General features: G+C 46.0%; 3 protein-coding genes across 6 annotated transcripts; 2 read left to right on the top strand and 1 right to left on the bottom strand.

The window, feature by feature from the left end:
* Nucleotides 1–552: 552 nt before the first annotated feature.
* On the bottom strand, nt 553–331,081 carry LOC146773110 (anoctamin-10-like). Of its 4 annotated transcripts, XM_085639949.1 has the most exons (15): nt 330,773–330,908; nt 324,361–324,450; nt 324,008–324,136; nt 289,178–289,354; nt 264,547–264,720; nt 231,779–231,913; nt 224,702–224,821; nt 221,611–222,180; nt 160,515–160,570; nt 158,694–158,768; nt 115,849–116,022; nt 98,799–98,990; nt 41,794–41,931; nt 41,402–41,518; nt 553–3,406 (listed from the first exon to the last, which is right to left on the bottom strand). In XM_085639949.1, the coding sequence occupies exons 3-15, from the start codon at nt 324,063–324,065 to the stop codon at nt 3,371–3,373; spliced, it is 2,022 nt and encodes a 673-aa protein (XP_085496075.1). In that variant the 5' UTR covers nt 324,066–324,136; nt 324,361–324,450; nt 330,773–330,908; the 3' UTR covers nt 553–3,370. The 4 variants fall into 4 exon arrangements, with proteins under 4 accessions (XP_085496075.1, XP_085496077.1, XP_085496078.1 ...); XM_085639951.1 differs by lacking the exons at nt 324,008–324,136; nt 324,361–324,450 and having other exon boundaries at nt 330,773–331,081; XM_085639952.1 differs by lacking the exons at nt 221,611–222,180; nt 224,702–224,821.
* Nucleotides 278,115–278,915, top strand: LOC146773111 (uncharacterized). The gene has a single exon (XM_085638976.1). It carries the CDS (start codon nt 278,115–278,117, stop codon nt 278,913–278,915), a length of 801 nt encoding a protein of 266 aa, XP_085495102.1.
* A 143,147-nt stretch (nt 331,082–474,228) lies between the features above and the next one.
* On the top strand, nt 474,229–948,917 carry LCAT (lecithin-cholesterol acyltransferase). The gene is made up of 6 exons (XM_085638505.1): nt 474,229–474,601; nt 680,598–680,754; nt 749,627–749,742; nt 841,720–841,815; nt 906,550–906,774; nt 948,026–948,917. The coding sequence occupies exons 1-6, from the start codon at nt 474,448–474,450 to the stop codon at nt 948,565–948,567; spliced, it is 1,290 nt and encodes a 429-aa protein (XP_085494631.1). The 5' UTR covers nt 474,229–474,447; the 3' UTR covers nt 948,568–948,917.
* Nucleotides 948,918–1,021,471: the final 72,554 nt, after the last annotated feature.

Here is a 1,021,471-nt window from a genome sequence, read left to right on the forward strand (position 1 = left end):
CCGGGCCTACAACAACTTTCGGGAACGCTCCCGCAAAGCCTTTGGCGCCATGGCCCGACAATCGGGGCATGCCTCGGGGTCATGGGCATGCCCCAAGCAGAAGAGACACACGTCCCGACATGGTCCGACGGCAGTCTCTACAGGACTTAAACCCGGGCATCCCTACTGCACTAGGAGTCCAGTACTCGACAAAACAAGAGAAACAAGTCTCAAAAACCAAGTTAAAAGATTAACTATGAGTACCGCTCTCTCTCGGATCTGTGCTTGCTGGCGCCAAAAAAAAAAGATCGGATGTCAGCGCGCGTGGGCGCGTCTAAGTAGCTCCGACAACATGATCTTGGCGACTACGACGCCAGCGACGTACGCGGAGCCGCACGACGATGCCTACCGACGCGCAAGGGTACTGCTGATGAAAACTTTCCGGATCCAGTCTGATGCCTGGGGATATTATAAGGTAAAGAATCTATCACTAACGTGTCTCTTTCAGATACAGAATATATATTCGATGGATACCAATGAATGCCATGTAAATTAATCACGAAAACAAGGCAATAGCGAGAATATATTTAATTCCTTTCACATACATAATCATTGACATATATGTTATTCAGACTGATCATGTAATACAGGTAATTAAAATCAAATACTTCAAACGGATTTCCTTACCAGTCTGCAGAACGCATACAGCGTTCTCCCCTCTACCGCAGCCCGGACACCGTGTTCCCACATATACCCTTCTGCCCTCCCCCACAGATACAAAAACAAAAAAAGAAAACGTCAAAAGGGGTTCAGACCTTAGGGCCCTGGCCACCGTTTCAGCAGCTTTTCAGACTGAGGGTCCCCTTTCAGAGACGTTTTCAACATGGGCAAAGTGGACTCTGGCCCAGGGCCCCAGATTTTCAGGGCCCCCCTGATAAAGCCAGCTCTGTTCTGCAGAGTCTTGCCCCGATTACCGTAAATAATTCTTAAACAGAGTATTTTAAATGTTGTTTTCCTTAAATTTATTTTTAATGTGGGCGATGTGTCAGAGAGTCTTACAGACATTTTGCAGAGAAATGTTGTGTTTATGTTTCATGTAACATCCATTAAAAGGTTCTTTTAGATCAAAATAGGACCTCGCATATGAGACCTGGGAGTGTGTCATCTAGATTATTTGCAACATTAGTAAATTGCTGCTGTGTTTCAATATTGAATACACACATCACTATCCCTTAACATTAGATGCAAACACATTTAGAATTTGGACGAGTGTGTCTGTGCGCTTGTCAGTGATTGAGCCACAGAGGGTATGAAAGAACTGTAACTGGATCATAAATTCAAAGCTGTTACGCTCGGCCCCGGGCCCCCAAAATCCTTAAGATGTCCCTGCCCCCTTTAAAACTGGGTGGCAACGACAAATCCTCCATTTTGTGAAAGTAAAGCTAAACCCTTCTTTGCAGGATTGTCATCCACCCGTCGAACTGCCTTGGCTGCGATATCACAATGGCAGAGTCATTTTCACTGAAGACAAAACCTCATCAAGGCACGAATTTTTCTTGTAAACATTGTGCGAGCCCAGACAGGACTAACTTTCAGGGGGAGACTGTACTTCACCGGCATCGCTCCCCTACTCAGACAGTTATGCTGGTGGTTGATGATGATGGCAATATCTAGAGCGCAACAAATGTCCATGGGCCTCAAGGCGCTGTAGTCTTACTAGGCTGGAGTTGAGAACGGGAAAGTGATGAGAAAAGACTCCCGGAATCTCCTATGTCTTAAAGTCACTAAAGATGAGAGCAAAGACACTCGCAAACACACAAATCTCCCACTTTCCAGTTTTAAATTGTTGGCATGTATGGAACTGCATACATTTCAAAGGCAAATATTTTTCGAGTCTTATACACAGATCTTCACATTAGGCCATGGTATGCCATCCAGTGGTAGGCGTGGGTAAAGCAGCTTTTCGGTTTTTTTTGGTCCAGAGGCAACTGCGGTGTGAGCTGAAAAAGACCTGCTGTCTTCGGACACGAATTTCCCCATGCAGAAGTGGTCGTGGTACTGTATGCTACTTAGGGTCAATACAATTCCCAGAATGCTGCAGCAAGCAGGACAGCTCAGTCTGTTAAGTGCATTCTGCGATTTTTTGCGAATAACCTGAGTGCAAGTACTTAACAGATACTTGACGATACTTCAATTAGTAGTGAGCACTATAAAACGTTATTAACAGAGCAATTTTGCTAATGGCTGTGATCTCGGAGAGAATTAACGGGCTGGGAGGGTACAGAGACATTTCCAGTGTAAGAAACCCTTGGCATTTGACTGGCTCATATTAGCCCGTGAGTGTCTAGGCAGTCAGTAAACTTCTGCCTCATTCACCCAATTTTACGTCTTTACAATACAGTACAAAATACTCCGGATCCCTCATCTTCTCGAAACAGCCTTGCTCTGGCCGGTACAGACCATAGCCCTGTTCTTCAGGATGAGCCCATCTCCGTAGGGTTCCACCTGGTGTGAGACAGAGTTAGAATCAACACCCACCCCAACCACCAATGCCAGGATATGGACATCGACTGAAAACTTGACATGACGGCCCAAGTCAGTGGATTTACTGCCTCATGCCTCCATGCTCTTAGATACTGAAAACGATCTTCAAATGGCTACCAATTGACACCTGAAAAACCCTCATCCACGCTCTTAGTACAAACAAGCTGGACAACGGAAAAGCCCTCTACGCCTGGATCCACAAACAACTTTATCAGGAGGCTGCAGACTAGCCAAAAGTCAGCGAGCAGAATCACTATAACTCTCCCACGAAGGGCAACAAATCGCACCTCACCTCAAGGAGCTACGACTGGTTACTCATACACAAACGAGCACAAGTCAAACTTCGCACCCACACTTTCAAGTCACTACATGACTTTGGCCCAGCGTATCTCAACAATCTCTTCTGCTTTTACAAACCTTACAGACACTTCCACTCATCAGGACTCCTACTGGCACACACCTCATTCATACAGAGAACTAGATCCGGCAGTCAGGCCTTCTCCTGCATCGCTCATTAAGTGGATCCGCCGCTACACATCCGCGCCTTCTCCTCACATCTTGAATTCTGCAAGAAACTGAAGACCTGGCTTTTCGAGTAGTCTCTCTTGGCCCTAGGTTGGTTAGACTCACAGCAATACAGCATCAGGATACCCTCCCGGATGATAATGAGCATTACAAATCACCATAACATAACATAACAAAATCTAACATAACATAATAGTCCATTCATCACAGGAGGCACTCGACAACATGCCAAGATCCAGGTTTCTCGATATTTGCTTCAGATTTCCAGAAATCAGAGGACAGACAAGCTTGGAGCACAGCACATTTTCTTCTGCTTGTTCACTCATCCTTCTGCAGCAGCCAGGGCTTGTTTGGTCTCCTAGATTTAAAAAGAAAACAAACTTTTAGATTCATAAAAGTGTTTTTTCAATCCAAATGTGGCAAAGATCACACAGAAAGAAGTTTCAACACTCTGTGGGGTATATTAACAAGCCAGGCGATAAAATTATCGCCGCTTATGGGCTTGATAATATGCTCTATGGAATTCCAATTGAAACCCATGTTAGATGTGAAGGACATCTAACATGGGCTTCAATTGGAATTCCATAGAGCATATTATCAAGCCCATTATCGCCGTTTTAGCGGCAGTTTTCTGTCGCTAAAGCGGCGATAATTTTATCGCCTGGCTTGTTAATATGCCCCTTGGTTGGTTGGGCAGGCTCTTCGAAAGTCTCAGAAGAAGCTGCTTTGAATATAAGAGTACAAAGACCTTCAAATGCAGCTTGAGTTTGATTTCCTTTAATTGTATACATTACTCAGAAATAAATAGCCACCTGACATGCAGCATTAGCATGTAATCACATAGAAATGGAACACTTTTGCAAGCAAATTATGAGACAATTGTGGTTTTCAGGATTTGTATAACCTGCAGTAATCGCTGTGATACGTATTGTTTTTTATAAAAACTGAATTATTTAGCAGAATTGTACAATCAACAAGGAAAACGATTGGAAGATGTTATGTAAAACATCATCATGAAAATGGCCTCTTTAATTAACTTTTGTGTGCCCTGCAATTTAAGCACTCAAGGCAAGAGATTGGAGCACCCATATGCTTACAACGAGCCTGGTAGGTAGAAGCCTGTCCTATTAGTGTTGGTTAAAATTTACTGAGCTATTGAACCCCTAACTGTAAATTATACGCTTATTCTTGCTATCAAAAATATAACACTGCCTTCACATTATACTGTGTGCCATTCCCACGTTTCTGATCCTATAGCAGTAAGCCTTGAATTCTTGTCTTCACCACCACCTGAGACTGACCACTTAACATTTGGTACTTGGCATTCAGTGAGCTTGCAGTATTTTCTGGTTCATGGGACAACAGGACATATATCACAAAAATCACCAAGTTGCCCTCGGCTCCCCATTACCTGTTCAATTTGCCTAACTTTCTATCTCCCACAAACACCCACACAAACCACACACAAACGCATGTATGCATGCACATACACAGAGACACACGCATTCTTCCCTCACACAAATTAGTTGCAGCATGGGCAGAGCAAGCTTCACTTACAAAACCTTTACAATCATAGGATGCAGTAATGCTAAATGTCCTCATAGAAGCACCACAATAGAATCTGTAGCTCTTCATGTACAACCCATCTGTGACACGTGCCCCAACTCCTATTGAGATAGGCATAGTTACCTCTCAAAGACTGTTTCAGTCAGTCTTCAAGAGACCACTAACCATGGCCCTGAGGAACTGTGCTAACATGGCCACGTTCCTGAACAACCAGCTGATAAATGGCATATGATTCAGCCAGTGTAAGGAAATGCCTCTTTTTACACAATCACCCCCAACGTTTTGGACTGATGCTGCTGTTTTTTTAGGTCTCGCCTGAGCCAGCGCATGCACTGTCTCAGGCGAGACATTTAGTATACGGGATTTTAAAGTGCTACCAGCGCTGGCCTAACGCTTACGTTCACGCGAGCGTGAACGTGCACAACTGCGAGCTTTCAGGGCCCGAGGCGCCATCTGGAGCGTGATTGCATTGCTTTCACTTTTGGCGGTGCTGCGCGCGCACCACTCGCGTGTTTGCCGGCACGCGTGCCCGGGCACCCCTGCAATGCTTGTATTCTTCATTTTCCTCGCTCTTGATGGAAAGCATAGCAGGAGAGTTCTCCTCTTTTACGATGACTGGCACAGCCACATCCTCAGTGGTACTATTGTCAACATCGGGAGTAGGCTTTGCAGGTACTGTGGGATTGGAGTCCTCCGTCTTTTTCACAGCATCTTCCTTAGAATCTTCCAACGTGCATTACCTACGTAATTTACAAACACCGACTGCGAGGCCACCTCCTGATTCCGAAATAACAGAATACATGATTCCTGCAAAAAAAAGAGGCTTTATGCAAACTAACTTTACGCAACAGAACTGCAGTAGACTAAATGTTTGGGGTTATATCCCGCTACAATACACCGTTCAACTATACATCCCTGTTGTGGTTGTAAAATGAATTGATATCGCAGGAAGCACCAGGGTTATTGGAGATCGCATAGGTAATAGGGTCTAACAAGAATAAATATGAAAACAATCCGCCATTAAGAACTACCGAGCACTCCTTTCTGGAAATGTATCACCTTTCCCGTAATATACTTATCTCACAAGCAGCCTAGAACCCGCCGTGAACGATTCCAAAAGTCCCGATACATACGACAGAAAAGAAAGCGAAACCACCCTGACGTCACACAGAAAACCATGATCTCGCGACGCCCGAGATTTGTCCTTATTCTCGTTGCCTTGGCAGCCATTTTGTCTAACAGTAAACAAAAAATAAAACGCTGCTTTGCTGGCCCCCAAAAAAGTATAATAATTTCGACATACTACGCATCTAGGATTTAGTAAACGCATGTTTATCAGGCAAGATGAAATCGATTAGATTGTATTCAACCTGGTGAAAATTGTTTTGTAACTGTGTAGCCTATAAACTGATTTAAAGCACGTGTAGTAATATTCTCGGACTATTTCATAATTAAATATGACATTTATGTGGTTCACTTTTAAAATGTGCAGCCGTTTTTGTGTTAAGCAATATACTGTCTGGTTGAACTCTATTTTTAAAAGTACTGAACAATAACACAATTCTTTTACATTTTGCGTTAGTGCATAGTTGGCACTTTTTCATATTGTTTATGAGCTGGATCGTTGGTGCGATTCTGCGGCTTAGGCATTTTGTATGTAAACGTGGATTTGTTGCTTAATCCATCATCTGCTGCATAATTGCTGTGATAGTGGAATGTTCATAGAATGTTTAAGAGTCTCTGAGGATTTATCATCCTAATACAATTGCTGTTTAAGGAACAAAAAAATTCAACCTCATTCAGATCAAAGTTACGAAAATGTGGCTACTCATGTTCCAGAGCAGTGGAAGGCCAGTCCATAGCTGTCAAATTTCCCAGGTCCACGTTGTGCTCCAGTACAGGTTTTTTTCTTTGAATTCTGGAACTTGTAATCCTGTTTCGTAAGAGAATAATCAAGACTACACAAGTCCCAAAATTCAGAGAAAAAAACTGGATTGGAGCCCCACATCATGCATGGACTTGGGAAACTTGGCAGGGCTGCCCATCACAAAGGTTGACTGGTGATCTTCCAGTTTTCCACTTTTCTCCTCACATCTTTCTGAAATCCTCCATTTCAATATTTGGCATGTTATACATATCGAACGAAGTCTCTCTTGAACTGAACTTGACATGTCATTTCCATTTACTTCACTGTTTTTTTTTCAGTGCAGTTCGTTGGGTTGCCCTCTTCCCCATTAACTCACCTCTCTCTTCATCTGTAAATACATTTTCTTTTCCTTAGTTTGCTGCTGTCAGTATTTCAACAGCTGTGTACCACTTTCACCTAAAATTGTATTTACTATTAGAAAATGTGTGACTATGTGCGCTCTGCATCGAGGCTACCCATTAGATGAATGTGTAGACGAAACAACTTTGACCACCAACAGACACTGTGATAAACTTTCACTGACTTTATCCTCAACTCCAGAGCTCTCAATCCTTCCCCGTCATGCACACGTGAACATACCCAGTAACCTAGAGACAACTGTTCACAGTATGAACTATACAAGAATCATGTGCTGCATGAAAAAAATACAGAAGCATACCATTTGGAAAAAGCATCTATTCTTAGGGAATGCAAATTAAGTAAAATGTGAAATGTACACAGGGACAGCAGCATCACTGGCATGGAGGACGTTAAGGGAAAGCTTTACCATCGTTTTGCGTACTCTGTAGATAGGCCAATATGAGCATGTGGTTTGAAAACATTTATGAGCCTCCAACAGGCACTGTGAGGAGCTCTCACTGCCTTAATATTCCACTGCAGACCTCTCATCCGTGCTTAGCCACACCCACCCACCAATACCCTGATACACAGCGAAGACTTGGTTAACATAACCCGTATTTGTAAAGCGCAAGTTCAACTGTGGGCATCTTGGCACTGAATAAAATGTGTTTATTGCTGCTCAACAGTACTCATTTTATCAACCTCAGAAGGTTGAAAGACCTCAGTGGACCCGCCGGAATATGAACCTGTGACCATGAGGCCCCTACGGTGAACTGTAGTGTTCTAAATCATATGTTATTCTTTTGTATGATGTAATGTTGTTTGTTATATCATGTAATATCCTATCTTTCTTTCTCTCATATTGTATTATTGAGTTCTATTCTAGAACCTATCTCTAGTTGCCAGGGGAATGGTCAGTTTTTCTGAAACCCATGGGTCCATTAGTTTGGATTTATCTCTGGATGAAAGTAATTGTTGAAATATTCATTGTGCTGCTGCCTTGTTTATTAGCTGCTTGATACTACATCTGGTACCAGGAGTGGGGTTAGCTAACGTTTACTCTCCGGCCGGCTTATCGTTTTCTGGACCCACTGGCTGAAACCACCTCACCACTTTAATAAGAAAACTCTGCGTCTTTGTAAACAAATTTTTGCACCTTTTACGCTTATTCTAAGTCACATGACTTTACTTTGTTTTCCCTTTTTACTTCATGGGAAAGAAAACTTACAGTTAGTCCCGCGTGCCTAACAGAGCTCAGGAAAGCTGCTCTATTGCTGTCGCATGCCCTTGCGCTAGGCTTATAACTGTGTGTGTCTATATGTATGTATGTATATATATATATATATATGTATCACAGGCAAACAGACCGACAAGGAGGACAAAGTCCGGTTTCGGACAGTGAATCTACAATCCGGGAGGATTATCTGCAGTTTTGCCCCCCAGTCGTTACCTTTGGGATCCAAAGCCAAGCTCGAAGTGCGGCGTCACCGGGTCGGAGGACGCGGAGCCACGCAAGCACATGAGTGAAGGTAGGATCAGTTCTACGAACGGGCTGGGTGAGAAGTCTAGCGGGGACCAGTAACACGGGAATTACTATTTGTTGAACAAACGTAGTATAGACTCCCAGTTCTACTAGTCCAACAATACTAACTATACTTAATCCTCAGCAAGCAAGATGTCAGCCGACGCGCTCCGTGATCGGGAGACGGCTGCTTTAGAAATGTTTGATGATGCGTGAAATCCATCTGTAAACACCACAACCCAGGGCATACCAACCAACAATTCGGTCACCAGCCTAAAAGACAAAATGCGCTACCTAGAAAAACTGATGAAAGGCGAACAGAGCAAGTGGTGGGAGGGTAAATCCCTCCAAAGATACTTGGACGTGGGAAGAATTCCACGGGGGCTAAGAATACTAATTGCCCCCAGCTATGAAACTCCAGACCCCAGGATGATGAAGGAGTGGGCTGAGACCAACCTAGAATCATCAAGAAAGCTAGTAATGATTCTGGTTAAATACGCTGAAAGTGATCGTTTAAAGACACAGGCACAGATTGAAAAAATCAACATAGAAATCAATACATTAAATCAAAGTGAAGAGGAATCAAAACTCAGAGCAGAGCGCCTACCCAAGGAAGAGGAAAAAATAAGAGAACGAAAAACATTCAAGTTCCACCGAGATAAGGCTGATTACGAATGCGGATGCATTTTTACCTTTGCGCGAAAATATGATTCCCTCAGAAGCTCCAAAGAGACAGACTCGCAAACAGCCAGATCCAAATATGTCGTAGGTGCAAACAGGACAACAATAGATGATCCTTCCACCTCTGAACTAAGTTCTGCCATCGAAAGCGAAACAAGATTCTAGATACCTCAACAATGTACAGATTTCAGCTAAACACACACTAGAGCAAGAGGTTGGTTTTTTATGCGAAGAACGACGACAAACACTCCGCCCAAGAATTCAGCAACAGACACAACAAGGAAGACCAATACAATCAAAAGAAGGGAAAGACGACATGCAAGAAAATGGAAATCAGAAAAGGCAAAATGTAAGGAAATGGAAGCGCAAACCACAAAAAAACTAATAGCGCAAAACAACACAGTTGTCAACCTTTCCAACATCCATTTGACTGAATCAGAAAAAATTATTCTATCGTTGGGGCTATCATTCTGTCCAAAGAACCGATTCAACTATGCATCAACTAGAATCGATATTTTCAAAGGAATACAAAAATTAAAACTTAAAAAATTCCATTTGCTTAACAAAAAATCAAAACCATCGCCACACAAGGAAGATACAACGCTTAACCAACCTACTTCGCCTCCCTTGAACCTTACAGGATCAGACATACCCATCCTAAAAGATCTCGAAGAACTAGCTCAAGAAAATCCACAGCTTGACATGGCCTTGAGCTTCAGCAACACTGTTAAAAACACTGGATGTAAAATCATGGAGAAGACACCATTCAAACCCAAATCCACCTTTACCCCAATAGCTATTAGAGACTCAATCGACATCTTTAGCGAACAAGTCACGGTGGGCATTAAATCTCTAAACTACAAAGTACAAAAAACAATTAAAAACAAAATAAACAAACAAGAAATACAGTACCATCAACTCATGAAGAAACTCAAATCCAATCCACAGATAATCATTCGAAACGCTGACAAGGGGGGCAACCTTGTAATCTGGGAGAAAGCACAATATATTGAAGAAGCCATGAAACAGCTATCAGATCTCAATTGCTATGGCTGAAGTGACAACATAAGTTTAAAATCAACTTACAACATGTATTATACAAAGTTATTGACTTGGAAAAGTGCGGGGCTCATTTCTACTGATGAATACAAATATCTCAAGAATGATACCCCTACAACTCCAGCCATCAACTTTATACCTAAACTACACAAGGATCCGGTCAGACCACCAGGAAGACCCATAATTTCCGCACGTAATAGTCTAATGGAAAAAACATCACAGTACATAGACTATTTTCTGCAGGATCATGTTCGAGGACTACCCTCCTATCTCAAAGATACCAGCGATTTCCTTTTAAAAATCAATGATTTTGTCTGGCAAAAACAGTTTGTGTTAATGACAATGGACATCACTTCGCTGTATACAAGCATCAACCACCAAGATGGGATAAGGGCCATCCAATATTATCTAAACAGAAGACCCCCAGAACAAGATCAACATAACAAAATGCTTATTCAAATGATTGAATATTGTCTATACAATAACATTTTTCTCTTTCAGAGTTCTCTATTTCAACAAATTCGTGGACTGGCTATGGGGGCCAGCTTTTCCCCCAGCTATGCCTGTCTGCACATGGGCTGGTGGGAGGAGCTGGTCCTCAAAAACAACTATGAGCCTATTCTCCGGAAAAATGTAAAACTTTGGTTGAGATATATCGACGACTTGTTTGTGGTTTGGGATGGTACGATAGCGGAAGCTAAAGAGTTTATCAATATCCTGAATACTAATGATCTCAATCTAGAATTTACTGCAAACATTAATCCTGAAAAAGTCATTTTCCTTGATGTTGAAAGTTACATTAATGAGGGGTCATTAGTAACAAAAGCATACAGAAAACCCACAGCGGGTAATTCTGTGCTGCATGCCTCCAGTGCCCACCCGCAACACTTAATCCAAAGCATTCCCTATGGTGAAATGATAAGATTGCGGAGAATCTGTAGTAACTCTAATGATCTCCTTGCGGCACAGCAAGCTAGTAAAGACAGATTTTTAGAGAGGGGGTACTCCCAAAAATGTATTGACAAGGCAATTCAAAAAAGCATGAAACACACTAGGGCCCAATTGCTCCTAGCCAAGCCGCTACCTGTCGAACCCAATTTACCACCCCAAAACAATGACAACCAAAAGGAAGATTTCAGGATTATTTGGGGCTACAGTCAACAAGAAAAAGAGATCTATCAAATCATCAAAAGAAATTGGCCTATCTTAACTAACGATCCAGTGATAGGCCATATGTTGCCCAAAAAACCCACTATAACCTACAGTAAAGCTCCTTCAATGAAGGATGAACTAGTACAGAATAACCCCATTGAAAAACCACAGAGCAATTGGCTCTCTAGTAGAAAGGGCTTTGCCAAATGTAAAACATGCAAGGCCTGTCTAAATGGTATAAATAAAACATCATACACCACACCCTTTAAGTCGCACGAAATCAAAATTGACAAGGCCCTAACCTATAAAACGGATCACCTTGTGTATGTTCTTGAATGTCCCTGTGGTTTGAAATATGTGGGCAGCACAAAACTACAGGGACACAAAAGAATATTACAGCACATCCGGGCCATTAAGAACGCTGATCAAACATATCCAGTGGCCCGCCACTTCAAGGATTTGCATCAATCCGACCCCAAGTTTCTAACATTCTATGTGATTTATGCTATACCTATTACACAAAGAGGTGGCGACAGAGAAAAGGCACTACGCAGACTTGAAACTAGATACATCTTGGAATTAGATTCCAAACATCCGGGGGGCCTTAATATGACCGAAGACCTCCACACATACCTCTAGTTACAATTAGGCTTGATCAAAATTTGTATCAGGGTATTATACCAGTAACAATAAAGGACTAGCAAACACATCAAACATTTAGGCAGCAGATCTTTAAGATCACGTACCAATACAACCATTATGGTTTTCTATTAAACCATGACAATGTTTTTAATTCCATTTTTTTTTACTATTCACATAATAGAGAATATGTTTACACTTGCACTTTACTTTTTAGCACTTTTATCGGGTGAATAACAATGCCTTCTAATCTGCAACTGCCTTGATAACCAAATACTGTTATGACCTAGACCGAAATCTCAATTCCAGACCTATAGGGCTGAAACACAATGCCTAATCTTTTAATTATTTAAGATTGTTTTAACTCAAACATCAAATTCATGTTACCATGTTGGATAAATTACTTATTTTATATCAAGTTCTGAAATGTTTGAATATTATGTTTTTGTATGAGGCATTTAAGCCATGACTTTAAAGAAACAAAAAACAAAGGTCAATCTAATATATTTATTTGCCATCTTTTCACAGTTCAACTCAATGGTATTCGGACAAATATATAATTTTGTTTGCACTGATTTGCTATTTTGCACAGAGTTGGCTTTGATGGGTCTTTAACGGACGTCAACAAACAGGTTACAACAGCATAGGTCATTTGATTTGAGAACAAGTCTCATTGCAGACACTTGCTGCGCTGTTGTTAAGGTATTGAAGGGGCATAAAGCACTGTCACTTTAAACAAACTTGCACAAAAAGGGAAAAAAAGCAAGAAAAAAATGGTTTAAAAGTCACGTGATTTTTGTTGAGCGCGTCATGTGATCAAGGCCCTTCGGGGCTGAAACGCGTAATGGCTGTTCCATCTGTTTGCTGAGGAGAAATAAACTATTCAAACGCTAAAACCTTGTGGTCCACGCTCCATCTGTTACAGGATTGTGTAAACTTAAGTGGAGTTCGAGTTATATATATATATATATACACACACAGTTATAAACCTAGCGCACTAGAGTTTGTGTGTGTATATATATGTATAGATATATATCTATATATACATATATATATATATATATATATATATATATATAAACAAATAAATTTACAAGCCTAGTGTGTGTGTATATATGTATGTATGCAACCAGTCCCCTCATAGGCAATATGACAGGCGTAGACTCCGTGAGTATTGAAGCAGGAAAGGGTTTATTTACAGGGAAAAGGCCACAACGTGTTTCGACAGCAAGCCGCCTTTGTCACAACAACGGGAATCACAGTAGGCAACCATTAAATGCCGAGTTACTCAAGCGGTTGTCATGGCAACCTTGCACTCATAGACATAGAAGTGTAAACCAAATAACATTACATTTCCCAAAAAATGTAATAAATTGCAGAATGCATATATTGCGTAGGCACAGATACACAATATCAAAGAAAACAAGCATTGGCATAGCCAATAGGTCTCGCCTTTGGGACATTATATTCTATTCTTCAAACCAAAACTGATTACTTCTCAAAAAATGTTTTAAATTCAGCTAGCAAAACCAAAGAAATCTTCTCAATAGTTAGCGAGTTATCCAAACCTGACAGAATTGTACCTAAGCTAATCCCTTCACAACTCCTTTGTGACTCACTCAACTCATACTTTATGGAGAAAATTACTGCTATTAAAGCTAGCATTCCGACCACTACTACCCCAGTCAATATTTTTAATACCTGTGGTCTGTCGCCTCTGTTTCCCAATATCTCTTTAAAAACATTTCTGGGTTTACTTAAAAGAGTTGGCTTGGGGTCTCCAACAGATTGCTGCCCCCCTCATGTCCTCCAGGAGGCCTTCTCTATGTGCCCCGACCCCCCTCTTTCCTTTCCTAATAAATCACTCGAAGTAGGCATAGTTCCTGACCTCTTTAAAACTGCGGAAATTATCCCCATCTTGAAGAAGCCAGTTGCTGACCCTTCTGCCCTTGGCAATTACCGCCCAATCTCACGATTACCTTACCTTGGAAAGGTTTTAGAGGCATATGTCTCAATTCAATTAAGTTCCTTTGTTGAACAGCATCACATCCTGGACCCCCACCAGGCCGGCTTTCGACCCTCTCACTCCACAGAATCAGTCATCTTGACAGTCATGGTCGACCTTAGAGGGGGCGTTGATAGAGGGCTTACCCAGGCCCTGGGTCTCCTGGATTTGTCAGCAGCGTTTGACACGGTCGACCATAACATTCTTCTGGACCGTGTCAGCAATGCCGGGATCCAGGGCCTGGCTCTAAAGTGGCTCTCCTCTTTTCTTAATAACCGACTTCAATCGGTCCGCCTTGCCAACTTTTCCTCAAAGAAGATGGAACTTTCTTGCGGAGTACCTCAGGGCTCCTCCCTCTCCCGCTTCTTTTCAATCTCTATCTTCTCCCGTTCATTTCCTCTCTCCAGGACAGGAAAGTCGTGACATACAATTATGCGGATGACCTCCAATTGGTCTTTGATATTAATCTCCATCCTTCCTCGTTGACCCATTACCAAGACACTATGATCTTCATAAGCGAGTGGATGAATGGAAATCAACTGAAGCTCAACCCCGACAAAACGGAACTGATCCTCACGGGCGGACTTGCTAACCCTTGGAACTCCAACTTTTGGCCATCTTCTCTAGGCAACCCTCCCCCCCCGGCCAGCTCTGCCAAAAGTCTGGGTATAGTGGTTAGCAATGATCTATCAATGAAAGCTCAGATCAGCTCGGTGGTCTCTGCTGGCTTCTTTCAACTACGCAGAATCAAGAAAATCAGCAGGTTTCTGTCTCAGGAAGCCTTGACTTTAGTGACATTAGCTTTGGTCATCTCCCGACTTTACTACTCCAACTCCCTCTATGTAGGCATCCCGGCGTACCAGCTTAGACGCCTCCAACTAGTCCAGAACCAGGCTGCCAGATTGATTTTCCATCAGCCTAGATGGCATCACACTCGGCCTCTGATGAAAGGCCTTCACTGGCTTCCTGTGGCCATGCACGGACTTTTCAAGATGGGATGCACAATTTTTAAATCTCTTTATGAGACCAGCCCAGCCTTCATCTCATCTAAGATTATACGTTACGTCCCCACTCGTAACCTTCGATCCACTCACTTGAATCTGCTAGTCACCCCCACCTTCAAACGCAAGAAACTCGGAGGTTCCCGCTTTGGAGTTTTAGCTCCTCAGTTTTGGAGCTCGCTCTCGCTGGAGTTGAGGATGGCCACCTCCTATGCGCTGTTCAAAAAACAGCTGAAGACTTGGCTGTTCTCCCAGGCTTACGATAACTTGCTCCATCCTCTAGTGCTGCCTTACGTTTCCTTTAGCGCCAAGAAGCCGTTGGTGAACGAGCGCCTGATAAATGCCATTTAACATAACATAACTTAACTTATAAGTGTTTAGCCATGCAACAGTTGATGCTGTTGTACCAAGGATATTGTGCTGCATAACTAAATACTTATAAGGTCCCAAAAGAGAGACCTATTGGCTATGCCAATGCTTGTTGTCTTTGAGAGTGCACTGAGGCCTGCTAACCAGACCTCAGTGCCAGCACTCTGACCTCTAAAAGTCTGAGTTTGATTGGTTTATAACCAATTGGCAAAAATTTATGAGGGGTCCCTAGTATATGTTGCACCAGAGGAACCTAGGGTCTATAAGTTAAGTGTCCCTCAGGGGCTGCAGCACTTATTGTGTCACCCTCAGTGTGGCAAAGGATAACATATTTCCAGGCCTGCCACTGGAGACTGGCAGAGAGGCATTTTGGATGCAGGATAAGCCGTTTGGGACAAGGGGTCCCAGCTATCATCACTCAGCTGGGGAGGGGGGGGGGGCAAATAACGCCCTCCACATGCGATCTAAAAGCGCCAACGCAGCCGCGCTGTATGGGGTCATTTTGGACACAGGAGGAGCCATGTGTAACTACGGGTCCCAGCTGTCATCGCTGCAGAGACAGAGGGAGGAGGCAAACAACACCCATTCCACCCATGAGCTATGTAAGCACCAAATCTGCGCTCTGAGCCCGGGGGAGGCTGGGCTGAGCCACCCCCCTTTGTTCTCTTTTCTCTGTGGAGAAACTGTTTACTACCCTATAGCGTTTCTGCGTTTTTATTGCAGTGTGTGATCCGTGACCCTTGTTGTTGCCTGACTTTTACACCCCAGGGTACTTTATGTTAGGTTCAGGATGGGTGAGTGAGAACAGGATTGCACCACTGAGGGATCCTCTGCTAACAGATCAGCATGCTTGACGGTACATCGGAAAAGGCAGTGGGCGCCATTAACAATTAAATCCTGAGCCTCCCATAGTTTTGCAAGTGCGGCTGGGTACATCTACAATTTAGCCTCTTGCATTGCAAGTAAACCAGTTGCCCCTTTATTGGAGGTGTACAGAAGTAAATGTCTCTTGATCCTTACGTATGGGGCCGGTCTATACGGCTATTCGTACTCCATTTCTCTCCAGGGAGAGCAGAATAGGGTGCTGAGGTGCTTGTTGGGCGTGCCTCCATCTTGCTCAACATATAGTGTACATCAAGAGCATGGGGTTTAGTATGTGGAGGATACTATAATATAGGCCCCTCTTGTCTTTTGGTGCGCCATTTGGGCAATTACACATGCTGGTTTTAATAGAGAGATCATCCTTGACTGCTTAGCTAGTGAAAGAAGTCAGAAAGTCCCCTGGCTTTATTATATCAAGTCAGAACTGACCAATTTGGGGAGACGCAACCTCTTTTCTAGCCCATCTGCTATGTCCAAATCTTACCTTGTCTGGGTCAAGAAGACCTTCACGTCCTCGAGATCAAGTCTTAGGGATGAATCTGAGATGGCAAAACCCACTGTCAGGGTCTATACGAAGCTCAAAACTTCACCAGCATTGGAGCCGTATCTAGAATGGGTGGATTGTTCCTGGGACAGGCTTTTTCTAACCAGATTCAGGCTTGGTTTTTTTTTTTTTTTTTTTGAAACCTTTATTACAAATTTCAATAGATATACAGGTATGGGCCTACAACCTCGGGCCGGCCGCTAGAAAACAATAAGGTCATAAACATATAGGTATAAACACAAGCAGCAAGCAGTGTAGGTCCCAAGGATCCGAAATATCATTAGCGGCTATAGGCCTTGACATCCCACATGACGGTTTCATTTTAAATGAAAAAAGAAACAAACCCCACAACGCGGCAAAAGTCCAGGTGACATTATGCGCTCCCCTCAGGAGGGGCCTACCAAACTACAATGGAAGGAGGGGGGGGAAGGGCAGGGGGCAGAGACAAAGTTATCCCGATAACACAGAATCATGGAGATGCGCAGACTAGGGAGACACAGGCTTGGTTTTTTGAGGTAGCACCTTTGTTTCCCCCTTGGCCAGTTTGACACCAGTAACGTTTCAATCTGTCCATGTGATGAATCCTCACCCCAGAGCTTGCTCCATTTTATCTTTTTCTGCCATTTTTATATTGTTTTTTCTACGAGGTTTTTAATTCCCATATTAAGGGTCTGTGGATTCAGAAGATGTGACGAGGCCCTGGTGTACTTACAACAACTTAAATCTCCCTCTATTTGTGTGAGAATTTGCTTCTTTTTGAAAGTGCAATTGCAAAAAGCTATTCAATGTTATTTTAGTTACGAAAATCACTGTGGCGTATGGCCATTCTGATTGATGTTCTCATGGGTTAGGATTTGTTTGGTTTTTATTCATTCTAGCCCTTGTCAGCCATGTAATGTTACAGTACAATATTGATTCTGTCCAATCGTATTAATCCTTTCTGAGGATTGGATTTGGAGGTTATGATTTGTCCTGAATCAAATTCGCTCGAGATGTGATATGTATGTGTTTTTAATGGAAATTATCTTTAAAAATGATTATAATATTTTATATATTAGATGTATTTTATCTTGTAGTTTTTTTAAGTACACTGAAAATGGGAATATATACACCGCTTTGATAATTGAGTGTTGTGCTTTTATGGTTACTTTTTTAGCTAAAATTAAAGGTTTGATACGATACGACTAAAGACTCCAACAAAACTCTCACCAAAGCCACATTAAAAATCTTTGAAAGTTCAGGTGTTAATACCACATTTCTCTACCTTACAAACTTCCTAAAACCTTATTTCTTTAGCTTACAAAACATTCTCTCATTTCCCCAATCAACCAAGATCCTGGAGAACTGTACAAACATGCCACATTCCTGAACAACCAGCTGATAAAAGGAGTGTGATTCAGCGAGTGGGTAGGAAATGCCTCTTTTTGCATGATCACCCCCAATGACTGATGGCTGCTGGTTTTTTGACTCTGAGAGTGCACTGAGGCCTGCTAACTGGACCTCAGTGCCAGCGATCTGACCTCCAGAATTGTGTGCTTGATTGGGTTATACTAAGGGTCTCCAACCTTTCCTGTAATGAGAGCTACTTCTGATCAGTAAAAATCTTTGAGAGCTACTGAAGGCCAAGTAATTTGCGCATTGTTACTAGACACCCCCTTCGCCCAGCTTCATTGACTTTAAACCTAATGTCCATGGAGCCTGATACTATAGTTTGAACAAAATACTATGACTAGGGGTACTATGATATGGATGCCATGTGCATCAGTTTGTATGGTCTGAGGGGATGTATGAACATGTGTATGAATGAATGGGATATATGTGTATAGGTGACTGAGAGCCTCTGTCGTATGTACTTGTGGCACAGGACATACCTTTCGCGATATGTGGCACTGTTAGATATACAGAACAAACATACAACCTTTTTTTTTTAATGGAAGACATGTAATGTGCAGAAAAAGGTTCTACAAAATGTTTCCTAATAAGGAATATTTTTCTGCTGTATACATTTCTCCCATTTAAAATAAAATGTTTGTATTTTTCAGTTATAAGTATGACAGCATGTTTACCAGCCACTGTGAGCAAGAGCCTGCTGTGTGTAAATGAGACACTTTGAAAAGGGAGAAAATGTAACTGAAGAGTCAACTTTAGGTTTATATGCATTACATAAAAGTTATCATTTTAATTTTCTCCCATGTCAAAGTGTCTTTACAAACAGCAGGCATATTACTCACATGGGAATGTTGACATGGTGCCATATTTATAACAGGAAAATGCAGACATTTGTTTAAATGTGACGAATTTAAAGTGAAGAAACATGCTTCATAAAACATTCGGACATAATTTGCTTAATTTAAAATAGAGAAAAACATTGACAATGTTTCATAGAAACCTTTTTCTTCACTTTACATTTTTCCCATTTAAAAGACACTGACTGCATTTTTCAATAGTAAATATGACATTGTGTCTACCAGCTACTGGGAACAAGATGCCTGCTGTTCGTAAAAGTGACACTTTTAAAAGGATGGAAATTAACATGAAGAGTTAACTTAATCATTAAGTAAACTCTTCATTTTAATTTTCTCTCATTTAAAAGCATTCAGAAATATCATTTTGTTCTCATGCTCCAATATTGAGTTTAGAACCACTTTTATTTAAGAGTTAAACATCTGAGTGCTTCAGTTCTGAACCTCTGTGACCCACCTGGGTCATAAATCTGAGTGGAGCACTGCTCATCATCAGGCTCTGCTATCTGCAGCCTGATAATAATGTAAAATACAGATAGGTTTTCCTTTCACATTTAAGGCAAGGCGAACACTTACTTATTGCAGTTCTTGGTTAAAAATGCACTCAAGGCTGGAAGCTACTCTGAAAGTTAATGGTAGCTACTGGTAGCTCACGATCGCCTGGCTGGAGACACCAACGGAAGGAACACAAATTACTCTTTTATTCAGTCCGGGCTACTTAAACAGAATTATCAACAATGGCCTGCACCTCATGTCAAGGCAGGGGGAATTGGTACCTCCAGGGACAGATCCCTAAGTGAACAGCGATCCGTTACAGGAGACAGATAGCATGACACTTCAGGAGGCAGACATAACTATCATCAGTCTTTCTGCAATTCCCAGCAGCAATTTTTGAGTGACATAGCAGAAAACCACAAGAAAAACAGTAAATTCATATAAGCCTCAGAGAACTTGCACACCTGTCTACCATTTCTGCTAGCTATACCTGAATCTGTTGGATGAAAAACCACACACTCCAGCATCACACCTAGCCAGCCTAACCTGGACAAGCACACTGCATGCCTGACTTCTATCAAGGAACACAGGAGGACCTTTCAAGTGGAATTCGCATTGGTAGAACGAATGAGACCCTAACCTGCTCCAGCACTGGCATATGGCTCAAAGGAGATTGGCAATGAAAGTACCTGTGTGCTCAACCACAAGCACCACACCTTCCCCTACTTCGCCTCACGCTGCCAAAAGGACAAACAAAAATCTGGAGGGACAGTAAAAAGAATTCTGATGTATGCATCATGTGTGGAAATGCTCCAAGCATGCCCACAACCGGAACACAATCAGACTGGAGACAAATAAGTGCATACAAGAAAAAAAAGGCAACATATCTTCTCAATTTATGCACCCAGGATCTTGAACAATATCCCTATGTTCATTAGGACTATTCCACTCCTGCTCCAGCTTAGAAAAGAGCTGAGGAGACACCTCTTTAAAGTTAAAGAGGATCGATAGAGATTTTAATGCGATGTAACCCAAGATATTATTTTTCAAGCTCACCCTTCTCTGGTTGACAAGAGAGATGGTATTACCTCAACCAGGACAGCACTGAAGAAACATGGTCAACAACAGAGAAAAAATTAGAATGCTGTCCAGGTATACTTCCATATATTGGTTCAAGATATCTGAATTTTTCCAACTCTGCTGAGGCATTGCACAACTGACAGGGCATACCTCCATATGCTAAACGCCCAAATGGAGAAAGGAAGGCAGTCTTCCACTCATCTCCAGGTCTTTTTCTAAGTAAACGGTAAACAAACCCTAGATGGAGTTTAGGGAATATAGTAGCACCCACACACTCTTCAGGAAGTCCTTAATTAAGGGCAATGGATATCCTTCCTTTATTATTATTATTAATTATGAATTTGCATTTATTAGAGCGCATGGCTACCCTTAGGCATCCCAGCGCTAGTGACAACAAGCATATGGGTAGAAGAGGTCTAAGGCAAGTTCTGAAAGAGCCACGTCTTCAGTTGCTTCCTCAACGACAAATGGTGGGACGTTGAGCGAAGATGGATGGGGACCTTATTGAACCATCTATAATCAATGCAGGATCAGGATTCATTTGATTTCTTTGGGACGAAAACAATAAAAGTCTTACTTGGGACAAAGATCAAACCATTAACCCATTTTGCAAATACCCTTTAATATTCTCTTTTGCTTTTTCGGTCAATGAATACATCTTGCCAAATGGTTTCTGAGCTTTATATTTAGTAGGTATGGCACAATCAAACTCTCTAAGTGGTTGTAAAATGGGTAGGCGTTTCAGCAATATCTGCATAGTTTTGATCATGTGCAAGAATCAGTGTTCCAGAGACATTCATAGCATTCTTCACCTCAGTCAAGATTTCTTCAAAAGAATCTCAATAAACCCCTAAAGAAATGCCATGCTCACGGCAAAATTGAGACAACATGGAAATTGTTCTTGTTGCTCAGTTAATCTCCCGGTTGTGGCTGAGTAGCCATGATAATCCAAACATTACTGAAAAATTGGGGGAAGAGATAATATCAGAGGCTAATGTTTCTGCGTGATCTGAAAAAGAAACCATCAAATACACTGCCTTTTCTTTATTCAATTAGATGCTGGAGGTGTTATTAAACAGTTTGTATGCGTTACAGCATCTTCTTTTAAGTTTAGGGATTCAAGCCTTTTGAGCACATTCTTCATGAACATGGATTTCAAAAGCATTGCAATCAAGTAGTGCTGGAACTTGAACCACAAATCCGTCCTCGGAATGAAAAGATACTGGCAGAAGGAATAATTGAGTGCTGGACTATCTAGAAGAACATCCAACACAAAGGAGCAATTGAACACCTGCCTCTTTCTCCCTTATAAGGTTTCTAGCATGTGTCCTATTCCTTGGCTAGACAAACAGGCCAGCTCTGACCAAATAACCCCATGCCCGCAGTGCAGGCTTAGGTCAGCTCTTCTCCTAGTGGATCAAATCAGCATTGGTTCTTATTTAAAGGCTGTGCAATCAGAAGAAATTGGATTGCTTTTTCTAAGTGAAGATGTTATGACCGCGTCCTAAAAGTGTTATCTGGGTCCTTCCCATCTGGAAGGTCACAGCATCTAACTAATGGAAAAGGGTCACATAAGATAGTGCATTAGCATTCTCTTGTCACACAGTCCCTGTTCAGCAGATAATTATCTTTCCAGCCTATTGAACCTCTTCTCAAATAAACTAAGAAAGGCAGCATATTTATCCAGCAGGATCTGGCTCGGCAACTGATGGAACAAGTTTAAAACTATAATATAGTTATCTGAACAGCTTGTAAACAAACTCTGATGATGCCTAGAGGAAGTCTACAGTCCATCTGGTTTGACGTTATTCCATGGTGCTTTTTGAGATATCGTCTCTAAAAATAGATGATTCCATCTCACACTTTTGGCTTACGGGATGATGGGTGCATTATATATAAATAATGTTTTTTAAAAAGCACTCTAAAGACTAAATAAATACAAACTTATGTTACATACTCCTGCTACATATTGGTGGCCCCTTTTAAAGAACTGAGCTTACTTCTATTCACCTGTATTGCTTTGAGTAACTAGGTATATCATAAGTAGGATAAGGCCAGTGGCATTCTATTTGAAAATATTTCCAAATGCTGTTGTGCATCTCGAATACCTTGAAAAAGTAAGTAGGCAACTCTACATGGACAAGTTCTGAACATTGTATATTTCCACATGTAATAAAATTACATTTAGATACATTAGGTGATAGTATTATTCACAATGCTTCATTATTACACTCTGTACCACAGACCAACACCGTTAGCTCTCATACGCACCCCTTTGGACCATCCTTTAAAGGGCTTCTTCCCCTTGTGGGTGGTAAAGTTATAGCCCACATCACGAGCTTCCACAGGTGGTGTGAGGAGGAACCCTATGATGAAGCTGCCACCCAACGGTGGGTAAGGGTTTCTGTCCTTATAGCATTCAGAGTGACAGTGAGAGAGAGACCATAAATTCTTGTAGTATATTTGCCCACTCAATTCCATTCAATAAACTGTATTCTGTCTAATTAGACCGTAAAAGTGTAAAAACATTATACAGAACATCAACTAGACAAGAATCCCTGAATAACAATGTAACAGCATCAGGAAACTGTGACCCATAAAAATAAATAGTCAATAAAGACATAAAAACAGTAAAAGCCGTTATAAAAGGAGGATTGAAATATTACATAAATGCAATAGTCCTGTGTTTGATGGCATATCCAATGTAAATAGCAGTGAAAAAACAAATCTTGGTAGAGGGCAATGTTTACAGACAAGTGAAGCCCGCTCAACAGTAGCGTATATTTGCCTCCTGTTGTAAGATAGGTAACAGATATCGTTTTCTCAATGATGAATAAAATTTGCAAAAAAACATAAAATGCATCAAGCTCTTGGCTGAGCGGTCATCACAAGGACACACGGGCAAATAAGAGAAGTAGGAGCCCTGAACAGGAAAGGCAACAAGAAAGCACACAGTGCATAATCTCAGTCTGATTAGTAAAAATCTGTGACGCCGGCTGCTCACCAAATGGTAAATATGGTTCAATGCTAGTACTAGTGCAAATCTCCATATAAGCCTGGACCACTGGTTTGTCTACAGCCCTCCGCATTCTCTCCTCCAGGTACCCAGTTAGAAAAGTATTCTTTACGGCGGTGAGAACACTAGCTGACACACTACTAGGAGAGGTAAACAAATTCTCCCGACCCAAGACAGATGTTCTGAATGCACCTTAGCCAGGGAATACTTAGGCATCAGTCTAATTTCAAGCCATCAGCAAAGACAGCCCTGTTGAATGAGGTCTGGCTCTTTGTCCAGATTCTGAGTCATAAGAGGAGTGGTTGCAATTTAATGAGGTCTCTAATGTACCCAATCTCAGCCTTTAAATGGCATATGAAAGAGCTGGTACTCCTTAGGATAGCCTCTTGATAAAATCATTCTATATTGACTCCATGTCCCCTTGTTTACTAATGCCCCACAACCCGGCCCCACAGGAAGCAATAGCACAGCACTTAGCTTTGAATATAGCAGTGAGTTCCCTAATAGGATTCTGCCCTAATCTGTGGGCAAAATGCAGGACAGCTTCAACTGATTTGCAGAAGGCTATAGATCTACTGGACTTCAAGGGTCTCCACGTGAGATGTGTATCAATCGGAATACCTAAATAACAAAAAGTGGGGACAATGCCTATTTTCTTGGCATTGACTACAAAGGTAGTGCTGTACGTCTTCTTTGTCCTACAAACCATTGTGTGTTTTGGCCTGGTTGACCCTCTACCTATAGATTGCGGGCATCTGTGTATTGTGTCAAATATTATTACCTTCATCTCCAGATTTCAGCTATTGCAAGAGTAAAAGGAATATGCTACTTACCAGTATGCATCTGTTCTTGGCATGTAGAGCTGCAGATCTACACACTATGCATAGATCGCCATCTGGTGTTGGGCCCGGATGTTTGCACTTGTTTTTGTCCTGGAAAGTCTTTGGAAGTCATGAGATAGGTGACTCCTCCTTAGGATGCTAGTGCACATGGGCATCGGCTCCATCCTCAGATTGTTTTTCGCCAGCAGGGAAATGATGGAGCTTAGTAAGAAAACAGGAAATATACCCATGTATGGTGTATCTAAATAGGATCTTACTGGAACAGATAAAGGTAGCCAGGGAGGCGAGTGGGCGTGTGTAGATCTGCAGCTCTACATGCCAAGAACAGATGCATACTAGTAAGTAGCATATTCCGTTCGAGGCACATGAGCTGCAGATTACACACTATGCATAGATTGTATAGCAGTACCCCTCCTTAGCGGCGACCACCATCTGTTGCAGTAGTTTGAAATAGTGTTTTGAGTACAACCTGGTCCACACTAGCTTGTTGTTTTGTTTGCACATCTACACAATAGTGTTTTGTGAATGTGTGTGGTGTAGACCTTGTAGCTGCTCTGCAGATGTCATCTAAGGGAATGTTCCCTAAAAATGCCATGGAAGCCCCTATCTTCTGATATGAGGTTGCCTTTGTATGGTGGTGAGAAAGACACGAAAAGTTGTTTTGTCTTACGAAAGGGTTGTGTTCTCTCTATGTAATATATCAATGCTCTTTCAACATCTAAAGTATGAAGAGCTCTTTCTGCGACCGTCTGTGGTTGCGAGAAAAATACGGGCAACTTTACAGACTGATTGAGGTGGAAGGGAGAATGACTTTAGGAAGGAATTTAGGATTTGTTCGGAGAACAACCTTATTATGATGGATTTGCAGAAAAGGTTCCTGAATAGTTAGTGTTTGTAGCTCACTAACTCGCCATAGAGAGGTAATGGCCACTAGGAAAGCAACTTTCCATGTTAGGAATTGAAGCTCACATTTATGTAGAGGTTCAAAGGGAGGACCCATCAGACGTGTGAGAACGATGTTCAAATTCAACACAGGTGAAGGTGGTACTCTGGGAGGAATTATTCTTTTGAGGCCTTCCATAAAGGCTTTTATAGCAGGTACTCTGAAAAGTGATAGATGCTGTCTATTTTGTAGATATGCCGCTATGGCAGCAAGATGTGGCCTAATAGACGTATAGGCTAAGTTGCATCTTTGGAGGTGTAGTAAGTAACCTATGATGTGTTGGATAGACACGTCTAGGGGATTGATGTTATTGTTATGGCAATATATCATAAAACGTTTCCACTTGGCTACATAGCAGGCTCTAGTGGTGGGACGTCTAGCTTCTTTAATGACGTTCATACAGTCAGGGGGAGGGTTAAGGTAACCGAATTCTAAGACCTCAAGAGCCAGATCGCAAGGTTGAGCTGAGCTGGGTCCGGGTGTCTGATCTCTCCATGGTTCTGGGTTAAGAGGCGTGGTGAGAGGTGTAATTTTTGGTGTGGAACTACGAACAGTTCCAGCAATGTGGTGTACCACGGTTGTCTGGCCCAAGTTGGAGCAACTAGAATGAGAGTCAGTGAATGTTGCTGTAGTTTGCGCACCACCAGTGGAATGAGTGGGTGAGGCGGAAAAGCGTAGGCAAATCTGCCTGACCAGTTCATCCATATCGCATTGCCTTTGGACAATGGGTGTGGATATCTGGCGGCGAAGCTTGGGCCTTTGGCGTTTTCGTGGGTGGTGAAGAGGTCTATCTGTGGTTGCCCTCACATTTGAAAGAACGGTTGAAGAACCTGCGGATGAAGTTTCCACTCGTGGATCTGTTGTGTTTGATGACTTAACAGATCTGCAATGGTGTTTTGGACTCCTGGGACATGTTGGGCTAGGAGAAACATATTGTGAGGTATAGCCCATCTCCATATGCTCTGTGCTAGCTGGGAGAGCTGCAGAGAGTGTGCCCCGCCTTGTTTTTGGATGTAGTACATGGCTGTCATATTGTCCGTGCAGACTAAGACACCTTTGCCTGATATTTGCCTTTGGAATGCTTTTAAGGCTAGGAATATGGCTAGTAACTCCAGGTGGTTGATGTGGAGTAACTTTTGTTAAGGTGCCCACCTGCCCTGCATGGTGTGATGTAGTAGGTGAGCTCCCCAGCCGGAGAGTGATGCGTCCGCTGTCATGACTATCTGAGGAACTGGCTCTAGGAACGGTCACCCTTTGGAAAGGTTCTTGGTGTTCCACCACTGCAGAGAGTGATGAGTGCGACCATCTACCAACACCAGATCTGTTAGCTGACCTTGAGCCTGGTTCCATTGGCGTGCTAAGCACTCTTGTAGAGGACGCATCTGGAGTCTTGCATGAGGTACTATAAATATGCAAGAGGCCAGCATCCCTATGAGTTGCATGAACACTCGAGCTGGAAGAGAGCGTTGCGGCTGACATTTGGTGAGGAGAGCCTGCATGCTTGCTATCCTGGCTGGACTGGGATAGGCTAGCGCTGTTGAGGTGTCTATTGTGGCACCGAGGTATTGTGTGTGGGACGGTTGGAGATGGGACTTGGTGTGGTTTACTGTGAGCCCCAGGCGGTGAAGTAGTTGGATAGTGGCGTGAGTGTACACACTGGTTGTATGAGCTGGCTTTTATGAGCCAGTCGTCGAGATATGGGAAGACGTGAATGTGTTGGCTTCTTAAGTGGGCCGCCACTACTGCTAGGCACTTGGTGAATACCCGTAGTGCTGTTGTGACTCCGAATGGGAGTACTTTGAATTGATAGTGGTGCCCGTCCACACCAATTCTGAGATACTTCCTGTGAGCCGCGTGAACGGGAATATGAAAGTAGGCGTCCTTGAGATCTAGGGTAGCAAGGAAGTCGCCCTGTGAAAGAAGAGGAAGGACCTGCTGAAGTGTGACCATGTGGAAATGGTCTGAGTGAATGTATAGGTTTAGGGGTCTGAGGTCTAGAATAGGTCTCAGAGAGCCGTCCTTCTTTGGTATGAGAAAATACAGGGAGTAAACTCCCGTGTTTTGCTGGTGCAGGGGAACGAGTTCTATTGCACCTTTTTGTAGTAGGGAGATTACCTCGTGCTTTAGCAGTGACAAATGTTCGTGTGACATTGGACGCTGTTTGGGTGGTATGTTTGGGGGGGTAGAGGTAAGTTCGAAACAGTAACCGGATTGAACTATTTGTTGCACCCACCTGTCTGATGTGATGGTGGTCCAGACAGGACGGAACTGTTGTAGTCTTCCCCTGACTGGAGTGGAATGGTCTGGGGGAAGTGGAGGGAAATCATTGGGTAGGGGTGGAGGCAGAGCGGGTGTTGGTGGTTTTGCCTCTGCCTTTGTTATTGTTGCCCCTGTAGCCTCTGAGGAGCTGGTTAAAGCCCATGGTGTCCTCTGGGGGGGAAGGCCTGGAAGGGTAGATGTCATCCTGTGGGACGTTAGGGACATCAGTAGTGTTATAGTCATCCCAGGGGTCTGGGAAAAAAAGATGGACTAGGGTCCCCTAGTGGCTGATCGTCCTCACCCCTCGTGTCATCAGAGGTGTTATCGTCATCATCATCCACTGGAGTAGGGGATGGTGTAGGAGAGCGGTGTGGTGGGGGAGGAGGAGGAAGAGGAGGAAGAGGAGCAGGAGAAGGGATCCTTAGAGGAGAGGTGGCAATGTCCCTCTTTTTAGGTGGTGGAGCCGGTGCAGGCGTATCCACTGGTCTTTTCTTGGAGCTAATAGTCAAGTGACCAGTTTTAGGATCCTTTATAAGAGTTTTTTGAGTTGGATCTGGTTTAAACAGTTCTTCTGTAGGAGGCAGATCCCTCGGCGCCGACAGTTTCGTTTCCGGCGTTTTTTTTTGTCGCCGGCTTAGTAGCGGTTCTGTGCTCTTTTGGTTTCGAACCGTGGGTTTTTACAGACTCTGTGGCCGTTGGAATCTGTTGTTTCTTTGGTTCCGATGCCTTTTTCGGCTCAGGAGCATGTGAGTCCTTTGGAGGTAGTTTTTTGCTCGGCTCCGAGTGTTTCGGTGTCGAGGAGCCGGTGCTTGTCTTCGGTGCTTAGATGTGGAAGCAGCAGTCAGCATGGATGAGGAGGAGGATGGCTTCTTTCTCAGTGCCGGTGAGTGTGTTTCGGCACTGAGGGTAGGCTGACTCGAGCCCGAGTCGCCTGAAGGCTTAGTAGGCTTCTTTGCTGGGCCCGAGGGCGGGGCATGGGAAGCAGTCTCTCGGTGTACACCTGGGCCCGAAGGTGAAGGTGTGACCGAAGTCTTTTTAGATGGTATAGAAGGGGGGTGGGGTCGACGTCTCTAATTACGACCCGCTGTGCCGGAGTGATGTCCTCGACGTCGGAGTCATCTGCTTCGTAGGCGCTGATGAGGCCTTCTTCAACCCGCTCCTGCTCTGGCACGTCCACGCCCTCCTGGAAGATGCCGTCGGGGATGGATGCCGACGAGCGGGCCATGGTTCTTCGAGCCCGTCGGTCCCGAATGGTCTTCTTGGAGCAGAAAGAGGCGCAAGCTGGACAGTCTCTGGCCTCTTGCTCCGGTGATAGGCAGAGGTTGCACACCTCATGCAGATTGGTGTGTGGAAACTTCGACCCACATTGAGGACACTTCTTGAACGGCGTCCTTTCCATGAGCCAGAAGATAAGGCCCAGGTAGGCCCGAAGGCCTTCATCGACGACCGGAATCGAAGACTTTCTAAGCTGTTGAGACTCGTGTTGATTGGAAAACGCGATCGAGACAATACCGTCGAAAAGGGTGAAGGATTGCGCGTCGAAAGTAGAATCGGTCACGGTTCTGAACTGGAGTGCGATAAACACATCAGAGCCCAATGGTGGAAAAAAACAATCTGAGGATGGAGCCGATGCCCATGCGCACTAGCATCCTAAGGAGGAGTCACCTATCTTGTGACTTCCAAAGACTTTCCAGGACAAAAACAAGTGCAAACATCCGGGCCCAACACCAGATGGCGATCTATGCATAGTGTGTAATCTGCAGCTCATATGCCTCGAACCAGATGTTTCTTTTCTTTTCGTATTGGTTACAGCATTTCATCCAAGCTACAATCCACTAAAATAGCCTTCATGCAGAGTTTGCCTTACCATGCCCAGTTGGTGCAAAGGCTACAAGAATGACTGTTTAATTCTTGCCAATATTGGTCCGCCGTTGTACATGATATAAAGGACCCTGTAAGTATATTACAAGTCACCAAGGAGTACTGTGACCGCAAAGGAAAGAGACTGAAAGCTAAACTCCTTCTTAAGACCTTGAAACTCCACTGTGACCTGGTAACGTACAGCAGAGAGTATTTTATTCCTTATAATACATGGTCATACCATTATCCTTGCCCCCAAAAAGCTTAAACTATTGTTCTCTTGCTCTTATGTATAAAGGAGACAGTATGGTTGCAGATATTTGTAGTTAATGCGACTTCATAGTGCAATATGGAGCAAGAAATTTGTTGATAAACATATTCTTATCGGTGTAATCCATGTCATTTTCAAAAATAGCTATAGATAACAATACATTTGAAAAGGTAGATAGATTTTTGTTGTCCTGCAATAATTCGAATCCTCCCAAAAAAATAAACATACTGTCATAAATGTTTGATTTCTACCTATGACTGCACATTTCAGGGAAAGGGGATTCAGAAGAGCTCTCCATTTCATAGATTAAACAGTTATGGTTATCCTACTCCATGACCTGCATTTCACAGCCTGCTGCTCTGACAGAGGCATTATGGGGGCACAACACAACTGTAAAAACGTACTGCAGAAGAGTAGTTACATCATTTTCTTATTGCATGTGATTAATGATATCACAATTATTCTGTAATAGGAAAATTATCAACAGGTGTTTATTCATGTCTTTCAACCTACCACATGTTACAGTTGCTGAATGCCCCACTGACCTACACTTTACATAAATGACATTCTGCATAGTGAATGTGGAAATTTGACACAGACATAATGTAAGATTCATCTGTGAAATACTTATCATCACTTTTATATTTCACTTAATGTACCCTGCAAGAAAGTTGTTTCAAAAGAAGCTTCTTACAATAACATAAAATGATATCACACCCATGCACAGGTTGAAATGTAGACCAATAAAATTAGATAGCACATCATTGGGCTCCCACAAAAGAGTAGAGCATTATTTTAAGCTGTTTAAAGTTTACGGATAACGTAAATAAATATTGCTGAATATGTTATCCCTTGTTATAAATAATTAGAGCACAAATCCTTACGAAGTGAAAAAATTAGCACAAGGTCTACAGACAGTGAACCTTTGTTTAGAAACGTCAATGATATACAAATGGCAGCTTAAGTAATGATGCCCATCAAAAGTGTTCTTTGCAACGTCATCTAAGGGATCTTAGATAAGTACTTGGGGGCATATTTGCTAATATTTCATGTGACACAGAACAGCAAGCAAATTGCTACGCTGAATTGTGTGAACTGGGGTGACCAGAAATCCTGCATATTTACAAATATATAGAGCATTTCTGCTCTCTCCCTGCACTGGCACATTGTGCGGTGCCTAACACCAATGTGGGCATCCTCGCATCATAGTGCAATGGTGCTTGCCTTATGAGCAGGATTATTTTTGCGCACAAAGGTATTCTTTCCTGCACAAAAACAATCCATTGAGGTGTTTTCTAGTATCATAAAGAAAAAATTACAAAAACAAAAAAATATTTTTCTCCTCGTTATGCCATCCTCTGGGAAGTGCACCGATTTGAGGAAATCCCAGGTTTACAAACCTTTGTAAATCTGGAATTGCATCAAATCCAACGGTGGGTGCATGGGAACATCCATGCTCCGCCAATGGTACACCTTCCAGCTCAAAATATAATGTAGCACAAGCTGCTGCATTGTGTTACATTTCTTTACAAAGCCATTAAAGGCAGCAAAAATAGCCCCTTTCATTGTTTGTACATTTTACTGAAGACTTTGCTTTGCCCTTGTGTCACCTTGTGTAACGCAAGGACAACGCATAGTCTTAGTAAATCTGGGCCTTGGTATTTTTTACTCTGAGGGATAAGATGTGTAGATGGATTTTCCTTTCCACAGAAAAATCTTTCTTTACATGGATACTTTATTCTTATTAGTGGACTCCTTCTATATAGCGGATTGAATCCTATGCAGTAGCATTTTAATCTAGAGAACATCACTTGACTCCAGCAGTTGTCTTGCGGGCATGACAAGGACATGTAACTTACTGGTACCAATAGTCTGGCTTTGCAGATGCCCCCTGATTCTCTGGAACATCCTCTGTGTTTATCAGTTTTATTACTGTATGCATGATGACCATGTCTGGCTGCATTACAGCGATGGACTCTCAAGCAAACAAAACAAAACTAGAAAGGTGTTTGCCCACTATGATACCATGCCTTCCACTTACATTCAACACAACAACAAAAAACAACTCCAAAACTTTCCTGTGATGCAGAGCTTAACTTTGCCGTTGATCATAACATTTTCGGTATAATTAATAACAATCCAACTCAGAATCAATAAAAAATATTCAAATTAACTCTTGATTTGAATGCATGGGCAGTCAAATAACTCTAATCACTTGTAATGAGGCGGTCAGGATAACGGTCGCATTTGTGATGGAGTAACCCATTCACAAAACTCTATATTAGGCCCAAAATCACTAACACTTTCATTAAAGAAACAAAAGGCCATATTGTATGCATTGTGACTGCCATTTTCTTTTGAACCACTTTTCTGAACATGATCTTTGTTAGGTTAAACTAAAATTTACCAAATCCAAAAACGTCAAGAAGAAAAATGAAGGACCTGATTTAGAGCAGTAAGTTTATGTAACCCCATCATAATAAAAGCAAAAAGACACGAAAGAGAATATTCTTCAGTGGATTTTGGCATTACCTCAAAAAATCTGAGGATTTTAGTTACCACTTGTAATGTCTTGCGAATTAGAAATTATGGAACCCTTCTGGCTTCTGATAGACTCTGTAGAACTGTGATGTAAGTGTTAGAGCGGAATGCAATAAAGACTGGTTTATAATGTTGGGTTCGCAGTTAGACTCAGATGAATAACGACGTGCAATACTAAGTTCCATGTGTGATGTAGTCATAGGTGGGTACCCAGGCTAGGGAGGACGCTACAACTGGTGACGAGTTAGGGGATAAGTAACCCAAAGATCGTCAGTGCTCTCCCAGAGAGTTTGCCATGGTCCAAGGAAACTGCTTGTGTGTGCAACATGAAGTCGAAGTATGGAACCAACGCTAAACGCATGTGGAGTCAAAGTGCAACTCCAGCTGCTGTAGAGAAGATGAAAAAAATTAAAGCATTGCAAAGAAATCTACATATCGACGACCGGGAACTTGCTGGTCTGACCATACATAACGGTACTGCGCTGCTACGCAAGATACAGTCATACATAATCCAGAGCGTTAATGTTGAAAGCAGATACAACCAGGTTTGCAAAGAGCAGCAAATAGTTACAGCAAATTGCAAGATAACACTGTGATTAGAAGCGCTGTGAAGCAGAGATCAACTACATGTCAGACAATACACAGAGATGCCAAAGAATAAAATAGTTATCTACTCACCTGAGTAACCTGAGTAAAGTGAACAGGTATGACCTCAGTGCTAGGCGCTGCAACCCAGATCAACCACAGCGATTGTGTTTAACAAAGTGTGACAATTACCAATGTTTCCAATATCTTTGGAATAGTGAAATGCTGCTTTTCCAATGGACGTAAAGACTGGGCACGTCTTTCCAAATCTCATCAAGGATGATCTAGAGGAAAGTACATCTCAAGGCCTCAGAGATGGTTCACATGAAGAGGTTTATGATGAATAATCAAGGGAGCCGGAAAGAGTTCCACTCTCAATGCCAATCACTCCCAGAATGGCTACAACGCTGCCACTTTCCTGAAACCACAACCACTGTTTGATACTGCCAAAAAGCTGAATATTGGCAATTGATAGACTACTTGATTAGAGACATTTGATGATTTTGCTGACGCACTTGAGAGATTAATAACAAAAAGATTAACAAGTATCTCAAAAATCTGGCTGGTGATGGTGTAAAAGAAGTCATAAAGAAAATACAGCGAACTGATGAAGAAGTCATACATCATCAGATTGAAGAAGTATTGAATCTCAAGTTTAATCCAATGACCAGTGTTGATTACCAACGATACATCTTCAACCAAGAACGTCAGAAAGTTGGTGAAACCATTGATGAATTTGTGGAGAGACTCAACACACTCATCAGACATTGTAAGTTCAATGAATTTAATAATAAAGAAGCTATGCATCTGAGAGTTATTGACGGATGCTTGTCAGATTCATACATAAGACAAATGCTGAGTGAAGCTCTTAGTCTGGAGCAAGTGTTAATGGCTGCCAGAGCTGAGGAGTGTGCTGAATGACAAGCTGATGACATGGAGGACGGTGGTGCCCAGAATGAATCTGTCATGAGAATGAAAATTAAGTCAATACAAGAGACTGAAGGACACAAAGTGATGGCTACACGTAAAAAGAAATTGTGTTTTAGATGTGGATTTTCTTTCCACACAAAGGTGAATGTCCCATTCTTGGACAGATATGTTAAGCTGTGGAAAGGAAAACCATTTTGTGATGGTTTGCAAAGCCAACGAAAAAGTGTGCTACGGCGCGAAGAATAAATGGCCACCAGAACGTTCAACGCACACCCACAAGACCAAGCGGCGACATCAGTTAAGACTAATCAACACTGAACTAAGTTGATCGTCATCTAAATTATGGTCAAACAGCTCTTATATATCAGTATCAAGTGAGAATGAAGAAAATGATTGTGCCATGTCGATATTTACCTCAGAAAAGCATAGCATGTTGGCTTAGCCACCTCTGACGAAAAATGTCAGTCAAAGAAAGATCGACTGGCTGTAGATGAGATTTTTGTAGGTTGACGGAGAACCCTAGTTGACCCTAGTTGATGTAATAAATCTAGGGTCTTTTGAGTGTTTTGTTTGCAAAGTGTGAATGTGTTTGCTTTGATTAGCCAGTCGTCTAGATAAGGGAAGACATGAATGTTTTCTCTACGCAGATGTGCAGCCACAACTGTTAAACATTTTGTGAATACTCTTGGAACAGGACTGTCTCCTCAAAACTCAACTGCTTTCTAGGAGTATGTTGTTTTGGTGGCTGTACCATAATTTTCTTTGTTCCAGGCTGACTCTGAAGTGTTTTTTGGTTCGGATCGAGCTTTTGAATAAATTGCTCAAGCATTTGCTCTGGTGGAGATTTTGGACTGAAAACAAAGCATTTCAGTGGTGAAGGTTTTGTCTTTGATGGAGGAAGGACTGATTCAGAAAGAACAAGTCTTTTTTTCAGTGCCTAGACCAAAGAGTGAGGTGTTCTGGTCTCGGATGGAAGGGGTACCGAGGCCCCTGCTGTAGGCCGAACTTTTGAAGCCAAGCCCGAGGGCGAAGCTTCCGAGTCATGTTTTCAGTCCGCGCCAAGGCTTGTGTGCAGTGGCGGCCGTGAGGAGTTCTCTCGGTGGAAGCCGGGGATTTGGTTTCGGAGCAAGATTAGCTGAGTCTTCTTCCGACTGAGACTCAGACTCATGTATGGAAAGTGATTGATACTGTGCCGCTGAAGCCTCTTCTTAATCATCTTGTCGACCGAAGATGTCGGAGACATCGTCCATTTGCTTACGCTGCATTTCTTGTCATCTAGCCCTTCTTTCTTGAAGAGCCTTTACAGACCGGAAAGACTTACAGAGCTCACAGGTGTCTTCTTAATGTTCGGGCGAGAGACATAAGTTGCAAATGGGATGTTGGTCTGTGTGAGGGTATTTGGCATGCCCTTCGGATAGAAACAGAACTGAGTTTGTTTCATTAGCAGTTAGCCGGTCATTCTCATTGTCGTTGGAAATGGAGAAGTGCTGCCCAGCTGGGCATGGCCCGTAGGCCAAGGGAACGAGTCGAAAACCCGCTATGAAAGTCTAAATATGAGAGGTATAGGATACTGATCGATACAATACCATTGAGATATATAACTGTCCAAAGAGGGACCGAAGGAGACTCGAACCGGAACGCAAGTTACTACATCCAATCCCGTCGGCGGGAAAAAACAATCTGAAGATGGCGTCCATGACCATGCACAGTATTCCCTAAAGAAGTCACACAGGCTTGTTACTCGAAGAAAAATTCTTGGGACAAAAACAACTTGTAATCATCCAAGCCCAACACTAGATGGCTTGAGAATATTTCCATGTATTTCTATATGGAAAACCTTTGACACTGGTAACTGATCATCAAGCTTTACTGACTATATTTGCCAATCCAAAGGCCAAAATACCTCCTCGCATTGAACGATGGGGACTACGGTTACAAGACTATAATTATACCATTGTTCATCATCCAGGAATGTATCACATTCCTAATGACTACTTTTCCAGAACGCCTATACAAGGTCACAGTACTCCATCTAAGACAGCTGAGGCCAATATTAACTAAAATCAAACACACCAGCTGCCATTTCGTCAGCTCAGATAATCACTTGCACGAGCCATGATAGTGACATGTTAAAATTGACTGGCTCCGTGTTGTCGGGTATGAGGATTGAGGAAGCGCAGCTGACGCGGAGGACCTCGGCACTGGACGCGGCGCAGGGGAAGGTTGCTGTGGAGGTGAGACCGGCACGGGTCCAATCGGAGGCTGTGGCCGGAGCCGCAGGCGCAGAATACAGGGGGACTCCTCCATTATCAGTGCCTGCGGGGCCCAAAAACGTGCCGGCAGGGTCAGACGCCCAAATATGGCGCGCATGGGGTCATAAAACTCCATTTCCAAAACCCCCAAAGTCAATTCATATAATGGCCATTATTACGTGATCCTAAGGGAGCTTGTCAGGGTGAAAATGTTTTCTGCTCTAAAACTATGCTTGAAAATAGTGCGAATGACCAAAGTATGATGAAGAGAACTCTGAATTGATCTGAACCGCTTGTAACTGTTCTGGAAGCATTTCGCAGTTTTGCTGTCAGTGACATTACAAAAGAGGACCCTCGTTATTCAGATGTCTTAGACCTTCCCCAGAGGTGATCAAGTTGATTTACCTAACCATATCTCCTCTGAAAAACAAGTAATCTCAGGCATGATGCAGCCTTGCTGGGCCTTTTCACTGATGTGCAGTTTGAGACCATATGGCATAGAAAGCTGCCAGATGCATTCCAGAGCATGTTCATGGATTCATATATATATTTTTTAATTCTCATAAGATTCTTCCGGGAGTCAGTTTCCAGGGAGGGAAACTACAATCAAGTCATTGGTGAAAGCTTGGGTATGTTTTCGTATTGAAGAACCACAGTTACAACCGGGGTCTGGCCCGGGGAGGGAACTAGAGGCGTTAGGGCACTAGAGAACGGTTAGCCTCCAACCAAAGCTATGAACCACAGAAAGGACCGTTCCTAGTTGTGTCTAAGAGATGCCCAATTTAGTGGGGGCAAATCACAAAAATTGACGGACTGGCATCACACACCACCAGGTGTCATGCTTCATCATCTGCCAGTCCTCGCCCTCTAAAAAACGCGTTTGATAGAGGGCGGGCATACACCTGGAGACAGGGATGCACTTCTAAACTAAGTGGGGGTCCAAACGAAAAAAGGAGTGAGTGAATTTAAAAACCATCATAGTATACCTGAACAATTTTTATTCTATGGGGTTACTATGTGGGATTAAAATATATAAGTGCGGTGAGTGGGGACCTTATCATCCCGTCGCCGCTGTGAATCAGTGATTGTTAATAGGGGGTCAACATGTTTCTGCCTGTATTGTCCACTTGGGTACGTGGCATTCGTCAGGACCTTAAATATTGGGCTCCAATCTTACCACTGGGGGCGTAGGCCTATAGCCAGCTGCCACCTGTTTAGAGAAACCTGTAAGAGAGAGGGGGTGAGACAAACATATAATACTCAAAATGGTTGTCATTCGGTAGACCTTGATGTGTCACAGTCACGCTCCATACTTACTGCTCTCTCCTAAAGTGAAAAAGGTGAAAAATGTATATGAGTGTCGGGCATCTGTGTACACTCTGACATTCATGTGAATAAAATCGAAGTCTTACCCTATTGGAAAAACCTATTTGCCCCATGGGAGGGGTAGGGGGGAAATCCTTGTGGCCACATTCTGGTGGGAGATGGTAAAGGATGAAGACAAAAGGGTTAAAAACCAGACTGGTTAGCAAGGTATATCAAAGATACTGAATTAGTTAGCAGAAAAAACCGTCAGGGCGTGCTTGATCTACTATAGATTCAACCTGTTGGGAGAAGACATCAGAACATCGACTTACAGTTCAAGGCGTACTCCCCGCTAGAAAACCTAGTGCTGCATGCGTCCAGCCTCCTCCCCGGTGACATTAAGTGTAGTGCGCAGCAAGCTTTTATACTGTTGGGTGGAGTCGTGGCATGCGATATGGGTTTCAGGTGAGCGTGGCGCACAGTGATGATGCTGCATTTCCTGTGTCCTGAGCGAAGCATGCAGAAAAGGCTGCACGTTGCCTGTTTGTTGCCTGACCCTCGTGGGGGTGTGTCAGCACATGGCGCTGCTCCATGACACGCCGCTTCCTGTGTCCCGTCATTACCTCAGATAATTGCCTGGGGTGGGGCGGGACCAGCTTTGGTCCAATGAGAGCGCCTACCATAGTTTCTGGAGATACAAGGGAGTGATTTAACGTGTGTAGACACGTTATACAGAAAAATGGGGAACATGTACCCCGCTCATGACTATTGTTTCATGACGGGAGCAGTTTCGAGTATTTACACAAAAGAAAAGAAGAGAAAACAAGAGAAAACAAACCCAGATTGTTTACAGTCAGGGTGACGGAGTGGCTAAACCCACAATTAGTGCACAAGTCGATTTTACAACTACCGCGTGATTGCGGATCAGGCTGATTCTAGTATTAGGGAGTAAGGGAAACTGCGTCTAGCTCTATTCACAGGTATTACTGTGTCTATTGTTTGTGTTTTAGTCTTTTTAATGGGTACTGTTAAAGTGTATGTTTTAGTGAGCGCTAAGGGAAGTTACTTCATTTGTAGCCATGGGATATCATCATTCAATCCGTTTTTCCATGTCCCAAGGCGAAACAACCAGCGCTGTTCTCTAACACGTAAGACATGTGAGAGGCAGCCATTGCGCTTCTGTACTACTTCCAGTACTGTCCATCTCAGATCTTTATCAGAGTGTTCTTTCTCAAGGAAGTGTTTTGTTAATTTGGTGTTATCTTTCTTCCTTCTGATAGTGCTCCGGTGCTCACTAATTCTGATCTTTATACGCCTAGTGGTCATGCCAACATACATGAGTTGGCAAGGGCATTTGAGTAGATACACTACATTCTCTGTGTTGCAGTTAGAGAAGTTCTTCTGAGTCAATGGTCGCTCGGTACATTATACAAAAGAAATGGCGCATATAAAACACCAGCGACAAAGTCTGGACCCAACCCCTATTTGCATACAAACGCAGTAGGAACATCAAGGATGAACTAGTCCATACAAATCCACCAGCCGCTACAGATGACAACCAACTGACACTATGGGGCCACCAACGACCAACTGGACATTACCCCTGTGGCGATTGCGTATCATGCCAATTCACGGCCACCACAAAAGAAGTGGACATAGGTACCGAGCGACCATGGACTCAGAAGAACTTCTCTAACTGCAACACAGAGAATGTAGTGTATCTATTCAAATGCCCTTGCCAACTCATGTATGTTGGCATGACCACTAGGCGTATAAAGATCAGAATTAGTGAGCACCGGAGCACTATCAGAAGGAAGAAAGATAACACCAAATTAACAAAACACTTCCTTGAGAAAGAACACTCTGATAAAGATCTGAGATGGACAGTACTGGAAGTAGTACAGAAGCACAATGGCTGCCTCTCACATGTCTTACATGTTAGAGAACAGCGCTGGGTGTTTCGCCTTGGGACATGGAAAAACGGATTGAACGATGATATCCCATGGCTTCAAATGAAGTAACTTCCCTTAGCGCTCACTAAAACATACACTTTAACAGTACCCATTAAAAAGACTAAAACACAAACAATAGACACAGTAATACCTGTGAATAGAGCTAGACGCAGTTTCCCTTACTCCCTAATACTAGAATCAGCCTGATCCGCAATCATGCGGTAGCTGTAAAATCGACTTGTGCACTAATTGTGGGTTTAACCACTCCGTCACCCTGACTGTAAACAATCTGGGTTTGTTTTCTCTTGTTTTCTCTTGTTTTCTTTTGTGTAAATACTCGAAACTGCTCCCGTCATGAAACAATAGTCATGAGCGGGGTACATGTTCCCCATATTTCTGTATAACGTGTCTACACACGTTAAATCACTCCCTTGTATCTCCAGAAACTATGGTAGGCGCTCTCATTGGACCAAAGCTGGTCCCGCCCCACCCCAGGCAATTATCTGAAGTAATGACGGGACACAGGAAGCGGCGTGTCATGGAGCAGCGCCATGTGCTGACACACCCCCACGAGGGTCAGGCAACAAACAGGCAACGTGCAGCCTTTTCTGCATGCTTCGCTCAGGACACAGGAAATGCAGCATCATCACTGTGCGCCACGCTCACCTGAAACCCATATCGCATGCCACGACTCCACCCAACAGTATAAAAGCTTGCTGCGCACTACACTTAATGTCACCGGGGAGGAGGCTGGACTCATGCAGCACTAGGTTTTCTAGCGGGGAGTACGCCTTGAACTGTAAGTCGATGTTCTGATGTCTTCTCCCAACAGGTTGAAACTATAGTAGATCAAGCACGCCCTGACGGTTTTTTCTGCTAACTAATTCAGTATCTTTGATATACCTTGCTAACCAGTCTGGTTTTTAACCCTTTTGTCTTCATCCTTTACCGTCTCCCACTAGAATGTGGCCACAAGGATTTCCCCCCTACCCCTCCCATGGGGCAAATAGGTTTTTCCAATAGGGTAAGACTTCGATTTTATTCACATGAATGTCAGAGTGTACACAGATGCCCGACACTCATATACATTTTTCACCTTTTTCACTTTAGGAGAGAGCAGTAAGTATGGAGCGTGACTGTGACACATCAAGGTCTACCGAATGACAACCATTTTGAGTATTATATGTTTGTCTCACCCCCTCTCTCTTACAGGTTTCTCTAAACAGGTGGCAGCTGGCTATAGGCCTACGCCCCCAGTGGTAAGATTGGAGCCCAATATTTAAGGTCCTGACGAATGCCACGTACCCAAGTGGACAATACAGGCAGAAACATGTTGACCCCCTATTAACAATCACTGATTCACAGCGGCGACGGGATGATAAGGTCCCCACTCACCGCACTTATATATTTTAATCTCACATAGTAACCCCATAGAATAAAAATTGTTCAGGTATACTATGCTGGGTTTTAAATTCACTCACTCCTTTTTTTGTTTGGGCCCCCACTTAGTTTAGAAGTGCATCCCTGTCTCCAGGTGTATGCCCGCCCTCTATCAAACGCGATTTTTAGAGGGCGAGGACTGGCAGATGATGAAGCATGACACCTGGTGGTGTTTGATGCCAGTCCGTCAATTTTTGTGATTTGCCCCCACTAAATTGGGCATCTCTTAGACACAACTAGGAACGGTCCTTTCTGTGGTTCATATGTTTTCGTATTACCAGATCCCATTTGATGGAAAAGTTCTACAATTTCCTTATTCTGTGAATCAGGAATGTACTTTTGCCCACAAACATTATGTTTCTGCACCACTATATTTGAACTTATATGCTGAAGATTTAAGTACTGGCCCCATCAAGGACAGAAGTGGAAGGACTGAAGTAAGGATATGGGAGGTGGACAGCTCCCATAAGGAATGGCCGTATCAAAGACACAGACCCACAGAATTTGGCACACCAAGTAACTCTTCTACTGGAGAAACATGAATAGGGTGGTGATTCCCAAGAAAAGGAGGCGCAGAGTACTCTAATAGGGGATGGGAAGATAGATGTCAAGGAAAAAAAAACAAGAACCTGATTAGTGTTCCTCACACTCACCGTCCGCTTGAGGGCTTCCCAAGAGCAAAAGTCCATCTGCATGAGCTTCAGCCTCACCCATGACGGCTCATCTGGGATAGCAAAGGCCACAACCAGCTTCAGGGCTATCAGTATGTGCTGAGGAAAGAAACAAAGAGTGAAAATGTGCATGATCAACTGTCCTGACTGAAGAAACATTCAATGCTCATGATCAGTGACATGCTATCTCACTGCATAGGCTCAACTACATGTCCCCCAGCAAAGAGTGCCTGACCCACCAAAAGCCATATACACAACACAAATGCATATACGGAGATACAAAAGCATCTACAGGTTCATATGCGTACAAATAAAAAGAAGCACATGCACCTACACATGTGTACACACAACTGACTGTGATCACTTCCACTGACCTCCACGCCAACAGCGTACAGAAGAGAGAGAGCCGGCGTGACACCTACGTCTCGGCAGAGCTCCTTTATCTCAGGTGATATGCAGATCAGAAAGCAGTTGGTGATGACGGCAAAGTAACCCAACGTCTCAAAGGCAACCTGCAAAGAGTCAAAGGAGTCGGCTAAGTGAGTGAGTGCAACAGCCCACAGGGGAGGCCAAGACGAAGCACGGGCATGGTGGTTTCAAACACACTTCAGCCTCTCTACTATGGGTGTGAAACTAGGTTGAGACAAGAACAGAGAACAGAGCTAGAAAACGAACAACAAGCAAGCGGACATCTTCTTGTGAAGGAGGACAGCAGAACATAGACATGATGCATGTGGTTGGAAAGAAAGGAGAATAGAGTGTCCAAGTTATTCAAAATCTTCCTGACACATCACCTAAGCTCAGGAGGAGACCAATCAGCATAACCCACAAAGAGTACCAGGGTACGAGGATGCAAACAGACATTTAACAAAATATAAAATGTAATGGTGTTTTCATAGCAGTATTAGGTTTAATACACCTGCACTTCTTTCATCATTCAATATATTTTATGCTGTGGAAGGCTTGCGTGATTTCCCTCTAATTATTTTTGTAAAAGAAAAGAGAGGTGCTGTCTTCTTACACCACGCTTTTCACTTAAATTGCAAAAACGTTCTTATAAAAGCCACCAAAATGCAGCTCATAAAATTTTCCCGAATTTCAGTGTTCATCCTTGTTCAAAAGAAGACTGTGCATTAGCTTCATAGTGTAGAGGATCAGAGCCACAATATGCTAACTTGGTGAAGTATTTAATCTCTGACATCAATGTAGGAGAACTGTAGAGGAAAGGCAGGGAGCACCCGTTCTACAGAACCCAAAGCAGTCTCCTAGATTTGTGAACTCCTCTCTCATGATAACATGAATTGCAGCTCTCTAAGAAAGCGTTATAAATTTATGCAGTGTTCACAAAAATGTTCATTCACCTCAAATGTTCCTGAAGTACGAGTTACTTACCTTCGGTAATATGTATCTGGTAGAGACGTTGTCTGGCCGCAGATTCCTTAACTTAGAATTATCCCCAGGCGTCAGACTGGATCCGCAATTCTTTTTGCAGCAGCACCTCTGCGTGCCGGGGGTCGGCGCCTCACGACCCTGCCCTGATGTCGTCCACGGACGTGACGTCAGCGAGGTCATATAAGTCCCTCCCGGCGCACTGACGTCAGTTTTCTTTGGAGAAACTTTTCCGCTGCACAACGCGGAGCCACCAACAAAACTGTGAAAGTATGGGAACAGTGTGCGAAGGAGGAAAAATCCGTAAAGTAAAAGAAGGCGGATGGTGCATAACAGTAACAAAGAAGGAGTATGCAGTTCCTAAAGAGGTTAAAGTGACTAAAGAACTAAGTGCATATGACTAGCTTACCCAGAAGGAGGATTGGGAATTCCTCCTTTCGGATTTAGTGCCCTCGCACACCCAGCCCGCTGGGTGTCATGCTTCACCATTGGGCATGCTCCTCGTCGGGTCGGCGCTGCAATACCCGACGGGCACCCTCAGTGGGGGCTCTTTAGTGGAGATCTTTTATCCTTGCTGTATGGTGAGTGTATGTGAGGGGCCCTAAAGTGTAGAAGTGTAGTGTTGTGGTTACTAAAAAGGACCAGGTGAGTTAAAACAGGGAAAGGGAGGATCAGGGCAACTAATTTAATAATCCTGTCTCCCACCCTGATTAAAAGGAGTGATGGCGACTGTCTATAGTGATGTTATAGGCAGTTGCTCTGAGCTTCATGTGGTGCATAACACCATTATAAAGGACAGTATCAGACACTGTCCACTTACAAACCAAGAAGTAAAGGCAGAGCATCGCTCTGAGAAACCATGTGGGCCCTCCCCTGAGGCTGAGTAAAAAAGGAAGAATATTTTGACAGACAAAAGGTAGACTGTTATTACAACGTAGAACTGTGTCGGCCAACAAGGGCGGAGCACGGGAAGAACAACAATCTTCTGGGAGAAGAAATCTTCTGGGAGAAGACAGCACAAGAAGGGCACTTCTCCTAAAGAAATGGAAGGCGAAGCACAGCCCAGCAGACCCCAAAGAAGACGACTGTAGAGGAGACAAGAGCTCTAGGTCGATGGAGGATGCGGGAGGGAGGAAAAGAAACAGGAGAAGACCCCACACTGGAAGGACCAGAGTGGAGGAATTAAAAGAAAGGGAAGAAGAATCTACTGGTGAAGACGAAGCAAAAAGCACCGCTTCACAGGAAGAGAAGCCACCTGGAGGGAGGCGCTGCATATGGCAATTCTTAAAATGGTCGCACCAATTTGAGCACCTTGGATGAAGACCAGTGCCAACTGAAAGGAGGCAAAGTAGAGAAGCCCACCTAGCAAGGTCCTCGTAGAACGGGGAGGATGGGTGGGCATTAAGGAATCTGCGGCTAGACAACATCTCTATCAGATACATCGTTACCGAAGGTAAATAACTCGTACATCTGATAGAGACATCTAGCCGCAGACTCCTTAACTTAGAATAGATACCACAGCCATACCCCAAGGGGGAGGTGGGTCTGCAACAGAACAATAGAAAGTGCCCGATAGCACTGAGCCGGCCACAAAGTGACGGACTATGGGGAAAGCTGTGGCGGTGCAGCCCGTCAGCAACCCAAGCAGCTCAGAGAGCAAAAGACAATGGGAGGCAAGGTATCGCAAGACTGCCAGAATGGCACTGGACCATACCTGTGTGAGTATGAGATGTAGAAACGGCACTAAGCCTTATCTCAGAACTGAAGAGAGAGTTCATAACGAGGAACCACTCCCAGAGCTGAATGGTGCACTAGGTTGACACCAACGAAAGCTAGAGGGCAATGTGGAGGGGCGTAACCAGAGCCTACCCGGCGAGCCCTTGCAAGGTAGGCCGGACAGGCAGCATCCAGGAAGCGAAGGGCAAGAGGCAGGAACTGAGCAATGTCTCAGAAGTACATGCGGGAACATAAGACACGCCAAGTGCACACTTAGTCACACGAAGTCGACAGGGGCATAGAACAACACGCCGAAGCACACCGAGGCGGACCACAACGAGAGCATGCACATAGCAGACAGCTACGGAGAAAACAAGTGGCGTAGCGAAGATGAGTATGAGACTGCCCAACAAGGCAGTGTGAAGGCCAAGGGGAGAACGCACCCACGAAAGACAGAGACGCAGGGCGCAACACCTGGGACTACCTTCATCAGAGGAGCTGCCCCACAGGCACACCAGACACCGATTAGGGTGACATCCAAAGGAAAATGACACATCTGAAGGGTGTGGCATCCAAGGCACCAAAGGCGTCTATAGGAACCGTGAAGAAGAACACGCATAGCTTGCTGAGAACAACATCAGATCTCCAGACCACCACCTCCGACTCGGAGGGGAAATGCACCCCCACAGAAGAGAGGGACTGTGCAGTACATGAACAGGACAGACAAGACCCCCAAGGAAAGAGCATCCAGAAGCGGAGGTCCACCCCAGGGAACGGAACCCTAGGAATTCCCAGTGTTGAAGATGCAGGAAAAGGCACCGAAGTGCACTATAAACGTGTTAAGAAAAACACCGCTGTGCAGAACGAAGGCAAGCTTGAACACAAGGCACCCAACTGCTCCCCCGAAAAACGGGGATATAGGACGAGACCACGCAGAAACGAAGAGAGGTGGAGGTGTGTAAAAAGGGATACCAGCGGTCAACCCGTGGGTATTAATTTATTTATATATATATATATATATATATATATATATATATATATATATTATGCCGAAATGCATTCGCCTTGTCATCTTGGTTCCATTAAATGCTTCTACGATCTTCCCCTGTTGCGGTCTCTGCTCATTTCTAGTGATGGGACTCTTGTAATTTGTGCTGCGTCGGCCAGAGACGCATTTCAGAGACACCTGCTTCGTTTTGGGCCGGACCCTTCTGGCGCTGCTACGGCTGTTCGGAGACATTTCACGGTAGTGAAAAGGTTCATGCCCGCCCTGGGAACTGTGAGCTTTAAAGCAGTGTGGAGTCATTTGGCCCCATTTGGGCGGCGTGTATTTACACAGCTGCCCCTGCGACATTGCTCCTGGAACTCGGGGCTGAAGCAGTATGGGGACTCGCTGAGGCATTGTGGTAACCGCAAGCAGGACATTTTGGCTGAAACTTGCACCAGGACCCTGCATTCCGCCCGTCAATTTGGTGACTTTCTCTCCACATACCACTTACCTGGGATCAGAGCTCTGAATTCTGGGATATGTAGTTTCATTGACCATTCCGTCAACTACATACAGGAGGAGTCACGTTCCAGGAGGGCGGAGCCTTTCTTTAGACCAATAAAGGCGGCAGGACTACTCACCTGGTAACGATGGAGGCCACCTGGAATCTTGGGCGCTGAGGAAGGCAGCATTATGCCGAAATGCATTCGCCTTGTCATCTTGGTTCCATTAAATGCTTCTACGATCTTCCCCTGTTGCGGTCTCTGCTCATTTCTAGTGATGGGACTCTTGTAATATATATATATATATATATATATCAAAAGGGGGTGAGCCCCGAGACCACGCAGCTGCGGGCGCTATATAGGAGGGACCCACCTAAGGCACCCGTGGCAGGAGGCAGCCTCATTTGAAGCGTGTTGAAATACACTGAAAAGAGTTAGTACAAGGAAAAAACCTCTAGAAGAGGAGAATGAGGCACACACGCAAGGCTCAAGCAAGGTGAGACCTGCGGCGTGTAGTAGGCAGCGCCAGAAGGCACAACACTGAAAACCGCCCAACGGTAAGATAAATGTGTCAGTAGAGGTAGAGAGCCCAAAGGGACCTCCACGCCTGCGTGGCGCAAAGCGGAGCCACAGAATAGCATACAGGTACCCCACCTGGAGTATATCATGCCCCCAAGAAAACAGGGGAACACCTCTTAGGGTAAATCACAGTCAGAGGACAGAACACAACAACCTGTGGAACACCGCCACAGTAGGCTTACTGCCAGCCCAAAAACTCATAGTCCAACTGGTGGATGCTAAGTGAAAGGGTAACTACCCCAGGATTTGACAACCTGTAACCTGCTAAGTATGGGGGAGGGCGAAAGCCCGCAAGGAGACGCTGAACCTCCGAATCGGCATGAGTATCAAACAAAAGGACCCCATCAAAGGGCAGGTCAACAAGGCGTTCCCGGATATTCTCCGGGAAGACGCCATCCCGCAACCAAGCATGGCGTCGTAGTGCAACCGAACCAGCCATAGCTCGGCCTAAGGAATCCGAGGTATCCAGGGCCGAGCGGATAATAAATTCCGGAGAAGATGGAGAAGGTCAACACGAGTGTCCTCAGAGGCGGAAGATAGAAGAGACTAGACAGATTCCCAAAGGGCAGAAGTAGCCTGAGCCAAGACACACACTGTATTGAGTGAGCGAAGAGCTGTGCTACTGGAGGCGAAAATATTACGACCCCTGGACTCCCGGGAGGGAGGAAGCAGCAGCTGAGGCAAGGAAGGAAAAGCAGTTTGCAGAACAAGCCCCTGAACGTCCGGATGAACAAACCAGCAAACTGGATCGTTTGGAGCAGGGCGGTGGCGGTGCATGATAGAACGAGCCACCAGATCACCCAACACCGGCCGAGCCTAGGTACTCAAAAGGACATCATACAGAGAAGCTTAAAAAGGCAGAAGCAGCTCAGCATTCCCTGACCCGTGGTGGAGGACATCCAACAGCGGGTAAACAGGCAGGGGGACCGAAGGGGGCTGCATATTCAGAATGAGGGCAGCTAAGGAAACAACTCTTATAAATGCCGCACCAGCCTCAGTAGCCCTCCAAGGAGGGGACAGCAACTCATCCGTGGGTGAGGGCTGTAAACTGAGCCTTCCACCCCAAGGGGGTTGTCCGATGAACGGAGGATGAGCCCGATGTCCAAACGAAGGAAGCCCCATTGACGAATGAGGGTCCTGATGGGACTCCTGAGGAGGCGGAGAGTCCGCCAGAGCCACAACTTCCAGGGATGGGGGAGAGGCAAGGACGGATCCGGCGTCGCCGGACGTCGGGGTGACGCCGAACTCCCCCCGGAAGCCTCCGGAGAGAAGTCAATGATCTGGCGTTGAGGCGGCGCCAGGGCGTTCTCGGCTGGTGCCGACTCGGCCTCGTCCGGTGCCGACTTGGCCTCATCCGGTGCCGACTCGACCTCAACCACGACAGGCTCTGGTTCTGAAGAACGGAACGGTGCCGGAGCCGGGGAGGCAAGCCTCCGGTGCCGGGCCGGCGCCGACTGAGTCTCAACCGCAACTGGCTACGGTTCCGAAGAAAGGAGCGGTGCCGGAGCCGGGGAGGCATGCCTACGGCATTGGCTCGGCCTCCGAAAAGGCAGCCGCCTGTCCGGAAGGCCGAGGCAGGCTCGGAGATAAGCTGCGAGCGCCAATAACCACCTGCGACACCACAGGGAGCCCAACAGGACTTTGCGGTGCGGTAGGGGCGCTATGGGTTGAACAGGGGGACCTGACGACGCCATATCTCCATCATCCCGAGAGGCAAGGGGCTCAGACGGCGCCAGGGGCCAACCCACTGGTGAGTACACCAGAGACCCCGCACGTAGCGGAGGGTCCGAGGACGCCCCAGGGAGAGGAGGGGACCCAAGGGAGGCCTGCAGGGCCGCTGCATAGGCCGCCATCTTGGTCCGAGTCGCCCCCGCGCCAGGAAAAAGTGGATAGGGGAAGGATGACTCCTAGGGGTGCACGTCCGGAGAAATCCAGGAACTAGTGCCCCCGACAACAGAAGGAAGGGAGGTCGAGGACCTCGGCGACATGCGCCAGGACTTACCCGGAAGGGGCGAGCAAAGCACGTGGGAACCAGATAGCGACCGACGCCGCAAACGGAACCCACTGCAATCTGTCGAGTCGTGGTGTCCGCCCAGGCACCACATGCAGATAAGGTGTGGGTCCATCGCGGACATTTGCCGCGAACAGGAGGCACACGTTTTAAAGCCCGAAGGCATCGCACACTGGTCCAGACACGAAGCGTCAGAGGGGCCTGAAAACAGGTCAAAGGAACCACTTACTCCGGATCCGCGTTGCACGCGGAACAGAAGGAAACTGACATCAGCGTGCCGGGAGGGACTTATATGACCTCGCTGACGTCACGTCCGTGGATGACGTCAGGGCGGGGTCGTGTGGTGCCATCCCCCGGCGCGCAGAGGTGCTGCTGCAAATAATGTTCCGGATCCAGTCTGACGCCTGGGGATAATTCTAAGTTAAGGAATCTGCGGCTAGATGTCTCTATCAGATATATCAAGCAACAGAACCTATTTACCAGAAATAGATAACAATGTTGGGCATGAATACTCTAGTCTGCATTGAATGCAAACTGGATAACTATTCTTCGCAAGCATGAGCTCCCTGAATTTAAATTTAAAGACTTAGGCTATCTGGAAATAAAGGCACCTTTGTGCAGCCACAGTTTATGCAAGCCAAATAAATATCAAAATACAACAGCCCATCACAGCCATTGGCTAACCTCACTGTGAGGGATGGTATTGTGATTTTTCACAAGGAGCACATCAGCACACAATTTAGTTCCCTTCTATGTCAGGTACTACTATGGGGCCGTATATTTGCTGTTTTTTATAACATTTGTTGACCTTTTCTTTCTGTGTTTAGATCCTGATGAGACAGCAGTGAGCTTTCTATCACATCTTCGCTCTTCATATTGTTTTTGACATGAGCACTTGGCACATTCCAGCCTGTTTTTTCAGTTGCTGTGTGACGCTCCTGCTGTTGTAAATTTCTTTAAGAGTCACCTTTGTTAGGACTCGCCTGTGACAGCATGCACTCTTGTATACAAGAGATATTCTTTACAAAAACGGTCTTGAAGCCTGCCCACAGCTTACCACTGGTTAGGTTCATTGTCACTCTCATTTGCTTCATTTCCGTTTGCGAGGGCATGCGGGTGTCACGTCCTCTTCTTGTGTAGGGCCCTCACCTGGAGCATGGACCAAATACTTGTGTCCTTCCAATGCTGTCATTTGAGGAGCTACTTTTTTTGAGTTGAAACACTCCATATGAGTGATTGCGTTTTCAGGCCGTCTCCCTCATGTGCTTCTCCAATCCCACTGCACCCCCTGCCCATACCCACCTGCAATCATATCGCCCTCACTCTAGTGTACTTCTGTGCCTGCACTCCCAATGTTACCCTTGTCCATCCGTGCTTCTGTCCACTACCATCCCCCACTCTCCTACTTGTTGCTCACAGGAAGAAGTGGCTGACTGTAGCATTCCCTACCCGGGAGGGGCACCATCCACCAAAGTCAAGGCACCAGCAGGGGCCCTGAGCCGCAGCTGTGCTTCCAGGAGCAAAAGACACACAGATGATGGACGGAATGCAGAGCAAATCAAACATTCACCCCCAGTCAATAGATCTGGGTTAAATCCATTGTTCTTTTGCTCACCATGCCACTCCAGTTTAGACCCAGTCATATGCAAATCAGTCTTGACCCTGTGCCTCATGGGAATCGAATGGAATTGGTATATTTGTAAAGCGCGGCGTTCACATTCCAAGGAGCATCTTGGCGCTAGAAGAAAGGACCTAGGAGATCTGTGGTAGGGAAAGGTTAAGCTAACACATGAAATATGTGTCAGATGAGAGATAGCACAGTGTGGTCTGGGGAAGCAAAGATCCAGGTTTTTAGCAGTTTTTTGAACATAGGTTCAGATTGTGCATGTCTCAACTGGGAGGGCAAGGTATTCCAGGCTTTAGTTCCCAAGACAGGTATTGCCTTTCCCCCTCTAGATTTCAGAGGGAAGGTAGGGGGTGCTAAAAAAATTCCCAAGGATGACCACAAGAGGTGTTGGGTGGTATTTGGACTGATCCTGGACCTTAGGTATTTTGGTCCCGTTGCCCTGGTCTCTTTGTAGATGATGATTAGAATTTTGAAACTAATCCTTTTATGAATAGGTAGCCAGTGCAGGGTTTTGAGTGCTGCTGCTGAAGAAGAACCCTTAGGTAGCTTGAGTACTAACCTAGCTGCCGCGTTCTGGACTACCTGTAATCTTTTCAGAACAGTCTTTTTAGCTCCTGCATACAGGCTGCTGCAGTAATCCAGACGAGACAGGATTAATGCTACGGCGACTGCCTTCCTAGCACTCATAGGAAGTAGATTGAGGAATTTTCTTAGGATCTTTATCGTGTGGAAACACAAACCTGCCACAGCTAGAACGTGCTTGTGGAAAGATAGTGTAGGATCGAACTTGATCCCTAAATTCCTCACAATGTCTACTGTGTTTGGAGGTGGAGACGTATTTGGTGGCCACCACTGTTAGGGCGTGAAGAGATTAGATTTCCGTTTTTTGGCTGTTACATTTGACATGGTTGAGTTTCATCCAGTCCATGACTGCAATTAGACAGTGATGAAATTTCTCGTCAGCTACTGTGGAATTTTTATCGAGAGTAAGAATTAACTGCGTATCATCCGCGTATGAAATTGATTAGATGTCGAAGGTGTCCATCAAGGTAAGCAGAGGTGTCATATAAAGATTGAATAAAGTTGGGCTCAGTGGCGAGCCCTGTGGGACCCCTGAAGACAGCTGTTTTTTTAGTGGATTTGTACCTACCAAGTGTTACTATATTACGCCTGTTTTCCAGAAAAGATGATAGCCAAGCCAGCGCCCTTTTGGTAATGCCACTATTTGCAAGCCTATATCTCAGAATGTCGAGAGAGTCCTTGTCAAAAGCGGCCGATAGGCCTAACAGAATCAATACCGCATCCTTGCCCTGATCTAGGGCAAACTTTAGGGTTTCAGTTGTATGGAGCAGCACCGATTCTGTTGAGCAGCCAGGTCTAAAACCCGATTGTTTAGGGTGTAAGATATTTTCTTGCTGCAAAAAGTCGTTAAGTTGTCTATTTGCTACTTTCTCTGCTATTTTACTCAGACACGGTAGCAACGAGATAGGTCTGAGATTGGAGAGGGTGGTGGGGTCAAGAATGTTCTTTTTGTTGTAGGGGTTTTACAGCCACAATCTTCCAGTTGTCCGGTACGCTCGATAACTTAAAGGAGGAATTAATTATTTAATTAATAGTCTGGTTTATAATATCCACAAGTGCATGCAATATTTTTGGGGGGCAGGGATAGAAGGGTGAGCCTGACTTGCAAGAGAGAATAGCTTGCCTAGACTGTTCAAGACTGATCGCCTTGAAGCAGGTGAGTTCCATTCTAGTTCCTGGAGTTTGTGCTTCACTAGGCGAGGGGATTTTTTCCGTGAAGTCTTTCTTTAGGTCTACGATTTTGTTTTCAAAGAATTCAGCAATTTGGTCACATAATCCCTGTGACGGCTGAATTTCCTGGTCTCGAATTTTTAGATCCGTGTAAGATTTCACGATATTAAAAATGGTTTTCTGATTTGCCACTGCCTGATTGATTAGATTAGAATAGTATACCTTATTTTCTATTTTAATTTGTTGATGGTATAGTCTAAGAGCTGCTTTGAAAGATAGAAGTTCTTCTGATTTGTAGTTCTTTCTCCATAATCTTTCAAATTTTCTGCATTGGCCTTGTAAGTCTTTTAGAAGGGGGTGAACCAGAGGGCAGAATTTTTATTAATGGTGCTTTTCCCAGGAGGGGCAAATGGAGCCAGAGTATTAGCTAAGGAGGTCATCCAATCATTAAACAGGTAATTGTCAATTGAGGGGTTACCCGTAAGGGTGGGTTTACCTGTTTCTGCCGTGGCCTGTAACTCAGGGTTGGTAAGCATGTTATTCCACTTGCGTCTCAATGTGAGTCCAGGTTTTCTAGGATTTTTCGCTGATTGAGCAATATTATAGCCAATCCTGAATGGAATAAGCTTATGATCTGACCAAATTATCGTAACTTGGGGATGCGGCAGGCGGTGTTGGTGCATATACCATTTAAGGTGTGCCCTGCGCAATGTGTGGGCCCCCACTATCTTTTGTTTTAAACCCAGAGTGTTAATAATTTCCATAAAGTTTTTGGTGTTAGGAATATCACAAGCTTCTAGATGTATGTTGAAGTCCCCTAGGATGGTAAAATTGGAATATCTAACCACTAGGGAACGTATACTTTCCCCTAGGGTGTTTAAGAAATTGAGGGCAGACCCAGGGGGTCTATAAACCTGAGCTCCAGCGAATGTCGTACAACTGTCTAGTTGGAAGCAGAAGCAAAAGCCTTCGGCTGCTTTTAATTCTGTAATGTTGATTAAAGAGCATTTCAAATAGTCGTTTGTAAATTATTGCTAGACCCCCCCCCCCTCTTTGCCCATTTATGTCTTGTCTGGTAATGGTGTATCCTTGTGGGAGGGCTTGCACAATATCGGGATTAGAACACTTCTTCAAACATGTTCGCTACCATGTCCTGAATATGTGGCGCTTTTTTGGCTAAGGATCTTGCATTAACAAGACCGCAGTGTAGCTGTTTGTGGTAGTTTTTGTAGTCTGCAATGGGGGCCTGGCCAGGTGCGGTACTGTGGTTGCAAAAAGTACGTCTGCATTTACGGCAGGTTAATGGGCCATTCATATTCTCCATATGGAGAAGGACTTCACAGTTGCTGGCATTTATGTTAAGCGCCAGTAATTCATTCTTGTTAATCTGAAGTTCTGTGCTACAACCGGCAGCATTTCTAGCCCTGGCTGCGCGTCCGAGCTGCCAAGCCAGGTCCTCCCTGGACCAGAAACAAGCATCCTGGCACCGGTTTCGGGGCATCACCCCTCATCAGCCAGGCTAGCTTGAATCCAGGGACACAGTTCGGGCTGGACTGTTCCCAAGGCAAACGGGGTCAACACTGATTTGCATATGGCTGGGTTCAAACTGGAATGGCAGGAGGAGCACACAACAAAAGATGGATTTAGGCCCATATCTCTGTACTGGGGTGAATGGTTGACATTGATCAGCATTCTGTCCATCGACTGTTCTTTGTGCTCATAGGAGGGCAGCAGATGTCTGGAGGTTGAGAGGAAGGTTTGTGGTGCAGGTCCCCATTGCACAGATACACCATCTCCTCCGTGCAGCTCTTGTACTGTGGGAAAGCGGAGGCTGCAGCGCAAGCTCAGCTCGGGATTCCCTGGAATGCCAGGTCCCTTTCCAGCCACCCAGACCAGCTCTGCTTTGTGGTTAACGGGTGTAGTGACATCAACAGTCACAGTTTATACTTTGCTTATGCGGTTGTGCACATGGTTCTGCTTTTTATGCCGCGTTCAGTGCAGTACTCCAGTCTCACTCTATTTGCATTGTGGCTGTGCTGTTTCACTAAACACATAGTTTATCTGCTGCAAAGAGCCCTCCAACATTCTATTAACAGAACAGAGACTAGGGTGACTCAATTCGTACTGCTCAGTCAGAGCATGTATTTTCCCCAAATGCATAAAAGCCTTATGTCGTTTTGGCTGCACTCCCCTTTTTAAAGTATACGAACTCTGCCTGTGCATGGCTGCCCTTTCTCATTAAAGCGATAGCAACCTTGCCTGCAAGCATGGTTAGAGTAGAATCTGTGTGTGAAATATAGGGCAGTTCTCCGAGCCAGGTACTGCCTCTCCCCCGGTCTTGCATCTGCATTCCCACTGTCTCACCACTGCTGCTGTTTAGCCATCCCCCTGATGAGCCGGTATTTGGCACCCAGATTCAAGCTTGTGCTGCTTAGTTTCTCACATCCAAAGCACTCCTGAAATTACTGCATTTAAAGAACTCTTCTCAACCAATCAGGCAGGCTAGTGAACACAATAGCACGGTGTCGTCGTGCTTATTTGACAGATTTGTATTTTCTTCCTTTTTGCCCTGCTGTGCTACATCACTGTACAACATCGGCAAATGGCATTGGCAAAGCTAATAAGTCCCAAAGGTGAGACCTATTGGTTTAGCGAATTATTGTTTTTATGACTGCTAATGTTTCACAACAAACAAGAATGCGTCCATTTGAAACTGCTCTCCATAAAGAGTTTTGCTGTTATGCAACTCTTTTTGCCCTACAGCTCCCTTAACAATAAAGCTTCACAAAAAACATGTGAAAACAAAACAAAACAATCACTGGCTAAGTCAAATATCCGGCAGGCGATGGAATACCTGCTGGCTTTGCCAATGCTTGGTTCTCCTTTACCTGATTGTCTAATTAATGTCCTTTAGGGCCCTATTTGTACGCAAAGTGGTGATTGTGTTTAATAGTATGAATATGAGGAGGAAATGTGCCAGCCTAAAGGGGTGGTCTGTAAAAACAGTTTTTAAAGAAATGTGCCAGTGTTGTATCAGTACTGCAGTAGTGCGAACTTACCTCCTCGTTTGTATTAGGGTGAAACAAAATGTGTTACAAAAAATAATTTTGTATGCTACATTTGCATACAGCTTATTCCCAAAGCATACAACATTTCTCAAGTCAACAAAACTGTGACAAAAATGAAAAGTTAGAATTGCTTCTTTTATTTATAGTTTTATCCCTCGAATATTTTCTTCTGACTGCATTTCAATGAGCAACGAAATCTGCCCATGCTCTAATGGAATATATCCGACTTTTCATTTATATTCTGACCCGTATTTGCCCCCGCCTGTTACTCTCTATGTCTTCTAGTAATTTATTTTAATATTTTTTATAGCCCAACTGAAAAACATCATTATGCAGCCTTGGAGAGCTCAGAAGTATCCTGACAAGACATTTAGACTTTTTATCATGTATTTTGTTCGCTAGCACTAACTTACACAGTCCATTTAATCTTGGATGTCACTCACCTATGGAACAAGTTACTTGCCTTTGGTAACACCTTATCTAATAGAGACTCTAGCTGCAGATTCCTTACCTTACAATTATCCCCAGACGTCAGACTGTATCCGGAGGCCCGCTCTCTATCAAACTCGGTTTTTGGAGAGTGAGGGTTGTCCTATGATGAAGCATGACATCTGGTGGTGTGAGGACAACCCATTACCTTTTTATGTATGTCCAGCACTCCTACTGAGCAGTGCTGAGAGGGACACTGTAACATAACTGAATATAATTCCCGGGTAGCTTGATTTGTGTGCATATAGTATGTTGGAGGCCAGCTCACCCTTGAGACCCCATATCCTCTAGTTCCCTCCCCCGGGTACCCCTGGAGGTGTGTGTTGACGTTTCTGTACACCATGCTACAAATTTTCCCTAACGGCGGTCAAACTCCGTCTTGGTGGAGGGACGCCTGGCTGCCAAGATAACGTCACAGACTTCGGACTGAAGGCCAAAAGCTGTCAACTGTCACCACTCAACCTCCACACAAGAAGGCGGAGAGTGGACAGGTTCGGTGAAGAACCTTTCCCTGCTGCTGTGACAGAAGATCCTCCCAAAGGGCAGTCAGATCAGAGGACTGATTGTCATGTTCAACAGCAACAACACCACACTCTCCATGCCCAGTCTGGAGCCACAAGGATGACTTGAGCATGGTTGTTCCTGATCTTCAGAACTATGGGCAGGAGTGGTATGGGCGGAAAGGCGTACAGGAGGCCTGAGCTCCACTCGAGACAAAAAGTGCCTCCGAGCAAGAGCAGCCTATGAAATTCCAGATCGGTGAACTGCTCACACTGTGCGTTCTCGGCAGTGGTGAATAGATCTAACCAAGACTCTCCCCACTGCTGAAAGAGACCTTGCACCACCTCCTGATGGAGATGCCATTCGTGATCGCTAAGCATGTTCAGCCGAGTTTGTCTGCTCTGGCTTTTCAGAGAGTCCATCAGATATTGAACCACCAGGGAAATGTCCTGATGTTCAAGCCTTGTCTAGAGATGCAGAGCCTCGTTACAAAGACCAAGGGACATCGTAGTGCAGATCAGTGGAAACGTTGTCCAGGGTATTGATATGTCCGCTCCTCAGTGCCCAAAAGAAAATGCTCCTACACGTGATGGAGAAGTACTAAAACACCCGGTACCTCTTGTGCGTGCCTGCGATACAAGGGTACAGCAACCGAAAGTCTAAGCAGCCCTGGAATGGTGCTCCAGCGCTGACAACCAAAGGAGACTCAATTTACCATAAGCGCTCCTGCACGGCAAACACAAAATCATCAGAAGCGCTCCTGCGCGGTACATTCAAAATCATCAGAAAACGCTATCGTGTGGCAAAACCAAAATCATCAGAAAGCGCTGTTGCGCGGTAAGACCAAAATCATCAGAAAGCGCTATTGCGCGGCAAGACCAAAATGCGAGCCCCGCAATGCTCAGAGTCGGATCAGTACCTCCACTCGTCTTCTTCCGTAGTGGTGAAACCCTCAGCATCGGCACAGCGAGAGTCCTTCTGCTTGCATCCGACGCGTCTCGGCTCCTATGAACTGCTCTTCTTGACTCGGGGACTTCCAGTGGAATTCGAAGCACGGAGCCGGCGGGAAAACGCGCTCTAAAAGCGTTTCCCCCGGAAGTGCTTCCATGCCCTTACGTCTGTGACAAACGACTAGACCGGGACTCAACCTCCACCCGGAAGTGAGTCTCCCGATCGGGTCTGTCTGCGCGTGAGCGGGGAGAGGCGGCAAGCGCCGTGAACACGACAGTACCCCCTCCCAAAACAGTTCCCCCCCCTGTCGCCAGCACCTCAGAAAGGGGAAGCAGGGCGTGGGCTCAAAGGGTGACTCAGATGAAAAGCACGAACCAGAACGGGGGCATGACGGACATGGGACAATGGCTCCCAAGACCGCTCATCCGGGCCGTACCCCTTCCAGTCCACCAGGTAGAAAAGCTTACCCCTGGTACGTCGAGAACCCAAGATGGCCCTGACCTCAAACTCAACATGGTCCTCCACCACCACCGGAGAAGGAGGAGAGGGGACAGAACTAACTGAACGGACCGGCTGCAAAAGGGAGACATGGAAGACCGGGTGAATCTTCATGTGCGGAGGAAGAGAGAGTTTCATAGCCACAGGATTGACCACCTTCTCAATGACAAAGGGACCCACGAAACGGGGCAACAGTTTCTTGGGGCCCTGCACGTTGATGTGCCGAATGGACAGCCACACCCGGTCACCCAAGCGATACTGGGGCTCCTTCTGTCTATGGGCGTCAGCATGCGCCTTGTAGGTGTCTTTTGCTTTGTACAATTCAAACCGTGCTTGCTGCCAAAGGTCACGTAAGGACTCATGATAGGCACGTACCGTCGGCAGCCGGCTGTTCCGGGGCACCTCCCAAGCAGAGGTGCGAGGGTGACGTCCGTGAAGACAAAAGAATGGGGACATGCCGATGGCCGAATGTCTGCTGTTGTTGTAGGCGTACTCCGCCATCCACAGCACCTCGGACCATTCCTTCTCTACCATAAGCAGCAAACAACGGAGGTACTGCTCCATGGTGTGGTTAGTCCTTTCGGCTTGACCGTCCGTCTGGGGGTGGTACGCTGAGGCTAAGCGTACTTCCATCTCGAGGATCCTGCACACTTCTTTCCAGAATCGGGACACGAATTGTGATCCCCGGTCCGTTATAACCACCGATGGAATGACATGGAGGCGAACCACCTCGTGCACGAAGATCAGGGCCAGTTCTGCAGCAGAGGGTAATTTCAGCAAGGGTACGAAATGCGCCATCTTAGTGAGATGATCCACGATGGTGAGAACCGTGGTATACCCCGTCTTGGTGATTGGTAGTTCTACCACAAAATCCATGGAGATGGTGTGCCAAGGAGATGGCGGCACAGGAATGGAACGTAGTAGACCAACAGGAGGCTCCGACCTGTTCTTACTCAAGAGACAAACGGCACAGTTCGTCACGTGGTTTCTTGTGTCAGTCACCATTGTTGGCCACCAAAACTGTCTCCGTAGGAGCTCAAGTGTCTTATGGTATCCGGGATGGCCTGAGAGGACATGATCGTGGCACAGACGGACTGCTTGTTGCTGACTGGGCTGCCCGGGTAGGTATGACTTTTCTCCCCGATACAGCAACCCTTCCACGCAAGTCACCCCTTCGTGTCCCTCTGTCAGAGCCTCTAGGTCGGACTGCAGCGTGTCCGTATTCACCTGATTCATGAAGTCCGAGGACGTTACTACGCCCTGGAAGTGTGTCTCTGACAGTATGGGAACAGGCTCGGTGTCTTCGGCCTCCTCGTCGGAGTCTCCTAGTCGTGAGAGAGCATCGGCTTTGGCGTTTTCCTTCCCAGGTCGGAACGTGATCACAAAGTTGTATTCATTGAAGAATAGCGTCCATCGAAGCTGTCGGGCGGTGAGTGCCCGTGCCGACCGAAGGAACTGGAGATTCCTGTGGTCCGTGTAAATGGTTACAGTGTGTTTAGCGTCTTTTAGGAAGTGGCGCCATTCTTCGAATGCGGTTTTGATAGCAAGTAGCTCCCTATCGGACACTGTGTAGTTGCGTTCCGCTGGTTGGAGTTTCTTAGAGTAAAAGGCCACCGGATGCAACTGTCCTGTGCTGGTGCTTCGTTGGGAGAGTACCCCCCCTATGGCATTTTTTGAGGCGTCCGCCTCCACAATGAAGGGCTGCTCGGTGTCAGGGTGCACCAGAACCGGGGCTACGGTAAAACGCCTCTTTAGTTCTTGGAAGGCGTTATCTGCTTCCTGATCCCAACCAAAACGCACTCCTTTGCGCAACAAACGGCTAATAGGAGCTACCATTTCGGAGAACCCTGTGATGAATCTACGGTAGTAGTTGGAAAAACCTAGGAACCGTTGGACCCCTTTTACGGACTCCGGAGGAGGCCATGATAAGATGGCTTCTACTTTTTTGTTGTCCATGTGGATGCCTGCCGGAGTGATGATGTGTCCTAGGAACTCAACAGAGGTGACGTGAAAAACGCTCTTCTCCAGTTTCACGTACAAACGATGTCTTCCCAGCTGTTGTAGGACGGAGCGAACGTGCTGCACGTGTTCTGCTATGGTCTGTGAAAATATCAATATATCGTCTATGTAGACAATACAGAAGACGTCAATGTAGTCCCTTAACACCTCGTCGATAAAATATTGGAACGCTGCGGGAGCATTACAGAGCCCAAAAGGCATGACCTGGTACTCGAACAGGCCGAATTTTGTCCGGAAGGCAGTCTTCCATTCGTCACCCTTTCGGACTCTGACAAGATGATAAGCACCCCGTAGGTCAAGCTTGGTGTATACTGAGGCGTCTTTTACCTGTTCCAGGAGGTTGGTGATCAACGGTAGTGGGTAACGGTTCTTCTTTCCTGTAGACGGAAATTCATTTTTACCACCAGATCGATGAATGGGCCTATTTCGTCAGGCGGGTCAGGTAACTGGGCAATGAGGTCCTTCAGGTCGTCGCGCAATCCCCGATAGAACACCGATACCTTCTTATCCTCCGGCCAATGGGACTCGATCACAAGCCTGCTGAACATGGTGATGTAGTGAAGCAGGTCCTGGTTGCCTTGTTTTAGATTGAGCAACTCGTTGTCCGCTGCTTGCACAAAAGTGTGACGAGCGAACATACGTCTCATGGCTTCCTTAAACGTTGGTAGGTGGTGTAGCATGGGATCGTCATGTTCTACCAATGCAATAGACCATTGAGCCGCATCTCCGCCCATGTATGACAGGATGTAGGCTACTTTGGATGCGTCGTCGAGAAAAGCCGTGTTTCTGGCCATGAAATGCAAGTGGCATTGGTGGATAAAGATGCCGTACTTGGTACTGTCACCGTAGAAGCGTTCAGGTGGAGCCAGCTGTACTCGATGGGGGGCTATGATGCGAACGTCCGTGTTCTGGTTGGTGGCAGCGGAGGACCCCCCAAACACAAAAGTAGGCTGTCGTAAGAGCCCGTCTTGCCTGACCTGGGGGCTAGGGGTAGTTCCCCAAGGACTGGTGACCCCGGCTGCCATCTGGCCTTGCAGGGCGGTCATGTCAGGGAGGCAACACTTTGGCCTTCAATTATTCTTACCACTGTGCATTTTGATGCCCTGAGCAAGCTGAAAGCCTTACTGTTTCAAAAGGGTGTTGCATTAACTTCTGCTAAGGAGACATTTGATCTTCAGTTGGCATGGTCCTTTTCAGAAATACAGGTCTTCCTCCGTACTAACTTCACCTGACATTTTGGTGAGATGGCGCATCATATTTTTCGCATGTCTAGTACAACGGGAATAGCACATTTCTTTCAAAACTATAGGCTCTGGGTTGGTTAGCACCTTCTAGACAGTTTTCGGAGTCATTCCATTTTTTCTTCGGTCTGTCCTCAGGACCATCTTTGGAGGTCTTCTACTGGTTCTGTTCCTGATTGCCGGGACAACTGCTTTAATATTTTTGCTTCACAATGGATGTCCCATTTCGAGATCAAATGGAGCTGGCACTACCTCAAGTGCTACTGTGAGGTGAGCACATGGTGCATTGCTTTGGTGCTCCATTGCTTAGAGAACAGAATGAGCATTGGTTCTTATCATTTTGGCCTATGTGACTTCACTGCGTGCAGCCCGTATGCCACTGTCTGCTGTGCACTTTCGAGTGTGCCTTGGATTTATGCCTGGGATCACAACTGGTTGAGCTCTCGCTCATAGACGTACTTGTGTACTCCTTAAAAGCCCAAATGTGTAGTTGTCCACAGCGTATTCCACTGCTCCCAGCCGCATTCTACGAGCCTCCCTGGGATGCTTCTGCCCCAGATGGTATGGCTCATGGCTCTGGTTCGGCTGAACCCCGACTGGCTGTTTTTGCTCCCTCAGCGGCTGCTGTGGGGGTCAGATGGAAAAATATTTGCTCTAGCTGCTTGCTCCGAGGTGTGCCTCTGATATCATCGACTGCGGATGCTGGAAACTGCTATGTTTCATTTACAACTCGGAACACAAACATCTGGCTATTCCGTTTGGTGGGAACTTCTATTCTGCCTGTTTTTAACATCCTAAATAGATTTTTAAATTGACCTTTTTTACCTTTGATATGTTTTAATTGGCTTTCTTTGTGCTTTAGGCTTCTAAATTGTATGATTGTCTTTTAAAGTACAAGTTACTTACCTTTGGTAACGATGTATCTGGTAAAGACGATTCTAGCCGCAGATTCCTTAACGTAGAATTATCCCCAGGCGTGAGACTGACCCAGAAAACTTTCTTTGCCCCAGCATCCCTGCGCGCGGGGGGGAGGGGGCGGTACCACGTGACTCCGCCCTGATGTCGTCCGCGGGCGTGACGTCAGCGAGGTCATATAAGCCCCACCCCGGCACACTGACATCAGTTTTCTTTGGAGAACGTTTCCGCGCCACAACGCGGAGCCATCATAAATAAAACTGTGGAGAGTATGGAAACAGTGTGCGAAAATGCAGTGAAACAGAAAAGAGAAAAACGAAAGGTGAGGATCAGCACCAGTTGGCAAAGTACCAAGCACTGAAGGTACAAAAAGCCATAGCGGTGAAAGCCATAGCAGTGAAAGAGCAGAGCACCGCTCCGAGGAACACCCTTGCAAGCTAAGGCGACAACCTCCATGGAGGCAGAATGCATGTGAAAAACGCCATAGCAGAAGAAAGAGAGAGAAAGACTGCAATCACAATCCACAATAGTGAAGGGCAACAAGCCCGGAACAGAGGAGTAACAGCAATTCACCCCCAGACAACACCATAAAGGAGGGTCGCATCCCCTGAAAGGAGCGAAAAGGCCAAGGTACTGGCAAAAAAAAAAACAACGTAGAGGACTGCAAAGGAATCAGAAACCCCAAGCAAGTAAAAGGGAGAAGAGTAAAGTAGGCCCCTACACTGGAGAAAAAAACAAGGTGGAGGGATGCAGAAGCACACATTAACCAACCGACCATGTATCATAAGGGAAGGGGTGGAACAATCAAGCAGAACAAAGCATCCTATCCGGGAGAAAGCGAAGCGAACACCCACAGAAGACAAGCCACCCGAAGGGAGGCGAGGGCAGAAAACCAAACTGAAGGTCCTCGCAGAACGGGGATGAAGGGCGGGCCGTGAAGGAATCTGCGGCTAGAATCATCTCTACCAGATACATCATTACCGAAGGTAAGTAACTTGTACATCTGATAGAGACTACTAACCACAGATTCCTTAACGTAGAATAGATACCCTAGCCATACCCAGAGGAGAGGAGGGCCTGCGAGAGAACCTCCCTAGTAGGAAGAAACGCAGGACCTCAGCAGGGGACGTGTCACGGGGACAAGAAGGGCAGCCCAGCCCCTACCAAGCAGAAGTAAGCAAGAACAAGGCGAAGGGAAGACTAGGAGACCCCAAGCCCATCCAAGGTACAACTGCCACAAACCCTCGGAGGGACAGACAGCCGCAGAGGAGCACCCAGGAGTAAAAGAACCACACCAACTCCAGGGAGAAGAGGTAGGACCGGAGGCAGAGCCCGCCGTAGGAAAACACACAGCGATAGAGGACAGCTGAACAGGCATCAACCGCAAGGAAGCAGACAAGGCAGGAACGGCCCCACAGCCAAGAAGCGCAGGCGTAAGAAGAAAGTCACAGGTGCACAAAGCCCCAGCATAACAAGAGGCAGGGGCACAAGGAAACACACGAAGGGCCACGGCGGTGGACCAGAACGAGCAGGCATGCGCAGCCGGCAGCTGACAGTACCATGGAACAGTGCATCCAGAACAAGCCAGGCACAAGCTGAGGGCAGAGGCCAGGGAAATTCAGGACAATCCCCCGAAGGAGGATCGTTCAATAGACACACACCAACCCACGAGAAGTGGGACCAGCCAGAAGAGAAAGAGGAGAGACACGGAGGACGGACCCAAGCCGTCAACCAGAACACAGGAAAGCCAGGAGAAACCCAGCCCCCCTCGAACACCAGACAGAGGACCAGGCCGAAACGCCGGACAGGAAGGCGGAAACGCCACAAAACGACACCACAGACAGCATGCCAGACTGGTCAAGCGCTGTAGCGAACACTGAGAATGACAGAACCTGGAGCAGTGCAAGCTGCGCCCGGACAAGAAAAAAGAGACTGCACCAGCAGTATACAGTGATGCCAGGAAAGGCAGGGAACCCAAAAGAAAGGGCGACCATACCTTCCCAGCGCAGTACAGAGCTATGCAATAGCTACAAGTACCCCACATAGGGTATAATACGTCCCAAGAAAACATGGGAACACCTCTTAGGGAAAAATCACGCAGCAGAGGAAAGAACATAAAGGACCTGCAGATAGAACCACAGATGGCTTGCCAATCAGCCAAACAGAAAACATAGAGAAGGCCCAACCTGAGGACACATACGGGTGTACCAACAACAAAAGAACCACAAAAGTCAAAGCGGCTGTACCAGCAGCCAACAGAACAAAGGGGCCGACCTAAGGACCCCGAAGGCACGCCAACCCACACAGAATACCCAGACGGTCCAACTAAACCACTAGACCCCCGAAAAAAGGTGGGATAACGCCTCCCATAAAACAGCAGAGGACAGACAAGCCAAGTTTACGGAGGGGGAGGAGGAAGGAGCCCCGCAAGGAGCTGCTGAATGGCGGCATCCGCATGGGTGTTAAACAAAAGCACCCCAACAAAGGGCAGGTCAACCAGATGCTCCCTAACATTCTCAGGGAAAATGCTATTGCTCAACCAAGCATGGCAACGGAGAGCTACTGAACTTGCCATAGTGCGGCCGAGAGCATCAGAAACATCCAGGGCCGAACGAAGAATAAACGCGGCCAACTCCCGGCCCTCCATCACCTGGCGCCGCAGATCAGCGCAGACCCCTTCTTGAGAGGCACAAGATAGAAGGGACTCCACGGAATCCCACAAGCTGGAAGCAGCCCTGGCCAACACACAAAGCGTGTTGAGCCCTCGCAAAGCAGCACTAGAGGAAGCGAAGATGTTATGCCCCCATGAATCCAACCACCGGGCCTCCTGTGACGGAGGAAACAACACCAAAGGTAAGGAAGGAAAAGCTGTCTGCAGAAGAGGGCCCTGGGTAGAAGGGTGGAAAGAAAGGCAGACTGGATCGTGCGGAGCCGGACGGTGGCGGTGGAGGAGTGACTGGGGCACCGGATCCCCCGTGGCAGGAAGCCCCCAGGCCCCCAGAAGAGAATTATGGAGCGAAGCTCCAAATGGAAGAAGCAGCTCCCGTACACCAGAGCCCCGATGGAGAACCTCAAGCAAATGGTCCGTAGGGAATGGGGTGGAGGGGTCGCCCATGTGCAAAATGCCAGCGGCCGTGCAAATGGCCCGGGCAAAGGCAGCACGTGCCTCTGTAGGGCGGCGCGGGGGAGAGCAATTCCTCAGTGGGTGACGGCTGTAAACTAAGCCGGCCATCCCGAGTCCAGCTGGAGGAAGAAATGGCCAGCCCCGGAATGGTGGAAGATTCACGGACGAGTGGGGGGACCTCAGGTGCCTCTGGGGAAGGATGTGACCACGGGGACGGCGAAAAGCCCTCCCTGGAAGACACCGGGGAAAAAGCCATGACGCGGCATCTCGTCTCCCGGGAAGAAGAGACAAAAAGTTGATGAACCTCCGGAGAGGAGGGGGCCTCTGGAGACGAGTCGGCGACCCGACGCCGGCACGGCGTCGTGGAGTCCACCACAGGTGCCTGCGTGACGTCGACCGGCGCCGGAGAGGATGCCGAGACAACCTCCACCACCACTTGCGCCCTAGGAGAATGGGGCAGCCGTCGGTGCCTGAGCGGCATCAGCTCGGCCTCTGGCAAGGCCTTCGCCTGCCCAGAAGACCGAGAAGGACTCGGGGACGAGCCGTGAGTCCCGGCGACCTCCTGCGACACCACAGGGACCCCCTCTGGGGTTTGTGGCGAGGCAGTGGCGCTGTGGACCGAAGAGGGGAACCCCGTAGGGCCGCACCCCGATGACACCACACCTTCAAAACTTGATGCCGAACTCGTCGGCGCCGAGGCCGGAGCCACCGGCGACTCCGCGGAAGGCCCCGCACGTGGCAAGGGTTCCGCAGACATCCCAGGAAGAGGAGAAGGGGCCATGGAAGCCTGCAGAGCCGCAGCATATGCCTCCATTTGGGCCCTGGCCGCCCCAATGCCAGGAAACGGGTAGGGTGATGACGAATGAGGCCGCATGTCCCGTGGAGAACCCGCGCCCTCCGCAGAGCGGGGACCAGGCCCCGGGGACAAGCTATAAGACTTACCGACGGGCGAGCGATGCCCTAGGGGCCTCGGTGATGGGCGATGTCGGAATTGGGGATTCTTGGACACTGTCCCACAACGCAAAGCGTGAAAAGAAGGCCTGAAAACAAGTCAGGGACACGATCCGGATCCGCGTTCGCACGCGGAAAAGAAGGAAACTGATGTCAGCGCGCCGGAGTGGGGCTTATGTGACCTCGCTGACGTCACACCAGCAGACGACATCAGGGCGGAGTCGCGTGGTACCGCCCCCCGGCACGCAGGGATGCTGGGGCAAAGAAAGTTTTCCGGGTCCAGTCTCACGCCTGGGGATAATTCTACGTTAAGGAATCTGCGGCTAGTAGTCTCTATCAGATACAGCTTTTAGCTTGGTTTTTAATACACATTTTAGGATTCCTTTTGCATATGTTGTTGCATTTTTAGCAATAGGATTTGCTCTTTTAGATAGATTTCTTAGTCGACTTATGTCCTAGGAGTGGGTGTCAGGTGTCCCAGTTAGGCCTGGAGGAAAACTCTGCCATTTTACATGTACACAAATTTTCCTAAAGTTTTATTAAGGTTTTGACTAAGCACAAATAATTTTTCTGTCACTTTTAATAATTCATCGAACAGTCCATCGATAATATCTCAAGGTATCAATTATTAACCAGACTACGTCTTCTTGATTTGTATAAATGGCTTCTTTATTGAATGTTTTTTTTTTTTTAAATCATCTTCTTGTGCCTACTCATAGCCAGCACCTTTCATCCTTCTGGACTCCTTCAGGGCTTTATGATCTCCTCCTGAAAACACAATTGAATACGTAGTCTTCCAGGTATCCTATTACAGACGTCACAACCTTCAGTCTTTCTTCTCCCTTTAGCCAGACTGTTATCAGCTTCTGATTTTATTTCTCCCTGGCCTTGTGAATTAGCAGGTTTCCATCCATGAGTTAAACTATCCAGTATATAGTCAAGTACATCCCATGTGTTAGAGAATCAGTTCCAGACGAAATTAAATTAGTCCTTCACTTCACCTCACATCAGGCCGAATTCTCCTGCGCTGAGAAGCGTGGTAGCTCTACTTTCGACAACCTCTCCCCGCTGGACTCTCCACCCAGCCTATATGTAAATTGCAGGTTTTCATAAAGTTGCCTGCTCCTTTACACAATGACTTCTGATACACATTTGTATCCACGACAATCTGGATTAGGTTCTTGGAAACCATAATTGCTTACAAAATCAACTTTGCAAGAACACTATAATGCCACCTTGACACCATGTAAAAGATTTTTACATACATTGTGCAAATGTGCTTGTTTTTTGCATACATATGGCGACATAGCTATCTATAACACACAAACAACGGCAGCCTGAGCAAGATCTCGGCCCAAGGCAAGGATGCCTTTTGTTATAAATAAACATCTGTTTCTGGGTGTTGGCGGAGGAGGGCTTTGCTGTCTTTGGTGAGGTCTTTACATGCTAGTGCTTTGGCCCAGTAGCCTGCTGATATCTCTGTGGGGGTGTCCAGCTTGCGACCACGACAGGGACCTACATTCTTTCCCTTCAAGTAAAACGGGTTGTATCCTCCAGTACAGGGATTCTTGGCAATAAACATGCCCTAGACACTTAGGTTAGGGTATGCATAGTATGAGTATGCCAGATTTCTATATTTTATATGCTTGCATACATTGTTGTTGAACGATGGTGGAACATTTGATTTTGTTCACTGTCCTAGTACTTCTCATAATTTTCATTTGCTTCTGTCTATTGAGCATTGCAGCACATGTATTTTATACAAGAATTACGTTGGTTCAATAAATATGAAAAATGTCCCACTGTGTATTCCTTATATATTTCTCTGAGAGAAAGAGAGCACAAGTGACTGAGGAAAAGGATTCTAGATCTATTACCACAATTCCTGGGGGATCAGGGTTGTCATGTTCAGTGGTTGCCAGAACCATCTGCTACCTGTACAATTTTAGAGATACTTATGATGGCACTGTGATCTAGCTGAACTATAGGACGACATATCCTGAGGGGAGGAGGGGGGGGGGCGTGGAATCAGTCTGGCACCATCCCAACGATTATGCTTCCCAAAAACACACAGTTGCTACCATAGGGTGGAAACTACATGACAATACATATGAAAGGTAAGAAATTGCTTGACTTCCATTTAGATCCTGATACTGAGCCAACTATCTATTAGGAGAACTTTCCCTCCAATAGGGTGCAGCACTGTACATCAACTCCAGTGGTAGTCACACTTGAAGGGTGAGGGACCCCACTGAAATACTTCGCCAAATGTACAAAATGTAGAAGAAAACAACTGAGTGATGGCAATTAAAGCCTATACTAGGTCCTTCTAATGGACACCACAACACACATACTGTTGAGCCTTTCAAAACAATTATTCAATGAACACCAACTTTAACCTTCTATGCACACACATTAGAAAGATGTCAGAGACAGTGGCGGTGGAAAAACAGGATTTGATGGAAATGAAAACAGAAATGAAACAGCAGAAGGATTACATTTTTAGTGGACCAAAAAAAAAGCAAAATTGCACTCCCGGAGAAACAAAATCAGATATGTGGGATGGGCTGAGGGCCCAAATACAGAGCTCACTGTTGAGAACTGGATGCATACAGTTCAACGGCCACAGGGACCATCAGCCTTCTTCTCTCTTGAAAGGACACAAAGATTCTGGTCTGTAGCAGCTGCCTGGAGCTCCTCTGAGTGCCATTGTTGCTGAATTCCTGAATTACAAGGATAGGGATACCGCACTATCATGTACTAGATAGTCTGGACTAATTCCGTATTAGGACACTAATGTACATCTCTTTCCTGAATTCACACAAGTGGTACAATGACAATGTTATTATACTGCAAAGAAGAAGCTTTGCGAGTTATGGATGAAATATATGATGATGTTCCCAGCAAAGCTCAAGGTTATAGCAAAAGGTAAAACATGGCATTTTAAGAATCCTGATGCTGTCTAGGACTAGTTGATGGCTGGTGGAGACAGTGATCTGCATAGAAAAGCCAGGTGGACTTAGTAACACAGGAGACAGTTGGCCTCAATGCAGGCACCCAGAGGGACTATTGAACTCGATCTTGGGTAGACCACCTGTCATGTTTTCGCGCATTCACAGGATACTTTAGAACAGATTGCACAAGGAGAAAATTAAATGCAACCTACAACGGGTGAACCGTAAGACACTCTGGCATGGGGGAGAAATGGCACCTCCTGAGCTATATGATTCTGCTATTAGCTGTCAGACTGCCCTTAAGATATCCAATGCTGAAATGAGTATTAAAGCATCGAAGGCATGATGGATTTGGCAGTTCCTCATCACCTAAGTAAGTACAGCATTCATTGCCTATGAAGTGAATATATGTGCTATTATAACACTTATTGAAAATACTAAAATAATATTAGTGTGAAGTGGCACTACACTCATTCTTCCCCTTTTTGCTTTTTTCCCCTTTCTAGTATCTATCTTACTCATATATCATAAGACAATATGACTACATTCCATAGAGTTAATTTATGGGTGGTATGTGGTTCTAAACCTACGATGCAATAAATAAAATAACAAAAATCCAATCAGTAGAACAGGAAATATCATGTTTCAAAGTTTTGAATGAAAAAAGGCCAAAAAGCACTAAGTGACACTTGTGGTTATCTGGTCTCACTTGACCAGGGAAAAGTCACAACTTCAGGCCGACAAGGATGGAGCACGGATCTGATACAGGTACCAGGTTCATCTTGCTGAATAGTTACCTTCTCAAGTATGCACCATTAGTGCTGTACACATTGACAGGGGTTGCAAAGTAGACGTTGTGGGGCGAGAAGCAGGTAGGGTGTTGCGGATGGTCGCTGCTAGAATGTGAAGAGCCGGTCGTCGCTGGAGATTTGCATGTTGGTTGACGCGGGCTGTTACTGTCTGTCTAAAAAGCAGGTCTCACGTTGGCTGACGACGCGGGCAGTCGATTCTTGGTGTGAAGAGGTTCTTTTGGGGTTGGGAGGAGCCCAAAACTTCTGTATATTCACCTTTTCTTCAGAAGGAGAACTCTCTGATGCCAATCAAGGGTCCAGGCCCTGGGGGGGGGGGGGGCACCTGTTGGGGATTACTCCTGCAAAGACCTGCAGCAGGGCTCAGGCATTTTATAAAAGTTTTCTATAGCGCAGTCTAGTCCCTGGAAGGGAATCAGAGCGCTTTACAAAAGTTAGAACACGTAGAAGTTTAATACAAATAGCTACAAAGAGAGAGTATGGAGTAGAGAGGGCAAATTTGGTGTCAAACAATCTTAGAGGTCCAACGGGATTCAGGAGTGTGAAAGTCAATGGTCCTGATGATCGAGTGTAGGTTCTGTTTGGCGAGCAAGTTTAGTGAGGTGGTTTGGTAGAAATTTGTTCATTAAAAGCAGTTTGACTTCATTTTTGAAGGTGGTGTTTGAAGGGTTCATTCTAATTTCAAGGGGCAGGACATTCCAGATTCAGGGTGCTAGGCCAGAGAAAGTTCTGTTGTATGTTTTTTTCCTGGAATCTTTGTGGTTTCAGTAGCCAGATGCTGGAGCTTCTCAATGCTCTGCCAATGTCTGATAGTTCCAGTTTATCTGCTAGATACTTTGGTGTGCCGAAGTGCAGGGTTTTGTGTGTCATACAGGTGATTTTTAGCTGTGATCTAGTCTCAAAAGGGAGCCAGTTCAGTGCCTTTAGATCAGGGGTGATGTGGTTGTCCTTTTGGAGCCAGTGACCAGTCTTGCGGCCGCGTTGAGTGAGGCTTTTAGTGGAGCTAGGCTGGATCTCAGCAGACCACAGAAGGTTGTATTCCCATAGACTAGTCTGGGTATCACTAGGGATTGTACTGCTGATCTGAGGTAATCGATGGGAAGGAAGGGTTTTAGTTTTGTGATGATGTTCATGTGGAATTTTGCTCCTCTGGTGGTTGCACTGATGTGTTCCTGCATGTTGAGATTTTTGTAGATTGTTATTCCTAGAGATTTTGCGGAGTTTATGATGTGTGGCTTGCAGTCGAAGGCTGTTACATGTTTCATCCAGTCTTCTATGTTAGGTAATAAGAGGTAATTAGGAGGAATTCGGTTTTGAGCGCGTTGAGTTTGAGGTGGTTTCTGGTTAGCCAGTTGTGTGTTTTTTTGCAGAGTTGAATTGAGTGAGTGGGTATCCTCAGGTGATGATACTTTTAGGTATAGTTGGGTGTCATCAGCATATATGTGGTATTGAACACTGGAGAGTTTCAGAATTTCGGTGTAGGGTTCCATGAGTATATTGAAGAGGATAGGTGAGAGGGAGGAGCCTTGAGGTACTCCTAAGGTGGCCGCTGTGGAGGTCGACATCGATGGGTTGAGCTTGATTCTTTGTGTTCAGCTGTCTAAGAAGGAGGCAAACCATTTAGGACATTCCCAGATATCCCCATTCTGTGTTCAAGTAAGTCTAGGAGTCTATCGTGTTTGACCGTATCAAAGGCTGAGGATAGGTCTAGGAGGATTAGGGGGCAAGATTCGTTTTGGTCTAGTATTCTGAGCGCGTCGTCCACAATGTGTGTCATGTCAGTTTCCATGCTGTGGTCCTGACGAAAGCCAGATTGGAACTGGTCAATGAGGTGGAATTGAGCAATGTGGTTACATAGTTGGAAATGGACACATTTCTCTAGTAGTTTTGCTAGGGTAGGAATAGTGGAGATTGGACAGTAGTTATCTGGGATAGTGTGATCAGCTGTGGGTTTTTTTTAGAATGGGGGTTACCTGATCTGTTTTTAGGCAGCTCGGAAGGGTTCCTTGAAGTAGGGAGGCATTCACAATCTTTGTCCAGAGAGAGATTAGAGAGGTTTTGATTTCATTGAAGATATTGGCTGGAAGGGGGTCGCAGGAGTGGTTAGATAGTTTAAGTGTTGTTAAGATCTTGAGAATGTCATTTTCGTTAAGAGATTTGAAGGTGTTCCAACGCATTGTTTTTGAGGGGGGAGTTCATTTTGGTTAGTGGTTTGTATAGACGAGGTGAGTGAAAGGTAGGTTGAGGTAATATTTTGAGGTGGCCATTTGCTGTTCGGAGTTCATGCTCTATGTTTTTAGACTTTTCAAGGAGGTGGCAGGCAAATATGTTGCAGTTTGGTTGTGAGTTTGGTCCTAACATGGAAGCGTTGGTTTGTTGAGCGGATTATTGCTTGATAATTTCGAAGAGTTTCCTTGGTCGATTTTTGGCTTTGTTTAATTGCGCTTTGAAGAAATTTTAGTTTGGGGAGTCTGATGTGCATGTTGTAGGTGCTTCTTTGAGATCTCAATTGCTAAGGTGCTCTGGTGATGGTGAGGATCTCCATGTCCGTTCAGCTAGTCTCAGGTTGCGTCTTTGGTAATTTAGGCACCCATTGAATCATGGTTTGGAGTCTTTAGAGGAGGTTCTTTTTAGCTGAAAGGGCGCAACTGCGTCAAGAATGCTTCTCATCGAGTTGTAGTAGTTAGTGAGGTCGAGGACCTCTGTCATGTGTCCTGGCGGTAATAGAATGCTGTTGCTGAGGCAGATTAGATCATGGAGGTTGATGTCACGGGTGTTCCTTTGCCATTGTTTGGGTTTCTTAAGTTGGTGTTTATGTGTTTTTGTTGGTTCGGTTATGAGGAAGGTGATGTAGTGGTGATCTGTCCAGTCAGAGGGGATGATCGATTCTAGTTTGATGGGATTTGGTCTAGCAATGACAAGGTCCAGTATTGAACCCTGGTTGTGAGTTGGGCTGTCACATATTTGCACCAGGTTATGGTCAATGAGGAAGGTTTTAAGGCTATTGACTGAGGGGTCGTTGTGATCGTTCCAGTGGAGGTTAAAGTCTCCAAGAAAGATGTGGGCTCATTGTTGTCCTGTGTTGGAGGAGATGGTCTCCATGATTTGTTAGATGAATGAGTGGTTGTTGCCCGGAGGGTGGTAAATCAGGTGTAGTTTGCATAGGGGATTGTTGTTGCTCACAATATTCATGCTTAGGTATTCGAAGGAGGGGTGGTAGGTGGTTTGAGATTGGTTTACATCTTGAGGTTAGTGCGATGTATACAGGCTATGCCACCCCCTGATCTTCTTGGTCTGTCTGCCCTTATGATGTTATAGCCTGCAGGGATTAGAATGTCAAGTATGGGTGTAGAATCTATCTTTAGCTATGTTTCGGTTAGGAGGATAAGGTGAAGATCATTCATAATAACAAGATCTGCTATGTCGGCTGCGTATTTTACGTCTGACCTGCAGTTTAGGAGCATGCACTTCAAGTGAGGTTTGTTGTTCGTAGAGGTTGTCTCTGTCAGGGGTACTGTTTTGAGGTTGGCCTTGATTATCTCTTTCAAGTTTGGTCTTTGTTCTCTGTATGGATCCGATGCAATTGTTGAGATGGGGTTCAGATTATGTGGGAAGTCCTGATGTTTTGTCTCGTATGTGAGGAGAAGGGCTTGGATGTCCTTTTCAGAGAAGGGAATCTTGGTCCTGCTGGCCTAGATGTGAGGTTGAGATAGGCGCGAGAGTGATTCTTGTGGTCCCGGCCCGCCCAGAGGACCTGGCGACTTAGGGATACGCTACTACAACACCCAGAGATTATCACCCAGATCACCAAGAAAATCACTGACCACCTGACGATTAATGACACCCCAAAGATCTAAATCTCCACTCTATGAGAGGCCCTGAAAGCGGCTGTTAGAGGAGAACTGATTGCAATAGCATCCGCAGACAATAAACAAAGTCGGGATAAAGGAGAAGGCCTGGCCCGTCTGGTCATGGAGCTAGAGCAGATACATAAGAGGACGAGAGCCCCCAGAGTTTGGAGGCAACTTGAGGCGGCAGAGGTAATTGGGCTGGTCAGTGCACCATTTTAAGGGAAACTCAAGGGCCCAACTGGTAGTGGCTTCAGTTAGGGGAAACATTTCAGACTTGTTCCAATTGATCACTAGTCCGGATAGTGCCCCAAAGCGTATCACTTTGCGGAGCAATGGCGGGAGGTTGGTTGCTGGGTTCTTGACAAAGAGCATTATGTCGTCAGCGTATAATGAAGCTAGGAGGGGGCCGCAGTGGAACTGAAGATCCCTCTCTAAGTGATGTCCTTGCATGTGTCTGACAAGTGGGTCCATTGCGATTATAAAAATAAAGGGACACAAGGGCATCCCTATCTGCTGCCTCGGGATAATGTGATCTGGTCCATCAGAGTGCCGTTGATTTTCACTCAGGCCAGAGGAGTAGAGTAGAGGAGTCGAATCAGTGCAAGGAAATTGTTAGGAATACCTAATTTGGCCAATGCAGCAAATAGAAAAGGCCATTCAAGAGAATCAAATGCCTTTTCTGCGTCTAGGAGGGCAGCCACAGTTGCAAGTTCCTGGTTAATCTGATCGAGAACTGCAAATATGGTTTGCAAGTTTATAGATTTGGATGGTTCTGGGTTGAATCCTGATTGCATTGGGGATACTACTTGGCTCATAAGCAAAGAGAGCCGGGAGGCGAGAATCTTAGCTAATATCTTATTGTCATGGTTGCGTAGCGATAGTGTGTGTAAGAGGAGCATCTGTCCGGGGTTTTGCCTGGTTTAAGTACCAGTGTTATCACTGCCTCATGCATCGTTGGAGGGAGGCTCTCTTTTGTGAGTGAATCTGCCTAGATTTCAAGTAGATGGGGGGCATGCTCAGCTTTATAAGCTTTGTAAAAAGCTCCTGAGAAGCCATCCAGACTGGGGGATCAGCTATTGCTGCTAAGTTCGTCAATGGCCTGTATAACCTCATCACTGCAGACAGGGAAGGCAAGAAATGATTGCTGTCCTGGGTTACACTGTAAATTGAACTTGTGGATGATGTTAACTCCTCTTTATTCCTCAGGCTCCTAAAAAGGTTAGTTGCAGGGAAATTTGGATAAGTGGCTCAGTGCTCTGACAGATGGTAGCAAAGCAAGGATGGTTAGGTCCTAGAATATGAGGAGTTAGGATAATTTCTTAGAGCAGTTCAGACCCAATCCCAGTCCTAGCGCCCATGTTTCGGTTTGGAGGATCAGCGGAGTTCCAGCAGTTTGAGAAAGAGGTGCAACAGCAGAGGTGTGAGTATTAATAGGGTTGAGAATTGTAATGGTTTGAGCTTCGCTTGCGGTGTTCATGGAGATTGTGTGATGTTTTGCAGAGATGTTTTGAATGTTGTGTGAATGTGGTGCTTAACGTGGAGAAATTGAAGTTGTTATCAGGTCCGACATGGCCTAAGATCCCAGGATGATATAAAAAAGTGTAGAAGACACTGTACTGTAATTGCCTGCTAAAGTTTTGTGGTGCTCGTCATGAGACGTCGTTGACAGCACAATTGAGATAGGGACATTCATCTTTGTTTGTGAAAGTGAGGTGTGATTGTTGTGGTGGATCCTTTGCGTAGGGAAACTAATAGGGGTGAGTCTCCGCAGGTCAAGGTTTCATTTGTGGGTGTTTGAGTAGGTCAGAAAGTGTTATTCCGAGCCATTAGTCATTTGATTGAATATTGTTGATTTCTTTAGTGGATCAAACAAAGTAATTTGTTGTGATTGCTTTGTATTTGTTTAAACGTGTATTGCTGAGAAGAGTACATTTGTAAAATTTGTAAAGGAGAGTGAACAGCTGCAAGGAGTGAGACTGACATCACGGTGTACCATGCTGACATTGGTTGGTTGGTTGGTGTAAAGCCACACTGTTATCCCCTTCTGTGCCCATGATGAGCTGGACTCGTCATGGAGCACAGTCGCGCTGTTCCCATGACGAGTCCAGCTCGTCATGAGGCATTCCCCGGGGAATCCCTCTGGTGCCCTTTTACTGAAAATAGCCTTGGGAGCTGGGGAAGAGCTTCCCCAGCTCCCGAGGCCTCCCCCCTGCTTTCAGTGTAATGACGATCGGCGCGCACGTCGCGCTGACGTCATTACACTGAAAATGAAACTGAAATGAAGTTACAGGTGAAAACGTTGACACAAAAGGCGCTTTTTTTCAACAAATTTTCTATTTATCCTATATTTAACTGTTAGTTTCTATAAAGAAACCTTGATGGATCTACACAAATGACCCCTTGCTGAATTCAGAATTTTGTCTACTTCTCTAAAATGTATAGCTTTCCAGGATCCATTATTGCTTTTGTACCCATTTCTACAATTAACTGGAAGGAGGTTGAAAGCACAAAAAATAGCAAAAATAGGCTATGTCCCAGAAAAATGCCAAAACTGTGTAAAGAATTTTGGGTTTCTGACAAAAGTCTGGTATCCCCTAAAAGCTGGGAAAATGGTGATTTCAGCCCCACAAACCCTTTTTTGATAACATTTGCAGGGAAAACCCCAGATGCTTTCATTTGCAGCCTGTTTTTCCCATTTTGCCCCCCAAAAAACTAAACTTTGCTGTATTTTGGCTCATTTCTGTGACCCCTCCAGGGGAATCCACAAACCCTGAGTACCTTCAGAATCCCCATGATGTTGGAAGAAAAGGACGCAAATTTGGCGTGGATACCTTATGTGGTCAAAAAGTTACAGGGGCCTCAGCGCGCACTACCCCAAATAGCCAAAAAAGTGCTGTGATAATATTGGTTGGTGATTCCAAACAAGAATTGTGAGTAAACTATTATGTCCTACTCGGAAATGAAATTCTAATTGTGATTATTGACATTCTTACCTGCAAATGAAATGTTTTAAATTCATACGAGATTTGATTAGGGGAGAAGTGACGATACCCATTAGAGAAGGAGAAGAGGCACCACCCGAGGATATTGCGGTTAATTATATGGCAATAAACGTTGGGCTACACACTCGTATTTGGCTTAAACAATGGCACAGGATCACTGAGAAAGAAAGTGCACCTACATTTCCATGCTATGGCACATTTAATGTAAGAATTATTGCAAATTTAAGGAGGACAATATATATGAGATAAAACCACAGCCTAGACCATCACAGTTTGAAGCGTTTAATGCTTGGGAGCATGTGGCTCATGCCGGAGAGAAGTGGAAGTATCAGAAAAGAGCTAGAAAGGCAGTGCATACTTACACTGATGCATGGTGGGATGCAGGTCAGAGGAAGTGGAAAACTGACCTGATACAGGAGGCTAAGTTATATCCTGCATTAACGGGTGATGAACTCGAGAAGGAAATCGATGAAAAATAGAGAAAGAGGGGATGAGTCAAAGGAACAAGATGAGAGAGACAAAAATAGTGACACTGACTCTAGCAACAGTCTTCTAAACTTGTTGTCAGAATGCCCACCTCCTTACAATGAGACCCAATCAATGGGAGGTGGAAGCGTTGACGCAAATGGAAATTTGGGAGTAGCTACAGCACCAGTAAGTGTGAACCCTAGTACCACGGGAGCCACCCCTATAAATGTGAATCCAAACCTGATAGGAAGAAATCCAGGGATATTTCCACAGCTCCTAGCATTCCAGATTACCCGATTACCATTGGTCCTGTGGCTCCCATCTATAATCCCAGTTCCACAGGGTATGTAAGACATAATTTTGCTGTCCCAGCCAAGCTGAAAGCCCCGGAGAAGGCTCCAGTAAGCTTTAATATGGGAAGATTTGTCCAGTTAGTTCCAATGAATGTGAGCTCCCCTTGTGGTGCGAGTGCAGATTTGACTATGAACCAGACAGGGTTCGGACCTTTAAGGTCAATCCCGGGATTGCCAAATCTCGGTACGCTTACTTGGGACCCAAACTTAAATGCAGACCATGGGCACCCCTAGAGAGGGGGCAGTACATAAAGCCCCTGGAGTGCAGCCAAATTTTATCTCTCAGGTATTAGGCGGTTGGTTGAAGATTGCTAATGCCACTTCGAATGAGAGTGATAGCACAGAATTGAGCCAAGAAACGATTAAGTCATCATTGAGGGTAAACTTGGTGGATGTCAGTAAATTAAAACTTGAATTAGATGAAATGATAAGTGGAAGTCTTTAATTGGCCCAATTGGACACTTATCAGGAAAGTGAACTTTTTCTTATGAGTAAGGATGTTACCAGATGAGCAAGGCAAGCCCACAACAAATTGTCTGAAGTAGCTCAGAAATATGAAGTATATCTGGATCCGACTAAAGCCTTATAGAAAAGTCACAGACTCTGTTTTAGTGATAAGGACATGGAGTGTATGAGAATACCAGGAATGAAGTTGCAAATTCGGGAATTTATTCAAAACATTTGGAGTTCCCTAGATAAGTGGGAGTGTACGAAAAAGAAGGGTCCCAAGAGATCTATGGGCGAACAGCCTCCTGTTTGTAGGTTCGAGTGTAGGTTCTGTTTGGCGAGCAAGTTTAGTGAGGTGGTTTGGTAGAAATGTGTTCATTAAAAGCAGTTTGACTTCATTTTTGAAGGTGGTGTTTGAAGGGTTCATTCTAATTTCAAGGGGCAGGACATTCCAGATTCAGGGTGCTAGGCCAGAGAAAGTTCTGTTGTATGTTTTTTTCCTGGAATCTTTGTGGTTTCAGTAGCCAGATGCTGGAGCTTCTCAATGCTCTGCCAATGTCTGATAGTTCCAGTTTATCTGCTAGATACTTTGGTGTGCCGAAGTGCAGGGTTTTGTGTGTCATACAGGCGATTTTTAGCTGTGATCTTGTCTCAAAAGGGAGCCAGTTCAGTGCCTTTAGATTAGGGGTGATGTGGTTGTCCTTTTGGAGCCAGTGACCAGTCTTGCGGCCGCGTTGAGTGAGGCTTTTAGTGGAGCTAGGCTGGATCTCAGCAGACCACAGAAGGTTGTATTCCCATAGACTAGTCTGGGTATCACTAGGGATTGTACTGCTGATCTGAGGTAATCGATGGGAAGGAAGGGTTTTAGTTTTGTGATGATGTTCATGTGGAATTTTGCTCCTCTGGTGGTTGCACTGATGTGTTCCTGCATGTTGAGATTTTTGTAGATTGTAATTCGTAGAGATTTTGCGGAGTTTATGATGTGTGGCTTGCAGTCGAAGGCTGTTACATGTTTCATCCAGTCTTCTATGTTAGGTAATAAGAGGTAATTAGGAGGAATTCGGTTTTGAGCGCGTTGAGTTTGAGGTGGTTTCTGGTTAGCCAGTTGTGTGTTTTTTTGCAGAGTTGAATTGAGTGAGTGGGTATCCTCAGGTGATGATACTTTTAGGTATAGTTGGGTGTCATCAGCATATATGTGGTATTGAACACTGGAGAGTTTCAGAATTTCGGTGTAGGGTTCCATGAGTATATTGAAGAGGATAGGTGAGAGGGAGGAGCCTTGAGGTACTCCTAAGGTGGCCGCTGTGGAGGTCGACATCGATGGGTTGAGCTTGATTCTTTGTGTTCAGCTGTCTAAGAAGGAGGCAAACCATTTTAGGACATTCCCAGATATCCCCATTCTGTGTTCAAGTAAGTCTAGGAGTCTATCGTGTTTGACCGTATCAAAGGCTGAGGATAGGTCTAGGAGGATTAGGGGGCAAGATTCGTTTTGGTCTAGTATTCTGAGCGCGTCGTCCACAATGTGTGTCATGTCAGTTTCCATGCTGTGGTCCTGACGAAAGCCAGATTGGAACTGGTCAATGAGGTGGAATTGAGCAATGTGGTTACATAGTTGGAAATGGACACATTTCTCTAGTAGTTTTGCTAGGGTAGGAATAGTGGAGATTGGACAGTAGTTATCTGGGATAGTGTGATCAGCTGCGGGTTTTTTTTAGAATGGGGGTTACCTGATCTGTTTTTAGGCAGCTCGGAAGGGTTCCTTGAAGTAGGGAGGCATTCACAATCTTTGTCCAGAGAGAGATTAGAGAGGTTTTGATTTCATTGAAGATATTGGCTGGAAGGGGGTCGCAGGAGTGGTTAGATGGTTTAAGTGTTGTTAAGATCTTGAGAATGTAATTTTCGTTAAGAGATTTGAAGGTGTTCCAACGCATTGTTTTTGAGGGGGGAGTTCATTTTGGTTAGTGGTTTGTATAGACGGGGTGAGTGAAAGGTAGGTTGAGGTAATATTTTGAGGTGGCCATTTGCTGTTCGGAGTTCATGCTCTATGTTTTTAGACTTTTCAAGGAGGTGGCAGGCAAATATGTTGCAGTTTGGTTGTGAGTTTGGTCCTAACATGGAAGCGTTGGTTTGTTGAGCGGATTATTGCTTGATAATTTCGAAGAGTTTCCTTGGTCGATTTTTGGCCTTGTTTAATTGCGCTTTGAAGAAATTTTAGTTTGGGGAGTCTGATGTGCATGTTGTAGGTGCTTCTTTGAGATCTCAATTGCTTAAGGTGCTCTGGTGATGGTGAGGATCTCCATGTCCGTTCAGCTAGTCTCAGGTTGCGTCTTTGGTAATTTAGGCACCCATTGAATCATGGTTTGGAGTCTTTAGAGGAGGTTCTTTTTAGCTGAAAGGGCGCAACTGCGTCAAGAATGCTTCTCATCGAGTTGTAGTAGTTAGTGAGGTCGAGGACCTCTGTCATGTGTCCTGGCGGTAATAGAATGTTGTTGCTGAGGCAGATTAGATCATGGAGGTTGATGTCACGGGTGTTCCTTTGCCATTGTTTGGGTTTCTTAAGTTGGTGTTTATGTGTTTTTGTTGGTTCGGTTATGAGGAAGGTGATGTAGTGGTGATCTGTCCAGTCAGAGGGGATGATCGATTCTAGTTTGATGGGATTTGGTCTAGCAATGACAAGGTCTAGTATTGAACCCTGGTTGTGAGTTGGGCTGTCACATATTTGCACCAGGTTATGGTCAATGAGGAAGGTTTTAAGGCTATTGACTGAGGGGTCGTTGTGATCGTTCCAGTGGAGGTTAAAGTCTCCAAGAAAGATGTGGGCTCATTGTTGTCCTGTGTTGGAGGAGATGGTCTCCATGATTTGTTAGATGAATGAGTGGTTGTTGCCCGGAGGGTGGTAAATCAGGTGTAGTTTGCATAGGGGATTGTTGTTGCTCACAATATTCATGCTTAGGTATTCGAAGGAGGGGTGGTAGGTGGTTTGAGATTGGTTTACATCTTGAGGTTAGTGCGATGTATACAGGCTATGCCACCCCCTGATCTTCTTGGTCTGTCTGCCCTTATGATGTTATAGCCTGCAGGGATTAGAATGTCAAGTATGGGTGTAGAATCTATCTTTAGCTATGTTTCGGTTAGGAGGATAAGGTGAAGATCATTCATAATAACAAGATCTGCTATGTCGGCTGCGTATTTTACGTCTGACCTGCAGTTTAGGAGCATGCACTTCAAGTGAGGTTTGTTGTTCGTAGAGGTTGTCTCTGTCAGGGGTACTGTTTTGAGGTTGGCCTTGATTATCTCTTTCAAGTTTGGTCTTTGTTCTCTGTATGGATCCGATGCAATTGTTGAGATGGGGTTCAGATTATGTGGGAAGTCCTGATGTTTTGTCTCGTATGTGAGGAGAAGGGCTTGGATGTCCTTTTCAGAGAAGGGAATCTTGGTCCTGCTGGCCTAGATGTGAGGTTGAGATAGGGTGTGGAGCGCAGTTTTGTGGCCAGGGGTGGGTGTAAAGGGGTGGACCTGTTGAGAGTGATACTTGGGAGTGGTGCGAGTTGTTGTTAGTGTGAAGTGGTCTATTATTCTCCTGTAGATTTGAGGGTCCTTTGTTGTGTGAGATATCCAATGTGATGTTCGATAGATTCAGTAGGTCAGTTTTGAGGTGCTGGAGAGCCTGTGTGATTTCTCACAGTCTGGCTTCAATTTCAGTATAGTGGTCGGAGGGCGGGATTTGGGGTGGGGGGTGCTTAGATGTCTGTTCTGTCTGAGTTACTTTGTTGTGTAGGTCTATTGGAGGTGGAGGGGGAGGTGTGAGTGTGTTGGTTCTTTCGGGCTTATAATTAGGGCGTGTATGCTAGGAGGTGGCTAAATATTTGTCGACTTGACACGCTGTGGTCCTTCTCGAAGTGGTGGTCGAGCAAGGATTGGTATGGTGAGATTGGGTTGCCATGACTCAATCAGGTGGGGTGGTTTGGTTGGTAAAATGTGGTATGGTTGGTGAGGTCATGTGAGAATGTGAAAGGGGCTGGCAGGGCTATGAGGGGAGGGATCGATCTTATCATTACTGTGAGTTAACTGTTTGAAGGTAGGGAAGAGGTCAGGGGTAACCATTCCATAGTCCGGGGGGTGGTTGGGATGGTAGGGTGTGGTGTGGTTGGTGAGGTCGTACGAGAAGGTGAGAGGGGTGGATTGTCTATGTAGGTAGGGTTGTGGGGTGTGGGGTCTGGCTTATCGTTGTTATGGGCCTTCTGTTTGAGTATAGGGAAGAAGTCATTGAAAAGGCCGAGATGGTGATCAGATGACTGTATGAGTATGATGTTTCACACAAAGTACTCCCCTGATTACTTAACCGTTTGAACCGGTTAATTGTTTAGGATAGATCCTGAACTGACTCTGGTGGAATGCCCCTATGTGAAGCTGCGGATAGTGCACCACCAGGAGGTGGGAAAGGAGGCACGTCCTTTTGTTTTATATTCCCTCACACACCCTAGTGTTGTCAGGCTTCATCATGGGGCAGGGTGTCTCTCCGTGCCTAACAAAAATGAATGTGTCCTCATGTAACTGAACTGGTGCTCGTGTAAAGCGCTCTAATACCCGATACCTTCGGGCCAAGTTCGCGCTATATAAAATTGTGCAAAAACAAATATTAATTGTGTCCTCTAGAGTCGCCCTGCTTTGCAGCGCCAGCTGTGGATGGGCGGAGTGCTGCCCATATCTCCTGTCATGGCTTCTGGAAATGGCAAACAGGACCAAACTCTCACGGACATGCTCCTCAAACAACCGGGAGTCCAGGAGGGGTTTACGCCCTCAAAAACAAGCACGGAGGAATCATTAGACTCTGAACACGCTGATGCGCCTATCACCCGCCCCTATCTTGAGGCACTGATCGCCTCTTTGTGTGAAGACCTCCAATCGCTCAAGAAAGAACTAGCTGGGGAGCTCAAGGAGGTTCATCGTGACATAGAGGGCCTGGGCGACAGGGTCTCTAGTCTGGAGGATCACAAACAAGGAAGAGATGAAGAAATTGACCAACTCCAACATGAGATCCTGCGCCTAAGAGAACAACATCTAGACCACCAACCCATGCTGAAGATTTAGAGAACAGGTCTCGACGCAACAATATTTGCATTTGAGGAATCACATCTGGGGCAGAGGGAACCGACATTGCTTCCAATTTTGGAAGCTCCGCCTGACACAAAGATCAAACTAGATTGCAACCACAGAGTTGGTCCTCAGAGGTCCCAGAACGGACCACCTCCAAATATCTTAATGTGTGTCCATGACTTTACCTTGAAAACGAAGATCAGACAAAGCACCAGAGATAAACATCCCATCCGATTTCAGGGCCATAGTACAGTTCTGTACCAAGACCTTCCGGTGTCAACCCTGCTGAAACACAAGCCGTTTCGCCCGTTACCTCTCAACTGAGAGCGTCTAGAGTATCCTACACATGGGGACACCCCTTCTGCCTGGTCTTCCGTTCGGGGGGGAAACTGCATCAACTTCGCTCTGGAAGAGGCATGTCACCTGTTGGTCCTGAAAGACCTTTCCCCCGAGGGCCCGTGGAAGGGGTGGCATGGCAGAGATAGGAGGGGATTCCACGACCGGAAAAGTATGAGGTCTTCTCCTACTGAATTGCGCCCTGATCAGGAAACTTTTGACAGGGAAAGACAGGCGGTCCTTGTCACACCTGGGGGAGACCCAGTCGGGCCGACGACAACCTAACATGAAACAGCATCTCTCTCTTCATCATCTGCAATGCCTCCTATCCCTTTCTCTTCTTTCACTTTCCTGAGGTCAGGGCGGGGAGCAGAGATCAGGGTCACTAACATTCTCCTTTCAACTACTAACCCATGGGGTTTTATCCCTTGGAAACTGACAATTTTCAAGATGTTATATGGTTAAAGTTTGTGTGGGTAGTTTTTTTCGGTTTGACCTGGGGATAAAGCTTACATGTTCCCATGACAGTCATTCACCTATGAGAGATATCACTGCCTCCCTATTTCACACACATAGTGGTGGGGTAAACCAAGACAGAGCAGCCATCAGCGCAACTTACTATGGGAAACCGTCATGACTAACCAGCTAGTGGTTCTCACCCTCAATGTCAAGGGCCTCAATCACCCGTTAAAACGGAATCGGTCCTCTCCTATTTAGAAATTTCAGGGGCACATATATGTTTATTGCAAGAGACGCACCTTCTCCACAAGGACCAGCAGAGGCTTAGATCTAAAGCCTTTCCCCACCAATATTTCTTATCCCTCCAGTCTTAGTCAGCTGGGGTGGTGATCTTAATTTCTCGTACGTTCAGGGGGAAACTGGGACACATGCAGGCTGAAATAAAGGGCCTATCATTGGCATACTCTCTGACGTTGGGATCCAGCACCATTAAGGTAGGCACACTATACGCTCCCAACGAGGGACAAGAACTCTTTCTCCGCAGAGCGGTGAGAGAGGTAATGGCCTCGCAAGTTATGCTGGTACTAATAGGAGGTAACCTAGATTTAGTACTTAACAACTATCTCGACAGCACAACCCAACACTATGGCCAAGCAGGAGCGCTCTCCCCAACAGGGTTATTGTGGTTGGCAGACATAGGCCTAACGAATATCTGGAGATCCATACACCCATGCTCCAGGAACTTCATATTCTACTCCCACGCCCACAAGACTTATGCCAGACTCGACTACCTCTTAGGTAACTCTGGGGTGGTCTCCGCAGTGCAGTCGATGGAGATCGAACCTCGCTACCTGTCTGACCACTCAGGCGCGAGAGTGATTCTTGTAGTCCCGGCCCGCCCAGAGGACCTGGCGACTTAGGGATACGCTACTAAAACACCCAGAGATTATCACCCAGATCACCAAGAAAATCACTGACCACCTGACGATTAATGACACCCCAAAGATCTAAATCTCCACTCTATGAGAGGCCCTGAAAGCGGCTGTTAGAGGAGAACTGATTGCAATAGCATCCGCAGACAATAAACAAAGTCGGGATAAAGGAGAAGGCCTGGCCCGTCTGGTCATGGAGCTAGAGCAGATACATAAGAGGACGAGAGCCCCCAGAGTTTGGAGGCAACTTGAGGCGGCAGAGGTAATTGGGCTGGTCAGTGCACCATTTTAAGGGAAACTCAAGGGCCCAACTGGTAGTGGCTTCAGTTAGGGGAAACATTTCAGACTTGTTCCAATTGATCACTAGTCCGGATAGTGCCCCAAAGCGTATCACTTTGCGGAGCAATGGCGGGAGGTTGGTTGCTGGGTTCTTGACAAAGAGCATTATGTCGTCAGCGTATAATGAAGCTAGGAGGGGGCCGCAGTGGAACTGAAGATCCCTCTCTAAGTGATGTCCTTGCATGTGTCTGACAAGTGGGTCCATTGCGATTATAAAAATAAAGGGACACAAGGGCATCCCTATCTGCTGCCTCGGGATAATGTGATCTGGTCCATCAGAGTGCCGTTGATTTTCACTCAGGCCAGAGGAGTAGAGTAGAGGAGTCGAATCAGTGCAAGGAAATTGTTAGGAATACCTAATTTGGCCAATGCAGCAAATAGAAAAGGCCATTCAAGAGAATCAAATGCCTTTTCTGCGTCTAGGAGGGCAGCCACAGTTGCAAGTTCCTGGTTAATCTGATTGAGAACTGCAAATATGGTTTGCAAGTTTATAGATTTGGATGGTTCTGGGTTGAATCCTGATTGCATTGGGGATACTACTTGGCTCATAAGCAAAGAGAGCCGGGAGGCGAGAATCTTAGCTAATATCTTATTGTCATGGTTGCGTAGCGATAGTGTGTGTAAGAGGAGCATCTGTCCGGGGTTTTGCCTGGTTTAAGTACCAGTGTTATCACTGCCTCATGCATCGTTGGAGGGAGGCTCTCTTTTGTGAGTGAATCTGCCTAGATTTCAAGTAGATGGGGGGCATGCTCAGCTTTATAAGCTTTGTAAAAAGCTCCTGAGAAGCCATCCAGACTGGGGGATCAGCTATTGCTGCTAAGTTCGTCAATGGCCTGTATAACCTCATCACTGCAGACAGGGAAGGCAAGAAATGATTGCTGTCCTGGGTTACACTGTAAATTGAACTTGTGGATGATGTTAACTCCTCTTTATTCCTCAGGCTCCTAAAAAGGTTAGTTGCAGGGAAATTTGGATAAGTGGCTCAGTGCTCTGACAGATGGTAGCAAAGCAAGGATGGTTAGGTCCTAGAATATGAGGAGTTAGGATAATTTCTTAGAGGAGTTCAGACCCAATCCCAGTCCTAGCCCCCATGTTTCGGTTTGGAGGATCAGCTGAGTTCCAGCAGTTTGAGAAAGAGGTGCAACAGCAGAGGTGTGAGTATTAATAGGGTTGCGAATTGTAATGGTTTGGCATTCGCTTGCGGTGTTCATGGAGATTGTGTGATGTTTTGCAGAGATGTTTTGAATGTTGTGTGAATGTGGTGCTTAACGTGGAGAAATTGAAGTTGTTATCAGGTCCGACATGGCCTAAGATCCCAGGATGATATAAAAAAGTGTAGAAGACACTGTACTGTAATTGCCTGCCAAAGTTTTGTGGTGCTCGTCATGAGACGTCGTTGACAGCACAATTGAGATAGGGACATTCATCTTTGTTTGTGAAAGTGAGGTGTGATCGTTGTGGTGGATCCTTCGCGTAGGGAAACTAATTGGGGTGAGTCTCCGCAGGTCAAGGTTTCATTTGTGGGTGTTTGAGTAGGTCAGAAAGTGTTATTCCGAGCCATTAGTCATTTGATTGAATATTGTTGATTTCTTTAGTGGAGCAAACAAAGTAATTTGTTGTGATTGCTTTGTATTTGTTTAAACGTGTATTGCTGAGGAGAGTACATTTGTAAAAATTGTAAAGGAGAGTGAACAGCTGCAAGGAGTGAGACTGACATCACGGTGTACCATGCTGACATTGCTTGGTTGGTTGGTGTAAAGCCACACTGTTATCCCCTTCTGTGCCCATGACGAGCTGGACTCGTCATGGAGCACAGTCGCGCTGTTCCCATGACGAGTCCAGCTCGTCATGAGGCATTCCCCGGGGAATCCCTCTGGTGCCCTTTTACTGAAAATAGCCTTGGGAGCTGGGGAAGAGCTTCCCCAGCTCCCGAGGCCTCCCCCCTGCTTTCAGTGTAATGACGATCGGCGCGCACGTCGCGCTGACGTCATTACACTGAAAATGAAACTGAAATGAAACTGAAATGAAACTGAAATGAGCCAAGAGGCTCATTTCAGTTTCACTTTGTACGTGCTCAGGGGGCTATCTCAGCCCCCTGAGCACGTAGAAAGACGGGAGAGATGTCGTTGGAAAGGGGAGAAACTCCCCTTTCCAATGGTACCCCTCCCCAGTGGATCCCTGCTTGGGATTCGCCACAGGAGGGCGATCCCCAAGCAGGGATCCACCCACTAGACACCAGGGAGGGGGGAGCGGCCCCTTGTGCAAGGGCCTTTGCTCCCCCCAAATAATTTTGGCATAATTTAGTCTTTTTGCCCCCCCTGGGGGGCAGATGGGGCATTGGCCCCCAATCTGCCCCCCCTGGGGGGGCAAAAAGACCACTAGACACCAGGGAATTAAAAAAAAAAAAAAAATAGGGGTGGGGCTGCCCAAAACGGGCAGGCCAATGCCCTCACCCCACCCCCCAATTATTACAGTCTTTCTGCCCCCCCGGGGGGCAGATGGGGCATTGGCCCTTACTCTGCCCCTTCGGGGGGGGCAGAAAGCCCACTAAACACCAGGGATTTTTTTTGCGCAATTGTTTTTAGGGTGTGGGCTGCCCGAAACGAGCACGCCAATGCCCCCACCCTCCCCCCCACAAAAATGACAGTCTTTCTGCCCCCCAGGAGGCAGATGGGAGCTGTAGCCCCCAATCTGGCCCCCCCTGGGGGCGCAGAATGCCCACTAGAAACCATGGATTTTTTTTGTTTTATTAGTGTAGGGGTAGGGGCTCCCCAAAATGGGCATGACAATACCCCACCCCACCCCCAGTGAAATTCCATTCTTTCTGCCCCCCCCGGGAGGGCAGATGGTGGCAGTGGCCCCTGATCTGCCCCCTGGAGGGACAGAAAGCCCACTAGGCGCCAGCGAGTACGCAGGCTTTTTTTATGCGTGGGGGTCGGGGCTGCCCAAAATGGTCATACCAATGCCCCCACTGCCACAAAAAATAGCCACAGTCTTTCTGCCCCTTTAGGGGCATATCAGGATGAAACCCCCTTCCCCGATTCCCCCCCCAGGGCGGCAGAAAGCCCATTGGGCTCCGAATTATTTATAGCAATGTTCATACCTGTAGATTTTGGGCCCTAGCGCAGTTGGCACGTAGGCAAACCTGTACATTTTTTAAAACTAGTCACCTGGGTTTTTTGGCCCGGTGCTCGGCGGCCACCTAGGGGATAGGCATAGGGGATGGGCCAAAAAACCAGGTGTGGGCCCTTGCCTGTCGCGGGTACTTGGGCCTCCCACACGAGTGAGGCACCGTTTTTATCGGGAGACCCGGGGGAACGCTGGGTGGTAGAAAATTTGTGTCAGCCCGGTGATGCCACAACTTTCCCACACAAAAATGTGTGAAAAATGTGTTTGTTTCAGCTAAATTTGAGGTTTGCAGGGCATTCTGGGTAAGGAAACGTTGGGGGATCCACACAAGCCATACCTACCTGGAATCCCCCGTGTGTCTAGTTTTCAGAAATGTGTGGGTTTGGTAGGTTTCCCTAGGTGCCGGCAGAGCTAGGGTTAAAAAACTACAGCTAGGCACTTTGCCAAAAAAGGTTCATTTTTCACTGCGAAATTGAGGTGTGTCCACGATGCGTTTTGCGCCATTTCCTGTCGCGGGCACTAGGCCGACCCACACAAGTGAGGTACCATTTTTCTCGGAAGACTTTGGGGAATGCGGGGTGGGTGGAAATTTGTGGATCCACGCAGATTCCAGAACTTTCCACCAGAGAAATGTGGGGAAAATGGGTTTTTTTGGCAATGTTTTAGGTTTGCAAGGGATTCTGGGTAACAGAACCTGGTGGGAGGCAGGCAAGTCACCCCATCCTGGATTCCCCTGGGTGTCTAGTTTTAAAAAATGTATACGTTTGCTAGGTTTCCCTAGGTGCCGGCAGAGCTATGGTTCAAAAACTACAGCTAGGCACTTTCCCTAAAAAGGGTCATTTCTTCGCTACAAAATTGAGGTGTGTTCACTTTGCTAAAAAAGGGTAATTTTGCATTGTGAAAATGTGGTGTGTTCACGTTGGGTTTTGAGCCATTTCCTGTCGTGGGCACTATGCCTACCCCTACAAGTGAGGTACCATTTTTATAGGGGGACTTAGGGTAATTCGGATTTGCAAAGGAACTGTTATTACCTATTGACTTTCGATGCATTTCTGCCTTCCAAATGAAAGACATTGTGTAAAAAAGAAATCATTCTAAAAAATGACTGATAATTCTCATGCTAGTATGAGTATCCCAATTTTGGAAATGTGCAAATATCTACTGTTTCTAAACTCTATATTTTGTTCCCATTTCAGAAATACATAGGTGTCTTTCATACCGATTTTTCCATGTACACATTTTTACAGAATAATTACTATATACCTGGTACATAATAAAAAAACATTGCAAGTTGCTGCTCAGTTTTTGGCTCTGGGTTCGTCGGGTTCTTGGTGAACCTACAAGTCCTATATATCCCCACAACCAGTAATGTCCAGCGGATGTAACGGTATATTGCTTTCAAAGAGCTGTCAAAATTAGAAGAAGTTACAGGTGAAAACGTTGACACAAAAGGCGCTTTTTTTCAACAAATTTTCAATTTATCCTATATTTAACTGTTAGTTTCTATAAAGAAACCTTGATGGATCTACACAAATGACCCCTTGCTGAATTCAGAATTTTGTCTACTTCTCTAAAATGTATAGCTTTCCAGGATCCATTATTGCTTTTGTACCCATTTCTACAATTAACTGGAAGGAGGTTGAAAGCACAAAAAATAGCAAAAATAGGCTATGTCCCAGAAAAATGCCAAAACTGTGTAAAGAATTTTGGGTTTCTGACAAAAGTCTGGTATCCCCTAAAAGCTGGGAAAATTGTGATTTCAGCCCCACAAACCCTTTTTTGATAACATTTGCAGGGAAAACCCCAGATGCTTTCATTTGCAGCCCGTTTTTCCCATTTTGCCCCCCAAAAAACTAAATTTTGCTGTATTTTGGCTCATTTCTGTGACCCCTCCAGGGGAATCCACAAACCCTGAGTACCTTCAGAATCCCCATGATGTTGGAAGAAAAGGACGCAAATTTGGCGTGGATACCTTATGTGGTCAAAAAGTTACAGGGGCCTCAGCGCGCACTACCCCAAATAGCCAAAAAAGTGCTGTGATAATATTGGTTGGTGATTCCAAACAAGAATTGTGAGTAAACTATTATGTCCTACTCGGAAATGAAATTCTAATTGTGATTATTGACATTCTTACCTGCAAATGAAATGTTTTAAATTCATACGAGATTTGATTAGGGGAGAAGTGACGATACCCATTAGAGAAGGAGGATATTGCGGTTAATTATATGGCAATAAACGTTGGGCTACACACTCGTATTTGGCTTAAACAATGGCACAGGATCACTGAGAAAGAAAATGCACTTACATTTCCATGCTATGGCACATTTAATGTAAGAATTATTGCAAATTTAAGGAGGACAATATATATGAGATAAAACCACAGCCTAGACCATCACAGTTTGAAGCGTTTAATGCTTGGGAGCATGTGGCTCATGCCGGAGAGAAGGGGAAGTATCAGAAAAGAGCTAGAAAGGCAGTGCATACTTACACTGATGCATGGTGGGATGCAGGTCAGAGGAAGTGGAAAACTGACCTGATACAGGAGGCTAAGTTATATCCTGCATTAACGGGTGATGAACTCGAGAAGGAAATGGATGTATGACGTTACAACGCACACTTTTACAACGCATGCATTTACAACGCATTTTTTACAACGCATAATCCATTACAACGCATGACATTACAACGCATGACACTACAACGCATTTTTAAAAAATACTTTTACAAAGCATTACCATTACAACGCATACTACCTTTACAACGCATACCATTACAACGCATAATATTAAATTACATTTAAGGTAAGTATTAGATAGTATAGGGGTAAAAAGTACTATTCTAACTCCAGGGGGTGCAACAGTAGGGTAAGTGTTGGATAGTATAGGGGTAAAAATTACTATTCTAACTCCAGGGGGTGCAACAGTAGGGTAAGTGTTGGATAGTGTAGGGGTAAAAATTACTATTCTAACTCCAGGGGGTGCAACAGTAGGGTAAGTGTTGGATAGTATAGGGGTAAAAATTACTATTCTAACTCCAGGGGGTGCATCAGTAGGGTAAGTGTTGGATAGTATAGGGGTAAAAATTACTATTCTAACTCCAGGGGGTGCAACAGTAGGGTAAGTGTTGGATAGTATAGGGGTAAAAATTACTATTCTAACTCCAGGGGGTGCATCAGTAGGGTAAGTGTTGGATAGTATAGGGGTAAAAATTACTATTCTAACTCCAGGGGGTGCATCAGTAGGGTAAGTGTTGGATAGTATAGGGGTAAAAATTACTATTCTAACTCCAGGGGGTGCATCAGTAGGGTAAGTGTTGGATAGTATAGGGGTAAAAATTACTATTCTAACTCCAGGGGGTGCAACAGTAGGGTAAGTGTTGGATAGTATAGGGGTAAAAATTACTATTCTAACTCCAGGGGGTGCATCAGTAGGGTAAGTGTTGGATAGTATAGGGGTAAAAATTACTATTCTAACTCCAGGGGGTGCATCAGTAGGGTAAGTGTTGGATAGTATAGGGGTAAAAATTACTATTCTAACTCCAGGGGGTGCATCAGTAGGGTAAGTGTTGGATAGTATAGGGATAAAAATTACTATTCTAACTCCAGGGGGTGCATCAGTAGGGTAAGTGTTGGATAGTATAGGGGTAAAAATTACTATTCTAACTCCAGGGGGTGCAACAGTAGGGTAAGTGTTGGATAGTATAGGGGTAAAAATTACTATTCTAACTCCAGGGGGTGCATCAGTAGGGTAAGTGTTGGATAGTATACGGGTAAAAATTACTATTCTAACTCCAGGGGGTGCATCAGTAGGGTAAGTGTTGGATAGTATAGTGTAATATTATGCGTTGTAATGGTATGCGTTGTAATGGTAGTATGCGTTGTAATGGAATGCGTTGTAAAGGTAGTTTTTAAAAATGCGTTGTAGTGTCATGCGTTGTAATGTCATGCGTTGTAATGGATTATGCGTTGTAAAAAATGCGTTGTAATGGTAGTGCGTTGTAAAAGTTGCGTTGTAAAGGTTGTTCCCCGAAGGAAATCGATGAAAAATAGAGAAAGAGGGGATGAGTCAAAGGAACAAGATGAGAGAGACAAAAATAGTGACACTGACTCTAGCAACAGTCTTCTAAACTTGTTGTCAGAATGCCCACCTCCTTACAATGAGACCCAATCAATGGGAGGTGGAAGCGTTGACGCAAATGGAAATTTGGGAGTAGCTACAGCACCAGTAAGTGTGAACCCTAGTACCACGGGAGCCACCCCTATAAATGTGAATCCAAACCTGATAGGAAGAAATCCAGGGATATTTCCACAGCTCCTAGCATTCCAGATTACCCGATTACCATTGGTCCTTTGGCTCCCATCTATAATCCCAGTTCCACAGGGTATGTAAGACATAATTTTGCTGTCCCAGCCAAGCTGAAAGCCCCAGAGAAGGCTCCAGTAAGCTTTAATATGGGAAGATTTGTCCAGTTAGTTCCAATGAATGTGAGCTCCCCTTGTGGTGCGAGTGCAGATTTGACTATGAACCAGACAGGGTTCGGACCTTTAGGGTCAATCCCGGGATTGCCAAATCTCGGTACGCTTACTTGGAACCCAAACTTAAATGCAGACCATGGGCACCCCTAGAGAGGGGGCAGTACATAAAGCCCCTGGAGTGCAGCCAAATTTTATCTCTCAGGTATTAGGCGGTTGGTTGAAGATTGCTAATGCCACTTTGAATGAGAGTGATAGCACAGAATTGAGCCAAGAAACGATTAAGTCATCATTGAGGGTAAACTTGGTGGATGTCAGTAAATTAAAACTTGAATTGGATGAAATGATAAGTGGAAGTCTTTAATTGGCCCAATTGGACACTTATCAGGAAAGTGAACTTTTTCTTATGAGTAAGGATGTTACCAGATGAGCAAGGCAAGCCCACAACAAATTGTCTGAAGTAGCTCAGAAATATGAAGTATATCTGGATCCGACTAAAGCCTTATAGAAAAGTCACAGACTCTGTTTTAGTGATAAGGACATGGAGTGTATGAGAATACCAGGAATGAAGTTGCAAATTCGGGAATTTATTCAAAACATTTGGAGTTCCCTAGATAAGTGGGAGTGTACGAAAAAGAAGGGTCCCAAGAGATCTATGGGCGAACAGCCTCCTCCCGGGGAAGAGGGAGCGGGTGCTACAAGTTTCCCTTTATGGGAAGTACCCAGTGGAGGTTATGTTCATGTACCTAGGAGTAGGATCGATCTTACATCATTCACCAATGATTTCCCAAGGTTGAGAGAGAAGCCTGTAGAATGGTACAAACAAATTAAAGGATTTGTGGACTGATTTGAATACTCTATTTGAGATTGATGTCCTAAGTGACCTGTGGACAGCATGTAAATTAGCCATAGAGTGGCCCGAAAGAGAGCCGGCAAGGGACCCATCAACTAATGATCCATCACCCATAGTAAGGAGGAGGTATAACCAAGTGATGACATGGTTGAAGTCTAAAGTGTCACCCCAAGATATTGACTGGGTCAAGATTAACTGAAGGACCCAGGAACCCAAAGAGATGATTGATGAATATTATGAGAGATTGTTGCAGGCATTTAAACAGTACAGTGGAATGGAAACATTGGAGCCCAAGGATGTGGGACACTTTGTGTCCAGGTTTGTGACAGGAATAAGGTCTGAAATTAGCATGATGATTCAGCAGCTTTTGATTTGTTGGCAGAATAAGTTGGTTGAGGAGGTTTTGAGATATGCTGAGTACTGGAACGCTGAAATAGATATGAGGCAGAAAAACTGAAGTAGAAACAAATGGTGGCACAAATGAAGGCTGCTCAGAAGGATGGGGATCAAAGAGAGCCATTTGGAGATAATTTTCCCCCATGCAGGGAGTGTATCAGTAGGGAGCTCCTGCAATGCAAGGTGGAAGTGGATTTCAGCCACAAGGTAGAGGTCGTGGCTTTCCAATAGACCCGAGTACTGGGATTGATGTAGCTACATTGAAAAAGTCCAATCTGTGTCATTACTGTAATAGGCTGGGGCACTGGAAGCAGGTACGTGGTCGTAATTCTTCAAATCAAGGTAAAAATACAAGGTTTACACAGTCTGAGAATAATAACCCAGTGCAGTCGCAAAAGGTGCCGAGACCAAGGTCTGAAAATTTCAACATGCCACACACCCCAGTGTTGCAAGTTTCACAACCTCTGATGCCACAGCAAGCTGCTAATGGTCCTAGATTCGATCTGAATCATGTTCCAAATAAGTACCAGACTTCTTTTCAGAACACCAATACTTTCCAGCAGTTTCCCATGTTTGGCACAGTTGACAATTATGGCTTCGATCAGTCCACGAGATGACGCCTGAGAGGGGAGGTAGAAAACGCAGTGTTGGCAGCAGACAAGAGTGGTCCATTCATAGGTGGTAAGGTAAATGACTACGCCATATCATTCTAGGTTGATACTGCTGCTACCTGTTCTACTGTGAGAACAGTGGAAGTTCCAAACCTATCCCTCTTGGGAAAAAGAATCTAAGTTGTAGGCGTTGCAAAGAGACAAATGACCAATCCCGGGTATGTGAATGTGCCTGTAAAAATAGGGAATTTTGAGGATAGTCACTAATTTGTGGTATGTGATTCGAGTAAGTTTGTTGAGAAGCGATTTGCTGTGCAAGCTGAAGTGCATCATTTAATGAACACCAAGAGGTATGGAGTTTGAAACCCATGATGAAGAAGTTGCCTTTAAAATGTTTAAACAAATTCCAGCAATTGAACTGTTTCTTATGATGACAAGTGAAGAGTTATCTTTGGATCTTAAGAAATGCAGTGAAGTCACAAGTATGGGATTTTTCAGAGAAGGACATTGGACTTATCAAAGAAGCCGAACCTGCCTGTATACAGATAAAACCAAATGCTGAGTACCTAAGAACTACGTAATATAATCTGACCCTTGAAACGGATGCTGAAATAACACCAGTAATCGAGGTAATGGTCCAACAAGAGATTCTGATGGAGAATATGGGGAGTCCATGTAACTCACCAATTATGGGCTTACAGAAGCCTAGTGGTAAGTACTGCATAGTGAAGGACCTCTGAAAAATAGCAATATTGTGGTTCCGTGTTGTCCTGTGGTACCCAATCCTTCTGTGATTTTGTTTCAGATTCCATGTGAGGCTGAGTGGGTTTCTATCATCGATGTGTATCAGGTCTTCTCCTCCATACCCTTGCACAAGGACAATCAGTTTCTCTTTGCGTTTCGGCAGTCGTGTTTTGCCATAGTGCCAAGTCCCATAAGGGTATGCAGAGAGATCATCTATTTTTAATAAGAGTACTTGGTTATGCCCTGTAACTCTGTCCTGGTGTAGTATATTGATGACCTGTTGGTTGCGTCAAACACTCAGGAGGCTTGCAATATGGATACTAATGCCCTGTTAAACCACTTGGCTGAGAATGAACATAAGGTGTACCCCAGTAAGTTGCAATACTGTTTGAAAGAAGTCCTGTACCTTGGACATCACATTGAGAATGGAGTCAGGAAGGTGTCACAGGAAAAAATCTCTGCAATTCTGCAAATGAAACCGCCAACAACACAGAAAGAGATTCAAATGTTTTTGGAAATGGTGGGCTACTGTCGGCCGTGGATACCCAACTTCTCCATAGTGGCCAAGGCTTTACAGAGGCTGATAGACAAGGATGTGTCAGATCCAGTTACAATGGGATAATGACTGTTTGGTTGCCTTCCTAGAGCTGAGAGAAAGCCTCTGCGATGCCCCGGCACTAGGAATGTCTGATTATGACAAAGAGTTCTTACTTTTCTGCAGGTAGACGAAAGGCTGCACTCTCTCAGTGCTTTCCCAGATGCATTGAAGTGCCCATTGCCCTGTAGCTTACTTCTCTGCTACCCTTGTTCCAGTAGCTGCCGCGCTGCCCGGATGTCTTATATCTGCGACCGCTGCCGATGTCAGCATTGAGAGATTTTAGGCATTGTTATAGGTCATCCTTTAACTGTGTATGTGCCCCACTCTGTGGAGTTACTGCTGATGCGTACTCACACTCAACACTTAACAAAGAGCCGCTTGACCGAGTATGAGCAGATCATACTTGCGTCTGAGAATGTTATCTTGAAAAGATGTGCAGTTTTAAACCCTGCCACCTTGTTGCGCCTTCCTGAAAATGACTATGATGAGAGCGAAGTCGAGCATGATTGTATCGATGTTACTGAACTATGCACCAAGTCAATACCAGATATACAAGATGAGACACTGCCTGAATCTGATTTTGCATTGTTTGTGGATGGTTCGTGTTTGAGAGACCATGGATGAAATTTAACGAGCTGATTATGCAGGTTGTGCAGTTTCAGTAGTAGTTGAATATTTGTGACTCCAAGGAGTGTTTTCCATACAAGTGGCTGAATTGATTGCCCTCACTAGAGCATGCTGCGTCTCTGACCAGCAGATAGTGACCATTTTCACTGACGGTCAGTATGGCTTTGGTGTCGCCCATGCCTTCGGACAGTTATGGTCCCAAAGGGGGTTTAGGACCTCTTCGGGGTCACCCATCCGAAATGAGGTGCACATTCGAAAGTTCCTTGAAGCATTCATTGCAGATGCTTACTTAGATTACAGTCATCAGGTGTTCTGCTCATTGTACGCATGATGATTATGTGACCTTTGGCAACATATATGCCGACGAGGACGTGAAGCACTGTGCTCACAATTCTTTCACCTTCAATGGTGAATACACTAATAAGATTAGATGAACTACAACCTTTTGTTTACTGCTGATACATGGGAAAATAGTCAAAAAGCTTCAGGAAGAAGTATCAGAGGCAGAAAAGCAGAGTTGGGTTAATGCAGGTTGTGTCAAGAGGAATGAGGATGAGATCTGGGTTTCAAGAGATGGAAGACGTGTGTTGCCAAATAGTCTTTTGACCCCAATGGCTAGGCATTATCATGACCCAACTCATGGAGCGAGGGATGCCATGGTCCGGTTGTTCAGGCAGACTTGATACAATCCAAGGTTTAGATTGCTGGCTGAAGCGTTGTGCCACACAGGGAATTCAAATGCATCCAGGAAATGAAATTCGATCACATCCAGGATAAGATGTCTCAAGGCACTTAATCTTAGCAACAAAGGAAGTTCAAAAGTAAGATTCAACTGAAGATCAAGGTCCCAGAGTTTCAGAAAAATTTCCACCATTATCCCGGAATTCCTGACTTCTCACTCTCTGTCATTTGCAGCACAGTAAGTCCATTCAGGAGAAGAATACCTCCTACAGGGCACTGTAGCTCGTTTTGACCTTCTGAGTACAGTCCCCTAACCTCCTCCGTCACTCAGATCAGAATCTCTAGTATTTTCTGGAATAGCAAGGAGCCCACCTTCTCCCTGTGGAACCAACCTCCCTCTCTCTTGTCTTCTCAGGTAGCGTTCTCCTGCTATGACTCGTAGTTCTACAGAACTAGGCCCTTCTCAGGATCCGAGTCTGTTTCGGTCACAACCACAGGACCAGACTCTCCAAGATCCCCTTCAGGCCGAACAAGTGCTGTTTCAGATTCTTGCTGGGCCTTACAGCTTTATTAAGAATGGCCTGGACTTTGTATGGGCCTCGAGAAACCTATTTTCATTGACAGGGGGTGCCCCCTAAAACACTTCAAAATATGGAAACGGTGGGCAGACTATCAGGGATTGCTCCTAGACCCGGTTCCTGTAGTTCGGGACCTGTGATTATAAACTTTCGGCTTGCTGGGGGGGATCCCGGGAGCTGGGTGGGTGATGGAATCCTGGTGGGTAGTTCGACTGTAAATATTCGAATGGATCTGTCTAGAGTGGATGAGTAGTGCAATCGGGGGGGCGGGGGGGAGTTAGATTTATATTGTATTTCCTTTAAGGGTTCTATTGGGTATAGTTACGAAAAATGTCAAAGTCAATCTTATATGCTTTGATTGAGCAGACGCCTCTGGGTTACAGGGCCCTGCAGTACATGTGCCGCTTGACCAATAAAATTTGCTTAAAAAAATAAAATAAAATAAAAACAAGCATCCCCCCTTCTTGTCCCCCTCACTCTGGAACAACCTTCCCTATTCAACTAGGACTGACCCCCTTCTTTATCAACTTTTTAAAAATATATATGTTTCTGCTCTTCTCTACATCTCTCCTCCTAACCGATCCTTAAACAACATCTCTGTGTAAGGACTGCATCAATGAACATTACGAATACATTGTAAACAATATGCACATGTAAAGCACACACATGCACGGGGCATGTATGCGCTACATGACACTTTGAAAAATGACGCTTTGTTCATTTTTCAAAGTTTGCACGTGGTTACCATCAACTTGAAGTTGATGGCAATAGAATTTCCTAAATGCTCAGTTTGCATTTAGGAAAGGCATCCTACATGTGCATTAAGGATTCGCAAATTGTTATTCCCTGTTTGCATTTGCAACTTAGGTAATCGCAAAAAATTTCGATTGCCTAAATTGCGAATCCAAAAGCCTTTCATACATTCAGAAAGGCCATTTTGCATTCGCAAACAGGCGAATTTAGCGATTCGCACCATTTGCAAATGCAAAATACTTTGATAAATGTGGCCCCTTATTTTATGATGCTCTACAATTTCTGTCGCCCCAGAAAAGCAGATCACATTTTTTCCGATTCTACTTAAAGTTCTCCACTGTCTACTTTCAGTCTGCATTATATACTCAAAAATGTAGCATCCTGTTCTGTAAGAAAATAGCTGAGCTCTTGACAAGGACTTTTACACTGTCCCATAGTCTCCTGATCACAGGTTGTCCAGAATCCTCATATGATAGATACAAAGGGAGATGAAGAAAAAAACAGATGTGATGAGAAATGACTGAAAGCTTGGCGGGAGTAGAGTTGGGTGTTTGTGGATGTTCTCTCACCTGCCACACACCAATGTTTGACGCAGGACTAGGGAACGGCTTCTGGTGGAGTTTGCAGATCTTCAGAGCATCAGTGCGGATCTCCGTCAAGTTGTTGAGTACCAGCAGGGCAGCAGTGAGCGGATAGACACAGGAAAAGAGGCTGGCATACCCAAACTGTACGAAGAGCTCCATGTAATCATCAAACAAGCCCTAGTCAGTGACAAACAAAAGAGCGAAAAAGAGAGTCAATGACAGAATCACACTACCCTTAAACAGCCCGTGTCTCTAGCTAGAAGTGATGTTACACTTTATGTTTTCGGACGATCATCTGAATGAGCAGGTCCTCCTCCCCTTCACCTTCCTCTCCTCATCTCAGTTTTCAGACCTTAACCATGTGCGGCAGATTCTCCTGTTGAGCTACAGACCATCATCAAGCGATTGGGAACTGTGCAATGTTTACTACAAATTGTGTTTTATGCATGTTTGGTAGCTTAATGTGTAGTCACTTCTTAATGTTTGAAAAAGTGTTTTTTCTACGCTACATAGCTGTAAACTACAGTAAAGATTCATTAAAAAAAAATAATCTCAGGCTGTTTGATCTTCTGCAGCACATTCAGGAACCCGGATGAAGTCTGGTACCTGCATAATGGGCTCAAAACTGAAGCAACACAAGACAGACCCAGCCCTTCTCCAGGAGGTAGTCATCACAAATGTCCTTATGAAACTTCACAGTACAAAGTCAGTCCAGTGGTTTTACTATCATTTAAAATGCTGGGTTTAGCAGATGTATTAGCATTATAAAGACATTTTTAAAACTGTCATAAAACACTTAACTAATGTCCTAAAACCTTACCTGGTATCCTAATTTTTAACATAAGTAATTGATAATGAATGCAGGATTGTGTGGGTGGATAGACAGCAGACCACAAGGTCCTAATATACAGTTCACAGGTATATTTAGCTGTTTGCCTCTCTTCAAAAGTGCCTTCAATTATTATGTCTGAAACATTTGAATAACTGGCTGTTGTGTATTGATAGCCAACTAAAATTGGGATGGAATTGGAATCCAGCATCAATCACAGGATCGTGTTAGGGCACGTGTGGCCACTTTCTTTCTTATTGACCAACTCACCAGGGGTTGGGGCAGTGGAGGCTGTGAAAACCAGACATGGCCTAGCAGCATGTCCAAGCACAGTAGGTACGCTATGAAGAACAATGCTATGCATGTGTGGTCGCCAAAATGGGAGAAGACAAGGGTTGAACAGAATGAAACAAGAGTGCAATGTTCTGGCAAGCAGCCATCTTGCTTAGGGATATCTTGCATGTGGAACAATGCGCTTTTCCCAATCTTGCACGATCTTTACTTCATGTGATGATTGCACACACAGGTTACATTAGGCAGAGACTGTATAAATGATCACAAGGGAAATCACTCTTTTCCTGGCAACATGTCAAATTAATAGACATTCTTGCTTTTCGTAAAGTTTGCACCCGTCCTACATGCATTGCACACTTTTCTTGTTTTTGCAATTACCTTAATTCCCTTCGTTAGGGAGCTCCTTGTTGCTGTGCTTGCTATCTCTCTTCTCCCTCTACTGTTTATTTTTCCTCAGGAATCATGGTTCATTTGTCAGGTGCTCTGATTTCCTCATTAGAGCACAGCGCCCTTCTGGCCTTTTGCGCTTACTTTTATAGCATATTTTCTTTGAACTGTATTCCTAACCAATATTTATTTCAACATTATTATTTCTATGACAAAGTCATGGAAATGAAATACAAATATGGATTACATATATAAAAGAATTTAAAATGAAAACAATTGAATAATTCGCAATTAACGATAATCTTTCCCCTAAAATCAGTCATACGTACTGAGGGCCTGATTATGAGATGGACCGCCAGACTCATGGTAGCGCGACGCTGGCGACCTTCCGACTGCCCTATTACAACTAGGGCGGTTAAACCGCTATTGCACTGCCACAAACACCAGGGATCAGAGATCCCTGGCCGTGCTACAGTAGTCTTGAGGCCGCAATACGTTCGGCAGGAAAGCCACCATCCCACCAAGCATATTACAAGTTTCCTCTCCACCACGGTAGCCTCAGGGCCAAGAGGGGGCAATTGCACCCCAGAACCTGCATGGCATGGACTGCACCAGTCCATGCTGTGTAGGTACTGCCTTTGACATTCCCATGGGAATTGGACCGCCAAAAAATCACCCTCCAGGGACAACATTTTTTTAATAATCTGGCGGGTGGTGCACACACGGGTTGGTGATGCGGGAGCGGGCTGGAGGAATGGGGGTCCCGCTCCTGCAGCGCCAGCCCCGTAACCAGGCCCTGAAACTTAAAATATCACAAAAAAAATGCTCTGACCTTAGTACTCCAGGTTAACAAGGGCACAGGTCACCACCACTTGCTTCTTTATGTAGAAAAGTATAAAAATAATCCTCCCTTTTCTTCCCTTAGAAAGCAGCAAACACATTTTTCAAACCTTGATATTGCTACGACTAGTCTACTGTGAGGGCCTACATACACATTGGCATTCCAAAAAAATAATAGCTAAACTTCAGCCAGCTAGAAAACACACAATTCCTTTTAAAACTCACTATCTGACTAACCGCATGGTCACTAATTCTGGTTCCTCCCACATACAAGACAAGTTACAAAGAAATGTGGCCATTTGCCTACTTCTTTCAGCTTCTGATCACAGCTTGGTGATTCCTTCTTTTAAGAAAGTGAGACAAGGATCCTGTGCTTTCTGACTACTGGCAGCCAAGTACAAGAACACTGTTCTCCATTCACTTAAGGTCCTATCTAACTAACTTCAATTTAGGAATCCCTTAAAAACTTCCTCTTTGCTTAGTGATAATCTATCTCAGCTTTGTCTCACCTCCTAATCTATATGATTACCCCGTGCCTGGACACCTTTTAGTTAATGACTGTGCTTTATTGAATTGTCAACATAAATAACGTTACCGTTCACTGAGCCTTCTGTTCTCACTGCCCCCTTGCCACACTGTCTCTTCTGCTCACACATTGCCCCTCTGCTTCTAGCCATTCTGCTCACACACATCCCCATAATTTATTTTTCGGTTCAACACTGCCCCCTTTGCTCATACCCTTCCTTTCTGCTCCCTGGCCTTATCCTCATGCATCACCACAATGCTCCTTACTCACATTTTACCTGCTCAAACACTGCCCCATCTGTTAACTGCCACTTCCGCTGATCCACTGCCTCCTTTTCTGATACACAGTCCAATCTGCTCCCTGCCTCTTCTGCTAACATGCTGATCCTTTTGCTTATATTCTTCTCCCTGCGCATCTTTATGCCCTCTGTTCACATACTTTTCCCGCCACTCGTTGGCTTTCTACTCACACGGCCCTCCTTTGCACAATGCCTCCTATGTCCCACTCTGGTCCCTGCCCTTTCTGCTCACACATTACTTATTTTGCACACTTCCTCTTCCAATCACACATTCCCCCTCTTGCACAACTCCTCTACACTCACACCTTTCCCTCTGCTCCCTGCCCCAGCAGCTCTTTGCACAGCAGTACCATCTACAATTCAATTCCATTTTATTGATTTAGATCTCTTCAGAGATCAACAATACATACCGTCTTAAATGATTATTTAAAACCATAAAACAAACAATCCCCATATAAATATGCTAATACATTGGTAAAAATGATTTAAAAATGTGTACAAATTGCGGCACAAATTCATTCGGGGGTGATTTTGCTAGGGTGATCAGATCATTGGTTTTAAACACACTGCATTTAAAAAATAAAAGTTTTAAAAACCGCTTCCGCGTTTCTAGTACTGATTTATAGGGACAAATAAACAACACATGCTTATAATCTTGAATCCCACCCTTACATAAATCACATATTCCCAACCTATCTCTTTTATCCAACCAATGCTTTGTATTGTTATTTAGTGGTAAGATGATAACATGGTAACATGATTATAAAATGCCTAGTACTATGGTCCAAAGTAAACTTCAAGTGTCCTTGGTTCATCTTAAAAGGAAGGCTATTAGAATAGGGTTTGTAAACTTCCAACCAGGAGCAATGTGCGATGCCCCGTGAATAGCTTAGTCTGGCAGTACCATCGAAGATCAATCAAGAACTGGTCATATCTCTTTGTTACTTTGGTCTTCGGAAATGAAAAGACTTGGATTTCAGGACTCTTTTCCAGAGCTAAGCTCAGAGCAATGGATTTTCTTGGACCTTACCACAGCACCTAAATCTGAAAGCTCAAAATATTGCTTGGACCTGAGCCGCAGAACCCCACATAATTTGATGTCCAACAAGACTCTGATTATATTCCTCATCATCCCAGCCCTCCTCATCATGACACAAACAGCAGCAATGAATTCAATTAATGCAGCTGTAGCACAAAGTAATCCAGCTCCTTGGGTATGTGGGGATGCCACGAAAGGCCACTTATACTGACTGAGTCCTGTTCCAAGGTTATCAGAATGATTTAAGACTGACTTCCTTTGTACTGCTGGGACAGGAGTGTTTTCCTGCCATCTCTTTCCCCCAATCTGATGGGACATCTACCATCCTTCAGTTTTTCCTTCAAAATGATGTCCTCCCTTGTACAGTTCTACGACTCCATTAGTGCTGAACAGTGTCACCAATATGCCAAGACTAGGCACTATGCTAGCACATTCACCGTCCGTAACTCACACAACAGTCATGCAAACCATAACTTGCATACCACATGCAGTGCTCATGACCTCACACGTCACGTGTCAGAAACAAATACAAAATATATAAACAATGTCACAGGTCAGAAAACTTTCACATTAGCATGGATTCTACTAATCTGACAGCAATGAATATATGAGTATGTATTGATGTTGTGATTTATGTATGGTTACATATTTAAGTGCGGTCATAAGCAATGCAGTGTTACGGTTTCCATGGCTGTTGTGCCAGTTATGGACTGCGGAGCTAACCATTAAATGCAAAGTTTAGAGTTTTCTCGGTTTTAATTCATAAACATAACTGTACGTTCACTGTGTTTTTAATTGAATTTTGTTACCAAAACTATACAAATAATGTTAAAGAATTATAATGAAATCTGACTATACCTGAACGTTAACCTTGTTCTTTCAGATACATTTCTTTGATCATATGGCCGGTCAAACAGTGTGGTTATTTGGTCATATAGTTTAGTTAATAAATCTAAACATGTTAAGGTGTTATAACCAAAGTGGAAAATATGTTCACTTTAACCTTCCAGTGAATTTGTTTGATCATATAGAACATCAAACTGTAGGGTGCAGAGCCTGGCCTGAAGTCAGGTCCCTGTGTCCAACGGGGTTGAGCCGCAGGTTCTGGCCTACAGCTAGCCCGTCACCCATTCCACCATAGGTGGCTAACCCACACTTATGACCTTTGGACAATCAAGCGAGGGCTGGCTCTTTATTTATTTATTTATCTTTATTTAAAAAGAAAATATTTATTTTTGTACTACAATTGAATATTTTTAACTGTTCACAGACCCATAATTTTAAAAACCATTGCAGACTTGTGGGCTTTGGTGGAACTCCCAGAGTGTTCCTAAGACCCACTACTGAGTGGGCTCAGCTCAAACAGAGGTCGAACAAGAATCCTCGAGCCCTTGCTAGATGTTCATGGAACCCAAGGCAGGGTTCATGGACCTTGGTGCAATAATGGTGTCTGGAAACCTCACTTTGAGATCTGAAAACCCTCTGGCAAAATATTTTTTTTAAACTTTTTATTTATGGTGGTCCGATTGTGGCCCCCACCTGAGCCAGATGCAAAAACAGCAATTGATGGACAGAATGCAGAACAATGCCATACATTCACCCCAGTACAGAGATCTGGGTCTAAATCCATGGCTTTTTTGTTTCCCATGCCATTCCAGTTTGAACCCAGCCATATGCAGATCAGTCTTGACCCTGTGCCCAATGGGAACAGTCTAGCTCAGACTGCCAGGCCAGGCCCTCCCTGGACTGGAAACAAGCATCCTAGGACTGGTTTCGGAGCTTCACCCCTCATCAGCCAGGATAGCTTGACTCCAGTGGTATGGAGAGCACAGGATCCACATCTGGGCATGCACGTCCCACTCGGGGTGACAAATGCAAAAAGAACAATTGATGGACAGAATGCAGAACAATGCCATACATTCACCCTAGTACAGAGATCTGGTCCTAAATCCCTTGTTTTTTTGCTCCTCATGCCACTCCAGTTTGAACCTGCATTCCGTCCATCATCTGTGTGTAATTTGCTTTCTCGCCCTAAGTTTGAGGGGTATGCCCAGACGTGGGTCCCGGGCTCACTGTGCCACTGAATTCAAGCTAGCCTGGCTGATGAGGGGTGATGCTCCGAATCCGACCCAAGGTTACTTGTTTCCGGTCCAGGGAGGACCTGGCTCGGCAGTTCGAGCTGGACTGCTCCCATGAGGCACAGGGTCAAGACTGATTTGCATCTAGCTGGGTCTAAACTGAGGTGGCATGGTGAGCAAAAGAACAATGGATTTAACACAGATCTATTGACTGGGGGTGAATGTATGATTTGCTCTGCATTTCGTCCATCATCTGTGTGTCATTTGCTTTCTCGCCCTAAGTGTGAGGGGTATGCCCAGACGTGGGTCCCGGGTTCACTGTGCCACTGGATTCAAGCTAGCCTGGCTGATGAGGGGTGATGCCCCAAACCGGTCCCAGGATGCTTGTTTCTGGTCTAGGTAGGATCTGGCTTGGCCCGTTCGGGCTGGACTGTTCCCATGAGGCACAGGGTCAAGACTGATTTGCATCTGGCTGGGTCTAAACTGGGGTGGCATGGTGAGCAAAAGAACAATGGATGTAACCCAGATCTATTGACTGAGGGTGAATGTTTGATTTTCACTGCATTCCGTCCATCGTCTGTGTGTCTTTTGCTTCCCCACCTAAGCCACAACATCCCTTTTTGTTTTGGGACCAATCGCATCATCCTATAAGGGCAGATCTTCGCAGTCAGTCAATCGGAACCTTTGGTTCTGTGAACCTAAAAGGGATATCAGGAAAAAAAACTCAATCAGATTCGTTATTTTTAAAATGTAGTACCAGATGTCCCACGAACCTGGACAAACAAACCATCTGCAAGCTAACTATCCAGATATCTCTAACTCTGTCATCCTTTTAAGGCGTCCAGAAATTATTTATTAAACACTAATTTCCTGAAAACGACTTAATAAAATGCATCAAACCAAGCATGATACTTCCTTGAGTCAGTGATTGTATGAGTGACTGTATGGATAACTGTATAGTTGTAATAGTGATTCTAAAACACACTAAGTATGAGCTATTATCTATATGAATAGATGAAGTGGTGTTTTTATAAGTGTATAGCTAAGTAAAAGTAAGTATGATCCATTGTTTGCATAAGTGAGTAGGATGACTTCATAAGTGATTAGGATGTGTGCTGGTGTGTAATGTCGATATAGGTGTATAAGTATATTTGATAGTGTTCTATTGATCATTGACAGCATGTATGAGTGAATCTATAGGTAAGTGATTAGATGTGTGTATAGATCTAGGAATCACTGAGTGGGTGTTTAGAAACTTGTATTGGTGTGTCAATGGTTTTAAATCTGGCACTCTCTATTTTACAGAGAGTGATGAAAGGTTATACTAGTGTTAGATGAGGTGTATCTGATTGTCACGTGGATGATGTCATCAGTGATGTTATTTGGTATGTCATCAGTGATGTCACTGACCATGTCATGAATGATGTAATATGTGACATCATCAGCAGTGGATTGCGGGCGCGCGAGATGTAGTTAGTACAACTAACTATATCGGAGGAATTTCAAGGGTTTTGTTCGAGTGAAATGTCCAGCTAACTATAATACCTCTAAAACCTATTGTTTTTTCAGTGAATTTCTAAGGTTTTTTAAATGCTAATTCCTAACTATATCAGGCCTCAAACCTATGGTTTTTTCAGTGAATTGCAAAGGCTTTTTAAATGCTAATTCCGAACTATATCAGGCCTGAAACCTATGGTTTTTCCAGTGAATTTCAAAGGTTTTTTAAGTACTAATTCCTAACTATATCAGGCCTGAAACCTATGGTTTTTTTCAGTGAATTTCAAAGGTTTTGTAAATGACAATTTTTAATGTATTAAATGTTATACTGATTTTTTTTATACTGATTTACTACATTGTTTAAACTGTTTATTTTTAGATATTTTATTTTTTTAATTACATTATACATTACAATACAAAATATACTTTCTCAGAATGAATTACTTTAGTTTAAATACTTTGCAAATAGGCAATAGACTTTTAAGTACACTAGTTACAGTTGTTGCAATGGGCAACACAATTTCAAACACAAAGCAACATTGAGCTCAATGTGAATTTCTAGTCAAATGCAATAAGTTACTTTATGGATTACTTTTCTAACCACAGGACTGGATGCTACATTCAGTCCTTGGACATCTCCTGTAAACAGTTGAGTAAAAGCGTTTTGGTTACAGTAGTGATTTTTAAGGATTATTATTGTATTTTAAAAGTTGACACTTAGAAATTTTTTCACATAGAATCACCAATGTTATCCTACGGCAGAAAATTCACTTAGCAGGTAAGTAGTGTTATCGTTACTTTTTCTTACTCAGTGGTGGATCCTGGATCCAGCACAGGTGAATCTCCTGTAAACAGTTGAAAGAATGTGTTTAAGTCATACAGACGATTTTTTAGGAATATTTTTAGTTTGTGAAAATAGACACTTAGAAACTTTTCTGCTGAAAACAACACAATGGATTCCTATAGAAGGAAATACAAGTTACTGGTAAGTATGCTTAGAATTACTTTTCAGGGTCAGTGCTGGTCTAAAAGATGCAGCCCTGGGTTCTCTCCTGATAACAGGTGAGTAAATCATAATCCGTAGATCGGCTGATTTTGAGGAATATTTGTACGTTTCTAAAATGGACACTTAGAAACTGTTCTGCTGAAAACCACACAATGGATTCCTATGGAAAGAAATACAAGTTACTGGTAAGTACGCTTAGAATTACTTTTCAGGGTCGGTGCTGGTCTAAAACATGCAGCAATGGGTTCTCTCTTGAGAACAGGTGAGTAAATCGGAATTCGTATTTCGGCTGATTTTAGAGGAATATTTGTACGTTTCAAAAATGGACACTTAGAAACTTTTCTGCTGAAAGCCACACAATGGATTCCTATGGAAGGAAATACAAGTTACTAGTAAGTACGCTTAGAATTACTTTTCAGGGTCAGTGCTGGTATAAAAGATGCAGCCCTGGGTTCTCTCCTGATAACAGGTGAGTAAATCGGAATTCGTAGTTCGGCTGATTTTAGAGGAATATTTGTACAATGGTAAAGGAAGGGGGAGGGGCCTGAGGTGACGTGTGCAAACACGCCCTGTGGTGCGTTTTAAGTTGGGGAATTAATTCCTCTTCAATCCTGTGGTCCCCTGGGGGCCAACTAGCCCACCAGGTACCTCCAGTATGCGTCAGGGAGCTGCGTTGCAGAGAGGTGTTCAGAGGCCACGCCCCTTTTTACAACACTCTGCAACGCAGCTCCGTGGCGCTTCCTGGAGGTACCTGGTGGGCTAGTTGGCCCCTAGGAGACCTCTGGATTGAAGAGAAATTAATTCCCCAACTTAAAACGCGCCACAGGGCGTGTTTGCACACATATCACCTCAGGCCCCGCCCCCTACCTTCACCAGTGTGCAAACGCGCCCGTGGCGTGTTTTAAGTTGGGGGATTAAGTCCCCTTGAATCCTGAGGTCCCCTGGCGGCCAACTTGCCCACCAGGTACCTCCAGTATGTGCCAGGGAGCTGCGTTGCAGAGAGGTGTTCAGAGGCCATGCCCCTTTTTACAACACTCTGCAATGCAGCTCCGTGGCGCTTACTGGAGGTACCTGGTGGGCTAGTTGGCCCCTAGGAGACCTCTTGATTGAAGAGGAATGAATTCCCCAACCTAAAACGCGCCACAGGGCGTGTTTGCACAGTATCACCTCAGGCCCCGCCCCCTACCTTCACCACTGTGCAAACGCGCCCCGTGGCGCGTTTTAAGTTGGGGGATTAAGTCCCCTTGAATCCGGAGGTCCCCTAGAGGCCAACTAGATCACCAGGTACCTCCAGTAAGCGCCACGGAGCTGCGATGCAGAGGTGTAAAAAGGGGCGTGGCCTCATTACACCTCTCTGCAACACAGCCCCCTGGCGCATACTGGAGGTTATTGATGGGCTAGTTGGCCCCCAGGGACCCCCAGTATTCAAGGGGAATTAGTTCCCCCTCTGCAAACACGCCAGGGGGCGCTTTTGCAGAGTGGAGTAGCCCCCCTTCTTTTCTATTTTTTTGGCCCTGGGGACCCCATCCACCAGGGCCTGACCCCAATTTTTATATCTGAAAAAAAAAAAATCGGGAAGGGGGCCGCGTGGCCCCCCTCCCGAGGCCATAATTTGCCCCTGGGGCATGGGCCTTTTAAAAAAAAAAAAATGATGGAGGGGGGCTGCGTAGCCCCCCTCCTCCGGCCACTTTAAGGCCCCAGGGACCCCATCCCCCGGGGCCGGCCATTGTTTTTTAAATTTATTTATTTATTTTTTATTTAATGGGGGAGGGCCCCCCTCCCGGGCCACTTCTGGCCCCGGGGACCCCATCCCCCGGGGCCTGGCCTCTCGGATGGTCCCAGCCGGCTCCCCGCCTCCTGCGGGAGCCGGCATTGCTTTTCCACATGGGGAGCAGCTAACATGCTGCTCCCCATGTGGAAAAGCAATCTGCTTTGCTTCATTGAAGCGAGAGCAGGTTTCCCTGCTCTCGCTTCAATGAAGCAAAGCAGTTTGCAATGGCAGGGTGGGACCCGCGAGGCTCCCGCCCTGCCATTGCAAACAGCAGTGTCCCGTGGATGGGCAGCCCGGGACACTGCAGGAGCCGGCCCTGGGGGGTGGCGTTCCCCAGGGCCAATACAAGGCTCCAGGAGGGGGGTCGCATGGCCCCCCTCCCACATGTACAAGTGGCAGGCCCCGGGGCTGGGGGGTCCTGAGAGCCCCCCCACATCAAATTGTTTTAAGCCCCGGGGGTGGCGGTTCCCGGGGCTGGGGGGGCTGCGAGCCCCCCCACCTATGTTAACGAAGCCCCGGGGGTGGCGGGCCCCGGGGCTGCGGGGGGGGGCCGTGAGCCCCCCCCGCATATACAATCTTCGAGCCCCGGGGCAGTGTGGGGGGGATTGGGATCCCCCCACTTTTTTTTTTAATTATGCCCCCGGAATTTGGCCCCCGGGGGCAAATTAGAATATTCAGCGCGGCAGCCCGAATCTTTTTTAAATGCTATTTTTGGCCCTGGGGGTCCTTGTGGGACCCCCTGAGCAGGCCTAGGGGGTGTTTCTACCCTGCCCCCTTTTTGCGTTTTTCGCGTTTGTTTTATAGGTTTCTTGTGCCTCGGTTCTACCGAGGCACAAGATGGCTGCCAACACTTCCTGATCTGGTGTTGACAGACAATTAGAATACAGCTCGAGCACGGGAGGGTGCGCGCTGTGTGCGGGGAGCGTGCGCGATCCTCCGAGGCCATAGATATATCTATGATTTTACTTTTGATTTTCTCAAGAACTACTGAACGGATTTATTAAGTATGCATCACTTGTCCAAGGCCAGAAGTTGATACGGTATTTTGCCGGGGGAGCAGCATTAAAACTCTGTCTTACTTCCATTAAATGTAATTGTGTTCCTACTGAGCCAATTTGCCATCTCAATTTGGCAGGAGTGAGATTTATGTAGCTGGGTGGAATCGTTATTATTTAGGGACAGTATTAATTGGGTGAAAATGGTTACAGATTTTTTTAGTAGGTCTTTCTGGAATTCATTTGTTCTATCTTTCCAGATCCAAGGCGAAACTGGGTTAACAGGGAGCCGGTTGAGATTGACATGGCTAGCATTCTAAACTGTTCCTTTTTTAACAATCCCATTTTGTCCAGTTTACCATAAGTCCCTTCAGGTTGCGTGCTCTCATTAGTCGTTAAGGTAAGGCTCATTGGTACACGCTCGTTTTTAGGTTCCCTGCTCAGGATTGCTATTACTTTTTATAACATTTATGATTTGATCAATTTTATTAAGAAAAAAGTCGGATAGATAATTGCGCACTTCTTGTGATGGTTCTACTATTTGTTTTAAACATTCTGGATGTGCTAACACTTTCACTATGTCATATACTTTTTTTGACCTATTAAGTGCTTTGTAGATCCAGGCCCTGACACACCTGGAGGACTATTCTGTTTTGGCGGGCCTTAAACTGAATAAATCAAAGACTCATATTTTCCAGTTTATGTACAAGCGCCAGTGCCCGGCCTACCTACCTGGGAGCCTAGCCTGGTCCCCTCACTCCTTTAAATATCTAGGTGTACAGGTATTTCATACCTTAGAGGACCTTCAAGCCGGCAATTTAAAGCTGGTGATATGATCCCTCAGGGCGAGAGTCCAATTTTGGTGCTCCCTGAAACTGCCTATTAGGGCCTGCATAGTGCTGTCCAAGATGATCACGCTCCCTAGGCTTCCATACTTCATGACCCTCCCTGTGGTGGTTCTTCCCTCTTGGTTCACAAACCTAGACTTACTGCTCTGAGAGTTAACATGTGACGGAGGACAGAAAAGAGTATCTTGACGGTGTTGCAGAGAGCATCGGAGAAGGAGGACTGGGTGCACTGGATTGCATATTGTACTATCTGAACGCCCAACTCCAGTGGATGGCCCAATGGTTAGACGGGAGAAACCATGTGACACTGGGTCCCATAGGCTTAGTAGATAATTAGGGACTGTTGTTGGCAAAACACATACACCCGCAGGTGGCCATCCTGTAGTGTTGATGCGAACTTCGCCGGATTTGCCCCTTGTGGGGCTCCCGCATGGTGATACCCTCTCCCCATTCACAAGGGCTCAATTGTCAGAATGGACATCAGCCAGGGTCATTACGGTGAGTGACTGCTTCCAAGAAGGGGAACTGATCCCACTGGATGATTTTCTGTCCCAATATGTTCTGTCCCAGAGTCAGTTCCTGACCTATAATGCCCTGGTGAGGACATTAGGGGATCTGTGGTGGAGCTGACAGCAGAAGCCGAGGACACATGGGGTCATTCAGTCACTGGTGATGCTAGGGGCTGCTCGACACCTGATGAAATGGCTATACAAAGCACAGCTCGAGATGATAACAGAACCCTTAGACCGGACACGCGAAAAATTGGGCGCAATAATAGGGAGAGATTTGTTGTACAAGGAGTGCAGTCGAGTTTTGGGAAGCCCGAGACGGGTGTCTAGAAACATCAAATTTAAACTCATCCAATTTAACTATATTCACATGTCCTATTGGACCCCACACAGATTGAGAGTTATGTTTGGGGGGGATGACCATTGCTGCCCTAAACAGAGAGAGCCAGATGCTGGGTTTGCACACATGACATGGGAATGCCCAAGGTTGAGGGGCTTTTGGGAGTCAGTGATAGCCACCATCAATAGAGAACTAGCTCACACACTCCCCTGCTCAGCGGAGGTGTTTCTATTGGGCCTGTTTCCGAGACCTAAGGCCAGAAAGATAGGGACCCTATTTGTGGACTTGGCCCTGGTCCTTGCACAGAGAGGGTTAGCACTAACGTGGATGGCGGGGAAGGGCCCCATGTTGGTGCGCACGGAAGACAGATGTTGATATGTGTGCCAAAGCGGAAGAGAGGGCCCTTGTGAGGGAGGACACCTGAGGGGTTTGTCACCGCCCGCCGGCAGCAATGTTAACAGAGGTGCTTCGAGCCTGGGATAGTAGAAACGTAGTGGAATCAGATGCTAGTGCAGATGAGTGTGGCCTAACCAAGAGTGCTGCAGTTGCTCCCTGACGTGTGGCATCGAATAAAAGAGACACATATGGCGGAGTGTGGACCTAGATGCGGAACCTCTTTCCCCCCCCTAAGACTATAAAGATCTTCACATTAGTAATATGTAAACTTCCCCCCTGAGAAGAGACCAGAACCTACAGGAGTATATGACACATAGGCCCATTGGACAACACGCTGTTAATTTGTTTATAAACGGTCAGTATAAATGCTTTTTATATTGCCTGATTAATATGTCTGTAAAGGATGGTAATACTTGTGACTCCCCGAGGGTCCACATATGTATAGAGCAGTAAATGGTTGCTTGCTATATGGTAGTTACGGAGTGGATTAAAACTAAAGCTCAGGAACAGTTGACGTGAAGGCGTGACGGATATGTATTTTACATAACTATGTACAAACAACAAAAAGTGATATACTATTGATTTACCACTTTGAATACTGCTCTTGTAAATGCACTGAAGTATGTGAATTGAAATTCTAATAAAGACATATTTTAAAAGAAATAATTGCTTTGGTGATGGTTCTCGTATAGGAAATTTCTTCAGCTTTCCAAATTTCCTTTTATATCTGTCTAATGCCATGCTCAGTTGCAGCTTATCTTTGTCTATATAGGGTCCGCACCATTGCCTCTCTAATTTCCTGCAGTCAGTTTTCCTTTCCTTCAAGGTTTCAGTAAACCAGAGAGCTGAAAGTTTTGGTTTCAGCGTCAGTGATTTTATTGGAATTAGTTCATCTAATGTGCCTATAATTGATTTTTGTAGATGTGCAGTTTGCATCTACTGTCTTGCCCTCATGATAACAATGTGTGGAATTAAATATTTTTCTTCCTTTCAACTTTTTTAGTTTAGCCCAGGCTCTTCCTTGTATTCTATCCCTTGTAGTTTTTATCTTTGTCTTTAAATTGGGCCTAATCAGTTAGACGGTCACTAATAAGTGATCCGACCAGTTTACTGGGGTCGAGTCCTCGACTACCAACATACCTCGAAGTGCCAGTATTAAATTAAGAGTGTGCTCTCCTTGATGTGTGGAACCCTTGACTTGTTGCTGCAAACATTGTTTCACAAGTACTTAAAAAACACATTGCTTTGATTCTGTGACTCTTCCTCGGCCCAGAATTTAAAATCAGCTAATACCAGAAAATTAGAGTCTGTCAAGGCCAGATTTGAGACCAGATTCAGGAATGGTTGAAGAAGGTTTTTAGGGACCCTGGGGGCCTGTAGCATAGACTCCCTTACAGGGCTGTCCCTCACCTTTCCTTTAGGGAGGATCCTAGCAGTTCTGCTCTCTGAAGTTCCTCAACTGGGAGCGTCACAAGTCCCCACTCTTCCTTGAAAATAATCGCTACCCCTACCTCCTCTTTTATTGGTTCTGGGTTGGTGTATTACTTTATACCCCAGTGGGCAAGTGAAACCTAAATCTACCCCTGAGTCTGGCGTATCCAGGTCTCTGTTATAAAGAACATGACCCAGTCTGTGGGCTCCAAGAGGAGGTTTAGTTCTGGTGCATGCTTCACCAGTGAATGTGCAATAATAAGCCCATATTTAAGGGCATTAGCATCTGACCATACCTATCCATACATATCTTCACTCTCTCTCTATATATATTACCTACTGGCGGTCGCCAGTAGGTAGATATAGTTAGGACCTATTTTCCATATATATATATATATATCTTCATACACTCTCTCTCTCTCTTAATATATATATATATATATATTCACTTAAAAAACCATAGGTTTCACACATGTTATAGTTAGCTGGACATTTCCCTTGTAAAAAACCAATGAAATTCCCCCGTTATAGTTAGTGCAGGCAACTATAACTCACGCGACCGCAATCCTCTGCTGATGACGTCAGATATTACATCACTGTATTTAGACACCTATTTACACATGTCTTCTTCCATTAATCTTTAGCTATACATATATTACAAATACACATATGTAATCAGTGATGTAATATCTGACGTCATCAGCAGAGGATTGCGGTCGCGTGAGTTATAGTTGCCTGCACTAACTATAACGGGGGCATGTCCAGCTAACTATAACATGTGTGAAACCTATGGTTTTTTAAGTGAATTTGCAAGGTTTTTTAAATGCTAATTCCTAACTATAACGTGTGTGAAACCTATGGTTTTTAAGTGATTTTGTACGTTTTTTTAAATGCTAAGTTATGTATTTATTAATATTTTTTTTTTTTCAGATTTTTCACCGTTCGCGCACCGAGCGCCCACAAAGCGTTGTGCGTGCCGTGTGCGCACGGTGCGCGCAACCCGCGCTTTTTTGAAAAAAAAAATGTTTTTTTCACCCTTGGGGGTCCTTCAGTGACCCCCTGACAAAGGCTAGGGGGTCAGAAACTGTCCACCCTGCCCCCTTTTCACGTTCTCCACCTTTGTTTTTCACTGCCTCAGACTGCGAGAGACAAAATGGCGGCCGACACTTCCTGATTTCGACCGATTCGAATGTTTACTGACATCTAACAACCAATCAGAATTGCGCTCGCGCACGTCACCGTGCGCGCACCGTGCGCGCACGGTGCGAGGCTATAGATATGTATGTACTTTTAACTGCAATTTTCTCAGGAACTAATGAACAGATTGACTCCAGATAGGCAAAAGGCACATCCCTGACCTGAGGACTACCTCTTTGCCAAATTTAAATTAATTCTGTTCAGCCGTTTGGGCTGTACCTTGGACTAAAGGTCCCTATGGAAAATTGCATGGGAAAAACGCGTTTTGGGACCCCCCTTTTTTCTCAGCCCCCGCTTGACGAATCCCCCCGAGACTTTCAGGGTAGGAGCGGAGCGGAGCGGAGCGCCCCACCTATTTTGAAAATTTCGCGAGGATTCATCAATCGGCGCCAAAGTTATTCCAAATAGAATGTTGCGGATTTCCTATGGAAACACGGTCCTAACTATAACTATCTACTGGCGACCGCCAGTAGATAATATACACATATACTGTTTTATACATATATATATATTTTTTTATATGTTCACACTCGAGGTGTCATTTTGCGCAAACAATTTTTGTTCTTGCTACCTTTTCCTAACTGTACATATTCTTAATGCCTATGTATCTGTACATATGCTTGATATATTGCTAATTGGTCACCGTAAATTTGATATAAAATATTTGGATCTTTCTACAAAACTTATGATGTAAATCTAAACATACAAAAAATCAATACTTTAAACTTGCTACTGCATGATGGTCTTCACTCACCTCATAAGCTGGGAGTTCTCCTTCAGTGAAGACCACATCGACTAGCGGCTGGTCCTCAGAAACTCCCTGCTTACCATCCTTCCTGCGAAGCTTTAGTCTTTGAAGAAAGTATGGCAGGATGCATTCGATGAACTGGTTACTAACTTGGGAAACAATAAGAAGGGAGGCGAGTCGCTGTGGAAAAAAGTATAAGGTGAGTGTCAGGTAACCTTGTTCACGCACATCTACAGTCCCGGAACCCACTTTGCAGTATATGGGCTCTGAGATAAGTTCTTAAGGCATTATTTAGATTTGGCCGACATGATACTTTGTCAAAATGAGTCAGATATCCCTTCCACCGTATTACAAGTGGCACAGGCTATAAAGCACTTGTAAGATGGCGGGCAGGATGGGGTATCCCATTCGCCAAACTCTAAATAAGACCCTTAGTTAGATGCAGTTTAACTTGAAACATAAAAGTACAAAATTCAGAAGCCTGGATCCCCAGTTACTCATATCATATTCGCCCTAATCCACTTTTATTTTAAAATCAAGCCCACACTGAAGGGGTCAGCAGCACACTTGGATCAGAAGCCCCTTCTTTGGTTGACAGCCTCACTAAGGAATTATCCTTTCCTCCTGAATACTGAATTGTTATGACTTGTATCTTAATAGAATGTGCTTATGGCATGGTACTGTTCCATTGTGGGATTCCAGCTCAGTACAGTTGCTGCGGTGGAACCAGACACACCTGTTTCTTCTGTGTATGCTACTTGGAATAAATCTATTTAAACTTCTGACGATTTGACGTGTTATATGGACGATGAAACATAACAATATGGTGACGAGCTGGAAGTGGACCTGCCTTTCATCGTGCAGTTACCATTTAGTACCATTATTGTTTTGGGTCTTTGCGTGAACACCGGAAATTTCCCGTTTTGACTTTCTAATGGTGAGTTGTGGATGCAAGGAAGACCAAGCCTGTGTTGTAGGTTGTTTTCTAAGGATCTGGGATATTTTGATGAAGCTGTGCTGGAGGTGAGCATATCAGTGTCATAACGGTGCAGTTTGAAAGCTTGCCGTTGAATCTTACCAGCAGTCGCTGGTTCTCATGTGTAGCGTGAAACGTGCTTTGAAATCGGCACACTATCTCTGCTCGCGGTGCCCTTTCATAACTGCGAGTGCTCGCGTCTTCTGGAGGACTACGGAAGGCGTTCTGACATTCCTCCCACCACATTGAGGAGACACGCAGAGGCCACGCAACGTGACCTGAGACGGCCATCTTTTCTATCGGTTGCAAATGAGGAAATTAGCACACGGAAGGGCTTTGTTTCTTTTCTTCCAATTAGGGCATCTCCTAGAATGTTGGGTACTGCTCTTCAAGGGTTTGGGTGGTAAATTGACATATATTCACTCTTGGAGCATCTTGGTTATATTTTTCTTGTTTTGGGGCTAGACACAGCACAGGAAACAGGTGTAATTCTTTTTTTGTTACTGCGTATGGTAAGCCATTTTGGACACAATTATTCATACACAATCGGATGAAATTTGTATTCTAGTATTGACTATTTGCACTCATTGGCCTCTACTCATATTTATTTTGTGGCAAGAAGTCTTTTTGTTAGTTGCTTTAAATTTTTGGCTTTACCAGGATTTTGGGCGCTGCATTTTGGTACAACTTGGTAAATTAATTTTGGAGCAACTACATTATGGCACAACAGACTTTTTCTATTAGCCTTCCATATGCATTCTGGGTGTCAGGATCTGAACCTTCCATGGGTCGAATAGAAAGGAATATTTAGAGAATTATATCGCTGCAACTGATGAGTCTAAGCAAATGTTGGTGGAGCAGAAAAAAAGGTTATTTTTGCATTCATTGAGCCCCATTGGTTTGAAAACATATAATCACATGCCAAAAGCTACTGTTGGGAAGGATGTTAATATTTTGTGGCTGCTCTACAAGATTTGGACACATATTTTGCACCTAAAATGTGCATAGGTATTACCAGGTTTAAGTTCTTTCAACGCAAGCAAAACAAAGGTGAGGCAGTGGACGATTATGTGGCAGAGTTTAAAAAAATTGTCTATTGATTGTAAATTTGGTGCCATCCATGAGGGTTTAATTCGTATCAATTGGTCATGCATGCTAATAATCCAACAATAGAAGAACGTTTGTGGGTTAATGGGGATTCAACTTTGGAGGAAGTGCTTACCGTTGGGCATAAGGCAGACATATCTGGGAGGCGTGCCATGGAGTTAAAACATATTATATATCAATGGGGATACCCAATAGGCTAAAAGACCTGGGTTACAAATACGGTACAGTACAAAAGGCGGTCTAGTAGCACAATTAGCATAAAACGTAGACAATTTTACTAGCATTCACCATTAAGAATTCTAGAAGTCACTGTTGCAATTTTGTGCGGTTTATTCGCATTAGATTAGATGTATCAGTAAAGGCAACACCGTTGCTCTATCAATTCAAAGTTATTGCAAAAATGTACAAACAAAGTGAAAGGTGCTCAGGTTGGGGGGATGAAGGATAGGATAGTGATAGTGATAGTGGATAATGAGTGGGGGTTGTGGACAAGGACAAGGTGGTGTGACATATATACATCAATATCACGTATTAATACTGGTTCAGCCTTGGTGCAAGGTCATTTGTTCCAAAGGTGACACATAGCAACAGATGGACACTATCACGTTAGTACAAAGTCGTCCTAGCTTGTGTGTTGGACGTAAATCGACATTTCAACCCCTATGAGGTACACTAGGTGAGTCCAACCTTAGTGTGGGGTCTTCCTCAGGACTAGCAGTGTGAAGAGCACCAAGAAGTGAATCAACCAGCGTGTTTCCTGTGGCTGGGAGTATTTTGTCAAGACTGGGCTCAGCCGAGTTCTCAGTGGGTGGGTAGGCGTACGGCCCTGTGTGCACGTACAGGCTTAATCTCTATGCAGGTCAGTTGTTCGCTGTCATATTCCAGAGAAATCTCTTTGCAAATCGCAATGCTCCGTCAATGTAGCATCATTCTAATAAGGAACTGGCTAGAGTCTGTAAAGTTTTCCCCTGAAAAGGGGATTATGAAAAGAAAGTAGACACTAAGGCAAATGTGCAGTCAATAATAGGAAATGTTACTGCTTCAGATTCAGGATCGCCTTTTAATATTGTAAATTAAGAAGTCTGGAAGGATACATTTTTGGAGAAAATCGCAAGCATTTGTTTCCATCAGATATTAAACCGGAAAGTTTCACAGGAGAAAGGATTGATATTCTAGGGCTCAGAAGGTTTTCCTTTGTGTTTAAAGGCAGACATGCAAGGGGTAAATCGTACGTGGCAAGAAGAGGACTATCGGTTCTGGGTTGACAGGACCAAGGAAATCTTCATATTGTTCTGGGCCTGAACAGTGTTGACAAAGTATTGGTTATGGATGATGGAACCACAGTTAGTGAGGAAATGGCACACAGCTATCCTAATGTATTCAGAAAACAATTGGGTATGTTGGAAGGTTTTGAGCATGACATTGTGTTGAAAAGTGATGATAATCCTGAAGTTTACAAAATGAGAATGGTACCTATAATGATACGAGATGAAGTGTCAAGAGAATTGGAAAGTTTGAAGGAGATGGATGTTATTGAACCAGTAGAATGCTCGGATTGGATTTCTCTATCAGTTATTGCGTGCTGTAATAATGGCAAAATCTATCTATGTGTGGACTTATGCCATGTGAACAACAACATTCTCATCAACCGTTTTTCCTTACATACAATTACGGAGATGGGGTCAAGTCTCAAGGGGGCGGCATGTTTTTCAACTATTGACCTTTCTAGTGCATACCACCAGATTTCCCTCACACAAAAGTCTAGGAGGATAACAGCTTTCATCACGCCCTTTGGATGTATCCAATTTAAGTGCATGCCATTTGGTCTTGCATCTGAGGCAGCTGTGTTTCAACGATTTACGCACAATTTGTGTGTGTGTGGGGGGGAATGGTGTACTGTTTTTCCATAAATGATATTTTGGTCTCTGGGGAGGGTAGAGCCAAACATGATGACAGATTGTATATAGTTTTATGAATCTTGGAGAGTAAGGGTTTGATTGCTGAGTTGAGCAAGTGTAAGTTCGCAGAGAGAAGCGTGACTTACTTAGGACATGTAATTAGTGAAGGGGTGTTAGACCTAAACCTTCTTTGATAAATGGGATAACGGAAGCACCTGCCCCTACTACTAAGGATGAGGTAAGGTCATTTCCAAGATACGGCTGTGTATGGTGCCAAATGTATTCTACATTTTACCAAGAAACTGGTTAATATTAGACAGTTACTTCAGAAGCAGACAAAGTTTATTTGGGATCCTTTGTGTGAGGAAGAATTTTTTTATATTAAGGACTACTTAGGAAAGGTACCAAATGTAAGCAGTTTTGATCCTAATATGTAAAGCTAAATTACCGCGGATGCTAGCTATAAAGGTCTCGGGGCGGTGCTTACACAGGAAGATGACAATGGCAAGGAGAACATCATTCTGTTTGCTTCCAAGTCTTTGTCCCCAGCTGGAGAGAGGTATCCTATTATAGAAAAGGAGGCGTTAGCATATGCGTGAGCACTTGATAATTTTCGAGCTTTTGGTTTCGGAAGGCCTATTGTTATTCAGAATGATCATAAGCTGTTAGTTAAGTTGCTTACAACAGAAGGTAGTATATATGCTTCCGCGAGATTGGTAAGATTATCTATGCGGATGAAGGACTATGCTTATAGTATTGTATATGTTCCTGGAAAGGACAATTTGGTGGCTGATTGCTTATCTAGATTGCAAAATCCTTCAGAAATGTGTGAGGATGATCCTGGGAATGACTTTAAAGTGACTCTGAACCATGATTCTGGGTCACCAGCTATTAAGCAAAAAAGATTGAGAAGATAAACAGAAAGAAGATGGGGTTTTGCAGGAAATTTTGAGGTACATGTCTAGAGGTTGGCCTAGGAATGAATTGTTATCTGAGAAGTGCAGAACATTTTGGGAAGTTAGGTCTGAGTTGTCGGTGGATAGAGATGTTGTTTTTAGAGGTTGCTAAATAATTTTTCCAGTTGGCGTGCGGTATGTAATTTTAGATCTCTGTCATGACGGCCATTTTGGTGTGGTAAAGACTAAGGGGAGGATTACGATGGCGGGCGGACTGGAGACCGCCCGCCCACCATCGATGGGGTGATTGGGACCGCCCACCTGTATGGCATTGGTCCCGCACTTGCAATCACGATGCGACCGCCATCATGGTGGTCACATAGTGCATGTTTCCCATTGGGGCGGGTGCTGCTGGCTGCAGCACCTGCCGCAATCGTAAAAGCGCATGTTTTGCATTTGCCTACACTGCGTGGCAGGCACCATGTGGTGCCTGCCATGCAGTGCAGGGAAATGCAGGGGGGGTACCATGGGTACCCCCCCAGTGCAACAACACCTCCCCCCAACACAAGGGGGGCCTGCAACGGGCCCCCAAACCCAAATCCCTGCCAGCCTTTCTATGGCGGTTCCATCACCATGAAAAGGCTGGCTACAGCCAACATCGTAATTTGGCGGACAGTGCCTGCTAGGCACCGCCGCCATTTTACTGATGAAGACCGCTCCGCCAGGCAATCGTAACGAATGCCTGTGGCGGATCCGTGGCTAGCGGTACTTGCACTCGCTACGGTCGCGGTCCGATTCCCCCGCCATCCTAATTTGGCATGCGGCGAATCGTCATCAGATGGCAGAGGGCTCGCCACCGCACGGCTCGCGGTGGCGGCCCTTCCACCATCATAATCGGCCCCTAAGAGTTTGGTTAAGGAATCGTTTGGTGGCCTGGTGTGGACAACGCTGTGGAGAGATTTATTCGCAGTTGTGGAGTTTGCTCTGCATCTCATAAAACTTTAAGTACCTGAAGACCGCCCATGAGTGAAGGTTTGATTCCCAATCAGCCGTGAGAGAATGTGGCTATTGATTTGTTGGGTCCGGCTGGTGATGCGCAGGAGTATGTGATTGTTTTGATGGATTGTTTACAAAATGGCCAGTTGTGGAGGTGGCGGAAAAAGCAGACACGGTTACGGTGTTAGAACTTTTAGACAGGACTTTTTGGTCAGAGGGGATTACAGCTGCACTTTTGAGTGATAATGGAGATCAATTTGTTTCTAATGCAGCTAAAATATATTTTGAGAGAGTGGGTGTTAAATAGAAGTCTACAGGATTTTACAATCCCAGTGGAAATGGCAGGAGTTGAGAGATTTAACCGTGTGGTTAAAGGAGTGATTCAGAGTACAGTTACTGAAGGAGACAATTGGAGGACAGCGGTGAAGAAGGCTGTGTGGTCGTACAGTGTGACCAAGAATGATGTGACTAGTATGTCCCAGTTTGTTATGATGAGAGGTAGGATTCCAAGGTGTAAATTTACACAAGAATGTTATGTTATGTTATGAATATGCTACTTACCAGTATGCATCTGTTCTTGGCATGTAGGGCTGCTGACATTCATATCTGTGCATAGATCGCCGCCTAGTGTTGGGTCCGGATGTTTGCACGTTGTTGTCCTGGAAGAGTCTTCGAAGTATCCTTGGATAGGTGACTCCTCCCCTGGACTACAGTGCGCATGGGCATCCTCTCCATCCTCAGATTGTTTTTCGCCATTGTGGCAGTGGTGGAGTAGATACAGAAAGTGATGACCATGCTTGCAGTAATTCTGAGAGCTGCAGCTGCGACAGGCGCCGGGTAGGAGGGAGGGCGATATGAATGTCAGCAGCCCTACATGCCAAGAACAGATGCATACTGGTAAGTAGCATATTCAGTTCGAGGCATGTGGGCTGCTGAATTCATATCTGTGCATAGAATACATAGCAGTGCCCTCTATTAGCGGCGGCTACCCGTGCCAGCTGCAGCGGTCTGAAAAAGCGTCTTGAGAACAGCCTGTCCTACAGCTGCCTGCTGTTTTGACTGCACATCTACACAATAGTGTTTTGTAAATGTGTGTGTAGTGGACCATGTGGCTGCTCTGCATATATCATGCAGGGGAATATTTCCTAGGAAGGCCATGGAAGCCCCCAACTTACGTGTTGAGTGGGCTCGTGGTGGAATAGTTAATGTGCGTTTTGCCTTTTGATAACAGATTTGAATACACTTAAGTATCCATCTGGCTATCCCTGCTTTGGAGATGGCGTTACCTTTGTGGTGTGGGGCAAAGGCAACGAACAGTTGTTTTGTCTTCCTGAATGGTTTAGTCCTGTCGATGTAGTACATGAGGGCCCTCCGTACATCTAGTGTATGTAGTGCCCTTTCTGCAACAGTTTGTGGGTTTTGGAAGAAAACGGGCAGTTCAATAGTCTGATTCATGTGGAACTGCGATATTACCTTGGGCATGAATTTGGGGTTGGTACGTAGTACGACCCTGTTGGCGTGAACCTGAATAAATGGCTCTTGAACGGTTAGTGCCTGGAGTTCACTAACTCTTCGTAGGGAAGTGATCGCTACTAGGAAGGCCACTTTCCAGGTAAGGAATTGAATCTCGCAGGAGTGTAGAGGTTCAAAGGGTGGACCCATCAGGCGTGTGAGGACCAAGTTGAGGTTCCACATTGGAGCCGGTGGGTGACTAGGTGGAATGACTCGTTTGAGCCCTTCCAAGAATGCTTTGATGGCAGGCACTCTGAATAGAGAGAGGTGCTGCCTGGTTTGCAGATAGGCTGATATTGCGGTCAAATGGACACGTATAGAGGTGTACGCCAGATTGCATCGGTATAGGTGTAAGAGGTAACAGATGATGTTGTGGATGGATGCGTCCAGCGGGTTGATGTCATTATTACCGCAATAAATGACGAACCTTTTCCATTTGGCTGCATAGCAAGCCCTGGTAGTGGGTCTCCTGGCCTCCTTGATGATGTCCATACAGTCAGGTGGCAGGTTGAGATAGCCAAACTCTAGGACTTCAGGAGCCAGATCGCCAGGTTCAGCTGTTGCGGATCTGGGTGCTGAACCTCTCCATGGTTCTGCGTCAAATGCGCGGGTTTGATCCGCAGCCTTTGATGCGGCACCACGGAAAGTTCGAGGAAGGTGGTGTACCACGGCTGGCGTGCCCACGTGGGAGCAACTAGGACGAGTGTCAGGGAGTGTTGTCGTAGTTTGCGAGCCACCAGCGGTATCAGCGGCGCTGGGGGAAAAGCGTACGCAAATCTGCCGGACCAGTTCATCCATATCGCATTGCCCTGCGACTGCGGATGTGGGAATCTGGCGGCGAAGCTTTGGCATTTTGCGTTTTCGCTTGTCGCGAATAGGTCTATTTCTGGATGACCCCACTGCTGGAAGTACGGTTGGAGTACTGATGGGTGTAACTCCCACTCGTGCATCTGGTGGCTGTGTCTGCTGAGCAGATCCGCCATCTGGTTGTCCTTGCCAGGGAGGTGTTCCGCCATGAGGAACATGTTCCTCTGAATGGCCCACTTCCACATGCTCTGAGCCAGATGAGACAACTGTGGAGAGTGTGTCCCTCCCTGCTTCTGTATGTAGTACATGGCAGTCATGTTGTCCGTCCGGATCAACACGACTTTGTTGCACAGATGTACTTTGAATGCCTTCATGGCCAGGAAGATTGCCATCAGTTCCAGAAGGTTGATGTGCATCTTCTTCTGTTGTGTCGTCCATAGTCCCTGCACTGTGTAGTGGAGTACATGAGCTCCCCATCCCTGGAGAGACGCGTCCGCTGTCAGTACTATTTGCGGAACAGGCTCTTGGAACGGTCGGCCCTTGCAAAGGTTTTGTGGATTCCACCAATGCAGAGAGTTGTATGCCCGACCGCTCACCAACACTAGGTCTTTCAACTGTCCTTGAGCTTGATTCCACTGACGTGCTAGGCACTCCTGAAGTGGGCGCATATGTAACCTCGCGTGCGGGACTATGAAGATGCAGGAGGCCATCATGCCTATCAACTGCATAAACACTCGCGCTGGAAGCGAGTGATTGGGTTTGAACTTGGAGATCAGCAGTTGTATGCTGTTGATCCTCACTAAATTTGGCTGAGCTGTGGCCGCCAGAGTGTCTATAGTCGCACCTAGGTACTGTTGTACGTGTGCGGGCTGGAGATGTGACTTTGGGTAATTTAGTGAGAATCCCAGACTGTGAAGAAGGTGAATGGTGCGGGACATGTGGCTTGCACATTGCTGGGCTGACTTCGCTTGAACGAGCCAGTCGTCTAGGTAGGGGTAGACGTGTATGTGCTGCCTCCGTAGATGTGCTGCCACCGTAGCTAGGCACTTCGTGAAAACCCTGGGCGCTGTTGTCACGCCGAAGGGAAGGACTTTGAACTGATAGTGCTGCCCCTGAACAGTGAACCTGAGGTATTTTTTGTGTGAGGGGTGGATGGGTATGTGAAAGTACGCATCCTTGAGGTCCAGTGAGGCTAGGAAGTCTCCCTGCTTGAGAAGCGGAAGGACTTGCTGTAGGGTGAGCATGTGAAAGTGCTCTGAAAGAATGTACTGGTTCAGGGGTCTCAGGTCTAATATAGGCCTGAGCGACCCGTCCTTCTTTGGAATTAAAAAGTAGAGGGAGTAAACCCCCGTACCCTGCTCGTGGATGGGGACGACCTCTATAGCGCCTTTTAGAAGCATACTTTGCACCTCTTGCTGTAAGAGCGTTAAGTGCTCTGAGGACATAGGACGGTTTCTTGGTGGTATTGTGGGTGGAGTGGAGGATAACTCCAGACAGTAACCGTATTTTACAATATCTTTGACCCACCTGTCCGTGGTGATGGAGTTCCACGTGGACAGGAACCTTTGTAGTCTTCCCCCGACAGGTGTTATGTGGTCGGGAGGAAGGGAGAGGGCGTCACTGCTTGTTCTTGGGGGAGGACCTGGTGTTGCCGTAGCCACGTCCTCTGCCCTTTGTACTGGAGCCACGATATCCACCTTGGGTGTTTTTATCGTAGGTGGTCTGTGTATTGCCTTTGTTATACGTTTGTTGTGACCCCTGTCCTCTACCTGCCCCCTTGTTTCCGGGGCGACGAAAGGAGCCGCTCCGAAAGGACTGAGTTTGGAGGGCGCCCATGGACTTTGCAGTGTCCGTGTCCTTTTTTATCTTTTCGAGGGTGGTGTCAACCTCTGGGCCGAATAAATAGTCGGGGTTGACGGGCTGGTTCAGTATGTTGTTTTGTACCTCAGGCTTGAATCCTGAGATTCGTAGCCAGGCATGTCGTCGCAGCATGACGCTTGTGTTTATGGCCCTGGCAGCCGTGTCTGCAGCATCTAGTGCACATTTGATGGAAGCATTTGTGAGTAGCTGTCCCTCTCTGATAAGAATTTCTGCACCTTCTTTGAACTGGTCAGGGAGATGTTGGAGTAGTTGCTCCAATGTGTCATAGTGCGCTCTATCGTAGCGAGCGAGGAGCGCTTGAGTGTTGGCTATGCGCCATATGTTGGCAGCCTGGGTGGCAACTCGCTTGCCGGAGGTCTCTAGCACCTTGGACTCTTTGTCCGGGGGAGGAGCGTCACCTGTCGTTTGCGAGTGTGCCCTCTTGCGAGCATTCGCTACGACGATGGAGTCGAGTGGTAATTGTCCTTTGATGTAAGTAGGATCCCCAGGTGCTGATCTGTATTTTTTATCAATCCTGGGGTTTATCACTCGTGCCCTGGTGGGTTCCTTGAAAATGTCCTTAGCTGGTTTGAGGACCCCCTTCAGCATTGGCAGAGTTTTTACATGTCTTTCTGAGGATGCAAAAGTGTCCATTAGAAAGTCATCCTCGATGGTATCTGAGTGAAGCTGTACCCCATGGTTATTTGCAGCACGTTCAATAAGAGCGTTGAACGCCGCAGTATCCTCCGTGGGAGATGTTTTTGCCCCATAGAGTTGTGGGTCCTGTGTATCGAGAGGTGCACTGGGGTCTGCGGGGTCGCCCCAAGTTTGATCAGGGTCCTGCTGGTCATCAGGGTCTGTGTCTACATGGTAGGGTGCTTGGTCATCCATGTAGTCCTCCAATGCATCCGTGTCGGAGCGTGTGGGGGAGAACCGGTGTGGATCCTGGTAGGAGGAATGGAACGGTTCATAAAGGAGAGGTTCTGATTCCACAGGCAGCTTCCTTTTTAGTGGGATCCTGAAAGGGTCCAATGGCGGTTCCGAAGTTATCCTTCGGTCGTGGAGAATCAGCCTGCCAGTGTCGGCGTCGATGACACGTGACGGAGACGTCTCGTCCGGTGGAACCGGAGGCTGGGTAACCCGTGTCCTGAGTTGGAACATCTTCGGGATTGTTGACGGAGGCAAGCCGAAGGTAATGTTGGCTGGCCCCGTAGAGGTTGCTGGAGCTCCGATCGGGCCGGAACCCGACGGGTCTTTGAGGGCCGCCGTGGTTTTGTTGCTTTGCGTCGCAGCAGGCCGCACTTGGGGCGTCTTTGAGGCTTTGGCACCGGGCAGGTTCGTAGAGCCGGGCGTGGATTTTTTCGGTGCCGGCGGGTCCTCGAGTCGAGGTGTGGAGATCACCGTCGACGTCCTCGATACGTGAGGCATCGGCGTCGTCGAGGGAGCGACGCGAGGCGAAGCAGGCGGTATTGCCCTCGGTGTCGTTGGCGTCGGCAGCCGAGTAGGTTTCTCGGTGCCGATGGCCTTTTTCCGTTTGTCGACTCCGATGTCGCCCGATTCCAGTTCGGCACCGAAGTCCCTCTTGGTGCGGTCGGTGCCGACGCGTTGCGCTGACGTCGAAGGCGTGGAAGGCCTCGATCCGACCAGCGCCACTTTCAGTTTCGGTTTCGTATGAACCGGAGCAGCTTTCGGTTTCGGTTTTGTGGTAGGGAAACCAGCTGGCTTATGCAGCAATGGCTGCCGCTGAACGTCCGAGGCCGGGCCCGAGGGCGGGGCCGAAGAACTACGGGATGGGTCTCGGGTAAGGCCCGAAGGCGATCCCTCGACCGGAGCCAAAGGCTGTGGCGCTGGTGTTTCTTCGGTTTGAACAGGTAGGCCTTGTTCATCATTGGAGCTACTCTCTTCGGCCCCTAAGGCCTCCTCGTCGTCTCCTACCTCGGTGTCGTCTTCACCTCCGTGGAAGAGTGACTCGTCGCCCTCGTCCGATCCGGGGTCGTGTTCGGAAACGGGACTGAAGGGTATGACTTCTAATTCTTCGACGTCGGCCTCGTCGAAGATGTCTGTTGGGGCCGGTGCCGCGTGCCGCGCCTCGAGTCTCGCCGCTCTTCGGTTCCTTAGAGTCTTCTTGGAACGGAACCGGGCACAGGCCATGCATGTCGATTCGTCGTGGTCCGGCGAAAGGCATTTGTTGCACACCGGATGGACGTCGATGTGTGGGTACTTCGCATTGCATACCGGACACCTTTTGAATGGCGTCCTGGATTCCATCGTCGAAGTAGTCGATGGACAGGTAAATGCGAAAGAAGTCGGTGCTGAAAGTTAGTAAACTAACAAAATGCTATCGAAACCCGATCGATAAACAGTACCGACGCGAACTAAAGGCCTTTTGGCCTCGACCAAAAATTTTCCTAACTTGAGCTAAGATAGCACATCCGAACCCAATGGCGGAAAAAAACAATCTGAGGATGGAGAGGATGCCCATGCGCACTGTAGTCCAGGGGAGGAGTCACCTATCCAAGGATACTTCGAAGACTCTTCCAGGACAACAACGTGCAAACATCCGGACCCAACACTAGGCGGCGATCTATGCACAGATATGAATTCAGCAGCCCACATGCCTCGAACTGTTATGTTATTTATTTTTATTACGCGCACAGATACTCAAAGAGTGTCCCGGCGCGGATCAGGGAGAAAGAATTTCGACTCAGCCCTACGAGAAGAGGTACGTTTTTAACAGTTTCTTAAAGGCCACAATGTCTTCAACCATTCAGAGAGAAACGGGAAGAGCATTCCAGGCGCGGGCAGCAAACACAACCAGGGAAGCACCACCTAGTCTATGACGCTGGAAACAGGGCACCTTCATAAGCCTGAGTGAGGAAGACCTCAGGTGTCGCCCCGGCACGTAAAACGAAAACCGTTTCTGAAGGTAGCCCGGGCCTTGTCTGTGCAGGGCGCGATGAGCGAGGGTGAGAGATTTGAAAGCTATCCGGGCCCTAATCGGTAGCCAGTGAAGGGAGCGTCGGTAACCATGAACACTCTGCCTGGGGCCCAGTCCTCCCAGCATGCGGACAGCCGCATTCTGGGTAACTTGAAGCTTATTGAGTGCATAAGCTGGGAGCCCAGCATAGAGGGCATTGGCATAGTCCAAGCGGGACAAAATAAGTGCCCGGACCACTGATTCCCTAGCCGTTTGAGGCAGCAGCGGAAGGAATCTTCTCAGGATTTTGAGGAGACCAAAGCAGCAACCTGTCAGACGAGAAACCTGGCTAGAGAAGCAAAGATTGCTATCAAAATAGAAGCCCAGGTTCTTAGCAGTCTGACTGTTTGAAATAGGCAGTGGGAACTCAGGCGGCCAGATAGACTCTCTGAATCCGGAGGGAAAGTCCCCGAACATCAGAACCTCGGATTTATCCTCATTGCACTTTAAATGTGCTGAGGCCATCCAATCGAAAACCGAGGAAAGACACTTCTGGACATGGGCCACCGAGGACCCCTGTTTGTCCCAAGTGAACAACAGTTGCGTGTCGTCGGCGTAAGCAATGACCTTAGCCCCCAACCCCTCAGCAAGAGATACCAGAGGAGTAAGATAGATATTGAACAGGAGGGGGCTAAGGGACGAGCCCTGGGGAACACCCGTGCCCACTAGCAGAGGTGAAGAGGCCACCGGGGGTATCCAGACTTGCTGATAGCGGCCATCCAAAAATGATTTGATCCAGCCCCAAACCGCGCCCGACACCCCGATCTTTGATAGTCTGTCAAGCAGTAGTGAGTGGGGGACAGTATCAAAGGCCGCCGACAGATCGAGCAGCACAAGGGCGGCCTTCCCACCAGCGTCTAATAGCTGTGTGATAGTGCTGTGCAAAAGTGGTCACCTGAATTGGTAAAGGAAAAGTTGGAGCAAACTAATCGCAAAAGAAAAGGTTATTATGATGCACGTAATAAAGTCAAGATGGTGCACATTAAAGTTGGTGATTGGGTGAGAATCAGGAAACCTTTAAAAGTACAAAAGGGGGAAAGTCAATTTTTCTAACCACAAAAGGTGAAGGAAATATCTTTTTATAGCACCAAGATTTAAAAGGATCAGAACAGGAAGCAGATCTTTTCTGGATCAAACTCTAAGGGTTTATATCATTACATCATCAGGAAATAAGCTCCAACCCAGCTTCTCTCCTGCAATAGTTAGGCACTGAACAAACAACTGATGGAACCTTCTGGATGGAAGAGGTTTGGGTCGCAACCCAACCTTTTTCCTAACTATAAGCTAGCAGTAAACTTGTTCAAATTTACATTTAGAAAAGTCAAAAGAGCTGCCCATGTACTCTACAGATGTATTCTCAATAGAACAAGTACTTTGACTTTTGTCTAGCTGGAAAAAGTGATTGATTTTGTGGGACATCGTGAGTGAATTTCTCGATATGTATGACAATCAGATCATGGGTTTGGTGACAGATACTGGATGAACATAAAAAAAGTCTCTACATATGCTGATTTCCTAGATCTTCTAGAAGAGTACACTAATGGGACACAAAATGTTGGCCTAGGAATGTAAATAGCAACGGTGATGTTTCTTCACAGACCAACAGAGCACACACCAACAGAGATGAAGGCAAGTGGCAGGGAAGGGGAAACCTTGGGCAGTCATGCTAATTAAGCTGTACACACCCCTTATTGTTCAGCCGCTGAAATTTCTGCTCTTTTCACAATGCTTCCACAGAGAAGCAGGAGGAATGTCAGCATGTGCTGGTGTCTATGGCATTAAAGTAGGTACTGATTCTATTCAACAACAAATTTGTGGGGGAGAAACAGCTGATACTCCTAAATGTATGGGTACCAATACTGGGTCCAACTAGAACAGTAGCAGAGGCACTTTTTCTAATGGACAGACACTGATGAACTCCAGACTTCCCTCTATATGTTAGGCTGTTAAATTTTTTCCATAACGTTTATACAAGGTTAGAGGTCACTGTGCCTGGGGGTATTAATCCCAGCAGACATTTCCCTGCCCAGAAAGAGGGCTCCTTCTCTCTCTACCTCTTCTGCTGTCTAGCTCCATGCACTTTAGAGCATCAAGAAAAAGACAGGGCTCATTGGCCCTTATGAGATACTGGCACTAGTTTGTACTTTGATACTTTGGACTAGTATAGCCTCTGATGCTAAACTCATCTGAGTGTTTTATCTCCCTGGTTGTAAGCGCACTTAATGGATGGTTTTAATGTTTTTTTGTTTTTTCTTATCATGAGTCTTGAAAATGAGTGTGTATACGGTCCTGTTAAAAAAATAATGCATATGGTTTTTATAAATTCTGAGGAAAATGCTTCATTTCCAGATTTGTTTATTAAACATTTCAGAATAATGTCAAATACATTTATATCCAGGTGCAGCATTTAGGGCTTGCTCACTTAAAGATAATTTCCACCACTAATGGATCCTAGGTATATACACTCTTTAATCATGCATGATGTTGAGACGTCAGGTTGTGCAAATGGCCATAGAAAGTGATCGTGCACCACTAATCAGTTGCAGCTCATACTACATTTGCCATATGGATGCCTTGCACTCAGACATAAGTCTGGGTGTCGTCGGTATATTGTCGATGCATAAGTTCATGACTCCAGTTGATAGCCAGCTGGACTGATCCAGCATCACTCCATGAACAAGATTTTGTCAATGGCAGAATTCCTTTCCAATGTCTGTCGAATGGTCTCCTTCACTCACTGATATGTTCAGCCTGCATTAACAGCCTCACTTGTCAGTCAGTTGTTCCATTTTTGGTTAATATTGAGACTGCCCTTTTTGGTGGCGAGGGAGAGCCAAGACATTCTGCCTAGTTAATAGGATAGCCAAGCAATAACTATGAAACATTATGTTTCCTGGAAACTTCACACTGGTTCATATTGATTCAAGCATTTCCAGTTCTAAAACTGCATCCTCGCTTTTAAACTGAAAAGGGCACCAGGAGTCCAACATGCTGGGCCCCTCTCTCTCTCTGCATGTTTAAGCCCAATTAAAAAAAGGCTTCTGTGACCAAACAAAGGACTTTTTAGGTAGAAGCTTGTCTGGACAGTGGTGATTCACTTATGCATTAGACCTTTGCTCTTGAGGAGAAACATGCAAATGTGGAACGCTGCTGGTAAGGAAACGCCGACTCAGGGAATAAGAAGGTAGGACTATGTGAAGGGGACATAGGGTTAAGAGTTGTAGCATAGGGCACTGCCCTTCCATAGTATTTCATCTTAGGTTTAACTGTGTTTTTATTGTTTGAAGTCTTGACACATACCATGACCTACAACCTTCCGGCCGGCAAGGGTTTCTAAAGAATATTTGAAAAAATACATAACTTTTAACATGTTCTCCTTCAATAGTCGTTCTCCGTCCCTCTCCCTGGTCAGCTCGTAATGTGTGCTCATCTCGAGTGATGTAAGTCTCTTACACTTAGCAGCCTCCTTCTTCTGCTCATTACGCCTGCACTGATTAGCCTCTGCTTTATGGCAGAGGACTGGTGGCAGACCATCGTTTCAGTCACACCTTCTGGTATTAGTCTAAGGACCTTGGATATGTTGGTCATGATAGCTCTCTGAACTTGCGTGCTAATAGATGTATGAAGGGTTGCCATATAGTACCATAGCCCTTACGTTTATTCTCTGTTGAGAGTTTTTAACTTTTACATGGCACGAATTGCCAAATTTGCAGGAGCTAGGTTGAATGTGCCGGGTCATGTCCTTGCCCCAGGGTGCCAAGATTACTTGTGTTGCTGCTACCAGTGCCATTGTCAGCTGTTTGCCTCCGAAGGATTTTGGTGATGTACTGGATGGACATGGTTTGCGCAGTAGGACTAGCCCACAGTCCTTCAAGATCTGCGTTTCAAAAACCCTATTTAAATACTTGATCACCTTGTTACAGAATGGGCCCAACTTCGGGCATCTCTAAAGTAAGCGAATGAGAGTCTCCACCAGTTCACAACCCCTACAGCAAAGTGTGCTCTTAGCACTGTTCCACCTCCCCAGGCACTCCAGAGTTCTATACCAATGAATCAGTACCGTCTACTGGGTTTCTCGCAGGTAGGCATTAATAGCAAATGTGTGTGCTTTCTCGTATAGCTTACCCCAGCTTTTAAAAGAGAATCCCTCTCCCACTTCTTTCTCCCATCTTTTCTGCAGGGGCTTGTTATGGTGGATATCAAGGCTTTGTTATGTGGCCCATCATTGAACCATCGTTCAACTGGCATGACCACTCGTAAGACTCCTCACTTCAATGATGAATGCATAAGCCAGTGCAGCACTTGTGTAGGCAAATTTCTAATTTTCTGAGAGGTTGTATGTCTGCCTTAAATTATCAAATCGGAGAATCGTGTTACTAGTAAATCGGGAATTTGCCATCAAACATCCCCTCTCCCTCCATGCCCCGAAGTTTGCCGGATCTTTAGCTAGGGTGAATTTAGTGTTGCAGGAGACACGGCTGAAGGGAGAGGGGGATGGTGAAGTGTAAGAAACTGGCTGTATATATACTGCACCAAAGTGAGGTACAGTGTGTATAGAGTCCAAGAGTCTCCAGAGGTCTGGCAGAGATTAAAGTTAGATAGAACCTGGGGGGGCGTGGCCGAGCCGAGCTGCAAGATGGCCGCCGTGTAACGGGGCTCTGCCGGCCGAACAAACAATCCGTTAGCCCATCCGTTCTCTGCCTGACTTTTCGAGCAGTGGAGCTGCGGCGGGAGGCGCCCTGTCGCCGAGGATCCCGGCGGTGCTTCTGTGACTGAAATCGGCTGTGGAAATCCGGAGTTACGGGCCCTCGTGACTCCGGCTGCTGGGGCGTTCCGCGCTGGGCGGCGCCGTCTGTTGCGGGGGGGCCTTGGTCGGAGGCCGCGGCTCGTGTGACGTGGTTGGGACCGACGTAGACGCCAGCGGAGTGCTGGATACCCGCCGACTGCCACCATAGGCGCAGCTGCGGACCCCTGCTGGCCTGAATGCGGCCCTCGCGGCGGCTCCAAGGCACACGGTGTGCGGGCCTGACGATCTGGCTGACTGGCCAACGGAGACGTGGTCTGGCGCTGCTGGCGGGGCCGGTAAACCTCCTGAGAGACGAGAGGCGTGAAGCCTGCTCCATACCTGCGATGTGTCGACCCCAGCGTGCGGGCCTATGCTGATCCGTGCCCAGGCCTCTGACTGACATACGTTATTACAAAGGGTAAACCCACAAATCACTGGGACCTGGGTAATAGAGCAGTATAAGGGAGAGGGTCCCAGGGTATACAAAACTGTTCGTTATAAAAAAGAACTAATACAAGATCAATCACAGAAAAAAGCAAAAGAAATGCAAAGAAAACTTGCCAAAGTGTTATTTAATCACACTTTAGGAAAGTACACATTTACTAATAGATACAGTAGACGTTGATGAAATAGTGCGGGGTGCCAAGGAAGGGAAAGAAGTGGATGGTGATTTGAGTGAGGAATGGGGGGTAAGTGACATATAAATTATAAACACGTCACAATTTAATTGCAAGGCAAAACAATTTCAAGCCAAAACATCCAGGTCAAATTCATTGAAATGAATAGCAGAGTTATTTACAAAAACCATGTACAAGCAAAAGCACAGTGTATATTACACTGTTGACAGTACTGGCAAAGAAGTATTGTCGACGTTTCGACCCCTGGACATAGGTAGGTAAGTCAGCTCCTTACTAACGGGGTCTTCTTCAGGACAAAGACAATGTGACAAGGGGAGTGGCACCTAAAAAACATATATATATAAATTAATGACAAAAATTCGAAATCCCGAACTGGAATAATTCAAGGGGACTCCAAATAGGACAGGTAGCCATATTTACCCAAGACAGGGATGAACAGGTGATCAGTATCTTCTTGGCGTCAAATGACGCAAGGGCTGAGAAGCTCCAGAGAGGGGGTAGAGTGAGTGACACCTAAAGGAATTATAAGGTGTCTGAGTGGAGATCCACAAAAGCACATATTGGATTCAAAAGTTAATTCAAGGAAGAGAACTTACTTAATTGTCAGTCTTGAAAGAATCGGGGAATGCAATATCTCCCGAATCAGACGCCATGGTTCATAATCAAAGGCGACAATGGAATTAATCACAGGAAAATCCAGTCTCTAAAGGTAAAAACAGAGGAGTAATAGAACTAAAGTCTTAAACAAGAGTCTTAAAAAAGAGTCTTAAAAAACCCCAGCCTAGAGGAAGTACAGCTAAAAGAGCCAAGAAACCACGCCATGTCATCAGACGACATTGCTTTACAAGGTATGCTATTGATCGGCCCCTAACGAAAAGGGGTTCAGCAGAAATGAATAGAGTTAACATAAGGTATCTGGCCAGCAAATTGAATGGGTAAAAACAGGTAGGCTCAATCACAAACCCCACTGTGTGATGCTACACAAAGCCAGCGGAGGCTAGAAGCGATTAGTGCAATGGCCAGCGTAAAAACGGGAGGTTAATTAAATTACAAAATAGCCCGAACTAGCGAGCAGCCGGACAGATGGAAAAAGTCTCGACAAATAAGCAGACAGTAGCAGGGGAGTGGGGGCGGGGGTTGTTTAACCCTTACCGTAGGACGCGGCAACTCCGACTCGCCTCGTAGTTCTTTGAAAGTCACAGAGAGCTGCACCGATCGTGCATCTAAATAGGCAGACGCGCCGCGTGACGCTAGACGCGGCGCAGACGCTAGATGCCTGCAGTCTGGGGTGTATTAGAAGAAAGACAACCGGAGTTGCTTTCTCAAAACAATTTCAAAATTATGGCGGAGCAGGGGGCAGAAGTACACATAATTGCTAATTTAATGTTCATGTGCATATCAGTAATTAAATCCAAAATAGCCCCTGAGATGTACAGTGTCACAGCAAAACATTGGGGCATATACAGAATAGCAAGTCTGGGTCTAATTAAAGACAACATCGTATCAAAAACCTGTATTGGTAAAGAACAGATACACAATCAATTATTAGGTCAGTAAATTAGACAGCAGTAACTGAACCTTGCCAGGGAGGATACAAAAGTAAAGTAAATATAAAATCGACGGACGTTTAACATAGTCAGTAAAGTGAGCAAAATTAGACTAAGTGTATAAATAGACAGATAGGTTGTTTTTGACCCCCGAACAATGACATAGATGTTAAAAACATGGTTCACCATAATGGACATTTATAGAAAATTGAGGTAGTTGTCGAAAAACACCAGATATACACAAAGATCGATCATGGGCGGGATACACAAAGATGTACAATGGGCGAGTACACAGACCTAAAGGGGAACCCTCTAAGAGGTTTAACCCAGCATCAGGGTGATTTGCAGAAGGCTAAGAAACCCAGGAAAACAGGGTACCTAGGTGTTTAAAATAGCTAGCTGGGCATTGCTAAGGTCCTGCTCATTCAGACCCGAGTTAATTGTATCAAAGCGAATCATCCATTTGCACTCCCTGACCGTAAGTACAGAGGATATATCACCTCCCCTTGGCCCCAATCTGGTTTTTTCTAATACAATCCACTGCATTTGTTCTGGGCGGTGTCCCACCTGTTTGTAGTGTTCGACTAGAGGTGCCCCAATGACCTGACATCTTATTCTACTTTGGTGCTGTAATATTCTCACTTTAACCTTCTGTTGTGTCTGGCCAATGTACAGTTGGCCACACGGACAAAGGATCCCATAAATAACGTCAGTAGAGTTACAGTTGGTGTGGGAATCAAGTGTGATAACATGATGTTTGTATACAAAAGTTTTAGCTAGAATCGTTGTCGGACAGGCCTTGCAGGATCCACATTTGAAATGGCCTATAATCGGTGGCAGGTTCCACAGTGACTGTATCGTTGGTTCCACTGGGTCTTCAAGAAAAGAATGAACAACATGATCTTTAATACTCATTCCTTTTTTGAAAGAATGCATGGGTAACGATGGTTGATCAATTTCAGTGGACACAAGACTCCAGTGTTTATTTATTATCCTCTTCACTGCGTTGCTTCTAGTGGAGAAGGTAGTGACGCAAATCATTTTTTGATGGGCTAAGGCGGCAGGTTCTTTCGCCGTTAGTAAGGTTTCCCGTGGATTGAACCACGCCCTCTTCTGGGCCTTTTTCACCAGGCGCTTTGGGTATCCCCTTGCAATAAGTCTGATGCTCAGATCTTCAGATTCCATTAAGTAATCAGACCTCTTGGTGCAATTTCTACGGATTCGTAGGAATTGGCCAACCGGCAAGTTATCTCTTAAGCCTCGTGGGTGGTGACTACTGTATCTTAGAAGTGAGTTCCGTTCAGTGGGTTTTCGGTACAAGGTCGTACAAAGCTTTTCATCTTCACTGAAAATTTTTAGATCCAGGAATGGTATCACCCGGGGGTCCGACTGAATAGTGAACTGAATGTCCCGATCACACTGGTTCAACCATTCGTGAAATGCATTAAGTTGAGTTATATCGCCATTCCAGATTAGCAATATATCGTCGATATATCTCTTCCATAGTTCTATGTTTCGAGAGAAGGGGTTGTTGTTATCGAAGATATGACGTTGTTCAAAATTGTCCATATACAATATCGCCAGATCTGGGGCGAATGCAGCTCCCATCGCTACTCCCTTCTTTTGGATGTAATAGTTTCCTTGAAAGTAGAAAAAATTCTTTTTCATTGCAATAGCAAGAAGTGCAATGATGAAATCCGTGGGTACCCTCATTGGTGCAGGTCTGGAATTCAAAACTTCTCTCATCACATTTAGAGCTGGTTCCTGAGGGATACTAGTGTAAAGTGATACGATGTCACAGGTGACAAGTAATTGTTCCGAGGGGTTGAAAGATTTTTGATCAATGATAGTAATTACTTGCATGGTATCACGTAGGTAGGTTGTTGTTTGTTCAGCCAGTGGTTTTAGAAAGAAATCAATATATTTACAGAGAGGTTCTAGTAATGAACCACAACCGGACACAATGGGACGGCCGGGTGGGTGAAGGAGGTCCTTATGTATCTTAGGTAGGGTGTATATAGTGGGTAAGCGTGGATTCCTCTGATTGAGATAATCAAATTCCAAATTGCTTAAAAAGCCAGAGTCTAATGCCTCACTAGTAATGCGGTGTATTTCCTCCGCCAAATCCTTGGTGGGGTTAGACTTAAGTAAAGAATAGCTGACACCATCGTGAAGTTGTCTCATGATTTCAGACTTGTATGTCGTAGTGTCCTGAACAACTATTGCCCCACCCTTGTCGGCAGACTTAATGACAATGTCCTTATTGTTCTTGAGACTCAGAAGGGCCGCTTTCTCAACTTTGCTGGTATTGGGTATCGTATGTTTATAGGCTGACAGTAGGTTGTTGACATCACTTAGAACCATGCTCTCAAAAGCCAGAATTCTGTTACTCATTGTATGAGTGGGCGGTACGAACTTAGATGGAGAACGAAGTCCAGTGATAGATTTAGAGGGAGTATCATCGGAGTTCTTAAAGAAATATCTCAAACGGATCTTTCGAAAGAAACCATGGAGTTCAGTTCTCAGGTTGAAAGCATTGGGGTGGGCTGTAGGAACAAATGACAGTCCTTTGGAAAGAACGGATTGCTCCTCTGTATTCAAAGAGTATGTGGAAATATTGACTACTGGGTTGATATTAGAGTTCACCACCGATATACTTTGCGTCTCGTGGAGATCTCCCCGTGGTTCTCTGGTTGGAAACGGACCTGTTTGGGGATCGCCCCCCTGCCTCTGTCCCAGTTCGTGCTCCCTGGGTTCTGTTGGCCTCTCGATGGTCCTCTTGGCCAGTTGCCCCGGCCCCGCGGTGGTCTCCATTGGCCTTCCCCTAAAAAAGGAAGATATCCTTGAGGGGGATACCAGTTGTCCTTGTAGGTGTAGTCGTAGCCTTGGCCCGAAGCTTCCTGTTCGCTATCCGAGCTCACCGATGAGTTAGAGAAAGTGGTGTAGTTCCTTCTTCCCCTGAAGGCTCCTCTGCCTCGCCCTACGAAACGGCCTGAATTATCTTGTTTATAATAATCCTCGTTGAGGTAAGGATAAGTGATCTTTTTGTCGTAGAATCTGATATCTTTGGAAAGTTTATCCAACTTTTTGTTCTGAGTTGTAGTCTCAAAGTCTTTTAAGGATTTGCCAAGATTTTCCAGGGCACTTTTTGCATTGATCAAAGTGGCGTCACCCGCTATTTCCTGTTTTAGGGTAGCGATCTCTCTCGACAACAGTTGAACCTGTTCTGCCGCTGTTTCCACCCCTAGTACCATCCAATGTCGTGAGGCATTATTGGCTATAAAACTAAAACCTTCCTTGAATTTGGGGATATCAACAAAGATTGCTGGTTCAATTTTAATCTGCAAACCAACAGGTATTATGTTAGCCTGAAGGTATTTGGTAAGTAAGTGACCGTGAAGTTTAGTACGAATTAACTTCTTTTCTAAACGTTCAAGTTTCGCAATTTTATCATTAAGTGTAAAGTCAATGTTAGGGGTGTCTGAAGAGAGGAATAGGTTCCTCGGATCTTGCAGCAGCTGGTTAATGTACTCCTCGGTATAGGAGAGGGTCTCACTCTCCACCATTTTAAGAAAGGGGAAGAGTCACATAAAATACCTCGCAGGTATGCACCTGCCCATGAGTACGTTATTACAAAGGGTAAACCCACAAATCACTGGGACCTGGGTAATAGAGCAGTATAAGGGAGAGGGTCCCAGGGTATACAAAACTGTTCGTTATAAAAAAGAACTAATACAAGATCAATCACAGAAAAAAGCAAAAGAAATGCAAAGAAAACTTGCCAAAGTGTTATTTAATCACACTTTAGGAAAGTACACATTTACTAATAGATACAGTAGACGTTGATGAAATAGTGCGGGGTGCCAAGGAAGGGAAAGAAGTGGATGGTGATTTGAGTGAGGAATGGGGGGTAAGTGACATATAAATTATAAACACGTCACAATTTAATTGCAAGGCAAAACAATTTCAAGCCAAAACATCCAGGTCAAATTCATTGAAATGAATAGCAGAGTTATTTACAAAAACCATGTACAAGCAAAAGCACAGTGTATATTACACTGTTGACAGTACTGGCAAAGAAGTATTGTCGACGTTTCGACCCCTGGACATAGGTAGGTAAGTCAGCTCCTTACTAACGGGGTCTTCTTCAGGACAAAGACAATGTGACAAGGGGAGTGGCACCTAAAAAACATATATATATAAATTAATGACAAAAATTCGAAATCCCGAACTGGAATAATTCAAGGGGACTCCAAATAGGACAGGTAGCCATATTTACCCAAGACAGGGATGAACAGGTGATCAGTATCTTCTTGGCGTCAAATGACGCAAGGGCTGAGAAGCTCCAGAGAGGGGGTAGAGTGAGTGACACCTAAAGGAATTATAAGGTGTCTGAGTGGAGATCCACAAAAGCACATATTGGATATGTGCTTTTGTGGATCTCCACTCAGACACCTTATAATTCCTTTAGGTGTCACTCACTCTACCCCCTCTCTGGAGCTTCTCAGCCCTTGCGTCATTTGACGCCAAGAAGATACTGATCACCTGTTCATCCCTGTCTTGGGTAAATATGGCTACCTGTCCTATTTGGAGTCCCCTTGAATTATTCCAGTTCGGGATTTCGAATTTTTGTCATTAATTTATATATATATGTTTTTTAGGTGCCACTCCCCTTGTCACATTGTCTTTGTCCTGAAGAAGACCCCGTTAGTAAGGAGCTGACTTACCTACCTATGTCCAGGGGTCGAAACGTCGACAATACTTCTTTGCCAGTACTGTCAACAGTGTAATATACACTGTGCTTTTGCTTGTACATGGTTTTTGTAAATAACTCTGCTATTCATTTCAATGAATTTGACCTGGATGTTTTGGCTTGAAATTGTTTTGCCTTGCAATTAAATTGTGACGTGTTTATAATTTATATGTCACTTACCCCCCATTCCTCACTCAAATCACCATCCACTTCTTTCCCTTCCTTGGCACCCCGCACTATTTCATCAACGTCTACTGTATCTATTAGTAAATGTGTACTTTCCTAAAGTGTGATTAAATAACACTTTGGCAAGTTTTCTTTGCATTTCTTTTGCTTTTTTCTGTGATTGATCTTGTATTAGTTCTTTTTTATAACGAACAGTTTTGTATACCCTGGGACCCTCTCCCTTATACTGCTCTATTACCCAGGTCCCAGTGATTTGTGGGTTTACCCTTTGTAATAACGTACTCATGGGCAGGTGCATACCTGCGAGGTATTTTATGTGACTCTTCCCCTTTCTTAAAATGGTGGAGAGTGAGACCCTCTCCTATACCGAGGAGTACATTAACCAGCTGCTGCAAGATCCGAGGAACCTATTCCTCTCTTCAGACACCCCTAACATTGACTTTACACTTAATGATAAAATTGCGAAACTTGAACGTTTAGAAAAGAAGTTAATTCGTACTAAACTTCACGGTCACTTACTTACCAAATACCTTCAGGCTAACATAATACCTGTTGGTTTGCAGATTAAAATTGAACCAGCAATCTTTGTTGATATCCCCAAATTCAAGGAAGGTTTTAGTTTTATAGCCAATAATGCCTCACGACATTGGATGGTACTAGGGGTGGAAACAGCGGCAGAACAGGTTCAACTGTTGTCGAGAGAGATCGCTACCCTAAAACAGGAAATAGCGGGTGACGCCACTTTGATCAATGCAAAAAGTGCCCTGGAAAATCTTGGCAAATCCTTAAAAGACTTTGAGACTACAACTCAGAACAAAAAGTTGGATAAACTTTCCAAAGATATCAGATTCTACGACAAAAAGATCACTTATCCTTACCTCAACGAGGATTATTATAAACAAGATAATTCAGGCCGTTTCGTAGGGCGAGGCAGAGGAGCCTTCAGGGGAAGAAGGAACTACACCACTTTCTCTAACTCATCGGTGAGCTCGGATAGCGAACAGGAAGCTTCGGGCCAAGGCTACGACTACACCTACAAGGACAACTGGTATCCCCCTCAAGGATATCTTCCTTTTTTAGGGGAAGGCCAATGGAGACCACCGCGGGGCCGGGGCAACTGGCCAAGAGGACCATCGAGAGGCCAACAGAACCCAGGGAGCACGAACTGGGACAGAGGCAGGGGGGCGATCCCCAAACAGGTCCGTTTCCAACCAGAGAACCACGGGGAGATCTCCACGAGACGCAAAGTATATCGGTGGTGAACTCTAATATCAACCCAGTAGTCAATATTTCCACATACTCTTTGAATACAGAGGAGCAATCCGTTCTTTCCAAAGGACTGTCATTTGTTCCTACAGCCCACCCCAATGCTTTCAACCTGAGAACTGAACTCCATGGTTTCTTTCGAAAGATCCGTTTGAGATATTTCTTTAAGAACTCCGATGATACTCCCTCTAAATCTATCACTGGACTTCGTTCTCCATCTAAGTTCGTACCGCCCACTCATACAATGAGTAACAGAATTCTGGCTTTTGAGAGCATGGTTCTAAGTGATGTCAACAACCTACTGTCAGCCTATAAACATACGATACCCAATACCAGCAAAGTTGAGAAAGCGGCCCTTCTGAGTCTCAAGAACAATAAGGACATTGTCATTAAGTCTGCCGACAAGGGTGGGGCAATAGTTGTTCAGGACACTACGACATACAAGTCTGAAATCATGAGACAACTTCACGATGGTGTCAGCTATTCTTTACTTAAGTCTAACCCCACCAAGGATTTGGCGGAGGAAATACACCGCATTACTAGTGAGGCATTAGACTCTGGCTTTTTAAGCAATTTGGAATTTGATTATCTCAATCAGAGGAATCCACGCTTACCCACTATATACACCCTACCTAAGATACATAAGGACCTCCTTCACCCACCCGGCCGTCCCATTGTGTCCGGTTGTGGTTCATTACTAGAACCTCTCTGTAAATATATTGATTTCTTTCTAAAACCACTGGCTGAACAAACAACAACCTACCTACGTGATACCATGCAAGTAATTACTATCATTGATCAAAAATCTTTCAACCCCTCGGAACAATTACTTGTCACCTGTGACATCGTATCACTTTACACTAGTATCCCTCAGGAACCAGCTCTAAATGTGATGAGAGAAGTTTTGAATTCCAGACCTGCACCAATGAGGGTACCCACGGATTTCATCATTGCACTTCTTGCTATTGCAATGAAAAAGAATTTTTTCTACTTTCAAGGAAACTATTACATCCAAAAGAAGGGAGTAGCGATGGGAGCTGCATTCGCCCCAGATCTGGCGATATTGTATATGGACAATTTTGAACAACGTCATATCTTCGATAACAACAACCCCTTCTCTCGAAACATAGAACTATGGAAGAGATATATCGACGATATATTGCTAATCTGGAATGGCGATATAACTCAACTTAATGCATTTCACGAATGGTTGAACCAGTGTGATCGGGACATTCAGTTCACTATTCAGTCGGACCCCCGGGTGATACCATTCCTGGATCTAAAAATTTTCAGTGAAGATGAAAAGCTTTGTACGACCTTGTACCGAAAACCCACTGAACGGAACTCACTTCTAAGATACAGTAGTCACCACCCACGAGGCTTAAGAGATAACTTGCCGGTTGGCCAATTCCTACGAATCCGTAGAAATTGCACCAAGAGGTCTGATTACTTAATGGAATCTGAAGATCTGAGCATCAGACTTATTGCAAGGGGATACCCAAAGCGCCTGGTGAAAAAGGCCCAGAAGAGGGCGTGGTTCAATCCACGGGAAACCTTACTAACGGCGAAAGAACCTGCCGCCTTAGCCCATCAAAAAATGATTTGCGTCACTACCTTCTCCACTAGAAGCAACGCAGTGAAGAGGATAATAAATAAACACTGGAGTCTTGTGTCCACTGAAATTGATCAACCATCGTTACCCATGCATTCTTTCAAAAAAGGAATGAGTATTAAAGATCATGTTGTTCATTCTTTTCTTGAAGACCCAGTGGAACCAACGATACAGTCACTGTGGAACCTGCCACCGATTATAGGCCATTTCAAATGTGGATCCTGCAAGGCCTGTCCGACAACGATTCAAGCTAAAACTTTTGTATACAAACATCATGTTATCACACTTGATTCCCACACCAACTGTAACTCTACTGACGTTATTTATGGGATCCTTTGTCCGTGTGGCCAACTGTACATTGGCCAGACACAACAGAAGGTTAAAGTGAGAATATTACAGCACCAAAGTAGAATAAGATGTCAGGTCATTGGGGCACCTCTAGTCGAACACTACAAACAGGTGGGACACCGCCCAGAACAAATGCAGTGGATTGTATTAGAAAAAACCAGATTGGGGCCAAGGGGAGGTGATATATCCTCTGTACTTACGGTCAGGGAGTGCAAATGGATGATTCGCTTTGATACAATTAACTCGGGTCTGAATGAGCAGGACCTTAGCAATGCCCAGCTAGCTATTTTAAACACCTAGGTACCCTGTTTTCCTGGGTTTCTTAGCCTTCTGCAAATCACCCTGATGCTGGGTTAAACCTCTTAGAGGGTTCCCCTTTAGGTCTGTGTACTCGCCCATTGTACATCTTTGTGTATCCCGCCCATGATCGATCTTTGTGTATATCTGGTGTTTTTCGACAACTACCTCAATTTTCTATAAATGTCCATTATGGTGAACCATGTTTTTAACATCTATGTCATTGTTCGGGGGTCAAAAACAACCTATCTGTCTATTTATACACTTAGTCTAATTTTGCTCACTTTACTGACTATGTTAAACGTCCGTCGATTTTATATTTACTTTACTTTTGTATCCTCCCTGGCAAGGTTCAGTTACTGCTGTCTAATTTACTGACCTAATAATTGATTGTGTATCTGTTCTTTACCAATACAGGTTTTTGATACGATGTTGTCTTTAATTAGACCCAGACTTGCTATTCTGTATATGCCCCAATGTTTTGCTGTGACACTGTACATCTCAGGGGCTATTTTGGATTTAATTACTGATATGCACATGAACATTAAATTAGCAATTATGTGTACTTCTGCCCCCTGCTCCGCCATAATTTTGAAATTGTTTTGAGAAAGCAACTCCGGTTGTCTTTCTTCTAATACACCCCAGACTGCAGGCATCTAGCGTCTGCGCCGCGTCTAGCGTCACGCGGCGCGTCTGCCTATTTAGATGCACGATCGGTGCAGCTCTCTGTGACTTTCAAAGAACTACGAGGCGAGTCGGAGTTGCCGCGTCCTACGGTAAGGGTTAAACAACCCCCGCCCCCACTCCCCTGCTACTGTCTGCTTATTTGTCGAGACTTTTTCCATCTGTCCGGCTGCTCGCTAGTTCGGGCTATTTTGTAATTTAATTAACCTCCCGTTTTTACGCTGGCCATTGCACTAATCGCTTCTAGCCTCCGCTGGCTTTGTGTAGCATCACACAGTGGGGTTTGTGATTGAGCCTACCTGTTTTTACCCATTCAATTTGCTGGCCAGATACCTTATGTTAACTCTATTCATTTCTGCTGAACCCCTTTTCGTTAGGGGCCGATCAATAGCATACCTTGTAAAGCAATGTCGTCTGATGACATGGCGTGGTTTCTTGGCTCTTTTAGCTGTACTTCCTCTAGGCTGGGGTTTTTTAAGACTCTTTTTTAAGACTCTTGTTTAAGACTTTAGTTCTATTACTCCTCTGTTTTTACCTTTAGAGACTGGATTTTCCTGTGATTAATTCCATTGTCGCCTTTGATTATGAACCATGGCGTCTGATTCGGGAGATATTGCATTCCCCGATTCTTTCAAGACTGACAATTAAGTAAGTTCTCTTCCTTGAATTAACTTTTGAATCCAATATGTGCTTTTGTGGATCTCCACTCAGACACCTTATAATTCCTTTAGGTGTCACTCACTCTACCCCCTCTCTGGAGCTTCTCAGCCCTTGCGTCATTTGACGCCAAGAAGATACTGATCACCTGTTCATCCCTGTCTTGGGTAAATATGGCTACCTGTCCTATTTGGAGTCCCCTTGAATTATTCCAGTTCGGGATTTCGAATTTTTGTCATTAATTTATATATATATGTTTTTTAGGTGCCACTCCCCTTGTCACATTGTCTTTGTCCTGAAGAAGACCCCGTTAGTAAGGAGCTGACTTACCTACCTATGTCCAGGGGTCGAAACGTCGACAATACTTCTTTGCCAGTACTGTCAACAGTGTAATATACACTGTGCTTTTGCTTGTACATGGTTTTTGTAAATAACTCTGCTATTCATTTCAATGAATTTGACCTGGATGTTTTGGCTTGAAATTGTTTTGCCTTGCAATTAAATTGTGACGTGTTTATAATTTATATGTCACTTACCCCCCATTCCTCACTCAAATCACCATCCACTTCTTTCCCTTCCTTGGCACCCCGCACTATTTCATCAACGTCTACTGTATCTATTAGTAAATGTGTACTTTCCTAAAGTGTGATTAAATAACACTTTGGCAAGTTTTCTTTGCATTTCTTTTGCTTTTTTCTGTGATTGATCTTGTATTAGTTCTTTTTTATAACGAACAGTTTTGTATACCCTGGGACCCTCTCCCTTATACTGCTCTGACTGACATACGGCACTGCGAGTTGGTGACAAGTGGAACGTGGCGCTGGAGCGGCTGGGTGCCCGTTGGGATTGCTGCCTGACCGCGGTGCCCCCCCAATAGATGAGTAGCTGCTGCTGACCCGCTGCCTGGGCGAGACGAAGGCTGGCCGGGCCTAGCCTGCCCGGGAACACGTGTTGGCCCTTGCGGTCTAGTGCTGGCTGGGGCCCGGGGCCCACGAGGTGCCGACTGCCCCATTTTTCCCCGGTGCCGGGGTGTGTAGGGCCCAAAGGGCGGCATGGGGAAATCCGACGCCAAGCAGCGGAAGCTCTACTTTGAGAAACAGGCTTCCCGCGGCGCTGTGGCGGCTCCGCCATCGCCACCGGTGGTCCCTGAAACGCAGCTAGACCCACCACCGGAGGACGATGTCAGAAGTATGTTTCGAGACCTTAAAGCGTGCCTCAAGGAAATCGATGGAAAGCTAGACTCCATGGCCCAGCGGCTTGATGGCATATCTCATAAAGTCGACCAGCACGAGGAGAAGATCGCTGCGGCGGAGGCGCGTATTGCCGACTGCGAGGAGAGCATTGGAGACACCCAGGAGCGGCTCCTTCGCATGGATAAGGTCCTGGAGGTGATTAGAGGGCGCAATGAGGATTTGGAGGCCCGCTCCCGCAGGAACAATGTTCGCATTATTGGAATTGCAGAATCCACCAATACTGGTAACATGGAACAATTTATTGAAGGAATGTTCCGCGAACTGTTTGGTGCGGACCTGTCGGCCATGTTCCTGGTCGAGCGGGCGCACCGCACACTGGGGCCGCAGCCCGTGCCTGGGGCGCCACCGAGGCCGATCCTGGCACGTGTTCTGAACTACCGGGACAGAGACACTATCCTGCGGTTGGCGCGTGAAAAAGGTGAGCTCCGATTCCAAAATATGGTCATCTCCTTATTTCCGGATTTTACACAGGCGGTGCAGGCCGCAAGGCGAGAATTTATACCGGCTAAAAAAATATTCCAGAGGGTGGGGACTAAATATGCCATGCTATACCCGGCCAAGCTGCGGATACACCACAAAGGGAAGCCTATGTTATTTACGACCGCGGCGGATGCCCTCAAGTTTGCCAGGCAGGCGGAGCGCTCGCACCGTGGGCGAGAGGATGACCAGGGCGCTTCTCCGCGTGGCCAGTTGAGTGACACAGAGTGACATAGCGTGTTATCCCTCTGAGAAGTGAAGAGATGCTGGATAACGTAACTGTAAGATACGTAGCCGGTAGCCGCGTATGGTAATCCAGGGGGCCCTTGAGGGCCGTGGGATGTGTCCCGAACCTATGCGCACTGGCTTGACTTGTTGAGGCCCGCACCGCTCAGGCACTATGGACCGCTGCTGGGGGAGGTCTGTCGGGCCGCCGTACGTTGTGGCTCATTGTACTGTATTTATCTAAGGCAGCACTGTTCGGCCACCCTGTCGTCTTTTCGACGGGGGTGTGAGCCGGCGACCCCACGCCCTGTGGGATGATTCCCGAGACATTACTATATGAAAGTTCTTGTTGGGTGGGGAGGTGGGGGGGGGTTATTTCTCAACCTGTTTGGGGGGTTGGAGTGGGTGGGGGAGGGTTTTGGTTCTTGTTGGTTGTTGCTTTCTCACTGCGATTTCTTAGTGCACCACGAAATGGCGTCGCACCCGCACAGCAGGCTGATTGTATGATATCGATCCTCCCGGGGACTGGGTGGCGGGGGGATCCCCGAGGGCCCCTGGTCTGTGGGACGCCGATATCCTTGCCACCGTATGGGACACACACATATAAACCTCCCTGACCGAGTTAAGATGCCTTACATGGAATATCCGCGGTCTTAACGACCACCGCAAGATACGCCTGGCGCAGGCGTATCTGACACGCCACCTCGTTGACATATGTTTCCTGCAGGAAACTCATTTGCCTCGGAGCGCTGGAGACAGGCTGCGAGGCGCTAGATGGGGGAGGTGCACACTTCAGGCTGCTCCAGCTATTCCCGGGGAGTGGCCATTCTTATCCGTAGAGGCCTTCCCTGGCAAACGTTTAAGGTAAATGCTGACACAGATGGGCGCTACATAATACTGAGTGGGAAACTCTTTCACACGCCGCTGACGCTAGTTAACACTTATGGGCCCAACTCGGATGACCCTGGGTTCTTCCGCCACGTTTGGCACTTGACACAATCACTGGGTGGCGGAGATTGCTTGTGGGGAGGGGATTTCAACGCCGTTCTGTCGCTAGACCTGGATAGGGAAGGGGCAGCCCGCACACATCACCCACAAGCTGCTGGCCTTATACGAGGCCTAATGGCTGATTATAATTTACTGGATTCGTGGAGGGTATTGCATCCCGCGGTTAGGGAGGGCACCTGCTTCACCCCGCACAAAGGAGCCTGGTCCCGCCTAGACTTCTGGCTCTTGACCCCACAGGCACATGCATGGGTGTCTTCAGTTGCTCACAAGGCGCGCACCCTCTCAGACCATTCCCCTGTCGAGCTGACTTTGAAAGTCCCCCAGCCATACATCACGCCCTTCACGTGGCGCTTACCGCCACAGGCCCTGTCGGACCCGGTGTTTCGGGAGGAAATTCACCAACACATACTAGACTACTTTGAACACAATGAGGGCTCCGTGACATCGTTAGGCACCCTGTGGGACGCATTTAAGGTGGTGATAAGGGGCCACTGCATTGCGGGACAGGCAGCAGTCCTAAAGACCTTAAGGGCTACGCTCGGTAAATTAGAAGAACGTCTGCACTCATTGGAGGTGCAGTACTGCTCGGACCCCTCGGCTGCTACGCTGGCAGCAACTCGCACCACGCTCACTGAATATCAAGCGGAGGCTGACAGAGAGCTCAAATTCCTGACGAAATATGCGACGGCCCGCCGATATGGGGAGGGAGATCGCCCTGGTAAGACGCTGGCCCTCCTGCTGCGCTCGCAGCGGCCCTCGACATTTGTCCCCGCTATGATGACTGGGGGAGGTGAAACCGTATATAGCCCTCCGGAAATACTAGATGCCTTCCGGACTTTCTATAAAGATCTGTACAGATCTCGGGCGGCCCACACTCAGGCGGAGCTGTCTGAATACTTCGATTCCATACAGCTTATATGGTTTAATGCACACCAGAAAGGTTATTTCGATCGCCCATTTGAGGCAGAAGATGTGCGGGAGGCCATAGGGTCATTGGCTGCTGGTAAGGCGCCGGGGCCGGACGGCCTCCCGGCGCAGTTCTACAAGGAATATGCGGATCTCCTGGCCCCCCGCCTGCTGGCGGTATATGCGGAGGCGGTTGAGAAGGGTGTGCTTCCGGACTCCATGAAGGAGGCTGTCATCATCACCCTCCTGAAACCAGATAAAGATGCCCAGCAGTGCGACTCTTATAGGCCGCTTTCATTAATCAACACAGACGCCAAGATCTTTGCGAAAATGCTTGCAACTCGCCTGCAGCCGGTGTTACCCCTGATGATCCGCCCGGACCAGTCGGGCTTTATACCGGGCCGCTCAACGTCCCATAACCTCCGCACCCTCTTCGGAGTACTGCACTATTTGGCCCCGCATGTTAAGGCAGCGGCTGTGCTACTGGACGCCACCAAAGCGTTTGACTCCCTGGAATGGGGATTCTTGTTCCCTCTGCTGCAGCGCATGGGGGTAAGCGAGGCCTTTATCGGTTACATACGACTACTTTATACAGACATTACTGCAAGGGTAAGGGTGAATGGGTTGATCTCTGAGCCTTTTGCCATTCGGAGAGGCACGAGACAGGGCTGCCCCCTGTCACCTCTGCTGTTTGCCATTGCCACGGAACCTCTGGCTGCCCGTATTAGACAACATCATGCGGCCAGGGGCATTGGCTTCTCGTCAAGGGCGCTGACCATATCGCTATATGCTGATGATGTTACACTGTATGTTTCTGATCCTCAGGTCAACCTCTCCCCTCTGACACAAGAACTACTGGACTATGGACGGCTGTCAGGTGTCACTATCAATTGGGAGAAATCAGTCATTCTGCCCTTGACCACCGGGACTCCCCGCTTTACCCCAGATTGCCCGCTGAAATGGGCGACTGGGCCGGTACGATACCTGGGAATCTGGGTGAGCACAGATATGCAGCAGATCTGGACAGAAAACTATGGGCGGGTGACCGGCTGGGTGGAGGAGAGAGTTGGCCGCTGGAAGCATTTGCCCCTCTCGCTGGCTGGCCGGATTGCGGTGGCAAAAATGGTGATCCTGCCTAAACTCCTTTACTTATTTGCAAATATCCCGCTGCCCCTTACCGCACACTTTCTGCGACGACTGCGATCATTGATGGTGGAGTTGGCGTGGGGGGGAAAGCAGCCGAGGGTGTCCTGGGAGACCCTCACTCTCCCACAAAGACAGGGTGGCCTGGCTGCGCCAGACTTCTCCTTATATGCATACTGTGCACAGGCACAGTTCTTGCATTACTGGGCGCACCCCACACCGTTTCAACCGCACGTGGCGATCGAGACCGACAGGGCGGCACCGCTGCCGCTGACGGTTGCCCTATACGCGCCGCACGTCCGACGGTGCACCGAAATCGACCCGGTTCACGCGCTCAGGTGGGCCTGGAATGGTTTGCGAAGCAGGGCCGGCTTAGATGTACTTTATACCCGCTCGGTGCCCCTGCGTGGGAACCCGATGTGGCCGTCGCTGCGGGCTATGCGAACCGGGGGGCGAGCCGCGGAGCTGGGCCTCCACACTGGAGGCGATCTATTTCCGAGCGATGCCTTCCTAACGATGGAGCAGATGTGTGGATCGGAGGCACCGACGCTACTAGACACGCTTCTGTATTACCAGCTCCGCAACTCAAGTCGTAGGTTGTTCCCCACTTTCCCGGCGCCACCGCCGGATCTGCTTGCTTTGGAGAATGTGTTGTCTGTGGATTCTGGCCGCAAGCTGGTCTCCAGACTGTATGTGCGAATGCAGGCTAACCACCCCGTGATGCTTCCGGCGGCGCGGGGCGTGTGGGAGGCGGAATTGGGAGCTGAAATCTCTGATGTACACTGGGATCTGTGCTGTCGGCAGCTTGAGCTTCTATCCCCCAACTACAGGCTGCGCCTGATCCACTTCAAGTACGTACACATGCTTTACCGCACACCCAGACGGCTGCACCGCATGGGTCTAAGGGACACCGATGAATGCTGGCGCTGTCATGCACCGGGGGCCACCTTTATGCATATGGCGTGGGGCTGTACTGCAATAGCGTTGTTCTGGACAAGGGTGCTGGAGATAATATGCACTATCACGGGCCTACTGATCCCCTGCACTCCCCAGGTTGCACTACTGGGGATTTTACACATGATTGAGCCCAAACACCGTAAACTGCCAGCAATGCTATTATTATTGGCCAAGAGACAGGTTGCTATACACTGGGGGGCGGGCACATCACCTCACATTAAGGTTTGGGTTCAAAGCGTTGCTTACTGCCAAACCCAGTTAGCCCTGTACTGGGAGCTTATGCCGGCGCGGTCCAGACCCGGGGACATCTGGGAGCCCTTCATACACTGGCTGGAGCAAACCCCGCTACAAATGCTGTAACACACTGCTCTCCCCTCGGATGGGGGGGAAACGTTAATATTTGCTGCTACTCGTGGGGCGGGTGGGTGGCTGTCGAGGTGGGATACCCAGATGGGCAGATGAGGCTGATAGCCGGTTGGTTGAAGCGTAGATTGTCATGTAAGACTGCCTGGATATCCTGTACATTCCGCACCCTATGCCTTGTTGGGGGGGGGGCCTGTCGCCATTGTCTGCGATGCGTACATAGCAGTGTGAAGCAATGTTTTAAGTTTGTTATTGAAAATGTCAATAAAAAGAATTTAAAAAAAAAAAAGTTAGATAGAACCTTACTCTCTAAAGTGGTAGCTTGGTCGAGCAGTAAGGCAGTATCAGAGGACAGTGTAAAGCATTTGATGTACACACCTAGTCAGCAAATGGTCTCACACACTCAAGAATTGAACTCTAGGCCAATTGTTTGTATAAAAAAATATACTGTTGTTTTATTTTGGAACCACCGGTTTGCATAAAATACCTTCTCAAGATAAGATGCTGTTGTTGAATACTTTCAATGAACAGAATAGACTTTGAATGCAATGAGGTACAGGGGTTGCAATAGGCAACTCATTACTTAGTATATCTATAACATGGAGCTCAATGGGATTTTTAAGTAAACTGCAATAGAATCACTTTACGATCGTTTTTCTTACTCAGGGCTGGATCCTGGATTCAGCCCTGTTGCATTTCCTGTAAACAGTTGAAAGAAATCGCTTTTGTTACACAGGCGATTTTTAAGGAATATTTGTAAGTTTCAAAAATCGACACAAGAATTTCTGGCAAAAACCAGGCAAGCGCAAACCGAGTCTCTGCCCACGCTTCCCAGCATATTCATCCAGACATAGTAACCGACGGCTCCTCAACCTTGAGCATCCAAACTGATGCAGATGCCTCCACCAACAAAAGATTTAAGCACCTGGCCATCATCACTCCCAGTTGGCAGAGACCATAGAAGGAATGCCTGCGACCATCATGGCAAGTTAGATACCACTGTAGTAGTATATTATTACCATCTACAACGAAACCACCATAAGGCATGTTTAACTTACCCTACACTTACCATTTATCCCTATTTAAATTGCAATTTAATATTTCTATTACCTGAACAAAAAATGATTAATACTGGTAGAAGCTCTTTAGCTTTTGAGATGTTTGGTTATTTCTGAAAATATATTTTTTTCAACTCTTTAAAAAAAAAACCTCTTACTTTTTTTTTTAACATGGTCAACATTACCAACCAAAACAATAATCTCTAATTTAATTTAATTTAATTTAATTGTGGGTTTATATAGCGCTAGAATCGACTCCCGGAGGAGTATCTCCGCGCTCCGACCGCTGGGGAACCCGTCCTGGCGCACCCTGAGAGATGGTCCCTAATGGGTATCTCTAAGGTGCGACCAAGCATCCCCGGTGGTCTGGGGGGGCCGTTGTGAAGATGAGGCAAGCTAATGCCCAGAGTTGCCGAGTGTGGTCCCTGACTGGAGTAGGCACCGAGGCGAGAATTATCGAGCCCGCTGACCCTGGTCCACGACCCTGTCGCGTCGGGAATCGAACCCTGGTCCCTGGCCGTCCTCTGCTTACGGGTCTGCCGCCTCTAACCAGTGAGCCACACCTCTTCACAACAGAAAACAGGAGGACAACAAAGGCAAAATAAACTAAGACTTTTGGGGAGGATACTGGTGAGCCATGAAAGCTCACAATGGGTGATCGTATAGCACTCTTCAGTAACAATGATACTATGGCATAGGACACAGTATGTCGCAGTTCTGCCATACTGCTCTATAAATTCTCTAATCTTCCCTTAACCTATGTATTGGCATCATGATACCAAGATCAGGTACTGATCTTGGGGATCAGATGCACTACATGGTGGTGGAGTGTAAGAAAGTGGCTCTGTATATACTGCACCAAAGTAATGTTCAGTGTGCACAGAGTCCACAGTCCCCAGAGGTTTGGCAGAGGTTAAAGTTAGATATAACCTTACTCTCTAAAGTGGTAGCTTGGTCGAGCTGTAAGGCAGTATCAGAGGACAGTGTAAAGCATTTGTTGTACACACTCAGTCAGCAAATGGTCTCACACACTCACGAACTGAACTCTAGGCCAATGGTTTGTATATAAAAATATATAATTGTTTTGTTTTAGAACCACAAGTAGGTTTCAAAATATACTTTCTCAGAATGAGATGCTATAGTTAAATACTTTCAATAGGCAATAGACTTTTGAATACAATCGTTACAGTTGTTGCAATAGGTAACACAATTCAAACACAATTATAACATTGAGCTCAATGGGACTTTTTAAGTAACTGCAATATTAGTTACTTTATGTGTGATTTTCTTACTCAGGGTTGGATCCTGGATTCAACCCTGGTGCATTTCCTGTAAACAGCTGAAAGAAATCGCTTTTGTTACACAGGCGATTTTTAAGGAATATCTGTATGTTGCAAAAATCGACACAAGAATTTCTGGTAAAAACCAGGCAATGTTATCCTATGGGGGAAAATCAGGTTATCGGAAAATCACAGTTGTAATTGCTTTTTCTGGTCAGTGCTGGGCACCTAAGTTAAGCACTGGGATCTCTCCAGAGAACAGGTGAGTAATTTTGTTTTCGTTGATCGGACGATTTTTAGTGAATATTTGAACGTTTCAAAACTCAACACTTAGAAGAAGTCGCCAGGGGTGCAGAGTGGGCAGGATCCACGGTTTCAGGCCGGGGCCTGGGGTTGCAGATGTTTGAGCAGAGCCACTGCTCGTGGGAGTCCCAGTCTTTAGTTGAGCAAGGCAGTCAGGTCCTCCGGGGTTTGTGAGGTTGCTGACCACTGGAGACGCTGGGCGTTACAGGTAGGTAAAGGGCAGGGACCAATGGGTCTCTTCCCTGGGGTGGGTACACCCCCAATTCTGCCACTCTCCAGTGGGAGGGGGGCAGGAGCCTGTTCCTGGTTGGCTGGGTTCCCCCATCCTCAAGATGGCGGGGACTCGAGGTTGTGCTTCACCTCGCCTCCCCCACCTTAGGGGTGGAGTTAGCAGAGGTGGGCACATCTCTCTTCCTCACTCCGTTTTTCCCGCCGGTTCTCCCGCCCAAAGTGGGGGGTAGAATTAGTGGGGACCAGTTGCTGAGTACACCAAGTGGTCTGGAGAAGCTCACAAAGGCGGCATGCCTTTGAAGCTTCTCCTTCGTGAACCCTGCCCATCCTGGGGGAGGAGGCTTGGCACCTCGTCCCAGGATGTGCATTGTTTCAGGCCCCCGAGAGCAGCAGCTCTCGACCCAGGGGTCCAGAAACAAGTCTGGTGGTGGCAGCCTGCGCAGCCACTCAGTCAGGTCACTGGGAGTTGGTCGAGTTTCAGGGGGCATCTCTAAGATGCCCTCTGTCGTGTATTTTACCTTAAATCCCACACTGTCATTAGTGTGGGTTTAAGGTGCTGAGAAGTTTGATACCAAACTTCCCAGTCTTCAGTGCAGCCATCATGGTGCAGTGGAGTTCGTAATGACGACCTCCCAGCACCATATACTCTTAATGGCAACACTGCACTTACAGGGCCCAGGAATGGACCTGGGCACTGTAGGGGTACAGGGCTCATGTATCTGTACCCTCACCACTGGCATAGGGCACCCAGCTAGAGGGGTGATTGATGTATGCCAGGGCAGTGGTTTGTGGGCATGGCACACAGGGATGTGGACCATGTCGTCTCTTTGTCTTGTTCTGCACCCAGATACTCAGCCTGCACAGGCAGTGTGTGTGTGTCAGGGCACAGGGCCTCTAAGGGTGGCCAATGAGTGCTGCAGCCCTTAGGGGCCTTCTCTAGTTCACAGTACCCTGGGTACCTATGGTACCATTTACCAGGGGCTGACATGTGGCCAGAGATGCCAATTGGGTTTAGGCTTCAATGCAGTTTTAGGGAAGGAACACAGGCCCTGGGTACCTGATTGGCAGGAGCCCAGGGCACACTCAGTCAAAGTACATCGCAATTGAGCAAAAAGTGGGGGCATACCATGCAAGAAAGAGGGCACTTTCCCACATGAAGTCATTCCTGAGTGCCACTCTATCTCAGGCAGCAAACCCTGGTGACCTGGGACAAATATAGTACCCAACTTTGCTGGGCTTTCTTCAGCCATGTGGTTACCCAAGGAGGTGTTCCCCCAAAGTATATAACTTCACACGGTTTCTGGCCCTCCAACCTGTGATCAGGATCCTTACCTAGAAGTGTATGGGCTAGCATCTTTGAGATTCATGTGACATTTAAGTTGTCATTGTTGCAACTGGCACCAAAGTCTGAGAATCATAGGTGTCCCATTGCCCTGTCCATTTGCTACCTGACATGGTACACATATAAAAGAAGTCTGGAAATCAGTATTTTCAGGTTACTCTAGAAGAGGGCACAACTAGGAATCATTAATGAGAGTTTGGAGATTTGGAATTTTGGATTTGCGCATACAAATAAAGAAATTTCCCTCAGATGATGTAGCCTGCATGACTGCTGTAGATTACCAGGCCGACAAAAGAAACAGTAGTCAAGAATTGCTATCGAGATATGGACAAATATCAATGAGGAAATAAAAAGCCCACCAAACTTAGAAAGAGAGACCAATAACAAAGAGGGCTGGTTTTTGTTAACTACGTGGGTCACCAGTTGAATTGTGGAATATTGTCTCGACAAAATCCCAAGATGCATTTGTATGGTCCCCTTATTCAATCGGGGAAATTGCAGAAAAAAGCTTTGCAATGGTTTATTTATTACACTTTGGATTCTAGTCAAGCGCAACACACAGTTGTCGTACAATTGTGGCACAGTGAGTTACAAGGATTTAATAACCTCAGATCTAAAAGGAAAAAAAACTAGGTCACCAACAACACTGTGGCAAACGGTTTTAAATTTATGTTACATAGGGTCAGTGGTGTAAGCATGTGATTTTATCTTGCTATACTCTTCTTACCCAAAAGTATTAAGTGACTATGCAATAAACTTTGATATATAAATTCAGGTTAGATGGCCCTTCAATCCTACCTGGGCACACAAGCACAATGGAATTGTTATTCCACAGAAGAGCTGCTTATATCCACCCTTAGATTTTGCAATGAGTCCCATCAGTCTTGACAGGCAGATCTAGGACTCAGCCTTGGGTTACGGAGGCTACTAGATGGCATCTTTCTAGCTAGTAGTCAGGTACATAGGGTAGACCTCATGCACATGAATTTTGCCTCACAGTGGTCACTGTGAAGTGGAACATTCCACAGCCAATCAAGGTATTAAGAAGTAAGAGTTGAGAAAGCTCTGTCGCGTGCAACTGGTGTTTTTTTTAATGTGTTTATTAGATATCAAATATAAAATACAGTCACATTAGGTAGTATATAATACAGATAGTATATCTCTTCTAACCACAGAGCCTGGTGTTCATGCAGAGATTGTGAAGTAGCATGTAAGGTCTCATAAAGGGGCGACGAGACATAGCACCAGCAGTGTTACATTTAGGTCACATGTCTGGTTATGTGTTGGTGAGTCTATGTGAAGTATTATGGGGATTGGGCAGTTTCCCTCAAGTCCTGGTCTAGAGTGAAAAGGTACTCACGGAAGCAGGACCAGATATCCATGGGGCAAGAAGTGGGGGGGTTGCGAGCTGGTGTAGTCTCCTCCCATTCTCTCACATCTACTCATTCTTTAAAGCCAGTCTTTGACAGAAGGCGGACTATTTCCCCCCCATCTCAGAGATATCTGCCTCTTGCCGAGCAGCAGCACTATAGAGACTAGTCGGCGGATCCCCAGGGGGACTTCATGGGTATAGCCCAGTAGGGCAGTCAAGGGGTTGGGGGTCGAGTGCAACTGGTGTTTTGATGGAGAAACCGCTGTGTGCCACACCTCAGCTATTGTTAAATGTAGGGTACAGAGATGTGGATATGGCAAGCCTACTGGATAATGAACATTATGGTGCCCTCCAACACCCACAACCAAGGGCAAGGGTGGCCTGCAACGGACCCTCAATGTCCCTTTCCGCCAGGAAAGGGACATCGTAATCCCTACGGGGATGACTGGTAGGCACCGCCAGCATTGTAGGGACTACGAGCCCCTCTGTCGCACCGGCGGGCTCAAGGAGCCTGGCAGATGCGTGGCGGTTGATCTTTACAACCACCACACGTCCGCCGCCATCATAATATGGCAGGCAGAAAAGTTAGTTATGATGGTGGGGAGACCGCCACCGACAGCCTGTTGGTGGCGGTCTCCCCGCCATTGTAATCAGCCCCAAAGTTGGGAATTTAGACTACCTCAGCTTCTCTCACATCTTACAAACACGTACCTCAGACACCTTTTTTTTGCCTCTCACCGCCTTTTCGCAAGGAACATTTAACAACTTGACAGCATGACAGAGAATGTTGGAAATTGACAAAATGGTGACTTGTGGTTATTTTATGAAATCATAAAGCGCCTACCTCCTGGACTCAAAGCAATGCTTTTCTCCTCCATTTACTCAAACACTGATGGGAAGCTGAAAATATGATACCCAACTTGTTATGTGGTCACTCATTAACTCATTCAGCCATTTACATACCTTTAGGAGAAGGTATGGCTATTAATTCAGAAATCATGTGGCTCTTAATTCACCAATGTCACCCACCAGAACAGTCAATCCATTGATGTTTTAATGATTTACTCATCCACAACGTCCAAGCAACCAACTTTCCACTAATCCATGAGGCCAACACCTCAATGAGATACCTTCTTTAGCAGCGGTAGGTCTTGCATGTAGAACGTGATGTAGAACAGTAGTGCAAAGCAGTTGAAGAATCGGAACTAAAGGAAGAGAAAACAGAGCAGTTATAGTCCCCGTGATATTCTCTCTTCTCCAACCCCCGCCCCCAAAAAAATGACTCTTTCCCAGGCCCTCGTATCTTCTTGCAGACATTACAGGAGGCACCTTTGGGCCGGTCCTCCTTACCTAGATGGATTTCTGAAGACAGTCTGACATCAGGGTCACTTTACAGCTCATGTGCAAAGGTCCAGCCCCTGCGTTGGATGTATAATAGGGGTCTGAAGCAGGTGCACTGCTACTGGCACTTGGTGTAGTGTAAATCATAGCAAAGACCCAAACAGTAAACAAATATCATTCCTTATCATATTGATGCCATGAAGCCTCCATTCTTATTGGCTGTCATACTAATGACGTCACATGGACCACTTTATTTAACTTGCTTTACCTGGACTCTTCCACTCTTGTAAGAAGTTAATTGCACTAATTGCATGTTAACAAAGACTGACCCCTTTAGCAAATACCTTAATTCTCCCAGTGTGCAGTATAAAAAGAGGTGGGAAACGTTGCTATTATTACCATATCTGACAGCCCCTTTAATTTCTTATTTATGTCTTGGCCACTAGGCAATGTGTTATATCCTGCTAATGCTAATGCAATGCCATTCTACCACCAGTGGAATGTTAATGTGATGATGCTGTCAGAATGTTGGGAATCTGCAGAGAGTAATGATAGTTGACTGGGCTGAGCAGCATTCTGGCTGCTCCTGCTGAGGTCTTGCTCTAGTCTTGATCGAGTCCTGAACTGATCTTGATCTTGTCCTGTTCTAATCTTTCTGTGATCTTGTACCAACTTCTAATAAACCTCTTTAAATCATCTGAACTGAGTGGACTTGATCACTACACAATGCCATCTGTCCCCTAGGACACAAAAGCCTCTCCTGCACACCAGACACATCTGGATTGTGCATCACCCTGTGCACCAAGTGCTAACACCAAGCAAATGAAATCCTCTGTTGTCACGCAGTTCATGAATTTCAAATCCCTATATTCATATGCAGTGACATCACTTTGCCAATCAGGATGTATTCCTTACTGAGGATTTTATACTAGGGACGTCGAGCGAGCTGCTTCCTTAGGTTGCTAAATGTTGTAAAGTAGCTGAACGTTCAATAGGACAATGAGTTACCCTCAATAGTTCGTAGCAGGCTGAAGGAGGCTATGGTGGACGACAAAAAGCATCACATTTCCAAGAGTTGTTTCTGGCCAATGAGAGCCCTCAGGATTGGTGACATCAAATCAAAACCACATAGTCTTCACGCCTTTCCACCAACTTCATCTCGGATCACTGACATAAACAAATCACTTAATTTCCCCATGCCTAACAAAAATGAATGTGTCCTTGTGTAACGCAACTGGTGCGCACGTAAAGCGCTCTGATGCCCGATACCTTCGGGTCACGTTCGCGCTATATAAAACACCAGAAAAAAATCGGGGAAAAAACAAGCATCCGCCCATGGACCTGGCTGCATTCCTTGGATGCCAGTGCTCCGCTCAAGGACAGACCAGGATGCTGACGGCGTCTTCTGAACCTGCGGAGGAGACCTTCCCTTCTCATCTAGAGAGACAGTGCAGTTGCATTTATGAATACAGACATGGATACAAGAAAAGCCTCATTTCTCCCTGACATCCACACGACATGGGTATTTCACCCGCAATCAGGGAACTGGCACCACCATTAGGATCTCACTTGGGAAATACGAGGTCAGAGCCGACAACCCTGGTACATACCGCAAGCACCTTGATGGTTAAATGGTTCTGGAACGCGGACTCCACTCGATGGTTTTCTGCAGGGTATTAAAAGGAAAACAGATTTAGGCAGAATGATACACGCATGAATCAAACGTACACAGGTGCACACAAGCAGTATCATATGTGAGCAGAATCAAATACAGGCGAATCACACACACCCGCAGAATCATACACAAGAGGACAAACGAACTGGGGACGGTGATAAAAAACACCGGCACGGACGTGAAAATATCCATATGCAGCGAGCAGGAAATAAGCAATGGCAGGGACCAAGAAGGGTATATATGGGCAGCGGGGTGCACACGGGCAGGAATAAGAGGCTGTGGCCATGCAAACACAAACACACGGGATACACAGGGCAGAACGCAGGAACAGACTAGGAACCTTAAGCAAGCCTGATAAAAATGTTCAAAATTGTCGCCCGCTCACTTGCTGTCGCTTCCTTATCTGAATTTTTCTGTCTAATCTCTCTCTCTATCTCTTGTTTTGTCTGCTGTGCCTGCTGTTATAAACCCCAGGGGAGATGGAAACAGAGCTAGTGCCTGTCTACCTTCAAAACAAGCATTTGCAATGCAATAGGTCTCGCATTTGCGAAATTTTAAGCTATTGGCATTGTAAATGACAATGCCTTTATTTATCTGTTTTTAAAATCAACACATAGATAAAAGCTTTGTCATTTACAATGCCAGTAGCTGAAAGTTTCGCAAATGCGAGACCTATTGCATTGCAAATGCTTGTTTTGTATTGCACAGCTTCCCTTCCATGTTTGCCTCGCCATGCCCTTGGTCGTGCTTTGGGTTCTCGTGGACTGATTCTTTAATGGAGGTCCTCAGGGGGTTCACATAATCATCTGATCATAAATGATCTTTAAAGCATTAATAATGTAGATATTGTTTGGTGCTGCACTCCGCTTCCTAGTACCAAAATGTTGGATATACCCCCACTTGGTCTTTACATTCTGCTCATATTATCTTGCTAGTTGTAATCCGATTTAGACTTTTGACACCCCAAATTCCGCCCAAAACAGGATTACAAAGTGGACGCAAATCAGCACATCAGAACGGGAGAAAGCCACTGTTGCCACGTATGCCCCATTGCAACTTGCTAAATTTGGAATGGGGCGCAGTGTGCGCACCTCCCAGTAACTCAAATAAGTGGTTGTGCAATTTGCACCTGTATTTTGCAGCCTCATCGTTATCGGGGAATTAATACAGTAAACAGTGCCACAAAGCCTCGGGACTTGCTGGCAGCTGGAATAATATGACGTAAATGCAGTGCACTTCTGTATTTTTGCCTACCCGCCGAGTAGTCCCTTCCAGCAACGCGATTAGAGACTGCGGGATGCGTAGAAGCCATCGCTTGGCCAGTCCGTATGCAAAGAGGACACGTGTAGACGGCGCCATGGGCCCGAATGTAAGCATGTGAAACGGGCCTCCACCATCTGGTTTAGTAGCACAAAATGACCATAATGGGGCACAGTGGGACCCTGACACCCCAAGTCCCGCTGCACCATTGGTAGCTGCGGCCCTGGTGCGCTTAAGCGCCATGAACGCCTCGCTGGAGTTGTGTGCTTGGCCTGGCTGTAAACACAGCGGGGCGAGTCTGGCACAAGACGAGGCAGTGGCATGAGGCCCGGGTCCGAGGGCTCCAAACTTGGCAGCGTGTGGTATTCTGTGCAGGTGGGAGGCAAAGGGGTCCCTCGTGTGCTCGTCTGGGGAGAGAACCGTGCGCGGGCGGCGAACAAAAAAAAGCGCAGATTGTTTAGAGGAAGCGAGAACATCAAATCGGGAGAGCAGCGAGGAGGGGCTGGGGAGGAGAGAGGGGAAAGTGGCGCCGGCAGCAGAGGCTGGGGTAGACGCTGCATCGGCATCTTTTATGTCAGAGGCAGACAGAGGCCATCTTTGCTCTGTTTCTGGGAGCGGAAACATGTGATTAGTAGGAGCCGGCGCTCCTTGGTAGCAGAGCAGCCCGCGGACACAGACGCACAAAGTGGCACTCAACAGAGCGTCAGTGCCCCCTCATCCACTGCTACATGCTGCCAGGAGGAGGCCACGGTATCCACTGCCCATGCTGCACAAAGTGCTGCGCGACCTCAAAGCACAATGAGCAGGCAAAGCAGAGGGTCGCACCCCTTCCTGTACGCCGGGACAGGGCCACAATATATTGCGATAAGGCTTGCAGTGTTCAAAGCCTAAGACTGGAAATGTTTATTTAGAGATTACATCAGAAGAGACCAACCTCCCCTTCAACAGATATGCCTATGGTCACTCCCAGTGCTTCTTTGTTACCGCCCCTTCTCCTTTTGGGACGGCACATCCGGACGGGACCCTTTGCTTCATGGCTTGCTAATATAACACGCCTCCTTTAGATAAGAAATTGCTTCACGACAGCGGTGAAGCAAATTATTTAGTCCGGATGGGCCGTCCCAAAAGAAGAAAGGGCTGTGACAAAGAAGCCTCATTTTCAATCATAGGCCACAATTTACCATAAATGATGACGCCATCCAATGAAAATGAGGGGCGGGGCTTTGAGACCCCTTCTGAAATCTCCTCTCTAACAATATGTCTCGAGCGAGCAGCGCATGCACGCTGCAACGCTAGGTGAGACCTAAAAACGGTCCTGGAACTGCCCCAGTATTCCCCCCCCCCCCTTCCCCAGGAAAATGCACGATGGCCCGGCGGACCATGCAGAGTGTAAAGTACTACAGCAGAAATAAAGGTTGACATGAATAATATACACAAACAGAAACAGGGGAACGGAGGGCCTGATATACAAAGATTTTTCGTCAGGGATGTGTCTCTTTTTTAACGCAGCTTCACCACAAGAATATTCTGTTATTTACAAAGCCACACAAAGAGCCTCGCAAAGCCCGCTTTGTGTAACTTTGACAAAAAAAGGTAATACAAAGTAAAGCATAGTGCTACCTTGCGTTACCGAGTCGAGAAGGAGTAACATGGGGAAAGCATGGGCATTCCAGTGCCTCCACCCAAGTAGTTTGATAAAAACCCAAATTTACTAGTCAGTAAACCTGGGTTTGCACCAAAATGGTGCGCCTACCTGAGGAGGAGAAATATCTTTTATCTCTTCTGGTTGCTTCCTCTTTGCTTGTAGGCTGCATTCTGCAGCACACATACAAAGAGTAATACGCCGCTAAAGATATTTTTTGTGCAGGAAGACACCCCATCCTTTACAAACACTATCCTACCCACAATACAGGCACCCGTGCAATATGCATCAAGGGCACCACCATTGGTGCTAGGCAGCCACAAGTGTGTCAGTGCAGAGAGAGAGCTGAACGTTTGTAAATATCGCGCAGTTCAGCTCTCTACCGTTCCCTCGAATTGTCTTGTTGCATTAACTGTTTATAAATCTTGGCCCTACACTGTAATTTATCTGGCTCTCTTACCACTCAGACATGTCTGTTATATTTTTTGGGGAAGAAGTAACCTAGTGAGTGCAAATGCAATCTTAAAATGTGACCAGATGATACCACTTCTCATCTAACTGCCGAGTCAGAGTAACACACAAATGCACTAGTCGCAGAACGGAAGTCATTATTAAAATAAATAAATACACCGAAAACTATTTTTCTTTATAAACTCGGTATCTGTACTTCCCTTACCTCCACGCTAAGAGTGGTGCTATGATAGTGCAACTGTGGAAAGGCTGACCAAAGGGATTTTTAATATTGTCGACTCATGTTGTCCTGCATAAAAACTGAGGGTAACCCGGCCTGATCCGCTGCAGAACAATTAAGTGAGACATTTTCTTTATGTAAGTCAGAAGAATGGCTTAGTGAGTTAAACACTTGCCACAGAAATATGTATGTGGCTATTCACAAAGGTAACTTACACTTGTAAGTGAGTAACGTGTACGTTTATTCCTCCACTTATAAGTAACTTTCCTATTTTTGTCTACTCACCATTTTTAAGTGTAAAGTTACTCAAAAGTGCAAAATTACATGTCTCTAGCCCGTGAAACATGTGCTGGGGAAAATGTTCTTAGTGTAAGTTAGTACTACCAAAAAGGAGCTGTAGTAAGTCCACCACCACACCTGGCCAACTATTGATTCTGCAACTCCTTCCCACAGAAAGTAATAGCGGCAGGGACTTAAAATAGAACCCCATAGGAAATACCGTTCTATTAAACTAATTTATTTGAATATAGCTTTATAATTAATTTAATGTTAAAACATTTAAATATAATTAAAAAATAAATATCATTTTATGCTAAAATATTTAATTAACTGGTTTAATTAAAAAATAAAGGTAACTATTTAAATTAATTCTATCTATAGCCTTTATTAGTTGTAAACATTTTTCTTTAGATCGGATTTTTTTAGTACATCTTTAAACAAGCATTTGCAATGCAATAGGTCTCGCATTTACGCGAGTTTGAGCTATTGACATTGCAAATAACAATGCCTTTTATTTTTGTTTTCGTTTTTAAAACATAAATAAAAGGCATTGTCATTTACAATGCCAATAGCTTAAACTTGTGTAAATGCGAGACCTACTGCATTGCAAATGCTTGTTTCCTTTTACTTCTGGGATTTGTAGTCCTGTTCTCTAATGAATCAATAAGACTTAAAGTCCCAGAATTCAAAGTAAAACCCTGGACTTGAGTAGCATATCAGGCACTGACTTGGAAAATATGACAGGGCATGGCATTGTCCAGACTCTACTGCCTTTCATAAAAAATCTAAGCTGCCCCTCCCCTGCCAGGTTTCAGGGGTTTTACCTCGACCACTTTACCTCTTTTCCTACCAGTTTTACTGCCCCATTGCTAAAACAACACTACATGTACCACAATGGGAAGATTTGGAAATCAGACACCCACGCCAGACTCGGGCTTTCACACTTACACGAGACAGCTTTGCCACCCTAGTGGACTCGTGAGAAGGGCGGAGCCTTCCAAGGCGAGCCTTGTTTACAAGCTTCCTATTGGTTGTCACTGACATGGGTTTGAGTTAGGATTGAAGACCATGGGAGTTCGAATCTGACGAGCTAACCTTAGTCTTAGGTCGCATTGACAAGGTGCTTGTGGGCTTATATCTTGCTCAGTATTACAGCAGGCGTACCATGTGCGTCAATTCACCAAAACGCCTGGGGTAGTGGAAGTGACATCACATGCCATATGACTGTTACTTTCCCTCTTACAGATACATACATACACACACATTCACTCATACACACTCTATTTCACATAAACACACTCTCACCCGCAAGCATGCACACAACATGCATTTAAAAGCACTTTTTACTTACCTCAGCTACCGGATAGGGGCATATTACAGATAATTGTACTATAATGAAAAAAATTACTTAAAACAAGATAAGTGGCCGACACTAAATGAGGTCCATGAGGCGTACAGGTGCTAGCTAGCATGGCCAGTGACGTGATATGATAGGACCATGCAGAGATCACAACTGGCAATGGGCAGCTTGAGTCCTCCTAGCAGGCAGGCTGCAGCTGGCCCCTGGAGGGAGAAACAGTAAACTTGGGGGGGGGGGGGGGCAAGGGAAGATGGACACATCCATAAGATGTGAACTTGTGTTGTGTTCTGCAATACATGCACAAAACTCATGTTAATCTAAAGAATTAACAACATTTAATTATAACATTATATTTATATAGCGCTTACTACCGCTGACGAGACGTATATAAAACCGGACCAATCAAATGTTACAGTTGGAATCGTGCCCGCTCTTAATAATAGTTAAATTCATTTCAGCAAAAAATATAATGTACATGAATAATAAGAAAAGATGAATGGCCGCGCAGATGGGCGCACGAGGGTTTAGTGCTCAGTTAAAAATGTAAATTATTATAGTTTAAATATCGCTGAGATTATACATCTTTTTAATTGAACGCAAGAAAAGTCTGTCAGATGAGGAAAGCAAAGTATTTTGAGACATGGAAATAAGAGGAAATTTACAAACTTTGACCCGGAACGTATTTTCAAAGAGCAACCAAAGTAGATTTTGTTACCCTTTATTAGCTTGTGAATTCGCTCCCAGTTGCGAAAACTATTAATCTAAACTTATATTATTATGTAGAAAGAGCTGCATGAAATGTGCAATTCTGCACCCATATTTAACCCTCCCCCTATAGTTGTAATGACGTGGGTGTAAATAATAGTTCGATTTTAAAAAGAAAATTGAGATTTCATTGGATATTTTGTCCGTCAGGCGTAGTCAACCAGACATAAAAAACATTTTGAAAATATTGAGGACAAATTAAGCATTCCGCAATAACATTTACGAAAAACATCATTTTTTAGCCTTTAATTCGGGAGTTGGAAACTATATGTTGCATTCTACGTTTTATGAAACCGACGAATAACGTAGTAAAATGTATTTCGTTTCAATAAAAATTAAACTGGTTGAAGTTTCGTTTTTACGAATGTTTCCAGTAATGCAATGTCGTGAAAAAACAGGTTGTCGATCTGCAGGACTTTCACAAACAGCGCAAGAATTAAAATATCAGAGTGAGTCGAATTTGGGAAATAGAACAGGCGAGGCAGGCACGAGAAACAGGAAATACAAGTATTGGCATCGGCCGCGAAAGGGAAAGTAATGGCGGAAAAGCGCGGCGCGCGCGCCCGCGCACGTGCACTGTAGCTCTCGGCTGGCCTGGTAGCACTTTTTGGAGCCCTCTCAAAAAGTCTCGCCAGACCAGCGCATGCGCTGGGTCAGGCGAGACCTGAAAATGAGGTTAATTTAATATAAAGCATCTACATTAATTAAATATTTAATGTAAAATTTATTTAATAGTGTGGTAGCTTTTTTTATTTTGTTCTACATTTAAAATAAATATGAAACATTAATTTACATCAACATTTAATATAAAAATAGCTTTACATTCTTTCTTTAAGTTTAATTAAAAAAATTACTTTTCCCTATATTTTACCATACGGAGCTCTACTCTTCTGTGGGTGGGTATATGTCCCTCTATAAACCCCCTTACTCAGCCCTACCCACTTCCCATTAGTAATAAGTATTTTTTCCAGCAGCTCCCACTGATACCAAAAACATTTACTATTATGGGGTCGATTCCAATCTCGGTCGGAAGGGCTCCGAATTGTGATTGCCTAAACCAATTCAGAGCCTATGTTTCCGACCGAATCGTACCCCGTTCCAAACGACCAAGTACAATGCAAGGACCTCGTTAGTTTCAGAACATGTCAGTCAGACTCGTTCAGAGTCGAATCGTGCCGCACAATGGACCCAGCTTCCGAACGAATGAGTATGATGCATGATTTGGACAGCCGTATCAACTCTGTCTCAGCGAGACGAAACCGCTGTCAGAATCGGACTTCGGGGGGCCGTAGCAGGATCCGTGTCGTACCGAGGGCTTTCATAGCGAGATCAGAATCAGGCCCTAAGTAGTAAACTTACTTGTGTGAGAATCTACCCACACAAAAGGTAGGAGAGGTAGAGGTGGAGATTTACACTTGTAGGCTTATGAATTACAGTTTGTAGTAGGTGGTACTTTAAATACTACTAAGTAGTGCTTTACATACTCCTCAGCACATTACAATTTCAAATCTCGGCAAAGCCATCTCTTCATAGTAACACTTATTTACAGCACTTACAAACAGCAGAAATACTGCCTGAAGTACTGTATACCAAACAGGATAATCGTAGATGTGTGACTGATATCCACTCACATAAAGCATAAGTTATTGCCCTAAAGGAAGCTAATGATTAGTCTAACTGCTATCAAGCAGAATTAATAAACCTGTCCACTGCACCCCTGGCAACACAAAAGCATTTAATCTTGCAACATGAGCAACACCATAACCGAGAACTGAAGAAGTAGCAAGTGAAATAAAATTTAAATGAGAGGACATTCTAACAAAACAGTAACTTCGCCAATTGACACTGACATTCAGGATTTTTACCAGAAATTCACAATTTTAAAATTGCATTTCTTCCAACAAATTATACTGTAGAGTCAGAATAAGAGATTTACATGAAAGGTACAAAGTGAGTTAGTAGGTGGATACTTTCTAGGTAACCCTACCCTGTCCCACCCATGTATTAACAGTCTAACCGAGTACAAACTAACCTCGTGGGCTTTTGGAAACTTTCAGAGTGCACCAGGGCCAGGCTCACGTTCAATGAAAAATCAAATTTATTTGCGACTGCAATACTTTGCTCTGTCCAGGTTGAACCAGACTACCCTGTCTTTATAGGCAAAATGAGGCCCCTGGACAAGGCCTGCAGAAAGGTCAATGGGGAGATACTGGGTCTGCAACCGCTCTAAGAACCTGACATCTATTAATTTAGGTTGAGGTGACAGAGCATTTCCAGGACTAACATTGTGCCTGATGGGGGCCGTGGCTAACCGCCGAACATGGCACCTGCACTTTAGCGGAGCTCTGCGAGCAGACCCGATAATCCTGTCACTATCTGCGAAGCTGGGGGCGCATCCGATACATAAATCCCCACCACAACAAGCAAGCTTAAAGTGGCACCCGAAAAAAGGTGCAACACAGGCTGGAAAGCAGAGGGCGATAGCCACGCGCGCTCTGAGCCAGGCGCACCAACCGTGAGCCCCGCGCTTCCCCTGTGAGGCCTAGAGAGGCCACCCCAGCAAACTGGAAATGGCACTGGAGACCCGAGCTGGTAAACAACGACCTTGCCCGCAACGAGCTGAATGTGGCCTGATCCACAGGGGGCAGCGGTGTATTGATCATCGGCGGCCCTCTGCCCCCTTCCCCCTCAGTGCGGCTGCGGTGCATGGCACTGGTGGCGACTCTGGACTGCCCATGCGGGGCTGCCTTTCTGGGCTTCCACTCCTGGGCCTCCAATACATCCAGAGCTCGGACTGCGTGGGAGTGACGGCGTTACCTGCCCGAAGCGGTCACTGATCCATGTGGAGCGGGATCGGGCGGCCCAGTACTATCTGCAGGAGGCTGTCGTTTTGGGCTGACGCACTGGGGAGGCCACTCTGGCACACCTGGGCCTCGGGCTGCGTGGGATCGATGGCGGCTCCTGCCTGAAGCAATCACTGACACGGACAACCGAGTGGAGCAGGATCGGCCCCCCTTTGATCTGCCGGGGGGCGCTGCTCTGGGCGATGGATCCCTGAGCACTTTCATGGCTGGCAGTGGGTTGGCTATGCCTGCAGTGCGATGCAGAGCTTCCGAGACTGAGCCCCTCTGGGCCCCTGGGCCCTTGCTGCCCATAACTACATGCAGCGGCCTGTATGATCTGGACCCCCCTGAACTGACTGCCAGTTGTGCGCTGCACCTACTGTATTGGCACCCTCCTGGGCCCCCAAGACAACTATAGAGGGGTGAACATCTAACTGTAGGCCCCTGAGGCAGTAATAAAATAAACTGCTGGCGGCCCAACCCCACCGATGAAGGCCTTCCCCTCACCTCCAACCTGGCCATCGAGCCACCCTGGTGGCATGTTGCAGGGACTACCTAGAGCCCTCATGATTCCCTACAGTCATACGCCCAAACACCTGGGGTGTTGTGAAGAGAGTGATCACTGACGATGAAATTGAGTGGCTGTGACCGGGCAAACAACTGTCATCCTTGGTGTTGGTGGGAAGGTCCCTTCCTTGACCCAGGTCTGGCCAGACATAGGCCCTGGTGACAGGACGCTGCCACTGCCAGGGGACCCTTAGGGCCTGATAAGCGGCGCCGGTGTTGAAGGAATGGGAATAGTCGCACTAATGCCCACGGCTGAACACTATTTGGCAGAGGGGGTGCTACACCAGTCGATAGTGCTAATTGCTGTGAAGGATTGGCAAGAGTATCCTCACTAACTCTCAGAGACTATCTGCTGCAAAGATCTGGTATCCCCCAGTAATAACGCTGCAAAGCGCCTGGAGGAACCACCAGGTCCCCCTGACTAGACTTGGTGCCTACCGCAGGTGAGACTCTGAAGACCACGGACGTTTACCCCCCCACAGCACGGTCGTGATAGAACAAGTAGTGCGGGAGAGGCTATATGGTAGGCATCGACTGGAAAGGCTGAAAATCACCTGCATTTATCAGACACTATAAATTCAGGTAAGTAAGGTGATATACACCACTGCCTGTGGAGCATGGGACGCACCAAGGGCATGGCACCAGAGATGGCGGCCACTAAAACGATGCAACAAAATGACACTGGAAATACAAGTTTAACACCATTGTTGAACTGCATTCCACCAACTAACATTGAGATAGCCCCGGACAAGTTAGACCTGATCCTACAGGAAGTACGAGAGTCGAGGAGAGCAATAGAGCAACAAATTGGCTCCCTGACAACCGGCTTTACACTTCTCAAGGCCGACCATGACAAGTTGACTTCCACGGTAAAGAGCAACAAGTCACTCTTAACAGACCTGCTACCACAGCATAAAGGCCACACAATACAAATCGTGCAACTGCAGCGCCAGGTGTCAGGTCTGCAGGAGAGGGTGAAGGATGCTGATGGCAGAGCATGGAGGAACAATGTTTGAATAATAGGGATACCGGAGCGCTGCAAAGGTTCAGAGGCAACCCACTTTATGGAACAATGGCTATGTGAGCAAGTGGCCCCCGAGGGCCTGTCTGACCTATTCTGTGTAGGGAAAGCCCATAGGATCCCCACAAGGAGGCCATCGCCGGGCGCCCCTCCACGCCCTATGATAGCACATATATTGAACTATAAAGACCAAGACACCTTGCTGCAGGCTGCCAGGGACAAATCCTCCATCCAATATGGAAATCACCAGCTCTCCCTGTACCTGATCTTGGTCCAACGACAAAGAGCCTTGTATCTAGAAATCAAGAAGAAACTTAGATCCCTTGATCTCAAATACACCTTGTTATTTCCTGCACGACTGAAAATCATACATAAACAAAAAGCAATGTTTTTCGAGAACCCTGAGGCCGTGGGAGATTGGATAGAGGCCACCTTTCCCTCACAGACATCTGGGAAAACGGCACAGGGCACGAGGCGGGGATCTCGACCAGCTGCTGGAGAAAGAGCACGCCATACTAAGTCAACTAATAACGACAACGCGCTTAGCCCATCTCTGGAACAGGCCTTGAGAGGCAGCGAATCGGCGATTGCTGCGGCAGCGGCATTCAGAGACCCTGACCCCCATCCTCCCCGGAATCCTCAGAGGACACCACCTTGCATTCAGACTCAGAGAATTGTCTTGCCCTGTTCCCCACTATCACCCCGCAGACTGTGAACGATTTCTTGGGCTGAAGGGGACTTGCGTGGGCTGTTCCGCCAACTTGGAGACAACTTAAGACTTAAGGAGACACTACACGTAACTAACCTAACTGCCCCCCTGGCTTCTCTGTAGACTTTATACAAATATTGGTCCGGTCACTATAAAAGCACTACACGCACAATAGTGTGTGCAGCTAGATATAGGGGTCCCCACCCCTAAAGCAAATGCAATTAGATATAAGAATTGTTGTTCGCACAGTTGTGCACTTGGTTTGAACCAGCATAGTTCTAGGGCTGGACCTAGTATTGGGTGTTGAAATGGGTCATTGGGAATTTGGCTCACTCACTCCACATACTTAGGGAAAACGTTTTCGGATCACAACCCATTGGAAATAGTGTTAACATGGGGAAGGATTCCCACCCCAGTCCCTCCCTGGGATTTATGGCCACAAATGCTAGATGACTCAGTCTTCCAAGCCACTATGGCTTCGACAATTACTAACTATTTTAGAGAGAATACCAATTTGGCGTCCTCGCGCCTCATAGAGCGGGATGCATTTAAAACAGTAATTAGGGGGACTGCCATTGGCGCCACAGTAGGGGCCAGGCAGGAGATACAAAATAATCTTAAATCTGTAAAAGACACCTTAGATAAAGTTGAACAGGACATGGTCAGTGACCCCCCCCTAAAAAAGAGGCCCGCCCTGCAAGAGGCATGTATTCAACATGCGGAATTACTAAGGGTAATAGATTATCAAGCTTACACCCAAATTAAACATGCTGAGGCAGACAAATCGGGAACCTTCCTTGCATGAATACTGAGAGATGTACCTCCCTACACGAAATGACCTGACTAGACGGCACCACAGCGATCACACAACAGGACATAAACACTGTATTTTATGAATATTACGAGACACTGTACAGAGCCTCTGATAATATAATGCGTGGGACTATAGAGGTCTTCCTAGAGGATCTAGATTGTCCCCAACTTTCAGAAGTAGAGCAGTACGATTTAATTGGCCTAATTACCAAAACTGAAATCAAGGAGTCTATTTGAGACCTCTCACGTAATAAAACCCTAAGCCTCGATGCCTACCAGCAGGATTCTATGACACCTTTTTGGATTTATTAATCCTTCATCTGGAGCAATTGTATCAATCGGCAATGGAGAGTGGCAATCTCCCTCCCAATACAATGCAATCTCTGGTCACTTCCTTCCCAAATGCGGGCAGAGACCCAACAGACATGTCAGGTTACCGCCCATTATCAATCTTAACCACAGAATATAAGATTCTAAGTAAAATTTTGGCCTGTCGATTACTACCCTATTTATCAAAACTTATAGATGTGGATCAATGTGGCTTTGTCACAGCCCGTAGTACTTCCCTGAATATTAGACGTTTATATCATGTAATGGATGCCACCCCTGTTGATTTGTTGAACGCTGGGTGCATTTCTCTTGATTTGTGCCAGGCCTTTGATACCCTCAATTGGGAATACATGATGATGGCTTTGGATAAATTCGGCAACCCACCAGGATATGTGAAGTGGGTCAGACTCTTATACACGGATCCTACAGCATGCGTTAGATCTGGTGTCCACATTTCACGGCCATACCGGGTGGGCTGGGGTACATGACAGGGCTGCCCGCTGTCGCCATTGCTGTTCGTGTTGGCGCTGGAGCCCCTGGCCATCAAACTCAGAAGGGATGCTGTGGGACGGGGATTAAGGTAGTTAACACAATGCATGTGCTATCTGCATATGCGGACGACCTTATATTGTACATTAGTGACTTATCAAATGACCTAGAGCCCATGCCGAGCATATTTAAACAGTTCGAATACATCTCAGACCTTGCCATAAAATAAACTAAATCCCATGCATTCCTTTTTACCTCAGAGGTGCACCCAGAAGCCATTAGATTTGGGCAACTTTCTAGATCAGTCGCCCAACCACCTTTAAATACTTAGGAATCCAGATATATAGAACTCCCTCGGGCCTACTGGAAGGCAATTTGATGAAGGTGGTTAGTCATTGTGCTCCCAGATTTACTTTTGGGTGTCGTTGCCCCTCTCTGTGATGGGCAGAATTGCCATTTCAAAAATGGTTGTTCTTCCGCGCTTATTATATTTTTTCACAAATTTACCAGTAATGATCCCTAATTCCCTTTTTAAAACATTGGATTCACTCTTGGTGGAGCTCATTTGGAGACAGGGCCGTAGGAGAGTTGGGCTGTCCAAACTACAACCGGGGACGGATAGTGGAGGTCTGAGTGTACCTGACTTCCGTGCGTATTGCTATGCAAGCCAACTACAATGGCTATCATACTGGCTTGCAGGATGTAATCTACACAAATTGGATTACAGAGAACATTCCATACAACGGGGTATCTTACACACTCTATTACTACCACAAAGTAAGATTCCCTCTAAATCCCCATTGTTACTAAGGATAGCACTGATGTACTGGAAGAAGGCCCTACAACACACCAGTCATAGCCTGCCCTACTCCCCTAACACTCCGCTACTTGGAATTCCTACACCTACGGGGTTGCTCACCAGACGGACCTTGAGCGGCTGGTTACGGGAAGGGGTCTCCATGGTGGGGGCACTCTTTGAGAGTAGGACATTGATGGACAACAAATGTTTTCCCCGAACTCAGGGAGTTCAGCGCTCCCTCTTTATTACACATGCAGTCATAGTCAGATACATAAAGAAGCATTGGGAATCAGGTGGTGAGGAACCTCCAACACACGAGCTGATATATGCAGTATATATGATGAGCGAAGGTAGTCATCTTATACAGTGGCTCTATAGGGGAGCCAGTGCAGATGCAGGTACATCTCTATTAGTGTTGAGGGAGAAACGGTCTAGAGAGCTAGGAAAAGACCTTACGGATAAAGATTGGTCTTCTCTATTAGAATTTCCTAAGAAAGTGTCCCGGAATGTTAAGTTCAAATTGATACAATACATGATATTACAAAGGGCCTACCTTTCTCCACGCCGTATAAAGTTTATATACCCTGAAGAACAAGTTACTTACCTTCGGTAACGCTTTTTCTGGTGGATACAGTATCTGCCTGTGGATTCCTCACCTTGTGAATATCCCCTGCGCCAGCAACATTCGGAAACTTTTGTAGCAGTCCACGCCGATGAGGTCGAAGACAACGTCACAGAGACATGGCTCCGCTCGCGACTCCGCTGACGTCACCGGCTCCATAAGAAGACCTCGTCGGCATGATGACGTCAGTTCCGTCCTTTTTTCCGTGCCTTCGAGGCACATGGACGGACTGACAGCAATATATACAAAGTACATAATATACAATGCAACACACAGAGTGTGAAGAATAAATAGGAAGGCAAAAGAAATAACACAATGCCTTTGACAGTAACAAATACATTTTGAAACATCATCATTAGAATTGTAGGTATACAAGGGTGAACAATGGGGAGGCGGGTGGGTCAGTGAGGAATCCACAGGCAGATACTGTATCCACCAGAAAAAGCATTACCGAAGGTAAGTAACTTGTTCTTCTGATGGATACATCTGCCAGTGGATTCCTCACCTTGTGAAAAGATGCCCACAGCAGTCCCACTCCCGGAGGAGGGTGTCCACCCTTTTATACCAGAAAGTCCTGAAGGACGGAACAAGCAAAATGTCCGTCCCTCCTCACCTCAGAATCCAAGCAGTAATGCTTTGCAAAAGTGTGAAGGCAGGCCCAAGTTGCCGCCCTACAAATGTCCTCCACAGGAACACCTCTAGACAAAGCAGACGTGGAAGACTTAGCTCTAGTAGAATGAGCCCTTAAACCATCTGGAGGTTCCTTACCGGCCAAAGAGCAGCATATCTTGATGCACAAGACAATCCATCGGGAAAGGGTGCGCTTGTGCACCGCTCTGCCTTTCCTGCAGCCAACAAAGCCCACGAAGAGCTGGTCGTCCACTCGAAAGTCTTTAGTCCTATCAAGGTAGAAGCTCACCGCCCTCTTAGGGTCCAAGCGGTGAAGCCGCTCATCCTCCTTGGAAGGGTGAGGGGGAGGATAGAAGGTAGGAAGGGTCTGCCCCAGATGGAAAGGAGTTACAACATTAGGCAGAAATGCAGCCCTGGTCCTGAGAACCATTCTTTCAGCATGAATGGTCAAGAACGGGGGTTTTGAACTCAGAGCTTGAAGCTCACTTACCCTCCTTGCCGAGGTGATCGCAATGGGAAAAAACGTTTTGAAAGACAATAGTCTCAAGGGACACTTGTGTAAGGGCTCGAAGGGAGAACCCATCAGATAAGTTAAGACAAGATTTAAGTCCCATTGAGGCACAATAAAAGGAGTAGGAAGAAACTTGTTTGTAAGACCCTTTAGAAATCGTAAAACAACAGGCGATTTGAACAATGATGGTTGATCCGGCAAACAAAGGAATGCCTACAAGGCTGAAAGATATCCCTTTACAGTGGCTACAGCAAAACCTTGCTGAGCAAGAGAAAGGGCAAACTGAAGAATGTCAGAAAAAAGAGCCCTCAAAGGATCAATAGATTTCTCCCCACACCAGAGCACAAATTTAGACCACCTATAGGAATAGATATATTTGGTGGAATGACGTCTGGCAGACAAAATTACATCTACCACATCTGGCGGGAGAGAAAAAGAATTCAGGTTGCCCCGTTCAATCTCCAGGCATGAAGGCGTAAGCTCTGGAGGTGGGGGTGTAGAACCTGCTCCTCCGACTGTGAGAGGAGGTCTGCCCTGAGAGGGAGACGGAGTGGAGGGCACGAGGAGAGGTGGAGAAGATCTGAGTATCATACCCTTCTTGGCCAATCCGGGGCGACCAATATTACTTGGGCCCGGTCTTGGCAAATCTTCCTCAGAACCCGAGGAATCAAGGGTGTGAGAGGAAACGCGTAAAGAAGATGAGTGCCCCAACTCAACTGAAACGCGTCCCCCAATGCTCCCTGCATCAGATACTGGAAACTGCAGAAAGACGGGCAGTGAGCGTTCTCGTGAGTGGCAAACAGGTCCACCCGAGGGGTTCCCCACATCCGGAAAACGTGACGAACCACCTCTGGATGAAGCCTCCACTCGTGGTCGGCGGAGAACTGCCGACTGAGACTGTCTGCACGAACGTTCAGAACCCCGGCCAAATGATTTGCCATCAGACAAATCTGCTGATCCTGAACCAAGGACCTGAGACGCAGAGCCTCTCTGCAGAGACAAAGCGACCCCACTCCTCCCTGCTTGTTGACATACCACATTGCGGTAATGTTTTCCGTCAGGACTTGAACCGACTGACCGCGAAGGGAAGTGAGTAAGGCCTTGAGCGCCAAACGTATCGCCCGTAATTCCAGAAGGTTGATGTGAAGCAACCTTTCCTCTGGAGACCAAAGACCCTTGATCTCCAGATCCCCCAGATGCGCACCCCACCCTAAAGTGGAAGCATCCGTTATCACTGTGGCAACCGATGGAGGCAGATGGAAGGGCTTTCCTTGAGACAGATTGCCCTCCACGCTCCACCAAGACAGATCCACCGCAGCTTCTCTGGAGATCCTCACAGATTCCCTGAGATCTCCTTTGTGCTGATACCACTGCCTGCGGAGGCACCACTGGAGCGCCCGTATGTGCCAGCGTGCATGGTTGACCAACAGAATGCAGGAAGTAAACAGACCGAGCAGGCGAAGGACCTTCAGGACTGGAACGACCGCTCCATTGTAAAACAAGGGAATCATTTCCTGTATGTCGAGAATCCTTTGTGGAGGTGGGAATGCCCGACACACAGTAGTGTCCAGTACCGCCCCTATGAACAGGTTGCGCTGAGAGGGCAACAGGTGAGATTTGGGCACGTTTATCGAAAAACCCAATTTGTTCAACAGCTGAGTTGTAACCTGCAGATGATGAAGCACCTTCTCTGGCGACTCCGCTTTGATCAGCCAGTCGTCCAGATAGGGGAAAACTGAAATCCCCGACCTTCTGAGATGGGCTGCCACCACTGCCATCACCTTCGTGAAGACTCGAGGTGCAGTAGTAAGACCAAACGGAAGGACCGCAAACTGATAATGTTGCGACCCTACCGTAAACCGGAGATACTTCCTGTGCGACTTCAGGATGGGGATGTGGAAATACGCATCCTGCAAATCGATCGACACCATCCAGTCCTCCTGATGCAGCGCTTGAAGAACCTGTGCAAGGGTGAGCGTCTTGAACTTCTCTTGCTTCAGAAAAAGATTCAAGATCCTGAGGTCCAATATTTGATGCAATCTGCCGTCCTTTTTCGGAATCAGGAAATACCGGGAGTAGCATCCCTGACCCCTTTCCCGCTCTGGAACCACCTCTATCGCACCTTTTTTTAGTAATGTCAGGACATCCTCCTGCAGGAGAAGAAGGTGGTCCTCCGATCAAGCACCTTGGCAAGGAGGGTAGTTTGGAGGGAATTCCCGAAAGGGAAGGGCGTACCCATTTTCTACAAGATCTAGAACCCAAAGATCTGTAGTAACCGATTCCCAATCTTGTAGAAAATGGGTAAGCTGGCCCCCCACAGGACCAGCATGATCCAGAATGGTGGATCTAGGGCTGCTTTGGAGCGGTGGGAGGGGCTGAGGAGGAGGAAGAGGAGGAGAGCTGTTGACCTTGAGTGCGACCTCTGACTCTGCCTCTGTAGCTCTTATACGGAGTGTTCTGCTGCTGTTGCTGGTGCTGCTGGGGCTGTCTGTATGAACGAAAGGATGACCTTCCAAAGCCCCTGTATCTCCTGAATGAGCCCCTAGGCTGAGTTTGAAGGCCCAAAGATTTAGCCGTGGCCTTACTCTCCTTAAATCTTTCAAGCGCAGCATCCGCTTTTTTTCCAAAAAGTCCAGAGCCATCAAAAAGCAAGTCCAGGTGCGTTGCCTGCACATCAGGGGAGAACTCAGAAGACTTGAGCCACGCACTCCTCCTCGTGGCAACAGAAGAACCCATGATCCTTGCGACCGAATCAGCTGTATCCAAGCCGCTTTGGATTACCTGACATGCAGCCGCTTGGGTATCCGACAGAACCTCATTAAAGTTCATTCTATCCTCTTCTGACGATTTTGGGGCCAATTGCTTTGCTGAATCCATAAGAGCATGGATATACCGGACCAAAAGACAGGTGGCATCCGTCGATTTTAAGGCCATACTGGCAGAAAAGAAGACCTTCTTAGCCGACTGGTCTAATTTCTTCGCATCCCTGTCACTCGGGACTTGGGGAAAAGCACCTGTAGATTTTCTGGAACAGGCAGCCTGAACCACAAGACTCTCCGGAGAAGGATGAGATGTTAAAAAGTCTGGGTCCCCTGGAGCTGCCCTATACCTCCTAGCAATAACCTTAGAAACTGCATGAGCAGAGAAGGGCTTACGCCATACTTCCATTACCGGTTCTGTAATGGCGTCATTAAAAGGGAGCAAAAGCTCCGATGCAGAGGATGGAGAGTGTAGAACCTCTGTCAGGATGTTAGGCTTAAACTCTGCAGATGGCAACTTCAGATCTAGAAGTTCAGCCTCCTTCTTAATAACAGCGTGGTATGGAGCCACATCCTTTGAAGGAGCATCAGCAGGAGGAGTAATCTCCCATTCAGGCAATAAATCCAGGCCACTAGCCTCCTTCAATTCATCAAACACATCGTCCGACTCCATCAGCTCACCATCTTCTACTTCCTCCATCGGGTACCTCTGTTCCTCCAGTACCCTTTGGGCCTCCCTCCTAGATCTGATCCTCACAGCAGGAGTCGGCGGCGCCATGACCGAATCCGACGGCGCCGGAGCCGGCGTCGAGCGCAGATCCAAAGGAACAGCCGGATTCGAACGAGGTTGAGTCGGCGCCGGTGAAGAAGGAAGCGGCGTCGATGTCCTCGGCGCAGGTAGATGCCAAGACGGCGTCGTCGGATTAAATGGCATGAAGGCAGCCTGAGGATAAGCTTGGGGAACTCCCAAACTGAAGACCATAGGACCCATAGGACCCGAAGGTGCGCCAGAGGGGTACAAGGCTCTGGAGAAGACCCCATACATAGCATTAAGATAATGCGTCGGATCTTGACCTGGGCCTGGAAACGATGGATATGGCTCAGGCTGAGGCATCACCGGACTCGGGCCGACCGGTGCTGACGGTGGAGACTGCGGAGCCGAAGGCTCACCCGGAGCTGGAAGTGTAATGACAAACTTTAGATCTCCCCTGGACCAAGGAATGTACCGTCACTTTCCCAGGGAGAGAATATCAGTTCCAAACTTATGGAATATAACATATACACAGCACTTCCTAAGGTGGGCAAACTTTTAACACTCCCCCAAAGGCAAGGCAAGAAAACAATATATACACAGACTTTGCACATCACTTGCCAGGATTAGATTAGACCAACTTCCTATAACACAATTACCTACTACAAGGGAATTCACCCATCCTTCTACAACAGAATACTTGGCCAAGAAGAGTCCACACCTCCTGCTACAAGGAAAAGATGAATTGGTATATCTGGGATGTATTTATTTGTAAATAGCACCACACAGTAAGCCAAATGCACCTAACATAGCAGACTCTAACATATCAATAGTATGATTGAAAAACAATCAAGGCAAATATATATATATGTAGAAATATATATATGTATGGATATAAGAATCAGAAAATAAGGAGAGAATCAATAAAGAATCAAGAGACAGTTAGTAGCAGAGACACCTCACCTAATGCTCCATCATTTCACCCCACTTTGTTCAAGGGGAGTCCATTGCTTGAACCGGGCGAAAGCTCAGAGGTGACACCACTTTTTCAGTGACAACACGTCTGCTCCACGGATGAACTTCCACCAGGCCAGTGTAGACTCCCCTTTTTATTACACATTCAAAACACAGCGAAGCTTCTAGCAAGCCACGCCCCCTAGTTCTCATGAGAGCCCGTACCAGCTTGCTTCAAGGTCACAGCAAAGGGTTGATCAGGCCCTCGCTATGGCTACGAGTCAAACCATGTACATTCCTCTGATAAGAACCAGTTCTCTCTAGTCAGTAAAATGTAAAAAACAGGAAAAAGAGCAGACCATGCCCTCCCCACTTTGCAGCTTCTTGCAGGCACAGAAAATGGCTTCAGAGTTAGTTAAGCCATGCACACAAAGGCCCAAAGCAAGATGGAATCAGAAAAGCAAGATGACATGAGACCATGTCAAAGGGGCACCTATAATTCTCATCCACACAACTTACAAGCACCACTGTGCACACAGAAGCAAGGTAAAGTCAGAAGGCAGAATGACATTAGACCACGTCAAAGCCAATAGATCAAAGTCATAATTCACCTAACCCAAATAACATTATACACTTAATCCCTCAGTATACAACATTGAGCACATGTGTGCACCACCACCCACAAGACTGCACCTCAACATCCCATACCTTCTATTCTTGGAAAGACTATTCCACTAAAAGGCAGAAGAAAAGCAGGCATATGCAAACCCATCCTACATTAAGGCTAAGGTAACATAACACACTTAAGTCAGTACAGAATGGTGGTGGTTGAGGGTCATCATAGGGTGTCAGACCACAAAAGTGGCTGATTCACTACAGGAAGCTCCTCAATCGGAACAGGAGACGAAGCCGGAGCCAGAGATGGAGCTGGCGTCGGAGATGGAGCCGGTGCCGGAGAATGCTCCGGTGAAGCCACAGGTGACGACAGGCCAACAGGAGAATCAGGAACAGGCGAAGGAGATACAAAGTCCTTACTGCGTTGGGAGGGCGAGGTCGATCTCGGAGCCGTATCCCTATCCGAGCGATGTCGAGATACATGCCTCTTCTTTTTCTTGTGCTTCTTGGACTTAGAAGCATGTCCCGAAGTCGACTTCGACCTCGACCTTCTCTGGCCTCTTTTCTCCTTTTTCATCCTGGCGATTAATAATTTGGCTTCCCTCTCCTTCAGAGCCTTTGAGCTCATCTTGCGACAGGAAGAACATCCATCTACATCGTGGTCCGATGAAAGACACCATACGCAGCCTTCATGCGGATCCGTTATTGACATGTGCTTACCGCACTCTCGGCAAGGCTTAAAACTAGACTTCTTCGTCGTCATTTTCAGCTGAAGACAAGAGAGAGAGAGATACTAGCAGAAAACAAAGTATCAAATACAGCTACAGAGAGAGTCCCGAAAACCTTTAGCCTCGACGGTGCGGAAAAAAGGGAACTGACGTCATCACGCCGACGAGGTCTTCTTATGGAGCCGGTGATGTCAGCGGAGTCGCGAGCGGAGCCGTGTCTCTGTGACGTCGTCTTTGACCTCATCGGCGTGGACTGCTACAAAAGTTTCCGAATGTTGCTGGCGCAGGGGATATTCACAAGGTGAGGAATCCACTGGCAGATGTATCCATCAGAAGCCCGGGTCTGTTGCCCAAAATGTAAGTCTGAGGATGGGGACTTGCTGCATATGCTCTGGACATGTGCACGGCTAAGAGGGTACTGGACCGAGATCACACAGATAATAGGAAACATTACAGGCATACCTAACTGAAACACAATAGAACACTGCATACCGGGCCTCTACCATCGCCCTAAGGTGCAGAAGTTACAATTTAGATTTGCGGACCTTGTTCTGCTTATAGTGAAGCGCTCCATCACCATGAGATGGAAATCAACCTTCCCCCCACCCATACACACATGGCAGTAAGAGGCAATCACTGGAGCAGAGCAGAAAGTGCAGTTATTAGGAGAGAGGAATACCGGAGTCTGAGGAAGACATCGATCACGATGGAATGGGATATAATGGTAGAGGCACTTAAGTCACTTGAGCTTTCTTAAGCATAAAATACAGAGAATATATCCCCCTCAATACCCAATATGCTGGATTTCCCTCCCCTGTCCTGCTTCCGATAAGAACCGAGTGAGTCGAACTGTGACACCATATAATAGACCCCAAAACGTTGTATAAAGCGAGGTAAGACTGAATCCAGAGATTGAATCATGTGAGCGGGGCTGTGCCAGGTTGGAGGGAGGGGGTGGGATGTTTGGGACTGTTTTGTTAACAATTGTTCATGGAAGTTACTCAACAAGTATACAACTAATTTCATAAGTTGAGTACAAGAAGTTATTATCCTATCCTCACTGTAACAAGGCACAGAAACTAACTTGTAAAAGCAAGCATAATCGTGCTACTATATTACCTAAAGACCTTGCCTGTGTAATGTGTGTAAAAATGAGATCATATTAAAAATATGTTTTATAAAAAAAAAACAATGTGCCTGGTTGCAGTCGAGCTGTGTGGCGAAATCGCAGCAATCTAGGGCCATATGTCCGTAGGGAAAGCGTTGTGATTATCTATTAGCAAATTTTTGATAATTGCAAATACCCATTTACAAATGTGTGTTTCACACATATTGCGAGTCCCAAAGGATCGCAAATAGACCTACTTCATTAATATTAACGAGGTATATCTCAATTTACAACCCATTGGGAATCACAGTAATCACAGGGATGGTGGCTTGCTGGGGCCAGCAGACGACCATGTCTGTAATTGCGTTTTAATAAAGCAAAGTTTTTTTTTTCCTCTTCAAATGCAGCCTGTTTTCCTTTAAGGGAAACGGGATGCATTTCAAAAAGAAAAATGAAAAGTGTTCTTTTCATTTTTAGGTCTCGCCTAGGCAGCACTTGCGCTGTCTCTTCGAGAAATGATGTAATCAGGAATGGGTATTAAGCTCTGCCCATGTTCCGCCCATAAGTTTTATTGGGTCCTTGCAGTGTCTTTCGGAATTCTTTTTATTTCATTGGTTTATTTTGTTAGTAGTCCCTCCTTGTACCTGTTTAGGACCTACCTCTCTTCTGTTGGTATCTCCCATGAGGACGGCCCCTTTTACATGTGTCCTTACTCTGCAAGTTTCATTAACAGTTAGTGAGCACTATTTAGTTAATTAATGTCTTCTTTGTTAGTTGCTGAAGCAGGCACGACATGCTGTCCGGCTTCTGCCACTGCCTTGGTTAGTAGTTATTGTAGGAGCCACCAAGTCTCCCGCTTCTGCAACCCATGATGCTTCAGAGGTAAGATTTTTGTAGTTGAAAATGCTTTACTTTAAAAATCTTTGTAATTTCCTAAAGTCAAACGCATTTGTGTTACATTGTTATTTTTATTGGCCGCACATTGTAACATGCTCTTTGGCTTCTGTAACCCAATCAAGTAAAACACATTGTGTTACAGGAGTATCAGCGTAGTGACTGAGGCTGCAGAAGCCAAACTGTGGTGAGTTTTGTCCCGGACCGTGGTCTATCTTTTTCCCCCACCAGCACTCCCAGCTTCTCCCTCCTCCCTGGACTTGTTCCTGCTGTGTCCTTCCTGGGCTTGCGCTCAGGCTCTGCAGGAGCATTAACACTTTCAGGCGGCTCCTTTTTAACCGCAATCATTGAGTCAGTTTTGCTGGGATCCACTTTCTTTATCTCTTCCCCTAGCCTCTCCACCGCACCCAGAATGTCCTAGGTAGCAATTTGCAATAATATCCGGCCATGTGTGCTACACCCAGCGAGAGACTAAAAAGGACCCGACTAACCTTGGCCGCAGGGAAATTCAACTTCTTTCGAGCAATGCTGTTTCTTTTTGTTCATCTATGTGAGTAAAAACAACATCACAATATCTTGTTTTATTAATGGTTTCATTTATTTACATCACACTATCTTGTTTTATTGTTTCGTTTAATTTATTGGCTTGGCATGCTTATTTCCACTTGGAAGCACTCCAGTTCCTGTTTCCACTTGGAAGCACTCCAGTTCCCACGCTCAATGCTGCAACACTCGTTAAGGGAGTGCCTCAGCAATAATCAGCGTGGAGGAACCCCGCGCTCCTTATAGGAACTGCTGCTCTCACAGCGCAATCCTTGAGGCTGCAGGAGGTCAAATGCTGTGATTTTTCACCCAACCCTGTTTCTGTCTTTTTTCTACACCATCCCTCTCAGCCTCTTCCTCCTCCTCCACTCTGGACTCATTATGTTCTGCTGCGTCCTTCCTGGGCTCAGGCTCTGCAGGAGCATTAGCGATTTAATTCTAGTGCCTCAAAGGAAAACGCATATTACAATGCATTGAAACATAATGCAGTACATAGGAAAACAGGTTAGAAACACGGCCTCTGCTTAAAATCCTGTTATTCTGGCCAAATCAGTTTTCTCTCTACATACAGACAGCTTTTAACACTATGCAGGGATGCTTGCCTTTGTATTACTTTGTTGTGAAAAGCAGATGTTGTGCGCCATGTGAAGCAGCTGAATTTGGGTCAGTAATAGATTTTCTTTAATTGAGGCAGCAGCATCATTTCCATTCAATATACTTTCCTTCTCTCTTTTTTTGCCCCAAACCAGATACTTTTTAAATTAGTACACACACTGTATTGAAACTAAATTGAATACTTTGTGTAAATTCTAGGAACCCATACTTATTACCTTAAAAAAAAAGTAAGAAAAATATCTGTGCTTTTTTTGGGACTGAGCACTATAATATGTATTACACCAACACAATCACTTTATTAATAATAAATAAATAAGATTTAGCGAGCATGCAGTTATCTTATTTGTAAGAAATTTGTAAACAGTATTTCCACCAGAGCGCTAAATTTTTTATGTAGTGGTTAAGTTACTCATGTTGTGGCTAAGTTATTTCTTTATTTAGCAGGTGAGGGGGGTAACGCACATAGCAGGAGCAATGTTCATCACAGGAGCATAGTAAAGCAGCGCACATCCCAGTATAATATTTTTTGCCACTGTGTATTATCCGTCTAAATTAATTCAGACACTACAACTGTATTTGTGGGTAATGTACTTTTTGTTTATGTAAACTACTCAAATTCCTTTGTGTCAGGGTGACGCTATATAAATCTTCAAAAAAGTAAACCTTTACAAACTAGACACTAAACAGTATTATAAGGGCCTTCAATCTGGCTGGGGCCCAACCGCCGAATAATCCAGCTTCCCCCACACCACTGTTTTTGCTGTTCAATGTCTCCAAAAATGCCCTTATCTAATGGCAGCATATGGTTAATGTTTAAGATATTAAAGGGTTCCCTGTCACCACATTTTAGTTTAAAACATGCAAAAAAATAGTTGGCGGGGGCTCTATTACATGCCGTTTGTTTTTAGATATGCACTTAATTTGAAACACAATTGGTTATTAAACAAGCAAACACCTTCTTTGCATTTGTACAACTAATAGCCCTTCCTTCACCACCGTGCACGCTGGAAGTACAAAAATATATGGGCTTTTTTAGGCTTTGTGCTATTTAATTAATAATGTGTCCTTGTTGTTTTGTATTATAACAGTATGGGTGTGTAACATATGCCAGGAAGACTTTAATTTATTATACATTTTATTATAATACTATTATAAATTTCCAATGTATATATTTTTTTATTATTTTATTCAGCAGATTTGCCCATTATTACACTTTTGCTGTGCCATTTGCACTATTATCTACATACTTACCACATGTCTATATTTAATGCAAATAATCAAAGATGTCTTTCACTAGTACACACACTTTATTATCAGTGAATAAAGAAGCTCATTGAGCACACAACAAAAAATACTATCATCTCTCCAACACACATACACACACTGCCACTATCATCTATCCATCATACAACCACCACCCCCTCTCATTCACAATTGCACTGCCCTCTCACAACCCTACCTCACACTCCCTATAACATATCTAAACTGTTTACTGACACATACTACCTACCTTTACATCCTCATACTGGGTACAACTCCACTGTAGAGAGGATATGGACACACCTGTGGACATTGCTAGATTAGCATAAGTTAGTATATGCTGGGCCGCCATTTTGCCGCTTTTGCTCACGTTACTACATGCTACAATTCTAGTAAACACTTTGCTTGCTCGTTTTCACATGAGAAATGTCTGCATTTCACATATTTAGTTGAACATTCTGCTCCTCGTCTGTACAGCGTGTTCAAGGTCGAAAAACAATGAGCTCTGTTGATTTGCTTTGGTCAGTCTCACGTCCCTAGCCATAACATAGAACACAGCTGCAAACCTGGAAATATGGTGCTTTTAATATTGCATTGTGTTGGACTTGGCCCCTGAGAGGCTCCAACGTGAGCAGAGTGGTGTTAAGAGCGCGAGGTCGCTCCAAAGGGGGCATAATTGTTTTTAGAGCCCAGAGAGGCTCCAACGAGGCGGGCATGATTATTCTAGAGCCCAGAGAGGCTCCAACTTGGGGACATGGTGTGTGTCGAGCCTAGGTGGCTCCAACATGGTGGATATTGTTTCCGGGGCGAGTGAGAGCCCCTGCCTCATGTGACTTCCACAGCTGCGCAGCACTTAGTGCCAGCTGCAGCGTTTAGGCCCTGTCTTGTCCCCAGCTGCCCAGCAAGTAGTGGGCAGCTGCTACGTTTAGGTTCTGGCGCAACCTGAACTCTAATGTGATTTTGGTGCTAGGAAATGTACTGTGTAGTATGTTTTGCGCACCCTGTGTTCATGCTTTTGGTGCTAGGAAATGTACTGTGTATAGCATGTTTTGCGCACCCTGTGTCTTATACCTCTAAATGTGGTTATTTCTGCCTAGGTGGTTGTTTTACCTGTTTAGGTTGATGTTAGGGAGATTGTACTGCCCTGTGCGATGTATGCCCCTAGTATAGTTTTACTTAGGTGGTTAGGTCTAATGCGTTAGACTAATGAGAAATTGCATAATGTGATTTATGCCCCTGTGATGGATGCAGGATAGGTTTTATACCTGATGCTAGTGTGATGACGCTGAGGTCATTATTGCACCAGTAGTTACTGGTTGTGCTCTACAGTATACTTTGTGTTTCCATTGGTATATGTTCTACATTTACTATTGGTGATTGGTGCTAATTCCTGACAGTGGTCCATGTGGCCCTGTCCCCTGTACATATAATCCCTTGTAAAATTCTGCCCAGTGCCAGATGGCACAGTGTAAATTGTGTGGATTTTATCTAATGTGTTTTGGTATAATACAAAGGCTATTTTTATATAATACCTTGTGTGGAGTTTCCTTTGTGGTGGGCCTTGGGTGTTGTTGCTGGGTGCGCGCGCAAACGCTTTACACATTGCCTCAGAGATAAGCCTGACTGCTCGTGCCAAGCTACCAAGGGGGTGAGCAGGGGTTATCTTTGGCGTGTAACTCCCCAGCCCTGACTAGAGTAGTGGTTTCAGCCTGGCTTTGGCGCAAGCCCTAGCCAACCAGAAATCCCATTTCTAACACATTGCATGCATGTTAAACGCACTTGGAGAAACGCTTTCCAGGATAGAAGAGCTGTGCTTGTCCGGTGATGTCAATTCCTGCATCTGAACTTGGAGGTATGGGGTCCCCCTGACAAAGCCTGGAGGTCTTTTATAATAATAATAAACTAGTTTCTAGCACGGGGAGGGTGGCAAGGCGCTACAGTCCTGTTTCCCCCATCATTATAATATGATTTCTCCTTTTGTTCTATATGGAATTGTAACAATTTGTTTGATCTTATGCATATTGCTACTAGTATTGGCTAGTGTACGGCATTATAGAGCATGTTAGTTAAAATAAACATTTTAAACTATTCCTTGGCTCTACTTACTCATGTTGTGGACAAGTATGAGAGAATTAGGTCTCCTGACAGGTTTCAGGTTCCTGATCAGCGTTCTGCTCGTCCTTCACAGGCAACATCAGGCTCACAAGCCGGTGGAGGGGAACGCCAGGTTCGCGGCAGGGGTTGAGGTGCCCCGCAAGGTCGTGAGCAAGATGATTTTCTTCGTCCGCGACCGCCTTTTCAGAAAAAGAAAGTTGCTGCTTAAACAGCGAGATATGCCACAGACGGTGAGGACCCGGCTCTGGAACCTAACATGGGCAGTAACGCTGCTAGACAGCGCTGCGGACGATACAATAGTGCGGCAATCACTGCATCCATTTCTGGAGGCGAAAGCAACTGACACCTACATCACAGTTGAAACGGCTGACACCAGAGTGGCTCCCCCTGACAGACTAAATTATATAGTTCTTCAAATTTAGGGTGACATACAACTTGTAATAAAAGGGATTTTTGGGGAAAATCTGACTTCTTCGTATGACATACTTTTGGCAGAGAAAGATTGGCTGCCGCCTTTTTTTCTAGCCGCTCCCAGGGGAGAGGAGGTTATACTCCCCAGTTTTTCACATAATGTCTCAAAGACCAAGCAATGGCTTTTACAGAAGAGTATGCTTTGGTGCTTGCACCGGCTCTGTACCGTACTCAGGTGGGCTGGGATAAAGATTCTCCCCCGCATGAGATACCATTACGGTCTATGCTACAGCCACAATCCCAATATCCTCTCCGGCGGGAGGCTAAAGCACCTGTTGCAAATATTATGGATCAACTAGAGTATCAAGGAGTAATTGAGTCATGTGTGTCACCGATGAATAACCCTTTATTTACAGTAGCAAAACCCGATGGGTCGTACCGCTTAGTTTGGGATTGCCGACATTTTAACGCACATTGTCGGACTTGTGCGGTGCAGAATACCCATAGTTCTGCGTTAGTCGACAGTTTTGTTCGTAAAAAATATAAAACTACACTAGACATTTCCAATGGCTTTTTCACACACAATCTATCACCTGAAAGCAGTCAATGGACCGCCTTCACAGCGGGCGGAAAACAAACAAAATGTGCGCGTTTGGCAATGGGCTACAAAAATAGCCATGGTGTTTTCGCCACCCGTATTGTCTCTTTGTTAGACAGCATAGACGAAGACGCATACTCGTACGTTGATGATATCTATCTAACTGACAACGAGTTATGGCCGCATCTTTGTCGTGTGGATCGCATCATAGTTTTGTTTGCAGACCACGGATACAAATTTAACTTTGCAAAATCACACATTGCTGAGTACACTGTTGTTTTTGGGCTACGAGCTCAACAATGAAGGAAGAGGCTTAGCGCCTCACTTCTTGGAAAAGTGCGCACGTTTGCACCCTCCCACTACACTGAAAAAATTACAGTCTTTGCTGGGCTTTTTAAATTTCGGTTGCACTTACATTCCCGATTATGCCCAGCGTACCAAGCCTTTGTATGCTTTGATACAACCTAACTTTTCAAAAGCCTGCTGGCTTCCGGAACACTCTACTATACTGTACTGTTTGAAGTCTGATCTCGAATCAAAATTCTTGTTGACTCGGGATAACCATACAAACCTGGTGATACGTATCAGCAGTACCAATGTATCATCTATACGAGTAGTACCAATGTATCATCTATACCGACGGTTTGGCGCAACCAGCAACTGGGTCTAAGCATTCTTACTCGGCTGCTTGTGCTATAGTTGGGGGTACCGTGGCAAACGGAGAGTTCAAGTTGTTGTGCATACTCAGGCACTAGGTGACTGTACCGCCCAATTAGCTGAGCTGCGCGCTTTGGTACTAGCTCTGGAGTTTGCACATCCAAATGTGACTACATTAATTGTAAGCAATTCATACTACTGTGTTCAGTCTTTTAATGACAACTTACTCTTTTGGTCTCAAAATGACTATCATGATTCTAAAGGCAGCGCAATTAAACATAAAATGCTTTGGGTTCGAGTTGCAGAACTTAAAGACCGTCTGCCTCTCACACAGGTAATTCATACTCTTTGTCATCAGCGCGTAGGAGTACACGCAGTTGGCAACAGTTTGGCAGATGAAGCTGCCAAATCAGCAGTAGCCACGTATTCAGTTGCAGCAGTTACAAGATCCATGAATAAGATTGATAATGACATTTTGGCAGCAATAGCTGCTACAGAGAAGGGCGATGATTACCCGCAGGGATTCCCTGCCAAATACTCTTATCATTTAAGTCCCGATAATGTTCCAATACGTGAGAATTAAAGATGTTGGTGACAGGTTGATTCCCAACGCAGACCGCAGACCTTCACTAATAACAGCCGCACACGAAGGCATGGCTTCAGCACATTCTGGGGTGTCTGCGACTGTTTCTATCTTGCAGCAGCATTACTGGTTGCGCGGCTTATATAAACAAACCCGTAATTACGTACTTTCTTGTGACATTTGTCAGCAGATTAAACCGACTATGGCAACGCGCCCACCACAAACACAGCTATACATTTCTAATAAACCTTTCGGTTGTGTTTATTTAGATCACTGCGGTCCTTTTTCTTCAGATACTGCCTATAAGTTCATCTTAGTTGCAGTTGATTCGTGCACACGCTTTCGATGGGGTTGGCAACAACGCAGTGCTGACACCCGAACTGTCATCAGGGATTTGCTTGTCTTTGTGGGAATTTTTGCATGTGGCACCTTCCACTCAGACCAGGGTCCAGCGTTCACCTTTAAGGCGTACAAGGATACCATGAGGTTTTTGGGGGTGCAGGTCAAATTTTTGGCTCCATTCGGGCCTGAGGGCAATTCGGTTGAGGAGCGAATGAACCGTGACTTAAAGCAATCCTTGACAGCTAGAGTCCTAGGGACTGGCAGGAACTGGTTCGTCCATTTGTATAGCATACAACGTGCACTAAATAATCTCCCTAGAAGATCTCTGGGTGGGCGTAACCCATATGAAATGCTCTTCGGCATGAAAATGTTTGTGCCAGACCTTGTTGGTATAGACATGGCGGCATCAGTCGCATCCTTTGATGTAGATAATCATACTGCTGTATTACAGAATCTACAAGAGGCCCGTGACAGTTTTGCAAAGGAACATTTGCCCTCACCCACTGATGCTGCGCTGCAGATTCCGGTAGTCGGCTGGCTACCCAAAATCGGAGACCTGGTACGAGAGAAGGTGGAGAACAAGAAAGAGTTTGGCCCCTCTTATCATGCACATGTACCAGTGCTTGGAGTGAAGGGTACTCGTACAGTCATCTTACCACCACTTCCTGGTCGAAAAGAAAACAGATACATCTCAGTGGACAATGTCAAGCTACAACATCTGGCCGATCCTGAATAGCATCACACCAGCGGTCTCTACAACAACTGTATCGAGAGATCCTGGCTTACCCGCTACTAACAACACGCAGGAAGACACCGCCATTGAGCTGAACTCTGTTAACAATCCTTTGCTGCTCCAGCCTGCTTCCACTCATAATGAAGAAACTGAATATGCTTATCCCAGTACTGTGTCATTACCTGGTTTGCGACCTGAGGCCATTAATGAATCACGTTTTTCCTTTGACTCACATTCCACATCATCAAAGGCCCCTTCCAAATTTTCTATTTTTGTCGCCTGGTTTAAACGAACTCATTTGGTTCCATCTTGGACATATATCTGGTTGGTGCTCATCGCAATTTTTTTGTTCATGTCTATTGGTTTTGTGACATTTTCTTTTCCTTCTAATCAACGCTCACTACCTTCTTGAATGCTTTGCTGTTAAACTGGTAGATGGAACTTTGGCTCCGCACTCTTCTTCTCACATCATGAAAAGAGACCTGACTTTTGTCAAGATCACTGCCTGGCCAGTTACAGACGGCATAGTTTGGGATGCTGTAGATTTTCAAATCCATGGCCCTACAGAGATAATTAATGTTCAAAATGTACTACGTGTTTCAATGGGTGATGTAGTGCAACATAACATACGGTCTGATGATTGGGACGTTCAAGCCGTACAATCCTTGCTTTCAGATTTGAAATACTATGCCGCTTTTGATGCTGAAGATTTGCATTTGTATACTGCAAATTATGCAATTTGTTTTGCTATCAGCACTATGGTCATCATTATCTGCATAAAGTGAACACGTTTAGAAATGTTTTAATTATACACAATGGGAACATTGCCTGGCTCCTTTGGAAGGCAGCTCTAAAACATTTTTGAAAAAATTCACATATTTTACAGACTATGATAAATCAAACCCCGGGTCGTTCTATTTTAAATTTAATGCTTCTTCAAATTCTAAAATTATGCTCACCCACAGTAAATTATTATATTCTAAATCCTTTATTGATAAATTGTCAGTGGGTGGCTATGATCTGTGGAAGTCCACAATTGATCTTAATCAGTTTGGGGTTCTAAATCCTGGCAAGTTATACTGCACATGCCTTATCCCATCACAGATTCTTTTCTTAAATGAATCGATTTATCAAACTACTTGTTTTGGATTGGCAACTTCTAAGCAAATGAATGCCCCTGCTATTCCTGCTCTAGCTGCATATCAGAACTGGAGCAATTGTACTAATTATTCCATGGCTGAATTACAATCACTTTTTAACAATGACACCTTTAATTTTTCTAGGTTGGACCCCCTAGGTTGGTTAGTTTGGCAAACTAGTTTGGATACTTGCCAACTTCGTTTCCATGACAAGGTTCCTGGTTACACACAGGATAGGCCTGATCCTCGTTTTGCTAACTCCCATTCAGTTACTACATATTCCGTTGGAAAGTTATGTCAAAATTGGTTGCAACACTCCACTCTAACTTCAGTGAAACAACATTTGTCGTTATTATCAGGTGACATTGATTTGACAGATTTTATAAAAGGACCTGCTGGTCCAAGATCAAAAAGATTTATTTATGCAGCTTACAATGAAATCTAGAAGCTATCCCAAATTGAAGCAGCTTCACGTTTAAGGGCAATTGATCAGGCTAATCTTAAAATAGTGCTTGCTGTTGTTGATAATAGTATTAACACGCTTTCTTCCCGCATTTACACATTGGACAATATTGTTTCATCTGTTGTTGACATTGTGCAAGAGGATGTTTCTGTTTTTGTATCATGGTCAAAATCAATTGCGTACAGTTATGCAGTTTGCGTGGACTCTACAGACTCTTAAGATGGGGAAAGTTCCATGGGATTACTTGAACGCATCATCGTTATTTTTGCCCTTTAACTTGACAACAAAACAGCAGTTTATGTTCATGAAAGTTGCTACGTATTCTCTTTTGCATATTGAAAAGTTAGATCCTTTACCATCCTCTGTGGCCGAAACAGACCCAGCTGTCTGGCTCATCCATGGGGTGATAACTCTCCCATTTTCCTTGTTTAGATTTACCTCGTGCATGAAACACTATCCACTAGGCTGCTTCGAACCCTTAGGCAGTGCATTTCTACACAAAGTTTGGTCATTACCATTCACATACAGATGCACACGGGATGAAAAAGAAGTATACCTAACTGGGGAATCATGTGATATCACAATAGGTCATTCTATGGTTTGTAAGAACATCCAGTTGCATGGTGCCTGTAACCTTACGGCCCCGAATCTTGCATGTGTTTTAAAAGGCATGCCAGTGCCAGCTATTAGACCTACTTTCACACTACTTACGAACTGTAGTTATTTGCTTTTAAATAATGACGAATGCTGCGGCATGCTGGCCAGCATCCCTTACAATGTAACAGTTTCACAGTGTGTGGTTTGCTGTAGAAATGTGCTTTTCCCAACCACACACGGCAGGCTCGATAACTCGATTTGGCCTTCCATTCAGACCTTGAAGGCAGACTTCAACAAGTTGACCAGAATAAGAGCATTGTTATCCCAGAAAGAAGTTTCACTCACATCTGCCCGTGAGACATTTGTCCTTCACGTGGCTAACAACCATACAGAGGTACAGGTGCTTCTTAATACTGACCTCCCACTACATTTTGGTGCGTTGATACATGCTATCTTCAATGCTTCTAACACTACAGGCATTGCCCATTTTTTTTAAAGCTGTGGGCTCTGGCCTTGTGACCTCTTTTCAAACTATATTTGGTGTGATACCAGCATTTATCCATTCTATTTTTCCAGCGTCTTCGGTGGCTTGCCACTATTACTTGCGTTAGCCGCTGGGATTTTGCTGTTAATTTGCTTGCTATGAAATGGATACTCTTCCTGTGGCCCTGCACAGTCAAGACAGGCTGCAGATGCTTCGTAGCCGTATGCTTGAATGCTACGGTACTCTGCTCCTGGCCACACTCAATGTGGCTTATGGATTATCTTTTCGCTTTGCCTATTTCACTTGTGTGTTACCTGTCTTCAACTGCTTGGATTACTCCTTTCAATGGGCATTGGATCTTTGCCTCTCCAATACGGCATTTCCTCCACCAGATTTTGAACTTCTAATGAGTCCCTTAGTGGCCCATGAGCAAGAATGTTCCGGTGTTGGAATTATGGCCCGCGCAGCAGTGCTGGGAGTTCTGGCTGAATGGGATATCTGTGCAGCGGCACAGGTTTTCCTACAACGGAGTTATATCGAGTATCACGCAAGTTGCCCTTTGATGGTGCTGGAAGCACCCATTGTTGAGGAACATATGTGTTTATTCATTCTGCTTGATTGGGTGGCATCACTTTTTTCTGATGATAACAATGACTTCCTCTTGGAGGCTATCCCAACCTACTGTTTGTACACCTTGCTGGATTGACTCAGCCACTTTATCCTTGCTGGAATTATTATTATTATTATTTTTTGTGTGGCCCTTTTTGACACTAACTGTTTTTTTTATTATTCTATTCCCCGCAAATCTGATGTACCATTGATGCATATGCTCTTGATTCTTGCTCAGACTTGTTTGAAAGCTGTGTTCTCTTTACTGTCCGATGGACTGACCAAGGGGAGGGTGTAGTGAGGATATGGACACACCTGCGGACATTGCTAGGTTAGCAAAAGTTAGTATATTCTGGGCCGTCATTTTGCCACTTTTTCTCACGTTACTACATACAACATTTCTCGTTAACACATTTTTAGTTGAACACTCAGCTCCTCGTCTGTACAGTGTGTTCAAAGGCGAAAAACAATGAGCTCTGGTGATTTGCTTTGGTCAGTCTCACATCCCTAGCCATAACATAGAACACAGCTGAAAACCTGAAAATCTGGTGCTTTTAATATTGCATTGCATGCATGTTAAATGCACTTGGAGAAACGCTTTCCAGGATAGAAGAGCTGTGCTTGTCCGGAGATGTAAATTCCTTCATCTGAACTCGGAGGTATGGGGTCCCCCTGACAAAGCCTGGAGGTCTTCTATAATTATAATAAACTAGTTTCTAGCACGGGGAGGGTGGCAAGGCACTATAGTCCTGTTTCCACCATTATTATAATATGATTTCTCCTTTTGTTCTATATGGAATTGTAACAATGCTGATTTGTTTGATCTTATGCATATTGCTGATAGTATTGGCTAGTGTACTGCATTATAGAGCACGTTAGTTAAAATAAACATTTTAAACTATTCCTTGGCTCTATTTACTCATGTTGTGGACAAGTACGAGAGTTTGAACGAAAGAGTGTTCTTGTTCCCACGTATCCTGAGAGGGACGGAGTAATATGTTCTAGGATGTCTAATCATTGGTAGCTTTGCTGTAGCACGGAGAACGAATGAGACCCTATAGCTAGTCGGATTGGGGTTCTGGGCACTGAAATGGGTATTTTGGTCCACCACTACACACTGAGGTCCTGGTTTCCTGCGCATAGTTCTGTATATGTGCAGAATCCCTGCAACACCACCTCACACTCTCTCTATATCTCTCTCACATACTCTCTCTCATACCACTCTCACTCTCTCACACACTAATCCATCATTTATAATATTAGTTCACTTCATAACTATATAAACATTTTTAATACATTAACTTTAACATATTTACAAAAAACACACTCTCTCCTCCTCTTCTTTCAGCATCTTGTACATACACAACCGCAGCCTCTTTACACATGTATAACATTCTTTCCCATTCTATCTCTTTCAAACACTCCATTTATGCTACTTCATCTACTATTCATTCACCACTTCATACACAAACTACCTATCCCTCTTCTTCTTACTTGCTATCTATTTTATACATCTCTCACCACTAACTATTCACCAGATCACATCTTTACAATACACAAATACACTACAAACCACACAATTCAACAACTAATAATTCCAAGTCAAACAACACATAATTGCACTACAAACAACATTCATCCACTCCATTAAAAACAACTAAACATAAATAAAAAAACGAAATAATTTAGAACCCCAAAAATTGTAACTTAAACAAATGCGAGACCGATTGCTTTGCAAATATTTTGTTTAAGAGTTGGCGGTGGTCCCTAGGACCACTGCATGCTCTTAAAAAATGCTTTTATAAACATTCACAAAGGAGTAGGGGTCCCATGAGGACCCCTTCCATTTGTGAATGGGTTACCACCTACTTGAAGCAGGTGGTAAAATGCAAATGCTTTGCAACCGCATTTCGGTCGCAAAACATTCACACATACTAGTGCGATTCGGTATTAGGAAGGGACGCCCTAAACACGGCTATTCCTAATACCGAATCGCAAACCTTATTTATGATTCAGTAATTGGTTACCAAATCACAATTAAGGCTTGGTAGATTTAAAAAAATCTTTTTTTCATTCGCAAACGGCCCAATTCTGAGAACTAGGCCGTTAGCATTGTACATCTGGCCCCATGAGCCTTGAATGCAATTTAGGGATGTAAACAGACAGGGAAGAAGGAGGCAGAGCGGAGTGGATATGCATGCAGGGATGAAACTATATACCGATGGAAGGACAAGGGTATACACAGCAAGGAAAGAGGTAGAGGCAATGGTCCATAGATTGCAGGCATGGTTGAGAGAATATGCACAGGCAGGGATTAATGTATTCACTGGTGGGGTTGAGACGACAGGCACAGGCAGGGATGACTGGATAAACAGGTAGGCTGGGAGGTAATGCACAGCAAAGTAGAGAAGATACACTACAAAATGTGGGGATGCAAGAATATACCCAGGCATGGAGGAGGAGGTAGACACAGACTAGGATGAAGGGATACACAGGTACGAATGAGAGGGTGTACACAGGAGGGGATGAACTGATCCACAAGTAGGTTTGGAGGATATACACTGTGAAGGAAGGAATATGCTACTTACCAGTATGCATCTGTTCTTGGCATGTAGAGCTGCAGAGTTGTACACTTAGCATAGATCGCCATCTGGTGTTGGGCCCGGATGTTTGCAGTTTGTTTTTCTTCTTGGACAGTCTTTGGAAGTCACGAGTTTGGTGACTCCTCCTTCGGTCCGTACTGCGCATGGGCTTCGGCTCCATCCTCAGATTGTTTTTCGCCAACAGGGAAATGATGGAGCGTAGTAATAACAGTGAGAAACCCATGTGTTGTATCTAAATAAGATGTACTGGAACGGATACAGGTAGCCGGGGAGGCGGGTGGGCGTGTACAACTCTGCAGCTCTACATGCCAAGAACAGATGCATACTGGTAAGTAGCATATTCCGTTCGAGGCATATGAGCTGCAGATTGTACACTTAGCATAGATTATATAGCAGTACCCAACCCTAGCGGCGACCACCGGTATCCGTTGCAGCTGTTTGAAAAAGTGTCTTTAGTACAGCCTGGCCCACCCTAGCTTGCTGCTTGGAATGCACATCTACACAGTAGTGTTTTGTGAAGGTGTGCGGTGTAGACCATGTGGCTGCCTTGCAGATGTCATCTAAGGGTATATTCCCTAGGAAAGCCATAGAAGCCCCTAACTTTCTTGTAGAGTGGGCTTTAGGGGGAACAGATAATGTTCTCTTTGCCTTTTGATAGCAAATTTGTATGCATTTTACAATCCACCTAGCTATCCCTGATTTTGAAATGGGGTTGCCTTTATGTGGTGGAGAGAAGGAAACGAACAATTGTTTAGTCTTCCTGAAGGGTTGCGTTCTTTGTATGTAGTATAGTAACGCCCTTTTTACATCAAGCGTGTGTAAGGCCCTTTCTGCAACAGATTGGGGTTGCGAAAAGAAGACAGGTAATTCCACTGATTGATTGAGGTGGAAGGGGGAAATGACTTTGGGCAGAAACTTCGGATTTGTGCGAAGTATGACCTTGCTGTGATGCATTTGTATGTAGGGTTCCTGTATGGTGAACGCCTGTATTTCACCAACCCTTCTAAGGGAAGTGATAGCTACAAGGAAAGCTGTTTTCCAGGTGAGAAACTGTAGCTCACATTTGTGCATTGGTTCAAAGGGCGGACCCATTAGACGTGTAAGAACCAAATTTAGATTCCATACAGGGGAAGGTGGTGCCCTGGGAGGAATTACTCGTTTAAGGCCTTCCATGAAGGCTTTAATAGCGGGCACTCTGAAGAGTGATAAATGCTGCCTGTTTTGTAGATAGGCAGCGATCGCTGCTAGGTGTAGGCGTATGGATGAATATGCCAGGTTACACCTGTGAAGATGGAGCAGATAGCATATTATGTGCTGTATGGATGCATCTAGAGGGTTGATTGTATTGTTACGGCAGTAAATTACGAATCTTTTCCACTTTGCAGCATAGCATGCCCTAGTGGTAGGACGTCTGGCTTCCATGATGATGTTCATGCAATCAGGGGGAAGGTTAAGGTATCCGAATTCTAGGATTTCAGGAGCCAGATCGCCAGGTTGAGCTGAGCTGGGTCCGGGTGCCTGATTTCTCCATGGTTCTGGGTTAGGAGGCATGGGGATAGATGCAATTTTTGATGTGGTACCACTGACAGTTGTAGTAGCGTGGTGTACCACGGCTGCCTGGCCCACGTCGGAGCTACCAGAATGAGTGTGAGGGAGTGCTGTTGTAGCTTCCTGACCACTAATGGAATTAGTGGGAGAGGTGGAAAGGCGTATGCAAATCTGCCTGACCAGTTCATCCATATCGCATTGCCCTTGGACAATGGGTGTGGGTATCTGGCGGCGAAGCTTGGGCATTTCTTGTTTTCGTGGGTGGCGAAGAGGTCTATCTGAGGATGCCCCCACTGTTGGAAGAATGGGTGAAGAACTTGTGGATGCAGTTCCCATTCGTGTAGTTGTTGTGTTTGTCTGCTGAGCAGATCTGCCATGGTGTTTTGTACGCCTGGAACGTGCTGTGCCAGGAGAAAGATGTTTTGGGGAATTGCCCATCTCCATATGCTCTGGGCTAAGCGGGAGAGCTGGGGAGAGTGTGTCCCCCCCTGTTTTTGTATATAATACATCGCAGTCATATTGTCTGTGCGAATGAGGACTGCTTTGCCGGAAATCTGTTTTTGGAAAGATTTTAGGGCTAGAAAGATCGCCAAGAGCTCCAGGTGGTTGATGTGGAGCGATTTTTGCTGTGGCGTCCATAGACCTTGCATGGTGAGGTGTAGGAGGTGCGCTCCCCAGCCGGAGAGCGATGCGTCCGCTGTTAGAATCACCTGAGGAACCGGGTCCAGGAACGGCCGCCCTTTGGAAAGGTTTGTGGTGTTCCACCACTGCAGAGAGTGATGTGTGCGGCCGTCCACCAACACCAGATCCGTCAGCTGACCCTGGGCCTGGTTCCACTGTTGTGCTAGGCACTCTTGAAGTGGACGCATGTGGAGTCTTGCATGGGGCACTATGAAGATGCAAGACGCCATCATTCCTATGAGCTTCATAAACACTCTTGCTGGAAGAGAGTGTTGAGGAAGGAATGTTTTGCGTAAGGCTTGAATGCTTGTGATTCTGGCTGAGTTTGGATAGGCAATACCCTTGGAGGTGTCTATAGTGGCCCCGAGATATTGCTTTGTGTGAGATGGTATGAGGTGGGACTTTTGGTAGTTCACCGTGAAGCCTAGCTGGTGGAGCAGTTGGATGGTGCTGTTTGTATGCTGCACACATTGGTCGTAGGACGCGGCTTTTATCAGCCAGTCGTCCAGGTAAGGGAAGACGTGAATGTGTTAACGTCTGAGGTGTGCTGCTACTACTGCTAGGCATTTGGTAAACACCCGCGGTGCGGTGGTGACCCCGAAGGGGAGAACCGTGAATTGGTAATGTTGCCCGTCCACCACGAACCTGAGGTATTTCCTGTGAGAGGGGTGTATTGGAATGTGAAAGTATGCGTCTTTCAGATCCAAGGTTGTGAGAAAGTCTCCCTGGCAGAGGAGTGGGAGGACTTGCTGTAGGGTGACCATGTGAAAATGGTCTGAGTGTATGTAGGCATTTAGAGGCCGGAGGTCGAGAATGGGTCTGAGGGTCCCGTCTTTCTTTGGTATTAAGAAATATAGGGAGTAGACCCCTAGATTTTGTTGATTGACGGGGACCTGCTCTATAGCGTGTTTTTGGAGGAGTGAGAGTACCTCTTGTTTGAGCAGTGTGGAATGTTCTTGAGACATTGGACGGTGCCTTGGTGGGATATTGGGTGGGGTAGATGTTAGTTCGAGACAGTACCCTGACCGAATGATTTGGGTTACCCATTTGTCCGATGTTATGGACTCCCATACGTGGATAAAGTTTTGTAGTCTGCCCCCGACCGGAGTGGAATGGTCTGGGGGGAGCGGAGGGGAGTCATTGTGCGGGGGGGGTGGCAGAACGGGTGTTGTTGGTTTTGCCCCTGCCCTTATTGTTGTTACCCCTGTAACCACCTCTCTGATTGCCCTTTGAAAAGGTATTTTGAGGAGGGGACTTGTAGGAGGTAGAGGCGTTATCGGTGGAGGAGCCTCTGCCTGTGCCACGAAAGGACGAGCGTCGAAAGGAACGTTTGGAGGCTTGTGTTTGGAGTGCCCCCATAGACTTTGCTGTGTCTGTGTCCTTTTTCATCTTTTCCAGCGCTTCGTCTACCTTTGGCCCAAAGAGTGTTTCCTGGTCAAAGGGGTGATTGAGTATGGATGCCTGGACTTCAGGCTTGAAACCTGAGATCCTGAGCCAGGCGTGGCGACGAAGCAGGACACTGGTATTTATGGCCCTAGAAGCAGTGTCGGCTGCATCGAGGGCACACTTAATGGAGGTGTTTGTAATTAATTTACCCTCCTGTATCAGGTCATGAGCCTTGTGCTTGTATTTTTCTGGAAGGTGCTGCATAAGAGCCTCTAGTTCGTCATAGTGTGCTCTATCATATCGCGCAAGCAGTGCTTGTGTGTTTGCAATGCGCCACATGTTTGCAGCTTGGGAGGCGGTGCGTTTACCAGACGCGTCCAGAAGTTTAGATTCTTTGTCTGGCGGTGGGGCATCTCCTGAGGATTGGGAGTTAGCCCGCTTTCTAGCTGTGGAGACAACTAGGGAATCTAGGGGAGCAGGGCCCTTGATGTAAGCAGGGTCTGTGGGTGCCGCCTTATACTTCTTCTCTATTCTAGGGTTCAGTACTCTGGCTCTGACAGGGTCTTTGAACACCTCTGTAGCGTGCTTGGTGACACCCTTAAGCATGGGTAAAATGGAAGTGGATTTGTCTTGTATATCAAATGTATCCAGTAGGAAGTCTTCTTCTACTGGTTCACTGTGCATGTCCACCCCATGGTAGTGTGCTGCTCTCTGCACTAAATGGTGAAACCCTAAGGAGTCCTCTGGAGGAGACGGTCTTGATGGGTATAAGTCGTCCTGAGGTACATTGGGTATATCAGGGTTATTGTAATCCTCCCATGGATCTGGGGTCCCTGGTGGAGTGGGATCCATTGGGGCGTCCGCCGGGTAATTGTCCGGATCCCCATCATCCGGATCTGGGGATGGGGTCGGATCGTAGTGAGGTACAGGTGGCGGAGACCTGTGAGGTGGAGGTGGTGGAGGAGGTGGAGGGGGTAGGGGAGGCGGTAGTGGGGAGGGCACTCTGAGGGGAGAAGTAGCAGAGTCCTTCCTTTTGGGTGGAGGAGGAGGAGCCGGAGCATCAAGGCGTCTTTTCTTGGTAGTTAAAGTCAAAAGCCCAGTCTTAGGATCTTTGGACAAAGTCTTTTGTAAAGGGTCTGGTGTAAACAGAGCCAATGGTGTCGAGTCGTCTGTCGGCACCGGTGATTTCGGAACCGGGGGTTTCGATGGTCTGTGTGCGCCATGCTTTTTTGAGGTCTCCGGGTGTTTCGGCGTCGAATGATGTTTCGGCGCCGGAGCATCGGTGCCGACAGATTTGTGTTTGTGTTTGGTCGGCACCGAGTGTCCAGGCTTCGGCACCGGTGGTTTCGGAGTCGAGCTGGATTTTGCAGTCTTCGGTGCCGGATGCTGTTTTTCGGCACCGGGTGTCGGCTGGCTCGATCCCGAGCTGCCATGAGACTTTGGGAGCTTCGACACCGGGCCCGAAGGTGGGGTGATCGAAGTTTTGGTTTTGGTTTTGCCCAGGCCGGCAGGCGAGGGAGTAACCTGAGTCTCTTTGGTTTTCGGCGTGGGGGTAGGAGGGGGCATATTACTCACGGCCCGCTGCGCTGGTGTAATGTCCTCCACGTCGGAGTCGTCGGCCTCGGAAGCGCTGACGACGTCTTCCTCCTGTTCGGTGTGTGTTTGCCCCGAAGCTTCGGCGTCGTCTCCGAAGATGTCCGGTGGAGCTGCGGAGGATGAGTGCGCCATGGTGCGTCGAGCTCTTCGATCTCGGATGGTCTTCTTCGATCGAAAAGACTTGCAGGCGGGGCAGTCTCTAGCCTCGTGTTCCGGAGAGAGGCAAAGGTTACACACCTGATGGAGGTCGGTGTGGGGAAATTTAGACCCACATTTTGGGCACTTTTTGAACGGAGTCCTTTCCATCGGCCGGGACCGGAGTCGCGGAGGGCCCGAAGGCCGGTGTCGATGAACGGGATGGAGAAAGTGCCGCTTCGAGAGATGAAGATGATGAAGGAACTCGAAGAATCGAGGATTTTCCGTCGAGGCTGGAACCGTAGAAGTTCGAAGCCGGAGCACGAAGTATCACATCCGAGCCCGATGGCGGAAAAAAACAATCTGAGGATGGAGCCGAAGCCCATGCGCAGTACGGACCGAAGGAGGAGTCACCAAACTCGTGACTTCCAAAGACTGTCCAAGAAGAAAAACAAACTGCAAACATCCGGGCCCAACACCAGATGGCGATCTATGCTAAGTGTACAATCTGCAGCTCATATGCCTCGAACTAAGGGGTTATACATAGGCATTGGTGAGTGGGTACACAGGACCTTCACTGGCTTGCCTGGGCTAGCCTTTGCATATAGGTGCAAAAGAGGGTTTAAGGTCCTGATAGGACCGGGAACTTAGTAAGCTGCTGGAAAGCGTTTTGCCATGCAGGACCATATTTAATTGCAAGTAGGGTGTACGGTCTGGGAAATTATTGGTTAAGACCACTATTCACTTAAGTACGGCAGAGGCTAACTAAGAACAGCCATGTCTGAGAACGAGGTTAAAACAGTCTCTGAAGTAAAGTCTTCTTTTATGTTTCTCCACCACATGGATTGCCAGGCTATTCATGTGCACATGTAAACACCTGCATTTGCTCTAATATAGTGAAATAGCCCGCCTTTAAACACTACTTGTGACAGACTAGGACACAATGGTTTCCAGGAAGGGCACTTGGTTAAGTATACCTGGTGGAACTGCTGTCTAGCACCAAGACAGGTACCGTAAACGATATTCAGTGTCATTGTTAGTGGTCATGAGATATACTTTAATGTATTGATGTAGGAGTATTGATGAGGCATCCTATTGCCTAAATATCTATTGGCAGTTAGCGTGAGCACCAGCCTTTGATGTGAAACATGAGAGGCACTGACCCTGACTGTCCACGCTAACTTCAAGCATTTATGAGATAAATTGATCAGATCAACTTACTAACTTACTTTATAAATCGCGTGTCCATGGTATTATTTCAATGGACTTCACATCTTCCCTGACAAAATAGCTGGTGGAGTCCTGAATGGTGAAAGATATGGAGGGTAACATTTCCTAGATGTGTACAGAACCTGGTGTTCTAGACAACACATGTCGACAAGCCGCTGCCACTGAGGAGGTGAGATTGGTTAAAGATTTGCCAACATGACCCTGGTCTACAGCTCCTAGCTGCCATATTTTTCTTTATCTGCATGTGACCTGTAGGTTTAGAAACCATGAATATAGCTGCAAAAGGAGAGACTACTATGGTAAAGAGAGGTAGAGAAAGGAGAAGGAAACAACAAGCATTGGCAAAGCCAGTAGTTCTCGGCAATGGTTGAGCTTTTGGCGTCGTCACGGTGAATGTGAATATTTTTTAGCCATATGTTAGTGAGGATGCAGATGTGTCATGTGGGCCTGTGTTCAAATATGTGAGCTAATACTTTTGAGGGGGTGGCTGTGGCTGTGTGTTCTGTGCATGTTTATGAGAACAACTGCCGTGCTCAATACCATTGCACACCTAAAAACCCACTGCCTTAAGTAAATTCGCCAGTTGGCCTATTAGCATAAAAAAGAAACCCATTGTCTTAATTTTGATAAAATACAATGAGGAAAAGACTGAACATTGATGGTCTATACCAGTCATCCTGAAAACTAATTAAGTGCATCTGTTTGAGTATTGTCCATTAAATGCAGCCCGCTTATGAGCAGACACAATAATGCCTCTTAGTGCAGACAATGTCAGACAGAATTGGGAATTATAAGGAGCAACAGTCCTACATAACAATCTACCACTTAGGGAATTCTCTAAACACAACCCGTCCCACAGGCTCATTCCATCACCCTGCAGATCTCAAACAAAACAAACTTGAGCACTCCATAAACACATCATAAGTGGCTGCTGCGAACAGGGCACATTCGAAATCGAATCTTGCCTTTCAAGGATGCCAAGCTCTGCCACTCTCACACCCGTGTCCGAGAATCAACAAGCTGTTGGTGGAACATACCTGCCTTCAGCACTCGCTGCCCGGAATCACAAATGCACCATCCACAGTGCCTGGATGTTTTCGTTGCAAACTGCTTTACTGTGTTCTAGTGGGACGAACAATCCCCTAAGTCATGAATTTGCCTGCAGTTTACCAACCAGATGTGGTAGTTGGGGTACAGCTTACACTGAGACAATGCGTTGGAAAGGGAAAACAACCAACGCAGGTTTGCCCGACTGTTGCCACTGAGAACGGTCCGAGTAAAAACAGGGGCACTCATGAAAAGCGCTCTTAAAGAAATAAAAATGTAGTCCTGAAACAATGCCCAAAAAGGGCTACTGCGTATAGGGGAGAGCTAAACCCTGGAAGAGGCATGACGCATGCATGCCATGGACAAATGAGGAGGACAAACAATAGATCGACAATGGAGCCAGAAAATTGGAAGCCTACGGGCGGGCTGAAGCCCACAAAGTAGATACAACATGTCTCTTTTCGAGCCAGTACATGTGCGCTGTTTAGAGCCAAGATCTAAGAATGAGCAAGGAACATACGAAGGGAAGGCAGGTGGTTTGCTACTGGTCAGATTAGATGACACTGTACCTGTAGTTATAGTGGTAAAGTTCACCATCAATAAACTTATAACATTTCCAGGAGTGTTGTAAGTATTTTAAAATTCACTACACCATTTTGAGGCTATTGTTAATTATATATTAAACAGAGGTTCAAATTGCTGAAATCATCAACAAGGATGAAATAATATCTGCTTTATAAATGGGAAAAGTACCCCCTGCTGTACATTATAATGATATTGCCAGTCACTGAGGAGTTCTGTGACCATAGAGAGAAACAAGTCTGAGCCTATTAGTTAACCAGCTAAGCCATTTGATTATTGCAGGTGACTTGAGACGTCACAACTCAACTGTAGTAAGGAAATTAGACACAGGCTTTTATACAGGGTTTGCAGATTCCGATGTATTATAAGGAAGTTATAGGCAACCTTTTATACTGGAGTTACACATACACGCTTTTATGTTCTTGATAGTATTAACTGCCAATACAGTGCCCGAAACTACAATGTAGTTACTTCTCAGTGCTGTAAGCAACAAATGTTATTAATTTATGGTGCTTAATTTCCCACTGCAGAAATGTGGAAGACTATGCCTGCCTTGATAGAATTCGAATTGACGACTACCAGGACACCACATTACAGTAAGCATTCAGCTCACTAAGCCACCCTCCAGTCAAGGTCAAAGATGGACTGTGTCTGCCTTGTTGGAAAACGAACTGACGACTACCAGAACACCACATTACAGTAAACGTTGTGCTCATTAAGTCACCCTCCAATCATGTTGAAAGATGGAAGACTGTGTCTGTCTTGCTGGGATTCAAACTGAAAATTACCACAATACCACATTACAGTGAGCGTTCAGCTCACTAAGCCACCCTTCAATCATGGTGAAAGATGGAAGTCGGTGTCTGCCTTGCTGGGATTTGAACTGGCGACTAGCAGAACTCCACATTACAGTGAGCGTTCAGCTCATTAAGCATATTAGCAGGTCCTCATATTCAATGGTCTACTCGCCAATTAAAATATGAGGGAGGTGCCGCAATGGATCCAAATTTGAACTTTACAACTGCAACCTAAAAGGACACATAGATGGTACCTGAAGAAAGGATTGAACCAGGCTTTTGTAGACGTAATGTTGCTCTGCACAAACCTTTTACTGAGGCATAAAATACAGAAGTGCGGAAACTGGTGAATCTTACAAAAAACTTGATAACTATATTGGAACAAGATGAAGCCCAGGGATCTTCGTGAAGTGTGGGTAGATAAGAATAAGTAAGCTTGGAAGTATGGCGGATACATTTTTTGAAAAGTCTGTTGCTATTTGCGCAAACTGCTGTGGTATGATGGGTATCGGTCCCTTGTGGTTTCCAAGTGAACACAACAGCTCTTGGAGGGTTTTATATGGGGACAACTTTTATAGAAGGTTATAGGTACCTTTTGTGTCCTGCAAAGATGAAGATATTCGAAATCCAAGTGAAAGGCCAGGCCTGTGATCCACCGAAACTTGTGACATTAGTTGAGCATCTGAACATTGTTTCGCCTTTGACTAATTTACCTTCCTTAAATATAGGGATCTTGGTTTTATGATATTTATTTTATTAACATTTCTACTTGCATTTATCCACTTTTATTCTTTCATCCTGTTATTGGTGATTATCCATGTTTGCACATTGTAACAGAAAAATCTACTCACTTGAAAGTCCATAGGATTTTAATACGCTAAGCATCCATACACACTATGTTGTGTTGTTATTTTATGTTACAAATATTTCTAAAGCGCATATTCACCAAACAGTTTCATGGCGCTGGGCTGGGGTAACTGAAAGATAGCACATAACAGATTGGTACTCATATGCTAGGCTAGGAATTTCCTAAATGCAGTGTAGCAGGGAGTGAACCTGATTTCAGGTGGAAAAGCATTCCAGATGCGGGGAGCGAGAACCGCAAACCTGGAGCCACTGAATGTCTGTTTTTTAAAGATAGGGATAGTAAGAGGAGTAGCGTGCAGAGACCTCAGATTGCGTATGGGGATGCATATTTGTATGTGGGCAGAGACAAAAGTGGGACTGCCAGTCTGGAGTGATCTGAAAATAAGGCACCCGACCTTAAAAATGGAGAGCTGTTCTATGGGCAGACAATGCAAATTCCACTGAAAGGGAGTGATGTGACAGTTCTGGGGATAAGGGTATAGCAGCGTAGCTCCTTGATTTTTAACCAGTTGAAGTCTGCGGTTCAGACACTTAGGAAAAGCAAAATACAGGAACTTGGCATAAACTAGCCTTCAAAAGGACAAAACAACCTGCGTGAGAGCCTTTAAGGAGAGAAGAAGTTTGCTGATCTCTCTGATTTTCTTTAGTTGAAAAAAGCATGAAAAAAACAGTTTCAAAGACAGCTTGGCATCTAGTAGTACTCTGAAGCTCTTAACGGATTTCTTGGGCAGAGGGGGTAGCTTGTAGTGGCAAGCCAAAATGTAGGGGAAACGGCCTTTACAACGCAGGCTAAGCCAGGCATGCCATTTCTCAACAAGCAGAACCATGCTTGTATTAATTACACATATGCCTTAACCACGTATATGCGTGGTTAAGGCAGTGCACAGTCTAAATGGGGATAAGGTTTAGATGCCGATGGACGGGCACAGGAAGAGGAAGGAACGGGGGACGTGGACGTGGTCGGGTAAGTGGGACTGGGGGCCATGTTTTGGGAAGGTGGGGGTAGTTTTTACAGACGGGGGTGCGGGTAATTTTTAGGGCTCAAGGGGAAAGGGTAGTTTTTAGGGCTCAAGGGGGGTCAGGGCAGTTTTTAGGGCTCCGGGAGTTTGGTAAATTTTAGGGATCATGGCGGGGGACTGGTTAGTTTTAAGGGCTCAGTGGGGGGTCCGGATAGTTTTTAGGGCCCGAGGGGTTGTAATGGTTTTTAGGGCGCGGGGGTCTGGGTAGTTTTTAGGGCTCGGGGTGGGGCGGTCCGGGTAGTTTTTAATGCTCGGGGGGGTCGGCTAGTTTTTAAGACTCAGGGCAGGGGGGGCTGAGTTTTGATCTTTACCGCACTTATCTCTTTACCAGTCATGCTATTACGATGAAGTTAAGTAGTAAAGACATGCGTGGTAAAGGGATGCGTGATAAAGGAATGCATTGTTCAGACTCATTCGTGGCTTAGTCATCGTTCCTCTGTCTGTAGGCCTCTATAGATCAGGGATGTTTTGGATCATGACAATCTCCGTCTTATCGGTATTGAGTTTGAGATGATTGTCATTCATCCAATTACAGATGGATAACATTGTGTTTTGGAAAAAGGTTAAACATTATAAGGAGCTGTCATTGCCTAAGATCAATTGAAAGTAGCATAGTTGTAAACCTTGACCTTCCTTCGATTCAAAGAATACACCAGCAGAGTCCGTATAATTGAAAAGGTAGGGGGGCATTTGGAGAGTCTGATTTTATTAATGGCAGGCAGAGTGAACATTTGTGGCTGAATTGCTGTCTGACATAGGGATGGTCGCAAGAGGAAGACTGGGAAGGATACTGGCTTTGATGTTAATGATCTTGTCGCTAAACAAAGATTTCAGGGCATCACATAAATCCTGCATGGGGGTGATTGTAAGAGTCACTCTGTCAGGGTTGGACATTTTGTCAAAGATTTAAAAAAAAAATCCTACACTTGATGGTTGAGTTAGTAATTTTATCTGAAAAGTAGATAAATTTAGCTTGTGCGATAAACCTTTTATATTGTTTGAGAAGTGACAGATAGACTGCCTTTTTATCAATGGAGTAATTTTAGCGTCAATTGAGTTCTAGTTTAGCGAACTTCAGGTAATCTGATAACCAATTTGAGGCCTTATGATGCCTTGGTGGTCTGGCTCTTCGAAGAGGAACATTAGAATCGTCGGCGTGACTGCCAGCACTGGATTGAGACTTAAGTGGGATCACATCAGTAAGAAAGAATTTAATTAAAAAGTGATCTGACCATATACATGGCAATGCAGTTATAGGGGAAACTAAAAGATTGGTAGTCCAGACCTGATCCAAAGTGTGTCCGTTATTGTGGGTGGGTGAGCATACATGTTGAACAAGATTCAGACTGCTGAGCAGGTCAGTAAAATCTAGAGATAGGTGACCTCCAGTGTCCTCGTTTGCCCAATAATTGAAGTAACTTATAATTAAATTCTTTACAAACTCAATTACAAAAGTGGATATCTGTTCCGCTAGGGCTTGAGGGAAAAGAGGCATGTAGTCTGGGGGCCTATATGCTACTATACACAATAGTGGGGGAGCCTGGAGCAATCATACAGACATCTGGAAACCTTAATGTGTAGTAACACAGCTTGTGTGCACATCTGAAGCTATTTGAACTGCATTACAAAATCTTATCTCTTTTAAAGGTCAAACTCACTCACAAGTTTAGCTGTCTGCTGGCAAAGAGACCTATTATTTCCAATGTATACTAACAGAGTGGGCTTTGAGTCCTCCCTTTGCTGGTGATTCAAAGGTTTTCTTGTCTATCTCTGGTCCCTGCTCGTAATTTGATTGCTTTCCTCATCATTCTTGTATCTGTACTGCCTAAGGAAAATTTAGGGATCGCTGTAGTTTGACTGGAAGAGTTGTTTCCGTCCACTGCCGATATCACAACACTGCATTGTAGTACACAAGGAACAATTTTCTATCATTCAGTGCATTGCTCCCTTCTCTTCTCCCCCTCCATTAAGTCCCCCACACTCTTTATAAAATATTTCTCCCCCCGGTACTTGCCTGCTCTCCCAAGCTCCCTTGCACTGTCAACACAACCCACTTCTGTATAGGAACATGCATGCATAGCAGCATTCTTTGAAAGTTTATTTTTAAAATAAAACCATTCCAAGATGGCCTGTTCACGTGTGTGGCATCCATCGGGGGATGGTGGGCAAAATGCAGCCTAAGCTAAAAGATGTCACAAGACTCTCTCCAATGCACTATTCTGTCTCACCCAATACCTCTCTTTCAATATATCCTCTACCTCCACTCTCTAATTCATCCCAAACCTCATTCTACTACTATCATCTCCAAAATAACCCTTTCTAGACTCTTCCTTCATCTACCCCTTTCCAGACTCTACCCTCATCTACCACTCCTAGGCTCACTCCAAACCTCATTTTAATGCTAAGATCTCCCAAACAACCCTTTACAAATTCTTCCCTCCAGTATCCCTCCTTTGACTCATCCCAAACCTCATTTTACTACTATGATATACCTAATCTCTTTCCTGAGATTCTTCTCTACACCATTTCACTTTTTACTCATCCCAAACCTCATCTTACTACTATGTTCTCCAAAATAACACTTTCTAGACTCTTCTTTCTTCTATCCCTCCAATTTCCTATTTAATCCAAATAACAGACTCTAATGTACACCGCTCAAATTAACTCATATTACCCTACACTAATCCACCATTAGTCCTTTTTGGGTTACGGAGTAGCGTGCTACTCGACAAAAAGTGCGTTGACGTCTCTTCAGGGATAGTAAAACCTATACAATTACAATTACAGGCGAGAACTACTGGCTTTGCCAACGCTTGTTTAACTCCATTTACTAGCACTACAGCCAGATATTTACCTGACAGTTGTGAATCACAAGATGGAGCGCCTTGCTTAAAAAACAGATCTGTTGTCTGAATTTTTCCAGTACCAAAAAAGAATACAGTCATGTAAAGAGATTATTGTGAGCCCGTATTTCTGTTGAAACAAATATGTGATAACTGAAAACCAGGACATTCAGTTATATAACTCTACAAGAAGCTAGGCTTCAATCTATTGCTGGCAGATGTCCAATGAAATGATGGCAGTAAGCCGATTACAAATTTATACGAAAGAGGCGTAAACACCTCTCCCTCTCTTCCAGTGAGAGCAGATTATAACAGTATTTGCCACAGAACATTTTAGAGGCTCAGAAAGGCCACCACATACAAAGTTCAGCATTTATATTTGTTTAAAAAATACATTTCACACTGATGGGGAAATACTGGCACCCTCCCAGGAGCAAATGAATGAAACTCACCAGACATAGCAGGTTTGCTCAGAAATAGGGTGAAATGTATTTATTGGTACCAAAAGCATGCATCATTGCTAATTAGCAAGGAAGAAGTCAGATCTGCCACCTTAGGGGCTCTCAAACTGCTTCTTCCCAGAGTGGCTGGTTTCTGGGTGCTATATAGTTCAGTAATGCCATATCAGCGGAACTAGAATAAGGCACCAAGCCAAATATGGCTAACATGGATGTGCAATGTCTGCACCATGCAAATTATAAACAGCCAGATATGGGCAGACCAGAAAGGCTGGCTCGGCACTGTGTAAGCAACTTGCACAACCAGATAAGGAAACTTATGATGACGTCAGGGCAAGGAAAGTGACCTTTAAGGCTGATTCAGGATAGCAGCTGGAAGCTAGTCCAGGCAAGGTCAGATAGGAAGCCCTTTGGAGCTCCGGGCCTCATGTTAGTGTGAGTGCATACATATGAATTTAAATGGATATACATATATATTTTGCAACAATCCTCCCTTTTGGATAGACCTATCCAACATTAGTGTAAAACCAAAATATATAAATGTATATATGAAGGAAACATTAGTTACATATCTTTGGATGGCATTACACAGTGTTTGCATAAAACGCATATATTGTCACATTGATACATCCTGATGAGATCATTTTTATATCAGCAGGCTGTTGTGATACCAGCAGCATGCTCATAATTAAGTGTCCAACAAATATTGTTTGCTCTATGCGTGGTTGAAGTAACCTTTCCTTCCCTCATAGAACGTAAATCTTTTCCATCCCCCTTCTCAGTTACATTACCTGGGGAAGATTCTAGAAAAAAAATGTTCACCAAACTTCACTCATAACAACTTACATCCCTTCTAAGCTGGCTTCAGATCAGGGCAACAACACTGAAATAGCAATAACACGACTGTGGAGGACCAAGGCCCGCATGTCACCTAGGGTGTGGCACAATGACCAGAGCTGCCGACTTTGGAGCTAGGGAACCAGGTCGAGCCTCCGTGTAGGCTCAACAACCTGTGATGCTCGGCAAATCACCTACTCTACCCGTACCTACCAAAAATGAAAGTGTCCATGGGTAACGTAATGTGCTCATGTAAAGCGCTCCAATACCTTCGGGTTGAGTTTGCGCTATATAAAACTGAAAAAAATAAAAAAAATCACACAGCAGCAGGGAGGCCAGGGGTTGTACTGAGACCAGAGTCACACGTTGGGGTATTCCATGCACCTGCCTCACAGTGAAGCGGGTGGGGAATCTCACAGTCAGACGTGTTGAGAACACAAAGCATGTGAAGCGGGAGCATGCCCCCTGCACACCTCCCCAGGAGCAGGAGGGGATGGATGAGCTGAGGTCGGGAAGAAGAGGTGCCGGTGGCGGGGCCTCAGGTGGCTGGCATGCCAGCTCCCTTGCCTCTCCTGATGATATGTATACAAGTATAAAAGGAGCAGGCGGGAATACTCTGTTTCTCGCAAGAGAGAGTTTGTCACCTGGGAACCAGGCGATTATGTTGTAAACCCAGTCCCCGCACATAAGAAGGGCATCTTAAAACACACACTAGTCTCTCCTCACAGCTTTCTATCGAGAACCAAGAGACGTGCTCCCTGCAGCTGGCGACATGTACGAGTCACACTTAAGCCACAAACACAAAACAACTTCCCTCAGATGCCACTGCGACCACTTCTTCCGATCGGTGGTGTTAGTGGCGGTGTTTTGGCAAGAATACACCATGCTTGATCCCTTACAAATTATGCAGGATATTTTTAATATGTTTCTCACTTCAACGAACTTTGGAACTGCTTTGCCATCAATTCTTTCTGTAGGACCAACAACCCCGTCTCCGCAGTCCCTGCTCAAGTGTTGAGCAAATTTCCCGCTTTCCTGAAATAACATACAAGGCAAAATCAGTATGCCCCATTAGAAATCCACTTACTTAAGCGGTACTTCTTGCTCGTCCGAGTCACAATCATATCATGCCACATCAAATTAGTGGAACCCTTCAGTTGCCTTCTTCTGTAAGTGTATCATGTGCCCTTCAATCACTCCTGTACAAGTGTGATGAACACATTAATAGTAAAACTTGCTATTTACAGTTCATACAAGCAGCATAACTGTGTTCGAACTGTATTCACTTTATATGAAGAAAAAAAAAACATTGGTATACAAGAGGGGGTGCCGCACTGTGCGTGTATTGCACAGCACTTTGGCCCTCTTATACTGTAAGTACAGAGTTGCCGACATGTGGTGTAAGTACAGAGCTTCCGACTTGTGGTGTAAGTACAGAGCTGTTGACTTAGGGACTCAAGAACTGGGTTCGAGTCTTGTTGTGGCTTTCAGGTGTGTATAAAAAATGTCAATCGGAACTAATAAAATTAAAATAACAATGGTGTGCAGAGGTGAATTAATAAAATAAATAAACAATGCAAATTATAACAAAATAAAAAAGGAGGATGGTTACGAAGAAAGGACCACATTAAAGAATGAGCAGCAGGAAATAAAAGTAGTCCCACAGCGTAATGAAAGTGTAGTTGGCCGGTGCTCCTGGAGGAAAAATGGGAGTGAGGTATCGGAAGCACCAACCAATAATGAGCTACCACAGAAGACCGATCCGGGAGAGAACTAATGGTAAGCAGTAGGCAGAATTTCCCTCCTTAAATTGATAACATCCGGTCTTGCAGACAGCACATGCACGCTGCCAAGGCTCGCCCAAAAAAGCAGATTAAGATGAGATGGGGCCAGAGAAGAAACAGACAAATGTGGGAACGAGGCAGGATGTGAGGTAGGAAGTAGCACGTGGGAGAGACAAAGCAAGAAAACACAGGCACTCTTATTGATAGAAGGAAGCGAAAAAAAAAAAGTATTTTCCGGTTCTGAAGCTATGGAAGCATACAAGTCATCCAATGGAAAGGATGGCAAACATGTTAAGCACCAGGAGTTGGACAAACATAAAAAAGAACTCAAAGTCAAGCTAATAACACATAAAACGAAGCCAACCAGTGGTGAACAATAGACCTACCCAAAGCCCAAGTTTGCTACTGGTACGATTCTCAGCTAAAAGCTGTCCGTAAGAGAGACCTAAAAATTGAGAAGCTTGGCTTGCTTCAGAGGAAACACATATTCATTGGAATCAGCACAACCAAAGGTATTTAACTTTCACTTTTACCACATGGCCAAAACTTGACAGGTTTTGTGAGTTTTTAAAATGATCCACAAAACATGCTGATCCCTCCCCCACCCACAAAAACACACAACCACCACCAATGGATCTCATGATGTTTCATGGCCATCTCTGCTTCAGAATCAAGGCCGATATTTTAATTGCTACACAGTAAAACAAAAATCAAAATATTCTGTTTTGGCTGGATAGGTATCAATCTCCAATGCATTTGAGGTATTTGTAGCCAACTTTTCAGACAAATTGCAAGTTATATTGTTCTCCGTTTGAGAATTTCTATTGAAATGTTTGTGAATAGCAACTACAGATGGGGCCTATGGTAGGTAGCAGACTCATGGAGTGGCTCTGTGGTCAGGAGTTGATGTTTCATGTCCAGTAATGCCAAGCGGACAAGATGGGAACACCAAGGCCAGCCTCGCCTGCTAGATATGGAAGGAGATGGAAGGAAATAGAGACATATACTGTCAACAGCTATCCGAGTAGTGCACAGATAGCAACCAGTTCAGTGATATGACTCCAGGGTCGAGCTGTATCAGCAAAGTTCTGCCACCGCAAACTACACACTGCAAACACAATGGAGAAGCCATGCTAAAGAAAAGCATACTTAAGAAGGGTAAAGCCTTTCATTGACCTGTGCCAATTCTCTGGCCAGTACCTTTATCTTGGACAGAGCAGCTGTGCCCCAAACCAAGACAGTCATTACACATCGTAACTCTGCACAGGAGCGGTGAGCAATGCACTCATAAATACAAGGGGGTAGCGATGTAAGAGGACGAGGTGGCCATCCTATAAAATGCACACAAATCAAAGCAAAGGATACTTACTAGGTGCACACTGAAACCAACAACGGACATCTGTGAAATACTTTAGTTGGTATTATGGCAATGAGGTATATTTAGTTAATTATTGCATTATGACTGTATGTCCTGTATCTGGTGAATCACAATAATTCATACATTTAAATTAGTGGGAACAATTTTGTGTTTTATTCTCGTAGTAACAAACTTCAGAACGCCTTGTTGCTCAAAAGCGTACAAAGCTTTAATTGTAAGATGGATGCCAGGGTCACACTCACAGGCTGCTGAGAGCTCAGCAGCCCTGCCTTCTTTCAGCTGCTTGAACAACCAGGAGAGACAGTACACATGAAGCACACTTTCTGGGATTCAGAAGGTGCAGCAACAAAACTGACAAGGAGCTGCTTAAGCAACAACCAACACCTGAATCAAGATGGCCACTGTGTGTGCACGTGTTCACAAGTGTAGCGGGGTGCACATTGTGATGGGTGGACATAAATCATCATGATCGGGATGCACTGACAACCGTATTTACTTTACCATTCCATCATAGCCAACAGTAAATAGAAGTTTTAAAGCAAATTTGGTCCAAAATCAAGAAGAAATGTGTGTAATTTACATTTTTGTTAGATAAGAGACACACAGCAGTAAATTGGTTAAGTCCTAAAATTCCCAAATTGGAAGATCTGATTGAAGATGCAAGTGAATGGATGTTATCAGAAGAAATCAGAATGAAAAAAACGAGGACCCATGAGGAATTGCAATTGCACGAAATCAGTATATCTGGAAAAAATTATGCCGATCACTAACATACCCACGTGATGACAGAGAACGAAAAACAAGACAGTCAAGACATATATTGGAAATAGAAGAAACTAACATTACTGTAAGAAAAACCTTAGGTGCCTGTCTGACAGCGAACTATGACACACTGACATCAAAGATGTATTTTGGTGATTGCTTTTGTAAATGTGGAAGGCAATAACGTTTTTTCTTGTTTTAAAGAAAGTATGCTGATGTGCTTAAAAATAAACTGAGTTGTCTGGTAGCCGCTAATAATTGAAGTTAAGAAAAAAGTATTTAAAAAACACAATGGGCGGGGCATGGACAAGACAGCAGGGGGTAACAAGAGTGTCTGTTAGATGGTTGGGTTTGCACTGATTGCTGGTGTGGGCATAGGTCCTTATGAAAATAAGTAAAATAAGAGGACATGTTATATAGATCACTTGTTTTTAAAGTAGTTCATATCAATGCATAGCTGTGACCTGATACCAAAGGTGAACAACAACACCATCAGCCAATGCTTATAGTCAGCTGCACTGAAGCACATAATAGCTCAAAGGGGATGTCTGAAAGCCATTTTGTATCTGTACGTAAGCACAAGATAGAGAGCATACGTTTGGTGATGTGAGGTAAGTAGGAAAGTCCTAAAAAGGAGAAATAAACATGGGAGCTTGCACAACGGTTACTGTTTCAGGCTGAACAAAGAGTCTCACTCTTTTCTAGGAAAGAGCATTTTTTGTCATGGTCACCCCCACTTTTTGACACTGGTACTGATTGATGTTTTTCGGGTGATGTGCACTGGGTCCCTGCAAACCAGGCGCCAGTGCTCTCTCCCTAAAACAAGGCAAAATGTTCTAATTGTCACACAACTGGCAGCCACTTTAGCACCCCTGTAAGTCCCTAATAAGAGGCACCCCTGGTACCTAGAGCACGGGTACTACAGAGGGCCCCTAAGGGCTGCAGCATGTATTATGCCTTCCTAATGGACCCCCATACAAAATGCATTCAGCATGCCATTGCAGACTGCGCTGTGGTGCAAACCATGAGTGAAAACACGACATGACACACTCACAGTGTGCCATGCCAAAGTAAATGCATGTGATATATGTAAGTCATCCCTACAGCAGGAATTTTAGTCGTAAGGCAGGGTACATTATATTACATGTGAGGACAAGTCTGAATGAGTAGATATGCCTCTGTGCTCTCTAGTTCAATTACTAGATGGTACAAGTGAATAAGGAAGAAATCTTAAGTATATGAACTGGGCCCTGTTCATTACAAGTTCCTCAACTACATGAAAGCTTCACTGAAACCTACGGTGTTTGGTATGAAACACCTTGTCTTAATAACTCCCTACTGATTCCAGTGTTGGATTTATTATGACCTGCACCCAGAGGGCACCTTAGAGACGCCCCCTGAAACCTACTGATCCTCTAGTTTGCTGGCTGACTGATATTGTCTAGCCTGCCTCCACAGACAAGTTTCCGAGAGCCCACGTGCTGTGAGGCCAGAAACAATGCCTGCTCCAGAGGAAGGTTTTCACACCTCCTCCAGCCGGCTGGCTAGTGATCTAGCATATCAAGGACAGGGACTTCAAAGCCCCTGTCGCAGATATGCGACACCGGCTTCCTTCAGACGTTGGAGATGCCACCCCCTGCCCTGAGGCCCATTTGGCATCAGGACAGGCGGGAACTTAGCTATGGAGTAGGCGTGTTGCACCACAAGGCTAGTCACATCCATAAGGTGGGCTACCTGATGTGCTCCGCAAAAGAAGGTTTCCAGCATCTTGTTTTTGGTGGAATTAGGAACTTTGGGACAGGGTTATACCACTCTCCATAGGGAGCGGTCATATAGGGGGTGTAGTGACCCCTAGGGTAAGCAGCCCACTCCCTTTAATGTCGTTAAATTCAGTATTTAGGTGGCCCACTGACACCAGAAGCTCAGATTCGCCTGAGTAAAGAAGGACAAAGAGCCAAAGAACAGAAGAACTGAAGCCTAGCTGTGCACTTGGTGCCATATCCTGCCTGCCTGCTCCTGTCGCGACAATTGCAAATACCCGACTCGTCCTGCAGCTGTGCATCCTCCAAAAGCCTCAGAGGGCTGCCAGCACTTCACAAACCAGCCAGCATCTCCATTGAAGTGGAGGAGCCACTTCCCTGTAGCCATCGACCGCAATTTCCAGTTCACCGATCTGCTGACCACAGCAGCCACCCAGGAGGAGGTCACCGTGTTCCAAGAGGTAGGATCCATCTCCCCACCAAGCCAGGACCCCCAGGAGCTGCCCTGCACCAATAACCGGAGCGCAGGACCCCTTGCAGCAATCAAGGCTTGTTCAGTATCCAGCCCGGACACCAACACCGCCAAGATCAACCTACGGATGAGGGATGTCAGCACCAGAGAGGCCATCATCGAGAGTGGCCCTGCTGTCCTGTTTTGTACCCATCTCCAGGTAAACATAAAATGTAAGAGCCTCCAATACAAGCGGCTCGCCGGACAAAACACCTCTGCACACAAGCCCCACAGCCTCAGTCTGAGCCTAAAGATGGTGCACTCTTGCCCCAGAGACCCTCACAAACCAAGTCCTTTTTGGGTTACAATGGGCTTGTCCCCAAGTCTCCTCTAGCAGCCTATTTCTCTTGCAGGTTTTCTCCATAGACATCAGCGGTAGCGTCAAGGCTACCCTTGTGACCAGCACTTCTGCACACGGATACACCAAGGCAGGTAAACCAAAGCTGCTGGTTGTTCTGAGGACCTTGGTCCCTACTTACCTTAAGTTCAGAAGAACTAGCCTGTAGTTCCAATGCAACTACCCATATGCAGTGTATGTTTCTCCCATAATATTACTGCGTTGTAGGTCTAGCCTAAAATCTGACAACTGGGTTTTCTGAATTTCAGAAAATCGTTAAACTGCAAAGTACTTACCTAAACTCGTAGATCTTGGTGTCTAAATGAATATAAAAATCTATGGTATTTTTCTAAATTGGTGTCGGGTTTCCTTCTTGAGTGTGTGCATAATTTATTGACTCTGTGAGCAACAAATGTCTCACACTCCCTTCTGATAAGCCTACAGCTGCTTGGCCATACTACCACAAACTGAGCATCTTGGGAATGTTAAAGCAAGCCCCTGTACACGAATAAGGGATACCTGATCTCTCTGCGCAGTGCACCTCATTTTAGTACACTATACAGACAGCCAGCTTCCTACAATAGGGATATCATTCAAGGTAATAAAAGATAAAGTTGTTGGTACTTGAAATTCTAGAGATTGACCACAAGTTGTTAATCTGTGACTGAGACGTGTATATTTCCCCTTAATTCCTGTTTTATACATTTTTGTAGATTCATTCTAAAAAGGACTTTCAGTTAAACATACTTATAAGTTTGTTCCTTACACTGAAAGCACCGCTCACCCAACAACTAGGAAATACATCAAAAATGTAAGCTACAATAATGCAAAGTAAACAAGCAACATGAAATGCCTTTAACTTACGGCTCCAATTTGCAAGCATACAAAACTGAGTGCACAAATAATTCCACTACAATGAAAACTCAACAGTACAAACTGCAAAAAACAATTTCATGGATTTGGACAGAACATACTGAAAACAGGATGTCAAACTACAAAATGAGTTGCACAACTTGAAAGAAAAACACAATTTAAAACAAATACATGGGGAAATAGCAAACAGCAACAAGCATTTGCAATGTAATAGGTATCGCATTTACGCAAGACCTATTGCATTGCAAATGGTAGGCATCACGGACAACGGTCGGGAGGGCGAGCGGGGGGGGAGAAGGCACGGACAGCGGGGGGAGAAGGAACGGACAACGGGAGGGAGGGCGGGGGGGGAAGAAGGCACGACAACGGGAGGGAGGGGGACAGTAAAGAAGGCACCGATGCATGTCGTGCCTGCAGTAGGAGAACCTCATTAAAGAAAATAGTGCTCACAGTCTAAATAACACGTACTGTGTAACAACCGAAGTAAAGGGGCCAGTCGCCATGGGAGGTGACAAATGAAGAGGAGGCAGTACTAAGGAGGGACTAACAAGCCTATTGACGAATCAGAAGCCAGCATTTAGGACGGACAATGACACAAGCCAATGGCAATTATGAGCGGAGAGTGGGCGGGGCTTCTATTCCCTACTCCTCTACAATAAGTCCCGCAGAGCAGTGCATGCGCACTGGCTCTAGGCTCGACCTAAAATGAAAAGAAACATCTGGGGCAAGAGCAAATCCACCACTGACAGCCAAGAACACATCACTAGACTGCAATCTTAAAATACACAGGCAAACCGTTGTCGCTTAACTTAACAGTCAGTGCAAACACCTAATGCCAAACTCATAAAGAAACAGAAAATACAACTGCCACAAGGAAGAAAGCAAATGGACACAAGAACACACCTTTTGCTGCACTAAATGCCACACTGAGGGCCAGATTTATCATTGGGATTGCATTCCAAGAGCAATGCAACACCAAAGTCAGATTAACCAAGCAATGCAAGGCCACCTTGCGTGGCCTTGCAGTGCTTGATAAATCTGGAATAATGCGAAGGGAGAACGAGATGCTGACTTGCGTTACTTTGCTCAAGGGAAGAGTTACATGGGTGGAGCGGGGGTGTTCCCACGCATCAACCCATGGATTTTGGCGCATTCCCAGATTTACCATTAGTGGTGGACCTGGGAATGCGTCAAAAGGCTACGTCTTCCCAGGGGAGGTGTAACGAGGCGAAATATCTTTTCCTCTTTCTACATGTGCTGCATTCTGCAGTACGCATAGAAAAAGGAAAACGCCTCAGAGGATTATTTTTGTGCAAGAAGGTGTCCCTTCCTGCCCAAATACAAACTTGCCTGCAACGCAGTCACCCTTGAATCATGGTGCAAGGGTGCCTGCGTTGGCCCTAGGCAGCCAAAAGTGTTGCAGCTCTAGGAAAAGAAAGAAATGTACCGTATAATGTTACATTCTGCGTATTCCTGCCCTTTCACTCAGCACAGTAAGATGGCTTGCTGCGTTGCGTTGCGTTGTGTTGCGTTGCATGAATTTTTGATAAATATGGCCCTGAATGTATGCTAGCTGAAGACTGAACCACTTTTTGGATAAAAAGCAAACAAGCAAAATACGGCTGACCGGAAGCCCATTTGCTCTAGGTATGTATATGTATTAGAAAGTAAATATTATCTTCGCACGATACCATTCATCTCCACTTACCCCACTCAGTGAGAACAATGGCCACTCTCTTGTAGATCCCATTCAGCAGCTCAACATAGAGTGTGTGGGTAATGCTGGGAAGAAGAAGCCACACTGGGGCCAATACGCTCGAACTTGTTCCGTGAGAGCTCTGAGCCCAGCGTTCCCAGTAGAGAAACATCACCATTCCATCGACAGCAAGTCCCAGGAATGCGCAGACAGTGGGAGTCGAAGCCAGCAGCATCCTCATTTTACGCTTCCAGCTGGGGTAGTAGGGCTCTTGTCTTCCAGTAATGGGGTTTATCCCAAGCGGACCCCAGTACTGACCTCGAGGCCCTTCAAATTGGCTCTTGAGTTGCAGGGTCCCCCATCTGTAGGCAGCAGCAGCACTGTGACGTTTCCAGAGCTCCAATGTCACTGTGGACCAAATGACACTGAAGATGGCAAACACGATATGTCTGTCCAGGAAATCCAAGGAGAAGACATAATAGGCGACTCCAAACAGGGCCATGGGGACGAGGGATACACTGAAGAAACCAAGAAAACTGAAGTAGAGGGCGATGGAAACACCAAAGTATGCACAGACAGCATCTGAAAGCAGATATATAATACTATAAGTCAGAGGTCATCTTGAGCACCAACTTTGGACATTGTCAGCACAAGCGTCTCTGCGGGTGACTCTACGCGCCCACGAGTGACTTACCTGCGTCTGGAAGGACGCTCCTACAGGTGGATTTCAAATCTTTTGTCCCTGCATAGCATACGTTGTTCGGCCCACCTTTTGTTTGTACACAGGGTGTACTCCCACTCGCATTTCCACACCCTGTGAAGGTGTACAGGCTATCCTTCAAAAGTGGATTCTCTACACCTGTTGGTCACGTGCAGGATACACCTACGCTTTGTTGCAACTTTTCAATGCAGGAGGCTATACTTCTAATTCAGTTCTCTCACCATATGCATGCTCACTGGCCAGATGAGTTCATAGTCAACATTTGCACATGAAAAGGTTACCTGTTGGTTCGTCACACATTGTGAATGTTTAAAGCCTATAATTCAACCTGGGATCCTTTACTTGCACACTGTAGGTACACTTGGGTTTTAAAACCTATAGCAAATGTACTTATACATGTTATAGATGAACTCTGACTGAATATCTTCTGCATATGCACAGGCTCCACATATGCTTGGACTGTCACATCTTTCACATGTGTCCAGTTTAGACTGACACTTGACATGTATATACAGGCAACAAGTTCACTTGGAACAACACATTTTTCATGTGCATTATACCTTTTCACCTGTATGTTACCACACAGGCAGAACCTTCAGTTTGAATGCTATTCCATGCATGTTGGGCCATCCAACGGGCATTTCCTCACCCCAAATCCTGCCACCATGCCCATGCGACGGTGTGTCCTCTCAATTAAAACTTTTTCAAAGTTTATTTGGAGCATCGCAAATGGTTCATATTCCCTATTATGCGCAAACATACATTTAGACAATGTCATCCAGGCTTGTTCTTCTTACAGATGTTACCTGATCATTGTGTCTGTTATTGTGTTGTGCCTTTGTTATGCTTCTCTCTAAAGACTATGATACTGCACCAATAGTCTGAAACGAAAGATACATTTTATCCTGTTCTCTTTTTATCAACTGCTTTTAACTTTTACATTTTATTTAACATATTCCATAAATTGATCATTTTACGTATGTTTGTACTTATATGATGTATTTTAAACTTGGATTGAATAAATAATTTGATGATGATGATTGCTAGACAATGTACATGTGCACAGGTTCTAAAGCTCTATTCTCGATGTTACTGCACATGCAAAGGCTGGATTTATGCTTGGATTGTAACATGCACGTGATAGGCTATACCCAATTTGGAAAGCCATATCTTTTGCACATGTACCTTCTACACTTACACATGGGTTTTACCACACATGCACAGTTTATATCCAGAATTATTTGACTGCCACATTTTTTGCATGTGTACCTTCTAAACTTACAGTTACATTTTTCCCACAGGCTACCACCTTGAGACTAACACATCTGTTGTAAGTGCATTCTATTTGACCATCTAGTTTTCACTACAAATGCAAAGGCTAGAGCGATACCTGGATAGTCACATCTATTGCATGTACACAGTCCACGCCTTGCTTGGATTGCCACTTCTGGCCTGTGTGTAGTTTATAATTAATACAATGTAAGGAGATAAGCTCAATGCTTGAAAAAGTGTCAACAACTGCTAAGAGCGGATTCAAGTCTGTCATTTCAGAAGGGACCTGGCCTGGCAGTTTCTTTAGCTATGCATATGGTTGCTCCCCTTCTGGAATTGCCCCCAATTGAGCAGAACATGATGGACTAGAATACAACACAGCATGACTGCCAGTGACGGAAACGTATGTGTGTATTCCACCCAGTGACTTTCGTTGTTCCAGTGTGATGTTCTAAGTGTGATAGGTTTGCCCACACCTTTGCCCCTTGCATGCTGAGCAACAGAATTGAAGGCGCATCCCACTGATGAGGCCCAACGAGCCCGAAACCGGTCTGGACTTCCTTGTACTCCCGTTCGGATGAGGCAGGGCCTGATGGCTTCCTCTGGACGGTTCTACAGGAGCAGGACGAAGGCTGGTTGCCATAGGGTTGGTTTCCCTCTGGAGGGACAGAATGGGCAAGAATGACTGGATAGAGCGGACCTGGGTGGTTGCCAGTGGCTGATACATTTGCAAGCATTGCCATCCCCTTTTGTTATATTTATGGTATATCATGAAACTAATATGCATAGGCATGTGCATAGGCTGTACCTCTACTTTCATTGTCATACTTTCTACGTGTGCATTTCTCACTTAAACTTCCATTCTATCTTCAAGGGTAAGTACTGATCTATAACTGCTTGATCAAGTCCTCGGTGGTGTCTTAGAAAATGTTGCTTTCTAGCAAACAGTCAATTTCAGAACCAAAGCATGTGATTAATTGTCCAACTGTCACGTTCAACTGTTCTTACAGGATCTAAAGGTGGTTCAGACCCATTAGAGAGCAGATTGTGTGCCTTTAATGTGAACAGCAAGCCCCACCAATCAGTTAAATCGATGCCACATTCGCTCACCAATGGGCTGGCTGTATAGATGTAACCCTTTATACCACTCCTGAGTCAGAGGCCGCAGTTGCTGTTCATCATGCAAGGGGTAGAACTTCTTAATAATGCCACACTTCCGAAGACATCGAACTAATAAGGGTAGAAAAAGAAAGAGAAACATGTAACAACAGTCCATGGGCAGAGATTTAATTTGTTTCTATGCTGAAAAACCTTTTATGAGTGGAGGAGCTCGGTGCTCTTGAGGGTTAAGACCCTAGGCTTTCCTGTCACCTGTAAATTACTGACGTTTAAAGATATAGTTATCGCTAATATCTGTGCTGTGAAAACTGGCTTTGGGTACAAATTGCATACAAGCAGAACCGGGCCCACTAATGACACTTTGGTGCTTAACATGCGACAAACTCGCTTTTTCCATGTCTCCAAATAGTGACTCTTGCTGCTGTCCAACTGGCTGTATAAATTGGCAATGATAAAGGTAAGCTTGTAGGAGAAGGGAAAGTGGGTTCAGTATAGCCTCTTTAAGCACAGACAGGCCACTAGGGAGTCTGTGGAAGTGGTGAAGCTGTATGTAAGAGACTACTGCCTAATCCATACGACAGCCAGGATCGCCCCATATTTATTATTTGTGCAGAATGTGTATGAATGCAACTTACTGACTCGATTTAGGCTAGGGACGATACGTTAGTTGTGTTTTCCCTTAAGGCAATGCCCCCCAGAAGATATTTGTACTTTCCTGTGTGATGAGCAATCGAATCAGACCTTGTTGCACTTTTTTTTCATTTGTAATGTTTATCTCCCTTGCACTGGGAATGTTTTATTTCCCCTGCTGCATAGGCAAAATTGTACTAAGTGTAAAGCTCGGAATTTACATCAAATGAAAAGCGAATAAAATGCAAAATGGATGATCCGGAAGGCTTCCTCATTCTTGAAAAACAACTAGTGGAGGAAGCACAATCCGCAGAACCCGATGTCCTGAGAAGCTGGGAGTTGTTCATACAAAATCTAGGAAACCAATATGGTGTAAAAAAGGGTACCCACCTAAACAGGAACTCAGGAACTGCTCAAATTAAACGCCTTTGGCCCCACATTGGAAACAATGCGCAACTGAAAATCATTAAAAAGCTGATAAACCGTGCATTCCGGAGATTGAAGGAAGTCAATTCCGATTTTACAACCTTACAAGAACTGAGGGCACTAAAAGCTGAGCATGGAAAACTAATCTGGCGCCTTAAAAAAGAGGCTAAAGAATAACATCTCTGGCCCAAATCTACTTCCCTTGATCAGAGTGATCCAAGCAAAACTTAAACCATCAATCAGCTACGGAAGCGAAGCTATGAGAGGGAGAGATGCTGAAACTCTGGATCGCACAATAACAAGAGCAATTCGAATGATTTTTGGGCTACCAGGATATACATCTCCCGCACAATTAAGGCTGGAGCTAGGGATATAAAGGCAAGAGATTGCCCGCAAAGGGGCATTTATCAAAAGCTGGTTCAAAATCAAAAGGGGTCCACCAGACTCATTAAACATGCTTCTGTGGAAAGAACTGAACACCAAGGAGGCACACCCAGCCCGACGATACCTGGACGACTCACTCAACCAGTTGGGCTTACAGGAACTTTGGGAGGTTCCAGCGACCGTTGCCAGCTTTAAAAAAATAGTAAACAATGTGATCAAAAAGGAAACGGCTGGTTCACCTTGCAGACTTACAGCAAGGTATCACCACAAGCCTATCTCCTCACCAGCTTCTCTAGGGCAACAAAAGAGAAATTCCTGAAACACCACCTGGGCATACTTCCGTCTGCATACCACATGCCACCTTGACTACGTCCCCCGAAGCCAGCAATTTGCCGGCTCTGCAGGGAGGGGGAGGAAGATATAGTGCACCTACTAACTATATGTGAGGCCCTAAAACAAGATCGACGGACCCTGTTAAGACCTTTCTTCAATAAGATATCCATTAGAACCTGCAGACAAGCAGTGCGAGTATCCTTCTCTGGTGAGGACATACAATTAAGCTGCCATCTGGTAAAATACTTTTCCGTTGTAGAAACAATTATAAAAAGGCAGGCAAACCAGCTCGCAGACTGCATCACAACTGAACGGACTACGGGGTCTGTGTCGCTACCCTAAATGAGAAATCCAGCAGCGTTAAGACTGGCACATCATGGACTTTAAGGACTGTGTAACTGTTTTAAATGGGGACCTTTGTAATGTTAAATATGTATATAATGCACGTTAAATGTCTTACACTAGGCTTAATACCTTCACCAACCCTCTTTTTCTAAGTTAACCAAACGACTCTTTTTTAAATACTCAAAGCCCTAATGCATAACTCCATCGCAAGCCTCCGTATATATCACTATTCAACGTTCAACTATCTTTAACGAAGGCATCGTTCCTTACATAACAGCAAGATTCACGGATAACATTACTCTCAGCGCATAGCACTTTATCCTCTTGCAAACCAGGCCGAACAACAGCACTTTCAGTACACATTATATTACCCTGTCATAAGACAGGCAGAATACCGTCGCTCACCACCATTATCTAGAAGATGCTGTACTCGCTGCCGGCATTTCGCTGCTTCCTGTTCGGCCCCTCTAATCAAACAGCTGCCAGACACCAGACAAACGTTGCCAGGCAACTCACTGTCATAAGACAAACAGAACACCCATGACCCTTAATAGGAAACCCGTAGAAGTAACACTTGCTGCCATGCACCCTGCACTTTACACATCATTGAATTTTATTGTGTTTTAACAACGATCTATTTTTAAGTCACAAAAAACGTCAAAAAAAAGAGAGGAATTTAATGTATGATTGTAAAGGTTTTAATTAACTGTAAAATAAACTTAACTTAACTAAGTGTAAAGATGCCCTGCTCTTTCTACAGCAACAAAACTATCAGGATACCTGTTATTTGGTTGGCTGCTTCTTGATGAGTATCCTACATGTGAGAAAGACAAATGTTCGTTTAAATAACTTTCCCTCATTTCCATGTGCACTATATGTCTCGGTCTTTATGACCTTTTGCTTCAATTTTAATGTGTATTATATTAGTTTATATTTCAAGATTGGATTTTTAATTATGGTCTTATGCTTGGTACGCATTTCCTTTTATTGATGTATTTTAAAAATGTAAATCTTTGACTGTTATTTATATTAATTGTATGTGTTTTATATTATGCTTGCCTTTTATGATCATCTTTTAAATGATAGAATAAAGATTACCTGGCAAAGTGGGAGACATTTATTTGTGAGGTCAATGAGTCAAGTAATAATAATAATAATATATAATATAACAAACAGCCTACATGAAATGGGTCTCTGCCAACATTTGAAGTGCTGAGGGTATACATCACTCCTGAGGGACGCGTGATCATTAACAACATGGATCTTAGTTTTGGAGTAATTTATTTTTAAGGATTTTTCAAATCAAATAATTTTTATTAAGCAAGTAAATGAGGGTATTATGCAGATCAGTGTTTATCCAGCCATAGCTCTATTCAGGTATTGTCTTTGCAGATATACAAACTAGAACAAAATATGGTGACACCTATCAAAATCTGTCTAGAGATAGAACAAAATGAATTCATTGCAGGAGTCCATCCATGCCATCACTGGAGTTTGAGTTAACTTTATAAGTCGAAAGGTTTGAAGGTGCAGGAAGATTTTCCATAGGAGCGATAACTGAAAATCTGCTCTTTTGACTCCATTGGTTTTGGGGTTAAAGCTGAGGTTTGAATCAAAAATAACTACAAGGGTTTTTACCCATTGTAAAGGATCAGTGGACTGCTCAGACAACCTGGGCAAATGAAAGCATCTGCTGTGACTCAAGTCCAACACCTGACCTGCTACAATTAATACTTACGCCGCTGCCCCATTCAGACTGAGGTAACTATCTTTCATCTCGTGGTGGATCTGATCAAGGCATTCTGGGCCCATGTGCTTAGGTGGTGTTCTCCTAATCAATATGAATCTGGGTTTCATCAATATATATTTGCAACACTTCACTTGCTACAGCTCAAGTAGATGAATCAGTGGAAGCATATTGATATTGAACAGGGGGCCAGGAAAGAAACCCTAGGGCTACATTTTCCAAGAGAATGATACAGAGGCCCATCTTCCTATGTGGTGGGCTTCCGATTATGATCGAAAGATCAAATCGATTCATTTTCTTATTCCAATAAAACCCTCAGCATCACTCTTGAAAAATAATCTTCTAGGGAGTCATTCTCTCAGGCCAAAAAGTCATTCTGTTTCGCCTAAATTTAGAGAGTGACCCGATTCTGGGATTCAGTTTTGGACTTTATCTGATCTCCTTAAGAACAGGTAGATGTGCACTGCTGTTGTGATTCCATGGCACACATCTGGAATACAATCCTAATGCCATGCAGAGCCAGGCATGAAAGTGGAGGATGCATCGCTGAGGTGCTTAATCTACATGCATTAGGACACAATGAAGTTGAGCTACCTCACTGTAACTTAAGGCATAACATGAATGATCTTGGCAGGCGGGCTGTATGAGCAGCTTTCTGCTAAACTCAGACTTTCTTCTTCTCCCAGTGGAAAGACTACTCAGGAAAATACATGTTGCGGTGAACAGGGGTCTAAAAAAAGGCACTTACTCACCTTAAGCATCTTAAAGACAAACATCTGGAACTTTCGGGACCACAGTACTAAAAAGTAGTCTGCCACCATGTGAAACAGTCTCAGGCTGCCATTTCAACAAGAGAGGCACTGATTTCGGGAAACAGAATGTAATGGCAAGCATTCAAACACTAACAGACAAATGATGAGGATGCCAAGCAGACAATTTCTATATGAACAAGCATTTGCAATGCAATAGGTCTCGCATTTGCGAGAGTTTAAGCTATTGGCATTGAAAATGACAATGCCTTTTATTTATATGTTTTGATAATTAACACATAAATAAAAGACATTGTCATGTACAATGCAAATAGCTTAAGCTCTTGTAAATGAGAGACCTATTCAAAGAAGCGGCCGCTATTCTCCCGGGCTGCTTAGAAAGTAAAAGCCTGCATGGTGCGCTGAATGTTGCAGGAAGGCATTACGTGCCTGCAGTAGGAGAAACTATTTAAAGAAAAAAGTGCTTACAGACTAAATAAGACATACCATGTAACAACCAAAGTAAAAGGGCCAGTCCTCATGGGAGGTTACGAATGAAGACAAGGCGGGACTAAGGAGGGACTAACAAACCTATTAATGAATCAGAAGCCAGCATTTATGAAGGACAAATATAGGTGGAGAGTGGGTGGAGCTTCTATTCCATACTCCAATACAGCATGGCTTACAGAGCTGCGCGTGCGCTGCACAGGCTCGACCTCATAAAAATGGCCCCCATTAGGGAAACAGCTAGCTAAAAATAAATGAAATATCGGTGAAATCAACAGTAAAAAACCAGCCAACTAGGCCGTAAAATCGGCCCACACACTGATCCCTCAGGCCAGTGCACGTGGCACTGCCTGATGGCCCTGCAGGCCAGTGCGACCCTGCTAACGGATTAGAATTCTCAACACCTAACACAGGGCAATTAGAGGCCCTGCCAAAGGCGGAATGCATGTCATGCAAACACGTGCAACATTAACAGCATTTATGTGGTTCTAAAATCGAGTCCAGTGCCTTGGTGTCGATGCGCTGAATGAGTTCTCCTCCATTTGGTGCAACAAAGAAGTCCATTTTTGGGCCCGGCAGGTGACACCACATCTGGCCTCCATTATCCGGTGATTGATAAGCAGGGGCTGCAGCGCACTTCCTACGTGGCACCGCGCCAGAGGCTGGAGAGCGAAAGGTGTTGGAATTTTCACTGGCAAGAGAAGAAAGACCTAGGCCGCAGAACTGCAAATGTAGGTCATTTATTTGTGAAATATAAACGGCAGAGGCAAGCAAATCTGTCTCCAATTAGCTCCTCCTGGCTCCCACTCTAAGCATGATTATCTAGGGAAATCATAATTTTTACACAAAAGGTTTTGGCATTACACTTGTGTGTAACATGAAAGGAACAAAAGCTGTTTCACGAGCCAGAGAAAGTTTGTCGGTGGAGTTCAAGCAGACGGCAGGTTGGTCCGCAAGTGGACGTCGCCATCTTTGGGAATAGCAACTTTTACAGAGGTATGTTACATTGTAGTACTATGTAAATAAAGAGCGTGACAACGGGGATTGTTTTTGGTTCTTTAATAATATTATGATGCTATTAGGAAACATTGTGTCGATTCCAGAAAACGGTCATTGGTTGTGGCAGGATTCCAACATCTAATCTTCACATAGCATCTCGAATGCATGAGAAATACAAGAAAGAACCGAGATGAGGCAGAGGCACCGTTTTAATGTTGTACAGCGCACTGAAAGTAAAAGAACGAGTGGTGCGCGCAAGCGCCACAGCGAGATGTCGGGTTTCAATTATCGCGCCCGTGTCTGGTCACGATAATTGAAACCACATGGCGGCGGTGCGGGTAACCGACACCAATAGGCCATGGGCAGAGCAATGCGCCCGCCTTTGGCCAATTGGTGCTGTCTTTGTTCAAAAGACGCACGCAAAGGCCAATAGCGTGGGGCAAAACGAAAACCATACGCACGAGCGTGTTCGATTCCTAGATTAGTTTTGAAACCCCCTACAAGAAGTCTCTCGCTGCGCGAGCAGTGCTGCGCACTGCAACGCTAGGCGCAAGGCCTAACAACCACCTTTTCACAAACCCTGAGGGAATCTACCATGAAAGCTCAGGAATCTCGAGTGTTTTTTTTCTGGCTTCTTGCACCTAGCACTCAGTGACTGCCTACACTCAGTAGCTCTCTTAAAAAAATAGAAGTGCTTTATGTTGCTTAAGCAGAAAAAAAAGATACAGAAGCATGAGCAGGAGGAAAAAGATCAGGTGGGTCCAGGGCATGCAAAAGGTTCAGTCCCTATGCACCTAGCTTTTATACATTGTTTGGAGATTATGATATGCATAGCCTGTTTCCAATCTAGAAGGCAAGGACATCCAGTGTGCAGGGGGAGGAGGGAATGAGCACCTCGACGTATTTCAAGTATAACTGGTGAAACAAAGAAAGAGAGAGATAGGTTACCAATTGGTTGTCCTGGGTAGAGTCTTAGCTTAGGATAGCCAGGTACATACTCTTCGTCCCGCACCCTGATGCTGTCCGCCTCATGTTTCACGAGGAACTGACGCTCGGCCAAGGTCAGGAACTGATCCGTGTTTTCTGTGAACACAAACCACTAGTATGTATTGCAAATCTTGAACATAGTATCAATGACTAGATAAATGAATATTTCTAATATTATCTCTATACTATTCTTTTTCAAAGATGCTTAAGCATATCCATGCAATATACTCTTACTATTACCATAGGGTGCTATTTATACAGCACAATCGTACCCAATTTGTAAAATAAAATGATCCAAGTCTAGGCCCCCTTAGACATGTCCACGCTGCTGTAGATTTTAGGGGGAGCCCACTGATTTCCCAAAAATACCCGGCCCACAAACTTATCTGCAAAAGTCTTATCTAAATGTGGTGGTGATACCTTGTTAGGGATGTCAATGTAATGCTGACTTGGCATCAGTTGTTGGCAGTGGTAAGTTCTTAATTACATGGGAGTACCCCAGGCAAATGTTCCATCCGCTAGCCCAACCACAAGAGAAGAGCCCCACTGGCCGATGTCTCCATCCCTTACCACTTCAAATTATGTAACATATGTGGAGGAAGCTTCAGATCTGTAAGAGCCCCCCACATTGCTGGCTAGGAGCTACTGAACTTTGCTTTTTGAGGCCAAACAGTTGGTGGAAATTAATGTTGCTCCTGGAACTCAGTTACAACAGTGAGAGACGGATAAGGAAAAAACTAAGTGCAGCAGTCGTTTATTAAAGCGGCATGTTGTGCAAAATTCTTCAATCTAGAGGTTGATTTCTGGATGGCATCTTGCATTTTTCAAAAGTGAATATAGTGTCATGTCTTGAATAACTTAGATGTTAACCAAAAGCCTAAAGGCCTCACACCTCAATGCCACACTATATGATTGGAATAAACTGAATATTTAGCTATGTATACAACTCTATCATACTCTATTACCATTCAATATCACAGCGGTGTAGGGTAGGTCCTGTATTGCTCTATAATAGATATAAACTTTAAAACTACTGTTTTGTAGTCCGTGCTGTACATCAATTAGTTTGCATTGTCTTTATCCAATAAAAGACACTCTCATTCCAAAATTTAGAATTTGTTTGTCCCACACTGTAAACTGGACATCTGGTTACGAAGAGAAACATTCACAAATTATATCACTGAAATCACCAGGGGGTTACCTTGCAAACAGTACTGTCTTGAATTAAGCTGATATTGAGCAGATAACAGAAAGAAGAAACACAAGCATTGGCAAAGCCAATAGGTCTCACCTAAGGAAGAGCTATTGACTTTGCCAATGTGTTTTAGCTATGTTGTACACCAGCATGGCAAAAAGGTTGTGGTGAACAGGAAAGTGGCATGGAGTGGCGTAGAGTGGAGTGTTGTGGAGTGTCATAAAGTGGCATAGAGTGGTGTGTCATGGAGTAGAGAGGAGAGTTTAGAGAGGAGTGTTGTAGAGTGGAGTCAAGTGGAGGGGAGTGAACTGGAGTGGTGTAGAGTGGAGTGATGTAGAGTGGCATAGAGTGAAGGGGTGTTGAGTACAGGGCATAGAGTGTTGTGGAACATAGTGGAATAGAGTGTAGTTGAGTGGAGTAGAGGGGCGTAGAGTGGAGGGGCGTAGAGTGGAGAGGCGTAGAATGGCGTAGCATGGAGTGGAGTAAAATGTTGTAAAGTGTCATAGAATGGAGTGGCATAGAGTGAAGTAGAGTGGAGTGGCATACAGTGTCGTGGAGTAGAGTGGAGTGGCATGGAGTAGAGTGGCGTAGAGTGAAGTGTAGTGACGTAGAGTGAAGTACAGTGGCGTAGAGTGGAGCGGTGTAGAGTAGAGTGTTATAGAGTGTTGTAGAGTGGTGTGGTGTAGATTGGAGTGGTGTGGAGTAGCATGTCGTAGAGTTTCGTAGAATGGAGTAGAGTGTCATGGAGGGTCGTAGAGTGTCATGGAGGGTTGTATCCATTTATAGGATGGATCGGCACAGAGTGCTGTGAGGTAGAGAGTGGAATTGAATATAATGTCACACAGTGGATGTTTGTGGCGTGGAGTGTCTTAGAGTGGAGCGGAGAGGCATAGAGTGCAGTGGAGTGGAATAGAGTGGCATAAATTGGATTATCATAGCGTGGAGTGGCACAGAGTACAAGGCATGGAGTGGAGTGGACTAGCATAGAGTAAAGTGTCATAGACTGGGGTGGCGTAGAGTGGAGTTGCATAGAGTGGAGAAGCGTGGAGCAGAGTGTCACAGACTGTCATAGAATGGAGTAGCGAAGAGTGGTGCGGTGTAGAGTGGAGTGGTATGGAGTGGCGTAGATTGGAGTGTTGTAGAGTAGAGTTCTGTAGAATGGAGTAGAGTGTCGTGGAGGGTCGTAGGGTGTCATGGAGGATCGTAGAGTGTCACAGAGTGGAATGCCTAGAGTGGACTGTCATAGGGTGGAGCACAGTGTGGTAGAGTGTCATGGAGGGCCATGAAGAAGAGGGTCATAGAGTGTCATAAAGTGGAGTGTGTACAGTGTCGTAGAGGGGAATGGAGTATAGTTTCACAGCATGTAGTTTCATGGAGTGGAGTGGTGTAGAGTGAGATGGCGTAGACTGATGTAGAGTCTCATAGAGTGTTGTAGAGTGGAGTGGAATAGAGTGCCATAGATTGGATTATCGAAGCGTAGAGTGGCACTGAGTAGAGGGCATAGAGTGGAGTAGTGTAAAGTAGAGTGAAGTGCCATAGAGTGGAGTGGCGTAAAGTGGAGTGACATAGAGTGGAGTGGCGGAAAGTGGAGTAGAGTGTCGTAGAATCGAGTGGCATAGAGTGGAGTGGCGGAGAGTGGCGTGGCATTCAGGGGAATGTTGTAGAGTAGAGTGTCATGGAGGGTCATAGAGTGTTGTTGAGTGGAGTGGAATGGTTTAGAATAGAGTGGCGCAGAGTGTTGTATCGTAGAGTCGTGAGAATAGCGCGGAGGGACATAGAGTGGAGTGGAGTAAAGTGGAGTGTTGTAGAGTGTTGTAGAATGGAGTGTCGTAGACTGAAGTGGAGTGGCATAAACTGGGAAAGAGTGGAGTAGGACAGCATAGAGTGGTGTGAAGCAGAGTGAAGTAGAGTGTCACAGAGTGGAGTGAAGTAGATTTAAAGGGATAGAGTGGTGTAACACAGAGAACAGTAAAGTGTCAAAGAGCGAAGTAAAGCGTCGTACAGTGGAGTGCCGTGGAGGGGAGAGCTGCAGAGTGGATTAGAGTGGGGTGGCGTAACAAAGAGTGGAATAAAGTATCATGGAGTGGCGTTATGCGGAGTTCAGTAGAGTGGTGTAGAGTGGCAGAGCGTGGCGTGGAGTGCTGTAGAGTGGAGTGGCATAGAGTGTTATGGTGTGTCATAGAGTGGAAGAAAACAAGTTACTTACCTGTAACTACAGTTATCCAGTATTGGTATCTTTCATAGATTCACATGCCTGAATCATTCCCCGTCGCCGTGGCGGGAGTCCCCGGTAAATAAAAAGTAGTGCCAAAATGTTAGTAGTAGTAGTAGGCCCAAAGAAAAGGCCTAAAGCCTATATCTTAGTAGCCTATCTACCTCATTATGCAAAAGAACCAAGAATTTGGTAACAACCAATCAGACACCAGCACCCTTCTAGAACCCTCTCAGCAGAGCCAGTTCTCCTCAGATTTTCGTAGCACAAGTGGGAAGTAAACGTCCCAAAATATATAGAACTGACTCTACGGGGAGGAGGGTGGGTGCATGTGAATCTATGAAAGATACCAATACTGGATAACTGTAGTTACAGGTAAGTAACTTGTTTTCTTATCCAGTATTGGGGTATCTTTCATAGATTCACATGCCTGAATCAGAATAGCGAGCAGTATACCAAGTATACAGTCGTTTGCGGATGGTGGGAGACTAGTGCTGATACTCCCTTGTTGCATCCACAGCTTGTTAACAAGAGGTATAAGAAAAAGAATCTTAACATTCGAAACATGCAATCTATAAAGAGAAAACAGCATGTAATGCAATAACATTAAAAATGAAAGCAAATCATTATTGTAAAACATTGCATTGTCATACCAAAAGATATCAACATATTACATTTTAAAAATATGAAAAAGGTACCTGAAGATATCTCAAAGAAACAGATGTCGCAGGACAGCTTGTCCAACTGCTGCATCGTCTCGATGCGTAGATTGGAGGCAGTAATGTCTCGTAAAAGTGTGGACATTTTTCCATGTCGCAGCACGGCAGATATTTTCTAGAGTCACACCCGCAAATAATGCTGTAGACGCTGCTACTGTTCTCGTGGAATGGGCCTTGGGTTTCCGTAACAATGGCCTGTTAGCTTTGTCATGGCAGAAAAGGATTGTAGATGCTATCCATCTGGCAATGGTGGATTTTGTCACCGCCCTTCCCAGGGTAGTTTGACCATAAGCCACGAACAATTGGTCGGACTTTCTAAGGTTCTTTGTTTTTTGAAGATAGAATTTAAGACATCTCTTGATATCGAGAGAATGTAAGGCTCGTTCCACTGGAGTAGATGGGTTAGGAAAGAAAGTTTTTAACGTCACTGGTTCATTAAGATGAAACTGTGACGGCACCTTAGGGATAAATGTTGGATTAGTTCTGAGGTGCACGTAGTCTTGAGTGAAGTGTAGAAAAGGTTCCTTTACAGTAAATGCCTGAATTTCACTCACTCGTCGAGTTGATGTTAAAGCCAGAAGTAAAGCAACCTTCCAGGTAAGGAATTTGAGGTCAGCCTTGTGGATAGGCTCGAATGGATGCTTCATTAATTGCATTAAGACTGTGTTGAGTTCCCATTCCGGTGGCGGAAGTCTGACCGGAGGAAACTCCCGGAAAAGACCTTTCATAAACTGCTTAATTAAAGAGGATGAACAAAGAGAAGGGCCATGAGCACCCTTTCTGAATCTGGAAAGTGCAGCTAAGTGGACTTTGACTGAAGGGAAAGAAAGTCCAGATCTTGCCAGGTGTAACAAATAAGGGAGGATCTGTTCTGCAGGAGCGTCCACCGGGTGCACCTGGTTTGCTTCACACCAACAGCAAAACCGTTTCCATTTTAGACGGTAAGTTTTTATCGTGCTGTGGGCTCGTGATTTCGTTAATATATCCCTACAGTCTTGAGGGATATCCAGGTCCTTAAATTCTAAGAAGTCAGGAGCCATGCATGTAAATGTAGGGACTGAGGGTCGTCTGGGTGGAGAACCTGACCTCTGTTCCTTGACAGCATTGTGGGCGTCGTGAGAAGACGGATCGGCTGGTCCTGGGATAGTAATGGAAGCTCCTGAAAACAGTATTGGCGTGGCCATCTGGGTGCAATCAAGATGAGACGACAGCCCTCCAACTTCATTTTGCGTATGACCCTAGGTATTAGAGGTATCGGGGGAAAAGCGTAAGCACAAATCCCTGACCATCGCATGGACAGGGCATTCCCCCTTGACCCCTGTTGAGGGTATCTGCTGGCATATAAGCGGCATTTCTTGTTCTCTTTTGTGGCGAACAAATCCAGTGGCGGTGTTCCCCAAGCTCTGAATACTCTGAGCACATGAGCTTGCTCTAGCTCCCATTTGTGGCAATCTGATTGGGATCTGCTGCACGTGTCCGCTAATGTATTGCAGAGACCTCTGACATGTTCTGCTCTGAGGGTTATGTTGTGGAGTGTGACCCATTCCCACAACTCCTGAGCGTCTGTGGACAGAGTTGCTGATCTTGTCCCTCCTTGCTTGTTCACGTAAAACATGTTGGTGGTGTTGTCGGTCCGAACCAGAACTGAAGAACCTGCCATCCTTGGAAGGAAAGCTTGCAGAGACAGGAAAATTGCTCGCAATTCCAGACTGTTGATGTGTTTGTTCTTGTACTCTGGAGACCATTTCCCCTGTATCTGTAAGTCTTGGAGATGACCTCCCCATCCTTCCATGGACGCATCCGTAGTGAGGACAAAGTCTGGAATCTTCTGTATGAAAGTGAGCCCTTCTGCTAAGTTGGGTATGTGGGACCACCAACGTAGAGTGCTCTTCATGCCTGAAGTGACTCTGAGGATGTCGTCGAAGGGACCCATCGCCTGCTGCCACTGAAGGTGTAACTCCTCCTTCAAGGGTCGCATCCGGAGCCGTGCCAGAGGGACGAGGTGTATTGCAGAGGAGCACATCCCTAGGAGCGACGCGAACATCCGGACAGAAACTGACCTTCTTTTGGAAATCAGGATTGCTAACTTTTGAAGAAGAACCTGCCGTTCGTGAGATAAGGATGCCTTACAGCGGACGGTATCTAGCAGAGCTCCCAGAAAAGGAAGGATCCGCCTTGGGTGTAATTGAGATTTGCTCCTGTTGACCGTAAGCCCCAAAGAGTGGAACAGACGAAGAGATGTTGTCACAGCAGTCTTGACTGAGCTTTCCGAAGGACCTTTTATCAACCAGTCGTCTAAATACGGGAAGACTTGGATTCCTTGGGATCGTAACGCTGCTGCCACTGGAGCTAGGCACTTCGTAAATATCCTTGGGGCAGATTTTAACCCAAACGGGAGCACTTTGAACTGGTAATGGGCGCCAGCCACTGTGAAGCGAAGATACTTGCGATGCTTCGGATGTATTGGGATGTCAAAGTAAGCGTCTTCCATATCCAAAGAAGCTAGAAAATCTCCCTCGTTGAGGCAACTTAGAATTTCTGCTAGAGTGACCATGCGAAATCCCTGCTTCTTGAGGAATCTGTTCAGATTGCGAAGGTCTAAGATTGGACGCCACTCCCCTGATTTCTTCTTGATGAGAAAAAAGCGGAAATAGAAACCCGTCCCCTTTTGAAGTGCAGGAACCTTCTTGATTGCGTTCTTGAGGAGCATCGTTAAAGCTTCTTTAAATAGTAAGTGAAGACGAGGGGGAGGGGGTCCCTTGGGTGGTGTGTTGGGTGGCTTGGTGACAAACTTTAAGGTATGACCGTTGTGAACCAGGTCCAGAACCCACTGGTCCGACGTAATTTCTTGCCACTTGCTCACAAAAGTTGAAATTTTCGCACCTACATGGAGGGGAAAAGGAGTGGAAGGCGCCCTGCAGAAATCATTGCTTCCTTGTGGTGTCTCTTCCCTGATTCTGCGATCTTTTTTCGTCCGCCGTGACGAGAGAAACCAGACGTGTTGGTTTGTCTGTAGGAAGATTGATAGGATTGTCGATACTGAGGCTGGTACCTATTCTGTTGGGTGTGATAACCTCCTCTGGATGAAAAGCCACGGCCTCTTGCTCCTCTGAAGGTACCTCGTTTGTACTGCAAGGAGCCCAATGATCTTGCGGTATCAGAATCGGTCTTTATTGCTTGGAGTGCGTCATCTATATGCTTTCCAAACAACAATTCGCCATCATAGGCCATATCCAATATTTTTGTTTGGATTTCTGGTCTGAACGTGGCGGCCTTAAGCCCTGGCATCTGAGAACAGCTGCCCCAGCCAACTGGCGAAAATTTGTATTTACAATATCCAGAGCACAGTCGATAGTCTCTGATGCTGCACGCTCACCCTCCAACAAAACCTTCCGAGCGTCTTGTCTGTTGTCCTCTGGGATGAGGTCAATACAGCTTGCCATTTCTGACCACATTTGGCGGTCATAACGCCCTATTATCGCCAACGAGTTGGCTGCCCTGATGGATGCAGCTGCCATCGTTGAAAATTTTTTGCCAATTAAATCCAGGCGTCGTCCTTCCCTATCCGGTGGTGTAGTGATAGGTGCTGCCGGATTCTTAGATTTTTGTTGGGCTGCCTGTGAGATAACCGAGTCTGGCCGAGGATGGCCAATGAGACAGGAAGGACTGTTGGCAGGAGCACGGTATTTTTTGTCAATCCGTGGAAGCACCGCTGGCACTGATGTTGGGTTTTTCATAATTTTTACTCCTTCCTTCCAAATGTATTCAATGATAGGGATAGCTCTTGTAACCTTTCTTGACTCCTCTTTAAAATCATGAAGAAAACAGTCAGACTGTTCAATGGTAACCGGCAAGTGGAACCTGGTCGCAGCGCGCTGCATAAGGTTATGGAACCCCCCTATATCTTCTGGAGGCGAATCAGATGGTAGAGGGGTGGGTGGCGACGGCATAGGGATTATATAAGAATCCCAAGGGTCTGCTGGGTCTGGTAGCTCACCCTCTTCAAATTCCTCCTCAGAGGTTGAATCTTGACCTTGACGCGGGTCCTGTGGAGGACCAGGCAGTTGAGGCGTTGGGGCTGGATCTTCAGGCAAAGGCAATGGGTCCGGCTGCGGCGCAGTCCGCGGAACCTGTGGAATGACTGGCTGCGGTGGAAAACGCTGTTTATAATCTGCAAGCATGGCTTGCAGGTCTTGAATTAAAGTTGGAGGCAGATGTGACATCTTGCTCTGACGAGGTTGTCTGTAGCAAGGTCTATGATGCGGAACGACTATGTCTTCCTGATAGTAATGCCCCTGATTATTGTCCTCATCATCATCGTCATCTTGACACTTGATGTCCAGTTCAGAAGGATGGCGAGCGATCCCAAAGGGCCCTTCGTCCTCGTCATCCTCATAATCATCATCCTCACCCTGCACATATTTTTCTAGCAGATGTGAGGGAGTAAGCGGTGATATATCGCTACATTCCTGCCTTTGAAAAGTCTTTAGTTGGAAACTCCTGGTGGGAATAGGAGTGGAATGAGCAGGCGCCATTGCAAATGTCGGACACTGAACAGGTAAATCTCCAGGCATTGTAGTAGAAATGGATTCCTTTGATGTTAATAGGTTTTTAGTGTCCATCGTCAACGAGGTCGTCGTCGACGGGGCTATCGTCGACGGACTTGTCGATGGGATCGTCGTCGACGGGATCGTCATCGTCGACGGGATCGCCGTCATCGACGGGATCTTCGTCGACGGAGTCTTCGTCGACGGGGTCTTTGTCGACGGGCTCGACGTCGACGGGCTCGACGTCGACGGGGTCTTCGTCGACGGGCTCGACGACGACAGGCTTTTCGCTGGCGGGATCGTCGTCGACGGGACTGTCGACGACGAGATCTTCGTCGACGCTTCTCTTTTCAACGATGAAAGCTTCGTCGATGGTATCGTCGATGCTGGCTTCGTCAACGAGGACTTCGTCAACGACACCTCAACGACGGGCTTTTTTGAGAGGATAGTAATCCTCATTGACAGAATAGGTGAGGTAATGGCCGTCGTCGAGATGGTTTCCGTCAATGAAGGATCAGACGAGGTGACAGAAATCGAAGATGGAGAGAAAGTCAGAGATTTTGAAAGGCTTTTACTCACAGTTTGTGTCCTAGCCTTGACCGCAGAATCCTGAGGAGAGTGCGCTGATTCAGAGGAAATTTTGGGACTCCTCTGAACAGAATCAGAAGTAGAATGGTGAGATTTCTGGCGCTTCTTCCCCTCACTGGAAGAGCTGTCCTGCGATCTAGCGGTCTTGCTAGAAGTAGAGGCTCTGTCATCCTCCTCAGCCGAAGAGGATTTAAGCCACAAAAGCACTTTCGCCTCCCTATCCCTAAGAGTTTTGGTAGGGAAGGTCGGCAAATCTTGCAATCTCTTGCCTCATGTTTAGGGTAGAGGCAGTAGATGCAGTCCAAATGTTGATCATCAACATGGACCCTCTTCTTGGCGCAGGTCCTGCAGGACTTAAACAAGGCCTTCTTGTCAGACATGCTGTAGCAAGTTGAAAACTGAGAGGCACTCAGGGAGACTCCCTTCCACATGACGTGCGGTGAAAATCTGAGGAGAACTGGCTCTGCTGAGAGGGTTCTAGAAGGGTGCTGGTGTCTGATTGGTTGTTACCAAATTCTTGGTTCTTTTGCATAATGAGGTAGATAGGCTACTAAGATATAGGCGTTAGGCCTTTTCTTTGGGCCTACTACTACTACTGACATTTTGGCACTACTTTTTATTTACCGGGGACTCCCACCTCGGCGACGGGGAATGATTCAGGCATGTGAATCTATGAAAGATACCCCAATACTGGATAAACTTCATAGAGACGAGTAGAGTGTGGTATAGTGTCTTGGAGGGTCATAGCGGAGAGGGTCGTAGAGTGCGATAGAGTGGAGTGGCACTGAAGTAGCATAGCGTGTCATTGAGTTGATCGGCATACAGTGTCATAGATTGGAGTGGCGTAGAGTAGAATGGAGTAGAGTGGATTGTAGTTTAGTGTCACAGAGTTGAGTTGAGTGCCGTAGAGTGGAGTAGACAAAAGTGGTGAAATGTGGAGTGGTGCCGACAGGAGTTGTGTCATAGAATGTGGTGGAGTGGAGTGGAGGGGGATAGAGTGTCGCAGAGTGGACTGTCTTAGTGTGGAGTGGCACAAAGTAGAGGGAATAGAGTGGAGAAGCGTAGAGTGTAGTGACATAGAGTGGAGTGAGTGGAGTGGCGTAGAGTGAAGTACAGTATCACAGAGTGGTGTGCCTTAGAGTGGAGGGGCATAGAGTTGTGGCATGGAGTGGAGTAGAGTATCATGGAGTGGAGTGACTTAGAGTGGAGGGGTGTAGAGTGGTGTAGTATAGAGTGAAGTAAAGTGTTGTAGAGTAGAGTAGAGTGGAGTGGCATAGCACAGAGTGGAGTAAAGTGATGTGGAGTGGCGTTGTGTGGAGTTTTGTAGAGTGGCATAGAGTGCAGTGCCGCAGAGTGGATTGTCATATGGTGGAATGTCATAGAGTGGACTGATGTAGAGAGGAGTAGAGTGTGGTAGAGTGTCTTGGAGGGTAATAGCGCAGAGGGTCGTAGAGTGTCACAGAGTGGGGTGGCATAGAGTGGCCTAGATTGAAGTGGCGTTGCGTGTCATAGAGATGATAAGTGTGTAGTGTCATAGAGTGGAGTGGCGGAGAGTGTTGTAGAGTGGAATGTCATATAGTGCCACAGAGTTGAGTAGAGAGGGGTGCTGTAGTGTGGAGTGGCATAGAGTGGAGTAGTGCCATAGAGTGTTGTAGAGTGGAGTGGAGTGGAATAGAGTGGAGTAGCGTAGAGTGTAGTGACATAGAGTGGAGTGTTGTATAGTGGAGCAAGTGGGGTGGCACAGAGTGGAGTACACTGTCATAGAGTGTTGTATCATAGAGTGTCATGTTGTAGAGTGGAGGGGCAGAGAGTAATGTGGCGTGCAGTAGAGTGGACAAGAGTGCAGTGGAATGTCATAGAGTAGATTGGCGTAAAGTGGAGTAGAGTGTCATGGAGTGACTTAGTGTGGAGGGGCCTAGACTGGCATAGCACAGAGTGGAGTAAAGTGTTGTAAAGTAGAGTGGATTGCCGTAGAGTGGAGAGGTGTAGCGTAGAATGGAGTAATGTGTTATAGAGTGGAGTGGTATAGCATAGTGGTATAGAGTGAAATGTAATAGAGTGGAGTGGCCTAGAGTGAAGTAGCATAGAGTTTCGTAGAGTGGCGCAGATTGGAGCAGAGTGTCCCAGAGTGAAGTGGCATAGACTGGTGTAAAGAGTCATAAAGTGGAGTACATGGCCTAAAGTGAAGTGGCACAGATTGCCGCAGTGTATCATAGAGTGGGATAGAGTGGAGTGGCACGAAGTGCGGTAGAGTGGAGTGTTATAGAGTGAAGAGGAGTGGCAGAAAGTATTGTAGAGCAGTATAGAGTGGAGTGGCATAGAGTGTCATACAGTGGAGTGAGGTAGAGTTGAGGGCGTAGAGTGGCGTAGCATAGAGTGGAGTAAAGTGCTGTAGAGTGAAATAAAACAAAGAAAATGGAGTATAGTGGAGTGCTGTGGAGTGGTGGGCAGCAGCCGAGTAGAGTCGAGTGGCGTAACATAAAGTGGAGTAAAGTGTTGTGGAGTGGCGTTGTGTGAAGTGGTGCAGAATGGCTTAGAGAGGCATAGAGTGTCCTAGAGTGGAGTGGCTTAGAGTGAAATGTTATAGTGTGGACTTTCGTATAGTAGAGTAGAGTGTTGTAGATTTCCATGAAGGGCTGTAGAGTGGAGGGTCTAGGAGTGCCATCAAGTGGAGTTGAGTGTCCTAGAGGGGAGCGGCGAAGAGTGCCGTCCAGTGTCATATATTGGAGTGTTGCAGAGTGGAGTAGAGTAGTAGTAGAAAATACTTTATTCAGTTATAGATAACCATCAAAGTGTACACAATAAAAATGAATTAGTACAACATACAACATATAGAACAATCACTCATGTATGAAAATGATTATAGATAGAATACACAAAACACTAAATTCATAAGGTGACAAAACATGACATAACCAGACCATATACATAAAACTAAGTCATTAAAATACATGATTCATAAAAACAATAGACATATCTAAAAATGATATATGGTTAATAAAACCTAAAATGTATTTCTTCAATCAGAGTAGCATTCTAAATGGCATCTATTATCAACTAAAATAATTCTGTAGGGGAGCATCAATAAAAAAAGCGTTAAAGTGAAGCAATAGAAACTTCAAGGTGACAGTGCATAGTGCAAAAAACGAATGTGCAAGGAGCAATCTGATTAAAATATATATATATTTATATTGAATAGCCCAACATTAGCACATCCTCAAGCGAGCAAATTTAGAATTTTAGTTTTCCTGAGCCAAACAGCTTGCAGAAACTTGCTAACCGCAAATACAATTTTTGTGGATGTATCACTTTTTAAAATCCTAAAAGCTGTCAGATGGCTTCTTGTGCCAATATTACGGCAAATGGGCACAATCCATTTGCCACTCAGAGCAGAACAACATTACATGAATCTCATCCTCATCGCTCAAACCACATGCAGGGCATGTTGCAAGATCTTGATTTGAACGCCATTTGCGTGTGAAAGATCGTAGAGGAAGAGATCCATATCGAACACGTAAAAAACAGGCTCTTTATTAGAGGCAGGGATATAAGATCTAAAAACATCTCAAATCCTGGGAATGGCTTAGAGTCTAAAAACGTGTCAATCAAAGACCTGCTGTGGCTGATAGTTAAATATCTCTCGTTTAAGTCTAGTAGCTAGCCTTTATCATCCTAAGATCGTTTTTGCGAATCACAGTTGGATCGTCCCAGTAGCTCTGCATGCCATGGAGTAGAGTGTTGTAGAGTGGAATGGAGTATAGTGTCACAGAGTGGAGTTTTGAGGAGTGGAGCGTCATAGAGTGGAGTTTTGTAGAAAGGAGTAGAATGGACTACAAAGAAGTAGGTTAGAGTGTCATAAAGTGGCATAGTGTGGATGAGTGGAGTAGTGTCATAGAATGTCGTGGAGAGGAACATAGTGTCATAAAGTGGATAATCGTAGAGTGGAGTGGCACAGAGCAGCATAGAGTGAAGTGATCCAGAGCAGAGTTACATAGAGTGGACTAGCGTGGCATATAGTCGAGTGGAGTAGAGTTGTGTCTTAAAGAGGAAGGGTATAGAGTGTTGTGGCATGGCATAAAGTGGAATGGTGTACAGTGGAGTAGAGTGTTGTGGAGTTTAGTGACGTAGAGTGGAGAGCGTAGAGTGGTGTAGCATAGAATGGAGTACAGTGTCGTATAGCAGAGGGAGTGGCATAGCTTAGAAAGGAGTAAAGTGTCACAGAGTGGAGTAGCTTTGTGGGGAGTGGCATAGAGTGGACTAAAGTGGCATAGGGTGTTGTAGAGTGGAGTGGCGTAGAGTGGAGCGTCATATAGTGGAGTGTCATAGAGTGGAGAAGCGTGTAGTGGAGGGGCCCACAGTGAAGTGGCATAGATTGTTGTAGAGTGAAGTGGCTTTGTACAGTCAACACCTGTTCATTTGACCTGTATGTAATCATATTGCTGTACCCAGCCTAAAATTGCTGGACCACCTTGTGACACGTACACCTTTTCCACCATCCTCCTTCCCTTGAATTCAAAATCAGACTTTATGTGTACACTCTCTCCACTATATCCTTTAGGCTGGATGTCACTCTGTTGTAATTTTGTAGCATGCCACTTTTCTTCAAAGACTTTTCTAGGAATTTCAGTATACATTGATCATGGATTAACCATCATATCTATTTGTATCCCATTCACATAAAATAATACTTCGGTCTATGGATCCTCACTCCTTCTTTGTCCACAATGCACAGTACAATATCCTTTGTACTGTCCTCTTGCTCAAAACATGCCACCCTGCTCCTAGACAAATCTTTGCACACTCTCGCTAAGTGACCCTTCCACCTACACTTTCAACAATCTTTGTCCATTTGACATCGCCCTTTGTCGAACCTTTCTTATTTACAGATTAACACCTTCCTTCCAATGGGTTTACAGGTGTTGCATTTCCTTCATGCACATATTAGAATCCTCTATATTTTTGCATTCGCAATTGCTGCCTGTAAGGTTGGATTCCTTGCAGCCACAACCTTTATTTCATCATCTTATTTTTGCAATGGGCTATCAATTGGTCTCTGATTATCTGATCAGTCATTGCACCAAAATTAACTTTACAGCCTACTCTCTTAATCTTGTTACCAATTGATCTACCGATTCCTGGGCTTTCTATGGTTGTGTATAAAATTCATGCCTCTGCATCACTATATTGTCTTGGTTCCCATTGTTGTGTGTCGATTTAGATACCGTATATAGGTTTCCCGATTTACGTCCTTATATAGGCACAATTCGTATTGCCCATATTTAGGCATAGAAATCCTACTCTTATTTAGGCATTATCCATGCTAACCAAATACAGGCATGGCGACCTACATCCGTTCATCTACGTCACAATGAGTTCTTGGAAAACCAGACTCTTAGCCTTTAGGACTTCCCCTTGCGCTTGGATATTGATTTCTCCAATATCTCATTTATTATGCATGAACATCTATTCCTTAGGGGTTCATTCGTGACATTGTTCTGTCCGACTTTTACGTCAATACTGGCATTCCTAAACACCTTCAAGGTATAAATATACCTTCACTTACTATGGCAAACCACGGTTCGGCTGTCTACTTGCACGACGCGGCTCACCACGGCAAGTTCAGAAAGAAGTCAAGTCCCTTCCAGACGCACTGACCAGACGCTGTCATCCTCCTCGCAGAGAATCCAGCTCCAGTGTTTCTGACTCCCCTTGCGGGGTGTTAGAGATCAAGACTCAGAAAGAGATTCCAAACCTCACTCATTCTAAGGTATGGAGCAGACTAGAACCTAGAGGGACTTTTGGCAAATCTTGGCAACTATAGCTAAACTAGACTATAGACAAACAGCACACTTAGGTTAGGTTCACTGGGGTAGAACTAGCTAGAAGCATCAGATGAGTATTAACATTTTAGCCTGTGTTATTTATGTATGTATTTTTATGAATGTCTGTCATAGCTATAAACCATGCTATTGCAGTATTATTTTATCTTACTGCTAACGCTGCACATATTTTACTTCGCATTCTGTCTTACGATTGTACCAGTTCATATCTCTTGCACGAGAAATAAGACTGTTCAATAAACCCTTTTTATTGACACGCCCGTCTATCTATTTCTGTGTAACTCTGTAGAAACGAAGCATGCACGATTGACTGAGTGAAACTGTTATCTATTGTTTCCACGATTCTGAGGTTATTCCGATTCTAAGGGAAACAAAGTTGTCATGTTTATGCGGTTGTCAGAAACGAATTTCTTCTTGTTTATTCAAGAAGTTTCTAGTGACCTCTGAGTTAGCTGGCACACACAAGTAATTAAGTTTAATGTACCCGATAGAGACATACTGACCTCAGTCCTATGTCAAAACTATAGTGTATATTATTACAATGAGCAGGGCCTATCAGGAATATAGGAACTACACTACATGGCGCCCAACGGTTTGGTAAGGCACTAATTTAACCCTAGATACTGAAGTAACTCAGTCGTGCTTTTCTCAGAGACCCCTACTCATAATACTCCATAAGACGACTGGAGTGGGTAGGGATAATATCCGCCATAGCTGAGTAGGACAAAAATCCTATGTATTAGCTGTTTGATTTGTTCAACGTTGAAGGATACAGTCTTCCAAAATATTGTGCACCTTATCTTTGTTCCGTTGAAACTTGCTCTGCAATTTTCATTAAACAATGTCCCAAAACGAGGAGCTGTACCCGACGATGTCGCAGCAACTTTTGATTTTACAGGTTTTGATGAAACCAATGAAAATGTGAAAATCATCGCTCCAAATTTAAGGAGAGCCATCACTCTAAAACTTATAAAACGTGGCCTAACACCAAGAGGTGGTAGAGCAGTTTTTGTGATAGAGGCACATGAATCTCACCAGACAGAAGTATTCTATTCATGGATAGTATTCCCAGAATCAAATCGAGTAACTAAAACGTTTCACTTCTACAAAGAAGATGAACCACCAGAGGAATATATTCCTTTCGAGGATATTGAAATTCCACTCACATACCAGGAGCATGATCTCTGGTTTAAAGGCGCCCTAAAACATTACAATCACATTACCAGGCTCGGTTCGCAAGTTAGACCAGGAGCAACAAGGCCGATTTTAGCAGGCTACACACCTCATCCGGACATTGAAGAAATGTCAGACGTAGAATTACTTCCTCAACTCAAGGAGTTGATCAAAATATATAGACAATTGGTTCAATATGTCATGCGGACTTTCACAGCCCCACCAACAATAGCCATTCCAAGACAAACCTCTCACCAGGGGAATGCGCTAAAAACCACACCACAGACTTTATATGCAGTCATGGGTAAAATGCACACAAAACGTGAACAAATTCCGTTCTGATAGCTCAAAAAATTACTTAAATCAAAGCAGTATTTCCTAATACCAGCCCTTATGAGAAACATAGAATTCTAACAATCTGTTTACCTATTGGGATCACACCACATCTGGAAGACTGCACCACTTGAAGCACAGTCTTTGCTGCTATCTACACTAAAACACATGGTGTTCCATCTATGGCGGCAATACCCGATGTCCTGAAACAAATTCAAAACGAATACGGGGCAGAGCCTGCTCTGAATTTAGGTATGAAGTTACTGAAAAAGTTCAACCAAGTCTCAACAATAATATTATCTAATATTAAAGGAGAAGCAGCATCAGTGGCAATTCGCCAGAAATTAAGGAAATTCGATGTAACAGAACAACCACAAGAACTAGCCACAATAATAGAAAAATCCTATGAAGAATTAGGCCGAGACAGTTTGGGAGGGAAACCAGTTAAACCACAACTGTCTGAAAGTCCTGAAAAGGCCTTTACTAAAAACAATCCTACCCCTTCTAAAAAGAAGTGGGAAAATAACAAACAACATTTCAAAGAGAAAGATCCTCAATCCCGAGGTAGGTCTCCTCAAAAGCAGCCGTCTGATTGGAGGTATAACCTCAGGAATAGGGATAATTTGAGAAAACCTGACAGGTATCAAGATACTGATACACGTTCCTCTTGTACCTTTCAGATATCGTCACAGACATCCAAAAGAAGAGGATGGTCAGATCACAAAGAAGAACACGTTTAGTCCAAAGACGATCAACACGTTCAGAAAAGCAAACCAAAACCTCAATTCTCCAAGAAGAAAGTAGCAGGTCTGAAGATAAGACATGCCAAGGATTCTGAGAACACAATTCAAGAATGGAGAATGGGCTCAGACAATGTTGGACAGTGCAGCAGAAGTAACAATAGCTCGCCAGAACCTGAAGGAACTTCTGGAGACAGTGGACTTGAATGAAGACATTTGAGTTGAGACTGTAGACACCAGGGTTAGCTCTTCACATAGGTTATATGAAATTACACTCCGGATGGAGGGTGACATACCAAGAAAAGTGAAAGCACTCTTCTGGGAGCATCTTTCAAGGGGTTATGACATACTTCTATAAGAACGGGACTGGCCACCAGAATTTGTCAGAGAGTGCCCACATGGCGAAGACATAATTATGCCAGCCTTTTCTAACCATGTTCCAGTACATTTAAAATATACTTATGCCAGGAAATGGGCAGTGTCCCAAGCCCCAGCATTATACAGAAATCATGTAGGATGGGATGAGGAGTCACCTCACCATAAGATCCAGTTAAAAAATGAACGAACTGCACAAAGGCAGTATCATATTAAGCAAGAAGCTAAAAAACAGGTCAGGGAGATCTTAGATCAACTTGAATACCAAGGGGTGATTGAAACATGCACCTCATCAATGAACAATCCTTTGTTTCCTGTTTCCAAACCAGACAATACATATCGTCTAGTTTTGGATTACAGACACTTACACTCTTGTTGTAAAATATTTGCAGTGAAAAATGCACATAGTACAGCATTAATGAATAACAATTTGCGGAAAAAATATAAAGCCACTTAGATATTTCTGACGGTTTCTTTTGTCAAAACATAGCACCTGAAAGTAGGTATTGGACAGCTTTCTCAATAATAGGTACCCAGCGTCAATTCTGTCGTCTCCCTCAGGGATTCAAGAATAGTCCAGGGTTATTCTCAGCAAGGGTAAGAGTTACTACAAATTTATGATGACAAGGCATTGTCATGTGTCGATGATATCAATCTAACAGACGATGACCTGAACAAGCACTTGAACGGGGTGAATACCATTATACTGGGCTTCACCTCTGAAGGTTATAAATTCAATTTTAAAAAATCGAGAATTGCTCATCTCAACGTCCTTTTCCTAGGATATGAACTATCAAGTGAAGGCGAAAGCCTGGCAGCCAACTTTTTACAAAAGTGTGCGCTGCTCCAACCTCCAAAAACAATGAAAAACGTACAATCGATTCTAGATTTCCTAAATTTTGGAAGAACATACATTCTAAACTACGCAAAAAGGGTGAAACCTCTCTACGAATTAATCAAAACTGATTTTAAAATCACACATTGGACACGGGAACACACAGATATCCTGCCTTCACTTCAAGCTGACATGTTAGCAACAAAACACTTACAAACACGCGTAAACGTCCGCAACTTAGTGATCCGAATAATTCCGGAAGGGGGGTTTGGGGGGTAGCCGACAAAAGGGAGGTCTCCCCCCCAGGGCAGTTTGGGAAGGGGTGGGGGGGGGTGGGCTTCATGCCCTCCATTTTGTTTTGGGCTACTTTTGTTTGTAGCCCAAACGGAGCCCAATTATAAATGATTTGGGCTCCTGCTCCGAGCCACCATTATAGGTTTGGTGACCTGGTGGTTTGGAGTGTTTGGCGTAGATTAGTTTTTGGAGTCGTTTTTGGTTGCTTCAGAATTGTTTCTGGCGTTTGCTAGGGTAGTGTCTGTAGGGTTAATACATTTTGCCTTACCGGTTGGATGGAGGACTACCATGTGCTGGAGGCTCTTAGGCTCCTCAGTGAGGCCGGGAGGATGGACCGCGTCGTTGGTGAAGCGGGGGAGACGGTGCGCCCGCGCGGCAGGCCTCCGCGGGAGTAGCGGCGGCCGTGGCCGCCTGCACGCCTCCTAAATGGCGGAAAATATCCCCGGTGAGTGAGAGGGGCTGCCCGCGTGGCAAAAGGGCGCCCCCGGGTTCGGTTGTGCAGGCTGGGGGGCCGGGAGGTGGTACTGTCGTCTGGGGCTGTGAGCGGATCTCCCGGGTCCTCAGGCGGCCCCCGTGCGCAAAGTCCGTTTTGAGGAGGGCGGCTGTCTCCAAGGAGCCCTGGGAGCCATCAGCGGCATCGGGGCTCAGCAAAAGGGCGGGCTCAGCGCCCGTGGTTAATGTGAGGAGTGGCGGGGCGAGGTGGCCGAGACGGCGAGCGGCCGAAGGCCTGTGAGGATACCGGGCCTTGAGCTATGAGTGCGGGAGCGGGCGGGCGGCAGGTTTCCCCTCAGGCTGCTGGTTTGTCTGGGAAGGGAGGACGGAGCAGCTGGGAGGAGGGCGGAGGACAGTTTTCTGATTCTAGGGCAGATGTGGCTACCCAAGGGTCTGGCGATGAGGGGCTGTTTTTGGCGCCGGCTGTGGGCCCTCAAGGGGAGCTCGTTGCTAGGCCGGAATTGGGTTCTTTTGGGGTTATGACTGCAGGGCCATCATGCCAGGCGAGGCAGTTCTCTGGGCTCTTGGAGACTGATTCTTTGGGGGGGGGGGGGGGGAGTTCAAGGGGGGACGGTGAGTGGGCCCAGTTGGGGGGGTGGGTGGGTACCCCGGAGGTGCTGCTTATCTCAGGGAAGGTGAAGGGGGCTTCCAGCGCTGCCCCTCCGAGCAGGTGGGCTGGGGCAGGGGACTCTAGCAGGGGGGCATGGGAGATGGCAGACTGGGGGAAGTGGAGGGGGTAGTGGGCAGAGGTCCGAGAAGGATATTTCAGGTAAGCTGGATCAAGCAGGGGGGACCAGGCCTGGGAGGGTTTGGACATTTTCTCAGCATGGTCTGAGGAGGTGAGGGGTCTGGACAGGGTGGGACAAGGGGACGTGCAGTTGGCACAGGGGGGCTCTTCGGAGACGAGCAGGTTGGTGGGGTTCACAGGGGGAAGCCGGGTGGAGGTTCCAAAGTAGGGGAGCGGATTAGGTCGGGGGTCGGGCCCCGCCTCGGACATGGTGGCTGCCATGCTGGAGTGGAGCGGGGAGGAGGAAGGAGGGATTCCACCCCCAGGGTGCGGGTAGAGAGGTTAGGGCAGGTCTTTCAGGTTCGGGGTGGTCTGGTGGGGGCAGCTTCGCGGGGGATGCAGGGTAGGGGTGCAGAGGTCAGAGGTGAGGGACCCAGCACATCAGTCCAAACGTTCTCGTTGCAGGGCAAGGAGCGTTGCGGCGCAGCTGACTCGGTAGGGCTAGGTGCGGCCCGGAAGGGAGAGAGCCGGTGGCAAGGCGGACAGCAACTGTCCGGGCACCCTACTTAGAGCCAGGTGAGGCTGTCAGAGCGTGGGACAGGCCTATGATGGTGTCTGTAGAGACGGGGGAGAAGGGAGTTCAGGGGGAGGCTGAAGGGCGCTTACAAAAAGGTAAATACGTGAAGGATATTGGGGTAGGAACCGGGGATGGGGGGGGTCACAAAGGGTACCAAAGTTGAGAGCGGGACCAACACAGACACAGCTGGGGGGGATGGTAAGGAGACCCTGGAGAGTAAAGAATTGAAAATTAAAAAACTCCCATATATGGGAGTGACGAAACCCCTGGGAGCTCATTTAATGTTGGCAACCAAAGAGTGTATATGGAAAGGGGAATAAGTTAAAAATGCTAAAGCTTTTACACAGGGAGGTAAGGTCAAAGGAGGGCTCTAAGGAGGAGGAATATGAGCTGGCCAAGAGGACTAAAGTGCCATTGACTATAGAGAATTGGACGGCGGCGTTTTCGATTTACGCCAGTGTGTACCGTGAAAAGTTCCCGGAGCTCTGCGTAGCTCTATTTAAGTACATGGATGAGATCAGAAAGGCCCAGATCACTGGGGGTGGATATGCATGGACACAATATGGCGAGGGGTTTCGGGCCCGTATGGCATGGGACCCTGAAGCGAAATGGGGGGAACTGGACACGGATCTATGGCAACATACTTTGGGGGCAGCGAAATGGGGCAAAACCATAATTACGGCTAGTGGCTTGCCTATAGTGTACCGGCCCTTTCAGGGGAAGCCCACCTGGGGAGGGGTGGGGGCTCGACCACGACGCAGTCTGGGCCAGTTAAGCTAGAGAAGTTGGAGGAGGGCCTGCAGGGGTATGAGGATTTGAGGGCGAATCGGGTTCTTCAGGAGGGGTTCCGATGGGGGTTTCATCTTGGTTACCGGGGACCACGACAGGGGCGGTGGGCGGGTAATCTAAAATCAGCAGCAGCACACAGACAAGTGGTGCAAGACAAATTGAACAAGGAGGTGCCTGAAGGGAGGATGGCACGCCCTTTTGATGATTGGCCAACAGAGAACTTAATTGTCTCGCCAATCGGGGTCGTCCCCAAAAAAGAAGAGGGGCAATACAGATTGATTCAACATCTGTCATGGCCGGAAGGGGCTTCGGTCAATGATTTTATTGATGATTAGGCAGCCTCAGTTTCATACTCTTCAGTTGACGTGGCCATGTCACTGGTGGTGACCGCGGGCGCAACTGCAGCACTGGCAAAATGTGACATAAAGTAGGCATTTCGGTTGCTTCCAGTCCCTCCGGATGATTGGGATCTTCTGGTATCCATTTCAAAGGGAAATGGTAGGTGGACAAAGCTTTACCGATGGGTTGCTCTAAGTCGTGCACATTATTTGAATGTTTTAGCACCTTCTTGCAGTGGCATTTCACGCAGCGCACAGGTCACACTTTGGTGACACACAACTTGGACGATTTTTTCTTTGTCGGTTCAACGGGCTCCATGGAATGCAAGACAGCACTGGACACTTTCCATGAGCTCATGGATGAACTTGGGGTGCCGTTGGCACCGGAGAAGACAATGAGACCCAGTACGGCCCTGTCTTTCTTGGGTATCGAAATTGACTCTGTGGCTATACGGGCTCGCTTGCCAACAGACAAAAAGGTGAAAATGTTGGCACTATTGGAGAGAATGCTGTCAAAACAGAAAGTGACGGTGAAGGATATACATGTGCTCCTAGGTCATCTCAATTTTGTGTGCAGGGTGGTCAGGGCTGGGAGGACCTTTTGTGGGAGGCTGGGGCGGGCACTGGCAGGACATCATCTACTTCACCACCATGTATGCCTGTCGGCGGGGGTGAAGGAGGATCTGCGCATGTGGTTGGTTTTTCTGCAATCTTTTAATGGAGTGCCATTGGCACGGGAGGAGGACGTCAATTGGGATGTACACATTTTCTCTGATGCGGCAGGCAGCGAAGGCTTTGGCCTGTATTGGCAGGGTAGAAGGTGTGCTGAAAAGTGGCCGCAACAGTGGAAAGACGGGGGAAGGAGCATAGCCTTTTTGGAGCTTTTCCCGTTAGTGGTGGAATTAACACTTTGGAGAGAGGAGCTGCCACAGAAGAAAGTGTTGTTTTGAGTTGACAACATGGCAGTGGTTGAGATTGTGAATAGACAGTCAGCGAGGGATGAACAAATCCTGAAGTTGTTGCGAGTTTTTGTGTTGGGATGCCTTAAGCACAACACTGCTTTTAAGGCATTGCACGTACCTGGTGTGGACAATGACGCTTTGTCTCGTTCACAGTTGGGGAGATTCCGTGGGCTGGCCAAGGAGGCGGACAGGACACCGACGCCAATGCCCGCTCATCTGTGGTATGTAGGCAACGTAGGGTGCTACAATTGGTGGTAGGCTCATTGTCGGCGGCCACGTGGTCAGCATATAATCTGGCTTGGAAGGATTTCCTAGCATCAGGTGCTCGACGGTGCTCAGAGGTCTGGCGGCCATCGGAGGATGTAATTCAGTTTATTCTAGATCTCATTTATAAGGGTCTTACTAGGGTTACCATTGCCGGGAAGTTGGCGGGCATTGCTTTCATGGGGAAACTTCTGTGGGGTTCCCCCCCATCTGCCGGTGAATTGGGGAGTAGGATTCTTGAGGGGTGGGCCAGGGAGAGAGTGGGGGAGTGGATGGCACGGACCCCCTGTGCTGGCAGACGTTAGCCCGGCTAATTGCGCCTTTACCGGCGGTCTGCAGAGATGGGTTTGAGACCTGTTTGTTCTCCACACTTATGGTGTGGATGTTTTTTGGGGCGTTTCGAGTCTCTGAACTTCTGGGCAACAAGGGTGGGGGGGTTCGGTGGCAGGATGTGACTACATTGAAGTCAGGTATACATATTTATCTAAAACGGACCAGAGGGGGCGAGGCAGGGGGGTCAAGTTGGTAGCGGCAGTGCCAATGGCAACGTGCTCTCTGCAATGGGCCCTTCGATGGCGATCTCTGTCAGGCGGTTCCGGGGAGGAGGCGGTGTTTAAACACGAAAATGAGCGGAGGGTGACGGAATATCAGTTGCGCATGGTTTTGAGGAAGGCCTTACACAGCACTGGTTTGGAAAGGGCTCTCTATGGGACGCATTCTTTGCGGATTGGGGCAGCAACTGAAGCAAGCAACAGGGGTTGGACTCTGGATGACATAATGCGGTTGGGGCACTGGTCATCGGAATGTTTTTAGCGTTATGTTAGACGGGATGTGGGGGAGGACCATGCATCATCCCCCTGTTTGTGAATCTCATTCTATTTTCTCTCATTTCGGGTTCAGTCGCCAAAGTGGACGAATTTACCATCTGGGTAGTGGGGCACTCGTTTATCAAATGGGCTCATGTCCAGGCATGCCAGAGTTATTTTGGTGCACATTTGGGTTTTAATGACCGTTTGTTTAAGATTGTATGGAAGGGGAATGAAGGGATGCTCTGGAAAGAATTGATACCTTGTTTGAACAGGCGGATGGTGAGGGGATGGTGTCCGGATGTTCTGTTGATCCATTTACGTGAAAATTACTTGTGCAGGGACAAGGGAGTTGTCTTGATGAGGGCAATGAAAAAGGATTTATCACTTCTGAAAGAGCAGTGGTCAGGATGCCATGTGTTGTGGACGGAGTTGGTACCTCGTAGGGTGTGGAGGGGCGCTTTGAACCCTCAAGCTATTAACAAGGCTCGTGGAAGGTAAATACTGAGATGTCCAGGTTTTGTAGAAGCGTGGGCTTTGGGAGAGTCAGTCACAAGGTTATCCGTTTTGATTTGGTGGAATTTTTTTAGATATGACGGGGTGCATTTATCTAGGATCGGCATGGACCTGCATTTACTGGAGATTAGGGAGGTTTTATCGAGGTGTTTGAACGTCCAAAAGCATTCTGCATGAAGAGTAGGTCAGCTGTCTATTTGGGGGGCAGAAAGGTGGGGTAGATTTTCTCCCCCACTTTCTGGGTGGCGGGGGTTATTGGAAGTTTGCCAGGGTTGGCAGAGGTTTTTTGGTCATTGTTGAAGTTTGGGTTATCAACAGGGAAAGGGTAGGCAGGTTATTTTTAAGTTCGGTTAGACATGTTGGGTGATGTGCAGTTGTAAAGAGGCAGGCAGGGGAGGTTGGTTAAGTGAAGTGTAGAATTAAAGCAGTTATAGTTTAATGCAATGCTTTGTATTGTCTTGTAATATAGTAATGTCTGGGTGGGGGCGGGTTCAAGGAAATCTTAGGGGCGGGCGGGGTCATGAATCAGGTTTGTGGTTGTATTAGTGAGGTTTTTAGTTTTGTAAGGCAGTTGCCAGGGTCGTTCTATGTGATGTGCACTTGTTTCAATAAAGCGGCATTTTACACACAATTCCTTGGTTTGTGGTCTGCTCTCCCCCTCCCTCCCTCCCAAGGAGGGTTTGGGGGTGGGGGGTAGCCGACCATAAGGAGGTCTCCCCCCCCCCCCCAGGCAGTTTGGGTGGGGCGGGGGTGGGCAGGCTTCATTCCCTCCATTTTGTGTTGGGGTACTTTTGTTTGTAGACCAAACGGAGCCCAATTATAAATGATTTGGGCTCCTGCTCCCAGCCACCATTTTAGGTTTGATGACCTAGTGCCTGAGAGCATTTGGCGTAGATTCGTTTTTGCCCTCCTTTCCACCCCAATTTTCTTTTTTGTCGGGTTGTAGTATTTGATTCCTCCCCCCTTTTTTGTTCGGCGGCTTTTGTTGGGACAGGTGAGCAGGGGTTTTTGGTTCTGTATTGTCGTTTGGAACAGGTGCAGTGCGGGGGTTATTGGAAGTTTCAATAACTTTATTTGCCATCAACCATAAGCGTGAGGCTCCCTTGCCTGCTCATGCCCAACTGTCACTCACAGCCCTCCCGAATTTCCACCAGCAAAGATTTCATGAAGCACTATGACAACACTTTTGAGCATGGCGGCCCGATGCCAAGTAATTACAACTACCTTCCATAAAACCCAGCACAGATCTTGAATAAATTCGAATTTCAGAATAGTGTGGAAGAGGATGAAAGTCAGTGTATGGATATAGCAAAAGGTCCGAAAGCTTATTTGAACACTGGGAAGTCCCACAGATAAGCCCCTGGTGGTGGGCACAATAACATAGGGAGTGGCCTAATGTTTGTATATATATTGTTAATCACAATTAGCTAAAAACATAACATACAAATAGAGGATTAAGCAGACAAGCAGTAAATGAAGGTATACAATTAAAAATTATTAATTTTACAATCAGTCCTTAATAAATATTTTATAAAAACAACCGTTTAAAATTGGATCATTTGGGTTAAAACATGCAAGGATTACTTGATGGCATGTGCGAATTCCACGTTCAATGAATCCGCTAGCAAACGTTCTCTTCTGTCCTGCATGATAGCTGTGCATATACAAACCATATGTCCTAGGTCCTCCTTAAAAGCCCAGAATAAACAACAACTGACTGGTTTACTGGTTCTTAGCATGGGAGTTAAAACAATAAAAATAGTGGGTGGTAAAACGATAAGTAATAAACTACCATTTTAAGAACACAGTGTATACGGATTCAAAGTACAAAACAGGGGTTTTAGGATCTTGTACTTCTGTAGCATCATCCAAGCCTGAGATCTGTTGGTCAGTGTTGCCTTATCTGCCGCTACAGAGAGCTTCTTCTTTGTGTCATTGATCAGCTTCTTAGAGCAGGATTTATGTTTAGGTCCCATAAAGAATTCAGTCCAAAAGTTTGGAAGGCAGAGTCCAGGTATAACCTACACTGGGCACTGAAGGGCAGCTCAAAATAATAGACCATACTATTATATTAATTAAAAGGCCAACTAAGGTTCAGGTTTTTAGCCTGTAGTAGCATTTAAGGTAGGCTCCTTGTCTAGCTGGTGCGCGTTTAACAATTCGAAATTCAAAACAAAGTGAGGCACTTCTAGGCAGATCAATATTGCTCCTGTACACTTTCAAGATTGTAATGTCCAACTGTGCGGCATCACAGCCGTGCAGTGTTTCACTGCCGTAAGTTAGAGTCAGAAGAAGCTTGGGGTTAATAATCTTAAGAAGTGGAGAAAGGGTTGGGCCATTTAAAATTTATAAATGGGGCGAAATGCCAGTGCAAGGGTATAAACTTTCTGTGAGATTTGAGAATTTGAGTTTGGAAGGATCCTTTTTCATCAAATAACCCCCTAAGTATTTGTATTGAGGCACAGTATCAAGGAGAGTGAATTGTGACATCCCTACCTGTGACTGACTTAGACATGTTCCCTGTCTGTGCCCAACATAGCTACTGACATGAGACTGATTGTGAACCAGCCATACCAGCATTTTAGAAGCCAATGTGTCAGCTGACTTACAGACCTTACGACCTTCTACAGGTGATCCTGGCATCTGACTGCCTACAGCGTGTTCCTACTGCATTCCAACGGCAATGCTGATATATGATAGACTATTGGCCTTTTTTAGAGTTTGGCAGTAAGGGCAGTCCATTACAAATGTGCTGGACTACCCTGGCTGCAAAACAAAACAGTCAGTCACTGCACCCGCCTTTAAGGGGATGTCTGGGGGGGATCTATGGGACCCCCTTTCCCCCCTCCAGAGGGCTGCCATCAGGGGGCGCACTGACAGTGTGCCACTTTTAGATGGCTCACTGTCAGTGCACCTCCTGAGAGCTTATTTGCCTCTGCGCCGCAAATGTAATTTTGCGCGGGCAAAGAGATTCCCTCATTTGCATGGGGCCTGCCCCCATGCATATGAGGGAACACCCCCTGAAGATAGCGCTGGCGCTTTATATGCACCAGCGCTATCTGTATTACAGAAGGGGCTGCACAAACGTCTGAAGCCCCTTCTGTAATACCAAAGTGCCCCGGGGGCATGCAAAGCGGGCGCAAACGCTCGTTGTTCCCTCAGGGCACTTATGTAATACGGTCTCAGATAGACAATGGTGGATCCGAGAAAAAAGCCTGACTCATTTGTTCTCATGACATCTACACAGATTGTGAAAGCCAATATTCAAAAAGTACTTGGGTGCCTTACAATTATATGCCAATATTTTCTGTACCCTGTTTTTCTAACTGTCACAACACATATTCCCCTACCCCCAACACATAACACAGCCCGGATATATCATTAAAGAATAAACATTTAATAATGAGAGTTTTACTGCATTACGACTGAAAGGAAATGCCACACTTTTGAAGATCAGTGAGGTTCACAAAAGGAGCATTTAGTAAGAACGACCTCGTAATCTCTGGTCTGAGTTTTGAGTCAATAATATCAATCTGATGTCTGTATAGGGAGCAGCCAGCAACTGGAAGCAGTTTATTTTTTCAATTTGTATTGGCCCTTTAGATTAATCTTGCCAAATGATAATTCTTTATATAATGAACAGAAACTGCCCCTCTACATTTTAAAGCTTATAAATCACCCAGCCCTAATGTACCATTTGGCTAATATAGCTAATATTAATAGAGCATATCAATCAATCAATCAATAAACTGTATTTCGGTCACATGCCTCTCAAAGTGCAACTTGCAATGCAGTACAATACGTAAAAAAATAGTTACAAATATCTAATAAAATACATATATACATGTTACATTTAAAAAATGAGTTAAGATACCTAATGAAATATATATGTTACAAAACACAAGAGCAATTATCAAGTATTATGCTAATATCGAATTAAAGCCCACGTATCAATCCCTCCTCCTAAATGGACAAGTAAAACCAATAGCAGCAAGAGCCTCTAAGAAGACCTAGTATTTGGGCAAAAAGGGTCTGCTATTCTGTCTAGATTCTCCAGTCCAGTAATAGAGTAGATGGGCCCTAATAGTGTATATATATCTCGGTCTGGACTTACCTGCTAACCTTGTTGGATGTTTTGCATAGAATTGCAATCGCGTTGCCCCCCCCGGTGCTGGTTTCCCACTTGGTGGTCATTAGCACGTGGGGAGAGAGGAGGCAGTATTCGACTGCCTGATAAGGGGGAAAAAGGAGGACTTTATTTCCTGCAACACAACTGCATTGGCGGTGGAACACCGTCCACGACTGTTGGAAGCATCACTTGGTGTTTAGCGAAACCCTTCACTGCATGGGCCCCTGCAGTGAACCACAATGTCCAGCATGCAGTGGTAAAGCAGGCACAGCGCACTGAGCTTCGCACCTGTGACGCAGAGAAGGGGCATGGTCACAGAATTGGTAGTGGCCACAGCTTTAAAACATCAGTGTGAAGGACCCCCGGTAAAGGTTACAACTGAAACGGGAACTGAAGATTCCAATTGAAGGATGAAACGCATCTGCTGAGCATTTCAGGGACCCTTTGTTTGCCTGCGCTTTAATAGCAATAAAGCCTGCCATTGTTCCCCCGGAGCTGTGTCACACTTCTTTCATGTGGGAGAGAGACTGGTGTTGATATATATATATATATTCACACAAGTTATAGTTAGCTGTACATTTTACTCGTAAAAAACCAATGAAATTCCACGTTATAGTTAGATCAGGTAACTATAACTTGCGCGACCGCAATCCACAATGTGTCATTTGAGATGTCATCATTGATGTGATGAGTGATGTCACTGACCATGTCATGAGTGATGTAATATGTGACATCATGAGCAGTGGATTGCGGTCGCGCAAGTTATAGTTACCTGATCTAACTATAACGTGAAATTTCATTGGTTTTTTACGAGTAAAATGTACAGCTAACTATAACTTGTGTGAAACCTATGGTTTTTTAAGTGAATTTGCAAGGTTTTTTAAATGCTAATTCCTAACTATAACGTGTGTGAAACCTATGGTTTTTTCAGTGAATTTGTACGTTTTTTTAAATGCTAAGTTATCTATTTATTGTTAATTTTTGCGCGCACCGTGCGCGCACTGTGGGCACTCGGTGCACTTCGCGCACAGAGCGCCCACCTTGCGCATTTCGTACCGTGCACGCCACGCCACTTTTTACAAAATATCAATTGTTTTTTTCTCCCTTGGGGGTCCTTAGATTTATATATTAAATGTGATTGTTAATTTTTTTTTTTTTTTTTACCGTACGCGTACGGTAAGCTTACCGTACGCGCAATCCCCGATTTTTAAAAAAAATTATTAAATTTATTTTTCATACTTTTTGATCCTTTGTGAACCCCCTGACGAACGCTAGGGGGTCTGCAACTCTCTTCGTTGCCCCCTTTTCATGTTATCAACCTTTGTTTTTCAGTGCGAGAGACAGAAAATGGCGGCCGATACTTCCTGGTTTCGACCGATTCGAATGTTTACTTTGATCTAACAACCAATCAGAATCGCGCTCGCGCACGTCACCGTACGCGTACGGTAAGCTTACCGTAAGCGCACGGAGCGCGCTTACAGATATATATATTGATTTAAATGCTATTTTCTCAGAAACTACTGAACAGATTTACACCAGACCTACAAAAGGCACTTCCTTGACCTGCGGACTACCTCTCTGCCAAATTAAAAGTAATTCTGTTCAGCCGTTCGGGCTGTAGCTGTGTCTAAAGGTCCTATGGAAAAATGCATGGGGAAAACGCGTTTTGGGACCCCCCTTTTTTCTCAGCCCCCGCTTGACGAATCACCCCGAGACTTTCAGGGTAGGAGCGGAGCGAAGCGCCCCATTAGTTTAGAAAATTTCGCGAGGATTCGTCGACCGGCGCCAAAGTTATTCCAAATAGAATGTTGCGGATTTCCTATGGAAACAGGGTCCTAACTATAACTATCTACTGGCGACCGCCAGTAGATAATATATATATATATATACACATGAATTAGAAATAGATGCATATATACACTCTGGACCTTAGATGATCATAAGGATTTAGGGGTCCCCCGAGAGCAACCCTTTCGATATAATTTTCGATGCCCACTGTAGAAAACGTGCCTCTGCGAAAACTATTGATTCCTTCAGATCACTTTTTAAAATTCTTAAAGCCTCCCAATAGTGCCTTATCCCCTCCAGCTTACATACTTCAATTATCCATTTCTTACGCTGGAGGCAAAACAGAAGAAAATGTTCTACCAATTCTATTTCCTGTGGGCAAAATAGAAAGTGTTCTGGGGAACAGCCTGATTTATCCCACTTAGATGTTGGAAATCTTAGGGGTAATGTCCCAAATCTAAAGTGCAAATACAGATGTTTTGCTTGTGGGGGATAGATTCTGTCCATATAAGCCTCAACTTAGGTAAACATTTGATATTCAGAAACTGACCAGTGAAGCTCCCAGCTGTATGGCCATACCAAATCTGAAGCATAGCATTTTCCCAGTATGTTTTTTTCAATTTCTGGGGGAGACCCTTCGCAACTTCTGCTGGTGAATTCCATAAAACTATTATTTTCAACAATTCACATTGATTCTTAACATTTTTTAACGATGGTGTACAGGTTTGTTTATCACAGGCGATTAAATCTACCAAGGAGTCCCTGTAGGGAGCCAATTACAAGGTTGGCCTTAACCACACCCATTATAGCAGATGCTTTATCAAGGACACCATGTGGATGGGGTTTAGAGCTAGAGCCAGCCTCAGGGGAACAAGGGGTGTGGTCGATGGTAAATTTAGCAGGCCCCTAATACATTTGTTCTCTGCAGTTGTAAGAAATGTACCCCAATACCTCTGCCTCATAGGTGGCTGCCGCAACCGCCGTGACTCTATATATACGCAGGGCCGGGGATATCACTCCACTAGCCGTATATTTCCTCCCAATGTGTTGTGCTCTCTAATTTAGAGCTAATTTGCTCTTCTCAATTTGGTGACCCCAGTTCATACTTTCTGACAATCGTATTCCTAAATAGTCAAAATGTTTGACCTGTTCTATCGGGGAGCCTTCGATCACCATCCTCGCTCTGAAAGGATTTATGTGTATTTATCCCCGTGAATTTTGTTTTTGTTGGATTTATTTCAAGGTCCCTCTTTTTGAAGACGGCAGAAGAGGAGTCCAGTTCCGACTGAAGGTCCACGGGAGTTCTGAAAATTGGCAGAGTGTCGTCCGCGAATGTTAAGATCCGGACTGGAGCTCCTGCTAATTTGGGTGCATCATGCGTACATCCTGAAAGCCATTTGACTGCCCCGTTAATATATAGACCAAAAAGAGTCGGGCTAGTACACATCCCTTCTTTACTCCCCGTCTAATGGGGATACTTTCAGTTAAATCAACACCCATGTTCCGCTTCACCCTAACAAAAGTATTGGTATTTAGGACCCTTAGGATCCAGAGGAGATCACCTGGTAACCCATATGCCTACAGAACCTTCCTTAGGTTATCTCTTGGAACCAGGTCGAACGCCGACCTCATGTCAATAAATGCAACATATAGATGGTCCCTTTTCAAGGTGACGTGCTTCCAGCACAGTACCATAAAATAAAAAACCTGGTCGATGGTGCTAACCTTTTTCCTAAAACCTGCGTGTCCTCCAAGATATGTTTATCCGAGACCCACAATAGTATCCTTGCCAGGACTTGCCTGCAAAAATATTTTTATCCAGTAAGCTTATAGGTCTGTAGTTGGAGGGCAAATCTCTATTCCCTTTTTCAAAGATTGGGATTATGGTAGCACCAAGCCACCAGGTAGATGGAATATTATTTCCCCTCATAATAGCATTGCTGAAAAGATTGAGATAGGGGACCCATACTTCAGGATGTGACAGGAATAAGTCACCCCGAATACCATCTAGCCCAGGGGACTTTTCTTTCTTCATTTGTTTAAGTGCCTTCTCTGTTTCATCAGGGTAAAGTATGAGGACTCCCTCTTTGCAGTGTCCCCTCCCCCTTCAATAGTTGCTATATTTACTTGCTCGAATTAAATTCCCTCCCTTGGATTCTCATCCTGGTGCATTTCTCGACCCTGTTTATTTAGTTATTTATTCACTATTAAGTGCCCTAAAGTGTGCTATCCACTGATCTGGCTGCACTACTGTCTCCAGGTGATTGTCAATTTACAGGGTGCCAGTTGCCACTAACTTCCAAAAAGCCTTCATGTTCTTGTTCTCAAGTGTATTAGTGAGTTCTGTCCACTGTTCTGCCTCCCAGCTCCCTTTAGCTTTAGTCAGGACGTTTTTATAATTCTTCTTCCGATCGGCAATTAATAGGGCATATATAAAACTGACTGCGGAAATCATCTACCTTTTTTGTCAACCAGGCCTGTGTATCTCACCTGCATTTGGGAAGCTCGCCCGGTTATCATATGAGAATGCCCTCATTGAGCCGCTGTCATCGAGCTTCGCCAAGCCCAGGACCTCTGTGCCACGCAGTAGCGAATAGGGTGTGGCTGAAAGCAGAATCATGGACCCATCATCATCCTCTCCAGGGTGGACAAGGAGCCGAGCACCTGAAGGGAGACAAGAGACACAACTGAAGAGTATCTGCTATTTGAAGACCCGTGCCAAGCAAAGCAATGCACAAAACATTTTACCAATGCATATACCCATTTAGTCTCCTTTGCTCAGTGAGTTTTATTCCTAAACAAATAGTTAAGTCTTGGGTTTACCCATAACATTTTCGATTGGCTCATTTTTGGGATTCTCAAAAATGCCCAGGAGTATGGCTGGAAATCAGCGAGAAAGAAGAAAGAAAAAAGAGATTGCTAAAGTGCCAGACAAGGTACCATTTTGAAAGCATACTTGGAACCAAAGCCCAAAAATGGCTCCCGCGCTGCCGGAGCCCCGCAGTGATTTATGCGCCTCCAGGTGCAAAAGAACCATGTCGGCGCCTCCTGGCGCAAGTGCTGCTGGGGGCTGAAGTCCCCCGGGATCGTGGTCTGCGACTTCTGTGGCGGCAGTAAGGGTTGGATATTTAACACATGAGTGTCTTTAGCGATGGTCTGTCTAGTCACATGGTATTGACTTATGGTGATTAGTGGACTGGGGACACTCTGGTGATATCCCTGATTTTAATGGTTTTTAGAGCGTTGAAGTTATCTGTTGGATCATATACTTACCTACCTAAATAATGACAGATGTGTTGCTGTTGTTGTTTAGAACAAACCCCATATATATTTTCGTTTGATAAACGGCATTGAAAGAGAGGACCTGAAGAAGGTGGTTACAAGTCATCTAGGCCAAAGAAACATGTGTTGACCATTTATTTATTGAACCCCTTGCTAATTGAACTCCTTGCTAAGACACAGTAATGGAAGACTGTAGAGGGGTCTCCTCTCTGTGCTACTAAAAAGACATCCAGGAGAGGAGGAAGGAATGTCTTGAGAATGTGTGACTGTGTATGTCTGGTATGAATGTGAGAACTGATTGGGGTCTGTTATACTTCAATTTCATTTTGTGCCTGATGAAATGCTATGATGAAATATTGTGTTTTTAATATATTTTTTTAAGTAATTGGTGGGTTAGCAATGAGTGGAGATTTATTCTTTGCAGACATTAAATAGGCTAGCGGGTAACTCTTTTGTGAAGCATTATGTGTTATGTCCCCCATTCCTGAGCCTTAAAAGTGTATTATGGGTATCCTTTCTGTAATAGTTTATGTTCACAGAAGGAAGTGTGACTTGCTGTTTCACACTAGGAAACCAGACGACTGATCAAGCCCTGGAGGAAAGATCAAGAGTGGCCAGGCCTAAAAGGCACACTTGAAAAGACTCAGGCCGCTGAAGGAGTGCATCGATCCGCACAGGAAAGCAACCAACAGTAAAGGAGGACAACCTGACGACAACACAGCGGGAGAACCAAGAGTAAGCAGCAAGCAAGCGCAAACCGAGTCTCTGCCCACGCTTCCCAGCATAATCATCCAGACATAGTAACCGATGGCTCCTCAACCTTGAGCATCCAAGCTGATAGATGCAGATGCCTCCACCAACAAAAGATGTAAGCACCTGGCCACCATCACTCCCAGTAGGCAAAGACCATAGAAGGAATGCCTGCGATCATCATGGCAAGTTAGATACCACTGTGGTAGTATATTATTACCATCTACAATGAAACCACCATAAGGCATGTTTAACTCACCCTACACTTACCATTTATCCCTATGTAAATTGCAATTTAATATTTCTATTACCTGAACAAAAAATGATTAATACTGGTAGAAGCTCTTTAGCTTTTGAGATGTTTGGTTATTTCTGAAAATATATTTTTTTATGTCTCTTTAAAAAAAACTGTAACTTTTTTTTTCCACATGGTCAACATTACCAACCAAAACAATAATCTCAACAGAAAACGGGAGGACAACAAAGGCAAAATAAACTAAGACTTTTTGGGAGGATACTGGTGTGCCATGAAAGCTCACAATGGGTGATCATATTGCTCTCGTCAGTAACAATGATACTATGGCATAGGACACAGTATGTCGCAGTTCTGCCATACTGCTCTATAAATTCTCTAATATTCCCTTAACCTGTGTATTGGCATCATGATACCAAGATCAAGTACTGATCTTGGTGGATCAGATGCACTACATGGTGGTGGAGTGTAAGAAAGTGGCTCTGTATATACTGCACCAAAGTAAGGTTCAGTGTGCACAGAGTCCACAGACCTCAAAGGTTTGGCAGAGGCTAAAGTTAGATATAACCTTTCTCTCTAAAGTGGTAGCTTATTCAAGCAGTAAGGCAGTATCAGAGGACAGTGTAAAGCATTTGTTGTACACACTCAGTCAGCACATGGTCTCACACACTCAAGAACTGAACTCTAGGCCAATGGTGTGTATATGAAAATACATAATTGTTTTATTTTAGAACCACAAGTAGGTATCAAAATATACTTTCTCAGAATGAGATGCCTTAGTTAAATACTCTCAATAGGCAATAGACTTTTGAATGCAATTGTTACAGTTGTTGCAATAGGCAACACAATTCAAACACAATTATAACATTGAGCTCAATGGGACTTTTTAAGTAAATGCAATATTAGTTACTTTACGTATGATTTTCTTACTCAGGGTTGGATCCTGGATTCAACCCGGGTGCATTTCCTATAAACAGTTGAAAGAAATCGTTTTTGTTACACAGGCGATTTTTAAGGAATATTTGTAAGTTTCAAAAACCGACAGAAGAATTTCTGGCAAAAACCAGGCAATGTTATCATATGGAGGAAAATCAAGTTATCGGTAAGTACGGTTGTAATTACTTTTCAGGGTCAGTGCTGGGCACCAAGATCCAGCACTGGGATCTCTCCTGATAACAGGTGAGTAATTTCGTTTTCGTTGATCGGCTGATTTTTTGTGAATATTTTAAAGTTTCAAAACTCGACACGTAGAAGAATTTCCAAGTGAAACCCTATGGAGAAAAGGTGAGTTATCGGCTTTTGGGTAAGTACTCGACTGGCAGAGTTAAGGTTCTGGGCATAGACTCAGGGGTCTCCCAGGGTCAGGTAAGTACAGTTGTTACACCCTCAGCGGCACAGGGGCAGCTGGGTGCAGAGAGAGTTAGGCCCAATGTTAGCCTATGGCGGGCAGGGTGGCCTTTGGTTGGTGGCTGCTAGCAGGCAGGCCACGCGGCTGTGGGAGCTGGGCTCCTGGTCACTTACTCAGGGCAAGTGGGGAAGTAGATTAGGATAGATGTTGCACTCCCAGGGGCACTCGGGCGGCTGGGTGCAGAGTGCTTTTGAGCCGTCAGGCGCTCAATGGATTCCAATGGAGAAGCTACAAAACGAACAAAGGCTGTAAGCTCGGTGACAAAGATTCTTCAGGTGCGACCACCACTTTGAGAGGTAAGTTGGGAAGCTGTAGGTTAGGTAGGCACCCAGGAGCTGGGCACAGGGGGCCACAGGGCGCCGGGTGCAGGGGTGTCTTTTCGCGTCAGGAAATCTTACCCTCAGCTGGTCGCGGTTGGAGGGGTCCCTGGTTCTGAGGCTGCAGGCGTCGTCAGGAGCGTCGAGGTGGGTCCTTGGGTGCTGGATTCGGGGTCACAGTAGCCGGGGGGGACGTCCTTGGGGTCTTTGTCCACTCAGGCACAGGCCAGGCTTGGCGGGTGCAGAGTGTGCAGGAGTCGCGATTCCTGGTTGGCACCAGGGGCTTGTTACTTGCTTTGAGCAGAACCACTGCTCGTGGGAGTCCCAGTCTTTTAGAGTCACAAGGCAGTCAGGTCCTCCGGGGTTTTTGAGGTTGCTGACCACTGGAGACGCTGGGTTTTAGCAGGAGCAGGTTCTAGGGTCGACAGGCCTGTAGGGCTGGGGCCAAGTCCGTTGGTGTCGTCCTCTTGTTAGCATCTGCACGGCAGGTATTCTTTCTTCTTGTCCTTCTTGCTTGTTTCGGATTCGGGATCTGAGGAAGGAAGGTTTAGGGTGCCCCTAAATACTAAATCTAGGGGCGTTACAGGTAGGTAGAGGTCAGGAACCAATGGGTCCCTTTCCTGGGGTGGGTACACCCCCTATCCTACCACTCTCTAGTGGGAGGGGGGCAGGAGCCTAATCCTGATTGGGCAGGGCTCCCCATCCTCAAGATGGCGAGAGCCCGGAGTTGTGCTTCACCTCGCCTCCCCCACCTGAGGGGTGGGGTGGGCAGAGGCTGGCACACCCCCTTTCCTTACTTGGGCTTTCCCGCCAGTCTTCCCGCCAGAGTGGGGGTCAGAACCGGTTGGGGCCAGTTGCTGAGTGCAGCAAGTGGCCTGGAGAAGCTCACAAAGGCGGCATGCCTTTGAATCTTCCCCTGCCCATCCTGGGGGAGGAGACCTAGCACCTCGCCCAGGATGTGCATTGTTGCAGGCCCAGGAGAGTGGATGGCTCTCTACCCAGGGGTTCAGCAACATGTCTGCTGTGTGGCAACCTAGGCAGCCTCTCAGACAGGACGTGGATTGTGGGTTAGGTTCAGGGGGCAACTCTAAGTTGCCCTCTGTCGTGCATCTTACATTAAATCCCACACTGGCATCAGTGTGGGTTTAATGTGCTGAGAAGTTTGATACCAACCCCAACATGGGTCTTTAGCTCAACCTCAGCCCAGGCTGAGGTTTCCAGGTAATTTCCTAGCAGACATGTAGCTGGTAACTTTTGAGAGGCCACTACCTGTTTTAGGCCAGTAATCCCCCCCCCCCCCCCACCCCCACACACACCCACCCCAGCCTAATGTCACCATAGCCATTGGACGATTAGTGGTAACACTGTCAGCATTGGTGACTGGGTAGGTTTTCCCAAGCAAGTATTCCTCAGGGGAAACCAGTGTGTCTCTCACCATAGTGACACTGGCACCTGTATCCCTCAGAGCTTCTATCCTAGTTCCATTATCCCAGGGCTATGGTAAATACTTCTTTAAGTTGGGTGGCCACACAGCTACAGTGGCAAACTCAACTTCCCCTTCTGAAACTAGAACTGCTTCAGTGTGCATTCTGATTTGCTATGGGCACACTGTTGATCCCATCTGTAGACTTGCCACCCCAGGTGTAGTTGTACTGGTTGCCTTAGGGGCCTTGTTGTGGGGGCAAGATTTATCTACAGTTAAGTGTCCTAACTTCTTACGGTTGTTACACCAGGCCTTGAAGGATCATAGTTCTTCCCCCTATAAGGTTGGGGCACATAGGGAGTAGGTTGGGGACCCACCCCCCTGACCAGGCTTTTGGGGCTCTTTGGAAGACTCAGACTTTTTGTCTTGGGGATTCTCACCACCTTTCCCCTGGGGAGGTTTTGTAACCACCTTCTTCTGGTCACCCCCAGTGGCTGTCCTTGTCACCCTAGTCTTGACCCAGTGGTCTGCCTTCTTTCCCAATTCTTGGGGAGAAACTAGACCTAAGTCTACCAAATGCTGATGCAACTTTTCATTTGTGCAATTACTTAGTATATGTTCCTTCATAAACAAATTGTAAAGTCCAGTAAAATCATGCACATTATGTCCAGCTAACCAACCATCCAGTGTCTTTACTGAGTAGTCTACGGGGACGCGCTTTTCAAATATCCTGCACCGACTCTTTGAAGGATCGCCGTGAGGGGAACGGCTTCTGTGGGGAGTGTCGCCTTGCCTACCTGCCGTGCACCGGGACCGGGAGTCTTCCTGCACCGCCGTGAGGTGAACGGCTTGGAGACTACAAGCCCCAGCATCCTAAGCTCCGGGCGCCTGCCTCTGACGACATCAGGCAGCGCCCGGGCTCCTCAAAAGCCCCGCAGGCTTCACGCAGCGCGGGACGCGCTTTTCAAATATCCTGCACCGACTCTTTGAAGGATCGCCGTGAGGGGAACGGCTTCTGTGGGGAGTGTCGCCTTGCCTACCTGCCGTGCACCGGGACCGGGAGTCTTCCTGCACCGCCGTGAGGTGAACGGCTTGGAGACTACAAGCCCCAGTATCCTAAGCTCCGGGCGCCTGCCTCTGACGACAGCAGGCAGCGTCCGGGCTCCTCAAAAGCCCCGCAGGCTTCACGCAGCGCGGGACGCGCGCGGGCAGCGCCCGGGCGAAGCCCAGGCCAGGGCGGGCCCGTCCTTGCCCGTCAAAGGCCGGATAAGGCTGGGCTGGGCACACCCCCTAAGATCTGTGGCAGGACTTCAATTAGTAAGTACTGGCGTCTCATTGTGTGGATGTAAACTATACCTGAGATTGTCTGTTTGTGGACCTAACTTTGCCAGGAGCTGGGTGGAGTGCTGTCGCCTCAAAATCACCACGCAGGTTGAGACTTAACGCCCCGCCAATTGTGGTTCTTGTACAATAAGAGGAATTTAAGGCATTTGTGTCGTGAGAGCAAAAGGAGGAGAAGTAGGTTTATCTCTTTGTGGGACATTGAACTTATTTGTGGGCCAATTAAGTTCACTATCTGTCAGCCCGCATTGGAGTTGCCTGCTAAATAAGGCTCACTATTATTTTGCTTATCATGAATACCAGGCCTAGTACGAGAAGAAAATCGTCGGTGGGGGGATCCGTTAGAGGCACCCTAGATCAGTTCATTACAAGGGCTGCCTCATTGCTAGAACGAGAAATTGTGCACACCGAACGTCGATTATCATCTGAGTTATTGAGGAAACGCTCCTCGCTGGGGGCTATCCAGCTAGCAACTACCCCCTCACATCATATTATACATACTGATGATCTAGAACTAAACACTGATATAGGTATCCCCCCGCAACTACAAGACATAACAGAATCACAGCCAAGATCAAGGGAACCAGTCACCCTAGATAACAGCATAGGCTCACAAATCGAACTTTCCCTTGAGGAGCAGTTAGCGACCCCAGCAAACAAACATCTCACTAAAAAGAACAGTACAATTAAAACAAAAGATCCAGGACCTGGGCTTTCAAAACAAAAAAAGAAACGTGGCGTAAATAAGGAAAAAAAGGATGCCACGCCAAACCCTCAAATATTGCCACAAGCCCTGTGAATATAATTGATTCACCAGAACGTAATTCTGGTTCAGGTAATACGTCAGTGCATCCATATAAAGATCTAATGAGGGACATAGAACAACTAGTTAAGTTCCTATTATCTCCTCTAGTGGAAAGGGTAAAGAGACTAACAGAGAAGCTGGGGTCTTTGCAAGATACTGGCATAATTAATACGAATCTGTTGAGGGAACTATCATTGAAAACGTGCTCTTTGAACCATCCAGGCCCAACGCCCGAATCAACAATGAATATTACAATCCCCGTAAAAGGCGCTAAGATGCTTTCTTCCTCTAATAAGAATAGCACAGCCTCACAGAATGAGTATACAGATATAAAGAAGCTAAGGGGTAGCGGAGTCCCAAACAAGCAGATCCATGAACCCAGTAAATGTGATGAGAGAGCACACATAGATAAAAATCCTAGGGGTTCTTCTGCACACATTGATCTCCCTCCAGAGGCAGCTCCATATGTTATTGCACTCACTGGGGTTCCAGAGCTAGAATGTGAGAAATTTGAAGGGTTCCAAACTCTGAAGCACAAAGTAATGCATTGGTTAAGAGTGAATAGGCCATTACCCCCCAACTTAGACGGAGAGATTCTTCATGTGAGAAGGCTGAACTGGGTGGGACAAAGACCTAAAAATGTACAAGGGGATGTTATAATCGTCAATTTTAGAGACCATAGAGTGGTAAACTATATCAGAGATTGGCTATCAGAGGGTTATGAGGGTGGTATATCCACCCACGACTTAAGTTACTTTTACCCAATATCTCTGATAGGAAATTATGTGAGCTCAACAAATCGGAGTGCCCAGCTGATGGCAGACCCCACTTTTAATATCCCCACTTCCAACCGTTTTGCTTCACTTTCTGGACTGGAGGGGGTTGACTGACTGCATATTCCACCTCCCAGTAATTCTACTCCCATGGAAAAGCAAAGGTTAGGTGACATTGGTCTAGTATCCTGGAATATAGCTGGCCTGTCCTCCAAATTTGACAACAATGAATGGAGGGAATATGTAACCAGGTTTCATGTCATTTGTCTCCAGGAAACGTGGGTGGTGGACCATAACCCCTTCCAGCTAGAAGGATATGGTTGCTTTGCTGTCCCGCACAAAAACTAGCACCAGGCAGGCCCACTGGTGGATTAATTATATATGTGGACTTACAACTGGAAGGAGTGTGGTCCAGCTTGAACTGGAAATCTAACTACTTCCTCGGTTTAAGGTTTCAAAGAAATAAAATGAGTTTTATCCTTGTTAGTTTTTATAACGCCATAGCATCAAGCAAGGAAGGTTCTATATTATATGACTTGCAGACTCACTTGACTGCTGTTATAGAGCAGAGTAAGTCCACAGTGGCCCCCTATATAATCTTGGCGGGTGACCTAAACTGCCATTTGTGCCAAAACCTAAAATATTGCATGGGGGGTTGGTCTGGATGCACCTTGATAAAAGGTCTGCACTTTGAACACACGAAAGAGGGGAGGGAGCTAGAGAAAGTGATGAAAACTCACTCACTAAAACACACACTCGACTTAGTGAGTGTAGATGAAGGCTCCGGTCCTCCAATAACCTTTAAAGGGAGGGGGTGTAGCTCCACAATAGATTTCATATTAGTTTCTAATTTATTTTGGGAATGGATAAAAGAGGCCACAGTCGACTGGAGTATATTCAGTGACCATAATCCACTTGTACTATGGATTAAAAATTGGTCTTCCAACAAAGAAATAAGAAGTACGCCGGAAGGCAGTCTTGAGAAGGTTACAGATCAGGGGAGGCGCTGAAAGTGGTCCCGTATTGATGGAGACGCCTTTTTCAAGACCTTAATTAAGGAAGGGGGCAAAGAGTTTGAAATTTGCTCTGATCCCCTGGCTGAAGGTTTGACAGTGACTAAAGCTTTTGAATCAATGGCCACTCGCATAGAGAGTCTATTAAAAACCTCCCGGCTTCCGAAACAAAACAATGTGCCAAGATGGTTTAATAAAGATTGCTCACGAGCACAGAAAGATCTCAAAGAAAGTTTGAAACTGAGACCCAGAGACAAACCACAAATAGCACATTGTAGGACTGTCTATAAAAAGGCCATTAAATGCAGGAGACTTGCTTTACAGTCCCAAACTTGGGAAACTTTAAGGGAAGCCGCGGAGAGGAGGGATTCAAGTACCTTCTGGAGAACCATAAATAACCCATGCTTTCAGGACTCTGCAGCACCAGTAATTGGTACAACTATTCTCCCAGAGTGCTGGTTCAATCATTTAAAAAAATTATATAACTTTTTAGATGAATACCCGGAGGCTGAAGAGAAAACTTGCCCGTGGAGGACAGTGATTGAATTCACTTCTGGTGAAACTAAAGCGGGCATTCTGGGACTGTCACACAATAAGGCACCAGGCCCTGATGGGATACCACCAGACCTCTTTTTATCCAACACAGAATTTTGGGTCCCAATACTGACACGCGTGATCAATGCAGCTGTTGCCACTGGTATGCCACGTTCTTGGTCAACAGCTACTATAGTGCCCATTTTTAAAAAAGGCAAAAAGGACGACCCGCAGTGTTATCGCCCAATCTCCTTAATCGACGTAACCGCAAAAATCTTAGGCAGAATGGTACTAAACCGCCTGCTGGACTGGCCTGAGGAGTACCATATAATTTCGGATTTACAATATGGTTTCAGGACTGGCAGATCAACTACGGATCAATGCCTGAATCTCTATTTACTGGTGTCAAAATATACTATAGCCAGTGATCAATCAATATATCTGGGATTTATGGATCTCTCGGCCGCATTGGACCGCGTGAACAGAGAAAAATTATGGAGTCTTTTGACTAGACTAGGAGTAGAGCCAGGTCTTGTAAATATTATGAGAGCACTCCATTGGAACACCTCCGCCAAAGTACGATTCAATTTGGCGGGAAACACAACTGCACCGTTTAATTGCACGAGTGGAGTAAGACAGGGCTGCATTCTGGCCCCGTTCTTATTCTCTCTGTATATAAACGAACTGGAACAGGCATTGTGCAAATTGAACGCTGATACCCCAAGGATAGGGTCTCGCCCAATTCCAGTGCTGTTATACGCAGACGATGCGGTCCTTCTGGCACGCACCCCAAGAGGTCTGCAATGCTTAATAGACGGCTTTGTTGATTTTATGGACACCCTAGACATGGCAGCCAATTTAACTAAGTCCTATGTTTTAATAGCCGGGACGAAACCGTGTAAAAAATTCACATATCGTATAGGCACACACACACTTGAACAAGTAAAAACCTTTTCGTACCTGGGTCTTTTATTTGATAGGCTTTTAAATTTTAAATTTTTAATTGAAGAACGGTGTATAAAATTGATTTCATCAACAGGAGCAATAATGAATTATGGCCGTAGGCTGGGCCGGTGGTCGCCGGAGCAGGTTATGCACCTTTATGGCGCCATTTGCTGCTCCAAAGTCATGTACGGTGCAGAAGTTTGGGGCATCGCAGGGGCACGGCAAATACAAGTTGAGGAAAATAAATTCCTGCGGAGAATACTCAAAACGCCCCAGAGCTCCCCAGCCTACATCACCCATGCTGAATTAGGGAGGCCTTACATCGAGGACCTGATCAAGGCCAGGCCCGTTATGGCTTGGCTGAGGATCTGGTCCAATCCTGATGCGGAACTGGGTAGACAAATTATTAGAGATTGCATCAGTAGGGATAAAGGGATGCGCTTCCCGTGGTTTAAATATGTAAAACTGACACTAGAAGGAATAGAATGTCTAGACCTTTTTACTAACCCAACCACAATCATACCCCAAGATAAGGACAGAATTAAGAGCTTGCTCCTGAGGAAAGCTGCAGATTGTAGATTTGATTCTGAGGGTAGGAAGATTTTAGCTTGTGCGCACAGCACCACCAAAACAGTAGGTGGCATGGAACCATATCTCAGTCTGATACATAATGCAGGAATTAGGTTTTTATTTACTCGTTTTAGGCTCAACCTTATACATCATTTGTTGGCGGATCCCGCGGGTTATACCGCCACAGTTGAGCAGAAAGGACCCTGCGGCTGCGATAGTAAATCTCCGCAGGATTCCCTTCATTTTGTATTGTTATGCCCTTTTTATTCTTTCCCCAGGCGTTATTACTTAGTAAGAATTTTAAAAAATGGCAAGTTTAGACAAGCCAGGGCCGCTCTATTATATTTACAAAGGGCTGAAGACCCATTGACCCTGGCATGTATAACAAGTTTTCTGAAAGTTGCACTGAAAATAAGAAATACTAGAGGGCAACCAGGATTAAATAATGGTTGAAGGCACTGTATTGAAATGTTTTACATTCTAATGCACTGATCTGTATGTGGATTATCTTGTTATATTGATATATGTGTGTTATTTTAACTATATTTTTTAAAGACATGACACCAGCACTTTTGGGAGCTGTTACATAGTTTTATTTGTTAAAAATCATATCTGCAGGATAGTACGCTCCGGTCACTGTACTTGTAAATATGCACTTTATGAGCTGTATAGATATTACAAATGTATTTTTTAAACTGTGTAAATGATGTGGTATGCATGCTTTTTATAACAATTGTTTTGCTTTTATGGTGACATGTATTGCACCGAATAAAGCTGTAAAAAGAAAAAAGAAAGAGTAGTCTACGAAGTCAATTCAGGACTGGGTCTGGGTTTTGTGAGCCCCCTGAATCTAATTCTATACTCAGCGGTGAGCCCAAATCCCTCAATCAGAGTCTTCTTCATGAGGTCATAGGACCCTGCATCTGGCCCAGAGAGGGTCAGTAGCCTGTCTCTGCAGTTACCAGAGAACAGTTCCCACAGGAGTGCCCCCCAGAGAGGTTTCTTTACTCTTCTCATTTCACAAGCCCTCTCAAAGGCTGTGAACCACTTGGTGATGTCATCACCTTCCTCAAATTTAGGAACAATCCCTTTGGGGATTTTAGGATCAGAAGTTTCCTCCTCCCTATCCTTAGTTTTAAAACCCATCTCCTTTCTTTCTTGCTCTAGAGCCAGGTGTCTGGACTTTCGATTCAATCTTTTGGCCAGCTTTGCTAGAAAGCTAAGAAAGCTGTCCTCTTCACTGGGGGGTCCCCCAGTGAGTTCCCTGGTACCTGGTCCACCTATGTGGTCTCTAGGTTCCCAGAGGTTGATTCTTGGAGTCAAGGGTATGGTGGCCCTTTCCACCCTAAGGATTACTGGAGGCGGGTCATTATCCTCCTCATCCTCCTCCCTTTCCTCATCTTTCTGGTCATCACCATGTTCAGATGGGTGGTCCTTGGCATACTCATTCCTGGAGCCCTCGTTTGGTTAGATGCAGGCCCATTGGTATCCTTTTTAGTTTGCAAAGGGACCTCAATTCCTTGAAAGACAAGTGTAAGTAAGGTGTGAGGTCGAGCTCCTCCACCAGGTCCTGCATGGTATTATTTTCACTAATAGCTGGGTTCTTTGAGACATTCTAACCTGACAGTTCTAACCCTCTACCCTTGACTACAGTGAATTTTATTTCTCTAAAATTCTAAGGGGACTTAAGCAAGGCCCTGACAAGACTTTTAGTATTTTGGAAAGACCAATCAGAATTCTAAAGGCATGTGATGGTGCGCGACCATCCGACAGCGGCGGCGACCAACCCAAGATGGCCGCCGCCAACACACCCGGAAATGGAGTCAGCGGTCTAGCGGACTCCGGTGGCTGGGCGGACGTGCCCGCAAAAGCGGACTACAGCGAGGAGGAGGCGGCGCGCGACGAGTGGACGGTAGTAGCGGAAGGAGGTGAAGAGTGGAGAGCGAGCCAGAGAGAGAGCGGGACGGACGAAACCTTCGCCTGGAGCAGAGGGACCACCCAGGAGAATCGACCTCCGGATCGGGAGGGAAACGACGACGAAAGAGACAGCTCAAGGAGCGCTGCCCCCGGGACCACTGATCTCCTGGACGCCAAGGAGACTGAGTTTCCCCTCGCCACGGCCCATGGGGGTCGTGGAAGCAGGCAAGTGATGGGCGTATGCTCTTCCTTACTACAGGGGTTGTGGACGCGCATGAGGGGCACACCTGAGTAGAGCACAAACTCCCCTACACTATAGGCACAGCACCGACAGCAGGGTTTGGTGACGGTGGGCACTCCCCCCCCCCCCCCATTTTTGCCGTAGAAGCCAGCCTAAGTGTATCCTATTGTTTTCCTTTTTCTTTTGGTGTCCTCGAATGCCGGTCGCTGGGAGAAGAAGGACCCTAGTACCCAAGACGACATCAGTAGTCAAGCAAGAAGCTTCTGTTCCATTCCCGGTGGCCTTAAGACTGGCCAAAATTCTACATACAGCGTGTGTGACCCTAACAAACGCTGACCAATAAACGACAAAGAGTACCCCTTCCTAAAGCAGTCCGCATCATTTTTCAAGATCAAAAAGGGGGCGGGAGACCCAAACAAGGGAACCATCACAAAGTGGTGTCAGAAGTGGGATACTTAACTGTCTGGAAAAAGACGGTACCCTGTCATGGAGGCCATCATCACCCAGTTAGCCGAAGGACAGCGCCATTTGCAGCTGGTCTTTGAGGAGCAAACAAAACAGGCTCAAACCGAGAGAGAGGCGCTACAATCTGCCTTCAAGGATCAAGCAGCCCTGATAACAGCAAACCAACAGGTACAGGACACTGCAGTACTGCGTCTTACGGATGCCATAGCAAGCGCCCGAGTACACCCCAATGTCCTGGGATCAGTACTTCAGAAATTCCAGCAAGGGGATGACCCGGACTACTTCTTTGTAAATTTTGAAAGGGTCGCATCCACTGCTGCATGGCCACCCGAGCGATGGGGTCAATATATCGCCCCGTTACTCTCAGGAGAGTTACAGGCCGCCTACCAAGCTGCCAATCCAGCCGGTGTTACCAGTTACGTAGATATAAAAAGGGCTATCCTAGAACGACTAGGTTGTGATCAAGAGTATTACAAGTCACGATTCAGAAAAGAAAAATGGACTGTTGGGGACAATCCCAGGGCTCTATATTACCGAATTAGGGATCTGGGTAATCGATGGTTACAACCCACCTCATCCTCCCCAGATGAAATCACAGTAAAAGTCTACCTGGAACAATATCTGGAAGCCCTCCCCAATAACACCAGGGCTTGGATCAGACAACATCCCAATCTCTCTGTGGCAGTTGCCGTTGATCTGGCGTGTGCATATCATCGTTCTCCTGAGTTTAAAGCCCCTTCGAATAGGACTCAGTTAGGACCCCCAAAAATACCAAGCAAACCATCCACGCCTTTCCAGAACCCCGAGGTCAATCTTTTATGAGGCCCCAACCGAAACCAATCCCTCCCGGTCCGACCCCACCAGGGCCACAATGTTTTCACTGCGCCGAGTGGGGACACATAGCGAGACATTGCCCTTCCCGTCCTTCCCCTCCGGAACCTATGGAGGTAGGGTATACTCGGGGTCGGGTCATGGTGACAGGACAAACCCCCGAAAGATATAGGAAAAGAATACACATTAATGGGAAACCGGTTCTAGCGTTTTTAGACACAGGGTGCCATCATACTGTTGTCGATAAGACTCTTATACGGGACTCCCAACTCATGGGCGACGAAGCCATACAAGTGACCTGTGTTCATGGCGAAAAAAAACTGTACCCCCTAGCAGAAGTTCTGATGGACATAGCGGGAGAGTCCATGCTGAGGAAAGTGGGGGTGGTATCAAATCTACCAGAGTCAGTCCTACTGGGAACAGATCTCCCTAGATTCCATGAATACCTACAAGCCAACTCCTCCTCCCAAACCCCAGTGACGTGGTTAACCGATGCCCCTTTCCGCAATGTGGAGATACATGCAACACCCCCTAGAACACCAAAAACACGTAGAGAGAAAAGAGGAGAACGAGCCCTGTATTCGCAAACAAAGCATATATTATCCCCACCTATTTTTACCTCCTCAGACACACCTCAAGGACCCGGACGGAGCTTCCGAACAGCCCAGAGAGAGGATACCACACTACAAAACGCCTGGGAACAGGTCCAGGAAGACCAGCCAGATAAGGTAGGCCCCTTCTTTTGGGTGAACAATGGGCTCCTGTACAGGGTCTCCCAAGAACGGGGTAACCGAAAAGAACAACTGCTAGTTCCACGTCCATTTAGGGAGCAGGTATTGTGTCAAACACATGGCCAAGCGGGAGGTGGACACTACGGCAAAGAGCACACCTTACGTTATCTGTCACAGAGGTTCTATTGGCCCGGGATATACCAAGAGGTAGCCCGTTACTGTGCAGCTTGTCCCAGATGTCAGTTAATAAACGCTCCTTCAATACCCAAAGCGCCACTGCAACCCCTGCCGATCATAGACGTACCATTCAAAAGAGTAGGGATGGACCTGGTTGGACCCCTGATCCCGTCAGCCCGAGGGCATCAGTACATACTAGTACTCGTGGATTATGCAACACGATATCCCGAGGCTATTCCTCTATCATCCACCACAACCACAGCTGTCAGCCATGCCATGGTGTCTTTCTTTTCCCGGGTGGGGTTTCCTCTTGAGTTATTAACTGATCAAGGGACACCATTCATGTCCCGGTTAATGAAACAGGTGTGCTCCATACTTAAGGTGAAACAAATACGCACATCAGTGTACCATCCCCAAACAGACGGTCTGGTGGAGCGGTACAACCGGACTATTAAAACTATTCTACGAAAAAGTATAGACAGAGCCGGTAGGGATTGGGACCGCCAACTACCTTTAGTCCTGTTTGCTATCAGGACACATGAACAAAGTTCGACTGGATTTTCTCCATTCGAGCTCTGTTCGGAAGGCGTCCCGGAACACTCCTAGATATGGCAGTAGAACAGTGGACCGAGGAAGAGGATGAAGGGAAACCCCTGCTTCAGTACTCCTCCTCCCTGAAAGAGACTTTGTCAACCCTGTGGGAAGAGGTGCATACCAACATGGAAAAAGCACAAATGAGACAAAAGCAACAATACAACCGCCATGCCAAACTCAGAGAATTTAAACCCGGGGATCGGGTACTTATCCTTCTACCAACATCCGAAAAAAAAACTCCTAGCCACTTGGCAAGGCCCCTATAAAGTTCTACAAAAAGTGACTCCTGTCACTTATAGGATAGACGTACCGCATAAACGAGATGTTGGTCAAATATATCATGTTAATCTGCTCAAAGCATGGGAAGAACCCCAATCTGACCCTTCAACCTCAGACGCCCCCATCCACCACATTTCCGTGGACAGACCGTTAGAAGTAACCTTTCCTCCCCAACGACTGGAAGAAGAAACTCCCATACAGCTAGGGACCCAAGTAACGGAAAAACAAAGACATCAGATCATGTCCCTGTGTGCTAAATATTCCTCCGTCTTGTCAGGGACTCTAGGGAGAACTACCTTAGTAGAACATGACATAATCACTAAAACTTCCCAACCGGTTAAGTTAAAGCCATATCGCATCCCAGAGGCCAGGAGAAAGGCAGTAAATCAGGAAGTACAAGACATGCTGCAGGCCGATATAATCGAGCCCTCACACAGCGAGTGGTCTTCGCCAATTGTACTTGTACCAAAACCGGATGGCAGCATCCGCTTCTGTATAGACTTCCGCCGAGTGAATTCGGTATCTCAATTCGACGCCTATCCCATGCCGAGAGTAGATGAGTTAATTGAAAGACTAGGGGATGCCCGAGTGATGTCCACCATAGACCTAACAAAAGGTTATTGGCAGATCCCATTGACTCCTACAGCCAGAGAAAAAACGGCTTTCTCAACACCCTCCGGCCTCTATCAATTTAAAGTACTACCCTTTGGTCTCCACGGGGCCCCTGCTACTTTTCAGCGCTTGATGGGCACCATATTAGCACAGCATCAACAATTCGCTGTTGCTTACCTAGATGACATTGTAGTATATAGCCCTGACTGGGGCACCCACCTTCGACATCTAGAAGCTGTCCTAAAAACATTAGAACAAGCCGGCCTTACACTCGACCCCCGGAAGACAACCTTTTGCACCAACCACATAGAATATCTGTGGTATGACATACAGGAAGGGTGTATAAGACCACAAGTAAATAAAATCGAAGCCATCTCCAACATACCCCGACTATCCTGTAGGAAGGGTGTTCGTTCCTTCCTTGGGTTGGTGGGATATTACAGGAGGTTCATACCACACTTTTCTGACCTCGCCAGTCCTCTCACCGACCTCTTGACCAAAGCCCACACAGGAAAACAACTCCCCTGGTCTGGTTCCCAAGAAAGTAGTTTCCAACAGCTAAAAAGAGCCCTATGTACTGCCCTCGTCCTCGTCTGCCCAGACTTTCAGAAGACGTTTGTCCTCCAAACGGATGCCTCGGGAAGAGGCCTTGGTGCCGTCTTGTCCCAACCAGACGAAGTGGGAGATTTACGACCCTTATTATACCTCAGCAGGAAGTTATACCCTCGAGAACTTAAGTACGCCACATTCGAAAAGGAGTGCCTCGCTCTCAAATGGGCTATGGAATCCCTTCAATATTACCTCTTGGGACGTTCTTTTCTTTTGCTGACCGACCATGCTCCTCTCACCTGGTTAGCCCTCCATAAAGACTCAAACCCCAAAATCTTACATTGGTTTCTCTCATTACAGCCCTTCACCTTTGAGGCCATACACCTACCTGGGAAACTCCAGACGAATGCGGACTATCTCTCTCGGTACCCTGTACTTGAATGGCCCGACCGTCCATTCCCAAGGGGAAGGCAGTGCGATGGTGCGCGACCATCCGACAGCGGCGGCGACCAACCCAAGATGGCCGCCGCCAACACACCCGGAAATGGAGTCAGCGGTCTAGCGGACTCCGGTGGCTGGGCGGACGTGCCCGCAAAAGCGGACTGCAGCGAGGAGGAGGCGGCGTGCGACGAGTGGACGGTAGTAGCGGAAGGAGGTGAAGAGTGGAGAGCGAGCCAGAGAGAGAGCGGGTCGGACAAGACCTTCGCCTGGAGCAGAGGGACCACCCAGGAGAATCGACCTCCGGATCGGGAGGGAAACGACGACGAAAGAGACAGCTCAAGGAGCGCTGCCCCCGGGACCACTGATCTCCTGGACGCCAAGGAGACTGGGTCTCCCCTCGCCACGGACCATGGGGGTCGTGGAAGCAGGCAAGTGACGGGCGTATGCTCTTCCTTACTACAGGGGTTGTGGACGCGCATGAGGGGCACACCTGAGTAGAGCACAAACTCCCCTACACTATAGGCACAACACCGACAGCAGGGTTTGGTGATGGTGGGCACTTCCACCCCCCTTTTTTGCCGTAGAAGCCAGCCTAAGTGTATCCTATTGTTTTCCTTTTTCTTTTGGTGTCCTCGAATGCCGGTCGCTGGGAGAAGAAGGACCCTAGTACCCAAGACGACATCAGTAGTCAAGCAAGAAGCTTCTGTTCCATTCCCGGTGGCCTTAAGACTGGCTAAAATTCTACATACAGCGTGTGTGACCCTAACAAACGCTGACCAATAAACGACAAAGAGTACCCCTTCCTAAAGCAGGCCGCATCATTTTTCAAGATCAAAAATGGGGCGGGAGACCCAAAAAAGGGAACCATCACAAGGCAATTTTAAGAGTTTTGTTGTGTGATCAGATGGTAACCAAGTAGTCCAACAAATGCAAGTTTGTATCCCACCGCTGATCCACCAATGTAAGAAAGTGGCTCTGAATATACTGCACCAAAGTAAGGTTCAGTGTGCACAGAGTCCACAGTCCCCAGAGGTTTGGCAGAGGCTAAAGTTAGATATAACCTTACTCTCTAAAGTGGTAGCTTGGTCAAGCAGTAAGGCAGTATCAGAGGACAGTGTAAAGCATTTGTTGTACACACTCAGTCAGCAAATGGTCTCACACACTCAAGAACTGAACTCTAGGCCAATGGTTTGTATATAAAAATATATAATTGTTTTATTTTAGAACCACAAGTAGGTATCAAAATATACTTTCTCAGAATGAGATGCTTTAGTTAAATACTTTCAATAGGCAATAGACTTTTGAATGCAATTGTTACAGTTGTTGCAATAGGCAACACAATTCAAACACAATTATAACATTGAGCTCAATGGGACTTTTTAAATAAATACAATATTAGTTACTTTACGTATGATTTTCTTACTCAGGGTTGGATCCTGATTTCAACCCTGGTGCATTTCCTATAAACAGTTGAAAGAAATCGTTTTTGTTACACAGGCGATTTTTAAGGAATATTTGTAAGTTTCAAAATTCGACACTTAGAAGAATTTCTGGCAAAAACCAGGCAATGTTATCCTATGGAGGAAAATCAAGTTATCGGTAAGTACGGTTGTAATTACTTTTCACGGTCAGTGCTGGGCACCAAGATCCAGCACTGGGATCTCTCCTGATTTTTAGTGAATATTTTAAAGTTTCAAAACTCAACACTTAGAAGACTTTCCAAGTGAAACCCTATGGAGAAAAAGTGAGTTATCGGCTTTTGGGTAAGTACTCGACTGGCAGAGTTAAGGTTCTGGGCATAGACTCAGGGGTCTCCCAGGGTCAGGTAAGTACAGTTGTTACACCCTCAGCGGCACAGGGGCAGACGGGTGCAGAGAGAGTTAGGCCCAATGTTAGCCTATGGCGGGCAGGGGGCCTTTGGTTGGTGGCTACTAGCAGGCAGGCCACGCGGCTGTGGGAACTGGGCTCCTGGTCACTTACTCAGGGCAAGTGGGGAAGTAGATTAGGATAGATGTTGCACTCCCAGGGGCACTCGGGCGGCTGGGTGCAGGGTGCTTTTGAGCCATCAGGCGCTCAATGGATTCCAATAGAGAAGCTACAAAACGAACAAAGGCTGCAAGCTCGGGGACAAAGATTCTTCAGGTGCGACCACCACTTCGAGAGGTAAGTTGGGAAGCTGTAGGTTAGGTAGGCAGCCAGGAGCTGGGCACAGGGGGCCGCAGGGCGCAGGGGTGTCTTTTTGCGTCGGGAAATCTTACCGTCAGCTGGTCATGGTTGGAGGGGTCCCTGGTTCTGAGGCTCAAGGCCTCGTCAGGAGCATCGAGGTGGGTCCTTGGGTGCTGGATTCGGGGTCACAGTCGCCCAGGGGGACGTCCTCAGGGTCTTTGTCCACTCAGGCACAGGCCAGGCTTGGCGGGTGCAGAGTGTGCAGGAGTCGCGGTTCCTGGTTGGCACCAGGGGCTTGTTACTTGCTTTGAGCAGAACCACTGCTCGTGGGAGTCCCAGTCTTTTAGAGTCACAAGGCAGTGAGGTCCTCCGGGGTTTTTGAGGTTGCTGACCACTGGAGACGCCTGGTTTTAGCAGGAGCAGGTTCTAGGGTCAACAGGCCTGTAGGGCTGGGGCCAAGTCCGTTGGTGTCGTCCTCTTGTTAGCAGCTGCCCGGCAGGTATTCTTTCTTCTTGTCCTTCTTGCTTGTTTCGGATTCGGGATCTGATGAAGGAAGGTTCAGGGTGCCCCTAAATACTAAATCTAGGGGCGTTACAGGAGGGTAGAGGTCAGGGACCAATGGGTCCCTTTCCTGGGGTGGGTACACCCCCTATCCTGCCACTCTCCAGAAAAAGGGGGGCAGGAGCGTAATCCTGATTGGGCAGGGCTCCCCATCCTCATGATGGCGAGAGCCCGGAGTTGTGCTTCACCTCGCCTCCCCCACCTGAGGGGTGGGGTTGGCAGAGGCTGGCACACCCCCTTTCCTTACTTGGGCTTTCCCGCCAGTCTTCCCGCCAGAGTGGGGGTCAGAACCGGTGGGGGCCAGTTGCTGAGTGCAGCAAGTGGCCTGGAGAAGCTCACAAAGGCGGCATGCCTTTGAATCTTCCCCTGCCCATCCTGGGGGAGGAGACCTAGCACCTCGCCCAGGATGTGCATTGTTGCAGGCCCAGGATAGCGGATAGCTCTCTACCCAGGGGCCAAGCAACATGTCTGCTGTGTGGCAGCCTAGGCAGCCTCTCAGAAAGGACATGGATTGTGGGTTAGGTTCAGGGGGCAAATCTAAGTTGCCCTCTGTCATGCATCTTACATTAAATCCCACACTGGCATCAGTGTGGGTTTAATGTGCTGAGAAGTTTGATACCAAACTTCTCAGTCTTCAGTGTAGCCATCATGGTGCTGTGGAGTTCGTGTTGATGACCTCCCAGCACCATATACTCTTAATGGCAGCACTGCACTTACAATGCGCAGGAATGGACCATGGGTACTGTAGGGGAACAGGGCTCATGCATCTGTACACACACCACTGGCATAGTGCACCCAGCTAGAGGGGTGACTGAGGTATGCCAGTGCAGTGTGTTTGTGGGCATGGCACACAGGGATGTGTATATACTAGGAGGGTAGCTGTTCCTCAGAGAATAGAGAGTGTACCAAAAAGTTGGTGTGTGGGCTTATCGCGCTGTTGGGTCTAAGTGAGTGTGGGGGAATTCCTCCTTCAGAATATAGTGCCCTCACACACCCTTTTGAGTGTCATGCTTCATCATCGGGCGTTGCTCCTCGTGGGGGTGGCGCTGCAGTCCCTCACGGGCCCCACAAGAGGGCTCTTTATCGGAGATCTTTTATGGAGACACCGCAGTTGTTCATGGGGGTGTGTGGGCCTATAAAAAAGGAAGGTGAATTGGCGGGTTAAAATTACTATATGGAACCCAGAACCAGAGTTTTTATTCACGGGTCCCGTATGGCAAAAATTAAAATGAATCCTGGAGCTCCTCGTTGGAAAAAAGGTAGAGGGCAGATGTATGACTTACCGCTGCTCTCAGGATGGGTGTAGTGGTGAGTGAAAGTCCTACAGAAATAGGGTCAACATGTTTCGCGCTTTGCTGTTGGTCCATAGGGGATCCATTAGCGCTTCGTCAGGACCGGTAATAAGGTGGGGAAAAAATTGAAACGGGTTCCAGGGAAGCAAAGAACTGTGACCCTGGAGTACCTTAATATTAAGGGGGTTAAGCGTCCAAGCGCTGATAGGAACTCTTTCTTTAGGAACCTATGCCCAACCCTTCTAGTTCAGGGGATGGGCTCCGTTGGCGCCTCGGCGGTAGCAGGTCGAGAAAGAGTGCTCGTCTGCCCAGGGTGTGGAAACATGTTGACTCTATTTCTGTAGGACTTTCACTCACCACTACACCCATCCTGAGTGCAGCGGTAAGTCATAGATCTGCCCCCTACCTTTTTTCCAAAGAGGAGCTCCAGGATTAATTTTAATTTTTGCCATACGGGACCCGTGAATAAAAACTTTGGTTCTGCGTTCCATATAGCAATTTTAACCCAATTCACCTTCCTTTTTTATAGGCCCACACACCCCTATGCACAACTGCGGCGTCTCCATAAAAGATCTCCGATAAAGAGCCCTCTAGCGGGGCCCGTGAGGGACTGCAGCGCCACCCACACGAGGAGCAACGCCCGATGATGAAGCATGACACTCGAAAGGGTGTGTGAGGGCACTATATTCTGAAGGAGGAATTCCCCCACACTCACTTTGACCCAACCGCGCGATAAGCTCACACACCAACTTTTTGGTACACTCTCTATTCTCTGAGGAACAGCTACCCTCCTAGTATATACACTGTATTCTGAGGGAGCACGGGTACTGGACCTCCTCTTCTCTTCCAAACTACGCTCCTGGTCCCCCACTCTCTTTGTATTATAACACAGGGATGTGTGCTTTGTCGACTCTCTGTTTTGTTCTGCACCAAGACTCTCAGCCTGAAAAGGCAGTGTGTGTGTGTCAGGGTACAGGGCCTCTAAGGGTGGCACAATAAGTGCTGCAGCCCTTAAGGGCCTTCTCTGGTCACAAGGCCCTGAGTACCTAGGGTACCATTTACCAGGGGCTGACATGTGGCCAGAGATGCCTATAGGGTTTAAGCTTCATGCAGTTTTAGGGAAGGAACACAGGCCCTGGGTACCTGATTGGCAGGAGCCCAGAGCACACTCAGTCAAATTACATCAGCAATTCAGCAAAAAGTGGGGGCATACCATGCAAGAAAGATGGCACTTTCTCACATGGAGGTACAGATGACGCAGAATAAGTTAAACGTGTTGCAAATAACCAAAGTCACCACCGCAGATCTTCCTGCTTTGGCTTCTTCTATCTTCTTCTGATGCCTTTTTCCACTGGGGCCAACTTGATAGAATGAATTGCCTGCCAGTGTTTTATTATTCCTGTGACCAAATGAATACTGTTTCTAGTTCGCATGGGAAATAACTTTGCTGCATAGGCTACAGGTTACCAGTTTGGGATTCACCTTTTTCCCTCCACGTGGCAATGAGAAAAAATCCCACAAAAAGGTTCCTCCCCTGCTCCACCGCTTGTTTCTCCTCTTGCATCCTCCTCTCCACCTCTTGCTCATCCTCTTCCAGCAGGATAGGATCTTCATCTTGAGCCACTGTATTTCCATAAAAATTCCAAGGTGGCTTCTGAACAGAAGATTTTCCCACTTGAAAAGAACACAACCTTCACCTTTGAACATATCAGTTGGAATGAGGATAAGGTGTATACACTTCCTGTTTCATACAATTGACATAGTTCTAAGCCAATGAAATAATGTTTAACAAAAGCGAAACTATTGTGGATGTATCTTGCGTTCAGATATAGTTCACAAATAGAACCTACAGTTACGATGGTAGCACATATACGATTTAAAAACTTTAATTAGCCATGAAACCCCAAATCCAAATTGAATTTATTTTTTAAAACAATTTGTTGTAAATATAATTTTTAAAATGTACGCTTGTAACGCTGTACATTTAGAAGAAGTGCAAGTGAAAGCAAAAGGATCACGCAGCAAAAGGACGCTAACGTTCATAATGAACTTTGACCTCTCGCGAAAATACTGTGGTAGGAAAACCAACATAAAGTAAATAAATCTTAGAAATCCAAAGGATATTGTTATAACTTTATCGTTATAACTTAAAGTTACATTTTGTGCCCTGCCCCAACTTGGTATAACTCATGCAACTCCATGAACAGTATTGTCAACTCGCAAGACACACTAAATTAACTACAACTTGTGCATTCCCCATGCATTGCTTACATATTACATCAGATATAGTATATTGAATTATTACATTCATAACAAGACTCCTGGCATGACAGTCTTTAAAAATAAAATCAGGTAAAACAATTTTAAGATGGTAAAATCTAATGCCACTTTAATTCTATGGAGAAATACATCTAATTCATGGAAATAATAACTGTATTTTTTATTGATAGTATTCCTCTACCATAGCTGTCATAAAAGATATCTGGACAAGGAATTTGCCTCTATTAGCCCTCACATCGCATTTATTCAAAAACATATAATTATCACTTACTTTTTAAGGTGATAAAAGTTAGTACTGGATGACTGGTTTTAATAAATTAATAACCTGTACCACTCAACCCATGTAACAGACACAGTAATATCTTAAGGAAGGTGACATAAAGCAAACTTCTACACAAGTGTCTTTATTCTGGTATGAATTTGTTAATATTTATGCTTTTTTTATGTCCAATGACCACACCTGTTTCTGAAATGACCTCTGGGAAGGAATCTTGAGTTACAGTCCAGAATAGATAAGACCCTTCTCCGAACTCATATATTGAGGGACAGCAAATAAGGCCCAGATTCTTACCCCCATCTTTTTTCCGTCCTTCCAGCCTCGAGATCAGCCACCGCTTAGCTTCGGGTTTGACAGCGTGTCGGAGCTGGATGACAGCCAGCGACCGAATTGTAGATGTGAGGCAGCACTGACAGGGCACAGGTGTCCAGGAGCCCATGATGCCAGCGTACATAAAGGGAGCATGCCAGTCTGTAGAGGAAATCACAAAAGAAGATATTACCTCCATGGTACAGAAGGATATACAAGCCCTCAGATGAAGTTAAAAAAACTATTAACCCTGTCATTACCACATCATTCTCATCTGTCTTCCTCATACCTGTCCATATCTACTTGAGAGTGGCTCTTATTAAGCTAGTCTATTTGAGAGCCCTATCAATAAAGGAATCCTTCTGTAGTTTTGTTTTTTAAAGTTTCCAAAAATCATTGAGGCACTAATAAAATCATTAGTTGGTCACTAAAGCTTGCAAAAAGTTGGCCTAATTAAGGTATCAATTTACTTCGGTCTTCAGTTGTAATATTTACGTTAGAAAACTGTAAAACATTCCTTTCCCAAAAATTGGATTCCTTCAAAGGTTCTTCTCATATTTGGGCGAATGGTTATTTTCCGGAGGGATCAAGAATTTGTTTGGTACTACATCCGCCTCAAAGGGAACACAGGCCTCACAACCTCAGTAGGTCCATGAACATGTGACCCCTTATCCCCTTGCATGCTACCTCCTGGCTGTCTCTTTGTCCACTCTCATAAAATGTGTATTGGTGATTCTACTCTCCTATATGTTTGATGTCTCAGTGTCTCATGTGGTGACAGTATTGATCTTACTTGGGAGTGAGACTTCTTTGATTACCTTTTACCACTCCTCAATACATCCTTTTGTAGTTCAGGAAAATCACACGAAAAACAGACAAGTTGGTTTTGGCCCAATAACTTGTCCCAAAAACATATTAGTGCGAGTGCTGAGGTCTCTCTTAACAACATCAATATACCTCTCTACTTATTGGATCGAAGGTTGGTCATACTCAAGACACAAAGTCCTGCAGTAATAAGAGGCATTTATCACAGTGTATGGTTTGTTAAAAACAAAGGGGAAATATTCCAGACATCAGAAACAGTTTGGAATAGAAGTGAGGCAATCTTCAAAACAAGGGTGGCACATCATATTGCCTGCCTTGACAATCCTCAAGTAGCTGCTGAGAAGAGGAAGGCCTGGGCTTAGAGTAATGCAAACTTCTACCCTCTGGCTGCTTTAATGATGGATGGGTGCAGCACAACCACAAACTACATCTCTTGTTAGGCTGTCTGCAGTGGTACTGCATACCAGAGAGCCTGAAGCCATATTTCCAAAGACTTTTAGTGCAGGCTACCACAGCACCTAATGAGACTCGGGATTGAAAATTAATTTGATAACATAGATGCCACTTTCCGAGGCTCCATCACACAATACAACATTGTGCATGTTTCAAAAGCCCTTTTTACTGCAGTATTTCTGTCTCATTTTACTTACCACCATGGGCCTGTTAAATATGTCCATAAACTTGCCTTGATTTAATATCATTAATTTTGTTAATTTACTTGCTATAAGCCACTAATTAGTGCTTCATAAATGTATAGTTAAGAAAGGAGGGAGGGTTCTTTCTTCAGTGGGTAAATGTTGGTTATTTGGGGATGGAGGGAGAGTGACATCTATGCACTCTCACTTAGTTGAAGGTATGTAAACAAGAGCAACATTTGAGACGCACCAAGGTGCTACACTTCATGATATAGCTGGTATAGACGTATTCTATCGAAGACTGGTTCATAAAAAAAACTTTAAATGCTTCTCCTTTAACGTCCATGGTTTAAACAGGTCTTGTGAAAAGGTTAATGTAAGTCCTCAAAGAAACTGATGGAGATATTTGCTTCTTCCTAGAAAATCTCCTGAAACCCAGCAATAAACCGCAGGTGTGTTTTAGCTATTTCAAATGTAACACTCATCTTCCAATAAAACGAAATCAAGCGAGGTGGCCATCTTATGTGGTTCCCAAGTGGGCTTTTCCCTACAGGAATCTGTCACAGATAAAGAGGGGTGTTAGGTGCTCTTAAATGAGAGGCTAAGAGGGAAGGTGAGAGTACTTGAAGGGGATTGTGCCTCTAACCAGGGCCAGGAACAATTCCTAAAACACATTACCCAAAAACTCGAAAACAGAGAAGAGGGTGAGTGCCACCCTATCTATTTCACAGGAATCATCCTGGAGGCTCTCAGAGTTGGGCTTGGTAGATGTTTAAAGAGTTAATCACCCCGGTGAAATAAACTACACACACTACTCAGCAACCCGTAAGTCATATGCAAGAATAAGAACATTCTTACTAGATCATTCCTTATTGCTGAGCCTATGTGAGGCAGCCCAATCTATAAAGACCATTTTAGACCACCCCCAGTAAAGGGTTTGCTGCTTTGAGAGGATTCAATTAGTGCATTCTCAAAGACTTGGTAACTAAGGAATATATCTGTTCCCAAATCATAGAATGCTTTTGCTTTAACCAACACAAGAGAATGCTCTCCGACTATCGTCCGCAATTTTCTAAAAGCGCTTATCTGGGAACTTAGATAATCGAGACGTTTAGAGTAAATCAATGAGGGGAAAACTACAGCTGAGTTGTAAAAGTAGCTTCTTTGCCTAGAACATTGACACAGGCAAACATTTTGAAAGAAAGCCTGGCACAAAAGGAGCATGGCCAAAGCAACATGGCTGACTAGACCTTTTCCTGAGAGCTCCCGCACACAGTCTAAACTGGGAGCAGCCCAAGCAAATTAAACACCCTGAAGGCCCAAATTGTTCACAACTGTTGAGGAGGAGCAGTGGGCGTGTGTGGAGCAGCATGTAGGAGACCATAATTGTATGTAAACCCAACACAGGCTTGCTTTTGGAACCATGTACATGAGGCCTTCCGGCTTGATGCATACGGCAGCTGGGGGCTATTTAGTACCCCTTAGTGCCTCACTGTCTGGTTTTCTTATGTTGTGGAGGCTGCACTGTGACACTTAAGTCATTTGTTACCTCTTGTCGGGGGCACCATTCTACTTCTATGTTCTTTTTGTTATTCTGAGAGAGTCTAAGCTTGCACTAAGATAACATTTCATTGTATTTATATTTTCCAGTGACTCCCTCCTCAGCCAGCAATAGGGGATCTTGTTGGATGATGTTTGTGGCTTTCCTTTCCCACCCCAGCAGAAAGGGACACTCAAATGTCCTGCCTCACCTTCATATGGACACACCCCTCCCTCACTGCCTGCATGAGTGAGAAAACAGCAGGCCTATAGGTTTCTGTCTCACTGCTCTAACCACACCCCCTTTCTCAGTCAGCCAGTAAGACGCAAATTCTGAATTGAAGCAAAGGTGAGAATTTGAAGATTTCCTTCCCGCCTCATGATTACCATGCCCACATTAGCCAGGTGAGGGACATAAAAGCAGCTGGCCAGCAGCTTGCATCAGACAACTTCAAGTTGGACTCTACAGCACCCACCTCCAGGAGGATCTTACCCGGAAGTAGCAGCAAGACGTCCAAAGCAAAGACCTGCCCCGCCCTCAGGTGCCCATAAGACCTGCTTCAGGTCATTGCCTTGAGTCTATTTAAGGGCTTAGGCCCCGTTATGCCCAACCACACGGCTCTATTCTGCCTGCGAGAGGAGGGTCATTTGGTATTGCACAACTTTTTCTGGTTGGTTGTGTTTTGTTATCATGCATGTGGCCCCCAGAACGTGCTTCAGAGTTGGTGCTACAGCATGTATCTTACAGATGGAGTGGCATGTGAAGAATTGTGAGGGATTGTCACACAGAACTGCAGTGCTTCTAGTCTTCACCAATGGTACTGGCTCTATAAGCTTTAAAAGACTTAATTTACCAAACATTTATCTACAAATGAGACCTCTAAGAGTAACCAAATGGTGTTTCATGAAAGGGCACGCCCCGTGAATGTGGGCCACTTTTTTCAGCAGTGCCAGGGCCAAATTGTGATCCCAATCCGACCCTGGCTGGAGCACACCCAAGATGAATCAACTCCGCAAAAGAGAGAAAGTTTGAGCCTGACATGCCTAGAGCAGATCCTATTTGGTGCAGCAGCCCGAAGGAAAGATCAGAGTGACAGGAGGCTGGGAGAGAGGATATTTGAAGAAGCCAAGGTCTGCTGTGATAGAGCTCTTGTTTGCAACGAAGGGAGTGGATGCTGCCTGTAAATAGTGGTCAACTACGGGGGAAGTGAGAGGGAGGAAGGAGACATTCTGAAGAACAAGTTACTTACCTTCGGTAATGTTTTTTCTGGTGGATACAGTATCTGCCTGTGGATTCCTCACCTTGTGAATATCTCCTGCGCCACCAACATTCGGAAATTGCTGTAGCTCTCCACGCCGACGAGGACGACATCACAATAGCATGGCTCCGCACGCGGTTCCGCAGACATCACTGGAGCCATAAGAGGGCCTCGTCGGCGTGATGACGTCAGTTTCGCCCCTTTTTTTCCGTGCCTTCGAGGCACACGGACGGACCGACAATATTATATACACAGTACATAATATTCAAACCAACACACACAGTGTGAAGTCAATGCAGGAAAGCAAAAGAAATAACACACTTCCTTTGACAGTAACAGATGCATTTTGAAACAATATCACTATTGTAGGTATACAAGGGTGGACAACGGGGAGGAGGGTGGGTCAGTAAGGAATCCACAGGCAGAAACTGTATCCACCGGAAAAAGCGTTACCGAAGGTAAGTAACTTGTTCTTCTGATGGATACATATGCCAGTGGTTTCCTCACCTTGTGAATAGATTCCCACAGCAGTCCCCACTGCTACCAAAAAGTCCTGAAGGACGGAACGTGCAAAGTGTCCGTCCCTCCTTACCTCGGTATCTAACCAATAACAATAGACCTTTATTGTATGATTATTTAAAATCTTTTACAAAGGAAGCAACAAAAGTGCAAGTTAAAAGCATCAGATCTGATTTAAAAAGACATGCGTAAAAAGCAGAAATACTATACAGTGATTAAACGCTGTCCATTTAGTAGCAGCATATGCAGAATTTGGCGTATGGAGTGTGCAAAGTACAATTGTCGGAGGTGCTTGGTATGACGACTGCGGTATCTAAGCAGTAATGCTTCGCGAAAGTGTGGAGGGAGGCCCAAGTTGCCGCTCTACAAATGTCCTCCACAGGAACACCTCTAGATAAGGCAGATGTAGAAGACTTTGCCCTGGTAGAATGAGCTCTTATACCCTCTGGAGGTTCCTTACCGGCCAAAGAGGAACAAATCTTGATGCACAAGATAATCCATCTGGAAAGAGTGCGCTTGTGCACTGCTCTGCCTTTCCTGCAGCCAATGAAGCCCACGAAGAGCTGGTCATCCACTCGAAAGTCTTTAGTTCTATTGAGGTAAAAACTCACCGCCCTTTTAGGGTCCAAGCGGTGAAGCCGCTCCTCCTCCTTGGAAGGATGAGGGGGAGGACAGAAGGTAGGAAGGGTAATGGACTGCCCCAGATGGAAAGGAGTTACCACCTTAGGCTGAGTACCATTCTTTCAGCATGAATGGTCAAGAACGGGGGTTTCGAACTCAGAGCTTGATGCTCACTTACCCTCCTTGCCGAGGTAATGGCAATGAGAAAAACTGTTTTAAAAGACAATAGCCTTAAGGGACACTTGTGCAAAGGTTCAAAGGGAGAACCCATTAAGTAAGTTAAGACAAGATTTAAGTCCCATTGAGGCACAATAAATGGAGTGGGCGGAAATTTGTTGGTATGGCCCTTAATGAACCGTAAAACAATAGGTGATTTAAACAAGGACGGTTGATCCGGCAAGCAAAGGAATGCCGACAAAGCCGATAAATAACCCTTCACAGTAGCTACAGCAAAGCCTTGCTGAGCTAGAGAGAGAGCTAACTGAAGGATGTTGGATAAACGAGCCCTCAAAGGGTCAATAGACTTCTCCCCACACCAATGGACAAATTTGGACCACCTATAGGAATAGATAGATTTGGTGGAATGACGCCTGGCAGACAAAATCACGTCTACCACGTCAGGCGGGAGAGAAAAAGAATTCAGCTTGCCCCGTTCAATCTCCAGGCATAAAGGTGTAAGCTCTGGAGGTGGGGGTGTAGAACCTGCCCCTGCGACTGCGAGAGGAGGTCTGCCCTGAGAGGGAGACAGAGCGGCGTCGAGAGCTGTGCCTCTTCTTCTTTTTATGTTTCTTTGACTTTGAAGCATGACCCGACGCCAACTTCGAACTCAACCTCGACCTGGACCTGGACCTGGACCTCGAACGCCTTCGACCTCTCTTCTCCTTTCTCATTTTCGCTATGAATAGCTTGGCTTCTCTCTCCTTTAAGGCCTTTGGGTTCATCTTGCGTCAGCAAGAGCACCCCTCGACGTCGTGATCCGATGACAGGCACCAGACACAATCTTCGTGTGGATCCGTGATGGACATGTGTTTACCACACTCTCTACAGGGCTTGAACCCTGACTTCCTCGTCGACATCTTTAAGAAAGAAGCAAGATGAGACCAGAAACACAGCAGAAACACAAAGTTACTAGAAAAGCTACGGAGAGTCCCAAAAAATTGTTAGCGTCGACGGCGCGGAAAAAAGGGAACTGACGTCATCACGCCGACGAGGCCCTCTTATGGCTCCAGTGAAGTCAGCGGAGCTGCGTGCGGAGCCATGCTATTGTGATGTCGTCCTCGTCGGCGTGGAGAGCTATAAAAATTTCCGAATGTTGCTGGCGCAGGGTATATTCACAAGGTGAGGAATCCACTGGCAGATGTATCCATCAGAAACAATGTGGTGACTACTAGATGAAGATAGAGATCACACTAGAGAGGTGGCCCCACAATCAAAGGGAACAGGGCACTCACTACTTGACACTAGAGGAAAAATCTTTTCCCTTTGAGTACTAAAGTTTTCATTTTCAATAATTCACCATTCATCACAGGATTGCATTCCACTACACTGGGATAGATATACTTATTCTAGCCACCAACTAAAAACCAATATACCACCAAATTAGAGGTATAACATCACCGATTTTAATAAAAAAGATTTTCTTATACTATCATAAAAAATCCAGTTCATACACATTGTTTAAAACAAGACCCATAAAGATAAACCAATTCATCTATAACATATACAATAAAAAACCTATATACTCAATAAGTAAATTTAAAAGAGACAATTGAAGTAATACAAGAGACCACGAGTCCTAACAGGGAGACCCTTTTGCACAGTTGTTAAAGTGCTGTTGCATAACCTGATCTGACTTTGAGCATCAGTTTAGTATCCTGGTGAATATAAACTTCATTCATCTCAGTGATTCCCCGTGATCGGATCCAGTAAAATTTAGCGTTGACGCGTTTCGGTGGATGTTATTAATCACACCTTCTTGAGGACAACTAGATAAGGTTTTTTTTCACACCCATATTGAAGTAATACATGTGTAAATAATCTAAAAAGAAGGGGGGGATGTACAAATATAAGCTTTCAGTTATACATATTTTAAACAAAATATTTAGTTCAGGGTGAGATATTTTGTTTAAAACTCCACTGCGAGTTTTTGGGCTCCTATGGACCGCCAAACTCATAATCAGGCCCTAAATAAGGATGCATTTTCTGCCCCTCCCCACCGTTTTTGCACTATACCTTGAACCACTTCACTCCAGAAGTCAAGACACAAAGGACATACGAGGAATAACATTAGACCTGCATGAGCATAACCTAACCTTCTTCAGGTGAAATTTTGGTCCTGTTCATTTTCTAATGCCGTTAGGGAGAGAACTGAAAGTTCCTGTGTAATTTCACCTCAAACTTAACATGCATAAATCTAAAGCCCTGAGAATTAACACTCCGGAGGAAGACATGGCTTGGCTGGTAAAGCACCCCCCCATTATGTGGTGTTCAACATCCATCAGATATTTAGGGATCCAGTTAGCAGAGACTATACCTGTCACATTTTTGGCTAATTTCCCACCATTATTTAGCAAAACTGAAGGAGAAGTGCAGAGATGGCACATAAATCACTATCATGGGCAGGAAAGATAGCAACAACTAAGCTGAAAATACACCTAATGGTTCTATTTCAATTCCAGTCTTTGCCCCGGCAAGTTGCCTTCAAAGCACTTAAAGTTTCTCAAATGTTTCTGCTCCAATTTTATAGAATGAGAAAAAAAACTGGGGGCCAGATTTACAAAAGTATTGCGTTTCCCTTGCTTCATGCAAGGTGACACAAGGACAAAGAAAGCCTTAAGTGAGATTTACTATGCCTGCCGGAGTCACCTTGCATGACTCTGCGTGGCATTATAAATATGGGGAAATGCAACACTGGACAGGTCATGGCCTTGCGCTACTCTGCACCGTGAAGGTTTTCCATAGGTAGAGCAAGGCTGTTCCCATGCATCCACCCATGGATTTCGGAGCATTCCCAGATTTACTACCAGTGGGAAATCTGGGAATGCGTCAAAAAGGCACGCCTTCCCAGGGGAAGCGCAATGCGGAGAAATATATTTTAATTACATCTCGTTCTTTCCTCTTTCTACAGCACACATAGAAAGAGGAAACAGCCTCTAAGGATTCATTTTGTGCAGGAAGGTGTTACTTCCTCCACTTCACAAACACAATCCTGCCTACAATGCAGGATCCTGACGTGTAGTGTTTTATTTTAAACACACAGATGACTCCTTAGCAGAGATACTATTGTGGTACATAGCATGACTAGAACCAATAGAGTGATCAGTAAACATGCCGATCTCACCAATCACAAGGGCCTCTCTGGTAGTCTGGAACCAAACAAGTATAAGATACAGCCTGACCAGCTTCCCTTCACCCTATACACTATTACTTGGAAACCCCGAGTTTGGACCCGGGCTTGCCATGAAGGTATTTCTGAATTGGCCAGAGGTACATTGTATACAAACTGGAGACTTAGGGCCCCATTAGGATGGCGGGCGGATCGCCCCCGCCGGGCCGGCGGTAGTCACCGCCGGCTCGGCGGGGGCGATCCGCCCACCATCCATGCTGCAAAGACCCCCCCGCCATATTACAATGGCTGGGGGGTCCGCGGTGGACGGAAAGACCGTCCGCCGCTTTTCCACCCGGTCGACAAGTCGACCGGGCGGAAAAGTGTTCAATATGGTGGCGGTGTCTGTTAGATACCGCCAGCCATATTACAATGGGGGTGGAAACATGCCTTTCCGTGGTGGCATTGCCGCCACGGAAAGGCATGCGGAGTTTACTTGCGGGGGCCCGTTACGGGCCCCCAGGGACTCTGGGGGGTAGGGGGTACACATGGGGGGTACCTATGGTACCCCCCTGCATTTCAATGTACAACGTGGCAGGCACCGCGCGGTGCCTGTCACGTTGTGCATTGAAAGTCACAACCTGCCTTTGTGGCATTGCGGCGGGCAGTTCTTTCAGCACCGCCCGCCGCAATGTTTTAAATGCGCGATGCGCCCGCCAATGTGGCGGGCGCATCCTAATAGAGGGTGCGGAACCGCCACTAGCATTGCGGGCGGTCCCGATTCCCGGGGGTATGGCGGCCATACTAATGACCCCCTTACTTTCCAAAGGAGTTATATAAGGGATAAAGTACCCCCCTGCAGTACATTATATGAATATTGCACGTCATCGAGGAGTTCAACAACTATACAGAGTAACAAGGCTGAAGGCAGAGTTCCTTTATAAGGTTATGGAACACAGAGAGACTTGTAACATCCATATCATGTATGCCAGGGGGTACTTTATCCCATATAATACATGGTCACACCATCACCTTTCCAACATACTACTTATGCTCTTTTATATAAAAAAGAGCATGTTTGCAAAAATGAAGAATAAAAATAAAACCTCTAGGGATAAATTAAACATATCAAAACCCTGTTAGATATTTGTTGCAAACAGATATTAGAAACAATTCAATACGAGTTTATAAAAAATGTTGCAGTAGTTTGGAATGTGTAGAAACATTCAGAAAGATTCTCGTTTTTCTCTAAGAAGTTAAAAAAATAAACATATTCTCTCTGCTGGTCATTGTAAGCTATTAAAACAGAGCAGAAGAAAAAAAAAAGCAATGTTCCATTTTTGTTGCTTTAAACAGCTGCTTCAATTACGCTCTGTGACCTGAGCTGCCTTTCAACTGGACTGCTGGCAGCACGCATTGTGATGTCAGAACTCAACTGTAATAACTTATAATAGTTGAGTTCTGATGACGTTTCTTTATAAACTGCGACTGGGTGCATCACAAGTTGCCAATTTTAAAGAAATTAGAAACTCCTGTTAATAAAAGGTTTACAGAATCTCATGTATTATAAATGTATTCGACTTGGTCACGCAGGACTGTCAACAGGGGGAGAGGGAACAGTCTAGGTATAATCAAGTGAGGCACTGTTTTGTGTGCCCTCAGATTAAAGAAGCTGCAACGTAATGTGTCAGATGATACGCACTTCATCTCTGGGATTTACAAACTCCTACTTAAGGTGTAGTTACCACTGAGGGGAACATACCAAGAACAGATGGGAAGCATGATTAGGCTAACACTTCATAGAAGAATGAGAGATAGCAGGCGAAATCCTATTGAGATTGCACTGGACCACACCATGCCTGCAAGCAATAGATGGAAAGATGGGATCAATGCTTGAGCGGCTGCAACCATCTAGGAACTATTCCCTTATTATTGGAATGTAATTTGATTAATTGATTCCGGTGAGAGATTCTTGAAGCAATAACACTTTATCTGGCCTTCACCTCAGGATACTACTCAAGTTTTCCAGAGTTTATAAATCTGTAATTAAAGTGCGGACCCAAAAAAGGAACTCACCGCTCAATTATTCTGCTACTGAAAGCCAAACTGACCCTTCAGCCTAGTGGGCTTTCATTCCACACACACAAATATTATCACAAACTATGGTATATCCTAGAAATGGAGAACATCTCTCATGCCATACAGGGCACAAATGGCATATTTCTTTATTGTGGGGGTTTTGAATATTTGTCAAAAGACTGAAGAGAGTGCACATGTTTAAGGAACGTAAGAGTGATACAACTCTTAGGGAATGGTTGAACTAATTTACAGAGGTGAAAGAAAGTGTGGGATGCTCACTTAACGTGACAATATCCAGCAGCGATTCAACACAATGTGACCTCATACTGAGGTTGCCAAGTGACATGAGGGGGGGCTGTTTTTACATGAGGTTTTGGAAGATTGAAAACTTACCCACCCAAACTGGAGCCAGAGAAATAACTAATAGTGACGAGTGGACATATGAAAAAGACACCCTACACAATCATACAGTAAAAAAAATCAACAGCATTGGCAGGAGTTTCACCTAGTCACATTACCATCCCCCCGTCCACAAGATAACCATTCTATTAATACCTACTAGAAAGTATTGTCATCCCTGTTTTCTAATAACAGTATCTCTGGATAGCTTAATGATCCCAACCAGTCAATTTTTAGCGAAAGTCAACAGTGTTTGGTGTTTGTGAGTCCCTGTCTATTTTCAGACACATTAAGGTAGTTAACCAGGTCTAGTCTCAACCCTCTAACTAGTACCCAACTGCTAATCATTGAATGCTTAACCAGGCTACCCCAAAGAGTCAAGAAGGCTTTGGAGTCCCACCTCAGACCAACTCCCCAACATCCCACAGAAATGCGGGGAAAAGAAGCACCCATGTACGCTCTTGCCCCCACAGATCCAACCTATCACTTGACACAGAAGGCAGACCCTTCACCGCATTTCAGCGCAGACGTTTTTTAATGTACATGTAACTTTTTTCAATTTGAAGGTAAAAGCACTGAGAGTTTGAATCTCTGCTGCCAGTGCTCTAGGCCGTAGATTTCCATTTTCAGAGATGAAATCCACTGATCCTTACCAAGTGAGCTTTAAAAGCTGCAAGAAAATGCAGCAATCATTAGAGAGCTGATATTTTATAAAGTACATATGTTTCCTGGGCTATACAATGAATTTTACTCTACTTGTCAAACCTTCTCTGGTGCAGGAGCCTGTAGGTTTCATTCAGAGCATAGTTTTCCTGCCAATCAGCTTGATTAAGGAAATGCAGTCATATAGATGGATTATTAACCTCCTCATTTTAGTTTTGCAACTACTGGCTGCTAGTATAACATAATTTGCATTGGAAGCAGTCTTACACCATCAAGAGATTACCATGCAGAAAGTCTCTGTGTGACAACCAAATGGTGGATCCACGAATGTCTTAGATATGAACATCTATTGATTCTTGAGGTTAAGCAGGGAGTTTTTGGGCCACTTAGAGATGGGCAGAAGACTCAGGGGACATCAGTGTGACCAGGAAAGTCTGTGATCTGAAGGTAAGCAAGAAGATACGGGATGTGAAACGGAGGAGTTTAATGATCCGAAGATAAGCAGGAACCTTAGAGACCTAAAGTGAGAAAGAGCTTCGGTGATCAATGTCCGTGAGAAAGAAATTCTGGGCAGCAGAGCAGGGTAAGGAGCCACAAGTAAATGAGAGTGAGAAGGATCATTGAGCAACTCATGGTGAGCAGGAGCTATTGGAGTAGGCAGGAGCCTATAAGAACCGAGAATGAGCGAGGTGTTACATCTGGGCCAATCCCGTTCTATGGAATCTGGAGTATGAAATGCTAGATTACCAGATTCCATGGAATAACAGTTGACCCAGGCTCTTCGCGTTACTGTACACCAACGCTGTTGGTGGTTATAAAGATTTCCAAATGATACCTTTGGGTGACCGCATTTACTTTTTGGAAGGAGAATGCTACACTGGCGACTAGTGGAGAAGTGATGAAGAGCCTGGAGTCCTGCTGATCGCAGCTCACGAGATGACATCACCGACGAATCCAGCAGCCTCACTTTCTAGAAGGAGAAAGGAGAATTCAATTGTCCGAAGTCCACGAAGTGCATGTGAGTAGGGCGGAGCGCGCCACACAGCATGACGAAGGCACGCATGCTCTGCTAGTCATAACGCTGCATAATGGAGCGTTCCTTTGCAGACTAGAGCACAACCTGACATTAATTATAACAAGCATTGGCATAGCCAATAGGTCTCGCTTTTGGGACCTTAAAAGTGTTTACCCATGCATCAGTTGATGTTGTTGCACCAAGGATATTATGCTGCATAACTAAATACTTATAAGGTCCCAAAAGCGAGACCTATTGGCTATGCCAATGCTTGTTTAAAGGGGGCCTCGAAATGGGTCTCTATCGGGCTCCGTTTTGTGCCCTGGCACAGGCGGTCCGTTTTGTTTTTCACACTGCAGTGACAGCAAGCACATGATGTGCACATGCTCACACTGCTCACTTATCACTAGTGGAGAAGTCACGGCATGACGTCATGCCAGGGGAGCGTTGTAGGGGGAAGGGAAATCCTTTAAATGGAGTCATTTTCTCTCTTTATTTCTCTTCTCTTTTTGAAACTCAGGAGCAGCAACTTTGTCGTGGTGTCACCAGGGCTTTAAGTGGAAGCGTTTTCAATATTATGTACATAGGTGCTGCTTATTAATCTTATGCAGCTAACAAGCAATGACAAAGCTAATAGTCCTGACTTCTTGTAGGTATGATGTGACTTGTTGTATCATATCTGGATGCAATGACAGACAGCAAAATACAAGTCGGGCGGCACAATATGCTAAGCACAGCTTTTTAGCTGACCTGTTGAAGCCACGCCCTTAATTGCATTGGCCACGACCCTCTGACAGCCCCCCCCCCCCCCGTTTTTTTCATCCCACTTAAAGCCCTGAGTAAAGGTACTGCATAAATTGCAGCAGTGAAAACATGCCCACATACACAGAGACAGCACAGTGTTTGTGCAAGCTTGCCTCACACAGAAGTTTCCTTAAAGTGCAAGACAAGTAGGGCACCCTTTCGATGCAAAGAAAATGTAAAATATGGTAGCACACCAGTTCAACTCGCATACATTCGCAGAGCAGATGCATACTGGATGAGAAGAGCAGATGCATACTGGATGAAAAGAACTAGCACCGACAGAATTCAGCTGTCCAACACACTTCTAATCAGCCCGGTTTTGTGCTTTAAGAGAACTCTGCTTTAATTCAACCCTCAAACGCACCCGGCAATCATTGGCAAGAGATCACTTAGTCATGTTAAAATTGGTTTTTGTTATTAACGTAAATCAGTCATGTTAAAATTGGTTTTTGTTATTAACGTAAATCTCCCTCGTTTTCAACCAAGTAAAGCGCCAGTTCTAACTCGAGTATATTGGAGTGTTAACAAATAAAACGGCATTTGGATTTTACATAGTGAGAAGTGTACGCCTAAATTGGGCTCTCTTTGAACCACATCTCTTTTGTTCTAATTAAATTCTGAATGAATCTTTCATGTGCCTTGGGCCTACGACAGAAAGCAGACGGGGCAGCCGTCTAATTACGCCCAAAATGAGGCAGAAAGTTGTAGGGTCACCATGATAACACTTCTCTGCATAGGCGGCCCACGTCGCCCCTGCTTTCAGGGGAGCCTTTCAGCAGTAGTTGGCGAGCTAGACCTTTGCTCCCCTAGCCTTGGGTGATGGATGCCAGGTCAAACAAACCCAAAAGGCTTCAAAGGGTTTGCTCTGTTTCTAGCGGCCTGGGCCCCGCCCTTGAGATGCTGTCTTGGTGCACTAGCAGGAATCACTTACGTCTCTCTGACCCTTCTTATACCTTCCAGCTCCTACTAAAATGGTGCCAATTACTCGAATGGGCATTAGACTTAGTGTAACTTACTTTATTCCACATGTGTGCCAGATCAGAACAGACCATTCAGAGCTTCCTGTGAGACAGGACTGTCACTCTCTTACAAGACCACACCTTGCTACATCAAGTGGTCTATTTGTGAGTTAAATTAGAAACCAGCATTGGCAAAACAATAGGTTTTGACTATTAAAAAAAAACATTGACAAACCCAATAGAATTCGCAGACATCATGTTACACAGCAACGCAAGCTGCTATGCAGCATGGCTTCAAGAAAAAATAAAAGAGCTATGATGCGGTCAACGCTGACTGCGTCATATTGCTTTAAAAAAAAAAAAATTAAGCCATGTTGTACAGTTGCTAGCGCCGCTGTGCAATATATTTAAAAAATGTAAGTGTCCCTGTGTAATGTAAGTGGTGCTCACGTAAAACAACCCAATACCTTCAGGTCGAGTTTGCATTACATAAAAGCACCAAAAAATGTATAACATAAAAATTAAACTCCTTCAATGGAATTGAAGAGGATATGAGGGAGCAGGGTAGTGGCCACGAGGGAGGTGAGGGGAGCAGGAAAGAGGACGTGGTGGGTTGAATGCGGGGGGGGGGGGGGGAGATTCGTTCCAAAGAACGGCAGGGGTGGTGTGTTCACACGCCAGGGTGGCGAGGCGATGGCTGCAGATCCACTCTTACGGAGTGCTCGCCAAGTGTCCCTGTGAAATGTAAGTGGTGCCCAAGTAAAGCACTCCAAAACCTTCAGGTCGTGTTTCCGCTACACAAATGCATACATAAAGGGGGAAATATTAAGCGGAGGCAGCCGACCGCAGCTACCAAGAGAAGGCACACAGGATTGGGGGTGCAGGAGCAGCACTGGGGGAAGTAACGTGGAGGCATGGGGAGGAAGCTGGGACGGAGGATTTGCAATAAAGAATGATAGGCTAAGAAAGTGAGTGAGCTATAGGAAACTGCTGGGAAGGAGCTGGAGGAAATGGTGCACTCCAGAGGAGTGGAGGTGTGATAATCGTGAATAGGAAAGAAAGGGGAGCAGAAAGCATGGGCTCGTTACGTGTCCCTGTGAAATGTAAGCGGTGCTCATGTAAAGCACTCCAATATCTTTGGGTCGTGTTTGCGCAACATAAATGTGCCAAGAAAGGTGCAGGTAAACGACAAACATGTGCACTCGTATGCAGCGCTCGTTCGGATTATTATATATTTTTTTTTAAGTACCTTCTGAGAGAGTAGCCAGTGGAAGGACAATGACTAGTCGTCGGCAGCTGTATTTGGGCCAAGCTCCACACCACAGCATGTATGGCAAAACAGCAAGTGAAAGCAGACGATGGACGTTCCGGCCAATCAGAAGCATGTAAATTAGAGCGACCTTGGAATGAACAAATGGCAAGTTCAGATAAGTACTGGACAGGTTCAAAGCCACTTTTAAGACTTTTTTGTTTTGTTTGAATGCCAGAGATTTCGCATACACAGCACAAGAGCGGTGCAGGCAACATCTAAAACCAAGCGTTGGCCGCGCGAGAGCGGCTGCAGACGCAATATGTGGTGGGGGAGGGGGAGAAGCAGGAGTTGTGTGTGCGTGTGCGTCATCGCGATCGCTCTGAAAGCGAAAGTGATCGCGATGACGCACGAGTTTTCAAAGTGCTGCTGGCGGGCGGCTGCACGCGTGCACAATCGCGTGAACGCAAGCGTTAGGCCAGCCAGCAGCACTTTGAAATTCCCACATACAAAATGTCTCTTCGAGCCAGCGCATGAGCTGGGCTCAGCGAGACCTAAAAAACGGGAGATGTCACACGCGGCAAGCAGAGTGTTCTTACATGAACACATTTGGCTGCTGGGAAGATTATTACGTCATGTCCTGGTTTCAAAGCCTTTAACTTAAAATCAGGGAGAGGAGTTGGCCTAACGGCTAGGGCAGTCAACCACGAATCTGGGGAACCGGGTTTGAGTCACGGTAATCACGCTGAACATCCTGTGATTCTGGGCAAATCACTTAATCTCCCCGTGCCTAACAAAAATAAATGTGTCCTCATGTAACACAACTGGTGCTATGTAAAGCGCTCTGATAACCGATACCGGGTCAAGTTTGTACTATATAAAACTCCGTAAAGAAAAAAAATCAGTCAGCTGATTTTATGTTATCCAACTTGTGCAAACTAACAGATTCAGTGATTTGCACAACAGTTTATTTCTATTTACATGTACTGTAACAATTTCCACACCTGGATTACATGTGTGAATAAATGTAATGGAGGGTTGAAGAAGATCTAAGCGCATTAGATATATACTAAAATATCGAGATATTTATATATATATATGAACCAAATGCTCTCTCCCCAGTAGATAGAAAGCACGACACAGCTCCGGAGTGCAGAAAACGGCTTTATAAAATTTCTAGCACGCGGTGACACAGGTCCATGAAACGCTTTTGGCAGACGCGTTTCAGCCTTGATTGGCTTTCTTCAGTGCCGGTTCCATGAGCTCCTCATTGTCCTTGGGGGTCAAACAAAGATGTTATAATGACCACTCCCAGTCAGGTGATTACTTGCCCCTCCTCCATCTCAAGGGTGTGTCAAACATCTCGCGTTTATCCTGCCAGGCACACAGCATGCTGGTAGTTGGAGTCCTCTAGGGTTGCCTATTAAGTAATTAAGGCAAACCCAACACCAAGTGATGTCCCAATAAATATTGGATACCGGGCCCCACACCAGCTTGAGTGCCCAGGGGGATACAAAAGCCGTTTAAGAATCCCTTCTCAGGCACCCAATTTGCCTCCTCTCTCCCCTTGCAGAAATCAAACCTCAGTAGTCCATCAAACTGCTGGGGGGGTAGCGTGTTTTGCAGTACAATGCAGAGTCCAAAGATGCTGTTTAACCACGTTACTCCTGAACGAGAGGGCGTGTCGTAAAGCCAGCAACAGCTTGCTGGCGAAACATGAACCAAATGGTCTCTCCCCAGTAGATAGAAAGCACGACACAGCTCCGGAGTGCAGAAAACGGCTTTATTGAATTTCTTGCACGCGGTGACACAGGTCCATGAAACGCTTTTGGCAGACGCGTTTCAGCCTTGATTGGCTTTCTTCAGTGACGGTTCCATGAGCTCCTCATTGTCCTTGGGGGTCAAACAAAGATGTTATAATGACCACTCCCAGTCAGGTGATTACTTGCCCCTCCTCCATCTCAAGGGTGTGTCAAACATCTCGCGTTTATCCTGCCAGGCACACAGCATGCTGGTAGTTGGGAGTCCTCTAGGGTTGCCTATTAAGTTATATATATATATATAAAAAGAAAGAAAGAAAAAAAAAATATTTGCATAATTAATTAAAATTATTACAAAGTTCGCATAGTAAAATAACATTACAAAATGAAAAAATGTTTAGAAAAAGAAAAAAATACTAGGAATGATTACTCTCAGCTCCCATTTCTTTTGAGGAAGGTGCATATACAGTCCAGAAGTTAAGAAGTCCCAGGTGGCCCACTGTCTGTTTGGCCCTCCTGTTCTATTAATTCTAGGCTTTTTTTTGCTTCTTCCAGAAATTTGACTCCGCGGCATGCCAAGATTATGGAGGAGCCTCTGAGCCAGCATGTGACTGCGTGTCTACAAGAGCGAATGTTTAGCTCGTTGAAGATGGGTTTCAGTAAGAATCGTCTCTGGTTTATCAGGGCCGGGCATGTACAGAAAAGGTGGACCAAAGTTTCTGTATTGTACCCGCAAAGGCGGCATCGTTTCGTCTGGTGAGGCGGTTACCAAGATGGTAGTAGATCTTTTGAGACGTGCATCCCCATCCGATAGGCTAAAAATGCCTTTATGAGATGACCGTTGAAGTGGGATGCTAGATATGGCAGTGGTTTTAGAGTTGTGAAAGAGTTCATGATGGTCCAGCCATGCCGACGTTTTGCCAATGTCTCTTTGTCCTCCATAAAGGATTTCCTTTTTGCCACCGCGTTGGCTAGTTTACTTAGCGTTGCCTTATCTGTCCCTGATTTCCAGACTGATTCCAGCTCCAACTTTTCCACACATAGTTTCAGATATTGTCCCCAGATGTTCGGCTTTTCAGTTTCCCCACTTTTTTTAATTTCCTCCCAGCTTAGCCAGTCCAATGTTTCTGAGTGAGCAGTTCGAAGTTTATGACAAAGTTTCACGAAACCGCTCATGCTCCGGTACTTCTGATTTTGCAGACAAAATTCAAGCCTAACTTGTGAGGCTGAGGCAGATTTAGGCAGGTTGAAGACCGCTTTGTAAATTTTGATCTGTAAGTTGTTTAAGAGATCGGCCTCCTTCCCACACCATGTAACCAAGCCATACGATAGAGTGGGCATTATCTGTGCTGCCATCACTTTTAATTGGTGGTTATAGTTAGGACAGTCTATTTTTCCTTTTAGGGAGCGGTGGGCAAAAATAACGGATTGTGCCTTTGCTTTTAATGCTGTTTTGTGGTCATTGTAATTTCCTCCTTTTGTTATTGTTATTCCCAAATACTTGTAATTCTCTTGTTCTTTCACTGTTATCCCTTGTGCCGTCCATTTGTACTTTAATTTTTTCGGGTCAACTAGATGGACCACTTTAGTTTTTTCTTTGTTTAGGTCCAAGCTTTCCCTTTCTAAGTACGATGTTAGTTTGTTAATGGCTCTTTGTAAACCGATTGGGGATTTACTCAACAAAACAATGTCATCAGCATATTGTAAATAGTATATTGGGTTATTTACCAAGTGTGGAGGGTGACTATCTACTGATTCGATCGCATTTGTAAGGTCAGAAAGAAAAATATTAAAGAGAGTGGGGGCTAAAACGCAGCCTTGTTTTAGACCTTGGTGCGTTGGGATACTCCCTGTAGTACTACCTCCATTTCCCAGTTTCACCTTTGTCCAAGTATTGTGATGTAAGGCTTTGATGGCTAATAAGAGCTGGTGTGGCAGCCCCCAACTCTCCAACTTACTCCATAGGCGCTCTCTGTTTACTCGATCGAAGGTGGACTTGATGTCTATAAAACAGGCATACAGGCGAGTGCCCTTTTCTACAGCTTGATCTATTAGGATAGCCAGACAAGTTAGGTTAGTTATTGTTCCCATTCCTTGCCTAAATCCTCTTTGAAATTTTGGCATAATCTTTGTTTCTGAAATCCAAGCTTGTAGTTCGAGTAAGATACAAGAGGCATATAGTTTGGCCTCCACATCTATTAAGGATATCAATCTGTAGTTTGAGGGGTTACGATGGTCACCGTGCTTAAATATGGGTTGGATGATGCTACCTTTCCAGGAGGCGGGTAACTCTGCTTGTTTGTATATTTGATTGAACAGGGGTGTTAGGGTCTATATATATATATAAAAATATTAATATATATACATACATTTCAAAACATCAGTGATTTGCACACCTCAGCGAATTTGATCTATTTCTGTCATTATGGATGGAATTAATGCACCCATTCAATTTTAACTACAGCGGGGGAACCTGCACTAGAATGGAGACAACAAAAGGAAGGCTTTAAAGCCTAAATTGAAGCTACTGGTGCTGATGATTTTAACGAGAATCGTAAATTGGCCATTTTAAAACATTGTCTAGAGGCAGAGGGAAGTAAAATTCTTAGTCATTTGCCTCCCATAACAGTACGTCAAGAAGATGAAGATGATGTTGACGTATATGAAATTGCATTAGAACAATTTGGCAAGTTATATATATAAACGTCAATGTGGTTGTTGCAAGACATACATTTCTGAGTAGAGGTCATATGCCTAATGAGCCAATTGATACTTTAATGAGTTATTTAAGAAAATTAGCAGCAAAATGTAAGTATGCTTCATTTTTTGATCAAGTGTTACGGGATCAGATAGTTCCCAAGATAGCAGACACCAAGTTGCAGAAAAGTTGTTGTCTGCAGAGGATTTAACTCTAGATAAAACCATAGAGATTGCACATCACTTTGAAGACATGACGTTAGGTATGAAGGAACTGTCAGATAAGAAAATGGCGGAAATTCAACTGGTTAAAAAGAAAGTTAATGTTGATGAGAAAATAGGTAGTAAGACAAAAACTATAAGTCACAGCTAATTAAATGGTGGAAAAAGAGAATATGTTTGTTTCAAATGTGGTCTCCCAGGGCTATGGGTCAGGTTTGTAGATATTAAAAGGCCAAAGGCCACTATGTTAGGATGTGTGGGAATACGAATAAATACAGAGAGAGTGGATGAGGAGATAGCAAAGAAAGGAAAAATGATATAAGAGAGGTTATGTATGAACCGGGAAACGATAACCTAAGTGAAGAAGAATTTATATTAATTGTATTTGAGATAAATGGGAAAAACAGAGATGTTCCCTTTTGTAAAGTTGAGATTAAAGGGAAAGAAATCAATGTAATGGCAGATTCTGGTTCCAGACATACAATAATAGGTGATGAGTGGCTGAAAGAATGGCCAAATGTGAAGTTATCACCACCCGATATTAGATTGGTGGGTTATGGAAAAAAGCTAATTGATGTATTTTTGGATATTTTGAGTCAGATTAAACTTTAAAGGTAAAACCATAGGACTGAAAATGTATGTGGACAAAGAAGGTTCTTGTTTGCTAGGTTGGCCTCAGCAGAGAGACTTAATGATTTAGCTGGATCCTAATCATCCAGATCAAGTGTTAGGTTATAATGACCTGGTGTTCCAAGTTGATGAAAGTAAATCAACTGATTTGGAGAAACTATTTCCCAAAGTTTTTTCCTCTCAACTAGGATATCTGAAGAAATTTGTGCACAAGATTTTAAAACAATTGGCTGTACCTAAAGTGCAAAAAGTCAGAAACATGCCTTTAGCCATGAGGGACGCATTACAGGAGGAATTGAAGAAATTGTGAGACAAAGATGTGATTGAAGAAATAGAGTCCTCAGAATGGTTATCACCAGTAGTTGTCGTACATAAACCAAACGGTAAAGTCAGATTGTGTATTGACTTAAGGGATCTAAATGAGTGTGTGTGGGTGGATCTGAATCCCCTGCCCAATATTGCTGATTTGTTTGCTAATTGAAGGGGCTAATTGTATTTTCAACTTTGGATCTATCTAGTGCGTACCACCAAATTGCATTGCATGAAGAAAGCAAACCGTACACATCATTTATAACTTCTGATGGGACTTTTAGATACAAAAGACTGCCCTTTGGGCTGATTTCACCGTCATCAGTCTTTCAAAGGGCTATGCACAAGCTTTTTAAAGATTTCAAAAATGTACTATATTTTCAAGATTATATTTTGGTCTTACAAAAGACAACTGTAAATTCGGTGTGCAATCAGTAGATTACTTGGGGCACAGTATTGGTAAGGATGGTGTGGCTCCCAAACATAGCTTAGTCAGAACAATAAAAGAAGCTCCTGAACCACAAAATAATGACCAACGTAGGTCATTTCTTGGGCTAGCATAGTACTACGCAAATTGTATTCCATTGTTTGCAGACTAAACAGTTAATATGAGAAATTTGATGAAGAAAAATCAAATGTTCCAATTGGATGAAAGTAGCACCTCTGAATTTAAGTCTTGAAAACATGAGATAGCATCAGCTCAGCATTAGTGACATTTGACACAAGATGTAATCTGTTATTGTGTCTGATGCCAGTAACGTTGGTATTGGGGCGGTGTTGATGCAGAACCACAATGGTAAATTTCTACCTGTGGCTTTTGCATCAAGACCGTTAAGAGGTGCACAAAGTAAATACTCAACCTTAGAAAAAGAGACTCTAGCATGCTGGTGGGAGATTGAATATTTTCACAGGTATGTGTATGGTACAAAATTTAAAGTACAATCTGACCCTCGACCATTAGTAGATTTGTTTACAACAAAAGGGTGTGGTAAGGCAACTCCCAGGATTTCCAGATGGCAATATAAATTGCAAGAATTTCATTTTAAGGTTAAATACATCACGGGAGTAAAAAACATTTTAGCAGATTGTCTAGATTGCCAGTAACTTGCGATAAGGTCAAGATTAAAGATGATGACATGGAGAGGGTGGTGTCAATTTGTGAGGTGTCCAAAGGATGTATTCAAGAGAGTCAATGGAAAACGGCGTGTGAAAATGATAACAACATTGTACAGGTATTGAGGTATTTAGGATCAACTTGGCCGAAAAAGAAAGATTTAGATGAACGATTGAAACGTTTTTTCAGTGTGCTGATGAGTAAACAGAATAGGATGATATTTTGTTGACGGGGGAGCAACTAGTTGTGCCAGAAGTGTTTAAGGGAGTTGATTTTGAATATGGCTCATGAGGGTCAACCCGGTATGAGCAGTATGAAATGGAGAATTAAATTGGAATTTTGGTGGCCAGCTATTGATAAAAGTATCGAAAGAAAAGTAAGATCATGTGTGGAATGTGCCATTAGAGATAAATCCCCCAAAAATGGTGGAGTACGAAAAATTACCAATGTCATGACCCACAAGTGTTTGGAAAAGAGTGTCTTTAGACATTGCAGGACCTGTGTGATTTGGCAAAAGTCTTAGGTTTGCTACTGTACTGATTGATCAGCTGTCCCAATGGTCTGAAGTTACATTGGTACAGCAGGTTACATCAAGTATAATAATTCAGTTTTTGTGTGAGATTTTTGAGACGGAAGGATTTCCTCTGTGTTTGGTGACATATAATGGAGTTCGGCTGGTTTCAATGGAAATGAGGAATTTTCTCAAAAATCATTGGATTGAGCATATACGCACATAAGTTTACTATCTTCAAAGCAATGGGATCGTGGAAAGATGGATTTGTGTGTTAAAGGAAGGGTTGCAACTTATGGTAGTCAAAGGTAAGAATTATTATCAGGCCATTGAGGGGTTATTGTGAAGTTACAGAAACACTCTGAGAAATTGTGAGGAGGCATCTCCTTTTGAAAAAGTGAGAGGAAGAAGAGCACTGTGTAATATGAATCAGAAGCGGATGTCAGTCTTGATAGACAAATCTAAGGATGGAAACAGAGGAGTGAGTAGTCAAAGATTGCCTGAAGGTCAATCAAGGTGTTGAACAACAGTTACCCATTAGTAAGAACGAGTGGGTGCATGTGAAAAAGGGGAGAATGGTGAGATCAGGAGAATCAAAATACTATGTGCCAATGAAGGTAGTCAGAGTAGGTAAACAGGTTGTTGAGTTATCAGATAGCAATGTGTGGATGTTGAGCAAAGTTGTGAAAGTTCCCAGGTAGTTATAGCCGGAAGATGTTGGTAATTCACCCAGTGGAGAGGAAAATAGAAACTGGCGTAGAAAAGTGAGTCTACATGGAAGTAATTCTGATCAGCAGATTGAAGTACAGGGAAAGGAGAAATCTGAGATGCGCACTAGAAGGAAACCTGTTTGGAGCAAGGATTATGTCATGGGCTAAGCACACTTGGGCATATACAACATTCTAGGATAAAATGCTACTGGTGATTAAATGGAGATGATTACATTTGGTAAGAATAAGTTGCAAAGCTATATTGGAATGTAAATATGAATTGTACACTTTTTATGCATGTGTTCATTACTAACATTTAATTACCAATGTTATATTGTTATTTACGAAGGGGGATGTGTTACATCTCGGCCAATCCCGTTCTATGGAATCAGTGGTACGGGACGCTAGATTACTAGATTCCATGGGACAACAGTTGACCCAGGCTCTTCAAGCTACTATACACCAACGATGTTGGAGGTAATAAAGATTTCCAAAAGATACCTTCATGTGACTGCATTCACTGTCTGGAAAGAGACTTAGGGGAACTGAGATTGAGCACATACCTCAGCAACCTGAGGATGAGCTACAGGTTCTGGGAGCTAAATGAAGCAATGTCCCTGAAGCACCAGATCACCCCCAGCGCCTACTGTGAGGATTGAGGGTAACTAGGAGCTTGAGAGATCTGATGGTGACCAAGATCTTCATGCCCTTACGGCGAGCAGAGCAGCAAGGAAGCTACGCAGAGATATTAGCTTTGGATTTTTTTTTATAGAACATCAATAGAAAACTTCTCAGTAAGTGACAGCAAAGGGTCGTGGGTTTTAGAGTTAACACAAGGGCCCCTGGTAGGATCTGTCTTACCCCACCTTAGGATCACTTTGCACCTCCTGAATTAAAGTGCTTCTGGGGTTGGTGCAGAGATCCCTCTTGGGCCACAAGTTGGACTGGCCATGCAAAATGGCTGAATCTGGCTCCGCTGCTTGTTAAGATTATTGATGCATGGAAAGCTGCAACTTTCTGCCGGTTGCCGGATGGTCGTTTGGCTGATTAATTTGACATTTGTTTCTGTACTGTCCTTATGCTCTTGGGGTTCTCCCTTTAAAAAGCTGTTGCTTTTGTTTTGTTGTAATACTATAGGATGTTTACCCTCATTCTGTGGAGGGAGAGCATGGATGCCAAAGGGCTCCATGTATTGTGGTAAAAAGACGGTTAAACTGGTATGATGGACGAGCTTTGGGCACTTGCTGTACATTTAAAAGTGTTCTAAATTGACTTGGATGTGGGTTCGGAGGAAGCTTGACATGAAGGGTGGCCTGAAGGCAGCTTTTACCATATATTTCTCAAATCGTGGTATCGTCGTTTACGTGGAGGGCTGTGACTGCATTTTATCATGGGCTTTCTCCTTGATTATTTAAACCAGATGTTATCATGGTTCCATCACGTCTATGGCATCTATCATATGACTGTTCTTTCTTATAGTATTCAAGTCAACTGCCACTCAGATAGAATTTTGACATCTGTCTTTGCACATGTGGGCCTTTAGGCAATGAAGCTGTCTAATGAAGGTGTATTAAATTGCAATTTATTTTGTGAAATTTGTCCATTGTATGTATTATTATTATGTATTCGAATTATCATGTTCAAGTTCAGGTTGATAACAGACTACATGCGATGCTCATCAGGTTTATGGCTGATGGAATATAATAAGCTATGACCACCTAATAAAGAGAGAATGCAAGAAGAACCAAAGTCAGAGAAAGGGACGGAAAGACAGGGACATAACTAGAAAGAGTCAGAGAGACACAACAAAGAGATACAGGCAGATAAGGACAAAGAAAGATGGAGAAATAGGGACAGGCAGAGGGGAGAGAAAGAGGAGAGGGAGAATGTAAAGAAGCCAAAGACAGGGAGAGACGGGGAGAAGGAAAGACAGAAACAGGCAGGGTGAGAGACATGGAAAATAAAGAGAAAGACCACATAAGACAAAGAGAGAGCGAGAGACTGGGATCGCTTGAGAGAGGAGAAGATGGATAGAGACAGAAGAACAAGGTTAGAGGGTGAGCAAGACAATGAGTGGGAAACAGCTAGGGAAAAGGTAGAGATGGACAGAAATAGAAAGACAGGGAATGATGGGGGATAGAGAAAGGGATAGAGATATGAACAAGAAGAGACATAGGGAACGACTTAGGGAGAGAGAAAGACAGAGACAGGGAGAACAAGAGAAGTGGAGATGGAGAGATAGAAAAAGAGGCACACATAAAGGCAGGGAGAGTAATCAAAGGACACGAGGAGAAACTACACCCCCTCCCCAGTTTGCTAAAAATTTATCTTACAGAATCCAGGGTCTAACACTAGTGAAGACAGAGACATTGTGTGTGTGTGCTAGGACTCAGATCACTGACTGTCACTCCCCATGGCCAGCTTCAACATCAGTAACCAGGAAAGGAATCTCACAGAAAATTAGCTGCGTGGAGCCTCCTTTGAAGTAAGGATTTGAGCACCTGCTGAGTAGAGGTGCTGGAGGGGCTTATGCATTAAATAAATGTTGTCTGGAAAATAAGGACTGCTAAGAGCTGAGGCAGGAGGTTCAGAACTCCTCCACTACAATCCAGGGAAAGATTGACCCCACCAAGACCCTTTTCCACTTGCAGCGCGCCCTGAAGTTGTAATACCTGTGATGGCTGCTGTAATCTAAAGATTAATATGGATTCAACAGGTGGCGGCCTGGGGACCATTCTGTCCCCGCGGCATGCCCAAAAGTTGCGAAGGCTGTGATGACCTGGTCCTCAGAGATAACATCCCGACTGTCTCTTGTCCCGCATCAAGGTTCAATATATATGACTGCGTAGCACACCCAAAAAGCTGTGGCCACAAATCAGTGGCCACTCTTAAAGAAACCCATGGCACTTAGAAGAGGTGAGTGCTAGTACTAGATTGCATTCCACACGGTGGGTCCTCTGTTCTCCTGACCTACACTGGACTATACTGCAATCCCGGATTACATCTTTGTTTGGGTGGTGGGTTTTGTGACGGATCTAAGGAAGACTCATCTAGGACACACTATACAAGGCTGCGCAGTGTGGGGCATGGTGTGTGCTATCATCACCTCACCTCTACATCTGGAGCACACACCTGCATGTAAGTATAAGCCCAGAGACAGCAGCAACGTCAGCTGGGACAGAATGGAATGAAAGAGGCTGCTACAGCTGGCGGTGCAAGGATGTACGCCACTGGGAGGTGTGGCACCACTACTCTCAACTGACAACAGTGAGCCAGCTCACACTGAACTAAACACTGAGGGGCTTATTTATAAGAGGCCTGCGCCGCCAGAGCGTAACTTTTTTAGACGCTCAGACCTCTTATTCATATCTATGGGGCGACGCATAGCCACCCTGCATGACATTGCATGGCCTCATAGATATGAAGTAAGGCAAGGCAGCACCTTACTCTTCGTCAAGGAGGTATTCCATGGGCATAGTTGGGGGTGTTTCTCACGCCTCCATGGATTGTTTATGTGCAGGAAGGTGTCCCTTCCTGCACAAAGACAATCCTGCCAACAACGCAGACATGGTGCAAGGGTACCTGCATTGGTGCTAGGCATCAAATGGTGAGCCAGCACTGGCTGAAGGGACAGGAATGCGCTGTATATCATAAATACAAAAAGAACAATTGATGGACAGAATGCAGAACAATGTCATACATTCACCCCAGTACCGAGATCTGGGTCTAAATCCTTCGTTTTTTTGCTCTCCATGCCATTCCAGCTTAAACCCAGCCGTATGGAAATCAGTTTTGCCCCTGCTCCCCTTGAAAACACTCCAGCACGAACTACCAGGCCAGGTCTTCCCTGGACCGGAAACAAGCATTCCTGGGACCGGTTTCGTGGTATCATCTCTCATCAGCCAGGCTAGCTTGACTCCAGTGGAATCGAGAGCACAAGACCCACATCTGGGCATACCCGTCCCACTCGGGGTGACAAATACCTGGGGGTGAATGTTTGATTCATTCACTTTTTCTTGAGCACTGCCATTTGGTGAATAGTAGGGGTGAGGGTGTGAGTGCAGCTACTGTTTTTCAAGGTGAGGAATTTTTGCGCTCATGTTTTGGGTACGCCTGCTTAGATACAGCTCAATTACTACCAGCTGAATGAAACATTGCTCTGCAAAAAAATGTGTTTGGGGCGCAATCTGGAACCGATGATTTAAAATGGTTCACTAACTTTAGACAGTGAATCCACACACCTGTATGGAAAATGTGTATAAAAGTGGGATCCAAACCATCCCACTTTGTTCTAGTCCCAAGTTCTTCTTGAGAAAGGAAATGGGTGCTCACCAGATTAATCGAAGAACTGCTGTATAACCATGGTGTCTGCCTGACAGCCAGTCTCCCAGAAATTAGGGGAAATCACCTGAAATCTGCGGATGTATGACGTTACAACGCATGCTATTACAACGCATACCATTACAACGCATTTTTTACAACGCAAATACTACTACAACGCATTACTTTACAACGAACACTTTTACAACGCAAAACCTATTAAAATACTTAAAAGTGCTGTTACAACGAAATCTATTACAACGCATACCATTACAACGCGATTTTTTTTTTTTTTATTTAAAAGTACAATAAAATCTGGCACGGGAGGCAGGGAAATTAGGGGTTTTAGGGTGGGGAAGTGTATTAAAATGTGGAGAAAAACTGTACGTAAATCTACTGAAATGCATTACCAAATTAATACTCGAGTATTAAAATTAATACTCGAGTATTAAAATTAATACTCAAAATCCCCCCTAAAATTCCGTTTTCACACATTTCAAAGTTTTACACAAAGAACGAAAGATTTAACAACAGTACATACACATTTTTATCATGATTACATCGGAAAGTAAGTAAACAGAGTAAAACAGAAGACACATACACATAGGCGCCATTTTATCCATCTCACTTGTAAAACTTGTCCTACAACACTTTCTATGAAAACAATACCAAAAGACATGTTCCAAAATGGATGCCAAAACGGAGCAAATGAATGAAAACAATACATTTTTAAATGCTTTTTTAAATTATCATTTTCCACAGTAAAATAAAGTATAAAAAAAAACACAACCAACGCACTTTTGAAAAAAATTAATAGTGACACTGAGTAAAACTTATAAATACCAGGAAGACACCATTTTGCAATCAGTTGATTATCAACTACCAGAGAGACCAGACGTCAAAACCTGACCCTCTGTCACCTCCACTGCGACCTCCTCAGAGAGAGCACTGAATTCGTTCGGAAAAGCATTATTAGTTTGCAACTACTAGTAAGTCAGTAAAATATTTTTACACCTTGCTTTAGCGTAAAATATGTTTGCTTTCCATACAAAATATGTATTTAAATTTTTTATATTAACTTTTAAAATGTACTGTTTCTAATTTGTTATCACTAAAAATATATACCAACTTAAAACAACTACTTTCTTTTCCAAAAACAGAAACTTGCTATATTTTGAAAATCAAGAATTGGTGTACCTAATTTTGCATCACCTCCACGTAATCGACTCACCTTTACTATTGTGAAGGTAAATGTTATTTAATTGTAATTATTTTACTTTAAAAAAATATTTTTAGCATTAGCTAAAGTGTTGTATGGCAAAGGTGATTTTTTTTTTTTTTTACTCATTCACACTACATCATAAACGAAATTATACCATGGTGCAGGGGTAACAATTACTAATATGACTTCAGTTAGGTACTACATTTGAAAAAGCGTTTCATGTTACTGGGGTAACTATTAGTATTCTAAGTCCCAGAATGTTCATCAGTAGAGTAATTGAGTGATAGTGTAGGTGTATCCATTATTACTCTTATTTTAAAATGCATTCAATGTGTATTATGTTTTGCTTTACCAATTGTTACTCATACTCATTTGTCAAATATCATATTTTCCAAAAATTGGTTATTTTGTTTTAACCAACGTTGGCTAAGTAACATTAATTTTTATAACTTTTTTTTATTTCCAGAGTAAATCGGTTACAAGTTTCAGGATTAATTAAATTTAAAAAATAACTTTATCCTGCAGCCAGCATTACCAAAAAGGCACGAGAACAAACAACAACTGAAAAAGGTATTTTAAATTTTCAGTGTTATAATTTCCACAATTTAATAGTCATTCCTTTTGCTATTGTTACTCCAGTAAAGTGCAGAAATAGGATAACTGGTGGATAGTGTAGGGGTACAATTAACTATTCCAACTCCAGGAAGGTGCAGCAGTAGGGAAAGTGTTGGATGGTGTAGGGGTACATTTCTCTATTCTAACTCCAGGAAGGTGCAGTAGTTTGGAAAGTGTTATGTAGTATTAGTTATATTCTATGTCATAATTTAAAAAAGTAAATCAGAATTTGCATTTTTCAACAACGTTAAGTTATTTTATTTTCTCTTTTTTTTCCAAAGACAATTGTTTGTTTCGTTGCTGAAAGATTCAGTCCATCACATACGTGACAACTCCAGCCAACAGGCCAATTCCACTTAAGAAGCCTCACCAAGAAAAGCAATTTCAAAAAAACAAGGTATTGTTATACAGCATTGTTTTTAAACCTTCAATATGTTAGACTAACCATTTATTTTTTAATGTAAATATAATCCCAAAATAATTAAAAAAACAGTTGCAGTTTGAAGAATTTTTTTTCATAACTCCAGGAAGGTGCAGCGGTAGGGAAAGTGTTGGATGGTGTAGGGGTGCAATTTACTATTCAAACTCCAGGAAGGTGCAGCAGTAGGGAAAGTGTTGGATGGTGTAGGGGTGCAATTTACTATTCCAACTCCAGGAAGGTGCAGCAGTAAGGAAAGTGTTGGATGGTGTAGGGGTGCAATTTACTATTCCTACTCCAGGAAGGTGCAGCAGTAGGGAAAGTGTTGGATGGTGTAGGGGTGCAATTTACTATTCCAACTCCAGGAAGGTGCAGCAGTAGGGAAAGTGTTATGTACTATAAGTTAAATTGAATATCATTTTTGCAAAAAGTTATTGTAAATTCACATTTCTCTACAACGTTCAGTTTTCTCATTTTATCCTTTTAACACTTTTGCAGACAATTGTTTTTGTTTTACGATTCCAACCAACAAATAAGTGTCTACTCCAGCCTGCAGGCCATTCCCACTTCAGAAGCCTCACCAAGGAAACCAATTCCAAAAAAACAAGGTATTTTTATACAACATTATATTTAAACCATCAATTAGTTTAACAAACAGTTTTCTTTTTTTTAATAATATTCCCAAAATGTATAACAAAGTTTTCTGATTGAAGATTTTTTTTTTTTAATCCTGGAAGGTGCAGCAGTAGGGAAAGTGTTGGATGTTGTTGGGGTGCAATTTACTATTCCTACTCCAGGAAGGTGAAGCAGTAGGGAAAGTGTTGGATGGTGTAGGGGTGCAATTTACTATTCCAACTCCAGGAAGGTGCAGCAGTAGGGAAAGTGTTGGATGTTGTTGGGGTGCAATTTACTATTCCTACTCCAGGAAGGTGCAGCAGTAGGGAAAGTGTTGGATGGTGTAGGGGTGCAATTTACTATTCCAACTCCAGGAAGGTACAGCAGTAGGGAAAGTGTTGGATGGTGTAGGGGTGCAATTTACTATTCCAACTCCAGGAAGGTGCAGCAGTAGGGAAAGTGTTGGATGGTGTAGGGGTGCAATTTACTATTCCTACTCCAGGAAGGTGCAGCAGTAGGGAAACTGTTGGATGGTGTAGGGGTGCAATTTACTATTCCAACTCCAGGAAGGTGCAGCAGTAGGGAAAGTGTTGGATGGTGTAGGGGTGCAATTTACTATTCCAACTCCAGGAAGGTGCAGCAGTAGGGAAAGTGTTGGATGGTGTAGGGGGAAAAATTACTATTCCTACTCCAGAAAGGTGCAGCAGTAGGGAAAGTGTTGGATGGTGTAGGGGTGCAATTTACTATTCCAACTCCAGGAAGGTGCAGCAGTAGGGAAAGTGTTGGATGGTGTAGGGGTGCAATTTACTATTCCTACTCCAGGAAGGTGCAGCAGTAGGGAAAGTGTTGGATGGTTTTGGGGTGCAATTTACTATTCCAACTCCAGGAAGGTGCAGCAGTAGGGAAAGTGTTGGATGGTGTAGGGGTAAAAATTACTATTCCTACTCCAGGAAGGTGCAGCAGTAGGGAAAGTGTTGGATGGTGTAGGGGTGCAATTTACTATTCCAACTCCAGGAAGGTGCAGCAGTAGGGAAAGTGTTGGATGGTGTAGGGGTGCAATTTACTATTCCTACTCCAGGAAGGTGCAGCAGTAGGGAAAGTGTTGGATGGTGTAGGGGTGCAATTTACTATTCAAACTCCAGGAAGGTGCAGCAGTAGGGAAAGTATTGGATGGTGTAGGGGTGCAATTTACTATTCCAACTCCAGGAAGGTCCAGCACTAGGGAAAGTGTTGGATGTTGTTGGGGTGCAATTTACTATTCTAACTCCAGGAAGGTGCAGCAGTAGGGAAAGTGTTGGATGGTGTAGGGGTGCAATTTACTATTCCAACTCCAGGAAGGTGCAGCAGTAGGGAAAGTGTTGGATGGTGTAGAGGTGCAATTTACTATTCCAACTCCAGGAAGGTGCAGCAGTAGGGAAAGTGTTGGATGGTGTAGGGGTAAAAATTACTATTCCAACTCCAGGAAGGTGCAGCAGTAGGGAAAGTGTTGGATGGTGGAGATGTTCAATTTACTATTCCAACTCCAGGAAGGTGCACCAGTAGGGAAAGTGTTGGATGGTGTAGGGGTGCAATTTTCTATTCCAACTTCAGGAAGGTGCAACAGTAGAGAAAGTGTGGGAAGGTGTAACTGTTACATTTTAGGTATTTAATTTACTTTTTCAGGCTAATTTGTTTTTCTTCTCTTCTCTTTTCAGATAATGTCTAGTCTTGAAGCTGCGAAGTACATTAAATCCAGGAAGGGAAAAAATTTATTAAACCATGGAGGATACATATATAGTAAGGAAAGAATAAGTTTAACTAGAAATCATTGGAGGTGTGTGCAATACTACACTACCCATTGCAGTGGCAGAGCGGTTACTGTTGATAATTTAGTTGTGAAAACCACAGAACATAACCACTCTGCCTCTGCAATGGAGGTAGAAATTAGAGAAACAGTGAACGAAATGAAAGCTATTGCAAGCACCTCCAATGATTCTACAGGATCAATTTTAAGAGAGGTTGCACAGCATGTCCCCAGTCATGTTGCTAGTAACATGCCTATAATTCCTAATTTGAGAAGAATTATTCAAAGACAAAAGCAGGCAAGTAACATTCAATTATCTACACCACATTCTTTCTCTGACATTAGAATTCCACATGATCTTTCTATTTCTTTTTCTGATGAACCTTTCCTTCTGCATGACAACGAAAACCCTCAGAAACGAATTCTCATTTTTAGTACCCCACGTAACCTTGCTAAGTTAGAAAGTAGTGAAATTTGGATGATGGATGGGACGTTTAAAAGTACACCCCATCCTTTCACTCAAATTTACACTATACATGCCAAAATTAACAATAGTGTAATTCCATTAGTATATAGTTTGCTACCTGATAAGACTTCTGCAACATACACTGAACTTTTATCAGTGATTAAAAGTAAAACATCTCAAAGTCCTAGGAAAATAATTATTGATTTTGAATTGAGCATGATCAATGTGATCACTAAAACGTACACGGATACCCAAATTCAGGGATGTTTTTTTCATTTTTCCCAGGCATTTTGGCGTAAATTACAAAAAACATCCCTAGTTGCAGAATATTCTCGTGATAGCAAACTACAATTTGAACTAAAAAAATTAACAGCACTTTGTTTTGTTGCTCCCGATAGTGTGGACGAGTACTACACTGCAATTATAGAATCTGTTTATTATACGGGTAACGAAGAAAAATTGGCACCCATTCTAAATTATTTCGAAGACACATGGATTGGACATCTAAGCAGATCGGGTCGCAGGAGGAAGCCACGATTCCATGTGGAGTGGTGGAACTGCTACACGAGTTGTTTAGAGGGAGAAGCAAAAACAAACAATGCCATTGAGGGATGGCATAACTCCTTCAACCACACAATTGGCAAACCTCATCCTAACTTCTACTCTTTTTTTGAAACTTTGAAGAAGGAGCAAAGTTTTCAAGAAATGAGAATAGCCCAAACACTTGCAGGTAGTCTAAACCCACGAGTAACTGTCAAAACAAGGGAAATGTCTGAGAGACTATTGGCTATTGTACAACAATTTTCGTTGTGTGTGGCTATAGACTACCTGGAAAATCTTTCTAACATTCTTTCTTTCTAAAATTAGTTTTTTACTTACTTTCTTGCTTTGCTTCAAATTTAAATATTTTTCAAATTACAATTGGCATACAATGTTTTTTCTAAAAAAGTTTTCAAACAAACAAGTCGGGTCCTTTTTTTTTTGTTTCAAATCTTCATTTCTAGCAAAACTACCAATGTCATCAAATGTACTGTCCCATAGTATTGGACCAATTTTTCAACAACCGAACGCCTTTAGTTTAATTACAGAAAACTTCGTTTTTTATTTCCGACCTAAAAAATCACCAAAACTCAAACCAATCTAAATTGTACATGTCAAGCCATAATCCAAAATGCACATTGCTGCATAAACACCAATTTGTATTCAATCATTAAGTCCCAAAATTTACGAGTACGCTATTTAATTTTCTCTTAGAAATGAAGAACAAAATCACTTTATTTAGTTCCGAAGTTAAGAAATAAACTTTGAGAACAGTAACTTTAAATTTTTTAACAGTTACATACATTTTTTAAAAAAAACAATAACTTTTCGCGACCCGACATAGGCATACATTAATGACATTATTGTGGACATGTTTAAAAACATTTAAAACATCAATTAGTTTTCCCGCAACCTCTCCTTATTCTTTCCTTACTATATATGTATCACTATTAAAGGTTTAATCTATAATTTAAAGTGAAAATATTTCCTACCTGGACGCAGATCAGCTTCCTGCTGCTTTCTCCTCCGATGCTCTTCAAAATGGCGCATTACGTCGACGCTCACGTCATTACGTCATCGCGTGCTTCAATATTTATAACGGACTACTTTATTTAACTAATCTGTAAATAAATGTTTAAAAATGTAATTAAAATATTTATATATTTTCTAAAAAATGTTCCTTGCTTTGCAAAAATAAATAAAAATATGGTTTATTTTTTATGTTTTTTTCAATAAAGAAATATTTTGAAAACATTATTTGTTTACTGTTATTATTTTATAAATTGTAATTTATTCTTTTAAAATGTAACTTTTTTAATGTAAATTTACTAAATGTGTTCCTTACCTCGACTCTATTTTCTTTTTCCTTCAAAACTTGCTCTTTCTTCTCTTTCTGATCCTTCTTTTCTTGTTCCGCGGGTTGTATATTCTGAAGCTGCCAAAATAAATGAAGGACAAATAAGCTCATAGACTTCAATGCAAAAGCGTGGGAATTTTTTTTTAAAGTAAGTTTTTTTTTTCCTGCTCTATTATCTTTAGGTATTATTATTTCTGAAATGCATTTCTAATTACTCTTTTAATATTAAAAATATTTTTACTTTTTTATCTTTTTTTTTTAACATTTCTCTAATTATTTATTATAATACTCCAAAAGTACTCCTCCTTTTTTTTACAAACATTAAACTTTATATAAGAAGCTTAAAAATACTCTAGTATTAATCATTCTTAATACTAATTTTTTTTTTTATTTATTGTTATTAATTTTAAATAATTGGTCTAGTATTAATATTTAATAATAATCGTTATTTATCTTTTAATTACATATTTTATTTAAATTAAAATTACTCAATTATTAATTTCTCATAATACAATTCTTTTATTATTAATATTTTTTATAAAATTTACTTAAAAAATACTCTGTAATTTTTTAAAAATACTCAAAGCTCTAGTAAAAATAAATAATAATAAATCTTTTTTTCAATTATTAACATATTATAATTAAAATAAAAATACTCAATTATTATTTTGTCATAAGCCAAATCATTTAATTTTTAAAACTATATTTATTTAATTAAACTTTAATAATACTCTTTCATATTACAAAAATACTCATTTTTAAATCTTATATTTTAATATTTAAATTAAAATATACTCTTTGTATTTTGAAAAATACTCAAGTATTAATTTAACTTAAAAAATACTCTTTTATATTAGAAAAATACTCAAGTATTAATATTTTGTTAAACTACTCACATTTTTAAATTTATTTTTAATAAAAAAAAAAAAATTATACAATATATATTTATTTAAGTTAAAATCCAAAAATTAAAAAATGCGTTGTAATAGTATATGCGTTGTAAAAGTACTTACCATATAACATCATGCGTTGTAAATGCATGCGTTGTAAATGCATGCGTTGTAAAGGCTTTTTCAAAGAATGCGTTGTAATGGTATATGCGTTGTAAAAGTACTTACCATATAATAGCATGCGTTGTAAATGCATGCGTTGTAAAAGCTTTTGCGTTGTAAAAAATGCGTTGTTAAAGCATAGCGTTGTAGAAAGTTGCGTTGTAAAGGTAGTTCCCCGAAATCTGCGCTTTCTGCAGGGAGAGAGGAGGATTTGTCTAACTAGCCTAGAATCCTGCTTGCCTGCTGAGAGAGGAAAGGGAGTGTGTCTGACCCTGCAGGAGGACAGACTCTCCAGGATGAGAGGCCCAGCAACTTCCAGGTACGTGAAGCGCCCACAGGAAGATAACAAATAAAGGCACCAAGCCAGGAGTGAACCATACTGCAAAAGAGTCCCACTGGTCTCTCTACACAGGTCCCAATTGAACGGCATCACCACTGCACCAGAGCATATATTCCTGACTCCTCGATCAGTCCACCACGAGCTCAAAGTATTGGTACTGCCACTGCAGACACAGAAAACAAAAGTCACACTGTCGCCGAAGCAGGAAGCCAAGATTGGCATGGAAGCCATAACTGCCAAGAGACATCATTGCAAAGAAACAGCTATGTCCGGTCACTGGCCTGCAGCCAGGCAAGAGAGCCAACACTATTGAAGATTGATGTGACAGGGCAGACCTGTCCATCAAGTCTGCCCTGCAGACCCTTACCCGAACAAGGCTGACTGCAGTCCCTGGGAAGCCCTTGTGATGGACCAGTGGCATCAAAGAGGCAGGCTGTCCTCTACCAGCCATACAGAAGGAAACCCAACGATAGCAGGAAAAAGAGAAACACTAGGGGAAAAGGGGTGCAGTGCTTCACTGTTAAATGCAACTTACTACACTGCATCATGCTGTTATTGTGTTGTGCAGTGTTTCGTTTTTCATTGTGATTAAATTACTTTCTTTTTCTATAAAAGATAGGCACTCAGCTGGACACTACATTATTGTGTATGTCAGCTGGCTCTGGAGTTCTGATCTCTTGCTCACAACACTAACCACCTGAGAAGCATCTGGCTGCTCGACATCGCTACCCAGAGGCAAGCATGTAAATGGTTGCATTTGGTCCAGTTTGCAGAGCCATAGCAGGAGTGTGGGATCTACTTTTAAATTATAGCGTTTAATGCATGAGAAATCAAGATCACCTTAAAGTAAGTCAATTTGGGTTTTTCCCATTTTGGATGTGAAACCGTAATGTATGACGTGATCACTAGTGCCTTTGTTTTACTATAATGAAGAATTGTGGGCTTTACATTGAAAGACAGACTTTCACAATCACACTGAACGTGATGTACCTAATCAAGGACAGGCACAAACGAATTCCCCCTTCACTTGTTCAATTCGCTAAACATAAACAAGCATTGGCATAGCCAATAGGTCTCGCCTTTGGGACCTTATAAGTGTTTAGCCATGCAACAGTTGCATAACTAAATACTTAATAGGTCCCAAAAGCGAGACCTATTGGCTATGCAAAGCGGCTGTGCGGCCGCGAAAGTGAGAGTAATCGCGGCGCGCCCGCGCACATGCACTGTAGCTGTAGGCTGGCCTGGTAGCACTTTTTGGAGCCCTCTCAATAAGTCTCGCCAGACCAGCGCATGCGCTGGGTCAGGCGAGACCTAAAAAGGTTGTTTACACAATGACAGCGAAACAAACAAGCATTGGCATAGCCAATAGGTCTCGCCTTTGGGACCTTATAAGTGTTTAGCTATGCAACAGTTGCATAACTAAATACTTATAAGGTCCCAAAAGCGAGACCTATTGGCTATGCAAAGCGGCCCTGCGGCCGCGAAAGCGAAAGTAATCGCGGTAAAGCGCAGCGCCCGCGCACATGCACTGTAGCTCTAGGCTGGCCTGGTAGCACTTTTTGGAGCCCTCTCAATAAGTCTCGCCAGACCAGCGCATGCGCTGGGTCAGGCGAGACCTAAAAAGGACCATCCTTTTGTCTGGTGTAAAACCAATCCTGTGGTTTAAATTAAAAACAAGTGAACATAAAACTACAAAAATCTAAATGATAACAATGAAAAGCCATTTACACATGACAAAAAATTAGATAGGAATATAAGCATATATTTTAATGTTTATCAAGAAATAAAATTACATTTATACGCCCAAACATTTGTGGCTTGTCATAATTGCAATCTGTCTATGCAAAATATATTACGAAAAGGGCATGTGCCTGTTATTTAAAATCATATACATAAAAACTTTATACATGCAATCTCATGCCATTCATGTTAAAATAAACAATAGCAATTAGTTGTCACGAATTATATAAAAGAACATGACATATTAATCAAAACTGCTAATCGGAACACAAATCTTTAAGAACTGTCTGTATTAAGACTGTTGACGCACTGTTTCGGTGAAATATTAAAATGTTCATCACCTTCTTCAGGACAAATAATACATGTTCCAAAATTATCACTATTTTAATCCAGATAGATTCCACTTAGATAGAACGAGAGCCAATATGGCATTGTTTGTTTCTCAAGGCTGTGCACAATTTAGTTGGGGCAATGTCCTAGAGCTATTTACTTATTAACAACCGTCTAGCAAATGCTCAATGGTTTAGGATTTGAAAGTCTGGTAGAAATTACATGTGAAAATTCCATTAACCCCTTCAGCGCTGGGCGAATTCCGCCGCGGTGCTGAAGGGTTCGAGCGCGGGCGGGCTCATGACGGAACGGTTCCGTCATGAGCACAGCTCAACCGTGGCTCATGACGGAACCGTTCCGTCATGAGCATGGAAGGGGTTAAAATAACTGCCTTTGTAAAATTGACACGACTATTGACAAACTCGGATTCCTGTCCCTTAGACAGAAATAATGGCCGGACCTTAAGAGTCTCTCTCAAGTTATCCTTATCCAATATTTTCAATTAACTGGATGTTCCTTGATATGAAATTGGGACTCATACGAGTTTTAAGCCTCTGCATACAATTCGGGGTGGCGGGAAAAAATCAAGAACAACCTAACTGTTCCAGGCCAAATAACATACCATGTAATGAGTTATTTCATCCGAATAGACTTGGGAACACCTGAATGTAATATAGTAGAGTTGTAAGAGAATCCTCAAAAATACTCAGTAGTAAAATGTTTGTTCTTGCTTGTTTTCCATTGGTGCATACCCTGAGAATCATAAATTGGCATAGTGAATGTATGAAATCCTTTGTCTAAAGCCCTAAAAAAGGACCTGTTGATCCTGCTTGTGAGCACTCACCTTTTCCCATTCTTAGAAGGCATATTTATGCAGGATTTACTGTAGAACTTCACTGAGTTCTTCTTGAACTTTATGACTTAAATGCCCATATGCTTAATTGATTGATGGTCCAGCTTATGTATTTCTGTACTTATGTTCTTTGAGTAAACTTTTAAACTTTACTCCATATCTGTCATTCTAATTGAGAATGTTTACAGCTTCATCCTAATGTATGAGCTTTAACAAAGCAGAGATGGGTCCATCGGGGAGCATCAACGTCCGTTAGGGATTACACTGCTTATTTCCAAGTAATTGGAGAGTGTTGGGCAAGTAATTGAGACACCGTTTGCATGCCGACAGGACTAGCACCATGACACCAGTGACAAGCTACCTCAACCACTCAGTAGCCCCTATTTACCCTGTGCCCCCCAAACAGAGTTAGACACTGTTTCTGTCTGCCTTTATCTATTGGTCAGTCTGCCTCTTTTTAGCCACCTGTTTGTATCTATGTGCTGTCTGTCTCTCTTCAACTATCCAACTGTCTCTGTTTATATGGTGCTATGAATCTATCCATCTGTGAGCCTTCTGTCTGCCTCTAAATGTCTACAACTACCTGCTTCTGTCGACCACTGTCAGTCATTATCTACGTCAGAATACCTCTGTGTGTCTATCTAGAACTGTCCCTTGCTCACTTTGCCACTGGATTCAAGCTAGCCTGGCTGATGAGGGCTGTTAGCCCGAAACCAGTCCCAGGATGCTTGTTTCCGGTCCAGGGAAGACATGGCTTGGCAGTTCGGGCTGGGCTGCTCCCATGAGGCACAGGGCCAAAAACTGATTTGCATATAGCCGGGTCTGAACTGGGGTGGCGAAGTGAGCTAAAAAACGATTTTGGATTTAACCCAGATCTGTGCCTGGGGGTGAGTGTCTGAAAAGTTTCAGCCCTCCATCCATCATCTCCTTGTACTTGCTTAGAACTGTCTCTCGTCATATATGTTTCTATCTATCCCTATCTTCCTCTATCTCTCTCTGCCTCTTTCTGCATTTATCCCCCATCCATCTATGTATCTCTCTCTGCCTCCGTCTACATATTGTCTCTATCTGCCTCAATTTCTATCTGTGCCTCTTCTGCATTTATCTCCCATCCATCTATGCGTCTCTCTCTCTGCCTCTGTCTACCTATTGCCTCAATCTGTCTCCTATTTTTCTCTATCTGTCTCTATCTCTCTGTGTACCTCTTTCTGCGTGTATCCCCCAACCATCAATGTATTTGTCTCAATCTGTCTCCTATCTATCTCTAGCTCTATCTGCCTCTTTCTGCATCTATCTCCCATTATTCATCTATAATTCTCTCTCTGCCTCTGTCTACCAATTGCATCTGTCTCCTATCTATCTCTATCTGCCTCTATATCTCTGTCTCTTTCTGCATCTATCTCTCCTCACCCAACACTGTCTAACTAGTGTATCTGTCTGTTTCTATCTGCTTCTGTTATTTGGACCGTCTGCTTCTATCTGCCTCTCAAATCTCGCGTGTTGTCTAAATATACAATATCCCTGTCGCTCGGTCTGTCATTTCTTTATTTGTCAACAAAGGCTGCTACTGTCTTTCTCTGTGTCTCCATCCCTGTGCTTCTGTTTCTCTTTACATGTCTGTTCGACACTCCTCTCTTTCTCGTTCACCCTCTGTGCCTCCCTTTCTCTCCGCCCCTCATTCACCCCCTCGCTTTCCTTTCCTGTGTTTCCTAGCAGTGTAAGATCGCCTGCTCCCTAGACTCATGGCAGGACAAGACTCCGTTCTGAGCACAACCTGCCCATGCATGGTGCAGTCGAATCGGCTTTAACATGATCACCCTCACGAGATGTAAGTAAACCAGTCCACCAGCCAGCATGCACCCACTCCTGCTTGTGCAGACCGCGGCAGGTACGGGAATTCAGTGACCTACCTTGGCTGAGATCTAAATGTGTAGCCATCAAATTCCATATCCCCGAAGAAGTTCATTAACCCCATACATGAGCTGTCTCACTGGCTCTGTCTCGGATTGCTAATGTCTGGGGGTTGGCTTAAAGTGCAGCCTTAGCGCTTCTGGCTGGTGTGTCCTCCCAATGCTGCAGACATACCTGGTCTCCCCCACAGCACTTCCTGCAGGGCTCGGTTAGGGGCGGGTGCGAGGGCACGGCGATCCCTGGCACGTACTGGCACCCATCTCTCGCCCACCCTCGGAAAGGCCGCGTGATGATCAGATCTCAGTCCCAATCAGTCAACAGGTCGGACAAGTCTTCAAAAGAATGTGGTTTTCCGCTTCTTTCGTTTTGCGAGCAGGAGGCAAACCCCAGACTGCTGGGTCCTAAAACTGCCCATATTACAGGACTAATTTCTACAAGCTGTACTATGTCCTCTGATCTGATGGGCGGCACCGGCACGAACAGGCTGAAACCACAGCAAAGTTCTTCGATAACTGCGTCGCATCAGATGCGTGAACACCTTGCCTACCTACAACTTGAAGCTCTCAAACTACTGTCTCCCTAATTCGGTCATAGTCTCCTATATGCAAAAATTTACTGTAAATCCGACCGTAATTAATATATTACAGTGCGGCGGCTTGTGAACTTTGAGAGTGGTCGGCGTAAAACTACCCCCCCCCCCTTACTCCTTGGCCCTGGTGCCACTGCACCTTTTACACCAGTGATAGCAGACATGCTCCACTGCTGCTGTGTTCTTGTTTAATATTTTGGGGTGCTCACTTACCATGCAGGCCTTAAGTGCCTTCTAGCCATCAAACTCCATCCCCCAAGTTCACCCCCTTTTACCTCACCTACTCTCCAAACCCCACAGCTCTCCCAGCTCTCTCCTATCCTCGCATTGCAACCTTTCCCAGCCTCTCAGACCCTTCCACTTCTTCTCTTCCTCACATACCCTTTCTCTCTCTCCATCCTAAAAGTCCCTATTGCTCCCTCTTCCACGCACTCACTGTGTCACCACAGTCCCCATCACTACTTCTCTCCCATCCCCACAGACTCTATCTTTAAGGCTTCCATCTGCATAGATCCTTTCACACTCTTCCATTCCCATAGCCCTAGAAAGTATGCCCCTTGTACGCACATGCCCTTCCATTTAACTCATGATCTTACCTTCCTCCCATTTCCCCTTCACCCACTTCCCGTTCTCCATTTGATATCTTTTCTTGTGTATGTTGGATTTTTGTCATTTTGGTCTTGTTTTATGTGGATAAATATCTGTTATTTTTCTAAACTGATGTGGTGTCCTTGTGTAGTGTTTTCAATGTGTTACTGTGTGTGTTTGTACAAATGCTTTACACATTGCCTCTGAGATAAGCCTGATTGCTAGTTCCAAGCTACCAAAGGGGTGAGCAGGGGTTATTTTAGCTGTGTAATCCCCTTCACCCTTACTAGAATAAGGGACCCTACTTGGACAGGATGAAAGACACTGCCAACTTGAGACCCCCATTTCTAACACTGTGCATAATGGGGGTAATCACATGGGATGCCTCGAATTGCGCACATACTGCTTCAAGTGCTTCTGAATACCCACTGGTAAACCCCTCTTCAGTCGCACCCCCACACAAGTGAAAACACTTAGTTGGCAGATACGCGGGAGAGAAAATGGTGAATAAATTGACATCTGTACAGCCAGTACAGGGCAGGCTCGACTACTTTCCCCTCCGGAACACAGTGCCACTGCCTCTGCTGCAGTAATAATAGGGGGTTTCGGCAGTGGGTTTTCAGATGCACTTGAAGCAGGACGTGCTCAATACCAGACATCCTATGTGAATACCCCCATTATGCACAGAATCAAAGTACTACATCTGCATAGACACTGTTAGCAATCAGGTCTCTAGTTGGCAGTTGGTATGTACCCTGTCCAAGTAGAGACCCTCACTCTATTCAGGGTAAGTTACACAGCTAAGATAACCCGTGCTCACCTCCTTGGTTGATTGGCACGAGCAGTCAGGGTTATCTAAGAGGCAATGTGTAAAGTATTTGTACGCACACACAGTAACACAGTGAAAGCACTATAAAAGGACTCCACACCAGTTTAGAAAAATAGCCAGTATTTATCAGAGTAAAACAAGACCCGAACAATCACAATCCAACATATTTTTATTTTTTATTTAAAAAGGTTTTATATAGCACTGGCTCCACCCAGGGGTATCAGAGTGCTTAACAACTAACCAGAGATATTCAGTCTAAAGGAACGGAGCAGGTACCTACTGAGAATAGTGAGAGAAAAAGACAAATTAGAGATCTGGAGGGTCAGATAGTTTGTTCATACATTGGTAAGATTATAGAGTCCATCAGCCCACCCTGAGTGGCGGAGCCTCGTCATCTGGACCTATGGGAGAACAGGATACCGGCCATAGTATTTAGGCCAACGGGCCCTACTGAAAACCTGGCCCTGATACTCCGGTTGGAACTCTTCACCATATGTATATCCGAACTAAGTGGACTCCAAAGAAATTAATGTAAATATGTGTGCAGTGCTCTAGTGTATGTGCTAGTTAAAAATGACTACTGGGGCAAAGAACTAAGTTTATTGTGAGTATGTCCAAGTGTCATGTTTAAAATCACCTAATAGTCTTAAAATATATAGACTAATTCCTGACTAGATGCTATTGTGGTCGACATGTTTCAGCCGGAAGGGTCACTCGACCCGGCTTTCTTCAGGACCTAGACAAATATAAGGAATAAACAAAAAATAGCTACTGCAAAATAAGCGCAGAAGGTGCAGGTGCATACAAAAATCAACTCTTTAAACAAAGGGTTAATGCATATACTGGTCCAACAAGATTTGTGGCAATTGCCACCCTACCGGATGGCTGGACCCAGTAGAAGGAAGGTGAATATCACCTCTTCTTTCCTAAAAGAAAAAATCAAACTATCACAAAAACTCTCACCTCACACAAAGTACCTGTTCATTAATGCCTGTTTATGCACTAATATATTACAAAAAGAACCCTCAAAGTGATCACATTTATCCAAAAATTCATTTGCAAAATTTAGGACTTACCCAGCTTTATGTGGGAGAACCGCCTCACCTCACCCGGCTGACTGCTCGGAGGAGGAGGCACCGCTCTGTTGGTAGGTAGAGTAAAAACAAAAAGTTGCCAACAGCTACTGTTCTGACTGCAAACTCTACCTAAGACTCAAACACTATAAAAACCCAATAGGGTCTAACACCTACAAACTACAGTCCCCAAGCTAGCATGGCTACGCAGGGCAAAGACTTCAAAAGGACCCAGAGGACGAGGGGATTCTTCATAACGAATCTGCCATTGGGAATACTGCAACCTCGAGGACCCAGCGCCCTTGGACAGCCTAAGGTTCCTCACCCTCATGCTTGAATGTTAAAAACCAGTAAATCAGAGCCAGGCATATTGACTCTACCCGCTTTGGACCTACCCGAAACCCGCCATCCCGCTTAGAATAGGCATGGAGGCAGATAGATCAATGCGTTCAGTGCGCATGCGTCTGTATTAGTGTTCTAGGGTGCGCACTACCAGCACTCTGGCGCATGCCCATTAATGTCTTTCACAGCGTCAGCTGTAGTCAATCGAGCTTCCTGGCACCAATCACGGCGGGTTTAAATAGAGCTTCCCCTTCGCCTACCGTTACCTCCCAGACTGTTCGCAGCCTGGTCTGAGGTACCGACGGATAGGTGAGTAAGCCCAGCACTTCCACTATGTAGCTATTAGCCGTGTTTGCTGTGTCTTTTCCTTAGTCCCTTTCCTGCCTCCATGCCTATTCTAAGCGGGATGGCGGGTTTCGGGTAGGTCCAAAGCGGGTAGAGTCAATATGCCTGGCTCTGATTTACTGGTTTTTAACATTCAAGCACGAGGGTGAGGAACCTTAGGCTGTCCAAGGGCGCTGGGTCCTCGAGGTTGCAGTATTCCCAATGGCAGATTCGTTATGAAGAATCCCCTCGTCCTCTGGGTCCTTTTGAAGTCTTTGCCCTGCGTAGCCATGCTAGCTTGGGGACTGTAGTTTGTAGGTGTTAGACCCTATTGGGTTTTTATAGTGTTTGAGTCTTAGGTAGAGTTTGCAGTCAGAACAGTAGCTGTTGGCAACTTTTTGTTTTTACTCTACCTACCAACAGAGCGGTGCCTCCTCCTCCGAGCAGTCAGCCGGGTGAGGTGAGGTGGTTCTCCCACATAAAGCTGGGTAAGTCCTAAATTTTGCAAATGAATTTTTGGATAAATGTGATCACTTTGAGGGTTCTTTTTGTAATATATTAGTGCATAAACAGGCATTAATGAACAGGTACTTTGTGTGAGGTGAGAGTTTTTGTGATAGTTTGATTTTTTCTTTTAGGAAAGAAGAGGTGATATTTACCTTCCTTCTACTGGGTCCAGCCATCCGGTAGGGTGGCAATTGCCACAAATCTTGTTGGACCAGTATATGCATTAACCCTTTGTTTAAAGAGTTGATTTTTGTATGCACCTGCACCTTCTGCGCTTATTTTGCAGTAGCTATTTTTTGTTTATTCCTTATATTTGTCTAGGTCCTGAAGAAAGCCGGGTCGAGTGACCCTTCCGGCTGAAACATGTCGACCACAATAGCATCTAGTCAGGAATTAGTCTATATATTTTAAGACTATTAGGTGATTTTAAACATCACACTTGGACATACTCACAATAAACTTAGTTCTTTGCCCCAGTAGTCATTTTTAACTAGCACATACACTAGAGCACTGCACACATATTTACATTAATTTCTTTGGAGTCCACTTAGTTCGGATATACATCTGGTGAAGAGTTCCAACCGGAGTATCAGGGCCAGGTTTTCAGTAGGGCCCGTTGGCCAAAATACTGTGGCCGGTATCCTGTTCTCCCATAGGTCCAGATGACGAGGCTCCGCCACTCAGGGTGGGCTGATGGACTCTATAATCTTACCAATGTATGAACAAACTATCTGACCCTCCAGATCTCTAATTTGAGTTTTTCTCTCACTATTCTCAGTAGGTACCTGCTCCGTTCCTTTAGACTGAATATCTCTGGTTAGTTGTTAGGTTCTTGAGTGGGGATTTGAGATCTTTCAGTCTTTAATTATTTTCCCTATGACCCTTCTGTATATATTGTTGTTAGTATCAGAGTGCTTTACATTAGTATGACGATAGTACAGGAATACAAACAATTGTTTCAAATGCAGCATCCAGTCAGGGTGGACTTAGAGAACACATTGAGTAATATAGCTTGAATTGATAAAAATGCAAAGAAGGAGCTATTTACAAACAATAGGTGAATAATGTAATTACAAATTATTATACAGTATAAAGGAGGTAAGCTCAGTAGTCTGCATATAGCGGGAGGGGTTAGGCGAGTGAGAAGGGGGGGTGGGGCAAATGTTAGGATGAGGAAGGGGAGGAAGAAAAGGTAGAGAGGGAAGGGGATGGGTAGGAGAGGTCGATACAGAAAAGAGGGGAGAGGGGGAAAGGCAGGAAGGGAGAATATAGCAAGTACGGTAAAAGAAGGATTATGGACCCCAATATTTGTTGAGCAGGTGCATTTTAAGGTCTTTTTTTAAACTGATGTAAGAAGGGTTACATCGTAGATCTTTAGGGAGGACATTCAAGATGCTGGGGGCCTTACCAGAGAAGGAGCGAGATTGAGAGGCTTTCTTTTTTAACAGAGGGGGGACGAGGAGGAGAGAGTTGGTGCTTCTCATCAGTTGGGCGCAGCCTGCTTTATTGAGTTTGTTTGAGAGGTAGAGCGGGGTCTTTTGATGAAGGGCTTTGTGCGTAATGCACACTATTTTATAGGAGGATCTGCTTTCGATAGGAAGCCATTTAAGGGCATTAAGGACAAGGGAGATGTGGTCAAAATATTTGCAGTCAGTTGTAGCCTGGCCGCTAGGTTGAGAACAGATTTGAGGTGGGCAAGGTGAGCTTTGGGAGTTCCGGAGAGGACAGCGCTACCATAGTCAATTTTCGAGAGGACTAGAGATTGGACAACCGATTTTAAATCTTCAGCTGGGATGAAAGGTTAGATTATTTTAGATATCGGAGCGTGAAGAGTGCTCCCTTAGCCAAATTTTTTATATGGGAATTGAGCGTTAGCCTACTGTCGATGGTGATGCCAAGAGATTTTACTGATTCGGATAGGGGGAGTGAACAGTTTTGGGCATTAAGGTCAGCGATCCATGTTTGGATGGGGAGTGGGTTGTTCTTAGGTGAGAAAATAATGATTTCAGTTTTATTAGGATTGAGTTTGAGATGATTGGAATAGAACCAGGATTGGATATTAGTCAGGACGGTGTTAAGGTGCAGGACATCAGAGTGGGATTTAATTTTATAGTACAGTTGTGTGTCATCGGCATACAGGTGGTAGTTCATTCCGGCTTGTTTAAGTATGAGGGTAATGGGTTCCATAAAGAGGTTGAAGAGAGCGGGAGAGGATAGATCCTTGGGGGATACCGAGGGAGACAGGTGTGGGGTTAGAGAGGCAGTTTTGAATTTTGATTTGCTGGGTTCTGTGTCGGAAGAAGGAGGCAAACCAGTTGAGGACAGGGCCATTTAGGCCGAAACGAAATTTGAGTGCGTTAAGTAGGGTTGAATGGTTAACTGTATCAAATGCAGCAGTGAGGTGGAGGAGAATGAGTAGGCAGATCTTGCCGTTATCCAGGGCGTGGTGGATGTCATCAACTATATTTAGCAATGCCGTTTCAGTGCTGCAGCCTTCACGGAAGCCAGATTGTAGGGGGTCGAGTAGGTTGTAAGTGTCAATGTGTTTATCCAATTGACGTAGGGCACATTTTTAAAGGGCTTTGGAAAGAAGGGGAAGATTGGAGCTAGGGTGGCGGTTGTTAGGGCCGTTAGGGTCAGCCTTGGGGTTTTTAGGAATGGGCGTGATTTGTCCGAGTGGGAGGGAGACAGGGACGCACCCCGAGGAAAGGGAGGAGTTGATGATATTGGTCCAATAAGGGTAAATGATGTGCTTTAGATCTTGGACGAGGTTGGACGGGAGAGGGTCTTTTGTGTGAGATGGCAGTTTTAATTTGGACAAGATGTTAAAGACTTCAAGTTCGGAAACGGAGTGGAAATTCTGCCGGGAGGCATTATATTTAAGCTGTGGGTTGGCGAGGTAGGTTTCAGGAGGGGTTGTGAAAAGTAGGTGCGGGGAGGAAGTAGGGGGTAGAATCAGAGGGGAGGGTGGTATTGAAGTAGCATCAAAGGTACATTGGGGGTTGGGAGGGATCTGAGTTAAAAGAAAGGATTGATCTATTTTGGCAATTGTTTCGGAGAAGAAGTTAGCAATTTCTTCACATTTGTAAGTGGAGGCTGTCAAGTTGAGGGGGGAAGGGGAGGTTTGGTTTCTAACAATGTTGAACAGTTCTCTGGGTCCATTTTTGGGACGGGTGAGTTGTGAGCAAAAGAAGGATGTCTTTTCATAGAAAATGTGTTTCTTGTAAGTAGATTTAGCGGTTCTGAGGAGGGCGAGATGGGAGGGAGAAGGGTGTTGTCTCCATGTTCTTTCAGCCAGTCTAAGTGTGCATCTTTCATTGTTGAGATCTGAGTTAAACCATAATTTGGAAGGGATATTTTTTAGAGTTTTAAATTTGGGCGGGGCAAGTTGGTCTAAAACCTCGGAGACTGTTTTATCAAAATGCTCTGTGAGCTCGATGGCATAATAGAGGGAAGGGTGCGACGAAGTTGAGCTTGGAGTTTGGACTCCAGTACACCAGGGGGGATAAGATTAAGATTTCTGGTCCATTTCGTGGCTTTGTCGTTTTTAGATGGGGAGGGTGGGGCCGAGGGGGAGATCATGGACAGTATGAGGTGGTGGTCAGACCAGTCAATTGGGATGATGTTAGATAGGGATGCCAAGTCATTGTTTTCAATGGTGGCGTCAAGAATGGCCCCTTTAGAGTGGGTTGGGGAATGGCAAAGTTGTTTGTGGTCGCTAATCTCTAGAAGATTAGTAAGAAGGTTGACTGTGGGGTCCTCGGGCTCGTTCCAGTGAAGGTTGAAATCTCCTCGGAAGAGATTTTTAGAGTTAGAAAGTAACGATTGAGGAAGAAGGTCAGATAGTTCCTCAGCGAAGGGAAGAGGATCACCAGGTGGGTGGTAGATATTGTGTAGTCATTTTGGGGGAGAGCCTTGAATCTTAAGTTCGGCTCCAAGGTATTCGAAGGTTGCATAGTCTGTGTTCTTGACTAGAGGGAGCTGGAGTTCATTTTTAAAGATTTTTGCTAATCCACCCCCTATCCTCCCAAGTCTGTCTTTTCAGGTGATAGAGTAACCGGGGGGGAGGGGGGGGGGGTGGAGAGTAAGTCGAGGATGGGTGTCGAGTGATCTTTGAGCCAGGTTTCCGTGAGGAAGGTCACGTCTATATCTTCGCTAAGGAAGGTTTCAGATATTTCGGTCGCATGTCGATAGCCGAATGGCAGTTCACAAGCATGCAGGCCAGGGGTTTAGGGATGTTTTTGGGGGGAGAGCACGAGTGGATGGCGGTAAGTTAAGGGGGGGTCTGGGGGAGCAGGGAGAAGAGTGGATTCTGCTAGTCCTCATATTACCAGGGATGTTGGAGTGAGGAAGGGAAGGATCCTTAAACTAGGTCTTTTGTAAGTAGGAGTTGCAGAGGTCGGAGAGGTCAGAAGTGGAGTAGTCACTCAAGCTGCGAAGAGGCCTGTGGGTACGGTTGTGTAGTGGCGTAGTTTTCCAATGTTTCGGATTAGGGAGCTTTTGAAGGCCAGAGCATGGAGAAGTGGACCAAAAGGGGCGGGTTCTAGGGTTGAGGGATTTGAAGTCTTTGAAATCCTCTCTAAGTCGGGAGAGTTCGGTTACCAAGGTAGAAATATTGTAGTCAATGTTGCAAAGTGTCCGCGTTAAAAGAGTGAGGTGGGATGCAGTTGGGGCAGAAGAGGGGGAGCTGGTATGTTCTGAGTTGGCCGGGGGAGGAGGTCTGGTGTTCAGAGAGGGTGAGAGGCCTGGGGGGGCGAGGGGAGTGCTGAAGCTGTGGGAGTGGGGGAGGTCTGGGGAGGGGAGAGAGAAGTGTTCAGGCAGTGGGAGGGAGGGGCGTGGAGAAGGACTGGACAATTATAGAGGCAGGAGATGGAGTATGAGAAGAATATAGGGCATAAGGGGTGTGGGGAGAAGCAACATCAGAGTTAGCGGTTCGAGTGTAGTTCGGAGAGGGAGGAGTAGGGGCAGGAGGGGGTACAGTAGGGTGCTTGGGGGGAAGGAGAGGGGTTTGAGGTGGGGTTATGGGTCAGAAGGTATCGGTCATTGGGGGGCATGGTAGTTTGGGAGATGGTGTGTGAATTGCAGATGTTATAGGGGATTCAAGAGAAGGTGATAGATTGGATGTCGTAGAATGGGATATATCATTAAGATTTAAGGTGTCTAGGGGAAGAAGGGTTAGCGTCGGGGAGGTAGGGGAGAACAAGGGAGGGTCTTGGGGTTGGGAAGGTGTGGGGAGAGGAGTAGGTATGGACAACTGGTGGGACAGGGTGCTGAAATGATGCTCGAAGATGGTGAGGTGGTGTTCGGAGCCTTGTATAAGGATATTACCAGTTTTGAAAATGGAGATGTCAATTTCACTGGAAAAAATTGGGGAAGGAGTAGTAGATAGTTTGAATCCGTAAGGAATTTTGCTTGATTTAGTGACTGGGAGGTGGTGTAGGAAGGTGCTCTTCAATTTGGAGGGGCGTTTGGAGTAGAAAATGTAGTTGGTTTTTGATAGGGGACGTGAGGCTGTGGTAGTTATCAACAATTAAGGTTTCAGGATGAAGGATTAGTAATTTATGTTAAAAAAAATTCTTGGTGTTTTTGGAAAGATTGGGAGGGTAAGGAATGGTCCAAGAGTTGGGGCCATGTCTGGTGAGGGAGGGGTCTTGGGAGGTGGAAGCGAGAGTGAGGTGGGACATGATTAGTCAATTAGTTGTAGGAGAGGTGGGAGAATAGAAGGGAGGGTGGAGTGATATAAAGAGATACACAAGTAAAGATATGAATTTTTCAAGAATAAACTTAAAAATACAGTTCTCTGTAGTCGATAGCATGAACTCGGACTATTGAGCGCTGTGAATAACACAAATCCAGCAGTTCAGTGATACGGAATTGGACTGACCCGCAAAACAGTACCTTTGGAAGGGAAGAGGCCTCGGGGACCTTGCAGTGAGATCCGAAGATGAGGCGTTGATGGGCGTCTGTTCTGAAAGTTGGGCAGAAGTTGCTGAGGCCTTAGAGTCACACGCGCTGAGGATCGAGCTCTGCGATGTCGAGGTCAGGTGCACTGGTGTCTGCAGGGCTGTGGCTGCAATGTCATTGTGGTTGATCCAGCGGAGTGGATTTGGGCCATTTCTGTCCCCTCCGGTCCCGATCTTTTTAGGGAGCTTGAGGAATAAAGAAGTTAGTTTACAGTTCAAATTTTAAATACAGTGCAACCCATTTGGCTACACAGTAAAGCTCCAAGTCGAGATTCAAGTTAAATTTCTTTTTATTACAAATTTATAGTCAGTGTAAAATAAATCAATCTCAAAAACATAGCATAGCAATACTAAATTAACGATGAACTTCCAGTTCTATGAACAAAGTTAATTCTCAATAGTAAATAACCAATGAGAACTTCAGAAATTATGGTAAAATAACAAAACTACATCACAATAGGAATATTGAAAAGTTTGATTTTACTGCCTATGATGCATGAAGATTTCTAAGCCAATAGTAAACTAACCTATGAACGCTAAACTAGGTTTGTTTAGATCCGTAGAATGAAGAGAAAGGTGTCTGCATGAAACTTCAGTAGTGGTTTCTGAATAAAACATTGCATAACATAGAGCCATACAATTAGAATGCTGCATAAAAATATAAGGCATAAAGGTCTAAATCTCTCCTAAGTCTCAGCGCAATGTGCTGCACATGGTCACAATTATTGCCTAGTTATACTCTCGAAGACCCTACAAAATTATTTTCATGGACCCACTTTGAGACTACCTTCAATCAATACTTTTTTTCACATGACAGAATCGAAATTCCTTCTCCTTAGATATATGCTTCAAAAACATATTAAGAACTCTTTCTTGTTGGTTTCACATATCTCTAGTCAACCTTGAATTTATGCTCCCATTCTGTACAGGCAGTAAGCATTCCTTCTGGCCATAATTTCTTTCACCTTTGACTCCCTTCCCACTGACTTATCAACTTCACACAAAGCAGCCTTCTTTCCCATTCTTAAGGCCATTGTACCTGGCACCCAGAAAAGCGAGTAAAACCCCACATACAAGAGAACATTCATATTGAAGGTTAAACACTGCGAAATCCAAATGCTTAAGGCCTTTGGTCAAGTTAACTAATGAAAACTACAAAATACTTTGTAGCTAAATAAAGCTAATACATGAGCAATCAATTTAATAGAATAAATGAATTTCCATATAAATGTATACAAACTGTAACTTTTATTTACTAAAACAGAGCATTGGTAACACATAAGTAAACATATTGTGATTACAAAACAACAAGCACTCCTTATGTGGCTTTAAGTGCACTTCTCTCCTACAGATTACATTATATCTCATAAATACGTAAGGCCATAATATACATATGTGGCCTAATCAATGAAAATGAAGGAGGAGCCAAATTTATGATGCTCTAATTCTCCTTCTGATGGCGCATCAAGCCATCACAGATAACAATCTGATCTTATCAGACAAACCATCTAAAACCGTGTAGTCTTCATCATTTTTTATCTTGAATACTCCAAACGTTTCATATAGTTATACGGGCACAAAAAGAAGGTCAGAGCATAGAAATCCAGCACCAGATGTTACAACATGTTGTGGCCTCAATATCCTAATAACAACTCGGTGCACTAGGTCTGGGATGTGACCTACATACATCCCATAGAGGCGGTATACATACCATCACAAACAATTAAACATGAATGACCCTGCAGTCGAAAAACACAAGTAAACTGTTTGTAAAGGAGATTATTGTCCATTATGTGAAAACAGAACAAAGTACAAAAACATTGTTTCCCAAAATGAAAGAGCAAAGAGGTTGTCTTTTTGATTGTAGAAGACAATGTCTTTATTCTTTGAATCCATAAACATTTTCTTTAAAATACAGACGCACACTGGACAAGACTGCCAACGCGATTCGTCCCTCTTGGGACTTCTTCAGTGCTCAAAAATTCTGTATTTTCTGTATTTTTTATTCATATGTAATGTTCGGATCAGCAAAAAGAGTAAAATAATGGTTTATTGGTTTTTTTTTATTCGGAGTCACATATTTATAAGCAAAAGGAGCCAGGCATCCAAAAGACACACTGTACTTGGCTCTCCCAATGTGACGATATGGGATACGTATCTCCCCCCGCGTGTGTGCAGTTGTCCAGTTCAATGAATATTGAAAAGATAATTATAGTATCTATCCTGACTCTTTTCTAATTCTACATTGGCTCTTTTTCTCTTCACTTCCTGTCTGAGTTGGGCATATTTGTATCCCTTAAAGATCAAGAACAGAGATATCGCACAAAGGGAAATTATCAAAATGGGCTTCAAAATTGCACCAATATTCCATTTCCCAAATTTCCAAGCAACTTTCCCACAGGAGACAATCCATTTGGTGCAGAGACAGAATATTGAGTAAAAAATATCGAATTGCACAAATATCGTGGCAAAAATATCGTGGACAGGAATATCGACAGACAAATTCTCGTGGTCAAGAATATCAATTTTAGGCAAGTAATATCGATTTAAAAAATATCGAAGTGTTTAATATCGTTTGCAAAGATAATAGTTGTTAAAATTATCAATTTTTTATTAATGTTATGTATTTTAGTATATATTTTATATGTTTTTTTGTACAAGAATTGTATTTACAAATTGTTCTGTTGGATCTAATGTTAAACATGAGCTTTTCTACAGCACTTTCAGGCCAAACATATACGTATGGATAAGGAAAAATGTTTGTGAAAGTTTGATGTTCCAGAATTTGTCCCAAATGGTGATAACAGATTGCCACTCAACACCAAAGATCTTGTTCCCGACTACAAGATGGGTGGCCTAGCCTCTTCCAGGGCACCTCCCGTGCTGCAGTGGAAGCCCCTGATTTTAAGCGCTGGCATGTCAAACTGGCTCTGCCTACTGTTGACACAGGAATTATGGGACTTTCAGTCCTGCCCCCAAACACAAGAGAAAAACATTAGATCCAACAGAACAATTTGTAAATACATAATGTGATTGGCCCAGGTTCTGCAGAACACAGGGTAACCCATATTGCATAAGACAATTAAAGATATAGCCACTTTTTTTCAACAGACATTTTTGGGGCAGCAAACCAGCTGCTTACACAAGAAAAATTCAGGAGGAACACAGAGTTTTGGAAACATAGACAATCACTTATGGTAGGCAAAGTACTGGTAATTAGGGCAATTATTTTCCAATTTTTTTGTACAGTGAAATGATTTTTTCCTCCCTGTCAACAACATCATAAGTATACTCTCCTACTTGGTCTGGAATTCTCAAATGTAAAGTTTGAGGAAAGATGCGATCATGAAATCAAGACGAAAAGATGGAAAGGAAATGCTATATTTAAACCTGCATGTGCATACTAATCATCTATCAAGATGTTCACATTCCAGCACAGCCGGGGAAAAACTGTGGGTCATACATTTGTTTTGCTAACACAGGTAGAAATAAGATCCGACACTTAGGGGAAATGGGTTATAGCTAAAGTCAGAACATCAGGTAGAACATATGTTCTGGCAGGATACTACGGGCAAACATGGACAAACCCATACCTCTGCTATCCCTTTATAGCCATCTCCTAGATGCCTCAGCCACGATAATCGTAGGTGGAGATTTCAACTTGATAATGAACCCAAACGAAGATAGGTTACTTAAAGCGAAGGTATCCAATCTACCAAAGATAAGAGAATGGCTGAAGCATTACATGGAAGATCTTGGTTTAGAGGACACCTGTAAAACTAAAGTGGTCAAAAACATAAATTCACTTTTATAAACAAAAAGTATGGTCATTCTTCTAGAATAGATTTCTTCTTAATAGACAAAATCCTAGAAAACAATGTCGGGAAAATTGAGCATCTGCCGGCACATCTGTCCGATCATGCTGCGGTCGGACTGGTATTAACAGCAGGCAAACCAACATCTCCCCCAAGATGGACTCTAGACAGAACTCTATTACTGGACCACGATATTAAGGAGAAACTGAGATCAGAGACTAAAGACTATTTTGCAATAAACCAAATGGGAACCTCTATTCAGGCTACCTGGGATGCATATAAGGCCGCCCTAAGGGGAAATCTGATTAGTTTAGCCCAGAAACATAGAATTAGGAAGGAAGACCATATGCAGATAGAAACTCAGTTACAGCAGCTGGCGGGAACATTAGAACAAACTAATCAGCCTCAGGAAATAGAAGAAATAGTAGAAGAGATAGGAAAGAAAAAAGAGGAACTAGCTAATATCCTTGAGCTCAGAGTCAGGAACAAGTGAGAGGCAAGTAAGGTCTCACATTATGAGTATGGGGAAGGCTGTGGTAAACTCCGAGCCTGGAAACTTAAAACAGAACAATCTCGCAATAGAATCTCGACAATACAACCAGAAGATCAGATCATCTAAAATTTACGGCATTTTAATAGAGGAACTGCCTCCTTTTTTAAGAGAGTTATTCAATGATATCTTTCTAAAGGCTCAAGACATCCAAAAAACATGGGAGGAGGCAACCATATGCCTGATACTCAAACCACGAAAAGACCCTAAAAGATGTGAGTCACACAGGCCCATAACCCTACTAGATTGTGATTACAAAATATACAAAGATGTTGGCTGCAAGGCTAGGGGAAACTTCTGCTCAATCGATACATCATGTCCAAAAGGGTTTTTTCAAAGGAAGACAATATTTGATGGACAAACTGTTTGGAGCAATAGATATAGCCTCTCAGAAGAAGATACCCCTGTCGGTTCTTACATTTGATGCTGCAAAGGCTTTCGACAGGGTCAGTTGGCCATTCCTGTTCAACATAATAGATTGCAATGACCTAGGAGGATCATTCGCAAGGGTGATAAGATCTCTGTACAGACCCCCAACAGCAAAAATTCTAGTCAATGGGAACCTTACAGAGAAAATAAGCATAAGAAGGGGCACGAGACAGGGCTGCCCTTTGTCCCCGTTACTTTTTAACTTATATATAGAACCCCTAGCCTACGCCCTCAGACATAACCAGGAAATTACCCCCTTTTGCTATCAGGGATGGGAGTAGAAAGTTGCTTTATATGCTGACAACTTAATGGTCTTCACAAACAACGTCCCAATAACATTTTCAAAATACTAAGGGCCCTGGAGAACTTTGGGAAAGTTTCCGGGTAGCTAATAAATGAACAAAAAACAAAAATCATGGCATGGAACTCCCAAAGTAACAACCGCTGGTAAAAGCTAGAATAAAATACCTTGGTATTCTCTTAGTACAAGATATTGATAAAATAGCGCATTTGAACTTTAACAAACTTTTCTCTGAAATCAAGAGGCTATTAAAAAGCTGGAGGGTACTTCCCTTAACATTTATCGGTGGATCTAACATTTAAAAAATGGCAATCCCTCCAAAATGTACTTACATTTTTAATACCATTCCATTAGAATTCTGGAAAGATTGGTTTAAAAAACTACAAGGGCAATTGAGCAGCTTTGTATGGACAGACAAGGGAGTCAGAATAGCCTGTAAAAATATTAGAAGGGGAAAAGAACATGGAGGGATAGCCGTACCAGACCTTTATCAATACTATAGAGCATTCCACTTCAAGAACGTGAGAATTCTTCGACAGGAATATCAAATGTATACCTCATACTTACAGGCCATGACAAAGGCGTAAGGTAGTTTTTTCTGTATAAGTTTGGTCACCCAAAGTTCTTTTTAAAAGTGAAACTGAAGATGCTGTGGGCTGCTTGCAGATTATGGTACCAGTTCAGGAAAACGATGAAGATACCGTACTATAGTAACTACGCCACAATCTGGGACTCTCCAGTCACCCCGGTTTACCTGACAGATACACCGGCAATACCTTTAAAGAGAAAAGGCATATTAAACTGGGGGCACTGTTTGAAGGAAATAATTTAATAGGATGGGAGCAGCTCTCAACAACAGCAACATATCAAAATGTAAATACTATCAGTTGAAGAGTTGGGTGGACTCACTAAGAAACAAGGGGATAGGAAACAAAGACCTAGAAGAAAGGATGCAAGATAGTCTGAGGCAAAAAAAGGAAGTTTCAAGATGGAACTGGAGCTTACTATCTGCAAAGGATGGGGACTTTACCTTACCAATGGAGATCTGGGGGAAAGTCTTCCCGACGATGGAGTTACCAGACCTATGGCAAGTATCACTGTCTACATGTTGGTATGTTATTAAATCTGCACCCCTTAGAAAAAATCATTTATTCACAGCACACACAGCATACTGGACGCCCCAAAAATGATCAAAGATGAATAAGCAAGAGGTGAAGCACTGTCCTAAATGTGGAGAAGAAAGGGAGAATGTTCTCCGCATGTTCTGGCAGTGCCTCCAGCTCCAAGGATTTTGGGAAGACGTGGGTAAGACACTTACGGAGATGATGGGCCAGCATATTATGGTAAGTGCAGAGTTAATAATATTCGGGGTACTTGGCCGTAAGGAGGCAAGAGTGAAATTAGGTTATAAATATAGAAATTTACTTTTTATATTGATTTTACTAGCTAGGAGGGAGGTTTGCATTAAGTGGGTTCTTAACATTTTGCCCACATAAAAGGAATGGGTAACCTCGGTGCAGAGAATAAACAAAATGGACGAAGACGGGACACAAAGTAAAAGGGCAGGTTTCTGGGTCATCTGGGAGAAGAAATATATTATAAAAAACTAGCTGGATTAGAAATAAGAACAATGTCCAAGGATTATGCTAAAACAGCAATAATCCACAGGTAAGGCTGTTGAGCTGGTGGCCCAGAAAAACTGCCCTCTCTTCTGTTGGAACTAAAGGGTTAGGACCACAGTGGTCTTTCGGAGTGAAGGGTCCCTCAGAACCAGAATCAACTCAAGATGGCACAAAGAGAAATAAGATCCCTGAAATCTCCTTAAACCATGTTCATTGCATAAATGAGGACAAAAGAAAAACATTTGTTTAGCTGTAGGATGTCTTCTGAGATGATGTAAAGCTTGTGATACTCCTCTAGATGTTGTGTCTGTTTTCTCAATACCACCTCAGTTTAAATGCCTTGAACCATTCTTAAAAAACATGGACATTAAGTAACTAAAAAACAGACACCTTTCAAGTCACAGAAAATTGCTAAATAAACACTTGAGGGGCCCAGAAGACACATGAATAATAAATAATCTGTTGCATGAACAATCTGAAAGAGTCTCACTATAGGATGAACACAGATACATTATAAACAAGTAAAAGGACATTGCCTGGTGGACAGTAAATGAACACCTACATGTCAGGAATTTTCAACACAAGAGAAGCCTCCTAAGAAGCTCAAAAAGCCTCAGAGAAAGATGTAGTTGTGATGATTCAGTATAGCAGCTTCTCTGGAAATGCTGGTTCACAAAAGCTCTCTGGAAGTCCATGAGCATTTTTATCAAATAAATTAGTACCAACGCAAATTTTTATATGAAATTATCTTCTTTTCACATTTTTCATTGAAAAGATATAACAGTTACAATCCAACAATATAAATAGCTAAAAAGCAAAGTAGTAAATAGATCACAAAATATAGCACCAGCAGGCATGCAAAGGTAACTCAAAAAAACGGAATTGACTGGACCTAAATCTATACAGATAAATGATACAACAAAAGAATCATATTCGCTCATAATACTCCTGCATAGCTAGGTGTGAGACCCATGAGGCGCTGTCTGACTAGATTTTTTTTTGTTTACTACGTCTGTAATGATTTTGAATAGGTGCCAATTCCAACCCACAAAGTAAAGCAGGCTACCACCAGGACAAAAGATCTGGGGCCTCTTTTTGAAGCCATTCCCAAGCAATAGCCAGTCTTGCAGCTGTAATAGCAAAAAATAAGACCCTTGACCTAATAGGACTGTCTTGAGTCAAATCTTGCATTTGTCTTTAAAAATTGATTAATCAGTTTGAAAACTGATTATCAGTACTGCACAATAAGATCACAATTTGCAGATATGTGTACGGTATCAGCACCATGCTTTCTACAGCAAAAACAATCTGATGTATCCCCTTGGACCCCATTAATGCAGCTTATTTGATGTGCAATATCAATCATACCGGTATTCGAGGAATATAGAGGAGCCGCACTAGGTGGTGCTTTGCATGGGGCTGAAATTTGGGTTTTTGTGATATAAGCCCCCTACTTCACACAGAAAATAAATGTTTAAGATCCTGCTCAATTTACCAAGTACTACACCAATGACTCCATTGAGGTGGGTTTTGAATTCACAGAGGGTTGATCACAATACCCACCTAAGGATTATAAAATATTGGATCAGAGTCAAGTCCACCCCTGAATTGGCTTCATTCAGGATGGTGCTGAAAGAATTGATTGCATTAGACATGAATTGTTCCACACCCTGGTTAAAGGTGTTTAAGGACCTTTTTTTTGCAAAAACAATTTTTATTGCATAATTCAAGTACAATAGCCATCTGCAATGACCAGCATATCATTGGTCTTCTCCTAGTAATATTCTCCAGTGCATAGTACAGTGCAGACCACTTCCAACTATCAATGCTTTGCCCCCCAACATTCCCCAAACACAAATATTCCCTCCCCCCACCCGCATGTCAGTGTGCCATAGTCGTAGGTACCATGAGAAGTCCATCTCGTGATTGGCCGTGGGAGCGGCCGCGAGCCACTCTCCACCCCCACGATCAGGCGCCAAGCAGCAAGGAGAAGAGGAGCCCTCCCGCCCCCACGTGTGACCCGTCAGTAGCCTTTCCACCGCTACTCTGCTGCATGCTGCTCCTGTGCGTCAGTGCCCTCCTCTGCTTCTGTGCCCCACCCTCGGAGGTCCACCACTAATGCTTCCCATGCATGTGCCATGGCTAATGCTTTTTCATCATTTCCCCGCAGCGCTAGCTGCAGCCTGAGTGTACTCTCGCTACCCTCCCATTTTGTGAAGGTAGTTCTCCACCTCTCAAAGCTGGGGCCAGTTCTCGATTTCCAATGCAGGGTAATTTCTCTTTTAGCCATCACCAGCCCTAGGTCGCAAAACTTGCTCGTGACTTTCGTGCGCGGAGTGTGGGGGAACCACAGCAGCAGGCAAACTCCCATTTCCACCCCCAATTCCCGCCCCGTTACGTGGGTCAAGCAATCAATGACCTCCCCCCAATAATCGCAGAGGCCGCCACAGGACCAAAACATGTGCTTAAAGTCGGCCCCCTCCTCCCCACAGCGAGGGCACTGCGGAGCGGGACCCCCAAAGTATTGAAATAATTTAGCTGGCGTCAAATAAGCCCTATGCAAGATAAAGTACTGCACCAATTGAAACCTGGCATTACGTGTGCTCTTCCAGGCCCGTCTCTGTAACCTGGGCCACGTCAAGTCCGGGATGGGCTTCCCGATGTCCAATTCCCATTTATCCTTCTGCGCACTCAAAGGGGCTAGGTGTTCCATCGCCATTCTCTGATAGAGGCATGTAACGGCCTTGACCGTGCCCGCCGCCATGACCACATACTGACAGCCGGCAGCCGTCTGCGGTTCAGAGAGTCCCGTGTTCCAGTGCTTTTGTAGGGCTGCCACCAGGGCTGCGTGGAGTAGGTAGTCTCCCCTCGGGATCCCGAAGGAATCCTGCAGTCCCTGGAATGGCTGGAGCGCTCCATTGAGGTACAGGTCCCCCACCATCTGTAGCCCTAGGTCTTCCCACTGAGCCAGCCCCGACCAGTCCCCTCCGTGGGGGAGGGCCGTGCACATGCCCAATGGGATCTCTGGGGCGTAGGGGTGAACAGTGCCGACCCTCCGCAAGCTGCGGTTCCAACACAACCGGAGCGTCCGCTCCTCAAGCGTCAGTTGCGACAACTCTAGTCGCTGCTGGAAGACAATAAAAGAAAGGACATGCCGCGGGATCACCCTGCCCTGCGGGTCTTCGGGACCTCTAAACTCCCTTGCCACCGCCTGCGTTAGCCATTGCAGCTGGGCCGCCAAATAATACCACTCGAAGTCGGGCACAGCAAGCCCTCCCTCTGCTCTGGGCCGTCGTAGCGTGGCCAGCGCCACCCGCCGCCTGCCAGATCCCCAGATAAAACCCGTGATCATGGCTGTGAGCCTGCGGAAGAACGACACCGGCACCCAAATAGGGAGCGTACGGAAAAAATACAACAATCGCGGGAGCGCCACCATCTTTAGTAGCGCTACCCTCCCAGCTACCGAAAGAGGCAGGGTGCTCCAGAATCTAATACTGCCCGCTAGACCTCTAATCGCCCTCCCAACATTCCCCTCCAACAGATCTTGCTGGGTGCGGTAGATATGCACTCCCAGGTACGGCAGACAGCGAGCTTCACAGCGGATAGCCCCGAGGGCGGGGGGGGTCTCCTCCCACTGTGTAACAGGGTATACACAAGTCTTGCCCCAGTTGACCTTCAAGCCCGACAAGTGACCGAAGTCCCTCAGTAACGCTTTGGCACCCTGTAAGGCCCCTTCCGCGTCAGCCAGGAAGAGCAGTAGATCGTCTGCATAGAGGGAAATATAATGGGTTTCCCCCCGCAGTAACAGCCCAGCATATGCGCGTCCCAGTCGGGCATGGGCCGCCAGGGGCTCAACCGCCAGGGCGAACAGCAAAGGTGATAACGAGCAACCCTGCCTCGTACCCCTTCTCACCGGGTAGGAGGCCGATATCGTAGTCCCCGTTCGCACCCTGGCCACCGAGTTAGCGTAAAGCAACCTCGTCCAGCGCACGAACCCATCCCCCAAGCCGAACTCCTGCAAGACCCTAAACAGGTAAGGCCACTCCACGCTATCGAAGGCTTTCTCCATGTCTACTGACAGCGTCAGAGCGGCCGGGTAATCTAGACAATCTACTTCCATAACCCGCAATAGTCTCCGGATATACGTCGACGTGTTCCGTCGGGGGATGAACCCAGCCTGATCAGGGTGTATCAAGGAGGGCATATGTGCCAACAATCGCGTGGCCAGGATTTTGCTCAGGATCTTATAGTCCACGGTGAGCATGGAGAGTGGGCGATACGCTGTCCTGGCACTCGGGTCCCCTCCCTTCTTCAGGAGCGGTATAATCAGCGCCTCACGTGTTGAGGCAGGCAACTGACCCTCCTTCCAGGCCTCCCGGTAGACCGACTGTAACTGTGGGGCAAGTTGGTCCGTATAGGCCGCATAAAACTCCACTGGGAGCCCATCTGTGCCCGGGGTCTTCTTGTGCGCCATGTGCTTGATCGCCACACGGATCTCGCCTAGCGAGATATCCCCCCCCAGCACCTCCTGGAGAGTGGGGTCCAGTTTTGGCAAGTGGGCCGCCGTCAGAAAGTCCTCCAGTTCCCCAGGGGCGTCGTGTAGGGTATTAGTATAAAGGGCGGCATAATACACCAAGAACTGACCATTAATCTCCCTCTGAGAGTGCACCGTCACCCCCTCCCCGGTGGTCAGCGAAAGTATGGGAGAGCCGCGCGCATCTGGATTCGCCAACCAGGCCAAAAGCGACCCGACTTTGTCCCTCTCTGCATGCGCCCTGGCAAGGTATGCCTTATAGTCAAAGCAGCGGAGCCGCTCTACCTGCACTGCCACCTGTTCACGCGCCACAACCACCTCATCCTGGGATTGCTACCCCAAGTGCTGTGCTCTCTCCGTGCCGCGCAGCGCGGCCTCCGCCTTCTCTATATCTCCTAATAACGTTTTCCGGACCCCGGCCGTGGAGGAGATACATATCCCTCTAATAACCGCCTTGAACGAGTCCCATTCCCACGCCCTCTTGGACGCTGTCCCCGAGTTCTCTGTAAAATAATTTGTGATGCCATCCCGGACCTCCGCATGGAAGACCGAGTCCTCCAGCATCCGCGGGTTCAGGCGCCAGGTGGGTATCGTCTGACGCAGCCTACTCCAGTGCACTATAATCAGACATGGGTTGTGGTCCGATATGGTTCTCGCCAAGTATTCGCTATGGCGAGTCAGAGCCTGTATGCCCGGAGAGCATAATATGCCATCCAGACGCACATGCAGCTCATGCGGGGCAGAGTAAAAAGAGTAGTCCCTCTCCAGTGGGTGGTGCTCCCTCCATGTGTCCACCAGCCCCCACGCAGTCTGCCAGTCCCGCCTACTTCTGGCCATCCGATGTATTGCGGATTGAGTCAGGGGCGGGTGAGAACGATCTAAGTGGACATCAGTGATGGAGTTAAAGTCCCCCCCAAGTATGGTCGGCCCCTTTAAATACTCCCCTAAGGCGCCCGAAACACGCGTGAAGAAGGCAGCTTGCTCTATATTTGGGGCATAAAGGCTGCATAGCGTCACGTCTCTCCCATCCAGCCGGCCCTGCACTGCCACAAACCGTCCCTCCGGGTCCACCTGCGAGGCGAGGGGCTGAAAAGGAAGACCCGCTCTAACCCAGATAAGGGTGCCCCTTGCAAATTTGGAATAGGTGGTGTAAAACAACTGACCCCGCCAGCGCCTGTGGAGTGCCCGCCCCTCCACCCGGTCCAAATGGGTCTCCTGTAGAAAAGCCACCTGCACTCCTCTGCGCACTAAATAAGCATGGACTTTGCAACGTTTCGTCATGGAGGTGAGCCCCCTCACATTCCAGGTTATACACTTCAACTCAGGGGGGGTAGCCATCACATCGTGCAATATGTACTATCCAACCACTCCCCATCCTAGGCACACTGACATCACCCCACCCTTTCGCAATTCCCCAACAACCCCCAGTCCCTCCCGCCCCCAGAACAGGTTCCCAACCGTAGTTACCCATCCAAATACAATACAATTAACCAACTTCTCTGATAGCCACCAGAGCCTCACAACTAGTGTGAGTGAGGGGAGGGAGGCCGGGGCCGGACGGGTGCAGAAAGTGTTCCCAACAGAAGTCCCAGCCCAGTCTCCACCGCGCCTCCCCAGACCTATCCCGCCCCCGGTGCCCCCGCCCTAGCCCACCCCCGACCCCGCAATCAAGGAGAGTCTGGCAGTCCCCCAAAGATCCATGGCAGTCCCATCCCCAGCGCAGAGTCAGCAGTGCAGCAGTTTGCACCTCCAGCCCCCAGCTAGCCTCCTTACTGTCAGCGGCACTTCAGGAACAGTTCAAGTGTCCAACATGTCGTCCGCTGTCCCAGGTGTGACATGTGGCAGCTCCGTCACCTCGTCCTCTTCCTCCACCTCATCACTACGTTGAGTGTCAGACCCCTTGTGGGAGTCCGGCTCCCCAGCAGGGGCGATTACAAGTGCGCCGGAGATGGCGGAGACCGCCTGCAATGCCGCTTTCCGCTCCAGCTCCGTCTGTGACGCCAGGGGGGAGCCCCTTCCAGTCGGCCGAGTCTTGGCACGCCAGCTTCGGCGAGGTTTCGGCGAAGCCCTCCGTGATTCCCGTCCAGCGGAGTGTGCCCCTGTCCCGGGTCTGTGCAGCTCCAACCAGTCCCACGCGGCGGCCGGGTCGGTGAAAAAGAATGTCTTGCCGCCCAGCATGATCCGCAGACGCGCAGGAAACAACAGCGCATATTGGATACCCTCGTCCCTGAGTGCCTTTTTGATCGCCAGGAACGATGACCGATGTCGCTGGACCTCGAGGGGGTAGTCTGGGTAGATAGAGACCGACGCGTTTTCCACCCGGTAGGGACCCTGAGTCCTGGCCTTCTGGAGTATAATGTCCCGGTCTCTGAAGTGCAGTAGACGCGCAACCACCGGACGCGGCGGTCTCCCCGGGTCCAAGGGGCGAGCCGGGACCCTGTGCGCCCGCTCCAGCGTGTAGAACGGCGTTAGCCCCTCCGGCGCAACCACTTCTCGCAGCCAAGTCTCTAAGTAGGCCAGCATGTCGGTCCCTTCGATTTTTTCGGGCAGCCCCACCACCCGTATGTTATTGCGGCGATTACGTCCCTCCGCGTCCTCAGCCCTCTTCTCCAGCAGCTGCACTCTCCGTTTCAGATCATCCACGGCAGCCTCCGAGGCTTTCTGGGTTGGCGCCAGCTGTTCCAGCGTGACCTCCGTCTGCTTGACTCGGTCGGCCAGCTTCCGGTGATCCCCCCGCAGCAACCCCAGGTCCGTGGAGACTTGCGCTATGTCGCTCTGCAGCGCAATCCTTGTGTCCGAGATGGCTTGTAGGATCCGATCCATCTGATTTTGCTGTAGGCCCCCTGACGGGTCCCCCGTCTCGTCGCCATCGCGCTCGCCAGACGTGTCCCCGGTCGGGGCAGCGGCTCCCTGCCTCGGGCGTGTCTTTCCCATCGCACCACTCGGTGGCGGTACGTCCGGGGTCCCGCTACCCCAACCTCCTGTCGTTCGCGCTACGCCGGAGAGGGCCTCCACTCCGCGGCGGCCTGCGGACGGCAGCACTTCAAACCCGCTCCGCGGCCCGGCTGAGCTCACCGCCGGCCCGAGTGGCCCCTTCAGCCACCAGGGGTCCCCCACCGACCCAGTACAGGGGGCAGGGGGAGGCCAGTCCACCCTCCGCACCTCACACAGGCAGGCTCACCAGTCCGCCCTAGCCACAGGTCCACAGCTCTCCAGGAGGGCCGGCCACCAGACTGGTCGTTTCTGCTCCAGGCGCCACCACGCAGCTCCCGCCGCTCCGGCCCAGCCGTTCCACCAACCAGCGCCCTGCAGTGGGCCGCGCTCTTCGTCCCGCGGTCCGGGGGCCGTCCACGACCACAGGGTCCGCCGCAAGGGCTCCGGGGCAGCCTACCGATCCTCGGTCCCGGTGTCCACACTCCGCTGTCGTGCCTCAGGCGCCACCATCACCGCAGCGATGCCTACAGGCCTCCGACGTTGGCCCTGCACTTCCGGTGGTCTCCGCCGGCGATCCTGCACTTCCGGTCGGCACCTCTGATACGCCGCTCCGCTGCTCCGTCCGCGGGTACAGGCCTCCCAAAATGGCCGGCGGCAGCCCAATCAGCCGCCGTTCCTCGGCGTCAGTCCAGCCGCAGCGGCCCCCGGCCGGCCGCAACACAGTGGAGGGAGTCGGGGGCGGCCAGGTCCGGCCCCCGGGATACTCGCGGCAGGTCCGGGCGTCAATAAACAGGATAACAGCCGGGTTGGGTGCGGAGCTCTCGGCTCACGCGTCCATCGCCATCGGCCTCCAAGCCACGCCCCCCGTTTAAGGACCTTTTTAATGGGTTACTTGTTTGAAATGTGAGAAAACCCAGAAAATCTGGGCAGTAACTGGGAGCATGTTGTAACTCAAGTCTGGTGGGGTGCTCGAACTGAGGGCATAATAGATAGGTTTTTGGGCCATCGATAAGATTATCCCCCATAAAGCTAAAACATTACATTTCATTTCAGAATCGGTATTCTTCCTTTACATTCACTGTCTGCAAAATGAAAAGGGGTAAATGGTCCCATGGATGAGTGTCCCTCCTGTCCCTCATTTAAGGTAACTGAGGCTCATTTTTGATTTTTTTCGTCCAAAATATGTCTTACCCAGCTCAAAGTGGATCATTCAAATTTGTCGTATTCTGGGATTTAATCATTGTACTGTGGCACAACATGTTTTTAGATCTGATACACAAGAACAAATAGTGTTTGCCTTGCAAAATACTTTAATTGGGCTTGGTAACAGAGGGCAAGCTGTCTCACTAATACCTAACAGATTGACTAATTGTTCCGATGTCGAGCTTGAGGTTAATATTTATGTAGTTTTCTTCCTTGTGAAGCTAATTTTTTTTATTGTTGACCTCATATTGATATAGTACCCAAGTAGGCCTTCTCAAAAATTTTATCTCAAAGGTTTAATTATGAGCATTTTCACTTGTATATTATTAACAATGTTTTATTAATGAACATAGGATGTTTACATTTCTTAAGAAAGTTGTACATAATAGTGCAATAATCTTTATGACCGTCAATTAGGGTTCCTTTATTGTTTAAAGTTGGGCTGTACTGTGACGTATAGTATCAATTGGCAATAGCATACGACCATTTAGGTCACCAATGCAATGCTGAGAGTCTGGTGACCCGGCCTCTCACCAGGCCGGGTCACCCCCTTGCTCCTCCTGCCGCGTCCTGCTCCTGCCTGCCAGCCTTGACGCCTGTTTCCGACGCAGACACCCCCCTGGCCCCCCGAGCGGCCCAGCCTCAGCAGAGCCGCCCGCTCGCCAGTTTCCCGCCGCAGCTCGCCACAGGCCCCGCCCACTACCGGCCCATTGGCCGAGCCGCTCCCGCCGCCCAGCTGACCCGCCCTCTCGTCCCCCTTCTTAAGGGGACAGCAAGGAGTGCTCGGGAGTGACCGCTGCGCCTCTCACCAGGCCGGGTCACCCCCTTGCTCCTCCTGCCGCCTCCTGCTTGCCAGCCTTGCCGCCTTTTTCCGACGCAGACGCCCCCCTGGCCCCCCGAGCGGCCCAGCCTCAGCAGAGCCGCCCGCTCGCCAGTTTCCCGCCGCAGCTCGCCACAGGCCCCGCCCACCACCGGCCCATTGGTCGAGCCGCTCCCGCCGCCCAGCTGACCCGCCCTCTCGTCCCCCTTCTTATGACGCCCCCAGAGCGACCGCACAGCGGACGCGTGCAGCGGGAGCGCCGACTGAGCGCCGAAGGTGCGCCAAAGGTAAGCCCGTCTGCGCCCGTCCGCGCCTGGCCCGCGCCCAGCGCCAGGACCCCTGGCCCCCGCAGACCCCAGCCCACCCGCCGGACGTACGACGCTGCCACCCTCAACGCACTCAACGCCGGCCGAATCCCAGGATGCTACCGAGCCACCCCGAGACGCACCCACGGACCCTTCTGCTGCAACGCCTGCAAGTTCACCTGCATCCGGACCAGCACTACTCCAGCACCAACCAAGACCAAGACGAGCAACAGCAGCAGCCACCTGAAATGCATCCTGCTCAACACCCGCTCCGTCCACAGACACGCCATCGAGCTCTGGAACCTGCTCGACACAACCTCACCAGACGTCGCCTTCCTCACGGAAACCTGGATGAACGCCTCTTCAGCGCCCGACATCGCCATCGCCATCCCAGACGGCTACAAGATCATCCGAAGGGACCGCATCAACCAGACCGGAGGAGGCATCGCCATCATCCACAGGAACACCATCCGCATCACGACCAACACCGACGACAACCTCGCACCCGCCGAGCACCTGCACTTCCAGGTCCACATCAACCCCACGACCACCCTCAGAGGCACCCTCATCTACAGACCCCCGGGACCACGCACACAATTCAGCAAAGACATCGCCGACTTCATCAGCCCGCATGCCCTCCTCTCCGCTGACTACATCCTCCTCGGGGACCTCAACTTCCACCTGGAGAACAACAACGACCGCAACACCACCACCCTGCTGGACAACCTCGCAAACCTGGGACTCAAGCAGCTGGTCACCACCCCCACCCACTACGCCGGACACACACTCGACCCCGTCTTCTCATCCAGCAAGGACATCGCCTTCAGCCACGCCACCGGACTCCACTGGACGGACCACAGCTGCGTCCACTTCAGCACCAGCAACAGGTTGCACGCAGAAGCTGGAACAAGATCACAGCCGACCAGCTCGCGACCTCCCTGAGCATGAACCCTCCCACCAGCGCAACGAACCCAAGCCAGGCGGCCACCAACCTCGCGAAGTGGATCAGCAACTGCGCAGACGACCTCGCCCCTCTGAAGACCCCGCCTAGCAGACCCGGTAGCAAGAAAGCCCCATGGTTCACCAACGAACTCAAGAGCTCCAAGAAGAACTGCCGAGCCCTCGAGAGAACATGGCGCAGAGACCCAACACCGGACAACATGACTGCCCTCAAGCTCGCCACCCGAAAACACCACCAACTCATCCATGCCACCAAGAAAACCGCATTCAAGGAACGACTGGACAACAACGCACACAACAGCAAGGAACTCTTCAACATCGTTAAAGAGCTCTCCAACCCCAACGCCGGAAACAACGACATCACCCCTTCGCAAGACCTCTGCAACTCCCTCGCCTCCTACTTCCACAACAAGATCGCGGACATACTCAACAGCTTCAGCACTCAACCGACGCACGCCACGACCGAATCACCGCCCCCCACCACCACCCTCCGCGCCTGGACCCCGATCAGCACCGAAGACACCGTCCGCACGATGAACTCCATCCACTCCGGATCTCCTACCGACCCCTGCCCTCACCACGTCTTCAACAAGGCCGACGCTGTCATCGCACCCCACCTGCGGGACATCATCAACACCTCCTTCGACACCGCTACCTTCCCGGAGAGCTGGAAGCACGCCGAACTCAGCGCTATACTAAAGAAGCCATCAGCCGACCCCACCGACCTCAAGAACTACCGCCCCATCTCGCTGCTCCCGTTTCCTGCAAAAGTCATCGAGAAGACCGTCAACAAGCAGCTGGCCGCCTTCCTTGAGACGAACGGTTCCCTCGACCTCTCGCAGTCTGGCTTCCGGGCCAACCACAGCACCGAGACCGCCCTGATCGCAGCCACCGATGACATCCGAGCACTGCTTGACAACGGAGAAACAGCAGCCCTCATCCTCCTAGACCTCTCCGCGGCCTTCGACACTGTCTGCCACCGTACACTAGTGCATCGACTCAGCAACGTCGGAATCCAGGAGAAGGCACTGGAGTGGATCATCTCCTTCCTCGCCGGAAGGACACAGAGATTCCGCCTCCCCCCGTTCAGATCTGAAGCCACCGAAGTCATCTGCGGCGTTCCTCAAGGCTCCTCGCTCAGTCCAACCCTCTTCAACGTCTACATGAGCCCCCTCGCAGACATCGCACGCCAGCACAACCTCAACATCATCTCCTACGCCGACGACACCCAGCTGATTCTCTCCCTCACCAACGACCCCACCACCGCCAGAGCCAACCTTCACGAAGGGATGAAAGAGGTAGCCGAATGGATGAAGAACAGCCGCCTGAAACTGAACTCGGACAAGACGGAAGTCCTCATCCTGGGATCCTCACCCTCCGCCTGGGACGACTCCTGGTGGCCCCCCGCCCTAGGCAGCGCACCCAAACCAACAGACCACGCACGCAACCTGGGCTTCATCCAGGACCCCTCCCTCTCCATGACCAGACAAGTCAACGCCGTCTCCTCGTCGTGCTTCAACATCCTGCGCATGCTACGTAAGATCTTCCGGTGGATCCCCACCGAGACCAGGAAGACGGTCACCCAGGCCCTCGTCACCAGCCGTCTGGACTACGGCAACTCCCTCTACGCCGGAACCACCGCCAAACTCCAGAAGAGACTCCAGCGGATCCAGAACGCCTCAGCACGACTCATCCTGGACATCCCCCGTCGCAGCCACATCTCCGGACACCTGAGAGACCTGCACTGGCTCCCGGTCAACAAGAGAATCACCTTCCGACTCCTCACCCACGCACACAAAGCCCTACACAACCAAGGCCCAGGATACCTCAACAGCCGCCTCAACTTCTACGCTCCCAAACGCCAGCTTCGATCGACCGGCCACGCCCTCGCCGCCGTCCCCCGCATCCGAAGAGCCACCACAGGGGGATGGTCCTTCTCCTACCTCGCCGCCAAGACATGGAACTCCCTCCCGACCCACCTCCGCCTGACCCAGGACCACCTCGCCTTCAGGAAGCAACTCAAGACCTGGCTGTTCGAGCAGTAGCGGACACCCCTCCCCCAGCGCCTTGAGACCCTCTGGGTGAGTAGTGCGCTATATAAATGCTTTGATTGATTGATTGATTGAGAACTTTTTATCTAGATTGGTTTATTTAATAATCAAATGTGTATTGATTACTTTTTAAACAAGCACTTTGTTAGCATTGTGTTGTTTCTGTGGTTTATTTGTGAATATTTAATATTTGTCATTATTTGAATGTACTTTTATGGTTATATATGTGTAACCGAAATAAAGTTATACTATACTATACTAAATCATACAAAACTTTAAAGGAATGTGTCTTAAGCCTGGGGATGTTTATGATATTCTGAGCAAGCAGATTTTTATGCCTTATATCGTTGGAAGAAACATTAGAATGCAAGTTGCAAGCCCAGCTAGCAAACATGACATCAAATTTATTTGCCATATTCTTCTGACTCATCAAGGCTGAATAAAAAGTATGTATATAGCCACGTATAGATACTGTGAGGACTCACTGTAAAAACTCATTATTATACATACAAATTTCATTCAGAAATTATCTTAATTGTAGATCACCAAATGACCTATTTTAGGGAGCTGGTATTCTTTGCTGAGCTACTGGAATGACATGAGAGCCTTATTTTAAAAAATGTTGACTCGGAGTCACAACCTTTAGCCCAAACCAACACCTTAAGTAATTATCCTGAAAACAAATTGATGAAAAAGTGGTATGTGACACATAGAACAGATATCCTGCCAAGCCCTATGATATACCAAGATAGTCCTGAACCGCGTATGTTTAAAATAGGCCGTGTCAATCAAGCCTTTGCTCGGTATAATCATCTGGGGGGAAAACTGATACTCCGGGAATAGGCAAGCCAGGTTCCATGACCCTGACTCCACCACTGCTAAAAGTCTAAAGATGAATGAGGAAATATAATTGTTCCAAAGAGATGAGAATGCAAACCCACCCTCGCTATGGGGCAGTTATAGATATCTTATAGAACATCAAGGTTTTTTAAATTGCCATATAAATTTCTAGCATCTACTTTGAACCTTTAAAAAAAAACTCCTATAGAAGTACAGGGGTATGGACCTGAATAAATAGAGAGATTGTGGTACAGAAACCAATTTAATAACATTACATCTACCAATAGACCTAAAAGTAATCCATCCCATTTTCTAACTATGGAAAGAGAATCAATATACAATGCTTCATAATTAAGAGTGCTAATAGGTTCCATATGAAAGGAGATATAGATGCCCAGGTATCTAGGCGATATAACATACTAAGCATCATCTACTTTGGGATAGATGTTGACAACAATTTCAGTCTTGTCTATCTTCAGTTTATAGCCAGAGACCACAGCAGCGTGACTTCTTGGGAGACAATGTAGACTCACAATATTACCTGTGTATGCCAAAAGCTTGCCCTCCCAATTATATAACCTCAAGGAAGGAATGAGAGCAGAGGATTTAAAAAAATATATATACTTTATTGTTTTTTTGTTGTAGCCGGAGCAATCGGTGGAAACATTTACACCATACATTTTTAACAATCTATGAATTGTGCAGTATTTAGTTGCATGTAAAACATATCCAATATTTAAATCGTTGTTATGAACATGTTGTCCTGCATACGTGCAGTGCATTGCATTAATTGCACAAACATGAACATTGAAAATGATTTTACCAATTGGTAACAACTACCCCTACCCCTAACCCCCTCCCTCCCCCGTTCTGGCCCAACATGATCACAATCAGTTGTGGTGTTGCGTCCTAGGCTAACTTGAGTCCTGTGCTTAATACTGGTGCTGGTGTATCCTAACTAGTCTTACTATGCACTGCATCGCAGGGCGCTGGAGAGCAGAGGATTTAAATACCAACAGATATGGATCCAAATAACGGGCAAATAAAAGCTGGGAAAGGGGGCATCACTGCCGGGCGATGCAACTTATTTGAATAGCTTCAGACAAGAATCACATACAAATGATCCTGGAGTTAAAGAGGAATAGAGCAACTGGCTACGTCTAATGAATCCCAAACCGAACCACATCACAGACTTAACCACCCACAAGTAGTGCCACAAGACCCTTTCTCAGCATCCAACAGGATCATCCAGGCAGGGCTTTTCAACTCTCCAGCAACATTAAGAGCTGATGTTGCTAGAACTGTGTGGGAAATTGCATCTTGTGGGGGTAAAAATCCGTGCTGCACAGGAGCAATTAATGATCCTATAAATGCAGCCAGTCAATTAAGCAATAAAAGCATGTAAATTTTCTAATAGCAATTAATTAATGACATTGAATGATGAAAGCCACAATTCATTGGATCTTTATTCTTTTTGACGAATATAGCTAGATACGTTTTACCCCAGGACGGTGGCGTCTACTCCAAGAATGCCGGCGAGTTTACAAGTTTGAAAAAGAGTGGGATGATGGTGTTTTGAAACTGCTCATAATTCTGTCAGGATAGAACTGGGGCCTGACACTTTACTGATTGCGAGCTCTGAGGTGGAATTTTCAGTCTCCCCCCTAGTGATTGGATTATCTAACCCAGCCCTCCACACCACTGTTAATTGATTAAGTCATACACAGCCTTAAGATAGCTATCGATGATATCCTGGGTTGACCAACAACCATCCTTATAAAGGTTATAATAAAATTGATGAAAACTGCTAATATTTCAGAACATCCTGTGACAGTTTTGCCCATGGCTTCTCATATACTCGTTAGCAAAATTTGCTTGTTCTTGTCTTTTAGTTGAACTGCCAGTAGGTTACACATCTCCTCACTGTTCTAGAAACGCGTAAGACATTTTGACTTATCCCAGATCATTTTCTTAATCTGCATCCGTAGCATGGTCAGTTACTTGAATATATCAGAGGCATAAATGGAGCAGATTCGAGACCTGAGCAGGAGTGAATATTCATCTCCAATTGGAGAAGCTTCTTGCGTAGCTTTGCCTTTCGGATGATATGACTAGTGGTCCGACCACAAACAAACGCCTTAAGAGCATTCCAAACCATTATGGGTTAGCAGTACCTTTATTGAAACTGATGAACTTGCTTAGGGCAGAGTCCATGAAACTAATATACACTGGATCCAACAAGGCTTGGCAGACGTAAGGTTGTTGAGTCTATCCCAGGGTGAATAGTCAAGTTGAAGTCCACAGACATAAGGATTGGGCCCTGCCACAGACTGAGCTCTCCCAAATGGAAATTGAGCTCTGCAAGTTTGTCCATATTTTATGACATAAGTCACACATACAGTGGGCTGTAAGCAGCCATTCCCTAGCTGAAGAATCAGCAATCGTTCAGACATATCCAATTTGACCTGATGAGTGACCCATTCCTTCCCCCTAGATAATAACGCCACCCCCCTCTTAAGAGCGTCAATCCCAGTTGCAGCAAGTATGTAATAACCTAAACATCTCAATTTATGTAATTCATAGATAGTGAGATGAGTCTCCTGGATACAGAGAAGATGGGGATTCTGCGTGCGTTATTCCTCCCTCATGTATCTGATCTTGGCAGTGGAGCACATGCCATTGATGTTAAAAGTGAGTATGTACACATCCTCGCTATAGTCAATTAATGTATTATCTTTTGACAGGCAGACATTTTTTCTCTACGCATGACAAGGTAATTAGCCCATGTAACTCAGTGAATGCTATATCTTTTCCTTTTGCCCCATACAAACCCAACAACCTCCTTTAATTAGCTATATTAACACAACACCTACTCCGTGCCAACTCTTTCTCCCAAAGAGCCCCCACACACCCTGCCTCACCCAGAAACATCCATTCATTCCCATCACTGTCCTACCTACTCAAGCAGGACTTTGAAAGCTACAGTGTGAGCCCACACCAAAACCCTCCAATAGATGGATACAAGACTAACACCAAAACCCTCTCCGAAAAATGCCAGAATTCGAATAGCAGTGATAGGGCTATGCTCAGCCTGATCTAATCCCCAAATACGGCCATCGGGCAAAAAAGGAAATAGAAAGAACTCTGCAAGGAGGGAGCCAGTGATTTACCAGTGATATGCCCCTAGGCAGTGCTTTATGAGGCCAGTAATGACTCAGGAAACAACCGATACTGTTAAGGGAAACCTCCCCGGATTACCCAAGGCGCAGCAATGAGAGATCCAGACCTAGAATTTGCAGCACATGAGAAGATAATTTACTCCGTATTCGATCCACCCCATTGTCCCAGGGCCCGAGGATTAAGTTGTTTGGCCCTTCAAGCATGTCTTCAATTTAGCAGGCTCCAGTAGGGAGACAATGGTGCAAAACTTCTGGAAAGAAGAAATCATCTCATGTAAATGACATCAACGTTCTATTGTCTTTCGGAAGAAATCAGAACTAACGAAAAACTCAGCTGGTTTACTTGGGCGAGCCAGCTGAAAAAATGCTGCCTGAGCATTAATTTTCCCACAAAAATCAGAATAGAGCAGGGGTACTGGCAGCCCAGCCCTTATTTGGCTTACGGAAGGGGAATCTGTGTGCTCGCTGTAGTAGTAACTTTCTTTATTCGGTTAAAAGAATAACCATAAGCTCTATCTAATCTATGATTATAGCAAACGCCATACCCCCATGCTTGAAAAGACACTGCAGAGGCGTCTTGCCATGATTTGGTGATCTGTGGAAATGCAACAGCGATGAGTAAATCAATAATATAAAAAGAAGGGGACCAATCTTCAGAGACACTACCCAGAAAAATATGTGAAAAAGAAAAAGGAATATGGGAGTGACAAATAACATTAATCTGCCACCAGACTTAGGTCCAGAAAGTATGTATTGCTGGACAATCAAAAAGCATATATTTGAGGTCTGCTAATGGAGAATTACATGACCAACAGGAGGAGGAGATGTAAGGGTCAATTTTATGTAGTTTAGCTGGAGTGATAAGGAGTCTGTTATAAATAAAAAAGAAAGTCTGAGTAGTATTAGCTGCTCTAGAAGATCTCCTCACTTTAGCCTAGATTTTATTCCACATTGGAATAGGGAAAGATTCACTCAAATCAGATTCCCAACTGCACTCTTCATCCGATTTATTGCGAGAAATAGGAATATTATGTTCACCCAATTTCGCTTGCTATCAAAAGAGAGACTCTTTGGTCACCTGTTACTGAATTCTTAAATGCTTCTGCTAAAAAACTATCAACACATAATCTTTGCATTGAATAAGTACCCAACCCCCTTCAGTTTACACTTACTATTGTTTTACTTAGATTTTATATTATGGTCATAAAATATTTCAATGTATGTAGGAACACATAAAATGGATGTTCCTTACCTTTCCCTTTCCCTCTTTTTTCTTCCTTCTTTACTTCTTTCTCTCCTTCCCCTCCTATTTGTTTACATGATTATTTTATACGTAAGTGTAATTCTTTGTTATTACATTATATCTTATGTTTGTAACAAATAAACTTTCTTTAAACTTAAAAAAAGAATAACCATCAGAGATACATACAATCAATTACAACATTCAATATAATACAGCAGCGTTAGATATGATATCCTAAAAGATAAAACACGAACGAGGAGGCCATATAGTGTACAGACGTGGTAAAACAAATGACCAAAGTGCAACTTAATTTGAGGCACAACCAGAAGACTGGATGACAGATGGATATTGCCAACCTATTTTACAAAGAATTATCATCAGGGAATATGATTCACTGGAATGTCAACAGTGCGAAAGACATAAGGGATTAGGAGACCCCTGGATAGATTTAGGCCAGGCCTCCCAGAGTTTAACTGTAGCACTTAAAAGTACCTGACATTCCCACAGGTGTAAACATCCTTGAGCGTTAAAAGATACAACATGGCAGGTCTCAGTATTAGAAATGTTTTTCTAGGGAAAATAATGAATGGGCGAATAAGACAAACTGGACAACAATCTGGAGTGAAAGTTTGGAACACTTGCAAGGCCCCAGAGAACCATGGGCAGCCCAACCCTTAGGGAAATGCATTAGTTGCACATAAAGGTTCAGCCAGAAACTAGCCTAGAGCTGATGATGGTACACATTAGTCACCCATCAAATTTAGCTCATTGGAAAACACAGTTTTTGTCAGACAATGAGCAAAGAAGCAGGTTTCAGCCATTCACTGCCTTCCCTTACAGCCATGGTATGAATTAAAAAATTCAGTTTCACTCATATATAATCAGCCTTGGTTAGCCTATCAGGACATGAGAACACATTAGGACAGCCCAAAATGATGAATTCGGACTTAATATAGCTCAGTCAGGGAATTGATATAACTTTGTCCTGAGTGAGACAATTGCAGATAATCAATCTATTCAAAGTTGGCTCGATCTTATACCAGATTGGAATGAAATGAAATGAAATGAAAAAGAATTTCTAAAGCGCATGGCTGCCCTTGAGCGTCCCAGCGCTACGTGTACACACAGACAGACCTCCTCTGAGCCGCATCCAGAGATGTTAGTCATTCTGGGGGAAAAGGAACGTTTTAAGGGATTTTCGGAATCTGGTCAAGCTAGGTTCTTTCCTCATTGATGTTGGGAGGGAGTTCCATAGCTGACCCGCGTTTATTGAAAAGCGGCGTCCTCCGGTCCTTGTTCTTTTTGCTCTCGGGATAGCTACCAGGTTTTCCTCGCCAGAGCGGAGCGTTCGTACTGATTTGTAAGGGCGGATCAGATCTCTGAGGATCGGAGGGCCTGTGCCTTGGAGGACTCTGAACACTGTACAGAGCGCTTTGAATTTCACTCTCGCTCTTATGGGCAGCCAATGGAGCGCTTTCAAGGCCGGTTTTGCTGACGTTCTTCTAGGTGTGTTCGTCAGCAGTCTTGCAGCTGCATTCTGTGCCCTCTGGAGCACGTTCAAGGTGTATTCCGGTGCAGCCAGGAAAAGGGCGTTGTTATAATCCAGTCTTGACAGAATAAGGCCCTGTACCAGCAATTTCCTAGAGTCTAATGGGAGTAAGGGCATAACTTTCCGTATTGAGCGGAGCAGCCCATAGCAACACCCTGCAGTTATTTTCGCCTGAGTGTGCATCGACAGCTCCGGTTCAAGCCAGACGCCGAGACTTTTTATGGATCCCTTCGGGGTCGGAGGATCTCCTAAACAAGTCGGCCACATACATTTGGGGAGGGAGGTGCAGAGATTTCCCAGCAACATCACCTCGGTTTTGGAGGCATTAAGCTTGAGTCTTGAGTCGGCCATCCATGCCATGATGTTGGTAAGGCAGGCGGCAAACTTCTCACCATGGCTTTCTGCGAGCGAGAGCGAAACAATCAATTGGGTGTCATCCGCGTACGTTGCGAGTTTCACTCCAAAGGGTGCGACCTCCCCCTCCAGTGGGGCCATGTAGACGTTAAAAAGCGTAGGGCTCAGTGAAGAGCCCTGCGGGACACCACACTGAAGGGGGGTGGGCACTGATCTATAGTTGCCCTCGCACACTTGATATGTTCGATCACTCAAGAATGACATTAGCCAGGTGAGCGCCAGGCCTCTTACTCCCAGCTCCTCCAACCGGTGGATCAAGATCTTATGATCCACCGTATCAAATGCCGCGCTCAGATCCAGGAGGACCAGGGCTGCTGATCCTCCTGAATCTAAGATGCACCTGCCCTCTTCTACCATGGTGATCAGCGCCGAGTCAGTGCCTTGACCGGGCCGAAAGCCAGTCTGGGTGTGCCGTAACAACTCGTTAGATTCCAAAAAGGACGAGAGTTGCCGGTTAACCCATTTCTCAGCAATCTTTCCCATCCCTGGCAGTAAGGAGATTGGCCGAAAGTTGGACAAATCGGTGGGATCAAGCCCCGCTTTTTTTAGCAGGGCTTTTACTATAGCCTGCTTCCAACTGGGGGGGACCTTGGCGGCGGCAAAGGAAGCATTGAGTAGATCTACTGCCGGTCCCGCTATGACATCCATAAACTGCTTTAGGATGTACATAGGCATGGGATCCGTCGGAGAGCCACTTTTTTGCGCGGCCAACTCTTTACAGAAAGCTTCCCTGGTGATCGGGGCAAACTTGTCCAGCACGGCTCTATCAGTGGCCAGACGGCTCTCCCCCAAGGGCAGGCTCTGACGGGACACGGGGAGGCCGGCTATGATGTTTTGAATTTTCTGGTCAAAGTACTGGGCCAGAAGGTTACAGCGGTCCGTACTCCCCTCTGAGGGTTCTGGAGATACTGGAACTTTGAGCAGCTCTTTGAGAATTTTATAGGTTTCCCTTGAAGAATTGGTTGATGATTTTATCCTATTTTCAAGGTAGGCCGCTTTGGTGGCATTGCGCGCCACTTTATAAGTTCTCATGGCTGCCCTGTACTCTTCTTTGGAGTTTCCTGCCCAGTTTTTCCGCCACCGTAACAATCGCCTTAGTCTAATGGGATCCGAAATATATTTAAGGCCCAACTCATCATAAATAACGTATGTTGAGGTACTTTGTGGGACAGCCAGTAGGCAGCTGGCGAACCTATTCTGCTCAACCTGAATGGCACTACAGTCCCAGAACACCCAAATGCCACTACCATTGCAGGTAGCGCACCCACAGCATTGTAGACATGTAGGTGGGCCTTTATGGGTTTCCTGCAAAAGCTGGCGCTAAATCCAAGTCCTTTTGAAGCGAGCAGTGGGCACCATGTATTTCTGTCATCAAGCAGGATGCCCAAGTAGTTAAAGATATGTGTTTGCGTGATCTTGAATTTGTTACAAAAAAGGGCTTTTTGTTTGGTAGGTTTGGAGCCGATAACCATTAAAAAGGATTTTGTGTTATTTATGAACAGTTCTAAACTAGACCTAAATTTAGCGAAGTTGTAGAGTATCACTGGGCAACAATAAAGCCATCCTCAACATGAGGTCGGCATCCTCTGCATATAACAGAATTGGCAATGGGCCAGTACCTACACAGGGTGTGTCACATTGATTTGCCAATAGTGCCTCCTTTGAGCGAGTGATGTAGATAGCAACAAAAAAAAAGGGGGCCAGGATGCACGCCTGCCTGACACCCTGAGTTATAGAAAATGAATTGGTGAAAGAGCAGTCCACCCCAAATCTCAAAGACGCAGACATGTCACTATGGCTGTCGCCCAGAAAAGACACCAGAACTGGGTCCACTCCTGGGGACAACAAAATTGACCAGAACTTGCAGTGATTCACCCAGTCAAACGCAGAAGTAATGTACATGAAGCTCAAGAAAAGAGTGCCCTTTTTGGCCACAGTGTACTCCTGAATTAACAAATGCCAGTTCAGGCTTTGATCGATACTACTTAATTGAGGCCTGAACCCGTACTGCAAATTAGAGATTATGTTTTTCTCCTTTACACACAGGGACAGCCTTTCCAAGATCACATGGCCCAGCACCGTAACAGTTGCATCAATCAAAGAGATGGGCCTGCAACATCTTGGGTCGGCCCGGTCACCCTTTATACAAGTTGGTACAATGATCGAGTGAGACAATGAGCAAGGGGAACCCAAGAACACAACTGCATTTAAAACCGTGCTCAGCAAGGGGGCTAAAATAATTACATTGCTCCTCAAGAGATTCGCAGAGACTTCGTCGGGGCCCAGGGCCTTATTACCTGCTAAGCGCCCAATTGCACTTGCAACTTCATCAAAAGAAAAAGATAGACTGGGATCACCCAGCTACTTCTCTTAAGTAGATTGGGTTACAAACCCACTCCCATCGTCAAAAGAATAAAATATGAGAGAAATTATCATACCACTTAACCTCGTCAATTACTAAGGTCAATGTTGGTGCATCCTCAGCTGCTATGCTGGGGTGTTTCAGAACTCTCCAGAAGGTGGCACTATCATTAAGGAGGCTGTTTCTCAATAGCTGATCTCAAATATCATCCTTGAGACACTTTTTTTCTCTCTTTTATGCCCTTTTTATATGATACTCGTAAATGTTTCACCTTTGCTCTATCCCTAGGAGAACATTTAAGGGCCTGTATTAGATCCTAATGTGTGTTGGAACAAGGCTCATCGAACCAGGGCTCCCCCTAGAAGTACTGGAACCTCGGCTAGGGACAATGAGGGCAGTGCTCACGCTATCACAAAGCGCAAAGAAAACATTTAAGACGTCTCTGGGAGCCTAATCGGGATTCAGGCAACATTTTAACTCATTACTCATGTGCCTAAATAAGTTTCCACTGAACTCCTCTGGGACCATTTTTTTAAACTTCAAGTGTTTGCCCTGATCAACAGAGACAAGGTGTTTAGTAGGAGGGGCTGGCATAAATAGTCTCTGCCATCAAGAATTTAGTGATAGCACTATAGTGTTGTGATCGCTCTAACCAGACCACAAAGCCCGGTAATCCGCTAAAGAGTTGATAAGAAGTGGGGAGATCAAAATATAATCCACAATCAATTCACAACCCTGCTTACAAAGGTGGGATCCACTTGAACACTAGGAATGGCCAGATTCAAAGACTGAATGAATACATTTGCCTGGTCCCCTCATGAATTGTGTTCAAAGTAGGCAATTAAGAGGTCATCTCCCAGGGAAAGTTCCTGAAAAATCAGACAATTCTTTTGACAAGGGTGGATGTTAAAATCACCCAGGACCACTATTGGAATGTACACGGTGGGACTTAGACCGAGCATCAGAAACAAAGTCTTATATTTCTCAATAAGCCCACCCAGGGTGGTAATAACATCTGGGTGAAGGGTGTTTCCATCCGGATATTTAAAATCAATAAGCTTGATTTATCAGAGAAGGGGAGTAACACCAGCCCTATATATGAAGAGTTAGTCTCCATCTCAACCATTGAGCACTTCAAGTAAATAGCCCCACCTTAGCTTGACCCAAAGATGACAGTATGGCGGGGTGAAAAAAATTAACAAAGCCATCTTAAAAAGGGTTACACCTGACGAGTTAGGTTTCCTGAGGGGCCAAAATATGATGTGTCCTAATAAAATCTAACCAACTCGGGTCATTGACCTTCTCCGAAAGCCCTGCTACATTCCATAAAATGAATCTAAGCTGGTCCTTAGAATCTGGCCCTAAAAGGAGACTGTCGCAACCGCCCCCCTTCAGTATCAGATCTACACCATAATCAGTGGGGGTTTGTCAGTCCACCTCCTCAAGTGTATCAAGAGCCTCAAATCTGTTAGAGAGAGTACGGGGGAAGCAGGGACTCTGGGATGTATCCCCTGGGGAACCTGGATCACCTGAGTGAAAATGGGCCTGCAGATCTCACTGTAAACACAGTGCCAGGTCGATAAAAAAAATCCCAGGGGTAGCAGCCCTAAAAGCATAGAGGGGTCAACCTTCCCCTCATAGGAGGTTACGATTCTGCTCGCAGTCCAACTATTACTAGAATTCACTACTCTACAGATACCATGAAAGGATTTGGTGTCACGCCCTACCCCTCTTCGAACCATATTGATTTGAGTATAGAATATTTAGGCCAGCCCCATCCCTCCTTGTCAGCCAATGTAGGACTTTGGGCCACATGTATCAAAATTGTATTTTGCGATTACCAAACTGCGATTTGTACTGACTCGCTATTTGGTAATCCCAAAATCCAATGTATTTAAGGAATCACTAAAGATTTTACGATTCTTTTAAAAATCACATTCGCAATTTGCGATTACCAAATAGCGATTTGGTAAATAGGAAATTGCAATTAGGTATTTGCTAAATTGCAATTGGCGCATGTCAGAGCAGAATGATGACCTCACAACCAGAAAGTGAGGCATTCCATACTGGTTATAGGGTCGTGAGTCAGAGGAGGAGGCAGACGGCAGGAGCACAGCATCAGGAAGGCAGTTAGGAGCACAGAAAATGTCCAGAAAACACAGAATGGCATCAGAGGAAAATGGCAATGGGGCAGGAGTCCACCAAAGGAAACTCAAATTCCGTGAGAAGGAATTGGAGGAAATAGGACACGTTACAACGCATGCGTGTACAACGCATGCTATTACAATGCGGTCATTACAATGACTGCGTTGTTACTACGCATACCATTACAACACAAGTCATTACCATGGCTTGCTGTAGGGGGGAGGCGCAGGAGTTTGGAATAGTATAATTTACTATTCCAACTCCAGTCTATGCAACAGTAGGGAAGGTGTTGGATTTAAAATCCACCACCTTCTGCCCCCTACAGCAAGTCATTGTAACGACTTGCGTTGTAATGGTATGCAATGTAACAACGCAGTCGTTCTAATGACCACGTTGTAATGGCATGCGTTTTATCGACTTTGTTGTAAATAATGTTTACCAATTGGAGGTGCTCAATAAGGAAGTGGTGAAGAGCCTTAACAAGCTATTTGATAGAAACTCACTCCATGTCCTGGAGTCTGAAAAGTGTGAGACTTGGCAGGAAATCAAGTCCAAAATGAGCGCAGTCTGGGTAACGCAGCGCTCCATCGAGGAGGTATGTATGCACTAATACGACCTACAAACAAGGGCCAAAGGAAAGGTGACAAGCAGACATGCAGAGATGAAAAAGGCCGGCAGAGTACCACCTACCCACCAGCATCTACACCCTTGAGGGAAATGGTGGAGTCCACCCACGCAGACTGAAGCCATTATTGGAGTGGCCGAGGCAGACACCTCAGCCATGCCTAGTACCAGCCAAGGTAAGATGCATGATTGACAACAGTGTAAGCTACATGTGACACAATGAACCCTTAGAAAGTCACAGTATAAATTTTGAAAACCACTCCAGTCCACAATTTCCTTGCTACCCACCAATGCATTATGGGAGTAGTAGTCAAGAATACAGGAATCCAAATATGTTAAAATATTTCGGCTGCATAGACATATTGAAGTATTCACAGCATGTGACATGTAGACACATCATGTGATGCAAACAAACTGTATTAGTCGAACCAATGTAAATTGTGACATGCATCTAAAAACATTGTACTAAATTAGTTCTGTTAAAGTCACAGATACACCTGTGACACAGACTGCCAACACACAACCCATTGAACCTCCAGAGACTCAGGCACAGTCAGGGGAAGAAAACATAGTGATCCCACCACCCACAACACCTGCACCAAGACACCGGCCCACCGTGGCACCACTATGAGTATTTGAGTCAGATGCAGATGTGAGCAAACCAGAATTGCCAACCACACAAGCTGACGAGACACCCATCCACAGAGCTCTGTCCCGCACATTGTGTTGAACATTCCCACCAGGAGGCACAGGGCGAGAGCATGACGTCCATCAGAGGAAGGTGAGGGATCCTCTGTCTTCGGTGGCCTGGAGACAGCAATGGTCAAGGTGCAGCACCTACAATGCAAAAATATGCAATCAATGCATGCACAGTTGGTGTCACTGAATCATAACATGTGAGACATCAAAGACAGCATCAAACAGCTGAACGCATCAGTGGAGAAAGGACACAGAGCGATAAGTGAAAATTTCAGGCTGTTGACTAATGCAAATAGGGGACTTTGCAGCGTCATGCAGCATGAAAATGTGATGCACCGCAGGCAGCACCACCAACTACTGGGCCGACTGGATGGGTAGACTAGCTCCATCGACTGCCTAACCAATGCAACAGCTGTACCGTCAAGACGCACTGTCGCCATGCAATTCGAAATGGCCTATTGTAGTGGTGATGTAACTAGGGGTTTGGTGCAATTCACCAACCAAATGGAGCAGATGCAGACGGCTACAATTGCTGGGAACAGTGACCTAGGTGTAGGGGAGAGTGAGGAGACCTCCAGCCTTAGTAGCGTAATAGCCCCTGTGATGTTGGAATGTAGACGGCACAGTTCAAGGCATAGTGCAGCATCAGGGGCCTCACCAAGGGAGAGTACAGAGCCCGGTGAACAGTCCAGTGGAGTGCGTGGCCACAAAAAAATTATGTGGTATTAAGCCATTGTATGGCAGTTGCTGGATTAAGCTAATGTTTGTGTTGGCATTGTTGACAGAATTGATTTCACCCAAGTTGTGCTTTTTGTCACACAAAATATTTTTGGGGGGCCTGAGTGAATATTTTTACATGAAGTCAATGTAATAAAGTTTAAACTAGCAGCAAATTCATGTAGTGCATTGTCTCATCATTACTTACGTCAAAAATAAATATGCATTATTTCTGCATAGCTTTGTCTGCCTAATGCTGCCCTTAAACTGTCTTCAGGTTAGTGGGGTTGACATGGCGCATCGTCTTCATCTGATTCCGGATCACACAGGTCCAAGGGTATGTCTCTTGTCGTAGCAATGTTGTGTAACATGGCACATGTAGCCACAATTTTACAGCACTTTTCAGGACTGTGCTGTAGTTCCCCACCACTTTTATGGAGATGGCGGAAGTGACTCTTGAGCAATACAAAGGTCCTCTCAATTTCGTTGTGTGTGCTTTTGTGCACAGTATTGTAATGGTACTCACTTGGAGTGGATGAATGGAGATATGGGGTGAGGATGAATGAGTGAGCAGCATACGCACTGTCATCTACAGGGGAAAAGGCAAGAGGTTACTCACTGTCATGTGTCAATGTGTCCATAGTGAGTGCTAAAATGTATTACATGGCTTTACCTAGTAGGTATCCTTCTCCGAATTCACCACCAAGTAGACGTGTGTAGATTCTACTATGGTGGAAAATTAATGAATCATGTGTACTACCTGGTAATCTGGCAGCTATATCCATGAGGATATGTACGCATTGCATATCACTTGTATGTTTAGTGAATGGTAGCATTTCCTATTCCTGAAGATGTACTCATTGACAGAGGGGGGACATATTGCTACATGTGTCCCATCAATACAGCCAAAGACAAGCGGAAATTGTGCTATCTGGTAGAATTGCAATTTAGTTAGCTGCAAGTCCTGTGGTGTTTTGAAAAATATGATGTATTGATGGATTTTCTGCAACATTGCTTTAAGGAATGCATTGCAAAAGTGTGAGAGTGCACTTTGGGAGACCGCTCCTGCTGCTGCTAAAACCCTCGGTAGCTCCCTGAGGCTAGGAGGGGCAGGGAACATAGGACCTGTACATGGGTGGGAATTGTATTGGTCCTGCGAATGTGAAAGTGCTGTTGTGTTTGCAGGTCGGCAATTAGGTCTAATATAATGGCAGAATATAACCTATGCTTGTCCCAGACATCCTCCTCTGACTGGACAAACAATGTGATGTGTGTTCTGAAAATGCGCACGTCTCCTCCTCCCCGCACACCAGCAATGATGTAGAGCGCAGCTATTCTGGAACATGCTGAGTCATTCTGGGCCTTTTTAAATAGATTGCACCTGGTTACCAGCTGATTTGAGTTGGTGGTATTTTGCACATGCCAAATTGCATTTTTTCAACCATTCACAAATTGCGAATGGTTGCTACATGTCATCTGAGATTACCTCAATGCAAATAACATTCTCCCATTTGCACTTGGGTGTCACAATGTTTGGAAATTGCTATTTTTGCGTTTACCTAAACGTGGCCTTTGAATTCATATACATGTGGCCCTTTATATTTTAACTGTGAGAACCCTTCAATATTGAGTTGAATGGGGGTATATTTACTAAAAGCACCACGTAGAGTGTACAGTCAGGTGGAAGATCCAGCTGGTCCTGTTTTAGGCTGATGTCCACTCAGGCCCACCCTTGATAGAGTCGCCCTTTGATCCCTTATTAAAATGGGTGCAGCAAAAGTATGATCAGACGCAAGGGCGCAGGTCAAAGAGGCTTTGTTGTTATCACCAACCATTGGATTATCAAGGGAGACACTCTTTGTACCAGAAGTACCCCCTGTCCTGAAAAGTTAAAAACAGCAGAGATTGATATAGGGACCACAGAATTGAGGGAGGGGGAGTTGTACCTTTTGGCGTGACTACCGGCCAATAATCTCTCATGATTTGCTGGGCTTGGAGGATGATTCTTTAAACAGGCTGAGTGGGTACAAGACTGATTTACCAAGAGTTTCTCCATAAATCTGTTATTGGTTTCAAGAAAGTCCATAACCCTTCTGTTCAGAGTGAAAATAGCATCTCTAACGATGTTAAAGCCACTCCTCTGATTCTCTACAATAATTTTTAAATCGTCCAGGAGTACATCATTGGAGACATTTGCAATTGGGCCAGCAACGCACTAATCATTTGCTCTGTCCACAATAGTTGAAGGGGTTTGGCAATTCGCTGGCAAAACAATGAGCGAGGCTTCTGGTTAGACATAACAACCTGCGGTTGGGACCCCCATTTACAGGGGCTGTCTGGGTGGCAAGCAATATAATGGAATCTATAGTCCTTGCCTTCGTGATATCTTGTGAATTGGCAACGGGGAGGTTTCCAGGGCTAGGGAGAGAGTTTTAGTCTTCTCCTTATACAATTGGGAGACTTAGGGCCTCATCATGAGTTTGGTGGTCTCTCAGTGAGCCGCCACACCAGCGCCCGTCTGGCAGGCCACAAACTTGTCCGCACACTGCCTGCCAGATTAGGTGTACATTCCTGGTCTGGCGGGCGGTGCTTAGGTGGTCCCATGGGGTGTCTTTCTAAGGCTCATATGTGAGCCCTGGAAACGCACAGGCATGGCACCACCGAAGCACATTCTGCGTGGCGTGGACTGCACCATTTCATGCAGTCCATACCGTGCAGGAAATGAGGGTGTATGCATACAGTGGGCACAACATGTGCCCCCCTGCATGCATCTCCTGGCCGAGAGGCAACTGGGGGCTCTCTAGGGCCCCCTTAGTTTCCTCACCACCACCTTTTTCATGGCGGGGTTTACTGCCATGAAAAGGAGGGCGGTGAGGTAACTTGTATTATGATTAGCGAGGCCACAGAGGCACCACCAGCATATTGCAGCCTCACACCGCTGCAACACCACAGAGGGATCACAGATCCCCAGCAGTTTCAGTGGTTTCTGCGGTCTTTTGGCTTTCAGACCACCAAACTTGAAATAGGGTGATCGGACCGGTGGTGCCCACACCGTCACCACGGCTATGGTGGTCCATAGGACCACTGTAGTCGTAATTACACCTTTAGATTTTAGAGCCTTGGGGGCCTGCACTAGAGAGGAATTACTTGCATTATTAAGAATGCCTTTCACTTCAACTATCAGATCATCTAGGACCTGTAGTGTGCAGTTCTTGACTGCATGATGCCAGACTGACTTAGGCTCCTTTCCAACATCCAAGGAGTTGTCAGCTGCCATTATTTTGCCCATTGTGAGAGGGAAAGAGGATACTGTTACAGGAAGACACACTATATAATTAGAGCAGCTGAAAAAAAAGAAACTTCCTCTAAGAAGCCCCCAGCACCTCCACAAAGAACTTTCCAGAATAGAGGAGGGCCAGACGGTGGTCAAGCATAGTGCCAAGGGGGTTGGCCCTGCCTTGTCTCTTCCTGTCGCTGATGGGCGCAGGATGGCCACCCCTTGGCCCCAGCTTTGCTGGGGTGGGGTCTACACGCGGCTCACACAGCAGGGGATCAAAGCGTGTTATATAGCGCTGGGGGATCTCTGGTCACGCCCCCTCCTCATACAGCAATGCAGACTCCTGGGACAGGTAGTCCCTCTACTACTAGGATTCCGTGCAGTGGTGGATCCGAGCACATTATATATCACTAGGGCTCTCTGGTCACACCCCCTCCTCGCAGAGCAGTGCAGACTTCTGGGAGGAGCATTCCGTTAGCATATAGATGCACTTCCCAATTAGTGTGTCTGCTGTACTGGGCAGTCGATGCCCCAGTCTCTAATTTGAGGAAATGACTGCTGGAGTAAATGGATGATGAACATTCTGGAGTCATCCTCCTAATTCCCCTCAGGAATCCCCAATAGGCGTAGGCTATTGCGATTCCTCCAATTTTCAAAGTCTTCCATCTTTAAGTACATGACCTGCAGTCTAACTTCAACTTGATTTATTTGGATTTTAATGGCATGTGTTGATTCCAATAGACTGACAGACGGAGACTCGATATCATTCAAGCTACCATACAATACATCCATATTTTTTTTACATTTTCCACAGCACCACCTGTGTTTTAAGATGGGAAGTGTAAAGGGCCATTGAGTTCTTTTTATATTCCTCCCTGTGAAGTTGCCACAGATTAGAAATTGAGGCAAGAGAGGGTTCTACCATAACACCAGGCTGTAAAACAGACTGTCCAGGTGTAACAGCCGAGGGGAAATCTAGTGACTGTGCCCCCATGAAGACTGCCCCTGTTACAACTCAAATAGTTGGGAATGCCAAATTGTGTCTCTAGCATGGTCTCATTGTGGGGGTTAATTCCACTCCCGCTGGATCCCATGACAGCTCATCATCATTGATTTCTGCGATCAATTATCTCAGAGATAGCTCCAGTATTACATGTGACTTTCACTGTGGGCCGTGGATTCTGAGGGACTCCCAGGGTGGGCTTGTTACTCTCTCCTGCTGCCTTGGGCCCAGAAACTTGTGTCTCTTACAACAAGTCACCCTCTTAGTCAGAATCTGACATGGCCAGAATGCCAGTGTCAGAGAAGTCTGATAAAGAGAAAAAAGCTTCTAGGGCTTCTTGATTCTTGTACGAGTCGTTCGCTGGTAATACCATGGGAGCCTGCAGCCACCAATAATAGTTCCACCTGAAGTAAGAGCACTTCAGGATACTGAGCTTCATGCTGTGGAAGTAGAAGAAGCCCTCTTCCAGAAGATCAATTGTCTTCCAGATCTCCAGCAAGAAAAAGGAAGGGTACTCCACCATCTTCTTCTCCAAGCCCCCCTTCTGATGATCAAGACTCCAGTTGGATGCCACCTCATTCTGAGACATGCCAGGAGAGGCTAGTGAAAAGGATGGCTCCAGAAAGCCTTAGAGTTATGGATTAAAAAAAGAGGAGAATGACGATGACCTCAGTACAAGTAGGCTCTACAGAGAGGCAAGTGTCAAAACACCCACCTATCGCCACTTCTTCAGACATTTGCAGTGGCACCAGTGTCAGAAAGCTGACCTCCCCAGTGTGGGACTTCTTTACATTAGCGACAAGGAGTTGAACATTGCCATATGTTCCATTTGCAAAGCAAGTGTTAGTCAGGGTAAGCCTGGTACAAACTATGGTACCGGAGGCCAAACAACCTGTTGGTCTGTCGAATCTGAGGGCCAGATCTGGGGGAGCCACCTATATTCTAAATTTAGGGTGCAATTTAGGAGAGTAGCAAGTAGGGCCAATGGGCACCTCACTACACCCTCTATTATGCACCGTTCCTATGGGTAGGGGTATAGAGTTAGCCCTGATTGGAGGGGTCCGCCCATCTGCAAGATGGCGAGGACTGAAAGTTGTGCTTCACCTCGCTTCCCTCACCTTAGGTGTGAGGTTGGCAGAGGTGACCACACCTGCTATGTTTTCGAATTTACCTGCTAGTTTTCCCACCCAATGTGGGGGTGTAAACCAGGGTCTGCCATCTGCTGCTAGCAGCAGAGGCTGGGGGTCACATTACAACGCAAGCAGGCCTTTGAAGCTTCCCATTTCAAGCACAGACCCATCATGGGGGAGGAGGCATAACACCTTTGCCCAGGCTGTGCATTGTTTCTGGTCCCAGAGAGCAGGGGCTCTATACCCAGGGGTTCAAAAACATGTCTGGTGGTGGCTGGCTGCCTACAGCCAGTCAGAGACCACTCCAGGGTTTCACCAGAGTTGGTAGGGATTAAGGGGGCATCTCTGATGTGCCCTTTGGGTACATGGTGCAAAACATACCACACTGGCATCAGTGTGGATTCATTGAGAGGAGTAGTTTGGTACCAAACACTCCTGTATTCAGTGAAGCCATCATGATGCTGTGGAACTCGAGTTCTTGAGCTCCCAGCCCATGCACTCTTTATGGTTTCACTGGCACTTACAATATTAGGAGATGGTGCCCAATACTGTAGGGGCCTATCTGCTCATGCGGATATGCCCTCACCTGTAGTATAGTGCAGCCTGCCTTAGGGCTGTGAGGCCTGCTAGAGGGGTGACTTACCTAGACTGTCAGGCAGTGCTAGCTGGCTTGGCACCCAGGCAGGGTGCCATGTCAACTTTGTTGTTTTCTCCCTCACAGGGGAATGCAGGCTTCAAGGGCAGTGTCATGGTCCCAGTGAAGGGAGAGACCCTCTTCAGCTCCCAGGCCCTAGGTACCCAGGATAGCCTTTGCTAGGGACTTGTAGGAGGCAGAGGCACCTATTAGGGGTTCAATAGAGCATGGGCACAGGGGACCAGGATGGGATGAAACCTTTGCATTACATTTGAGACCACATCAAGACCAGGCGAAAAGTGGGGGGCAAACCATGAAAAAGAGGTACTTTCTCACAGCATTGTTCTTCTAGTACTCTTAATCTTCACCCTTGGCTTTGATTCACACCATTTTAACTTTACGTTCTCTTATCCAGTCTTTGACCATTGAAAACCATCCATCCATATATATCCAACCGTCCAAACATGGTTCTCAACTAACCTTTCACCCACATCTGTTTATCCATCCACACATCCTTTCACCCATTCACCCATCCTGCTTTCAACCACCCTGGCAGTCATCCTTTCACCCGTACCCTTTCACCCACCCAGATAGGCATCCTTTCACCCATATACCCTTTCATTCATTCTTCACCCACCCATGCATCCTATCACCCACCTATGTGCATACTTTCACTCATATTACAGTTCACCCATCCTTTCTCCTTCTATTCTTTTTTCCCTTTTCCATCAACTCATCATTGTTAAAGTTCATTATGAATCTTTGTCTGCTAAGATGCAGATAGAAGAGGCCATTAACTACTCAACTCCCACTTTATCTCCTAAAGCAGGATGTTCAACACGCTTGCAGTGAGTGTTTTACTATTTATCAATAAGCAAGCAATGTGACTTTCCATTGGTGTCCCTGCTGCCGCTGCCCGCCCTCCCCCTTCCACTGCCGCGCCTGCTCTCCTAGCGCTCTCGCTGCTAACCCTGGTGGTCTGTGTGGCTAGAAAAAACAGTACACCTTTTAGACGGCTCCCCCTATTAATTTTATTTTAGAAAAACACAACCACAATGCTTCACTACAGTTCGGTCACAGTATCTTCCATAAAAATAACACGCAGGGCATTTTGTTGGTTGGCAATGTTTGAAAAGCCAGGTAGTCAAGCCAACCAAACACATTTTGTAATGGAGCTGCAGAGCCATGATGAATCTGACTTACTGAAGGGCAATGAGGGGGTTCAATAATTGGTCAATGAAGGACATATGGTCTTGGATGGCAAATGAAATAGGGTGTCCTCCTCGTACTTCCAGCCATGCTGCACTCTCATCATCTGCTGCCATACTATAATAGTAATACATACACAACATTGGGGGGGTCCGCCATGACAATGGCCCCTCTCTCGTTAGTAAGGAAGCTACAGACAGACTAGTACAGACAGTTTGAAGTCACGCACAGAAACTTGAAATATAGAAAATAAGTACACAGGATAATGCAGGGATAAGAAGAATTTAGTAAATAGATAGCACAAAGAGGAGTTGGAAAAAGGTAGAAGACAGGCACAGGAAAAGGGAAAAATAATTCTAAATGTGGTGCGGTAAAAGTTAGGGACATAATAATAATACTAACAACAGGAGGACTTACTGGGCCCAGCAGAGCCATCTGCTGCGGCACTTGTGGAGGCAACTCTGGCTCCCTCACCCGCCTTGGTGGTTCCAGGCCCAGCTCTCTTCTTGTCCCTGGATGTTGATGTAAGAAATAAATAAAATAAAAAAAGATTAGTGGTACAGTTAATAATCTCCCCAAAACTATTTTGAAAGAGAAAGGAAAACGCAGAACCATTGATCTTGTCTAAATCAGATCGCCGATAGTACTAGTATTATGGACCTAATCCTAATTTCCTAACCCTATTCCAAATTCTCAAAACTACATTTTGGAACTACTTATAAATGTCAATGAATGATCTTTGATTCTCATCCCATTCTCAACCCCCTTTGACAGGCCAATTCAGTTCAAGACATTGATGTATGCATACTACACATCACTGGGAAATTGCTTGGGGTTGGGACTGTACGAGCTACAAAAAAGAAATGCAGTAAGGCACAGAGAAGTGAGAGAATGCTGACTCACCAATACTAATAACTACCACTGTATTAGTAACAGGACAGAGGTGTTTCTGCATAACTTCTTAAATAATCAGCCCAAGTGAGCGCTAAAGAGTAGGATTAAGTAGCGCCGAGTACCTGGTTAGATGATGATCACAATGTTTGAAACATAAACTTAACTCACCTCCGAGTGTGAGCAGCATGCTTGCTATTTGGGGAAAAAATATAAGAACACAACAAATAAATAATGATTACTCACCAAACCCCCCAACTTTAATGCCCAGCAGGTCGAGTAGGTACTGTTACCTTTCCAGGATGTTGGTCCACAGGTGTGTAAACTGTTGTTGGGTGCGCCAAAACCCAGAGCTGTGCTGCACAGCCCAGCGCACCGTCTCCCAGCTCTGCCGACTCTCCCGGAGGCCGTACCCACAGCAAGGCCTGCCACCTGCTGCCAGGGTGGAGGGGAGGTGGCGCTGCACATAAAAACTAGCACAGCCACCTCCACCTCTGAAAAAATGGCACGGGGCTATGCCCCTTTGCGGCACCGCCTACCGCAAGGGTGGTTCGGGTGGTCTCGCGATTCAGCTCCCCTGCTCTGCCATGGTGCTGGGTGGGAGAAGAGAAAATAAAAACAGGAAAAGAAAGAAAAGAAGGAAAAAATGAGAAAGTAAAGAGAAAAATTAAAAAGTACAAAAGTCATGAAAAACACCAAAAATTACAAAAAGACATAAAATACACAAGCACAAAAACAAATAGTGATGTAATAAATAAAAATGAGGGGTAGATAAGTTTGATGCGGGAGAATTCATGAGATTAAGAAAGTATTGAAAAATAGGCCCCAGCACCATAAACTGAGCAAAAACAAGATGGCTGCAACCATGTAAACCACATGGTTCCAATCGCGCACGATTTCCGGCACGACAATGCACGTCGCGTTGCATATGATGTAACACATCACACAAACGGGCGTGGCGAATAACTTGACTGCTTATAAAACTCTGCATAGCGGAGTTTTTTTGTCACTTCGCGGAGTTCCGCGTAGCGTGATTACGCAAACTCCGCCCAGGCCTAGTGAGATGACTACCTCTGGCAGGGCATCCCAAGCATGCCCTCAATGTCTCCATGTTCATGTTTTTTGCATCTGGAAAAGGATTTATTTTGTCATAAATGTTCCCAGTTTTCTTTCCTGCACCAGTCTCTTAATGTTCCACTTCTCACCACAATCGAGAATGACAGTATTATCAAGTACTTCCACAATGTTGTTATCATTTGAAAATTTAGAATCCCCTTCCTTACCATGGTCCACAGTATTACACGCACAAACTTATGGGGATTTGCCTTAAATTTACTATTATGTTTGTGGCAATTCTCATATTGCTTTTCTCTTACTCTTCTTGCTACCTCTTCTGCGTGGTAGCCCTTTTCCATCCCACCTCTCATCCATACAGGACAAGCTATTGTTGCAGGTTTCCTCCCTCTAAGAAGCATGAAAGGAGATTCTCCTGTTGGCGAATGTGGTGTGGACATATAGTTCCACAACATGCTCCTCAATTCGCCCTTCCATTGTAATCTGTTCCTACAGGCCAACTTCAAACACTCTCCTAGTACTCGTCGCCAGTGAAGGAATCCATCCACAATTTGCAGCATATATTAGGATTTATTGTAACAAGATAAGTCACCTACAACTGAAACCCACAGTGCGACAGCATAACTAATTTCCCTCGAGCTCCACATTCTACATGGAACTTCCCAAGTATATTCTACTCTTAAAGTTACCCCAACACAAGAATACAACAGTGAGCATCCAGAAACTTTTCATTTTTTTGAAATGTTATTTTTGTTAAATAAACCTATAACTGTTACTGGATGCCAATACACTTGGACAAGCAAGCACTAGATATACAAGTTGAAAAGTGAAAATGATAATGAATGTGCAAAACAGTTTTGGAAAAGAGATCCCTAGTCAGCCGGGCTACAGCCTCCCTAGGAAAAAGTAAAATTGTACACACAGGAATAACCTAGCACTGTGTGCAGTTCTCACAAGTTACGTTTCGCACCATCTAAAATATGGCTTGGTTGATATGTGATCCTAGGAAGTTTGTAAATAAAGGTTTTTGAAACACAACAAAACATTACATGTACAAGGACATGCGTTGCCCTCTGGAGAGTTTTTTTTTTTAACGTCAGCAGTAGAGAGAACAATTACATCAATTACCAAATTCTAAACGTGAAATGGGTCAATAATTGGTGAAATTAAAAAAAAGTCTCTGATGACAGCAGTAGAAGGATATAGTTAATTTCGTCAATACACCGTCCCTTGAGTTACACACATAAATCCGTTTTCATAGCTAAGAGCACCAGGTTCTTGCTAACGGTCCGCGGATTCAAACATGGGTCCTTCCTGTAATCAGGCTGCAATACCGTTGAATGCTACTAGCGGTTCCTGGCGTCAGGCATAGGTGCTTAGTATAATTCCTAGAACCCAGTTTCAGTATCTTATGCAGTTATTCAAGGAACCATAGATGTCCACCACTACCCCTCCAATCTCAGGATAGCAGAGAATAATTAATAGAGGAGATGCCCATGAATGTATTTTTATGAAAGTGGAAAGAAACAATGGCAGAAGGTTGACTGTGCTTTTGTTTTCAGCAGTCGGTATGACAGAGGAGGCATGACTTTTAAATAAATTAGCATGTGACTTTTGCAAGTCTATTTATTTTTAGTCAACTCCTATGTCCGGTCCGAAATGAATATCCTAATGCTTGTTTTCGATGATACTAATCATAATAATGGCTCTAAATTACTATGTATCTTCAAAAACTTACCCCAACATTCCCAAAAACCAAGCAATTGTAAATAGGAGTTCTCATCTTCCTGTATCTACTAAAGGAAATATTCTTACTGATATATTGTAGATGATGCTTTTGAGTCTATGGCTTTGTAGTGGCAGGTCTGAAATAACAATAGTCAAGCAAAAGCTAATGACTCAAGCCCAGCAAGTAGTTCCCCCATTGTCAAGCAATGAAAGGTTGAATCTTGAGTCTGAAATACTCCTGGGTGAAACAAACACGAAAAGAGGGCAAAAACAAACAAACAAAAAAAAAAACTCAACAGCTACGCTATCCAATTACAAGCAAGGCGCTGGTACAAAGCTCTCTGGAAGGATATGTTAAAGTTTTGGAAACAATAGATCTGCAATAGACAGGTAAACCTTTCGCAAGTCTACAGTTTTTTTGCTTGTCTTTCATGTCCTGAATAAATATGCTAATACTGTTTTGTGATAAGTATTATAAATATGAAACAAAATGCATTTTCATATGTTAGGGAAAACTTATATTCAGGCCTTTGTGGGGGGAGGGCACTAGAAAATTATAATGTGAGCAAACGTGACAGAACAAACCACAGGGAGGTGGAGAGGAAGAAAAACATGTATTGCTATCCCGTGAAAATAAAATCAAACATTAGCTTGTAGTAAGAGAAAAGAACAAGCATTTGCAATGCAATAGGTCTCGCATTTACGCGAGTTTAAGCTATTGGCATTGTAAATGACAATGCCTTTTATTTGTTTTAGAAACGAAAACGAAAACAAAAATAAAAGGCATTGTTATTTGCAATGTCAATAGGGCATACTCGCGTAATGCGAGACCTATTGCATTGCAAATGCTTGTTTTAAAGGATGACAAAGGTAATGGTCAGTCCATAAATACATTGGGGGCAGTTTCAATGTCTACTTTGAGGTCTTGCTACAGTCAGCTTCAGCTGCAGGCATGTTATCAATACTTCAAAAATACATATATAGACTAGAGCGGCCTTTGAGTCAGCCCCCTTCAGCTATTGGCTTTCACGTGTTTCCACAGCTTCCCATTGCTTGGGTGGACTGTCCCTCAAGGCAATGGTATTTCCAGGGTGGTTCCATCAAGCAGGCCTTCTATAAAACTGCAGATGCGACCGGAAGTGCAGCTTTACCCATCTGTGTTCTCTCGGGTGTTCACTTTACTGGCACAACAGCACTTTAATTCCTGATCTATAGCGTGATTGCTTGGTGTTTGGATGATGGGCCTGTCATACAATAAAGGCGCAGGGCTGTGCTGTTCATTAATACTTATTGTGCCTGTTTGCTTTCAGATACCACATTAGATTTATCGATTTTTGTATTCACAAACTACAGATGTGTGGGCGCACGTGCTTAAGGAGCAACTCTGCTGCAGCTAAGCTAACTCTCGCCTCATCTCTGGGTGCCAGGGGAGGCACGAGTCTTAAGCAGTTTAGGGGTGCAGCTCTCTGTAGGATGTGATAACAAGCAGGAAGTGGGAAAAGGGAGGGGGTGGCAAATGGTGTGCACTTTCGCGGCCGCTTTGATGTTCTCAGTGGCCGCGCGGCTCACTGAGAACATCAAAGCGGCCGCGAAATGATCACGCAGGCTGCCAAATGGTGCGCGCGCCCGGCGCACATGCACTGTAGTTGGCGGTCGGAAAACATTGGTTTGCACTTCCAAATCCCCCTTTTACAAAAGCTCTCGCGAGAGCAGCGCTAAAGCGCTGGCTCAGGCATGACCTAAAAACAACCCCTTGGAGACACACACTATTTTTACAGCAGACTGCAGTACCTTAGGCCACTACTTGCCTCTGGAGTCGGAAATCGATTTTTTCCTAACAAAGATGCAGCACCTATAGCTGTTGGTCCTTGGAGTAAGGACATATATGCTTCCTGTAATAGACTATAATATCTTATGCAGTTGCAAGGAAGCTGTGACGAGAGTCTTGTTCCGGTTCACGGCAGGCAGAGGTACAGCGCAGAGCGGGCGACAGGGTCTGCAAGGTTGGAGCTGAGTTGGAGCCTCGCCCTTCGTGTGTCCAGGAAAGCCCGCACTCGCTGCGAACTTCGGCTGCAGACTATGGCAGACCACGGCCACGGTAGACGGTGGTGCACAGGGCAGCACCACTGGAGCGGTGGTGAGGCAGGTGATCCCCCGCAATGGAGAGAGCAAGTCAGGCTCAAGCGGACAGCTTACTGCTCACAGTCCAGAGCAGAGCTGAGCATCTGTGCGAGAGCCGGAGTGGGGGGGGGGGGGGGCTCTCTGCTTGCCCAAACCACACATGAAAGCCTGAGGGTATTGCGCCCGGAGGGAGTCAAGCGGGCGGAGCAGGGGCAGCATTGAGCACTGTGCAGCGCTCTCCTAGCGCGGTTTGTCGCAGTTGTCACAGAGATCGCGTTGGTGCCTGGTTGTGCCTGAGCGGGGGCGGCGCTTGGGAAACGGAGCAGAGCAGTACGGAGTCGAGCGGCGAGGGAAATTATATGATTTGAAGGCAGCCAGCTTACCGCTCCCTCTGCAGAAAACACCACCCGTTGCACCAACAGCTGCACCGGGTACAGATAAGCATCAATTAAGTAGGTGCAGCAGAGTGTGATAGAGCAGTCACCACTAGCTGAGAGTGTGCCCTTGGCCCAGGTGTGGAAGTGACCATCAGGGGGCCCCCAGATCACCCCAGGGGGGCCTGGACAGGGGCAGAAGGGCAACTCAATATCAACGGGAACACCAGGAGTAATTCAAGAACTCAGCCAAAGCCATTAGGCAGGCACAATGGGAGTGCCTTGAAAGGGAAAGGAAAAGGTCAAGGACAAGGACTGCAAGAGACTATTTACTCTTCCTACCCACCGCACTCCATTTCTCCTTCTCCATATCACCCTGCATCATTGTAGGGGCTCTTGTGACATACTGAGGGAGAGGCTGAGGGCTTCTGGGCCTCAGACTTCAGCTTTCAGCCTCAAATTTGTCCCACAATGAAAAACAATCATCACATAATACAAATACTACTCAATTGGCTAAGGGAAAGCACATTGACACTCCTGCTCCTGCCAACAGCAACAGCAGCTCAGCAACAGCAGCCACTAGTTCACATAGAACTATCAGGAAAGGCTTGACTAACAAGAGGCAAGGGGCAGGAAAGCAAGAAAACATACAAAAACACAGACGTCAAAGACCAAGAACAAGACCTTCTAAGGACTCTTCTAAAGTCTTTCCAAGTTCTACCTACAAAAACATATAAAAGGATAGTCACAGTGAAGAATACCATGAGATCAGGTTGTGTATGAGGAGGCCCGACTCTCAAAAGCAACATAAATAGTGGAAAACCTAAGAGGGCTCCATGGAAGAACCGCAAGCAAAAACCAGGCCAGTTCTACAGCACGACTGCTCCTTAATTGGAATATTCTCTGACATAAATAATTCAAGTGAGGATCCTTCAATAATGGAAAAATCAAAACTCCAAAAAACTGTCACTCTTTTTTCGAACCGAAGATTTACACCTAATTTTGCTATTTTTTTAAATGCGGGTGACACTTCTCCTTTAAAACTCCACAGAAATGCCAGGCCTTCAGTCACCCCTCCATCCGCTACAACCCACACGCTCGCACGGCAGTGATAACAAAAAGGCCTCCTTATTTAATATCGATAGCACAATACCAAAAGACATTTGAGCCTCAGAGCCCTAAGTTTGTGGTCAAGCAGGTTGTGGCCGATATAGAGTCAATCCGAGTACACGGGTCCAAAGAAGTGTGTAAACCCTCTGTAAAAGGATCAGGAGAGGGACTACCAGATGGACCACCAGATGTACAAGATTTGCCAACGGCTGGACAGGCACTCCATAGCAAAAAAATAACAGGCAACTGTGCTACAACTGAAGCATTAACGATCTGTTGGGCAGCCCCAAGGAAATCACGCTGTCAAAGAATACAAAGCATAAATACACGAAGGAGAGGAACGAGAGGAACAAAATGGAAACCTCATTGGCATTTCCTGCATCATCAACTAATGATTCGGTGATAGATCACAAAACGATATTAGCACCATCATCAATACAAACCAAACGGGATATGCCATTAAACTACAACTCGGAAGACCCTGAACATTTCCCATACTTGGGAAAGGAAGTGTGGGAGCACCTCCTGGCCACCTACTCCCAGGACAAGTGTAGGTGTGATCCTCTGGCAAATACTTCAAATACAACAATCGAGGAGAATCAGGAACACCAGGCTGTCGGGAAGCCAAAGGGGAGCAGAACATTATAAAAAACTCAGGAGGCCCATTGAGGGCTTTGCAACAAATAGACCATGGACGTGCATGACAAGCTTGTTAAAAACAGTGCAACTGCTGGTAGAATCCCTTCAATACCAATCCGATAAAATGGACCCACAACTAACACTACTGAATACTTTGGTTATTTTTGTGGGTGGAATTGATGGAAAGTTAGGCACATTAAACACGTTTTTACAAAATATTCAGGATCAATCTCAAGGTATCAACCAAAATTGTGGATGCGGCCATAACGGCGATACATTAGCCTCCTTCCCTTTAATGCTGAGGGACCCGTGTACACAATTTAAAAGGCTTCACAATGTTCAAATAAACGGCCTTTAGATGGCAAACCCGAAAAGGAAATTCATGAACCCATGGAAACACACTTAGCTACAACCTCTGATCAAGGGAATCCTCCCACTAAGACAAAACCAAAACAAACCGTCATAAGAACTGAGGGCAATAAAATCACAACCATAGCAGGCCAAATTTCAGAACCTCTTCCAGAAAACAATTTGGACAACAAAATGAACGCAAGGCAAAGACGCACAAAAAGACAGAAAGGCCGAAACCAAAAAATAAGTTAAAATCAAAATGGATTCCTGCGCCTCTTTGGGACACCATCAGCACAAAATGAGATAAAACATGAAAGCAACACTTAACTAGTAGGGATTCTCAAACAGAACACAGAAGCTATAAAAGGACCAAGTCAAATATCAGCTAGCGGAATGCAAGGAACAGATACGATCCAAGCACTGGGGAAAGCCGAGAACAAAGAGACAAAATACTTGCATCAAAAGGGAAACAGCATCAACCCTCTAAGAAATAAAGAGGAAGAGGGATTAGGGACTACAGCGAGAGTTGAATCACTAGAACTCAAACAGATGTTTCCTCAAAATAGCAACCCCTCAACATCACCCACCACTCATTGTGCAGCCAACTGCGACCAGGCTTTCATGACAAGTCTGAAAAAACGAAACATTCAATGCTCACACAATAGGGAGCTAGGTGGAACAAAGAGAAGTGAAACCTATTACAAAGATACATATGATATCCAAACAGCCTCTAATATCCAAACAGCCTCTACTATACAAACAGGGTCCCAATGGAGACTGGAAATCCTGGCACCCGCAGAACAAGCGGGAATCTTTCCAGAAACCTTCTGGCAGGGAAGTGGAGGACAACCGCTTGGACCAATACAACACTCAAAGTTTCAAAATGAGGAAGGAAAAATTGAGTCCTCCAGGCACCAGCCCGTATCAAAAGCTCTAAGATACGAGCCCACCCCTCAGTCCCTAAATAATCAAGAGACCGCCAATTCAAAGAAAGGATAGAGGGGAACAAGTGCCATATGGTTTACACCAGAATACAGATCCAAAGGCAGACACACCATCTTGAATCGAGGTAATATCCTACAGCTGCTATCTCACATGCCATCTCTGAAAGAGGTGACAATGTTGGACTTGGTTCAATTGAATTTATTAAACGTAAGGACACCGCAGAAGGAGAAAAAACAAAAACAACATGGATCACGTCGTCAATTGCACAAAAATTACTTCTAGAGGTTCACACTTTTATAAACTGGGGGATAAAAATCACTCCTTACATTAAGCCAGGATACCCTGAATTGTTAAACCCTGAAAACTCAGCAACGGCTCAAGCAACTTTAAAAAGATCTGGAACATCAGTGCTGAGGGGAGCAATGGGGCTCTGCCGAACAAGCAATGAGCTCCTTCCCATGAACACCAGAAATGACCAGGATTCTACAATGTCAACAAGCTGGCAAACAGACCTAAGATGGATTGGAAGAACAATAAACAACCCAACAAATTGGCAGTCCACCAGTCCACCACGAAGATCCAGCCATTATGGGCTTCTACGAATATGTTCATGAAACGTAGTAAACGGTCTAGCAAACAAAATGACTGACCTAGATTTTGTCATCTACATAAGGTCATTTGACATTGTAGCATTACAAGAAACCTGGCAAACAGACCCCCCGCACCTTCAGGGATTCTTGCGCTTCTTTACTAGTGCACTTAGGTGGGCAAAATATGGGCACCTCCGAGGTGGTCTAGTAACTTATGTTTCAATCACAAGTATAACTACAGCCAGGGAAACTGGACCAACATCCTTAGCAACAATGGCAGTAAACCTTCTCACTCCGCCCTCAACATCAGACAAAAGAGGTACTGATCTTATGATAATTAATGCTTACGTCCATCCAAAATAGAAAATAAAGCCAGCAAAGGAATTATGCAACTTTTTAGAAGAATGCATAGGTGAAGAGCCTTCAACAGACCTTAGGCTTACTGGGTACCTAAACATCAATCCTATCGGCACTTCATCAGACGAAGAAGTTCTATTGCAAAACTCAATCTGGAACATCCCATTGCAAGGGAAACCGCGATCAAATACACAAACTAAAACCGGGAAGTGGATACTGGTAGATTTTGAACACTTCAACCTCAGAGCAATCAATGGAAGATCTGCTGGGGAAAACCCCCCGCATTAACACACTGCTCGACAAAAGGTAACACAATAATAGATTACACCTTCATCTACTTACCTCTATTTCAACATATATTTTAATTGCAGATAGGCGATAAAGCTAATAGTGACCACTGGCCCCAAGAAATCATGCTCAATACAAGCATGCCCAATTTTGAGCGGTCTTTGGCTCCTCAGGGATCCATTTTTACCATCAACTTTAAATGAATCAAGTTCGCAGCAGCAGCCAATATTAGCATGCTGGAAAATGCAAGACAGCATTTTGTGTCAAGGGTCGGTTCAAGTGAAGTCGAGAAATGGGAGAACTTTACAACAATTATGGCAGCATATGCTACTAGGACTACACTACCAGCACAACAGAGTCACAGTAGTAGTATGAAGTATGTCTCACAAAATTACAAAAAGAAAATTAAGCTCATAAAAAATTCAAATTACCATACGCTGAGACATGTTCAGTATAATCCAGCCGATAAAACGCAATTAGAATTACTACTGAAGCAAAAGGCACTATTAAAAAAACACAAATGGGAAGTTAATAGATCTGCCGAGGACAATCTCTGGGCAAAACTACACGCTGACACCAAACAGAGTAATAGCGAAAGATTCTATAAAAATATAAATACATTTATAAAAGTCTGATTGGCCGCACCCTGCTCGTCCTACCAGCGTGTTACCCCAAGGCATTGTGGTCCGTGAAGTAGCGTCGGCGAATACGCCTGTGCCAAAGTTGTAAGTGAAAGTAAGTGTCGCATTAGCCATCCCTGGACACGTATTTTGAGGTAGTTGCCTCTCGTCAGCAGGGAGTAGGTATATGTGTGGGGTTGCCGCGTAGGCTGCCGAAGAAGTATTCTCAGGTAAAGTACCACTCATGGCGCGCAGGTGCTGGTCCATGGGCTCGTCAGCCCCACCGGCTCAAGGGAGCCTGAATATAAAGAAAAGTCTGATTGGCCGCACCCTGCTCGTCCTACCAGCGTGTTACCCCAAGGCATTGTGGTCCGTGAAGTACCGTCGGCGAATACACCGGTGCCAAAGTTGTAAGTGAAATTAAGTGTCGCGTTAGCCATCCCTGGACACGTGTTTCGAGGTAGTTGCCTGTCGTCAGCAGGGAGTAGGTATATGTGTGGGGTTGCCGCGTAGGCTGCCGAAAAAGTATTCTCAGGTAAAGTACCACTCATGGCGCGCAGGTGCTGGTCCATGGGCTCGTCAGCATGCCCACTCCCTGCTGACAGGAGGCAACTACCTCGAAACACGTGTCCAGGGATGGCTAACGCGACACTCATTTTCACTTTAAACTTTGGCATAGGCGTACTCGCCAACGCTACTTCATGGACCACAATGCTTTGGGGTAACACGCTGGTAGGACGAGCAGAGTGCGGCCAATCGGACTTTTGTTTATATTCAGGCTCCCTTGAGCCGGTGGGGCTGACGAGCCCATGGCTACGCACCTGCGCGCCTTGAGTGGTACTTTACCTGAGAATACTTTTTATGGCAGCCTAAGCAGCAACCCCACACACATACCTACTCCCTGCTGACGAGAGGCAACTACCTCGAAACACGTGTCCAGGGATGGCTAACGCGACACTCATTTTCACTTTAAACTTTGGCATAGGCGTACTCGCCGACGCTACTTCATGGACCACAATGCTTTGGGGTAACACGCTGGTAGGGCGAGCAGATTGCGGCCAATCGGACTTTTGTTTATATTCAGGCTCCCTTGAGCCGGTGGGGCTGACGAGCCCATGGCTACGTACCTGCGCGCCTTGAGTGGTACTTTACCTGAGAATACTTTTTATGGCAGCCTACGCAGCAACCCCACACACATACCTACTCCCTGCTGACGAGAGGCAACTACCTCGAAACACGTGTCCAGGGATGGCTAACGCGACACTCATTTTCACTTTAAACTTTGGCATAGGCGTACTCGCCGACGCTACTTCATGGACCACAATGCTTTGGGGTAACACGCTGGTAGGACGAGCAGAGTGCGGCCAATCGGACTTTTGTTTATATTTAGGCTCCCTTGAGCCGGTGGGGCTGACGAGCCCATGGCTACGCACCTGCGTGCCTTGAGTGGTACTTTACCTGAGAATACTTTTTAAGGCAGCCTAAGCAGCAACCCCACGCACATACCTACTCCTTGCTGACGAGAGGCAACTACCTCGAAACACGTGTCCAGGGATGGCTAACGCGACACTCATTTTCACTTTAAACTTTGGCATAGGCGTACTCGCCGACGCTACTTCATGGACTACAATGCTTTGGGGTAACACGCTGGTAGGACGAGCAGAGTGCGGCCAATCGGACTTTTGTTTATATTCACGCTCCCTTGAGCCGGTGGGGCTGACGAGCCCATGGCTACGCACCTGCGTGCCTTGAGTGGTACTTTACCTGAGAATACTTTTTATGGCAGCCTACGCAGCAACCCCACACACATACCTACTCCCTGCTGACGAGAGGCAACTACCTCGAAACACGTGTCCAGGGATGGCTAACGCGACACTCATTTTCACTTTAAACTTTGGCATAGGCGTACTCGCCGACGCTACTTCATGGACCACAATGCTTTGGGGTAACACGCTGGTAGGACGAGCAGAGTGCGGCCAATCGTACTTTTGTTTATAATCAGGCTCCCTTGAGCCAGTGGGGCTGATGAGCCCATGGCTACGCACCTGCGTGCCTTGAGTGGTACTTTACCTGAGAATACTTTTTATGGCAGCCTACGCAGCAACCCCACACACATACCTACTCCCTGCTGACGAGAGGCAACTACCTCGAAACACGTGTCCAGGGATGGCTAACACGACACTCATTTTCACTTTAAACTTTGGCATAGGCGTACTCGCCTACGCTACTTCATGGACCACAATGCTATGGGGTAACATGCTGGTAGGACGAGCAGAGTGCGGCCAATCGGACTTTTGTTTATATTCAGGCTCCCTTGAGCCGGTGGGGCTGACGAGCCCATGGCTACACACCTGCGCGCCTTGAGTGGTACTTTACCTGAGAATACTTTTTATGGCAGCCTACGCAGCAACCCCACACACATACCTACTCCCTGCTGACGAGAGGCAACTACCTCGAAACACGTGTCCAGGGATGGCTAACGCGACACTCATTTTCACTTTAAACTTTGGCATAGGCGTACTCGCCGACGCTACTTCATGGACCACAATGCTTTGGGGTAACACGCTGGTAGGACGAGCAGAGTGCGGCCAATAGGACTTTTGTTTATATTCAGTCTCCCTTGAGCCGGTGGGGCTGACGAGCCCATGGCTACGCACCTGCGCGCCTTGAGTGGTACTTTACCTGAGAATACTTTTTATGGCAGCCTACGCAGCAACCCCACACACATACCTACTCCCTGCTGACGAGAGGCAACTACCTCGAAACACGTGTCCAGGGATGGCTAACGCGACACTCATTTTCACTTTAAACTTTGGCATAGACGTACTCGCCGACGCTACTTCAAGGACCACAATGCTTTGGGGTAGCACGCTGGTAGGACGAGCAGAGTGCGGCCAATCGGACTTTTGTTTATATTCAGGCTCCCTTGAGCTGGTGGGGCTGACGAGCCCATGGCTACGCACCTGCGCGCCTTGAGTGGTACTTTACCTGAGAATACTTTTTATGGCAGCCTACGCAGCAACCCCACACACATACCTACTCCCTGCTGACGAGAGGCAACTACCTCGAAACACGTGTCCAGGGATGGCTAACGCGACACTCATTTTCACTTTAAACTTTGGCATAGGCGTACTCGCCAACGCTACTTCATGGACCACAATGCTTTGGGGTAACACGCTGGTAGGACGAGCAGAGTGCGGCCAATCGGACTTTTGTTTATATTCAGGCTCCCTTGAGCCGGTGGGGCTGACGAGCCCATGGCTACGCACCTGCGCGCCTTGAGTGGTACTTTACCTGAGAATACTTTTTATGGCAGCCTAAGCAGCAACCCCACACACATACCTACTCCCTGCTGACGAGAGGCAACTACCTCGAAACACGTGTCCAGGGATGGCTAACGTGACACTCATTTTCACTTTAAACTTTGGCATAGGCGCACTCGCCGACGCTACTTCATGGACCACAATGCTTAGGGGAAACACACTGGTAGGACGAGCAGAGTGCGGCCAATCGGACTTTTGTTTATATTCAGGCTCCCTTGAGCTGGTGGGGCTGACGAGCCCATGGCTACGCACCTGCGCGCCTTGAGTGGTACTTTACCTGAGAATACTTTTTATGGCAGCCTACGCAGCAACCCCACACACATACCTACTCCCTGCTGACGAGAGGCAACTACCTCGAAACACGTGTCCAGGGATGGCTAACGCGACACTCATTTTCACTTTAAACTTTGGCATAGGCGTACTCGCCGACGCTACTTCATGGACCACAATGCTTTGGGGTAACACGCTGGTAGGACGAGCAGAGTGCAGCCAATCGGACTTTTGTTTATATTCAGGCTCCCTTGAGCCGGTGGGGCTGACGAGCCCATGGCTACGCACCTGCACGCCTTGAGTGGTACTTTACCTGAGAATACTTTTATGGCAGCCTATGCAGCAACCCCACACACATACCTACTCCCTGCTGACGAGAGGCAACTACCTCGAAACACATGTCCAGGGATGGCTAACGCGACACTCATTTTCATTTTAAACTTTGGCATAGGTGTACTCGCCGACGCTACTTCATGGACCACAATGCTTTGGGGTAACACGCTGGTAGGACGAGCAGAGTGCGGCCAATCGGACTTTTGTTTATATTCAGGCTCCCTTGAGCCGGTGGGGCAGACGAGCCCATGGCTATGCACCTGCGCGCCTTGAGTGATACTTTACCTGAGAATACTTTTTATGGCAGCCTACGCAGCAACCCCACACACATACCTACTCCCTGCTGACGAGAGGCAACTACCTCGAAACACGTGTCCAGGGATGGCTAACGCGACACTCATTTTCACTTTAAACTTTGGCATAGGCGTACTCGCCGACGCTACTTCATGGAGCACAATGCTTTGGGGTAACACGCTGGTAGGACGAGCAGAGTGCGGCCAATCGGACTTTTGTTTATGTTCAGGCTCCCTTGAGCCGGAGGGGCTGACGAGCCCATGGCTACGCACCTGCGCGCCTTGAGTGGTACTTTACCCGAGAATACTTTTTATGGCAGCCTACGCAGCAACCCCACACACATACCTACTCCCTGCTGACGAGAGGCAACTACCTCGAAACACGTGTCCAGGGATGGCTAACGCGACACTCATTTTCACTTTAAACTTTGGCATAGGCGTACTCATCGACGCTACTTCATGGACCACAATGCTTTGGGGTAACACGCTGGTAGGACGAGCAGAGTGCGGCCAATCGGACTTTTGTTTATATTCAGGCTCCCTTGAGCCGGTGGGGCTGACGAGCCCATGGCTACGCACCTGGGCGCCTTGAGTGGTACTTTACCTGAGAATACATTTTATGGCAGCCTACGCAGCAACCCCACACACATACCTACTCCCTGCTGACGAGAGGCAACTACCTCGAAACACGTGTCCAGGGATGGCTAACGCGACGCTCATTTTCACTTTAAACTTTGGCATAGGCGTACTCGCCAACGCTACTTCATGGACCACAATGCTTTGGGGTAACACGCTGGTAGGACGAGCAGAGTGCAGCCAATCGGACTTTTGTTTATATTCAGGCTCCCTTGAGCCGGTGGGGCGGACGAGCCTATGGCTACGCACCTGCACGCCTTGAGTGGTACTTTACCTGAGAATACTTTTATGGCAGCCTACGCAGCAACCCCACACACATACCTACTCCCTGCTGACGAGAGGCAACTACCTCGAAACACATGTCTAGGGATGGCTAACGTGACACACATTTTCACTTTAAACTTTGGCATAGGTGTACTCGCCGACGCTACTTCATGGACCACAATGCTTTGGGGTAACACGCTGGTAGGACGAGCAGAGTGCGGCCAATCGGACTATTGTTTATATTCAGGCTCCCTTGAGCCGGTGGGGCTGACGAGCCCATGGCTACGCACCTGCGCGCCTTGAGTGGTACTTTACCTGAGTATACTTTTTATGGCAGCCTACGCAGCAACCCCACACACATACCTACTCCCTGCTGACGAGAGGCAACTACCTCGAAACACGTGTCCAGGGATGGCTAACGCGACACTCATTTTCACTTTAAACTTTGGCATAGGCGTACTCGCCGACGCTACTTCATGGACCACAATGCTTTGGGGTAACACGCTGGTAGGACGAGCAGAGTGCAGCCAATTGGACTTTTGTTTATATTCAGGCTCCCTTGAGCTGGTGGGGCTGACGAGCCCATGGCTACGCACCTGCACGCCTTGAGTGGTACTTTACCTGAGAATACTTTTATGGCAGCCTATGCAGCAACCCCACACACATACCTACTCCCTGCTGACGAGAGGCAACTACCTCGAAACACATGTCCAGGGATGGCTAACGCGACACTCATTTTCATTTTAAACTTTGGCATAGGTGTACTCGCCGACGCTACTTCATGGACCACAATGCTTTGGGGTAACACGCTGGTAGAATGAGCAGAGTGCGGCCAATCGGACTTTTGTTTATATTCAGGCTCCCTTGAGCCGGTGGGGCAGACGAGCCCATGGCTATGCACCTGCGCGCCTTGAGTGGTACTTTACCTGAGAATACTTTTTATGGCAGCCTACGCAGCAACCCCACACACATACCTACTCCCTGCTGACGAGAGGCAACTACCTCGAAACACGTGTCCAGGGATGGCTAACGCGACACTCATTTTCACTTTAAACTTTGGCATAGGCGTACTCGCCGACGCTACTTCATGGAGCACAATGCTTTGGGGTAACACGCTGGTAGGACGAGCAGAGTGCGGCCAATCAGACTTTTGTTTATGTTCAGGCTCCCTTGAGCCGGAGGGGCTGACGAGCCCATGGCTACGCACCTGCGCGCCTTGAGTGGTACTTTACCTGAGAATACTTTTTATGGCAGCCTACGCAGCAACCCCACACACATACCTACTCCCTGCTGACGAGAGGCAACTACCTCGAAACACGTGTCCAGGGATGGCTAATGCGACACTCATTTTCACTTTAAACTTTGGCATAGGCGTACTCGCCGACGCTACTTCATGGACTACAATGCTTTGGGGTAACACGCTGGTAGGACGAGCAGAGTGCGGCCAATCGGACTTTTGTTTATATTCACGCTCCCTTGAGCCGGTGGGGCTGACGAGCCCATGGCTACGCACCTGCGCGCCTTGAGTGGTACTTTACCTGAGAATACTTTTTATGGCAGCCTACGCAGCAACCCCACACACATACCTACTCCCTGCTGACGTGAGACAACTACCTCGAAACACGTGTCCAGGGATGGCTAACGCGACACTCATTTTCACTTTAAACTTTGGCATAGGCGTACTCGCCGACGCTACTTCATGGACCGCAATGCTTTGGGGTAACACGCTGGTAGGACGAGCAGAGTGCGGCCAATCGTACTTTTGTTTATAATCAGGCTCCCTTGAGCCAGTGGGGCTGATGAGCCCATGGCTACGCACCTGCGTGCCTTGAGTGGTACTTTACCTGAGAATACTTTTTATGGCAGCCTACGCAGCAACCCCACACACATACCTACTCCCTGCTGACGAGAGGCAACTACCTCGAAACACGTGTCCAGGGATGGCTAACGCGACACTCATTTTCACTTTAAACTTTGGCATAGGCGTACTCGCCGACGCTACTTTATGGACCACAATGCTTCGGGGTAACACGCTGGTAGGACGAGCAGAGTGCGGCCAATAGGACTTTTGTTTATATTCAGGCTCCCTTGAGCCGGTGGGGCTGACGAGCCCATGGCTACGCACCTGCGCGCCTTGAGTGGTACTTTACCTGAGAATACTTTTTATGGCAGCCTACGCAGCAACCCCACACACATACCTACTCCCTGCTGACGAGAGGCAACTACCTCGAAACACGTGTCCAGGGATGGCTAACGCGACACTCATTTTCACTTTAAACTTTGGCATAGACGTACTCGCCGACGCTACTTCAAGGACCACAATGCTTTGGGGTAGCACGCTGGTAGGACGAGCAGAGTGCGGCCAATCGGACTTTTGTTTATATTCAGGCTCCCTTGAGCTGGTGGGGCTGACGAGCCCATGGCTACGCACCTGCGCGCCTTGAGTGGTACTTTACCTGAGAATACTTTTTATGGCAGCCTACGCAGCAACCCCACACACATACCTACTCCCTGCTGACGAGAGGCAACTACCTCGAAACACGTGTCCAGGGATGGCTAACGCGACACTCATTTTCACTTTAAACTTTGGCATAGGCGTACTCGCCGACGCTACTTCATGGACCACAATGCTTTGGGGTAACACGCTGGTAGGACGAGCAGAGTGCAGCCAATCGGACTTTTGTTTATATTCAGGCTCCCTTGAGCCGGTGGGGCTGACGAGCCCATGGCTACGCACCTGCACGCCTTGAGTGGTACTTTACCTGAGAATACTTTTATGGCAGCCTATGCAGCAACCCCACACACATACCTACTCCCTGCTGACGAGAGGCAACTACCTCGAAACACATGTCCAGGGATGGCTAACGCGACACTCATTTTCATTTTAAACTTTGGCATAGGTGTACTCGCCAACGCTACTTCATGGACCGCAATGCTTTGGGGTAACACGCTGGTAGGACGAGCAGAGTGCGGCCAATCGGACTTTTGTTTATATTCAGGCTCCCTTGAGCCGGTGGGGCAGACGAGCCCATGGCTATGCACCTGCGCGCCTTGAGTGATACTTTACCTGAGAATACTTTTTATGGCAGCCTACGCAGCAACCCCACACACATACCTACTCCCTGCTGACGAGAGGCAACTACCTCGAAACACGTGTCCAGGGATGGCTAACGCGACACTCATTTTCACTTTAAACTTTGGCATAGGCGTACTCGCCGACGCTACTTCATGGAGCACAATGCTTTGGGGTAACACGCTGGTAGGACGAGCAGAGTGCGGCCAATCGGACTTTTGTTTATGTTCAGGCTCCCTTGAGCCGGAGGGGCTGACGAGCCCATGGCTACGCACCTGCGCGCCTTGAGTGGTACTTTACCCGAGAATACTTTTTATGGCAGCCTACGCAGCAACCCCACACACATACCTACTCCCTGCTGACGAGAGGCAACTACCTCGAAACACGTGTCCAGGGATGGCTAACGCGACACTCATTTTCACTTTAAACTTTGGCATAGGCGTACTCGCCAACGCTACTTCATGGACCACAATGCTTTGGGGTAACACGCTGGTAGGACGAGCAGAGTGCAGCCAATCGGACTTTTGTTTATATTCAGGCTCCCTTGAGCCGGTGGGGCGGACGAGCCTATGGCTACGCACCTGCACGCCTTGAGTGGTACTTTACCTGAGAATACTTTTATGGCAGCCTACGCAGCAACCCCACACACATACCTACTCCCTGCTGACGAGAGGCAACTACCTCGAAACACATGTCCAGGGATGGCTAACGTGACACACATTTTCACTTTAAACTTTGGCATAGGTGTACTCGCCGACGCTACTTCATGGACCACAATGCTTTGGGGTAACACGCTGGTAGGACGAGCAGAGTGCGGCCAATCGGACTATTGTTTATATTCAGGCTCCCTTGAGCCGGTGGGGCTGACGAGCCCATGGCTACGCACCTGCGCGCCTTGAGTGGTACTTTACCTGAGTATACTTTTTATGGCAGCCTACGCAGCAACCCCACACACATACCTACTCCCTGCTGAGGAGAGGCAACTACCTCGAAACACGTGTCCAGGGATGGCTAACGCGACACTCATTTTCACTTTAAACTTTGGCATAGGCGTACTCGCCGACGCTACTTCATGGACCACAATGCTTTGGGGTAACACGCTGGTAGGACGAGCAGAGTGCAGCCAATTGGACTTTTGTTTATATTCAGGCTCCCTTGAGCCGGTGGGGCTGAGGAGCCCATGGCTACGCACCTGCACGCCTTGAGTGGTACTTTACCTGAGAATACTTTTATGGCAGCCTATGCAGCAACCCCACACACATACCTACTCCCTGCTGACGAGAGGCAACTACCTCGAAACACGTGTCCAGGGATGGCTAACGCGACACTCATTTTCACTTTAAACTTTGGCATAGGCGTACTCGCCGACGCTACTTCATGGAGCACAATGCTTTGGGGTAACACGCTGGTAGGACGAGCAGAGTGCGGCCAATCGGACTTTTGTTTATGTTCAGGCTCCCTTGAGCCGGAGGGGCTGACGAGCCCATGGCTACGCACCTGCGCGCCTTGAGTGGTACTTTACCTGAGAATACTTTTTATGGCAGCCTACGCAGCAACCCCACACACATACCTACTCCCTGCTGACGAGAGGCAACTACCTCGAAACACGTGTCCAGGGATGGCTAACGCGACACTCATTTTCACTTTAAACTTTGGCATAGGCGTACTCGCCGACGCTACTTCATGGAGCACAATGCTTTGGGGTAACACGCTGGTAGGACGAGCAGAGTGCGGCCAATCAGACTTTTGTTTATGTTCAGGCTCCCTTGAGCCGGAGGGGCTGACGAGCCCATGGCTACGCACCTGCGCGCCTTGAGTGGTACTTTACCTGAGAATACTTTTTATGGCAGCCTACGCAGCAACCCCACACACATACCTACTCCCTGCTGACGAGAGGCAACTACCTCGAAACACGTGTCCAGGGATGGCTAATGCGACACTCATTTTCACTTTAAACTTTGGCATAGGCGTACTCGCCGACGCTACTTCATGGACTACAATGCTTTGGGGTAACACGCTGGTAGGACGAGCAGAGTGCGGCCAATCGGACTTTTGTTTATATTCACGCTCCCTTGAGCCGGTGGGGCTGACGAGCCCATGGCTACGCACCTGCGCGCCTTGAGTGGTACTTTACCTGAGAATACTTTTTATGGCAGCCTACGCAGCAACCCCACACACATACCTACTCCCTGCTGACGTGAGACAACTACCTCGAAACACGTGTCCAGGGATGGCTAACGCGACACTCATTTTCACTTTAAACTTTGGCATAGGCGTACTCGCCGACGCTACTTCATGGACCGCAATGCTTTGGGGTAACACGCTGGTAGGACGAGCAGAGTGCGGCCAATCGTACTTTTGTTTATAATCAGGCTCCCTTGAGCCAGTGGGGCTGATGAGCCCATGGCTACGCACCTGCGTGCCTTGAGTGGTACTTTACCTGAGAATACTTTTTATGGCAGCCTACGCAGCAACCCCACACACATACCTACTCCCTGCTGACGAGAGGCAACTACCTCGAAACACGTGTCCAGGGATGGCTAACGCGACACTCATTTTCACTTTAAACTTTGGCATAGGCGTACTCGCCGACGCTACTTTATGGACCACAATGCTTCGGGGTAACACGCTGGTAGGACGAGCAGAGTGCGGCCAATAGGACTTTTGTTTATATTCAGGCTCCCTTGAGCCGGTGGGGCTGACGAGCCCATGGCTACGCACCTGCGCGCCTTGAGTGGTACTTTACCTGAGAATACTTTTTATGGCAGCCTACGCAGCAACCCCACACACATACCTACTCCCTGCTGACGAGAGGCAACTACCTCGAAACACGTGTCCAGGGATGGCTAACGCGACACTCATTTTCACTTTAAACTTTGGCATAGACGTACTCGCCGACGCTACTTCAAGGACCACAATGCTTTGGGGTAGCACGCTGGTAGGACGAGCAGAGTGCGGCCAATCGGACTTTTGTTTATATTCAGGCTCCCTTGAGCTGGTGGGGCTGACGAGCCCATGGCTACGCACCTGCGCGCCTTGAGTGGTACTTTACCTGAGAATACTTTTTATGGCAGCCTACGCAGCAACCCCACACACATACCTACTCCCTGCTGACGAGAGGCAACTACCTCGAAACACGTGTCCAGGGATGGCTAACGCGACACTCATTTTCACTTTAAACTTTGGCATAGGCGTACTCGCCGACGCTACTTCATGGACCACAATGCTTTGGGGTAACACGCTGGTAGGACGAGCAGAGTGCAGCCAATCGGACTTTTGTTTATATTCAGGCTCCCTTGAGCCGGTGGGGCTGACGAGCCCATGGCTACGCACCTGCACGCCTTGAGTGGTACTTTACCTGAGAATACTTTTATGGCAGCCTATGCAGCAACCCCACACACATACCTACTCCCTGCTGACGAGAGGCAACTACCTCGAAACACATGTCCAGGGATGGCTAACGCGACACTCATTTTCATTTTAAACTTTGGCATAGGTGTACTCGCCAACGCTACTTCATGGACCGCAATGCTTTGGGGTAACACGCTGGTAGGACGAGCAGAGTGCGGCCAATCGGACTTTTGTTTATATTCAGGCTCCCTTGAGCCGGTGGGGCAGACGAGCCCATGGCTATGCACCTGCGCGCCTTGAGTGATACTTTACCTGAGAATACTTTTTATGGCAGCCTACGCAGCAACCCCACACACATACCTACTCCCTGCTGACGAGAGGCAACTACCTCGAAACACGTGTCCAGGGATGGCTAACGCGACACTCATTTTCACTTTAAACTTTGGCATAGGCGTACTCGCCGACGCTACTTCATGGAGCACAATGCTTTGGGGTAACACGCTGGTAGGACGAGCAGAGTGCGGCCAATCGGACTTTTGTTTATGTTCAGGCTCCCTTGAGCCGGAGGGGCTGACGAGCCCATGGCTACGCACCTGCGCGCCTTGAGTGGTACTTTACCCGAGAATACTTTTTATGGCAGCCTACGCAGCAACCCCACACACATACCTACTCCCTGCTGACGAGAGGCAACTACCTCGAAACACGTGTCCAGGGATGGCTAACGCGACACTCATTTTCACTTTAAACTTTGGCATAGGCGTACTCGCCAACGCTACTTCATGGACCACAATGCTTTGGGGTAACACGCTGGTAGGACGAGCAGAGTGCAGCCAATCGGACTTTTGTTTATATTCAGGCTCCCTTGAGCCGGTGGGGCGGACGAGCCTATGGCTACGCACCTGCACGCCTTGAGTGGTACTTTACCTGAGAATACTTTTATGGCAGCCTACGCAGCAACCCCACACACATACCTACTCCCTGCTGACGAGAGGCAACTACCTCGAAACACATGTCCAGGGATGGCTAACGTGACACACATTTTCACTTTAAACTTTGGCATAGGTGTACTCGCCGACGCTACTTCATGGACCACAATGCTTTGGGGTAACACGCTGGTAGGACGAGCAGAGTGCGGCCAATCGGACTATTGTTTATATTCAGGCTCCCTTGAGCCGGTGGGGCTGACGAGCCCATGGCTACGCACCTGCGCGCCTTGAGTGGTACTTTACCTGAGTATACTTTTTATGGCAGCCTACGCAGCAACCCCACACACATACCTACTCCCTGCTGAGGAGAGGCAACTACCTCGAAACACGTGTCCAGGGATGGCTAACGCGACACTCATTTTCACTTTAAACTTTGGCATAGGCGTACTCGCCGACGCTACTTCATGGACCACAATGCTTTGGGGTAACACGCTGGTAGGACGAGCAGAGTGCAGCCAATTGGACTTTTGTTTATATTCAGGCTCCCTTGAGCCGGTGGGGCTGAGGAGCCCATGGCTACGCACCTGCACGCCTTGAGTGGTACTTTACCTGAGAATACTTTTATGGCAGCCTATGCAGCAACCCCACACACATACCTACTCCCTGCTGACGAGAGGCAACTACCTCGAAACACGTGTCCAGGGATGGCTAACGCGACACTCATTTTCACTTTAAACTTTGGCATAGGCGTACTCGCCGACGCTACTTCATGGAGCACAATGCTTTGGGGTAACACGCTGGTAGGACGAGCAGAGTGCGGCCAATCGGACTTTTGTTTATGTTCAGGCTCCCTTGAGCCGGAGGGGCTGACGAGCCCATGGCTACGCACCTGCGCGCCTTGAGTGGTACTTTACCTGAGAATACTTTTTATGGCAGCCTACGCAGCAACCCCACACACATACCTACTCCCTGCTGACGAGAGGCAACTACCTCGAAACACGTGTCCAGGGATGGCTAACGCGACACTCATTTTCACTTTAAACTTTGGCATAGGCGTACTCATCGACGCTACTTCATGGACCACAATGCTTTGGGGTAACACGCTGGTAGGACGAGCAGAGTGCGGCCAATCGGACTTTTGTTTATATTCAGGCTCCCTTGAGCCGGTGGGGCTGACGAGCCCATGGCTACGCACCTGCGCGCCTTGAGTGGTACTTTACCTGAGAATACTTTTTATGGCAGCCTACGCAGCAACCCCAAACACATACCTACTCCCTGCTGACGAGAGGCAACTACCTCGAAACACGTGTCCAGGGATGGCTAACGCGACACTCATTTTCACTTTAAACTTTGGCATAGGCGTACTCGCCAATGCTACTTCATGGACCACAATGCTTTGGGGTAACACGCTGGTAGGACGAGCAGAGTGCAGCCAATCGGACTTTTGTTTATATTTAGGCTCCCTTGAGCCGGTGGGGCTGACGAGCCCATGGCTACGCACCTGCGTGCCTTGAGTGGTACTTAACCTGAGAATACTTTTTATGGCAGCCTAAGCAGCAACCCCACGCACATACCTACTCCTTGCTGACGAGAGGCAACTACCTCGAAACACGTGTCCAGGGATGGCTAACGCGACACTCATTTTCACTTTAAACTTTGGCATAGGCGTACTCGCCGACGCTACTTCATGGACTACAATGCTTTGGGGTAACACGCTGGTAGGACGAGCAGAGTGCGGCCAATCGGACTTTTGTTTATATTCACGCTCCCTTGAGCCGGTGGGGCTGACGAGCCCATGGCTACGCACCTGCGCGCCTTGAGTGGTACTTTACCTGAGAATACTTTTTATGGCAGCCTACGCAGCAACCCCACACACATACCTACTCCCTGCTGACGAGAGACAACTACCTCGAAACACGTGTCCAGGGATGGCTAACGCGACACTCATTTTCACTTTAAACTTTGGCATAGGCGTACTCGCCGACGCTACTTCATGGACCACAATGCTTTGGGGTAACACGCTGGTAGGACGAGCAGAGTGCGGCCAATCGTACTTTTGTTTATAATCAGGCTCCCTTGAGCCAGTGGGGCTGATGAGCCCATGGCTACGCACCTGCGTGCCTTGAGTGGTACTTTACCTGAGAATACTTTTTATGGCAGCCTACGCAGCAACCCCACACACATACCTACTCCCTGCTGACGAGAGGCAACTACCTCGAAACACGTGTCCAGGGATGGCTAACACGACACTCATTTTCACTTTAAACTTTGGCATAGGCGTACTCGCCGACGCTACTTCATGGAGCACAATGCTTTGGGGTAACACGCTGGTAGGACGAGCAGAGTGCGGCCAATCGGACTTTTGTTTATGTTCAGGCTCCCTTGAGCCGGAGGGGCTGACGAGCCCATGGCAACGCACCTGCGCGCCTTGAGTGGTACTTTACCCGAGAATACTTTTTATGGCAGCCTACGCAGCAACCCCACACACATACCTACTCCCTGCTGACGAGAGGCAACTACCTCGAAACACGTGTCCAGGGATGGCTAACGCGACACTCATTTTCACTTTAAACTTTGGCATAGGCGTACTCGCCAACGCTACTTCATGGACCACAATGCTTTGGGGTAACACGCTGGTAGGACGAGCAGAGTGCAGCCAATCGGACTTTTGTTTATATTCAGGCTCCCTTGAGCCGGTGGGGCGGACGAGCCTATGGCTACGCACCTGCACGCCTTGAGTGGTACTTTACCTGAGAATACTTTTATGGCAGCCTACGCAGCAACCCCACACACATACCTACTCCCTGCTGACGAGAGGCAACTACCTCGAAACACATGTCTAGGGATGGCTAACGTGACACACATTTTCACTTTAAACTTTGGCATAGGTGTACTCGCCGACGCTACTTCATGGACCACAATGCTTTGGGGTAACACGCTGGTAGGACGAGCAGAGTGCGGCCAATCGGACTATTGTTTATATTCAGGCTCCCTTGAGCCGGTGGGGCTGACGAGCCCATGGCTACGCACCTGCGCGCCTTGAGTGGTACTTTACCTGAGTATACTTTTTATGGCAGCCTACGCAGCAACCCCACACACATACCTACTCCCTGCTGACGAGAGGCAACTACCTCGAAACACGTGTCCAGGGATGGCTAACGCGACACTCATTTTCACTTTAAACTTTGGCATAGGCGTACTCGCCGACGCTACTTCATGGACCACAATGCTTTGGGGTAACACGCTGGTAGGACGAGCAGAGTGCAGCCAATTGGACTTTTGTTTATATTCAGGCTCCCTTGAGCTGGTGGGGCTGACGAGCCCATGGCTACGCACCTGCACGCCTTGAGTGGTACTTTACCTGAGAATACTTTTATGGCAGCCTATGCAGCAACCCCACACACATACCTACTCCCTGCTGACGAGAGGCAACTACCTCGAAACACATGTCCAGGGATGGCTAACGCGACACTCATTTTCATTTTAAACTTTGGCATAGGTGTACTCGCCGACGCTACTTCATGGACCACAATGCTTTGGGGTAACACGCTGGTAGGACGAGCAGAGTGCGGCCAATCGGAATTTTGTTTATATTCAGGCTCCCTTGAGCCGGTGGGGCAGACGAGCCCATGGCTATGCACCTGCGCGCCTTGAGTGGTACTTTACCTGAGAATACTTTTTATGGCAGCCTACGCAGCAACCCCACACACATACCTACTCCCTGCTGACGAAAGGCAACTACCTCGAAACACGTGTCCAGGGATGGCTAACGCGACACTCATTTTCACTTTAAACTTTGGCATAGGCGTACTCGCCGACGCTACTTCATGGAGCACAATGCTTTGGGGTAACACGCTGGTAGGACGAGCAGAGTGCGGCCAATCGGACTTTTGTTTATGTTCAGGCTCCCTTGAGCCGGAGGGGCTGACGAGCCCATGGCTACGCACCTGCGCGCCTTGAGTGGTACTTTACCTGAGAATACTTTTTATGGCAGCCTACGCAGCAACCCCACACACATACCTACTCCCTGCTGACGAGAGGCAACTACCTCGAAACACGTGTCCAGGGATGGCTAACGCGACACTCATTTTCACTTTAAACTTTGGCATAGGCGTACTCATCGACGCTACTTCATGGACCACAATGCTTTGGGGTAACACGCTGGTAGGACGAGCAGAGTGCGGCCAATCGGACTTTTGTTTATATTCAGGCTCCCTTGAGCCGGTGGGGCTGACGAGCCCATGGCTACGCACCTGCGCGCCTTGAGTGGTACTTTACCTGAGAATACTTTTTATGGCAGCCTACGCAGCAACCCCACACACATACCTACTCCCTGCTGACGAGAGGCAACTACCTCGAAACACGTGTCCAGGGATGGCTAATGCGACACTCATTTTCACTTTAAACTTTGGCATAGGCGTACTCGCCGACGCTACTTCATGGACTACAATGCTTTGGGGTAACACGCTGGTAGGACGAGCAGAGTGCGGCCAATCGGACTTTTGTTTATATTCACGCTCCCTTGAGCCGGTGGGGCTGAGAAGCCCATGGCTACGCACCTGCGCGCCTTGAGTGGTACTTTACCTGAGAATACTTTTTATGGCAGCCTACGCAGCAACCCCACACACATACCTACTCCCTGCTGACGTGAGACAACTACCTCGAAACACGTGTCCAGGGATGGCTAACGCGACACTCATTTTCACTTTAAACTTTGGCATAGGCGTACTCGCCGACGCTACTTCATGGACCACAATGCTTTGGGGTAACACGCTGGTAGGACGAGCAGAGTGCGGCCAATCGTACTTTTGTTTATAATCAGGCTCCCTTGAGCCAGTGGGGCTGATGAGCCCATGGCTACGCACCTGCGTGCCTTGAGTGGTACTTTACCTGAGAATACTTTTTATGGCAGCCTACGCAGCAACCCCACACACATACCTACTCCCTGCTGACGAGAGGCAACTACCTCGAAACACGTGTCCAGGGATGGCTAACGCGACACTCATTTTCACTTTAAACTTTGGCATAGGCGTACTCGCCGACGCTACTTCATGGACCACAATGCTTCGGGGTAACACGCTGGTAGGACGAGCAGAGTGCGGCCAATAGGACTTTTGTTTATATTCAGGCTCCCTTGAGCCGGTGGGGCTGACGAGCCCATGGCTACGCACCTGCGCGCCTTGAGTGGTACTTTACCTGAGAATACTTTTTATGGCAGCCTACGCAGCAACCCCACACACATACCTACTCCCTGCTGACGAGAGGCAACTACCTCGAAACACGTGTCCAGGGATGGCTAACGCGACACTCATTTTCACTTTAAACTTTGGCATAGACGTACTCGCCGACGCTACTTCAAGGACCACAATGCTTTGGGGTAGCACGCTGGTAGGACGAGCAGAGTGCGGCCAATCGGACTTTTGTTTATATTCAGGCTCCCTTGAGCTGGTGGGGCTGACGAGCCCATGGCTACGCACCTGCGCGCCTTGAGTGGTACTTTACCTGAGAATACTTTTTATGGCAGCCTACGCAGCAACCCCACACACATACCTACTCCCTGCTGACGAGAGGCAACTACCTCGAAACACGTGTCCAGGGATGGCTAACGCGACACTCATTTTCACTTTAAACTTTGGCATAGGCGTACTCGCCAACGCTACTTCATGGACCACAATGCTTTGGGGTAACACGCTGGTAGGACGAGCAGAGTGCGGCCAATCGCACTTTTGTTTATATTCAGGCTCCCTTGAGCCGGTGGGGCTGACGAGCCCATGGCTACGCACCTGCGCGCCTTGAGTGGTACTTTACCTGAGAATACTTTTTATGGCAGCCTAAGCAGCAACCCCACACACATACCTACTCCCTGCTGACGAGAGGCAACTACCTCGAAACATGTGTCCAGGGATGGCTAACGCGACACTCATTTTCACTTTAAACTTTGGCATAGGCGCACTCGCCGACGCTACTTCATGGACCACAATGCTTAGGGGAAACACACTGGTAGGACGAGCAGAGTGCGGCCAATCGGACTTTTGTTTATATTCAGGCTCCCTTGAGCTGGTGGGGCTGACGAGCCCATGGCTACGCACCTGCGCGCCTTGAGTGGTACTTTACCTGAGAATACTTTTTATGGCAGCCTACGCAGCAACCCCACACACATACCTACTCCCTGCTGACGAGAGGCAACTACCTCGAAACACGTGTCCAGGGATGGCTAACGCGACACTCATTTTCACTTTAAACTTTGGCATAGGCGTACTCGCCGACGCTACTTCATGGACCACAATGCTTTGGGGTAACACGCTGGTAGGACGAGCAGAGTGCAGCCAATCGGACTTTTGTTTATATTCAGGCTCCCTTGAGCCGGTGGGGCTGACGAGCCCATGGCTACGCACCTGCACGCCTTGAGTGGTACTTTACCTGAGAATACTTTTATGGCAGCGTATGCAGCAACCCCACACACATACCTACTCCCTGCTGACGAGAGGCAACTACCTCGAAACACATGTCCAGGGATGGCTAACGCGACACTCATTTTCATTTTAAACTTTGGCATAGGTGTACTCGCCAACGCTACTTCATGGACCGCAATGCTTTGGGGTAACACGCTGGTAGGACGAGCAGAGTGCGGCCAATCGGACTTTTGTTTATATTCAGGCTCCCTTGAGCCGGTGGGGCAGACGAGCCCATGGCTATGCACCTGCGCGCCTTGAGTGATACTTTACCTGAGAATACTTTTTATGGCAGCCTACGCAGCAACCCCACACACATACCTACTCCCTGCTGACGAGAGGCAACTACCTCGAAACACGTGTCCAGGGATGGCTAACGCGACACTCATTTTCACTTTAAACTTTGGCATAGGCGTACTCGCCGACGCTACTTCATGGAGCACAATGCTTTGGGGTAACACGCTGGTAGGACGAGCAGAGTGCGGCCAATCGGACTTTTGTTTATGTTCAGGCTCCCTTGAGCCGGAGGGGCTGACGAGCCCATGGCTACGCACCTGCGCGCCTTGAGTGGTACTTTACCCGAAAATACTTTTTATGGCAGCCTACGCAGCAACCCCACACACATACCTACTCCCTGCTGACGAGAGGCAACTACCTCGAAACACGTGTCCAGGGATGGCTAACGCGACACTCATTTTCACTTTAAACTTTGGCATAGGCGTACTCGCCAACGCTACTTCATGGACCACAATGCTTTGGGGTAACACGCTGGTAGGACGAGCAGAGTGCAGCCAATCGGACTTTTGTTTATATTCAGGCTCCCTTGAGCCGGTGGGGCGGACGAGCCTATGGCTACGCACCTGCACGCCTTGAGTGGTACTTTACCTGAGAATACTTTTATGGCAGCCTACGCAGCAACCCCACACACATACCTACTCCCTGCTGACGAGAGGCAACTACCTCGAAACACATGTCCAGGGATGGCTAACGTGACACACATTTTCACTTTAAACTTTGGCATAGGTGTACTCGCCGACGCTACTTCATGGACCACAATGCTTTGGGGTAACACGCTGGTAGGACGAGCAGAGTGCGGCCAATCGGACTATTGTTTATATTCAGGCTCCCTTGAGCCGGTGGGGCTGACGAGCCCATGGCTACGCACCTGCGCGCCTTGAGTGGTACTTTACCTGAGTATACTTTTTATGGCAGCCTACGCAGCAACCCCACACACATACCTACTCCCTGCTGAGGAGAGGCAACTACCTCGAAACACGTGTCCAGGGATGGCTAACGCGACACTCATTTTCACTTTAAACTTTGGCATAGGCGTACTCGCCGACGCTACTTCATGGACCACAATGCTTTGGGGTAACACGCTGGTAGGACGAGCAGAGTGCAGCCAATTGGACTTTTGTTTATATTCAGGCTCCCTTGAGCCGGTGGGGCTGACGAGCCCATGGCTACGCACCTGCACGCCTTGAGTGGTACTTTACCTGAGAATACTTTTATGGCAGCCTATGCAGCAACCCCACACACATACCTACTCCCTGCTGACGAGAGGCAACTACCTCGAAACACATGTCCAGGGATGGCTAACGCGACACTCATTTTCATTTTAAACTTTGGCATAGGTGTACTCGCCGACGCTACTTCATGGACCACAATGCTTTGGGGTAACACGCTGGTAGGACGAGCAGAGTGCGGCCAATCGGACTTTTGTTTATATTCAGGCTCCCTTGAGCCGGTGGGGCAGACGAGCCCATGGCTATGCACCTGCGCGCCTTGAGTGGTACTTTACCTGAGAATACTTTTTATGGCAGCCTACGCAGCAACCCCACACACATACCTACTCCCTGCTGACGAGAGGCAACTACCTCGAAACACGTGTCCAGGGATGGCTAACGCGACACTCATTTTCACTTTAAACTTTGGCATAGGCGTACTCGCCGACGCTACTTCATGGACCACAATGCTTTGGGGTAACACGCTGGTAGGACGAGCAGAGTGCAGCCAATCGGACTTTTGTTTATATTCAGGCTCCCTTGAGCCGGTGGGGCTGACGAGCCCATGGCTACGCACCTGCACGCCTTGAGTGGTACTTTACCTGAGAATACTTTTATGGCAGCGTATGCAGCAACCCCACACACATACCTACTCCCTGCTGACGAGAGGCAACTACCTCGAAACACATGTCCAGGGATGGCTAACGCGACACTCATTTTCATTTTAAACTTTGGCATAGGTGTACTCGCCAACGCTACTTCATGGACCGCAATGCTTTGGGGTAACACGCTGGTAGGACGAGCAGAGTGCGGCCAATCGGACTTTTGTTTATATTCAGGCTCCCTTGAGCCGGTGGGGCAGACGAGCCCATGGCTATGCACCTGCGCGCCTTGAGTGATACTTTACCTGAGAATACTTTTTATGGCAGCCTACGCAGCAACCCCACACACATACCTACTCCCTGCTGACGAGAGGCAACTACCTCGAAACACGTGTCCAGGGATGGCTAACGCGACACTCATTTTCACTTTAAACTTTGGCATAGGCGTACTCGCCGACGCTACTTCATGGAGCACAATGCTTTGGGGTAACACGCTGGTAGGACGAGCAGAGTGCGGCCAATCGGACTTTTGTTTATGTTCAGGCTCCCTTGAGCCGGAGGGGCTGACGAGCCCATGGCTACGCACCTGCGCGCCTTGAGTGGTACTTTACCCGAGAATACTTTTTATGGCAGCCTACGCAGCAACCCCACACACATACCTACTCCCTGCTGACGAGAGGCAACTACCTCGAAACACGTGTCCAGGGATGGCTAACGCGACACTCATTTTCACTTTAAACTTTGGCATAGGCGTACTCGCCAACGCTACTTCATGGACCACAATGCTTTGGGGTAACACGCTGGTAGGACGAGCAGAGTGCAGCCAATCGGACTTTTGTTTATATTCAGGCTCCCTTGAGCCGGTGGGGCGGACGAGCCTATGGCTACGCACCTGCACGCCTTGAGTGGTACTTTACCTGAGAATACTTTTATGGCAGCCTACGCAGCAACCCCACACACATACCTACTCCCTGCTGACGAGAGGCAACTACCTCGAAACACATGTCCAGGGATGGCTAACGTGACACACATTTTCACTTTAAACTTTGGCATAGGTGTACTCGCCGACGCTACTTCATGGACCACAATGCTTTGGGGTAACACGCTGGTAGGACGAGCAGAGTGCGGCCAATCGGACTATTGTTTATATTCAGGCTCCCTTGAGCCGGTGGGGCTGACGAGCCCATGGCTACGCACCTGCGCGCCTTGAGTGGTACTTTACCTGAGTATACTTTTTATGGCAGCCTACGCAGCAACCCCACACACATACCTACTCCCTGCTGAGGAGAGGCAACTACCTCGAAACACGTGTCCAGGGATGGCTAACGCGACACTCATTTTCACTTTAAACTTTGGCATAGGCGTACTCGCCGACGCTACTTCATGGACCACAATGCTTTGGGGTAACACGCTGGTAGGACGAGCAGAGTGCAGCCAATTGGACTTTTGTTTATATTCAGGCTCCCTTGAGCCGGTGGGGCTGACGAGCCCATGGCTACGCACCTGCACGCCTTGAGTGGTACTTTACCTGAGAATACTTTTATGGCAGCCTATGCAGCAACCCCACACACATACCTACTCCCTGCTGACGAGAGGCAACTACCTCGAAACACATGTCCAGGGATGGCTAACGCGACACTCATTTTCATTTTAAACTTTGGCATAGGTGTACTCGCCGACGCTACTTCATGGACCACAATGCTTTGGGGTAACACGCTGGTAGGACGAGCAGAGTGCGGCCAATCGGACTTTTGTTTATATTCAGGCTCCCTTGAGCCGGTGGGGCAGACGAGCCCATGGCTATGCACCTGCGCGCCTGGAGTGGTACTTTACCTGAGAATACTTTTTATGGCAGCCTACGCAGCAACCCCACACACATACCTACTCCCTGCTGACGAGAGGCAACTACCTCGAAACACGTGTCCAGGGATGGCTAACGCGACACTCATTTTCACTTTAAACTTTGGCATAGGCGTACTCGCCGACGCTACTTCATGGAGCACAATGCTTTGGGGTAACACGCTGGTAGGACGAGCAGAGTGCGGCCAATCGGACTTTTGTTTATGTTCAGGCTCCCTTGAGCCGGAGGGGCTGACGAGCCCATGGCTACGCACCTGCGCGCCTTGAGTGGTACTTTACCTGAGAATACTTTTTATGGCAGCCTACGCAGCAACCCCACACACATACCTACTCCCTGCTGACGAGAGGCAACTACCTCGAAACACGTGTCCAGGGATGGCTAACGCGACACTCATTTTCACTTTAAACTTTGGCATAGGCGTACTCATCGACGCTACTTCATGGACCACAATGCTTTGGGGTAACACGCTGGTAGGACGAGCAGAGTGCGGCCAATCGGACTTTTGTTTATATTCAGGCTCCCTTGAGCCGGTGGGGCTGACGAGCCCATGGCTACGCACCTGCGCGCCTTGAGTGGTACTTTACCTGAGAATACTTTTTATGGCAGCCTACGCAGCAACCCCACACACATACCTACTCCCTGCTGACGAGAGGCAACTACCTCGAAACACGTGTCCAGGGATGGCTAACGCGACACTCATTTTCACTTTAAACTTTGGCATAGGCGTACTCGCCAACGCTACTTCATGGACCACAATGCTTTGGGGTAACACGCTGGTAGGACGAGCAGAGTGCAGCCAATCGGACTTTTGTTTATATTTAGGCTCCCTTGAGCCGGTGGGGCTGACGAGCCCATGGCTACGCACCTGCGTGCCTTGAGTGGTACTTAACCTGAGAATACTTTTTATGGCAGCCTAAGCAGCAACCCCACGCACATACCTACTCCTTGCTGACGAGAGGCAACTACCTCAAAACACGTGTCCAGGGATGGCTAACGCGACACTCATTTTCACTTTAAACTTTGGCATAGGCGTACTCGCCGACGCTACTTCATGGACTACAATGCTTTGGGGTAACACGCTGGTAGGACGAGCAGAGTGCGGCCAATCGGACTTTTGTTTATATTCACGCTCCCTTGAGCCGGTGGGGCTGACGAGCCCATGGCTACGCACCTGCGCGCCTTGAGTGGTACTTTACCTGAGAATACTTTTTATGGCAGCCTATGCAGCAACCCCACACACATACCTACTCCCTGCTGACGAGAGACAACTACCTCGAAACACGTGTCCAGGGATGGCTAACGCGACACTCATTTTCACTTTAAACTTTGGCATAGGCGTACTCGCCGACGCTACTTCATGGACCACAATGCTTTGGGGTAACACGCTGGTAGGACGAGCAGAGTGCGGCCAATCGTACTTTTGTTTATAATCAGGCTCCCTTGAGCCAGTGGGGCTGATGAGCCCATGGCTACGCACCTGCGTGCCTTGAGTGGTACTTTACCTGAGAATACTTTTTATGGCAGCCTACGCAGCAACCCCACACACATACCTACTCCCTGCTGACGAGAGGCAACTACCTCGAAACACGTGTCCAGGGATGGCTAACACGACACTCATTTTCACTTTAAACTTTGGCATAGGCGTACTCGCCTACGCTACTTCATGGACCACAATGCTTTGGGGTAACACGCTGGTAGGACGAGCAGAGTGCGGCCAATCGGACTTTTGTTTATGTTCAGGCTCCCTTGAGCCGGAGGGGCTGACGAGCCCATGGCAACGCACCTGCGCGCCTTGAGTGGTACTTTACCTGAGAATACTTTTTATGGCAGCCTACGCAGCAACCCCACACACATACCTACTCCCTGCTGACGAGAGGCAACTACCTCGAAACACGTGTCCAGGGATGGCTAACGCGACACTCATTTTCACTTTAAACTTTGGCATAGGCGTACTCATCGACGCTACTTCATGGACCACAATGCTTTGGGGTAACACGCTGGTAGGACGAGCAGAGTGCGGCCAATCGGACTTTTGTTTATATTCAGGCTACCTTGAGCCGGTGGGGCTGACGAGCCCATGGCTACGCACCTGCGCGCCTTGAGTGGTACTTTACCTAAGAATACTTTTTATGGCAGCCTATGCAGCAACCCCACACACATACCTACTCCCTGCTGACGAGAGGCAACTACCTGGAAACACGTGTCCAGGGATGGCTAACGCGACACTCATTTTCACTTTAAACTTTGGCATAGGCGTACTCGCCTACGCTACTTCATGGACCACAATGCTATGGGGTAACACGCTGGTAGGACGAGCAGAGTGCGGCCAATCGGACTTTTGTTTATATTCAGGCTCCCTTGAGCCGGTGGGGCTGACGAGCCCATGGCTACACACCTGCGCGCCTTGAGTGGTACTTTACCTGAGAATACTTTTTATGGCAGCCTACGCAGCAACCCCACACACATACCTACTCCCTGCTGACGAGAGGCAACTACCTCGAAACACGTGTCCAGGGATGGCTAAAGCGACACTCATTTTCACTTTAAACTTTGGCATAGGCGTACTCGCCGACGCTACTTCATGGACCACAATGCTTTGGGGTAACACGCTGGTAGGACGAGCAGAGTGCGGCCAATAGGACTTTTGTTTATATTCAGGCTCCCTTGAGCCGGTGGGGCTGACGAGCCCATGGCTACGCACCTGCGCGCCTTGAGTGGTACTTTACCTGAGAATACTTTTTATGGCAGCCTACGCAGCAACCCCACACACATACCTACTCCCTGCTGACGAGAGGCAACTACCTCGAAACACGTGTCCAGGGATGGCTAACGCGACACTCATTTTCACTTTAAACTTTGGCATAGACGTACTCGCCGACGCTACTTCAAGGACCACAATGCTTTGGGGTAGCACGCTGGTAGGACGAGCAGAGTGCGGCCAATCGGACTTTTGTTTATATTCAGGCTCCCTTGAGCTGGTGGGGCTGACGAGCCCATGGCTACGCACCTGCGCGCCTTGAGTGGTACTTTACCTGAGAATACTTTTTATGGCAGCCTACGCAGCAACCCCACACACATACCTACTCCCTGCTGACGAGAGGCAACTACCTCGAAACACGTGTCCAGGGATGGCTAACGCGACACTCATTTTCACTTTAAACTTTGGCATAGGCGTACTCGCCAACGCTACTTCATGGACCACAATGCTTTGGGGTAACACGCTGGTAGGACGAGCAGAGTGCGGCCAATCGGACTTTTGTTTATATTCAGGCTCCCTTGAGCCGGTGGGGCTGACGAGCCCATGGCTACGCACCTGCGCGCCTTGAGTGGTACTTTACCTGAGAATACTTTTTATGGCAGCCTAAGCAGCAACCCCACACACATACCTACTCCCTGCTGACGAGAGGCAACTACCTCGAAACACGTGTCCAGGGATGGCTAACGCGACACTCATTTTCACTTTAAACTTTGGCATAGGCGCACTCGCCGACGCTACTTCATGGACCACAATGCTTAGGGGAAACACACTGGTAGGACGAGCAGAGTGCGGCCAATCGGACTTTTGTTTATATTCAGGCTCCCTTGAGCTGGTGGGGCTGACGAGCCCATGGCTACGCACCTGCGCGCCTTGAGTGGTACTTTACCTGAGAATACTTTTTATGGCAGCCTACGCAGCAACCACACACACATACCTACTCCCTGCTGACGAGAGGCAACTACCTCGAAACACGTGTCCAGGGATGGCTAACGCGACACTCATTTTCACTTTAAACTTTGGCATAGGCGTACTCGCCGACGCTACTTCATGGACCACAATGCTTTGGGGTAACACGCTGGTAGGACGAGCAGAGTGCAGCCAATCGGACTTTTGTTTATATTCAGGCTCCCTTGAGCCGGTGGGGCTGACGAGCCCATGGCTACGCACCTGCACGCCTTGAGTGGTACTTTACCTGAGAATACTTTTATGGCAGCCTATGCAGCAACCCCACACACATACCTACTCCCTGCTGACGAGAGGCAACTACCTCGAAACACATGTCCAGGGATGGCTAACGCGACACTCATTTTCATTTTAAACTTTGGCATAGGTGTACTCGCCGACGCTACTTCATGGACCACAATGCTTTGGGGTAACACGCTGGTAGGACGAGCAGAGTGCGGCCAATCGGACTTTTGTTTATATTCAGGCTCCCTTGAGCCGGTGGGGCAGACGAGCCCATGGCTATGCACCTGCGCGCCTTGAGTGATACTTTACCTGAGAATACTTTTTATGGCAGCCTACGCATCAACCCCACACACATACCTACTCCCTGCTGACGAGAGGCAACTACCTCGAAACACGTGTCCAGGGATGGCTAACGCGACACTCATTTTCACTTTAAACTTTGGCATAGGCGTACTCGCCGACGCTACTTCATGGAGCACAATGCTTTGGGGTAACACGCTGGTAGGACGAGCAGAGTGCGGCCAATCGGACTTTTGTTTATGTTCAGGCTCCCTTGAGCCGGAGGGGCTGACGAGCCCATGGCTACGCACCTGCGCGCCTTGAGTGGTACTTTACCCGAGAATACTTTTTATGGCAGCCTACGCAGCAACCCCACACACATACCTACTCCCTGCTGACGAGAGGCAACTACCTCGAAACACGTGTCCAGGGATGGCTAACGCGACACTCATTTTCACTTTAAACTTTGGCATAGGCGTACTCATCGACGCTACTTCATGGACCACAATGCTTTGGGGTAACACGCTGGTAGGACGAGCAGAGTGCGGCCAATCGGACTTTTGTTTATATTCAGGCTCCCTTGAGCCGGTGGGGCTGACGAGCCCATGGCTACGCACCTGGGCGCCTTGAGTGGTACTTTACCTGAGAATACATTTTATGGCAGCCTACGCAGCAACCCCACACACATACCTACTCCCTGCTGACGAGAGGCAACTACCTCGAAACACGTGTCCAGGGATGGCTAACGCGACACTCATTTTCACTTTAAACTTTGGCATAGGCGTACTCGCCAACGCTACTTCATGGACCACAATGCTTTGGGGTAACACGCTGGTAGGACGAGCAGAGTGCAGCCAATCGGACTTTTGTTTATATTCAGGCTCCCTTGAGCCGGTGGGGCGGACGAGCCTATGGCTACGCACCTGCACGCCTTGAGTGGTACTTTACCTGAGAATACTTTTATGGCAGCCTACGCAGCAACCCCACACACATACCTACTCCCTGCTGACGAGAGGCAACTACCTCGAAACACATGTCCAGGGATGGCTAACGTGACACACATTTTCACTTTAAACTTTGGCATAGGTGTACTCGCCGACGCTACTTCATGGACCACAATGCTTTGGGGTAACACGCTGGTAGGACGAGCAGAGTGCGGCCAATCGGACTATTGTTTATATTCAGGCTCCCTTGAGCCGGTGGGGCTGACGAGCCCATGGCTACGCACCTGCGCGCCTTGAGTGGTACTTTACCTGAGTATACTTTTATGGCAGCCTACGCAGCAACCCCACACACATACCTAGTCCCTGCTGAGGAGAGGCAACTACCTCGAAACACGTGTCCAGGGATGGCTAACGCGACACTCATTTTCACTTTAAACTTTGGCATAGGCGTACTCGCCGACGCTACTTCATGGACCACAATGCTTTGGGGTAACACGCTGGTAGGACGAGCAGAGTGCAGCCAATTGGACTTTTGTTTATATTCAGGCTCCCTTGAGCCGGTGGGGCTGACGAGCCCATGGCTACGCACCTGCACGCCTTGAGTGGTACTTTACCTGAGAATACTTTTATGGCAGCCTATGCAGCAACCCCACACACATACCTACTCCCTGCTGACGAGAGGCAACTACCTCGAAACACATGTCCAGGGATGGCTAACGCGACACTCATTTTCATTTTAAACTTTGGCATAGGTGTACTCGCCGACGCTACTTCATGGACCACAATGCTTTGGGGTAACACGCTGGTAGGACGAGCAGAGTGCGGCCAATCGGACTTTTGTTTATATTCAGGCTCCCTTGAGCCGGTGGGGCAGACGAGCCCATGGCTATGCACCTGCGCGCCTTGAGTGGTACTTTACCTGAGAATACTTTTTATGGCAGCCTACGCAGCAACCCCACACACATACCTACTCCCTGCTGACGAGAGGCAACTACCTCGAAACACGTGTCCAGGGATGGCTAACGCGACACTCATTTTCACTTTAAACTTTGGCATAGGCGTACTCGCCGACGCTACTTCATGGAGCACAATGCTTTGGAGTAACACGCTGGTAGGACGAGCAGAGTGCGGCCAATCGGACTTTTGTTTATGTTCAGGCTCCCTTGAGCCGGAGGGGCTGACGAGCCCATGGCTACGCACCTGCGCGCCTTGAGTGGTACTTTACCTGAGAATACTTTTTATGGCAGCCTACGCAGCAACCCCACACACATACCTACTCCCTGCTGACGAGAGGCAACTACCTCGAAACACGTGTCCAGGGATGGCTAACGCGACACTCATTTTCACTTTAAACTTTGGCATAGGCGTACTCATCGACGCTACTTCATGGACCACAATGCTTTGGGGTAACACGCTGGTAGGACGAGCAGAGTGCGGCCAATCGGACTTTTGTTTATATTCAGGCTCCCTTGAGCCGGTGGGGCTGACGAGCCCATGGCTACGCACCTGCGCGCCTTGAGTGGTACTTTACCTGAGAATACTTTTTATGGCAGCCTACGCAGCAACCCCAAACACATACCTACTCCCTGCTGACGAGAGGCAACTACCTCGAAACACGTGTCCAGGGATGGCTAACGCGACACTCATTTTCACTTTAAACTTTGGCATAGGCGTACTCGCCAACGCTACTTCATGGACCACAATGCTTTGGGGTAACACGCTGGTAGGACGAGCAGAGTGCAGCCAATCGGACTTTTGTTTATATTCAGGCTCCCTTGAGCCGGTGGGGCGGACGAGCCCATGGCTACGCACCTGCACGCCTTGAGTGGTACTTTACCTGAGAATACTTTTATGGCAGCCTAGGCAGCAACCCCACACACATACCTACTCCATGCTGACGAGAGGCAACTACCTCGAAACACATGTCCAGGGATGGCTAACGCGACACACATTTTCACTTTAAACTTTGGCATAGGTGTACTCGCCGACGATACTTCATGGACCACAATGCTTTGGGGTAACACGCTGGTAGGACGAGCAGAGTGCGGCCAATCGGACTTTTGTTTATATTCAGGCTCCCTTGAGCCGGTGGGGCAGACGAGCCCATGGCTATGCACCTGCGCGCCTTGAGTGGTACTTTACCTGAGAATACTTTTTATGGCAGCCTACGCAGCAACCCCACACACATACCTACTCCCTGCTGACGAGAGGCAACTACCTCGAAACACGTGTCCAGGGATGGCTAACGCGACACTCATTTTCACTTTAAACTTTGGCATAGGCGTACTCGCCGACGCTACTTCATGGAGCACAATGCTTTGGGGTAACACGCTGGTAGGACGAGCAGAGTGCGGCCAATCGGACTTTTGTTTATGTTCAGGCTCCCTTGAGCCGGAGGGGCTGACGAGCCCATGGCTACGCACCTGCGCGCCTTGAGTGGTACTTTACCTGAGAATACTTTTTATGGCAGCCTACGCAGCAACCCCACACACATACCTACTCCCTGCTGACGAGAGGCAACTACCTCGAAACACGTGTCCAGGGATGGCTAACGCGACACTCATTTTCACTTTAAACTTTGGCATAGGCGTACTCATCGACGCTACTTCATGGACCACAATGCTTTGGGGTAACACGCTGGTAGGACGAGCAGAGTGCGGCCAATCGGACTTTTGTTTATATTCAGGCTCCCTTGAGCCGGTGGGGCTGACGAGCCCATGGCTACGCACCTGCGCGCCTTGAGTGGTACTTTACCTGAGAATACTTTTTATGGCAGCCTACGCAGCAACCCCAAACACATACCTACTCCCTGCTGATGAGAGGCAACTACCTCGAAACACGTGTCCAGGGATGGCTAACGCGACACTCATTTTCACTTTAAACTTTGGCATAGGCGTACTCGCCAACGCTACTTCATGGACCACAATGCTTTGGGGTAACACGCTGGTAGGACGAGCAGAGTGCAGCCAATCGGACTTTTGTTTATATTCAGGCTCCCTTGAGCCGGTGGGGCGGACGAGCCCATGGCTACGCACCTGCACGCCTTGAGTGGTACTTTACCTGAGAATACTTTTATGGCAGCCTAGGCAGCAACCCCACACACATACCTACTCCATGCTGACGAGAGGCAACTACCTCGAAACACATGTCCAGGGATGGCTAACGCGACACACATTTTCACTTTAAACTTTGGCATAGGTGTACTCGCCGACGCTACTTCATGGACCACAATGCTTTGGGCTAACACGCTGGTAGGACGAGCAGAGTGCGGCCAATCGGACTATTGTTTATATTCAGGCTCCCTTGAGCCGGTGGGGCTGACGAGCCCATGGCTACGCACCTGCGCGCCTTGAGTGGTACTCTACCTGAGAATACTTTTTATGGCAGCCTACGCAGCAACCCCACACACATACCTACTCCCTGCTGATGAGGCAACTACCTCGAAACACGTGTCCAGGGATGGCTAACATGACACTCATTTACACTTTAAAATTTGGCATAGGCGTTCTCGCCGACGCTACTTCATAGACCACAATGCTTTGGGGTAACACGCTGGTAGGACGAGCAGAGTGCGGCCAATCTGACTTTTGTTTATATTCAGGCTCCCTTGAGCCGGTGGGGCTGACGAGCCCATGGCTATGCACCTGCGCGCCTTGAGTGGTACTTTACCTGAGAATACTTTTTATGGCAGCCTGCGCAGCAACCCCACACACATACCTACTCCCTGCTGACGAGAGGCAACTACCTCGAAACACGTGTCCAGGGATGGCTAACGCGACACTCATTTTCACTTTAAACTTTGGCATAGGCGTACTCGCCGACGCTACTTCATGGACCACAATGCTTTGGGGTAACACGCTGGTAGGACGAGTAGGGTGCGGCCAATCGGACTTTTGTTTATAGTCAGGCTCCCTTGACCCGGTGGGGCTGACGAGCCCATGGCTACGCACCTGCGCGCCTTGAGTGGTACTCTACCTGAGAATACTTTTTATGGCAGCCTACGCAGCAACCCCACACACATACCTACTCCCTGCTGATGAGGCAACTACCTCGAAACACGTGTCCAGGGATGGCTAACATGACACTCATTTACACTTTAAAATTTGGCATAGGCGTTCTCGCCGACGCTACTTCATAGACCACAATGCTTTGGGGTAACACGCTGGTAGGACGAGCAGAGTGCGGCCAATCTGACTTTTGTTTATATTCAGGCTCCCTTGAGCCGGTGGGGCTGACGAGCCCATGGCTATGCACCTGCGCGCCTTGAGTGGTACTTTACCTGAGAATACTTTTTATGGCAGCCTGCGCAGCAACCCCACACACATACCTACTCCCTGCTGACGAGAGGCAACTACCTCGAAACACGTGTCCAGGGATGGCTAACGCGACACTCATTTTCACTTTAAACTTTGGCATAGGCGTACTCGCCGACGCTACTTCATGGACCACAATGCTTTGGGGTAACACGCTGGTAGGACGAGTAGGGTGCGGCCAATCGGACTTTTGTTTATAGTCAGGCTCCCTTGACCCGGTGGGGCTGACGAGCCCATGGCTACGCACCTGCGCGCCTTGAGTGGTACTCTACCTGAGAATACTTTTTATGGCAGCCTACGCAGCAACCCCACACACATACCTACTCCCTGCTGATGAGGCAACTACCTCGAAACACGTGTCCAGGGATGGCTAACACGACACTCATTTACACTTTAAAATTTGGCATAGGCGTTCTCGCCGACGCTACTTCATGGACCACAATGCTTTGGGGTAACACGCTGGTAGGACGGGCAGAGTGCGGCCAATCTGACTTTTGTTTATATTCAGGCTCCCTTGAGCCGGTGGGGCTGACGAGCCCATGGCTACGCACCTGCGCGCCTTGAGTGGTACTTTACCTGAGAATACTTTTTATGGCAGCCTGCGCAGCAACCCCACACACATACCTACTCCCTGCTGACGAGAGGCAACTACCTCGAAACACGTGTCCAGGGATGGCTAACGCGACACTCATTTTCACTTTAAACTTTGGCATAGGCGTACTCGCCAACGCTACTTCATGGACCACAATGCTTTGGGGTAACACACTGGTAGGATGAGCAGAGTGCGGCCAATCTGACTTTTATAAATACATTTATACACCCCTCGCATGATGGAGTTTCTTCTAACATCACAAAAGAAGTATGGGCAAACTACCTCAAGAATCACTTCAACCAAGACACGGAACTCAAGACTCTGGAGTCAAGAACCGAAAATGCTTCAAGAGGCGCTACTACTAATATAGCCTGGACAGTAAGGGGCTTATTTACAAGCCCCTTGTGCCGCCAGTGCGACACTTTTAATATGGGAAAAAGTGTGCAGGCGGCGCAAGGGGCTTGTAAATAAGCGCCTAAGAGTCCACAAAACCCCGGGTAAACTAGAAGGTCAATTACCAACAAATTATGCTCTGATAAGTAAAATCAATACTATCAAGCAGCAAATAGGAAAAGGAAGGAGAGAGGGGGCTCCAGGTCCGAACGGAATTCCACACGTTCTTCATAAACAAGATGCAAATGAATGGGCTGTATCGCCGGAACCACTCTTCACGGAAATAAGGTTATTAAACACACTGCCTGGCTCCTGGAAAGGATCAATTATCTCTCCAACATTCAAGTCAGGAGATAAGTCATTACCACAAAACTATCGGCTAGTGGCTCTTATAGATAACAAGGCAATGGTTTTGCAGGAACACTTCTAGAGGAGTTGCAGGCTTGGGCCAAAGAGAATTCTGTAATTCCACCTAATCAGACTGGCTTTGCCAAAACAGTTCGAACAACCACCAATATTCTAACCATGGCAATGCTAATAGACAAGGCTGAATTAACAAAAATGCACCTTCATTTCGGCTTTATAGATTACAAGGCTGCCTTCGACCACATAAATTGCAACACCTCATGGTCCAAACTGAGCAGCTGGGGGACCCCACAGCCTCTGTTAAATATGTTAATCGGTCTGTATACTGACACATGGGTTCAGATAAAGTTGGGTTATGGGTCACTCCTGTCAAGATGCATATCAACCAATAAAGGGCTCAAAGAAGGATGCGTTTTAGCACCCACATTGTTCAACTTGTTTTTAGCAGTCCTTGTCCCGATATTAAAAAGCTGTAACTCTCACGCCCCAAGGCTAGGTGGGTTAACACTACCATGCCCCCTCTATGCGGACGATACAGTCCTGATCAGCCACACACAAGTAGGCTTACAACATCTTTTGAATGTCATGCAGGACTATTTCAAAGTAAACAAACTAACCATAAACCTTGAGAAAACAAGGACTATGGGGGTCAGTAAAAACAGAAAAAAAGCTGTAGCTTGGTTTTGGGGCAGGACGCATATTGAGGATACGTCGGAATATAAATATCTAGGCGTAAAGATAGACAAAGACGGCCACTTCATTGCACAGAAAACCAGCATCAGAGGTAAAGGACTTGCCTTGGCCATCTCTATAAAAGAACTAAACAGCAAACTAAATAGTCCGTCGCTCCTGCCCTTGGCACAAATGATACGTGCCAAACTTCTGCCAACAATTGCCTACGGCGGTGAAGCACAGAGAGGAAGAGATGCAAAAACTCTTGACAACACAGTTATAGCTGCATGAATGGTTATTCTTGGTTTGCCTAAACATACCTCACCAGCGCAAATTAGGCTAGAGTTTGGCATTCAAAAACAATTTTTGGCAAGACAGGGGGCGTACATTATCACCAGGGACAAAGTGCAGAAATTCGACCATGGAACCGTAAATTAATATCTGTGGAAGGAGCTACAGCAACAAGCCACTTCACCCGCTGCTAAATACCTCAAAAGCAGCCTGGCAAATATTGGCCTTAAGCAGCTCTGGGACACTCCTACAAGCAACTTAACACTCAAAAAATGTGTCTGGAAGACAGTCAAATACCTCTTGTGGGTCGAGGACAAGGCATCCCTCTCGAAAAGGTTGCATGGGTAGATGACCATGAACACATACTCGGCGCCAGCAGTTCAGAATTATCTTGACTTGGGTTACGCTAAAACTACTAAAAAGTAAGGTCTTGAAGTACAGACCTGGTCTGTTACTCTGCATTCAGCATCTCCCGCACTGGCTAAAGGAGAAGGCGGGCTCTTTCTGCCGCTTATTTGGCTCAGCGCCAGAAGATCTGATGCACCTGTAATGTACTTGTAAAGAACTGTTGGAAGAACGAAAACAACTGCTAAAACGCCATTTCAGCGAGGGGTACGCTCTAGAAGACAAGCAGTGCTGACCTGCTTTGCACCTAATGACCCACAGTTGAACTGCTGCCTGGTGACATTCCTAAGGTTGGTGGAAAAGAAAATATGTCAGCACCATAGACATAACCCAATCACAGGACAGCATCCAAGTAAAACTGCAGTTCTATCATTTTTTTTTAATGCACTTAGAAGCACTTTCATTGAACTCCGGCATAAAAAGTGACTGGAAGTAGTGGACTTTAATTAAATACCTCGACCACTAACAGCATGAGCTGAATCAAAAGCTGTTTGGTCAGGAGACTGTCTATTAAGTTGCAGTATTGGTTTTTAAAAAAGACGTAAATTATTAAATATTCTTTTAAATATCATATGCAGAATTGTTTAAACTTGATGTTCTTTGTATTGCAATGGTTTATATTAACTATGCAAATAAGCTAACTTATATACTTACTTATGCAGTTATTAAAGGTCCTACAACTGTCCACCACTGCCACTTCAATCTAAGGAAACCTGAGAATGATGACTAGAGTAGATGCCCTTGAATGTCTTTTGTTAAAAGTAAAAAATAGCAATGGCATACCTCTTGGAATGTCAATGAAATTATTTGTGGAAAAACATTTTAAATGAAGGGATACTTACTTTGGCAGAAGAATTATAAGCCCTCTCCAAAATATTAGTTTGGTATTTTACACTGGGGACATAACAGGAAGACCACATTCCACTCTGAAACAGAACATGTAATAAGACCTCTTCATGTATCATCTTTTGCTAGGTTGTCTCAATATGATGTTGTGACTGATTCACATTTAGAATGTCTGATGGACCAAGGCCCTCAAGAAAGTGCAATTTCAGTGGCTTGAGGAAATTTAAATATGTGTACAGCTTTTAATGCTTCAACTGTTCTTTTGTTGCAGCTCCAACTCAAACTGCATCAATGTTAGATATTCTAATGTTGGTAAAAAAGTAGTTGCAAGGTATATTAGAAGCATTGGTTGCAGTGAGTAACAGACAATTCCTACAGATAGATTATCTTCAGTCTATAAAGAAGTACCTCCAAGAGCTCTGCTCATAATGCAATACTAATTCAAAGATGGAGAGATTAATTAAGGACTCTACCAAGTGTATGTTATTTCTCGAGAACCAAATCCAGTTCAGTCTAGGCTGAATCATCCCAAACTGACCTACATATCACAATACCAACTGTTAGTGGTGAAGAGAAGTAAAATGTATGGGAAGAGTTCTCACTCATTACATAAACGCTATTATTGTCAAAAGCATTATAGAGCTAAACACTGCTCTGTGCACCAGTTGAAAAAAAGTCCCCTTCCATTCAGACCTCATCTGCTAGTTCTATGCCCCCAATGGAATGTTCCTCAAACTCTTTCAGTACTGGAGGTAAGGTAAAGATTTCTAAGGAGCCAATTTCATTCTGCTTGTCTCAACCAGAGGGCAGAATTTAATTAAAGCGTATCTCTGTGTACCGTTTAGAGGGTGCAACTCAACAAAGCAACCTGAACACAATTCTAATTTGTATTCAGTAACAACAGTTAGATTCTGGGCATTCTCAAAAGAGAATTAAAGATACAAAGTTTTGTAACTCTGCTTTTGGTAAGAATGTAATTCCAGCAACTCCCCCACCCCCTAATTCTGCAGAGTTTTTATCCCCTGTTGATCCTGTGTAGTATATGGGCAAAAAGCCTTTTGGTAAAAGAAGGGGGAAACCTTTAAATAGGAGCAAGAGATTACCTATTTTGAACAAAATCCCTAACCTTGCTTCAATTAGATCCAAATATATCAATTTGTTTGGATTTTTTCCTTTTCAAAGCAGGCAGATAACAAACATATTTCTATTTGCTGTTGGTTAGGAATTCAATAAAGTCTACAGAATTATCACTGGGAACAGAAGCCCTAGAACTGGGATTGCGCCTTCCATTGTTCCTCCCGCAAGTGAAAATTGCCAGTTTCTAGCCAATCATTCAGGCCTAATCGACAATCAGTTTAGGTTGCTTTCTTGAGCCATGTATCCCTGCCCGAATGTATAGTTTACTTTCTTGAAAGATAATGATTAGAATCCCCTCAGGATTGTTTTGAGGTATTTGGAAGGCATCAGTAAATCTTACAATGACATTCCTTTTTTAGTGTTAAACCAAAACAGGCCAAGGCTCCTATGAATCAATGAGGGGAATTGTAAGCACGCTACTCACGCTTGAGGGTCTCAAGGCGCTAGGGACGGGGGGTATGCTCTGTTCAGTCGAGGAGCCAGGTCTTGAGCGTCTTCCTGAATATGTTGAGGGAGGGGGCGGGCCTGATGTCGATCAGGAGCTCGTTCCAGGTCTTGGCCCCGATGTAGGAGAAGGTTCATCCGCCTGTTCTGGCTCTGTGGATGCGAGGGGTTTCGGCAATGGTGAGGTCGGCAGATCAGAGGTTTCTCTTGTGTACGTGGAAAGAGATTCTCTCTTTGAGGTATTGGGGCCCGGTTTTGTGGAGGCATTTGTAGGCATGGGTGAGTATCTTGATAGTAACTCTCTTCTCAACGGGGAACCAGTGTAGGTTCCGCAGATGTTGGGTGATGTGTTCGTGTCAAGGGATGGCGAGGACGAGTCTGGCTGCGGTGTTCTGTATGGTCTCGACCTTGCAGAGCAGAGACTTGTTGATCCCAGCGTAGATGACATTTCCGTAGTCTAGCCTGCTGGTTATGAGTGTGTGGGGCCTTCCTTGATTCAGGGGGGATCCATTTGAAGGCTTTTAGGAGGATGCGGAGGGTGTTGAAGCAGCTGGAGGTGACAGTGTTGACCTGTCGGGTCATGGAGAGGGAGGAGTTGAGTACGATGCCAAGGTTTCGGGTGTGTTCCGTTGGGGTGGGAGGGCTGTTGAGGGCGATGGGCCACCAGGTGTTGTCCCATGCAGAGGGGTTGTTGCAGGGATTCTGCACATATACAGAACTACGAGCAAGAAACCAGGACCTCGATGTATAGTGGTGTACCAACAACCCACCTTAGTGCCCAGAACCTCAATCCGACTAGGTATAGTGTCTCATTCGTTCTCCGTACTACAGCGAAGCTACCAATGATTAGACATCCTAGAACATGTAACTCAGACTCTCTCAGTAATCGCGGGAGCAAGAACGCTCTTTCGCCAACTCACTCATACTTGTCCACAACATAAGTAATCAGAGACACAGTATAGTTTAAAATGTTTATTTTAAATAACGTGCTCTATAATGCAGTACACGAGCCAATACTAGCAGCAAAATGCATAAACTCAATATAGTTAGCATTGTTACATGAACGGGGATATCATTAAGCTAGTGGAAGAAAGGCCTAATGTGCCTTGCCACCCTCCCCGTGCTAGGAACTAGTTTATTATAATTATAGAAGACCTCTGGGCTTTGTCAGGGGGACCCCATACCTCCAGGTCTAGATGCAAAGATTTACATCTCCGGACAAACACAGCTCTTCTCTTCGGAAAGGTTTTCTCCAAGTGCCCCACATGCATGCAATGCCATATTAATTTTCAGTAGTGCAGCTGTGGCAGCATTATGTCTAACATGCGTAGGACTGACCAAAGCAGATTAACAGAGCACATTGTTTTTTTACCTTGAACACGCTGTGCAGACGAAGACCAAAGAGTACAGCAAGAAACGTGAAAGGTAGACGGTTCCCATGTGAGCGAGCACAAGTAGAGGATTCGCGAAAACAAAGTCATGTAGAAACGTGTGCAAAAGCGGCAACATGGCAGCCAAGTCTATTACTAGCTTATGCTAACTTAGCAATGTACGTGGTGAATCCCATATCCTCACTACAGGGAAGGTTTCGAGGATGAGGACCTCTGTCTTCTCCGAGTTGAGCTTCAGGCAGCTGCTGCTCAATCAGGATGCAACGTCCTTTATTCCTTCCTGGAAGATGAGTCTGGTGGTGATAGGATCCTTGGTGAGGGAGAGGATGAGTTGTGTGTCGTCGGCGTAGGATACTATGCTGAGTCCGTGCTGTCTGACGATGGCGGCGAGGGGGGTCATGTAGATGTTGAAAAGCGTGGGGCTGAGCTACGATCCTTGGGGTACTCCGCAGTTGATTTCTGTGGGTTCGGAGAGGAAGGGTGGCAGTCTGGTTCTTTGGGTTCTGCTGGTGAGGAACGAGCGGATCTAGTCGAGTGCAGTTCCTTCTATGCTGGCATCGTGGAGTCTGGCGGTAAATGTGTGCGTGGGAGATGGTGTTGAATGCTGCAGAGAGGTTGAGTAGGATGAGGGTTGTGGTATGTCCTTGGTCGAGGAGGATGCGGATGCTGTCTGTGGCGTCGAGTAGGGCAGTCTCAATGCTGTAGTTGCTGCAGAATCCGGAATGGGAGGGGTCGAGGATGGAGTTTTCTTCAATGAATTTGGTTAGTGGTGCATTGACGGTCTTCTTATTGACTTTGGCCGCGAAGTGGAGGAGGGAGATGGGTCGGTAGTTCTTCAGGTCCATAGGATCTGCTGAGGGCTTCTTAAGCAGGGGTCTGACTTCTGCGCATTTCCAGTTGTTGGGAAAGATGCCGGTCTTGAAGATAGCGTTGATGGTACATCGTAGTTCTGGAGTGATGGCGGTGGCGGCTCTGTGGAAGATATGCGGAGGACAGGGGTCCGTTGGGGCTTATGAGGGGATGCCTTTCAAGGTTGAAGTGGTGTCTTCGGTGGTGGTGGTGACTGGGGTCCAAGAGGAGATGGTGGGCTGGCTGGCGTTGCTGGTGAAGGAAGTGGTATCAGAGGCCATTGATTTTCAGATGGAATTAGGATCCAAGCTTGTTGCAGAGGTCCTGGGAAGGGGTGATGTCCATGGTTTCACTGGGGGGTTTGGTGAATTCCTGGATGACGCTGATGAGTTGCTTGAAGTTGCTGGAGTTGGTGAGAATCTTGTTTTGGATGAAGGCCCTTTTTGTGGCTCTGATGCGTTGGTGGTATTCCATGATGGTGCTCTTGTAGGTGGTGCGATCTTCTGACGTTTTGCTGTTTCTCTAGTTCTTCTTGAGACGTCTGCAGGTGCATCTGGATTCTTGGAGATCGGCGGTGAACCAGGTGGCCTTCCTGGGGTGTAGTCTGTTGGGGTTACGTGAGGGTGTGAGCTTGTCTGCGCAGTTGGAGATCCATCTGTGGAGTTCTTTGGCTGCGAGGTTTGCATTGTTTAAGGTGGTGGGGGCATCGCGGTTGAGGGTGGAGTTGAGCTGCTCCTCAGTGACTTTGCTCCAGTTCCTTCATGGAGGGTGTTGTGCAGGTTTGGGTGGCGTGGGTTTGTTGACGTGGAAGTGTACGCAGTGGTGGTCCGTCCATGGGGGTTGCAGTGGTGTGGCTGAAGCGGATATTGTTCCCTCCTGCGAAGGAATATAGATGAATTTTGAATCTTGTGTTAGAAAGAAGATATGTCATTTATGTGATAAGTATGTTGTTTTGTTTTTTTAGGAGCCCTGGCTTAGGGAATGCCCAGAGACTGATTTGTTTGTTGTCTTTCTAAAAAATGCTTGAACAGGGGAGACCCTCAGATAGACAATTAACTCTGTAATACAGTAGTGTTGTTTCAATTATCCATCAAGAAATGAAATGCTCCTGGGCACTAACTTGTAAGATAGTTATACATTTGGATATGGGAAGGAAGTGACCCGATTAGGGCCTCCCGGGTCACTCGTGACCACCTCTCAGCCTTCCCTTCAAATGAAGAGTCGGTCAGACAGTAGAGAATACAAACCAAAAGTTATTTATTAGTATACGCTCAAGCGGAGTTTGGTTTGACCAGCCCCCTCAGATTGCTGCAGAGGGACTGACCTTAGACAACATGGTAAAGCATAAAGTAAATTTTTTAAATACCCCTGAAGACACGCCCAGACAAGAATTTTCCAGTCTGGGAGCTGATGACCAAAGGAGGTACAGAAGAATGAACTACGATCCTGGGACCGGGCACACGTTATCTTGCATTCAATGTTGTCTGCCCACACCATTCTGAGCTGTGGGAGCAGGCCTATCTAGACAGAAAGGTATGCAGTAATATAGGCAGTTTATTCATTAGCACAGCAAACTCAACCTTGAAGAAATACACGTACAGAGGGCACATTGGCAGCTGCTTTTCAATGAGGCAGACACGAGATGAGACAGAGGTTAGTTTAGATCATTACCCAAAATAGCGGCTAATACAAACTGGTGCCGCAAATACTAACTTAAATTGTACAATGCTAGAAGGAGTCGACCAAACGCAATTGTCAGTCCATCCAACAGACCTGCCTTTTAGCATTTGCTAACAATTTTGTCTAGTGTTAGGAAACGAATAACTTCTTGCAAAGTAGGAAGACTACTATTACATGTTAATACACACATTATCAATATTCAAAAATACCTTCATCTATTGACATTAGGCCTTGGACAGCCTGCATCATCATAGCCGTAGGCTTAGTATCATGTACCAGGGTCTTCGGTGTGGGTGTCAGTTTTCCAACACTATAAGCATAGCAAGCATGTAGGCAATGTACACACAGGCAACATGTGAAAATATTACCCGCAATTGCTACCAGAAAGATAAGGATCTTCCATCCCCAGTAGACCCCAGAAGCAACCATAAAGAGTCTAAGTACCATTCTCTTGGTGGATGTGAGATGCAAGCCTATGCAACTTCTGTATAGCAGCATATACATTAGGGACATGATCTGGTATGTAAACGCAGCAACTGCTGCCAATGATGCGACAGGCTCCTCCCCGGTCAGCAAGGATGAAGTCTAACACCATCCAGTTCTGTAGAGCAACAAGCCTCGTAGCCTGGAGCTCAGCAGTAATATCAGTCAAAATTCCTGCTGTTGTATTAATGACCCCTACTACAACTCTGGTGAGCCGACAAATATTAGGTCTATTGAACATAGGGCCCCAAAAGGGTATGATACCCTTCATAGCATCTGTAAACTGCTGCAGAGTGGTGTCTATCTGATCTATATCTTCTGTATTAATGACCCTTCTAATTCGGAACAGATGGGCACTCCTACGCTGTAATCAATGATCCTTATGATAATTTGGCGGTGCTATGTACACTGGGGGAAGGAGGAAAGAGAAGTAACATATACCTGACCATCCCCTAGGAAGTCAAACATAAGCTTGAGATCCACAAACAAAGTAAATGTTATGCGGTGGGAGCAAAGGCGCGCTACTACTCGTGCTTAACGTATATGTATAGTTGCAATTAATCTCACCCACTTTCACCTTCCCAAGCCCTCAAATAAAAAAAACAGCTGTTGTGTTGATTGCTGACACCGGTATTACCTCATCCTGAGTAATATTGTGCATTTGAAAAGAGCGAAAGTATTCAGTGACGTTGAACCCCTCAAAATCCAACATTTAATTTTGAAGCCATATTACATTTTTCTCTCTCTCATATACATTCATGCAAGCTGCCGGAGACAATGTATCAGGGGTCTCTTGTTCTCCCAGAGTAAATCCTTGTTGGACACGTATATATTCTAACACTGTGTGATAATCAGCAGATGTCATATTCATAGTACAAGAATGATAATGAATGTATACCACAGCGAACAATTCAAACCAACCCTCACAGCTCCCCAGATATGACAAAGGCAACGATTACAGATTACTCTTATGTGTAACTGAAGGGAGCAGTCCACATATCCCAAACATTAGTGACATTAGACGTATTATGAGCTTGGTGGAGCGTTTGTAAAAACACATTATCTACATATGTCTTTCTGTTGTCACCTTTATAAGGGGCCAACGTGACAAACATTTGTTCAGGAGGAACAGACGTTGTACCAATCAAAGAGTGCACTTGATATTTCTTCTCAAGGAACCATATTATTCCAAGTACTGCTATCAGGGAAATCAGAACAATCACCATGAAAACTATTTTACTCTTTTTGGACCAACTGGACCAACCAGACTCATACCACCCAAAGCGTGGTGCTGCAAATGTCTGTTCCTCCTCAACAATAGGGCGACCAAACGGATACATTATAACCAGAGGAAAGGAAATGCAATGGTGCAGATGACAAGAAAACAAGAAGGGGCGAATGTTCCCAGTGTCCTTCTGAGCCTCACTGGTAGACTCCTATTGTTCATCAACGTTGGTGCTGTTGAGCCCCGGAGGTGGAGCTAGGCGATCCCAGCTCTTCTGAAGAAATCCCACATCGCTTAGGATAGGGTACCCCCTTCAAGGGGAGCACGCTCTATTTATCCTGTCCAATGTCTGACCAATGCACCAATTTCGCCTCTCCCTATTCTACTGGGGCCTGACTTATCGAGTCCATCCCTGCTTATCTGACTTTTCCTTTGGTGCACTGTTCCTCCGTTGGGGGCGCAGATTGTGCCTAGCTACTCTAGACATAGAAGAGTCAGGAAAAAGGGGCTCGGACACAGAGGGGTCAATGGGCGGGGACTCAAGCACAGATGGGCCAGCAGAGTGGGGCTCCTAAATGGCTCGGACCTTAGGTGGCACTGCTGCATTCAACACTGCATCATTCTCTTCCTCCGTTTGGGTCCACGTTAGCTGGGCATCTGAAAAGGGGACAAAACTGGACACCTGTTCCCCCTACGAGTCCCCGATGCCATCAAGAACCCATTGATTGTAAGGCAGGGGCAGAGGCACTCGGCTGCAATGATTGGTATGAATCCAGTTCTTTCAGCCGGTGACCTTCACATCGGTGCGCCTGTACCGGCCCCTTCCACCGTTGCTCCAAACTTCCTTTTCTCTTTAAACACCTCACCAAGGTGTAGTCACTGGGCCGAATATCGTGTCCTGGTCCCTCCGGTGCTGGCGGAAGGGTGTCTTGGATCTGTTGGTGAATAGAATGCAGACTTTTAATTAACTAATACAAATAGTCCACCAGCAAGGGATATTCAATGTCAGAAAACGTTCGATGTCGTGCGATGTCCCAAACGTTTGCTGGGCGCCCAAACACAACCTCGTAGGGTGACAGTCCTGTCCTAGAGTGAGCTGTGACTCTCGTAGACAAAAGGGCTAATGGTAAAGCATCTGGCCACTGCAACCCTGTGTTCTCCTGAATCTTTGCCAATTTCAGTTTGAGAGTACCGATGTACTTCTCAACTAAGCCTGCTGACTGGTGGTGATGTGCGTCATGGAATTTCTGTTTAATATGTAGACCTTCACACACCAACTGTCACTCCAAATCAAACGGGGCAAACCGAAACAATGGAAGAACTCCTTTAGGAGTGCCTTTGCAGTCGCCACGGCTGTGTTCTCTTTAATGCGGTAAGTATCAACCCATTTACTGAAGGCACAAACAACCACTAACACATATTTCAAATTGTTGACTCGCTACAGCTCGATGAAGTCCATCTGGTGGACCTCAAAAGGAAAAGTGGGAGGTGCAAAATTACCAGGAGCTGCAGGGGTACCTTTCCCAGGATTATGCCTCATGCATCAATTTTTGCCCAAGTGGGCAGCAGTCTTTGGGATATTGTTATTCTGCCATACAGGGTCTAGCGCTTTACAAATGCTTTTCGCACTGATATGGGCTGGCCCGTGTGCCATACTGACTACAGGGAGGACATACACATCCGGTAACATCCATCTCTTTTTCCCTGGCTTATCCATCCTCATTCAAACATGCTGTGCTTTCCTGCCATACTGATAACTCTTCAATTGTTGCTTCACTTTGAATTTCTTTCACATTGTCCAGTGTATCCTCAAACATGTAATCTCGGGCACCCACCTAGCAGGACCTGCTACAAACATCTTTCTCATCTTCGTTCAAGCTGTCTCCTTGGCTGTCTGATCTGCAAATGCATTCCTCTTACCCACATCATCAGTAATTGCCTTGTGGGCACTGCACTTTATTATGGCCAATTTCTTAGGAAGTGTCAAAGCAGACAGAAGCCTATGTATAAGAGGGCCATGCTGGATGCGTGTCCCATGGGAAGTAGGGAACCCTCTCTCTGCCCAGAGACGCCCAAAATTATGGGCGACCCAAAGGTGTACTGCCTGTCAGTATAAATATTAACAACCAGTCCCTTGCTCAATTCACAAGCTTAAATAATGGCGAATAGTTCAGCTGCCTGAGCAGACTGATAGGGAGCTCGTGATGTCTCAACTACCGTATGCAGTGTTGTAAGTGCATTCGCTGCAGTGGTGGTGCCATCCGGTAATTTGAAACAAGAGCAATTGACATATAGTTCCCCTTGAGGGTCAGATAAGGGAACATCAGTCAGGTCTACCCATCCCTTCGTTTCTTCCTCCGTCCGAAAAATGCAATCATGTATATCAATTTCCTCACTCTCAGAAGGGAGGGGTAGCAATGTGGCTGGATTTAGAGTGGCACATCTTTTAATCGTAACATGTGGTGCAAAAAGGGTCAATTAATAACCGGTCAGGCGTGCACTGGTAAGGTGCTGTGTCTTAGTTGTATTCAAAAGTGCATCCACAGCATGGGGCACCATGACTGTGAGATCAGTATCAAGTACGAGCCCAACCGATTGCCTTATAGAAATGGCCACTGCAGCAACCGCTCTTAGACAGCTCGGGAGGGCTCTTGCGACAGGGTCAAGAAGAGCAGAAAAATAAGCACACGGCCGTTGCTTACCTCCAAAGGCCTGTGTTACGACAGAAAGCGCACAACCGGCTGTCTCGTGTACGTACAAAACAAACAGCTTCATATAGTCAGGCGTACCAAGCACAGGTACAGAGCAAAGCACAACTTTTATTTGCTCAAAAGATTGCTGACATTCAGGTGTCCAAGGCAGGGATTCATGCACATCTTTAGTGGTTAGCGTGAGCAAGGGTTTTGTTAGTAATTAATAATTAGGATCCAATGGCGGCAGTAGGAAGTGATGCCAATAAAAGCACGCACATCCCTCTGAGTATTAGGGATAAGCATTTTCACAATGGTGGTCGAGGGTCAATCTTCTACCCTCCTTCGACAGTAGGTGACCTGAATAGGTGACCTCCAGTCGACAATATTGAAATTTAGAAAGGGACACTTTATGTCCATGGTGAGCCAAATGTAGCAACAACTTAACCGTACTGTCTTTGCATCCCTGCTCAGTATCAGAAGCAATTAGTATATCATCCACATATTGAAGCAATACATTACCTGAGGGAAGCGTGAGGAAATCCAATTGGGCTTTCAAGGTTTGGCTATATATACTAGGGTTCTCAGTATAGCCCTGAGGAGCTCGACAGAATCTAAAGCTTCTGCCAGCTAGGGTAAAACTGAACAAATGTCTGCTATCGGGATGGATCAGCATACTAAAGAATGCATTTTTCAAGTCAATGACAAAGAAGAATTTAGCAGAGGAAGGAATCATTGTCAGAAGAGCAGTAATGACAGGTGCCACTGGGAACTGAAGGACCACTATTTTATTAAATGCGTGCAGTTCAATCACAAAACGATAAACAACGGTGTGATCATCGGGGGAGTCTGAAGATGCCTTTTACAGAATGGGAAGAATAGGGCTATTACACACATTTGCCGTTGTCTCTTCAACCACCCCTGTCTCAATCAAGTCCTGTATAATCCGCAACAAAGCTCGCTCCCTCGCCTGTGGAATTTTGTACTGGGGAATACGAGGCAAAATGGCATTGTCTTTAACCATAATGGAAACCGGGGGAATTTGCAATAGTCCTACATCCGTGTCACCTGTTGCCCACAAAGTGGATGGCACATCCTTAAACTCAGCAGGAAGGGGCGCATCTTCGGACAGACACTGCTTAGAGCTAACCACATTCGGACCCATTGTCATGTAAACACCTTCCAGACAGCAATAAATGGTCGCGTGCAGCTTTTTCAATAAATCTAGGCCCATCAAATTTTCTCCACAGTTTGATGTTAACAAGAACGGTGAATCCACAGTAAAAGGACCTATAATCAATGTAAGAGGCTTGGAAATGGGGCTTACAACTAGTACACCAGAAAGTCCTACCGAAACGTTATTATGGCCAGACAGTGCTGCCCCAGGGACCAGTGACAGAGAAACAGAGCTATTCATTGCACATGTATCCACCAAGAATTCCTTAGCTGAGCCATGCAAATCTGCAATAACATCAGGTCCGAGCTGATCTACAGGTATCTGGACTGGTCCCTCACTCTGTCCCTGGCTGTTCTAGCTGTGAGACATTCCAGTCACTTCATCAAAATCATAGTCATCATGGTAGTACTGGCCACCCCTTTTTTCATCGAAATAATTACTGTCTGAACAATCCGGCGATGTGGCAGCATGTTGGGCTCTGTCTTGTCCACCAGCTCCTCGACCCCGTCCACTAGAACCTTGTCCCCCAGGGGCCGCGACTTTCTGCAACAACACGGGACACTGGCTACGCCAGTGTCCCTCCTATTTACAATATGCACACTGATTTGGCCATACGGACGTAGTATTCCGGCTAGTCCGAGGCAGCTGGCGGGCAGTACCACCTCGTCCTCTCCCATTCCCCCGAGAAGCCTGTAGTATTCCGGCTAGTCCGAGGCAGCTGGCGGGAAGTACCACCTCATCCTCTACCATTCCCCCGAGAAGCCTGCTGAAACAACACCTTTGTCTTCAATTCCTTGTGCTTTTTCTCCACCATCTCCTTCTCCTCATTTTCCCTGTGCTCATAATACTGTGCCATACTTAATATGACAGAAGGGGAGGACGTCGTCCAAGTGCTCTCCGAAGCCTGCAACTGAGCCGCAATCTCTGGGAGCAGATTCGTAACAAATCTGTTAACGAACAATCGGACACCCCCCCTCTACTGACAAGTACTGCCCGCTAAAGTCCAAAAACACACCCTCAAACCGAGTGAAAAATCAGACACAGTTTCATCTTTCTTTTGACGACATGCTGTTAACTTTTCCCAATCTACTCTTCTTGGTGGAATAAGAGAATGCATATAAGAGATCATTCGGCCAGGCAAAGCTAGTGTCACGACCCTCTGCTTCTCACCAGGGTTCCTCTCCTGATCCCATGCTTTAATCTGATCCCAGGTACCACCCAATTCCGCACTGTGGTCCTGTGTGTGTACTTGCCTCCAAATATCAATGGGTACCAGTAAATCAAAGAACATTTCAATATCCGCAAGCGTCATCACTGTCGATGAAGAGGCCTCCGTCAATTCCTTAGTACGCAGTAGGATTTTCCCTAGAGTCGGGTAACTGGGTCTTAAGGGTCAGCACTTCACTCCTCTTCCATGGAGTATAATCTCATTTCTCTTGGAACCGAGCCTCTAACCTTGGTCTGATAACGACATCATGCTGGTCTCGCTGCACTGGTATTTCTGGGTGAAATATGGGGTGCACCTCCCTCATTGGAAACTGAGATACCATCTTCGGACTCTTATCAAGCAGTCTACTCTGGTAGGCAACCATCGTCGCAACATTACCAAACACCTGACCAGGTGCCATGTCAGCTACATAGACATGATCCTTAATATCATAGATAATCTGTGGAGCTGCCTCATTAAAACACTGCTCCCAAAGCGCAATCAAAGTAGCCGACATGTGCTTAAGGGCATGCTGCTGGACAAAAGGCTCATATTCTTTGATCACCTCCCAAACATCATCCACACTGTAAATGGGGTTACGAGCCCACTGAGCTGCCTGATTAGCCACCACCTTTTTCTCGGCCTCCCCAACATCTGATCGTATCAATGTCCATCCTAACCAGTCATTGAGTTTCGTCCAGTCCTTATCCTCATGGCCACTGTTAGACCTGTCAGCCCTAGGGTGGTCTTCCCCTACATTTTTTTCCCTTTTTGCCTCGTTACTAACCGCCATTTTTGTTGGACATAGGACTCTGGGCGCCTTGCCGCTGCTGAACAGGGCTGAGGTTCAGGTGCTCACTCCTAACAACATGGATGCCACAGGCCCCTGCTACTGCGGTGCGGCCACTGTACTACCTGCGTACTAGTAGTTGGGATAAGGCTGGGACTTAATGCTACTGTAACCTTGACCGTCCCGCCTCTTGTCACCATAGACAGACACCACAGAGTCCCCAGATTCCTCTAGAATCTTCCAACCCCCCAGGTTGGCGCCAGATCTTGCCGCCTTTTTGAAGGGTCACCTGACCTAGGGGTATAAAAGTAAAGGAGGGAACCTGATAAGTTAGTTGTTACACCACTGGACCTGGGGTCCCTCCGCTGGAGTGAAGGCTGCTGAGCTAGGGGGATGCTACACTACTGAAGCTGACTGATCCTAGGACCTGCTGCCCCCAAGTTAGATGAGTTGCCCTGCCTGCCTGCTGACCTTGCCCTGTGAGAGGGGAACCAGGGACACCAGCTCCAGTGTGCCTGCCCAGGACTACCATATTCCCTCCCACTACAACTAACTCCTGAAATCTATTACCAGCTCTGTGGCTGATACGCGCTGTGTGCCTGACAGCTGAACCTCCTGCATGGACACTGCAAGTCTGCCCAAGGTAACTGACCTGGAGGCCGCGACAGCGCGGTGGTCGTGTAGCACCCTGGGGGTGAAGCGCTGTGCCTGGGTTGCGTTGTGTGCCTGAACCCCTGAAATCCATTGTCAGCGCTGTGCCTGGGTTGCGCTGTGGGCCCAAGATCACCGCCGCGGCCCAGGCACCGCTAGAAGTAGAAGTGCCCCGTGCACATGATCACCACTGAGACTCCTGAGGTGGAAGGGGAGGAGCGCGGGGCACGGCAAACCGCTGCTGGCCGGGTCCTGGGGCTGCGTGAGGGACCTCCTGAGAGCGCTGAAGCGAGGAGCGTGGCTGTGCCCCGATCCCCGACGCGGCCCCTGAGACCGGGGGGAACACCGCCGAGGTCGGGAGGTGCGGCCGCAGAAGGCGCGGGGATTGGGCGCCAAAGTCCTACAAGGGTCGCCTAACAACCGGGACTCCGGCCGCGTCATTGGACACATTCTTGGGAAGCCGCGCAGCGATTGGCTCCTGGGCAATGCGTCAACCAGGAAACTGGGGAGGAGGCTCCAGAAAGAGCGAGAGCCCCTGCTGAGGGGAGGCCCCCCCCAGCCCACCTTGAGCAACGTCCCTTCTCCCAGGTAACAGCCCCGCAGAGAGGGCAGAGTGGGCTAACTGAGGCCAGAACTGCTCCGACGAGGAAGCACACGGAGAGGGAGGCGGCTTCCGCTGCAACAGTGACTCTGCCCTATTTGCAGGAGGGGCTCCTGGGGACCATGTCTATTATTGACCCTGCCTGAACCCGAGGTAAAGGTCCCTTCAGTGTATTTAACTGCTACCCCAGAAATACTGCCTGTACTGAATAGATGCTTGAGGATGTTCACCTGTAATGCATAGAAGTTTAAGCATGACCACCTGTAGTGAGTAGTTGCTCCAGAATGATTACCTGCATTGAATCATTGCTTAAGAATGGTGGCATGTATTGAATCTATGCCTAAGAAATATTGCAAGTATTGAATCTCTGCCTAAGACATGCTGCATGTATTGAATCTCTGCCTAAGGAATATTGCATGCATGGAATAGTCACCTAAGAAATGCCACCTGTACTGCATACCTGAATTGAACATATATTTGCCTAGGAAATGTTGCCTGAATTGACCATATATTTGCCTAGGGAATGTTGCCTGAATTGAACATATATTTGCATAGGAAATGATGCCTGAATTGAAGATATATCTACATAGGGATCCAACATCCGTTTACTCTGAATACTGCGACAACCTGGCGTTTTTAACCCTGACAAGAAGTAGATAAAGATACTTGTTCTCATAAATGAAACTGGAGTGGTGTCTCCTTATTGTGTGTGCTTTACTGTGTCAGAGTGGGAGTGTGCTTCACAACTACTTCATACATAGCCTCAGGCGTGCCTACCTGCCTCGCGCCAAGCTACCGTGTCGGAGTCAGTGGTCCCTGGGACCCTGGTTCTAACAGCCACGTACTGGCGTGTCAATATTTGCGACACTGGGAAATAGGGAAAAACAATAGGGGTGAAAACAGAGTTGCCAGGCAATAATGTCGCTACTGGCTGTATTGTAGGCGTAAGAGATGGCGAGAGGGATGCCGAAGCAGCAGATGTTGCCAGAACGCCAACAGATATAGTTGCCACAGACAGCGAGGGCAAAGAAAGAACAGGAGGTGCTGTGGCCACAGCAGATGAAGAGGCAGAGGCAACAGAAACAGAAGAATCGGGTGACTGAGGCAGTGAGGGGATTACAGGGTATACCCTCTGCGGGCATACAGAGGCGGGGGTTGGACATCCAACAATTCCTCCACAAACTGATCATTATCATCTCAAGCAACATAAGACTTTTCACATTGCAATCGAAACTTCCTATTTGAACATTCTATTCCCTTCTCTATTTTCTCTCTATCATACGCTACAGCTTTCTGAGTCACTGTCTGCATCTTTCCCTTCCGGGCCTCCTTCTCTGCTTTCATTTGTCTCTGCTTAGCCTCCCTTTGCCATGTTCTAATGGGAATCAAACATTGACAGCCTACTTCTTTTCGCAAATAATTTATCCTGCAGGAAATTATGCTTTTATTCATCGAAAGTGCCCGTCAATGGCCACTGCAATTTGGCATTGTCCCTTGTATATTTGTGCCATAATGTACTAAACATAATAGGGCCAAGGCCATGTTTCACATACATATCGAAGTTAGGAGTGCCTTCCGGAGGCACAGGCTGTCTTTCTTCCAAACGATCATCAGTAGAACAACAACAACAGCCTAAACAGAACAATTTGCTAGCGCACTGCATTTTTTGAAAGAAAACAAATTTACTATTTATGCCGAGCAGATATTTGCAAATATCTTACCAATGTTGGCCCTCAGACCGCACCAAATACAAACCAAAATGTTACCGTGTTCACAAAGAACTCAAACGAATTCAAGCGCTTGTCCAAAGACAGTCCTCAGACCGCACCAAACACAAACCAAAATGGCACCGTAGCCACCACAAACCAAAACAAACTCACCTGGTGCACACAGGTCGAACCAATTTATTCTTCACGGCTGACTCTTCGGACCAAACGGACACATAAGAGGGTTTCGCTGCTCAGGACCCCAGCCGGGGTGACTACTGGCCGAGGCACTGCCCTGTCAGACAGAGGGGCAGCTGCGAGTACCAGACTCTCTTATGCAGGTATCACCGGTCCGCCCATCCAACCCGACGTTGCCCCGACCTCCTCACCTGTCCGCAGGCAAGGAAGGGTCACTCATCCAATGGGGCCCCTGTTTGGGTGCCAAATGAAGGAATTGACCCGATTAGGGCCACTCGGGTCACTCGCGACCACCTCTCAACCTTCAATACAAATAAAGAGTCGGTCAGACAGTAGAGAATACAAACCAAAAGTTCTCTATTAGTATACGCTTGAGCGGACTCCGGTCTGACGAGCCCCCTCAGATTACTGCAGAGGGACTGACCTTAGACAACATGGTAAAGCATAAAGAACATTTCCAATACCCCTGAAGACACGCCCCAACAGGAATTTTCCAGTATGGGAGCTGATGATCAAAGGAGGTACAGAAGGATGAGCTACGATCCTGGGACTGGGCACACATTATCCTGCATTCAAGGTTTCTCTGCCTGCCCACACCATTCTGAGCTGTGGGAGCAGGCCTATCTAGACAGAAATGTATGCAGTAATATAGGCGGTTTGTTCATTAGCAGAGCAAACTCAACCTTGAAGAAATACTCGTACATAGGGCGCATTGGCAGCTGCTTTTCGATGAGGCAGACACGAGATGAGACAGAGGTTAGTTTAGATCATTACCCAAAATAGCGGCTAATACAAACTGGTGCCGCAAATGCTAACTTAAATCGTACAATGCTAGAAAGAGTCGACCAAATGCAATTTTCAGTCCAACATATGGGAAAAATGTGATCTTTGATGTAAATCAATATTCATATTCCAACTACTAGAGCAAGGGGAAATTGACTTCCCTGGAATCAGACTTTCAAAAACTAGAAACTCCTTCCCTTATATTACTGGCTGGACATTTGAATATGAATATTATTCCCATGCTCATATTACATTATTGAAAATTTATCAGAGGCTAAGGGAGTAACAGAAGCATATTTTGAGGAATTTTGGAACTTAGCTTGTGCTGAAGCCTTAGGTAAGGTTTTAGCATAACACGGCTGAGTTCGATTGAAAGGATGATTTAGAAACTATATTTCTGCCTTCAGCACTTTTAGGATAGGATTATCAATACTCCCATATATTTGACATTTATTTCAGTTCTGCACTTTAAACTAATCATTTAATTTTAGCTTTAGAGTACAAAGAACAGTAACCATTACCAACTGATGGCCCAATTAGCTTAGCAATCATGTACTTGGCAACACATGGTGCCTCTCTCCTTAATGATTATACTGACATTTTGGCAGACACACAATCAGAATAATTTAGGTTTACTATCCAACTTCAAATTTCTGCTTTCCCGTTATTTAACTTTACACTAGGTTCCCTGTTGGAGTGGTAACAGCATTTAATTCAACAGTTTTTCGCTTCTTTGACTCTGATGATAAAATCAGATATTTATTTTATGCCAGATGTAAATTTTTAGGACAAGGGGTTGTTCAGCAAAGAATGCAGAATAATAAAAACAGCTTATTGCTTTATGCTTAGAGTTTATAAAAGGAACCAAACAGCATTGGAGGAATCGTAATAGTTGCACTCAAGACATACAAATATAATAAAGCCAAAAAAGACTTTGGGGAATATCATCAAGAACGGCGTTAAAATTATCGCCGCTTTAGCGGCAGGAAACTGCCGCTAAAGCAGCGATAATGGGCTTGATAATATGTCCTTGAGAATTCCAGTAGAAGCCCAGGTTCACACCAGAACATGGGCTTCTATTGGAATTCTCAAGGGCATATTATCAAGCCCATTATTGCCGCTTTAGCTGCAGTTTCCTGCTGCTAAAGCGGCGATAATTTTAACGCGATTCTTGATAAAATGCCACTTCCTTTTATAGGAAAAACTGCAAAAATCCATCATCAATGATTTGAGTGTTCCTGAAACATATTGGGTCAAATGTCTTACTACCTTTTATCGATATGAGAAAAACAAGACAAAAGAGTGTCCATCTCACAAGAGTTTCTAGTAGATTCCCTGTTACTGTACATGATGTATCTGTAAGTAAGTTTAGAAGCAATAAGTAATGTGAAATTATTCCATGCAACTGGTTCAGATAACTTATTTGCCAAAACTGTATTGCAATTTTTTTTAAATGCTGGACAGTCAAATTGGCTCTTTTCTTCTAATAGATTACTTTTCAGTGCCAATCAAAGACTTGTGGAAGAGAGCAATTATTAAATACATTTTGAAAAGGGAGATTGAGGTGTCCTTGGAAATTATAGGCTCACATCTCTCCTAGATAATATTACAAAGGTTTATTCCAATATATTGCGAAAAAGACCTTTGGGACGGTCTGCAGAAACAAGAATTGATCCCTAGGAACAGATAGGTCTCCAGTCAAATCTCACAACCTAGAAGTATTGTTTTATACTGTTGACTGTCACTCGGAGGCCCATTGAGCTCAGGATTATGTTGCTGCTCCGTGGACACCTGGGTATCCTTTGATAGAGTAGATCAAACAATTTTGTGAAGCACACTATGTGATTGGGCGATTCCTCAAAGGTTCTCTTAGACAGGTGTAGCAAATTTGCGAGTTAGTTCAAAAGAAGATGTCCTCAGCTTTTTTCAAATTATTTTGAAAGGAGCAAAATAGGATAGGTATCTTGGTGTCATTAAATAAAGGTTTTGGATCTACAACCTATTCTCACTCATTGGCAATGGATACGCTTTATTTACAGGCTCATACATCTATTAGTTTAACTTGCTAATGGTTGGGGAATGGAACTTCTGATCTTTGCCACAGAAAATTGTCCCATCTCAGTCCAACATATGGGAAAAATGTGATCTTTGATGTAAATCAATATTCATATTCCAACTACTAGGGCAAGGGGAAATTGACTTCCCTGGAATCAGACTTTCAAAAACTAGAAACTCCTTCCCTTTTATTACTGGCTGGACATTTGAATATGAATATTATTCCCATGCTCATATTACATTATTGAAAATTTATCAGAGGCTAAGGGAGTAACAGAAGCATATTTTGAGGGGTTTTCAAACTTAGCTTGTGCTGAAGCCTTAGGTAAGGTTTTAGCATAACACGGCTGAGTTTGATTGAAAGGATGATTTAGAAACTATATTTCTGCCTTCAGCACTTTTAGGATAGGATTATCAATACTCCCATATATTTGACATTTATTTCAGTTCTGCACTTTAAACTAATCATTTAATTTTAGCTTTAGAGTACAAAGAACAGTAACCATTACCAACTGATGGCCCAATTAGCTTAGCAATCATGTACTTGGCAACACATGGTGCCTCTCTCCTTAATGAGTATACTGACATTTTGGCAGACACACTATCAGAATAATTTAGGTTTACTATCCAACTTCAAATTTCTGCTTTCCCATTATTTAACTTTACACTAGGTTCCCTGTTGGAGTGGTAACATCATTAATTCAACAGTTTTTCGCTTCTTTGACTCTGATGACAAAATCAGATATTTCTTTTATGCCAGATGTAAATTTTTAGGACAAGGGGTTGTTCAGCAAAGAATGCAGAATAATAAAAACAGCTTATTGCTTTATGCTTAGAGTTTATAAAAGGAACCAAACCGTATTGGAGGAATCGTAATAGTTGCACTCAAGACATACAAATATAATAAAGCCAAAAAAGACTTTGGGGAATATTATCAAGAACGGCGTTAAAATTATCGCCGCTTTAGCGGCAGGAAACTGCCGCTAAAGCAGCGATAATGGGCTTGATAATATGTCCTTGAGAATTCCAGTACAAGCCCAGGTTCACACCAGAACATGGGCTTCTATTGGAATTCTCAAGGGCATATTATCAAGCCCATTATTGCCGCTTTAGCTGCAGTTTCCTGCCGCTAAAGCGGCGATAATTTTAACGCGGTTCTTGATAATATGCCACTTCCTTTTATAGGAAAAACTGCAAAAATCCATCATCAATGATTTGAGTGTTCCTGAAACATATTGGGTCAAATGTCTTACTACCTTTTATCGATATGAGAAAAACAAGACAAAAGAGTGTCCATCTCACAAGAGTTTCTAGTAGATTCCCGGTTACTGTACATGATGTATCTGTAAGTAAGGTTAGAAGCAATAAGTAATGTGAAATTATTCCATGCAACTGGATCAGATAACTTATTTGCCAAAACTGTATTGCAAATTTTTTTAAATGCTGGACAGTCAAATTGGCTCTTTTCTTCTAATAGGTTACTTTTCAGTGCCAATCAAATTCTTTTGGAAGAGAGCAATTATTAAATACATTTTGAAAAGGGAGATTGAGGTGTCCTTGGAAATTATAGGCTCACATCTCTCCTAGATAATATTACAAAGGTTTATTCCAATATATTGCGAAAAAGACCTTTGGGACGGTCTGCAGAAACAAGAATTGATCCCTAGGAACAGATAGGTCTCCAGTCAAATCTCACAACCTAGAAGTATTGTTTTATAATGTTGACTGTCACACGGAGGCCCATTGAGCTCAGGATTATGTTGCTGCTCCGTGGACACCTGGGTATCCTTTGATAGAGTAGATAACAATTTTGTGAAGCACACTATGTGATTGGGCGATTCCTCAAAGGTTCTCTTAGACAGGTGTAGCAAATTTGCGAGTTAGTTCAAAAGAAGATGTCCTCAGTTTTTTTCAAATTATTTTGAAAGGAACAAAATAGGATAGGTATCTTGGTGTCATTAAATAAAGGTTTTGGATCTACAACCTATTCTCACTCATTGGCAATGGATACGCTTTATTTACAGGGTCATACATCTATTAGTTTAACTTGCTATTGGTTGGGGAATGGAACTTCTGACCTTTACTACAGAAATTTGTCCCATCTCAAACTACAGAACGAAATTTGGAAAATTAAGCTTGGAATCAACCCTATTTGGTCATTGTCAAATGTAGAGATTCAGGGATAAGCTAAAGGGAATATCTTTTAGTCTTTGTGTATTGGATTCTAAGCTTCATCTCTGTCATATTTTATAAGACTACTTACTGTTCATTAAGTCTTTATTTCGATTAAAATAATCATAAAAGACAATACATACAATGATGGCTAAAATAAACCTTTTTGAATAAAAACACAATGCCATATAAAACAATCAATACAGAGTGGCAAATCAGTGGTTAGTGCAGTATATATGTCAAGTAAAAATAATCAACAACAGAGAACCACTATAAAACCATGTAAATACAAAAATACAGTATAAAACCAGATGATCATTGTTGCTAAAAATTAATTAATTAGTGATGCCGCACTAGAGTTACATGACATTATTATGGCTATAGCTATGCTTGGGTTTCTCTTAGTTTTTTGCAGCGAATGAGCCATGCCCAGCTCAGGAATTTTGCCAAAGCTACAACTATAGGAGCATCAGTGGATGTCCGCAAAATCCTTAATGCCACCATAGCCGATCTAGTGCCCATGTTCATGCAAATTGGTTTGATCCATTTAAGCCTGGGGGATTTGTAAGCCGGGCACGCCAACAGAAAATGGGATATGGATTCCAGCGAAGCTGCACAAGCAGGACAATGCTCAGACCTGTTCAACCGCCATTTACAAGTGAAGGCGTTGATTGGGAGAAAGTCATCCCTAAACTGATGGTATAGTTTCCTATCCACCGGACTGGAAATGATATCCCAATATGCTTCAAACACGAAATCCTGTTTTTGCATCAGATAATCCGAGGATAGGGCGGGCCGAGTGGTAGAAAAAAAGTATTAGTTCTTAACCATACCCCAATAGGCGGCCTTGCGCTCCCTTTTAAACGGAAATGGATATTCTTCGGGGTGCTCCCACAGGCCACTCATCCCCATCCCACACAGGGTATTTTTTATATTCTGTAACCATTTGATCTTCCCCGTACAGCTAACCCCCCTGAGATCCATAAGGGATTTCGCATATTGGGAAAGCTCAGGGGTAACGCTGAGTCATCGCCAAAACGCTATTGGTCTACAATGAGCTAGATCCTCAATTCGATGGCAACCGAGACCAAAAAAAAAAAGGGCAATAGTGGTGTGGATTGCGGAAGGCTCGTAATAGCAAATTTGTTCTGGGCTTGTGCCAAGGAGGAGATGTTCTCGAAACCCCATAATTACGCTCCATATAGAATTGAGGTAATAACCTTGGTATTGTATATCTTTAAAACAGGGGCCATGGGTTTGGTAGGTGAAAGCTTGTGTTCTTTTACAAGAGCTCCTGCCAGCTGAGCGTGTTTCAGAGCTAGAAGATCAATGTGTGGTTTCCAGCTAAGTTTCTTACCCAGGGTAATCCCCAGGTATGCAAATGCTTCTGTCTGTTCCAGAAGGACATTGTTCATGAGTACAGTACTTTGAATGGTCTTATGATGGTGAAAGACCATAAACTTGGTCTTATCCACATTAACCACAAGCCCATGGTCGCGGCAAAACTCCTCGAACCTAGACAATGCAGCCTGCAATCCCTTCTGCGTCTTGGATAGGATCAGGGTGTAGTCCGTGAACATGAGCATTGGTATCCTAAGCCCCCCCAAGCTAGGGGCATCTGTGTGGTATGTGGAATAGTATTGAACCACCCTGTTAATAAACAGGGAGAACAATGTCGGCGCCAGGACGCATCCTTGGCTCACACCCTTTAGGACCAGGGAAACTAGCTGTGATCTCGCCCTTTGGGCCCGATCGCACCTGAGCGTAGTTCAAATTATGAAACTTAATTATCAAGGCTAGTAGCTCCTGAGGCATCCCTACTTCCAAAAAGGCACGCCACATTTTATTACGTGGCACCAAGTTAAAAGCAGACTTAAGGTCAATAAAGGCTGCATATAGGGACCCTCCTCCTATAATGACTACCTTCCAGTAAATCATAATAAACCTAAAAACCTGATCAATGGTGCTGGTAAAAGGGCGAAAGCCTTCCTGCAATGGTGACAAAATCTCATTCTCCTCAATCCACACTTGGATCCTACTGAGGACTAATCTGGCGATTATTTTCTGCATGAAGTCAATAAGGCTAATCGGCCTATAATTGCCAGGAGACGAGCGATCACCCTTTTTATATATCGGTAGTATAATGCCTCCAGACCAGGTATCAGGGATAGGTGCACCACTAGCTATGGCATTGGCTATAAAAGTGATGTATTTAACCCAGTTCTCTTTGTCGTACTGGAACAAGTTAGCCGGTATACAGTCCAGACCAGGAGCCCTCCCATTAGGCAACAGTGAGAGGACCTTCTCAACCTCAAAGCTATCGAACAATAAGGTGGTAGACGTAAAACCTGGTAGTGGGTGGGAATCAACTGTATTTGCAATTGAAAATTGAGCTTTATAAAACTCAACCCACGAGTCTGGTGCTACATGGTTCACCGGTATGTGTGGTGTCCCATTGCTACCCCACTTAACTAACTGCCAAAATTTAACCATGTCTCTCTCGTGACTAGCATCAAGTAGGTCGAGCCAGCGTTTGTCGTCCCAATCCTTCTTAGCTGATTTTTGGACTGCTTTATACCTGGACCTAGCCAATCTAACCTTGCCCATATTTTTAGATCTGATAGCTTTTGTTAGTTCCTGATATGACTCTCTACAAAGCTTATTATACCAGGTAGCCATCTTTACACCTGAACTGCTCTTCCTAGGAATACGTTTAATAAAGAGTGGTCTTAAACTGGTAAATAGCTCCCTATGTACGATCGGAGCTATACGGTTAATATCCTCCTGGGAGTGACAACTATTAAGAATAGCAACCGAATGGCCAACCATAGACTTCATCTCTTCAAGGTCCCCCTCTCTTTCGATAAGCCTGGCCCATCTAACTCTTCTGTCATCATTCGTGACATCGGCTTCCACTAAGTTATGTACCTCAACCATACTGGAATTAACTATTGAACTCAGCGCCAATAATGATAGTACTAGTGGGTCATGGTCACTTTCGGCCCGCTCAACGACCGTCATATCATGTAAGTGTGCCCAAAAATCCCACTAACATGGATGTAATCTATCCTGCTTGATCTTACACCGTTGTTAAAGGTATGCGCACCCATCCGATCCGACTGGGTCCTCCCATTTGCTGCCCTTACTCCCTTCTCCAGACACATCCCCTTGAGCTGCAAAGCAGCTTCAGTCCATTTTTTGATTGGTCTAAGGTCTAAGGAGGGGATCTTCCATTGAGAATCCTCGTGGGAAGTTAGATTACCATCCTCAAAACCAAGGGGATCAAAACAATTAAAATCCCCCGCTATGATCAAATAGTGCCCTACTTTCCAACTATCCAGAAACCCATCGAGGATTTCAACAGTCTCAGAACGCCTCCCGCCCGGCTGTCCTCTTGCATAAATGTCGATTAGCAAGATATCCCTATCATGACCCAAACATAAACAAAGGGCCGAGATCTCCGGGCTATCAATGAAAACTTCCTTAACAGTATAACTCGCGGAGGAGCCTAGCCTGCAGCCGAGATGGCCGCCTAGCTCTTCGGCTCCGCCGACCCTTGCGCCCTTCGTCGATATCCTGGCAAGAATCCTGCGCCTCCGAGCCCTACGCTTACCAGCGCCACGTTCCTGACCACGTTACTGTGACTCCGGTCGAGAACAGAGCTGCCCCGGCGGAGTTGAGCCCCGGTTACCATTCCGGCCTTCCAAGCGGTCGCAGCCGGGCTATTGTTTAGTGGGGACGGCCGGCGGCGACAACGATAGCAGCGGCCGCTGTGGAGAGGGAGGAGCCGGTGCACCGGACCTGGAGCGCGGCGCTGGGATCCTCGCAGCAGCCTTTTCCATGCTCGGCTGCCCAGCGCGCCTCGCTCGCAACATTGTATCCGGCTCCCGTATACTGTATCCCGGCCCAGCTGGGAGAGGGCCGGGATCGCTTCTTTGTTGCAGTCTACAGCAGCGGCCGCCATCTTCCGCATCGGGAACCCTGGTCCTGCCGGTGGGTTTCCCTGCACCACAGATTCCCCTGTCCTTGCAGCCTCTCCACGACCGGCTGCCTCCACGTTTCCTGCACCACCGGGGCCCCGCAGAGAGCTCGTCGCTTTCCAGATACCGATGGCTGGTGAGGGGGGCTTGCTTCCTGGGGCGCTTGGTGGTTGCTTGCCTAAGATGGCGGACGCAACAGCACCCTCCATCCTTGATCCACCGCTGGGGCTTCGCGACATCCTGGCAGCACTGGAGGACCTGCGGTTGGCCTTCTGCGACTCTTTCACTGGTTTGGGGGACCGGTTTGATTGGACTTTTTCAGCTGGCCATGATGATCCTCCAGTGCGGCATGTTAAGCCACATCTTCAGTCGACTGTCGGTGGATCACCCGAGTTGAGGTATGTGGCAGTGACGGGGGGTCGTGTCCCGGTGCCCGCTGCGGTACTCGTCGGCTCTGCCCTGGAGGAGTCTGACAATACTGCTCCCTTGGTATGGCCGGAGCTTGTGTCTCGGACGCCGTTTTGCCCATCTCCTTTGTCCTTTGGTGCCACGTTTCTGAGCGTCCTCCTGGACTTGCTTCCTGTACATCGGCCGGCCGCTACTCTGGAACTTATGCATCGTCCTGCTCCCTGTTGTACTAGCCACGGCATAGCAGTGGCGCAATCTGCGGTCCTTTACTATCGAGCTTCACTCCAGTTTGACTTGTCTCTTACACCTCGATTTCTGCAACGGACTCCATGGTGGCCCATCCCGCCCAGGTTGGCTGTACTGCAATTGGATTCTGTTGGACTGCAGATTCGAAGGGGCCAAGGCTGAGGAGGGGGGTTTTTCTTGGTGCACATTGATACGTGTATGGCTGGGACTGGGACTTGTGACTGTTGGAGGTACATGTAGCGTGGGTGTTAGGTCGGGGCCTGGGGTTGGGTGACCGCGGGTAACGTTTTTGCTTGCATTGAATAGATCCTTGGCCCTCCTCCGATTAATCGTGACATTCTTTTTCTTTTTCTTCTCTTTCTCTTCTCCTACATTTCGGGTACTCTTTTGGGGCGACAGACACACTGCTAGGGGGGGGTAGGCCGTAGCCTCTGCATGCGTGTAGGGTGGGGGGTATATTTCCTTGTGGGTTTTTTTCTATGGGCCTCCTTTTTCTTTCTTCCTTTTCTCTTTTTCTCTTCTCCCTTTCTACTCTTTACCCTTCCCGCTTGCTCTTTCCTTTCTTATCTCTTGGGTCGTTGGGAGGATTGGGAACTTGTGGGTAGTGCTTGGGGATCGTCATGTGATATGCTTCTTTTCTATCCTGATTACATTGAGTGCGATTGATTACCTTACGGATAATGCTTGCTGACTCTTCTGATGATCGTTGCCCACTATAGTCCTAACTGCATTGCTTTGATTCGGATCCTTCCAGACCTGTTGCTATGGACTTATTTCAAAACTTTATAAAAATTAAACCTCATCATCCTGGCGCTCGGCGGCACAATTGTGTATAACGTAACCTGGTCTATTCGTGCTGGTACTGATATGCTGCTGAGTTGTATAATTGATTGCTGATGTGCCCTTTTATTGTCGAGGCCGGCCTGAGGGTTGTAGGCCCGTATTTGTCTGCACATGCTGTTAAATAAAGGTTTTAAAAAAAAAAAAACAGTATAACTCGCTTGCTGTCTCACCCAGCATGTTAACCCGCCCGATGGTCTCCCCTTTCGCCCCACTTGGGCTAGTTTAGAGAAGTTAAGGAACCCAGGGTGGTGGACTTGATCCATGGCCCATGTCTCCTGAAATACCCAGATATCATGCTGATCAACAAAAGTTGACCAGTCACTGGATTCAGTTTTGGACAAAAGCCCCGCAATGTTCCAAGAGCCCAATGAAAACCCGACAACCCCGGCTGACTGTATAGACCATAGTACAGGCCTTTCAAGAAGATCTCTAGTTGGGGAACCTTGTTCTAATCCCCGTACCCCTTAATTGAGCTTGGTGTAGTTGTTACAGGCCCCCCATCACTGCCATGTCAATCATTACTATCCAGTGTAGAAAGGGCATTGAATCGATTACTCATGGGGACTAGGTGTTCAAACAACCCGTGTGCTTGAAGAGACCCTCTCATATTGGCACCACTAGGTTCAATGGTGGGTCGATAAAAGAAACCCAAGGGTAATACAGAAATGGTGTCCCTTACAACGCGATTCCCTGCCCTCGACAGGATGTATTGAACCATGCTAGGTGACCTGAAGCTCAAGACCACACAATCCCCCCTAAGAATTTTCTGGGACTTCCCCACCCATGGAACCCTGCGGACCATTTTGAATTCTGTAAACAGATCTGTTGTTAGCCCAGTTCTCATACTAAGGAGATGTAGGGCCTTATTGCGTAGGGTAGGCGAATGTTCCCGCGTCTGAGATCCAAGCTCCGGGACATTCCCCAGAACAACAATATAAGGGGTGGCCTCCGATGGTAGGTGTAGAGAGGTTGGGGGGTGGAGAGTCTCTGCTAATGATTGTTGGAATGGTTGCAAACTACCCAATCTCTGAGCTGGGGGGCAGGGGAGACACCATGTAAGCCAGGTCCACCTACAATAGGGGGGTTTGATTGATTATTAACCGGAGCTTCGTTAGAAGGATTAGGTATAGTATTTGCAAGCCCCTCGCATTGCTGACCCCCCCAGCCGGTTATGGTCCACCCTCCCACCACCTGATTGAACATTATGACCTGGTAATATAATGTGGTTGGACGGAGGATTTCTGGGGAGGCCTTGCTCTATTTTAGTGAGCCTGTCTTCAATTGAAGCAAGTTTCTGCAACACAGGGTCAATTAGAAGGAAATTTTCTGCAGTAGCTGTTTACTATAATCTTCCTTACTACAGTGTTCTGGGTCAGGAATAGCGTCAACAATAGAACAATCGCTAAGGATTTACTGACGCACCCCAGCCCCCTTGATAGGAGCCTTCCGCATTATACCCCCTGTTAGGTGAGATTGTGTTTTTGCTAGGGCACGGGCTTTCCTTTTCTTTGATGGCGGTTCCCCCCTACACCCACCACCCCCAGCTTAGACTGTTTAGCTTTCCCACCCCTAGTAGTGACAGGAGAGGATATATAGAAATTATCTGGACTAACTGGGGTGCGATCAGGGAGCACCGGTGAGACGGGAGTAGCCTGCCTCAACAACCCTATAGGAGCAACTACAGGGGCATTAGTTTGAGTTGGCATGGTGGAGGGGGCAGTGTTACCAGGTTCTATTGGTGGTAGGGGTTCTAACGATAACCTACGCTCCGTGAGTTGGATCTCATGCATGAGCGTGGATTCAGCCCTAGTTAAGAACGCATCAAGAGTTCCAACTACTCCGCCCCCTACACCCGATTTTCGTTTCCCCAAGAGACTAACCCCAACTGGAGGCATGATAAAACAGTAATAAAACTAGACTGACCCCCCTGATGAAAGACCTAAGGTTAGTGGGGTGGCCCAGCCCAGCCTCCTCCGGGCTACGACAGGGCTGCGTCCCGAGCGCGTCCCACGCCGCGATGGAAGAGACAGCGCTTTAGGGGAGTAGTCACGCCTCCCCCTCGCTCGCGTCAGCTGAGTTAGTCAGGGAACACTCTGGGGGTTTGAGTCCTCTCCCAGGGTGTCGGCACCAGTGTCAGCAGGTTGGTACCGTCCTTCAAAGCCCTGGAACCTCGTCCCACCATGGCTGTTGCAGCAACGGTGAAAGAGGGTCATACCTCGCCGTTTCGGTAGAACTGTTCACCATCCACAAGTCTCCTTATACACCAATCGGGACAGAAGCAAACAAGCGCATTTGTCAGCTGTAATCAACATGTAGGAAACACTACTCCATCCATATGGGGAAATCACCCCTGCCAGCAAAGGTCCTAAAGCAGCACCCAGCTGCGAAACTACTGTGGCTAGTCGGCCGATAGCAGTCTCACCTCATATGCCGCTAGATGCAAACCAAGAGCCCTGGGGGGAGCACTGGAGGCACTGGTTGCTTATGGGACAGGCAGTCCCCGACGATAGAGAAGGATTTTGGCGGCTCGCGCCGCGCTGTAGACTCGCGCTTTTAAGCGCTGCGGGCAAGCTCCTCCCTCCTGGGGGGAGCACTGGAGGCACTGGTTGCTTATGGGACAGGCAGTCCCCGACGATAGAGAAGGATTTTGGCGTCCCGCGCTGTGGACTCGCGCTTTTAAGCGCTGTGGGCAAGCTCCTCCCTCCTGGGGGGAGCACTGGAGGCACTGGTTGCTTATGGGACAGGCAGTCCCCGATGATAGAGAAGGATTTTGTCGACTACTTAATATTCTTACCTTTATATTGGAAATGGCTATGTCCTCTATTTCTTAAATATATATATATTTTTTAATTGTGATGATGCGAAGAAGTTTTTAGGTCATTTGGAATTTCAGTAATTGATTATTGCGGTGGGACAATGTTTATGTAAATTAAAGAAAAGTAATTTATCAATGTAAATAATTATGGAATGGTTTTAAAGGACTTTGGCCAAGATTTACAATCATTTTGCATTGGGCGTAGGTTACTTTTTTAATGGAGATTTGACGCAAAATCCAGGTTGGTATTTACAAACCAACACTAACGGTGACATGATGGTTTGTAGCCAAAAGTAATGCAACCCAGTGCAATGCGCAACTTTGAGGTACATTGCAACAAGGTGTTGTTCCATGGCTGGTGAATTGGCGTTCCTGTGCATCCACCCGTGTATTTGGAGGTAAATCCATGTCTAAAAAGACTGTACATATGGATTTGTCTCACAATCCTGCACCTACATGAGGCCGGCATAACAAAGAGAAATATTTATATTTCTCCTTGTTTTTCCTCTTAGCTTGTGTGCTGCAGAATCACCTGTATGATCTGTGAAAGTGGTGACTGTGTGCAGCTAGGAGGGAGGTGCTACAGCATAGCACAAAGGGGTCCAGCGTAATGCTGCTACAGGTTCAAGTTCAACTTTGGATTCACTAATAGGCAATGAGACCTGCAGCTAAGCAACCCTGAATGTGCAAAGGAAAGCCATGCTAGGACACAATGCCGGTAATATGCCTTTGGTGGTTATTTCTTCTGTTACGCCTCTTTCAAGGTGCACACATATTGCCAGATCTGGTGACAGAAACATAGGGAGAGTATGATTTGCCAAAGACCAAAGAGTTTTCGAATTTGCAGTCCTGAAATTGAGATGCATTACTGCTTTTTCCAAAGCTTTTTACTTTATCACCAGTATCAATTACAGCACCTGTATATTAGATTAAATAGTCCATCCTGTGATCCATACTAGAGATTGTTTGAGCTAAATTTATACCGCCCATTACATATGGCTCTCCTTCATTTCGGGCCATAATACATGTCTTGTGTCTACCAAATTGTTCTCCCGTTAGTCACCTAAGGCTGGAATTTGGACCTGCTAATGTCATTGAGATGGTAGACCTATAATTTCTTAAGTACTGTGCAGGTTAAGAAACTGAGAGACAGGCACTCTAAAATCATGCTATAAGGGCTTTGTGTAAATTCAAAATTTTATGTGATTAATGGTATTCCGAACCTCGTTAGAATTTTAAATAAACTGGGGCTGAATGAGTAATGGAATAATAACCAAAACGATAGCTTTTTTGAGAAAATGGCAAAAGAGGCTATAATTGGGATGTAATTTAAGGAAAACGTAGAGGAGCTACTGAATATAAGAAGAGGCAATCTCTGACTGCCATCATTTATCTCACCAACAGCTCAGAAGTATATGAAAGTAGATCTGGAACCATCAAGCAGAGCAAACTATATGTGAATTGGGTTCCAACAACTTCCTTTATCAATTGTACCAGCAGGTTGGAAACAGTTGCAGCCAACATGACTCGGGGGTGGGGTGGGGGGGGGGCGCGCGTGGAGGGGGTCTCCCGGGGGGGGGGGGGGGGGGGTTTAATGACATTTGAAAAAAAAGTTGTTAACTTACTTTTGCCGGCACCTTCCAGCGTCATTGGTCTGTGTCGTCCTCTGTAGAATAGGAAGGAGCCGCAGGCAGCCGCCCTTCCCTAAGCCAATCACAACGCTGCAATGGCAGTATTGTGATTGGCTGGGACGCCGACCCAACAGATGTCTATGGGGAGCCTACATAGAGAAAATGTAGAGCGCCTATGACTGGTTTGGTCAGCCCTGGGGCCGACCAATCAGTCAGCACCCACAACAGTGGGCAAGCCTCTCCCCCGCTGTCCTCCAGCAGACACGCCCACCCGCCCGCCCCCAACCAAACCACTCTACCCCAGAGATGTGTTCGATGGATAGAGTGCTGGTGTTCCCACACATCCACCCATGAATTTTGGCACATTCCCAGATTTACCATTACTGGTAGACCTGGGAATGTGCCAAAATGCTATGCCTTCCCTGGTGAGGAGCAAGAAGGAGAAATAGCTTTATTTCTCCTTTAGGTTTCCTCTTTCTATGTGTGCTGCAATCTGCAGCACAAATTGAAAGAGGAAAATACCTCTGCGTATTGCTTTATGCAGGAAGATGCCCCTTCACGCATAAAAACAATCCTGCTTACAATGCAGACACCCTTGCAAAATGATGTAAGGGTGCCAGAATTGGCGCTAGGCAGCAGTTTGTGCATCAACACAGACAGAGAGCAGGAGTGCATTGTATAATGTTAAATCCAAAGCATTTCTGCCCTTTCACACAGCCCAGCAAGGTGGCTTGCAGCATTGCATGAATTCTTAATAAATGTGTCCCCTGTTCTCTGCTGATTATAATTTAAAGGTATGTTTTTCTGCGATACCTATGAATCGTGTAGAAAAATGCATGTAATGGCTAGAGTGGAAGCATTTTTTACTGATTTTATAGTATTGAACTGAAAGTGCTTGTATGCCAATCCTATTATGTGAATTTTACCAGGTTAAGGAATGGTCTACCCTCTCTCCCTGTGGCAATAGCCAGTACAGTTTTTCTACATCGCAAACTTACGAATGGCTTCTAGGTTGATTCTAAATACTCAGAATCTTAGACAACAAATGGGAGTAGAGGAATACATTAAAACGATGATTGCTCAATGGGGGGTCTGGGATATAAAACAATATATCCCGGTTGCACAGTTTCCAGCTAGAACACTAGACCACAACTGGGGGTGATATTGATTCTGGTGAAAGGTCCAAGGGACTACCCTTCCTGGGGAACTGTCACTGTATTGTGGGCCCTGCCCTGATTTATTATTCAGAGTTTATTTTCAGCATATTTAGGTAAAGTGGCAAAGCCAGGATAGATTGTTTAGTTGTGGTGTCTGCTCACTCCCGTAATTTGCCTGCCATGTGTGGTACTGTAAATTTCGGAACCATGTTGATAGCGTGGTCCTACCCTGCCGATTTTGGTATCAGCGAACCACAAATGACTAATGCGGTATGTATGAGTGTTTTCGTCATGTTTCACCGATGAATTCACCGTGTATACGATGCTACATATCGAACCCTCGGGTTCCATTTTAAAAGGTTAACCATTTTGTGGTTGCCCTCACATAGGCTGCGCACTGAGGCCATGCCTAGGCCTAAAAGGACACGCAATCTTTCTGTGACTTCTTTGTGACCTGTGCAAACTGACTCCACTGCTCGAGGTCAGTCCTGCCCGACCGGTTCCTTTTACTGCGGCCAAATGGGATTAGCATCAGGGCCCGACACATCATAAAGTCGTGCATCCCACACAAACCCTGACTAATCTCTTTCACACCTGACTCTGTTTCCTACTTTATGGCTTGTTTTACGAGGAGGAGGTGTCCGTTTTATTGGGGTCTGCTGATATCTGATGAGGGTTCTGAGCCTCGCTGGGTAAATAATTAGCTTATGTGGGTTGGAACGCGACGGGGTATAGCATTAGTCTGGGCGAGAAACAGCGTAAAAGTTCATCTCCGATTTGGGTCGTACCCCACATAGGTCGGTTCTGTTTACAAGGTAATGGTCAGAATCCAAGAGCTCAATTAGGGAAGAGTGACTGTGCCGAAACGTACATTTTCCCATCACAGTTTTCCCCTGCGATTTTGGCTGCCAAGGGTACATACTTTGTTTGTAATGATCGAGCATATACATGGTTGCCCCCTGATTTCTCGGGCACGTGTTATGTTGCAAATTTGCTACCGCCGACATTCACTGCCGCCTCTGATTATCACAAGACCAGAGTTGTGAGAGGCGTTGTTAGTAAGGAGGATACTGCCGGTCAGGAAGCGGGAGACTTTTTCCTGGGTTTCCTGCCGTTTTGGGGACCAATGGTGAATAGTAGAAACCTGAGACAACTGACTCGTGTAGTTGAAACCACTGTTAATGTAACGGCTGGTGCCCTTGGTAACTTGACAGCTGAGCTCCAAGCGGATCGCCTCATGACGTTGCAGAACCGTATGGTTCTAGATGTCATACTTGCAGACCGCGGTGGGGTAGGTAAGGTTATCCAATCAAGCTGCTGTATTTTCATACCAGATACCGCTCCGACAGTCTATCAGGCCATTTCCAAACTGCATAAGATTTCCGAATCCATTCATGTGGATAAAGGAGATTGGTCGATGATGGGGTGGTTCTGGGGACTGATATCAGCTTGGGGATGGAAGATTCTAATAGTCACTGGGATGATCTTAGCCATTCTTTTCCTGTTCTGTCTATGTGTACAGTGTGCTCCTGTAATGTGTAGCCTCTGTGTTACATCGTGTGTAAGGAGACCTGTACCAAGGGACGAGCTGAGCAATAGGATGATGCTACAGCAACATCTCCATGGCCTTATGAATATAGACCTAGACTCAGATTAGTATAAGTATAGTTATTGCCTATGTAAGGGCAAAAGGAGGGTCTGCGGTACTGTAAATTTCGGAACCATGTTGATAGCGTGGTCCTACCCTGCCGATTTTGGTATCAGCGAACCGCAAATGACTAATGCGGTATGTATGAGTGTTTTCGTCATGTTTCACCGATGAATTCACCGTGTATACGATGCTACATATCGAACCCTCGGGTTCCATTTTAAAAGGGTAACCATTTTGTGGTTGCCCTCACATAGGCTGCGCACTGAGGCCATGCCTAGGCCTAAAAGGACACGCCATCTTTCTGTGACTTCTTTGTGACCTGTGCAAACTGACTCCGCTGCTCGAGGTCAGTCCTGCCCGACCGGTTCCTTTTACTGCGGCCAAATGGGATTAGCATCAGGGCCCGACACATCATAAAGTCGTGCATCCCACACAAACCCTGACTAATCTCTTTCACACCTGACTCTGTTTCCTACTTTATGGCTTGTTTTACGAGGAGGAGGTGTCCGTTTTATTGGGGTCTGCTGATATCTGATGAGGGTTCTGAGCCTCGCTGGGTAAATAATTATGGGCTGACCGAGCTGAAATGTGGGATTATCATCATGACTTTGCTCTTTCTTTGAAGCGAAAATATGTGAACGACCACTTGTAAAATAGGGGCGGTGTTGCCCAGAGCATAATATTCTGTATATATGAAAAGACTGGTTTTTGGTTGGGAGCAGTCTCCTGAGAACATACACTGTGCTGTACTTCTCGGATACCTGTGATTGGTCTGCAGCCAATAAATACGATCTTTGACTTCACCTAGAAGACTCTGTGTTTCTGTGGTCTGAAACAGGAAGAACTCGAAGTCTTCGGGTGTGTCCCCTGGCACCGCTGGGTTGGTTCTGAAAAACCCAGTACTTCAGTTGGCGCCCAACGTGGGACGATTTCAGCGGTACCGGTCCAAGCCAGAGGTTCGTGAGGAGCTTCGTGTGAAAATTCTGGAGGAAGGCCGCCACTTCATCGACCCCTGCATGTCGACGTGGTCCGAAAGTCTTTACCGCGAGGTTCTCCGCGTCCCGACGGCTACAAAGGACTGCTGCCCTGACTATCGCCCTGTTTTGGACCCTTGATGATTTGGTAGAGCGAAACGATTTAACGGGTCTTCTGGTGACGTCATCGATATCTCAGTTAAGTATAAGTGGAGCGTCTCCCAGTCCTTAGTTTGGTTTGGTATCCCTTTGGGATCGCTTTGATTTGGAACTTGCAAGTGCCAAAGCCAAAGGACTCGTGTATTCACGAGACTATCGTATTCGATAATCCTTTGAAGTTTGAAACTAGACTAGTGAGCGACGATGCCTGGTTCTAGTATATTTGGAAATTTGTTTTGTTTGGGTTGTAATAAGGACTCCCGATTAGAGGATTCGTGTCCGGTCCCTCCAATTGGAACTCCAACGTATGAGCTTTATGTGAAACATGGCGTGGGCCCCATTGCGTATAATGAAGTATGGATCCGATACACCAGGAAGGATGGTGTTTTAAAATGGCCCCAAAATGGTAGTTTCGACACAGAAATCCTAGATAACTTAGAAGTTAAATTATTTAAAAAGAAAGCCCGGCCGGCGATGTTTGATTCTTTCCGCCTATGGCGAAAGGAAGCCAAACAGAAAGAAATTAAATTAGCGAAGAAAAATAAAAGAGAGAAAGGTGTGTCGATAATGCAAGCAGCCTTACAGTTTAAGGATAATGAAGAAGAACAAATGAATGAGCATCTGCACAGGCAACGTAAATTAGTGATTGATAAATGCTACCCAGTTTTGCCGCCCCTTCAGCAAGATGCGTCAAAAGAAAAGGAGAAAGATCCCCTAATGTCACATTTGCTGAGTTCGCCACCCCCATATGCGCAGAGTGCTACAGCGCCTCCGCAGCCTTTAAATGTACAGCCTTTAGTTAATTTGCCACAAGCTTTCCCGCAGCCGCCAGCTCCCCCTCAGCCGGCTCCTATGCCTACGGCGCAGCCCTCTCAAGGGCCGCCGGTTTTGCTGCCTATCTCTTCTGCGCTTCCTGCGACTTTTCCTAGTACATCAGCTGCCTCCCTCGGCGCTCTTCCTGATACGACCCCTGTACCTGTATCTGCAACCGTTTTTCTTCCCTCTGTCTTTCCCCCTGTTCTTGCCTCAACTTCTCCTTCTACACGACAACGAATAGCTAGTGCGGTCACTAGTTTTATATCGCCTCTCTTTGGGTCATCTAGTACGACCCCTGGTTCACAGCGTAAGCAGTTGCGTAGTCAGCTGCCTGGTCCTGGAGAGAAAGAAGTATTAGACCGCATGGCACGTAGATGGATTGTTTATCCTTCAAGATATGATGTAGAGTCTGTTGTAAATGTTTTTCATCAATGGGAAGCACCAAAACAGAGATACGTTTTCGAGAAAATGTGTGAATTCCTCTGTGAGGAATTGGAAGATCATGGTTTAGACTTAAGCCCGCAGGAATTGTGTCATGTACGGTTTGAATTTGGAAAAGGTACGATTGTGGGTCCCGATGTTGAGAAAGCAGTTGCGACATTATTGTCTTTTAGGATCGGGGGTCCTTCTCAGTCACTGTTTGAACATGACTCCTCTGATAGGAAGGTTAAGCAATACCCTATGAGAGAAGTCCCTCCGGTATGGAAGGACGCGGTTGCGGCTGATGCCGCTAATGGTATTGTTGCTATGCCAGCTCATTTCCAGCGTGTTTGGATACATGTTCCTTGGAAGCGATCAGAAGTTTTAGCCCTTAAGCAGACATTGCCTGACCCCCGTAAAAACCCCGCAGGATATTATAAGGAATTATCACAGACTGCAGAATCGTGTGTCATGAACCTAGCTGACATAGATATGTTGTTCGGGAATGTCGTTCCGCAGCCTTTATGGGGGTTGATTCGTAATACAGATCATGCTGCAGAACTAGGTGACACATGGGCTAATATCACTGCTACAGACACTAGACAAGTTGGTGGTGCGAAACCTGAGCCCTTAGTAGAAGAACCCCCTGGTAGAATTATTACCTACATGAAGACTTTAATGCCGGCGATGCGTGTGAATTGGGATAAATTATCCGCATGCAAACAAAAGAAAGACGAAACAGTGTCCGATTTCTTCACCAGGTTTGAAGAAACATTTATCGACCACAGTGGTCAAGACATGAGTACGGAAGGTGGTCAACGGTTATTTGTTGATAAATCTGTGCATAATTTGCTTCCCGAGTTGTGTAAGAAATTAAAAGATTCAGAGAGTTCTTGGGCTGTTTCCTCATCAGCGCAAATACTGGCTACTGCACAGTATTACGAAAATAGGGATAAAGATGAGACGGATAGAGCAGACAAGAAAACAAAAGAATTAAAGACGAAGGTTCTTTTACAGCAGGCTTACCCGCCACGTGGAGATCAGAATAACTATAAGCAAGGTCAGAGTAACTATCGACAACCCCAACAGTTTCAGAGTAACTCGCAAAGGTTCGGGTATTCCCAACCGCGCGTTCCTGTGGGTCCCAATCAGTGTTCGTATTGCAAACAAGAAGGTCATTTTAAGTATAGTTGCCCTATATTGTTGCAGCGCACGAATAATGCTTATGGCGCGAGAGGTAGAAGTGGTCAGCAAGCTCCTAGAGGTAGAGGGCGTGGGAATGTTCCCCAGAACGCGCGTCCTCTTCCGCCTCAAAATACGATGAATAGTTTTGATCAGCAAACCAATGCAACTGGTAGGACAGCTCAGTACTATAATAACGACTATTATGCAGAAGATGAAAATGCGGAAGGTAATGATTACTAGGACAGCCCTAGACAAAGAGAGGGAGTTGTTTCAGTGCCAGTGGACCAGAGTGGACCGTATGTCAAGGTGACTACAGCGGGTGTATCAGAGCCTTTTCTGTTGGATACTGGTGCTGCAAAGAGTTCAATTATGCACTCAAAACTCCCTGGCGCGCCTTTGTCTGGCGAAATGAATGTTTCAGTAGGTTTTTCTGGTGCCCCGGTTAGGAACCCGATCTCTACTCCTATGCCCCTTTCTGTTGGTCCTTGTGAGCTGAAAGCACCCCTTATCCTAACGACAGGATGTGGTGAAAACCTGTTAGGATTGGATTTGTTAAAGAGATTACATGCGACAATATATTGTTCCCCCTCGGGAGTACAACATACACTGGGTAGGGAAGTGATTTCTCCAATGTATTTGTCGAAGAATAATCTGCCAGCTGAATTGTCGTCTCTTCCGGATGTCCTTTGGGCTACTGGTCCTAACGATGTGGGTGTCTTGGAAATACCGCCATATGTGGTCACTTTGAAAGCGAATGTTAAATTGCCACGCATTCCCCAGTACAAGATCTCTAATGAAGGTGAGAAAGCGTTGTTAGCGATCATCTATGACTTGATTGAAAAGGATGTAATTGAAGAGACAAGAGGAAACGTTTGCAATAGTCCGGTTCTGCCTGTTTTAAAACGTACTGACCCTTCTCAGCCACCTGTTTACAGATTTGTGATCGATCTTAGAGAGGTAAATAAGATAGTTGTGCCACAGTTTCCAGTTGTCCCTGATATAACTGCCTTGTTAACTATGATCCCAGCTTCCGCTGCTTGGTTCTCAGTGATTGATTTAAAGAATGCTTTCTTTAGCATCCCGATTGCAGAGGAAAGCAGGGATATTTTTGGTTTCAGTCTAGGAGGTCGAAGCTTCCGTTTTAAACGTGCTCTTCAGGGCTACTGTGAAAGTCCATCAATATACAGTCAGGCTTTAAAAGCGCAGCTTGATACAATTGTTCTACCTAGTGGTGCTACCCTTATTCAGTATGTTGACGATTTACTAATCGCCGCGGATACTGAGGAGATTTGTAAAGAAGCTACATTGTCATTGTTGCGTCATTTGTCTGCCTTTCATCACAAAGTGTCTCTCTCAAAACTGCAATATTGTCGACAAGAAGTGACCTACTTAGGTCATCTCTTGTCAAAGGAGGGAAGGAAACTGACCCCAGAAAGAATTCAGGCCATTGCACAATTGAGCGTGCCAAGAACACAGAGAGAAGTGCGTGCTGTCTTGGGTATTACTTCATACTGTAGGCAGTGGATCCAGAGTTTTTCTTTGCTGGCAAAACCTTTGATAGCATTAACATGCAAAGATACACCGAATCCCGTCCCATGGTCTGAAGAGTGTCAGAAAAGTTTTTCGGAATTACGTAAGGCATTATGTTCAGCTTCTGTGTTGGGTACCCCCGACTACAGTAAACCTTTTACATTGTATGTACACGAGAAAGAAGGTTGTGCGTTGTCAGTGCTGACACAGTCTTTTGGAGACAGACAGCGTCCATGCGCGTATTTTTCGTCGACTTTGGATCAAGTAGCTAAGGCATTGCCAAGTTGTTTGAGAGCCACAGCGGCAGCAGCTGTTTCTATTCGACAGTCTGCTGGGTTAGTAATGAACAACACGTTGATTGTGATGGTGCCACACGCAGTGGACATGTTATTAAACAGGACCAAGACACAGCACTTAACTAGTGCTCGATTGTCAGGTTATGAGTTGACACTGCTAGCGAGTCATGTGCACATAAAGAGGTGCAACACGTTGAATCCAGCTACTTTATTACCGATTTCAGCAGACACAGATGAGATTGAACAGCATGATTGTCTGTTCAGAACAGAAGAAGAAACAAAAGGGAGAGTGGATCTTAAAGATACTCCCCTGGTCGAGTGTGATGGTACCTTATGGGTGGATGGCTCGTGCTTCAAGCTTCCGAATGGTGATACGACTGCTGCATATGCTGTCACGACTTTGCACACGATTGTTGAAACTGCACGTATACCACATAATTCGGCTCAAGCAGCAGAATTAATTGCACTTACAAGAGCATGCGTGTTGTCGAAAGGAATGAAAGTGAACATATATACTGACAGTCAGTATGCCTTTGGCGTGGCCCATAGTTTTGGGCGCTTGTGGAAAGAACGTGGGTTCCTGACTTCGCATGGAACTAAGATTCAGAATGGTCAGTTGGTGAATGATCTCCTTGAGTCGTTGACCTTGCAATTACAAGTTGTGATTGTGAAATGCAGTGCACACAAGAAGGTTATTGATGATGTTGGTCGTGGTAATGCATTTGCTGACGAAATCGCGAAAGAAACAGCAAAAGATGTGACGAATCGAATGTATGTTGCAGGCCCTGCAAGATGGGTTGGTGATGTTGGAATGTGTGAAGACACGATAGAGAGTGTGAAGTCCCTTCAAGCTGAAGCCACAGAGAAAGAATTGAGCATGTGGAAAGAAAGTAAGGGTAAATTGGATGAAAATGGTTGTTGGATCGATTTGTCAGGACACCGGCGATGGTTGTTACCTGATGCATATGTGCTTCCAGTGGTCACGATGGCACATGGAATGGCGCATATCAGTGTAAAAGGGATTTGTAAGTTGTTAGCTCCAGTATGGCAGAATGCTGGAATTCCCAAGTGTGCAGAGAATGTGGTCAGAAATTGCATGGTATGTTTGAAATACAATCCTGGTAGGGGAACCCCAACTCCAGCTGGTCATTTTGCGCCTCCAACGTATCCGTTTGAGGTTTTGCAGCTAGATTTCATCCACATGGAAAGGTGCAACAATTTGAAATATGTACTTGTTGTTGTCTGCGCTTTTTCAAGGTGGATAGAAGCATATCCCCTAAAAGACAATACTGCCTTATCCACAGCTAAAGCCCTTGTCAAGGAATTTTTCCCTAGGTTTGGAATGCCAAGAATGGTATGGAGTGATAATGGGAGTGAATTTGTGGGTCGGGTGATGAAGAATGTATGTGAGGGACTAGGTATAAAGCAGAAATTCCACGCTGCAAATCACCCCCAATCAGCTGGACTAGTAGAGTGTTACAATGGCACATTGAAGCTCAAATTAGCCAAGATCCAAGCGAGTTCTGGTCTTAAATGGCCTGACGCTCTGCCCTTAGCACTCCTATCAACAAGAATGACTGTGCATTCACGAGTGGGACTTAGTCCGTATGAGATTGTGTTTGGCCGCCCGGTCAATATATGGGGAGTGCCAAGGCCTACAAAATTCAGCGAGATTGAACATCCAGTACTGCTTGATTACCTGTATGAATTGACGGCTAAATTGCGTGTTTTACACCAACAGGTGCATGATACTCTGCCTCAGGTCTCTGAAGCTCCAGGACATCCTATCAATCCTGGATCATGGGTGCTGGTCAAAAACTTCAAAAGGACAAAGAATGATGAGCCCCGTTGGACCGGCCCCCATCTCGTCCTTCGTTCCACGAGATCGGCTGTTCGAGTAAAAGGGAAAAAGAACTGGATACACGGCATTCATTGCAAGAGGGTCCCTTTGCCTTTGCCCTACGACCAGTGGGTCCAGAAAGGGATCGCTGACTCAGAGACTGAGACTGTGCCTCGTTTTCTGCCGTTTAGCGATGCACGAGTAAAAGGAACGCTTTCTCAGAAGGAAAGCGATGACATTTTGCAAGAAGCTGTGCCACCGTCAATTCGATTGGACACTACAGAGCCTGAACTCTTGTTTCAAGACCAAACAGTACCTACAAGGAGTCGCTACAATTTGAGGCCGAGAACTATGGACAAATAAAAATTCCTTTTTTCTTTTATATTTTTTGAGGAGTGCAGCTCTCTCTTCCATCTGAGAAACTTTCTTATTTTTGCTTTTTCGAACCGCCATCCGGGTTCAGGTGTAGGGTCGCGATGCCGAGACTTTGGGGTACAAGCCGGAGACGTTAGGTCAACGGTCTGGTTGGTCTAGGGCGTTCCCTGGACTGACAGGTGTACTCCTTAGCAGAAGACACTCATCCGCCGCGAACAGCACGATTAGAGGATGGAGTTTTTCGAGATGAAGAGACCCGCTGAGGAAATAAATTTTAAGAGCAGAATATGTAAAGTAGTGAATAGCAAACGTTTTGTAATATTATGTCTGTTTGTCCTATTTAGCATGATGATGTTTTCTGTAGGTTATGTATTATTTTCCTTTCAAGTGCCGCTTGCACCCACTATACAGCCCATACCTCCTCCTACTGTTTCCTCACACTCTTTCCACCCTCTGCCTGAACACGAACAAGCTAGACGTTCTGAGTTCGTAAACAATTCGTTTATTCAACTTCTGCACCAGCACCAACTAGTTATGAATACGACAAATTGCTGGGTGTGTGGTTTGATGTCGCATACCATTAATAAGGGTATCCCATATCTAGTGCTGCCGTTTAGCTATAATGGGTCATCATGGGCATTCCAGACTATGTTTCTTTTTGCGCTTGAAACCTACTCCCCACGACCACCGCGTTCCATTAGACCTAGCACGAGCAATAAAGCCTTGATGATAGGAGTTGCTGATATGAGTAGAGATATCGATGCATATTCATCTATTCCCAAGGATGAGTTGCGAGCTTATGTGGGTTGGAACGCGACGGGGTATAGCATTAGTCTGGGCGAGAAACAGCGTAAAAGTTCATCTCCGATTTGGGTCGTACCCCACATAGGTCGGTTCTGTTTACAAGGTAATGGTCAGAATCCAAGAGCTCAATTAGGGAAGAGTGACTGTGCCGAAACGTACATTTTCCCATCACAGTTTTCCCCTGCGTTTTTGGCTGCCAAGGGTACATACTTTGTTTGTAATGATCGAGCATATACATGGTTGCCCCCTGATTTCTCGGGCACGTGTTATGTTGCAAATTTGCTACCGCCGACATTCACTGCCGCCTCTGATTATCACAAGACCAGAGTTGTGAGAGGCGTTGTTAGTAAGGAGGATACTGCCGGTCAGGAAGCGGGAGACTTTTTCCTGGGTTTCCTGCCGTTTTGGGGACCAATGGTGAATAGTAGAAACCTGAGACAACTGACTCGTGTAGTTGAAACCACTGTTAATGTAACGGCTGGTGCCCTTGGTAACTTGACAGCTGAGCTCCAAGCGGATCGCCTCATGACGTTGCAGAACCGTATGGTTCTAGATGTCATACTTGCAGACCGCGGTGGGGTAGGTAAGGTTATCCAATCAAGCTGCTGTATTTTCATACCAGATACCGCTCCGACAGTCTATCAGGCCATTTCCAAACTGCATAAGATTTCCGAATCCATTCATGTGGATAAAGGAGATTGGTCGATGATGGGGTGGTTCTGGGGACTGATATCAGCTTGGGGATGGAAGATTCTAATAGTCACTGGGACGATCTTAGCCATTCTTTTCCTGTTCTGTCTATGTGTACAGTGTGCTCCTGTAATGTGTAGCCTCTGTGTTACATCGTGTGTAAGGAGACCTGTACCAAGGGACGAGCTGAGCAATAGGATGATGCTACAGCAACAGCTCCATGGCCTTATGAATATAGACCTAGACTCAGATTAGTATAAGTATAGTTATTGCCTATGTAAGGGCAAAAGGAGGGTCTGTGGTACTGTAAATTTCGGAACCATGTTGATAGCGTGGTCCTACCCTGCCGATTTTGGTATCAGCGAACCGCAAATGACTAATGCGGTATGTATGAGTGTTTTCGTCATGTTTCACCGATGAATTCACCGTGTATACGATGCTACATATCGAACCCTCGGGTTCCATTTTAAAAGGGTATCCATTTTGTGGTTGCCCTCACATAGGCTGCGCACTGAGGCCATGCCTAGGCCTAAAAGGACACGCCATCTTTCTGTGACTTCTTTGTGACCTGTGCAAACTGACTCCGCTGCTCGAGGTCAGTCCTGCCCGACCGGTTCCTTTTACTGCGGCCAAATGGGATTAGCATCAGGGCCCGACACATCATAAAGTCGTGCATCCCACACAAACCCTGACTAATCTCTTTCACACCTGACTCTGTTTCCTACTTTATGGCTTGTTTTACGAGGAGGAGGTGTCCGTTTTATTGGGGTCTGCTGATATCTGATGAGGGTTCTGAGCCTCGCTGGGTAAATAATTATGGGCTGACCGAGCTGAAATGTGGGATTATCATCATGACTTTGCTCTTTCTTTGAAGCGAAAATATGTGAACGACCACTTGTAAAATAGGGGCGGTGTTGCCCAGAGCATAATATTCTGTATATAAGAAAAGACTGGTTTTTGGTTGGGAGCAGTCTCCTGAGAACATACACTGTGCTGTACTTCTCGGATACCTGTGATTGGTCTGCAGCCAATAAATACGATCTTTGACTTCACCTAGAAGACTCTGTGTTTCTGTGGTCTGAAACAGGAAAAACTCGAAGTCTTCGGGTGTGTCCCCTGGCACCGCTGGGTTGGTTCTGAAAAACCCAGTACTTCACATGGGGGGTTCCTGCAAGTCCTTTTTATAGCACTCACGAATTTGAAAGATGGCAACGTAACCAAAGTAAAATTACTGTTCTATCTTACCAGACCCTGCCTATAGAGGCTACGGGACAGGATTCCTATCTTTTCTTGGTCTCCAAGAATATACACTGCTATTTATTGACTAGGATGAGTATGAATTTCTTTCCTCTAATGGTAGGATATCCAGCTCCATTGCACTCGATAAATCAGTTGTCCCTATGTCCCTGTGATGATCGATCCCCACAAACTATGCCGCATATTTTATTCTTCTGCTTACTCTACAAAGTGGAGAGGAACAAATTTATAATTCCATTGTTAAGAAATTTAAGCCTATCCTCATATTCTTCCGCCCTTGCAGTAATTAACACGCTGGAAACCCCCTTTGTTTGCTTTATGATTGCGAACTTCTTATACTCAGTTTAACGGACTTGTAAGAACTCGTCAGCGAGGGGTGTTTCGTTTTATTAGGCCTATTTTAATAATCTGTTAATATCATTTCAACTATCGATGATGAATCGGAAGGATTCTAACACTTCACCGAATGTAGGTTATGGGACTAGGAAGAGTTTGACTGTGAGGGGTGCTGTCCTACTTGGCCTGATTTAATAATTTGTTTATAACATTTGAACTATTGTTAATGAATTGTTGCAAGGATCTTAACACTTTATTTAATGATTGCTTTTGGCTTTTAACCTTTAGATAGATTTTGGTACATTAGTATTTTAATTATAAATCAACTTGCGGGTAATAACATGTATTTGTATGTTTTGCACTGTGATATTTTTCTTTGTACTTTTCATGCATTTATTAAATGTGCATAAAGTTGATTGAATGAGGTAAAGTGGAAAAGCAAGGATTAGATGTTAGGTTTAGCTGTGGTGTCTGCTCACTCCCGTACTTAGCCGCCTTGTTAGGGGTCCTTGCAAGTCCTTTTTATAGCACTCACTGCCTATATTGTGCCTACTTCTAAGCCCCCCACCTCCACCCCCTGACCGTATCCAATATTTTCACATATTGGGGAAAAGGGAAGAAGTAGATTGTGAGCCCTTTCCTTTACGTCCTGTTTTAGTAGGTGATTATTGGAAAGTATCTGTGGTGGATGCTGTTGCTTACCATTGGGTTTTCAGATCTTAAGACTTTTTAATTCACTGTAGATGACATCATTGTTGATTTTGTAAACTTCTCTCTCCAAAGGTGGCAACAGCGAGCAGGCTAGGCTTCCTCCAGAAGCTGGAAATCAAATACAGAATGACAAAGTAATCAGAATCAATGCGCTCAACATCTAGCTGAGTTATATCTTTTTTTGTTTTTTAATTCTACAATCCCCTCCTCTGAATCACACCTTGTTTAAAAGAGCAATTCCCGGTCCTCCCCAAGAAACGTCTTCTAATGTGCCCACATGTCTCCCCGAGCCGAAAGTGTTGTTCGAAGTGATAATAAAAGGTTGGCCATGCTAGACATTAGGCACATGAGCCATGGCATCCCGTGGGCCAAGTCTGGCATCTGACCTCAATGTAGAAGGTCATTTGACCTGGAGCTGGGCCACCGACCAGTTCTGGCTCAGTATGAAACCTGCAGACTTCCCCTTCAGCCAGTGACCATTCCAGCTTCTCGCTTCTACCCGATGGTGTCGTCCCTGACCGAGGCTTGCCCACTTTAAAGCGTTACAAAAGTCCGTGGTCATGCGAATGATGTGCTCACAGCTCCTCTTTCCAAACACCCCTCCCTCGCCCCTCCTCGCCTTTTAGCCCTGACCTCGCAGAGCTCTGATAAAAAACATCTGTTTGTTGAGGAGAGCTGCCCTCACAGCCCGCGCAGCCATGGAGGAACACGGACGCACTGCTCGGCTTCTCGCTCTGCTCCTGCTCCTGGGGGCCCAGCCCGCCCCGGCCTTCTGGCTGCTGGACGTTCTTTTCCCTCCCCAGGCGACGCCCGAGATCGACATGAAGAACAACACCCCTCCAGTCCTCATCGGTAAGATTTTACACCAACGGCGTTAGCTGCGCTGCTTCCTCGCGCACCTCGACGCATCCTGTCAGGCCCAATGGGAACGAAGGCTGTTCCTACGCACCTCAGCATCGTCAGAACTCCATCGGATGCTCTCGCGGTTCGCAGGTTCTAATGCACGTGCACGAAAGTGGAATTTAGTAGAAGTTTTCATTTTGGTACAATCAGGTTTAGAACCTATTTATTGTCTGTGAGTTTCTTCACAGTATATTTATTTAGTGTTTCGGCTATATAGTTTTTTTTGGAGCGTGCTCTACCAGTTACAGTGCGTGTAATAATAACTACTTACTTTTTCAGCATAATTTTTATTGTTTTTTACGACATATGACATTTAACATATAACATGTACTCAACAACGCTTAGTTGTTACAGGGCAGCCCACACTGGCTCGGTTAGCTGTAGTTCAATTTCGGTAGCTTGACTGCCCCCCATCCACTGTCCTCGTATGGGATAGAGAGAGAGTGGAAGGGGCAAGGAAAGGAATTAGGATAGAGAGAGAGAGAGATATAGCATGAAATTGTATTTTCCTCGCTATTGTCTCATGAGGGTTTACTTTCCTGGTCGTTCTTCTAGTCCTACTCAGGGCGGCTCATATGGGTCTAGGTATTTGTCCAGGGATGCCCACATCCATATGCAGGGCTGTCTCCATGGTGAGTCACGTAGGGCAACTGTGTCTGCGCCTCTGAGATACGTCACCCAATTGTGCCATCCCTTGTAGGTTGCCTTGGAGGTGTCTTTCCATTTAGTATCATTTTGACTCCCGCTGTTAGGAGGAGATCCAGTAGGTCTCTGTCTTGTTGTGAGTCTACCTCTGTCTTAATAAAAGCAGTTACTAGGGTGGTAAATTCCGTTTTCAGAGTGCAACCTAACATTGTGTTTAAGAAAGTGAAGATCTTCTCCCAGAAGTTTTTGACTTTGGGACAGTGACACACGATCAATGTTGTGAGTCTCACACCAATATCTCTGACTGGAGATAGTGCACAGCGTGACATGAATGGATCATGTGAGATCAGGGTTTGCGCAGTGAAAATGCATGACAGGTGAAGGGAAGACACCCAACCATTGATTTCAAATAGTGCTTCAGCACTGCAATGGTGGCTCCTCCGCTAAGGAACGTCGCCCCACTGCTTTTCAGCACTGTAAAAAAGGAGAAATAAACTGATAATAACATGATGTTATTTTCATTTTATTTTTACCTCTTGAAGCAGTTTTGCGGGTCGGGCTGCTCTGCTCTGCTCTCAGAGGAACTAGTATAGGGTAACGATGCCTACAAGGTATACTGTTAAGGAAAATGGGCAACCCAATAAACCCTTGGAGGCTTGGGTAATAGGAGCAGGGGGAGGAGTGGCGGGGAAACTAAGCACACAATACGGTTTGGCCGGACATCTTGGGCCGGCCAAACAATCATGCGCACTTTGCATGTTCTCCATCCAGGCTGTATTACAGCCAGAGTGGAGAACATGCACAGGCTCCCACCGCCTGTCTGAGCGCCGAACCGCGGCGCTCAGACCAATCACAACGCTGCATTGTTGCAGCATTGTCATTGGCTTAGGGGAGCCTGTGTGCTTCCTGCTTCCGTTCCGGCCAGGAGAGACGAGGAGAAATGACGAATGAAATACGCGGTTAAGTAAGTGTATTTTTTTTCTTCCCCACCCCCCACGATCCGTGCCAGCCACCACTAGCTTCATGCCACACCTCAGCAGTTTCTAAGCACCGTGCAGTGCAGGAAAGGAGGGTAATCCTGCTGAATACCGTTTCCGCTAGCTATTTCTGAGCCAGATCTGAGATCTGTTCAACCCAGTAATTTAAATGATCATCAGCCCTCCTTTTTTCACTATCATCCTGGCTAAGAGCTGTCTTTGGCCTAACACCTAAATGCCAATGCAGTGGAAGGAAACAATGACACACAAGCTTGTTATCCCTTAATAGGAACTTAAGAGGAACTACAATTTGGAGGCTGATTTGTAACTTTCTTCCACCCCCGCCCCATTTAAGAGATGTGCTTGCACTATAAGAATGCTATATGTATCTGTGTGTATGAGTAATTACACAATTTAAATGGCCTTACTCATTTATTTTTTTATTCTTTTATTGCACTACTCATACCAGTGTAGGGGATCAGGGTGCTTTACATCAGCCACAGCGAGGCAATAAATAATACAGGTGTGTAAATCAATGTACAGAAAATGTTACATAAGACAATAAGGTTAGAAGGTGTAGAAGTCCCATATCACCGATACTTGTAGACATTAGATGTTGTGGATGATCAAGAGAAATACAAAGTCATGATTTAAGATATACCTCTGTGGTTGGGCTTGTCTGTACTAACAAGACTTTATTTCTACTGAAAGAAATCCTTGTTTGCAACTTAGAATAATAACAGATTGAGAAAAAACTCATTAAAAATCTAAACCCATGACTTGCAGTTTGCGTGCAGCTCATTGATGCTGGTTAATAGCACACTGTGCTATGTGAGAAGAACTGCAACTTATGAACTGGAAGAAACAGGAGGATTTCTGTGTCAAAAGAAGCAGTTACCCACTTACCTATCTTCATAAAATACAATCTGTGATTTGCATGTTACATAATGTGCTTTGCAGCAGGCACATTAACCCTATATGCAACTCTGAGTCAAAGCTGTGACTATAAAAAAAGACAGATATCACCAGCAAGTGCAATAATCACCAGACTTATCTTACCATTATTATTATCCCCTGATATTTACTAGGTAGACAAAGATCTCTTCAGCAGATGCCTTAAAACAAAAAATGTTGACTTGTGAGGACCTCCCTTTAATCGTTATTGGAACCAGCGATCCCGACTGAATCATTATTGGAATCCCGTGCCCCCCACTGAGTCATTGCTGGAAGACTGGGTCCGCAGTCGAAGAATTTTCAATGATTTGAACTGCAAAAAAACACTCTACATAAAATGCTTGAACAAGCATTTATCAAACAAATGAATAATTCTGGAATATTTTATTTAATTCACAAAAAAACATGTAATTCTAATCGGAAGGTTGAAGCTTGTCTAAATTCAATTGAGGTCACTCATCGTCCATGCTCTAATGTGCTTGATATACTTGCACTGCTGCCACAAATCAATCTGAGAATACTAACTTGATTTTTAGCCACTAATTTCAAATTCCTTCACATTTACAGAACATTTAAAAATGTTCAGTTTTACATTTTTCTACTTTATTTATATATACTTTATGAATCTTCTAATATTATTTAATTTTCTGAGCAGTCATGTATCCCCTAAGCAAGCTTTGCAGATGTCTCCCTGGACCACAGGCTAAGAACCACTGCCCAAAACTATATGATATTTTAAAACACTGACTCTTTGTGACTGTTAAGCAGAACAGATTGACTGTTACATTTGCTCTTGTTGCCAATTTATGTGTTGCATGTTTAACATAATGAATAAGTTCACTGTCCAACCCTGTTTTTCATGTCTCGGCCCCTCGTGACCCTACCCCCTTTCCTACCGCACACTTTGACTCCAAATTTTTGGGTTTCCAGACTAATTTTTTTTCAAATCCAGCATTAACTATAAGTAACAAATATTCCACTTATCTCATTTATTAGTACTCAATTTACCAACCACAGATGAATGCAAGACTAAGCCGGAATGACTATTTTTTTAAACCTTTGATCATATGAGGCAGTGGATAGCGTTTTTTTCACCCATTCACTCTCCATAAACATGAAGCATGTTCTAGCTGATGGGTTAAGTCCAGCCTGGAACATGTTATTGAACGTACCTCAAGTTGTGCACACCACTGTTGGCCCTCAAAATTTTGAACGGGTGCAGCACAGATTCTGGGATTATACAGCTCACGGTGTGCATGCATTCAAAACTTTTTTGAAGAGGTTGCCACTTGTATGCCTGTTTAGAGCTGTTTGAACCTGTCAGCCATAGGGTGGTCTCCCCCAAATCTTTTGCCATACATGGTAACATTGGCTTACACCCAACTGGCACGCTTAATTTGCTTCTAAGTCCATTTGCTTCTAAGTCCCTAGTACATTCTTACTACATGTGCCCAGGGCCTGGCTGTAAGTTAAATTATATTAGTAGGTCTGTGGCACTCATTGTGCCACAAACTTAAGTAGCCCTTTAAAACATGTCTCAGGCCTGTCATTGCAGCTTGTAGGGCAGTTCTAAACTGCTAATTCGATCTGGCAAAATAAATCTTTTGTCAGGCCTAAACAGGGATCTCTTATTTTGTCTCACTTAAATGGGTCTACCTCCACTCCCTCTAAAGTTATCAAAACTCTAAGAGCCAAATATACTCTAACCTTCAGGCATATGCTTTCATGTCAGAAGATGACTGTCTAACTTCTTTCCTAATATAGAAGCATTGATAGATACTACATGTTCTTACTGTCTAGGGTCATCACTCAGTGGTGTCCACCTTCATATAGTGGCCTTTATTTGGGCATTAATAAATCTCACCTCCTCCGTCAGGACACCCTGCAAACCAGGCAGCTAATGTGATGGTTTCTGTTCTTGGATTCGGCTGAGCGTCTCCTATTTTGAAGCCAATTCATTAGCTTTTTTTAGATTGGGTTTCTTCAAAGACCCTCTGCTTAGCTCATTAATGATACTGGCTCAGATCTCTTCTCTCACAACTGATAAGGCACAAGTTCAATTACTCTTTTCATTCCCAAAACGAACTCACCTTAAAAAAGTCAAGGGACATGACGCCCAGAATTCCTTACTAGCACTGACTTTGTGGAACGTGCTTCCATTGATTTAAGAAGAATATCCCATCTTCAGCCTTTTAGAAAAAAATGTAAACTCTTCTCTTTGATCAACACGCCCAACAACATCTGACACTAAGGGCCTGATTTAAAGTGTGGTGGCTGGAATACTCCGTCACAAATGTGACAGATATCCAGTATGGTATACTGCAAGTGCTTTAGCAGTCATTCTTAACGTTCTGATATATGTGGACCCCTACTTAATCATTGCTGGAACCCAAGGACGCCCATTGAATCATTACTAGAATCCAGGGACTCCCACGGAGTCATTTTGATGACCTGAAACACAAAAAATATACACGGAAAATACAGAAACAAGGATTTGTTAATTAATACACAACTTATGAAATTGTTTATTTAATTCACAAACAAAATATTTAAAAAAAATCAACATTTTAATGAGAAGGCTAGTGCTTTTCTAAATTCAATTGAGGTCACTTATCATCCATACTATATTGATTAACTTTCACTGCTTCCCTGGATCAGTCTAAAGATACAAATTAATTTTTTACTCTCCAATTTCAAATTCCTTCATATTAACAGAATGTTTCAAAATGTTTACATTTGACATTTTGCTTCTTTATTGATAGACCCTTTATTAATCTGTTAATGGTATTTAATTTTGTAAGCAGTTGTGGATCCCCAGAGTAAGCTTCGCAGACCCTCAGGGGTCCCCGGCCTTAGGTTAAGAACCTAAGGCCGGGGCTATAGGAGAAAATGTACCTGTAAAACTTCGTATGGGATATCAGCATGTCTGTGATGAAGCATCTCATCCACCAAACTCTAAATCTGGCCCTAAGCTTGACTGCGTCCATGGGTGCAGTAAGCATGCAGTACAAATTCTCAATAATATTGGATAATAACCGCCAGACACAAACACACATCATACATGGATGCATAGACAGATGGATTGGCAAAGGGATAGAAAGACCAATGTTCTTTCTGAGATAACACACCTACTTGCCACAATGCTTAGGAAGTATGTACCTAAATACACTCATGCACAGAGACACACAGAAATAAAGACACTCTTACTGAATCCAAGCTGTTAACTGACGAGTAACTTCATGAGGCACTGTGGTACATTCAGTATGGATCTAACCACCTTAAAGTATTCTAGTTCAGCTCTTCCTAAAATCAGTACAGCATATCTGGAAATATGTGGGCTGCGACTGCTGTTCATCGTGTAGATGGGAGATTAGCAGCGTGTAGTAGGGTGATAAACTGCGTGGTTAAGGTTTGAATTTGGTACACATGCTTATGTTTCTAATATTCTCAATGTAGGAGATCAGATTACTAAAGTTGCATTATGCTTAGAATATAGATACTAAATGTTAGGATGATTCAGTAGCAATACTCTTTCCACTGGCCATACCTTGAATTGTATATAGCCATATTCGCAAATAGACAAATGCAAATAAATAATGACTGATAAATTGTTATATCACTGCTCTGTGTTATATTCATGTTTAAGTGCTATGTGTTGACAGCTGTGTTGTCTTGATGGTATGGTTAATGGGTGCATTTCAGGGCTGCATTTATATTAACTGTTTTCATTGGTGTAGCCATAATATTCTTTAGGCATATTGTTTCACAAGGGAACATTAGCATTCTCCACCGTATTTGCTTTTTGTTAATGGACTTTGCTTATAGCACTGACAAAGGAATAGTTATTTTTTTTTAACAGTTAATGTATTTATGTTAAAGAATAGATGTGTATTTATAGATGACTTTATCTCATGCAAATGATTAGAAGTTGGAAGTGGGTCCAAAGGTTTCTTTAAAACTTAATAGCGCTTTTTGTTATCGTTGACAATAACTACTGTCTGTCTATACTTCAATTACTGGATTAAAATTAGTTATTTATTTAGATAGATGAACCGTAAATGATAGGGGCCATATTGTTGAGGACAGTTGCGTCGCACTTGCATGACGTAACATGGTGCAGGCGCGACACAACTCAAAAATGAGATTTTTGATACCACGCAAGGACACTTTGCATGGCCCTGAGTGACTCCATAAATCTGGAGTAACGCAATGCAGCGTAAATCGCTGCCTTACTCTGCCCTGGGCAGGCATTCCATGGCCATTGTGTGGGTGTTCTCACGCAACATGCATGGATTTTGATGCATTCCCAAATTTACCTGGACTTGCAAACCTGGGAATGCCCCAAAATGCAAAACCTTCACAGGGGAGGAATTACGAAAAGAAATATCTTTATTTCTCCCTCTTCCTATGTGTGCTGCATGCAGGAGTTTTAGTCCTCCCAAATTTTTGTCTAGTCTTAGTTTTTTTATGCTTATTCTCACTTTCAGCCCGTTTTCCATAAAGGAAAACGGGATGCATTTAAAAAAAATAAAAAAATTATATGTTTTCGTTTCATTTTTTAAGGGCAGGCAGTGGTCCCGGGGACCACTGCCTGCCCTTAAAAAATATGTTTCCCTGCATTTGCAAAGGAGAAGGGGTCCCTTTGGGACCCCTTCCCTTTTGCGACCCCATTACCACCCTCTTGAAGAGGTTGATAATTTGCAAGTGTTTTGCAACCGTAATTGCAGTCGCAAAACATTTGTACATGGGGTTGTGCTCGCTATTAGGAAGGAAACGCCCCTTCCTAATAGCGACTCGCAATTCCAAAATAGCGAATCGCAAATAAATTGTGACTCGCTATTTTGGAATGGTACATAACCCTATTGGTTTTTGCATGCGCAAATGGGTTTGCAAACCCGTTTGTGCATGCAAAAACCGTTGTACATCTGGCCCCTAATCTTTTTTGTGTTTTGTAGCACATTTTAATTGGTTTAAGTCACTTGTGCCAGATGTACGAAATACTTATTTTGCATTTCCTAAATAGTGACTCCTTAGAAAACCCTATTTAGGAATTACAAAATGTTATGTACAAAAATAGACATTCCTAAATATTGATTCCTACAGAGTAGGAATGGCTATTTGGAAATCGTTATTTAGGTAATACCAAACCATTCTTAACAGGCACAAACAGTGATTTGGCCTGTTAAGAAATGCAGGATAGTTTCGTACATTTAGCCCTTTACCTCTGGATTGATTCATAAGACAACTCCAGCACTATCAGCACTTTGGAGGAGTTATAGATACATGGTCAATGGTTTCTGTAATTTTGACAACACAATCAATTTTAGGAGAGGTAAGTCTCTCTCAATCCCTTTAGAATTCCTGGTCAGATCTAAAAAAGAATCAAATTAAAACAGCCTTCCATAGGGTAATTACGACTGAATATTTATGGACCAAAACAGTCCCTCATGGCTTGAATGTCACGAATAAACCACCAATATGTCTTGAAGATGTCACTTTTCGGTAAGACTGGTCACTCTTAGCATGAAAATGCACAAGAGATTTAATAACATTATTAGAACTGCAAAGAGGCTTTCTGATGCTGTATTGTTTAAGAGACAAACCAGTGAAAACAATTTGAAACCCTCTGTTCAAATGACTTTTAACAAAACACTCAAAGAGAATAACAAATATATGACCCAATTCAAAGAATACTTGACACAGCAGAAACTTTCCGAGTTACAAAATAAATTAAGAAATATCCACGTTTGCCACAGACAAATATATTAGTCATTCAGCATAATAATCTTTTCCTAGAAATAAAAATCAGCGGAGACGGTACCCACATAACTGGTCTTTAAGTTTTGAGCAGTAGGGATAAGTCCTCACATAAAGGCCCGGCACATTACAAGATGCCATTTCTGGCTTTTCTCCACCACCTACAGGTCCTTCCATGATTGGCCTAACTTGGACAGCCCTCCATCAATGAGAATACCTTTCCAATGCAACACACATCCTTTTCTAGGGAGAGGCACAGGCTGTAGAAGAGGAAAGAAAAAGGATCCCACTGTCCAGTGGGAAGATATCACCCAGAGGATGACGAGGAGCGTGACAAAAGAACCATAACGGGTCCAAGAAAAACAAAAACTTAGTCATAAATCTCACTGAAATTCCTCTTACTGATTCCCAACCCAGGATCCTTAATAAAGGTATGGGATTTGTTCCAATTCCCAGGGTCGATGTGGCCCCCAATGCGAATTGGCTGAATGATCTTGAAAAATAAGGCTTAGTTTTCATTTTTCCGACAAAGATTGTGACTTCCAAGATATAACCAACACACAGTTATGTAATAAGCCCTCCTTCATGCCTCTTCCTTCTAGCATTCCACCAGAAGTGGTAGCATTGGAACTAGTCACCAAGGAAGTTGATTCCACTGACATCACCAAGAATTGGATTTTTTCACAATCTGACAAGAGCAGTAAAAGAGGTGCTGGATTAAATAGGCAACAACACCAAATTGGTAAAGACTGAGCCATTGTCTTACAATCAGCATCTGCCTATAGAAAGAAATGCCTAAAACTCCTGGGCAACTTTACTAATTATAAAATCTTACATTCTGATCCTACTAATGAACTTTTAACAGAAAACTAAATTTTAGTTGAGGGAGCTGAAAGTGAGCAATTGGGTACAAAGAATGAGGAAGAATAATTGGATCACAAAAAATCCCAGGACACCATGCCTTTAAACATTGCCCAAAACTCACAAACCCACAAGACCACCACCTGGATGTCCGATGGTTTCAAGCATAGGTTCTGTCCTTGGACCTTTGTCTTAAAGTTGTGACTGTTGCTTACGCTGTCTAGTTCAGGCCATGCCTTCTTCTCTCATGGACACAAAATATACCTTACTGATGGTCACCCATCTCATCCTAACAGCAGATTGCTAGTGAGGGTTGATTTTGAGCCATTGTATACTAGTATCCACAGAAAGAACACTTGCAGGCCAATGAATAAATTCTCAATGATTCAAGCTTGAGTTATATAACACTAATACACTTTTTTGCTTTAACTGGAAAAGTTTTTGGGGTTCGAAGGACTTATATATTTTCAGACGCTAAGTGACATTTATGGGCAGTACTTTTGTTCCAAGCCTGGTCCGTTTGTATATACATATATATCTCAGAGATAAATTCCTTTAAATACCACATATGTTTAAGGTGCAGATTCACTGATGATGTGCTTATCATCTGGAGAGAAAATCATACACAGGCATTACTATTGACTGATAGCTCAAGCATGTAAGCAACATCGTAGGTTTAGGCACACCACTAGCATAGCAAACTGCCATTTCTAGAATTGCAGATTTGCCCCAGGTACAGACTATTACATGCAGACACTTACCACAACCCAACTGGGGATGGTGGGAGAAGGGGTGCCTTTTCCTCCAATCTGCCCCCAGGGGTTAGAACGTCCAGTAGATTCCAAGGAGGTTTTTTGGCAGAAACGAAAGCAGAGGAGGTAGCCTGCGGACCAAGCCCTAGCCCCGAATGTTGCAAAGACAGTCTTTCTGCCCCTGAGGGAATTTGGTAGAGTTACCCCCAATTTGCCCCCCGCAGGTGGAAGTGAAGCGCACTAGAACCAAGGAAAATGTTTGTGTCACATAAGGAGGGGATGGTGAGTGGTCCACCAAGGCACTGGGCTAAGCCCCACCATAAAAAGGCCCAAACAGCTTTCTGTACTTCTGGGGCCAATTGGGGGATTTTACCTCCAATCTGCCCCTAGGGAGCAGAAAGTCCATTAGACCCAAGGGGAAAAGTAAGACCCCTTCTTAAAATAAAATGTGGACTTATCCAGGCATTGCATCATGCCCCTACCCCAGGATGGATGCAATAGTCTTTTTACCCCTCTCCCCTTGGGGGCAGATTGAGGATGTTTACCCACAGTCTGAACCCCTAGCTGACAGAAAGCCCAGTAGAAACCAGGGGAGATATAGTCCCTCCCCCCAAAAAGGGGTTAGTTTGTCTCCCCCTGCCATTAGGCCATACTCACACCCTAGGAGGGGCAAACCAGTCTTTCTGCCCCTCCGGGGAACGGGACAGTGTTTGCCTCAGTTAGCCTAGTTGGCAGTGTGGCAGGTAGGGGGACCGAGAGCTCGCTGGATATCAGAAATATTTTTTTATGGAATAATAGAGTGGGATCTGACCCATCCTGAAAGCCTCAACAGTCTTTCTGCTCCTGTGTGGACTAGAACATCCCCATCCCTATGGCAAGAGAGAGGAAATTGCAATACATGTTGGTGTTACTTTCTCATTTGGGACAGCAACACGGGGCTAAATCCCAATATCGTCACACATGCCATGCTGAATGGCTGCACTTTTCAGAGTTGGCTTGGCTACCACCTGGGGAGTCCTACCAAACCCACTCGTTTATGAAAACTAGACATCCCGGGGAGTCCATGGTGACATGCCTTTTGTGTATCCTATGACGTTTACCTACCTGCAATGCCCTGCAAACCTCCAACTTTGCCTAAACTGCACATTTTCCTTGATTTTCTGGGAAATACATTTCTGGAATCTGTAGGGGTTCACAAAATTACTACCACTCAGCATTCTAATACTTTTTTCCCTACTTTTCAGAATTGTAAAATTGTAATTTTTAAGTCTAATAGACAGTTGATTTAAGTAAGGTTTTAAATCATCATTTTAAGAAATGTTTTATGTATTGTGTGATAATGTGTGTATTTGAGATTCTATGTTGCTTATGATCATGCTATTGGTCGATCAATAAATAATAATAATAACTAAATAACTAAACCAGGCAAATGTACAAGGAGCGACAATTCAAAATCAGACTATTTAGCTTGGATAATCCATGTTTTCCTTATGCTTCCATATGCAGGACACAAGAAAATGAAATGCTCTATTGTCTCTTGCGCTGTCTGACAGGATGGGCACACATGAGAAATTGAAACATTTGCCAGCTGTTTTTCCATGCATTTAGTGGAAGAGTCCCTAGCCTGAACTGAATGTAAAGTGCTCGTGCCTGGGGTTGTTCGATTTCATCCTTATACATGTCAAAGTTAAAACAGCTTTTTACATTTAAAAATTGCAGGGTTAAAGTGCCATGTGCTACAGTGTCATTACAGGAGGAAGTTATAAAATCCCAATATCTCTTCTTTAACAGAGGGGTCATTCTTTTTGTAATAGAGCAAGGGGCCTCCCACATCATATCCAAGCTCAACCGATTCAGCCACTTCCTGACCCTATTAAACCACGGCAATTCACCTTTCTGACTTTGAAGAGTTAGTAATTCCACCACTGTCTCTTTTACGGGGATCTCCATGTTGTTGGTCCAAATTCTAACCCAAAACATCAATGCTTTGAGGACAGCAAAGTGTGAGATGGATTTGATCCCTAGATCAAGGCGTGGTTTAGTTACTTTAGATTTGATTTTGTTCATGAATGTTCTACCCTTAGTTGTTGGTAGCTTTGTTCTTTTTGGCGGGCTTCTATGAATTTGTGTTGGTTGCGTTTTTCATAGTGTGGCTTGGAAGGCACAATGCAATCTTTTCACTGTGTTGTTGGTTTTGGCTTGTTGAACCATTGGGCTGCTATAGACATTCTACCATGGTTGTTGGAAATTAGGTTGGTATATGTGTCCAGAGCAGTGTAGTCTGCCAACCCACATGTCTTCGAAGTAGTCCATTAGTGAACTTAGTTTTTATGCATATCTTTGGCAAAATGGAGAGTCTATTATTCTGTTTTAGTGTTTAGCTATGTCTGTTACAGGTACGTGTCACAGCTATTAACTTTTTAATTTCACAGAAAAACTGTCTGTGCGTGGCCTATTCTACATTTAGTGCAGATTTTGCAAATGTTTCTAAATGCTTTGGTCCGAGTGGTAATAGCAGCCTTGTATGGCTGTGTATGGGAATAGTTTGAGTAATGTTTGTATCATTGCCTGTTCAAAGTCATTTATAATTTTATGTGGAGAGTAGTTGTTAGCCTTTACTTTGATGTGTTTGAAAAGTTTGTAGTAAATTGCATTTTATTTGTTAGGCAGCTGTGTACAAATAAGGGGTGTGTTAGTATTGTAATATTCACCATATATAGGAGCAAATGTATCATATTGCTGTTTCGCCCTTGCACCACGCAACAGGTCACATGGGCGATGCAACACTAAAATTAGATAAATCAAGCAACACAAGGCCACCTTGCATGACCCTGAGTGTCTTGATAAATCTAGAGTAGTGCAATGCAGTCCAAATAGTTGTGATGCATTACTCTCCTACAAGGAGGTGTTTCATGGGTGGAGCGTGGGTGTTCTCACGCATCCACCCATGGATTTTGGTGTATTCACAGATTTACCGTCACTTGTAGACCTGGGAATGAATCAAAATGCTATGCATCCCCAGGGGAGGAGTAATGAGGTGAAATATCTTTATTTCTCCTCGTACTTTCCTCTTTCTATGTGGGCTGCAGAATGCAGCACACATTGAAAGAGGATTGTTTTTTTGCAGGAAGTTGCCCTTCCGGGAGACAGCGTTTACAACGCTGGTAATACCACGTGGGTATATAAAACGTGGACATTACATCGTCCACGTTGTTACCACGCATGGCATTACATCGCAAGTTGTTTCAACAACTTGCGCTAGGTGGCGTGCAACACCAGGGAATGCATTGGATTTTAAATCCAACACCTTCCCTGCTGTTGCGCTAACTGTGGAAGGAATAGTAATTTTTACTATTCCTAAGTCCAGCGCGCCATCTAGTGCAAGTCGTTGAAATGACTTGCGATGTAATGCCATGCGTGGTAACAACGCGGACGATGTAACAACCGCGTTGTTACCTACCGCGTTGTTACCAACCGCGTTATAACATCACGAATTTACCCCTTCCTGCACAAAAAAATCCTATCTGCAACTCAGGAACCCTAGCACACGGCGCAAGGGTGCTTGCATTGATGCTAGTCAGCACATTGTGTGCCAGCACAAGAATAAGACAGCAACTCTCCATATAATGCCAAATAAGGAGCATTCCCGCCCTTTCATGCAGTGCAGCAAGGTGGCTTGCTTCGCTGTACGAAAGTTTGATAAATCTGGCCCATAGTGTATATCTGTGTGAATGGTGGACGGCACATTTTAAAAGTTCTATCCATCATCCACATTTTATGTTTGTCTTATGAGGTTATTATCAGTTGCAAATATGATTGGTCTTCTGACATTATTGCGGTTGTCATGTAGGAGGAAGGGTTCTTCATTAGGTGTTCAGCAATCTGTATGTCGTAATTTCTAGGGGCAGCAGGAGTTTGACTTGTGGCTTTTTAATATGTAATATTAGTCTTTTTAATGTAGGAACTGCTGGTAGCTGACCTGTAATGTGCTCAGGTACGTTAGAGAGTAGGGTCCTCATTTATGGCATTTTGGCGTAGGGCAGCGAAGGAGACTGCAACGGAAGAGAGGGTACTCCATCCCCCATCAACCAACGCAGCTTGAGCACCACCGCTGACGCCACACCATTTACGTGCTAGGAGGCGCTTATCTGGACCTCGGGCCTCCCACAGCGCTGGAAATGCGCGGGTGTGCCCGGGCGAAGACCAGGCCAAGGGCGGGGCCATCTGCACCCGTCCGCGGCCCATCGTGGCTGGGCCCACTCCCTTGGCTCCGTGATAGCGGGACGGCAACTGACGTGTTGACTGCTGGAGCTGCTTTGTGTCAATTAACACCTGCAAGGAGCAAGGAGGTTAAGGAATTTGTTTGTTGTTAACCGCTGGACAGTGAGCACAGAACTTGTACATGTGAGTACTCATTCCGCTCCTCTAGGATATCGTTATTACTCTGCCCCGCGATTGGGAGCTGGGTTTACCGGACAAGGGCAAAAGGGGGTGGTGATGGACAGAGTTTCTGAATGATGCAGAATACTCTTACCAAGTCAAGAGATCATGGTTTTAATCCATCACCGTTTTTTAGCTCACTGCACCATCCCAGCTCAGAACCTGGCTACATGCAAATTAGTCTGTACCTGTCCCAGTGCATGATGGGAACAGGGCAAACCAAACTACCAAGCCAATTCTTATACTGGGAAGGAAACAAGCTTCCGGGGACCGGTTTCTGGCATCACAGCCTTCGTCGGCCCGGCTTGCCTGAATCCTGATGGTGCAATGAGCAAGGGACTCACGTCTGAGCATACCCTCCCACACTGAGTGTGGTTAATAACGATTTGGGAAAAAGGGGGTGGTGATGGACAGAGTTTCTGAATGATGCAGAATACTCTTACCAAGTCAAGAGATCATGGTTTTAATCCATCACCGTTTATTACGGCAACTGACGTGTTGACTGCTGGAGCTGCTTTGCGTCAATTAACACCTGCAAGGAGCAAGGAGGTTAAGGAATTTGTTTGTTGTTAACCGCTGGACAGTGAGCACAGAACTTGTACATGTGAGTACTCATTCCGCTCCTCTAGGATATCGTTATTACTCTGCCCCGCGATTGGGAGCTGGGTTTACCGTACAAGGGCACCATGGGGAAAAGGAAAGCCACACCCACGTGCTCTCCACATGATTCCAATAAGGGAACCATTGACTCTTTTTTTATAAAAGCAGTGGGCGCAATTACTAAAGAAATAGATAAGGGGGAGAGGTGACTCTCTCTGGACAAGGCAGGAGTAGTATTAACGATGCTGGGGGAGACTTTGCGTGCAGCGGCTGAAAAATCTTTAGATGGAGCACTGGGACAAGGACAGGAGGGCCCGGGGACCTCTAGCCCTATCTCTAGCCAAATCAATACTGCTTAGGGCAGATCTAAGCAGCCCCCCTGCTCCCAAGAAACAAAGGAATGTGAATAGGAAAATAGATCCAGTAAAGAAAGGGGAGGGCATTGCAAGCATGGACATTAAGGACACCAAGGTCTTTGAAGAATTATGGGATCCCTTGAAACACAAAATCGTGGAAGCAGTGACTGGTCTACTGAATAACCTTTGTAATGAAATCTCTAATGTTTTGGATGAAACCAGAGTCACACTTGGCAAAGTTGATAATGCACTGTCCCCCCTTATTCAGGCCTCGCAGACGTTAGTTTCCCAATATCAGGCTGCTCAACCAATAACTTTCCCTGCAGGGGCCCAAACCTCTACACAGACTTCTCCAGTTATCTCTAGTGCACCAGGGATTGTGGCACAGGTCTCGGACCCAAAGACAAGCCTATCCTGACCTCTGGTAACCCACAATAGTAGCCCGATTCAAAGGGGTCACCAGCCACAGCAACGGGCAGTCAACAGTGATAGTTTATACACCCCAAATAACGTCAACTTACGAGTAATGAACCTCCCACCAGCTAGCTGCCCCTTTACTGTGGTCCTGGCAGGGGTACCAGGACTGAACAGCTCAAAGGCGGAGTCCATCGACCAGTTGATTAATAAAGCTACTCACTGGTTATGAAAATATGTGAGGTTTAATATGGAAGATCACAGGCATATCTTGATGGCTCTGAGGGTTGCTTGGATCGGTAGGACCAAGAAAGCATTTAAAGGGGATAACGTGATTGTCACGCTTAGATACCCAGAACTGGCCCATAATATCCTGTATCATACCTCACAATCATCCTCAGTTGATTCTGGGATTAAACCCCTACCTTTGGGCTTTTTATATAGGCCACCTTCTAGCCCTACACAGCTCCAATGTCTTGTTGATCATGAAGAGGGCCCTACCCTTTGTGGGGGATTTCCAACATCCTTTAACTCATTTATCCCCTTGAGGGATCTTAACGATATAGACTGACAACGAGTGCGGGAGGGTACAGGCAAAGTCATTGACAGGTCGAACCCCCTGTTGAACCCTGTGTGATAGTGGAAATCAATTTTGGGCAAAAATCAGGCTCCTCTTCCGAGCTTAAGGACCAAAGTTACATGGGGTCAGGTAGCTCAGGGAAGGTTGGCATTGCCCCCTCCTTTAATCAGGGTGGGGGATTTAGATATAGTCTCCTGGAATGTGGCAGGTTTATCTAGTAAATATTTGTATGAGCAGTGGCTCCAACACGTCAGAGACTTTCACATAATATGTATTTAGTAAACATGGGAGCCAGTTAATCATTTCTTTATAGAGGGCTATAAAACATTTTTCCACCCAGCAGTAAGGTGTGGATCAGGGAGAGCAAGGAGGAGGGTTCTAATCATGTTTATAGACCTCCGGATCCACAGCATTTGGAAGACCCTGATGTGGGACTCTAATGTCGCACAAGGACTTACAATAATGGGCAAATCATATTGATTTGTTCTAATCAATTTTTACAATGCGAGACAACAATCACAGGGATCGACTAGCCTTGATGAGTTAAGCAGACGTCTGGAGCAACTCCAAGGGTAAGGCCTGTTGCAGTCTCAACTAATTTTAGTGAGAGAGTTTAATTGCTGCCTGTTTCCCAACTTAGGGGTGACCCACCAAGACTGGTCCACTTGCACAATAAGTGAGGGATTGCACATGGAACATACTCAGGAAGGGCGGGATTTGAATGTCCTCCTAAACACGCATGGCCTAACACATACTTTGGACCTGATCGCTACTCACCCTGATTCACCCGTGCCCCCGACCTATAAAGGTAGAGGCTGATCAACAGTTATTGATTTAATTTTTTGTGTCTTTTACACTGAGGAGGTTTATATCTTTTTTTAACATACATCACAGTACATTCAGTGACCACAATCCTGTGATTATGTCACTTGTAGCCCTTGGAATCAGCCTGTACCGCAAAGAATAATTGGGAGAATGATCTCTGCTACGGTCAAGGAAGGCGTTTAAGGTGGTCACAGGTCGATATTATTGCTTTTGATAAATCGCTTTTTAGCATAAGTAAACAGGAGATTTTTAAATGTTTAGACCCGCAAGCACAGGGGGAAGAAACAATTCAAGCATTTATTGCTATAACACAAGTAGTGGATGGTTTGTTAACAGCTACGGGACTCCTCCAGCCAGGACGCCCCAAGATGGTTTGACGGGGAGTGCTCTCGGGCCTTTAGAAACCTTAAGGGGGCCCTAAAACAGACACCAAGAGATAGGTGCTGGGTGGCGGCCTGCCGCAGCAATTATAAGCAAGCCGTCAAGGGGCGGAAGCGCTTACTTAAAAAGAAAGCTTGGGAAGACCTAACAGACACATTTGAGCAAAAGGACTGTACCTTCTTTTGGAGGATAATTATTAACCCATATTTTAAAGATGTTAATAAACCAGGGTTAATTTATAATATTTTACCAGAGCAATGGCAGGCTCATTTTGAGGGAGTTTGCAATAATTGCCACGAAGAGGAACCTTCACAGGAATTAAACCCTTACCACAGATCTGAACCCATTATCTTCACTCTGGACGAGGTCAGATTGGGAATTGAGAGATTATCTCGAAATAGGGCGCCCGGACCGGATGGGATCCCACCAGACCTTTTCCATTGCAATATAAAGATATGGGCCCCTCTCCTCGTCAGGGTTTTAAATGTGGCAGTAGCAACAGTAATGCCCACATCATGGTCTACTGCCACGATTGTACCGATTTTTAAGAAGTGAGATAGGGACAGCCCCCATTTTTATCGCCCCATATCCCTTATTGACGTTACAGTGAAGGTTCTGGGTCGGGTCTTATTGAATAGGTTGTCGGAATGGGCAGAGACTAACCAAATAATATTGGACGTACAATATAGGTTCCGCACTGGTAAATCCACCTCATATCAATGCCTCAATCTATATCTCATAATTGCTAAATATACAATAGCCAGACCTCACTGTGGCTTTTGATCGAGTGAACGGATTTTGAAAGTCCCTCTTAGCACCCCGTGTACATGGGGAATTGGGGTCTAAGTATATCTCTGATATGGTGGCTGTCAAACCCCTCCATTGTTGGGTGAAGATCTGGTCCAACGAGGAGGTAAGTTTTAACAGGCTGGTAATCCAGGACTGCCTTTCTCTTGATCATGCGTTAAAAATCCTGTGGCTAAAATATGTAAAGGATACCTTCACTGTATTAGGATGAGAAGATTTGTTTACTAGTCATGATAAGGTAAGACCCCAAGAGAAGGCGATTATCAAAGATCTGTTTTTTAAATATGTTACGGCACACCATGAGGATAAGGAGCTCAGGACACCCACGGTCAGAGAACACATTTTAGTAAAAATCAGTGCACGGTATGGAACCCTATTTATTCCTTATAACAAGCACACAAGATAGACTTTTAATTACCCGTTTTAGATTGAATTTATTTCACCATTTACTGGCTTCACCCCCAGCTTTGCTGTGCATGCAGAACACAGAGGTCTCTGTGGCTGCGACAATAGGTCTCCACAGGACACTCTCCATTTTGTCCTCCTCTGTATATATTATTCTCATTCTAGACGAGTGTTCCTCAAAGGGCTTTTAAAGTAGCTTTGATTTAGGCAGGCACTTGTTACCTTACTGTTCTTACAGCTCTCAACTGATGTTTATACACTCTTTTGTGTTTCTAATTTAGAAGATCTGCTTTAAGGCTATGAACCACCAGAGGTGACTGAAGGTCACAAGAATATTTGTGAATTTTGCACTTGTTAGGCTGCTATAAATGCCTTGAACTGAGGGTTACTTTTTAGGATTAATGTTAACCAGGATTTTATTGATTACATTTTTAATTTAAGAAAGGGTTGTTGGGAGTGTTATGAATTTAAGGCACCTGCTGGGACAACAAGACTTTATGACTTCCGTGTTGTCTTATTTTGTCCATCTGGCTGTTCTACAGATAACGTACACACTCGATGTATGTGTCTTTTTAAACTGTCTCTTTCATGGTTATATTTTTTGTGCCGAATAAAGATTATCATTATTATTATTATATGTTAAAAATGCAGGTTTGGTAAGTTTGGGGGTGGTGGGGCTTCAGTTTCAAGTTTAACCTGTAGGGGTTATAATTTGATTATGCATTTTTCAATTTTAAAATTATGTCAGGTTACAGTTACCAGTGAATGTGCCTTGTTAATTTCTTGAAGTTCCCCTTCTGGTTTCTCTACATACAGTCCAGCAGAGTGTTGTTTTCTTGTAGTTGTTATTTTTTTCCTGTGAAAAATAGTAACCTTTTGTGCCCTTTTTATATGTTCAATTAATTATGTTTATATTTGTATTGGCTAATTTGTTTTATGGTCCATGTTATTGGCTACTTTGTGTGTGGGTTTAATTTTTTTTCCAGTTTTTTCCTTTTTAGGTGAACGCTAATTCGAGTTTTGATCTATTTCTAAATATGTGCATTTGTTGAATTTTTGTATTATTAATATATTTTAAATATTACATTCATGTAAATTATGTTGAAAATGTTTTGTACTGTTTATTTTTTGCAATAGTTTATTTTTGTAATAATGTTTTTTTAAATGTGTTTATTTTTATAGTAAACGTATGATTAATAGATATATTTATATATGTGACTAATTTGTTCTTTTTTGTGTAGTTTGTTTATTTGTTATTATTTTTTATGTTTATAATTTATTTAAAACAGCTTTTCATGTAAAATATTACTTTCCTTTTTTCTAGCGATATTATTGTATTTGGTATTGTGTTTTTTATATTTTATATATATTTATATAGTAGTCAATATTTTGTGTTTCGACATTTGTGTTTTATATTGTTAAAATTATATATTTTTGATGGTTATATTTGTGTTATCTTTGGTTAATTGTATGATGGCGCCACTTGTCTGTTGCCTACGACTGCTGGTGAATGAATGGGGGGTTCCGGAACTGTACACTTACCACATTGCATCCCTCTACTCAGACAATGCGTTGGTGTTCCTGTGTGACATTAGAACCTGATTTGCCGTACTTGATGTGGCTAATAGACGACTTTGGAACCGTGTCAGGCCTTAGAGTCAATTGGCCCAAGTCTTATTAATTCCCCATCTCTCCGACCTCTGAACCTCACGGGGTTGCGTCTTCAGAACACCATCTCAAATGGTGTTATGACACATTCAAATATCTGGGAGTCGAAATATACCACACTGGTAGGGCTCTCAGGGAGAGCAACATGGATCGTGCCATACGATGTGTGTGTGGATCACTCCCTTTCTGGTGCTTCCTGCTCCTTTCTGCACTGGGAGGGGTGCCAATCACCAAGATGCTCATGCTCCCCAAATTCCTGCATTTTTTGGCAGCACTACCTACAGAACTTGGAATGGCCTGCTCTCGATATGGGGTGCCGGTCGCCCACGGGAGACTCTAGCCATCACACAGTGACCACTCCTTGAAGGGGGTGTGGGTGCACCCAATTTCGAACTATATTATGCAGTGGCACAGCTGCAATAGCGGCTGCGCTGGTTGGAAATGACACAGGGCGCTAAGGGGATTGCCGTCCGAGCTAGACTCAGTGACATGATTGTCTACACCTGGCTGACTGACCGCGCTTGCCCTCCATATAGATGATCGAGCTTGATGACGAGAGCATGAGCATGTGGCCGCCGGTTTGTTCATGAGTTCAGCCCCGTCATACCCTACTCACCATTTTGGACCAGCTGCTGGATATGCGAAAGTTGGCTACTCAACATGACCTAGTGTCATGGAAAGTAGCAGGACTTGAAATTCTGGCTGATTTATTTCATGTGTGAGCCCTCATGTCCTTCACAGACATCATGGATACATACACCCTGGGTGCAGGCCACGTTTAACCACTCATGCTGTCCAGCGCACGGTAAGAACTACATGGGTACCTGGAGAGACAGAACCGCCCCAATCACCCATCCTGCACCTGCTCCTTATGTACGGTGGGACTCGTCAGGCCATTTCAGCACTTTATGTACAACTGTTGACTGAAGCTTTAGCAGATGTGGGGAAAGCACTGACCTGGAGGAACGAAGTTCTCCTTTAGCCACTGACTGACAAGACCTGTTCGCGGGCACAGCAACATGTGAAGGAGGTGTCCAGAAATACCACATTCTGCTTCACACAATTAAACTACACTCACCGTGCCTACTCCCCCCACCAACGTATTAAGCGCATTTTCCCTAGCTCCTCACCCGAATTCCCGAGAAGTTAGAGGAAGCTTGTTTTTATCATATGGTGTGGGAATGTCCGCCATTACAATTGGCATGGATAGAAAGCACAGACACCACAGCAGAATTAGCTGGCCACGCAATAATCCCTACCCCTGAATCCGGCCTCTTTAGCTTGCACACTAAAAGCCAAGGTAAATAAACAAGGAAACACTGATTAATTGACCTTGCATTTGTTCTCTTCAAGAGGCAAATTGTGATGCAATGGAAAGCAGCCACAACCCCTGGCACTGATAAATGGTTGGACACACTTCTACATTGGGCACGTGCTGAGCCCAGTGTGTTGAGAATGCTATGCGCCTGGGGAAAACTATATCACGAACATAGAGGCCACAGATGAAACACGCCTACCCTGAAGAATATCCTCTGCAATCACGAGACCACTACAACCCTAAGGCAGGGGCGTAACACAGGCCCCCGCAGCACCCCGCGGTGTGGGGGGGTGCCCCAAGCTCCAGGGGGCCCCCTCAGCACAGTACTTCGGCCAGAGAGCTCCTTCCTAATTGAGCTCGGAAGGGGCCCCTCAGCATACTTTGCAGGGGAGCCCCCTCAAGTTTTGTTACACCACTGCACTAAGGCGACACGACTGCGCCACCAAACCCTCTCATTGTGGGAACACTATGAGTGGTTGGTAACTGACACCCAGGTGGGTCCGTACAGCTCAGTGCTGCTATTAAATAGAGCCAATGTCCACGATTTTTTAAGATCTGACACGCCACGGACTGAATGATATGCCAGAGTTACATCTTTTTCACTCCTCCCTATCAACACTGCCCCCATATTGGGCTTTGTTTATATACTGCCTGCTGTGATATTTGGAAGTAATCAAGGCTATGACTGTGTACAGTAAGTATATGGAAATGTAATCTGCATACTTTTACTGGCTTCACTTCTATGGTTGTTGTGAAGTATTAAAGACTTGTTAAACAAGCATTGAAAATGCAATAGGTCTCGCCTTTGATTAAGTTAAAGCCATTTGCTTTGCTAATAATATTGTATAGCAAAGCAAATGGCTTTAACTTAATGAAAGGCGAGACCTATTCAATGTTTAATGCTTGTTTAGACTTTGGCATAACAGTACTATAAATCTGTTTTATGTAATTTGTTGTACCCATTCAGTCTCCTAGAATCAGACTCCTAGAACAATGGATCCATAATGCGCTTCCAGGAATATCCTGAGAGACTTCTTTCAGTTGTTATGACTATTTTTTGCTTCTGGTGACATCAGTTTCCAAAAGAATACTTTGTTTTCTCCAGCATAACCCCCAGAACATGAAATTACTTAAACTCACCATGCCCGGCTAACGTTATCTGCGTCACACCCCGTTACCAATATCTTTAAATCCTGTTCCAGTCTAGGATTCTGAGAGGCAAAGCGCAATATTTTCCAGAATGTTCTGGAAAGCATCCACGTCCAGTGAAATGTTGCACTCCCATCACTGCATTATACCAGTTTATACATAAGCAATGCGGGAGACTTAGGGAGGTGGCATTCATGTGATAGCGGCTAAATTATCGATCGTGTCACCGGGGGACCGGAATTCCAATCCCAGCATTCGCCCATGCTTGAGCCGTGCGATCTTCGGCAATACACTTCACCTCAAGAGGTGTAGGTAACAAAAAGTAGAGGCGTCAGGCCATCTACATAATAAAAATGTGGTCAGAGATATCGCTTGAACAAAATGTTACAGCTAAGCTAGGTTTTTTAGCGCCAAGAGATTACAAACTATTTTCCAGCTCCTGTTTGTTTAAAAGAAAAGCATGATAGTTTTGGACCGGACCCCACGCAGGATTTGATAATCACACCAGCAATTATTTACCAAAACAGAGGGGGTGCAAAGGTGCTTGTTCCGGGCAGGCACGCGCAGGGAGATGTCAGCAACAGAAAAAATATAAAAGAAAACAAACACACGTGGCTTCATACAAGTTATCAAGGTGACAGAGGCCAACTCTCTCGCACTGCCCTTTTAGAACATTTAATGCATTCCATGGTAAAGTCAATGAACACTGCCTTAGAGGGCACCTCTGTGCTGACAAGGTTCATGACATTGAAACGATTCTTAAAACTGCAAAGCAATCACCGTCCATGGCGATGTGCTTAATGGCTTACGATTCGAGGGTCTGCATGGCATATATATATGTACAAGTTGCTGCTGAAAGTTAGTATAAACTTTTACATATTTGTTTCAGTTTTGCTAAGAGCCAGCATGGCACTGGTGAAACAATATGCAACCAATATTTTGCTTTTATATGCCCAGCAAATACACTTCACATCTGCGGTTTGTCTCGGCTCTGCCGTCAGTGCCCTGGCCTCTCTCCTTGGCTGGGCTGGGGAAGGGGCAGTACAAACTCCGTTCTGCCTCATCGCAGTCGCTGCACCAATGGTATTATCACAGGCTGGGCTCGCTATTGGCTCTGATTACTAAAGCGATCACACCGAGCCCCCTCCTCCTTCCCGCCCGTCCCCTGCCTTACTTATTGCACATTTCGCATCTAGCCCACAGTCAGCCACACACACTCCAGCCTCTTGAACCGTTTTCTCTATTCTTGCTCCCAGTCTTTGAATTCACAACTCTGTGGCTGGTGGGAGCATGTTCCAGCAGGTGAAAGTGGCCCGCGAAGAAGTGAAAGTATGCACATACAAGTTAGCAGACAAGGCACAGCAGGCAGAGGTAACAGCATGGGGTGAGCAGCGCGGCTCCGGCGGCGGCTACTGTTCTGTGCAGGCCCTCTTAGGGGCACGGAGGCCTCGCATCCACGCACTGTCTCAGGGAAGGCAGGAAAGAAAAAAAATAAATAAGCAAGCGCGGCCGTTGCGGACCGCGCTTGTGCATGACCCGATAATAATGAACAAGTGCAGTGAAAGTGGCCCGTGCGGCAAATCAATGAAATAAACAAGTCACAATGTTACAAATGCGGCCGAAATGGACCGCACTTGTGCAATTACGTAAATAACAATCAAAAACAAAAAGAGTGCTTCCAGGCTTTTGAAGAAGACCGTGTAAATCCGCCAGTAAACGATCCAATCCCGGTGGGCGGGGCCAAAAGGAGACAAGGCGGCAACAAGGAGGGACTAAGAAGCCTCCTTTACAATCAGAAGCCAGCGTTTTGCATTGAAGATGACGCTGGTCAATTAAAAAGACGGGCGGGGCTTCAACTCCGCCTCTGAGAGCTTCGGAATCTGTATTGATTCCAAGAAGCTCTCGAATGCCGAGAGCAGCGCATGCGCTGCTTTCGACAGCCGAGACCCAAAAAGTGTAAAATTGCAATATATTTGTAATCAATATAATTTTGAAGATATTTGGTTGAGTCAGTATTGTTTTCCACAATATTCTGTCACGGAACCATTTGTGATGTACCATCATTATCCTCATACAATAGTAACAAAGTTATCACACTCAGTTTTTTAGGTCTCGCTGAGCCAGCGCATGCGCTGCTGTGCGAGAAATTTACTGTGTGGGGTTTTAAAGTGCTGCCACAGTCTTTTGGTGGCCTAGCGCTTGCGTTCACGTGAGCGTGCATGAGCGCAGCCGCCATGTGGATTTCTGTCAAGGCTCATTAAGCCTTTGCATGGCTCAATGAGCTTTCACTTTCGTGCTTGTTATGGGTAGAAGAGGGGAAGCGTGAGAGTGCTTGTGTGGTAATGTTAAGATTACTGTACAAAAATTGTATTGCGTTGGTCCTAATTATTACACCAAAACAAAAAGAAAGCAATACAAAACAGGCAACAAAATAACTCTGTTGTAAGTAATTAAACTTCCTCCCTGGTAACTGGCGAGCAATTAAAACAAGAATTACACGACAGCGAAGATTCATCTGGCGAACACGCTTTTCATTTCTGGGCCCATTTTGAGAAATTGAAAAGCGACTCTGCATGATACATAATGTTTGCTTAAAACACCTAAACGACTTTGGTGTATTTTGAGCACAGAAGTGCTTGATGGATGACTTTTGTATCAGTGCACTTTTGCATTTTCTCCCTTTATCGAGAAAAAAATAATAATGAAAAAGTGTACACACAGAGAAGCAACACTGCTCCCTCCGGAGGAAAAATTTAAACTGGTACTTTTCCATGCGTAATGAAGCTTTTTTTTATTTTTGTAAACGCTGCATGTGGTCTAGGCACACATTAGTCAGGGGCAGTCTCAGGGGGAGCACAGAGTGGCTTCTTCTCCAATAGGGAGAGGTTAGCGAATGAATCATGCTTTCTCATGTGGTGGCATTCTTGTTAATGTGCCATTGAAATGTTGTAAAATATTATCCGATTTTTTTTCAAAAAGTGCTGAGTTCTTTTAGCTTATATTCTCTTAAAATCATTCAGATTAATACTGAAAAAAAGATGCTACTGTTAACTCCACAATCCTGGACGAACAGTAGCAAAGAAAGCGAAAACATTTTTTCCAGGAGAGATTCTAGCTTAGCAAGTGCAGTGTTAAAGAGGTCTCCAGATGGCTGCCAGATTTTAGTCTACTCCCTACCAGTGCTTTTTAAGGGGGAAGATAGATGAACGAGAGAGGCAAAGCGGTCAGAAGAATAACTGGACTTTGCTTCTAAAATCCAGCCCTGTGCAACATGGATATATTTTTAAATATAAATTAAGAATTTGCAATGTACAGCAGTTTTTTTCGCTTCACCGTCCTCACAGTGAAGTGCAGTGGTAGCATTCTGTATTTCAACAGCTTTTAAAGGTAAGGGCGCATGTTTTTTTTTACCTGTGACCCTCAATGAATTCTAGCAACACTGCTGCAGCTCACTCAGTTTCAAACATTGTTTAGTTACCATTGGGGAAGTGGTCCATGCTCGACCACTTCAGCTTGCTAGATACTAGTTTTGGCTCAGGGATGAAGGTGTCCGACCGCACGAGATCTATGCAACATCACCTACTGTGACGTCAGCCCCTGCAAGGGTCAATTTTGTGCTAGAATTCTTGCCGGTTTGTTCTGAATGTTTCATTAATCTGAGTTTAATGAAATATGTCCCATTGGGTTGTAATAAACATTTGTTATTAAATGCTATAAACAGTTGTCTTTATTGTGTACTATATACATGTTTATGATTGGGAGTTAGCACAATAATATGCCTAGTGTATTTTTCTTTCTCACTATGGGGCATATCAGCAACAACTGGCGATAATTATCACTAAGCGCACTTAGCGTTAGGATAATTATCGCCGGCTAGCGTGAATTTTTATCGCTGAGATAGCGTGCTATTAGCAACGCTTATCTCAAAAGCAATAAAAATCCTAGCGCTAACTGCCAAACGTGAGATTATCGCTGGAAACCCAGCGATAATACCACGAAGTTTGGTGATAGCTTGCTGATAGGGCCTCACATACTTAGCCATGATAGCCACCTTCCATAGGATATCATGGCTAAGTCAGTTTCAAAGCAGGGGTAAGGAAAGTAACGATAATAGAGGTTATCGCTACTTTTCTTGCCGCTATGCTGCTTTGCGTGAGGCGTTATTCTTGGGATGAACGCCCACTTTGCATCTCATTAGTGATGCAAAGATGGGCGTTAGGAATTCAGGCGCTAAGGCAAGGTTTCAAGCGATAGCGTGACCTTGCTGATATAGCGATAAAATTATCGCCGCTTTTTGGCTGAAAACGGTCGCAAAAGCGGCGATAATTTTATATTGCTGCCTTGTAGATATGCCCCTATGTGCTCACAGCTGTTAGCAAGGTGTGAGCATCAATTAGGTGCGTTGTGACTTGCATCTCCCACTCCCAAATAGGAAAAAGCTCAGTCAAAAATAATTACAAATTGCCCAGGAAGTGAGGCAGTTGCAGCCCTGTTGTGCTGGAGAGTGACATACACTGCGACATTCTACTCCGAATAAAGACATATACAATTAATATGTACTGGCTCCACTGCATTTGTCCCAGAGTTGACGCACTAAACTGTGACACAATTTGCTGTGGTCAGTCCGATATAATTTGATTTTTCGGGGTTAATGCTGCGGGCAGCACCTGTGCAGGTCTTGCAGCACTTCCTCTGAATGCCTGTGTCTAGTTGCTTTTTTGAGGCTATCACACAGAGTCAGCAAGGCTTTGTGCTCCTCATTCCTATGGCAGGCTTAATCCAAGGCTGAGAATACTCGTTTACTTAAAGTGGTAATACTTGACACACAACTGACAAGCTAATCAGCACTTTGTGTTACCACCAAGTTGAGAAAACCACAGTGCCTAGGGCCATTTTACATACAGAGCCCAGTAAGCCTAATCAAAGTGTGCACCCATTTATCTTCTCCCCCAGGGCACAGTAGTATTACAGAAGGTGCTTGTATGCCCTGTTCTGTAATTCAGACAGTACCGGCAAACACATAGCGCCATTGCTAACTTATGAGGGCATTCCCTTGGCATGGACTGTTACGCTTTGCAGATGAGAACACACTTTGCTCTTCACCTTTACTGTATTATGGGCGCAGGCACAGAGGGAAGGAGGCTGGGAAGAGGCACACTGAGTGTGCACCACAAATAAGAGGCGAACAGTCAGTCCATCCCCAACCCCCCTTGCCAAGCGTGGGGATCTCTGACACCCCTCTTTTCAAGTCAGGCCTGATCCCTCCCACACTGGGAAAGATGGAGTCGTTGTAAGGTGATTTTTACAAGTAGAGGTTGTGTGTGCCGGTTGGTTGGGTGACATGGGTAACAAGCATTGGCATAGCCAATAGGTCTTGGCTTTGGGACCTTATAAGTGTTTAGTTATCCAGCACAATATCCTTGGTGCAACAACATCAACTGTTGCATGGCTAAACACTTAGAAGGTCCCAAAGGCGAGACCTATTGGCTATGCCAATGCTTGTTTGTGTCGGCTCCCATACATGCTGCACCATGCCCCTTGTTTCCCTGTCTCCCAAGGCTCCATCCATCACATGTATCAATAATCTGTTGCTTGATGAATATGGCCCCGTGCCCTGTTTTTAGATGGCAGCTCAACATCTCACCCTTCTCTTCATTCACTTGAAGCCACTCTGGCTTACTCTTCAAACCTGAAGTGTGTGTGTGTGTGTGTGTGTGTGTATCACCTTATCTATTCCTTAGCAGGCAGAAGGTGCCTTAGCCATCTGTTTCCATCCCGAATCCAGAATTCTATACGCTTTCCCCCATTTGTACCGTTTTGTACACTTCCAGCTGCATGCTTTTCCCTTACCGATCAGCTTTTCAATTCCAACTCTGACTCGGACTGCTGCCTCCTGCTTTATACAGCATTGGCTTTTGAAACCTCCTCTGTTTTATCTGCTTGCTATTGACCAAGACCCTTGACCAACTGGCACTTTTCCTATTCTTTAGCCCAGGGCCTTCAGCAAGGTCCTTACCTCCTCCTCTTTCTTTCAGTCTCTGCCACTGTTTTCATGCTTTGGGTCCCATGGTCCTCACTCTCACATTCCTGAGTGTCCCTCAGCAGAGAGGGAGGATACCCGTCATCCAACTCAGGGCATCGTGGCAGCAAAATGTTTGCTGTGTAGTGCCCATTCCATGTGCCATCTGTATCTATTCTCAAAGTATTAATAGGTGTTTGAGCATTGCAAAAGGACAAATCAGTGGGGTTCCATATTTGGTGGATTGAAAGGAGTTAGAAATGCTTCTGAAGGCTTCATGAATGCTAGAAAATCAGTTCGAATGTGGAGTTCTGTAGGTGATGCAGACTGGTCATCATGAATCTTGCCGCGCAATTTAATTATGTTCCTTAAAGGATCTACCTGCCTACATTCCTCATAGCTATGAATTCAGCATGCTAGTGCTAAGACTAACTGTCCATTTGAAATGGGGTTATCGGAGAAGAACAGGAAGGGTACTGGAGTTCACATTTCCTCCTGTCTGGTATTACTATGTTACTCCACTATACGTTCTGCAATATATTTCTAAGGGAAATGTAAGTTTTACTCTCACTCTATTTGAGGATTTGGGATATCAGTCTCAACAGGCTTCCATCTAGGACTGTCTCATACACGTGCTCAGACGCTCTGTGTACTCTGTACCTCAATAAGGGAGCATCCATGGCTATTACGGCCAAGCTGGTCTTTCAGTATTTGACTTCTCTTGGAGTCTGAAGATGATTTTGCCCCACTCAGTATTGGGAGCCAATAAAAGAAGGTATTGTAATACATTTTTGGTTTTATTTGACTGTTACCCACCACCCGACATCCATCCCCTTGAATGTTACTGTTAGATGAAGTAAAATGAAAATTCAAGCTGAAGCTGTCTTGTTCACTTCCCACCACTGAGAAGTCTAAGACATATCTCTGACCCCTTCCCTTCCCAAGAATAGTCCGAGAATTTAAGCCATGGTAGCCTGAGGACATTCTCCTGCAGCTAATGGAAGAAAGGTGACCTTAAGGAAAATGGGCTGCATTAGGAAAAAAAATGCTTTGTTGAAAAAGCAGTCACAGACATGGTGGTCAACAGGCCACCATCCCTGGAAGTGCTAGCCATTCCCAATGGGGTCGCAAATTGCGCTTGTCTCATGAATATTGATGAGGCATGCAATTTGCGGCCCCATTGGATAACAGTTTCCGAGACACTGTTGTACATTCAGTTTAACGAGTCACAAATTGTGAGTCACAATTCTGCGCAATTTGCAACTCGCTAAACTGAATGGTCGTACATCTGCCCCTTAGTCTTTTCCTCTGCAGCTAGCACTGCTCTTTGACCCAGAGACTGCTCAGCAGAATTCTCCTCTCATTCTATTTTGTAACAAGGGTGGTCGTCTTCTGTAGCATCCGATTGTCTTTTTCTGCCACAACACGAATGAATTATCACTGCTTTATGGCCCTGCTCATTGCTCCCATTTCTTTACTATATGCATCTTGTTAGTTCCAGAGCACCTTCTACATTGGTTAAGTACATAAGCATGCCCACTGCTGACATGTGACCCTCAGTCCACTGAGACTTTCAAATTGTATAGGCCATGTCTGATAAAAGCCGATCCTCATGCTTTTACAGAACTTACACATGGTGATGTCCAGCTTTCTCTAGACCTCTCTAATGCACTCTGATGTGGCCCGTTCTAGTCAAATTGGAAATCTAAGAACCTTTCCACCTCTGTCACTCCATCCTTCATCTCGGTCAGTGACTGTCCTCTGACTAGGTTTGTTAGGCTGTTGTCCTCTAAGTGTATGACACTGCAATCTGGTATTTCCCCTTCCTTGCTTGCCCATCCACAACAGGGATTAGTTCCCTCAACTTCATGCCAGATGTGCCAACACTGTCCAGTTTGGTATCATATAGCGGAAAGCCCGTCTGTTTGCACCTCTTCTGTGCCCTTGCCAAGTAAGAGTGATCAACAAACGAGACCATCCCTTTCTCAAAGCCCTTGTTACCTATCAAAATAAAAATGAAATGGTATAAGCTATTTCCTCTAACCCTTAACAGTTCTGCTCCTTATGTAGGGTTTAAATGCATATGGCTCCCACCTGACCACTTCACAATTCCTTCCTTGGACATGCTGTGCTGCATTGATGTAGTGATGGAAGCTATCCCAAAGAAGCGTTTGCCAAACTGAGCAGCTGAATGATCCACTTTTAGGAAATTCTTGCTCATGACTTCTGTGATCCAAAACCCACTTAGAAATGTGCCATCCTTGCAGAGGAGCAGTGGGTGGGCCTTTAGTCATCTGAGGGCCATGCATGCCTCTAACAGGCACACCATTGTGGGGTCAGGCAGTCTAGGCAGGCATACTTGCCTTCCCTTCACAGTCAGTTTTTTAATTTTCGGAGCTATATCATCACATAGTGGTCACTGAGTTGTAAATCTAAAATCCTCAGGCCTAACTCTCGCCCCATCGTTGTCGCCTGGGCCCCAAGCTTGCTTACTCTGTGGGATCCGGAATATGCTACGGCAAAGGCAGCTTTAAACAAGATTATCTTAAACGTTGTGTGGCACTCTGTGAATTTCAATAAAGCTGTTAGTTGTTAAAAGTGTATAGGTTGCCCGCTGTTCTTGGTGCCTCTAGGAACCCCACCATGTCACAGCTGCTCTCCGGCAGTAACTTGCAAGGGCTGGCGAGAATGCCTATGCCCAGGAGCTGCTCTTATGCCGTTTGTGTGCCCAAGAAGTTCAATCCTTCACTGCCTCCAGCCATTGTGTGCTGTATTCAAGCTCTGCAATACATCATCTGCATGACAATTGGCAAGTACTTCAATAAATGTAGTGCCTTCTTTGGGGTCGCGACATCCTCCACTAGCACATACAATCTCGCTCTATTACGTTCCTGAGTTCTGTGGGCAACTGGCTCATCTTCATCCTCTGAATCTGAGGGAGGGCTTATTGAATTAGTGGTGCCTGAGGCATATCCGTCTTTCATTTCAATGTCTGACCTTAGCTGTATTCTAATCAGGTTATTCATCTGTTGCACCACCCATGGGCAAATGCTGTGATACTGTTTATCAATTACACCACTGTAAACTAGTCTGATTATAGAATCAGGTTTTTTTTTTAGCTTTGAATGCCAAATGGGTAATTTATCCATAATGGTAAAGAAAACATAATGATGTTCGTTGCCAGACCCCTTGTCCTCCATCTTGTTAGCCACCTTTTGGCACACAAAGCTGTACTAAGAAGCATTCCAAAGCCTTCGCTCCTTGAAATGTTTATACAATTGCAGGGAATGAGGTTACACATGGCTGTTGCCATATTAAGGTACAGGGAAGACCCAAGCCACGAAATCAATTTTTCCTAGTAGCTCCTGTATTGTGTTCGGTGTTGCCTTTTTTTGTGCAGCACATGCTGTCTGTGCATCTGTTTAGGAGCCCAATCTTATCATGTCGGAGCTTACACACCCCTGAGACAGTCGCTTTCTATAGCAACAAATTCTAGCTTGATTAAGGCGCCACCTTCAGTGGTGGCTTCTTATTGGGGCATTGAGGGCACAGCCATGCCTCCTGTGAGGTCTACTCACTGCCCCTTGCCACAACTGTTAATTATTTAACTGAACAGTGTTCAGGAAAACATGACTTTGTGTTTTCAGGAACACTGCCAGTGTGCAGGCCAGTCATCCTGGTCTCATCTCCATGCTCTTGATGAGAGGAGGAGAAGGGGGGATGAGAGTGCTGAGACATGATCCTGCTACAGGGTGCTGTTTAAAATGACGGCACATTGTTGCGGGATGTCTAGATTGTGCATGTCTGCAGGGTGTAGTTCCACTACAATCCCCCATACAGACACAATCAATTATGTTTAGCAGATATACTGCTTATGTTTCAGACAGCACAGTTTCAGAACCCCTTTCAGAGGGCCACAGGGCGCCTGTAAGTTACTAGAACTAACCTTGGGGGTTGAGGCCTTTTACTCCTGATGTACCGGGGCCTGATTTACAATGGGTTGTGAGTAACTGGGCCAAGTACCACTTCCTCACTTGACTCTCAGGATAGTGTGGTCCAAGCAGTCCCAGGCTCCCTCTGGGGAAGGAGAGGATACAGGATAATGAACACAGACTCACAAATGAAAATGTGCACAGCAGCAATAAGTCATTGTCCAGCCAAATACTTCCCTTTTTCATAAAAGTCAGTATTTTATTTCTACGGCTAACCTACACAAAGGAAAAATATGACATCAACAAACAATTACACAGTTCCACTGGGGGTTGGGGCTTTAGAGATTCTATGGTGATTCCCTGTTCAACACCCCCGTTATCGCGTTAGCAAAAGTGGTTATTCCCCATTCACTATTGGTAACATGAAAGGTATGCTCTACTAGCAGTCTGAATATTAGAGAAACAATGGTTCATTGGGGCAGTTAGTCCTATATGAGCCTCTAAAAAAGCAGGGCTTTTCACAAGGAATTACTTATTTGTATATTTACATTTAGAGCCCAAATGCAACAATTGAGTTATAAAGGCAAGTATGATGCAGGACAACAAATAATGATTCTTTTGCAATTGTTTTATTCATTGCAGCATATTATCTCGTTTTTTGTCTCTCTTTCACGGTGATTATCAGGGTCCACTGCTCACATAAAAGTGATTAAAAAGTGCTTGAGTGGGTAAAAATACGTTAAAACATGCATCTTGAAAACATAACACTAAGCTCCTTTTGATAATTTTATATAATGAAATAAGGAGTTAGGTAGGTCGACGGCGTTTCGATCTCATTCAGTTGAGATCATCATCAGGACAGGCCTTAGTAACCACTGAATCCTCACCTGGGATTGACATCAATGCGTCTCCTTCGCACCAGGGATTCCATTGTCCCTCTTTCTACAGTAGTAGTGTTTCCATATGTACACATCAAATGTTTGACATTCTTTGAATTTAACTTCTACTTGGCAAGTAGACTAAATGTAGATAACTGAGCAGGCTACTAGGGGTCCCTCTGACCCCCCCCCCTCTTTTTTCAAAAAACAATTGCAAAGCAATCATTATTTGCTGTCTACAGAGATGCCCACCAGAAGTCATAGCTCACCAACACATTTACAGCAGAGATAACTACCTCTACGCCCGTAAAAACCATCATTACGCCAGGGATGGCCACTTTATGACAAGGAAAGCCAATAATGCTAAGAATGTCATCATCCAAGGAATGGTTATCATTATGCCAAAGCGCCTTGTCCCTAGTTCCCAATGATGTCTTCCCCACAGTTACCTCCATCATCCAAACAGGCCTCACATGAGCACCCACACACCCCCCGGTGGACATGCATGTGGAGAAATAAGCGCACACAAGCAGATACAGGCAAACAAGCACACACCTAACAAAGGCTGGGCTGCTGATATCTTCCCACTGAAGCACTGCCCAGCAGCTGTCACACCCAGGAGGGGGTTGGAGGTGTGTCAAGTGTGCATGCCCGGCCATATGATGCTGCACTAGGCGTCGTCTGCCTCACGACATGAGCTCTGGACTGAAGTGCCTGCCTCATAAGCCAGACACTTTCTCATTTGCAGCATATAAGCAGGTCATGGATGGGGACAACCAGGGAGACATTGGCACGGCAGAGAGGGACCCGTAGGAAGGTCAGAGATACACAAAGTAAGAAGGATTGAGGGGAAATTGAACATGCCGCGCACACTTACAGTAATTGTAGGTAGACTCGGTATTAGGAGCAGCTGATTGGGTTGCTGGCATCTTCCACGTATTGAAACCACACGCAGGACCCAAGGGAGAGTAACATGGAACATATCACTCCCTATCTAAATCCTGAAACTCACTAAAGATATGTTCTACCCTTAAAAAATGAGATTGGAGATTAGTGTCCACCGACACTAATCTCCAATCCCATTTTTTAAGGATAGAACATATCTTTAGTGAGTTTCAGGATCTTCCACGTATTGACGACACCTGGTTATCCTGGTGCAGTAACGCTATTTAAAAGTGTCGGAGGGGTTCGAGAACACCACATTCTCAGCAAGCTGAGTGTTCTGCTCCAAAGTTTATTTACACACTTCTTTGCAACTGACTCAGCCGGTCTCAACAGCAGAATGCATTATCCTTCAAGGCTGTTCTGAAAACTCAGTGAACACATATTGCTCGCTCTCAGGCCAATACCCACATCATCAGCACCTTTGTTACTAGCCATTCTGGCTCACATCCACACCTGCAACTTTCTTCCTCATCATGGGCTAGGGCACCACCTTTCTCCCTGGGAGTACTTTATTAAGTGTTCTACACCTACTCAGGGGCAGTGAGCAGTGATGCAGACAAGTATACGTGTGCTGCTGCGAGGTCCATTCCTACTGAACCTGTAAGGGTCCACCTGAATGGAGAACATGTTGAGGCCTCCTATCCGGAAAGCATTTTGCTATGACATGACTTTGAGTAGACTATGGCATCAGCAGGTCCTACCATTGAAGGAGGACCCCCCCCCCCTCCAATTAATCTTATGCACGAGGGTTGGTAGACCAATCAGTGCAGACCAGCTGCACATTAGTGCCTATGCAGCAACCATTGGGTCTGTTGACTCTTCACCATCCTCTGTGCATCGTGCTTGGAGATGGTAGGCTTCGACGTAAATAAATGAGCATGAATGTGGCTCATCCCTGGCCCCATGTTAGACTAGTGAGCTCCTGGCGGTCCATTGGTCTGGCGCAACCTCCACGAATGGGCCCTTTCCTATGAGTGGACATTTGGTTCCCCTGGTCCCTACATTGAATTAGGCATGGTTAAGGCACAAGAGGATTCCCAAGCAGCACTCAGCTGTGGGCTCCTTGCTTGGCCTCTCAAACTGAACTAGAGACTCTCCTCTCTAAACTTCCTGGGCGCTCTGCTGTGGGCCGGGAGGAGATGGGGCGTCATCCCACCCTGGCAGCCCCGGCAGACAGCCCGCCGAGGTCTAAATGACCCCGTTAGGTGTTATTGGCAGTGGGGCAATTGTTTGCAACCAATGGCCGAGGTTCTTACTTTTAAATGCAGAAAGGATCTGATGTATTGCCTGTATCTGATGCCTTGGGGAACAGTTGCCACTTAGGGGGTCTCCTGAAGGATGGGACCCCCCCATACAGGCCTGTTTAAGGATGTTTGAGCCTCAGGAAAACATACAGTTCAGGGGCACCCTTTCCCCGTGGCATTTGTTGCAAACTGACCCCTTGTCTTGTCGTGTGCTGGGGTCTTGAAGCTTTGGCCTGCACTGCCCTCATGTTTGTGCCACCGCCCCTGAATGTTGCAAACAGAGGCCGCAGGGATGGGAGCGCGCGCTGGCTCAACGCTGTGCAGAGCCCGCCTGGAACTCAGCTGAGCCGAGAACAATGGCCTCTGTGTGCAGATAGCAAACACTGTCTGTGAAGGACTCCACAGACTTCTTTGCATAGACATTAATAATTAGCCACTTACTTGTCAGCTTAGAAATGTGTGTCTCTTGCCTAATTCCTGCAGATAAGACTGTGTTGACAGAGCGCCCGTGCCAAGCACCATCTCTGTCATTGAGAGTGTATCCCTAAAGCAGAGCAAACAAATATTTTCACTTGCGTAGTGGCCTTTGTGTGGCTACAACACAAGGGGTGCACACATTTATAAAGTGTCAATCGGACGCGATCATTAGAGTACAGTCTCACTCTTTTTTTGTTTAATCCCTTTGTGACTTTCTGTAAAACATTGTTTCACTCATCAACAATATTGCATTGCCGTTATGAGGAGCTAGGCTCATCATCCAGGCTGCCCTCCGCCCCTGCCTGCATTGTTCAGGCTCGCGCCAACGTAACCCACGTGATCGCGGGACCGTCAGCATTGTCTGCAGCTCTCGATCAGAACTACTACTACCACCATAGGCCCGAGTGCGCAGCAGCGCAGCGCCGCTCGCTCTCCATTGGCTACAGAAAGGCCCAGTAGGTAAGTTCAACAAAAGACGAGCTGCAGATGGGTGTACGATTTGAATACAATGGAGCAGGCATTGGAGGGCTCATCGATCAAGTTAAGTTGCATAATCAAGTCTAGAACCCATCAATCCTTCAATTACTGTTTTGTGTTAAGTAGTGGTATAAACTTTCGAAGCATTCTGAGAGAACGAACACAGAGTGCAGCTACATGATATATATGTTTCGTAAAAGCAGGCCCGGCTCCAGGAAAAAATTTTTGGGTGGGCAAAGGATGCATTTGGGTGGGCCACTGAGGGCCCAATTTGTCGCTTATTGTGGTAGCCTACAAGCCCTAGATTACATCGTGGTACAATGGATCAATTCTATGTGTGTACAGATACAGAGCATGTGGTGAGTTATTTGAAACTAAGAGCAATGTCTGAACCTAAGTGCAAACCCTCGAATTCCAACAGGCCAGGCTTCAAAACAAGTACTTCCAGGCCTGATTATCTACTTTTCTACCATCCCTCTCCTGTGCACCTTATCTCACAGCTGACCTTGGGCCCCAGCCCCATATCAGCCACCATCCAGCTCCACTTGCCTTATTCCCATAAAAAATATTAGTAAAATCACCTTCAAACTTAAAACATTGACTATATCAGTAAATATAATTAGTACACACTTTAATATGTTCCACAGTAGCCCTAATGACCTGACTGCTATGTAAATAAAACCACAAAGGCCATGACAGGGCTAGCTTTAGTGCTAGTGCGAAAGTCTTTTTTGGCGCTCCACCAATTACCTCTTTCTCCGCAGATACCATTACTACCACCCTCCAACAGTGCCATTTAGCCCTCCGTAGCCACTCTCTCATATGCATTTCATTTGTTGTATAGCGCTACTCATATCAGTGTAGGGTGTCACTGTACTTTACACCACGCACACATTATACAGAGACAATGAATCATACAAATATGTAAAGCAGTCTATAGGGAATGCCACATACGCCAATGAGGATTACAAGGTGTAGGAATCACACGTCAACCATACTGGTGGGCAGTATATTTTAAGAGGTTTTGGGCTGGGGAAGCACAAACTCAGGATTTAAAGCATACCCCAGTGGTAAGGGGTTGGCTTTGCTGATTAAAATGTATATCGGCCCAAACTCTTTTTACACAAGAATCTCTGTGACAAAGGCAGTAACCCACTGAGCTATCCACATAAATTACAGCCTATCTGCATTTCAAAACTACCAACAGTCAAAGGCATGTTCTCCAGCAGGATCAATAATCACCAGTTATCTGGACATTTTTATTGTTGTCTTGCATCCATGGCTATGATAATGATAAAAACAAATAAATGAAGCATACACAAAGTATGTGCCTTGCTGGGCCTGCGCAGATTTAAGAAATAAAAACAAATAGTAACACATTCTCTTACCTACTCCATTAGTCAAACTTTGTGTCACAGCCTGATCTGATATGCAGCTGCAGGGGTCAGGAAAGGTGAATAGGAATAAACAAACTTATTTTCTCCAGCGCTGAACAGAAAAGGAAATATCCACACAGCAGGACTGTAGGCAAAAGTTGCTCTGTCCCAAATAAATAATTTGTCCCCTTCGCCATGCCTCTATTGTTCCTACACGACACAGCCCACCTATCTAAAAGGAGTTGGGTGATTGAGGATGGTTGTAAAAAAGAGCCATGGCCAAATCACTCAACTTCCAGAACAGGAAGGAAAACAACATTAGGAGTAACGTTTTAAATTGAAGATGCCGTTTTGTATTGACCTCTGAGCTGTCACTGCGAGGGCTAAGGCTCACGTTTGGTTGAGCCAGGCTCATATTTGGGTGGGCCTGGCCCACCCCCGACCCCCCCTCTAGAACCGGGCCTGCGGAAAAGCTGTTTCTTGAATTGGGAGGTGGGACTCGAGAGCGCAGTGAAGCCCCGCTGTGCCAGCTTCAGCGGGGAGACTGATAGACGGATTAAGTTATCTTTTTATGGACCTTTTTAAGAAGGTCACCAGGCAGAAGTAGGACCTAGTAAATCATACTGAAAATAAAGACAGCATGGGTGGGAATTAAGGGATGGCAAGGAACCAGACAAGGTTACATAAAGTACGAGAAATTATAACTGCAAAGAAAAAATAAGTGAGAGGCAAAAGCAAAGAAAGTGCTAAAGAACAATGCAAGGAAAGACTGGATGAAAAAAGGAACCAGGATGGATTCAGAAGCAGAGCTGGCCTTTGCCCAAAGAGCGACGTGGCGAAACCAAATTTGGTGCGCCCTTCCACACATTTTCTTTAATTGTCTACGTATTGAAAAATTGGGAAGAGTAGGAGAAAGGTGAGGGCGACCAGATTAAGGAGCGGCATGGGAAAAAAAAGCAAATAGCAGTCAGGGTGCCAGCAGCCTTCAGAAAAAATGTTCAAAAACAATTTTCTTTGAACCTAAGCAGGGCCCAAGTCCTAAAAAAAGAATTGGGGGGACTAACCTAATAAATCAGTATGCAAGTGGAATCACAGCGCGAGACATCGCGGTGCGTGAGGCGTGTGACATCACAGGAAGTGGCATCACAGGAAGTGGCATCACAAGAAGTGGCATCAGATCTTAAGCCCTCACATATATGTTTAGCAGGTCTATCATGAGTACATTTGAGCACATTTCGAGTATACTTGCAAACCCTCCTGATTTAGGCAGAAGATTCACACTTTTGTAAGCTTCACATAAACCAATGCTGCCTTTTGTCAGCTTAAAGCTTCCTTTACCCATAGTGCTTTAAAAGAAAAAATACTGATATTTAAATTATTACAATGCTTCCTCAGGGGTAGTAAGCGCTATATAAATGCTATTTGTTTTGTGCAAATACTGGGAAAGATCAAAACATCTGATGTTCTTACTGTGCATGCAAATCTCCTAAACAGAGCCCAAAGTGAAAAGCTGCCTCTCTTAAGTATGTGTGAAGTGCTAACAAGGTGTGAGCCTTTGTTTCCCCTCTGCTGCATTTGATTCTAGGTGTGAGGCTCCTGACTGCGGCCAGCCAGGAGACTTGAACAAAAGGAGGCCTGATCACCCTTCAAATTCAGCCTTGGCTACGGGCCCAGCAGTAGTCAGAAATAAGAGAGCCCCATCCCGTCCCAGTCTGCACCTTGTTGCGGATCGAAAGCAGATAACAATGTGCAGGCGCTGCTGAAAATGTTCCGCTGTTTGGAAATTACACCGGGACAAATTCAGCATCTTTTTCAGTAGAGCCCAACTTCTTGGCTGTGAAAAAAGTGAGTGGACGCCGTTCACCTGCGTGTACCCCCGACTCGTGCCCTGGACCTAAGTCATTGGGAGACTGCTGCAGGGGGCTCCGGCACGTCTCTGGAGGTTGGTGCCCTGGCCTTGGGGCCAGCTTGCACGTTAAAGGCTGGCCATGGAAAGAAGGTTTGGAGGATTGAAAGAACAGAAGGCAGGAAAGAAACATGAACAGGAGAAAGACAGTCGTGGCCGGCATGACTCGCGAGTGGGGGGGCGGGAGTCACTCGTGGAGGGGGTTGTGCAGGGGGGAGGATTAATTTTAATTAAAAAAAAATAACTTACCTTCGCCGGCCCAATCCGATCCCGCGCCGTTTCTGCTTCTCTGCTCCTCGAAGGAAGCAGGAAGCCTCCCCCCTCCCCAGAGCCAATCACAAAGCTCCAATAGCAGCTTTGTGATTGGTGGAAATGGTGTCCATTCAGGCACCTATGAGGAGGCCATTGGCTGAGTGCGCATGACGGGGTTGGTCGGCCCCACAGGGCCAACCAAAGAGTCCGGTTCCGCAACATTGGGCTAGCCACTCCTCCCCTGCCCTGTTGCAGGACAGCCCACCCACCCGCCTGCCCCAACCAAACCCTTCCGCTTTCTCACATTGCGAGAAGCAGTAACATAAAATGGTATTTATACAATTTTATGTAACTGCTTCTCGCAGTGCGAGAAAGTAGTGGGGCGACGCTCCTTCGCCCACATGGAGGAGCCGCCCCTGGAGAAAGAGAAGGAAAGAAAGGAATAAAGGAGATTTAATGTAGGAAATATATGCAATGGTCCATCTCAGAAAGAGTTGTGTTGGAAATGGCCATGTTTTGCATGGTGTTCCCCCAGAGTTTTGGCTTTACTGCCTTATTTTTGCCGAACTTGTTTTGTTGCCATTAGGATTCTGCACACTTCATCATGCTAACCAGTGGTAAAGTGCTTGTGCTCTCCTTCCAAACATGGTACAATTGAAATACACCTAATTGGTACATTTAATTTAAGTATAAGTCCCTAGTAAATTGTACTAGATGTAACCAGGACCTGTAAATTAAGTGGTACAAAAAGGCTGCAGCACTCATTGTACCTCCCTCTAAAGTAGCACTGTAAAACATGTTTCAGGCCTGTCACTGCAGCCTCTAGTGCAATTTTAAAACTGACATTTCTACTATGAAAAAGAAACCTTTTACCAGGCCTAAACCTCCCTTTTAATACTTATAAGTCACCGTAAGGTAGGCCTTGAAAGCTAATGAGGCTGGGTGCAGGCTATTTACAAAGTAGGACATATATGCATATGTTTTATATGCTCTGATAGAGAAACCCCCCCTACTTCGTTTTTCACTGCAACAAGGCTAACACTTTCTATAGACTAATAGTGGGTTACCTTATCCCATCTATTAAGTGATAAATTCAGCTTGGTAACAGCTAGAGAAATACTTCTTCCACTCATTTAAATTGTAATTTAAAATCCTTGTTAAAGGTAAGTCAGATTACAATCTTGAAAATAGCACTTTTAAGATGGCATTATTCAGCCTAAACCAAATCTGCCTTTCAGCCAGTGCCCGGGTCACATGACTGGTAATAACTGTGGTGTAAGGTGCATTTCTTCCAGACAGGACAAAAGAGCCTTGGGTATGGGAAAGGATGTTCCTCTCCTGAGGAGGATGGCCTGGGGGTTGTACTGTGCTCCTTCCTGAGCTTCAAAGGGTAGCCAGAGGGCTGCACTCTGCCCCTTCTGAACTTCAGAAGGTGCCTGCCCTGCAACTGGCTAATGCAACTCACACCTGGGCCTGCCTGCCCTTTTTTTTACTAGCCAAGTTGGAGCCAGACTGAGGAAAAGGGGAAGAATAGAGATGAACCTGTTTAGGGCTAGCCAAAGGGAGTGTCCCTCACACACAGGCTGGTACTAGGTTTAAAAGTGGCACCGTCAAAACATGAAATCAGAACACCTCTGGACTCGTAGAGACTCAGAAGAAGAACTGCCCTGCTGTCTGAAGCCTGAAGAAAGACTGCACCTGCTTGTCTTTAAAACAGAACCCCAAATGTGACTCCAAAAGTAAGATGGCTGACATTGTTTGGAAGCTTGTTGTGGCTTTTTAGCTAGGAAGTCATTCCCTGCAGTTGACCAGCTGACTGGTACCAACCGGATGTGCCTGAACCCTGCTGCTGGCCTCTGCTGGATTGTGTTGTAACCCCCAAGGGGTGCCCCCCAAGAACCCCACCCTTGGCTGGTTTTAGAGTGGACTCCTCCCACCATAAAACTTCAAGAACAGGACTCCTGGTGAAAAACCAGAGGCTCTTAGTTCTTCATGTTGAAAACAACATCTCCGGTCTCCTCGTAGATGAAAACGCAAGACCTGCATCCACTGCCAACAAGACCTTCCTGGATGCAGACCCTGGACTTCACCAATCAAGGGTCTTCATGTCAACAACTGCCAAATGTTTTCCACCAACGTGAAATTCTGACCATGGACCAACTCTTCGTCCCGCTGCAACCAGTCCAACAATGGGAGGTATCCACCAAACGGTAAGCTGGCATTGCTCCCGCCCCCAGAGGTTTTGATTCCCTCATTTACACATCCAACTTCAGTGGAGTGTAGAGCGGGTCTGTTTGATTCATGCTTCACCGACTTAGTGAAGAAATGTATTTTCTCCGTGTGAGGTCAGTTGATTTCTAAATTATGTTTACTTGTATATATTACTGAAAAGAGACCTCATTGAGATATACTGTGTTGACCTTGAAATTATTGACCAAGGGTTTGAAGAATCTCACAAGATCAACTTTTGTCCTGAAGATGGTTTCATTGATATTTTGCGATGGAGACCGAAACGTCAGCGTATAACCCATTCTTCTCTTTAGTTATTTCTAATTGATTTATTTTGAGTCTTGCCTTCTAGGTACAGAATGGACTCATGGTTGATTGTATGGAGATGGGCAGCTAAACATTGATGAGTAGGATACCTTTTTGTATTTGTTTGGATTGTGTTTTCTGTTCTCAATGTTTGTGAGAATTGTTTGTAAAATACAAGCTTCTGAGTTGGAGAAAAGTATAAAAATGCCAATTTTGGTCACTGGGAGGCCTTTAAAAGTGGTTATTCAACATGAGGCGTGATACAATTGACATTTTGAATACTTTTTTGTACTGCCAAAAAATCCAAGGGATTGTTTGTTTGTGCTTTTTGTACTTTTATTATAAATCACATTTTCTTTGATACACCCGGTTATTGCAATTTATATACTGATCGAATTGTGCAAATTGGAAATTAATTGATTTCTTTGGTGTCATATGCTGTCACAACATTTAAGATTAAGTTATACATAGAAAGTACTCTTTTTGAATTAATCCTGTTTAGGCACCCGCACCTGTTTGACTCATTTACACATCATCACCAGAAATATTTTGCGCAGCCCCCCTGTTTTTTTTTTTCTAAGAGTAGAGCAGGAACCTGTGCTTATTATTTTTTTTTTAAACTGCCACAGATTCACAGATCCTTCATGAATTTGCAGCAAAATTTAAAAGAAAATCGTTTTTGGACCCATCCCCAGGCCTAGGGGATTAGGGTATCCCTACCCTGCCCCTTATGGCTTTTTAACATTAGTTTCAGGACTCAAGACTGAGTCCTAAGATGGCTGCTGTCAGATCCTTGAGATCTGTCAGCCTTCCATGGCATGATATATACAATGTTTTTTAGCATTACTTGCTCAAAACTACTGAATGGATTTACACCAAATCACAAAAAGCACTATCTGCAGACCAAGATCTAGCTCTCTGCCAAATTTGGTGTGAATCTGTTTAGCCATTTCCCCTTTAGCTGTATCTAAAGTTTCTTTGGGAAAATTAGTGGGGAATAGTGTACAGCTGTGTTTTTCAATTTTTAGCATATTTAAATCTTCACAAAAAAGCCTATGGTGTACCAATATAAAATCAAAAAATTATTGCGCTACTAAAATGTCTTTTTTTAAATGCACAGTTTTCCCTAACCTGCTGTAAAAATACATAAAACTTTTAAAATAAACTTTTCTAACTATTACCACTTTAGTACAGTGATAACAGTTAGGGAACAACAATAAAACCTACTACTTACCTATATCTAAGGCCTTAACCCAGAACACAATGAAACGCAGAACATAGAACACAACCAAACTGTGCTGAAAACGACATGGCTGCATTCTACCTATGTTTTGACGCTGGTGGCGCGTTTCAGACTGACTCCCCGAGACTCCGAGAATACATTTCACACATCAGGTGAAGTGATATCCTGATGTCCCAGACTCCAGCAGCGCTAAATAAATTATCCTGAAGTCAGTGACTGACAGCGGGCACGCTAACCAGAATGATAAAAGGAGAACAAGAGTAGATAACTAGGCGAAGAAGAATCTAGACCTTCTGTGATATTGGTAATCTCCTCTGACTGCCACTACGCCATATTGTCTGACATCGGTCCCTTCACCGCTATTTGGGCTGTTATACATCCCCAATGTCCTGAAGAAGACCCGACATGACCATATAGAACAACTGGTCGACACAGGGTCGAAACGTTGACGGTTCCACAGTCCTGCACTAATTGGAATCCCTTGTATATACAGATTACAGGACGTGTGCCATACAAGGCTCATTACCTATCCATAAATTAGCCGAGGACTTTTTGTGCAAAAAACTTCCTTTGTATTTTATTAATATTGTAAATATCCACTTCTGCACTATCACACAGAGTCACCCTATTCACTTTGTCACTGCGTCGTTGTTTTGTAAATATTTTTGTATATACAGCCCGTTCTCATTTTTTGTACATATCGAAAGGAGTTGATGAATGATTTAAAATTCACATGAAATACTAAAAATAAATTGTTACGTTTTTTGAAGTATTATTCATTCTTTAAGATTAATTGCTTGCTAGATCATTGATTGCTGTGTTTTTGTTCTATTGATTTTTCTTCATTGCAAATATTATTTCCCCTACGGAACCATTGTTCATATATATATATGTTTTGACACAGTCATTAGCCAATCACATATTGCCTTCCCACCTTCATATACGGTGGTATAACACAAACCTATTGTGGTATACCGCAGCACAATATATAACTAAGTATTTTAAAACGTAGAACTGTAACACTACTTACACTATTTACACATACTACCAAACATGAACATTTACACCTCATACTGTATATTCCTGCAACATTACATCTACATCTGTTCACCCACTTTCACGCTACATCTGTTTCAATTGCCACACTGTACACAATTACACTCTATGCACCTGAACGCTATGCTATTTGACTCTATGCCACTCAACTCTACACCACTGTACACCACTCCACTGTATGCTATTCCATCGCACGCTACTCCAATGTACCCCACTCCACTCTGCTCTACTCCGCTGTATGCCATTCCACGGTATACCACTCCACTGCACACTATTCCAATCTATACCACTCTATGCCCCAACACTACTCCACTGTACGCTATTTCAGTTTATGCTACTCTACTGTAAGTTATTCCACTGTATGCCACTCCACCTTACCCCACCACTCCACTTTATGCAATTCAAATGTACAGCAATACACTGTACTTCATTCCACTTTACGTCACTCCGCTCTACATCACTCCCCTGTATGCTCCTCCTCTGTATGCTATTCCACTGTATGGCGGTCCACTCTAGCCCACTCCACTGTACGTCATTCCACTTTACAACACTCCACTGTACTCTATTCCACTGGACACCATTCTACTCTGCAACACTACAATAAAGGACATTGCACTATAGACCACTACACAACACTGTACTCTACACTATTCCTCTGTATGTAACTCCACTCTACCCCACTCCACTCTATGCTATAATTCACTGTATGCAACTCCACTGTACCCCACTCCACGATACTCCAGTGTACACTACTCCATTCTGCGCCACTTTACTCTACTAAACTCCACTCCACTGTGCTCCGCTCAACAACACTATACTCCACTCAACAACAGTTTACACCCCTCCACTGTACCACACTATATTCCACTGTATAGCACTATACTGTACAACAATGTACTCCTCTCAATGGCACTGTATAGCACTCTATTTCATAGCACTTACAACACTCTACTCCCTAAAACTATAGGCAACTCACTCGATGCTGTTGCACCCCAGTTAATATACTCTATTCTGTGAGATACAACTCTGTTGTACTCCACTACTGCACACTACACCACTCCACTGTACACTACTCTGTGCCACTCAACTGTACAACAGTCTATCCCATCCACTCTACCATACTTTACCAGATTCTACTCTGATCCACTGTACAACACTTTAGTCCCTCTATAACATTCTATGCTACTCCACTCTCCTCCACTTGCCAACACTCTACACGTTACCACAGTCACACACCACTCAACTCTACAACACTTTACTCCATTGTATACTATGCCACTCCATTCTACTTGATTTCACAACACTGAACTCTAGAACAGACTACTGCACTCTATGGTATGTCACTTCACTGGACACCACTTTATCCTAGACCACTTCACAACATTTCACCCCACTCTGTGGCACTCTAGAACACTTCACTCCACACTGCAGTACTGTACCACACTCACCTCCACTCTATGCAGCTCTGCTATACAAGACTGTACTACACTCTGTGCCACTTTACAACACTGTACTCCACCCTATGCCCCCACAATAGACTGTACAACTCTCAACTCTGTTATATGCCTGTACACCCAGTGAAAAACCCTCTACTCCACAACACTTTCCAATGCTCTATGACATACCACTCTTCTGTACTGTACAACTCACCACTCCAATTTTTAACACCTAACTTCACTCTACACTACACATGTCCATTCTCGTGCACTCCACACCACTGTGCTATACAAGATGCCACTACACTTTATAAAAATTCACTCCCCTGAATGCCATGCCACTCCACACTTCTCTACTACACTTTACTATCCCCAACCCCACGCCACTCTACTTCACTCTACCCCACTTCATTCTGCAACACTCCACTCTTTGCCACTCCCCTCTACACCACTCTCTGCAGTATGCCACTTGACTGTACTTCACTCCACTCAACTACACTCTACGACAGTATACTCTATGACAGGACACTCAATGGCACTCTCCTACACTCCACTCTACTTTACTACACTCCACTTAATGAAACTCCACTTGGCTACAGCAAACTCTATGATTTGAAACAAATTTTCCTTAAAAATAAAAAAAAACGTTGAAATTCAAAGACAAGAAAATCATTAAACCTTTGATATAGTTAGGAAAACGTTATTTATATTTTCTATATAAGAAGTCAACCTTAAAATACACAAACATTAAAAATTATTTTAAATTGTGCGGTATTCCATTGTACGCTAGTCCACTATATGCTACCCTACTGTACGGCACTCCACTTCATGGCACTGCAGTGTATGCCTCTGCACTTTATGCGGTTCCAATGCACAAACTCTGTGCTCCATTCTCTAGAACTGCACTGTATAAAACTATACTGTACTTTATGGCACTCTTCGAGACTCTACTTCACTCTCTCCATGTACACTCCACTGTCTAACTCTACTGTCCAATCTATGCTCATAAACTCCATTGTAAAATTCTGTATTCCATTAAAAACACTTTTCAATCCTCTATGATGCAACATTCCACTTTACAGTACGAGATGCCACTCTAATTTATAAGACTTTACACAACATGCTACTAAACTGCAATATAATCCACTCCACACCAATACAATGTACTATACTTTACTCCACACTACATTGTGCAACTCTACTGAACTCGATCACACTTTACTCTACTGTATGAGACTTTATCTTAATGTAATCCACTGTCCAATTATCCGCTGTACAATAAACTACTGTACTCTATAGAACTCCACTCTACTACACTGTTTCCCACTCTACCCCACTACATTTACTACACTGTAATCAATTCCACTATACAACACTCCATGACACTCAACTGTACGACACTCTCCTTCATTTTCCTCTATGTCACTCTGTTAGAAATGGGATTTTTGGTCGGCTAGGTCATGTGCCAAAGTCGGGCGGAAACCACCACTCTAGTCAGGATAAGGGAGTTACACTCCAAAAATAACCCCTGCTCACCCCCTTGGTAGCTTGGCACAAGCAGTCAGGCTTATCTTAAAGGCAGTGTGTAAAGCATTTGCACATAACCAACAGTAATGCAGTGTAAGCACTACAAAAGGACACCACACCAGTTTAGAAAAGTATCCAATATTTTTATATATTTAAGACAAGACCAAAAACAATAAAAAATCCAAAATACAGTACTTAAAAGTCTTCAATTATCAAAATATGCTTGAAAAAAAGTTCCTTGATGTCGATAGCTCCGTCCAGGGCTATCACAGCGTCGTGAGCAAACAAATCCAAAACAGTTCTTGCTGACCGTGGCGTCGCAGGCCAGCTACGGTGTCGGGAAGACCCGCAAACAGTACCTTTTAGAAATGGAGGGCGTAGGCGACCTCTCGTTGAGCTTCCGAAAGCATGGTGTCTGCAGGCATCGGTTCCGGAGGTCGGTGCAGGAGTCGTCGGGGCCCCTGAAGTCACACACATTGCAGGTCCAACTCCCCTCTGTTGAAGTCAGGAGCGCTGGCGTCAGCAGGCGACGGCTGCTGCAGTGCGAAGTGTAGTGGTGCGGCATGTGGTGCCCTCAGGTCACGGTGTGAGCAGCGTCTCGGTGGCGGCGTCGGATGGCGTCGTCGGTGAGACCAGGGTCGTGGTGCAAGGTGAAGGCAGTGCTTGTCGCGGTGCTGGCTGGTCAGAGTGCAAGCAGCGACGTCGTTGTGGCTGAAGCGCTGTCGTCGGCTGACGAACTGGAGCCGATAGGGCTGGCGTCAGTATGCCAAGGCTGCAGTGCGCGATGAGGGCGGTGCATCGTGTAAATTTACGAGCGGGGCCCTCGAACCACGGTGCAACTAGCGGCGTAGATTTCGGCATGGAGCAGCATCATCGGGGATACCAAGGCGTTGTCGTGAAGCGAGGGGGTGTGGAGTGCGGCGCCCACAGGTCATGGTGCGAGCAGTGGCTCGGTGGAGGCGTCAGTAGGCGTCGTCGGCGAGACCAGGGTCACGGTGTGGAGTTGCGGCGGTGCCCTCTGTGGTGCCTTCAGGACACAGAGTCGGCAGCGGCGTCGTAGATGGCGTTGGGTTGCTTTTTCCTCTGTTGCAGCACAAAACACACAGTCCCCAGTGCTAAGGGCAGAAGAGCTTGAAGTCTGCTGTTCCTGAGACTTTTTGAACAGGGGGTAAGCTCTACCTCAAGCCCTTGGAGAAACTCACAAAAGTAGATTGCAGAAAGTTAAGTCCAGTCCTTTCACTGCCCTAGACAGAAGCAGCCGCTGCAGGCCAACTCAGTAAAGCACACAGCAAAGTGGTAGTTCCTCCTCACAGCTTCTCCAGCTCTTCTTCTTGGCAGTCTTCTAGATCCAAATGAGTTCTACAAGTTAGGGGTCTGTGCCCCAATATTTATATTCCAAAATCCTTTGATCTCTTAGCTTAGGCAGAGAGTGTCTGTGCCCAGCCAGAACCAGTTCTGCTTTCTCTGGTGTGACTTCCTGGCAGGAGGTGGAGACGGCATGGTGAGAGGCAGAGCAGGCCCTTTGAGGTGCAAGGAAATCTCCTCCCCAATTTCAGCCCAGGTCTATTCAGCCCTTTCCTGACACACCTAGACTATCTGGAGCCACTCCTGCTCCCCAGCCTTCTGTCATCCAAAACCCAGACAGGCAATCCACATTCCAGCAGAGGCACACGGGATGACTGAGCAAGAAAATACCTACTTCCTAAAAGTGGTATTTCCAAACACAGAATGTAAAAATCACCTTCACTAAAAGATGCATCTTTAGGTTCTGACTTCAGGCATACTAAACTTTATTTTCCTACCTAATGCCCCAGGCCAGTTATGTTTATAAGATGTTATAAACAAACTCCCCATTCTGTCCTATGGGGAATAGGTAGCCTTGCAATAGCGAAAAACGAAATCGAACGTACTTCACTATCAGGACATGCCACACACACCAGGGTATGTCCTACCTTTCACATACACTGCACCTGGCCCACAAAAGGTACCTTGAGCCTACCTTAGGGGTGGCTGACATGTAAGAAAAGGGAAGGTGAGGGACTGGCAAGTGTGTGCGCTGGCCAAGTTGACATGGCAGTTACAAACTGCGCGCAGACTCCGCAATGGCGGGTCTGAGTTACCTTTTACGGGCCGTTCGTGTGGGTGGCACAATCCCATGCTGCAGCCCACCAACGGCATTTGATTCACAGGCCCTGGCACACGCAGTGTACTTTACTAGGGACTGACACATAAATCAAAGAGGCCAATCATGGAAACACCAATCCATAACACATTTTACCACAGGAGCACTTGCACTTTACCACTGATTAGCAGTGAGAAAAGTGCGCAGAAACACTAAGCCAGCACAAACAGAGTCAGAACCGGGAGGTCAGAAAGCGAAAACTCAGGGGAAACACGCCAAAAGATGCTAAGTTTAACTCATGTCCCCTCCAGCTGAAAGTAGGGAGAACTATCTACCCTCTTGGGAGTTCTCTTCACTAAGGCGGAAGATCCTGGACAGACTATCTGCATTGGCATGCTCTGTGCCAGGACGGTGTTCCACCGTAAAGTCCATTCCCTGTAGGGAGACGGACCACCTCAGCAGTTTTGGATTCTCACCCATCTGAGGGGCCTGTGGTCTGTCTGAACCCGGAAGTGAGTCCCAAACAGGTAGGGCCTCAGCTTCTTCAGTGCCCAGACCACAGCGAAAGCCTCCCTGTCGATGGCACTCCACCTCTGTTCCCCGGGGAGTAGTCTCCTACTAAGGAAGACTACAGGCTGGTCTAGGCCCTCTTCGTTCAGTTGTGAGAGCACCGCTCCCACACCATGCTCTGAAGCGTCAGTCTGCACGATGAATTCCTTGGAGAAGTCGAGTGCCTTGAGCACATGTGCCGTGCACATGGCGGCCTTCAGGGCATCAAAAGCCTTCTGGCAGGACTCAGGCCAGATCACCTTCTTGGGCTGCTTTCTGGAAGTCAGCTCTGTCAAGGGGACAACAATGGTGCCATAGCCCTTAACAAACCTCCTGTAGTACCCGGTGAGACCTAAGAAGGCTCTCAACTCTGTCTGGGTCTTTGGGGGCTCCCAAACCAGGATGGTGTCGATCTAGGGTTGTAGGGGCGTCACATGGCCGCTTCCTACCTGGTGTCCCAAGTACACCACAGAACCCTGCTTGATCTGGCACTTGCTGGCCTTGATCGTGAGGTCTGCCCTTTGCAGAGCTCTCAACACTTCACTGAGGTGTTGCAAGTGCTCTGCCCAGCTGGAACTGAACACTGCGATGTCATCCAGGTAGGCGGCACTGAAATCCTCCACTCCAGCCAACACATGGTTGACCAACCTCTGAAAGGTGGCAGGGGCATTCTTCCACCCAAAGGGCATAACCCTGAACTGGTAATGTCCTTCGGGGTTGAGAATGCTGACCTCTCCTTGGCCCCCTCATTTAGGGCAATCTGCCAGTACCCAGACGTTAAATCGAACATGCTGAGGAACTTGGCAGCTCCCAACCGATCAATGAGCTCACCAGCTCTGGGGATGGGGTGTGCATCAGTCCTGGTGACGGCATTGAGCCCCTGGTAGTCCACACAAAACCGCAGTTCTGGAGTGCCGCCGGGTGCAGCGGCCTTTGTAACCAAGACCACTGGGCTGGCCAAAGGACTGCTGGAAGGTTCGATCACCCCTAACGCCAACATCTTAGAGACCTCCTCTTTGATACTAGCCTTGACCCAGTCAGTCAACCTGTAAATCTTGTGCTTCAAAGGAAGGCTGTTACCGGTGTCCACGTCATGGGTACACCAGTGAGTAACACCTGGGGTCAGAGAGAACAGTGAGGCAAACTGACCCAAAACTTGGTGACAGTCGCTCTGCTGCTCGGGGGTCAGGGTAGGGTAGAGGATCACACCTTCCACAAACCCATCGTACTCCTTAGCAGACAGGAGGTCAGGGAGAGGTTTACTCTCCTCTTTCATCCAATCATCTGTCGCCAAGAGCATGCTCCCTTCGGACCTCTCGAAGTGGAGCCGGAGGCTGTTCACATGGAGGACCCTTAAAGGGTTCCTTGGAGCCTGCAAATCTACCAGGTAGGTGACATCACTTTTGCGCTCCACCAACTCAAACGGCCCAGTCCACTTGTCCTGCAAGGCACAAGGTTCCACTGGGGCCATAACCCACACTTTCTTCCCAGGTTGAAATTCGACCAGAGTGGCATTCTGGTCATGCCACTTCTTCATTTCTTCCTGGCTGGCTTCTAGGTTCACCTGAGCGAGTTTCCTGAATCGTGCAGTTTGGGTTCTGAAGGCCAGCATGTAACTAAACACATCTTGGGGAGTTTCCTGGGAGCTGCCTCCCAGCCTTCCTTCACCAAACTCAGAGGTCCTCTCACAGGGTGACCATACAGAAGCTCAAAGGGACTGTACCCAAGAGATTTCTGTGACACCTCCCTGTATGCAAAGAGAAGGCAGGGCAAGAGGACGTCCCACTTATGCCTCATGGGTTCAGTTAGACCATTAATCATACCCTTCAAGGTCTGGTTAAATCTCTCCACCAGACCTTTACCTTGTGGGTGGTAAGGGGCGGTGAACTTGTATGTTACACCGCACTCCTTCCACAGGGATGTCATATACTTGGATATGAATTTGGTTCCTCTGTCAGAAACCACCTGTCTGGGGAACCCCACGTGGGAAAATATCCCCATTAACGCCCGGCCCACCACTGGCGCCGTCGTTGTTCTGAGAGAGATTGCCTCCGGGTACCGGGTGGCATGGTCCACCAAGACCAGGATGTACCTGTTGCCCATGGCTGTCTTGGGATCCAGTGGCCCCACAATGTCCATCCCTACCCTTTCAAAGGGTGTTCCAATGACTGGAAAAGGATGGAGAGGAGCTTTGACCTTCCTCCCGCTCTTACCACTTACCTGGCAAGTTTGGCAAGACCTGCATTGTCCATCTGACTGCCTTCGCATTTGGGGCCGGAAGAAGTGGGTGACAAGCCTGTCAAAGGTCTTGCCCTGCCCCAAATGTCCTGCCAAAGGTACGTCATGAGCCAGACCCAGTAGGAAGGTCCTGAAATGCTGGGGTACCACCAGCGCACGGGTTGACCCAGGCTCAGCGACCTTAGGCTCACTATACAGGAGATCATTCTCCCAGTAGATCCAATGTGATTCGGACTGATTACCAGCTGCCTGGTCTGCAGCCTGCCGCCGAAGACCCTCCAGAGAAGGGCACTCTTTCTACTCCTTGCAGAATTCCTCCCTGGTGGGACCCCCTTCTTGCTGCCAATGGGTCAGCTCCGAGATGTCCTCGAATTCAGCTACCTGCTCCCCTGTAGGCACCAGGGCATCCCCTCGAGGTCTGCCTCCTCCCAGTCCGTGGGAATGTCAGGGGCCGGTTTCCTGCACCCCTATCCCTTTCTTTTGGCCGGGACTTGGGCCATTGTTTCAGGCTCCAAGTCCTCTTGATCATCCTCTCTGGCCGCCATTGACCGAGTGGACACGCATGCCCACTCTGGCAACCCAAGTATCTCCAAGTGAGACCTGAGCTCAACATCTTTCCATAAGGACTGCTCCAGATCGTTACCTAGCAGATAATCTACAGGCATGGAAGGGCTCACAACCACCCTCAAGGGACCGAAGACCCCCCCACTTGAAGGAAACCTGCGCCACAAGACACTGGCGCACTGAATTGTCCACAGCAATTACTTGGTAGAATGCCCCGGGGACTACCTGCTTCTCAGAGACCAGGTGACACTGGACTGAGGTCACACTGGCTCCAGGATCTCTGAGAGCCTCTACCCTTTTCCCATTGATGGTCACCCAGGTGCTGTAATTCTTTGTGTTAGAAGGGCACCTGGTTTCCTGGGATCATCTCACTGTCCCCTAGTGAGATGAGGGTAATTTCTGCGGGATCCCCACCCTGCTGTGGGTACTCCTCTTCCCAAAGCGCTACACAAGCCAACACCTTAGACTTCCCACCGGTGGGTGGCTATGCCCCCTTAGGGCACTTGGGGTCCCCCTTCATGTGGCCCACCTTGTCACATGAAAAACACTTGCGGGGGCTGGTCTCAGCAGGCTTTCCTGAAGAGACCCCTTGCTTCTTATCTCCGGAGGGATGGGAACCTTTACCCTGGGTGTCAGTTTGTGGCCCATTAGCAAACTCCTGTGTTTTATCCTTGTCCCCCCACTTTTCTGCTGGGGACCCTGCCCACCTTTGGCTGAGACTCCCCCAAATACTTTCTTGTGGACCCGGGTACTCACCCAGCGGTCCGCCTCCATAGCAAGCTTCCTGGGGTCAGTCAGCTTACTATCGACTAGGTGCTGGCGCAGATCTGCAAAACATAGACTAGACAAGTGCTCCCATGCAATAAAATTGTAATGCCCCTGAAAATCAGTCACATTACTGCCCTACACCCAGCCATCCAGTGACCTGCAAAATATATATACACATTCCAACCAGGTGTTGGCATCAGACTTCGTACTGGACCTGAACTGATCCCAGTATTTTTCAGGAGTGAGAACATATCTCGTGAGAAGGGCCTCCTTCATGTCAGCATAGGTGAGGTTACACCCCTTACCCAAAGCTACTAAAGTATCCCTCGCTTCTCTTAGAAACAAAGGCCACAATCCTGCTCCCCAATTCTCCTCAGGGACCCCATTCAGGTATATCGCTCATAACCCTGAAACCACCTTTGTATGTCGTCCCCTTCTTGAATTCCTTGCCTACATTCTTAGGGATGTGCACAATTCTGTCTGCTTGTCTTGACTAGTTGCTGCCACCATCTGAGCTGGCTCTATTCCTCAGCTCCAGCTCCTCAAGACTTCGCTCATGATCTTAGATCATCTTCCTTTCCTTCATGGCTATTCTTTTTTCTTCCCTTTCACTTTCTATCCTGAGTTTCTCCAACTCGAACTTCCTTGCTTCCCGCCTGTCCTCCAGCTCCTCTGGGGATAGGCCACTGCTGCCTGGCCTGGAGGGTTCCCCCCTGCCAAAAGCACATCGACCCTCGGAGTAGGCTCCACCGCCTCTCAACTGAGATCACCAGACTGCTCGCTGGCATGTCTGGCTGCTACCCAGGCCCTCAGCGCCTTTTGTAGCTCCTCCTTCCTAGTGAGGCCTCTGATTTGGTGGACTTTTAGGTTTTTGCAAATTGATTTCAATTCCCTATCATTGTAGGATTCCAACCTATCCTCCTCAAAGGCAATTTCCAGGGATGCAACAGATGATGCTCTTGATTCAGGCATGATGACATAGCAAGTTCAAACTGGCAAGGTCAAAAATAGGCCAAAAAGAAAAAGAACCAGTATGTGGTACGTAATGGTCTGCGATCTGGTAGTAGCGCATACCAATCACTGTAGGTCAAGTGCAAACGCAAGTCCTAACCTCACTGCTGACAACCAATGTTAGAAATTGGATTTTTGATCGGCTAGGGCATTTGCCAAAGTCGGGCAGAAACCACCACTCTAGTCAGGATAAGGGAGTTACACTCCTAAAATAACCCCTGCTCACCCCCTTGGTAGCTTGGCACGAGCAGTCAGGCTTATCTTAAAGGCAGTGTGTAAAGCATGTGCACATAACCAACAGTAATGCAATGTAAGCACTACAAAAAGACACCACATCATTTTAGAAAAAAATCCCATATTTTTATATTTATTTGAGACAAGACCACAAACGATAAAAAATCCACAATACAGTACTTAAAAACCTTCAATTATCAAAATATGCTTGAAAAATAGTTCTTTGATGTCGATAGTTCCGTCTGGGGGCTATCACCGCGTCGTCAGCAAACAAATCCAAACAGTTCTGGCTGACCGCAGCGTCGCGGGCCAGCTACGGTGTTGGGAAGACCTGCAAATAGTACCTTTTAGAAATGCAGGGCATCGGTGATCTCTCGTTGAGCTTCCGAAAGCAGGGCGTCCGCAGGCGTCGGTTCCGGAGGTCGGGTGCAGGAGTCATCGGTGCCCTTGAAGTCACACTCCTTGCAGGTCGAACTCCCCTCTGTTGAAGTCAGGAGCGCTGGCGTCGGCAGGCATCAGGTGCTGCGGTGCGAAGTGCAGCAGGGCAGCGTGCGGTGCCCTCAGGTCGCGGTGCGAGTAGCGGCTCAGTGACAGCGTCAGATGGCATCGCCGGTGAGACCAGGGTCGCGGTGCGAGGTGAAAGTGGTGCTCGTCACGGTGCTGGCTGGTCACGGTGCAAGCAGCAGCGTCATCGTGGCTGAAGCGCTGTCGTCGGCTTTCGAACTGGAGCCGATGGTGCCAGCATTGGTAGGCCAAGACTGCGGTGCGTCGCGTAACTTTACGAGCGGAGCCCTCGACCCACGGTGCAAGCAGCGGCGTAGATTTCAGCGTGGAGCGTCGTCGTCAGGGATACCAAAGCATTCTCGTGAAGCAAGGTGGTGCAGAGTGCGGTGACCACATGTCGCGGTGCGAGCAGCAGCTCAGTGGCGGCATCAGTAGGCATCGTTGGTGAGACCAGGGTCACGGTGCAGAGTTACGGCAGTGCCCTCTGCAGGACACAGAGTCGGCAGTGGTGTCGTAGACGGCGTCGGGTTGCATTTTCCTCTGTTGCAGCACAAAACACACTGTCCCCAGTGCTAAGGGCAGAAGAGCTTGAAGTCCTTGCTGTTCCTGAGACTTCTTGAACAGGGGGCAAGCCCTTGGAGAAACTCACAAAAGTAGATTGCAGAAAGTTCAGTACAATCCTTTAACTGCCTAAGACATAGGCAGCGACTGCAGGCCAACACACCAAAGCACACAGCAAAGTGGTAGTTCCTCCTCACAGCTTCTCCAGCTCTTCTTCTTGGCAGTCTTCTTGATCCAAAAGAGTTCTACAAGTCAGGGGTCTGGGCCCCAATATTTATATCCCAAAATCCTTTGATCTCTTAGGCAGAGAGTGTCTGTGCCCAGCCAGAACCAGTTCTGCCTTCTCTGGTGTGACTTCCTGGCAGGAGGTGGGGACAGCATGGTGAGAGGCAGACCAGGCCCTTTGAGGTGCAAGGAAATCTCCTCCCCCTTCCCCAATTTCAGCCGAGGTCTATTCAGCCCTTTCCTGACCCACCTAGACTATCTGGAGCCACTCCTGCTCCCCAGCCTTCTGTCATCCAAAACCCAGACAGGCAATTCACATTCCAGCAGAGGCACACAGGATGAATGAGCAAGAAAATACCTACTTCCTAAAAGTGGTATTTTCAAACACAGAATGTAAAAATCACCTTCACTAAAAGATGCAGCTTTAGATTCTGAGTTGAGGCATACTAAACTTTATTTTCCTACCTAATTCCCCAGGCCAGTTATGTTTATAAGATGTTACAAACAAAGTCACCATTCTGTCCTATGGGGAACAGGTAGCCCTGCAATAGCGAAAAATGAAATTGGCAGTAGTTCACTATCAGGACATGCCACACACACACCAGGGCTTGTCCGACCTTTCCCATACATTGCACCCAGCCCACAGGGGTACCTTGGGCCTACCTTAGAGGTGGCTGACATGTAAGAAAAGGGAAGGTGAGGGACTGACAAGTGTGTGTACATACACTAGGGAACACTATGGGTTGGGGTATCCCTGTGATCAGCATGACCTCCTCTGTAAGGCCCTAGTACATAATAGGGCAGGGGGATTAAAACTACCTCTAAGTCAGAGGTGCAGAAATATGCTACTTTAACTAGTAGTCGTGTTTGCAGAGTGGTGGAGAGATGGTGCTGGGTGTCCAACCAATGCTCAGGAATTCCTCTGCGTGGGACTTACAGAAGGTACCAGGACGGATTCTTGGCCCCCAAACTCCCTCAGGACTAAATTGGACTTCATTCCCCAACCCGTAGTCTGCCACGAGGCACGTTTGCAGAGTGGTAGAGAATGGGGGGCCATGGCCTCCGAAGACGTCTTAGCAATCGCACTGTGTGGGACTTACTGGAGGTAACAAGAGGGGTAGTTGGCCCCCAAGGACAACGCAGGCCTGTGGCGCTTACTGGAGGTACCTGGTGGGCTAGTTGGCCCACTGATGACATCTCAAATGACATCACTGATGACACCACTGATGACATCATCCATGTGACAATCAGATACACCTCATCATACACTAGTATAACCTTTCATCACTCACTGTAAAATACAGAGTGCCATATTTGAATCCATTGACACACCAATCCAAGTTTCTAAACACCCACTCAGTGATTCCTATATCTATACCTACATCTAATCACTTACCTATAGATTCACTCATACATGCTGTCAAAGATCAATAGAACACTATCAAATATACTTATACACCTATATCGATATTGCACACCAGCACACATCCTAATCACTTATGAAGTCATCCTACTCACTTATGCAAACAATGGATCATACTTACATTTACTTAGCTACACACTTATACAAACACCACTTCATCGATTCATATAGATAGTAACTCATACTTAGTGTGTTATAAAATCACTATTAAAAGTATACAGTTATCCATACAGTCACTCATACAATCACTGAGTCTTATGTATACTTATTTATATGCAACAACTGACACATACACTGGCTTTTATTTTTCTAGTTTGTTGGACATGTACCATTGAGACATATATTTGCTCATCACCACACCCATAAAGATATTCACTCACCCAAACAACTGTTATAACATGTAGTTTTAACTTCAGATACTTACTGAATCAACTATTCACACATCTTTGGGCAGTCACACCCCCCCACCGAACCACATACACATTCACTCTCCCATGCAAATACTTAGTTAACTAATCAATAACTAATTTAGACTTTCACATAGCTAGTAACCAACTAGAGAAGCAGTTTACACAACAACTGACAAAGTGATACAGATATTCACACAGTTTAGTCACTATCCAATATATTTAGTGAGACACTATAAATTAGTCAAGTAAACAGTCAATCACACTGCTACTAAATCCTCCATCCAGATATTTATATTTATATATCCACTCATTCTTCAATGCAAATTGCTATATATATATAATACATATTTAAATAACGAACCACACCACATTCACTGTATGATGTCATCAGTGATGTCATCAGTAATGTCATTTGAGATGTCATCAGTGATGTCACTGACCATGTCATCAATGATGTAGTATGTGACATCATCAGCAGTGGATTGCTGGTGCGAAAGATGTAGTTAGTACAACTAACTATATCGGAGGAATTTCAATGGTTTTGTACGAGTGAAATGTCCAGCTAACTATAAAATATATATATATATATATATATATATATATATATATATATATATATATATATATATATATATATATATATATATATACACACAGTTTAAACTTAGTTAGTTATAGCTGTGTTATTATTTCTATACAAAACCACCTTAAACTACACAAACCTTGGAAGTTCTGAAGTTATAGATATAACTTAGGTATAATTTATGCCCCTGTCAAAAGTACTATATCCCATGCACCTCCATACACAGTGTTGTCAACTACCCACATGACATTAACTACAACTCATACCTTCCCCATGCACTGCTTATACCCTTTCATATTACTTCACTTGTAGCATGTATTTTTAGAACACTGTACTTGGTAGCCATGCCACAATAACTATAACTTGCACCTTCTGCATGTACTCCTTTTTGCAGGTTTATATTATCTCAAGTATACCATGTAAAATGTTAGTATTTACAAGAATAGCTATGACATTGCAAATCAAAAATTTTGTGAGAAATCAATGCATGGTAGTGGCGAGTTATAGTTAATGTAGTGTGGCTACTGAGTTGAATACACTGTGTATGGAGGTTTGCGAGTTATAATAATTTGAAGGTCTTGCATAAATTATAGATTAAAGGTATAAGTTTAGAAATTTAATTTTTTTTTTTTACTTTAACTTTGGTTTGTTGATAAAGAATAAAGTTATGTTAATATAAAGTTTGGTTGATATAGAAAGAATAAATAACGTTCTTCTAATTATAAAAAAGGCTTGCCATTTGGTTTTTGAATTGAATTTCAAGTGTATTTTTATTTTTAATAAAACATTTTTTTTTAAATGTAGAGTATATTGTCATTGAGTGAAGTGTGATAGAGTAGACTGGTGAAGAGGGTCGTAAAGCGTACTGTCGTAGAGTGAAATGTGGTATAGTGGAGTGGGGTAGAGTGGAGTGGTGTAGAGTGGAGTGGAGTAAAGTGGAGTATCGAACAATGAAGTAAATTGTTATATAGAGTAGTGGCATGCTTTATAGTACAGTGGCATGGACTTACTAGAGTGGACAGGCACAGTGTAGAGTTGTGCAAATTGTTATAAACTGTTATAAACACAATTGAGTGTTGTGTCGTAGAGTGTTGGAAAAAGTAGAGTGTTGTACACTGGGGTGTAGGGTACAGAGTGGGTAGAGTGTAGTGTAGGAGCAGAAAGGGGAGTACAGTGTTGTATGGTAGCACAGACTGTAGTAGAGTCATGCTGAGTGAAGTTACATAGAGTGAAGTACAGTGTGGTACAGTGGGTTGGTATCAAGTTGAGTGTGCTATAGTTCCATAAAGTGGAGTAAAGTGTCATGCAGTGAAGAAGAGTGTAGTTTAGTCTGGTGCAGTGGTGTAGCATAGAGTGGAGTAGTGTGTTCAAGAGTACAGTGATGTGGAATGGAGTAGAGTGGAGTGGCGAAGTATACAGTGAAGTAAAGTGTTGCAAAGTGGTGTGGTGTATGGTACAGTGGACTGGACTGCAGTGTTGTACATTGTTGGAAAATGTCATATAGTGGAGTAGAGTGTCAGAGTGGATTTAAGTGCTGTACAGTGGAGTGGCGTGGTGTGGAGTAGAGTGCAGCACAGTATGGTAGAGTGAAGTGGGATAGACTGTTCTACAGTTGAGTTGCATAGTGTAGCATACTATGAAGTGTGGCAGAGTGCAGTAACGATATACAGTGGAGTAGTAGATTACATTAACTGAGAAGAGCGGTGTAGAGGCAGTGGAGTAGAGTGTCGTAAAGCGCTACAGAGTAAAGTAGAATGTAGTACAGTGGCTCTGAGAGAAGTACATTCTTGTACATTGTAGGGCTACACAGTGAAGTATAGGTGGTATAGTGGTGGGGCATAGTCCGTTGTAGAGTAAAGTGTAGTGTTGTTGAAGAGGGCACACTGGAATGGAGTGGGGTAGAGTGGAGGGGCTTAGAATGAATTATTGTACAGTGGAGTGGTGTAATGGAGTTGCATACAGTGCAGTAGTGTACATTGGAGTGGCATACAATGGAGTGGTGTAGAGTGGAGTGGCATAGAGTAGAGAGGGGTAGAGTGGAGTTACATACAGTGGAATAGCGTAGAGTACAGTGTTATAAAATGGAGTGGTTTACAGTGGAATAGCGTAGAGTGGAGTGCTGTAGACTGAAGTGGGGTAGAGTGGACTGATGTGAATGCAATAGCGTAAAGTAGAGTGGCGTACAGGGCAGTGGCATGGAGTAGAGTGAAATAAAGTAGAATGGCACAGAGTGGAGTCACAAACAGTGGACAGCATATGCTATTGTAGTGTGCACTGAAATAGAGTAGAGTAGAGCAGCGTGGAATGGTGTAGGGTACAGTGAAGTCGAGCGGCATAGATTTAAGTAACCTATAGTAGTAGTAGTCTACACTCAAATAGCATAGAGTAGAGCAGCGTAGAATGGAGGGGGGTGCAATGTAGTGTAGTAGAGTAAAGTGGTGTCAATTGGAATAGTCTACAGTAGAGGAATACCATACAGTAGATTGGCGTAGAGTGTGGTGGGGTATAGCAGAATAGCGTAAAGTGGAGTAGCGTACAGTGTATTGGTGTACAGTGCAGTTGCATAGAGTCGACTAAGGTTGAGATGAGTGGCATAGAGTGTACTTGCGCACAGTGGAAAAGCGTATAGTGGAGTGGTGAAGAATGCAGTGGGGTATAGCCGAGTGGCATACAGTGAAGTGGCAAAGAGTGTAGTTGCGTACAGTGGAATAGGACATAGTGGAGTGCCATAGAGTGCAGTGGGGTACACCTGGCTGGCGTACAGTGGAGTGGCATAGAGTGGAATAGAGTAGAGTGGAGTGTTGTAGATTGGAGTGTCATACAGTAGCTTACAGTGGAATGGCAAAGGGTGACGTGGCAGAGAGTGCAGTGGGGTACAGTGTATTGTGTACAGAGGACTATCATAGAGTTCAGTGGCCTACAGTGGGGTGAGTTACTGTGGAGTGGAGTGGCATAGAGTAGAGTGGCGAAGAGTCGATTATCATATAGTAGAGTGGTGTAGAGTGGAATAGCATATAAAGGAGTGGCATAGAGTGGAGTGGCGTAAAGTGGAGTGGAGTTGTGTACAGTGGAATGGCATAGAGTGGAGTATCATAGAGAGGACTAGCATAGAGTGCAGTGGCCTAGGCTGGTGTGGCATAGAGTGGAGTGGCGTGGAGAGGTTTATAGGAGGTGGGGTAGAGGAGAGTGGCATAGAGTATAGTGGTATACAGTGGAATACTGTATATTAGAGTGGCATACAGTGGAGTGGCTTAGAGTGAAGTGGCATACAGTGGAGTAGCGAGCAAGGGAGTGGTGTACAGTGAAGTGAGGTGAAGTGTAGTGGCGTACAGTGGAATAGGGTAGACTGGAGTGGAGTACAGTGGAATGGCATAGCATGGAGTGTTGTAGATTGAATTATAGTAGAGTGGAGTGTTGTGGAGTGGGGTAGAATGTAATCAGGGCCAGACTAGGAATGCAAACCGGCCCTGCCAATTGAGTCGGACCAGCAGTACATGGGGGGAGGGGTGTGTGTGTGGAAAACACTGCAACATTTTGTTACAGGGGGCCAAAATTGCAGCTATGTTGCAAAACTGCCCCCCCGGTAACAAAAACGCCACCCCAGGTGTCCAAAACCAACCCTCACTATGGCGGCCCACTGGGGAAATGTCCGGTGACCGCTACGGCCAGTCCGGTCCTGAATGTAATGTGGTAGACTGCAGTGGCGTATAGTGTAATAGTGTACTGTGGAGTGGCGTAGAGTGCAGTGTTGTAGAGTGTGGTGGCATACAGTATAATCGCGTAGAATGTAGTGATGTAGAGAGGAGGGATGTAGAGTGGAGTGACATATTGTGGAGTAGCGTACATTGGAGTGGTGTTGAGTGAAATAACGTTGAGTTTAGTGGCATACAGTATAGTGACGTAGGGTGGAGTGGTGTGGGATGTATGTACTGTTGTACAGTGTAGCGTATACTGGATTGTTGCAGTGTCATACACTGGAGAGGCATACGGTGGAATAGCGTGTAGTGCAGTGGTGTACAGTGAAGCAGAGTACAGTAGAGTGGCATAGAGTACAATAGTACAATAGTATAGACTGGAGTTGCGTACAGTGAAATAGCGTACAGTGGAGTAGCATACAGTGGAAGGATGTACAATGAAGGGGCATTAACTGGAGTGTCATAGAATGGAGTGTCATAAAGTACAATGGAGTTGCATACAGTGAATAGTGGCGAGTGGACTGGCGTATAGTGGACTGGCATACAGTGCAGTGGAATAGACTAGAGTGCCATATAGCTGAACAGCATACAGCGGAATAGCATACAGTGTAGTGATGTGCAGTGCAGTGGAGTACAGTGAAGTGTGTAAGAGTGAAGTGGCATACAGAGGAATAGCATAAAGTGGAGTGGTGTATAGTGGAGTGGCATAGATTGGAGTAGTATACTGTGGCGTGTTCTAGAATGGAGTGACGTAGAGTGGAGTGAGGTACAGTGGAGTGGCGTACAGTGAAATAGCATAAAGTGGAGTAGCGTACAGTGGAGTGGCATAGAGTAGAGTAGCGTACAGTGGAGTGGCATAGAATAGACTGGTGTAGAGTGGGGTGAGGTACAGTGGAGTGGCGTACAGTGGAATAGCATAAAGTGGAGCGGCATACAGTGGAGTGGCATAGAGTGGAGTTGCGTACAGTGGAGTTCTGTAGCATGAACTGGCATAGAGTGGAGTGAGGTACAGTGCAGTGGCATACATGGAATGGCGTAGAGTGGAGTGGCATACAGTGGAATAATGTACACTGGAGTGGGGTAGAGTGGAGTGAGGTAGAGTGGAGTGTCAGAGTGGAGTGGAGTGAGGTACAGTGCAGTTGCATACATGGAATAGTGTAGAGTGGGGTGGCATACAGTGGAATAGTGTACACTGGAGTGGGGTAGAGTGGACTGTCATAGAATGAAATAGCATAGAGTGAAGTGGCATATAGTGTAGATAGAAGGGAGATACAGTGTAATGATGTACAGTGGAATAGTATACAATAGAGTGGCCTAGAGTACAGTGGTGTACAGTGTACTGACGTATAATGGAGTGTGGTAGAGTGGGATACCGTAGACTGGATGAAGAGGGGTAGGGTGTAGTGGGGTAGACTGTAGTGGCATACAATGCGATAGCATACTGTGGAGTGGCGGAGAGTGGAGTGGCAGAGAATGGAGTGGCAGAGAGTGGATTAGTGTGAGTGGAGTGGCATAGGGTGAAGGGGCATACAGGTGAGTGACATACAGTTGAGTGGAGTAAAGTGGAATAACAATGAGTGTTACTGGTGTACAGTGGAGTAACGTAGAGTGGAGTGTCATAGTGGAATAGCGTACAGTAGAGTGCTATAAAATAGAGTGTTGTTTAGTGGAATAGAGTAGAGTGTAGAAGGGTAAAGTGGATTGGTGTAAAGTGGAGTGTCATACATTGGAGTGGCATAGAATGGAGTGATGTACAGTGTAATAGCATACAGTGTACTCTCGTAGAGTGGAGTGGTGTGCAGTGCAGTTGCATAGACTGGAGAGGCATGGAGTGGCGAAGAGTAGAGGGGCATAGAGTGGAGTTTGGTAGACTAGCGTGGCATAGAGAGGAGTGGTGTACAGTGGACTAGTGCATATTAGAGTGGCGTACAGTGGAGTGGCATACAGTGGAGTAGCATACAATGGAATAGCATAGGGTAGAGTGTCATACAGTGCACTTGCTTGAATAGAATAGTGTAGAGTGTATTGGCGTGCAGTTTAGTAAGTGTACAGTGGAGTGGCGTAAACAAGATTCTTACAGCTCAGCAGCTTACAGTGGAATAGTGTACAGTGGAGTTGTATACAGTGCAGTGAAATACAGTGGAGTGGCATAGAGTGTAGTAGCATAGAGTGTAGTGGCGTTGAATGGAGTGTTAGAGTGCAGTGGAGTAAAGTGGAGTGAGGTACAGTGTAGTGGTGTACATTTGAACAGCTTAGAGTGAACTGGCATATACTGGAGTGGCATACAGTGGAATAGTGTACACTGGAGTGGGGAGGTTGGAGAGGCATCGACTGGAGAGGCATAGAGTGGAGTGGTAGACAGTGGATTACATAGAGTAAAGTGTGTATAGGTGAGTGAGGTACAGTGTGGTGGCCTACCGTGGACTGGAGTGACAGAGTGGACTGACGTATAGCGTAGTGGCATAGAGTGGAGTACAGTAGAATGGAGCGGGCAGAGTGTAGTGGGTTAGACTGTAGTGGTGTACAGTGTAATAGCATACTATGGAGTGGCGTAGGGTGGAGTGTTGTGTAGTGACGTACAGTGGCATAGCAGAGAGTGTAGTGGCATAGATACAGTGGAGTAGCGTGCAGTGGAGTGGTGTAGCGTGGAATAAAGTTGAGTGTTACTGGCACACAATGTAGTGATAGATTGAAGTGCCATATAGTGGAATAGCGTATAGTAGAGTGTCGTAGAGTGGAGTGTTGTATAGTGGAATAGAGAAGAGTGTAGTACAGTAGAGTGGATTGTCGTATAGTGGAGTGGCATGCAGTGCAGTGGCTTACAGAGGAATAGGGTAAAGTGCAGTTGTTTACACTGAAGTGGTGTACAGAGGAGTGGCATAGAGTGGAATAGCAGAGTGTAGTGCTGTACATTATATTGGCATACACTGGGGTGACATAAAATGGAGTGGCATAGAGTGTAATAGCATACAGTATAGTGGTGTGGAGTGGAGTGGAGTGGTGTACAGTGGATTAGCATAGAGTGGATTGGTGTATAGTGGAGTGACGTAGAGTGGAGTGTTGTAGATTGTAATAGTGTAGAGTGGAGTGGCATACAGTGGAGTGTGGTAATTGAGACTGAAGAGCGTGGAAGTGTGTTAACTGATGTAGATGTAATGTAGCAGTAAAATAGATTATTTGGTGTAAATGGCAATATTTAGTAGTATGTGTGAACAGTGTAAGTAGTGTTAAAGTTATATATGTCTTTAATTCTTAGTTATACTGTGAACTTACTGGGGCATACCTCAATACAATATATACCACGGTAAAGGCACAAGATAAGACTGTATATGAGTGACTAATGACTGTGTTTATCCAAATGTAAAAGGCGGCCATGTTGTTTGCAGCACATTTTGGCTGCGTTCTGCGTTTTGCTGCATTCCGGGTTAGGGTCTTAGATCTAGGTCAGTAGTATGTTTTATTGTTATCTCCTACCTATTACCACTTTAATAAAATGTTACTAGCTAGAGAAATGTATTTACAATTTTTTATATATTTTTAAAGATGTTTAGGGAGAACTGTATATTTAAGTAGTAGGGTAATTTGTAGATATTACCACTGTACTCCTTGGACTTTTTTGTGAAGCTATAAATATTTAAAAAAATAGAAAATACACTGTAGTACCCTCTATTTATAAAATATAGGGCACTACAGTGTATTTAATTTTTTTGGGCATATATATATTTTATTTATTCTTAGTACCTTGGTACTCTTGAGGCAGTATTGTGGTACTCCGTCCATTTTTTTAAAATATATAGAAACATATAAATATAAAAGTTGATGGAAAATGTATTGGTGAAAAAATATGTTTTGGGACCCCTTTTATCTTTGCACCCTCTTGACTAATCTCTGCATAACTTTCCATCCTCCTCCAATGTGGAGAAACCAATAGGTCTAAAACGTTTCATGAAGATTCTTCAAATGGGACCAAAGTTATTATCTTCCAAAATTCCAGCAAATTCCTATACCTTGTAATCCTAACTATAACTAAAGAGTGCATATAATACATGGGATTCTGTAATCCCTGTATAAACTAGGGGTGGGCGGAATTTGCGAAATTCACTTTCGCAAATAATCGCAAAAATGTTAAAAATCTCCGCAAACACGCGGAAATATCGCGAAGATGCGGAAGTTTTTTCCCGCCCGTTCGCGGTATTTTCTGCGTGGTCGCGGCTTGCCAACTTACCCATGCGGTTGCTCGCGGGCGCGGCCATCTTGTTTTCCCTTGTCTCACGATGCATGATCGCGAGAAGAAAGATGTGATCGTGCGACGCATGACGTTACTGCGGGCGCGAACTGTCGCGAGACAGCGCAAATGGCTACCAGCAAATCAACATCTCGTGGAGAACGCGACCGGATCGGGAAAACTTGTCGGCGAACGCGGGGATTCAGGTAAGGCGATTGCGCGCATGCGAGAATGTAATATTTTACAGCGCGAGCAAGAAACAAATTATCGCTAAGCTGCGGAATGCGGAAATTTTGAAATTTTCACGCTTTCCGCGGATCGCGAAAAAGCCAAATTATCGCCATTTCCGCGAACGGAACGGAATTTTGGCCCAGGCCTAGTATAAACACCTTTCTCTAATTTCTCTACAATCGGCACCTTCTGACACACTCCAGTGCCAATTATAAAGAAAAGACATTAGAAGTCAACTGTAATATCTTATTACAGTTGAGTTCTGACGTCGCAATGCCTGCTGCCATTCAGCATCCAGGTGAAAGGCAATTCAGGTCACGGAGCAGCTGTTTAAAACAAAAAAAATGAAACATTGCTTTACTTCAGTTTTTTTTTTCCAACTCTACGGTGCCAAGTAGAAAATAGATATTTATGGCAACACGTTTATTTTTTGCTGTCCTTTGGAAATTATAGAAAAGTTAGAATCTTTCTGCATGTTTCTGCTACACCTTTTTTTTAACTGACTTCTATTCAACTGCTTCTAATATCTTTTGTGAACAACTAGCTATCAACTTTTTTTGATGTGTTTAATTTTGCACTAATGATACTATGTTTGCAAACATAGCCTCTCTTTCATATGCAAGAACTATGCACCAAGGATTTAGGTGGTTTATGGGAAAGGTGATGGTGTGACCATGTATTATAAGGAATAAATTGCTCCCTGCTGTACATGATAAGGAAATTGAAAGTCACCATGGAGTTCCATAGCCTTATAAAGGAACTCGGCCTTCTGCTTCTTTCTTCTATAGTCCCATGGAACTCCTTGGTGACTTGGAATATACTTATAATGTACAGCAGGGGGTGCTTTATCCTATATATATTACAGAGGGGCAGTAGCCAATCTGTAGTTATTGTTAGGGTTCCCAAAGATAAAATTACTCAGATTTTTTACTATGAATAACTTTGCACCCGTTTGCTGAATCTTCACAAAACCTTGCATACCTATTCTTCCTTTTACATTGGTGGATGATGCAATGCTTGATAGTGATTAATCAAAGGAGTGGAAAGATAAAAAGGGAGTAAAAAAAACAGTTTTGCCACCCATGCATTTTCTTATAGACCTTTGTTTTGAACGCAGCACGAAAAAGGCTAACTGACTTACATTAAATTTGACAGGATTATACATTATGGTGCACAGCTGATCCTTTTCGGCACTAGAGGTAAGTAGGGTAAGTATTAAGGTATTTTGTTTAGGTTTAGTATTTCATTGAAGTAATAGAAAATATACATACATTCCGACAAACCAGAACATTAACAGAAAGGACACTACGTAATAAGAAGCATGCTAACATCAAGAGTACAGCTAACCATATTGATCTTATGGTGCAAGAGATCTGTCCGCCTCTACCGATAATCTTAGCCTAGTCTGGCGGGGTATTGATAACACAGCTTTACTGGGCAAGGTGGTTAAAGCGCATTCGGATCTTGTAGACATCTGTTTGACTTTTAAAGAACATAACACAGATTTAGTCGGTGCCTTTACGCAACTATGCGAGGGCATTAAACATGCGCTCTCAAGGCCCGTTAAGGAAACATACTTAGGTCCCAGATGGTTGGATAGCGTTTGCTCTGCTGCAAATAAAGATCTTAGAAGGACAATCGCAAAAATCCCCAGGGACCAGGTGGCCATTAAACTGTGCAGACAGCGATATAGGGCCACCATCAAACAAAGAAAATTCGATTTAGTTAAAGAACACTGGGATAAATTAGCATGTGCTGCTACATTAAAAGACGGGAAAGGCTTCTGGCAGGCTGTTAAAGCCATGAGATCTATAGGTCACCCGTTGTCTTCCATCAGCTGTAACATCAGTAGTGAGCCATGGGAGAATCATTTCTCAAAGATTTACTTAGCTCAAGCCCAACACACGGCTCTGAACGAGAATCCGGTAGCTACCAGGGTCCAGATAACCCTTACAGAAGTAGAGGAAGAAATACATCAGAGTGCAGGCAATAAGGCACCAGGCCCAGATGGCTTGCCAATTGATCTCATTAAACATCAGCCTGAATTTGGGGAGCCTCTTTTATTGAATGTTTTTAACAATTTATCAGTTTCACTAATCCCAGAAACGTGGTCTACCAGCATCATCGTGCCAATTTTTAAAAAGGGTGACCGTTCTAATCCAAGTTGTTATGCCGATCTCCCTGATCGACAATACACTGAAAATCTTAGGGAGGATCCTGTTTAACAAGATCAGGGTATGGGCTGAGGAGGGTCACATCCTCCATTCATGCCAGTTGGGGTTCAGGAGCAAAGTTGGCACCGTTGAACAGTGCCTTAACCTCAACCTGATCATAGGAAAATATACAATAGCTAAAAGATCTCCTATCTTCTTGGCATTCATGGATATGACCTTGGCCTTTGACTTTGTTAACAGGTCTCGGCTTTGGTCCATCCTCTTAAAATATGGCCTGGATGAGGATTTTGTATACTTTTTAGCTTATTTGCATAAGTACCTGCATGCCAGGGTGCTGATCGGGAAGGGCGGTGAGGTATCAAAGGCCATCAGGGTTGGGCGAGGGGTCAGGCAGGGCTCCGTCCTGGCCCCTCTGCTATAAATTTTTTATATCAATGATCTGAGCGGATCATTGGTATCACTCACCCCTGATGTTCCCATCATTAATGGCAACACGCTCCCGGCCCTTCTCTATGCCGATGATGCGGTTTTAATGACATGCACCCCAAATGCCCTACGCATATTGGTGCAGGGCTTCGTAGATTTTATGGCAAGCTTGGACCTTTGCACTAATTTTAAGAAATCATTTTTAATGGCGTGCGGATCAAAAAAGTACCTAAATAATACCATTGCTTTGGGTTCAGATTGTTTACAGAGCACCAGCACTTTTCCTTATTTGGGACTGTTTTTTGCAGGGAACGGCCTATGGGCGGAGCATGTAGCACACTGCGGCAAAAAGTTTTGTAGAGCGATTAACAGCATACTTGGCTTGCCTCAGCCTGGAAAGATACAGGTCGTTTCTGCTATCTCTAAAAAATTTTAAATTACAATGCATCCCCACTGCCACTTATGGAGCAGAAGTGTGGGGTTTTAGGCAGTGTGACAGCATACAAAGGGAAGAAAACAGATTTTGTCGTAAAATATTGGGCGCCCCTATTTCCACATCACAATACGCTTGCCACAGCGAATTGAAAATCCCTTACAAAGAAGATTATATTAAAGCTCGACCCGCTTTATTCTGGTTAGCGGTTTGGATGAACCCCGCGGCGCAGCTATCTAGGGAAATAATTAAAGATTGTCTTAGCTGCGATAAAGGAAAGGATATACACTGGCTCGCCGCTGTCAGGAAGAGCCTGGCCAGCGTAAATCTTGAGCGGTTATTTTTAAACCCAACCGACTCGGATGGCATAAGTAAAAAAAGCCTAATGAAGGCACTTTATCGGGCCTACAGCAAAACCAGACATGAAATAGAGGCACAAAAACCCTTAGTAGCCCGATACATAACGATTGAGAACAGAACCCACCTACCCTGTAGTTATCTCTCAAGACCAATTGGTAGATGGGAGAGGAGCCTGCTCTTTAGACTAAGGGTCGATACTGTGAAATGTCTGCTTTGCTTTCCTCTGGGGTTCAACTCCAATCTTGACCAACTCCCCTGCCCTTGCAATGCTCAATGTAAACAAACAATGACACATTTTTTATTCTTCTGTAGCTTCTATGTAAAATACACAAAACAGTTTTTAATACCATTTTTTAAGACTATCTCGATGGTTAATTATAAGGCAGCATATGGGCACATCGTCACTCTGGAAGATGAGGAGCTAACATTCCGGGTAGGATCCTTTTTGAAAGTGGCAGTATGTGCCCGTTACTCCATGTGTACCCATTTATCTTTACCTCTGGTAAAATTCATTTGGATATACTATTGACAGCTTTTGTCAAGTTCTTTTTACTGTATTTGTACATATGATGAAATTGCCGAATTTTGTTTTATCTAAAAATGTGATATCTGAGATTCGGTATTTGTGTTTTTATGGATATTTATTGTATCCGAATAAAGATTTTGAATTGAATTGAATATTGATCTTATAACTGGATTGAACGCATTCTAATCTAAGGAAAAATTGTCAGGAGAGAGTAAAAGGGGAGATTAAAGTAAAGAGAAAGAAATCAAAAAGAGGAGAGACTAAGAAGAAGGGAAGGGAAGAAAACTGTAAATTATGTAATATTATAAAGCGAAACTTAAAAAAAAAACATGCAGAAACACATTATATGATAACAAGAACGATATAATCAATAGGGAAAAACATGAACACTAACCTATAATCATGTATTGAAATGGTTTGGGCAGTTATCTTGTATTGCATGCATGCAAAACCAGATAATGTGCCAATTGTTCCAAACGTTCTTCACGTTTTGGCGACAAAGATGCCGACTGTAGATAATACAGATCCAGATGGTGGTTATGAGAAGCCAAGTTCCACAACTGTTGTAATGTGATATTGTTCGTAGATTTCCAATTAGTGGTGATTACCTGGAAGCCAAGCACAATCAACAGATCAAGAAGTTTGTGGAAATGTTTATTCTTGTCCATAACTGCTCCCAGAACAGAGACAGCTTAAGACATAGAAAAAACATATGAAGATAGGTACCCTGCATTGGTATTACAGTGCCAGCAAGTATCCTTTTGGAGCAATTTGAGTTTAAACAGGTGTTCTGGTGTATGATAGAGTCTATTGTAGAAATAATATAGCGTTTTAGCGAGGTTGGCAGGATGTGCAATGGAATTAATCTTCTCCTATAATTTCTGGCAAATTGATGTAGGCCAATTGGAGAGTATATTAGATTCCCATAAAAGTTCCAATTTGAATTTTCGTCTATCTAGAGGGTATGTTATCAGTGTTCTATATATTCGTGCCGCCTTGGAAGTATGAATTACACAGCTGTGGGAGGATTGCTGACCACACCCCTGAATGGAAGAGGTAAGGAGAGATACCAATGTAGGATCCAACAGTGATTCCAAAAGCTGATATTGTTTGAAATATTGTGGGGAGGGGTTAAAGAAAGAGTTGCAAATGGAATAATTGTATTATTATGGAGAAGAGACTAGCCTCCTATTAAACCAACTAGGACTTTGGACAAATTGTTCACATGAAGAGAGATGAGCTACTAAGTAAGGCTTGAAAAGAGAGCAAGAGTGTGATATAGTTGTGGGAATCTGATATTTAGGAAGATGCGACATATGTATGTTATGAGTATGAGATAATTCAGAGATGAGGGCTAATTCCAGCTATAGCCACAATTTGGAGGGAAAGTCTGGAGATTCAAGAAAACAACTGTGGCATTGTTTAGTGCCAAAGTCTTTCTGGTAGCAAACAAAGTTGGGAACATTGACCCCTCCTGAAAATGTGGGTAATTTGAGGCGTTGTAAAGAAATACAAGATGGTTTCCCATTCCATGGAAATTAAGATAAGAGTTTATCGTTAGCTATAAAGTATTTACCTGGATTTTAATAGGCAGCATCATGAGATAGAAATTAATGATTGGAAGTACCATCATTTTGATATTGTCAAGGCAGCTCCACCATTCCAAAAATAGAGGAGACCAATCTTACGTTAATTTCATGATTTTTGCAATAAGAAGATCCATATTAGAATGAAGTCTGTCTCTGAGAATTTTAGGATGCAGAATTACTAGACATTTGATCTTATCAAGGTTCCAGGAGAGACACATCCCAGCAAAAGGTATTTTAAAACAAAACTTATTCAAAGGCATCACTTCTGACTTTTCCATGTTATGTTTATAACCAGACATCTTTGAGTATGCACTTAGCACTTCAAAGAAGTGAGGGAGAGATGTTTCTGGTTTGGAGATATAGAGGAGGGTATCTGCGTAAGCCATACATTTGATGTAAACCTTATTTAACTGAAAACCAGAAAAAGCATCAGAATGTTTCAGCCTATATAAAAAAAAGGCTCAAGTGCTAGAATAAAGAGCAGGGGCAACAGAGGATATCCTTGTATTGTACCTCTGTGTAGAGGAAAGTAGGACGTTTTTTCACCATTGACCAGTACAGAAGAGCATGGGAAGGAATATAATTAAGAAATTAATTGAAGCAATCAAGGGCCAAACTTCTGCTAGTGAAGATCATACAATAGCAACTGCCAGTCCACCAGATCAAGTGCCTTTTCAACATACAAAGCTACCGTCAAATACAGTTATAAATTGAGCTGCTTTACTGAGAATATTTAAAAAGACCTGCGAGTTTATACGCATTGTTCCTATTTTTAACAAAACCAGACTGCTCAACATCTACTAGATCAGTCATGAAGTCATTAAGGCGGTGGGTCAGTGCTTTAGCAAAACATTTACAGTCTGTATTTATCAGTGATATGGGACCATAATTCTTTCATTGGGAGAAGTCGTTGTCTTTTTTGGGGCTAAGACAGATCATTTCTTCTGTAAAAGATAGGGAAGATTTGTTCAATGAGAGAAAATGAGTAATTAATTAAAATAATTTAGGGGAAAGTAATTTTGAAAACTGAAGGTAAAATTAAACCCTGAACACATCTGGTCCAGGAACTTTACCTACTGGAAGTTGTTTGACTGCTGAAAACAATTCTTCCACTCATGATGGGTTCCCGAGAGGAGCCAGATTGGTTGGTGAGGACTTGCATACTGAAGAATGAGAAAAAAGGAGGAGAGAGAATCCTTAGAAGGCGCAGATTGAGGGGGAGATGAGGTTAGATAATAATCAACAAAACATCAAGCAATGCCAGAACCTGGAGCCAAATTGATTGGTGATAGATCCAATGGAGGATTTTTCTCGCCTACATTTTAGGTAGTTAGCTAACACAGAACCAGTTTTATTTCTTCTGCCATAATATCTAGCGTTTATCTTAAGGAGAGTAGCACATGCCTTTTCCATAGTTGATTTATTGTATTGAATCTTAAATGCCACCAACACATCAAGGTCAGTTTTGTTATTCTTAGACAAAGTATTTGTGTTCTAATCTCCTAATTCATCTGAGAATAGGAGCCAATTCCTTCTCCATAGCTTTTCGTTTGTTATAAACTTAATCAATGATGAAACCTCTGTATGCAGTTTTTAATGCGTCCCAAACAAAGTGAAAAGAGGTATTGCCTACATCATTCATTTCAAAATATTCATGCTCAAATGCCGCATATGAAGTGATAAAAGCTTCCTCGTAGAATAGGTGGTTATTAAATCTCCAGCGAGATCTAGGCAATGGGTCACAAAGAAAGTGTTAATCGTTGCATACAGGGCATGGTCCGAAATTGAAATTGAGTCTTTCTTGGAATGAGCTAGGTGTTGGGTGAGGTTTGTGCTGAAGTAGACATAGTCTATTCTAATCTGTGAACTATGAGGGGCAGAATAGAAGGGAAATTCTTAGGGGCCTGCCATTCTCCATGAATCAAAAAATGCATTTGTGTATGGCAGCATGCTTAAATGCTTTGTGGGCTTTAATAGGGACAAATCTCGTATATGAATAACGGTTTTGAAGGGGTCGATAATTTGATTACAATTGTCCCCCAGATGAAGTTTTCAGTAAAGTTTTGGAGTGACCTTTTGAGAAATATTCTTCGGGATTACTAGGGTTGTTAACATTAAGAATCGTAACGAGGATACAATTGATTTTAAGGTGTACCAAAACCCATCTACCCTCTTCGTAATTTTCTTGGGAAATAAAAGAAACTATTAGGCTTTTAAGACATAGAATGGTTACCCCGTTTTTATGTTGTACATAGGGAGAAAAGTAGAGTTCGCCCACCCATTGTCTTTTAAGCTTGTTAATATCTGCGCCAGTAAGGTGAGTTTCTTGAAGTAATAGGAGATGACCATGTATTCTAGATAAGTGTGATAGCACATGTTGACATTTAATGGGACTTTTCAAACCTTTTACATTCCAAGTTGTTATTCTAAGAAGCATATGAGAAGAGGTCATATTTGAATGTAAAGGGGATATATAAATATAATAAAATTGTATGAAGGGAGTTTCAACTGTGAAATCAAAGAAAGAAAGAAAAAGAGGAGAACAGAATCAGAGGAAATGAGAAAAGGGAAGATGAAAAGGGGTTGAGAACTCCCCAAAAATTAAGGAAACACAGGAAAAAAAAATTGTTGCAATAATAACCTTACATGCAACACATTGAAAATTAAAAGAAAAAATATCAGAAATAACCAGAGGCATGCGTGGGCTGTATAATGCTAAACAATTTTAAGGATGGTAAAATACAAGAGGATAAAAAAACATAACAATAAACTTACCATAGACTACGAGAGGTGGGATGCTGTCGGGACAGCACACACAATAAAGGGGTGGTATGCACTAAAACAGGAAGCATATGCCGTAGAATACATTGGGGTTAAAAAACAATGAGACAGAAGTGGGTTATACGGAGTAAATAATCCAGGAATGAACAATACCTAAATAAAAAAGAACATTTTGTAAAAAAAGAAGTAAAACCAACAAGGCAGCTATAGCAATCATGTCTTTTCTGCGGCGCCAAGTTCCATATCTTCAAGATGACGTTGTCGAAGAATGTCCTGCAGTTTAGGTGGATCATCAAAAGCATAAGAGTTCTCTCTATAAGTGATTTTGAAAAACCAAGGATGAACAGGGCCATATCTGATGTTCATGGATTTTTGTTGTGAATGGATTTCAAGAAAAAGTTTTCTTCTTTTAGTTGTTGCATTGGAAACATCCTGCGAGAAATAGATCTTGTGACCAGACCATTGGAAAGGACCTTCTTGTTTGGCTGCGGATAGTATATGTATTAAATAGTTGAGCTGCAAAAAAAGGATAGTGATGCCTCTAGCAGTGGCAGTCGATACAAACAAAAAGTGGTGGGGTGTGGGAGGTGGCACAAGGGGAGCATGGGAGGAGAAGTGCAGGGGGTTAATAGTAAAAAAAATAAGACTTACCTGAAGCTTCCAGCCTCCTCGTGCTTCAGTGTTCTTCGGCTTCGTGGTCCCACCAGACACTGGGACACCACCAGAAACTCCCTGTGAAATCCCTGCTTCTATCATGCTATTATTACCAAGCATGAGAGCATCGTATGGATTGGCGTGATTGAGCTGGTTTAACAGAGGAGTGTGTGCTGTTTCTCTAAACTGGCTGTGCAATACAGATGGGTTTGAGAAACCTAACTGCGCATATCTGTTTGGCCGGCCAAACAGACATGCACACTTAAAAGTGCACATACACTCCATTCCTCCTCCCTTCTATGGCACAGCCGGCCCCTCCCTGCACATGCTGGCTCAGCCAGCAGCTGAAAAAATAAAACAATAACAACATATTTTTTTATTTTCCAGGGACTGGCTCTGAGCAAGTCTGGTGACGCTCCTCTGTGGTAATAAGTAGTGAACAACACTGAAAACGTAATGCCTGCACATATTTAAGGCCCTACCTTAGAACTCAGTGAAACGCAGATCACAGGAACACATCAAAACTGTGATAAAAACAACATAACTGTGTTTTACCTTTGATAAACACAGGCATAAACACTCCACTCTACACCACTCTACGCAATTATACTTTATACCACTCCATTCTTTGACACTCCAGCTTATGACCCTCGATTGTACATTCTTCCACTGTATGCTACTCCACTGTACGCTATTTCACTGTATGCAACTCCACTCTATGCTATTGTACTCTATACCACTCCACTGTATGCCACTTCACTGTACACCACTGCAATACATGCTATTCCACTGTATGCCTCTACACTGTATGACACTACAACAATCCAGTGTATGCTATTACACTGTACAACAGTACATTCCACACCACTCCACCCTATGTCACTACACTGTATGCCACTAAACTCAACTTATTTCACTCTACACCACTCCAGTGTATGCTTCTCCACTATATACCACTCCACTCTGCATCCCTCCTCTCGACATCACTACATTCTATGCGATTACACTGTATGCCAACACACTCTACAACACTCCACTCTACGCCACACCACAGTACACTATTACACTATACGCATTACATTCAGGGCCGGACTGGCCATAGCGGTCACTGGGCGTTTTACCCGGAGGGCCGCCTGAGTGGAAGGGCCGGTTTTGGCCACCTGGGGTGGCATTTTTGTTACCGGCGGCCAGTTTTGCAGCACAGCTGCAATTCCAGTCCTCTGTTACAAAATCAACTTCAGTGTTTTCCACACACACCCCTCCCCCATGCGCGGCCTGTCCGACTCAATTGCCAGGGCCGGTTTGCATTCCCAGTCCGGCCCTCATTACACTCTACCCTACCCCACTCCACAACACTCCACCCTACCATAATCCAATCTACAACACTCCACTTTATGCCATTTCACTGTACACCACTCCAGTCTATCCTATTCCACTGTACGCTACTACACTGTACCTCACTTCACTATACACCACTGCCATGCACGCTACTCCATTGTATGCCACTTCACTCTATTCCACTCTATGCCACTCCACTCTACACTACTCCAGAGTACACTAGTCTGCTGTACGACACTCCCCTGCACTCTACGCCACTCTACTCTGCGCTATTCAACTTTACGCCTCTACACTGTATTTCACTCCAGTGTATGCCACTCCACACCACTCCATTCAACTCTACACTATTACGCTGTACACCAGTCCACTCTACCACACCCCACTGTATGCCACTGCACTACACACCACTCCACTGTATGCCGCTCCACTGTATGACACTTCAGTCTGTTCCACTCCACTGTATGCCACTACACTGTATGCAAATGCACTTTACACTATTCCACTGTTCACAACTCCACTGCATACCACTGCCATGTACACCACTATGTATGCCAATCCACTCTACACTATTACAATGTACGGCACTACACTCTGTGCTATTTCCCTTTATGCAACTTCCCTTTACACCTCTCCATTGTACCCTACTGTAATATAGGTATTCCACTGTGAACTACTCGACTGCACACCACTGCAGTCTATGCCACACTAGTCTACCCCACTCCATGATATTCTCAAAAGCTATTACACCTGCTTTGGAAGTATATAAATCCAGAGCCCAACCACTGCCCTTTATGGTTCAGAGATATGGGGAGGCAAAACTGTAAAAGCACTAAAAGTTGGGGAAAATAGAATCTTGAGAATACTTTGGCCCTCCCCCAACATACCCCATTGATTCCTCCGACTTATGACATGGGTTTAAAACGACTTGAGCACTTAGCTATTTGGGGAACACTAGCGTACTGGGTCAGAATTTGGACAACTTAGGAACTAGAAACCTATATAGAAACTTTGAGCGAGCTGATAGAAATGGATTCTTGAGTCACTTTCCCCTCATTGGCTCATATCCGGACATGGCTCAGTGATCTAGGTTAGAGTAGATTCTGGACAAACCCGAGGCTGTTGCAATCTGAACCAAAGCGTAAGATTAAGCATATTTTCTGGAATTTTATCAGGCATAAAGTAATTTCTAATAGTATACTAGGAAGGCTCACAACACAATTCTTAGAGTTCAAAATGACTCCGTGTTTTGAAACCTTCCTGGACGAAATTGAACCGCAATTAGCAAAATCATTGTACCTGAAATTTAGATACGATATATTGCAGATAAACTCTTTTACTTCCAAATGGGCACCACTACAACATAGGGGAGGGGACCCCAACTGTAAACTATGCCAATCGGGTGTGGAGGAGGATGTTGCACACATTTTATTTTTATGTTCTGTTCATGCAACGGCCAGGAAGAAGTGGATAAAACCAATCGGTAGGAGCCTGAATATCAGGAAATACAAGGAGATGTTACGAATACTAAAAACAGATAATTCACGACTCATTGTATTTGGCCTTAGCCGATTTTTACTGGCTATTAGTTTTGTAAGGAAAAAATGAGGGCTAAAATTGTAAACAAGATGACCCAGGTTTGATACTCGCACTTAGTTATTATGGGGTCTTTAGAACATACTAGTTGGGTCGGCTCAAATAAAACCAAGTCAAGCACTTTTTCACCAAAATGGTAACACATTGATGCCCATGAACCATCTTAGTACAATGCTTGATAATTATGTACTTCTGGAAAGGGTTAATTTAGTATGCACTTGCACTTTCATGTTCATGTAAATGAACAAACTCTCCTAGAGGGAAAGGAAATTCAGAAATGCTACCTCGCTGATTTATACTGCACTTATACTGAAGAGGATGATTTTTAATGTATTAATAATTGGAATCTATGTATTTTTAAAACCTTTTTTATATTTTTAAGAAATGCTTTGATGATTCTTTGAATTGAATAAAGATATTTGATGATGATATATATATATATATATATTCACTTAAAAAACCATAGGTTTCACACAAGTTATAGTTAGCAGGACATTTCACTCGTGAAAAACCAATGAAACTCCCCCGTTATAGTTAGTGCAGGCAACTATAACTCACGCAACCGCAATCCACTGCTGATGATGTCAGATATTACATCACTGTTTTTAGACACTTATTTACCCATGTATTCTTCCATTAATCTTTAGCTATACATATATTACAAATATTTATTTTACAGAAAGACACATATGTCATCAGTGATGTAATATCTGACGTCATCAGCAGTGGATTGCGGTTGCGTGAGTTATAGTTGCCTGCACTAACTATAACGGGGGAATTTCATTGGTTTTTCACGAGTGAAATGTCCTGCTAACTATAACATGTGTGAAACCTATGGTTTTTTAAGTGAATTTGCAAGGTTTTTGAAATGCTAATTCCTAACTATAACGTGTGTGAAACCTATGGTTTTTTCAGTGAATTTGTACGGTTTTTTAAATGCTAAGTTATGTATTTATTAATATATATATTTTTTTAAACTTTTTCACCGTGCGCGCACGGCGCGCACGCGGTGGGCACCCACTTTACGCAGTTCGTGCCGTGCGCGCACGGTGCGCGAAGTTCGCGGAATTTTTTCCGTTTCTACCATGCGCGCACGCTGCACGCACTCCGTGATTTTTCGCAAAAAAAATACAATCTTTTTTGGGCCCTTGGGGGTCCTTCTGGGACCGCCTGACAAAGGCTAGGGGGTCAGGAACTGTCCACCCTACCCCTTTTCACGTTCTCCACCTCTGTTTTTCACCCCCTCAGAGTGCGAGAGACAAAATGGCGGCCGACACTTCCTGGTTTCGACCGATTCGAATGTTTACTAAGATCTAACAACCAATCAGAATTGCGCTCGCGCACTGCAGGGTGCGCGAACAGTGCGCGCACTCTGCACGCGTATAGATATTTATATGCCTTTAAATGCTATTTTCTCAGAAAATACTGAACAGATTTACACCAGACCTGCAAAAGGCACTTCCTTGACCTTATAGCTACCTCTCTGCCAAATTTCACGTAATTCTGTTCAGCCGTTCGGGCTGTAGCTGCGACTAAAGTCCCTATGGAAAAATGCATGGGGAAAACGCGTTTTGGGACCCCCCCTTTTTCTCAGCCCCCGTTTGACGAATCCCCCCGAGACTTTCAGGGAAGGAGCGGAGCGGAGCGCCCCACCTATTTTGAAAATTTCGCGAGGATTCGTCAATCGGCACCAAAGTTATTCCAAATAGAATGTTGCGGATTTCCTATGGAAACACGGTCCTAACTATAACTATCTACTGGCGACCGCCAGTAGATAATATACACACATACATAGATATGTGTATAAAAAATATTATATAAATAGTAAACATATTGAAAAATCGCAAACAATTATTTGTAGGAAAACATCAATATTCACGACAATCCATTTAAGCCAATTTACAATTCTAAAATATCTTTAACACCTACATTTAACACATACATCAGTGCATATATCCCAAAACTTCCTGTATATGAAATCCCAGTAAAAATCTGTGGACCTTCAAGTGCTGACAATGCATAGAAAATTATATCTGTCATATTAATACTTAATGGTCACTGCGCGATCATGGGGTTTTGAAGCAGGCTCACCACAATGGATACTTTGAAGGGCTCATATTATTCACACCTAATACATATTTATGCATGAATTTGTAAGTGTCAGATGTAGCAAATGATGTGCAGTCAGGTGACATGCTCGTGTCTGATGAAGAAGTCTCTTTGTTAGTCGACAGTCTGCATGATAATTGATCATTTCAATAACTAATGTCTAGAAGCTTAATCAAAAAAGGGAGGCAGATTTACAGCTAATATAGCAGGAATTCTCAACAAAAAAAAAACAACCAGAAGGAGACGGAAATTTCCTAAACTTGCACAAGAGCATACTTTTAGGTTTTTTACACTGATATTTGGATTCTGGGAGTCTTAAAGCTTGCCTCTCATCTTCTGGCATGGTGCTCAAAACTTTTCACTGGTAGCCCATGAGTTGCATAATACAATTCAAGGCACTATGCATTCTACCCCGGGCAAAACATATTACAGGCCCAACTGTCCTACAGCAACTGGCCAAACACTACCATGCCAATAGGGACTTGAGATCAAACAATATTGAACTGCTTTTCCCCCCCAGAATTAAGAGAGCTAGAAGTGGGGGTAGGTCTTTTATGTACCTTGCACCAAAGCATTGGAACTCTCTGCCTACCAGTTTCAGAATGGAGGACAACTTCATGTGTTTCAGAAAAAACTTGAAACCTATCTCTTTCCCTAAATCTTTTAGCCTTTTTAACTCTACTCCAACCAATCCAATAGTGCTGAGAGCCCGATTTCAGGTAGCCACGTGCCCTACAAATCCTGGAGAATAGAATAAAATGTCAGCCTCCTTGCTTTGGATATTTCCCTTATGTGGGTTGGAGAGAGGGCAGGGTCCTTTCTTCCAGGCAGAGGGACACTGAGCTCTTTACTGTTTGTGTTGGATTTACTTTTATCAAGCAGGAGTACCTTAGCCTGTGAATAGGCAGGCTGGTGCTGTTAAAACTTTGCACCCCCCATTGTTTGGACTGAGGTGAGCATGTTAAGCCAATGGTGGTCACACATACAAAGTAGTCGATTGAAATAAATAAAGAACTTCAACCCATGTGGGCAAGTAATAGAAGCAGCGGCCTAACCATTCTTCAGACTATGCACTCCCTGGCATAAGTAGGGGAAGAACAAATAGAATCTAACAACATGTTCAGTGGATAGGGCATGCATACCTGCTGGGGGTGCCACTACTGTGTCTTGCCAAGGGTGGAAAAAGCAAAAACGTCAGCCCACTGAGCAGACCACAAGTCAGATTAACCTACTGGTGGATGAAGTACCAAAGACCCTCCAAAAGTTCATAAGAAAAAAAGTTGTATTCTCCTCCGCTGTTAAGGTGGCGATCACAAACAGTTTCTAGTATAGAACTTTTTATCTACAAACTATGAGCTATTGTATGTGTTAGTCGTATTTGTTCCCAAAAGGTCAACTGAGGCTATATCATCCAGTAAGCATTAGATTTTCTGGGAGCCTAGATGGGACACAGTGCCCATGATGACATGGAGAAAGGAAGCCACCCTTCCCCCTTGTCTGGCTCTTGGTTGGGTCCTGCCCAAGCCTTGGGTATAAAATAAATAAATCACCCTCTGTTTTCTGGCTCTCAGAGTGAGGAAGGTTCACCACCTGATCTCTTATGATATCTGTCAAGAACATCACTCACACTAAATTGATCTAAAACTCTGACTAATCTACTCCCTCAAAATCAGCTTTTAAAGGACACTCACACCTAAGATTCAAACATGCATGTATTTGATTAACTATCACACCATCCTTTCAGGAATTGTAGCTGTTCAGGGTCTACGAAGAGTCACTTACCTGTCATACCAAGACATGGAAAGCAAACTCCCATCACATTCTGCCAGCTTCTCTGGCAGGCAGTGTGCCTAGGCATATAGCATCAACCAGGCTGGTCTTGGGTGCCCTATGAAGAATCTCTGGGAGAATGCATGCTCTTGAGTAATGTATTCAAACCCCATGCTGAAACAGGAAATCATAAAATAATATTGTACGTTTGATGTCGCTATCGCTCATTTAGCTTAAACCCCAATAAATAACATTTGTATTCACATCCAATCACTCCGTCATTTGAATGGTAAACAGTCAGAACACCGCGGTCTGAACAACGTGTGTTCTGACTATGCTAGCTCTACTAATCTTGCCTTAACCACATATATATATCTGTAACTACACCTCTGAGGCGGAAGCCGGAGGAATTACGCGCCATTCTTTTAAAACTGTTCTTTTGTGTTGTAACATATTTTAAAACTTTGATTCCTGCCTTGAGCTCTCTGCTGGGCTGCTTGCCTTATAGGTATTCCACATTCAGCGGACTCTAGCGCTGCTTCGTGGAGTTTGTTGTGGTCGGCCGCCATCGCCAATCGCGAGGCCACGCCCACCTGACAGGCCACGCCCACCCCTCCTCTCCCTAAATGTGCTTCCCACGCAAGCGCAGCGGACGAGCGCAGCGGGAGCGCCGTTTGCGCGCCGAAGGCGCGCCTAAGGCAAGCCCGTCTGCGCCCGTCATCGCCAGACCATCGCCTCTCGCCAGTCCCCCTGCTCAACTCGTACCACATTTACTGCAGTACGATAGAAAGTCCCTCCTCGCACTCAAACCAGACTCACGATGCGATAAACTTGAAGGCTGCCTTGGGCAAACAGGTCTGTACTGCAAGCCGTGTTGTTTTTTGACATCTTCACCCGGGCTAGCCAGCCACAATACCACTGCTTATAAGCAATACACCCTTACCATCCTCCAACTTAATGTTAGATCCCTTGTGAAACATCACGCCGATGTGTTCACCCTTATAACAGAGGAACATCCAGACATTATGTTTATCTGCGAAACCTGGCTCCATGATGACCAAAACAGCATCCTAAATCTCTCGCTGCCCGAGGGTTTCTCCATCAAAACCATCAATAGAGACTCCAGGGGTGGGGGGATAGCTGTTATTTACAAATCATCATACAACTGTACTTTTGAAAAGGAAGCCATTTGGGGCTGTGAAAGCGCAAGATTCAAAATCTCCACTAGTCCCCAGTTCACCCTTTCCGGACTCTATATCTACCGGCCCCCTGGCCCCACTGCCAGGTTCATTGAGGAATTCCTAGATGTCGCTCACACTCTAGTGATATCCTCTCCTAATTTTACCATCCTGGGAGACCTTAACTTACATTTCGACTCCTTGACCGATCCCACTATTAAGAACCTTCAGGCAGACCTCACAGCCCTTCAGCTAAACCCGCTCATCCAAACTCCCACTCACTCTGCCGGGCATTTACTGGATCCAGTTTTCTCCAACCTCTCAGATGCCTCGGCTGCCCCCCCCAAACCCATGGGGTGGACTGACCACTCTCTTATCCAATTCTCCCTGAAAATCAGAGACTCGATTGTGAAAAACATCACCAATTCCCGATACAAGAGGCCATGGCATAAACTGGCACCTAGCGACCTTACTAGTAAACTAGGCAACCTCCACCTCAACCTCACAGACGGAGACATTAACTCCGCCTACGCGGCCTTTCAAAATTGGATCAACTTAGGACTAGACTCCCTAATACCAGCAAAACGGACTAAAACCCGTAACACTCCATCTAACCCATGGTACAATGAAAATCTTCTAACCATGCGGAAAGACTGCAAAAGAGCTGAACGCCAGTGGAGGAAAGAATATAAGGACACCGACAAAGCTGCTTACCTGCGAAAATTGAAATCGTACCACAAGGCGGTTCGCACCACCCGTGCTTCCTTCTACGCGGAAGCAATCAGCTCCAGCGGGAATCCCTCAAAAACTATTTTTGAATTTGTTCATAAACTTAAAGATAGTTCTAATCCTGTCCCTGGTATTACCTCTGCACAACAATGCGAGGAACTTGCCACCTTCTTTACGGAAAAGGTAAAGAAAATCTACACTTCCTTTCCTCAGAATCTCCCGGATACCTCCAAACCACGTGAGCCTTTGCCAGACAGTCCCAGTTTGTCTCTCATCCCCAGCTTAACACACGACGAACTTGCCAAACTGTGCACTAAAGTCAAATCTGGCTCACCCACAGACGCCATGAGACCCGCCAAATTCCTAGAATCTCTCGAGTTCTTCCTTCCTCCTCTGACTACAATACTTAACCTATCATTCTCCTCAGCGGTGGTTCCCACATGTTGGAAGCAGGCCTGGGTCTCTCCAATCATAAAAAAACCCACCCTAGACCCATCAAAACCAGAAAATTTCAGACCAATTTCATGGGCCTCAAAATTGGCAGAAGCCCATGTGAACAAGGTGCTAGCCAACTACATGACGCAACACCAAATTCTAGACCCATTACAGAACGGCTTCAGGCCAGGATTCAGCACCGAATCCGCCCTGCTGACCACCATCGAACACCTACGGAACATCCTGGACGCCGGTCAAAGTGCTGCGCTGATTTTACTCGACCTTAGCGCAGCCTTTGATACGGTCTCCCACTCTATCCTACTAAAACGTCTCGAAGCCATAGGTATCAAAGACCTTGCTCTAGAGTGGTTTCGTTCATTCCTGACAAACAGATCTTTCCGGGTCTCTGCCCCCCCGTTCATATCCCAGCCTTACCCCATAGAGCAAGGCGTTCCTCAGGGATCGGCGCTCAGCCCGTCCCTATTCAATCTTTATTTCCAGCCTCTCGCTGATATAGCAAAAGAATGGGACCTTACGCTAGTGTCGTACGCCGACGACACCCAGCTCGTCATTTCTCTGACTGAAGGCCCCTCGATCTCAGCGGCGAGATTCAAGAACGGGTTAGAGGCAGTTGCACGCTGGATGTCACACAACTGCCTCCAGCTGAACGCTGGCAAAACAGAGGTGTTGCTTCTGGGTAAAAATCCTGACTATTGGACTGATCACTGGTGGCCGTCCGCACTGGGCCCTATCCCCCCCCCCCCAAAACCGTGGTAAAAAGCCTTGGTGTCTGGGTGGACGCATCTCTTAATTTCCAGACCCACACCAAGAAACTGGCTGCCACCTGTGTGGGCCTGTTGAGGAGCCTTCATCCGATCCTTGGCTTTTTTGACCACCATACGCGCCAAATGATAGTCCAATCTACCATCCTGGCTCGACTGGACTACGCCAATATCCTTTTTCTTGGCCTTAATAAAGCTGAGATGGCGCGGCTACAACGTATACAAAACTCTGCTGCCAGGGCAGTTGTAGGCCTCCCTCGTAGGTGCTCTGCAAGAAACACCATCCAGAAACTACACTGGCTGCGCATGGAAGCCCGAGTTCAGTTTAAAGCCCTCACTACTGTTTTTAAAATTCTCAAGACTGACTGTCCTGGCCTCCTGCGTCCACTCCTAGAGCCCTATACCCCTCAGCGGGCCCTACGCTCCTCGGGTCAAAACTTGGTGGTTACCCCACGTATAAGGCTAAGCAGAATGGGCGGTCGCTCTTTCAGAGTCTTGGGGGCAAGACTCTGGAACTCCCTGCCACCTCACATTTGCTCCATGACTAACCTGCTGGCCTTCCGCAAAGCGATCAAAACATTTCTATTCTCCCCATCTTAATCTCTTACAGCCTGTCCTTTCCTTCTCCCCCCTCAGGTTATCGTTATAGTTCAGCGCCGGGACGCCTCGTTGCTGGGGCAGCTGTTCGCGCTAAATAAAACGTTATAACATAACATATATCTCAACCACGCTTCTGCGTGGTTAAGGCAGTGCGCGGTCTAGCTGCTGGAAGATGGAAGCAGAAAGACGCAACGGTGAGGTAAGTGGGGCTGGAGGTTTTCTTTTTTGTGCTAAGAGGGGGTCGGAGTAGGTTTTAGGGCAGTGGAAGAGGTTGGGGTAGTTTAAGGGACAGCACAGGGGTAGCGGGGTTTGGGGTAGCGTACGTTAGGGTGCAGGGATTTAGGCCTTAGGGTAGTGGGAGGGGAATCAGTAGTTGGGTTAGCTTTTAGGGCGGGGAGTCAGAGTAGGTTTTAGGGCAGTGGAAGGGGTTGGGGTAGTTTAAGGTATGGCGCAGGGGGCAGGGTAGTGTAGAGATTTAAGCCTTAGGGCAGTGGGGAAATGGGTAGTTGGGGTAGTTTGTAGGGCTGGGAGAAGTTGGGTAGGTTTAAGGGCAGTGGAAGGGTTTAGTGTAGTTTAAGGGACAGTGCAGGGGGGGGTGGGTGGAGGTAGTGTAAGTTAGGGTGCAGGTTTTTAGGCCTTAGAGCAGTGGGAGAGGAATGGGTAGTTGAATTAGTTTTTAGGGAGGGGTGGGGTAGGTTTTAAGGCAGTGTAAGGGGTTGGGGTAGTTTAAGGGGTAGCGCAGGGGCAGGGTAGTGTAGCATTTTAGGCCTTGAGGCAGTGGGAGAGTAATGGGTATTTGGGGTAGTTTTAGGGCTGGTGTATGTTTTAGGGCAGTGGGAGGGGTTGGGGTAGTTTAATGGACAGTGTAGGGGGGCGGGGTAGTGTAAGTTAGGGCGCAGGGTTTTGGGCCTTAGGGCAGAGAGATGGGAATGGGTAGTTGGGTTAGTTTTTAGGGCAGGGGGGATCGGGTAGGTTTTAGGGCAGTTGAAAGGGTTAGGGTGGTTTAAGGGACGGCGCCGGGTAGTGTAGGGTTTTTAGCCTTAGGGCAGTGGGAGGGGAATGGGTAGTTGAGGTCATTTTTTTGTGTTGGGTGGTCAAGGTAGGTTTTAGGGAAATGGAAGGGGTTGGGGTAGTTTAAGGCACATCATGGGGCGGGGTGAGTCGGAGTAGTGTAAGTTAGGGTGCAGGGTTTTAGGCCTTAGGGCAGTGGGAGGGGAATGGGTAGTTGGGTTTGTTTTTAGTGTTAGGGGTCGAGGTAGGGTTTAGGGCAGTGGAAGGGGTTAGGGTAGTATAAAGGACAGTGCGGGGGCTGGGTTGGAGGACTGAGGGGGGAGTCTGGGTAGTGGCGAACTTAGCCACACATACCCCTTTACCCTTCATGCCTATACCATGAAATTACGTTGTAAATGCATGCGTGGTAAAGGTATGCGTGGTTAAGGCGCATTCGTGGTTGGGCTCAGTCAGTAGTAGAGGCACGCGTGGTAAAACAATTTGTGCTTCTGTCATACAACCCATTAGAATGACCTTGCTACCATTAGAACTTATAACTCTAGAAACCTCCCTCTGAGTAGGCAAGTATGAATTTGGAATGGGGGGAGCTAGAGGGCGCCAAGCAAGATGGCCGCACTTGTGTGAGGCTCTTGCTGTTTGGGTGGCAATCCTATTAATATCCTTGACATCCTGGCACAAAAACTTTATAAAAGCAGCCCTGATTCCACTGGCACTGCAGGGCGGCGGATATTACCCACAAAAAAGAATTTCGTACCTGGGAATCCTGATATTTGATGCCTGGCCTACGTGACTGCGTTTCCTGTGATGGCGGCATAGAGTGCTTTCTGAACTGACGATGGGAACGCTGATGGGACCTGCCTGAGCTGGAGACTTGCTATGGTGTCGCCGCTGAGAGGATCGATGTGTGGTGTCTGAACAAAGGCTTCCCCCTCTGTGGCTGCTGACTGTGGGCGAACCCGCGGACACCCCTGGGCTGACTTCCCGCGGTCCCGCGGGCGACTGCGGTGGAGAGCGCCCAGAGGCAGGGCAGGACCAGCAACGGAACTGAGAGCATTTGTCGGCGGCAGAGCGGGGACGGCATCCTTCCTCGGGCTTGGGGTAAGTGCCCCTATACGAGACCTCTGATGCTGTGGAGTCGTCACCGGAGCGCTGGACCCTCCCTGAGGCCCTCGTCAGCGGGAGCCTTCTCGGCTGCCTGGGACTTCTCCGCGGCGCGACTTGTCATCGAGAGCCAGTGCGGCGGCGAGGCAGCTTGAAGGAGTGGGGCACCCGAGCCTCGCTGGGGGCCTGGGATCGCTTAAGGCCCACGGACTGTGGCAACTGGGAGGATCGTCGGATCGCTCCTGGGGGAAATCTTGCTGCCCTTGCTCCTGCTGTGGCGCCAGACGCTGTGGGCACTGGGGGAGTTCCCGAAGGCCGGAGAACTGCGTGGTACGTACTCCGGGACCCCAGGGGGTTGTGCATACTGTCTTCGGTGGTGCCACTGCTAATCTAGAGCCCTTGATCGTGCTGCTCCCGCCCTGATCACCGAGCCCAGCAGAAAGCGGTGGGGTTAGACACATCTCTGGAGGACTGCATGCCCCATGGGCCCCCACTGTCTCCTGCGCTTTGGTCCCGTGGGTTGAGTGCGAGGGAACTGCCTGGACCGGCCTACAGCACTCGCATTGCTTACCCTGCTGCAACTCGTTGGGATCTGTGCCTCCGGGGGCCGTTCATGCCCGGGGCGCTGCTGGCTGGGCTCACGTAGTGGATGATACACTGTCCAGTGCCAGAGAGGCCCCATAACTTCACCTGTCTATAAGGGCGGACGAGCGATAGAAAAGCACCTGCGCTCCTGTTGAATTTGCATGTGACACACTCCACTTTCTAACTGAAGCTCAGGGCCCGCCCTCATCCAGGGGTAAAATCGAGCCCCCCAGAACCCCTCTGAATTGCATGACCCCTTGCCAAGCCGCCATGGGGAAGCCAGACGGTAAGCAATCGAAGCTTACATTCGACACCCGGAAAACTCGCCGAGCGCAGTCAGAGCCAGAAGGCGACCCTGTCGAGGCTCCAGCCCCGTTGCCTGCGGACCTGAAGGAGCTGCTGCTTGTAATGCAGTCAAGTCTGACATCCATAGAATCCAAAATGGACTTCATGACTGCCAGAATGGATGGCCTAACACATAGGGTGGACAAGCACAATGACCGTTTAAACGAAGCAGAGAGACGAATATCAGACCTGGAGGACACGTGCGCTGCCACTACCAGCCGTACCACTGAGATGGAGAAAGTGTTGAGAGTGATAGCCGCTAAAAATGAGGAGTTGGAATCGCGCTTGCGGAGGAACAATCTCCGTATTCTTGGCGTACCGCAGACAACAGCCACTGGGAAGCTGGAGGATTACGTGGAACAGCTTCTGATAACACTCTTTGGCAGGGAGGAATTTTCATCGGTCCTCGTGGTGGAGAGAGCACACCGGTCGCTGGCGAGTCGCCCTCCCCCTGGGACTCCGCCGCGCCCCATCATTGCCAAAATGTTAAATTATCGCGACAGAGATACCGCGCTCCGACTATCCAGAGAGAAAGGACGCCTTCAACATGAAAGAATGGAAATCTCTCTCTTCCCAGACTTTACTATGGCTGTGCAAGAACAGAGACGTAGGTTTCTTCCAGTCAAAAAGAAGCTCCAACAGCTTAACATTCCATATGCCATGCTATTCCCAGCCCGCCTGAAGGTAACGTCCCAAGGTCGACAACATTTTTTCACTAACCCACAGCACACCCAGGACTTCATCAAGACGCTACCCAAGCCACTTGAAGACCATCCGTCCCCGGGGAGTCAGGAGGAGGAAAATAGAGGTGCATCAGACATTGAGTAACATTATCCTACGTAATCGGCGGTGCCTCCACTAAGGTTATCACCTTTGCTCACCGAACATGCGACGCCTTCGCACTCACGGGGGCCGGCAACAGCATCATTATGACCCTGCTCTAAATATAAAGGCCTCACCAACAAGAGCAAATAGCCGTCCAGCCCTGCAGGACAAGCCCATTGAATAGTATATCATCATTCCAGCTGAGAGAGGAGATTCCACACTCCGAGATAGGTGACGCTTGCATGCCACCCACTGACTGGCTGCAAGACTGCTCACGGGCGACGTGGGGTGCACGAGGAGAAGTAGAAATCCTTAGTTCAATTACAATTATTATAGCCTGGGACTAGCCTTGTATGCTCGCGCCGCCTCAAATAGTTTATAGCTCCTCACTGTTCAGACACGAGCTAACCGGTGGGATACACCAATCGATATGTCAAGATGGACCCATGATACTATACCCGAACACCCTCGCCACCGCGAGGAGCACCTGGTCGCCCTCTGGCTGCCGCCCACCAGGTGAACCCTACTACTGGAACTTAGTAAAATGTTTGGGAAAGTATTTACCCGTCCCCAGTTGGGACCAGGGATTGCGGGATTGGTTGGGAGGGGGAAGGTATATGGCACAGCAGGTTGGGGTTGCTGTTATAGGAGGAGGGAGGGACCAAGGACTGTTTTTAACGTTATCTTTTGGTTTTGCACTGTGCTTGTTACATATAGGGATGAGGTCCCATACTGTCATCCACACTATGCTCTACCACAAATCATTTTTGTACATAAGAAATGGAGTCACGTCCCGGAAAACTTCAGTATAATTTTTTAACATGGAATGTGCGAGGCTTAAGCAATCCCTGTAAATCCCGTCACATACTTGCATATCTTGACCGCCATAATGTTCACTGTGCCATGCTGCAAGAAACACACTTATCTCCTAACTCATCACCCACTTTTGCCATGCGTTGGGTGTGCCATAGAGGTTTCTCTTGTTACTCTTCCTACGCCCGGCGCACTTCCATCCTGGTTAAGCATACACTTCCATATACCCCCATTGGTTCCTATGCAGACCCGCAAGGCCGATACAACATACTGTGGGAGAGGCTTTCCGGGCAATCCGTTACATTTTTATCTTGTTAGGGTCCGAACACGGATGACCAGGAGTTTTTTGGTCTATTATGGGGGGAAGATACAGGATGTGGGCACCACACACCTAATAAGGAGGAGGGGACTTTAATGTTACAATCAACCCAAATCTGGATAAGTCGCACCCGCAACCACACCATTACACAGCCGCGCAATTAGCCCTTAAACACATAGTGGAGGAACACGCCCTTACGGATCCTTGGAGGACTCATCACCCACTGACTCGCCAGCGTTCCTGCTATTCCTCCGCCCACGCTTCCTGGGCGAGTATAGATTCCTGGCTTGTCGATCGGGGATTGGCAATTTGGGTGTCGCATACATCTTACCTCCCCCGCACATACTCTGACCACTCTCCTGTATTGTTAACTCTCACCCCAACACAAGAGTAGCCTCCATATCTTTCATGGCGCCTCAACCCACAGTCGCTCCTTGACCCTGTATTTAAAGCTGAACTGGAACAAGAAATATCAGATTTCTTTACGCGTAATACTGGCTCTGTCCCCCAATACTCTACTCTTTGGGAGGCCTTTAAAGTGACGATCCGGGGCATCTGTCTAGCGAAGAGTGGGGGGTATTAAAAGACATTCGTAACATGCTCCGCAAGTTAGAGTCAGATATAAGGAGTACCGAGCTGGCCATTCAAAACGCACCTTCTTCAACATTACGAGCACACTTGCGTACATTGCTTACGGATTAACAAGTTACTGCTGAGCGGGAATGCAAATTTAGGGGAAAATATCACAAAGCTCGTCGTTATGGTGAGGGTGAGCGACCGGGACGGGTATTGGCCTCCTCCATCCGACCTACACGTTTCACCAATATTGTTTCAGAAATTACCGACGAGGACGGGTTAACACACAGGAACTCTTCAGATATACTTGGTGCGTTTAAACAGTTTTATAAAAAATTATACTCTACGCACTGTCAGGCCCCGGTAGACTTCGATTCATTTTTTGAGGATACTGCCATAGCCTGGCTGGGTAATGGCCATAGGGAGTTCCTCTTAGCGCACCACGAGGATGAGGAGATAATCTCCGCTATAATGCAATTACAATCTGGCAAAACCCCAGGGCCAGACGGCCTAAAAGGCGAGTTTTACAAAATATACCGTCATCTTATTATTCCGATATTGAGGCATATATTCGAGGAGACCCGAGAAACCGGTATCTTACCCCGATCAATGCGCGAGAAACTTATAATATCTCTGCCTAAACCAGGTAAACCGCCCACGCAACTAGACTCTTATAGGCCCCTATCTCTCATTAATGTAAATGCTAAAATCCTTGCCAAATTAATCGCCAACCGTATTAGCCCTCTTATGCTGGTGTTAGTTCTTCCGGATCAATCAGGCTTTGTCCCGACTAGGAACATGGCCCATAACCTGCGCACTCTGTTCGCACTGCTCCATGACATAGATCCCGGGGAAGATGCGGCTGCCATATTCCTTGATGCCACCAAGGCATTTCACTCCCTGGAGTGGGACTACCTTTCATTTGTACTGGTGCGCATGGGATTTCCTTCCCCATTCCTAGCCTGGATTAACTTGCTGTATACAGGACTTCGAGCCACCGTAATCGTTAATGGGATGCGATCTTCCTCCTATTCACCGGCCAGGGGCACCAGACAAGGATGCCCACTTTCCCCTCTCTTATTTGCCCTGGCCATTGAACCACTCACCACAAAAATACGGCAACATCACCGAGATTACGCAATCATTTATCCAGAAAGGCAGATCCTTATTTCATTATATGCGGACAACATCACACTATACTTGCATCAGCCGGAAATAAGCCTGAATCCCATATTGCGGCTATTTATTCTATTCGGGCAGTTCTCAGGAGTAAACATTAATTGGAGTAAGTCCCAAATATATCCCCTTACTGCTTCCCCCACTAAATTCCAACCAGATTTCCCCCTCGAGTGGTGTGACGACACCCTCACCTATTTGGGGATAATCATCTCTCGCAGTCACGAGGAACTTATGAGAGACAACTATGGGCGCGCGTTAGACTCTATCACTGATAAAATTACTGGCTGGATCGCGATGCCCTTGTCAATAGCTGGTAGAGCAGCATTAATCAAAATGGTTATCTTAACCAAATATCCCCTATGCCCCTCAGCGATTAGAACTCAACTAATACGACTTATATGGAGGGGGAAGCAAGCCAGGTTAAAATGGGATGTACTCACGCGCCCCTTCTGCGAAGGTGGTTTCTCTGTAACAGATGTGGAATTGTACTTTAGTTGTGCACAGGCACACTATGCCTCATACTGGATGAAACCCCCCCTTTTATTCCCCATTTGGCGATAGAAGATGGCTATATGATCCCCATACCAAGTACGGCCTATCTCAGTGTTCCCGAGGTCCCACGATACATTGCGACCACTACCGTTCAGCGCACTGTCAGTGCCTGGCACGACCTTGCCAAGTCAACTCACTGCACATTAATATATTCCCCGCTCCTGCCCCTCTCTGGACGACAGAATATCCCGGTTACGCAGGAAGGCGGTTGCCGCCGGCTCCTCAGTAAACTCTATTCACGCCTGGGGACACCTCTACACAGGGGGGAAATTTAGTACCAGCGAAGAATTCTTTAAAGATGTAAATCCCACTCCATTAGAATGCTTTTATTACATTAGACTCCGTCAAGATGTGAAAACCGTCACACCTACGTTCCCTCTTGAACCTCAGGTCATGCTCCCACTGCATGGATTACTGCAACAAGATTCCCCCGCTCATGTGCTTTCGCTACTTTACCGCACTGTACAAACCAATGAGGACTATGATCCCCCTTTGGCCCGCACCAGATGGAAGGAGGAACTGGGACATCCCCTCACTGAGGAACAAGGGACATACTGCTGTAAGCAGACCGGAGAGATCTCCGCCAGCAGTAGGTTTAGAATAATACACTACAAAATATGTTCACCGATTATATTATACACCAGCGCGGATATTCCGTTTGAAGATCCGAGATAACGATCGCCGTGAAAGATGTGGCAGGGAAGGGGCGGACTTCAAACATTTAGCCTGGGACTGTTTGCCTATACATAGCTATTGGGCAGACGTACTCGCCGCATTGGACCTTATGACAGGCCTACATATTCCTAAAGATCCCCTAAATGCCCTGTTAGGATACACTGCCCCTCTTGTTGCCAAAATGCGCAAATACACCTCCCTTGCGCTGCTCCTCACTAAAAGGAGAATCGCCTGCAAATGGGGTAGGGGTAGAGCGCCGAAATTTAAGGATTGGATCCAGGATCTTATTTACTGTCAAGAGCAACTCCATACATATGCAGATCTTCAACCCCCCTCATCATGTCCAACATATACTTGGGGCCCCTTGCAAACCTATTTATTGGAACACACCATTGATACTGACACGGAAGCCGCACGATGAATGATCAATACCCTTTCGTATAATATCTTGCTTGAGCCTGCACACCCCACACATTCACACCGCACATTAAAGAACAAGGGACAAAACGTGACAGCGCCACAGAACTTATTGATTGGAAAGCCTCGTCACCTTAGCCACACCCTTTTAGTGCACAGTGCATTAGTGGAACTATCCACTGGTTATGGTCCTGTTGACCGTTAATGTACATTGCTAAATACTTACAAGGATGCCACTGCCTATACAGTTCAAAATTCCCACAAACGCGGCCGACCCGGAAGGGTTGTAGGCGGCTTGCTGTGTATCCCCTTCTCCCTCCTTTTTTTGAAAATGTATTTGCACATTTGAAATGTCGCATTGTCGGGCCGATTTTGGTTGTAGGCAGTATGCTGAGCTGTATACTTCATTTTTTTGATGCACAATAAAGGTTTTAAAAAAATCAAAAAAGTATGAATTTGGAACTGTATCAAAGCCTACCCTGGACTCCAGGAATGCCAAGGCCTCAATTATTAGTGCCCTGAAGGATTTTGGAAACACAAGGAAATGATGGACGGAGTGATGAAACTTTTCGGACACTCACCCCCATTCAAAGATCTGGGTTGAATCCATCATCGTTCTTTAGCTCACTTTGCCACCCCAGTTTGGACCCAGCCAGATGCAAATCAGTCTTGACCCTGTGTCTCATGGGAACAGTCCAGCCCGAACTACCAGGCCAGGTCCTCCCTGGACCAGAAACAAGCATCCTGGGACCTGTTTCTGGGTAACACCCCTCATCAGTCAGGCTAGCGTGAATCCAGTGGCCAAGTGAGCAAGGGACCACGTCTGGGCATACCCTGCCAACTTGGGGTGAACCAAGCAAATACAAGGAGATGATGGACATAGTGCTGAAACTTTTTAGACACTCACCCCCAGTCACAGATCTGGGTTGAATCCGTCAGCGTTCTTTAGCTCACTTTGCCACCCCAGTTTGGACCCAGCCATAAGCAAATCAGTCTTGCCCCGTGCCTCGTGGGAACAGTCCAGCCCAAACTGCCAGGCCAGGTCCTCCCAGGACTGGAAACAAGCATCCCGAACTGCCAGGCGAGGTCCTCCCTGGACTGGAAACGAGGTGCTCATGTTTGGACCAGGTACAAACCATATAAACTGGGGGTTTATAACTCACCTAGTGTAATATATAGCATGCAAAGTGTTATACCTTAATATATCAAAATATTTGAAAAGTATTTATCAAAAGAGGTCGTTTTTAAACATGAATTGAGACATATTCCTGCCCCCACCCAGGTGGCCATGCTATTCCTGACGTTAGAGGCAAGTCAGTTGTCATGTATGAATGCAGCACCTGATTGGGCTAATAAATGAAACACACAACAGGTTTTTTTGTACAGGGCACGCCCTGAAAGCATTTGCCTAGGATCACTCAAGTCGGCAGGGATTGATCCCTTTTTCCCACTTTATAATTCGGCCAATAGATTGGAATCTCTGCTTCCAAAGATTACTCTTTTGTGCTTAATTCTTGGAGTATGAGATTAGACTGAGTGACAGGCAGAATCCACATTTCATTTCGGGCGCATTCCACAACATTGTCTCCTCAGAGTTAGTGTCGGTCGGGCCAGAGAGGCGGCATGGAAGGCCAGGTTTCCCCCGCCCTATTCACGCAGACGTCCCAGGTCGAAGACTCCTTGCCCGAAACGTCCCAGGAGGCTCAGTGGGCATCTTTTATCTTGATGGCCAAGACCAAAGGCTTGGCAAGGGCCATGGCTCTCTTGAATGCAAGGGACCCGGAAGACTCTGGGATTGGCGTCGACCCTCCTATTCCCGAGCAAGAGCACATTTTGGAGTCTGGTTCTTCTAGGCCTAAGCGAGCATGCAAGCCTACGACTAAAGACTTCCCGGCGGATCCGCCACCATCCAAGACCAGGGCTCCACCTGCGACTAGAGACACTAGTTCGCAGCCGATCGCTTCCCCGCCTGTGGTTCCGTCCATCTCTCCAGACAGCGTGCTGGCCGCAGCGAATTTCGCCACCCAGGTAGACCTGGGTAAGATCTTGGACACGTTGAGGGATTTCATGGCAGAGGTCAGAGCAGGTCATCCTGGGTCCAGCTCACCCCAGGTGGTGGGCAAGCCAGGCTTGGATACAGGGGGGGCGCGGGTGGCTGTGGTGGCCTGGGGTAACCAGGGTTGCGGCCCACAAACACCTCTTGCGGTCCCTGCTATTGCGCCCCTGGTTTCTACAGGGGAGATTAATCAAGTTACGCCTAATCGGGCTGGGGCATTGGGGGGGAAAGTATGTACTCCCACTACAGTCAGCCCACCGAGCACGAAGACAGCTAGCACAGGCATGGACCCCCCGGCTGCAAAGGGGGGGGGGGGCGTTACCGCCCACCAGTACTGTTAGTGGTAGTCCCCTTTCGGGAACGAGCGATCTCACTGCAGGGTCCCTTCCTAGTCCTGGGCCAGCATTGGTATCTCCACAGCAAGTGTGCAAGCCTCCCGCCCCCGCACAGTTAGTTTCTGCAGCGCCGCTGCTCTCTGGCCGTTGCTCCCTGGCATGGCAGGTGCCTCAGGCGGCCAAGGAAGCTATTTGGAGGTGCGAACTGATAGACATTTTCTCGCTGTTATTACTTGGCCAGGATGGCATAGACGCCAGGAAAGCGGGGGTAAAGGAAGAGGACAAAAAGGTAAAGTTTCAGACCTGGCCTGAGAAGAACATAGAAAATTGTCTTGAGGCTTTCTCGATTCTGTCGGCAGTCATCATAGAGAAACAACCTGAGGTAGCGCAGGGGCTCCTGCAGTATGGTAGGTTAATACACAGGGAGGCATTGAAATGGGGTGGAAGTGGATGGTTGAATTACGACAGAGAATTCAGGAAGAAGATGTCCATGTGGCCGGAAATGTCTTGGGACCAGAAGGAGGTCCAGCTTTGGCTAGACCAAATGGGTTCCCGTGCACACCATTCCACGGAGACGCAAGGCAAGGCAGATGCAGACCGGGGGACCGGTAAAGGTTCTTTCCATTGGGAATCACATGGTTTTAAACAGACATTTCGGGGGGGGTTCAGAAGGGGTGGCCAGAGAGGTGGTAGGAAGTTTACCCCAGGGACATGCCGATTGTTCAACAAGGGGTCATGCTCTTGGGGCAAAACGTGCAAATTCCAGCACGCATGCAACTCTTGTGGTGGACCACACCCTGCGGTCAAGTGTCACACTCAACAGGAGAAATTGCCTGCCACAAAGGGCAAGCAAGATAGTTGAGGACCTAAGCACATCCAATCACCATGTCACAAGCCTCCCCTCTCCCAGCAACAGCACACTTCTGACTCCCTTGTCTCCCCCAGCTATACCACCCCTCCCTTGGGACTCCACCACAGTTACCGGGCAGGTAGTCAAGGGTCCTTCACCAGTCAGCCTGGCCAACATCTCTCCTCTCCTTAGACAGTACCCCAACAATCAGGAAGGCCTGCTACTGTTGCTAGGCTTCAGTGAAGGCTTCCGGATTCCCTATGTGGGCACGATGGGGAGTTGGGAGCCAGACAATCTTAAGTCAGCAAGGGAACATCTTGCAGTAGTCAGGGCTAAGGTGGAAAAGGAGAGGGCTATGGGCAGGGTGGCGGGACCTTTTCAGGGGCCACCGTTGGAGAATGTTGTCGTTTCTCCTCTGGGAGTGGTGCCCAAGAAGGAGCCAGGGTCATTCAGACTCATCCATCATTTGTCCTACCCTGAGGGAGAATCTGTCAACCATGGGCTTGAGGAGGGTTCTTGCTCTATCACGTACTGTACTCTGGATGTAGCAGTGGTCTTAGGAGGGCAGGCAAGGAGGCGTGGTTGGCAAAAGCGGATATCGAATCGGCGTTTTGCTTGCTGCCAGTCCACCCGAGCAGCCAACACCTGCTAAGTTTCAGGCTAGATGACAGATACTTTTATGACAGATGCATGCCCATGGGTTGCGCAGTATCCTGTGCCTATTTTGAAGCGTTCAGCACTTTCCTTCAATGGGCACTGCAAGTTAGGTACGGGGTGGTAGGCGTTACGCACTACCTTGATGACATCCTCTTCATAGGAGGTGAGGGCACTCAGGATTACAGGGAGGCTCTGGAAAACTTTGAGGAGTTGGCTCGTCACCTGGGGGTTCCACTCGCGCCAGGAAAAACAGAGGGTCCGGCCCAGGTACTAACTTTCCTAGGGATTGAACTCAACACCATCAAAGGAGAATCCAGGTTGCCACTTGACAAAGTCCAGGACTTAGCGAACCAGATTCAGTTTTTATCAGGTAAGGACAAGGCATCCCTGGGTTGCATTCAAAGCTTGCTGGGGAAACTTAACTTTGCAGCCAGGGTTATACCGGCCGGTAGAGTATTTGCACGTAGGCTAGCCAGGGCAACGGCAAAGGTAAAGAAGAAACACCATGTGGTAAAGCTAAGTAAAGGTATGAAGGAGGACCTTTCCATGTGGACCACTTTTCTGGAAAGTTTCAACGGCTCAGTGATATGGAGGGCGCCCTGGGCTGAGAGCACTGATCTTGCGCTTTATACAGATGCGTCAGGTAGAGAAGGTTTTGGGGTGATCCTAGACAGGGAGTGGTGCGCGCAGAAATGGCCCAATGCTTGGCGCAAAAAGAAAATCACGACCCGCATTACAGTCCTTGAACTGCTCCCTAAAGAGTTAGCTCTGCATCTTTGGCCGACAGTTCTTTCAGCACGAAAGGTAGTTTTCTGGTCGGACAACATGGCTGTGGTCCAGGCCATCAATTCACAGTCGGCGACTTGTCCCCTAGTTTTGTGTTTGCTGAGTGAGCTGGTGCGAGTTTGCCTAATCAACAATGTAGAATGCAGGGCGTGACACATCCAAGGGGTTCAGAACATTGCAGCTGACGCTCTCTCTTGTTTTCAGTGGCGCCAGTTCCGGGAGGGGTGGCCGAGAGCGAGAGAGAACATGACACCTTTCCTGCCTCACCTCTGGTTCCTGCTGAAGTTGTAAGGCGACCGAGGGGACTGGGCGAGCTGTCCCTGGCGCCAAGGACCAGTAAGCACTACCATGCGTGTGTGGCAAAGCTTTGTGCAGTAACTGGAACCTGGGACGGAGGGAAAGCATCTCTACAGTGCAGGGTGCAGAAGTTTGTTATTTGGGCCAGAGACGAAGGGAAGAGCCACCCTTGGATAGCGAGCCATTTGTCAGCAATAAGCCACCATGCAAGACTACTGGTGCAGGAGGATCCAACAAAATCTTTCTTAATCAGGGCTGCGCTTAAGGGATGGGCCAGGTGCGAGCCTCGACCACCAGACACTAGGTCCCCGATTGATTTTGAAACACTACAGGGGATGTTAGACTGTGTGCATAGGGCAACAAATTCTCAGTTTGAAGCAGCTTTCTTCTCAGCCACATTCAGCTTGGCATTTTTTGGGGCCTTAAGAGTAGGCGAGTTGGTTGTGAGGTCCAAACTGGACAAATCTGGTATTACGTTGAGCAGGCAGGATGCCAGCCTGGCCGGAGATGCCCTCACAATTTGGTTAAGGAGGTCAAAGACAGACCAAGCTGGGGAAGGGAGGGCTATTGTGCTGCATCAGCTTGAGATAGACAGATATTGCCCAGTGCGCCTGGTGTCTGCCTACCTAGCGCTCCGCCCAGCATCCGAAGGTTATCTATTGATACATGAAGACAGTACCCCACTCACCAAGTTCCAAGTACATAGCATCATGGAGGCATGTTTTGTCAGTTAAAACGCTCCATTTCCCCCATGTCTTGATCTATGAGTGCACATGCCTGCGTGCCGCCTTGTCGCGCAGGCCCGCTGAGCAGCCACGCATACTCAACAGGATCTCCCGCACGAACTCCAGTTCCCGAGAGCCAGAAGCCACCGCCATTTTTTTTCCTTTTCCTATTTATATAGCGCGAACTCGACCCAAAGGTATTAAGCGCTTTACATAGCACCGTAATTCATTACACATTCAGGCACGGGGAGATTAAGTGATTTGCCCAGAATCACAGGATGTGGACGCGACCTTGAGGCTCAATACCTGGTTTCCTGCACCGGAGGCGGCAGCGCAGCGATGCACCGCCCGCAGATAGTACCGGGCAGGCGCTCCCACTGCACGCCTGCCCCACGCCGCCCCCGCTGCACACATGGCCGCAAGAGTAAAAGGCAGCACGTCGAGGCAGCGGCCACATCCGCCGGATCCCCACCGAGCAGGGCAGCGCTCCCGGGTGAGTCCGCGGGGGCAGGATGGGATGAGGGAAGGCGGGGATCGGAAGGTCCACCGTGGTGCGCCCCTCACTCCGAACGCCCGCAAAAAGGCTGGGCGCCTGGAGCAGCACCCGTGACCCACAAGTCCCCCCCCATTCCCCGCACACGACTGATCGACCCGTGCAGCGAAGTCCGCCCCCCAGACCCCCCCAGCATGTGCCCTACTTGGTGAGGTAAGGCCAAACGCAACCAGGCTAAGGCCAAATGCAACAGCACCTGGGAGGCCGGGATCCGCGGGCGACCTCGGAAAAGTGCGCAGCACTGACACACGAGAGGGCCATGGCCCGATCCAGACTAGAGAAGATTAGTCAATAGACCTTATCACAAACCCCGCACCCCCTCCCCCGCGAGCCCCGGTGAAACCCCGTCCCAGAGACCCAGCCCCACCGCCCCCCCGCCCCTCAGCAGCGACCCCTGAACCAAAACACACGCACAAACCGTGCAGGAAAGGGGAGGGCAACGCTGCCCCAGGCAAAAACCAACCTCGTGTAATGCAGCAGCCCCACTGCGGCGATCATCAAACGGCGTCACGGTCGTGGGAAAGAGAGCGCCAGGTGGGCCGGGTAGGTATAAATACCCCGCTCCCCCGCCTCCTATCCCCAGAAGTGACGTTACCCTACTGGACCCTAGAGGGTCCAAACGACTGGGCGGCTGCTTCCTGTGCCTTCTTGTGGCACTGAGGCGGCCGCCCTCTTATAGGGTCTCCTGCGTGGACCCCGGGCAGCCGGCATTTCGGGCTCATTCCACAACATATACAGACTAGACTACATTACATGTTTCTCGCAGCTGCCAGAGGTGGATGAGGACCAATGAGACACACCGTTTCAAATGGAAACTGCCTTCCTGCCGGCCAAGGCCCTAAGCTGCTCTACGTGATATGTTCATCCTCACAACAACACTTAAGAGGCAAAGTTTTCTACATGTGTGCGAGATGTGGCCAGATGTGGAGGATCAAACCAGTGCATCAAAATAAACTGGGCCCAAAGACTATTGCCATTTTGTCCATTGCACACACAAGGGGATATCCGCACTGCCATGCGAGCTGAGGCAGGCTCATGAAATAAGGCTGATCACGCTGCAGATTACAAATAGGGCTGAATGGTGATTGGCCTGATTTTATTTTAGTCTCGCCATTCCTGCACTGTCATTCACAGTTTTTATCTACTGTGAGAGCACACTGTCGTTTCTATGCCCAGCCGATCCCAAAGCCTTCCATGGTGAGAGAAGACTTGATCTAGGAACTTGATTCCTGCGGCCCCCTGGAAATGTGAAAGTACCACTGCTATAAACTAAAATTGTGCAGCTTAGCTTCCATTTTGCCTCCTCAGTCTTCCTACATGTGTTCATGTGAGCCACAGAGATGAATAACAGCATGTGACCTAAAACTCTGCATGCTGGCAAAGGACGTGGAAAGCATGTCCAATTATACACAAACAGCATGGCAGGGATGGCAAAATACTCAATAGTGTAAATAGAATGTAACATTAAGATTGATGGTGAACATGGACACAAAACCTGTGTGTACCTTTGTGGGGTGTTTTGTGCCTTTGATAATAATGAATACAAGGAGAGAGAACACACGGTTCTAGTACAATGGTTGGAGAAGACCTTGTCTGCTTTGGATAATGCTTGACCAACGACTTTACCCACGAATATAGCAAAGGTCTCCCTTTTTAAATTTCACCTGCACAGCACTTGCAAAATGTATTGTATTCCATATATATCTTAAAAGGAGCTTACATCCACCCTCTTGCTTTTAATTGGTTCCTGTGCTTGCCATTTACATTTCCTCTACTTCTATTGATTATAGTGCTGTTCCTCGTATGTCTGCTCTTATCAGTTTCCAAGGGCCCAAGTACTGTGTTCATACACTTTTGGGAGGAAGTTTTTTTTAAATGTTTTGCACATCTGCCCTTTACCCATGCCAATGTTCCAATTTTTCTCAATAATGAACTACTTAGCCATTCTCTTTCAATGCTAATATATGTAAAATTAACAATTTCTGTGCTGCCCCCCAGAACAAAAACATTTCACATATCTTTAGATTAGACTCACTCCAAAGCCATATGGACTCCAAACACAGGCCTTACTTAATTAACCCATTTCTTCAACTCTTATCCAACAAAGTATACTCTTCTTAGAAATGTGAGGGCTTTTGGTTGTCACATGCATCACACGAGCTCTCTATTTGCTACACGCTAAAATCAAAGTCAAATATTGTCTGTTCTAAATTGAAACCTCTCCAGACAAACTATAAATCTATACATCCTCAATTAACAATGTTAAAACATAAAAACTCTTCAAATCCGAATTGATCACAGTTATCACAAGTTACATAAAGTGCATAGTGCCCCATGAACATACAGCAGCGCAAAGAAATCGACTTACAGCTGTGCATATCTCTGCATCTGAAAGTTGCTGGAGAAAATTATAGGATAGTATACAAAGTCTTTGATTCCTTAATCTTTAAAGAAGACCCTAACAGCGCTTAGTGTATAGTTTACAAAAATAACAGAAGAAAAGAAAATTAATCATTGTTTGTTTGGAATCATTATTACACAGGCAAACTCTTGTGGCTAAATTCGGTTGGTACCCCATGGGAATAAAAAGAAGATATTTTACCATATCAGCTTTGAACCAAAATAAAACAGAGCCTTCCCAGTTTCTTTCTGATTTTCATAGGCAACTATCTGCATTAACCCCTGTGTTTATAGACAAATATTTACAAACATTCTTTTCTGGGATTCCTTCCTGACCCTCTTCACATGAATCTGTACTAACAGCGATGCAGACACATGTTTTTTGTCAATAGCGTCACATGAGGATGTATCTGACAATGCATGCGTAAGGCCTATCCCATCAAGTGATCCCTTCACATAAACCAACCAAGGAATAGAAAGGCCCTTATCACATGCAAAACAATCAGTAATTATAGCCCTTGTTAATGATGCCTCCTCGGTCTGCCAGATAGAAAGCCACAGCAGAGCAGGTCAGGTTGGTATAAAATCACTTAAATAATTAAGGCCCAACTCATTATGATAGATAAAATGTGATGAAGATACAGGAACAAAAAAAATTCCACTGTAAAAGTGATATTCCTCCCTCTGTATTGCTGCACAATCAGTTATTCCCCAAACACCCGCCCTATATGAAGCTATTGGTGCGCATTGTGCAACATAAATTTGCAACAACGGGGCCAGCGACCACCCTCTAAGGATGTGGTAGACTAAGAAGCGAGCCCATTGGCCTGGGCAATTTAGCTCTGCTTTGGGAGATATGTGGGACCCAGGAACCTGTCGAGTTGAAAGTGACTCCTAAATGATAGAAAGATTTTGTGCTTGATCCAACTACAATTTTAAGGACTTGGGATCGCTGTGGGCAACATGTCATTATAAATTACTTTGAGAAATTGGTCAATAAATCAAGGCATGCCATAATATTCACAAAAGTGTGTACTAACGTACACAGAGCCTTGGGTGTACTAGCCATTAAGACCGCATCATCTGCGTACAGCAATGCTGGTAGAGGGGTACAATTCAATTTTGGAATATCAGGAGTATTTTTTTTTTTTTTTATTAGAAACCGTTAGCACACAGTAAAATACAGACAAGGGCCTACAACCACCAGGGCCGGCCGCTATAGAGCCCGAAGGCCCGCAGTGCAACGCCACACATTCAAATGAGCCCGAGGCAAAGCGCCCGGCAGTTCGTGAGCACATATAACAGGCCGTGGCCATAGGCCAGGAGCAATCGGAAACAACAGTTTCGTTTTCTATTACAAATAAAACACACCCAAGGCAATGAGAGTCCGAAATAGCAGCGTGCTCTTCCAAGGATAGGGAACAACATACAGTGTCCAAAGCAGTTCCTGTCCGGAAGCGGCAGAGGGGGGCAACGGGAAAACAGAGCATAGAACACACCTCATACCCTCCCGCAGAATGCGCGGCTAGGGGGTCAAAGCGATATCGACCTCTAATGGCAGAGGCGGGGTGCAGATACTTCCACGATATAAATTCCAAGGACCCCATACCCTAGTCCATTTCCCTGGCTTGCCTCTCGCCACATACACCGTCTTTTCCCTAAACATACACCAATCCATATTCTCCTTCCATACCTTGATCGTGGGCGGCCTCGGGGAGCCCCACAACTGTGCAATGTTACGCTTAGCCACCATGCACCCCAAGGTCACCCACTGTGTCTGTGCCGCATTACAATCATTCGGTTCCCAGACATTCAACAAACACCTCCTAGCCTCTGGCAACAGGGCAACGTGCGTGACCTCCTCCATTACAGTGTGGATACCGTTCCAAAATCGCACAACCTCCGAACATTCCCACAAGATATGAAGAAAGGTGCCTGGCAGGCCACATCCACGTTTACACAGTCCATCCATCGAATAACCCATACGCAGCAAACCGGGCCCCGTGATATACACTCTATGAAGGATCTTCAGCTGTACAAACCGTAAGCGGGCCGGGATCGCCACCTCTTTCGGGGAGGCCACCACCGATACCCAGTCCTCATCGTCCAATTCCAAGCCATCGCCCGTCCATGTCTCCCGCAGACGGAGAAGCAAGTCCGCGCGATCATTAATGAGTTTCTTATAAATCAGAGAAATAGTGCTGTCGGGCACGTAGCCATCCAACACTCTATCCTCCAGTGGTGAATACTCGGGGATAGCAGCAGCGTCCGGAAAGACCGAACACAGCGCATGGTGGACTTGAGCATACCGGAAGTACTCTCTATCGTTTAATTTATATTCCATTTTAAGCATTTCAAACGTTTTGAAAGCTCCCTTCACCCAAAGATCACCCACCTTACATATACCAATCATATCCCATTTCTCAAAGCCTTTCGATCTCCACAAACAGCCCAACCGCCCAGAGGCATACAACGGCGTCGCCCGAGTCAAGCGATCCTTCCACCCCATCGCAGCATTCGCCGCGTGCCACACACGTACCGCCACCTGCGTGGGTCCCGTCAACCGCGTGTGTGGGGGTTACCGAGTACAGCGCCCGATTATAGTCCCCACCCGGGAGCAGAAATTTATCCATCTCGAAGTCCGGGTTCAGGGCAGGACCGTATATTCCGTGGTTCACCGCCGCCAACTGAGACGCCCAATAGTATCGTTTAATATCGGGGAGGGCGACCCCCCCATCGTACCAAGGGAGCGTCAACTTGGCGAGAGCAATCCGCGGCCGCCCGTCCCAAAACAGTTGGCGCTGAAGATCCTCCACCTCCCGGAAATAGCGGGCTGGCACGACATCTAGAGTATTCTGCAAAGCGTACAAAAAGCGAGGTAGCGACATCATTTTAAACAATGCCGCCCGTCCGAGCGGCGAGAGCGGAAGTCGTCGCCACCTCGCGACGTCGGCCTTCAATCGCTGGAGGGGAGGGAGAAGATTTCGCTCATAGCGGACCGCGGGATCCAGTGAGATGAAGATTCCCAAATATTTGAACCCCCGGGTAGCAATCTGAATAGGGCAATCCCGTGGCAGGAGGGGGGCATCCCCTGAGAGGACGTAGACGCACCACTTGGCCCAGTTGATGACCAGGCCGGAGTTGCGACCAAAGGAATTCAGTACATCCACCAATACAATTAGCGACTGTCGGGGGGAGGTGAGATACAGAAGGATGTCATCCGCGTAAAGGGAGACACGGTCCTCAAACTCCGGCGTCCATCTAATGCCACGCAACGACGGCTCCCAACTCAACCAGGCGGCGAGAGGCTCTAAAGAAAGTGCAAAGAGAAGGGGTGATAATGGACATCCCTGCCGCGTACCTCTCCCCAGTGCGAAGGGAGCCGACACCCTACCAGTCACCACCACCTGAGCCAGTGGGTCAGCATATAGTAATTTTACCCAACCAATAAACTCAGGGCCGAACCCAAATTTCGCCAACACGGCCCAAATATATGGCCACTCCAAAGTGTCGAACGCCATAGTAGCATCTAAGGATGCCAAGATGGCCGGCTCACGTATGAATTCCGCTCTAGCAAGCACGCCGTGCAACCGCCTCAAATTTAGAGAGGTATTTCGATGGGGTATAAAACCAGACTGATCCTGATGAATCAAGTCGCCCACGACCCGAACCAGTCGGTTAGCCAACACCTTAGCCACAATTTTGGGTTCTGCATTCAGCTGCGAAATGGGCCTGTAGGAGGCGCAGCGATCTCGCGGCTTCCCCTCTTTGTGTATCACAACTATGGTGGCGAGGCGTTGGTCAGGGGGGAGGAAGCCCACCGCACGTGCCGCAAGAAACATGTCCCGAAGATACGGCGCTATCTTATTGAGACGCAACTTGTAGAGTTCAATGGGAAGACCGTTAGGACCCACGGCTTTACCCGATGCGATCGAGCGAGTGGCCAGAGCGATCTCATCTGACGACAACTTTGCCTCCATCAATACTGCATCAGCCTCCGATAGGGTTGGCAATGCAATGTCTCTAAGCAACAGACGAGAGTCCTCCTCCGAACGCCCAGAGACCGGAGAATATACTCCGCAGAAATGAGCCGCGAAGCAGTCAACGATCTCAACCGGGTCAGTCACACTCACTCACTCACTCCGTCCTCTCCACAACAGGCACCACCCTGCTCGCTCTCTCCTTCTTATCCAACCAAGCAATCAGCTTTCCGGCCTTATCCCCCACATCATACAGTCGCCCTTGCTGTTCTCTACCCATCTCTTTAGCAGCTTCCGTGACTAGCGCTCTATAATCTGATTGTTTGAGGCTGAGAACATGCAATTTCTCATCAGTAACTCCACGCTGCAAGTCCTCCTCCATTTCAGCTATCTCAGCTTCCAGGTGGACCACCTCTGCCCTCTCGCACCTCTTAGCATAGGAGATAAGGGACAAGGCCTGCCCCCTGATCACCACTTTATAAGCCTCCCATAGGGAGACAGCCGACGACACCGACCCCACATTATCAGTGAAGTAGTGATCAGTGGACTTGACCAGCTCCGCGCGGATCTTGGGGTTACGAAGATACCAGGGGCTAATGGGTGCCACTCTCCCCTCTGCCCCAGGGACAACCCTCAGTTGCAACCATATAGGGGAATGTTCAGAGATACCCCGGGCTAAATGACGCACCTCCCCAATCATCCCAGCTTGGATCGCCGGCATAAGCATGTAATCAAGTCTCGAGAGACTCCCATGGGCCCCCGAGTGAAAGGTGTACTGCGCCTGTCCCGGGTGCGTCAATCTCCAGCAGTCTACAAGTCCCAAAGTGTCCAAAAAAAACCCCAACCAGTCCTGAGCCCTAGGGAGATCCCTGGGGGGGTGACGGTCCTCCAACCCGGAGACAACTGCATTAAAGTCACCACCCAACACCAGAACCCCCTTCAGGGAGTCCCAGGACTAAACGCCCCAAATCAGCAAATGTGGCCGTTTGTAAGCTCGGAGGCACGTACACAGCCACGAGCGAAATAGTCCTGCCCTCCCATCTCCCCACCAGTGCCACATATCGCCCCCTATCATCGTGAAGCACCTCGTCCACTTCCAATGGGAGAGAGGCCCTAACCAGAATGCCCACTCCCCTAGAGCCAGAAGTGAAACCAGAGTGAGCGGCAAGGCGATAGCCCCTCCTTTTTAGGGCCTGGAAGGAGTTCCCAATCAAATGTGTCTCCTGCAGGAAAACAATGTCAGGCGAAATCCGCTTCAAGAACTGCAACACCACCCCGCGCTTGATCCTGTCCCCCAGTCCATTCACATTCCACGAAAGGATTCTCAATTCCCTACCCCCCATCCCACTCCCGCACATGGTACCCACATCCCAGAGAGCACAATCCGGATACGTCAGCAGAAAACTTCACATTGCCTTGCAAAACAAAAAAAACAATCCCCAACAACCCCCCTCCCCCACAGTCCCGGAACCACAACTCCCCCCTCCCTGCACCCCTGCTTGAGCCCATACAGCCCCCCCAACTTGCAGTGTGCCTGTCGCCCTAACATGTACCACAAAAAGAACCCCAGAAGGAGGAAAAGGCCCCAATAAGCTCCCCGCAACCCCCAAGCATTTGAAGGGCATGTTGTGCAAAATTAGAGTGCAGTTGAGCCAAGGTACAAAACATCGCTAGTCCAGTCCATCGCCAGGAACCAAGTTCTAGTCCTGCTCCACCACATCCCGTCCGCTCTCCGCCGTCCGACTGTCTCGAGCCTGTCCCCGAGGCAGGGCGTCCAACCAGTCTCCAACTGCCTCCGGCCGGTCAAAAAAGTGGGACCGACCCTGGAACTCAACCCGCAACCTCGCCGGGAATAACATCGCATATTTCAGCTCCATGTCCCTCAAGCGCCGTTTGACACCCAAAAATCCCAGCCGTTGTTTCTGGACCGCTTGCGTGAAGTCCGGATAAAAGCTAACATTGGAGTTCTCAAACTTCAGCGGCCCGGCCACCCTCGACGCCTGAAGGATAGCATCTCTATCCCGAAAGTTAAAAAGACGGGCAATTATAGGCCGCGGGGGAGCACCCACCTTGGGCGCACCACCTGGGATCCTGTGGGCCCGTTCCACCGCAAAGAACTTGCTCAATCCCTTGGGCGCGAGATGATTCATCACCAGATCTTCCATAAAAAGATCAGCCGCAGATTCCTCCGATCTTTCCGGCACTCCGATGATGCGAACATTGTTCCGTCTAGCCCTGCTTTCGGAGTCCTCAAGTCGACGATCCGTCTGGTCACTGGCAAGCCGCAACCTACGGACCTCCGTCTGCAGGGCGGCCACGTCCACAGTTAGGCTCAACGCCGCTTGAGCCAAAGAGTCGACCCGCTCGTTGGTTTTGGACAGGTCTGCCCTGACCAAATTCACATCGATCAGGACCGCGTCCAATTTATGAGCCAGGGTATCAAACCGCTGACCCACAGCAGCCTTCATCTCCTCAATGGCGCCCATGACGTCCTGCAGGGTCAGTTCTGACGACGGGCCCGATACCTCTTTAGACCTCTCAGGAGATTTATGCAGGCCACTGGGGGATCCCTTTGGCTGCGCATAACGATCCATGTTGTTGGCCTGAGTATAGGATCCTCTCCGGGTAGACTTGGGTTTCGACTTGTCCCCGTCTAGTCTCGCCGCCATCGTCCAGAGGCCACCAAGGTTGGCACCTGCCAGCGCCAGGGACAGGGATCAGGTGGCTAAATCAATCGAACACAGCAGTCGCAGACAGGAAGCCCGTGTATCGTCCGAAAATCAGACCAGACACTCCGCCATCCGCGCACCTCTGAAACCCCAAGGTCCCGCAGCCGATCTCAAAAAAACCCACTTGAAAACGAAAGTGAAAGTGCGGGGTACGTGGCAAGTCAAGCCCAGCGTGCCGCTGTTGTTCACTTCGTACCCGGGCACCTCACCAACTCGAGATCGGGACCAAGGCAGTAGCAGGCCGCAAATTTCGGAGGGCAACCATTCGGGTTCCCGGCGTCCGATCTGAATTTGGAAAACGGGTGGCACCTCAGCGCGGATGCATCAGCAAAAGCCCGTCGAATTTACCAGGATTTAGTCAGGATAGACGTGGGAGGTTGCGGAGGCCCTCGAGAGCCGTAAGCCTACGCGGCCATCTTGGTTGCGCGCTAGGCTCCTCCTCCTATATCAGGAGTATTAAATATCAATTGGGTACTAAGGGTATTAATATATAAAATGAACAATAATCTAGCCAATATGTATCCTTGGTATACTCCCCACCTAATCTGAATAGTATCTCACACTTCACCGCTTTGGCCTTATTGAATGTACCCTTGCTTGGTGTTTGTATGGAATGTGGCCAGCATGTGTATGAGGACCTCGTCAGGTCTCATCTCACGAAGTAGTTGCCATAGCTTGTGTCAATGAATGCAGTCAAAAGCCATGCACAAATCCATAAATCCTAGATATATCAGGGACTGCTTAGCCATTGTATACTTATTAACCACCAAGTTCTGTCACGCCTGCCGATTCCAGCCCCCGGATGAATCCGTTCCCTGTCCAAGATGGCCGCTCCCGAGTGCGCAGGCGCAACATGGTCAGGCGAGTTGAAAAGCCTGACTTCCGGTTTACTCGGAGCTTCGCGTTCCAGTGGGGCTCCTCAGGCTGTTGCGATACTTATCCTCATCGTTCTGAGTTTCCTGGACTACCTCGGTAGTCGCTTTGTTCCTGTGTCCTTCGCCCAACCTCTTCTGAGGATTCTGCGGTTGCTCCATTTTTTACCGCAACCCTCTCTGTCAGAGCTCTGACACCCGAGCCTGTTTCCTCCCGCTCGGGGGCTCCTTTTTGTTTCGCGCCGTTTGGCGCCTTGTTCCTTTGCTCTGTCGAGCATAATTCAGCAGGCAGTATACTCCGCCGACCTTACCGGACCTTGTCCCGTGGGCCGGCCGGGTTTAACTGCTCCTGCACCACTGTCATTCCACGCTTCCTTCCCTGTTTCGTTCCTTGTCTGCCCCATCCTCCAGAGACCCGCTTTCCTTCGTTTCCTAACTTGGAGAGCTGGCCATATTCACTACAGCTGGCAGTCGGGACTACATACAAAGCTCCTTTCTTCACATCTCAAGGTACTGTGCCGGGGGAGCATTGAGGGAGGGGGTGTTAGTTCCCATACTACGAGCATTCATCCTTATCCTGTTCCTTTTATGGTTCCATAGATCCTAATCAATGATGTGTCTCACATAACACCAGGGGCAGTTCCAGTAAACTTCTTAGGATTCCCTTCAACCAGTCCAGTAGGTAGGCGACCCTCCTGTTGGTAGCCAGGACAGGTGGGAGGGGGCTTTTAGGGATCTTCACCTCACTTCTCATTATTATTATATGTTCTTTGTGCCTTTTTTCAGACTTCCGCTCTCTAAAGACCACAGTGACGATAAAGAAGGCAGTTCTCTGGATGCTACCCTCCTTTCCTTGTTTTGTCTCCCCTCTTTCCCTTCTTACCCGTGTGTTCTAGGGTTTGATAGCCACACGGTGTGAGAAGGGACGGTTGGGAATTAGCCTCTGCACCTCGCAACAGCAGCGTGGGGACTCGGTGGCGCTCCTGCAGAATCCCATCCGGTAAGAACCTGACAGAACGCGAAGCCCTAGTGGTTTGTTCTGCCCGGGCGCCATGGACTTACCTCAGGTTACAATGACGGACTTAGCTAATATGATAGGGAATTTGCAGTTAGAGACACAGGCCTTGACCGCTCGAGTAAATACCCTACAAAGAGAGAGGCCTGGGGAGGGCGGTGCTAGGGGCTCAGCACAGGTTATACACGTAACTACTCCTCCGTCCATTCCTCTTGCACCACCCGAAAGATTTTCAGGAGACTCTACAAAATGTGCCACTTTTCTTAGTCAGTGTCAACTACAATTCACATGTAAAGCACCATGTTTCCCTACAGACCAGGCAAAGGTGGCTTTTATGATTTCTTATCTAGGTGGTTCAGCGGCAAAATGGGCGATTCCGTTGATAGAACGGGACGACCCTTTATTACAGGACTATAGGGCATTCCAAAGAGAATTCAAAAAACTTTTTGACAAACACACTTATACGCAGTCTGCAGATACCGAGTTACTAGCTCTCAAACAAGGGACAACAGATTTGATTACCTATATCACCTCATTTCAGAGGTTAGTGGTTGAAGCTGAATGGCCAGAGGAAAAACGCAGTACTTTATTTTATCGGGGCCTTAGAGACGACATCAAAGATTCTCTATCACAGATTGTAGATCTCCCCAGGGATTGTAAAGAACTTATTGACTTAGTGGTCAAAATAGACCATCGTCTTCAAGAACGAAAGAGAGAAAAAGGAAAGACCGAGAGTAGAACAGTGATTTTTCGGGAGAAAAGAACAGAAGCCGCTTCTGCAGCTGACGAAGTGGAACCTATGCAGATAGGGACATTACGTGGTCCTTTAACCTCTGAAGAAAGACGCAGAAGGCGTGATAATCAGCTGTGTCTTTACTGTGGGAAGGCGGGTCATTTTCTCAGAAACTGTCCTACCAAACCGGTGGTAACCAAGAAGTCGGAAAACTAGAAAACCCGGGGCCTAGTGAGACCAGGACTCCGGGTTATTCTGGTTTAAGCGTCTCTTCAGCTAACCCTAGTATGGCTCATCCCAGTCATTTTTTTGTCTCCGCTGAATTAATCTGGGAACAAGGAAAGACAGAGATTCAAATTATGATAGATTCGGGCGCTTCAGGGAATTTTGTAGACAAAGATTGGGCTCAGGATCATGGCGTTCAGGCTTATGACAAAGGTTACATAGAAAATGTCACCACGATCGATGGAAGCATCTTAAAATCAGGTCCCATCACACATCAGACGGAGGCCATACAAGTCCTCTTAGAGCCTAATCATACAGAAGTGATAGTATTTGACTTGATCCAATCCCCTCAGTTCCCGGTCTTGTTGGGCCTCCCTTGGTTGAGGTTGCATAACCCGTTGATAGATTGGAAAAAGGCAACAATCCAGTTCAATCCTGAATACTGTTTGGCTCATACGGTAATGTCTAGTCAGGTCAGGGAGGTACCAAGGGTGGAGGAAGAGAACTCCTTACCACAGGAATATCAAGATTTGAAAGCCATTTTTAACGAGGAAGAGGCCACTAGTCTTCCCCCTCACCGACTATATGATTGTCGGATTGAGCTACAGAACGGAGCTAAAATACCCTGTAGCAGGGTTTACTCCCTCACGGAGAAAGAAAACCTGTATTTAAGAGAATATCTGGATTCCATGCTGGCCATGGGGTTTATACGTCCTTCCCGCTCCCCAGCCTCATCTTCGCTGTTTTTCATACCGAAGCGGGAAGGGGGCTTGCGCTGTTGCATTGACTATAGGTCTCTGAACAAGATTACGATCAAAAATAGGTATCCTCTTCCGCTCATCTCTTCTCTCCTTGATCAAGTGAGAAATGCCCAAATATTTACTAAACTAGATTTACGGGGTGCTTATCACTTGGTTAGGGTAGCTGAGGGAGATGAGTGGAAGACGGCCTTTTGTACAAAATATGGCCTCTATGAGTATCTTGTAATGCCCTTTGGGCTGTGTAATGCCCCCTCAGCATTCCAATTTTTTTATAAATGAGGTTCTTAAGGACATGCTGGAGGTCTACGTCATTGCCTATATTGATGACTTGCTAATCTATTCCTCTTCCCCGCAAGAACACGTACACCACGTCAGAAATGTGTTGCAGCGACTAAGGGACAACCACCTCTACTGCAAACTTGAGAAATGTATGTTTCATGTCCAGGCGGTCCCCTTTTTGGGTTTCATTATAATACCAACAGGGTTAAGCATGGATCCCCAAAAGGTTGAAGCCATCCATCGTTGGTCCACTCCTCAAAAGGTGAAAGACATACAAAGTTTCCTCGGCTTCGCCAATTTTTATAGGCGTTTTATCTCGGGCTTCTCCAAGACGATAGCGCCTATTACCAAACTGTTGAAAAAAGGGGTTCCCTTTTTATGGACAACAGAAGCCGAGACAGCATTTCAAACACTAAAGACAGCTTTTACCCAAGCGCCAGTACTCCAACATCCGGATCCCAGGTATCCGTTCATAGTGGAGGCGGATGCATCGCAGGCCGCGGTGGGTGGGGTGCTATCCCAGGCAGACCACATTACAGGCGAATTACATCCAGTGGCATTCTTTTCCCATAAATTCACACCCGCGGAACTAAACTATGCTATTGGAGACAAGGAACTGTTAGCCATTAAGAAGGCCTTTGAGGAGTGGCGTCAGTATCTGTTAGGAGCCAGACATACCGTTATGGTATTCACAGATCACCGTAACTTGCAATTTCTAAAATCAGCCAAGGCCCTATCCATGAGGCAAGTACGGTGGGCCCAATTCTTTAGTGAATATGATTTTACTATTCAATACAGAGCAGGCAGACAGAATGGTAAAGCTGATGCGTTGTCTCGGTTAGGATTTGAGATGCCAGAAGAACCGGTAGATCCACCCCACATCATACCACAACATAGAATAGTGGGAGGACTTTCAGAGGAGGATTTCTGCACTAAAGTAAGGACAGAGCAACAGACAGGGAGCGGACAAGAGATGGTAGATTCAGTTGAACACGTTACAAGGAAGGGGTTCCTGTATGTGCAGGAAGGCCTGGTTCTTCCTACTTTGGATTTGCAAAGACAGGCTCTGGAATGGTGTCATGCTCACCCTCTGGCCGGACACCCTGGAATAAAGAAAACTCTTGCCTCAGTCAGAAGGTGGTTTTGGTGGCCAAATCTGGGAAAAGATGTAGAACTGTTTGTGAAAACCTGTCACGTGTGTGCCCAAAGTAAAACATCCAGACAGAGGCCCATGGGGTTACTCCAACCTCTCCCTACCCCCCCGATGCCGTGGCACACAGTGTCCATGGACTTCGTAGTGGAATTACCTCTCACGACCTGTGGCCACACTACATTATTGGTGGTAGTAGACCTATTCACTAAAATGGCCCATTTTGTTCCATTACAAGGCCTCCCTACGGCGGCTGAACTAGCTACAGTATTCCTCCATCACGTAGTCAGGTTACACGGGTTTCCCTCCGTGGTCATCTCAGACAGAGGCGCTCAGTTTGTTTCTCGGTTTTGGCGGAAAATGTGCTCCCTGCTACAGATAGAAGTCAGATTGTCCTCAAGTCATCATCCCCAAACCGATGGCCAGACCGAGAGGGTAAACCAGTGCTTCAAACAATACATAAGAAGCCAGTCGCTACACTCTAGAACAGAATGGGACAAGATGGTATGGACAGCGGAGTATGCATACAACAACAGTCAACATGCATCCACAAAAAACACACCCTTCTACTGTTCTTACGGTTTCCACCCAAAGACCCTTCCCTCAGTAACCGTCTCGGACTGTGTCGTCCCAGCGGTCAGTGACTTCATTCATAACATTCAAGATATACACAAGGTCACGCGGGATAATCTAGACCAGGCTAAGGCACAGTATAAAAGAGGTGGCGGATACTCACAGACAGACAGAACCTTTGTATCAACCCGGGGATGAGGTATGGCTATCATCAAAATATATACCTTTAAAGGGTCCTTGTAAATTCAAACCTAAGTACCTTGGGCCTTATAAGATCAAAAGAGTAATCAACCCAGTAGCTATGGAACTGCACCAGCCAGTGTCATTCAAGGTACACCCTGTCTTTCATGTTTCGTTATTAAAACCCATGGAACCTGAGACCCGGCTTCCCCCAAAACCTGCTCCGGTATCCATAGAGGGAGATGACGAATATGAAGTAGAAGCCATTATCGATTCTCGAAGAAACAGACGGCGATTACAGTATCTGATACACTGGAAAGTCTACGGTATAGAGGAACGTACATGGGAACCCGCTAGTCAAGTCCACGCCCCTCGATTAATCCGTCTTTTCCATAGACGTCATCCTCACAAGCCTAAACCTGTGGGAGGGGTTCTAGGGGGGAGTATACTGTCACGCCTGCCGATTCCAGCCCCCGGATGAATCCGTTCCCTGTCCAAGATGGCCGCTCCCGAGTGCGCAGGCGCAACATGGTCAGGTGAGTTGAAAAGCCTGACTTCCGGTTTACTCGGAGCTTCGCGTTCCAGTGGGGCTCCTCAGGCTGTTGCGATACTTATCCTCATCGTTCTGAGTTTCCTGGACTACCTCGGTAGTCGCTTTGTTCCCGTGTCCTTCTCCCAACCTCTTCTGAGGATTCCGCGGTTGCTCCATTTTTTACCGCAACCCTCTCTGTCAGAGCTCTGACACCCGAGCCTGTTTCCTCCCGCTCGGGGGCTCCTTTTTGTTTCGCGCCGTTTGGCGCCTTGTTCCTTTGCTCTGTCGAGCATAATTCAGCAGGCAGTATACTCCGCCGACCTTACCGGACCTTGTCCCGTGGGCCGGCCGGGTTTAACTGCTCCTGCACCACTGTCATTCCACGCTTCCTTCCCTGTTTCGTTCCTTGTCTGCCCCATCCTCCAGAGACCCGCTTTCCTTCGTTTCCTAACTTGGAGAGCTGGCCATATTCACTACAGCTGGCAGTCGGGACTACATACAAAGCTCCTTTCTTCACATCTCAAGGTACTGTGCCGGGGGAGCATTGAGGGAGGGGGTGTTAGTTCCCATACTACGAGCATTCATCCTTATCCTGTTCCTTTTATGGTTCCATAGATCCTAATCAATGATGTGTCTCACATAACACCAGGGGCAGTTCCAGTAAACTTCTTAGGATTCCCTTCAACCAGTCCAGTAGGTAGGCGACCCTCCTGTTGGTAGCCAGGACAGGTGGGAGGGGGCTTTTAGGGATCTTCACCTCACTTCTCATTATTATTATATGTTCTTTGTGCCTTTTTTCAGACTTCCGCTCTCTAAAGACCACAGTGACGATAAAGAAGGCAGTTCTCTGGATGCTACCCTCCTTTCCTTGTTTTGTCTCCCCTCTTTCCCTTCTTACCCGTGTGTTCTAGGGTTTGATAGCCACACGGTGTGAGAAGGGACGGTTGGGAATTAGCCTCTGCACCTCGCAACAGCAGCGTGGGGACTCGGTGGCGCTCCTGCAGAATCCCATCCGGTAAGAACCTGACAGAACGCGAAGCCCTAGTGGTTTGTTCTGCCCGGGCGCCATGGACTTACCTCAGGTTACAATGACGGACTTAGCTAATATGATAGGGAATTTGCAGTTAGAGACACAGGCCTTGACCGCTCGAGTAAATACCCTACAAAGAGAGAGGCCTGGGGAGGGCGGTGCTAGGGGCTCAGCACAGGTTATACACGTAACTACTCCTCCGTCCATTCCTCTTGCACCACCCGAAAGATTTTCAGGAGACTCTACAAAATGTGCCACTTTTCTTAGTCAGTGTCAACTACAATTCACATGTAAAGCACCATGTTTCCCTACAGACCAGGCAAAGGTGGCTTTTATGATTTCTTATCTAGGTGGTTCAGCGGCAAAATGGGCGATTCCGTTGATAGAACGGGACGACCCTTTATTACAGGACTATAGGGCATTCCAAAGAGAATTCAAAAAACTTTTTGACAAACACACTTATACGCAGTCTGCAGATACCGAGTTACTAGCTCTCAAACAAGGGACAACAGATTTGATTACCTATATCACCTCATTTCAGAGGTTAGTGGTTGAAGCTGAATGGCCAGAGGAAAAACGCAGTACTTTATTTTATCGGGGCCTTAGAGACGACATCAAAGATTCTCTATCACAGATTGTAGATCTCCCCAGGGATTGTAAAGAACTTATTGACTTAGTGGTCAAAATAGACCATCGTCTTCAAGAACGAAAGAGAGAAAAAGGAAAGACCGAGAGTAGAACAGTGATTTTTCGGGAGAAAAGAACAGAAGCCGCTTCTGCAGCTGACGAAGTGGAACCTATGCAGATAGGGACATTACGTGGTCCTTTAACCTCTGAAGAAAGACGCAGAAGGCGTGATAATCAGCTGTGTCTTTACTGTGGGAAGGCGGGTCATTTTCTCAGAAACTGTCCTACCAAACCGGTGGTAACCAAGAAGTCGGAAAACTAGAAAACCCGGGGCCTAGTGAGACCAGGACTCCGGGTTATTCTGGTTTAAGCGTCTCTTCAGCTAACCCTAGTATGGCTCATCCCAGTCATTTTTTTGTCTCCGCTGAATTAATCTGGGAACAAGGAAAGACAGAGATTCAAATTATGATAGATTCGGGCGCTTCAGGGAATTTTGTAGACAAAGATTGGGCTCAGGATCATGGCGTTCAGGCTTATGACAAAGGTTACATAGAAAATGTCACCACGATCGATGGAAGCATCTTAAAATCAGGTCCCATCACACATCAGACGGAGGCCATACAAGTCCTCTTAGAGCCTAATCATACAGAAGTGATAGTATTTGACTTGATCCAATCCCCTCAGTTCCCGGTCTTGTTGGGCCTCCCTTGGTTGAGGTTGCATAACCCGTTGATAGATTGGAAAAAGGCAACAATCCAGTTCAATCCTGAATACTGTTTGGCTCATACGGTAATGTCTAGTCAGGTCAGGGAGGTACCAAGGGTGGAGGAAGAGAACTCCTTACCACAGGAATATCAAGATTTGAAAGCCATTTTTAACGAGGAAGAGGCCACTAGTCTTCCCCCTCACCGACTATATGATTGTCGGATTGAGCTACAGAACGGAGCTAAAATACCCTGTAGCAGGGTTTACTCCCTCACGGAGAAAGAAAACCTGTATTTAAGAGAATATCTGGATTCCATGCTGGCCATGGGGTTTATACGTCCTTCCCGCTCCCCAGCCTCATCTTCGCTGTTTTTCATACCGAAGCGGGAAGGGGGCTTGCGCTGTTGCATTGACTATAGGTCTCTGAACAAGATTACGATCAAAAATAGGTATCCTCTTCCGCTCATCTCTTCTCTCCTTGATCAAGTGAGAAATGCCCAAATATTTACTAAACTAGATTTACGGGGTGCTTATCACTTGGTTAGGGTAGCTGAGGGAGATGAGTGGAAGACGGCCTTTTGTACAAAATATGGCCTCTATGAGTATCTTGTAATGCCCTTTGGGCTGTGTAATGCCCCCTCAGCATTCCAATTTTTTTATAAATGAGGTTCTTAAGGACATGCTGGAGGTCTACGTCATTGCCTATATTGATGACTTGCTAATCTATTCCTCTTCCCCGCAAGAACACGTACACCACGTCAGAAATGTGTTGCAGCGACTAAGGGACAACCACCTCTACTGCAAACTTGAGAAATGTATGTTTCATGTCCAGGCGGTCCCCTTTTTGGGTTTCATTATAATACCAACAGGGTTAAGCATGGATCCCCAAAAGGTTGAAGCCATCCATCGTTGGTCCACTCCTCAAAAGGTGAAAGACATACAAAGTTTCCTCGGCTTCGCCAATTTTTATAGGCGTTTTATCTCGGGCTTCTCCAAGACGATAGCGCCTATTACCAAACTGTTGAAAAAAGGGGTTCCCTTTTTATGGACAACAGAAGCCGAGACAGCATTTCAAACACTAAAGACAGCTTTTACCCAAGCGCCAGTACTCCAACATCCGGATCCCAGGTATCCGTTCATAGTGGAGGCGGATGCATCGCAGGCCGCGGTGGGTGGGGTGCTATCCCAGGCAGACCACATTACAGGCGAATTACATCCAGTGGCATTCTTTTCCCATAAATTCACACCCGCGGAACTAAACTATGCTATTGGAGACAAGGAACTGTTAGCCATTAAGAAGGCCTTTGAGGAGTGGCGTCAGTATCTGTTAGGAGCCAGACATACCGTTATGGTATTCACAGATCACCGTAACTTGCAATTTCTAAAATCAGCCAAGGCCCTATCCATGAGGCAAGTACGGTGGGCCCAATTCTTTAGTGAATATGATTTTACTATTCAATACAGAGCAGGCAGACAGAATGGTAAAGCTGATGCGTTGTCTCGGTTAGGATTTGAGATGCCAGAAGAACCGGTAGATCCACCCCACATCATACCACAACATAGAATAGTGGGAGGACTTTCAGAGGAGGATTTCTGCACTAAAGTAAGGACAGAGCAACAGACAGGGAGCGGACAAGAGATGGTAGATTCAGTTGAACACGTTACAAGGAAGGGGTTCCTGTATGTGCAGGAAGGCCTGGTTCTTCCTACTTTGGATTTGCAAAGACAGGCTCTGGAATGGTGTCATGCTCACCCTCTGGCCGGACACCCTGGAATAAAGAAAACTCTTGCCTCAGTCAGAAGGTGGTTTTGGTGGCCAAATCTGGGAAAAGATGTAGAACTGTTTGTGAAAACCTGTCACGTGTGTGCCCAAAGTAAAACATCCAGACAGAGGCCCATGGGGTTACTCCAACCTCTCCCTACCCCCCCGATGCCGTGGCACACAGTGTCCATGGACTTCGTAGTGGAATTACCTCTCACGACCTGTGGCCACACTACATTATTGGTGGTAGTAGACCTATTCACTAAAATGGCCCATTTTGTTCCATTACAAGGCCTCCCTACGGCGGCTGAACTAGCTACAGTATTCCTCCATCACGTAGTCAGGTTACACGGGTTTCCCTCCGTGGTCATCTCAGACAGAGGCGCTCAGTTTGTTTCTCGGTTTTGGCGGAAAATGTGCTCCCTGCTACAGATAGAAGTCAGATTGTCCTCAAGTCATCATCCCCAAACCGATGGCCAGACCGAGAGGGTAAACCAGTGCTTCAAACAATACATAAGAAGCCAGTCGCTACACTCTAGAACAGAATGGGACAAGATGGTATGGACAGCGGAGTATGCATACAACAACAGTCAACATGCATCCACAAAAAACACACCCTTCTACTGTTCTTACGGTTTCCACCCAAAGACCCTTCCCTCAGTAACCGTCTCGGACTGTGTCGTCCCAGCGGTCAGTGACTTCATTCATAACATTCAAGATATACACAAGGTCACGCGGGATAATCTAGACCAGGCTAAGGCACAGTATAAAAGAGGTGGCGGATACTCACAGACAGACAGAACCTTTGTATCAACCCGGGGATGAGGTATGGCTATCATCAAAATATATACCTTTAAAGGGTCCTTGTAAATTCAAACCTAAGTACCTTGGGCCTTATAAGATCAAAAGAGTAATCAACCCAGTAGCTATGGAACTGCACCAGCCAGTGTCATTCAAGGTACACCCTGTCTTTCATGTTTCGTTATTAAAACCCATGGAACCTGAGACCCGGCTTCCCCCAAAACCTGCTCCGGTATCCATAGAGGGAGATGACGAATATGAAGTAGAAGCCATTATCGATTCTCGAAGAAACAGACGGCGATTACAGTATCTGATACACTGGAAAGTCTACGGTATAGAGGAACGTACATGGGAACCCGCTAGTCAAGTCCACGCCCCTCGATTAATCCGTCTTTTCCATAGACGTCATCCTCACAAGCCTAAACCTGTGGGAGGGGTTCTAGGGGGGAGTATACTGTCACGCCTGCCGATTCCAGCCCCCGGATGAATCCGTTCCCTGTCCAAGATGGCCGCTCCCGAGTGCGCAGGCGCAACATGGTCAGGTGAGTTGAAAAGCCTGACTTCCGGTTTACTCGGAGCTTCGCGTTCCAGTGGGGCTCCTCAGGCTGTTGCGATACTTATCCTCATCGTTCTGAGTTTCCTGGACTACCTCGGTAGTCGCTTTGTTCCCGTGTCCTTCTCCCAACCTCTTCTGAGGATTCCGCGGTTGCTCCATTTTTTACCGCAACCCTCTCTGTCAGAGCTCTGACACCCGAGCCTGTTTCCTCCCGCTCGGGGGCTCCTTTTTGTTTCGCGCCGTTTGGCGCCTTGTTCCTTTGCTCTGTCGAGCATAATTCAGCAGGCAGTAGTGTACTCCGCCCACCTTACCGGACCTTGTCCCGTGGGCCGGCCGGGTTTAACTGCTCCTGCACCACTGTCATTCCACGCTTCCTTCCCTGTTTCGTTCCTTGTCTGCCCCATCCTCCAGAGACCCGCTTTCCTTCGTTTCCTAACTTGGAGAGTTGGCCATATTCACTACAGCTGGCAGTCGGGACTACATACAAAGCTCCTTTCTTCACATCTCAAGGTACTGTGCCGGGGGAGCATTGAGGGAGGGGGTGTTAGTTCCCATACTACGAGCATTCATCCTTATCCTGTTCCTTTTATGGTTCCATAGATCCTAATCAATGATGTGTCTCACATAACACCAGGGGCAGTTCCAGTAAACTTCTTAGGATTCACTTCAACCAGTCCAGTAGGTAGGCGACCCTCCTGTTGGTAGCCAGGACAGGTGGGAGGGGGCTTTTAGGGATCTTCACCTCACTTCTCATTATTATTATATGTTCTTTGTGCCTTTTTTCAGACTTCCGCTCTCTAAAGACCACAGTGACGAGAAAGAAGGCAGTTCTCTGGATGCTACCCTCCTTTCCTTGTTTTGTCTCCCCTCTTTCCCTTCTTACCCGTGTGTTCTAGGGTTTGATAGCCACACGGTGTGAGAAGGGACGGTTGGGAATTAGCCTCTGCACCTCGCAACAGCAGCGTGGGGACTCGGTGGCGCTCCTGCAGAATCCCATCCGGTAAGAACCAGACAGTTCAAGTTTTGACACTGCTCAATGTCCCAATACCAGCCCGGAAGCCATACTGGCATGGGTTCAAACATTTTTTCTCTTTCACCCAATCCTAAATTCTACTGTAAAGTACACATCCAAATATATTTGCCAGGATGTCAATCAAAGAAATAGGATGATAGTAACTAGGCTTTGATCAATCACCTTTTTTAAAGAGTGGGGCAATAGTGGAGCTTGCCCATGAACTTGGTATTGTGGAGTGGCTAAAAGGGAGCCCATATATCCAGATTAGTTTTTAATAAGTCAATGGGGATTCCGTCAGTCCCGGAAATTTACCACCTGCACTCTGTTGAATAGATAAGACAACTACATGAAGTGAAACCGTTCAAGTTTCTGCAGGGACTGGGTCTAGTGAAGATGAGAGATTAGGGTCAATCTCTGAGTAAATCTCAGAAAAATACTTAACCCAAGCCTCACTATCTATATGACAACAGATAATGCTAGATTTCTGATCCAAGGAACGCATGCTAGATACAGCTTTCCAAAAGGATTTGCCATCCTTAGATTGAGCTGTGTGTGTTAAGATGTCCCACTTCTGAGTAATGACTTCATTTAGTCTACAAGACATTACAATTTTATATTGCTTCTACAGTACTGACAATGTGGTGTGATCTTTTGGATTTTTAGCTAGTGCTCAGTGCAATTTATGGTTAGACACGGAACGCTCATAGTCAAACCACCATAGATTCTGCAGCGGTGGTCTATGGGGCTTAGAGAGTGACTTTGTAATCTCATTACAAAGGCCTACAAAGAAGCTTACTATTGCCCCTTGGTCCTCAGACTCTGCTAAGCACCCTATTATCAGTTCGGTATTATCTTCTTCAAAAATTGCGAGGGATTAATCATTCTCCAGCATAGTCTCAAATTATCTGTAGATAGCTGTAGAGTATCATGACCAGCTGCTAGCTTGAGAGCCTTCCTCGCTGAAATATCTGAAGTTGTTACAACAGGATTATGGTCACCAAAATGAGTAGCTACGACGGTACAGCAGATAATTTTTCCGATTTCAAGACACAAAAATGTAATCAATTACAGTAGAACAATTTCTCCCTCTAAAAGTAGGCACCCCTGAGTTAATTGTACCAGCTATCTTCACTACGTTAAACAAATCAAGTAAATCTAAGTATGACTCCAGCGTCTTACCCCTTGTGTCCCCTCCAACATCACCATTAGTAATGTGACATTCACTTCTGGTGGGGATTTTAGCATTAAAATCCCCTGCTAGACAAACATACAAATGGTAACCCGTATTTACTTTCTTCTCCAAGGAAGAAGAAATGTAATCAAACACAATAGGAAATCTTTTAATGGGGACATTATGAAAATCATTATTAGAGAAGTTAATAAGATATAATTCCAGGGCCCCCTCATAGACTACAACTTGAAAATGATCTCCCTTTATTTTTAATGACTCTGCTTGACCCTGAAGCAACAAATGAATCCATATAGAAAGCCTAGCAAACAGGCCCCCTTACTGACATGCCACTACACGTTGCGAAAAACACACAAAAGCTTCATATGTTAAAGGATTAACGTCACATGTTTCTTGAAATAGCAGAATGTCATAAATACTTATGAAAGACTGCCATTCTGGAAGTAGAATCTTTGAACGAATACCAGCAACATTCCAGCTCAAGATTGTTAGTGGGTGAGAATGGCCTGAATCGCATTTAGTTATGACTGCACTGTTGGAATGAAAAAATGTAGCAGTGCATGGCAAGGGTGCAAGATATAGTTCCCTCCCCAAGCCTCTTATGGCCCTGGGCACCCCATCCCTTCAGTATAGTTAGGAGCCCTGGTACCCACCTGGGGCACCTACAAACAGCACGTTGGGGGCTGCTGTGGGAGCCCCAGAGCCCCCACAGCCCCAGCGTGTATACTGTATAGTGTTGGAGCAGGCACTGCTCCCGCACAGAGAGAGCAGCTAATTATGCTTGCTCCCTCTGGCCAGGAGCAATATGATTTCTGTTTCCCTCGCAGCATCAGTGTGGGTAGGGAAACAGAACACAAGTCTGCTCCAGGCCCACAGGATTTTTTTTTCCAATCTACTGTTTCCTGAAGGTAGGTTCTTTGGGACACATTAAGTAAGCCGGCCCTGGACGGTGGGGGCCCCGGGGCACTCCAGGCTCAAGGAGGGGGCCAGGAATCACAGCATCAGGGGATGTGATCCCCAGGGCCTTTTTAAGGAATAGGGCAGAGTGGAGTGGCATAGAGTGGAATAGCATATAGTGGAGTTGTGTACTGTGGAGTTGTGTACACTGGAGTGGCGAACAGTGGAATAATGTAGAGTGGAGTGGTGTATAGTGTAGTGCTGAACAGTGTAGTGGGGTATGGATGTAGTAGAAATTTTGGAGGACTGTACATATGGTGTGCAAAGTAACATAAGGCAGGGACTTGAACTTCATTGCGTTCTATATATGTACCAAGCAAAGCAGAGCGGTGCTTGGTGGCTTTGTGTTGTTTGGTGTATCTTAAACAAGTATTATGTTGCCCTAGCAACATTATGCAGACACATAAGGGTAACGCAATAGAATGCCAAATTTGTCCCCTATGGATAGATTGTGCTGTGCGTGACTCCACTCTATGCTATTTCACTCTACGCCACTCCACTCTGTGCTATAACACTATATGGCACTCTACTCTACAACACTCCACTCGATGCTCTTTCACCATATGGCACGCCAATGCGTGCTACCCCACTGTACACCACTTGTGCATTGAGAAGGCTCGAGTTATACTTAATGTAGTATTTGAAGACTAGAAATGCAGGAAGGTGTGCTAAATGCTCACCATTAAACTATTGTCTGCTGCACTAAAATATTATTTGGGTGCAAACTTATCCCCAACCAGGAGCATCCTAGAGATAGGGTGGAAGTGGACGTCTGGAAAGAGGAAATGTTACTGGTAAATGAGAAATGCAGGGAGGTTGAAGAGAATTAAGAGCAGAAGGAACAACTAACAATTGGAATAAACCAAAGGAAAGAAATAAAAGCCAAATTCTTCATATGCACCGGAAAAAACACACATCCCAAAGATTTTTTACAGCGCAGAAAAGAGCAAACATTGATAACCATTGATTTTTACTATTTTTAAACCAAGGGAAAATACTGAAAAACCCTCACAAAAATTCACAACAAATAGAAACTGAAAACAGGAATGCCTAAATGTTTAATAACTATAGGTGCTGTGGGAATTGGAGTAGTCTTATGTCAGCAAGTCCAGGTAGCAGAAATACCATAGCATTTTCATAGTTCAAGCTGAAAGAGGTAGAAAGGCGGTATAATACCATTGATCGCGAAGGTTCAGCATGCCCGGCAGGAGAAACATTTAAAATATATTTGCGGCACTCATTTCACCTTATGTACTGACCACAAATCTCTCATATGCTTGGCGAAAAAGGCACTTGGGAAAGGCTCCACTAGGTTAATTAGGATGCTGTCCAAGTTCCCAAAATACAATTTTTTGTGACATTCACACTTGCCAACGCTTATGTGCATGCAGATTGTCTATCAAACTATCTATTATGGGTGAGGATTGCATGAATGAGGGCTGTAAGGGTGAATGTGTGGTCGCTACAGTTGATACAGCTGAATGTTGGAAGGAGGCTAACACTGAAAGAGTGGACTGGTGAACAAAAGTGTGGCACACCTTGATGAAAACATCTAAATATGTGGTGGATGGTTGGCCTAATTTAAGACAGCCAAAGGGACAGTTACATAGTATTACATAAGGGTCCTCCGAGCTTTGCATAGAATCTGGTATATTACTTAGAAGTGGTAAGTTTGTACCGCCTGCTGGTTTGAGACCAATGGTAAACAAGTTGGCACAGAGGGGCCATCTGTAACATGTAGCTACAAAGAAGATGGCCACACATGGGATAGGCAAGATGAGGATTTTGTGAACAACCGCAGTGAAAGTTTACTTTCCAGTAAACATGGGAAAGTGAAAGGTACTTCACTGCAAACTACGATTACCAGAACAATTTTGGAGCAAGGTATCAATGGATTTTGGAGGACTTCTGCCAAGTGCTAAGAATTATTTACGGGTGCCTGTTTTCAAAGTGTGTCCATTATGCATGTGTCACTTCAGTGGCTATCGATGTGGCTACTGAAATTTGAGTATAGTGTTTGCACTGAAGGGTTTCCCGTGCAATTGTTTGCTTACAATGGGATTCAACTGGTCTCAGAGAAAATGGAAGCTTTTGTGAAAGAAAATGGAATTAAGTATGCCTCTTTACAAAGCCCGAGTCGGGTAGACTTGTGGAGAGTGTAAATAGATTGTTAAAGGGCGGGTGTACAAACAGCCCTAATGGTCAGGATGTTTATGCTTCGGTAAGGAAAAAGGTGTGGGCGTATCACAACACCCCTCATGCTACAACGGGGGTAACTACATTAGTGCTGGTAAAAGGGCGTCTTTTTAGATCAAAGTTAACATCATCACTGTGAAGAAATGACTATAAATCTACGTCAGAAGGACCTGTGGGCTATGAAGATCTTAAACTAAAGGTTTCAGACGAGCAGGCCAGAATGTAAGCACATCATGATGGGAGGTTCAAGACCAAAGAACACAATGTGTGGGCCGAGTCTTGGGCTATGTAGAAAAGGATGGATGTAAAGAGATGCAACATTTTGATTTTAAATATAATGGACTCCTTCTTGTGAAAATAGTTGTTTACAATTCTGTACATCTTAGGGGTGGTACATGGTGTGCCGTGTGTAATCGTTTGATTACAGACAACCTGAATAGTGTTATTATCGCTGCTGCATGATCAAGCGGGAGTGTCCCTTTATTTCATGTGGGCTGCTGGACTGCTGTGACGGCATCTTTGAGTCACGAAACAGGAATGACACTGAGGTTTGTCGTCATGCCAGTGACCTCTGTGCCCCTCTGATATTGTGCTCTGTAATTGTGTGCCCCTCTGATTTTGTGCTTTTGTAATTCTGTGCCCCCTCCTCGAGTCCGTGCCCCGCGCCGGTCTCCTCTCCCCCGTCCCCGCCGCTGCCTCCCCTGCGGCCCCGCCCCCTCCGCACCCATTCGCTCCACCCGTCCCTCGCCTCCCGCCTCCCAGCTGCTCCTCCCTACCCACAACCCCATATATGGCGGCCGCTGTGCGGCCGCGCGCAGCGGGCGAGCCTAAGGCAAGCCTGTCTGTGCCCGTCCGCACCTGGCCCCCGCAGCAGCCACGAGGACCGCCGCCTCTACTACGACACCAACACTCTCGTCGCTCTCAACCCAGGAAGGACCCACACCTGCTGCAAGGCCGCCCCGAGGCGCACCCACGGCCCCTTCACCTGCCGGCACTGCAGCTTCTCCTGCCACGAAAACGCCAAGACGCCTGCCATGACGGAACCCAACCAGCTTAGATGTATCCTGATCAACACCCGCTCCGCACACAAACACACCGTCGAACTCTGGGACCTACTCGACACCACATCACCGGACGTCGCCTTCCTGACCGAGACCTGGATGAATGAAACCTCCTCGCCAGACATCGCCATAGCCATCCCAGACGGGTACAAGATCACCCGCAGAGACCGCACCAACAGGGCTGGAGGAGGAATCGCCATCGTCCACAAAAACACCATCAGGGTCTCAACAAACACCAACGACACCCTCAGCACCGCCGAATACATGCACTTCGAGATCCACACGGACCCCAAGACCACCGTAAGAGGCACCCTCGTCTACAGACCGCCAGGACCCCGGCCTCAATTCTGCGACTCCATCGCCGACCTCATCAGCACGCACGCGCTGACCTCCACCGACTACATTCTCCTCGGAGACCTGAACTATCACCTGGAGAACAACAACGACAGCAACTCCTCCACTCTGATCGACAACCTCACCAACCTCGGACTGAAACAGCTCGTCACGACGCCGTCTACACGCTAGATGCCATCTTCTCCTCAAGCCCCCACGTCACCTTCAGCCACGCCTCCGAACTCACCTGGACAGACCACCGCTGCATCCACTTCTCCTTCCGAAAACCCCCCACACACCACCGCACACCACAGACCCCCTACCAGCAATTCCATCGCACCCCACCTGCACAAAATCATCAACCTCTCCTTCGAGACCGCCACCTTCCCTGAGAACTGGAAGTACGCAGAGATCAACGCCCTACTGAAGAAACCCAAGGCGGATCCGAGCGACCTCAAGAACTTCCAACCCATCTCCCTGCTTCCGTTCCCAGCAAAGGTCATCGAGAAGATAGTGAACACCCAGCTCACCCGTCACCTCGAAGACAACAACATCCTGGACCCGTCCCAATCAGGATTCCGCAGCTACCACAGCACCGAGACCGCCCTCATCGCGGCCACAGACGACATCAGGATCCTGCTAGACAACGGCGCGACGGCGGCCCTCATCCTCCTGGACCCTCCATAGCCTTCGACACCGTCTGCCACCGCACACTACGCACGTGCCTCCATGACGCAGGGATCCGAGACAAGGCTCTGGACTGGACCACCTCCTTCCTCTCCAGCAGAACTCAGAGAGTCCGCCTCCCCCTGTTCCGATCCGATGCCTCCGAGATCATCTGCGGCGTCCCCCAAGGATCTTCCCTCAGCCCGACGCTGTTCAACGTCTACATGGCACCACTAGCACGCATCGCCCGACAGCACAACTTCAACATAATCTCCTACGCCGACGACACTCAGCTGATCCTCTCCCTCACCAAGGACCCCCTCACCGCCAAATCCAACCTCCACCAGGGAATGAAGGCCGTCGCAGACTAGATGGAGGACAGCCGCCTCAAACTGAACACAGACAAGACGGAAATCCTCATCCTCGGGTCCAACCCCTCCACATGGGACGACTCTTGGTGGCCCACGTCACTGGGGTCCCCCCCGGCCCCCACCGACCACGCACGCAACCTGGGAGTCATCCTCGACTCGAAACTCTCCATGACCAAACAAGTCAACTCAGTCTCCTCCACCTGTTTCAACACCCTCCGCCTGCTCTGCAAGATCTACAGATGAATCCCGACAAACACGAGGAAAAGAGTCACCCAGGCCCTAGTTAGCAGCAGACTCGACTACGGAAACGCCCTCTACGCCGGAGCCTCGTCCAAGCTCATCAACAGACTACAGAGAATCCAGAACGCCTCTGCACGCCTGATCCTCGACATCCCACACCGCGACCACATCACCCCCCACCTGAGGAACCTGCACTGGTTCCCCGTCGACAAAAGAATCTCCTTCAAGCTCCTGATCCACGCACACAAGGCACTCCACAAAACCGGCCCAGCCTATCTCAACAGTCGACTCTTCTTCTACGTACCCAACAGGAAACTCCGCTCCGCTGACCACGCCCTGGCCACGGTCCCACGCATCCAGAGAACTACTTCCGGAGGCAGATCCTTCTCCCATCGCGCCGCCAGGACCTGGAACACCCTCCCCCTCTACCTGCGACAAACAGAAGACCTGCTGACCTTCAGGAGACAACTCAAGACCTGGCTCTTCGACCAATAGCAGCAGCACCCCCCCCCCCGAGCGCCTTGAGACCCTCACAGGTGTATAGTGCGCTTTACAAATTATGTGATTGATTGATTGATTGATTGATTGAATGTTCCACGCACTTGTGAAGTGAGAGTGTTGAAAACATTTTCCATGGGTCAATAATCTATGCGATGGGGAATTTCTTGTAATTTACCAGATGAAACTGCAGAGTGGTGCACCTGATGTAGACAATCATCTTGTGCTGTTCACCAGGAGTCTTCTCACTTCAAAACATTCAAAGGGGCAGATCTACAAGAAACTGACGCGTCTTTATAGATGCGACAGTTTCCCTGCGTCTGTGTGAAATACTTGCGCCACCATAGATGCGCCGTATTTACAATACGGCGCACTATGGCGCAAGGATTGACAGATGCGTCAGAAATTCTGACGCATCTGTTGGCAGAAAAGTCACGCATTGCTGGATTGTGTCACAAGCACGACGCAACTCCAGCAATGCGTGTTGCGGCCTATTCCCAATACACTGCGTCACTCCTTATGCCTGTTTCAAGCAGTGGCGTTGTCGCGGGACGAGAGAAGGCACAAGGCAGGGTTTATGCTGCAAGGGGTTTTTATTCGGGTGCTTTACACACAAAAGGAAAAATGTTCCTCAGTTCAAGGATTCTCCAGCGTTGGCGAGTTCTCCACCGTTCACGGGTTCTCCACCGGGGAATTGGCTCTTCGTGCCTCTGGGGTTGCGTTGACTCTCACGGACTCTCCCAAGAAGCATGGAACGAGAAATAAAACAAAAGGAAAAGACAGCCTTAATGTCAGGCGGGTTTGTAGCTACGGGGGGAAGGGATGGTGAGGGAGCACCAGTACGACGGGTTGTGAGGGGAGGGGAGAACACCATCACCGAAATGCGGGCCCACGGTGACACCCACAAGGCTATGGATCCCGCCCGTTAACTACCCTCCAGGAACGAGATCCCCGCCCGTCTCCCAGGCCCCCGGAATTGGTCACGCACCTGTTGGAGCCACGAACCTCCAGGTCGGTGGCTGGGCGCTTGGCGGGAAGTGCCTCCTGGCTCCTTGCTGTCCTGTTCGGCGTCGAGCTCCGGCTCCACGGCAGTCGTCTTTCCCTCTCCATGGTATGCTCCTCCGGGGCTCTCCCTCGCGTCCTCTCCGCTTCCTTTCTCCTCCGCCTCCTGGTTGTAAATCCCGCCTCTAAGAAGGGGCGAATCCGGCTCGTTGTTTCCCTTGGGGGCGGGGCCTTGCCGTAGATCGGGTCCGGTGTTAAAGGGCCAACAGCTCGGGATATCCGGAATTCCAGGGTCGCCAGTGGCAACCTCCGCTCCCGGAAGCTGCGAACAAGTAGAGGGGTGTGTGACAGGTGAGTCCTCAGACTGTTCCATGGGGGCAGAAAGGGGCGAGCCCTGACAGATCCTCCCCCCAGAGTAGTCCCGGTCGGGGACACTCTGCACTCGGGAGAGAAAGTCCGCATTAGCGTTGGCTGTACCCTTCCTATGGCACACATCAAAGGCAAAGGGCAGTAAGGAGAGGAACCAGCGCATAACGCGCGAGTTATTGCATTTGTTCCGACTCATCAATAGCAGGGGGGCATGGTCCGTATATATCAGAAAACGTCTACCCTCTAGATAATAGCTCAGCTTCTCTATGGTCCACTTCACCGCCAGACACTCCTTCTCGATAGTTGGATACTTCTGTTCTCGGGGAAACAGTTTTCAGCTAACGAAAAGGATGAGATTCTCGATGCCATCAGGTGTCTTTTGGGATAGGACGGCACCGATACTGAGATCAGAGGCATCAGTTTGGAGTATGAAGGGTAGGTTGAAGTTAGGAGATGCAAGGACAGGCTCGCTGGTGATCGCCCTTTTCAGTTTTTCAATGGCAGTTAGGACGCTAGGAGAGGGGTGTAGCAGGGCGTCCTTTGGGGTGGTCTATTTTAGGAGGTCTGTTAAGGGGGCCGCTATCTCGGAGTATTGGGGAATGAAGCATCTATAATATCCGAGGAGGCCCAGGAAAGCACGGACCCCTTTCTTAGTGGTGGGGACCGGTGTTTCGGTAATGGCCTTGATCTTTTCTATTTGTGGTTCGATGCAACCATTCCCTAACAGGTACCCAAGGTATCTTACACGGTGAAACCCCACCCATGACTTGATGTGAAGACCAGCGGCCTGAAACTCCTGTACCACCTGTCGACAGTGTTCAAGGTGGGTTTCCCAGGTGGGACTGAAGATCACTATGTCGTCCAGGTAGGCAGAGGAGTACGCCTGATGGGAACGCAAGACCTTGTTCATCAAACGCTGAAAGGTAGCTGGGGCACCGTGTAAGCCGAAGGGCAGTACAGTGAACTCAAACAGGCCGTCAGGGGTGTAAAAGGCGGTCTTTTCTTGATCGCTACCTCGCAAGGGTACTTGCCAGTATCCCTTGGTTAGATCCAGAGTGGTGATGTATCGGGCAGTCCCTAATTTCTCGATCAACTCGTCCACTCGGGGTAAGGGATACGCATCGAGTTTGGAGATGGCATTAACTCTTCTGAAATCGATACAAAAATGGATGGAACCATCCGGTTTAGGCACCAGGACGATGGGGGATGTCCATTCACTCTGTGAGGGCTTAATCACGCCCATTTGTAACATTTTATACACTTCGTCTGAAACGGCCGCCCGAAGGGCAGCCGGGATCCTATAGGGTTTTTGTTTTATCACTTCACCGGGTTTTGTTTCTATATGGTGTTCCACTAGACTGGTTCTTCCTGGATTGTCTGAAAAGAGGTCTTTATGGCGTATTAAAAGGTCTAATAAGTCGGCAAGTTTCTCTTTAGAAAGGCCCTCATTCACCACTAGGTCTTCCAGAGTGCAGGGTGGTTCTTTCTCGGGGAGGGATACCTGGATGTTTCGTGGAGGTGGCCCTAACCACTTTTTAAGGAGGTTAATATGGTAGGACTGGGTCTTATGCTGGTTTACTTGCAGACGATAGGTGGTCCGCCCTATGGTCCCCACCACTTTATAGGGGCCTTTCCATCCGTGTTTCACTTAGGGCAAAGAGGATGGTAAGAGAACCAAGGCCCAGTCACCCACCTGTAAGGAACGCCATTTTTTCCCTTTGTCGTATTGACATTTCTGCTTGGCCTGGCTTTTCTCCAGGTTTTTATGAGCCAGTTCTCGTAGCTTGCCTATTCTAGATTTTAAATGGACGCAGTACTCCAGGAGGCTCCAGGAGTTGTCTTCCTCCTTTTCCCAGGTCTCCTTCGTCATTTCCAGCAGAGTCCGCGGTTGCCGCCCGTAGAGGAGTTCGAATGAAGAACACCCCAGACTGCTCTGCATCTGCCCTCGGATGACGAAGAGAGCCAAAGGAAGGAGGCGGTCCCAGTCCTTCCGTTCGCTCACCAACATTTTCTTGATGGTCAATTTTAGGGTGCCGTTCTACCTTTCGACTAGGCCGTCTGTCTGCGGATGGTAAACCGATGTCTTGATGTGTTTGACACCCAATAATTTGCATATTTGGGACATCAACTTGGAGACAAACGGGGTGCCTTGGTCTGTTAGGATTTGTTGGGGAAAACCGACTCTGGAGAAATATTCCAGCAGTTTGTCTGCAATGACGGAGGTCGTAGGGGTCCTGAGCGGGAATGCCTCGGGGAAGCGGGTACAATAATCCACTAACACTAAAACGTATTGATGTCCTTTTGAGGACCGGAGTAGGGGGCCTATGACGTCCATGCCTATACGCTCAAAAGGTTGTCCTATGACGGGTAGAGGTTGTAAAGGAACCGGTGGGGGTCGATAGGGGTTTTTCAATTGCCAGACAGAACACTCGTGGCAATAATTGCTTATCTGGGCATATATACCGGGCCAATAGAAGTGCCTCAGGATGTTCTCTGTTGTTTTCTGGGAGCCAACATGACCGGCTAACAGGTGGGAATGGGCAAAGAACAGGACCTGTTCCCTGAACTCTCTGGGTACTAGGAGTTGAGGGGAGGCTGTAGGACTGGCGGTTCTATAGAGGAGACCGTTCTGTACCGTGAAGGCGGGATAGGTCAGGATATGGCCTGGGAGTGTTTTCCGGGCCTCTTACCAGGCGTGAGAAAGGGTGGCATCGTTTACTTGAGCCCAGTGGAAGTTTTTGTCTATTCTCCAGAGTTCCTGAGTCAAAAGGGAAGGAACACTGTCCCTGTTGGTTGGGGTACGCACGGTGTGTAAAAAAAGGGAAAGAAAATCGGGATTGTCGGTCCCCAGTATGACATCCTCAGGGAGATCAGACATGAGTCCCACAGTAACAGTGGATGGAGACCCTTTTCCCTGGCACTGAATGGGCACCCTGGCTGTAGGATAGGTACGAACGTCTCCGTGGACGCAACGTATCGCTATCTGACCCCCGGATATTCTTTGTTCTGGTCTGACAAAGTGGCTCTTGATCATCGACTGTCGACATCCTGAGTCTAACAAGGCGGGGACAGAGTAGGTGTTGACGGTGACACTTACGTAGAAGCAGGTCCCCATTTCAGCGGTGTACATAAGGTTGCGTGGTACATAGCTAATGTCCATGGGTTCCTCCATTTTTCTTCGGGGACAGACTCGGGCGATGTGGCCGCAGTCGCCACACTCGAAGCACTGGGGTTGTCGCGGGATGAGCGGCTCTGGTTTGGTGGTTTGGACCTTCTCTGGTTCTCGGATAGGTCGGAGTGGTCTCCTGGGTAGGGGATTTGTCCTTGTCCCCTTCTCGGGCTCCCAGGGAGTGCTGCGGGGTTCGGCCCTGACAAAGCATGTCGCCATCTCGACCGCCCTTTCCATGGTCAGTCCGGCGTGTTGTCTAAGCCATCTCTGTGTGGCATACGGGAGGGCTTCCAGAAACTGTTCCAGGATAATGGAACTCATGATGTCCTCTTTTGTTTGCTCTCCAGGCTTCAACCACTTTTCGGCGGCTAACTTTAATTTGAAGTATAGGGTCTTTGGACTGTCGCCGGGTGCCCCTTTTTCCCGGCGGAATCTCAGTCGATAGGCTTCCGCATCTATGCCCAGGTGATCCAGAATCACTGCCTTTACCTCTTCATAAGGAGTCACCCCGCACGCGTTGGCCACCTGGTAGGCAGCTTGGGCCTCCCCGCTTAAGAGTGGGGCTAAGAAGAAAGGCCATTTCGACACTGGCCAACCCGAGGCACGGGCAGCTCGCTCAAAGTTTAGCAGGAAGGCATCCGGGTCTTCACCCGGGAGATACTTTTGCAGGGACACGGTAGGAAGGGACCCAGAAGATCTTGTCAGCCTAGGCGTAACCCCAGATGCCGTAGATCGGGTCCGGTGGTAAAGGGCCAACAGCCCGGGATATCCGGAATTCCAGGGTCGCCAATGGCAACCTCCGCTCCCGGAATCTGCGAACAAGAAGAGGGGCGTGTGACAGGTGAGTCCTCGGACTGTTCCGTGGGGGCGGAAAGGGGCGAGCCCTGACAGGCGTCCTAAACGTCATGCAGTGAAATCTTGTAGATTTCACTGCATCACTTTTACAAGGCTTTCCTGCGTGGGAACGCCTACCCTGCATACATTATATCTGACGGAGGTATAATGTCATGCAGGGCTTTACAACATGTCGCATCTCCCTAGATGCGTCACATTGTAAATTTGCCGCATCTTTTACGCCGCCATTGCGTCACAAAAGTGGCGCAACGGCAGCGCAAAAGTGTTGCAAGGGGCTTGTAAATCTGCCCCAATATTCTTACAAGACTCCGAAGTCTTGTCAGAGTTTGGTTAAGTTTCTGTAAGAAGGAGAAATGTGTTGTATCTCCGAGGTATTCCACAAGTGTCAGGAGTATTCCTTATTCACATTACGTTAAATTGGTATTGACCGTCCTTATGCTGCACCACAAGCTGTTCACTTACCTTGCTCCCTACTTACTCTGACTTGGCGGTCTGCTTCCAGACTTCTAACTTCACCCTGGTCAGTTGGAGCCTGATGTCTGGTGGGTCAAGCCGTGGATCGGTGGCTCTTTCTTTCACAGTTAAATCTTTGTCACTACCACCTGAATTGCTTGCTGTGCGGATAATTCATGGCAACATACGCTACACAGATCACCTGACACAATGGGGGATATGTTAAAGGAAGTGGCGGAGCATGGTGTTTGCCGTCATGGCTTCACGACGTGCTCCACCACTTCTGAAACACAAGGCTGCACCATATTTACAAGAATGTGGTGCAGCCTTTAGCAACTTAGAGCCAATGCAGGCACCCTTGCACCATAGTGCAAGGGTGTCCGCGTGCAGGGGATGATTGTTTATGTGTAGGAAGGTGTCCTTACCTGCACATAAACAAACCTAAAATACCATTCTGTCACGTTCATGTGTGCTGCTTCATGCAGAACACATGAAAGTGACAAAATGGCATTTTTTTTTAAAGATTGGTTATGGACAGGAAGGAACACCTTCCTGTACATAAACAAACCATGGCATTTTTCTTTTTCCATGTGTGCTGCACAAAGCAGCACACATGGAAAAAGCAAAACCGAGGAGAAATAATACATTTCTCCTCGTTTCGCCAACTTAAGACCTGGATTTACCTGGTCCTAATTCTGGCGCTGCCTCCTATGTACGCCACCCTTGTACATAGGAGGCAGCGTCAAAATGAATAGGTGTTGTGGTGGAACGCCCACTGCACCACCCACTGCCCTCCCCTTTCGCGCTAACCATAGCGTGAAAGGGGGCCTTATGTACAAGGCAGCGTAAAGCCGGTCGGTAAAAGTGACGTGGTGGCGATACAGGCTTATACATATGTCCCAATGTCTGTAAGTGTAACGTCTCAGCCTATATTGAACATCCGCTGTGTTTCTATTCACTTTTTGTACTCGGCATTGCATTGCCTGTTATAGAACCTATATTTATTCTGATTATATCTGTGCTCATTTTGCTCGGCTATTCCGTATTAGGAATGTTTTTGCTCTTCTAATCTGGTCCCTTAGTACTACTGTCTTATCTAAAAGTCTGAGACTGTATTTCAAAGCAGCTTTCCCAGCAGGGAAGTCTGTGTGCAGCGCCTACCTGTAGAGCCCCCCCATCAGGCCCGTGTCTCACACAAACTCCCGTACAGGCCAAGTTGTTTTGAAGAGCACTGTCAGGGATTCAACCACTGTAAGTAACTTAATGTAATTAACATTACGGTAATGACATTGTTCGACCCCTGACAGCACTGGGTGATACAAGTATTCTCATTTTGTAAGACATTTCACCAGCATTCCCACCTTTTCTCAATCCATGGAAGACGGATGAGAAACTGTGGAATTGTCCGCAGTTTTGCATCCACTTACAGCAGATTGAACAAGCATTGGCTTACCCAATAGGCCTCGCCTTTGGGACCTTATGTGTTTAGCCATGCAGCACATTATCCCTACTCACATGCTCACCCACTCCAACAACACAAAGCACACTGGGACCAGTAGGGTCACTCTTATAAGAAGAAAAGTGAAAAGACAAGGCCTACTCTTGTGGGTTACAAATAACAGAACTGGAAGAAGCACATCGTCATCAGACATGGGTCAACTTAAAATCTAAACAGTCTTCAGAAGGAAAGAAACTGTCTAAAACTGTCAACAACCACAGACACTAATTGCCCTGTTGGTGCTAGTGTGGTGCAGTGAAGGGCAAAGATGCTTGAAGGGTGGTTAAATGGCAATTGTAGTGTCAGTAGATGAAGGTTCTCAGGCTAATCCAGGCTGTCATATCCCAACAGAAAGTAGCATTCTAAGACCTAGCTGGTTTGCAGCTGAGTCCATACGTTGAAAGCAGCATAGTATTGCGCTACCCTGGAGAACATATCATGCACCGCCTCAAAAGGCAGCGTGGGTCAATCTGATGAACACACATGGCACTAGTGTGTGTGGTGAACATTTTTAATATCTTCGGGGTGGGATCGTGGAACGGATTGCAGGGCTGCTCTTTTCAGTGAAGGAGGAGGTGTGCCTCATGGGAGCTAGTAGCCAGTGGCTCATTAATGGCTGTATTTTCCTTCTCGGATTTCAGCATTGGCTCATCATGCACTATGTATATGCCACACAAATGTACATTTTCAGAACTCACTAAAAGTAAAGAGGAGACTGACTTCTCAGTAATGGACCCAACTTCCCCCAGCCCAGTCACAATGCCCCTGCTTATTCAGGCAAACCAAAGGACCCCCCTTTTCAGGCAGCCAAGTCTCGACATGGGGAAACTCCTTAGCATTGTAGCCCAGCTACCCAAGGCCCAGCAGACAAATAGTAATACCCAAACAAAAGTTCATCAATGCCGGAACCTAATGAAGCACCCTCACTTCCACCAACAGGCTGCCAAGGCCTTGCATACCAAAACTAGGCACTGTCATAATGATATATGATGACTCGTTACCTATACCACTCGAGTGAAATGGAATATCTGGCTAAATGTAAACCCATTAGCCAGCATTAAAATTTAGAGCAACTTTAACCCGCTCACACCCCTGCTTTCTCTGAAGTGCTTAGAGGGAATGTAGTAATGCTTTACGTGTTATATAAACAAATAAACACAAGTAACTTTGGCTATCGTCCTTGACAGCCAGGCATTATATCCTTCCATTCTGTTTAACATGTTAGTACTTAGCATGTTTATCCTGGGAACTGTCTGTTTTGCATTCTTCTGGATTTGTATTTAAGTCATGTGTGTCTTTTCATATAGCTTATTGTAATGTTTTCTTTTTCTAAACATGCGTTTCCATAAATTGATATAGCATTGCCACGTTTTGTATATCTTTATATTATATAATTGTATTTTTATTTATTTTTCAGCTAAATTTTGCTGCAACACATTGGCTACAGTTTATACAAAATTAATGTAGTCCTTATGTAACTGTATTGTTGCTTCACCTGGCACTAGTCTGTATTCAGTTCCTGAACGTGCTTGTGACGTCTTAGTCAGGTATGTGTAGGAATAGTTATGCACATGGATAGTTGTCAAAAAGCTCCCCAAGCCTGTATTCTTTAAATGTTGAATTCATATGCAGCTATGACCCATGGGTGCAAATTCTATCCACATGGGAGACTGGAATGCATTGGGTTCTAGGTGGCATAGGCATTTGCATTTGTTTGGCGTTTGTTGGAGTAAGGTGTTGAGGTATAGTGTCTGCAAGTCAAGTGGATGTGTGTATGATCTATGTGCTACAATATGTTGTGTATTACTTTCTATACGGATTTCAAGGGTGCCTGTGTATGAACAACTTGCAGATGTATATTAAATATGCAGGTGTAGGATTCAGCGTGGGGTGCAGGGAGTGCTTTGAGGCATGTCTGTGGCCGTCTTTTTTAGGTCTCGCTCTCGAGACCTATTGTCGCCGAGATGCCTCTCAAGGGAGACAGACTGGGGCACGCGCAGTGTCAGTGTTGTGATTGTTGTCTGTAAACGCGCTTCACATGAACAGCATTTGCGCGTTGAGTGCTCCTCTCCGGAAGACCTGCTGGCACACGCAGGGCGATTGGAGGTTGTGAACGCGCTTGTGAAGACGCGCTAGCATCAAATGTATAAGATCTGCACGTGTACGGCTGGCGCCGCGTTAATTACCCCCATGTGTGCTTCTTTAATTAACAAACACACGAGAACCTGGCGCCGCGTTAATTAGCCCCATGTGTGCTTCTTTAATTAACAAACACACGAGAAATGCATGCTCGCTTTAGCTATGGGCTGTTGCAATATACCTCCTCTGTATTGCTCCAAGCGCGGCGCGCTTTACATGTACAGCATGCCTCACCCCACTTACCGGCTCTTGTGGGGACTCTGCGCTGCTCCTCGGCTGGTCTCAGTCTTCAGCCGGTCACTGCAGCAACACGCGGTGCTCCCTCTTGCTCTCAGGAGCCCCGTCTGAATTCCTGCTTTGGCAGCACCATGCGGCATTCACGAAGGCGAGGTGGGCTCCCGCCGGACTTTCTCTACTGTCTACCTCCCTGAACCGCGCAGCACTTATTCAAGTAAGTACGGCGAAATCCGCAGGCGCTGCCACTGGGCACGAGCCGCAGACCACGCCGATGTGCACGCTCACGGCATGCATACAACGCGCGCCTGGCGCTCATTCACTTTCCCTTGTTTGACAATAGCGATCGCGATGCAATCGCTTTCAGTGCCGCTTGTTTAGATTATCTCTTTGTCACACAATACAAGTTGTGAGTACACCCTGTCATCTTTGCATGCTTCCGTGATAACAGTAAATTGCCATGCATGTATTTCTGCGTTTATTCACAACCTTACTTTTGTCAAGTAGTCTAGGCCGTGAATATCCGCGAATTCCCAAATATTTTCTTGTTCGTTAACAGTCGGATGCCCTTTAGCGAATAACATTGGCTACACATAGTAACAGAGGAAAATGACTGAATTGCACTGCACGGGTCACTCCTGTGCAGTGAGATAATACAGTGCATCAGGGCGGTTACCGTGTGTGCAGTACTTCTGTGTACAGACTTGCATGAGGTGCTGAAGTACCGAGAGCTGCAGCTCACCCCTCCTGACCCCAGAACTGCACAGTAGAGAAGCCTGTGCCCTGGACAGTGGGTAGCGTTAATGTCCGGTCCGTGAGTGAGTCAGGAGATAATTTGGCGCTGGACGGGCGGGCTGGCCCGGAGCATCCATGAAGCTGAAACTACTGCCCTTGTGTCACGTGGTATTGTTAGCGCGCACTGGGTACAGCAGACATCTGAGACCCTGGTGATTTGACCCTGAGGCACTGATGTTGCAGCATTCCTTTCAGTTGCTGTTCTGCCGCCACCCGGTCCGAGATAGCAGGTCAGTATATGGGATAATTATTTGTGTCTGTTTATGGGCCTGTCGGTCTAGGTGGGTGTGCTAGGTTAAACTGATGTTTTTTTCCGCTAAAAAATAATTCCTGCAGCAAGCTTAATTGGGCAGTGTGACATATGCAAAAATGTCTTCTTCAGCGCTGTGGTGCGGTTTTCACAGCAAGTCTATACTAGCTGATGCAGCCGAGTTACTTACTGTTTTAATCGAGATGAACAATGGAGCCTCGACTGCTTTATATAATGGTCAACTTAGAAAGCGGTTTTGAGGAGTTTTGCATTAGTTTCAAGTAATTTTTAACCCTTCTCACTGCTCAATAGTTTGCAGTTCTTTTTAATTTAGCTTTTTCGATGTCACTCTCAGTTTCACTCATTTGCAGTTAAATGCCACTCAGAAGTGCATTGAAACAATGGAAATATAAACATAACCAATCTGAAAACGTGGCAGCGATGTAAATCAAGCTCTCGTACTGTTCCACTGACTCTTATGCTAGGTTAAAATGTGATTTTCCTGGCGCAGTCACGTTGCACGAATGGGTGTAATTTGTGATAATTTTTTATAGGTTTCCCTCGTCTTCATTGCTTGATTTTGCTCTGAAGAAAGTGTCACTCATAGGTGCTGAAATTCCACTCATAATTACACTCAAATGATGCAAATATCACACATAGCAATCTCAAACCTTGGCAGCTATGCATGATATATAGTCCTTTTCCCGCGCCCTCAAACCGTATCCTACTATACAAGCATTTGCAATGCATTAGGTCTCGCATTTACGAGAGTTTGAGCTATTGACATTGCAAATAACAATGCCTATTGGCATTGTCATTTACAATGCCAATAGCTTTAACTCGTGTAACTGCGAGACCTATTGCATTGCAAATGCTTGTTGTTAACGGCTTCCCTCACAATGCTTTGTAGGTGACTCGTGCTTCCCGCACTCGGTAGATAATTACTGTGCAAGTTCCGGGCTCTGCAGGAGGCACAGTGATTAGAGCTGCCTTGAAAGTTTCCAGAGGCGTCAGAAGCAGACCTGCTTACTGAGACACTCTTGGTTACTTAGCGAGTCTGTTTAATTTTTGCAACATTTTGTCTTTCAGCCTGTTAATTCGTAAATGCATGAAGACAAGGGGGGAGGTAAGATTCTTCTTGTTTCTAATACCGTGGCCGGCTCTAACCCTCCCCCTCCTCCAATGTCCGGCCCATGGCTTACAAGAGAAACAGAAAGAATCTTACCTTCCCCCTGTCTTCATGCATTTAAAAATTAACAGGCTGGCGGAAGAAATGTTTCAAAAATGAAACCGACTCGCTGAGTAACCAAGAGGGTCTCAGCCAGCAGGTCTGCTTCTGACACCTAGAAAAAATGTACAGGACGGAGCTGCTTTCAGCTGCATGAAATCTCACAGAACAAGAGCCGCAAAGAACATTAAATACTATCCTCACTCCTCTTTTCCAGTGCACACGAGAATGAGAGGCAGCAAGACAACAAACAACTTAACAGAGAAAACAACGACTATCAGAGAGGGGCTGTTCTAGTGCTTGAGCGAAGTACACCGAGTCACTGCGTCTGCCTGAGGCACCCTCAAAGGGTGGCTAACGCTTAGAGGATACTTGTGAGTGCACACATTTACTGCCTGCCATGGGAATGCACAGCCATTGTCACACAGCTTTCTTCATGGAAAGTCTTGCATACACTGGGGATTTGCACAAAATGTCACCGACAGTTGACATTTTATTTATTTAATTGGGAGGGAGCTTTATGAAGACCTGGGTGTCGCCTTTAATTCAATGCAACATTTTGTGGCGGTTTAAGAACAGAACGTTTGACATTAAGTTCTACGCCAAACTGCTTTCAGAATTACAAATTTGCAGAGGATAAGTAAATGTAAAAAAAGCTGAGATTTTCCGCAATGAGTTTTATGTTTTTTAGGGGCATGTGAATGTAATGGATTTTTGCTCATGAAAAAAAAGCAATCTGCGCAGTTTTTCGACGTTTGTTTGGTCATAATAAAGGTATAATAACAACTGTGACCTTCCCGCCTGCCCTTACTTAATTAACAGCCCGAAGAAGGGTCTCTTTATTCTGGCCCGTTGCCTGCACTGCCTCTCAGGTTACCATCTTAAAGCAGGGTGATCAAGGTGGGCTTTGTGGTGTTGAGTGTCATTTTTTAATATAAAATCCTACGCGTTGTTAAAATATCTTTTACATTCTGCACTCTGAAGAGCGAGCACAGGGCTGAGGGACTGAAATTCCGGAAGAAACGGTATTGTCTTTGTTAGATCGGTGAGGTTGTAACTTTGGGAGATGGAGTGCTACCGTTAGATAAAACAAGCATTGGCCGCGTGACATGGGAAGCTTGTAATAAGAAGCCGACGACGAGGTGGGGGAGGGGCAGAGCGAGGCGCTTGGGAGAGCGCTGTGCTTCATGAGCCATGACGGCCAGACGGAGGAAAGACAGATGGCGCCCGCGAAATGTAAGTGATCGCGATCACACTTCAAAGCGGCCGTGTGGCCCGAAAGTGAAAGCAAACGAGTGCTTTCAGGCCTCCAAATGGTGCGCGCGCCCGGACGGCGCACATGCACTGTATTTGGAGGCCTGAAAAGCCACTGTTTGCACTTCCAAAACTCGCTTACTATAAGTCTCGCCAGAGCAGCGCTAAAGCGCTGTCTCAGGCGAGACCTAAAAAACAAGATTAGACTGAGATCAGTTAGCAAACAATGAGCGTGCACGCGTTTCCCCAGGGCACAAGTCGGGACCTCCTTGAGGGCTCCCGTGCTCTTTGTGCACTCTCTGGTGCCCCCGGTGCCAAACCATCCACATGCATGTGCCTTGTTTCTTTATCAAGCTTTGAACACATGCAGTAAGCAGGGAAGGGTGTGTTTTCTTGGGCAGCATCCCTTTCACACCTTGGACTGCAGTTCAGAAAGGCAATCAAGGCTGTGTATTACATTTGCTTTGAACTTCAGTGCCGCAAAGTAAGTGGGAAAGTGGATTTAGTACATTCAATCAGTGTGATCCCTGCCACTGACAGCTTCACCGGTGCTATTCCATGACAAATCAATACAGTCCCCTTATTTACACTCTCATCCGTTCCTGGTCGTACCGACAGCCAGTTTCAGTAGCTCTTTATTTTTCAATTTCTAACTTTTTTTGTTTCTCTTGAGAATGGCATATAATGTATGCTGCAAACAGTCATTATTGATAATGTTTTTGTTCATGTGTATTGTGCAACTCTTTTCTTGGTTTTAAAGTCTCTGCTTGTTCAGTTTACTTGTTTCACTGGTGCCTGGTACATAAATTCCCCTGTGGAGGAAAAAAACGGTGTGTTCCATTCTGTAATGCAGAGGCCTCAACAATGCTGAACATGGTACTACCCTATTTTTTGGTACCAGTAAAAAACAAGCATTTGCAATGCAATAGGTCTCGCATTTGTGAGAGTTTAAGCTATTGGCACTGTAAATAACAATGCATTTTATTTATGTTTTAAAAATCAACAAGTAAATAAAAGGCATTGTCATTTACAATGCCAATAGCTCAAACTCTAGTAAATGTGAGACCTATTGCATTGCAAATGCTTGTATTTTTAACCCATGTGGAACTGCCAAGCATCTTGTGAGCAGGAACATTAAGCTCAAGGTATTGTCTGGAACAGCTTCACTGAAGGAATGCACATCTGGTTTGACATTGCTGCTCCAGGGTATTGTTCGTAGATCCCACCCACCTCTCGCTATATAAATGGTGTTATTGATGATGATAAAAAACGAAAACGAACGCTTCAGTTAGCAATGTTTGGAAACAAGTTGCTGCTGAGTGATGTGTGCTGAGCTCACAAGCACAGCCATTGATTCACTCTGGACGTCGTGCCTTTTCAAGATGGCGCGCGAGGAATACATATGAAAGCTTGCAAGGCATGTCTTGAAAGGTGTTCATGCCATCAAGACATATGGCGTGGCTGGCGGGGGGAAACGCTTTAAAGGGATTTTATTGTGGGCCTTAAAATCCATTTAACGATACTAGATACTGTCATAACTCTCATCAATTTAATTAGCACAGGGCCGGAAAGCATATTCTGCCTCCTTTCAAAACTGATGACTTGCATTTAGGGGAGCTGAATGATCCTGTAAGAGAAAAATATGGCACTTTGCCACTTCTTGAAATTTTAATAACTCAAGGACAAAATGAAGTATTTATTACATAGCATAACGAATAATGTGGAATAATGGTACTCTTCCTTCTGTGCATAACTCTTTATATCTAGTTGGACTAATATTCAATGTTGTGGATGATACAGCCACTACATCCGATCTATTATTGTGACTTCCTAATGCGGCTAAGACTACTGCATAACATGTTGCATTAAAAACATCATGTTTCAATTCTATACTTCAATTTAGCAATAAAATGCATTCTGGGAGTTTTATTAGGTCACCTTGATTGAACCAAGTGGACCAAATGTCGGTATTACAATGCTGTAACAAAGGATATTCTGGCTAGAATTTGGTGTCCCACCCTCGTGGCTTGTAATCGCATGTTAACATGAAACGAGATCAAACTCTATGGTCGCGTGAAAAATATCTGCACAGCTTTGTTCCTTAGATTCCTCACTTGTCAAAGTTGGGAGTGTTTACAGACCGACTTACAGTGTGAGAAAAAGAGCATTACATTTCCTTGTTTCACGTTCGGCTCCACATAAGAATCAAAATAAAATCTCCCGCCCAGGTGTCCATTGTCCTTGTCTCTCCCTCTGATGGCTTCTGCAGGTTGACTCCTTAGACAGAAAATATGCAAACGTGTTACTGTTCTTTGCCCACGCTGCGTCGACTTTTCACACTTTTGGCGTGAAACCTCCACATGTTCCATTTTTGAAGATGCTTCACATGCTGTTGATTCTGACTGCCTGTTTGCTGTGCTGCTGCTTGTTTTTTTCTGAAGCTACTTTGAGCAGTGATCTTGCTCTAATAATCTGTGGTTAAGTGTTACTGGTGCTGATGGTACTGCCAATTTGAGTAGACTCATTGCCTGAAATAAACAGGTGGCCGCATTAAATTCAATATATCGCAGTGTATATGTCTCCTTCTGTAATTTTTACACTGATTTGTAGTGAGCCTAAGTTTGTATCACCAAAAATGTACTAATTGTAATAGCTATCTGTTATCTAAAGCGTAATTTGATGTTTGCATTTCGCCAAATGTACCACTTAGAGGATGTGTTTAGCATAAAGCAAACATTAGATTATGACTACACCACTTTGCATATCTGTATAGTTTTGTGTACATCATTTTTGCAAGCCAAGCTGGTAATCTTTACAGAAGATTAGAACATCGTGCAAATTAAAGAATAATTACAATACCTCCTCTCTTGTAGGAGTGTGCAAAGTTCTTTACTTGAAAATGAAGCCTTATGGTCCCCCCTTCAAAGTTGTGGGGAAAAAAGGTTTTCCAATATCCACCTCGTTTGAAACCAGCAGCTAAGAAAACAAGCATTTGCAATGCAATAGGTCTCGCAGTTACACGAGTTAAAGCTATTGGCATTGTAAATGCCAATGCCAATAGGCATTGTTATTTGCAATGTCAATAGCTCAAACGCGCGTAAATGCGAGACCTAATGCATTGCAAATGCTTGTTTTAATCTTGCTGCCAAGCCACCGGGGCGAAGTGCACACAATTTCTATGAAAAGGTGGTGCCCCCTTTAAATCGGCTGCCCTGTGCTGTGGGCTAAGGGAAGAGTTGGATGTGCTAAGCAGGGCGTGCAGTGTGAGCAGGGCAACGCTCAGTGAGGAGAGGGTGTTTCCAAGCAGCCAGAGAGACCGGTACTGGCCAGAAACAGACCTGTTCTTGTAATCTGAGGTGAGGCCGGTGCCGGCACATTAACTGCGAAGTGCTCTCGGGCCTTGCACCGGTGGGGGAGGTGAGGAAGGCGGGCTTCATGCGGATTGTTAAAGGGGCACTGTGCCGTCTACTGCCCAAAAATAATAATAAAATGCGAGTCCTGTAACTAATGCAAGCCCGCTTCGTTTGCTCACCCCAGGGGCTAATTAGTTTTGTAAGTCTCGGAGCACAGGCTGCAGGAAGGGGAGGGGGCTTCGGTCTCTGGGGGAGCTCGGTGGACACTCGCAAGCATGGTCAGTGACTCACTCCGCAGCCGACTTCAGGAAACGGCCAAGGAAGCTGAAAAAGGAGTGCAAGGAAATCTAGGCAAATAGACAGAAAAGCAACAATACATGTAGAAGGGCCAGTCGCCAGGGACCGTAACCACCCACCAAAAGGCAGGACAAATGTGAAGGTTAGCCACCGAAAGGAAGGGATTCACAAAGCACACAAAGGAACCAATGTGAAGTGAGGGGTGTGGTCAATATCACTGGAGGAGATATCAGAAGTCTCGCAGAGCAGCGCATGCTCTGCTAGGCTCGACCTAAAAATGTCTGTCTAGGTTTGCACCATCAAAGATACTGAGGGCCTAATGTATGAAAAGTGACGCATCACTGCATGAAAACAGTGATGCGTCACTTTTCACTGCGCCCTCCCTGCGACTCCAATGATGCGTCATATTTACAGTATGACGCATCATGTCGCAAGGAGTCACAGATACGTCAGTATTTCTGACGTATCTGTAGGCGCAAAAGTGACGCATTGCTGGAGTGTGTCACAAAAGTGACGCAACTCCAGCAATGTGTCCTTTCACATGGGGCAAGCCCCATGTGAAAGGGCCTGCGTCAGTTTTACGTCTGCTGTGAGGCAGGCGCAAGATATTGACACATTTGCACCCTAGAAGTGGCGCAGTGAAATCTCGTAGATTTCACTGCGTCACTTCTACGATGCTTACTTACGTGGGAACGCCCACCCTGCATACATTATACCTGACGCAGGTATAATGTAGCGCAGGGGTTTACAAAGTGTCACTTTGTAAATATGGCGCATCATGGCGCATGTTTTACGCCACTGGTGCGTCACAAAAAGTGACGCACCGATGGCGCAAAAGTGACGCAGTGGCTCATAAATGAGCCCCTGAGCATTTGTTGATTAAAATAACACAGAATAGTGTTTGTTGTGCGGTTCTTTAGCGCATCTGTGGCCACCTTTCTTTTCTAATATTATCTAATCTTATCAAGTCTTTCTGTCGATTGTCACAATCATAAAACCCTTTCTAGATTCACATCCTGAACCAGGCAACAAATAAGCTGACCACCAAACCATCAGGCTACATAGTTAGGGTGACCAGGCCTCTCGTGTTTGCCGGGACAGTCCTGGATTTTGAGCATCTGTCCGGTAGATTTCACTAAATTCATCGCTTGTCCCGGGTTTTAGGGAGGATCGATTCAACAAGCTTTTAAGTGTTCCAATGGACTATTAAGTACCAGCTTTTTCAGAAACCAAGTTGAATAGCACTTATGATAGCCTGTGTAAAAGTTGTATTTCATTTATTCCCCCTAGTGCCTCGGTGACGATGGTGAGCACTGTCTTATGAGTCATTCTGCCCCAGTGGTCGAAGTGGGCAGGATCAGAGGGGCGCGACGTGCTAATACATTTTTAATTTAAGGAAAACAGTTTGCCTACTTTTTCTGAAAGGACAACCACTCTGGAACGGTTAATTCCGAGAGATGTAAGGTTTCCGCAGCAGTGTAAGGCAGGGAGACTCTTGTGCTGTGAAACCGAGAGAGGGCGGACAGCTAAATAAGTCTTCTTGCCAGGGCCTCCTCTTGCCCGAAGGCAGCCTCTGTCCGTGCAGGTAACAGCGGTGGGGCGGGGTAAGGGGGGATTTCGAGGGAAGATGCAGAGGGAAAATTAAATAAATAAATAATTTTCCCTCTACATCGTCCCTCGAAATGCATGGCACATAGTTTGAATTTGACTTATTTGAAGGATTTATGCTGCATTTGTACCCAGCGGGTATAATACGGGAAGATAAAAACATGTCTGGATTGGAATAGAAGAACTTTCGTGGTTCGGGCAAAGCAGAGAACCGCATCTCGGTCTTTATATTTTAAGAACCTTGCTATCATCAGTCAGGGTGGTGCTCCAAGGGGGGGTTTCTGGGCCAGGGAGCGGTGTGCACACTTGATGGTGAAGCAAGAAGAAAGGTGTTTAGGGGATACCCAGGACCTAATCCATTGTTCAAGATATTCTTTAGGAGCCTGGCCTTCTGAGCCCTCAGGAAAGCAGATGAACCGTAGGCTGTTTCAGCAAGCCCTGTTTTCTGCATCTTCAGCACAGTCTTGGAGAGATTTCGTGTCTCGAGTTAGCCAGGATAGTTCCAAGGGTAAATGCTTCACAGTATTCTCCAGGGTTGAGATCCTTTCTTCCGCTCCGAGACCCTCTTGACAGTTTGGCGAAGGTTTTGGCGAAGGAGGTTCACGTTAACCTTTACTGTGCCTAGTTTTGTTTCCAGTAGGGTCCTGGAGCTGTGAAGGGCTTGTAAGATGAGATAGGTATTATTGCCCTGTGGTGGACTCTCGGTTCGGGGCCATTCACAGAAGCCCCTTTAAGTCCTCCCATCTGTGCTGTGTATTTGTCCATCTTAGCTTGACCAGCAGGTCTTTTGTCTCAGCCGATATTGAAAATGTCAAAGCAGGTCAAGGGGTTCCAGGGAATAGTTCACCAGGGAGGCACAATATGTTGTAATGCTGTGTAATGATGGCTAGATAACTTCAGAATTGCAGGGCTGCGTGGTCATCTACGTCCAAACCAGGCAAAGGCCGACCTGATTGCGCTGGGGATTGGGGTCCAGGGCAGCATGAGCAGTCAGCGCTAGGCCCACTCTACCAGCCCCCAGGCTGCAGCTGTCTTCAGGTGCAGGGCAGCAAGAGGTGAAACACAATAGCAATGGTGTATGAGGGGGGTCACTACTCTGGCTACCAGGAGTACCCCTCAAGGTTGAACAATACTTGCTTCTCCCATCACTTGTCTCTGGGACCCACCTTGCCCACAAGCTAGGCCAGATAATCAGATATCAGTTGCTGGACCCAGGCTGCACGGGGTCCTCTAGTCCACCCACTCCTGCACCCTCAGCTGTCCTTGGGATGAGGGGGGTTCAGTGCTCACGGTATGCCAGTTAGAGGAACCAGGTGTGTCTAATCATGGAAGGGCTAGGCCACTGGGTGGCTTCTACAATCGCTACGTAGTGCACTCTGGGGGATATTACCAACAAAGTGCGATAATTATCGCAAAGCGTGCTTAGCGCTGGTTTTTTTTATCGCCGGCTATCGCTGGATTTCATCTCGGAGATAACGCGTTATTATCAACGCTTATCTCCAAGGCAATAGAAAATCCAGCGATAGCGGCGAAACCCAGCAACAGCGCGAGAAAAACAGAGATAAATTCTACACGCTAATGAAAAGCTTGCTAATAGGCAGGTGAGGACTTAACCTTACAATCCACCCCCCGCCCCCCCCCCATTGACTGGAATGGTTAAGTCAGGTTTTCAACAGGTGTTAGATTCCAGCAATATTCGCGTTTAGTGCAAATTTATTTATCGCTTCGCTGGTATTGCTAATAGGGGGAAGCTCTGTTAGCGACTTTTTTCAGTCGCTTTAAGTCAGGAACGCCTACTTTGCATGTCATTAGCGATATATATCGCTGACATGCAAAGCGGCACCCAAACGGCCGCTTTCGCCATAAAGCTGTCGCTAACAGCTGTTAGCGACATCTTGCAAATAGGGCGATAGAAATATCGCCGCTTTAGTGGCATAAAGTGCCGCTAAAGCTGCGATAAGGCCCTTACTAATATCCTCCCCTGCCCATTCATGCAGTGTGCATGCCCCCAGGGAGGAGCGTAATGTCGGTGGCTGCCCACTTATGCTGCGGAAGGCCTATCAATCCCAGTTAGGGAGAAGCGCTGTTCGGGACTCCCTTCCGCGGGGTCTCCGTACTTGAAGGGCCAAGTGCAGAGCATCAGTCAGCTCTGCAGGCAGATTGGAAAGGACAAAAGGGGTGTCTCGTCTCCCGAACCAGTTGGGCGCTTCACCCTGGAAGGTTCGCAATCTCCACCTCCAATTGTGATCACCATCGGGAAATGGGAGGCTGCAAGTCCTACCATCTACAACACCTGTGACAGCGTATTGGGAGTAGCCATGTCAGACAGCCTATCTTGGGAGACCGCACCACAGGCCGTGGCTGCTTTCTCAACGCTCCAGGCTCTTCAGGCTCCAGAAAGCAGCCTCCAAAGCGACTACACCCATCAGAAGGCTGCGGCAGGTGTTAATATGACATCTTGCATTGTATGGAGCGGGACTTTGGGGCCACAAAGATTGTAGCTCGCTGGATAAAGTTTAGAACCGCTTTATGCGTTCATTGACTGACGTTCCTGTTAGCGCCCGCTCATTCCTCTGCACCTAGACTTGGGACTGAGTGCACTTAGTTCAAAAATAAGGTGTAGGAAGGTGGAATCTGACTGCATGGTTGCCCCCACTTTTTTCCTGGTGTTTGAATGGTTTTTAACTAGTCTGGCTGGGATCCTGCTATCCAGGACCCCAGCCTATCTGCTTTCTCCCTTAAGTGACTGGTGTGCATATTAGATGCACTAGTGATTGGATACTGTGGTACCTTATGAGCCCCTAGTATATGGTACCTAGGGCATAGGCACTTCACAGGCCTACCAGAGGCTGCAGCATGTAGTATGCCACCCCTGGGAAGCATTCTCAATCTGACACCACAGGCCTGCTACTGCAGCCTGGGTGAGGTAGTGTTAGCACTCCTCACAGAGATGTAGGTTTCTATATCTCACCATACACACACATATAAACCTATCAGCCACCCCTATGGCAGGCCCTATCAATCCCGAGGGCAGGGTGCTTGATTTACAATGTGAGGGGGTGCCTCTGCATGAGCAGGACCCCTCTGCAGCTACCAGAGTCTATTCTCTATGGCTGTTTGTGGATGCGGTTAGACCATATACTCTTAAGTGCATTATAATGCTAACTTTGGAATGACTGCATCAAAACATGTCGTGTTTGGTGTCAAACAACTTGGAATCATACCCCCACATCAGTCCATGATGTGAGAGCATGATCCCACCCTTCTAGAAGGGACGACATTTACCCACTGTAGTAAAACGACAGAAATCTGAAAGAGCCTTGGCATCACAAAATGGATGCCACCAGCACAGACACTGGGCTGCCCTCCTGCTGCGGACTGAAACTCGCAGTGGAGGAGGCCCAACAATAGGCATCCTGTCACAGGGAGGTGTCACCACCTTCCAGACAGGATTTAGTGTATTGGAGCTGGGTGGGTGCACTTCTAGAGTGCTTTGAAGTCCTGCACTGGGGAGCAGTATGCTCCTCTGTGAATATGCCAGCTCAAACCGGTTCAGGGGCTACCTGTCCCTGCTCTGGCGCGAAACTGGACAAAAGGAAGTGGGTGTAACCACCCCTACCCTGACCCTCCCAGAGGAGTGGTCATAGAGCTAGTCCCTCCCCTACCTTCACTATAAGATAGCAAACATTGCCATTGCAAAACAGATAACCCTGGACGAAGCTCTACAAAGAAGAATCCTGGCCCTTCGACGTTCCACTACCTTTGGAAGACAGAAGAATCTCCCTTGGAGTCAAGGAGTGACTCCCCTGCTTGGCAGGCACCAAAAACCTTAATCAACGGTCGCAAACTTTCCCGCTCCCACTGGAGTTCGAAGTCCCTGCAGCCCCGGAAGTAGATTTCCTGACTTCTCGACGGCCATTGTGAGTCCCCAGCAGAGCTGAGGGGAGTGGACCCCACAAGTGACGAGGAACAGCAATACCCGGGTACCTTGCACTATTGTCGAGTGCAACCCCTTCACGACATTCTACGAACTTGTGCATTGGACCATTTGTGGCCCAAGCCTCCAGCAGGTTTTGCAGCGAAAATCAGAGGCCTACCCCATCCCGAGTGACCGTGGGCTCCTGTGAAGCATTTCCTCAAGAGGCATCTTCGCGATCCCTTGCCCGTTGGCTTGTGGGTCCCCTGAAGACTTTCTTATCAACTAAAAGGGCTCCCCTGGTTGCTCCAGGCCTGCCCTCACTCACCCTTGCGGGGTGAGTCTCTCAGACCTTGCTGGTCTGCAACGCTGACCTTCGATTTCCACGAGACTTGCAGTTTCCAAGGCTTGTTGGCTCCAATCCAGTTGCCGACACCGCAGTCAGCTGCAGCCGTCATGGGACACTCCGAATCCAACTGCTGGTCATCATTGATTCTTCCTGCACCTCGTGAGCGAAGAGTCAAAGCACCATCGACGACCTGAAATCACCCGACATCTGTGGTCATCCATCTTCCTGGCCACCGGTCACTGGCAAGTGACTTTGTACTCTGTCCCTTCAATTTTCAGGTCATCTGCATCTCGAATCCACCCTTGGATTCCACTGGACACTTCTTCAGTCGCCGCAAGCAGCAAGTCTTCTTTGGTCTCTATAGAAAACAGCGACGCGACCCGACACCAAAAGACACCTATGCACCCGGCTTCCCTGGGTGAGGTAACTCGTGCACTCCGGTGCCCTAGTGTGTGTTGGCCCTCGAATGACTTACCTTGTAAGTGGCTTGCTTGTAGACTTCCTCAAAGTACCCTAAAACTTTAAAAATCAAACCGCGACTTGCTCCATTATAATCAATAGGGAACCCGCGGCTGTGTTCACACACTGCATGCGTCTCCCGTGGGTCTGTTACTTACCTGCTTTCACTGCAGTAGTGAAGCCCCAGCGATTCTACAGGCCCTAGGCCTTGTCATTTTGGAAGTCGACTTTCATAACCCATTTTTTTAGTATATGGTCTGGTACGCCCCTAGGGCCCCAGCCATATTTGTGCTTAACTTATTGTGAAACGTTGATATTTGAATGTGTTCCTGGCTTCTAATCTCATAAAGAGATTAGTAGAGTGTGTCTAGTAATAAATACATATATATTTGATATATATACCTGTGTGGTGTCCTTTCATTTGGTAATTCAAGAGATTATAAGGTAAAACAAGCTGCTTTACATTCCTCTGAGACTTAGCCTGAAGGCTGCTCTCCACAGCTACCACTAAGATAGCTTTCTTTAAAAGGTTGTCTTAAACCTATCTACCATAAGAGTCAAATTGGACTGGTGCAAGGTGGCCACTATAACTAGTGACCAGCATATGCCAGGCCAACTTCTCACATAAGGCTTAGACCTTTATTGTATTGGTGTAGAATTTGGGTGACACCGGAGCTATTAGCCTATTGGCAGGGCCTAGAGGAGGTCCCCAGTTTACCTAGTGCCCCAAAAATACTATGGGTCGGGTACATTCAACAATCCTTTAACCAACTAGGATGTGCGAATCATTGGACCACTCCAACAGACCTAAGCAGGATTACAAAGGCTGCCATGAAAAGCTCGCACTGGCAGCATAAGACACTTACATCGGGCAAGCGGGAATAGGTTCTCTAGCTTCTGTATTTCTTGAATTCAAAGTAGATTTTAAACTGGAACAAATTTTTTTATGAGGTTGAGCCTCTATCAGCTAAGACATTATATTTGAAATGTCATTATGGGACCCTTCCTCTGTGTTCTTTTACTTCTAAATGGTGGCGGGTTTCCAGGGATCTGGAAGGAACTTGCCCTCTGTGCTGAATTCAATGAAACCATCGAACATGTTCTGCTTTTTTGCCCAGCTTACAAGGGATATCGGGGAAAATGGATACTTCCACTTTGCCGGCTCCTGGGCATTCGAGATTATAGAACAGTTATTAGGAATTTGAGAACTGATTCTAGGCAATTCATAGTGTGTGCGGTCTTATGGTATCTGCTATGCATGCAGGGCCGGACTGGCCGTTGCGGGCACCGGGCAATCCCCCGGTGCGCCGCACGGGTGGGGGCCGGTTTTGTGCCTCTGGGAGCCGTTTTTGTTACAGGGCCGTTTTTGCAGCATAGCAAAAATCGGCGGAAAACCGGCCCTGGCAAAGAGCTCTGCGGCACCCCCACGGGGGGAAAGGGGGGCGGCCGAGCAATTTGCCAGTGCCGGTTTTGGTTCCCAGTCCGGCCCTGTATGCATGTGGAGATTAAGGTCCAAATATCTGTAGTCTAACAATCCTGGTTCCACTGCAGTTTGATTTGCACACATTCTGTATGTAAATTGTTGTTCTTGTTGGGATGATTCTTTTAGTCATTTATCCAAGCATTGATTACTTGGATTAATCGTGTGTTTTACACACTTTTATGGCCTTGTGCCGATTAAAGGGAAGGTTATATTTATTGCAGCTGCAGCTAGGTTGCGTAAAGTAGTTGGCAAGTAATTATAATCAAATATCTATACTAGCTGCATATAAGAATTAAGTTGTCCATTTCTGTATTGAACCATGATCTATTAGTGGTAGGACATACTGGGAGTTGCATTATGCACACAATTTAAGTTATGTTATGAAATGAGACCGTTTATGCTGCTAGTGTTAGCTGCTCCTGTAAATTCTGCACATCTATTATTGAGACATCTTTGCTACAACCATAGGATGATGACAGTTGCAGTTGTTTTTTTGGATATTTGCACATGGTTTACTCCCAAGTTGTTTTTACACAGTATTGTTATTTAAGATGACTTATCATGGAGATTTTAGCATTTGGAAATTTTCAATTGCGATTTTAATGAAATTGTTTCTTTTATGTTTTTTTTCAACCAGATAAAGATCCTTGTACGCTAAAAAAAATTACATCTAGGGCATGCCAGCATCCGTCATATGCGGCGAGGGAACAGCGAGAGCCCACAGAGTTGCCCCCGCCATCTTGGCAGTTCAGGCCACGCCCATCTAATTTCCCATTTATTAACTTAACTTGAATGTATTTTTCATTCAAGCCATGCGTCATTTTATATGTAGTTACTTGAAGGTGAAAGATTAAAAAAAACATACAGAATATTTTGGTTTTTAGCCATGCCTTTGACTCCGCCCCCAAGCTCACTCACCCCGCCCCTATTGCGCACACCATCACAGATCCCACTTCGACCGCTGATTTGTTGCTTTTGGTCGATGCAAAATTATAGTCCTACTTCTATTTATTGTGAAATATCCTCATTTTGGAATTTAGAAATCTGGTCACGTTATACATAGTCTGACAATTGTAGGATCTTGGGGTTTTACAACTCATCCAGGCTCATACGAACCTCTATGAAAGCTGCTACTTTAGTTTCACCTACAACAACGGCCATTGAAGGATTCACCTGCTTTTCTGTAAAAAAAAAAAAAAAAAAAAAAGTCGTACCTTTATGAAACCTCAGCCGAGTCTCGCTTTACGCATCACACTGAAAATTGCTTCTATTTAATATTATTTGAACCTTTGAGACAACAGATTTGTGAAAGTTGTAAAAATTTGCTTTTTAAATTTCCAAGACCTGCAGAAAGCCCATGTTTCACTGTTTGATAGCCGATGAGCCAATAAGCGCGCAAGAGCCACAAGCGCCAAAATCTTGTATTTTCATTGGAGTTCGGTAGTAAAATTGGCACCACTCGTTTCTAATTGGTTTACAAAACAACCTTTTCTCCTTGGCTGTAGTCTCTTTCTAAAGAAGGGATGGTGCGCCCTCTACTGTCAGACTACATGCACAGCTTTCATCGTACCTTAACATGTGAAGATACACAGTATACACCTATATTAGGAATCCATGCGCTCTCTCACTGGCAGGCACTTGGTTTGATAAAGTGTACAGTTCACAGATGAAGGCAGATGAGGGTATTACCAGATGTGACTTAGATTTACTCAGTAGCGGTCCGTGGAGGGAGTTCGGTGGGGCAGTGAGGCGGGGGAGTGGCAGGGTGGGGAAATGTAAATACCGGAATATGTAAGATCTTTATGTTTTATAACACTACTATATGTATGTTTATATTTTTATTTATTTTACACAGTCGCCACTGTATAGTTACACTTAGGTCAGAGTTTCCATAGGAAGAGCGTTTTTTGTTTTGCTCATTACTTTGGTGCAGCTTGACAAATCTACACAAAACTTTTCAAAACAAATATTAAGCGACCCAGCTCCTTCTGGAACATTTTACTCCGATCTGTTAAGTGGTGGACAAAGAAAAAGAAGGATCACAATACATTGATTTCACATGTTAATTCCCAGTGTTAACTTTTCTCTCCGATACAGCAAAAAAAGTCTGAACGGAGTTACACTAAATTCGGAAAAAAGTTAGAACTTTACTCAGCAAAGCACACTTTTTGTGATTTGGTGTAAATTCATTCAGACTTTTGAGAAAATTGCTTGGGTTTGGCATGAAGGGGTTAAAAATGTAGGTATATCTCGAGACATGGTCCTGTGGTACCATAAATTATAAAAATAGGGGCCACTGATTGGTCAAGGGTGCTTTTTATCCCATTGGTGTTTTCGGTACTGCAGTATTGGTACTAGTTCTCAGTGATCTGATTGGTTGGCAGCAACCCAGAGAAAAATGCTGTGGCCGCCATTCAAGATTTGGAGACTCAGTCCCTGTGTCCTGAAATTTTTTTCTTTCTAAAAAGGTATACAGAAACAGTGTTGGGACACACTCAACCCATAGCACTTCTGGGGGGACCCAGAAGGATCCCCCAGTGGGCAAAATAAAAAAAAGATTTGGGCCGCACAGACCTATTATGAGTTTCCGCAGTACTCCCACGGGAGCCTCCACTCAAGCTTCCACCCCATGGTTACTGTGGAACTGTGCAAGCTCCCGTGGGAGACGCCAGAATTCAGGTCCTGTGGCCTGACCTCTCATATTACAGGACTTCTAACACTATAAATTACATCACTGATGAAATCACTCATGACTTGGTAAATTACATCATTTATGACATCACTGATGACAGCATACAGTCAATGCGACACCATCATATGGGGTTTGTGGACTTGAAGAATTTCAATGTGTTTCACCTGTAGCCAATTTTTCTTTTACCTTAATGGGATTACACTCTTAATGACCTCACAAGACCGGCAGTATTAAGAGAAGAGGTTGACAGGATTGCATTTGCCACTGAAAAGACACCTCCTGCCAGGCCCTATGGACAACTGTCATAGTTCGGTAAAATACACAACACGCATACCTGAGCTCTCTCTTTCTTTCCTCTATCTTTCCACACACACTCACTGTGCCAGCTGCAATTAACCAGAGGGAGCTGATGGATTTTGAGGTACTACCAGTGGCTCTGCCTTAAAAAAACAGCCTCCAATAAGTCCAGCCAACGGGAAAATGCCCAATGGAATATATGGGTAGTCCATCAAGGACAGAAGGCTTGGCCTTTCTCACAGATTTTTGGAACAGTCTCTGGCTTTAAGCAACAAGCTGCTATGAAACATACCTCTGAACCGACATCAGGTGCACTCAGCATTTACCTTGTTTAACATGAAGGTTTTTTTTTAATACCAAACTATAGTCCTTTATAAAATGAGGCACCATATAACTTTCAACATGCACATTCACACCTGACTCCAGGGTCAGTAAGTCTTTATTGCTTGATTAATTAAAATCGTTACAATGTGCATATGCATAAATACAATGTTCAAAACAAACGATAAAATCCATATTGACTCAAGGGGAACTAACACGCTGACTCCTTCTTTGAGGATGGTTCCTACTTAAAGTCAATGAGACAAAAAATGGAGCAATACCTTTCCAATCCATAACATAAAGTGCTGGTGCGTATTGTATGAGCAGCATCAGAAATCATGATCGTCCCACATTTTGGACTTGCTGAAGGATTAAAGTGTTTAAAATTTGACTCACTTAGCCAGTGGTATACTAGGGCAGTGAAATTCAGTAGTTCAAGAGGATTGCTCCGGAATGGGGGCTGAATCCACCTACTAGGCATCCTAGCTGGAGAGCAGCCCTTCCAGCCGCTTACCCTGCATTATTCAAGGCTATGAAGTCCTGGGCACGTTGGTAACCAGGTCAACACTATGTGCACGTTATAAAGAAAATATCAAAACCATCAGTCTGCAAAATTGTGGAAAATAGGCACTCTAAGCCAAAGCTTAAAGTGCTGGTGCTTAACATTACAATGTGCATATATACATTTTCTTTAAAAAACAGATGATAAAATCCCTCTGTCTGCAAAGTAGTGGGGAATAGACACTCCGAGAGAAAGCATGGCAAGTAATAGTGCATTGGGAGGATCATTTGACTGTCCTCGGACGTGTTAATGGCTGCCAGATGTCCCTGGTTGGTTAATGGTACATTCGATATGAGAAACGTTTGAAGCAACCCTAACGTGCTGCCCAACCCTTGCTGCAGCTGCGCCCTCATGATCATTTCATCACTGTTCCAGCTGCTGGGATGCGCGAGTAAGAAACCATACCGAGTTCCCATTTAAGAGTGCGATCCCAGTCAGATGGCAGGACCTAACTTGAAGAGCTCCAAAAGTGGCCCTAAGAGTTTCCGCCTAAGAGCAAGAAAAAGGCCAGGCACACACAGATTAGATGCAACAAACTTTCTTAATGGCATACCCTTAAGTGGTAGTGATTGTCGGACCAGGACTGCTTCCAAATGTGGACTAAGTCTCTTGATGGAAAAACACTGAGGCGGATGAGCAGCTAAGTTTGTTTCCTAGCCGCGGGGAAATTGGAAGTCAGATATGGCTTTGGGATCTAGGCCACCTATGGTGGCAGAACTGCCTATGCATGACGTTTGTGGGCAAGCTCCGCCTTGTCTAAGCTTTGTGATAAGAGCTTGGTGGCTTTGTTGGTGACTAGCCGAAAGGTAGCTTATTCAATTGAAGTACTCCAGGCTTTTGCTAGTTAGTTTCAGAGCATGAATAGTGTTGTAAAGTTGAGTGCCTGGAGCCCTTGCCTTGAGGCTGATTTTCAATTTCCAGCCAGCACAGATAAGCCATTGTGTTGGGAAGGGCGGGGGGTGGGATTTGAGCCTTTAGCACTGTTTGGCAAGAGCCCACTACATACTGGGCCCTGGTGGAAAAGGCCAAACTCTAGTCCAACTTGGGATTGCAAAACATACTGTGGTATGGAGAACCATTTTTGGAAGAGAGACGACTGAAATGTGTTGAAGGTGGACGTGTCCTTCCCCTCCAGCAATACGGAACTGTAGCTATTAATATAATTTGCGGGTTTTGAGTGTGTGCCTGATTTGTAAATTGGACGGAATACACTGCCACTCCAGGAGTCGGATGGAATTTGTCAGGAATGTATAGTTGAACAACTGTGTTAAATTGGTAGCCCAGAATGAGGGATCTTACCTTGGCTCAGTTCTGCACTGGACGTGGTTGCACCTCTCAAGAAAACCCGGATACGGAGGAAGCTATCTTCAGCTCTCTGGGTTTCTGAGCAGCTCAGATTACTTAGACATCCAGCCGGCGATAAGAACAAGCCTGGTGAAATAGAAATTGAAAGCCAGGAAAAACGACATATATAAAATTCTTATTAGGGATTACAAGGCAACAATCAGGGAAGAGAAGGCTAACTTCTGTATTAATAAGATTATTTCATCCAAATCCTCAAGGGAACTTCACAAGACTGTAGTTCTTCTATCTGCTCCCAAAGATCCTATCAACGTAGAGGGATCCCAGGGCTTTTGTAACAAACTGGAGGATTACTTTCAAACAAAAATTCTATTGATTTACAGGGAATTTGGGAGTGTGAGAAGTTGGCTCTGTATATACTGTTCCCAAATAGGTACAGGGTGTACAGAGTCAACAGTCCCCAGAGGTTTGGCAGAGGCTAAAGTTAGATATATCCTCACTCTCTAAAGTGGTAGCTTGGTCGAGCAGTAAGGCAGTATCAGAGGACAGTGTAAAGCATTTGGTGCACACACCCAGTCAGCAAATGGTCTCACACACTCAATAACTGAACTCTAGGCCAATGGTTTATATATAAAAAATATATGCTTGTTTTATTTTAGAACCAACAATAGGTATTAAAATATACTTTCTCAGAATGAGATGCTTTATATAAATACTTTTGCAATATGCATTTGGCTTTTGTAGAAAGTTACAAGTGGTTGCAATAAGCAACACGATTTTAAACACAATAATGCATTGAGTTCAATGGAAGTTTCAAGTTATTTGCAATATATTACTTTTAGGATTACTTTTGGGATTCCAGGACTGGATCCTAGATTCAGTCCTGGGTCTGTACTTAGAAACAAGTGATAAAAGTCGACTTAGTTACTGTTATGATTTTTAGAAAATATTTTTCTATTTTAAAAGTTGACAGAAAATATTTCATAGAAAACAGTCAATGATTCCCTATGGAAGAAAATTCAAGTTGCAGGTAGGGTATGTTCTTGTTACTTTTGTAACCCAGTACTGGGTGCCTAGACTCAGTACTGGGACCTTTATCCAAAACAGGTAAGTAATTACGTTTTCACAATTTATATGATTTTTAAAGAATATTTAAAGTTTACAGAAATCGACACTTGGAAGAAATTTCACAGAAAAACAGTCAATGGTTTCCTATGGAAGAAAATTGGGTTACTGGTAAGTATGGTTGTGAATATTTTTCAGGGTCAGTGCTGGGCACCAGGATCCAGCACTGGGAGCTCACCTAATAACAGGTGAGTATTTTCGTTTTCGTTACTCGGCTGATTTTTGGTGAATATTTTAAGTTTTGAAAACTCCACACTTGGAAGAAATTCAGAAAAGAACAGTCAATGTTACCCTATGGAGAAAATTGAGTTATCGGTTTTAAGGTAAGTACTTGACTGGCAAAGTTAAGCTTCTGGGCATAGACTCAGGGGTCTCCCAGGGTCAGGTAGGTACAGTTGTTTCACCCTCAGCGGCACAGGGGCAGCCGCGTGCAGAGAGAGTTAGGCCCAATGTTATCCTATGGGAGGCAGGGGGGCCTTGGTTGGTGGCTGCTGACTAGCAGGCCACGTGACTGTGGGAGCTGGGCTCCTGGTCACTTGCTCAGGGCAAATGGGGAAGTAGATAGGTGTAGAGGTTACACTGCCAGGGCCACTCGGGCGGCTGGGTGCAGGGTGCTTTTGAGCCCTCGGGCGCTCAATTGATTTCAATGGGAAAGCTCCGGTTTAGAAAAAGAATGCAAGCTCGGGGACGAAGATTCTTCAGGCGCCACCACCACTTCGAGAGGTAAGTTGGGTAGTTGGAGGATAGGTAGGTACCCCGGAGTTGGGCACAGGGGGCCGCGGGGCGCCGGGGTGCCTTTTGGTGTCTGGAAATCTTACCCTCTGTTGATCGTGGTTGGGGGGGCACCTGGTTTTGAGGCTGCAGGCGTCATCAGGAGCATCGAGGGAAGTCCTTGGGTGCCGGACTCAGGGTCACAGTCGCCGTGGTGTCGTCCTCGTGGTCTTTGTTCACTCCGGCACAGGCCAGGCTTGGCGGGTGCAGAGTGTGAAGGGTTCGCGGTTCCGGGCTGATGCCAGGGATTAGAAGCAGATTTTGAGTAGAGCCTCTACTCATGGGAGTCCCAGGTGCTTAGAGCCAAAAGGTAGCCAGGTCCTCCGGGGTTTGTGAGGTTGCTGGCCACAAGAGATGCCGGGTTGGAGCAGGAGCAGATTTGAGGGTCGACAGGCCGGTAGGGCTGGGGCCAAAGCAGTTGGTGTCTTCCTCTTCTTAGCAGCTGCAGGGCAGGTCTTCGTTCTTCTTGCTCTTCTTTGTATTTCGGAATCTGGAATCTCCGGAAGGAAGGTTCAGGGTGCCCCTAAATACTAGATTTAGAGGCGTTACAGGTAGGTGAAGGGCAGGGACCAATGGGTCCCTGTCCTAGGGTGGGTACACCCCCTATCCTGCCTCTCTCCTGTGGGAGGGGGCAGTAGCCTAGTCCTGATTGGACAGGGCTTCCCATCTTCAAGATGGCGAGAGCCCGGAGATGTGATTCACCTCGCCTCCCCCACCTAAGGGGTGGGGTTGGCAGGCTGGCACATCCCCTGTCCTTATTTGGGGTTTCCGGCCAGGCTTCCCGCCAGAGTGGGGGCTGCCAGTGGCCTGGGGAAGCTCACAGAGGCGGCATGCCTTTGAAGCTTCCCCCTGCCCATCCTGGGGGAGGAGATCTAGCACCTCGCCCAAGATGTGCAATGTTGCAGGCCCAGGAGAGCTGGGGCTCTCCTACCCAGGGGTCCAGCAACATGTCTGCTGTGTGGCAGCCTAGGCAGCCTCCCAGACCAGACGTGGATTGTAGGTTAGGTTTCAGGGGGCATCTCTAAGATGCCCTCTGGGGTGCTTGGTACATTAAATCCCACACTGGCATCAGTGCGGGTTTAATGTGCTGAGAAGTTTGATACCAAACTTCTCAGTCTTCAGTGTTGCCATTATGGTGCTGTGGAGTTCTTGTTTGACGAGCTCTCAGCACCATGTACTCTTAAATGGCAGCACTGCACTTACAGTGCCCAGGAATGGACCTGGGTACTGTAGGGGCACAGGGCTCCTGCTCCTGTGCCCACACCACTGGCATAGGGCACCCAGCTAGAGAGGTGGCGGATGTATGCCAGGGCAGTGTAGGTGGTGGGCATGGCACACAGGGATGTGTGCCATGTCGACTCTTTGTTTTGTCTTGTACCCAGACACTCAGCCTGCAAGGGCAGTGTGTGTGTGTTAGGGTAAAGGGCCTCTAAGGGTGGCACAATGAGTACTGCAGCCCTTAGAGGCCTTCCCTGGTCACAAGGCCCTGGGTACCTAGGGTACCATTTACCAGGGGCTGACATGTGGCCAGGGTATGCCAATTTGGGTTTTAGGTTTTTAGGGAAGGAACATAAGCCCTGGGCGCCTGATTGGCAGGAGTCCAGGGCACACTCAGTCAAAGTGCATTCAGCAATTCAGCAAAAAGTGGGGGCATACCATGCAAGAAAGATGGCACTTTCTCACAGCACGTACCTATCCAGAGTCGGCCCTACAGGCTGAGCCCAATGCTACAGAACTCCATGATGAAACAGGGATGCTTACAGCTAATCCCACATCTTTTACACCAATGACAGTGGAACAAATGGAACTTCAAATCCATACTACAAAATCCGGGTCCCCTTTTGAGCTATGCCCTCCAAATATAATTTGTTTAGTAGCTAATACCATTGCGTCTGCCTTGATTACTGTTATGAACAAAGTCATTAATAACGGAATCTATTCACATTTGTGAAAAAAGTGGCAGCTAGGCCTCTTCTGAAAAAGCCTAGTCTGGCCCCCAGTGATTTAAAAACCAACAACCCATTTCCCTGCTCCATGTGCCTTAAAATCTTATAAAAGCATTAAATGTACAGCTCATGTAATAAAGTGAGAAGCAGGATTTGGTAGCTATCTCTCAATTTGGTCTAAGGAGCAACCATGGTACAGAATCGGCACTGGTTGCTGCAGTGGACCGCATCAGATCAATGGTTGATATGGGTCAAGCTGCAGTACTGTTCCTATTGGAACTGTCTGCAGCCTTTGATACCATCACCCCTTCCATTTTGATAAGTCAACTTCAGGAGCTAGGGATTAAAGTCATGGCACTAGATCTAATAAGATCCTTTCTTACAGATAGATCACAGATTGTTACTATTAACTAATTCATATCAGACTCCTTTGCCTTGCCATGAGTGGTTCCTCAGAGATATTCCCTGAGTCCTATGTAATTCAATTTATACGTATCCCCACTAGCCAAACTGATCAGAACTTTTGGACTACAGGCATTTTCATATGCCAATGTTACCCAAATAATTGTCTCAATTACTGAAGACAATGAATCCGTCTCAGCCAACTGTAACACTGTATGCAGACAGTCGTTCAGTGAATGAGAGATAACTGCTTAAAGTTACAGATGGATGGCTGACTGCCAACATTTAGGATCTCTGTCTTTTCTCCATTTAATTTTAATTGGTGGCCAGAGATGCTGGGATCACTGCCAATTCCCACCGATATTTTCGGCAAAAAATCTAGGTGTGATCATGGACTCAAATCTTCCTTTTGACCAGCAGGTCAGTTGCACAGTTTCCACCTGCTTCAGCATCATTAGGATCCTTCGTAAAATGTTTCCTTTCATCCCTACATTGTCGCGTAAACAAGTGGTATTGGCTCTCACATCATCTAGGCTTGACTACTGTAATGCGCTATATCTTGACATAAATATTTTGGCTTTAACCAAGCTGCAAACAGTACAAAATGCTGCTGCTAGACGGATTCTTGACTTCACAAGTACCAGTCAGTCTCAGCCAAACTAATCAAGTTGCACTGTTTACCAGTAGAAAAGCTCAATAAATTCAAAGCCTCGTGCCTTGCTCACAAGGCTCTCTATAGATCAGGTCCGGGAGCAATGAGATCCATGTTCCAGTGGTATGTCCCCGCCAGACAACTTCGGTCAGAAAACTGAAATGTGGTAGCTGTACCCAAATTCCGGAAGACAATATGGGGAGGTAGAGCCTTTTCAGCTGCCACAGCCAAGCAATGGATTCCCTTCCTTGTCAGGGCTTTAAATTGATGTCCCATGCTTCCTTTAGGAAAGTACTGAAAACATGGCTTTTTACTTTGCAACTCTATAGATATGAACATGAGAGTCTCTTCTAGTCCATTTCTGATCGAATTACAAAGTCGTTAGCCCCTTCACACCTTTGGCTATTTGTGCGCTCTGATAAATCTAATTCAATTCAATTCAGGGATCCTTTCTAAATAGAGCGTTTGATTGTGCCCTGGTGCCTCCTCGGACCTGAGCTTTTTACAGGATTCATACTGCCTGGGCTTGATTCAACATTGGGAGAGTGTGGGAAAAGTGCCTCTTTTAGACTGTCACCCCCCAATTTTTGCCCAATGGTACTGATGCTTTTGATTGGAAGTGCACTGGGTCCCGGCTAACCAGAGCGAGTGCTCTTTCCCTAAAACAACACACATATTTTTATTGTAACCTAATTGGTAAGGACTTTGGGGCATATCAGCAACGAGGCGATATAAAATTATCGCCGCTTTTGCTTCCGTTTTCAGGTGAAAAGCGGCGATAATTTTATCGCCTAATTAACAAGGTCACGCTATCGCGTGAAACCTTGCATTAGCGCCCGGATTGTTAACACCCAGCTTTGCATCTCTAATGAGATGCAAAGTGGGCGTTCCTGACCTGACATGACTGGAGAAATGTCGCTAAGCGACATTTATCCTATAATCAAGCCCCATGCTATGAAGCATAGCTGCAAGAAAAGTAGCGATAACCCCTGTTCTCGCTACTTTCCGTACGCCTGCTTCAGGACTGACTTAGCCATGATTACCTTCCATAGGATATCATGGCTAAGTATGTGAGGCCCTATCATCAAGCTAACGCCAAACTTCGTGAGATTATCGCTGGGTTTCCAGCGATAATCTCACATTTGGCAGTTGGCGCTAGGATTTTTATCGCTTTTGAGATAAGCGATGCTAATAGCACGCTATCTCAGCGATAAAAATCCACGTTAGCTGGCGATAATTATCCTAGCGCTAAGTGCGCTTAGCGATAATTATCGCCGGTTGTTGCTGATATGCCCCTTTCACACCCTTGTAAGACCCTTGTACCTAGGGCATGTGTTCTAAAGAGGGTCCTCAAAGGCTGCAGCGTGCATTATGCCACCCAAAGGGACTCACACTCAAACTGCAGGCAGACTGCCATTGCAGTATGCGTGAAATGGTGTAAGCCATTACCAAAAAATGATATTGTGCACTCCCTGTGTGCAATTCCCACTTACACTGAAGGTACTATATGAAAGTCACCCCAATAGCAGGCCTTGAGAGCCCTAAGTCAGGGTAGAAAATATTACAAGGGAGGGCACATCTGTATGAGCAGAATAGGCCCCTGTGATGCTTAGTCATTGCAAGTGTTCAGGAAAAGACTTTGAGGACATGTACTGGGCACTTTCATTACGTGTTACCCAGCTACATGATGGCTTCACTTAAAATAGTGGTGTTTGGTATCAAACACCTTGTCTTAATAAATATGTACTGGTGCTAGTATCAGATTTATTAGGACATGCACCCAAAGGGCACCTTAGAGGTGTCCCCTGTAGCCCTACTAGTCTCTCAGTGTGTTGGCTGACTGGTATCTTCCAGCCTGCCACCTCAGATGGATTTCTGGCCCCCGCAAGGGAGAGCCTACACTCTCAAAGGCCAGGGACAATGTCTGCTCAGCAGAAGGTATTCTCACATCCTCCAGCAGAGTGTCTAGCAATTTAGCACACCAAGGCCAGTGGATTCAAAGCCTCTGCTGCCTCTGAAAAGCATTCCCAGCTTCCCCCCAGACATGGGGAACACAACCTTCTGCCCTAAGGCCCATTTGGTAACAGAGCAGGCAGGAAATTAGTTATTCAGGAGTCCTGTTGCACCCACAGGCTAACTGAAGTGAACAGACAAAGACAGGTTTCACAATCTTGTTTTTAGTGAAATAGGTACTTCTGAGTCAGGATTTTGCCTACTCCTCACAGGAAGGGGTTATGTAGAGGGGGTAGTCACCCTAGAGCTAGGTAGCCCTTTGACTACTACTTCACACTCCCCTAAATGCCCCTAAATTGAGTATTTAGGGATACCTGCTGATCCTTAGATTTGAGTTCCTGGGAACTGAAGAAGGACAAAGAAGAGAAAACACAGTGAGAACCAAGGACCTGCAGAGAGATTGGCGCCAAACCCTGCCTTGCTGCTTGCTTCTTAACAATTGCAAAGATCCAACTTGTTCTGCAGCTGTACATCCTCCCCTAGGGCAGCGTCTACTAGGTCATAGTCAAGAATGGAGTTTGCTCTGTGTAATAGTCTGGTGAATGCTGCTGGCTGGTCCTGGGTAAAGTGCTTATTCAAAGTATATACATTCAATACTTCAAGCGCCCTGCTACACGCCTGGCTGGTCTGTTCTAACGTAACTACAAATTTTCTTAGGAGGTTCTTGCTGGGCCTGCAGGGTTTGGGGGAGATGCTTCTTATGTGGACCTTGCAGAAAATGCATTTTGAGGTCTCCAGACACTACAATGTGAGCTTGTGGATGGATGCATTGGAGGATTTTAAGCAGGCCAATCAAGGTAGCCATCTTTTCTGATTTGCTTTTCTTCCCTTGATGGATGTGTAGGTTCAAAATAAGTAATGTGAGGTGCTGCTCTGAAAAGGGGGGGGCAGAGATTTTGTCGCATTTGATCCAGGGTAAGCCCAGGCCTAAATGTTCTTGGTCCCACAGAAGGTCTGTGGTGATATAAAGCAAGAGCCTCCCTTTCACCCTTCCTGATCTGCAGGCTTTTCTGGATTTGTTGTTGTATTCTTTGAAGCTGACTAAAGGTGTTGGTGTCTGCATCCAGGTTTCCTGCAGCAGTAGGTAGTCAAAGTCACGTAAGAAGGATGTGAATTAGCTCGTCCACAACTTACTGCTGAGACTATTCACATTCCGTGAGCAAAATGTTAGTGGTCGGGCCGAGATAGGGGCTCCATGCTTGTGATCTTATGCATCACTTGAGGCCCAAGCGCTGAGATGCGACTGGCTGCTTGGCTCTGGACCTTACCATTCATGATACACCTAGGCAACCTGTTTGTTGAATTCTTGTTATTTGTAGGCCCTCCTGGGCTGCTGGTGGGTAATTGGGGTCGGTTGCCCCTAAAGATCCTATGGTTTGCGCTGAATTTCCTCATGTCAATGCCTGGTAGTGAAAATTGTTCCCTATACTAGAAAACCTGGGTTGCGATGCCTTTGTCCAACCAGGTGATAGTAGTTATTTAGTTCCCTGGAGTCGATAGGCTTGAATTCAACTTCTAGAATGTTGTTAGATCATATGTGATTCAGGCCTTGTACTGTGCCATTAAGCTTTACTATTGCACTCCTGTTTAGAATTTCATGCTGACCTCTGATTTTGTAACTGGGTATCATTCCGACTCACTGTGTCTTGTCTATTGACGTGTGCCACTCGTGGATGGTCCTTATCTGCAGACATTTTTGATGTCAGCAAGTCCATCTTTGCCTGTCGGGTAGAAGCTGGTGTAACGAGGGTCATGCCTGGGTGGGCCCTTCGGTTGGGTGAATGGGAGATCACAGGGGCCATCCTGCAGATTTTGTTGTTTGCAAGAGAGGCTGATGATTTAGATCATGGCTCATCAGTTGGGCAAGGTAGATGCGGGAAGTCAAAGCAGCGTATATCTCGTAATATTATTACTCTGGCTGATGACGATGATACGGGTGCAACATCTGCACCCTGAGGAGGGGCTGGTGAGGTTACTTTATTGATGGACATAGTCTGTGGAGTATCTTGGGATTTGGGTGTTTCTGAGTCTTGTAGAGTGGGCATTTGGCTGCCGATTGGGGCCCCAAGTGACTCAAATACCTTAATGGCCCTCCTTGGACCGCAATATCAGGTTTAGTGATGAGCTTGGGTGTGTTTGCTGTTCTTGAGAATAGTCCGTTCCTGTTTTCTCTTTAAGGTAATTGTAGTGTGCGTGATTTTGCTGGTTGCTGTTGCACTTTGAGGTAGTTGGTCGTCTATGTATTTTCTTGCTTTTTTAAGGCGCTTACGCGGTCTCATTGAGAGGGATCTTCGTGGGCTTGATTGGGAGAGGGCTGGATCCTGCTCTTTTTTGGGGGATGACAGTCTGTCAGCAATGTCGCCAATGCACTGATTGGCTCCAGGGCTTACGCTATTTCCATGCTATGAACACATGTATGTACACTCAGAAACTCTATGATGTGTATGACTATAGTGTTATTAGTGGTGCCATCTTAGATGTGATGAGTGATGTCAATAATAATGTCATTTAACATGACGTGAGTTATGTAACAGGTGAGGTCATTATCAGTGCATGGTTGGCGTGCCAGTTATAGTTAGCTCAGGAAACTATAACTGGTGAATTTTAGTAAGTTTTTATGTTTTGAAAATTTGGATTTTATCTTATTTCAACACTTAACTATAATAACACATAAATATTTGTTAAAAATGGATTTACACTGTCCCTGACATGAAAGTGGAACTTTACTTAGAAAATGTGTTTTCATAGGTGTGGTGTAAATCTATTCAGTCATTTTGGAAATACATGATTTAAAAACAGTGCAAGTTTGGCTTTTATGGATTAACACTTTTCCATAATTCTTCCACTTCTGTATATCAATTTGTTTTAATCAAATGTGATTGGCTGACGAAGGTAATTTATTCGTTTTTTCAGCCGTCTTGAAAATTGTAATTTTTGAAAAAATCGTTGTTTTTGCTCTGAGGGAAAAAAAGATTTCCAAGGGGCCATGAATCATGCTCCATCACAATGACATGCTGAGATCACGCAGAGGTGTGGCAAATGGTGAAAACCAAACCAAACAAGCATTGGAAATACGAATGGTCTCGCATTTGTTTGAGTTAGAGCTATTGGCATTGTAAATGGCAATGCTTTTTCCCTGTGTAATGGAGTGTATGTATGTGGTGTGTAGTAGAATTATGTGGGTTGTATTGTATTAGTTGTGTTATTGTGTGGTATGGAAATGTGTGGTGTGGAGTGGATTTGTGTAGTGGAATTATGTGGTATGGTGTGCTGTGGAATTATGTGGATAGTTTTGTGGTATTGAGTGTATTGGAATTATGTGGAATGGAATTGTGTGTTATTGAGTATAATTATGTGGCACTGTATTTTGTTTTGTGGAATGGTATGCAATGTAGGTTAATTATGTGGTGTGCTGTTGAATTGTGTAGAATGATGTGGAATTTTGTGGCATGGATTGGATGTATGTGGTGGGCAGTGTAATTGTTATGTTGATTTTATTTATGTGCTTTGTTGTTGCATTATGTGGTGTGGATTTGAATTGTGTAGTGTGGAACTGTGTGGATAGCTTTGCATTTTTGGAGATAAAAAAAACCCAAATAGGTTGTAGGAGTTTTGCTTTAGATCTGTTTCTTTCGGTGTTAAAAAGAATGAAAAACTGATGTTTATACACATAAATGGTGACCATGTGGGGATCCTTGTTAATATGATTATGGGCAGGATGGAGCAGTGATAGAGGCAAACAGTGCCACCTAGTAGAGGAGATGGTGCCCCCGTCCTCCCCAGTTTCCCTTTATTGTGTGCCTGCGTGGCGCAAACAGCTAGGAGCATGCCCTTTTTAGGTCGAGCCTAGCGCAGCTCTAGAAAATGACCTCTTGGAATCACTTCAGCTTTTCAGCAAACTTGTGCGTGTGGCTAAAAAAGCCACACGCACGAATTTGCTGAAAAGCTGAAGTGATTGGCCATTGCGTGTGGCTTTCAAAAATTGAAAGCCCGCAATTATCCAAAGGCGGGTGCATGTCCCGCCTTCTCTCTAAACATTGACTCCCATGGCCTAGGGGTCTCGGGAGCGAGCAGCAGCGTGGCTGGGTGCCAGCTGCATTTTTTACATTCCACGTTATAGTTCTTATGTTGCGCGAGCGCTTTCACTTTCCTGCGTTCTTTCTCCTTCCTCCTGTGCGCCATCTGCCTCTCTCTGTGTGGCCGTCTCCTGGTTTATGGGCCTTTCTTCAGCTAAGGGATACCCGAGATCCTGCTGATGGCCACACAGCGTGACACGTGTATTTACTAGTTTAGGACTTGTGCCCTGACTCCAAGCAAACAGAAACGTAAGGGATGCAGAAAGAACAATAAACGTATTAACTTTCTTATCGAACATTTTGCGAGCGTGGGAAACAGCTTCATTTTCAAGGGCAGAGAAGGAAAACTTTAGCATCAATGGAAATCGGATGTGCTGTGCGCAAGAAAAAGCGACTGGCTATTTTTCTTTTAATTTGGCCGGCGCTGCAGAGAAATTGCTTCAGTGCGAGTCGGCAGGAATTCTCGCAGCTCTTCCGATGAATAAAATCTCTTCGACCTAGTAATTTCCAAAACACAAGTAGGCCCATCAATAACACCCCCGTGCAATTAAGAAATAACGCCTTGATTTAGGGAGACGTGTGCCTCCCCGTCTAGATTCCGCAAATATTAGCTGTTTCGCCATTAGTTTATGCTTGCTTTCATATGGCACTCTCGCTCTAAACCATTCAACCAGCACAAGGACCCCATGATCTAATTAAATAGAGGCGCTCTCCCTCCCTCGCCCTCTTTAGATCACAGGCTGTCATGAAATAAATGGGGAGGCCATCACAGAAAAGGCATTTGCACGCGCAGAGGTGAAGGGGTCTTTATTACCTGCAGCCGGGGTACTGTAAGACAACAGTTAGCCCTAAAAACCTAATTGAACGATCTGCCTTTAACAATCTCCTCAAATGGCAATAAAATGACTGTCCTGCCACTGTTCCAGTAAAGGATGGACGGCAAACATGCTGATGCCTGTTGGACCGGGGATCGCTCCCCGCCTGTAATTACTGCATTAGCCACCCGGAAGTCCAGTGTTGCAGAGGAAAATTTCTGTTGCAGCGTTTCCCGCGAGCCCAACCTCCCGCGGTTCAATAGCTGGCGCGATAACTGGCCTCATAAACCAATAAGCACGCAAGGGCCGGCTGGGTGGCTTCAAGTGTCCTCAGCCCTGCCACGCATTGACAAGAATGCTATATCTTGTGATTATCTTTATCGATTTGGGCAGTGCTGGTTATTAAATGCTCAATCTTCCACACCAGAGAGAAATTCATGAATATATCTGATATGCCAAGTTCAGTAACCTTTTCTGACTGATATATATTTTGTGGGTTTTAATGTTGATGTAATACAGTGGCAGAGAACAGTGCAGCAGCTCTGAAGCTTCTGATGGGATCCGTTTTCTGTGGGCTATAAGGCAGACCGTTTCAAGGCACAAAGACAAAGGGGGTGTTTTCTTGCCTTCTTATTACCATGCACTTCTCGACTGGTCCTCTGACGTCTAAGTTATTCGCAAAACTGCAAAGTGCTGCATATTTGTTTTTTCTCGCAAAGCTGCACCTATTAAGCTTTTTATATTTGAATGTTTGTCAAAGACTTCAATGTATTGGGGTGTTTTAATTCTCAGGCAGTTCCACAATAGCGCCTGTGAAGGGGAATCTCACAAAATGTATGCTGACAAACGAACATCGCTGGGTCCGCTGGCTCTAGTGCCATCCCCAGTACGTCCACTTGATCCCTTGGTGGCTGCTTCACCCCCTTTAGATCACCCACGGGTTGCAGCCCTAAGGGCCAGTTTGGACAGGCTGGAGAATTTAACAGCTATAGTACAGCTTAACGATGATAATGCTGCATTAGACCCACTCCCTAGTGAGTCTTTAGTCCCAATGCTCCCTCTTGTTATTCCTTCCAGTAATGGGATTTCCCTCCCTCAGCCAGTATTGGCATCACTGGCAGTAAACAATCCAGCCCTTAGTAAAAGAAAAAGAACTGTTAGCCCACGCAAAGGAAGTCATGCCAAACCCTGCAAGAAGCCTAGGAGGTCAGGTGCTAGGGGGGGAGGGACCCGTAAGAGAGTAGGGCAGGGCGGTAGTTGCCCTCAGGGGGAGAAGGGGGAGTAACCCCAAGGTGTTATAGTAGAGAATACCTGTGTCGACCTGACGGCTGGTTTTGTTGAGGCTCCATCCCATGAACCTTTCTCCATTGCCAACCTAGAGAAAATGATGAATTCATTATTGATTCCGGTCCTGGAGAGAGTTAAGGGGCTCATAGAGCGGTTCGATAGGTTTGAACAGGTAACCCTGGACAATTTTTTCTCCATAAAATCCCTTATTAAATTACAGTCAAGAATTAGGGAGGATGGTCTAGGGGGGGAATCTGTATCCCGGACGACACCTACGTCCCCACAAGGCCCCACCACTGTAGCCGCACCAGTACCCGGGGTGGTCGTGGCAAATGCTCCTGTTGTACATCCTGTGGCTTCCTCTGGGGCTGTCCGGAAGTCAGGGTTGGCCAAAACGGATGGCATAGTGCGACCCAAGATACCTAAGGCTAGTACCGTCCCTGCTAAAAGGTCTGCACAGCCTAAGGACTCTGGTAGCAGTTGTCCAGCCAACTCAAAGAATTCTGGTAATAGTATTGGCCCTGAGACGAATAACGCTAGTATAGACAATTCGTTGATAGTCCCTACCCTACAGCCAGGAATGGATTCTGACGCAGGGCCGGCCCTTACTGTCAATCTACCCCCTGACTGCCAGCCTTTTGTGGCAGTTCTTACCGGGGTGCCAGTCCTTAAGCCAGGTAAATATGAGACTTATACCGAACTTAAGAACAAAACAGTTTTCTGGCTAAAGGAAAATAGACCCTTGCCTAGCTCGATGGGTGGCCGGGTCATCCACGTAAGGAGGGTCAGCTGGATTGGCACTAGGCCGAAAGATATAAGGGGGGATTGTATTATAATTAACTTTGATGATCCTAGGGTTGCCAGTTATGTGTGTAGTTTCTCTATTAGAGAGGGCAGTTTAATTGGAGATAGCGGAGGTATTGGCATGTATGACCTCAGCTACTTTAATCCCCGAAAAACCTTTGCTAGGCCAGGCAAAACCCCCATTTGGGAGGGATGGACCGGTAGACAAGCCCACCAAAACCTGTCACAATTTAGCCTGTTTCGTAAAAATCCATGTCCGGTGCCAAATAGGTCATGGCATGGCTACTGACACGCTGTCAGCCAACCAACAGCGAAGCCAATCGCAGTGCTTGGGGTGGACGATTGTGGTAGTCTAGTTACAAGAATGGAAGTAGTGAGGCCATCTATTTACCATCTTTCACCTCCTCTTATTAACGCTGGCTTTTCAGATTGGGAGTGTACTGAACATCCTGAACCTGTTATGCCCATCTTGGTGGTCCCTAGCGGGGAGGGCCTAGTTACTGGAGTGACATCTAACTCTGGTCCTCGGGATAGCTCTTTTGTAAAAGGGTCTTCACCGGGGCAGGCTGTAGATGGCAACAGGGCCCTGAAGGTTGTCAGCTGGAACATAGCTGGTTTGGCACGTAATATCGACATACTCAAATGGAACTCATTTATTGAATCATTCGCAATATGTATGTTCCAGGAAACCTGGTGCTTGGAGCCCCGACACAAAGTGGGCTATACTAGTTATTTTGTACCGGCTATCCCATCGCCCGGAGGGAGAGGTCGCCCCTCTGGCGGCCTACTAATCTGGATAAACATCTCCTTGGGCTATTCCATTTGGTGCATAGATACTGAGTCCCTGGACTTGCAGAGACTAATAGTTAGAGGGCCACGTGGGGGGAGGGCGCTTGAGATTTTTAACATTTATGTTAGAGGTACTAGGGGTGGTATGCCGACATTGTCCCTTACGGGCGTTGATGACGAGCTTAGATCTTGTGGTGCTGACTCGTTCGTCATGCTCGCTGGGGATTTTAATTGTACCTTTGAACCCCTAGCAGTGGAAGATATACTGGGCACTCAGGAGGACGATGATAGGAGAGGCATTCCCCATCTCTCAGTATCACCAATTAAGAGATGGACTCAAAGCGCCATTGATCTTAATGCCCTCTCCTTGGAGCATGGAGTAAGGGCTGCAAATGGCAGGACAAAGTCAGATTCCTGCGGGGCACATACGTTCAATAGGGTAGGTCAATCCTCCAGAATTGATTATATCCTGTTGAACTATAAACTTTGGGGTCACTTGCTGGATATGGTGGTTCTCCCCTCTACTGATAGTGACCACAATCCCCTGTCCTTGTCACTGTCCCCTTTGTGGACGGCAGGGACTAATGATCAAATTCCACATGATTGGAAGTCAACACGCGAAGTATGTCCTTCAAATTGTGGGAGGCGGCTAAAATGGAGGAATATTGTTGACAATGAGGACAAGATGTTGGAAGTAAGATCAATCATGGCAAACGTCCTGCCCAGTTTGGACCTTGCCACAACTAATGCCCACGTGATCTCCACGTTGTTTGTCCAAACTACCAAAGCCCTAGGCGATCTCTTTTCAGTTCGCAATGCAAGCACTAGGACCAACAACAGATGTCGCCTTAAGGGCAATCCTGGTTGGTATTCGCCTGCCTGTCGTAATGCCAAAAGGGACCTAATTAATGCAGTTAAACTTAAGGACGGTGGTACAATTAGCACTGCTAGGAAAAGTTATAGATGTGCCATCTCTAGGGCAAAGCTAGAGTGGGAGAACCAGTTTTGGTGTGATCTGAAACTGGCAAGCTCCGCTAGGGACTCGAGAGGCTTTTGGGAACTGATTAGAGACAAACCTGTGGACTCGCTTATAACATGTAATATCCCTGAGGCCTCGTGGTTCGACCATTTTTCCCATCTATACAATGTGGCAACGGGTAATGGGGAAGTTTCCATTGATGCCCTTTTATTAGACCACCTTGAGCTGAGTGTAGACTCTCTGTTTACGGTTAAGGAAGTGGTGGACGCAATTAAGTGTCTTGTCCCCAACAAAGCTGCGGGGCCGGATGGCCTACCAGGGGACCTGTTACGCATCAACCCGAAAGAATGGGGGAAACTTATTGCCTCATTATTAAATGGCAGTTTTGCAGACGCAGCTCTTCCAGAATCCTGGAGGGGTGCTGAGGTCGTCCCGATTTTTAAGAAAGGGTGTCGGGACGACCCAGCAAACTATCGCCCTATAAGTTTATTAGACTCCACACAGAAGGTGGCAGGAAAGGTGGTCCTGGGGAGGATCTTACAGTGGGCAGAGGAGAAGGGTATCCTGTCCGATTTCCAGGCAGGTTTTAGAACAGGTACTGGGACCATTGAGCAAACATTCCGGTTGATGATGCTCTACTGGAAAGTGGTTGTACTGGGCAAAGGCAGTCTGTATCTTGCTTTCATAGATTTGCGGACTGCCTTTGACCTGGTCCCCCGTAGCCATCTCTGGAGGGTGTTATCAGGGCTGGGTTTGCCCCCATACTTACTGTCCCTGTTAATTAAGTTGCACGCTGAAAGTTTTGCGCAGATCAGGTGGGGAAACCAGGGTCAAAAGACATCACGAATACCTGTAAACAGAGGTGTCCGTCAGGGATGCGTTTTAGCCCCCACTCTGTTTTCACTGTATGTTAACGGAGTGGTGGACCACCTTTTACAAATCCCATCAGATGCCCCATCGTTGGCAGGCAGGAGGGTACCCACCCTTCTGTTTGCAGACGATACCCTCCTGATTTCCAAGACCCCGGCAGGGCTACAGAGCCTTTTAACTAGCTTCCAGTCTTTCTGTGATTCGAGGGGATTAGAAATTAATACTGGAAAGACCAAGTATTTGGTCTTGAATCCCCCAAAGAAGACTGGTAGGCCACCCACACTAAAATCAGTCCCCCTAGAGAGGGTCAAAGAATTTGACTATCTAGAAATTCGTCTCTGTGACACTATGAGATGGAATGGCCACCTTCATAAGATGCTGTTGAGCCATAAGAGGGTGGCGGGGGCACTACTTAAAGAACAACGGGCCTCCTCTCTTAAACCTAATGCTCCGGTACTTGATATTTATAGGGCAAGAGGCGTGAGTGCGGCGCTTTATGGGGCGGAACTTTGGGGTGCGCAGAATGTGGACCAGCTGTCTTGCTCAGAAAATAAATTTCTCAAGGACTTCATGGGGCTTCCATACAGTACTCCAACCTTACCACTACTGCTTGACATGGGTAGCTGTCCCATTAGTGATCAGGCAAGGTTGCGTCCTCTCCTTCTTTGGGCTCGCATTTGGAGAGTCTCCGAACTGGCTAGCTATGCAGACGGTCTGAAAGAGGTCTTATCGTTGTCTGGTTGGCCAAAAAACAGCTGCTTGAGGGATGTCAAGCGACTTCTGGTAGAATTGGGTCTAGAAGAAGCTTGGCAGTTAAGGACTGCTCCCCCCAAGTCTGTTTTGAAAAAACTGTATTGGAGATGGATGTCAGACGGGCGTAAAACTAATCCCAAACAATGCAGGTCCACTGCTGAATTTTTTTTAGTGAAGGAGGTCCCTTTTTGCGAGCCCTACCTTGATATTATATCAAAACCCAGAGACAGGGCATTGTATTTTAAATTTAGAGTAGGAACACTTCCCGTGGGTGAACTAACTGCTAGGTGGAAGGCCCCGGCCCAGACGATTCCTTTTTGTCCGTATTGTATGACAAGGATAGAGTCAGTTCCCCACCTCCTATTCGAATGCCCTGCTTACGAAGCTCCACGTCGTAGGTGGTTGAAACCTCTTTTTAGAGAGTTAGGCACCAGACACCATAGGGTGGCCTTGCGAATTTTGAAAACAGATTCACGGCCCCTTTTTGCCTGTGGCTTGGCGAAGTTCTTAAGCTGGGCATGGCTGATCAGATCAAATAGGCTTTTGTATCTTGTTTAATTCTGGTCTTATAATGTATCGTTTTACGTAATTTATTGGCGCCTTCATATTATGAATTGTATGCATTTCTTGCTATGAACTGGCTGCTTTTATCTTTTTTTTAAAAAAAAATGTGTATCTATGTATTACTTTTTAGGACATGCTCTTTGTCGAAATAAAGCCTTGACTGACTGACAAAATGTATGCTTTATATTGTTAGAGGTCTGGCTCGCCCTAATTTGTATGACCATTATATAACCATCTAATGTCACTACTGCTCACCATTTTTTCACTTGGTAAATGGTGCAGTTTTCTACCACAGGGAAGGTTTAAATTGGAAGCCGTTTCCTATTTTAGCCCTTCAGAAGCCAGGTTACCAAAAAATCCTAGAAAAACAAAAAGAGGCACATGAGGAATTTCCGGCCCAGCACAAGTCCTCACTTAGTGATTATCATATAAACAAGCATTTGCAATGCAATACATCTCACATTTACACGAGTCTAAGCTATTGGCATTGTAAATGACAATGCCTTTTCTTTATGTTTTAAAAACGAATCAAAAATAAGAGGCATTGTTATTTGCAATGTCAATAGCTCAAACTCGCGTAAGTGCGAGACCTATTACATTGCAAATGTTTTTTTTTTTGCATGCGTATGCAGTTAAGTGCATCTTTAATCCAAAGTAGTTTGCCTAAGGTTACCATATGTTTTTATTTCATCAGGAAACAAAGTCTCTAGCCTTGTGCATTAGAAACTGGTGCATTTTGGTAGTTGTAGTTATGGTTGCTTTAACTGAACACGCACTGAGGAATTAAACATATGAAAATAAGGTCTATTTGTGCACAGAATTTCACAAAATAACATGCATTAAAAATAGCTACAAATTGGTGGTGTTCAAGTTGTCCAGTGTAATGTTAGTTTATCAACACCAGAAAGATGAAAGCCTGGGTTGGCTTTGGTAGAATTACATCAGCAGTTAACAAAGGCCACATACTCTGATGAACAGCATTGGTCATTTATGGATTTGAAAGCCAACATTTAGAGAATATACTTTATATTCCTCTAACTTGGATATTAAATTGTTTGATACTGGTGAATTCGCAATACTATCGGTTTTTGGATTCAATTGAGGCAGCGACACAAACATCACTATCTCCTCTGCTTGGCCTGTTCCTAGTATGGCTTCTGAAGCCCTACACATGTGGCCTACAATAGTGTGGTTTGATTGCTGCACAACACCAGTTATGACAATGGATGTAACGCAAAAAATATTCACTGAAAGTTTGTGCGTTTCATTCTGTGACTGTCCCCATTATATACAGCTGAAGGCTAAGAAGTGCTTTTTGTATATTACCTTTTCGGTATGAAGTTGAAGACTATTAAAGGAATAGAGCAAAGGTGCGAAGCAGCCATAGCAGTCACCAATCACAATGCTTATTTAAATTTGTGTAAAGCGCTAAATTATGGCGGGAACATTTCGATGCGCTAGCATAAACGGGTGGGCAGCAGATACTTCCACTTATTGTATTTAGCTTAACTGAATTCTCAGAGTAAATACATGAATAACACCTTTTAATGTATGGGCATGGCAGTGGATTTAATGCAAAAAAACATAACTTGTGTAATTGGGAAAAAAAAACACGTTCATCCCAAGGGAGCCTCTTGGCACAATACAGCGCAAAAATTGGGCAGAAAGCGTTACTTTGGAAAGCTATTTAAAAACCAAGCATTTGGAGGAAGCTGTGTTTACATGCGTGGCTGTTAAAAATGGTTTGTTACAGGAGGACAGCTGACACATTACTGGGATAGAGCCAGATTCAGCTTGGAGTGTGTCTGAGACATTACAACACACACACACCGAGGTGAGTGCGCTCAGTGCTTCCCTGTTGCAGCAGTTCAAGCCCACAGGTTAAAAGTAGGCAAAATGGTGTGCTAAAATGTTGAGAGGCAGCAGCGTTTGAGAATCCTGCACTGTGTGCATTCGAAACCCCGTCGCAGGCGTACAGTATATGGAGATCCCGGAAGGGTTTTGTCAAAACTACTTTGCTTGTCATGGAGCATAATAATGTACGTCCCTCTGTGACTGGAGGCATACTTCCGTGTCCTCACGTAATACAGCGGAGATGACTTGGTCCATGTCGTCATGTGCAATGTTCACCCATTCTTTGCTTTTTAGCCAACAGGAAAAACAATAAAAATGTGGCAGCTCACAACATAAACAAAGCTTCCGAGGGGAATATCGGGTTAAATCCACAGTGCAGTCATACTCTGACAGGTGGCTAGTGTCATTGGCAGTACGGAAAGGTGGAACACTATCTGTACTCGGCTGGAGCTTTCTAATTGATTGGAAGGCAGGAGCGGAGAAAAGACACAATGAAAGTAAACCCAATTTGGTGCTCCTGAAAGGCGTGAAGCGCTTAAAAAGTATGTTCACAATTATGAACAAGCAAGGGAGTGGGAGCCACTGTGGGGGAGGCAGGAGTAACACAACTGTGGCATTAGAAGGAGGTGGGAGGGAGATTGCTTGATCTAGATGTAAGCAGTTAGGGCACTGAAGCTGCACACAGATAAACAGTAGCAGAGCAGAAAACCAAGAAAAAATAGTCCCCGAAAGAAAATATAAAGAACCATGGCGGAATGAGACAGTACTAAGTCCCTGCTCTGTGGGGGGAAGAGAAAGGATGGACAAAGAGGCAGCACTGACCACTAGCAATTCAATATTGTTAAAGGACACTGACATAGACAAATGAAAAGCAATGCCAAGAAAGGAGATGGACTTGATGCCCACAGACTGATTACAGCAGGTCTCGAAGAGACAGCTGTGCTGTCTAGCTCGACCTTAAAACTTAGAGCTCCTGCAATACAATCACGATTTTCATGCAAATCAAGACCACACAGCTGCCATTTTATAATCAGGAAAACACTATTTTGTGTAGGCAATTGTGATCTTCATAAAAATCTGCATTTTTGTTGTACAAAAAAATGTGAATACAGTTTTTACCAAAACAAAAAATAAAGCAAGTAAATGAACGCCCTGCACAGCAGTGTCTGGCTTCCCAAAGATGGGTTGGGTGCAGGGCTTGGCCATAAACCAGGATCTGCGGCCAATCTTCTCAGTCTAGTGGGGGTTTTCCTCACATTGGCGGTTTGGGAGTAGGGCCTTGCTAAAAGCCAAGCCCTGCAGCCACCTTCCTCGGCCATAGGCAGTTCTTTAGCTGCCACTGGAAACTAAAAGTGGTTTCGGTTCAGAACCTGACCGGATAAGAGGCCATACAACCATTCATAGTCAGTGTCGGTCACCTGGAAGGGAGGGAGGGGGTTAAGCGCTGTGCCACAAATAGAAGCTATATAAATCACTGTAAAAAAACACAGTTAATGGTTAGCTAAGGTTCATTGAGTTCAAAAATCCTGCTGAAATTAGTCAGTTATGGTTTGTAACACACATAACGCTCTCTTCCTGACATCTTTTGCTCTTCATAGTCAGCCTTTTCTTCCTGTGCCATTGGAAAATTTGTGTATTGAGTATGGAGGCAGCTTAAGTTATGGCATGTGTTGTGTGTGCAGCAAACTGTGAATGGTGAATTTCTGGAGGTTTTTGGGTTTGAATTCTGGGTGCCATAACTAACCCTTAACCTTGATTTTTCCAAAGAATATATATTACGTTTTTGCAGCGGCGACTCCTCCGCTAAGGCAGAGGAGCGTCGCCCCACTGCTCTGTGAGCAGGTTAAAAAATTAAAAATAAAATGATAATAAAGCATTGTTATTATCATTTTATTTTTACGTGGTTCAGCAGGTTAGGGGTAGGGCTGACGGTTTGGCCGGCTGTCTTGGGCCATCCAGTCAGCCATGCGCACTTTGCATTTTCCCGACCAGGCTGTATAGTACAGCCTGGGTGGAGAACATGTCCAATCTCCCAGTCCCTCTCTGAGCGCCGAACCATTGGGCTCAGACCAATCACAACGCTACTATAATGTGGTGTCATGATTAGCTAGGGGAGCCTGTGTGTTTGCTGCTTCCTGCCCTTGGAGTCCTGCAGTCGACTGAAGAGTCAAAGAGGACCGATAGGGGTCGGCTGTCCTGCAGGTAAGTATATAAAAACTTTTTTTTCATCCCCCTTTACTATCAACCCCCCACTGCCATTAAGTAGCAGCCGACACTGCATTTTTGAGAGCTTCACGATGCACAATGATTGCAGTGCCAGGGGTGGCGTTAAGCAGGCGCACCGAGGAGAAATGTTTTAATTTCTCCTCGTGCTTTTCTTTTTTTATTTGTGCTGCATTCTGTAGCACACATAGAAAAAGGAAATCGCCTCTTGTGATTGATTATGTGCAGGAGGGTGTCCCTTCCTCCACAAAATCAATTAGCCCTGTAAAGCAGGCACCCTTGCACCATAGTGCAAGGGTGCCTGCAGTGGCGCATCGCAGCCCATTGTGTGCCGGTGCTGGGGTAAAGGACAGGAATGCGCCACAACACATAGATACAGTGCATTCCTGTCCTTTTGTTTTTAAGTAGGGCAGCGCAGCAAGATTCCTTGCAGCGCTTTCTTACGTCAAAACCTCAAAAATGAGGCCCGCTAGGTGCTGTTAGGTTCTGACGTATTCCCTGGTTTACGATTTCTTGTAAATCTGAGAATGTGTCAGGTTCTATGGGTGTTGTGTGTGAACACCCACAGCAACAACCATGGAACTCCCCTTTCACGCAGTAATCTGTGTGAAAGGGGCACATATTTATAAGGCCATGAAAAGCCACGTAAAGTGGCTTTACGTGACCATATAAATATGCCGTGGCACATTGCGCCGCCAGACGTCATAAATGTGACGTTCCGGCAGCGCAAAAGTGCCAGTAGGGCCTCATAAATAAGGCTCTGAGGATATTTCACGTTTTCCTCAGGGCTTGCCATTGACATGGCTACTATGATTATACGACATATAGAGGACAACATTATGCAGCAAGGTTTACCTAAATTACTCGGCAAAAACACAAATTATTAAGCACGTTCTCTTCAAAAACATTTCTTCCTCTTGCTTGCCAAGTTGCAAATTTCTCAAAATCTTTTACGAAGTATTGTGAAGTAAATCCTGCATAGTTACTAGCCCTCAGCGTCTTATGGTTTCCAGCGTAAGATTTCTTGACAATTCTATCCTTCCTCTTAAGTTGGTAAGATAAATAAATCTTTCATTTGTTTAATTTTTCAGTCATTTAACAAATTCATCCTAATTACGTTCCACAATCACGTTAGTAAAAAAAGATTACAGTCTATATGAAATATATTTTTCCATTAAAATGCTCTCTACAAAACACATCATTCATGTAATAAAACAACAGCAGTTCATTACTGAATTAAAATATTCGACGTACAGTAACATCCAAAGATTTAAAAGACAACCATGGTTTGACATTTTTGATTACCGAGTCCAACTTGAATAATGTCTTGTGTACTGACGTGAAGCCTGACGAAAAAAAAAACATACCTGAAATTGAAGTCTCAGGCTGTCCATCAAGAAGATTTTTGAGCTACTGGTACAGATGGAGCCTCCGTATTAGCCAGACGTCACAAGTGGACCAGAGACCGGAAGGCGGGTACTACAGAAAAGCCATCACTCCTGAAGCGTTCTTTTGTAAGCAAGAGGCTGTTTGGTGAGCAGCCATGTGAAATGGTCACTGCAACATTTAAAGATAGTAAGTATGCTCTACCTTACCAGGGCAAGGTTATACTTGGGCAAGTGAACATAATTTAGACTACTGCCAGTAGGGTTAGCATTACTGGAGATCATATCGGGGGAAACACTTCCAGCCCAAAAATAACAATGAGATACCAGTCAGCTAGCCAGACGCCTGGACTGAAGCATGGGCTGTGATTATCCAACATGAGGAGAGGATGGCCATCCAGTCTGAGGTCATATCCGAGAATTTCTACTAGTTTGGGAACAGGACATTCCATATCATTAGGTTCGGACTACTGCTCGTCAAGGGTACGCAATGCACTTTACCACGTTTGGATATCATCCAAACTCCTGTCCCAAGAAACAGATGAAGAGTGTATAACTACATTACCAAAGAAGTAGTATCCCAGTATCTACACACGCACTAGGGAAAGGGGTACATTCCATGTGGTTGTTGGTAGAAAATGCTTCACACGGTTATCGTCCAGTACTGGATTTGAAAAAGGTCAATCAATCGATCGGGCAATACATTTGAAAATGGACTGTTAACAGAGAATATGATTGTGATGGTTGATCTAGGAGAGTTCTTGATGATATTGGATCTCCAGGATGCCAATCTGCACATTCTGGCTCTTTAGTTTTGTCAGACATATGTCAGATTTTCAGAACAGAACCAGAATTTCAGCTTGCAGTTTTATGCTTGAGCTCAAGTCTGCTCTGAGGATGTTCAGCGTGGTTATTTTCCCCCAGGTGGGTGTAGTGCACACGAAAGGCATCATATTGCCTCCATATCTGGATGACTGGTGTATCCATTCATGCTTAAAGACTCGGACCATCTAAGACAGGTATTTAGTTTTGGAAACTTTACAGAAACACAGATTTTATTTAAATTAGAAGATATCCCATCTAGACCTTTCTCAGGACATAAAGTTCATAGTCGCTTGAAGGGAAAGGTAAGAGCTCTGGAAAAAAGGGTGCAGAAAACTAAAGAGCATATTTTGCCCTTTCTTTCATGAAAAAAACATCACCGACAGTGAGATTGTGGTTGCAGATCCAAGTAGACATGACAGCCTGGTGGTGGTGGTCCCTTGGTCAAGGTTTTAACAAGGAGTTCTAATGAATTACATATTATCAAAATGGACTCCAACTTCTCTAAAGTTTGGAAGGGAAACGTTGTTGCATCCTGTTACAAGAGAGGAACTGAACTGGGTGCTGGACCCCTCTCAGCTGAGGAACGATATTTTCCATACCTATAAGGAATGCACTCTGGAAACTTCAGATGACAGTGGTCTCCTCCGTGGAGCATGAATAGAGAACAGACTATAAAGGGCAACTTTTCAAGAAGAGATGTTCTTCCAACTGGATGGAGTTGGAGGTAAAATTCAGTTGCCACTGATAGGATTAGCTCCTTCTCTCATATGGAAGTCTGTGTTAATCATGACAGACAGCATGACAGACAAGTTGTATGTTGCCAGATAAGAGCACCAAAACTCTGTATTTTATTTCCTTAAAAATCTTTATTTAAGGTGCTGGTTCTCCAACAACATTACAACAGAAAAACACCTTCTGCTCTTCCCCACACCTTATACAGCGTCCATCAAGTTGATTTTCAAATCTTGCCCGTCAAGTGCCATCAGCTTTTGTTCCAACGTACTTTCCAATTATGTATGCGCCCCCACTGTCCCAGCCATCCCAGTTCTGTCATCTCCCATGAGTTTTCCTAGCTTGAGTCTTTGCTACTTAATATTGGCCAATACCGGGTGGCTCAACCCCAGACATCCTGAGTCTGTGACGGCTCTCCTCTACCTGGGTTTGCCCATGTTCGTGGCACTGTCATGTACATGTCCACCCACCAGTCTGTGCAATATGTTGGCACAACATCTTAGGTCCTCCTTCTCCCCATCATCTGTCCATAACTCACTCAGTCGCACCTCCTCTGCCAGTGGACCTTCCATAAGTCGTGTTTCGATTTATCAACCAGGAGGACAAGTGCTATCGACCAATGTGTCACAATCCTGCACTTGGCCAGCAGCAGGTCACACGCAGCTAATTTTCTCTGCATTTTACCATACTTAGCTGTCAGGAGTAAGCCTAAGAGGCACTGCAGGGCTGTTGTTTCTAGCCTAAGTCGGGTTACCCTTCAGAGTTGTGTCACCATCTCCGTTCAGTACAATGCCAGCAGTCCGCATGTCCAAGTCATGTGCAGGAACATGGAACTCTGCACACCACAGGGTAGACAGGCAGAAGTCCTGTCCAGATACATTTTCTAAAGTCGTACTGGCATCAGATAAGTGTGATGTAGATAACTGAAGTGCATACATTTGAAACAAGCATTGCTGGCAATCTCCTGGACTTGCGCACAAGAAGCCTCCCATTCTTTGTCTGTTAAGGGTTGCAGCCCAGGAGCACTTCCAGTGTGGCCTAGGGGACTGGCTCCTCTAGGAACTGGGTCTAGATCTTCCTGGTCATCTTTGCCAGTTTGACGAACTTTATGAAATGTCCCATGCCCACACTGAATGCCTCTTGGGCTCCCTTGAATGCAATGAATTTGCGGTCCGGGTATAAGTCTCCAAGCATAGAGTATCCACCCTCTCCTCACACCACCAGTGTCATGTTTTCCTGTACATGTTGATATGGTTGCAACCAGTTAATTGGTAGTGACCTGTTAAAGGGTGAGCGTCTCAACACTCTTTTGATTACCGTTTCTCTAGCTGAGGTTACCTTTCCCATTAGTCTGGGTGTGTTCCGGGATTTCCTCAACCCTCTCATCAGGTGAACGAGCAGGGCACTCTATTTTGTTTGCTTCCTCGGAAATCTGGTTTCCCAGCTGGGACTTTCCCCACACCACTGCTGTGTATTGCAGCTGCACCGTAATATAGTAAAGTTCAAAGTCTGGCAGTCCTAGTACACCCTTGTCTCGGTACAGTTTCAATATTACTACCATACTCTGCTCTGCTTCCCGAGGCAGACTAGGTGCACCTGGAGCTTCTATCTCTCAGAAAACCTGCTGTTTAACAGGATACATGTAGTTTTGCAACTCCTACAGGCACTGTGGGAGTAGGAACATTTTTGCTAAATCCACTCTTCCCATTACAGAGAGTGGAAGGGATATCCAGAATTGTACAGAAGCTGCAACCCCCTCAGAGTCTTAGCTAAATTACTGTTGTAGTATGCAGCTTCTGAGTGGGCCAACCACCCTCCCAAATACTGGTACGTTTCCCACTCCCATCGCAGTCCTAACTGGGAGGTCTTCCTGATCCTTCCCTACGAAACCCGCCAATGGCTAGAATAGCAATTTTATTTTGTTTACCCGATGCCCTGAGAGCTCGACAAACCTGTCCAGTCCAGGCATTACTGAGGGAACAGGCTCTAGACCAGTGTGTCATCTGCGTATAAGGAAACCATGTGGACCCCAGTTCCTACTTTTATTCCTCAAGGTTACATCTATTGTGCAACCAGTGTGCTAGGGGTTCCATCGCTAAGACAAACAGGAAAGGCGACAGTGGGCATACCTGTTTAGCTCCCCTCTCTATCGCCCAGGGGCGAGAGGGCCATTCTGCGGAGTGCACCCCGGCGGTTCAGTCATTGTACAGGAGCCCTACCCATTGCAGAAGGGCACGGACAAAGCCCATCCTACCCAGAGCTGCAAACATGTACTCCCACCCAAGGGAGTCACATGCTTTCTCAATATCAAGCACCACCAGGGAGCATTCTTCCGTAGAGTTCTCCATGCACGCCATGATATGACTGAGCCGGTTAATATTCATCTGGGTGTTTTGGCCTGGGAAAAACCCGAGCTGGTCATCATATATGAAGCTCCTCATTTTGGACAATCATCGTGCTGAAGGTACCCTAAAATGTATCTAAATCTGCAGGTTCTTTGTTCGGTTTCAACAATGATTATGGTTGCCTCTCTCTGGGAGTTCAACAGGATGCCGCGATCTTGAACCTCCTCATATACCTTGAACAGGGCATCTGCAGCAGCTAGCGTGTCTGCATACATCTGGAAATATTCTGTGGGGAAACCGTCGCTGAAGGCAATTTGTGTATCACAGCCATCAGTCCCTCCTCGCCGATTTTGAGATCTAGCTCAATTCTATCTTTCTAGGAAAGGTGCAGTAGAGCTAAAGGGTCTACGATTGCTTCTAACTGCAAGATGTCAGGCCGTTCGGGCTGCTTATAGAGGTCTGTCAAGTAATCAGCTAAAGTATCATTGATATTGTTCAGTGTTATCGCTGCTGTCCCGCCCAACCTGTTTGTGGTCAATATTAGTGAGCAGGGGCCTTCTCGCTTGAGGAGCCAAGCAAGTAGCCTGCCTAACCCTACCCCTTCAAGGTACTATACTTGCCTATAATCTTGCGGGGTGTGCATGCATTGATTCAATTTATTAAAGAAAGCCTTGTTGTCCCTGTTTAGGCCATAAGAGTTCACAAAGCATACTTCCATCCCATCCAACAGTCCATAGACCATAATATAGCGACCGTCCATGTCAGTTGTGGAGTATCGATGTTGGAAAGGGACACCATAACCCATCCAGATTGTGGCACCCCTGACATAGGAGGATACATGGCAGAGTACATTTGTCACCACCACTTCTTCCTATGTTTTTTGCTTCTCCCTCCTTCAAATGTGTCTCCTGTATCATGTCTACTTTCATGCCCTGATGTCTCAGGTAAATCTGTGTTCTGTATCGTTTTGTGTATTCATTTAGGCTACTCATATTCTATGTGTCTATCCTCAGTGTAGGCTGCATACCCTTATGTAATAGGGTGTGTCCCCTGGGCACTGGTATATGTCTCAATTCCTGAGGTTCTGTTTGGTTTCAATAAAGTTGCTGATTGTTTGTTGCGATAAAGCGAGCAACTTTTTCTTTCCTTTTCTTGCGTTTTTCATAAGCGGCACTCGTAAATCATTATTATTTTTTCCACACAAATCACTCCATAACACCACGTTAATGAGTGTGCACGTCTAAATAATGTTCACAAACACGCCTCTTGTTAAACGCTTTGCACTACCTTGAAGCACATATAACAGCGAACTCGAAAGCAACTAACACACAAAAGCGACATAAGAGAATCGATTTGACTTGAAGTTAGGGGCACAACCAATCTAACTCACTTTACACCGCATGGTCCAAAATATGTTTAGGTAATAAATATGACAATACAACTGCATATTTAGCTTAGTTCGTATATGATTTGTTTTCAGATATTCCCCAGACAAAGGCACTTAGCCGAAATGCATCGGGATATATAACAAAGAGATTTATGTAAAATGAATGCATCATGGAAATGAAGATGAATTTCTTGATGGATAATTAAACAACAAACAATCAACAACGTTGGTGTAACTTTATTGAAACCAAACAAAACCTCAGGAATTGAGACATATACCAGTGCCCAGGGGACACACCATATTACATAAGGGTATGCAGCCTACATGATTTCAAACACACTCCTAGTTCAGAGAAGTGACACCCAGGAGCACGGAATAACCTTGAAAAACTTGCAACTTTTAAGCAACCATCCAGCAGTGCACGCACTACCTTCATTGTATCTATCCTCAGTGTGTCAGTATGCATGCCAGTCCATTGCTAAATTCAGTATTGGCATCAGGGAGATGAAGTTCCAGTGTCATCTTGCATGTATCTCTAGGGCCTCCATTGGTCTGGGGTGTCATGTTGTCGTGGGCTAGAGTTCTCGTTAAGGCTATGCGTCATACATCAGGTTTGTGCAGTCTTTCTGTTGTCCAACTTCCTCCCCCTTCCCCCAGGTAAACACCGTTTGTAACAAATAACTGGTGCTTTCCCAATGCACTCTCAACAGTGGAGCACATTAAATGTACCAGTGCCCAAGGCGTCGAGCGCCTCAGGTTTCCTTAGTACTAACATTAAACGTATTACAGTGTATGGAGAGATACAGCCACCCAGCGGTGTGGCAGTACTTGGATAATTAGCTGCATTACGGGCTCCGGTTTTGTCTGTTATCCCATTACCATATTCAGGTCTTTCTCAACCCCATGGCCCTTTCTTCCCCATCAGGATCCTTGCCTTCTCAGGCACCACCACTCACCCTTCTAAGTCTTTCACATCTTCAATGTCCCAAGGAGCCAGGTCTCCAAGCACCGCGCTCGAGTGTATCGCAAGCACTGCATTCCAGCGTCAGTTCACTACAACTACTAGTTCAGGGATCCTCATGTTAGGAGTTCACTGTTTGCTCCTGTTCTCATTGTGGGGAGGCATCCCCAATGTTGATTTGTCCCAAAAACAGGAGTCCCCTCTACCAAGTCCTATGTGCCATTTGCCTGGACCACCAGGCGCTCCACCTGTGTTCTATCATTTCCCACCTTTCTTTGCTTTACTTGACATTGGCCATGTCCACGGCTCCCCCCCAACAATGGGCCCGACCTTCCCATCATGGACACTGCTCCCATACTGCCATTTATTTCCAGCCACTCCCACACCTCGTCTGGAAAGGCGAAGAAGTGCAATCTGCTCTTGAGGATTATTTTAAGCATGGGTTTCAGTTTTTGTTTGATTGCTACAATAGACTTGCGCTGCTGTTGTACCTATTGGTTATGGTCCATAAAGATACGGATCGGTCTACTGTCCTAATGTTGGTCTACTCCAATATGTATTGCTCACCAGGATCACATCTCTGTCTCTATGATTCAATATTTTCACTAGGATTGTCCTTGGTGTGCTTGGCGGTGGCACCGGAGCGAGAGCTTTGTGCACCCGCTCGATCACGAAGACCGATGATCGTCCCTGTGACTGCAGCACCCCTTATATCCAATGCTCCAGGAATAACTCAGGGGTGGTTCCCTGTGAGTGTTCCCAGAATCTCACAAAACAGACATTGGTACTCCGAGACCAGCCCTTCAGGTCTTCAAGCCTGCCTTCCAGGCTTTAGGCATGGTCAATGGCCATCTGCCCAGTCGCCACAGCTCCACCACCTCCATGGGGAGTCTCTGAATCTCTTTCTTCATAGTCAGCGAGCATTTGCTGTCTTTGTGCAGGTTAGTTTCGAGACACCCATGTGCCAATTTTAGTCTCCATTGTGCAGTTAGACTGTGCTAGAGTAGCAATGATCTGGGCCCTAGAAGGCTCCGGAGCCCAGGTTGCATCTCCACCGCTCTCTGCATCAGTTCTTTTGGTGGCGCAGGTATTCCCTGTGTATTGATCTATTCAGTTCTGTTGTGATGCCCTCGGGTGACGATCTTGAAGCATGGTATTTCCCTCAGGCATAGCAACATGCTACAAGAAGCAGTCATGAAGAGGGACAAGGAGACTGGGGGATCCTCACCCTCGCTCTCCCCAGGGACCGTCTTTTGGTCTCAGTGACGTCAGCTGCATTCGCCAATCTACATCACATTCAGCAAGTTCTGGCACTCAGTCCCCTATCATCACCAGTGTCTTCGTGACAGGCAGCATGTGGGCACTAGGTGGGCAGTTCCTCACTCATCCCCTATTAGTGCCGCTCCTAGGTAGCAATCTCCTGAACATGAGGGTGGGGGGGATATGTTTTCAGGCCCCCACTAATTCAAAGGCGGGCCAGGGCCCCAGTTTGCCCCAGCTCCCATCAGTCCAATGCTCTAGTCCTCCCGGGGTTCCCCACAGCAGCGACCAGCTTCACAATCTATGTGCCTCAGCGATGGTGGCTGTACTTCAGTCTCTTTAGGCCCAACACGCTCAAGCCCCAAACGTGGCCCTCACTCTCTAGTTCCAATCGCTATTCTTGCAGCGATACTCAGGCCATGCCCATCCATTTGTCATCACTGCCCTGCTTTCTGGCTCTAGGTCGAAGAAATCTTCGTCTGGCCACGGTATGTGCAGAGCCAAGGGACATTCTTCCCCACCCCCTCAAACAAAACCCAGATTTACACATGGTTGTTCACCGAACGGCCAGCACAATTTATTAATAGCTGCTCAGTTTTCCATCTCGCATTTCTTACCCTCCGCAGGGCGATGCCTATCTCACCCCTGAACACCAGCCGTCCCTGATTCAATGGTGAGGGAGAGAAAGGTAACAGCCTAAAGGCTTAATTTGTTTGCCTAGCAGAAAAGGGGTTTCTCTAAAGATGTAGTATTGGCAGGGTGTACAGATTATTTGAGGTGATGATGTTCGCATCCTTTTCTTTACCTTTGGGTTTAAGATTGTCTGCCCTTAAGGTTCAGTGGGCTGCTGTTAAGACATTTAGATAATCCTGGGTTTGGTGTGGAGGATTGTTAGTTTTCTGCTCTTCACACATTCTTAAAGGTTTTTTTTTTAGCCCGTCCTGTCACTAGGTTTCTGGGGCCCACTTGTGAAAAGGCCTCAGTGTTAGAGGCTATGTTATGTTATGATAATTGAACTTGATTGACTGTATGTTCACCAATGGTTTATTTGCAGTTCGCCCCAATAAATTCAAAGGGACATAGCCGTGAATTTGTGCCATGTGAGTCACCAAGGACGTGGCCTCTAGTGAAATAAAGGAAACCTTTGCAGGACAATATACAAAGGCAAAAACCATGAAGGTTTATTCAAATTAAGAATGATTACGGAAGGCAAAAAGTAGTTAGTCAGATTACAATCAGTATTAATAATGCATAACAATAAACTCAACTGTGAGAGGTCATGACATAAGCATATTAGCCATAAACAAAATAAAATTAATTAATGAACCAGTATAAATCTACTCAGTTTGTAAATTAAGAGTAAATCTGATTATAAAGTTAGCTTCCTGTCTGACATGTACGTTGCTCAGAATATGAACAAGGAAAGGTTTGCCACAAAACTAAGAAGAGAATGGCACATAACCCAAAAAAAGCACATGTTATAGTTTTAGAAGAAAGGAAAATAATGTTCTTGACGTAGATGGTGTCAAAGAGCTGAACTAATACATTTACATGACATAAACCAATCAATGTTGCAGAAATTGTGCTACATAAAGAATCCTGTTTGCCTGCCCTGCTTTCATCGTAGCGAGTGGTGCTACATTGTTGCAAGTTCCAGTCTCCGTTGTGGGTTTAGCCGGCGCTTCTGCGGGTAGAGGAAAGGGAGGAAAACTCCTACCGGACCTTCAAAAGAACTCGCGGAACCGCTTCGTTGAGAATCCTGTTTGCCTGCCCTGCTTTCATCGTAGCGAGTGGTGCTACATTGTTGCAAGTTCCAGTCTCCGTTGTGGGTTTAGCCGGCGCTTCTGCGGGTAGAGGAAAGGGAGGAAAACTACCTCTCCCAGGCGACCTCTGCATGTTCCACCTGTGCTGAGGACCGCCCACCCGTCCTCCCGCCTACCGGACCTTCAAAAGAACTCGCGGAACCCGCTGGCGCGGGTCCCGCTTCGTTGAGAATCCTGTTTGCCTGCCCTGCTTTCATCGTAGCGAGTGGTGCTACATTGTTGCAAGTTCCAGTCTCCGTTGTGGGTTTAGCCGGCGCTTCTGCGGGTAGAGGAAAGGGAGGAAAACTACCTCTCCCAGGCGACCTCTGCATGTTCCACCTGTGCTGAGGACCGCCCACCCGTCCTCCCGCCTACCGGACCTTCAAAAGAACTCGCGGAACCCGCTGGCGCGGGTCCCGCTTCGTTGAGAATCCTGTTTGCCTGCCCTGCTTTCATCGTAGCGAGTGGTGCTACATTGTTGCAAGTTCCAGTCTCCGTTGTGGGTTTAGCCGGCGCTTCTGCGGGTAGAGGAAAGGGAGGAAAACTACCTCTCCCAGGCGACCTCTGCATGTTCCACCTGTGCTGAGGACCGCCCACCCGTCCTCCCGCCTACCGGACCTTCAAAAGAACTCGCGGAACCCGCTGGCGCGGGTCCCGCTTCGTTGAGAATCCTGTTTGCCTGCCCTGCTTTCATCGTAGCGAGTGGTGCTACATTGTTGCAAGTTCCAGTCTCCGTTGTGGGTTTAGCCGGCGCTTCTGCGGGTAGAGGAAAGGGAGGAAAACTACCTCTCCCAGGCGACCTCTGCATGTTCCACCTGTGCTGAGGACCGCCCACCTGACCTCCCGCCAATTCCCATTGCTTCTATTTAGTCCACTCTACTCTTCCGCAGCGCGGAACGCGCGCGGGAACGAGCCCGGGCGAAGCCCGGGAAAAGGCGGGACCGTCTGAGGCCGTCCGAGGTTGGACTAGGTTGGGTTGGGCCAGGGACCCTGCCTGAAAATTTACTTTCACTACTCTTGGACATATGAGCAGCTTGGTCTAATTAGGGTAATTATAACATCTATTTGAATCTTGTATTTCAAGTGTATTGATTACCTCAGCCACCTTATTTACCGTACCCATGCCTGGAAAAAAACAAACCCCAGCTAATAATACTATATAATAATACTATAGATAATTATCTTATCCAAGTTGTGGCTAAAATTAACAGCGACAGGAGATCCTCACTGGGATTAGATTCATCCAACCAATCCCTTATGGCTGATAAAGAGTATGGGGATTCCTCGGCTTTACACAATAGTAGTACATCTTGTGTGGCTCATGACCCTCTTTACGATACAAACCCCATTTTGCCTAGTGGCGTAGTTGTTCTTACTGAAGCCCAGTGATATCGAAGGGGTGTCAGTGACATCCACTAACATTGAGCCCCCTTTTTCTACTACCCCTGTTCCAGCTCCGAGGGTTACTAGGGGTAAAAGCAAGGTTATCCCAAAACGAGGGGGTCTAAGATCTGGCAGAAATAAAATTGCAACCCCTTCGAGGAAAATATCTGAGGACGAGGAGGAGGAGGTTGATCTATTCAGTGAAGCTCATGTAACCCTTTCTAACGCTCAATTTACTAAACTATGGAGCATGATGGACACAAAAATTAAAGGTATAGTTAAACCCCTGGTTAGTAAAATTGATAAATTAACCGCTGAGGTTAATAGACTAGGTGGTTTACTAGAGAAAACTTTGGTGAAGACAGGAAACATTACTGAAGTTGCTGTATCTAGGGTAGAGCCAGTAATGAGTAAAACATCACTTGTTGAGAATAGTGGATCTGACTCTAACCCTGTACCACTGTCTAATGCACCTAGTGGTGCCCTTGTAGATATACCCCCTGTCTCTGCCACTAATAATTCTAACATGGGGAAGGGGTCTTTCGAGCTTGTAGTTGAAGCCTCTCCATTAGTTCTTGTCCTTGCAAATGTCCCCCCTTTGGCTTCTGGGGAGGTCGAATCTGCCCCTTCTTTATTAAATAAATCTTTATCGTGGCTTACAAACAACATGGTAATATCCCCTTGGGGGAAGCAACAATTATCTGTAGAACTTGTTAATGCCAGAAGGGTTGAGTGGATTGGCAACAGCGTTAAGAGGTTCAGAGGGGATTGTGTTGTCCTTAACTTCACTGACCCCGAGGTTCTATCAAACATCTTGCCTAACATCTTGCCTCCACAGCGAAGGTCAACTTCAATTGTACCATTGACCCTGGACTTTTTTTTATCCTCGGAAAGGAAGAGGTCCGAATCCTAGTATTCTAAGAACTAAATGGAATGTTGTGACCAACAGGAGTAGTAATGATGCTGGATTTCGCGAATGGGGTCTATGTGTGGAAAATAGATTTTCTGCCCTGTCAAACCTGGATGCTTGTGATTGACAACCATTTCACCATTCATCTGAGTTACACTCTACTGATGAGCTAGGTCAACGAGTAGGTACTCGTCTTGAGATTGTTAATATGGAGGCCATAGCTGGTTCAATTATTGAAAATGTAAAATACAACGGTATAAACGATACTGTGACGAATGGGCTTGTTTCTAGCCCTAAACCTGTAATGGCACATGATATTGGGAACTTATTATCCTGGAATGTGGCTGGGCTATGTTCCAAGTTGGATTGTGGTGATTGGTTTAGGTTTGTTAGCAAGTTTGACGTTTGTATTTTTCAGGAAACGTGGGCCTGTGACCCCGTTTTTGCCTTGGGGTACCTAAATTTTTATGTACCAGCCTCTAAGGGCCCTAAAGGGCGTCCGATGGGGGGCCTTACTATATGGGTCAAACAATCTTTAAAGGTTGTTGTAAAAAGTGTGGAGATTGGCCAAAAAGATATTCAGCTCATTAGACTTACGAGTAATTTATCCTTATCCATCGATATTTACAATATTTATGCCAGAGGTGGAAATGTAGGAAAATCTGAGGTTCTTCTTACCCTGTATAATCTCCTTGAGACACACTCTAGTAGGAAAAACATAATAATTGCAGGGGATTTAAACCGTACGTTTGAACCTCTAGATACAGGCGAAGCCTTTTTAGGTGCAGAGGAAGACAAACAATGGGACATCCCCTTACTAGATACTATTCCAGTAACTCGTTGGACAGAGGATATTCTGGGTTTGAATGCAATGTGCCTTGAACAAGGGTTAAGAGCTTTGAATGGAAGGACAAAGTCAGATAGAGTTCCAGCTATGACCTTTAACAATGGGAGAAGCAAAAGTCGTATCGACTATATTATTTGTAGCCTTTCCCTTTGGTCAACTGTTAGTGATATGGTTGTAACAGAAATGTTAGAGAGTGACCATAATCCGCTATGTGTTACTCACAAATGGTGGTCGTCTGAATCCATTGCTTCTATTCCTCTGGATGATCCCCTACCCCCGCTTATTGTACCAACAAATGATATGCGTAGGTTAAGATGGACAAGTGTTAGGACGGACCAACAAGCTATAGAAAACATAGGAGTTGCGACCGATAAGGCTATTATGGCCCTAGAATGTGAAGCAGGGACCACTATAGGTCAAGTTAATACTATTGAAGTACATGAGTCCCTTTTCCAAGAAATTAAAAGCTACTTTCTGAAACCAGTAAATTCCAAGATGACACGTGTTTATAGAGCAGCTAAATGGTATAACCATGCTTGCAAGGTGGCACGAATTTCTTTGGGAGTAGCAATCAAGAGTAAAAACCTGGGGGCCATCCGCTCTGCCAGAAAGTTTTACAAAATTTGTATTGCCAAGGCGAAAAAAGATTGGGACGAAGCCCATTGGGACAAGTTGAAGTGTGCTAGTGATCGAAAAGATTCTAGATTATTTTGGCATATTGTCAAATGGGGGCAAGAAAGGTCTGAAGAGGCTTGTAATAACAACGTACCGCAGGATGCCTGGATAAACTTTTTTAGTGATCAGTATGCTATCAGGGATCAGATCGTAAATAGTACCTGCCCTATTTATACAATTTCTGAGGACAATGTCTTCACGAAGGGTGAAATTCTGTTGGCCCTTAGAACCGTACATAGTGGACGTGCTCCTGGCATTGATGGGGTCCCAGCGGACGTTTTCTTAAATGACACTGGAAGGTGGTGTAAATACATTCACTTGTTAATAAACCACATTGCTAAGGGTGCAGCTATCCCGGTATCATGGCGGGGTGCTGTTATTATCCCTGTGTACAAAAAGGGTGATCGTTCCCAGCCTTGTAACTACCGCCCAATTAGCCTAATTGATACAGTTCAAAAAATTGTTGGGCGAGTGATTGTTAACCGATTGCTCGATTGGGCGGAAGAATTTAATATTCTATCTCCCTTTCAGGCTGGGTTTCGCAGGGCCACTAGTACTGTGGACCAAGTTTTTCGGTTCCAGCTGATCCAGTGGAGGACTGTGGTGCTAGGTGGGGGCAGTCTTTATGCGGCTTTTGTCGATTTGCGGGCTGCCTTCGACCTGGTACCAAGGGCGAAACTGTGGGAAGTACTTGTGGCCTTAGGGGTCCCAGGAGTCTTGTTGACTCTGATCATGAGATTACATGAAGGCACCTATGCTAAAATCCAATGGGGTGGATACGGTAAAGACACAGCCGAATTTCCTGTTGAGCGCGGGGTTCGGCAAGGGTGCTCAATGGCACCAACTTTATTCACCCTTTTTATTAATGGCATTGTCCCCCGCATTCAATCACAGGCAGTGGATGCTCCCTCTCTTGCAGGTGTAAAAGTTCCGATTTTAATGTTCGCCGATGACACGTTAATTTTATCCAAAACTCCAAGTGGACTGCAAAAAGCATTGGATATTTTCGATAAGTTTTGCGGGGATCACGGACTGGAGGTGAATGCGTCTAAAACAAAACTCATGGTTTTTAATCCGTATCGAAATTTTAAACCTAACATTACCATGAGTGGACGCACTCTTGAGGTTGTATCATCATTCACATACCTGGGGATCCTTATTTCTAATGATAATAGGTGGAACCAGCATTTAAATATCGCAATTCTAAGGCACAAGCAATAAGCTGGAACCATTATAAAGGAGCATAGGAAATCATTGACTAAACCGATCAAACCACCCCTGATTATATATGAGGCAAAAGCAATTGGGTCAGCACTATATGGGGCTGAGTTATGGGGGCATGAAAATTTACAGGAGTTACAAACCTCAGAGAACAAATTTTTTAGGAAACTAACGGGTACTCCATAGAGTAGTCCGTTATTGCCTTTGAGATACGAGCTTGGCAGGAAAGAAATCTCGAAAATGGGCAAACTACGACCGATTTTATATTGGCGTAGGTTATGAACTACACCCGAGCTCTCTCATTATGCGGCCGGGTGTACTGACGTTATTAAAGCAGATTGCTTTAATAGTATTAGATGGTTCAAATCATTAAAACTTGCACTATCTGAACTAGGTCTAAATGTATTATGGTCCGACCCAGCTGGGGCGTCATTTCCCAATAAGACAACCCTACAAAATATTTTTTGGGAAAATGTTGCTAACAAGAGTTTGCTCAGTATCAACTGTGGGTCCATGACTGCTAGTTTTCTTGAGGTTAAACTGTACCCCATGTATGAACTGTATTGGGATTATATATCCAAACCTCTGGATAGGAAACTGTTTTTTCAACTAAGGGCGGGCTCTCTTCCTCTTCGTAACCTAACATCTAAGTGGAGGGAAGGAGGCCCTGCTACATGCCCAGCTTGTGGGGAAGGTAATGAAACACTTGGACATTTTTTGTTCTCCTGTAAACCATACTCTACTCCAAGGCGTGTTTGGTTGGCACCTATGTGTAGGAACCTGGGTACTAAAAGTAGTATGGTGGCTTTGCGCATTGTTAGATCGACTACTTTAACTTGGATTATAATTGCCACCGCTAAGTATTTGGGGTGGGCATGGATAATAAGGCAGAGATTGCTAGTTCGGTGACTACTCTCTGCCTAGACGCCCAGAGACTGCTAGAGTACTGTCTATTCTCTGTTTAGTGTAATTTATCGTGTCATCTGGAAAAGAAATTTTAAATGATTCTTTTTTTAGTATAAAGATTTTATAAATCATACTTAATTATATCATCAACATCAATGAACTTTACACCTGTGAAATGAAATTCTAAATGGTTCTTTTTTCTTAGTATAAAGATTTTATATAAACTGTACTTAATTGCATTATCAACGCCAATGAATTTTACTCCTGTGATTATGTATATTTCTTTTCTGAAAATAATTTGTATCCTTTTTAGAAATGTGCGTATGTCAATATGACATCTCAGATTTAATTGTTTTTTATTATATGGTTTGTATGTTTGCTTTTATGAGTAATACTCGAATAAAGCACTTTTGACTTGACTTGCTACATAAAGTAGACTACTTTACGGACCACCTAAATTAATAATAAATAATTATTCCCTTGAGTTTATTAACAAGGGAAATGGCATTTCACTAATGAGGCAAACTAAACAATAAGCCATTTAAAATGTGTAGGCAATACAGTTGTAGCTGCAGGCAGAAACAGCCTTGATTATTGCAACATAAGAGAATATCCCTGACATGACTTCCTCTAAAGGCACACAGATAGATACTGTATATGAAAATAATCTCATGAAATTAATCCCATTTTGTCAATTTTATGAAAGGGAAAAAGCACAGAAGGAAAAACATGCACTTAGGCAACAGGCTCGTGAAACTATTAAAAATATGTTTTCTTCAGTTGTCAATGCAAACGGACTATGGCCTAATAGATTAATGTTGTGCCCTAGTTATGTAATAAAAATGTATTTTCTAAATTAATACAACTCTTTTTGGTTACTTGGCGCTAAGTAGTCTAAGGGGCATAAAGAGATTGGAGGAACAAAAATAAAAATGGTTAAATAAAAGCTTGTCTAAAAATCCAGATTTTTAGATGCTTGTTTAAAAAGTGGTAGTCATTTTCATAGTGCAAATGATCTGGAAGGAAGTTCCACAAAGCAGGTGCTTGGACAGAAAAGCTTAACCACCCCATGCATTTCTTTGTAATCTTGGAATGGTCATATAGTTCGATTTAGAGGATCTTAATCCACTTAGGTTATATTTCTTGATCGTTTTAGTCAGAAAATGTGCGAGGGGACATACATTCAGTGCTTTAAAAGTAGGACAACTTGCCTTAAACTGCATCCTTTGTCTTAAAGGTAGCCAATGGAGCTGCTTTAAAATAAGTATTATATGTGTTTTTTAGCTTGGAAGTTTATTAGTAAGACGAGCAGCTTCATTTTGCATGACTTGTAGTCTATGAATGGCACTGTTAGGAAAAATGTCAGTCTTGAGGTAATGGTCACCAGAGCCATTTTTAAAGCTTCAATTAGAAGAAAATTAATTATCTTTTTATTAGGAATATACATTTGGAGGCAACAGCTCCAATCTGTGGTCTCATATAAAGGCTGCCATCCACACTAACCCCAAGACTTGTTGATGCTATTCTAGATTTTTCCATTTGTTAAAAAAGGTTGTGCCAAAGATCCACTCTAGTATTCAAAGATACTATCTACATTGCTGAACATGTCACCCTTTGAGCCCTTACAATCGAGTGTTCTTTAGACACTGACTCTCCAGGCAAAATTTGTAGAGGCCAGTCCATCAGCTAGATGATTGAGTGAGTTGGGCTTTCTTTCTTGCAGACATTCTTTTTCTAGGATCTTTTTGTATGAGTAGGTTAGAGGCTATGTCATTTTTCTTTTCTCCCAAAGTTGCTTCTAGTTTCAGTGTGCAACAGGATTTTTTTTAACAAAGTTCTGTACTTCTCCACCCTTGCAAGAAGAGTTACAATAGAATATTCTGGATGTTAAAACATTCGTTTTTGACGTATACCTGATAGTCAGTGGCTTCTTTCCGTCAGATTTCCTATTTGTAGATTTTGGTCCAGTTAAGAAGGCGAGAGACGTGTAATCGGTGGGTAAAAACTATCATTGCTTGGGTCTATCAGATTCAGGAGGTTCCCTGTACGCTTTGTGTGCAGAGAAGATCCGTGAGGGGTATGGTGGAATCTGAGAGTTCGCCTTTCCAAGAGATATGTAAAGCAGCTCACTGGCCCTCTACCTAAACTTTCACAAAGCAGTAGAAACTTTTGCATACAGACAGTAATGATATTTTGTCTCAAACGTACTTTTTACTGTGAAATAATAGTAAAATGCGGTTCTGTTTGTTTCAGTGTGTCATTTCTTGCCTTTGTAAAACTTGTCCCAGCTGTTGACTTAGGTATGCCCCATTACTAATGACTAAAATGAGGAAGGGGACAACGAGGTAATTTAAAATACTGGTAATTTGATTGAGTCCAATATTCCTCCTTTCATTGATAGCTTCCTTCTTTCCTCTCCCTTGGGTGGTCAGACAGGCCTAATCTTGGTGTGATGAGAAGAATTATTTTATACTCTGTTTGAAGCCGACACATTTGGGGGCATATCAGCAACGAGACGATATCAAATTATCGCCGCTTTTGAGTCCGTTTTCGGGCGAAAAGCGGCGATAATTTTATCGCCTAATTAGCAAGGTCACGCTATCGTGTGAAACCTTGCATTAGCGCCCGGATTCTTAACGCCCAGCTTTGCATCTCTAATGAGATGCAAAGTGGGCGTTCCTGACCTGACATGACTGGAGAAAGGTCGCTAAGCGACATTTCTCCTATCATCAAGCCCCACGCTATGAAGCATAGCGGCAAGAAAAGTAGCGATAACCCCTGTTATCGCTACTTTCCTTACGCCTGCTTCAGGACTGACTTAGCCATGATATCCTATGGAAGATGGATATCATGGCTAAGTATGTGAGGCCCTATCATCAAGCTAACGCCAAACTTGAGTTTCCAGCGATAATCTCACGTTTGGCAGTTAGCGCTAGGATTTTTATCGCTTTTGAGATAAGCGTTGCTAATAGCACGCTATCTCAGCAATAAAAATCCACGTAAGCCGGCAATAATTAACCTAGCGCTAAGTGCGCTTAGCGATAATTATCGCTGGTTGTTGCAGATATGCCCCTTAATTCGTAATGACAAACGAGGAAGACTAGACTCACAGTAATAGGTACTGGTAAGTATATTTAAAAATAGCAACTGCTCTTATCAATAACTATTTTTGTACGGTTTACATGCTTAAGGTCAGTCACTCTAGCCCCTTCTGAAACACGCATTGGCATAGCCAATAGGTCTCGCCTTTGGGACATTATAAGTGTTTAGCCATGCAACAGTTGATGTTGCACCAAGGATATTGTGCAGCATAATTAAATACTTATAAGGTCCCAAAGGCAAGACCTATTGGCTATACATGGGATTTAAAAAACATACACACCCTGTCAATTACAGCCTGGCAATTATCTTGCGGAAAACATGAGTATTCTTGAGATGTGTTGGTGAGGAATTAAATACACCCCCCCCCCCACACACCCACCACACACCCAGATTGCTTCCCCGCCCCCTTCCCTTCAAAACAGCATTAGGAAAACAATAGCCGTCTCTGGCCTTACCTATGTACACAATGACGTGGAGGTAAAGTGACTTCCTATTTAATGTGATCGAAATCTCAAGATACAAGTACACAATACAACACTGCATATTGTGTGTGTGATCGTTTTAAATATATACATATATAAGTACATTTAGTACATTACACACACATGGTTTAGGATTTAACTTTGTAGTTTTTAATTCGACCAACACCTGATAATTCCACCAACACGTTAATAATGTATCCATCTGAAATGAGCACAGGAAACTGTATTTATATAGCGCTTACTGATACCCCTGTTGAGCGACAAGTGCTTTCTGGGTGGTCCGACAGCATATTTCTTTACAAGACATTGCGCAAAATGCCTCACTGCCCATCGCAGTGTTTTTAAACATCATCCCTGATACCACTATGCGCAATGTACGGCTCCAATAAAGTGAATTCAAACTCCCCTGGAAGTCCCAATGTAGTGAACTCTCTTACCTGCAGTCCGGGTGGGCTCTAGTGAAGCCTGTGCCCCTCCCACGGTGTGTGGACGGTTCCAATGGTATCAGAGGGGGTCAAGACTGGGCTATTCTCATCGGGGTCCTGGCAGCAGGAAGTGAGTGCCTGGGTGAGGTGCACGGCTCCTCCTGGGGAGGGGGCTGTCTGTAGATCCCTGCACTCCCTCTGTTCCGGGGCACTGTCACGGTGTAGCCTGTGCCTGGACTGAGTACCAGCACACCGGAAGGCGCCTGCTCTTGGCTGCTGGTGAGGTCCGTACCGGATCTTATCAGACGCAGGTGCAGCAGTAACATAACGTGCCGGTGCTCAAAGTGCCTGCTCTGAGTTACCGTCGTGGTCTGCCCTGTGCAGGGTCTCATCAGGTGGAGCCGGAAAGTGTGAATCCGCGAGACATGGGTAACAAAACAAATGAAAAAATACAATCTCATCAGGTTTACTCAGTTTCAAAAGGCGGCTTCACGGCACTGTACGTAAAGGCACTAGGCTTGCATCAAAATACGTGCGCATGTTTTTCTGTACCTTCAGCTACTGGCCCAAAGGGGATATTAGACCATACTGGAATTAAAGGTACCCACCAGCTGTGTACAGCAAAACTCATTTTTTACCCAAAATGTGCCTTTAAAAGCGCCTCGTGACTTTGCTCTTGAATGTACGCGCCTGCAATGTTTCAAGACGTGCCCAAGCTGACGTACGAGATGTATTGGCACTGGATACAGAATGACATACATTTGAAAAACTTTGCAACAATCACAGTAAAGCACCGTGATGTACTGGAGTGCGACAAGTGCACTGCACTTCTATTGAGTGTCTAGTGACAGCCAGGTGCCCAGAATTCTATCTGTAAAGTACAAACTACCTTCGCCGTGAGCCTGCGCGTGGGTGCACCGCAGTATAGCGCTTACCGCAGCATCATAATCATCACCGGGGCCCATGGGGTCGAGAGGCTTCACTGCATTAATGCACAAGGGGAAAGTCAATGATGTGTGTATGAAGTACCGCAGTATAATAGCATTTCTGAAATAAGTTGAACATAAAGCTGGTATTTTTAGACTGGCTATGTAAACACATGAACAACCGATAAACCTGCACAAGCTGTTTTAATGCAATGCGTCTGCTGCTCTGCAATAAGGAAAAAGACTTGAAAGCCAAAGAATTAGGGACTTGCATTATTAAAGGATCTCAACACATTAAACCTTCAAGGTCAAGCAAGGTGGAATCTTTCCTGTATTCAAGATCTCACATGCAAACTCACTTACTCATCGGCAAAGTTTCGTTGGAGCAAGATTGCTACCGTGGGGGCTTTATGTTTTGTCGATCACTTTTCTGTACTCTCCTCCTCCTAAATAAAGCGCGAGCAAATACAAATAATAAATCCACCGGGCTTTAAAGGAGCCGTCGCCACAAATGTCCAGCTGCTCACTAAAATCTCTCTCCTTTCTTTGTCAATCAGTCTAAATTGGTACACTTTTCCCAGCTACCGCGGGAACACGAGTCGAGGCTTAGCACGCAGTGAGAACGAGAATGTCTGCTTTTACGTCCAGAAGAACAAGCACGCGAGTGCGAGCGCCATCTGTTTCCAATTAACGCGAACGCGGTAATTTGTAACAGATGATATTGATGCTCGCTCCCGAGCATCCTAGGCCAGGGAACAAAGACGGCGGTACAATCACCCGCCTTGGACCAATTGCGTGCTGTCTTTTTAAGAAAGACGCATGCATAGGCCAATTGCGGGTGTTCTCTGGTGTTTGTAACTCTGAACACATGCACAAGCGTGTGTTCAGAGTTCAAAAGCCCTTACTAAATGCCTCACAGAGCAGCGCATGCACACTAGCTCAGGTGAGACCTAAAAAGGGAGTAGAAAAGTGTTCTTAGTTTTCAGGCAGTCAAAATCAATGCTTGATTAACTAAACAGTGTGTGCAAGGATGCAGGAACACTCCAAGCCGAGCATTGTTCCCTCTAACATTATTGTATTTTGTTTCTATCCCACTTGTATTTTCTTCTTTTTTCTTTTTTTTTACATGCACAATCTTTTTCTCACTCTCATTTCCTTTGTGCACCCTTTCGACTTGCCTCAATCTTCCATGCATTTGTTTCTCTAACATTACACATTTGCAATAATTGTTATTATCTGTCACCTGGACCACCCATTTGCTCAGTTTGATTCTCTTTCTTTCTCACTACTTTTCTCTCTTATTCTCGCTGTTTCTCTCTCTGTCCCCTCGTGTTCATCTTCACTCTGTTTCTTTCTCTCCGTTTCTCTCTTCTCTCACTCATGCACGCCATCTGACTATTTGTCTTGCTTTCTCTTTTATCTATCTTATTTATTGCTGTCTGTGGCTGTTACATTCAGCCCCAGGGTGTCTTGGGAACCAGCTGGAGGCCAAACTTGACAAGGAGGAGGTTGTGAACTGGATGTGCTATCGCCAGACGGATGACTACTTCACGATTTGGCTCAATCTGAACATGTTTCTACCTCTCGGTGTTGACTGCTGGATTGATAACATCAGGTAATATCTGGTACCCTGGTGATAAACAGTGTATGGGCCGAGAGACAGTGAAAATTGGAAGGCTCGCACTAACGTGCAGCTGGTCAGTGATGTGTTATTGAGCCCTAGAAGATAAGTAATTTGCCAATTTTGTGGAACTCTTTTTTTAAAACCTAATTTTATTGGGATTTCAAACAGTCTCTTCTCATGCATCAGATGTACATTGCATGTCATGTATAATCTTGTTCATACATTTCAATTTTGTGGAACTCTTGAATGCACAAGACCAGTGTTGTGTGATATGAGCATGATTCTACGATCAGTGCATTAGCTTAGTGGGGCACTGAGAGGGAGGTGCTTGTGACACCTGGATGCCGCGGCTTGAGCTGCAGCAGCACTGACTCACACCCTGCTGGGGCTGTTATTTAAGTAACACGCTATTAGGTAGCAATAATATTTATTATTTACAAACCTGCAGTCGTGCTGCATGAGGCATTTGTGTGAAGTTCTGTGAAGCAAGAGCTTAAGTAAAGTCTGGTATTGTATAAAATTTGGTGTATATTCAGCGACGGCCCCTCACTAAGGCGGAGGAGGGTTGCCCCACTGCTTTTCAGCAGTGCAAAAAAGGAAAAGTGAAATGATAACACAATGTTATTATCATTTTATTTTTCCGTGTTGAAGTCAGTTTTGGGGCAGGGCGGGGCTTGGCTGTCGTTACAGCCCGCAGAGAGAGGAGTGGTTAGTGCACTTAAGTGCGCATGACGGTTTGGCCGGCGGTCTCGGGACGGCCAAACACTCATGCGCACTTAGCACGTTCTCCACCTGGCTGTATTGCACAGCCTGGGTGGAGACCATGCACAGACTCTCACTGCCTGTCTGCGCTCCGAATAAGGCTGCTCAGACCAAGCAGGACCATGCTGATGTCATGATGGTGACAGCAGCATCGTGATTGACTAGGAGAGTCTGGGAACCTGTTTGCTTCCAGTTGACAGAAGAGGACGGAGGAGAGGTGCCGGCCGGCAAGTAAGTGATATTTTCATTTTTTTTAAACCCCCAGCCCAACCCACCACTACTGCCCCGGAGCCCCCCAACTGTGTACATTTATATAGGAAAAGATGAAGGTCTATTACAAGGGAACACAAGCATGTTTAAGTCACATTAAATCGAGACTCTAGCACTCATACCTGGGCTTTTTAGTTAATTATTTTTAGTCCAGCAGGGATTAAATGAACGTGACAAATCCTCCAGTATAGCGTTTCGACAGCCACTGTACTTCTTATCTGATGGAATTAATACAGGAGCCACATGGGGACAGTTTTGTAGTAATAGCCAAAGCTGATGGCTCAAATATTTGTAACGACATAAAATGTTTTACAGATATTAATCAATCTGCCTCCCACCCTAAGCAAGGTGAACTGAAACCGGAGTACTGACGAGGCCTGCAGATGAATAGGATCTCCACCTCTGAGGTACTTGTGTTTGAGTTGTATAATTTTCTAGATGTAGCCAGGACAATGCCCTTCGTCAAGCAATATATAAAGGAGCACTGCCAAGTAAATTATATAAGCAGGTGCTATCAGTTGTGGCCCTATCCTGCAAAAAGAGCAGGCAGCCATACTTGAATGGGGGACACCTGCACTCTACTGGAGTTAGGCTAATATTACTGTATTACAAAAAGAGGTACAGATCCTTGGGCCAAGCTCAGCTCAATGGTGACACGAAAATATTTGCCAAGGAACTTACCACTCAAATGAAATATTTGTTTACATTTGTAAGCCTCAGACAGCACGGATTTGTTCTTGGGTGGGATACTGCCACTCTTGTGAATACTGCAGCACTGTCAACCAGCAGGCCACTGTTCATGGTATTGTTGAATGATGTGAAACCATTTACATGGATGGGTTGACCATGTCTATGGGGTTACTGAAACTCAGGAAGCGTCGTATTCACAAGAATATGAGGCCAGCCTGTGTTTCCCCACCCAAGTGCTGGCTTAAAAAAAGCTGCCTAGCACCCTGCTGCCATGTTGCAAGGATACCTGCGCTTCAGGGGCGATTGTTTATGTGCAGGACAGGACACCTTCCTGCACATAAACAATCATTCATGGCGATTTCCTCTTTCTATGTGTGCTGCAGAATGCAGAAAAGTGAGGAGAAATTAATAATTTCTCCTCGTATTGCCATGCTAAGACCGGGTATTCCCTGGCGTTCGTTTTTGGTGCTACCTCAGCCATGTAAATCTGGGGTAGCGTCAAAAAGAAATGGGTGTTGCGGTGGAACAACCACTACAACATCGATTGCACACCCCTTTGCCGCAGAGAACTGTGGAGGAAAGGGGCATATTTGCAAAAATGGCACTAAGCCAAATTAAATTTAGAGGAAAAAGAAGAAAAAGACAAGTCAGAAACAACTAGGGGGGCCACAAACAAAAAAGAGAATGGAAATATTAGTCACAAAGCCCAAACAAGGGCTACTTAAATTGAGCCAATTGAGCAAAAACAAGAGCAAACACAGGTGCTGCAGGAAGGTGCGGCGGGCATTCTGCTCACCACAGACATCTTCCAACAGCCCCTTCAGTCTCCAAAGGTTGCCGTAGAAGGATCAGAGCCTGCAACCCCGGAAACGGAACAGCTGGGTAGGTCACAAATTAGACCAGACTTTAAATTTAACCATACTCTCTGCCAGGCAGAGGAGACTCAACCTGCCTCTAAAATTCGCAAAGCATCGCAACAACTTAGTTCGATTAAAGGGACAGACTCTAGATTTTATCAGGTCACCCTCAGTAAAACAGTCAAGCAGGAAGAACAAAAATCAAGGGATCAAAAAACGCCACAAACAACCTTTACCACCCAACAACTGCCAATTAACCAACTGCAAATCTTAACACCTCAGACGACTCCCGGCAATTCTCGAGACAGAGTAACGCCAGAACAGGGCCAGATGCTCCTTCAAGAAAGTAATCATAATTTTAATGGCGATATGTCTTTCCTAGCATCACAAGAATGGGAGGAACTAGTTGCGTCGTACAGCCACGACCCAAAAATTCTAACAAATAGTGCAAACCCAGAGACTACAGAAAAAAATTATGACACCCAGGATTCGATTTGGGCAACACTATTGAGCACAATGCAATATTCATCTGCGGCACTGCAATACCAATCCCATAAAATGGATCTTCAACTAACAGTACTTCAAACATTAGCCGATTTCACATTAGGGATTGACAGGAAACTAGCCAACTTGAACGGGCTAATAAAAAGAGGGCAAGAGGCAGCCCTCAAGGACAGGTTACAACAACAAGAATTTACTTGTACTCCATTAGTTGACAAACTCCTCACGCTTCCATTAATACTGGGTGACTTACTTTCAATTATGAAACTAAAAAAAGGAATCCAGAATACAGTGAGTGATGACCCACCCACCTTCGGCGAAAAAGAATCAGAACCCGAAGCTTTGGAGATAATAAAAACACCTAGAGATCCCTCCTTAGGTGGGAGAGAGACTGAACAGAATAATAAAAAGGAATCACCCGATAAATATTCAACTACAATGAACATCCGGTGAAAGAAAAAAAGGAAAGGGAGGAACAGGATTTTTTTTTTCGATTCCAGCATCAGGCAAATCAGCTTCATCAGCTCACAAGTTCTCCAGAACAAGTAACGGAAGTAGGATCAAAAGATCCGATGATTACACAGTTAGGAGATTCCCCCTCCACAAAAATCACAAAAAAGGGAGAGCGGAACTCACGAAACATCGAGGTCACGCCCTGGTAGCGAGCAAAAGTTCTTACCTCCCGATTAACCAGAATGAACACCAGAAAAGCGCATCTACCATGGGTTCTTTAGCTTGCAGAACATTAACTGAAGCCGCCCAACACACAATAATAAAGCGGGTCGGCCATACACCAGATGAAATCAACGAGCCACAGCAACCACTAAGTATAATTTACCAACATGGCACAATGGCGCAGAATAACACCAGGAAACCTAATGACACAATGTCAATTTTGCAAAATAGCTCTGACCGTAGGTCAAACAGTGCTAACAATACAAGGCCAGAAGAGCACACTACCACTAATGGGGATCTCACTCAGTATGCAAACCATGTACCCTATAATGAATAAGAGACAGACACCATAATCTTTTCTCCCCATTACAAATCAAGAGGTCGAGGAGACATTTTAAATAGAGGAAATGTACTACGACTTCTGCAATCTATCCCCAACCTTGGGAATATTAATACCTTGGACCGACTGTCAATCGAATTTCTGCCAAACAGTAGTCAATACAGCCCAGAGGTTACTAAATTAGATGGAAAACGCCAGAGATAGCAAGTAGAATATTACAGGAACTAAACACTTTCCCAAGCTGGGGGATAATCTTGAAATCAGTGCCAAAACCACCTTATCCAGCGCCTTTTCTAAGAACAGCCACTAACAACAAAAACAGTAAGCTTTCCTCAGTTCTAAAAGGAGCAAGGGGCTGTTCTCCAACCCCAGGTCAATCTTCATTGACACACTTTTCATCTATAGAGCAACTGGTGGAGCATACAATGAAAAATATCATCAGCTCAACCAAATTGATATCGGAAGCCTAATTTACAGAACTCTCAACTGGCGAAAAATGAGATTACCATGTGTATCTGGAATATAAATGGTTTAGCATCCAAATTAAATGACGAAGAAGTCCTAAACTACTTAAAACGCTTCAACATAATCTTTATTCTGGAAACCTGGGAAGAAAAACCCTCCGAGCTACAAGGCTACACTTCTAGCTTTATTCCGGCAATAAAGAGATCCAACTTTGGGCGTCTTTCAGGGGGCCTACAGTCCTTATTTTCAATAAAACAAATAAGCTAAACTTTCCCTCTAAAGATCTGCATGACTCCTTCAAGCTGCATCCAGGCTTCAATAGTAAAATTGTTCCTGAATCAAACTGCACAAAAGGTAATAATGATAAACATTTATGTACATCCAAAACACAAATTAAAAACAGCTAAAGAATTGATTAAAGAACTAAAAAGAGTAATGGAGGAAGAGGACATTGAACATTTCATCTTGGCTGGTGATTTTAACATGCACCTTCTAGGGGGAGATTATGACGACGATACCACACAGGAACTCACGGATGCATGGGGAATTCCAGCTCAAGGCCCCGCAAAAAAAGTCAAGCAAACACGATGCTCTAAATTTCCCATTCAGGAACTGGAACACCTAAATCTAAGATCAGTAAATGGTCGCAATAAGGAGGATAAACCACCAGCTCCCACATATCACTCAGCTAAAACATCTACTCATCTGGATTTTACCTTTATGTCTTTATCTCTGTTCAACAAAATAGCCACTTTCAAAATAGGCAATAACGTATCTAGTGACCATATGCCACAGGAAATGACACTGAAAATAAAGTCAGTCTTATCATTGGAGGCTGACAAAAACATTGTTTAAGTGGAAGCAATAAACCTCAAGCGACTAAGATGCAACTCAACCAATATGGAAGCAGTATCAAGCACTGCAAAAAATGTACTTACCCGAGTACAGGTAAACTCCGCTCACCCGATGGATAGTTAGGATAAATTCGTCACGTCACTTGGAGATAAAATTTCAAATAAGACAGATCAGAAACAGAGGAGCAAGACCATCAATTTAACAAAAACGGCTACAAGCCCTGTCTCAAATAAAAAGAAACAGATTATAAATTATACTTTAAGGCAACTCCGCAAATCACCAGCAAATCAAAAATTGCAGCACTCTCTCCGTGATTCTAAGGCTTTTTTAAAGCGAAGGAGATGGGACAGGAAAAGAGAAAAGAACAACGATTTATGGGCTAAACTACTTTATGAATCAGACTTGAAAAACAGTGCCTCAAGACAAAAATAATGGCACTAATCATCATAGGAAGAAAAGCTTCAATTGGTTCCTGGACGGACACTGCTTAGACCAAGCAGCCAGCTACAAATTTCTGGGATTAATACTAGATCAAATAACTCTTTCAAATTACAGATAGAATCTTTGCGGAGGAAAGGGGTAATGACATACCTAGCTATGAAACTGCTAAAGAAGCTGCTGCCGGACCTAACACTTGACCCTTTAATAAAAGTCCTGCGAGCAAAACTTCATCCTACAATAACATACGGGAGCACATCGATGAAAGGCAAAGACGCAACAGCCCTAGAGAATACAATAACTAACGCATATCGAGCCATCTTTCAGCTCCCTAAGTATGGTTCCCCGGCCCAAATACGGTTGGAGTTCGGGCTACAAAAACAGTCAATTGAAAGAAGGGGAGCATACGTAAAATGCTGGCATAAAATCAAAGAAGCAGAGGAAGGGTCCTTGAATAACCATCTTTGGACTGAGTTACTTTGCCCTAAAAAATCGCCAGCTAGAGAGTACCTGCAGGAATCCATCAAACTTTTAGGTCTGACAGATCTTTGGAGCATCACTGTGTCACACTCCGTATTTAAAAAAGATGTAACAAAGGTATCCCGCCAACTGTCTATCATAGAGGACAAAAATACGCTATCCAAACGATCTCATGGCTGGGTAGTACTAAATACGTACAAAGCCTTAAAACCACAATCATACTTGAACATCGGAATAAAAACAATCATCAAGGAAAAATTGTTAATACTCCGCTTGGGGATCGGCGCAATTAATCAGTTTCGTCCTCCATGGGAGAGAAAAGGTGGTGACCAGCTTTGTCGCCTTTGTGGCTGCGGAGTGGAGGACCTATTAGACGTTATCTGCACCTCTAACAACCTAAGGGATATAAGAATAACCCTTTTAAAACCTATGTTCAGACAGTATGGAGTTACGACCTGCAGACAAGCGGTACTGCTGTGCTTCAATCCAGAGAGTGCAGCTAAATTGTCGACTTACAAAGTTTTTCGACATAATAGTTGAGAGACTGAAAAATTCGCCTTTGTTGCCCTTGGAACACTTTACAACAGAAGCTCCGTTAGATGGATTAACCTACTTAAAAGAAAAAGTGGCAGAAGATTTACCAACGGAGCCTATGCCTTAAAAACTCTTCTTCTCCTCTTCACCTTAAAGCAGTAACTTGTGGCAAAAAAAAAAAACCCCAAAAAACATGGGCCTGCCATCAGTGCCTCTTCACAATAGTAGTACTGTAGGGGTTTATCCTGGTGGAGTGTTGTAATGTTGTTGATATATGTTGTGATTATCTGGAAAAAATGTATAGGGTACATTGGAAAAAAGTCTAATAATTGTGACCAACGACCTCTTCCTCCCTTTTAACTTGTAACTGATGTTAAAAATGTGGGGGCATATTATCAAGGCCAGGCGATAATTATCGCTCAGCGCTCTTAGCGCGAGGATAATTATCGCTGGCCAACTCTGAATTTTATCGCGGAGATAGCATGCTATCAGCAATGCTTATCTCCAAAGCGATAAAATTCAGAGCGCAATCTGCCAACTGTGCGATTATCGCTGGAAATACAGCGATAATCACACATGGTTTGGTGATAGCTTGCTGATAGGGAAAGGCATACTTAGCCATGATATCCACCTTCCATAGGATATCATGGCTAAGTCAGTGTCAAAGCAGGCGTAAGGAAAGTAGCGATAACAGAGGTTAGCGCTACTTTTATTGCCGCTATGCTTCTTAGCGTGAGGCTTGATAATAGGAGAAATGTCGCTTAGCGACATTTCTCCCGTTATTCTGGGGAGGAAGCCCACTTTGCATCTCATTAGAGATGCAAAGCTGGGCCTTAAGGGAAAGGGCGAAGAAGCATGGATTCACACGTTAGCGTGTCCTTGCTAATAGGGCGTTAAAATTATTATTAATTTTTTAGCGCCTCGTTGATGATATGCCCGTGGCCTTTTAATAGCGTTTTTAACTATATACGAACAAGATATTTCAATTATGTTTTAATGTATGCAACGGTTTTAATTAATCAAGCATAATAAAATGTTTCTACCTTTCTACCACATTAAGGTGCTTAGCACCACCTTGTAAATATGGGAAATTGCGCTACACCACCTGAGCATATAAAAAAGTAACACAAGTTGGAGAATGGGGCTTGTAAATATGCCTCCCTATATAGCATCAGTTGCTAGAGTCTGTAACAATAATGCTGAACGTGTCTGTTAATGGGAACTTGGCAGTGGTATTCACTGTCCACACTCCAAATACTAACGTTATTGAACCCTTTCTTGTGGAGAACTGTGAAATGTTGGTATCCTCCCCAGCAGGCTATACATTTGGTAGTATTAAAATTGTGCCCTTCATTATCAGACTGAAGGCAAAGATTGTTGACTTGGGAAGTAATACTTTGCATAATAACAAGGCAAAATGCTAACCACGTTCCTCTTGAAAGGAAACTGGAGGTCCTATGAGCTGCAGAGGAAAGGAGGTATAAGTTGAGAGACGAGGAGACAGACAGGAAACAATCATGGTCACTGAGTATCATTGTTTGATCAGAGGATTTCATAAATTGACTCCTTGTAGCTTAGGGGATCCCTTTTGGATTAATGTCAGCAGATTGCTTTTAACAATATTCATATTGCAAAGTCATTACTTGGAGACTGTTGTTCCTTTTCCCTATTGCTATTATGTGCAGCACTTTGAGCATAACTAACAGGAGCGAGGGCTTCACTCATTGTTTCCCAAGGCTGAGTCAATCTGAGTACCTTGGGGCAGATCTATATTGGAGATGCGCCACTTTTACGCCGCCGTTGCGTCACTTTTGTGACGCAGCGGTGGTGTAAACCCTGCGCCACGTTGCGCCATATTTACATCGTGACGCATCTATGGAGATGCGTCACGATGTAAAGCCCTGCGCCACGTAAAACCTGCGTCAGGTTTCACATGGGCGTGTCGACAGAGGGGGGGGGGGCGTTCCGTCGCTTGAACGCCCCTGAAAAGTGACTCAGTCAAATCTATAAGATTTGACTGAGTCACTTTCCCAACGCTGATGCGCCAAAACCCTGCGCCTGCTTGAAGCAGGCGTAAGGCTTGACGCACCATGTTAGGGATAGGGTAGGTTGGAACAGTGCTGGAGTTGCGTCGCAAGCGCGACGCAACTGAAGCACTGCGCCAACCTTACGCCATCGGATGCGTCACGCATCTGTTTATTCCTGCGCCATGATGCGCCGCATTGTAAATGCGGCGCATCATGTGTGGCGCAAGGGTGAACTTGCGTGACGCATCATTCCTGGCGCATCCTTGCTGATTTGCAGGGATGCGCCAGGAAACATAAATCTGCCCCCTTGATTCTAAGATAATTGGTACTGAAGAGAAGGCTTTACACAGAATAATAAGTGCATATGCTTAACATTTAAGAGAATTAACAACTTCTTTTGTGCCTCCATCCACTCCTAAGTTACTGTTTGAACTCGGTGCAAGTCAAGGAGAACTACTCACAATGGCAATCAGCAAAAGGCTTTATAATAACTAATGTCATTGTATTTACCAACAGTTAATAAATAATGACTGCATCAATATGTATTCGTATTTACTTCATATAAAACATTTAAAAAAAGCATTATTACAATTACATAAGCTAGTAACACCCCTAAATAGATTCTTAAACATCTGCTTAAATAAATCATTACACAGGAAGGGTAGGTTTAATAGAGAACTCATCTGCATTCTGATAGCTCTTCCTGGGCAGGAAGAGAGGGGAAGCTGCCACACCTGAATAGGCAGGGTCATGTTTCCCACAAAAGGGCTGATTACCCCCTACTGATAGTCTGGAGCCAGGGTTGGAAAGAAAGGGCCTGTGTGCACTCCAGAGACCCTTCTTTGAAGTCAACTCCATTTCAAAGGAACAACTGGGTATAAATACTAGGTCTCTGACCTTACAAAGACTGTACACTAATGGGCCTGTGTAGAACTCTGCCAGGAGTAAAGACTGTTGTGCTACAAGGATTGCCACTCTGCTTGACTGCTGCTCCGGAAGAACTGCTTTTCTGATTTGCTACCATGCTAATCTCTGCCCTGCTGAGGACAAGGTCTGGACCCATCTCACTAGAACCCAGAGCTACTTCAGGGGCTTGCTGGCCCACCCCCTGTTCTGAAGTCTCAGCACCATCAAAAATGTCCTTCAACCCTGCAACAGCACCTGGACTCTGCCATCTTGCCATCTGTGAGTCCTGCCCTGCCAAGTGGTGCCAATCCAGTCCTTGGCCCTTGAAAGCGGATTTCTGCTATATGGATCCATCAAAATCGACGCATCGATGACTTTGCATCAATCGTAACCAGCGCATCACCCTTTGATGCCGACGAGGCTGCCGGTCGATGACATGACTTAGACAGACTGCACGGCTCAACAACAGACTGCGTGGCTCGAAGATGACGCATCGGCTGCATCGTAAATAGATTTGACCGCGAAGCTTTCATCAACTGCATGGATCTGAACCGATGCATCGCTGCATCCACTGGATCAACAATGATGCATCGCCTCTTCTGGTCATCGCATTGAGTCTTCGGCGACGAAATTTCGTCAATCATAGGTAGTTAATCTGCAGGATCATCCACAATAAGGAGCATGAGAGAGTTCACAACTAGGTCGCCCTCCACTCATAACCTCAATATATCAAAAAAGGCCTGATTGTGCTCGGACACAAAAGCTTTTCCAAGGATCCGGGGGACAGGGTAGGGATATCTCTGCCCAAAAGCTAGCTTCTGAAAAATGCTTATAGCCGCGGACCTGGGTGTCCAGTTTTCAATGTTTGTCAATTCACCACCCTTATACCCCCACTTGTTAGTGTATACAAGGAGAAGAATATGTGAGAGGTCAGAAAATACCTCACATAAGCATCACCAAGGGAGCTGCTGGTAGGTACTCACCAGTTTGATCAAGTTTTTCATCATTGCTGACCTTCATGACCGTGAAGAAATTAAAAAAGTGTCAAACTTCTGTTTGGGAGGTGAAGAATAAGAAAAGATAAAACAGTGTGATGTGGAAAGATACACAAAGAGTGCTTGTGTCGTGCTATCCCAATGGGACCCCGTAGTGAGAGAAAAGGTAAACGCACATCTCCAAGCTAAAATGAGTTGTGACTCATATGCAAATAAGCATACTTTATTGGATGCCGTGAGCCTACTCAGATAAAAAAAGAAACAATATGTTACAGACCAATTCAATTAGGAAAGGCCAACATGTTTCATTGCCAAATACCTAGCAGCAATTTCATCAGGGCTCGGGCCAGTCTTTACCGCAGGATTTACCGCAGTCTAGCGTGACTAGATGTCCCCAGTTGGTGCTTTAGGACTCTGTAGTAGTGGAGGGATCAACAGGACACACTGTACTGGTTTGTGTTACATAATTTATTGAACTCAAGAGAAATGAAAGAAACAGGGTACAAAGGGAGTCAGTTCCATTCAGTCTCTCAGTGGGTTTGGCTGTTGGTGACAGGTCTCCTTTATCTTCAGGAAGCGTCACTTTGTCCAGGATTCTTGAACCACGACCCGTCTCCTAAGCCGTGGTGTGGGCAGCAAGGGTGTTCATCCCGTCCCTCACAGTACTGGGACTGTATCCAGTGTAACACAGCTGTCCTTCTTTGTCCCCCTCTGTTCTGGCATCTTTGGGACTCATGGGTTCTCCCGAAGCCTCGTCCGAAGCTCCTTGGACTGTGGCAGGTGAACCTTCCTCGGAAACCGCGGTCTTCTCTCTGGTCTTCCGTCATCCGCCTTCCCGCCGTCTCTCACGCTCTCCTTGTCCGCCCTCTCTTCCTGGTTCTCACGCCCTTTGTTTTGTCCCTCCCAGGGAAGTGGCGGCTCTCGCAAGCCCGACTCCGAGAAGTCTGGAACATTCTCTGTGGGTGAGTCACGGTATAGATTGTCAGCCATGTTGGAATTCCGCGTCTCCTCGCATAGCTCTCCCCCAGGAATGGCCCTTGTGGCCATTAAGGTGATGGATGTCTGGAGAGGTAGTCAGCACCAATTTGTGTTTTTCCGGGGACATGGATGGTCTGAAACGAGAAGGGTTGCAATGCTAGAAACTAGAGTGGAATGCGGGAGTTGGTGTCCTTGTTATGTGCCAACCAGGTAAGGGGAGCATGATCAGTAAGAACAATAAATTCATGGCCTATGAGGTAATATGGAAGAGCTACTATCGCCCATTCAATTGCTAGACACTCTTTTTTGGTTGTCGAATAATGTTTTTCTCTAAGAAACAGTTTTTGGCTGATATACAAAAGGGGTCTCAAAGTCCCTTGCGGGTCAGGTTGACATAAAACAGCCCCCAGGCCTTGTCCCGATGCGTCTGTTTGTAGCACAAAGGTTTTTGTGAAGTCTGGGCAATGGAGAACTGGTCCTGTACAAATGCAGTTCTTTAGGGTTTCAAAACTTGTTTCGTGGCTATGACTCCACTCGGATATGTGTGAGTGATGTTTACCTGTAAGGAGGTCTGTGAGGGGGCTTGCTATTGTGGAGAAATGGGGGATGAACCTGTTGTATTATCCGATGAACCCTAAAAAGGAATGTATGTCCTTTTTGGTTTGGGGAATGGGGATGTTTTTAATGGCTTCAATGTTATCCATTTGTGGATGTAGGAGTCCTTCTTGTATGGTAAACACTAGGTACTGGATTTTATTTGTGGCCAGCATTGACTTCTTAAGATTTATTGTTAGACCTGCTTCTTGTATTGTCTCAAAGACCGAGGCCATCTGTATGAGGTGATCCTTACAGGTAGGACTGAAAATAACAATGTCGTCCAGAAACGCTGCTGCATAGTTTCTATGGGGTTTAAGGATTTTGTCCATAAGTCTCTGAAATGTTGCTGGGGCCCCATGTAGGCCGAAGGGGAGGACCTTGAAATGATATAAACCAGAAGCGGTGGAGAACGCTGTCTTTTCCCTAGCTTGGGGGGGTCAGAGTGATCTGCCAAAACCCCTTTGTGAGGTCAAGGGTAGACATGAATTTAGATTTCCCTAACTGTTCCACTAGTTCATCCACATGGGGCATGGGGTGCGTATCAAATTTAGTTATTTTGTTCACCTGTCTGAAATCTATACAGAAACGCAGACTTCCGTCCAGCTCTGGTACAATGACAACTGGGGAACACCAATCGCTCTGGGATGGTTCGATGATATTTAGTTGTAGCATAGTTGTAACTTCCTTTTCTTCAGGCTCCCTACGGGCGGCTGGTATGCAGTAAGGTTTTAGCTTCACTATGTGACCTTTCAAGGAAACAATGTTGTGGTGTACGAGAGGGGTTAGACCTGGCTTAGGAGAGAAAAGGCCGGGGTACTTCTCCAACAGATGGAGGAGTTGTTGTTTCTGAAAGGGGTCTATTATTGTTCCTATACTGACTCTCTCGTTTTCAGTTTCTTGCTGGGAAAGCAAAGGAATATCTATGGGTGTACCAGTGTTAACATGTAATACAGGTACCTTCTCATTCTCAGGGAGGGAAGGCATGATATGACATGATAAATCTGTTGTTACCCTGACCGCAGGGGTAAGAGAACGCTATAAGTGATTGGTGGAACTCTTTTCTTTATAATATAAGGCCCCTGCCACTGGGTTAGTAGTTTGTTATCTGTGGACGGTAGTAAAATAAGTACTTTATCCCCCTCCTTGGATTCCCTCAAACATTTCCCACAATCATAGTACTTTTTTGGTCCTCTTGAGCCATTTCCATGTGCTCATGCACCAAACTCCACAATTGAGATATGGCGTTTTTCAGTTTTTCCACATACTCAAATATCGGTTTTCCCTCCTCATCTTAATTTTCCCATTTTTCTATTGCCATTTCTAAGAATGATCTCAGTTTCCTTCTGAATACCAACTCAAAAGGAGAAAACCCGGTGGAGAGTTGTTCATGCGATCTAATCACAAAGAGAACCACGGTAGGCGTCTGTCCAAGTCTTTTCCTGTCTCCAAAATAACCTTGTTTTTAATTGTTTTATTGTACCGCTCCACCATGCCATCCGTCTGGGGATGGTATACTGAGGTTCTGATCTGGTGGACCCCCAATACCTTAACAATGTGAGACATAAGGCGGGACATCAAAGGGGTCCCCTGATGTGTTACAATCTCTGCTGGGAATCCAACTCTTGAGAAGAAGGAGATCATGGCTTGGGCTATGTTGGTGGTTGTTATGCTTGTCAGAGGGAAGGCTCCCGGGTAACGACTTGCATAGTTCACTAGGACTAATATATAGCGGTGACCCCTTGCGGAGGGGGTAAGTGGACCCACCAAATCCCTGCTAACCCTCTTGAAGGGTATATCAATTATAGGGAGAGGGAGCAAGGGGGTCTTCCTCACATGTGCTGGGTTCTTATACTGACACTTTATACAGGAGGCGCAATGTCTGGTCACATCTTTATATATCCATTGCCAATAAAATCTTTCTGTTAGATATTTGCGAGTGTTGTCCTTTCCATGGTGACCCCCCCCCCCCATTTGATTGAGAGACAGATGCAACACCTGTTCCCTTTAGGGAGTGGGTGCCAACAACTGCATGATCTGGCCTATACTCCTTTTATTGCTCTGTACAGCACTCCCCTCCTAACAAGGAAATAGGGTCCTACCTGTTCGGGCTCTCGATCTTGTGCTCTTTCCCAGGTGTATCTGAGGGCGTCATCCTCACGTTGGGCGTGTCGAAAGCTCATCTGAGTGGGTTTCCTGCTTCCTTCAAGGGTTGAAAGGACAAAAGCAGGATAAGTTGTCTGCATGTGGGTAAAAGCCCTTTTCTCTCGTCTTTTTTCATGTTTGGACTTTTCTGTTAACCGCCCTTTTCTACTTTTTCTATCTCACTTCTACAGAAGGGGGCATCCTGTAACCAGGATATAGTGGGACTTTTGGTGCCCTCTAAGTATCGTTCAAAGCGAGGGTGTTCAGTACCAATAATTATTGCTTCTGGTAAGGAAGGTACCACTCCTACTTTCCTTAGGTGGGGGTCATTTTCCACGTCTAGGAGGACCACGGCTACCGGATAGGTTCTTGAATCAATATGTACACAAGTGACACACACTTGCTCGCCCTCCCTTATTTGAGACTCAGGTATCAAAGTCCAGTTCACAACAGAGAAACGGCATCCAGTATCTAACGGGGCCTGTTGTCCTTTTCCGTTTATGTACACCTTTCATCTATACTGGCCTGAGGACGTTCCTGTGCTATATGTGTGGCTCTGGGTATAGCCCACCTCCATGGGTTCAGCTGCTGGTGCTTTGTGTAGACATTGTCTGGCTATATGTCCCCACTCAGAACAATGATAACATTGTGGGCCTTGGCTACTGGGTATAGTCGGGGGCTTAAAGGGGGGAAGATGGGGGTTTGTCTGATGTTTATCTACACAAACTGGACCTCTAGGGGAGTTAAAAGCAGGATGTGTAGGGTTGGCCTTAAACTCAGGAGAGCGATGGAAGGCCCAAGCGAGGTCCACCGTTGTTACAGGTGTTAGACTGGGATGTTGTTTCACCCAATTGCGAGTGCCCACCGGTAAGGCTGCAAGAAATTGCTCTAAGTATATAATCTCTGTTACTCCTACATACTAGCAGTGTGAGGAGACAACCATCTATTCCCTATGTCTCGGATCTGATAGTAGAGAGCCCTGGGATTATCTCCTGTAACCCACCTCTCCTTCCGGAACTTGGCTCGGTAATATTCTGGGTCGCATCCCAGCCTCTCTAATATCCCCTTTTTTATATTCTCATAGGCAGTGGTGTCGGCTGGGTTAGTGGCCTAATAGGCGGCCTGCAGCATCCCTGACAATAATGGAGCTATAAACTGACCCCATCTCTCCTGTAGCCAGGCAGCTGTAGAGGCTGCCCACTCAAAATTAATAACAAAAAGTAGTCAGGGTCGTTCCCTTCTTGATACTTTTGTAGGACAGTCCCTGGGACATTGGGCCTGACCCTTGAACTAACAATAGCGTTGGTTAGTCTCAAAATGGCGGTATCCTGCACTTGTTGGTTAGCGGTAAGTAGCTCAGCTTGTCCCTTTAGGGCCTCTTGTAAGGCTTCTCGGTCTCTTTGGGCAGTCTGCGCTTGTTGTTCCATTACTAACTGTAAGTACATCTGTCCTCTGCAAACTGGGATATAATCCCTTCTATAGGCACGGGCTGTGTCATGATGCAACCAGTAGGACTTGATCCCACTTCTGATACCACTGTAGTAGTGGAGGGATCAACAGGACACACTGTACTGGTTTGTGTTATGTAATTTATTGGACTCAAGAGAAATGAAAGAAACGGGGTACAAAGGGAGTCAGTTCCATTCAGTCTCTTAGTGGGTTTGGCTGTTGGTGACTGGTCTCCTTTTTTCTTCAGGATGCGTCACTTTGTCCAGGTCGTCCAGGATTCTTGAACCATGACCCATCTCCTGGGCCGTGGTGTGTGCAGCAAGGGTGTTCGTCTCGTCCCTCACGGTATTGGGGCTGTATATGGTGTAACACAGCTGTCTGTCTTTGGCCCCCTCTGTTCTGGCGTCTTTGGGACTCACGGGTTCTCCCGAAACTCCGTCCTCAGCTCCGTGGACAGTGGCAGGTGAACCTTCCTCGGAAACCACGGTCTTCTCTTCCGGTCTTCTATCATCTGCCTCCCAACCGTCTCTAGCGCTCTCCTCGTCCGCCCTCACTTCCTGGTTATTGCGCCCTTTGTTTCGTCCCTCCCAGGAGAGTGGCGGCTCTCCCAAGCCTGACTCTGAGAAGGCTAGAACGTTCTCTGTGGGTGAGATGTGGTATAAGTTTTCGGCCATGTTGTAATTCCGCGTCTCCTCACGGACTCTCTAAGCACTATAATTTGATTTAATCTTTACAAATGTATAACTCTGGCTCTACTTATTAAATGCTTGTCGTTTTGGTCTTGTTTTCCTCCTCATAGTGTAATCTATTTTTCTAACCTTGTGTGGAGTATTTTTGTGGTGTTTGCTTTGTGTTACTTTGTGTGTTGCACAAATATTTTATACATCGCCTCTTTAGATAAGCCTGACTGCTCTGTGCCATGCTACCAGAGGGTGAGCACAGGTTATCTTTTAGTGTGTATCTAGCTCACTCTGGCTAGAATGGTGGTTCCTGCTTGTACAGGGTGCATACTCTGACAACCAGAAACTCAATTTCTAATAAGGAGGCAATATGTAAAGTATTTGTGCAATACTTTAAAACTGTTAAATTGTGAAAACACCTCACAAAAATAATCCACACCAAGTTAGAACAATAGAGCTTAATGTAATGGACAAAATAGGACCAAAATGACAAAACTCCAATAAGAAGAACCATAGTTATATGAATTTCTCAAGAATATCTTTCAAATATATTGCTTAGAAACATAAAGCACCAAACGGGGCTATGTAGTTGTGATTGACCGGCCAAAACCAAAAATTCAGGCCAATCGCGATGGAGTGCGGGTCAGATACAGAGACCAGCCTTGGCCTGCTGAAACAGCACCTTTGGTTGGAGGATGTGTCAAGTGCGAGATGGGAGGTGCAGATCGGTGATAAGTCTGTTCCGATGCTTAGTATTCATAAGCAATGTGTCATTGCCGAACCATGCAGCTAACAACGAGATGTCCTTGAAGCAGGCAATGTGTCAGTGCTGAAGAAGATGCATTGGTTCTGACAGGCGCAACAATGGCATGCATGGATTTTGTTAGTTGCAGCACAGAAAACCCACTTCCAATGGCCAAGGACTGGATTGGGTCCACTTGGCAGGGCAGAACTAACAGATGTCAGAGCCAAAGGTGCTGTTGCAGGGTGGCTGGAAGTCTTTGATGTGCCTGAGATTTCAGAACAGGAGGCAAGCAGACAATTCCTTGGATGCAAGAGGTGTATTTTGTGTCCTCTCCCAGGAGAGAGGGCAGCAAGCAGGTCAGCATAGCAGAACATTAGTTCTTCCACAGCAGTAGACCAGCAGAGTGGCAGTCCTTCAGCAGCACAGCAGTCCTTCTTCCTGGCAGAGCATTCACAGGTCCAGAGGTGTACTGAGTTGGTAGGGTCAGAAGTCCAGTTCTTATACCCAGTGGTGCCTTTGAAGTGGGGGAGTTTTCAAAGAGGGGCTTTGACATGCACAGAGATCCTCCCTTCCTGTCCTAGCTCCAAACTCACAACAGGGGGTTAAGCAGTCCTTTGTGTGGGTGCATGACACAGCCCATTCTGGTGTAGGTGTCAGCTCCTCCCTCCCATCCTGCCCAGGATGACCCATCAAGATGTGAATGGCCCATCCGACACACCTAAGCTTCCTCTTGTGTGTGGCCGTCCAGAGGGAATGCACAAGACACCCCGGTCACCCACCCTGGGCATGTATTGGAGACAGGCAGCAGGCACACGCAGCTTAAGAGCAGAAAAATGGCAACTTTCTACAACTGGCATTTTTAAAGTTGTAATAATAAATCCAACTTTACCAATAAAGAGGGTTTATTATTACAAGTCCATAGGTACCAAACATGACAGTTCTATTCCTTTTCAATCAAAAACTAGACGTATTTAATGTAATAAGTAAATTCCAATGTTAACCTATGAGGGGGTGCGCTGGCGGCCATGCTGAGAGCACCCAGAGGGGCAGAGTATATTCTGGAACTTCGAACTTCAGAGGGTGGGGTGGCCAGGGAGCCGCAAGACATACTGCAAACCATGACTGACTATTATCGTGACCTTTACACCACTAGAGTGACGCCGGATGATCAGGTGTTAACTGACTACCTGGACACCATAGCCTTAGCTTGGTTTAACGATAGAGCCCGTCAGTACATGGACTTACCGTTCACGAAAGATGACATACGTGCTGTGATAGCGAGTATGCCCCTTAGCAAGGCGCCGGGCCCCGACGGACTGACGGCGGCTTTCTATAAGGAATACACGGACATCCTGGTCCCCGTCCTTCACAGGGTGTACGAGGAGGCCGTTGAGACGGGTGTCCTCCCTCCGTCGTTGCGGGAAGCAATGATAATTACACTGCTCAAACCAGGGAAGGACCCTGCTCACCCCGACTCCTACCGCCCGCTTTCATTAATCAACCTCGACGCCAAAATATATGCCAAGTTGCTGGCAGACCGACTAAAGTACATGATGCCACAGATAGCACTCTCGGACCAGTCGGGATTTGTCACATAATTTGCGAGTGCTGTTTGGGCTCCTCCACTACTTAGACCCCAAGGTGCAGGCCACGGCTGCCCTGCTGGATGCGACCAAGGCATTCGACTCGCTGGAGTGGAAATTCTTGCGCACGCTCTTTACCCGCATGGGATTCAGCCCGCTATTTGCCAGGAGCATTGGCGTACTCTACAACGGGCCGTCGGCCCGGGTGAGGGTAAATGGGCATATGTCAGAACCAATCCCCATAACCAGAGGGACACGGCAGGGGTGTCCACTGTCGCCGTTGCTATTTGCCATCGCGACGGAACCACTGGCAGCCCGCATGCGACAGCACCATGCACAGCGAGGCGTTGGATTCACGTCGCGCGGGCTGCTCATTTCCATGTACGCTGATGACATCACCATCTACATGGTAGACCCATCCAAAAACTTTGACCCGCTGATGCGGAAAATGGTGCGCTATAGCGGCCTCACTGGCATAGATATTAACTGGTCTAAATCGGTAATGTAGGCCCAACCGCGTGCCACACTGAATTCCCAATAGACTGGGTCACAGACGAGGTCAAGTGGGTATACACATAAGCCGCTCTATTCAAGAACTGTGGCTGGCAAACTTTGGAGTGGCTATGGAGTGGTTCGAGGGTAAAGTGAAGAGGTGGAAAACGCTGCCATTGTCATTGACGGGCCGCATCGCGATACTCAAAATGGTTGTGGTGCCCAAATTCCTCTATCTGTTTGTCAACATCCCCCTTCCGATGACAAAGGCGTTCTTCAACCGGCTGCGTTCTGCTATGATAGAGCTGGTTTGGGCTGGCAGGCAGCCCAGAGTGGCATGGAACCTCCTCACCCTCCCTTTCCGCCAGGGGGGCCTGGCTGCCCCGGACATAGAGCTGTATGCATACAGCGCTAAAGCTCAATATTGACATTTCTGGCATCATCCGATTCCCTATCAACCCCACGTTGCCACAGAAACGGATGTGGCGGCGCCGTGCCCCCTCAGGACGGCGGCATACCAGCGATATCGACGGTCCCAGGACGACATTAATACAGTGGAGATGGTGCGTTGGGCCTGGTCGAGCATTGCGAAGCGCGCGGGCGTCACTGAGCTCTATGCCCCGAGTATGCCGTTGGAGGGCAACCCATTGCTAGGACCGCTCACTGATGCAGCGGTGGCACGGCGGGCTAGTAGCTGTGGCCTGAAACTAGCAGGCGACCTCTACCCTGACGACACGTTCCTCAATGTGCAGGACATGGCCGTGGCACCGGACCCGTCGGCTTCTGAACTTCTCCTATATTACCAGCTGAGGGCGGCGTGTAGGCATAGGTATCCTACGTTTCCGAAGGCCCCACCGTCGGTGGCGGCGCTAGAAGACGTACTATCAAATAGATCCCCGCGCAAGCTGATAACGCGTATATATAGGGCTACGCAAAGTGCTTCGCCTGTGGCCCATGCAGACTCACGGTCCCTGTGGGAGATGGAGGCGGGTATTCGGATTACAGAGAAGCAGTGGGAGTTCTGCTGCACCCAGCTTGAAAACTTGTCGCCTAACTATAGATTGAGACTTATTCACTTTAACTTCCTTCACAGGACATATCGAACACCCGTGCAACTCTTTAAAATGGGATTACAGGTGGATGCGAATTGCTGGCGATGTGGCGAACGGGAGGCCACATTCTACCACTTAGTTTGGGTGTGCGGTCCGATTTATGGGTTTTGGGAGGCAGTTTTTGCCGCCATAGGGAAGATGGTGGGTCTGACTATCGCGCCGGACCCTCTTGTGGCCCTTCTGGGCTTTGTGCTGAGCGTGCCATGTGCCTCGCGCAAGCTGGTTGCCCTTCTCCTACTGCTTGCTAAGCGCCAAATAGCGTTGCATTGGAAGAAAAGGTCACCGCCGGGGGTCTCGGGATGGGTGGCGTCAGCAACTTACTGCAAGGAGCAATTGACCGCCTACTGGGATCAGATGCCGCTGCGGTCCAGACCCGCGGACATTTGGCAGCCGCTGGTGGACTGGCTGGCAGCGACTGGGGCGGCTGACGATGACTGAGAGTGACTGCTGGATGTGTGGCATTGTTGCGGGAATGGCGTGAAACTGCGACGAGGGGTAGTCTGTGCAGGGTCTCATGTAGCAGCGTATGAATATGGCCGCGTTATCGCTGGGTGTTCACTGCAAGGAAATTTTGTGCAGGTGCAAGGGGGCTCTCCTCCGTTTTCAGATTGCAGCCGCTGTTGTAGTTTGTACAGTTTCTATTTTTGTATGGTAAAATGTGGAAAGCCGAGACACCGCTGCTGTCGAGATTTTGCTCAAGTGTATGACTTTGATCCGAGCTTGCGGCGCGATGCCGCAAATACAAGCTGCCTGCCTCCGGGTTGTTGGCTAAACAGCAGTGTACACTTTCAATGGTTCAATAAAGGTTTTTCAAACAAAAAAAAAAAAAAAAACCTATGAGGGGGTAGGAGTCACAGTAGGGAAAAATGAATTTCTGAGTTTTTCACTACTAGGACATGTAAAACTAAAAAGTATATGTCCTGCCTTTTAAATACATGGAACCCAGCCCTTCTGGCTACCTAGGGCCTACCCTAAGACTTAAATGTAATAATGGGGAGTTTGAGGCTTGGCAATTGGTTTTAAATGCCAAGTCAACTTGGCAGTAAAACTGCACATACACACCCTGCTGTGACAGACCTGAGACAAGTTAAAGGGGCTACTTAAATGGGTGGCACAATCAGTGCCACAAGCCCACTGGTAGCAATTCATTTATAGGCCCTAGGCATATATTGTGCACTTTACTAGGAACTTATAGGTAAGTTAAACATGCTACCTGTGGATGAACCAATGTTACCATGTTTAGAGTAGTGAGCATATGACCTTTAGCACTGGTTAGCAGTGGTAAAGTGCCTGGAGTTTTAAGGCCAACAAAAACAGAACAGCAAAAAGTGAGGCAAAATAGGAAAAACTTTGCAGGAAGACCACCTCAAGGCTGACAGGTCTAACAATATAATTGTGTCTGTTCTCAATGTGACACTCCTTTTATAACCACTAGCACATATCTCTAATGACTATTTCATTAACCTTGAAAAACTACATAGGTCTTAACTATGGCCCCAATTCATTTTTTAAAACCTTAACTCTACTTCATTAGCATCACACCTTTTGCATAAATGTCATAACATCCAGGACTTCCTCAAAAAACTTGAAAACCTCCTTCCCACAACACCCTGCGTTCGGAGTTCTGAACAATCTGCTCTTATACACTGACTGTCTTAAAGTCAGCAATTAATGATCTAATATTTTACCAACCGCCACTATTACTCGGCTATTGGAAAGGGAATCTATAAGCGCTAATATTATCAAATCTATGTAAGTGTCAGCTGGATCTAGGAGCAGAGTTCCTTAATCAGCTTAATTAGAATGTTTTCCACTGTTCTACCTTCGCCTGACCCTTCTGGGATTCACCTTCCACCTTTACCTCTATCAAAGAATTGGCAGCTCCCCTGTCCAACTGTTTCTTTCTAACAAAAACTTCTTGTGGCTCTTTCTATCCTGGCCACTGTGTAACATTAACAGCAACAATAAAACTGAATCCTTGAAGTAGGAGGAGGAAAGCGAAGTGGGATGGCTTTTGGGGGCAAAGGGGACTGAGGCTCATGTTTTTTCCTGGGCTTGCCTCACCCCCTAGTTCTAGAATAGAGAATGGCTGCAGAGGGAATTCTTGTTTGTAAATAGTATCCTCTCTTATGTCAGCAAGTTCCAGACCTCCCGTTGCGGCCCCTCCTTCACTGCAGTCTCCCCTTGAAGATAACGCATTCACTAAGAGAAACCCCTCTAGAAATGATCTAACCTGCCCATCAAGACTCTCTCTCCGCGTCAAGGTTCCTTTTACAAGGCATTATAACAGAGGGCGAGGAGACAGTTGCAGAGCACATCTTTGAGGTGGCTGTTTGTGCAGGGGTCTCTTTCTGTTTAGTCTAAAACAAAGGATATATGCTGGACGGGGTCTGAGAAAGACCAGAGTCTTTTGGGCTGGTAGAAATTTATGCTCCTCAGGATTATGAAAAAGGAGACTCAAATCATTGACAACACAAGATGCTCAGTAAGATTTGTAAAGGGTATCCAGCTACCTTAGTACTGTCCTTAGTCGTGGAGTCAGAGCGAAGAGTAGGAATTTAAGAATTATTACTCTAAATCGTAAGGGATGGTTGTAGTTGACTCTACTCAAACAGCATGCCCCTATTTAATAAGGGATGGTTTTCAGTATTAGGAAGGCCCGCTACCATACCATGGGGTCCATTTAGCCATTGACTTTTTCTCTATATATCCGAGCAATGTCCCAGCATTGGAGTTGCCCTGGGTTAGCCATATGAAGAGCAACAAAATGAAATTTCTCCGACATCCATGAAATGTGAGAGGATTCGATTCCTAATGGATCATTCAAATTTGTTTTATCTTGCCTGCACACTTGGTTTCAGTTTGCGTGTTCTTTTGTTTCTTCTTTCTTTTCTCTATTACAGTTTCATCGACAATTCCATGTATATTTGAGGGAGCATGTTATCCTTTATTGAATATGTTTTCTACTCCAATGATGGAGAAAATTAACTGAAAACCAATAAAGATATCATGAATCTTTTTTTTTTTTTTTACAGATACTACCTACAACCAACCGGTTGGCAAGGAATCAAACTGTTTCTCAATAAAAAAAAAACACTCCCTTTCCACCCACGCCAAAAGTGCGAATATATTAAGGGGCAGATTTACAAGCCCCTTGCGCCTCTTGTAGGCCGCCGTTTCGTCACTTTTGTGATGCAGCGGCGGCGCAAAGCCAGCACCATGGTGCGGGGTACTTACAACGTGACGCATCTGGGAGATGCGTCACGTTGTAAAGCCCTATGCCACATGTAGGCGTTCCAGCACAGGGGGGGGGGGCGTTCCGGCGCAGGAACGCCTCCTTAAAGTGTCTGAGTGAAATCTACAAGATTTCCCTCAGCCACTTTTAAGGCCATGCTGCTTCAAAACCCTCAGGTGTAAGGATTGACGCAGCATCTTAAAGATAGAGCACCCCCGAGCCTTGCTGGAGCTGCGTCGCGCTTGCCTATACGGCAGCAGATGCGTCACGCATCTGTCCATTTTTGCCCCATGGTGTGCCGCATTGCAAATGCGGCGCATCCATGGTGGCGGAGCCGTGACGCACAATAACTGGCGCATCCCTGCTGATATGCAGGGATACCCCAGTTATTGTAAATCTGCCCCTCAGTGTTTTTAAGATCGTGTTCACAAACATGGATGTGCCAGGCTCAAGGCATTTTAATATGTGCAACCTGAAACGTGTAATACCTAAACACAGGTATAAACTGGGAGATCGCTGAGCATATTATGCACATGGAGATAGCATGAGCACGTGAGCGCACTATGCTCCCTCAATAACTAACCTAAGAAGGGGGACAAGTCTTTGTCAAAGGATTTCCTCTTATACTGTATGGAAACAGTAACTTTTCCCATTGTCACGGTCTCCCAGATTTGTTTGCTTTTACTTTAACAGGCACATCAGAAAGAGGCATTGTGCATTTGAGAGATGGATATTGTTAAACAAACTATGCAAAAGTGTGTTTAGCAGAGGGGTGGGGTGGTTGGGAAGGGTAGAGCTTTTGTGCTTTTATTCTCTACCAAACCTACAGAGTGAAGTGCTGACTAAACTTTCTTTATTGGCAGACAATCCAGACACAGTCCACATAGGGATTTCAATGTTGGCATAAATACTATCTTAGGCCTGGTATGTGTGTACAGGTCAGGCCTAGGGGCATGTGTCTGGTGAAGTTTGCTAGTGCACTGGGACTGAAAGATGTTTGGAGGATGCAGCTTTGTAATGACAGACATTTACTATTCTGGAGAACATGGCACTTTCGATGATGCATCCTTTTCCATACCAATACTGACATGTCTAATATTGAGGGATTTCGGGTTTGTTGCTTGAAGGTCAAAATATCTCTTTCTTGCTCGGCGGGTTTTCTGATCACTCTCCCCTTCTTATGTATGTGGGTTGAGGACATTGGGCAAGGGCTAGTGGTGACTGCATGAGTGGGAGCTGCTGGACCAGGATATAGCTGACCATTTGGACGTTACCTCTACCTACGTTGTTTTTAAAAACAATGAGGGGGTCGTCATAGTCACATGTTGCCTTATAGGAGGATGGTGTAGAGGCAAAACAAAGTGAAAAAAATAGGTCTTTTGGATTTGAAACAATGGTCCTTGGAAAGGAAAAAGGGTTAGCCAATTCTTGTGACTCGGCCAATTGTGCTATAAATCTTTTTCAGTGTGAAGCTCTCATCCAGCTATTTGCAGTTGGGCAATAGGACAGCCATAATGGTCTCTTGGCTGAGATATTCAAGTATTTCTTTGAATTACTTAGTCCTTACTTTCAAGTTCATTCTTGGATGTTAGAACGAAGAGTAAGCTGCCTGAAGATTTGAGAACATGCTTATTATTTTGATCCACTAAGTGGGATATGCCCACCCGATATAGTTCCTTCTGTCATCCCATTTCCCATCTAATTGTGGGAGCTAAAGTACTATGGGCCATATTGGCAACAAACTGTGATAAATATCGCAGAGCATGCTCAGCGCGAAATTTTTTATCGCCAGCTATCGCTGGAATATATTGCCACGCTAACGCTGTATTAGCAACAATTAGCGCTATGGCGATAAATATTCCAGCGATAGCAGGAGGGAAGCGCCAACATCGCGACAAAACCAGTGATGTTGCATGGGGAAGGGGGAAAACCTTGCTGATACGACCCTGTATCCCCTCGTATCAGCATAATCCACCCCCATGTAATGTATGGTTAAGTCAGGAAAATAGCAGGTGTCAAAAAACTGGCGATGACCCCGGTTAGCGTGACTTTTCACGTCGCTAACCGGGGCCAGGGCCTCCTTGCTAATATGCGATAGGCCTGTTAGCGGCTGTTTACCAGGTCTGTTAGTCGGGAACGCCTACTTTGCATGTCATTAGCGATAAATATCGCTGACATGCAAAGCGGCACCCAAACCGGTCGCTTTAGTCAGAAAGCAGTCGCTAACTGCTGTTAGCGACAGCTTGCTGATAGGGCGATAGAATTATCGCCGCTTTAGCAGGAAAAGGTCCCGCTAAAGCGGCGATATTGCCCTTGCTAATATGCCCCTATGTTCTATGCTGAGTGTTTTGGGAGATCTGGATTTACCCTGGGAAAAATTAACTAATTTATGAATACTTCATTGCGGTGCAAACATTCTTGACACCTGTGATTGCTGTTTTTTTTGTTTTCTTTTTACAGGGAAGCCGTCACAGGCCCCCGCTCCCCTGTTCACCATACCCACAGGCATTTCCTCACCTTCAACATCAGAGCTGTCTAATTAGGTGTTGCAGTGCAGGCAGCGCAATGTCTTGTTGGCAAAAAAATATTGCACAGGGGCGTGGCCAAGCCGTTAATGGAGTAGGACGTGGGCTGTTGGAGCTCCGGGCTGCCGCTGGGTAAACGAGCATCCCACAGCGATTTGGCGGCCGGTACACGGTCTCCTTTGGGGGCGAAAGGCCAGCGGAACGGAGAGGGCTGCCTCTGGACGTCGTGGTGAGCCCGGGGAGTGCAGCTGGAGGCGCCGGAGGCCGGACAGGGGAGGGATCCCGGGCGCAGAGGAGGCGGCCGCCATCTTGGGCATCCCGCATCGGAGGGCTGCGGAGGACTCCCGCGGGCTGCCTGGGTGCCCAAACCCGCCGGAGGCGCTGCCTGGTCATTTGGGGTGAGATCGGAAGCGTCTGGGAGCGGGGGCCGAGGCTCCCTGGTACTGGCTGGAGGAGGAGGCGCTGGAGGGGCGGCTCCGGTGGCGAGCCCGCCATTTTGTGCCCCTGGGCCTCCGACGCTGCGGCCCCTGCCGGCGAGAGCTGGAGACGAGGACGACCTAGCCTGAGGTGAGGAGATCTGCGGGCGGCATCGGCCCGAGTAGCGGCTCGCTCGGACGCCTGCGGGGGGAGGATTGACTGCGGTGGAGTGCGGCGCCCTGGCGGAGGTGGGCCCGACCTCTGGAGAACCCCTGGGAGAGCTACCTGCGAGGGGGCGGCGATTACTGTGGAGGTGCCTGGAGACCAAGTGCGGGGGCCCTCCCTGCGGCCCTGAACTGGAGCCCCGGACCAGGGGCGGCCTGGCTGACTGATTCTCCTGGGTGGTGGCCGTGTGCCCGAACGTCAGACTGGTGGCTGCTGACCCCTGACCGCGTTCCGGGCCTGTCTGACGGGGCGTGCCTTCGCCCGGAGTTGGGGGAGACCCGGGGGTTCCGCTGGGCACTGGTGGTGACCCCGGCTGCTGGATCGCCTCCCCTGCTGGACGCTAGTGAGGAGTGGGGCTGAACTGTGTAGCGTTAGCGGGGCCTGGGACAGCGGGACTTCGTGGCCCCCCCTGCGTGGACGTACTGCTTGCCCCTGCCCTTTGAACGGTTCCCGGGTCGGAGTCTGGTGGGCCTGGGGACTGGAAGCGTCAGGGCCCGAGGGCGGGCTGTGTCGGTGTGGACCTCAGTGCCCTGGTCAACCGCTGCACCTGGAACGCCTACACTGCGGCGCTGTGACCAGGGTGTGCGGCCTGGAGTGTGGGGCAGCCTTACGTTGGACGCGACGCAGACTGGCTTGCGCGCCCTTGGATGCTGGCCGACCCCCCCGGGTGGTGGCCCTGAGTTGACTGCCCGACCTGCGGCCGGGGTACTCCTGTGGAGGCGACGTGGGACTGCACGATGACGCGCACCAAGCCGGGAAAAGAATCATCGGCGCCCACGAAAGACGCCACGGTGAAGGACCTTTGGAACAAGCCTGGAGGGGCGCCGACGGGCTCGCAGGCGCTGGGGGCTGGAGCGTCGGCGGAGCCGGTGACGCAGTCCTTTATGGCGCTCTTCATGCAGGACCTCAAGTCTGAAATAGGCTCGCTGCGCACGGAGGTCCAGGCCTGCGTCAAGGAGCTTCGGAGAGACGTGGGAGAGCTCGGGGACAGGGTAGACGATATGGAGAAGACCCTGGACGCCTGCACGGAGGACCAGGAGCGCCTTTGGCAGCGAATAGCGGCCCTGGAGGAGCAGAATGTCGAGCTGCAGATCAGGCAGGAGGTCCTGGAAAATAGGGGGCGCCGCAACAACATCCGCATTCGAGGCGTCCCGATTGGAGCGGAGGGGGCGGATATTATGACATTTGTGGCAGGCCTTCTTCATGAACTCCGGGGGGATGATGATGCCTCTCCGCCGGCATTGGATAGGGCCCACCGAGTCTCTGGTCCGCCTGGGAGGCCAGGCCTAGTTCCCGACATCCTGACGCGGGTCCACTTCTTTGTCGAGAAGGAGGCTATTATCAAGGCGACCAGGGATAGGTCAGATATCAAGTACAAGGGAGCTACGATCCAACTGTTCCAGGACCTGGCCCCCACGACCCTCCGGCGTCGGAGGGCCTTCCGACCGGTTACGGACAAGCTGCGAGACCTCAACATTCGCTATCAATGGGGACACCCCTTCGCCCTCATCTTCCACTGGGAGTCCAGACGGCGGGTACTGCGGTCCTACAGGGAGGCCGCGCAGCTGCTTCAGATCCCGGACTCCCCTCCGGCCAGCCAGGTGCGCGGCGCCGCGGGGCCTCGCGCCTCGCTCAAGCCTAGTTGGTCCAGGGTGCGCCGGGCGGGGCGATCTCCCTCTCCTGCGGCTAGTCGATCATCGAGGGATAAGCAGGACATCATACGCCACATTCGGTCCCTGGAGGCCGGCTCGTCGCCGGTGGGATCACAGGAGCCCGCTCCCCGGTGAACTTCCATGCTTGCAACCCTGGCTCCCCCTTTGAGAATGCGGGGTGGTTCTCTATGGGACTACCGGCCGCCTTTTGGGGAGAGAGAGTACGGCCTACTCATTGAGGTCGCTGCTGCAGCTCCAGATGTAGGGCGGCGGCCCGGGGCTCCTCCTGACTTAGTGAATGGCGGCAGTGCCGACGGACCCCCACCTCTATTCCTGGGAGAGTGACATCTCCGGGATAGCCTGTGCCACAGTGCCTGGCCACTCCCTAGACTGGAATAGGCCTTGTTGGCCATGTTGGCTGTTTTGTGGTTTTGGTTCTTTTGTTTGCTCCTACTTTATTCCCTTTCTCCCTCTCTACTTCTTCACCCTCTGGCGGGGGGGCTGTGTGGATGGGTTGGGGGCGGCGGGGGGGACAACTGCGCTCGTTGATCCATGTCTATGACTACAGTACCCTCCTGGAAGGTCGTCTCTTTGAATGTGAAGGGGCTCAACTCACCTAGCAAACGACATCAGATCTGGAGATATTTGCTCCAACAGGGCGCCGATATAGTATTCCTGCAGGAGACGCACCTTCTAAGGGCCGATGTCGGTCGAATGGCTCATCCGCGCTTTCCCCATAGGTTCTGGGCATCTGCGGCCACTAAGACAGCGGGGGTCGCAATTTTTTGTCGGGCGGGATTCTTCCATGGGGACACACAGGTGCGTAGAGACACTGCGGGTCGGGTCCTGAGGGTTGAGCTAACGCGGGGACACCGTAGGCTCACGCTTTGTAATCTTTACGCTCCCAACCAGGGTCAGGACGTCTTCCTGCGCGGGGCCATCCGGGAGTATCTTGATCCGGTGAGCTCGGACCTCATAGTGGGGGGTGACTTCAACCTGGTTTGGGACGCGGAGCTGGATCGTTGTGGGGGAGGCTTTCATGGAGTGGGGGCCCTGTCGGCCACAGTGAAAAAATCCCTTACTGCTTTGAACTTGGTGGATGTTTGGCGTTACCACTCCCCGGGGCTGAAAGACTACACCTTTTACTCACATGCACACCGCTCTTACTCTCGCATCGACATGCTCTTTGTCTCCCACTCCCTGCTCACGGACACTATGTCGGCATCGCACTCGAGCATTTCGGTCTCCGACCACGCCCACGTGGAGGTGATACTCCATGAGCGTCTCACTCGCGCATCAGGTCCCCGCCGTTGGCGGTTCCCGGATCACGCCCTACGGGACCCGGTAGACGGGGAGGAAATAAAGACGGCCATACTGGAATACTTTGAACACAACGAGTTGCCGGAGACCCCCCTTCCCCTCTTATGGGATGCCTTCAAGGCCACGATACGGGGCACCTTCACGGCTATAGCTGCCGCCCGGACGCGGGAAGCCAAACTGTACGAAACCAGACTTGACCGCGAACTCAAGACGCTGGAAAAGATGGATCAGGCCCGCCCGTTGGCGGCTCATAAGAGGCGTCTGGCGGTCCTTAGGGGACAGCTAAGGGCACATAGGACGAATAAGGCGGAACGGGCGCTCCTCGCGCTCCGACAGCGCTTTTACATCGGAGGAGACAAGGTGGGTGCAGTACTAGCGCGGCGGTTGCGTACGAGGGCGGCCAAGGCCCATATCGCGAAGCTACAGGGGGCAGGGGGAACCTGGGCGACCACGGAAGCTGCGAAGCTCCAGGCGTTTCATGACTACTACTCCTCCCTGTACATGAGAGACCCGCCGGACCCTGCATTGATCGCGGATACCCTGAGAGAATGCGAATGGGAGCCGCTGAGTAAACACCACTCTGAGCTCTTAGAGGAGCCCATTACACTGGAAGAAATAGCGGGCGCCCTGGGAGATCTCCCGCTAGGCAAGACACCTGGGCCGGATGGGCTCCCGGTGGCATTCTTTCGTACCTTTCTGCCGCAGCTGCAACCTTACCTCCTTCGGCTCTTTAATTCATTCGCGGATTCGGGAGGGCCCTCTCCAGACATGGCGATGGCTGAGATTGCCCTCATTCCAAAGCCGGGGAAGGATCACGCACTCTGCTCATCCTATCGACCCATAGCCCTGTTGAATACAGATCTTAAACTGTATACCAAAATTCTCGCCAAACGACTCAGTGCACACCTCCCTCGCCTCGTAGACCCGGATCAGGTGGGGTTCATACACCAACGCCAAGGTGCGGACAATGTACGTCGCATCGCCCACATTGTGGGTAAGGCCAGGCATTGGGAAATCCCGGCTTGCCTGTTGTCCCTAGACGCTGAAAAAGCGTTCGACCGGGTAGATTGGGCGTTCCTTCGAGCGGTTTTACGGAAAATAGGCCTTGGGCCTAAAATGGAAGCGCGCATCATGGCCCCATACGCTGCCCGGGTGCGAGTAAATGGCCAGCTTACACAGCCATTCCCCATCTGCAGGGGCACGCGGCAGGGTTGCCCCCTGTCGCCCCTGCTCTTCGCCCTGGTAGTGGAGCCCCTGGCTATTCTCATTCACCAGTCGCCGGATGTCAAGGGCATTTCCCTTCGGGGACGCGACCACAAGATTGCGCTTTTTGCCGACGATCTCCTTCTTACGCTGTCTGCGCCCTTAACCTCGCTCCCGGCCGCGCAATCGTTGCTCCACGCCTACGAGCGTGCATCCGGGCTAAACATTAATCACACTAAGTCCTGGGTGCTTAATCTCACGATTCCGGAGGCGGAGGTGGCGGCGCTGCAGACATGCACCCCATATCAATGGGCCAGCGGCTCAGTGAGATACCTTGGCCTTAACTTGACACCGGACCTAGCTACCTGGACGCAGGCCAATTGGCCGGAGTGCAGGCGCTCGGTCCTAGCTGACCTGCGCACTTGGAAGGCGCTGCCGCTCTCCTGGCTTGGTCGCCTCAATGCATTTAAGATGTCCGTGCTGCCAAAGATCCTCTACCTGTTTCAGACTCTACCGACTCCCATACCGGAACATTATATCCAAGGGTTACAGCGGGACTTGATCTCCTTTATTTGGGGAGGTAGGAAACCGCGATTCTCTAACAAAATATTAAAGCTCCCTCGGGATAGAGGTGGTCTTGCCTGTCCCAATTTATTGGACTACTACTGGGCGTCGCACCTCCGATATGTTCTGGAGTGGGGGGCGTGGGAAAGCGAAAAAATTTGGTTCCACATGGACAGGGCAGTTACCTGTCGCCCGATCTGGGATCACGCTTGGCTGCCCCGGGCGGCGCACCACCGTAGTGCGTACATGGCGGTCCCCACTAGGATGGTCTTGGAGATCTGGGACAGGGTGGCGGTCCGCAGGGGCCTCACCACTTTCCCCTCGCCACACACCCCCATAGCTCGCAACCCACAATTTCCGCCGGCCTGCCGCTCGCCATACTTTGAGAACTGGACGGAAAGCGGCTGTCGGACGATCCGGGATCTCTTTGTGGGGGGGACTTCAAATCCTTCCAGCAATGCCAACGGGAATTTGGGCTGACGGACAGGGACAAGTTCCAATACGTACAGCTTCGGCACGCGGCCTCTCACCCCGTTTGAGCACTTAGCGCGCACGTTTGGCACATATAGGGGCCTCGTCTCCCGCGTCTATAAAGTGCTCCAGCATTCCCAGCATCCAGGCCTTCATCCGTACCAAGTACGATGGCAGAACCTCTCGGGTTCCGGGATCACCTCCGCGCAGTGGGCAAGGCTCTGGAGCGATATCCCCAAAACCTTCCGTAGCATCCCCCAGCAGGAATCGGCCTACAAGGGGATGACCCAGTGGTACTACACCCCTGTCCGACTCCAGAAGATGTTCCCTAAGGTGTCCCCACTGTGCTGGCGCTGCACCCAGGCGCCGGGGGACTTTATTCATGTTTGGTGGACGTGTCCGAGTTTGACTACCTATTGGAAGGAAGTCCTCAGCCACATCAAGAGGGTACTAGGCTACCCCCTGCCGGAGGACCCGCTCACGATTATTTTGGGCTTCCGACCAACATCGCGGCAGGCAATGACAGGTCGAGACTGGCACCTGAGCCTTCACATGCTAGGCGCAGCAAAACAAACAGTGGCGGTATACTGGAAGAAGGCGGAGCCGCCCTCCATTAATGTGTGGTTTGCCCGCCTCTGGCAGGTCTTGGCGATGGAGCTGCTTACAGCCCGTCTCCAGTTCCGGGAAACTAGGTTTAAGACCCTCTGGACTCCCTTGGTGGAACACTTGGGCAGGATAGAGCATGCACGATTGCAACCGCCGAGACTGCGGGCCCTAAAGCTGTTGGACGACGAGATTACTCTGATGCGCCCCGAGATTCCCGCGCGGCCTGTGGAGTTGACACCCTCATCATTGGAGGGTCCCTAGCTCCAGGCGAGTGCGCCGGAGTCGGATCTTACCACCACACAGACATACATTACCACAGGGGTGCCAGGGACGTCAGGGGACCGCCGGCCCAGCTTAAGCGAGACTAGATGAATCCACCGGATCTCCCCCTTTCCCTCACTATGGCACTTGGCGTTCTGCTTCCCCTCCCCCGCCGCCCTCCCCCGCTACTTTCCCCCGTTCCTTGTTTGTTTGGTTTGTCCTGTCTTCAGGACTTATAGAGGTTAAGCGATGTGATAGTGCCTTGGCGACGCAGCACGGAGGCGCTACGCCACTCCGTCCAATCCCTTCAAGACTGCGACTTTGCCGGGGAACGCTGTATTGCACTACATGAGTTGTCCGGGGCATGGCATACGAACTTAGCATAGACCTGGCGTTGAGAATAACAAATACTAGTCCTGGGCAGGGTTAAGACACTCATTAGCTTTGGGCCTGGGCCCTGTTGGCCTCCTACCGCGGGACCCACGTTAGCGACTAGACTACACCACCAGCTGCATCTGCCCTGTCTGACCCCCCCGCTGGTGCGAATATGGCTTTAGACAGGATGTGGGGCGACGGGCACGTTGGGTGGGATGCGTTGGGTAGGGGAGCGACAGAGGGGATTAGACTACAGGGCTTTTCAAGGAGAGTGACTGCTGGGACATTAGAGAGACGTGGGGTCCGGGGGGGGGGGAGGGGAGGACCCAGGGCATGGAGGATACAGCAGGGAAATGGAGGGGAGGTACATGAGTTATGCTATGCGATATCGCCTCTGTATGATGGAATTGGATTGTGTTCGCTGCCGGCCAGGATGGTTGTAGGCGCACAGCTGTGTACTTTTGCTAACCTCATCTTTCAATAAATACAAAGTTGGTAACAAAAAAATATTGCACAAAGTCCGCATACCATACTAACCTTCTATGCTTTGGAGTTGATGACTGGTCAGAGAGACAGAGATTTTTCTTGGTTTCCATGGTCCTGGACATTGCCATTTGGTGGAGAGCGATACACCGGTGCATGGTGACAGATAAGTTTGTGTATTGAGAGACATGGATGTCAGAGGAAATAGAAGAGTGGATCTCCTAGATTGATGAACAGATATGTTCTAGCAGAGGATAATTGGCCATATTTACAAGGAGCTACTGCCGTCATCGGGCCATTTATTTAATGCTTTTTTATTTGGTGCCATATGTATAAAGTGACTCTAGTGGCCTTTAGCATCACTTTTTCAACTCCTGAACCTATTTTTCATATCGCCAGATCCTATTGCGGAAGTTAGCTCTAATAATATGCAAGTGGGCATTCCCTCTAAAAAGCTTTGCAAAACAGATGCAGCCACATTTACAACGATTTTGGAAAATAGTGCTACTTTGGCAAAAGAGGCGCAGAGTCTCAATAGCAGAAGATTTTTACCACTACGGTAAAGCAGGCGTAAAAATGATGTATGACATACCGCCAGAGGATTACCTTCATTGACCTCAGGGTGGAGGAGGTCATTGCCATTACAAGCTCAGGAGGGAATCCATTGTCCGCCTAATGCACCGGATTGCACTAAGGCTGCAGCCAACATCACAGCCATGCACCAAAATCTCTCTGCCGGCCACGCTACTGGCTGTCCTACACATTTTGGTGTCAGGAACTTTCCAATGCACCAAAGCCAGAGTGGCAGGAGTATCCCAGGCATTCTTCTCTAAATTTCTCCGCTCTGTCCTGGATGATACTATAAGCCTCACAGCCCAGTACCTCGTCTTCCTCAACACACTGCAGAACCAACAGTAAAACAAGCACGGCTTTTATGCCATTGCAGGATTTCCACATGTGTTGGGGGCAATGGACTGCACACATGTGCAACTTGTGCCTCCAGCTGCTTCATCACACCTGTACCGCAATAGGAAGCACACAAATTCCATGCACATGCATGCAATCGTGACAATTTGGGTCTCTTCATCAATGTCCTCGCAAAGTACCTGGGCAGTGCTCATGATTCCTTCAGCTTCAGTCATTCCACCATCAGTAAGCGCTTCCAGAATGTGACGTATTGGGAATGGCCTTCTGGTTGGTAAGTACTTCTCAAGCACATGACAGTCAAATATGTTTGGAATATGTTGACATATTAGTCTTGGGCTGAATGAGACATTGCATACGTAGTTAGTGTGGGCCTGCACACTTGCGCCATACTACATGGCATATGCGCAACACAATCCTACAAGTCACATGTTGAGACTGCCTGTGCCATATGTACAAGTGAACTGCGCTGTTGCTGTCTGCGTCACCTTGCATTGCCTCACAGTCATGTAGTGAGGCAAGCCAGAGCAAAGGCAGCATTGATGCATCCTACGTTAAGGATGTGTTCCATGGGCTTTGCGGTGGGTTTTCCAATGTAACACCAATGAAGATCTCACACATTTCCACATATTTAAGGATTAAGGACTCTGGGGCTGTTTGCAAATAGTGTGCCTCCCAAGGGGGGGCTTGCGGGGGTGATATGAGGATACATCATTACATGTCTGTCAGGTACAATTACTATGTGTCCTGAGGATTTTACAGGACACGTAAAATGAGGAAATTGCATAGATTGTTTGTTTTTGGTCCAGGAATGTGTCCCTGAAACCATTAAGTAATTTGAGGACACAATGCTAACACATGTGCATCATAGTGCAAGGGGGGTGTTGGCGCTAGTCACTAATATGCTAGTCACTAATATGTGATGGTGCTTATGCGGATGAACCATGGAGGTGCTGTATGTTAGGAATATGGAACATTCCAACTCTTCACTTTGGATGCGGGTCAGCGCAGTCTGATGACATCCAGTGCTGCTCTGCGGCAACAACTGCTACATGAGGTCCTGTTTGTGCATTCATGTGTTTGGAAGAGCCTAACTAATGCAACACTGTGTGAAATGCTGTGTCCGAATGCCGTGTTGAAGTAAGGAATTCCCTTCCTTTAGTCTGCGTGTCCAGAGGTAAATCCTATGGTCATGAGACATGTAATGTATCCCAGACCTGTGAAACTGGAGAAATTTAGTCTAATTTTTTTACCTCACAAAATCGTGTCTGCCATGCTACATTACATTACTCATCATATACACACATCCCATCCTATGTGCACACCATTTTGCGATGCACAAAATACTCTATCAGTCCTCCAAGGCTCCAGACTGTGCAGCAAAGTGCAGCCTCATGCACAAGCTACATCTCCCATGACAGCCTACAGTCATCTTGTGCAGCATTGTCCAAGACAGGCCCATTATTCCCATTTACTGCCAGTGCAAGCACCAAATCCTGGACACAGAATCATATGGAAAATATGTCCTACACTGTCCCCAAGCAGTGTGGCACTGTAGCTTAGCTAGTCTACCAGTTGCACCGTATGGAGCAAGACTCCCACATAACTCAAACCCCTTGTGTACTGACAACATAGTGGGCACAGTGCACTGCCATGTGTACACTATCATGTCCCACATTGATATCCACTCACTATCCTTCCCATGGCAGTATACGTTTAATAACATTGACTTTAACTCTCACAGCCAAATGTGTGTGCTCTATCTACAGGTTGTAAAATCAGACATGTATCAGTTCAGAAATGGGAATAGTAGTCAATAACAGACACAATAGATGAGTGTCAGAGGTTTGTCTACTCAATAGCTAAATGGCTGTCCTTACTGGTGAAAAATCATCACCTTCCTGGCATTGGCACTCCCAAGTATGACAAATAGTAAGTGAATCACAGAGGACAGCACACCTGTAAGTGCAGTACAGTCATTTCCAATTCCTACTTGTGTGTATGCCACACAATGTCATAGCACATCTCTTAAAGTAGCAAAGTGTATGAATCAAACAGGACACATAACAGAATGTACATGAATGTGGGGACATCCCTTGTCATGATTCTTAACTAATTGTACCTCTCTAGTCTTTGCAGCTGACCAAGGATATGGTCAGCAGCCATGAGTAATGACTTTGCTAAAAAAACAACTTAGATAGTACCACAACGAAGGTACAATCATGCCCTAAGCAGCACCTGGTTCATAGTAGAGCGGTCATTCGGCGTACTCATATCCCTCTTCAGGGGTCTGGATATGTCTGGGGGCCGACTTCTCTACTCACCACCAACGGTATGCAAAATGACACCAGTGTGCTGCATATTGCACAATATTTGTGTGGGAACAAATGTACCATGGGCTGATGCCAATGAGAAGCAGGAACTGGCAGACGATGAGGATGAGGAAGATGACGAGCCACATCAAACTGTTCCATTAGTAGCAGCAACACAGCGAATGGACTAGATCATTCACAATTTCTTCTCAGATGTATGAGTGACTTAGATTCATGTAGACAGCATTTTGTGACATCATGTGTGTAGATATATATGTAAATAAACATATGAGCACTACCAGTGTGTATGCATTTTGATTTCATAGTCACAGTAAACATCAAAACATTCACATCACACCTGCTAATTACCACTAGTTGTGGCTAGACAAGCTGGCTTTGTGATCCACAAATCACAAATTATGCTTGGTGGTAAAGACTATGTGCAATGGCTATGTACATGGCCCACGCATATCCTTCCAGACACAAGGCCACACAGTTGATGTTTGTGTACCACATCATAATATGGTGGGTTCTCTCAAACATCCCTGCAGATAAACCATTCAGGGAATAGTTTTACATGGCCAATGTGAGCAACAGCATGCACGACACATGGAAACAGATGAGCCAAGGTTACATCGTTTGATACATCCTTGTTCTAGCTCTATAGGCGATGTCTGTCATGTGTTGGGCTGTGCCAGGTCCATGTGACTCTCATCACCTGTCTCAGTGTCAAACTACATGAATGTTGCATGTGAAAGCCCACTGCTATGGACAAGCAACCCCGCCTTGATGCAGAGTGTATTTATGGTGTGATTTATGCAGCCTTACTGTCAGCAATATGTAGGAGGTGACGCCAAGGCATGCATGGTGATCTAGCATAGTACCATCAGCATGAGTGAGAATCATGTGGCCCACAAATGATGACTCTGTTACTTTCCTGTTGGGTATGACTCTTGAATATGAATGGCCGAAACTCAACAAATCATCTGGCGGCATCCATACCTCCCCTTCCAGGTGGTTGCAGCCAATTGCAACACTTGCCTGCAAGGGAAAGTTTAACCCTCCCAGCCTACTGCCTGCACTGTAGTACACGGCACAGATTGGCAATAGGCTGCCCTGTCGTAGAGTGGGTGCACTGACCCAATGGCAGTGCTAGTTGGTGTCATCCCTTGGGGAAGCTAAAGCAATGTCATTGAGTGCTAATACCTTGATGGGATATGTGTTGGAGGCGACTTTAATGCACACATCCACCGTCGAACTCCTCCCTGTAAAAGAGGTAAAGAACTATCCAACCTTCTGGCCACGAGGGATTTAATTAATGTAATGGAAAAAGTAAACACCATGGAAAAACTCTGCCCTGTGGCCACCTACATTGGACATGGGAGTGCTTCCACAATCGACTATGTACTCATGAGCCCTATGTTGGTGGACCTTTTATTAGAGGCCTCAGTAGTAAGGTGTATCTATAGCGACCATTACCCCATTTTATCCACCCTCAAACTTCCCCACAAAAGGTTGAAGCGGAAGGAAATAGGGGCAAAAAATCTAGCCGTGTCGACAGATAGGCTTAGGGTGGTTTGGAAGGGGATTAACAATAAGGGGGTACTAGCCCAGGTTATAAAATCTTATCCTGGACTAGTCTTCACCTGCCTGTCATCCGACCGCCCTAATTATGCGATAGTGGAAGCATTCACTGAATTGTGCAAGACTATAAAGAAGGAGATATCCAAGCCAGTCTTAATCAATACTAACATCACCCCCAGATGGTTTGACAACTCTTGCTCTAGAGCAAATAGAGATTTGAGAGCTGCCTTAAAGACCGATCCACCAGATCAGCTTTTGGTGAGGACCTTGAGGTCTAGTTACAAACGTGCTTTAAAAACACGATCCAATGAGCTTTTAATAACTCATTGGGAATCACTTGCAAGAACTGCAGCAACAAAGGATATTGCCGGGTTTTGGAGAGAGGTCAAGAACTTGAAATCATTTGGCTCTAATATCACTCCCATAACTTGTAGCATACCGGGGGATGTATGGGTGAAACATTTTACAAATATTTACATGGCATCGACCCCTCCTATTGAAATTGGTCAATCATTTAAGTTTCCGCATATTTCAATAACGGAAGTAGAGGATGCAATTCTTCAAAGCGCCGGAAACAAAGCGCCAGGGCCTGATGGAGTATCTATTGATTTAATAAAATCAGAGCCTGATCTATGGTCCCCACTTTTGTGTAATGTTTTTAACAATTTATCCATCACTTCACTGCCTGATTCTTGGTCTAATAGCACCATCGTACCAATCTTTAAAAAAGGGGATAGATTTGATCCTGGGAGTTATCGCCCGATATCATTAATTGACAATACATTGAAGATTCTGGGCAGGGTCATTTTTAATAAGATTAACATCTGGTCCGAAGAAAACAAAATTTTACACCCATGCCAGTTAGGCTTTAGAAGCAACGTAGGGACGGTTGAGCAGTGCCTGAACCTAAACTTAGTTTTAGATAAATACATTATAGCTAAAAAATCCCCACTTTATCTAGGTTTCATGGATCTAAGCTCCGCCTTTGATTTTGTCAACCGATCACGCCTATGGACAGCCTTGCTGAGGTATGGTTTGGATGAATCTCTGGTCCACTTTTTGGCCCACTTACACAGTGATTTAAAAGCTTGTGTCCGTATTAACAATGATGGTGAAGTTTCGGGCGAGATTTTAATTGGCAGGGGTGTTAGACAAGGCTGTGTCCTGGCTCCCCTGCTTTTTATTTTATATATAAATGAACTAAGTACATCCTTGGATAAATTGACTTTAGACGTTCCGCTCGTTAACGGCAAACCTCTCCCTGTATTGCTTTATGCCGACGATGCGGTACTCTTAGGTCGTACACCTAATGCACTTCGCACTTTAATATCAGGCTTCGTCTCCTATATGGCCGATCTTGACTTATGCACAAATTTTAAAAAATCTTATATAATGTCTTGTGGGCCTAAGAAACATAAAATCAGTCATATTACGTCAGGGAATAACGTTCTAAACAGCACTAGCACTTTCCCTTACTTAGGTTTGTTGTTTTCCGATTTCGGATCCTGGCAACCACATGTTGCCAGAGGGAGGAATAAACTGGGTAAAGCCATTAATTCTATAATTACTTTACGCCAACCAAAGCATACTGAAGTCATTCTGTCACTTTTACAAATTTACAAAACCCAGTGCGTCCCTACAGGAACTTATGGTGCTGAGGTATGGGGATACTCGAGCTGCACGAACATTCAGATTGAAGAAAATAAGTTCTGTAGGAGGGTACTGGGGGGTGTTATCTCGGCACCATCATATGTGTGCCACAGAGAACTGAACCTTCCATATATAGAGGACTTTATAAAATCTAGACCTGCTCTGTTTTGGTTAAAAATTTGGTGTAACCCAGCAGCCTCGCTGACTCGTGATATAATTTTAGACTGCCTAAAAAGTGAGCGGGTAAAATACATTCCTTGGCTCAACGCGGTACAGATGAGCCTTCTAAGCGTAGACATGGGGCATCTTTTCTCAGCACCCGAAATAATCGATACATCACATAGGACCATAGTGAAAAGGGCCTTATTTGATTTGTATCGAGTGAACAGAGAAAAAATCGAATTTACAAAGCCAGTAATTATTGGGTACATACCACTACAAATAGCATGTACCAAGCCATTTAACATGCCCCAAGGCTACCTACGCAAGAAATTGGGCAGATGGAACCGGAGTTTGCTGTTTAGATTTAGGGATGGGAGTGTGGTAAATTTACTCTGCTTCCCCTTGGGCTACACTCATAACTTGGGGAGTCTATCCTGCCCATGTAACCAGGGTGGAAAGCAAAGTTTGTTGCATTTTACACTGTTTTGTGGCTTTTATGCAAAATATACCAAACACTTTCTAATCCCTTATTTGAGAGCTAATGCCCTGACGGATTTTAACGAGGCTTTCCGAGTTTTACGGATGTTAAGTACTGACGATGTAATTTACAGAGTCAACCACTTTCTTCAAACCGCTGTCCGTTCTCGTGCCTCAATGATTATGACTTGAAGTGTGTTGATTATTCTGCCAAGTTAATTTATTGTGTTTTATTTATTGGTTGTCCACTCACCTCAATGAACTTGGTTTGAAAGCCTGTTTATTACTTTATCCATTGCACTTTTGTTCATTGGGTGTACCTTCAGATATGCTGTTTTTAAGATTAGTTTTTATCAATGACTTAGGTTGTTTTATTGTTTGCATACTGCATATTTGCACATTGATGTACCTTAGACACGTTGTTCTTTTAAAATATGTTTTATTATTCATTGGGATGGTTTTTAATGCTTTTAATAGATGTATTTTCTGGAAGTCTCTGATATGTTTGATCTAGAACTATTTTTACAGTATTTGAGTTTTGAATCTGCACTTATTTGACTGTGTTTAAGAATGTTTGTTGTATTTTGTATATACTTTTATGGATGTTTGTTTATATCCGAATAAAGATCATTTGAATTTGAATTGAATTGAGTGCTAATACCAATTTAGGACATGGGGTACCTCTTGTAAGGTGTGCTCTTGCACTACCCGAGGGAATGAGCTCCATAGTATGATCCCCGAAAAGCATGAACTCACACATGTGTACACTGTCAACACACATATCAAACACATGCAATGACAGTAAGAAGGACAACTCCACTATTCACACTCAACACTGCAATTCCTGTAAATGATTACATGCATTACGCATCCCAATACACACAAAAACACACATTTGTCCTATTGCATCAAAAAATCTAAATTAAAGTGTGAGCCTAAAGCTTTAATTTTGCTGCAGTGCGTCAACAGAAAATTACACTGCTCAGCCAAAAGGTCTGATTGACTGCATAGTACCTTTGTCAGGCCTTGTGTGAGATGGACGCATTGACTGGTAGCATTCAAAAAACGATGCATCAGGTGAAAAGGTGACACATCCGCCTATGAAGTGATGTTATGGATAAAGGGAAGTGATGTCATGGATCCTGCTTGCTGCAAACCAGGCGGTGTGAAGTTACTTTCATTTACACTTTAAGTCACAGTTTTACTGTCTGAGCTTGTGAATGGTTGTGTTTTGGTTGTGCTGGAGAGTGTTTTGTTGTGTTTGGAGCTGGTTAGTGTGTCTTTTGGCTCTGTTGTGTCCCTCAAGTCCTCTTTGGGATGTTTTGTTGTATATTGTTGTGTATTGTCCTGTGATGAGTCAGGTGGTTTTCTTCTGTGGTATTGTTGTTACAGGGCTAGTTGTGGGTTTTTTGGGGGTACTGTTTTGTTTGGGAATTTGTTGTCTGTGGGTGGGATCATGCCTGGAAAGGGTAGGGTTCGCTCAGTGAGTGAAGAGTTTGGGAGCTTCCTGTGGCTGGTGACCTATTACCTGCCCAACATGGTAGCCAGTGGTAGTCGGCACTTCTGGGCCACCCCATGAAGGTGCGGGAGCAGCGTTGGAAGAGTGTGCAGCAACAGATGCTGAGGCTGTTTGAAGTGGACCGGACAGTCCATCAATTCAAACATTGCTGGGTGGATGTCATTGGCAGTGAGTCTGACCTCCTGGACTACGTTGGCATCCAAGTTGATGGAGAAGTTGGAAAGTACACATGATTTGTGTGTTTTCTTATGTCTCATTTACCCATTGATGAGTGGTGGTAACATTAAGTATGGCTCACATGACATTTGCACTAAATTGCCATGCCCCCATGCAAATGAGGGAAATGCAGTGGTATAGCGCTGGCACGATCTGTGCACCAGGGCTATCTGTGACACTGAGTGGGCCGCACAAGTGTTAGTGTCCCTTTACAATAAAATTGTTTTAAAAAAAAGTTATTGTCCCTTTATGTGGTGCAAATGAGTCCCAGGGAAGCATTGAGCTGATGCACATTCCCGTAGCCCATCCAGACAACTCATATGAGGGAGTGCAGATCTGCTCCAGAGGCACTTCGCTCACCACAAGCATTTGTTAGGTATAGTTGTGATGGGTCATTACAGGACATATATTACACATAAAGGGGCTTATTTACAAGCCCCTTGCACTTTTACCCTTATTAAAAGTGATGCACCAGATGTGTAAGGGCCTTTTAAATAATCCCCAAAGTAATCTGCAAAGCTCTGTGGGAGTGCAATTCACAAGTAGTGGTGCTGCATAGCACAACAAGGAGTTGCCCAGTGCTAGCTAGCAAGAGAGAGAAAATGCAGATTTTGGCAGTAGTCATTGATAAAGGGGCAGTCCTTTGAGTTCTAGTGGACCACAACAACGGTGTTGATTTAGAAGCCCCTAGCGGTGCTGGTGCGTCACTTTTAATATGTAAAAAAAGTGAGGCCTCAGTGGTGCAAGGAGCTTCTAAATTAGCCCCTTGGCGTGCTTAGTATACACACGCACCCTAGACCTACATTTGTGTGCATTGTTGACATGATTGGTATTGTACTGGGAGGGACAACTCTCAGCACTATGAAATGCTAAGGCGGAGTATGACACTTTTGTATGTGTGCATTGGAATGCATGTCAACTGTGCCATTTGATTATTTACAACCTGAAGTGTTACATAGCCGACAGCTATGCATATGCAGTGTGCTTTTGTTGCAAATAATGTATGTGTTTTAAGTTGACTGATGTGCTTTACATGTTAGGTCTTGTAGGTAGACCACCATCATTCACAGTTGGTGAGGTGGATGGTTTCAAGGACCCTAACATCACCAGTGAATGCCATCTTCAATGCTAATTGTGTAGTGCAAGGACTGAGTGTGATGTCAGATGCTGTGTGAATAGCCAGATTCAGTGTGCATCTCTATCACAAGTAAACTTTTGTATGATGATCAATAGGTTGTCAGGCTCCTCCATCCCGAATCCTCGGAGTGGTATTGATGCTCTATGGGGGCTCACCTCCCGATAACACCAAGTCTGGAATAAATTACTCACAGACTGTTGGAGCCATCAAGCGGGGGAAGGAAAGGGTAGGAACAGCTGGGAGGGAGACCTGAGAATGACACAGGAAGACACTAAGAATATGTAGCACAACCTTCCTACACAGTTGTAAAACAGGTACGTTTTCGACTCTAGAGCAGTTCTCATACCCTACCTGCAAAAGTAAAGCAAATGAAAAACGGACACCAGAAGAGAGTAGGGTGGTGGCCAGTTCCTCAACCTGAAACTATAGGAGACAAAGAAGAGCATACAATGAGAGCGTTTCCTATCTCAAATGACACCTCAGTTAAATGTTCTCTGTAAGGAAACCATTATCTCACGTACCACAGTTTATACGACAGTATGGCCATAGGTGAACACTGAAAGCCGCACCCTATAGCATCACTCTCTTCTGCAAGAAAACATAAGAAACAAAGCATGGAAAAACCACTTTGCAGGGTATTCGATAGGGTAAAGTGAAAACACTGTCTTTGAGAAACGTCCGTATAAAAGAAGGAAGCCCAGAGACATTGATACTCCTCAATATGTTTTGGCAAGAAAAGGTAAACGAAATACAAGGCACCCCTACGACCCTTCTGATAAATTGTCAATAGCTGCACAAATATCTGGGTAGGGTCTTTGAGCATAAGTCCTGCCCCACGCAGCCTCTTACAAAGAATTCCAACAGAACGTTCCTCTATCTGTTTCCTAGATGAAACCTGCCTGGTTTCTGCCAGCAGATAGAAACATTGTTAATCAAAAAATAAAGCACCAATGGGCTTAAGCTTTCCACAGCAAGGGACCGTGGATTACCGGTCCTGTCCCGTCCCATTGAGAGTAGCTCTAGACAAAAAACCAGTCACTGGGATCCTATAGCCCCCTCTGCAGGAGCCCAGACCAGGACTCGGCCAACAGAGGAGGAAAGTCAGGAGGAGCAACGAAGCCCAAACCCTTGGCTTCTTGCTCCGGAGCAAAGCAATACCGGGAATGTGCTAAACAGCACTCTTACCGACTTGATAAATGAAGTCCTAGGAGAAGTCTGGTACAGCAAGCGATCAGGATAATCGGCAGCGTCTTCTTCCATTACCGCCGTCTTTATCTCGCTTCCGACGTCGCCTCGCGGTCACGTGGGGCGTGACCCGCTTTGCATGGTCACGGGTTTGTAGTCCATGGAGAATTATACTTCCTGGTTTGCGCTAGCGGTACAGCCAGCACGCAACCGGGATCGGTTCCTGACATAGGTCTTGAAAAATTGATGTTAAATGTTGCATGTGTATCAGCCTCTGATTAATGTCAAGGAGAATACATTGTCAATATGCCAATTTGGGATATACCACGTGATAGAGGCTTGACAGGGGAGCCATGATCACAGTGGCAAACTATGTGAAAATATCTGGTAGTAGATACACATCTGAACATGGCCCGGAATGTGAAAAATTCAGAATGCATGTCTGTTGCACATGCTATAATATTGGGAGCATGTAATGAGCGGTGGCATGGTCCACTATGGACTTACTACAGTTCAAATAGGAGATATTTCATCTGTCTCTGTGTGATGTGAGATACTTATCGAGCATCCATTATTACATCTAATACCTGCCAAGAGCTCAGTATAGTTAACAATGTGTCTTGATAAGGGTCCTTGCCATATCAGTTACACCACGTTGTGAGACAATACATGTACTTTGCAAACATTGCACATTTAATTGTGGCGAATGCCAATGGCATAATGGCCATTTCAAGATGCACACTAATGTTGACTAAAGATGACATGTGTACCATACCATGGGTACAGAACATCATTCTTCCTAAGCATATTATGTACTGACATGATCATACCTATATGTTCCAAGGTGGTGCAATTGCATTGTTCAACATTTACCATGCATTTCTACTTTGGTCTTAGTAAATCTGAGATGATAGATAATCATCATGTGTATGCTCACTCTAAGCTGCACAATTAATTTAGGCTGTAGGGGCTGCTACCTTTGATGTTGTGAAAATAATATTGTTTGATGATGTTTGTACCTGTGTGGAAAAGTGGATTTCCCTGGTCAGTTATGTCCCCTATCTTGGACCCCAACGGTTCTATATGCATGTTACAAGTACATGTATGTTCCCTCCAGTTCCAGTTTCTAAGACGCAAACATATGTGTGTCTACCGTCAACATGTTCTCTGTCAGATCCGCCATCAATGGGCTGGATATTCGATTCCTTAGTATGAAAGGCCACCGACTTTATATGGCTAAGTTACTCCATTTTTACAGTTCAGGCGAGTAGGCCCGATTCTGTCCTCAAAGCCTTTCCCTGCTCTCTGTCTCTGACAGCTTCTGCTTGAGCTCGCATCTGTATCCATGAACTTTGTCCTACTCCCTGTGCAGCTAACGGTGCCTGCCTCGGCCAGTTTTCGCCTGTCTGCCAAGAAGTTGTATTTCACCTTCGAATTATCTATTTTGCTCTCCAGCCGATGCATTCCTGTCCAGTGATTTAGGTAAACATTTCCTTTAGCTCACAAGCAAAGGACTCAGCCTTTCCGTCCTCCTGCAAGTGATTCATAGCCCTGTTGCCATGGAAAGTTTTCTGCCCCTCGCATCTCATATAGACACTTAGACGCTTGTACACGCACACAGTCAGTATAGAATAGATTCTGTCCGAGAGTCTCTTCCTTGTGGATAACATAGTTCTTTAAACATAGGATGTTAGATATGATTTGGGATTAGGATGACTTGACCCCAGACTTCTCGTCTCCACATGTAGAGCTAAATGTCAAGTCCCCTTCACCCCCTAGTTGCACGTCAATTACACGTCATGCTGCCGCGCGCGCATCTATGCCAAGTATTATCTTATAGATCCACCTATGTCTGATAATTCTAACCAATCATGTTTCTTTTATTCCTTATTACGCCTAGTTTCGATTATGTCACTGTCACGTCATTTTTCTTATCAAATGTTACGCCTTCTACATTCGTTTCATTGTAATGTACTTATTATAAAAATACATGTCTGTTAATAAATTATTGTACTTCACTTCCTGAACCTTCGTGGTGACGGAACCTGAGGGCCGCGACTCGAGTCGGCCATTTTGAATGGAATAAAGCCCATTAGAAACCTCTTATACCACGGATTCTGCCTCTTGTTATTTTGAGCTATTTTACTTTAATTTAAGATTCCGCATGAAATTCAGTCAGGTAATATTTATTTTATTTACCACATAATGGCGCCCGAACAGGGACACTTTCTCATCTCACGCGCCGGCGGTGCGTTGCAGGCCCGGTCTCCTGCCACAGCTGGACGGACCATAAACGCGTACCAGCAGGATTTCCTGTAAGCTCCCTCCGGTCAAGCGGGGGCGACTGAGGCTGCGATCAACCCAGACGAGGCGGTGAGAAGTGCGAAGTATCCCGACCAGAGCCTAGCTGAGAGAGCAAGATCCGAGGTATACAGAGGCCCACCAGGTTTTCCGAAATTCCGACGTCCAGAGGGTCCGATGTCCGCAGTTATCGAGTCCTGTCCATTCTCTGAGGCCTTCCGTTTCAAGGAGCTACTCGGTGAGTACCATCGCCGAGGAGGCGTGTTGACGCGCACATAGGTTGTGCCGGTCAAGACGGATTTGGGTACACAAATCCGGTCTGCACTGTTTAGCAGTGTATATGTACTGTTTAGCAGTATATCAAGTATTCCGAAGTATTCAGTTATTGTCAAGAATTCAGCGTGGTGATTAGTTAGGCAGACTGTCATCATTGTCGATCATTGTTATAATGTTTAATGTTTAATGTTTAAAGTATTCAGAAAATGTCTTGCATATTGTGGTATGAATGACTGTTCATTGTTCACTGTTCATTATTGTGTTTCTCGTATTAAGTAAGTTCAAGAGTAAGTATCAGATCAGTTGTCAATATGCCGCTCTTCTCGAAGTTAAGACAGATTACTACCAGAAAAGGGGTGCTTGAAGAAGCAGTTCCTATTCCTCCTAGAGACACTCCAGGGCATTTCATGTACCATAAACATGGCTTAGATGCCATATTGTTTCTTGATCTATGGGTAGATTATACCAAAGGATTACCGGAAAGTCAAAGGTGGCCCATAGCGGGAACCTGGGATGCAGAGTGCATCATGAAAGTGGAGGAAGAGTTATGGAAAAGAAAGGTCAGACAGTCACAGAAAGACGCCGTTGAGTTATGGCGTAAAGAATCTCATAGACGAACAGAAAAAGCACGTAGACAAGAAGAGAGGAGTAAAGAGAGTTCAAATAAAGTTCAAGAAAATCTATTAATTGAGGAAGGTATCCGAGTGAAATCAGAACAAGTAAATAGACAAAGAAATGCTCTTATGAATGGTATGTATCCCCTTCTAGCCGAAGGACTACCTAAGGCTGTTACGGAGGTGCCAAAAGACTTGCCACCCCCGTTATTTCCAATTAAGGTACATCCAAAGGGGCATCCCAGAACCGCAGAAGATGTTTTCCTTTCCTCATATCTAGACGATGCAGCCCCCGAGTATGCTAACGCCACACCACATAGATCGTCTGGCGGAGGGATTCAACGTCAGGATCAGGTATCTGTCCCCGTGCAACAGCAAGTCCCGATACAAGCATCGGCAAGCACATCTGTTTCCGCATCTGTTTCCGCAGTCGACTCTACAGGGGTATCGACACCCATAGTTGCCGTGTCACGTTCAACGAATCCTTTCACACCCGACGCCCCAGATGGGGCCACGGGAGGTGCTGGCAGTATTTTTACACCACCTAGAATAAATAAACTTGTTTTTCAAGAGTCAGCGCATTCACGTACACCTAAGTTCGTAAATGAACGTACGCTTAAGGAACTTCTTGTAAATTGTAGATATGACCCGGTGGTTGGTAAAGAGGACGAAATGGTCCTGGCATCATTACGTATCAGACGAGCCGCAGAGTATTTAGCAAGGTTACCAGGGATGGCTACGCATCTAGATAACATATATCACTTTGTTCAAACAGGACGAGATCCAGGATGTATTAACAGAGCTATGGAATTCCAGAAAGTAGAGATACAGGGGGAACTGTTACGTTTCCTCATAAACTGTGTGATCAGAAATCAAGATCGTCCGGGGGTAGACCGGAATGCAATGCTTATTCTTACAAGATGGAGTCAGAATATATCAGAAGGGAGACACGATAAGCAAAATTGTATAATAGCCATGTGCCGAAAAATACGTAAAGAAATAGAGCGTATTCATGAAGAGAGATTGGGAACAGACGAGTTTGAGCAAGATGAAGTGTCCGAAGCAGGGAATTCTGCAAGACAGTCAGAAACCATAGCCTATGTAGGCAGAGGAAGATCTTGTGAAAATACTAGATGTTTTTCTGATCCAATACATTCTGTATGTCCAAATAATAGCAGAACGTATCCAACGCCTGTAATAAATCTGAAGTCTCCTGAACATTCGTTTCAAGCCGCAGATAAAATACTACGAGAACGAAGAGGTTACCACCTCCTCGATTCCATGGATGAGCAAGAATTAGTCAGATCAGCCGTTCACTGGATTGTTAGTCCTGAAAAATACGGTGATGAGACCGTAGCACACACGTTTCTCAACCTCAGTACAGATGAACAACGTTTAGCTGGAATCTATATGATTCAGCAACTCCTCATATTATATAAGAGCCAACATGCTGATCCTGGTCCTTTACCTGATATATTAACGGAACTACTCACGTACAGATGGAAAGGTTCTAGTAACAAGCTAATTAAAGAGATATTAGTGTCACGTAAGCAGTACGTCCTTTTTGTAAATCCAGATTCTCTCTCCCTGCCCCCCAGAGAAAGAGCACCGTACTACATGGATAGACAAAATCCTTTACGAGAAGTGCACCCAATAAAAGGCGAAGACAATGAGTTTCACCGTGTATTTGTTTACACACCTATATCAAAAATGGAATTATTAGAAATGAAGAAAGTAGTACCTAGTCATGACAAAGACCCAGCGGGTTTCCACCGAGAAATTAAAGACATGTTACTGATGGGAGAGTACACCTTTCCTGATATTATGACAATATTAAAGGTGCTTTTGCCTGCTGGCATATATGAAAAACTGAAAGAAAAAGAGTGGGAAGTGGGAGACCAAAAGATAGACTGGACAGCATTAGCAGAGGAAGAAAGGGGCCGAGCCGCAGGTTCAGGGCTCGGGGATAAAGTTAAACTATTACCAGGTTTACTAGTACAGGTACTGCCACGTTTATTAACTACAAAAAAGGAGGATTGGGGCGCAATCACAGCCTGTAAACAAAAGCAAGATGAAGACACAAGCGATTATTATGCTCGATTTGAAAAATGTTTTGGTATAAATAGTGGTATAAAAGCAAGTAGTGACTCATATCCACATTTATTTGTGACAAAATTAGTGGAAAATGCATTGCCTCCAGTGAAGAATAGAATATTGAAATTCGAGAGTACCTGGCAAAGTAACACTCCGTCGCAAATGCTACAAATGTTACAGTATCATCACAATAGAATTAGGGATGAACAAGAACACGAGCATAAACGCATGAAGGATACAAAAATGAAAATGCTAGTTTCTCAGACAGTACCAGCAGATGGTCACAAAAAGGGTGTGACACATTCTGGTGATTCTGCAGTTCCTGTAAAAGGAACCTGCAATTACTGTAAACAACTAGGCCATTATGTACATGATTGTCAAGTCCTGAAACGAAATATAGCTACAGGTATTGCAAAAGAGAGACCACGATTAGTTAGACAAGATCAGAATGAAAAAGGAGCTATGCAGCATGGACAGTCCGTGCCAGTTCAGCAACAGTCTATGCCAGCCTCACAGCAACCCATACAGTTTGTGCCAGCTGCACCACCGTTGCCTACTACTGCCACACAAACCACAACACAACAAATGTATCAGACTGCACAGTATGAATACCCTGAGTATCAGCGTTACGCATGAACCAGCCTAGAGAGGGAAGTTGACTTACCGCTTATCGAGATTCCGGTAGATCAAGAAGGACCTTATGTACATAGTGAATTATTAGGTCAAGATAGAAAATTCTTACTCGATACAGGGGCAAGTCGAACAACCATAAAACGTAGTGAAGTTCCAGGGGCACCCCTCTCAGGCTCTCAAAATGTTTCCCTTGGTTTTTCAGGAAAACCTATTGTTAATGAAGTATCACAGCCTCTACCACTTACGATAGGACCTTTGACACGAACTACAGATTTATTGCTTACTAAATCATGCCCAGAAAATTTGTTAGGAATAAAAACTCTGAAAGCACTAGGAGCCATAATATGTTGTTCTCCGGAAGGAGTAAGGTTGTTTTTGCGTGACTTTAAAGGTCACTATGTGTCTAGAGACATGGATTCCCGACTACAGAACTTACCAGCGCATCTATGGGCACAAGGCCCTACGGATGTTGGCTGCATGAACATTACACCCTATCGAGTTACATTGAAAGCAGGAGTGGTACTACCACGAATGCGACAATACAAGTTACCGCATGATGCTGTAGTGGCTTTGTTGAAAATCATTGATGAGCTAATTGCCCAGGGAGTAGTTGTAGAAACAGACTCCAATGTATGTAATTCACCGATAATTCCGATTCTTAAACGAACTGATCCTACTGCTCCACCAGTGTACCGATTGGTTATTGATTTGCGTGAACTAAACAAGTGTATTGTACCACAATTCCCTGTGGTCCCTGATATATCATCATTATTGACAGCAATTGATTCCGAAGCAACATTCTTTACTGTAATTGATCTCAAGAATGCCTTTTTCAGTGTCCCAATAGATCCGGAAAGCCAATACTTGTTCGGATTCAGTTTAAATGGGCGCAGCTTTAAATTCTCACGCGCTCCCCAAGGATTTACAGAAAGCCCCAGCATCTATAGCCAAGCACTGAAACGAGAACTTGACAGTATCCACATGCCAGTCAATACTGCGCTGCTTCAATATGTCGATGATCTGCTGATCACCGCGAGAAGCGAGCCAGAATGTGAAAAAGCTTCTCTGACAGTTTTACATTTCCTAGCCGACAAGGGGCACAAGGTGTCCCCTTCTAAGCTGCAATTCTGTGTTCAGCGAGTTATTTATCTTGGTCACTCGCTGTCCAAGGAGGGAAGGCAGCTTACACCTGATCGCATCCAGTTAATTGCAAACATGCCAATACCGCAGACGCAAAAGGAAGTGCGGGCTTTTATAGGCCTCACTTCATACTGTAGACAGTGGATTCCCCAATATGCATTTCTAGCAAAACCACTCATTCAGTTAACCACACAGGAGGCAGCCACATCGACTGTTCTCCCTTGGACTCAGGAACATACACAAGCTTTTGAAAGCTTAAAGAAAGCTCTATGTCAAGCACCTGTTTTAGCAACACCATGTTATAGCAAACCTTTTACACTCTTTGTTACAGAACGCGAAGGTACTGCCTTGTCAGTACTCACTCAGGATCAAGCAGGATCACGCAAGCCATGTGCTTATTTTTCCAGTACATTAGATCCCGTAGCTCAGGCTTTGCCTGCATGCCTGAAATCAGTGGCAGCGACAGCTTTAGCAATCAGACAAAGCGATGCCATAGTATTAGGAAACCCATTGACAGTACAAGTACCACATGCAGTAGAGGTTCTTGTGAACCGAACGCAAACACAACACTTGACCATAGCAAGACTTACCGGTTACGAACTGACATTGTTTCAGCCACACATAGAAATCAGACGTTGTAATACACTGAATCCTGCTACACTCTTACCAGTAATTGGAACCGACCCACTAGCTCATGATTGTGTTGAAATCATTGAAATAAAGACGAAACCTAGACAAGACTTGACAGACGTTCCATTGTTAGATCCAGACCTGACGTTGTATGTAGACGGATCATGCATGAGAACAAGTAAAGGAGATTTAGTGGCCGCGTATGCAGTCACAACAGACACTGAAGTTATTGAGACACATTGTATAGATATTCTGTCAGCCCAAGCAGCAGAACTTGTTGCTCTAACACAAGCCTGTATTCAAGCCACGGACAAGAAAGTCAACATATATACTGATTCACGTTATGCATTTGGAGTCGTACATGACTTCGGAGTGCTTTGGCGGGAGAGGGGTTATTTAACTTCTCATGGAACACATATTCAACACGGGTCCCTCATTCATGCTCTGTTAGACGCGATTCATTTACCGACTGCAATATCGATTATGAAATGCAAAGCACACACGAAGGTTACTGATACCATTTCTCAAGGCAATGATTTAGCTGACAGAACAGCTAAACAGACTGCTCAGAATCGCACATTAGACATGACAAAGCCAATAGTTCAGACACCAACACAGTGTATGGCAATTAAGGATCCCACACTTGACGTAATTGACATACAGACACATGCCACAGCAGAAGAAATAAAGAAATGGACTGAACTAGGAGGGATCCAGACAGATCAAGGATGGATGACGAAGGAGAAATCTGTATGGTTCCTCCCTGATTCCATGGTTCAAGCCATTATAGCTACAGTTCACAGTCCAGCACATTTAGGAGAGAAGGCTATGCTAGACAGCATTCAGCACATTTGGTTCAACAAACATTTACGAGCAGCAGCTAAACAAAAAGTTCGTACCTGTATGATATGTTGTCAGTTTAATCCAGGAAAGAGTGTTCCCGTAGAGCAGGGTGGATTTCAGCCTCCTGACCATCCTTTTGAAGTCCTCCAGATGGATTATATTCAGATGGAACGTTGTCGAGGATTCAAATATGTCCTTGTAGTTGTCTGCGCTCTCTCCCGTTGGACAGAGGCGTATCCCGTATCAGATTACACTGCCCCGACTACTGCCAAGCAGCTAGTTCGAGAATTCTTCCCACGGTACGGTTTACCACGTGTTGTATATTCAGATAACGGTCAGCCTTTCTCATCCGAATTAATGAAACATGTCTCACTCTTGTTGGGATATCAGTGGAAATTCCACTGTGTCCGACACCCCGAGGCAGCAGGTCTCGTAGAAAGACATAACCAGACACTGAAAATCAGACTGTCCAAAATATGTAGAGAGAAAGGTGTCGACTGGATAGTAGCATTACCAGTTGCACTCTTTTACATGAGAATGGTAGCACACTCTAGAACAGGGCTATCCCCGTATGAGGTGATCTTTGGTAGACCGCCGAATATGTGGGGGACGCCTATACCACGTAAAATAACTGATGTTGACTGTAATATGCTGACAGATTACCTGGCTTCCTTGATGTCTGCACTACAATCTTCTCGTTCACAGGTAGCTGCAGCCTTTCCCGACAACACTGAGGCGAAACCCCATGACGTGGTCCCCGGGGACTTTGTCCTGGTTCGGAATTTTGATAGGAAAAGCCAATTGGATCCTAGGTGGAAGTTGCCTAAGCAGGTCCTGCTGACGACCAGAACAGCTGTGAAGATCGAAGGACGGAAAGGATGGGTGCATTCCACCCATATAAAAAAATTTCATGGACTACCTTCAGATATAGACACTGTGCCCTGCACTCCCTCACAGACTGATTCAAAACTTCCTTTTGTTGAACTGAATGACTCTCAGTGCTATAAACAGAAACTCAGGTCCAGATCTAAACTGTCGGACGATTTGATTGTTTAAGTCCTCTCCAAGGTGAAGCGGTTGAATCTGTCCCGACATGTATCCCTTAGGTCTGAATCATGTAGAGTCCAGAATCATAATGAAACGACATGCTTATTGTAAATTACTGCGTAACCACTGTATTGTGACATTATTAATTTTGTTTTTATTGAGTATTTTAGTAATTATTACGAGTATGATTTTGCACATATATCATCCTGTTTCTAAACGTGTTCTCAATATAACTGATGAACATTCTTTTAGTGACCTACCGCCACATGAATTATCTTATAGACTTGCGCTGCGCAATAACACATTCATTAGTATGTAACATCATTCCCATCAGACTAGTAATGCGACCAATTGTTGGGTGTGTGGCCGACTCCCTCCCTATCAGAATAACAAAGGAGTTCTGCCTTTCTTTCCACATCCGTTCACACACAATGGCTCCTGTGGAGCATGGTTTAGTTTATTAAATTCCATAGACCCAGACACAGCAGTTTATCAACAACATTGGATATGGGGAAATCTGAATCTAGTTTTATTCAAAGTCTGTCACCCTAATAAGGAGGGTCACCTCAGTAGAACAGGAACTGATCTAGAAAATGAAGTGTATAAATTAGGTAATTTTACACCTAATCTTATGATTCTAAATGTCAAATCCGAAGTTGAGTTAATTTTGCCCACTATGTCAGTATTTCCAGTTAAGGGTGAATTATGTGTAAGAAAAGTTGGTTCCATACATATGGGCCATAGCCAATGCGTTACTACAGTAGAATATAGTGATCAAGGCAAATCTTCATTTAGAGCTTCTCGCCATTCTTACTTTATATGTGGTCAGACGGCATATATGCGTCTGCCTCTAGATTGGGATGGTACCTGTTACATAGCATTCCTTTTGCCACCTGTTTTCCTAGCTCCCCCTGATTATTATCGAAATGTTCATTTAGTACACAATAGAGAGCAAAGAGATCTCCCAGTTGTCGATTATACTGAGACATCATGGGACAAGTATGTAGATTTCAATAAAGGTATCTTTCCCTATATAGGTACTATATCAAATAGTAAGCTGATACGCAGACTCACCAAGACTCTTGAAGCTGTAGTAAACGAGACTATAGCCGCCCTAGGCAATCTGACAGAGGAACAATCAGTGATGAGAATTGTTGTTCTCCAGAATCGTCTTGTCCTTGACGTCATCCTGGCCGATAGGGGCGGAGCTTGTAGGGTCATCGGATCCAGCTGCTGTATATTCATACCAGAAAATTCGCCATCTGTATATAAAGCTATAACACGCCTTCATAAGATTGTAAGCCAGATACACGAGAATCCAGGCACTTGGACGTGGTCCGGGTGGTTTTGGAGTGTGATATCAGCCTGGGGATGGAGAGTTCTATCCTTCCTAGGTATTGGCCTTCTTATGCTCTTCAGTTGTTGTCTATGCCTGCAATGTGGACCAGCGATTTGTGGTCTGTGTGCCACATCGTGTATTCCACATCAAGGTTTTCGCTCAAGATCCCGGAAGAAGAAAGAAGAAGAAATGATGCTCCATGAGCAAATCAATGGAATGATGAAGATTAATGTTTCTTGATGGGCAAGTAAGGGGACAAGGAGGGAATGTGGAAAAGTGGATTTCCCTGGTCAGTTATGTCCCCTATCTTGGACCCCAACGGTTCTATATGCATGTTACAAGTACATGTATGTTCCCTCCAGTTCCAGTTTCTAAGACGCAAACATATGTGTGTCTACCGTCAACATGTTCTCTGTCAGATCCGCCATCAATGGGCTGGATATTCGATTCCTTAGTATGAAAGGCCACCGACTTTATATGGCTAAGTTACTCCATTTTTACAGTTCAGGCGAGTAGGCCCGATTCTGTCCTCAAAGCCTTTCCCTGCTCTCTGTCTCTGACAGCTTCTGCTTGAGCTCGCATCTGTATCCATGAACTTTGTCCTACTCCCTGTGCAGCTAACGGTGCCTGCCTCGGCCAGTTTTCGCCTGTCTGCCAAGAAGTTGTATTTCACCTTCGAATTATCTATTTTGCTCTCCAGCCGATGCATTCCTGTCCAGTGATTTAGGTAAACATTTCCTTTAGCTCACAAGCAAAGGACTCAGCCTTTCCGTCCTCCTGCAAGTGATTCATAGCCCTGTTGCCATGGAAAGTTTTCTGCCCCTCGCATCTCATATAGACACTTAGACGCTTGTACACGCACACAGTCAGTATAGAATAGATTCTGTCCGAGAGTCTCTTCCTTGTGGATAACATAGTTCTTTAAACATAGGATGTTAGATATGATTTGGGATTAGGATGACTTGACCCCAGACTTCTCGTCTCCACATGTAGAGCTAAATGTCAAGTCCCCTTCACCCCCTAGTTGCACGTCAATTACACGTCATGCTGCCGCGCGCGCATCTATGCCAAGTATTATCTTATAGATCCACCTATGTCTGATAATTCTAACCAATCATGTTTCTTTTATTCCTTATTACGCCTAGTTTCGATTATGTCACTGTCACGTCATTTTTCTTATCAAATGTTACGCCTTCTACATTCGTTTCATTGTAATGTACTTATTATAAAAATACATGTCTGTTAATAAATTATTGTACTTCACTTCCTGAACCTTCGTGGTGACGGAACCTGAGGGCCGCGACTCGAGTCGGCCATTTTGAATGGAATAAAGCCCATTAGAAACCTCTTATACCACGGATTCTGCCTCTTGTTATTTTGAGCTATTTTACTTTAATTTAAGATTCCGCATGAAATTCAGTCAGGTAATATTTATTTTATTTACCACACCTGTTCCAAGAAACCCTTTGGCTGCCAATTTTCCTTTTTGCTTAAACAGACAACGTGACCCCAGAGCAGTTGAGGAAGCACAAGCTCAGGAAGGACCGCTACCTGCACATTTGAAGAGTCGCAAAGGCTCACAGGGTGACGAGGAAGTGACACGAGGAGGGGAAGGCTCTGGGAAAATGAAAGTTCTTCCTTTAGGGACCACCAACCTTGGACACTCTAATCAAAGGAGAAGATGGCTGTGCAGGCCAAGGTACCTCCAAGGCACTGGTACCCAGCACCTCCACCAGCAGACCATCACAACCACCGATCCCTAGACCTCAGCCCACAGGAGGGGCTATCTAATTTGAGCTCAGCATAAAGAAGGACCTGCCGGATCTAAAGTTGATGGTGGTAGCGCTTGAGCACAAGATGGACCTGGCAATTACACTGCTCCAGAAGTGAAGCATGCAGTGGCAAGAACCTAGCCACGTTAGCCACAGTGAGCCTTTCTGTCCTTCCCCTGTACATAGTTTTAATGTTGCTTGTAATGGTTTAATAGCTTAGTTGAGGTTAGTTAGTGTAATTATAGTGTAAGGGTAGTGGTTGTAGGTTTTTTTTAGGGATGAGTAGAGGTACTTTGTGTTTTTCTGGGGTGGGGGTTGATGTGTTTTATATGTGTTAAGAAAAAAAGCAACAAAAAAACAACAAAAAAAACAAATGTATGATTGTTTACAATTCTATGTGTGGTTAGTTGATGTTTAGGTGGAGTTTCTGTTGTCCTAGTGTGATGACGTGCCTTAAGGGGGGTGTGGGGTTGATGTTTATCATGTCGTGCTAAATGTGTAGAGAAGCTAGGTTAAGTTAAGGTAGTTTTAGATAATATATAGGATTAGGTAGTGTAGGTTAGGTTAGATTAGTTAGTTAGTGTAGGTTAGGTAGTTTTAGTCATTTCAAATTTTTCTGTTGACCTTAAATGTCATTTTTTACTATATACAGGTCTACATCATGATTTACTTGTGGAAGTTAGCATGTGTCCTCAGGTAATGTTATGTACATGCATTTGTCTTTGCTAGCAGTGTTTGACAACATGTGTGAGTAGGTGTTTTAACACAACAGAGCTGCTCCCAGCGGGGTGATCTATGTGCAAATGTTTCTAGGTTAGTGAGTGTAGGTATCTCACAAAAAAGTGAAGGACCGGTCTCACACACCACCAGGTGTCAGGCTTCATCATAGACCAGTCCTCGCCCTCTAAAAACTTGGTTTGGTAGAGGGGGGGCACACACCTGACGACAGGGATGCACTTCTAAACTAAGTGGGGGCCCTTTATAGAAAAAAATAAGTTAAAAAGCCATTACAGACGTCAAGTTAATTTAATATTGCTGGCATCTGTATGGTATTAAAACATAGGGTTATCGGTACCTTGGGGATGTTATTGTCCCCTCACCAATATCAATAGGGTCGACATGTTTCTGCCAGGTGGCTCAGTAGGGTCCGGGGCATTCATCAGGACCTAAGTGAAAGAACTGAGGGCTCCACTCTTACCAAACTGTGGTGAGAGGGTATCCACTGTGTGGGGTGACAGGATCACACTCCAGTATGAAATGGCCTTTGCTTCTAGTGCCTGTAAGAAAAACAACAGTTTGTGTGGCGAAACAAAGCATAGAATTGAATTCACACTCAGCCTCATGCACAGATAGCTAATTGTGAGTGGCAAAGAGTGAAAAACTTAGTGTCAGTCATCTGTGACTAAAACAAAAATGGAGGAGTGAACCTCCACATTGCTTACCCTAAAGATGGGCAGAGTGCCCCATAGGAGGGTGAGGGCAGGAGACCCCTGTTGGTCCAGCACTAAAAATGAAAAATGAGGAGAAAAAACGACAGAATGCCTGATATTAACAAAATGTTGGCAGTTGCTAAGTGGTACATATATGAAGTTCCATGATAACCAGGTTCAAAGTACCTGAAAAGGAAAAAACGACACATTCATTCACACATTCATACTCTTACTGATACGTGATGTGATCTCCGCTGCTGCGCCTTTGTGTGTACTCCTCCTCTCCTCGATGTGGAAGGACTGAAGTGGCCTCTGGCTATATATAGTGTGTCGGTGCTGTTTAATTAGGGCCATAGGTGGAGATAAGTGCCTTAATTAGCTACCGGATTGTAGAATCCGGTGTCTCAAAAGTCGTGCTGAAAGAGATCAGGAATACTGCCTGACCCTCCAAATAAGGGCTTCCGGCTTATATGCGTTCATTAGTAACGTAGCAGCCTAAGCGGAGCCCTCGTCAACCAGTGACTGGGCGTGGAGGCTTCAGAGGTGTCTGGTATATGGCGCATGCGCGTTGCAGCAGATGTTGCGCACATGGGTCGGTGAATGAGACATATGCACTGCCGCGCTAATATGCATGCATTAGTAAGGTAGCAGCCTGAGCGGAGCCCTCGTCATCCAGTGACTGGTTGTGGGGCCTTCTGAAGTGTCTGGTATATGGCGCATGCGCATTGCAGCAGATGTTTCCGCACACGGTGTAGCACAGCTAAAAAAAAAAAAGGCCCAACAGCGATTGTATTTACAGCGTATGCAAAACGCTGGAGAAAGTAGTCAAAAGGCACCCTAATCATAAAAATGTGCAATTGCGGAAAGTTTAGTTTTTGGCATAGTGTGTACTCGCTAGGGCCTGTAGTGCCAGTTAGACCTCCAAGAACTGGGGTGATAGTGGCAGCGATGTAACATTAGTAAGAAAAATAGTTGCTACATACATCCAACTGGTCAGAGTTGTTTGTGTGTAACTTAGTAAAAGGAAAATGAGTAGGTGTTTTACCTATAGACAGGGATCTTTCAGGTTGGCCATGGCTTTACATTATCTATCTACAGACATTGTTGAACAGTGCATGTGGCAATCATGATGGAAATGGTACAAAGTGCAACATATGAATTCACATACAATCTCTCTGTGTGGGTAAATCATGAGACATGCTTTGGAAAGACTTGGTCAAAACATTCATCCAAATTGAAGGTTTTTGGACTCACACACTGATTGCTGCACTGTACACACTCACATTTGCAGCGTTTACTTGTCGCCCCGATGTTGTTTGCTTGCTAGTATCCAGGGGTAGACAACACTTGTGATGTGACTTCATTCACCATTAACAGTGACTGCATGACACCTGTTGCATTTCATGCTTGCAACCTTTAGTAACCACTTGCTAGTCAACACACATATAGGGATAACAAAATATGTTTCCCTCTCACAGTCTAGTATTGTCCCTTACTCCAAACAACACATGTCCCTTTGTCAAGTAGTTGGTGTCTTTGCCTCACAGAATGCACAAAGGTCAACTTGGTCCAGACTCCAACAGTCAGAGAACAGACAGGTATTACTAAGTGCATTTATTTAAATGTGCAAATCATGGTGCGGCTCACAGGTACATTTCATAGGACAACAGCCCCAAAAGATGTTTTGAGCCAGTGGATGTCCAGAGTCCATGGGGGTACCATGTCATGGGACATGTGGAGGAGAGGAGTGCTTCAGTGAGGAGGATAACCACAATATCTTTAGGGAGGATAGGTCACATTGACAGTCCACAAATGGTTAATGTGAACAGAGCGAAAGCAAAATGAGAACAGTGGCAGCTGATATTCCCTGGCAAGTTCATAAGCACAGGGCGAAGAAGAAACTGGGTATGTGGCACTGATGAATGCTACTGGACACTTTTTTATTGAGAAGAGGTGCAGTCACATCTTCCTACTCTGATTTATGCCTTGTCTCCCTGCAGTCAGAGTGCTGTGCTGAAGGGGCCCCCTGGAGCTTGGGGGCCCACCCTCACCGCAGGGGTTGCGGGGACCTGTGTTATGCCCCTGCTGCTGGTACTGCAAAACAGAGGCAATGTCACAGTGGTAGGCAGCCATGACAGCAAAGTGGGAGTCCTGTTTCTGCTCCATGGACTCTAAGATGGTTCTTATTGCCCCAGCTGGTTGGTCACCTCACTGGTGCCACTTTGGCAGGGCACTTGTTCATGTGTAGGACACCTGTTGCACAAGGGTATGGATTGTAAATCGCTCTGTATTTACCTTTCAGATGACTGGATCTCAGCATTGTTCTCACTACCATTTGCCTACTCTGAGTGGATGGGCCCTGTCATACTAGTCAGATTATGATCACTGACGTTCAACCCATTTTATCATGACCAGAATTGGTTATCTGCAGGGTGCTCACATCGTTTTAATCAGATCCATGCACTTGTATGTGTACATGCTTTCTCAGGCTGTTCTCAATTTGGTCCTAGCAGCCGACTTACTGCCACACAGTGAAGGGACCCAGATCATACATTGATTGTCTTGTGCCTACGATACCTACATTACACGTGACCATATTCAATGGACTGACATGGCAGGCTGTTATGGAGTGATATGGGTTTCCAGCACCCAACATGGTAGTTGCACTGAGAATGATGACATGTACCTTCACAGTTTTCTAAGACAACTGGGCCCATCCACCTCATCCTCTGACCTTTCCTGACTTGTGTCCTTTGTGGTGACTAAATAGTTCTCTCTTTCCCTTGACTGTTCCCTGTATGACATCCTCTGACTTGTACATGTGGCACAGTGAGACAATTTTCGACCAGATTCCCTCCCGGCACATACCACTTCTTCACCCAGGTCTGCTTGATATGTAGAATGTAGTACAACAATGGGCTGTTGTCTGTCATCCTTAACCAGCTGCTACACAAGTGTGACCCAGTCAGACACAGCAGTGCATGTGTATTTGTGAGGGTACCTTGTAGTGAACATGTCCCTTCTCCCCTCCTTGCAATGCAATAGTCTCCAATGTCAGAGAGAGTGGCAGTTCGACATGCACATCAAGCACCTACTATGCACTGCACTAGCAGGAGCCCACCAGGGCCACACACCATCATTTGGTTTGACACACATGAGTGCATATTTACAAGGGCATTGCGCCACCAGAGCGTCACTTTTTACAATGCTCCGTTCTCGCATGCCTTTGTGTCAGAAGGGCATGAAGTGTGTGTTGTGTAGGTGTTCCCACACAACACCCATTGCTGTTTCACAATGCCACAGATTTACAGTAATCATAAATCTGAGGCTGTAGCAAAAACTGATGCCTTTCAAAAGGAGGCTTTAGAGTGGGTCAACATGGAGGAATACATTGTTTTCTCTACGTTTTTTCCGCAGCACACATAGAAGGAGAAAAACCTAATTATTGACTGTTTATGTGCAAGAAGGAATGTGCCTTATTTACAGGAATACATGCCACCCCTGTGCTCACCCCTGCACCAGTACAAAAAGAACAGCCGTGCACCAACACATGCACCCTTGCAACATGGTGTCTTCTACTGTCCTGAAATAAATCTCACACTTTTTGAAAATTCACCAAACTTTCCAGAAGTGTGCATGGAAAGATGAAGCCATTGTAGATCGCAGGCATAAACCACATGTATTTAATTTACATTTACCCATGCAAAACGATATTGTATTAGTGAAACGTGATTTTGAAACTTTATCTTCTCACTGTGGAGAAACTTCTTCACCTACACTACCAACAATTTTGGGGCGGTTAGCTTCCCCATTCCTAGCCTGGAAATTGATTTACATCTGTCCATGGCAGACTGTGGAAAGATTTATGACTCCCCACAATCAAGTGACTTTCTTGGTTTTTCCTAATATTCTTGGAATGCTAAATTGCTCCCACTGAAAGAAGAGGAAACTGACTGAGTATATCTTTTTCAGAGTGAAAACGGCATTTTGTGGGTCACAATCACTTATTTACACTCGATCCAGGGGCAAGGGAGAGGGAGCACTCCTGATAGCCCCCAAGCGCTAGTTCTATCGGCTGGTGGGCTATATCTTTATTTTGATTGCATCGCTTTGATCGCATGCTGGTTACGGCCAATACTTTCAAAATTGTGGTACTTTTTAATTCCAGTATTGTTTTTAAAAGCGTATTTTGCACACCTACTTTGGCACTTACCTAAATTCTACTGTTGTGGAAATTGCAGAAATTACCGTTAGCATAAGCTGAAGCCATTTTGTTTGTGGCATCCATTTTAGTTAGCCATGTGCTTCTTCCGTCTTCACTGTTGCCTGCTTTTCTATTCTGCTTGAGTCATCAACTATAGTTAACTCTTTCAGTACTGAGCCAGAGCACTGCCCATGCTCAGAAAGGCCTGTAGCTGCTACAATGCACCTGTCCTAGAGTGTAATTGTCAGGCTGTTTTAACTGATGTAAGCATAAATGTTTCCCCTCCCACTCTGTTGACCAAGCAATTTTTCTATGCCCATGTTAGTCAATAACTATTCTCGTATGTGCCAGTACCTCCCCTATGAGTCTCCATGCTGACTATGCAACAAATGTATATATAAGGCCCCTGGTTTCTGCATTCTATGGACTACCTCCTACTGTAGCCTGAGGGTACTGTATTGACGTAGTCCCACTCATGAGAGGTTAATAAATCTATTTCTTTGATATTACAGCTTCCGTGCCAATCTCTTCTTTGTTGGTTTAAGAACCAGTGGACAGATAAGGGTGAACCCCTGCATCGACGGGCCTCTAAAAAGGCTCATTTCCACACTGTTGGGGGAACTGAAGTGCTGCCCCCTCGTTCCACCGTGAGGGGGGCAGACATCTTGCCTGACCTTGGCTTGCCTGATTCACCCACTTCTTTTTGTCTAGAGGAGGGGCTAAGACCAGGGTAGCGGTCCAGGGACTCTCGCCACGGCCACTATTTAATTAGATGGAGTAGCGGGCGCACAGTGGAGAAGGAGCACTCCTGATAGCTCCCAAGCGCTAGTTCTACCGGCTGGTGGGCTATATCTTTATTTTGATTGTATCGCTTTGATCGCATGCTGGTTGCGGCCAATACTTTTAAAATTGTGGTACTTTATAATTCCAGTATTGTTTTTAAAAGCGTATTTTTCCCACCTACTTTGGCACTTACCTAAGTCCCACTGTGGGGGGAACTGAAGTTCTGCCCCCTCGTTCCACCGCGAGCTGAGTGTTCGATTGATGTGGAGGGGGCAGACATCTTGCCTGACCTTGCCTTGCCTGATTCACCCACTTACGCTTGTCTAAAGGAGGGGCTAAGACCAGGGTAGCGGGTCAGGGACTCTCGCCACGGCCAATATTTAATTAGATGGAGAAGCAGGCGCACAGCGGACGTGTGCAGCAGTGCGCCAAAGGCAAGTCCATCTGTGCCCGTCCGCGGCAGGCCGGGGCCAGGGCCCAGCCATTATGCCCATTTAATTATTTACTCTTCATTGGAATTACACCGCAGGGCTGCCAAGGCAAATAAGGCGATTGTGCCTGACATTAAACACAAGCTAGAACGCTACGGATTCTTAAACCTTGACCCAGTTGCATCCTTGCTCATTCTAGTAGTTGAAACCCCGACTCCTATTCAGCATAAGCATGCTGCTATTAGGACAAAAAACCCTGATCCTAAAGAGCTAAATATAATTTACCTTGGCACACGCTCTATGGTCAAACACCAATTAGAAATGTTTAACCTTTTAGATACTGAAGCCCCAGATCTGCTACTGGTTACAGAAGCTTGGTTGACCCTGGAATCCATGCCTGACATCTTAGCGGCTCGCCCACGTAATTATTACTTGATGCAGTCCAACATACCTCCTGGGAAAAGAGGAGGAGTAGTAGCAGCAGTCATCAAAAAATAACTTTCGGCCACTTCTATTGCCTCCTTCAAAGCGGCCTCAGTGGACAGTCTGACACTAAAACTTATATTTCCCAAATCTACATTAGTGTGCATACTGATCTATAGACACCCCACTGCAATAGGAGAGTTTGTCACAGAATTAGCTAACTACTTGACCCCACTTACCATAGACTATTCAAAAATTTTGTTAATTGGACCCATTAATTGTTGGTCTTCAGAGGAAGGGGGAAGTCAGGGTTCTAAAGAGCTTTTAGACCTATTAAACAATCTGAACTTAGACGGACACATACCGGAACCCACCCACATTAAAGGACATTCACTAGATCAATTATGGACCTCTAACTTCATGGTCCGTAACTTAATGGTAAAGCCGTGTGCATGGTCAGATCACCACCTCATATACTTTGCTATAAATGGCCTCTCCTTAGTTAAACCGCTGAATGGCCCGAAATTACAGACCAGAAATCGGAATCGTGTCCAATTGCCAGAGTTCCTTAACACCTTGAAATCTGCACTCCCGCCGATAACGAATAACATCAATGAGCTGGAGAGAGCCATCTCCAACTGGCAACTACGTGCATGTGAGATGCACGCCCCATTGCAGAGGAAAGAGAGGGGCTTGAGGCGACATGAAACCTTTAGTTGGTTTACTACAGAGCGAAAACTAGTCAAACTTAAAACCTGTCAGGCGGAACGGAAATGGCGGAGAAATTACTCCCCTGCAGAAAGGAAAATGTATGATAAAGCACTAACTGACTATAAAGCTGCCATTGTAGAGGCAAAACAAGCCTTCTACACTAACAGGGTACTTACCTCTGGAAACAAATCCAAAGATATTTTTAAAATAGTCAGAGAAATCTCCAATCATGAACGCATTACACTGGCCATCACCCCCTCCAAAGTCTTATGTGATAATCTGAATACTTTCTTTATTGATAAAATCAAGACTATTCAGAATTCTATCTCCTCTAGCCCTCAGGAATTGAAATCACACAAGCAATATATAAATCCCATAACGATGTCTAGTTTTCAAAACATTACCTTGGATCGGCTTGCTGAACTAAGAAACAAGATACAATCTGGTTCCCCCAACGACCACTGTCCTGCTAGGATACAAAAAGATCTTCTTGTTCATTTCCCAGCTACTTTTCTCTCTCTTCTCAACACCTCCTTAGAGCAAGGAGTGGTCCCACATGTCTTCAAAGAGGCAGTGCTGGTCCCATTGCAAAAGAAAGCTGGAGTAGACCCCGGCCTCCTGAGCAATTATAGACATACTCTTCCCTTTTCCGGCAAAATTGCTGGAGGCATATGTAGCAAAACTTCTTTGTGCATTCATCGAAGAAACTAATTTCCTGGACTCTCATCAGGCAGGTTTCAGACCATCACACTCTACTGAATCAGTAATCTTGAGTGTAGTGGATGATCTGAAGGAAGGTGTAGATAGAGGATGTACACAGGCCCTGGTTTTACCAGACCTGTCCGCTGCATTCGAATCCGTGGATCATTCCATATTAACGGATAGAATGGCATCGGCGGGTCTAAGGGGCACGGCTCTGGATTGGATGCTCTCGTTTTTAGGGGAACGTACCCAGTCTGTCAGGCTGGCACCTTTCAATTCAGCCTGGGTCAATACTATATGTGGTGTACCCCAAGGATCATCCCTCTCCCCTCATCTGTTTAACATCTATATCTGTCCTCTGATCCATGTTCCTCAAAACTGGGTAGTGAAGGTATATAATTATGCAGACGACATGCAGCTGATTTTCCAGATTGATGGGATGGAGGAATCCAAGGACTTCTTCCAAAACACTATGCTTTTCATTAAAGATTGGATGAGTCACAACTATCTCAAATTAAACTTTGATAAAACAGAGATAGTTATCTCCAACAACAGACTCGATCAGTGACGCCAGCACACTGGCCAGCTGTATTGGGTACTCCACGTATCCCTAAAAATTCAGTCAAAAGTCTAGGGATCAAAATAAATGCTAATCTATCCATGCAGGAACAGACCAACCTGGTCACCTCATCATGAGTTTACTACCTGAGGAACTTCAAGAAAATCAGAATATTTTTCACCAGGGAGGCAAGCATGATTATGTCCAGGCTGGATTATGCCAATGCAAACTCTTTAGGGCTCTCTGCCAATCAAACCCATAGGCTGCAGTTGATTCAAAATCAAGTGGCTACGCTTGTCTTTCCTCAACCGAGGCACTGTCACACTAAGCCACTAATGAAGCAGCTACACTGGCTCCCTGTGACTCAGCGGTCCATGTTTAAGACTGGTTGCATGGTCTTTAATGCACTCTGTGAGACGGGCCCCAAATTTATATCCACAAAGATCTCAAGGCACTTTACGTTCTCTGTAAAATTGAGATTGGTGATCTCTGAATAGAGACTGAAATTGACTCGGACGTATTAACCAGTTAGGAAAACTAAATACCTAAAGTCCTGCCCCAAGCAGTCTCCAACAACACTCAAGATCTATACCTTTGGAGGGCCCTGTCCTGCTGAAGGGTACGTTTACGGCTGAGTTGTTGGTGATTGGCAGATACTTTAGTTGACACAGTATTCAGCTGTCATCACCAGTGGTGTGGGAGGTAGGAATGAATAGGAATATTGAAATTAATGTGTCTCCAAAGCTCTAAAACTCAGTGATATCCTGCTATATTGCAAGGTCTGATAACATGGTGCATAGAGGATTCCGGGTCAGATTGCAAAGCAGCATGGGGCTTTTAAGGGACTACAGGTCAAGTTGCAGGTCTATCTTCAACCCTCAGACTTGGCATCGCCATGCAGCAATGCTCACAACAAGAATGTTTATTAGTGCTGTCTGTTGTGCTGTTTTTCTACCTGTTGAACAGGTTATGTTGTTACTAACATATTTGGTGGCATGTGGTAATGCTGAGTAAATTGGGCCAGATCATCTTTAGCTCTCTCAATTCAGGCTATCTTCTGAGGCCAAGGAAGGAACTGGACAAACTAAATGAATGTCTGCGGTCTTTGCCCGCCACACGTTCTCTATCTGTTGATTCACTACATGGTGCCATCCAGGGGAATGGATTAAGAGAGGCGTACAAAATTATGAAGGAATAACACACTTCACCTGGAGTTGGTCAGAACTATCATTAGTCCGAGGCCAAGGTTTGCATTACATGTGAGCAATGTCTGGACTGATATTTATCAGACCCAATAAAACCGGACTCAATTGGTTCAATACTTAAACCTTCGCCTAGAGCCTGAGCCTTTAAATTTCGCAAGCACTAAAACCCTATGTACCGTAGGCTTCTAGCTTATTCCGTTGTCATGCAGAAGATATTATTTGGCTAGCACCAGAACACCCCTTGGGTAATCACACACTTAATAAATCAATAAAATATATAAATAAGATTTATCGGGTGTGATAAAGACCAACCAGTTTGCTCCCGATAATAGAAAATAGCATGTAGATTATGGTGCTTACTGCCACACAATTTGCATGTCTGGGTAGTCACTGGGCATTTTTTCCCAGATACATTTCGGCAGGTCAAATCTGTCAAAATGTATCCAGGTAAAACTGCAGGAGTGTGGTGGGTGTTAATGTACTTATTGGAATTAGGAGTTGGGTGACTAACAGTAGTTTCTGCACATACCAAAATTATTCAGGCCACTCATAATGAGGGCTTAAGTATAAAAGGAGATCTGGATGAGTGTTTTGACTGTGGTTTATGAATTTCCATTATTGGAATGACATGTGTTTTCTTTTATTGCAGAGTGGTCTACAACAAAACAACACGAACAACATCCAATGCCCCAGGGGTGGACATAAGAGTACCTGGGTTTGGGAAGACGCATACTGTAGAATACCTGGACAAAGCCAAACTAGCAGGTACATTTCTATTCATTTTGTTCTTTGACCACTTGCTGTTTGATTTTTTCTCCATATTAACTGGTGACAATGGACAGGTTACAGGAAGGAAAAAGCTTTTCACTGGGAGTAGTCAAAGTCGTTTAATTCAGACATAACACTACTTAGGTATATATAATACCGTTTATTTTGGGCACTGCCCATAAAACACAATCAATCAATACAGCATACGGCATGAATGGTCTAAAATACTTTGTGCAAATAATCATAGGACAAGATGTCATACTATAAAAACAGATTAAAAATTAATATATCTTGCTTAATGTGTGGGAGCCCACAGATGTAAACCCAACAGCACAGGACTGGGCTACACTCAGCATTACCCTAGCCAAAAGGAACATTGCAAGACACTGGGGAGCCCATAAAACACCCTCCCACCAGCAGTGGTGGCGTGATCTTGACAGCGCCATGATGGTAGAAAAGGCAGTATTTATAAATAGGGGATGCCCCCGAAAAAGGACACGAGTGTGGGGGAAATGGAACAATTTTCTGGGAAACATATGTACTCCTCCACCTGAGGACTCAGATTCGGACATAAGTGATTGAGATCCCGAAAACGGACGTGCCATGAGCAGATCCCAATGTGAGACAGAGAAGTTTGGTAATTGTATGGAGGAGGGGGGGGGGGGGGGTTGACACACCTAGGTATTTTGAGGCAATACCAGTACACAGAGAGGATGCCATGTCCGAGCAGAATTTTATCGACTCTATCAAGTTTTGGGATTGAGAGTAGCCTTCCTTCTTAAGGTCCAGGCAATGTGCAGGTAACGTGAGACCGCAAGGGCTAAAAGCTCTCTGGTGTCACTCTTAAATAGTCTCTCCACTTCCCAATAATGTCTCAAACCCATTAGATTACAGGCTGCCACCAACCACCTTTTTTTGGCCTTCCTATAGAGAGGACAGAATAAAAGAAAATGGCTCTCCGTTTCTTCTATATTTGGGCAATTTGGACAAGAGCTAATTTTGGGAGAGGTGTTAAGCCATTTAAAAGTATAAGATCTCAGGGGCAAAACACCACACCGATATTGGACATACAGACATTTTTATTCATATGGGTACATCCTGTTCATATATCGTTCAAACTCTGGTATGCACTTAAGATTCAGGAACTTGCCTGTATGGGTATTAGATTGATGTGCAACCCACGTCTGAGCTAACACTACCTCCCAAAACAACTGTTTAGCCCTTAGAGCATCAGCCTTTACCATTGATTCCGGGTCTGTCCAAAGCTCGGGGATGCCTAATTTGAGTGTTGTTTCATGGATATGTTTCAGCCAGGGTGTTTTCAAATTTCTATCCAGAGCAAAAAAAGGTCTTTCACACACTCTTTGTAAGATGATAATTCATGCGTAGTCTATAACCTGATCCAATATATTAAGGGTTTTGAAACAGCTGTTAGGTGAATAGGATTAAGAGACAAATTAAGACGTAAGGGCGTAGGGGGAGAACTTTGAGGAAGTTTAAATAAAGATTTAATAAATCTATTTTCAACTTTTGTTAACCTTTCAGCATCAACATAGCCCTAGATCTCGGCTCCATATAATGCTGATGTCACAACTGAAGCATTATATAGGGTTAGAACCGGAGAAATGGGTCCACCGGAAGCTGCCCTATAGCGTCTCACTAAGGCAGAGGCTTTTTGATGGAGAACGGTTTCGCTTTTTTCCATCTGCGGTCCCCATGCTAGGGTGTCACTTAACCTCATGCAGAGGTAGTCAAAATGGTGGACTATCTCTAGGGGAGATCCCTCTGCAGTCACCAGGCCTCTGTACCCCCTGTGGGGATTAATCAACATGACTTTCGATTTAGACGGGTTAAATTCTAGCCCTCTTTCCCCACAAAAGTTAACAAAGGCATTTAATTCTGTTTGGAGACCCTTGGGAGTTCGAGAGATTAGCAGGGTGTCATCTGCGAACATAAGTATCGGAGTTGGTATCCCCGCAATTTTAGGAGCATCATGTTTGCATGCCTTCAAACGCTTTACAGCTCCATTTATAAAAAGACTAAATAGAGTTGGGGCAAGGACACATCCCTGTCTAACCCCTTTTGAGATCGCAATTTTTCCTGTCAAATCCCCAGTCGTGTTCCATCTCACTCTTGCATAGGTGTTTTCGTGGAGAAGCCTAAGTATTCTTAGGAGGTCTTGGGGGGTGCTATACCAATCTAACACATCCCATAGCGTATTTCTTGGTACCAGGTCAAACGCCGATCTTAGATCGATAAAAGCGACGTAAAGATGATCACGCAACACTACTTAGGTATACAGGTCCCCTTTCCTATTGTGTGGCCTAAGTAAAAAGCATCTCCCACAGCCCACTCTTGCTTCTTTTGCTACTGTAATTTTACAAAAAATCTAGGAAACCTTTCTCACAAACTATACTTCTTGTTAGCACCTGCCAGAAATAATGTCATCCTCTCTTGTTCTCAGGCTTGGAACCTCCCTGGAGCTTCAAAACCCCTAACAAGCTTTCATTGTTAGGAAATGTCACTGCCACAGCTCACAGATATACCTGGTATCATTGAGAATCTCTAGGGAAATTCCCCACTTCTTGCTCCTATTTTTACAAATTCTCCTTGGTGCCCCTACATATATTGTTTGTTTATTTGAATACCTACATTACCTAAAATTACAAAAGACAAAAACATATTGGCATCATTCAAACAGTTATCTTTCAAGGCTTTATCACATATTTTACTAAAGGGCAGAATTTCAATTTGGAGGATGGAAGTTTGGCATTCAGTGGGAAGGAGTAATTTACTCCGTCCCCTTGACTGCACCTACTTCTGGTAAATTATGAAATGACCGTCAACCTGGCGGTCATTTCTTAAAGCATTGCCAGGAACCACCATCACAGTGGTTCCTGTCAGTGCTTTTTGCAGTGTGCGGCACTTCTTCATCAAGCATGCTGGAGCCACAGGGCAAACAGTTTTCCTTTTACTTTTCTAAAATAAAATCCTGAAGCGGAATTTTCTTTTTGAAATGAAAAAAATAAAATGCTCCCCTTGCCATGGAAGACCTCTCCGTAGGTGAGGGGAGCATTTTATACTTTTCACTGCCCCTTACACCAAGGTTTTTTCTGGCAGTGATTGGCAGTAAAAACTGACGTCTAATTACACCCATCTAAATTAGGTGGGTGGAATTAGAGGTCATCCTCCAACGGCCCTTATGCCATCAGGCAGTCGGAGAGGTTTAGTCATGGCAGAGACAGCGCAGTCTCAGCTGTGAATAAACCAAAGTTCTGCCCGCATTTAAATTGGGCAGGCAGACCACTGCTTTGGCAGTATGGATCTCCATTGTGACGGAGTATCCATAGTGCCAAGATATTAATCAAGCCCTAAGTGCCATTACTCAGAGCATTATTACTCTAAATTTCTTCTCAGATGTAATTATTACAGTACACCATCAAATCACGGTGCAATGTAACATTATAAAAACAATTTAAGTAAAACAAAAATATTCAATATAGGCTTCTCCGAGGGATCAACTCAGTGTATGACTAATTCTGCATACAAAGGAGTATATTCATACTGAGAACTGTTATATTCCCCATATCAAAACACCCATATCAAAGCAGGAGTCCTCTCCTGGGTAGGTCGAAGGTGACTGTTGTGCATTGTGGCTCTGGAATTTAAAGGTGTGGACCTCTAGTAGTGCCTCATGAAAGCATTCTTGATGGAAGGGTTCCTGCCTGATGAGACCAAGGAGGCAATATACATTAAGAAACAAGTATCGATGACAAAACATGGTAATTAGAGATACATTACCACAACGGATGGTGCAGGACTTGTAATGTGAAGGGGAATAGACAGTTTGAGTGCAAGCCTCAGAATCAGGCTGTTGATGGACACACATATCTTGCACCTAAGAGCTAAATTGGGAAACCACCTATTATATCACACAGGTTACACTCAGGGCTCTAGGAGGGGTTGACAGCTTACTACAGATAGCCTTTCCACTTAGATTACATTAAATGTCTCCTGACACTCTGGGCAGATATAAAATGGTAACCAGGCTCATGGAGGGTCGCTCCAGTACACTTTTGGGTGTTTATGCTCCTCCCTCTTTATTGGATTCTAATCTAAAAGTAATGGCACAGCTGTCAGCGAAATCCCTGCTGTGAACGAACGTCATTGGGGGAGACTTTAATGCTATAATGAACGTTCACTACAGAGCTAATTCACTCTCAGCCACAACCAGATCCCCACGCCTTTCTGAGTGGGCTGAAACAATTGGTCTTATGGACATCTGACACTTACATCTTAGGAGGGGGGGAGATAGTAAACATTATACTCACCTACTCCCTGCACATCATTGCGTATTGACTACCTCTTTGTCCCCACCCCAGAAGTCTATACAATCATATATACATGCATATTCACAGGAGGTATAATTGATCACTCCACCAGAGAAGTGACAACATATTGCACTGTGTAAAAGGAGAGGGGCCTACCGAATAAATGCATGGTGATTCCTGGATAATTTCTTCATTGATTATCCTAGAAACCGCTCACAGAAAATTTTGAGTTCAATAAAGGCTCATTTTCCTCCCCAGTCATACCCTGGGAAGCTTATACAGGGCAAAGTCATGTCTTTCACTAAGGGTAAAAAAAAATTGATGGACAGTTAAGAGATGGCAGATCACATGAATCTCTATCCAATAACATCGCTCCCTTAATAATTGGGAAAATTCAGACCTTTTTGTCTAGAGCTCTCATGGAGGGACTGATTTCAGATTTAGAATACATATTTCTACTCAATTTACTTACTTCTTTACCTTGCACTAATGTTCTTACAAAAATTCACAAACATGGTAATTTTCCCTCAGGGCGACCCATTATCTCAGGTAGTGGATACCATGTTGAAAATATCTCTAGGTTTGTGAACTACTTCTTACTCTCATTAGTTCCAAACTTGCCATCGTACATATTTGGTACCAAGGATGTTCTGAATAAAATCACTGACTTTACATGGGAAGTGGACACATTGCTAGTGACTCTAGATGTTTTTTCACTGTACTCATGAATTCCAATGGTGTTTAGAGTCAAATACTTTTTAGACAAACAAGCGCCCACCCTTTTTTACTACACATAAATGATTACTCAGATGATCATGTTAATCATACAAAATAATGTCTTCATTCAGAAGAACCAATGGTTCAAAGTGAAATAAGGGGTGGCTATGCAATCAAAAATGTCCCATTATAAGCAAACCTGTCTATGGGCTGGTGTGAGGCAATATATGTCAAAGGTAAAGAAGCATGTGCATTTTTAGAGTGCGTTTTTTCTGAGGTACAATGAGGATGACATTCTGCTTTTTTGGAAGGGTAAATAGAAACAGCTACAAATTTTGTCACATGTTTAAATAGCAATCAATTTAATGTACAATTCACAATGAAATATAGGTCTGCCAAAATTGATTTCTTCGATTTGGAATTATACATTGCAAGATCATATAATTGAAAGAAAAGTGTGCCCTACACCAACCACATATAATGCATTACTGCACTGAAGCTCAAATCCAAAATCAACACTATACCTTTAGCGAAATTACAAAATTAAACAACAACTGAAGCTCAGAGTCTGAATTTAAGCATGGGTTTGAGGACATGAAAAAAAAGACTTTATGATTGGGGTTATCCCTGTAATACAAAATGGGGTTACCCAAACCACGCAAACCAAAAGGAAATCCCTGTTAAAGAACCACACATGTGGTGATACTCAGAAAATGAACACAGGCGTAACACCTCAGAGAAATAACGGAAAGGATATCTACCATAGTCGTTTATAACACTGATGTTTCTATGACAGACAAGACTTAGTGGAAAAACCTTTTGATGATATGCAAAAGGAGACAACAACTGAGTAAGTTACTCTACTCTGCCCCAAATTCCTGCACAGTAAGGCAAACAAGAAGATTGGTTTCACTCTAAACCATAGGTTTCCACAAATGTGATAAGTGTAGTGTATGCAAATATTCAATCAACAGCTGCTATGAATTGCGGTACAATACTGACCACAAACACTAAGGGGTCGATTAGGTTGGCGGGTGAATCGCGATCCGCCTGCCAATACCCACCGCCTGCCTACCATTTCCCCCCACCACATTATGGTGGCGGGGGGGACCCCAGCGGACCGATAGACCGTCCGCTGGTTTTCCGCCGGTCAGACAGGCGACTGGGCGGAAAGGGGCTCCAATATGGTGGCGGTGTCTGCAAGACACCACCATCCATATTTGGATGAATGCGGGGACGTGCCTTCCCATGGCAGCGTTGCCGCCATGGAAAGGCATTGGGTTTCTGCCTTGGGTGGCCCGTGGCGGGCCACCAGGGTGTTCGGGGTGGGGGGTGCACTTGGGGGGTACTCATTTCCATGCACAAGGTGGTAGGCACCACGCGGTGCCTGTCACGTTGTGCATTCAAATGCACAGCATGCATTTTTTACCTTGTGGCGGGTGCTGCTTGCAGCACCGCCTGCTGCAATGTAAAAAATGCGGGATGCGCCCGTCAGTGTGGCGGGCGCATCCTAATGCCACTGGCGGGTCCGCCGCACCTTCGATGGTGGGTCCCTGGCTCCCTTGCGATGGCGGGCGGACTTTGGGCCCCAAAATTCTCAATTTCATCACCTTTAACACCAAATATTGCATCTACGTCATCATATTCCTTTGTTGACTCATCTCTGGGAAGTATGATTCATCCATTGAAGGAAAGATTTCAAGAAGATATACAATTTATTAGGGCTGATGACACAAGATATCCATTGGACATGCACTTTAAAGACCAATACCGATACATCAAAGGTTCAATTTCATGGTATGCAAATTGCTATACCACTTCCCAGGAGGGGGTAGATACAGATTTGAGACAGAAAAATGGAGGACAAATGGATAGCTCAATTGTGCTGTGTAGATTATATGTTAAACAAAGAAAAAGTACTTTGTTTTGTAAAAGGTTTCCATATTTAGAAAAATGTGTGTATTTTCAGTCTTCCTAATTATAGGTATTAACGCATGTACATGTCAGCATATTCAAATCACACACAATGGTCATAATATTGTGTCATCTGCATATTTTAATGAGCTTAAGTTAAGGAGCTAAATTAAGTTATGAAGTACTCTATAATTAATCCAAGATTCTAACATTCAGTGAATGTGTGAGCATATAACGAACACCTATGAATAGACTCTGAATGATAACAGTATTTAACACAATTATATTTTTGTACCTGAGACAACATGGAAATGTTTTGGATAATTTGATAAGCCACCCACATAAGGCCCTTACACCTTCTACTCTCCACTAATAGGCTGACTCATTTCAAATAAGTACTGCTCTGACTTCTAAACACAGAGTCAGTCAGTCGGTCAGAAAGCTTTATTTCGATAAAGGATTATATCATAAAAGCATGTACATACAAACATAAAAAATGCAATTCATCGAAAGAGCAATATTTACAAAAAATCACAGTAGTTGTGGAAGTGCTCTCAATCTAATAGCTTAATGACTAGTTTAAAAAGTCACAATATCGAAAGAGTTAAAAAATTTAAAATGAGATTAAAAGATCATTTCAGGTATAAAAAGAACAGTAAAGATGTATTGTGGAGGATCATGTGATAGAGCTAGGGAGTTTACTTGTAATAATCCATGACCACCCCAGAAATTTGGCCACGGCACAAACTAGCACTAAACTTGTATCTGTTCGTAATATACGTAGTGCCACACAGTAGTTTGAAACGCCCAGGAGGCAGCAAGCAGGGCCTAACCATCTTCTTCTCGGGTTTTTATACGCTGGGCATTCAAACATAATGTGGGCTGTGCTTTCAACCTTCCCCACGCAATTCAGGCAAGTGTCAGGGGTCTAATGGGGAGGCTTCCATTTACTAGTAAACTCTCGAGTTGGGAGAATCTCGAGTCTAAACTGGAGATACAATGATCTGTCCCTTGGCTTCTGCACAAATTCGAGATAAGGCTCGAAGCCAACAGACTGTTTATGGGTGTAAAAAACTTCGGTTAACCTGCCTGTATTAGGATTACTGAGGTCCTGATGGTCAATCCAAGCCCAATAGGTTCTTTTGAGATCCGCCTTGCTCACGGGAGCTCCATGCTCCCAGACATCGTTTAGGCCAAGCTGATTAAGAGACTTTTTGATGTTGCGGAGCCAGCTTACTTTGTGGGAGCCTATAGAGTTCATGATTTCTCTCAGTCCCTCAGTATATTTAGCTAGCTCCGGGGTGCGCCATAGGCGAGCCCAGAATAGCAAGGGACGTAACCTTGCGATATCCTTAATCGAGCGCCTGCCTAAATCACTAAAGAGTGGTTTCAATGGGGTACCCCTTGGCAGTGAGACTAGATCTCGCAGGAATTTGTTCTCAGACAGGGTGATTTCTTCGAGATTGTCATATCCCCATAATTCGGCTCCATATAGGGCCGAACCGACTGCTTTGGCCTGATAAATCATTAATACGGGAGTGATTGGCTTGCTCCTCGAGGAGCGATGTTCTTTGGCAATGGCTCCCGTGGCTCGTTTGTAATTAAGCAGCATCTTGTTGATATGGGGTCTCCAGCTTAGGCTGTCGGAGATTCTAATTCCGAGATAGTCAAATAGTTTGACATATTCCAAGGGGGCTCCATCGAACATGATAGGAACGCTAGGTGATTTGTGCGGTTTAAGGGAGAGAAGCTTGGTCTTTGTTGTATTGATAGCCAGACCTCTCATTGTACAAAACAAATGGAATCTATCTATGAGCTTCTGTAGCCCTGCTGGTGTCTTAGAAATCAGGAGGGTATCATCCGCAAAGAGGAGAGTGGGGACTTTTTCGCCCGCCAGGGCAGGGGCGTCAGCTGGTATGTCTTGCAAAAATTTCACCACTCCGTTCACAAATAGGGAAAAGAGGGTGGGCGCCAATACACAGCCCTGGTGGACTCCTCTATTAACTGGGATCTTTTCAGTTCTCTGGGCCTGAGTTCCCCACCTCACCCTTGCATAGTTGCCCTCATGAAGCCGAACCAAAAGGTCGAGGACAGGGGGTGGAACACCCATTTCCTGCAGAACAGACCAAAGACAATCACGAGGGACCAGGTCGAAGGCGGACTTCAGGTCTATGAAGGCCAAATGGAGGCTGCCCCTACCAATCAGGACAACCTTCCAGTGTAACAGTAGCAACCTAAAGACCTGGTCGATCGTGCTCGTGTTCGGTCTGAACCCAGCCTGTTAGTGCGACAAGACATTATTCTCATTGGCCCAAGATAGAATATGCTCTAACAGGACCCTGCCGACCACCTTCTGGCTAACATCAATAAGACTTATTGGTCGGTAGTTGGCAGGGTCCTCCCTAGAGCCCTTTTTAAATATTGGTATTACCTCCGCTCCTTTCCATGACTCAGGGATAGGTAACCCCTTAAGGAGTGCATTAGGTAAGATGGTAAAATACACTGCCCAGTGTTTAGGGTCGGAGCGGAACAGATCACCAGGGAGGCCATCGAGGCTTGGGGCTTTGGCTGGGACCAATTTTTTTAATAGCGGTCAAGGCTTCTGCCTCCGTAAAAAGATCGTAATTCTCAAGAGTAGGGTCTATCAGGGTAATGGCAGGGGAGGCCCTAGAGCTTTGGGTATCCTCGCCTGAATAGAGATTTGAGAAATGAACAAACCATTCCTGGTTTGTAATATGGTTCGGGATTGTGTCAGGGTCAGAGCCTCTCGAGTATCTACAAAGATTCCAAAATGTAGTCCCATCTCTGGCTAGACTGGCGGATTTCAAAGCCAACCAATGGGATTCCTCCCAGGCGCACTTGGCTTTGATCACGGCCTTCCTATGGACCGATCTGGCAGATTTAATTAGGCAGCAGTCCTGGTTTTTAATAGCAGTTGCAAGCTTTTTCCTGCTTGTTCTACACTCAGAATTGTACCAGGAACCAGGCGATTTGCGTTTGTTAAATTTACTAGTGGAAGAGGATACCATAAAAAGTGACCCAATCGACTCGACTGTAGCTACATGTATATTCCCGGCCCTTAAGCTCCCATCGGCAGTGGCGGATGGTGACATTTGAAAGTGGTGAGGCGTAAACTTTCTGTCGGAGTGCACCGTGGCGAGCGAGCGAGCTCAACCACCTTAGAGGGGGTTCGGGGGGGTTTTTCCCCCCCGAGAAAATTTTGAAAAAAAAGTGGGTAAAGGGTGCATTTTCAAGCAAATTTGAGAAGCACAGAGACTAGAGCTGCAAACACACATAGAGCCCACTGCAGAGGGTATGTTCTTAGGTGAAGTCCTGCTGAAACTAAAATGCATTAACATTATAATCTCAGTTTCCCCACTTAACAAAGAGAGTCATCCCCAGAAAATGAGTTCCCCATCCTGTTTCTTCATTACATTTTCAGACAAAATTAGGAACATTCATAGACCATCCACACATGCATTAAGCACATTGTAAAAACAAAAAAAAGAATCACGTACAATAAAGCACAAATACACACACACAGTCGCACATACAGACATACATACCATAACACACACTTACAGACATACACAGGCACATCTTGAGACTCAACATAATGAAGAACATGACAAAGAGACAGAGGGAGCAAAAATGTTTTGTGCTGATGGAGAGTTAATGTACACACATCATGCCAGGAAATGGGAAGGCAAGAAACCAGAACACCAGCCAAATGCTTCGACAAGAACGTTGGCCACAGCAATAACACTAATCGACCTATCAATGATTAAAAGACAACTGCAAACAACAGCAGAACCACCAGACACCGGTGATATGACAGCTCTTAGGAAGGAAACTCCATGACTGTGCAGTCCTGTCTCCAGTTGTTCAGCATCTATTTAAATTCTGCTTCAGTTCTAAAGATAGTAAGTGACAACAAAGGAACCTGGCATATACTAGTATCCAAGCGAAAGAAGCATTGTCCAAGTCATAGTCAGTATACCAGAAGCTCTTAAAATATTTTTTACCCTCGACTTCTAGTGCTAAGACCATAGCAGTAGGAACAAAATACCAGCAAGTGAAACATGTTGCTTCTACTGGCCACTTCACTTACTTCGTTTTATGGATAAAGCACTGTTTGACTAATGACACCAGATGTTTTAATAAAGCACACATTTGCCTCAGGCTCACACATTTTGCTATCACCCCACTTGGTGGTGCTCATTTTATCTGTAAGCATCAACGAATAGGAGAAAAGCACCAAACATTAAAACAGATAGTACGTTAACCCAAAACCTGTTACAGAAGCCTTTTCTGCGTAAACTAATGATTAACTCGGATGGGAAATATGTAAAAATAAAAATGAAACCGTCTATCTTTGCTTGCCGTGGTTCTGTTTACATTTTTCTAACATCTGCTTACATGTTCAGCACTCTCGCCATAAAAATAGTCTGTGCCCTGGCATTCCTGGTCAGCAATGTGTGCTGCTTAAGTTCCCATGAAATGAGGTAAGGCTGGTACTCTTGCTTACAGACCAAAAAGAGTATTTATGCTGAAGTTGTGCACAATCAAGAAATCCTTTATCAACTAAAATGATATACATTAGTGAAGGGTCTATATACAATCTACTGAATCTAGGGTACCTAGAATGGGAAGAAATATATAGTGATAAACACAGAAATCTACACATATAGAAGTGCACATAGGTAGTTAACAACAAGGCTGTGTTGTGTTATCCACTGTAGGGCTGTGAGTGTCACCATAGACAAGGAGACCAAAACAAGTAGATGCAACATCGTGGACTGATCATGGAAATTGCCACCACGGTGGACAATCTACTTAAATTATTGAAAATAGAAAGCTGGTATTGTCTCAAAGTGTAAACTACAATAACTACAGCATGGGCTCTTTACAGAGTGACACATTGGGAGCTCGACTATCAAAAGTAATGACCTATCAATGAGCCAGTACGTCTGTGTGATTTCTTTATTTCAGTTGTATTCCTTCTAGCAAACATTCTTTAGTGTGTGTTTCCAGAGCATACATCTTAAGAGGTATGTTTAATACCAGGGTAAGTCCAGACCAGCATTGACACTCCCCCTGTTTCTTGTAGTTTCACTTCACCACTAGGAGCAATGGGCAAAGGGTTTTCTTGGAGCCAACATGTGTAGGGGAATTTCTGAAATAACGGGGAGGAAAACTGTAGGGTTATTTGTGCAACGGCATTGTGAGACCCACAATAACCAGTCTACGATTTCTTTCACGAATATATCCTAAAACACAGAAAGTAAAATGTAATGGTTGAAGTATGTTGTGCAGTGGGTGAAGCAAAACGCCTCTGTTCAACGCAACACAGCAACAGAATGACACAAGAGACTCGACAACATCACAGACCAGGGTGAAACATTAATTCCTATATAATGTAAAATAACCAGGTAGTTTTGAAGTTATGACCCATCAGCCCAGGAAAAAGATACACCATACTTCCTTCTTACTACAATGTAAAAGAACATAAAATAACCTCAACCCATCAATAACGCACACCACAGAATATGGACACTGCAAAAAGGCGTCTTTCAACCTCTACAAACGGCTGCCTTTCAGCCCATGAGCTCAACAACAGCAGAACAGATATTTCAACCAACACAAAAAGTAATATGCAAAATCGAGAGCAGGCTTGCTGCATAGTGCGGTGTCTTATAGTCTAAACTGCCCCCCCAGCCCCTCCCCCTAAAAAACAAACACTCTTGGTAAATTCGTAGCTGTACTTCATGATACAACACACTCTCAGTCGCGGCCTCGCCTCCACAAGTACCGTCACAAGTGCCTACGGCCTCTATCTCCAACCCCAGGTGCCCACAAGTTGGTCTTACAGTCTTACAGCAACCCCTTGATGAGGGGGTGCTGTGAGTGGGGGAACGTTGACAGTCACCTGTTCTGCCCTTTTCACCACTGCTCCACTGGTCAGAGGTCTTAGAAAGTTTGCCAGAATCACCCCCCATCAGAATACCACCGCGCCTACCCTCCGCAATGACTGGTATTACGCATGAAGCGGTAAACTCGAGCACTCCTCACGCACGTTGGGGAAGATTTCAGGGAGCGACATGCCAGTCACAGGAGTAACACCAAGAAGGTGAAGACCAAAAAATGAAGGGAAAAGCCATGACACCACGTGTGCTCTTCTTACACTGGAATCAGCAACTCTATCGTCACCCACACCCTGCAAGCTCCCTCCCTCACTGCTGCACCTCAGAAGCAGTGAAACCACTGCCCTGTTCAAGAAACACCTTACCCCACCCAACCCTCTGGTGATGGAGCCCATCGGGTAACCTCCTTGTCCAGCCTGCAAGCCCCCCTCCCCGCTCCCTACACGAGCTCTTATGCCCTGCTTTCAAAAGACCCACATACACACGCGCAGGCAAGCATGCACACACACTCACACACCCTTACAGTCGCCGCGCGGCTCGTGGGGGGGGGGGTCGCGCACGGGGGAAATTACGTATTAAACAAAAAACTAAACTTACCTTACAGCCGGTCCACGCCACCTCTCAGACTTCTGCTCCCCTTGGCGCCTTCACTAACGTCACTGGAGGGGCCTGCCAACCCCTCTCAGCCAATCCTGGCGCTGCCAGCAGCGCCAGGATTGGCTGACGGCACAGCTTACGCTACGCCCGCCGCCTGCCCATTAGGAGACCGAGGGGCTCCTAATGGGCATGCGCAAGCCAGTGCAAATACAAGTGCGCATGACTGGGCACGGGTGAAAATTCGCCCTCCGTCCCCACTCATGCGCACTTGTGCTGCTGCCTGTTGTCCCTCCCTGGTCTGACAAGCATGTCAGTCAACATGACGCCGGACCGCCCACCCCCTTCAGACTCTGAAGGGGGTGGGCGGTCCGACGTCATGCTGACTGACATGATTGTCAGTTGGTTCTCCCTCGGTGTCAAGTGTTTACTTAAGACAAGTTTAGAAATGCCGAGGGAGCTACGGGCGGGAGCTGGGCGGGGGGGCTACGCCCCAACGCCCCCAATGGACGCACCACCACTGCCCATCGGGTTCATCGCATGCTCGCCTAAGTTCTGCGGTTTTTAATAGCAGTATTTCTTTAATGGAGGTAAGTTTTTGTTCATCTAGTGCGATTTTAGGAAATTTAAGGTATCTTTTGCAGTTCGATGGGATAGTATCTTTAGTAGACATTGTAGGGCAAGGGTCAGAGATTAGTTGGTCATGGGGCCATGGGCTCTTCAATGTTAAGCACAGGGGATTATGGTCGCTATCGATGGTAGGAGTTATGACCAGATCCACTGCATAACGCCAGAGTCTGCGATCGATCAAAATATAATCGATTCGAGATGGACTGGAGATTCTGTTGAAAGTGAATGCTGCATGGTGATCAGAGGGAAGCCGACCATTGGCGGCTCTCAGCCAGAATTCCAAAGTTAGGGCATTCAGTTGGATTACCACCGGCGTCCATCTCTTTACTGGTGGAATCGTCAGAGGGTATACCCCATCTGGCATCTTCCTCATCAACCTCTAGAATGTCTTCAGAGGCGAGGGGTTCGTAGGTACAATTCAAGTCTCCAGCCACCAAAATAAGTGAATTAGGGGGGCAGGAGGAGAGCTCCTCTTCCAGAGTGGTGACAATAGGTGACTTAGTTCCTCCTTGAGTGCCTCTAATGTATACATTAAAGAGCTCGATGGTGGGCCCCCCTTTTAGCCCACTCAGGGTAATATGCATCACATCTGGAGAGGAACTTTGTACGTGACAGACTCTGCAGGAAAGGGTAATATTTACCCATACCATAAGGCCTCCAGAGGGTCGTCCTCGGCCAGTAGATACTGCAGGGTCACAGTGGCAGGTATAACCAGATTTATACAAGGGTGTTAGACTCCAGGACTCTTGAAATATACAGATGTCGTAAGTAGCAATAAAGTTATTCCAATCCGGCAATATAAGTTTAGCTTTCATGCCGGCAATATGCCATGAAATGATTTTAAGATCAATTTTTGGAGCGGAGAGTATAAAAGTATCAGGATCCATAGTAAGTGGATTAGAGGCTACGGATTGAGTCCCACCTTCCCCCCTTTCCCCACTAGAGGTGACAGAAGGGGGTATTGGAGGGGGCAATCTATTAGTGGTGTTAGAGGCAGCATAGGGCACTTTACAAAGATTTGGTAGTGTGTCTGCCACCGGGGTTAGTCAGTCAATATGTTCCAAAGTGGATAAATCCTCAGCTCCAGAATTCGACAACCCACCCGTCCTCCCCACAGGGTCAAGGCTTGATGTGGGAAAGCGTCTAAATTGAATAGAAGATGAATCTGGAGAAGATGATCTGTATTCGAGAGCTATAAGTCCGTCAACTAGAAAGTGGTTAGCTAAGGTCAACTCAATGGTATCCGTCGGGTTGTCATTAGATCTGAGTCTGCGGACCCTTATCAGATCATCTCTTATAAGGGATCGGCAACCTCTGACATGACGGATCCAGTGGGTGACCTTATTTTTTAGAGATTCTTCACCCTCATACCCAGTGGTCGTGGGGACGCCCACCATGTAGACAATAGGCTGTATAGTGGCCGCGGGTCTTTGGAGTCTAGGGGATGGGAGGGATAGGTTGTGAGCTGGAGTTTTTTGGAAAGGATCATTATTTAGTAAAGGAGGTAATGACAAATTTGAATGACAAGCAGTGGCAGGTAAGGTGATTAGTGGTTGCATAGAAGGTTTTTGGGCAGTTGACAACAATTCCAATACTAATGCTTTTAAATCGCTAATTTCTTGCTTCAGAGCCTTGATGGTTTCCATAATTAGTCCCGAGTCTAAAGCCGCCCCTCCTAGCTGGTCTTGGTGTGACCCATTCCCTTCTGACACAGCCCCAGATCCAGAGCCCAAGGCGATACATGAATTAGATGTTACAGGTGCATCAGCGCTAACAATACTACTAATAGTCTCGATGTTATCGGTGTCAGCTAGTGCCTCGAAACGATTTGTACAAACGATGGCAATAGAATCAGGTGGAGCCAAATTAACAACAGGGGCAAGAAAACTTTCTTCCTCTAAGTTTAGCATAGAGTTGACACTGTTAGTCGCCCCTTTCCGAGAGTTGGTTTGGGGTGGGATTTTTGCTAAACATTTGGGGGATGGTAACAGAACCTGGGCGATGTTTGCTTGAGGGCAATGGGAGTGGGTGCGTGGTAATTGAGTCCGAGCCTAGGATGGAAGTACAATCATCGACCAAAGACTCTATGCGGTCCAAGGCGGTAGTAGGCGTAGATTTTCTATGGGGCTTTCTAGCCTTATTCCTTTTTGCCACACTACCAGTAAGGTTAGCGGCGCCCCCATTAACGTCCGACATTTTCCTTTGGCCCATCGTGGGCCACACTCAAACCACACAGTAATTGGCTTGCTGGTGTACAGGTTTCGAAAGTCAAGTAGATGACATAGGTCCCAATAATAACGGCACAGTACCTTGTGATTTGGCCAGCAGAGATGTTGTATGGTGACGCGGAGCACGGCTGTAACGGAGGTAGCCCGACCCGGCCTCCTCTGGCCCCGGATGGCCACAGACAGCCCGCCCTCTGCCCGGGCTCAGCCCGGCGCCGCCCGCTCGCGTCCCGCGACGCGGAGGGAGCCTGGCCTTTTGAAGCGCCTCCGGGCGCACTGGTGGGCGGAAGTGGGCAGGTGTCGCAAAGCCTCACGGGAACTGTAGCCTCCCCCGACTGCGGCCGATGCTGTAGTTTGGCGGCAGGGGAGACTAACAGCGTTGCCACCCCATCTCTAGTGTGCTGCACTGGACCCTGCAGCCTCTCGTCGATCCGGCCCCCTTCCGCTGCACAGCTGGTGAGTAAAAGCGTGTCCCCCACAGAGTCTCTTTCACGCTATAATTTGTGTCCAAAGCCACTGGTATAATCATTACCTTTCATGTGTGGGTCATTCAGCAACCACACATAATTTGGTCTGAGATATTTATGCAGTTCATCCTTTAACTCTTGATTTTATCTTGTTCAATCAATAAATATCTTTATTCAGTCAAACAAGAACATAAAAGTAAATGTTAAAAACATGTAAAGATCTCAGTAAAATAATAATAAAAACATTAAGATCAAATATAAAATATTGGGGGTGTGGCCAAGCTGTGCAGCGCGATGGCCATACTTTAAGTCGGCTCTGCCGGCCGAACCCTGTAAATCTGACATAATCCAGCACAACACACGAAAAAGCTGGCGCTGATTCTCGCTCCCGACCATCCTAAGCGAGGAAACTCCAACAATTGAAACTCAGAGGTGGTGTGAGACAAGATCGAGACAAGATCGAGACAACGACGAGAGCGAAGAGGCCGGGGCCTGCTGAGGCCTGAGTGCGTGGCCCGATTGGAAGCCGGGGGCACGCATACTGAGGAAGGCCGGTACTGGGCAGACCCTCGCCCCAACAAGGCACGCTGCTGCTGTAGAGACCTGGAGAAAGCCGCATGATATGACACCGCCGGTACACAACAGAACGCCCAGACGCCGTGAAGCTCAACAAAGGGACCCAACGCATTTACAAGACCGGGCAAGGTGGGAGATGCTGCGGCCAGGCGGATCCCCGCATGTTTGACCCGCGATCGTACGAGCACTGGTGGGCAGAATGAGAGGCCTGGGAGGGGGGCACACGCGTGCACGCTGAAATTTGCCCTGGCGGTTGGCGGGCTGACCTGGCACTGCAGGAGACCGTGAGCTCACTGCCATAGTGCCCAATGATACCCCCATAGCAGGACCTCGCCGGAGGCGGCGCACCATCATTGCTCATCCAGCGTAATTTACTGGGGACCGCACTGCATAAAGAACACAGTAAAGAAACACCCATCTGCAAGCGGCCGTGCGTGCTGCGACGGGGGAGGCCTCGGCACTCAGTCAAACACCTGCAGTATCCCAAGGTGCAGGCTGGACTACTGACTGACTATTGTGCCCTCCAGCTGGTGGCCTCCTGACCCAGATTTGCGGAGACAAGCGTGCGCTGGGCTGGAGATGTGAGCAAAATTAATCCACCTGTGCCACTAGCCTGGGGTTAGGGGACACTGAGCATGCAAAGTCATAGCAGATGGTGAAAAGTACAGAGGGAAACCGCTCACCAGAATTGCACCCCTCATAGCACTACAAACACCAACTGGGCCATACAGGCAAAGACAGAGGATAGGCAGCGGGCTGCAAAGGTACGAAGACAATGGAATCGTGGACCTCGTGGGCCACACACGTGTAAGTGCCCGCTGTGGCAGCAGGAGACGTGTTGGAGGGCTGGGCGGGCCCCCCCAACCCCATCAATCAAACACACAGGTAATGGGTAAAGCAGATGCTAAACAAACCCGGCTGACGTTCGACAAAAGGGCGAAGCAAACAGTCAGAGGGAGAACTCACCGCTCCAGAGGGCGCAGGAGACACAGCAATGGGTACCATCCCAGACGATGGCATTCATGCAATGGTCGAAGATGTGAAGACAAGTCTCCAAGGCATAGACTTGAAAATAGACACCTTAGCAGCCCGCATGGACAGGATCACTCAACGCGTGAAGAAACATGTAAATCCAACAGATGCACTTGAAACCAGGGTATCTGATGCCGATGACATGCAGACAGAAGAGTGAGAAAAACTACTACAAACAGACTCCGCGCTAAACCTCATCAAAGCCAAAAATGAGGATTTGGAGGCCAGGTCGTGGCATAACCATGTGCGCATTACTAGCATTCCTGAATCCACAGGCATCCAAAACATGGAAAAGTATATAGAAGCCATGTTGAAACAATTGTTTGGAGAAGAACTTTCAGTCATGTTTCTCATAGAACGAGCGCACCGCTCTCTTGGCCCTAGACCGCCTCCGGGGGCACAGCCATGCCCCATCCTCGCTAGGATTTTAAACTACAGAGATTGAGACGCGATCCTACGTCTTGCCAGGGAACGGGAAACCTTACAGTACCAAGGGAACGTCATATTCCTATACCCTGACTTTACACTACAGGTCCAGGCGGCCCGCAGAGAGTTTCTCCCGGCGAAGAGGCTACTGCAGCAGTCAGGAACAAAGTATGTGTTGATTTACCCTGCCAAGCTGAAAGTACACAGAAATGGCAAACCCACGATCTTAACAGACGCAAAATCGGCACTGAACTTAGCAAAACAAGTAGCCAAACTGCACCCATTGCAGAAACCACCTGAAACAGCATCGTCGGAGGGTCACCTGAGAGACAACGACTAGAAATCCTGGACACAAGATCTGAACCTGCGAGATCGAGCAGATAAGTCCACCACTGAAATACCAACACCGAACACACCACCAGACATTTTTACTATCTGGGGAGACAATAGGGCCCCACAGTGAACTATAGACCATTCAACAAACATGGGAGGGGGAGGGCGGGTGTCGCCCTCTGGGATATGTACCATGTTATGCAATGTTACAAGTTTCGTCATGATTCTCAGCGGGCAAGGCCACCCTGCAGTACGAGGCAGGGGAGTTCGCCGGTGACCCCACATTCCCCCTGGGGATAATTCCCACTTACCATAGGTGTACAACAGTTTAGTGGTGTTGGTGTGGGAGGAGGGTGGGGTTGTTAATTGTTGTAGTTTACCGCCGCCAAATGTAAGACTGTTGATGGCGTCACGTCATAAGTTGCAAACTGGTCCGAGATCATACCAACAGACTATTAATGCATGCATGTGGTCTACACTCCCAGACACAACACACCATGCAGATGAGAAATCACGAGACACAGGGAAGAGCCTTGCACCACTGTCACACTATAGCCATGTTACCTAAAATGACTTTGCTGAAATGTATTACTTGGAATGTACGTGGGCTAAATTACTATAGGAAGGCGAGATTGGTACATTCTTATCTTATTAGGCACGGTGTAGACATTTGCCTCCTGCAAGAAACCCACCTGACAGACACATTGAGACCCAACCTGAGATCCAATCGCTGGGGAGAAGTGATCACATCTAGCTACTCAAACTATATGCACGGGGTGGCAATCCTAATACGGAAAGGCCTTCCATGGAAAACAAATCACACAGTCATTGACACAGAAGGGCACTACTTACTGCTGCGGGGTGAATTATACCATCAGCCGGTCATAATTGCAAATACATATGTCCCCAACACTGACAGTCCTGAATTTTTTAATCAGGCATGGCACGGGATTCAGGCCCTGGGCAATTCAGCAATATTATGGGGGGGGAGACTTCAATGTTGTATTGTCAACGCAGGAGGCAGAGTGGGTATCTCCCGCACACACCACCCACAGGCGGCAGCCGCACTCCGGCATTTAATAGAAGACTACCAGTTAATAGACTTGTGACGCACACTACACCCCAACACCCGAGAGGGCACCTGCATAACTCAGCAACATAGCGCATGGTCCAGACTGGATTTTTGCTTAACCTCTAAAGATCTGAATTCGTGGGTTATGGATGTCTCACACCACCCGGGAACACTCTCAGATCACGCTCCCGTACTATTGCAGCTCCGAGTCCCAAAACCTTACATACAGCCATTAACTTGGCGTTTTCCACCCAACGCACTACTTGATTTGGTGTTTCGGGAGGAACTACACAACAAAATAACAGACTATTTTGAACTAAATGAGGGTACGGTGGACTCTGTGGTAACTATTTGGGAGGCCTTCAAGGTGGTCATACAAGGGATCTGCATAGCCATACAGTCAGGGGTACTCAAAGAAATACTATCTACACTAACAAAAATTGAAAGTGAAATCTGTGATCTAGAAAGTCAATACTTTCAGACCCAATCACCCACAATACTGGCCGGTATACGAGTCAAACTGACAGAATTTCAGGAAGAGGCAGAGGGAGACTAAATACTTGCGCAAATACGCACAGTCACGCAGGTACGGTGAGGGAGACAGGCCGGGAAAGACACTAGCAGGCCTCCTGAGACCACCCAGAGGCTCGGCGTACATCGCTGAAATTCACAACCCCGATGCACCACCATCCCGTTCGCCACCCGAAGTCCTGCAGTCCATGACAAAATTCTACACACAACTATACACCACCCACACAGACCCAACCAGATCTGACATAACAGGCTATCTGGACTCATTAAAGTTATTATGGCTAGGCAGGGCACACCAGGAGCACCTGGATGTCCCATTCACGGCAGATGACATTCGACAAGTGATTAATAGCCTACCGGCAGACAAGGCCCCAGGTGACAATGGACTTACTGCCAAATTTGATAAAGAATCTGCAGACCTGCTGGCTCTGCGGCTGCTGCTGGTGTACCAGGAGGCCCAAGAAACTGGCATATTGTCGCAATCTATGCGCAAAGCGACCCTAATAATGTTATTAAAGCCTGATAAAGACCCCACAAAATGTGATTCATACCGCCCACTTTTGTTAATAAACTTGCAAAAATATTCGCCAACTCCTAGCAAATAGATTACAACAATTACTCCCACTAATAGCGCGACTGGACAAATCGGGCTTCATTCCGGGCCACTCTACAGCCGATAACTTGCACACAATCTTTGCACTCCTCCACTACCTGGCTCCTCACGTGTCAGCCATAGCCGCCCTGTTGGACGCCAGAAAGGCGTTTGAATCTCTAGAATGGAAATTCCTTTTTACACTATTAACTAGGCTGGGATTTAGCCCTACCTACATTCAGCAACTCAAAGTACTATACACTCTGCCAACTGCCAGAGTCAGAGTGAACGGGCTCATATCAGAACCAATACAAATCACACAGGGCACTCGCCAGGACTGCCCACTCTCGCCCCTGCTATTGGCAATAACCACAGAACCATTAGCAGCAAGGCTCAGGCAGCACCACACAAATCGTGGCATCGGATTTACCTCCAGAGGTCTGATCGTGTCAATGTATGCCGATGACATGACTATATATCTCGTAGAGCCCGAGGTGAACTTTGCGCCCGTGACTAGGGAACTGGTGTGATACGGGAGCCTTACTGGGATCCAGATAAACTGGGCCAAATGCTTACATTAACGGACGACGCTACCCCATTTGAGTTTGAATACCCCATAACATGGGCGGACGGACCAACAAGGTACTTAGGGGTCTGGGTCAGTAGAGATGTGCAGAAAATATGGTCGGCGAACTATGGTAAGGTAATGGACTGGATGGGCAACAGAATAAAAAGATGGAAAAATCTACCTCTATCCTTGACGGGTCGCATCACAATCACTAAAATGATCATCCTTCCCAAATTGCTATATCTGTTTGTAAATATACCAATGCCTCTAACGGTGCACTTTTTCAAACGCCTTCGGTCCAGTATAATTGAACTTGTATGGGCCGGGAAACAGCCCAGGATATCCTGGGATATCCTTACATTACCATTTACGCAGCGTGGATGCTGCGCCCCCGACTTTGAGCAGTATGCCTATTGCTCCCAGGCTCAATTCCTACACTTCTGGCAGCAACCAACTCCATTTCAACCGCATATAGCCATTGAACTGGACAAAGTTGCCCCAACACACAGCCCTATATCAACCTTTCAAAAGGCCCAATCACGAAACTGACACAACAGAAACTCTGAGATGGACCTGGAAGGGACTTGCTAAGAAAGCAAAACAAGCGGTGCTGTACGCGCCATCTATGCATATAGCGGGGATCCCATTAATCCCGCCATTGCTGGACAATGCTGCAAAACTCAGAGTGCAAACACATAAAATCATTACCGGGGGTGATCTGTTCCCTGAAGGCACGCTTCTCACATTAGAGCAAATGCGCAGCTCATCACAATGCTTGGCGCTAGATTTGCTCTTATACTACCAGATTATAGCGGTGTGCCAGGCTAGATACAACACGTTTCCTGAGGCCCCCCCGGCGTCGCCCACATTGGAACACATCATCACAGTCACCTCTGCCTGTAAACTGGTCACACGATTATATGCTACTACTCAAAGAGAGTCCCCGATCACTGTTCCACAGTCACGCACAGCCTGGGAGGTGGACACGGGTACTGACATCACTGACCAGCAGTGGCTATTTTCCTGTAATCAACTGGAACAACTATCTCCCAACTACTGCCTCAGGCTCATCCACTTCAAATATTTGCATCGCATATATCGCACACCGACACAGCTACATCGCATGGGATTACACCCAGATACACGTTACTGGAGATGCGGATTCCCCCAGGCAACTTTTATACACCTCGCTTGGGAGTGCCGACCAATTGCTTCCTTCTGGCAAGCAGCACTAGCTCATATAGAGAACATGACCGAGCAAACATTATCAAAAACCCCATTGGTGGCCCTGTTGGGTTATGTACATAGTACACTGAAGACCGTGAGAAAGCTAACTATGCTACTGCTGCTCCTGGCCAAAAGACAGTTGCAGGGCGTTGGTGCGGGACATCACATAATGTAAAGACCAACTGTCACACTATTGGGAGCTGATGCCGACCCGCTCCCGCCCCAAGGATATATGGGACCCATTTACCAATTGGCTTAGAACTGTAGGAGAAGATGCGTGTTATGCCCGATGGTCATGGTGAGGCTCCACTAAATGTGATACCATAGTAAATTATATATATCCAGGCAGCGGGAATGGACTACAAGGTCGAAACAGAAATGCATATGCGACGCGCTACACGTTGTGGCTACACTAGACTGTTACTAATACCATAAAGTGGACTTTGTTTGTAACAATGTAAAAGTATAACTCATAATTTGTCAATGACGCACAAACAAAAAGGCGGTATTTCACTTAATTGTATCCCTTTATTTTGTTCCCTCTCCCCCTTCATATTTTCGCTGATTTCTTGTTTATTGCAAAAATTTCAATAAAAAGATTTATAAATAAGATCAAATATAAAATATTAAGTAGCAGTTCAAGTTTATGATGCCTATTTCTTTCTTAAAATCAGCCCCCGGATAATAAAACAGCGAAGCAAATTGTAGAAGACTTAGGGACTTGTAAAAAATTCGGACCTTCTTGTTGTGACTTAAAAGGTCTCACACTAAAAAGAGGGCATAAAAACCGTGAACTCAGAAATGCATACCAAGGGCAGAATAACGTAAAGTGCTTAGTGGTTTGGCAGGACAGCCCGTCAAAGGGACAGCTCGGGAGAGAAATCAACCATGTTCCTGTGATGGGAAAAAACCCTAGATGGTGAATTATATTAAGTCTGAACCTAGAGAGATAAAGTCTCTTCAGAGGCTTTGACCCACTGTATAAAGGGCGCTATGTCATACTAGTGGAATGCGATATGTAATATTGGACTGTTACCATGTTAATTGCATTCCCAAGTCTCAGTTTTTCCTAATGCTCTAGAAACTTTGCCTTGATCTGCACCTTAACGTGGGGGTTAATGTTGTGTGTGATTGTTCATTAGTTAATCAACCCAAAATCTTGAAGAGTGATTGCAACATAAATTAACAAAGGGATGATTTGCGCATCACTTTCTTTTAGGCAGTGTCCATGATACTACGGTTAACTTTAACTCAGGGGCAGACCAAATTTTGGCCCATAACACGATGGGAGCTACACCTACCAAGTCTTATAGAAATCCTAACTCCAATTCGTTGTGGGTAATCAGGCTAGTGGTAGATCTAGGGAGTCCTAAGAGTCTGTTCAAGAATCTATTCTCTACCGGCTGAAAGGTCTTCACTGAAGAGTACTCCCATACTCCCACTCCATATATAGCCACTGGCAAACATTTGCTTTTAAACAACATGAACATTTCTTTTGGTGGTTTGTGGCCTAATTTCTTGGCAAATCTAGAAACTGTTATAGCAGACATTAGATATTATCATTATGGGAGCCCCCCCGATAAAGCCTTTTTTGTTATATTCTCCATGTACATTCAACTTTGGGCCAGTGTGTTGAACTCATATGTCTCAGTCTCAGCCACAGTGAAACCATGTACAACCCTATCCTTTGGATGGTCAGTGCCACATACCTTTATTTCTGTTTATATCATTCCTATTCAGTGTTCCTTTTGGACACTCCACTGTCAAGCAAACTAAATTATCATATGTGGAAACTATGCTTTTCAAACTTGTATCTGTTCTCAGTACAGTTATTCAATACTACTCCTACCATAGCCATTCTCGGATGTCTTAATATTTCTTCTTTTTTATCACTATCCTCTCTTCCTTTTATGGAGCACATATTTCTCTCCTAGTTTGCCCATCTTACATGTGGCATGTGCATTCCCTTTTACTACTTCAACAAGGCACCCTTATGTGCTGCTTTGCTTAGTAAGGTTACTTTTAGCACCTGAATTTCCAACGATATCTTTTGTTTAACAGCACTGACTTTCAATTGCTGCACCACCAGGTTTTTAATCCCACCAAATTAAATGACAGTATTTAATTACTTTTAACGTATATTTATGGATACATATATGCTCTCCCAGGACAAAGTTAAATATAACGTCAATGTAATTCCATCATCTCAAAATTTTGTGTGACTAAGGATTCTCTTTTACATAATCATTTATTTCACCAATTGATGTTACTGCCTATTATGTCTGGCTTTAAAAAATCATTTTGATTTCAAATGGTGTGTTAATGCCAGCTGCTGTATATACACAAATTCTCCTGAACCGTGGGGACCAATGTGTTGGGACTGATGTGCTCCTTTACACATCAACATTAATTTAAAGACATACAAATATTTCTTTCTATTGGTAATTTATCTGTTCATGAGCATCAGATGCAGATAGCGTGTCTGTAATTTCCAGAAAAAGCAGTTTTTATCATTTGTACTGTTTCGTGGTTTCTACTTTTCTCCTCCCCGAGAGTCATCATTGATCATTTTAACATCCTGTAGTATGTTTATATTAAAGATTTTTAACGTCATACCTCAGATTTAATCTTGTTACTACATATTTTCATACAAGACCTTACTAACTTACACCAAATGTTTTTATTGGAGTCTATACTTATTTACTTTACTATAGATACTAAATGTTTTTCAAATGTAATTTTGCATTTGACAATACTTTAATTTTGTATATACTTCTCTTTACACCGAGGGCCTAATTACAAAGCAGGTCGGACCGCAACCGACAGCTCGTCGGTTGCGGTCTGACCGGCATCTATTGTTGCAGTACGACTGACACATTACGATGCGTATAGTTAGAAGCAGCAGTCGGAGGGACCGACCAACGCTTTCCATCAGTCGGAAACTCACCATAATCCCTTGAGAACGGTGTTTCCGCCGTCTGGATTACGATGTTGGTTTCCGACAGCCATTCCATGACGGTTTTTCGGACATGGAAAGATGTTGGAAAGTGACATGGGGGACCCTAGCAGGGCCCCCTTCCCTCCATGGCCTCCGCAATTGGGCCTGGGGGGCACCTATAGTACCCCCCTGAACATGCCTGCACTGTGTGGCAGGGATGGTGCGGAGGCCGCGGAGGGTAGCGGGCCTGCCACATGGTGCAGGGTCGTTCACAAACTTCCATTTCTCAATGGGAGATTGTGCTGCAGGCAGTTTCCGGCTGCCCACAAGCTCCCATAGAGAAATTTAAGTTTCCGACCGCACTATGTGCAGTTGCATCGTAAATAGGTGTTTGGAACTGCTGACTGATGGTCGGGCGGTTCCCTCACCGAAATCGGCACCTATTGTCCGGAGTTGTTTGTGATGCAGCCAACCATATATATTTAAGCGCATTATAACCTCACGGTAAATGCTAACTTTAAAACGACTGCTTAGAATCATGTCGTGTTTGGTGTCAAACGCCTTGGAATCATGCCTCCACACCAGTAACTGGTGAGGGAGGTAAGATTCCACCCTTATAGAGGGACTTATGTGAAACACCGGTACACCAGGTACCAGCTTTCTCGACCTGGGCATCACAAAATGGATGCTGCCAGCCACAGACACGAGTCTGCCCTCCTGCTGCTGAGACAAGCTCGAGCAGGGGAAGGCTTGACAATAGGTTTCCTGTCACAGGGAGGTGTGACCACCTCACAGACAGGATTTAGTGTATTGGGCTGGGTGGGTGCACTCTGAGAGTGTTTGAAAGTCTGCACTGGGAGCACATTTTGTGTCCCTGTGCATAGTCCAGTTCAAACCGGTTGCAGGATCCATTTTCTCCTGCTCTGGCACAAAACTGGACAAAGGACATGGGTGCAGCCATCCCTCTGTCCTGACCCTCCCATAGGTGGGTCCCCAGAGTTTGTCCCACCCCTTCCTTGGTTATAAAGTAGGAACCCTGACTACAGGACTTTACATTTTACCTGGACTAAACTCTGCTACAGAAACTGGGGGGCATATTATCAAGGACTGCGTTAAAATTATCGCCAGTTTAGCGGCAGAAAACTGCCGCTAAAGGGGCGATAATGGGCTTGATAATATGCCGCAGAGAATTCCAATAGAAGCCCATGTTCATACCAGAACATGAACTTCTATTGGAATTCTCAAGGGCATATTTTCAAGCCCATTATCGCCGCTTTAGCGGCAGTTTTCTGCCGCTAAACCGGCGATAATTTTTAACGCGGTCCTTGATAATATGCCCCCAAGTACTTCGGCGATCTACGCTTCGCTGGACGACTGAAGAATCTCCCTTGGAGTAATGGAGTTACTCTCCTGCAGCAGCAGGCACCTTAATGCATCTGACCGGTTTGCATCTCCCGAGCTCCTGAGGACTCTGAAGATTTCTGCAACACAGGAGGTGGGTTCCCGAGCACCTCCTATTGCTTGATTGATAAAAATCTTAGCAAACAGCAGCACAATAAAACACATAAAAAATAAAACAGTGCTTGATCCGATAAAATTGCAGTGATTTCATAAGATACAAAAGTGTAAAACTTGCATATAGTACAGAAGATAAAATATTAATATATGTATCATGTTAGGCACACAATGTCTGCTGTCCTAGGAGTTCGCCTCAGTTCAAATGTCTATGTGATTAAATGAAAAATCCTTGCCCGGTTAGTGGTAAATCTAAAATTGGTCATTCCCATTGAGCAGATACAAGATGAATTAGCTGCAACCTGAGACGCTAGCCAATTTGTTGGGAGGTTGCCAAGTTTAATTTTGTTTTTACTACGTTCATAAAACGAACAAAGCTGCAGGCTAACCGGACATCGCCACCCCTCGAAGCAGGCCTTCACTGCCTGTCTGCACGATTGTATCTGGTTTTCGTTCAGGCGCGGTTTTAGAAGCTGTATTCATTCCAGGTCTAAACTCTTACAGACGCACAATAGATGTAACACGTCCTCTTTGGGGTTGTCGCATAGTCTGCAGTGGGTGGTTGGATGTGTGCGTTTCCATGGCGGTAAGTGCGGTTTTACCGGTAGAATCCCCAGCCTCATTGCCAAGAGGCTTTCCTTCATACTTCTCGAGAATCTTGTTCCTAAATATGGCTGAGGTGCGCATCTCAAGTAGCTCAGAATCACGAACCAGGTGTGCGCCCTTTTATTTGTGTCTGTTTTATCTACTTCAAGGGAAATAATCTTCACCGATTTGTTTACCAAGGCCTTAAAACTGTTGTAAGGAAGACCGGATTTCCACAGGTCCTGTAAAGCGAGCAGCCTTATTCCTGACTGAAGATAAACCATAGCGGGGCAGTTATTTCTCCTTGTCATCTCTTTCCACAAGTATGAGTTTAAAGAGCCAGACTTAGCACTCTTTATTTTGTACCAGCATTTGGCATAGACGCCTTTCCTTGCTATTTGCTGCTTTTGTAGGCCAATCTCCAGCCTTATTTGTGCTGGAGAGGTTTATTGTGGGAGATTGAATATTATTCCAGCAGCTTTGGTGACCACCTTATCCAGAATTATTTTGTCTTTCCCTCTCATTGATTCACTGCCATACGTGATTGTAGGTAGAAGCTTTGCCTGTAGTACTTCCAGTGGAGGGATAAGGTTGGGGCCAGTTATTTTGTGCTTGATGTTTTTTAGCATAACAGCCAAAAGGGTCCCTCTTCCTTGGATGGCCACTTTTTGTTTGTGGTGCGTACCCATGCTGTCAAAAATAATACCCAAATATTTGTAACTTTCAACCGTCTCCAGCTGTCTACCCCCCAGCCACCATCTGGATTGATTCTTGGTGCTTCGCTGGTTGAAAACCATAACTTTGGACTTCTCATGGTTTATGCTTAATCCGTTCTTTTTAGCAAAATCGCTTGTGACGTTTATCAAATGCTGTAGGTCAACTGGGGTTCGGCTGATCAGTATCAGGCCGTCGGCGTATAGTAGGTTTGAAAGTGTCAGGCCACCCAAGTTTGGGGCATGGTGATGACAATTATCCAACTCAGTTGAGAGGTCTTACAGAAAAAGGTTAAACAAGGTTGAGGCAAGAACACAACCCTGTTTTAGCCCCTTAGTGGTTGGGATACTCCTCGATAGACTGTTGCCGGTCTCCAGCTTAATTTGGACCCATGTCTTGGAGTGGAGTAAGATTAGCTGATTCAGAAGGGTTGGGGCTATTTTCCACCCAGCTAGTTTAGCCCACAATTTCCCTCTGTTAACGCTATCAAAAGTAGATTTATAGTCAATAAAACAGACACATAGTGGTTTATTAATTGCTTTAGTGGCGTCAATTAAAAGTGAAAGAGCAAGATTGTTTGTTGTTGTCCCCAGATTTTTCTGAAACCCTGCTTGGTTGATTGGGATTAGATCGTTTTCCCCTGCCCACTCGGTTAGTACAGCCAGTAGTAGGCCGGCGTAATATTTGGCCTCAATGTCAATTAGTGCCATGGTTCATTCTCGCTACCTTTCTTGTGGATAGGTGAGATGATCGATCCTTTCCAAGAATCTGGGATTCTTCCGGCATCCAAGAAAATGTTAAAGAGTGGTAGTAGTGCTCCAGTCCAATAGGTTGAGTCTTGCTTGTATACAATTGGGGGGAGCCCGTTAGGGCAGGCGCTCCTCCATTTAGGCTTTTTGAAATTCTATCCACAATAGTTTTAAATGAAAAGAAGGGTATAGACTCTGGGTCGAGATGCTTTAGGGATTGCCACTCGCTCTGAGGTACCACTATGTCTCGTATGTTTTCACCAGCTTCCGTGTTAAAATGACTCTGTAGGTATTTTACCCAAGCATCCTCCGTTATATGTGAGTTAATTCCTGGTGCCGTTGGATTCTCTATACTCTTGATTGTCTGCTAAAACCTGGTGCTATTCTTTGATTTTGCATCGTGCAACAGTTTTGCCCATGCTGTTTCAGCAGTTTCCTGTTTCGCTAGCCAGATGATTTTATTTTTCCGGGCCCTGTGTTTTATTGACGGAGCAGTTTTGACGGAGGTTACGCATTGCTCTGTTTATTTCACCCCTTATTTGTCTTAACTCGGCATGATGCATTCCCGATACATTAATTCTTTGTTTGTTTGCTGGTGTACTCAGTGGTTCCTGTTGGATTTTTAGCTCAGATTTCGTTAGGTTCGCTTTAGGGTTAGATGGGCCAAAGCTTTCAGTAAAGCTTTCCCAGGCTGTTAGGATGTTGTCATCTATTAGTTTGTTATCCTCCCACCGTTTTTTTGACTCTGCCAAGAGTTTTACTGTGTCATGTGTGCTGCATTTTATTCTCCTATGGCTAAATGTGGTGTTTGTACATGAGTCAGTAATTGGATAAGTGAGCGCTGTTCCTTGCATGGCACGTGTGAACTCATGGGGTTGATGATCACTATAGTTTTGTATGCCGATCCTGAAATCTTTTATCAAAGGGAGAAGTGTTAAGGATGAAAAAGTATAGTCTATTGCGGTGTCAGCAAGCGCATGATGGAAGGTTGCAGCTTGGGGATGATCCCCCGTGAATCGACCGTTTAGTGCTACCAGGGACAAGCTTTCTCGATCCTTCAACAGTTCTTTAGAGATTTTAGTTGGCTTGCCCCACTTACACTTATCCTGAAGAGGGATCCCCCATGCTGTTTGTTGGTCTTCTGCCGCCCTGTCTAAGTCGCCACTCCCTGTAAGGAACATATTAAAATCGCCGGAGACGATAAAGTTCAAATTTGCTGTTAGATTTGGGGGTCTCTAGTTGGCATAGGTAGTACCTGTGACAAATAGGGACCCTTGTGTCTAGTCAGGGTAAAGGGGCACACTCCTAAAATAAACCCTGCGCACCCCCTTGGTAGCTTGGCACAAGCAGACAGGCTTATCTCAGAGGCAGTGTGTAAAACATTTGTGAACACATACAGTAGTCAAGTGACAACACTACAGATGGACACCACACAGGTTTTATATAAAAAAATAAGTATTCTTTATATAGATTTAACACAAGACCATAAACGACAAAAATCCACAATACTGTTACTTAAAATGGTAGTTTTAGCCTAGTTCTCTTTAGTTCTTAAATGCGACACTTTTAGGTCAATGTACCTTTAGATGCGACACGCAGGGCAACAAAAGTGTTGCAACAATGGTGATGCGATGAAAGTTTGGTGCAAAGAAATAAAGACGTGAAGATCTTCCTGATGCGGCACGCTTCTCTGAGGTTGCGAGAAGACTCGACTCGATGCGTCAACTGCAGCGGCGACACCCTTGTTCCGTGATGCGACGACAGCGGCCTTGGCAGCAACACTCTTCTCCGACGTTGCGAGACGCTTCCACTCGATGCGACAACTGCAGCGGCGACACCCTTGTTCTGTGATGCGCGGGAGCAGCTCCGACGGCGGCACGCTTCTCCGTGGATGCGAGGTGCTTTTCTTGATGCAGTGCAATGCGACAGCTACAGCGGCGACATCCTAGATGCGACAGCAGCGGCTGCGACGGCGACACGCTTCTTCCTCCATGCGAGACACTTCTCTTGATGCGGTGCAATGCGACAGCTACAGCGGCGACATCCAAGATGTGACGGCAGCAGCTGCGACGGCGACACACTTCTTCCTCGATGCGAGACACTTCTCTTGATGCGGTGCAATGCGACAGCTACAGCGGCTGCGACGGGGGACACGCTTCTTCGGTGTTGCGGGATGTTTCTCGTGATGCGGTGCAGCGTATCAGCTACAGCGGCGTCACCCTTGTTCCGGGATGCGACGGCGACACGCTTCTTCTCCATGAGTCGCGCTTCCAGCTCCTTGCGACACGCAGTCCCTCAGAAGGCTCAAAACAGCAGCAGGCACTTCCAAAGAACTCTGGGGAGCTGGTGGTTGAAGTCTGTTGACCCTGAGACTTCAGCAGGAGGCAAGCTCTTTTCCAAGCCCTTGGAGATCCTTACACAAGTTGAATGAAAATGCACACAAAGTCCTTTCTCCTTTCTTTGGCAGTCAGGTAACCACTGCAGGCCAATCCCCCAAGCTGCACTTCAGCTTAGGGATAGTCTCTCCTCAGTTTCTTCTGATTCCACTCCTCAGCAAAGGTTTCTTCTTGTTTCCCAAAGTGATCTAAAGTTCTTGGGTTGGGGTCCCAATATTCATACTAAGTTTTCCTTTGTTCTCTGAAGGCAGAGAGGCCTTTGCCTAATCCAAACCAGTTCTGGTCAGTCCTGGAGCACTTTGTTGACATGACTCCTTCCTTCCTTTCAGAGTGCTGGGCAGAGACATCAGACGCACCACAGGAGGTGGAGCCAGCATTGTGGTGGGAAGGCACAGCCCTATTCAGGTCCCAGGTGCAACTCCTTCCTCCCAACTGGATGCAAATCTCTCTATTCACCACTGGGATGCCTCACCCTGTCTCCTGGAATTCCTCAGCCCTGCCACTCAAACTCCAGACAAGAAATACACAGCCTAGCAGAGGCAGGTTTGAATGGTTAGACAAGAAAATACCTACTTTCTAAAAGTGGTATTTTCAAACACAGAATGTTAAAACCAACTTCACTAAAAGATGTATTTTATCCTTCTGAGTTCAGGTATACTAAATCCGAATTTCTACCATGTTCTCTGAGTCAATTAGGATTATAAGATGTAATAATCAAACTGCCCATTCTGGCCTACGGAGAACAGGTAGCTTTGCAATAGTGAAAAACGAAAATGGCTGTAATTCACTATTTAAACATGCCACACACACCAGGGCATGTCCTACATTATACTTACAATGCACCCTTCCCTTGGGCCTACCATAGGGGTGTCTGATATGAAGAAAAGGGAAGGTTTAGGGACTGGCAAGTAGGTGTGCTTGCCCAGTCAGCATGACAGTACCAGACTGCACGCAGGCTCTGCAATGGCAGGCCTTAGACACACTTTTACAGGCTGCTTCTGTGAGTGGCACAACCAGTGCTGCAAGCCCACCAGCAGCATTTGGATTTTCAAGCCCTGGGCGCTCCTGGTGCACTGTACTAGGGTCTGATAGGTAAACCAAACCAACCAATCATGGAATCACTAATTCCTACATCAATTTATAATAGGGAGAGCATATGCACTTTAGCACTGATCAGCAGTGGTAAAGTGTCCAGAGCCATAAAACAGCCAACAACAGGTCAGAAAAAATATAGGAGGAAGGCAAAAAGTTCAGGGATGACCCTGCAAAAAGGGCCAAGTCCAACAGTTGCCTTCTCAGTAATTAGTTTGATTAGTTCTGTTATCAGTTGTTTTGCGACATTTCTTTTGTTCCGGGGGTGTAAATAGGTGTTAACAAGTATTAACTGCTGTTTGTCTTTAGGATCAACTATGTCCAGCAGAATTGTTTTTATCTCATTTGTTGGGGTGCTTTTACTTGTTAGTTCCTTGACTGTCATTATGGTTTTAATCGAGGCGTAGGTCGTAAGACCTCCTTTAAAATGGCCAAAGTTTGAGTTTCTAGTTGCTGGGAGATGATATGATTTGAAACCTTGCAGATGAAGTGGATCTGCCAGCCACGTTTCTTGAAGCAGAATTAGGTCAAATTGTTGTCTGCTATTTTGGTTCCAAGGCCGTTTATGTTCCAGGAGCAGAATTTTAGATTTGGATTATTTGCTTCCTGTTCTAGTCCTTGTCAAGGGGACTCCCTTTTTGTGTTTATGGTTTTTGCTAACCAGGACCAATCCTGTAGTGTGTCAGGTTCTCCTTGACCCTGGATGTCCCGATTGATGGAGCTATTTCTCTCCAAAGTCTTGACTGAGGTGCTGCATACCCCCTTGAGCACGGAGTTAACAGGTCCAGAGCTTCTCCTTCTACTTGGTATGCTATTTTTGGGCTCTTGATGGTGGTGGAGTAGTGGATCTGGATAACCGACTGTTTGATGGAGATGCAGTCAGATGCCCCAGTTTTCTAGTTGATGCTTCTCATTGAGGATGTTCTCCACTATTTCTCCAGTTGCCCAGACTGTCTTGGTTGCCTCTTGCTCCGAGAGATGTTTGAAAGTTTCAAATTCTACTGATTCCAGATCTTGTGATCCGATCGCTGCCAGACTGCTAATAGCATTTAGTATTCAGAGAATATTGCCTCTATTTAGGGTTTCTACTCGTCCTTTGGATTTGTACTCCAGGATGAACAGAACTGCCTTGGGGATCTCCCTTCGGAGCTTGTTCGGGAGGGATTCACTGCATAGAGATTTCTCGTTTCCCCCTGCGCTTATGGCTGTCGTGTTTTGTTGTTCTGCCCTTTCTGTGGGGTCCTGGCTTTGCTCTAATACCGTGCACCGTCCAGTAGCGCTTTGTTGTTTCGCTAGCCTCATTCTATTTGCTGTTTCCACTTCTAGCTTGGCATCCCTTGATATTAGTTATTCGGTATATACTGTTGAGGGTGTTGTATTTTGTTGTTTTGCCCTTTCTGTGGTGTCCAGGGTTTGCTCATTTTCCGTGCGCCATCCACTGGCACCTTGCTGTTCCCCTGGCCTTGTTCTATTTGCTATTTCCGTTTTTTATTTGGCATTCCTTGTTTTTAATTCATCAATATGGGCCTTTGCTACTACTGTTAATGCTGGGGCAGCTTCCCTTACTGCTGTAGTTACAGGCTGAGTTTCTGCCTGATCGTTTGAGTTGGTGAGACCGAGAGAATTATGCTTGCTTGTATTCAGGTCTCCTGCTTGTTCCTTCCCTGATGAGCAGGGGAAATAGATGGCGTTTGGCTCAAGCAACGCATTTGTTGGTGCACCGCTAGCTCTTTGTATTTGCTGCTGCCCACTCAGGGATTTTGGTGCAACTTAAAAGAAGTGTTTTATTGATGGATTCTTGTTCCTTCCTTTCCTCTTTTGTTTCTGGTGCTGTTTGGATGTCTGCCATTTGTTCGACTGGGTGTCCTCTTCGTCTGGATGGCCTATCTGCTTGTTGCCACTGCTGGTGGTCTGTACCAGTGATTGGCGTTCAGGGAAGACTGAAGGCTCTGAGGGGTCGGTGCTCGTAATCTTATTTTCTTTAGCACTTCCTTGGGACCATGGTTCCTTGTATTGTTTTGACTCTAAGTTTGCACCTGCTACTGGCCCTGTGTCTTTCCCAGCCGGCATGGAGGCGGTAACCAGAGTGTTTCCCCACTTGCCAGGCTCAGACCACTCTTTTTGCTCCTGAACGGGCGATGACGTTTCCTTGTGGCGATCTTGTTCTAGTTTGATTTTGCTGGTGCTAGGCTTGCCAGTATTTCAGTATGTACTTTTTAGGTCCGTGAGAAGATCACCCATCACCGTAGGCAAGGATACTAGTTTTTTGGCAATTAAATGGCAGCTGCAGCTTGGAGGGATTATTACCGTTTCAGATTGAGCTCTTTTTTTATAAAGTTGTTCATTTCTCACAACTTGCTTTCAATGCTTGTGATGTGCAGGGCTAGATAGTTAAGGAGGGTAAGTTGAATGTCCATCTGAGCCTTAGTTGAAAGCTGCATGGTATTTAAGAGGGAGGCCCATATTTTGTTTTCTCCTGTTGGTGTGTCCTCCTGACTCCCCTAAGTAGCCATTCTTGTGCCTTGAGGGGCTGTTTCTCCTTTGTCCTCGGCGGAGTATGTAGTGACCACATTTTCCCATTCTTCTGTCGTGAGGAAAGACATGTTGCTGACCACGTAGTTCTAGGGGTCCCGGCAGTTCCGGGGATCTTCTTGTTTGCTCCCTGTCATTACTCCTCTACACCCTGATATTGGGGGGGCGAGTTTTAGCTGTGGTCCAAGAAGAGGTTGATTTGGTGACTTGGCTTTTGTTTTGATGCCAATATCGGTATTATTTGATGTCTCGTTGAGCTGAGTCTTTGCTGTTTCTGCTGTGATCTTCACTGTGGTTTCCCCCTTAGTGTCGTTAATGTCTTCTGAATTTTCAAGGTCAGAATCTGTGACATCAGGACTCAATTGCGGGGGGTTTTCACCCGCTGATTTAGTTAAAAGTTAAGCTAGAGTAGAGATGGCTGGAACCCCCGCAATAATAGACATTTCTGAATCTGAGAGTGCTGGAAGTGCTTCAACTGCTTGGGTCATTGTGTTCTGGCACGTCCGTATTTTAATTTCTGGCTCCAATGGTAATCTTGAAGCCTCCTTAGTAATGGGGAAGGGCAGATCTCCTGTGCATTGCGTTCTTTCATCATTCTCTTTCCCGATGTTTGTGTCAGCGTGTTTTGCATTTTGCTGGGTTTCATATTCTGCCTGAGAGTCCTCTACCTCTTTTACTGCCCCTTCAATTGTCCAGCACGGTTGAGCCGTGCTGCATCCTCCTGATTTGGCCAGTTCTTCCGTTGAACCTTTGCCTATTGAATCGTCCAGATGTAGTGGGTGTAGGGGGGTAGGGAGGTCCAGTTGTTTGTTGATGCTAAGATTTAGCAGTGCACCAGCATCTTTTACAAATAAAAATTTGGAGTATATTTTAGTTTGGAAATACTTTTTTCCTATGTTTGTTGGTGGCTGCGCTTGTCTATCTGCAGCTCCGCCCCCATCTATATCCACCAGCATGTTCACTAAGATCTCGGAGTCTTTGTAGGCAGTTATCTCTGCATTTGCCACTGCTGTGGCCAGCGGGTTGTTAGTGTGGACAGGCGACTGTCGATTGATTCGGTTGTTTCTCTTAGGATTTTGTTTTTCTTTCTTCTGTTGTTAATGACGTTTGTTACCGACAACCTCTTTTTGCCAGACCTCATCGTAGCTTATTTCCAGCAGTTGGTTTTTGCTGACCCCGAGCAGTATTTCCACCGAAGATTTCCGGCCTACACTCCAAGAGCGTTCCGTGGGCTGGTATTTTGTGATTCAGCTCGAGGTCCCTTCGCGATCCCTGGTCCATTGGCCTGTGGGTCCCAGTGAAGGTAACTTTGACTTTCCTTGGGCTTTCCTGGTTGCTCCAGATGTGCCCGGACTCTCCATTGCTTGGAGAGTCCCCAGGACCTTGCTGGTCCTTACCGTAGCTTGTTTCCTCTGCCCGCGTGGGTTGCAGTTGCCAAGGCTTGTTGGTGTTCGATCCGGCCACTGACCTCTCCAGCACTCGACATCCTTCATGGGACAGCCTACCTCTGGACTTTGGTTGTCGTCATCATCTCCTAGTCCCCGTGGCTGCAGAGTCAAGCATTCTATCCTCTCACATGAAGCACCCGACATCGGTGGGCATTCGTCTACTGAGCCCCTGGTCACCCTAAAGTGACCCAGACTCTGTCCCCTCTGCTTTCAGGTTCTTCTCACCTCGGATCCAGGCCTGGATTCCACCAGCAGCACTTTCTCGCATCACGCCATTGAAAATGACAAATGTTTCCTATACCACTTGACCCCTATACACCCGGCTCCTCTGGGATAGGTAACACAGGTATCTCGGTACTCTCAAGGGTGCTGGCCTTAGAACTTTCTATGTTCCAAGGGGTTTGCTTAAAGTCCTCTCATTACAGTGTCCTTACACTGTAATTTTCTAACTGCGACTTTCCCATAGGGTTGTACGGAGCTCGCGCCTGTGTTCTCACACTGCACCCGTCCTCCGTGGGTTCCCTGTGTCACTACTTTGGGTGGTTCCTTGGGGTCCCAGCGATTCTACGTGCTCTAGGCACTGTGTCTAGTTAAGTTGGGGTTGTTATACCACTTTCTTAGTATATGGTTCGGTGTCCCCCTGGAGTCCGCTGTGTATTGTGCTATTTACTATCGTTCTAGTGATTTAATATTATGTGCTTTGTGCTCTAATCTCATAAAGAGGTTAGTAGAGAGTGTTTAGTAATAAATACATATATTTTATATATCTCTTGTGTGGTTCTCCTTTTATTTGGTCATTCAGAAGGTTCTGATCTGGTAAAACAAGCTGCTTTACCATCCTTAGAGCCTTGACTGATTGCTGCTCTCCACAGCTACCACTAGGATAGCTTTCTATAAAGGTTGTCTTTAACCTAATCATCAATAAGGGTTGTTTGGACTGGTACAAGTTGCCCACTTTAATTAGTGGTCAGCATATACCAGGCCAACTTCTCACAATGGACCCTTTTGAACCATAAGAGATAGGGCTCGATAAACTACACCGTCTTTAACAGGGAATACCTACGAACACTGGGCTTCCTCAGCTTTCCTCCCTTTACTTGATCAAATATATTTGAATTTTACATGAGTTTTGTTTAAAATTAAGTTACATTATTTTTAGGAGTTCTTTCACACATTTTTAAATTGTAAGATGAAAACTCTGGTAACCTGGTTGATGAGTGTGGCTATGCCCCTTTGCAACATAATTTTGAGTTATAATATAGATCTGGCATTGGTGGCCTGGCCTACACTGCAAAACTATGCTATATTTGCTTTAATAACTTTATAGGACCCTATGAATATTTGTGATGCCAATGCTGGTATGGGCTCTGCCATCATGAAAATGCAGCAGGTGTTGTGTAGTGGACCTTTCACCCCTAGCTCGTCCCACACTTGTAATTGACTGATATTCCTGGTTGATTATGATAGTTCAAGATGCGTAGGGCGGATGCATACTGCTGCCAATTGGTACGGGAAGTGTGGGAAGATGCAAGAGATTAACAGTTCATAGTGCTATATATGACACATAGACCCCCACATCTGCCAAGAATGAGACACAACACCACACAAGTTGGATAGTAGGCAGCGTTCTCTACTCTGAACATGCTAAACTGGAATGTGAAGGGAAGGAACTGAACAATGCACATATGATAAGAAGGTTTACAACCTACTTGCGCAGACATGCTGTAGACATTGCATTTGTACAAGAGACACACTTGACCACACAGGTTAAAAAAGCTAAGACTTGCAGAATCGGAGGATGGTGCTCTTTGGCTCATATGACACGTTTCAAGAGAGTGTATATAAAGGTGAAGAAGGTGGTGCCATTTTGGACAGTGAAGGAAGTAGGAGAGCGAGAACGGAGGTACCTCTTAGTACAGGGCATTTTGGAGTGCTTACATATATAACTTTTATGGCCCAAAAATGGACTGCCTGCAATTCTGTGCGGACTTGACTTGTCATAATCTAGGCTCTCATACTATTTTTAAACAATTAGACACAGTGTAGGAAGGTGGAGTATTATGTGGCGATGGTTATTAAGCTTCACCATGCAATACTTTTTAAAACTCCAAAGATAGTCCTTGGATTCAAACTAATAAATCCTTAGCTCAGTCCTGGTATCATGGCAAAGAGCAGGTTTTACTAGAGGAACGTGTGTTAAGCATTTCAGAGTACCAACATGGACGATACGTAATTGACACAACTTGAGAGAATTTAGACATCAAAATGAACAGAGTAGCATACATCTACCCAGAGTTACAGATTTTAGAAGCAATACAAAATTAGCGCAAAATAATACAATGAAACTTTACCATTGCGGTCAATGGGAAAAACCACTAGTGACAATCGAGCACTTGCAGGTCGAGTTTCATGGTACCCATGCAAGGTAAAGGTGATGCGGGTGTCAGGTTGTGATTTTAGGTAAAGGATACAAAACCTCAGGAGCGAAGAATATTCTCACCACTCTCCCCAGGGCCGGACCCGTCTCGACTAAAATCAAGAACCGAGCACCTGCCCCAAGGGGAGGGAGGAGACAATGAAGGACCACCAGGCTTCCAGAGGTGATATGTAGAAGTCTCAACTCCCAGGGATGGGTATGGGGCTGTCAGGAAGGGGACGGTGTCTATGGAAAAGAGAAAAGAAAACAACAGGTAAGTGGAATGATAGGGCAGGGATTCCTATCTAGCGTCTACCCCCTCACCCACCTTTTCTTAATAAGTCCTACAGCAACTACCTCCCCTCCCCCCTAGGTTGTGTGCTCCCTCAGACTCACCGTGATGCCATATGCAGGGATACAACAAACAAATGATGGACGGAATGCTGACAATGCAGACATTCTCCCCCAGTCAAGAGATCTGGGTTAAATCCATCGTTCTTTTGCCCACTACGCCACCCCAGTTCAGACATGGCCATATGCAAATCAGTCTTGACCCTGTGCCTCATGGGAACAGTCCAGCCTGAACTGCCAAGCCATGTCTTCCCTGGACCGGAATCAAGCATCCTAGGACCGGTTTCTGGCTATCAGCCGTCATCAGCCAGGATAGCTTGACTCCAGTGGCGTAGTGAGCACGGGTCCCACGTCTGGGAATACCCATCCCACTTAGGGCGAAAAGCGTTACAACAAACAAATGATGGACGGAATGCTGACAATGCAGACATTCTCCCCCAGTCAAGAGATCTGGGTTAAATCCATCGTTCTTTTGCCCACTACGCCACCCCAGTTCAGACATGGCCATATGCAAATCAGTCTTGACCCTGTGCCTCATGGGAACAGTCCAGCCTGAACTGCCAAGCCATGTCTTCCCTGGACCGGAATCAAGCATCCTAGGACCGGTTTCTGGCTATCAGCCGTCATCAGCCAGGATAGCTTGACTCCAGTGGCGTAGTGAGCACGGGTCCCATGTCTGGGAATACCCATCCCACTTAGGGCGAAAAGCGTTACAACAAACAAATGATGGACGGAATGCTGACAATGCAGACATTCTCCCCCAGTCAAGAGATCTGGGTTAAATCCATCGTTCTTTTGCCCACTACGCCACCCCAGTTCAGACATGGCCATATGCAAATCAGTCTTGACCCTGTGCCTCATGGGAACAGTCCAGCCTGAACTGCCAAGCCATGTCTTCCCTGGACCGGAATCAAGCATCCTAGGACCGGTTTCTGGCTATCAGCCGTCATCAGCCAGGATAGCTTGACTCCAGTGGCGTAGTGAGCACGGGTCCCACGTCTGGGAATACCCATCCCACTTAGGGCGAAAAGCGTTACAACAAACAAATGATGGACGGAATGCTGACAATGCAGACATTCTCCCCCAGTCAAGAGATCTGGGTTAAATCCATCGTTCTTTTGCCCACTACGCCACCCCAGTTCAGACATGGCCATATGCAAATCAGTCTTGACCCTGTGCCTCATGGGAACAGTCCAGCCTGAACTGCCAAGCCATGTCTTCCCTGGACCGGAATCAAGCATCCTAGGACCGGTTTCTGGCTATCAGCCGTCATCAGCCAGGATAGCTTGACTCCAGTGGCGTAGTGAGCACGGGTCCCACGTCTGGGAATACCCATCCCACTTAGGGCGAAAAGCGTTACAACAAACAAATGATGGACGGAATGCTGACAATGCAGACATTCTCCCCCAGTCAAGAGATCTGGGTTAAATCCATCGTTCTTTTGCCCACTACGCCACCCCAGTTCAGACATGGCCATATGCAAATCAGTCTTGACCCTGTGCCTCATGGGAACAGTCCAGCCTGAACTGCCAAGCCATGTCTTCCCTGGACCGGAATCAAGCATCCTAGGACCGGTTTCTGGCTATCAGCCGTCATCAGCCAGGATAGCTTGACTCCAGTGGCGTAGTGAGCACGGGTCCCACGTCTGGGAATACCCATCCCACTTAGGGCGAAAAGCGTTACAACAAACAAATGATGGACGGAATGCTGACAATGCAGACATTCTCCCCCAGTCAAGAGATCTGGGTTAAATCCATCGTTCTTTTGCCCACTACGCCACCCCAGTTCAGACATGGCCATATGCAAATCAGTCTTGACCCTGTGCCTCATGGGAACAGTCCAGCCTGAACTGCCAAGCCATGTCTTCCCTGGACCGGAATCAAGCATCCTAGGACCGGTTTCTGGCTATCAGCCGTCATCAGCCAGGATAGCTTGACTCCAGTGGCGTAGTGAGCACGGGTCCCACGTCTGGGAATACCCATCCCACTTAGGGCGAAAAGCGTTACAACAAACAAATGATGGACGGAATGCTGACAATGCAGACATTCTCCCCCAGTCAAGAGATCTGGGTTAAATCCATCGTTCTTTTGCCCACTACGCCACCCCAGTTCAGACATGGCCATATGCAAATCAGTCTTGACCCTGTGCCTCATGGGAACAGTCCAGCCTGAACTGCCAAGCCATGTCTTCCCTGGACCGGAATCAAGCATCCTAGGACCGGTTTCTGGCTATCAGCCGTCATCAGCCAGGATAGCTTGACTCCAGTGGCGTAGTGAGCACGGGTCCCACGTCTGGGAATACCCATCCCACTTAGGGCGAAAAGCGTTACAACAAACAAATGATGGACGGAATGCTGACAATGCAGACATTCTCCCCCAGTCAAGAGATCTGGGTTAAATCCATCGTTCTTTTGCCCACTACGCCACCCCAGTTCAAACATGGCCATATGCAAATCAGTCTTGACCCTGTGCCTCATGGGAACAGTCCAGCCTGAACTGCCAAGCCATGTCTTCCCTGGACCGGAATCAAGCATCCTAGGACCGGTTTCTGGCTATCAGCCGTCATCAGCCAGGATAGCTTGACTCCAGTGGCGTAGTGAGCACGGGTCCCACGTCTGGGAATACCCATCCCACTTAGGGCGAAAAGCGTTACAACAAACAAATGATGGAAGGAATGCTGACAATGCAGACATTCTCCCCCAGTCAAGAGATCTGGGTTAAATCCATCGTTCTTTTGCCCACTACGCCACCCCAGTTCAGACATGGCCATATGCAAATCAGTCTTGACCCTGTGCCTCATGGGAACAGTCCAGCCTGAACTGCCAAGCCATGTCTTCCCTGGACCGGAATCAAGCATCCTAGGACCGGTTTCTGGCTATCAGCCGTCATCAGCCAGGATAGCTTGACTCCAGTGGCGTAGTGAGCACGGGTCCCACGTCTGGGAATACCCATCCCACTTAGGGCGAAAAGCGTTACAACAAACAAATGATGGACGGAATGCTGACAATGCAGACATTCTCCCCCAGTCAAGAGATCTGGGTTAAATCCATCGTTCTTTTGCCCACTACGCCACCCCAGTTCAGACATGGCCATATGCAAATCAGTCTTGACCCTGTGCCTCATGGGAACAGTCCAGCCTGAACTGCCAAGCCATGTCTTCCCTGGACCGGAATCAAGCATCCTAGGACCGGTTTCTGGCTATCAGCCGTCATCAGCCAGGATAGCTTGACTCCAGTGGCGTAGTGAGCACGGGTCCCACGTCTGGGAATACCCATCCCACTTAGGGCGAAAAGCGTTACAACAAACAAATGATGGACGGAATGCTGACAATGCAGACATTCTCCCCCAGTCAAGAGATCTGGGTTAAATCCATCGTTCTTTTGCCCACTACGCCACCCCAGTTCAGACATGGCCATATGCAAATCAGTCTTGACCCTGTGCCTCATGGGAACAGTCCAGCCTGAACTGCCAAGCCATGTCTTCCCTGGACCGGAATCAAGCATCCTAGGACCGGTTTCTGGCTATCAGCCGTCATCAGCCAGGATAGCTTGACTCCAGTGGCGTAGTGAGCACGGGTCCCACGTCTGGGAATACCCATCCCACTTAGGGCGAAAAGCGTTACAACAAACAAATGATGGACGGAATGCTGACAATGCAGACATTCTCCCCCAGTCAAGAGATCTGGGTTAAATCCATCGTTCTTTTGCCCACTACGCCACCCCAGTTCAGACATGGCCATATGCAAATCAGTCTTGACCCTGTGCCTCATGGGAACAGTCCAGCCTGAACTGCCAAGCCATGTCTTCCCTGGACCGGAATCAAGCATCCTAGGACCGGTTTCTGGCTATCAGCCGTCATCAGCCAGGATAGCTTGACTCCAGTGGCGTAGTGAGCACGGGTCCCACGTCTGGGAATACCCATCCCACTTAGGGCGAAAAGCGTTACAACAAACAAATGATGGACGGAATGCTGACAATGCAGACATTCTCCCCCAGTCAAGAGATCTGGGTTAAATCCATCGTTCTTTTGCCCACTACGCCACCCCAGTTCAGACATGGCCATATGCAAATCAGTCTTGACCCTGTGCCTCATGGGAACAGTCCAGCCTGAACTGCCAAGCCATGTCTTCCCTGGACCGGAATCAAGCATCCTAGGACCGGTTTCTGGCTATCAGCCGTCATCAGCCAGGATAGCTTGACTCCAGTGGCGTAGTGAGCACGGGTCCCACGTCTGGGAATACCCATCCCACTTAGGGCGAAAAGCGTTACAACAAACAAATGATGGACGGAATGCTGACAATGCAGACATTCTCCCCCAGTCAAGAGATCTGGGTTAAATCCATCGTTCTTTTGCCCACTACGCCACCCCAGTTCAGACATGGCCATATGCAAATCAGTCTTGACCCTGTGCCTCATGGGAACAGTCCAGCCTGAACTGCCAAGCCATGTCTTCCCTGGACCGGAATCAAGCATCCTAGGACCGGTTTCTGGCTATCAGCCGTCATCAGCCAGGATAGCTTGACTCCAGTGGCGTAGTGAGCACGGGTCCCACGTCTGGGAATACCCATCCCACTTAGGGCGAAAAGCGTTACAACAAACAAATGATGGACGGAATGCTGACAATGCAGACATTCTCCCCCAGTCAAGAGATCTGGGTTAAATCCATCGTTCTTTTGCCCACTACGCCACCCCAGTTCAGACATGGCCATATGCAAATCAGTCTTGACCCTGTGCCTCATGGGAACAGTCCAGCCTGAACTGCCAAGCCATGTCTTCCCTGGACCGGAATCAAGCATCCTAGGACCGGTTTCTGGCTATCAGCCGTCATCAGCCAGGATAGCTTGACTCCAGTGGCGTAGTGAGCACGGGTCCCACGTCTGGGAATACCCATCCCACTTAGGGCGAAAAGCGTTACAACAAACAAATGATGGACGGAATGCTGACAATGCAGACATTCTCCCCCAGTCAAGAGATCTGGGTTAAATCCATTGTTCTTTTGCCCACTACGCCACCCCAGTTCAGACATGGCCATATGCAAATCAGTCTTGACCCTGTGCCTCATGGGAACAGTCCAGCCTGAACTGCCAAGCCATGTCTTCCCTGGACCGGAATCAAGCATCCTAGGACCGGTTTCTGGCTATCAGCCGTCATCAGCCAGGATAGCTTGACTCCAGTGGCGTAGTGAGCACGGGTCCCACGTCTGGGAATACCCATCCCACTTAGGGCGAAAAGCGTTACAACAAACAAATGATGGACGGAATGCTGACAATGCAGACATTCTCCCCCAGTCAAGAGATCTGGGTTAAATCCATCGTTCTTTTGCCCACTACGCCACCCCAGTTCAGACATGGCCATATGCAAATCAGTCTTGACCCTGTGCCTCATGGGAACAGTCCAGCCTGAACTGCCAAGCCATGTCTTCCCTGGACCGGAATCAAGCATCCTGGGACCGGTTTCTGGCTATCAGCCGTCATCAGCCAGGATAGCTTGACTCCAGTGGCGTAGTGAGCACGGGTCCCACGTCTGGGAATACCCATCCCACTTAGGGCGAAAAGCGTTACAACAAACAAATGATGGACGGAATGCTGACAATGCAGACATTCTCCCCCAGTCAAGAGATCTGGGTTAAATCCATCGTTCTTTTGCCCACTACGCCACCCCAGTTCAGACATGGCCATATGCAAATCAGTCTTGACCCTGTGCCTCATGGGAACAGTCCAGCCTGAACTGCCAAGCCATGTCTTCCCTGGACCGGAATCAAGCATCCTGGGACCGGTTTCTGGCTATCAGCCGTCATCAGCCAGGATAGCTTGACTCCAGTGGCGTAGTGAGCACGGGTCCCACGTCTGGGAATACCCATCCCACTTAGGGCGAAAAGCGTTACAACAAACAAATGATGGACGGAATGCTGACAATGCAGACATTCTCCCCCAGTCAAGAGATCTGGGTTAAATCCATCGTTCTTTTGCCCACTACGCCACCCCAGTTCAAACATGGCCATATGCAAATCAGTCTTGACCCTGTGCCTCATGGGAACAGTCCAGCCTGAACTGCCAAGCCATGTCTTCCCTGGACCGGAATCAAGCATCCTAGGACCGGTTTCTGGCTATCAGCCGTCATCAGCCAGGATAGCTTGACTCCAGTGGCGTAGTGAGCACGGGTCCCACGTCTGGGAATACCCATCCCACTTAGGGCGAAAAGCGTTACAACAAACAAATGATGGACGGAATGCTGACAATGCAGACATTCTCCCCCAGTCAAGAGATCTGGGTTAAATCCATCGTTCTTTTGCCCACTACGCCACCCCAGTTCAGACATGGCCATATGCAAATCAGTCTTGACCCTGTGCCTCATGGGAACAGTCCAGCCTGAACTGCCAAGCCATGTCTTCCCTGGACCGGAATCAAGCATCCTAGGACCGGTTTCTGGCTATCAGCCGTCATCAGCCAGGATAGCTTGACTCCAGTGGCGTAGTGAGCACGGGTCCCACGTCTGGGAATACCCATCCCACTTAGGGCGAAAAGCGTTACAACAAACAAATGATGGACGGAATGCTGACAATGCAGACATTCTCCCCCAGTCAAGAGATCTGGGTTAAATCCATCGTTCTTTTGCCCACTACGCCACCCCAGTTCGGGCTGGACTGTTCCCATGGGGCACAGGGTCAAGACTGATTTGCATATGGCTGGGTTCAAACTGGAATGGCATGGTGAGCAAAAAAACGATGGATTTAGGCCCAGATCTCTGTACTGGGGTGAATGTATGACATTGTTCTGCATTCTGTCCATCAATTGTTATTTTTGCATTTGTCACCCCGAGTGGGAAGGGTATGCTCAGACGTGAGTCCCTTGCTCTCCATGCCACTGGAATCAGGCTATCCTGGCTGATGAGGGCTGAAAGCCCGAAACCGGTCCTAGATTGCTTGTTTCCAGTCCAGGGAGGACCTGGCTTGGCAGTTCGGGCTGGACTGTTCCCATGGGGCACAGGGTCAAGACTGATTTGCATATGGCTGGGTTCAAACTGGAATGGCATGGTGAGCAAAAAAACGATGGATTTAGGCCCAGATCTCTGTACTGGGGTGAATGTATGACATTGTTCTGCATTCTGTCCATCAATTGTTATTTTTGCATTTGTCACCCCGAGTGGGAAGGGTATGCTCAGACGTGAGTCCCTTGCTCTCCATGCCACTGGAATCAGGCTATCCTGGCTGATGAGGGCTGAAAGCCCGAAACCGGTCCTAGGATGCTTGTTTCCAGTCCAGGGAGGACCTGGCTTGGCAGTTCGGGCTGGACTGTTCCCATGGGGCACAGGGTCAAGACTGATTTGCATATGGCTGGGTTCAAACTGGAATGGCATGGTGAGCAAAAAAACGATGGATTTAGGCCCAGATCTCTGTACTGGGGTGAATGTATGACATTGTTCTGCATTCTGTCCATCAATTGTTATTTTTGCATTTGTCACCCCGAGTGGGAAGGGTATGCTCAGACGTGAGTCCCTTGCTCTCCATGCCACTGGAATCAGGCTATCCTGGCTGATGAGGGCTGAAAGCCCGAAACCGGTCCTAGGATGCTTGTTTCCAGTCCAGGGAGGACCTGGCTTGGCAGTTCGGGCTGGACTGTTCCCATGGGGCACAGGGTCAAGACTGATTTGCATATGGCTGGGTTCAAACTGGAATGGCATGGTGAGCAAAAAAACGATGGATTTAGGCCCAGATCTCTGTACTGGGGTGAATGTATGACATTGTTCTGCATTCTGTCCATCAATTGTTATTTTTGCCATATGCAGGGAGGCAAAGCCGAACACAGCAGGAGCCTGGTAGCAGTCAACGGAGGAAGGTTTATCCACAGGGGCAAAAGCAACGCTGCATACGAGGAAATTCCTTTGCAGGTGCAGAGTGGGGATCGGTATAGAATCAGAAATCCTGTAATCCGTGTGGAATAGGCACACAACACTAAGTCCGGACAACGGACGATATGGGAGTCCAATCACTGAATACAAACAGGAGGAGGCAGGAGAGACCGCCAGAGGAGTGGGGAAGCGAGTAGAAGACAGCCGTGTAACCTACGACGTGAGCAGCCGCAGGGGTGGGTCAAGCTCCAGCCAGTCTTGAAGACGCCCGCCTGATGCGTGAGGAATAACTCCGACGAACAAACTGGGGAGGCGGAAATGAATCCGTCCAAAGTCTCTTGGGTAGGTGTTCGAAATACTTCCCGATATCCAGGGGATTCAAGGAGGGTTAAGAAATGAAGCTGGAAAGCCGTGAGGTTACTCACAGGAGAATGAGCACAACCACGGGAAAACAGACGGGTTCCGAGAAAGCAGCACGAAGTCCAACAGCAATCAACGATCCAAGGCACAGCTGCGGGAGGCGTGGTCCAACACAAGGAAGGATTGTCAAGCACCGCCATTGCGTATCGAGACGGTATTTAACCACCTTGTCCATCAGGTGACCGCTGCGAGGGCACACAACCCCCTCCCTCACCCTACTGCCTTCTGGGAACTGTAGTGTACTGGTGTATAAGGGATCGGGAACGGGTTAAAAAAGAGGGTTAATGGGGTAAGTGCAATAACTAAGACTCGTGTGTAAGACTAGTGTGTAACAGTTCCCCTCCGTAAAGATCCTCTCACTGGTCTGGGTTTGTCAGGGTTTTGGGCGTGAAATCGCCGGATCAGAGTAGGTGCATGTACATGTGCCGCGGGTTCCCATGTTCTGTTATCAGAGCTATAGCCGACCCAATCAACTAAGTATTGTAGCTTACCCTGTACCCTTCTAGAGTCTACAATACGTCTGACTTCGTACTCTTCTTCGCCATTAATGATAAGTGGCGGAGGAGGGGGTTCTGTACAGGAGGGTAGTAAATAAGGTTTAAGCAAGGAAGTGTGAAATACAGGATGAATCTTCATGTCCTCAAGGAGGTCTAACTTGATCGCTACAGGATTGATGATTTGTTTTACCTTAAAAGGACCAGTATATCGGGGTTGCAACTTGCGTGGGCCCGCCATTCTCAAATTCTTTGTGGCCAACCAAACCTGATCCCCTTCTTGGTACTCAGGGGCTGGTTTTCTGTGTGTATCAGCCTGTTTCTTCATCCTGTCTTTGGCTTCTGCGAGCTCATGTGTTGCTTGCTCCCATATCTGAGTTAGTAAATCATGATGTTCAGTTACTGCCGGGACCTTTGCTACGCTGGGGAGAAGAGACAGGGGCAGGAATCGGGGATGATAACTATATGCAAAGAAAAAGGGTGAGATCTTAGATGCAGAGTGGTTTGCGTTGTTGTAGGCAAATTCTGCCAAGGGAAGTGCTTGTACCCAATTCTCGGTAACAGTACCCAACAGACACCTTAGATACTGTTCTAATGTCTGGTTTGTACGTTCCGTTTGCCCGTCCGTTAGCGGGTGGTAAGCTGAAGATAAACGATGATCTATCTGAAGGGCTGTACATACCCCCTGCCAGAACTTGGAAACAAATTGGGGACCTCTGTCGGATACAATGACTGAAGGCAATCCATGCAACCATATTACATGCATGATAAATGCCTCTATTAATGCCTTGGATGAAGGGAGTTTCTTAAGTGGTATAAAATGCGCCATCTTTGTTAGCATATCCACTACTACTAGTATCGTGGTAAAACCCTGGAAGCAGGGTAAGTAAGTGATGAAATCCATACTGATGGCTAACCATGGGCGTGAGGGTATAGGTTAGGGACAGAGCAACCCTGAGGGAACACTATGGAGAGATGTCTGTCGTGCACAAACAGGACAGGCTTTCACAAAGTCCTGAATGCTCTGAGACATGTTAGGCCACCAAAACCACCTTTTACACAATAAGAAAGTCTTCTCACCCCCTGGATGTCCCGCAAGGGGAAGAGCATGACACCACTGGATTATTACCTTTTGTAATGGTGTAGAAGGAACATACAGTAATCCGTCATGAAAATATAGGGAATCCTGGATCTTATTCAAAGGGTCTAGTAACCAGTCCTCTTTTGTCAGGCCTTGGTAAGCCAGAATCAATTTCTCCAAAAAATGAGAGTCTGTTTCTTCTGATTTTACGCCCACTGCTAAAATCTTAGTGGGGGGTATCAATGGCACAGGCTCTTCAGGAGTTTGTGTGGTGTCTTTACCTAACCGAGACAAGGCGTCAGCTCTGCCGTGTCTTGCGCCAGGTCGGAAATTGATGACAAAGTCGTACTCACAAAAAAAAGACACCCATCGCATCTGGCGTGGTGTGAGTGCCTTTGCTGATCTAAAAAACTGCAGGTTCTCGTGGTCTGAGTAGAAGGTGATAACATGAGGAGAACCCAATAAATAGTGCCTCCACTCTTGAAATGCCAGTTTTATTGCTAAGAGTCCCCTCTCCCCGATAGTATAATTTTGCTCGGCGGGGGCGAGAGTTTTTGAAAAATAGGCCACAGGATGAAGGGTGCCTGTCAACTGGTCTCTCTGCAATAGTACCCCACCTACTGCGTATTGGGAAGCATCTGCTTCCACAAAATAGGGTTGAGTTTCATCTGCATGTGTCAGTATTGGGGCTGACACGAATTTGTCTTTTAAGGATAGGAAAGAGTTTTCAGCCTTATCATCCCACTTGAAGACTACTCCCTTTTTAAGTAGCCTGGTGATGGGGGAGATGAGATCCGAGAAATGATGTATAAAACGCCTATAAAAATTGGCGAAGCCAAGGAAGGATTGTACCTCCTTGACAGATGAAGGACTGGCCCATTGTGTAATAGCGGAGATTTTTGCTGGATCCATATATATGCCTTCAGGGGAAATCACGAATCCTAAAAAGTTTACTTTTTCCACGTGAAATAGGCATTTCTCCAATTTAGCAAACAGATGATTGTCTTGGAGTATCTGGAGGATTTTCTTTACATGAGAAACATGTTCTTGGATGTTCTGGGAATAGACTAAAATGTCATCGATATATACGATGACACATACATCCAAATACTCCCGCAGGATTTCGTTGATAAAAAATTGAAATGCTGCAGGAGCATTACAGAGGCCAAACGGCATTACGCAGTACTCATAGAGTCAAAACTTTGTGCGGAATGCCGTCTTCCATTCATCTCCCTCTTTCACGCGAATGAGATGATACGCACCTCTCAAATCTAACTTAGTGAAGATCTTGGCTTTTCTGACTTGATCTAACAGTCCCGGGATCAATGGGAGAGGGTACTTGTTTTTTACGGTCACCTTGTTAAGTGCTCTATAATCTAGGCAAGCTCTCAAACCCCCTTCCCGTTTCGGTATAAAAAAAAGTGGGGAAGAGACGGGTGAGGTGGAATGGCGAATGAAACCCTTCTTTACCATATCATCCAAATATTCTTGTAAATATTTGCTTTCAGGTTCTGTCAGCGCATAGACTCGACTCACAGGTAAGTCAGCCCCTGGTATTAAATCGATGCGACAATCAAAAGGTCTATGTGGTGGCAGCGCCACAGCTTTGACTTCATCAAATACCGTAGCATATTCTTGATATTCTACCGGTAGGGTGGTGGACAGAACCTCTGTTAGGGCACAGGTAATAGAGGTGGTGGAGGGCGTTGTATCCTGGTAACAATGTTGTAAGCAATAGGGAGACCTCAGCGTAACCTTCCGTGTTATCCAGTCAATGTGAGGGTTATGAGTCTGAAGCCAAGGCACTCCCACTATAGCACCGAAGTTTGGGGCTGCAATTAAGTCAAACTGGATCTGTTCAGTATGTCCGTTTTCACACACCATCACCATCAGAGGTGTTTGATATGCGATTTTGCCTGAAGATAACTCAGTTCCATCCACCGCTCTGACCAGTTCAGGATGTGGCTTGGGTAGGAATTCTATCCCTAATCTGTGGGCTAACGTAATGTCTAGAAAATTTCCGGTAGCCCCGGAGTCCAACATGAGTGCTAGCGTGGTCTTATCGGTAGAGGACAAAAACAATACGACCGATAAAGTCAAATGCTTGGGCATAGAAGAAGAGGTATTGGCTAAAAAACTGGAGACCCAAGGGGTGAGCGGACTTGAAGAACTGGTCTCATTTTTCTCCAAGTCAACTAGTTTTCCGACTGCACAGGGATTCCTAGTTTACCCATTCCTGTCCTGGCGCTATTGTTGGGTTTAACCGAACACTCCTTGGCGTTATGTCCTCCTTTCCCACAATACAAGCACAGATCAAATTTTCTGCGTTTTTCTTTTTCTTCTTTACTCAGTGGTCCCCGGATGCCACCGATTTGCATCGGTTCTACTCCATCTTTCGTTTCTTTTCTCTCTCTTGTGACCAGTAAGCAAGGGAAATCACCTTTCGTACGTTCTCCCTTCCTCTCGCTAAGTCTATGGTCCAGCTTGACTACCAAATCAATGAAAGAAGGACAATCTTCAGGTGGGTCTACAATCTGGGAGAGTATGTCCTTCAACTCATCTCTGAGTCCTCTATAAAATAAAGATGTTCGTTTTTCTTCGGGCCATTGAGTCTCGGCCACCAGCCGATTGAAGGTAGTGATATACGTCACCAAATCTTTGGAGCCTTGTTTTAGTCCTAACAACTCATTATCACTCGCCTGCATGTATGTGTGCCGAGCGAAAAGATTTTTCATACTCTCTTTGAAGCGAGTTAAATCATACAAAACAGGGTCGTCATTTTCGATTAGCGGAACCGCCCATGAGGCAGCATTGCCAGACAGATAAGATATAATGAACGCCACTTTAGACGCATCATCTGGGAAAGATGCCGCCCGACATAGAAACTGTAAGTGGCATTGGTTCATAAAAACGGCATATTTATTACTTTCTCCTGAGAACCGTTCGGGCATAGCAAGAGGAGTCTGAGGTGGAGTCAAGACCGTGACGTTCACCGGCGCTGGATTAACCCCTAGAGTGGGGTCTACCGCCGGAGCAGGCATTTGAAACCGGGCAGGCTGGATATACGTCTTTTTTTGCCTGACTGCCACCTCTGGGTCCCTGACATGGGGCATGGAGTGACTCTTTACCGAGTCTAATTCCAGGTGGAGACGAGTATTTTCGTTTTTTACTTGTTGGAGCTCTTGTCGTAGAGAAGTGACTAAAACCACTAACTCTGAGATATTGCTCTCATGACTGGGGTCAGCCATGGCCTCAGTCATAGCTAACATGTCCTTATCCATCTTCGCTTGGGGTTTTTTAAAAGAACGTGGGCTTGACAATCTGTCAGGTTGTGATTTTAGGTAAAGGATACAAAACCTCAGGAGCGAAGAATATTCTCACCACTCTCCCCAGGGCCGGACCCGTCTCGACTAAAATCAAGAACCGAGCACCTGCCCCAAGGGGAGGGAGAAGACAATGAAGGACCACCAGGCTTCCAGAGGTGATATGTAGAAGTCTCAACTCCCAGGGATGGGTATGGGGCTGTCAGGAAGGGGACGGTGTCTATGGAAAAAAGAAAAGAAAACAACAGGTAAGTGGAATGATAGGGCAGGGATTCCTATCTAGCGTCTACCCCCTCACCCACCTGTTCTTAATAAGTCCTACAGCAACTACCTCCCCTCCCCCCTAGGTTGTGTGCTCCCTCAGACTCACCGTGATGCCATATGCAGGGAGGCAAAGCCGAACACAGCAGGAGCCTGGTAGCAGTCAACGGAGGAAGGTTTATCCACAGGGGCAGGGGGAATAACTCAGACGAACAAACTGGGGAGGCGGAAATGAATCCGTCCAAAGTCTCTTGGGTAGGTGTTCGAAATACTTCCCGATATCCAGGGGATTCAAGGAGGGTTAAGAAAGGAAGCTGGAAAGCCGTGAGGTTACTCACAGGAGAATGAGCACAACCATGGGAAAACAGACGGGTTCCGAGAAAGCAGCACGAAGTCCAACAGCAATCAACGATCCAAGGCACAGCTGCGGGAGGCGTGGTCCAACACAAGGAAGGATTGTCAAGCACCGCCATTGCGTATCGAGACGGTATTTAACCACCTTGTCCATCAGGTGACCGCTGCGAGGGCACACAACCCCCTCCCTCACCCTACTGCCTTCTGGGAACTGTAGTGTACTGGTGTATAAGGGATCGGGAACGGGAACGGGTTAAAAAAGAGGGTTAATGGGGTAAGTGCAATAACTAAGACTCGTGTGTAAGACTAGTGTGTAACAGCGGGTTCCAGGACCAGGCCACAATAGTCAGTTCAATTTTTGCTGGTCCATGGATCCCAGGTGCAGAGTTGTCCTGGCTGTACTGCGGGTTAACAAGATGCAAAAGCACAACAGGGTGGTTGCTGACGTCGGTCGAAGGTCAGATGGAGTTCCCTCTAGATGCAGCTTAGATGAAGGAGGTTGGTTGCCGGACTTGAGACCAACTTGTCTTTGCAGTGGTAATCCTTGGAAAAAGGTACTTTGATGTCTGGTCATCCCGGGAGCACTGTAACTGCATGTAACTTTGTGGAAGGCAAGACTACAGTTCGTGCAGTACACTAGACCATCTGGATTTGGACAATCCCATGGAGGGCCCGATGGCCAGCAATTCTTTTGGCTCTAGATCGTTAGTTTACCTGCAGTTTTCAAGGGACTAGTGCCACTAGTCCGGGAGAGTCTTAGGGTGGTTCAGGCTTCCATGGAGGTCCCTCTGTCTGAGGGAACTGAGAGTTATTCTAGGACGAGTCTCGATCAACCAGTTCCAGGAGTGTTGCTACAGGTGCAGCGTATCCCTCATTTGCTTTGTGCATGTCCTGCTGTCGCAGACAAAGGTCTCTTCTTTTGGCCACTTTAATGCAGGTTGTTCAGTACTGAGGTTCTGGTGTCAGGGGGTCAGGGGGTCACCCTTAAATCCTAGATTCAGGCGAGTTAGGCAGGTGGGTGCAAATGGCCCATGGCTAGTCCATCCCTGAGGTGACCAGATTCAGGGGTGTAAGTCACCTTTTCTACCCAGAACACTCTATTCTGCCACTAACCTTCTATTCTGCCACTTCTAAAAATGGCAAAACCTTTCTTTTAGTGTACAGACCAGGTTGTCCACCCTGAAGGTGTGGCTAGCCTTCTGGGGCATACACTTCCTTGAATATTTGATTTCCTGTGCTCCTGGGTGCAAATTTGTCTGGTGCAGAGGGAGTGCTTTTTCCTCTTCTGGAAGTCAGCCATGATGCATATCAGAGGCGGCGCAGCCTTTGAAGCTCACCACCTTGATGTGCCACTTCACTAGCCTTCTTGGGAGGGTGGAGGAGTGACCTCCTTCCTGCTCAGTTCTTTGTTCCTGACTCCTGAGCGTGTTCACACTGCCTGGCAGAAGGTCAGAATCCTGTCTTGGTGGCAGCAAGCGCAGGCCACAGCACAGAGAAGCTGGGGCAAGCTGGTGGGCAACCTCAAAGGTAGACATCTGGGAGCGTCCCAGATGGAGATCGACACGCGATTCAAATCAGGAATAAGAAGATATGTTGTTTGATACCAAACATGACATATTTACGCAGTACCATAACAGAGCTGCCAATCTCGGGTTTGCCAGGGTGCAAGCTCATATTAGCCTGTGGACCATCTGTCACTTATAGTATCATTTAATGGTAAAAGGAACTATAAGGACATATAAGCTTGCACTTAAGCGTCCACACCTTTTTTTATACTGCACCCAGCCTCCTGGGCTTTAGGAGGCCTTCCTTAGGGTTGACTGATATATATTGAAGGCAGTGCATTGACTCTGCCACACATGGAAGGTGCAAAGTCGAAATGGAGCTGTTGACACTGTTCCTGCAGTTTGCAGTGGCAGGCCTGCTGCCAGTAGTTTATTTGGGTCACTCAGGGTGGCACAAACAGTGCTGCACGCTCTTTAAGCTCATGCCTCTTTAACCTTGGTGTAAGTTAGTCAATCAGTCAAAAACTTTATTTCGGTTACGCATGTAACCATAAATGTATATCAAAATCACATCAATAAAATACTCACAATATTTCATGGTGCATAATGAAGTGTATAAAAAACCTGGAAAAGAAATACAAAACATGGGCTCAGTAGCAAAGAAATTATGGAAGTCCTCATGTGTTCAACATCATAACTGGCTGAGGCCGAGCCAGGCCTTGTTAAGACCTTTCTTCTTAAAGTGCATGTAAAGAGTAAAAAATAATTATACAAAACCCGAAGAGGAATTGATGGTATATGTTAAACAGAAACCTAAAAATCCATAAAACCTACACTTTATCATTTCATGGATAAAAAATAGCCATGAAATATCTCAAAAGAGTACTTATGTGCTGGTGCCGGCCCGGCAAGAAGGTCCCCACTAATTAGAACAACATTGATTTTCTTCTGATAATAGCTCATTTAAAAAAGAACAAATGCTAACACAATTAGATGGGGAGCTAAGTTGTTGCAGGTAGGCCAAGGCAGCAACACATCTTCTAATTCCCCCATTCCCTAATAAATGGATTTCAAAGCCTTTTAGTGAAAACGAAATAAAATTGACAAAAAACAATGAAATAGGCTCTGGGAGGAGGATTCATCACAAGGGCATATTAAAATTTTAGTTGGATCAAGTGGGCCAAGAGGGAAACTGAGGTCCCATCTTACAAAGAGTAGCCTAACTCGAGTTAAAAGTAGTGTATCCCAGACTAGCTATGGCTCCAAGGCTGGTGTAGTTTGGAGCATGACGTACCGTCTTATGGTAGTAATTTTTGAGATTTCGGTTTTCTCCCTTTGGCAGTGCCTCAACGCCTTCAAACTTTTTTTAACCCAAACTGTTTCGTGTTTAGTCATGGCAGTGGGATTAGAAAAAGAGGGCTGGCCTCCCCAGGTTCATCAATTCTGTCCTAATATATTTGAGCCATGGGATTCTCAGTCCTCTATCACATGATAGGCAATTAGTAATGACCTCCCTTTTAAAGGAGGCATGTGGGTTCTCCCAGATAGAGCACCAGAGGACAAGAGGGGGCCATTTTAATATTATTAGCCACATGTTTAACCCCAAACTCCAGGTGTGTGATGAAGGTTGGGCATTCTGGAGGGACACCCAAGAACCGCCTAAGCACCCTATTGTGTTCAAGCTGAAGGGAATTAATATTGGAATACCCTCGTATGCCAGACCCATAGGTAAGAATAGGGAGACAATTACTCCTGCACACCTCACATGTTTTTTCTGATACAGGAGGCTAGATTGAAAATATATCCTATCGAGTTTACAAATCTCTGGTGCACTTTAGCAGAACAGGGTCCCCAATCACCCCTTGCATCAAATAAACAACCAAGTATGAAAATTCCTGTGTATTTTCAACAGACTGTCCTTGTAAATGCACCCCTGGAATGTTAGGATGCTTGGGCACCCACACCATAGTGAAGGTTTTAGATCAATTGGTGGCAACCTTTTCTGTAATAAGATCTACTCATGTTCAATGAAAATAATCCAAAGCTATTCATACTATTAGTGGTAAATCAGTGACCAAATCAGACAAAATTACGATATGACAGATTACTATGAGCCATCATCTCAGTGTATCAGGTAAAGTTGCCAGCAGTAATGTCAAAATACCTTTTCACTATGGGTAATACATAACAGTCATAGCTCTGATGCCCCTGACACCAAGGTAATCCTACTTGTAAAATATCTCCCCAGTGCCACATGATTTGTCACTCCGATATCAGCTTTAAGTATATTTTGGAAACTAAGCCATTTTTCTCCAAATATCAGCTGATGAGTTCTGAAAAAAACACATTTTCTTGTCAAATATATGGACCCTCCATTTTTAATATATATATATATATCTATATATATATATATCTATATCTATATATATTACCTACTGGCGGTCGCCAGTAGGTAGTTATAGTTAGGACCTATTTTCCATAGGAAATCCGCAACATTCTATTCCCGATAGGTCTGGCGCCGGTTGACGAATCCTCGTGAAATTTTCCAACCTTTTGGCCAGCTCCGCTCCTACCCTGAAAATTTCATGGTGATTCTTCAAGCGGGGGCCGAGAAAAAAGGGGGGTCCCAAAATGCGTTATCCCAATGCAATTTCCCATAGGACCTGTTGTCGCAGCTACAGCCCGAACCGCTGAACGGAATGACACCAAATTTGGCAAAGGGGTAGTCCTCAGTTCGGACTCGTGCCTTTTGCATATATGGTGTGAATCCGTTCAGTAGTTCCTGAGAAAATTAGGGTAAAAAAGTTAGTGATATCTATGGCCGCGGAGGAACCGCGGACCGTACCACAAGCGCACCCTCCCGATCGCGCGCTGAATGCTAATTGGCTGTCGAGTGTCTCTCTACATTCGAAACCAGGAACTGTTGGCGGCCATTTTCTGCCTCGGTAGAAGCGAGGCTGAAGAAGCAAGGGGAATAAGTGTGTAAAACATATAAAGGGGGCAGAGTGGGAATGCTCTGACCCTCTAGAGGTGCTTAGGGGGTCCCCTTTTTATTAAAAAAACGGCGAAATGCGCGCACGGTGCGCGCATCCTATCACGTTGGGTGCGCGGATCCATGGATTTTTTTTTTTTAAAAAGACAAGAAATCATTGGTTGTATAACTACTTTGTACACTGAAAGGTAGGGTGTATATTTCTGTTTTTTAAAGGTATGATTCTTATTGGTTAACAAAAACAGATTGTAAGGAACATTATATATGATTAGCTGATATGTTGCAAAGTGAAGCACACTTCCTCTCTTGTGTAGGAACATTGTGTGCTGAACTTCTGACCTGTGTGCTCAGTGCAGTGTTCCATGACCTGTTTCTATGGTAACAGGGAGAAGGCAGATTGGGGGAAGTATTGAAATGTATTTCAGTTGGAAAGGGTTGAAATGTTTAACCAATAGAAATGTGTGTTTGCTTTTGAGTTTATGTGTGAAGGATTGTGATTTGATGTTTACATGTATTTGTGTGGAAAATGAAAGGGAAACTTTTCCATTCTTTGTTTTTGCTAAGAGGTGCACAGTGCAGAGATTCTGTAAAAGAAAATATGGTGAGTGACTGATATACTTCTTAATCTACAAAAGAACTTGAAAGATGAGTTATTTAATTGTGAGGAGATGTATGTAGACTATTTTGCTTTTAATCAGACTAATGTATTTCTCCTGCTAAATTGTAGGGAGTACTTTTTTTCTCTACAATCTTATTGACAGTGTGTGTGCATGTAGAAACCATTCTGTGATAAGCATTCATGTTTTTCATGTGTTTGCAGACAGATAACTGTGCTGTTTTTATATTTTGGTAGAATTAGAAACCAGTCATTGTTTATGAATTTGTGAAATGAGTTATGTTTCTACACTAAAATGTAGTACTTCTTCTAGATGAAGAAATGTGTTTTGGTATAGTGCAAGGGATAGTGTTGTTTGTCTAGAAACACACAGTGAGTCTGTGTGCATTTGGGTAAGGATTGTGAGAGAAGCATTTGATAACATCGTGTATTTGCTGACAGATAACTGTTTTAAAACCGGTCATGTTGTCAAGTTTTAGTAGCATTAGAAGCCAGTCTTTGCTTATGCTTTGATTAAATGAGTCAGGCTTTGACACAAAAGTGCAGTCCTGAAATATGAAGATTGTGTGCAGTTCCCTTACCACTTCCACAGTAGTGAATGATTTTTGGTAAACTCCTAGGTATAGTGGCTGTTGTCTAGAATCACACTGTGAGTCTGTGTGCATTTGGGAACCACTGTGAGAGAAGCATTTGGTAACATTGTGTATTCTTAAGCAGATAACTCTTTTAAAATCTGTCATGTTGTCAAGTTTTAGTAGCATTAGAAGCTAGTCTTTGCTTATGCATTGATAAAATGAGTCAGGGTTTGACACTAAGGTGCAGTACCATGTACTATTCTCTTCACTGTGGCAGAAATGAAAATTTAAAAGTTTTACCCAAGCACTGTCCTAGAAGTAGTCTGATTATTTAGTCAGTTTCTAAGTACCAATTAGACTGCTTCAAATGTCTATGCAGTATGCATGTAGTTTTCTAACATACTATACACTTGTCTTTTACACCTTCAATTCCCTAGTCAGTATCCATACACTTCCAGGAAACACCCTGTCACTCCCTTTGCAGTCCTCTAGTGACCCATTCAACACCATGTACTAATCCATTTACTGTGCCAAAACCCAAACACTTATAAATTCATCAAGACACTCTCTTTCCAGTACTCTAATGATTCAGTCACTGCCTAAGTATTCATGCACTGAGCCAGGCCTTAGCACATGGACTTCTTCAAACCCCTATCCACTATGCATGCAGTCCTCTAACCACCTACACACTTGTCTTTCACACCTTCAATTCCCCAGTCAGTATCCATACACTTCCAGCAAACACCCTGTCACTCCCATTGCACTTCTCTAGTGACCTTATTAAGCATCATATACTAATCAATTCACTACGCCAAACCCTAATAAATTCACCCAGGCACTCTCCTTGCAGTACTCTTATCTTTCAGTCAGTACCCAAGTACTCATCCAGTGACCCAGGCCTTAGTATATGGACTGCTTCAAACCCCTATCCACTATGCATGCAGTCCTCTAACCACCTACACAATGGTCTTTCACACCTTCAATTCCCTAGTCAGTATCCATACACTTCCAGGAAACACCCTGTCACTCCCTTTGCAGTCCTCTAGTGACCCATTCAGCATCATGTACTAATCCATTCACTGTGCGAAAACTCAAACACTTATAAATTCACCAAGATACTATCTTTGCAGTACTCTAATCATTCAGTCAGTGCCTAAGTATTCATGCACTGAGCCAGGCCTTAACACATGGACTGCTTCAAACCCCTATCCACTATGCATGCAGTCTTCTAACCACCTAGACACTTGTCTTTTACACTTTCAATTTCCTAGTCAGTATCCATACATTCCAGCAAACATCTTGTCACTGCCTTTGCACTCCTCTAGTGACCCATTCAGTACCAAGTACTAATCCATTCCCTGTGCGAAAAGCCTAGCACTTATAAATTCACCTAGGCACTCTCCTTGCTGTACTCTAATCATTCAGTCAGTACCCAAGTAGTCATGCAGTGAGCCAGGCCTTAGCACATGGACTGCTTTAAATGCCTATGCAGTATGGATGCAGTCCTCTAATCACCTACACAGTTGTGTTTCACACCTTCAATTCCCTAGTTAGTATTCATACTCTTCTAGCAAACACCCTGTCACTCATCCAGTGTGTCTCCTTATAGTACTGTAATCATTTAGTCAGTTAGCATGTAGAGTTTTAGTGAGGTAGGCTTTAGGGCATGAACTGCTTCAAAGTAGTATGCACTATGCATGTAGTGTTTTAACCATCGTCACACTTGTGGTTCAGGGCCATAGTTTCTTAGGCAGTATTTATATAAAATGTGTTTGTACAGTAATGGAATAGTATAATTTTGAAAGTTATTAATATATATTTATTTGTGATTCTTTTTTACAGATACAGAACAGGAGTGTTTCTCTTCTGTTTGCACTCTTCTCGTGCAAGATTGTTTGGATGAAGGGTCATTAGGTGTTTCATCATACTTGCTGTGCTGCATGAGTATTTTTTGTTAGGATCCCCTCATAACAGAACTCTTTTGAAAAGCTTGTGCATGAGAAAAGTGGTATTGGTCTTTGTTTGCCCCTCGAGAAAAGTAGAAAATTTCCACATCACTGAAGGAAAACGCTGTGGGCGTGGTGCATCCTCCAAAAATTCAACTTTAGATTTGGTGAATATTTTATAGCGACATCATTTACAGTTTTTGTAAGTTAAAGTTAAAAAATGTTGTTAGCTGTGTGCATTTTATATTTCTGTGATTTGTTTTTTGAGATTGGCATGTTAGTTTTATTTTAACACTCTGAGATTGTGTTTTTTTTGCCTGCTGTTAAGTGATGAGTACGATTGAAATCACTATTTTTAGTGAAATTTAATATATTCTGAGAACAGCAAAAAAGGCAAAAAAATTACTTTGTGGAAATTATGTTGTGTTGTAAAAAATGTATTATTACATGTTATAATTTTTTTTACCTTTTCTTTCACAGATCCAAATTTTAAAATAAGCAATTTATATGAATTTATATTTGAATGAAAAACAGAAAAAAATGTATACCATTTTTTATTCCTATTACTGTGAAGGTAAGTTTAACTAAGTCTCAATATGCAGAATGAAGAGGCCTGCAAGAAGCTACAAAGTTGAAACACGTTTCTAAAAATACTCTGTTTATGTAGTTTTGAAATCTGACCATAATCAGATATCATGTGACCTGCAAAAAAAGAGATTTGAGGGGTTCATAATATTTCCCATTTTAGCTGTTGAAGGACCGCAATCATTTCAATCATTCTTCTTTGAACATCTTTGCAGACAAAACTCTGTGCTTACCTTCTATCATTCGCAAGGAAATTTAAAAACGGAAATATGTCACTTTTTGTAACATAGTTATTGTGCAAGATACTCTTTCATATTTACAAAGAGAGGAAAAGGCACTCAGTGCACTTTTTATACTCAATGTAAATATAACCTCATCATGCACACCACTTTGTGTTGAAAGGGTGTTCTATAAGTGTTGTTGTGCATGATTGCACTTAATACTCATAGAACAAGACACATGTCTAGATTTATCAGAAATCAGAAATCTCGATATGTGTGTGAATGCTGCACCATTCTAAAATTCGTGTAGGGAAGCACAACAAGGAGAATTGTTTTAATTTCTCCACATTTTTATATCTTCAATGCATGCTGAAATGTTCAGCATACATTGGAGGAGAAAAATGCATTTTCTCATTGCTTTTGTGCAGGAAGGTGTGTCTTCCTGCAGAAAAACAAACAGCACAAGACACAGATATCCTTGCACTATGGTGCAAGGGTGCCTGTGTCACCACATGGCTGCAGTTTAAGCAGCCGTGCAGAGAGAAGCATAGATTTGCAACATATTTATGTACATATGTTGCATCCCTGTGCTTCGGAAGTACTACAGCACACTGCAGTTAAAGAGGTTACTGTGTGATGCTGCAGCACTTCCTCATAGTTCTGCATTTATACATTCGCCATACGCTACTAATGCATTCATTCAGTCAATTACATACTACACATACATTCATCTAAACTAACACTAACAAAGAAATTTAGCTCTTTTTTAAACCAGGAAAGTTAGTTCTTACAAAAACTTTTTTTTTTCTTCTTTTATAATTTTTTGGGGGTTGTCTGAACAATTTTTAATTTTTTTTGGTTTTTCTGCAAAAAAAAACAACAAAAAACAAAACAGGAGAAACCAAACAATGAACTTCAGGGAACAATAAAAAAAACAAAAAAAAACTAGCAAATGTGACTTTCTTGCCGGCGGCAGATCAGATCGATCGACTGCTCACCATAGCACAAAGTCTTATTGCACTTAGTGCAGAGCACTTTTAAAAATTGAAATTGAGGACGGATGTCCAAGGTTTGGGCTGATGGATGCACTCTTGATGTGCTCGGCTGCGATGAGGTGGATGGCGCAGGAGCAGGAGTGTTTCTCATCCGTCGACACTCTTCTTTTGCAAGATTGTTCGGATGAAGGGTCCTCATGTGCTTCATCATACTTGCCGTGCCGCAAGAGTATTTCTTGTTAGGATCCCCTCTCGATAGGCCTCTTTTGCAAATCTTGCACGTGACCAAGGTGGCATTTGTCTTATTCTGCCCCTCGGGAAAAGGAAAAACTTTCCACACCACTGAAGAAAAACGGTTTTTGGGTGGTGCCTCCGGCAAAAATTAATCCTCAGAAGTATGAGGTGATGCAGGTGATGCCTGCTGCCCTGAAGCCATTTTTGGTTGAAAAAAGTTAGAGCTAAGTGTAAACTTAGTCTAAAAAATCTTCTTCTCTCCAAAGAGATGGTGCTCTAAATAAGGTCAAAGAAGAATGATTGAAATGGGTGGGGTCTTTCAATAGTTAGAAGAGGAAGTGTAATGAACCAATCAAATCTCTTTTTTTGCAGGTCACATGGGATCTGCGCACCCTGCGCGTACGCAGCACGCACCCAGCGCGCATCCGCGAAATTGAATTAAAAAGAAATATAGGATTAGATGTAAAAATATATTACTTTTAAGACTAGTTTAGAGTTTGTCTTCAATTAATATTCACATGAAATACATATATATATGTTTTTTAAAATGTTAAATATTTCGCGGGATCCGCGCACCTACCGCGTCATAGACGCACATGACGCATCGCGGAAGCGCGTAAACGTCGCGTTGCGTACATCGAACGTGTCGCGTATAGGCTGGGAGTCGCATACCGGTCGCATTGCGATCGCGCACTAAACACGTACCCAACGCTTACCATGTGCGGATGCTATCGCGTAGGGATCGAGAACGGTGCGCATAGGGTGCGCGGATCCAAAAACATTGAAAAAAATATATAAAATACAGTTTTGAACATATAGTTAAAAAAATATTTTGTAGAATATAAACAAATATGTTTGAAAAACCCATTAAGTTCAAATAATATTGTTTAATTTTTAAAAGACTTAATTGAAAAAATAAGTTTAAAAAATGGTGATAAAAAGTATTTTAAAAAAAAGATAATTAATGAAATTGACACACTGAATTTGAAAAATATAGAAATACAATCAAAATCATTAAACATGATATCTTCAGAGATAAGTTATAGATAGGAATTAGCATTTAAAAAACCTTTGAAATTCACTGAAAAAACCATAGGTTTCATGCACGTGAAAGTTAGAAATTGGCATTTAAAAAACCTTTGAAATTCACTGAAAAAACCAAAGGTTTCAGGGGCGTTATAGTTAGGAATTGGCATTTAAAAAACCTTAGAAATTCACTGAAAATACCATAGGTTTCAGGGGCGTTATAGTTAGGAATTGGCATTTAAAAAACCTTGGAAATTCACTGAAAAAACCATAGGTTTCAGGGGCGTTATAGTTAGCTGGACATTTCCCTCGTACAAAACCCTAGAAATTCCCCCGTTATAGTTAGTTCAGCTAACTATAACTCGCGCCCCCGCAATACACTGCTGATGACGTGACATATTACATCACTCATGACATGGTCAGTGACATCACTGATGACCTCACTGATGACATCTCAAATGACATCACTGATGACATCACTGATGACGCCATCCAGTGAGTCTGTGTTTCTGTAAAGTTTTAATATGTTTAATATATATAGGGAAAGGCCTGTTGAAGAATGAGTGGGTGTACAAGTGTGTGAATGGATGATTTTCTAGGTGCGTAACTGACTCTATAAGTGAGTCATTAAATGTATCTTACTGCAGACTAGTGACTAAACTGTGTGAATGTCTGTATGTGTCTGTGTGTTGGTGTATAAGTGGCTGCATGGTTTTGTGAATACCTATATGAGTGTCTATATGGGTTATTGATTGGTTGTCTGAGTATCTGTATGGGTGCCTGAGTGTTTGTGTGGGTAGGGTGTGTGTAACTCTGTGCATAGATGTGTGAGTGGGTGATTCTATGGTGCATTGCTTTAAGAGTGCAACTGTGATGGACTGTATGGTTGGGTGAGTGTATGTATGAGTGTGTTAGTGATTGAATGTATATCTCAGTTGTACATGTGTCAGTAACTACATATGTGAAACGCAGTGTATATGTGTGTAAGAGTATATAACTATCTATATGTGAGAGTGTGTGATTGAGGGAGTGCCTGTATGGAGGAGTGTGTGCTTGTATTAGTAATTGTATAAGAGTGTCAGAATTTGTTAGTATTTTTATGAGTAAGTGAACTTGAGTGTGTTTAACTGTATAGGTGAGTAAATTGGACTGTGATTAATTATTTGCATGACTGACTAGGTGTGTCAGTACCTCAATGGTTGATTGGCAGTGTGGGAGTGTCTATATAGGTGTATAAATGCATATGATAGTCCTGTACGGAGTGACTGTAAATATGAGTGACTGTTCAGGTGAGTGAGTGGAGATGTATGTAGACCTAAGAGTCAATAAGTGGGTATGTAGTTATTGGTATTGGAGTATCTATGGTTTTCAAAATGGCCGTCTGAAATTTTGAGTCGGTGTATCAAAGGTTATATTAGGGTGTGAGAAGATGCACTCATTTATCACATGGATGATGTCATCAGTGATGTAATTTGAGATGCCATCAGTGATGTCATCAGTGATGTCACTGACCATGTCAATAGTGATATAATATGTGACGTCATTAGCAGTGCGTTGCGGGGGCGCTAGTTATAGTTAGCTGAACTAACTATAACGGGGGAATTTCTAGGGTTTTGTACGAGGGAAATGTCCAGCTAACCATAACGCCCCTGAAATCTATGGTTCTTCCAGTGAATTTCTAAGGTTTTTTAATTGCCAATTCTTAACTATGACGCCCCTGAAACCTTTGGTTTTTTCATGGAATATATATATATATATATATATATATATATATATATATATATCACTGAAAAAACCATAGGTTTCACACATGTTATAGTTAGCTGGACATTTTACTGATAAAAAACCAATGAAATTCCCCCGTTATAGTTACTGTAGGCAACTATAACTCACGCGACCGTAATCCTCTGCTGATGCTAATACTGTATTTAGACACTTATTTGCCCATGTCTTCTTCCATTAAATTTTAGCTATACATATATTACAAATATTTTTTTTTCATAAAGACACATATGTCATCAGCAGAGGATTACGGTCGCGTGAGTTATAGTTGCCTACAGTAACTATAACGGGGGAATTTCATTGGTTTTTTATCAGTAAAATGTCCAGCTAACTATAACATGTGTGAAACCTATGGTTTTTTCAGTGAATTAGCAAGGTTTTTTAAATGCTATTTCCTAACTATAACGTGTGTGAAACCTATGGTTTTTTCAGTGAATTTGTACGGTTTTTTAAATGCTAAGTTACTTTACGCCATTTGTGGCGTGCGCGCCCACTTAACGCAGTTCGTTCCGTGCACGGTTTTTATCAACTTTAATAAGCCCTGTACATTTGGTGGCCTTTGGCCACCAAAAGCACAGGGGGTGAGGTCAATGTGGATAGTGTTTTTTTTATTTCGATTTTATAATTTCATGTTGCCAAAATTACGTTTTTTTTCTCTATTAATAAGCCCTGCACATTTGGTGGCCTGCGGCCACCAAAAGCACAGGGGGTGGGGTAAGTGTGGATAGTGTTTTTTTTATTTTTATTTTTTTACCGTAAGCGTACGGTAAGCGTACGGTAAGCGTACGGTAAGCGTACCCCGCGAAATTGCCGAAAAAAAAATAAAACCGTTTTTGCTCTTGGGGGATGTTTGGGGACTCCCTCAACATGACTATGTGGGAGGGAGTTGTCAAAACAGCCCCGTAACATGTTTTTGGCCATCATGTTTGATAAACAACACTCAGTGCGAGAGACAAAATGGCGGACGCCGCTTCCTGGTTTCGGCCGATTCGAATGTTTACTAAGATCTAAGAGCCAATCAGAATTGCGCTCGCGCACGCCACCGTACGCTTACGGTAAGCGTACGGTAAGCGTACGGTAAGCGTACCGTAAGCGGGCTCAGATATATATATTGATTTAAAGGCTATTTTCTCAGAATCTACTGAACAGATTTACACCAAACCTACAAAAGGCACTTCCTTGACCTAGGGACTACCTCTCTGCCAAATTTCTAGTAATTCTGTTCAGCCGTTCGGGCTGTAGCTCGTTCTAAAGGTCCTATGGAAAAATGCATGGGAAAAACGCGTTTTGGGACCCCCCTTTTATCTCAGCCCCCGCTTGACGAATCCCCCCGAGACTTTCAGGGTAGGAGCGGAGCTTAGCGCCCCACCTATTTTGAGAAATTCGCGAGGATTCGTCGACCGGCGCCAAAGTTATTCAAAATAGAATGTTGAGGTTTTCCTATGGAAAAGGGGTCCTAACTATAACTACCTACTGGCGACCGCCAGTAGGTAATATATATATATATATATATATATATATATATATATATATTCACTGAAAAAACCATAGGTTTCACACATGTTATAGTTAGCTGGACATTTCACTCATACAGAACCATTGAAATTCCCCCGTTATAGTTAGTTCAGCTAACTGCAACTCGCGCGCCCGCAATCCACTGCTGATGACGTCACATATTACATCACTCATGACATGGTCAGTGACATCACCCGCTGCAGAAGATAGCCAAAGAGAACAGTTAAGTGTCAGGGTTTGAAGGCCAGGGCGCCTACGAGGTTCCGATTACCATTCAGGCGGAACTACAAGTCCCAGCAACCCCAGATGAGGGGAGGGGCTAATGACTTTATAGACACGAACGCGTCAGGGCGTTGTTCGTGATTCTGGAACCTGGGAGCAGCAGAGGGCATTCACGCTGCTGCGGCTCGACTTTCCACTCTTCCGACGTAGGAGGAGAGACTCGTGTAACCATTGCTGAAGCCTGCTGTGGGTTATCGGCAGGCATTCACAGGACGCTTTTTTGGAGCATTCCGGTTAAAATTGGGACTCGCTGAAAGGCGTCGGTTGAAGCCAAGGAGACGGGGATTTCGTATCAGGGCAACCGCGTTGCCGGAGAAGTCAGCCGTCAGTGGCAGGTAAGCCGTGGAGGTTCGCACGGCGGCCAAAACATTGCAGGAGGCAAGACTTCCGTTTTGATAAAGTTTATGTTATAGCTTTGATACTCGTTAGTGGCCATCTGGCAGCCATGTGGGTGGAGCCGGCCAATCACTTTCTTTTGTTGGGCTGAGGTCCGGAGCCCGTGGAAAACCACGAAGTAGAAACTGGGTCCGACCTTGGAGGATCCGAGACCAATTGGTGGGAGAGAGAAGCCCTGACTGAAAGGGTTCTTTATGCTGCTTTTCGTTGCATTTTTCGGTTCCCGAGTACAAACAGTGTGGGGAGGAGTAGTTAGGTACGTATGGGGACGAAGGAGTGTGAACTGGTTATAGGAATGAATCGTTAGGGTGTTCTGTGTTAAACTGTTTGCCTTTTCTGTTTCCAGTATATAGAATTGCCCTGCCATCTCAGAGAGAAGACTGGTCCGGCCAGAGGGACTACGTCAGAGAGATACTTGGCAGGTGGGAGGAATAACTAGTGAGACCTTATGAGAGTAGGTAGCCTGTGAGCGTTTATTAATTGCATGTCTTTGTTTTGCAGGTGTCCCTTCCCACACAGCTCCTACCCTATCCTTCCCTTCGCCTGATCACCTCAACACTCTGGAGCTTCTTGAATCAGAGTTTGGGGAGGTCGGGAGGGGGGCCCCTTTGAGCATCACCCAGATCCTGAGGAGAATCGGGAAGCCGTGACAGAATCACGAAACCCAAGATATTTTCTCCTCCCGGTCTGGGTCATTCGCAAAGATGGCTACGTTAGAGGAGGTGATCCTAGCCTTAGCGGCAGTGCAGCAAGAGTTGGTAGCGTCTCGAGCTGAGACAGCAGCCTTGCGAGAGAGGGTGGATAGACAGGCTAGGAACCCGTTTGATGTGGTGGCTGGTCAGCCGCAAATTCAGGTAACCGTACCCCCGCCCATTCCTTTGGCTAGTCCCGAGAGGTATGCGGGAGATCCATTAAAGATACAGACATTCCTCACTCAAATCACGCTTCACTTCTCCTGTCGTCCGTCGTCATTCCCTACTAACCATTCTAGGGTGGCGTTTGCAGTATCGTATCTAACTGGGGACGCCGCCAATTGGGCGGTTCCTTTGGTTAGAAACGATGATCCGTTACTGAACGACTGGAACGCTTTCCGAACTGAGTTCGAACGGGTGTTCGACCGCAGGGCTACCACTCTAAGTGCAGATAGAGAGCTGTTAGAATTACGCCAGGGCAAGCAAGACTTGGTAACGTATATGACGACGTTCAATAGTGGGGGAGACAGCGTGGCCCGAGGAGAAAAGAATGGCGTTGTACTATCAAGGGTTGAAGGACGAACTTAAAGATGTGCTGGCGCAGATAGATCCCCAACCCAAGACCTGCATGGATTTAATTAATCTAACGCTACGCCTCGATCATCGGCTAACAGAGAGGGGGCGGGATCGGAGAAAAGGCGAGAGGTCAGCAGTCGGATGGGATCATGACAGTCGTGCCCCGCACGTAGGCCGGGATAATGGCTCTGAACCTATGGAAGTGGGAGCACTTCGACCCCCGCTGTCAAAAACCGAGAGAGAAAGTCGCAGAATCCTGGGACTCTGCATGTACTGTGGGAAGAAAGGCCACTATGTAAGGGAGTGTCCCCAGAAGCCTAAGAAACGAACGACCGGTTTCGTGGGAAAAAGGGTGGCCGTCACTGCCAGTGGGGGAGACATTCCGACAGAAACCGCAGAGAGCGAAGTAGTCACGCCTGAGTGGAGATTGCCTTCGCTGGCGGGGGGTGAGAGTAAGACGACAGAAACCCATATTGTTCTGCCCATGCTCCTGAAGAACGGTTCAGCCACGCATCCGGTTCTTGCAATGATCGATTCAGGAGCCACGGGCAATTTTATGGATGACGGTTTGGTACACCGGTTGGGTTTGGGTAGGGTCCCAGTCCTCAAACCTGAGACGGTGTTAGCGGTGGATGGGACACCGCTGACCTCCGGTCCCATCACCGAACAGACAGAGGAGGTAGAATTAGTACTCCACGGTGAGATGCAGGATCACGTGGAAGACATCCGGTTGAATATCATCGAAGCCCCTCAATATGAGATAATTTTGGGAATGCCGTGGTTATGGCGACATAATCCAACCATGGATTGGAGAAACAAAACCATTTGTTTCAACTCCAGAGATTGCTTAGAGCAGTGTATGAAGGATAGGGTGTCAGTCTCTCACACGCTCGCCCTGGCACCGATTTGGCAGGTGGCCACGGCAGTCGAAAAAGAGACCGAGCTACCCCAGGAATATGCCAGGTATCAGAGTGTCTTTTGCGAAAGAGAAGCGGAGACCCTGCCGCCACATCGCAAATATGATTGCAGGATAGACCTGGTGGATGGGGCGACTATGCCCTCTTGTAGGGTATATGCCTTATCCGAGCCCGAGACCCAACACCTGCGGGAATATTTAGACAAGTTCTGTGCCCTGGGGTTTATTCGCCCCTCCCGCTCGCCCGCAGCGTCTCCCCTTTTCTTTATAGCGAAGGCAAACGGCGAGCTTCGAACGTGCATAGATTACCGCATGTTGAATAAGAACACTGTCAGGAATCGGTACCCGTTGCCGCTCATCCGCGTGTTGCTGGACCAGGTGAAGGAGGCCACCATTTACACCCGGCTCGATCTACGAGGGGCCTATCATCTGGTCCGAGTCCGCCAGGGGGATGAATGGAAAACCGCGTTCAAGACCAGATTCGGTCTTTTCGAATATCTTGTGATGCCGTTCGGGCTTTGTAATGCCCCGGCGGCATTCCAATATTTTGTGAACGATGTGTTGAAGGAGTACATCGACAGGTTTGTCATCGTATATATCGATGACATCCTGGTTTTCTCAGTCTCACCCGTACAACACGTGAGTCATGTCCTACTGGTTCTCCAAAGGTTGCAAGAACAGCGGTTGTATTGCAAGATTAGCAAGTGCGAGTTTGGAGTCAAGGAAGTTGAGTTCCTGGGAGTGGTTCTGAGTCCATGGGGGTTTAGGATGGCTGAGAGAAAGGTGAAAGCAGTACAGGAGTGGCCGGTGCCTAGCAGCGTGAGAGAAGTGCAGTGCTTCCTTGGGTTCTCCAATTATTATCGGAGGTTCATCTCTCATTTTTCTCAACTAGCTTCTCCCATCACAAGGTTGTTGAGAAAGGGGGCCGTTTTCCTTTGGACTCCCGAAGCCATGGAAGCCTTCCGCCACCTGAAAGAAGCCTTCTGTACAGCTCCCATCTTGCGACACCCTCAAATCGACGCCCCATTCATTGTAGAGGCCGATGCCTCCAACGTCGCTGTGGGGGCAGTGTTGTCTCAACGAGACAAGCATACAGGACAGTTACATCCGGTGGCGTTCTTGTCGAAAAAATTAGGTCCTGCGGAACTCAATTACTCAGTCGCAGAAAAGGAACTGTTGGCTATCAAGAACGCCTTCCAGGAGTGGAGACACTATTTATGGGGGGCTCATCATCCTATCACCGTATACACCGATCACAAGAACCTGCAGTATATGAAAACGGCAAGGCTTCTATCGCAGAGACAGCTCCGATGGATGTTGTTCTTTGCGGAATATGAGTTTGTGGTGACTTTTCGTCCGGGCTCAGATAACCGTAAGGCAGACACCTTGTCGAGGATTGGAGAGAGCGAGGTAGCACCGCAACAACCTCTGGAAGCCATAGTACCTCCTGAGAAGGTCCTGTGTGTGATCACAGCAGAGAAGTTCGTGGATCAGGTCAAAGACAGTCGATCCCCTATGCGGTGGCAGCGCTGGGTGGAACAAGAACCCTGTAGGGTCCTGAAACACGGAGTACCACTCCACAAAGACAGGTTGTTTCTACCCACTCAGGAGCTAAGGATACAGGCTTTCAATTGGTGTCACAATACGGTGCTGGCCGGGCACCCCGGAAATCTGAAAACGCTTCATCTGGTGCGAAGACATTTCTGGTGGGATGGTATGGTTGCAGATGTCAAACGCTGGGTATCTCTCTGCGAGACCTGTGCCCGGGCTAAGGGAGAACACAGCAAGGCTAGAGGGAAACTGATGCCGTTGCCAACGCCACCCCAACCATGGCACACGATCAGTGTGGATTTTGTTCTCGGCCTACCCCCGGATCAAGGATTTACCGCCATCTTGGTGGTAGTGGATAGCCTGACGAAGATGGGGCATTTTCTTCCGTGCAAGAACCTTCCCACGGCAGGGCAAACGGCACAGATGCTCTTGGCACAGGTGGTGCGTTTACATGGCCTACCGCGGGTCATCGTTTCAGACAGGGGCCCCCAATTTGTGGCACGCTTCTGGAGCATGTGGTGCAAGGCACTTCAAGTGAAGGCCGCTCTGTCCACCAGTTTTCACCCGCAAACTGATGGGCAGACCGAGCGCCTAAATCAAACTCTCAAGAAATATTTGCGCTGTTTTTCTGAAGTAGCGACAGAATCGTGGGTTTCGTTGTTGTGGTTAGCTGAGCTGTCGTACAACAACACCTGGCACAGCTCTATTCGAGAAACTCCGTTCAGAGCCAATCATGGTTTTCATGCCTCAACGCTGCCTTTGGTTATACCCAGAGAAGTACAAAATCAGCCCGCGGTGAAGGAACAAGTGGACCGCCTCTTACAGCTCCATAAGAGGCTACAGACCACCCTGAGGCGAGCCAAGCTACAGTACAAGAGGTGGGCCGATCGCAACAGGCAAGAAGGACCAGATTATCGAGTGGGGGACCGAGTGTGGCTCTCCACGAAAAACATCCGCTTTCGGTGGCACAGTGTCTTTCATCCCCGATACATCGGACCTTACACGGTGGTACGGAAAATCAACCCTGTGGCGTATCAGTTGAAACTGCCTGCCTCCTTGCGGATACATCCAGTGTTTCACTGTGGCCTTCTGAAACCGGCAAGGAACGTCAGGAGCCGAACGACTCCGCCGATAGTAAGGGACGGCCAACTGGAGTACGAAGTGCGTCGCATTCTGGACTCGAAATTCAGGCAAGGGCGATTGTGGTATCTGATCTCCTGGAAGGGGTACCCGTCCGAAGATGACTCCTGGGAACCAAGCTCGAACATTCACGCCCCTCAGGCGGTAAGGCGGTTTCACGCCCGCAATCCGGGGAAACCAGGATCGAGGAGGCGCTGGGGAGGGGGACATACTGTCAGGGTTTGAAGGCCAGGGCGCCTACGAGGTTCCGATTACCATTCAGGCGGAACTACAAGTCCCAGCAAGCCCAGATGAGGGGAGGGGCTAATGACTTTATAGACACGAACAATGCGTCCGGACGTTGTTCGTGATTCTGGAACCTGGGAGCAGCAGAGGGCGTTCACGCTGCTGCGGCTCGACTTTCCACTCTTCCGACGTAGGAGGAGAGACTCGTGTAACCATTGCTGAAGCCTGTTGTGGGTTATCGGCAGGCATTCACAGGACGCTTTTTCGGAGCATTCCGGTTAAAATTGGGACTCGCTGAAAGGCGTCGGTTGAAGCCAAGGAGACGGGGATTTCGTATCAGGGTTACCGCGTTGCCGGAGAAGTCAGCCGTCAGTGGCAGGTAAGCCGTGGAGGTTCGCACGGCGGCCAAAACATTGCAGGAGGCAAGACTTCCGTTTTGATAAAGTTTATGTTATATCTTTGATACTCGTTAGTGGCCATCTGGCAGCCATGTGGGTGGAGCCGGCCAATCACTTTCTTTTGTTGGGCTGAGGTCCGGAGCCCGTGGAAAACCACGAAGTGGAAACTGGGTCAGACCTTGGAGGATCCGAGACCAATTGGTGGGAGAGAGAAGCCCTGACTGAAAGGGTTCTTTAAGCTGCTTTTCGTTGCATTTTTCGGTTCCCGAGTACAAAGAGTGTGGGGAGGAGTAGTTTGGTACGTATGGGGACGAAGGAGTGTGAACTGGTTATAGGAATGAATCGTTAGGGTGTTCTGTGTTAAACTGTTTGCCTTTTCTGTTTCCAGTATATAGAATTGCCCTGCCATCTCAGAGAGAAGACTGGTCCGGCCAGAGGGACTACGTCAGAGAGATACTTGGCAGGTGGGAGGAATAACTAGTGAGACCTTATGAGAGTAGGTAGCCTGTGAGCGTTTATTAATTGCATGTCTTTGTTTTGCAGGTGTCCCTTCCCACGCAGCTCCTACCCTATCCTTCCCTTCGCCTGATCACCTCAACACTCTGGAGCTTCTTGAATCAGAGTTTGGGGAGGTCGGGAGGGGGGCCCCTTTGAGCATCACCCAGATCCTGAGGAGAATCGGGAAGCCGTGACATTAAGAACGTGAAAACAAGTAACGGAAGACACTTCCTAACGCCCTAGGCCTTGTCACAGGGTCTCAAAAGGACCCACAAGAGCAAAAAAAATACTTTAAAAAAATTGTAATATGTGACTTCATCAGCAGTGGATTGCGGGCGCGCGAGTTATAGTTAGCTGAACTAACTATAACGGGGGAATTTCAATGGTTTTGTACGAGTGAAATGTCCAGCTAACTATAATATGTGTAAAACCTATGTTTTTTTCAGTGAATTTGCAAGGTTTTTTAAATGCTAATTCCTAACTATAACGTGTGTGAAACTTATGGTTTTTTCAGTGAATTTGCAAGGTTTTTTAAAATGCTAATTTATGTATGTATTATTATATTTTCTTTATATTTATTTCACAATAAACTACCTATGTATATAATTATAGATTGAATGTATCCTGTAATATGGAATGGCTCAGCTCTTTTTTTTTTAATTTGGATAAAGTTGAACAGCATAGTTAATATTTTCTATAATCTTATAAACAGTTTAAAATGTGTTTTTTTTTTTTTTACGGTTTTTCACGGTGCGCGCACCCCGCAATTTTTTGAAAAAAAATCAAATGTTTTTTTCACCCTTCGGGATCCTTCAGGGACCCCCTGACAAAGGCTAGGGGGTCAGGAACTCTCTACCCTGCCCCCTTTTCACGTTCTCCACCTTTCTTTTTCACTGTCACACACAACATGGCGTCCGACACTTCCTGATTTCGACCGATTCGAATGTTGACTGACATCTAACCACCAATCAGAATTACGCTCGCGGACATTTAGTGTGTGCGCTTATAGATATTTATGTACATTTAACTGCAATTTTCTCAGGAACTACTGAACAGATTGACACCATATATGCGAAAGGCACATGCCTGACCTGAGGACTACCTCTTTGCCAAATTTCAAGTAATTCTGTTCAGCCGTTCGGGCTGTACCTTCGACTAAAGGTCCTATTGGAAAATGCATGGGGAAAACGCGTTTTGGGACCCCCCTTTTTTCTCAGCCCCCGCTTGATGAATCACCCCGAGACTTTCAGGGTACGAGCTGAGCGGAGCACCCCATTAGTTTTGAAAATTTCACAAAGATAAGTCAACCGGCGCCAAAGTTATTCAAAATAGAATTTTCAGATTTACTATTGGAACTCGGTCCAAACTATAACTATCTACTGGCGACCGCCAGTAGATAAAATATATATATATATATATGTCAATTACCCTGTTGCACGACACTTTGCCTCTCACCACAACAGTGATAGAACTCTCCTCAGTTTTTTCAGTCTGGATTGTATACCAAAAGATATCAGAGGTGGAGAAAGGGAAAAAGCTCTGAGACGCCTGGAATCCAGGTATATTATTGAACTCCAGACAAAAACACCTGAGGGACTGAATTCAGGGGAGGAATTAATTACTCACCTATGAGAAACCATTTTGTCACTGTGTTCCTAAACTTGAGCTGAATAGAAACTAAGGAAAAATGTAAAATTTGTATAAATGTGATTAATGTAGTAATGAGATGTCTCATTTGAAGTGCACTAATGATATCGTGAAAATACAATCTCAGGGTATGCCCATCCAGGGCTTTATACTTACAGAATATGATGAAAATGGGATGCCTCATCGCGAAAGAATTTATGAATTGTGAAACATGCAATTTAAAGTTAAGAAATTGAATGAATTGTGAGTCTAATTTGATTATAAAGAACATATATCATGAATGAAATGTAATTTTGCATGTTCAAAGATGGCGACCAAAGTCACATAGAACTGGTCCCTCATTTATGTTTACAGAATAAGATAAAAATCAATTTCCGTTTTGAACGCGAGCCGACACTGACGAAAGCTACGGCTGAAACGCGTCTGTTTGCACTAATAAATCCGAATTGGGATTAAAAATCTAACCGGAGTGCTGGTCCTTTGTTCACTTTGTGGAACTTTGGAGCGATATATATATATATATACATATACAAACACAGCATTCTCCTGTTCCGGAGCCCCCAACCCTTCAGTAAGGCCTCATTAAATGATGGACACGGAGCAGTCCATCCAAACACCAGCAAGTGTGAAAAAGAGATGAGACCCATACTGGCAATGCCACTTTTATTCAGTATCAGCAGCACGACACCCTTCCTGTTACTAAATGTTTCAGCCTCACTGGCCTTGCATTATTTGGGGCCAACAGCAGCATCCACTTGGTATGATAATTTTGGAACACTACAAAGACCATCGTGCATTGCGCCCAAACTGGCATGGTACACGCCCACAGGGGCAGGCCACTAATAAATGCAAATGTGCTCTGAACAGCAGCTGTTGTCTCTTTGTCCAATGGCTCGTGATCAAGAACGGTAGTTCGAAACGCGTTGAGCCGCACAAGGTTATGGAATGGTGAAACTGCCTGCGTTGTCCTCCGCAGCATCAGAGGGATACCTTCAGTGTGGCCGTTCTTACAAGGGCACCCTTTGTTTTTTGGATTTATTGGCGGCCTGCTCGGTCGCAAGAACGGCCCGCCGCCGGAGACGGATCTGCGGTGCCTGGAAATCCGGGTGCCGCTTCAGAACTGTAAGGCTCAAGCTGCAGGATGCATTAAGACAGCGCACTCTTGTTTTTCACTTTCGTCAGCCCACTGGGGTTTTTTATTGACATTATTTGGGGCCAACAGCAGCATCCACTTGGTATGATAATTTTGGAACACTACAAAGACCATCGTGCATTGCGCCCAAACTGGCATGGTACACGCCCACAGGGGCAGGCCACTAATAAATGCAAATGTGCTCCGAACAGCAGCTGTTGTCTCTTTGTCCAATGGCTCGTGATCAAGAACGGTAGTTCGAAACGCGTTGAGCCGCACAAGGTGATGGAATGGTGAAACTGCCTGCGTTGTCCTCTGCAGCATCAGAGGGATACCTTCAGTGTGGCCGTTCTTACAAGGGCATCCTTTGTTTATTGGATTTATTGGCGGCCTGCTCGGTCGCAAGAACGGCCCGCCGCCGGAGGCGGATCTGCGGTGCCTGGAAATCCGGGTGCCGCTTCAGAACTGTAAGGCTCAAGCTGCAGGATGCATTAAGACAGCGCACTCTTGTTTTTCACTTTCGTCAGCCCACTGGGGTTTTTTATTGACATTATTTGGGGCCAACAGCAGCATCCACTTGGTATGATAATTTTGGAACACTACAAAGACCATCGTGCATTGCGCCCAAACTGGCATGGTACACGCCCACAGGGGCAGGCCACTAATAAATGCAAATGTGCTCCGAACAGCAGCTGTTGTCTCTTTGTCCAATGGCTCGTGATCAAGAACGGTAGTTCGAAACGCGTTGAGCCGCACAAGGTGATGGAATGGTGAAACTGCCTGCGTTGTCCTCCGCAGCATCAGAGGGATACCTTCAGTGTGGCCGTTCTTACAAGGGCACCCTTTGTTTTTTGGATTTATTGGCGGCCTGCTCGGTCGCAAGAACGGCCCGGAGGCGGATCTGCGGTGCCTGGAAATCCGGGTGCCGCTTCAGAACTGTAAGGCTCAAGCTGCAGGATGCATTAAGACAGCGCACTCTTGTTTTTCACTTTCGTCAGCCCACTGGGGTTTTTTATTGACATTATTTGGGGCCAACAGCAGCATCCACTTGGTATGATAATTTTGGAACACTACAAAGACCATCGTGCATTGCGCCCAAACTGGCATGGTACACGCCCACAGGGGTAGGCCACTAATAAATGCAAATGTGCTCCGAACAGCAGCTGTTGTCTCTTTGTCCAATGGCTCGTGATCAAGAACGGTAGTTCGAAACGCGTTGAGCCGCACAAGGTGATGGAATGGTGAAACTGCCTGCGTTGTCCTCCGCAGCATCAGAGGGATACCTTCAGTGTGGCCGTTCTTACAAGGGCACCCTTTGTTTTTTGGATATATATATATATATATATATTCACTTAAAAAACCATAGGTTTCACACATGTTATAGTTAGCTGTACATTTCACTCGTAAAAAACCAATGAAATTCCACGTTATAGTTAGATCAGGTAACTATAACTTGCGCGCCCACAATAAACTGCTGATGACGTCACATATTACATCACTCATGACATGGTCAGTGACATCACTCTTCACATCAATGATGACATCTGAAATGACACATTGTGGATTGCGGTCGCGCAAGTTATAGCTACCTGATCTAACTATAACGTGGAATTTCATTGGTTTTTTACGAGTGAAATGTACAGCTAACTATAACATGTGTGAAACCTATGGTTTTTTAAGTGAATTTGCAAGGTTTTTTAAATGCTAATTCCTAACTATAACGTGTGTGAAACCTATGGTTTTTTCAGTGAATTTGTACGGTTTTTTAAATGCTAAGTTATGTATTTATTTTTTATTATTTTTTCTGGTTTTTCACCATGCGCACACCCTGCGCGCAAGGTGTGCTTCGCGCACCGTGCGCGCACTGTGGGCACTCGGTGCGCTTCGCGCACCGAGCGCCCACGTTGCGCAGTTCATACCGTGCGCGCCTCGCCTTTTTTTTACACAGTAACAATTTTTTTTTTCTCCCTTGCGGGTCCTTCTATTTTTTTTAATAAATGTGATTGTTATTTTATTTTTTTTGTTTTTTTTTTTTGTTTGCCGTGCGCGTACGGTAAGCTTACCGTACGCGCACTCCGCGATTTTTAAAAAAAAATTATTAAATGTATTTTTCGTACTTTTTGGTCCTTCGTGGACCCCCTGACAAACGCTAGGGGGTCTGCAACTCTCTTCGTTGCCCCCTTTTCACGTTATCCACCTTTGTTTTTCAGTGCGAGAGACAGAAAATGGCGGCCGACACTTTCTGATTTTGACCGATTCGAATGTTTACAGTCATGTAACCACCAATCAGAATTGAGCTCGCGCACGGCACCGTACGCGTACGGTAAGCTTACCGTAAGCGCACGGAGCGCGCTTACAGATATATATATTGATTTAAATGCTATTTTCTCAGGACCTACTGAACAGATTTACACCAGACCTGCAAAAGGCACATCTCTGACCTGAGGACTACCTCTCTGCCAAATTTCAAATAATTCTGTTCAGCCGTTCGGGCTGTAGCTGTGTCTAAAGGTCCTATGGAAAAATGCATGGGGAAAACGCGTTTTGGGACCCCCCTTTTTTCTCGGCCCCTACTTGACGAATCACCCCGAGACTTTCAGGGTAGGAGCTGAACGGAGCGCCCCATTAGTTTTGAAAATTTCGCGAGGATTCGTCAACTGGCGCCAAAGTTATTCAAAATAGAATTTTGAGATTTCCTATGGAAACACGGTCCTAACTATAACTATCTACTGGCGACCGCCAGTAGATAATATATATATATATATATATTAATGCAACCAAGTAAGCATCTCAATTAGTAGTCTGAGATGCACACAGGACAGCTGCCTACAAATAGCTAGACTATTAGGGGCATATTACATGTCTCAAATATCATACAGAGAAGCTGAAATGTTTCAATATTTTGATAGATTGACAGTGGCCTGGCTTGACCACTCAGGAGAGAAATGCGAATGCAACCTATAACAGTATAGAAGTAAGAAAGTGGTTCATGATATTCTGATTGGTAAAGCAGCTGGGGCAGATGGTCAAATGACTTATTTTTTATTAAGAATATATTGAAGAATTAGCCTCTCCTTCTAGAGTTATTAGCAGAATCCTATGAACAGGGCAGCTTCCCCCATCCTAGAAGAAAGCAATTATTGTAATGATGTTGAGGCCTGGCTAAGTATAGTCGCTCTGTGCCTCCTATAGACCAGCTGCATTCCTCAAGACTGACACTAAAATCTTTAGTTAAGGTTATCACTAATAGGTTAATGCCAGATGATCTTGGTCCGATCTTATAAGACCCAACTAGATTTATTCCAGGCATATTGACAATCTGCAGTCTTCATACATCCTTTGCTAATGCCAACCAAATAGATCCAGTTAAAATGGACACTGATGTATTTCTTGACGCAGAAAGGGTTTTTAATTCCCTTCAGTAGGAGCACATGCTGGCTGTTCAGAAACAAATGGGCATCCTGTTATCCCGGATATCACTGATTCCCTGATGCTAGGTGAATGGCATGTTATACCAACTCTTCAAAAATCAGACTGGGCACCCACCTGGGCTGCCGATTATTGCCGCTCCACACTTCTTGGCAACTGGAGAACTGGTATTTGTAATGTGGGAATATCACTCTCACTGAGGCTTAATGTTTTCACGTAAACATATAATAATTTGGCTATACACAAACAATATCTTGTACTATGTAAGAAAACCTAAGACTAACCTCCCATAGGTAGTAATAGGAATTATCTGGTTCAGGGGCCTATAGAGCTTCAAAATTAATAGGAACAAATCACTGATATTTCCTCCTATGGACTGAACAAACCACTGCTCACTGAAGTTCTCCTTATAGTGGACAGAGGGCTCAGTGCATTTCTTGGGACTTAATGTGCATCAAGAAGCTTCTGTGGTTTTACAGACTATTATGGATGGATTGGTTGATGGTGCTCGTGAACCAATGGGAAAAAAACGTTGCTCTCTCTGGCTAGTTGTGAAGCTACATAAAAATCGTAATTTGGGGGGAGGAGCCTAGCGCGCAACCAAGATGGCCGCATAGGTGCGAGGCTCCCGAGGACCTCCGTGACCTCCTACATAAATCCTGAAAATATCCTGTCCTAGATGAGGGGACTGTGTTGGTGAGCCCGAGCTGAGGTGTCACCCGTTTTCCGCTTCCAAATTGGACCTCGGACACCGGCGGGAGCACCGATTGAGGTTTGCGGCCTTCTCCACGCCGGCCCCCCGGATTGGAGTTGTGGGGCGATCCGGAGACAAAGTGATCAACAGCGGCGGGCAGGGCTGGGCGACTCGCGTACCCCGCACTTTCACTTTCGCTTTTGCACCCTCCTTGCTGCGTAGGCGAGGTTGGGTTGCAGGGCGGTGTGCGGTGGTGTGGCCTCGTTGGGGTGCCCTGCTGGCCCGCCGGCTGTGATCCGTCCTGCGGACCTGTGGTTGCCCCCCCCCAGAGCCCGTGAACTGGTTTGTTGGCCTTTTCGAGGTGATTGGCACGATTTGGGGACTGAAACCATGTCCACAAAGCAAGATGGCGACCGGGCAAAGGTGAAATCGACCCGCCGTGGCGCAGCCCATCAGTCCAACAGCATGGACCGCTACACCCTCCAGAAGGGATCTCCCGAGGTGCCGCGTAGGTCCCCTGAGGGCCCGACTGATGCTCCTGCTCTGCCCGCGGATCTGACCCTGCGAGATGTCATGGGCGCTATCGCCGAGATGAAGGCCTCGGTGGACCAGCGCTTTGACACACTGGCGCAAAAGATTGACTCGGTCCACGTGGATGTTGGCCTAGTGAGGGCCGATTTATCCAAGACCAATGACCGGGTCGATTCTTTGGCCCACACCACCTCGGGCCTCACAGCGGACGTGGCGGCCCTCCAAAAGGAGGTGCGCCGGCTTGGCCAGGCGAGCGCCCTGATGGATCGTCGACTGGAGGATTCCGAGGGTCGGGCCCGGAGGAACAATGTCCGAATTGTCGGGGTGCCGGAGGGACGCGAGGAGGCGGCGGCGGACCTGTTTGTGGAAGACCTAATTCTCACTCATCTCCAGCCCCGGGGGCTGAGTAAATTCTTTGTGGTGGAACGTGCCTACAGGGTTCCCGGAGGAAGACCTAAGGCCGGAGCCCCTCCGAGGCCTCTCATTGCCCGGATTTTCAACTTTCGGGACAGAGACGCTATCCTGCAGACCTCTAGGCAACAAGGACCGGTCAGACTTGACAATATGGACGTAAACTTCTATCCTGATTTTACCCCAGCGGTCCAGAAGCAGAGACTGAGCTTTCTCGGAGTCAAACGTCGTCTACGGGACCTGAACCTCAAGTATGCGATGCTTTTTCCAGCTAAGTTGCGGGTGGAGGTGGATGGCCGCACGCACTTTTTTGATCGTCCCGAGGCGGCCGGGGACTGGTTGGACTCCTTGCCCGGAGATCGGGGCCGGGGGGGTGGGGGGGGCGCGGTTGGAAGGGAGGGCTCGCCGGATCAGGACTGAGGGACTAATAGTAGGCCTCGCTCTGGACAGTATTGTCGTCACTTTTGACTGTTCGTTAAGTCCCCCTCCTGTGGAGGTGGTACGGGGTCTCTTGGGGGCTCTCCCTCCTCCTCTGGGGGACTAGTTAGTTTACTCATTCATGGAGCGACAGGCACACTGCACTTTGGGGGGGCTGTTTGGGCTCATGCAGGGGTGCAGGGAGGGGGGAGTTCTGTTGGGATGGGTGGGTTGGGGTGGGGTGTTGTTCGTTTTTACCGCAAGGCAAACCCTTTATTGTATTGGTGTTTTTAAGGTGCTCTCGGGGGGACGAATGATGGCTTCTGTATGTGATGGGGGGTAGGGACCTGACTTTATTGTCCTGGAACGTTAACGGACTGGGGGATAGGATTAAGCGAGGTGTGGTCCTGCAGTATTTGAAACGACTTTCGCCAGATGTGGTCTTTCTGCAGGAGACACACCTTATTGGTAATTCCTTCTGTGCCATGAATCGGCGTGGCTATCGCTTGGTGGCCCACTCGGGCTTCACATCGGGCTCACGGGGGGTGGGCATCATGGTGAAGAACTCGCTCCCGTTGGAAATAGACGAGCTGCGCCATGATGAGAGGGGACGCTACACTGTCTTAGTGGGGAGAATGGAGGGTAAAGTAGTTGTCTTTGTATCAGTGTACGTCCCACCGGGGTTACAGTCTACGACTTTTGCAGACCTAGGGCGCCTCCTCCTTGACCTTCCGGGGGAGCTTCTGGTGGTTGGGGGGGACTTCAATGCGGTGGTTTCTGGGACCGTGGATCGTCACCCCCCTAGGGACCTCCCCCGGGCGCAGGCGTGGCTGTCCGGCTTCTTAGATACACTGGGATTGGTGGACTGCTGGCGCTTAAAACATCCCACGCAGCTGCAGTACACTTTCCACTCGGGTGCCCATGGTAGCCTCTCACGGCTTGATTATGTCCTTGTCCCTGCGGCCTATGTTGGGAGGGTAGGAGAGGTGCGCCATTTGGCGCGGGGTATTTCAGATCACTCCCCGCTCCTGTTGCACGTTGATGTCTTCCCGAGGGGGGAGGGCAGGGTAGCTCCAATCAACGCCTGGTACCTGCGCGACCCCACTATTCGCGCTGATTTGATTAAATCCTTGCAGCGGTATTTCGATGAGAATGTGGGGTCCGTCCTTTCGGCTATCTCCCTATGGGAAGCCTTCAAGACAGTTCTTAGAGGGGAGGCCCTCTCCTTTATCTCCCATGCCCGGAGGCGCGAGCAGGAGGAGGTGACCCGGGTGGAGGCCGAAATCGCTGAATTGGAGGGTGATCTAGAGGGTGGGGTGACGGATGCTGCATTACATGTCCTACACCTTAAGCAGGCAGCCTACAGGGCCCTCGTCACGGAGGCGGCCAGGGGCCTCTATAGAGAGCAACAGGGGCGACTGTATGATGTGGGTGATATGGCTTGTAAAATGCTTGCATGGTTGGATAAAAAGGAGAGAGCGAGTCGTGTGGTCCCGCTGATTGAGAGGATGGATGGTGTGCGTGTCACCGAGCCAGAAGACATTGTCTCTTGTTTCGCGGATTATTTCTGCGAGGTGTATTCCCCGGTTTCTCCCTGCTCGGAGAAGGATTCCCATGCCCTGCTTAGGGATATCGCGCTGCCTTCCCTTTCGGTGGAGGACAGGGTGTCGTTAGATGCCGCTCCTACCTCCGACGAAATTGCCCTCGCCATACGCTCGGTCGCATCCGGCAAGGCCATGGGCCCGAACGGCATCCCTATCGAGTTGTATAAGCTGCGACCGGATGTACTGGCACCCCACCTCCGTGCGATGTTCCTGGCGGCCCACTCGCTGGGCTCCCTCCCGCCGGACCAACGTCTGGCTACAATCGTGGTGATCCACAAGGAAGGGAGACCTCGAGACCGGGTTACATCCTATCGGCCTATCTCGCTCTTGAATGCGGAGCCCAAAATCCTCGCCAAGGTGCTAGCCAACCGGCTGGTCGGCGTGATGGGCGATCTGGTCCACCAAGACCAGTCCGGCTTTATTCCCCATCGCAACACGGCCCTTAATCTGCGGCGCTTGCACGGTGTGCTCGCGCGTGTCCCGTTTGTGCGGGAGCCGGCCATACTGGCGTCCTTAGACGCCACCATGGCGTTTGACACGCTCGAGTGGCCATACATCTGGGCTATGCTGGCGAAGTTTGGATTTGGCCCGGGGTTCATCAGCTGGGTCAAATTGTTGTATTCGGGCCCATTGGCGCAGGTGGTGGTGAATGGAAGAGTATCGGTCCCATTCGAGCTGGGACGGGGCACGCGACAGGGCTGTCCCTTGTCGCCGCTCCTGTTCGCGCTGGCCTTGGAACCCCTGGCGGAGTGGCTGCGGTGGCACCCTTCCATCCGTGGTCTCCGTTGGACCCCCGAGTATGAGGACCGCGTGTCCCTATATGCTGACGATATCCTTTTGTACCTAGCCTCCCCGCGTAAATCACTGATTGTCCTGGTTGATGTTTTGCGCTCATTCGGCCGCAACTCAGGCCTTGTCATCAACTGGGCTAAATCATGTGTGTATGTGCTTTCCGGGGAGGCTCCCGTCCTCCCGCGGGGCTGTCCGATCCAGATTGCCTCCCAGGGGTTTCGGTACCTGGGGGTTTATATTACTCTGGACCCGGAGGCCCGCTACGAGCGGAATTTGCTTCCCCCCCTCCAGCGCTTGAAGGAGGACGTCGCGCGCTGGTGGCGCCTGCCGCTTTCGCCGCTCGGCCGGGCGGCATTGTTTAAGATGATGTCGCTGCCACGCTTCCTGTACGCTCTCCAGAATACTATGGATTTAGTCCCGGCGCGCTACTTCCGTGAGGTGGAGAGTCTACAGCGCCGCCTGTTCTGGGACGGGAGGCCGCGTATTGCCCTGGCGAAGTTGACGCTCCCATGGTACGACGGGGGGATTGCCCTCCCGGATATTAAACGGTATTACTGGGCCTCCCAGCTAGCTGCAATTAATCATGGCCTTTACGGGCCCGCCTTAAACCCGGCATTTGAAATGGACAAGATGCTCCTGCCTGGTGGCGACTATAATCGAGCGCTCTACTCTGGCGCGCCCGGCCCCCGCCTGACGGGGCCTACGCGTGTCATGGTGCGAGTATGGCACGCGGCTAACGCAGCTATGGGGTGGAAGGACCGTTTGACCCGGGCATCACCGTTGTACGCGTCTGAGAGATTGGGCTCCCTGTGGACCTCGAAGGGCTTCGAGAAGTGGGACACGATCGGCATCAGTAAAGTGGGGGACCTCTGGACGAGGGGGGGATTTAAAACATTCGAGACGCTGCAGACGGAGTTTCAGCTGCAGGGCAGTGAATACTTTCGGTACTTGCAGGTCCGTCACGCACTGGGCTCCGTCTTCCCAGACGTCGCCTCCATCCCGGAGTCTTCCCCCCTGGAGGATAGAGTGCTGGATGGCCACGTTCCGGACAGCACGATCTCCCTTAATTACAAAAAATTGATTAATGACCGCTCGGGCTTGCTGACTGGCCTCCGCGAGGCTTGGGTTGCCGACGGGCTGGAGTTGGACGACGAAGACTGGATTTCCGCGGTGGCCTCTCCGAAGGAGGTGGCCATACCGGCTCGCCTTCGCTTCGTCCAGCTTAAGATACTCCACCGGGTTTACATGACGGGCCAAGGCTTCTGCGTATGGGCTATGCTGAGGATGGGTTGTGTAGGCGTGGGTGTGGTGCTTTGGCGACTTTTTTGCATATTTTGTGGGAATGCCCGAAGGTGGAGCGATTCTGGCGTGGTGTGCATGAGGTCCTGCGAGTGGTTACGCATGTCGCGCTGCTGCCTGAAGCGAGGAGATGCCTGCTGAATGTGTGGGAACCAACTGACTACTCGGTTCCGCAGACGCGATGGGTGACTCTGGGATATATGATAGCTAAGCGTGACATTGCTCAACTGTGGGGATCCCAGAGGCCCCCGGCGGTGTCGGCCTGGAAAGAACACATGGATTGGTGCATGTTCCGAGAAAAGGTGGTGTATGTGGCGAGGGGGAAGCCTGGGGCATGGGTGACAGTATGGGGCCCCTGGAACGCCTACCGCGGGGGTATCTGCGCGCCGCCACTGCTGCCTGCGGCCTCACCAGCCCCGTCCCCTTAGTTGACTCCTTTCCCTAGCCCCGAGCACGGAGTCCCCCCAGTCCTCGATCTGTTCCCCTTCCCCTCTTTAGACTCCTGTGGATGGCTGGGGTCCCCCATTCGGGGAGCACGTGCTGTTACTTTCGATTGCGGGTTGCCTTGCGGGTGTGGTTTTCATGTTCGTATAAAATGAAACCGTATTGTGGGGTCAGAGTGATGTGGCCCACGACGTTGATACCTCCTGATTTTGTTTTTCTGCAACGCCAAGTGTTTTTGAACACATGTCATATGCTCCTGTCATTCTAGCGGCCGGCCGGAAGGTTGTGGGCCCATACTTGTATATTCTTGAGATTGCAATAAACGGTTTCAAAAAAAAAAAAAAAAAAATCGTAATTTGTCCAAAGCTACTATAACTGTTGATGAATATACATTTCATGATACCTCTTCCCACAGAAACCAACTCCACCGAACTCCTGGAACCAATGGACAACATTGGTCTCACTTAGCTGGTCTCAGACCCCAGGCACAGAGCTGGCCACACACTGGACCTCATCTTCACATCCAGAAACAGAACCAGATACAGCCATACCATGGAACTCACCTGGTCTGAAACCCCCCACATCATCTGCAACCGCCACATAACCCCCTTCCACAGTTGGACTAAGGTCACTCTGCACTAATGGACCAACGTCTTCAGCCTCTCCCAGCCCGGCGCCTCCACCAACCAGAACCAAGCAGTAGAGAACTTCAACTCTTGGATCACCTGCACCGCCAACAAAGTCAACCACGATCAAACCATCGAAAATGCATGGAACCACCAAATGAGCCAGCTGGTACACCCCAGAACTCAGCACGGTGAAATGGAGATGCAAACACCTGGAAAGAAAATGGTGCTCCAGCAAAATTCAACAGTGATCTGCCCTCAACAACTACCACCACCTACTTAAAACAACTAAAAAGAGAGCCCTTACACACAGCATTGAGGCCAGCACCAAGCAGACCAAGGAACTCTTCACCATCATCAGAGAGTTCACCTGCCTCTCAGCCACAGAAAACTCAACTTCACCCTCACAGGAGCTCTGCGATGCCCTTGCAGACCATATCCACAACAAGATAACCACCATTTACAGAAACTTGAAGCCTCAAATCACCAACCTCCTCAGCCTCCCCACTCCCGCGAAGACAGACACCGTCCACCCACTCACCACATGGGAACAACTCAGCACAGTGAACACCAAGGCCTTAATGAACTTCATCCCCTCATGTGCACCCACCATCCTGTGCCCCATCTACTCTTCAACCTCGTAAAGTGACAAGATCAGCCACCAGCTCACCACCATCTTCTACTCCTCCATTTCAATAGCCACCTTCACCGATGCCTGGAAAACTCAGAGGTCCGACCCCTCCTCGAGAAACCCTTTGCAGAACCCAACTTCCTCCAGAACTATCGCCCCCATCTCGCTGATCCAATTCCCCGCCAAAGCCCTGGAGAAGGCCATCAACCTTTGACCCACCAAACATCTGAAGTGAAGCAACCATCTAAACCCTTTCTAATCTGGATTCAGAGCCAAACACAGCACTCAGAAAGCCCTGATCGCTGTGACAGACAACATCCGTACCCTACTCAGCAGAGGGGAAGCAGCCACCGTGATCATTCTCCACCTCTCTGTTGCCTTCAATGCAGTCTCCAATCACACACATATCAACCGCATGCCCCAGATCAGCATCAAGGACAATACTGTTAGATGGATGTCATCCTTCCTCACGCAGCGCACACAGAGGATTAGTATCTCTCCCTTCACCTCACAGCCCAAGCATACCACCTGCGGCATCCTGCAAGGCTCATCCATCAGTCCCACCCTCACCAACATCTACATGATGCAGCAAGCAGACATCATCAGAACTCACAACATCAACATTATCTCCTACGCCAATGACACACAACTCGTCCGCTCACTCTCAGAAGACACCACTATGACTAAAAACAACTTCCCCAACTGCATAAAGAACATCTCAGCCTGGATGAGAGACAACTGCCTGAAGCTCATCACAGACAAAACCGAAGTGCTGATTTTTGGCAACCACACATCCCACTTGAATGACTCCTGGAGGCCATCGGAACTCGGACCAACCTGTAACGCCCTGAACGTCTCAGGATCGTTTAACAGACACGATAATGAGAACGCAACCACTTGTGAAGGTTTAGTTATTTTAATGAAGGCAAAAATAATACAAGGAATAAACAAAGGTTATAGTCACTGGAATCCTCCAGGCTAAGTACGTTACCAGCCCACAGCACGGATGGTCCTAACCGTCCTCTGCATATACGCCGATCCCGGCGTATGCCAACAGAGGGCAGAAATGAAATGGCCGACAATGCCAATCGGTAGGCTGCGAGGGGCACGAAGAGTGTTGGGGAGAATCGAGGAGTCAGGGAAACACCCAGCCGGGGTCTCTACCTGAAGGGAGCAGCCGCTCAACCTCTTCCTCAGACTGCACCGGGACGCGGAGTCACCTCCTGGTGATGCGTCACCGATACCCCAATCACAAGCAAAGAAGACTGAACCGAGAGCAGCCGCTCGATCGATCCTGTGGACTTCCGAGTCTGTAACGCGGCAAACACCTCCTGGTGTGCGTTACAGCTGGCAGTCCCTGTATCTCTGGTCGGGCTGGGAGTTACGACTCCAACCAGCAAAAGCGCACTGCGCTTTGACTCAGCCAAGTCAAAACGCGAAGCTCAATGGTTATCCGGTAGAGCTTCCGGGTCCTTCACAGGTGACGATGGGGCAAGACACGGCCCAGGGAGTAACGACTCGACCAACCTCCGTTCTTGCCTTACTGGAGCACCACTCCGGAACACTGCTCTTCACTAAGCAGGTACGTCGGTGTAAACACAATATCCGACAGCGTTGTACCTCCCGGTTCCTCTCTTTATAGGGCGTGTTTTCCTTGAGTTATGTAACAGCTCTCCTGTTTACATAAGGGCGTGTTTTCCTTGAGTTATGTAACAGCTCTCCTGTTTACATAAGGGTGTGTTTTCCTTGAGTTATGTAACAGCTCTCCTGTTTACATAAGGGCGTGTTTTCCTTCCCTCGCATGACAGGAATTCTTGACACAACCCCACTCCTTAAGATCACGCTCGTAATCTCAGCATTATCCTTGGCAGCGAACTCTCTATGAAATAGCAGGTCAACACCGTCTCCTCAGCCTGCATCCACATGCTTGGCATGCTCTGCAGAATCTTCAAGTGGCTACCCACCATCACCATGAAAACAGTATTGCAGCCCCTCATCACCAGCTGTCTGGGCTATGGCAACTCACTCTATGGAGGCTCCACCAGAGAACTCATGAGAAGACTCCAGACAATCCAGAATGCAACAGCCAGACTGATCCTCAACTTTCCCAAAAGGACCCACATCTCCCAGCACCTGAGAGATCTTCATTGTCTCCCCATCCAGAAGAGATGTCACTTCAAGCTCCTGACCCACCCTTACAAATCCCTTCACGACCAACGACTGGCATAAATGAATCACCGCCTGAACTTAAACCAACCATTCAGAAAGTTTTACTCCACTCACCTCTCCCTTACAATGACACAGTGAAGCCGCTGCTGCCACACAGGAGGTTGATCCTTCTCCCAACTCGCCGCCAAATCCTGAAACGCTTTTCCCCTCCACATTCGAACACCACACTCCTTGGCAGACCTCAAGAAGCGACTCCAGACCTGGCTCTTCGACTGAGACCCTCAGCCCAGTGACTAGATACTCTCACGGGTGATAAGCCATGCTTTATATGTATAGTTTTGATTGATTAATGTTTTCTTTGACTAATGTAAAATTCTCAGAACAAGGCTGGTATGGGCAAGAAAGCAACCCTGGGTGAGATGGGACATTGTGATGCTGCCATAAGAGGCAGGAAGTTTTGGAGTCCCAGATCTCAAAATATATTTTTATGTTGCCTGGGTAGTCATGCCCTCTCCAAGCCATTGCTCTGTGCCCTAGCGGTTGACCCTGACAGGATGGATCTGGTGCAATGCACTATAAGTGCTTGGGGACAGACGACAGCCCAGAGATCTCAGAGAACAAAAGCCCACACAACAACTGCAAAACTAAGGATAGATATAACTCCTAAGCAATTCGAGACAGATAGAGGTGCACCCAGAGGGACCAAATGAGTTGAAAGAACTGAAAGAAACAATCAGCAATTCAAGCACAGAACACATTATATCACAACTCTATAAAAAGGCACAGATGCAGACCAATGGAACATCCTGTAGCGCCTAACACATCAATGATTCTAACCAACGACAAGCACTATGAGATAACCAATGGAGATATTGCTGTTTACAAACACAATAAATCTCTCAGAACTGCTGACACCAGCTATCTAATTTCAAGTTTATTTAATGATTCTTTCATGCGCCTGCGAAAATGAGTGTAATTGGTCTGCCAGTGGACATTAAGTGCATTATGTTTTTGACCATCTTAGGGAAGGATTCCTAGCGCTGGGATACTCTGTATGGAGTAACCGGGATCTTTACAAAATTGTTAACATAACATATGTGTCACCGTGAAAAATGTGTACTTTATCCACCTGGCCTGGGGATGTCCCAAGGTGACCAAATACTGGGGTGAATGTCAATGAGGAACTGGGCAAAATAGTACAGATCCAGAGGAGTTTCCTTCATGTCATTATTAAGGTACATCAAAGTCCCCCCTCCTCATGAGGCGTTTTATAACTTCATCCCTTCTTCTGGCTCCCAAATGGGTGGTGTTGAGGTCTAACCTCTCGATCTGCATCATAGATTATCTATTTGATGTTCGGCAACAATGCTTCAGGAACGCATGCAACATTACTCCTTGCTTCTTCCCAACCCAAGTTATGGAACCACTTTGTTAATATCTACATTTAAATTCACACAAGTGCATATTGATATGTATCATATAATGTACCCTATTAAGATGAGGTGTTTTGATGTAGACGCTTATGTAGCACCAGTTTCTAATGATACTTTACATGTAATGCTATTCAGCTATGCGTATGTTGATATGTCATGATAAATACTCATGTATCACTGAAATACAGTGTTGATTTACTCTGTATTGAGCATAAAAAATAATTTGAAACAGATCAGTTCTCTGCAAATCTAAAAGCCTAATTTTTGGCACTCTTTTTACATAATTAATAAAAGGTTGATTAGTAATTCTGGTTTTAAAAAAAAAGGGGGGGCTGAAAATCGCTGTTCCATGTAACAATTAATTTCTCTTTACAGGTTATATGCACACGCTGGTACAGAACCTGGTGAATAACGGCTATGTGCGAGATGAGACCGTTCGTGCTGCCCCGTATGACTGGCGGCTAGCTCCAAGTAAGACTCAAAATCAGCATGTTTTCTATTTAACATGAAAAAGCCTAGATATGGGTGTAGAGCCTTGAAGTATGCAAGATTGGTACCACATCATTCATTTAGACACATCACCCAACTTTCTGGAAGATAAGGCCTCCATGTGCATCAAGGAGTGTGTTTTTCTGTCTATCTTTATCTCCTACATCTAAATGTACATACTCAAACATCTACATGTACTGCAAATAAAGACCATGAACAAGTGACGTGAGGAGCAAGTGCTAGCTTTGCTTTTTTCAACTGCTAAAGAATCAAGAATAGCTCCAGTCATTAGTATTTGAGGAAGATTCATAGCACTTTTGTGACATATTCCCGAAACCTCACCCGGCTCGATTCTGTGGGTGATGGTGCATGGCCGTTCTTAGTTGGTGAAGCGATTTGTCTGGTTATTTACGATAACAAGCGCGACTCCTCCATGCTAACGAGTTACACAATCCCCAGTGAACTCCAGGAATTTTGATTATCTTCTCAACTATTCACTTTTTAGTGCACCAAGTTACTATGTTGGTTAAGCTGTGCAACTTTTGACCAAGAAATTAGTTTGTAGCCTTGAAGAAGTCACCTCGTGATTTAACACATGTCGTCTGTCTTTCCCTGTTTGCAAATACACGTTTACAGACCGCAATCATCTCGCTTCTGTCTTCAAATAACTGATCAAGCATTATAAGGCTTTAAATTTTCTTTGTTGGTCTACTTACTGAGTGCTTTGGTACTGTGGCTTATTATATTTCCAACATGGCTATTTTCTGGAGTTCACCAAAACATCTCCAAACATCCCACCTTGCAGGCAAATACTTTCCAAACAACACCAAACCTTGCTCAAACAAGAAGTACAGGCTCTCTTGCAAAAAGGAGCCATCGAGCCTGTTCCTCTAGCACATAGCTTTCCAAACTTTTCATATTGGTGACACACTTTTTAGACATGCATCAGTTCGCGACACAGTAATTCAGTTTTAATAGCAAACCAGATGTTAAATTAACTGCATTTTTAGACATGTATCATTTCGCGGCAAGGTAATTCAGTTTTACTAGCAAACCGGAGGTTAAATTAACTGCATATAAGAGATAAAGACAAATACATATGTCATAGAAATTGCAAATAACAAAATGTATTGGGAAGCAACCTATCTCACTAAAACCTTTCATTGATATTTTTAAAAATATATGATTTGCAAGATAACACACATAAATTTCCAAAACATTTTGCCCTTTATGAGTGAGTGTTGTGGTTACCAGATCCCAGGGTTGGCCACCAGATGTTGAGGACGCCCCTTTTCTGCCGGTGATAGATACTGAATTTCAGGGGTGCCTACATTCTAGCAGGGTTAATCACAAAATGTCAGCAAAGGCTGCATTATGCTGAGGACGCAGAGCCTATTCTAGGCTTCTCCGCTGAGTTCAACTGAGAGCAAATTTACAGCTTCAATGGTCTCTCTATGCCAGTGGTTCGTTACAACAAGATTCCTGGTGTTGCCAAGGTGGCTGGTTTTGCACCACTGCCTAGGAGGGATGGTCTATCTATGGCTGCCATGAAGGTTGATCATATGCCTGATGTGACCGAAAAGGAACTGACGGCCAGCAGGGTCTGTGAGTAGCTTCAAATGCCATGGGGGATCTAATATGCCAGAGAAAGACACTATACAACAGGTGGTGACACCATAAACAGGTGGGGGACTCAACAGCAGGAAATGTCTCTGTCAAACACACACACAAACAAAGCCATACACAAGCATGGGCACACACATGACCACCGGCAAACACAGAAACATGTACAGAGGCAGAAACATGCAAACAACGAAACACTCATGTAACACTTGACTACTCCCTTACCTGTTAGTTCCACTTTTGGGCTGAGTTCCTTACTTTTTCCTCCACTCCATACAGCATGGATAATGTTCACAAACTACCTTGTCAGTTTCTTCAGCAGACCCCTGGTCAATCACGTTCTGAGTGTGCTAGGCTGCAGCACCCCAGTATCTCCACTGTTCAGGCCCGCCCCCTGCACAGCAGTAAACCAGCTGCCAGCTCCGGTGCCCCACAGGGGATCTTCTCCACGCTCCCGCTCTCGTGGCCGACTCTCCTGCAGCCTGGGCCACAGGTATACAGCAGCAGGACAGCCGCATCCCTACTCCCTCACGGCGACGTGCCCTGTGCGTGCGCAGCTGACAGCTGATTGCGCTCGCACACCCATGCACCACGAGGCGCCGTTACACGATGCTCTTCCTCTTCTGCAGGAACAGGTACAGCGTCACTAACATGCGCAGGACTGTCCTGCCTGATAAATAGATCGTCGTATTTTTAAATAATACAATGAAATGCACTGCTCTAGCACAACAAGGTTCGGGAGCATACTCTCTATACTTCCACATTCCCCAAAAATATGGTTCACTTAAGCCTTTATTAGACCTCAGACCGTTAAGTCAATACATCCACTCAGAGCACTTCCACATGGTAACTCTTCAGGAATGATTCCTCTAATACAACAAGGAGACTTTATATCTACACTTGACTAACTTTCACATCCCAATACATCAAGCTTCCTCATAGCAGGTACATATTATCAGTTCAAAGTGCTTCCACTCAGTCAATACCACACCCAACGTGTTTACCAAATGTCTAATGGTAGTTGCAGAACATCTATGCAGACAGAGTATTCATGTCTTCGAGTATCTGGATGATTGCCCCGTCAAAGCCAGTATCCTTCAGTTATGTCTACAACATACTCAGACCGCTCAACCACTTCATCAATTGAGGTTTGCAGTCAAAATTCAAAAGTCACACCTTCCACCTTCACAGATTCACCCTAATCTAGGGGCTATTCTCAACACGCAGTTCGGATTAGCCTACACAAATACAGTCAGGATTCACAATTTTACAGCGCTGCTACATCAATTTCACCCCAATCAGCACACAACAGTCGGAATAGTTTAACAACTTCTAGGCATGATGGCGTCTTGTATTGCAATAGTGCCACATGCGAGACTACATAAATGGTTGCTGCAGGAATGTCTGGTGAGTCAATTGTCTCAGTCACAGGGTCAACTACAAGATCTAGTGTTGGTAAACAGCCACACACATCACTCTCTGCAGTGGTGGAATACTCAAAAGGGTGGCCGTTCCTCGCCCCTGTTCTCACAGTGGACGTATCCCTTACACGATGAGGTGCACAGCTACAGGATCTCAAAGTTCAAAGTCTCTGGGACGCCAAACACTCCACATCAACTACCTAGAGCTTCAAGCAGTTCACCTAGCATTGAAAGCATTCCTAGTCCATCTGAAAGACAAAGTTGTCTTGGACCTAATGGATAACACCTCAGCCATGTTCTATCTACAAAAACAAGGGGGAAACACTCTATGGTTATCGCGCCTATCTCAGATGATTTGGCATTGGGTAATAAGTCACAACATTCACCTGTTACCAGAACACCTCCCAGGGATGGACAACAACTTCGCCAACCTCCTCAGCAGGATGCAGCAACAAGTCCACGAGTAGAAACTCCACTCCAGAGTCCTCCTCCCATACTTCCACAGGTGGGGGTTTCCACAGACAGTCCTGTTCGCAACTGCAGACAACATAAAATGCCAAAACGTTGTCTCCAGGCTGCCACACACTATCCACGGGCAATGGCCTATGGATGAACTAGTCAGGCATATTTGCCTACACTTTTCCACCTCTCCCTCTTCTTTCGTTTGTGGTTCGGAGGCACAGGCAAACATCTCTCACCCTCATTATGGTAGCTCCCTCTTGGACTCAACAACCATGGTTCACCACACTACTCGAGCTTTCAGTTGTGCACACAAGAAGCTTCCCCTTAATTCGGATCTTCTCACTCAGAATCATTGAGAAGTCAAGCACCCAAATCCAAAGGGACTCTTCCATGTGATTTGGCTCCTGAGGTCATAGAATTTGGATACCTAAATTTCCCACCAGAATGTAGGACCATTCAACCATTCTCTTAGAGGCTCATAAACCCACATCCAGGGCGTGTTATGCTGCGAAGTAGAAAATGTTTGTTTCTACTGCTTTGGTAAACACATCGACCCGTTTCATGCAACTGTGCAAAACTTTGTCTGCTATCTACTGCTTTTGCAAACTTCTGGACTATGGTACCCTTCAATACCCTTGCATCTAGCTGAGGTAGCTGCTTACCTGCAAAACAGACAAGATTTATTACTATTTGAGAGGCCAGTTATTAAGGCATTCATGGAAGGCCTCATAGAGTAATTCCACCCAGGGTTCCCACTGCACTTGCTTGAAATCTCAACATTGCACCCAGCAGACTTGTGGGTCTGCCATTTGAACGCTTGCATTATTGCCCTCTCCAGTTCCTATCTTGGAAAATTGGCCTTTTTAGTAGCCATCACTTCTCTTAGACATGTCAGTCAGCTTCAGTCACTAACCTTGGAAAAAAAGTTCTTCCAACTACACAGAGACAGGGTAGTCCTTCAATTAACCTAAAATTCCTTCCAAAGGTAGTTTCAACTTTTCACCTAAATCAGTCAGTTGAATTACCTGCCTTCTTTCTGCAACCTGATTCAGTTATAGAAAGATCACTTCATGCGCTAGATGTTAAAAGAACTTTAATGTGCTATATTAACAGAACTAAAGAGTTTTGGGAAACTAGGCAACTCTTTATGGCTTTTTTGCCCCCTCACATAGGAAAGCCAATATCAAAATCAGGTATTTCTAGATGGATAATTTAATGCATTCAGACATGTTACATCAAAGCTAAAATAACTTTGCCCACACCTCTTAGAGCACACTCTACCCACAAAATAGGAGCATCTGTGGCTTTTCTTAACAATATACCATTAGCTGAGATTCGTAAAGCAGCTACATGGTCAACCATACACACTTTCCCTAAACATTACTGTGTGGATGTATTAGCACACCAACAAACAAATGTAGGACAGGCAGTGCTACGCAACCTTTTCCAAACAACTACAATACCCACAGGTTGTCACCATTTTCTGGAGGGCACTGCTTTATAGTCTATGCAGAGCATGTGTATCTACAGCCACATATGCCATAGAACCGATTATGTTACTTACCCTGTAAACAACTGTTCATGGCATGTAGTGCTATAGATTCACATGTGCCTGCCCTCCTCCCTGGACACCTGTGACAGTAAAGAGATGACCATGCATATGATATTGCAAGTAGGTACTGTAACAAACGGTTACTTACACTCCATTCTCACCAGACTGCAGGAAAACAATCTGGAGTCGATGCCCATGCACATTAGCATCAAGAGGAGGAGTCACTTTACCTCGTGACTCGAGCGACTTCTTTAAAGAAAAACATCTTGCACACATTCGGACCCAACACTAGATGGCAGGAGTTTTCAGAGCATGTAAATCTACAGCACTCCATGCCATGAACAGATGCTTACAGGGAAAGTAACATAATCCTATTATTTATAAATCATTTTGTTAGTATGTGCAAATAGACAATTTACCTTACTTTATTTAGACAATTAAGACTGTTAAAGTGCAAACAAATGTTTTAAAAAAAGAAATACACAAATCAAACACATAATCCTCATTAAAATCTACTAAAAACACATAAAAGACTGATTTCCAATATAAAAAATGGATGTGCAGAATTACAGTAACTTAATGATCATAAAATTATTTACCAAATAGACCTCAGCAGGTCTGCAATTTTGGCACAGAATTTCTACAGCTGTACAGCTGGTTGGTTGATTAAAGTTAATTAAGTCCAGTGACACCTACTAAACTACATAAGATAACATTGTTTACTGTACTACATTCATTTTAAAGTACTATGCTCTGTGGGGAGTACAGTGCTAAGTCTGGTGCAAATCATAGGATACAAGCAAATGTTTCAAAAGCCAGTTGACTGCACTAGCTAAGTGGTGGCTAAAAGGTTAAAAATTACATTAAAATGTCCACACATCAAAGTATGTACCAATGCCTGTCCATCAATGTCATCATCGTTTGAACATATATGGGATTACAAAGTGCCCTGTGCTTCACACTCTCCTTACAAAAACAACAATTGATGGACAGAATGCAGAATAATGTCATACATTCACCCCAGTACAGAGATCTGGGCATAAAGCCATTGTGTTTTTTGCTCACCATGCCATTCCAGTTTGAACCCAGCCATGTGCAAATCAGTCTTGACCCTGTGCCCAATGGGAACAGTCCAGCCCGAACTGCCAGGCCAGGTCCTCCCTGTGCTGGAAACAAGCCTCCTAGGACTGGTTTCGGGGCTTCACCCCTCATCAGCCAGGATAGCTTGACTCCAGTGGCATGGAGAGCACGGGACCCATGACTGGGCATGCTCGTCCCACTCAGGGTGACAAATGCAAAAACAACAATTGATGGACAGAATGCAGAACAATGTCATACATTCACCCCAGTACAGAGATCTGGGCCTAAATCCATCGTTTTTTTGCTCACCGTGCCATTCAAGTTTGGACCCAGCCATATGCAAAGCAGTCTTAACCCTGCCCCCACTGGGAACTAGGGCCGGACTGGGAACCTAAAGGAGCCCTGGCAATTTTATTGGACCAGCCCCTGGGGAAGCACTGCCTAATCTCAGGAGGGTGGAAACGCTTGCTTGCTACTTTTGTTTTTTGCGGCCAATATTGCAGCACCACAGCAAACCAAACCCTTCACCATAACCACTGAAAACTACATGGACCAGAAGGCAGTGAGTCTGGAAGAATACAGGAAGTGACATCACAGCGGAGTGAATGCTTTTCTGTGGGACTTGGACAGTGGGTCAGTTGATCGTTAGCAAGGTGTCAGGAGGCATCGAAACGCGTAGATCAAGTCTGATGATTATGCCCATTTAAAGAAGGGTTACAATAAAAGCGTTTGGTGAATTCAAGAGTGCGGCCCGTTATTTCTTCCTGGCAGGAAGATTTGATTTGCAATAAGTAGCGGCGTGGTTCAGCCGCAGGAGAACGCACCCACATGGAGCGCTGCAATACCGGCACTCAGGAACCACAGTGGAGGATATATATATATATATATATATATATATATATATATATATATATATATATATATATATATATAGATATATATATAGATATATATATAGATATATATCCATATATATAGTTATATATATTTTTTTTTTTTCTTTTTTTTTTTCTGTTGCTGAATAAATCTTAATGAAGATATTTCCCATGGAGTGCGCCTCATTTATGATCCGAGATTGGATCAACGACCAGGAATATATAGTTATATATCCATATATTTATATATATCCGGATATATATATATATATATTCACTGAAAAAACCATAGGTTTCACACACGTTATAGTTAGGAATTAGCATTTAAAAAACCTTGCAAATTCACTTAAAAAACCATAGGTTTCACACATGTTATAGTTAGCTGGATATTTCACTCGTACAAAACCAATGAAATTCCCCCGTTATAGTTAGTAAAGGGAACTATAACTCACGCAACCGCAATCCAGTGCTGATGGCGTCAGATATTACATCACTGTATTTAGACACTTATTTACCCATTTTTCCTTCCTTTAACCTTTAGCTATACATATTTAATAAATATTTATTTTACAGAAAGACACATATGTCATCAGTGATGTAATATCTGACGTCATCAGCACTGGATTGCAGTCGCGTGGCAAGAGAGACTGTGGCAATATAATAGGCCATTGTGGGCAGAAGGAAGAGGCAGTGGTAGTACAACCATACATGTCAACAGGCCCGTTTCAGCCAGGAAATGTCCAATGTTTTTAAGCTCAAATGGGCTTTATTTGATCTGTCTCCTGTCTACAATCTCCTCTTTTTCAATGTAACTCAAAGGGGAAAATCAATGCCCCAGTTTTTTTTCAAAATCTCCCTCTTACCAAGTTCAAAATGTTCGCAAGTATGGTACACTGGATCATGGTAGGCAGGAGAAATTGGGGTAGGGACATGGACTCGGATAACAGAGGACAGGAGGGACATGGAGAGGTGCACCAAACTGACCCTACAGGGCAGGCATCAGGGTTTGCAGCAGCACAATACACCACGCAGGGCATGCGGGACGGGAGTGCAGCACAACAATCCATAGAAAGCAATAGGGAGGGGACAGGACCATGCACATGGACAACAGAGAACAGAGGGGAAAGAGGCAATGGAAGCTAGCTGACCATAATGGACAGACAGGAGAGAAAGCTGCAGCATAACAGACCATAAAGGGCAGGAGGGCTGGATCAGGGGCAATACAATGGAACAGACAAGCCAGGAGGGAGGGAATAGGGGTCTGCACATGGAAACAGAGGGCTGGGGGCAAGGGGGCAGGGCAGGAGCAGCGAGATGACCATGGAGGTCAGACAGGATGGGCACTAGAAACAAGACACACCATGGACAGCAACAGTGAGACTATGATGGCATACACACAGACCATGGAGGGAAGGTGGGAGGGGGTCAGGGGCAGCTAGCTGACCACACAGGGAAGGTGGGAGGGGCCATGGCAGCACAGAAGACCATGCATGGCAAGCGGGAGGGTTAGTGGCAGCACAATGGCTATGATGGGCAAGGAGGAGGGTGCAGGGGCATGCACAAAGGACCATGGAGGATAGAAGGGAGGGTCAGGACCTGGGCACAGACAAGAGAGTTCAGGGGAAGGGGCCTCACAACAGACTGCGCGGGGCAGGCAGGAGGAGCAGTTGCAGCACAACAGACCAGGGAGGGCAGAAGGGTGTGGCAGTAAAATGGACCATGGAGGACAGGAGGAAGGGGATAGGGGCATGGCATGTGGACAGGCAGGGTGGAGGTGGCAGGGACAGGTTACAGTCATCTGACAATGCTAGGCAGGTGGGAGGGGAGTGGCAGCTCAACAGAACGATCAGAGTAGATAGGAGTGGCAGGTCCATGGAACATGGTGGGCAAAGAGGATGGAGCAGGGGCATGTACAAAGACATCGTAGAGCAGGGGGAAGGAGAATAGGGGCAGCAAGCTAAGCACATAGGCTAAGCAGGAGGTCAATGATGGGCCATAGAAGTGGGCAATGGAGGGCAGGAGGAGTGGACTGGTACATCATGCTAAATGGAGGGCAGTGGCAGCACATCAGACCATGCATGGCAGGAGGGAGGAGGCTAGTCCATGGATTCAGACAACAGAGGATAGGGAGGAGGTGGATGGGGCAACAAGCTAACTGTTCAGAGAAGGTGGGTATTAGGAACTTTATTGTTTTTAAAATGTGTGTCTGTGTGAACTACTTAAAATATGAACAAGTATGCAGCATAATCTCACTTTTATTCAGGAAGAAGAGGACATTTGTGACTGTGACTCCGGGCTCACTTGGCAGAAACACCCTCTGACCCTCCACTCCCCATCGCAAAATGTAATGCCCGTGAAAAGGGTAGGTGGATGCAGTGTTATATAGAACATAGTCCTGAGAGCACGATTGAAAATGAAAACTAGATATAGTATATGGTATAAACTATGCACCAAAAAGTGTGATAGAAGATGAACCGGGCGTGAAATATAATATGCAATACATTGTGCGCAATGACAGATTCATTGGAGAGCGCAAGATAGCACAGACACTAGCACGTGCTATGCGATATGCGCCTTGGAGTGTAATATGCACAGGGCAGTGTTGTGTAACCTAACTAATCTCTAAAGTTGTAATATAAAATATGTGCTGGGGAGTGTAACGTTGCATATGCACTGTGACAAAGATATGGATCCCAGATTGTAATATGTATGGCATAGCACTGTGCGTTATAACATAGGCATCGAGGAAGGTACGTTAGATGGGGCAATATAACCCGTGCGAAGGCAAGTTTGGCATGACATATTCACGGGGTGGTGTTACAGTGCACATGGGCTAGAGAGTGTCATAGCATACACACTAGCTGGTGGAATACAACACAGAGGTGTGTGGCACTCGGCGGGCACTGGTGGGTGTAACACAGCATTGGGCTCAGCCAGGAGCACGCTGTGACTCTCAAGTGAGGTTCGTCTCCTTTCCAGAGAGTAAAATAAAAAGTATTACACAATCGGTGGTGGATGTGTGTTTTATTAACCGTGAGGGGGGTTTCTTGCATAGTTTGGTCGAATTTTTGACGAATCGCCTTTGAATGGCTTGGTGTGCGTATGTATTAAATGTGCCCGTCAATAGCTACCCATGTTTGTATAAATAAACGACAAAGTTGTCTACTTGGAGAATACCCACCGGCGGGGGCACCGGGATTAGGCACGGTAGGGCGTCAGACATGTCAGAGCTTCACTAGCGGTGTAAATACATGCCACGTTGATTCATTGTATGCATAGTCGCCTTTTAATGAATATCACGCAAATCGTCATGGTGATAGGTACATACGGTTTGTCCAGCATGTCCTAGGTGTTTCTATAAATATATATTAAAAAAAAAATAATAAAAAACAAAGGCCGGCCCCGGGGGATGGGGTCCCCGGGGCCATAAGTGGCCTGAGGAGGGGGGCAATGCAGCCCCCTCCTAAAGAATTAAAACAAAAAAAAGGCCATGACCCGGGGGTTGGGGTCCCTGGGGCCGATTAAGGCCTTGGGAGGGGGGCCCCCCTTCCAAATTTATTTTTTTCAACGAAAAAAATTAGGGTGCAGGCCCTGGGGGATGGGGTCCCCAGGGCCAGTAAATTAGAAAAAGAAGGGGGCCCACACAGCCCTCCTTCTTAAAAAAATAAAATAAATAAAAGACCGGCATCGTGCCGGAGACCACGCCCCCTCCTTGCAAACGCGCCCCCTGGCCAGTTGTAAGTTGGGGAATAATTCCTCTTCAATACTGAGGGTACCTGAGGGCCAACTAGCCCAACAGGTATCTTCAGTATGCGCCAGGGAGCTGCGTTGTAGACAGGTGTTCTGAGGCCTCGCCCCTTTTTACACCTCTATGCAACGCAGCTCTGTGGCGCTTACTGGAGGTACCTAGGGACCCTCAGGATTCAAGGGGACTTAATCTCCCAACTTAAAACGGCCACAGGGCATGTTTACACAGTGGGGAGGGGACGGGGCCTGAGGTGACGTGTGCAAACACGCCCTGTGGCGCGTTTTAAGTCGGGGAAATAATTCCCCTTCAATCCTGAGGGTCCCTGGGAGCTAACTAGCCCAGCAGGCGCTTCCAGTAAGCGCCACTGAGCTGCGTTGCAGAGAGGTGGTGCAGACCGTGCCCCTTTTTACACCTCTCTGCAATGGCGCTTACTGGACGTACCTAGGTGGGCTATTTTGCCCCTAGGGACCCTCAGGATTCAAGGGGACTTAATCTCCCAACTTAAAACGGCCACAGGGCGTGTTTACACATTGGGTAAGGGAGGGGACGGGGCCTGAGGTGACGTGTGCAAACACGCCCTGTGGCGCGTTTTAAGTTGGGGAAATAATTCCCCTTCAATCCTGAGGGCCCCTGGGGGCTAACTAGCCCACCAGGTACTTCCAATAAGCGCCACTGAGCTGCGTTGCAGAGAGGTGGTCCAGGCCATGTCACGTTTTACACCTCTCTGCAACGCAGCTCTGTGGCGCTTACTGGAGGTACCTAGTGGGATAGTTGGACCCTTGGGACCCTCAGGATTCAAATGAACTTAATCTCCCAACTAAAAACGGCCACAGGGTGTGTTTACACAGCGGTGAAGGGAGGGAACGGGGCCTGAGTTATCGTGTGCAAACACGCCCTGTGGCGCGTTTTAAGTTGGGGAAATAATTCCCCTTCAATCCTGAGGGACCCTGGGGGCCAACTAGCCCACCAGGTGCTTCCAGTAAGCGCCACTGCGCTGCGTTGCAGAGAGGTGGTCTAGGCCGTGCCCCTTTTTACATCTCTCTGCAACGCAGCTCTGTGGCACTTACTGGAGGTACCTAGTGGTCTAGTTGGACCCTAGGTACCCTCAGGATTCAAGGGGGCTTAATCTCCCAACTTAAAACGGCCACAGGGCGTGATTACACAGTGGGGAAGGGAGGGGACGGGGCCTGAGGGGACGTGTGCAAACACGCCCTGTGGCGCATTTTAAGAGGTAGTTTTAATCCCCTGCCCTATTATATATTAGGGGCTTAAAGATGAGATAATTCTAATCACAGGGGGACCCCAACGCATAGTGTTCCCTAGTGTATGTAGGTGTTTTCACTGTATTCTGAGTGCCTTTTAACATAGCACTGGCTCTAGGACTGGTTAGTCAGACTCAGTTACCACCAGTATCCGTCTGAAAAAGTTGAGGGTACAGGATGATTTTGCAACAAGGCTTCTTTCTGCTCTTCTGTTTGTTCTTTCTACACGTTATCCTTCTTCCTGCACTTTTCTTCATCTTTGAGGACTTCTGTTGCTTCTTTCTGCATTTCTTTTTTTTCTTTCTGTGCGTTTTTTCTTCACATGTCCTATCTCTGTAGGCATAGTTAGAAATTAGCATTTAAAAAACCTTAAAAATTCACTGAAAAAACCATAGGTTTCAGGGGCGTTCTAGTTAGCTGGACTTTTCACTCGTACAAAACCATTGAAATTCCCCCGTTATAGTTAGTTCAGCTAACTATAACTCGCGCGCCCGCAATGCACTGCTGATGACGTCACATATTACATCACTCATGACGTGGTCAGTGACATCACTCATGACATCACTGATGACATCTCAAATGACATCACTGATGACATCACTGATGAAATCATACTTGTGATAGAGTGGCAGACCTCCTCTCCCCCTAATATAACCTTTGATACACACATTCAAAAATAGAAACTAAAATTTTAAAAACAATGGACATACCAATACCAGATACAACAACCTATTCAGTAATTCAAAGATCCACATACACATCCGCTCATTCACCAACAGTCCTATACAGTCACTCATACATGTACTCACTCATCATATGTACTCATACACCTATACATCCTGTTGCACAATGCCACTCATCCATAGAGTTACTCACACACTTAGTCACTCATGCTTATAAAGAATCAAACATCCATTTACTTGCATATACAGTTATACACACAACACCACACTTCTACAGAAACTTACACATACTTAGTCTTTTAAACAATCACTTATAGAAACACATACTTATTCATACAGGAACTCTTCCAATCTCTCACTCTCACATATGCTCACTTATATACACCAATAGTCACATATACTAGTTTAATACATATGTAGTTACTCATAAATACACTATTGAGACAGTCATTCACTCACTAACACACCCATGCACACACTCATCCACCCATACAGTCCTGCACACATGCTGTCTTCAACACATACAAACAGTGAGGCACTCATTCATGCACCTATGCACTACGTAATACCCCCCACCGAACCATACAGACACTCATACTGATACTCGAAAAACCAACTAATAACCAATATAGACACTCATGTAGCTACTCACTAACCCATGCAGCCACTTATACACAAAGTGAGAGACTGATACAGATATTTACATATTTAAACATTACTCACTAAGCCATGTATTCACTAAGATACACTTGAATCAGTCAGTTATACAATCAATTTTTCAAAAACAAATCATCCATTTAGGCACTTATATACCCATTTATTCTTCCATCGACCTTGAGATATATAAAACATATGTAATTTTCAGAAAAACACACATTCACTGGATGATGTCATCAGTGATGTCATTTGAGTTGTCATCAGTGATGTCATGAGTGATGTCACTGACCATGACATGAATGATCTAATATGTGACATCATCAGCAGTGGATTGCGCGCGCGAGAGATGTAGTTAGTACAACTAACTATATCGGAGGAATTTCAATGGTTTTGTTCGAGTGAAATGTCCAGCTAACTATAACACCCCTAAAACCTATTGTTTTTTCAGTGAATTTTTAAGGTTTTTTAAATGCTAATTCCTAACTATATCAGGCCTGAAACCTATGGTTTTTTCAGTGAATTTCAAAGGTTTTTTAAATGCTAATTCCTAACTATATCAGGCCTGAAACCTATGGTTTTTTCAGTGAATTTCAAAGGTTTTTTAAATGCTAATTCCTAACTATATCAGGCCTGAAACCTATGGTTTTTTCAGTGAATTTTCAAAGGTTTTGTAAATGACAATTTTTAATGTATTAATTGTTATACTGATTTACTACATTGTTTAAACTGTTTATTTTTAGATATTTTATTTTTTTAATTACATTATACATTACAATACAAAATATAATTTCTCAGAATGAATTACTTAAGTTTAAATACTTTGCAAATAGGCAATAGACTTTTAAGTACAGTAGTTACTGTTGTTGCAATGGGCAACACAATTTCAAACACAAAGCAACATTGAGCTCAATGTGAATTTCTAGTCAAATGCAATTAGTTACTTTATGGATTACTTTTCTAACCACAGGACTGGATGCTAGATTCAGTCTTTGGACATCTCCTGCAAACAGTTGAGTAAAAGCGTTTTGGTTACAGTAGTGATTTTTAAGGATTATTATTGTATTTTAAAAGTAGACACTTCGAAAAAATTTCACATAGAATCACCAATGTTATCCTATGGCAGAAAATTCACTCAGCGGGTAAGTTGTGTTATCGTTACTTTTTCTTACTCAGTGGTGGATCCTGGATCCAGCACAGGTGAATCTCCTGTAAATAGTTGAAAGAATGTGTTTAAGTCATACAGAAGATTTTTTAGGAATATTTTTAGTTTGTGAAAATAGACACTTAGAAACTTTTCTACTTAAAAGCAGACAATGGATTCCTATGGAAGGAAATACAAGTTGCTGTTAAGTATACTTACAATTACTTTTCAGGGTCAGTGCTGGGCTAAAAGATGCAGCCCTGGGTTCTCTCCTGATAACAGGTGAGTAAATCGTAATTCGTAGTTCGGCTGATTTTGGAAGGAATATTTGTACGTTTCAAAAATGGACACTTCAAAACTTTTCTGGTGAAAACCACACAATGGATTCCTATGGAAGGAAATACAAGTTACTGGTAAGTATGCTTAGAATTACTTTTCAGGGTCAGTGCTGGTCTAAACAATGCAGCCCTGGTTTCTCTCCTGATAACAGGTGAGTAAATCGTAATTCGTAGTTCGGCTGATTTTAGAGGAATATTTGTACGTTTCAAAAATGGACACTTAGAAACTTTTCTGCAGAAAACCACACAATGGATTCCTATGGAAAGAAATACAAGCTACTGGTAAGTACGCTTAGAATTACTTTTCAGGGTCAGTGCTGGTCTAAAAGATGCAGCACTGGCTTCTCTCCTGATAACAGGTGAGTAAATCGGAATTCGTAGTTCGGCTGATTTTAGAGGAATATTTGTACGTTTCAAAAATGGACACTTAGAAACTTTTCTGCTGAAAACCACACAATGGATTCCTATGGAAAGAAATACAAGCTACTGGTAAGTACGCTTAGAATTACTTTTCAGGGTCAGTGCTGGTCTAAAAGATGCAGCACTGGCTTCTCTCCTGATAACAGGTGAGTAAATCGGAATTCGTAGTTCGGCTGATTTTAGAGGAATATTTGTACGTTTCAAAAATGGACACTTAGAAACTTTTCTGCTGAAAACCACACAATGGATTCCTATGGAAGGAAATGCAAGTTACTGGTAAGTACGCTTAGAATTATTTGTCAGGGTCAGTGCTGGTCTAAAGCCCTGGATTCTCTCCTGATAACAGGTGACTAAATTGGAATTCGTAGTTCGGCTGATTTTAGAGGAATATTTGTACAATGGTAAAGGAAGGGGGTGGGGCCTGAGGTGACATGTGCAAACACGCCCTGTGGCGCGTTTTAAGTTGGGGAATTAATTCCTCTTCAATCCTGCGGTCCCCTGGGGGCCAACTAGCCCACCAGGTACCTCCAGTATGCGTCAGGGAGCTGTGTTGCAGAGCGGTGTTCAGAGGCCATGCCCCTTTTTACAACACTGTGCAACGCAGCTCCGTGGCGCTTTCTGGAGGTACCTGGTGGGCTAGTTGACCCCTAGGGGACCTCTGGATTGAAGAGGAATTAATTCCCCAACTTAAAACGCGCCACAGGGCGTGTTTGCACACATATCACCTCAGTCCCCGCCCCCTACCTTCACCACTGTGCAAACGCGCCCCGTGGCGTGTTTTAATTTGGGGGATTAAGTTGCCTTAAATCCTGAGGTCCCCTGGCGGTACCTCCAGTATGCGCGGGAGCCGGCATTGCTTTTCCACATGGGGAGCAGCTAACATGCTGCTCCCCATGTGGAAAAGCAATCTGCTTTGCTTCATTGAAGCGAGAGCAGGTTTCCCTGCTCTCGCTTCAATGAAGCAAAGCAGTTTGCAATGGCAGGGTGGGAGCCGCGAGGCTCCCGCCCTGCCATTGCAAACAGCAGTGTTTCGGGGGTGGGCACCCCGGGACACTGCAGGAGCCAGCCCTGGGGGGTGGCGGTCCCCAGGGCCATCATTGGCTCCGGGGGGGGGCTGCACGGCCCCCCTCCCACTTAATTTAAAGCCCCGGGGGTGGTGGTCCCCAGGGCTTGGGGGTCCGTAACGGACCCCCTATTTTAAATATTTAGTGCCCCGGGGAGGTGGTGGTCCCCGGGGCGTGTGGGGGGGCTCGACCCCCCCCACAAAGGCTTCTTTATTTAAAAAAAAAAAAACAAGCCCTGGGGGGTGGCGGTCCCCGGGGCTGCGGGGGGGCCATGAGCCCCCCGCATACAATGAAATAAAGCTCCGGGGTGGCGGTCCCCGGGGTAGTGTGGGGGATTGGGACCCCCCACACTTTTCTTTTCAAATTATTCCCCCGGGATTTGGCCCCCGAGGGCAAATTAGAATATTCAGCACGGGAGCCCGCGCTGAATTGTTTTCTTTTTCCGGCAGAAATTCACACTGGGTGCGCGAATCTCGCCGATTTTTTTTTTACAAATAAAATCTTTTTTGAGCCCTGGGGGTCCTTGTGGGACCCCCTGAGCAGGCCTTGGGGGTCAGGGTGTTTCTACCCTGCCCCCTTGTCACGTTTGTTTTTTAGGTTTCTTGTGCCTCGGTTCTACCGAGGCACAAGAAACCTTTCTATGTGCTTTGCCACCATGGAAAGGCCTTGTTAACCAGGCATCATAATATAGATGCCGGTGCCTTCTAGGCACCGCCACCATATTATACACCAGCTTCGCCCAGCTGGCAATCGTAACAATTGCAGACCGGCGGAAAAGCAGCAGTCCGCCGCTGTACCCCCCCACCATGCTAATATGGCTGGGGGTAAATGTGGTTGTGATGGCGGGCAGTAGCGATCTGCCCGCCATCATAATCAACCCCCAAGTGGAGTTCATTCACCAGCGATAGGGGGCCGATAACCTGCGGCACATTGCCCATATATTAGAGAAAGTCTGCAGACTTGACATACCCGCTTGCCTTCTCTCGCTAGACGCGGAGAAGGCATTTGATAAGGTGGACTGGACTTACCTCCGAGTGGTGTTACACAATATATGTCTTGGGCAGGCCTTTATCTCCAAAATCATGGCGTCGTATGCGGCCCGACCGCCTGTATTCGGGAAGACCTCGGCCTTGAACCCTCAGGGCTTCGGTACACGGCAAGGTTGCCCGCTCTCACCCCTGCTATTTGTCTTGGCAGTTGAGCCTTTGGCTATTTGCATCCGGGCATCAGCAGGGGTCAAGGGCATCCTATTTAGAAGGCAGGAGCATAAGCTCAACTTATATGAAGACAATCTCCTCCTTACCCTTGCCCAACCTGCTGTCTCGCTCCCCAATATCATGGACGACTTGCAGACATCTCTGGCTTCAAGATCAATATGACCAAGTCATTTGTCCTCAACCTTACCCTTCCGACCATGGAGGAAAAGGCAGTACAGGACGTCACCACCTTCCCAATGGTCCTTAGATTCCATTAAGTACTTGGGTCTTCATATCACCCCTACTCTCTCAACGTGGTCTCGAGCTAATTGGGCTCCCCTTCGCCGCTCTAATCTGCCGGACCTGCAGTGGTGAAAATCCCTTCATATCTCCTGGCTGGGGCGTATTAACACTATTAAAATGAACATGCTCCCTAGAGTTCTTTACATCTTTCAAACAATGCCCACATCGATCCCCAGGTAGACATTCAACATCTCCAGAAAGACCTACGTACTTTTATATGGAATGGGAAGTCCCCCCACATAGCCCACTCATTACTGATGCAGCCACGGGATAGAGGGGGGCTAGCATGCCCTAACCTGTTGGAATATTATTGGGCAGAGCACCTGAGATATATCTCCAAGTGGGTGGTGCACGAAAGTGAGAAGCTCTGGTTCCACATTGACCAGGCAGTGGCATGCCTACCCTTGTGGGACCTTGCCTGGCTGCTAAAACGAGCCCGCCCGCCCATTGCCTATGTGGCTCCCCCGACTAGGACGGTACTAGAGATCTGGGATAGAATTGCCTTAAAGAGGGGACTCACCTAATTCCCATCCCCCAATAAACCCCCTACACATAATCCGGTCTTTCCCCTGGGCCAGCCAATGCTAGCTTTCCGCCACTTGGCGGCGGGGGATTGTCGGACTCTCAGCGACCTGTTTGTTCGGGGTGCCATGAAATCTTTCGAGGACTGTAGGACAGAATTTGCTCTCTCGATCACGGCCCAACACCAATATCTCCAGCTACGGCACTGGGCAATGCAATCTGGGATATACACAACAGCAACGTGACCTCTCACCCCTTTCAAAAAGGTAGTACTTGCCTTTGATGGCGCCAAAGGGTTGATCTCCGGAACCTATCAGGTACATCTGCACATACTTAACAGGCTGCATGGCATAATGCTACTCCCAGGAGGATAACCACCAAGCAATGGGAAAACCTATGGAGGAATATCCCCCAAACTTATTGCAGTCTCGCTGCGCAAGAAACCGCTTATACATTGATGTTACGATGGTACCATACTCCTGCTCGTCTGGTAGCTATCTACCATGCGGCCCCTAATACATGCTGGCGCTGCGGACAGGAGGGAGGCACCCTCTGCCATATCTGGTGGTCCTGCAAGGTAATTACAACTTTTTGGAAAGAGGTTCTGGGACATATCAAGGGCATCTTGGATTTCCCGCTCCCACCGTGCCCCACACAATCGTCTTAGGCATAAGCCCACCCGGCTTCACTACCATGATGCACGCTGACTGGACCCTGGCGAGCCACTTGATGCTGGCTGCGAGGCAACTTATAGCCTGCACCTGGAAGCAAACATCGCCCCGCTCGGTGGCACAGTGGTTCCCTAGGATTTGGCACCTTCTGGCGATGGAACGGCTGTCCCACAGCTTAGTTAACACTGATGAAAAGTTTTAACGGATATGGCAGCCACTTATACACTATCTTACACGCATAGAATTCACATGCTTTAAACCCCCCAAAGCTCCGGGCACTCCAGGTGTTTTGCACCAAGTGATTTGTGGCCCTGCTCAGCCAGCCTGCAACCCCCCCCGCACGTACCACTTGAACTGAGGTACTGCCCTCCCTGCATGCTGCGCGATCTTGCGCCTCGCTGCCATCTGGGAGTTAGGAAGTTTTCCAACCTGTGGGAAATTTGTTTGTTGGATGTTTTTAGTTTGTTATCAACCCAACTATCCCTAGCTCCACCCCAATAACATCCTCAGGACTGGGGAACAGGATAAGAAAAGTCCCCTGGGGCCTATAGCCGGGATTGCCATGCTATTGTTATTTATATTATTTCTGATATGGCAGATGAGAATCGGATTTACCATATGTGTAGACTTTTCCTAGGGGATTGCCTTTAATGCTGTATCCAACATAATAACGCGGACGGCCCAACATGGTTATAGGCTTCTTGCTGTGTATCACTTGTATTGTTATCTTTTTCCTAATCATTTTGGATATGTTGCCGACCCCGAGCAGGGTTGTAGGTGCCACAATGTATTTCACTCCGCTGTTCTTTATGAAAACAATAAAAGATTGTTAAAAAAAAATAAAAAAGCCACACTACTCCACTGTAAGATATGCCACTGTACTCTTTGGAATGCCATTACACTCTACAACACAACTCTCTATGACATGCCACTCCTCTCTACGTCCCTCTACTCTAAGACACTCTACTACACACCACTCCACTCTCTGACATGCCGCTCCACTCTACAACACGGCACTCCATGGCACGTCACTCCACTCTATAACATGCCACTCCACTCTCAGCCGCTCCCCTTTACACCCCTTCACTGTAAGACATTCTATGATATGCCACTGTATGACATGCCACTTCACTCCATGCTACTCCACTATGCAATGTTACTCCACTCGGCACCACACCACTCTACTCTACTCTACGCCATGCCACTCCAATCTCCACCACTCTACTCTTTGCGCCTCCCCTGTAAGACATTTTACAACACGACACGCCACTCTATGACACACCACTTCACTGTACTACGCGCCACTCCACCATATGCTACAGCACTCTACAAAACCTCTACTCCACCCTATGCCCCTCTACACCACTCCACTACACTGTATGATACGCCACTCCACTTTGTGACACACCTTTCTTCTCAACAGCACTCCACTCTACGATATGCTATGCTACTATATTCTACAACACCCCAGGACACAGCACCCCACTCCAATCTACAACATCCCACTACACTCTACAACATGCCACTACATTCTAAATTACTTTATACTATGCCCCTCTACTCTAAGACATTCAACGACACGCCACTCTTTTACATGTGACTTCACTGTATTCTACTCTAGAGTGGTGGCTCCACTCTATGCCACTAGATTCCACTCTATGACACAGCACTCCACTCTACACCATTCAACTCTATGGCACTGTACTCTATACCATTAATGTCTACATCACGTGATTGTATGCCACTCGACTATACAACACCACACTATACTCCAGAACACATGATGCCAGAACACTGTATGCAACTCCATTATACACTCAACTCTACCCCACACCACTCAATGCCACTTCACTTACTGAACTCTATGATAGTAGTCTCTATTCTATGGCACTGTACACCCCTCCATTCCACTCTATGCAACTCCACTCTATATTACTCAACTACACTATATGCCCCTCTACCTCACTGTTCTTCACTCTACACCAGTCTCCCAACACTCTACTCGACTGTACAACACTCTACGCAACTGCCTCCATGAACTCAATGACACTTTACTCTACTCTATAAAACACTACTTCACACCACTGTATGCTACTCCACACTAACACACTCTACTCCACTGTATGCCACTCAACTATACAACACTATACTCTACTCTATGCCACTCCACGACACTTCACTTCAATAACACTCCACTCTACAGCACTCTTCGCCACTCTCTCTTTGACACTCCACTTAACACTCTCCTAACTGAATGCCACTCCAGTCCAGACCACTGAACGGTATGCCACTCTATTCTGTGCCACTGCACTCTGCACCACTCGACCCTACAGCACTCTACTCTGCAACCCTCTGCTCTACTCCACTGCACTCTTAGCGCTGCATCGTGGTCATCGACTGCATTGCTAGATTGTTTTTTTCCGCAGACGGGTTAGGATATAATCTCTCCTACTCTGGTTCGAGCCTCTCGAGTATCAGCTCTATTACTAAAGGCAGCAATAGAACCAGTCCAAAAACAGTAACAAGGAACAGCGGTATTGTCATTATATTTCCTCATTTCCAAAAAAGATGGAACACTACGGCTCATTCTTGACCTCAGACCACTCAATCATTACATCCTAGCAGAGCACTTCCATATGGTCACCCTTCAAGAACTCATTCCATTATTACAAAAGGGTGACTTCATGGCTGCCTTAGATTTAAAGGACGCTTACTTCTATATACCCATCCATCCGGCACACAGAAAATATGTAAGGTTTCTATACCAAGGAAACCATTATCAATTCAAGGTTCTTCCCTTTGGAATTACCACCATGCCACACGTATTCACAAAATGTCTTGCAGTAGTTGCAGCACCTCTCTAAAGACAAAGCATCCCTGTCTTTCCGTATCTAGACAATTGGCTGATAAAAGCAAATAGACTTAGTCTTTGCAAACAGCACACACAACCAACCCTAACTTTACTTCAATTGGGGTGCACCATCAACCTACAAAAGTCACATCTACAATCAACTGCAATACAACCATATCTAGGAGCCATGCTCAAAATTGGTATAGGCATGTCCAAATGCATACAGAATAAACAACATTGTAACATTAATCATACAATTCCAAACTGGGGCTCAAATCTCAGACACAATACTTAAACACATTTTAGGCATGATGGCATCTTGTATTTCAATAGCTACAAATGCCTTACTACACAAGACCTCTCTAAGAATGTTTCTCATATCAATGGACATAATCACAGGGTCACCTTCAGGATCTAATATTGGTAGATAGCCGCACACATCAGTTTCTGCAGTGGTGGATTCCACATAACTTATCCAAAAGGTGGCCATTTTTTAGACCTATTTCCCCAAATAATTCTAACAGTGAATGCTTCCCTTATGGGTTGGGAGGCTCATCTCCAAAACCTGACAATTCATGGAATATGGGACTCCAAAGACACGGGTCCCCACAAAAATTAACTAGAGCTGCAAGCTGTTCACCTAGCAGTGAAAGCGTTCTTACCTCATCTAGAGCACAAAGTTGTCCTAATTCGAACAGACAATATGACAACTATGTATTATATACAAAAACAGGGTGGTATGCGCTCTTTCCAATTATCACATTTAGCACAGAAAGTAGGGAGTTTAGCAATAAATCACAACATTCATCTCCTGGCAAAATATGTTCCAGGAACAAGCAATCAAGATGCAGACCTTCTAAGCAGGCCTAAGCAACAAGTCCTCGAATGGGAACTCCACCCCATAGCCCTTGTACCATACTTTCAAAGGTAGGGGATTCCACAAATAGATCTGTTTGCAACCCCAGAAAATGCAAAAAGCCCAAACTTCGCAAGCAGGTGCCTACACCTCCAATCCAAGGGAAATTCTCTGTGGATGATCTGGTCAGGGATATTTGCTTACGCTTTTCCTTCCATTAGTGGTCAGAAAGCTCAGACAAACATCCCTTACAATGATACTCATAGCACCAACATAGACTCACCAAAAATGGTTCTCAACACTACCAGAGCTCTCCCTTGTCCCACACGAGAAGCTTCACCTCAGCCCAGACCTTCTCAGACAGAACAAAGGTACACTAAGACACCCAAATCCCAAGGAAATTAACTTAGTATGGCTCCTGAAGTCTTAGAATGTAGGTACTTAAACTTACCACAACAATGCATGGATATTCTGAAAGAAGCTCGCAAAACTACCACAAGACAGTGTTATGCAGCTAAATGGAAATGATTTGTTATATATTGCCACAAACAAAAAGTTAACCCGCTGATTGCACAAGTACAGACAATACTTACTTAGTTATTGCATTTACAAACCATAGGGTTAGCTCATACTTCAATACGGTTACACCTGGCGGCTATTGCAGCTTATTTGCAGAATAGACAGCACTTATCATTCTTTAAAATACCTGTTATTAAAGCTTTTATGGAGGGACTTAAAAGAATAATATCCCCAAAGCAGCCACCAGCATGGAACTAAATCACTGTACTAACAAGACTTATGGAGGCTCTATTTGATCCACTGCACTCTTGCCAATTGCCTTTTTAATTCCTATCATTTCACTTAGAAGGGTCAGTGAGATTCAGGAATTAACCTAAGAAGAACAATTCTTTCAATTTCATAGAGATTAGATAGTGCAAAGAACAAACCCAAAAGTCCTTCCAAAGGTTGTGTCCAATTTTCATATGAATCAATCAATAGAATTACCTGTTTTCTTTCCACAACATGATTCAGTTGCAGAGTGACCTTTGAATACCATAGATGTTAAAAGAGCGTAAATGTACTATATTGACAGGACTAAAACTACTTGAAAAAACTAAACAAACTTTTTATTGCTTTCACACCTTCCCACATGGCAAATACAATTTCTAAATCTGGGATTTATAGATGGATAGTTAAATGCATCCAAACTTGTTATGCTCAATCTAAAAGGCTTCTACCTATTCCCCTAAAGCTCACTCTAATAGGAGCTTCTATGGCATTTTTAGGGAACATTCCAATTACTGATGTTTGCAAAGCAGCAACATGGTCACTCCACACACATTCACAAAACATTACTGTGTGGATGCATTTGCACGTCAAGAAGCCAGTGTTGGCCAAGCTGTACTAAAAACTATTTTTCAAATAGCTGCAACCACCACGGGGAAACCACTGCCCAGAGAGAGGGACTGCTTTGCAGTACATGCACAGCATGTGTATCTACAGCACACATGCCAGGAACGGATTATGTTACTTATCCAGTAAGCATCCGTTCTTGGCATGTAGTGTTGTGGAAGTACATGCATCCTCTCTCCTCCCCAAAAAACCCTGTGTAGGTTACAGTTTACATACTTTACATCACATTACTTGCATGGACATCACATTCCTGATACATACTACAACTCCATTCTCACCTATCTGTGCAAAAATATCTGGCAATGGAGTCGATGACCATGCACAATATTACAAAGAGGAGTCGTCAGACAGCCTCATGACTTGAAGAAAACTTCTTGGAACAAAAACAACTTGTAATCACCCGAGCCCAACACTAGATGATTTATGCACAGCATGTGAATCATTCTACAGCACTGCAAGAACAGATGGTTACACGGTAAATAACATAATCCTTATTATTTCTGTACAAAAAGAAATGTACACTACACAAACCTTAAAAATTAAAAGTTATAGTTGTATAAGTAAATGTTCTATAACCAGCACATTTTCATAGATTATTATGAGCAACTAGAACTTGCCTGCTATCGTGCACAGTGTTGTCTAGATGGATTGTTGTGCTGTTATGAATGCTATGATTAAAATACTATAAGTAATGTAATACGAAAGGGTATAAGCAGTGCAAGGTGAAAGTGCGGGTTAGGGTGGATTTACTCTGCCTAGCGAGTTTATAGCACAATGTAAGAAGGTGCGCGAGTTATAGAAAGGATTAGGTGGGGGGAAAATATAGCTTAAAGTTAGAACTATAACTTTTTAATTGCTATGGTTTGAGTAGTTTCGCTTTTTCAATAGAAATAATAAATTAAGTTTTACTAACTGTAACTTATTTTTGACTTTTTTTAATTGAATTATATTTGTGCTTAATCATATGAATTGTTATGGAACTTACATAAATATCTTAGTAAAATAATGAATTATAAGTTATAAAGCGTTTGCACATGCAGGGCGAAATTGTTGCAGATTAACGCTTTTGGAGATACGATGTTCCGTATAATTACGTATTATTTGAAATAATATGATCCTATTTAGGTGACATTTAAATCCAAATATTACCAAAGAAATTAGATTGAGAAGCCCTTTTGAAAATAGTGAGAAGTGTAATTGATTGAAAAGATACCATGTTAAAATGGCTGACAACTAATTCCCTTCTGCAATCGGAAAAAAAGCTTTTTTCTATGATTACCAATAGAAAGAAGTGCCTCCTTTGTTTATGATTATGTTTATTAAAGTTCCTTATTGACCAAGCCACGCCGACATTGAAGAAGGCGTTATGCTGAAACGCGTCTGTTCTGTGCTGTGGTCGTGTTGCTGAATTAAATTGCGCCTCGTTGTTTTGATCAGGACTGGATCGATGTTTGGGGGATATATTACCTACTAGCGATCGCCAGTAGGTAGTTATAGCTAGGACCAAGTTTCCATAGGAGGAGCATTTTTTGTTTTGCCTACAACTTTGGCGTTGTTTGATGACTCTTCCTGAAATTTTCATATTATATATATATATATATATATATATATATATTCAACTTCTCTTTCCCTCGGTACAGCCGCCGCTCACCAAACCAACGGGTGCGTCGTCTTAAAGGACCACCAAGGCAAGGTCCGCAATATTGTCTTTTTCCTTCTCGAACCGACAAAGATTGACGACGCAGTGTTCTGATCAAAAATTTATTGGAACAGCTTAGGAGGACGCGTTAAGAAATGTTTGATGGCCCTCAGTCCATCTTCATGTCTAATGCTGGTATACAATGTGGTCACATCAATAGTGACCAATAACATGTCATCTTCCCAGGGTATATCATAAATTCTTTTTAAGAAGTCGCCTGTGTCCTGGATGTAAGAAGGCAAAGATTTTGTTAGTGGACAGAGAAAAGAATCTACGTATTTAGAGGTATTCTCTAATGCCCCGCCAATTCAAGCTTATGACTTAATGAGGAATTTATACCCACTTGGGTTGTATTACATTTAAGCATAAGTCGCATTTATATGTATGCAATTCTAAATGTCAACGGGAATACATCCCGTAAGGCCAGAATTATCTGTATAAAGTTTATTGTGAATAGACTATATACGACAAAAATTCCAACCTGCAAAGACAAGTACTCTTATGTCTGGGGTAGACTCATTTCAGGAATAATCGTTTGTGATTTACCGAGCAAGATGCCAAATTTTGGATAAAGTTTTATTGAAAAATGAAAAATAATTATATATATTTGCTCTATGTTTAAATTAGCTCATTTGAGAAATTAGCGCTATATTAAAATGAAAAATAGTGTGACAGATGTTTTCGTGCCGTTATATGAATTTAGCGGCGAGAATAGTAGTGGTTTATTGTTACGAACTACGAGTCTGTCTTCCAATACACCGAATTTGTAGTCTTATCATGTGACTAGTGACTCATGCACTGTGATTTAAAATGTCTGATTTCAAAAATGGTTGAACTATTGGTGAACAAGCCTGCTTGGCAGGCGAAACGCGTCCTCCTAAGCTGTTCCAATAAATTTTTGGTCAGAACACTGCGTCGTCAATCTTTGTCGGTTCGAGAAGGAAAAAGACAATATATATATATATATATATATATATAACTACATAGAGGTGGTCGTCATTGAGTTGTTACAGTTAGGATCTAGTTATCATCAGAAATTAAGATTTTGTTTCGCTAATAACTTAGCACCCGTTTGATTTTGGAAACTTTTGTGTAGTTTAGTTTTTTTTTAAATAAAAATAATAAATTAAGTTTTACTAATTATAACATATTTAACCTTTGTTTTTTAATTGAAATGTTATATATATATATATACATTCACAGAAAAATACATAGGTTTCAGGGGTGTTATAGTTAGCTGCACATTTCACTCGTACAAAACCATAGAAATTCCTCCTTTATAGTTAGTTCTGCTAACTATAACATGCGTGCCCGCAATGCACTGCTGATGATGTCACATATTACATCTTTCATGACATGGTCAGTGACATCACTGATGCCATCACTTATGACATCTCAAATGACATCACTGATGACATCATCCACGTGTGACATCACTGATGACATCATCCACGTGACAATCTGATTCACCTCATCATACACTATTGTAACCTTTCATCACTCACTGTAAAATACAGAGTACCATATTTGAAACCATTGACACACCAATACCAGTTACTATGTACCCACTCACTGATTCCTAAGTCTACACACACAACTACCCATTCAACAACAGAAACACTTATACATGCAGTCACTAATTAATAGAACACTATCAAACGCACTTATACACATATATAGACATTGACACATCAGCAGTCATCTTAGCCGGTTATGCAGTCATCCTACTCACTCATAAAAAGAAATTAATCACACTTACATTTACTCACTTACACAATTATACACACAACACCTCATTTATTCAAACACATAGTAACTCATAGTTAATATGTTAAAAAATCACCATTACAATTATACACTCATTCATATAGTTACTCTCACAATCACTGACTCTTATATATACTTATTTATATACACCAACTCTCACATACAATGCCTTTTATTTATTTTACTTTGTTGAAGATGTACAACTAAAACATATATTCGCTCACCAACACACAAATAAATACACTCAGTCACCCAAACAGCTGAAACCTATACTCTTAAACCTATACACCTAGTCAATCAACCATTCACACAGCTATGCATAGAGTTACACACACCTCATCCAACCACACACAAACTCAGTGTCCCATACAAATACTCACCCAACTAATCAACAACTAATATACACACTCATGTAGTTAGTGATCAACTGATGCAGCATGTTATACAACAACAGAGACAGTGATACACACATTCACATAGTTTAGTTACTAATCCATGTATTAAGTGAGACACTTTTAACTACTCACTTAAACAGACAGTCAGACAGCTACTAAATCCTCCATCCATACAGTTATATATCCACTCAATCTTCAATACAGATTGATATATATATAATACATATTTAAATTTCAGACTAAACCACATTCACTGGATGATGTCATCAGTGATATCACTGATGACATCACTGATGACATCTCAAATGACGTCACTGACCATGCCATGAATGATGTAAAATGTGACATCATCAGCAGTGCATTGTGGGCGCGCGAGTTATAGTTAGCAGAACTAACTATAACAGAGGAATTTCTAAGGTTTTGTATGAGTGAAATGTCCAGCTAACTATAACACCCCTGAAACCTATATTTTTTTCTGTGAATTTCAAAGGTTTTTTAAATGCTAATTTGTAACTATAACGTCTCTGAAACCTTTGGTTTTTTCAGTGAATTTCAATGCTTTTTTAAATGCTAATTGCTAACTATAACGTCTCTGAAACCTATGTTTTTTTCAGTGAATATATATATACATACATATATAAACATATATATAATCTGCATATCTATATAAATACAAATATAAATGCATGTATACATATACAATATGCATACATATGCATGTTATGTACATGAAAGTTTGAAAAACACTAATACAAGCAAAGCTAAAAAGCCACCTAATTACAAACAGAATTGTTTTAACTTAAACGAGGGCCAGACCTATTGCATTTTCAATGCTTGTTTACTTTGGTTCCATCAAGAAGGCATTGAGATGTGTCACACATTTGCCATAAATTCTGAATGGTAGCACTCTAGTTGCTCATTTGATCACTGTAGTAAAGCTACTGCTCACCAGGGAAGTCTGCTGCTGGTGTTCAAAGTGCATGTTTCAGTCTGCATGTCAGAATTTTTTTAATGAAATAGAAGAGGATTTGAGAAGTCAAAATGTGCCCTAATTTTTCTTTCTGGAGCAATAATCATAATTTCTATGGCAAAATGAACCCCCTCATTGTGTTCCTTTTAAATTAAACTGCTCACTCTCTACTACTTACTCGCTACTACTCTCTACTACTCTATACCACTCACTCCCTACTACTCTACTACTCACTCTCTACTACTCTCTCTCTACTACTCACTCTACTACCTTCTACTCTCTCTCTACTACTCACTCTCTACTACTCACTCTCTACTACTCACTCTCTACTACTCACTCTCTACCTCTCTCTCTCTACTACTCTCTACTACTCACTCTACTCACTCTACTCACTCTCTACTACTCTCTCTCTACGACTCACTCTCTACGACTCACTCTCTACGACTCACTCTCTACGACTCACTCTCTACGACTCACTCTCTACGACTCACTCTCTACGACTCACTCTCTACTACTCACTCTCTACTACTCACTCTCTACTACTCACTCTCTACTACTCACTCTACTACTCACTCTACTACTCACTCTCTACTATGTTCTACTACTCTCTACTACTCACTCTCTATTACCCACTCTCTACTACTCACTCTCTACTACTCACTCTCTACTACTCACTCTCTACTACTCACTCTCTACTACTCACTCTCTACTACTCTCTACTACTCTCTACTACTCTCTCTATTATTCACTCTCTACTACTCACTCTCCACTACTCGCTACTACTCACTTTCTACTACTCACTCTCTACTACTTTCTACTACTCACTCTCTACTACTCTCTACTACTCACGCTCTACTACTCTACTACTCTCTACTACTCTCTCTACTGCTCACTCTCTACTACACACTCTACTACTTGCTCTCCACTACTCACTCTCTACTACTTGCTCTCTACTACTCTCTACTACTCACTCTCTAGTACTATACACTACTCGCTCTACTACTCTACACTACTCACTCTCTACTACACACACTCTTCTACTTGCTCTCTACTACTCGCTCTCTACTACTCACTCTACTACTCACTCTCCACTACTCTCTACTACTCTCTCTCTGCTACTCACTCTCTACTACTCCACTACTCTCCACTACTCTACAACTCCCTACTACTCTCTCTCTACTACTCACTCTCTACTACTCACGCTCTACTACTTTCTACTACTCTCTACTACTCACTCTCTATTACCCACTCTCTACTACTCATTCTGTACTACTCTACTACTCTCCAATATTCACTCTCTGCTACTCTCTCTACTACTCTCTACTACTCACTCTCTACTCTCTATTACTCATCCTCTACTCTCTACCTCTCTCTCTACTACTCTCTACCTCTCTACCTCTACACCTCTACCTCTCTCTACACACACACATATGCACATATATATGCATATATGTATGTGTATATATACATACATACATATATAAACGTATATATAATCTGCATTTCTATATAAATACAAAAGTAAATGCATGCATACATATACATATATGCATACATATGCATGTTATGTACATGGAAGTTTGAAAAACACTAATAAAAGCAAAGCTAAAAAGCCACCTAATTACAAACAGAATTGCTTTAACTTAAACGAGGGCGAGACCTATTGCATCTTCAATGTTTGTTTACTTTGGTTCCATCTAGAAGGCATTCAGATGTGTCACACATTTGACATAAATTCTGAATGGTAGCACTCTAGTTGCTCATTAGATCACTGTAGTAAAGCTACTGCTCACCAGGGAAGTCTGCTGCTGGTATTTAAAGTGCATGTTTCGGTCTGCATGTCAGAATTTTTTTATGAAATAGAAGAGGATTTGAGAAATCAAAATGTGCCCTCATTTATCTTTCTGCAGCACTAATCATAATTTCTATGGCAAAATGAACCCCCTCATTTTGTTCCTTTGCAAATTAAATGTTTTAAGTGTCACCACATTATTCCAATCAAGATGGCTTCAGGTGTGCCATACTTTTGTCATAAGTAAGACTTTTAGCGCTCTACTTGTTCTTTAGAACACTCTGGGACATTCTGTCTTTGGGCTATACTTGGGCTACATCTGGGTGATATTTGTGCAACATTTGGGCTCTTTTGTCTCTGGTGGCCATCTTGGGAGACTTATTTGTTACAAAGTTTCCTAATTTCCTCATTAGGAATACTTTCAGTTTTTAGGTCGAGCGTAAGCAGCGTGCATGCGCTGTCGCAAGACCTAAAGTAAATACTGTAATGAGTGTAAACCCGCCTGCAGCTTGCCATTGGTACAGATCTCCCTTACGTAGCTTTCCCGGCTCCTTAATGGTTAGTGCTGCCCACACGTCATTTCCGGTTTTTGCTGAGCAGCACCGACCAACTACAGTTTACTAGCGCTGTAGCTGGTCATGTCTTGCTGTAGGGACTACTTGCTTTTTTCCCTGCTAGTGATTCCCTATGGTGCCAGCTTCATCTGCTTTGGCGATCGTACGCTGAACCAACTGCCATCGGCTACCACGTGCCACTACCAGCTGTAAAGAGGTGAAGTGCAAAGCAGCAGTATAATTCAAAAGCACTTTTGCCTGCGCTCCAGTGTTCGACTGACTAATTGTTCTATCTTTATGTGGCGCTGGCATATTTGTCTCCAGGTACAGCATTCCTCAAACACACATCAATGTCATTTTCATTTTAGTCAGTGACTGTGTATGCAGCAGTATTAAAATTATAGTGCTGAGAGGTTTCCCGCCCACCAAGGTGAACATACATGTTAAATGTATTGTCCCGCCACGTCCACGCGTAGAGCATCTCTGTGATAAGTGTTGCCATGTAATGTGACCGGACAGGACCAGTCAGCTGTGCTTGGTGCCGGACTCGCACTGCCCAGAGGCCAGCAGTCGCCAGTTGCGAACTCAAGGTCAGACTTGTGTACCTGTGTTTTTTTGTACACTTTGTATAGCCCCTCTGCTGCTGCTTGAATGTTAGAAGCAGGAATTAATTATTTGGGGGGGGGGGGGTCGCTATACAACATAAAATGGCAGATTGGCATCCGTGAATAATAGGGGTGCTATTCATCTCGCAATTCTAAGTGACGTCATTGGCAGCACGAGCTTCACTCTCAGCCATCAAATGTCTCGCAGAAGCTGTCGATGAATAACATCCCGTTCTTCCCAGTTCTCCTGCTAGAATTCTTTATTTGACAGCCCTCCCTGGCTTCTTCTGTGCTGCGCCACTGTCTGCACGATGTCTTTTCTTTTACCTCTTCATAGCTTTTCATGGCTTCTGTCATCAGTCCCTCCTTCCCCCCAACATTCCCTCCACCTACTTTCTACTCTTCATCCTTGTTTTTTACCATCTCCTGTTCTGCTTTCTCTTTTGTCTTTCTTGTTTACTTCCCAGTAACATTAAAGGCACGCAGCAGGGTTCTTTTACAATTTCCTGCTTGTTTTCACATCCTGTGGGAATTTGATTACCTTATGTATTTAAGACACATGTTCTAGTTTCAGGGGATCTCATTAAATATCAAGCATTGGCATAGCCAATAGGTCTCGCCTTTAGGACCGTATAAGTGTTTAGCCGTGTAGCACTTGATGTTGTTGCACCAAGGATAGTGTGCTGGATAACTAAACACTTATAAGGTCCCAAAGGCTAGACCTATTGGCTATGCCAATGCTTGCTTACTTTGATTCCATCAAGAAGGCATTCAGATGTGTCACACATTTGCCATAAATTCAGAATGTTAGCGCTCTAGTTGCTCATTAGATCACTGTAGTAAAGCTACTGCTCACCAGGGAAGTCTGCTGCTGGTATTGAAAGTGCATGTTTCAGTCTGCATGTCAGAATTTTTTTATGAAATAGAAGAGGATTTTAGAAGCCACTCAAAATGTGCCCTAATTTTTCTTTCTGCAGCATTAATCATACTTTCTATGGCAAAATGAACCCCCTCATTTTGTTCCTTTTTATATTAAATGTTTTAAGAGTTACCACTTTATTCCAATCAAGATGGCTTCAGGTGTGCCATACGTTTGTCATAAGTAGGACTGTTAGCGCTCTAGTTGTTATTTGGAGCACTCTGGGAAGTTGCAGTAGAACACAAAGGAATCAACTGACAGTCTCTGCCCTTGTTGGATGTACATGTTTTACTGAGAATGTCAGACTTCATTCTCACATGACTGAGAAAGATAATGTGAATTTACAGAAAATATGCTCTCAGTTTAGCTTATAGATAACCTTCCAAACTTCTGTGGGAAAAGCATGAGAAAATAGTTTTCTCTCAAACATGATTCATGATATCCCAGCAGAAGGCTTTTTCACATGGTAAAATCACCCTTAGAACATACCACAATTACTAAAATGAGTATGGTACCATCAACAAATGATTTATAATGTAACTAAAGTCTTAAAACCTTCTATTAACTGCAATGCTTTGTAATGAGGTGCTCTCATGTATATCGGTCCCAAGATGGCTGCCAACACTTCTTGAATGAAGTGCTGACAGCCAATCAGATCTCACGATGAGATGTGTGGTAAGGCTCCGCCCAGATATATATGTGATTTTACTTTTGATTTTCTCAGGAACTACTGAATGGATTTACACCATTTAAGCAAAAGGCACGACTCTGAACCAAGGTCTACCTTTCTGCCAAATTTGGTGTAATTCCGTTCAGCAGTTTGGGCTGTAGCTGCGACTAAAGGTCCCTATGGAAAATTGCATGGGGAAAACATGTTTTGGGCCCCCTTTTTTCTCGGCCACTGCTTGACGAACCACCCCGAGACTTTCAGGATAGGAGCGGACCGGAGCGGGCCATGAGTTTTGAGAATTTCGCGAAGATTCGTCAACCGGCGCCAAAGTTATTCCGAATAGAATGTTGCATATTTCCTATGGATAATAGGTCTTAACTATAACTACCTACTGGCAACCGCCAATAGGTAATGTATATATATATTTATAGCTTTGATTGCAAAGTGGTGGTTGCCATTGTGTAGTTAGTTAGGATCTAGCTACCATCAGAAATCAATATTTTGTTTCGCTAATAATTTTGCACTCGTTTGACAAATTTTCACGAAAGTTTCCAAAATCAAAGATTATTCACCTCAGCTCCTTCCTGTAAAGTTTTGGGGGGATATAAAGTTTGACATAAAAATCTATGTATACTAAAAAAATTGTCTTATTTTAATAAACTTTTAGTATTTTTTAAATTATTCTAATGACCCAATTTGTAAAACAATACAATTAGTAATGTCACCCGGTAATGTAATATGGATGCTTTTGAAGAATGAAGCAGTTTGTTGCATTTGAACACCCGTAGCAAATTGCCATATTGGTACTTCACAATTTGTAATTACTAAGTGGAAATTTTCCATCCAGGAAATGAATGTGCTCTTGAAAAAGTGGAAAAAATAGCTGGTTTCTTATGAATTGGCAAAACTTGCACATTAAATATGTATTGATTCTTCATTTTAAATGCATAATGCACTTTGTAGTGGGGCAGTAAGCATGTTTTTTATAAAAAAAGATATGGTCCTGAATAGAAATATATTGTAAATAAGCCCCGACTACCCCATACACTACCCATCCCTGAGCCAAAATGTGCCTTACTACTTCAGGTAATCATTGGCTTTACAAAAGTTAAAGACAGACATGTTGTTTTTGGTACACTTTCACCATGTTGTGCGTTACGCCATCCGAAGTAGGTAAGTATTCGGTTTGGTATTTTTGCCCTAACTATTGCCACTTTAGTAAAGTGCGAATAGTAGAGCAAATTAGTTATAACTTTCTATATATTTATTTAAAAACTACGGAGTAAAGCAGGAGTACTGCGGTACTCCAAATATTTTATCAAAGGTTAACATTTTTGTTCAAACATTTTTCTACGTTTAAACTACTGTACGGTGAAGTTTGTGGGTTTTGTTTAGAGTAGCACATACATTTTTTGTAATTACAGCACTACTTTGTACACTTGTATGTGCATATTTAAATATCTAAATAATTGAAAAACACTTAAGCACATTATATTATTAAAATACATTGTCTTATAGTGAATGTAATTTTTTTTTCAGTACCGCGGTACTGCTGCAGTACTTCCCATTTTATTTTTTTAAATATATATAAACTGATAACTATTTTTTACTGCATATTATCACACACTAAAGTGGTAATAGGTATGGGAAAAATACCAAACCTAATATTTACCTACATTGAATGGCATAACACAGAACACAGGGAAACTCAAGCTGAAAAGATCGCTGCCTTTGGCTTTTGTAAAGGCAGTCATTAGCTAATCAGCTAATGACTTATCACTATATACTTTGGGAGTACCACGACCACAGATATACCTAAATTAAAAACACTTAAAACTTATGAAATACTTACCCTTCTTACGTGCACAGTAGATCTTCTATTACAATTAAGGCACATAAACAATAAAAATGAACTTACATGTGAAGTGATGAAAACCAATCTGTGATGTAAAGATTCCCAATGTAACTCCTGCGATGTGAGTTTAGCACCCCAATTTCTGACTTTCATCTTCTTTGCTCATGAGCTACCAGTTGCCCAGCCACAGAGTCACCAGTCGTCATCAGAGGCTCAGCCACACATGGGCTATGTGGCCATAGACCGCTGGTTCCAGTTAGCTGTGGCCCAGCTAAATATAGACCATACTCTCTGCCAGCATTCTTGTGCGGGGGTGCTTGCAAGGTACCTGGCTCTTTGGAGCTGTCAAGCTTCTTGGCAGAGGCATACTGAGCTTTGCATGTGTGTCACACTAGGAGCAGCATAATGTGGGGCTCTGGCTCTGCCTATATTTATCTGAGAAGTCAAAAGCTTCATGTTAAGGCACCTTCAACCTCCTTTACAAATATGAACCCAAAGGATGGATTCTTTAGTATTGCCCATTAACTTTTCCTCCTTCTTGGATTCCAATACAATTAAGGAAAGACTACACACAAATGTAAAGAAAATCCTAGGTGCAGAAACGTCAAACAAAAAACATCCCGGGCTTGGGGAGAGAGGAATTGCCTTCACAGAGAGTTATGATGCCTTGTGGTGAAAGCCAAAGATCATTGGAAGCCACAAAGCTGATGCATCTGCTTTTGACCAAGACCATCTCCATCACGGCATGGAACATGAGGACCGTCTCTGAGACAGGCAAGACAGCCCAAGTGGCAGCAGAGATGAAAAAATACAACCCTGCCCTGCTTTGCATTGGCGAGAACAGATGGATGCAGTCTGGACAGAAAGGACCGGCTCCAAGAAGAATGCTGCTGTATTCTGGACACGAGGAAGACTACACCCCACATACTCAAGGAGTATCACTGATGCGAATGCCCGCAGCCAACAGAACTCTGATTGGCAGGGAACCCCACAGTCCCAACATCCTCACAGTGGCCTTCCACACAAAGAAAAAGAGGATCAACATGAATTGTATCCAGTGCTATGCACCTACAAATAACAGCAAAGAAAAGGAAAAAGAACTGTTTAACAGACTTCAATCCGTTCTGGAGAAATGCCTTGACAGAGACATCACCATACTTATGGGGGAGCTCAATGTCAAGATTTGAAGCAACAACACTTGGTACGAAGAAGTAATTAGCAACCATGGCCTTGGCGACATGAAGGAGAATGATGAAAAGCTTCCAGAGCTCTGTGCCCTGAACAGTCTGGTATTTGGCATTAGTGTATTCCCACACAGAAGAATACACAAGGCAACATGGTTGTCACCAGACCATTCAACAGAGAATCAGACCGACCATGTCTACCTTGCCAAGAAGTTCTGGAGTTCCATGCAGGATGTTAGAGTGATAAGAGGAGTGGGCGCGGGGTCAGACCATAACCATGTCATAGCCAGGCTAAAGCTGAAGAAGGCATGGATGGTACCGAAAAACCAACGCCAGCGATAAAACACCACACTCCTCAAAGATGCACAGAAACGGAGTGAATACTTAGTCACCCTCAGCAACAGGTTTCAAGTCCTGCAAGAACTAGAGGACTACAGAGACCCAGTAGAAAGCCAGCAAGAGACGATCAAAAAAACAGTGACATCAACCTGCCAGGTGGTACTGACTCCCACAGAAACAACAGCATAAAGAATGGATTTCCACCGAGACTCTGCAAAATGCAAGCGAGAAAGGAAAAGAAAGCTGCACTCAACACCTGTCAAACAAGAGCAGAAAAAGTGAAAGCTCAAGATGAACATACCAAAAGCAACAAGGTAGCAAAGAGAATCTTAAGAGCAGAAAAGTGAATATTCATAGATGGTCTTGCCACAGAAGCACAGGAAGCAGAACAACCAATGAAGAAAAACAGCAGGGCCTGGCAATTTTCCTGCAGAGGTACAGAAGGCAGACATTGACACATCAGTAGACATGCTCTAACCCATGTTTGGAAGGATCCGGGAAGAGTAAAAGGTGCCATCAGACTGAATGAAAGGATATCTGATCAAGATCCCCAAGAAAGGTGACCTGAGTAACTGCGGCATAAGTGCTAAGTTATCCACACAAGATTAGCAGGCATCGTCACTGGAAACCGCTGTGCACGCTTTGTGCTCACCTTTTGCCACAGAAAGCACCAAAACCGGCGAGTGACGTAGGGACTGGGCGCGCAACTCCCAGAGCCTGCTTGATGAAGTCGGCGAATCCCTGGCTGGAGGCACGAGATTGCTAACCCTGAAACAGAGTCGATGGGGCTACAGCGAGATACTGGCTTTGAAACTGCTGGCGATCGATGATGGCAGCCCGGCTGGGCTGTGGTAATCGGAGATTACACGCAGTGCTGCTGCGGGACCACAGACTGAGGTATGAGCGTTAGGCAGCCCAGTCCTCGAGGCTGTGTGTGGAGTGTTCGGTGGGAAGAAGACCAGGGGCAGGTGGTAGAGCCCTTACGATTGAATTGCTCATTACGGTGCAGTGCGGGAGGCCAGACTTACCTATTAGCAGCCCTCCCCGCCTGCTGAAGAGTTCTGCCTCCTCCTCCCTCGGCCGCACTAGTGGCGGCACCGCGGCCTGACCCAGCTGAAGGAGGCCTGGAGCAGCCATTTTGTGTTCTTGACTGTCCATCTTACGGGGAGCGACGCGCCTGGTGGGGGAGCGGTGTGAGGACCTTCCCACCCGCCCTCCACCTTCTGCTGGCTCTCTGGACTGGTGCTTAGCAGTAATGCGGGATGGAAGCCCAGAAGCCTTGGAGACAGCCTACATAAAGGTTGAGGCTCTGAGCAGACGAGCCCTAACGCGCAAGAAAACAAGTACATGGCTGCACCGGGGCTGTGGGGGGGGAGCAGACTGCGGGGGGGGGGGCAGAGGGAACACATGGCTTCTGGAGCTGTACCTCCTCAGCACTGTTTCAGCGCAACATTCAGCAAAGCAGCAATCTGGTCGGTACGTGCTGCACAACCTTCACCGGATGTTGGAGTGTGACACGAGGGACTGTGGCCGGCCGCATCTCTCATCGGCAGCAGCCTTGAGTGAAGACCTGCAGGTTTGTGGCGTGGCTGTTGCGTCATTTGGCACTGGACACCGTCTAGTGATGGTAGTAAAGGCCCTGGAGCGCGATCACCGCTAGCGTATTGCTGGATTCTGCGATCGCTGACAGGGCGATATACCGGTCACCCATATCACCTCCCTCCCTCCACGTGAGAAACCTGAACACAACGTTGGCTGTGTATCACAGTATACCTCACTGGAGCAGTTGCAGAGAGCACGTGGAAAGAGGATCTAAGAGCGAGGCCATGCGGCCCACAGAACTCCAAGGGTCCACTATTAGAGGGGAATGGCCGCATTGATAAAGTGACAATGGGGAAAGTGGATAAAACGCAACCAAAGCTCCACTTTGAGCAACGGAAATCCAGAATTCGTGAGAAAGACCCGGAAGAGGGCCTGAACGAGCATGTAGCAGAATCACAACCCACTGACGACGATCTCCGCACTATTTTGGCTGCGATGCAGAAGATCATACAAAAAAGCCAGACCGCTATTGATAGCAAATTGGACACATTGGCTCAAAGCATGGATAGAATCACAGAACGCATGGACAAGTAAGCCGAGAGGCAAGACATGACGGAACGCAGGGTCAGAAGCCCAGGCGGAATTGAATACGGAACAAAAGCAGATGGGCAAGCTGTTACTCACCCTACACGATAAGGCTGAAGACCTTGAAGCTCGCTCCCACAGAAGCAACATTAGAATCACGGGCCTTTCGGAGTCGACACATGTAGGTAATATGGAACTCTTTGTGGAGAAACTGCTGGTTACGCTATTCGGCCGCGACACTTCCTCCCCAATGTGTATCGTGGAGCCAGCACACCGATCTCTTGGCAAGAGGCCTCCCCCGAGACCGATCATTGCCAAGCTATTTAATTACAGAGACCGTGATGCGACACTGAAAGCGGCCCGTGAGAAACAAACATCGCAATACTAAGGATCAACGATATCACTCTACTTGGACTTCACACTTTGTGTGCAGGAGGCACGCAGACAGTTGGCACCGTTAAAGAAGCAGCTACGAGAACAAAACCTGGACTATGCCATGTTATATCCAGCGAGACGACGAGTCAACAGACAGAGCCGCTCTCGCATCTTCACAGACCCTAAAACTTTGCAAAAAGCCCTGAAGGAATGGGCAAAATACAGAATGCAACAAAGAGACTCGCCAGACCAAGAGGGAGCTGTTGGGCGCAGTTTGGAGGAACAGGACTGACTGAAGAATCCCGTCACACAGCAGATAAGAATTTTGTTAGGAGGGAGGCAGGAAGGGAGATTAGGAACGGAAGGGATATAAAGGGTGATGCTGGTGCAGGGCGGCGGGTGAGGGTTTACAGTAGATATATGTCAGGCTCCCACAATTCTTACCTCTTGCTTGTGGGGAGATCCCACGGGGACGATGTGGACAACCCCCTCCTGCGCCCTTCTCCTTCTGGAAGGACCAAATACACTAACCAGGTCAAAGAGGGAACCGGGGGAGGCTGCCAAGAAGTGGGTGAGAGCAGTATGGTTGATGTCGTGGTGGGGCACCCTCCGTGGTTTTCTGGGTCTTGTGTCGACACCACCTAATAGTGAGAGAGGATGCAGCTGTAACAACTGCACCAGTTACAGGGGGGGCAGACATATGCACCAAGTACAGTGGGTAGACACAGGTAACATAAAACCTGAATCCCTAAATGGTCACCTGAAATAAAGTGCTCCTGCGCTGAGGTGAAGGATCAAAGCAAGTGCGACTTCGTGCCGTCGCACGAGTCGCGAAAGAAAGGGTTAAGCGCTCCTGCGCTGGGTTTGTGAGGCAAAGCAAGCGCGACTTCGTGCCGTCGCACGAGTCGCAAAAGAAAGGGTTAAGCGCTCCTGCGCTGGGTTTATGAGGCAAAGTAAGCGCGACTTCGTGCCGTCTCACGAGTCGCGAAAGAAAGGGTTAAGCGCTCCTGCACTGGGTTTGTGAGGCAAAGTAAGCGCGACTTCGTGCTGTCGCACGAGTCGCGAAAGAGAGGGTTAAGCGCTCCTGTGCTGGGTTTGTGAGGCAAAGGAAGCGCGACTCTGTGCCTCCGCACGAGTCACGAAGGAAGAATCTTTGGGCGCCCTTGCGCGGTCCGGACGGAGAGTCCGGTTGCAGATAGAGCGTTCGCGTACGCTCCTGCATTCCTGCGAAGCTCTGGGGAAGTATCCGAAGCGCTGATGCGGGCGTCTTCTGCATTGAAAAGCAGAATCAACCGGAAGTGCCGGCCGGCCGGTGGCGTCAGCTGCGTCGACCTCCATCAACTAGACTGCTACCCTGCCAGGCGGATTTAGGTGGGAGGAGTCTCGTTACCAGAGGAGAATGCCTCGCTCCCGTTCATCAGGAAGTGAGGAGGCAAGCGAGAACATGACAGCACCCACCCCTAAAACAGACCAACCCGCTGGTCAAAGAGGGGTAACAGGACGGGGCTTCTGGGGTTGCCAGGTATGAAAGGCACGGACTAAGGTAAGTGCATTACGGACATGTGAAAGGGGCTCCCAGGAGCGTTCTTCCGGGCCGTACCCCTTCCAATCCACCAGGTAAAAGAGTTTCCCCCTTGTTCTACGGGAATCAAGGATGGCCCGAGCCTCCTATTCTACATGGTCATCCACAGGAACAGGAGGAGGGGGCTCCGCTATCAAGCAGTCAGGATGGGCAGGACGTAAGAGAGAAACATGAAAGACAGGGTGGATTTTCATGTGGGGAGGCAGTGATAGCCTCATGGACACCTGATTGATAACCCGAGCTATGGGATAGGGACCTATGTATCGGGGCAACAGTTTCTTGGGTCCATGTGTGTTGAGGTTCTTGATGGACACCCACACCCTATCCCCCGCTACGTAGGTAGGTTCGGTTTGCCTGTGTTTATCTGTGTTTTGTTTGTAGTATTCTTTGGCTTTGGCTAGCTCGAAACGGGCTTGCTGCCATACGGTGCGGAGGAGGGCATGATGCTCCGTATGGTAGGTATTCCACAAGTCTGGGCCTCTTCCCAGGGAGTCGATCTGGGATGGTGTCCTTGGAGACAATAGAACGGAGAAACCCCAGTGGCAGCATGTTTATTCTTATTGTAGGCGTACTCCACCATCCATAACACAGTGGACCATTCTGTTTCAAAGGAAAGCAGCAAGCAACGGAGGTATTGTTCCATGGTACAATTTGTTCGCTCTGCCTGTCCATCGGTTTGGGGATGGTAGGAGGATGACAAACGTGCTTCCATGTGCAAAAGAGAGCAGAGTTCTGTCCAGAACCTGGACACGAATTGAGTTCCTCTATCTGTTATTAGCACTGAAGGGATTTCATGTAGTCGTACCACATTCTGCATGAAGATGGCTGCCAATTCCGCAGCTGAGGGTAGTCGTTTCAGTGGTACAAAATGCGCCATTTTCGTTCGGTGGTCCACGATGGTAAGGATGGTAGTGTATCCCGTGGTGGTCTTAGGGAGTTCCACTACGAAGTCCATCGAGACAGTGTGCCACGGGCAAGGGGGAACAGGAATGGGACGCAACAGCCCTACTACGGGTTGTGAGGGTGTCTTTCCTTGAGTACAGACAGTGCAGCGAGCTATGTAGGCCTGTGTGTCAAGGTTTAGGGTAGGCCACCAGAATTGTCTTTGCAGAAGGTCCTTGGTCTTCTGGTACCCCGGGTGACCAGATAGGGGGTGGTCGTGGCACATGACCAGTGCTTGTTGCTGGTGAGTAGTTAGTGGTAAGTAATACCGCCCTTCCTTGAACAGGAATCCATCTTGTTCTGTAAGTCCTTGGATGTCTCCTGTCCAGTCCTTCGGATTCTTTTGTTTTAGATCGTGGTGCAGTTGTGTTAAGAAGGAGGAGGAGGTCACTGCTCCCTGGAAGCATCGGATGGGAATAACGGGTACTGGTTCTGTGGTAGGTGCCTGGTCTTCGGTTTCCTCTAGCCTGGACAAGGCGTCGGCCTTGGCGTTCTCCCTTCCGGGTCGGTAGGTGATCTGGAAATCGTATTCGTTGAAGAAGAGAGTCCAGCGTAGTTGCCTCGCCGTCAAGGCTCTGGCTGAATGGAGGAACCGTAGATTTCTGTGATCTGTAAAGATTGTCACCGTGTGTTTAGCGTCCTTTAGGTAGTGCCGCCATTCCTCAAACGCCGTTTTGATGGCCAAGAGCTCCCTATCTCCAATGGAGTAATTGCATTCTGCTGGTTGTAGCTTCCTGGAGTAGTAGGCTACCGGGTGGAGCAGATTGGTTTTGCTGTCTCTTTGCGATAATACTCCCCCAAGGGCATTCTGTGAGGCATCGGCCTCTACTATAAAGGGGCGTTTAGGGTCGGGGTGCTTCAGTATTGGAGCCGAGGTGAACCTGGTCTTTTGTTCTTGAAACACCTGTTCTGCTTTGGCGTCCCATAGGAAACGTACCCCTTTACGTAATAAGCATGTAATGGGGGTAACAATCCGAGAAAAGCCCCAATAAAGCGTCGGTAGTAGTTTGCGAACCCAAGGAACCTCTGGACTTGTTTCACGGAGCTTGGGGACGGCCACTGCAATATGGCGTCAACTTTTCTGGAATCCATTTGAACGCCTCCCGGTGTTAGAATGGGTCCCAGGAATTCTACCGCTGTGGTGTGGAACACGCTCTTCTCTAGCTTCACGTACAGCCCGTGTTGCTGCAATTGCTGGAGTATAGCTCGCACATGTTGGAGGTGCTCCTTCATGGCTGCAGAATAAATCAGTATATCATCGATATACACGATGCAGAAGCGGTCGATGAATTCCCTTAACACCTCATCAATGAAATACTGAAAGGCGGCTGGGGCATTGCAGAGTACGAAGGGCATGACACGATACTCGAACAACCCGTACCGTGTTCGGAAGGCGGTTTTCCACTCATCCCCCTCACGGACTCTGACAAGATGATAGGCCCCTCGTAAATCCAGCTTTGTATATATGGCAGCACCTTTCACTTGATCCAGTATGTCGGGTATCAATGGTAGAGGATATCTGTTCTTAATTGTTATGGCGTTCATCGCCATAAAGTCTATACACGTGCGTAGATCACCTTCTTTCTTCGCCACGAAGAAGAGGGGGGAAGAGACGGGAGACTTAGAATGGCGAATAAACCCGTTCTGTAGGTACTGGGTGAGGTAGGCGTGGAGATGTTCGTTTTCCTTCTCCGTGAGGGAGTAAACACGGCTGCAGGGGAGCGTGGATCCTGGAATTATATCAATTCTGCAGTCGAAGTGGCGATGTGGAGGTAGGGTGTTGGCACCTTGTTCGTCAAAGACGTGAGCCAGGTCTCTGTATTCCCTGGGTACTGTCTCGTGTGTGACCATACCCATTCTGTCCCGTGGCAGTGTACAGGCCTGGACCTCCCTTGTAACGGTTTTCGTCTCCGAGGGGTAGCAAGAGTGAACACAATGGACAGAGTCCAATACGGTTTTGCCGGTTGCCCAATTAATCAGGGGATTGTGCTGTACCAGCCAGGGAAGGCCTAATATAAGCCTAAACTGAGGGGCATCGATGATATCAAAGGCGATGGTCTCTGTGTGCTGCTTTTCAAGCACCATTTGCAGGTCTTCTGTTTGATATCGGATTAGTCCTGAGGTCAAGTCCGTGCCGTCCACTGCTTTCACTATTTCGGGTTTTCTTTTTGTTTGTTTCTGCATGCCCAGACCTGTCATGTACTGGGCATCGATGAAATTCCCGGTTGCTCCTGAGTCGATCAAGGCTACGACGTGCCATGATGATCCTGTCGATGACTGCAAAAACACCGGCACGCCCATGTGGTGGTGGTCGGCACAGATGGTAGGGGTCTGTTTTTTCTCGGCTAGCAGTCCCAGTAGACAGACCCCGTTTGCTACTGGGAGGTCCCGTTTCCCAACCCTTCTCCTCAGATGATCGGGAGAACAGAAGGAGACCTCTCTCTGGGCTGGCGGGGCTTTGCAGGACAGTCCCGCACAAAATGACCGTTCTTGCCACAATACAGGCATAGGTTCTGTTTCCGTCTTTTTTCATTTTCTTCTTTTGTTAAGGGGGCACGGACACCTCCGATCTGCATGGGCTCCGGAGCATCGCGGGGTTTTGGTGTGTCTCTGTACACAGGGATTCTGGCCTCACCTCCCTTGGTCTTTTCGGTTCTCCGCTCTTGTAGGCGATAGTTCTGTCTGACTACCATATCTATAAACGGGCCGATCTCCTCTGGTGGGTCTGTCATTTGGGAGATGAGGTCTTTCAACTCATCGCGTAGGCCCCTATAGAACACCGACACTTGTTTTGATTCTGGCCAGCGGGCTTCCACCACCAGACGAGTGAAGGTGGTAATGTAATGCAGCAATTCTGTGTTGCCCTGTTTCAAATTGAGTAATTCGTTGTCCGCGGCTTGCACGAACGTATGGCGGGCGAACATACGTCGCATGGTCTCTTTAAAAACCGTAAAGTTGTATAGCAGGGGCTTGTCCTTCTCCACCAAGGGAATGGACCACTGGGCGGTGTCGCCTCCTAAATAGGAGAGAACAAAAGCGACCTTGGAGGCGTCATCGGGGAAAGCAGTCGCTCTGGCCATGAAGTGCAGGTGGCATTGGTTAAGGAATATGCTGTATTTTGCGCTATCGCCATAGAAACGTTCTGGGGCCGCCAACTGTGCCGCGGGTTGGGCTATGACCTGAACGGGTGGGGAAGCAGTCGAGGGAGTAGGTGAGGGACCCCCCGGGTTGAACAAGGGAGGCCTCAATATTCCTTCTTGCCAGGGTCGATGTATAGGGGAGGTACCCCAAGGTCCTGTGTTTCCCGCACCCACCTGCCCTTGTAAGGTAGTTATGTTGTGTCGTAGACTACGGTTCTCAGCTTGGATACTAACTAGCATGGCTGCCATGACCTGTAAGGTAACGTCGGGGTTATTCATGTTGTCTGGGTGGGATAAGTAACGTGGGCTTCGGATTCTATCAGGTCCCCACAATTCTTACCTCCTGCTTGTGGAGAGATCCCACGGGGACGACGTGGACAACCCCCTCCCGCGCCCTTCTCCTTCTGGAAGGACCAAATACACTAACCAGGTCAAAGAGGGAACCGGGGTAGGCTGCCAAGAAGTGGGTGAGAGCAGTATGGTGGATGTCGTGGTGGGGCACCCTCCGTGGTTTTCTGGGTCTTGTGTCGACACCACCTAATAGTGAGAGAGGATGCAGGTGTAACAACTGCGCCAGTTACAAGGGGGGGGCAGACATATGCACCAAGTACAGTGGGTAGAAAAGGTAACATAAAACATGAATCCCTAAATGGTCACCTGAAATAAAGTGCTCCTGCGCTGAGGTGAACGATCAAAGCAAGTGTGACTTCGTGCCGTCGCACGAGTCGCGAAAGAAAGTGTTAAGCGCTCCTGCGTTGGGTTTGTGAGGCAAAGCAAGTGCGACTTCGTGCCATCGCACGAGTCGCAAAAGAAAGGGTTAAGCGCTCCTGCGCTGGGTTTATGAGGCAAAGTAAGCGCGACTTCGTGCCGTCGCACGAGTTGCGAAAGAAAGGGTTATGCGCTCCTGCGCTGGGTTTGTGAGGCAAAGGAAGCGCGACTTTGTGCCGTCGCACGAGTCGCGAAACAAAGGGTTAAGCGCTCCTGCGCTGAAGGGGAAGACAAGGCAAGTGTGACTCCGTGCCTCCGCACGAGTCACGAAGGAAGAATCTTTGTGCGCCCTTGCGCGTTCCGGACGGAGTGTCCGGTTGCAGATAGAGCCTTCGCGTACGCTCCTGCGTTCCTGCGAAGCTCTGGGGATGTATCCGAAGCGCTGATGTGGGCGTCTTCTGCATTGAAAAGCAGAATCAACCGGAAGTGCCGGTCGGCCGGTGGCGTCAGTTGCGTCGACCTCCAACAACTAGACTGCTACCCTGCCAGGCGGATTTAGGTGGGAGGAGTCTCGTTACCAGAGGAGAATGCCTCGCTCCCGTTCATCAGGAAGCGAGGAGGCAAGCGAGAACATGACAATATAATGACAGCAGGTCGCAGTATGGACATGCATAACCACTAGCGAGGCATGCAATGGGCGGACTACCAAGTCAACGTGTTCTATGGGTATATACGTGGATGCTGAATTGAAAGCATAATGCACATTGCACGCTGGATGGCAATGGGAATAGGGGCAATGCCTCGTAGGCGACAGAAAGGGCAGAGTTTAGGCAACATCTGCCCCAGTGTGTGTACCACTACTTGAAATTGGGTTGTTTATGTTTAATGCTTGTTGAAGCAAAAAGTGTGGTTTTTCTACAAAGGTAATGGGAGGGATGGGAGATTTAAGCCAATGCAGAGTTGGGGTTCGCATGGCGTGGGAGGGGGAGCAATGGGACACAGTACACGCCCTATTACAACTGCTAAGCTAACGGTCCACCTGATGCAAAAGCTGTATCTCTATCTGATGATGCATAGAGATGTCCAAGCACATGTACTAAGCGACAGATATTGCTATTTTAGCCTCTATGGCACAGACGCACAATACTACGATTAATACCTTGATATGGAACCTCCGAGGCCTAAACTATCATAGGAAGCTAAGGAAAGTTTTGACGTACCTCAACAGACACGAATTGATATAGCACTACTGCAAGAGTCACACTTGCTGGTACACAGTGGTATGTTTAACTGCAGAGGGCTACAGGGTAAGGTTTATGCAGCGGAGTTCACGACACATGCCCGTAGGGTGATCACTCGGATCAACCCGAAAGCAGGGTTAGACCTGGAGCCACTAGACACTGACCCGGAGGGAAGATACACTATATCGAGGTGCACCGGGAAAGGACTGGATCTGAATATAGTTAATATATATGGGCCGAATTTTGACAACCCTAAGTTCTACGCAGCGATCCTGGAGATGATGAGCCACTACGGAGGCTCACTCCAACTGTGGGGAGGGGATTTCAATTGTGTTTTAGATACGCAATTAGACAGGTCGAGGGGTCCAGAACGGCGACTCACAGCAGCTGCCCGGGAAATTATAGGGGCAATGACACAAATAGACTTATGTGATGTCCGAAGAACGCGATCTCCTACACAAGGGGACATACACACTACTCAGCTTTACATACTAAAATTGACTACTGGCTAGCCTCCAGGAGTTTGCACACACAGATTTGCGACTGTGCGGTGCTACCCCGCACTTTTTCGTGTTACTGGTAATAGAGGCTCCTTGCTAGCGTATCCAGCCTTTCACTTGGCGATTTCCCCTATACTCCCTATTGGACACAATGTTCAAATCGGAGCTCTTAGAAGCAATAGGCACATTGTTCGAATGTAATATAGGGTCAGTTGATACCTTTTCGGTGGTGTGGGAAACCTTTACATTTTTTTATCAGGGGGATTGCTATGTCCAAGCACTCTGGTGTACATAAGGCGTTTAGAAAACGACGTACAAATTTAGAGGGCAGACTGAAGACGCTAGAACAAGGGTTACTCTCTGGTGCTGATGAGCATGCGCAGGAAAAATTTCAGGAACTCCTAAAGGAGTATTGTGACACGGCTGACTCAGCACTCAAACACCTAGGCAAATATGCCACAGCTCGCACGTATGGAGAAGGTGAAAGGCCATCCTCGGGTTCCGGCCTCTCTCTTAAAAAAACGCAGGGACACAGGGGGGTTGGTGGTAGTTTATGACGAGCAGGGAGTGCCCATTACGGACTCTACAGGAATAGCGAACATGTTCAAACAGTACTACACCTCACTATACTCCTCTAGAGCGGGGGTTCTTGACACAGAGAGACTGGACTACCTGACGCACATAAAGCTTCCCTGGTTGACGAATGCGCACCGTGAATACCTCATTAGACCGCTCGAAATGGAGGAGATAACTGCAGCGTTGTCAGGAATGAGGGCGGGCAGCGGCCCTGGCGCCGATGGCTTAACGGTCTCCTTTTATAAGGAGTTTAAAGACATACTTATACTGCATTTGAGCACGCTGTTTGAGGAAATTAGCGAAAGCGGCCAGATGCCTCCATCCAGTGCTTAATTTGTGCCGGGGCTTTCCGGTGCTTAGTACAGGCAGCTTTTCATCAGGGCCGGGTCTATACTGCCACTTCCACTGCCACCTTACATCACTGCAGTGTGTACGTCATGTGTAAAAAAAAATTAAATATAATTGCCGGCTTACTTGTTGTTTACACGCTGTTACAGTGTCACACAGTCTTTCATGTACTTCTGTGAAGAAGAAGAGTGTTGCTGACTGTGCAGTGCTGCTGAGAGAGCGCAGCTAGCCCGATAATAAATCTATATAAATTATCCAAATAAATGTGCTTTCAGTTTCAGTGTTGCTGGTGGGCGGGCCACTAATTGGGCTGCATTTGGTTCTATGAGGGTGGGGGCTAAGGCGGGTCTAAGAGGGAGATCACCACACACTGGAAATCGACAGGTGGCCCTAAGCTAATGTTGTGGCAACGTGCATTGGACAGATAGGCTTACTATGAGGAAGCTGTACTCCGTGTAGTCTGACGTGGCCGGGGTGCCTCAAGTTGGCAGTACATGGGAGAGCCTAGTGGAAGAACATATACACCCAGTTGACCCCCTCACCGACTCTTCACCAGACACTCCATGATACTCTCTTGTTGTGGGGGAGGTCTTTCAGCAGGGGCACCATTATGGAGAACCCAGGCGGATACTACTACAATATTAGACTTGAGAGGGCCCTCATCATTTTCCCCTCTTTGTCTACCCACCCAAAATGTGTCCAATGTCTTTGGTGCACAAAGAGGGGAGGGAGAGAAAGGGAGTTGTCAGCACAGACTTACATTGCTTGACTAAACGTGATTTCAACATTTGTATGGTAATTCTGTGATGTATGTTTTATGTCGGCTGGCAGTTGTTTACTGGGGAAAAAATCAATAAAATCTGTTTACAAAAAAATGAAGACATCCACAACAAATAAAAAAATGGGAGCCAGTGGACACCTTGGATGCAGCTCTGCGACCTGGCCCTACTCTCCCATACCCACCTGCAGATGCAAGAGAAGACCGACAAACTGGCAGCCACACCAGTACAACTTGGCTTCAACATCCACAGGGGAAAAACCAAGATCCTGAAGGTTAACACAAGCATCACCACTTCAGTCACTCTTGCAGGCGATACCCTGGAAGCGCTTGAGGCTTTCACCTACCTGGGCAGTGTCATAGGCAAGCAGGGCGGTACAGATGTCAATGTTAAGGCAAGAATCAGCAACGCAAGGGCTGCCTTTATTCAGCTAAAGAAGATCTGGAGCTCCAAGGACCCAATGCTGCCAACCAAGATCAGACTTTTTAATACCAATGTCAAATCTATCCTTGTGTATGTAGCAGAAACCTGTAGAACAAGGACCACCACCAGCAAAGTCCAGGCCTTCATCAACACCTGTCTGAGGAAACACTATCAGCAACAATGGCCTATGGCAGCATCCTATCTAACTCCGTGCTCATCAAGAAATCATGAAAAGATGCCAAAAGCCTGCATCAAACACCACCAGGCAAGCCCCAACCAGGAATCCTCAAGGGAAAAGGAAAAGAGAAAGGCAAGGAAACACCTGGCATTGAGGCCTCAAGGCTGACTGCAATGGAGTCAGATTGAAAGAAAAGCCCAGGACAGAAATAACTGGAGAGTCCTGTTTGATGGTTTATACCCCAGGAGTGGTAGTAGGTATAAGTAAGTACACACAAATATGACTCCTGTATGAATGTGGGAAGAGTCAGAACTTCATGTTGTTCCCAAATGATGAGGAACTGACTTTTTTCTTCTAACATCATCCCAATAAAGGTTTAAGTATGATTTTTGTAAGTTCCTGACCGGTGAGCCCATAAAGAGCATTTAGGTTCTGATTGCAGATGGACTGTGCTTTGCAACCGTTCAATCTACTCTTACTGGCAGTTCATTACCCTTTGACTCTATCTCTGTCCTTTTTTCCAAGATTCTTCTAGTTTCTTGCACTGTCTTCCACTAGTCCTCACCTTGTATGGTTCCTTAAATCTGCATAGTACACTGTTTCCACTGGTCTGTTCTCGACTTGGTAGCTCTCCCCCTTGCTCATCCTCATCTAGTTTTTCCTATCTTAGCTTTTTCTCCAATCGGGTGATTTTTAAAATGGAAATTGCTGATCACACATTTAGCATTCATGTCACTTAAAGATAAAGAGGCTACTGAAAAGGAATGTCCCTACTTTTGTGTATATAGGGTGGTCACTGAAGGACGATTAACATGTCCAGCCAATGACACTAGTTTTGCATTTATGGACAAATAAGGCCAAGTTAGCACATTATTCTTTTCATATTCCTCAGATCAAATCCACCCATCTTTCCAAACCTGCTAAAGCCTTTACCTACCCTTGTCATCCCAAATGCCCCATACTATCTTCCTTCGGTTCTTTTAGACTGTTGAATTTCCTCAAACAAAGGCTTCACACTTAACTGTGTGTCCACACAGACAGAGGGCCACATTTATCTTAGTGTTGCATTGCGCTTATCATCACACAAGATAATGCAAGGGCAACGCCACACTAAAGTCCGATTTACCAAACAATGCAAGGCCACCATGTGTAGCCTTGCACTGCTTGATAAATCTGGAGTAACGCAAGGCAGCGCAAGTTGCTGCCTTGCGTTACTCTGCCCCAGGGAAGCATTCCATTGGTGGAGCATGGGTGTTCCCCCACATCCACCCATGGTTGTTGGTGCAGTCGCAGATTTATCATTAGTGGTAGACCTGGGAATGTGTCAAAATGACACGCCTTCCTGGAGGAGGCATAATAGGGAGAAAAACAAATCCACTCCACCTGGAAAACCTTTGACAAGCTTTGAAACATATGAAGCATTAAAGTTTGTTTCAGCGCCTTGCGTTTGCTTTGTTTCCCTAAGTTGGCAAGGTATGCCCACACCTGGGTCCCTTGCTCACTTTGCCACTGACCTTAAAGGCCTCCCAAACTGTTGTGACGCAGTCCACTGACCCTATATCGCACTGAAAAAAGATCAGAAATCTCTTGTCCCAATTCACTTCGAAACACAGTGTCCAGTAGGATAGCAGGCAGTAGCCTCTACCTCCTGAAAGGCCCTCCCAAGTCTGGTGCGGTCAACGCTATGTGTACGGGTGAGTGATCAGAGTAAGTTCTCGCTAAATGCTCTGCTGAGGTAATCAATGGGCCCAAGCCCCTAGACACAAAGAAATAGTCTAATCTAGCCCAGGATGCATATAATGCAGTATAGTGTGTGCCTTCAGTCAAGTGTGGGTGAACATGCCTCCAGGCGTCAATGAGTTCATTGTCGGATAATATGTCCCGCAGGATCTTGTGTGTTCGGGTGTAATGGAGTGAACCAGGGTTCGATCTATCCATCTCCGGGTCTATAGCAGAATTTAAGTCCCCCCATACTATGTGGGTTGACCCTATATCTAGGATATTGCCCCACAGCGAGACAAAAGTCAGGATCGTCCACATTTGCAGCAGAACAGTGTGATAGATGTTGAGCCCAGTCTCCCCCACATCAGGCAATAACGTCCCTCCTGGTCATGAGCCATACCAATAGGGGTAAATGGGGTGTGTTTTTTTTAATAAATATTGCTGTCCCCCTGGAGTATGATGAATATGAGGAGAATATTCTGTGTGTTGCCCATTTGGAAGCAAAGGACGAGAGATGCCTCGGATCTAAATGAGTCTCTTGCAGCATCGCAATTTGGACCTGATGGCGATCTAAATAAGCTAAAATTTGGCTGCACTTGCGTGGATTCCTTAGTCCTCTAACATTCCATGTTAATAGGTGTAGCCTCACAATAGGGTCCGAGCCTGCCATGTGTATAACTGCGGTTTAGTATATGACTTGCGACATGGACCACTTCTGTAAACACAACAAAATGCACACAATAGCATTCCTATGTGTTTCGCTTTATCATGAAATACTGTCATCACGAAATACCCACCCCTCTCCCCCACCCACTGAAGCATCCCAAACATGCCAGACTGAATTTTCCCACCCCCCACCCATATTTCCCGAAACATTAACAACTTGCAGTGCAATCAAAAGAACAGGGGGATCACCCGCGAGGGGGAACTCCTAGGTTGCACACAACTTACTCCCGACCCCCCGACACACTTGGAGGCCAGATGTCAGTAACTACCCAACGGGGGAAGGAGTGTCCGGCAGAGATTATCTTGTTGTTCCAGGGAGGTATTTATCTGACTGTAAAGTCACAGAGGTGCTTATAAGTCAGAAATGCATGATGTCGTTCTGGAGTCTCTTCCATGGGCTGGTTTAAGAGTTCACAGAGGAGGTGCATACGCCATTTTCTCAAGGTGGCTTATGACCTGGCCGGGGATCATTATCATTCCGTGACTGGAGATCTAGATCTTGATGAAGATTCTTGTGTGTTGTGTGAATTACCAGATCGCTTGATGCTCCTCAGAAAATCCTCTACTTGTTGCACTTTGGTGAAAAACTGCTGCTTGCCTTGGTGAGTCGGATACAGTAAGGCGTAGTCGATTTGTGCCAGACGCAGCTTTTGCTTTGCAGGGTCAAATTTTTGTCGTGCTTCCTGAACCGCAGCCGTGAAGTCGGGGATAGAGGGTAAAGGCATTTCCTTCAAACGTAAGATGCTTCTTGTGACGAGCCACCCGGAGGGCCACATCCGGGTTCCGGTAATTGAGCAGCCTCGCGATGATTGGGCGGGGCAGGCTTCTGGGCGGCGGTAGGGGGGCAAGAGAACGATGTGCCCGTTCAACTATAAATTGGGAGGACAAGGATTCGGCACTGATAACTTCCCGCAGTAGCTTCTCGATAAAGTCTTCCATCTGTCCTGTGTTGGTGCTCTCCGGTATGCAGAGAACGCATATGTTGTTACATCTGCTGGCCGCCTCAAGATCTTTGTTTTTGGCAGCAATGACACGGAGCAACTTGTCCATCTGCGCCACCTGCTTTTGCATTGTAGACGTATTATCTTCTGTGTCAGAGATGCAGCGCTCTGCTTCCTTTAGGCGCTCATCGTGCTGATCTATTTCGTGCACAATAGCATCCATTCGGGTGTTCATACTGTCCATTTTACTTTCTATGGAAGCAAGGCTTTGCCTCACGGCTACAGTTCTTTCATGTTATCTTCCTGACCATGCGTCGCACTTGTTGCAGTGTCTTCATTTGCCTGCTCAGAGTCATCTTGTTGCAAGTGGTTGCCCCTTTTTGCTTTAAAGGTCAGCCGAGTCTGCTATGCAGCCGGTTTTCCCATTTTCGTTTTGTTTTTCTGTTTGTTTTTGTTCTTGTGTTTTCTTTGTTTGCTTTGTTGTAGATGTGGCCTTCCGCACCCGCTGCGGCTATGATGGAGCGGGCTAGGCGGGGTGTTCCGTTTCATGGGGGGTGAGATATCTCTCCACTCTTCTAGTGGTATGAGGTGCTGAAGAGGGTCACCCCGGTGCTCTCTGAATAACACCTGGTGGGCCAGGAGGTGCCCTAAGATGCCCTGAAGGAGGCCTCACCCCAGTACAGCAGTGGCAGGATCCCCTATTCACCAGGGCTGACGGGCTAGGGAAACCATGTGTCCCGGATCAGGCCACCGTACTATTGTTGCCTTGTACAGGTATGGGTGCTCCGCATCTTGTTGGGTGTGGTGGCTAACTGGTGCCAAATGCACCAACAGTGTCAATGGCACTGGTAACCATATAGTAGCACTCACAGGATAGGTCCGCAGCAATTTATTTATTATTATTTATTTAGGAGTTTTATATAGCACTGGCTGGACCCGGGGGTATCAGAGCGCTTTATAGCATATACAATTATGAGCGAATAGATGGTACAGGTAATAGGTAGAGCAAGAGGGAACGCGCAGGGTGGGGGAACAGGTACATAGGCAAAGGGGAGTGGGATACAATATAACCCAGACGATCATCCTAGCGTATTCATTGTTCAATTGGTTCGTACAAAGAAAGTTTTCATGATCCGTGACAGTGACATCAGTCCCACATTAAGGTAGGGTGGGGCGTTGCCTGAGGAACTTCCTATGCTCTATCGGTTCGTTCAAGAGCGGTCAAGGAAGAGGGCTTTGAGTAGTGTCTTGAATTTTGGAAATGAGGGGGTTGTTCTGATGTGGGGGGGATGGAGTTCCAGATTTTAGGTGCGTTTCCAGCAAATGATTTGGCTGCGGTTTGCTGCTTGCAAGTTTTTGGCGGGATGAATAGTAAAGAGTTGGAGCTCCTGAGGTTTCTGGCCTGGCCAGCCCTTTTAAGTTTGGCGGCCAGGTATTCCAGTTTGCCTGTGTGTAGCGCTTTGTGCGTGATGCAGGCTGTTCTAAAGCTGGCTCGCAACTCAACTGGAAGCCATTTAAGTTCTTGGAGAGCGGGAGAGATGTGTTCGAATTTCTTAGTACCCGTAACCATTCTGGCAGCTGCATTGAAGGTTGTCCTCAGGGGGGCGAGGAGAGATTTTGCTGTCCCTGTCAGGGACGCAATCCCATAGTCTATTCTGGAGAGCACTAGTGCTTGTGTGTCTTGTTGAAGGTCCTTGGGTGGGAGGAAGGGTTTTATTTTATATAGTAGTTTCAGGTTGAGAAAGGCACTTTTAGCGGTTCTTGAAATGTGTCTCTTCATGTCCAGTTTCGGGTCAAGGGTGATCCCAAGGGATTTTACTGAATCCGCTAAGGTGAGGTTACCATTGAGGGCGTCAATTGCTTTGAGCCATTCTTCAATTTGGGGGTTTTCGTCTTTATTGGAGATGAGGAGTATTTCCGTTTTCTCTTGATTGAGTTTCAGGTGATTACTTGTGAGCCAGTGTTGAACCTCCATGAGCGTTGTGTTAAGTCTTTGGATGTCATCAATTGAAGTGGTTTCCAGATAAAGCTGCATGTCGTCTGCACATAATTGAAAGGGGATGTTGGATTTCCTGAGTAGAGTGGTGAGGGGTTCAGTGTAAATGTTGAAAAGCTGCGGGGAGAGCACTGACCCCTGAGGAACTCCCCTGATGACGGGGTGGAGGTCGGACTCAAAGTTTTTAATTTTAATTCTTTATGAGCGGTTGTGGAGAAAGGAAGTGAACCAGTGGAGGACCGTCTCCTGAAGACCGGCTCTATCTTGAAGAGCCTTGATAAGCAGTTTGTGGTCAACTGTGCAAATGCGGCCGATAGATCTAGGAGGATGAGAAGGCAGCATTGATCCGAGTCAAAGGATTTGAGTAGATCGTCTATGACATTGAGGATTGCGGATTCGGTGCTGCAGCCTTTTCTAAAGGCCGATTGATGGGGATCAAGGAGATGATGTCATCCAAGTGTTGGGTCAACTGGGGGAGTACACATCTTTCCAAGATCTTGGACAAAAGAGGTAGGTTTGATACAGGTCTGAAGTTATTCAGATCCTCAGTGTCTAGCCCTGTTTTTTTCAGCAGTGGCGTGACTTGGCCAACTTTGAGGCAGTCAGGTACGATTCCAGAGCTCAGTGAGCTGTTAATGATCCTGCACCATAGTGGGGCTAGGACGAGCTTCATGTCTTAGGTCAGGTGAGGAGGTAGCAGATCCAGGGCGTGGGATGAGGGTTTGGCATTGGAGATTAGTTTGATTATCTCTGCTTCCTGGATGGGAGTGAAGAAGGACCAGTGTTTAGGGGGGTTCACGGAGGAGCCGACAAGAGTTTCGTTAGAATTGATCTCGGTGGAGGGGATGAGATTTGAGCTGAGTGAGAGATCAATCTTAGCGATTTTGCCGTTGAAAAAGATGTCGAAGTTGTTGCATCGTTCTTTGGATGCCGGTGTTGAGGAGGATGTAGGACTAGAGGTTTTATTCCTGATGATATTGAAGAGCACTTTGGGACGGTTTTTAGCGGAATCTAGAGCAGAGCAGAAGAAAGCTGTCTTTTGGTTGTTAATGTGTTTTTTGTACTTCCTGCGTGCTACTTGGAGTTGATCACGATGGAGGGCGGAGGGATTATTCCTTCAAATTCTTTCCGCGATTCTTAGCTGTCTTCTTTCATCATTGATGTCGGAGGAGAACCATGATCTGGAGGAGACCTGAACCCGTAATCCACTGTGGCTCCCCCCGCTCCACCCCACAGGAAGGCATTGGCCACAGCGATCGGTGTCCACAAAAACCATCTCAGGCCGCAAGTCAGAGGGCGACTCACGGGGTCACACAGCACGACAGTCCAATAGCAGTCGATCACAGGCTCAGTGGGGCGATAAGGACGTGAGCAACACTCCCCCCGCAATCGTTCTCCAGCTTCTCACTCCAACAGTAATGAGGACGCATCCATCATCTCCGTGTAGGAGACGCCAAGTTTTCCTGTCAGATCCGCAATATGGCGCTTACGTCACGCAGGCGCTTCAGATGCTGTGCATGTATTGCAGTCCCAGAGCTGTAGCCCTGGGCCACAAGTCTCAGTTCCGGCTGTCTAGCCGCACACTGGCACCCCGCAGCAGCGCAATTCGAATTTCAGAGGACTTCCAAATGCTATTCAGACACAGCAAGGTCTTGCGCTAAGGCCGCTTGGGCAGGATAAAGGGTGGTTCGTGAGAAGCGCAAGCAGCAACTGCGCAACAGCTCTCAGCGCCGTGCCTGATGATGCAGCGGGGGTGTCCAGACTTATCTTCCCTTTGCGATGGTAGCGATCAGCGAACTCTGTCTCTCGAAAGTATGCACCCACCTTCACGATGTTGAGGCGCTGAGGGTACCAACCAGATCCGAGGCACGGCCTAGATGCCTCGTAGGCGCCTCGGGTGTCGCGTACTGCGCCCTGCCCACCTCAGGAACCACAGCACCACATCGCAACCTCGGCTCCAATTAACGGGCTGTCCTCTGGCCCTTAGTCACGGCGCAGGGCTCCAGAATTGGCTCCGTATAGCGACAGAGTCATGTGCTCCACTCCGACATTGGCTGGGAATGCATTGGAGTCCCCTGGGCAGGATAAATTGACGGATAAATGCACCAGGCTCAGGAGCCTCACGCTAGTGTGGCTATTTTGCCTGTGCACCACCTAGTGCCCCCCCTCCGTCCATCATCTCATTGTGTTTGCTTTGTTCGCTCTAAGTTGGCAGGGTATGCCCAGATGTGGGTCCCTTACTCACCTTGCCACTGGATTCAAGCTAGCCTGGCTGATGAGGGCTGTTAGCCTGAAACCGGTCCCAGGATGCTTGTTTCCGGTCCAGGGAAGACATGGCTTGGCAGTTCAGGCTGGACTGTTTCCATGAGGCACAGGGTCAAGACTTAATTGCATATAGCTGTGCCTGAACTGGGGTGGCAAAGTGAGCTAAAGAAAGATGATGTATTCAATCCAGATCTGTGACTGGGGGTGAGTGTCTGAAAAGTTTCAGCGCATCGTCCATCACCTTGTTGTGTTTGCTTTGTTTCAGCGTCAGCTTCAAAACATACCACATTAGTACACCTGAAATCAGGCAAAAACTCAAAGTCGAAGCAGCACACATTGGATCTGAAAAAAGCCTCGGAACCAAAAGATGGTTCATCTTCAAAGACCTTGGCATCAAGCAGCACCTAAGCTGTCTGCATTGAAAGCACATACTCAAATGACTGCGACCAGTACAAAAAACTCTTTGATGACTTCCACATCATCAATGCCAAAAAACATCAAGAGTAGCACAGAGCCACATCAAAAAAAGTTGGAGCCCATACTTGAGTGCTTGCAAGACAAACTAGACAAGGGCCAAAAGACTTTTTTTGCACCCTGCCACTGGGACACTAGGCACCAAACCCCCATCAACTGTTTCCCTTAAGTTTCCTAAAAAGAAGAACACATTTGAGGAGAACATTGCTGGGCCTGAACCAACCCATCAACCAAAGAAGAAGAAGAAGGATAGAGGCACAATCCCTATTTGTCTCCCTCCTTTCCTTAATATTTCACCTCCTATTCCGTCATCACCTACTCTACCTTTAAGGCCAATGCGGACACCCACTCCGGAACACTTACCTTCTAAGCAGCCACTTCTTTCACTAGATCAGTCACCTACTGGTGATGATCAATCTGAGGATTAAAATATCCCATATTTCACGGACCCACAGGGAGATCCCAATGCTGCCTCTGGCCCATGGGATATATATAATACAGACCCACTGAATGATACAGATCTTAACATCTATCCATCCAAACCCTCACCAACAGATGATACAACTACGTACCATGATCTTATCAGTAGGGCTGCTGCATACCACAAAGTAACCCTAAACACCATCTCACAAGAGGATGATTTGCTGATTGAAACGATGAAGATCACAAAAAACAGCTCAAATGCTATCTATGTTCTTCCACATGACATATTTATGCAGCCAGTTAAATCTAGGGTAGTCACACCTTGAATTGAAAGAAATATAAAGCAGGCCCATTGGGCCCATACTATACAAGGGCCAAATCACAACAGATTCATTAGTGGTACACATAGCCAGGAAAAGAGCAAATTCTCAAGGCACAGGGGATGAGCCCCCTACAGATAAAGAGAGTAGGAAATATGATGCCACTGGTAAATGCATTGCAGCACAAGCAGCCAGCCACATTTGTATTACAAATTGTATTGGACTACTCTTCAGATATGATCGTGTCACATGGGATGAAATGCAGAAACTATTGCAACACCTCCCTGATCACTACATCAATACCAACAACGTGGTACACAATTGGTGGAAGAAGGTAGGAATATATGTGCTGCTAGTAGATGGCCAGGTGCAACCTATAGTGCTTTATGCGGATGATCTGCTTTTGTTCCTAGCCAACTCGAGTGAAACGCTTCGGGCGCTAAAGATTTGTTAAGTACGTTGGGGAGGATTGCGGGGTTCCGGGTCAATTGGACCAAGTCGTGTCTGTTCCCTGCCAGTCCTGGCAGAGCTGAAATACAGAGTGCGGAGGGGGTTTCATGGGAGTCCAATTGTTTGCTGTACCTGGGAACTCGGATCTACCACGACCCCATGGATCTCCTGGAGGGTAATATAGGGCGCGTGGTGTGCAGCGTTAAGAGCTGCTTTGAATTCTGGGGGACACTCCGCTGTCTGTGGCGGGTAGGATAACACTTGTAAAGATGGTCACTTTACCCAGGCTTCTTTATCTCTTTGTGACACTCCCCATCTCGATCCCGCTTAAGATCTTTGCGCAGCTCACCTCCTTGCTCACAGGGTTTCTATGGGGCAGCGGGAGACGCAGAGTGGCACTTGTCACTATGCAGCGGCCTAGGGTGGAGGTTTTTTTTGCCTTGCCGGACCTTGAGGCCTAATATCACGCAGCGCAGCTCCAGTGGTTCACGAAATGTGCGGCGCGACGAATCCGGGATACGGAGGATTCGGGTTGGCAGGATCTCAGTTTGGACCAGCTCTCTCGGGTGCTGCTGCGGTTGCCAGTGAGTGATAGATCGATTCCCCTTGACTTACGAACGGTGAGGCAATGTTGGAATCGCCTGGCTCGGAGGTCTCGAGTACGGATCCCGTATGTGCCAGAGATTCCATTGCGGATATGTGAGGCACTACCTCATGGTGGTGACTGGAGCAAACTGCGCCAGTGGGAAGATGCAGGGGTCATCACTATAGGAGACTTGTTTGAAGAGGGTAAACTCCTCCCTTTCGATGACCTGTGGGAGCGCACGATCTCCCACGAGGGGACTTTCTCTTCCATGCGGCACTGACAGCCGCCATTAGAAAGCACTGGCGAGAGGGGTTGTAGAGCCTGAGACGCTCCTGGCCTGTCAGTACGTGGTGATGGCAGCACGGACAATCAAGGCGGTTACATGTCTCTATAGGCGGATTACACATGACTTGCGACAACCGTTGGTAGACTTACGCTGTAAATCGGAAACAGACTTGGGGGAGGCCATTGGGGAGAAGCAATGGGGAGAGATACTAGAACGGGCCTGGAAGGGCACTAGGAACGTGCGCTTTTTGTTAATTCACTTCTATGTACTGCACAGGGCCTACCTTACACCCGGGAAAATCAACGAGTACTTTGGTGTATCGTCCATCTGTCCAAGATGTAACCTGGAGGGGGAGGGTTCTTACATATGTTTTGGGAGTGCCCATGCCTGGGAGAATACTGGAGAGGGGTGAAGACTGAACTGACCACAGTGACGGAGAGAGAAGTAGCATTGACGCCTGGTTGTTGTCTGTTGCATTGGTTCCCACATACTGCTAAGACAAAAGTTACTAGTAAATTTATCGACTTAGGGTTAGTACTGGCAAAGAGAGAGCTTACCACTCATTGGAAGTCAAAGAATACCCCCAACCTTCTGAAATGGAATAGGAAATTGGTGAAAAGGGCGGAGAGTGAGGGAACCTGCAGGCTACGAATGGCTACGCACACAGGGAATGAAAGGTCGATGGAAATAGCACGTGCCTGGATGGCATTGGTGAACCTGATGAAGCACCCGCCTGAGGATGCGGACAACGCGGTGGGGGAGAGGGGTGAAGCACTGGGTGACTAAGTCCAGCGATTTCACGTATACTTGTACATAGTGTGGGGCCTGGGAGGGTACTGTTGCGAGCTCCCTTTCATCCTTGCCATGATATTGATCCCTGAGGTCTGGGAAGTGAGGGACATAGGACATGGTGGATGCACTAGGTAGCCACAAATGGATATTTTCTTGAGAGAGCGGCATGCCTGAGGGGGTGGGTTTTTCCTGGGAGTTTGGGAAGAGGGGGAGTGGGGAAAAGTATGATGGTGGGTGGTGTAATAATATGTCTTTAGGAATCAATTTCATTTGTACCGAATCCGATTTACAGGTGGCATTTGCACGAGGCATGCCATTGAGATGTTCATTTTAGGAGGTTCTCTGGGGCAATCACACGCAACCAGACACAGGGAGGGGAGGTGGTCCAGTGAGCAAACATACCTGTTACCCAGCCGATGAGAGGGTCGACACTGAGAAAGGAAGGAGGACCTTAGCAAAAGAGTGGGGGGGGGGGACCTGTACTGGACTGTAATTGAATTGCTTGATCATTTGTTGTGCCCTCCGGGATGTTTTTCTCATGATGTCACATTTAAAAAAAAAAAATCAATAAAAATCTGTTTACAAAAAAAAAAAAAAAAAAAGAAGGTATGTATATATCTAATGCCACTATACAATGTGCCCTAGACTCTGCAGACAAAAGCACCCGTGAAGTTAACACCAGTGTGCTTATCAGACATCATGCATGACTCAGAGTCTCCAGGTTAGAACCGGATGAACAACAACACCTGCTCAATTTATTATTTGATGGACAACATTTATTTGGGCCACAGGTGGCTTAAATGCTTGAAAAGTTAAAAAAGACACTGAAACTGCTAAAGCAACGGGCCGTACAAACACAACAACGTGGTTCCTTTCATAGTGGTCAGTACAGGGGTAGGGCCAGAGGGTGTTCCTACTCTGACTCCAGCACTGGACCTAAAGAACAGGGCTCCTATCAGAGTCAATTTACTGAGGGTTCTTTGTTTTAAAAAATGTATAGAAATAGAGGTAGAGGCCAGGCAACCACTACCAAAACCCCCACCCCTCCAAAACAGTGACTAGCCACACCTCCCCAACCACATATATCACAAGTTGGGGGAAAGTTGAAACATTTTTATTCACACTGGCAGGACATCACCCCAGACCTACAATTACTATCCATAATCAAAAAAGGGTATTGTTTAGAACTCAAACACCACCGACAATACCACCAAGAACACAAAATATGCCACAAGTGCCACAAGAACATCTTACCCTTTTACTGGACATGGTTCTATCTCTCCTTTAAATGGGGCAATAGAAATTGTACCCTTACCACATGAGGGACATGGAGTATTCTCCCTTTATTTTCTCATCCACAAAAAGGACAAAATTCCTAAGACCTATCCTAGATCTCAAGCCACTCAACAGTTACATCTCCTCAGAACACTTTTACATGGTCACACTGCAAGAAGTGATACCACTACTACAGCAAGGAGATTTCACAACCGCATTAGACCTCAAGGGTGCATACTTCCTTATTCCTATTCATCCACCACACTGCTGTTATCTACGTTTTCAACTCTACAGGCAACACTATCAAGGTGCTACTCTTCAGGGTCACTACAGCTCAAAGGGTTTCATCAAATGCATTGCAGTAGTGACGGCTCATCTCAGAAGGAAACGAGTACATATTTTGCCCTATCTAGACGGTTGGCTCATCAAAAGTCCAAACTACCAACAGTGTCTTCAAGACACTCAGAAGGTGATCAACCTTCAACACAAACTAGGGTTTACCCTAAACATACAACAGTCTCAGCTGCAACCATTGGAAATTCAGCCTTTCCTAAGTGCAACTTGCAATTTTGTTACCGCTAAAGCATATTCCAGTACAGAAAGAGTGCAGAAATGCACAGAAACCAAACCTCTTTTCATCCACAAGCTAAACTCACAGTAAAAGTAGCAATGGCGTTTTTAGACATGATGTCTTCCTGCATAGCCTTATGACAACATGCACGCCTACATATGTGTCCCCTTCAGCACACTCTCCAATCTCAATGGTCTTAAGCGGAGGACATCTCCAAGATTGAGCGTGGGTAGGGCCAGCAATTCATTGCTCTCTGCAGTGGTGGAACAACCAGGGGCGGCTCCTTTGCTAAGGCAGAGTGTCGGCCACTGCTCTCAGAGCAGTGGAAAAGGGGACTAATAAAATGATAATAACAAGGTTCATTGCTGCAGGGCTGGGTTAGGGTAGGTCGGGGATAGTGGCACAGGGGCGAAGAGTAGTTCATGCACACTAAGTGTGCATGACTGCTTGGCCAGCCGTCTTGGGCCGGTCAGTCATGCGCACTTTGCATGTTCCCCACTAAGCATTAAAACACAGCCTGGTGAGGAACATGCACAAGCTCCCACTGCCTGCCTGAGCGCCTGTGTACATCACTTAGACCAATCACAATGCTGCATTGCAGCATTGTGATTGGCTTAAGGGAGCCTGTGTGCTTCTGGGACTCGTCAGCAATGACGGAGGAGATACAGAGGCAGCCGTGAGGAGGTAAGTGGTTTTAAAACAAATATTTTGTTTCCCCCCCGTTCCCTGCCAGCCGCCACTGGGAACAACAGCAACTTGTTGCAAGGCCAGTCCTTCAAAGCCCCAATTCCTCAAATCACCATTACCAAAGATGCATCCCTTCAGGGATGGGGAGCACATAGGGAAGATCTCACAGAAGCTAGACAATAGCTCAAACACATCTTCATATCAATCATCTACAGGTACCAGTAATTCAGCTAGTTCTCAATGCTTTTCACAGTCACCTACACCAAAAAGTAGTACTTATATGAACAGACAATATGACAGCAATGCATTATATTAAAAAATACAATTTCCTATCATTTACTATGGAGACTGATATCTTGAAAAGCAAGCCCTTTGTGGTAATAGAGTTTCAAAAAAACAATGGTTCACTAAGGCAATAGGTCTCTGAAGTGTTTTAGGAAAATCGCAATAAGTCCTACATGTTTATAGGACCCAGCATTATACAGTGTATCATTGGCAATTATAGGGCAGGACACATTTTAACATTGTCATGGAATTTATTTATTCATTGCAAAGTATTTCATTTCTACATTTTTTAAAACTTTTTGATCTAGTGCTCACAAGTAAGTAAAAAAATGTGCTGTGGTGAGTTAGAAGACATTAAAACATACATCGAGTTAAACAACAAGAGGAGATTCCTTTTGGGCAATGTGTTATACAATAAAATAAGGAGTTAGGTTGTTCTATGGTCAACGGCGTTTCAATCTTATGTATTTGAAATCATCATCAGGACAGGTGTGTGAGCACCTAATATTAAGAGCCCGGCTGCACCAGCCGTGTGGTGGATGCAAATCAAGTGAAGGCACATAGTATTCGGCTTACAATAGGAAGCCCGAGGGGGCTATCAATTTCGTCATGCGGCTGAAGTCTACGTGAGAATTGGCAAGAAACCGCATGTAGCAGGTTCCTGTTTGGGTAATTGCTGGCTCAGAATAGATCATAGTATTTTTGGTGATTAATCATGTATGGAGTTATTCAGAAGGCTGGGCGGTAGCTCCAGTATCCAAGGAAAAGCCACTGAATTACATGACATTTTGTAAATCTGCCCGACAGTCTCAAGTATGTGCAAGCCAAGGCACTTTATGGTACACGTTATTTTGGTAAATCATTATCGCTGACACATAGATCTTTAAAAGAATGCGTCACTTTTCTCCCAGTCCAGTGCTCTGTTTATATCCTTTAAGAGTGACAAGGACCAAGTGTTCCTCAGAATCTATGTTAATCAATGCTTACGTTTGTAAACTACCAATGGCTTCTCGCTAAAGAGTATTGTATATGGCAAATAATGCCTGTTTATGCTTACAATGACCTACACAAGTTGTAATTCAAACGTCTGATTTTCCTGTGACCCCCACAGATGTACAGGAGGAATACTTCCACAAGATAAAGGACTTGATTGAGGAGATGTATGAAGCTTACCAGAAGCCAGTCTATCTTATTGGTCATAGCCTTGGCTGCCTGTATCTCCTACATTTTCTAACTAAACAACCACAGGAATGGAAGGACCAGCATATTAATGGCTTCATCTCTTTAGGGGCGCCCTGGGGTGGAGCTGTCAAGCCATTATTGGTGCTGATGTCAGGTGAGGTATCTTTCCATTGTGTAGCTTGATCATGTTTTTGTTGGTATAAGATGTGGATGGATAAGGCCCTGCTTAAATAAGGTGTCTTCACATGCTCAAAACATACCCTCATGAAAAGGTAATTTGCATCAATTATACATGTAGTAGGTCTTGGAGCCTTCTTCCTGTGCATATTTCAATAGTCACTTTATGGTAGGTACTCACATGAAACAAATATGCAAAAATCAATGAAGTACATATTTAGCCATAGGTGATGGCTAAATATGTACACCCTGGATATGTTCACCCAGGGTGCTTGACTCAAGTCAAGAACCCTGGGTGTACATACCCAGAGAACGTTGAGTGGAAGTGGCTTGGCAGTTGAGAGTTGTGGTCGTAGTCCCAGGCAGTTAGTAGTTGGGATTTTCAAGCCACAAGAGCTGGAAGATAGAGAACTGGCATACAGAAATATAACCGCAATATTGAAATGGGTATGCTTGTTGAATTCAAGTATCTGAGATTCAACAACTCAAGATGTTGCAAAAAAAAGTATAGAAAGCCAAAAGGTAATAACAGTTATTGAGAGAATGTTACAGCACAGGTAGTGCTTAATTTGTAAATAAATAAATAAAATAAGTGTCAGAGCCCTCGTCAGGTGGCCACTACAGCTTACACTATCCATTGCCCCTGCCAGCACAGCCCATGACATACAAACACAGCAACTAACCATCACACACCTACAGGTCTGACAATTCAGACTATTCCAGACCACCAATGCTAGAAGAATGGCTTGAGTGGCAGGTATTAATACATTTTATTGTATATTGAATGAATACAAAACTGTTGTTGTGCTCATCTCTAAACAATCAAACAGCCCCAACATGTACCAGACTGTTATAAGTGTTGGCAATTAAGTGCCCGTGCCAAGAACCGGAAATCACCAGCTCAAATTAAGCACCGAACTGGTATAGTATAGAAGCAATTAAAATCCAATACAAGACAATATAAAAGCATATTGCAGTTCTGCTGGTGATGACTGGTCAGATAGCAGAAAGCATTGAGCATACAATTTGAGCTGAGAGTGCCATGTATACCACAGGCATCAAAAACATGGTGATGGACAGAATGCTTGATTTAATCTCAGCCACTGGCAATTGCTCTGGCTGCATCTCTATTCATCATTTTAACCCACCATACCATCTCAATTTGGATCCAGCCATATGCAAAACATTCTAGACCCTGCCCAATGGTAACAGTCCAGCCCGAATTTCCAGGCCTTAAATGCCCAGACGTGGGTCCCATGCTCACTGTGCCACTGGAACCAAGCTATGTCTGGCTGATAAGCCCTAATCAGGGTGAAACCAGTCCTGGGTTGTTTGTGTTGCGGTTCAGGGAGGACTTGGCCTGGCGGTTTGGGCTGGACTGTTCCGATTGGAGCAGGGTCAGGACTGATTTGCACTGTCTGGGTGCACACTAAGGTGGCACGGTGGGTGAAAAACGATCCGGTGACATCAAGCCAGATGCGAAAAGACTCCTTCTACATATAAAGAAAAGCCTTATATCAATAGTCACTTTCTTCTAGAGTGGACCAGTTCCCAACTACACTCAGTTAATAGGGAAAAGACACTCTCCACTTCAGTATCATGAGATCTTTATTTTGAAGGATACCACCTCAGACAAAAATGTGAAACTATTAGATCTGTCCAAGACTCTTAATGTTACAACAGGTGGGCATTCTGAACCCACCAACACCGGTAACAAGATTGACTAAGAGGAAACCTAGCTAAAGAGCCCTCTTTGGTGCAGACAACTTCTCTCCCTTATTCGCCATTAAAAAGGTAATTTGTACTATTGGGCCTAAGTCACCACCTGGGGCAACACCCCATACTGTCCTAGCTAGGCTTTAGAAATGTGACACTATTCTCCAATTAGCTAGGGAGAAACAATCTTTAACATATGAGGTCATGGCCCTATCAATATTTCCAGAATTCACACTTGTGGTCCTGGAGCCCTCCTGAGAGTACCTGTCCCACAAATGCAAATTGAGGCAAGTCTGCATACCGTATGCTATGCTCTACCCTTCAAGACTGAAAATCATGCACCAGAACAAGCCCCATGTCCTCCTAACGCTACAGAATGTCACTCTCTTTGTAAAACAGATTGCCTCCTCCTGAAATGGACTCCCAACATACACTGAATGAATACCTGGGTGATGTAAAGTGATGTTCTTCATTTGAGCATCTGAGACCATGGACAGTATGTTATTTCCTACAGTGAGATGATCTACTGATGTGGCTCTAAATGTATACATGTTTGTTCTGATAACTCTTCTACTCTTGATCTATGCTCAGATACAAGACCTGGATATGGTGGACTTACATCTGGGTTACTGGCCCATGGTTTTTACCACTGCATATCATGTTCACTGCAGCTTTATAAGACTTCTTATCCCTACTGCCCCTCCATTTTAGGCGGTGCTGCTTTGACGTCTATCATGGCACCCCCAGGGGTACCCTCCTTCACCAAGATTGTTGACACACGTATTGCATGTGGTACTGTTCTCTCTCATTTTTGTTGGGTCTTTTGTTTGGTGGTTTATATGGGAGTTTTCTGGCCGGGTGGGGTTGCTAGTGTGGGAGGGTCTTTTAAAGAGGAACTCACAACTGGCAGAAGCAGTTTCAAGATGCTCCATCTTTCTCTGCAGGGTTTCTATTGCTATGACTTGTCACCAGAAGGGCCATCAGGTCCGCTATTGTGTATCTACTATACTACTTAATATCTAGATTCGGATGGCCAACGGGAGGCAATCCGTACATTTTCTAACCTGGAATGTCAAAGGATTCAATCCTCATAAGATCAGACCAATTCCAGCTTCATTGGACTGCCACAAGATTGATGTGGCATTCCTCCAAGAAACAACTCCTGAGCTCGCCTACTTCTATGGTAGCAGTGGAGAAGGGTGGGTATCGTACATTAGCCACTTTCACCTCATATGCTATTGGAACCACTAAATTCAAATTCAGGAAATCTTGAGCAGTTTTGTCGGTTTCATGGACAACCTTGATCACACTACAAATTATATAAAGCCTAATATCATGCTATTTAGCCCTAAAAATACTAAAAGTGGAGCCTATCACATTAAAGGTACCTTGCTTAGCAAGGTCAGGACATTCCCTATTTTTTTTTTATAAACATTTTTATTGAAAGAAAAAGCAAAAATGTAACATAAAGCAGCAATGATATAATAATGAAGTCTGTGGCACAGAAGTACATTGATCAAAACAGTTGAAATCTGGGAAGCATCGTTCAAACCCCATCCACTAGCCATATTAATTATTCGCTGGTGACCCCATCGGATAATGTACACATAGTGGGGTAATTTGGGCAACAGTATCCGCCCCATTCATGTTTCATACGGGAGTGACTCCACTAGGCAATGTCAGGTAAGGGCACATCATCAAGGCCAGAGATATTCAGCAGTCTTTGTCGCTCACGTCGTAGTTCCACAGTAGGGGACAAGCAGATGCTACCTCTATATCTGTTCCAGATCCCCATTTATGATCCTATTACTTAGGGCAGCCCCTGTTTTTAAAAACATCTTTCTCAGCGATCATAGCTCTATCCATATCAGCTGCCCAGTCGCGTAGAGCCGGGACCACCCCCACTCCCCATTTCTGAGCGATATTCAGTTTTGCAATGACCCACCCCAGTGAATCCCGTGTTTGCTCAGTTTGTGTTAGATCAGTAGCTTCCCAAATATTTAAGAGGCATAGCTGGGGAGAAGCCTTCAGCGCCTTGCCACCTGTTCTCGCCATGTGTTGTGTGACCTTGCTCCAATAGGACTGCACTGAAGGGCAATCCCAAAGGACATGGAAAAAGGTTGCCAGCTGTTGGCATTGCCGGAGACAAAGGGGGTCATCCCGTTTACCTATCTTGACCAAGGTCCCCGCGCCTAAGTATATCCAATGAAGGATCTTCAGTTGGACCAGGCACAATCTCATTGAGATAGCCACTTCTCTGGGGGAAGCCAGGGCATAACGCCAGTCCTCATCCTCTAAGTCCCCCAAGTCTGCCTCCCAACTTTGTCATAGGCGCAGTAAAGTGTCCGGGCGATTATTTAATTGTTTTTTTATATGTGACGGATATGGCCTTTTTGGGCATAGCGTCAAGAATCAATCGATCCTCCAATGGAGAGGCCTCAGGTAGTGGGACATCTTTAGGCTGATTTGTAGATATCAGAACACCTCAGTCTGGGACTAATTGGTATTTAGACTGTAGGTCTGCAAATGTTGCTAGATGTCCTCCCACCCACATGTCGCCCACCGTTGAGATACCTATCATATCCCTCCTGTCAAATCCCGGACATTTGCTGAGCTGTCCCAGCAGGTCTGGTTCCCAGAGTGGTGTGGCTTTTGTTAAGTTTGTTATGCCAGCCCCATTTCCTATTCACCCCGTGCCAGACCTCCACTGTGCGAGCCGTAGGTCCCGTGAGATTGAGCTTGCGAGGGTACGTGTAAAGTGCTCTACTGTAGCCCCTCCTCCTCAGAAGCCACTGATAAGTCCTGAAGTTTGGATCATCATAATCCCATGCACCTACCTGTTGACAGCCACCAACTGGGACGCCTGATAATAAAGCCTGATTTTGGGTAATGCGATACCCCATCGTACCACCCCATCGTCAACTTTTTCATAGCAATGCGCGGGCCCGACCATCCCACAGGAGCTCCCGCACTACACTATCTATACTGGCAAAATAGGTGTCAGGGATAACATTAGGGGTGCTTTGCAACACGTAGAGGAATCATGGTAGTGCCAACATCTTAAAGAGGGCTGCACGTCCCAAGAGAGTAAGGGGGAGGTACCGCCAACATCTGATATCAGATCGAAGACGTGTGAGGGGGGCAAGTATGTTCAGTTCATAGAGTAAGGTTGGGTCTAGAGTTATGTAGACGCCAAGATACTTGAAGCTCTCAGTTGCTACCGGCATGTCATACCCTCTAGGATTGTATGGCGGTGCACCCCACAATACGTAAAATTGGGACTTAGTCCAGTTAATAGTGTACCCCAAGTGGGCACCGAAGATGTGGAAAATATGGAGAACATGTCGGAAAGAGTGAGAAGGCGAGGCCATGTACAGGAGGATATCATCTGCTTATAGGGAGATACGGTCTTCATGGTCCTCGGTCCACTTCAAACCCCTAATCCATGGGTCCCCACTGATCCAGACTGCCAGGGGCTCTAGTACTAAGACAAACAGTAAGGGGGACAGAGGACACCCTTGTCTAGTGCCCCTCCCCAACACGAATTGTCTGGAGACATGTTTGTTGACCGCCACATGTGCGGTTGGGTGGCATAGAGCAATCGAATCCACTTTGTGAAGTTCGGACCAAATCCCATCCTATCCAGCACTGCGAATAGATAATTCCACTCTATGGTGTCGAACGCCATTGATGCATCCAACGACAGTAATGCAGCATCTTCTCTGATAGTGTCATGCCTGCCCAAAACCCCATTCAACCATCGTAGGTTGAGGGCAGTATTTCTCCCCTGCATGAACCCAGTTTGATCAGGGTGTACTAGTTCAGTGATGCAGGGGATAAGCCTGTTGGCCAACAATTTCGCCAATATTTTCACCTCAACCGTGAGGAGCGAATTGGTCTATACGACCGACAATCGTCAGGCGGCTTCCCTTGTGTATGACCATGATGGACGCTGTCCTAACCTAAGCTGGTAGTTCCCCTTTATCAAGGCTCTCAGTATACAGCAAGTGAGGAGAGAGCTTAGCAGCCATTGGCTTCAAGAATTCCATGGCTTTTCCCGAGCGGACTTCTTGAATAGATTTCTGAATTTCAGCCTCTATGATCGCGGCCTCTAGGGAATCTCGGTTATGGTCAGACAGATGTGCAACCTTAATGGTCAAAAGAAGGTCTGCAGCTGCAGATGGTTGGACTGTCGTAGAGGACGTATACACTGACGAGAAATGAGAGGCAAACATGTCTGCAATCTGTTGGGGATCCGTGATTACAGTATCATTGACCCCTCTAACTGAGTGCACCCATCTGGACAGTTGTTCTTTTTTCTCCAACCAGGCCAGGAGTTTACCCGTCCATTCACCATGCTCATATATCCTATGCCGGGTGGAGGCGTACCGTGCCCTGGCTGCCTCCGTCAGAAGCTGCTGATAGTTGAGACGAACCATCGTAAGAGAGTGTTGCATCTCCGGGTCAGGGGTAAGTGCCAGGTCTCTTTCCCGGACCAGAATTTTGTCCTCAAGTTCTGTGATGCATTTAGTAAGTTCCAGCTTGTGGCCGACCATCAACGACAAGGCTCTACCTTTCATGACAGTGCCGAATGCTCCCCATAAGGTACAGGCTGAGGCAACAGACCCTACGTTCTCTTTGAAATAAAAATCAGCTTCCTTAAGCAACGCTTCTTTAATGTGGGGTACCTTAAGCGCCCAAGGATTGATAGTGAGGGTGGTATGCCACCTGGGTAAATCGTGCGCAAGGGTCGTGAGGACCGGGGAGTGGTCGGAGATCCCACACGCAAGGCACATGGATTCCGTAAAGGCTGGTATATCTAGAGCGTGAGTGAGCACATGATCGATGCGTGATTGACTATTGTGGGCCCCAGAATAAAATGTAAATTGCACGGTAGTTGGGTTAAGCCATCTCCAAATGTCACCTAGGCCCATGGAGGACAAGAATTCCGCCAACTGAGATCCCCCGAGGGATCCCCGCGGGGCTGTAGGCGATCCCTAGCCCCATCTAAAGCTAGATTAAAGCCCCCCCAGCACTAACAGACCTAGGGGTAAATCAAGCAAGAGCTTGCCAAGGTCACACACCGTGAGACGCTGCAGCCCAGGAGGAATGTATATGGAAACTATGTTGAGAGCCTGTCCGTCCCAGGTCCCAGAGAGCGCTACATATCTGCCCTGTGCATCCGACCAGACCCTATTAATCATATATGGACATCCTCTACGTATGAGAACCCCCACCCCACGGGAGCTCGATGTGAATCCCGAATGAGCGGCTAGGGTATAACCCCATCTGTTTAATGCGCCGCAGGTATTTCCAATTAAATGTGTCTCCTGGATAAGGACAATGTCCGGCGCCTGCTACTTTAAATATTGGCAAAAAAGGAGGGGTTTGGCCCAACGGATTAGAGGGTAGGCAGGGCCAGTTATACTACATAAGAAAAAAATTACCTATACCTCTAGTGACTTCAACACTTATTCATATGAAGTAAGATAAACGAAAATTAATACGTTTACCTAAGCAGTAATTTCTGCCTTTTATTTATTTTTTAAATTAATATCTTTGATCACAAAAAGAACACATAATGAACTACACGAAATACCACATTAGTACTTACACAATGAAAATGAACAACATGAAAAATGTGTTTTGACATACAATTACAAATAAACTCATAATAATCAAACATCGAAGCAACCAAATGAAATGTCACAAAGAACAATCATTATATACACAATCCGAAATACAAAGTTGTCATACAAATTGATGAATTAGACAACTAACACCCTTATATTTGGAATAAATCAAATCCTCTGAAATATCAGGGACACAAGGGGGTATATTTGCAATATTTAACCAAGGAGTTGAGTTCCTTTGTCTGCCGACGCGTTTCGAGTGCCGGTTAAATCAATTGCCACACTCTCATCAAGGCTGGATTAGTCTTTCTCACGAACAGACTGATTGTGACAAAAAGGGGGGGGGGGCGGGGGTTGGGGAAAAAACAGAGTTTAGGTTTTTATTAAAAAAGGCGCTTCCCAAAGCCCTAATTCTTTCTCTATCTGCACAAGTTGGTGGTCACATACCTGCATTATGCCGGTTAAATGTAACCATCAGCAATATGTAACAAGCAGTGGTTGCCAATCTGCAATAAAATACATTATGAATAATTTAGCTCATGAGGTGTAATTCTTTTGTCTGATAGCTATGTCTGGGGACAAGGAGGGAAAAAAAAGGGTTACCTGGTTTTCAATATTGCGTGGCCAAGACGATTTATAAACAGTAGACAGCAATTGCAGATCTTTACTTCTGCAAGAGAAATAATACATGCAGTTTCGCGGTGTCTGTTTAAATGAGTTTAAAACGTGACAACTGAGCACAAATTATTTACTCACTCAGGGAGAGGGGCCCAAAGGCGTGGCCCCACAGAGGAAGTGTTGTAACAAATGACGGTCCTTCACTCTCTTTAAAAAAAGTTTGTGGCTGCAGGGGCAAAAAAATTTAAGGGTTTGTAAAAATCGTTTTTGGCTGAAAGCACTTGGATTCAAGTGCAAACTATGTTTTGCTCACCTAATAAAGCTTCAGGCTCGAGGTTTCAAGTGGGGATTTGTCTCCATTATTGCTAGCAGCTCGCCGAGCTGATTGACACATCATGTGATGGTGCATCAGTGTCACATGATGCGTTTCTGACCAATCACAGGAGGGGATGATCTCATTGCATTTGCAATGACTTCTGGGAGATGTAGTTTATTGAAGTCATGTGTTTCAATTCATTTGCCCAAAGTAAAACTTTTCAATATCACAGGTCGGTTGTGTTTTCCAACATATCGATATTGATCTCATTTTTACTTTATTAGAGAGATACAGGTCCTGAAGCTGACAGCAGCGCCATATTCTTGATTACAGCTCATGAGCCATCTAAGCTCTGTTTAGCTCGCTCATGCAGTTGAGGCCCTGGTTGATGCTATCGAATTTCATAATTAAATATGCCTCTTTCCGCAGTAGAGCGGTCTCAATACATGTAGATTTTGAGTCAATCCATGCAAGAACTGTCCAACGCAGTTCATTTTCGCTGTGTTCAACAGCTAGAAAGTGTTCTACCATAGGCGCTGTCAGGACTTTTCTCCTAATTCGAGATTTGTGCTGTATAATTCTCACATTAACCTGTTGGCTTGTCTTTCCGATATATATTTTATTGCAAGAGCATACCACTGCATAAATGACGTTCTTAGTCTTACAATTTGTAAAACTTTCATGTCTCCATTTTACTCCATTGTGTACAAATAGACTTCCTTCTATAGTAGCTGGGCAGGCCACACAATTCCCACACTTGTGGTGCCCACAAATGGGTTTTAAATTCCACTTGGTGATCAAATCACTCTTTGGTTTAGGGGTGTAACTGTCTGCTCTTACTATCTGCTGGCCAATGCTGGGATTCTTGCGCATGGCGAAAATGGGTTTAGCTAAGGGATGTTCCAAACTTTCAAGCAAATGCCAATTCCTTAAGATGATTTGTCTGAATTTATTGGTATGGGCCCCATATGTTGTAACACATACGAGTTTGTCCATTTCTGTCTTTTCCTTTTTCTGTAACAAATTTTCCCTAGGAGTGAACCTTGCTCTTTTTTTGGAATAGTTAAGGAGTTTCCTAGGGTAACCCCTCTTTTCCATTTCCTTACATAATGACAGTGCGTGGTCCTCAAACTCTGCCAGATCTGTACAATTTCTCCTAATCCACAACAGCTGCCCATGAGGGAGGTTCTCCTTTAGGCACTGTGGATGCGAACTTGTGTAGTGAAGTATAGTATTCCTGTCTGTCTCTTTTTTATAAAGGCTAGTTGTCAATTTTTGATTATGGGGACATACTGCAACATCAAGGAAAGTCATCCTTGTTTTGCTAAACTCGATGGAAAAATTGATATCATTGTGCCTTGAATTCAACCAGTCATAAAAATGATTCAACTCGGTCTGGCTCCCCTGCCACAGGAGCCAGACGTCGTCAATATACCTCAGCCATTGGTGCATGTTGTTTTTAAATGGATTGTTGTTGTGTATAAATCTCTCTTCGTACTGGGCCATATACAGAACCGCCATTTCCGGCGCATAGGGACAACCCATAGCTATGCCCTTAATCTGTATAAAAAAATCTCCCTCAAACTTAAAATAATTGTTTCGAATGGATATTTCAGCCAATGTCATGATAATTGATGTGGGTACCCTGTGTGGTCTCTCCCTCAAGTCCAAGTAAAGTTCCATCACTTGGAGTGCCTCATCTTGGGGGATTTGGGTATACAGGGATGTGACATCTAATGTCACCATCATCTGTATGCCATCATCAAATGTTGTTCCCTCCACTTTTGTAATAAAGTCTGTTGTGTCTCTGAGATAAGATTTGACACTGGGCAAGAATGGTTTAAGAAAAAAGTCGATATATTTAGAGACTGGCTCCAAAACAGAGTCACAGCCTGAAACTATCGGTCTGCCTGGGGGCGTTTGGCTATTTTTATGTATTTTCGGAAGAAAATACAGTACCGGGATTCTTGGTTGTTTTTTATTCAAAAATTGGAATTCTTTTGGACCCAGGAATCCTTCATCTAAACCATTTTTAGTAATTTTGCCCTGTATTTCACGAGTGGGGTCTTCTCTCACCCGTCTGTACCACTCGTGATTCTCAACATGAAGTTTACCCTCATTTAGATACATAGTTTGGCAGAATCATGAAGAGCTCTAACCACGTTTCAAGGTAGATCAAAAAACCGATTCATAGGTTTCTCAGATACCTCATCCTCTGACTCTTCACCCGATTCAAGGCCTGGTAATTTTACTAAACAAGGGCCTTCCAACAAGCCTTTTTTAGCCAGGGGCGGAGGGTCAAGGGTCCGATTCAAACAGCCCTGGGAGATGCGAACACGCAGCACGTACTACAAAAATTAGATAACTCAACTATTGTAAACCTGTCAAACAAACAACTCACAAAAGACGAAGAAATTATTCTGTCTCTAGGGTTAAAGTTTGTCCCCAAGAGACATACCGACTTCACAAAGTTAAAACTAGAGGCTTTGGATTTTTGCCGTAAGATTCGGTTAAAATCCTATTTTGCCGGGACTGAACCAACATCAAGTCAAGAGACGACTGGCCTATGAGTGAAATCTAACTTCACTCCCACTCAGAATATACCAAAACAAATCTATGCCTTTGAGCAAGTAGTGTTATCCTCTATCTCTAAATTGGAAAAAACTAAGGGCTTTGTACAGAACAATATTAGGAGAGGCCAATTAACAGCTATTAGTGACCTAAAAGCAGACCCCTCAATTGTGATCAAGCAGGCGGATAAGGGCGGGGCAGTGGTGATCTGGCCCCGCACTATGTATCTAAATGAGGGTAAACTTCATGTTGAGAATCACGAGTGGTACAGACGGGTGAGAGAAGACCCCACTCGTGAAATACAGGGCAAAATTGCACAAATAACTAAAAATGGTTTAGATGAAGGATTCCTGGGTCCAAAAGAATTCCAATTTTTGAATAAAAAACAACCAAGAATCCCGGTACTGTATTTTCTTCCGAAAATACATAAAAATAGCCAAACGCCCCCAGGCAGACCGATAGTTTCAGGCTGTGACTCTGTTTTGGAGCCAGTCTCTAAATATATCGACTTTTTTCTTAAACCATTCTTGCCCAGTGTCAAATCTTATCTCAGGGACACAACAGACTTTATCACAAAAGTGGAGGGAACAACATTTGATGATGGCATACAGATGATGGTGACATTAGATGTCACATCCCTGTATACCCAAATCCCCCAAGATGAGGCACTCCAAGTGATGGAACTTTACTTGGACTTGAGGGAGAGACCACACAGGGTACCCACATCATTTATCATGACATTGGCTGAAATATGCCTTCGAAACAATTATTTTAAGTTTGAAGGTGATTTTTTTATACAGATTAAGGGCATAGCTATGGGTTGTCCCTATGCGCCGGAAATGGCGGTTCTGTATATGGCCCAGTATGAAGAGAGATTTATACACAACAACAATCCATTTAAAAACAACATGCACCAATGGCTGAGGTGTATTGACGACGTCTGGCTCCTGTGGCAGGGGAGCCAGACCGAGTTGAATCATTTTTATGACTGGTTGAATTCAAGGCACAATGATATCAAATTTTCCATCGAGTCTAGCAAAACAAGGATGACTTTCCTTGATGTTGCAGTATGTCCCCATAATCAAAAATTGACAACTAGCCTTTATAAAAAAGAGACAGACAGGAATACTATACTTCACTACACAAGTTCGCATCCACAGTGCCTAAAGGAGAACCTCCCTTATGGGCAGCTGTTGCGGATTAGGAGAAATTGTACAGATCTGGCAGAGTTTGAGGACCACGCAATCTCATTCTGTAAGGAAATGGAAAAGAGGGGTTACCCTAAGAAACTCCTTAAGCATTCCAAAAAAAGAGCAAGGTTCACTCCTAGGGAAAATTTGTTACAGAAAAAGGAAAAGACAGAAATGGACAAACTCGTATGTGTTACAACATATGGGGCCCATACCAATAAATTCAGACAAATCATCTTAAGGAATTGGCATTTGCTTGAAAGTTTGGAACATCCCTTAGCTAAACCCATTTTCGCCATGCGCAAGAATCCCAGCATTGGCCAGCAGATAGTAAGAGCAGACAGTTACATCCCTAAACCAAAGAGTGATTTGATCACCAAGTGGAATTTAAAACCCATTTGTGGGCACCACAAGTGTGGGAATTGTATGGCCTGCCCAGCTACTATAGAAGGAAGTCTATTTGAACACAATGGAGTAAAATGGAGACATGAAAGTTTTACAAATTGTAAGACTAAGAACGTCATTTATGCAGTGGTATGCTCTTGCAATAAAATATATATCGGAAAGACAAGCCAACAGGTTAATGTGAGAATTATACAGCACAAATCTCGAATTAGGAGAAAAGTCCTGACAGCGCCTATGGTAGAACACTTTCTAGCTGTTGAACACAGCGAAAATGAACTGCGTTGGACAGTTCTTGCATGGATTGACTCAAAATCTACATGTATTGAGACCGCTCTACTGCGGAAAGAGGCATATTTAATTATGAAATTCGATAGCATCAACCAGGGCCTCAACTGCATGAGCGAGCTAAACAGAGCTTAGATGGCTCATGAGCTGTAATCAAGTATATGGCGCTGCTGTCAGCTTCAGGACCTGTATCTCTCTAATAAAGTAAAAATGAGATCAATATCGATATGTTGGAAAACACAACCGACCTGTGATATTGAAAAGTTTTACTTTGGGCAAATGAATTGAAACACATGACTTCAATAAACTACATCTCCCAGAAGTCATTGCAAATGCAATTAGATCATCCCCTCCTGTGATTGGTCAGAAACGCATCATGTGACACTGATGCACTATCACATGATGTGTCAATCAGCTCGGCGAGCTGCTAGCAATAATGGAGACAAATCCCCACTTGAAACCTCGAGCCTAAAGCTTTATTAGGTGAGCAAAACTTGGGGGCATATCAACAAGGGCTTTATCTCTGCTTTTTTGGCTTTAAAAGCCAAAAAAGCAGAGATAAAACTAGCACCCTATCAACAACAGGGTGCTAACACGCAAATTTGCATGTTAGCACCCTTTTACTCTACGCTTCCCCTTGCATCTCTAATGAGATGCAAAGGGGGCGTTCCAGAGTAAAATAATAGGAGAAATGTCGCTAAGCGACATTTCTCCTATTATCAAGAATGTCGCTAACCCTGTTAGAGACAAAAAAAGCCGCGCTAACCGCGGTTAACGCTGCTTTTTTACATCTGCTAATTTTCAGACTTAGCCATGATATCCTATGGAAGGAGGATATCATGGCTAAGTTTGCCTGTCCCTATCAACAAGGTAACGTGTGATCATCGCTGGGTTTCCAGCGATAATCTCACGTTAGCCTGTTAGCGTGTAGATTTTTATCGCTATTGAGATAAGCGTTGCTAATAGCACGCTATCTCAGCGATAAAAATTCACGCTAGCCGGCGATAATTATCCTCACGCTAAGAGCGCTGAGCAATAATTATCGCCGGTTGTTGTTGATATGCCCCATAGTTTGCACTTGAATCCAAGTGCTTTCAGCCAAAAATGATTTTTACAAACCCTTACATTTTTTTGCCCCTGCAGCCACAAACTATTTCTAAAGAGAGTGAAGGACCGTCATTTGTTACAACACTTACTCTGTGGGGCCACGCCTTTGGGCCCCTCTCCCTGAGTGAGTAAATAATTTGTGCTCAGTTGTCACGTTTTAAACTCATTTAAACAGACACCGCGAAACTGCATGTATTATTTCTCTTGCAGAAGTAAAGATCTGCAATTGCTGTCTACTGTTTATAAATCGTCTTGGCCACGCAATATTGAAAACAAAGCCCCCCCTTTTATTCCCTCCTTGTCCCCAGACATAGCTATCAGACAAAAGAATTACACCCCATGAGCTAAATTATTCATAATGTATTTTATTGCAGATTGGCAACCACTGCTTGTTACATATTGCTGATGGTTACATTTAACCGGCATAATGCAGGTATGTGACCACCAACTTGTGCAGATAGAGAAAGAATTAGGGCTTTGGGAAGTGCCTTTTTTAATAAAAACTTAAACTCTGTATTTTCCCCAACCCCCCCCCCCCCTTTTGTCACAATCAGTCTGTTCGTGGGAAAGACTAATCCAGCCCTGATGAGAGTGCGGCAATTGATTTAACCGGCACTCGAAACGCGTCAGCAGACAAAGGAACTCAACTCCTTGGTTAAATATTGCAAATATACCCCCTTGTGTCCCTGATATTTCAGAGGATTTGATGTATTCCAAATATAAGGGTGTTAGTTGTCTAATTCATCAATTTGTATGACAACTTTGTATTTCGGATTGTGTATATAATGATTGTTCTTTGTGACATTTCATTTGGTTGCTTCGATGTTTGATTATTATGAGTTTATTTGTAATTGTATGTCAAAACACATTTTTCACGTTGTTCATTTTCATTGTGTAAGTACTAATGTGGTATTTCGTGTAGTTCATTATGTGTTCTTTTTGTGATCAAAGATATTAATTTAAAAAATAAATAAAAGGCAGAAATTACTGCTTAGGTAAACGTATTAATTTTCGTTTATCTTACTTCATATGAATAAGTGTTGAAGTCACTAGAGGTATAGGTAATTTTTTTACTTTAAATATTGGAGCACAATTCCCCGCTTGAGCTTATCCCCCAAGCTGTTAACGTTTCATGTAAGGAAATTAAGTGTTAAAAGCGGTCCCATGTGCTAGTAGATAGTGGTACAGTGTAGAGCCAATAATCAAAGTATACATCAATGCACACGGAGCAAGAGTGGAAAATGTGCGGGGGTCTACAACCTGACAACATGGAGGACTGTGTATACGGAAATGTGGGTAACCTGGTAATTGTGGCCCTACGGTCTTCCCACGTTCCCATTGGTAAAACGTTACAAATGTGCCCATGGACATAGAAAGCAATAAAGAGAACAATTGCTGCCAAAAATAACATGAATCAACAATGAAAAGAAAAACCAACATAATCATCATGTCTAAACAAAAGCTAAAATAGTCGAAACATACCCTCCCGTCCCCCCCTCCCTGCACGATGTGCACAAAACCACCCGCCACCCCAAACTTGCAAAGTGCCTGTTGCCCACCCTAAACAGTATTGGAACCATTATCCAACCCCACTCCCTGGATCAGCATTTCATGATAATCCTTGTAACCCCTGCCTTAGTGTACGGATCAGTCACACAATAAGCAATATTTATCACAGAAGACAAACAACAAATAATGTATTCAGCACCCCGGAAGCAAACACCAGTGTAGAGCCAGACATAAGGAACTTACATCTCATAGCTGGCCAAATGGAAGTCAAATGACGCCGGGATTAACAGCGCCTATATAGTTTTCAAACCACAAGTCAGATTAACCAGGAGTAGGCCTTACCAAACCATCGGTCACTAATCTGCGTATCAGAGGCTTCACCTGGTGGAGACCCCAGTCGCTGGCTTGGCCTACCTTTATTACCAAGTTCTCCAACAGGTTTAAACGGGCGTTTGCCAACAGTTCACCAGCCGTCGAGCCAGTCCCATGCATCCTCGGGTCTAGTGAAAAAACATGCTTTCCAGTCAAACTCAACTTGCAGCTTGGCAGGGAACATCATGGCATATTTGATTTCTCGGTCCCGCAGTGCACGCTTCACGTCAAGGAAGTTACAGCGCTGTTTCTGAACCCACAGAGTGATGTATGGAAAGAAAGTGACTTTGCGGTTATCAATCACCAGTGGCGGGGCAGGTCTCGCCGTCTGTAGTATGGCATCGCAGTCGAAAGTTAAACACTCTTGCCAGGAGAGGTCTGGGAGGCGCACCGGGTTTAGGCCGGGCCCTGGGTACTCGATGTGCACGTTCTGTCGAAAAGCATTTGGATAGACCTCGTGGCTGGAGTTGCTGAAGTATGAGTTCCTCGACAAAGAGATCTGCTGCCTGCCCCTCGGCTCGTTCGTTAGGTCTAAACTGGGGTGGCATAGTGAGCAAAAGAATGATGGATTTAACCCAGATCTCTTGACTGGGGCTGAATTTTTTGATTTGTTTGCATTCCGTCCATTCAGTTGTGTGTCTTTTGCTTCCTCAGCTCGTTCCAGCATCCCCCCAAAAAAGTACATTGTTCCATCTCATGCGGCCTTCATAGTCATCGAGCTGCAGCGCCAATGCCTCCTGGGTGGTTTGGAGTTCAGTCACCTGTCTTTTGAGGAGGTCCGAGTCAGACGCCAGTTCCTTGGTGGTGGCCTCGACTGTACTAATGCTTTTAGACATTTTCCTCATGTCAGTTTGGATCAGAGATACCTCAGTGGCGACTGTGTTGATGCGTGACTCCAGTGAGGTGCGCACCGTCTTGATGGCGGTCAAGATATCTTGCAGCGTGGGGTCCGATTGACCCCCTTTAGATTTGGGGTTAGTTTGCAGCTCATCTCGGTCCTTCTGCCATGCGAATTTATCGAGCTTTGCTTGCACCGTGCCCCGACCGGTGCGGCCACTCGCCATGATGTAATTTGAGGGCTCGAGTGGACAGAAGACCAGACTGTACCAGCTACTCACCGCCGCCTGCTGTGAGATCAACCCACATCGGCCTGTCAGCTTCCGCCAGCAAAGACCCAAACCAAAACCACCACCAACGTGGAGGTGTCCCACACCGCTGGAGGAAGTGGGATGAGAGAGCAGAGACCTTGGAAGCCACAGCCACTGTGTGATACACAACACTATGGTGAGTCTCTCCCTCTTGTAGAGTCAGTGTCCGTGGCTGCTGCCCGCACGACAGCTGCGCCAGTCTCCGGTGATGTCCAAATGGGAATCACACCCCTGCCACCTCAGATGTGAAATAAACAAGGCCCCTGGGCCTGCGTTCCCACTTCAAGGCCCTCGTTGTGCTGCAGGCTCCAGTCCATTCCGGTTCCCTTCAAATCCGCTCTCATGCTCTTTGTGTGTGCCAAAAGTCAGCTGTGTTCACCCCCTGGGCCCACTCACAGATGGAGGAACTGATATTATGCTAGCGCGCCTTCGGGTGCACCGCAACAGTGATGCACAGAGCAGCAGGACCCAGGGCGATTGCGGAGGCAGAGCAGGGCACCATGTCTCAGAACTTGTGGGCCCACGGATGCAAGCGGGTGAGAAAGCAAGTCAGGTAGGTGCACTCTGAAATGCCAGAGCGGTGTATTCGGGTCTGCATCGCCCACTCCGTCACCTGCAGGCTCGTTGTGCTTGCACCGGCTGTATGGTTGGGCCACCACTGGGCCGTGGGACGCACTCGCAGGCAGAGCAAACGTGGCGGAGGTCGTCTGGAAAGCGCCGCACTCACTGGCGGCACAGCCAAAGTAGGGGCCCCACACGGCCACTTCGGCCCAGGTACAGGCCGAGATCACCCACTGCAGCCGCGATGTAGATTAGGGGCACGCCGCCGAAGGGCTACACAGCGCGCCCCTCGGCCCCATCACTGGACCGCGGTCACTCTCAGCCGCTCTGGTGCCTCCAATCCGGTCAATATTCGGTCAGGACATCGGACAGACAATCAGGGCCAGATGAGCGCTGTTGCAGCCAGTAGCACTTGGAGCACACAATATTTTTCAGGATATATCGGGAGTGGCACAGCGGAGCTAATCTATCGTGCGGCCATCTCCCTTGGCTATTGGCCACGCTCCACGACAGTCCCTATCTTGGTATTCTCTTTGACTGCTCCCTTTGTTGGTCCCCTTTGATAAGCGCCAGAAGAAATGCCTTCTCAAGAAGGCTTGCTTTGGTTTTTTAATTTGCTTCTAAAATTGGGCAGAAGTGCATCCCTGCACTTTCGAAAATTTATCACGCTAGATGTCTCACTATTGCAACATATGGTGCTGGGATTTGGAGGTGTTCAAACTTATCTCCTCTTCAAACTACAGAGAACAGGTTTCTTAAGCATGTACTTTCATTACTGTGCGGTGTGTCCTCCTTTAATGTCCCTGAAGAGTTAGCCATTATCTAAGTTTCTGATTTAATTCAGTTTCACCCCTTGTCCCTGAAGCTTGCTGTTTAGATTAAAAAGGACCTTGAGTTTAATAGAGAAATCATCAAAGACTGTCTAAACCTTGACTATGCCAACATAATCCAATGGATCAAAGACGTCAAGTAGTGGTTTTACAAACATGGACTCTCTGATTTAGTTACCTCTCAGAAACTATATGTTCGAGGCATGTGGGCTGCTGAATTCATATCTGTGCATAGATCGCCGCCTAGTGTTGGGTCCGGATGTTTGCACGTTGTTGTCCTGGAAGAGTCTTCGAAGTATCCTGGGATAGGTGACTCCTCCCCTGGACTACAGTGCGCATGGGCATCCTCTCCATCCTCAGATTGTTTTTTTCCGCCATTGGGTTCGGATGTGCTTATCTTGACTCAAGTTAGGAAAAACTTTTTACAGGCCAAAAGGCCTTTAGTTCGCGTCGGTACTGTTCCCGATCGGTATCGATAGTTATTTGTTAGTTTACTAACTTCCAGAAACCAACTTTTTCGCATCATACCCGACCATCGACCCGACATCGACGATGGAATCGAGGACGCCCTTCAAGCGGTGCCCTGTATGCAATGCGAAATATCCCCATGTCGACGTCCACCCGGTGTGCAACAAATGCCTTTCACCGGATCACGACGAGTCCACATGTATGGCCTGTGCCCGATTCCGATCCAAGAAGACTCTCCGGAATCGTCGAGCAGCGAGGCTCGAAGCGCAGCAAGCGGCACCGGCCCCTACTGACATCTTCAACGCCGAGGACGAAGATGTGCAAGACGTGGAGAACCTACCCTCCAGCCCCGCTTCCGAACACGACTCCGGATCGGAAGACGTCGAAGAACAACTCTTCCACAGAGACGAAGCCGACACCGAGGTAGGAGACTACAATGAGGCCTTAGGGGCCGAAGAGAGTAGCTCCGGTGACGAGCAAGGCCTACCCGAACAGACTTTGGATATCCCAGTGCGTCAGTCTGTGGCTCCGGTCGAGGGATCGCCTTCGGGCCTTACCCAAGACCTATCCCGCATTCATTCGGCCCCGCCCTCTGGCCCGGCCTCGGACATTAAGCGGCAGCCTATACTACCCAAAACGGCTGGTTTCCCTTCACCGAAACCGAAAGCCGTCTCGGTTCAGCAGAAACCGAAACTGAAAGTCACACTGGTCGGATCGAAGCCCACCACGCCTTCGACGCCATCCAAACCCGTCGGCACCGACCGCACCAAAAGGGACTTCGGTGCCGAGCTTGCAGCAGCCGACGTCAGCGCCGACGCACGGAAAAAGACCATCGGTACCGCCAAGCCGCCTCGGCTCCCGGCACCGAAACAATCGGCTCCGACCACAAAGGTCAAAATGGCTGCTGGATCTCACACCACTTCCAAAACAGCACCAAAGGCACAATCATCGACGCCGTCGACAGCTACTACCTCTCCTCGACTCGATGACCCCGTGGCACCGAAAACGTCCACGCCTGCCTCAACGGAACCGGTCGGCGCCAAAGAACCGTCGGCGTTCCAGGTGCGGCAAGTTTCAGCATCCTTGCAACGCATCAAAGATAAGGCGGCCCTCCAGGACACATCGAGCTCCGAGCTGAAAAAGGCTCAAAAAGCTTCTCTGGCACCGGCCAACATCACTTTTGGCCTGCCACCATCCACGGCGCCAAAACTGTTCGAAATCAGAACACGTGTCACCCACACCAGGATCACACCTGCAGAACACTCTCCTACGGAGACATCGCCTTCACACATCATCGATGCCGCAACAGGCAGAATGATGCTTCACAAGAGGAGGATAACTTCTGAGCCAGCTTTGGACTCCTACCGGATCCCACTAAAGAAAAAGCTGCCAGTGGATTCGGAACCACTTCTTTACGAGCCTCTCCATGCCTCTTACCAAGATCCACAGTCCTTCTCTCCGACACACTCCGACACAGACGTTTTGGAGGACTACATGGGTGACCACGTCCCCTACCCCGGAGATATGGACCCTCAAGGCCAACAGGACCCTGACCAAGCTTGGGATGACCCTGTAGACTCGGGTGCACCTATGGATACACAGGACCCGCAACTCTATGGAGCAAAAACGTCTCCCACAGAGGACACTGCCGCATTCAACGCCCTCATTGAACGTGCTGCGGCCAATCATGGTGTTCAACTCCACTCTGACACCATCGAGGACGATTTTCTCATGGACACTTTCGCATCCTCAGAAAAACATGTTAAAACTCTACCCATGTTGAAAGGTGTCCTCAAACCAGCAAAGGACATTTTCAAAGAACCCACCAGGGCCAGAGTAATAAACCCCAGAATCGACAAAAAATATAGGTCAGCGCCTGGGGATCCTACCTATATTAGAAGACAGTTGCCTCTAGATTCCATAGTAGTCGCGAATGCTCGTAAACGGGCGCACTCGCAGACGACTGGGGATGCCCCTCCCCCGGACAAAGAGTCCAAGGTGTTAGAGACCTCCGGCAAACGGGTTGCGGCCCAAGCAGCTAACATATGGCGTATTGCCAATACTCAAGCGCTCCTGGCTCGCTACGACCGAGCGCATTATGACACACTAGAAACATTACTACAACATCTCCCTGACCAATACAAAGAGGGAGCAGAGATCCTCATCAGAGAGGGACAACTCCTCACAAACGCATCCATCAAGTGTGCACTGGATGCCGCAGATACAGCTGCCAGAGCCATAAACACTAGCGTCATGTTACGACGACACGCCTGGTTACGAATCTCCGGATTCAAACCTGAGATGCAAAATAACATCCTCAACCAGCTGGTCAACCCAGACTACTTATTCGGGCCAGAGGTTGACACCACACTAGAAAAAATAAAAAAGGACACAGACACTGCAAAGTCCATGGGGGATCTCCAAACGCAGACCTTTCGGAGTGGCTCCTTTCGTCGCCCCGGTAATAGAGGAGCAGGTAGAGGACAGGGGTCACGGCAAACCTACAACAAGGGCAACACCCAAAGTACCTACGATAAAAACACCAGGGGTGGATATCGTTGTTCAAGCACAAAGGGCAGAGGACGCGGATACGGCAATACCAGATCCTCTCCCAAGAACAAACAGTGACGCCCTCTCCCTTCCTCCCGACCACACAACACCTGTCGGGGGAAGGTTGCAAAAGTTCCTGAACACTTGGAACTCCATCACCACGGACAGGTGGGTCAAAGATATTATCAAACACGGTTACTGCCTAGAATTAACCTCTACTCCACCCACAATACCCCCAAAACACCGTCCTATGTCCTCAGAGCACTTAGCGCTATTACAACAGGAAGTGCTAAGCATGATGCAAAAAGGCGCAATAGAGGTCGTACCCGTCCACGAGCAAGGTACAGGGGTGTACTCCCTGTACTTTTTAATACCAAAAAAGGACGGGTCACTCAGACCTATACTAGACCTGAGACCCCTCAACCGCTATATTCTTTCGGAGCATTTCCACATGCTCACTCTGCAACAAGTCCTCCCACTGCTCAAACAGGGAGACTTCCTGGCCACACTAGACCTCAAAGATGCGTATTTCCACATACCCATTCACCCATCACACAGAAAATATCTCAGGTTCACTATTCAAGGGCAGCACTACCAATTCAAGGTTCTTCCCTTCGGCGTCACAACAGCACCCAGAGTTTTCACAAAGTGCCTAGCTACTGTGGCGGCACATCTACGGAGGCAGCACATACACGTCTACCCTTACCTGGACGACTGGCTTGTTCAAGCAAAGTCAGCCCAGCAATGTGCCAGCCACATGTCCCGCACCATTCACCTCCTTCACAGTCTGGGGTTCTCACTAAATTACCCAAAATCACATCTCCAACCCGCACACGTACAACAGTACCTAGGTGCGACCATAGACACTCTGGCGGCCACAGCTCAGCCAAATTTAGTGAGAATCAACAGCATGCAAATGCTGATTTCCAAGTTCAAACCACAACACTCCCTTCCCGCGCGAGTGTTCATGCAGTTGATAGGCATGATGGCCTCCTGCATTTTCATAGTCCCACACGCGAGACTACATATGCGCCCGCTTCAGGAGTGCTTAGCACGTCAATGGAACCAGGCTCACGGACAACTAAAAGACCTAGTGTTGGTGAGCGGTCGGGCATACAACTCTCTGCATTGGTGGAATCCACAAAACCTTTGCAAGGGCCGACCGTTCCAAGAGCCTGTTCCATAGATAATACTGACAGCGGACGCGTCTCTCCAGGGATGGGGAGCTCATGTACTCAACTACACAGTGCAGGGACTATGGACAACACAACAAAAGAAGATGCACATCAACCTTCTAGAACTGATGGCAATCTTCCTGGCTATGAAAGCATTCAAAGTACACTTGTGCAACAAAGTCGTGTTGATCCGGACGGACAACATGACCGCCATGTACTACATACAGAAGCAGGGAGGAACACACTCTCCACAGTTGTCTCATCTGGCTCAGAGCATGTGGAAGTGGGCCATTCAGAGGAACATGTTCCTCATGGCGGAACACCTCCCCGGCAAGGACAACCAGATGGCGGATCTGCTCAGCAGACACAGCCACCAGATGCACGAGTGGGAGTTACACCCATCAGTACTCCAACCGTACTTCCAGCAATGGGGTCATCCAGAGATAGACCTATTCGCCACAAGCGAAAACGCAAAATGCCAAAGCTTTGCCGCCAGGTTCCTACATCCACAGTCGCAGGGCAATGCGATATGGATGAACTGGTCCGGCAGATTTGCGTACGCTTTTCCCCCAGCACCGTTGATACCGCTGGTGGCTCGCAAACTCAGACAACACTCACTGACACTCGTCCTGGTTGCTCCAACGTGGGCACGCCAGCCATGGTACACCACTTTTCTCGAACTTTCCGTGGTGCCGCATCAAAGGCTGCGGATCAAACCCGCGCATTTGACGCAGAACCATGGAGAGATTCAGCACCCAGATCCGCAACAGCTGAACCTGGCAATCTGGCTCCTGAAGTCCTAGAGTTTGGCTACCTAAACCTGCCACCTGACTGTATGGACATCATTAAGGAAGCTAGAAGACCCACTACCAGAGCTTGCTATGCAGCTAAATGGAAAAGATTCGTCATCTATTGCAATAATAATGACATTAACCCGCTAGACGCATCCATCCAAAACATAATTTGTTACCTCTTACACCTATACCGATGCAATCTGGCGTACACCTCGATACGTGTCCATTTGACTGCAATATCAGCCTATCTCCAGAACAGGCAGCACCTCTCTTTATTCAGAGTGCCTGCCATCAAAGCATTCTTGGAAGGACTCAAACGAGTAATTCCTCCAAGCCACCCACCGGCTCCGATGTGGAACCTCAACTTGGTCCTCACATGCCTGATGGGTCCACCCTTTGAACCTCTACACTCATGCGAGATTCAATTCCTTACCTGGAAAGTAGCTTTCCTAGTAGCGATCACTTCTTTAAGAAGAGTTAGTGAACTCCAGGCACTAACCGTTCAAGAGCCATTTATACAGGTTCACGCCAACAGGGTCGTACTACGTACCAACCCCAAATTCATGCCCAAGGTGATATCGCAGTTCCACATGAATCAAACTATTGAACTGCCCGTTTTCTTTCAAAACCCACAAACTGTCGCAGAAAGAGCACTCCATACACTAGATGTGAAGAGAGCCCTCATGTACTATATCGACAGGACTAAGATCTTTAGGAAGACTAAACAACTTTTCGTTGCCTTTGCCCCACACCAAAAAAGGTAACGCTATCTCCAAAGCAGGTATAGCCAGATGGATCGTTAAATGTATTCAAATTTGCTATCAAAAGGCTAAACGCACATTAACGATTCCCCCACGAGCCCACTCAACACGCAAGTTAGGGGCCTCCATGGCTTTCCTGGGAAACATCCCTTTGCATGATATATGTAGAGCAGCCACCTGGTCCACTACACACACATTTACCAAACACTATTGTGTAGATGTGCAATCAAAACAGCAGGCAGCTGTAGGACAGGCTGTTCTCAAAACTCTTTTTCAGACCGCTGCAGCTGGCACTGGTAGCCGCCGCTAATAGGAGGTACTGCTATGTATTCTATGCACAGATATGAATTCAGCAGCCCACATGCCTCGAACTGAATATGCTACTTACCAGTATGCATCTGTTCTTGGCATGTAGGGCTGCTGACATTCATATCGCCCTCCCTCCTCCCCGGCGCCTGTAGCAGCTACAGCTCTCAGAATTACTGTAAGCATGGTCATCACTTTCTGTATCTACTCCATCACTGCCACAATGGCGAAAAACAATCTGAGGATGGAGAGGATGCCCATGCGCACTGTAGTCCAGGGGAGGAGTCACCTATCCCAGGATACTTCGAAGACTCTTCCAGGACAACAACGTGCAAACATCCGGACCCAACACTAGGCGGCGATCTATGCACAGATATGAATGTCAGCAGCCCTACATGCCAAGAACAGATGCATACTGGTAAGTAGCATATTCATTTTATGCCGATATTATTTAGGCCAGGAAGGCATTTATGATGTTAAAATCAGAAGTTAGACAATCTAGAGCTCGGACTATGCCTTCAGTGAGATCTTATGTTCTGGTCCAATCTTCGCTTACATTGGAACCTTCTCTTACCTATGGGCTTGCTAGTAATCAGTGTATCATGCATGCTTCAATTTCAATCTAATACTCAATCTGTTACATGTCGCCAAGGGCTGGGCAAGTGATGAAATAGATAACCACTGCCAATGTGATGGTTGCTCAGCTCAAGACACAATGAACTTTGTTCTTATATGTCCTTTTTTATTTGTCTATATGTAAATGCTTTTTGAAAGCAATTTCGGCAGGGAGTAATTTTAGACGTGTCAAGCCCGCCTTGTTGCATATGTAGATGCTGGCAGACCTAAGAATTAGTTACCATGTGGCGTGTTTTTTAAACTGTGCTATCAAATTAAAAAACTCAGTGATTTTAGACTAATGATCTTAAAAAAATTTTGCACTCTCATATTGTTTTTCGTAGCACTCTGAGGTGGATTTAACATGTTTTTATTGTTATATTGATCTTATTTTGCAACATTTTGATTTCAATGATTTTAGCATGCTCTTACTTTCTTTTATAGTTCACTTGTTTTAAAGCGAATAAAGATTTCTGAATTTGAATTTGAAGGGTGCAGCTATTGTAATACAATGAGGTATTACGTTTAAACGAATTCATGATTTGACTGATCCTCGCGGATAATACAGTTTGGTTCAGGTGGTTATACACCAGGGCAAATCTGTCACATTTATAAACACTTAAGGCCCCAATGTGGATGATCCAGGTTCAATACAACAAAGTTTGGAACAGGTGGGCAGCATTGGCACCCCAGACTATATTGTGTGACAGAGATATTTTGCTAGTCATTGATAAATCTATGGACCGCTCCCATGCGACAAGTTACACCAACGACCTGGCTGCACAGTTAACTGACTTTCTGGAAACATAGGCCTATCGGATGTATGGTGGAATAAACAGCCATCTGTCCATGAAGGCACACATGTGTCTTCAATACATGTTTGATGGACAAGCTTAGAATATTGGCCTGGCGCACAGGAAGTCTACAGCTGAACAAAATCAATTGAGCACTTGCCTCGCACCCTAACAGTGAATTTCCGGTTTGGTGGGTGGTGGAGGTACCTGCATTAGAATTCAGGGCCTTTACCTGGCAGCTACCACCCTCCGCACTAATTGACACAAGGTGATATCTGAGATCATTAACTTTTTTCACCTCTATTGAGGCATGTGTAAGCTCTGGGAGTACGGTCATGGATGCCTTCAAAGCCTATATATGGGGCAGCTGCATGGCAAACCAACACGTCATTCGTAAGCTCTGTGAGGCTGTTTGGATACACTTGAACTTGAAATCCACACACTGGAATCAGCCTATATGAGCCATACCAACATCCAAATTAAACTATCTGAGTTCATACAGATATCTGATCAAGTGGTAAAACGTACACATAAACATGCAAAAGCACAAGCATATGGGGAGGGAGAGGGGCCAGGGAGAATCCTTGCTGCATTGGTGCGCCACACTTGGACCTTGCAAAATAAAGGGGGCAGACAAGATGGATTTGCATGAGGCTGAACATATATCATCTGAATTATGTGCATACTATATCCAGTTACATTCTTCACGTGTCACCTTCTCACACGCCAACTACTAACAATATTTTGATCGCATTTTAATTGCTTGGATAAATAATATTTGCCGACAATTCCTTGATGCTCCCATCACACTTGAGGAAATAACCACTGTGATTTCTAGTATGCCCACATGTAAAACACCTGGGAATGACGGCCTTTCTACAGAATGCTCCCATCTGTTGGTACCTCGACTATTGCTAATCTAGAATGCTCTCACATTGGGTGTTGTTTCCCCATCCCTTAGGGAGACCTTACTCATTACTCTAATGAAACAGGTAAATGCACCCGACCAATGCGATTCTTATAGACCATTATCTCTTACTAACACTGACGCCAAGATCCTTGAAAAGTTAATAGTTAACCGATTTATGGTCTTACTGCCCAATTTGGTCCTGCAAAACCAATCAGGATTCAGTCCGGGTAGATCAACCACTAACATTCTTAGGACCCTATTTGTAATAATGCTTTGGCCGAACCCAGACATGGAGATTCCCACCGTTGTTTGCGAATTCACTCTATTTAAGACTATATCTGGATTAGTATAAATTGGAATGAATCCACGATTTTCCCTTTGACCCCCCCCAGCGCACACCCCAGAATACTAAACTTTCTACTCCCGTGGAGACAGACTTTGTTTAAATATTTGGGAATTTGGTTTAATGGAGATAACAAGGCATTTATATCTGAAAATTGGAGAGTAGTAATATCAAACGTTGACGACCTTGTTAAGAATGGAATTTCCTTCCAGTGTTACTTGTGGGTAGCCTCACATAGATGAAAACTCTGATACTGCCCAGCTTGCTGTATCATTTCTATGGTATCCCTATCCCACTGACCAAGCAATTTTTCATAGACCGGAGGTCCATGATGGTTACATTAGCATGGGCAGGCAAACAACCTAGATTAAAATAGGAAATGTTAACATTGCCATTCGCTGTATTTTGAACTTTATCTCATCTGTGCTCAGCTGCAAGTTGCCTACTATTGGCTGCACCCATCTCCCTGTATGGTCCATGTAGCAGTTGAGCGGGGCATACCTGAATCAGTTCCGTTCTGTGCTTTGATAGGCCAGTCCCCCCCCCAGTTGTCAAAATTAGATTCATCCTATAGTCAGCACTCAGTTGACATGGGAGGGTTTTCGGAAGAGACTAACATGCTCAATTGTATATGTCCCAGAACAAGTTTTGGTTCAATGCCCACTTTATCAACCTGCTATTGAAAAGGCATTCATCCATAGATTAACCAATTCGGGATTAACTGCAGTTGGGTATGTATTTCCAGATGGCTAGTTATTTGAAAGTCCAACAAAAAGAATGAGTTTGCTACCATGAAAATCATCTGTCATTCAAGTCAATCAACTGATGTCTCAGGGAAAACCATTAGTTATTTTTTAAAAGAACCCTCACCCATCAAATACGTGATTTCTCACATCCTGGTGTTTGGTCAACATGTTTTAGCCAATGGTGCATGCAGATTAAGTCACAGTGGCTCTCTTCAGGACCAAGGTGTTTAGGGCCAGAAAACCCTAAATAGTGAATTTATGATTTTTCACCCTATTTCTTGTAATATTCCAAGAAGTAGGGTGAAAAATCGTAAGTTACGAAAACAGCCCCCAATATGCGTGGGCGTGCGTTCACAATTTTGGGTTTTCTGGCCCTAAACATCTTGGTCCACTCATTTTTCACGGCATAACCACCAATGATTTTAATACTACACCAGGAGTTCCTTGTTAAAATGTATCCTTCAATGGCGGATATCCTGGAGGTAGTTTTAACAATTTCACTCACAAATTCACCTCATCACAAGAAAAAAAAACTCCACTATAATCAGGTATCTAAGCACAACTAAGATGCATTCGGCATCTTAGGTGGGAACCAGGTGATGAAGCATGCCATCAACTAGGTTGATGTGCGAGGGTTCTTTTAACAAACCTCATGATTTTCCCTCTGACGTCATTTGATTGACATGAATGACAGACTGTTTGATAGCAAGCTTGTTCTTTTTGTTGGACATATGAAAATAAGGGAAGAGGAATGGGCTTTCCTTTCTCACTCTCTTGTTGGTTTGAAGTAAAACAGTTAATTGGAAGAACATGCGTTATGATATGATGTGAGTTCTTAGTGGCAGACACAATGGCATATGTCAAGTGCACTGTTTCGTTTCATACACCTTTTGGTTCAATTGATTTGCTGCTGCCAAAAAGGATAGTCTTGTGTGTGTGGGCAGAATACGTCTCTTACTGAAAAAACGTTGCCATCCGTTTTGGTATATTATAACAAAAAAAACAATTAGTGACCTACTATTCTATGGTCCCTCACAAGGGTACGCCTAAAGACATCTGGGAACCGCTACAATCCTATTTACACCAGCATCAAATAGGGTCAGCTCTGTTAAGTAGACTTTCCTGATACATATATGTCATATTATATATATATTTGTAAAATGTGTGGGCTGTAGATACATATGATTAGCATACTCCAGCCATCTAGTATTGGGCTCGGACATTTGCAACTTGTTTTTCTTCGAAGATGTCTTTTGATTCAAGAGGTATTGTGACTCGTCCTATAGTCTTTATTGTGCATGTTCATCGGCTCCTTTGTGAGATGGTTTTTCTCTGCCATAAGTTCAAACTTCGACCTTGGATCTCCTGCACTGAAGCTTAGATTCCTACCACGAGGCCTTACCAGCACCCCAGTTTAAAACCCTTTGAAGGAAGATACGACAATGACAACCAACCACAGTGTTCTTTCACATACTTTGATCTGCCCGCCCAGGTTCGAGCTCGGCTCGACCCCGGCTTCTAACTCTGCTGCCATCTTATTTCACTCAATGACACAGAATGATGGAAATGACTCCCTTTTGTTTCTGCCCCAAGTGTCACACCAAGAACTCAAGGCAGGGCGTGGCCAGGCGCCGAACGTAATGGCCGCCTGATTCCTGAGCTCCGCCGGGACCGTTGGTGTCCTTTACCATCCGCCATCTATTCGAGCTGCGGGGCTGGTCAGTGAATGCCCCCGGCTCCCCCAGGGCCCAGTGATCCAGCGGAGCGCTTTTGCGGACCCAGAGGACCCTCGGACGGCTAGACGCGGCTGCCGCGACTGACGGCGGCGGCCGAGTGCCTCGCTCCGGAGCTGCAGGGCCGCCTCCTTTCTACTTGGAGCCCCGGCTTCGGCCTGACGCGCGCGGCGCGCGGAGGAGCGCCGCCGAGGACGGCGCTGTTCCCCTGCGGAGCCTAGGGGCCGTTGGCTTCCTGCAGCCTGCCATCGTTGACTGAATGCCCCCACAGCCTCGGGGGGCCGAACAGAGAGGAGCGGAGTGCGGCGGCAGGGGCCCTGCTTTTCTGGCGCTGAGACAGGAGGCGCCGTGATCTCGGAGGTGGGCCGGCGGACCTCCGGATTGCTTCGGCAGGGGCAAGGACAGGAGACCAGCCGGGGCAGCTGCTGTGGTGTGACCTGTGTGGCCAGCCGGCTTGGGCCCTTGTTTCACTACCGTTGGTGCGGCCTGGGCGGACCATCATCGGCGGCGGGAGGCGACTGAGGCTCCGGACCATACAGCGGACGCGCAAGGTTCGTCTGGGGGCCCCCCTACCCGGCAATTCGACCAGGGGAGTGCCGGCGGTGCCAGGGTTGCGCCCGACTACACGTGGGCGTCCGGAGCTGGCGCGGCCCCCTGCGGGCGCCTCAGAGCGAAGGGGGCAGAAGGGACGCTGTCCCCGGGGGTACCGGCGGCGCCATGCGGCCTAAAGGAGGAGCCGCGACCCAGTCAAACAAACTTGACAACTACACAGTGGCCAAACCGGCGGCGCAACCTGGAGGGACGGCGAAGGAGGCGGCGGGCCAGGCGGAACCCTCCCTGACGTCCATTATGGCCGCGATTCAAACCCTGGGCACCAACATGGAGACGAAAATGGACAAGATCACAATAGAAGTTAACTTGCTCCGGGCTGACTTGGGGACCACCACCGACCGCTCTAAAACCAATGCAGCCGACATCGTTACCCTGCAGGAATCCGAGAAGCGGCTCGCCGGGAGGGTTAACGAACTCATCCACCAGCATAGGCTGATGGCCTCGCGGCTCGACGAGCAGGAAGGCCGGGCCCGGAGAAGTAACATCCGTGTGGTAGGTGTGGCGGAAGGACTTGAAGGGGACTGTATGGAACTCTTTATCGAGGATTTGATCCTTCAACACCTCAAACCCAAGAGACTGTCTAAACTGTTCACGGTCGAGCGGGCGCACAGGGCCCCGATCCCAAAACCTAAACCAGGGGCCTTCCCGCGGACGATCATCGCCAAAATCCTAAACTATCGAGACCGCGATGCAATTCTCCAGGCTGCTAGGCAACGCGGTGATTTGAAGTATGAGGGCGCCACGGTTCGCTTCTTCCCAGACTTCACGCTCCAGGTTCAGCAGGAGAGGCGCTCCTTTCAAGGGGTGAAGGCGGCGCTCCGTAACCGCGGGATTCGGTACATGATGTTCTTTCCTGCCAAATTGAAGGTCACTTCAGGCCAAATTGAAGGTCACTCCTGCACCGCCTGCGGCGGTGCAGGAGTGGCTGGACTTGGAGGATACGTCGGGGGACCCACGGCGAGATGGTGAACAGTGGAGAAGCGCGGGGAACTCCTCCCCGGGGTCAGCGACGGGGCGAGTGGACAGGGGAGAGCAGAGCCAGCGGTCTTGGCGGTCAAGATCGAATAGTCCCCGTTGGGACACGCCAAGAGACGACGCAGCGAGATGAGCCACGGATGCTCGACATAGAAGCCATCGGACAGTAAAGTATTAAAGTTGTTAACCGTGAGACTGGCTTGCTCCATGGGGTGCTTAGACTTTATGCCCGCGGTTGCTTAGCCGGGCTCCTTATGTAGCAGATGTATTGTGGACCTGGGGGCTGCGTTACCTGGGCACCACGGGCGGGCGATCAGGATGGGGCTGGCCCACGAACTTCCCACGTAAGTTCCTCGGTGGGCTCTCACCGGGGTAGGGTTGGGCGACAGGCGCTCTGCTAATTGGGGCGGTGGGTAGTTTTGAGCCCACGGAGCAGGGGGCAGGGAGGGGGGGGTCTGTTGGGCAAGGGGTGGCGGGGATGTTGGGGGTTGTTGAGTTTGGGGGGGGAGGAGGGGGGAGTTTATGGTCACACGAACTAGGTCATCACTGCGTTAGCCGGAACATTGGGGTGGTGGGACGAGGCACCCTGCAGAGCAAGGGTAATGGATAGCCGATGGGAGAAGAGCCTAAAAGTCCTAAGCTGGAATGTCAATGGGTTGGGGGACAGGCTTAAGCGCACTATAGTCCTGCAATTCCTCAAACGGCACCAGCCTGACGTGGTGCTGCTGCAAGAGACTCATTTGATGGGTAATGTCTGCCAGGCCCTTAATAGGTATGGCTTCACGCTGGCGGCGCACTCTGGCTTTACATCTGGTTCCCGGGGAGTGGGGATCCTCCTGCGGCGCTCACTGCCCTTCCATATAGACCTTATCAAAACTGATCCGCAGGGCCGCTTCACGGCTGTTTCTGGACGGTGGGAGGGACGTACACTTACTCTGCTTTCTATATACATCCCGCCTGGCCTCCAGGCCCGGGCCTTCGCGGATCTGGGTGCGCTGCTCCTTTCCCTTCCCGGGGGTCAGTTGATGCTAGGTGGGGACTTCAACGCCGTGGTGTCAGGAACCCGTGATAGGCAGCCTCCCCACGACCTCCCTCGAGGGCAGGGGTGGTTGGCGGAATTTATTGACAACTTCGGACTCACAGACGTTTGGCGACTGCTTCACCCTACAGACACCCACTTTACCTTCTTCTCGGGGTCGCATCACTCATTCTCACGACTAGATTATATCCTTACCCTTCTGCAACCCGATATGACAGTCCGGGAGACGGAGCTCCTGCCTAGGGGTATCTCCGACCATTCACCTGTCCGTACACACATCGTATTTGGTACTCACCGGGAGGGAGGTATAGTGCCCGTGAACGCTTGGCAATTGAAACATGAGGACACCAGGAAACATGTGTCCGACTCAATCTCCCAGTACTTTGATGACAATTTGGGCTCCGTAGACTCCCCGGTCACCCTATGGGAGGCATTTAAACCCGTGATTAGAGGGGAGGCGCTCTCGGTCATAGCGGCAAGGCGTCGGGAGCGGCGCCTGCAGGTTACTACGATTGAGGCGGACTTGGAGGTTCTGGAGGGGGAGGCGACTGAGGGGGGGGATCGTGAAGCTAGGCACAAATTGCAGCTGAAGGCGGCGGAATATAGGGCTCTGGTTACCCAGGAGGCTCAGACAGTGGCGCAACACAAGCTAGGCACGATCTATGATCAGGGCGATAAAGCTGGGAAATTGATAGCCTGGCTGGAGAAAAAACAACAAGCCAGTAAGGTGGTGCCTGAAATACGCACCGAGTCTGGGACTGTAGTGACAGAACCCAGGGAAATAGTTAGCCAATTCGCGAGACACTTCCAGCGGGTCTATCGGAGTGAGTCTGACCGGCCGGAGGAGGACTCCAGGGTCCTCTTAACTGATATTCGCTTGCCCTCCCTCTCGGAAGAAGATCGTGGAGCTATGGATAGCCCGATCACCGAGGCCGAACTGCAGCGTGCAATAGGGGAACTTCGCCCGGGAAAGGCTCTCGGACCCAATGGCCTCCCGATAGAGCTTTACAAACTCCGTCCGGACGTCACTAGCAAATACTTGAAACTCATGTTCGATCGAAGCAAGGAGAGGGGGGTCCTACCCCGCGACCAGCGCATCGCGACTATAGTGGCACTCCCTAAGGAAGGGAGACCCAAGGACTCCTGTGCCTCCTACAGGCCAATCTCGCTCCTCAATGCGGAGCCCAAAATACTGGCAAAGACGCCTGCCAACAGGCTCAAGGCAGTGCTTCCTTCGTTGGTCCATCCGGACCAATCAGGATTCATGCCTCATCGTAACACGGCCCTTAACATCAGACGGTTGCACGGTGTTCTGGGGCAGCGCCACAGACTGCAGGAAGACGCAGTGGTGGTCTCCCTAGACGCCACAATGGCCTTCGACACCTTAGAGTGGCCATACATGTTTGCAGTCCTGCATAAATTCGGATTTGGGCCTCAATTTATAGCCTGGGTGCGTCTCTTATACACCGAACCCCTAGCGCAGGTACTGGTTAACAACAAATTGTCGAAGGTGTTCCCGCTTGCAAGAGGGACTAGGCAGGGCTGCCCCCTCTCTCCTCTTCTCTTTGCCCTCTCCCTTGAGCCGCTCGCGGCCTGGATAAGGCAGGACGTAGATCTCAGGGGTATAGCGTGGACGGAGGGGTGGGAGGACAGAATATCCCTCTACGCCGACGACATTCTCTTATACCTTTGCAGGCCGCGCAGGTCACTCATCGTGGCACTCGACATATTTGCGAGTTTCGGGCGTAATTCTGGCTTCCGGATCAATTGGGCCAAATCACATGTTTACGTCTTGCGGGGCGACCCCCCGAGGCTCCCTGACGCGTGCCCTATCAGGGTGGCGGACGACGGTTTCCGGTACTTGGGAATATTCATCACGACTGACAAGACCCTGTTGTACGAGCGCAACCTCAAGCCACCGTTGGTTCGGCTGCAGAGGGAGGCCAAGGCCTGGCAGCGCCTGCCACTGTCGTTGTTGGGTCGGGCAGCCTTATTCAAGATGCTGGGGTTGCCACGGTTCCTTTATGCGTTACAAAACTATCCCGACTTAGTCCCTAACGCCTACTTTGCGGCGATAGAGGCAGCGCTGCGGGACCTCCTATGGGCAGGGTCGCCCCGAATCTCGTTGAATACACTCACGTTGGGGTGGTACGACGGCGGTATAGCCCTCCCCGATATTCGTAAATATTACTGGGCGGCCCATCTCACAGCGATCAATCACGGGACATATGGTGACGGGAACGACCCAGCCTTCGGTATGGATAGGTGGCTGCTTCCCGGCGGGAACTATGAGAGAGCACTCTACTCCAAACGAGGTACACATAACCTCACGGGTCCTACCCTTCACTCGGTACAAGTCTGGTGCATGGCTCAGAGGAAGCTCGGATGGGCGGGAGTCCTAACGCTAGCCACGCCGCTCTGGGCGTCTGAACAATTGGGCAATCTTGGACGCACAAAGGGCTTCCGCAACTAGGACCTGATAGGCATCTCCCAAGTCAGAGACATCTGGGGCCCCACGGGGATCCGTACGTTCGCCCAACTGCAGGACACATATGAGCTCGCACACACTGAATACTTTAGATACCTGCAGGTGCGGCACTCCTTACAGGCCAATATTCCACCCGACACTAAGCCGCCGCAAGCCTCCCCGCTGGAAGATAGGTTACTGGATGGGTACCTCCCAGAACACGCCATCTCCCTCACATACAAAAAACTAATTAACAACCCCCCTGATCTGCTGCTGCCCCTTAGAGACAAGTGGGTCGCTGACGGGCTTGAGATAGACGACGAGGAATGGCTCTATGCGTTAGCCTCCCCTAGGGAGGTCGCGATATCTGCCCGGCTGCGCCTGATCCAACTCAAGCTGTTACACAGAATCTATTTCTCCTGTACTAGGTTGCACACCATGGGTAGGGTGGACACAGTTCTTTGTAGGAGGGGATGTGGGGGGACGGGTACCTTCTTCCACGTGTTGTGGGACTGCCCCCAGATTCAACGTTATTGGAGAAGGGTGGTAAAGTGTATGGAGGAGGTATGGGAGGTGGAAATTCGCCCGGAGGCCAAGAGGTGTCTCCTTAACATATGGGAGCCAACGGACCTGCCACCGAAGGGAAGGCTCTGGGTGACGCTTGGTCAAATGGTGGCTAAACGGATCATCGCCAGACTCTGGGGAAGCCCTACTCCACCAAAACTCTCGGACTGGCACGGCGACATGGACTGGTGCATGTTGCGAGAAAAGACTGTATATATTGCAAGAGGGTGCCCCAGGAAATGGGGGGAAGTATGGTCCAAATGGAATGACTTTAGGGGTGGCATTTGTGAGCCGCCTGCCGTCGAGCAGGATGATGCAGGGGCTATATAGGACTCCCACGTTTTAGTGGCTCCTGGGGCTGAAAATTGGTGCCGCAGCCGCCCATGGGTACGGAGTGTCTCTACGGTTAGAGTGGTGACTGGTTTTAGGGAAGTTTGGGGGGGAGGGGGGGGGCAGTAGTTGCTCGTTCGGCGCCGGCGCCGTTTGGAGTTCTCCGCTTGTTTATGGCTGTACATAGAGAAAATGAGGCCTGCATTATCCTTCTTTAACTGGTGATACTAATGCACTTTCTAGCGCCGCCGTACCCCCGGGTTGACGGCACTGGGCTGTGTTAGATAAGACAAAGTCCATGAATGCAATCTGCGGCCGGCCCGAGGGGTTGTAGGCCAAAGCTGTGTATCGTAAACATAACAATAAAGGTCTTTAAAAAAAAAAAAAAAAAAAAAAAGCTCAAGGCAGGATCAACATTCGTTCTGTTACCGCTGCCTATCCCTAGAACACGACAAGGTGTTGTGATAATCTTGGCTAGCCTTCCAGTCTAAAAAGACTCTTCGGCAATGAAGGGAACCCTGCTGGACCCATTCTACCATGCAAGCGCACTGAGCAGAAGATGTGCCTAATGCACAAGTTACTTACTTGTGTAATGATATATCTGTAAGAGACATTAGTTAGTGGTTGACACCTGGGGATATTCTAAGGTAAGGAGTCCGACTGGATCCGGAAAGTTTTAGTCAGCAGTACCCCTGCGCGTCGGTAGGCATCTTCGTACGGCTTCACATACGTCGTTGTCGCCCGAAATGATGTCGCTGGAGCTACTTAGACGCGCCCACGCATGCTGACGTCAGTTCTGTACAAGACTTTCTGCACCAGAAACGCAGAGCCATGCAAGATACTGACCGCTGGTGCATTGAAACTAGGGCCCCGAAAGGGATGACCTGAACCCTAGAAATCAGTTCGCAGAACAGGGAGGATGGATGGGACGGTAAGGAATCTATCACTAAAACTAGGACCCTGAAAGGGATGACCTTGACCCTAGAAATCAGTTTGCAGAACGGGGAGGATGGGTGTGGCGGTAAGGAATCTATCACTAACTAATGTCTCTTACAGATATATCGTTACACAAGTAAGTAACTTGCGCATCTGAAAGAGACACGTTAGTGATAGATTCCTTACCTTAGAATAGATACCCCAGCAATACCAACCCCGGTGGTGGGTCTGCGAACTAAGATCACTCTAGGAAGTCATGGAGAACAGAACGGCCAAAGAAGCCGTCTCTCCGGACTTGATTGTCAAGGCAATAATGCTTAGTAAAAGTGTACAGTGAGGCCCATGTGGCTGCCTGACAGATGTCTTGCAGGGGGACACCACATCCCAATGCAGTAGTAGCTGCTGTCGCCCTGGTAGAATGGGCGCGCAACCCCTCCAGGGGTTCCTTTTTAGCCAGAAAATAACAGGCTTTGATACACAAGATGACCCAGCAGGAGATAGTCCTCTTGTGTACAGCCCGACCTTTCTTGGCGCCTATGTAGCCAACAACTAGCTGGTCATCCTCCCGGAACTGTTGTGTGCGATTCCAATAAAATGAAAGCGCACGTTTCTGGTCCAGACAACGGAGCCTCTCTTCCTCTCTGGAAGGGTGCGGAGGTGGAAAGAAAGTGGGCAAGGATCTGCATACGTTTTCCACTGGTAGGAAAATGGAAAGCCTCATTTAAATGGACCATCTCAAGAATTGGGTTTGAGTGTCTGAAAAGTTTCAGCACTCTATCCATCATCTCCTTGTGTTTGCTTTGTTCGCCATAAGTTTGCAGGGTATGCCCAGACGTGGGTCCCATGCTCACTTTGCTACTGGATTCAAACTTGCTTGGCTGATGAGGGGTGTTACCCCGAAACTGGTCCCAGGATGCTTGTTTCCGGTCCAGGGAAGACCTGGCTTGGCAGTTCATGCTGGACTGTTCCCATGAATCACAGGGTCAAGACTGATTTGCATATAGCTGGGTCTGACCTGGGGTGGCGAAGTGAGCTAAAGAACGATGATGGATTCAACCCAGATCTGTGACTGGGGGCGAGTGTCTTAAATATTTCAGTGCTCCGTCCATCATCTCCTAGTGTTTGCATCTCAAGAATTGTCAGACAGAGCTCGGAGACAGCTGAGCTTGCCTTATGCCATCTTTGAAACCCCCCAGAATATACAATTTTATGATTGTCTTGTAGTAAATTTAGAGGACATGCTGTAAAAGAAGGGTAAATTGTGTTTGGACTTTCTTACAGCCTTTAATAAATCACTAGCTTGCAACTAGTAAGAGAAAAGCTCCCACTCAAGAGACTTTAGAACACATTTGGCTTGAAAAAATGATAAAAACTAGATGCCTCACCCTGCCTGCCTGAAAGATCTAAGGATCCTGATCTCCCTTGCACCCAAGCTTTCAAAGTGTGTTTCTAGAGTGAGAGCCGCTGCCTCCTGGTGTTCCAGGGAGATAAAGGCCAAAGAAAGACATTTCTACAGAAGAATTAGATGGCCAGGTGATGCTGTACTTTGACTTGGCCCTCACTGGGGGAAGTGATCAAGCTTGTCTCCCTTTGCCACATGTACTCTGGTAACCTAGGAATCGTCCGTAACAATCAGGGTATATTAGAAGCGGCCAGGAGGAAGATGCATAGAAATCTTACAAGTTTGGAGACCTCCACAGTAATGGGACAAGGTGCCGAGGGTACCCAAAAAAAAAAAAAACTTTAGTGGGCAAGATATCCTGGTTTGTCTGTCTAAGAACATTTTGGCACAAGAAACAAGGCTTTAATGAGTTGTCATACAGAAGATCCCAGCATGACTGCAGCCTTGCCCTACTGGAGAATTTGGGAGCTCTAAAAAAAAAAACACACAACTAAGTGAAGAGACAGAGAGGGGTTATAAGTGGTTAAGTGACCCCAGTGACCAGACAACTTCAGCATCCATGATATTTAAGTTGTCTCTTCTCAGACCTTTTGACAACGACATTTGATGCTTAAGCTGGACTCCAAATCCGGCAGTGACATCCTGAAGCTGCCCTTCTTGGCCACGGTGACTTCCATTGTCCCAATGGAGGATTTTGGCCTACATAAAAGTGGCTAAGAGCCTAATTTAGAGTTTGGTGAGTAGGTGCTTTACGACAACCATAGCGTACCCTGTCCATGAAATGGACTATGCACCACTTTGGTTTAGATCCAGATGGACCATGATGTTTCTACAGGGGGAAAGCCTACACTGATAGCCAGATGGATTTAGGGCTGTTGGTGTACATCAGACCGTCCGCCCTATTGAGAGTGGATTGCCTTATGTTTTTTTCTGTTTGGGGCCACCAGGGAAAACCTGGTTGCCCTGAACAGAAAGAATAAAAATAGCCTCTGAGAGCACTCAGGTGCGTGATCTACAATCTCTCATCTGATGGATCTTTTGAAGTTGACTGAGAAGCAAAGTGAGTTAGCAATAATAAACCATTTAACTTTTGTAAAACCCATTTGGCCCCACAATAAGGACCAGAAATCGGAAATTCAAGTTAAGTAGTTTTATTACTAATTAATAATCAGACCAGTATATATGCATATCAAGAGAATATTAAAAATATACAGAATTACATGTGATACACTGAAATATCACAACAGGTTCAGTCTCTGTAATAAGTTTTGAAATAATCACAGCTGCAGCAATACAAAAGGTAAGAAATAGGAATAGGTGTTCCTTAAAGAACCTGGGATTCTCTCTCCTAAACATGAATAGATTCTAAAGTCATCTAATCAGGGCTCTCTGTCTAGAATAAGGAAGGTCTGAAAAATAGGGTCTCAAAGAAATTCAGAAGTCTGCGAAGTTGTCAGCACAGTTAAGACTCCAGTAGAGGTCTTCCAGAATTGGAATAAGTGTCAAGCATGAAGCTTGACACTTGCAAGAATAAAGGAAGCAGACAGGTCTGTACCCCTCAAAGTCTAAGAGAATCTGCCTTAACAGTGTGAGCACTAATTAAAATCAGTAAGGCTCCAACAACAATCATATCTCTTCCCACATCACCCAGACCCAATTAATTCTCTTCTTGGGCTGTGCATTTGTAACATTACCAGACGTTCCCATTCCACACAACTTGGACAGTTACTGCAGCCTTGAATATTTTCCTTTTTCCTGATACGCGATGACTAGGAGGCTTTATCTGCTCATTAGGTCTTCACATTTCTTGCCCAAGATTTTCCTTCTTAGCCCTTACTATAAAGAAACTAGTACAGACAAAAATACTCTTTTGCTCTAGCTAATAAAACCTTGAGAACGCACCTGCAAAGGAAAAGAACAAACTAGCAGAGCAAAATAATTTCAAAATTAAGGCCTTTAATCAGGCTAACTTTAACTAACCATTTAAACGTGCACTTCAAAAACATGGTTATACTTGTACACATATAGCTCGAGAACAAATGCAATTCGTGAGTAAAAGCATACATGAATACTCTTTCAAAGCTAACTATCAGAACATATGCAGTGGGACAAAGTATAAATATAAAAGTGAATACAGAATACATGTCTTCATGTTAAACTCAACATTAGAGCACACGTTCATAAAAACTTTAGTTTGCACAGTTAACATACTTCATTATTGCGATGAAATGTTCACAGGTTCATAAAGTTATGGCACACAGTGGATATAGTGTCACATATAAGTGCATAAGGGCATTTCTGTGACTCATTAGGATGGAGTCTAAATTGCTGTACTCCACCTCCAAAGTCTGGGAGAAGATTCTCATGAAGTCTGGATCATTCATATTTTGATTTTTAAAAATTAACTCCTGCTTTGAACACTGTTAGTGCCTTCAAACAAGCCTCTGCCAAAACAGAAATTTCTACAGGGATGGTGGAGATCTCTAAATATGGTGAATGGTAGTACAACTTAATGACCTCCACCACCTTGACAGATGACGAGCCACCTTCCAAACTCTAAATCAGGCCGTAAGTATGAACATACAGGAAGGCAGCAGGAAAAGGCAGCCAAGTGATTCTTTCAGTCAAATGACCTTTGCAGATATAAATTTAAAGTGGGCCCCACTTGACCATTTAGCACTAAACAGGAGGATGCATAAGGAACCACAAATTAGGCATACACCGCCTCATGTACCAACCCCTTGCCACCTACAACCAAGCTCAACCATAATGCTTTACCTGACCCATGTTTCATCAAGGTTGGCCTGAAAAGGTGACTAAATTCCAGTCACACAAACCCCACAGATTACCATTGACATTTGCAATCCCAACTGTTTCTTATGGGCCCTCTTTAATGTTTTAATTAAAAATTCATACCTCTGGATCCCACTCAACTTACGTTTATCATTTTAGTTTTCTACCTTCTTGCCTTTAATGTTTTGCTGCTGCCTAAATATTTTGCAAACATTTTCTCTGGGAAAAGCCTACTGCTTAGCACCTTAGCTCCCAGGGTTAAGCCTCGGGTTCTGCCTTAAAACCCTTAATTCCCTTCTTATCAAATTGGCACATAAACTAAGTTGGAGCAAGGAATGAGCTCCCTTAAAGTTAATCATCAAGAATATCACATATCTATGTTTTGAAAGGCTATGTTTAATACCCTTTTGAAAAACACTGTGTTAGATTATGGGTCACTAATATAGGTTCATGTTCTCCACGTCCACTCTAAATGACTTTTGAGATTAGGTTCAGGTGGATATTATGAAATTCTAAAGAGAAATGAATTACATAGAAGCATTCTGAAAATCTGGCATGGCATGTCCCTGAAAACTTCAAGATTGACAATAAAAAATATCACTTTTTAGCACAAAAAGAAGACTGTTTCAAATAATACAAACTTTTGTCTTTTAGGAGATAACCAAGGGATCCCAATAGTCTCCAACATCAAGATTCGGGAAGAGCAGCGCATGACCACAACCAACCCCTGGATGATTCCAAGCAACCTAGCCTGGCCAGAAACCCATGTGTTTGTGTCTATGCCTTCCTACAACTACACCTATGCTGACTACAAGCGTTTTTTCCAAGATATTGATTTTGAAGATGGCTGGTACATGTGGGAGGACACCAAAAACATACTTGAAGGCCTACCGCCTCCTGGTGTCGAAGTCTTTTGCATCTACGGCACTGGGATCCCAACACCAGAGACCTATATATATGGTGAGGACTTCCCACCAGGAGACCCTATAAATATTACATACGCTGATGGGGACAATACAGTGCACACACGGAGTATGAGCCTGTGCAAGCGCTGGACCAAACAACAAAAGGAAAAGGTCCATGTCATTGAGCTAGAAGAGGTTGACCATCTGAACATTGTTTTTAATAATAGAACATTGAGCATTATCAATGAGATCCTGCAGGGTGACTATGGTAACAGCGATGGCCTAGATTAGTGACATGGGAAAGCCTGGGTGTGGGGGAGTGAGACAACTGACTCAAAGCAGCAGGGTGAATATTCTATTTACCTAGATGACTTTGAGACATTCTCGTGTATCTTTAGACCTATGCACATACATTATATAAAGGTTGCTCTTACTAAATGTAGGTACTTGTTCTTTAGCAGTTGCTTCTACAGTGTATGCAACCAACAGACTGCTAAGTAGACAGAAGTGCTATGTTTATTCACAGTAATGGAACAAGCTTTGAACACACCTCCTTGCTAATGCACCACATCTGTGCTCTGTGGGCTGTTCCCCTGCATTTGGTCTGTAAAGCTTCCCAAATTAAAGACATCACAAGAAAATGTGTAGTAACATTTATAGAACCTCTGTGTTAGGTGGGTGCATAAAACATGTCCATTGGTTTCCCTGCTTTGATTGCAAGTGGTCTTCTTAGAGACTATGAGCTCTGCATCACTGTGCCCAACACCAGAACCACACAGTGTTCACCATAAATATTGTTCTATTAATATGCCTATGATCGTTTTTGTGTGTATGATAATTTCACAGATCTATAGATGTTTCCAAGAAGAGCAAAAAGTATGAATTTCAAGGAACCATACCCAATACTGTCACACCGAGTGGCCATGCGGTCAGTATCATCATTTGATACAGAAATTGACTATTTTATTATTTCCTCAGTAGGACAACACCACTTCAGTGCTTACAGTATATTAAATTACAGAAAAAGTTTCAATGTCATATGATGTGTCACAGGACCGGGGGGAAAAGTCAATAAAAATTGAAGCACATAACTTCCGCCTTTTAGAACTTCCTAAGCAAATGATCACGCGACACACCAGTAATCTGAGGAATGCGCAGCATCACACTGGGTGTTAAATAGCACCCAAACTTATAATGACGGTCTTTAGTTTATTGCATAAAATAAATAACGATAACACAGGGTAGGTTATGTATTGTGTGCGATAAATAACATCTATAATCAGTTTGAAGGAAATAACATGTGGATTTGGTGTTTAACGTACCAAACTCCGCATGGTATGGTTAATACCATACAATTCCCCTGTAAAATTTCAACAGGCTTAATCTGCCGAAATGTAATGACAAATGAGTTATTTAACGCAGCCATGGGGTTTGCGCATGGGTCCGAACTTACTGACCCACCCACAATCAGGTCCTAAGTAGGTTCAAATGACAGGTTCAGATAAAAATACTTTGTGACGAATTAACAAGGACTGAGTTAATTTACATGGGCAATTAGTGTCAGGTACCAACCCCCCGTTCCGTCGCCAACCCCCACTGCTTTTAAGCAGTGCAAAGAAGCGTAAAATGATAATAACTTCAAGCTATTATCATTTTATGTTTTGTGGCGTGTTCTGCTGCTTTGCGGGCGGGTGTGCGGGGCTGCTCTGCTCAAGGAGCAGGGCAGGGGAGGAGTGGTTTGTCCACTCCTAAGTGCGTAATGACTGTTTAGTTGGCCCTCTCGGGCTGTGCAAACCAGTCATGCGCATTTTCCCCTTTCTCTGTGTAGGCTGCATTACAGCCTGCATGGAGAACAAGCCCAGGCTCCCATTCCTTGGTTGAGTGTCCAACCAGGACGCTCACAACCAATCACAAATCTGCATTGCAGCATTGTGATTGGTTAGTGGGGCCTGGCGGTGCTTCCGTCCGGAGTAGAGCAGCAGTGAAGACGCTGGACCCAGCGCAATTGTAAGTTTATTTATTTTAAAATAAAATGTTTAAATAGAGTGTGCCACCCTTCCACTCTTCTGCCTCATGACCCACCCATCCCGCCACCCGCGAGCCATGCCAGCCGCGACTGGAGACTGCTATTGATATGCTTAAAGTCAGAAGAGTAACTCAACATCAACATTCTGTAATTACAGGGGTTCTAGTACCAGAGAAAGTGCATACTCAGCATTTAAAGTTGTCAGAACCCCTTTCAGGTGGCCACGGGGCACTCAGGGGCTACTGGGCCCAACCGTCATTGTTGAGGCCTTTTACTCCTAATGTTCCAGGACCCAAACTACCATGGTTCTGAGCAACTAGGTCAAGTACCCTTCAGCACTTAACTCTCAGTGTTAGCTGTAAACGTGCAGTCAAAGGCTCTCTTGGGGGGGGGTGAAAATACAGGTAAGTGATCATGAATGACTCATACAAGCAAATCTTTCTATGTGGATTGATTTTTGGTTCGTACTGTTTGCACTTAGAAATAAAATACTTCTTTAACTTATAATTCAAACTATACACATACAAAGGAATAACGATATACACAAGCAATAACACTTCCCTTTGAGGGCAGGGCTCTAGTACTTGTCAGGCAAATCCCGGTCACACCTTCTCCCTTGTAATTTGCTTGGGGTTATTCCACATTCACTGGTGGCCGCAACCAGGTAATGCTCTCTATTAGGTTGTATTCAAGATTTCACTTTGACACTTCAGGAATTAGTCAAAAGTGTCTATGGGGCTGTAGCACCTATAGTAGTGAATCCCCTGAGGCCCAATAGGCCCAGTTCACATTTTACCCGCTTTTGAAGTATGGAAACGTTCAGCGTTGCAGCGGGTGTCCTCAATGCGAGAACGCACAAGTATTGATCCTACTTGGAGAAAATCAGTCTGCTCGTGCCCCATGCAGCAACACAGGCTCTCTCTCTTGAGCGATGCTGCCAGCTTCTCCAGTTACCAGAGCAGCTCCAAGCTTGCAAAGATTTGGTAAGTAAGTCTTCCCCAGTGGAAGATAGGGATGGATATATCCTTTCGTCAACTCCTGACTGGAGTCTAGAGAGGGTGCGGTGTCATCCATGGCCAGTCAGGTGCAGTTCTCACACTGTGCAGGCTTGATCAGTCAAATGCATCCTCAGCCTTTTCCTCAGGTGACGATGGCCTATACCTCTTGGCAACTTAGGTACTGGCAGCAACTCCTGGAATAAGTGGTTAACGTGGTACTCTGGTAATTGGGCGCAGACTCCACTGGTGTAAATGCCTCCCCCATGGCGGTTACGAGTCTCAGCGCACCTTCAGCAGTAACTTCACATTTGGCCCCTCCTGGCATACGGGATCCTTGCAGCTTGGCAATACAGGCTTAGAAAGACCCGCACATCACTTAAAACATGTCTCATTCTACGGAGGCACTCTCCTAGCATATGGGGGGGGGTCACCAAACAGATACTGCACGACGATTTGATCGGTGCATAGCCGTTCCCTCGCACCATGTTCAGGGAATCCTCTCAGCAGGGCTGTCCACTGGATCTTGCTTCCTCCAACGCTCTCCTCTTCCTCATAGGACACACTGGTTAGGCAAACAGGCAGGCACTGGTGCTCCAGGCTCCAAGGCAGGTGGTCTTGGTTTTCTTGGGTGATGTCCCCTCACCCAGCAAGGAGACTAGACTAGCAGGCCTCTGTTCCCTGGCATGGTCACAGCCAGAAGTCATGCAGAGCTTCCCCCTTTTCACATAGCCCATCTGGATGCTTGACAGGTGACAAATGTTGGTGTCTTATTCCCCACTTCTTATAGTCCTTTTCCAGACACCAAATATTACTTGGGGTCCGAGTCTTTTGAAGTTTTATGTTGGAGTTCTGCTTCCTTTGTAGTGATCATTTCTCCTTTTCTCCTTTCATCCCAAAAGGTTGTCTGTCACAGCAGGCAAAACTATGACGTTGATTGCCCCACAACACAATTCATGGGAATTACCAGAGTTCATACCTGGATATCAGCTAGAGTGATATGTGCATCAAACGCTTAATTCCTGGCTTCCAGACCTACTTTTTAAGATTCACTTATCAGCCCCATCTCCTTTCCTGAGATACGTCCAGGCCCCTTCCTTGTACTCCAACACTAAATGAAAGAGCAACCTGAGGAGTGCCCCTTCATTCCTATCTCCAGTGTGCCCCATCTAATTCACAAAAGTGTTTTGGGGATTCCTCTCCTCTTCATGCCTTCACCAGGTAGTCCTGGGCTTCCAAAAATTGAACCCAGGGTCCTCTATATAATGCACCAATGAAAGCACATTTACACAGTGTACATTCACAGCATACTCACTGTCCTGCACTGTTACCTCCATGCATTGTACCAGTAGAAGTACACATACATTCAGTGCACACATTCAGTCTGTGCACACTCTTCACCACTGAAGCTTTTCTATTCTGTACCAGAGTGTGCTATTTGCAAACACACACGCTGCCAACACACACACTTTCAATGTGCATGCTGCACAAAATTACACCCTTCATGTATTTCACGCAAACACACATAGACCCAAATACATACTTCTATTGTGCATGCAGTGAACAGCACTACATCTTTCATGTAATGTATTCCCAGGAGGGCATATATACACACCCAGTACATATATCATTCACACATGCACTGCACAGTACTTCTCTGTCAATGTACTGTATCCTTCCCGGGCACACACACACACACATACATCAAGCACAGAGCCACTACTTCTTTGCTGCACATCACTTCACATCTACCCGATGCAGGCCAAGGGTGAGTTAAGCACATAGAATTGAACTTTTAAAAAGGTGAGAGAGCCTGTAGGCCTCACTCCAGAGTCAAGTAGTAAAATAGGTCATTTTCAGTATTACGGGTCATAACACCGTATGCAGCCACTATCGCGTTTTTGCTGCTTAACTTCATAAACCCTTCCACCACCATAATGGTAGCGCTTTGGGCACCCCTCACTTCAACAAGCGTGCACTACGTAAGACAGGGCTATATCATGGCACACACACATAATACTGTGTTTGCCTATGACAACAAATCAGCATTAGGGATCCAGACAACAGTACAGTTAGGCACTTAAAGCAGAGGGTATACGTCTTTAAACATGCACTGGACTTTTCTATCCTAACAAGGGTATTTCTATTATCTTCAAATGAAGAGAAAAAAGCACAGACCAATGATAGGAGAAGTTCAACGTTGTTGTGTCAGTAACTATATGTTTGAGGGATGTGTGTCTGTAGGTACACATGCTTCGCATAATCCTTCCATCTAATGTTGGACTTGGATGTGCACAAGTTGTTTTTCTGCTAGGAAAGTCTTTCCAGTCACAAGTTAGTGTGACTCCTCCTCTTGCTGATAATTCACATGGTCATCGACTCCACTGTTTGATTTTCTTCAACGATCGGATTCGGGATGTGTGCTCTTCTGCTCCATTTTGACCCTGTGTGCTGCACTCTTCTCGGTTCATACCTGCTTTCCATCAGTATTGCTATCGATCGCAGTCCACTCTCTCCTGTTCAGTTTGACGACTTCAATTTTGTTAGCGTGACTCACTGACCACAGCCCCATGTGGGTCTTCGCCCGTCGGGGCCTTACTTCGATCCTTAGACATTCCCCCACACCATGTACACTCGGTGATGGAACGGACGTCCTTTCGTTTCTGTCCTCAGTGACAGGCTAAATATCCTCTCATCAATCTCCACAGGGCGTGTAGTCTGTGGCTCTCACCCCAAACAGCGAGACTTGCTCCTCCTTCTGGTCCAAGAAGACTTTATGTGACCGTCAGGTCCAACATCTCGATGGTGCGCAGATGATACACCAAACCTTTTCAGATCCAAGGTCATCCAAGAAGAACATCAGGCACAGGTTTTGGACGCAGACAAAGGAACCTTCTGCCCCGACGATAGCTCCGGCTCCAAAGTTGAGATGCAATACCTACCTTCTGCTCGACCAGCCGTGAGTACTGTGCCCCACCACCTCAACGCCAACCCAAGCACACAACTACCAAGGGTAAAACTTCTGTTCAAGACCGACCTAAATACATTACCAGGCCATGACTGCCAGTGAGCCATGGTCAGCAACAGCTGTTGTCTTCGAACATGCCCAGTGGTGGCTCAGCACCAAAGAAACCTTCAAAGCCACATTCTTTAGATCTGACCACTCCTGCTTCGTAGTCAAGTCGAGCTTCAGAGCTGAAAACTTTGGCATTGAAACACCAGCCACTGTCAGCACTGAAACCTGTCCCATCGGAGACATCTTTGGAGCGAAAAACATCAGTTTCAGAGCCGAGAATGTCCATGCCCACCAAATCTGGCCATGGATCAAGGTCTGTGGGACCTCTGCTTCAAAGACTGTAGAAAGAAATGGACATTCAGCAGAAGCATATTGTGATCCACTCAGATATAGGCTGGATAATTACTCAACCCCGACAGACTGGTGTTCATCTATCCAAAAGGCAGCTGCCTTTTGAAGAGTCCTTGGACTTTCCTACTTCGTCAAAACAGAAGAAAAAGACAAACAAGGCCACAAGTCCACTACACATATTCCCACCACCTATACTGGTTACACACCATTCACCCTCACCATCCGCTTCACCAGCTGCTCCTTAATTGTTTCATAGAGGGAAGAGATGACGGTGACACTTTGGATATCCCGCCACAAGATGACCCCTGGGATACTTATGACAATGACCCAGCACATAATACAGCAAGAAAAAAGATGCAGCGGGAAAGAGGGTAGCCGCACAATCTGCCAATCACAGGCGTATCACAAATTCCATCTGCCATCTCTGTAGATATGATAGAGCCAATTGGGACGAAATGAAGAAACTCCTCCAGTACCTCACAAAGAACACAAAACATTAACCTATTAAATAGCCTCTGAGGGGAAATTAATTTCCAACACAACTATAACTTGTGCACTCGACGATGCAGATACTGCAGTTATGGGAATAAATTCCAGTGTCTTACTATGCAGGCAAGCTTGACTTCAGGTCTCAGGGTTCAAACCGAGGTACAGCAAAATCTACTGACCCTCCCATTTGATTGGCTCTCAAGATGATACATTATTAGAAAAAAACAAAAAAGACACTTAAACAGCCAAAGTCATGGGAGCGCTGCAAACATGCTTCCATAGTGGATGCTTTCGCCATGCATCCTACCATGAAGGGTCCAAGACTACCTCTCCTGAGACCTCCACCTGATACCAGCAGCCACAAACCCAAACCACCTTGCCTACAGGATATTGCAGAGGCTCATATAAGTATAACAACTCCAAAGCAGAGGCAAGGGTGGATTTACCAAACCATCCACCACAACCACCAAATCCCGACTTACCTTTCATTCCACCCAATCACACAACACCTGTCGGGGATCGTGTACAGGGTGCTTTCTCACCTGGCAGAACATCCCCTCCGACCAGTGAGTGTTGGATATTATCCAACATGGTTATTGTCTGGAGCTCACTTACACACCTCCCACATACCACCTCGCAAACACAGACTTTGCTCATAACATCCAAAGTTGCTAAGGGAAGAAGTACAAGCACTCCTCAAAAAAGGAGCTATATAACCCGTTCCACTCCACCAACAGGGCACTGGAGTTTATTCACTATACTTCCTTATTCCAAAAAAGATTGAGCCTTTAAGACCAGTTTTGGATCTCAGACCCCTAAACAAGTACATTCTCTCTGAGTCCTTTCACATGGTTAGGCTTCAAAATGTCATTCTCTTGTTACAACAAGGTGACTTCATTTCCGCATTCGACCCCAAAGATGCCTACTTTCATATTTCTATTCACCCAACACATCGCCGGTATCCAAGATTTATAACAGTCATAAGTGCCAGTTCATGTGCTCCCCTTCAGGGTCACTACTGCGCCCACGGTCTTTACCAAATGTTTTGCGATAGTAGCTGCTCACCTGCCCAGACAAATCATACATGTTTTTCCATACCTAGACCACTAGTTGATCAAAAGCGCCACTTATCAACAGTGTTACCAACCCACTCAAGTCAACACAAGCCTACTTCACAACCTAGGCTTTACAATCAATGCCTTAAAATCCACCTCCAACCTCTTCAGATCCAACCTTACCATGCAATGGTGGAACACCAACAACCTGTTAAAAGGACAGCCTTTCCTAGACACAGTTTTGCAGAGAAACATAACAACGGATGTCTGCCTTGCAGGATGGGGAGCGCAGTCACAACATATATCTGTCCAGGGCCTCTGGATCCCCAATCAGCGACATTGCCACATTAAAAAACCTGGAGTGACTGACTAGCTGTTCACCTAGTGCTGAAAGCCTTCCTTCCCCACCCAACTGGCAAGGTAGTCTTCATCAAAACAGACAACATGACAACCATGTGTTATCTCTAAAAGCAAGGGGGTACAAAATCCCCTCAGCTTTTTCATTTAGCCCAAACCATTTGGAGTTGGGCTCTCAGATACACATTCACTTGTTAGGTGAGTACCTACCAGAAGTAAGCAACAACTTTGTAGACCTTCTCAGCAGGAGTCACGAACAAGTCCACGAGTGGGAACTCCAGCCACATGTTCTCTTACAGTACTTCCAGCACGGAGAACAGAAATACACCTCTTCGACACAGCAGATTAACGCCAAATGCCCTAACTTTGATCTCAGGTTTCCATACCACAGCCCAAGGGCAACATACTATGGATCAACTGGTCAGGGATATTTGCTTATGCTTTTCCACTTCTCCCGCTGCATCCATTTGTGGTTCACAAACTTCAGCAGACATCTCTCACCTTCATCCTGGTGGCTCCTACATGAGCACGACAACCATGGCTCACCACATTCCTCAAACTGTCAGTAGCCCCATGAAGTGCAGCCGAACAGGCTGGACCTTCTCACACAGAACCATGGAGAAATCAGACACCCGGACCCAGGATCCCTCAATCTTGCAGTCTTGTTCCTGATGACCTAGAATTGGGTTAGCTCAATCTCCCACACAATGTATGGACATTCTCAAAGAGGCATGCGGGCCTACAACTCAGGTCCGTTATGCTGCTAAATGGAGATTATTCACAATTGTCATTCCAAAATATTGATCCCTTAGCAGCCAAGGTACAAGTAATTGCCTCCTACTTATTTCATTTGGACACCTTTGGTTTAGCATTTACATCAATTAGGCTACATCTAGCGGCAGTAGCCGCATACCTACAGAATAGACAACACACTTCGCTATTCAGAATTCCATTCAACAAAGCCTTCCTGGAAGGTCTTAAAAGAGTCAGTCTTCCTAGGGTGCCATCATCCCCATAAGGATTCTTAAGATTGTATTAACAAGAATAATGAGCCCTCCATTTGATCCCCTCCACTCCTGCCCACTCCTGTTTTTATCCTGGAAGGTAACATTCTTGGTCGCTCTCACTTGGCTTAGACGTGCCAGTAAGCTTCAGGCACTAACTTTAGAAGAACCTTTCCTCTAATTACATAGGGACAGGGTTGTAATTCACACCAACCCCAAATTTCTTCCAAAGGTGTTCTCACAGTTCCACCTTAATCAATCTATTGAACTTCCTGTCTTTTTTCCCCAACCTGACTCAGTTGCAGAAAGGGCTTTGCAAACAGATGTAAAATGAGCTCTCATGTACTACATTCACAGGACAATCATTTAGGAAGACACAACTATATGCTGCTTTCTCAAAACCTCACAATTTCTAAAGCCTGCATTGCTTGATGGATTTTTAAATGCATCCAAACATGCTATGCTGAAGCTAAAAGAACTTTACACATTCCTCCTAGAGCGCATTCCACTCGTAAAATAGGAGCTTCAATAGCCTTCCTAGGAAATATACCTATCGCTGGCATATGTAAAGCAGCTACATGGTCTACACCACATACATTTACAAAACATTACTATGTATCTGTACTGGCCCATCAACAAGCCAATGTGGGCCAAGCAGTTCTACGTACGCTATTTCAAACAGCTGTAACTCCCACAGATTATTATGTTATGTTGTGAAATGTAATGTATGATATTGTTTTGTACAAAAGATAATTGCGCAATGAAGTAATGTTGCAGCGCACAATTGTATAAGAAATGTGAAATAAATAATAATCTCTTTTTTCTGATTAATAAGGAAATTCATAAAACCCTCCTCTCATGTTTTATTTTTTCATGTTAGGAGCTATAAAAGTGAAAGGTGTAGTTAGTCTCAGCTTGGACTATTTGTTCTGTTTTTCCAGTGAATTGGGCTCAGTCCAACTGAGTGTTTCTTGAGCCAGGACCCAGTGTTGATTTTTTGCTTTGTGAGCGGGCGGAGGCCCGCGAGGTCGTTTGGGTGGCAAAAAGGGCCACGAGGCTTCAGAGATCTTTTTAGAGAAACCTGTATGTAGGTGTGTTGCATGGGTTAATCTGGTGAATATGTGGTTTAATGTCTAGTTTGTTTTTGTTTGTCTTAGTCTTTGTCATCCCCCATCTTAGTTTGTTATGGCAGAAAAAGATGCCTTCGCCTATAGCGAAGAACACATTCAGAATTTAATACGAGAACCGCCAGTCTTTGCATCTGCCACCTTAAGTGTCACAGCAAAAACACAGAATGAGTCGGATAAATTAACGAGATTAAGAAAAAAACAAATACGTACGGACCTTCATGGGCATTTTTTATTACAACATCTAAAGGAAGGGACAATTCCATCGGGACTTCAGATACGTAACATCCCTGCCGTGTTCATTGATGATCCAATTTACAAGAAAGGATACAGCTGCATAGAGACGAAATGCAGCCGGGACCTTATGGTCCTAACGGTAGAGACAGCACATAGACTGTCGTTGGTACAACTACAAGAGATCGCTGACTTGGAGACTGAAATTAAAAACAACTCCAATCTAACTGATACAAAAGCTCTATTAGAAAAGGTTGAAAAGGAAATTTTGGAGTTTAAAGACTACACGGTAATCCAAAAAAGTAATAAATTTGAGCTGGATAAAAAGAATTTCTCCTTGGAGTCCACTTACCCTTACCTTAACAAAGATTTTTATATTAATAACGATTCAAGAAACTACCTCCAAAACTACCGAGGACGGTCACGAAAGAAATTCATCACTTTTTCGGAGTCATCATCATCCTCGGGCGAGGCTACAGATACTAACACTAGGGCTAATCAGAATCTAAGGGTAAATCAACAAAATCAGGACCCGCAAACATCTAACCAGGAGGCACGTTTTTTAGCCCGAGGCCAACGACAAGGCAGAGGTCGGTTGCGATACTCCCAACCATGGGAAATGAGGACACGCCGCCAGTATTACAGGAGCTAGTTTCCTCGCCGATTTTTAACCTGTCTGACAAAATCCTAACAAACGCGGAAATCTCAATTTTGGAGAAAGGACTAAGTTTTGTCCCCTCTAGATCAACGGACTTCGTGAAAATGAAGTTGGAAACCATGGAGTTTTGCCGCAAAATTCGTTTGAAAACGTTTTTTTCGGACTCCACTGAAGTTGTTACAACTGAGATTACCGGACTAAAGAAAAAATCATCTTTTTGTCCAACAGGCCCCAAGGTCCCAAAAGAAATTAACACCTTCGAAAGAACCGTCTTATCTGGAATCCAGGCAATGGAAAGCAAAAGAGGTTTTGTCAAGCACAACTTAGCTAAACAAGAGAAAGATGCCCTGATGGACCTGCAGAATGATAGATCAATAGTGGTGAAACAGGCGGATAAAGGCGGTGCAATTGTCCTCTGGGACGTGAACAAATACAAGAAAGAAGTACTACGCCAGTTAGAGGATGCCACATGCTATCGAAAAATTTCCAAGGATCCAACAAAGGAATTACAAGACCAACTATTCCATATCATCGAAGGAGGCTACACACAAGGTTTTGTTGGTCCTAAAGAACGCATCTTTCTAAAGAATATGAATCCGAGGATACCGGTTTTTTATGTTTTGCCCAAACTGCATAAAAGTGAACTTGATCCCCCAGGACGGCCCATAGTGTCAGGGTGTGAGTCACTAATTGAGCCAGTGGCCCAATATATTGATTTTTTCCTTAAACCATTCATCAAGGAAATCCCGGCCCATTTGAAAGACACTACTGCCTTCCTCAATAGAATAGCATCCGTGGGGTTTGATAAAACTAAGCAACTGATGGTTTCATTGGATGTGGTATCACTCTATACCCAGATTCCTCAGGATCAAGCATTGGAGACTTTAGAGTGGTTCTTAGGTCAAAGAGAGCGACCAGTCCAAGTACCTACGGAATTTCTTTTGACATTAGCGAAGTTTGCATTATCTAAAAACTACTTTTCATTTGATTCACAGTTCTTTTTTCAAACAAGAGGCGTGGCCATGGGATGTCCCTTTGCCCCAGAATTAGCGGTGTTATATATGGGTTTATATGAAAACAGTTTTATATACCACAACAACCCTTTTTTTGCAAACATCTCCAGCTATATGCGATACATTGACGACATTTTCCTAATCTGGACAGGCACACAGGGAACACTCGATGAGTTTGTTGGTTGGCTCAATGAAAGATCAAATTATATTAAATTCAGCTGTGCATCGTCAAACGAATCGATCACATTTTTAGATGTTAAAGTGGTGGCATTTGATGGACATCTAGAAACCACACTTTTTAGGAAACAGACGGACAGGAATAAGGCATTACATTATACCAGCAACCATCCTCGCAGTCTGAGACAAAATTTACCATACGGTCAGTTCCTGCGGATTCGTAGGAACTGCACAAAAAAAGAGGAGTACTTCGTGCATGCAAATAAACTAAGAGATCGCCTTCTGGCGAGGGGATACCCCAAGAGATTACTCAAACACTCTCTCAAGAGAGCTTGGTGGACGCCAAGAGAAACATTGTTGGAGCAAAGAACTAGGAAAAAGGGCAGTAGACCAGTCTGTGTAACAACATTTTGCCCTAATACCCACCAACTCCGAAAACTTATCCTCACCAACTGGCATTTGATTAAGGACCTTCATGAGGAATTCGCCACCCCTCCTCTGTTTGCATATAAAAAAGAGAAAAGTGTAGCCAACTATATAGTACGGGCGGCTTTACCAAAACAGGAACATCCGACTTTGAGAAGCATGTTTGATTTGCCACCAATTGTGGGACATCACAAATGTGGAACGTGCACATGCTGTGAGCAAACCATAGAGGGTGATGTCTTCACGTTTAACAATATCCACTGGAAACACAACACGTTTACTAATTGCAAAACGAAGAATGTCGTCTATGCAGTCACCTGCCCTTGCCCAAAGCTGTACATCGGGAAGACAACCCAGGAGGCGCGGCAACGCATTACCCAGCATAAGTCAAGGATCAGACGACGAGTGGAAAATGCCCCATTAGTTAGCCATTGGGCGACAATGACACACAGTGAGGAAGACTTTAAATGGACAGTGTTGTCCAAAATTGAGAGAGACCCTCGCGGGGGTGATTTGGAAGGCCAGTTAAGCCAACGCGAAGCACTACTCATTATGAAATTTAATACGGCGATTAATGGTCTAAATGAAATAGCGGAGATATTCAGACCATTGGTCTAGGCTGCTAAGACCATAACATAAAGCATCGTGCTGCTATTCCTGTCTGATTCGTTTTAACCAAACTAAATAGGCTCCGCACAGGATGCCTTCCTTTTGTTAAAAAGGTTGCCGTACCACTGCGGGAACACTGCGCGGACACAAGCTTTAAGACATTGCTAGTTGGTGCCCTAGCATTCCAACTGAATTATTTACCATTCGTCAAGTGATTGACATGTAAAACTACATCCTCCAGCAGCCATCTGACTTCCGGACTACATGGGATGCCTTCTTTTTGTTAAATAGTTTGCTGCAACACTGCGCGGAGAAAGCTTCAAGACATCACTAGCTGTTGCACTTGTTCCCTTCGCAACACACTGAATTTCTCACCCTTCATTAAGCAATTGCCACGAAAAACTACATCCCCCAGCAGCCATCTGACTTCCGGGACTCGGGATCATTTAGCCGTCACCGACTCCGAGAGTGTCAAAGGAGTTTCACTGTTGGATTGAAGCGGAGAACGAGCAACCAGAGGAGGAACTCGGTAAGCGTTCAGCCTTTCAAGGAAGGGTCACGAAGGGTTGTGAAAACTTTGAGAACTTGTATGCAGCAGGCGGAGGAGTTTTCATTGACGACTTCTACCGCCCTTTTGTCTTTAGATGCCGGCGCGGTTCCCCTACGTGAGACGAACAAGCGAACTCACCTAGGTAAGCCCCCCTGTTTTCCGGGGATGCATCGTGACTCAGTCCAGCCCTGTGAGAGTATTTTTTAAATCACGGACGAGTGTTTCCTTCTGCTTTCAGCAAAGAAACATTAAAGACGTTGGTCAGCCGGTAAAGAAGGCATCCTTCCCCTATTCCGGTAGGTTCAGATTAAGTTCAGATTTGGATTTAGTTTTGGTGTTGAGTAAGCTGGTAGCACCCTATCCGTGCAACAGTCTTGTGTCTGTCCAGTTTGTCTAGTATGTTGTGACGAGGAAGAAACGATAATAGAAATGGTTTTTGTTTAGGTTCCACAACGCTTGGGGCAAGTCAGACCTATTTCAGACAGCTAAGACTCCATTGTGGAGGCACCTTTCTAAGGTGGGTGAGGTCAGTTTCTGGCGTTTCTTTTGGAATTCTGAGTTGTAGTAAAATACCTAAAACGGTTCAGTTATCTTTTTCATTGCAGAAATTGGTTGGTCCTGAAGAGAACCCTAAAAGATAGGGGTTCGAAACTCGTCGACCAGTATGGTCCTTTTATGCACCGTCCTTTGTTTTTCTATCAACTAACTCTGGAACTTTATTGTTTCAACAAAAAGACAAAATACTTTAGTTGAACAAATTGCTTGGGAGTCAATCCACCAGAAAAGCAAAGGTGTCATTAGGACTTTGTTTTCAGTGCATGTGTATTTTTGTGTATGTAAGAGTATAGTGGCCATGAATGTCTGAAGAGTGTATGTGGGTTTGTATTGTTCGTCTAGGGGATCAGGATTATTATGTTATGTTGTGAAATGTAATGTATGATATTGTTTTGTACAAAAGATAATTGCGCAATGAAGTAATGTTGCAGCGCACAATTGTATAAGAAATGTGAAATAAATAATAATCTCTTTTTTCTGATTAATAAGGAAATTCATAAAACCCTCCTCTCATGTTTTATTTTTTCATGTTAGGAGCTATAAAAGTGAAAGGTGTAGTTAGTCTCAGCTTGGACTATTTGTTCTGTTTTTCCAGTGAATTGGGCTCAGTCCAACTGAGTGTTTCTTGAGCCAGGACCCAGTGTTGATTTTTTACAATCTATGCTAAGCATATGTATCTACAGCCATGTGCCTCAAACAGAAAATGTTACCCAGGAAGCATCTGTTTGTGGCATGTAGTGCCGTAGATTCACATGCCTCACCCTACTCCCGGGCACCTGTGTCTGTTACAGTTTGTTGCAGGGATTCTGCTCATGCACAGAACTATGCACAGGAAACCAGGACCTCAGTGAATTGCGGTGTACCAAAAACTCACCTCAGTACCCAGATCCCCTATCCGACCAGCATCAGTGTCCCATTCGTTATCCATATTTATCTCGGCGGTCCCAATGTATAGACAACCCAGAACAAGCGACTAAGTGTATTCTCAGGAATGGTGGGAATCAGAAATACCTGTTCGTTATTATTCTCATATCAGTCCACAACAAGAGTATACAAAGACATGGTAAAGTTTAAAGAGTTTATTTTATAAACCTCTTGTCCTAAGATGCAGTACTTTGGCTAACATAAGCAGACAAATGATTAAAATCAAAACCATCAGCATAGTTACAATACCATAGAAAGTGAAAGGAGAAATCATAATATAATGACAGTGGAATACAGCCACCTTCCTTTCGCTAGTAAACTAATATTATTAGACTAGTAGAAGGTCTCTAGGCTTGAATGGGGAACCCCATAACGTAAAGATCAGCTTAGTGGAATCACATCACAGGATCAGGTGTACTTTGCTCCTGGGAAAGCTTTTCTTCCGAATGTGTGTATCAAGCATGCAGCCTGCAATATTAAAAGCGCTCGACTCTCAGGTATTTGCAGCTGTGTGCGTGTTATGGCTAAATAGTGGGCCGATCAACCTGAACCCAAAAACATGCACCGTCTAGCGACCTAGACTGTTTCTTTACACAATGTTCAGACCAAGGTCGCAGCTCACGGCTAGGGATGTGAACAACAGACAGTTCTAATGTGAAAAAAAGGCGAGCAAGCATTTCTCAAATAATAACATGTAACTGCAGTGTCGTGTGCAAAAGTGGCAAGATGGCTTTCTAACATCTAACGCAGTTATGCTAACTGAGCAATGTACGTATATAAATTGCAGCCCTCACTACACCCCCCTTGATCGGACCACTAACTAATAGGGGTACAATTAAGGAACGTAGAGTTCAAGTTCGATAGAACGGAACTAAGAGCTCAAATTGGAAATCCATATAAGGGCAGTGAAGGTTCAAAGAGAAAAAAAAAAACATAAAAAGGGGAAAAAAATTATCGATGGATGTCGAATAAAAAGGTAAAAGTTCATGTAAAGGAATGTTGGACGACATCCAAGTTAATCCATCAACGTATAAGCACAGTAAGTAGCAACGGCTTCCAAGAGGAAATCATTGGAACGTCCTGCAAAATGTCTGCCATCCAGTTCAGCAAGGGGAATGAACACACATGTTCTTCAACAACTGGAGCCTCTAGTACCACCAGAGGACAACTGGCATGTTCTTCAAGATAACTTCTTGCCAGGAAGTCATCCGCAGCCGTACCGATGTCCCAATTCCCTAGGACTCCATGTGGCGCTCCACAGGCCATAATCCTGACACCAGAACAGTCCAACTCATGAGCCATTAAGGGATTCATTAGTCAGTCATAATCCAGGGCGGGAGACACCGAGTTTGACAAGCACAAATCCAGAGCCCATTGGAACGGACACTCTAGGCAATGAAAGACAGGTTGTACGCATGTAAAGTAGGGAAACCGGAAGGACAATCCATAGGCAAAGCTCAAGGTCGCCAGTGGTAGTGTTCCATAGTATTCAAGCATCCGGTTACGAAGATGGGGCAGGCTGTCGTGTGACACAAACTGTGCAGCCATTGCGTAGTGAGCAGACCAACAACAGCACCCCAGCCACGAGGGCGAGAATCAACGGGAGACCTCCAAAGACGTTGGAAAAAATAGAATGAAAAAATGCCGGGATCACACCAAAAATAGTTTGGAAGGAGGTCACGAGGCCGGAGCCCACAATTTTGAAAAAATGTGCCAGCCCACTTGTTGACGAGGCATTAAAGATAGTCTGAATCAGGGCACCAAAATGAAGTGGGAGATCAGTATTCAAAAGCGCTTGCACCTCGGTGCGCGTGTTTGCTACGTGAAGGACAAATGTTTCCCGGGACGAAGTCAACGTAACTTCTTTTTGAGACAATAGAGCCCTTATTCTGCTCATCTTGTTGAACTCTGCTTTCATGGTTGGAATGGAAGGCCAGATGGATACATCGAGCCGCCCATGCGGGGGTGGGGAAAGGACGTTGTTACAGCAAACTACTCTCTGCGATACAGACACTATGTAGGGAATTCCCACTAACATCCCACAGCAAGCTTCATTATTTAAGACCAAATAACTACCATTAGCCAGCAGCGTGAATGACGGTGTAATGGCTGGCACTGGAATCCCTTTCAGGATGCAAGCTAAATTAGGAGCGTGCACATTGCATGCACCATGCAATTGAATGTGCCGACACACCACAGAGTGATCCGGGGTGGAAGTGCACTCTTCACCTTTTAAGTAGACCTCTTTACCGTCTCTCACGCATCTGTATGTGAATGGGAGTGACCAAACTTCACGCAGGAAGGCAGTTCCTAGTTGTTCATATCTGCCTTGCGCATAATGTTTCATGCAAGAACTGAACTTAAACAGGGGAAATGGTAATGTGATTAACCCGTGGATAAGCCACACAGCGGAGTTTAATTCGGCTACAGAGAAAGGCAAAGGTTCTAACTTTTCAATGTGCAGCAATGAGTATGTTGCATCTTTCATGGACATGAACTGCTGTTTTGCAGATAAATTAAAAGGAAGGAACAAAGATGAAGTATTCATGTAGTCCCAAGGGACTTTCCCAGCCTTCAACGTTTGCAATGTCCATGCAAATTGCATTATAGAACGCAATAGATTTTGACCATAATATGAAACAGACATATCATCCTGCACAATGTCAACAACAGATGAAACGATATTATCTAACGTGTAGATTCTGGAAGAAAGGGTGTTAATGCTATTATCTATAACAGCCAATACTTTCTCCATATTGGCTTGATCAATAGCCCGTAATCTGGATGCAGCTTCAATTTGTGATAGCTTCCAAACTTCGTTATAAACCGCATATACCCATCTTTTGGACCTGCCACCCGCAGTACCCTTAACAAAATCATTCAAATCTATTTTGTCATGTAATTGTGATAAATGAAGTTTAACAGATGCTAAGGTGGAATGTTGTAGCCAAGAGTTTCATAACTTCCCTACAGAGTAGGTAGTTACAGTATGAGATGATTGAAAACGGGGGTCCACACGAATCTGTGTATACCCCGGATTTAAATCCAGAAAACGATGTTGACAGGAATCTGAGCTTGTTTGCCATATTAACCATCCTTCCGGATTTAATTTGGAAATATTGAAGGATGTGTTAGAAACGTGTGACTGCAACGCATCAAGGGACAGATCTGTATGATTATCCCAATTAGGATAAGCACCCAGATCCGGAGTAGAGGGAGAATTTAATTTTTTAGAAGTAGCCAATCCAAAGCAGGTGGTCTGAAAAATCGACGAATTCAAAAACAACATGTGGTTCGGGATGAGGCAGGCACGATGCAAAGCTTCTGTTCCTTGTACCTGCCACGGTTTAGAACCCCAAACCGATTTAAGATCAATAGTTGCTTTCCACAGATTATAACCTCTGATTGCCAAATCATTCATAAAGGATTTGGAATATAACAATTTTCTTGTGTGTCAGCCTAACTTTCGAGGCAGACTCAGCTGCCACTTTAAAGTAAAAAGAGGCAGGATTTGAAACACTGAAATCAGAAAAATATGTGAATTTGTTCACTAACGTGGTGGAGCTGCCCAGCCTAGGCGCTGGAGTGTATTCCCATTGCGTGCAATTTACTAAATTTCTAAACGTATTGGCTTTATGAAGGAAATGATTGCCATAATGTTGATAGCAAAACTGCTCATCATAATTAGCAGTATCTAAATACTATTCCTCAGCATCAAACGCAGCATAATATTTCAAGTCCGAAAACAGTGCTTCTATGGCTTGAACATCCCAATCATCTGAGCGGATGCTTTGCTTAACTACATCACCCATAGAAACACGAAATACATTTGGCACATTATTTACTTCAGTGGTACCATGAATTTGAAATTTAACAGCATCCCACGCAATCCCATCCAACACAGGCCAAGCAGTAATATTCACAAAAGTCTGGTCCCTTTTCATGATATGTGATGAGGAGTGGGGGGCCAAAGTTCCATCAATTAGTCTAATTGTAGATCTTTCTTTTAGGTAGTGTCCATTCACAAGACGAAAAAATACCACCACAAATCCAATGGACATGAACAAAAAAATAGATATGAGCACCAGCCAAATGTAAGTCCAAGGCGGAATTAAAAAAGGTCTTTTAAACCAGACAGCAAAAATTGAAACTTTTGATGGGGCATTGGAAGTCATTGAGTTAGTGTCAAAGGAAAAGCGTGACTGGTGAACAGCGATGGATTGTAAAACAGGCAATGGTACATCTGCAGGATAAGCATACTCCGTATCTTCAGGTAGACCACCAGCCGGTGGTAGCATCAAAGGACCAGTAACTGTATGCATCTCGATGGCAACATCAGACAAGGTGGGAGAAGCTGGAGCCAAAACAGAGTTTCTCAGCATCGCAGGGCAGGAAACCGCTGGAGTCAAACTAAGAAGAATCGGCCACTCGCTGTAGCTTGACATTGTCAATAGAGATGTACCTGTTATCCTTGCGACCAGGAAGTGGAGGTAAAATGACTTATCGTGCACCGGTTCCGGTGCTTGGCGTGCAGGGTACACGAACAGACGGGCCAAACTCCTTCTTGTTCTCCACCTTCTCAAGGACCAGATCACCAACTCGAGGTAGCCAGCCGACTACCGGAATCTGAAGCGCAGCATCAGATGTGGAGGGCACGTGTTCCTTCGTGAGACTGTCTCTGGCTTCTTGTAGAGTCTGCAATACAGCACAGTGATCATCTACGTCGAAGGGTGCGGCTGACGCCGCCATGTCTAGAACATTAAGGTCCGGGACAAACATTCGTATGCCATAGAGCCTCATGTATGGGGTCCGCCCACCCAGAGACCTTCTAGGGAGATTATTAAGTGCACATTGGACGTTATACAGATGGGCTAGCCAGTTCCGGCCAGTGCCTAAAACCCTAGCTGTCAAAGATTGCTTTAAGTCACGGTTCATTCGCTCCACCACACTATTACCCTCAGTTCGGTAGGGAGACGAAAATTTGACTTGGACCCCCAAATTTCTCATGGCTTCTTTGTACGCCTTAGAGGCGAATGCAGGGCCCTGATCAGAATGAAAGGTACCACACGCAAAACTTCCCACAAAGACACGCAAATCCCTGATGACAGTACGGGCATCAGCACTCCTTTGTGGCCATACCAACAGAAAACGTGTGCACGAATCCACTGCAACCAAGATGTACTTGTACGCAGTATCAGAGGTGATCTAGATAAACACACCCGAGTGGTTTATTAAATATGCACAACTGAGTTTGTGGTGGGCGCACAGCAGTTGAAGGTTTAATCTGCTGGCAAATGTCACAATCAAGAACATAAGCGCAAGCTTGTTTACATAAACCGCACCACCAGTAACATTGTTGTAACAGAGAAACAGTAGCTGCAACGCCGGCGTGGGCAGAGGCCAGGCCTTCGTGAGCTGCTGTTATCAACGATGGTCTGCAGTCCGCGTTGGGAATCAATCTGTCACCAACGTCGTCAATCCTCACCAATGAGACTATCAGGACTTAAGTGATAATGGTAACGAGAAGGGAAACCTCTCGGGTAATTACTTCCCGTTTCTGTCGCCGCAATAGCTGCCAAAATGTCATCATCAATCTTACTTTTGGATCTTGTAACTGCTGCTACTAGATATGTCGCCACTGCTGTTTTTGCTGCTTCGTCAGCTAAGCTGTTGCCGACAGAGTGGACACTAACTCGTTGGTGACCGAGAGTGTGAATAACATTCACGAGAGGCAGATGTTCTTTAAGTTTTGCCACTCGAACCCAAAGCATTTTATGCTCAATTGTGCTACCTTTGGAATCACGGTATTCATTTTGAGTCCAAAAATGTAGATTGTCGTTGTAAGATTGAACACAATAAAACGAGTCACTTACTATAAGAGTAGTGACCCGAGGATCAGCAAACTCTAGTGCAAGCACCAGAGCACAGAGCTCTGCCAACTGTGCGGTACAATCACCCAATGACTGCGTATGCACGACATCAGATTGGAATTCACCATTCACGAAAGTACCCACCACAATTGCGCAGGCCGCTGATTAGGCGTGCTTCGATCCAGTCGCCGGTTGCGCAGAACCGTCAGTGTAACTGACACAATGGTAATCTTCGAGCGGGCGCAAAGACAGAGGAGCTGGATGAACGAATTCATACTGTAAGTACTCCTGAGTCTGTAATGAGGCGTCAAAGATATAGGTGACGTCAGGTGATGTCAAGGAAGTGGCCCATTGTATCCACCGAGGATGCAAAGCTTTAGAATTTGGTACACTTGCTTTGGTCACTGCCTCAAGGGCAGGATATGGTGTGACAACCAACATGCGTTTTCCTTGCGACAGCGCTCGTTCTTTGAGAATCGCCATCTGTACTGCCGTAAGAACTTTCTCGACAGAGGAAAAACGCATTTCAGCCGAAGTGTACAGGTGTGATTTGTAGGCAATGGGGACGGTGTCGCCCTCATTGAACGTCAAGTACGTGAAACCCACTGCGCCCGGCACAATTCTTATTACCAGGTTAGTGCGGTTATCACATGTCAGTAAGTATTTTGAAGCAAGAAGATCAGCTTTCAGTAATTGCAAAATAGCTGAATGCTCCGGCAGCCAGCATGATTTGGAAAAAGTAGGTTGTACCAAGGCATAAAGCGGCTTGATACGCTGGGCATAATCAGGAATGTACGTACGACCGAAATTCAGAAAGCACAGCAAAGACTGTAATTTTTTCAGTGTTGTAGGAGCACGCAGGCATACGCACTTCTCCAGGAAGTGCGGAGCCAATCCTCGACCTTCATTGTTGAGTTCGTAGCCCAAGAACAACACTGTATACTCTGCAATGTGAGACTGCGCAAGATAGAATTTGTAACCGAAGTCTGAAAATAGAATTTGTAACCGAAGTCTGCGAACATAACTATAATACGATCAACGCAACACAGATGCGGCCACAGCTCGTCGTCTGCGAGATAGATATCATCAACATACGAGTACGCATCTGGATCTATGCTCTCTAAAAGAGAGACTATACGTGCGGCAAAGACGCCAGGGCTGTTTTTATAGCCCATGGCCAGTCTTGTAAACTGTTTTTGTTTGCCGCCTGAAGTAAACACTGTCCACTGACTGCTAATAGAGGACAGGTTATGGCTGTAAAAGCCATTGGAAATGTCAAGTGTGGTTTTAAACCTTTTTCGCACGAGACTATCGACGAGAGCCGAACTGTGAGTATTTTGTACCGCGCACGTCCGGCAATGAGAGTTTAATTGCCGGTAATCCAAAACCAGGCGGTACGACCCATCACGCTTCGTCACAGTGAATAAAGGATTATTCATTGTTGACACGCATGTTTCAATAACACCTTGATATTCCAATTGTTCAAGGATTGCCGCGACGTGAGGTCTGGCTTCGCGACGCATGGGATATTGGGGTTGTGGCTGGGGCATAGACCGCAATGGAATCTCATGGCTGGGGGACAATTTGCTGGCAGTGTCACCCAAGAGTAGAACAACTCATAAGGATGGGTTCCATCAGCACTCACCACAAAAATAACGGCCATCCCATCGTCCGGCACCCCATACATCGTCAAATGACGTCGCAGAGGTGTACGGGTATGTGCAGCAATTTTGACCGCCATAAGGACACACAAAAGATCAACGACGAGTGTAATCAGTAGCACAAGGGTTCAGTAATAGAATAAACCTTTTTAATGATCACGCTTGAAAGAACCTATCAGGTAGGTCAAAATCCGTCACTCCCGTTATCCGGAAACAAGAGTGAGGGACTCGTGGACTAATATAAGCACTACTAAGGCGTTTCAAATCAATAGACCAAACGTTAGGTGTGCCATGTTGCAGGGATTCTGCTCATGCACAGAACTATGCACAGAAAACCGGGACCTCAGTGAATTCCGGTGTACCAAAAACTCACCTCAGTACCCAGAACCCCTTATCCGACCAGCATCAGTGTCCCATTCGTTATCCGTATTTATCTCGGCGGTCCCAATGTATAGACAACCCAGAACAAGCGACTAAGTGTATTCTCAGGAATGGTGGGAATCAGAAATACATGTTTGTTATTATTCTCATATCCGTCCACAACAAGAGTATACAAAGACACGGTAAAGTTTAAAGAGTTTATTTTATAAACCTTGTGTCCTAAGATGCAGTACTTTGGCTAACATAAGCAGACAAATGATTAAAATCAAAACCATCAGCATAGTTACAATACCATAGAAAATGAAAGGAGAAATCATAATATAATGACAGTGGAATGCAGCCACCTTCCTTTCGCTAGTAAACTAATATTATTAGACTAGTAGAAGGTCTCTAGGCTTGAATGGGGAACCCCATACCGTAAAGATCAGCTTAGTGGAATCCCATCACAGGATCAGGTGTACTCTGCTCCTGGGAAAGCTCTTCTTCCGAATGTGTGTATCAAGCATGCAGCCTGCAATATTAAAAGCGCTCGACTCTCAGGTATTTGCAGCTGTGTGCGTGTTATGGCTAAATAGTGGGCCGATCAACCTGAACCCAAAAACATGCACCGTCTAGCGACCCAGACTGTTTCTTTACACAATGTTCAGACCAAGGTCGCAGCTCACGGCTAGGGATGTGAACAACAGACAGTTCTCATGTGAAGAAAAGGCGAGCAAGCATTTCTCAAATAATACCATGTAACTGCAGTGTCGTGTGCAAAAGCAGCAAAAGTGGCAAGATGGCTTTCTAACATCTAACGCAGTTATGCTAACGTAGCAATGTACGTATATAAATTGCAGCCCTCACTACAAGTTACTATCACAAACTCCTTTCGCATGAACATCTCAATAGACTACGGTTTCCTTCATGTTTCATCTTCACCCGCCATGCAGGAAAACAAAATAACAGTGGAGTAGGTGACCATGCGCATTACCAGCAAGAGGAGGAGTCACTACCTCGTGAACTGAAAGACCTTCTCCGAAGAAAAACAACTTGCACACATTCGAGCCAAACACTCACATGCTTGGCATAATCCTGCCATATAATCTACAGCACTACATGCCACTACCAGATGTGCATTGGATAAATCAAATTTTCCTTGCTTAGTTCATGTCCTGTCTGAAAGAATTCCTAGGTATTGCATAGTGTGCATGGCAAGACCAACTGCTTAAAATAAGCACAAATTAACCCTCTGTATTCTCAGGCATGTTTTAGCTCCATCCCATACTCTTTTATATACACCATGACCTCTAACAAGCTGGCTAAGTGGTTTCTGCCACCATGCAGTCAACTGTTTGCACACTGACTGATTTGTGACCCACCAGTCATTTTTAGTTGCAATAGATGCAGATTCTCATCCCCTATTGTGGAAACCCTGCACATTTTCTTATTTAGGAAGTAAACACCTATCATGAAAAGAGGGACCTAAAAGTGACGCTAGGTATCTGGTAAGATTACCATCTAAATCCTCAAATGGCTTTCTGGAGCACTTTGCCACTTACAGTACAGGGTAGAGCGTCTTTATCCAAGATGGTGATGCTTCCTCTCTTGCACTACTACTTTCATAATCTCCCAGTCCATATTCCCAAATCCATATTCCATACTTTACAGTCAGCGGTGTGGAGCATCATCTGGAACAAGGGGAGGCTGCGTGGCACGCTTTGTAAGTTGCAATTGCCCATAGACACAAGTGGGTTGGGTGCCTCGAACTTTAAACATTGATATTTGGCGCAGCGCAGCTGGCCGGTGGGATGAGTCACAGAGGAACTGGTTCTCCTCGTAACTGCCTGCACACTGCGGGTGGCCCAGCAGACCTTTCTGCCCCATGCCTGACTCCCACCAAATGCTAATGGGTAATTACGGATATCATTTGCAAGCCTTTATCGTAGTGTGCGACTCATGCCGCAAATCCCTCCATACTCCCCTGAGATCCCATTTAGTGACATGGTAGCAGGTTGGTATGGAGGCCTGAAAGGCAGCGGGAGTGGGCACGCTGGGTGCATTGTTCCAGGATGGGGCACTTCTGCCCTATGATAGATTGATTACAGGAAGAGCATGAACTTCCAGCGGATAATTTTTTAGCTCATGGCAACTTGTTGGCTGCGTTGGAGAGATTTTGGGGCATCACAAACACTGAGCCTGACCAACCCCTCTGATACATGCACTTTACATAATAGGTAATGGTCTTAGACTTATCACATGGTTTGTTTGCGCTTTAGCATAAACCACACGACACATTAGCTGTGACCCACAGATACCGGAAGGGGGTGTGGGAAGAGAGGTGACGCAGAAAGACTGGGAAGTATCGCAGACCGCTAAGTGTCAGTAACATCCAGCATAATATCCTCCACAGGGCCTAGCTTACCTCAGCGAAACTCCACCAAATGTTTAGGTCCTCCTCTAATTGTCAGCAAATAGGAGCTGACGTGATGCGTATGTTCTGCAGCTGCGCTGAGGCTGTGATACTGTGGAAAGCAGTTTCTTCTGCACTAACAGAGATGGCAGGCCGTACAGATGTGTGCACACTGAAGGGCTCATTGCTGGGACTATTTAAGCACCCAAAAGCTACAAAAGCTGCACACAGAGTCATTGATTTGGTGTTGATGGTCGCATGTAGGCTCATAGCCATGCATTGGAAAGCCCGGACTCTACCAAGTAAAGCTCATTGCTGCAAGGTGACACTCAAATGATGGTGGGCAGAGGCTGTGATATTCAGACGAGGAGAAGTTCGTGAACTGCGTAGAAATCTCATGGTGGTGGTTTGGGAGGCGCTCTTAACTGACTTACAATCCTACAGTGAGGAACAGGTTGACTAGCACTGGCATTCATGCTCCTAAACACATACCATCCCTTGTAGGTCTAGGATGCTGTGGTCCACTAGTCTCGCCTCCTTTTGCCTACTCGCTGGTACACGTTTGCCCCCCCTTGTTTCCTCATGCTGCTATTATCCTCTGACTTCTCCTATATGCGTGACACCGCTTCCCATTGCATGCCATGATGTTCCTGTGGGAGGCTGTAGTGGTTTCTGCCGGCACTTCATATATAATCCTATACTCCAGGGAGACAATGTAGATCCAGGATGGAAAGGACTCACGTCATGCTCGTGCTTATACTGAATGGGTTGCTGCAGTCGCCTGACCTCCTTTTTCTCTTGTTTTTGCATGTTTATTTTTTTGATAATCAACTTTATTGATTTTTAGGAGACAAGAAAAATTAGCAAAGACAGCACAATTACACGTTCGTAGGAAAGACGTAATGGGATTGTTGGTATTGAAGGAATGCTGTAAGCACAACGATTGAGCACTCTACATAATGCGAGGAATCAGAGTCCTTCCTCCTGGATCTCATTAACCCATTTGATATGTTAATTTACCCCATACTCTTTGGAACTTGGACAGGCATCCCCTGGCTTCAAATAAGGGTTTCTCTTGAGTGGCGCACCAGTCCACCCCTCGGCGCCATTTAGCTATTACGGGGGGGGGGGGTCGGGTTGTGTCCAGGCCATGGCAATGTCCCGTTTGGCCACCATGATGGCTGTCCCCAGAAACAGTTTATCAGCCCGGGAGCCATCCAGGCCATCCATAATGCCCAGGAGGAGGTGCACAGGGTTGCGAGGTTCATGCCAGCCCAAGATGTGTGTGAGTTCAGATATTATTTTGTCCCAATATTTTGCAATGTGGGGGCAAGACCAGACGACATGGTAGAAATCTGCTGGCTGGTGCCTGCAGCGGGTACATTCGGATGAGGCGCACAGTCCTGCTTTATGCTGCCGCACTGGGGTGAGGTATGCAGTGTGAAGGTAGTAGATGTGGATGAGCCAGAGTCTAGGGTAGGTAGTGATAGTTTTGGGGGCCATAAGAGTGTCACGCCAGTCCTCATCCTCAAGGGGACCCAGCCAAGCCTCCCAACGAGCTCTAAGGGAACCTAGGGACGTGGGACTGTTGTTTGTGAGGGTGTGGTATGTGTGAGATGCCTCCCTTCCCAAGATTCTCCATCATGACCTGTACTTCAGGTGGACTGAACTCAGGAAGCGTGGTACCCGCCGTAATGTGTGTGGTCAGGGGTGGCGTACTTGCAAGTATCTGCGGAATTGTGAGGCATGCAGAGAGAAGGGACTCTGTTGAAAAGTCCGTATATGGTCTCCCACCTACACGTCACCCAGCTGGGAGATACTGACTTAGTCCCACTGCTTAAACCTTTGCAGCGCCACCACATCGCCAAGCCATGTGCCCTGCCAGAGTGGCGTTTGCTGGGTCAGTTTGGAGTGCCATTGTGAATGACATAGGGCCGAACGCCAGGCCAGGAAACTGCTTGGGTCACCGTTGGGAGTGTCTGAGGGATGGGGGATCCATACATGAGAGCCTGGATTTAAGGGAAGTCCATGTCACAAAGTTCAGTTCTATAAGCAGGGCCGGACCATCCTCTAGTGAACCAGTCATGAAGGACAAGCAACCTTGTGGCCAGATAATATAGGTAGATGGGATACGGCATCGGTCAAGGGCTATCCGCGGTCTCTCACCTCCCCACAGGAACCGTGTAGTTATGGTGTCGATCTCTCGAAACCAGCCTCGGGGATATTGGAAGGGAGTATTTTGAAACACATGTAGGAACCGAGGGAGGATCATCATCTTGAATAATGTCACTCTACCGAGCTGATTAAGTGTCAGGGTTTGCCTGTGGTTAAGGTCCTCCCTAGCCTTCTTAATAAGCGGAGTAATGTTGTAGGAAGGTGGAATCTGACTATATGGTTGCCCCCAACTTTTTGCCTGGTATTTGGATGGTTTTTGACTAGTCTGGCTGGGATCCTGCTATCCAGGACCCCAGCCTATCTGCTTCCTCCCTAAAACTGATGTGAGTACCCTAGGTACCTTCCAATTGGATACTGAGGACACCCTATCAGCCCCTTGTAGATGGTACCCAAAAATGTTGTCCCTTCCAACTGTGGTAGATTTCTGAAATGGACGAAGGTTGTTGGGCAAGATTTCAAAATTCATTCCATTTCTGAAATTCTGACGACTAGAATCAAGGATCTCGAGGTCGTTGCAAAAGACCCATTAGCAACATCTAAGGCAACCCTTATTTATGATACAACTATTAGTCAGATGAGTCTGCACTTTCAATCTGGGCAACTACCTAATAGTAAATGCAATAACAAAAAGGGACTTAACCCCTGGTTCACCAAGGACTGTCGTCTAAAGAGGCAAACTTGATTTCCTGCCTTAAAAGGGAAAATTCTTCCTGAAATTAGAGAAGCCAGGAAAGAATATAATGCTACTATCAACAAAGCAAAACGTGACTGGGAGGAATCACACTGGCAGGCATTAAAAGACGCTTGTAACCCAAGGGATTCAAAAAAAATTTGGAATTTGATTAAAACCACTGACTCTAAAGGTACCGCCCGAATACCCAATCACATCACCAGCTTAGAATGGCATGCTCACTTTTCCAGACTATACTCATTCCAGGACCCCTCGGCTAGTCAGCAGCTCCTAGATCATGCATACCATGTACATCATGCTGATAATGTTCCACCTTTTAACATCACAGTAACTGCAGACGCAATTAATTGTATCATTCCTGCCAAAGCTGCCGGTCCGGATGGGATCCTGGGGGACCTACTGCGATTGGATCCAGTTGGATGGGCCAAATATATTTCACTTTTGCTTAACTTAGTTGCCAAGGGAGCACCGGTCCCAGATTCCTGGAAAGGAGCTGAAGTTGTCCCTATATACAAAAAAGGGGATAGGGAGGACCCTGCCAACTACAGGCCTATTAGCTTGATAGATGCCATTCAAAAGGTGGTTGGCAGGGTTCGCCTACACAGGATCCAGGACTGGATAGACGACGGTAACATTATCTCCCAATATCAAGCGGGGTTCAGAAGGAACACTGGGACTATTGACCAGGTGTTTCGGCTGCTCCTCCTTTACTGGAAAGTGGTAGTGATTGGTAAAGGCAGTTTATATCTTGCATTTATCGACCTCAAGACCGCGTTCGATCTGGTACCTAGGGGGACCCTGTGGTCAGTTTTGGGAGAAATGGGCATCCCGCCACAAGTTCTGAACTTATTGATCTGTTTACACAAGGATAGTTATGCCCGTGTAAGATGGGGTGCCCAGGGCCAAGTAACCGATAGGGTCAACGTCAGTAGGGGGGTTCGCCAAGGGTGCGTCATGGCCCCCACCCTATTCTCATTGTATGTGAATGGGGTGGTTGACTTTTTGGGGAAAGATCCTGCAGACACACCCACCCTGGCTGGGGAAAAAATCACGACACTCCTCCAGAAGTTATTAGATCGATTCCATCTTTTTTGTACTCTTCGAGGCCTCAAGATAAATACCTCAAAAACCAAGTTTATGGTTTTTAGTTCTTGTAAACACTGTAGATCCAGCCCCACTCTAGATGGAACCCAGTAAGAGAGAGTCAAAACCTTTGACTATCTGGGGGTTCGACTTTCCGACAAGATGAACTGGAGATACCACCTAGATAAAATGTTACTAAACCACAAGCGTGTGGCAGGAGCTATCAGGAAAGCACAGAGCTCATCACTAAGCAAACCAGTCGCTCCTGCCCGGGCAGTCTACGAGAGCAAAGCAGTGAGCTCGGCTTTATATGGTGCCGAGCTCTGGGGCTTTGATAATATAGATGACATCTCTAAGTCCGAACACAAATTTTATAGAGAGCTAGTTTCACTTCCCATCAGTACCCCCCTGAGACCCATTTTATTCGATATGGGCAGACGTTCCTTTAGTGATATCGCCAGGTCTCGTCCCTTGTTTTTCTGGGCACGTCTCCGGCGGACACAGGAGCTCTCCGGGTATGCAGCCGCACTCTCCGAGGTATTGACGTTAGACACGGGCAACAAAGTTAAATGGCTGACCAACCTTAAGAAATTGTTAATTGACTTGGGGCTGTCCGGGGCATGGGCAAGTCAGATCCCCCCTCCTAAAGAGGATCTTAAATTGCTGTATGGGAATTGGGTAGCAGAATGTGAGCTGAGAACTCTCCATTTGGGGAAATTAACTGAGGAGTATTTCTCCCACAAACAATATAGCTGTTATGAACCATACATGGATTTTATCCACGTGCCAAGAGATAGAACCTTGTACATCCAATTTAGAATAGGTTCTTTACCTTTAAATTAGTTTACAGCTAAATGGAATTCATTAAAACTTTCTTCACACTCATGCCCATGTTGCCCTGCCCCGGAGGAAAGTATTGCCCATTTTCTCTTCGCTTGCCCGGCGTGCAAACCGGCAAGGGCTAGATGGTTAAAACCAGTCTGCAGGACCCTCGGTACAACAAAGCACTTGGACGCCCTTCGAATTTTAAAAACAGATGGCACCCCATTACTGGTTTGTGGCGTGGCCAAGTTTTTAGGTTATGCATGGGACAAGTGTAACAAGTTATTAAAAAATACAGCCACATAAAGTTCCCCGAAGTGAAAATGCTCTATTGCTAAACTGGTTTTATTAGAATGTTTTGTTTTATTATTTTGTGAAATGTTGCTCCTAGATGGAACATTCTAACTAATATTTTTAAACCCCTATCTAATTGTAATTATGATATAATTGCCGTGTTTTGTGCCCAAAGTTCTTGAATGATTATATCTTAGAGCTATATACAATGATTAAATCAATTTTCAACTTCGAAACTTTACCATAAATGGCAACTAGAATTAGAATGATAAATTTACACTTAAAAGGATTGCCACAGCATTAGCTAAGAAGAGTATAAGTAGCCTTCTCGTGTATTGCTCATCAGGACTTTTGAGTGCACAACTCACCTTGTGCTACTGCACGAAGCAGGCTCTGTTGTATATTTTGCCCCTTGTATTTTATCGGGCCATCTAATAATATCTTGAACTGTTTATATTTACTGTCATGAATAAAGCATAACATGACTAAAAATGTATATGTACATATAACAGCGCAACGCACTTTCAGAATTTAAATGTTATAGGGCATTTTTGATCATCTTGTATTGCAATTGACATAGGGATATGTTCTTGCACTTTTTTGCATACAAAAGTTGTATGCTATCCTGCTTATTTGCACAACTCTTCATGCAAATTTGTACTGCACTCGACTAATTTACTGATTTTGATATTTTACTTTTTTAAAACTGTTTGCGCATTACTTTTATCTTTTTTAATTGCGATGGTTGTCTTTCCTTTTTAAAAAAAAAAAATCTTTTATGGTGATGTTTCTTGCACCGAATAAAGCTTGCTTTGAATTGAATTGGTACCCTAGGTAGCCAGGGCATGGGTCCCTCAGAGGCCTACCAGGGGCTGCAGCACTTATTGTGCCACCCCTGGGACAGCCATACCAAATGACACCACCAGACCACTACTGTAGTCTGGGTAAGGTGGTGCTTGCACTCCTTACAGGGATATAGGTATCCTATATCCCACTTAATACAACACATATATCCTCATAGGTCACCCCTAAAGCAGGCCTTGCTAATTCTACAAGGCAGGGTGCTGAGATATGTCTGAGGGGGGACCCCTACATGAGTAGGGCCCCTCTGCAACCTTCGTAAAATCATTGCTGGGTTGTTTGTAGTGTAGCCATACCATATACTCTTAACCGCATTATAAGTATATCGCGATAGCGTGATAACTTGAGAATGGCTACACAGAACCATATTGTGTTTGGTGTCAAACATGTAGGAATCATACCCCCAATCCAGCCATGGGACTGAGGGCATGATTCCCCCCTGCTAGAGGGGCGATATGGGAAAAGCGGCAGAATTTAGACACCAATTTAAAAGTGCACACGTAGTACAAAATGGATGCTACCCGCCACCCACACGACTCTGGCTGCCTGTTGCTGGGCAGAACTCCAGCCACGGCAGCTGGACAATAGGGATCCTGTTGCAGGGAGGTGTTCCCACCTCCCCAGACAGACTATGTGGATTGGAACTGGGTGGGTGCACCATAGGATGCCTTTTAGAGTTGCACGTAGGCTTCTCCAGTGCCTACATTCTGCATACACCGCCTGGAACCGGTTCAGGGGCATCCTGTCCCCTGCCCAGGCGGGAAACACACAAAAGGGAGAGGGTGTAGCCATCTTTTTCCCGCCTGACCTCTCATTGGTGGGCTCTGATCTGGATACTCCCCTAATCTTTGGATAAAGGTGAAGACTGGGTCCCCAGAGCCTCAGATTATTCTTGAACTTCACAGACTTGAACTTCGACTTGCTGCCGCACAGCTGCCTTAAGAAATCTTCCTTGGGGTAAAGGAGTTACCCCCCTGCTTGGCAGGCACCTGAAACACTGCAAGTGACCCGGTTGGAACCTCGCTGCTCCTACGGACATCGACGACCCTTTCCTACCTTGAGGTGGGGTTCCAAGCATCCCAGAGGCCAGTGAGTGTGCACAGCAAAGCTCAGCACCGTGGACCCCGTGGGTGCCGAGATCCCAATACCCCAGGACATCGGCCATCTCTTCCACAGCACCCGACCCCGACGAGTGGGGAAATTGTGCTTTGTCCCATTATTGAGCCAACCTCTCAGCATCATCTGTGCCACAGATCGATGCCCTAGCCCGCTCCGGCGACCCGTGGGCGCATCTTTACGCACGCCAAATTGCTGCCTCCCACAGTCCCTTGTCTCTCGACTTGTGGGCCCTAGCGGAGGTCAATCTTCGATTCCAAGAGTTTCCCTGGTTGCTCCAGGCCTGCTCTACAGTCTCCTTGCTGGAGACCTCCTTCAGACCTCGTGGGTCTGCACCAATAGCAGTTTTGTTTTCTTGCGTGGGTTGCGGTTGCCAAGGCTTAGTGGATCCAATCCGGACACTAACACCGCAGCGACCCTCATCCTTCATGGGACAGTCGCCCTCCAGAAGCTGGCCTTCCTTGATGCCTCCTGGACCCCGTGGCTGACGATCCAAGCTACACCTCTTCCACCTGGAAGCACCCGACATTGAAGGGCTCCTTCTCTTGAGCCCCCTGGTCACTGTGCCGTGACCCAGACTCTGTCCCCTCTGCTTTCAGGTCCTTCTCTACAAGATCTACATTTTCATTCTTCATGACAACGACGACGCTTCTTGCTAGCAACAGTTCTTCACGTTTTGTCATCGAAAACGACCTATGCACCCGGCTTCCCTGGGGCAGGTAACAGTGGTACCTCGGTACTCTCGTGGGTGTGGGCTCTTCAAAAGCTTAACTTTAAAGTATTAAACTTGAACTCCTGCTAGAAGTGTTTTTAAACTTGTAAAATTCAACCGCGACATTCTCCATAGGCTTTAATAGAGATCCCGACAGTATCTTTAGCCACTGCACGCGTCTCCCGTGGGTCCCCTTCCTCACTACCTTGGGTGGTTTCACAAGGGGCCAGTGACCCTAAATGCCCTAGGCATTGTCTGTAGAATTGTCCTTTACCACTTTTTTAATATATGGTTTGGTCCCCCCCTGAGGCCCTGTGATTCCAGTGCTTTTTATTGTAACTATCAATGCTTGTTTGAATTGTATCTTCACCTCTAGCCTCATAAAGAGACTAGTGGGGTATTCCTAGAATAAATACATATATTTTATATATATATACCTGTGTGGACTACTCTTTCATTTGGTTATTAAAGAGGTTATCTAAGCTTAACACTCCTTCAAGACTTAGCCTGAAGGCTGCTCTCCACAGCTACCACTAGGATAGCTTTCTTTAAAGGTTGTCTTTAACCTATCACCTTAAGAGTCGAATTGGACTGCTACAAGGTGTCCCCTATAACTAGAGGACAGCATATGCCAGGCCAACTTCTCACAAACGTTCAATGCCCATTCTAGCTCAGGAAGCAGAGCCACCCAAAAGCCTAGATATTTAAACGACTGCCACCTTATGGGTATGTTAGTCTGCCAGTCGAAACATTCCCTAGAGGGGTGGAGAGGTACGAGGGTCGATTTTGCCGAGTTCAGTCTGAGGCCCAAGACCTTCTCGAAGGCCTGAAGGGATTGGAGGCATCTAGGGCCAGAGCAGGCCGGGTCTGCTAGAAACACCAAGACGTCATCGGCGTATAGCGCAATTTTGTCCATGTGGTGGCTTCCTCATGCCCAGCCTTGAATCGACTCATCCGCGCGGATGTGGCATGCCAGGAGCTCCACGCCAGAGCTAAAAGGAGCGGGGAGAGGGAGCAGCCCTGTCTAGTACCTCTTTGGACTGGGAATGTCTCAGAGAGGGTCCCATTAACCAACACCCTGGCTTTAGGGTTGGAGTATAGGACTCTGACGAAGCGTCTAAACTGCTGACCCATTCCCATTAGTGTGAGCACCTCATCAAGGTAAAGCCAGTCCACCGTATCTAAGGCCTTCTCGAAATCTACGAGAAGAAGTGCTAGATAGGGGGTAAGTGCATGGCGATTTGCAAGCGCTAGATGGAAGCGCCTTAGGCAATGTCTGGTGCTACGAGCCGGCATAAAGCCACATTGGTCCAGATGAATCAGCTTGTTGAGGAGCGGGGGCAGGCGCTGAGCCAACAGTGTAGCGTAGACTTTGATTTCAGTGTTAATTAGGGAGATAGGCCGGTAGTCAGCACAGGCGGACGATGGCAGTTGGGTTTTGGGGATGACCACAATAGTTGCCGTGTCAGTCTCCGGGGAAAAAGGCCCGACCTCTGTCACGTGCTGGAACAGGGTGAAGAGGTGGGGGACTAGGAGCTCCCGATAGGACGCGTAATATTTCTGAGGAAAACTATCAGGGCCTGGGGTCTTCCGAGATGCCAGCTGGGAGATCACCGCACCTATCTCCTCTGGTGTGAAGAGAAGGTTTAGATTAGCCGCTGCTGAGTGAGACAAGCAAGGAATGTGGACTTGCAAACAGGTGTAATACCCCGCAAAAGCCTGTGCAATCTTGGTTGCGGCACGGCAAACGGTTCCTGAGGATTCAAGGATCTCAGGTACTATCTGAATTGCCAGGGGGTATGAGGACAGCTTGTGCAGCAGTCTCCCATTTTTATCTCCCCAGCCATGCACGCAGGCGACAGATGAGTGCCATAGCAGTTTAGCTGACTCTAGTGAGGTTTGTTTGATTTCTTCGCGTAAGGCTGCTAATTGCCTATCGTGGGCTCCGTTCGGGGTCCTGGCACTGTCGGTCTCCAGTCAAAGTGCCTACGCCTCGAGAAGGGCTAAGTGACTATCTTGGACTCGCTGTTGGGCCTGAAGGTAGCTTATGGCCACACCTTGAATGGTAGCTTTACTTGCTTCCCAGAGGGTGGTCGGTGAAGACACTGAACCCTGGTTCGTGAGGAAGTATTGCCAAAGTTCCTCCCCAATAACTCTTGTGAAATTCCTTGTTTTGGAGGAACCAAGCATTCAATCACCACATAGGACGCAATCTGTCAGGGGAATCCCCCAGCTGCATGAGCACTGCTAAGTGGTTTGAAATACCTCGGGCGGATGGACATAGTGGACAATCCAGGGCAGGCATGAAAATCATGTCAATGCATGCATGGGAGTGGTGCGCTGCCGAAGTGTGCGTGTATTGGGCGACTCAAGGGTTCCAGATCCTCCATATGTCGCAAAGGCCCAAGGTGGCTCCCCATTCGGTCAGTTTCCTAGCATGGGTCAACTGGGAGAGGGAGGGGAAGCCTGTAATGTCAAGGTTAGGCTGCATGATGTGTTGAAATCTCCTCCCAGAATCATTTGTCCCCCAGGCAGGGTGGAGATCGTGTCATCCAGAAGATGTAGCGATGAGCGAGTGTCGCAGGAGGAATGTAAATGGATAGGAGATTAAGGGTATTCCCACCCAGCATCCCCGAGAGAGTTACAAATGGCCCTTATGGGTCCCTGATAACGTGAGAGGGAACAAATGGGAGGGACATTTTGAGAAGGATGGCCACCCCTGGGAGGCCCTGTTGAAGCCCGAGTGCCACACCCTATCAAAGCCATACCGTGCCAGAAAGGCGCACTGGGACCCCATGAGTCTCTTGAAGCAGGAGGATATCGGGAGAGTGTCGTTGGGCATATTTCAAGACTGCTGTGCGCTTGATGTGATAAAGTAGGCCATTTACGTTCCAGGACATGACCCGGAGAGAATTATAGCCGTGGTTTGTGTGATTCATGAGGAGTAGGTGGTGCCAGAGGTATGATGGGCCTTATCCTGTGATTTGCCCAGGGTTGGTTGCAAGGTGGGTGTAGCCTCCCAGGGCGGTGTCTGGTGAGTGGGGCTGCCATGCTTGTGAGCGATTTTCATGTCGAAGTGCTTTGTGCTGTCAAAAGAAAGGGTAATATAAAACATAAAACTAAAAAGTGGACAACGGTCCTGAAAACCTCTCCCCTCCACCCCCCACCCTATACTTCTGGAACTGAGGCATCTGTCGCCCGACAACTTAAGAGAACAAGCTAAACAATAGCGCTTAGGGCAGGAGATGCATGGTGGACCCCTCCACCTGTGTGGATGTAAATGCGGCATCAGCAGTGTCAAAGTGTACGTTACTATACTGCAGGTTATGCGTCTGACAATCAGGAAATGTTTAATTTGCCTGTCTTTATCGCCATCTATCGAAGGAAATCCTAGATTACTGGGCTACGGGAAAGATCCGAGTCCGTGGCCGCTCAGTCGAAGGTGCCCATAGGGATGCAGTCTCTGGGAGAATCTTCTGCGGATCTGTTCCTTTGTCGGATTCGGGAGTCCAGGTCAGAGCGAGCGGCCCTCCCGGAGGGTCAAGCGGGTGGGTCAACTGCAGGGGCCACTCCCCCAGGAATGAGCGGGTGCAACCAGGGGTCCTGGGGGGGGAGGGGGGGGGGTCACACCCGAAGGCGGTGATGAACCTGGAGGGAGCTTCAGCGTGGGCCAGGCTGGGGGTCATCAAACCAGGTCCCCCCCCATCTGTGAGATGGAGCAGTTGGAGGGTCTCAGGGTGGGCCTAAAGAACCACGAGGATTTTTCTTGTGGAGTGTCAAACTAGGGGGGCCTCCCCGGGGTGAAGGAGCAGGTCAGATGTTAGAGTTTGAGGGAGTGAGTCAGAGTCTCTCCAACCCCAGCCAATGCTTCCCGGGGGGGGCAGTCCACCTCTCAAGTCATTCGGATGGCCCTCCCCTCAGGCCCGATTGATACCACTCCAATACCAGCAGGTCTCACTGTGCCCAGTCTGCGCGACCCACCAAGCCCAGGGGATCAGCCGGTGGGGGAGCAGACAGAGCAGGTATTCCGGTGTTTGGTGTGTTCAGGGGCCCAGTCAAATTTGTACACTAGTCGTCCACTCCTAGGGGCCTCTGCAGGCCTGAGGTGTTCGGGGGCCTCTGAAGCAGGCTCGAGCCGTGATCCCGCCTTCAGTCGGGGCGGGGAGGCCCCTCAGGACAGCCAAGGGCTTCTCCTCCACCCACCACCCAGCGGGTCAATTGTCAGCGGGGCACCACCGATGGAGATCTAGTAGGCCAGGACTTTTACGGCCCACAGCCAGCCCCCAGTCTCAGACTCTGCCAGGGGGGCCGGGGGGGAGGCCTGGGGGGGGGTGCAGTTCCAATTGCGTGCAGTGGCTCTCCCCTACCCATCCCCGGAATGAGGTCTTCTCCTCTGCTGCACACCCTGGAATCAATGGGAGCAGGGGCACTCACCAGCTCCACTCCCGGGTCCGCTGCCGCCTCCGCCGGCGGTAATCCAGTGCGCTCAAGCCTTCGTCGCACAGCCGGGTCCGGACAGACCCTTCTCATCTCCACCTCAGTCTCAGTGCAGCTCCACCATCAATGACGAGGGCCGCAGGAGATCAGGCTGGAGTTCTACCGGAGTCTCCACTCTTCCGGCCGCACCAGGGGAAAGCAGCGCGGGTCCTCAGAGGCCAGGTCCGCAGATCCAGCCTGCAGGCCACGCCAGGCACCACTGGGGGACAGCAGGTGGGCCTAGTGCCCCATCCTGTAGGCCGCGGGAGTTTGTAGGCCTCCGCTGCAGTCCCGACTCGGAGCGGGGATGACGGTTGGGATCAATTTGAGGTGGCTCAGGGTCTGGGATACCCCAGTGCTCCATGGGTTTGCGGCCCTCGGAGATCTCAGAAGCCAAGGAGAGGATGCGGTGGAGGGCCGCAGTGAGAGTCACAGCTTCAGAAGGCCTCGGAAGGCAGCTGGCAGGCACAGGAGGCTTCTGGGTCTCCGCTATGACGATGCAATCATAAGGCAGTTGTAGTGTGCAGGGTTTAAATTTAACTGCTGATGGCTGCGGATTAAGGGACGGATGACGGAGGGGTCCGGAGTACTCAGAGTGCGACCGCCATCCTAATGCTCCAAGCCACCTATTCTTGCATGTTTCTAGAAAGAACCAAAGGCTCCTACTGATCTCTGTACGATGTATTGTCAATAATAGTTATGTGGTGGGCAAATTGTCAATGTAAATGTAGCTTGACACTGATGTGACAAGTATAATGGTGATGTTGTTAAATGCAAATAAAATTGGTTAAAAAAAAAAAAAATAAGAGAGTTGCGATAGATGTACCAATAAATAATAGATGAAAATACCCATGTGAGTATTCCTAGAATCCTGCTCCTTTCATATTAAGTAAACAGGATTTGTTTAGAAAATCCCTCCTAATGGATTGCACATGCTGGTACAAAGGTTTCTGAGGGGCAGCAGGCTTCATCCCACAGAATGCCATTTGTTAAACACAGGCTATGTCCAAGCTCATGGCATGCTGCCTCAATGGTTAGTTGCAATATTCAGAAGGCGAAAGCTGGTCCTCGTGAACACCTACTTTGTGAACGGATACCACCACTTTTCAAGAGTCAGTGTCTGATCAATATTGGTAGATGCCTGCAACTTCATTCACAAACCAGTAAGACATGGCATTGTGGTGTGAGGGCAATCTCTTCAAGCCCCGACTTCCTCTAATTTGCAGTAAGTCGCCATTTCTAGGATGCAGAGAACATTTAGCACATTATAATATAGTGCTCTGCCTTTGGGAAAAGGAATATGCTACTTACCAGTATGCATCTGTTCTTGGCATGTAGAGCTGCAGATTTACACACTTTTGCATAGATCGCCATCTGATGTTGGGCCCGGATCGTGACTCCTCCTTTGGATCGTATTGCGCATGGGCTTCGGCTCCATCCTCAGATTGTTTTTCGCCAGCAGGGAAAGATGGAGCGTAGTAACAACAGTGAAGAAGCCCATGTGTGTTGTATCTAAATAAGAGAGACTGGAACAGATACAGGTAGCCGGGGAGGCGGGTGGGCGTGTGTAGATCTGCAGCTCTACATGCCAAGAACAGATGCATACTAGTAAGTAGCATATTCTGTTCGAGGCATATGAGCGGCAGATTACACACTTTTGCATAGACTATATAGCAGTTCCCAACCTTAGCGGCGACCACCGGTATCTGTTGCAGTGGTTTGAAATAGTGTTTTCAGTACAGCCTGGCCCACACTAGCTTGTTGCTTGGTTTGTACATCTACACAATAGTGTTTAGTGAAAGTGTGCGGTGTTGACCATGTAGCTGCTTTGCAGATATCATCTAGTGGGATGTTCCCTAGAAAAGCCATGGAAGCCCCTATCTTTCGTGTAGAATGGGCTTTAGGGGGAACGAAAAGCGTTCGTTTTGATTTGTGGTAGCAAATCTGGATGCATTTTACAATCCACCTAGCTATCCCTGATTTTGAGATGGAGTTGCCCTTGTGTGGTGGAGAGAAAGAGACAAACAGTTGTTTGGTCTTTCTGCAAGGATGTGTTCTTTGGATATAGTAAAGTAAGGCTCGTTTGACATCTAGCGTGTGCAGAGCCCTTTCTGCAACAGTCTGAGGTTGCGAGAAAAATACTGATAATTCCACAGATTGGTTTAGGTGAAAAGGGGAAATGACTTTAGGTAGGAATTTTGGGTTGTTACGGGGAACAACCTTGTTCTGGTGCATTTGAAGAAAAGGTTTTTGTATGGTAAGTGCTTGTATCTCACTGACCCTTCTAAGGGAAGTGATGGCTACCAGGAAAGCTGTTTTCCATGTGAGGAATTGCAGTTCGCATTTATGCAAGGGTTTGAAGGGAGGCCCCATCAGCCTTGTGAGTACGATATTTAAGTTCCACACAGGTGAGGGTGGTACTCTGGGGGGAATTATTCTTTTGAGGCCTTCCATGAAGGCTTTAATGGCAGGTACTCTGAAAAGTGATAGGTGCTGCCTGTTTTGTAAGTAAGCTGCAATTGCTGCGAGGTGTAACCGAATGTATGTGTAGGCTAGATTACACCTTTGTAGGTGGAGTAAGTAGCATATGATGTGTTGTATAGACACGTCTAGAGGATTGATTGTGTTGTTATGGCAATAAACAACAAATCTTTTCCACTTGGCAGCGTAGCAGGCTCTAGTGGTAGGGCGTCTAGCTTCTTTGATGACGTTTATACAGTAAGGGGGAAGGTTTAGGTACCCAAATTCTAGGATTTCAGGAGCCAGATCGCAAGGTTGAGCTGCGCTGGGTCCGGGTGCCTGATCTCTCCATGGTTCTGGGTTAGGAGGCATGGTGAGAGGTGTAGCTTTTGGTGTGGTACTACCGAGAGTTCCAGCAGCGTGGTGTACCAGGGTTGTCTTGCCCATGTTGGAGCTACTAGGATCAGTGTGAGGGAGTGCTGTTGTAGCTTTCGCACCACTAATGAAATGAGTGGGAGAGGCGGAAAAGCGTATGCAAATTTGCCTGACCAGTTCATCCATATCGCATTTCCTTTGGACAATGGGTGTGGGTATCTGGTGGCGAAGCTTGGGCATTTTGTGTTTTTGTGGGTGGCGAAGAGGTCTATCTGTGGATGCCCCCACATTTGAAAGAACGGATGAAGAACCTGTGGGTGAAGTTCCCACTCGTGGATCTGTTGTTTCTGTCTGCTGAGCAGATCTGCCACGGTGTTTTGGACTCCTGGGACATGTTGAGCTAGGAGAAAGATTTTGTGGGGAATTCCCCATCTCCATATGCTCTGTGCTAATCGAGAGAGCTGTGGAGAGTGTGTGCCGCCTTGTTTTTGAATGTAATACATGGACGTCATGTTGTCTGTGCAAATGAGGACTGCCTTGCCTGAAATCCGTGGTTGAAAGGATTTAGGGCTAGAAAGATAGCTAGTAACTCCAGATGGTTGATATGGAGTAACTTTTGTTGCAGCGTCCATGTGCCCTGCACTGTGAGGTGTAATAGATGAGCTCCCCAGCCGGAGAGCGATGCGTCCGTCGTTAGTATTATTTGGGGAACCGGGTCCAGGAACGGTCGACCTTTGGAAAGGTTTGTGGTGTTCCACCACTGCAGAGAGCGATGGGTGCGACCGTCTACCAACACCAGATCTGTCAGTTGCCCCTGGGCCTGGTTCCATTGGCATGCTAAGCCCTCTTGGAGTGGACGCATCTGGAGTCTTGCGTGAGGCACTATGAAAATGCAAGTGGCCATCATCCCTATCAGTTGCATAAACACTTGTGCTGGAAGGGAGTGTTGAAGTACGAATTTTTGTCGTAAAGCCTGAATGCTTGCAATCCTGGCCGGATTGGGGTAGGCTATTGCTTTTGAGGTGTCTATGGTGGCACCGAGGTATTGCTTTATGTGGGATGGTGTTAGCTGGGACTTTTGGTGGTTCACCGTGAAGCCTAGTTGGTGAAGTAGTTGGATTGTTGTGGCAGTGTGGTGTACACATTGGTTGTATGAAGTGGCTTTTATCAGCCAATCGTCCAAGTATGGGAAGACGTGAATGTGCTGTCTTCTGAGGTGTGCCGCCACCACTGCTAGGCACTTGCTGAATACCCGTGGTGCTGTTGTGACTCCGAACGGGAGCACTTTGAATTGGCAGTGTTGTCCGTCCACTACAAATCTGAGGTACTTTCTGTGAGCATGGTGCACTGGAATATGGAAGTATGCGTCCTTCAAGTCCAGTGTGGTGAGAAAGTCGTCCTGGGAGAGGAGCGGAAGTACCTGCTGAAGCGTTACCATGTGAAAATGGTCTGAGTGTATGTATGTGTTTAGAGACCGGAGATCTAGAATAGGTCGTAGAATCTCGTCCCTTTTTGGTATTAGAAAATATAGGGAGTAAACCCCCAAATTTTGTTGATTGACAGGAAGGTGTTCTATTGCGTGTTTTTGTAGGAGGGAGATTACCTCCTGCTTTAGCAATGTGGAATGTTTTTGTGACATTGGGCGTTGCCTGGGTGGAATGTTTGGGGGGGTAGATGTTAATTCCAGGCAGTATCCTGACTGAATTATTTGGGTCACCCATTTGTCTGAGGTGATGGTCTCCCAGACATGAAGGAAATTTGTGAGTCTGCCCCCGACTGTAGTGGAATGGTCTGGGGGGAGCGGGGGGGCAGTCATTGGGTAGTAGGTGTGGCAGAACTGGCGTTGTTTGTTTTGCCTCTGCCCTTGTTGTTGTTACCCCTGTAGCCGCCTCTCTAGTAACCTTTTGTAAAGGTGGTCTGAGTAGGGGACTTGTACGATGTGGACGCTGTATCTGAGGAGTAGCCTCTGGATGCACTCCGAAAGGATGAGCGGCGAAAGGAGCGTCTGGGCGGGTGAGACTGTAAGGCCCCCATGGATTTTGCTGTATCCGTGTCCTTTTTCATCTTTTCTAAGGTGATTTACTCGAGATGACTCTTATTATAGGACATATTCCACTTGTAGTCAATTAAAAGAAACTCACGTTTATGCACCTCACCTAGCATTCCCTTCACATCATCAAAGATTATGGAATGGCTTATTGCTAACTGTAATTTTAGGAAATAGGAAAATGTGGTACATAAAACAAAAAAAATCAAGCATTAACACATCCAACAATTCTCGCCTTTGGTACTTATTCGCTTTGTCAGTGGCTATTTTGTGCAGTATCAATCAAAAGCAAAATGCACATTGCAAGTGTGTCATGATGCTTCTGGTACCCACATAATTCGACAGGTGTGTGCATTCATGATGACATATGGCACGGATGGGACACATGCAGGCACATATTGAATGACAAACACCATTTTGTTATTATTTTATTTACAGACTCAAGACTTCAGACACCAATTGCATGGCAAATTTTGAAAGAAAAATTAAATTGTGCTAAAGCGTATTTCAGCAAGCAGAGTGACCTGGCAGCACATAAAAAAATCGAGTGAAAAATTGGTAGCATATGTTCCTGTAGATTCCAGTGCTCTGCATATTCCTGCCATCTAGTGTTGGGCTCAGACGTTTGCAAGTCGTTTTTCTTCGACAAAGTCTTTCAAGTCACGAGGTGTAGTGAATCACCCCTTAGCAGGCAATGCGCATGGGCATCAACTCCATGTTAGATTGTTTTCCACACAGCAGCTAAGAGTAGTATGGAGTGGTGAGTGAACAATATAGGATATCTATCTATCTATCTATCTATCTATATATATATGTACGCAACGTTGATGGAAATAAGGGGATGTAACTGTTGGTCCTGCTTGCCTTGGTTTTGCCTTAACCACGCCCAATGATGAAGGGCGCAAAAGCCCGAAACGCGTCGGCGAGGAAAGAATGAGGTGATGTGTGTATCTGCGCAGGAGCCGCCTGCACAAACAGCGTACCGAGTTGGAGTGCGACTCAATTCAACGGCAACCTTCTTTTTTCATATCTATATTCACTGAAAAAACCATAGGTTTTACAGACGTTATAGTTAGAAATTAGCATTTAAAAAACCTTTGAAATTCACTGAAAAAACCATAGGTTTCAGGGACGTTATAGTTAGTTGGTCATTTCACTCGTACAAAAACAGAGAAATTTGAACGTAATAGTTAGTAGAGCTAACTATAACTCACGCCCCCGCAATGCACTGCTGATGACGTCACATATTACATCACTCATGACATGCTCAGTGACATCACTGATGACATCCCTGATGACATCATCCAGTGAATGTGTGTTTTTGTAAAGCTTAAATATATTTTATATATGTTAATGCCAAGATGTATTGAAAAATGAGTTGGTGTATAAGTGTCTGGGTGGAGGATTTAATAGGTGTGTAACTGACTGTATAAGTCAGTGATTAAATGTCTCTTTCTGAATGCATGGGTTAGTGACTGATACAGACATTCACACAGTTTAGTCTCTCAGTTGTTGTATAAACTGCTGCATGGGTTGATCATTAGGTTCATGACTGTCTACTTATGATACCAATAAGTAACCCATAAATTTGTATGGGTAGCTCAGTGTTTGTGTGTGTAGGTGGGTGGGCGGTGTGTGCCTTTCTGCCAAAATGTGTAAGTGGCTAATTTACTGGGTGTATGGGCTCAATAGTGCATGTGGAAATAGCTGTTTCGGTGAGTGAGTGAGTGTGTTTGTATTAGTGTGTTGGTGAGTGAATGTATATCTCACTGGTATATGTGTGAGTAACTACATATGTGAAAGACAGGATATGTGAGTGTTGGAGTATATAAATGACTATATGTGATAGTGAGTAATTGTGAGAGTGGCTGTATAAATGAGTATGTGCTTGTGTCAGTGATTGTATAAGAGAGTAAGTATATGTTAGTATCTGAATGAATAGTTTAGATAGTGAATGTATAACTGTATAGGTGAGTAAACGGCTGTGTTATAGATTCTTTACATGACTGGCTAGGTGTGTCAATAACTCTATGGATGAGTGACAGTGTATGAGTGTTTGTATAGGTGTATGAGTACATATAATAGTGCTGTATTGATGAGTGACTATGTATGAGTTACTGTAGAGGTGAATGAATGAATGTGTGTGTATAACTAGGAAGTAGTCAGTAGGTATAAAGTAACTACCATTTTCTAAACCATAGATAAGTCAATAGCACTCAGTATTTTAGAGGGGGTGTATCAAAGGTTATATTAGGGTGTGAAGAGGTGCATCAGATTATCACGTTGTGAGAAGTTGGCCTGGCATATGCTGGTCACTAGTTATAGTGGCCACCTTGCACCAGTCCAATTCGACTCTTAAGGTGATTGGTTAAAAGACAACCTTTAAAGAAAGCTATCCTAGTGGTAGCTGTGTAGAGCAACCTTCAGGCTAAGTCTTGAAGGAGTGTTAAGCTTATTGTTTTACCATAGATAACCTCTTGAATGACCAAATGAAAGAGTAGTCCACACAGGTATATATATAAAATATATGTATTTATTCTAAACAGAATCCCACAAGTCTCTTTATGAGGCTAGAAGCAAAGTTACAATTCAAACAAGCATTGATAGATACAATAAATAGCACTGGAATCACAGGGCCCCAGGGGGGGACCAAACCATATATTAAAAAAGTGGTATAAAAACCACGACAATTCTACAGACAATGCCTAGGGCATTTAGGATCGCTGGCCCCTTAAGAATCCACCCCAGGTAATGATGAAGGGGACCCACGGGAGGCGCGTGCAGTGGAAATAGCTACTATCGGGATCTCTATAATAGCCTATGGAGAATGTCGCGGTTTGATTTTAAAACATTAAAGACACTTCTAGCAGGAGTTCAAAGGTAAGGGCTTAGAGTTAAGCTTTTGAGGAGCCCACCACCACGAGAGTACTGAGGTACCACTGTTACCTGCCCCAGGGAAGCCGGGTGCATAGGTCGTTTTCGATGTCGGGTCGCGGGCTGATTTTCAATGGGAAAATGTACAAAACTGCTGCTAGCCAAAAGCGTTGATGATGCCGTGAAGAATGAAGTTGTAGAGTTTGTAGAGAAGAACCTGAAAGCAGAGGGGACAGATTCTGGGTCACGGCACAGTGACCAGGGAGCTCAAAGGAAAGAGCCCTTCAATGTCGGGTGCTTCAAGTGGAAAGAGGTGTAGCTTGGATCTGCAGCCACGGGCTCCGGGAGGCTTCAAAGAAGGCCAGCTTCTGGAGGGCAACTGTCCCACGAAGGATGAGGGTCGCTGCAGTGTTAGTGTCCGGATTGGATCCACTAAGCCTTGGGAACCGCAACCCACGCAAGATGAACAAATCAGCTACTGGTGTCACTCTTGATCCTTGTCTTACTTGTATTAGCCAAGGGCGACTGCCAGCATCCATGGGAGCGAAGACCAGGATCTCAACTCTCCCCTAGAGTATAACCATCTACAGAAAGATAAACTGAGAGATGAATAATACCCCACGGAAGAGCCGGGACAAGAAAAGGACCTCTGGGGAGCCCACCAGGAAGGCAGAAGTCTCTCACGAGGAAGGTGTAGGGAACTAAGAAGCAGTACTGCAGGAGAGACAAAACAACAAACAGGGAGAGAAGAGAAGATGATATTATACCCGTTCGGGCAAGATTAAACAATAGACAATGTATCACCTCTCTAAAACAAGAATGGTTGTGTACCTCCACAGGCTCCTCAATAGAACAGAGAAATCCTTCTCAAACAGGCATGTACTGATGCAGGTCTGATGTCATAAAGTTCTGCTATTCAAAAAATAAAAAATAAACCACTGTTCATGTGTCTCCGGTTGAGGCTTTAGGATCAAAACAATTATTCCAAAGGAAAGGCTAGAGACTTCTCTTGTGTTTAAAAAGCAACTGAAATGACGGCTCTGAAAATGCTATTGAGGCGCGCTTTACTCAGAGAAGCCTCGTTGCCGTCAGTTAACCGCTATTAACAGAAATGCGGTAGCGTCTGAAATGTCCCGGTTTAAATAAAGAAAAGAAAAAAATGAACACGCGAGCAGCGCGTGTATCGTACCCGTAGAAGCTGTAGTTTACAGGTTCCTTTTAGCGTCGGAAGACCCAGGTACGTGTGCAGGCAGTGCACGTTGTGCTCGGGATATGAAGAGCGTGTCAGCCAGGCAGGGAGGTAGGATTCAGCACAAGTCCTTTGCAAGCGTGCTTCTCGGGGGTTCACGAGGGGAGGTTTTCCAGGCAAAATTATAGTTCACCGGGTTCACGACCAATGCTCATCCAACGATGATGAAGTTATCAACAAAGGATGCAGGAACAGATACTAGGTGTAACACGATATAATCCAGAAATGCAGGTTCAACTGTACTCTGCAAATACAGCACAAGGTTCCAGGGCGAGGCAGGGTTCCAGCGCGGTTCCCAAGAGCTTCGGAAGCCAAGCGAGGAATTCAAGGAGGGGCTTCAGTTTAAACGAGCTCCTTGACCAATGAGCTCGCTCGAGGGAGGCTTGGGGCGGTACACATCCCTAACTTCAATGATGTTGCATTATGGGAGTCGTAGTGTGTGTGAGGGGAGCTTTACTACTGCACAAGTAGAGGATCGTGTAACAACTGGTGCAGACCCCGAGGTCTGTGAGAGAGTCTCCTTTGGAGAGACTGTAGAGCAGGCCTGGAGCAACCAGGGAAACTCTCAAATGTTGAGATTGACCTCTGCTGGGGCCCACAAGTCGAGAAACAAGGGACTGCGGGAGGCAGCAATTTGGAGTGCGTAAAAGGGAGCCCACGGGCCACCGGAGGGGGCTAGGGTGCTGATCTTTGGCACAGTTACTGCTTGGTGGTTGGCTCAATAATGGGTGAAAGCACAACTTCCCCACTGGTCAGGGTCGTGTGCTATGCAAGAGGTGGCTGGTGTCCTGGGGTATTGGGAATCTCGGCACCCACGTGGTCCACGGTGCTCAGATTTGCTGTGCACACTCACTGGCCTCTGGGATGCTTAGGAAACCCACCTCAAGGTTGCTGGGAGTCGACGAAGTCCGTAGGAGCAGCGAGGTTCCAACCAGGTCACTTGCAGTGTTTCAGGTGCCTGCCATGCAGGGGGATAACTCCTTTATCCCAAGGGAGATTTCTTCAGTCAGCTGGGCAGCAGCTCATCGAAGGTCAAGTCTGTAAAGTCCAAGATTAATCTGAGGCTCTGGGGCCACGTTATTCACCTTTATCCCCAAGATTAGGGGAGTGTCCGGATCAGTGTCCACCAATGAGAGGTGAGGCGGGAAAGGCTGGCTACACCCTCTCCCCTTTGTGTGTTTCCCGCCTGGGTGAGGGGCAGGATGCCCCTGAACCGGTTCCAGGCGTTGTAGACAGAATGTAGGCGCTGTATCAGCCTACGTGCAACTTTGAAAGGCAACATATGGTGCACCCACTCAGGTCCAATCCACATATCCTGTCTGGGGAGGTGCTGGAACCTCCCTGCCACAGGAGCCCTATTGTCCAGCTGCCGAGGCTGGGGTTTTCCCCAGCAACAGACAGCCAGAGTCATGTGGGTGGCTGGTAGCATCCATTTTGTACTACGGGTGCACTTTTAAATTGGTGTCTAAATTCTACCGCTTTTCCCATATCGCCCCTCTAGCAGGGGGGAATTGTGCCCTCATGCCCATGGCTGAACTGGGGGTATGATTCCTACTTGTTTGACACCAAACACAATATGGTTCTGTGTAGCCATTCTCAAGTTATCACGCTTTCGCGATAGACTTATAATGCGGTTAAGAGTATATGGTATGGCTACACTACAAACAACCCAGCAATGTTTTTACGAGGGTTGCAGAGGGGCCCTACTCAGGTAGGGGTCCCCCCTCACACATACCTCAGCACCCTGCCTTGTAGGATTACCAAGGCCTGCTATAGGGGTGACCTATGAGAGTATATGTGTTGTAATAGGGTGGGATATAGGTACCCTATATCCCACCCTAAGGGGTGCTAGCACCACCTTACCCAGACTACAGTAGTGGTCTGGTGGTGTCAGTTTGTATGGCTGTCCCAGGGTGGCACAATAAGTGCTGCAGCCCTGGTAGGCCTACTGAGGGACCCATGCCCTGGGTACCTAGGGTACCATCTACAAGGGACTGCCAGGGTATCCTCAGTATCCAATTGGTTTGTACCTAGGGTACTCACATCAGTTTTAAGGAGAAAGCAGATTGGCTGGGATCCTGCTATCCAGGACCCCCGCCTGACTAGTCAAAAACCACTCAAATACCAGGCAAAAAGTTGGGGGCAACCATTAGCCAGAATCCACCTTCCTACACACGTGGATGATGTAATCAGTGATGTCATCAGTGATGTCATTTGAGATGTCATCAGTGATGTCACTGACCATGTCATGAGTGACGTAATATGTGACGTCATCAGCAGTGCATTGCGGGGGTGCGAGTTATAGTTAGCTCTACTAACTATAACGTTCGAATTTCTCTGTTTTTGTGAAATGACCAACTAACTATAACGTCCCTGAAACCTATGGCTTTTTCAGTGAATTTGAAAGGTTTTTTATATGCCAATTTCTAACTATAACGTCCCTGAAACCTATGGTTTTTTCAGTGAATTTCAAAGGTTTTGTAAATGCTAATTTCAAACTAGAACGTCTGTAAAACCTATGGTTTTTTCAGTGAATTTCAAAGGTTTTTTAAACGTTAATTTAAAATCACTGAAAAAACTATAGGTTTAATGAACATTATAATTAGAAATTAACATTCCATTCTCAACCTGGTTAAAACAGCCGAAATCGCCAGTTTTCCATTAATAGCTCCCGCCCAAAAAAATTGCCACAAATGAGAGCAACAACTAACGCAAATAATATGCAGAGTAGGCATTCTTGTAAAAAAAAAAAATACGAAAACACCACTTCCCCGATATTTTCAACGAGCAGCCAAATCTGAGGTGCGTTCCAAAAACAGGCGATAAGCTGCGTTAGCAGTAGGAATGTAACATCTGCCTTTTACTGATGTAAAGTAGGACGACTATCTACAGTGTGAAAGGGAGCCCAGCCCAGAATCACATTTGAAGACCAATCACATGTCATAGAGCTACTGTTCATGCACCTCCAACACCCAAGAAGACCGCAAAACCCACTGCCACCACCCTCAGGACCTTCCCCCGGACCACCCCCCCTACTACCACCGAGGCAGGGCACAACAGGACCGCGGACCTTCCAATAACAGCATGGCCCCTCAGCCACACAATAGCTGAATGTAGCGAGATGTGGCAACCAAACATGTGTGAAGAACGCAAGTCACCCACCAATAATAATGCACACAATACCAAGACGACAGGGTGACACATTGGCGCTTGCGGCCCGGGTGCCGGCAGCACTACAACTGGGACACTCGCATCAATTGATTCCTCATACAGCCCAGGACGGAACCACGCCCAGAGCTCTGGAGTCATTGTTCACAGCCTCACGCAGGAGTGGCATACGCCAGGCCAGCCCAATCAGTTTACACATACAGGGATGGACAACAACGCTACATGACCCAGCTTTTCATTGTAGTGATCTGCTGCTCAGAGGTCAAGTTGTCAGTACACCACAGCCACTCCCTTACGGCTGGTTTACACGCACACCACACCCATCAAGCACAGGCGTCACAGGACATGTGACCCTGCCAATAAAAACGACCGTACACACGTGCTCCATGCCATTTCCATTTCAGACTTGGTGCACCGCCACCGGACGGTGAATTTCGGTCCACTGCGGTAGGGGCATTGTAAGTGCTGAGCGGGTTTGCAGCCTGCGATGATGCCCCGTCCCGGTGGTCCAGACAGCTCATGTTTTGTGTGCCCTGCTGGACCGCAGTGTAGGCCTGAGCCATTCAACAGCGGGGGCCTATCGCCACTTGTCACTGAGTTAGTGGCACAGCAAGGGCTGAGCGGGTGTGCAACCTGCGATGATGGTGTGTGTACTGGTATGTCCTCTGCCATGGCAAAATCAAGACGCAGCACCAAATGTAAGACCTGTTGGCCTGCGGAGCGGGGCAGCATGATGTGGAGGGTGCCCTTTGAGCAGTAAGGCCTGGGTGCGCAGGGGCGGGCAGACACCTCTGGGCGGTGGGAGTGGATGGGGTGCAGCAGCCTGGGTGCGCAACGGCGGGCCGACACCTCTGGGCAGTGGAAGTGGATGATGTGCAGCAGCCTGGATGCACAAAGGTGGGACAGCGATTTAGACGTGCGCAGTCGTATATACTCTGCCATTCCTGATTCTGTACTTTGTTTCAGATGTGGGTGCTTGAGGGCTCCACTAGGTCCCGGCACGTGGTTGGAGACACAGCGGTGGAGTAAAGGTGAGCTGTGAGGGTTTTGTCCACAGTGTGGGCACTCACTGTCCCTCCTCATCTCTTCCTTTCTCTCCCTCACACTCTTTCTCTCTCTCTTCCACTCTCTCTCACTGTTTCTCTCTCTTCGTCTCTCTCACTCTCTCTCTTACTCTCTCTTCCTCTCTCGCTCACTCTTTCTTTCTTTTTCTCTCTCTCTCTTCCTCTCACTCTTTCTTTCTCTCTCTCTTCCTCTTTCACACTCTTTCTCTCCCTCTCTCTCTCCTTTGATGGACGCATGACGCACAATCTTATCTTGCTTTTTGTCTAACAGGCTGTGATTCACTGATTGACGTCCCCCCTACAACACGGAACTCCCACCACTCAGTGCCAACAGAGCTGAACGCGTGTGCAGCCTGCGATGATGCGTGGCCATACTGACAATCAACACCCAGTCTGAATTGTGAGCTCTGTTTTACTGCTTGTCCGCAATGCCTGAGAGGGTTGCTTCGGCACGTGGTGCACCCTCTTACACACACGCCAGTGGCGGAAGGTGAGAGGCTTGTTTCCGCAGCAGCGGGCAGTCACCTATGGGTGGTGGGAGTGAATAGTGTGCAGCAGCCTGGGTGCACAAGAGCGGACAGACACCTCCGGGCACTGGGAGTGGAAGGGGTGCAGCAACTTGGATGTGCAGGAATGGGCAGTCACCTCCGGGCACTGAGAGTGGATGGGATGCACAGCAGCGGGCAGACCCCTCTGGGCAGTGGGAGTGGATGGGGTACATCAGCCTTGGTGCGCAGACGTGGGCAGACACCTCTGGGCGGCAGGAGTCAATGGTGTACAACAGCCTGAGTGCGCAGGCCGGACAGACACCTCTGGGCGATGCGAGTCGATGGGGTGCAGCAGCCTGAGTGTGCAGGGGCGAAACGGAGAATTACACGTGTGCAGTTGTATGTACTCTGCCATTACTGTTTCTATACTATGTTTCAGATGACTAAACTTGAGGGCTGCATTATATCCCGGCACGTGGTTGGAGACACACTGGTGGCAGAAAGGTGAGCTGTGAAGATTTTCTCCACAGTGTCAACACTCACCCCACCTCTCCATCTCTTCTTTTCTGTCACTCACACTCTTTCTCTCTCTTATTCTCTATCTCTTCCTTTCTCTCACACTTTTTCTCTTTCTCTTCTTCTCTCTCTCATTCTTTCTTTCTCTCTCTCTCTCTCACTCTTTCTCTCTCTCTTCCTCTCTCTCACACCGTTTCTCTCTTTCTCTATTCCTTCTATCTCACTCTTTCTCTCTCTCGTCGTCTCTCTGTCACTCTTTCTGTCTCTCCTTTGCTGGATGCATGACGCAGGCTGTGATTCACAAATTGTCGAGGGATGACACGCCATACCTGTACCTACTTTTATTTTGTTCTTTTGTTTAAATAAAATGTTCTATATATAAATCATCATCATCATCAAAAAATTCTTTATTCGATTGCTACATCATGAAAGAAACACTATGACAATGTTTAAAAGGAAGCTATAAAAAGGAAAAAAAAACAAAAAATAAAATTCAAATACGAATACAGGGAATTTGGGAATATAAGCAAAAAACACGGGATCTAAAATCCTAAGAGAGCATTACATAACTGGGTCCAGCCCATTAAGACTCTGCTAAAAAGAGATTAAATCAACATAGCGGTCTTTCCTTACATCATAATACAGATGGACAAAGGAGAATAAAAAAAGAAACTTAATAAAAAACAACTGGGTCAATTATACAATTAAATGTCAAGAATAGAGGGTACTGGAGGAGTTGCCTTCTTCACAATTGATCTACGTATGGCCCAAGACCAGCTCAAAAATGTAGCCATTGCGATAACTATTTCCTCTCATGTATTTGTTCTTAAAATACGAAATGCTGTCTTATGCGATCTGGTTCCTAAATTTGAACAGATCGGCTTAAGCCATGTGAACCTGGGGCGAGCAAAGGCAGGGCACACAAACAAAACGTGGGTAATTGACTCAACCTGTGTAGGGCATGTGGGGCAAAACCTATCATAGCCATCCTTCCATTTATTTCTGAAGGAGTTAAGTGGGAGGGACCCCACTCTGAATTGATGGTATAGTTTGCGGTCATCAGGTCTAGAGATAAAATTCCAGTATGGTTCAAAGCTACTTATGTACTTATGGTCCATAAAAAGACCAGATAAGGAGCTGCTGTTTACCCCTGACCTTATTATCCCAAACCTAGATTCCCAGTATAGGGCTTTAAAGTCCTGTTTATTGGGGAATTGGTTGCCCCTGGGGTCTAACCAAAGGTGGCCCAATCCCATGTCATACAAGCCACCTTTGATATATTGGAGCCAGGCTATTCTCCTAAGCTTATCTTGGTCTTTGATATACCATACTGCATTTGCATACAGAAGTAGCTCAGGGGTTGTCCACAGTCTTCTCCAATAGGAGAGGGGTCTAAAACTGGCGTCATCATCGAACGCCCTATAACCCAGATCTAACAGAAGAGGTTTAATGGGTGTGGACTGAGGGAGACCAGTCAATGAGCGCAAAAACTTGTTTTGGGCTAATACTAGGTGCGAAAGATTGTCATAACCCCATATCTCAGCCCCATAAATGATTGAGGCTCTTATTTTCCCATTATACAGTGCAATGGCAGGTCCCACCGGTTTAGTATGTGAGGCTTTGTGTTCTTTCAGTAAGGCGCCAGCTAATTGGTTGTGTTTGAGGACGAGTAGATCAATTTGTGGCTACGGCCCATGGTGATCCCCAAGTATGTAAACGTGTCCGTTTGTTCCAACGGAATATTGTTCATTAACAGTTTACTCTTAATTATTTTGCTTTTGTGCATCACCATGTATTTGGTCTTATCAACGTTGATGGCCAGATCATGGTCATTACAAAAGTCCAAAAATCTATCTAGGGCCCGCTGCAGACCAGATTGTGTTTTGGACAATATGAGCGTGTCGTCTGCAAACATAAGGAGTGGGACCCTAGAGCAGTCCAATGAGGGTGCATCAGTTGGATAGTTTGCAAAATAACCCTATTGATGAACAAAGAGAACAAGGTCGGTGCTAAAACACACCCCTGCCTTACGCCCCTGTTGACAGGAAATTTTTCAGTAAGCTCACCCTGTTGTCCCCATCTAACTTGGGCATAGTTAGAGGTATGAAGTTTGACAATGAGCGATAAAAGCGCCAGGGGCATTCCTGCCTCCTTGAGAGAATCCCACAGCTTGCTACGGGGAACTAGGTCTAAAGCAGATTTTAAATCTACAAAGGCAGCGAACAGGTTTCCCTCCGTCAGAATGACCTTTTTCCAGTAAATCATAGAAAATCTAAAGACCTGGTCAATTGTACTAACGTGGGACCAAAACCCTGCTTGGAAAGTAGATATTACCTGAGACTCGTCAATCCATTCATTGACCCTAAGTAATACGATCCTGGCCACAATTGTTTGAAGTGAATCGATTAAACTAATGGGTCTATAGTTGGATGGGCTGGAACGGTCTCCCTTTTTAAAAATAGGTATAATTTCCGCGCCTAGCCAAGAGATAGGCAAGAGAGCACCCCGTGCCAGGGCATTTATCAAAAAGAGAATATAAGTGGCCCAGTTTTTTTAATCAGATTTAAAAAGGTCCGTGGGAATACAATCCGGACCGGGCGCCCGGCCTGCCGGCGCGGCTTCAATGGCTTTCTCAATCTCCACCAAACCGAAGGTTAAAACCTCTGTGGTTGCAATGTCAGTGGAATCAGACACAAGGGTTAAGGAATATATATAAATCCATACATGGCTAATATTCTTATTTGTCCAACCTCACAAGCATCTTCTTATTAATAATTGTACGACATTAGCCAATTTTTTACGTTCCAGATTCCCTAACGTGACTGTCACATTTGTTTGTGGGGGGTGGGGGTGAGCGGGGATGGCGGACAAGGAGCTGCTGCTGGGGGGTGTCGGAGCAGTGTTGGGTGTCTGACCTGCATGATCGTTGGCTCCATTGCATCTGTTCTCAGAGACTTGCGAGCCGGCGGGCTGGCTCGTAGAGGGAGAGCCGCGGCCCTTCAGTTTGCAGAGGGAGAGCGGTGGACCAGCTCACAGAGGAACAGCTGCAGGCCGGCAGGTAGGGAAAGGTGTGGGCCGTCGGCTTCCAGAGGGATAGCTGAGGAACATTGATGTGGGGAGAGGGAGCGTGAAGGGGGTATCTTGCAGAGAGAGACCTGTGGTATATTTCCAGTCTTGGCTTCACAGATACAACTGCGGGTCTGAGAAGTTGCACCCGAAGAGCTGCGAGCCGACCGGTGGCTCGCAGAGGAAGACTTGAGGGCCCAAGAAGGTTGTTGGGGGTATGATGGTGATGTGGGAAGAGGGTGCGTTACCTGCTGATGTGGGGAGAGGCAGCGTGAAAGGGGTATCTCACACAGACAGAGCTCCGGTATGTTTTCAGAGTTGCCTCGGACAGATGCGAGCTGACGGACTGAATCACAAAATGGCTTTTCAATGCTCATATAGTGTGACTTATCTACAGTTCGCACCCAGGCTCTCAGAGGGACAGCTGTGGCCTGTGGGCTCGACTCGCAGAGGGAGAACTACGGGCCGTCCGCTCCCAAAGGAACAGCAGTGTACTAGCTCGCAGAGGTAGAGGCACAGCAGCATACTAGCTCACAAAGGTAGAGAGCTGCGAGCCGACGGACTGGCTTCTAAAGGCATAGCTGCAAAGTGGTGATGTGGGGAGAGGGAGCGTGAAATGGGAATCTCTCACAGACAGAGCTCCGGTATATTTTCAGTACTGCCTTGCAGAGGTAGAACTACGGAGAGATATGAGCTGACGGACTGAAACACAAAATGGCTGCCAACACATCCTAGTCTCAACAGTTTGCAGCCAGTGAGCCGCAAGCTCGTGCTCGTAACGCCTCAACCAATCAGATGTAAGAATTCTCAAATATGGATATCTGTACAATATGATATTTCTCAAAAACTACTGAACGGATTTACCCCATTTAAACAAAAGCGTGCTTTCTGGACCACGACCTTTCTCCCTGCCAAATGTGGCGCGTCCGCTCGCAAAAGGTCACAGCAGCGTACTAGCTCGTACTAGCTCGCAAAGATAGAGAGCTGCGAGCCAACGGACTGCCTTCTAAAGGCATAGCTGCGAGCTGGTGATGTGGGCAGAGGGAGCGTGAAAGGGGTATCTCGCACAGACAGAGCTACAGTATATTAAATTGCCCCCGGCACCTTTGTTTTATATTTTCACTTGATGCGATGCACAAGATGGCTGCTAACACTTCCTGGTTTGAAGAGTTAGCAGCCAATCAGAGGCAAGCTCGTACTCAGGAGTTAGGCTCCGCCCAGATATATATATAGATATATATATATATATATATACTTCCTTTAATATCTCAAAAACTACTAAATGGATTTACACCATTTCAATAAAAGTGTGCTTTCTGGACCAAGACCTTTCTCCCTGCAAAATTTGGCATAATTCCATTCAGTAGTTTGACCTGTAGCCTTGTCTAAAGTTTCCTATGGAAAATGCATTGAGAAAACACGTTTTGGGACCCCCCTTTTTTCTCAGCCCCGCCTTGACCAATCACCCCCAAACTTTCAAGATAGGAGCTGATCAAAAAAGAGAAACTTTTGGGAATATTTTGTAAAGATTCGTCAAATGACGCCAAAGTTAAAAGTACATGAAATAAATGCTTTTCCTATGGAAACGTGGTCCTAACTATCTACTGGCGACCGCCAGTAGATAACACACACACACACACATTTTTTTTCCGACTTCGTGTTCGGACATATACTGACAAGGCTCCAGTCGGCATGCATCGCTTTTCTTCAAGAACATTCGTCACTTTTAGACTTCAAAGTAAACGCCACTCAGTGATTGTTTAGTTTTCTTCAGATCGAGGTTCGGCGGTTACAGGCCTTCTTTGACTCCTCAACACCAGGGACGCAGACCCTCTTTGGGTTTTGTGCCCCCTGCCTCCAGTGTCACTCCAAATTTGTGTGGACTGGCCACCACCAGGTCTGCAATCTTCATCTCTCTCCTGACCACAACGACAAAACGTACAAGAACTGCCTCACTTTCCAGTTCAAGACCCTTCGGTTCCAACGTGAGTGCATTTTCCAAAGGGCCCACCTCCAAAGGCAGGAGTCAGACGACACCACAGACATCTTCCGGGAACACGTGTTGAGGCAAAAGAAGAAGAAGCCAGCCCCTCAGGAGCACAGCTCATCCATTCATCTCCCAAAAAAGAAGAAGAGCAGGAGACTGGTGCCTCACAAACATAGGTAAGGACTCCAACCATGCCATTGTATCCAATAAACACTCAGGCCTGCACAATGGCCCAAGTTGAGGCCAAGTACTGCCCCCAAAGTCACCCCTTTGTGTACGTAGATTCTACATAGACCCTCAGTGTTGTTACTGAAGTCTACTGTGACACTGAAACCCACATTGACACTGAAACCTCCCTCAACCTAGAAAAATCCTTTGGCTCTGAGCACACTGCAATGAAAACACCCTCTACGGTCAACTGTAATGAGTCAGAGCAGCCCATCATCTAGCGGCTGCAGAAAAAGATTGATGCTTGACAGAAATGCCTGTTAATCCATTTTCAGACAGGCATCATCACTACCAAGCTGCCTACCAAGCCAATTAAGACTTTTCCACATATGAGAAGGTTCACTTTGGAGGAGAAAATTACTTTGGAGTCTCCTCCACCTCCCAAGCTCAAGAAGTGCAAGGACAGGGGATCCAGTCTCCTTCTCAACTCACACTGAGCAGAATGTTTACCACATTCATTTTATGGGGAAGGCAGCCCAGTTCACCCTGCCGTTCCCAGCAATGGACCATATGACCCGGTACCTACTGACAACCAATGGTATGACTACAGTGTTATCCCCCGGGGGAGACAGTCCTGGACCTGAACCCAATTAGATTATCTCCCTGAATGACACTACTTCCTACCACAAAGTAATTCAGAGGGCAGCCACTTACCATAAGTTGAATATGCACGCCCACCAGGAAGAGGACTTCCTAGTAGAGACCCTATCTAAGACTCCACATGCAGTGCAATTCCTCCCTATGCTCAAGAATATGCTTAAGACCACCACAGACACTTTCTAGGAGCCTGTGAAGGCAAGGTTAGTTACTCCACAAGTCAAAAAGAAATATAAGCCATCTTCCAACGATCCACCCTACATACATGGGAAAGTACCCCTTGATTTCCTGGTAGTCCATACTGCTCATAAACTTGAAAACATCCAGGCCTCCAGCTAAGGAGAGAAAAAAGTGAGATGCAGTGGGGAAAGAGCAGCGGTGCAGTGAGTTAAGCACTGGAGGATTGGCAACTCTGATGGCCTGCTCACCTGGTACAATACATGGCATTGGGATGGGATGCAAGACCTCCAGAAGCATCTCCCTGAGGAGTGTAGACAGAGGGATAAAGTGTGGGTGGTGGAGGGGACTTCCAAAGCCACCATTAGCTGTGCCCTAGTTACGCCACTAATGGGACCCATGAGATTAACCCAAGCATCCTGGTAAGACCCGAAGCCTGGCTGTGTGTCTCTAGTTTTAAACCAGAAGTACAGCAGCATCTACTCAACCTGCCCTTCAATGGCAAACACATCTTTGACCTGCAGGTATACCAGACACTGGAAAAGCTAAAAAAGAACACAACCAGCACCAAGTCAATGGGTGGCCTCCAAACATCCACTCCAAGGGTGTCCGTTCATAGGCAACAGTACAGAGCAAGCAACAAGACCACCGCCCCAGACACCCCTCCCTCTAATCAGAGACAGCAACAGGCGTACCACCATCAGTCTTCAAGTGGCTATGCCAGAGTGGCATATAGGAATTACAGAGGTAGGAGCTAAGAAGGCTCTGGCAAAGGGGCCTCCACCAAGTTCTGGATGCAGTACAACATGGCTAGTACCTGGAGCTTCTTACCCCACCACTCAACATTCAAACCCGCCAGCACCTTCTCAGCAGTGAACATCTGCGCTTTTAGAGGAAGAGGTGCAAGCGCTCCTGCGCTGATATCTGGGACCTTGGTAACGATTTTTGGTCATGAGCAAACACAGATCATTTGTATGCACTATGACCTAGGCCTGTTCCATGGACTGCGGTCTGTTTAGACTGACAAGGGCGCTCAAAGCGCTAGTCTCAAGTGGTGTGAGGCTGCTTCTTTCACCAGGAGTTAAGTAGCACAAGCGAAGTGGTGGCAACATACTGTGTTTTTGGTGCTCAATAGAGTGAACAGGCCTTTTTACCTGTGTCACAGGTGTGGCACCTCCTGGCCCACTCTAGTAAACAGCTGCTGAGTGCTTATCTCCCCCTTGGCATGCATTGGATTGTGTGCAGAGCTGGTATGTATGTGTACCCATGAAAAGGTACAGTGTATGAGAAAATAGAGCGCTTGCACTGGGATATATGTGTGCGTGGCAGAGGGACAGTGCATAAAAAAATAACATTCATGGTTGCGTGTGCCTGCTGTGATATATATGTGCCTTTTGAAATGTACAGAACATTAGAAAACAGCACGCATGGTGGCATATGAGTGCTGGGATACATGTGTGCCTGCCAGGAGGTACAGTGGATCAGGAAATAGGGTGTGTGGTTGCATGTGCGTACAAGGATACATATGTGCCTCCTAGAAGGTACAGTACATCAGGAAATAGCATGCTTTGTTACGTGCACATGTGTGGCTATTTATGGGCATGTGAGCTGGTACTGCATGCATGAGTGCACTGGTATGTATGTATGCCTGTCTATGGTCACAGTACAGTGGACGCTGCATGTGTGTCTGTGTGCAGTGTTGTGTTTGTGTGTCTATCTGCACTTGCAATAGGAGCAATACATGGAAGACACTGGGTTCCATTTTAGAAGGCCCAGGGCTTGCTGGAGTAGAAGGATGGGGTAGAGAAATCCCCCAGTCAGATTTATGAGTTGCTGCATTCCTAAGAGCTGGGTGGAACACATACTAGAGGAAGGAAGGACTCTTTGATACTAAGAGAAGGTCACTGGTCAAAGGGGCCTGGGCACATCTCAGGAAAAAGATGGGTCTGATAATAGAATCATAAAGAGTAGGGCTGGGGTCCTTTTGTAACCTTTCGATGCACATATCACTGAGGCTGACACCCAGGTGTTAACCTCTAGTACCTTCCATGGCCTGCGTGTAAGGCTATCAAGACTGGAGACTGTCAAGCTGTGATAGGCTGCTCTCTTGCAGAAGAGCTCAACAAAGGACTAGGCAGTTTAAACTGTGCATCCCCAAGAACACACACTTCAAAGACAGAGAAACTAAATTCATAAGTGTGCCTGGAAATAGATTATAAAAAGGGGAGGGTGGGGCGTGCACTGAAGGAAACACCACTGCCAGTAAAATAAACAATTAGGGTACCAAGTGGAAGCAAAATGCCGATCCACAAAGGTAGTGGCTGACACCTTGGGCCCCGGGACCCCTGCTACTACCAAACTCCTACGCCATACTGGACATTTGAGCTGGAGACGATAGCTGGGTGCTTTGAGGATGCGGAAGGCCGCCCCACCTGAATCGCATAAAGATATAATAGCAGTGCCAACCCTGCTACAGTGACTGAAAGAGTGACAGCGAGAATACTGGCCGCAGGATATGGGGACACAAACACAACCAGTCTATGCCAAATTCATGCTGGAACTCTGAAGAGAAGCGTTTACATGCCTACGGCCCAACAGTTAGCTATGGGCCGTCTGCAGTCAACCACATCACAGACAATGCACTGACCTGGTGCGGACGGGCTGTCCTAAACTGAAGTTACCACGAACCCTGCGTCTCTACACCTAACGCTAGCTGCCAAATTGGACAAAGTACTAAGCGCAGTTGAAAAACTGGGCATAATCCTCGACCAAAGGCGCATGTCCCTGTGTTGCAAGGATTCTGCTTATGCACAGGAAACCAGGACCTCAGTGAATTGTGGTGTACCAAAAACTCTCCTCAGAACCCAGAACCCCTATCCGACCAGCCTCAGTGTCCCATTCGTTATACAAGTTTTATCTCGGCGGTCCCAATGTATAGACAACCCAAAACAAGTGACTTAGGGTATTCTCAGGAATGGTGGGAATCAGAAATACCTGTTCAGAATTATTCTCATATCAGTCCACAACAGAATAAACAGAGACACGGTAAAGTTTAAAGAGTTTATTTTATAAACCTCGTGTCCTAAGATGCAGTACTTTGGCTAACATAAGCAGACAAATGATTAAGATCAAAACCATCAGCATAGTTACAATACCATAGAAAATGAAAGGAGTAATCATAATTAAGGCTCCCTGTTTTCCGTTTTTACTGACTTTTACAGATAAATACGGACAGAAAACATTCATTTTCTTGTCTGTATTTATTTTAAAATGTGGATAAAAATGGAAATTGGGTTGCTTTTTGAATCATTCTAAAGACTCTCTGACAGGCTAATGGATGTGTGGATTGATAGATAAGGGGGTTAAAAAAGAAAGGAAATTTAGTAAAGAGGCTTTAAAAGCAGTAGATATGCACAAGGTTGATACTGAAATGTGCATATTTTCATATAAGTGCATTGATTTATCTTCTACTGGTGTTCACAGCACTGAAACTTGGCACACATCCAAGCATGAGTGCATATTTATCGGTTAATTAAATGTGGAAATACACTCCTTTTAGCTTAATTTTTCTGCAAAACCCAAAATAAATATGGATAAATACAGATAAAATTAGGAAAAAATAAATATGGATAAATACAGACGGAAATGGCAAAAAAATAAATACCATAAAACCGGGAGCCCTAATCATAATAAAATGACAGTGGATGACAGCCACCTTCCTTTCGCTAGTAAACTAATATTATTATTATTACTAATAAAAGGTCTCTAGGCTTGAATGGGGAACCCCATACCGTAAAGATCACCTTAGTGGAATCACATCACAGGATCAGCTAGACTCTGTTCCTGGGAAAGCTCTTTTTCTGAATGTGTCTAAAGCATGCAGCCTGCAATATTAAAAGCACTCGACTTTCAGGTATTTGCAGCTGCGTGCATAGTGGGCCGATCAACCTGAACCCAACAACATGCACCGTCTAGCGACCCAGACTGTTTCTTTACACAATGTTCAGACCAAGGTCGCTGCTCACTGTTAGGGACGCGAACAACAGACAGTTCTCATGTGAAGCAAAGGCGAGCAAGCATTTCCCAATTAATAACATGTAACTACAGTGTCGTGTGCAAAAGCAGCAAAAGCGGCAACATGGCTTTCTAACTTCTAACGCGATTGTGTTAACTTAGCATTGTACGTATATAGATAGCAGTCTTCACTACACCCCCCTTGATCGGACCACTAACCAGTAGGGGCGCAATTTCAAGAACGCAGAGTTCAAGTTCGATATAACGGAACCAAGGGCATAAATTGTGAGTCCATACAAGGTAAGTGAAAAGTTCGAAGGAGAAAAAAGGGAGAAAAAAAACCATTTAAAGGGGGAAAAAAATACCATCGATGGATGTTCAACTAAATGAAGGGGGAGAAAAAAAATAAAAAGTCATTCCACAGGAATTCTGGATGACCTCCAAGTTAATCCATCAAGGTATAAGCACAATAAGTTGCAACAGCTTCCAAGAGGAAATCATTGGAACGATCTGCAAAATTATCTGCCATTCAATTCAGCAAGGGGAAGGAACACACATGTTCCTCGACAACCGGAGCCTCTAGCACCATCAGAGGACAACTAGTGTGTTCTTCAAGATAACTTCTCGCTAAGAATTCAGCTGCAGCCGTCCCGATGTCCCAATTCCCTAGAACTCCATGTGCTGCTCCACAGGCCATAATCCTGAAGAAAGGACAATCCATAGGCTATGCTTAGAGTTGCCAGTGGTAAAGTGCCATAGTATTCAAGCATCCGGTTACGAAGATGGAGCAGCCGGGACATGCTGTCGTGTGACGCAAGTTGTGCATCCATAGCGTAGTACGCAGATCAACAAAAGCACCCCAGCTACGAGGGCGAGAATCAAAGGGAGACGACCGAAGACGCTGGAAAAAATAGAATGAAAAAATGCCGGGATCACACCAAAAATAGTTTGAAAGGAGGTCACGAGGCCGGAGCTCACAATTTTTAAAAAATGTGCCAGGCCACTTGTTGACGAGGCATTAAAGATAGTCTGAATCAGGGCCCCAAAATGAAGTGGGAGATCAGTATTCAAAAGTGCTTGTACCTTCTGCGCGTGTTTGCTACGTGAAGGACAAATGTTTCCCGGGATGAAGTCAACGCGACTTCTTTTTGAGACAATAGAGCCCTTATTCTGCTCATCTTGTTGAACTCTGCTTTCAAGGTTGGAATGGAAGGCCAGATGGATACATCGAGCCGTCCACGCGGGGGTGGGAAAAGGACGTTATTACAGCAGACTACTCTCTGTGATACAGTCACTATATAGGGAATTCCCACTAATATCCCACAGCAAGCTTCATTATTTAATAGCAAATAACTACCGTTAGCAAGCAGCGTAAAAGACGGTGTTATAACTGGCACCGGGATCCCTTTAGGACGCAAGCTAAATTAGGAGCGTGCACATTACATGCACCATGCAATTGAATGTGCCTACACACTACTGAATGATCTGGAGTGGAAGTGCACTCTTCACCTTTTAAGTAAACCTCTTTTCCGTCCCTCACGCATCTGTACGTGAATGGGAGTGACCAAACTTCGTGCAGGAATGCAGTACCCAGTTTTTCATATCTGCCAAGGGCATAATGTTTCATGCACAAACTGAACTTAAACAGGGGGAATGGTAATGTGATCAACCCGTGGATAAGCTACACAGCGGAGTTTAATTCGGCAACAGAGAAAGGTAAAGGTTCTAACTTTTCAATGTGCAGCAATGTGTATGTTGCATCTTTCATGGACATGAACTGTTGTTTCACAGTTAAATTAAAAGGGAGGAACAATGATGAAGTATTCATGTAATCCCAAGGGACTTTCCCAGCCTTTAACGTTTGCAACGTCCATGCAAACTGCATAATGGAACGCAATTGATTTTGACCATGATACAAAACAGACAAATCATCCTGCACAATGTCTACCACAGATGAAACAATATTATCTAAGGTATAAATTCTGGAAGACAGTGGTTTAATGCTATTATCTATTACAGCCAATACTTTCTCCATATTGGCTTGATCAATAGCTCGTAATCTGGATGCAGCTTCAATCTGTGACAGCTTCCAAACTTCGTTGTAAACAGTATATACCCATCTTTTGGACCTGCCAACCGCAGGACCCTTAACAAAATCATGCAAATCTATTTTGTCGTTCAATTGTGATAAATGAAGTTTAACAGATGCTAAGGTAGAATGTTGCAGCCAAGATTGGCATAGCTTCCCTACTGAGTAGGTAGTTACTGTGTGAGAAGATTCACAACGGGGGTCTAACGAACTTGTGTATACCTCGGTGCCAAATCCAGAAACCGATGTTGACAGGAATCTGAGCTCGTTTGCCATACTAACCACCCTTCCGGATTCAATTCAGAAATATTGAAGGATGTGTTGGAAATGTATGACTGCAACGTAGCAAGTGACAGATCCGTATGATTATCCCAATTAGGATAAGCACCCGGAGTGGAGGGAGAATTACATTTTTTAGAAGTAGCCAATCCAAAACAGGTGGTCCGAAAAATTGACGAATTCAAAAATAACATGTGGTTCGGGATGAGGCAGGCACGATGCAAAGCTTCTGTTCCCTGTACCTGCCACGGTTTACAACCCCAAACTGATTTAAGATAGATAGTAGCTTTCCACCGATCATAGCCTCCGATTGCCAACTCGTCCATAAAGGACTCGGAATACAAGACTTTGGTGTGTGTCAGTCTAACTTTAGTAGCAGACTCAGCCGCAACCTTAAAATAAAAGGAGGCCGGATTCGACACACTGAAATCTGAAAAATATGTGAATTTGTCCACTAACGTGGTGGAGCTGCCCAGCCTAGGGGTTGGACAGTGTTCCCATTGCGTAAAATTTACAAAATTTCTAAACGTATTTGCTTTGTGTAGGAAATGTGTGCCATAATGTTGATAGCAGAATTGCTCATCATAATTAGCAGTATCTAAATACAAATCCTCAGCATCAAATGCAGCATAATATTTCAAATCAGAAAACAGTACTTCTATTGCTTGTACATCCCAATCATCAGAGTGGATGTTTTGCTTAACTACATCACCCATAGAAACACGTAATACATTTGGCACATTGATTACTTCAGTGGGACCATGAATTTGAAATTTAACAGCATCCCACGCGATCCCATCCAGTACAGGCCAGGCAGTAATGTTCACAAAAGTCTGGTCCCTTTTCATAATATGTGATGAGGAATGGGGGGCCAAAGTTCCATCAATTAGTCTAATTGTAGAAATTTCTTTCATGTAGTGTCCATTTATAAGTCTAAAAAACACTACCACAAAGCCAATGGACATAAACAAAAAAATACATATGAGTACTAGCCAAATGTAAGTCCAAGGGGGTATTAAAAAATGCCTTTTGAACCAGGCAACAAAAATCGAAACTTTTGCTGGGGCAATGGAAGTAACTGTGGTGGATTGTAAAACAGGCAACGAGACATCCGCAGGATAAGCATACTCAATATCTTCAGGTAGACCACCAGGAGTCGGTGGCAATAAAGGACCAGTAACTGTATGCATCTCAACGGCAACATCAGGCAAGGTGTTAGAAGCTGGGGCCACAACAGAATTTCTCAGCATCGCAGGGCAAGAAACCGCTGGAGTCATACTAAGAACAATCGGCCACTCTCTGTAGCTTGACATTGTCAATAGAGATGTACCTGTTATCCTTGCAACCAGGAAGTGGAGGTAAAATGACTGTACGTGTACCCTGTACTCCAAGCACCGGAACTGGTGCACGATAAGAGGGGCCGAACTCCTTCTTGTTCTCCACCTTCTCACGGACCAGATCACCAACTCGAGGTAGCCAGCCGACTACCGGAAGCTGAAGCGCAGCATCAGGTGTGGAGGGTACGTGTTCCTTCGCTAGACTGTCTCTGGCTTCTTGTAGATTCTGCAATACAGCACAGTGATCATCTATGTCAAAGGGTGCGGCCGACACCGCCATGTCTAGACCATCAAGGTCCGGGACAAACATTCGTATGCCAAAGAGCATCATGTATGGGGTCCGCCCACCCAGAGACCTTCTAGGGAGATTATTAAGTGCACGTTGTACGTCATACAAGTGGGCTAGCCAGTTCCGGCCAGTACCTAAAACCCTAGCTGTCAAAGATTGCTTTAAGTCACGGTTCATTTGCTCCACTACACTATTACCCTCAGGTCGGTATGGAGACGAAAATTTGACTTGGACCCCCAAATTTCTCATGGCTTCTTTGTACGCCTTAGAGGCGATCGCAGTGCCCTGATCAGAATGAAAGGTACCACATGCAAAACTTCCAACAAAGACGAGCAAATCCTTGATGACAGTACGGGCATCAGCACTCCTTTGTGGCCACACCCACAGAAAACGTGTGTACGAATCCACTGCAACCAAGATGTATTTGTACGCAGTATCAGAGGTGAATGGACCGCAATGATCTAAATAAACACACCTCAGTGGTTTATTAGATATGTACAACTGAGTCTGTGGTGGGCGCGCCGCAGTTGAAAGTTTTATCTGCTGGCAAATGTCACAATTAAGAACATAAGCGCGAGCTTGTTTATATAAACCGCACCACCAGTAACGTTGTTGTAACAGAGATACAGTAGCTGCAACGCCGGCATGGGCAGACGCCATGCCCTCGTGAGCCGCTAATATCAAAGATGGTCTGCAGTCCGCGTTGGGAATCAATCTGTCACCAACGTCGTTAATCCTCACTAACGGGACGTTAACAGGACTTAAGCGATAATGGTAACGAGAAGGGGAACCTCTAGGATATTTTGTTCCCTTGTCTGTAGCAGCAATAGCTGCCAAGATGTCATCATCGATCTTACTTTGTGATCTTGTAACTGCTGCTACTAAGTAGGTCGCCACTGCTGTTTTTGCTGCCTCGTCAGCTAGGCTGTTGCCGACAGCATGGACACCAACTCGTTGGTGACCAAGAGTGTGAATAACATTCACGAGAGGCAGATGTTTTTTAAGTTCTGCCACTCGAACCCAAAGCGTTTTATGCTTAATTGTGCTACCTTTGGAATCACGGTAGTCATTTTGAGACCAAAAATGTAGATTGTCGTTGTAAGATTGAACACAATAGAACGAGTCACTCACTATAAGTGTAGTGACCCGAGGATCAGTAAACTCCAGTGCAAGCACAAGAGCACGAAGCTCCGCCAACTGTGCGGTACAATCACCCAATGACTACGTATGCACGACATCGGATTGGAATTCACCATTCACGAAAGTACCGGCCACAATTGCGCAGGCCGCTGAATAGGCATGCTTCGATCCAGTAGCCGGTTGCGCAGAACCATCAGTGTAAATGACACAATGGTAATCCTCGAGCGGGCGCAAGGACAGAGGAGCTGGATGAACGAATTCATACTGTAAGAACTCCTGAGTCTGTAGAGCCGCGTCAAAGATATATGTGACGTCGGGCGATGTCAAGGAAGTGGCCCATTGTATCCACCGTGGATGCAAAGCCTTAGAATTTGGTACACTTGCTTTCGTCACCGCCTCTAGGGCAGGATATGGCGTTACCACCAACATGCGTTTTCCTTGCGATAGCGCTCGTTCTTTCAGAATCGCCATCTGCACTGCCGTCAGAACTTTCTCGACAGCGGAAAATCGCAGTTCAGCCGAAGTGTACAGGTGTGATTTGTAGGCAATGGGGACGGTGTCGCCCTCATTGAACGTTAAGTACGTGAAACCCACTGCGCCTGGCACAATTCTTATGACCAGGTTAGTGTGGTTATCACGGGTCTGCAAGCTGACCTTCTTGCTTCAAAATACTTACTAAGATTGCAGTATAGCTGAATGCTCCGGCAGCCAGCATGATTTGGAAAAAGTAGGTTATACCAAGGCATAAAGCGACTTGATACGCTGGGCATAATCAGGAATGTACGTTCGACCGAAATTCAGAAAGCCCAGCAGAGATTGTAATTTCTTCAGTGTCGTAGGAGCACGTAGGCATGCGCATTTCTCTAGGAAGTGCGGAGCCAATCCTCGACCTTCATTGTTGAGTTTGTATCCCAAAAACAACACTGTATATTCCGCAATATGAGACTTCGCAAAGTTGAATTTGTAACCGAAGTCTGCAAACAAAACAATAATGCGATCAACGCGACACAGATGCGGCCACAACTCGTCATCTGTGAGATAAATATCATCCACGTACGAGTACGCATCAGGGTCTATGCTCTCTAACAGAGAGACTACACGAGCAGCAAAGACACCAGGGCTGTTCGTATAGCCCATCGGTAATCTTTTGAAATGTTTTTGTTTGACGCCCGAGGTAAATGCTGTCCATTCACTACTAAGAGAGGACAGGTTATGGCTGTAAAAGCCATTGGAAATGTCAAGTGTGGTTTTAAACCGTTTTCTCATGAGACTATTGACGAGAGCCGAACTGTGGGTATTCTGTACTGCGCATGTCCGGCAATGAGAGTTTAAATGCCGGTAATCCAAAACCAGGCGGTACGACCCATCAGGCTTCGCCACAGTGAATAAAGGATTATTCATTGGTGACACACATGTTTCAATTACACCTTGATATTCCAATTGTTCAAGGATAGCCACGACGTGAGTTCTTGCTTCTCGATGCATGGGATATTGGGGTTGTGGCTGGGGCGTGGACCGCAACGGAATCTCATGGCTGGGGGACAATTTATCCCAGCCTACCTGATTACGATACAAAGCAGGTGCCAGCACCAGAGCCCACTCCTCGGCGAACTTCTTAGCTTGGTCCTTCGGCACTGTGTGCGCAAAGGACGGGAGGATCATCTCCTCCCCTCTAGGAGCATATAAAATGAAAGCCGGGGGCCAATCTGCCTCTGCCAATAGAATATCATACAAAGAGGTTAGATTATCCCAAAAAATCCCTTGAATCGTGCGTTGTATGTCACCTTCAATTAAGAGGACTATATTATACAGTCTGTCAGGGGGAGCCACTCTAGTGTCAGCAGTTTCTACAGTTATGAACGTATCAGTTGCTGTCGCCACCAGATATGGACGCAGTACTTGTCGCACTACTGTAACTTCCGCAGCGCTGTCGAGCAGTGTTAGTGCCCATGTCAGGTTCTGAAGCTGCGTCCGCACTATCTGTGGCATACCTCGCTGTTAGCGCAGCAACTTTCTTCTTCTGAAACGGGGGTCGTTGACGTGCAGACTCGTCCTGCTTGCCTTTACCGTCAGTCTGACGGGGTTGCTCACGACTCTGGGCACCCAGTCCTTTCCCACGGTCTCCGCCACCGGATTGTGAAGCCGATGTTTCCTGTGAAGAACGAGGAGAGCGTTGTTCAGAAACCTGAAACCTATCAGGTGACTTAATACTAGATCGATCGCGCAGGTCATATGTGCGTTCAATAGACGACTGTACGGGTGAGGCAGGACGAGACCCCTGTTTCTGTTGTTGCTTTCCCTATTTCTTTGCTCGCCAATTTTGTTTAGGAAAATTAGGGCGTTCGTCTTTAGTAGACAAACTCACCGTAGTTTGCTGTACTATATATTAGGAATTAGCACAGTTGGTTTAACACCTAAGGCACTGCGGCCTATGGTCCTATAGGCTTCCGCAATTATTTTAGCGAACTCCTTAGGCCTGTCGAGTTCGTCCACGCGGTCCAGCTTATTAGCTACTTGGAACTGCATGGCATCGCCTTTGAGGTTGCCCATTACCATGGAAGCAACCACATCGAACACACCGACAAGCCTCATTCCCAATTCAACAGCAGCCTCCGCCCCGTGATTCTCTTGAACACGTTTAATGACGGAGGGTAGTACAGACATAGACGGAGTGCCGAAGCCCTTCGAGTAGGTCGCGACAAAGACCTTGCCCCAGTTTGCACAATCGGCCATATCTGGGACCAAGTCTTTCGGCAAACTAATGGTGAGAATCCTGTGTTTCTCCACAGGAGAGGTATGCGGAAAAACCGCCTCCAGTTGGTCAAATTTCTCAGCAAGCCAATAAGGTAAATCATCCTTATTTTGGGGGTGCTTGCCCATCACCAAATTAACCATAACAGGACTAATAACCACCCCGTGGTGGTCCGTTGGTTGTCCCGCAACAGCAGGTGCCCCCACCTGCACGTTGCGTGACACGTACTGCACTAAAGCCCTATGAACTGTAATCAGGGCTGTGTGTAGTACCCGCAACTCAGCCACCGCCACCGTGAGATAGCGGGGATGAGGCGTAAATCCGGCTAGCACCGGCCATGTGGTCCCTGCAATAGACAACGGGCCCATTCTAGCAACCGCATGGGGAAGGGCGCCATTAAACCAAATGGTATGCTACAAAGGCAGAAATAGGAATTTCTTGTGTCCTATACGGCATATAGATCGCAGGTAGCTGCGTGGGAGTATAGGAATGAAACGTATCGTCGTCTGCATCCACCGCCGGAAAGGTCACCCAAGAGTAAAACAACTCATAAGGGTAGGACGCATCAGCGCTCACCACAAAAATACCAGCCATCCTATCATCTGGCACCCCATACATCATCAAATGACGGTGTAGAGGTGCACGACTATGCGCGGCTATGTCAACCGCCATAAGGACACACTAAAGAGTATCAACGATATCAACAGTAGCACTAGGGTTCAGTAAAAATAACCTTTTTAATGATCAAGCTTGAAATAACCTATTAGTCGAAACACAGGTAGGTTAAACCCGTCACTCCCGTTAACCGGTAACAAGAGTGAGGGTGTTGTGGACTAATATAAGCACTTCTAAGGCGTTTCAAATCAATCGACCAAACGTTAGGTGTGCCATGTTGCAGGGATTCTGCTTATGCACAGAACTATGCACAGGAAACCAGGACCTCAGTGAATTGTGGTGTACCAAAAACTCACCTCAGAACCCCTTATCCGACAGCATCAGTGTCCCATTCGTTATCCGAGTTTTATCTCGGCGGTCCCAATGTATAGACAACCCAGAACAAGCGACTTAGGGTATTCTCAGGAATGGTGGGAATCAGAAATACCTGTTCGTAATTATTCTCATATCAGTCCACAACAGAATAAAGAGAAACACAGTAAAGTTTAAAGAGTTTATTTTATAAACCTCGTGTCCTAAGATGCAGTACTTTGGCTAACATAAGCAGACAAATGATTAAGATCAAAACCATCAGCATAGTTACAATACCATAGCAAATGAAAGGAGTAATCATAATAAAATGATAGTGGATGACAGCCACCTTCCTTTAGCTAGTAAACTAATATTATTATTATTACTAATAAAAGGTCTCTAGGCTTGAAAGGGGAACCCCATACCGTAAAGATCAGCTTAGTGGAATCACATCACAGGATCAGCTAGACTCTGCTCCTGGGAAAGCTCTTCTTCCGAATGTGTCTAAAGCATGCAGCCTGCAATATTAAAAGAACTCGACTTTCAGGTATTTGCAGCTGCGTGCGTGTTATGGCTAAATAGTGGGCCGATCAACCTGAACCCAACATCATGCACCGTCTAGCGACCCAGACTGTTTCTTTACACAATGTTCAGACCAAGGTCGCTGCTCACTGTTAGGGACGCGAACAACAGACAGTTCTCATGTGGAGCAAAGGCGAGCAAGCATTTCTCAATTAATAACATGTAACTACAGTGTTGTGTGCAAAAGCAGTAAAAGCGGCAAGATGGCTTTCTAACTTCTAACGCGATTGTGCTAACTTAGCATTGTATGTATATAGATAGCAGTCTTCACTACACCTGGAAGCTAAAATTGATAAAGTTACAACAGACTTCACGCTCTTGCATCCTAATCACCGCAAGCTATTTGAGAAGGTGCAAACAAATGAACTCACACTGGCAGAACTGCACCCGGCTACATGCTTGAACACCACCAAGCTACAAAGCCTACTAGACAAAATGAGCACCCTGTAAGAAAGGCTGGAAGATTCAGAGGGCCGTTCGTGCCGCAACAATGTACGGGTGGTGGGACAACTGAAAGGTGAAGAAGGCCAGGATGCGGTATCCTACATGGAGAACTGGCTAAAGGAGCTACTACCCGAGGACACGCTGTTTCCCCAGTGTGTAGTAGAGCGTACACAGAGTACCGACTCACAAGCCGCCTCAGGCGCTTACCCCAGGCCGCTCCTGATTTGACTGCTGAACTATAGAGATAGAGACACTGTCCTGAGAGAAACCCACAAGCTGTCAGACATAAAAATACAAAATGCGAATATCATTCTGTCCCCTGATTACAGGACACAGGTGCAGAGAGGTAGGAGTTCCTTCCAATCAGTGAAACAAAGACTGTGTGACTTACATATGCGCTACTCCATGCTGGTCCCGGCTCGACTTGAGTGGCGACGAAAGGTACCACCTACTTCTTTGATTCCCCGTCAGATGCTTGGGACTGGTTGGAGGAACTGGAGCTGGCAATCGGATGCACACCACAAGAATATCAAGCGAGACAGCACCGGGACAGAAGCAGTCGCAGAAGAATCAAAAACAAAGGGGCGACTCAACCAACCACACCAAAAGTTATCGCCAACCTGGAGAAAATACTAGGGTGATGCGAAGCCCTACAGGTGACGGTGGCAATCAGCAATCCGATGCGTAGCTCAGACCAAGAAATAGAGTCTACCAAATCAATGAACGAAGAGGACTCCTCCCGTTCCTGGCCCTGGGGGATGGACTCCCCGACTCAGCCGGTGGTGGCGCCATAAACCTCAGACGATATAATATAAGCAACTGCTGAACAGTGACTGATCAGTTGAAGGCCCACAGACTTGAATGATGGCCCCACTCAGGTTGGACTAGACGCTCATACCCAACACGC

The sequence above is a fragment of the Triturus cristatus genome, chromosome 12 (assembly GCF_964204655.1).
Source record: "Triturus cristatus chromosome 12, aTriCri1.1, whole genome shotgun sequence".
In the NCBI taxonomy this organism is placed as follows: Eukaryota; Metazoa; Chordata; class Amphibia; order Caudata; family Salamandridae; genus Triturus; species Triturus cristatus.

Coding starts and splice junctions, on each gene's coding strand:
- LCAT (XM_085638505.1), top strand. CDS start 474,448: ATGGAGGAACACGGACGCACTGCTCGGCTTCTCGCTCTGCTCCTGCTC. Junction 474,602..680,597: donor CACCCCTCCAGTCCTCATCG/GTAAGATTTTAC, acceptor TGTTACATTCAG/CCCCAGGGTGTCTTGGGAAC. Junction 749,743..841,719: donor GGACAAAGCCAAACTAGCAG/GTACATTTCTAT, acceptor TTCTCTTTACAG/GTTATATGCACACGCTGGTA.
- LOC146773110 (XM_085639949.1), bottom strand. CDS start 324,065: ATGCGCCATTTTGAAGAGCATCGGAGGAGAAAGCAGCAGGAAGCTGAT. Junction 160,571..221,610: donor CATTGTTCTCACTGAGTGGG/GTAAGTGGAGAT, acceptor AATACCCTGCAG/AAAACCATCGAGTGGAGTCC. Junction 116,023..158,693: donor ACCTACCGCTGCTAAAGAAG/GTATCTCATTGA, acceptor TTTTTTCCACAG/CGACTCGCCTCCCTTCTTAT.
- LOC146773111 (XM_085638976.1), top strand. CDS start 278,115: ATGGAGGCCATCATCACCCAGTTAGCCGAAGGACAGCGCCATTTGCAG.